The 1,153,433-nt window shown below is 37.2% G+C and overlaps 1 protein-coding gene, 1 non-coding gene and 2 pseudogenes across 3 annotated transcripts; 2 read left to right on the top strand and 2 right to left on the bottom strand.

Moving 5' to 3' along the window:
* Nucleotides 1-213,070: 213,070 nt before the first annotated feature.
* LOC137752604 (small nucleolar RNA SNORA25) lies at nucleotides 213,071-213,199 on the bottom strand. The gene has a single exon (XR_011071218.1). It is a non-coding gene; the product is annotated as a small nucleolar RNA SNORA25 (small nucleolar RNA).
* A 172,819-nt stretch (nucleotides 213,200-386,018) lies between these two features.
* UNC13C (unc-13 homolog C) lies at nucleotides 386,019-975,671 on the bottom strand. Of its 2 annotated transcripts, XM_068536284.1 has the most exons (32): nucleotides 972,680-975,671; nucleotides 849,798-849,820; nucleotides 849,148-849,212; nucleotides 778,353-778,431; nucleotides 777,309-777,314; nucleotides 776,088-776,159; nucleotides 762,566-762,785; nucleotides 750,703-750,930; nucleotides 749,599-749,740; nucleotides 718,710-718,879; nucleotides 715,824-715,939; nucleotides 713,745-713,908; nucleotides 682,790-682,946; nucleotides 673,588-673,656; nucleotides 671,837-671,926; nucleotides 665,674-665,802; nucleotides 611,861-611,994; nucleotides 578,749-578,834; nucleotides 509,816-509,942; nucleotides 500,430-500,526; nucleotides 499,633-499,776; nucleotides 491,711-491,788; nucleotides 486,745-486,822; nucleotides 466,171-466,259; nucleotides 456,797-456,946; nucleotides 452,222-452,345; nucleotides 449,639-449,695; nucleotides 443,332-443,412; nucleotides 434,647-434,794; nucleotides 391,150-391,242; nucleotides 389,461-389,620; nucleotides 386,019-386,304 (listed from the first exon to the last, which is right to left on the bottom strand). In XM_068536284.1, exons 1-32 carry the CDS (start codon nucleotides 975,666-975,668, stop codon nucleotides 386,019-386,021), a joined length of 6,651 nt encoding a protein of 2,216 aa, XP_068392385.1. In that variant the 5' UTR covers nucleotides 975,669-975,671. The 2 variants fall into 2 exon arrangements, with proteins under 2 accessions (XP_068392385.1, XP_068392379.1); XM_068536278.1 differs by lacking the exon at nucleotides 777,309-777,314 and having other exon boundaries at nucleotides 972,680-975,668.
* LOC137766110 (protein phosphatase 1 regulatory subunit 14B pseudogene) lies at nucleotides 539,050-539,681 on the top strand (annotated as a pseudogene).
* Nucleotides 975,672-1,120,545: 144,874 nt separating the features above from the next.
* LOC137762611 (small ubiquitin-related modifier 2 pseudogene) lies at nucleotides 1,120,546-1,148,924 on the top strand (annotated as a pseudogene).
* Nucleotides 1,148,925-1,153,433: the final 4,509 nt, after the last annotated feature.

Genomic DNA, 1,153,433 nt, shown 5'->3' with positions numbered 1-1,153,433 from the left:
AAAATAATAGAGGCAATAATGCTTGAAGTTCACAAAGGGATGGAGATAGTGTCTGTTCCCAAAAGCCAAAGTGAGAGTATTTCACACCCTGCAGGGCATCAGTCAGAGTTCAAAGAAGAGTCTCATCTCAGCGGGTGGAAAAGTAACTCTAGAATAAATGCAGTTCTGGTCTCACCTAACAAAAGTTTTAAAAATTGTCTCAAGAAGATCACTTTATTTCCAAATAGCTGAATTACATCCCAGAACAAAGTTCATGAATATTTATAGGAATACAAAATATCCAGTACATTACAGTGTAAAACTCATAATATCTGGCTTCCAATAAAAAATTACCGGTGATGAAAAGAAAATATATCCCATAATGAGGAGGATAGTTAATCAATCAAAACTGATCCCCAAGTGACACTATAGAATTAGTAGATGACTATTAAAGTAGTTGTTATAACTATATTTCATACACTTAAAAAGCCAGAGGAAAGATCAAACTTGTTATGCAGAGGTGTTAAAGATATAAAAAGTGACTCAGGAAAGGGTCCAAGATGGTAGCTTAGGAAGACCCTGAGCTCACCTCCTCCCACAGACAACACTGAATCTACACCTACATACGGAGCAATTCCTCCTGAAGAAGACCTGAGGGCTTATTGAACTGCTTCTTTACATAGAAGGACCATATAAAAATGGGTAGGAAAGATGGAGAAACAGTGTCCATGGAACCCCACTCCTGAAGTGGTGACCCACAATAGAGACAGATATCATTGAGGGACTGGAGCCCTGGGACACAGCGAAAACCCAGCAGTTTAAAGGAAACCTAGACCATACAGAAAAGAAATCCATTTACTAAACTTAGAGCTTCTGCCAAAAAGTGGGGAACTGCTGGAGTCCTCTCTGGGGTTGGAGGTACCTGAGAACACCGTTGTTTGAATCCCCCCAGGACTCCTCCTGGCCTGTGTCCACTCTAGCTCCAGCTGTCCTGCCAAGGCAGCCTCGATGTAGTCCTCCCTCGGACGGCCCCAGGCCGGTGCCTGTTCCACTGCCAACTGTCCCACCAAGGTGACCTCAATGTGGCCCTCCCCAAGACTACCCCTGGCCTGTGCCTGCTCCAGCTGCAGCTGTCCTGACAAGGAAGCCTTGGTGCCTTTGTTCCCAGGGATTGCCTCAGTCCTGGATCCACTCCACCTCTAGTCACCCCACCAAGGCAACCTCATTGTGGCTCTTTCCGGGGACTGACACTGGCATATGCCAGCTCCAGCTGCCTCGCCAAGACACCTGTGGCATCACACATCCTAGGATTATCGTTGACCTGCGCCCACTCCAGCTCCAGCCATCCTGCCAAAGCTGCTGGGCACAAGCAGTCTACACAGAGGATGCTCCCACACAAGGCCACTCCTTCAAGACTAGGTGAGGTAGCTATATTGCTTAATTCACAGAAACAAACACCAAATGTCAAACAAAATGAGGCGACAGGAGTATGTTCTAAATGAAAAAGAAAATAAAACTCCAGAAAAAAAAAACCCTAACAAAATGAAGAAAAGTATTTACTTGTTAAAGTGTTCAAAGAAATGGTCATAAGGATGCTCGCTGAACTTGGAAGAAGAATGGAAGAACTCGGTGAGAACTTCACCAAAGACTTAGAATATATAAGAAAGAACCAATCAGAGCTGAAGAATACAATAACTGAAATGAAAAATACACTAGAGGGAATCAACAGCAGATTAGATGATGCAGAAAAGCAGATAAGTGATGGAAGATAGAATAGTGAAAATCACCCAGTCAGAAGAGCAAAAAGAAGAAATAATTTTAAAAATTAAGGAGAGCTTAAGGGACCTCAGGGACAACATCAAGTATACTAACGCTTGCATTATAGGGGTCCCAGAAAGAGAAGAGAGAGATGATGGGACAGAAAACATATTTAAAGAAATAATGGCTGAAAACTTCCCTAAGCTGGGGAAGGTAACAGACATCCAAGTATAGGAAGCACAGAAAGTCCCAGATAAGATGAACCCAAAGACATCTACACCAAGACATATCATAATTAAAATGGCAAAAGGACGAAGACAGAATATTAAAAGAAGCAAGAGAAAAACACAGTCACACCCAAGGGAACCCCCATAAGGCTATCAGCTGATTTTTCAGGGGAAACTTCGCAGGCCAGAAAGGAGCTACATGATATATTTAAAGTGATGAAGGGAACAAAACATAGTATTTTAAGTCTTATCCACAGAAATCAGACAAGAAAAAGAAATAAAAGGCATCCCAATAAAACTGTTACTATTTGCAGATGACATGATACTATATATAGAAAAACCTTAAAGAGGCCACCAAAAAAGTGTTAGAATTAATCAAGTAATTTAGCAAAGTTTCAGGATACAAAATTAATATGTAGAAATCTGTTGTATTTCTAGACACTAATTAAGAACTATCAGAAATTAAAACGAAGAAAACAATCCCATTTACAATTGCATCAAAAAGAATACAATACCCTGGAATAAATTTAACCAATGTGGTGAAAGACATGTACTCTGAAAACTAGAAGACACTGAAGAAAAAAATTGAAGATGACACAAATAAATAGAAGGATATACTGTGCTTGTAGAATGGAAGAATAATATTGTTAAAATGTCCATACTACCCAAAGTGATCTACAGATTCATTGCAATCTCTATCAAAACACCAGTGGCATTTTAAACATAACTAGAACAAATAATCCTAAAATTTGTATGGAACCATGGCAGACCCCAAGTAGCCAAAGCAATCTTGACAAAGAAGAACAAAGCTGGAGGTATCATGTTTACAGACTTGAAACTATACCACAAATCTACAGTATTCAAAACAGTATGGTACTGGCACAAAAACAGATCACTGAAACAGAATAGAGAGCCAAGAAATAAACTCATGCTTATATGGTCACTTAATTTACAACAAAGGAGCAAGAATATGCAGTGGGGAAAAAACAGTCTCTTCAATAAATGGTGTGGAGACAATAGACAGCTACATGCAAAGGAATGAAATTGGACACTTTCTTACTTGGTCCAATAGGTAGTACGCTCTGTGACATTAATCTTAGCAATTTTTTTTTAAAGATATGTCTTCTCAGGCAAGGGAAACGAAAGCAAAAATAAACAAATGGGACTATATAAAACCAAAACAAAAAAAAACCAAAACAAAAAAAAAACCAAAACCCTTTTGTACAATGAAGGAGACCACCAATAAAGTAAAAAGGGAACCTCCTGAAGGGGAGAAGATATTTGTAAACCATATATCCAAGAAGAGATTTATATTTTAATTATATAAAGAACTCATACAACTCAATATTAAAAAAAACCCAGCCTAACACAAAATGGGCAGAACATCTGAATAGACATTTTTCCAAAGAAGATATACAGATGGCTGACAGGCACATGAAAAGGCATTCAACCTCAATAATCATCAAGGACATGTAAACAAAAACCCACGAGATATCTCACACTTGTAAGAATGGCTATTATTCAAAAGAAAAGTAACAACAACTGTTGGTAAAGATGTGGAGAAAAGGAACCCTCGTCTACTGCTGGTGGGAATGTAAATTGGTCCAGCCACTATGGAAAACAATATGGAGGTTCTTCAAAAAAATAAAATCAGAAATACCATATGATCCAGCAGTTCTATTTCTGGATATTTATCTGAAGAAAATGAAATCACTAATTTGAAAGATGTATGTACCTCTATGTTCATTGCAGCATTACTTACAATAGCCAAGATATGGAAGCAATCTAAGTGTCCATCAACAGATGATTGAATAAAAAAAATATGGTATGTATGCACACACACACATAAACACACACACACACACACACACACACACACCAAAAACCCAACAAAAACCTCATAGAACTAGTGAGTTCAGCAAGATCACAGATAAAAGATAAACATACAAAAATCAATTGTATTTCTAGAATCTCAAGGGACCCTGAATAGCCAAAACCATACCAAAAAAGAACAAATTTAGAGGGCTTACACTCCCTGATTTCAAAGCTTATTACAAAACTACAGTAATCAGAACAGTGTGGTACTAATGATTTGCAACTGATATTTGTAAAAAACAACAGAAGATCTTTTGCCAACAAATTGCCTGATAGCCTATCAGTTGGGGATTGGATTAATATTTACCCCCTTAAAGACTAAGACAAAGGCAGAGGATGAGGTAGGCGTGGCATAGATATAGATTTAATGAGAGACTATACTAAGGGGCAAAGCAGAGGTACAAACAAAGTTCCAATAGGAACAAAGGAGGAAATCTTAAGTCTTCCTGGAGGCATACAAGAAGCCATTATAAGCAAAGTGGTAATATTGGAATTGCTTTAAGGGATGAGAGGGAATATGACAGGTGGAAAAAGGACAAAAGTGAATAGTAGGGCAAGGGAACAGAATGAGCACATGGCACAGAGTTGTGGAAGACTATGGTTGGGCTGGGGAATGGTGGTGGTCAGAGCCCAGCTCTATATTAATAATGCCCATATTCCCATTGTCTAGGGCTGAAATCCATTAAATGTACAAATTAACCTCTTCATAATCCACTTTAGATTCTGTGTTAGGTTCCTATTTCTGCTATACAAATCACTACAAATTTAGCAGCTTAAAACAACACAAATTTATCTTACAGGTTTGGAGGTCAGAGGTTTTAAAATTCAAGGTGTCAACAGGGTGTGTTCCTTGTCAAGGTTTTAGGGAAGAATCCTTTACTTCACCTTTTTTTAAAAACAACTTTATTGTGTTATAATTGCTTTACAATGTTGTGTTAGTTTCTACTGTATAACAAAGTGAATCAGCTATATGTGTACATATATCCCCTATACCACCCCTTTAGGTGGTCACAAAGCACCGAGCTGATCTCCCTGTGCTATGCAGCTGCTTCCCACTAGCTATCTATTTTACATTTGGTAGTGTATATATGTCAATGCCATTCTCTCCCTTCGTCCCAGCTTACCCTTTCCCCTCCCTGCGTCCTCAAGTCCATTCTCTATGTCTGTGTCTTTATTCCTGTCCTGCCCCTAGGATCATCAGAACCTTTTAAAATTTTTTTAGATTCCATAAATATGTGTTAGCACATGGTATTTGTTTTTCTCTTTCTGACTTACTTCACTCTGTAGGACAGACTCTAGGTCCATCCACCTCACTACAAATGACTCAGCTTTGTTTCTTTTTAAAGCTGAGTAATATCCATTGTATGTATGTGCCATATCTTCTTTATCCATTCATCTGTTGGTGGACATTTAGGTTGCTTCCATGTCCCGGCTATTGTAAATATTGCTGCAGTGAACATTGTGGTACATGACTCTTTTTTTGAATTATGATTTTCTCAGGGTATATACCCAGTAGTGGGATTGCTGGGTCGTATAGTAGTTCTATTTTTCATTTTTTAAGGAACCTCCATACTGTTCTCCATAGTGGCTGTATCAATTTACATTCCCACCAACAGTGCAAGACGGTTCCCTTATCTCCACACTCTCTCCAGCATTTACTGTTTATAGATTTTTTGATGATGGCCATTCTGACCGGTGTGAGGTGATACCTCATTGTAGTTTTGATTTGCATTTCTGTAATGATTAGTGATGCTGAGCATCTTTTCATGTATTTGTTGGCAATCTGTATGTCTTCTTTGGAGAAATGTCGATTTAGGTCTTCTGCCCGTTTTGGATTGGGTTGTTTGTTTTTTTGATATTGAGCTGCATGAGCTGCTTGACTATTTTGGAGATTAATCCTTTGTCAGTTGATTCATTTGCAAATATTTTCTCCCATTCTGAGGGCTGTCTTTTCGTCTTGTTTATGGTTTCCTTTGCTGTGCAAAAGCTTTTAAGTTTCATTAGGTCCCATTCGTTTATTTTTGTTCATATTTCCATTTCTCTAGGAGGTGGGTCAAAAAGGATCTTGCTGTGATTGATGTCATAGTGTGTTCTGCCTATGTTTTCCTCTAGGAGTTTGATAGTGTCTGGCCTTATATTTAGGTCTTTAAACCATTTTGAGCTTACTTTTTGTGTATGGTGGTAAGGGGTGTTTTAATTTCATTCTTTTACATGTAGCTGTCCAGTTTCCCCAGCACCACTTATTGAAGAGACTGTCTTTTCTCCATTGTATATCCTTGCCTCCTTTGTCATAGACTAGGTGACCATAGGTGTGTGGGTTTATCTCTGGGCTTTCTATCCTGTTCCATTGATCTAAATTTCTATTTCTGTGCCAGTACCATATTGTCTTGATTACTGTAGCTTTGTAGTATAGTCTGAAGTCAGGGAGTCTGATCCCTCCAACTCCGTTTTTCTTTCTCAAGATTGCTTTGGCTATTCAGGGTCTTTTGTGTTTCCATACAAATTGTGAAAATTTTTGTTCTAATTCTGTGAAAAATGCGATTGGTAGTTTGATAGGGATTGCACTGAACCTGTAGATTGCTTTCGGTAGTATAGTCATTTTCACAATGTTGATTCTTCCAATCCAAGAACATGGTATATCTCTCTATCTATTTATATCATCTTTAATTTCTTTCATCAGTGTCTTATATTTTTCTGCATACAGGTCTTTTGTCTCCTTAGGTAGGTTTATTCCTAGGTATTTTATTCTTTTTGTTGCAATGGTAAATGGGAGTGTTTCCTTAATTTCTCTTTCAGATTTTTCGTTGTTAGTGTATAGGAATGCAAGAGATTTCTGTGCATTAATTTTGTATCCTGCTACTTTACCAAAGTTGTTGATTAGCTCTAGTAGTTTTCTGGTAGCATCTTTAGGATTCTCCATGTATAGTGTCATGTCATCTGCACACAGTGACAGTTTTACTTCTCTTCTTATTTGTATTCCTTTTATTTCTTTTTCTCCTCTGCGTGCTGTGGCTAAAAATTCCAAAACTATGTTGAATAATAGTGGTGAGAGTTGGGCAACCTTGTCTTGTTCCTGATCTTAGTGGAAATGATTTCAGTTTTTCACCATTGAGAATGATGTTGGCTGTGGGTTTGTCAAATACGGCCTTTATTATGTTGAGGTAAGTTTCCTCTATGCCTAATTTCTGGAGAGTTTTTTATGATAAATGGGTGTTGAATTTTGTCAAAAGCTTTTTCTGTATCTATTGACATGATCATATGGTTTTTATTCTTCAATTTGTTAATATGGTGTATCACACTGATTGATTTGCATATATTGAAAAATCTTGCATTCCTGGGATAAACCCCACCTGATCATGGTGTATGATCCTTTTAATGTGCTGTTGGATTCTGTTTGCTAGTATTTTGTTGAGATTTTTGCATCTATGTTCATCAGCGATATTGGCCTGTAGCTTTCTTTTTTTGTGACATCTTTGTCTGGTTTTGGTATCAGGGTGATGGTGGTCTCGTAGAATGAGTTTGGGAGTGTTCCTCCCTCTGCTATATTTTGGAAGAGTTTGAGAAGGATAAGTATTAGCTCTTCTCTAAATGTTTGATAGAATTCACCTGTAAGCCATCTGGTCCTGGGCTTTTGTTTGTTGGAAGATTTTAAATCACAGTTTCAATTTCAGTGCTTGTGATTGATCTGCTCATATTTTCTATTTCTTCCTGGTTCAGTCTTGGAAGTTTGTACTTTTCTAAGAATTTGTCCATTTCTTCCAGTTTGTCCATTTTATTGGCATATAGTTGCTTGTAGTAATCTCTCATGATCCTTTGTATTTCTGGAGTGTCAGTTATTACTTCTCCTTTTTCCTTTCTAATTCTGTTGATTTGAGTCTTCTCCCTTTTTTTTTTGATGAGTCTGGCTAATGGTTTATCAATTTTGTTTATCTTCTCCACGAACCAGCTTTTAGTTTTATTGATCTTTGCTTTCATTTCATTTCTTTTTCATTTATTTCTGATCTGATCTTTATGATTTCTTTCCTTCTGCTAACTTTGAGGTTTTTTTTGTTGTTGTTGCTATTCTTCTTTCTCTAATTGCTTTAAGTGTAAGGCTACATTGTTTATTTGAGATGTTTCTTATTTCTTGAGGTAGGATTCTATTGCTATAAATTTCCCTCTTAGAACTGCTTTTGCTGCATCCCATAGGTTTTGGGTCACCGTGTTTTCATTGTCATTTGTTTCTAGGTATTTTTAAATTTCCTCTTTGATTTCTTCAGTGATCTCTTGGTTATTTAGTAGCATATTGTTTAGCCTCCATGTGTTTGTATTTTTTATAGTTTTCTTCCTGTAATTAATATCTAGTCACATAACGTTGTGTCAGAAAAGATACTTGATAAGATTTCAATTTTCTTAAATTTACCAAGGCTTGATTTGTGACCCAAGATATGATCTATCCTGGAGAATGTTCCATGAGCACTTGAGAAGAAAATGTATTGTGTTGTTTTTGGATGGAGTGTCCTATAAATATCTGTTAAGTCCATCTAGTCTAATGTTTCACTTAAAGCTTGTGTTTCCTTATTTATTTTCATTTTGGATGATCTGTCCATTGGTGAAAGTGAGGTGTTAAAGTTCCCTACAATGATTGCGTTACTGTCGATTTCCCCTTCTATGGCTGTTAGTATTTGCCTTATGTATTGAGGTGCTCCTATGTTGGGTGCATAAATATTTACAATTGTTATATCTTCTTCTTGGATTGATCCCTTAATCATTATGTAGAGTCCTTCTTTGTCTCTTGTAATAGTCTTTATTTTAAAGTCTATTTTGTCTGATATGAGAATTGCTATTCCAGCTATTTTTGATTTCCATTTGCATGGAATATCTTTTTCCATCCCCTCACTTTCAGTCTGTATGTGTCCCTAGGTCTGAAGTGGGTCTCTTGTAGACCACATATATATGGGTCTTGTTTTTGGATCCATTTAGCCAGTCTTTGTCTTTTGGTTGGAACATTTAATCCATTTACATTTAAGGTAATTATCAATATGTATGTCACCAGTTTCTTAATTGTTTTGGGTTTGTTTTGGTAGGTCTTTTCCTTCTCCTGTGTTTCCTGCCTAGAGAAGTTCATTTAGAATTTGTTGTAAAGCTGGTTTGGTGGTGCTAAATTCTCTTAACCTTTGCTTGTCTCTAAAGATTTTAATTTCCTGTCAAATCTGAATGTGATCCTTGCTGGGTAGAGTAATCTTGGTTGTAGGTTTTTCCTTTTCATTACTTTAAATATGTCTTACCACTCCCTTCTGGCTTGCAGAGTTTCTGCTGAAAGATCAGCTGTTAAACTTATGGGAATTCCCTTGTATGTTATTTGTTGCTTTTCCCTTGCTGCTTTTAATATTTTTTCTGTGTATTCAGTTTCTGATAGTTTGATTAATATGTGTCTTGTTGTGTTTCTCCTGGATTTTTCCTGTGTGCAGTGTATCTTGTCCCTCTGGTGGGCAGGACCATGTCTGGTGATGTGTTTTGGGGTGTCTGTGAACTTAGTATGACTTTAAGCAGCCTCTCTGCTAATTGGTAGGATTGTCTTCCTGTCTTTTTTTAAAAAAAATTTATTTAGTTATTTATTTATGACTGCATTGGGTCTTTGTTGATGTGTGTGGTCTTTTCTCTAGTTGTGGTGAGCAGGGGCTAGTCTTCATTGCGGTGTGTGGGCTTCTCATTGCGGTGGCTTCTCTTGTTGCGGAGCATGGAGTCTAGGTGCATGGGCTTCAGTAGTTGCAGCATGCAGGCTCATTAGTTGTGGCTCATGGGCTCTAGAACGCAGGCTCAGTGATTGTGGTGCACAGGTTTAGGTGCTCCGTGGCATGTTGGATCTTCCCAGACCAGGGCTAGAACCTGTGGCCCCTGCATTGGCAGATGGATTCTTAACCACTGCGCCACCAGGGAAGCCCTGCATTCCTGTCTTGCTAGTGGCTTGGCATGGGGCATCCAGCACTGGAGCTTGCTTGTCGTTGGGTGGAACTGGGTCTTAGTGTTGAGACAGAGATCTCTGGGAGAGATCTCACTGATTGATATTACATGGGGCTGGGAGGTCTTGGGTGGTCTACTGTTCTTGACTCAGCTCTCCCACCTCAGAATCCCAGGCCTGACACCCACCTGGAGCACCAAGACCCTGTCATCCACACGTTTCAAAGAAACAGAAGAAAAAATGGAAACAAACAAACAAACAAAAAAACCCTAACAGATAAAACCCCAAACCAAATGGAAAAAGCAAAACAATACAGACAAAATCACACAAAGAAACATACACACACACACACTCATGAAAAGAAAAGAAACAAACAAACAACAACAACAACAACAAAAAAAGAAAACAAACTGTCAGAACCCTAGGACAAATGGTAAAAGCAAACCTATGCAGACAAAATCACACAAAGAAACATATACACTCACAAAAGGAGAAAAAAATTAAAAAAATTTAAAAAAATAAAGAAAAATATAAAAAAGAGAGCAACCAAACCAGTAAACAAATCCACCAATGATAACAAGCACTAAAAACTATACTAAGATAGACATAAAAACCAGAAACAGATCAGACTCACAAAACAAACCCTGTCTACAGTTGCTCCCAAAGTCCACCACCTCAATTTTGAGAATACTCATTGTCTATTCAGTATTCCACAGATGCATGGTTCATCAAGTTGATTGTGGGGATTTAATCTGCTGTTCCTGAGGCTGCATGGAGAAATTTCCCTTTGTATTCTTTGTTTGCACAGCTCCTGGGGTTCAACTTTTATTTTGGCCCTGCCTCTGCGTGTAAGCCGCCCTCGGGCATCTGTTCCCCACCCAGACAGGAGGGGGTTAAAGCAGTGGCTGATTAGGGCTCTCTTGCTCACTCAGGCCGGGAGAGGGAGAGGTATGATAGTTGTAATTAGAATGCGGTTTCAGCCTGTGGTGGCAGAGGCTGGGGTGACATTGCAACAGCCTGAGGCACGCTCTGTGTTCTCCCGGGGAAGTGGTCCCTGGATCCCCGGACCGTGGCAGTGGTGTGCTGCACAGGCTCCTGGAGGGGTGTGGGTAGTGACCTGTGCTTGCACAAAGGATTTTTGGTAGCAGCAGTGGCAGTGTTAGCGTTTCACGCCCATCTCTGGGGTCCGAGCTGATAGCTGTGGCTTGTGTCCATCTCTGGAACTTGTTTAGGCGGTGTTCTGAATCCCCTCTCCTTGTGCACCCTGAAATAATGGTCTCTTGCCTCTTTGGCAGGTCCAGACTTTTTCCCGGCCTCCCTCCCAGCTAGCTGTGGTGCACTAGCTCCCTTCAGGCTGTCTTCACGCCGCCAACCCCAGTCCTCTCCCTGAGGTCTGACCTCCGAAGCCCGAGCCTCAGTTCCCAGCCCCTACCCACCCTGGCGGGTGAGCAGACAAGCGTCTCAGGTTGGTGAGTGCTGGCTGGCACCTATCCTCTGTGCGAGAATCTCTCCACTTTGCCCTCTGGACCCCTGTTGCTGCGCTCTCATCCATGGCTCAAAAGCTTCCCCCCCGCCCACCCCTCATCTCCGCCAGTGAAGGGACTTCTTAGTGTGTGGAAACTTTTCCTCCTTCACAGCTCCCTCCCAGAGGTGCAGGTCACATCCCTATTCTTTTGTCTCTGTTTTTTCTTTTGCCTTACCCAGGTACGTGGGGGTTTTCTTGCCTTTTGGGAAGTCTGAGGTCTTCTGCCAGCATTCAGTAGGTGTTCTGTAGGAGTTGTTCCACATGTAGGTATATTTCTGATGTGTCTGTGGGGAGGAAGGTGAACTCCATGTCTTACTCCTCCACCGTCTTGAAGGTCTCCTCCCTTTCTTTGCCTTTTCCAGCTTCTATAGGCTGTGTGCATTCTTTGGCTCATGACCCCTTCTTCACCCCATTCTGATCTCTGCTTCTGTCATTGCATCTCCTTCTCTTACTAGGACCCTCCTGCCTCCCTCTTACAAAGACACTTGTGATTATATTGGGCACACCTGCTTAATCCAGGATACTCTCTCTGTCTCGTTTCTTAATCACATCTGCAAAGTTCCTTTTGCCATGTAAGGTAATACATTCATAGGCTTTGGGGATTATGTTGTAAACATCTTTGTTTCTATAGATTCTATAGGAACTAATGATCTTAGATCCCCAAAGACAGAGGCAGAATGAATTTGTATATTCAAACAGTGTGCAACCCAGGGCTTCCCTGGTGGTGCAGTGCTTAAGAATCCACCTGCCAATGCAGGGGACACGGGTTTGAGCCCTAGTCCGGGAAGATCGCACATGCTGCGGAGCAACTAAGCCCGTGTGCCACAACTACTGAGCCTGCACTTAGAGCCCGCGAACCACAACTACAGAGCCCGCACACTTGGAGCCTGTGCTCTGCAACGGGAGAAGCCACTGCAATAAGAAGCCCATGCACCACAACGAAGAGTAGCCCCTGCTCCTCAACTAGAGAAAGCCTGCACATAGCAACGAAGACCCAATGCAGCCAAAATAAATAAATAAATAAAACAAATTAAAAAAAAAAAAAAAAGAGTGTGCAACCCAAATGGTAGCTTTCTGGCTATTCAAAATCATTGACTTTCTGCAACTCACTATATCATCACCCTTTCATCATGAGCTGTGATTCTCAAAAGAATTCCAAATCATTCACAGCTTCTTCATTGGTGAGACCCTTATGACAACAATCCTTGACATGTTATGAAGTATTTAAGAGCTCTTATTGCCTCCTTCTCTTTCAGCACCAAATTTTGAAAAGAGGAATCAACACTCACCATCTCCATTTCTTTAGATCCTATTTACAATTCTACCCAGGAAAAGCTGGCACCAATCTGGGCTTTAGTTTCCTCACCTGGTTCAAGTCCCTTATTATTGAGATGTTCCTCTCTAGCTTTAAACTCCATGACTCCAGGCTACTACTTCTCAATCATACAACATCAGTAGTGGGCTGGTTCCCCTCAAGTCTCTTAGCCCCTATTCAACTATATTTCTCCTCTGAGCCCCTATTCAACTATATTTCTCCTCTGACCTCAAGCCAAGCTGTCAGTCTAATCAGTTTGTTGTGACAAGCTTCAGTATAGAATTCAGCAAAAACTCTTTTTGGTATTGTAGAATTCCACTAAGAAAACAATTCAAGGTGGGAATGAAGCCTGCTCCTGCATCTCTAGGAGACTTCTCTCCTGATGCTGGGCTGTGTACTCATGCCCTTCTGGCCAGAAGCTTTCCTGTACTAAGAAAGCAAAAATATGACCATCTCAGGATGGAAGGAGCTAGAAACACCAGCACAGATGTGCCCAAGGCAGCCTGGCTTCTTAGAGATCCTAGTTTCTAACAAATTTCACTTTTAGTTATGTATTTATTTTTCATATAATCAGTTACGTCTTTTGGGCTGAAGATGAACAATACATCATACAACCAGGGAAAGAGAGCAGTTTCTTTTTGAAAATTCAGTATCCTATTAAATCTTTTAAATTGTCTTATAAAATATTTCAAGCTTGGATTTTCTGTAATTTAGCTTATAATAACCACTGAGGGAGAGCTTGTATTTTCTGTAATTTAGCTTATAATAACCACTGAGGGAGATTAGGCTCTAAAAGCTTTTCCTGATTAGCTTTAGAAAGACCTGATTATCTTCCTGCTTCTGGGGGAGAGGGTCTATTGGGGAATGCTCCACAAATGAACTGTGAATGGGGAAGTGTTGCCTCTGTTCTTGTGTTAACTTGTAGTAAGTGAATAGCTAATACAACTTTGTTTCTTCATTCACTCAGTGTATTTATGGAGGCCTTTGCATGTGCTAGGATCTATGCTGGACAGTAAGCATAGATATGAATTAGACACAGCTTGGCTTTCAGGGGGCTTCCAGTCTAGTATGATAGATAGGTATGCAAATATATAAACTAAGTGAAAGAAAATGTCATGCATTTTTCTGAAGCATCTGTATAGTATACAATGAGGATAAAATGGGAATGGACCCATGACTTTATTATCAGAAAATGGGGGAGCATCACTTGATATCCTTGTAAGTTCTTACCCAGAGTAGCAGACATGTGAATGAAAAGGCTTTCTGAAGGAGGCCTGGCATTATCCATATACTAGTTCAAGACTCCCCTAAATATTTATGGAGTATCCACCTTAAGTCAAGAACTCTTCGATGATTAAGAATTTATTTGACTAAATGGTCAAATAAAAAGGGAGATTAATTACAGAAGAATCAAAGAAGGAGAATATTCTTCTTGCCAAAAGAATAGAGAAAAGGGAAATAAAGGTGTAGTGAAAATTCAAGGGAGTCTACCTTAATATTAAATATTTATCTAGTAGGTGTTGAAAGTTTTTCCATACTCTAATCAGGCTTATCAAATTTGAAGTGATAACCCCATAAATGTAAAAATATGAGATTTCTTTTGTGGCTTTCCTTGCAGTGGTAAAAACAGAATATGTGACTTAAAAAATAATCTTGGCTTTATAAATCTATGGGGAATAGCTTAAACTCTCAAGTGGTTCTTATGTTTCTTGAGAAAGAAAAGATATTATTTTCTATAACAGTCATTTTAAACCAAAGCAGCAGTAGATGATTTAATATGAGGAAAAAAAACCCCCTAATAACTTAGTAGAAATACAGGCAAAGAATAAGAATAGGCAGTTCATAGAGAAAGATATATGAATGGATTATACAGATATAAAAAATATTCAGCATTACAGTTAAAGATATGCAAGGAAAAGCAAGGAGATACCTACCTGATTGCCAACATTTAGACATTTGATAATATCTGGTGTTGAAGAGTGAAGAAGCTGTCAACCTCAAACATAGATGAGAGAAATATGGGTGCAACCATTTTGGAGAGCAATTGGATGCTAATAGAATTGAAGATGCACACATATGCTGAGACCTAGTTAACTCCACATCCAGAAATTTATCCTAAGATAAGTGGTCAAAGAAGTTATGAACAAAAATGTTTCTGTAGCCTTGTTTCTAATAGCAATACCAAAATGTAACGATCAATTGGAGATCAGTTGAGTAAATTATGGCTGATTCATACTACGGAGCATTACACCACTATTAAAGAGTAAGATATAAAGACATTTGTGCTAACATAGAAATATCTCTATCATTAAAAAGCAAGATGCAGAGCAGTGTGTTTGTTGCCTGTAAATGGAAGATATTTTAATGGGTACCCTAGAAACTTCTAATAGTGGTTCTACAGGGAGTGGAATTGGGTGGATTTGGAGTAGGAAGGAGATTTAATTTTTATTGTATACATTGGATTCTGTTTCACTTGTTTCCCTATGTATATGTGTTTCTTTTTTCAATTAAAAAGAAAAAAACTAGTTTAAATAGTAGACAGAAGAGCTCAGTGATGGAATGGTAGTGCCAGAAGACTATTTGTAGTTCATGAAATACAGAAAAATTCATCTACTTAGTCATTCTGAGCTCTAACAGTACTTCTAATTCTTTTTCTGCAGCCTCTAGTGAACCTCCAGATAGCGTTCACCAGTGCTTCCTTGACTCTGTCTTGGTTTCCGCGCATTAGATAAAACGGCCACGTCTTCCAGCCTTGACAGACTTGTCTGATGTAGGAGATAAACTTAATCAATTGGCCTGGCCCAAATTCCTGGTTGCCAAGAGTGGTTGTCTTTCTTCGTAGTGCCTCTCAGTAGTTGAGAGTGTGTCAAGACCTGTTAGTTTCCCAAAGGGGAGGATCATGGTCAGCACCTGATGCAGGCTGATTAGAAGTCAGACCCTCAAGCAACAGCCAGGAAAGTATTCAGTCAAACCCCTCCCAGGGAGAAATTGGGAGATAATGAATATCAGATATGTAGCATAGTGCGCAGAGGCACTAAGTAAATTCTAATTTTTTGGAAGGGAGTTTTTAAGTAGGGGTGTTAGGAAGGTAAAGTAATTTTTGAAAATTAGTAAATTAATATTGTGAAATAAAAACTTAATATAAATTATAATATGTACAGATATTCAACAAATTGAAATGACTATGTAGTGAGTTATCATATTAATTTTTAGTTTCTCCTCCCTGCAGGATCTGAAATAAACCATAAAGAATACAACTAAGGCAATACTTCTGATTTGGCCTGGATTATTCTCCTCTACACTCTCAGAACCCCTTCAGGCAATATGGCACTGCTTTTCTTTCCTTATTATCGAATGCAAAATGCCAATAGTCTCTTTTACCACTGAATAGGAATGACCCTTAAGAACGACAGGTGTGACCCACAGTGATACTGGACCGCTGAAAAGATGTTTTATTGATTTAAAAATAGGAAAATAAAATTACAAAATTGAAATCAATATATATTTAATTAAATGTTTGCAAAATACAACATTTTGTCAGCTAGTCAATGGCAATGCAACACAAGTACTATAAAATTACATGTGTATTATCTTCCATGAGGGGTATGAATAGACTTTAATACAGTCTATTTACCATGGGTTGGAGCTTTTGCAAGTAAAGATGAGGAGAATATACAAATGGCCAATAAGGACATGAAAGAATGCTCAGCATCATTACCATCAGTGAAATGCAAAAGAAAACCACATAGACATATTACTTCACACCCACTAAAAGGCTAGGATTAAAAAAAACACAGATGGTAACAAGTGATAGTGAGTTGTGGAGAAACCTTATGTGTTGCTGGTAGGATTGTGAGACGGAGCACTCACTTTGGCAAACAGTTTGGCAGTTACCCAAAAGGCTAAACAGAGTTACCATATGACCCAGCAATTCTACATCTAGGTATATACTCAAGAGAAATGAAAACTTATATCTACACAAAAAGTTGCATATGAATGTTCATAGCAGTATTACTTATAGCAGCCAAAAAGTGGAAACAACCCAAATGTCTATCAACTAATGAAGGATAAATAAAATGTAGTATACCATACAATGGCATATCATTTGGCAGGTAAAAAGAAATGAAATATTGATACATGCTACAACATGTAGCATGAATAGATGAACCTGGAGAATATTAATGGTAAGTGAAAGAAGCCAGTCACAGGGGGCCACATACTTTATGATTCCATTGATGTGAAATATCCAGAATAGACAAGTCTATAGAGACACAAAGTAGATTAGTAGTTGCCTAGGGCTGAGGGGAAGGGTTTTAGGAGTGACTGTTAAAGGATGTGGAGTGAGGTTAGGGTTATTCACACAGCTCTGTGAATATACAAAAGGCTGTTGAATTGTATACTTTAAATGGGTGAATTGTATGGTATGTGAATTATATCTCAATAAAGCTGATAAAAAAAAGGAAAGGTGAGAACTTACAGAGAACTGAAAATGATGCTGGAATGACTATGTGATACCTGTCTCTCTAATGTGATTATCACTGTAGTTGTTCTCTTTTTGTTCTTCCTTCCTGCCTTTCTTTTTCATTCATTCATTCATTTACAAATATTTATTGAACACCCATTCTGTATCAGGCATTATGTTAAATGTTGTTTATATAGTTGTAAAGAATACACATGTAGGCTTTGCTCACATGGAGCATATAGTCTATTGGGGAAGAGAGATATTAAATAAATATTCACACAAGTACATGTCTGACTACATACTGTGCTCTGAAATCTGAGGGAAAAGGCTAGGATGCTGTAGGAGATGTAGGGGAGATATGATTCAGATTTGTGAGTTGTTGAGGGTTCCCTACAAAGTGATGTTGAAATTGAACTCTGAAGGATAAGTAGGGATTAGCTGGGTGACAATTGTGTTGAAAAGCATTCTAGGCAGTTGGATCTGCCTGTGTAAGTGCTCTGAGGTGTGAACTGGTTTGGTGCTCTTAAGGAAGGGCAAGCGGGTCAGAGCATGGTGAGTAAGGGAGACATTGTTTATTTCATATTTGACAAGCAGAGAAAGAAAAGTTTCCTCAGGCGTTTTGGCCATATCATATTAAGTTTATGAAAGAAATAAGAACCACTGAGAGTTTTAAAGTGGAATTCTGGCATGATATTTACAATTAAAGATATTGTTTTGATTGGTGAGCTGAGAATGATTCGAAGGGCAGCATCAGTGGAAGTGCAAACACCAGTTTGGAAGCAATTGCAGTGTCCAGATGAGATATCATGAAGGCTGATGATAGAGGTGGCTAAAAGCAGATAGATTTAAGATATAGTTCAAAGACTAAGACTTGATGGATTAGACACAGGTGATGATGTAGGTTTCCAGGATGACTCCCAGATTTTTGGTTTGAAAAGCCAGTATCATTAACTGAGTTGGGGAAGAAAGAAGTAAGAGCAGATTTGGAATGCTACAGATGGTATTCTCAATGCCTGTAGGTGGATCGCTGTAAATATTATTCAGTGGGCAGAGTTGCTTCCTTCTTGGATTAAAAAAGAATAAAGACAGATCCTCTTGGCACTTCATGGATAATACAGATAAACCCTGCACTAATTGCAGACATTCAGGATGATTCTGTTGAACTGTGTCACATACTATACTGTGTGGGCTAAATTAATTACATTTACTTGTATATGTTTTTATGTCTCTTTTCTTTGTTGCGCTGAGCTCCTTCAGGACTGCATCTGCTTCTTATTCATATTTTGAGATCCTAATGCATAGTGTGGATTTTGGTAATAAACATGACATACTGAAAGAATGAATGGAGAGGATACATAGCAAAGTGTTAAAACTAACATGTTGACCTGGAAAAAGAGGAGGGAGAGAGGACAGTTTATGGGCAATGACTCAAAAATGCAGGGAGAAGATGGGCTTAAAAGCACAGGTTGAAAAAGTGGTGCTGTACAAAGGAAGGGATAACCTTTTTTTTTTTGAGATACTAGTAAGGAAGAGTGAAGACTCCTTCTGGCACAAAGATGAAGCAAAGACATAGATGTCATTAGAGTTGAGTAAAGGCTAAGTAAAGTGAAGCCTAATGGGTTGGATATAGAAGTTATTCAAGAAGATAACAGGACTTTGAGATGGAGAAGACAATTGGGAGCATACAAGTTATCAATGAATGGAATGGTCAGTAGGCTTCCCAAAGTCCACAGGATAAAAAGCCTTTTATAACAAAGACACTGCCCACCTTTCAGCTCCATGTTTCGCTGATTCCACTTTCCTAAATATTTTTCATGTTCTCCTCTGTTTCATGTCCTTTCATATGCTCTTCCCTCTTCCTTCTTCATCTACTCTTTTTAGAGAATTCTTGTTCATCCTTCAGGACCCACCTCATGTCTCATATCCATTTGGAAGCATAGTTAAATGCCCTTTCTGTGAGATCCCACACATCCTGAATTTATCTCTGTCATAGGACTTATCAAATTCTATTGCATTTTCTGTGTACACCAGTTTTATTTGGCACACTATGAGTTCTTTGAAGGCGTGACCTCTGCTTTGCTCATCTCTTTGCTTCCAGCACCTAATTTTATACAATGTCTCTGGGAGGTGCTGGAGTATGCTCAGTGAGTGAACTGTAGAAATCTTCTCTTTTGAATAGGAAATATGCATGGGACATTTCCAGACATAGCCACGATGAGGACTGACTCTGTGCCTTGGGCGTCTCCTTAAACTATCACTTGGGAACAAGACTCAGTGCTCTATAGCCTTATGATAAAAGGAATCTGGATAGTTCAGAAGAAGGAATGGTTAGCAAAGAGCAAGTGACTTTCATATAAAAGAACCAAAAGCTGCATATAGTTTGGTCTGATTAGATAATTTCAAAAGAAACAACACACACAAAAATACACAACCAGGCTTTTCCCACATGGAGACACCAGAAAAAAAAATTCATCTTCAGAATTTCATGTACTCTTAAGGTTGTATGTGATTTTGAAGGACAAAGTAGCATGATTTTGAACTATTCTCTGCTACATAGAAACAGCTTTGTTGCACATAAATACACTAATGGGATTTTACCAGTGTCTTTAAAAAATTGATGAGTGTATTAAAAAATCATTTGTGGCTGTAAAGAACTTGGTAATGCCTAACTGTTAGAGGCAGCATGAATAGTAGAGAGGGATCCCAGCTCTGCCTCTAACTAGATTTGTGACCTTAGGCAAGACTCTGAGCCTCAGTTTCACCATCTATATGTAAAAAAGAGTTGGAGTAGGCATTCTTTAAGAGACCGCATCCTGCAGAAATATTCAGAAACTGTATCCATTGGCTATTTGGGGTGTGTGTGTGTGTGTGTGTGTGTGTGTGTGTGTGTGTGCATGTTTCTGTAATGGAAAACAATGGTCTTTGTAAGGCTCAAAGGGTTAAGGTTCTGTAAAAACAAAGGAGAGTCATAACTTATTAATTAAAAATCCAGTTATTCAAATTCCTAATAATGTGGGCATGAGGCAGTCCTCACTGGAATATCTAATTATTTGAGTTTCTAAACATGAAGAGGAATAAAACTGAAGAGAGGGCTCTGGAATCAGCCAGATATGGTTTGAATCTTGGTTCTGCCACTGACTGTGCCATTTTGGGAAAACTATCTAACCTCTTTAAATCTAATTCCTCATCTGTAAATGTGGTCAGTAATGGTCTCTGCCTCTGTAAGGACTTGAAAGGATTAACTGTAATATAATATTTTAAAATACTTAGCACAGTGTTTGGCCTATTGTAAGTGCTAAATACTAATACTAATATTAATACTTGTATTTCTATTTGGTCTTATATATGTAAAATATGGTTTTAACTGATCTGTCTTACCAAAACTTGGGCCAGGAGGGAGTCTTTAGAGGGCATATGAGGAAAGAGCAGCTGGGAGTGACTACAGATCTTCAGACAAAGAGTAATTCAAGATTTTCATTTTTACAAATGAGGAAAGACTATCTCAGGGCAGTTTTGACATACCCAATGTCATACAGATAAAGTCACACAAAAATGAAATATAAAGAAAACCATAGGAAGATGTTGTATGAGGCTACTAACATTACATATAATGACATCACAATCTATAATAAGCTTTCTGTATGGTTGAATTATACACCTGAGTAATAGTGGGTGTGAGCTTTGGACCTAGGTTGATTTCTATACATGCCCAGTTTGGGAATCTTCAGCTTAAGTTTCTAGATTGTGTTGTTTTTTCTAAGAAACAGGATCCCAAAAGATCCTACCCACCTCATTCTTTAAGACTGTTGCTACATGAGATAAATATTCTCAACCAAGATGGGCATCAGAATTCCCTGGGAAAATTAAAAAAATTTCCTGATAACTTGGTCTCACTACCAGAACTTCTGATGTTTAGATCTGGAGAGGGGAATGTCTCAGCACTTTTTATCTCACTTTTTCTTAAGAATTTCCAAATAATAATTTAAATATATACAGTTGGTTCTTGGTATCCACACGTTTCGCATCTGCAGATTCAACCTACCAAAGATGAAGGATATTTGAAAAAAAATTTTTTTCCAGAAAATTCCAAAAAGTAAAACTTGAATTTGCCTTGTGCTGGCAGCTATTTACATAGCATTTACATTGTATTTACAACAATTTACTTAACATTTACATTGTGTTAGGTATTATAAGTAATCTGGAGGTGACTTAAAGTATATGGGAGGGAGGAGCTTCAAGAAGGCTGAAGAGTAAGACATGGAGATCACCTTCCTCCCCACAAATACATCAGAAATACATCTACATGTGGAACAACTCCTACAGAACACCGACTGAATGCTGGCAGAAGACCTCAGACCTCCCAAAAGGCAAGAAACTCCACACGTACCTGGGTAGGGCAAAAGAAAAAAGGAAAAACAGAGACAAAAGAATAGGGATGGGACCTGCACCAATGGGAGGGAGCTGTGAAGGAGGAAAGGTTTCCACACACTAGGAAGCCCCTTCATGGGCAGAGACTGCGGGTGGCAGAGGGGGAAGCTTCGGAGCCACGGAGGAGAGCGCAGCCACAGGGGTGCGGAGGGCAAAGCGGAGAGATTCCCGCACAGAGGATCGGTGCCGAGTAGCACTCACCAGCCCGAGAGGCTTGTCTGCTCACCTGCCGGGGTGGGCGGGGGCTGGGAGCTGAGGCTTGGGCTTCGGAGGTCAGAGCCCAGGGAGAGGACTGGGGTTGGCGGCGTGAACACAGCCTGAAGGGGTTAGCGCACCACAGCTAGCCGGGAGGGAGTCCGGAAATCAGTGTGCAGCTGCAGAAGAGGCAAGAGACTTTTTCTTGCCTCTTTGTTTCCTGGTGCGCGAGGAGAGGGGATTAACAGCGCTGCTTGAAGGAGCTCCAGAGACGGGCGCGAGCTGTGGCTATCAGCGTGGACCCCAGAGACGGGCATGAGACGCTAAGGCTGCTGCTGCCGCCACCAAGAAGCCTGTGTGCGAGCACAGGTCACTATCCACACCTCCCCTCCCGGGAGCCGGTGCAGCCCGCCACTGCCAGAGTTCAGTGATCCGGGGACAACTTCCCCGGGAGAATGCACGGCGAGCACCGCGAGCCTCAGGCTGGTGCAGTGTCACACCGGCCTCTGTCGCCACAGGCTCGCCCCGCATCCATACCCCTCCCTCCCTCTGGCCTGAGTGAGTCAGAGCCCCCGAATCAGCTGCTCCTTTAACCCCGTCCTGTCTGAGTAAAGAACAGACACCCTCAGGCGACCTACACGCAGAGGCGGGGCCAAATCCAAAGCTGAACCCCGGGAGCTGTGTGAACAAAGAAGAGAAAGGGAAATCTCTCCCAGTAGCCTCAGAAGCAGCGGATTAAATCGCCACAATCAACTTGATGTACCCTGCATCTGTGGAATACCTGAATAGACAACGAATCATCCCAAATTGAGGAGGTGGACTTTGGGAGCAACAATATATATATATTTTTCCTTGTTCCTTTTTTGTGAGTGTGTATGTGTATGCTTCTGTGTGTGATTTTGTCTGTATAGCTTTGCTTTTACCATTTGTCCTTGGGTTCTGTCTGTCTTTTTTTTTTTTTTTTAAGTATAGTTTTTAGCACTTGTCATTTGTGGATTTGTTTTTTGGTTTGGCTGCTCTCTTCCTTATTTCTTTTTTTTTTTATTACTTAAAAAAATTTTTTTAATAATTATTTTTTATTTTAATAACTTTATTTATTTTATCTTTCTTTCTTCCTTCCTTCCTTTCTCTCTTTTCTTTCTTTCTTTCTTTTCTTTCTTTCTTTCTTTTTTCTCCCTTTTATTCTGAGCTGTGTGGATGACAGGCTCTTGGTGCTGCAGTCAGGTGTCAGGGCTGTGCCTCTCAGGTGGCAGACCCAAGTTCAGGACATTGGTCCAAAGAGACCTCCCAGCCACATAACATCAAATGGCAAAAATCTCCCAGAGATCTCCATCTCGATGCCAAGACCCAGCTCCACTCAACGACCAGCAAGCTCCAGTGCTGGACACCCTATGCCAAACAACTAACAAGACAGGAACACAACTCCACCCATTAGCAGAGACGCTGCCTAAAATCATAATAAGGGCACAGACAACCCAAAACACACCACCAGACGTGGACCTGCCCACCAGAAAGACAAGATCCAGCCTCATCCACCAGAACACAGACACTAGTCCCTTCCACCAGGAAGCCTACAAAACCCACTGAACCAACCTTAGCCACTGGGGGCAGACACAAAAAACAACAGGAACTACGAACCTGCAACCTGCAAAAAGGAGACCCCAAACACAGTAAGTTAAGCAAAATGAGAAGACAGAGAAACACACAGCAGATGAAGGAGCAAGGTAAAAACCCACCAGACCTAACAAATGAAGAGGAAATAGGCAGTCTACCTGAAAAAGAATTCAGAATAATGATAGTTAAAAATGATCCAAAATCTTGGAAATAGAATGGAGAAAATACAAGAAAAGTTTAACAAGGACCTAGAAGAACTAAAGAGCAAACAAACAGTGATGAACAACACAATAAATGAAATTAAAAATTCTCTAGAAGGGATCAATAGCAGAATAACCGAGGCAGAAGAACGGATAAGTGACCTGGAAGATAAAATAGTGGAAATAACTACCGCAGAGCAGAATAAAGAAAAAAAAAGAAAAGAATTGAGGACAGTTTCAGAGACCTCTGGGGCAACATTAAATACACCAACATTTGAATTATAGGGGTACAAGAAGAAGAGAAAAAGAAAGGTACTGAGAAAATATTTGAAGAGATTATAGTTGAAAACTTCCCTAGTATGGGAAAGGAAATAGTTAATCAAGTTCAGGAAGCACAGAGAGTCCCATACAGGATAAATCCAGGGAGAAAGATGCCAAGACACACATTAATCAAACTATCAAAATTAAATACAAAGAAAAAATATTAAAAGCAGCAAGGGGAAAACAACAAATAACATACAAGGGAATCCCCATAAGGTTAACAGCTGATCTTTCAGCAGAAACTCTCCAAGCCAGAAGGGAGTGGCATGACATATTTAAAGGATGAAGGGGAAAAACCTACAACCAATATTACTCTACCCAGCAAGGATCTCATTCAGATTTGATGGAGAAATTAAAACCTTTACAGACAAGCAAAAGCTAAGAGAATTCAGCACCACCAAACCAGCTTTACAACAAATATTAAAAGAACTTCTCTAGGCAGGAAACACAAGAGAAGGAGAAGATGTACAATAACAAACCCAAAACAATTAAGAAAATGGTAATAAGAACATAAATATCGATAATTCCCTTAAATGTAAATGGATTAAATGCTCCAACCAAAAGACATAGACTGGCTGAATGGATACAAAAACAAGACCCATATATATGCTGTCTACAAGAGAGCCACTTCAGACCGAGGGACACATACAGACTGAAAGTGAGGGGATGGAAAAAGATATTCCATGCAAATGGAAATCAAAAGAAAGCTGGAGTAGCAATTCTCATATCAGACAAAATAGACTTTCAAACAAAGACTATTACAAGAGGCAAAGAAGGACACTACATAATGATCAAGGGATCAGTCCAAGAAGAAGATATAACAATTGTAAATATTTATGCACCCAACATAGGAGCACCTCAATACATAAGGCAAATACTAACAGCCATAGAAATCGACAGTAACGCAATCATTGTAGGGGACTTTAACACCTCACTTTCACCAATGGACAGATCATCCAAAATGAAAATAAATAAGGAAACACAAGCTTTAAATGATACATTAAACAAGATGGACTTAATTTATATTTATAGTACATTCCATCCAAAAACAGCAGAATACACATTCTTCTCAAGTGCTCGTGGAACATTCTCCAGGATAGATCATATCTTGGGTCACAAATCAAGGCTTAGTAAATTTAAGAAAATTGAAATCAGATCAAGTTTCTTTTCCAACCACAATGCTATAAGACTAGATATCAATTATAGGAAAAAAACTGTAAAGAATACAAACACATGGAGGCTAAACAATAGGCTACTAAATTACCAAGAGATCACTGAAGAAATCCAAGAGGAAATCAAAAAACACCTAGAAGAAATGACAATGAAAACATGACAACACATAAACTATGGGATGCAGCAAAAGCAGTTCTAAGAGAGAAGTTTATAGCAATACAATCCTACCTCAAAAAACAAGAAACATCTCAAACAACCTAACCTTACACCTAAAGCAATTAGAAAAAGAAGAACAAAAAAACCCCAAAGCTAGCAGAAGGAAAGAAATCATAAAGATCAGATCAGAAATAAATGAAAAAGAAATGAAGGAAACAATAGCAAAGATCAATACAACTAAAAGCTGGTTTTTTGAGAAGATAAACAAAATTGATAAACGATTAGCCAGACTCATCAAGAAAAAAAGGGAGAAGGCTCAAATCAATAGAATTAGAAATGAAAAAGGAGAAGTAACAACTGACACTGCAGAAATACAAAGGATCATAAGAGATTACTACAAGCAACTACATGCCAATAAAATGGACAACCTGGAAGAAATGGACAAATTCTTAGAAAAGCACAACTATATGCCAATAAAATGGACAACCTGGAAGAAATGGACAAATTCTTAGAAAAGCACAACCTTCTGAGACTGAACCAGGAAGAAATAGAAAATAAAAAGAGACCAATCACAAGCACTGAAATTGAGACTGTGATTAAAACTCTTCCAACAAACAAAAGCCCAGGACCAGATGGCTTCACAGGCGAATTCTATCAAACATTTAGAGAAGAGCTAACACCTATCCTTCTCAAACTCTACCAAAATATAGCAGAGGGAGGAACACTCCCAAACTCATTCTACGAGGCCACCATCACCCTGATACCAAAACCAGACAAAGATGTCACAAAGAAAGAAAACTACAGGCCAATATCACTGATGAATATAGATGCAAAAATCCTCAACAAAATACGAGTAAACAGAATCCAACAGCACATTAAAAGGATCATACACCATGATCAAGTGGGGTTTATCCCAGGAATGCAAGGATTCTTCAATATACACAAATCAATCAATGTGATACACCATATTAAAAAACTGAAGGAGAAAAACCATATGATCATCTCAATATATGCAGAAAAAGCACTTGACACAATTCAACTCCCATTTATGATAAAAACCGTCCAGAAAATAGGCATAGAGGGAAATTACCTCAACATCATAAAGGCCATATATGACAAACCCACAGCCAGCATCATCCTTAATGGTGAAAAACTGAAACCATTTCCACTAAGATCAGGGACAAGACAAGGTTGCCCAACTCTCACCACTATTATTCAACATAGTTTTAGAAGTTTTAGCCACAGCAATCAGAGAAGAAAAAGAAATAATAGGAATCCAAATCAGAAAAGAAGAAGTGAAGCTGTCACTGTTTGCAGATAACATGATACTATACACAGAGAATGTTAAAGATGCTACCAGAAAACTGCTAGAGCTAATCAATGAATTTGGTAAAGTAGCAGGATAAAAAATTAATGCACAGAAATGTCTTGAATTCCTATACACTAATGATGAAAAATCTGAAAGTGAAATTAAGAAAACCCTCCCATTTACCATTGCAACAAAGATAATAAAATATCTAGGAATAAACCTGCCTAAGGAGACAAAAGACCTGTATGGAGAAAACTATAAGACACTGATGAAAGAAATTAAAGATGATACCAACAGATGGAGAGATATACCATGTTCTTGGATTGGAAGAATCAACATTGTGAAAATGACTATACTACCCAAGGCAATCTACAGATTCAGTGCAATCCCTATCAAACTACCACTGGCATTTTTCACAGCACTAGAACAAAAAATCTCACAATTTGTATGGAAACACAAGAGACCCCGAATACCCAAAGCAATCTTGAGAAGGAAAAATGGAGCTGGAGGAGTCAGGCTCCCTGACTTCAGACTATACTACAAAGCTACAGTAATCAAGACAGTATGGTATTGGCACAAAAACAGAAATATAGATTAATGGAACAGGATAGAAAGCCCAGAGATAAATCCATTCACATATGGTCACCTTATCTTTGATTAAGTAGGCAAGAAGATACAGTGGAGAGAAGACAGCCTTTTCAGTAAGTGATGCTGTGAATGCTGGGCAGTTTCATGTAAATGAATGAAATTGGAACACTCCCTAACACCATACACAAAAATAAACTCAAAATGGATTAAAGACCTAAATGGAAGGCCAGACACTATCAAACTCTTAGAGGAAAACATAGGCAGAACACTCTATGACATAAAGCACAGCAAGATTCTTTTTTACCCACATCCTAGAGAAATGGAAATAAAAACACAAATAAACAAATGGGACCTAATGAAACTTAAAAGCTTTTGCACAGCAAAGGAAACCATAAGCAAGACAAAAAGACAACCCTCAGAATGCGAGAAAATATTTGCAAATGAAGCAACTGACAAAGGATTAACTTCCAAAATTTACAAGCAGCTCATGCAGCTCAATATCAAAAAACAAACCAATCCAAAAATGGGCAGAAGACCTAAATAGACATTTCTCCAAAGAAGATATACAGATTGCCAACAAACACATGAAAGAATGCTCAACATCATTAAACATTAGAGAAATGCAAATCAAAACTACAATGAGATATCATCTCACACCGGTCAGAATGGCCATCATCAAAATATCTACAAACAATAAATGTTGGAGAGGGTGTGGAGAAAAGGGAACCCTCTTGCACTTTTGGTGGGAATGTAAATTGATACAGCCACTATGGCGAATAGTATGGACGTTCCTTAAAAAACTAAAAATAGAACTACCATACTACCCAGCAATCCCACTACTGGGCATATACCTTGAGAAAACCATAATTCAAAAAGAGTCATGTATCACAATGTTCATTGCAACTCTGTTTACAATAACCAGGACATGGAAGCAACCTAAGTGTCCATCAACAGATGAATGGATAAAGAAGATGTGGCACCTGTATACAACGGAATATTGCTCAGCCATAAAAAGAAACAAAATTGAGTTATTTGTAGTGAGGTGGATGGAGTTAGAGTCTGTCATACGGAGTGAAGTAAGTCAGAAAGAGAAAAACAAATACCGTATGCTAACACATATATATGGAATCTAAGAAAAAAAAATGTCATGAAGAACCTAGGGGCAAGAAGGGAATAACGACGCAGACCTACTAATGAATGGACTTGAGGATATGGGGAGGAGAAGGGTAAGCTGGGACAAAGTGAGAGAGTGGCATGGACATATATACACTACCATATGTAAAATAGATAGCTAGTGGGAAGGAGCTGCATAGCAGAGGGAGATCAGCTCGGTGCTTTGTGACCACCTAGAGGGGTGGGATAGGGAGGGTGGGAGGGAGGGAGACACAAGAGGGAAGAGATATGGGGATATATGTAAACTTATAACTGATTCACTTTGTTATAAAGCAGAAACTAACAACACATTGTAAAGCAATTACACTCCAATAAAGATGTTAAGAAAAATAAATAAAATAAAAAGAATGAGAAGAGGGTTTTTTTTTTTTTTTTAGTAATGATATGGAACAGTCTCTAAGATTTATTGTTAAATGAATAAAGTAACGTGCTGAAAAAGAAATAAAGTATATGGGAAGATGTGAGTAGGTTATTTGCAAATGCCATTCTATTTTATATAAGCATTTTAAGCATCTATGAATTTTGATATCTGCAGGGGGTTCTGGAACGAATCCCCTGTGAATACAAAGGAACTGCTATATATAATACACAAATTAAATAATGGAAACACTGTGCTGCTGGAAATATTTTTAAGATCAGAATTTACACATATAATGTGTCCTATTGTTTATATTGGACGACAGTAGAAGAATCCAAATCTCTGTTAAAAAAAAAATCTCCCCTGGCGATGCTGATGTCCATTGGGATTGAAAACTTTTGAAATAGGGAATTAGTTTTAGAATTCAGTGTTAATTTGTAGGTTTATTGATTCTTACAGATTATTTATAATCACTGTATTGTTGGTATTTAAGGGTTATTTTCCTCAGGTGGACAAGGGAGTGATTGATAAAACAAAATGAAACAAAACACAGAGAACATATTCTAATGTCTTAAAGGATGTTTATATGGTGTAGCTTTCCCAAACTCAGACAATAAAATGCCCTTTATTCAAGCTCCTGCTTGACAACTGTCAGTGATTGACCAGCCAGGGGAGGTGATGTGGCATAAAGGAAAGAGCTTTAAGCTTGGATTCAGGAGGCCAGGAACCCTGGGATTCTGTTCCAACCTTGCTGCTTAATGAGCTCGGTAACCTTTATCACTTATTTCACCTCCTTGAGTTTCTGTTCCCTCATCTGTAAATTGAGGGGGACCTGAACTAGATTATTTCTAACATCCAGTGTCTCAAAATTCAGTGGTTTATTTAATGTTTTAGTAGTTACAAAGCTAAATTCTTAATTTTGCATTTCAGAATCAAGCTCCTAAATACTTGAGAGTAAAAGCAGAGGATTAGATTGATCCAGGGTGAGATAAGGCAGCAAATCAAGACAATAAACATGCTAACTGTGTGACTCTCAGGATTGACCATGCCCATGGGGATCCAGGATATGTAGGATATGCTGTGAATCTAGGAATTGGTGATTATTTGGGAAAAATTAGAGGGCTCAAGGTACTACAGATAGTGGTAAAGTCAAAAAATGGGTGTGGGGGGGAATAAGATGGTAAGTGATCTATAGTTGAGTAGAAATTTTGGTTAGCAAATGGAATAATGGATTCTGATTTGAGGTAGAGCAGTTCTGCATGCTGACCAGGAAGGTCCAGTGTTGGCCATGGGGTTGGGTTTTACTGTGGAGATGAGATAAAGGTCACTGGTACTGAGGAAATCAAGGAACTGTCTGAGCTCGACCTGTATAGGTTATCCATACCAATTTGGGGATCTACCAGAATGGTGGTAGTATTAGGAGTAGGGAAGAAAACTATAATCAGATGTCAAAATTCTCAGTGAACGTGAGGCCATGATCAGGAGTGTGGTGGGAAACTAGGACAGTGGTCTTCATTAAGGGAAGAAATGAATGATTTGAGAGACTTTTGCATAAGGGTGGAAGAAGAGTATTCTGGAAGTAACAGTGGAAATAAGAGTGATGCTTATATTCTCACTTGGGACAGTTTGGAAGAACAAGCAGCTCCTATCTGAGAGCCCATATTACGCTGTGATGTTGTTCTACCTAGAGATCATCACATCCACTCGGGCGTCTGCCGTGGCAGAAAGAATAGGCCCTTGAACCTTTCAAATTACTTGGTTGCCCTACTTTTAAGACTTTTGCTTTTTCCATCTAATTTCCCCAATGTTGACTTTCTTTGTGACTTAAATATTCTCCCCAGCCCTCAAACTTCTTTTGAAGATTTAGAGATATTTTGTTTGTCAGCCTAAATAGAAGCTGATTTCTTCGAATGGATAATTCAGCAAATCGTTGCAGCAATGTGTATTGATTCTTCTTGCTCCAGCAGCTGGATCAATGTGAGGAGTGAATGTCATTATTTCCTGTGCTGTCTACAAACCCAGATGTATTCACAAGAGAGACCGATGGTAATGACTGTGAAGTTTTACTTGAAAGAGTTGTAAATAGTCTGTTACACCTTTGGAAAACTCATGACAGAAATCCGGTTACGCCTGTTTGTAGCCAACGCATTGTCAAAGATCAAAAATTCTGGGATCTTTGGTTCTACTTTGGTATCCAGAAATGGAGGACTTCAGTTCTTGCTTCTTCATGCTATAGGATCATGGGACAAACTCCTAGAAATCTAGATCACCTTGAACTGCTTGACCTGCGAATATGCAGAATTAATACCTATACTCTTTCAAAGATGAATATAACCATTTATCTTAGATTGAGATAGAGTTAAATACAAACAAAATGCATAATTTTGTAGTAAATAAATGTACTATAAAAACAAAAATGTAGACCTTAGTTTAACATCATTTTTCCACAACTGAGCAAACAAAGTACAGAGAAACAAAGAGACTTTCCCTAATCCATTCAGTGTGGTGTTGGGTCTGGGGCCCAGGTATACCAATTGTCTTCGGTTACTTAATACTTTTCAATAGGGGTATTAGTGGAAACAGTGTGTAGTTTGAAGGCCAAGCAGTACTTTGTTCCATGTTTTTAAATTTTAGATAATATTTAAAGAAGGATCAAAAATGTTCAGAAGACATCGAGTTTTTCTGGGAAGGCTTTAAATCCACTTTGGTAAGGGAGAAGGTGATGCGGAGAGTGGTCTTGGTGTATGCAGAAAATGGGGTTTGTGTAGGGGTCTGGGATAAATTGGGTGTTGGTAAGTTACTCAGGGGGTCCTGGTCTGGGAAGCAAAACAAGCATAGCCATTTACGGCTCGGGGAAATGTTGGAAGATGATGCCTAGATAATGCTAAACTGAGGAAGTGGACCCACTATGGGTGAAGGGACTCTCTAGTGGTGGGGTTTCCAGACAAAGTGTCCTGGGCATCCTTGACATGATGATGGTGTAATGTCACAAAAATTCCAGATAGTCCTAAAAACTACCAGATGGTGTTTTCTTTCTCTCTTTTTTTCTTTAGGGAAAATTGTTGGAGAATTTAGGGAGATAGTAGTGGAGTGGCTAGAGTTAAGTTTCTTAGTGTTTTCAAATGGTGCCACTGAGATGCTATTTATTTTACCCAGCAATCCAATATGGTGTTGACAGAAGGAAGGTATCTGCTCAATTTCTCTTTCTCAGGGAAAAGTTTATTGCCCATAACTCTATACATTTTTACATACTGAGGATATTACATTTATAGTGAGGAAATAATTTTTAAAGCTATGTCTTTTCTTAGTGCCACTGTTGGTTGAAAAAGAGAAAAATTCAATTGATCAGAAGAATATATGGGTCATACACTGCAAAAATATTAACTTATTTTGACTGATTTTTTTCCCCCGGTGAGTTGATTGATTTTTGGACAAAACTGGCTGACTTCTTTGGCACAATTCACTCACAGCCATAGGATAGCCTTTGCAATGCAAAGTGAATTATAATAAATTCTTGTTTTATTTGGAATTGTTGGGGAATGGTCTATTCTGATGAACTAAGGGTTATCATTAAGACCATAAACAGATAAGCTCTTTTAGAAGAAACATCCTATGTTGAAAGTAACATAACTTTTATAGTTCAACTACTGACTCACTCCATCAAGGTTCTTAGAAGCATGCACCAGAGGCTGACTATGGCTGACTAAGCAGAAAAAGTTTGTTAAAATGTTATCGGGAAACTCATAGATTCATTGGCCTGACTGGAGAAACAGGGCTGAGGTTAAGTTCCCAGGAACCATGTCCAAAACTACACCTCAGCAACACACGGGCACTTTCCCCAGCACCAGTGCCACTTCTGCACCAGAAACTTGGCCTTCCTGTTGTTCCCGACCCCCAAATCTGGACACCTTTTCTGTCACCCACAGAAATGAATCATGAATTCCTCCTTTATAAAGTTTCTTACTTCTGAATCTTAGTCACATATGGAGTCTAGAACACATGTCCATGTGTTACCTTCTAAGGAGGTTGGGGTAGTGATTTCTCTAGGTTCTACCTTGATATGAGAAACGACTTAGAAGGTCTTCCAAACATAGCAAGGTGTTCAAAATATGCTGGGTCTCTAGAAAGCGTTACAAATACCCAGCTACACTGTGTGTCTTTGGGCAGACCATCTAATCTCATTAAGCCTCTGTTTTTCCTTCTGTAGAGTGGGATTAGTTATTCTTCCTCATATCCTTTCATAAAGCTGGTATATAAGCAAATTTGTTGTCCAAATTTAAGTCTAGGGTCCCAGAATTACCTTCTTACTTCTGAGAATTTGTGACTAACCATGACAGGTCTGATTTTCATTTTGGCTCCCATGCTTTCTGGAGTAATAACATTGCTGGGGAAATTTATAACTTATTAGATGCCCTATTTATCATTGCATTTTTCACTGTACAGCACTAGCCTACCAGAAAAAAGATAGGTAGTTCCTCTTTGCTTATTACAGAGGATGCCCAGGCAAAATAGGTTGTCTTCCCCAACCTAGGATTCAGTGGATTTGTGTGCCACTTCATGAGTATTGGAAAATGAAAGTTATGGCACAGCACATTACAGAGCTTTATTTACAATAGCTTCTCCCAAGCCGACTGGAGAGAATTTTGGACATCAGTGTGGGAAAATGTAATCAGTAAGGCTTAGGCTATTTTATATCTTTCTTGAGTATTTGTTAATATGCTAGAACTGTGCTAAGTGCTTCCCATACATTATCTCATTAAGTTCTTACTACAATTCTATGACATATATGCCCTTAACATCTCCATTTTATAGATCAGGAAACTGAGTCTCAGAAAGAATAGGTAATTATTCCAAAGTCACAGGGCTGTAAGTGACAGATCCAGGAAGTGACTGGAAGTCTATATGATGCTATATCTGGTGCTCTTAACCACTATGTATGGTATACTGTGAAGCCCTCAGAACTCTCTTCACACAAACGGCTAGTCAGCCCTGAAATGTAGAGCATCCTTGAGTCCTTCCAAGTAATGTTTGGTTCTGGTGAAGTCAGGACCCCAATCTGCCCAGTGTCTGTAATTTTGTTCAAAGGGTCATCTTTATTTCTCATTTGACCTTTTCCTGTGACTTGATTCAGATTTAGGTTTGTTGTTCTCCCTCATACAACTTTTCCTAGTTTTTATTTTCCCTGACCCAACTTGGTTCCTCTCTTGGGCAAAGATATTTTTTTCTCACATGTCATTAATTTTTGACCATGGATAGCTTGGGACTCCACTCCTAGGTCCTCCTCAGGGACTGGTGCTACTATATGATGCTTCCTTGGCCCTCAAAAACGAGACAAGTGAATGCAGAACCTTATTCCATCATGAGAAACATTGTCTACGTCATTAGCTTCAGTGCCATCGTGCTATCCCCTTCCTCTACCTCTCTCTCTGCCTTCCCCAAGGTGCAATTGATGCCCTCTGAGTCTATTTTTTCTATTCTTTCTACTTCAGAAAGGAAAATCTTAACCATTCTGATGAGGGTTTGGCTTTAACCAACCCCTGTGCTGAGGACTTCCAAATCAAGACTTTTAGCTCTAACCTCTTTCTCAACTTCTATTGATATATCTCTAGTTGCTAGTAGATATCTGTCTCAATAACTCTTACTCGTAGCAAACAAACAAAACTCTTATAAAACAAAATAAAATAAAACTCTATCTCTTCTTTCTCTTCTGCCTAATTCCTCCTTTCCAGTTTATTTCCAACTACTTTTACCCAATATTAGAACTACAAGTGTCCGTACTGGTATCTTAGGAACAGATATTTTGAACTTGAATAGTTCAGTATTGATCATAAAGGGACCATAGATTCTTATCTAATATGCATTTCCATCCTGCTTTTCTGAGCTTCAGTAAACAAAAGAGTTCACCACGAAGGGTGGAGTTTATCTTGGACACTGAGTGGTAGGTGAAATCAGAAGGTTTGAACCAATGAAATACACTAGAGTGGAACAACCAGATAACTGGAAAGGTAGAACCTTATTAATTTTTATAAAGATGTGCTTTTGATATGAGCTCAGTGAACTGACCTCTGGCGAGTGGTTTAGTGCACCCTTGTCATCCCATGTGATTAAAGAAGCAACCTCTTCTCCTGTCTCCCTGATTCTAATTCTCTCATTCCAACATATCTTTCATCCCAATAGTGAATAGTTAGGATTTTTTGGGGGGGAGCGGTGGGAGTGGGAGTAGAGGTTTTTATCAGGGTGCTAGTTATAAAAACTACTGGATTGAATGGTAAGTTTTAAATGGATTTGTCATACACCTTGACAGATCCAAAAGCAGATTTTATGACTTGCTTTAAAATAAAGTTCTACTTAATTTTTCCATTATACCTAAAGAGACTTGTCTTTATGGTCTTGCTAACAATCTCATGACATATTATTCCTCAGCTGTGATGGATTGATATAGAGTAGACATGCTTTTAGTGCCAAAGAATCCCCAAGGCACCTCTTCAAATCAGGTTCATGAATTATTGTCTCCTCTGAGTCCATCACATTATTAATTACAATCAGGAATAATTTGTGTCTATTCTGAAACCATGAGTTGTTCCCTTAGTGTTGAGAAATTATGATATATATATTTACATATATTAATATATATATATATAAGATGATAACATGGAGCTATAATGCACGAGGTAATACTAATATCTGGGGACACATTTTTATTTTTTAAGCAGTCATCAATTTTATACACATCAGTGTATACATGTCAATCCCAATCACCCAATTCAGCACACCAACATCTCCACCCCACCGCGGTTTTCCCCCTCTTGGTGTCCATACGTTTGTTCTCTACATCTGTGTCTCAACTTCGGCCCTGCAAACCAGTTCATCTGTACCATTTTTCTAGGTTCCTCATACATGCGTTAATATACAATATTTGTTTTTCTCTTTCTGACTTACTTCACTCTGTATGGCAGTCTCTAGATCCGTCCACATCTCAACAAATGACTCAATTTTGTTCCTTTTTATGGCTGAGTAATATTCCATTGTATATATGTACCACATCTTCTTTGTCCATTCGTCTGTCAATGGGCATTTAGGTTGCTTCCATAACCTGGCTATTGTAAATAGTGCTGCAATGAACATTGGGGTGCATGTGTCTTTTTGAATTACGGTCTTCTCTGGGTATATGCCCGGTAGTGGGATTGCTGGATCATATGGTAATTCTATTTTTAGGTTTTTAAGGAACCTCCATATTGTTCTCCATAGTGGCTGTATCAATTTACCTTCCCACCAACAGTGCAAGAGGGTTCCCTTTTCTCCACACCCTCTTCAGCATTTGTTGTTTGTAGATTTTCTGATGATGCCCATTCTAACTGGTGTGAGGTGATACCTCATTGTAGTTTTGATTTGCATTTCTCTAATAATTAGTGATGTTGAGCAGCTTTTCATGTGCTTCTTGGCCATCTGTATGTCTTCTTTGGAGAAATGTCTATTTAGGTCTTCTGCCCATTTTTGGATTGGGTTGTTTGTTTCTTTAATATTGAGCTGAATGAGCTGTTTATATATTTTGGAGATTAATCTGGGGACACATTTTGTGATGTTTAGAGCTGGCCAAATCACTGAAGTTATTTATAAAGTGTGGAAAAGAATATTCTTTGTCATCCTTATGGGTAAAAACTACCATGGAATGCCAATAAGTGTCTCCTGGTCTTATCATGTAATGACAAAATGGGCTCATCTTTATATTTGTATTATACATGCATAATATACATTATATTATGCATAACATACTTATAATTATTTATAATTAACATAAATATGCATTTATATTAATTTCTAAATCAAAATGATATTTGAAACTTTTCCTCACATTAACTCAGTTCCTTAAAATGTTCCCACAGATATTTCTGTGACCCCACACCCAAGATGTGTCTCACATGTGCATACAAACTTGTTCATCAAATACAGTGACTACCAGTATATTTTTTCAGTTTTTTAAAATTGTGGTAAATAAAATATAACACAAAATTTGCCATCATAATCATTTTTAAGTATAAAGTTTCATAATGTTCAGTGTATTCATATTACTGTAAAACAGTTGTCCAGAACTTTTTCATCTTGCAAATGTGAAATTCTATATCTGTTAAAAACAACATCCCTTTTTCCCTCCCCCAGGTTCTGGTAACCATCATTCTGCTTTTTGTTTCTATGAATTTGACTACTGTAGATACATCATGTAAGTGGAATCATACAGTATTTGTCTTTTTGTAATTGACTTATTTTTCTTAGCATAATGTCTTCAAGGTTCATCCGTGTTGTAATATGTGACCAGATTTTCTTCATTTTGTAAAGTTGAATAATATTCCATTTGTGTATATAGCACATTTTGTTTATCCATTCATCCATCAATGGACTTTTGGTTTGCTTCTACCTCTTGACTATTATGAATAGTGTTGCTATGAATATGGGTGTGCAAATATCTATTTGAGACCCTGCTTTCAATTCTTTTAGATATACATACAGAAGTGAGATTGCTAGATCATATAATAGTTCTATTTTTAATTTTTTGGTGAAGTTTCATACTGTTTTTCGCACTGGTTGCACCATTTTATAATTCCATCAACAGTGCACAAGTGTTCCAATTTCTCCACATCTTTACCAGAACTTGTTATTTTATTTTTTTATAATAGCCATTCTGACAGGTGTGAGGCAATATCTCTTTGGGGTTTGATTTGCATTTCTTTAATGATTTGTGATGTTGAGCATATTTTCATATGCTTAGTTGATTATATACCATTTTTGGAGGAATATCTATTCAGGTCCATTGCCTATTTTTATATAGGAATATTTGATTTTTTGTTGCTGAGTTATTTGAGTTCTCTATGTATTCTGGATATTAACCCCTTATCAGATATATGTTTTGCAATTATTTTGTCCCATTTCCTAGGTTTCCTTTTCACTCTGTTGATTGTGTCCTTTGGTGCACAAAATTTTTAGGTTAGATGTAGTCCCATTTGTCTATTTTTGCTTTTGATGCCTGTGCTTTTGATGTCATAGACAAGAAATTGTTGCCACATCCAATGTCATAAAACTGTGCCCATGTTTTCTTCTAGAAGTTTTACAGTTTACAAATATCATCTTAGGTCTTTAATTTGTTTAAGTTAATTGTGATATATGGTGTAAAATATGGTTCCAATTTTGTCTTTTTCATATGTGGATATCCAGTTTTTCCAACAGCATTTGTTGAAAAGTCTGTCCTTTCCCTATGGAATGGTCTTGGCTTCCTTGTTGAAGATCATTTGACCATGTATGCAAGGGTTTATTTTGGGGCTTTCTATTCTATTTGTCCATTTCTTCTGTCTTTATGCTACTGTCACACTGTTTTGACTACCATAGCTTTGTAATATATTTTGAAATCAGGAAGTGTGAGACTCCAACTTTGTTCTTTTTCAAAATTGTTTTGTCTATTTGGGGTCCCTTGAGATTTCACGTGAATTTAATTGTTTAAATTTCTGCAAGAAATGTGGTTGGGATTTTGACAGGGATTACATTGAATTTGTAGGTTGCTTTGAGTAGTATGGACATCTTAGTATTAAGTCTTCTAATCCATGAACACAGGATGTCTTTCCATTTATTTGTATCTTTAATTTCTTATAGCAATGTATAGTTGTGTTCTGTGTAAAAGTTTTTAACCTCCTTAGTTAGGTTATTCCTAAGTATATTATTCTTTTTGATGTTATTGTAAATGGAATTGATCACCAGGATTGGTTCCAACCCCCTTTACTGATCACACATGAAAAGCTGCTTGAGGAAGTCTTGCCACTCTTTATGCTTCAAGTGTCCATTGTGGACATGGCATTGTCCACTCCAAGCATGTTGTCTTCTTATGTCCCATCAAATACCAGTGCTCAGGGCACCAGAATGTTGCCAGGCTCTTTGCAAGAGTCAGTGAATGGTCACCTCCACCACACTGACCCCTAAGCCCCCAGGCTGTCCTGCTTATGCCTCATCTCTCAAAGTCCATTTGCTTCTGTTCCTCAGCCCTTGACCAGACTCTTACAAAGACTTTCATCAATTTTAGGACATCACCCTGTAATCTTAAGGCTCAAATCTAGTATAAGGGCTTCAGTTAGTCAGAAACACTTTGTTTACATACATATATGCATCTTTGTTTATACATATAATCTGTGCAGCTTCAGTCTAACTTAAGTGGACAGGACAATATTGGACAGTAGAGAAAGAGGTCAAGAAGGCTTGTAAACCCTACCTGTTCCACGGAAATCCTAAGCCCAGATAGAATTAGTTCAGCAGATTCACAGAGCTAGCTTCAGCCTCTTGACTGAATAATTTCTGATGCTTCTTTGCAGATTTCAACAATTTCTTGGTCAATAAGACAGTCTAGCATAAGTTGAAATGGTCATGTTAGTTTCCTGAGTGGCTTCTTGCTCTAGAAAGATGAAGTCCTACAAGGGCCATGGGCTAAGGAAGTTCAGTTTGGGAACAGTATGGCCACTGCATTGGAAGAAGAGTTAGGACTGAAAGGATGAAGACTCTTTTTTGAAAAATAAATTTACTTATTTATTTATTTTTGGCTGTGTTGGGTCTCTGTTGTTGTGCGCGGGCTTTCTCTAGTTGCGGCAAGGGGGAGCTACTCTTCGCTGCGGTGCACAGACTTCTCATTGCGGTGGCTTCTCTTGTGGAGCACAGGCTCTAGGCATGTCGGCTTCAGTAGTTGTGGCACGTGGGCTCAGCAGTTGTGGCTCATGGGCTCTAGAGTGCAGGCTCAGTAGTTGTGGTGCATGGGCTTATTTGCTCTGCGGCATGTGGGATCTTCCTAGACCAGGGATTGAACCCGTGTCCCCTGCATTGGCAGGCGGATTCTTAACCACTGCGCCACCAGGGAAGTCTCTCTTTCTTCACATCCTAGGTTTTTCTAATATTCACCTGGTGGGTAGGTGGCTTGCTGGGAAATATGTAGGCTGGAACCAAGGGACGCCACTGCCTAGACCTGCTCCCTGAATAAGCAAAAGGGAGCCTGGCAGCATGGGCAAGTGCCTGTTTCTAAAGTTAATGCAGGTAGAGATAATTTTCCTCAGTTGTCTTACTCCATAGCTCCCTTCTGCCAACCACACACATGCTTAGTGAGTAATTCAGATTATTCTTAGGATTTACAAATATGTGTAACTTCATTGACAAGTGTCAAGATATGCACTCTTTGGCCTTTGTGTAGGTTTTAAGACTATATTTTTGGTTGGGAAGCTGGCTTGGGTTTATAAATCATCTGGATATGATTTGGATCTCTAGATGAGAAATGACTAAAACATATTTTTTTCTTCCAGAGTAACTTATTATGACTAGTTCCACAGAATTGAATTGAGAAAGAAGAAAATTTCAGTAGAAAATTGACTCAGTTGAAAGCATGATATATTGACATCTTTGGTCATAAATATGACGGGTATTGGAAAGAGAGATTTAATTCTTCCCAAACTAAAAAAAGTCATTGTGGATATTGGTTTGGTACATTTCCCTATCATTGCCTCAAGCATACTTGATTTTGGAGAAAAGATGAAGTAATCAAGAATATCCAACTATTTACCTGCTGGAAATAAAGTCACCAAACTTTATTGCAAGTCCGGAGTAAAGATTGTTCAGACATGCTGGCAGTGAACCAATATCAAATAAATTATTTCTTTTCCTATTGAGTATGAGTTCTGAGAGGGTGTTTGGAATGCTTTCTTTGTACACCACAGATTGCATTACCTCAATTATTATGGATGATTTCACTGGCAATGGCTATATCACCCAACTGACTACATCAGTTGAGGGGCAGAGCAGCCAGAGGTTTAGTTCAAGATGAATAAGCTTGGAAAGGTCAGAGTCAGCATCATGCTCCAGCTTTGGATATGACAGTTCCCACTGTCGTAAGGAAACTTAATTCAGTGAATATTTTTTGAATTTCTATTGTATACTACATCTTGTACCAGGCACCGGGGAAATGAAAAGGAATGAGATGTTGTCCTTGCCCTTGAGAAATGTCAAGTGCTGAGAGGGGAGACATATATACAAACAGTAATGACAACAATAACAGTGCTAACTATAATGATAGCTAGTGCTTATGTAATGGTTACCACGTGTCTGGCATCATTTTAAGAACCTTATATGTATATTAACTAATTTAAACAGTAAACTAAAATTCAGTGAGATAAGTGGGAAATATATCACAGTAGGGAAATATATTAAGGACAGTGGGAGCACAAATGAAGGATCAATTAATTCTCTCTGTGAGGATAGGAAGATGAGGTAACACTACAGAGAGGAGATAATATTTAAGCTGGGCCTTGATGAGTGAACAAGAGTTCACTGGGTTGATAGGAAGCACAGTGGAAGGGGAGGGTTGTCCAAACAGAAGGAAGAGCTTAAGCAAATGCATGAAATTACGTGGTGGCTTCAGGACACATTGGAAATGTCCTTCAGTGTTGTAAATGACTGTCAGGAAAACTTAGAGGGAAGTAGTATGTGGTTTATGACACTTGGAATAGGGGTAGGTTGGAAGAATAAGGGAGGGAAAAATGTATTTCATATGATGAATATAGATGAGTTCTGGGATTTCGAACATTTCAGAAAGTTAGTTCTTCTTTCCCTACCTTAGCTACAGAATCAATGGATTTTCAACAGAGAGGGGCTCGATTTTTTAATGTACCCTTTCTCTTTCCCTTACTCAGTGAGTGACTTTCTTTTTTTTTTCTTTCTAAGAAACAAGTTCTCTTGCAGCTCTATTTTCAGAGTTATTCATGCCTGCTTTCTTCAGGTGAATACAGTTTGAAAGACCAAGGTCTTAGGACAATCTCCCATTTGCCTAATATTTACCTCTCTGAATCAGACCACAAAATTCTGAATATGAAGCCCATAATTCTACCTGATAATAGAATAGAGAGTATAATATCAGACGGCAGGATTTTCTTCCATGATATTAGCCTCAAAGAGCATGTACTCTGCCACACCTTCAGTTTCACTTAACTGACTAGGGGATGAATATTCTGACTTATTTATGGTTTCAGATATTACTATTTCTTGGAGATAATAAGTTTTTTAGTTTGTCAGATATGTAAAAAGTACTTGAGAGAAATATATCCTTAAATCAATTTTTTTTGGTAATTTAGGTGATGCCTTTTAAATCTTGTTTCCACTCTAACGAAGGGCATAAAGATGATCTGAATAATTGGGAAAACACCATATTCATGGTTGAATATTATAATATTGTAAATTTGTCATTTTCCCACAAATTAATATACCAATTAAATTCAATTCTAACTTAGAATTTTAGCAGAACTTTAAAGAACACAAAAAGCTTATTCCAAAGTTTATAAGTAAAAGGTCTTATATATAGACAATCCAAAGACTCCACCAAAAAATTGCTAGACCTAATAAACAAATTCAGTAAAGTTTCAAAATATAAAATCAACATACAAAAATCAGTTGCATTTCTATACACTGACATGAACTATTAGAAACAGAAATAAAGAAAACAGTCCCATTTACAATAGCATCAAAAACAATAAAATATTTAGGAATAAATTCAACCAAGGAAGTGAAAGGTTTATACACCAAAAACTGTAAGATGCTGGTGAAAGAAATTGAAGACTCAAGTGAGTGGAAAAATATCCCATATTCATGGGTCAGAAGAGTTAATGCTGTTAAAATTTGCATACTACCAAAAGCCATTTACAGATTTAATGCAATTCCTATCAAAATTCTAATGGCATTTTTCACAGAAATAGAAAAAAAATTGTAACAATCATTTAGAACCACAAAGGACCCTGATAGTCAAAGCAATCCTGAGAAAGAGCAAAGCTGAAGGCATCATGTTTCCTGATTTCAAACTGTTTCACAAAGTTATAGTAATCAAAACAGTATGGCATAAAAATAGACATATACCAAGGGAACAGAATTAAGAGTGCAGAAATAAACCCATACAGATATAGTCAACTAATATTTGACAAAGGAGCCAAGAATACACAATGGGGAAAGGAAACTCTCTTTAATAAATGGTGTTGGGAAAATTGGATATTCATATGCAAAAAATGAAACTGGATCTCTATTTTACATCACTCACAAAAATTAATTCAGAATGAATTGAGGACTTAAACATAAGACTAGAAACAATAAAACTCACAGAAGAAAACGTAAGGAAAGAGCTCCTTTGATATCAGTTTTGACAGTAATTTTTTTGGATATGACACAACAAGCCCAGACAACAAAAGCAAAAACAACAAGTGTGACTACATGAAATGGAAAATCTTCTGCACTGCAATAGAAACAATGAACAAAATGAAAAAATCACCTATGGAGTGGGAGAAAATATTTGCAAACCATCCATCTGATAAGGAGTTAATCCAAAATATATAAGGAACTCATACAACTCATTAGCCCAAAAAACTAACAATCCAATTTAAAAATGGGCAGAGGACTTGAATAGAGGATTTTTTCCAAAGAGGACATACAAATGGACAACAAGTACATGAAATGGTGCTCAACATTACTAACCATCAGGGAAGTACAAACGAAAACCATAGTGAGATATTACCTTACACCTGTTAGAATGGCTACTAGACAAAGAATGAGAGATAACAAATGCTGGTGAGGATGTGAAGAAAAGGGAAACCTGGTGCACGGCTGGTAGGAATGTAAATTGGTGCAGCCACTATGGAAAACAGCATGGAGGTTCCTCAAAAAATTAAAAATGGAACTACCATACTATTCACCAATCCTACTTCTGCGTATATATCCAAAGGAGATGAAATCACTTTATCAAAGATGTATCTGGACTCCCATGTTCATTGCAGTATTATTCACAATAGCCAAGACATGGAAACAACGGAAGTGTCCATATATATAGATTTCATCCTTAAAAAAGGAGGGAAATCCTGCCATTTGCAACAACATGGTGGACCTTATGCTAAGTGAAATAAGGATGTGCTCATTTTTCTCTTTGCTAAAATGGGCAAAATTAATAGCAACAAAACAGTAATAGTATCTAATGTTTGATGAATGCTATGTCCAAGCAAGGTACTATGTGCTTCAACATGTATAATTTCCTTGAGTTCTCAAAATAACACTTTACCATGCCCATTTTATAAAATAGTGAAGGCAGGGAAAATGTGCGACTTACCCAGTGTCACATAGCTAATAAGTGGTGAGGACCAGATTTGAATCCAGTCTATTTGGCTCCCAAGTCTGTGCTCTTAAACTGTATGTTACACTGTTATTTATCAAGCTAAGCTATGCTAAAGAGATAAGGAAGTAAAGAGATACAAAGCAATTGTTCCCTGCCTTTCTTAGAGAGGTTGGATCAAGAAAATTCATTCATCTTTGACTAAGTAGGGAGTCACAGTCTGATATTTCTCAAAAGGCAAAACAACCTTAACCTCCCTTTTGACCTATTTCCCTCTGCCCAGAGTGCAGCCTGACGCTCCAGCCAAATGGATCTTTTGTGTTCCCCACCCACATGCCGTGATTTTCCTCTTTGCATAGTTGCTCATGCCTTTGTCTAGAATGTCCTTCCTGGTCTACAGAAGTCCCTAATTCATCCTTTGAGGTCCAGGCCAAGAGTAACTTCCTCCATGAGAATTGTTGCTCTTTGGATGGAATTTCCTTGAGTGTCAGATTGTATGTTCCTGCTCAATCTTTTCTTAACTTGTAATTACTGCAGCTCTTTGTGTCAGGAAGGAGCATGGTCGCTGAATTTAAATTGACTGTTATTAAAAAAAAATTCCAGGGAGCACTTACCTAACAGAAGAGAAAATACGGGGAAGGATTTACAATGAACTTGCCTTTTTCCTGTCAACCAGCACCGTCTTAAGCAAAACCTGAGGGAATATAAATGTGGAATGTTATTTCAAATGACTAGACATTTATTTTCAACATGATTTTTCTCTTTTAGCACAAATGGTGAATTGAGTAAATTATGTCCTTACACTGTTGTAACATATTTGATTGTGAAAGAGCAGCGTGTAAGGTGCCAGGAATTAATTTCTCAGGGAATGGCTTTGGAGACTGTCTTCTTTAATTATAGATTAAAGCAGACCCTGGCGGTGTCCTTTTGGATCAATATAAATACAGAGCATAAATCAATACTGTTACACTGTTACACAGTGTAGTGTAGAAATTCTTAAAAAGAAAATGAAAATTACAAATTGTCTTAAAGAAACAATGATTTTTACTTGACAATGAATCCATTGTAAGCAAATTAAAAATTAGTGCTGTATAAGTGCATCTGTGCTTAGATTTCCTATTTGTTCATTAGGATGTGCTCATTTTTCTCTTTGCTAAAATGGCCCAGAATTAGAAAGCGGTGTATAATTCCAGTTCTGTCATTAATTAGTGGGAAATTATTTTAATTTCTTAGGTTCTAGTTTCCTTACCTTTAAGAGAGTTGGACTAGATAGTCTCAAAGATTCTCCAGTTTCTCAAATGTATTATGATCCTCTTATAAGAAGGATCTTTGAAATTTTACTGAATCCAAAGAGTTTGAGGAAATATTAGCATATGGGAGGCATTGAGATGAGAGGAGGGAAAGTTGGTTAAAAAAAAATGAAGAGTAGAAGTGTTTATTTGCTTAGAGTAGAGAGGAAAAGCTGGTGTGGAGGGAAATGTCAACTTAACTGGTAGAGACACTGAAACTTCTACTTACATTGAATTTCATACTTTGCAAAAAAGTTTCAGGTACATGCTGTGTTTGAGACCCTTGATAAGGAGTTTCCAATCTCAGAGGCAACTGGAAGCATTGCAGGTTTCTGAGAAGGATGATGTGTTTGAAATGATGCTTGAGCAATTTGGTGACTTCTTAAGGGAATATTTGTAAATCAGTTAGAGCAGTGCCTGGCATATCACAAGTGTTATGATATGTTAAAACAAAAATGGAGGTTTTGGTGGGAAAAGGGAAAGCCTGGTTGGGAAGCCACTGCCATCATCTTTGTCCTGGGAGAGTAAGTGAGACTTGTTTTCTGAAGATACCGAAGGTACTTGGCATTTCTCAGGCTCCCCTGGTTTCCTCTCTCTCTTAATTTTCATTACGTGATCAAAACTTTTTTCCCCATTTCTAAGCATAATCTCAGCTAGCTGGAGCTGAGCCATTTATTTATTTTCTTTTTAGAATTTCTTTTTAAAAAATACAATATAGAGTACAGAGAACTGTAATAGAGAGTGCATGAAGTGCATAAGCTTTTATTTTCAAATAAGATAACTTATTCTGAATAGTTTTAGTGAAAAACATGTATAGTTTGTAGAAAGGTTGGATAATAAACACATTTAACTCTGAGTCAAGTGCCTATGTTTCCTTCCTTTACCATCAAATGACTTTGTATGGTATTGGACAAATCATGTAATTTTTCTGAGCCTTGGTTAACTCATTTGTGAAACAGAAATGCTAATAACTAGTCTCCTATCTCATGGAACTGTTATCAGTGCTTAGGACAGTGCTTGGCATAGACAAAACACTTGACAAATATTTCTTGAATGAATAAATGGACTTTAATTTAGATAACATGTGTGGATATATGTACCAATGTATAAATAAAAGTTATTTTTAATGTAATGAATTCTCTATATGTCAATCCTAATCCCCCAATTCATCCCACCCTCCCCTTGCCTGCCATGTCCACACGTCCATTCTCTACATCTGCATCTCTATTCCTGCCCTGCAAATAGGTTCATCTGTACATTTTTCTGGATTCCACATATATGTGTTAATATACGATATTTGTTTTTCTCTTTCTGACTTACTTCACTCTGTATGACAGACTCTAGGCCCATCCATATTCTACAAATGACCCAATTTAGTTCCTTTTTATGGCTGAGTAATATTCCATTGTATATATGTACCACATCTTCTTTATCCATTCATCTGTCAGTAGACATTTGGGTTGCTTCCATGTCCTGGCTATCATAAATCATGCTGCAATGAACATTGTGGTACATGTCTCTTTTTGAATTATGGTTTTCTCAGGGTGTATCAAAAACAGTAATCAAAACAGTATGTACTGGCATGAAGACAGGCATATAGACTAATGGAAGAGAATAGAAAGCCCTCAAATAAATGTAAGCATATGTAATCAACTGGTCTTTGACAAGGGTACCAGTATTACACAGTGGGGAATGGGTTGTCTCTTCAACAAATGGTGTTAGGAAAACTAGATTTTCATATGCAAAAGCATGAAATTAGACTCTTATTTTATGCCATGTACAACAACCAACTCAAAATAGATTAAAGACTTAAATGTGAGACCTAAAACTGTAAAACTCCTAGAAGAAAATATAAGGGAAAAACTTCATAAAACTGGTCTTGACAGTGATTTCATGGATATGACATCAAAAGCATAGGTAACAGAAGCTAAAATAAAGAAACAGGACTACATCAAACTAAGAAGTTTCTGCACAGCAAAAGAAATAATCAACAGAGTGAAAAGACAACCTATGGAAAAGGAGAAAATACTTTCAAACTATATACCTGGGGCCCTCCAATATTAAGAGGTAAGGGAGAAAGGAGAAGGCAGGAAAGGAAACTGAAAAGGAGGGAGCTGTGAGGTAGGAGAAAAATAAAGAATTATAGTAGCATGGAAGTCATGTAAAGAAAGCATCAAGGAAGAAAGAGTGATGAACTGTGTCAAATGCTGATAAGTCAAGTAAGATGAGGTCTAAGAATTACCATTAGATTTATCAACATGGAGGTGTTGGTGACCCACTTAAGAGCAGTTCTGATGGCGTGACATAGACCAAGAAGAGCTGATTGGGGTGGGTTGAAGGTAGAGTTAAGAGAGAGGAATTAGAGACACAAATTATGGAGCAATTCTTTGAGTACTTTTGCTGAAAAATTGTGCAAAGAATGAAGCAGTAACTTGTGGGGAAAGTGAGTCGATATAGACCTTTTCTTTCTTTTCTTTTCTTTTTTTTTAAATGGGAAAATAATGGTATGTTTGTGTTCTGCTTGGAAAGATTCAGTAGAGATGGAAAAATTGATGAGGGGGAACTTCTGGAGAAGTCCTTCAATAGGTGAATGGAGTGGTGTTTAGTGTGAAATTGGGGGGGAAAGCTTTAGATAGGAATATTTTTATCTCTCTTAACATGTGGAAGACAGAGCATGCAAGGGTGATACTGTCAGATGGATTGATATGTTAGTTAGAGTCTGAGTATTTTAGTAATCAGTAATGACAAGGTCCAGCACATGACCCTGGGAGTCAGAGGTTGAGGTAGAATGAAGGACAAGGTGATGCGGAAGAGGAAGTTGAGGAACAAAGAGACCAGGGTATTTGGAAGATCGCTCTTAAGTCTGTTGAAGTTGCCAAAAATTAAAACAAGAGTAGAATGACAGTGAACTAAGAGCTAAAATCAGTGAGAAACAGGTGAGATTGGTCTGGGGGTTGCTGAATGACAGTAACAGTGGGGTGTAAGAGGTGATATAATCAGATGACTTGAGATTCAAAGATGGAGATTTTTAGGGAGGAGTGAGGGAGAATTAAAGTGGCAATGAAGAGCAAGGATGACACCTACTGTACCCCTAGGTCCAGTGGTTTGATGGCTGTGGAAGAAAAAACAGGCTGCATTGTGAGAGCTTCATGGAAGTAGCTTCCTCATGGAAGACTGGTTTTAGTTAGAACAAGATAAAAAAGTAGAGGTAGAGAGAGGGCATTTTGAGAATGACTGAATTCCAGAGAACATGGCAGACTGATTTCAGGAGTTGGGCAGGGGTGGGTGAAAAGCGGGGAGAAATAGGAGACATATAGAGCCGTAAGGATTAGAATGTTGGCAATAATGGACAATCTTGGAATCTGGGGATTCTTATAATGACTTATATAATCAGGGATAAAGGGCTTAATTAGATTATTGTGTGTGGATTCAAGCAAATAGCAGCAGCAAAGCTGTGAGAGTTGGGGAGTAGGGAATGCAATTATTAACACATTTTTGTCCATATTGGAACACCCTGCAGCCAAGCTAAACATGATGTAATTTATGATAAACAACTCTCACTTGCACAATAGGAGACTGTTGAAAATGCCACCTCCCTGAGGGAAAGTCACCAGTGGCTCAGCTCCGTAGCAAAATGTCAAATACTTGGCTTGATTCTAACTAGGGAAAAGCAGGAGAGCAGTGTTTCCTCTCAGTCCATTCATCCCTCGGCCAGGTTATCATTGCCTGTCATGTTAAGGCAAGAGGCGACCGGAGAGAAACAAGTGGTGTGGGTGTGAGTGACCTTCCACTTTCCAGGAGAAAGGGGATCATCTCCAGGCAGTGACACTCAGCCAGGTATGAGGTGCTACAATGTGCCCAGATGGATACATTATTAATTTTCTGGGAAACTTTCCAAATTTACCAGTTTCTGGTACCTCCATGAGAAGCTTATAACAACCTTATAGCAAAAGCTGAAGGTGGAGAACTTCCTTGGGTGTGAATACTCACAAGTGTGTTGCTAGAAGGACCAAATATTAGAACTAACAGGGGCCTTAGAGATCACTAGAGATGAACTGGTTTCACAGCATCCAAAGTTTTATATTTTGTAGGGGAAGCTTTATTATGTCCAATATTTAGAAATCTTATGAGGGACCACAGTATACATAAAACAGATAAAAATAAAACTGCACTGGGTGGTTTTTGAGATGCTTCTGAATTCCTACTGAATTTCACTTTATGAGTGCTCATGTGTACCTGTGGGGAAACTCAAGGGGTTATGTAATACACAGTTTTGACAAACATTGATCTAAATGCCTTCTCCTGGCTTGGGTTCCTTAAAGGAGCATACTCTGTGACAAGGATACGAGTGCAAGTTGTTTATTCAAGAGGTGATCCCAGAAAGTGGATTCAAAGTGAAGCCAGTTATCATAGATTGTATGTTTTTCTTCAGTCACAGGCAGCTGTACAGGGGCAGGCATAGTATAGATGGCAATTTGGATTTAACTAGTCTTGTGGTTTTGACAGAGCAAGTGTGATGACGTGAGAGAAGGGCAAGGGAGATGAAGGGATACAAAGGAATGAATTCATTGTAATTATTTACCAAAGAATAAGCTGGGTAAGGAGGGAAGAGGAGATATCAGTAGATGAGGGAGAATGAGAAGTTGGTAGGATCAATGAATTGGAGGTCGTATCTGGGGTCATAGTATTCATAGTATTGATGGAGTCGAGGTACCAGAGGGGTGTGAGTTGGAAAGGAATATGGTGGTCAGGGAGTGAGATGCATGAAAATGAGTTCACAGAGGGGTTGCAGTTATTGGTCATGACAAGGTCATTATGGACATGACCATGGCAGTGAGTGGCTGAGACAAGGTGGAGGACAAGGTCATTTGAGGAGAGGAGCTCTAGGAACTGAAAGTCTAGGGGTGTTGGAATCATCTATTTATATATGGAAATCTCCTTGAGTTAGGACTGGAACAGTGTTGTATAGCAAAGACAGTAGAATAAAATCTATCAATATATGTACGGGGTCATATCTGGGTGGTGAGTTATACTCACTTTAAATTTATTTCTTATACTTCATGTATTACTTTTATAATCAGAAGTAAATGACTAAAAAAGACAAGTTGTTTCAGTTGGGGTTCAGTCAGGAAAACAGGAATTTTATATAATTTTATGCAGCTATTTGGGTGCATACAAATCACAGTGGAGCCTGGAGGAGTGAAAGGGGATCAGCCATCAGTTTTCAATTTTGCCATGTTCCCATGGTCCAGAGTCAGAGTGCTGTTACCCAAGAGTTGGGAACCTGCAGGAAACTGCTGCTGACTTCACAGTTTCTTCACATCTTGAGATGAGTGAATGGCAGCGGACTGCACAGGGTGTTGAAAAACTTATCTGTGTAAAGCCCACGCATCTGGTGGTACTGCTGGAGGGAGAGGAAAGTGGCTTCTGCCTCCTTTGCTCCTCTCAAATCTCATGTTAATGCATCTCACAGGCAAAACGTAATTCATGTCCATCTCTCTGCAGGCAACGAAACCTGCAAACTGCAGTTCTGGGTGACCGTCTCCTGTGATACGGCGAGAGCATAGAAGAAGAATGGGAATGAATGTTGACTGTAGAACCAGACCAAACCAAACCAGACAGACTAAATAATATCCAGCCTAGCAAACATTGCTTCATAGAGCCAAAATGCATTTCATGGCTCAGTTTGTACTGTCCCCTCTTAAGCTTGGCACTTTGTCTTTTTAACTGAATTTCTCCCTGTCTTGTGTCTCTTTCTAGCACGGATTTTTGTGACTGTAGGATCCAGCATCAATGAAAAGGTTTCTTAAAAACTGCACGTATGTATGTATGAATGTGTGTGTGTGTGTGTGTGTGTGTGTGAGAGTGTGTTACCTCATAAATATTCCCTAGACTAAAAGGCAGGAAGGATTAGGGTTTCATCGGAGGCAAGTTACCATTGTATCCAGGTAGAGTTTAAAGAATCAGAGGAGTGGAGTGGAGGGAGTGAGCAAAATGGGCCAGGGAGGTCAAGGATAGCTTTTCAAAGAAGGCAGAATTTAATTAGGCCTTGAAGGACAGGGAAAGAGAAAAAGATATGAACAGGGTGTTGGAAGACTAGAGTGCTAGTTTTGGTTCTGCACGTAACTAGTTTCTTGACTCCGGTTGTCATTAGGGCTGTTTACAAACATTGCTGCTCCCTTCCCTTCGGCTAGGCACCAGGCTTGCACTTCTCTAGCCCCTTGAAGTCAGGTGTGGCCATGTGACTTCCTTTGACAATGAAATGTTAGTGGAAGAGGCATATGCTACTTGTAGGTAGAAACATCAACTTGCTTGTGCCTGATGCCGACGTTCCTTTTCCTCGCTGTGGTCATCCTGCAAGCATGTGCTAAAAGGGAGCCTCTGTTACTCTGGGTCCCTGAGGGATTATGAAGAGGTGTGCTGGGCAAGGAGTGTGAGAAAGAAATACACCTTTGTAGTGTTAAGCCGCTGGGAGTTTTGGAGTTCTTGTGTCAGTGGCATAACCCTACCCATCTTACCTATTAGGGTGACCTTGAGCAAGCCCTTTCATGTGTGGGAGCCCCAGTTTCCCACGGGTAAGACGAAAGATTTAGAATAGATTGTTTTCAAGAATTTTTCTTTTCCAGCAGCAGATTTCAAAGGAAATCCACCAGGAAACCTAAAATGTAAACGGCTCCCAACAGAGCTGGGTGTCCTCTCGGTGAAAACCACTGGATAGAGACCTCTAACATTTTGTCCAGCCCTGGCATGTTTTAAGTCTCTTGGATGGCTCATAGTCTGCCAGTTCTGGTCAGCTCAGCCAGCTTCTCTCTCACTGGAGCAAATCTAACTAGCATGAATTTCAGTAGCATAAACCTGTTTTCCGGAGTTTTCCACTTCTAGGTAACGTGAACATCGTGATTCTGGTTAGAGAACAATCTGTGAGGTCTGACTTACGTAGCTTTCTGGTTTCCCCTTGATGCACTGTGGCAAAGGCAGCTAAGATGACCTACTCCTTGCCAGGAAACCAGGCATGTGACTGGCAGATGATGCTGAAGATCTGTCACTGAATTCCATTACTGATACTAGCATGGACTCAAGTGACCTCTGCAGGGGAGAGACTGAAAAGTCTTATCAGTGAGCATGACGGTGTTTCAGAAGCTGGGAAAAGAACTGTTAAATAGACACAGTGCAGCCTACAGAGGTACTGATGTTTTGACTGGGTGAGAGGGACAATGAATTACGAACTTTTTCTAAAAGAAGGGGCCTGTATGACTCCTGACGTCTCTCTCTTTCTCTTCTCATCCTCAGTGGTAAAATGATTCCTGGCTTCAGACAGACCTGGGTTTGAATCCCAAGTCATCTACTAGTGGACCATGGGCATATACCCTAATGACTCCACCTCAGTTTCTTCTATTATAGAATGGAATAATAATACCTTCTTGGCCAAGTGGTTGTTAGGATTGAATGAGATGAAGCACGCGAAACACTTGGCACTTGCTTCTTTCTCACTTCCACGCTCCTCATTTCCTGTTCCCTTTTTTTTTATTCAAACAGAAAGTCACAAAAATTATAATCATCCTCATCAGTTCACTCAGTCCCATGTAATTAATTTTTTTTTCATCTTGATCTTTTGTTAGCACTTTTATGAATTCATCAGTTTTTCATTAGAGTTCTGAAAATGCTTAGTCATTCAGTTCAGCAGTACAGTCAGTTACCAGAAACCTGTACTTGTCAGAGTCTTTCCATGAATTCCTTGAAGATGAAACCCTTTTATAGGAATATTTTTGCAAAAGCATCAGAGTACACCCAGAACTGTGTGTAAATGACAGAAGACTTAAAAATGACCACGGTTAAAGTTTTGATGAAAGTTCATAATAATGCAATTGACAAGGAAATTTAGTTATTTCTGAGATATACATTTAAAAGTAATAACTAGAATTAAGACTTATAACATTATACCAGAACATATAAGATTTTTAGAAATTTCATGTAATGTTTGAAACATTTATATTAACATACTTCCATACAAATAACCCAAAGAAAGTTTAGTATTAGTTGTTTTTTTGTTTGTTTGTTTTTTTATACTGCAGGATCTTATTAGTCATCAATTTTATACACATCAGTGTATACATGTCAATCCCAACCGCCCAATTCAGCACACCACCATCCCCACCCCACCGTGGTTTTCCCCCTAGGTGTCCATACGTTTGTTCTCTACATCTGTGTCTCAACTTCTGCCCTGCAAACCAGTTCATCTGTACCATTTTTCTAGGTTCCTCATACATGCGTTAATATACAATATTTGTTTTTCTCTTTCTGACTTACTTCACTCTGTATGACAGTCTCTAGATCCATCCACGTCTCAACAAATGACTCAATTTCGTTCCTTTTTATGGCTGAGTAATATTCCATTGTATGTATGTACCACATCTTCTTTAACCACTCGTCTGTCGATGGGCATTTTGGTTGCTTCCATGACGTGGCTATTGTAAATAGTGCTGCAATGAACATTGGGGTGCATGTGTCTTTTTGAATTATGGTTTTCTCTGGGTATATGCCCAGTAGTGGGATTGCTGGATCATATGGTAATTCTATTTTTTGTTTTTTAAGGAACCTCCATACTGTTCTCCATAGTGGCTGTATCAATTTACATTCTCACCAACAGTGCAAAGGGTTCCCTTTTCTCCACACTCTCTCCAGCATTTGTTGTTTGTAGATTTTCTGATGATGCCCATTCTAACTGGTGTGAGCTGATACCTCATTGTAGTTTTGATTTGCATTTCTCTAATAATTAGTGATGTTGAGCAGCTTTTCATGTGCTGCTTGGCCATTTGTATGTCTTCTTTGGAGAAATGTCTATTTAGGTCTTCTGCCCATTTTTGGATCGGGTTGTTTGTTTCTTTAATATTGACCTGCATGAGCTGTTTATATATTTTGGAGATTAATCCTTTGTCTGTTGACTCATTTGCAAATATTTTCTCCCATTTTGAGGGTTGTCTTTTTGTCTTGTTTATGGTTTCCTTTGCTGTGCAAAAGGTTTTAAGTTTCATTAGGTCCCATTTGTTTATTTTTGTTTTTATTTCCATGACTCTAGGAGGTGGATCAAAAAAGATCTTGCTGTGATTTATGTCATAGAGTGTTCTTCCTACGTTTTCCTCTAAGAGTTTTCTAGTGTCCGGTCTTACATTTAGGTCTCTAATCCATTTTGAGTTTATTTTTGTGTATGGTGTTAGGGATTGTTCTAATTTCATTCTTTTATGTGTAGTTGTCCAGTTTTCCCAGCACCACTTATTGAAGAGACTGTCTTTTCTCCATTGTATATCTTTGCCTCCTTTGTCATAGATTAGTTGATCTTAGGTGTGTGGGTTTATCTCTGGGCTTTCTATCTTGTTCCATTGATTTATGTTTCTGTTTTTATGCCAGTACCATATTGTCTTGATTACTGTAGCTTTGTAGTATAGTCTGAAGTCAGGGAGTCTGATTCCTCCAGCTCCGTTTTTTTCCCTCAAGACTGCTTTGTCTATTCGGGGTCTTTTGTGTCTCCATACAAATTTTAAGATGATTTGTTCTAGCTCCGTAAAAAATGCCATTGGTAATTTGATAGGGATTGCACTGAATCTGTAGATTGCTTTGGGTAGTATAGTCATTTTCACAATATTGATTCTTCCAATCCAAGAACATGGTATACCTCTCCATCTGTTGGTATCATCTTTAATTTATTTCATCAATGTCTTATAGTTTTCTGCATACAGGTCTTTTGTCTCCCTAGGTAGGTTTATTCCTAGGTATTTTATTCTTTTTGTTGCAATGGTAAATGGGAGTGTTTCCATAATTTCTCTTTCAGATTTTTCATCATTAGTCTATAGGAATGCAGGAGATTTCTGTGCATTCATTTTGTATCCTGCAACTTTACCAAATTCATTGATTAGCTCTAGTAGTTTTCTGGTGGCATTTTTAGGATTCTCTATGTATAGTATCATGTCATCTGCAAACAGTGACAGTTTTACTTCTTCTTTTCCAATTTGTATTCCTTTTATTTCTTTTTCTTCTCTGATTGCCGTGGCTAGGACTTCCAGAACTATGTTGAATAATAGTGGTGAGAGTGGACATCCTTGTCTTGTTCCTAATCTTTGAGGAAATGGTATCAGTTTTTCACCATTGAGAATGATGTTTGCTGTGGGTTTGTCATACATGGCCTTTATTATTTTGAGGTAGTTTCCCTCTGTGCCCACTTTCTGGAGAGTTTTTATCATAAATGGGTGTTGAATTTTGTCAAAAGCTTTTTCTGCATCTATTGAAATGATCATATGGTGTTTATTCTTTAGCTTGTTAATATGGTGTATCACATTGATTGATATCTGTGTATTGAAGAATCCTTGCATCCCTGTGATAAATCCCACTTGATCATGGTGTATGATCATTTTAATGTATTGTTGGATTCTGTTTGCTAGTATTTTGTTGAGGATTTTTGCATCTATATTCATCAGTGATATTGGTCTGTAATTTTCTTTTTTTGTAGTGTCTTTGTCTGGTTTTGGTATCAGGGTGATAGTGGCCTCATAGAATGAGTTTGGGAATGTTCCTTCCTCTGCAATTTTTTGGAAGAGTTTGAGAAGGATGGGTGTTAGCTCTTCTCTAAATGTTTGATAGAATTCACCTGTGAAGTCTTCTGGTCCTGGACTTTTTTTAGTTGGAAGATTTTTAATCACAGTTTCAATTTCATTACTTGTGATTGGTCTGTTCATATTTTCTGTTTCTTCCTGGTTCAGTCTTGGAAGGTTGTACCTTTCTAAAAATTTGTCCATTTCTTCCAGGTTTTCCATTTTGTTGGCATAGAGTTGCTTGTAGTAGTCTGTTAGGATGCTTTCTATTTCTGTGGTGTATGTTGTAACTTCTCCTTTTTCATTTCTAATTTTATTGATTTGAGTCCTCTCCCTCTTTGTCTTGATGAGTCTGGCTAATGGTTTATCAACTTTGTTTATCTTCTCAAAGAACCAGCTTTTAGTTTTATTGATCTTTGCTATTGTTTTCTTTGTTTCTATTTCATTTATTTCTGCTCTGATCTTTATTTCTTTCCTTTTGCTAACTTTGGGTTTTGTTTGTTCTTCTTTCTCTAGTCCTTTAGGTGTAAGGTTAGATTGTTTACTTGAGATTTTTCTTGTTTCTTGAGGTAGACTTGTATAGGTATAAACTTCCCTCTTAGAACTGCTTTTGCTGCCTCCCATAGGTTTTGGATCGTCGTGTTTTCATTGTCATTTGTTTCTAGGTATTTTTTGATTTCCTCTTTGACTTCTTCAGTGATCTCTTGGTTATTTAGTAACGTATTGTTTAGCCTCCATATGTTTGTGTTTTTTACGTTTTTTCCCCGTAATTCATTTCTAATCTCATAGCGTTGTGGTCAGAAAAGATGCTTGATATGATTTCATTTTTCTTAAATTTACTGAGGCTTGATTTGTGACGCAAGGTGTGATCTATCCTGGAGAATGTTCCATGTGCACTTTAGAAGAAAGTGTAATCTGCTGTTTTTGGATGGAATGTCCCTTAAATATCAATTAAATCTATCTGGTCTATTGTGTCATTTAAAGCTTGTGTTTCCTTATTAATTTTCTGTTTGGATGATGTGTCCATTGGTGTAAGTGAGGTGTTAAAGTCCCCCACTATTATTGTGTTACTGTCGATTTCCTCTTTTATAGCTGTTAGCAGTTGCCTTATGTATTGAGGTGCTCCTATGTTGGGTGCATATATATTTATAATTGTTATATCTTCTTCTTGGATTGATCCGTTGATCATTATGTAGTGTCCTTCCTTGTCTCTTGTAACATTCTTTATTTTAAAGTCTATTTTATCTGATATGAGTATAGCTACTCCAGCTTTCTTTTGATTTCCATTTGCATGGAATATCTTTTTCCATCCCCTGACTTTCAGTCTGTTTGTGTCCCTAGGTCTGAAGTGGGTCTCTTGTAGACAGCATAGAGATGGGTCTTGTTTTTGTATTCGTTCAGCAAGCCTGTCTTTTGGTTGGAGCATTTAATCCATTCACGTTTAAGGTAATTATCAATATGTATGTTCCTATGACCATTTTCTTAATTGTTTTGGGTTTTTTTTTTTTACTAATTATAAATTAATATTTATTTATAAGGTACACAGTATAAAAACAATTTAACAAACACTTGTATTCCCACCACCCAGTTTAAAAAAGAAAACTTAACAGCATTGCCTTTGAATGCCTCACTGATCTCATCCATTCCCTCCTTAATCTGAGGTAACCCTCATCATTAATTTTGTTCTTATAATTCTTTTGGTTTTCTTTTTTTTTTTTTAACATCTTTATTGAAGTGTAATTGCTTCACAATGGTGTGTTAGTTTCTGCTTTATAACAAAGTGAATCAGCTACACATATACACACGTTCCCATATCTCCTCCCTCCCGCATCTCCCTCCCTCCCACCCTCCCCATCCCACCCCCCCAGGCGGTCACAAAGCACCGAGCTGATCTCCCTGTGCTATGTGGCTGCTTCCCACTAGCTATCTATTTTACATTTGGTAGTGTATATATGTCCATGCCACTCTCTCACCCTGTCACATCTCACCCCTCCCCCTCCCCATATCCTCAAGTCCATTCTTTAGTAGGTCTGTGTCTTTATTCCCATCTTGCCACTAGGTTCTTCATGACCTTTTTTTTTTTCCCTTAGATTCCATATATATGTGTTAGCATACTGTATTTGTTTTTCTCTTTCTGACTTACTTCACTCTGTATGACAGACTCTAACTCCATCCACCTCATTACAAATACCTCCATTTCATTTCTTTTTATGGCTGAGTAATATTCCATTGTATATATGTGCCACATCTTCTTTATCCATTCATCCAATGATGGACACTTAGGTTGCTTCCATGTTCTGGTTATTGTAAATAGAGCTGCAATGAACATTTTGCTACATGACTCTTTTTGAATTATGGTTTTCTCAGGGTATATACCCAGTAGTGGGATTGCTGGGTCGTATGGTAGTTCTATTTGTAGTTTTTTAAGGAACCTCCATACTGTTCTCCATAGTGGCTGTATCAATTTACATTCCCACCAACAGTGCAAGAGTGTTCCCTTTCCTCCACACCCTCTCCAGCATTTATTGTTTGTAGATTTTTTGATGATGGCCATTCTGACCGGTGTGAGATGATACCTCATTGTAGTTTTCATTTGCATTTCTCTAATGATTAATGATGTTGAGCATTCTTTCATGTGTCTGTTGGCCATCTGTATATCTTCTTTGGAGAAATGTCTATTTAGGTCTTCTGCCCATTTTTGGATTGGGTTGTTTGTTTTTTTGTTATTGAGCTGCATGAGCTGCTTGTAAATCTTGGAGATTAATCCTTTGTCAGTTGCTTCATTTGCAAATATTTTCTCCCATTCTGAGGGTGGTCTTTTCGTCTTGTTTATGGTTTCCTTTGCTGTGCAAAAGCTTTTAAGTTTCATTAGGTCCCATTTGTTTATTTGTGTTTTTATTTCCATTTCTCTAGGAGCTGGGTCAAAAAGGATCTTGCTGTGATGTATGTCATAGAGTGTTCTGCCTATGTTTTCCTCTAAGAGTTTGATAGTGTCTGGCTTTACACTTAGGTCTTTAATCCATTTTGAGTTTATTTTTGTGTATGGTGTCAGGGAGTGTTCTAATTTCATACTTTGACATGTACCTGTCCAATTTTCCCAGCACCACTTATTGAAGAGGCTGTCTTTTCTCCACTGTATATGCTTGCCTCCTTTATCAAAGATAAGGTGACCATATGTGCGTGGGTTTATCTCTGGGCTTTCTATCCTGTTCTATTGATCTATATTTCTGTTTTTGTGCCAGTACCAAACTGTCTTGATTACTGTAGCTTTGTAATATAGTCTGAAGTCAGGGAGCCTAATTCCTCCAGCTCGATTTTTTGTTCTCAAGATTGCTTTGGCTATTCGGGGTCTTTTGTGTCTCCATACAAATTGTGAGATTTTTTGTTCTAGTTCTGTGAAAAATGCCAGTGGTCGTTTGATAGGGATTGCATTGAATCTGTAGATTGCTTTGGGTAGTAGAGTTATTTTCACAATGTTGATTCTTCCAATCCAAGAACATGGTATATCTCTCCATCTATTTGTATCATCTTTAATTTCTTTCATCAGTGTCCTATACTTTTCTGCATACAGGTCTTTTGTCTCCTTAGGTAGGTTTATTCCTAGATATTTTATTCTCTTTGTTGCAATGGTAAACGGGAGTGTTTTCTTAATTTCACTTTCAGATTTTTCATCATTAGTATATAGGAATGCAAGAGATTTCTGTGCATTAATTTTGTATCCTGCTACTTTACCAAATTCATTGATTAGCTCTAATAGTTTTCTGGTAGCAGTTTTAGGATTCTCAATGTATAGTATCATGTCATCTGCAGACAGTGACAGTTTTACTTCTTCTTTTCCGATTTGGATTCCTTTTATTTCTTTTTCTTCTCCGATTGCTGTGGCTAACACTTCCAAAACTATGTTGAATAATAGTGGTGAGAGTGGGCAACCTTGTCTTGTTCCTGATCTTGGTGGAAATGGTTTCAGTTTTTCACCATTGAGGACAATGTTGGCTGTGGGTTTGCGATATATGGCCTTTATTATGTTGAGGAAAGTTCCCTCTATGCCTACTTTCTGCAGGGCTTTTATCATAAATCGGTGTTGAATTTTGTCGAAAGCTTTCTGTGCATCTATTGAGATGATCATATGGTTTTTCTCCTTCAATTTGTTAATATGATGTATCACGTTGATTGATTTGCGTATATTGAAGAATCCTTGCATTCCTGGGATAAACCCCACTTGATCATGGTGTATGATCCTTTTAATGTGCTGTTGGATTCTGTTTGCTAGTATTTTGTTGAGGATTTTTGCATCTATGTTCATCAGTGATATTGGCCTGTAGTTTTCTTTCTTTGTGACATCTTTGTCTGGTTTTGGTATCAGGGTGATGGTGGCCTCGTAGAATGAGTTGGGGAGTGTTCATCCCTCTGCAATATTTTGGAAGAGTTTGAGTAGGATAGGTGTTAGCTCTTCTTTAAATGTTTGATAGAATTCGCCTGTGAAGCCATCTGGTCCTGGGTTTTAGTTTGTTGGAAGATTTTTAATCACAGTTTCAATTTCAGTGCTTGTGATTGGTCTGTTCATATTTTCTATTTCTTCCTGGTTCAGTCTCAGTAGGTTGTGCATTTCTAAGAATCTGTCCATTTCTTCCAGGTTGTCCATTTTATTGGCATAGAGTTGCTTGTAGTAATCTCTCATGATCGTTTGTATTTCTGCAGTGTCAGTGGTTACTTCTCCTTTTTCATTTCTAATTCTATTGATTTGAGTCTTCTCCCTTTTTCTCTTGATGAGTCTGGCTAATGGTTTATCAATTTTGTTTATCTTCTCGAAGAACCAGCTTTTAGTTTCATTGATTTTTGCTATTGTTTCCTTCATTTCTTTTTCATTTATTTCTGATCTGATCTTTATGATTTCTTTCCTTCTGCTAGCTTTGGGGTTTTTTTGCTCTTCTTTCTCTAATTGCTTTAGGTGCAAGGTTAGGTTGTTTATTCGAGATATTTCCTGTTTCTTGAGGTAGGCTTGTATTGCTATAAACTTCCCTCTTAGCACTGCTTTTGCTGCATCCCATAGGTTTTGGGTCGTCGTGTCTCCATTGTCATTTGTTTCTAGGTATTTTTTGATTTCCCCTTTGATTTCTTCAGTGATCACTTCGTTATTAAGTAGTGTATTGTGTAGCCTCCATGTGTTTGTATTTTTTACAGATCTTTTCCTGTAATTGATATCTAGTCTCATAGCGTTGTGGTCGGAAAAGATACTTGATACGATTTCAATTTTCTTAAATTTACCAAGGCTTGATTTGTGACCCAAGATATGATCTATTCTGGAGAATGTTCCATGAGCACTTGAGAAAAATGTGTATTCTGTTGTTTTTGGGTGGAATGTCCTATAAATATCAATTAAGTCCATCTCGTTTAATGTATCATTTAAAGCTTGTGTTTATTTATTTTCATTTTGGATGATCTGTCCATTGGTGAAAGTGGGGTGTTAAAGTCCCCTACTATGATTGTGTTACTGTCGATTTCCCCTTTTATGGCTGTTAGTATTTGCCTTATGTATTGAGGTGCTCCTATGTTGGGTGCATAAATATTTACAATTGTTATACCTTCCTCTTGGATCGATCCCTTGATCATTATATAGTGTCCTTCTTTGTCTCTTGTAATAGTCTTTATTTTAAAGTCTATTTTGTCTGATATGAGAATTGCTACTCCAGCTTTCTTTTGATTTCCATTTGCATGGAATATCTTTTTCCATCCCCTCACTTTCAGTCTGTAAGTGTCTCTAGGTCTGAAGTGGGTCTCTTGTAGACAGCATATATATGGGTCTTGTTTTTGTATCCATTCAGCTAGTCTGTGTCTTTTGGTGGGAGCATTTAATCCATTTACATTTAAGGTAATTATCGATATGTATGTTCCTATTCCCATTTTCTTAAATATTTTGGGTTTGTTATTGTAGGTGTTTTCCTTCTCTTGTGTTTCTTGCCTAGAGAAGTTCCTTTAGCATTTGTTGTAAAGCTGGTTTGGTGGTGCTGAACTCTCTCAGCTTTTGCTTGTCTGTAAAGGTTTTAATTTCTCCATCAAATCTGAATGAGATTCTTGCTGGGTAGAGTAACCTTGGTTGTAGGTTTTTCTCCTTCATCACTTTAAATACGTCCTGCCACTCCCTTCTGGCTTGCAGAGTTTCTGCTGAAAGATCAGCTGTTAACCTTATGGGGATTCCCTTGTGTGTTATTTGTTGTTTTTCCCTTGCTGCTTTTAATATGTTTTCTTTATATTTAATTTTTGATAGTTTGATTAATATGTGTCTTGGCGTGTTTCTCCTTGGATTTATCCTGTATGGGACTCTCTGTGCTTCCAGGACTTGATTAACTATTTCTTTTCCCATATTAGGGAAGTTTTCAACTATAATCTCTTCAAATATTTTCTCAGTCCCTTTCTTTTTCTCTTCTTCTTCTGGGACCCCTATAATTTGAATGTTGGTGCATTTAATGTTGTCCCAGAGGTCTCTGAGACTGTCCTCAGTTCTTTTCATTCTTTTTTCTTTATTCTATTCCTCAGCAGTGAATTCCACCTTTCTGTCTTCCAGGTCACTTATCCGTTCTTCTGCCTCAGTTATTCTGCTATTGATCCCGTCTAGAGTATTTTTAATTTCATTTATTGTGTTTTTCATCATTGCTTGGTTCCTCTTTAGTTCTTCTACATCCTTGTTAAATGTTTCTTGCATTTTGTCTATTCTATTTCCAAGATTTTGGATCATCTTTACTATCATTATTCTGAATTCTTTTTCAGGTAGACTGCCTATTTCCTCTTCATTTGTTAGGTGTGGTGTGTTTTGACCTTGCTCCTTCACCTGCTGTGTGGTTTTTTGTCTTCTCATTTTGCTTATCTTACTGTGTTTGGGGTCTCCTTTTCACAGGCTGCAGGTTCGTAGTTCCCGTTGTTTTTGGTATCTGTCCCCAGTGGCTAAGGTTGGTTCAGTGGGTTGTGTAGGCTTCCTGGTGGAGGGGACTAGTGCCTGTGTTCTGGTGGATGAGGTTGGATCTTGTCTTTCTGGTGGGCACGTCCACGTCTGGTGGTGTGTTTTGGGGTGTCTGTGGCCTTATTATGTTTTTAGGCAGCCTCTCTGCTAATGGATGGGGCTGTGTTCCTGTCTTGCTAGTTGTTTGGCATAGGGTGTCCAGCTCTGTAGCTTGCTGGTCATTGAGTGAAGCTGGGTCTTTATGTTGAGATGGAGATCTCTGAGAGATTTTTGCCGTTTGGTATTACGTGGAGCTGGGAGGTCTCTTGTGGACCAGTGTCCTGAAGTTGGCTCTCCCACCTCAGAGGCACAGCCCTGATGCCTGGCTGGAGCATCAAGAGCCTTTCATCCACACGGCTCAGAATAAAAGGGAGAAAAAAATAGAAAGAAAGAAAGAGGATAAAATAAAATAAAATTAAGCTATTATAATAAAAAATAAGGAAAAAAAAATTTCAGAATAAATGTATATAGAAAATTTTTAAAAATAGATTTATTAATTTTTTATAGTAAAAGATAAGAAAAAAAATTAAGAAAAAAGTTATTAAGAAAAAAAATTTTTTATTTTTTTAAAATAAAAAATATGAAAAAACCTATTAAAATTTTTTTTTAATTTCTAAAAATAGAAAATAAGGAAAAAATTATTAAGGAAACATTTATTAGGAAAAAAAATTTTTTTAAGTAAAAAAAAAAACAAACAAAAAAAAACATGGACGGACCTAACCCTAGGACTAATGGTGAAAGCAAAGCTATACAGACAAAATCTCACCCAGAAGCATACACCTATACACTCACAAAAAAAGGAAAAGGGGAAAAATTAATATATCCTGCTCCCAAAGTCCACCTCCTGAATTTGGGATGATTCGCTGTCTATTCAGGTATTCAACAGATGCAGGCACATCAAGTTGTTTGTGGAGTTTTAATCCGCTGCTTCTGAGGCTGCTGGGAGAGATTTCCCTGTCTCTTCTTTGTTCGTACAGCTCCCGGGGTTCAGCTTTGGATTTGGACCCGCCTCTGCGTGTAGGTCGCCTGAGGGCGTCTGTTCCCCGCCCAGACAGACCGGGGCTAAAGGAGCAGCTGCTTCGGGGGCTCTGGCTCACTCAGGCCGGGGGGAGGGAGCGGTACGGAGGAGGCAGGGCGAGCCTGCGGTGGCAGAGGCCAGCGTGACATTGCATCAGCCTGAGGCGCGCAGTGGGTTCTCCCGGGGAAGTTGTCCCTGGATCACGGGACCCTGGCAGTGGAGGGCTGCACAGGCTCCCGGGAGGGGAGGTGTGGAGAGTGACCTGTGCTCGCACACAGGCTTCTTGGTGGCGGCAGTAGCAGCCTTAGCGTCTCCTGCCCGTCTCTGGGGTTCGCGCTGTTAGCCGCGGCTCGCGCCTTTCTCTGGAGTTCGTTTAGGCGGTGCTCTGAATCCCCTCTCCTTGCGCGCCACGAAAAAAAGAGGCAAGAAATAGTCTCTTGCCTCTTCGGCAGCTGCAGAGTTTTTCCCGGACTCCCTCCTGGGTAGCACCGAAGCCCGAGCCTCAGCTCCCAGTCCCCGCCCGCCCCGGCTGGTGAGCAGACAAGCCTCTCGGGCTGGTGAGTGCTGCTCAGCGCCGATCCTCCGTGCGGGAATCTCTCTGCTTTGCCCTCCGCACCCCTGTGGCTGCGCTCTCCTCCGTGGCTCCGAAGCTTCCCCCCTCTGCCACCCGCAGTCTCCGCCCATGAAGGGGCTTCCTAGTGTGTGGAAACCTTTCCTGCTTCACGGCTCCCTCCCACTGGTGCAGGTGCCGTCCCTATTCTTTTGTCTCTGCTATTTCTTTTTTCTTTTGCCCTACCCAAGTACGTGGGGAGTTTCTTGCCTTTTGGGAGGTCTGACGTCTTCTGCCAGCGTTCAGTGGGTGTTTTGTAGGAGCAGCTCTGCGTGTAGATGTATTTCTACTGTATCTGTGGGAAGGAAGGTGATCTCCGCATCTTACTCTTCCGCCATCTTGCCCCTCACTCTGGGTTTGTTTTTGTAGGTCCTTTTCTTCTCTTGTGTTTCCCACTTAGAGAAGTTCCTTTAGCATTTGTTGTAGAGCTGGTTTGGTGGTGCTGAATTCTCTTAGCTTTTGCTTGTCTGTAAAGCTTTTGATTTCTCCATCGAATCTGAATGAGATCCTTGCTGGCTAGAGAAATCTTGGTTGTAGCTTCTTCCCTTTCATCACTTTAAGTAGATCATGCCACTCCCTTCTGGCTTGTAGAGTTTCTGCTGAGAAATCAGCTGTTAACCTTATGGGAGTTCCCTTGTATGTTATTTGTTATTTTTCCCTTGCTGCTTTCAATAATTTTTCTTTGTCTTTAATTTTTGCCAATTTGATTGCTATGTGTCTCGGCGTATTTCTCCTTGGGTTTATCCTGTATGGGACTCGCTGCGCTTCCTGGACTTGGGTGGCTATTTCCTTTCCCATGTTAGGGAAGTTTTCGACTAAAATCTCTTCAGATATTTTCTCAGGTCCTTTCTCTCTCTCTTCTCCTTCTGGGACCCCTATAATGTGAATGTTGTTGCGTTTAAGTTGTCCCAGAAGTCTCTTAGGCTGTCTTCATTTCTTTTCATTCTTTTTTCTTTAGTCTGTTCCCCAGCAGTGAATTCCACCATTCTGTCTTCCAGGTCACTTATCTGTTCTTCTGCCTCAGTTATTCTGCTATTGATTCCTTCTAGTGTAGTTTTCATTTCAGTTATTGTATTGTTCATCTCTGTTTGTTTGTTCTTTAATTCTCCTACGTCTTTGTTAAACATTTCTTGTATCTTTTCGATCTTTGCCTCCATTCTTTTTCCGAGGTCCTGGATCATCTTCACTATCATTATTCTGAATTCTTTTTCTGGAAGGTTGCCTATCTCCCCTTAATTTAGTTGTTTTTCTGGGGTTTTATCTTGTTTTATCTTGTGGTACATAGCCCTCTGCCTTTTCATCTTGTCTATCTTTCTGTGAATGTGGTTTTTGTTTCACAGGCTGCAGGATTGTCGTTCTTCTTGCTTCTGCTGTCTGCCCTCTGGTGGATGAGGCTATCTAAGAGGCCTGATGGGAGGGACTGGTGGTGGGTAGATCTGGCTGTTGCTCTGGTGGGCAGAGCTCAGTAAAACTGTACTCTTCTTGACTGTTGATGGATGGGGCTGGGTTCCCTCCCTGTTCGTTGTTTGGCCTGAGGCAACCCATCACTGGAGCCTACTTGGGCTCTTTGGTGGGGCTAATGGCAGACTCTGGGAGGGCTCACACCAAGGAGTACTTCCCAGAACTTCTGCTGCCAGTGTCCTTGTCCTCACAGTGAGCCACAGCACCCCCTCATGCCCCCTGCCTCTGCAGGAGACCCTCCAACACTAGCAGGTAGGTCTGGTTCAGTCTCCCCTGGGGTCACTGCTCCTTCCCCTGGGTCCCAGTGCACACACTACTTTGTGTGTGCCCTCCAAGAGTGGAGTCTCTGTTTCTCCCAGTCCTGTTGAAGTCCTGCAATCAATTCCCACTAGGCTTCAAAGTCTGATTGTCTAGGAATTCCTCCTCCCATTGCCGGACCCCCAGGTTGGGAAGCCTGACGTGGGGCTCAGAACCTTCAGTCTAGTGGGTGGACTTCTGTGGTATAAGTGTTCTCCAGTCTGTGTCACCCACCCACCAGTTATGGGATTTGATTTTACTGTGATTGCACCCCTCCTACCATCTCATTGTGGCTTCTCCTTTGTCTTTGGATGTGGGGTATCTTTTTTGGTGAATTCCAGTGTCTTCCTGTCGATGACTGTCCAGCAGCTAGTTGTGATTCTGGTGTTCTCGCAAGAGGGAGTGAGAGCACGTCCTTCTCCTCCACCATCTTTCTTCCTCCTCTCCTGTTCCCTTTAGTTTCCATCTGTTTTGCAATTCCTATGATACATCTTTCCTGTTTAACATATTGGTTATATCTTCACAAGTATCAGATGTTTATTTATGTGAAGTTCTGTGGGCATCACTTTGCACCATTAGGTTCAGGGGACTTTAGAAATTTCTATCCTCAATGTTTTATGAGGATATGTGTTGAAGATCCATTTTATCTTTTGCCAAGTACCTACTTGTATGGTGGAGATGCCTAGTTGCACTTTCTAATTAGAAGAAGGTTATGGAGTACAATCAAAACTATATATCTTAAAACTGGCTCTTAAAACTCTTCCTGTGTCCTCAGCAAGGGGAAGAAAAGTTCTCAGAGTGTCCTAAGTGGTGTTCGCTCTTCATTTGCTATGGGGTAAATGTGTCAGCCAGAAAGGGGGTACAGAGATCATAAAAGGCCCTAAGTTTGTGACCTGAGAGGTTACTCTGAGAGTTACATGTAAATGGGACAGCCTGGTGGTGTAAGGAGTGGGATAGACAACAATGCAATGAAAGCAGAGTGAGATTCAGATCCAGAGAGCCTGATCTTGGTCCTTGACTTCAATATGGACCTTGACGAAATTTTATAATATTGTTGACCCTCAGTTTATTCATCTATAAAAGGAAGACAACATTGCCTAAGAGCAATGTTATGTGCATGAAAGAAGATAATATATGTGAAAAATACTTTGTGATCTCTGAACTACCACCCAGTGGTTAGGAGTCATGATCACCCCTTCATCTGTTACTGGGTGGATATATGGATAATACCTTACAGGGGGCCCAAGGGCCACATCCAGCAGGAGGACTCAAGGGCAACGTCTCTGAGGCAGGGCTGTTGACTTTGGCTCTACTGCTCTCTAATATAGTTGGCATGACTCCTGTTTGGTGACTGTGGGGCCCAAAGTACAGTACTGACGAATAACTTGCTGAATGTCTTCTAGAAAATTGAAAACAGAGTTGAGACTACAATTTATACTGAGCAGATCCCTGTATCCTGGTTAGTCACCTAGTGATAAGAGAGTGAACATGAGATTATAATTGGTATAAACACATAGAGCTCTGTAGCATCATCCATGTGGATCCTTGCAGGTCTAGATAGTGGCTTCCAGGGGACTTGTACCAGATAAAAGACAAATCTACTCACAATGGATATTGACAAGATTTGGAAAAAGAATCAGAGGTTATCATTTCCCTCAGATCTTATACACCCATGTTTAAATACTTTTGGGCTTTGTGTTGTTTTCATCACTGGACAATGTCCCTGTCAAAGTATTTATCACTCACTTGTGGTTTTATCTGACAAACATGTATTGAGCATCTTCTGTGCATAAACTGCCATGTTAGGGAGCCATGGATTTTTTTTTTCCTCTCAACATTTTATTATGAAAATATTCAACCATAGAGAAAAATTGAAATAATTTTATAACTAGCAATGGCTTATACAATTATATATCTAAATAAATCTATTCTTTGTCCATCAATCCATGTTACTGTTCCCCCTAAATTCTTGAGTATGCATATCAGAAATGATGGAGGGTTTTTGAGCAGGGGTGTAATAAGATTCAAGCTGCGTGTCATGTAAATGTCTCCTATGAAAATATGGATGTGATGGTGCTGGTCCTGGTGATTGTGCTCTTCTCACTGCCTCTGTCCTTCCTTCTCTTATTTTTAGGAGAATCAGTCATTGACTAACATGGTGGGAATGTCGGAGAGTTTCCCTAAACTGAATGGGAGAGATAAGGATGGTGCTGATCTATACAGCATGCTTTCACACATGTACTGAAAAGACAATATTGGCATGTGATCATGTGGCATAGGACTCCTTAAAGTTTCTGGGCTTAATTTATCCATTTTCCAAAGTATACAGTTACTTTTCTAGGAATTTTATCTGTATTCTTTCTCTCTTGTTATTTTCACAATGGCCCTTTCAGTTGGCATTACTACTCCCATTTTTCTGATGTGTATACTGAGTATGAGAAAATTTAAGTCATTTACTTGAATTACTTGACTGGGAAGTGGTACCGCTGGATTTATACTCTAGAGACACAATGTTCTTTCCCCTTCATTGGCTGTTGCCTAAAGCTGGCACTTATTCTACCCCTTGCAAGCCACAGTGCTTCAGAAGGAAGTATTATAGAAGCAAAAGAAATCAGCAAAAATTATGTCTCTTCTAACAGACAAATTATAGGATTCCACAGTCCCATGGTAGCAATTATCCAATGTTCCTTTCAGTCTATGAACATTGGTGAGGAAAGAATTCCCTCTTGGGCAGTCTGCAGATTTGCTGTTGCTGGCACAGATATACATCTCTCTCCTGGCCTGATCTCTGCTGATCTGATTGGCCTCTGTTCACCAGTGGTATTCTTTCCCACACATCTAGGGCACTCACTGCCCTTCCTGATCAAACCATAAGGAGCCCTGAAGATTTTCCAACCTCATCAGGGACTACAGCACTTTCCTGATGCTCATGTCTTAGTTATATGAAGTCAGATTAGGAACTTGTTCCTTGAGGCCATTACTCTCAATTTACGTGTCAACTTTATTTCTTTGGTGGTAGGAGGTGGGAAGAAATAAGGAGAGCTTGTTAATTCTGAGAGATTTACATCTGCCTCTTTTTTTTAAAAAAAATAATGATTAAGGACATATAAAATGAAATTTACCTTCTTTTACTATTTTTAAGTGTACAGATCAATAGTGCTAAGTATTTTTGCACTGTTGTGCAACAGATCTTAAGAAGTTTTTCATTTTGCAAAACTAAAACTATATACCCATTAAACAGCAACTCCCCATTTTTCCTACCTCCCAGCCCCTGGCAGCCTGTTTCTATGAGTAGGACTACCTTAGATACCACATATTATATTGGATGGGCCAAAAAAGTTTGTTCAGCTTTTCAGTAAGATGTTATGGAAAAAGCCGAATGAACTTTTTGGCCAACACAGTATTATACATATCATATCATATTTTACAGAATTCATTTTTCTGTGACTGAGTTCACTTAACATAATGTCTTCAAGGTTCAGCCATGTTGTAGCATATGACAGCATCTCCCTCCTTTTTAAGGATGAATAATATTCTGTTGTATGTGTATACTGCATTCTATTTATCCATTTATTTGTCAGTGGACACTTGGGTTGCTTCTATCCCTTGGCTATTGTGAATAATGAGACTATGGATATGAGTGTGCAAATATCTTTTTGAGATCCTGTTTTCAATTCTTTTAGATAAATATCCAAAAGTCGGATTGCTGGATCATATGGTAATTCTATTTTTACTTTTTTTGAGGAACCTCCATACTGTTTTCCACAGTGGCTGTAACATTCCCACCAACAGTGCATAAGGATTCCAATTTTTCCACATCCTCACCAACACTTGTTATTTTATGGGTTTTTTTGTTTTTAAATTTTTATTGGAGTATAGTTGATTTACAATATTGGGTTAGTTTCAGGTGTACAGCAAAGTGAATCAGTTATACATATACATATATCCACTCTTTTTTTTTTTTTTTTAGATTCTTTTCCCATATAGGTCATTGTAGAATATTGAGTAGAGTTCCCTGTGCTCTACAGTAGGTTCTTATTAGTTATCTATTTTCATTGTGGTTTTGATTTGCATTTCTCTAATGATTAGCGATGTTGAGTGTTTTTTCATATGCTTGTTGATCTTTGTATAACAGCTTTGGAGAAACGTCTATTCAAATCCTTTGCCCATTTTAATAGGGTTATTTGTTGTTGTTGACTTGTAGGAGTTCTTCATATATTGTGAATATTAACCCATTATCAGGTATATGATTTGAAAATATTTTCTCCTATTCCACAGATTGCCTTTTCACGCTGTTGACTGTGTCTTTTGATCAGGTTTGCCTCTTTTTTGAAGATCAGTTTCTACAGTCAGTATCAGAAATGCTTCTCAGATTAGGACTTATTACCTACCTCTAGTATAGCACCTACTACATTTAACTATTTATCATTTAATTACAATCTTTAAAGGCAGGTACTATGTACTGTTCAACTTATACTCTTAGTGCCTAGATCAGTACATGTTTATAATGAAAATGAAATAAAATTATTCTCCCTCTCACCTCTCATGTATATATTTGGCTTTTGTTTACCCAGAGACAACTCCTTCTCTATGCTGGCGCTATCAGAGCAGACCAGCTCATTAGTTAGGTTTGAATGGGAGGATTCCAACAAGGTGAACTCTTAGAAACAGGAAGTGGTCACCAACCAGTTCCACTGGTGAAGCATTTTCTAAAGTCTGCATATTCTGGTGATTTGATATCAGCTCTCCCTGGGGAATAAGGTAGTTATAGTTCAGAATTCTTTCTTTAAGTATGACCATACTAGCAAGAAAGCTCTAGTAAATTCCTAGTTGGTCATCATTGGGTTTTGATAATTTTTGTGGTTTCTATAGCTCCTAGAATTGGGTCAGGCATAGAGAGTACCAAGATAGTCCAAGAAGTGTAAAGAATATTGGCCAAAATACAACAGCACATTAAAAGGATCATACACCATGATCAAGTGGGGTTTATCCCAGGAATGCAAAGATTCTTCAATATATGCAAATCAATCAATGTGATAAACCATATTAAAAAATTGAAGGAGAAAAACCATATGATCATCTCAATAGATGCAGAAAAAGCTTTCGACAAACTTCAACACCCATTTATGATAAAAATTCTCCAGAGAGTAGGCATAGAGGGAACTTTCCTCAACATAATAAAGGCCATATATGACAAACCCACAGCCAACATCGATCTCAATGGTGAAAAACTGAAACCATTTCCATTAAGATCAGGAACAAGACAAGGTTGCCCACTCTCACCACTATTATTCAACATAGTTTTGGAAGTTTTATCCACAGCAATCAGAGAAGAAAAAGAAATAAAAGGAATACAAATTGGAAAAGAAGTAAAACTGTCACTGTTTGCAGATGACATGATACTATACATAGAGAATCCTAAAGATGCTACCAGAAAACTGCTAGAGCTAATCAATGAATTTGGTAAAGTAGAAGGATACAAAATTAATGCACAGAAATCTCTTGCATTCCTATATTCTAATGCTGAAAAATCTGAAAGAGAAATTAAGAAAACACTCCCATTTACCATTGCAACAAAAAGAATAAAATACCTAGGAATAAACCTACCTAAGGAGACAAAAGACCTATATGGAGAAAACTATAAGACACTGATGAAAGAAACTAAAGATGATACAAACAGATGGAGAGATATATCATGTTCTTGGATTGGAAGAATCAACACTGTAAAAATGACTATACTACCCAAAGCAATCTACAGATTCAATGCAGTCCCTATCAACCAACCAATGGCATTTTCCACAGAACTAGAACAAAAACTTTCACAATTTGTATGGAAACACAAAAGACCCTGAACACCAAAGCAATCTTGAGAAAGAAAAACGGAGCTGGAGGAATCAGGCTTCCTGACGTCAGACTATACTACAAAGCTACAGTAATCAAGACAGTATGGTACAGGCACAAAAACAGAAATATAGATCAATGGAACAGAATAGAAAGCCCAGAGATAAACCCATGCACATATGGCCACCTTATCTTTGATAAAGGAGGCAAGAATATACAATGGAGAAAAGACAGTCTCTTCAAAAAGTGGTGCTGGGAAAACTGGACAGCCACATGTAAATGATGGAAATTAGAACACTCCCTAAAACTATACACAGAAATAAACTCAAAATGGATTAAAGACCTAAATGTAAGGCCAGACACTATACAACTCTTAGAGGAAAACATAGGCAGAACACTCTATGACATAAATCACAGCAAGATCCTTTTTGACCCACCTCCTAGAGAAATGGAAATAAAAACAAAAATAAAGAAATGGGACCTAATGAAACTTAAAAGCTTTTGCACAGCAAAGGAAACCATAAGCAAGACAAAAAGACAACCCTCAGAATGGGAGAAAATATTTGCAAATGAAGCAACTGACAAAGGATTAATCTCCAAAATTTACAAGCAGCACATGCAGCTCAATATCAAAAAAACAAACAACCCAGTCAAAAAATGGGCAGAAGACCTGAATAGATATTTCTCCAAAGAAGATATACAGATTGCCAACAAACACATGAAAGGATGCTCAACATCACTAATCATTAGAGAAATGCAAATCAAAACTACAATGAGATATCATCTCACACTGGTCAGAATGGCCATCATCAAAAAATCTAGAAACAATAAATGCTGGAGAGGGTGTGGAGAAAATGGAACCCTCTTGCACTGTTGGTGGGAATGTAGATTGATACAGCCACTATGGAGAACAGTATGGAGGTTTTAGAAAACTAAAAATAGAACTACCATATAACCCAGCAATCCCACTATTGAGCATATACCCTGAGAAAACCATAATTCAAAAAAGGTCATATACCACAATGTTCATTGCAGCTCTCTTTACAATAGCCAGGACATGGAAGCAACCTAAGTGTCCATCAACAGATGAATGGATAAAGAAGATGTGGTGCATATATACAATGGAATATTACTCGGCCATAAAAAGAAATGAAATTGAGTTATTTGTAGTGAGGTGGATGGACCTAGAGACTGTCATACAGAGTGAAATAAGTCAGAAAGGGCAAAACAAGTACCGTATGCTAACACATATATATGGAATCTAAAAAAAAGAAAAAAGTTTCTGAAGAACCTAGGGGCAGGACAGGAATAACTACGCAGATGTAGAGAATGGACTTGAGGACATGGGGAGGGGGAAGGGTAAGCTGGGCCAAAGTGAGAGAGTAGCATGGACATATATACACTACCAAATGTAAAATAGATAGCTAGTGGGAAGCAGCCACGTAGCACAGGGAGATCAGCTCGGTGCTTTGTGTTCACCTAGAGGAGTGGGATAGGGAGGGTGGGAGGGAGACACAAGAGGGAGGAGATATGGGGATATATGTATATGTATAGCTGATTCACTTTGTTATAAAGTAGAAACTAACACACCATTTTAAAGCAATTATACTCCAATAAAGATGTTAAAAAGAAAACCAATCCTAGAGAAAAGTATGGAAGATTTGAAATATTAACACTGATTATTTCAAGAGGTATAATGGAGGGAAGGGGGTAGATCCTTAACCCTTCGTTCCTCACTCTATCCCTCTCTCTCTTTCTTTCTTTCTTTCTTTTTTCTTTCTCTTTCTTTCAATTGTTACTAAAAGCTATGCTTTCAATTTAATAAATTAAATGAATTGAAAACAATAACAATGAAAATTCCTCAAACTCCAAAACAAAACTAGAATGAACCACTAGTGGCAGCTGGGTTCTAAACTGCCTGATTAGATGGGGATCCAGACACTTCCTGGTATTAAGACTAAGGCTAAATAATAGTCCTAAAATGGGAAGAAGGAAAGACAAGGAAGAGGAAGGATGCAAGTGATAGAGTGTACTGATGGTTAAAACTACACAACTCTGCCATTACAGTGAGAAAGGAGCCCAGACAATATGTAGACAAATCGATGTGGGTGTATTCCAATAAGCCTTATCTACAAAATCAGGCAGCTGACTGGATTTGTCCCACACGCTACCATAGTTTGCTGGTCCCCTTGTTTTACAGGGAGGGAAGAATTGAGGTAAAACTCGCAGCCATCTGGGATTCCATCAGTCAGGCCTGCCTGGAATAGAGAAGTTCTCTGCATTCGGGTGCTTCCAGTGATGTGCTTTCTGGTTCCTTGTGATGTCTCTAGGTATACTGGTATGAGGTGCCAAGACTACAGCTGAGGGTTTCCATTAGCTACAGAGGACCAATCATACCTTATCTCTGGGGAGATGTGTGACTAATAAATTTAATCACAGTTAAATATTTTAATGAATATACCTTATTTTGGACATGTCGTACAAAAGTGAATTTAGTTGTTACCAACATAACCACCGCACACAGCTTTGATGAGGAGCTCAGGTCAGGCAAAGCCAGGCCAGCATCAGTTTAGCTGCTGTGGTATCGACTCATTTGTCATTTTTCCTGTGGGTCTTGCAAGGGGTTTATAGCATCCCTCTGTAATGTCTTTGTGTCTGAGGCTTTGCCGACCTCCTTGCAAAACTCATCGTTTGAACTTTTTCTTGATGTGCTCTTTTCTTTTGGGCAGTTTGTTGCCTGCTCTCTCTTCAGTTGATGCAGGAGCCCTGCTCCCTTTGCTCTTCCTTCTGCTATTGTGACTTTAAGTTGTCAGCCTGTAAATGGTTCTTATACACACCCTTGGTGCTATTTCTGTTGTGTGGCTGCTTTCTCATGGTATGCAGTTTAGTTGGTCTTTCTTTTCTGTTTCTCAGGACAAGGCAGGCATATAGATAATGGTCCTGAGGCTCTCTTCTTAACAAACTCCATAGAAAGTAAATGGCCATTTATTTCTCTCAGTATAACCCATCATTTTGGAGTAAAATAGCTGGGCTCTTAATAATGACCTTTAAGAGCAAAAGAAAGACTTCGTATTGTCCTGATCGCTAGGATATTTCTGAGTCTCTTCATTTCAGTCTCTTTCATTTCATTTCATTTCTTCATTTGAAAGATAAGAAGATCAAAGGGGGTTTGTCAGCCCCTTGACTGTTAGCAGCTGTAGAAGAGCTGTTTGCTTGTAATTCTTCACTGTTGTCCTTACAGCTGCTTCTCCTTTCTGATGCTCCCTTGCAGGGGTGAACGTAGGAAGATAAGATGTTCTGACACTGTCATGCTGAAGCCTGGTGGAGGGCCTCCAGAGTTTTGGTTTGTTTTATTGTAAAATATAACTTGCTGTTGACTCTGGCTCTGTTAGGGCCCCAAGAGAACCTCACCTACCCTGAGAAAGTCCTAATTAGAGGTGGAGAAAACTTTGTTTTCTGTAATGATGTGTTATAAGATTTTTTAAATGTTCACCTTCCAGGAGAGTTCCCATTGCTGATATTATTTATGTGGTTATTGGTCTCTTTGTATGAATTGAAATCACATGGTGTCTTGGTTGCCAATATACACTGAAGAGTAATCATGAAGTATTAACCAATCAACTTTTTCATGCTTGTGCTCTGGATCGTTCTATATACAGGCAATGTAATAAAAGGTCCATGGCATTGTGTTTTAGATAAACTTGGAGAAGAATATATATTTTACAAATTAAAGCATCAGAAGAATTTTGAAATGGTCTCCTTAGCACTGATCCCAGAACATGACCAAAGAGAGGAATGGCCTGATCTGAAGTTATTCTCTCATCCTAATGTTTGGAAATGAGCACTAGAGCACAAAGTCCTATGAGTCCTCAGCTTGCTAAGCAGCTAAGATTGGTTGAAAAAAGAGTGTGAACCTCTGTCCAAAAGCATTCCCCTGTCTTGGGGAACAGGTAAGGCTATTCAGCTTCCCAGTGTTGACCATCGAACTCCATTTCATAGGTCTTAACTTGAAAAGCTTGAGCACCATGTCAAGAGTGTTTAATTTAGTCAGCCTCATTAAGAATGAAGAAGAAACTAGGTATCATAACAGGTAATAATAGTGTTACATTTTTTTCCCTGTGCTCAGGAGCTGTCAGGAATAGGAGAGGAGGACCCATGGGGACTACATTTGAGGATCTGGTGAACTGAAAGTCTCAAGGAATAGAGAGGTCCCTTGATGGGAGGGTCCTACTGTTTATGGGTTTGACCCTACATGAGGGGTGTGGGGTGGGGCCTTTTCCTAGTGTGGAAGCCTAATCCAACCTTTTGGTGGGACTGTTGGCATCTACAAAGAACACCTGGGGGGATAACTAGGTACCTAGTTCTTATAAGAATCGTAGAAGAACCCCAAGGGGTTCAGCCATGTAGGGCCCTGTGCTCAAATCTTTCCACTGAAGACACATCTTCAAGCCTCTGTGCAGGACCCTGCGGAGCCCTCCCATGAGGTGAGGGTTTGCCCAAGAAAAGAACTCCAGGTTGAGTGAATGAAGGAGGGAGGATCATTCTCACAGAATAGTGTAATGAAAGAGCACTGGACTCCTCTGATCTTAGGGTTTTCAGACCTGGCTCGGCCACTTAGCAGCTGTGTGACCTTAAAAAGTTGACCTTTCTGGGCCTCACCTTCTTTCCTTTCCTGGAAAATGAGGGAGTTATATTTTATAACTTCCAAGATACCTTCCAGGTCTAGGATTCAATAAATATAGGCGGTTGGAATTTGAAGAAAAAGTTAAAAATCAACAAGCAAGGAGAGGTCTGACTCCTTTAAAAATGTCCCACATGATCACTGGTTAGCATGGTCCTTTGCTTTCTCAGAACTTAGTTGAATTATATGGGTTTTTTTTTTTTTTTCTGTCTAAGCCAAGCCATTCAACTCTTAAATTTGGAGAACTGTTGAGCAGATGTCTCCTCCCCAGTTTCCCCAAATTACGGCTTTGGGTGAGTTGAGTTCTTATGGTCAAAACTTACCAGTCATTCCTCATGCTACAGCCTGTGTCAGAATTTGTCATCCAACAAATTGCAGTCATTTCCTGGGTCTCTTTTGTGGATCAGGCACCAAATACAAGGTCTAATAAAGGCACAAAGTACAAAAGAAGCTTTATATTAGGAAAAGTAGATATGTAACCCATGGGCTGCTACTCCCTGCTTCTACATTCATGATAGACACAGCCTCAGAATCTTCTTCAACACAGCATTCCAATCAATCACTCTCAATTAAAGTTGGCTTATGGAATGAAACTCACGTGTCATCTATAGTCTCCATTAGTATTGCAATGACATCTCTGATAATTGTGTTTAACTCTGTATTCCTAAAACATACTGGTTACTGCCCACAGGGAACTTAGCTCTCTGAAACCCTCACTAAGATTTCCTCTATATCCATCACCACAGGGCCATCTTTGTTTTGCTGTTGTCTATGCATGGGAATGATGCCTGTCTCCAACATGACTGCTAGTTCCTACCCCATGGGGAAACACACTGCTTCCACTAGCAAATATCTGTCGAAGGCCAATTGATATCAGTACACAGCAGCTGGTGGGAGCGAATATGCTGTCAAATGGTTTCTATGGTTTCAACAACCTAGTGAAATGTTTTGTTACAGAAAGATGGTGATTTCAGTAGAGCACAATGACTGTTCTGCTACGTAGCCTACAAATGTTTAGTAGGATTCAGATATACCAATGAAAACACCTGAAACACTATTTTTTTCCATTTGGAAAAATTTTCAGATGTCCTTTCAACATTATTAAATGGGTCACAATCTTTTCTGTAGGACAGAAAAAACAACTTAAGGTCACTTCTGATCTTTACTTACTTGGAATCAAGTGAAAAAAAAAAACTGTTCCAAAATTTTTTATCCAACAGTAACAAATACAGCATTGAAGATGTCAGCTGCTGAGATGGATAAATCAACACTCCCAAACTATGTGTATTTGAGTCTATCTCTTTCCCTATAGGCATAAATGTCTCTTGAAGTAGGTTTGTATGTTAATTTTCAATGTGTCAGGAAAGGAAATGTTGGTATCTTTTGGAGGAATATAATTAAAAACAAAGTCTTCTCTAAATCCAGAAATTCTCTTTGCAAAGTTAGTAAGAGAAAGAAAACACTTTTATTACTGAATAAGCATTACACCAGAATGTGCTGAGTGTCACAGGCAATCAACTTTAAGAGACTGCAAAGACAGAAAGGAATCACATCTCCTTATATAGCAAAGAAGATACAACCAATTACATACATGTTTTCAAGATAAACAATAACTGGTCTTCAAGTAAGAGAACTTGATAACACCATTTGTCATACACAATTCATCTTAACTTTACCTGGTAATTGGGGTGACCATCTGTATTAGCTAAATTGCTTTATTCAGAAGAAAAGCAAACTCATCTCTTTATGATAAGAAGGTAGTTCTGCAACTTGGAGTAAGGTGCCCACTGAAATTAGGCTCATACCTCCTAATAGAAACTAAGAGATAGAGGTGCTATCTCCTTTGATGTTTGCATTTCAAACAGATGACTCCCCTGTCCTTGAGAAAGACATTCTGGGTCATAAAATAGACAAAAGACTAGCTGCTAAAAAGCCCATCTCGTCTTCAAAAGGATTTATATACATTTCAAAGAGATGAGAAAGTACTTACAATTCTAAATTTTCAAAGAAAAAGGAGAGGGAAATCTCTTCTATTTTCAACAGGGAGAATTGTCTTATTTTAAATTTGCATGTGTTCTTAATCACCTAAACACTATAGGAGGAGTGTAGGAAGACTCTAAGAAGGTTCAACAGGACTGTAGGAGTTGACTGATAAAAGAATCCACCTAGAAAACGAGAGTCTTGGGAAGAAGGAGGTGGACCAAGTATGTGGCTCACCCATGTACAGATCCAAATAGATTCCCTGGCATAAAGAACTCTGTAGGACCAAGAAGGACATGGAAACTCAAGGACGTCAAGGTGGTACTTCCAGGGGTGAAAAACCAATTTCAGTGAAGCTCAACCCACCACTCTTTCCATTTTTGTTCCCTTGTCTATGAGCTGCAACTGATATTATTTAGTTAGTTTCTCTCCTTTGCCATTAAAAATATTTCATTACGTAGCCCCCATCCATCCTTTCTATGTTTATTCTTCTTCCCTTTGTCCCAATTTTTCTTCAAGCCTCAGTTTACTACAGGTTTTAGCAAAACCTCACACTTTTTTCTAATTCTAAGACTTCTTTTTTAAGTCATACCTGATTATGCATCTTATTTCCAACTTTTGGAATAATATTTCCAAATTTTTACAAATTAATGTGAAATTAATTTGTGAGAATGTGAGCTCCCCAGAGAACCTCCTGGGCATCTATTCTCTCATTCCACAGCCTTCTCTCCTACCTATTTCCATTTTGAAAAAAATCCCATATAACACTTATTTGAATACACTTCTTATCCTTTTAATCAGGACTTGATGCTATATCATCAAAATTATCTTAAAAATCTTCCAGCTTTGTGAGTCATTTTCTTTTATGAATGTCTTGGAATCTGGCTTCCCAGATAGTGTATACTCTTGACTTGGCCAACTTTCCCTTTTTCCAACTATTGCAAAAATCCAAGGTTATGTGATTACTTTTCCTCAAGGTTTTGACATTTTCATTTGACTAACTATTTATTCCCTGTTAGAGAAACAGTTTCCACAGATGACTCTCTATACTTTCAGAGAGAAACACATTTTGGAAGCAAAGTCCAGAATTTCTCAGATAGGATTTGACCAAATGTGGTGTCTTGATTATTGATCTTCGACATCACTTGTATATATAAAGTTTATAATCTGCATAAAGGTTTAATAAATCATATATTTTCTGAACTTGGTATGTAGTCTGCTGTATAATTTTGCAGTTTTTCACTCCTCCCCCCAGCCTGGTTGTTCCTAAAATCAAATGCTTGGCAGCTTCCTTCCACTCTCCAATATATATATATTTTTCCTGTAGGTATATATATTTTTGATAATGAAATTTACTACATCATCTCTCCTAATTAACTGTTTCTCTTGAATCTGGGCTCTCTTTCCTCTGCTGTATTCTAGATGTGACCTCTCACCAAAGCTTAGTGTAATCTCTGGAGCATATTTACCACTTTCTACCTCATATAACACTTGTTTTTATACATTGCTTATCACGCTGTAACTAACTTAATGGGTATAAACTGTCTTCATTTTAATTTTTCCTTGTGGTGCCTAGCCTAAAGTTTGATACACAGGTGATTGATAACTATTGATATAAATAAATGAGTGAAGGCACAGCCTGCTAGTCCTAATAAATACATTAACATAAGACTAATATTTGAAAATAACTTTTTTCTCTTGTTAAGCTTTAATAGAGTAGTCAGGCAGATAAAGAAATAGAATAATTAGTTTAGTTGCAAAAACAGGGCAAGCAGCCCAAAATTAATTGACAAATCAGAGACAAAGACCAAACAGGACTAATGTAGGTAAGTTTATAGGAATCAGGAGCAAATAAAAATGGAAGTAAAATCAGGGAAGAGTGGTTTATTAAGCCAAACTAGTTCGGGAAGCCTTTTTAATTAGTTATTTTGTCCATGAATCCATGAATAATATATACAGCAATAGTAAGTAGGGTTCTTATCCTTCACAGTTATAATTCTGAACAGAATAGTGTCTGATAGCCCTATGCTTTGAACTCTAGCTTCTCAGCCTTCAAACACATATTGTGGCTTATTTGGATGGTGAATGGGAAAGAAAGAAGGTGTTCTCTATTTTCCCTAGAGAAGGAGGATGGGACGATATCCCCTGGGCTTAAAAAGTAATTTGTGAGAAAAAAGAAAACCAAACAAAATTCTTCCTCTGAACATTCATTTAGTTTAAGGCCTTACATAGTAAACCCTGTTTGACTTACTCTTGTTACAAGCATGACCACTTGAATAAGGATGACCTGATAATGTATCTTCCAGTGATGGGTAAGTTCCTCCAGGAATTTCACCTGCCTACTAACACAATTACCAAAATAGTTTAAATTCAACAAGATGCTTAAAGAAAGCTATAGGACATGAACACCATGTAAAACAGAAATCATTCCCTTTTCAAAGGTTTTGTCACTTTTCAGGTGAAGTTCAATCATGGGCAGTGGCTGGGGTAGTATTTTGAGAATCAAAGACATCATCTCTCAACTATAAATCCTGCCTCATCTGTAGCTGCTGATTCTTCTCATTCATTAGGACAGCCTAGCCTTGGTAAAGAGGCTTTTCCAATTGCAAAAGAAGGTTGAAAACAGAATATGGGGAGAATCAATTTGTCTAACCCATATGATGATGTCCCAGAAGGAGGCAGGGAGGGTGCTTCCTGTAAGTTCAGAGTAGACAATCAATCCAGGGAACAGGTAACTTGCAGGTACTGGAGGAAGAAACAAATTATCCTATCACTGCGCTCCAGATCCTCCTGAGGGTGCCCTTTGGATGGAGTTTCTCTCTGAAGAAAAAGTGAGAAAGAAGTTTTTCAACTCCCCTAGGCCATGCTCCTTTCTAAGCCTATCTCTGATCCCCTCTTTAGGAAACTGACTTGAATTGCTGGGCCAGGTTAAGTGAATGTTAGTGATTCCACTCTCTGATTTATGTTGAAATGTATACCACTATTAAAAAACACAAACGTATGAAAGAATCTCTTATCTTGTTAATTACAGGAAGCTCTCTGGGTCAGAGACAGGATATTTTCTCTGCCCTTAGTGACTTTTGACTTTGAAAGTTGCTGCCCTTTCTTTTGCTGGCATTGCTGTAGTCTGGTGTATGGATACGTTGTCAGCTGTCTTTATACAGCAGGAGTTTTGATAATCTTTACTTGATCTCTTATTGAGAATCTGGGTGCCCTATATGTAGATGCAATACATAGTTCTCTACATGGAGTCATTTCTTTTTGAAGGGAATCTTTGAGAATTACCTTTAAATATCTTCTCTCAACAATCTTTCTGAAATTCTCACATTTGGAAAAAGTCCAGATTTACTTAAAAATGAGCATATGTTAGCATTTTAAATTAACTCATTAAACAAATATTTGTTAATTACTCACTCCATTCCTACGCACTCTTCCAGGCACTGGAGATAGGGAGATGAACAGGATAGAGATGGTCACAATTCTCATGGACCTTACATTGTAGAAAGAGAGGGGGTGGTGAAGGTTGAAAAGGAACACAGATGTACAAATACTAGAATATACTTTAGGATGGTATAACTGCTCTGAAGGAAATAAAATGGGGTAATAGGGTAAAGAGTATTGGAGGTAGGTGGAGAACACCTCTTCGGATTGTGTGATTTGGAAACATATCTTTGAAAAAGTGACACCAGATTTAAGATTTCAGTGACAAAAAAGAGCCAGCCATGGGGAGGTCTGGGGGCAGAGTGTCCAGGTAGAGGGACTAGCAATGGCAGATCCTGATGTAGAATGAGCTTTGCAGGTTTGAGAAACTGAAGGCCACTGTGCCTGGAACTAGTAACTGATGAGGAGAGTGGGAAGGGATAGGATTTGGAAGGTAGTGTCTCAGGATGATCTTAATTATCAGAAACCAAGCATTATGATTCAAATTGGCATAGACAATTAGGAAATAATTTATCTCACATGGGATGTTTGAAGATAAGGTGGACTCCAAGGTTAGTTGATTTAATAGCTCAATGACATCATTAAAGATGCAGGTTTCCCCATTTTTTTGTTATGCCATTTCTTGGCCGTTTCCCTCTTGATCTCAAGCTGGTTGCTACATTTAAGTACAATACATGCAGGAGAAGAGAGGGGTCTGTGCCTTCCTTTTAGGATGAGGAAGGCTTTCCCAGAAGCAGTTCTTCTAATTTCCTCTCATGTATCTTTTGGCTGAGTTTGGTCTCATATCCATTTCTTAAAAAACTGGGGTAACAATGGAGTTACCATTCTTGGTTTTGCCTAGTGGTTCTCAAAGTGTAATCCCTGGAACAGCAGCATGAATATTACCTGGGAACTCAGAATTACAAGACTTAAAGAATCAGAAACTTTGAAAGTGACATCCAGTTACCAAAGTTTTTACAAGCCCTCCAGGTGGTTCTGATGTATGCTCAAGTTTTTTGTTTTTTGCTTTAAGCTTTTAAGTGTATATATTCAAAGTGGAACAAGGTATAAACTTGTGAGATTTGTTGACAATTGTGCCATAGCCCTAAGTTTGAGGAAGCCAAAGAGAAGTGATCATCAGAGCTTCCTCAGATAAACACTTCAGTCTGGGAAACCTCAGACCAATTTTACTATGCCTTTGAGGAGAAGGAGAGAGGAAAGTAGATTTTTATTTACACCTGGAGCATTAAAGCTGTGCTTCATCTTAGTGAGTTTGTGGTGTAAATCAGAAGTCACTTGGGATTTGAATAAGATTGACTCATACTCCTATTTCAAGCCCTGGAGCAATCTGCTGCCTTCTCAGAAAGTTTATAACTTCCCCAGAAGGAGGTTTGTCCTTCTTTTCTCTTTTTTAAAAAACTTTAAAAAGACAGACATTATGTTTTAGAACAATTTAAAATTTATAGAAAAACTGAAGAGGTAGTACAGATAGTTTCCGTATACCACCCTCCAATTTCCTCTATTATTAACCTTTTACATTAGTTTGCTATATTTGTAATAATTAGTGAAGCAATTTTGTTACATTATTGTTAACAAAAGTTCATAATTTATTCAGATTTTCTTATTTTTATCTAATGTCCTTTATCTGTTCCAGGATCCCATTTAAAATGCCATGTTGCAGTTAGCTGTTGTTTTCTTAGGTTCTTCTTGGATATGACAGTTTCTCAGATTTTCTTTGTTTTTGTTTTTTTTAAATTTTTATTGGGGTATAGTTGATTTACAGTGTAGTGTTAGTTTCAGGTGTAGAGCAAAGTGAATCTATTATACATATACATATATGCACTCTTTTTTAGATTCTTTTCCCATACAGGCCATTACAGAGTATTGAGCAGAGTTCCCTGTGCTATACAGTAGGTCCTTATTAGTTATCTATTTTATATACAGTAGTGTGTATGTGTCAATCCCAATTTTCCAATTTATCCCTCCCTCCGCCCCTATCCCCTGGTAACCATAAGTTTATTTTCTATATCTGTTACTTTATTTCTGTTTTGTAGATAAGTTCATTTGTAGCTTTATTTTTAGATACCACATATAAGTGATATCATACGATATTTGTCTTTCTCCATCTGACTTACTTCATTCAGCATAACAATCTCCATGTTGCTGCAAATGGCATTATTTCATTCTTTTTTATGGCTAAGTAATATTCCATTGTATACATGTACCACATCTTTTTTATCCATTCCTCTTTTGATGGACATTTAGGTTGCTTCCATGTCCTGGCTATTGTAAATAGTGCTGCAATGAACATTGGGGTGCATGTATCTTTTGAATTATGGTTTCCTCCAGATATATGCCCAGGAGTGGGATTTCTGGGTCATATGGTAGTTCTATTTTTAGTTTTTTAAGGAACCTCCATACTGTTCTCCATAGTGGCTTTACCAGTTTGCATTCCCACCAACAGTGTAGGAGGGTTCCCTTTCCTCCACACCCTCTCCAGCATTGATTGTTTGTAGACTTTTTGATGATGGCCATTCTGACCGGTGTGAGGTGATACCTCATTGTAGTTTTGATTTGCATTTCTCTTATAATTAGTGATGTTGAGCATCTTTTCATGTGCTTTTTAACCATCTGTATGTCTTCTTTGGAGAAATGTCTATTTAGATCTTCTGCCCATTTTTTGATTGGGTTTTTTTTTTTTTTTGATATTGAGTTGCATGAGCTGTTTGTATATTTTGGAGATTAACCCCTTGTCAGTTGCTTTGTTTGTAAATATTTTCTCCAGTTCAGACTTTCTTTTTTTTTTTTTTTGATTGACAGTTTTGAGGAGTAATTGTCAGTCATATTGTAGTGTGCCCTTCTACTAGAATTTGTCCCATGTTTTTCTCATGACTATACTGGGGTTATAGGTTTTGGGGAGGAAGATTACAGAAATGTCATTTTCATCAAAGGTACATACTATCAACATGATTTATGACTGTTGATGTTGACCTTGATCATCTGGCTGAAATAGTGTTTCTCAGATTTCTGCTTTATGGTGAAGTATCTAAATAATTTATTTGGAATCTATCTGCATGGAAGATTGTTTCTTCTCCCCATTTATTAATTTATTCAATCATTTATTTATATTGGTATGGACTCATGGATATCATACTTTGGATTATAACCCAATACTACTTTATGTATTTTCTTGCTCAGATTATTCCAGTGTTGAACATTGGAAGCTCTTTCAGTTGGCTTCTGTGCCCATTTGATATACCTTTACCAGTGTGTGTGTGTGTGTGTGTGTGTGTGCATGCACGTGTGTGCATGTGTGTCTGTGTGTTAGCACTCCCTTACTTTATGACACTACAAGATGCTCCAGGATCATCTTGAATATTTCCTGTTTCTGTCCTAGAATCAGCCACTTGACACTCAAGTTTGACAACCACTGGTTTAGGCCAATCATTTGAAGAAAGAATATATGTTAGGGAGAAAAGCATAAGGACCACCACAGGAATCAGACCATGAGAAATGTAGGCAAAGTAAAGAAATGTTATTCCAAGTATAATTAAATGCCAGTGGAAGTGGCATTAGGGGAGAGGGATTCTTTGATCTTCTGCTAAATTGAGAGTAGACTGTAAAGAAAAGAAGAGCAAAAGCAGAGAGACAACTTAGGAGGTTATTACACTTAATCTGGAAAAAACTGACAATGGCTTGAAGTGGTAGCAACGAAGATAGTGAGAGGCGGCTGGATTTGGAATGTGTTTCAGAGGTAGAATCAAAGTATCAGCTGATGGACTGATGAGTGGTATGTGGGGGTGGGGTGGGGGGATGAAGGGAATGAAGAGAGAAATCAAGGATAAAGGTGAAGGACAGATGAGTCAAGGAATCAAGAGCAAAGGGAGATGGGTGGTGCTGTCAAGTGGGATAGGGAAGCTTGCAGAGCTGCAGGTTTTGGGTTTGCAAATTAAGAGTTCTGTGTTGGATGTTAAATTTGAGATGTCTATTAAACATACAATTCACATCAAATGGACTGCTTGCAGTTTTGCAAGTAGATATGCAGGTTTGAACTTGGGGAGAGGTCAGGGTTGGAGACGTAAATTTGGGAATGCTTAGCACCTAGAGAGTATTCAGAGTCATGTAAATACATGATAATCCTTTTTTGGGGAGAATTTGAGTAGACAAGTGGGTGAGGGATAACACTCAGAAGTTGGGCAGAGGAGGAAGACCCATGAAAGGAGACTCTGAGGGAGCAATTAATGGAAAAAAAAACATGGAGCCTGTCCTGGTGTCATGGAAGCTAAGGTAAGAATGTTTTTCAGGAAGGAGTTAGTCATAACACTGTAGAATGCTGCTGAGAGTGAAGAAGATGAAAGCAGAGAATTGCCCATTGATTTGGCAAGGAGGAGGTAGTTGGCAATTTTGTTGAAGAGCTGTTTCAGTGGAGTAATGGGGATGAAGGTTCATTGGACTGGTTTCAGAGGGAATAGATAGTGAGGAAGTTGAGAGTGACTATCGACAACGCTAAACTGATTTTATTATACAAGGTGTCAAAAATGGGATAGTAGCTTTAAGGTGATGTGGGCTCAAGGAAAATTTCTTTTTAAGATGGGAAATATTTGAATATGCTTGTATACCAGTGGGAATGAACCAGTTGAGAGGAGTATAGTAATGTAGAAAAGAGAGGAGATAATTGTTATTTAGCAGAGAATCAAGGGACTTTAGTATGGGATGGTTACATTTCGATAGGGAAAGAGAAATAGGAAAAGGTCTGAATAATGTGAGGTCCTAGTAACTAAAGAGAGTAAGTGAAGTATGCCAAAGACAAACTTTAGCTTAAGTTAAATTTACATTTAGGACTTGGGCCTGCTGCAATTCTGACTCTTAAATCTATATCTGAGTCTTTTTTTATTATTAAGAAAATGCTGATTTAATTGATATTAATACAGACATCAATTGCTATCCAAACTCACTTTTTAAATATTGAAGAGTAGTTGATTTACAATATTGTGTTAGTTTCAGTTGTTGATAGACATCTTTTCTGCATGCATCTTAAACTAAGGGGTTATACAGGGATGAGTGTATTGAAAAGATGCAAAGCTGGAGCATGACTAAATGTGTGATTTACACATGTTTAAGAGAAACATTCCCACACTTGAATGCTGTTCCATGACAAAGGGAGGGGAGGGGCTGAGAGAGAGGCGTTGAAACTATTGTAGACATTTTAATTTAAAAATCTCTTTGTTTTATGGGCTTTAAAAGATGAATGACTTCCACCCACTTATCAGTCTATGTTTCATTTCTGTGTTCTTTCTAACTGCTGGTCTCTATGTAAGTGCCCTTGACAATTTTGAGGCTGGTCCTTTTGGAGGCATAGTGAGATGCTATAATATTCTCAGAAAAGCAAGTTGAATTCCAACGTGTAGCCATTGTGCAAAGAACTCTTTTCTAAACCACAGAGAGGTCAAAATAGATGACTTATCTTTACTTTGAATATGCTGAAGGATGCCAGATATTTTGTGGAAATATGCATCCTATGTTTTTTCTCTGTAGTCATCTAATTACAGTCTGATGTTTTGTGTTCTTTAACTAATCTAGTAAATCCTAACAGGATGCCTGCATTATCTGATTTTTAAAATATGGCATTTGGATATAAAAATAAACTTTCCTTTCAGACAAGCAAAAAACAACAAAAAAAGAAAAGATGCAAAGAAGTACAATGAAATTTACTTAAATTGAAAACCATCCTGGCTAATTAATTTACCAAGGGGGATTGCAGGAATTAACTACAACAAGATAGAAGAAGCAGTATAAACAAGAAAAGAAATATATCTGAAAAAAATCAAGTGACAACTATAATTGGCTTCTGAAGGAGAAAGAACTAAGATCAAATTGAAAGACAGGAAGAGTAGAAGAAGGTTAATTGGAAATAGTTATTTATAGGTTTGTATCTCTTCCACTCCTTAGTTTGTGAAAGTACAGACTGTGTTATGCTTGTGTAGACAGAGAATTGTGTATGAAAAAAAATAAGCACATTCTGGTGATTTTTCAGAAGTATACTGACAGTACCACCTTTGAAGAATTGCATTATGATTTTCTAGGAGGGTACTGAAAGGTCTGCAATTGACAACTTGGCCTGAGGGAAGAGAAAGAACAGAACAATTAGCAGGATGCTGGTAGCAAATGTGCCATATCCCATCACTAAAGACATTATTCTCTCCCTCCCCAGTGCCTCCTTTCCACCCTGTATGCACACCAATATTTGTCTTTCATGATGAGGAGGTAGCTATTGTAGAAAGGAGGTAGAATGGGATGGTTAAGAATCTAGGATTTGGGGTTAGGTAACCTGTGTTTGAATCTCAGCTTATTGTTCATTATTTAACCTTTTTTTTCAGTTTCAGTTTTCTCACCTGTCAAACTAGAAAAACAACAGTACTTCTACTCTATGGGGTTGGTGGGAGGTTTACATCCAATAATACACAGAATTACACTTTTTAAAGAAAATATTCCCTCATACATGGAAGAGAAAGTAAATAACATTTCATCACCTACAATGTCTAAGGTGTTTTATGTACATTATAAAATTTATTTTTCTTAGAACATTTTGAGTTAGTTGGTTTTTTCTCCATTTTATGGATGAAGACACTGAAGTTTATCAAGATTAAAAACTTGCCTAGGGCTTCCCTGGTGGCGCAGTGGTTGAGAATCTGCCTGCCAATGCAGGGGACACGGGTTCCAGCCCTGGTCTGGGAAGATCCCACATGCCGCGGAGCAACTAGGCCCGTGAGCCACAACTACTGAGCCTACGCGTCTGGAGCCTGTGCTCCCAACAAGAGAGGCCGCGACAGTGAGAGGCCCGCGCACCGTGATGAAGAGTGGCCCCCACTTGCCGCAACTAGAGAAAGCCCTCGCACAGAAACGAAGACCCAACACAGCCAAAAATAAATAAATTTAAAAAAAAAACAACTTGCCTAAATCCACTCAACCAATGGGTTAATTAAACCCCAGTTCTGATTCAAAACCTATGTTCTTTTCCTTACATGATGCTTCCATTCACTCAACTAATTTTAAGTTGAGGTCAAAAATAAAAACCATGATTTTAAAGCTAACATAATTTTGATTTGTATTTGTTTTGGAATACTGTTGTATGTCACTGCTATGTCCACTATTTATTTCAACAGAGGTTTTCACTGTTGGCTGCAAATTGGAATAGTCTGGGTGGATTAACAATATTATTGTCTGGATCCGACCCAGAGATTCTGAATTAATTGTTTTGTGGGGTTTAAGCCTTGAGATTTTAAAGCTCCCTGGATTATTTTAATGTGTAGTCAAGATTGAGAAACATTGTACTACAGAAAACTACATTCCCCACAGCCTTTCTGAGCAGCCGTGGTTATGTTTTGGGTCATGTAATCCTGCAATACTTACTCTTTCCCCCACAATTGGATGGTTCAATGCCCATGGCATGCCTTTGTACTAAAAGATAAAACAGGTTAATCAAATGCCCTCTTTAAAAAAAATTAACTGGGAAATACCAAGGAAAGAAGGTTGTAAGCTAATAGTTCCCAAACTTCATTGGGCATTAGAATCACCTGGAAGCTAAAACTTTCAACGGCCTGTCTTGACTCATACGTATCAAATCAGAATGTCTAGGTTGGGAGCCGGCAGTTTTTAAACATCCCAAGTAATTACAAGATGCCTCACAATTTGGGAACCACTGCAGTAAATGGTGGGAGCTTAAGCCTCACGGTCATAGTGTAGAACAGCATTTGTCAAACTTAAGTGCTGATTCTGATTCAGTAGGTCTGGGGTCAGGCCCAAGTTCTGCGTTTCTAACAAGCTCCCAGGTGAAACTGATGATGCTGGTCTACAGACCAAACTCTGAGCAGCAGTAAGAGAGTCTAAGGAATCTGGGGGGAGGTACAAACCAGAAGGAGGGAATGGGGATTATGAGATTAACAGCAACAAAAGATACAGAATAGAACGTGAGGTGGATAGACTATAGGAAGAGGAGAATGGAACAAGTATTTCCTGAATTAACCTTGGAACAGGACTGCAGTAAAGATCCCTGAGCTCCTGATGCTGAGATGCCTAGAGGTTGCTTGAATATAGAAGGACTTTTAACTTCCTGCTGTTCCTTAAAATCTAGTTTGGATTTCCCGAGTTTCTTGGCAGGTGTGTTTTTATACTGAACTTCCATTAACTGAAGCAAGCTGCACCAGACACTGTGAACTACTCAAGATGGTTTCTCTTTTCTCTCTCTTCTCTTTTGTTCACTTATTGTATTCGTTATCTATGGCTGCAAAACAGATTATCCTCAAAACTTGGTGGCTTAAAACAACAAATATTTATAAACTTATATTCCTGTGGGTCAGGAATTCAGGAGCAGCCTGTTTGGGAGTTCTGGCTCAGGATCTCTCATGAGTTTGAATCAGGATAATGGCAAGGGCTGCTGTCATCTGATGGCTTGGCTGGAGCTGGGGGATCTGCTTCCAAATGGACTGGCTCACATGTCTATGCACTGGAGGCCTCAGCTCTTTACCATGTGGGATGTTCCTTGGAGTGTCCTTACAACATGGCCATTTGTTTCCTTTGGAGTGAACGATTCAAGAGACCAAGATGGAAGCTGCAATGTGTTTCATGACCTACAAGTTAAATCATACACCATCACTTCTACTTTATTCTATTGGCTAGAAGTGAGCCACTAAGTCCAGTCCACAGTCAAAGGAAGGGAAATTAGAGTCCAGCTTTTGAAAGGAGTGTCAGAGAATTTGTGGACATATTTAAATAACCAAAAGTGTTTACTTTTTCACATAACCATGTGTTTTAGGGAAAGCTGCTTACATTGTCAGCTGGTTCTCAAAATGGTTCCCAAAGGGCATCAAAATTGCTTTGGGAACTGAGTATGCAAATACTTGGGCCCTACTCTAGAAGAACTGAATAAGCAGCTCTGGGGTAGGGCAGTCATCTGAATTAATAGGCTCTCCAGGTGATTCTAAAGCACACTCAAGTTTGAGAACCATCACTCTCAGCTGGTCTTGATAATTCAATTACCATCGGCAGCTTGTACAATTGGCCATGAGTATATATGTGTTGGGGGCTGCTGGGAAAGGTTTCGTTTCTGTAAAGCAGCAGCTACTGGGTGTGCTTGGGTGTGCGGTGTTGAACCGCTGCAAGCCATCTTGCTACCAGCCTGAGGAGGAAGGCGTCCGTTAGAGCAGGAGGGGCAGAACTTTGCAGAAGTATGGCTGTGACCTGGATATACCTTGATAGAAGTCTGCATTACAAACTGTGACTGGGTGAGCTGATAAATTTCCTTATTAATTATGCCAATTCGAAGCAATGTTTTCTCTTATTTGATGTTGCTATCCTGATCGACAAACCGAGTATTTGTAACTTCAAGTGGTTGGTTCAGTGATTTTTATCAATCCTATCTGCATATTTGGGTTATAGGAACAGTTTTAAAATATACCACGCTTGGACTCACTTTTAGAGAATCTGAGTGAAGTAGTCCAGCCTGGAGCCCTGGCAATGGAATTTTTTCATAGGTGATTTTGAAGTTCAGGCAGCATTGAAAACTATTGGTAACAACAACTACTAAAGGTGTGCTTGTCCAGGTGTTGAAAAGTTTTTCTTCTAACATTCCTGAGCTTTTCTAGGATGAGAATTTCATGAACTAAGGAGTAGATGAGCAGTATCCTTATAAGAAGTGGAATAGTGCTTGCTTTTTTTTTTTTCTTATACAGCTGATGCTAAAATAACCTTTGCTAGGTTAACATGACCACTTTTCTAAATTTACGAACTAATTCCTTCTAATTAAGTGACTTGTCCTGAATTCTAATACCTCTGGTTTCTCTCAGTCCCCAGGTGGTTATAGAAGCATGTCTGTGAGGAGCCTTTCTTGTCAGTTCTTGAAGAAATCATTTTTGTTGCTTTTCCTTTGCTTCCCATAAGAAGGCAACTCCAGCAACACTTACTCTAAAATCATTGAAAAATTATTTTCTGCCTAGGTTTTGAATTTTTCCATTTCTCCACCTATTTCCCACCATCACTTCTCACTTTGTAATTATTATTTCATTCTGAAGTAGTTCACTAAGAGACAGTATCAGAATTTTCACTATAACATTGTTGGAAGTAACTGAGCATTGCTGGTAACCTCAGTGTTCATCACTTGGAGGGTGGAAAAACAAAATATGGTGGATATGTTCCATGGCATACTTTGCTGCAGCTAGAAGTAATGAACTAGATGTACATTAACTGTAGGATTGGAATTTAAAAATGTAGTGTTGAGTGAAAAACATAAGTAGGGCTAAGTCTACAGTGTAATGCAATTTTTGAAAGTTAAAAACACATTGACCTCAAATAACATGAATATATTTAAAGAAATATGTATAGTTTCTGTATGTTTCTACACACAGACATGTACATTCAAATAATACATATATATATAGATACTGTTAAACACAGTATGCTTCCTGTAAGGGAGGGGAAAGGAGGAAGACTAGTGATGAAGAGGGGAAATATAAGCAAGAATCTCCTAGGGAATAATAATGAGAGTATCCCACAGACAGAGGAGTTATCCAAGCTTTGTACCTGAGTTCCATCCCCACCCACCTTGTAAATGTCTCTAAAACCTTGAAATATGCTGTGGGATTTGAGAACCCTATTTGAGTTTGAGAACTGCATATTAAATAGGAATAAACAAGGCAGTTTAAGTGTAAGGGCTTTGTATAAACAAGTCTCAGGGTGACTGTCTGTTTATGCAGGTCTTAGGCTGTACAAGGGGTCAACTCAGGGTGAAGGAGGAGTTAAAATGTAGCCAGTGCCCAACTTACTGTATGAGAACTTTTCGTACTTCACAGGAAAACATGATATGGAGTAGTGGAGCCTCTGTTGGGACTTTCATTTTGGGAGTTTAATGTCAGCTCCAGGAAAGAGGCATTCTATTTCCTTTATACAGTGTGCCAGTGCTTAGCGTAATACTGGGTCACAACGGTTAGTCCCTAATAAACATTTGTGGAAAGAATGAATTTTAAGTGTTTCGTATGGTATTTGGGTAGCTCGAAGTTCCTGGAAATCTCAATTTCTTTAAGTGGAGTATTATCCTGGTGAATCTGGTTCAAGACTTTGCTCATGCATATGCATACAAATTAAATATTTTTGGTAGTTTGGAAAAATGCTTTAAGCAAAAACTTGTCAGTATGTAGGTAGTATGCTCTAGTGGTCAAGGGTTTGGGCCCTGGACATGGGCAGGGTCCATTTGAAAACCTTAGCCCTGGAACCACCACCTTAATCAACAACACCTAGGAACTTGCTAGAACAGTGTTTCTTAGGGTCTTACCCAGGTGTACTGAATCAAACTCGAAGTGGTGGCCCCCACCATTTGATTTAACAAGATCTCCAGGTGATTCTGATACAGGCTAACATTTGAGAACTCTTGGCTTGAATTATTAATTGTACTGCGTTTCATCCCCTCTACGTTTTCTTTCTTTGTACTGAGTTTCATCCCCTCTACGTTTTCTTTCTTTGGGACCCATTTGATTGGAGGCCCCAAATAATTGCTGTGTTCTTATTCTTTTTCCATTTGCAGGTAAGGGAGAAACAAAAAGTCTTTTATTTGGCACATAGTATTAAGGTTGGTTTTGGATTCAGTGGGACCTGATTATATTTGTTGTTCAGTTCACTTCCCAGAGAAGCACATGTATGGTCTGGAGACTAAAAGACCTAATAGAAAAAGGTGAAACGAAAATAGTCACCTTTTCATTGTTATAAATAGTTCTTTCTACTCCCTTATTCTAGTATTGTTCAAGTTGGCTATGTGTATTGTTTTGAAATATGAAAAATATGAGTTAAATAAGAAGAGAGGGCCAATAGTTAAGATCTGAAAATCATGGTGGGAAGGAAGAAATGAACCAATTACTTGGAAATAAGTAAATAGTAAACAATAATAGTAACTCAATTGTGATATATATGCAAGAAATATTTTTGTTACAGGGAGGGTCATGGTACTGAATGAGTTATTGGGTTAAGGAACACTGTTTCATCTTGGTTTGTTTTGACAAACAAAAGCAACGGCTACCAGTTAATGGTAATACAACAATTGCCTTTTACTGCCAGAGACCTAGAAGCTTCTCTGAAGTGAAAAATTAATGGTAATATACCAGTAAACAAGAAGTATTATAATTGTATTATCACTGGCCCACAGAAAGCCTCTTATTTTTCCTTTTATATTCTCTTTATTATTCCTTCTACTCCCTCAGGTAACCATTCTGGTGCATTTTATGTATATTCTCTTTTTGGGGTAAAATTTGTATTGTATACATTTAAAAATTACACAAAATGTTAAGTATACAAAAGTAGAGAGAAAAATCATAATACTTCAATAATAATAAACTCATGGCCCAGATTATCTTATCTATAATTTCTCCCCCCCCTTAACCACTTAGGCTGACTCTACCCAGTTTATTGTGAAGCAAATTCCAGACTTCGTTTTTTTTTTTTTAGAATTGAAATTTTCTTCTGCATTGTTTATTTTATAAGTCATACTTCTTTTGGCAATGCAAGCTTCGTTTTTTATCTTAGGTATTTTAAACTTAGATAAATGATATTTTTATAGTATTTTGTATATTCCTTAACATGGTTTTTTGGTGACCTATCTTTGTGATTGTGGGTACATCTAGTTTACTGCTTCTTACTACTTCATAGTATGCTATGGTTTATCTATCACATATTGTGTATCCATTTTCCTGTTGTATTGGGTTGGCCAAAAAGTTTGTTCAGTTAGTGAACACGTTCAGTAAAATTCTTGGTGAAAATGAAAAATGTCTTTTATTTTTACTTAAAGCTGAATGAACTTTTTGGCCAACCCAACAGCACCAGAGAGAGAGCTGAATTTCCTTCATCTCCATCCTATCACCAGTAGAACTGCAATAAACACTGTTATACATGCCCCCTAAAGGACGTGTGAGAATTTTTGTGATAAATGCTCAGGTATGGCATTTTAGGTCAAAGAGTATGTAATAAGTGAGGCCGGATTGGTGCAGACATTCTAGAGCTCAATCTGTACACTCACCAGGGGCACTTGGCATTCTCTAGTAATTTTTTCCCAGTTTATTAGGCATAAAGCATAAAATGATACTGCATTATTGTTTTGTTTTTTTTTTAAATTTATTCATTTATTTATTTTTATGGCTGTGTTGGGTCTTCGTTTCTGTGCGAGGGCTTTCTCTAGTTGTGGCAAGCGGGGGCCACTCTTCATCGCCGTGCGCGGGCGTCTCTCGCAGCCTCTCTTGTTGCGGAGCACAGGCTCCAGATGCGCAGGCTCAGTAATTGTGGCTCACGGGCCTAGTTGCTCCGCGGCATGTGGGATCTTCCCAGATCAGGGCTCGAACCCGTGTCCCCTGCATTGGCAGGCAGATTCTCAACCACTGCGCCACCAGGAAGCCCTGCATTATTGTTTTAATTTGCATTTTTCTGATTACTAATAGGTGTGACCATCTTTTCACATGCTTATTAGATTTCTGGGTTCTTCTGTAAACTGTGGATATCCTTTGCCTGTTTTCTTATCGGACTTACAGTGATTTACAAGAATTCATTTTTTTAATAGTTAGACCCTTGTTAACTTTGTACATTGGTAGTATCTTCTTCACATTTGTCACCTGTTCAACTCTTTCCATGGTGTCTTTGTGTAGAAATTCTTAATTTTGGTACAGTCAAATTCAGCAGGTATTTTTTGCCTTGTGGTTTGTGTTTCTGTTGGCCTAAGAAATTCTTCCCTGCTTTTATCTTGAGGATATCTTCCTATGTTTTCTTTTGTTGATTTTATAGTTTACCTTTCATCTTTAGGTCATTATTCCATTTGGAGTCTACCCTTTTGAATTAAGTAGGAATCCATTTTAAGTTTTCTAAATGCATGAACCAGTTTCCCTAGCTCTCTTTAAATCATCCTTTCACCATTGATTTGTGGTGCCCCTTTTTCATTACATACTAAATTCACATATGTGACTGAGTCTATCTCAGTTCATTACACTATCCCATTAGATTATTTCTGTTTTTGTACTAGTTCCATCCTAGTTTTTATTGGTGTTTATAGTATATCTTCATGTCTGTGCTACAACATCATAACATTGTTTTAGTTCTTCCTTTTCAAGGCTGTTTGTGCCTTTATTTTCATACACATTTTAAAATCAGTGAGTTCCTTGAATCCAGTTGGAGTTTGGATTAAGGTTACATTAAATTTGATTAATCTGGGGGATGAAATCTCATAACGAATCCTCTCACCTGTGATTGTGGAAATCTCCATCTATTTATATCAGTCATCTTCTATTAGATTTTTCATTAGAGTTTTCATTAGATTTAAAAAAATTTTCTCTGCAGAGGACTTAGTTTTTTAAAGCTAAAACCTGGGTACTTTGTTTTTGTTGCTATTAAAAATAACTTATTTTTATGTTTCTTAGATGATTATCTCAGGTTTAGAGAAAGGTATTGATCATTTTGGGGGGTAGGCAGATTTTTGAATCCAATCTTAACTGAATATTCTCATTCTTATAGTTTCTCTTGATTATTTCTCATCCTCTTCCTCCTTAATAGATTCTGCAGTTTTTTTGTAGATATTCTTAGTCAGACTTGGGAAATTCTTCTTTATTCCTGGATTGCTGATGTTTTGTTTTGAATTCATGAATGGATGTCAAATTTTAGCAGAAATAGTTTTGCCTCTATTCAGAACTTTTTTTTTTTTTTTAAGTCAGTTGTTGGAACTTCTATCTTCCACAGGCTTTCTTTTGAAAACTTATTTTCTTGTGTTCTGAGTGCTTCAAACTGAGCTTCTGACTTTAAGTCTTTAAGTTTTGCCATTCTTCTTATTCCAAATATTTTGATTTAAAAAATTTCACCTATTGTCACTTACAAAGCTTTTATTTTATTGTGGTAAAAACTCCTAACATGAGAGCTGCCCTCTTACATTTTTAAGTGTGCAATACAGTATAAACTATAGGCCTGATATTTTACAACAGATCACTAGAACTTACCTTGAATAACTACAACTTTATATCTGTTAATCAGCTACTCCCTCATTTTCCTCACTCCCCAGCCTCTGGAAACCACCATTCTATTCTGTTTCTGTGAGTATGACTATTTTAGATAACTAATAAGTAGAATAATAGCAGTATTTATATTTCTGTGACTGGTTTATTTCACTTAGCATAATGTCCTTCTTTTTTTTTTTTTTTTTAATCTACTCACTTGTCAATGGACATTTCAGTGGTTTCTGTGTCTTGGTTATTGTGAATAAAGCTGCAGTGAGTGTGGGAATGCAACTATCTCTTGAAGATCTTGATTTCAATTCCTTTGGATATATACCCAAAAGTGAGATGGTAGGTCCATTTTTATCTTTAAGAAGAACCGTCATACTATTTTCCATAGTGGCTGTACCCTTTTGCATTCCCACCAATGGTGTAAATTTTCCAATTTCTCCACATTGTGGCCAACACTTAATCTTTCTCCCCTATTTTTTTTTTTTTTTTTTGATAATAGCCGTGCTAACAGGTGTGAAGTAATATCTCATTGTGGCTTTGTTTTACATTTCACCGAAGTTAAGCATCTTTTCACCATTTGTAAGTTGTCTTTGGAGAAAGATCTATTCAAGTCCTTTGTTCATTAAAAAAAAAAATCAAGTTGTTTGGGGCTTATTTAATTTTTCTGCTAATGAGTTGTAGGAGTTCCTCATATTTTGGATATTAACCACTTATCAGGTACATGGTTTGCAAATATTTTCTTTTGTAGGTGGCCTTTCACTCTGAGGTTTCCTTTGCTGTGGAGAAGCTTTTTAGTTTTGTAGTCCCACTTGTCTATTTTTGCTCTTTCTTGTCTGTGTTTCTGGTGTCATATCAAAGAAACTATTACCTAGACCAATGTCATAAAGCTTTCCCCCTATGTTTTCTTGTGGAAGTTTTATAGATTTAAATGTAACACCTGAATCCTTAATTAATTTGAGGTGGTTTTCATATATGGCATAAGACAGAGGTCCAATTGCATTCTTTTGCATGTTAAAATCCAGTTTTCCCAGCACCATTTGTTGAAGAGACTGTCCTTTTCCTCCTTGTGTGTTCTTGACACCTTTGTCAAAGATCAATTTGCTGTAAATGTGTGGGTTTATTTCTGGGATCCCTATTCTGTTCCATTGGTCTATATGTCTATCTGTTTGCCTATACTATGCTGTTTTGATTACTGTAGTTTTGTAATATAGTTTGGTATTAGGAAGTGTGATGCCTTCAGCTTTTTACTTATGTTCTTGTGCTCTCTTATTATTAGCTATTATGTATAATCATGTATATTGGAGAAGGACCAAAGGCCATCTGCATCCCTCCCTGTGAATTCAAAAGAGAGAAGAGGGGAGAGGTGACTGAGAGTCAGGGCAGAGAATCCCAAACATCACAAAACTGCTGTGTGCTATTACCACCCCTCTAGGTCAGACTTTTGCCTTTAAACTCCAGAGATACTGAAATTAGGATATGAGGGTATTGGGATATGACATAACCATCTTGGGGTTTAGAGAAGTAGTAGGTGATGAATGAATGCTCAAGGATGGCTCTTCTCATTAAGTCCTCAACTTAGGAGGGTTCTATGTCGCTCTGGTTTTATTCTGTCCATGCTGGTCCCAGTGAACTAATGACTTTTATGATGGAGAGGCTGGCAACCTTTTTTCCAGTATAATGTGGGGAGAGAAATAAGCAGAATTTAATTCCAAACCATCCTTTCACTGACACCCTCATCCAAGACACTCATCCTGAAGAGAATGTGATCTTCCAAGTACACAGCCATGGGAGAGAAAGAAAGAGTAAATGCATGATAGTCCAAGGGTAACAATCTTTTACATGAGGCCAATAGTGAAAAAATTCATTGTGTCTCTACCCTGAATTTAAAGAGGAAAGTATACTTGTTTTCCTCAGGAAATTGTATTTCTATCAGTAGTAGGACTGATGCATAATTTATGGCATTTTTGTTGGCTGGAAAGTCAGGAACAATATATTCAGCAAACTCTGCAGAATTTGACTGTAACGTTCCGACTCTAAACAAATTTTTGGGTGACATGAGATTTGGTGGAATTGAGTTGAAGAAAGTAGGTTGTGAGAATTGGCAGGAAAGCTAAATCTCGGGGGACAGGTAGGAGTTAGCCCAGGGAAACTGCTGGCTAGGAGGGAGCACTGTGTGGGAGCATAAGAACAGTGTGTGGCGTATCTGTTCAGGAGACCCCAGGTATTCTAGAAAAAAAGAATGTGATTAGGTGAGAAATAATGCTGGGGAATGAATGAAGTTGAAGCCAAATCATGATAGGTTTTGTGTAACATGCCAAGGATTGGAACTTTATCTTACAATGAAGAATATTGGTAGTATTGATGAATAGTAAAATATATTGTAACAGACAAGGGGAATTTATTTGGTTAAGTAATATTATATGGGTAATAAACCTTCTAAGTGGTTTGGACTTAAAGATACAATTATTTGTATTGTTTTGTTTTCCATAGGTGGGTTTGTTTTTTTTTTTAGTAGGTAGGTATGTTCCAAATATTACATAGAGCATAATTAGATATGATTCATTGTTTATCTGAAATGCATACTTAACTGGGAATTCTGTTTTTATTTGATCTATGAATAGGATGTATTAGGTCAACAGAATCAGGTGAACATGACGCAGGCAGTAAAAGAATAATCTTGATCAGGAAGATGAGAGTTGCTTGTTTGATAAAGAGATCATTTTTGATATTTTAGACCACAACAGAGTGAGAGCCTTGCTTGGAGATTTGTAATGAATTGGTACAGAAGTACCTATGGAAAGGGGTTTGAATTGTGGCTGAACTTTTGACTCTGAGTAGGTGGGAGCCAGTGGAGAAGTGCTCCCTGCTTCTTTCACTGGGTATATGGCTTGAGATGGGTTCTATGAGGGTCTCTCAGGATGGAGCAACCAGCCACTTGGTGGCAGCCATTTCTACAGATCCTTGTTCTGGTTCTCCTTCCTTCTTTTTCACTTTAGTGTGTTTTTCTAGGGTTATATATCCAAATAAAATACTCTTACATAAGGAAAAATGGAACAAGGAAAAATCTCCACCAAAATAAGGATCAGAGTAAGATGGTAGAAGTAAATCGAAGTAATTAATCACTAGCTTCAATAGAGAGTATAATTAACAAAGAGATTGTTAGGCTAAAACAGATCTCTAGCCTGTCAGCAAAGGTTAAATATGCCAGATGTATACTAAATTAAAAGCTATGGTAGCTACATCTCAGACAAAAAGCATTTTTAAGGATATAGAAGATGCCTACAAATTTAAACCTAAGAGAACCCAATACCTGTAAATATTTAAAATAAAAGTAGATAAAACTGAGAAGACTGAGAACCATCATAGTCTAATTGGGATTGTAGCAAAATGGACAGCCTTCATTGCTCTGAATCCCATTTCTTATATCTTAAGGCCAGCAAGGGAGGGTGAGACAACCTGGAGTTGCAGATTGAGGGGGTAGTTATCCAGTCAAATGTGGACAAGTTGTCAAATAAAATGAATACTGAAAAAATGGAGTGAAAACAAATAGGTCACTTCAGATCTTTGTAAAAATAGTTTTAGCAAAGAGAAGTCAGATTTCGGAAGGTCTAAGACTGAATGTGAAGTGGCAGCGTAGCTGTAGGGAACTCTTGCATCTCTTTCATGCCGCTGGCTGCCACAGGAATCTTGGCGGGGTAATGAGCCTTCTTCAGCCATATTGCCTTTTCTATTGCCCTTACTGTGCTCAGATCGGGGTTTCTCTCAGAGGCTGCAGCTCTCAAATTCCCAGCCAGAAGCGAGGCACAAGTCCACTAAATTCTAATTTCCAAACTTAAAGGAGTATTTAAATTATTCTTTTTCAGTAAATCATTAGACTAAGGGAGAGTGATAAGGTAAGACAGTATCAGTCAGGATTTATCAAGGAAAACGAAGAACCCACACTAGATCATTTAAGAGAAATAATTTATTATAACAAATTGGTTACTTAGATGACAAAAGAACTAAAGGAGCAATTAGGGGTTCTCACAGAAACTTGGGGCCATTGTGGGCTGGAAGGGAACAGGGAGGGAAGGTGGTGATGTCTAGAACTGTGGAGAGGGCTGCCATATGGGAGCTAGGACTGCAGAGGGAAGGTTTGTTCAGTGGTAGCTGGAGCCATGCAACAGGCAAAATCGTTGCTGGAGGCATTGCCTGAATTAAAGGAAGAAGCAGAAATATTCTCACTCCCTTTAGTCTTTCATCAGTGTCTCCAGTTAACTGATGGTACCTGGAAGGCAGATGGCAAGGCAGCTGAGGCAGAAAGAGAGTGGGAAATAGGTCTGAGAACAGGCAGGTAAATGACATCCTGAGTAGGCAGGAGTGGAGCATATGCATTCTTTCCTCTCTTGCCTCTGCTCTAGGATAATCCTCTTCCTCCCCAGCTAATCAGGGAATAAATAAATACTTGCTCTTCTTATTATATAGTAAGTGGTACTTTGAGTTTCTATCTCCCACAGCCTTTCAAATCTGAGAGGTAAGAACATGGTATCTTTTCCTCTGCAGTTGATTCCACAGCACTAAGCTGTTGTATTGCCTATCTAGGGAGAAAAAAAGGAGGGCTATCTACTGGATAGTATTGGTCCCAGAGTCTGGACAGGGCTTGAATTTCCAGGTAGGATTTAGATGACATAAACCACAGATGTAGCATACAAATTTGTACACAATTCTCCAGACGTAGCTTACCTGCTTATGAATACATGATAATTTATTTTTGAAATACCTTTCTTTATTGTGTTTTTTATCATTATTGAATGGTGAAAACAGATAAAGGTGTAATCTTTTTCTACTGAGTTGAAACGCATATATTTCAACTGCACTGTCACCGTTTATCCATTACACCATTGGAAATGCCACTTTAGACTACTAAGGGGGAAGCCAATATATTTCTACTCTTTATAATTAGAGTACAGACTGAAGGGGAAGGGAACCAAAAACCTCAAAACCTGAAGTTTAGAGAGAGAGAGTATATTTAGAGAATATAGAGTATACTTGTATTGGAATGAATTGAAAAACAGACTGTAAAAAGTTTATGTTCTGAAAAAATGTTTCAAAGAATAAAGCAATTGAATTTAGATATATTTTAAAGGAACCAGGGATTGACTGGCTCTTCATCTAATATAGCTTAACATCTTAAAACTTTATTTTTCAAAATCTCCTTCAGATAACTGTGGAGAATAATGGACTATTAATATTCATGTATTAATATTTTCACTTAGCTAACACTAGCATAGTTTAGAAGATTTATTTATTTATTTATTTATTTTTGATTTCAACTGAAAGTTTATTCTACATTAGAATCCTATTTTTTTCCCACAACTCACACATACTGTATTTTATTTTTACAAGAGATAAATAAACTGACACCAAGCATTGTAAATGGATGACCACAACAAAAGCAACAATGATTGTAATTACCAAACACGAAACACACTCATAGTATGTCATAATATTGACATTCAGTCCAGTAATCCTCCACTGTAACAACTCCTTTACTTTGCAGTGAAAATTGATTTGTATATTTTTTGCCTCTGAGTCCTTGTGGGATTTTTTTTTTTTATTCAAAGTCACAAAAATTATAATCATCCTCATCAGTTCACTCAGTCCCATGTAATTAATTTTTTTTTCATCTTGATCTTTTATTAGCACTTTTATGAATTCATCAGTTTTTCATTAGAGTTCTGAAAATGCTTAGTCATTCAGTTCAGCAGTATAGTCAGTTACCAGAAACCTGTACTTGTCAGAGTCTTTTCCATGAATTCCTTGAAGATGAAACCCTTTTATAGGAACATTTTTGCAAAAGCATCAGAGTACACCCAGAACTGTCTGTAAATGACAAAAGACTTAAAAATGACCACAGTTAAAGATTTGATGAAAGTTCATAATAATGCAATTGACAAGGAAATTTAGTTATTTCTGAGATATACATTTTAAAGTAATAACTAGAATTATGACTTATAACATTATACCAGAACATATAAGATTTTTAGAAATTTCATGTAATGTCTGAAACATTTATGTTAACATATTTCCATACAAATAACCCAAAGAAAGTTTAGCATTGGTTGTTTTTTTTGTTTTTTTGTTTTTGTATACTGCAGGTTCTTATTAGTCATCAATTTTATACACATCAGTGTATACATGTCAATCCCAATCGCCCAATTCAGCACACCACCATCCCCACCCTACCGCAGTCTTCCCCCCTTGGTGTCCATACATTTGTTCTCCACATCTGTGTCTCAACTTTGGCCCTGCAAACCAGTTCATCTGTACCATTTTTCTAGGTTCCACATACATGCATTAATATACGATATTTGTTTTTCTCTTTCTGACTTACTTCACTCTGTATGACAGTCTCTAGATCCATCTACGTCTCAACAAATGACTCAATTTTGTTCCTTTTTATGGCTGAGTAATATTCCATTGTATATATGTACCACATCTTCCTTATCCATTCATCTGTCAATGGGCATTTAGGTTGCTTCCATGACCTGGCTATTGTAAATAGTGCTGCAGTGAACGTTGGGGTGCATGCGTCTTTTTGAATTATGGTTTTCTCTGGGTATATGCCCAGTAGTGGGATTGCTGGATCATATGATAATTCTATTTTTAGTTTTTTAAGGAACCTCCATACTATTCTCCATAGTGTCTGTATCAATTTACATTCCCATCAACAGTGCAAGATACCTTTTCTCCACACCCTCTCCAGCATTTGTTGTTTGTAGATTTTCTGATGATGCCCATTCTAACTGGTGTGAGGTGATACCTCATTGCAGTTTTGATTTGCATTTCTCTAATAATTAGTGATGTTGAGCAGCTTTTCATGTGCTGCTTGGCCATCTGTAGGTCTCCTTTGGAGAAACATCTGTTTAGGTCTTCTGCCTATTTTTGGATTGGGTTGTTTGTTTCTTTAATATTGAGCTGCATGAGCTCTTTATATATTTTGGAGATTAATCCTTTGTCCGTTGATTCATTTGCAAATATTTTCTCCCATTCTGAGGGTTGTCTTTTGGTCTTGTTTATGGTTTGCTGTGCAAAAGCTTTGAGGTTTCATTAGGTCCCATTTGTTTATTTTTGTTTTTATTTCCATTACTCTAAGAGGTGGATCAAAAAAGATCTTGCTGTGATTTATGTCAGAGAGTGTTCTTCCTATGTTTTCCTCTAAGAGTTTTATAGTTTCTGCTCTTGCATTTAGGTCTCGAAACCATTTTGTTTATTTTTGTGTATGGTGTTAGGGAGTGTTCTAATTTCATTCTTTTACATGTAGCTGTCCAGAATACATGATACATTTATTAAAGGTATCTATCAAGACAACATAGCTTGATCAGAAAATTTTACCTTTGTTAAATTAGCCTGAGTTTGTTTTAGCTTTTTTAGGCATTTCAATACACAGAAGTATTTGGAGTTTTTTTTTTTTGTATCAACTACTATCAAGCTTGGTTTTACAAAGCATTCTTGGATATTTTATTCTCTAGGTCATAAAAGCAAAGCTCTTATGTCTACTCTCTGAGAGAAGATGAGATTTTGACTGTTTCATGTAACAAATTAACTATTCCTCCTAGCTTATCTACAAAATTGATAGACTTTTAAAATTTTTTTCTAGGATGTTGATAAAATACTGATACTATTGGTTTTCTTAACATCTATTCACTAATTGGCCCCTTCTGGGCATAGTTATTTGATTAGAAACCTGCCTAGCCATATACTCTTGCCAATCCATGTTTCTTCACCTTACCCAGGGATGATATCTCTGATATGATCAATCCATCAATAAATAATCAATGATCAATAAATGCTGCAAACTTGCAAACCTATTTCTTAGGTAAAGCCATTAATTTAACAGAGCTTGTTCTTAATGAGTTCATATTGCTTTATAGTGATGACTGCTTTCTATAAGTGCTCACAAATCATTTGATAACCTATTAATAGAACTTAATGAGAGAATGAAGTAAACATACTGGTCTAATGCTCTAAGGAAACATACTAGGCATTTTTTCTTTAATCTTTTAGAACTATTTCCATTCTGTATGACTTCACAGAATAAAATTAGGCTTCTGGGAACCCATAGACAAGGTGTTGTTGTAGTGTTATGAATTAATAATATGAATTTTCTTGGGGTGGGAACAAATGAGATGTTCTTCCCATGTAGGGTTTCTTTAATTTTTAAATTTGGAAAAATGTAACAAATGGGGGAATCAAAACAATAGGAAAACTGAGCTCACTTTCTCCCATGAACACAACAAAACTATGATTACATGTAGAACAAGTCTTCTACAATTAAGGACATAAGGGAAAAAAGCACACTAAGATGGGTAGGAGAGGAAGAGAACTGTCTATTCAGGACCTACATCTCTGGTGGGTAACCCAGTAGAGGAAGAGGATATCACAAACTTGGAGGTTCTCTGTAAGGAGCGAGGGATTTGAGCTCCACATTGAACACCACAGCCCTAGGGACCAGCACTGGGAAGATGAATCCCCTTAACTGGTTTTGTAAACAGGCAGGGCTTACAATCAGGAGAGCTGGAAGAGTATAGGAAACTGAGACTCTGCTCTTAATGGCTGTGCACACAAACTTGCTCAACATATCAGTGCAGGGGCAGCAGGTTGAAAAGCACCTGGTGCTCTAGCCAGCCTGCCAAAGCCACTCCAGCACCTACCTTCTCAGTCTGTGCCTGTATCTGGCTCCAGCCCCTCACCAAGGCGGTGGCCCCTGGTGCACCCTGGGAGAAGCCTCAGCCTATGCTGGGCTCTGGCTCTAGCACACCCCCAAAAAACCCCTGGCCTGTGCTGAGCTATGGCTCCAGCCCCCTACACCCTGCCAAGGTGGCAGCCCCCAGTGTGTGCTGAACTTTGGTTCTACCAAGGTGGTGGCCCCACTGCACTCTCAAAAAAGCCCCAGCTCATGTTCCCTTAGCTCCAGCCCTCCTATCAAAGCCACTGGGCACTTGCAGTCTGCATAGGGACACTCCTACCAAGGACACACCTTCTAGACAGAGAGATGTAACTGTTTCTAATTCTAATTCATAGAGACACGAAGTCAAACAATGAGGAGACAAATATATCCACCCCCCCCCCCAAAAAAAGAACAAGATAAAACCCCAGGAAAAAACCCTAATGAAATGGAGACAAGTAATTTACCTGATAAAGGGTTCAAAGCAACAGTCATAAAAGTGCTCACCATACTTGCGAGAATAGAGGAACACAGGGATAACTTCAAAGGATTAGAAAACATAAAAATAACCAATCAGACCTTAAGAATAAAATAACTGAAATGAAAAATACACTAGAGGGATTCAATTGCAGATTATGTGATACAGAAGAACACATAAGCTATCTGGAAGAGAGAATAGTGGATATCACCCAGTCAGAACAGCAAACAGAAAAAAATTTTGTTTAAGGGGCCTCTGGGACAAGATAAAATATACTAACATTCTCATTATAGGTGTCCCAGAGGAGAGGAGAAAGAGAAAAAAGCAGAGAACTTACCTGAAGAAATAATAGCTGAAAACTTCCCTAACCCTATGGAAGAAAGAGGCATCCAAGTCCAGGAAGCACAGAGTTCCAAATAAGATGAACCTAAAGAGGTCCACACTAAGACACATATTACAAGACAAGCAAAAGCTAAAAGAGTTCACCACTAAACTGGCTCTAGAAATATTAAAGTTCCTCTATAAGCGGAAAAGGAAAGGTCACAAATACAAATATGAAAACTATGGGAAAAAAATCTTATTGGTAAAGGCAAACATACAGTAAAGGTAGTAGATCAACCACTTATAAAGCCATAGGGAGGTTAAAAGACAAAAGTTGTAAAATCGTCTGTATTAACAATAAGTAGTTGAGGGATACACAAAAAGTATAAAATATGTCAAAAATATTACACGTGCGGGGGTGTAAAAATGCATTTGAACTTAAGAGGTAATCAACTTAATTATATATACACACATATGTTGTTCTATATGAACCTCATGGTAACCACAAACTAAAAACCCACCATAAATACACACACACAAAAAGAGAAAGGAATCCAAACATTAACACCTAAAGGTAGTTATTAAATCACAAGAGAGCAAAAGAAAGGAACAAAATGAACAACAGAAACAACCAGAAAACAGTGAACAAAATGACAATAAGTACATGGCTATCAATAATTACTGTTTACATGTAAATGGGCTGAAGGCTCCAATCAGAAGACAAAGTGGCTGAACAGTTTAAAAAACAAACAAACAAACAAAAAGACCCATCAATATGCTGCCTACAAGAGGCTCACTTCAGATCCAAAGACACACACACACTGAAAATGAGGGGATGAAAAAAGGTATTGAATGCAAATAAAAACAAAAATCTCTGGTAGTAATACTTACAGCAGACAAAATAGATTCTAAAACAAAGCCTGTAAACAAGAGGCAAAGAGGACATTACACAATGATAAAAGGATAGAGATCTCATTCAATAGTGAGTAACAGAAATCTGAAAAACCGTGGCTTAAATTTGGACTTGTATATACTTGGTAAACTCTCGAGAGATGGGCAGTCCAGAGCTGGCAGGGCATCCCATGATTCTGTCAGACAGAAGCTCCTTCTCTTGTTCATTTCATAACGGCAGGATGGCAGTTCCACCTTCAGCCTTGTGTGCACATCCCAGGCAGGAAGAAAAGTATGTGCCTACTTTTCCAGCATATGGTGGGAATAAGCATAAATAGTCTAAAGCTTGCAACAGAATTGTACACAAGGTCATATTTGGTTTACAAAATGGGGAAAATGGAGGCCCAATTTCCCAAGGTATACAAGTAGTGAAGCAGGAAGTCTGGGGTTCATTCATACGTTTCTAACTCCCAGATTCATGATCTTTCTCATATATTTTTTGCCATTTTAGTAGCAATGGTTTAAATTGCTTCTTGACTTCAAAGAAATATCAAAGGAAAAATTCACCCAGGAACTAAATATCGTTATCTCATGTGACTCTTCCCTCCCCCACTTCTCATTCATAACTAGAATTGTCTTTTCCTGAGAGCGACCCTTAGCAAAGTGTGCTCTGTGAGCCACCTCCATTAGGTCTGCCTGGGGTCAGCGGCAGTGGTGATGGTGAGGCTTGTTAAGCACATGTTACTAGACCCAATCACAGATCTAGTGAATCAGACTCTGGGGGCTAGGTCCCCTGAAAATGCATTTTTAATAAGCTGGACAAGTGAATATCATAACCATTAAACTTTCAAACACTATACTGGAGGATAATTTTTTTTTAATAAGGATTAATTTTTTTAAACATCTTTATTGGGGTATACTTGCTTTACAATAGTGTGTTAGTTTCTGCTGTATAACAAAGTGAATCAGCTATACATATACATATATCCCCATATCTCCTCCCTCTTGCGTCTCCCTCCCACCCTCCCTATCCCACCCCTCTAGGTGGTCACAAAGCACCGAGCTGATCTCCTTGTGCTATGTGGCTGCTTCCCACTAGCTATCGGTTTTACCTGGGTAGGACAAAAGAAAAGAGAAAAAACAGACAAAAGAATAGGGACGGGACCTGCAGCAGTGGGAGGGAGCTGTGAAGGAGGAAAGGTTTCCACACACTAGAAGCCCCTTCGTGGGCAGAGACTGCGGGTGGCGGAGAGGGGAAGCTTTGGAGGATAATTTTCTGCTGAGAACAAATTTATTCTCCGAGTTGCAGCTGCTTCTATGTTTTATAGGACTTTGGGGTTAAATTAAACAAGAGCATCATCCTGTCTTGCAGCAAAGGGATTCTTACCTCTGCTCTGGGAAGTGGTCCCACACCTCCCAGAAGGCATGAAGAAATGATTTCTGACAGCAAGTATAGTTGGTGAGACTGCCGTGGGTGTGTGTGTTTTGGGTGATAAAGCATACTGGTTAAAATTTTAGACTCTGAAGCCAGAACAACTAGGTTCAAATTCTGACTCTACCACTGAACTAGTTATAAAATCATGGGCAAGTTACTCACTTCTCTGTGTCTCACTTTCCTCTGTAAAGTGGGATAATATCTACCTTATGACTGCTGTAGGAGAGTCAAAGCATGGAAAGCACTTAGAGCCGTGTCTGGTTCTCAATAAGTTTTCAATAAGCATTGGCTATTAATAACGCTTTTGTGATGTCCTTGGTGAGAGTTTCAATACCCGTAGGGGTGGCATGTCTTTGCCTTTTTTGTAAGGCCTCTTATCACCCTTGTACCTGATAATCTATTTCTTCTAGAAAGGGTATGTGTATATGTGTGGGGAAGAGATAGGATGGATCTGCATGATTACATTTGTTACTGGCCAACAGCTTATGGCTTAGAGCCTATTAATGCAAAGAACAGAGCTTGCAGTGGTTCTCATGCAGACTGTCATCGTAGCAGAGTTCAGTTGAGATTAGTTGGCTCTTTAGCCGCTTCCTCGGAGCAAGCAGGAGGGTGGGAAGGGGGGTCACAACTTCTCTGAACCTCAACTCTTAATTGAGGAATACTTGATAGCATCCCTCCTACCTCAGAGGAAAGCTGAGACTAATTAAGCTATTTCTGTGGCTCAGCATTTTAAGCTCTTAAGAGAATGAACTATGTTAAAGCATTATCATCACAGCCTGTGGTTTATGTAACTATGATCCCCGAAGCGCTTACCTTTTCCATTTTGGAATGTGTACAGCAATCCCAAATGCACTAAAGTGAGTTAATGATCAGATGGTAAGTCACTTTTATGCATGGGCAGAAAGAAAAATGAAGTCTCCATTTTGGGTCCATGGATTTGATTCAGCAGAAGACAGAATCAGAGACCTTAGTTCACATGTCTATTGAGATATGTTATAAGAGAGACTTTGCTGTCTCCTTTATGATACTGAGGACAAGTGAACATACAATAGATCTGTCTTGGTTATGAAGAAACAATGATAGGTGAATGTGCTAATTTGTGAGGTAGAAACACCTTTTCAGATGTCATCTCCCCTACCACCAACTATTCTGTGCCTTAATTCCACCACACCTTTATCTATCATGTAGCAGCTTTATCTATCATGAACATTCCTGCTTGGAATTCCTCTTGATAACTGGTTATAGAAAGCTCTGTGCTACTGTGAGGGTTGCTACGGGAAGAATCATATGGCGATCACGTCTACAGTGTCCTCAGTCATGGCTTTCTTTTATTTTCTCTCATACCCTGTGTACTCCTAGTCTTGGAGGTGGGGTGGGTATTCTTCTTGTTCATTAGTGCTGCTTTCCAACCACGGTTTATTTCTCCCCCTTCCCTTCTCGGGGCTTTTGAAGCATCTTAGTGCCTACTGCTTGTTGTAGTGATTTATGATTCTTTCCCTTTCCCTTTGATTTTAGCACCTGACTTACTGTATTTACTTTACCACCACTTCTGTTACCATGTTTTAGAATTTCAGTATCCATAGGCATGAGCCATCCAATGTCCTGACCTCTCAGTTCTTTAAACTCATCACCTCTAAGGCTTCTGTCTTCCAGCCTACCTCTACCCCTCCTCTCATGTCATACCAGTTTAAAGCATCCTACTCTGACCATCACCTCCTTTCTTTCCAATTTACTCTCTAGGATGACCCCTCCAATAACTTACTATCCAGAATATACTACAGTTGACCTTACCACTTTTTAACTGTTCATCAACTCCCTCAAAGGGCCTTGCTTCCTTTTCCAGTTTAGATTCCATCTTCCATTATTACTACCATTCTTTTGCATCTGTACTCAACTCCCTTGAGACCCTCTTTATTTCTGCTCAGTTTCACCCTTGCACCCAAACACCTGAAGGAGGCTGGAAGAACAACCCACTACCATGCTGACTTCTTTCACATTAAATTCATATATGTATCAAATAAAGAGGCAATGGGCTTTCAGTGTTGCCAAACAATCCTATTGCGTTTTCTTTGTGAATTCATTGTTTTGCTCCTATCCTCAAAGACGATCTCATAGCTCTGCTTTCTCAGTCTCTAACATCCCTTCCCTTTCCTTGCTCTCAGTTAATGACCTTCTTGCACGCGATAATAGAAATAGTGTAAGAGTGCACCACATCTTCCAAGCACAGAGCCTACTGACATGTATGCATCTGTGCCCTTATACTCGGCTTCTATCCAGTGTTGATATCTAAGGCCAACTCCTCAACTTGTGCACTGGATCCCATTCCCTCTTACCTGCTTACGGACTTCACTCTTTCATGTATTCATTCTTTTTTGTATCACTCCTCCTTTCTAATGCAACATTCCCACCAGAGTACATGCATATGATATTTCCCATCTTAATCTTTTCCATTTGATCTATGCACACTATTCCAGTAACCACCCAATTTCCCTGCTCCTTTTACAACAAACATTCAAAAATGTTGTATAAAGAAGATATTTTACCTCCTGTCCTCTTTTGAATACATCCATAGGATCTTCACTTCACTGAAACTGTTCTTTCTAAAGTTATTGTCTCTTCAACCCAAATGGTCAATTCTCACTTCTAATCTTTCTGTATTATTTCACACTGCTGATTACCCCTCCCCCCACCCAAAATAATTTTTCTTCTATTGGTTTCTGGTATCCTACCCTTCTTTGGAATTCTACCCTCCACAGTGGCTACTTCTCAGCCTACTTTGCTGAATACTAACTTTCCCAGCCTCTAAATGGTGGAGTGTCCTCAGACCTTTACTCTTCTCCATATATGCATTCTGGGTGATCTCATATAGTCATAGCATCAAATACCATCCGTAAGCTGACCTCAAAATTTATATCCTAGCCTCAACCTTCCTCCTGAACTCCAGATTTAACTACATATCTCACTACCAGACAGAGCCATGTGATGGCTAATGGGCATCTCACCATGGCTAAAACTGATTCCCACTACGCATAAGCCATTCCTCCTCACGTCTTCCTGCCTGCATGAATGAAAACTACACTTTCCCTATTGCTTAGGTGTAAAAAACCAAAACCAAACAAAACACCCAACCTTTAAAATTATTCCTTTGTTTCTCATTCTCTTATACCACTTCCAATTCACCAGCAAGTCCTGTAGCTTCCCATTCAAAATATGTCAAATCCAAACATTTCTACCCCTTCTCCAGATACCACCCTAGTAACAAGTCACATGCATCTCTTTGTGGATGATGGCGAAGACTTCTTAACTGGTCTTGTTGACTCCACCTTTGCTCCTATGATATATTCTCCCCACGGCAGAAGAATGAATTTTTAAAACTTAATATTCTGAAATATTACAGATCCACAGGAAGTTGCAAAGTTAGTACAAAGAGGTTTCATGTACATTTCACTCAGTTTCCCCATATAATTATGGTAAAACATCAAGAACAGGCATTGGACATTGTTACAATGTACGTATATAGATTTGTGTCACTTTATCACATGAGTAGTTTCCGGTAACCACCACTACAGTCAAGATACAGAACTATTCCATCATCAGAGATTTCCCTCTTGCTACCATTTTATAGTCTCTCACTCAGCATCTCTAAGCCTGGCAACCACTCATCTGTTTTCCATCTCTGTAGTTCGGTCATTTTAAGAATGTTAAGCACGTAAATGGAATCCCAGAGTATGTGATCATTTGAGACTGGCTTTTTTATTTAGCACAATGTTCTGAAGATCCATGCAGTGTCACTGAATCAATATTAATTCACCTTTATTGCTGAACAGTGTTTCGTAGTCTGGATGTAGCCCAGCTTGTTTAACCGTTAATGTATTGAGGGACTCACCCCTTAGTTCAGGAATATGAATGTACAGATTTCATTATGAACATTCTTGTACAGATTTCTGTGTGGACATAATTTTTTATTTCTCTGAGATAACTGCTCAAGACTGAGAATGCTGGATCACATGGTGTGAGTTTTTTAAGAAACTGCCAAACTTTTTCAGAGTGGCTGGTAATTTTATACACTCACCAGCCATGTAAGACCAGGCCAGTTTCTCAACATCCTTACCAGTATTTGGTATTGTCACTTAAAAAAATCCAGCTCTTCTGATAGGTATATGATATTTCATCATGGTCTCAATTTCCGTTTCCCTAATAACTGGTGATGCTGAACATCTTGTGCTTATTTGCCATCTCTGTATCCTCTTCAATGAAATGTTTCTTTTTGTCTTTTGCCTTTTTATTTTTTTCCCAGTTTTACTAGTACATAATTGAAATATGACATAAATTTAAGGTGTACAATATGTTGATACATTTATATATTACAAAATGATTACCACCTCCATCTTTTCACACAATTACCATCTCTATTTTTTGTTGTGAGAACATTTAAGAATCACTCTTTTTGCAACTTTCAAGTATATAATACGGTATTAGGTCTAATTGCCGTGCTCTGCATTAGATTTTCCAGACCTTATTAATCATGTACATGAAAATTTATATTCTTTGACCAATGTTTCCCCACTTCCCTTACTCCCAAGCCTCTGGTAACCACCACTCTACTGTTTTTCTGAGTTCATCTTTTAAAAATTCCACATAAGTGAAATCATAAAACGTTTTTTTCTGTCTGATTTGTTTCACTTAGCATAGTGCCCTTCAGGTTCACTGATGTCAGAAATGGCAGGATTTCTTCTTTCTCATGGCTGAATAATATTCCTGTGTGTGTGTGTGTGTGTTCACATCTTCCTTATCCATTCATCTGTTGCTGGACTTTTAGATTATTTCTGTATCTTGGCTATTGTGACTAATGCTGCAATAAATGTGGGAATGCAGGTATCTCTACAAGATCCTGACTTCATTTCCTTTGGATATATACTCAGAAGTGAGATTGCTGGATCATATTGTAGTTCTGTTTTGAGTTTATTGAGGAACTTCCATACTGTTTTCCATAGTGGCTGTACCAACTTACATTCCCATCAACAGTGCATAAGGGGTTCCTTTTCTTCACATCCTCACCAGTATTTGTTAATTGTTTTTCATGCTAGCCATTCTAACAGGTATGAGGTAATATCTCATTGTGGTTTTGATTTGAATTTCTCTGATTAGTGATGTTGATCATGTTTTCATGTACCTGTTGGCCATCTGTATGGCTTCTTTGGAAAAGTGTTTATTCAGTTCTTCCCATTTAAAAAGATTTTTTTTTTTAACTATTGGGTTTTATGAGTTCATTACATATTTTGAATATTAACTCCTTACCAGATATGATTAGCAAATATTTTCTCCCATTCCACAGGTTGCTTTTTCATATTGTTGATTGTTTCTTCTCCTGAGCAAAAGTTTAATGTAGTCCCACATATTTTTTATTTTGTTGCTTGTGCTTTTGATATCACATCCAGGAAATTGCTGTGGAGACCAATGTCAAGGAGACTTATCCCTATATTTTCTTCTAGGAGTTTTACAGTTTCAGATCTTATATTTAAGTCTTTAATTCGTCTCAAGATAATTTTTGTGTATAGTGTAAGATAGGGGTCCAGTTTCACTCTTTTGCATATGGCTGTCCAGTTTTTTCAACAACATTTATTGAAGAGACTGTTCTTTCCTCATTGTATATTCTTGTATCATTTGTCATAAATTAATTGACCATATATGCATGGATTTATTTCTGGGCTCTCTATTCTGTTCTAGTCATCTATATATCTATTTTTATGCCAGTACCACACTGTTTTGATTAGTATAGCTTTACAGTATAGTTGGAAATCAGGAAATGTGATGCCTCTGGCTTTGTTCTTCTTGCTCAGGACTGTTTTGGCTATTTGGAGTCTTTTGTGGCTTCATACAAATTTTGGGATTGTTCTATTTCTGTGAAAAATGCCATTGGAATTTTGTCAGGGATTGCATTGAATTTGTAGACTGCTTTAAGTAATAAGGACATTTTAACATTATTAATTCTGCCAATCTATGAACATGGGATATCTTTCCATTCATTTGTGCTTTCAATTTCTTCCATCAAAGTACGATAGTTTTCAGCATAAAAATCTTGCACCTCCTTGGTTAAATTTATTACTAAGTATTCTACTGCTTTGGTGCTCTTGTAAGTGGGATTATTTTCTTTATTTTTCAGATGTTTTGTTATTGGTGTACAGAAATACAACTGTTTTCTGAATGTTGATGTTGTATCCTATAACATTACTGAATATGTTGATTACTTCTAGTAATTTTTTGGGATATTTAGGATTTTCTGTACATTAGATCATATTATTTGCAAACAGACAATTTTAATTCTTTTCTATTTGGATGCCTTTTATTTTTTTTGTCTGTTTGCTCTAAGACTTCCTGTTCTTTTAGAATGATTTTTAAAAATATAAATATAATATTACTCCCTTTCTTCCTGCCTTGAGCATTCTTCCTCTATAATTATTTCATTTACATCCTCAATTCACTTATGTCTATGTTCAAATTTTGCTTGCAGAGAGAAGCCTTCTGTGACAATTTTACCGAAATAGCCCTTCCTTTCCCCCCTGTCCTGTTATTGTAACTTATATATATATTTAACACTCATACTACCTAACAGTTTTGATTCAGTTTGTTTCTAATTTTGTAATGAAGAAGGTACATTAGGGCAGGTGCTTTGTCTATTTGTTTAATGATTTATACTCAACATCTAGAAGAGTTATTGGTATGTACTAGGATATTAATTATTTACAGACTGAATGAATGAATTGCTATGAAACATTGTCAATGTCTAATACTGGCCAATATTTTCCCCATAAAATTTTACATCACATGTGATAAAAATCCTTTCAGAAGCTTATTTAGAAAGACATGTTTGTTTTTTCCTTGAAAATCACATATAAGTCATGGCCCCAGCAATAATAGATGATAATTTGAGGTGAGTTTAACACATGGATTATTTAAAAGTTATGGGCAGGGTGTTGAAACCACAAAGGATGGTGCCAAACATCAAATGAGTGACATCTGGAAGTTACTGTCCTTGGCTGAAGGTGTGAGGGAGGGAATGTTACCAGAGCCTGGAAGGAGATTTATGTGAAGAGCTGCCTCTACAGGAACTGGCATGTTGGATGGAGGTGTGTCCTCAGCCTGAAATGACCTTGCGTGGGAGGGATCCAGGGAAATAAATATTCTGACCTCACTCCCCTTCATTTCTCTGACCTCTAGCTGGGCTCTCCAAGACCAGAACCCTGAGGGAAGGGAACCAGTTGATTAAGTCCACACAGGCCAGCCTCTCTAAGCATGGAGCAAAATGAAAAAGAATGGAGAGTAGATTTGGAGGGAAAATGGAAGATAAACGCCATAACTATGATGCTTCTTCTATCTTGCATCCCATTATTTTGCCGGACACATTGACTACAAGAGTGTCACATTTATAACAGTGTGACAAGTCTTAACGTTCTGAGCAATCTCTTGCTTGATTAACAAGAAGTCTAGTCTTTTCTTCCAGAAGTCATGCATGTGCACAGAATGGTTTCTCTATTCTGATCAGAGATGCTGTCTTCTGCCTTTTACTTCCTGACTATGTTGTGGTCCTGGGCTGACCAGGTTCTCTGCTTCTGTGGCTTGTAAAAATGTCTAGGTATTAACCCTCAGGTCTGAACAGAAGGGAGCTTCTGTTCCACTACATGGCCAGACGTTTCTGAAAGTTTACCCAGAGCTGCTGGGCCCTGACCACATGGTTGTGTCTTTTCCCGTTGTTCTCTTCCTGTAGTTGAGAGTTAGTAAGCTTTAGTTGAGCGTTGGTGGAGGAGAGGCTGATTGAGGAATGGTCACACAGCCTCACACTAGACTTAGAACTATTATTTCCTTGGATGTGAAGGTCTTGTTGCCCTGTCTGATCCATTTTCTAGACTTGGGGTTTCATGTTAGTTTTCATTCAGAGGTCCACTTGCCTTTCTTTTCTGTTCAGGGCCTTCTCCAAAGACCAATAGACAGATGGATTCATCTACCTGTTGGACCTCAGTGTAGACCGAGGTCCAGAGATAAGTATCTCTAAATGGGCTGAGATCAAATCTTCTCCCACAGGAGGATGAGGGAATGGGCTAAGTTGGGAGCATACCACACACTGTTTGTGTTTTAACTCTTTTAAACTTGGAGATTTTTTTTTCTTAAGAGCACATGCAGATCTCTTTTTTCTTTACTATCTGAAAATATTCCATTTGATAAAGATATATTCCAGTATGGATATATCATTGTTTATTATATTTAATAGTTTAATTCTAGTTTTTAATTAATATACTATGAAAGTCATTTTACACATATCTGTACATATATTTGAGTACACTCATAAGAAAAAATATTACGGTAAATGTTATTGCTGAGTCAGTGTTTTGTGCATTTACAGTTTTGATAGATATAGTCCAATTAAATAGTTCTCTTGCCTAAGAACTGTAAGGCTGTTCCAATTCTTATGCCTTTCCTCCTTTCAAAGGCATTTGGTGCATCCAGTTCTGGAGGCCATCTAGGGTTCTAGAACGTGTCAATAAAGTGGCTTGTTTAGGGTTTGCTTTGCAAAGTCATTCCACTTTATCAGTTCAGCTAATTAAGGACTATTTAATACCCACTTTTTATTTCTAAAACTTTGGTTGACAGTGCTCATCTATTTCTTTTCTCCTACTCTTTATCCATGTAGGTAGTGTATTTTTATTACTTTGTTGTCATTTTAGTAGGGATTTAGAGTGACAAAGGAGTGTTCAATGCATTATGTTGAACCAGACACACAGTCTTATGTTTACTCCTAGGTATTTTATCTTTTTCTTTCTTTCTTCTTTTGGTTATTATTTATTTTATTGAAGTATAGTTGATTTATAATGTTTCAGTTGTACAGCAAAGTGATTGAGTTATATCTATCTATTCTTTTTCAGATTCTTTTCCCTTTTAGCTTATTACAAAATATTGAGTATAGTTTCCTGTGTTATACATGAGGTCCTTTTTGGTTATCTATTTTATATACAGTTACTTTATCTTTTTCTTGTAAAAGTCACTTCAATTATATTCAAGCTGGTTTTTTTTTTTAAACATCTTTATTGGAGTATAATTGCTTTACAATGGTGTGTTAGTTTCTGCTTTATAACAAAGTGAATCAGTTATACATATACGTATGTTCCCATATCTCTTCCCTCTTGCAAGCTGGTTGTTTTTATATAGAATATTTTATTTTTGTAACTGCTTTCTAGATAATAAATTCTGATTATTCCTAAAATTTTCCAATTCAGTATCATTTGATAATAGAAATTTTACTTTAAAAAAGGCCTTCCAAGTTATCATGAAGGACAACAGAGTTTGGGTACCACCAACTTATACATCTTTCTGGTTATGTTTGGAAAAGTATCTTATTTTCACTATGGTTATTCTAATATAAACACATTAAGAACAGAGGCCATGTTTTCAATTATTTTGTATTCTCAGTAAGTGCCTGGCATAACTTTATCCATCCATCCCTTTATCCATATGACATATAACACCTCTGTAAGTAAACAGATTTTCATGTATGAAAGGACCCTTAAAGTCAGTAATATTTACAAAATAAACCTGATTAAGCTAAATAGCCCAAGGATATTTATATTCAAATAGGACACTACAGAATAGACCCAAAGGAAGGACTCTTGAATCATGGGCATTCTGGCATTGTGACTGGTGTGCAGGGCCCTGTAGTGGCCCTCAAGTCACTTGATGTACCTGGCCAACTGGAAGGGAGATTTTCAAAGCCATTTCTGGGCAGATGCCCACAGGGTTCTGCCGATCAGCCCTTGTTGGATATGGCATTCTTGATCCACTTTTTCTAGATCACGCCTTAAGGGGCTCATAGCTATAGCAATGCTGTGGAGCTGGCAACTGTTAAGGCTTTGTCATATGGTGGATAAAACCCAGGATGAGAAGTCAGACCTGGTTGAAGTCCTAGCTCTGCTCATTGCCGACAGTGTAAACTTAGATCACTTGACCTTTGTAAAACTCATTTTTCTTATCTGTGAAATGGGGCTAACTTTTAGGGGTATTCCTCCAAAAGATATGTTGGAGTTCTAATCAGTGGTTCCTAGGAATGTGACCTTATTTGGAACTAGGGCTTTCTCAGATAAATTAAGTTAAGACGAAGTCATTATGGGGAGTGGTAATCCAACATGACTGCTATCATTACAAGAAGGAGAGAGCACTGTCTGAAGACAGACGCAGGGAGAACACAGTACTGTGAAAATGGAGGCAGAGATTGGAGTCATGCAGCCCCAAGCCAAAGAATGCCTGGGGTTACCACAGCTGGAAGGAGCAAGGAAAGACACTCCCCTAGAGGTTTCAGAGGGAACATGGCCCTGCCAGCACTTTGATTTCATATTTTTAGGCTCTAGATGTGTGAGGGAATAAGTTTGTTTTTAAGCCACCCAGTTAGTGGTAATTTATTATAGCAGCCTTAGCAAACTAATACAGTAATCATTCCTACCTCACAAGGTTTTTGTGAGGACCAATTGCCATAATGTATGTGAATGTATGTGAAAGCAATCATGTACCATGAAGCTGAGCAAATGGAACTTAGTGTCATTCCCACACAGCAGGAAGGAGGGGTTCACATTTCCAGCTCTGCTCAGTACTCCGGCACTACCTCTTTTCTTCCAACTTTTGACTATTTAAGTGGCCACCTCTGGACATCTGATGTAGCACTTCCTCTTGGTGCAGGTGCAGACTCACCTGTGGGACACCTATGTTCTGTTTAATTTTCAGAATGTTCTTGTCCTGTGACCCTTACTCTGAACTATTTTTTCCCCTTTAGCTTTGAGTGACTGTTCTGACAGCTAGGGGGAACTTACTGCTTCCCAATTCATGTCCTGAGGAAGGAAAACAGGTATTAAAGTCAAGATCTGTGGGTGATTCCTACTTTGAATATTCCTACAAACAACTTGTGTGTAATGTCCTATGAAAGTCAAACTGAACTGGATTGACTTCACCTCTGCTGAGAAATGAAGTTCACCCTGAAGACTTCCTCACTGATTGCCCTGCCAAAAGTGGCAATTTTTCTTCCAAGTCACCTTAGCTGACTTTTGCTGTTACAGAGGTTGTAAAAAGGGTATTCAAATCTGCATGAGTATCTGTGTACCTGTCATGGCTGAGATACCAATTTAGAAATTGCTCTGTCAATCAGAAATTATCAACCAGTGCCATCTCATTCTTTCTGGGTTAGAATGTAGGGAAAAGCTTGATGCATAATTCTTTTTATTTTTTTAATATTTATTTTTAGTATTTGACAGTTTTTTGTTTTTTTTTTAAACTTTGGATTTATTTATTTATTTATTTATGGCTGTGTTGGGTCTTCGTTTCTGTGCGAGGGCTTTCTCTAGTTGCAGCAAGCGGGGGCCACTCTTCATCGCGGTGCGCAGGCCTCTCACTATTGCGGCCTCTCTTGTTGCGGAGCACAGGCTCCAGACGCGCAGGCTCAGTAGTTGTGGCTCACGGGCCTAGTTGCTCCGCGGCATGTGGGATCTTCCCAGACCAGGGCTCGAACCCGTGTCCCCTGCATTGGCAGGCAGATTCTCAACCACTGCGCCACCAGGGAAGCCCATGATGCATAATTCTTGCTCCTAACTGCCACTCTCATGTGCTTTCCCACTGGCTTGCAGTGTTGTAGGCTGCTAGCAAAGATAATAGATGAAATGAGAGAACAAAAATCCATTTCGTTCAATCTATGAGCATAGATGTAATGCTTATCCTGTCTTGTCATAGGGTGGGGCACTCTGAGATGCCTAAGAAGGAAATGGAGAAATGTATAGATATTACATCTGTTCTATTTGAAGGTGAGGTTTTCCTTGAGGAATGGATAAAATAACCTATCCTTAATGAGCTCTCTTCCTTCTTCTCTTTCTAGTGGAGGATACCTTTCACTAATAGCCTTCATTAAGGCTCTTCAGAGCTGCAGTTTTGTTTGTTTGTTTGTGTTTTTAAGGATTTAGGGGGAAATGATACACAGGAATATCTGAAGATTTCAGCTTAGAGTTCAGGAAACCAGATAGGAATGTGGAGCAGAAACCCAAGCAAGGAGTAAAAACGATTATGTGAATGTTTCACTTGGCTATTAATAATAATGCCTAATAATAACCCCTAAAGCTCAGAGGCTTATCAAAAAAAATATGTATTTCTCACTGATACGTTTGTAGGTCTTGCTATTATAGCTTTCTTGGGCTTGGCTTGGTTTGACTGGGCCTTGGTATGGACAGTGATTTGGGTTCAGGTCTGTTCCATGTGTCTTTTTATTCTGGGCTAGTGGCTACATAGTGGATGGCAGAAGCACCAAGACGACTGTAGGAGACTTGCCAGGCCTCCTTAAGGTCTCAGCTTGAAACTAGCACACTGGCTCTTCTTTCCTCATTTCATTGGTCAAAGCAGGCTCATGGCCAAGCCCATCAGTAGGATGAGGAAGCATTTGCACCTACTCTAATGAGGGGCGCTTGCAAAGTTACATGGATAGGGGCACGGATTACGTAATTACTGGGAGGTACTGAAGAATTGGGAACAATTAATGTTTCTCAGGTGGCAGGACAGGATGGTGAAAGGGACTCAGTGAAAGGTAAAGAGCCTCCAACCACTGGCCTTATTGCCACCTGTATTAGTTTCTTAGGGCTGCCTAATGAAGTACCACAAGCTATGTGACCTAACACAACCGAAATTTACTGTCTCAAAGTTCTGGAGGCCAGAACTCCAAAATCAAGGAGTTGACAGTGTCACGTTCCCTCTGAATCCTTCCTTCACTCTTCCTGGCTTCTGGTGGTTTGATTGACAATCTTTGGCATCCCTTAGTTTGTAGGTACATAACACCAGTCTCTGCCTTTGCCACATGGCATTCTCCCTGTGTTTCTCTCTTTACGTGTCCATTATCTCTTAAGGACATCAGTCATACTGGAGCAGGGGCCACTGTGCTCCAGTATGACCTCATCTTAACTAATTGTATCTGAAGACCTAATTTCCAAATAAAGTCACATTTTAAGGTACCAGGAGTTAGGACTTCAAATCTTTTTAAAGTTTTTTTTTTGGTGGGGACACAATTTCACCTATAACATCAACAATGTGAAAGTCTTAAGTCTAGCACTGTACCAAATGTTATAAAAAAAATGGAATAAAAATGTGTCATTATATCAGGTATATTTCTCTAATTATTACTAACAGTCCTGACCAAGTGAATGTTTTCTTTATATGTGTGAGTGAATAATTATTTATATATGTATTTATTCTCTTCAAGAGTACAGTTTTTAGAAACAGCTGGGTCTATCTAAATAAAATAGGGGGTATTTTATTCCACAGACTATTTTTTTTGGAAAAATCCTCTAAGGGATTAAAAAAGTACTCAGTTGTATTAAAATTTCTTAATTATGATCACATTTTCTTGGGTAACAGCATTCAACATTGAGAGACTATAAATGACTTTAAAAAAGTATTGTCTATTTTCCAAAAGCATTCAGGCAACTTAAAGGACCCAGGGTAATAAGTCCTAAAGCTGTTTTATTAACCTTGCCTTGTTCAATACATGACTATTTCCAGGATAAACTTGCTTTCCAAGAATCACATTTTCTGTACTCATGTGTGGTATTTTATTGTGTGATTTGGCAAAGTCCTACCAGCCTTTGGACAGGAATGTCACCTTGGCTTAAGTTAGTGGTTCATGTACCTACTATATATCTTAGCTCCTTAGCTCCAAAAAATTCTCAGATATTTCTGGCAGTTCTCAGGAACATAGCACATGCTCACAAACAGTGCTCTCAGTTCCTTTTAAATTCAGGCTCTGTCCTCCTCTTCCCCTTTCTCCTGCCTTTGCAGCTGTGTGGAGGGCACATGATCAGTGCTTTCTGGTTCTTGCAGGATAGTGCTGATGCTCTTGATCTCAGGGATCTCTGCTGCTGTGCCTCGTGCTGCCTCCCCTAGCAGTTCCAGCATGGTTCTTCTTGCCTTGGGACTGCGCTGTATCTTGCCCATGAGGAGGAAGAGTGTTCCTCTTCCCCACTCTATGCAGCGTTTTAACCTCTGAGCTGTAAGGAATACCCTGGGATCCCTTGTTCTCATGGAACCCAGCTAGAGAGGGCTGCTCTCTCCCATTCTATGAAATGTTTTCTTACTGTGATAAGCACACACAACGTGAAGTCTACCCTCTCAACCAGTTTTTAAAAATTATATATGTATTCAGGTGTACAGTATTATAATTTGACATCTGTATACACCACAAAGTAATAACCCCCAGAAGTCACCATCCATCACCATATGCACCTTCACCCCTTTTGCCCAGCCCCGTTTTCTCTGGTAATCACTGATACGCTCTTTATCTTTGAGTTTGTTTTTATGTTTTGCTTTTTCAGTTTCCAAAAATGAGTGAAATCATACAGTATCTTTTTCCTTCTGACTTATTTCACCTAGCATAATACCCTCAAGGTCCATCCATGTTGTAGAAAATGGCAAGATTTCATTCTTTTTATGGCTGAGTAGCATTCCATTTTGTGTGTGTGTGTGTGTATATCAAGCACATCTTCTTTATCCATTCATCCATTGATGGACACATAAGTTGTTTGCATATCTTGGTTATTGTAAATAATGCTGCATATATCTTTTCAAATTAGTGTTTTCATATTCTTTGGATAAATACCCAGAAATGAAACAGCTGGATCATGTGGTAGTTCTTTTTTTGAGGCATCCCCATAATGTTTTCCATAGTGCGCAACACTTTACAATGCCACCAACAGTGTACAAGTAATCATTTTCTCCACATCCTCTCCAACACTTGTTATTTCTTGTCTTGTTGATAATAGCTGTTCTAATGGATGTGAGGAGATATTTCACTGTGGTTTTTATTTGCATTTCCCTAATTCCTGTTAACCAATTTGTAAGTGTACAGCATCATACTGTTAATTATAGGCACCATGTTGTACAGCAGATCTTTAGAATTTACTCATCTTTTATAACAAACTTTATACCCATTGAACAGCAACTCCCCACTTCCCCTTTCCCTTAGTTCCAGGAAACCCCATTCTACTGTTTCTATGAGTTAGACTAAATACTTCATGTAAGTAGACTAATGTAGTATTTGTATTTCTGTGACCAGCTAGTTTCACTTAGCACAGTGCCCTTCAGCTTGATATACGTGGTCACGTGTGGAAGGATTTCCATCTTTTTAAAGGATAGATGATGTTCCACTGTATGTATTTATCATATTTTCTTTATCCATTCCTCTGCTGATGGACAGTTGGGTTGTTATATCTTGGCTATAGTAAATAATATTGTAATGAACATGGGAGGGCAGTTATCCCTTCAAGATCTTGCTTTCAATTCTTTAGGATATGTACCCAGCAGTGGGATTGCTGGATCATATGGTAATTCAGTTTTTACTTTTCTTGAGGAAACTTCATACTGTTTTCCATAGCAGCAGTTACATTGTACTTTCCCACCAACAGTATACAAGGGTTCCAATTTCTCTAAATTCTCACCAAAACTTATCTTTATGTTTTTTAAATAATAAGCCTCCTAACAGGTGTGAGGTGATATCTCATTGTGGTTTTGATTTGCATTTCCCTGATGTTTAGTGATGTTGAGCATTTTTTCATGTATCTGTTGGCCATTTGTAATTTCTCATTGAAGAAATTATCTAGCATTTTGACCAGAGCTGCTAAGATTACTCTGGGACCTCTTCCCTCCTCATGGAATCTGGCATAAAATTGTTGCTCTATCCACTTTCCTCTTATGCTCTCAGCTGTGCACACAAAGTCCTTCCCTTGTTTTCCTGCTACAGAACCTCAAAACAGCACAAAGGAAAGTGAATATAAACAAGTTAAAAAAATCAAAGACACGCTTAAGAAAATTTCTGGAGGACACTTGCTAATCAATTGATTAGTTATGTCTGAATATCTTTATAGGCTTGTACTGGATCTTTCTTAAAAGAAGTATCACTTCCTTATAGATAAAACAACAGAATAATAGAATAAAGAAAAAATTCAGGAGTAGTATTAGGAAGAAACTATCCCTGGAGACCACAGTTTTGGTATTAAAAAAAAAAACAAAAAAATGAACAACTGTGAATGAGAAGAGCTGACACTTTTGAAGCCTGATAATTTCCAGCTGATTGGCTTAAAGGAAAGTTCCAATGTTAATTCCTTGATATACAAACATGAGGGAGTTGGATACTAAAACACTATAGCTGGTTTATTAAAACATAATCTGAGGATAGGACAGAATGAAGAAGTAGAGTGATAGAAAAATTAATATTTTTAATACTAACTGCTGAGAGTAATCTGGATCTGGAAGTCAGGGGACCTCAGCTTTGTTCTCTTTGTTCTTGGATCTGATAACAACCAGCTGTGACACTTTAGTCAAGCCACATGTCTTCTCTGTGCTTCACTCTCCTCGTAAAATACGGGTATTACTCGCCCTACCTCCTCTTAGGGCGACTATGAGACTAGTTCATGTAAAAGAATTCTGAAATAAGCAGAATGGGATGAATAAGACACGTATTAATCAAGTGTTCGATGCTGTGGTCACTGCTTCTATTATGGTCTTTTTTCCCTTGGGAGATTAGCATGGTTTCTGTTGGCTCCAGATGCCTCTCCCAGTAAGTCTATGAATGACCAAAGGCATTTCACCTTGGAGACGTAGATCATCTCATCCTTCACTTTTCCAATTTATGGGGTGAGGTTAGACTAGTTTCTCTTCCAGACAGTGCCAGTAGAGATCTAAGTTGCTGGAAGAGCATAAAAGAGGACAGTGTTGATAACAAAAAGTCGTCATGGCTTTTTTTTTTTTTTTCAAGGGAGAAGAAAACTTGGCAACAGATACACTGTCTTGTCTAGTTAGGTTGAAATTAACAAAAAGTTAAAATGCAATGGCAAGGGCAATAGTCATGTCACGGGCATTTCTCATTTTGGCTGAGAAGAGGGAAAGATCTGGGAACTTGTGACTTGAGTAAATGTTAAAATGTCACTAGGCTGAGGGAGAATATATATGCCAATTTCCCTATTAAGGACAGAGAGATTGACTTTTGGGCCGTTTATGTTCTAGAGTTAAGAAATTTAGTTTTGCCCTGTATTGGAATAACGGAAAGGAAAGGGAACCATCACTGAGTATTCACCTAGTACAGGGACTGATTTAATCTTCACACTGACTCTATGAGGTAGATGTTTTCATTCCTCCAGATGAGGAATCTGGGGCCCAGAGATATTTGCATGTGTCAAACACCCAGTACATGATGGAGTCAGTGTGAAGTGTGATGTAGGAATATCTTCAGGAGGTTCTTGGCAAGTGACAAACCCATGTAATTACTCCATGCCAAACTCACCCCTTTAGCATTGCCTGATTTTTTTATTTATGGCTTTGATTCCTTCATATTTTGGAGTCAATGAAATTCATCTCTGCAGGCATTATGGGATAGAGATTGGAGCATTGGCAGAACTACGGAAACCTATACATAGGGATGATATTTGAGCTGAGCCTTAGAAAACAGATTTTGCAAGTAAACAGTGGGATGGATGCTGGAAGAGAAGAGAGTTCACACTGAGACTGACTGGAATAATCTCACAGGACTATGGCAATACACAGTATATTGGATGGACATGCACTTGGGTATCGTACAGGGTAGATTTGTAAGATAGCAGAAGATGAGGCTGAAAGTATAGCTTGGGGCTCAAGTGTGAAGGGTCATGAATGCCATTCAAAAGGGCGTGGACTTTGGCTTAGATCATTCATTCAATGACTTACCCATTCATACACTTAAACATTTATTAAACTTCTAACATATGCCAGATGTTGTTAGAACTTGTTCATATGGTATAATAGTTTTGTTCTAAAGGTCTGGTGGAAGAAACACATTTTTGGTAAGTGTGTATTTAAAGGAGTATAACAGTAACATGGGAGAATATGGAGAAGCTAGTTAGAGCTAATGGAATCTGGAAAAGTTTCCCAGAGGAGGTGATATTATGAGTTTCAAAAGATGACTAAATATCAGAAAATTAAGGAATATGAGGGGGTGGTGAGTGGAGAGGTCAGACCAGGCAGAGAGACCAACGTGTACAAAAGCATGGAAACATGAAAAAGCATGAATCTTGGAGGGAAGAGCTAGTCTGATGGATTGTGTGGAATAGAGATATTAGCCTGGAGATGGAAGCCGGGGCCAATCTTAGAGGGCGTGGAGTTCAACCATGTGGGTACGAATCACGCCTATGTAATAAAGCCCTAATATAATGTAGGACACTGAAGCTGGAGTAAGCTTCCTGGGTTGGCAAAATGCCATATATATTGTCATACAATGATGCTGTTAGGGTGTTGGAATTCTGAGAACAGCTGAAACTTAACATTTGGAATCCATCTATACTCTGCCCTATGCCTCTTTTCCTTCAGCTGGTTCTAATTTGTATACTTTTTAAGGTAATAAATGTAACCATGAGTACTATAGGTTTCAATGAATTCTGTGAGTTTTCTAATGAGTTTTCAAAACTGAGGATGATTTTGGGAAACTCCCAAACTTGCAATTGGTGTCAGAAATGATGATGATCTTGTATGGACTTTTCCCTCTAACTTTGTAGTCGTACCCTAATTTCTTGCTTTTGGGGGTCAGAAGCTGTGGGCTGACTTGTCAGTCTGCAGTACTGTACCCTTAAACTTGCAGTTTGGTTAACTCTGGATAGATGCTGTAATAAAAGCTTTGGTTAGAGACATAAAAAACGTTAATTAGTGCTGAGACAGTAGGGATGGAGAAAAGGGAATGGATCCAAGACATTTTAAGGATGGAAGCAACAGGATTTGGTAACTGATTAGGTGTGTGATTATGTGGGGATATGGCTTGGGAAGTAAAGGGGAAGGAACAGGAGTTCTGTTGTTCAGGATATGTCTCACTAACTTTTGAACATGCTCTTGTTTCTCCCATTAGAAAACAAGAGACAATAAAAATCTTCCCTTGGAACCATATCACCTCCCATCAAACTGGCCTGTGTCTCTCTGCTTTATAACTTAGCCCCTCTGATAGAAAGTTGTCAACATGGCCATCTTCATTTTCCATTTTCAGTCATTCTTCAAGTCAGCCCAGTCTTGATTTCACTTTTAACACGTTACCTAATTGATCTTGCTAAAGTGAGAAATTATATTTATTTGTCACACTTCATGAAAAATTGAGTCCTTAAGTATCTTGAAATTTCTAATCTCTTTTTCCCCATTGAAACATTTGTCTCTTGAATTACGATTCTTCCTTCTCCGGGTTTTCCTTCTACTTCTTTGACTACTACTTAATCTTATTTGCCAGCCCCTCTTCCACTGAAAACTTCTAAGTGTTGGTGTTCTTTAGCATTGTATTTTATTATTATTATTATTTTTTCATCTCACCTTCTGTCCTCTCCTAATTTAAGACCATCTATTTCATTGGCTTAAAATGCCAGTGATCCCTAAATTTGTTACTAAACCATGCAATTCTTCTTAGATTTAGATTCCTGTATCCAGTTTCCTGTTAGACCCTTTTCTTGGATACCCCATAGTTCTCCCAAATCTAACATGTCCCAGACAGTGTTCTGTGTTTTCATCAGGCCTTTTGCCTTGCCTGGTCACTCATCTTTTCCACCAACCAACCTGCTTCAGGAGCCAGTCATTGGACAGTCATTCTTGATACCCTGCTCTCCATCAGTTTACATTCAGTCCCTTATCAAATTTGCCAATTCCAATTCCCAAATCCACCCTGTTCTCTATTTCTACTGTGGCTACCTTCTGCAAGCCATGGCATTTCCTGCTGACTACTAAGATGGTCTCCCAGTGTGTCCTGTTTCTTCCACTCTGTCTCCCCCACTATTAATCCATTCTTCCCACAATGTCCAGAGAGATACAATTAAAAATTTAAACATTTCTGTAGTATGTAAGAACCTCAAGGGAATTCTGCATCTGGGAGAAAATCTAAAATATTGAACACAGTCTCTAATATCCTGAATAGTCTGTCCTTGGAAAACTTCTCCACCCTTATCCTTCCATATTTTCCCCATTGCTCACTATGTCATACCCTCCTGGTGTTCTTTCCATTTCACAAATGAACCAATAGCATTATTTCTTCAAAGTTTTGGGTTTGCCTATTCCCTTTGCTGAGAATACTTCCCTCACCTCCCCCACCCCTTTCTCCCTATGTCCTATTTATCTTTTGGGTCTTGGTGTAAAAAGCTGTCTATGCTCAAAGTATCAGTCAGATTAGACTAGATTATTCTGTTTTTAACAACCTTAAAACAACAGTGACTTTTTTCATTTACCATTGAATGATGCTCCAAATTCTTTTTTTTTTTTTTTTTTGAATTTTATTTTATTTTATTTTTATACAGTAGGTTCTTATTAGTTATCTATTTTATACATATTGGTGTATATATGTCAATCCCAATCTCCCAGATGCTCTAATTTCAACATGACGTTTCTTATTCTGAGGCAGGGGAAGAGCACAAAGAAAATTTTGAACTGGTTCAAAAACACTTCCTGATGAACCTAGTGGCAGGGCAGGAATAAAGACACAGACGTAGAGAACGGACTTGAGGACACGGGGGGAAGGGGAAGCTGGGATGAACTGAGAGAGAGGAATTGACGTGTATACATTACCAAATGTAAAATGGATGGCTAGTGGAACGCTGTTTCATAGCACAGGGAGATCAGCTTGATGCTTTGTGACGATCTAGAAGTGTAGGATAGGGAGGGTGGGAGGGAGGCTTAAGAGGAAGGAGATATGGGGATATATGTATACATATAGCTGATTCACTTTGTTTTACAGCACAAACTAACACAACATTGTAAAGCAATTATATGCCAATAAAAATACTAAAAAAATTTTTGTTCTTAAATGCTGCTGCCTAGAAATGATGCATCATTTCTGCCTACATTTCATTGGACAAAGCACTGGCACATGTAATTTTAAGGGGCCAGGGAAATATAATTCTCCCATAGGCCTGGAAGGAAAAGAAAACTGGCAATATCAGTGATTTGAACCCCGGTATTGTCTACTATGCTCACTGCATTTGTTCTTCATGAGATCTTATAGAGCCCTGTTGCTTGATTTCTTTTTTTAAAAATAAATTTATTTATTTTTGGCTGTGTTGGGTCTTCGTTGCTGCATGCGGGCTTTCTCTAGTTGCGGCGAGCGGGGGCTACTCTTTGTCGCAGTGTGGGGGCGTCTCATTGCAGTGGCTTCTCGTTGTGGAGCATGGGCTCTAGGTGCGTGGGCTTTAGTAGTTGTGGCACATGGGCTCAGTAGTTGTGGCTCACAGGATCTAGAGCTCAGGCTCAGTAGTTGTAGCGCACAGGCTTAGTTGCTCCGTGGCATGTGGGATCTTCCTGGACCAGGGCTCGAACCCGTGTCCCCTGCGTTGGCAGGCAGATTCTTAACCACTGTGTCACCAGGGAAGCCCTGTTGCTTGATTTCTAATTGTGTTTCTCAGAATTTGAAATGATATTTGTAGGTGTTTTCAATGTTTGTCTCCCCATTGGATTCTGAGCTCCATGAAGTCAAGGTCCATGCCTATTTTATTCATCACTATTTTACTCAGTGCCTAGCACAATATTTAGATTAGAGTAGATACTCAGTAAATGTTGAAGGATATTCTGGAGATGTACAGCATCCTTTGATGCCACACAGTAGGAAATTGGAAATTCAGGTCTAAAGTAAGAGAGAGATCCTTCTCTTCCATCTCCTGGGTAATTTGAATTTTGTATTTTTTTTTTTTTTTTTAGTATTTTTATCTTTCCTATTGATTTTTTTGGTGTGGTTTGAAGCTATATCTCTAAGTGGTGGCTCTAGAGAATACAGTGTACTTAGTTAACGTACCATAGTCTATCTTCAAGAAGATGACAATGTGTGAACTTTGTAAAACTATAATCCTATTTATCCCAACTTCTCATCTTTAGTGCTATTGTTGTCATATATTTGACTGTTTTATACCTACCATTTGGAGTACTTATTTGGGCAGAAATCATACTATGTTACTGGTGAAAAGATAGACATACAGATCTTTGGAATAGAATAGGAAATTCGGAAATAGACCCACACAGCTACGAGCAATTAATTTAAAAAAAAATTTGACGGAGATGACAAGGCAACTCAATAAGGAAAGAATAGTCTTTTTTACAAATGGTGTCAAAACACTTGGACATCCATATATAGAAAAGTAAACCTGACCTATACCTCTTATTTACAAAAATGAACACTAAGTATATCACAGACCTAAATGTAAAACTTAAAACTACAAAATTTCCTGAGAGTAGAGGAGAGAATCTTTGTGGTCTTGAGTTAGGCAATGACTTAGAAAACATGAAGAGGATAAACTGTAAACAAAATTAGTGTGGATTAAAGTCCATCAAAATGAAATACTTTTCTTCTTGAAAGACATTAAATACAAAGACAAGACACAGACTTCAAGAAAAAATTTACAAAATACATACCTGACCAAGGATATACATCCAGAATACATATAGAATTTACACAACTCAATAAGAAAGCAAATACCCTCTAAAATCACAAAAGATTTGAACAGACATTTCAATAGAGAGAGATGACAAATTAAAAAATCCCTGACATCACTAGTCATCGAGGACTTGCAAATTAAAACCACAATGAGATGTCACTACATATCTATTATAATGATTAAAATTAAAATATCAAGTGCCAAGTGGATGTGGAGCAACTGGAAGTCTCACAGCTCTTAGACTTTGCTAGTGGGAATTCAAAATGGTAGCATTACTTTGGAAAACAGTTCAGCAGTTTCCTATAACATTAAACATACACTTACTATGTAACCTAACAATTTTACTCTTGGGTACTTATTCAAGAGAAATAAAAACATGTCACCAGAAGAGTTTGGTAGAAAAATGTTTATAGCAGTCTGATTCATAATTGTCCAAAACTAGAAGCAACCCAAATTCTCATCAGCAGGTGAATGAATAAACAAATTTTGGCTCATTCATACAATGAAATCCTATTCAATAATAAAAATGGTTAAATTAGTAATATAGGCAACACCATGCGTGAGTGTCATCTGCATTATGCTAAAAAAAAAAAACTTGAACACAAAAGATTACATACTATAAGACTGAATTTATATGACATCTGGAAAGGCCAGACTATAGAGATGAAATCAGATCACTGCTGGGTTAGAGGGTGGGAGTAGTGATTGATAACAAAGGGGAATGAGAGAGTTGCTCACAGATCTTCCAACTCTATACCTAAGAAGGATGACTGAGTGAAGTTTACTGTACGTAAATTATACCTCAATCAACCTGACATTTAAAAAAGATTCTGTGTGGGTATACACATATAACATACATATGCATATATATGTGTGTATGTGCATATAGATGCACACAAATATTTTTATTTGCTGGAATATTTTGTCATTGGATATCTTTCCACTGCTTTCTGGCCTTCATTGTGTCTGATGAGAAATTAACTTTCTTTCTCAATCTAGTGTTCATCTATGTAATGCTGCTGTTTTTTCCTGTGAGTGCTTTTGAAATTTTCTCTATTTTTTAGCAGTTTGCCTATAATGTTCCCAGGTGTGGTTTTCCCTGGATTTATCCAGCTTGGGGTTCTTGAGCCTTAATTATTCTCTACCTATTAACTCTTTGCTTCAGTTTGGGTAATATCTATTGAACTAGAGTCAAATTGACTGATCTTTTTACCTGCAGTGTATTAATAATCTATTGTTATAAACCACTATGAAACTTAGTGGCTTAAAACATTATCAGATTATAATTTGTCAGAAGTGTATGTGTTGACTGTACATTCTTCTGCTAGATGCATCTAAATTCACACATATAGTTTCATTCAGCAGGGGCATTGGCTGGAAGTTAAGCTCAGCTGGGAGAAGGCTGTATCTCTTTGTCACATGGTGTTTCATCCCAGGCTTCCTCATCGCATGCCAAGACGTTCAATATCTCTTTAGGTCTAGCCTCAGGTTAAGGCCTTAGAAGAAAAACTAACATAACTGCTGCTGCATTCTTTTAGTCAAAGAAAGCTGCAAAGCCATTTTATATTTAAGGGTTGTAGAAATACTCTCCTATCTCTGTATGAGAAGAGTGGCAAAGTCACATCACAAAAGGATATGCCTACTGTGTTGGAATTAATTTCTGGCCACTAAACAAATTTCTACATGCAGATTTCAATCTGCTTCTAAGCTATCCAAAGAACGTTTTATTTTAGATACTCTATTTGTTCAGCTCTAGGTTTTCTATATTTCAGTTTACATTTCTCTCCTGAAATACCCTCTTTTCACGTATTCATATTTTCCTATAAATTCTTTAACTTTTTTATAGTAGTGGATTTAAAGTCCTTAGCTGCCAATTCTTTTGTGGTTTTTATTGGCTATGCTTTTCTTCTTTAAAAAAATTTTTATTGACGTATAGTTGATTTACAAGGTTGTGTTAGTTTCAGGTGTACAGCAAAGTGAATCTATTGTACAAATACATATATCCATTCTATTTTAGATTCTTTTCCCATGTAGGCCATAACAGTGTATTGAGTAGAGTTCCCTGTGCTATACAGTAGGTCCTTATTAGTCATCTATTTTATATATGGTAATGTGTATGTGTCAATCCCAATTTCCAATTTATTCCTCCCCCTCCCCTTACCCCCCAGTAACCATAACTTTATTTTCTACATCTGTAACTCTATTTCAGTTTTGTAGATAAGTTCATTTGTAGCCTTTTTTTAAGATTCTACATATCAGTGATACCAAATGATATCTTTCTCTGTCTGACTTACTTCACTCAGTATGAGAATCTCTAGGTCCATCCATGTTGTTGCAAATGGCATTATTTTGTTATTTTTTTATGGCTGAGTAATATTCCATTGTATATATGTATGACATCTTCTTTATCCATTCCTCTGTCAATGGACATTTAGGTTGCTTCCATGTTCTGGCTATTGTGAATAGTGCTGCAATGAACATTGGGGTGCATGCATCTTTTTGAACTATGGTTTTCTCCGGATATATGCCCAGTACTGGAATTGCTGGGACGTATGGTAGTTCTATTTTTAGTTTTTTAAGGAACCTCCATACTGTTCTCCATAGTGGCTGTATCAATTTACATTCTCACCAACAGTGCAAGAGGGTTCCCTTTTCTCCACACCCTCTCCTGCATTTATTGTTTGTAGAGTTTTTGATCATGGCCATTCTGACTAGTGTGAGGTGACACCTCATTGTAGTTTTGATTTGCATTTCTCTAATAATTAGTGAAGTTGAGCATCTTTTCATGTGCTTTTTAACCATCTGTATGTCTTCTTTGGAGAAATGTCTATTTAGGTCTTCTGCCCATTTTTTGTTCGGGTTGTCTTTTGATATTGAGCTGCATGAGCTGTTTGTAAATTTTAGAGATTAATTCCTTGTCAGTTGCTTCATTTGCAAATATTTTCTCCCATTCTGAGGGTTTTCTCTTTGTTTTGTTTATAGTTTATTTTGCTGTGGGAAAGCTTTTAAGTTTCATTAGGTCCCATTTGTTTATTTTTGTTTTTATTTTCATTACTCTAGGAGGTGGATCAAAAAAGATCTTGCTGCGATTATGACAGAGTGTTCTACCTATGTTTTCCTCTAAGAGTTTTATAGTATCTGGCTTTACATTTAGGTATTTAATCCATTTTGAGTTTATTTTTGTGTATGGTGTTATTGAGTGTTCTAATTTCATTCTTTTACATGTAGCTATCCATATAGAAGGGACTGTCTTTTCTCCATCGTATATTCTTGCTTCCTTTGTCATAGATTAGGTGACCATAAGTGCATGGGTTTATCTCTGGTCTTTCTATCCTGTTCCATTGATCTGCATTTCTGTTTTTGTGCCAGTAACATACTGTTTTGATGACTGTAGCTTTGTAGTGTAGTCTTAGGTCAGGGAGCCTGATTCCTCCAGCTCTGTTTTTCTTTAAGATTGCTTTGGCTATTCATGATCTTTTGTGTTTCCATACAAATTGTAAAAATTTTTGTTCTAATTCTGTGAAAAATGCCATTTGTTATTTGGTAGGGATTGCATTGAATCTGTAGATTGCTTTGGGTAGTATAGTCATTCTCACAATATTGATTCTTCCAATCCAAGAACATGGTATATCTCTCCATCTGTTTGTGTCATCTTTGATTTCTTTCATCAGTATCTTTTAGTTTTCTGCAACAGGTCTTTTGCCTCTTTAGGTAGGTTTATTCCTAGGTATTTTATTCTTTTTCGATGCAATGGTAAATGGGATTGTTTCCTTAATCTCTCTTTCTGATCTTTTGTTATTAGTGTATAGAAATGCAAGAGATTTCTGTGCATTAATTTTATATCCTGTAACTTTACCAAATTCACTGATGAGCTCTAGTAGTTTTCTGGTGGCATCTTTAGGATTTTCTATGTATAGTATCATGTCCTCTGCAAATAGTGATAGTTTTACTTCTTTTCTGATTTGGATTCCTTTTATTTCTTCTTCTCTGATAGCCATGGCTAGGACTTCCAAAACAATGTTGAATAAAAGTGGTGAGGGTGGACATCCTTGTCTTACTCCTGATCTTGGAGGAAATGCTTTCAGCTTTTCACCATTGAGTATGATGTTAGCTGTAGGTTTGTCCTATATGGTCTTTATTATGTTAAGGTATGTTCCCTCTAAGCCCACTTTCTGGAGGGTTTTTTTTTTTTTTATCATAAATGGGTGTTGAACTTTGTCAAAAGCTTTTTCTGCATGTATTGAGATGATCATATGGTTTTTATTCTTCAATTTGTGAATATGGTGTATCACATTGATTGATTTGCATATATGGAAGAATCCTTGCATCCCTGTGATAAATCCCACTTGATCAGGGTGTGGCTGTGCTTTTGGTGATTATGGGTCACACCTGCCTACTTCTTGTCATGTCTCAACTTTTTATTACACACTGGATGTTATGTATAATACAACAGTGGAGAGAATTATAGTGTTTTGGTTTTGTTTTGTAGATGTGACATAGACTACCAGATATTTCTCCAGCAGAGAATTGAATTCAGGGTCTGCCACCATGATGAGCCACGTTCAAGTTTCCACACAGCAAGGGAAGGAGAACACATTTATAGAGAGGAAAAAGAACTTGGGAGGGCTATAGTAAACAAAGAGTCTATGGATTTTCATTGACTGAGTCCTTGCTAGGAAGGAAGGAAACTCTTTTTCCTTCAGGCTGTGCTATTCTGGCAGGGCATGAGAGCTCCCCCTTCTGGTCTCCCAACTCTATTTAACCTGTCCTTTTTTTAAAAACAGTTTCTAAAGCCTGAAGGTCTTTATCCATGATGTGGTTAGGGTAAGGGGCTAATTATTTAGATTTTTCCTGTAGTCCAGTTGAACTGGACAGGTAGCAACTTGAACTGGATTGAATTCTTCTCCGTTCAACCAAAACCCCAACCTCCTATACCAGCACTGTCCCTTTGATCTGGTCAGTAGTTCATCTGGGATGGGATTAGGCTCTAACACTAGATGGTGTTGTTCTACATTTATATTCAACTCTGGTAGGGTCATAGGATTGAAGCTCTGAGATTGTATAGGATTACACTTTCTCTCTGCTTCATAGTCCTGCATTCTCAGCTGCTTCTGGGGAGAGTTACTGGGTCAAGTGATTTGTGTTCATGTTTTGGGCTCTTTCAGATTCCAACTGATACTGAGATCCAATGCTGTAGTCATCTCTGAAATTCCCCAGCCTACAGCATGCCTGCTCTCCCTTTGCTCTTACCGAGATCAGATGTCTATCCCTAGGTATAGAAGCGGCTACAACGTTCTGCTCAGTTCAACAGTATTTTCTTGATTAGCCCTATAGAAAAGTAAAATTTTATCTAGGTTTATCTTGTTACCATAGGAGTGAGGTTCTTCTTACCCTCTCTCTCATCACTGGAAATGAAAAGCAGTATTGGGTTTTGACATGACTATGGTTAGAAGTACCTCCTGAACTACAGAGATATTGATCTGTATCTTGGAAGTTCTCTAGTTTCATGTTAGTGGTTATTGAATTTCTTTTAATTCACGTAGTTTTATGCTGTAGCACATTTGGGTAAAGTTTGCAAGGAGTTTCTTTCGCTGCAATAAAGATTATTCTTTGTTCTTTATATGGCCTGTGGACATCAAAAAGATAATGTAAGAGTGAAAGAAACATGGGAAAAAGGTAAAAACTATGAATACTTATGGCTAAATGACATAGCAACTAAATACTGCTTTTTCTGGGTAAATTTCCAGGCATTTAAGTGTAGACAAGTTGAGCTACAGCTGTGTGTTATAATAATGCAAAATGGTTCCTAATATACTCAGAGCGATTTTCTTGCCCTTGACAGTGGGAGGTAACTCTGGAAGATGTCCTGTGTTTCATAAATAAAGGTAGGGTCTTTACTTCCACACCTGATGCAAACACTTGACTAAGGGGTCTCATAATTACCTAAGGCAGTAGTGGGAGGAGAGTACACATGCAAAACAATAGTACGCATGTGAAGCAGGAAGGCACTGGACAGCAAAAAGTCTGTATGGCAAGACGATAGCGTTGTTGTCAAAGTTGTCTTTGGAAATACGACCTGGAATAAATGTTTCAAGAAGAATAATCATTTTAAGATACCTAACAGCTCAGCCCTGACCTTGAGATTAACTCTGAGAGATGTGCTGGCCTCTACACTACCTGAAAAACGGGCTCAATTATGGTTTTATGTGCTCTTCCCTAAAGAGCATGCCTGCTTTTACCTTGCAAATACTGGAATAAACAATTTGTCCATGAAATTGAGGCTTTAGTTATATTGGTACTTTTTTTTTTTTTCCCCCCTACGAGTAGACTATCTTGTATGGTCCTTATTCTGAGAGGTCCTGTCTTAGGTCCCATCTTCTTTCTTGCTCTCTTCAGTGACAGTCTTAATTTTACCTTTAGAGCAGGGCCAGATCTTTCTTTTTTTCTCTGTCTTTCCCTCTCTCTTTCCCCCTCCTACCCTCCCTCTCTCCCTCTCTCTCTTCCTTGCCACCCTTCTAAAGGAAGTTTAGGGTCTAACTGCTGGACTACTGACATTTTGTTATGTTAATTATGCTAATAAATAGAAAGAGCTAGAAACTTGGAGTAAAGCAAGAAATTTCAAACAAGAGAAAGAGTCCTAGAAAGTGGAAGGGACCAGGAAATCGATGTTTTAGGAACTTCCTTTGTTTGGGATTGAGTTAGACAATTTGGGGGGAAGCATTGCCATCAGGAGGAGAGTGAGAATTACCAGGATGAACTAAAGCATTTTAAAGATTTTTAACTGTATATTAAGTAGGTAGTTAAGCCTTTCACTACAGATAGAAATTTTTCATTTTTTAAAATTGTGAGAATCAAAATTGTCTTTTATTATCAAGCAAGGGCTTGTGTGGCCACAGAGCTGAAAGCCAAATCCTTACAGCAGGTGTTTGCAGCAAAGTAAATGTTTATTTGCAATGCACCAAGCAAGGAGAACAGGCAGCTTATGCTCAAAAGGACTATACTCCACAGTGGCTTTTAGGAAAGCATTTAAAAAATTTTTTTACTTTATTTAATTAATTAACTAATTTTTGGCTGCATTGGGTCTTTGTTGCTGGGCTTTCTCTAGTTGTGGCGAGCGGGAGCTACTCTTCGTTGCGGAGTGGGGGCTTCTCATTGTGGTGGCTTCTCTTGCTGTGGAGCACTGGCTCTAGGTGCACAGGCTTCAGTAGTTGTGGCACACGGGCTTCAGTAGTTGTGGCTCGCAGGCTCTAGAGCGCAGGCTCAGTAGTTGTGGTGCACAGGCTTAGTTGCTCCACGGCATGTGGGATCTTCCCGGACCAGGGATCGAACCTGGGTCCCCTGCATTGGCAGGTGGATTCTTAACCACTGTGCCACCAGGGAAGTCCCAGGAAAGGGTTTTTAAAGACAGTATTAGGGGAGAGGGTCTTAGGATGTCTGATCAGCTTGTGGACCTTCTTCTGATTAGCTGGTGGTGAGATAACAGGGTGATGTTTTGGGAATCTCAGTAGTCAGTCTTCAACCTTCTGGTTCCAACTAGTCTGGGATCAATGTGCTTGTGGTCATCACATAGTCACCATCCGCCTCTGGGTGGGGGTCTTAGTTTCTGCAGAACAGCTCAAAGATATACATCAGATTGTTATCTATACCCCTTCTGGAGGAACTAGGAGTCCTGTGAGTCTATTGTTCTAATCATTAACTGCTTGAATTTGCTCCTTGGATCTCAGGGGAAGGCCTAGGAGACTAAAGTCTTTTTTCTGCAAACAAGAAATGGGGGACCTGGAGGGGCTTGTGTACCTGGGAAGGCCCTGCTTGGTTTCAGTCCCCACTTTTCTTTGATACTCCTCAATCCTGAGGGGAACAGGGATGGGATGAGAAGGAGAATAAAGTTTTGGATAGAGAGATTAATCATAAACTTGGCGAGGGAACTCAGTGGGACTCAGTTTCATCATAATTGACACTATGCCACTTGGGGGCCCCAGTAATATTTGGGATATACTTTCAAGTGGTACTCTACCTTTGTACTATAATCAATAGGAAATTATTTACAATTTCTTCTCCATATTGCTCTCTGAAAAAACAAAAACAAAACCTCCTGTACCCTTTCACCCATGGACAACTGGATTTCTACTTTAAGAATTTAATGTCTTTCTTTCTTTCTTTCTTTTTGGCTGCGTTGGGTCTTTTAGTTTCTGTGCGAGGGCTTTCTCTAGCTGCGGTGAGTGGGGGCCACTCTTCATCGCGGTGCGCAGGCCTCTCACTGTCCCGGCCTCTCTTGTTGCGGAGCACAGGCTCCAGACGCGCAGGCTCAGTAGTTGTGGCTCACGGGCCCAGCTGCTTCGCGGCATGTGGGATCTTCCCAGACCAGGGCTCAAACCCGTGTCCCCTGCATTGGCAGGTGGATTCTCAACCACTGCACCACCAGGGAAGCCCTAATGCCTTTCTTTTAAAGCTTTGTTCCATTTGAAAATGTAACCCTTGCAGGACTTTAAATTTGTGTGCACATTATCAAAAATAGGCCTGTCTCCTAATTCCCAGCCCAATGATCTAATTTTCCACTGAGGAAGTAAGAAGCCAAGTTTTGTAGAGAATGTTTTCTCATTAAGTAAATGATAAAATTATTTATCAAAACAACCAAAAGTTTGTGTGCACAATTTACCCTGCAGAGTAAGGGATGTATCATATACTGGTGGTGCAGCACAGAGTTGAAGAGAGACCCTAACTAAATAGGGCTACACAATGCCACTGGGAAAAGGGGAAGAAGAAGGAAGTCAGGAAAAAAGGATGAGAAATGTGGCCAATTTCACAGCTTTGCTAGGAGCTGGTTGTATTGCTAGTAGTGTAGATACTGGCTCCAGGGCCCAGAAGGCTTATTATATTTTTATTTGTTATTTCATAAAGTTAGGGCATTTGGGGACAAAAAAGAAGTGGGGAGGGAGTAGGTAGGACTGGGAATGGAGTTTCCCATTGAGGCAAGTTTGACCTCTTATTTGAAGAGTCAGGGGAGAAAACTAACATTAGGTTAATGAGAAATAACAACATTAGTAACATGAATAGAACTTGAGTATTTGTGTGCCAGACACTGTGCTAAACCCCGTGCTTCCTGCCACAGCAATGAAGTTCAGTTATTTAAACTGGATAAATGCGTTTCTCTGCAGCACTAGAAACTCTGAGTTAAAACAATACACCTCCTACTTCTACATTTCCTCTGCCTTCCTTTTCTTCCTTTTTAAAGTGTATTTAAACTTGCTATATTGTTTGACTGTTAAACTGCTTGAAACCTTTTTTGGGAATAAGATAGGATATAAATAAACTAACAAACTTATGCAAACTAGGTAAGCTATAGTTGCATGGATATTTCAGCCTCTTGCTGTTCTTTATAGTTCCTTTTTCTGGCTCTAACCAAAGCTCTCCTTCATAGTTTTCTGGCCACTTAGGAAGCTGTCTTTTGGTGTGGCCTCCAGGCCACATTCCTGACTCTCACCCATATCCTGAATCACCAACTGTGGTCCTCCTGTGAAATGTTCCTTTAATTATGACTCATGGCTTTTTGGTCTCTTAAGTTCTCTTTGACTTTAAAATCCTGTGATTCTGTGAGTCCCTGGTACTATAATTATTGATCCTTGGTAGGCAGCTTCTTTTAAATACTTTTAGGTATTTGCTGATCCTAGGAATCAGGGTATGACAGGGATGAAGGGTAAAATAAAAATTTTGAGTCAACGATACCTTCTTTTAATTTTCTACTCTTTCTTTTGCAAGGCTCCTTCTAAATACTGGCTTCATATTTATATACATCAGTTTTTATAGAACATAAGCCAAATTTCTATTTGTTTCCATTTTCAAAATCAGTTGGTGAAAGAAGGGCATGCATCAGCCGGAAGCAAGAAAATTCCTTGTGGGACAGGCAATGTTATCTACCAAGTAAATTGGAGATACATTGAGATGATCAAGACAAATCTCTGCATTTTACAGATAAATAAACTGAGGGCTATCACATGTCAAAGGGCTCTGAGTTGTATGAGGGGTGGGAAACCTGGCATGGGCCTTTGCCTTGAGTCTTTGCCTCCTACAGTGTGTGATCTTAGTTGAGTCATCTCCCTTTATGGTGGGAACACCATGGGCAACTTCATGGAGTACTTCAGGAGTCATAAAATGGGTGAGAAAGTTCATGATATGTTTGACAGTGAAGATAACTTCTGTACAAGTATGAAGCGTCATTACTGTGAATTGAGGTAGTTGATAGCACATATGACTGCTCACAAATGAAACCTAAAAATACTCCAGTATGTGGGATGTAACTTTGGAGGTGTCTGTGACAATAAATGCAGAACCAGAAATAAAACTGGGGATCCAGGGTGTTGCTTAGCAATACAAATGAAAATGGGATAAAAAGAGTTCTTTAGCAGAGAAGAAGTTGTTTACTATTTATAAAATAGATAAGCAACAAGGATTTTACTATATAGCACAGGGTATTGTGCCCATTATCTTGTAATAACCTATAATGGAATACAACCTTCAAAAGCACTGAATCACTATGCTAACACAATATTGTAAGTCAACTATACATCAATAAAAATGGTGCTCTGCAATATATTTATTTTCTTTCTTAGAAATTATACATGCTTGCTATACTAATGTTTCTTCATAGGAAATAGGGGGAAAATGCCTCTTAGTGCCTTAAATGAGAAGAAAAATCTTAAAATTTTATGTCATCTCTATAGATAATTTCTACTCTGGGGTAAGTAATCAAAAGAGATCAGAATGCCTATCCCCTATGAAATAGACTCTAATTTGAATGCTTGAATGCTGGCCTTGGGGAAATCTTTCTTGTTTCTGCTCTTACTGGGTATCCAAAATTGCCTGGACTTTTGAAAAAGGGAGTAAGTGTCACCAGTGGAGGTCTGAAGAACAGTTTGGGTAATATTCAGTTTTCACTTAATATAATTTTGGACAGAGAGTAAAGGGGCTTTGGAAAAACTCTTTTGGCCTGTCTCATGTAGTTTAATACATATCTCATTTTGATTTTGTACCAAATAACAATAAATAATCCTAAGAAGGAAGAGAGCCATCTGTGCTCTTGCAAAGGGCCCAAAAGAACAGAAGAAAGAATGATTTAAAGGATGAGAATGAGGGATATGGCTTTCATAGAATTTTTTTGGAGGAAGGTATCTGAAAGATAACTATGCCTTCCTGTGTGTCATTGGAAAGGAACCAGTTTACATATATAATCAGTAGCTAAGCCATAAAACAGGTATCATATTCTATATGAAGATATAGTAAGACAAGAAAGGGTGTGCAATGTTAATTGTAGATGTATTAGTTTCCTTAACAAAATACTCCAAACTGGAAGGCTTAAAAAACAGAGATTTATTCTCACAATCTGAAAGCTAGAAGTTTGAAATTAAGGTGTCGTCAGGACCACGTTCCCTCTGAAGGCTCCAGCGGGGGAAGTGTTCCTTGCTTCTTGTAGCTTCTGGTGTGTGTCAGCAATCCTTGCTGTTCCTTGGCTTGTAGATGCACGACCCTGTCACAAGTCCACCTTCTCCTGGTGCCTTCATTTCTCCTTCCCTCTGTGTATATCTGGTTTGTGCCCAAATTTCCCCTTTTTGTGAGTATACCAGTCATATTGGATTAGGCTCCAACCTAATCACATCATGTTAACTTGATTGTTTTTGTAAAAACCCTATTGCTAAATGTCACATTCTGGGATGTGGGGCCAGGACTCTACCGTATCTTTTGGGAGACATAATTCAACCCATTCTAGCAGAGAAAATGGCGCTGTTCAATAAGCGTTTATCAACGTGTCTCTCACAGTATCTAAAAATAGATAGTCCTTCAACAGAGAATGTGAATATTCTAGTTTGGCAAGAATATTACCACAAAGAAGAAGAGTGGTTCACCAGATTACCCCAGTTTGATGAAGGCAGCACCTATTAATTGTATTCAATGCCTTTTGCTCAGTTGCTATATTTTTCAATAGGGAATTACCAATTAGATTGTTGATGTATTTCAAATCTAGTGAGAGTATATCCTGCCCAATGAGCAAAGCTTACCAGGTGTAATGACAGGCCACACAAAGCCTTTAAAAAACTGGGAACATGGGAGTGCTGCTCTCTCTTCAAGATCCTGGTTGCACTTCTTTTGGATACATTCCTAGCAGTGGGATTGCTGGATCATATGGTAGTTATATTTTTAATATTTTGAGGTACCTCCATACTGGTGTCTATAGTGGCTGCACCATTTTTTAAAAAATACACCAACAGTGTGTAAGAATTCCAATTTCTCTAAATCTTTGACAACACGTTTTTGTTTTTTTAAAATTTACATGGTAAGATTTTAATTTGGTAAAGTATTGATAAATAATTAAAAATTTTGACAATGTTTAAATGTTTAAAATCTTAAATAATTGCATTTAGTTAACAACTACACACAACAAAATGCACATTGATATAAGATAGACTTTGTAAACTTTGGTCATTAAATTAAATTTTTTTCTATAATAGTAATTTACTAAGGAATTGGAACCAGTGAAAATACATTTAATGAAATTTTTTTAAAAATTGGGGTATAGTTGTTTTACAATGTTGTGTTAGTTTCTACTGTACAGTGAAGTAGAATTCCCTGTGCTTTACAGCAGGTTCTCATTAGCTGTCTATTTTATACATATTAGTGTATATATGTCAATCCCAATCTCCCAATTCCTCCCCTTTTCCCCCATTGGTGTCCATACGTTTGTTGTTTGCATCTGTGTCTCTATTACTGCCTTACAAACCAGTTCATCTGTGCCATTTTTCTAGATTCCACATATATGCATTAATATACGATATTTGTGTTTCTCTTTCTGACTTACTTCACTCAGTACGACAGTCTCTAGGTCCATCCACGTCTCTACAAATGGCCCAATTTCATTCCTTTTTATGGCTGAGTAATATTCCATTGTATATATGTACCACATCTTCTTAATTGATTCGTCTGTTGATGGGCATTTAGGTTGCTTCCATGACCTGGCTATTGTAAATAGTGCTGCAATGAACTTTGTGGTACATGACTCTTTTTGAATTACGGTTATCTCTGGGTATATGCCCAGTGGTGGGATTGCTGGGTCATATGGTAGTTCTATTTTTAGTTTTTAAGGAATCTCCATACTGTACTCCATATTGACTATATCAATTTACATTCCCACCAACAGTGCAAGAGGGTTCCCTTTTCTCCACACCCTCTCCAGCATTTATTGTTTGTAGATTTTCTGGTGATGCCCATTCTAACTGGGGTGAGGTGATACCTCATTGTAGTTTTAATTTGCATTTCTCTAATAATTAGTGATGTTGAGCGTCTTTTCATGTGCCTGTTGGCCATCTCTATGTCTTCTTTGGAGAAATATCTATTTCAGTCTTCCACCCATTGTTTGATTGGGTTGTTTGTTTTTTGATATGGAGCTGTATGAGCTGTTTGTCTATTTTGGAGATTAATCCTTTGTCCGTTGATCCATTTGAAAATATTTTCTCCCATTCTGAGGGTTGTCTTTTCGTCTTGTTTATGGTCTCCTTTGCTGTGCAGAAGGTTTTAAATTTAATTAGGTCCCATTTGTTTATTTATGTTTTTATTTCCATTACTCTAGGAGGTGGGTCAAAAAAGATGTTGCTGTGATTAATGTTAAAGAGTGTTCTTGCTGTGTTTTCCTCTAAGAGTTTTATAGTGTCTGGCCTTACATTTAGGTCTTTAATCCATTTTGAGTTTATTTTTGTTTATGGTGTTAATGAGTGTTCTAATTTCATTCATTTTCATATAGCTGTCCAGTTTACCCAGCACGACTTATTGAAGAGACTGTCTTCTCTCCATCGTATATCCTTGCCTCCTTTGTCACAGATTAGTTGACCGTAGTTGTGTGGGTTTATATCTGTGCTTTCTATCCTGTTCCATTGATCTATATTTCTGTTTTTGTGCTAGTACCATACTGTCTTGATTACTGTAGCTTTGTGGTATAGTCTGAAGTCAGGGAGTCTGATTCCTCCATCTCTGTTTTTTCCCCCTCAAGATTGCTTTGGGTATTTGGGGTCTTTTTTGTTTCCATACAAATTTTTAAGATTTTTGGTTCCAGTTCTGTGAAAAATGCCATTGGTAATTTGATAGGGATTGCATTGAATCTGCAGATTGCTTTGGTTAGTATATTCATTTTCACAATATTGATTCTTCCAATCCAAGAACATAGTATATCTCTCCATCTGTTTGTGTCATCTTTGATTTTGTTCATCAGTGTCTTAGAGTATTCTGAGTATAGGTCTTTTACCTCCTTAAGTAGGTTTATTCCTAGGTATTTTATTCTTTTTGTTGCACTGGTGAATGGGATTGTTTCCTAAATTTCTCTTTCTGATCTTTTGTTGTTATTGTATAGGAATGCAAGAGATTTCTGTGCATTTCTTAATTTTGTATCCTGCAACTTTACCAAATTCATTGATTAGCTCTAGTAGTTTTCTGGTGGCATCTTTAGGATTTTCTGTGTATAGTATCATGTCACCTGCAGACAGTGACAGTTTTACTTCTTTTTTCCAATTTGTATCCTTTTATTTCTTCTCTGATTGCCATGGTGAGGCCTTTCAAAACTATGTTGAATAAAAGTGGCAAGAGTGGACATCCTTGTCTTGTTCCTGATCTTAGAGGAAATGCTTTCAGTTTTTCACCATTGAGAATGATGTTGGCTGTGGGTTTGTCATATATGGCCTTTATTATGTTGAGGTAGGTTCCCTCTATGCCCACTTTCTGGAGAATTTTTTACCATAAATTCGTGTTGAATTTTGTCAAAAGCTTTTTCTCCATCTATTGAGATGATCACATGGCTTTTATTCTTCAATTTGTTAATATGGTGTAGCACATTGATTGATTTGCATGTATTGAAGAATCCTTGCATCTCTGGGATAAATCCCACTTGATCATGATGTATGATTCTTTCAATGTGTTGTTGGGTTTGGCTTGCTAGTATTATGTTGAGGATTTTTGCATCTATATTCATCAGTGAGAGTGGTCTGTAATTTTCTTTTTTTGTTGTTGTCTGTTTTTGGTATCAGGGTGATGGTGGCCTTGTGGAATGAGTTTGGGTATGTTCCTTCCTCTGCAGTGTTTTGGAGAAGTTTGAGAAGGATGGGTGTTAGCTCTTCTCTAAATGTTTGATAGAATTCACCTGTGAAGCCATCTGGTCCTGGACTTTTGTTTGTGGGAAGATGTTTAATCACAGTTTCAATTTCATTACTTGTGATTGGTCTGTTCATATTTTCTGTTTCTTCCTTGTTCAGTCTTGGAAGTGTATACCTTTTAAGAATTTGTCCATTTTCCAGGTCGTCCATTTTATTGGCATAGAGTTGCTTGTAGTAGTCTCTTATGATGCTTTGTATTTCTGCGGTGTCTGTTGTAACTTCTCCTTTTTCATTTCTAATTTTACTGATTTGAGTCCTCTCGCTTTTTCTTGATGAGTCTAGCTAAAGTTTTATCAATTTTGTTTATCTTTTCAAAGAACAAGCTTTTAGTTTTATTGATTTTTGCTATTGTTTTCTTTGTTTCTATTTCATTTAATTCTGCTCTGATCTTTATGATTTCTTTACTTCTGCTAACTTTTTTTTTGTTTTTGTTCTTCTTTGTCTAGTTCTTTAAGGTGTAAGGATAGATTTTTTATTTGAGATTTTTCTTGTTTCTTGAGGTAGGACTGTATTGCTGTAAACTTCCCTCTTAGAACTGCTTTTACTGCATCCCATAGGTTTTGGGTCATCATGTTTTCATTTTCATTTGTCTCTAGGTATTTTTTGATTTCCTCTTTGATTTCTTCAGTGATTTCTTGGTTATTTAGAAGTGTATTGTTTAGCCTCCATGTGTTTGTGTTTTTTACATTTTTTCCCTGTAATTTATTTCTAATCTCATAATGTTGTGGTCAGAAAAGATGCTTGATATGATTTCAATTTTCTTAAATTTACCAAGGCTTGATTTGTGACCCAAGATGTGATCTATCCTGGAGAATGTCCGTGTACATTAGAGAAGAAAATTTAATCTGCTGTTTTCACATGGAATGTCCTGTAAATATCAATTAGATCTATCTGGTTTATTGTGTCATTTAAACCTTGTGTTTCCTTATTAATTTTCTGTCTGGATGATCTGGTGTAAGTGAGGTGTTAAAGTCCCTATTATTGTGATTCTGTCAATTTCCCTTTTTATAGCTGTTAGCATTTGCTTTATGTATTGAGGTGCTCCTATGTTGGGTGCATATATATTTATAATCGTTATATCTTCTTCTTGGATTTATTCCTTGATCATTATGTAGTGTCCTTCCTTGTCTCTTGTAACATTCTTTATTTTAAAGTCTATTTTATCTGATATGAGTATTGCTACTCCATCTTTCTTTTGATTTTCATTTGCATGGAATGTCTTTTTCCGTCCCCTCACTTTGTCTGTATGTGTCCCTAGGTCTGAAGAGGGTCTCTTGTAGACAGCATATATATGGGTCTTCTTTTTGTATCCATTCAGCAAGCCTGTGTCTTTTGGTTGGAGCATTTAATCCATTCACATTCAAGGTAATTATTGATATATATGTTCCTATTACCATTTTCTTAATTGTTTTGGGGTTTTTTTCGTAGATCCTTTTCTTCTCTTGTGTTTCCTGCTTAGAGAAGTTCCTTTAGCATTTGTTGTAAAGCTGGTTTTGTGGTGCTGAATTCTCTTAGCTTTTGCTTGTCTGTAAAACTTTTGATTTCTCCTTTGAATCTGAATGAGATCTTGCTGGGTAGAGTATTCTTGGTTGTAGGTTTTTCCCTTTCATCACTTTAAATTTGTCCTGCCGCTCCCTTTTGGCCTGCAGTGTTTCTGCTGCAAAATCAGCTGATAAGCTTAGTTGGATTCCCTTGTATGTTATTTGTTGCTTTTCCTTTGCTGCTTTTCATATTTTTTGTTTGTATTTAATTTTTAATAGTTTGATTACTATGTGTCTCGGCATGTTTCTCCTTGGGTTTATCTTGCATGGGACTTTCTGTGCTTGCTGGACTTGACTATTTCGTTTCCCATGTTAGGGAGGTTTTCGACTATAATCCCTTCAAGTATTTTCTCAGACCCTTTCTCTTTCTCTTCTTCTTCTGGGACCCCTATAGCTCGAATGTTGGTGTGTTTAATGTTGTCCCACAGGTCTCTGAGACTGTCCTCAATTCTTTTCATTCTTTTTTCCTTATTCTGCTCCGTGGCAGTTATTTCCACTGTTCTGTCTGCCAGCTCACTTATCTGTTCTTCTGCCTCAGTTATTCTGTTTTTGATTCCTTCTAGAATATTTTTAATTTCAGTAATTGTGTTGTTCATCACTGTTTGTTCGCTCTTTAGTTCTTCTAGGTTCTTGTTAAGCATTTCTTGTATTTTCTCCATTCTTTTTCTGAGATTTTGGATAATCTTTACTATCATTACTCTGAATTATTTTTCTGGTAGACTGCCTAATTCCTCTTCATTTGTTCTTGTGGAGTTTTACCTTGCTCCTTCATTTGCTGCATATTTCTCTGTTTTCTATCATTTTGTGTAACTTACTGTGTTTGGGATCTCCTTTCCACAGGCTGCAGGGTTATAGTTTCTCTTACTTCTGGTGTCTGCCCCAAGTGGGTGATGCTGGTCCAGTGGCTTTTGCAGGCTTCCTGGTGGGGGTGGGGGGGACTGGTGCCCAGTTGGTGGAGCTGTATCTTGTCCCTCTGATGGGCAGAGTTGTGTCTGGAGTGTTTTGGAGTGTCTGTAAGCTTAGTTTGACTTTAGGTAGCCTGTGTCTTAATAGGTGGGGTTGTGTTCCTGTCTTGCTAGTTGTTTGGTGTGAGGCGTCCAGCACTGGAGTTTGCTGGCTGTTGGGTGGAGCTGGGTCTTAGTGTTGAGATGGAGATTTCTGGGAGAGCTCTCACGGATTAATAGTCCATGAGGCTGGGAGTTCTCTGGTGGTCCGACATCCTGGACTCAGCTCTCCCACCTCAGATGCTCAGGCCTGACCCCTGGCTAGAGCACCAAGACGCCACAAGCCACACAGCATGGAAGGAAAGAAATCCTTGAGGAAATTCAGACAGTAGTCTCAGCATTGGACTTTGAAATATACCACAGCTTTTCCTTTACTTGGAAGCATTGGATTTATTTTCTAGCTCATGAGAAATACATAGGTGTTGCATACCATCATCCTGATAGAAGTGGTCACTCATTGAAACCCCCTTTCATCAAGTTAGATGTTGGTTTTACCCTGGCTGGTTGTACTAAAAGCAGTGCTGTTCATGCCTGTCTGGTTCAGGCAGCTTTTCAGAGTGGCAGGTTTCTCTAAGGGCCCAATAGCTATGGGTTTATCCTGGGATGGTTAATGATTAATCTTCACCTAATTTGTGCCTTGTAACACTGTGGACTAGTGTTGAGGGTAATTTCCTTATTTTTCAGTTCAATCTTTACTAAATCCTTGGAAACAGTAGGATTCCGTTTGGGCGCACTGCTTTAATTATTACTTTTGGAGGCTGCAAAGGTAAAATTTTCCATAAGGACAAAGCTTTGGCACTGTATGTACAGCCTTAGGATACTTCCTGCAGAAGGCTTTTCTTTGGCCTTGAGCTCAGTATTGCTCTTGTGAGTTTTACCAGCTTTGGTCTTAATCCTTGGCTATCCGTGGCAGTTTCCCTTCAAAAATTAAAGCATTTATGTCTGTCTTTTCATAAAGCCTGAATTTCAGGCTGGCTACTTGAAAAATACTGCAAACCAGAGCTCACACATCAGATTTATGATTATAGGCTCTTTGGGAAAGCTTCAAAGATGACTTCTGCTTAAGAGATTTTCCAGTGTGGAAGTTAGTGGGGCCTGGCAGCAGCCTCCCTGTGCTGTTGGAGGGCCCCCAGGGCAGCCTGACACCAACCTAAAGACCCCAGAACTGCAGGGCTGTTTGGGGCTCTAGCACAAATTGGGGTTCAGCAGCCACTCCTTTCAAGCTTCAGGCTGCTGGGGGACAACTGGCCTGGAGATGAGCAGTCCTTCCTGAGTAGTAACTTTTTGTAAGAATCTTTCTTCTTGCCCACTAATACAGGATAGTAGGCAGAATGGTCTGGATGCCAGGGTTCCAGTTGAATGCTACATGTTTTAAGAACTTGAATAACTTCTCTGGTCCTCAATATCTTTCTCTTTTAATGAAGGAATAGAACTCTGTTGTTTCCACCTGTGAAATTCTGTGAGTCCATCATGCCTTTGGAATACCATGAGGAGCCATCACAATTAGAAGCTGCTTCTGTTCCTTACATTTTAGAAAGCTTTCCTATGCTTTAGCAAGTTACTGGAGGCACATCATAGATTTTCACATGGACTAGTTCAAAGTGATGTGTAGAGACCTAGCCTTCACAAAAGCATTTCAGGAGGGTCTGATGAGAAAATCATGCGTGATATCAGGGGACATCTGAGATGTCAAGAAGTAAGCAACGTGAGTGATAATTGAGAGAATGCACAAAGGACAAGAGAGATAACAAAGGAATAGGAACTGACTCTACTGAAATGGTCTTTTCAGAAATAATCTAAGAAATGATTTTAAAAGGAATCAAATCTTGCCTTTTGGGAACTAAAGGAGCATCTCTCTGGCATATTAAGCTGTCAGGACCTAATTACCTTATGAGCCAATGAGATTAAGGTTACCAATTTCTAATAAAGTCAGGATCTTTGCAGTCCCTGATCTATGTTCCAAAGGTGTCAAAACAATGCTGATGAAGGTCGCTGTCTTAAAGGTGCCTTTCAGGTGGAGAGTGCAGGTCTGTGAGAACACATACTGACATAACCAGCATAGGATTGTGTGTGTATGGAGAAGGACTGGTGTACGGAGAGGAGAGGAAGAGAACCAGCCCCCCTGACCCCCCTCGTGTCATTCTACAGCAGAATGTCTGGTGTAATAGAACCCTGAACACGGATGTAGCAAGCCTGGTATACGAGTGCAGGGTAGGGAAAATGAATTGTACTGTAGGATAGAAATGATTTAGATTTAGGTTTAGAAAGTAATCAAACTGTGAAGAGAGACTCAGTCAGTAGGATATACAAGTCAAAACAACAACGTGCCACTTTTAACCCATTATGTAGTCAAACATTAGTGTGTGATGCTTAGTGTGGATGGTGATGTGGACACCCAGGAGTTCATGTGCACCACAGGTGGTGGTGATGCCTGGAGAGGCCATTCTGGAAAGTAACCTGGCAGGGAGCCCCCAGACTGTAGAGCAGTTGTGTTTTGGTTGGGGGTGGAGAGCTGGAGAAAGGGGCTTTGTATGGACAGATAACCAGTGAGCTGTGTTCCCAGGAGTCAAAGAATTTAACAAAATAAGTAAAACATATTGAATCCATGGATTCAGGAAGCTGCCTTTTCCAGCAAATTATTGTGACACTCAGATGAGGTAAAGAGGAGACGAAAGAAGTGAACTATGAAAACAATTGGAATCCAAACAAATGGAACAGAGGCAGCCTCAGACTGAACTTGTTGGGCAGTACTACCATTGACCTCAGATATGATGCCACTTCCTCCTGCTGGTGATTTTACAGTGTGACAAGTCATATACATATGAAATAAATGTTAATTATGTTATAAAATAGGCTTTGTGTTAGATGATTTTGCCCAACTCTAGGCTAATGTAAGTGTTCTGGGCATGTTTAAGGTAGGCTGGGCTTAGCTATGAGGTTTGCTAGGTTAGGTGTATTAAATTCATTTTTTTATTTTTATTTTTTTATAAATGTATAGGAAGTTGCAAACCTCTTTTTTTTTTTTTGATTTTATTTATTTATTTATTTATTTATGGCTGTGTTGGGTCTTCATTTCTCTGCGAGGGCTTTCTCTCTAGTTGTGGCAAGTGGGGGCCGCTCTTCATCGCGGTGCGCGGGCCTCTCACTATCGCGGCCTCTCTTGTTGCAGAGCACAGGCTCCAGACGCGCAGGCTCAGTAATTGTGGCTCACGGGCCCAGCTGCTCCGCGGCATGTGGGATCTCCCCAGACCAGGGATCGAACCCGTGTCCCCTGCATTGGCAGGCAGATTCTCAACCACTGCGCCACCAGGGAAGCCCTAAATTCATTTTTGATTTAAGGTATTTTCAACTAGAATTTATTGGTTTATCGGGGTGTAACCCCATCGTAAATAGAGTAAGATCTGTACTTGAAATTTGCTAAGAGGGTAACCCTAAGTGTTTTCAACACACACACACACGGAGACTCCTGCTTTGATTATTCACTCTGCTCTCTGCTGTTACCAAGCAGGGTTGAATCCACTAAAAAAAAATTAGGACAGTTTGGGGAGTGAAGAGCTCTCTTATGTATTTTCTTCATTATAAAATTATACACCCACAACAATTAAATTATGGAATTTGGAGAAGAAAATAATAACTGTTTCATCTCTTAACAGTATACCTGTTAGTATTTCTTTCCATTCTGTTTTTTCTAAACATATTATTTCACATAAAAAGCATTTTTTCACTTACCTTTAAATTGTGCATTTTGTCTTCATTCTCAATTTGAAACATCAATATCGGTTACTGAAAGTTATTCCAGAGAGACATGATTTGGGGACCTAGACCTACTGCTTTTTCATGGTGTGATCTTGCGCAAGTCATTTGTGTTCGTAGATCCTGGCTTTCTACTTTTGCGGAATGAAAGGATTGGACTAGATGAAAGGCTCTCTCCTAACGTTCTGTCATAATAGTGATAGAGCTGGGACTAAAACTCAGAGTTTCTCATCCTCCGATGTTGCGTCAACAACTCTGGCATGGAGAAAGATTTTGAAAATAGAGTTCAAACTTCCCTGCCATTCAGGAATTTCTTTCCGACATTATGACAGTGATCCTTCCAGACTCTGCTTAAATACTTTGCCAGAGAACTTTGGGCTTTGAAACGCAGTCCATTGCTTTGTATGAGAGCCCAAGTTGAGAGCATGTGCTTCCTTGCTTTGAATTGAAATCTGCTTCCACGGAATTTCTGTACACTGGCTCTGGTTCCTTCTTCTGCAGTAGCACAGATGTAGTCCAATCCATTTTCCACTTGACAATAATTCAGATACGTTTTATCCAGGAAAATATCCTTATTTCCCTGAAATCTCTAACTGATGTATATTCTAGATTTCTTGACTATTCCAGATGTATTCTTCATATGTTCTCCAGTTTGTTGATGTTCTTCTAAAACTGTGGTACCCAGGAGAGAAAACAACATGTGGTCCAACCAGCAGAGTACATTAGAACACTTTCCTTCCTTTTCTTCATCTGGACATCACAGTTTTATTAGTGCAGCCCAGATCACACCGTTTTTCAGCATCTGGATTATACTCTTTGTTGGCTTATGAGAAGCTTCCAGTCAGAACTTTCTCAGGTATTATTTGACACGGACAGCTGTATTAAGTATATTTTTTAAGCCCAAATAAAGAAAGCTACACACACTACTGCTAAATTTCTTGCTGTTGGTTTTGGTCCATGTTTCCAACATAAGGTCCTCTAGTACTCTTCTGCTAGCTCACCCCAGCTTTTAAAAATCCTCCTGCCCTTTGTTTCAGCAGACTTGAGTTCAGACTGCATTCTCTCTACCATTGAAATAGCCTTGAATGAAGTCTCCTTACCTGTTTAAGCTTGACAATGCAACTTCTACTTTGATACCCCTAATCAGGAAAATTATAAAACTACACATACATATCATCTCACAGCCACAGAATAGCAAATGTTAGATTGGACAGCAATAGGAGCTCTTCTGCAATCTTGGGTAAATATAAATTGGCATAATCCTTTTGGGGTACAATCTGACAATCTTGATAAGTTGAAAGTGTGCCTATTCTCTGATCCAGCAAACCCATTTTTAGATACTGTAGGAGAGGAAAATTTTTCCTCTCCCCTCTTAGGTTCTTTTGGCTGGTCTAATAATTAAATTGACATAAGACAGAGTAACAAGAGAAAAACAAACTTAATTTTGTATGTATAGGTGCCCCACATAGACAAAAGAAGCTCCCAGACAGTCAGGCAATTGAGGATTATATGCCACCCTGAGCTAAGGAGAAGGAGGGTAGGTGTCTGGAACTACAAAGGGGAGGAAGATGGGAACTACAATTCACAGGAAGGTGGGAAGAGCAAATATTTGGTAAACAAATGTTTTCCATGCCATGCAGAAACAATGGGGTGCAGAGAGGACTTTGAACGAAGAGGTCCTGCTGAGCTCCTCCCAGCTTACCACATCTAGACCATACTCTCTGCAGTTGTCTCTGGTGAGAATTCTTTTCCTGAACCAGGCTCCTCATCTAAATTCTTTTAGGCAGTTAAGGGGGAGGTAAAGAGCTCTTCTTGAATCTCTAGGGACTTGATTGATTTTTAGCTCAAAATAATCCACATGCCAAAGGGGCACATTCTGGGGTGGCTTTCCCTGAACACCATCAATACATACCCTAAAGAAACTCTCCTTCAGGTACACAAGGAGATATGTAGAATAATACTTACAACAGCTATGTTTGTAATTAAAAATGAAAAGAAAACTGGAAACAACCTAGTTGTCTATCATTGGGAGAATGAATAAAAATGTATGGTATAACCATAAAATAGAATACTGTAGAGCAGTGCATGAGTCAAAAATAGAAAGTTAACTAAAGAAATGAAGTTGCAGAAAAATATACACAGCATCACATCCCGAAAATAAAATTTTAAAACATATTGCCTAGGGATCCATACATATCACCATGCATTTCCTAATTTTTTGTGCTATGATAAACTTCAATTTCTGAGAGTAATTACCTCTAAAGATAGGGGTGGGGAGAGGGAGAAGGTGATGTGTCAGGGAGGAACACATGGGCGATTTCAAATGGGTTGAGTGTTTTGTTTTTTGAGCTGAATGGTAGAAACACAGGAGATAAAATATTCTTTATACATTTAATGTCTGACATTTTCTTTTATAATAAACCACAAAAAGTGATTTTGTGGCAAAGAGTTGGGAGCTTATACCTCATTATGTCAACATCCAGATGTCACTTGAATTTTTACTGTGTCCTTGAAGTAGAGCACTCTTTGATCTGTAAATGAGATTCAGCCAAGTTTGGGCCAGTCATTAGATATAACTCCCTTCCCACCTCTGGCTCTGAAATACAGTATGATCTCTGAGTCATCAAAGTGTACTTTCTGGACATGCAAGCCTCCTCAGGGAGAGGGGGAAATGCCAATATTTGGTACACAAGTCTTAGGAACAATCCTTGGCTCTGTGAGCCCATTAGGCCTCTTTTACCTCAAAGGCAGGGTGGTGGGAGATGATCATACTGAAGGTCCAAAGTAACTGTGAGCTAAGAAGGTGGACAGGGGCCTGGGGTTGGAGATGGGTTCCCTCTAATATGTCTACCCTTGTTACTTAGCTCAGTTTTCATGATGAGGGACTGCTTTTCCTACAAGTTGAGAAGCTCCTGGGAACACAGGTGGATGTTGGCAGCATTTCTAATGAAGTCCCTGGCTAGGAGGGGTACTTGTGGTAAAGCCTCCAAATGAAGGTTGGGGGTGGCGGTGCTGGGGAATGTCACTGCTGTTTGTTTTCTCCTCACTGCTACACAACTTAGGCAAACAATGCAGAGGGATTTGGGATGAAGGGTGAGGTATTGCATCATTACCTAGTTGGGAAACCTATTAGAAAATGCTTTCAGATATGTAAGAAGACTCTAATATAAGGATCCTCATTTCAGGACAGCCATATAAGTTCCCAAACAAAAAGAAGCAATGTCTTCTAAGTGCTATGTAGTTGCTGTTACCTTTCATTAAAAAACAAAAACAAAACTGTCTTACAAAATGGCTTTTGATTATCAAGAGAGGTTAAAGAATGGCTTTTCCAAGTCCTCCATGGCCCACTCACAACCTTCAACTGATTTGAGCAAAACAGGAAGCGCTAAATGCAAGAAAAGAGTACTACTTGGGAGTTCTGTGGATGTAGTAGGCAAATGTGGAGTGTTGTTGACTCCCCTTCTTCACATCATTGGCCTGGTGGTCCCAAGGCAGAACAATGATGTGTGTGGTGATGATGGGTTTTTTGTACCACACTTTGAATGATTGTTAAGGGAGAAATGATAGAAATAGGGTTAGAGGGGCCAACCCCTACACAGTAAAATTTCCGCATATAACTTCGTAGTTGGCCCTTCTTATCTGCAGTTCTGCATCTGCAGATGCAACCAACTGTGGATTGTGTAGAACTCTAGTAAATATTTATTGAAAAATAAATCCATGTGTAAATGGATCTGCGCAGTTCAAACCTGTGTTGTTCAAGGGTCAACTGTATATAGTCATCCCTCGATACTCATAGGGAATTGGTTCCAGGACACTGTGGGTACCAAAATCCAAGGATGCTTACATTCCATACGTATAATGGCACAGAATTTGCTTGTAAGCTACGCACATCCTCTTTACTTTACATCTTCTCTAGATTCCTGTAATATCTAATACAATATAAATGCTATGTAAATAGTTGCTGGCATGTGACAAATTCAAGTTTTGCTTTATGGTACTTTGTGGATTTTTTTTCTGAATATTTTCCATCTGAACTTAGTTGAATACTCTCTGTGGAACCTGTGGATAAAGAGCCAACTGCATTAGATGTTTGTCTCCTTTCTGGCACAGAGCTGTCCAAACTCTTGGCACTTCCCAAGAGAAGAGAGCAATAAAGGTGTCTTTTATGTTAATGAGGTGACTTTTGGAAAGCACCTGAGGATGGGGCCTGGTTGCCGGGAGAACCAACCTTGTGATTAGAGGACTTACAGTCCCACCTCCTGACCTCTGAGGAGGGGAGGGGCTGAAGGTTGAATTAATCACCAATGGCTAATGACTTAATAAATCATGCCTATATAATGAAGCCTCCATAAAACCCCCAAAAGACAGGATTTGGAGAGCTTCCAGGCTGGTGACCACATGGAGATCTGGGAAGACTGTTGTGCTCCCAGGGGGTCTGGAAGCTTCACAACCCTTCCCCACATACCTTGCCCTGTGCATCTCTTCCATCTGGCTATTCCTGAATTATATCCTTTTATAATACACTGGTGATCTAGTAAGTAAAATGTTTCTCTGAGTTCTGTGAGCCATTCTAGCAAGTTAATTGAACCCACAGAGGGGTTGTGGGAATGTCTGATTTACAGCCAATCAGTCAGGAATACAGGTAACAACCTGGACTTGGAACTAGTGTCTGAAGTTCAGGGAAGGGATTGTGGGAAACCCAATCTGTAGCATAACTGACCCTTTATACTCACTGATCAGTAATGCCCTGTTTATATAACTCCTGTCAGTGGAATCATGTACTATTTGTCCGTTTGTAACTAGCTTATTTTGCTTAACATAATATCCTTTAGGACCTTAACTGCTAACTTCCTGAGAAAAAAATAGGGAGTTTTCTCATTTTTCTATTGTCCAGATATATGCATAAATAAATTAGAAAAATGAGTTTGGTATGACCAGAAATACTCATGAAAAACTCCTAAGAGGAAAAGGCAAGGTCTTGAGAAATATGGGGAATATGATTCTATTTTGGTTAAAAAAACAAACAAACAACTAAGAAATATCTAATACATGTTACAAATATGTGAATATTTGAGCAAGGAGAAAATGTGGAAGGACACACACTAGGTTGTTTCTGTTGGTTACCTTAGGATATGGGACAGAGTGTGGGGGAGATAGGATTAGAATTTATATGTTTTTCTGATGTTTCACCTAATAGTGATTTGTTGAAAATCATAAAGTAAAAAGGTTTAAAAATATTAAATGATATAATGGATGTAAAGCTATTGGCACTCTGCTTCATAGATTGGTTGCCTTCATTCTTTATTCTTTGTCCTTTGGTGAAATTTCTGGCTCTTTCCCTGTATCTTTCCGTTCTCTACCAGGGCTCTGCAGACTTTGGAGGGATGTAAGTAGATCTTTGTTATATGGGCATTAGGGATTCTTAAATAGTCCCAGCCTGAAATTTGAGATTTCATTCTTACTTATAGTATACGTATATACAATTTCCATTCAGGAAATCATTCAACAAATATTTGTGTGACTATTATACCCTAGATATTCTGCTAGGCCCTTGTGACATAATAGGGGAATAAGCTAGGCCCAGTTCCTGCCCTTAAGGAGGTTACATACTGGTAGAATGGTCCCTCCAGAAGGGACAGGAATAGTTACAAGCAGAGATGTTCAAGTTATTATCTGAAAGGGACCCTGGGCTTAAACCTTGGACATTCTGAAAATATAGCAAAACTAGTCATTTAACAGAAGACTTTATGCCAAAAAGAATAAGGTTTCCCAACTAAGGAACTTCTCTCTCATCCTAACTGATAATCAGGCAAAGCCCGATTCAGTCTCATCAAGGAGTTTAATGCTTGGGTTTAATTTGGTGAGAGTGAAGTTAGTCTTCTCTCAGTGGCAACAAATGGCAACCATCATTATTCCACTTGAGTGCTTTATTGCAGCTTGAAACACACTGAGCTACGCATATGGGGTTTCTGCTTCGGCTGAGCAACAGGCAATACAGCATATGCAGTCTCCCTGGGATTCTCAAAACCTGCAAAGGAAGTGACAGTTGCTTTACAGAATCTCCCCCTTCTTTTCAAATGTGTTCCACAACAAGAACTTCATCCGGCATCATGTTAGAACTTCTTCTGCTTCAGCAGATGTCTATAGCCCTAAAATAAAAGCTTCTCTATTTAATGCTTCTATTAAAAGTCCCTTGTGGTCACACACAGTAGTGATCGCCACATGACTGAAAAACACTTCAGGGGAATATGGTACAAAATGCAAATCTGGAACATCTTGAGATGTGAATCTCAAATATCTGAAGTTACCCTGCTATCTCAGAGGACTTGGGGAAATAGTCATTTGGGGAGAAAAGCAAAGCTGCAGCCCAGAAAAGAGATTTGAGTGTGAGTTGTACTATGTGGTCTATTTAAGAAGGCAGCATGGAAATCCCATCTGCTTCATGGAAGTCAGCCATTCAGAAAGTATGGATGCTAGCTGCTCAGATTGTAGGGCTGGAGGATGATCAGAGCCTTGCATTTAAATCTTCCTCACTGCCCATTTGTGTTTCCTTCTTTTCAGTCTCTAGAAGTTGTGGATTGAAAAGAAAATACCTGTCAGGAAAAACTGTGAAAGATGTTGAAATGGGCAAAGTAAGATTTGTCTTGCCTAGCTCATCCATCTGGGATATAGCTGTCTTTCCTTGTTTTGAGTTACTTTACAACCCTGAAAATTGTAGCCAACTGATGATCATACAAATGATTCTTGCTCACAGAAATGCAAAGTAATTGTATCCAGTGAAATGCAGTTATTGATTGCCACATCAGTTATTTATTGCCCATTTTACATTATATTTGAATTCATGTCAGAGTTCCTTCTTCTTTCTATGTGTGTCTACTCTTTGGGGTTCCCTTTGGATTTACTGTAAAATCTCACTGGCTCCCTCATAAATAGGTTACACATAATCAATGATACATGTTTATTTTATATTTGTATGGAAGTTATGATTTAATCTTAAAAATTATCCCTTACCACATTTCTGGGAAAGATGAATCATTATGTCCTAAACATATCCCAAAGGATGTACTACAAAATATTGGTTCCACTGGATTCTAAGAGGGATTTTATGTGAGGATGGGTGACCAGTTCTATGATCAACTATATTTGGGAAGTGTAGGATTAAACAAAGTCTTTACTGAGGCATTTCTCAGTCTTAAATATGCCAAGGTTCAATATTAATCTCCAGGTAGAGGATGTAATTTTCTGAGTTTTGCCAAACCACTTGGATAAGGAATTCTCTGGGAAAGGAATGCTTTTGAGAAATCCTGTCTCAGGAAGAACTGCTAAGGAAGTGCTGAACCCAGCTTGGCTCTGGTTTGGGAACGTAGAGAAAGTAGAAAATTTATAAGAAACTAAAGGAAAGGTGGACAGGGGCCAAAATAAGCTTTATCTTTGTGGAGTTTCATGTAGGATTGGCCTTGATGAGCCATTGGCCGCAAATGATGTGCCCAAATCTCTGGCACTTTTGTGGTCAGAGAAATGTGTGCCCTTTAGCACATGTCTTAGTACAGGGATTATAGCCACACTCAGAAAGGATCCCGATAGTTTTTCCTAGAGCACCCAGCACCACTGAAGCCATGCCCAAAGTTTGGGTTGATTTAGGACAGATCTGCAAAGCTTACAACCAACCAATTTGGGCAGATGATGGTATTTGGAGGTGTGAGGAAGTCTGGTGAGGTTAATGGAAAAGAAGAGCTATATGTTCTGTTCCTGGTCATTTCTGAACACTTGGAAGGTTCCCACATTCATCAGGTCATCATGTATCTTTGATTGGATTTTGTACCTAGCATTGCTGTAGTGGTGCTAGGGGCTAGGGATTAAAGAAACATGAGCTCAGAGAGTGCTATTTTCAAGAACACATGAAGGGGCTTCTCTTGGCTCTGACTTCATGGGCATGCCATGAGTCTTCAGCACCAGCCTAGGTCTAGTGCAGACTTCCTAGTCTGATACAGATCTGTACTCCTAAGATTCCTGACACTTTTCTCTGGCCCTGGGATTGGGCCAAGAACACAGAAATCTAATTGGACAGCTATATGGTAGTTTTCACTGGAAACTGAAAAATATTTTTGTTTGGAACCAGAGATATATCTTGTAGATGAATATTTGTCTTCTTCACCCCCCCCCCCTTTTTTTAACATCTTTATTGGAGTATAATTGCTTTACAATGGTGCGTCAGTTTCTGCTTTATAACAAAGTGAATCAGTTATACATATACATATGTCCTCATATCTCTTCCCTCTTGCGTCTCCCTCCCTCCCACCCTCCCTATTCCACCCCTCTAGGTGGTCACAAAGCACCGAGCTGATCTCCCTGTGCTATGCGGCTGCTTCCCACTACCTATCTATTTTACATTTGATAGTGTATATGTGCCCATGCCACTCTCTCACTTCGTCCCAGCTTACCTTTCCCCCTCCCCGTATCCTCAAGTCCACTCTCTAGTAGGTCTGCATCTTTATTCCTGTCTTGCCCCTATGTTCTTCATGACCATTTTTTTCCCTTAGATTCCATATATATGTGTTAACATACGGTAATTGTTTTTCTCTTTCTGACTTACTTCATTCTGAATGACAGTCTCTAAGTCCATCCACCTCACTATAAATAACACAGTTTTGTTCCTTTTTATGGCTGAGTAATATTCCATTGTATATATGTGCCACATCTTCTTTATCCATTCATCTGTTGATGGACACTTAAGTTACTTCCATGTCCTGGCTATTGTAAACAGAGCTGCAATGAACATTTTGGTACATGACACTTTTTTGAATTATGGTTTTCTCAAGGTATATGCCCAGTAGTGGGATTTCTGGGTCATATGGTAGTTCTATTTTTAGTTTTTTAAGGAACGTCCATACTATTCGCCATAGTGGCTGTATCAATTTACATTCCCACCAACAGTGCAAGAGGGTTCCCTTTCCTCCACACCCTCTCCAGCATTTATCATTTGTAGATTTTTTGATGATGGCCATTCTGACCGGTGCGAGATGATACCTCATTGTAGTTTTGATTTGCATTTCTCTAATGATTAATGATGTTGAGCATTCTTTCATGTGTTTGTTGACAATCTGTATATCTTCTTTAGAGAAATGTCTATTTAGATCTTCTGCCCATTTTTGGACTGGGTTGTTTGTTTTTTGGATATTGAGCTGCTTGTAAATTTTGGAGATTAATCCTTTGTCAGTTGCTTCATTTGTAAATATTTTCTCCCATTCTGAGGGTGGTCTTTTCGTCTTGTTTATGGTTTCCTTTGCTGTGCAAAAGCTTTTAAGTTTCATTAGGTCCCATTTGTTTATTTCTGTTTTTATTTCCATTTCTCTAGGAGGGGGATCAAAAAGGATCTTGCTGTGATTTATGTCATAGAGTGTTCTTCCTATGTTTTCCTCTAAGAGTTTTATAGTCTCCAGTCTTACATTTAGGTCTCTAATCCATTTTGAGTTTATTTTTGTGTATGGTGTCAGGGAGTATTCTAATTTCATTCTTGTACATGTAGCTGTCCAGTTTTCCCAGCACCACTTATTGAAGAGACTGTCTTTTCTCCATTGTATATCTCTGCCTCCTTTGTCATAGATTAGTTGACCATAGGTGCGTGGGTTTATCTCTGGGCTTTCTATCTTGTTCCATTGATCTATGTTTCTGTTTTTGTGCCAGTACCATATTGTCTTGAATACTGTAGCTTTGTAGTATAGTCTGAAATCAGGGAGTCTGATTCCTCCAGCTCCATTTTTTTCCCTCAAGACTGCTTTGGCTATTTGGGGTCTTTTGTGTCTCCATACAAATTTTAAGATGATTTGTTCTAGCTCCGTAAAAAATGCCATTGGTAATTTGATAGGGATTGCATTGAATCTGTAGATTGCTTTGGGTAGTATAGTCATTTTCACAATGTTGATTCTTCCAATCCAAGAACATGGTATATCTCTCCATCTGTTGGTATCATCTTTAATTTCTTTCATCAGTGTCTTATAGTTTTCTGCATACAGGTCTTTTGTCTCCCTAGGTAGGTTTATTCCTAGGTATTTTATTCTTTTTGTTGCAATGGAAAATGGGAGTGTTTCCATAATTTCTCTTTCAGATTTTTCATCATTAGTGTATAGGAATGCAAGAGATTTCTGTGCATTAATTTTGTATCCTGCAACTTTACCATATACATTAATTAGCTCTAGCAGTTTTCTGGTGGCAGTTTTAGGATTCTCTATGTATAGTATCATGTCATCCACAAACAGTGACAGTTTTACTTCTTCTTTTCCAGTTTGTATTCCTTTTATTTCTTTTTCTTCTCTGATTGCCGTGGCTAGGACTTCCAGAACTATGTTGAATACCAGTGGTGAGAGTGAGCAACCTTGTTTTGTTCCTGATCTTAGAGGAAATGCTTTCAGTTTTTCACCATTGAGAATGATGTTGGCTGTGGGTTTGTCATATATGGCCTTTATTATGTTGAGGTAAGTTCCCTCTATGCCCACTTTCTGGAGAGTTTTTATCAGAAATGGGTGTTGAATTTTGTCAAAAGCTTTTTCTGCATCTATTGAGATGATCATATGGTTTTTATTCTTCAATTTGTTAATATGGTGTATCACATTGGTTGATTTGCATATATTGAAGAATCCTTGCATCCCTGGGATAAATCCCACTTGATCGTGGTGTATGATCCTTTTAATGTGTTGTTGGATTCTGTTTGCTAGTATTTTGTTGAGGATTTTTGCATCAATATTCATCAGTGATATTGGTCTATAATTTTCTTTTTTTGTAGTGTCTGGTTTTGGTATCAGGGTGATGGTGGCCTCATAGAATGAGTTTGGGAGTGTTCCTTCCTCTGCAATTTTTTGGAAGAGTTTGAGAAGGATGGGTGTTAGCTCTTCTCTAAATGTTTGATAGAATTCACCTGTGAAGCCATCTGGTCCTGGACTTTTGTTTGTTGGAAGATTTTTAATCACAGTTTCAATTTCATTACTTGTGATTGGTCTGTTCATATTTTCTGTTTCTTCCTGGTTCAGTCTTGGAAGGTTATACCTTTCTAAGTGTTTCTTGTTTCTTAAGGTAGCATTGTATTGCTATAAACTTCCCTCTTAGAAGTGCTTTTGCTGCATCCCATAGGTTTTGGGTCATCGTGTTTTCACTGTCATTTGTTTCTTGGTATTTTTTGATTTCCTCTTTGATTTCTTCAGTGATCTCTTGGTTATTAAGTAGTGTGTTGTTTAGCCTCCATGTGTTTGTATTTTTTACAGATTTTTTCCTGTAATTGATATCTAGTCTCATAGCATTGTGGTCGGAAAAGATACTTGATACGATTCAATATTCTTAAATTTACCAAGGCTTGATTTGTGACCCAAGATATGATATATCCTGGAGAATGTTCCATGAGCACTTGAGAAGAAAGTGTATTCTGTTGTTTTTGGATGGAATATCCTATAAATATCAATTAAGTCCATCTTGTTTAATGTATCATTTAAAGCTTGTGTTTGCTTGCTTATTTTCATTTTGGGTGATCTGTCCATTGGTGAAGGTGGGGTGTTAAAGTCCCCTACTATGATTGTGTTACTGTCGATTTCCCCTTTTATGGCTGTTAGTATTTGTCTTATGTATTGAGGTACTCCTATGTTGGGTGCATAAATATTTACAATTGTTACATCTTCTTCTTGGATTGACCCCTTGATCATTATGTAGTGTCCTTCTTTGTCTCTTGTAATAGTCTTTGTTTTAAAGTGTATTTTGTCTGATAGGAGAATTGCTACTCCAGCTTTCTTTTGATTTCCATTTGCATGGAATACCTTTTTCCATCCCCTCACTTTCAGTCTGTATGTGTCCCTAGGTCTGAAGTGGGTCTCTTGTAGACAGCATATATATGGGTCTTGTTTTTGTATCCATTCAGCCAGCCTGTGTCTTTTGGTTGGAGCATTTAATCCTTTTACATTTAAGGTAATTATCGATATATATGTTCCTATTACCATTTTCTTATTTGTTTTGTGTTTATTATTGTAGGTCTTTTCCTTCTCTTGTGTTTCTTGCCTAGAGAGTTTCCTTTAGCATTTGTTGTAAAGCTGGTTTTGTGGTGCTGAATTCTCTTAGCTTTTGCTTGCCTGTAAAGTTTTTAATTTCTTCTGTCAAATCGGAATGAGATACTAGTTGGGTAGAGTAATCTTGGTTGTAGGTTTTTCTCCTTCATCACTTTAAATATGTCCTGCCACTCCCTTCTGGCTTGCAGAGTTTCTGCTGAAAGATCAGCTGTTAACCTTATGGGGAATCCCTTATGTGTTATTTGTTGTTTTTCCCTTGCTACTTTTAATAATTTTTTTAAAATATATATTTCAATTAAGCATTTTATTTTAAAACAGTTTTAGATTTACAGAAAAATTTCAATGTCACAAAAATTGCACAGATGGTACAGAGAGGTCCCATATGTTCTTTTTTTTTTTTTTTAATCAGTCATCAATTTTATACATATCAGTGTATACATGTCAATCCCAATCGCCCAATTCAGCACACCACCATCCCCACCCCACCGCAGTTTTCCCCCCTTGGTGTCCATACGTTTGTTCTCTACATCTGTGTCTCAACTTCTGCCCTGCAAACCAGTTCATCTGTACCATTTTTCTAGGTTCCATGTACATGTGTTAATATACGATATTTGTTTTTCTCTTTCTGACTTACTTTACTCTGTATGACAGTCTCTAGATCCATCCACGTCTCAACAAAAGACTCAATTTCGTTCCTTTTTATGGCTGAGTAATATTCCATTGTATATATGTACCACAACTTCTTTATCCATTCGTCTGTCGATGGGCATTTAGGTTGCTTCCATGACCTGGCTATTGTAAATAGTGCTGCAATGAACATTGGGGTGCATGTGTCTTTTTGAATTATGGTTTTCTCTGGGTATATGCCCAGTAGTGGGATTGCTGGATCATATGGTATTTCTATTTTTAGTTTTTTAAGAAACCTCCATATTGTTCTCCATAGTGGCTGTATCAATTTACATTCCCACCAACAGTGCAAGAGGGTTCCCTTTTCTCCACACCCTCTTCGGCATTTGTTGTTTGTAGATTTTCTGATGATGCCCATTCTAACTGGTGTGAGGTGATACCTCATTGTAGTTTTGATTTGCATTTCTCTAATAATTAGTGATGTTGAGCAGCTTTTCAGGTGCTTCTTGGCCATCTGTATGTCTTCTTTGGAGAAATGTCTATTTAGGTCTTCTGCCCATTTTTGGATTGGGTTGTTTGTTTCTTTAATATTGAGCTGAATGAGCTGTTTATATATTTTGGAGATTAATCCTTTGTCTGTTGATTCGTTTGCAAATATTTTCTCCCATTCTGAGGGTTGTCTTTTGGTCTTGTTTATGGTTTCCTTTGCTGTGCAAAAGCTTTTAACTTTCATTAGGTCCCATTTGTTTATTTTTGTTTTTATTTCCATTACTCTAGGAGGTGGATCAAAAAAGATCTTGCTGTGATTTATGTCAAAGAGTGTTCTTCCTATGTCTTCCTCTAAGAGTTTTATAGTGTCCAGTCTTACATTTAGGTCTCGAATCCATTTTGAGTTTATTTTTGTGTATGGTGTTAGGGAGTATTCTAATTTCATTCTTTTACATGTAGCTGTCCATTTTTCCCAGCACCACTTATTGAAGAGGCTGCCTTTTCTCCATTGTATATTCTTCCCTCCTTTGTCAAAGATAAGTTGACCTTATGTGCATGGGTTTATTTCTGGGCTTTCTATCCTGTTCCATTGATCTATATTTCCGTTTTGTGCCAGTGCCATATTGTCTTGATTACTGTAGCTTTGTAGTATAGTCTGAAGTCAGGGAGCCTTGTTCCTCCAGCTCTGTTTTTCTTTCTCAAGATTGTTTTGGCTATTCGGGGTCTTTTGTGTTTCCATACAAATGGTAAAATTTTTTGTTCTTGTTCTGTGAAAAATGCCACTGGTAATTTGATAGGAATTGCATTGAATATGCAGATTGGGTAGTATAGTCATTTTCACAATGTTGATTCTACCAATCCAAGAACGTGTTATATCTCTCCATCTGTTTTTATTCTCTTTGATTTTTTCATCAGTGTCTTATAGTTTTCTGCATACAGGTCTTTTGCCTCGTTAGGTAGGTTTATTCCTAGGTATTTTATTCTTTTCATTGCATTGGTAAATGGGAATGTTTCCTTAATTACTGTTTCAGATTTTTCATTGTTAGTGTATAGGAATGCAAGCGATTTCTGTGCATTAATTTTGTATCCTGTTACTTTACCAAATTCATTGATTAGCTCTACTAGTTTTCTGGTGGCTTCTTTAGGATTATCTATGTATAGTATCATGTCATCTGCAAACAGTGACAGCTTTGCTTCTTCTTTTCCAATATGGATTCCTTTTATTTCTTTTTCTTCTCTGAGTGCTGTGGCTAAAATTTCCAAAACTATGTTGAATACCAGTGGTGAGAGTGAGCAACCTTGTTTTGTTCCTGATCTTAGAGGAAATGCTTTCAGTTATTCACCATTGGGAATGATGTTTGCAGTGGGTTTGTTGTATATGGTCTTTATTATGTTGAGGTAGGTTTCCTCTATGCCCGCTTCTGGAGAGTTGTTATCATAAATGGGTGTTGAATTTTATTGAAAGCTTTTTCTGCATCTACTGATATTATTATATTGTCTTTATCCTCAGTTTGTTACTATGATGTATGACATTGATTGATTTGCATATATTGAAGAATCCTTGCATTTCTGTGACAGACCCCACTTCATCATGGTGTATAATTCTTTTAATGTGCTGTTGGATTCTAGTACTTTGTTGAAGACTTTTGCATCTATGTTTATCAGCGATATTGACTGTAAGTTTCTTTGTGACATCTTTGTGTGGTTTTGGTATCAGGGTGATGGTGGCCTCGTAGAATGAGTTTGGGGGTGTTCCTCCGTCTGCTATATTTTGGAAGAATTTGAGAAGGATGGGTGTTAGCTCGTCCCTAAATGTTTGATAGAATTCCCCTGTGAAGCCATCTGGCCCTGGGCTTTTGTTTGTTGGAAGATTTTTAATCACAGTGTCACTTTCAATGCTTGTGATTGATCTGTTCATATTTCCTATTTCTTCCTGCTTCAGTCTTGGAAGGTTGTACTTTTCTAAGAATTTGTCCATTTCCTCCAGGTTGTCCATTTTATTGGCATAGAGTTCTTGTAGTAATCTCTCATGATCCTTTGTATTTCTGCAGTGTCAGTTCTTCTTGTTTTTTATTTCTAATTCAATTGATTTGAGTCTTCTCCCTTTTTTTCTTGATGGGTCTGGCTAATGGTTTATCAATTTTATCTTCTCAAAGAACCAGCTTTTAGTTTTATTGATCTTTGCTATTGTTTCCTTCATTTCTTTTTCATTTATTTCTGATCTGATGTTTATGATTTCTTTCCTTCTGCTAACTTTGGGGTTTTTTTGTTCTTCTTTCTCTAATTGCTTTAGGTGTAAGGTTAGGTTGTTTATTTGAGATTTTTCTTCTTGATGTAAGATTGTATTGCTGTAAACTCCCTCTTAGAAGTGCTTTTGCTGCATCCCATAGGATTTGGGTCATTGTGTTTTCATTGTCATTTGTTTCTAGGTATTTTTGACTTCCTCTTCGATTTCTTCAGTGACCTCTTGGTTGTTTAGTATCATGTTGTTTAGCCTCCATGTGTTTGTATTTTTTACGTTTTCCCCCCTGTGATTGCTATCTAGTCTCATAGCGTTGTGGTCAGAAAAGATGCTTGATATGATTTCAGTTTCCTTAAATTTACCAAGGCTTGATTTGTTAACCCAAGATGTGATCTATCCTGAAGAATGTTCCGTGTGTACTTAAGAAGAACGTGTATTCTGTTGTTTTTGGATGGAATGTCCTATAAATATCAATTAAGCCCATCTTGTTTGATGTATCATTTAAAGCTTGTGTTTCCTTATTTATTTTCATTTTGGATGATCTGTCCATTGGTGTAAGTGGGGTGTTAAAGTCCCTTACTATTATTATGTTACTGTCGATTTCCCCTTATATGGCTGTTAGCAGTTGCCTTATGTATTGTGGTGGTGCTATGTTGGGTGCATAAGTATTTACAATTGTTATATCTTCTTCTTGGATTGATCCCTTGATCATTATATAGTGTCCTTCTTTGTCTCTTATAACAGTCTTTATTTTAAAGTCTATTTTATCTGATATGAGTACTGCTACTCCAGCTTCCTTTTGATTTCCATTTGCATGGAATATCTTTTTCCATCCCTCACTTTCAGTCTGTATGTGTCCCTAGATCTGAAGTGGGTCTCTTGTAGACAGCATATAGATGGGTCTTGTTTTTGTATCCACTCAGCCAGTCTGTGTCTTTTGGTTGGAGCATTTAATACGTTCATACTTAAGGTAATTATTGATATGTATGTTCCTTTTACCATTTTCTTAATAGTCTTGGGCTTGTTTTTTGTAGGTCCTTTTCTTCTTTTGTGTTTCCCGCTTACAGAAGTTCCTTTAGCATTTGTTGTAGACCTGGTTTGGTGGTGCTGAATTCTCTTAACTTTGCTTGCCTGTAAAGCTTTGATTTCTCCATCAAATCTGAAGAGATCCTTGCTGGGTAGAGTAATCTTGGTTGTAGGTTTTTCCCTTACATCATTTTAAATATATCCTACCCCTCCCTTCTGGCTTGCAGAGTTTCTGCTGAAATATCAGCTGATTAGCTTATGGGGATTCTCTTGTATGTTATTTGTTGCTTTTCCCTTGTTGCTTTTAATATATTTTCTTTCTATTTAATTTTTGATAGTTTGATTAATATGTGTCTTGGCGTGATTCCTCCTTGGATTTATCCTGTATGGGACTCTCTGCTCTTCCTGGACTTGATTGGCTATTTCTTTTCCCATGTTAAGGAAGTTCTCAACTATAATCTCTTCCATTATTTTCTCAGACCCTTTCTTTTTCTCTTCTTCTTCTGGAACTCCTATAATTTGATTGTTGCTGCATTTAATGTTGTCCCAGAGGTTTCTGAGACTGTCTTCAATTCTTTTCATTCTTTTTTCTTCATTCTGCTCCGTGACAGTTTTTTCCACCATTCTATCTTCCAGGTCACTTATCCTTTCTTCTCTCTGTTATTCTGCTATTGATTCCTTCTAGAGTACTTTTAGTTCTTGTGTTGTTCATCACTCTTTGTTTTTCTTTAGTTTTTCTAGGTCCTTGTTAAATGTTTTTTGTATTTTCTCTATTCTATTTCCAAGATTTTGGATCACCTTTATTATCATTACTCTGAATTCTTTTTCTGGTAGACTGCCCTTCTCATTTGTTTGGTCTTATGGGTTTTTACCTTGCTCCTTCATCTGTTGCATATTTCTGTGTCTTCTCATTTGTTTAACTTACTGTGTTTGAGGTCTCCTTTCTACAGCCTGCAGGGTCATAATTCCTCTTACTTCTGTGTGTGTCCCCATTGGGTGAGTTTGGTCCAGTGGCTTGTGTAGGCTTCCTGGTGGAGGCGACTAGAACCTGTATTCTGGAGGTTGGAGCTGAATCTTGTCCCTCTGATGGGCAGGGCTGCATCTGATGGTGTGTTTTTTGGTGTCTGTGAGCTTAGTATGACTTTAGGTAGCCTGTCTGCTAATGGGTGGGGTTGTGTTCCTGTCTTGTTAGCTGTTAGCTGTGAGGCATCCAGCACAGGGGCTTGTTGGCCTTTGGGAGGAACTGGGTCTTAGTGCTGAGACGGAGCCCTCTCGGAGAGCTCTCACCGATTAATATTCCATGGGGCCAGGAGTTCTCTGGTAGTCCAACGTCCTGGACTCAGCTCCCCCACCTCAGAGGCTCAGGCCTGACCCCTGGCCAGTGCACCAAGACCCAGCATTCAGTAGTTTTTCTGTAGCCACTGTTTCACATGTAGATGTATTTTTTTTTTAACAGTAATTCTTTTTAAATTTTATTTTTTATTTATGGCTGTATTGGGTCTTCGTTTTTGTGTGAGGGCTTTCTCTAGTTGTGGCAAGCGGGGGCCACTCTTCATCACAGTGCGCGGGCCTCTCACCATTGCAGCCTCTCTTGTTGCGGAGCACAGGCTCCAGACGCGCAGGCTCAGTAATTGTGGCTCACGGGACCAGTTGCTCCGTGACATGTGGGATCTTCCCAGACCAGGGCTCGAACCCGTGTCCCCTGCATTGGCAGGCAGATTCTCAACCACTGCACCACCAGGGAAGCCCTGTAGATGTATTCTTGATGTGTTTGTGGAGAGGAAGGTGATCTCCTCATCTTACTCCTCCACCATCTTGAAGACCTCTTGTCATTATATTTTAATTTGGTTTTGTGTAGACTGTTTATAATTGGGTCTTGCTTTTTCATCAAGTCTGACAATCTCTGTTTTCCAAATGGAGTGGTAAGCATAATTATATTTCGTATATACTTACCTATATTGTTAGGTTTAAATCTACTATACTATTAGTTTTCTGCTTGTGTCATTTGTTTTTTGTCCTCCTTTCCCTCTTCTGTCATCTTTTGTATTAGCTGAGCATTTTTCAGAATTCCATTTTATCTCCACTATTTAATTATTAATCATATCTCTTTTTAAAAATATTTTTTAGTGGTTGCCATAGGTTTAGAATATTCAACTGTAACTTTTCACAGTTTACTCTCAAAAATATTAATGTCCTGTAACTTCATGCATAAAAAACTTGCAAGACTATACTTTCATTTTCTCCCTACCCATCTTAAAAATTTTTTTTTCTCATAGATTTTCTTCTACAGGTGTTACAAACTTCAAAATATATTGTAAGTTTTGCTTTAAACAGTCATTCTCTCCTAAAGAAATTTTAAAATGTGTTAACATGGTTTATATTTAACTTACTCAGCTATCATTCATCATTTCAGGTTCTCTTCTTTGTTTTCTGTCCATCTGTTGTAACTTTGTTTTTCCTGTAGAAATTCCTTGATTATTTCTTGTACTGAATGTACACTGGTGAAAGAGTTTCTCAAGCCTTACTTGTATAAGTCTGTTTTATCTTCATTTAAAAAGAATATTTTTTTTTGTTGAATATGGAAAACTAGGTGTATGGTTGTGCTTTTTCCTTTTAGTCCCTTAACGTTGTTTCATTATTTTCCTGCTGGAATGGTTTCTATGTTGAAATCAATTTCTATGGTGATATACACAAAAAAGAAATTTTTTGTATATATCATAATGTGTTCAACCCTATCTGCTTTCATGGGTTTCCTTTTATCACTGGTCTTCAGCAATTTGATTGTGGTATGCTTTAGTATTATTTTTGTGTGTGTTTATTCTGCCTGAGTTTCATTGAGCTTCTTGGCTCTGTGGGTTTATAGTCTTAATCAAATTTGGAAAAACACTTGGCTGTTGAAAAATTGTTTCCCCCTCCTTCTGGGGCTCTAATTACATATATATTGTATTGCTTGATATGTTGCAGAGGTCACTGAGTGAGACTGCATTATTTTTTTGGTCTTCCTTTTCTCTGTGGCTCCTTTTGGATAATTTCTTCTACTATATTTTCAAGTTTACTAATATTTTCTTCTGTAATCTATAATATGTTGTTATCTGAACCTAATAACATGTTTGTTTCAAGTATTTTAATAGTCATTTGTTCATTTTGGGTCTTTTGTAAATCTTCCATTTCTTTTCTTACTGTGTTTGTTTTCCTCTAAATCCATGACCATCTTTCTGTCACATATGCCCATGGTGCTGTATACTTCCCTTTCTGTGGTAGCCACCACAATTTAAATTGCTCAATTTAAAAACCTTGTATTTATAGATAGCTTTAGCATTGTGAGGAAAGTGACCAAGTCTGTCTTACTCTCCAAGATATCCTCAGAATTTGTCAGTGTCTGGCACAGAGTAAATTCAGTAAATATTCATTGAAAGAATTAATTAGTGAATGAGTGACTTTAAAGAAGTCTTATTTTCTATCCCTTAGATCCTAACCCCACGGTCAAATAGAAATTTTGACTCTGGCATAATGCTGCCAGAAGGTATGAGAATAAGGGCCAAGTATGGATAAATGATTCACCCTAATGATCAGAGTGAAAAATTATTAACAGCCAGGGCAGAAATTGTTACTCTTGGGGAACAGGTTAGCAGGAGACAGGGCTACAAATGAGAAACAAATTTTTCTATTTGGAAATGAACTGGAATCCAGGATTGTGAGAGCATAGAAGAGAGGAAAGAGAGAAGACAAAGCACCAGTACTTCTGTAGGTTGGAGTTTGAATTGCAAAACAGGTCAAGGGACCTTTTAAGAACAAAGGTGGCTAATACAGATTTTTAAAGTTCTGTTTGCTCCAATATAAATCCCATCCATTACTCACACTGAAAAGACTTGTCTAAGTGATGGGTACCCAGGCTCTGTGTGTGTGTGTCTGTGTGAAAAGAGAAGTAGAATGTAAAAAAATGATTACTAATCAACTGAAGAAACTGAGTCCCATGCCTAGTAGTTGAAATTGGGAATAGGGATAGCATGCCCGGGACAGCAAGACAATTCAGAAACTGAGCTAGTTTAGTGAGAGCTTGGAGCCAGAAGTAACAAGAATAGAAGCTCTCCCTACCCTCCTAGGAGTTTGCAAAAATATTGTGAGGTCATGAGAATTTCTGCTAAGAAAGAGTGAGAGTTTGTGTGAATCTTACCTAGATTTTAAGAGATGTGGTAACTCCAGGCAACATTTGGGTCACAAATAATAAGTTATTATTCATTGGGATTGTACTACATGCAGATGCAATGCTTTAAAAATATGTTATTATGTAACACTCTTATAACTTCTATGAGAGAAATGCTGTTAAAATCCAGTATTAGTGATGGAGAGATACAGTTTGGGGAGACTGTCGCTTATTTAAGGTCACACAGCTTGAGAAGAGGACATTAGTAGGAAATATTCTGGCAGGTGGCTCAAGGACAGGTGGTTAGAGTAAAAAAAAAAAAAAGTGTAAAATGGAAAACTCCAATTCCTTTCTCGGGAGAAAGACCCACTGAAGGATCCAATTTGACAAGTCAATTTTTCTACTTTTTAAATATATGCACAGAAGAGTCCCAAGGTTGCCATTATTTCTTTTGCACATGTCTTGGCCTGGAAGCTATCTTAGTGAGGCTGATGGTATGATGGCTAAGAGTGTAGGCACCAAATTAAAGTCCTAGATTTGGATCTTGATTCCAAAAATAGGTATGTAACCTTCTATCAGCTATTGAGCTTCTGAGCCTGAGTTTCTTCATCTGTAAAATAGAGGACATTAGTACTAATGTTGGCTGTTCTTGTGAAAATTAAACAAGATATTGAGTATAAAAAGCTTAGCGCTGCTCCTAGCACGTAGTCAACAGTTAATAACTTATAGTTGTCACATCTTCCCTACTACATTCTGACTTGATTGAGGGATTTAAAAAGATGGGGAAGAGAACAATACTTACCCAGGACCTACAGCGAGTCAGGCATCATTTTGGATACTTTACATACATCATTTGATACCCACAGAAGCCCTGTGCTGTGCTGCATGTAAACTACATTTGGCAGTGAAGAGAACTACAGATTAAAAGAGGTAAAGTAATTTATCCAAAATGACTCACCCATGTGAGTTTGGCTATTAAACCAATTTTTAGGTGAGAAAACTAAGGCTAAGAGAAGGGAAATGCATTCATATATTCATTCACCTAACATGTACTGATGACACATTTGTGCCAGAAGTTCTCTCACTCCAAAGCTTATATCCCACAATTACATACTGGTTTCCCCAGGCTGTGTCCCCATATGGGGGGCAGGTAAGTCTGAGCACTTTGGGGAAATTAGTAGGAAGCTGGTAAGGAATCTATTTACCTGAGATATTCTACATGAAGCCTTTCTGTGTGATGGAGGGAGGAGTTCAAACATAACTTCTTGGGAGACATGCTTAAGGAGGACAATATTTTGTGTCCGCAAGTCTAGCCCAGGTTGAATCCCCGGGGAGAGACTACCTGTGAGGATAAAGATACTTCAGTTCCCACTTGACAATCGTAACCCAGGGTTGAGGATATGGACCCACTTGTTAAACCTATGTGTGGAGTACAAGAAATTTAGTTGTAAAGATGACTGAAGTGAATACAGGCATTTATACCTACTTTAACAGAATCTTATTCTTCTGGAGAATATTGGCAGCTTTAGAATTGGTGCTGTATTATACTTAAGGGCTTTGTGGATAGTGAGCTTCAAGAGGAGAAGGGTAAGAATGTGGCGAGATTGGAGGAAATCTTGTTAACCAAACTACAAGGGGCAGCTCCAGGCAGAATGCCCAAGTGTGTGAGAGGGTCGTTTGGTTGGTGTAATGGTCATTGTACTTGAAGTCCTGATAGCATTTGAATCTCCTCCTAATGTGATTTGGAGAATTGTCCTTAGCTCTAGTGGTGGGCTTGACTGACCTAAAAGTATTTTCATCCCTCTTGGTGATGATTGTCTCAGAAAAGGACATGTAACTTAACGATGCAAGGAAAAGTGTACTGAGTCTTCTGGGAAAGTGTTTTTCAGAGAGCCTCATGGGAAATTGGTCTTTCTTCCCCTCATACATAAATGAGGAACCTATAGCCCCAACTTGTTACTGACAAACAACTACAAAGAGAACCAGAATTAAGATGAAGCTGTACATGGCAGTGGAGAAGTAGAAAGCATACAGGTCTTGGATGATGTGGTTGAAATGGTAGATCAATCAGTCTTGAACCTATTCTACTTCACCTTTTGTGAATTTTTTTTGTAGTTCTGTAAGTTGATTTTAGTTGACTTTTAATTTTGGCTGACGGCATCCTGATTTGGATAATGGAATCTGACAAAGATTTTCCAATTTTGTTTTTGTAACTTAGGTATTAGCCAACTTTGGTCAACACGTGATCTATGAGTAGGAAAAACAGCTAAATATAAAGTATTGCTACTAAATTAGTAGAAGGGTTGAACTTGGAACAGATGACAATCTTATTTGGAGGTGGAGGTGTATAGAGAAAATTATGTTTGGAATTAAGACTGGATGCTGATGGGATGACAACTGACAAAATTAATGCCTTGATGAATTTTTAGACTTGTTTATTCACTGAGAATAAGGGATGTGGTTCACAGGACTTTAGGAGGATGATAAACGTTTTAACAGCTGATATTTGAAATGGGATAAATGAGTGAAAGATAGGTACTGAGAGGCACTGAGGTCCCAGCTGATGTTGAAGATCATAAATTTAGAATGGAGCTAATCATTTTGTTTATAAAATTCTCTCCAGCAAGCCTTCGGCAAGCAAGAAACAGAAGCACAAGGAGAGTAAAAGGACAGTAGGGAGTACTCCAAAGTTGGGGATTGGAAGAGCAGGTGCAGTGGAAGGACTAACGCCAAGAGAATTGAAAGTTCTAAGAGTAGAGTGTTATCTTTTAAAAATATAACAAACATTCTTTGGCATATTAATTTTAAACAAAGTTTTGAATAATATAATCTCATTTGATAACTACAATGATATTGTGAGGCAGATTTAAAGAAATTATTTTATTGAAATATAGTTGCTTTACAATGTTGTGTTAACTTCTGTACAACAAAGTGATTCAGTTTTATATATATATACACACACACACACATATATATGTATATATGTATACACACACACACACACACATTCTTTTTCATATTCTTTTCCATTACGGTTTATCACAGAATATTGAATATATTTCCCTGTGCTATAGAGTAGGACTTTATTGTTTACCATTCTATATATAATGGTTTGTATCTGCTAATCCCAAACTCCCTATCCATCCTTCCCCCTTGGCAACCACAAGTCTGTTCTCTATATCTGTGAGTCTGTTTGTTTTGTAGATAAGTTCATTTGTGTCATATTTTAGATTCCACATGTAAGTGATATCATATGGTATTTGTCTTTCTCTTTCTGACTTACTTACCTAGTATGATAATTTCTAAGTCCATCCATGTTACTGCAAATGACATTATTTCATTCTTTTTTATGGCTGAGTAGTATTCCATTGTACATATGTACCACATTTTCAGCCATTCATCTGTCGATGAACATTTAGGTTGTTTCCATGTCTTGGGTATTGTGAATAGTGCTGCTATGAACATAGGGGGTGCATGTATCTTTTTGAATCGGAGTTTTGTACAGATATATGCATAGGAGTGGCATTGCTGGATCATATGGTAGCTCTATTTTTAGTTTTTTGAGGAACCTCCATACTGTTTTCCATAGTGGCTGTACCAATTTACGTTCCTTTTTTCTACACCCTCTCCAGCACCTGTTGTTTGCCGACTCTTTAATGATGACTATTCTGACTGGTGTGAGGTGGTACATCATTGTAGTTTTGATTTGCATTTCTCTAATAATTAGCAATGTTGAGCATCTTTTCATGTGGTGAAACAGATTATTCATTCTAGTTTACTGATGAGAAATTTGAGATCTGGAAATCAAATTCACTCATTCATCTGGCTCATTTATAAAACTCTTTTAAAAAATGTGTTAGTTCTATGCCAGATTTGGCTTTAGGCACTAAAAATTCAGAAATGCAGGCTATAGAACTTCCCCTCAAAATGCTTACTCTTTGCTGGGAATAGAGATAATGTAGTAATAAATAGAGAATACAGAAGGAAACATAACTATCTATGGAAACACAAAAGGTCCCCTCAGTCAGACTATGGAGTTAGAGAAGTTTTCCTGGGGTGGGTAAGATGTGAGTGAGGTTTGAATGAAGAGTGTGAGCTGGCTCGGTAGATGAAGGGGTGAGCAGAGAGGATACATTTACAGGGAGCAGCAGGTGTAAAGGTATGTACTTATAAGAGGGAAAGATGAATTCTGGGAACTGTAGCAGTCCTGTGTAACTGGAGAGCACAGTTCAAGAGGAGAAACCATGGGAATTAAGTGCGGAAATGTAGGTAGCAGCTAGATAACAGTCATACTGCAGAGTTTGTATTTTATCCTAAAGACCTGGGTTCCTCTGAAGGATTTTAAGAAGAGTGCATGATAATAAGCAGTATAAAAGGTGAAATGTAGGTAGTATACTTGAGACAGGGAAATCAATTATGAGATCTGGCATCTGGTAAGAAGTGACGAATGGGTTTTAAGATGATGGGAAGACTCTGAGAGCCATTAAAGAGGAACTGACTGAATTTGATAGATGTGGGTAGTAAGAGAGGTAGGAGTCTCGTATAACTCTGGAGTTATTAGATGAATTGCAGTGCTTGCAAGTCAGATTATGGGAGGAATTTGGCAGCTGATAATTATTTGCCTGCTCTCTCCATGATACTCCACTTCATACCTTAAAGGCATCCTCATAGTGTGGTTTTCCCCATAGAAGCTACACTGATGTAATTATAAGTGGAGGAAAGAATCCACTTTCGTAAAGCCTGATATTATAAATGAAGATATACTAGTGTCCTTAACCCAACTGATCATGCAGGATCTTCAATCCCTTTCAAAGTCATCTTGGGACTTCCGGGAATTCCTTTCAAAATATCCTGTCAGCCATAATACCATGGAGACCTTGTGTCCTTGCTTCAGCAACCTGTGTCTCCTACCCTCAAATCCATTGGAAAGGGTTTTAGTGTTGTCTGAGCTGGAACATAAGGACGCCATTTCCTGTGCCCAGGGTGCCTTCTCCTGGTGTCCTCAGAGCCACTGTCTTCTGCAGGTGGTGGGAGGTAGGATCTCCATGAAATAGTGATGTTCTCCGTTCTGTGTCTCACTTCGTCATCTGGCCCCTAAACAGCAACACAGCTAGTGCCAGCAACTCAAATGGTCCTTAATCTATAGTCCTAATCCTGCTCTCCTTGATATTTAAAACCAATCCCAAGGGCTGGATGGGGGAACATCTCCCTTTTTCTGGTCTACCCTAATTTTCCAAATTAGGCAATTGCCCCAAACAAAGAGATTTTAAGCATATCATCTCATGTAAAGAAATCCCATAGGGGTCTTGAAGTCTCCGTTAGTTTTATAAAAACTCAAGTTGTGTTTGGCTTCACTGACGCATCCTGGTATAATTCATTTTCTTTTTTCATCTCCAACCAACACGCCTTCATGTTTCTACCTATCCACACTCTTCCACTTTTGTCTTCTCCTTTAGAATATACTCTTTTTTTTTTTTTTTGTACTGAGAGCTGTTATTCCCTAAGGGGACATGCCTTCTCCACTGCAGATTCCTGGAAAGGAGAGGATGTGCTTTGTAGCAGTCTCTTATTATTCTGCAAAGATATTCTTGATATCTTTTGCCTCCTGGGAAGTTGTTAAGAAGCTAATTTTCTAGCATGTCCTTTTCCCTTCATCCTTTGCAGGTTTGCTGTATTATTCTCAGTATGTCCAACTCATTTTTAGCCCATAGAGTATTTATGCTGTAAGGAACCCTAGAGAGAGTACCCTATCTACCCCTTCTCTCCATCCTCCCTCAGCTTATAGATAACAGTGTCCCAGAGAGGTTTCCTTGGGGTCAGAACCAGGACTGGTGTGGACTCTCCTGATTCCCCATACCAGTGTACTTGCAATCATGAGAGGTGGGTGAGGTGAATCAACTTAGATCCTCACAATAGCACTATGAGATAAGGCACTTGCAAATTCATTTCACAAGTGAAAAAAGGGGAACTCAGAGACTTAACATCTCCAAGTTCATACATCCAGTTAGCAATGGAGCCATTTTGGATCTATATTCTTTACAGTGGTTCCCTCTGACTTTATGAAAATATGAGAAATTGTGTAATTTTAAATTAAAATTGTAACCTAGGTCCATACTATCCAAGCATGTCGAGGCAGATACACAATATATAACCACACTTTTTGGACCCATGTATTTCCTGAAATCTGGAGCTGTTCCTGTGAATTTGTTGAAAGAGAAATGAACTGTTAATTTATCCTCAAGCCTTAAAAATGCCATTGGAGAAAAACCTTAATAAAAATCCATCAACTTGGCAGGAGGGTATTTTATTTCTGAGAGCTCACCTGTCTGTGTTGGATGAACTATGAGACTAGAGACAGAATATTTCAAGTTTATCACTTGCATTTTCTTGCCAAAGTTTTCTCCGATTTGGGCTGGCTATTTCTTCTTTGATGGGCTGATTGACATGCCAACTTATAAGTAAGAATTTTATAGTTTTTCATTTTTGAGGGAAATTAGATCTGTTCCTCATAATATGGGAATGTGTGTACATTTTCATCATCCTCCCATGTAGTTAGGAAATCCAACTAGTAAAAGTGTCCTGCAAATTTAATTGTCTCTAATGGACAATCTTTGACTTTATGCAAACCCTGGGTTATAATAGAACAGACCTCTTATGCCATGAGCTCAGGCAAAATTGATGCTCTCAGGGCCTCTATTTTCTGTTCTTAGAAACTAGATAATCTCTGAAACCTCTTCCAGATGTAGGACATGATGTCCCTTGCCTCTCTGTGATGTCACCTGACTATAAACTGGGAAACTGTGAAAGCTGTTTGGAAAGCAAAAAGATGGAGCAAATGATAGGTGTAATTATTATTTAAATATCCAGATTCTTTTTCTTTTTTTTTCCTAAGTAGCTAGCTGCTTAAGTAACAGACTCTTTCTAAGAAGACTTGATACATGATTTTTTTTCTCTTTTGGAAGGCAAAGGACTACAGGGGATTGTGCTCTAGATAAAGTCTTTAAAACTCTGAATTTTTATTTTACAAAATGATTCAGGTTACAGAATACACAGAAATGCATCTCACCTTCTCCTCCTGGGGCAGTGTATTCTGTATGGCAGGACTTAGCTGTTGAGAGTATAGTCACATTGAACCAAGTATATTCTGGGCTTCTTCTGAAAGAAACGAAGAAACAATTGTACCAGGAGAGGCCTGGGGTATGTGTGAGAAGATGGGTTAGTAATATTTATAGTAGAAGGAAAACATAGAAATCATCTGGTCAAAGATTCATGAAATCAAATGTCTTTGGAGTCAAGTCAGTTATGTGAGTGAGTGAAGTGGGACAGTGAGGGACTGTGTTGAACTAATGGGGGCAGCATGGCATCTCCAACTGATTAGTGCCATGTTGGGAATGTGAGACCAGTGATGATGATACTTGAAGAAAAGCTAAAATCTGGATTTTAGGGGTGAACCTTTCTGATTTCTAAATGTTGGAGAATGTGTTTCAATTTAAGGCAAGATCTAGTCTATAGACTATGGATTGGAGGTCTCTGATCTCGACCAAGCCCTGTCACTTAAAGTAATTTTTTGTTCTCTTGTTCATCAAATATGTATTGAGTACTTACTATGTAGTTGGAAATGTTCATAGCTTTATGGATACAAAGAGGAGTAGAGCCCAGTTCCAGGGAAGTCAATGATACAAGTGATGGTAATCATATAATATAAGAGGGGTACAATGATAGACGTGTGTCCAAGATAAAGTAGGAAAAAACACATGAATTTAATTCACTGTATTAGGTGTCCTATATTCTCTTAGCACAGTTTGGGTTAGTTTTTTTTTGTTGTTGTTGTTCTGAGTACTTATGCTAATGCTTATGCAAGTGGTATGACAATGCAACAAAGCTACTGCAGAAATAAAATTCCAAAGTTTTATCATACATGATTATTGTTAGATGAAAGATAACTTTCCTTCTGCTTGGAAAAATAGTTTTATCTATTGAAAGATAATAGAGGAGAAGAACCTCAGAGTACCAGTTTTTTCAAACTTTGGGAAATCATCGATCAAATTATAATAGTTAATCCTTGTGAGAGAGGAGATCAAGATGGTGCAGTGGGAAGACTCTGAGCTTACCTTCTTTCACAAACACATCACAACTACAACTACACATAGAGCAACACTCTCTGAGAACGGCCTGAAGACTAGAAGAATGGCGCTTCTGCAACCAACGTTATTAAGAAGACCACACAGAAACTGGTAGGAGTGGGGGAGAAGTAATCTAGTTGGGACTCACACTTTTGGCATGTGACCCAGAAGAGGAAGGGCATAAAGTAGCCTCAGGGACCCATCCTAACGAGCGAGGGGTTCAAGCCCACTTTGGGCAACCTAGCCCTGGGATCTGGCACAGGGAAGATGAGCCCCTATGGTTTGAAATCCTGTGGGGTTTACCAGAGGGCTGTAGGAAACAGAGACTCTGATCCTGAAGAATGCACACACAGAATTGCTTGCTTCCAAGTGCAGAGACCGCAGAATGAAAATGGCCTAGTTCTCTGGCTGGCCTGCCTGGTGTGCCTCAGCAGGTCCCCCAGATGGCACTGGGTTCGTGCTCCAGCACCTCCTGCTCTGGCACTGCTCCCCCCCCTATTCAGAGACTGCCATTGCTCCACAGAGAGGCAAAACTAGTTCAAAACTGCTACTTCAGGCCCTTGGGCCCCACCCCCACTCCCTGGCCAAGGCAGAGACCTCCATCAAGCCTGAGAGAAGCTCTGACTCATACTGGCTTTGGCTCTAGATCTCAGGTCCTACCTCCCACCAAGGTGGTAGATGTCAGCACACTCTAGGGAAGATGTGGCCCATGTTTCAGACCCAGCTTTCCCAGCAAAACCGCTGGGCACAAGCAGACTGTGTAGGGATGCTTACACACAAGGACATGCCTTTAAGACCAGGATAGGTAACTGTTTCACCTAAATTCATAGAGATAAAGAAAGTCAAACAAAATCAGAAGATCAAAGAATAAGTTCCAAAGAAAAGAACAGGATAAAACTCCAGGAAAGAAAGAAAGAAACAAACAAAAACCCCAAGCAACCTAATGAAGTGGAGATAAGTAATTTGCCTGATAAGAGTTCAAAGCAATAGACATAAAAATGCTCACTGAAGTCAGGAAAAGAATAGAGGAACACAGAACTTCAACAAAGAACTAGAACACATAAAAGAAGAGCCACAAATGCTGAAGAATACAATAACTGAAAATAAAAGTACATGAGAAAGAATTAAAGGCAGATTAGGTGATACAGAAGAATGCATAAGTGCCCTGGAAGACAGAATAGTGGAAATCACCCAATCAGAACAGCAAAAAGAAAAAAAAAATTAAAAATGAGAATAATTTAGGGACTTTTAGGACAATATCAAGAATATTAACACTCACATTATAGGGGTCCTAAAAGGAGAACTATGGCTGAAAACTTCCCTAACTGAAGAAGGAAATAGGTGTCCAGGTCCAGGTAGCAAGAGAGTCCCAAACAAATGAAACCAAAGAGAGACACCAAGATATAGCATAATTAAAATGATAAAAGTTAAAGGGGATTTTAAAGGCAGCAAGAAAAAAACAAAGAGTCACATGCAAGGGAATTCCCATAAAGATATCAGTTGATTTTTCAGCAGAAATGTTGCAAGTTAGAAGGTAGTGGCATAATATATTTAAAGGGCTGAAAGGAAAGAACCTACATCCAAAGATACTCTACTCAGCAAGGTTATCATTCAGAATTGAAGGAGAGATTCCCAGACAAGCAAAAACTGAGTTCATTACTGCTAAACTGCCATTACAAGAAATGTTAAAGGGTCTTCTTTAAGTGAAAAAGAAAAGGATATAATAAAAAAGAAGAAAATATATGAAGAAAAAATAACTCACTGGGAAAGTAAATATATAGTAAAGACAGTGGATCAAAAAAATAAAAAATCTAGTATGAGGGTTAAAAGACAAATTGTAAAATGAACTATAACTGCAATAAACAGTTAAAGGGTACACATAAAGATGTAAAATATGACACCAAAACATAAAACGTGGGGTGGTGGGGGGTCAAAAACGAGCTTTTAGAATGTTTGAACTTACCTGCAATAGATACACCCCCCACACACACAAACAAAGAGAAAGCAATCCAAACATAATAGTACAGAAAATCATCAAACCACAAAGGAAGAGAGTAAAAGAAGAAAAGAACAGAGAAGAATTACAAAAAACCCCAGAAAATAAGTAACAAAATAGTAGTAAGTACATACCTAAAATCAAATTAAGTGTAAATGGATTAAGTGCTCCAATCAAAAGACATAGGTTGGCTGAATGCATTAAAAAAATAAGAGCCATCTATATGCTGCCTACTAGAACTCACTTCAGAACTAAACACTCACACAGACTAAAGTGAAGGGATGGAAAAAGATATTCCATGCAAATGGAAACAAAAAAGAAAACTGGGGTAGCAATACGCATGTCAGAAAAAATAGACTAAAGTAATTCTGTAATAAAAGACAAGGGCATTTTATAATGATAAAGGAGTCAATCCTAGAAGAGGATATAACAGTTGTAAACATACACAGCTAATATGGGAGCACCTAAATATATAAAGCAAATATTAACAGACATAAAGGGAGAAATTGATAGTAATACAATAATAGTAGGGAGCTTTAATAATCCATCTATATCAATGAATAGATCAACCAGACAGAAAATCAATAAGGAAAAGGTGGCCTTAAGTGACACATTAGAACAGATGGACTTAATAGATAACTTTCTGCAGGACATTTCATCCAAAAAAAGCAGAATACACATTCTTTTCAAGTGTATATGTAATGTTAGCCAGGATAGCTGACATGCTAGGCCATAAAAGAGGTCTAAATTTAAGAAGATTGAAGTTATATCAAGAATCTTTTCTGAACATAACAGTATGAATCTAGAAATCAATTACAGGAAGAAAACAAAAAAACAAACATGCAGAGACTAGACAACATGCTACTAAAAAACTAATGGGTCAATGAAGAACTCAAAAAGGAAGTTAAAAAACACCTTGACACGAATGAAAATAGAAATGCAACTTCTAAAATCAATGCGTTGTCAAAAAAGCAGTTGTAAGAGGAAAGTTTATAGTGATACAGGCCTACCTCAAAACAAAAATGTCTAAACCTAACTTTCTACCTAAAGGAATTAGAAATAGAAGAAACAAAGTCCAAAGTCAGCAGAAGGAAGGAAGTAATAAAGATCAGAGTGGATATAAATAAAATAGAGACAAAAACCAAAACAAAACAGAAAAGACCAATGAAACTAAGAGCTGGTTCTTTTGAAAAAATAAAAAAAAATTGATAAACCTTTAGCCAAACTCATCAAGAAAAAAAATAAGGTCCCCAAGTATTAGAAATGAAAGAGCAGGAGTTACAACTTATACCACAGAAATATAAACAATCAGAAGAAAATACTATGAACAGTTATGCACCAACAAATTGGACCTAGAAGAAATAGACAAATACCTAGAAATATACAATCTTCCAAGACTTAATCATGAAGAAATAGAAAATCTCAACAGACTGCTTACTAGTAATGAAATTGAATAATTAACAAAAAAAACTTCCAACAAACTGAAGTCCAGGACCAAACGGTCTCACGGGAATTCACCAAACATTAAAGAAAGAGTTAATACCTATACTTTTCAAATTATTCCAAAAAATTGGAGAAGAGGGACCACTTCCTCAGACTCATTCTACAAGGCCAGAATTACCCTGATACTAAAACCAGACAAAGACACTACAAAAAAAGAAAGTTACAGGCCAATATTCCTGATGACCATAGATGCAGATATCCATAAAAAAAAAAAAAAAGAGCGAACTGAATTCAACAGTACATTGAAAGGATCAAATGTCATGATCAGGTGGGATTTACCTCAGTGTTGTAAGGGTGGTTCAGTATCCACAAATTAATTGATGTGATATACCACATTAACAAATTAAAGAATCAAAGCCACATGATCATGTCAATAGATGTGAAAAAAGCATTTGACAAAATTCAACATCTATTCATGATAAAAACTTTCTACAACTTAGTATAGAGGGAACATACCTCAACATAATAAAATGCATTTATGACAAACCCACAGCTAACATCGGACTCAATGGTGAAAAGCTGAAAGCTTTTCCTCTAAAATCAGCTTGCCCACTCTTTACCATTTCTATTTAACATTGTTTTGGGAGTCCTAGCCACAGCAATTGGACAAGAAAAATAAATAAAAGGCATGCAGATTGGAAGGGAAGAGGTAAACTCTTCACAATATGCAGATGACATGATACCATATATATATATTATATATATTTATATATATATAATATATATATATAAAACCCTAGACTCCACCAAAAAAGTATTAAAACTAATAAATGAATTCAGTAAAGTTGCAATATACAAAATTAATTTACAGAAATCTGTTGGATTTTTATACACTAATAATGAAGTATCGGAAGGAGAAGAGGAATCAAGAAAACAATCTCAATTACAATAGAATCAAAGAGAATAAAATACCAAGGAATAAATTTAACCAAGGAGGTGAAAGACCTGTACTCTGAAAACTGTAAGACATTGATGGAGGAAACTGAAGATGATACAAATAAATGTAAAGATGTTCTGTGTTCATGAATTGGAAGAATCAGTATTGTAAAAATGTCCATATTACCAAAAGCAATCTATAGATTTAATGTAATCTCTATTAACATACATGACATTTTTCACAGAACTAGAACAAATAATCCTAAAATTTGTATGGAACCACAAATGACCTTGAATTGCCAAAGCAATCTTGAGAAAAAAGACCAAAGCTGGAGGTTTCATGTTCCCTGACTTCAGACTATACTACAAAGCTACAGTAATTAAAACAAGTATGGAACTGACACAAAAACAGACTCATAGATCAATGGAACAAAATAGAGAGCCCAGAAATAAACCCATGCCCATATGGTCAATTAATCTAAGACAAAGGATGCAACAATATATAATGGGGAAAATATAATCTCTTCAATAAGTGGTGTTGGGAAAACTGGACAGCTACATGTAAAAGAATGAAAGTAGAATGTTTTCTAACACTATATACAAAAGTAAACTCAAAATGGATTAATGATCTATATATAAGGCCCGAAACCATAAAACTCCTGGAAGGAAGCATAGGCAGTATGATCTTTGACATCAGTCTTAGCAGTGTTTTTTAGATTTGTCTCCTCAGGCAAGGGAAACAAAAGCAAAAATAAGCAAATGGGACCTAATTAAACTTAAAGGCATTTGTATAGCCAAGAAAACCATCAACAAAATGAAAAGGTAACCTAATAAAGGGGAGAACATAATTGCTAATGATATGCCTGATAAAGGGTTAATATCCAAAATATGTATATAAAGACCACATACAACTTAATACCAAAAAACCCAAGCAACTCAATTAAAAAATGGGCAGAGGACCTGAATAAACAATTTTCCAAAAAAGACATATAGATGGCCAACAGGCACATGGAAAGATGCTTAACATCACATCAAGGAAATGCAAATCAAAACCATAATGAGATATTACTTCACACCTGTCAAAGTGGCTATTATCAAAAATACAAGAAATAACAAGTGTTGTCAAGGATGTAGAGAAAAGGGAATCTTCAGGCACTGTTCATGGGAATGTAAATTGGTGCAGCGACTGTGGAAAGCAGTATGGAAGTTTTTTAAAAAGTTAAAGTAGAACTAGCATAGGATCCAGTAATTCCACTTCTGGTTATTTCCCCAAGGAAAACAAAAACACTAATTTGAAAGATAAATATACACATCTGTTCATTGCAGCACTATTTACAATAGGCAAGATATAGAAGTAACCTAAGTGTCCATCAACAGATGAATAGTAAAGAAGATGTGGTATATATAAATACACAATGGAATATTACTCAGCTATAAAAAGATGAAAATTTGTCATTTGTGACAAGATGGATGGACCTGGGGGGTATAACGCTTAGTGAAATTAAGTCAGACAGAGAAAGGCAAACACTGTGTGATTTCACTTATACGTGGAATGCAAAAAATGAAGCTAATGAACAATTATAACCAAACAAACAGACTCACAGATACAGAGAAAAAACTGCTGGCTACTGATGGGAGGGAGGAGCAAAATAGGTGAAGGGGATTAAGAGGTACAAACTGTTAGTTATAAAATAAATAAGTTACAGGGATGTATGTACAGCCCAGGGAATGTAGTCAATAGTCTATAGTAACTTTCTATGGTGTATAATATATATGGTATCAGACTACTATGTTCTATATCTGAAACTAACATAATATTGTTAGTCAAGGGTATTTCAATAAAATACTTGTGAAATACTTTACAGTTTAAAAGGTGCCTTTTAAAAGTAGCAGTAGTGACAAATAATTAGTTGTATTAGAAAACATCTGGAAACACTGGCAGCTGAACTTGTGGGTGGTCTCAGCTGAGCTACATAGGGATGAATGTGTCTGATTTTTTTTTTTTTTAAGGAATATGAACAAGAGAATTTTTTTCTTTTGATTGAATGACAAAGGAGGAACTGTTTCTCAGCTTCTGGGGAGGATGAGAATAGAGGGACTGAAATGATCAACCCCATACGATTTTTATTTCTTATTTCTTTGGCATGTAAGGGAGAGTTATTTCAAGCAAATCCAGCGAGAGTTAAGCTCTTTTCTTTATTTTAATTGAAATATCCAATATTTGACATACAACATTGTGTAAAGTTAAGATGTACAACATGCTGATTTGATATATTTATATACTGTAACACGATGGTACTTGGGGCTATAATCAGTACTACTATCATGTTACATAATTATTTCTTTTTAGTGGTTGGAATAATTATGATCTAATCTCTTACCAAGTTTGATTATAATACAATATTCTCTATATTCACTGTACTGTGCATTAGATCTCTATATTCACTGTACTGTGCATTAGATCTTCAAGCTATTTTTTCTAATGGACATTGGCTTGTGGAGTCTGGGAAGATTGTATAGGTCCACCAGGAAACAAAGCTTGACATGGTGACACTGGAAACATTTTCCCAGTTTCTTCTTGGAATGTAACATTTTGCAGCATGAGGAAGGAGGACATTGGGCATGTGGAAAGGACAGCATCCTTGCAGACATTGGCATTCTCTAGGGATAGGAATCATCAGACAGTGGAAGCCTGAGGTACTGTCATGAAGCTTACTGAGCAAAGGACATTGATCTGGGAGAGCAGGAAAGGAAAGTCGTGGCAGCTGCCTTAGGATGACTGTAGTTCTTAGACCAGCCTGTGCATGTCAAATACCCTTGGGAACTTCCAGAAATAATAGGAGCCAAACAAGGGAGAAACTTTTAAATTCAAATATTCTTCATAAACAGATGAGGGCAAAGGTAGGAAATTGGGCTTATAGCTGTTAATATCACTTCATTTGTACTAATAAATTAAATGTGACCTAGGGATGTTGAGATTATATTAAATTTCTAGAGTGTATTCACTTTTTGCTCATAGCATTGCTATACCAACATAGAGCACATGAAGCTTTTCTATTCATAATGAAACATGACATAATTTCCCAATGCTATTCTCTTCCCCTTCTAGGTGCAGAGAGCAGAGTCTCCCTACTCTACAGGGTTGTGAGAGACTGCCTTTATTCATCATTTGGAAAATCAGGTTACCTGAATTGCACAGTTGCACTAGGGTGTTACATTCTTAGATAAAATTTCAGTATAATTTTCAGACTCACTTGGGAAAGTGTCATTAGGCTGTGAATATTTGTTAGTGCCAAGTTGGCACAATCCTGATATCACAAGGTGCTGTGAGGTTAGTCCAGGATTTTGTAGTTATTTTTCACATGGAAACTGTTGACAGGTGGTTGCATGATAAAGATTTATGAAAGCGATGAAACACTGGAACATTTTCCAGGTTGGAAGAGAAGTTATTTGGGGCTGGTGTGAATTTATTTTCCCATGGGAAAATGGGGAAGTAAGCAAGAGATAGATATTCAGTCCATCCTCAAACATGTTCTTGACTCAGAGATACTGCGTCAGCTCTTACCCTTGTCTGCATTGCAATCTGTTGTTCTCCCTTATTTTTCTTCTTTACACACTTATTTGTTCTTTTTCCTTCTCCTGGTCCCCATAAGAACATGTGTCATAAAAGTAGATCTGGACCTTCTCTGTTTGCTTGCCACTGTATTCCTGTCATAAGATGATGCCTGGCAAATAGTAGGCACCCTTAAATATTACAATATCAGTAATTTTGATACCATTTGGCAGGATTTCAATAGAAAACTTGGTAAACAAAAGTTTCATGTTAGTTTATATTTTTTAACTGCTCATTTTGAGCTAATTTTAGAAAAGTTGCAAAAATCCTATAGAGTTTCTGTAAACTGTAGTCCATCATCCCCTATTTTAACATCTTACATAAACATAGTACAATTACCAAAAGCACTAATATCAATGTAATACTGATACCAGTAGTATCAATATAAAACTACCAAGTAATCTACATACCTTATTCAAATTTCATCAGTTTTTTTTTTTTTACAATGCCCTGGATTGGTCCAGGAACCAATCTCGAATCCTGCATTACTTTTAGTTATCATTACTAAGTTATCTCCTTAGTCTACAACCTCTGACAGTTCCTCAGGCTCTTTTGTTTTTCATGACCTTGATACATTTGAGGTCTACAGGTCAGTTATTTTGGAGAATGGTCCCCAATTCGTGTTTCCTGATGTCTTCTCATGATTAGATTGAGGCTATATATATTTGGCAAATATACTACAGAAGTGATGATGTGGCATTCTCATGCATTCTTTTAGGGGGTACATGATGCTGATCTATCTTACTGCTGTGACGTCAGCTTTGATCACCTGCTTAAGGAGGTGTCTGCCAGGATTCTTCACTGTAAAGTTATTTGTTCTTTTCTTGTATGATAATCTATGATAAATATGATACATATTACATACGTATGATAATTGGGGAAGTTCTTTGAGACTAAGCAAATACTATACCCTTTCTCATCACACTTTTCCCACTAATTTTAATATCTGTTGTTGGTTCTCACCTGCAACAGCTATTGCTTTAATGTTTGCCTAAAGGTGATTTTCCATCATTCTTTCTACATTTGTTGATCAGGATTCCTCTGTAAGGAATTGGTGTACCTTCTCTTCCATCTATCTAGCTGTTCAATTATTTATTTATATCAGTATGGATTCATGGATATTTAATTTTTTCTGTGGGATATAATCCAATATTGTCATTATTTTATTGCTCTCATTGTCCCAAATTTTGCCATTAGGAGCTGTTTCATGTTGGCTCCTGTTTCCTATCAATGTGGCCCATCAATTTTTGAGCACTTCCTTACTTTCTGGCACCACAAGATATTTCAGGCTCATTTTGTATTTTCTCAACCCAATTGATCTGGAATCAACCATTTTCCCCAAGAATTCCTGATTCCTTTTATTGAAGAATGGTATTTAGAACGCAGGGTCTTGACTATAGGTTTGCTTATTGATTCTGGAGTATCATTGTTTCTAGGCCCTTTTGGCAGCATACAGAGAATATATGTATTCATACATATGCACATACACACATGCACAGACACACATCTATATTTCTGTTTCTATTCATAAGAAGCTTATTGATGTTTACTATTGATGGTGTTAAATTAATAAATTAATCTGGGGAGAACTGACATCTTTAGAAGTTGTCATTTCTAATAGGTTAATTTCTTTCCATTTGTTCAACTTTATTTTTGTGTATCTAATAGGTGTTTAACAATTATTCTCACATAGATTTTGTATGTTTATTAGGTATGCACATTTATTAAGCACATAATCTTTGTCCCTATGATAAATGGGGTTTTCTCTACAATTACATCTTCTAACTTTACTGTTAGTGTATATGAAGGCTAAGATGCCCATGTTCTTCTGGAGGTGGTTTTAGATTGCCCATAGGTCCTTTCACTAGCTTCCATCTTCTGCATTCTCAGCAGTTTTTCTCACCCTTGCTTGCCTCAAAATCTCAAGATGAGGTAAGAGTGGGGCAGAACATTAGAAATTGCATACTAGATTTGGTGGTTTCTCTTCTCTGTTATTTTGAAGTATCAACGTTGTCTGTCTTGAAATTAAGCTGAGAGTGTGGCCTTTTATAGATGTATTTTGCCCCTTCCTGTTCTGTATTTTTTTTTTTTTGGTAGGAAATACTGAGGAACAGGTAGCTAGGTGGCTACTTGGAAGACTGAGGTTGAATTTTTCATTTTTGAAAAGTTTTGAGTGTCAGGCTTAGCACAATTGTGTTTTATTGTAATTTATACTTGTAGTTTTACCAGGTTGCTTCTTTCCTGCTTTCTTTTCCACCTGTATATGGGTAGAGTAAATATAAATAGAGTTCAGATTGGAACTTAAGCTTGAGAATTCAGACTGATGGGGCACAGGACAAGAAAAAGGACTGAAGAGTTGTGGGAGAATGAGAGGTTGGGAATAAAAGTTCAGGGCAGGAGAAAAAGGTTAAGTGAGTTTGATAGGGAACAGGTGGAAAGCATGGAGGGAGGATGGCTTGCTGACTTGTTGTGCCCCTTACTGGTCCTCCTTGTGTCTCAGCATCCAGGGCTGTGTCCCCATCCGATCTGAGATTGCTTTCTCCCCTGACTTCTACTCCCTTTACTCAGAACCAGGCTCTAAGTTCATGCAGATGAAGTCCTGCTGGACATTTGTCTATGGACTCTATCTGTCCATGGAGGGAACACCTTCTCCCTAATGGGTCCTCTGAAAATTCCAGATATACGTTGTTTGCATCTTTCCATGTGCCTTGGTAGCACCTTTAGGATGAGAATTGCTTAGTCCCTAGAGTCCTCTTCCTCTCTGCTGAATGTCTGTATTTGTAGCTTTGCTTTAATACCTACTGGTACTTTGACTACCCATCTTAGGCTGTTCACCTTCATCTCAACATTATTTTATTTGTATTAATTTTTTAATGATTAATGGGTTCTTATAAGTGAACCTACTGAATATTGGGCTCTGTGCTAGCACTTAATGATGAATATAGAGAAGAATTATGTACAGTTCATACCCTCAAATTTAGTTTAAAACATAAAGCATACCCAAAAAAATTTAGTACAAGACAGAACGTACAGACGAAGGGCCTTAACATTCTCTCCTCTTTAAATATGTTTTATGTCAAATTTAAGGAACGGGAGGATGGATATTAGAGATGGTTTCCGGGGAGGAGACATCATCCTTCCCATCTCCCCTTAGTCTTCTTTCTCTAGAAGATTCTCTCCCCTGACTCTAATCTGACTATTGCCTGGCTGTGTCTTTGTTCTTTAAGTAGCCCAATTTTCCCTTACCAAAAAAACATTGAACTTGCCTGTCACCATCATTCAGGTCCCTTAATTCTCTGTTTAATTTCCTTTGCTTTGTTTGGCTGTCTGTAACTCTTCTTTTATTCATGCTAGAAGGTGGAGGTGGAGCTCTCAGCTCTAAGTAGGATATTTAACAACCTGTTGGCCCTTCTGGGTTGTAAACCAATGGATAGAGACTGGAGGAACCTCATGAGACAAAGGATATTACCCTTTGTGTCATTTCAAAATGCAGGGTTTGTGATGGATTCAACTGGAGGAGTGATTTGGGCCTGAGGCTAAGGTAAGATCTTCTGCCATTTTTTACTCCTAAGTTTAGATATTAGGAGCAGTCTTGGAGAAGGTTAAACATGAAGAGTAAGCTCCAAGCACATTCTCCTAGCCATGTAAATAGAGGTTTGAAGTTCACTTCACTACATTTGAAGGACAAGAGAAAATAGATGGGCCAGTACTTTTTCAGTGCAACCTTGCTACCTAGATGGTGAAACTCAAAGCACCTTAGTTTGTTACCACCCCTCAGCCTGCATTGTTGTTTCCAATGCTGCCCTTTGTTGGGGAGTGGAATATAGAAGAAAGGAGGGACCACATGGAAACATGAGGATAGTGGAATATGTGTCCTAGCCTGCTGGAGCCCATCTAACTATCTCCCATGCCTATGCACAGTGCTGCCTCTGTGTCTCTGTCAGACAAAAACATGGCTGAAACTACACCTGTTTACCTTTCATCCTGGGCCAATATGCAGCCTTATTTTAATTTTTATTCTCTATAACTCGGATATTAACTCTCTTTTCAATGGTTTACTTGGCAGATAATTATGGACCAGAACATGGCTAGCTTAATTATAAAATTGGTGTGTATGTATAAAAAAATTTCCTCAAATAGTGGTTTGGTATGTAACAGAGTTTCAGAGGGGAAGGAGCAGACACCATACCTACTTTAAAGATATCATCTCTGGAGGTATCTTATGGAACTTGATGAAATTGTGTCAAGAGCCATCCACTTGGCCTCATGCCTTGACATCCTATGGAGTGAAGGGTCAGGGAAAACAGTCATAATTTCTCATGCCTGTAGAGCCGTTTCTGGACTACAGTCCTCTTTGCTTCTTAGCCCACACATTGCTGAAGCTTTTAGATGCCCCATGTAAAGGTTTACTTCTTCCAACACTACCTCTAATTCTGTCTACATTTCAATTTTCTTTATCTTCCTGATTCTCTGTTGTCTTCTCTCCACAACTTCTTCAACAAACTTAGTCTTCACTCTGTGACTTACTTTCTGCTTTATTTTGTTCTGTAAACTTTTTTTCTCCACACTTGAGGGTAGAATTCAGTCTTCTGTCCCTTCTAGTACCTTTGGCTTTAGCTAAGTGTTAAAATGGGCTTTCCTCTTCCTTTCTATTTTTTGTAATAAAATATCTAAGGTCTATACACCTTGCTACAATGAGTATTAATGTTTTTTTCCAAAGTCCAGTACATGTGAGAAATGAATGTTTCTTCAATTAACATACTCCCCATAAAATATTCACTCTGGTGTTAATGTGCTAAAGTGACATTCACCTCCATACCATGCCTACTTTTTGCTTTAACTGGAAGTGCCTTTATCTAGAATTTTAAACTTTCTAAGACAATTGGCATAGCCCCCCAGTAGATTTAGTTTGTTCCCCAAATTTCTTCCTTATTTAAAAATGCCTATATGTTTAGGCATGGGTGATCATCTGAGTTTGTAAACTACCACTACCAAGAATGTATTATAATTTAAACATGATGTTTGAATTACAAGGAAAAAGAGATTCTCCTGAATCTTAGGAAACCCCTATAGTTTTTTAAAAAATTTATTTATTTAACTTATTTATTTTTGGCTGTGTTGGGTCTTCATTGCTGCACGTGGGCTTTCTCTAGTTGTGGCGAGCGGCGGCTACTCTTCGTTGTGGTGCGCGGGCTTCTCATTGCAGTGGCCTCTCGTTGTGGAGCATGGGCTCTAGGCACGAGGGCTCAGTAGTTGTGGCTCACGGGCTCTAGAGCGCAGGCTCAGTACTTGTGGTGCACTGGCTTAGTTGCTCCACGGCATGTGGGATCTTCTGGACCAGGACTTGAACACGTGTTCCCTTCGTTGGCAGGTGGATTCTTAACCACTGTGTCACCAGGGAAGTCCCAACCCCTATAGTTTTGATAGAATGTTTATAACCAGCAAGCATCTAGTAAGCTCTACTTGGGGGTGATTATCATGACTTAAAAGAATTGAATTATCATGAAAAACAAAATAACCATTGTATATAAATTATGAAAGCAGCGTTGCCAGGGACTGAGACTCATATCTTTAGATCATTTTCTTGGAAAACTATCATAATCTGTTGTTTAAAGGTATTGGTACAGTGTGCAATCCTTTCACTAGAAACTTTGAAATATGTAAGGCATCAAGAGACTTGAAATAATATATTGGATACCCAGCTTATAGAGCACACATTTCTGACTCATTTGGGAACAGTTTGAGTGATGGTGAAACATTAAACAGCTTTCAATGTATGATTAATTCGACCCCTCTGTGCAAATAAAGATAATAAAAATGTTTCATAAGAAATATGTGAGGCAAAAGGAACTTATTCCTACTCCTCATTGACAAACAAAGCAATGTTGCATCAGTAGTAATGCAAAAAGGTATCTTGTATCTAATGCTTGGTGAAAGAATCCTTCATGTATTTTATACCAAATATAGTTTTATAATGTGCTGTGAAAGGTAAAATGGCAGGATGTTTCTTTTCTCCACTGAGAGTTTGAAAGGTTTATGGTTCCAGCTCATTAGTCAAAATTAAGTAAAGTGAGAAAAAAACAGTTTTCTGTTGGAAGCTTTCAGTAAGCTTGTCAGAAAAACAATAGTGTGCATGAGCAAGCAAGTGAAAGTTTGGCAATATAGACTTATCATTTAATGAGGAACCAAAAAAGGAACCAGAAACAAATAGAAGGACAAACAGAAAACACATTCAACCTTTGTGAACGGTCTTCACTGTTATTACTACAACACAAAAAAGTCAGCATGATATAGTAGAAAAAACCCTGAACTTCCCACAGGCCTTACAAGAATATCTAAACTTTCTGGATCTAAGTTATCTCACAGAAGATAAGTCTAAACTAATTCAGTGGTTCCAAAACACATTCCTCAGATAAGTGCTAATTGATGATAAAATTCTCCTGGATAGAAGGAGAAAAAAATTAAGGATATTAAAAAATTTTCATTCTAAGGACTGTTTTTTAATTTTATATTTTATTCTTTCTCTTTTGGGATTAAAATGTAATAGTAGCTAGTGGTTATATTGAAATCCTAACTTGAACAATGTTGACAACTCTAAGCTAATGACAAAGGTGTTTTTTTTTCTTTTAAACCTTATGTTGTTTTGATAAATGAAAAAGAAAATTAAAAAACTCAAGATTGTGGGATTTCTATGTGGTTTCCTGCAACCTCTAACTTTGTATGTACTGTGAACTCTTATAAAGCAATTGCTACAAGTAATATTATCTACAATTTAAGCAACATTTTGGGCAATACTTTCAAAAGTCATTGTAGGGGTAGCTGAGGTAATGGAAACTGTTGAAATCTGAAACTCTCCCCAGCTCCCCACAATTAAATGGATCAACAAGAAGATAAGTTAAAACCACACAAGTCTTATGCCTTTAGAGTACCTGGAATACAAAGGGCACTAAAACTTCAAGTTACCTGTAAATAGAAATGTAAACACTAATTTTCAGTAGAACTGTGTTTTAAGTTTCTGCCCCAAACCTTTGTAAAACAGCTATCTGGGAAAACTGTATGGAAGAAAGAAGAGAGGATAGTGCTATGAAATCACTTCTAGAAAGAGAAAGTCCTAGATTTTCACACTTAAAAATGACAGTAATATATGTCCATGCCACTCACTACCAAACGTAAAATAGATAGCTAGTGGGAAGCAACTGCATAGCACAGGGAGATCAGCTCGGTGCTTTGTGATCACCTAGAGGGGTGGGATAGGGAGGGTGGGAGGGAGGGAGATGCAAGAGGGAAGAGATATGGGAACATATGTATATGTATAACTGATTCACTTTGTTATAAAGCAGAAACTAACACACCATTGTAAAGCAATTATACTCCAGTAAAGATGTTTTAAAAAAAAATGACAGTAATGAAAAAAAGGAGTCATAGGAGATCAGAGCACTGACATAGGGAAGAGATTTAAAGTGTATGCTGGGATTTAGGAAGTTGTCTTAGAAAGGGAAATACTTTAGGAGAAAAGGAGAATAAAAGTGAGGAAGTCATCCTTTGGAAACTGACTGGAAAAGGAAAAAAAAAAAAGAAAAAACAAGAGGGAAATTTCAAACGCTGCCAGACAACACTAAAAAATGGAAGGACAAAAAAGTTCTTCTACCTGAGTCCCGTAAAAAGGCCACATGTTAAAGAAAGTGCTACACTGACTGAGGGAATGCATTCTTGAACTAGACATCTTATAAATCACCCCAAATGCTAGCTCTGTCCATGCAATGCAGAGATGCAAGCCATTTTATCTATACAAAGCTATTTAATTAAAAAAAAATAGAAAATGAGAATAAAAACCTTTGAGCTGATGATAAATTTCCCACAAAGCCAACCATGAAACAGAAAACAAAAGTATCATAATATTCCAAACGGAATTAAATATCCACAAACACATGAGAAGTAACACAAATCAGAAATTCAAAATTTACTAACAGAAATGGATAGTAAATAAAAAGAAATAAGAATTGATTGGCATCAGTAAATAAAATACTGAAGTAAAAATGTCAGCAATGACTAAATTGTAAGTGCCCAAAAAAGAATTGATAGAAATGAAAATTTAACACAGGGCATTGAATGAAGCCATCAAAAATAGCCACTAGAATGAACATGAGAGGAAAAAAAGTGTATCAGAAAGAAAGTGGTTGAAATGGATGTCAGGTAAATGAAATCCAACATATGTGTAATTGGAATCTATGAAATAGAAAAAAAACAAACAAAACTATAAATCAAAGTTTCCAGAAATAAAGGACCCAAATGTATTTATTGAAAGGATCTATGAGGGAACCTTGGAAAATTTATCTTGAACAATCAACTCTAAGATATATCTTATTAAAATCATTAGACTTTAAAGACTCAGAAAAAATTCTCAGGGTCTTCAGGAAAAAAAGAGCAAGTGACTTCAAAAGCCAAGAGAATTATACTTGCATTAGACTTCTCAAAAGCAATAAATAAGGGAATAATGGAACAGTATTTTCAAGAAACAAGGAAGAAAAATGTAAACAATAGATTTTACATTTAAAAAACCTGTCCTTCAAGTGTCAAGACGATAGAAAAACAGTTGGGAAAACAAGGACTCTGATAATTTGCTGGTGAGAATAAAAGTTTATACTACTCTTAGGCACAATTTGGCAACATTTAAGAGAACTAAATACGTATGTGTCATTTGATATAGCAATCCTGCTTGTAGGAAACTATTCCAAAGAGACGCATACAGTAGTATACACACAATGCATATGCTCAAGTACATTTACTACAGCGTTATGTGTAATTGAAAAATATTAGGAACAATATAAATACCAACAGATAGGAGAGTATTCAATCTATGGTACTTTAACACAATGTAGTATCACAGGAGTGTAAAAAGAATGAGGAAGATTCCTATGAACTTATATAGAGTGATTTCCAAGATGTATTGTTAGGTGAAACAGTGTAAAAGAGTATATCTAGGATGCCAACTTTTGTGTATGAGAGAAAAGGAAGTGGCAAATACATATGTATCTACTCATTTTTGTAAAGACAGTCAAAGGAAGAAAAAATAAATAATAAAAATTTTTACCTGCATTGTATGTATGGGAATGAGGTGGAAAAGATGGAGAAGGGAGTGTTATTTCTTTAAGCATATCTTTAAGGCCGAGAGAATCATACCTAAATTAGACTTCTCAGAAGCAACAAACAAAGTAAGGGAATAATGGAGCGTCATTGTCAAGAAACATAGAAGAAAAGTATAAACAAAAGATTGGTATGCTAACCCATATATACAGAATCTAAAAAAAAAAAAAAAGGTTCTGAAGAACCTAGGGGCAGGACAGGAATAAAGACACAGACATAGAGAATCGTCTTGAGGACACAGGGATGGGGAAGTGTAAGCTGGGACGAAGTGAGACAGTAGCACTGACATATATACAGTACCAAATGTAAAATAGATAGCTAGCGGGAAGCAGCCGCATGGCACAGGGAGATCAGCTCGGTGCTTTGTGTCCACCTAGAGGGGTGGGATAGGGAGGGTGGGAGGGAGACGCAAGAGGGAGGAGATACGGGAATCTATGTATATGTATAATTGATTCATTTTGTTATACAGCAGAAACTGACACACCATTGTAACTCAATTATACTCCAATAAAGATGTTAAAAAAAAAAAAAAAGATTGAAACATGTTAGTGTCTTTCACATGTAGAAAAAACCACACACACACACACACACACACATACCCAAGAAAACAAACCTCAATGGGGATGAAGAAAAGGATTCCCCATAATGAAATACAAACAGTTACCCCCAACTATACTCCAAATTAACAACAGAAAAAGATAACTTCTGAAGAGTTTTTTGACAGTATACTCTGAAACTAAAGACAAAATAAATGATAATCAGATATACTGAACTCTGAAAAGTAATTTTATTTTTGTAGTCATATGGCTTAACAATTCTAAAATTACTTTCCATGTATAATATATAAGTAAATATATTTAAGGTAATGGGTGCCATATGTCTCATTTTGGGGGAAAGGAGTTAAAAATTTAGAAAAAGGGAAGATTTGAATGAAGCGTGGTGATGGATTTTAAGTACAGCTATCAGTATGGATTCATAATGTGTGTGTTCATGCTTGTTCATACATGTGTGTGTATACATAAATTGATTTCCTTACACTTCTGTTAAGATGTCCTAGAAGCAATGACATATCAGCAGTGACGATCACATGTTAATGGCCAGGTCTTGGTTTCGAAATATCATTCTCCAGTAAAAAGAGCCATTTCTTCTTGGAGACATAGCTGATTTCAGAGCTGAGGGATGGAAAGTACAAAATAAACTTAAAACATCTTGCTGTGCAAAAGAAAATATTGCTCAAAGTATTATGGGGACAACTTGAGCATCAAAATGATTAATGATCATAATGGACTATATCCCATTGAGCAAAATAAAAATTTGTTTGTCCACACTGATATACATTTACAAAAGAAAGGCAAGGGGGAGGAGACGTTTTTCTTTGCAGCAGAATGTCAACTTATAATGGTTATTTTTACCTCTATAGTAATAATTGATTCAAGCAAGAATCATCAGTGCTGTTGAAGAAAATGATTTCCACAAAATATACACCTAATTCTGTATTAATTACAAAGGGAAAAATAGTAGCTTTGCATAGGGGAAGCCCGGCAGACCCAACCTTAAGCAAATAATTAGTTACCATCTGCTCGAATGGGACAAACTGACATCATGTACCTCCTGATATGTCTTGAGAAAGGCAAAACGTAACTTCAGTTTCATACGTTACCAAACATGCATAAGCTGAATATAAGCATGAGAAAACATCAGAATTGAAGGACATTCTATAAATTAATTGGTCTACAAACATCACTGTTTTTTCTTTTCAAAAACATCAAGGTCATGAATGAAAAGCAAATGAGTGAACTCTTCCTGATGAAAGACACTAAAGAGAGATTATGACTAAATGCAATGTGTGATCTTGAATCAGGTTTTTTTCCCCCCATTAAGTGATCTATAAGGAATAGTACTGTGAAAATTAGTAAAATCTGAATAAGGCTGGTAGTTAGATAAGAGTATTATATCAATTTTAATTCTTGATTTTGATTATACTGTGTTTATGTAAGAGAATATCTTTTTCTTAGGAAATGTACACTACAGCACTTGTGAACAAAGGACTTCAGGTCTGCTATTTACTTTCATATATAGTTCAGAAAAAAATGTGAAGAAGGAGAGAGGTAAAGGTAGTAAAATGTTAACAGTGGGTAATCTTGGTGAAGGGTAAATGGAAATTCTTTGAAGTCTTAAAACTTTTATTCAAGTTTGAAATTATTTCAAAATGAAAAGTAAAAAAAAAAAATCCTTAAAACTAAAGCAAAAAGTCAATGCATATATCTTTAGTACTTATGCTTACAAATTACAGTATCTTTTAACCATTTTAATTACAATAGCCTTAAATAATTAGAAAATACCATATCAGTAATATATATATAATTATATATATACACATATATACATATTTAGAAGCCTAGAATGTGAAAATGAATAAGATAGCAATAGATGATATAGATAGCAGTATCTATATTATGTATCTACTGATAAATTATCATTTGAACAACCTCTGTGTTTCTCCCTTCTCCTGCCTTTTTTGATTATTGATCAGTTTCCAGTGGTTGTTAGAAAAAGTAAAAAATAATTTGCTCATGTGCTACCCAGTGCAAAAAGAGAACTCTGAACTTTATACTTTCAAATGAGAGAAAGAAGATTGGTGTGTGTGTGTGTGTGTTATTTTGGGCCAATATTTTATCTTCAGTTTGTTTTCCTTTTATTGTTCAAATTATTCTTTACTGTTATTACTGTTATATATAGTCCATTTTTGTGTTTACTGATGTTTATGATATTTTTTGCTCACCATTTCTTCTCCAATTTCAGTTCTTCTTTTAGAGTTTAATAATTTTGTTTTTCTTGAAATATATATTTAGTAATTCCTTTAGTAAGAATCTGTTGTTGCTGAACTCTGTTTTGTTTGTCTGAAAAATGTTAATTTTGCTATCCTTCATTACTGGTTAAGCAGTTATAGAATCTGTGGTTAACAGTAATTTTCTTTCAACACCTTGAAGATATTTTTTTTTAAAGATACTATTTGTATCTTTCTATATTTTACTTAGTGTAATTATGGATTTTCTGTAGATCTACCATCTTTGTCTCTGTTTCCTTTTATGAGACTTCTTTGTCTTTGGTGGTCTGCATTTTCAGTATGATAGATATAGCTAGGTATAGACTTCTTGTTGTTTATTTTACTTTAGATTTGTGATTCATAGCAGAGGTTTTACAAGTTTCACTAAAGGATAAAAATTTCTCAGGGAATATCTCTTCAAAATATTCCCCATTTACTGTATTCTCTCTTTCAGGAACTCCAACTACTGGTACTCTTTCTCATTCTGTCCACCATTGTCTCCTACATTTTCTTTCAAGATTTCAGTCTCTATCTCGGTATCTCTGTGCTTCATTCTAGGCAATTTCTTCACCTATATATAAACCAGATAATCAAAGTGTGGTCTGTGGACCAATGCTGGTTTATGGTTTGTTTGTCCATGAGATAAATAGAGAAAACAAGAGTTAGCAATTGGAAAGTTTTATAGCCGCTTGACATTGTTGTGACATTATTGTTGTTATTACTTTAAACAAGTATATCAGCCTGAAATAGTGTGCAATTTAAAAAGTGCTGCTTTACTACTGTCTGAAGTGCACAGCTGCTTATACACATACACATATTTGTATGTGTGTTTATTTCCTGAACTGTCATTGGGATTATCTTCTTCAGAAAAAAAGGTTTAGGTATTAAAACTTCTTTGTATCTCCTCTATTTATAACTCTTCTCTGTCACTTCATTTTGCTTATTTTTCTCATCTCTCTCGTCCTCTTTTTAGTAGTGTCTGATCTGCTTTATGTTGTTTCCAACGTATTTGTTTCTATAAGAGTTGTGAGTTTTCCCTCCAATCTTATTTCTGACCTCAGCATGTTTTTTTTTTTCTTGCTGTAGTCTTTATCACTTATTTCCATAACTATTACGCATCTGTTGAGCTATTTTTAAGGAGGTAATTATTTCAGTACTTCTAATTCAGTTGCTCTCTTTGATTTTTTGTTTCCTCTATGGCAATTTCTTTTTACTATGATTTTCTTTTGTCCATTTTTCTTATTCTTTACTCCAAACATTAAAATAAAATTGCGATGTGCTTATATAGTTCTAGGGCTGGTTCTTTTTCACTTATTACTCATCTTTGAATGAGATGAATTCTTTCGGCAGTACCTATTTGCAAGAGGTTCATGCTAGGAAAGAGCCATCATTATGTTTTTGGCTGGCCACTAGAAGTCTTCCTGGTTCATAACAAAAGTTCTTATAATACATTGTATATGTAAGTGGGATTTTTGGCCTTCACTTCTCTCTGGTCATCAAGATTTGGAAGCTGCGGGATCTGACAGACATGGCACAGATCGAATCCCTACTGTTAAACTCCAGATATTACTGGTTTTGCCTTTTGGGTGTTCCATATATTTGAAGACGTGATCTCTGACACCATTCTCTGAGAGTGCAGCCTGAGATGTCCTCTCATAATCGTCTTGCGTGCTTGCTTGACTTTAGGGCATTTGGAAGATCTTTGATATATTCTGTTTTTGAGGTTGACTTACCTCGTTTCATTAAGAATTGTTTCCATTTGTGTTTCTTGTTAAACTTGTTTTGGGATGATGTCTGAAAGGAAATCACCACCATTTTATAGGTAGAAATCTCATAGTTTATTTTCTTTTAAATGTGATTTTTATGATAACCTCAGAAAAATAACTAGAAAAGGATTCATTTTGTAAAAATTTAGAGTACATCACATTTGTTAAGATTTCAGTTGTATAATACAACATACCTATTGCTTTTTTTTTTTTTTTTTTTAACTCCCTCTAGGTAGAAGTGATATCTCTATTACATTTTTATGGATGCTTCATTTCCTAGTAAGCTAGAAAAGTGTGCCTTCTACATTAACACAAGAACTGGATTTGCCAGCAAAAATCATACCTAAGAGGCAAACAATTTGATTGGCTTGAATATCTCACCACTATTGTTAGCTCATTGTTTTGAGTAACAAAGTTCTGTAAGTTTTCCCTTAGATTTATATATTTCCTACGTATATCACAAGTCTGCTTGTGCTTGAAGCATTATGGTAATTAGGGCCTGTGAAGATTACAAAGAAATGAAGACTGGTTGTCACCTAGTTCGGCAACTGGCATAATTATGGCAAAGACCTGTGAGCTTTGTCAGATTAGGAAAGTATGGTGTGAGGTGTATAAGGATTCTCTAGGGGAGATGTGACACCTTCCCATGATACAAGATTGTAGTACCACAAAGATGGATGATAGGGCATTTGACCCTTATATGAATACTGGGGGATCACAAAAAGTCTAGATTCAGATTCCCATGTATTTATTGAGTGTTTATTACATACTTGAGGTTTTCACATCAATAACCTTATTTAATAAATATAGTAACCCTTAAGGTATAATGCTGTTACTCTCACTTTATGAATGAAAAAAAATGAAAGGCAAGGAAGTCATATGGTTTTCACAAAGTTACACAGGCCAGTTCTTGGAAGAGCTGGGATTGGACCTAAATTTTTAAACTTCTACACCAGGGTTCCTTCCACTCTCTCATTCTGCTTCTAGGTGTATGGTTTCCTGCTATACAATAATTCTTTTTCCTTTCTTTTTTTTATTGAATAAATTTGATATGTAACATTGTGTAAGTTTAGGGTATATAGCATGTTACTTTGATACATTTATATATTGTAATATGATTGCAGATGTATCAGTATTTATCATTTTATATAATTATAATACAATATTGTCCATATTCATTGTACCATGCATTAGATCTCTATGGCTTATTTACTACTAATTACAAGTTTGTACCCTTGAACACCATCTCTCTTACCCCTTCTCACCCCCAATAACCATCATTTTACTTTGTTTTTGTCAAATATTAGCCAACAATATACACTGGAGTTTAATTATGGGCTCTTAATTGTGTACCATTTGTCTATGTGTCTATTTTTGTGCCAGTACCATACTACTTGATTTGATTGATTTGTATGGCTTTTTAGTGTAGTTTGAAATCTGGAAGTGTGATACCTCTGGCTTTGTTCTTTTTTCTCAGTATTGCTTTGGCTAGTTGGTGTCTGCTGTGGTTTCACACACATTTTAGAATTGTTTCTTTTATCTCTGTGAAGAATGCCTTTGGTATTTTGATGGCGATTGCATTAAATCTATAGATGGCTCTGGGTAGTACAGCCATTTTAACAATATTAATTCTTCTGATTCATGAAAATGGTATATCTTTCTATTTGTCTGTGTCTTTTTCCATTGCTGCCAGCAAAGTTCTGTAGTTTTTATTGTACAGATCTTTCACTTTCTTGGTTAAATTTATTCCGAAGTATTTTATTGTTTTTGATACTATTGTGAATGGGATGGTTTTCCTTATTTTTCAGATGCCTTATTATTAGTGTAAAGGAGTGCAATTAATTTCTGTTTGTTTATTTTGTATCCTGTCACTTTCCTGAAATCTTTATTAATTCTAACAGTTTTTTGACTTTGGGATTATTTGGGACTTATATGTATAAGATTATATCATTAGCAAATGATGACAGTTTTATTTCTTTCCCTTCAATTTGGATGTGTTTAAATCTTTCATCTTGCCTAATTGCTCTAGGTAAGACTTCCAGTACTATATTGAATAAGAGTGGTGAGAGTGGGTATTCTCGCAGTGTTCCTGATCTTTAGGGAAACACTTTCTGTTTCTCTCCATTGAGTATTATGTTAGCTGTGGGTTTGTCATATATGGCCTTTATTATGTTGAGGTATGTTCCTTCTATACCCAGTTTGTTAAGGGCTTTTATCATGAAATGATGTTGTACTTTGTCAAGTGCTTTTTCTGTATCTGTTGAAATGATCATGTGATTTTTATCTTTTATTGATTTGATGAATTACATTTATTGATTTGCATATGTTGAACCATCCTTGCATCCCAGAGATAAATCCAACATGCTGTATAATCCTTTTAATGCATTCTTGAACTTTCTTTGCTAATATTTTATTGAGAATATTTACATTAATATTTATCAGGGATATTGATCTATAATTTTCCTTTCTTTTGGTATCCTTATCTGATTTGGGTACCAAAGTGATGCTAACTTCGTCAAATGAGTTTAGAAGTATTCCCTCCTCTTTGGTATTTTGGAAAAGACTTTGAGGAGGATTAGTGTTCACTCTTCTTTAAATGTTTGGTTGAATTCTTCAGTGAAGCTGCCTGGTCCCAGAGTTGCCTTTGTTGGGAGTTTTTTGATTACTGATTCAATCTCTCTACTTGTTATTGTCTGTTTAGATTTTCTATTTCTTGCTGACTCAGTCTTGGTACGTTGTATATTTCTAGAAATGTATCCATTTCTTTTAGGTTATGTAATTTGTTGGCATATAATTATTCATGTTACTCTCATAATTCTGTGTATTTTTGTAGTATCAGTTGTAGTGTCTCTTTCATTTCTAATTTTAATATTTGAGTCTTCCCTCTCTTTTTCTTATCTAGCTAAAGGTTTGTCAATTTTTTCTTTTTGAAGAACTGTTTCTTAGTTTTGTTGATCCTTTCTTCTATTGTTTTTCTGGTCTCAATTTCATTTATTTCCACTCTGATTCTTACTGTTTAACTTCCTTCTGCCAACTTTGGGGTTAACTATTCGTCATTTTCTAGCTTCTTGAGGTGTAAAGTTAGGTTGTTTACTTGAGATGTTTCTAATTTCTTAACATATGCATATTATTGTTATAAATTTTCCTCTCAGAGCTGCTTTCACTGCATCACACAATATTTGATATGTTGTGTTTTCATTTTCATCTCTTTTGAGATACTTTTTAATTTCCCTTTTGATTTATTCTTTGAGACAATGGCTGTTTAGAAGTGTGTGGCTTAGTTTCCAAATATTTATGTATATTCTCACTTTCCTCTTGTTGCTGATTTCTAGTTTCATACCATTGGGGTCAGAGAAGATAGTTGCTATGATTTCAAACTTCTTCAATTTGCTATGATTTGTTTTGTGGCTTATCATGCTATATATCCTGGAGAATGTTCCATGTGCACTTGAAGAATGTGTATTCTGTGACTGTTAGATGAAATATTTTTTAAAATTTATTTATTTATTTTTATTTTTGGCTGTGCTGGGTCTTTGTTGCTGCGTGTGGGCTTTCTCTAGTTGCGGCGAGTGGGGGCTACTCTTCGCTGCAGTGTGCGGGCTTCTCATTGCAGTGGCTTCTCTTGTTTCAGAGCACAGGCTCTAGGCACGTGGGCTTCAGTAGTTGTGGCATGCGGGCTTAGTTGTTACACAGCACGTGGGTCTTCCCAGACCAGGGCTCGAACCTGTGTCCCCTGCATTGACAGGTGGACTCTTAACCACTGCAACACCAGGGAAGCCTTAGATGAAATATTTTGTATATATCTATTAAGTTTGTTTGTTTTACAGTGTGGTTTGATTTGAACATTTTCTTGTTAATTTTCTGTAATGATGAGTTATCAATTGCTGATAGTGGGGTTTTGAATTTCCCTACAATTATTATACTGTTGTCTATTTCTCCCTTATGATCTGTTATTAATTACTTAATATATTTCAGGGCTCAGGTGTTAAGAGCATATATGTTTACAATTGTTATGTCTTCTTAATATATTTACCCCTTAATGTAATTGCCTTGTATGTCTCTAGTTATTCTTCTTGGCTTGATGCCTTTGTCTGATACAAGTATGGCTATACCTGTAGCCTTTTCACTTCCATTTATTTGGAATATAATCTTTCATACTTTCACTTGGAGCCTATGTGTGTCTTCAGAGCTTAAATGAATTTTCTGTAGGCAGCACATTATTGGGTCTTGGTTATTTATCCATCCAGCCACTCTTCGCCTTTTGCTGCAGTCAGTCCATTTACGTTTTTGGTGATTATTGATATGTAAGGATTTACTACTGCCATTTTATCTTTTGCCTTCTGGTTATTTTTTGTCTCCTTTTTCCCTCCCACCCAGTTGTCTATCTTTGTAAGTTTGTGGTTTTCCATGGTGATTTGCTTAGGCTCCCCCTTTTTTATGTTTTGTGTTTCTGCTCTAGATTTTTGCTTCCATCAGTTTTATATAAAATTTTTCAGATAAAATATTCCTTTTTCTGCTAATAGAAAATTATCTTCATTTGCCTATAAAGCTTCAATCCTTTTACTCTTCTCCTTTTATATATTGATGTCACAAATTATTTTATGTTGTGATTTTTCTTGTTATAGTAGCTATAGTTATTTTTAATGCTCTTTTTAAAAAACTTTTATGCCATAGTTAAGAGTTTAATATACTGTTTTAAAAAACAGTCATAGTATTCTGTTTTCCATCTCAGAGTTTTGTGTACTTTAATCTTTCTGTTTCAGCTTAAAGAACTTCTTTCAACACTTTTTGTAAGGCAGGTCTAGTGATGGTGAGCTCCCTCAGCTCTTGTCTTTCTGGGAAAGGCTTTATTTCTCCTGCATTTCTTTTTTTTTTTTTTAATTTTTATTAGAGTATAGTCGATTTACAATATTGTGTTAGTTTCAGGTGTACAGCAAAGTGAATCTGTTATACATATACATATATACACTCTTTTCCCATACAGGCCATTACAGAGTATTGAGTAGAGTTCCCTGTGCTATACAGTAGGTCCTTATTTGTTATCTATTTTACATATAGTAGTGTGTATATGTCAATCCCAATCTTCCAATTTATCCCTCCCCCTACTTACCCCTTTGTAACCGTAAGTTTATTTTCTACATCTGTAACTCTATTTCTGTTTTGTAGATAAGTTCATTTGTACTTTTTTTTTTCTAGATTCCACATATAAGGGATATCATATGATATTTGTCTTTCTCTGTCTGACTTACTTCACTCAGTATGACAGTCTCTAGGTCCATCCATGTTGCTGCAAATGGCATTATTTCATTCTATTTTGTGGCTGAGTAATATTCCATTGTATATATGTACCACATCTTCTTTATCCATTCCTCTGTCGATGGACATTTAGGTTGCTTCCATGTCTTGGCTATTGTAAATAGTGCTGCAATGGACATTAGGGTGCATATATCTTTTCGAATTATGGTTTTCTCTGGATATATGCCCAGGAGTGGGATTGCTGGATCATATGGTAGCTCTATTTTCAGTTTTTTAAGGAACCTCCATACTGTTGTCTGTAGTGGCTCTACCAGTTTGCATTCCCACCAAGAGTGTATGAGGGTTCCCTTTTCTCCACACCCTCTCCAGCATTTATATTTGTAGATTTTTTTGATGATGGCCATTCTGACTGGTGTGAGGTGATACCTCATTGTAGTTTTGATTTGCATTTCTCTAATAATTAGTGATGTTGAGCATCTTTTCATGTGCTTTTTAACCATCTGTATGTCTTCTTTGGAGAAATGTCTATTTAGATCTTCTGCCTATTTTTTTGATTGGGTTGTTTGTTTTTCTGATATTGAACTGCATGAGCTGTTTGTGTATTTTGGAGATTAATCTCTTGTTGGTTGCTTCATTTGCAAACATTTTCTCCCATTCTGAGGGCTGTCGTTTTGTCTTGTTTATGGTTTCCCTTGCTGTGCAAAAGCTTTTAAGTTTCATTAGGTCCCATTTGTTTATTTTTGTTTTTATTTTCATTACTCTAGCAGGTGGATTGAAGAAGATCTTGCTGTGATTTATGTCAGAGAGTGTTTGGTCTAGGTTTTCCTCTAAGAGTTTTATAGTGTCCGGCCTTACATTTAGGTCTTTAATCCATTTTGAGTTTATTTTTGTATATGGTGTTAGGGTGTGTTCTGATTTCATTCTTTTACATGTAGCTGTCCAGTTTTCCCAGTACCACGTATCAAAGAGACTGTCTCTCTCCATTGTATATTTTTGCCTCCTTTGTCATAGATTAGTTGACCATAGGTAAGTGGGTTTATCTCTGGACTTTCTATCCTGTTCCATTGATCTATATTTCTGTTTTTGTGCCAGAACCATATTGTTTTGATGACTGTAGCTTTGTAGTATAGTCTGAAGTCAGGGAGCCTGATTCCTCCAGCTCCGTTTTTCTTTCTCAAGATTGCTTTGGCTTCCAGGGTCTTCTGTGTTTCCATACAAATTGTAAACTTTTTCTTTCTAATTCTGTGGAAAATGCCACTGGTAATTTGATAGGGATTGTATTGAATTTATAGATTGCTTTGGGTAGTGTAGTCCTTTTCACAATATTGATTCCTCTCATCCAAGAATATGGTATATCTATCTGTTTTTGTCATCTTTTATTTCTTTCATCACTATCTTATAGTTTTCTGAGTACAGGTCTTTCACCTCCTTAGGTAGGTTTATTCCTAGATATTTTATTATTTTTGATGGGATGGTAAATGAGATTGTTTCCTTGATTTCTCTTTCTGGTCTTTTGTTGTTAGTGATAAGAATGCAAAAGATTTCTGTGTATTAATTTTGTATCCTGCAACTTTTCCCAAATTCCTTGATGAGCTCTAGTCGTTTTCTGGTAGCATCTTTAGGGTGTTCTGTGTATAGTATCATGTCATCTGCAAACAGTGATAGTTTTACTTCTTCTTTTCCAATTTTGATTGCTTTCATTTCTTTTTCTTCTCTGATAGCCGTGGCTAGGGCTTCCAAAACTACGTTGAATAGTAGTGGTGAGAGTGGTGATCCTTGTCTTCTTCCTGATCTTAGAGGAAATGCTTTCAGTTTTTCACCATTGAGAATGATGTTTGCTGTGGGTTTGTCATATATGGCCTTTATTATGTTGAGGTAGGTTCCCTCTATGCCTACTTTCTGGAGAATTTTTATCATAAACTGGTGTTGAATTTTCTTAAAAGCTTTTTCTGCATCTATTGAGATGATCATATGACCTTTATTCTTCAATTTGTTGATGTATCACACTGATTGGTTTGTGGATATTGAAATAATCCCTGCATCCCTGGGATAAATCTCACTTGATCATGGTGTATGATCCTTTTAATGTGTTGTTTGAATCAGTTGGATTTCTGAAGGATGACTTTCCTGGATAGAGTACCTTTGGCTGGCATTTGTTACCTTTCAATATTTTGAATATGTTAATCAATTCTCTCCTGGCTTATACGGTTTCTGCTGAGAAATCTGCTGATAGTTGAATGGGGGCATACCTTTGTAGGTTACTGGTTTTTTTCCCTCACTGCCTTTAAAATTCTTTCTTTATTGTTGACTTCTGACAGTTTTAGTATGCATTTTGGAGAAGAGATAGAAAGATACTTCTTTTTGCATTGAGATATAAGGTGTTCTATTAGCTTTGTGAACATGTGTATCCAGTTCCTTCCCCAGATTTGGTAAGTTCTCTGTTATTATTTCTTTGAATATGCTCTCTGCTCCATTCTCCCTCTCTTCTCCTTCTGGAATACCCATTATTCTTATGCTGGCACTTATAATGGAGACAGATAGTTCTTATAGGGTTTCTTCACTTAAAAAAATCTTAGTTCTCTCTCTTCTTCTACCTGAATCATTTCTATATGTCTATCCTTGAGCTCACTAATTCTCTCTTCCATATAATCTGCTCTATTTCCAGTGCATTCTAATTCATTGGAAAGTTCTTCAGTTCCAGAACTTCTGTTAGGCTTTTTTTAGAATTTCATTCTCTTTGGTAAAATACTCATTCTGTTAATTTTATTCCTGAGATCACTGTATTGCCTTCCTGAGTTTTCTTGTAGCTTGTAGCTTCTTGAATTTCTTCATAACAGCTATTTTAAGTTCTTAATCAGTTAGACCACAGTATTCCATGTCTTTGGGTTTGGGAAAATTGTCATTTTCTTTTGGTGATACTGTATTACCATGATTTTTCATGTTTGATAAGTGTATCTGCCACCACATTTGAAGTCTGCTGTATGATTCTTACACCAAATGTGCTCTTGACTTAGTTCAGTTTCCATTAGTTTTACATTAAACTTTAACTTTATGACTCCCGGCTTTTGTCTGATCCCCAGCGATGGCAGAGACCTCAACAGTGTGCTGAAGTTAACTGACTGAACCTCTCCCAAAAAGGCTATAGAGGGTTGGGAAATGAGACTTTTTCCCTATTAAAACTTGATGTGCCTAGGGCTGCCTAGATTATTATTCTTTTCTTCAGTCCCTTAATATCTTTTAAAAATTGTGTGTATGAACAGATAAACCTTTGAGGCACTGGGGACATTTTTTAGAAATAAAAAAAATATGAGGCTGTCACATTTTGAACATACAGGTACCACACAGTACCAAGAGAATGGCAACTCAGGAGAGGGGAAGATGGGATAATTGTATGATTCTCAATAATAAAACCCAGGGAAGAAGACCCTGTTGAAGAAAACAAAAGCACAAGTGATGGAGCTTTTTGCCTTTTATATCCTCTAGTTCTAGAGTTCCAGAGGTTACTTTTAATTTTAATTGCCCTTATATAAGGAAGATAGTCTTTCATTACTTTCTCCCTGTTTATTAGCCTATGTGACTTTTGACATAAAAGGTTGGAAGGACAATGTAGGGATGTTAAATGTATAGTGACAGGACCCTGTTTTTCCTCCTTCAGTCTCCTCCAGAGTGGTCGCTGCCTCACCATGTTTACGTGAAATGAATCATCAGCATTTAGGGGAGTATGTTTGATGGTGTAGGAGGTATTTGTTGGCATAGAGAAGAAAACCACATTGCTTGGGCAATTATATTGCACTACACCCTTTTCATTCCACGTGTTATCTATCTGGGCAGAGGAAACCAAATTCTTCTCCCACTTCGCTTTGAGTAAGCTTTCTAGAAGCTTGAAGGTCTCTCAACATTTTAAAATTGTTTGAGATCTAAGAGTTACCAACAAGGAAACATGTTTATAAACATAAGGCCATGGCCTTCATGTAACCTTTCTATGGCAAAGAAAAAATTATGGGAGAAAACAGAGGAGACTTAAGGAATTGACCTGACTACAGCAAAATTTTCTGGGCAGTATGGATGATACTTGACAGATTCAAGTTTTGTTTTTAACCAGACACCCTACCCGTTTTGTTCTTTGCTTTCTCTCTTACACAGAAAGCCTTTAACCTGGGATTTTAGGGTATTCTTTTTATGAGACCAAAGTGACCTATAATTTTTTTATTGAATTTTGAGTTATTTATTTACTTGCCCACATCACCAATCATGGCTTTTTGTGGGTGAACTGTCATGATTATGAGTGGCTACGTTTTTAAAAATTTAATTAATTAATTTTCTTTATTTTTTTGGCTGTGTTGGGTCTTAGTTGTGGCACGCAGGATCTTCGCTGAGGCATCCCTCCCTTCGTTGAGGGATCTTTCGTTGCGGCAGGTGTGCTTCTCTCTAGCTGTGGTGCGCGGGTTTTCTCTCTCTAGTTGTGGAGCATGGGCTCCAGGGTGTGTGGGCTCTGTAGTGTGAGGCACGTGGGCTGTCTTTGAGGCATGCAAGTTCAGTCGTTTTGGCACGCGGGCTTAGTTGCCCTGCAGCGTGTGGGATCTTAGTTCCCTGACCAGGGATCAAACCCACGTCCTCTGCATTGGAAGGAGGATTCTTTACCACTGGACCACCAGGGAAGTCCTGAGTGGCTACATCTTTTTAGGAGCACATAGCACTATTAAGTGACTGTGGCATCCTCAAGAGAACTTCAATCTCTGGTCATAGTGTTAAGAGGTCCTTGTTTCACAGCTCCACAAGCCCACTTGGAAATGGCCTTCATCTATAATATTTAATTGAGGCCTATATAAGGCTGTTGGTAAAAATATTAAACTCTCATGCCGGATGCTGACAAGGTGAAGGTGACAAAGCATCCATTTCCTGGCACGCTCAAGTCCTTCAGACTGCTGGAATCACTCTTCCATGAAATATATGAGTAGAGTGGACTGAGCCCCTATTCCACATGTTGTAGGAAATCCAGCTTCTTCCCCAAGATCTAGAAGGAGCTTCAGGAGTTTTGTTTCTCCTGGCCATCTTTTGCTCTGGCCTTCTCCATCCAGGCATTCCCTGACCTCTATATGTTTCTTTCTTCTGTGACTGCTGTCCTGTTTCTGTGCTGTCTTGGTCATATTGAGCATTGGTTCTATTGCTTCATTTCCTTATAGTACCGCCTACTGTAAGGCTGTCATGTGCAGCTAACCTTTAACGAAACTTTGGGAATGGGATCACTGATGAATGCACCACACTGATTAATGCATCATCAGATAATAAGCTTGTTGTCTGGTTAACAAACAACAAGTTTGTATATCATAATTAATAAGGCTAAGGGAATTCTTAACATGTTTCCTGGAATGTATACATTAATTTTATTCTAATATATACTTACGAGTAAAATTGCTCTTCATCCAATTTAGTCTTCTCAGTATCTCTCTGAATTGGGTAGGAAATAAGGGAGATATTATTACAATGCAGATTCTGTCTTATTAGGTCTGGGGTAGGCCTAAGGTTCTGCATTTGTATAGAGACCACAGGTGATGCTGATGCTGCCTGACACAGGACTGCTTTGAGCTGGAATTATTAACACAATATTATTTACATAAATTCAAAAACACACAACAGTGATACCCATTTTTTGTAATCCATATGTCATGGTTCACTTTGTGTCACCTTGGCTATGGTAGTCAGTTTGGTCATATACTAGTCTAGATGTTTCTGTGAAGGTATCTGTGAAAGTGATTAACACTTAAAATCAGTTATCTGGAGGTAAATCAGATTATCCTCCATAATGTGGCTGGGCCTCATCCAATCAGTTGAAGGCCTTAAGAGCAAATACAGATTTCCTGAAGAAGAAGAAATTCTTCTTCAGGCTTGAAACATAGACACCATGCCTGACCTTTTAGTCTGTAGATTTTGGGCTCCAGATTATAATATCAACTGTTACCTGAGTTTCCAGCCTGCTGACTTGCCTACTGATTGCAGCTTTGCCAGGCTTCACAATTGCGTGAGCAAGTTCTCTAAATCTCAGCCTGCCCCCCACTGAGCTCGTGCTCTTGCCCTTGCTCATTCTCCCTCCCTCTCTCTTTGTCTCTCTCTGTCTCTCGCCACACACACACACACACACACACACACACACACACACACACACACACACACACGGTCTCCTCCTATTAGTTCTGTTTTCCTGAGGAATCTTGACTAATACAATATACAAAGAACATTAAAACAGAATGTAAAGGTTGCCTGGGAGGTAAGACATGGGAAATGGGAATGTGGTGAGAGAATGCAGATAAATAGGAACTTTGCATGGATCAGTGATGAAAATATGCCATAAACTGGGAATCATTAACACAACTTCTAAACCCTGAGGTTTAACAAAAGAGAGAATTAATAGTGAACATACCAGTAGAAGCAAAAAGGGGTTGAACCTAAAGCATAGGCAGAAGATTGCTTTTAGGTGAAAGGGGCTGCTCATCTACTCTAATAGGAGAAAGAACAGGATGAATGATGCCCCACTTTGCTCCTGTGGCTCCCATTTTCATAGCTTCTACAGGATGGAAGTTGGAAGCCCATTATTGTCTGGAGACCTGAACAACATAAAGAGAGGGAAGAAAGCCATTATTGGCAGCTGTGCAGTTCTAGATGGCACTGAAAGCCGGACATAGCTAACAGAAGGAAAGGAGGCTGGATGCAGAAGGTGACTGATGTTTTATGAGCTGAGATGCAACACTGGTGAAGAAAATACAAAGTGATGCTAGAGGAAAGTCTACACACCAAGTATTGAGGGAGTGGGGCTCAGGAAGAACCCTTATTTAGACAAATGATATTTGTGTGGTGGTCTGAAAACCCAAACCAATTACCCCTCTTACTGGGACAAAGGGCACATATGGTCAAGTATTTTTATTCAAGGGTGAGAGGTCTAAGGGAAAATGTCAGCTTTCTCATAATTGAGCTAGACAGTTTTATACACACTTCACAGATGAAAAGATTTCTTAGCTTTATGGAGTCAGTGACAAAACTAGTATCTGACATTAAGTCCATTGCTCTAAGAGTGTGAGCTCTGAAATTAAGCAGACCTGGGTTCAAACCCTTGGCTTTGCCACTTACTAGGGATGGTCTTGAACAATCTTTCTATGCTTTAGCCTTTTTATCTACAGCAAGGGTATGGAAATAGTTACATCCTTATAAAATTGTTTTTTGAGAACAAAATGAATTCACCCTTGCAAAGTGCCGTGCTTTGCTTAGACAGGTGCTTACCACACAGTGACTGTTTAATGCCTGCTATTTCTTAATATTAGCTATTAGACACAGTGATCTCAATATCCAAAAACATGAATTGTTTTTTCCAAGTGTGACCCTTTGAGTCCTTGCCTCATCTCCTAGTGACCAATGACAAGCTTTTGTTTAGTGAGATGAGTGACCCATGATGACAGTTAAGAACAAAGCTCTTGTCCTTAATAGACTAAATTTTAGAATCCTTAAATACTTGACCTCTTAGAAAATAAAAAGGAAGATAAGATCTGTTTCATGTTTTTTTTCCCCCTAAGGGTTTCAATTAAAAGCACTTCCATCAAGCAAAGCATTATTACATTATGAGTAATGCATTATCCCTTGTCAGAGACAAAAAAGATGCAAGGGACCAAAACAGCACACTTTTTACCCCTCAGAATAGTTACTAGTTATGTTGAAGGAATATTTATTTTTGATCTCAGTTAACCTATACTTTTTCCTGTATTATGTCTGTGGATGTTTTTGTCTGAACCAGTATTTTAAAATTACTTCTCTATCAGTTGGGTAAATAGAAGGATGTCATCCCCTCCCTTATTTTCTACTAAGATTCTTGGTTTCCATTTAAGACAGTTTTCACCCATGTTATTATGGGTTGAATTGTGTCTCTCCCCAAATTGATTTGTTGAAGTCCAGCACGTACTGTTACAAACCAAACTTGGGTCCACTTGCCTATGCACAGTGAAGCCAATCTACTGACACCGGGTTGTGGTGAAGGAAAGTGCCACGTTTATTGTAAAGTGCCAGACGTGGAGTCCAGAGCATCTAATTCTCAAAAAACCCGAACCTCCCTGATGGGTTTCAGGAAAGCACTTTTAAAGGCCAGGTGAGGGAGGGGAGTCACAGGGCATGTGATCAGCTTGTGCACAATTCTCTGATTGGTTGATGGTGAGGTAACAGGGTGGTGTCATAAGGGTTAACATTATCCATCCTTAGGCTCCAGTAGGTCTGGAGGCTAAGGGGCTCATGATCATCAAGTAGTTAACTTCTTCCAATTGGTGGAGGTTTTAGCATCTGTTACAACAACATAGGAAATGTGCATTGGATACCGTTATCTAGGTACTTCAGAGAGAAGCTAAAGATTCTGTGATTGCCATGTGACTTTTTTGGAGGTGATGGGTATCTTCATTACTTTGATTGTGGTGATAATATCACAGGTGTATGCATATGTTAAACTCGTCAAATTGTATGCATTAAACGTGTGCAATTTTTATCGTATATCAATTATATTTAAAAACTGTTAAAATCAGTATAAATAGAGAATGAAAATAAAATGTCAGGGCAGAATTTACTTAAGTATTCTATAGGAATTACAATCAAGTTTTCAACAGCTCAGTAGTAAACATGAAGGACTGTGGGGCGTGTCTTAGCTGTACTAAGGCTGTGGCTTATTCCCATCTGAATGACTTCTCTTTTGGAAGGACGTTAAGCAGTGTCCATTGACATTTCATGAGATTCCTCAGCACTTCATGAAACCAGATATGGAGATGAGAATCATTCTGTGTGTGCATTAAAAAACAAAACAAAATAAAAAAACAGTGTAAGAGTTTAAATGCATAATCAATCTCTAGAAAGATACACAAGCACCTGATAACAACAGCTCCTTAGGGGCTGGTAACTGGGTGACTGGGGGCAGTGGAGAGAGGATAACTTTTCATTTGTGAAATTTACAGATACAGGACACAGGAGATAGGGTCTTTATACAGGTAATCAAGTTAAAATGACATCATTAGGGTAGACTCTCATCCAATATGACTGATGTTCTTATATCAAGGGGACATTTAGTGACAGATACAGACAGATCACCATGTAAAGATGAAGCCAGAGATAAGAGTGATACTTCTGCAAGCCAAGGAATGCCAAGGATTTCCAGCAAACCACCAGAAGCTAAGGGGCAAGCATGAAACAGGTTCTTCCTCAGAGCCTTCAGAAGGAACAAACTGTTAACACCTTGACCTTGGACTTCTAGCCTCCCAAACTGTGAAACAATAAATTTCTGTTGCTTCAGCTCCAGCCAGTATGTGTTGCTTTGTCACAGTAACCCTAGCAAGGCAATACAATCTGTATGCAGTGGTCTGGGAGAGGGCATTTTTAGCAGAAGGTCCAGACTTGTTATGTTCCAGCTCTGTCATAGACTAGCTGGGCGACCTTAAGCAACTTAACAACTTTGAAATTGTTTCCTTACATTGTTAGTGGCCTAACAAACAGTCATCTTCACTGTTGTAGCTTCTTTGCTAGCAGAAATTACACTAGAGTGTGAGAATCCTGATACTTGCTTTCTCAGACCCCATTATGGTCTGAGGGACACAAGGAAAAGTTGTCTGGGGATGGCTTTCTTCCTTCTTAAAATGAAAACAAGAAAGGAAACAGCTTTCTTCTTCCTTCCCTGTCAGGCATTATTTCTACATGTGATGCCTGAAACTGTGGCTCCCATCTTGTTACATGAGATTAACAGTCAACACACTGGAGGTGACAGGACAGAAAGAGGGGAAACTATTGCTTCTCACTGATGTCACAGAAACTGAACCCAAGCTGGACTTGCCTCACCCCAGACTTCCTGGACTAGCCAAGCCCTGTTCTAAGTGCTTTGCAGGGATTAACCCTTTTTACATTTGCAGCAATCCTAGAGTGGAGATACCATTATTTTCCCATCTTAAACTGAGGAAGCTGAAGCATAAAGTGCTTGAAGTAAATTGTCCACAGTTGCCCACACACCTAACAATAGAGCAAGGATTTAAAAACCAGCATTCTGTCTCCAGAGCCTGCCCTATTAACCACCACACCAAAACTATGTAAACCACTCTTTTTTTAAAAAAGATTAATTTATTATTTATTTATTTATTTTATTTATTTTTGGCTGTGTTGGGTCTTAGTTGTGGCACGTGGAATCTTTTGTTGCAGTATGCAGGCTCTTCGTTGTAGCACGCAGACTTCTCTCTAGTTGGGGCTTGCGGGTTTTCTCTTCTCTAGTTGTGGTGCATGGGCTCCAGAGCACGTGGGCTCTGTAGTTTGTGGGCTCTGTAGTTTGTGGCTCTAGTTGAGGTGCACGAGCTCAGTAGTTGTGGTGCGCAGGCTTAGTTGCCCCACGGCATGTGGGATCTTAGTTCCCTGGTCAGGGAACCTGCGTCCCTTGCATTGGAAGGCAGATTCTTTACCATTGGACCACCAGGGAAGTCCCTATAAACCACTTTTGTTGGGAATTCTTTTTTTTTTTTTTTTGATAGATCTTTATTGCTTCACAATACTGTGTTAGCTTCTGTTGTACAACAAAGTGAATCAGCCATATGCATACATATGTCCCCATATGCCTTCCCTCTTGAGCCTGCCTCCAATCCTCCCTAGCCCACCCCTCTAGGTCATCGCAAAGCATGGAGCTGATCTCCCTGTGCTATGCTGCTGCTTCCCACTAACTAACTGTTTTACATTCGGTAGTGTATATATGTCGATGCTACTCTCACTTTGCCCCAGCTTCCCCCACCCACCCCATGTCCTCAGGTCCATTCTCTACCTCTACATCTTTATTCCTGCCCTGCAACTAGGTTCATCAGTATAATTTTTTTTTTTTTAGCTTCCATATGTATGCTTTAGCTGACGGTATTTGTTTTTCTCTTTCTGACTTACTTCACTCTGTATGACAGATTCTAGGTCCATCCAACTCACTACAAATAACTCAATTTCATTTCTTTTTCTGGCTGAGTAATATTCCATTGTATATATGTGCCACATCTTCTTTATCCATTCATCTGTCGATGGACATTTAGGTTGCTTGCATATCCTGGCTATTCTAAATAGTGCTGCAATGAACATTGTGGTACATGACTCTTTTTGAATTATGGTTTTCTCAGGGTATATGCCCAGTAGTGGGATTGCTGCGTCATGTGGTAGTTCTATTTTTAGTTTTTTAAGGAACCTCCATACTGTTCTCCGTAGTGGTTGTATCAATTTACATTCCCACCAACAATGCAGGAGGGTTCCCTTTTCACCACACCCTTTCCAGCATTTACTGTTTCTAGATTTTTTGATAATGGCCATTTTGACCAGCATGAGGTGATGCCTCATTGTAGTTTTGATTTGCATTTTTCTAATAATTAGTGATGTTGAGCATCTTTCATGTGCCCTTGGTCATCTGTATTTCTTCCTTGGTGAAATATCTATTTAGGTCTTCTGCCCATTTTTTAACTGGATTGTTAGTTTTTTTGATTTTGAGCTCCATGAGCTGTTTGTATATTTTGGAGATTAATCCTTTGTCTGTTGTTTCATTTAAAAATATTTTCTCCCATTATAAGGGTTGTCTTTTTGTCTTGTTTATGGTTTCCTTTGTTGTGCAAAAGCTTTTAAGTTGAATTAAGTCTCATTTGTTTATTTTTGTTTTTATTTCTATTACTCTAGGAGGTGGGTCATGAAAGATCTTGCTGTGGTTTATGTCAGAGAGTGTTCTTCCTATGTTTTCCTCTAAGAGTTTTATAGTATCTGGTTTTACATTTAAGTCTTTAATCCATTTGGAATTTATTTTTGTGTATGGTGTTAGGTAGTGTTGTAATTTCATTCTTTTACATGTAGCTGTCTAGTTTTCCCAGCACCAATTATTGAAGAGGCTGTCTTTTCTCCATCGTATGTTCTTGCCTCCTTTGTCATATATCAGGTGCCTGTATGTGCATGGGTTTATCTCTGGGCATTCTATCCTGTACCATTGATCTATATTTCTGTTTTTGTGCCAGTACCATACTGTCTTGATTACTGTAGCTTTGTGGTATAGTTTGAAGTCGGGGAGCCTGATTCCTCTAACTCCGTTTTTCTTTGTCAAGATTGCTTTGGCTATTCAGGGTCTTTTGTGTTTCCATACGAATTGTAAAATATTTTGTTCTGTGATGAATGCCATCGGCAGTTTGATAGGGATTGCAATCAATCTGTAGATTGCTTTGGGCAGTATAGTCATTTTCACAATATTGATTCTTCCAATCCAAGAACATGGTATATTTTTCCATCTGATATTATTTCATCAGTGTTTTATAGTTTTTTGAGTACAAGTCTTTCACCTTCTTAGGCAGGTTTATTCCTAGGTATTTTATTCTTTCTGTTGCAACGGTGAATGCGAGCATTTCCTTAATTTCTCTTTCAGATTTTTCGTCATTAGTGAATAGGAATGCAAGAGATTTCTGTGCATTAATTTTGGGTCCTGCAAACTTACCAAATTCATTGATTAGTTTTAGTAGTTTTCTGGTGGCACCTTTAGGATTCTCTATGTATAGTATCATGTCATTGGCAAACAGTGACAGTTCTTCTTTTCCAATTTATATTCCTTTTGTTTCTTTTTCTTCTCTGATTGCCTTGGCTAAGACTTCCAAAACTATATTGAATAAAGTTGGCGAAAGTGGACATCCTTGTCTTGTTCCTGATCTTAGTGGAAATGTTTTCAGTTTTTCACCACTGAGTATGATGCTTGCTGTGGGTTTGTCATATATGGCCTTTATTATGTTGAGGTAGCTTCCCTCTGTGCCCATTTTCTGGAGAGTATTTATCATAAATGGGTGTTGAATTTTTTCAAAAGTTTTTTCTGCATCTATTGAGATGATCATATGGTTTTTATTCCTTAAATTGTTAATGTGGTGTATCACATTGATTGATTTGTGTATATTGAAAAATCCTTGCATCCCTGGGATAAATCCCACTTGATCATGGTGTATGATCCTTTTTTTTTCTTAATTTATTTATTTTATTTATTTATTTTTGGCTGCGTTGGGTCTTCGTTGCTGTGCAAGGGGTTGCTCTAGTTGTGGCAAGCAGGGGTTACCCTTTGTTGCGGTGCGTGAGCTTCTCATTGTGGTGGCTTCTCTTGTTGTGGAGCATGGGCTCTAGGCATGTGGGCTCAGTAGTGTGGCTTGTGGGCTCTAGAGTACAGGCTCAGTAGTTGTGACACACAGGCTAGTTGCTCTGCAGCATGTGGGATCTTCCTGGACCAGGGCTTGAACCCGTGTCCTCTGCATTGGCAAGCAGATTCTTAACTGCTGAGCTACCAGGGGAGCTTGGTGTATGATCTTTTTAAAGTGGTGCTGGATTCTGTTTGCTAGTATTTTGTTCAGGATTTTTACATGTATGTTCATCAGTGATATTGGTCTATAATTTTCCTTTTTTGTGATTTTTTTTTCTGGTTTTGGTAACAGGGTGATGCTGGCTTCATAGAATGAATTTGGGAGTGTTTCTCCCTCTGCAATTTTTTGGAAGCATTTGAGAAGGATGAGTGTTGGCTCTTCTCTAAATGTTTGATAGAATTCACCTGTGAAGCCATCTGGTCCTGGACTTTTGTTTGTTGGAGGATTTTTAATTATGGTTTCAATTTCATTACTTGTGATAGGTCTGTATATATTTTCTAATTCTTCCTGGTTCAGTCTTGGAAAATTGTACCTTCTCAAGAATTTGTCCATGTCTTCGAGGTTGTCCATTATATTGCCATATAGCTGTTTGAGTAGTCTCTTATAATCCCTTGTATTTCTGCTGTATCAATTGTGATTTCTCCTTTTTCATTTCTAATTTTATTGATTTGAGTCCTCTCCCTTTTTCTCTTGATGAGTCTGGCTAGAGGTTTATCACTTTTGTTTGTCTTCTCAAAGAACCAACTTTTAGTTGTATTGATCTTTGCTATTCTTTTCTTTGTTTCTATTTCATTTATTTCTGTTCTGATCTTTATGATTTCTTTCCTTCTGCTGACTTTGGGTTCTCTTTCTTCTTCTTTCTCTAGTTGCTTAGGTGTAAGGTTAGACTGTTTATTTGAGATTTTTCTTGTTTTCTGAGGTGGGATTTAATTGCTATAAACTTCCTTCATTGAACTGCTTTTGCTACTTCCCATAAGTTTTGGGTCGTCATGTTTTCATTGTCATTTGTTCACATGTATATTTTTTTCCTCTTTGATTTCTTCAGTGATGTCTTGGTTATTTAGCACACTGTTTAGCCTCCATGTATTTGTGTTTTTTACAGTTTCTCTCCTGTAATTGATTTCTAATCTTATAGAGTTGTGGTTGGAAAAGATGCTTGATATGATTTCAATTTTCTTAATTTTTCTGAGGCTTGATTTGTGACCCACAATATGATCTATCCTAGAGAATGTTCCATGTGCACTTGAGAAGAAAGTGTATTCTGCCACTTTTGTGTGGAATGTCCTATAAATATCAATTAAATCTCTCTGGTCTATTGTGTCATTTAAAGCTTGTGTTTCCTTATTTATTTTCTGTTTGGATGATCTGTCCATTGGTGTAAGTGGGGTGTTAAAGTCCCCCACTATTATTGCATTACTGTTGATTTCCCCTTTCATGGTTGTTAGCATTTGCCTTATGTATTGAGGTGATCCTATGTTGGGTGCATAAACATTTATAATTGTTATATCTTCTTCTTGGATTGATCCCTTGATCATTATGTAGTGTCCTTCCTTATCTCTTATAATAGTCTTTATTTTAAAGCCTGTTTTATCTGATATGAATATTGCTACTTCAGCTTTCTTTTGATTTCCATTTGCATGGAATATCTTTTTCCATCCCTTCACTTTCAGTCTGTATGTGTCCCTAGGTCTGAAGTGTGTCTCTTGTAGACAGCATATATACTGGTCTTATTTTTGTATCCATTCAGCCAGTCTGTGTCTTTTGGTTGGGGCATTTAATCCATTTACATTCAAGGTTATTATCGATATGTATGTTCCTATTACCATTTTCTTAATTGTTTTGAATTTGTTTTTGTGGGTCTTTTTCTTCTCTTGTGTTTCCTGCTTAGAGAAGTTTCTTTAGCCTTTGTTGTAAAGCTGGTTTAGTGGTGCTGAATTCTCTTAGCTTTTGCTTTTCTGAAAAGCTTTTGACTGCTCTATCGAATCTGAGTGAGATCCTTGCTGGGCAGAGTAATCTTGGTTGTAGGTTTTTCTCTTTCATCACTTTAAGTATATCCTGCCACTCCCTTCTGCCCTACAGAGTTTCCACTGAAAAATCAGCTGATAACCTTATGGGGATTCCTTTTTATGTTATTTTTTGTTTTTCCCTTGCTGCTTTTAATATTTTTTCTTTGAATTTAATTTTTGTTAGTTTGATTAATATGTGTCTTGGTGTATTTTTCCTAGGGTTTATCCTGTATGGGACTCTCTGTGCTTCCTAGACTTGGGTGACTATTTCCTTTCCCATGTTAGGGATGTTTTCAACTATAATCTCTTCAAATATTTTCTCAGACCCTTTCTTTTTCTCTTCTTCTTCTGAGACCGCAATAGTTCGAATGTTGGTGTGTTTAGTGTTGCCCCAGATGGCTCTGAGATTGTCTTCAATTCTTCTCATTCTTTTTTCTTTATTCTTCTCTTCAGCAGTTATTTCCACCATTTTGTCTTCCAGCTCACTTATTCGTTCTTCTGCCTCAGTTATTCTGTTATTGATTCCTTCTAGTGTATTTTTCATTTCAATTATTGTGTTTTTCATCTCTGTTTTTTCTTTAGTTCTTCTAGATTTTTGTTAAACATTTCTTGTATTTCTCCATTCTATTTCCGAGATTCTGGATCATCTTTACTATCATTACTCTGAATTCTTTCTCAGGTAGATTGCCTATTTCCTCTTCAGTTATATGGTCTTGTAGGATTTTACCTTGCTCCTTTATTTGTGACATTTTTTTGCCATCTCATTTTTTTTCTGTTTTCTTTTTTCTTTTTATGAGTGAGATTGTGTTCCTGTTTTACTTGTTGTTTGGCCTGAGGCTTCCAACACTGGAGTTTGTAGGCTATTGGGTAGAGCTGGGTCTTGGTGCTGAGATGAGGACCTCTGTGAGACCTCACTCCAATGAATATTCCCTGGGGTGTGAGGTTCTCTGTTAGTCTGGTGGTTCAGACTTGGAACTCCCACCACAGGAACTTCTGCCCGATTCCGGGCATTTCACTCTGGGCTTCCTCCCGTCTCCTTGGGCATCAGAGTCCCCCACCAGTGGCTGGCACATGCCTTAGTTGTGGGGAAATGCTAATTCCATGTCTTCTCACACTGCCATCTTGACCCCGCCTCTGTTTCCCCTTTTTGTACTTATAACTCCCTCCTCCAACAGTAAGAAACTTAGGTCCCCTTAATAATTTTTTAAAATAAATTTTTGATTTTGACATAATTTTAGACAACAGAAAAGTTGCACAGATAGAACCAAGAGTTCCTCTATACTTCTCACCCTGTTTCCCCTAATGTTATCATCTTGAATAACCCTGGTACTATAAACCTGGTACATTTGTGAGAAGTAAAAAATTAACAGTAGTAATTAAACTCCAGACTTCTTTCATATTTTACTACTTTTTCCATTGATGTCCTTTTTCTGTTCCAAAATCCAATCCAGGATACTGCATGGCATTTAGCCCTCGATATTTTTAAAGATACTATCCAAATAGTGCTGGATCTGCAGCATGAACGTGAGGTGTAGGCCTCTTTTCTGTGCCCTTTGGTTTAAATTCAAACCTGTGGCCTTTCTGAGTAAAACTGAATTTTTATCTCAGTTTGAAGGAGAGTGGTTTAGAAATGTCAAGACACACTAGTAGGAAAAGTCATTGTGAAGTAGTCACTTTATTTCCCATAAGTAATAAAACTTCAAGATCACAATATTTCCTTTACAAGAACATGGACAATGTGAAAGGTGACTTTATTTTCACTGAGTGGGGTGGGCTCAGATGGACCAGGAGAACTTAGCTTCTGGTAGATTTTAGTTTACCCTTCTCCCTGAAATGAGCCAGGCTGGGTATCAGAAATTTTTAAATGCATTATTTTAATTGTACAAAACTTGATGTAGTCCTTGCTCTCTTCATTTCTGGAGTTGAGAAAATTTAGTCATGAAGTATTTAAAGAAGTTTTCAACTTTACATAGCAGCCAGCATCAGGGAGAAGAAGCATCAGACCCTATTTCCCTGATTCCAAAACTGTGTCCTGCCAGCTGTGTCACATGCCCACTGCCCACCATGGGATCAATCAGAATAGAATGTGTGTATGTGGAAGTACTTGTAACCTTCAAAGTGGAACGAAAGATGAGGATTACAATCATTGCAAATTTTAATAATTTCCTAATTTGTTCTATAACCTTTTTTGATTCCTGCATGTGTGAATTTACATACAGGTAAACCATACTTAGGTATCACACTTTGAAGATACTCTGAGCAGATGCTTTATCCTAAAATATAAATTTTATTGTCTCATGTGTAAGTGCAGCAGAGGGTCTCTATTTTTATATATTATGGATTTCTAGAAACTTATGTAACTGCTAAAAATTGAACAGACTTAATATTATAAGAGGATTTCCTTTCACAGAATGCCAAAAATACAGAATCCCTAAATGTATTTTGACTTTTAGGTGTCATGTTTGAGACTGTGTTATAATAATTTTGTTTACTATTTTTAATTTTGTTGTTTTTTGTGAAGAAAGAGACTTGACCTCTCTGGCCCCACTATACTTAGCAGTGAGTGCACAATTAATACTTCAAACTGATGAACTTCTGGTTGGGGATAAAGATGTTTGGCTTCTAGCGTATCTAAAAATATACCTCTTTATCTAACTTCTATACCACTTATTACCTTCAGAAAGATACTTAACCTCTTTGGCCCTGATTTACTCATCAGGAAAATGAGACATAATAATCACACCTACCTGATAGGGTTGCTCTGATGATTCAGTAGGATAATATGTGTAAAGCTTGTTGAGTAGTGCTTGGCATATAGTAAGTACTACATAAACCATCTGTTAAATAAATAAGGCTAGTGCTTCATTACAACAACAATGTAATGGTAATAAACCTTCATCGATTTCTTTCTATGTTGCCATATTTTACCTCAGTACAGTGGAGAAAAGTAGCTTGTCTTAGTTACATGAGTAGTTAAGTAATAGAGCCAGGATTCACATCACGGGCCTGAATCTGAAGCCTACTCTTCCTCCCCCTAAGCCTTCCAATTTCCTGAGATGATGAAAGAATTTAACATGCTTCTCCAACTTCCCTCCTCCTTGCCTCAGAATGTTTCTGGCATGCCCCTTTCCTTTTCACCCTTGAGTTCCTTCTCTCTTATGTCAGAGGTGTCAAATCTCCTTTCTTTTCCAGTGTGAACTTGTTCACTTTGTGGATGATTCCCTCCTCTGAGACTCTGCTTTTCCAATCTCTTTTTTGATCTCTAGTCTTTCTTTTCACCTGTGACTCACCTCTTCTTCCACGTTTAGTCTGCATCCTCAGTTCAGCCTGGTGTAGGAGTCACATTCTAATCTCAGGTCTGCCCCAGTTGTGCTCATTTAGACACACAGGTCCGAAGTTTCTCAAGTCCCTCACTTAGACAGCAAAAGATAACTCCAAGTTTCCAGCTCATTTATCGTGTAGAACAATTGAAGGCATTGTGTAGACTTCTCACATCTGGGCTGTGCTTGAAGGTAGAGCCTCAGAATTCATAACCAAGGAGTTACCTAGGTAAGTAGATGTTCTCTCCCTAAGAACGTTCTGCCATCCTCTTTTCCCAGCTGTTTCAAACTACAATGTTTTTCTTCCTCTGAGTTTTGGGACACAAACTAGCATGACTTAGTGCTTTAGAGTACACACGAGAATAATATTAGATTTTAGAAGACTCACTATAAAACTATTTCATTTCCTGAAAGCATTTGCCCACTGAACTTTTTTTGCATTAAGCTAATACAGGGTTCTCCAGAGAAACAAAACCAATATGGGGGGAGGGGCAGAGAGAGAAAGAGAGAGAGAGAGATTGATATGTTAAGGAATTATTACACACAATTGTGGAGGCTGGCAAGTTCAAAATATACAGGAAAGGCTGGCAGGCTGTAGACCCAGGGAAGAGCTGCTGTATTGCAGTTTGTGTCCAAAGGCAGTTTGCTGGCAGAATTTTTTTTTTTTTTTTTTAACTCAGGGAGGTCAGTCTTTATTCTCCTAAGGCCTTCAACTGATTGGATGAGAACCACCAACATTATAGAGGATAATATGCTTTGCTCAAAGTCTACTGATTTAAATGTTAACACTCATCTAAAAATATCTTCATAGAAACATCTAGACTCATGTTTGAGCAAATATCTGGGTTACATGACCTAGCCAAAGTGACACATACAATTAATTGTGACAGCTAGTTAACCTAAAAATAGTATTTTATGGACAACATATTTTATTTTTTATAAATTTATAAATTTATTTATTTATTTTTGGCTGCATTGGGTCTTCATTGCTGCGCACAGGCTCTCTCTAGTTGCGGCAAGTGGGGGCTACTCTTTGTTGAGGTGCACGGGCTTCTCATTGTGGTGGCTTCTCTTGTTGCAGAGCACGGGCTCTAGGCACATGGGCTTTGGTAGTTGCAGCACACAGGTTCAGCAGTTGTGGCTCACGGGCTCTAGAGTGCAGGCTCAGTAGTTGTGGCACACGGGCTTAGTTGCTCCCGTGGCATGTGGGATCTTCCTGGACCAGGGCTCAAACCCGTGTCCCCTGAACTGGCAGGTGGATTCTTAGCCACTGCGCCACCAGGGAAGCCCAATGGACAACATATTTTAGAAATACAAGCCAACAGTGCTTGAATGCTAGGCCAAGGGGATTTAGACTTTATCCTGTAACTAAAGAAGAATTCTAAGTTTTGAGCAGAGCTGTGACATGAAGTTCAGGAAGATTATTTCAAAGGAAGATAGATCACAGAAAGGAGAGACTGAGTAAGGAGGAAAAAAGAGAACTTTTTTTTAATGGTCTAGGCAAGGTGAATTATGGGATAAGCAGGAGAGTGATAGCAGGAGTGGGGAAGGCAGAGTGAATTTCAAAAACATTTTGGAGGTACAGGTGAGAGACTGGGTCAACTGACCAGATTTGGGGGCTAAAGAAGGGAAAGTTCAGTGATAGTGCTAAGGCTTTCAGCCTTGGTAACTAAGAGGATGGCCATGGCCCTGGAAGAAGGAGGAACACTGCAGGAGAAGCAGCCTTTATAAGTGCTGGTAGGACCTCATATGTGGATAAATAAATAACAATCTGGCTTCTTAATAATTTAACATTTATTTGATAGCTTATAAAGACAATTGAAAGCTGGAATTAATAACTTCATGGGAGCTGCATGAGGAGAGTACAGCTATGCATATCACTTAATTATTGTGTCAGGCCAAATTTTTTTTTTTCTTTCTAAAGATGAGGAACAGAAGAGATATTGGCAAAAAAACTAAATGCTCTTCAGCCACTAGCTCTTTGCTCAAAAGTGGTGAATACCGACTAGTGGGCATTCACAAAACCAGGCTCTCAGTTATTGCTGAATTCATCATAGGCAATATTGCTGAGGCAGCGAGAATCAAGGTCAAGAGGCTTGTCAGGATTTGATAAAGTCAGTGGCCCATAGTAATAACAGTTCTATTTTTTCTTTTCAATTTTTTCCCTTTCATTTGCCCTCATTCTTTGTTGCGATGAGCAATTCCCTAAGGTTGGCTTAACACGCTGGCTCTGACATAGATACTATTCTCATTTTCTACACTGTTTACAGTTATTTTCCTTTCGTATGGTATCTTTGACTGAGACGCCTACCAGCAGATTTGCACAAAGGAACTCTGCCAACCTTGGAGTTTTAAGAGGAGGGTCAGGACATGACTTGCATAAGCCTATTACTATCAACCAGTGTGGGTTGAAGGAAGTCACGAGAACCCAACTAGTTAGAGTTGGAAGAGATCATCTAGGCCGTTGCTCTCAGATGAGCAACCAGAGGTCTGGAGAAGTTAAAAGACAGTCTGTAAGGTAAAGGCAGGGCTTGGAGCAGGAAGCCTGTGGCCTGATTTCCAGTCCAGGAGTCTTCTGCTGAACCATGATCTAAGCACCCAGCCTTGTGACAGACCCTCTGCAGGATACAAGAGAAGTGCAGGCATGAATTATATGTTTGAACAACAGCGATAAAAATTTTCTTAGATAATAAAAGGCACTGGCTCTTCATGCGTTGGGAAAGCTTTAGGTTCATTTTTGCCAGATCATCTCAGTTTGAGCTTTTCCACCAGACTTAACAAAACACTGTGACCATTTAAAGATCCTTTTCTTATTAAATCTCTAGATTAGGGCCAGGGATAGTGACGACGATGACTTGGCTAGCAAAAAAGGAATTGCTACATTGCCCTATGCTTTTCCCAATTTACCACATATATACCAGCAAATCTTTTGACCACTGTGCTGCCTGGGATGTATCTGGTCAAGAAGAATTACGTTTGTTAAGGCAACATGTGTTGACGTACCTCATGCAAATTGTCCCTGAGTCGTGGCATATTTTTTGAGCCTAGGGGTTGTTTACAATTGTTGACTTCCTTTGACATGTGCTTTTGAACTGAGGACTTGTGTGTAAAATACAAGTAGCAAATGTGTTTGTGGGCTGCGGAGAGTCACTGTGACCAGTTATGTGTGTGTGACCTAGAAACAAACAAAGCAAATCCCAAACTATCTAGGTGGTAAGAATAGACATCAAAAACATTTTATTAGTTCTGGGTTGGATGCAAATGTGAATTATTTTCACAGGGAAACATGTTGAAGGACTAAAAATGTGGGACAGATGAGTAGTTTTGTATAAGAGCCCACTATGCACATATATGTATAAAGAATGCATAAAACATGAAAGTGGAAGGATGCTGGGTTCTCTGCCAAGTGTAGCATTTAGGGCTTTAGACCACCTGGAAAGCCAAGGCCAGGAGTGAGATGGGAGGGACCAGGTTTGATGTCACTTGAGAAAGATGTAAAACAGGAGCTCAGGAGCCCAGGAGAACTTCGATGTCAAAGCACAGATGGGATAGGCAGTGCAGGCTCTGCAACTGGGGTTAGTGAGACCCAGAGGAGCAAGGAGAGCCTGATGGGCCAGCAGAAAGCACAGCTGGAGAGATGGAGGGGAGCAGTTAATATGATACCTGTGGCTTCATCCATAGTAGAGGAGTGATTAAGGCTGGATATTAAAGGATACCAAGCTGACTGAAATACTGGGAGCCAGGATTTGGAGGTTTGAGTTTTTGCTCTACTATGTATAATTCTGTGGCTTAAATTTATAATAAATATTTCATAGAAAAACCTCAACTTCTCTGAAACTCAGTATCCTTACTTGTAAAATGAGTGCAATTATGCTCTTCTGAGTTGTTAATAGAATTAAACGAGAGTGTGCGTGTGAAAGCCCTGGCTAGTAACAGCCTATATGAAAAGATACAGTTTTGTTTATTAAAAAGGAAAGGTGAATGATAGCTTTAGGATATATGTAGTCATTCCTTTGCCATAAAACCATTATAAAACAGTTGTAAATTATATGTATTTCCATTACAAGGTTAGGAAGTGGCTGTGAGAGGTTAGTTTCTTGTCCAAAGCCTTCTTACTTAATCAGAGAATAGTCTCTAAATTTTGAAGAACAGCACTTCTCTCATAACATATTCATTTTACTCCCTAAATCAAGAGGATATAGGTATACACTGACAATTTAAAAAGTAGAATTTATGTATTTCTTTAGTGTAGAAATCATCATTATACCCTCAGAGCATCAGGAGAATCTATGATCTATGCATTTTTTATAGACTCATTTGGGAAATGTCATGGTTTATCAGAGCGACATAAATCAGAGCTTGCTGGATTTAATTCAATCTTTAAATGTCACCTGGAGATGACGGAATAATATTGAGTCAATTTTTTGTGTGTGAGATTAAATAAAAGCAATAAAAGCAGGTAGAGAAATCACTAAAACTTTGAAAAAAATGACTTGAGCTAGGAATAGATATCGCTGGATATAAGAACTTGCAATTTTTCTTAAAATGTAGGTTCAAACACAGCAGGCTTCACTTTCTTTTCATATACCTTAAGCAATAACACTTTTGAACTATTGCTCTTCATAAATGTTTTCCGAATTCTCTCCATTTATTTGCCATCTCTATATTGCCACATATTCAAATCCTGGTGAAGCAGCCAGGGTAGAGTAAATTATGCTGCAGTCATCAGTGGTCTCCAAATCTCGGTGACAACAAAGGTTTTTTTCTCCACCGTACCGCAGGTCCACCCATTGTTCTTTTCCAGTGAGCAGGAAGCCCCCTTGACCGTAGGTTGAGTTTGAGGTCAGCATACAGCCTGAATGTGGCAAGCCGAGTCCTGACAAAAGGAAAATGTTGGCAAGTGAGGCTAGCAAACATGGGCTGCTAGTGAGGGCAATAAAGACGAGGAGGAAAAAATTACTATCTGTGGCCTTGAGAAATGTTGTCTACTTGGTCTGATGGTCTTGGTGGTGGCTAAAGGGAGTAGCCAGAGGGGAAAAGGAGAGGCCTCAGTGGATACCACTCTGGTATATGATGGTTGATAGAGCAGTCTTCATTTGGACATCTGTAGGTGTCCCACCCACAAAGGGGAAAGAGCCAAAGCAAATACACACTTTCACTTTAGTTTGTGGCAAAGCAAATCACATGGACATTCTGAATTCAAAAGGGCAGGGATATATAATTCTCCCTCAATGTGGGAAATTGAGAACAGTTGTAATTGTGAACAATACCTGGATTATTCACAAAAGATACATGCATCCCAATATTCATAGCAGCACTATTTATAGTAGCCAAGACATGGAAGTAACCTAAGTGTCCATCGACAGATGAATGGATAAAGAAGATGTGGTACATATACACAATGGATTACAGCCACAAAAAAGAAGGAAATAATGCCATTTGCAGCAACATGGATGGACCTAGAGATTATCATACTAAGTGAAGTGAGCCAAGCAGAGAAAGACAAATATATCACTTGTATGTGGAATCTAAAAAAAATGATACAAATGAACTTATTTGCAAAACAGAAATAGACTCACAGACATAGAAAATAAACTTATGGTTACCAAAGGAAAAAGGGGGGCAGGGATAAATTAGGAGTTTGGGATTAAAATACACACATTACTGTATATAAAATAAATAACCAATAAGGACCTACTATGTAGCACAGGGAACCATACTCAATATCTTGTAATAACCTATAATAGAAAAGACTCTAAAAAAAAATATATATATATATATCTGAATCACTTTGTTGTACACCTGAAACTAACACAACATTGTAAATCAACTATATTTCAATAAAAACAAAAAACAAAACAAAATAACCGAAAGGGCAGGGATATATAATTCTCCCTCAGTGTGGGAAATTGAGAACAATTGTAATTGCGGACAATACCTGGATCTATCCTTCAGGTATTTTCTCTTGGGGCATTATATCTTTCAAGTAGTTCCCTGGCCCCGGTGAAAGTTTCCTCTCTGTTCTCTAGACACCTGTGATATTTCCTCCCTCCTTTCAAGGCACATGTCCTTTTTCATCTTTTATTATGGTTATCTGTGAATGTTTTATGTTTTGCCTGATAGGTGGTGGGTGAGCTTTTTTGGGGTATAGATTATACCTTACTAATGAACCTATGTCTAGTAATAGACATTGTACTTAGAGTAGTGTTTAATCTTTTTGCTCAATTAATGGATCTGGGTAAGAAAATAATCTTTCATGTTTCTACACATGTATAAGAAAAGGCTTCTTAGATCAGTCACCCCCAGGTATTCTGACTTGAGTAAGAGGGCAGTTTTTAACAAAGATGGAACAGAATCTCCCCGTCACTTCATATGCTCTCCCCCAGCTTTACTGTGATATAGTTGAGAAATAAAATGTTAGTATTTAAATGTACATGATTATCTGATAAACATAAACATTGTGAAATGATTCCTACCATCTGGTTAATTAGCATATATATACTTTCTTGTGTGCGTGAAAATGCTTAAGATCTATTCTATTAGCAAATTATAGTTATACAATACAGTATTATCAACTATAGTCACCATGCTATACATTCCTATGAAAAATGCTGTTGGCATTTTGATAAAAATTGCATTGACTCTGTAGATTGCTTTGGGTAGTATGGACATTTTAAAATATTCATTCTTCCAATCCATGAACACAGGAGGTCTTTCCACTTACCTATGTGTTCTTCAATTTCTTTCATACACCTCTTACAGTTTGCAGTGTATAGATTTTTCACCCCCTTGGTTAAATTTATTGTTTTTGATGCTATTATAAATGGGATTATTTCCTTAACTTATCTTTCAGATAGTTGTTGGTATATAAAAATAAAACTGATTTTTGTATTTTGAATTTTGTATCTTGCAACTTTACTGAATTCATTTATTATTTAGTGGAGTCTTGAGGGTTTTCTATATGTAAGATCATGCCATCTGCAAATAGAGACAGTTTTATTTCTTCCTTTCCTATTTGGGTGATATTTCTTTCTCTTGCTTGATTTCTCTGGCCGGGACTTCCAGTACTGTGTTGAATAGAAGTGGTGAGACTGGGCATCCTTGTCTTGTTCCTGATCTTAGAAGAAAGGCTTTCAGCTTTTCAACATTGAGTACGATGTTAGCTGTGCACTTGTCATATTCGACCTTTATTATGTTGAGGTGCATTTTGTTGAGAGTTTTTACCTTGGAAGGTTTGAATTTTGTCGTATGCCTTTTCTACATTTATTGAGATGATCCTATGATTTTTATCCTTCATTTTTTTAACGTGGTGTACCACATTGCTTGATTTGTGTATGTTGAATTATCTGGTATCCCAGAATAAATCCCACTTAATATAGTGTATAATCCTTTTAATGAGATGTTGAATTTGGTTTATGACTATTTTTTTGAGAATTTTTGCATGTATGTTCATCAAGGATATTGGCCTGTAATTTTCTTTTCTTGTGGTGTCCTTGTTTGGCAGTATCAGCATAATACTGTCCTTGTAAAGTGAGTTTGGAAGTGCTCTCTGCCTTTCAATTTTTGGAAGAGTTTGAGAAAGACTGGTGTTTGTTCTTCTTTAAATATTTAGTAAAATTCACCAGTGAAACTATCTGTATTTTCTTTGTTGAGAGTTTTTGAATAGTGATTCAATTTCTTTATTCATGGTTGGTCTGTTCAGATTTTCTATTTCTTCATGATTTAGTCTTGGTACATTGTATGTTTCTAGGAATTTATCCATTTCTTCTAGATCGTCTAATTTGTTGACATATGATTGTTCATATTCATATCTTAGATTCCTTAGTGTTTCTTTGTTATTCCTTTTAATGACTATCTTTCATTTCTGTTTTTGAGTAGTCTATCTTTTGCTAGTCTAGCTAAAGTTTTGTCAGTGCTGTTTATCTTTTCAAAAAACCAGCCCTTAGTTTCATTGATCTTTTCTGTTGTATTTCTAGTGTCTATTTCATTTATTTCTGCTCTGATCTTTATTTCTTTCATTCTAAATTAGGGCTTAGTTTGTTCTTCTTTTTCTAGTTCCCTGAGGTACAAAGTTAAATAGTTATTTGAGACCTTTCTTTTCCCTTAATGTAGGTGTTATCACTATAAATGTCCCTCTAGAACTGCTTTTGCTGAATTCCATAAAATTTCAGTATGTTGTGTTTCCACTTTCATTTGTCTCAAGGAATTTTTTGGATGTCCATTTGAAATTCCTTTTTGACCCATTGATCAGAATTACCGCATATTCTTGCCTCTATATGTTAAGTGGAAACTGAGGAGTAGGTGGAAATATGGCAAATGAAGAATCACTAGGGAGAAGAGGTGTGCTGTATTTAATCATGTTTTCTTTGGCTTTAGATTGTGCAAGATACGGAGGGTCTGTACTTACAGCCAGTTAAGCACTACTCATGATCACAGATACCAAAGAATATGCTGTTAACTCAGGCCTGAGCAAGTGAACTTCTCCTTACTTGTTAATACTTTCAGAATTGCTGCTACTTTGAGTCTTATCAGTTTTTTTAACTGACAATTTTTTAGAGTAGTTTTAGGTTCACAGCAAAATTGAGCAGAAAAGTACTGAGAGTTCCCATATAGTCTCTTTCCCAGTCTTATTAATTTTTACTCTTAGACTTCTTCATACCTATTTAATGAACAGTTATCCCTTGGCAGCAGGTTGGGTCTGATATCGGGTGCGCCCTTTACCCAGCTGGCCACGTCTTGATGGGAGAAGTACAAGAAAGGTTTTGTTAGCAAATACTGCTTGCTTATGAGGCAATAAAAATGAGTAGGCAATATGGTTGGAGAGAGAAAGAGGAAATTACTAAGGAGAGCCTTGGGGAATTGCTGCCCCACCTTGGCAGTGGGTTAAGGAGGTGGGGATGTGGAAGTGGGGGTGACCTGGAGAAAAGGCTTAATCAACTTCAAAAAGATTAGAGGTTTTTAAGCACACAATCCCATAACCTTCTTTTCTCCAACTGTTGTATTTGTCTTTATCTTTGTCCTAATCCTTTCTTTATACCTATCTTTATTAGCTTTTTTGTTTTTCCTCTTGGAAGCCAAAATCCCTCCTCACTAAATGGACACAAAAGCTGCATCTGTCACTTTGAGACTCTGTCTGCTCTTAGGCAGGCTGTCTCTAGGCTCACACTCCATTAGCAAAGGCTAATACAGTCTCAAATGTCAAGTCCTCTGGTCCAGAGACTGGAGCTGGTATTTAAATTATATAGCGCACATTCCTTCTGACTTAATATGATTACATGTGTGAAGGCTCAGAATAGTTCACTGAAAGTTGACTTAAAACATGCATCAGAGAAAGATATCTTAAATGTATTCTTTCTGTAAAACTCTTATCACTCTTATTAATACTTCCAGGAATTATATGTCCATATTTTGAAATAATACTTCCAGTTTTTAAAGTGCAAATACACACTGGGTTTTCACTTATCTATCAGCTCCTTAGGAGTCTGTACCCAGTCTACTTAACACGGAGAGAAGGAGGGCTGAGAGCATTTTCAATAATTTAAAAAGTAAAACAATTACAGATTTGACGATATATTTGTATAAAATATTAAATTGGGGAATAGAAAACAGTAGTCAGAAGACACAATCAAAATCAGTGTCTTTGAATGCAGTTGTTCAAAATGTTGTTTTAAGGGTTAAAAAGACCCGTAGAATTGGAATTAGTGATCACCTGTCATAGGTGACTGGTTCAACATGTGTCAACTGATAATGAGGGTTAGCATTGTTAATGATTATTTTAAATAGATTTATTTCCATGGTTGTCTGCTCTTTCCTTTTGGTTTTGCTTTAAGCTTCAGAATGAAGGTAAGAAATTCTCACTACACAGACTGTAGAGCTTTGAAGTATAACAATGGGCTCTTCCTTTTTGCCTTGTCTTCTCCAGTAAGTAGTTGCATCTGAGCCAGGAATAGATACAGATCTATCTTGGTTACTTGCAAGAGAATATTTCTTGTCATTTGCTCATTTTTATGAAACTGAACAACTGGGATAATCACAGATCTGATGTGATACTTTTTAATTTTCTGATTTGTGAGGATTCATAGCCTATGATATGAAATTCTAATTCCAAATGGAGAATGATACATCAGGACATGTAGCCCTGAAGTGTTTAAATCATGCATTTGAGTGTGTATGAACATTGGGATAAAAGATAAAGCAGGAGAGTGAAGATGAGGGAATAGATTGCTCTAGAAAGGGTCAAGGGAAAATATTGTTGAGTGAGCCTTTGTACAAGGCGCTCTGCTATGTGCTTTGTAGGTTGCTTCTCACGCAATCTTTTGAGGTTAGTAACCATCATTCCTATTTAGAGAAGAGAAAGCTGAGGGAGGTTGAGTAAGATTAGGGAACACGTAGAGCATTCAAACAGATCCAAGATTTAAAAGTTTTTCTGCCAGGACTCCAGAGCTTACTCTCTCTTACTATACCTTCCTCTCTTTGTGGGGAAGAACTGAGCTGAAAAAGAAGGAAGCTGAGCCAGCACTTCATAGTTTTAGGGTTTGGGGCAAAGAGATTCCTGTGTAGGCATTAAAATCCTTGGGCTTTGGTTTTAGTCACTCCTGAGTTACTCTTCTCAGACCGGTCTACGTCTCAGCCGATGAATCACTGTCCGTTGTTTGAGAACATACTTTATAACCAGCATTTTACTAGGATCTTCAGAAGACGTAGAGATCTCTAGAAGATCTCTAGAAGCTTTTATTCTGAATCTGAGAATTAGAATGTAACAGTTAGAAGGAAAATGGTCTATTAGCTGGCTAAATTGTATGACAACAGCTTGTGGTTCCTCTCTTGTGGAGAAAAGGGCACAATCCGTGTGCCGGCAGCGTTGTTTATTTTTACGGAATGCTGAAAGTACAACCGCTCCCGTGCAGAGTGAGATTGTGTTAATTTTGATGTTAAATGGGGCTGTAGGGAAACACTCATTAGTACAGGCGAACACATTTTACCTACAAGAAGGACATTAAGAGATTCAAAAGGAAAGGATAAATAAAGTAAGCTGGAGTCATGACGGGATAGCTTCATAGAAGAAGTGGTTATTTGTATTAGGTCTGGAAGGTTGAGTAGGATTCAACAGTGAGAGGGGCAAAAAGACATTTCAGAGGCATAACCTGAATAGTATTCATTTCACTCATAATAGTTTCTATCTGACCTAATTTCAAAAGGAAGAGACTTGGCAAATACTAGATCCTTAAAAGTATTGGTATCAAAAAAAATAATAAAATATTTCGGTTTTCTAATATAATTGCTTTGTGATCAGAAAGCAATTTGTATAATACCAACTTCGAAATTTCTTCCTTTTTTTTTAAACATCTTTATTGGAGTGTAATTGCTTTACAATGGTGTGTTAGTTTCTGCTGTATAACAAAGTGAATCAGCTATACACATACACACATCGGCATATCCCCTCCCTCTTGCGTCTCCCTCCCACCCTCCCTATCCCACCCCTCTAGGTGGTCACAAAGCACCGAGCTGATCTCCCTGTGCTATGCGGCTGTTTCCCACTAGCTATCTGTTTTACATTTGGTAGTGTATATATGTGGTCTGCTAAATGATCTATATTTATAAATATTCTATGTGTCCTTATGAAGAATTCACTAATTATTAATTGTGCCAATAAATCAAAATGCTAAATGTGTTGCTTAGGTGTTTTATTTATTTTTTTAAATATTTGCCTGTTTGATCTATCAGTTATGGAGAGAAGTTAAATCTCACACAACGAGGGTCGATTTATCAATCTCCTCTCTAGTTCTTAGCTAAGAGAGTTTCAGTTTCACTAAACTTTTTTTTTTTTTCCGATTCTAGGTCCCTGACCACTTTTTTTCTTAGCATTTACTTTAGAAAACTTGTGATAGTTGTAAATCTTTTCTCTGTCCCTTTGAGATGTAAATCTTTTAAAAAGCTTCTTGCCAGTTGTAAAAACCAGGGTGTCTTTGTCAAGTATCATGGAGCCATCCTTTTGAAAAGTAATTGGAAAGGCAGCTGGTGCCCTATGAGAGAGGGACCCTAACTGTGGTGGGTGCCTTGCTCCAAGCTGCAAAACTGCCTCCTGTCCTAAAGATACCAGAAGGTTTACTTTCCTTTTGAGTAAAGCCAATTAGTAAGTCCAGATGGCCTACAATCCTCCCACCCCAGTTCCTAAAAAGTTGCCCACCATTTGTTTCAACAGAGTTGAGTTTGGATTGCATTCTGGCCTGTGCCCCTAATTTTAATAGTCTTGAACATGGTCATCCTTATTTATTTCACTTTGTGCAGTACAATTTTTGCTCTTGTGAAGTTTGCAGTCAATCTAATTGCAGTTCCTTGTAGATTATCTGTTGTTTCTGACAGCTTCTAAGACCTTTTTAGGACCACCTTATTGTTTGAATCAGACTTTTTCCTACTGTTCAGATATTCAGATTTGGATTGCATATCCAAGTGATGGGAGGCCCACGTTAACAAAGTCCCAGGGGAGATTATTCGTATTGCTGTTACTTTCCATATGGTGTTAGCAGAGATGAACAGGTTTCCATTACGGCAGGTGGGTAGGTTTTATCTACCATTCCTTGACTGTGTTGCCCCTTTCAGGGTCTTGACTTTAGGTTTGAGTCTCGGATTCAGGTTTCCCTCACATACGCGTATACTTTGGCAAACCCATGCCTAGTTTTCTGTTTTCTTCTAAGCCCTAAGTCCCTAGAGCTCTGGTTTCTAGCATTAGTGTTGTTCCAAGACAGTCCTAGTTTCTGAGATCATGTATCATTCTTATTTTAACTCTCTGCTTTTCTGTCTTTGCTATTTCTGTGTTTTGGAAATTTTTCTTTCTTTTTTTTTTAAGGGACTCAGCAACACATTTAAAGTATATTTGATATAATTTATCTATCATCTAGGTGCTGAGCACAAAATTACCAAAGTACAGAAATTGGGCCTAATGAATGAAAGTTTGAATTTAATTCAGTAGATTATAGAAATCTTGTGAATAATTTTCTATTGGGAATGCTGTATTTTTTGACAAGACTGTGGCCTGGAAAGAGGTTTATGAGAAACGGAGGTGATACAAGTTGTAGTGATTAAACTTACCTGTGACTAGAAAAGAAAGCATACAGGATGAAGACGGAATGAGGTACTTGTTTTCCATAAAACAGGAGAATGCTTTGGTGGCATCCTTCCAGTGACAATAGGGACAATTGATTCCATTACTACTTGGCATTTAGCACACAAGTATAAGGTTTATATTTACTTTTCATTATATAAGCATTTGACTCAGACTCAAAACGGTTCCCGTTTTTTTTTTTTTTTTTTTGATGGTTTAACTGTTGCCAGAATACGAAGGAAAACACCAGGCCCTTGGGCTGTTTCACCCCACGTCAGGCACAAATCATTTCTCAGGTGTGGACTGGGCCACTCCATGATCTCTCTTCTCCCATTGGGGCAGTTAATGGTAATGGTTTTTTAGTTCCCAGGGGTAGGACATGAGACCCAATTAGTTAGTTAATAGGTGGGTGGTTGACTGTACTGAAGGAACGTGTCATCTTCCATCTGAGCACTGCCCCAGAAAATTATTTGTCTATGGGAATAGCATTTTAATATTTCTTAGTACCAGTCAAAGCTGAATGATGGAAAAAAGAAACTATTCTCTATTCTAAAGAGTGACAAGGATGGGGTATGAGGCATATTAATTAAGAAAGAAGCTCAATTTTCTGATGTGTGTTCATGTCACAGAACCTTGAAATCTAATTGGATTGCCCTGGAATGAAGATAATAAATAAGTAGATAAAACCAGACAAAAAGGGGTTTACTTCTTTGGGGCAGGAAATTGGCAACAGCAAGTATGAAGTATTAGCTCAGAGACTGCACTGCCACATCCCTTTGGCTGACTATTTTCTGTGGCTTACAGAGACACCTCAGATTGATGTTTTGATCAGTGTTTATATCTGGATATAGGAAGAGTCCTTTCATTGATAGATGGGCAGCAACTTCTAAGTGCCTGAAATGACTATGATTAAAGAACTATGAAGAGCCGTTAGTACATGATAGCTACAAAAATTCTTTGCTGTAAAATGCCTTGAGTTTTGGCTATGAGCTTCCTACTCCTCAAGTCTAAATGGTGGTGTTTCCAGGATTTTTATGGCGGGGGTTTTGGCCATTAAGAGTAGTGGCAGTGGTAAGGTTGTATGAAGTATGGGGGGCTTGTTCCAAAGCTTTATTTGTTTCACAAGCAAACTGCTTTTAATGTTACAGATCAATGAAAATAATAAACACATAAAGGTATTTTTACTCATATTTAGTACAAGATTGAGGAAGTCTTAATGGTCTGTATCAATAATGTATTTTAATTTGGGGGTCTTGGGGAGATTGATGGCAATAATTAGAGTGCTGACTTGAAACACCCACTGATGACACAGGCTTAGACATCTCTTTAACATTACAAAAATATTTTTTAAAGCTTGTTTTTAAAATACTGGTTTGCCTCCACTCTTTTCCATGTTTTCTGGATCTTTTGATGGTAGAACCCTTTGAAATCCAGATTTTGGGGATTAAAATAATCACAAAGTCTTAGGCTAAATGTACCACACTTTGTTTTTCACCATGTGCAAGTCTAATATATGTGCTTTTTTCACCGTAATAGACAAATAGGAAAGATTTGCAAGAGATCTTAGAGATCTCCTCGTCCAACCTCTTCATGCTGCAATAAACTAAAATGCAGAGCAATAATTGTGTTGGTCCCAGTTACTTATTGGGGAAGAGACTGCGGCCTGTTCCTAATGTGGATTCACTGATTTCTCTTTGGTGACAGAACCTAGACTGGAAATGCCCGACTACCTCTTACCATTGGTAAACACCTTAGGATATGTGGTTATGTGACTAAGTTCTAACCAGTAATCCAAAGTGCTGTGTAGTACTTCCAAGATGCCATCTTAAGAAGGAGAAGCTCTTCATCCTCATTTTCTCTTCCACTGCTGGAATATGATAGAACATCAGAATTCTTGCTGGAGAACTTGCTTCCATTTTAAACCAAGAAGACAAGAGTCACATCCTAGGGATATTGTAGCTGACAGCTTGAAGGAGCCTGAGTTCTGGTTACAGTGACTGTAGGAGTTCCATATTGGCACTAAAATGCCTAACTCTGAGCTTCTATCGTGAGACAGAAACACTGCTAACTGGTTTAAACCACTGTTATTTTGGGTTTTCTATCACATGAAATTGAACCTATTCTTGAGTGTATGTGTGTCTAGTGATTTTTATCATAGTACTGTATAGCTTCCCTAACACAGATTGAATCCATGAAATTATGAGTCATTTTATAATATACTATATTTTCTTCAGTCATTAATTCAATATTTCCTTATCTCTTATGTGATGTTAGGCTCTTTGCTCTGTACCAGCAATGCAGAGAGAAATAAGACATAGTACCTAGCTACCTTCAACAAGCTCATAGACCAGTCAGAAAGATTCACAGGTCCTCATATACTTATGAAACAGAGTTAGGGTAAGTAAAGGCATCTATTAGTGCTTTGGTGCAATAAAACAGGAAGTGAGCAATTGAAGGGAGGGTTCACAGAAGAGGAAGTACTTGAGCTGGCTCTTGAAAAGTTTGTTGGGAGTCCTACAGGCAAGAAAGTATGGGTAACTTTTTGTCAGAGAAAACTTTTATAAAGACCTGGAGGTATAGCATACAGTGGCACATTAAGGGAGGTCTAAGTTCTTTGGAATTAGTAGACATTTGAATTACTGGGAAAGCGAAAGGAGGTTATGTTACAGATAGCCCAGATCATTTTATGTCTGGTGAAAGGATTTGTCACATCCTACCAGCCCTTTTCTTCAGTGGTTCACGGAGGGAAAAAGTGTCATCTGTGCCCTGAACATCATACACTTGCATAAAGATTTGCATTTTGGAACATTTGAAAGTTTTAATAACATTAAGGAGCTAATATTTACTGAGTACTTACTATGTGCCAGAATTATATACTTGTTATGCATTATATCTTTTAATACTTATGGTAACTTTCAGAGGTAAGTATTACCATGTCCCCTTTACAGATGGGGAATTTATAACTTAGAAACATAAAGTAATTTATCAAACATTACATATTTAGCAAGTAATAGAGTGGAGATTCAAGTTCAAGTCTCTCTGTTTCTAGAGACCAAGCTCTTACCTGTTAAAAAATTTAATTCACTTGTCTGACTGTCCATCTATCCACATCTATCATCTCTCTGTAAATCATCACTCCATAATAGAAAGAGATAATTTATTAGAATATTAGACAAATTCAATATGGACGATGTGGCTGACGGTGAAGTTATTATAAGGGATTCAAATATTTCAAAAGTAGACAAATGACCATCATTAATATATACAATATAATACATGTGTGTGTGTGTCTATTTATTATCTAATCACAGAAACCTGGGCTTGGAAGGAACTTTAGAAACCAATCTAGTAACTCTCTGAAACTTTAGAAAAATAACTGTGTTCCAAGGTTATTTGACCTTCTGAATTTTTGGCTCCTTGGAAATTGGCTTGCTATTAATAAATACCTGAGGAGAATTTCCTAGTTATAGCCATGATTTATTGATGTATTGATGAAGGTAACTCAGAGCCATTTGAAATAGGAGGAAACATTTATAAAGTCATAAATAATGCAGTCTAGTGAGGATGGCAACTGGATGATGACAATTATTCCAAGGAGTGAAAAGTCACTGCCCATAAAATTGTGTTTGGGTTTCATCAGGAGACTTAGCTCCTAAACATCTTCATTGGGAAATTATAAGTGGACAGGCTGATTCTAGAACTTGTTAGGATCAGTTTTGCAAAGGAGATGGGTCTATAGTAAAGAGTCAGATGACTGAAACTGAATCTGTTACAGAATCATAGATCTGACCACTGTACTTTTGCATTTGTATTATTAATATTTATTTTTGCATTAAATACTGTTTTCTAGTCTTTGCTAGGTATGACATGAGTTTTCACATTGTCAAGGCCCAGCAAATTCCCAGCCCAGTGACTGCTCTTATTTGTGAAATTTGAAATATCTAGGATAAAGAGACAATTTTTTTCTCTAATTTTATTGAGATATAATTGGCATACGACACTGTATAAGTTTAGGTTTTACAGTATAATGATTTGTCTTATGTATATTGTGAAAGATTACCACAATAAGTTTAGTTAACATCCATCATCTTGTATAGACACACAAAAAATTACATGTATGTACATTTTTTTTCCTGGTGATAAGAACTCTTAAGATCTACTCTCAACAACTTTCATATACAGGCATACCTTGTTCTATTGCACTTTGCTTTATTGTGCTCTGTAAAAGCTGCATTTTTTTTTTGTTTTGTTTTTACAAATCGAAGGTCTGTGACAACCCTGCATTGAGCAAGTCTATCAACACAATTTTTCCAAGAGCATTTTCTCACTTTGTGTTTCTGTGTCACATTTTGGCAATTGTAGCAATATTTCAAACTTTTTCATTATTATTGTGTTTGTTATGATCATCTTTGATGTTACTATTATTGTTTTGAGGCACCATGAACCACACTCGTATAAGACAGTGAACTTAATCCATTGTTGAAACGACAACAAAGGATTTAGAATATTACATAAACTTAGTTGATAAAGCAGCACCAGGTTTTGCAAAGATTGACTCCAATTTTGAATGTTCTACTGTGAGTAAAATGCTATCAAACAGCATTATAAGCTAAAGAGAAATTTTTCCTGTAAGGATGAGTCAGTCAATGTGGCAAACTTCATTGTTGTCTTATTTTATGAAATTGTCACAACCACTCCAGCCTTCAGCAGCCATTACCCTGATCGGTCAGCAGACATCAACGCTGAGGCGGTATCCTCCACTGGCAAAAAATGATAACTTGCCGAAGGCTCAGATGATGGTTAGCATTTTTTTTTTTGGAAATAAAGTGATTTTAAATTAAGGTATATACACTGTTTTTTAGCCATAATGCTACTGCACATTTAATAGGCTACAGTATAGTGTAAACATAACTTTATGTGCACTGGGAAACTGAGTTAGTATTTTTGTTTCCTTTTGCCCAGCAGTAGAATTACTGGGTCATATGGTAGTTCTATTTTAAAATTTTTGAGAAACCTCTATATTGTTTTCCATAGTGACTGTACCAATTTATAATCTTACCAACAATGTACAAGTGTTCCCTTTTCTCCACATCCTTTCCAGCATTTGTTATTTCTTGTCTTTTGACTCTTATAGGTGTGAGGTAAGATCTCACTATGGTTTTGATTTGCATTTCCCTCATTGTGGTTTTTGATTTACATCTTCCTAATTAGTGATGTTGAACATCTTTTCATGTACCTGTTGGACATTCATATATCTTCTTTGGAAAAATGTCTATTCAGGTCCTTTGTCCATTTTTAAATTGGATTATATGTTTTTTTGCTATTGAGTTGTATGAGTTCCCTGTTTATTTTGGATATTAACCCCTTATTAGATATATATAGTTTGCATATATTTTCCCCATTCTTTACATTTTTTTTTCTTTCTTCATTTTGTTGATTGTATCTTTTGCTGTGCAGAAGCTTTTTAGTTTAATGTGGTCCCACTTGTTTGTTTTTGATTTTGTCATTTGTGTTTTAGGTGTCATATCCAAAAAATCATCACCAAGACCCATGTCAAGGAACTATTTTCCTCTAGGACTTTTATGCTTTCTGGTCTTAAATTTAGACCTTTAATCCATTTTGAGTTAATTTTTGTTATGATGTAAGATAGGAGTTTAGTTTCATTCTTTTATATGTGAATATCCAATTTTACCAGCACCATTTATTGATGAGACTATCTTTTCTCCATTGAGTATTCATTGGTCTCTTATCAAATACAGTTGACAGTATATGTTTGGGTTTATTTCTGTACTCTCTCATCTATTCCATTTGTCTATATGTCTGTTTTTATGCCAGTACCATACTGTTTTGATTACTATAACTCTATAATATAGCTTGAAATCAGGAAGGATGATGCTTCCTGCTTTCTTCTTTCTCAGTATTGCTTTGGATATTAAGGTCTTTTGTGGTTCCATATTAATTTTAGGACTGTTTTTTCTACTTCTGTAAAAAATGCCATTCAAATCTTGATAATGATCACACTGAATCTAGAGATGGCTTTTGGTAGTATTTTGGTAGTATTGACATTTTAACCACATTCTTCCAATCCACGAACATGGGAGATATCTTTCCATTTATTTGTGTTGCTTTTGATTTCTTTCATCAGTGTCTTGTAGTTTTCAGAGTAGAGATCTCTCACCCCCTTGGTTAAATTTATTCATAAGTATTTTATGGTTTTTATGCTATTGTGAGTGTGATTGTTTTCCTTATTTTTTTCAGATAATATGTTAGTGGATAGAAATAATTACTAATTTTGGTATGTTAATTTTGAATCTTGCAACCTTACTGAATTCTTTGATTAGATCTAACAGCTTTTATTTTGTGGAGTCATTAGGATATTCTATATACAAAATCATGTCTTCTGCAAATAGATAATTTTACTTCTTCCTCTCCAATTCTGATGCCTTTTATTTCTTTTTCTTGCCTGATTTCTCTGAGTATGACTTCCAGTATTATGATGAATAGGAGTGGTGAAAGTGGTCACCCTTGTCTTATTCCTAATTTTAGAGGAAAGACTTTCAACCTTTCATTGTTGAGTTTGATATTAGCTGTGGTCTTCTCATATATAGCCTTTATTACGATGAAATACGTTCCTTCTATGCCTAATTTGTTAAGAATTCTTATTATGGATGAATATTGAATTTTGTCAAATGCCTTTTCTGTGTTTATTGAGATGATCATATTATTTTTCTTTCATTATATTAATGTGATGTATTATATTGATTGACATGCATATGCTGAACCATTCTTGCATCCTACGGAGAAATCTCGCTTGGTCATAGTGAATACTCCTTTTAATATGCTGCTAAATTCAGTTTGCTAGTATTTTGTTGAGAAATTTTGCATCTATATTAATTAGAGATACTGGCCTTAGTTTTCTTTTCTGGTAGTGTCCTTTTCTGGCTTTGGTTATCAGGGTTATGCTGGCCTCATAAAATATCTTTGGGAGTGTTCCCTCCTCTTGAGTTTTTTGGAAGACTTTGAGAAGGATTGACATTAATTCTTCTTTGATAAAATTTACCCAAGAAGCTATCTGGTTCTGGGCTTTTATTCCTTAGGAGATTTCTGATTATTTATTCAATCTCCTTACCAGTGGTTGGTCTGTTCACATATTCTATTTCTTCCTAATCCAGTCTTGGTAGTTGACATGTGTCTAAGAATTTTTCCATTTCTTCTAGTTGATCCAGTTTGTTGGCATATAGTTGTTCATAGTAGCCTTTTATGATCCTTTGTCCTTCTGTGGTATCAACTGTAATGTCTCCTTTTGCATTTATAATTTTGTTGATTTGAGTCTTCTCTTTTTTCCTTGGTTAGTCTAGCTAAAATTTTGTTTATCTTTTAAAAAAACCAACTCAAAGTTTGATTAATCTTTTCTATTGTTTTGCTGTTCTCTATTTCATTTATTTCTATTTTAGTTTTTATTATTTCTTTCTTTCTGCTAACTTTGGTCTCAGTTCTTCTTTTTCTAGTTCCCAAAGGCAGTGAGTTAGGTTGTTTATTTGAGCTCTTTCTTGCTTCTTAATGTAAGCATTTATTGCTATGACCTTTCCTCTTAAAAATACTTTTGAAGGATCTCATAAGTTTTGGTATATTGTGTTTACATTGTTTGTCTCAACATAGTTTATTTACTTTTTATTTTCTTCTTTGATTTATTGGTTGTTCAGGAGCATGTTATTTAATTTCCATGCATTCATGAATTTTCCAGTTTTCCCCCTGTTATTGATTTCTAGTTCCATACCATAGTGGTTAAAGAAGATACTTGGTGTGATTCCAATCTTCTTGAATTTGTTAGGACTTGTTTTGTGGGCTAACATATAGTTTATCCTAGAAAATTTTCAATGTATGCTGAGAAGAACATGTAATCTGCTATTGTCAGAATGCTCCAGATACGTCTTTTAGGTCCATTTGATCTATAGTATTGTTCAAATACACTGATTAGGACTTGATACTAAGCAGTAAGTGGGGGCTATGAATTAGCTTCCCTGCCTTGGTGGGGCAGGAGAAGAGGGCCCACAGCCTGCACAGCATGTTGTTTGCAGGCTCAAATCAGTAAAGAGTGTTCACTGAATTCCCTGGCCAGACAAGGCCACCAGTTTTGCTTGAGAATAGCCATACGGGCTGTGTTCTCTGTTCAAGTGTCACTGTAAACAGGGCTATTGGATGGGCTATGCAGCTTCCTATGTGATTTGGTTAGGTTCCCTGGTTAGAAAGGTTGAAGACATTTTTTTTTTTTTTAAGCAATGAGTGGGGCTATGAATTTGTTTCCCTGCCCAGGCACAGCCAGAGAGCCAGTAAGGCTCTTTGTGTTTTTGACTCAAGCTGATCCATGCCCAAGTTCCTTGGCTGAACAGAGCTACTTGCTTTGCTCTGCCAGCCTCTCTGTGTGAGCATTTCTGGGCTATGTAGCTTTCACTGCTCTTGTCAGCCTTTCTGGAGAGAAGGGGCCTGGAGCTACACTCAGCAGCAGGTGCAGCTATAACGTAGAAGCATGGACATAGAAAGGGAATCTCCTGTGCATGGAAGTAGAAGGGGAATCTTCCATGTCCAGCACTGGCTTTCCACTGTGGACAGTCAGCTCTATCTGTTGGCCTCTCTGATCTAGTGTTGTTGGACTATGCAGCTTCCAGGTGCTCTTGGAAGCCTTTCCAGTTAGATGGGGCCAGGGGCTACATTGAGGAGTGGTCCTGGCTATAATTCTCTTGTCACACTGCACCATCAACTTGGTTCCGCAGAGGAGCAAAGCTGATGGTTGGGGCAATTACTCGGGTTCTGCAGGTAAGATCTGGGTCTGTCTAGATCTGAATACTGGTTGTCACTAGCCCCTTCCCCCTTCTTCTTCATGATCAGATTCCCAATGGTCAAGCCCTGCAGATTCCCCTGCAATCCCTGTGGGAGGAGACTGGAGTGGAGGCTCCCAAGAGGTGACCCGCAATGTTGGGGGAATAGGATGTCTCCCCTGGGCTCTCTTTTCTCAGTGGAGGAACTGGAGGCTCCAGGGAGACCTCTCTGCATGGTGCTATGCCAGCCTGGGGGAGGGGTAACATGGTCAGCATGTAGCCATTCCTCTTAACATTCTAATGCAGTTTGTCTTGGTCTCTGTGGTGCAGGGGGTGCTTCAGCCTCACCTCCATGCTCTAGGATTCTCTCAGTGGTGTCTTATCCATGAGTAGTTGTTAATCGTTCTTCTTGTGAAATGAGAGTAAAGAAGTCATGAATGACCTATGTTGCCATCTTGGCGACATTCCTCCCCAAAACACAATTCTTAAAGAATTCAGAGAGACAAAACTAGGACACATGAAAATAAGAATGACATCAAATTTGCCAAGAGCAACACTGGAATCGATGTCTTTAAAATTCTGAGTGAAAGTATTTTCAACCTATTATTCTATATCCAGCTATTGTTCAAGCATGACAATAAAATAAAGTCACTTTCAAACATGCAAATACTCAAAAAAATATACTTCCCAAATACCCTTCTTAAGAAGCCACCACAAAATGTGCCTTATTGAAGTTTGAGTACAGATCCCAGCTTTATGGCTTACTGTATAAATTAGGACAATTTGCTTAATTTCCTAGTGCCTTGGTTTCTTCATCTATAAAATGGGGATAATACCGGTTTCTGCATCATTGGGTTGATGTTAGGATTAAATGAGAAGTACATACAAAGTGCTCAGAATAGCGTGTGGCATGTAGGTAAGCATTCAATAATTGTTGTCAATGATCATTATTAATGTTTGTTTTTATCTAACAGTTTGGACTATATGGAAAGTTGTACCATGAGACATGATTACAGAGCTGTTAGTAGGTATGGGGAGACTCAGTCATGTATTAAAAGAATAATGAATAAATAGGAGACACTTATTAATTTCAGAAAAATTTTATAGAGATTTTATCATAGCATACTAATTGGGTCAGCAGTAAGCAATATTTACACATTCATGACAATAAAAAATAAATGGAACAATGGTAAATAATTACATTGGGAAGATGAAAGAAAGAGGAATTTAAGTGAAATAAAATCCTTATATACCATAATAGGAAGCCAGTAATAATTCATAAAATTATCTGTGCAGTATAGAAATAGCACTATGGAAGTTTAGTTTAAAATATAGATTTAAATATTAGAAGAAGCAGCTAAATGAATTGAAGATGGTTGTTCTGTTGGACAAGTTTGGTGGACTTCATATAAATGAAAAACAAAATCCTTCTCAAATTGTGTAAAATCTATTAAAAGAAAAAAGACTTAGATTTTTAATCTAAAAACCCAGTGTGTAGCTCTACCTATCCAATAAGAAGTGATTCTGTCCCTCTTTAAATATTATTTGCCAGAGTGTCAGTTATTTGGTCATTTGTGTAGTATTATCTTTTAGCTCGTCTTTAGAGAAAGATACAAGATTATAAGGGGGGCAAGCACAGATCCTCTTCTTTAGAATGAGCAAAGGGCTTGTTGGAAGAGAAACACGAGTTCATTTGCTATGTTTAAAATTTTGTGTGGCAAATGCTGTGGCATCCTTCTTTGTGGTAGAAGAACAAACTTCTCTTAAACAGCCAAAAGCTACTGCCTTATTCTTCTCAGATGTCAGACTTCAGGTGATAGATGAAGGTAAGAAATAGAATTTTATTATGTTGGGTCACTGAGCTAGCCTAGTGAAGAGGTGGCTTGAGACTGTTGTATGTTTTATGAAACATGTTGTATATTGTTGTCAGTAAATGCTACAGAAGTGTGATATTAATTCAGAACATTAAGAAATAGTATCCCTATTTTCTTAACCTCCTTATTATTATACATACAAGTTTATTCCATTTTGAGAACTCTTGGACTAATATTAATATACAATAATTTGAACTATGAAAAAGTAGTTAAATTTGGAGAATAAGGTTTATGGCTCATTTTTCTCACCTGAAGGAACATGTCTTACAACACTGTAGTCCTAAAATCAATTATAAAAGAACAGCTGTTCCTTCTGATCTCAGAACGTTAGAATTGCACTGCAAATTTCACTGATTTTCTTTTTTATTCCTCCACTAATTTTGTTTAACAAGTTGTAGAGAATTGACTCGTGAGGAAAAGTATTTATACTACTCATAATATGAAAAAAATCCAGTCAGTATCACCTCTTGGTGTAATGATTTCCATGATGACTATGGGCAGTGAACAATGGTAGAGGTGGACCCTCTTGTTCATCCAACAATGTCATCTTTCAAGCTTTGTGGAATCTCCAAAATAAAGCATTTTAAGTTTCTGGTATTTAGTTAATAGTCCTATATTTGCCCTATATATATAGTGGTTTTGTTGTTTTTTGACACATTACAGATAAATATCTGAGATTGAGGAGACCCCAGACAACATCCTCCAGGTTATCTAGTAGGAAAGAGTCAGTTATTGATTTAAAACAACTTCTTTCCCTAATAGACAACAGTAGCCTCCATTAAGGAACTTGTCACATTGTGTGTTGACTTCCTGTTCTTAGGGTTTCACAAGACTGTCCGCCTCCTCTAAGAGCAAGGGTGTGTCATTATCTTCTTTGTATCTCTAGTACATGACAAGTTGCTTGGTATCTGAAAAGCACTTGGTATATTTCTATAGAAAGGATGAAAATATGAATAAACACATTTGTATACTTTACCCATAAAGCACTTACTTGACCAATATTTGTCTTGATTAAGTATAAACTGTGTGTGCACCAGGAACTCCAGATTCCAGGGATTCAGAAATCCCAAATTCTTGGTCCCTGACTTGTAGATACTTATAGTCCAAGGTGGAGACATATAAACAGATAAATGTGGTAAATATCTGGACATCTTCACAGAAGATGCAGCATTTGAATTGGATCAAGAGCACGGAACAGTGATTTGTCAGGTAGAGGAAAGGAAGACAGGTTAGGAAAAAGAAACAGAGAGTGAAAAAGTTATGTGTGAAAGAGTTGAGGAATTGAGTGTTACTGAATGCAGAATAATTAGGAGGGAGAATATTGGCAGGAAACATTTGCGATAAAGCACCTTTTTTTGATAGTTAATGTTTGTAACTGGTCTTCACTCTAAATGAGATGGCAGATTTTTAGGTTGGTTATTTGTGTGTGTGTACACATGTGGAAATATCCCATCTTTAATTTTTTTGATAGAGATGCCTTCAAGTTCATATATTGTATATTAGAAATACCAAAATCAAATGACAGCAGTATAAGAACTTTTACATTTGGTATAATTTTGAATGTATACCAATAAAACGATTCATTTACTCTTCTATCTAATTTCCATTTTAATATCTAAGTCCAAAGTAATAAAAATTTTGCCTGAAAAAATTCTTTGCTGTGCCAATTAACAGCTTAAATTGTGATTAAACATTTACAAATTGTCTCTCCAGGGAGCCTTACATCTGGGGGACATATCTCTTCCATGGAGATCTGTTACCATCTAAACATAACTAATTTTATCATTCAAATGCAAGGTGTTTTTTTTAAAAATCACACTCTCAAAAAGAAAAGAAACAGGGTATGAAGAATTCTCTTGACCTTTTAATATGTATTTAAAAATTTTAATATGTATTTCAGCTGAGCTGAAAAGTATAATGACAATATTTGACTTTATTCTGTCACAATTAATATCAAAGATTTAGCTTAACACGACTATATAAATCTGAAAAAATCAACTGCTCTTAAGCAAAAAATGATGAAGGGGAATTAATTGGAGTAATTGCCATCATATTTTATTGATATCTGGGCTAAATGAGTTAACATACACGAAATGTTTAAAATAGTACTAGGCGCATAGTAAGTGTTTAATGAATTTTAGTTATTGTTATTACATAAGTTATTTTTAGCTTTTATCCCATAATATTTTATATAGTACATTTTCATTCATACTGCAAAGGTCAGAGTTTTTAGATTGATGCACTAAGGAGACAATGTAGATACAAAGTGATTTGTAAACTCTTAAGTGGTATATAAATCAAATGAATACTTTTGGTGAGTAAAGATGCAATGTAGTAGAGGAAATTTTCAGCCTTAGAGTCACATAGGTCAGGGGAAAACCTGAGTGATCTTGGAGTTACCTCTTCCCCAAAATAGGAAAATGAACAACAAATTCACAAGGTATCTGTGAAAGTTTAAATGAAAAAAATATGTAGACAACAGAAGCAAGAAAAACTACAATCCTGCAGCCTGTGGACCAAAAACCACAGTTACAGAAAGATAGAGAAGATGAAAAGGCAGAGGGCTATGTACCAGATGAAGGAACAAGAAAAAACCCCAGAAAAACAACTAAATGAAGTGGAGATAGGCAACCTTCCAGAAAAAGAATTCAGAATAATGATAGTGAAGATGATCCAGGACCTTGGAATAAGAATGGAGGCAAAGATTGAGAAGATGCAAGAAATGATTAACAAAGACCTAGAAGAATTAAAGAACAAACAAACAGAGATGACCAATACAACAACTGAAATGAAAACTACACTAGAAGGAATCAATAGCAGAATAACTGAGGCAGAAGAACGGATAAGTGACCTGGAAGACAGAATGGTGGAATTCACTGCTGCGGAACAGACTAAAGAAAAAAGAATGAAAAGAAATGAAGACAGCCTAAGAGACCTCTGGGACAACATTAAACGCAACAACATTCGCATTATAGGGGTCCCAGAAGGAGAAGAGAGAGAGAAAGGACCAGAGAAAATATGTGAAGAGATTATAGTCGAAAACTTCGCTAACATGGGAAAGGAAATAGCCACCCAAGTCCAGGAAGCGCAGAGAGTCCCATACAGAATAAACCCAAGGAGAAACACGCCGAGACACATAGTAATCAAAGTGGCAAAAATTAAAGACAAAGAAAAATTATTGAAAGCAGCAAGGGAAAAACGACAAATAACATACAAGGGAACTCCCATAAGGTTAACAGCTGATTTCTCAGCAGAAACTCTGCAAGCCAGAAGGGAGTGGCATGATATACTTAAAGTGATGAAAGGGAAGAACCTACAACCAAGATTACTCTACCCGGCAAGGATCTCATTTAGATTTGATGGAGAAATCAAAAGCTTTACAGACAAGCAAAAGCTACGAGAATTCAGCACCACCAAACCAGCTCTACAACAAATGCTAAAGGAACTTCTCTAAGCGGGAAACACAAGCGAAGAAAAGGACCTACAAAAACAAACCCAAAACAATTAAGAAAATGGTCATAGGGACATACATATCGATAATTACCTTAAACGTGAATGGATTAAATGCCCCAACCAAAAGACATAGACTGGCTGAATGGATACAAAAACAAGACCCATCTATATGCTGTCTACAAGAGACCCACTTTAGACCTAGGGACACATACAGACTGAAAGTGAGGGGATGGAAAAAGATATTCCATGCAAATGGAAATCAAAAGAAAGCTGGAGTAGCTATACTCATATCAGATAAAATAGACTTTAAAATAATGTTACAAGAGACAAGGAAGGACACTACATAATGATCCAGGGATCAATCCAAGAAGAAGATATAACAATTATAAATATATATGCACCCAACATAGGAGCACCTCAATACATAAGGCAACTGCTAACAGCTATAAAAGCGGAAATCGACAGTAACACAATAATAGTGGGGGACTTTAACACTTCACTTACACCAATGGACAGATCATCCAAAATGAAAATAAATAAGGGAAGAGAAGCTTTAAATGACACAATAGACCAGACAGATTTAATTGATATATATAGGACATTCCATCCAAAAACAGCAGATTACACGTTCTTCTCAAGTGCGCACGGAACATTCTCCAGGATAGATCACATCTTGGGTCACAAATCAAGCCTCAGTAAATTTAAGAAAATTGAAATCATATCAAGCATCTTTTCTGACCACAACGCTATGAGATTAGAAATGAATTACGGGGAAAAAACGTAAAAAACACAAACATATGGAGGCTAAACAATACGTTACTAAATAGCCAAGAGATCACTGAAGAAATCAAAGAGGAAATAAAAAAATACTTAGAGACAAATGACAATGAAAACACGACGACCCAAAACCTATGGGATGCAGCAAAAGCGGTTCTAAGAGGGAAGTTTATAGCTATACAAGCCTACCTCAAGAAACAAGAAAAATCTCAAGTAAACAATCTAACCTTACACCTAAAGAAACTAGAGAAAGAAGAACAAACAAAACCCAAAGTTAGCAGAAGGAAAGAAATCATAAAGATCAGAGCAGAAATAAATGAAATAGAAACAAAGAAAACAATAGCAAAGATCAATAAAACTAAAAGTTGGTTCTTTGAGAAGATAAACAAAATTGATAAGCCATTAGCCAGACTCATCAAGAAAAAGAGGGAGAGGACTCAAATCAATAAAATTAGAAATGAAAAAGGAGAAGTTACAACAGACACCGCAGAAATACAAAGCATCCTAAGAGACTACTACAAGCAACTTTATGCCAATAAAATGGACAACCTGGAAGAAATGGACAAATTCTTAGAAAGGTATAACCTTCCAAGACTGAACCAGGAAGAAACAGAAAATATGAACAGACCAATCACAAGTAATGAAATTGAAACTGTGATTAAAAATCTTCCAACAAACAAAAGTCCAGGACCAGATGGCTTCACAGGTGAATTCTATCAAACATTTAGAGAAGAGCTAACACCCATCCTTCTCAAACTCTTCCAAAAAATTGCAGAGGAAAGAACACTCCCAAACTCATTCTATGAGGCCACCATCACCCTGATACCAAAACCAGACAAAGACACTACATAAAAAGAAAATTACAGACCAATATCACTGATGAATATAGATGCAAAAATCCTCAACAAAATACTAGCAAACAGAATCCAACAACACATTAAAAGGATCATACACCACGATCAAGTGGGATTTATCCCAGGGATGCAAGGATTCTTCAATATACGCAAATCAATCAATGTGATACACCATATTAACAAATTGAAGAATAAAAACCATATGAGCATCTCAATAGATGCAGAAAAAGCTTTTGACAAAATTCAACACCCATTTCTGATAAAAACTCTCCAGAAAGTGGGCATAGAGGGAACCTACCTCAACATAATAAAGGCCATATATGACAAACCCACAGCAAACATCATTCTCAATGGTGAAAAACTGAAAGCATTTCCTCTAAGATCAGGAACGAGACAAGGATGTCCACTCTCACCACTATTATTCAACATAGTTCTGGAAGTCCTAGCCACGGCAATCAGAGAAGAAAAAGAAATAAAAGGAATACAAATTGGAAAAGAAGAAGTAAAACTGTCACTGTTTGCGGATGACATGATACTATACATAGAGAATCCTAAAACTGCCACCAGAAAACTGCTAGAGCTAATTAATGAATATGGTAAAGTTGCAGGATACAAAATTAATGCACAGAAATCTCTTGCATTCCTATACACTAATGATGAAAAATCTGAAAGAGAAATTATGGAAACACTCCCATTTACCATTGCAACAAAAAGAATAAAATACTTAGGAATAAACCTACCTAGGGAGACAAAAGACCTGTATGCAGAAAACTATAAGACACTGATGAAAGAAATTAAAGATGATACCAACAGATGGAGAGATATACCATGTTCTTGGATTGGAAGAATCAACATCGTGAAAATGAGTATACTACCCAAAGCAATCTACAGATTCAATGCAATCCCTATCAAATTACCAATTGCATTTTTTACGGAGCTAGAACAAATCATCTTAAAATTTGTATGGAGACACAAAAGACCCCGAATAGCCAAAGCAGTCTTGAGGCAAAAAAATGGAGCTGGAGGAATCAGACTCCCTGACTTCAGACTATACTACAAAGCTACAGTAATCAAGACAATATGGTACTGGCACAAAAACAGAAACATAGATCAATGGAACAAGATAGAAAGCCCAGAGATTAACCCACGCACCTATGGTCAACTAATCTATGACAAAGGAGGCAAAGATATACAATGGAGAAAGGACAGTCTCTTCAATAAGTGGTGCTGGGAAAACTGGACAGCTACATGTAAAAGAATGAAATTAGAATACTCCCTGACACCATACACAAAAATAAACTCAAAATGGATTAGAGACCTAAATATAAGACTGGACACTATAAAAGTCTTAGAGGAAAACATAGGAAGAACACTCTTTGACATAAATCACAGCAAGATCTTTTTTGATCCACCTCCTAGAGTAATGGAAATAAAAACAAAAATAAACAAGTGGGACCTAATGAAACTTCAAAGCTTTTGCACAGCAAAGGAAACCATAAACAAGACGAAAAGACAACCCTCAGAATGGGAGAAAATATTTGCAAATGAATCAACGGACAAAGGATTAATCTCCAAAATATATAAACAGCTCATTCAGCTCAATATCAAAGAAACAAACACCCCAATCCAAAAATGGGCAGAAGACCTAAATAGACATTTCTCCAAAGAAGACATACAGACGGCCACGAAGCACATGAAAAGATGCTCAACATCACTAATTATTAGAGAAATGCAAATCAAAACTACAATGAGGTATCACCTCACTCCTGTTAGAATGGGCATCATCAGAAAATCTACAAACAACAAATGCTGGAGAGGGTGTGGAGAAAAGGGAACCCTCTTGCACTGTTGGTGGGAATGTAAATTGATACAGCCACTATGGAGAACAATATGGAGGTTCCTTAAAAAACTAAAAATAGAATTACCATATGACCCAGCAATCCCACTACTGGGCATATACTCAGAGAAAACTGTAATTCGAAAAGACACATGCACCCGAATGTTCATTGCAGCACTATTTACAATAGCCAGGTCATGGAAGCAACCTAAATGCCCATCAGCAGACGAATGGATAAAGAAGATGTGGTACATATATACAATGGAATATTACTCAGCCATAAAAAGGAACGAAATTGAGTCATTTGTTGAGACGTGGATGGATCTAGAGACTGTCATACAGAGTGAAGTAAGTCAGAAAGAGAAAAACAAATATCGTATATTAATGCATGTATGTGGAACCTAGAAAAATGGTACAGATGAGCCAGTTTGCAGGGCAGAAGTTGAGACACAGATGTAGAGAATGGACATGTGGACACCAAGGGGGGAAAACTGCGGTGAGGTGGGGATGGTGGTGTGCTGAATTGGGCGATTGGGATTGACATGTATACGCTGATGTGTATAAAATTGATGCCTAATAAGAACCTGCAGTATAAAAAAACAAACAAAACAACTAATACTAAACTTTCATTGGGTTTTTTGTATGGAAATATGATAATATAAATGTTTCAGACATTACATGAAATTTCTAAAAATCTTATATTTGTATTTGTATGGAAATATGTATGGAAATATGTTAATATAAATGTTTCAGACATTACATGAAATTTCTAAAAATCTTATATGTTCTGGTATAATGTTATAAGTAATAATCCTAGTTATTACTTTAAAATGTATATCCAAGAAATAACTAATTTTCTTGTCAACTGCATTATTATGAACTTTCATCAAATCTTTAACCGTGGTCATTTTTAAGTCTTTTGTCATTTACAGACAGTTCTGGGTGTACTCTGATGATTTTGCAAATATGTTCCTATAAAAGGGTTTCATCTTCAAGAAATTCATGGAAAACACTCTGACAAGTACAGGTTTCTGGTAACTGACTGTACTGCTGAACTGAATGAATAAGCATTTTCAGAACTCTAATGAAAAACTGATGAACTCATAAAAGTGCTAACAAAAGATCAAGATGAAAAAAAAAATTAATTACATGGGACTGAGTGAACTGATGAGGATGAGTATAATTTTTGTGACTTTCTGTCTGAATTTAAAAAAAAAAAAAAATCCCACAAGGACTCAGAGGCAAAGAATATACAAATCAATTTTCACTGCAAAGTAAAGGAGCTGTTACAGTGGAGGATTACTGGACTGAATGTCAATATTATGACATAGTATGAGTGTGTTTCATGTTTGGTAATTGCAATCATTGTTGCTTTTGTTGTGGTCATCCACGTACAATGCTTGGTGTCAGTCTATTTATCTCTTGTAAAAATAAAATACAGTGTGTGTGTGTGAAAAAAAAAATATGTAAAACATTGTAAGTGTCCAACATTCCAGCACAGATCAGAATTATTTCTTTTTTCTTTCTTTTTTCCTTCTCTTATTGAGTATCTGCTAGGTGCCTGTGTATTAGTTTTCTATCACCGTCGTAACAAAATACTGCAAACTTAGTGGCTTCAAACAGCAGAAACCTTACTTAGAGTTTTGTAGGTCAGAAATCTGCTATGGTCTCATGGGCTAAAATCAAGATGTCAGCAGGCTGTGTTCCTTTCTGGAGGCTCACAGGGAGACTTCAGTTTCTGCTTATTTAGATTGTTGGAATTATTTCCTTGCATTTGTAGGACTGAGATCACATTTCCTTGCTGGATATCCTGTGGAGGCTACCCCCTCCTTCTAGCAGTCACCTGCTTTCCTTGGCTCATGGCCCCCTTCCTCCATCTTCAAAGCCAGCAATGACATGTTGAATTCCTCTCATGCTATCTCCTCCTCCCTCCATATGATTTCACTAATCTACTCCTCTGCTTTTAATGACTCATGTGATTAGACTGGGCCCGCTTGTATAATCCAAATTCTCTCCATTTGAAAGTCTGTGACCTTAATGATATCTGCAAAGTCCCTTCTGCCATGTAAGGTAACATATTCACAGGTTCCTAGAATCAGGAGCCTCTCTTCTGTCTTCCACAACTAGGTATTTTGCTAAGCAATTTGCAAAATAATAGTAAAAATAATAATAAAAAGACAAGCCCTGTGCTAAGCACTCTACATGTAAATTTAATAGTCAAACCAGCCCAATTCAATAGGTACTAGTGTGGGCCTTACTAAATAAATGAGGAAACTGAGGCAAGAAAGAATAAATAACAAAAGTCACCAAACCAGTAAGCTAGGGTTGGAACCCAGGCACTCTGATCTTGGAGACCAAAAGTAATGTGCCATCCTTATTGAGTTCATTGTGAAATGGTTGTTGGGGAGATGGGGAAAACAATAATGAAGTCACACATATAAATACAATGATGTAATTGTGATGAGTTCTAGGCGCGAGACATGCGTAGTACTAAGAAAGCCTGAAGTTGAGAGATTTGACCTACTGTATAAATGCTAGGACTTGGCTGTTGCCTGAGCTCTGACAAATGCATAAGATTTAAGTATTGATAAAGTCAGGGTGGAAGAGCAGTTCAGACAGAGGGCTCAGCCTCTGCAGATGGCTTGTGGCAGGAGGGCCCTTCGCCAATATGGAAACATGGAAAGAAGGCTTTTATGGCCAGATGAGAGGGAGTAAAGAGGAATGTAAACATAAAGTGAGGCTGGGAAAGGAGATGGAAGCCAGACCACAAAGGGTTTGAAGCTGCGTTAAAGGTTTGTGTTGATCCTAAAAGCTTTGGGAAATATTTTCAGGTCCTGAGTGACATGATCAGGTTGATGTTCCACACAATAAGTTTGGCTCTAATGGGAAAAACAGGCTGGAGGAAGACCAGTGGCAGGAAAATATTCCATGGGAGGATATTGCATACCACTGAGGCTTGATGCTAGGAGCTTGGACTATAGGCAGAGGGGGGTGTTGGAGGTAAGTTGAGGTATTTCAAAGATATTTAGCAGGTAAATTATTTTTTTTTAAGGGTGATACACTGGAAGTGGAGATGATGAGGTAGCAGAGTTTATTACTTTTTCCTTTTCCTTTCTTACCCTTTTTGAGATTCATTGGCATCTTGTGAAGCAGTGTTTCTCATTCTGAGCCTCTTGGTCCTTCTTCCTTCCCTGGAGCTCCTGATTCTGGAGGTCTGGCTTGAGGCTCTGGAATTCTGGAATTGAGTTTAAAAAATACTTTATTTTTTAGAGTAGTTTTAGGTTCCCAGCAAATTGAGTGGGAGGTACAGATATTTTCCATATACCCCCTGCCTCAAAACACACACACACACACACACACACACACACACACACAGCTTCCCACATTATCAAAACCCCCCACCGGAGTGGTACATTTGTTACAATTGCTGAACCTACATTGACGCATCATAATCATCCAAAGTTCATAGTTTACATTATGGTTCATTTTGGGTATTGTGCATTCTTATGGGTTTGGACAAACCAATAATGACATGTATCTATCATTATAATATGTAGAGTAGTTTCACTGCCCTAAAAATCCTCTGTGCTCCACTTTTTCGCTTCTCCCTCTCCTGCCCAACTCTTGGCAACCCCTGAACTTTTTTTTACTGTTTTGATAATTTTGCCTTTGTCAGAATGTCATATAGTTGGAATCATGCAGTATGTAGCCTTTTTGCATAGGCTTCTTTCACTTAGTAATATGCTTTCAAGATTCCTCCATGTCTCTTCATGATTTGATCTCTCATTTCTCTTTCACACCAAATAATACTTCATCATCTAGATGTACTATAGTTTATTTATCTACTAAAGGACATCTTGGTTGCTTACAAGTTTTGGCCATTATGAATAACGCTGTTATACATACTCGTGTGCAAGTCTTCATGTGGCTGTACGTTTTCAGCTCCTTTGGCTAAATACTAATGAATGTGACTACTGGATCATATGATAAGGGTCTGTTTAGTTTTGTAAGAAACTGCCAAATGGTCTTCCAAAGTGGTAGTGCCGTTTTGCCTTCCCACCAGGAATGAATGGGAGTTCTTGTTGCTGCACGGCCTCACCGATGTTTGGTGTTGACAAGAGTTCTCAGTTTTTGGCACTCTAATAGATATGTGGCGGTATCTCGTTGTTTTAATTTGCATTTCCTTGATGGCATATGATGTGGAACATCTTTTTATATGCTTATTTACCATCTGTGTATCTTTTCGGGTGAGGTGTCTGTTAAGGTCTTTGGCCTACTTTTCAACTGGGTTGTTTATTTTCTTATGGTTGAATTTTAAGTGTCCTTTTTATATTTTAGATAACAGTTCCTTATCAGATGTATATTTTGCAAATATTTTCTCCCAGTCAGTGGCTCATCTTCTCATTCTCTTGGTAGTACTTTTTTCAGGTTTTTTTTTTTTTTTTTAAGTACCTTGTTGAACATTCTTATGTTCAAACAAGTTTGTGAAACATTGACAGAGAGAGAGCGTTAAGTCAGTGGTTCTTAGTACTGGCTGCACATTAGAATCACCTAGGGTGTTTAAAAAAAGTCTTTGTACTAGGCCTTGCCTGAGTCATTTAACTCAGAGTTTCTGTGAGTTGGGTCTGGGCATTGGTGTATCAATAGGTGATCGTAATATGCAGCCAGTACTAAACTCTGAGTTAAATTGTGATCCTAGAGAGCATATAAGAAATAGACCCGGGGTAATGTGAAAATGCAGGTATACCAGGCATATGCTAAAGATGATTTACTAATCCAAACAAAGATAAATGATTCAAAATGAAATTGATAAAGTAGTAAAGGAACTGAATTACGCTGCATCTACTGGGATGTTTTCAAGTTTTTCCAAATGAATGTATAAAAATTATCTTCTTCCAGCAGAAGTTATTCACTAGTGTAACAAATACCACACACCTGTATTTTCTTTCAGCCAGACATAAAAGATATATATTAAATTTAGAGTACCTTTTCATAAAAGGAATCATGGCATTCAGATGAAAGTAAAACAATTTTGGTCATAATCATCAGCATGCTCTGAAGTTACCTATGTAATAAACTAAGGCAGACCCATCGTTTTTGTACTTGTAAATTTTATATTTTGATTTCTCGAAGTTTTTTTTAAAAGGCATTAAAAACCTGCAGTTTGTTATTGGATACCATTGTCTACTGTTGATACAGATTTACATTCAAGCTGAAGCATGCAACAAATAGTAGAACTACAAAAATGATTCCTATAATAATTAAATTTTAAAATAATACCAAAGACCTTAAGATTATCATATCATTCACTAGTGATTTAAAGAGGCCAACCTATGTCTGCAATAATATGTAGTAAATACCAATCCAAATTTTAAAGACACAAAGGTCTAGGACTTTACCTGGGTTTCCATTCTTATTTAATTTTTATTTGAGCTATAATCATTATTTATTTGAGTTACTTGGTATACAGTAAACTGTACTTAAAACGTATGATAAATGCATGCCTTTAAAATGTACAATTTAACGTTTTTAACATATTGAAACACTGGTAGAACCAGCACAACAAAGATAGTAAACATAACCTCCCAAGTTTCCTCATGCCCCTCTGTAATCTTTGCTCCTACCCTTCCTTGTTCCCCACCTCTGTACATAAAGAATGTGCTCCTTTTTTTGTGTAGTTTTTTTGTACCCAGCATAATACTTCTGAGATTCATCTACATTGTTGCGTGTACCAATAGTTCATTTCTTATTGTTGCTGAGTAGTAGTCCATTATATAGATATGTCACAGTTTATTTACTTCTTGATGGACATCCAAAGTGTTTCCAGTTTTTGTCTATTACAGAGAAAGCTGTTAGGAACATAATGTACAAGTTTTTGTATAGATATATGCAGCTCCTAGGGGAGCAGAATGGCTGGATCAAATGATTAGTGTGTATTTGTCTTTTAAGAAGCTGCCAAACTATTTCACAAAGTAGTTGTACCAGTTTATATTCCCACCAACATTTTCTCCAGAGACTAAACCCTCCAAAGGCCTGTCTGTGAATCTTTCACAATTTGGATGAGTGAAGGTGACTGGGTCTAGTGCTTTCACTGAATCTTCCTGTTTCTAATATGGCACTTCACCCTGATATTTACTGTGCCTTACTGATCCCGGATTCTGAGACTCTCGGACTCAATTTCTCCATAAAACAAATAAGTTTTCTCTTGGGGGGTTGAAGAAAGGGAAAATCACTTGTTTGCATGGGGTCATAAAAAGAGACACAGTCTAATTGCTCTTGTACAGTGCAACGGCAATCCCTCATATTAAAAGTCATGCCTCATCCCCCCCAGGGATACCAAACATCTCCAGTATTTGAAATTTTCCATGGTTGGAAAAGACGAATTAGCGTATTTCTCATTGTCATCTCTTTAAAAAAAAAAAAAAAAAAAAAGGAACCTAGAACACCCTAGAGGACATTAGAAAAAGTAAAATAAAGGCAGGGCTAATATTCAGCCAGTGTGCATTGTTACACCATCCAAGTTAAAGTACCAAAACACTTTCAAATGGATTGGTTGTTAGTTGCTACCCCAAGCCTCCTGCCCCTTCTGTGGAGCTATGGATATCTCTCATGGTTTAGCAGCTGGTGAGGTAATGTCTTGCATAGCAGTGGGAGGCTTCTAGGACCGTCCTCTAGCACTCACCTCTGTCCATTCTGATAGACTAGCATGTGTTCTGATTGATCTCTATCTTTTCTGCTTAGTTGGCATCTGGTTCTGATTGGTCCCTGTCCATAATATACTATGTTAAATAATAGTAATATCACCCCTGAATGAGGAAATTCTAGCCCACGTTATCTGAGGAGGAGTTGAAAGAAATGAAGTATTAGTTTGAGGAGCAGATTCAGGAAGGATATTTTAATTATTTTCACACACAGTACGGCTTATTGACGTATTTGAGATAACCTACAGATTTAGATCTAGGCTAGGTATAATCTCAACAAACATGAGATTTTTAAAGCTTAAACCTTTCCAAATTTCAAATGAACTGTTTTATTTATTCTCTAACCTTGGGAATAATATAAATCTAAATTTAATATCTATCTATAGTATGTTACTTAAAGCATAGAAAGATGATATTAAAATATAACAAATCACCCCATTAGAATAGTTATTATCAAAAAGATGTTGCCAAGAGTGCGGAGAAAAGGGAACCCTTGTACACTGGGGGAATGTAAATTGGTACAGCCATTATGGAAAACAGTATAAATCGGTACCTCAAAGAGATACCTGCACTCCCTTGCTCATTGCACATTATTCATATGGAAACAACCTATGTGTCTATTGATGGATACATGGATAAATGTGGTGTAAATACACAGAGATATATTATTCAGCCTTAAAAAAAGGAGATTCTGCCATTTGTGACAACATGAATGAACCTGTAGACATTATATTAAGTGAAATAAGCCACACATAGAAAGAAAAATACTGCATAATCTCACTTATATGTGGGATCTAAAGTTGAATACATAGAAGCAGAGAGTAGAACAGTGGTTATCAGGGGTAGGGAGGTTGGGGAAATGGGGAGATGCTGATGAAAGCATACAAAGTTGGAGTTATGTAGGATAAATAAGCATAGCGATCTAATGTACAGCATGGTGACTATAGTTAATACCACTGCATTGTATACTGGAAATTTGCTGACAGAGTAGATTTCCAGTGGTCTTCCACACACACACAAATGGTAACTTTGTGATGAGATGGATATTAATTAGGTTAACTGTAGTAATCATTTCACTCTGTATACGTGTATCAAAACATTATGTTATACACCTTAAATGTATACAATTTTAAAAACAAATGAACATTTTATAACCATAAGAGCAATATATACTTTTGTAGATATTAATGCTGGAACACTTGGAAAGTAGCAAAGGATGAATAAGAAAACAGAAAACTCTATTTCACAATCCAGATGGAATCATAATTAATATTTTGGTATTAGTTCTGTGATGGTTTTTCCTAGTAAAGGAAGTAGATTTGTCTCTCCAGGCCCTCTTGTGTTATAACTTTAATATTTGATCACATCTTTTAAATATCTACATTACAGAGATTTCAGACCCCTTTTTTTTTTGGATCACAGGAGGAAGTTCATTACTCTATCCAAAAAATTTCTGGAAATCCCCCAAATATATGTATAGAATACGCAGAATATGTACTGCGTATGTTTAGCTATGTGTATGTTTAGGATTTTTTGTGTATGTTTAGGATTATTTTTGTTGTTGTTATTTTGTGTCCTACATTTGCTTTAAATCTCCAGAATTCTCAGGTCACTTTACACTATCTCCAGGGAGTTTCTGGGCTATATTACTCTTCTTTCAAGTCATTCACATGGTGAACAGAAGTCCCTCATTTAATTTCCCCAAATCATAGCTATGATGAAGCTGTGGTGTGTCATAAGACTTTAGTGAATGCAGGTACCTACATCCCGGCAGGGGAAGTATATTACTCTGCTACTATTACTAGTTTCTCTTAGTGCTCTGATACAAACCCAACCTCAGGGTTCCTGCCTAGCTCTTGGCAGGCTGCTGCCTGGTCAGAAATATCTTAGCTCCATGAATGAGTAATATACACCACCTTATACCATGGATACCAGAAAGCAAACTTCCTGGATGCTAGAGACAGAAGCAGGTCCCTTCTCCTCTTGTCTAAGGGAGCTTTGCTCATTTCATGATATTGAATGTTTGACAATGGTAACATCCATTCCTTCTTGGAGACCCAAATCTCACCTGCAGTGGTGTGGTTAGGCTTTCCTGGCCTAGAAAACATGCTAATGATGTTGCCACTACATTTCTTAAAGGTTGAACTATTTAGTCCTAAATAACTTCATGTGGAATACCAACAGTTCAGACTAAATATATATTTGTGAGGGAAAAAAGGGATCTAAATTTCCAAAGGCAAGTGCTACTCAAATAAATATACATACTTTACATTCACATATAGAACACATAATATTTCAGTCTGCAGTCTCTGCATTGAGATTTGTTAAGATTCCATAATTTTCCTAAATCAAGTGGCATGTACTTGCTTTATATTTGTGTCACTAGAGCACCTAGTCTTGTAGTCTTATCCCCCAAACACTGAATTAAAGTTGTAAACAAAGGAAACAAAACTTAACAATGCAAGTGCCATTTTTCTACCTCTTTCTTTAAACAGCCTTACTGAGATATAATTTACATACCGTACATCTCACCTACTTAAAGTATACAATTAATTGGTTCTTAATATATTCACTGATGTTGCACCCATCACCACCATCAATTTTAGTTTTCATCACCTCATAAAGAACCCATACCCTTGATCTATCGCCATCCCTAAGCTTTCATCCCTTCCAGCCATAAGCCACAAGTAATATATTTTGTCTCTATAGATTTGCCCATTCTTGATATTTAATAAAAATAGAATATTATTATATATGGTCTTTCTGATTGGCTTATTTCACTTGGCATAATGTTTTCAAGGTTTATCCATGTTGTGGCATGTATCAGGACTTTTCCTTTTTATGGCCCAATAATATTCCATTGTATGAATACCACATTTTGGTTATTTATTCATCAGATGGACATGTGGGTTGTTTATACCTTTTGGCTATTATGAATAATGCTGCTACAATCATTTCTGTACGAGTTTTTGTGTGGATGTATGTTTTTATTTCTCTTGGGTATATACCTAGGAGTGAAAGTGATGGATCATATGTAAATTGTAATGTAGTTCTATTTTTCTTCCTTTAAAAGTAAAGTTATGGTGAGTACTCTAGTATAAATTGTATATGTGTATATATGTGTAGACATATACACTTGCATACGTGTATATGTATTTACAAATATATGCATATGTGTGTATATATACACACAAATATGTGTACATATATCTCACATAAAGGATAAAAAGATGAAGATAAAAATTTTTAAAAATCTATAAGCCTATCATTCAGTGATAGACCCTTTTGGGTACATATCCACATATAAATATATCCAAGTTTATATCAAAATGTATATAGTTTTATGTACTTCCTTTGATCTCTAACATTGTTATAAGCATTGGATGCATTACTACATCATATAGAAAATAGGTCTACTCCTTCAGTATATGGACATAATATAGTAAAAAGAAACCCTTGGCTACCAAATAAACTGATGAGGAAGTCAAATTGTGATAAATTTTTTTTTTTTTTTTTTTTTTGCAAAGGCATGTGATACAAAACAAAAGAAAATGCTCATGTGAAAGACAATTTTACAACAAGCTAGCATTGGTTCAAATGCCTTTTAAAAGAAGCAGAATGTAAAATTTGAAGAATATACCTTAGAAGACACCAACATTATTGTAACACTTCCCAAAGCTCTGAAGAAGGTGAATCAGGAGAAAGGAATACAGCAAAGAGAAAAATATTAAGATTAGTTGATCTTTTTTGTTTTGAAATTGGATAGTCTTCAGAATTTTTGTTTACATATTTATGTATCTATCATCTATCTGTCCAACATATGTGAATGTGTATATTCAATGTCATTTTTATTGTTTATTTTTTTCCCTAACTACTGTTTATGACAAAATGAATTTGTCAATCATGGTTTTCCCACTTTTGGTCCTTTTCAGAAATATAATCTGTGTTTGAAGGAGTATGTAGGAGAGGTCTTCCCAGAGGAAGGAAAGATTTTATCTAGGCCTTTAAGGATGCATTTGCTTCCCAGCCTAAAATCAAACAATATGTAAAACAAATCAAAATTCTTTCTCAGGTTTGGAACACAGTGCTTCTGGGACAGTTTTTGGCAACTTCTACAAGTATAAATAAGCACACGTTGCAAGTATCATGTAGCAAGAGATTCTGGAAGTCAGTGGTCAAAAACCAGAAGGGGAAAGGTAATCTGAGGTAACTGACTGAGAAAGTGCTGAGTCACAGAAGCTGCCTGAAAAGGAAGGTATTTCCCTGTGGGAGGTGACCTAAGAGATGTTCTGATATGTATTCTATGCTCCTTTCCCAGAAAGCTCTGTGATAATACCTTGAAAGCCACAGAATATTGGCTAGCACATATGGGTGAGTGGCCTTCTGGGGGTCGTGGGGCACATAAGTTTCATGGGGGCGTATGACTTCCCCCTAATTCATGTTTTGTCTGGCTGGCTCCACGACATTAACTGCTTCCTCACTCAAAGTACACATTTGTAAAATTCTTACCAAAAGGATGGGGAAGATCACCAATTCACAGAGAATAAAATGTCATTAACTGTGGTAAAAGGATAGTGTTCAAAAGGCAGCTACTGGTTATTTCTTAACTACGTGTAAAATGTTACACTATCTTGATTTTTAAATTAATCGCAGAAGCAGAGAGTGGGGATCCCCTTCTCACATCTCAGTGTTTATTTCCTAAACTGAAGGTGTTTAACCGAATGATCCATAAGATTCATTTTAGCTGGAAATTTTAATGGGCCTGTGTGAGTTCTTTGTCTAAAACAAGCACAGGAATATCCAAACAAGCATTGGATTCCTTGATCAAAAATATTTAATGGCTTTGAACTGCCCCAGTTTTTAGCTTGCTTTTCAAATACCTTTGACTAATATGTCCCTTGGTCAACTGTCTTCAGCTTGCCTCCTAGCATTCCTCAGTAACATCCTCCACTGAAGCTGTTGTTCTCTTAATTATATTTCAAACATGACTTGTTTTCTCCTCTTTTCTTTGCTATGTTCTTTCTCCTTCCTCCTGTAACATTTTTTTTCTTATCCAAATTCTACTCAATGTTCTTATTTCAAGGCCACTCTACTCTCTTCTCTGATGCATGCTAGCTTAGCAAGCTTGGACCAGTTACTTAAAGTTTCCCTAGGCCTTAGTTTCTTCATCTGTGCAATGGAGTTCATAAGAGTACGCGGCTTATACAGGTTTCTTGAGGGTGCGTCAGTGTAACCTATTGGTATATAGTAAAAGTTCAGTATATGATGATGATGTTGATAAGTATTAGTTATTATTGTATATTTGGTCTTAGTCATGATAGGCCTGCCTTAATATTTTAATTTCACATCCGTTTGAAAAATGGTTTTAAATTAGAACTTATTCTTCCCGTACTAGTTAGCATATGATTTTACCCCCCAATTCCCTCTTCCACCTCTGTGAGGAAAATAGACTGAGCTTTATGAGAAAGAAAGGCTCCTAGTATCTAAAATAAAAAAGGCAGTTTCACAGCCTCACCTCTTCTGGTCATCTGCCTCAGCTGTGCTTTATTTCTCTGAGGGTTTTTAGCCCATCACATACTCTCTCATCTCCTCCCTGGCTCACAGTGGTAAACTAGAGTACATGCTATAGAAATGAGCAGGAATAACTCTACTGTCCTCCTGATCTACAAGCACGTGAGTTCTGACACATGTCATCAGAGTACATTTGATGGGCAGGTAATTGGCATTCAGCCCACTCTGCCTTCTTAGATGCCATTTAAATAATCTCCTGCAAGTAAATCAGATGAAGACAAATACTGTATGATTTCACTCATATATGGAATATAACAAACAAAACCAAAATAAATGAACAAACCAAACCAAACAAAAACATGTAGATGCAGAGAACAGAGTAGTGGTTAAGAGAGAGGAAAGATGAAGGGTGAGGGGGAGAGTGAAATGTGTAAAGGGAATCAACTGTATAATGATGAATGGAAAATAAACTTTTAGTGGGGAGAGGTGTGATAGGGTATACAGATGTAGAAATATAATGTTGTACACTTGAAACTTATATAATGTTATAAATCAATGTTAACTCAAAAAAACTTAAATTCACAGTCACTAGAGAAGAGTATTTCTAGTGAATTATTGAGTGGTTACTTCATATTACAACTTAATAACTAGATAAGCAGAAAGACTTAGAAACATTTTAGTGAGACCCATACTGCTGAATGTACTTTATAAGCACATAGAAATCATCATCGTTTCTAAAATTCCCACGCTCACAAGTGAACAAAAGCACATTTGAGTGGGGCAAATTTCAATTCCATTCCAGGTGTGGGTTGTTTAATTGCTTATTTTTAGAAATACCTAGGACACTGAAATTGTTGAGTCATAGGCAGATTATTTTTTGACTTGGTAATTATGTCAACCCAAATTATAGTTTTTCTCCTCTGAATTTTACCTGGATCACTAGGATACCTGCCCTGCAGATTTGTCAGTAAAATCGGACAGGCGCTTGTAAACGGAGCTTACAATTTGGCCCTTAGGTGTTCATGTTTTAGGAATCACGTAAAATTTATGAGCGTTCTAGAGCTCTGAGTGCTACTGCAATGAGAAAATTATCCACTTCTTGCCAAAGAGCAGCCATCTTTCATGCTGTAGAACCCAGCAGTCACTCAGGGACCTGGCCATTTCTCTAATCATTCATTCATCAACCGTGTATTAAAATGCTGGGTATCCAGAACTGCTCTGTGCCCTAGTGATACAAGTGTGAACAAGCGTGTTCTCTTCACTCCAACTGTAACAAAAAATAACGTTATAAAACCTGAAGAGGACCTCGGGAGCTTTCCAGCATCAAAACTATGTGACCTTGGCCAAGTCCAAACCTTTCTAATATTTATTTCTTCAACTATAAAATAGGGAAAGTAATATCTATCCTGGTTAACTTGTCTTCAAGTGATCAGATAGGCTGATACATGTGGGAATACTTTGTAATAGGCAATATAAATGTAAGATTTTTTTTTTTTTTTAAATGCAGCAGGCTGGTGGTCTTGAAGACTTTCAAGCATTCTTCCTCAAGTATCCAACTTGCTAGGGAACCAGGAGACTTCAGAATATCAAAGGATTGTATATGTCTTGTTTTTTTTAAGCTAGATACATCACTAGAACTATTGTAACACACACACACACACACACACGGGCAAAACTGAATATATGCCTGTCATAAAACAAGTGACAGAAAAAAACACTTCCTTTCAAATCTTTAATGCTATTAGGAGCTTTAGTTTTATTTTCCACAAATGTAACATGGTTTTGTATTTTTAGAACTTTATAATTCCTAAAATCATCCAACGTACTGCTGAATTTCACATGATTTGACTTTTCAAGCCTCTATCTACCTCTCCATTTATTGTAACTTTGGAGCAAATATGAAATTTATGAACATATAGTAATGCTTTCAGATATAGACTTGTTTACTGTGTAACTTGTTCTCTCTTTGGTAACATATTGAACTAACATGATTTAAAAACACTTACATAACTTGGTATATTTGGAGGGCATGAATATATCTGACCCCAGGGGATATTTTTACAACTGTCCAATAAGATAGGAAAGAATATTGCTGAGAGAAAAGGATGCAACTGTAATGTATTTGTTTATAATTTATTAAAACCATCTTGCCCAGATTAATTAGTAAGTGAACAAATTTTAGAATGTCACATAAGTCATATGTCAGGATGAACCCATATAATTAAAATGTGGTTTACCAATTTCTTTTCTCACGTTATAAATTATTGGCATTGTAATTGCATTAGTGCAACTGTGTTAATTTCTTTCATATTTAAAATCTGCCCACAGGGATGGATTTGCTTATAATATTGATGAACCAAGAGATGGGTTGTGAGATTCACTGCCAAGGTTGATCTGACTTGTAGAAAGCTGATATGTTTATGTTAATGCAGTGTTAGGTTTATTTTTCTCTTCTGTATAATAATCCAGTAGCTATATGGATCTCAGTTTCCTTTGGTGGGGGTGGGGGAGGGGTGTCAATGCTTTTATAAAATAGAAAATTTAAAAACCAGACATCGGCTAAAGTTGAATTGGAATGAGTAGAATTACATACGTGGGTGGACATATATAAATTGAGATAATCTGGAAGACCTGAAATAGTCATGTGAAAGAGCTTCAGGAACAAGGTTTCAGCAAGATGCTGCATTTGCATGGGTGAGAGTCTGACAGCTACTAGGGTGAGTTCATCTCCTGGCTATTCTATCGATGTCAGGATGCATGCATTTCATTTACAAGAATTCAAGTGCATATAATCATCAAAAAAAAATGAACAAAGAAAGAAAACAAATCAAGGAAAAATGATCATTTACATTGTGTGAGTGAGTATACCAGTAATTTCCCTCAATAAGCAGAAATGGCCTTTCCCTCAGTGGTTCTTAAGTTGCTTATGCCTTTTAGAGTCAGCATCTTGCTAAACTAAGTGGAACTTTAGTGTTTAATCGTGGTACTGTTTTAAGGGGACAAGCGTCTACTTAAATGAATGCCAAACACTTCAGAATGATTGACTCAAAGGCTGGAAGAAAAAACAGCAGTGATTCATTTATTGAGATACTTCCCCCCACCCCCCAATTTTATGGGATTTTCAAGGGTAATGATAACATGTTTTCTGCCTTGCAGCTTGATGTTAGAACCTAACCTGGAGGAAGCTATGACTCCTCTGTATTACAATTAAGAAGAAATATATTTGGCCAGGACAAGATGTTTAATTAAGGCAGATACTGGACACTGCTGGATACTGCAGGTCTGGGCAGAGGGCACTTCAAGTCAGCAGAGAGCTAATGGAGTAGTCTGGCAGGTCCAGAGTGGTAATCAGTTTTCAGAAGTAAACAATGACACGTTAGGAGAGCAGTTACTAGGATTTCAGGCTTGAAACAGATTCTAGAGATGGAGAGATGAGCGAAGACAGAGAGGAGAAAACAAGAAAGAAGGGCCAGCAAATGGTATTAAAATTGACCCTAGTATAAAAGTCACTTGATTTCTGATCTATTGGATCAATTTAAGGTTATGTGTCAATTATGTACCATAAACGTTTCAGCAATTTCTTTGACACAAAATCCAAAATACTTTATTCCATAATCAGGTTCTTTTAATCCTATTTGTCTTGGTTCTTTAGCTCCCTTAAGTATGTGACTATATTGGTGGAATCAAGGATTATTTAAAAAATAATCTTATACAGTGCAGCTCTTGTTAGACTATAAATACACTTGAGGGGAAAATTTTCTTTGCTCCTTGAAAGACCTTGAGAGGAGAAAGAAAAAATACTGCAGGGATATAGAAAAAAATATGGCCTAGGTAAAATAGTGAGATTATTTTTTTTCTTCTTTTAATCCGGCAAGCGTACATAACAGCTTCCTTAGGAAAAGATTATTGTTGTAGATGGTTTGCCCAAGGAAGCAGACGCTAAGGTGGAAATAAGGTGCAGGAAGTTTATTAGGGAGCAGTCTTGGGATCAACTCCAGCCGAGGCAAGGGAACTAGGAAGGTTTGGGCTGTGATGCGGTCACAGTAAGGACTCAGGTCTGAAGCTGGGAAAGCCCCTTCAGAGTTGTTCCTTTCTGGGGGAGAAGTGCTGAGCCCTTATGTCCCCATATCAACCAGTCCTTGGGTAGGGGCTGACTGGGGAAGAGGGAATCTCATTCTTTGAGGCCATTTTCAGCGGGAGAAGTCCCTCAGTCGTGAAGTGGGTGGGGGAATGCCACATTCACAGCAGTCCATGTCTTGCCCTTGGACCCACTTGTCTCCATAAGTTTTGGAAGCAGCTCCTTCAGGACTCTGGTGGACCACTTTATTGGTGGAAACTCATAAAAAGAAACGTTAATGGGAGAAATGGCACCTCCTGCTACTGTAGTTGGCCTCGAGGCTAAACTCGGTTAGGATCCTTGCTAGATGCCTTACCCTTGGTTAGTTCCTTAACTGGTTGAGGGGATGTCCTTGTGGGTGACCTGCATCCTCGAGGAGACCCAGTCCCTGTTTACCATACCTTTCTTAGGGCATGGCTGTGGCAACTGTGGATTTGTGATCAAAAGTGGGTGAGGGGGTGCTAAGATATGGCATTCATCCGAGTGCCACACGTTTCTCCCTACTGCAGCCGGTAACAACAGCTCTACCTCTTCTTGATAACTAGGCCAGTAACCCTTGCCCCTTTGGGTCAATCACCACAAAAGGTGGTGACCTCTCCTTTTTTGTTGCTCGCCCTGGACACATGGTAACCAAAGTGCCCGAGTGGCAGCCATATCTTCTGACCAATGGGAGTTCTGCTATATCTACTGATGGAAGGTTTTTCCTCTAAATCTGCAGAACCCAGAGTTTTAGGATTGGTAAGCACACATTCCCCACATGGCCACTGGTGGTGATGGTAGAGGGGGCCATTACTGTTTTGGTGCCTTTATTCTGAAACACATATGTTCTTTCTTGTGGAGAAAATGTACCATATAATGGTCCTTGATTTAGCACACTGAAGGATGGTGTCCCATGCTAGCAGGACATGGTCTCTCCTCTGGGACCTCAGCAGCACCTTCAGCAGGCCATCCCAACACACTCTTAGGCCAGCAACGTGTGGGGAGTGAAGTAAGTACCAGTGGATTTCATGGTTGTGTACATGCCCACAGCCTTATTTCCTTTGGTGCAAAGTGAGTTTCTTGGTCTGGTGGAGAAGGTGCAGTGTGCTCTGGCAGTGGATCAGATGTTCTTTCTGTAAGGCCTTGGGTAGTGGTACTTATTGAAACCCTACCTGCAATGTGTGGTGATTCCTGTCAAAATGAATGACTGTGCCATGTGGGGGGCAGAAAGAGTCCTGTGTAGCCACCTGACCACTAGGTGGCCAGTTGGTTTCCAAGAGATAGTGCTGTAACAGGGCTCGTTATTGATCTTCATTGCCTCATTTGGCTATGGCAGTAGCTAGATAACCCTAGTTGAGTGAGATTTTGAGCTCCAGTAGTTCTTCTTTTTCCACAGGGGATATGTTCCATTACCCCCAGTGGATGCCTGAAACTGTAGCTAATACTGAACCCTATATATACTATGTTTTTTCCTATACTAGTGGGTGGTTAGTGTAGATACAGTGTCACATCCGGGTGGGACAGATTTCATCATGCTACTCAGAACAGCACATTATTTAAAACTTATGAATTGTTTATTTCTGGAATATTCCATTTGATATTTTCAAACCATGGTTGACAGTGGGTAACTGAAACTGTGGAAAGGGAAACTACAAATAAGGGGGGGTCAAGCCTACTGTATTTGGTTCATGCATGCCTCCTCTCTCCATAACAGAGTTTATCTTGAATGTAACCTTGAAAATTTTGATCTGCTTTCCTGCTTTAAGAACTGCTATCCATAATCCCCATGAATAGTGCTTCTGTGAATCATCCCAGGGACGTATGGTCTACTCTTATCAATTGCCTGTTCACATGCCATTTTCATTTTTTTTTTAAACAAACAGTTTGAGCAAGTTGGTATCTTATTTCCAAGAGAAGACTCAAACTCAGATACTAATTCAGAATCAAATTTATTCTTAAAGTAATAATTTTTATATATTTAGAGTTGTTTTTTTTTTTTTTTTTACAGTATTGAAATTAATGTCAGTGCCATTGAAAGTTCGTGAACACTGATCTGTGTACAAATAATCCAGTGGAGGAATGCAAGGAAATGCTCCCAGGAACATAAACATCTTAATTTACTTATTTATTTATTTATTTTTGGCTGTGTTGGGTCTTCGTTTCTGTGCAAGGGCTTTCTCTAGTTGTGGCAAGCGGGGGCCACTCTTCATCGCGGTGCGCAGGCCCCTCACTATCGCGACCTCTCTTGTTGCGGAGCACAGGCTCCAGATGCGCAGGCTCAGTAGTTGTGGCTCACAGGCCTAGTTGCTCCGCGGCATGTGGGATCTTCTCAGACCAGGGCTTGAACCCGTGTCCCCTGCATTAGCAGGCAGATTCTCAACCACTGCGCCATCAGGGAAGCCCCATAAACATCTTAAATAGAACTTGCTATTGTGTTTCAAAAACTCTGTTTATGGACACAGTCACCCAGTGTAAATGATATACTTTTTTTGTCCTAAATTTTTCAATCTAGGTTTGCTCCACAGTAGAATTAGAATTTGAAACACTGTGTCTGCAAACTTAAGGAAGTTCAATTGTGAGTTGAATTTCTGCTTCTAAATTCGTAAGAGTTTAAAAAATGAACTGTCAGTTAGAAGCTTGAGGAACTTTCTTGAAAATATATGGGCAAAGAAATGTTGCTCTAATTGCTCTGTTGAAAGAGTACAGTCTTTGGAACTCAAACTAATCAAAAGCCTCAATTAACAGAATTTTTCTCTTTTTTTTTTTTTTTTGGCCACATTTGTATTTCATGAGAAGGAGACAAGGAGTGAGAAAATAGTTCATATTCAAGATCTATCTCCCTCCAGAAAAGCATCTTGCAGGGAGGCATGAGCCTAAGTGGATTCAGTCCAATGTTAGCACATCCCATATCTTCAGTCCCTGTGCAGAGTAATGATGTTTAAAATAGTGACTTGGAGGTACTGAAGGATCTAAAATGATCAAAGGAAGATTCAGTAATGTTCAAGAGACTGTTCTTATTTAGAAAAAAAAAAAACAAAAAAACTTTAAATAGTGAAGAGTTGAGAGACTGACAAGTTTTTGAAATTGGTTAATCAGCTAATCCATTTCCCAAGGATTCTGCTCACCTAAGGTCTTAACTGTGTTTGAATTACCTCATACCTCACTTGGAGGCAACATATCGTCAAAAGTTCAGGCAAAACTTCCTTAAAGCTCTAATTTTAGTTCAGCTTAGTTTTTGTTTTTGTTTGTATGTGTGTTTTTTTCTTTCTTTCTTTTTTTTTGCATTTCTGACTTCTTCAGGGTTACTTTTTCCCTCTTTGTGGGGGCATTTTACATTTCTGTTGCTACCTCATTTCAAAATATTGTTTATTTCTAGAATTCATAATTAAAAAATTTTAACCACATCAAATATATAAGGATTTTTGGTGGCTCTGGGTAGAGTGGTCATATCAAACAGAAGTCAGAGGTCACCTTGCTGACCCAGTCTAATTTCCAGCCTTCCTCTGGGGTCATCCCTCACTCAGAGCTTTGACAGGGTGATCTTCTGGTCAAGTGGTCCTCCCCAGAGAATGTAGCCCCCAGTCTAGAAGGGAGTGACTCCCTCAGGTTCATCAGTTTTATGTACGTTCTGGCCTCCTCCCTTCTCTGCCCCATTGGGTTCTAAGGAATAATATCCACCTCAGATTGAGTTTTTATTTCTTATAAAATGATTATTTAAAATTGGCTCCTCTCCACCTAGTCCTTGAAAAAAAAAACAGCCCTTGATTCTACAGTTTTAACAATCTTAATTCAAGTTCAAGTGCCTCATTTTACAGATGAAATGGAAGCTCAGAGAAGGAAAGTGATTTACCCCCAAATATTGATCTATTTAGAAGCAAGCTAAAGCTGTAACTTTGGCCTTCTGCACCTTTCTACATGTGTCATTTTTGTTCCATTTGAGACTGGGGTGATTGTAATGATGAGGGATCACAGGATTGATTATACACCTTGTATAGCTGTCTATTAGAACTATAAACCTGAATATATGTTTCCTACAATACTTAACCATGTAATAGAAGGAGATAATGTGATTTCCTGTCTTGTAAATTATGAAAAAATACCTCCTGTATCTTCTTTTATTAATGTTTGGCATATTGTTACTCTTAGAGATAAAAAAATTGCCACAGTGTAATTGGGCATAAATTCTGCCTGTTTGTTCCTCCCTTTTAGTAGATGCTGCCACAAAGCAACAAATAGTTACATTGCATTAGGAGAATAAAAATTTATAAGAATATAACTTGCCAATAAGTTTAATGATGGTGATTTTTTTTTCCTACTCAGTGGAAAAAACTGTTTGGCTTTTGTGTCAAACAATCTTTAGTTTATTTTTCTTTTGTGGCTGGGTTTATTTTAGTCATGCAGCAACCAGGTGGTATGAGAACACAAAAAACTGCAGGAAATCAAGATTTAGCAGATAAATTTGAAAACCATGTTCACTTAGCAAACAAATGCCTTTCACAATTTCCCAACTTTTAATAAAACTTGAACCCACAGAAAAGTTGAAAAAGTAGTGCAATAAGGATACATATACCCTTTACCTATGCCCAGTAATTACTAACATTTTCTGGCATTTGCTTCTTTTTACCTTTTCCTCTCTCCACACACACACATGTTTTGGAGAGCTGCATTACTTGAAAGTAAGTTGCAGACATCAAGACACTTCACCCCGAAGTACCTCAGGTCTTTTTCCTAAGAACAAAGACATTTTCCTATGTAACTACAACAACAATCCCAGAAAAGACATTTGCCACTGATAATTGGTATTATGTAATGTACAGTCTAAAGTAAACGTCTCTGTTTGTTCCTAAATATTCTTTATATCAATTGGGGATCCCTTGTAGGACATTTGAACCTGTCCCAGACATCTGTTGGGACATTTGGTCCATGCCAAATAGTCCTTTGTATTTGGTCCTGTCCAAAATGTTCTCTATTATATCTGCCGATGGGGCTCAGGGCAGGCCACCCCCAAATATGCCAAGGTGGCATATTTATTATTTTGAATTAAAGTTACTTGAGAAACAGCTGGCACAAGAACACTCATACCCTCCTTTGTTTCCCTGGAAGTGGAAAACAAAGCTTTCATGGGAAGGTATCCTTCCTGTGCCAGGAGGATGAAAGGCTGGAGATAGGGAGTTTGAGGCTGAGGAAACTATATAAACAAACGTTGTTACTCTTCATTAATTTGCTACCCCAAACAAAAACTCCTTTGTCTTGCCAAATCTTCACAAATAATTGATTTTGTCTAAAAGGGTAGGTGAACAGCATGCTTCAGTCACTTCTTAGGTCCCATAGCTAAGGGGCCTCTGTATGTACAAAATTAAATTTGATTTTCTCTTGTTTATCGATCTTATGTCAATTTGATTATTAGGCCAAACAAAAGAACCTATAAGGGCAGAAGAAAATTTTTCCTCCCTTATACTGTTAACAGTTTCGGTTATACAGATTTCTTTTTGTCAGTATTGTCCTGAAGTTGATGGCCATATTTGAGTGTAATCATTTAGCACCTGGTAATAACTTGTTCATTGCTTTGCTGTTCATATTTTAACACTTCAGTAAATCTCCAAGGATGCTGCACTACCATCAGCTTTTGAAATTTACTGTACCAACCTTCCACTGCATTGTTTGTCCTGTGATTGCCATCCAGCTCTAATTTATAGACATTCCAAGTTTCTGGTGGAAATCTTGGAGCCTCTGGTTGTCTTCTGCTCCTGCCATGCCTTCCATGGACATACACTCTCTTAACATAATACATTAAGTCATCTAAATTTTCTTCTCCCTTCTCCACAATATACTCAAATTTTCATTTAAATCTTCCACAGACACAAATGAAGTCCAAACAACATGGATGCACATTATAGATGTTACTTTCCATTGTCATATACTCACATGATGGACCCAAAGAAGATTTTTGCACCACAGTGATTGTGAAAAGTGAAATAAGCATCCTTTTACTTGTGCATCTGTTAGGAGTAGTTGAATTGCATTCATATTTGAAATGTCAAAGTCCCTCATGCACAATGAAGAGTTAATGTAGAGATTTAATTCCCATACAAATGCAAGTACTTCATTCTATATGTATCTACATGTGGTTCTAGTCTTTTCATTGTTAATGTATAAATCAACGGTGTAGTGTAACCCAATACTATACTGTGCCCAGTAAGTAACTGAGTGAACTGTGTTGGTGCTGGCTTGAAGGTGCCATCCCTGAAAAATCTGTTTATGTCAATGTGTTCATTGCCTGTTTTACATAGAGGCTTGACCAAACTCCTCCTTTCAAACTCCACCCTTATTGAATGTCTCCCCCACATCCAACCAAATGCCCAGCCACACATTAATGCACCATGCATCATGAGATTCCATCCTTCTCTAACTGTAGGACTCTTCCTTGGAAGGCTTAGTTAATATAAATTCTATTCTTTTGCAAGATTTGAAGCCTGACCCATCTACCTAACTCCATGTGCTAGTCTACTGAGGCAAGAAGGGTTACTTTGGCCTTAAAGCCACAACACAATGGGATATATTTGAACCCAGTGACATTTTCTAAGCATGGAAATTTTTGACAGGACCAAATATCAAGGGTCATTGGACATGGACCAAATATGCTCATGGACATTTTTGATAGGACCAAATTTCAAGGACCTTTTGGCGTAGAGCAAATGTCTAAATGGGCATTTTGGACAGGACCAAATGTCTGTAATCTCAGGGATCACATATTGGATTTTCTTGCCATGTGTCTAATCCCTTTAATCTAGAATATAGCTCATACTCTGCCTTTTTTTTTCTTTGTCTTCTAAAACATTGACAGTTTTGATAATACTAGATCAACTGTCTGTATAGTGGAATGTTCTTCAAACTGGATTTGTCTAATCGTTTCCTTTGGATCAGGTTGTGGTTAAAATGTTTTGGAAAAATTTGCCATTTTTATATATTTGCCATTTTATCACACCAGGAACTTCATGTCAGTTTGTCCTAATAATGGTGAAGCTATTCGTTTTAATGTAGGTTTCTACTTTGTAATTAAATCTGATGAATAATAATTGGAGAATCTATGAGTATCCTTTTTTGTTGTTTTGTCTTTAGCAAACTTTAGCCTATGGTTTCAGGATTGATTTCTTTCCTGCATCTTGCATTACATTGATGGTTGCAAAATGGTGATTATTTAATTCAATCATTCTTCTAGATCAGAGGTGTATACATTTTTTTTCCAGTAAAGAGCCATACAGTAAATATTTCAGGCTTTGTGGGTCACATATGTTCTCTGTGGCATATTATTTTTTTCTTTTTTTTAATGGAAAAAATATTCTTAGCTCATGGTCTGCACAAAAACAGCCTAGAGCAGGATATAGGCCATGGGAGGCAATTTGATGACCTCTGTTGTAGATGATGCTGAAGAGCTTTCCCTTCCCTTGTAGAATGTGTGTGTGTGTGTGTGTGTGTCATTGTAGCACATGGACTCTTTTTTTATTTAGTGTGAAATAATCCATTATGATAATTATTCCTTTTGATACTCAGATTGTCCTGATTTGTCCAATAGGAGCAACAGCTTCTGTGATTTTGACAGGTCTCCTTTAGTCTTTGACCACCTCCTTCCTTTTTGGGTAATACTTTGTTCTTTTCTTTCTTTTCTCAGACCTGGAAAAAAAAATTTCTCCAAGGAGCCCACTTTTCTTTTAGTAATGAATGGTATTTAGAAAACCAGCTCTAGTAGCTACAAGTACTCATTTGTGTTGAAGTATCTTTGCTTCTGCGTACTTTCAGTGAACAGAGCTAGGAAGTGTTTGTGTGTGTGTATACATAATTTCTCATCTTTTCTCATTTAATATTTTCGTCTTCCATATTGAAAATCTTGCTTCTCAGCATCAACATATTTGCTGTGTCCTAAAGTACATGCAAAATAGTTCCAAAATTATTATCTCCTGGGACAACAAAACTTACTAAGTAAAGTTCAAGATTTCTTTATAGCTCTTTTCTTATTAAATACCTTACTTAGATTGTACAATCAGAGTACTATGTTATTTGAACTATTTTTGTGTAGTTGTCAAACTAATATATAGCAAGCTTAAAGTTTTTTTCTGTTTCTATATCATTTTAGTGTTAGTTTTACTTCATTAGTTTTTACCTAATTTTATTTTATTTTTTTTCTTTTATTTATTTATTTTTTTAATTAATTAATTTATTTATTGATGGCTGTGTTGGGTCTTCGTTTCTGTGCGAGGGCTTTCTCTAGTTGCCGCGAGTGGGGGCCACTCTTCATCGCGGTGCGCAGGCCTCTCACTGTCACGGCCTCTCTTGTTGCGGAGCACAAGCTCCAGACGCGCAGGCTCAGCAGTTGTGGCCCACGGGCCTAGTTGCTCCACGGCATGTGGGATCTTCCCAGCCCAGGGCTCGAACCCGTGTCCCCTGCATTGGCAGGCAGACTCTCAACCACTGCGCCACCAGGGAAGCCCCCTAATTTTATTTTTGATATGAAAACTACATAGCTCAAAATCAAAACAGTAAAAACAGTATACTCGGAGGTCTTATTCTTATCGCTTTCCCTTTTATTTATTTTTCGTCCACTCTGTTGGTAACCATTTTCATTACATTTTTACTTATCATTCCTGGTTTTTTTTTTTTTTTTTTTTGCAAAAATCACTAAAATGCATGCATGTGTATATGAATGCACGCATACCTACAGACATATATATTTTTATTTTCATTTTCCATGTATAATAGCATTATACATATGTATTTATATATGTGCATGCTCCTTTACACCTTACATTTCCATTTAACCCTATATCTTAAAAATGACCCATATCAATTTTTAAAGATCTTCCTCCTCCTTTTTGATGGCTGTGTTATTCTCCATTATGTTAGTATAGCAGAATATTCACACGGTCTTCTGTGGGTGGGCATTTAGGATTTTTAATATTTTGCTATTACAGATAAAAACATTATGTGTAACTACATGCAAATGTTTCATAATTGTGGAGCTAGATTTCCAGGGTAAGATTCTTAGAAATGGAATCATGAGTCAATGGTAAGCATATAGATTTGTTAGGTTTGCCAAATATCCTCCATAGTGGATGGACCACTTTGAATGCCCATTAGAAATGTGTAAGATTATCTCTTTTCCATGGTGTCATCAGTAAGTTGTTTACTGTCATTTATTTATTTTTGAACATATGATTGGTAAGAAGTTTATTTTGATGAAATTTTAATTTGCATTTCTTTTGTTATGAGTAAAGTTGAACATTTTTCCACTTTAAGAGGCATTCATACATTTTTTTTCTTGTGACTTGTCTATTCATAGCTTTTACCCTTTTTCTATTTTTTTGCTCAATTTCTAACAGGTCTTTATATATTAAAGGGATGAGCCTTTTGTCTCTGCATATTGCAAATACTTTCTCATAGTTTGTTGCCTGTCTCCTTAATTTTTAATTTTTGTGGTCATAATAAAGATATTCTTTTTTTATTGAGGCATAATTGACATATTACATCATATTAGTTTCAGGTGTATAACATAATGGCTCTATATTTATATATAGAATGGACCCTTGAATAAAATCGGTTTGAACTGCATAGGTCCACTTCTGTGGATTTTTTTCAATAAATACTACAGTTGTACACCATCTGAGGTTGGTTGAATTTGAGGATGCAGTGTCGTGGGTGCGGAGGGTCAACTCTAAAGTTATACATGGATTTTCAATTGCACATGGTCCGGGAGGGTGTTGGTTGGCCCAAGCAGCAACAACAACCCATACACTGTTCAAGGGTCAACTCTATTTTGAAATGATCACCACAGTAAACCTAGTTCACATCTGACACCATAGTCAAAACATTTTTTTTCTTGTGACGAGGATTTTTAAGATCTACTCTCTCAGAAACTTTCAAATAATGCAGCCTCCGTTAATAATAAAAGCTCTCAATAAGCTGTGTACACAGGGAACACACCTCAGTATAATGCTGTATATGACAGGTCCACAGTTAACCTCATGCTCTATGGTGAAAGATTGAAAGCTTTTCCTTTAAGATCAGGAAGAAGACATGGGTGCTCACTCTTACAACTCTTATTCAGCATAGTCCTGGAAATCTTAGCTAGTGCGATCAGGCAAGAAAAAGGAATAAAAGGCATCCAAATTAGAAAGAGGAAAGTAAAATTGTCTTTATTTGCAGACTATGTGATATTATGTGTAGAAAACACTAAAGACTAAACCAAAACACTGTTGGAACTAATCAATGAATTCAGTAAAGTTGCAGGGTATGAAATCAATTTACAGTAATTAGTTGCATTTTTATACACTAACAACAGAATATCTGGAAAAGAAAGGAAAGAATTCCATTCACAATAGCATCAAAAACAATAAAAATACTTAGGAATAAATTTAACCAAGGAGGTGAAAGTTCTGGACAATGAAAACTACAAGACTCTGATGAAAAAAATGAAGGCATAACTAAATGGAAAGAGATCCCATGTTATTGAATAGGGAGAATGAATATTGTTAAAATACCCATACTACCCAAAGCAATGTAGAGATTCAGTGTTATCCCTATCAAAATTCCAATGTCATTTTTCACAGAAATAGAAAAAATAATCCTGAAATTTGTATGAAACCACAAAAGACCCCAGTTACCTAAAACAATCCTGAGAAAGAATAACAAAGCACTTCCTGATTCAAACCATACTCAGTGGGGAAAGAGTAGTCTCTTCAACAAATGGTAATGGGAATACTGGGTATCCACAAGCAGAAGAATGCAATTGGACCCATTATTTTACACAACTCACTAAAATTAACTTGGAATGGATTAAAGACTTAAATATAAGATGTGAAACAATAAAACTCCTGGAAGAAAACATAGGGAAAGAGCTCCTTGACATAAGTTTTGGAAACAATTTTTTGGATATGACACCAAAAGTACAAGCAACAAAGACAAAAATAAGTGAGACAACATTGAACTTAAAAAGCTTCTGAACAGCAAAAGAAATCATCAACAAAATGAAAAGGTAACCTATTAAATGGGAGAAAATATTTGCAAACCACTTATAGGATAGGGGATTAATATCCAAGATATTTTAAGACCTCATACAAATCATTAACAAACAATTCAAATAATTAATGGGCAGAGGACCTGTATAGATATGTTTCCAAAGAAGAAATCAAAATAGCCTGCCGGTACATGAAAAGGTGCTCAACATCACTAATCATCAGGGAAATGCAACTCAAAACCACAATGAGGACCACTGGCTTCAAGATGGCGGAAAAGTAAGATGCGGAGATCACCTTCCTCTCTACAAGTACATCAGAAATACATCTACATGTGGAACAACTCCTATAGAACACCTACTGAACGCTGGCAGAAGACCTCAGACCTCCCAAAAGGCAAGAAACTCCCCACATACCTGGGTAGCACAAAAGAAAAAAGAAAAAACAGAGAGAAAAGAATAGGGATGGGACCTGCACCAGTGGGAGGGAGCTGTGAAGGAGGAAAGGTTTCCACACACTAGGAAGGCCCTTCGTGGGTGGAGACTGCAGGTGGCAGAAGGGGGAGCTTTGGAGCCCTGGAGGAGAGTGCAGCAACGGGTGCAGAGGGCAAAGTGGAGAGATTCCTGCCCAGAGAATTGGTGCCGACCAGCACTCACCTCTCCCAGCAGCCTCAGGAGCAGCGGATTAAACCTCCACAATCAACTTGCTGTACCCTGCACCTGTGGAATACCTGAATAGACAGCGAATCATCCCAAATTGAGGAGGTGGACTTTGGGAGCAAAGATATATATATTTTTCCCTTTTTCTTTTTTTGTGAGTGTGTATGTGTATGCTACTGTGTGTGATTTTGTCTGTATAGCTTTGCTTTTACCATTTGTCCTAGGGTTCTGTCTGTCCGTTTTTTCTTTTTTCTTTTTAATATTTTTCTTAATAATTATTTTTTATTTTAATAACTTTATTTTATTTTACTATATTTTATTTTATTTTATCTTCTTTCTTTCTTTCTATTTTTTCTCCCTTTTATTCTGAGCCATGTGGATGAAAGGTTCTTGGTGCTCCAGCCATGTGTCAGGGCTGTGCCTCTGAGGTGGGAGAGCCAACTTCAGGACACTGGTCCACAAGAGACCTCCCAGCTCGACGTAATATCAAATTGCAAAAATCTCCCAGAGATCTCCATCTCAATGCCAAGACCCAGCTTCACTCAACAACCAGCAGGCTACAGTACTGGACACCCTATGCCAAACAACTAGCAAGACAGGAACACAAGCCCATCCATTAGCAAAGAGGCTGCCTAAAATCATAATAAGGCCACAGACACCCCCAAACACACCACCAGACGTGAACCTGCCCACCAGAAACACAAGATCCAGCCTCATCCACCAGAACACAGGCACTAGTCCCCTCCACCAGGAAGCCTACACAACCCTCTGAACCAACCTTAGCCACTGGGGACAGACACAAAAAACAACAGGAACTACGAACCTGCAACCTGTGAAAAGGAGACCCCAAGCACAGTAAGATAAGCAAAATGAGAAGACAGAAAAACACACAGCAGATAAAGGAGCAACGTAAAAATCCACCAGACCTAACAAATGAAGAGGAAATAGGCAGTCTACCTGAAAAAGAATTTAGAATAATGATAGTAAAGATGATCCAAAATCTTGGAAATAGAATGAAGAAAATATAGGAAACGTTTAACAAGGACCTAGAAGAACTAAAGAGCAAACAAACAATGATGAACACAATAAATGAAATTAAAAATTCTCGAGAAGGAATCAGTAGCAGAATAACTGAGGCAGAAGAACGGATAAGTGACCTGGAAGATAAAATAGTGGAAATAACTACTGCAGAGCAGAATAAAGAAAAAAGAATGAAAAGAACTGAGGACAGTCTCAGAGACATCTGGGACAACATTAAAGGCACCAACATTCAATTGTAGGGGTCCCAGAAGAAGGAGAGAAAAAGAAAGGGACTGAGAAAATATTTGAAGAGATTATAGTTGAGAATTTCCCTAATATGGGAAAGGAAATATTTAATCAAGTCCAGGAAGAACAGAGAGTCCCATACAGGATAAATCCAAGGACAAATACACCAAGACACATATTAATCAAACTATCAAAAATTCAATACAAAGAACAAATATTAAAAGCAGCAAGGGAAAAACAACAAATAACACATAAGGGAATCCCCATAAGGTTAACAGCTGATCTTTCAGCAGAAACTGTGCAAGCCAGAAGGGAGTGGCAGGACATATTTAAAGTGATGAAGGAGAAAAACCTACAACCAAGATTACTCTACCCAGCAAGGATCTCATTCAGATTTGATGGAGAAATTAAAACCTTTACAGACAAGCAAAAGTTAAGAGATTTCAGCACCACTAAACCAGCTTTACAACAATGCTAAAGAAACTTCTCTAGGAAGGAAACACAAGAGAGGGAAAAGACCTACAAAAATAAACCCAAACAGATAAGAAAATGGTAATAGGAACATACATATCAATAATTATCTTAAATGTAAACGGATTAAATGCTCCAACCAAAAGACATAGATTGGTTGAATGCATACAAAAACAAGACCTGTATATATGCTGTCTAAAAGAGACCCACTTCAGACCTAGGGACACATACAGACTGAAAGTGAGGGGATGGAAAAAGATATTCCATGCAAATGGAAATCAAAAGAAAGCTGGAGTAGCAATTCTCATATCAGACAAAATAGACTTTAAAATAGAGACTATTACAAGAGACAAAGAAGGACACTATATAATAATCAAGGGATCGATCCAAGAAGAAGGTATAACAATTGTAAATATTTATGCACCCAACATAGGAGCACCTCAATACATAAGGCAAATACTAACAGCCATAAAAGGGGAAGTTGACAGTAACACAATCATAGTAGGGGACTTTAACACCCCACTTTCACCAATGGACAGGTCATCCGAAATGAAAGTAAATAAGGAAACACAAGCTTTAAATGATACATTAAACAAGATGGACTTAACTGATACTTATAGGACATTCCATCCAAAAACAACAAAATACACATTCTTCTCAAGTGCTCATGGAACATTCTCCAGGATAGATCATATCTTGGGTCACAAATCAAGCCTTGGTAAATTTAAGAAAATTGAAATCGTATCAAGTATATTTTCTGAACACAACGCTATGAGACCAGATATCAATTACAGGGAAAACTCTGTAAGAAATACAAACACATGGAGGCTAAACAATATGCTACTAAATAACCAAGAGATCACTGGAGAAATCAAAGAGGAAATCAAAAAATACCCAGAAACAAATGACAATGAAAACACGACGACCAAAAACCTATGGGATGCAGCAAAAGCAGGTCTAAGAGGGAAGTTTATAGCAATACAATCCTACCTTAAGAAACAAGAAACATCTCAAACAACCTAAACATGCACCTAAAGCAATTAGAGAAAGAAGAACAAAAATCCCCCAAAGTGAGCAGAAGGAAAGAAATCATAAACATCAGATCAGAAATAAATGAAAAAGAAATGAAATGAAAGCAAAGATCAATAAAACTAAAAGCTGGTTCTTGGAGAAGATAAACAAAATTGATAAACCATTAGCCAGACTCATCAAAAAAAAAAGGGAGAAGACTCAAATCAATAGAATTAGAAATGAAAAAGGAGAAGTAACAACTGACACTGCAGAAATACAAAGGATCATGAGAGATTACTACAAGCAACTCTATGCCAATAAAATGGACAACCTGGAAGAAATGGACAAATTCTTAAAAATGCACAATGTGCTGAGACTGAACCAGGAAGAAATAGAAAATACGAACAGGCCAATCATAAGCCCTGAAATTGAAACTGTGATTAAACATCTTCCAACAAACAAAAGCCCAGGACCAGATGGCTTCACAAGCGAATTCAATCAAACATTTAGAGAAGAGCTAACACCTATCCTTCTCAAACTCTTCAAAATATAGCAGAGGGAGGAACACTCCCAAAACTCACGCTACGAGACCACCATCACCCTGATACCAAAACCAAACAAAGATGTCACAAAGAAAGAAAACTACAGGCCAATATCACTGATGAACATAGATGTAAAAATCCTCAACAAAATTCTAGCAGACAGATCCAACAGCACATTAAAAGGATCATACACCATGATCAAGTGGGGTTTATCCCAGGAATGCAAGGATTCTTCAATATACGCAAATCAATCAATGTGATACACCATATTAACAAATTGAAGGAGAAAAACCATATGATCACCTCAATCGATGCAGAGAAAGCTTTTGACAAAATTCAGCACCGAGTTATGATAAAAACTCTCCAGAAGGTAGGCATAGAGGGAACTTTCCCAACATAATAAAGGCCATATATGACAAACCCACAGCCAACATTGTCCTCAGCGGTGAAAAACTGAAACCATTTCCACTAAGATCAGGAACAAGACAAGGTTGCCCACTCTCACCACTATTATTCCACATAGTTTTGGAAGTTTTAGCCACAGCAATCAGAGAAGAAAAAGTAATAAAAGGAATCCAAATCGGAAAAGAAGAAGTAAAGGTGTCACTGTTTGCAGATGACATGATACTCTCCATAGAGAATCCTAAAGATGCTACCAGAAAACTACTAGAGCTAATCAATGAATTTGGTAAAGTAGCAGGATACAAAATTAACACACAGAAATCTCTAGCATTCCTATACACTAATGATGAAAAATCTGAAAGAGAAATTAAAGAAACACTCCCATTTACCATTGCAACAAAAAGAATAAAATATCTAGGAATAAACTTACCTAAGGAGACAAAAGACCTGTATGCAGAAAATTATAAGACACTGATGAGAGAAATTAAAAATGATACAAATAGATGGAGAGATATACCATGTTCTTGGATTGGAAGAATCAACATTGTGAAAATGACTCTACTACCCAAAGCAATCTACAGATTCAATGCAATCCTTATCAAACTACCACTGGCATTTTTCACAGAACTAGAACAAAAAATTTCACAATTCCTATGGAAACGCAAAAGACCCCAAATGGCCAAAGCAATCTTGAGAAAGAAAAACGGAGCTGGAGGAATCAGGCTCCCTGACTTCAGTCTATTCTACAAAGCTACAGTAATCAAAACAGTATGGTACTGGCACAAAAACAGAACTATAGATCAATGGAACAGGATAGAAAGCCCAGAGATAAACCCACACACATATGGTCACCTTATCTTTGATAAAGGAGGCAAGAATATACCGTGGAGAAAAGACATCCTCTTCAATAAGTGGTGCTGGGAAAACAGGACAGGTACATATAAAAGTATGAAATTAGAACACTCCCGAACACCATACACAAAAATAAACTCAAAATGGATTAAAGACCTAAATGTAAGGCCAGACACTATCAAAGTCTTAGAGGAAAACATAGGCAGAACACTATGAGATAAATCACAGCAAGATCCTTTTTGACCCACCTCCTAGAGAAAGGGAAATAAAAACAAAACTAAACAAATGGGACCTAATGAAACTTAAAAGCTTTTGCACAGCAAAGGAAACCATAAAGAAGACCAAAAGACAGCCCTCAGAATGGGAGAAAGTATTTTCAAATGAAGCAACTGACAAAGGATTAATCTCCAAAATTTACAAGCATCTCATGCAGCTCAATATCAAAAAAACAAACAACCCAATCCAAAAATGGGCGGAAGACCTAAATAGACATTTCTCCAAAGAAGATATACAGATTGCCAAGAAACACATGAAAGAATGCTCAACATCATTAATCATTAGAGAAATGGAAATCAAAACTACAATGAGATATCATCTCACACCGGTCAGAACGGCCATCATCAAAAAATCTGCAAACAATAAATGCTGGAGAGGGTGTGGAGAAAAGGGCACACTCTTGCGTTGTTGGTGGGTATGTAAATTGATACAGCTACTCTGGAGAACAGTATGGAGGTTTCCTAAAAAGCTAAAAGTAGAACTACCATATGACCCAGCAATCCCACTACTGGGCATATACCATGAGAAAACCATAATTCAAAAGGAGAGTCATGTACCACATTGTTCATTGCACCTCTGTTTACAATAGTTAGAACATGGAAGCAACCTAAGTGTCCATTGACAGATGAGTAGATAAAGAAGATGTGGCACATATATACAATGGAATATTACTCATCCATAAGAAGAAACAAAATTGAGATATTTGTAGTGAGGTGGATAGACCTAGAGTCTGTCATGCAGAGTGAAGTAAGTCAGAAAGAGAAAAACATATTCCGTATGCTAACACATATATATGGAATCTAAAAAAAAAGAAAAAAGAAGATTCTGAAGAACCTAGGGGCAGGACAGGGATAAAGACACAGACGTAGAGAATGGACTTGAGGCCACAGGGAGGGGGAAGGGTAAGCTGGGACAAAGTGAGAGAGTGGCATGGACATATATACACTACCCAGTGTAAAATAGACAGCTAGTGGGAAGCAGCTGCATAGTACATGAAGATCAGCTCGGTGCTTTGTGACCACCTAGAGGGGTGGGATAGGGAGGTGGGAGGGAGATGCAAGAGCGAGGAGATATGGGGATATATGTATATGTATGGTTGATTCACTTTGTTATAAAGCAGAAACTAACACATCATTGTAGAGCAGTTATATTCTAATAATGATGTTAAAAATAAATAAATTAATTAAATCAAAAAAAATTTCTTTTGTTGTATTGGCAAGTTTGAATTTTTGTTCTTGTTCCTTTATAGTAATCTTTTTAATTGTAGTTTTAGTACTCTTTTCCTTATTTGAACTTTGATTTCGGTTTGGATTCTTTAGTTTGTCAGCTTCAAAAGAATATATTTTGATTCCCACTTCATACCTGTTGATGGGGGGGGGGGTGGGGAAAGCACAACTTAAAGGTGGTGAGTTATGTTTAATTCAGGACCTTACAGAGGACTGTACCTTGAGAGACCGCTTCTCAGGTAGGTCTGATGTACTTCTGAAGAGGCCAGGATACCCAAGAGTTTTTGCTGAAAAAACAAACAAACAAACGTGGTCAAACATCAAAAAATTTCTGCTATTCACAAGTCCCACCCCCCAACATCTCAAGTTAATGATTTTAGTGCTTTTCTATGCATGGGAAGATGCAAGAGTCTGGACTCATTAAAATTAATCCTTAGGTGTGCATCTTAACTATGGCCAGTATCCTGTTCTTCTCCATCCTGATTCCTTTCAGAGCACATTATCATGGGCGGCTTCAGCGGCTGATGGCTTAATAGTGGGCAATATTTGTTGTTTACTGGAAAAGCAGGCAACATTCTTTATTTACTGAAATGTCAGGTGACATTCTTTGCCCACATTCCAGTGGGCAGTCCTTGTGCTTATTCAACTTTCCTTGTTCTCTTTTCCCTCTCCTCTCCTGTTTTAGTGTTATTTACATGTGTTTTCCAGCCCTGTCTGTACCATTGTTTTAGATTAGATTTACTTTAAATGTATTGAACACAATCCCATCCTTTTGTCAGTCATCTCTTGATGGCATGAAGCTAGCTCTGCAGTAGATTTTACCAGGAGATTTTGTGAATACAGTATTCCATGAGGTCTTTGATATTTAAACTGTTTTCTAAATCTTCATGCTTGATGGACAACTTGGTTAGATTGAAAAATCTTCAGTTTATACTTTCTTTCCCTGAGTTGCTTGAAAGTGCTGCTGCACCCTGGTCTTGCTCTCTGTTGTTATTGAGATATTTGATGCCAATTTTATTTTTTTTCCCTTTGTAAATCACCTAATCCTTTTGCCTGGAGGCCCAAAGGATCATATTTTTCATCTTTAAAGGTCCTTTTGGTATATAGATTTAGATTTTCTATTATTTCTGCAAAGTTTCTTGGATTATGTTTTTAAATATTCTGTTTCATTATGTTTTCTTCAGTGACTCCAATAATTTTTTAGAGCTTCGCCTACTTTCCATATTTATCACCATACCTATAATCTTTTTTTTTTTTACTCCTCCCTTTACCTTATTTTCATTTTCTTGGATATTTTCATATTTCTTTTTAATTCTCCTTATTATATTTTAAGTTGTACTTATTGTCTTGCACAAAGCTTAAATTTTACCTTGATTTGAGAGATGATTTTTTTGTTTTTCTTCAATTTCCTTTCTGAGTTCAGTGATCATTCCATAGCTTCCCTTTTTGTCCATTAACATTCAGAGATTTAAATATTTAATTCAAAACCTTTTAAAATATTTGCAAATGCTTCTTTAAAGATATTTAATTCAGCTTGGGATATTGCATTTCACACTTTTGGTGCTTTGTGTTTACATATTTGATGGAGATTTTTATCAGCTAAAATGTTTTCATTTATTTTTTTCTTAGAATAGCTTTGTATGGATGGCTTCTGCCATTTGTCATTTATTTTAAATGTCTTACATTTTCTGGGATTAGCAGTAACAGATGATTCTGCCTGTTACTCTGAACTTTTGGTGGTTTCCTACATGTCTTAGTTAAGAGTACCCTGTTCTTTTGATGCTGTAAAATCTTTAGTAGATTTTTTCCAAGGGGAGGGGTGAGGAAAGAAGGGGATGATATGTCTTTTAATTTTGTGATTTTTTTCCCCATAGGAGCCATATTTCCACTGCTTACTTCTTCACAAGCCTTAAGAAATAACACTTCCCTAGATTGGTGCCATGAGTCCCACACAGTGGGACTAGAACTTTGATCCTCAAAGTCTCAGACTTGTTCTTACAGTTTCCCTTATTCAATATGTGACTCCCTCTGGGGTTGGTTTTATCTGTATTCCACCAGGGCTAGGGCCCCACTGTCCTCTCCTCTATTCTGTACAGTCTCTACCTGACTGTCTACTCTTGAGTGGAGTTCAAAGCTGAGCACTAGTTTCAGATATTTGTTTTACTTACATGTGTATTGAATTATACTGTATTCTTTGTCTCCCAGTTTGTGCTTTGACATAGTTTATGGGCAGTTTCATTTGTTTGTTTCTCTCTGTGGTAGTTGTATGATGGGTAAAGACATTAGATTTAGGAAGTTGCCATTATTCCATAGGAACCCTGTATTCTTTCAAATGAATATGTTCATTGCCTTTACTTAAAATATTGAGCAGAAATCTGAGTGCTCACTTGAAGAGGGTGTAGCAATTATGTCGTTAGGGAGAGGTTTGCAGACTTGAGCTGGGGTGAGAGAACTGGGTTGATATCTCAAACGTTAGATCATTTGAATAACTACCTTGTAAATGGTGTTTTTACACAATTTCAGTGCCTGCATTTGTATTTTAGTTTACAAATGCTCTGGTATCAGGAGAAGATCAAATGACCCGGGAGCACAGTATTTGGAATGGAGAATTGTGTCAGTGAAATGAATAATTCATCCATTAAGTACCTGCACTCAGGCAGTCAGGACAATATTAAAAATGGTAAACATATGTCACCTTTATAAGTATTATCCTAAAACTGTTTGTTAGCTGTAAGCATAGTAAGTACACAATGAAGACATTTTCTTTAATTATTTTTGATATTGTATTTTTAAGTGCACTAGTGCAAATTTCAGTATTAAAAATAATGATTGGTAGTTAGAAATGAGTCTATTGTTAGAAAGGAAAAATGATAATGATGGCAACTTAAGTGACAGTCTTATGTTCAAAGTAAAAAGATTTACAAAAATTAAACATATTACACAAAACTATATTACTTTACTATTAAATTTTTTATAAATGAATCGATTTTAACAAGTATCACTTTTAAATACTGTTGATACTGGAATTTTTTTGATCTTATAGTTGTTGCTAATTTTAAAATTTTAGATGGTTTTCTAGTTATATAAGAGCTGTAAGTATAGAGTTTATTCTCATTTTTATGCTTGTACATATTTAAATAAAATAATTTCAATATATGCTAGGAGTCCATGAGAATTGTTTCCCTTTAAATTGTGTCTGCATTACTCAAATTTGAGAAACCCTGTTATGGTATATTATAACTTACATTGTTATGGTGTGATATGATTTACATTAAATAGAACTGAATTCTGTTCACCACCCTGTCACTTATAAGCTTTCTAAGCTTCAAATTCCTTACATCTAAAATGTGGAAAATGATTTCAATATCATAAAGTTGTTTAAACGAAAAGAGATAATATATGTGCAGTGATAGTAGATGTTTACGATATTGTAGCAATTATTGTTATAGTTGTGATTTACAGGCAGTTAAGTACTGCTGTGAGAATCACTAACTGTTGAAATTCTACCATAATTTTGAAATGGGCTCTCTCTCTACTCTCCACATGAACTCTTTCATAGTGCCTCTTTCTCCTCAAACTCCTACTCTGAGTTGCTACTATATTTGCCTCAACTTCAGTGGGAACATAGGAGCCACTAGAAAAGAACTCTCTCTTTTATATCACATCTAGAATATACCAGTATCCACACTTAATTTTTAAATTTCTTCCCATTACAAGGATGATAAGTTCCTGCTCTTTTCAAAGACCATTCTCTCCAAATGTGCTCTATTCCACCCTGCCTTTTAAGGACTTCTCTTTCTTGGATATCTCTTCTTTCTCTTACATTATCAAACTTTTTTCCTATTGAATTACTCCTACCAGAATTCAGACAAGCTCCTTCCCTTGATTCTAGATTGCTATCTAGTGACATATTTCTCTGTTCCCCCTTTTCACTAAAACTCTCAAAGGACTTTATATCTTCACACCCTCATGTCTCACTCACTCTTCAGTCCACTTCAGTCTGATTTCAGCCCTGCTACTCCCTTTAACCTGTTTTTGCCTTATTCACCAATGACTTCTACATTACCAAATGGATCTGGGTAAATCTTTTTTTGACAGATAACACTGTATATATTTAAGGCACACAACTTGATGTGTTGATACATGTATAGTATACATTATGAAATCATCACCACAACCATGCTAATTAACTTATCCATCACTTCATATAGTTACCTTTTTTTTTTTCCTCCTGGTGAGAACATTTAAGATCTACACTTTTAGCAAATTTCAAGTATATATTGATAGTACAGCATTGTTAAATATAGGCACATTGCTGTACATTAGATCTCCAGAACTTATTCTTTTTGCATAACTAACACTTTGCATCCCTTTCCCAATGTCTCTCAATTTTCTCCTACCCCAGCCCCTGGCAACCACCATTCTACTCTCTGCTTCTATGAGTTTGACTATTTTAGATAGTACTGATAAGAGAAATAGATATGAGAAATCATGCTGCATTGTCTTTCTGTGTCTGGCTTATTTCACTTAGCATACTGTCCTCCAGAAACCCTCCATTCAGAATTTCTTTCTTTGTTAAGGCTGAATAATAATATATTGTGTGTGCGTGTCTGTGTGTGTCTGTCTGTCTTTATCCATCATCCATTAGCAACATTTAGGTTGTTTCCATGTCTTGGCTATTGTGAATAATGTTGCAATAAACATGGGAGTGCAGATATTTCTTTGAGATTCTGATTTCGTTTAATTTGAATATATACCCAGAAGCAGCATTACTAGCTTATAACGTGGTTCTGTTTTTAATTTTTTGAGAAGGATCTGCACTGTTTTCCATAATGGCTGTACCAAATTACATTCTCACCAACACTGTACTATGATTTCCTTTTTCTGTACATATTCACCAATACTTATCTTTGACTCTTTGATAGCAATTCTAACAGGTATTAGGTGATCTCTGTTGTGATTTTCATTTCCCTGATGATTAGTGATGTTGAGCACATTTTCATATATCTGTTGTCTTCTTTTGAGAAATGTGCATTCAAGCCCTTTAACCATTTTTGGATTTAGATTTCTGTTGGATTATTTGGGTTTTTGTTTGTTTTTGCTATTGAGTTGTATAGGTTCCTTATATATTTTGGATATTAACCCCTTAACAAATATATAGTTTGTAAATATTTTTTCCATTGCATAGGTTACTGTTTCATCTTGTTGATGGCTTTCTTTGCTGTGCAGAAGCTTTTTAGTTTGCTGCAATCCCACTTCTCTATTTCTGCTTTCGTTGCTGGTGTTTTGGTGTCATATTTAAAAAAAAATTACTGTGCAGACCAATGTCAAGAATTTTCTGTTTTCTTCTTATAGTTTTCCAGTTTTACATCTTATGTTTAAGTCTTTGATCCAGTTTTTGTGTACCATGTGAGATAAGGGTCACAGTTTATTCTTCTTTATTTAAGTATCCAGTTTTCTCAGCACCATTTATTGAAGACATTATCCTTCCCCCATTTTGTGTTCTTGACACCTTGTCATAGATTAGTTGACTCTATCTGTGTGGGTTTATTTCTGGCCTCTCTATTCTGTTTCGTTGGCAATATGCCTGGTTTTATGCCAGTGCTATACTGTTTTGATTATGTTACCTTTGTAATATATTTTTTAATCAAGATGTATGATGGCTCCAGGTTTGTTCTTCTTTCTCAAGATGGCTTTGGCTGTTCGGGGTCTTTGTGGCTACCTAGGAATTTTAGGATTGCTTTTACTCTTTCTGTAAAGAATGCCATTGGATATTTTACAGGAATTGCATTGAATCTGTAGATCACTTTGGATAGGATGGACATTTTAACAACACTAATCCTTCCCATCCATGAATATTGTATGTCTTTATATTTATCTGTGTCTACTTTAATTTCCTTCATCAATGTTTTATAACTTTTGATGTACAAGTCTTTCATCTCTTTGGTTAAGTTGATTCCTAAACTTATGCCTCCTTCAAATTTACTGAATTAGTTTATTCTAACACTTTTTTTGTTGTTGAATCTTTAGCATTTTTTACATATATAATGTCATCTGCAAACAGAGACAACTTTACTTTTTTTTTGGATGCTTTTTATTTTCTGAGTGGACATTATTGCTTTGTTGCTGATCTTAGAGGAAAAGGTTTCAGCTCTTTCCCATTGATTCTGATGTTATCTGTGGACTTTTCATATATGGTCTGCATTGTGTTCAGTTCCTTCTTTATCTATTTTGTTGAGAGCTTTTATCATGAATGGTGGGTGAATTTTGTCAAATGCTTTTTATACATCTATTGAGATGATCATATGATTTTTTCTTTCATTTTCGTTAATGTGGTGTTTCACGTTGATTTGTATCAATATATGCCGAACCATCCTTGCATCCCAGGAATAAATTACACTTGGTAATGGTGTTTAATCCTTTTAATGTGCTGTTAGATTTGGTTATCTAGTATTGTATTGAGCATTTTAACATCTATGATCATCAGAGATATTGCCCTTAGTTTTCTTTTCTTGTGGTGTTCTTGTCTGGTTTTCATATCAGGGTGATGTTGGCCTCATAAAATGAGTCTGGAAATGTTCCCTCATCTATTTTTTGGAAGAATTTATGAAGGATTGGAGTTTATTGTTCTTTGAATGTTTGGTAGAATTCACCCATGAAGCCATTTGGTCATGGGATTGTCTGTTGGGAGGTTTTTGATTACAGATTAAATCTCCTTATTTGTTATTAGTCTCTTCAGGCTTTCTATTTCTTCTTGATTCAGTTTTGATAGGTTGTATGCTTCTAGGAATTTATCCATTTTTTTCTATGTTGTCTTATTTATTGCCATATAATTGTTTATAATACTCTCTTAAGATTTTTTAATTTCTGAGGTAACCGCTGCTATATCTCCTCTTTAATTTCTGATTTTGAGTCTTCTCTCTCTCGTTGAGCTAAAGATTTGCCAGTTTTGTGTATCTTTTCAAAAAACCAAGTATCAGTTTTATTAATTTTTTTCTATAGTTTTTCTGGCCTCCATTTTTGACTTATTTCTGCTCTAATCTTTATTATTTCCTTCCTTATGCTTTCAACTTAGTTTGTTCTTTTTCTAGCTCCTTGAGATGTATAGTTACATTTATTTGAGATCTTTCTTATTTTTTAAAGTAGGCATTTATCACCAACATTCCCTCTTAGAACTGCTTTTGCTTCATCTTTTAAGTTTTAATACATTATATTTTCATTTTTGTTTGTTTCAAGATACTTTTAAAGTTCCCTTTTGATTTCCTCTTTCACTCAATTGTTCTTCAAGAGTCTGATGTTTATTTCTCACATATTTGTGAGTTTTCCCTTTTTATTATTGTTACAGATTTTTTGGTTCATTCCATTGTGGTTGGAAAAGATGCTTGAAATGATTTTGATATTTTTAAATTTGTAAGGACTTGTTTTGTGAACTAGCGTGATCTTATCTGGAGATGTTTTGCAAGTGCTTGAGAAGAATGTGTATTATTCTGTTGGGTGGAAAGTTCTGTATATGTCTGTTGAGGTCTATTTGTGCTATGTGTTGTTCAAGTCAGCCATTTTTTGGTTCGCCTTCTGTCTAGATTTGTATCCATTATTGAAAGTTGGTGTTGAAGTCCCTCCTATTATTGTATTGTTAGTATTGTCCTTCAGATCTATCAGTATTTGTTTTATATATTTAGGTGCTCTGATGTTGGGTGCCCATATATTAATAATTATTTTACCTTCCTGTTGAATTAAGCCCTTTATCATTATCCAATGATATTTTTTGTCTCTGAAGACAGTTTTTGACTTTAAGTCTATTTTGTCTGATGTAAGTATAGCCATTCCAGCTTTCTTTTATTACTGTTTGCATGGAATATATTTTTTATCTTTTCACTTTCCACCTATGTGTTTTGAAAACTAAAATTAGACTCTTGTAGATAGTATGTTGCTGTTTTTTTCTTTAAATCTATTCAGCCACTCTATTCTTTTTGTTTGGGACATTTAATTCATTTACAATCAAAGTGATTATTGATAGGTGAGGACTTATCACAATTTTGTTAATGGTTCTCTGTTGTGCATTCCTTTTGTTTCTCTCTTCCTCTCTTGCTGTCTTCCTTCATTATTTTATGACTTTTTAATGATTTACTTTGACTGTTTTCTTTTTTTTCCTTTGCTGTACTTATTACAGGCTTTTTCTTTCTGATTAGCTTGAGGTTTGCATAAAATATCTTTCAGTTATAACCGTATATTTAAGTTGATATCAGCCTAACTTCAACCACATACAAAATCTCTGCACTTTTACTCCCACTTTTTGTGCCAGCACTTCGTATTCTTCTTTTTATATTGTGTGTCCATTAACACATTATTATCTTTTAACTTTTATGATAGGGTTAAAAGTAATTTTTTGTCCTATTCTTGAAATATTCTTTTCTTTGGGCTCTAGATTCTGCAGTTTACTGGTTTTCCTCTTACCTGTCAAAATATTTCTCAGCTTTTCCTGGTGCATCAGTACTGCACCTCATTGCTAGGCCCTATTTTCTTTTCTCTTTAACATTTCTTTCTGCATTAGTTAACCTATGTCAGTGTCTTTAAATGCTATTTATATACTGTTCTGATCACCTTCTTTTCACCTTGTTGGTGAAGGAGGGATCCAGTCCTAAATAGTATAAGATGGCTGAACACGTGACACCCCACACTTGGCAGAAGAGATTGGAAACAGTTTTTTAGACACATATATTCACACCCCGGTAGGAGGACATGGAGACCATGTGAAGTACTGCAACATGGGGGTTGCACAAGGGAATAGAGTGGACAAGCAGGGGCTGTAGGAAGCAGGCTTTGTAGTAACAGGATGGTGGTGTACCCCACCTGGGTGGATGTGGTTGGCTTGTTTGAATAATTCTGCAGGCTGTCAGGTGAAATTCTTAGGTTAAGTACTGGGTGAGGTAGAGCTGTTCCAGGTGATATGGGAACCAGCTGCCTGGGGAGACTTTCCTGCTGGGCGAGGACCATATCTGGGGAGATCAGGAAAGGCCTCTGGGGCCTTGTGAGCCTCAAAGACTCACAAGTCTTAAGTCTTAACACTCAAGTGTTAAGGGAGCACTTGAAATTTGAGGTCTTACAATATACATACCAATGGTTCCTAAATGTATATTTCATTCCAAATCTTATGTCTGTGCTCTATACATTTTTATCCTATTGCCTCCTTACATTTTTCCCCTACTGCCTCCTTACATTTTTCCACTGACATATCTCACAAGCAAGTTAAACCTAATATGTCTGCAGCGCCACCCTCCCCCCATCACCCCACCTTAGTTTGCCTGGTTCTCTGCAAGCTTTTAGTGATTTTCCCATGGATTCACTGACTTTCCCATTCTATCTCTGTTGGTTTTATTTGATTAATGTCTTCTTTCAGTACAATAAATTTACTTATTAAACAACACTGCCCTTGCAACACAGGTTGTGCCACCTCACTGTTTCAAATTCGTTAAGAACTTCCAACTGCATATTGAATAAAATATAAAGTTCTTATCATGAATCTATGATGGCTTGTAAGACATAGCTTCTGCCTCAGTTTCCAATGTCTTCCTTTCCAGTCTCTCCTTTGTTTGTTATACACTAGCTCCCTGTCAATACTTCACTTCTCTGAGTTCCTCAAACTCTTTCCTACCCTAAGATCTTAAAGACATGCTGTTTCCTCTGTCAGGTCTCCTTTTTCTCATTTATTTTATGGTGATTTCTCCTTATCCTTCTGTACAATCTTCCTAATCTATATTTCCCTCAATTCATTATTCTACCTAAAAGCATCTTATTCTTTTTCTTTAAAAGATATATCAAAGTTTACAATACATATGGACTATGTGTTGACTATTTATTGTTTTATACCTCCAATATGAATAAGGACTATTCTTTTAGTCATCACTACATATCTATTTTTTGACACTGTTTTGCACACAGTAGGGCTCAAGAAATATTTATTGAATGAAGAATTTAAGAATGAATACATTAAGAACTTAATTGAAGCACAGGAATTTGTGGGTCAGGTTTTACTTTAGTTTAGCCCAGCAGTTCTCAAAATTTTGTTCTGAAGCTCCCTTTACACTCTTAAAAATTATTGAGGACCCCAAAGGGCTTATTAAAATGCCAGTTATATCTATTGCTATTTATTTTATTAAAATTAAATTAATACATTTTAGAAATGTTTATTACTTCATTTAGAAGCAATGATAACATCATTATATGTTAACATAATTTCATGAAAATTTCAAAAGCAAAAACAATTTAGGTCAAATGGTTGACATTTTTTACATTTTTACAAATCTCTAGGGACAACTTAATAGAGGACGGCTGGATTTTCCTATCTGATTCTGCATTCAGTCTATTGCCACATCATACATCATATAGCCCCTGGAAAACTTCACTGTACACTCAGGAGTGGATGAAAGTGAAAAAGGCTAATAACATCCTAGTGTTTGACCTCATGGACCCACTGAAAGAGTGACCCTGAACTGTTTGAAAATTATGGTCTAGATCATCAACTATTTGTTGAGTGGGAGTGGCATGTACTCTTCCTAAACACATTCAGAAGTTTAGGTGAAAACTGGGCCAGAGTCAGAGAAGTAACAATCAACAGAACCAGTTTCTAATTCAGGTCTTAAACACAACATTAGCATTAGATATGCCTATTTGCTTAACTTCTATGGGGATTAGTTTCTTCCTCTATAAAATAGAGATAATTGTACCTTTGTTAATTCCTCTACAATGATGATACATGTGATATGGCAGATATAAAGTGGCTAAAAGAAAAATTAGCAGAGGCAGACAAATGCACAAAGTTACTTGGTTTTCACCACCCCTGCTTCACAAAATGAATAATAGATGCAGGATTTTCTCTCCACGAGGCTTCTTTCCTGGTAGATTTAGTCTTTCATTGTGCCCTCAGGGCTAGAGGAAAAGTATTGGACTGATTAATGATTTTGTGATGGGTCTCTATTTTGAGTGGAAAGTGTGGAAATAGGTGAGAGAAATCTTGCTACGATTTTGTGAAAATCTATTGTCCATGAAATTCATTGATTTACGTAATGCAAAAAAGTCAGTTGTGATCTATTTCATGTTGATTCTCTATTCACTGAAAAAGAAGAGATTAAGTGGCTGTCTCAGCAGTTTAGCTGCCCTTAGCAACAGCTCTGCGGCAGCAAGAACATCTTTTCTAACAAGGTGTTTCCTATACAGAATCAGAGAAGGATGTCATGACAGTTTTCTTGTCTTAAGCCCCACAACGTAACTGTCCTGTTTTGCAAAGTCTTGTTTCTGGTAAAATTCAGACTCATATGCAGTAAATCTCTAAAAGTCATCAGATTTTGTAGTGCAAATGAGAATTTAATGTTTCAAGAGTAAGTTACTGTTTCTTCATGTAGTTAATAGACTAGAAAATAAGGGCAACATTTGTGCTGTTGTTGAAATCCTCAAAATGGCCAAATTGTAAACTAGGTGTGTTTCCAAATTGTTGGATTGTCACAACTTCAATAAATCCTGAAGTTAATGATAATCCTGAGGCTTTACAAGGGAGGGAGATTAGCTAGTACTACATCCCTACCCCACCTACTCAAACTCACCCAGTGAGACACACACACACACACACACAGAGTCGTGTGAGAGAGAATTTAAACAGCCTAAAATGACAGGTAGTTATCCTGTCCTTTATTATGCTCTTGATAATCTGATACTTCATTCCTATTTACTTTAGAACAGGGTTTCTCATACTTCCATGTGCATCAGAATCACCTGGAAGCCTTACTAAAATACAGATGCCTGGACACCACCCCCAGAATTTCTGATTCAGTAAGTTTGGGGTGGGGTTCTAGGATTTGCATTTCTTACAGTTTGACACGTCCAAGTTCTGCACTTTGAGAAATACTACAGAAGCCTGATAGAGATCTTGTTTTCAGATAGTGCTCTCAGCTCAGACACACCATCCTTCAAGTATTTACTCACTGTATGACCGAGGACAGTTTTGTTTTTCTATGCCTGAATTTCTTCCTCTGAAAAGTGGGCATAACACATCACAAGTCTATTGCAAGTGTCATATGAGATAAAGAGTTTAAGCCTGGTGCCTGGATAGGTGAGTGTTCTATAGTTCTTAATGTTTTTTTAAGAATTAGCTTCAATTCAAAGTTGGATTCTCTGCATGTTTGCAGTGTGAATATTTTATGTTGATGATTGAAAACACATTTCTTGATATCAAGAAAACCAAGTGAAAAAATATATTAAAGGAAAATAAAGTGATCAAGTGATCAAATAACACTGATAAATTAGGTAAAACAAAGACTAGGAATTGACCATTGGATCTAACAACATAGTACTAACTTTCAAGACTTCTGTAGAGCAGTAGACATAAGTTCTGATTCAAGCGAATTCAAACAAGAATGGAGAGGCCGCTCTTGCCTTCTGAGATGGCCCACACTCTGTCTGTGGAGTGTGATTTTCTCTAAATAAATGCACTTCTTACCTATCAAAAACAAAAACAAGAATGGGGAAAAGGAGACTATACATATTGAGACAGCAAGTACCAACCCACAGGTGGAGAGTACCTGTAGGTACCCAACCCACAGGTGGAGAGTCTAACAATGAAACAAAAATTGAGACTGGTTTATTTTCTCAATTCCAGGGAGGGAAAAATACATTTTGTAATTTTTTATTTTTCAACCAAAATTTTAATTCTAGATTTTCCACAGACCCTACGATATTTTGGCCGAAACCGAACTGCATAAGTGCCTTAGCTCTTATTGGATAGGTCATAATTTTTCTGTATATGTGTTTTAGATTATCTCATCATATATGGTTTCTTCTCTAGCTTTCACACCATTATCTGTAGGAGTGAAGTGTGGATCCCAGGTCTTTAAATATTCTTGCTAAGAACCACCCCCCTTCCTCACCAACACTCACTGCCTCTCTGTTGAATCCTGCTCAAGGATCCAGAACTAATCAGATTGTGCCCTTCATTCTTCTATCAATTATTCTGTGAACCCCGATATTTCCAAGTCACCCCCCATCATCCATATTCATCCCTTACTCCAATAAGTCTCTACTTTTTATGAAATCTCTCTCCTATCTTTCTCCCAAAACCTTCCAATGCATACTCCGGGACTATGTCTATTATTAACACAACCCTCTGAATTTTTAACCAATTTACCAAACATTTGTTCACCTCCTTGCTCTCTGACACTTAACCCTCTCTAAAGAAACTGCTTCCCATGAAACCTCTGAAGGAAGGGGTGTTTTTTCCCTCTGTCCTTTTCTGCCACTGGGTTTGGAGTTAGTTAGATACTCTCTTGATACCTTTCAGACCATTCTCCTTAAAAATACTCAGATTTGAGGTTCAAGCTATCAGATTATGCTGTTCATTACTCCACCTTGCTACAAGCCTCCATAGACCTCCAGGTCTCTTTCTCTCCCAAATTCCTTCAAACTCCTACTATCTGGCAAATTTATTCATATTCACTTTCTCTCTCTTTCTCTCCAGTGTGTATATATATACACACACACATACTGGAATGTATATGCGTGTGTAATTTTATTTATATATATATATATATTTTATACATGTACAGAGAGAATGAATTTGCTATATACTAAATGGTTTAATTATCCATATATCTGCCATCTCAGTTCTTTGACTGTGATCCAGTGGTCACATCCTTAACCTTAACCCTATCTCAGGCATTCGCTTTTATGTTCATAACATAGATGTTGCCATTACCAGTGATTGCACTCCTCCAAAATCTTCATTTTAAACATTATACTCTTCAAACACTATTCCTCTTTTTCCAACTCACTCTCTCTAGTGTCCAGAACCCCCAAATTCTTAAGCCCAACTAGGATCTACAATCCATTGATTTTAGTACTGTTGCAGTATTTCCACACATCACATGTCCTCACTTCCACTTTCTTATAGAGTTTATAATCTTTTATCATAATCACCACTTTGCAAATGCCTTCATGGCCTCTTTCTTCCTATAATGTATGCTTCCAGAAAATTCTGAAAACTGGCTAAATCCTATTCTCTTCCTACTCCCCAGAACTGAAACAATGTTGACTGCTTTTGTATATGTATATGTTTTTTATTTGTTATTGGTCAATTGTGTGTGCCTCTATTGAAGGTCAACCCTTTACATTTACTCTGGATCCCATCCCCTCTCAAAGGCATGACTCAAGTGATTGTCCTGCCTGTCTCTTTTGCATCACCGATCTCCCCCTTTTACTGGTTTATTCAAATGAGCAATAATATTCTCAATTAAGAATAAAACTTGCTTAACCTCACATCCCTTCTCTGTCCTTGCTCTATTTCTCTAAGCTTCTTTCAGCAAAATACTCAAAATAGTAGCCTATACTTGCTGTCTCAATATGTATAGTCTCCTTTTCCCCATTCTTGTTTTTGTTTTTGTTTTTGATAGGTAAGAAGTGCATTTATTTAGAGAAAAACACACTCCACAGACAGAGTGTGGGCCATCTCAGAAGGCAAGAGCGGCCTCTCCATTCTTGTTTGAATTCGCTTAAATCAGACCTTATGTCTACTGCTCTACAGAAGTCTTGAAAGTTAGTACTATGTTGTTAGATCCAATGGTCAATTCCTAGTCTTTGTTTTACCTAATTTATCAGTGTTATTTGATCACTTGATCACTTTATTTTCCTTTAATATCTTTTTCACTTTGCTTTCTTGGTATCAACATCTGGTTTTCCTACTCCACTGGCACTTAATCTTCAGTTTGATTTTTCTCATTTTCAAAACCTCTGAATATTGGAATATTCCAATGTTCAGTTATCAGACCTCTACTATTTTGTTTTCATACTCCCTAATGAGGTGATCTCACCCAACTGTAAAGACTTTAAATCAGCTGTTGACTTCTAAATTTATATCTTTGCCTCTCCCAGAATACAGATTCACATATTTTATGACATGCTCAACATCACCCTGCAGGTGTCTAATAGCTATTAAAATTTATCATTTCTAGAAATGAATGCAGCTACACCATGCCTTGTCTTTCACATCTCAGTTGATAATATTTTCATCCTTCTTTCTTGCCTAAGCCCAAAACTGTGAATTCATCTGTCATCTCCATGTTCCTTTTGTCAGCAAAAGCTGTCAGATCTATCTTCAGAAATCATTTAGGATCTGACCACATCTTGCCATTATTATGTCAACACTCCAATTCAAGCACCATCATTTCTTAGCTGGGCTATTGCAGTAGCCTCAAAGCTGGTCCCCTGGCTTTCCTCTGCCCCACACCCTGCCTTTTACTTTCAACATGGAAATCTGAGTAATCTTTTAACAGTATAAGTCAGATCATGTCACTTACCCGATTAAAACTTCTCAGTGGCTTCCTATATTTCAGGGTAAAAGTCCAAGTCTTTATAATAACCTCTAAGGCCCTAAACATTATAGCTGCACTCTTTCCATTCTAACCTCATTTAGAGCACATGTGTTCTGGTTTACATGCTGTTCCCTGAATGTACCAGGCATGCTTCTACTTCAGGACTTTTGCAGTTGTTTTTTTCTCTGCCTTGAGTGCTCTTCCCTCAGATATCTGCATTGTTCACTTTCTCAATCCCTTCAGGTCTTTTTATAGTGTCACTCTATCATCTGGGCAATAAAACAGCATCTCTCCTCGCCCAGTCCTCTGAATTCCTTTTACCTTATTTTTCTCTGTAGCCTTGGTCATCATCTGATAAAATGTGTTTTGTATTTACCTTTGTGTTTATTCATTGCCTGTCTCTCTTAACAAGAATGTAAATTCCACGAGGGCTGAAACTTTGAGTTCAACACTGTATCCTCAGTACATCGAACTGTCCTTGGCACATAGTAGGTGCCTAACAAGTATTTGTTGAATGAATTGAATGAAACAAATTAACTTCATATTAGCACTTAAAGACAATGACTTGGGTGCTAAATTAAATGGACCATGTAAGCTGCAATTAGCTTTTATTTTGTGTCTGATGATTTGTAAAATAGATTTTGCTGACAGAATCTTAATTGCCAGATTGTGGTTATGTATTTAAAATTCTCTGTATCGATGGTAATGATGAATGTAATTATGATAATGACTTAAGCAATGATAATGATAACACAATCTCTTCCCTTTTAAAGATTTTAATTCAGTTAAGTAGAGGGAAAAACATGAAAAAATTAAGCAAAACTTTTCTGTGTCCTTGATGATTTTTTTCTCTGTTTAAGTGAAAAAGTTAAAAAACCTTTGAATTATGAAACTGAAATTACTCTTGATTTTTTAAATTAATTTTTATTGGAGTATGGTTGCTTTACAATGCTGTGTTAGCCTCCACTGCACAACAAAATGAATCAGCCATACACGTACAGATACCCCCTCCCTTTTGGACTTCCCTCCTATTTAGGTTACCACAGTGCATTAGGTAGAGTTCCCTGTGTTATAAAGTATGTTCCCATCAGTTGTCTATTTTATACACAGTATCAATATATAACATTTAAAGTAGAAAATGTGCATATTGCTAACTGGTTCTTATTCTTAGTACATTGTAGTGAAAAAGTTTCAGAATCTTACCTCTCACACTTCTTATGAGTAGTAGATTCATAATCTGCTATTTTCTGTGGCATGCAAAGTAAATATTAAGAATTATTAGATTTATATATAACTACTCTTATAGATATTTGCTTTAGGGAGTAGAGGTTGGAGATTGCTTAGACATAGAGGTTGTTTGATAAATGTGGTCCTAGTGGGAACCAGAAATGATTTATTACTTTTCTGAGAAAAATTCAGCAAATGATAGAGAAGACATGGTGGAGATAAATCCAGAGAGGAAACAATATTAGTTTTAGGGCTTGACAAGGGATGGTCTCTGGCAAACATCCCAGACTCCTAGAATTTCAAAATGCTATATCATAAGAATAATAGTGAACCAGTAATAGTTCAGTCTTCACAAGACCGAAGCCTAGCTTTACATCCTTTCAATTTGTAATTGGATTAGTATCATCTTGGATTATGATGTCCCTAACAAAAGTAAGTCCTCTCTGTGAGAAAACATTTTATACTATGTTGAGTCTTAGATTATCTTCCTGATCCTCATTTATAGTGTGTAGGACTCAATAAAGAATAATCAGATATAACAGAAGACAAGATATTTTTGAAACCCATAGGATATAATAGGTAACTGAAACAGACTCCATATAATGGAGTTTTAAGACACAAATTTGAATATGATTTTGATTAATATGTTCAAGAAATTAAAAGATTAAATTAAGAGTTTAGGAGGAGAATTTGTACAAAAATGAAATAAATGATGAAGACAAAATTCTAGAACTGAAAATATAACTGAAGCTAATAATTCTATGAATGGGTTATACTGTAGGTTAAATACAACTGAAGAGAGAATTAGTGAAATAAAAGATAAAATAAAAATAAATCCATAGATATTTCATGCAAATATACAAAATGCAAAAAATTATATGAGACATATATAATATAATTAAAAGGTATAATATATGTAAAATTAAAGTATCAGAAAGAGAAAAGAAGAATAGCTCAGAAGTAATACATGAAGAAAAATAAGGAAGAATTAGGTAAACCTAGGTAAAGACATGAGACCACAGATTCAAGCCCAAAGTATATTAAATAAAAATAAAATATAGTTGTGGCACATTATAGTAATATCTCTTTTCTGAAAAAGATAAAATATCTCTAAAGTGGCTAGAGAAACAGAAAAAATAACCAGAAAGGAGCAGCAATAAGAATGCTAGTAGATTTCTGAACAGATGGAAGCCATAGGAAAATGACATATCTTGAAATCATTGAGTGAGAATAACTGCCAACCTAGAGTTCCAATACAATTCAGTGTTCATTTCATTTTAAAAAATGACAAGAAAGTAAATATTATTAGACAAAAACAGAGAATTTTTAATAGAGCCACACTAAAATATATACAAATGAATGTTATTCAGGCAGAAGAAAAATGAGAACAGATTAAAGTTCTAAGATACAAGAAATAATAAAGAGAAATGATAAAAAGTAAATATGCATGTTAATTTAATGGAAAGGTGACTAAAAATAATGAAAGAATTATATTAAATGCTTAAAAATATAGAGAATTAAAATACGTGACAATAATCACTAGTAACCCAGGAAGGAATAAATGGGGTTAAAGTGTACTTAAACCAAGGATATTATTTGTGAACCAAGATGTTCTTCAAAGAAACAAAACTACGGAAATTTGATTGTGCCAGAACTCAGGAAATACTGTGCACGTGTGCCTTCCAGAAGAATATACTAGGGGCTTAGCTTCATCCAAACAGAAAAACTTTGGCAAAAAGACTGAAAGTATTTCATATATTTAATTGTAGAGCTAAAGGTAGGGTTGCAGGTTGAAGAATATTACATAAACATTGCATGTTATAGCATGAGAGAACAGAGAAAAATGAGGAAATAATAAGATCACTGAATGTGTTATAGATAACAGGTGGAGTCATATGATACCTTCTGTAACTGAGATATCAGTTAGCAAAAAGGTAAGGAAGGGCTTCCCTGGTGGTGCAGTGGTTGGGAGTCTGCCTGCCAATGCAGGGGACACGGGTTCAAGCCCTGGTCTGGGAAGATCCCACATGCCGCGGAGCAACTAGGCCCGTGAGCCACAACTACTGAGCCTGAGCGTCTGGAGCCTGTGCTCCGCAACAAGAGAGGCCGCGATAGTGAGAGGCCCGCGCACCGCGATAAAGAGTGGCCTCCGCTTGCCACAACTAGAGAAAGCCCTCGCACAGAAATGAAGACCCAACACAGCCATAAATAAATAAATAAATAAATAAATAAAATTAAAAAAAAAAAAAAAAGAGATGGTTCTCTTAAAAAAAAAAAAAGGTAAGGAAAAATGTGCTAAATAAGGTAATAAGAATAAGAAAAATAGAATCTTTTCTAAGTAACAAAGTAAGTTTTTAAAAAGCAGAGAGCACAACAAATAGAGACAAAATGCAGTAAACACTACACAATACAGTAATTACAGCATATGATAATATGATAGAACAGACACCAATTGTAAAAGTTAGAGTTAATGGGTTTAACTTGCCAATTAAAAATGAATTTTCAGATTTGTTCATTAGGAAAAACTTAACTCTATATCAGATATGAGATACACCTAAAGAGCAGTGATTCATAAAGGCCATTCAATTATATGAATGGACAAAGGTTTACCAGGTAAATGGAAAAAATAAAAAAACTGGTATTGCAATCCTGACCTGAGAAAAAGTGAAATACAAGCCAAAGCACTTAATATGACATACAAAAATAAAATTTAATAGCTATGAATATCTATGCATAAAATAATGCACAAAAACCTACACAAAACAGAACTACAAAAGATTCAAGGAGAAATATGGAGCAAAATATTAATAGTAGATACTAACATCACTTTGAGTAAAACAGGTCAAGTAGACAAATATGTAAGGCTATAAAACACCTCAGTAACATAAGATTTACTGGATATGGATTGAACCCAAATACTAGAAAATATTATTTCTTTTCTAACATATAGAATTTTCACAAAAATTGATCATACTGAGGCACAAAGAAATATTACTGGGTTACATAAAATAGAAATATGTATTAACTAGAAATATTACAAATAACAGTCTCAGTTCAAAATACAATGAAAGTAGAAATTAAATATAGACCTGTAAACAAAAAGGCCTTTTTATATAGAGATAAAAAATACATATCTTTTAAAACTGGAGGAGCAACAAACCAAAAATCTAAGAGAAAAATGGGTGAAAGATATGAATAGACAATTCATAGACAATTGTCTATGACAAAAAGAAATTGTCTATGACAATTGTCTATGTCATAGACAAAAAGAGAAGAATTGATCTCTAAGCATATAAAAAGATAGTCAATTTCACTTTCACTAAGAGAAATGATAAATCTAGGGAGACCTTTTGATGGGAGGCAGCATATTTGTTTACTCTTAAAGTGTCCCCCCACAAACAATGCTTATTTGTCCCAAGAGAAAAACAGTGATTACACCATGGTGAATTTGGCCAACCCCTTGATTAGGTGATCAAAAATTAATTATCACTAATAAAGGGCAGATGGACATACTGAGCCTCCAGTTGTAATACTTTGAGGATGCATCACCTATGTAGTGTTCTGAGTTTGAATGCCTAATATGAATGTAATCATGGAGAAACATGAGCCAAACCAATAGTTAGGAAATTTCCGTTAAAAGAAAAAGGTACTGTATTATATTAAAACGTTAATATTGTAAAAGGCAATACAACAGCAACAACAAAAGCTGTGGGAACATTTCAAATTAATGGAGGTTAACTGAGACAGGAAAACTAAATGCAATACCTGACCCTAGACTACATCCTGTACTGGAGGGGAAAAAAGGAGTCAGTGGACAAAATTGGAATTTGAATGGTAAATTATCCTATCAATATTATATTTACTCAAGTTGATGACTGTGCTATGGCCATTTAATATCTCTATTCTTAGGAAATACATTTTAAACTCTTTATGGGTAAAAAAGCCATGATACATGTAGTTTACCACCAAGTGGTTCAGAAAAAAAATGCATACCTAGAGTGCTGAGCTCTAGGCAGTGGAGATACTGTAATGAAAAGAAGGGATATGATCATTGTCCTATGGGAAAATGCATGGTGGGAAGCAGACATTAAACAAATAATAACGGTAAGAACTGTATACATCAAATGGGATAACTGCTATAAAGAATTAACAGATACACACTACTAAATATAAAATAGATAAACAACAAGGACCTACTGTATAGCACAGGGAACTATATTCCATGTCTTGTAGTAACCTATAATGGAAAAGAATCTGAAAAAGAATACACACACACACACACACGTATAACTTAATCATTTTGCTGTATACCTGAAACTAACACAGCATTGTAAATTAACTATACTTCAATTTTTTAAAAGTGCAGGATGTTAAAAGAACACTCTTGAGTCACTCTTTAGTGATTTAACCTCTTGGTCATAACTGGTTGAATGGAAAGGAAGGAACCCAATCCAGGTAGATCACTTAGACTGTACGCTGGTCATTCTTATTTTGCCTCGCCCCAATCTCTTATCTCCTGCAATTCTGTTCCTTTTTTAACCTTCTCTGCCCTGCTCTGTGCCCATGAGGTTGGCCACTATCAACTTACTGGGAGTCCCTTGCCCTCTGGCTTCCAGTGGGTCTGGAATATGGAGCATAGTGGTCTGGATGTTACCTTGCTCTCTTTCTGCCTCATCACTATGGTTTTTACAGTGGATGCATCTGTCTTTTAACTACAGCTCTTTTGGGGATACCTCCTCCTCCAGTGCTCCTTCTTCTTATTCCCTCAGACCTAATGGTGATAAAAACCTCCTTCTGTTGCTAGATCTTTGGTGCCTTAATCTCCATTATTGGTTCTTTAAATTTTTCCTTCATTGCTGTAGATACGCCCTTAATTAAATTCTGCTGGAAAACAACAGCCAAGTAAGCCTTCTGTTTTCTGTTGGGACTCTGATTAATACAGAGTGCTTCTCTTTTAATTTGCAATTAGAACTAAGATCTAAGCCTTAGTTCCAGATTTGGTTTCTTAAATAGAGGTTATGAGAAAAGTTCATTGTTATGGAGTCACCTTACATCATGTGAATGAACCTAGAAAGAGAAAAAGCTGGTGTTTAAAATAGAGAAATGAAGCAGATGTGCAGAGATTAGAGACTGCAAGTGAAGACTACCTGGGTTCTTACTACTTTCCAGCTGCTGATTGCATCCTGAGGGCCAGCGGCATTCCTGCAAACTGGTTTTATTTTTGGCACTATGAAATTTTCTTTTGTGCTTGAATTTTTGCTTCCTCTTCAAAACCTGTCAAAACTGTGTTGATAGAGTTCTCAACATTTTCCTACTAGAATAGAAAAGTAAAATCATGTAAAGTAACTTAAAAAAATACTCTGGGAGGATATATAACAAATTTTCACTTTTTTTTCCCTCTGTGTATAGGATTTATTTTTCTCTGTATTGTCTTTATTGATAAGAATCACATAGTAGCACATAGAATTAATATATTTTCACTTGAAAATTTATTCAGATAATCTATAAGTGTATGAAAAATACTTTCAAATTTGTTCTTGGATGATTGGGAAAGTGATATTAGGCATAATTTTACTTGATTCATTCAATTTACAGATGAGAAAAAATGAGCAGACTTGAGCATAAGTAATGAATATATTTTATACTTCAAAATGAATAAAACATGTACAGTAATCCATTATATTATGTTTTAATATGATATATAAAATACTATATTCCCTCTCACTTGAAACTCTCCCATGGATTCAGTATTGATGGAAATTTCTTATTGTTATTGATGTGCTTTAAAGCATTTTCTACCTAACTGGTGAGCCCACAACAAGCCTCATGAATCATAACTTAAAACAGCCAGGGGAGGAAGTTTCATCTATTGTAATTATGGAAAGAGACTCAAACAAATGTATTTCTAAAATTATGCACACTTATGGAAAATCTTAATGGGCTGTTATAAATCTGCAGATAAGTAGCTGTAAATACTTCCTAGAAGTGAGTGTGGTGAAGGGAGACACTGCACTAAAATCAGAGAACTGGCTTCTCTTTGTGCATTTGCTGTCGGCTTATGGCTTCAGTTTCTCCATCAATGTATTTGGGAATATAACTCCATTAATGACTCCCCTGCCTATTTCATCCAGTAATTTTGAGACTCTTTGCAGTTAGGTGATGTGTAAGTACATTAATGTGTAAAGTTTCCTGCAGCCAAGTTGTTGTAATTTTAATTGTTATGTTTAGATTACGATGCAAAAACAGTCAACCAGGGATGTTTAGTTTTATGTAGTGTATTAACATCTCAATTTACATGAGCTCTACATGCTCCAGGTGCTTTCATATACATGATTTTATATGATTTTTGCAAAAGTTCTGGGAACTGGGTGCAGAAGGAATCATTTCCTCCCCTTTTTTCCAACATGGTGAAACTGAGGTTCAGGGGTTTTTATTACTATTGCAGTAATAATACAAATAGGTGGTGTTTTTGAGTACTTACCAAGTGCTGGGCATTGTAGTATGGTTAGATGATGTGCCAGCAGTCGTGCAGTCATCCAATGGTGATGAGTGGATGTGTAACAGGATCTTTTGACAATTCTCCTGTGTTTTCCACTATGCCATTGTAGATTTCAGATTTACACTCTGATAATTTGTTAGATCTATTTATCTGAGTACATTCAGATTCATACTTGAGTGTAATATGAGTTTCTTTCTTAAATGCTTTCAGTCTTTCACCATTGAGAAAGAATGATGTTTGCTGTGGGTGTGTCATATATAGCCTTTGTTATGTAGAGGTAGGTTCCCTCTATGAGCATTTTCTGGAGAGTTTTTATCATAAATGGGTGTTGGATTTTGTCAAAAGCTTCTTCTGCATCTATTGAGATGATCATATGGTTTTTATTCTTCAATTTGTTAATATGGTGTATCACATTGATTGATTTGTGTATATTGAAGAATCCTTGCATCCCTGGGATAAATCCCACTTGATCATGGTGTACTATCGTTTTAATGTGTTGCTGGATTTTGTTTGCCAGTATTTTGTTGAGGATTTTTGAGTCTGTGTTCATCAGTGATATTGGTCTATAATTGTCTTTTTTTGTGATATCTTTGTCTGTTTTTGGTATCAGGGTGATGGTGGCCTCGTAGAATGAATTTGGGAGTGTTCCTCCTTCTGCAGTTTTCTGGAAGAGTTTGAGAAGGATAGGTTTAGCTCGTCTCTAAATGTTTGATAGAATTAACCTGTAAAGCCATCTGGTCCTAGACTTTTGCTTGTTGAAAGATTTTTAATTACAGTTTCAATTTCATTACTTATAATAGATCTGTTTATATTTTCTAATTCTTCCTGGTTCAGTCTTGGAAAATTTTATCTTCTCAAGAATTTGTCCATTTCTTCGAGGTTTTCCATTTTATTGGCATATAGTTGTTTGTAGTAGTCTCTTATAATCCTTTGTATTTCTGCGGTATCAGCTGTGATTTCTCCTTTTTCATTTCTAATTTTATTGATTTGCCTCCTCTCCCTTTCTTTCGTGATGTGTCTGCCTAGAGGTTTATCAGTTTTGTTTATCTTCTCAAAGAACAAACTTTTAGTTGTATTGATCTTTGCTATTGTTTTCTTTGTTTCTACTTCATTTATTTCTGTTCTGATCTTTATGATTTCTTTCCTTCTACTGACTTTGGGTTCTCTTTCTTCTTCTTTCTCTAGTTGCTTAGGTGTAAGGTTAGATTGTTTATGTGAGATTTTTCTTCTTTTCTGAGGTGAGATTTAATTGCTATAAACTTCCCTCTTTGAACTGCTTTTGCTACTTCCCAGAAGTTTTGGGTCATCGTGTTTTCATTGTCATTTGTTCACATGTATTTTTTTTTCCTCTTTGATTTCTTCAGTGATCTCTTGGTTATTTAGTGCACTGTTTAGCCTCCATGTATTTGTGTTTTCTACAGTTTTTCTCCTCTAATTGATTTCTAATCTCATAGCATTGTGGTTGGAAAAGATGCTTGATATGATTTCAATTTTCTTAAATTTTCTGAGGCTTGATTTGTGACTCAAGATGTGATCTATCCTAGAGAATGTTCCATGTGCACTTGAGAAGAAAGTGCATTCTGCCACTTTTGAGTGGAATGTCCTATAAATATCAGTTAAATCTCTCTGGTCTGTTGTGTCATTTAAAGCTTGTGTTTCCTTATTTATTTTCTGTTTGGATGATCTGTCCATTGGTGTAAGTGGGGTGTTAAAGTCTCCCACTATTATTGCATTACTGTTGATTTCCCCTTTCATGGTTGTTAGCATTTGCCTTATGTATAGAGGTGCTCCTATGATGGGTGCATAAACATTTATAATTGTTATATCTTCTTGGATTGATCCATTGATCATTATGTAGTGTCCTTCCTTATCTCTTATAATAGTCTTTATTTTAAAGCCTATTTTATCTGATATGAATATTGCTACTGCAGCTTTCTTTTGATTTCCATTTGCATGGAATATCTTTTTCCATCCCTTAACTTTCAGTCTGTATGTGTCCCTAGGTCTGAAGTGGGTCTCTTGTAGACAGCATATATATGGGTCTTGTTTTTGTATCCATTCAGCCAGTGTGTGTCTTTTGGTTGGAGCATTTAATCCATTCACATTCAAGGTAATTATTGATATGTAAGTTCCTATTACCGTTTTCTTAATAGTTTTGGGTTTGTTTTTGTGGGTCGTTTTCTCCTCTTGTGTTTCCCGCCTAGAGAAGTTTCTTTAGCATTTGTTGTAAAGCTGGTTTGGTGGTGCTGAATTCTCTTAGCTTTTGCTTGTCTGTAAAGCTTTTGATTTCTCCATCGAATCTAAATTAGGTCCTTGCTGGGTAGAGTCACCTTGGTTGTAGGTTTTTCTCTTTTATCCCTTTACATATATCCTGCCACTCCCTTCTGGCCTGCAGAATTTCTGCTGAAAAATCAGCTGATAAGCTTATGGGGAATACCCTTGTAAGTTATTTTTTGCTTTTCCTTTGCTGCTTTTAATATTTTTTCTTTGAATTTAATTTTTGTTAGTTTGATTAATATGTGTCTTGGTGTGTTTCTCCTAGGGTTTATCCTGTATGGGACTCTGTGCTTCCTGGACTTGAGTGGCTATCTCCTTTCCCATGTTAGGGAAGTTTTCGACTATAATCTCCTCAAATATTTTCTCAGACCCTTTCTTTTTCTCTTCTTCTTCTGAGATCCCTATAATTCAAATGTTGTTGCATTTAGTGTTGTCCCAGAGGTTTCTGAGATTGTCTTTAATTCTTTTCATTCTTTTTTCTTTATTCTGCTCCTTGGCAGTTATTTCCACCATTCTGTCTTCCAGCTCTCTTACTCGTTCTTCTCCCTCAGTTATTCTGTTATTGATTCCTTCTAGTGTATTTTTCATTTCAGTTATTGTGTGTTCATCTCTGTTTGTTTGTTCTTTAGTTCTTCTAGGTCTGGCTAAACATTTCTTGTATGTTCTTGATCCGTGCCTCCATCCTACTTCTGAGATTCTGGATCATCTTTTCTATTATTAATCTGAATTCTTTTTCAGGTAGGTTGCCTATTTCCTATGCATTTATTTAGTCTAGTAGGTTTTTACCTTGCTCCTTCATCTGTAACATTGTTTTATCATCTCTTTTTTTTTTTTTTTGATGGGTTGGATTGTGTTCCTGTCTTTCTGGTTGTTTAGCCTGAGGCTTCCTGCACTGGAGTTTGTAGGCTGTTGGGTAGAGCCAGGTCTTGGTAACGAGATGAAGACCTCACAGAGACCTCACTCCGATGAATATTCCCTTGGGTCTGAGGTTCTTTGTTAGTCCAGTAGTTCAGACGTAGAGTTCCCACCATAGGACCTCAGTCCCGACCCCTGGCTCATGAACCAAGATCCCGCAAGTCTCGCGGGGTGGAAAAAAAAAAAGAAAAAGAGTAGCAGAACAATAGCAAAGAGTAACAAGTAAAATAAGATTAGAAAACTAACGGATATGTTAGAAAAAATAAAAATATAGATGAAACAACAACCAGAAGGTAAAACAGAACCACAATAGCAAAAAAGAGGAAAAAAGAGAAGGAAAGAAACAAAAGCCGGAAAAGGCCTTGGCTGTGGGTGGCGGGGCTCAGGCAGGGGTGGGGTTTAGGCAACGGGTGTTTCTAGGCTTAGGACCCATGCAGCTGGAAAAGGCCCTGGGGGGGCGGGGCTTAGGCTTACTGCGGCCGGAGGGGTCCAGGATTGCCTCTGGCCTGGGAGTGTGGAGCCCCACGTTCGGGACCCCAGCAGGCTCCCTGGGCCTGATTGGGTGGGGGAAATGCTAGGCATGTTCCCGGCGATCTTCCGATCACAGATCCCAGAGGGCCCCTCCTCATCTGCCTCTCCTCCTTTTCCCCCTTCCTCCCTCCCTCCTATGCCCCTAGGACCTATGCGCCTGGAGGGGTCTCTGGAAGGCAGAGGACCTGGCTGGGAGCCCAGCAGGTTTCCCCAGGGCCCGATTGGGCAGTGGACACACTAGCCACGCTCTCCTGTGATTCTCCATGCCCAGGAGCATCCCTCCAGGTGTGGGAACCCCTGCCCTCAACCTGTCACCCCCCAGGGGCTCGAGTCTTATACAGCCTCCACTCTCCTCCCCCCTCACTCCCCCCCATGTCCTACCCAGTCAACTCAGGGGTTCCTCCCATCTCCTTGGACATCGAGGACCCCCACCAGCATCTGGTAGGTGCCCTAGTTGTGGGGAGATGCGAACTCCGCATCCTCCAACTCTGCCATCTTGACTCCGCCCCCTAAGAATACATTTACTGTTGAGAATGTGTGCATGTGTGTAATCTTTTATTAGATATTAGAAACATCTGTTCTTTCATCCAACAAACTCCCATACTTATGTAATTTATTCTAATACTTGTGTCTTCAGAATTTCAGCAATGTATCTATTCATTTTCTGAAAGCATTATCTGCCTGAAAGTCATTTTAATCACTCTACCTTATTCAGTATGTAACTTCAGCCTTGTTTAAGGCTTCAGGTGGATCAAGTGCTGGTCCCAAAGCCATGACCTTGTTTTGGCTTGCACTGTGAAATAAAAAATCCCAAAAGAGGTTTTTTCATTTTTTAAATTATATTTTATGAAATATGTCATATCTGGGTTTAAGAATAACATGATTTGCTACAAAATTGTGGAGATTTGTCTTCAGATTCTAGATGACTAATTTTTTCAGGGTGGTGATACATTGTTAGCTACTATCTCAAGTTACAGTGTATCCTTAGGATGAGGTTCTCTGGTAACAATAGTGCATTTAGATGTAGATCTATATTTAAAATAATCTTGAGAAATCCAAGTTTTTGTAGCCTACTTCTTGTCAGACGTAATTAGACTGTCATATTTTTAATCTCAAAGCTGACAAAGGGCTTGTACTTAGAGTAGGAATAGCATTGGCTCTGCTTTTTTTTGTTGCCTGCTTCTGCTTTCCTATTAGTATTGTATCCAAACTGATTTTTTTTTGCAGAAATTTTAAAGTGTGTGTGTGTTTTTTTTTTAAATGAGGGTTAATTTGGTCAAATACAGACAATACAAACTGAAAATCCATTTAATCAGTTGTGCATATAATGAAATATGTTGCAGTATATTAAAAGCAAGCCTGTAAGAAGAGGTGCCACTCTCATCAACTCTGTGTGGGGAAACTTCCCCACCTACTTTAGGGTGGCACAGTACTGGGAATGGAGCTGACACAGAAATAGAGTATTGATTCATATAGTAAATGAGATTGAGTTTTGTGTTCATTTCTATACATGTATAACTGTAAAATAAAAATTGGGATGTTTTCTTATCATGCTGTAGTGGATCATCTTGTCGAACCCCTAGGATATGAGATAGCCCACTTTTGGACATGCCTGGTCTAGGCAAGTTGGTGTGGGCAAAACCAGTGGCAAATGCTTTGAACTCCAATGAGTCTAGTTCTGAATCTTGACACTCCTAAGGCTGTTTGGTTTTTATTTTTTTAGGTAATAAAATTCTTTTTTTCCCTCAGTTTTACTGGGATATAATTGACATATAACCTATGTTATATAAGTTTAAGATGTACAGCATAATGCTATGATACATACATATATTGTGAAATGATCACCACAATAAGTTTAGTAAACAGCCATCTGCTCACATATTTACACTTATTTTTTCCTTGTGATGAGAACTTTTAAGATTTATTTTCTTAGCAGCTTTCAAATATAAAATACAGCATTGTTAACTATAGTCAACACGTTGTACATTACACTCCCAGAATTTATTTATCTTATAGTTGTAAGTTTGTACATTTTGACCACCTTCACCCCATTCCCCCACTCCCCACCTTCTACATGTGGTAACTACCAATTCGTTTTCTGCTTCTATGGGTTCCTTTTTTTTTTTTGATTCCACATATAAGTGATATCATGCAGTCTTATAATATACAGCTACATGTTCCTCAAGGCACAGAGACTCCAGAAGACAGATAATATACTTGTTACCAGTTATTAATATTCTCTGATGGGGTGGGGGGCAGATTTATGCTTTGTAGGAAATCCCTTGCCCCAAAATCTATCTTTCTGGCTTCAGTTTTATAGCAGATTCACTCTTTTGCATCAGCAGGAGGCATGTATCTTCAGTGCTATAGGATCATCCTTTTACTCAAAAACAACCTTACTTTACTAACGTTATTCTGTTATTGATATTCATGTGTGGATATTTTCTATATTTTATGTTTCCTATGTCAGACCAGATAAGATATAAAAATGAAGCCGTCTATAACTAATATAAAACCATATACTTCCTGGTTGGGTCTACTTAATCAGCACTAGATTGATTTTCTCTCAAAAAATTCTGGTAACCTCCAGAAAATAAAGCATCATAACCACTTCCTAAGCATAGTCATTTTTGGTACTTTCTGGTTTCTTAGCTTTAAGGGTGACTACTCTTCCATCACACTGATGCCCTTCAAAGGCAAAACTATCAAAGCCTGAAGTAGTTGCTTCTATCTGCCAGCCAAAGTTGTCTCTGCTCATGGTCCAGAGAGTTGATGTCTGAAATGAGGGCACTGAAACTGTACATTCTCATTGCAAAGGGCACTGTTACTGCAGCTCTTTCCACCTGTTGGTATCATCACTGAGGCTACAAAAGTTGGTGAAGACAGGCTGGTGAGATCTTCATGTGAAGTAGTTTTGTATTTCACTTTGCCTGAGGACTGTAGTAGCCCTGTGCTGAACTCAAGTAGGTGCTAATATAATATTTATTGAGGAAAGAAAAGAATCTTATGGCATGAAGTTACATATTACATTAATGACCCCATACTACCATTTGCAGAATTCATCAAAATTATAATTAATTGGATTTGTCTGTAATTGTTTATTTACCCCCTAGTTCTAAAACTATCCCCCTACCAAGTAAGCATCATGAATCTAGAGCCCAAATCATGTTTAATTGCATCATTCTGTTTGCTTCTTGGAAGATCATAGTTAAAGAGTAGGATAACCAGAATCTTTCTTCCCAACCTGGTATACTGTAGTTGATCAAACTTTTGTGCCTCAGCTTCTGATTCTTAGGATGGAATTTTCCCTATGATGCTGCTTTGTCCTTTAGGGACATAAACTCTTAAAGAGCTTCTCTCAAATCTCTCCGTACTTGCCTAGGCACCCTACATCCATGACCTGGATATGAACTACAAATGTGAAAGCACAGACTTCTATGTTTACTGATGAGGCAGTAGAAGAATATAGGAGACAATTTATCTTGTACCACTCTGAATATAGAAGAGTGAGACTTGCAAAGCCCCGTTCTAAGTGCTAGGTGACATGTGAGAGCTGGAAGGTTTGAGAAATTTTAGATTTAAACTTTTCCATAAATTGTTACTAGTAATGATGTTGTAATTTTTGTTACTCTTTGCATTTTCATATTTATTGATTTGAGTAGACCTAGGCAGTTCAATAAGAAGAAAAGGACAAGACAAATGTGCTTTGTGAGCAACAAAGTGACAAAACATTAGTGGCCAAAATGAGAATATATGGGAGAGCCAAGGGCAAAATTAATATAATGGAAAAATACAGAGTACTCGGGATTTGTGCTGATAATTTTATTCTCTGAAATTTGAATTGTGTGGTATAGCTTTCTAACTTATATGAATTACTGGCTTGTACCGGCCTATTAGAAGTATCTGCTGAAGTCATATGGATTGAATTTGACCAATGGGACCTTATTGCAAAATACAAAAGGTAGCGTAATAAATTCCAGTTGGATTGGGTAAGTGAAAAACTTAGTCATGAAGCAGCAGAGAAAGGCGTGATCAACAGAAACTGGGAATTTAGACAAGGAGAAAAACTAGCTTGCAAAAAATGTCCGTCACTCACTGCCTGAAAATTAAAGTAGCCTCACTTAGACTGAGTGATCCAAGGTACAATGAAATTTTAAAATGCCTTAGAATTGCCCCATACAAGAGCTGTGTTTTTCAGTGTATCAGTTTTTGTGTGTGCTTTGAGCGTATATTCAACAGATGGTGGAAACTTTTGGGCTTTTTGGGAGAAATGGCCAATCTCACAGTAGAGGTATCTGGGGGCAGGATATCCTCTTTAGGCCCAGGAGAAAAGGACTGAGCTATTTTCTAAGCAGGCATAAGTCTATTTGGCAGTGATCGGCAGGAACTGAGCTACACTCTCATTGTAAGAGCTGTGTTTGCCACAGTATCACTAATCAGAAGGGAGTTCCTCTAATTGATAAATACTATGTAGTTTCTTTGGGAAATCGTAGCATTATGCCATGACTGGTGCACTTAAACAAGCACTAAGAGAAGTAAAATGTGGATACATAATAAGACATTGGTGATTCCCAGGACCTGAACTCAAAGAACCAGGGACAGGACCTGAAACTAAGAATTATGACTCAAAAGAGGATATATAATAGTTGAGGAACATTAAACTTTTTTTGTTTCTTTGTTTTTGTATTAGCCTATTGGGTTAATGTAGTTCCTTGAAGGTAAATCTAGGCTTACTTTCTTGCAAAATTTCAGTGAATGACTTTCACTCAGGCTACCAGGCTATCTAGAAGGTGGATCAAGCCAGAAGACACATGGCCTTTTTGAAAAACCTGCTTGTTTCTTAAGACTATAAAATCTTTATCAAAAAGATTAACTTGCAAGTGAAAGCACCATTTTTTAAATGTGTTTTGTGTCTACTATGTGTCACTGTGGGCTGTAAGAAACAGAAAAATTTATTGGTACTGGTGGTAGGAGATTCAAGGGGACAGTTTTCATTCAGGGTCTGCCAGTGATCCAAAATGGATGGTCGATTTTTAGCTAATAAAAGCTTGAAAGAGATTAAAAAAAAAAAAAAAAAAAGGATAGGAGAATAGAAGAAGAAAGGAAAAAAAAAAGAAAAAAGAAAGGAAGGAAGGAAAAGAAGAGAACACAGAAAAAAATGAAAATTAAAGTGAAAGGGGGTGGGACAGGAAAATATCATGTGTTCCCTTTGACCCTCACTTCCCTGCCTTGGTATTTTCCAGCTGTATCAAAATTTTTAATTTATTTTTTACTATGAAGGGCAATTTTTAGTGTTTCTCACTGTATAGGTCTGTGCTAAGAAAGTTTTTGTGTACTGAGTACAAACTATAATTTATGTGACACTATTTCTGTTACGCTTATTAAAATACTGACCATAGGTTTATTACCGTCATTTCCACTCTCAGAAACTCTAGATTGGGACCATTACTCCTAACTTCTGTGTTAATTTAGGGAAATTAATCCTGTTAACTTTGGTACCAGAGTGTAGAATATAGAACTGCTCAAGAGTTCTCTAGATCTGCCAGAGTGGGCTGTTGGCCATTGGGCACTGCCTCACCCTGTTGCTCATACGCATTTGCTGATTTGTCTTGTGCCAATACCCTCTGGTCCCCTTCTACAAGGAGTTCTCAGGCTGCAATTTTTCCTTCTTTCTACTCTTTGATTCCCTGAGAGCCTAAATATACTCTCTCTGGCTCTTAGAAGTTCTTTTCTTAGCATTCAGCTTTGTGAAAGTAGAAATTAAACTATTTAAAATAAGTAGCTATATTATTATATTTTAAGTAATTAATTTTGGTAAGCCATCAAAGAAATATGGATATTTGACTCTTTTTAAAAAAATAAGTTTATTTATTTATTTTTGGCTGCATTGAGTCTTCATTGCTGCACACGGGCTTTCTCTAGTTGTGGCTCGTGGGCTCTAGAGCACAGGCTCAGTAGTTGTAGCTCATGGGCTTAGTTGCTCCTTCGCATGTGGGATCTTCCCAGACCAGGGCTCAAACCCGTGTCCCCTGCATTGGCAGGTGGACTCCCAACCACTGCGCCACCAGGGAAATCCAGATATTTGACTCTTAAAACCATGTTCTGAAAATTTATAGTCTCTGGAAAACATGACCTCTTCTAATTTATATAGTCTTATCATTGTGTCTATGAAATTATTCAGCACACTGATAAGGTCCTGTGTGGGGTGTAAATTGGATGCTACTGCATTGTATCGTAGGTCCCATTAACTAAGAGGAAAATGGTCTGAAATAATTTTCTTCTGTAAATCCATGAACCCTCTTCTCACTTACAACTTATTTGATTCTACTAATTTCTAAGAATGTATTCTTTTCTTCTAGGTTGCCCAATTTGTTGGCATGTAATTGCTCATAGTCGTATTTTATGAGCCTTTGTATTTCTATGGTATCGGTTGGAACTTCCCTTTCATTTCTGATTTTTTTCTTGGTGAGTCTAGCTAAAGGATTGTCAATTTTGTTTATCTTTTCAAAGAACCAGCTCTTAGTTTTTTTAATCTTTTCAATTGTCTTTTTAGTCTTTATTACATTTATTTCTGCTCATCCTTATTATTTCTTTCCTTCTACTAACTTTGTGATTCATTTGTTCCTTTTCTAATTCTTTTAGGTCTAAAGTTAAATTGTTTATTTGAGATTTACCTTCTTTTTTCTTAGACTTTTACATCTTTAAAAATTTTTTTGTATTCTTCAAAAATTTTTTTTATTTTTAATACAATTTTTAAAGGTTACTTTCCATTTGCAGTATTAAAAAATATTGGCTCTATTCCCCATGTTGTGCAATACATCCTTGAGCCTATCTTACACCCAGTAGTTTGTATCTCCCCACTCTGTCACGCCTATAATGCCTCTTCTGGCCTCACCCCACTGGTAACCATTAGCGTTTTCTCTGTATCTGTGCGTCTGCTTCTTTCTTGCTATATTCACTGGTTTGTTGTATTTTGTTTCTTGAGGTAAGCCTATATAGCTGTGAACCTCCCTCTTAGGACAGCTTTCGCGGTATTGCATTTTGGTATGTTGTATTTGTTTTCAGTTGTTTCTAGGTAGTTTTTGATTTCTCTTTTGACTTTTTCGATGTCTCAGTAGTTGTTCAGTAGTTGTTCAGTAACATGTTTATTTTCTTCTTGTGATTGATTTCTGGTTTCATACCATCGTGGTCAGAAAAGATGCCTGATATGATTTACATTTTCTGGAATTTATTAGAAATAATTTTGTGGCCTAACATATGATCTATCTTTGAGGAGGTTTCATGTGCACTTGAGAAGAATGTGTATTTTGCTGCTTTTTAGATGTTACTTTTCACATTTAAAAATTTTATATATCTTTTAACTAATTACTGTAGCTTCAGTTAATTTTACTACTTCTGTCTTTTAACCTTCTTAGTAGCTTTATAAGTGATTACTTGACTATGTTTACTATTTATTTACCTTTTCCAGTGAGATTTTTACCTTTGTATGTTGTCTTGTTTTTAAATAGTGTCATTTCTTTTCAGCTTTCCTGTAATATTTCTTGTTAGACCTGTTTAGTAGTGATGAGCTATTTTAGCTTTCGCTTGTTTGAAAAACTCCTTATCTCTCCTTCAAATCTGAACGATAATGTTGCTGAATAGAGTATTATTGGTTGGAAGTGTTTTCCTTTTATCACTTTGCATATGTCATGTGACTCCCTTCTGTCCTACAAAGTTTCTGCTTAGAAATCTGCTGATGGCTTTATGGAGTTTCCTTGTATGTAGTAATTTGTTTTTCTCTTGCTGTTTTTAAGATTCTCTCTTTAAATTTTGATGTTTTAATTATAATGTGCCTTGGTGTGGATATCTTTGGGTTCAGCTTATTTGGAACTTTTTGGTCTTCCTGGACCTGGATGTCTGTTTTCTTCCCTAGGTTAGGGAAGTTTCCAGCCATTTTTTCCTTCCCTTCCCTTCCCTCCCCTCCCCTTCCCCCTCCCCCCTTCTCTTTCCTCCCCTCTCCTCTCCTGTCCTTTTTTGCCATTATTTCTTCAAATAAGATTTCTGCCCCTTCTCTCTCTCTCTCCTCCTTCTAGGACCCCAATAATGTGAATGTTATTCTTGATATTGTCTAAGAGGTTCCTTAAGTTATCTTCATGTGTTAAATTCTTTTTTCCTTTTTGCGGCTTTGTGCGGGTGAGTTCCATTGCTTTCTCTTCCAGCTTGCTGAAACATTCTTCTGCTTTATCTAGTCTGCTGTTGAACCCCTTTAGTGTATTTATCAGTTCAGTTATTGTATTACTCAGCTCTGTGACTTCTGATTGGTACTTTATGTTTTCTGTCTCTTTGTTGAAGTTCTCACTGTGTTCACCCATCCTTCTCCCTAGTTCAGTGAGCATCTTGATGATCTTTATTTCAAATTATTTATTAGGGCACTTACCTGTCTCTGTATCACTAAAGTCTTTTTCTGAGGTTTTGTTTTATTTTGTTTGGAACATATTTCTCTATTTCCTCATTTTGCTTGATTCTCTGTGTTTGTTTCTGTGTATTTGGTGAAACAGCTACCTCTCTCAGTCTTGAAGAAGTGACCTTGTGTACATGATAACTCTCCTTGTTTAACTTTGTCCTTGGTTGTCTCCAAACCATCGTGATGGTCTAAACTGCCTGATTTATTCTTAATAAATAAGAATACCCCCATTGTTGAGGGTGTCCCAAGATCTGTCAGTGTTTCAACTGGAAGTGTTTCAACTAGTTTCAGGCTGATTGGATGCCAAAACCTCAGTCAGCAGCTTTTTTTTTTTAAATTAATTAATTAATTTTTGGTTGCATTGGGTCTTCGTTGCTGTGCGTGGGCTTTCTCTAGTTGCAGGGAGCAGGGACTAATCTTCGTTGCTGTGCTCAGGCTTCTCATTGAGGTGGCTTCTCTTGTTGTGGAGCATGGGTTCTAGGCATGCGGGCTTCAGTAGTTGTGGCACGTGGGCTCAGTAGTTGTGGCTTGCGGTCTCTGGAGCACAGGCTCAGTAGTTGTGGCGCATGGGCTTGGTTGCTTTGCGGCATGTGAGATCTTCCCAGACCAGGGCTCGAACCCATGTCCCCTGCATTGGCAGGCAGATTCTCAACCACTGTGCCACGAGGGAAGCCCAGCAGCAGCTTTTAAAGTTTATAAAAATATGCAGTCCTGTGGGGCCACAATCCCTGCAGGTCTCCAGGCCAAAAGATCTGGAGATGACCCTGGGAGACAGTTGTGAAAATTGGGGCTCTAGAAGAGTGTATAAGCTCATTTCTGGGAAATTTCATTGAGCCATAACAAGGCCAAGGGGATATGCAAGGATGGTGCATATCACCATCCTTGCATCTCCTTAGCCTCTAGATGGCTGGGAAACCTGAAGTCTGTGCCTCAGGCTGATGCTTTGGGTTATGTAAATAGCCCTTTTTCACAGGAAGAATGGGGTTGTGTTTCAGTCTGTTGTCTGCAGTGCCCAGGGAGTGGTGGCCTGGCAAGAACTGTCTTTCCAGTTGTTCTAATCCCATGGAACTCAGGAACATCAGACCCCTTGACCACCAGGACCAAGTGATCAAGTCCTGTCCCTTGTGTGGATTGTGCAAGGCAGCTGGAGAGTAGAGGCAAGACATGCTTGCTGGCTTTAGAAAGGCAGTGGGGAAAATGTCTTGATTGTGCATGACTTAAGGTTTCAGTAATGCAAGGGAGAGTGCCTTGTCTGTGCACATGCACTGGCTTCAGACTGGGAGCTAGTGAATGCCAGATTGCTCCAGCCCCAGCTTGGGGCAGGGGAGTTCCACAACCACCTGTGGTTCACAGGCTTTAGCTAGGCGGCGGTATAATGCTGCAACCATTCCCAAGTGCCCGCCCCAGCCAGAGAGTAAGAGAGTGCTGAAACTGCCTGCCGTCTCTGGCTTTAGCAGGGCAGTGGGATACTACCAGGACCGCTTTCCCCCATGTCTTAGAAAGGTGGTGGGAGGGTGCCATGGCTGAGCTCACCTGCCTGTTCCAACACATTAGGTTGAGCATGTTATGGCATCTGCCAGCACCTCTGTCTCTGGGGAGAATTTTGACTGTCTCCTGCCCCTCCAGACAACATTTTTAGTTAGCAAATGAATCTCCTTCATGTATAGCTTAGGCACTTTCCAAACCGATACTGTTTCATTGGGTTTCATGGTAAGCCCTTGAAAAGGGGAATCTCAGTTTCCTATAGCACTTTGGGTCCCTTGGACTTCAGCTCTGTTGGTTTTCTAAGCCAGACATTTTGGGAGCTTGTCTCTCCAGTGAAGATTCCAAGGGTTGGGGGGTACCTAATGTGGGGCACCAACCCCTCACTTTTCCAAGAAAGGCACCTGTCTGGTGACATGCTTCCCTGTCGTGTGTTGCTACGCTGGGGCGGTGGGTATTTTTTGTGAGTGACTGTGTCTCTGCCCCTCCTCCCCTTCTCAATGTGGTCCTTTGATCCTTTGTTGTGGAAAACAGTTTATCTAGTTCCCAAATCTTTTTCAAAAGGAAATGATCCATATGGAGGTGTAGATTTGTTGTGTCCATGGCAGGAGGAGAGTTAAGAATCTTCCTGTGCTGTCGTCTTGGACTCCTCTTCAACTTACTTGATCTTGAAATGGATATACCTTGACCCTCTTTTCCACAGTACAAAATAGTTCGTTGTATTTAAAATGTCATTAGTGCTGATAATTGTCTTGAAGTAAGAGGCAGTTTTATCACCTTATTTTAATATCAAATTGTTTTCCTTGGTGAAATTGAGCTCATATGACATTTGAGTAAAATACAAAACTTTTAGCTAAAATCCAGGTATTTCCAGGTATTTCGATGTTCATCTTACAGAAAAAAAGTCTGTGTCATATAAATGATTTTTAACCGTTCTTATAATACTGCTTTTCCTATAACTATTTTGAAATCCAGAGGGATGCTAGTTCAGCCATAATGATGAAGTTTTAAAAAGAACTAAATATTCTGACACCAATCCTCTTTGGAATATTTTGCTTACAATATTTTCTAGCCTAGCAAGCCTTCTTGATGGCAACAACAAATGTTTTGTGTTAGTTTATTGTGTGATTTATATCAGTTTCATTAATCTCCCCACATGTAGTTCAAGAATAAAGCCAGATGATGCAGAAACATTTTGTTTAAAGTACAAAGTAAAGTTTTAACAGATGAAAATCTTTAGTGGAGATTCAGGGGTATATTAGGTGATGAATGGTTAATGACCATAGTTCTTTATATCATTTTATAAAGATCAAAATAAAAATTCACATCACAAAAATAACACAGAATAAGTAGAACTAGAACTCTGAGCATGAAAGATAGAAGTCAAGTTAATATAGTTACTTACCATTTGATAAAATGAGTGTACGTGAATCCCAGATGCTTGCATAGATGTATTATTTTTTACTCATTCATTCACAGATAGATGTCCTGTTTATGCTATATATTAACTCATGGTAGGAATAATAAAGATTTTATTTGATTTACAAAGAAAAATAAACTCCTTAATATTATACAAAGTCACAATTTAAGGATTCCCGTAGGCTTGAAATTGTAGAGTTTTAGAATTTCAAGAGACCTTAGGGAGATTATTTGGCTTGGTCATTTTACATTTGAGGAAACCAGGATCTAGAAGCCTGATGTGACTCTTCTGATTATATTGCCATGGATCAAGGAGAATCTGGTTCTTATTCTCATGACAAACATCCCTTGCTTCAGGTATAGAGGAACATGTGCTCTACAGACAACAGCTCAACTTTCCCCCCATCTTCAAGTGTATGAGAACTACTATGAACACAAGCACAAATTTATAGTAATCATAGCTACCATTTATTGGGTGTCTTCTATATAGTATCCACTTGACAATATTATTTATTATTCTGACAACTTGTCAGCTGGTAATTAAGGTTTTTAAAAAATGTATTTATTTATTTTTGGCTGCATTGCATCTTCATTGTTGTGAGCAGGCTTTCTCTAGTTGTGGCAAATGGGGGCTACTCTTCGTTGCGGTGCACGGGCTTCTCATTGTGGTGGCTTCTCTTTGTTGTGGAGCACGGGCTCTAGGCACGTGGGCTTCAGTAGTTATGGCTCACAGGCTCTAGAGCGCAGGCTCAGTAGTTGTGGCACACGGGCTTAGCTGCTCTGTGGCATGTGGGGTCTTTCCGGACCGGGGCTCGGACCCGTGTCCCCTGCATTTGCAGGTGGATTCTTAACTACAGCACCACCAGGGAAGCCCTTTCTTCTTTCTTTAAATATTTATTTATTATTTATTTATTTATTTTAAATTTATTTTTGGCTGTGTTGGGTCTTAGTTGTGGCACACAGGATATTTGTTGAGGCACGTGAACTCTTTCATTGCCATGCGTGGGCGTCTCCATGAGGGATCTTATTGAGACGTGCAAGTTCAGTAATAGTGGCACACATGCTCAATTGCTCCACGGCATGTGGGATCTTCCTGGACCAGGGATTGAACCTGCGTCCCCTGCATTGGAAGACAGATTCTTTACCACTGGACCACCAGGGAAGTCTAAGTTTCTTATTATACTGATGAACTAAAAACTCAGAAAGGCAAATTACCTTTTTCAAATCCATGTACAAAGTAAGTAGCTGAGCCAAGACCTGGTCTGACTATTTCTAGCAGTTTCAGGAGAAGGAGTTGGGAGGAAGAGGAGATGTGAGTTTTTCCATAAGTATATAAAATATTCCCAGGGTGAGTCCACATAATGGGAGACTTGGAGGGACTTGAACTTCTGGTGGTGACTGAGATAAGCAGCAATATCAGACATGAATGCTTTGGTTTTAAAGAGTTGGTTAAGTCTAAATTTAGGAGATGACATTTATTCTTTATAATTAAAGATATGTAAAAACTAAAGTATACATCTATGGCATTAGAATTTTCTGTTTGCCAAAGAAAATTTAAAAGTGATATGTATTACAGGTGTAGAATCTATTCACATTTCCAGCATTCCATTTTACTCTTTCTTCATAGGCTTTATCTCTTTGATGAGATTTCCCATTTGTTCATGCATATTACAATCCTTTCCACTAGATCATTCAATATATTAATCATAGATATTTTTAAGTCATTGTCTGAAAGTTCCAACATCTGGTCATCTCTGGGTCTAGTCCTATAGGCTGCTTTTTCACTTGACAATGGGTGGTTTTTATTTTAACCTTTTTATATGTCATATTTTTCAATTAAATACCAAACATTGTATAGAAGAAGGGTAGAAACTGAGGTTAAATAGTATTTGTGCCTGGAAATGGACCCACCTCTTCCTCTGTCAAATCAAGTCTGGGGAGTTGAGTGAACCTAGTCAGTAGTTGAGCTGGGTTTGAGTTTTGTTGCAGTAGTTGCATTCAGTGTACCATAACCTTTAAATACTTCTAGCAGTGGGCTGCTGCTACCTTGGGCTTGGGGTGCCACAAAGTCTTTCTCAGTGTTCATATTCCACTTTCATAACCACTTTACATATATGGGTCACAGTGAGGATCTCTGTCTACACTCAGCAGCAGACAACTTTTGCTACTATCCTCCCTGGCCACTAGGGACAGTAGGATTTCCTAAACCTGGTGTATGGCTTAAGGCTTTTGTTTCATATAATGGTTCAGAGAATGGACACATTTTGTGCCTGTGCACCACCAAAGGGGCTCATTTGGACATCCTGCTCTGATTCCATTCTTTCTTGTGAGCACCTGGTGGAGGCTTATGAAAAAGAGTTGATGAATGAATATAGAAACCCCTTGTGTCTGTGCTTCCAGGGATTATAGACTGTCACAGTAATCCACAGTCAGCCTTTAAGGATTATTTATTTTTCTGATTTCTTCTTTTTCTTTCTTGGCAGGTTGCCTCTTTCTCTTTGTGTTTTGTCAAAAGTGAAACCGTTCTGGTGTCCCATCTTTCCTTTGGAACTCAGTTCAGTTAATTTTTCTGAAACCTCAGCTCTTGGTAGGCTTAAGAAAATACATGATTCTGTAGATTTTCCACCTTTTTCTGGTTGTTAGGATGAGAGTTACATTTTTTTGTAGCTTTCCATTAATAGCAGTAGAACTCCCTTGGCAATTTATATTAAGAAGATGTGAGTATAGCTATCCATCTTTTCTTATTCTTGGCTCAGCCTCAGTTTGGGTACTTTTTAGCATATTTCCTCATTGTATAAAAAATATGAGTCAGGGCTTGCAATGAGGCTGGGTGTTTCAGTGAACCTAGAAGCTTGTGCTTATAGCCAGACAATACTAGGTGGAAATCACTAAATGCCACTTTGAACAATAGCTTATTACTCTGTAACATAATAAAAAATGGCATCATTTTCATACTGTTGTTGTGAAGATTAGAATATACTCGTTCATCCAACAAACCTTTTTTGAGTATCTGCATTATACCAGACACCACTGAAGGTGCTACAAACACAGGGATTACAAGAGAGAAGCAATACTTTACCTTTACAAAGCATGCATTCTACTGGGAAGAGACAGATTCTAAACGCAAAAAAATAAAGGTTCAGGTAGTAATAAGTGCCTTGAAGAAAAATCAAGCAGGGAGAGAAGAGAGAGAGAAGGGGTCAAGTGTGAGCTGTTGATTTTTGGTGGTCAGCATATGTGAGTAGGTGACTTTTGACTAGAAAGTGAATGGAAGGAAAGAAAAATCAGCCCTGTGAAGGCAAGGAGAAGAGAAGACCACTCTAGGCACAGGAAACAGCAAGTGTGAGGCACCAAGGTAGAATGAGCTTAGTGTAGTTGAGCAACAGGAAAGTCATTCTGACCACTGCAGAGTGGGAGAGAGGACAAGTGGAACAGGGTAGTTTGGAAAGAGGCAGAAGCCAGATTATGTAGGGTTTATCAGGCCAGGTTAAAAAAATTGTATATATGCATGACTCTAACCCCCAAATTGACAAATAGTGGGTATTTAAGAAATGTTAATTCTTTTTCACTTTCGGTTACTCATCTCCATGGATGAATCTATTTATCCCACCCTGAATGAATGAAGGGCATAAAAGGGATGGTGATACACTGCTCTGGAATCATGAATTTGGATAAATTAGTCTAACACTACTACATATAAAATAGATAAACAATAAGGACCTATTGTGTAGCACAAGAAACTATATTCAATATCTTGTAATAACCTATAATGGAAAAGAATCTGAAAAAGAATATATATATATATATATATATATATATATATATATGTGTGTGTGTATATATATACAAGTGTATATATATATATGTATATAAGTGAATCACTTTGCTGTACACTAGAAACTAACACAGCATTGTAAATCAACTATACTTCAATTTAAAAAAAAGATAAATAAATCTAAACTGAGAAGACTGTGTGGAATTTAGGAATCTAGGATTTTTGTCCTCCAAATTGGTCCTAATATCAATACTCAAATATGTGCTGGCTGCAACTAGAATTCTAGGCAAAATCTCAGAGTGGTCAGAGTTTGTGTTCTCACTCACTTAATTACTATTTTTCTTCGAATGCTCTTCTGCCCTATATATTGCAAATATCTTCATATCACCCCATGAAAGCTCTTATTCCTTAAGCCAGTATGTGAATTAGGAATTGAAATAAAACTTAGAGACCGATGACTAATAGGTTTTTTTTTTTTTTATTGGAATATAGTTGCTTTACAATGTTGTGTTGGTTTCTGCTGTACCATGAAGTGAATCAGCTATATGTATACATATATCCCCTCCCTCTTGGACCTCCCCTCCCACCGCCCGCCATCCCACCCATCTAGGTCATCACAGAGCACCGAGCTGAGCTCCCTCTGTTATATGGCAGGTTCCCACTAGCTATCTGTTTTACACATGGTAGTGTATATATGTCAAACCTATAAACTCCTAAACCCTGTCCATGTAAACACTCTCCTACAGGGATATATGCATTTCAGACAAAAGTTGCTGATAAACATGAGAAAAGGTATTTTTGAGCAAAGGCATCTTGCGTATTCAAACTTATTATCCTCAATCCATGTGACTCTGGAAACACAATACATTCAACACTGTTTATTAACGTGCAGACACCTTATCTACTCTTCCTTCGTTTTCTTTAAAAAGTCTTTTCATTAAAACAACAAGCAAACAGTTACTTTCATTTCATATCGAAATTGGCTCAGCATGCCACAGAGACAGGTTTCAAATCTACTTTCTCATATAATCCTTTTGTTTCCCATTTTAGCAGAAAAGAGCATACTTAGATTTAAGAATAGAAACTTAGAGCCAAGGTTGAAAGGCAGCATAGAGGTGTCTTGTCCCACCACCCTCCAAAGCTTCTGCTCCTCTGTAGCCCTGCTGCAACATCTCACTGGCTCACCAATGGTTGGACAAACTCCACTGGTCACTCTAGAGGACCCAGTGTCTCAAGAGGAGGCCCACTGAATCTTGGGTTATTTATTTTAAAGTTCTTTATGTTAGTAGATATACACACACACATCTCATCATTCTCTCATCCTAAACTATTCATAAACATTGCATGTTGGATTCTGAGAGACTCAATGTTCTCAAAATGCTGATTTTTTTTCTTCAATTATTTTATCTTCCTCTTTTGGGTAATGTCTCTTACCCTCATGGTTGCTTCTCTGGTACCTTTTACATACTTATATCCTTCTGCATTTCTATTGTCAACTTGTCAACATTTTAATTTTTTTGGTAAAAGAGCATAACTTTTTATTACTAGCACTATCACAAGAAATGATAAGTTTGCTTGTTGATTCATTAAATAAATAAATAGTTATTCAGAGCAAGGCATTCATCTAGGCCCTGAAGGTACACCAGTGAACAAAACGAAATTTTGTAAGTTAGATGTTGTAACACCTGACCACACGTGTTCTCCTATTTACTTTTTTATCCCCCCAAACTTTACACAGGTCCTTTATATACATATACATGTATAATTCCCTTGGATGTCAAGAGTGAGAAATTCTGGAAATTCTCTAATTTATGGGATTTTAATTATTGTTATATCATAAATATCAGTGAGACTAAAGTAAGAACCTCGCCATAGGCCTTTTTTTTTCTTTTTTTTTAGAAATTCAACTCCCCAAAGTCAGTTTTTAAAATTTTATTTTATTTATTTACAGCTGTGTTGGGTCTTCATTTCTGTGCGAGGGCTTTCTCCAGTTGTGGCAAGTGGGGGCCACTCTTCATCGCGGTGCATGGGCCTCTCACTATCGCGGCCTTTCTTGTTGCGGAGCACAGGCTCCGGAGGCGCAGGCTCAGTAATCGTGGCTCACGGGCCTAGTTGCTCCGCGGCATGTGGGATCTTCCCAGACCAGGGCTCGAACCCGTGTCCCCTGCATTGGCAGGCAGATTCTCAACCACTGCGCCACCAGGGAAGCCCTCCACAGGCCTTTTGTTATTGCTGAGAATTGGGTACTTCCCCCCCTCCTGTAGTCTCAGTGGATTCATCCTTTACTCTGGTGCCTTCAGAGCCTCAGTGCTTTGGGACTCTGCCTTCTCAGTGGAGTTCTCTTGACGGTGCTCTCTCTTCCTGTCTCTGAAACTCAGAACTTTGGTTTGCACTGGGCTTTTCAAAGCAGTGTACTCCAGGTGACATCCCTGCTCTGAACTACCTCTTAAATTTTCTTTAGTTCCTAAGAAAATTATAATAAATATCTATTTTATGAGTTGAAAGTCTCATGCTGAAAACCTCCTTTGAGATTTCTTTGTATACTCTTTTGCTCTCTCTCTTTTTAAATCCTCAGGCTGTATTCTCAACCATGCCATTTTTTTCACTCTTGTGTGTTGCCTTGTGTTTATGTGAAAAATATTTCCGTTTTGGTGAAAAATCTTTCTACTAGCCTTTCAAAACTGGCAAGTACAATCTGGACTGAAATCTACGGTTGTTATCCTCTGTTGTTTTTTTTTTTCATGCAGAAACCCTGAACTCCTCTGTAGTGGTTTTGATCAGCCTGCCTTTTCTCTTGTTACAGATTCATGACCCACCTTTCAGTCAAGTGTTTTGCCACATAGCCTGTTTTTCCATAGGGCAATAAGGGACCCTGTTGGTAGGAGCTGTCCACAACTAGTGTACAAGAGAGAAAGGGGCACCAGAACCATATTATCCTTTTCTATCAGCCAGTAAATTCCCCACGAATATATTTCCCTTTTTACTTCTTCTTTTCCAATTTGTATTCCTTTTATTTCTTTTGTTTCTCTGATTGCCATGGCTAGGACTTCCAAAACTATGTTGAATAATAGTGGTGAGAGTGGACATCCTTGTCTTGTTCCTGATCTTCGTGGAAATGTTTTCAGTTTTTCATCATTGAGTATGATGTTTGTTGTGGGTTTGTCATATATGGCCTTTATTATGTTGAGGTAGGTTCCGTCTCTGCCCATTTTCTGGAGCGTTTTTATCATAAATTGGTGTTGAATTTTGTCAAAAGTTTTTTCTGCATCTATTGAGATGATTATATGGTTTTTATTTCTTAATTTGTTAATATGGTGTATCACATTGATTTATTTGCATACATTGAAGAATCTTTGCATCCCTGAGATAAATGCCACTTGATCGTGGTGTATGATCCTTTTAATATGTTGTTGGATTCTGTTTGCTAGTATTTTGTTCAGGTTTTTTACATCTATGTTCATCAGTGATATTGGTCTATAATTTTCTTTTTTGTGATGTCTTTTTCTGGTTTTGGTATCAGAGTGATGGTGGCTTTGTAGAATGAATTTGGGAGTGTTCCTCTCTCTGCAATTTTTGGAAGAGTTTGAGAAGGATTGATGTTAGTTCTTCTCTAAATGTTTGATAGAATTCGTTGGTGAAGCCATGTGGTCCTGGACTTTTTTATGCTGGAAGATTTTTAATTACAGTTTCAATTTCTTTACTTGTGATAGGTATGTTTATATTTTCGAATCTTCCTGGTTCAGTCGTGGAAAATTGTACCTTTCCAGGATTTGTCCATTTCTTCGAGGTTGTCCATTTTGTTGGCATATAGTTGTTTGTAGTAGTCTCTTATAATCCTTTTTATTTCTGCAGTGTCAGTTGTAATTTCTCCTTTTTCATTTCTAATTTCATTGATTTGCATCCTTTCCCTTTTTTTTTTTTTGATGAGTCTAGCTAAGGGTTTATCAATTTTGTTTATCTTCTCAAAGAACAAACTTTTAGTTGTATTGATCTTTGCTATTGTTTCCTTCGTTTCTATTTCAATTATTTCTACTCTGATCTTTATGATTTCTTTCCTTCTACTGACTTTTGGTTTTCTTTGTTCTTCTTTCTCTATTTGCTTTAGGTGTCGGGTTAGATTGTTTATTTGAGATTTTTCTTGTTTTTTGAGGTGAGATTGAATTGCTAGAAAGTTCTCTCTTAGATCTGCTTTTGCTGCGTCCCATAGGTTTTGGGTCATTGTGTTTTCGTTGTCATTTTTTTTCTACATATATTTGGATTTCCTCTTTGATTTCTTCAGTGATCTCTTGGATATTTAGAAGCACACTGTATAGCCTCCATGTATTTGACTTTTACGTTTTTTTTCTAATTGATTTTGTAATTGATTTCCAATCTCATAGCATTGTTGTCATAAAAGATGCTTGATACGATTTCAGTTTTCTTAAATTTTCAGAGGCTTGATTTGTGACCCATAATGTGATCTATATGGGAGAATTTTCCATGTGCACTTGAGAAGAAAGTGCATTCTGCCACTTTCAGGTGGAATGTTCTATAAATATCAATTAAATTATCTGGTCTGTTGTGTCATTTTAAGCTTTTTTAAGCTTATTTACTTTCTATTTGGATGATTTATCCACTGGTGTAAGTGGGGTGTTAAAGTCCCCCACTATTATTGTGTTACTGTTGATTTCCCCTTTCATGGTTGTTAGCATTTGCCTTATGTATTGAGGTGCTCCTATGTTAGGTGTGTAAGCATTTATAATTGTTATATCTTCTTCTTGGATTGATCCCTTGATCATTATGTAGTGTCCGTCCTTGTCTCTTGTAACATTCTTTATTTTAAAGTCTATTTTATCTGATATGAGTATTGCTACTCCAGCTTTCTTTTGATTTCCAATTGCATGGAATATCTCTTTCCATCCCTTCACTTTCAGTCTGTATGTGTCCTTAGGTCTGAAGTGGGTCTCTTGTAGACAGCATATCTTCGGGTGATTTTTTGTATCCATTCAGCCAGTCTGTGTCTTTTGGTGAGACATTTAATCCACTTACATTCAAGATTATTATCAATATGTATGCTCCTATTACCATTTTCTTAATTATTTTGGGTTTGTTTTTGTGGGTCTTTTTCTTCTCTTGTGTTTCCCATCTAGAGAAGTTTCTTTAACATTTGTTGCAAAACTGGTTTGGTGGTGCTGAATTCTCTTAGCTTTTGCTCGTCTGAAAAGCTTTTGATTTCTCCATTGAATCTGAATGAGATCCTTGTTGGGTAGAGTAATCTTGGTTTTAGGTTTTTCTCTTTCATCATTTTAAGTATATCCTGCCAATCCCTTCTGGCCTGCAGGGTTTCCGCTGATAACCCTATGGGGATTCCTTTGTATGCTGTTTTTTGTTTTTCCCTTGGTGTTTTTAATATTTTTTCTTTGAATTTAAGTTTTTTAGTTTGATTAGTATGTGTCTTGGTGTGTTTCTCCTAGGGTTTATTCTTTATGGGACTCTCTGTGAATCCTGGACTTGAGTGACTATTTCCTTCCCCATGTTAGGGAAGTTTTCCACTATAATCCCTTCAAATATTTTCTCAGACCCTTTCTTTTTCTCTTCTTCTTCTGTGACCCCTATAATTCAAATGGTGGTGCGTTTAGTGTTGTCCCAGAAGTCTCTGAGATTGTTCTCAATACTTTTTATTCTTTTTTCTTTATTCTGCTCCTCAGCAGTTATTTCCACTGTTTTGTCTTCCAGCTCACTTGTTTGTTCTTCTGCCTCACTTCTTCTGTTATTGATTCCTTCTAGTGTATTTTTCATTTCAGTTATTGTGTTGTTCATTTCTGTTTGTTTGTTCTTTAGTTCTTCTAGATCTTTGTTAAACATTTCTTGTATTTTCTTGATCCATGCCTCCATTCTATTTCTGAGATTCTGGATCATTTTTAGTATCATTACTCTGAATTCTTTTCCAGGTAAATTGCCTATTTCCTCTTCATTTATTTGGTCTTGTAGGTTTTTACCTTGCTCCTTCGTCTGTGACATATTTCTTTTGCCATCTCATTTATTTTTTCCGTTTTTTTATGAGTGGGATTTTGTTACTGTTTTACTGTTTGTTTGGCCTGAGACTTCCAACACTGGAGTTTTAAGCTGTTGGTTAGAGCTGGGTCTTGGTGCTCAGATGAGGACTTCCATGAGACCTCACTTCGATGAATATTCCCTGGGGTCTGAGGTTCTCTGTCGGTCCAGTGGTTTGGACTTGTAACTCCCACTGGAGGAGCTTTGGCCTGACCCCTGGCTCGTGAACCTAGATCCTGCAAGCTGCATGGGGTGGCAGAAAAGAAAGAAAAAAGAGAAGAATAACAAAGTGAAGAATACAATTAGGAAACTAACAGATATTTTAGAAAAAATATAAAAATAGAAAAGTAGATGAAATAACAACCAGAAGGTAAAACAGGACCACAAGAGTAAAAAAGAGGAGGAGATAAAAAAAAAAGGTGGAAAAGGCCTTGGCTCTGGAGGGCAGGGCCTAAGCAGGGGCAAGGTTTGGGTGGTAGGCGCAGCCTATGCTTAGGGCTCATAGGGCTGGGAAGGCCCTGGGGGGTGTGGGGGGATGTGTTTTAGGCTCGACAGAACAGAAGGGGCCCAGGCGTGCCTCCTGCCTCTGGTCTCAGAGGGCAGGGGACTAGCCTGGGAGGTCAGCATGCTCCCTGGGCCCGAGTGGGTGGGGCAGACACCCTCTGCTCCTCCCCTGCTCTTCCAGTCCCAGAAGACCCCTCCCACCTGCCTCTCCTGTTCTCTCTTGGCATTCCTCTTACGTCCCCGGGACCAACCCAATCCAGAGGGGACCTCTGAGGGCATAGGACATGGACCCGGCCTAAGAGCTGGGCAGACTTCTCCAGCTGATTGGGCAGGGGAAACGCTGGGCATGCTTCCCCCTGATCCGAGCCCCTGAGGGTCCCTCCAGTTGTGGGAACCCTTCCCCTCTCTCAGCCACCCCTCAGGGGTGCCGGTCCTGTCTGACCTCTGCTTCTCCTCCCCTCTCAGTCCCCCCACCCTGTCCTTCCAGTTCGCTTGGGGATTCTTCCCACCAGTGTCTGGCAGGCACCTTAGTTGTGGGGGGACATGAACTCCGTGTCCTCCCACACTGCCATCTTGACTCTGCCCCCAGAAGTTATTTTTAAGTCGGTTTTGTCACCATAGAGATGTCTACAGATTTCACTGCACACACACTACAATTGATAGTCCAATGAACAATTTGCAGTATCTTTAAAATTTTTTTGCCAGTTTATCCATTCACTGTTTTTGCTTTCTTTTGTTTTCCTTTCCTCCCAGTTCTTATTTTGTATTTCTTCGTGAAAAAGCATGTAATTAAAAATTAATCCACAACTGGTTGTAACAGAAGATAACTAAACCAAGGAATCATTTCTGTCACTGTTACTCAGGATTTCTCAGGGGGTACTAGCCTTGTTGCTATGTATTTTTTACAATAGAAACCTTTTTACTCAGAAAGGAATTAAGTTTTGCATCCAGCTTGCCACCTGCTTGTAGGAGATTCCCAGCAGGCACACACACACCCTGGGTCAATGATTCTCATCTTATTTCATGTGTATAGTGAATTGCTGTTAGGTGTAATTTTGGGGTATGAGTGAATTTCAGCTGTCATCTCTAGGGCAGCTTACCTAGAATTAGATCCTGTCATTTCAAATGCTATTTGTCTTCATTAATCTTCACTCTTGCTCCATTTGTCCTGAACAGTTAGCGTGACCTGAATAGCTTAATGGTGCCTGTTTGCTGGCAGGCTGGATAAGACTGAAATACAGTCATATCCTCCAGACCCTGTTACCTGTAAATCTAAATAATATTAAATCTATTCTTTTTGTAGATTCGTTGTAATTGTTTTTCATTTAGCTTTTCTTTTTATTTATTCATTTATTTATTTATTTATGGCTGTGTTGGGTCTTTGTTTCTGTGCGAGGGCTTTCTCTAGTTGTGGCAAGTGGGGGCCACTCTTCATCGCGGTGCGTGGGCCTCTCACTATCGCGGCCTCTCTTCTTGAGGAGCACAGGCTCCAGACGCGCAGGCTCAGTAATTGTGGCTCACGGGCCCAGCTGCTCTACGACATGTGGGATCTTCCCAGACCAGGCCTCGAACCCATGTCCCCTGCATTGGCAGGCAGATTCTCAACCACGACGCCACCAGGGAAGCCCAGCTTTTCTTTTAGTATTATCTTTTTGGTAATTTAGTATCAAGACTGCTGCTGTCCTCCTATTTTATTTTTATAGAACAAGAAGTATGTGTGATAAAGAACCACCAGACAGACTCTTGAAATCTAAACCAGTCTGAAAATTTCTGTTTAATTCAACAAGGATTTAATGAGTTACAACTATCTTTTGGGTAGTTGTTTTATTAGATTAAAAGTTCTTTAAGGTCAGGAGGGATGTCTTAATCTCCTTCATTCTTCACCTCTAACACAGTGCTTAATATGTAGTAGGCCCTAGAGTAGGTAAAGTTTAATGATAAACTTATAACTGGAGAATACAAAAGAAGTACAGTAAAGGTTAATTGTCCTTAAGGACTATAACAATCTTTTTGCAGAGAAGATAACTCCCTGAACAGGAAGCTTTACATATGGCATATATTTTAATGCTCTTAACATCAATGTGAGGTAGGTGATATTATCTTCATCTAGAGATAGATAACAAGGCTCAGAGAGGTGAAGAAAGTTACACAGGTCACAGAATGTATTAGTGGAAGAAGTTTTTCAAATCTGAACTACAGTTCATACAGAAAAGCAGGGTCAACGTTTGATTCTTTCCTTTAACTTTCCAGCTTTCGGATTAATAGGTTGATGTCCTGGCAACCTCCAAAGGGCACTAATAGTTTTAGTTTTTAAAATTACACTATTAATTCATAAATTTTAACAAATATATTTGCTCTTTCAATCAATAGCAGTCATTATTCTTTTTGATGCTTATTTTTCTACTTTTAACCACTCTATTTCTTCAAGATGGCCCCAGTATACTTTAGACACTAGCCTAGTAAATACTCTGACATTTTTCTTTCTTTCTTGCACAAAAGTATGCACCAGGTTCCTTTTGTAAATTTCCTTATCAAGATCTGGAATTAGCTATTTCTCCAAGGAACTTTGGCTCTAGTGAATTGGTTTTTAGAGACCATAATTTGGGCAATTGTGATATTCATTGCTACTAGGTTTTCATTACTTCTAGGCTATTTCCATGGACAGAGCTAGAAAATACATGTTTTAGAGAAAGAAATTATGAGTTAATACTGATATTTATAATTCAGGACTAAAAATGCAGGTTTTTTTTAACTTAGTTACAATATGTTTATATTTTTCTCTTTAAACTGAATATCTTAGTTCTGAATAATGTTAGCATAATTATTTATTTTCCTTATTCTACATTGTATATATAATTAAAAAATAACAACATGATTACTAACCATAAGGCAGCCATTCTTACACCTTATTTTTCACTGATAAATATCCTGAAGATCAACTGTATACAGAGAGATTCCTCATTAGTTTTTTCATAATTTATTTTGAAATCTTTTCAAACTTACATTAAAGTTGTGATAACAGTAAAAGAAAAACAAAACAAAAAACCTCCTATATTCCCATATTCCCTTCACACAAATGCCCCAATTGTTACTTTAGCACATATGCTTCATCAACCATAGCCTCTTTCTTCCTCCTTCCCTCCTTCCCTCTCCCTCTCCTTCTCTTCCTCCCTCCCTTTCTTTCTCATATATACATGGGAGAGAATAACTTAAAAAGAGGTGGATTAGAGCTCTGGTTTATATTACATCTTCAATCAAGGACAATAAATTTATAGAGAAATGAAAAGAAGAGAGAGAAAGAGGGAATAACCAGGGATGACACTTGAGATAGGGTGGCCAGGGAAGGCTCCAGTGAGTGGCATTTCAGTTAAGAGCCAAAACTCTGCTAGGGGATCTCTGAAACGTGAGGATGGCTGCAGCAGAGAAAGCAGTTGGGCACATGGAGAGGAGTCATTCCACCAGCCTGAACCCTGTGGCCTATGAACAGAATGTCATTTGTGGTGCTCTGCTGGCCCATCACCTACCCCATGGTTAGTGATATGCTCAGCTTGGCACCAGATAAATTGGGAGGAAAAACAAAGTAGGAAACATGCTCTTCGACCTCAAGAAACTTACCACCTGGCTGGAGAGGTGAAAGTAATCTGTGAAACAATTAGAGACTTTTAGAGAGTTGGGGAATTGGCGAAGAAGGAACTAGGGATGGAACTGGGTGTGATTTGTTCAGTGGGTGGAGAAATGGTGAAGGCCTGATGGGCCAAGAATTGAGGCGGGTGGATCTGTTTTGCAGAGAGGCAGAGCACGGTCCTGGGGTCAGGAGCTGTTCTGAATCCCGGCTCCTCCATGCACCAGCTAGGTGACATCGGAAAGTTTTTTTCTCTCCGACCCTGAGTTTCCTAATCTGGAAATCACATCCTTTGTTTTTGTTTTTTTGTTTTTTTTTTGCCCTTTATGTTGTTGTGAATATAAATGAAGTAAGATATATGCAGGACTTTGGAGAGTGAAATACCCATGCTTCACAGTCATGTAGGTAAACCGTCTCCCACTGGTAGCACTTGGCAAATTTCCAGTGTCTGCTGCAGCCACCAGCTCAGCCTCCTGTTTAATAACTGGGGGCATTTGCTAGCAGTCCAAGTCTGTGCTCCCTAATTAACAGTCTTGACTAAATGATAGGCGGAGTTTGTGGAAACCACAATCTGGGTTTGTAAAGGAAAATCAATCTCTCTCTCCCCCACCCTCCCTCCCTTTCTTACTTCTTTCCTTTCTCTCTTTCTTTCTTATTGAAGTATAGTTACTGTACAATATTATATGTTTCAGGTGTATAGTAGAGTGATTCACAATTTTTAAAAGTTATACTCATTCATGGTTATTATAAAATAATGGTTATATTCCCAGTGTTGCACAATATATCCTTGTTGCTTATTTTATACTTAATAGTTTGTACCTCCTACTCCCCTACCCATTTATTGCCCATCCTCCTTTCCCTCTCCCTACTGGTAACCAATAGTTTGTTCTCTATATCTGTGAGTCTGTTTCTTTTTTGTAAAGTTCACTAGTTTGTTGTTTTTTTAAAATTCTACTTATAAGTGATATCATACAGTATTTGTCTTTGTTTGACTTATTTCGCTTAGCATAATGCCCTCCAAGTCCATCCATGTTGCTGCAAGTGGCAAAATTTCCTTCTTTTTTATGGCTGAGAAGTATTCCATTGTGTGTGTGTATATATATATATATATATCACATCTTCTTTATCTATTCATCTGTTGATGGACACATAGGTTGCTTTCATAGCTTGGTAATTGTAAATAATGCTGCTGTGAACATTGGGGTGTGTGTATGTATCTTTTTGAATTAGTGGGATTTGTTTGTTTGTTTGTTTTTGGGTATATAGCCAGGAGTGGAATTGCTGGGTCATATGTAGCTCTATTTTTAGGTTTTGAGAAACCTCCATACTCTTTTCCACAGTGGCTGTATCAATTTACATTACCACCTATAGTGTACATGTGTTCCCTTTTCTCCACATCCTCACCAACATTTGTCATTTGTGTTCTTTTTGATGATAGCAATTTGACAGGTGTGAGGTGATATCTCATTGTGGTTTTGATTTGCATTTCCCTGATGATTAGTGATGTTGAGCATCTTTTCATGGCCATCTGCATGTCCTCTTTGGAAAAATGTCTATTCAGTTCTTCTGCCCATTTTTAAATCTAGTTGTTTGTTTCTTTGATGTTGAGTTGTGTTAGCTATTTATATATGTTGGGTGTTAACCCCTTATCAGTCATATCATTTGCAAATACTTTCTCCCATTCAATTGGTTGTCTTTTTGTTTTGTTGATGGTTTCCTTTTCTCTGCAAAAGCTTTTAAGTTTAATTAGGTCCCATTTGTTTATTTTTGCTTTTATTTCCTTTACTTTAGGGGACAAATCCAAAACAATACTGCTGTGATTTATGTCAAAGAGTGTTCTGCCTATGTCTTCCTCTAGGAGTTTTATAGTATCCAGTCTTACATTTAGGTATTTAATCCATTTTGAGTTTATTTTTGTATATGGTGTTAGAGCATGCTCTAGTATCATTCTTTTACACATATTTGTCCAGTTTTCCCAGCACCACTTATTGACGAGACTGTCTTTTCTCCATTGTATATTCTTGCCTCCTTTGTCATAGATTGATTGACCAGAAGTGTGTGTGTTTACAGAAATACGTTGTTTATATTGATCTTATATTGATAAACTTTTTAAATTTTCTTACTATTTTGAATAATATTCTTATACATTCTCTTTTCTTCCCTTTGTTGGTAATCATATAATCTGTGAATAAATATGGTGTTATTTTCTGCCTTTTCTATCTTTATAACTTTCTAATTATTTGTACCTTCTTTTTTTTAGTGTTTCTTGTAGGGTTTACTATATATACATATGGTAGAGATATGTTGATATACACTTGTATATATGTTATGCGTACACATATATAATTGTATCACTATCACTAATTTTTCACAGTCTAACTTCAAATAATCTACCATTTCACATATGGTTTAAGAACCGCAAAAGTACACTTCTATTTCTTTCATCCTATCCTTTATGTTATTTTTCCCTTAATTTTACTTACACATATGTTGTACACCTCAGAATACACGTTTACTACATTTTGCTTTAGGCAGTTATATTTATTAACAAAATATTTTGAAATTTTAGACTTACAGAAAGTTGCAAGAGGAGTACAGAGATTTCCTTTATACCCTTTACATTATTTAAGGGTGGCATCTGTAAAAACACCTGGCTCAAAGACCAAAATCAGGAAATTAACATTGATTTAGTACTATTTATTCCTTTAAGACCTCAATCAAATTTTGTAAACTTTTTTGCTCATGTACTTTTTCTGGTCCAGGAAGTTATTCAGGATCCCACATATGATATAGCTGTCATGTTCCCTTAGTCACCTACAATCTGTGACAGTCCCTCAGTCTGTCTTGGTCTATCATGACATTGACACAATTGAGTTACTATGAATAGATGATTCTTGCTTGCCACAATCATTGCTGTGGTGGTTGCCTATTGGATTTTTCTTTTTTTTTTTGGCTTTGTTGAGTCTTTGCTGCTGCGCGCGAGGTTTCTCTAGTTGTGGTGAGTGGGGGCTACTCTTCGTTGTGGTGCATGGACTTCTCATTGTGGTGGCTTTTCTTGTTGCAGAGCAGAGTCTCTAGGTGCGTGGGCTTCAGTAGTTGTGGCATGTGTGTGCAGTAGTTGTGGTGAGCAGGTTCAGTAGTTGTGGTGCACGGGCTTAGTTGCTCTGCGGCATGTGGGATCTTCCCAGACCAGGGCTCGAACCTTTGTCCCCTGCATTGGCAGGTGGATTCTTAACCACTGCACCACCAGGGAAGTCCACCTATTGGATAATTTCTATTTCCCTCATTATTTATACATTTATCATTTGGAATTCTACTATAAGGAAGAACAGTTTTTCTTTATCTACCTGTCTGTTTACTCAGTTATTTATATCAGAATGAATTTATGGATATTCTATGGGTTATAATTCATTATCGTCATCACTTATTTTTTTACTCAATTTGTCCCCACTTTGGCCATTTGAAGTCCTTCAAGGTCCATTTTTAATCCTTTTATTGCAAATTGTCTGGTCATGTCTTTTGTCCATTTTTCTACAAGATTTTTATTTCTGTCTCAATTTTTAGGAATTCTTTACATATTAGAGATATTAACCCTTTGTCTTTGGTATATGTTGTAAATATTTTCTTTCATTTTATTCGTTGTTTTTGAGTTTCTGGAGGTTTTTTCCTATGAAAACTTTGGAAATTTCTAAGTGGTCATTTTTTTCAATTTTTTCTTTCATTTTTTTTTTTCTGGATTTTTGAGTCATAGTTCAAAAGTCTTTCCTTACACAGAGGTGTTAGATAAATTAATCCATGTTTTCTTCTAGTACTTGTAAGGTTTATTTTTATATTGAAATTGCTGGTCCATTTGGAGTTTGTTCTTATGTACGGTGTAAACTGTGAATCTAATCGTAGTTTTTCCCAATACTACCTAGTTGCCCCAGCTTCATTTATTAAAATTCCCACCTTTGCTCCAGTGGTTTGAGATGCCACCTTTATTATATTATTGTAATATTTATAATATAAAATATAATAATATAAAATAATTATATTATTTTATCACATACTATTATGTATGAAAATCACATGTGTTTGTTGAAACTATATGAATTGTTACCTGGTCAGTCTTTTATATATTTCTTAGATGACTCAGAGTTAACTATATTCTCAAAGTTTTGAGTGCATGTTTCTATTTGGGCCCATGAGAGCTAATTTATTGATTGTGTTGCAAAAATTTTCTATTGCCTGACCTATCATTCACTAATAAATAGATGTTAAAATCACCCACTATGCTAGTATTTTCATATGTCCTTGTAATTCTGCCTCATTTTCTTTTAACTAGTAGTATTAAGGGAAAATAACTTTAGAATTATTAAATTTTTCTGGTTTGTTGAAGCTTTTTATTAGTATGTAATGAACCTTTTTATTGCTAATAATGCCTTTTGCTTTAAATCATGTGTGGTGTGATATTAGTATAGATTTCTAAGCTTGTTTTCTTAGTATTTGGCTGGTGCACTTTTATTCATACTTTTATTTTCATTCTTTTATATACTTATAATTTAGGTTTGTGGCTAAGTGGCTTTTTAAAATCCTGCCTGGTAATTATTTTCTTTTAAAGGAAAATTTTAAACCCATTTGTTTTTATTGTGATTACTAATACATTTGGATTTTTCCCTACCAAATGCCAAGGAATGCTATCCACTCAGGACTACCTTAAATTAAGTTCTCAAGAGTAAGAACATTTATAAGGTAGAAATATGATAGAATATTTTTGTTTTATTTTTGTTTTGTTTTACTGTGTAGGTGATAGACATTTGTCTAAACTTGTGTGAGGGTTTGCCTTTGGTAGCAAATATTCTTAGGAGTCTTTTTCTGTTCTCTACTCAGAGCCCAGACCTAGACAGACCATTTCTCTGGTATCTTCCTTTGTTGTAGAGTTTGTCCCCCTGTCTTCCCTACTACTGAGTGTATATCCCCTTTGGGATTCTGTATTTTTGTTTTTAACTTATTTTATTGAAGTATAATTGGTTTACAGTGTTGTGTTGGGATTTTGTATTTTTGAAAGGATCTCTATTCAAATGTTGGCCAGACCTAAGGCTTCTCTTTGTCACCTGTGTAGTCATTAAAACTCAAGATCCTGTGTAATTGGCAGCATAAAAACTTGAGATGAGATTTTCTTCTGAACATCCCATTCACATAGTGAATTACCTAGTTATTGTTTCCCCTGGAATATTTCACAAATACATGAAATCAAATGTTTCTTTAACTGGACATTTGCTTTCCCTTCCACACTGGATCTTCCTCAGTCTTCCCAATCTCCATTCAGTCACTGACACCACCGTCTGTCCACTTATTCACGCTGCAAACTGAGAATTAATCTTGCCTTCCTCCATTTCCATTTCTGTGTACAAACCATCAGCCAGGTGTATTGATTTTACATACAAGTGTATCTCAAATCTAATTCTCTGCATCAATCTAGACAAGAGTCGTCATGATTTCTGTAGCCACCTAACTGGTCTTCTGCTCTAGAGCCCCTTTAGTCTATCTCTGCCACATACACCACACACAGAGAGATATTTTTAAAAATATATTTGATCATGTAACTCCTTTATAATGATTTATCATCATACTTAAAATAAAATCTAATTTCTATATTATTTCCTACATAGCCCTATGTTATTAGGCTCCTCTATTTTTGTGCAACCTAAACTCCTTCTCCTACAAACTCTGACAAAACAGACTTTTCCCAGGGCTGTCCTGAGTGTTCTACTCCTTGCTCTTTTCATTAGAGAAAAATACTTCAAACAGCTGTGCTAAGAAGCTTATTTATTATTTGCATTTCCATTTACATGTCATAACTATAGAGATTTCTTCTCTGACCACCTTATCTAAATTATATCTAGGTCTCTCCTTCTGGTCTTGCTGTTCTTTTTCATTAAATACTGTTGGGGTTTTTTGTTTTGTTTTTTTGGTAGCACTTACCATAGTTTGAAGTTATATGTTGTTTGGGTGGTTTGTTTTTAATTTAAAAATTATTTTAAATTGTCTTATTCTTCATTATAGTGTTAGAATGATGAGCATAGGGTTTGTGCATCTATGAACTCTTGTATTCCCAGCATCACACATAGTAGATGTTCACTAAATATTTCTTACTTTATTAGTCTTGGCTACAAAATTAATTTCCCTAAATATTACTAGATCTCTCTTTGGAAAGATAAACCTTGTGAATTTGATTCAGAATCCAAAGTTAAGGATTTGAGTTTTGTTTCTGCCACTGGCAGCATATCACTTCAATTCTCTGATTCCCAACTTCATCTGTAAATAATAGGCTTGGGTTCTCCATGTATTAGGATAATTCTCCCATTAACCAACTACCCTAGGGTTTTGGGGTACCATAATATTGGGAAAAAAGTTAAAGTATCTTGTGGGTTTTTTTTTTTCCCTATGTGACTCCCACGATGTAGTGTGAATCAGACTGTCTTGGTCTAAGCTTGTCTTAGAAAGAAGAGAAAGCACATGATTGTTTATAAGTTCAATAATATATTTGTTTCTCAACTGGGTCCCTTTTCCATTTCCATTTTAACCCATATAGCAAAGCGTGGGAGAAGAAGATCCTGATGCCTCTTTTTCCTTACAGCTTTATCTCCTTTGATATTTCATGATTTACGACTTAACTAAATAGATCATGAAGAGACTATTGTGCATTTATGCCAAGAATCAAAAATCCCAACTTCTTTATATTTTACATATCATATAGGGCATTGTTCTATCGATATCTCTTTCACAGAGGGCTGTAATTGGCCCCAGGAAAGGTTGGGTCACCATGATATTCTGTAGCAATTAACAGGCACTGCTGACAAACTTTCAGCAAATATATGCCCTTTCAACTCTATAATGCTCTGAGAATATAAAATCAGACACTAAGTGTAGAATAGGCTAAGGGTCAAATGCAAAGTTTTTCTGTTTGAGTGCAGTTCAATTTTATTTTAGTACTTGAATTCATAATTAATATTTGGACTTTGCAGTAAGAGGGCTTTGAAATTTTAAATTGCTGAAACATCTCTAACTTCTAAAGATGTGCCTTCAGGCCTAATATTCTTTTATTTTACTGTAAAATATATCTATCAATTTTTTGATAAAGTTGAGTTTTTGTAATTCTTTAGAATATAACTTAGGCAATAAAATAATTTGTAATTATATGATGACATGCAGTTAAATTATTTAGAAACAAGTCAAATTAATGGCTTGTTAAGACATAGAACAATGCAAGGAATTGTGTTCTAGGTAAGAGTGAATCAATATATATTTATACTGTGTTTTTGTGGAAAATAAGACAAACATACATTTGAATTCCATTTCTGTAATTTAATAATTAAGTGACCTTGAGATACCTAAGTGATACATTGCCTCCTGCAACCAAATTGCTAGAGATTTTCCTATTTTATTTTTTTAGTGAAAATGATAAGTACCACTTTTAGTTCAGGATTAACAACCCTTATAGCCATATGCTTACGGGTTAATGAACAGGTTTGTGTCATTCCTTTTATTGTTTAAATGACTCTAAATACTTCTGTTAATTTGGAGGAATGGCTCCCAAATGTATATTGAATATATTAGATTTCCATTCATTTCCATAAATTGCCTTTCTTAAAAGTGTTAAGAATGGGAACAGGGATAGAAAATTCAAATTTATACTGAACACATGTGTTTTTAGTAAAACCTATAATGATTTGCTTTTACTTAGTGGAAGCAGCAGAGTATAATGCTTGATAGCTTAGACTTTGGAGTCAGACCGACTGGTGTGAATTCTAGCTCTGCCATTTGTTGGTTTACTTATTTGTTTAGGATGAGTGGCTTGACCCAATATGTGGGAAATGGGCTGAGAGAGGTTAAGTTCTTGTCTGAAATCACAGAGTTCTTACTGTAATTAGTCCAGGAGAGGATCTAAGCAGTCTATCCCCTAGTCTATTCTTTAAAAAAAAAAAAAAAAAAGCAATGTATTTACCTGTATATGACCTTAAATGTTAATCACAGAATCTCACTGAAGGCATTTTATGCATTATAATAATTCAGTACTGGTAACCGGATGCCGTTGCTGTCAGTCCTGTGTCCTGGGCCCTCTCTGATCCCTGTTTCTTGATTATCATACACACAGACAGCCTTGTGTGGTGTCAAGGTCCATGTGAGGCATATTTTGCTCTAATGTTTGTCTTAAGGGAGACTTACGATTATTGGCATCTTTAGTGGCATCTGAGAGCTGGCCATAGAACATTCTTTTACGGGATTCTAACTTATCCAAGAAGTGTGTCAGTGGCAGGGAAAATAGACATGGTATGAAGGATGCTTTCCTAAAGGAATTTCTGAAGCAGTAGAAATTAGTCTGGCTTTTTGAGTGTACTTTTTGTGCACTTTAACTGAAATGACGGATTTGCCATTCTCTCCTCTCTGCTACCTCTTGATCTAGTCAGCACTGGATCTGAGATGAACTCTAGAGCTTTCTAACACAGAGATTTCTGGAAAGCTTTTGGCTTCCAGGATATTTCTGTAACATTCAAATGTCACATAAGGTCCAGAATGACTTTTTATTATTTTAAACTGTTGTTCAGAAAATAATCCAATATTATATTCTTTTACCTATGTAGCATGATATCACTATACAGTCTATAAATTTACATGACCTCTATTGTCAATGACTGTTATAGTAGTTTGCTCACATATTTGGTCCAGAGATCCCTGAGGATCCCCAGTGCTAATTAACAGTAGAGTTTCTCACTATCATTGTAAATAGCCTTGACCTTAAATTATTATTTCACTTTGACTCCATTTGGCACCTCCATGCTTGTTCTATAAGGTTTGGTCAGTCACGTAGAAGCCGACTTTTCTTATATGTCCGTATTTCTTCCTAAAAGGACATATTGAGAGAAACATGCTTTGGCATCATCTCTCTGCACTGTTAACAGCCCCCTGCTGTCCTTTCCTAGGTAAGTGGCTGCCAAATGCTTTGGGACATCCATGGTGAGGATGCATTGTCCCCAGACTGGCCAAAGAAAACCCAAGTGATCCCTCAAAAACAGACATGAAAAATTCAAATCCCACTGTGAGCTCACAACTCTTTTGGAATTCAAGAATCATGAAAAGTTAATTAAGGCTTTGTCATAAAGAGAGACTAGCAATACCTAATGTGTAGCTGGTGGGTTACCCTCTGCATACACAGTTACATTCCCTTTGCACAGCTAATCCGGTCCTGCCAGGCTAAGAAATAGGCGCTCTGCCAGATGTTTTGTTAGGTGGACAAATAACACAGCAGGTGGGAATATGGGTATCAGAATCAGACTAACTCATGTTCTCCCCCCATAAACCTCTCCCACTTACTGGGTGTGTGACCTTGGACGAGTTACATAATCTTGCTAAATCTCAGTCTCACCTGATGAAGGGTGATAATGCTATTTATTTCATGCATCTGTCATGAGAACTAATAATATAAAATACCTAAAAACTTAACACAGTTTCTAGCATATGGTATGTGCTTTTTAAACAGGAACAATTATTATTAAGGAAAGAAAACAACTCAGTTGTCTAAAAGGTTTCCCAGGTTCTGTGTTTCTAAGTAGCCTGCAAATTAATCACACACTATCTTTCCATCCCAGCAAATGATGCTGATCGCTATAAAGAAAATATTTTCTAAATTCCACATGTTTATTTTTTTCAAAAATTGCTAAAGCCAGTGGGAGTAGTAAAATGAAATTGTGCCATTTGAAGAGTTGTGGATGGACCTAGAGACTGTCACACAGAGTGAAGTAAATCAGAGAGAAAAACAAATATATAATGTCGCTTATATGTGGAATCCAGAAAAATGATACAAATGAACTTATTTGCAAAGCAGTAATAGAGACGTAGACATAGAGAACAAATGTATGGACAACAAGGTGGGTAGGGTGGGATGAATTGGGAGATTGGGATTGGCATATATACACTACTATGCATAAAATAGATAACTAATGAGAACCTACTGTATTGCACAGGGAACTCTACTCAGTGCTCCGTGGTGACCTAAAAAGGAAGGAAATTCAAAAAAGAGGGGATATATGTATACGTATAGCTGATTCACTTTGCTGTAAAGCAGAAACTAACACAGCATTGTAAAATAACTATACTCCAATAAAAATTAATAAAAAAATATTTGAAAAGGGACTACCAAATATTTGAAAGAATATTTGAAAAGGGACTACCTCAAGATATAGGTGGATACTCTGGGTGGTCAATTAATACTTATCTATCTTAAACAAACAAACAAAAAACAAGTTTGATCAACACCCATTACTGGAAAAACTTGATTTATAGCAGTTACAAATAGACCTCTTCTAATTGCACAATTACCCAGTGTTCCTAGAAAAGAATGTAAATGATGTAGTTGGATTGGATTAGACATAATACTAGACTAACCACTGGCCAGATGATCCGATTGTAAAGGAAGTGCCAGGACAGGCCACGGACAAGTTTGTGCTGGGTGTGCGCTGGCAGCTGCCTGATAACTCTAAATTTTAAACATTAAAAAAGCCATAGTAGGGCTTCCCTGGTGGCGCTGTGGTTGAGAATCTGCCTGCCAATGCAGGGGACACGGGTTCAAGCCCTGGTCTGGGAGGATCCCACATACCGCGGAGCAACTGGGCCCGTGAGCCACAGCTACTGAGCCTGCGCGTCTGGAGCCTGTGCTCCGCAACAAGAGAGGCCGCGACAGTGAGAGGCCCGCGCACCACGATGAAGAGTGGCCACCGCTCGCCGCAACTAGAGAAAGCCCTCGCACAGAAACGAAGACCCAACACAGCCAAAAATAAATAAATAAGTTAATTTAAAAAAAAAAAAAACATAGTAAAGGCCAAATGCCCACTGACATATTCAATCAAGGTTTCCTGACGTCCTGAAAAACACCTGGATATAGTTATCCAACTGTTTCTGGGAGTTTGGCTATCCTTGTCTGGCATTTTTTCTGTAGTGAGCACACGGTGAACTAATAGTCCCTCAGACTGGCGCTAAGCAGCTTTTAAACCAAGAGTAAATGTCACTTAGGATTACATTGCAGATCCCTGTGTCAATCAGCTGGGTTTAACAGAACCCTGAGAACAAAGTCAAGCGGGGGCGGAAAAATAGATGTCATTAGTGCTAGGGGAAACAAAATATCCTTTGTTCGTACATTTCATCTATGAGAGCAATCTCATGATCTCATTCTGTTCTTTCAGAGCTGGTGATTTCAGTAATAAAGGTTGGAACTTGATGTGTAGAAATTCATAGCACGCTGTATTTGCTGAATATTCTGAATCTGCCTCTCAGGCTCCACTCTCCAGCTTTCTCTTATTCTGTTTAGGTGGTTGACCTCCAGGGATGGTGTAAACCAGGCTCTTTTTCCTTTCAGCTGTTGGTTGAGATGCCCAATGGGAGGACCCAAAAGGAGATTGGTGCACGGGAAGAAAAAGAGGCTGGAGTGTTTATTTCTTTAGTGCCCTCTCTGCGCCTCTCTGCTTGAGGTCACAACTCCTGTTGGATGGCCCTTTCTTGGAACTTTCAGTGATTGTCAGTAACCATTCTGGCTACTTGCTTCCTGTCGTTGCTTACCCCAGGATGCCTCGTCATCCTTTGTGGTTTCCCTTAATTCTGTCTTTTGTGAGTAGTCTCTTTATTCAACTCTGTGCCGTCATCCCTTTTGAGTGGGCTATTTCCTGTTGTGACATTGTTTCCAAAGGAGTCTAAAGGAGCTGAAGAAAGAGTGGCTCAGTGTGATCATGGATTCCTATCAGTTTTCCTGTTAGCTCACAGCCTGAGGGGGAACTGAGCACTTGAGTACTTGGTGGTATGGTGAAGTGAGCACAATGTAGACTTGAGAAAAATAATACATATTTGGAAATTAATATATTTTAAAATAACCCATGGGGCAATAAAGATTTCATGAGGGAAATTGGAAATATTTTGAGCTGAATTAAAATGAAAACAGAACATAAAAATTATGATGTTAACTTTTTTCAGGATGCATGCAATTCTAACATATTAAAAAATCAATTATATTTCTATAGTCCAGCAAAGAACAGTTAGAAAATAAAATTTAAAAAATTACCATTTAAAGTGGCTTTGGAGAACAAGAAATAATTAGGGATCGTTGGCTGGAAAAAAAATGCCCGACATGAGAGTTGTGAGTTAAGATTTAGTTGGGGCAAAATGAGGACTATAGCCCAGGAGACGGCATATCAGATAGCTCTGAGAAACTGCTACAAAGAGGTCGGGGGAAGGTCAGTATATATGTGATTTTGGTGAAGGGGGAGTACATGCAGTCAAGCACATATTTTTTGCAGAAGGTTTCTGCTAGTCTTGAGAAGGTTACTGCTAGTCGCGAGGAGGAGACATCACCATAAAGGATTTTAGTGCTTTTCTAGATATGAGAAGATGCAAGGCTTGAGGTCATAAAATTGTCTCCTGAAAATATCTAACTATCTGAAGACCTGTTCTGCCAGTTTTTTCCAGAGCACAGAGTGCCTCATTTCTGATCTTCACGCTGAACTCCTTTCAGGGGATGTTGAAGGTCAGCAGCTGCAGTGGCTCATAATTTAATCCTTGTAGAGGTAGTTGGCAAGTGCCATTTGTAGGTGATAGGATACATTTAACAAAATATGTGCTTGACCTATATCCTGAAAACTACAAAATATTGCTGAGAGAAATTAACATAAGTGTTCATGGGTCAGAAGATTCAATACTATTCAGATGTCAGTTCCCCTCAAAATGCTCTGCAGATTCACTGAAATGCCAGTTAGAACAGTTGTAGTCCTTTTTTTTTTTTTTTGGTAGAAACTGAGCTGCTTCTAAAATTTACATGAAAATGTAAGAAAAAAGAGAAAATACAGGGGAATAGAATATCCTAAATAATTTCTAAAAAGAAAAAGTTGGATCATATACTGATTTAAAGGATTTCCATAGTTATAGCAATCAAGATAGTGTGGTATTAGTATAAGAAAAAAAATAGATCAAGGAAATGCAACAAAAACAGAGTAGAAAGTCCAGAAATAGACATACATATTGTGTGTGTATGTGTACATAAGTTGAGAATATATGTATTTTATTTTTATTTTATTATAATTTTTTAAGTACTTGAAACTTTACCTTATGCTATACGCAAACATAAATTCAAAATGTATCAAAGACGTAAAAATTAAAACTAAAAAACTTATCAAAGAAAGCATAGGATAAAAAGGATAAAACTTCTTGACCTTGGTGTAGAAGATCTGTTAGGACACAAAAAACATGATTCACAAAGAAAAATGTTCATAATTGGACTAAACTGAAATTTAAACTTTCTCATCAAAAAATACTCTTGAGAAAATGAATAGGCATGAAGCAGAAGACTAAGATGAAATTGTATGTATGTGTGTATGTATGTGTGTGTGTATTCAACTTATTTATAAGACTAATTAAAAATGGGCGAAAGATTTAACAGATCTTTCACGTATGGGGGTATGTAAATGGCTAATACCTACATGTGAATATGCTTTCTATCACTTACCATTAGGGAAATGAAAAGTAAATCTTCAGCAATATATGACTGCACACCCACTAGAATGACTGAAATTTAAAATGTTGATAATAATGTGTTGGCAAGGTTATAGAGCAACTGGAACTTTCCTATATTGTTTTAAAAATGCCAAATCATAACAACCACTTTGGGAAACATTGTGGAAATTTTTATACAATTAAATAAATATACATTTACCATAAACACCAGTAATTCTACTTTTAGGAATTAAGTCAAAAGAAAAGGAAACTTGTATCTATACATAGTGTAGACTCTAATATTTGTAGCAGCAGGACTTATAGTAGCCAAAACTGTGAACAACTTAAGTGTCTATCAGCAAGTATAAGGATAAATAAGTTCCATTCAGTGGAATGCTACTCAATAATAAAAATGAGCAATGTACTGATATATTCAACAATGTGTATTAGTTTCAAAAATATTAAGTTGAATAAACGAAGTCAACACAAAAGTTATGTATTGTATATTACACTTATGTAAAATTCTAGAAAAGACAAATCTAATTTATAGTTACAAAGAGCTTATAAATGGATTTGGAATTAGGAGCAGGAATGGCAGGATTGACTAAGGAAGGGGGGCAAGGGAACTTTTTAGGGTGAGGCAAGTGCTTGTTGTCTTGGTTGTGGTGTTGGTTACATGAGTGTATACATGGGTCCAAACTCATCAAACTGTACCCTTAAAATGGATGCATTTTATTGAATGTATATTATACCTTAATAAAGTTGATTAAAAATAAAATTAAGAATATACAAGTATTTCTATTGTTTATATTATGTTACCAAAGAGTAACAAAAGAAACATTGTAATGAGTTTATCAGTTTCAGAGAATAAGCCACACAGTGGTTGAAAAACACATTTTTCTTTTAAACTGAAAAACAATTTACTGTCCAAGAAAAATAAAAACTCCTTGCAACCATGATGGATTTTACTAATTAATTGAGTTTACCTTAAATTTTAGTTTTAGTGTAGTTTTTTATTCCCCAGGGGGGAGGTTACTGAAGAGAAATACAAGGGCATATGTTCATGATGTGAAGAGATACCAATAACTTGAAACTAGGTGGAATTCCTCCATAAGATTTCATCTGTCTCCACAGAACCATTTTAAACCTTGTCTTTGCAGCTGTTAATTTCTCATCGGAACGGGACCGCACCCCTGCCTTCAACGCGGGTGGCGTCTCGGCCGTCATGCCCTCGGTGGGCTGTCTTCAGCTTGTGTCAGTATTAAAACATTGTCACGGGAAAAAAAAAAAAAAAAAGATTTCTATAGGCATTACAAACCAGTTATCTAGCTTTCTTTTTTCATATCTTCCTGATGTCTGAATTCTTTTTTTTTTTTTTAAAGATTGATTGATTGATTGCTATGTTGTGTCTTCGTTTCTGTGCTAGGGCTTTCTCTAGTTGCGGCAAGCAGGGGCCACTCTTCATCGCGGTGCGCGGACCTCTCACTATCGTGGCCTCTCTTGTTGCGGAGCACGGGCTCCAGACGCGCAGGCTCAGTAGTTGTGGCTCACGGGCCTAGTTGCTCCGCGGCATGTGGGATCTTCCCAGACCAGGGCTCGAACCCGTGTCCCCTGCATTAGCAGGCAGATTCTCAACCACTGCACCACCAGGGAAGCCCCTGATGTCTGAATTCTTTTTGTTAGCATTTGTGCCTCTCACCTGTGATCCAAGACCTCCTCTGTATTTAATTATCCGCGTCACTCAGAAATTACCCTCCTACTAAAGCATCATTTTCCTATGGCATCATTGTTTTTGCATCTACATTTTAAGAATTTCTCTTTGTAAAACCATTTTTTATCTGCTTTTATTATAAAAATGATGTGTGCTTATTATTACAATTAAAAATAAGAAAGCATATGAATTAAAAATGAGAGTTTTCCCCGTCCTCTTTTCATTGATGAAGTAAACACTGTTAAAGGTTTGCTGTGTATGCTTTTCTATGTCTATAGAAACATAAATATAGGTGTAAGTTGTATATATAGCAGGTTAATAGGTAATCATACTTTATATAGTATTCTGCAACTTGCTTTTTTATTTAACAGTATAAAGTGAACATCTAATGTGTGTGTGTATAATTGTTTCTCATGGCTGCAGAGTATTTTATAGCATGCATGAACCACAGTTTATTCAACCATTTGTCCATTAATAAACATTGGGTTTGTCTTGGTCTTTTCCTCTTTTCTATTATAAGCAGTGCTGCTCTAAACATTTCTCTACATATATCTCATATAGTCAGGTTTTTGTTTCTTTGCAATAGAAATCTAGACAGATCTGAGCAGGACCCTAAACACCTTCAGTTGTTTGCTCATAACTTTCAAAAATCTGTGTATAAGGAAATAGAGGTTCTTTTTAAAAAGTGCAAACTCTGGCTTACCCACCTCCTACCTCCAATGATTCTGAGATGGAAGCCAAGACTTTCTACCTTTAAACAAACATCCTCAGTGTCTTTAAAACAGACATTCTTAGAGCCACATTTTAGGAAACACTTCAAATCTTAATTATCTTGGGCAAGTTGCATAGCGTTTTAGAGTTTCACTTTCCTCATTCTCCCACACTAGAATGTAAAATCCACCAAGGTGAGTAGTGTTTATCTGTTTAGTTAACTGATGTAGAGCCTAGAACCATGCCTGGCACATTGAAAACACATAAGTATTTGATAAGTAAAAGAATAAATAAACTAATGAATAAATCTGTGAAATGGAATTAATACCTACTGGATAGGATTGCTTTTAGGTTTCAGTACAATAACGCATCTAACACTAAACTGTAAACAGTAAGTATTAACTCATTTTTTTCCCTTAAATTTTCAAAATGCCAGCTACAACTCAATGGATAGTGTTAAAACAACAATAAGTATAATAAAAGAAGGAAAATGAGCTGGCCAGTTCAATGACGCAAACATGATATGCTGTATTTTTTTAATGGAAGGGTTATATAGGTCATTCTATACCCTACCGTTTCTTTACCAAAAAATCCATCAAGATGGGAATATTAACTTATTTCAGTAGCTTTGTGGAATGTGAAAAATATGTCATAGAGCACTAATGTTGCTTGCTATCATAAATCAAGCTGAGTGTGTGTTTGTAGAAGCAGAGGGATATTTCTGAGGATAATGGGAGATCTATTTAGTTTTTAGAATTATCTTGACTAGTCAAAATTTAAGGACAAAACAGATTCTTCCAGATATAGTGAAATATATTATTTATCCAGATCCTAACTGACATTATTTTTGTCTGGGCTATTTCCCTTTCCATTGTTAACAAAGGAAATGCATTGGTCTAAGAGGTAGACAGAGCTTTGCAAAGTTTTAGGTTTACTAAGTTATGATGGAAAACTTCATCTTCTCATTCATATAAACTTATTGTTTAATTGGTCATTTAACTTCATACTCTGGGAGCTTCTGTGAAACAGTATAGTCATTCATGTAGTTGTAAATACAGTTGTATTGCTGGAAAATTACTGGAATGATGAGTTCCCAAAATAGAAAGTTAAGATTTAACCTTAAGAGCTTTAGAGACAAGATAAACATAGAATTTCAGTACAACAAATAGATAGTATTGTACTGGAACGAGTAAAAGAAACTCATAAGGCATTTTTTTTTGTGGGGGGAGGTCAAGTTAATTAGTATGGTTTATCATTAAAAAAATGAAAGCACTTTCAAAATATCAGCTATTTCTCATAAAAAATTAGACAAGGAAGACATTTTACAAGTGAACATAACGTTAAGATCATATCTTTATAGTGAGTTAAAGTGAAATATTATGGAACATCTTGATGAGGCAGACTAGTTTATTTTGTCAGTCATTCTGAGTAATTGAGGGAGGCTTGGGAAGTTAACATATAGGTAGATTCCATTATGACTTATGATTGGATGTGATTTCATAGAACTGATGTTTGTTAATATAACAATCTAAGAAAAAAAGGAAGGAGCAGCATTTTTCCCCAAAGAGGAATATTTCCTATTACCACATGTTTCATCTCAGAGGTGAAAGTAAAACTGATGCAGAGAGAAGGTAAATAACTTGCTCAAGGTATATAGCTACTAAGAAGCACAACCAGAACAAAAAATGTCATTGACATAATAAAGAAATAAAATCCTTGAAATTTCTGACTCATATTAGATTTATAAATTAAACTGGTTGCCAAATAATCTTCTACCATTTCTTTGGTGGAGAATATTACATTAGTCAGCTGCATGTTGTTTCCTAGACACCTTTTCATGAGGAAGGTGGGCTTATCTGGACTTCATCTGACCCCATAGATGGTGATGGCTAGTTCATACAAGCAGGGCTGCCTTGTACATTTCTGGTATCCAGCTGCCCTAACCACATTGCCTCTTCTGAAACCTATTTTTATCAGGCTAAATATTTAGATTTGTATTTGTTTTAGACATTGAGTATTTTGCTTTTTGGCAGGAATTGTGACTGTTAGCAATTTCAAACTCTATGTTGTAGTTTCACCTACGTGAGAAAGAAAGTTTGGCTTCTTTGGTTGCTTAAGTGAATTCCCACATCCGTGATAGGCAAGCTTAGCTGTGTTCTTTGTGCAGACAGAATGTCCCCTGGGTCCTGTTGCAGATTCTCAGAATGTTCTAACTCCTGGTTACCACCACTATGGTATCTGTCTATTCAGTTTGAACGTGGCTGGAGCAGGTTGAGCCAAGTGGGTGGGAACTTGATCCAGGTAAATAAACAGGATTAGATGGTGTTACCAGCTGAGTCGGCACTTTGAACAAAGGCTCAGAGGTGGGACTAAGTGTCATATAAATCATGGGTGGTGGGAAGTGAGTGGGGAGTACAATGAGGAGATCAGCCTGGTTAAAGCAAACAGTAAATATACGGAAAGTGACTTATGCCCGGAGTGGTGCCAGATTTCTGCCTGTGTTGAATTCTAGGCAAGGAGTTGTAGGTAGTCCCTCAGGATGGATTCAAAATAAAACACATTATATGGAGAACAGTGTAGAACTCTTGTCATATTCCAGGCCAGAAGCAATGAGAATGTGACTTGAGAAGAAAAAACACATTTCAAAGCCATTATTAACAAAAATAACAAAGAATTAGTAGTTCATATATCACCAAACTCATAATCAATATTTACTATGTACCTCATTATATTCATTGGATCAAGTTTGCCCATCAGTAAGATAGTTATTATTGTGATTTGGAGATTAAAACCAACTTGATAAATAAGCTGTCACTAGGGAAGTAGCTAGTCTATGGAGGATGTATTAGTATACCTAATGCAGAACAGACAGGACAGCCTACATGGAACTTTGAAAAAAGGAAAGGCAGGTGGGCAAGTTTTTCTTTCTCTTCCAACTCACCCCTTCACCCCAGCTGGACTTCAGATTCAAGAGGCCTCCTTAACTCTCAGACTTCTCTTCCTGGTGAGAGAGAGTCATTCTGAAGCACTATAGGTCACACACAATTGGAATCAAAGTGTTACTTCATTGGCAGCTGGGGATCTGAATGACCTAGACTTGTCCAAAGAACCGTGGAAATCATCAAAAGATACAACTCTTGAGACATAGGACTCATATTAGAGTTTTATATTACTGGCTGCCAAATAGTGAGTCTTAGGACATCTCTGAGAAGACATTTGTCAGGTCATCTCTGGATATTATACTTAGATGTGGGAAGTGGGAATCTCTGGGGCTTTCTTAGTGTTGTCCTCTGTGCAGCTGCATCTAAGGGGAGATTCTGGCTTGTCCATTTGATATTTGTTTGCTGTACATTCAAGAAACTTTGAGCTTCCAAACACTCAGGATACAAAAATAAAGGTTTAATGATGGAAATAGATAAGTAAACATGTGCATAGGATAGGAAAGGGACATCTGTGTGTGTATGTGTTGGGAAGGGATACTGAGGTTTCCTACAAAAATATGACTTCTGAACTTGAGTTAAAGACAGACTTCTAGGAGCTAACCAGATGAGAGAGGGTGAAGGCAAGGGCATTCTAGGCTGAGGGCAGAGTTTGAAGTCAACTCCTACTGGACATTTCGTTTTATCAGTTTAGAAAGATGTTTACAATATCATGAGGGCATTTGAAAGGCATTTATTCTCTGAAAGCTTTCTTTTTCCTTCATTCAAAAATAAGTGAGTTGTGTTTTGCATACAGGTTGACAGTGGCAGAAACTCTGAAGGAGAAGAACTCCTTGAAATACTCAATGTGACGGGTCATAGGACCATGCCCTCCAGGAAAATGGAGGAACTGGTGAATCTGTAGTGTCGATGGGTTCGTTTTAATAATGATGGGAGACTTTCTTGAAGGGGGTGGGGCTTAATCTGCCTTCTGTAGATTTCTGAAATCAGCCTGGTTTAACTGTTTCAAAGGAGCCGGGGTTTATTTGGTAAGGAACTGTGGAATTCTTTATCCATCAGGGAGGCTTGAACGTGGATAGGGAGCTGGCTGTCCAGTGGGAAATACATACAATTTTATGGTTAAAATAATGTGTTCACTGAGCAACCATAGAGTCAGAAAAAATAATCTTTGATAAAAAAGACGTCCATCTCCAGGCTTCAGATTCTCTTCCTTGCATAGCAGCAGATTTCAGTGCAACTTCTTCTCTAAGTAATTAATACATATGAAAGATCCATCAGAGGCACACACTGACTGAATGCATTAGGAGCCATTAAAAAAAAATCAACAAAAAGGACTTAATATTTCCAGTATGAGGAAATAGGTATGCTTGTCTTTGTTCAATGAATAAGTTAATTAATTAACTGTTAAAGGTTTGTTAGATGTTTGTTCATCATGTTTGTCCATGTTTCGTCAGCAGTAAAAGACAGAGTAAAACTCCAGCAACTATCGTCATGATATAAATGAAAAGCTATCCTCAAAGTGCTGGGTGATATTTTTCTCTGTGATGACCTTTAGCAAGTGTCATGCTCTGTTCTCTAGAAGTTGTTAACTCTCATTACATACTTCACACACCCTCAACATCAAGCTTCCTACATTATTTGTGACACGTCTCCAATCACAGAATGTTCTGTAAATAATGCTCCCAACGTTTCAATCTTGCCATCTCTCATGAGAGTTTGGCCCAAGCAAACATTTTTTCATAAAACAACAAACAGAAATTTATTTAAATCTGTATTTAAAAAACCTCATAAAATCTTTTATTTAAATGCTATTCAGAATGTAATGCAGTTTTCTGAAAAAGGGGGAAGGGAACTAGTATTCACTGAGTGCCTGCTTTGTGCCAGGGGCATGTCATGTTTTTTCCTAATCAATTCTCAAAACAAATTCAAGAGGTGGGTATTAGGCTCTATTTACAAAAGAGGAAATTGAAAGTCAGAGGTAAAAACGCTTGTTCAAGGTCACATAGTTAGCTAATACTGAGCAAAGATTTGAGCTTGAGTCTGCAAGACACCAAACCTCTTCCTCGTTCTCTTACACTCTTGTGAGTCAGAGGGAATTATCAAACTTTAGGGTGCCATGGACTCTACAGCTGCAAAGAGAAGTGTTAAAATATACTTATGTGCAGGAAACAACTAACTTAGTACCTAGCATCTCAAAACAACTGAAATCAAACAACAACACAAAACAAACAACACCACCAAAAACGCCAGCCTAATGAAAGTGTTCATATCTTCTGCCAGAGGAGATTTGAGATGTTTTGTCCAGACAGTTTTAAAATACCAACAAGAAGTGTTCAACTATCTAATTTCAGAAACAAAAATATAAATTCATTAAAATAAATAATGTTCACTCCCACACAATATCCAAAGAAAGGAGAGATTTATTTGAATCATTTAGTTTTCTCTGCCAGGATTCATGTAATTATTTAGCATTTTGATAACATTTTCAGTAACTTATATTCTGTTTAATAACAATCACACATGCTGAAAACCCTCAAAGTAACTATGGACACATAAGAAAAGTAAGCACTCTTGTGGGATGCTTTTTTTTCTTAAATGGATGATAATTAAATATTGTGCTAATAAGTATGTGAAACGCGTTTACCAAGTACCTGAGTTAGATGCTTTTTATGTCAAGACCACACTGCAGTTGGTAAAAGGGACAAGGATTAGAACAGAAAAGCAAAGGTCAAAATCAGCAACAAAACTTTACTGCATAAGCCCCATATATGAAAAAAGAACAAGCTATTTGACATTAAATGCAAAAGAAACAAACAAGTTCCCTGGGGAAGGGTTAATTAAAGGGGCATTTTAAACTGTGTGTATTCAGACAGAATCTCAATCTCACTAAGCACTGTGTTGAAGATTTACATGGTTCTATTTCTGAAGGAGTCCATTTTCTCTTCTTTTTTCTTTTCATGATGATGGTAGATAAATATGCACTTCCGGAACATGTGCAGATACTGGAGGTTTTGCTTGAGAGTAATTAGAATTCTCTATTTCCAGTTCAAGGCCAGGCTACCAGATGTTTATTTTCTCAGGACAAATAAGATTTTGTGGACTTTTCTGGGCACTCAGTTTTTCTATGTATGCTTTTAGCCTTTGCAAAGGCCACTGCTATCAAGAAATAAGAGATACTGTCATTGGTTCAATGAAGACTTTTACCTACCTGACAGAATTCAATTGTCTGTTTTTCAAGATTTAAAAAAAAAAAGTATCTTTAAAAATTATTATTAATGCTATAGAGATTGAATTAATCAAATTCCTAGGTTAATGATGCACTGTTATTAGTACATTTAACGCTTTGCTCTTGTTCAACTTTACCCGTTCATTTCATCTGGCTACTTCCTTTCCTGTTCTTCCAAAAGTAACCAATTTAATTTAATCTATAAAAATGTGTATATGTGCATTTTTAATACAAAGGGAGTATTTCCTCAAACATAAATTTGGGTGGTATTTTTTTGGAATGTGAAATATTTACTGCTGTTTTAAAATTTCTCCAAATTTGTAAATAAACTTATTTAATATAAAAAATAATAAAAATTACTCTTAATGCTAATTGTATGAAATATGAAACAGAGAGGAGTAAAATAAGGAAAATGTAATCCATGACCCTATCACTCATTATTAATATTTTAGGATATTTATATATTCATTCATTTATTATGTCCGTTTAATCTCTCTCCACATGTACACCTTTTTCAGCACCTATTTTGTGCCAGGTACTGCACAGGAATGCAATAATGAGCAAAATAGATACAATCCATGCTCTCAGAGCATCCAGTGTGTGTTTTGGGAGAGGGCACAGGTAAATATCAACCAAATAATCACACAAATATGTAATTGCCACTGTGATTTAGTGCTATGAAGAGAAATATTATGACACAATGAAAGATATTAAGAGGGAATATCAGATAACTAGGAAGAAATAAACATATATGATAATGAGATATTGAGGAAAGTGTATCTTATCAGATAAGTTCCTCAATGAAGGAGATTTGAGACAAGATTAAGGCTGAGTGGAAAATAAGAAATAGAAAGTGTGAAGTAAAGAAAGAAGGGAGGAAAAGAACTTCCAGGCAAAGGGAACAACCTGTGTCAAGACTCCAAAGGGAAATGCAGGAGGTGCATTTGATGAACATAAAGAAGGTCGGAGAACCTGGAGCACAGAATACAATGATGAAGAGTTACCAGACACCACACCATAGTTTTTCTTTTAGGTTGTTATCAATTTTGATCTTTATCGTAAAGGCAATGGAAAATCATTGCACTGTTTTAAGCAAAGGACTTGTATAATGAGATCGGCTTTTTAAAACGTCACGCTGCTTGCAAAGCTGCAGAGGAAATTGGAGGAGAGGCCAAAGTGGATTCAAGTAGAAAGATTGGTAGGTTTTGATAGTAGTACATAAGAGCTATGACAGTTGTGTAGACCCGGCTGCTAGTGGAGAGAAAGAAAATGTGGGCAAATTTGAGAGATACCTAGAAGCTTAGACAGATAATACTGGTCACAGATTCGGTGTGGGAGGTTAGGGAGATTGCCTTACATTGACCCCTAAGTTGTTGGCTGACCTAACTCAAAAGAAGATAAGTGCTGTGACAGGAAAGAGTTAAGGTAGTTGGGTTTGAGGGAAGTTTCTGAATTTAGCTTTGGGCATGCTGAGTTTACTGCTTCAGACTTTTACGAGGTATCAGTAAGCAATTGCATGTGGATGTTTAGGGTTCACGCAAGTGGTCTATGCTGGTAAGATGTATTTGGGGTTCCTGGGGCAAGATGGTAATTGAAGCTATAGGTATGGCTGGCTGTGCACAGCTGCGTTTTTTTTTTTTTTTCCTTTTTCTTTTTAAGCCAATTCCTCACTTAAAGTGATAGTGCAAAACAGATAAAATCCATGCTCTCAGAGCATCCAGTGTGTGTTTTGGGAGAGGGCACAGGTAAATATCAACCAAATAATCACACAAAAGAATAATGTCTAATAAGCTTGTGATCAGATGTGACTTAATTTTTTCCCATAGGAAAAAGGAGCTATAACTCTTCCTTATACACTAAAGTTTGGGTACAGGATGAAAACAATTAAGGTTGTTTTAAATATTTAAAAATATTTTCGTCCTGTTCTTACACTGAAATTTGATTACCTCATTTATACTGTAGAGGAAATAGCACATGCCAGCTAGCACATACAAGCTACAGCACATACTATATATAATAGTGACTTGAGCACACAAGGAATTATTTTTCTTCATGTAAATTAAGTCTAGAAATTGCTCTCTGGGGTCAGTATATTGGCTCCACAGTCATCAGGGTTCTAGGTTTAGAACATGACTTAGGACCTTAAGGTTGCCTTATGATCCAAGGTGGTTGCTACACCTCCAGCCATCACACCTGCAATCCTGGAAGCAAATATAAAGCAGAAGAGAAAGGTACTGTCTACCCACAGCTACAAGGGAAGTTGAGAAATACCATCTTTTAAAAGGACACTTTGCCATCTGAAATAATGTCTATTCTCCTCTTCTGTTAGTGAGGAAGAGGGGGACAAGGAATATGGGTAGGCAGATACATCTTTCTGTCACAGAACATGTGGAGATTGGGTTTAATTCCAGGTCCTGCTGTTAATGGGCTTTATTACCTTTAAAAAGCCCTCTGTGAAGAATAAATGGCATACTATATGTGAAAATGTTGTTTAGTAAATGATATACAATCTTAGCCATTGTTATTATTTCCAAAATGACTAGCTGTGTAGGCACTTGAAAAGTAGTTCAATTTTTGTTATAAATGTTGAAAGACTACTTGGATTTCAAAATTACTGCTCTAGAAATAAAAGTTATTCTTTTAAATGTATGACTATTGCTTTTCCATAGCTATAATAAATATAATTTTGTATCTTGCTTTCCTGTTTAATATTACATTCTAGGCATTGCCCATTTTCGCATAATGCCCATAGCCATCAATTTTAGTGGCTGTATAAAACAACAAAATCAGTATTTTGTAAATTTGCTGTTATTTCAGTAATTTTCATGAGTGAACTGAAGAGCCCACTTCTTTTTTCTTTGATTCATGCATTACTGCATTCTTTTAATATTCCAGAAAAGAAACTTTTATGGAGTATAATCTATTAACATTTTGAATCACTATGTTGTACACCTGAAACTAATATAATATTGTAAATCAACTGTATCTCAATAAAACAATAAAAAGACAAACGAAAAAATTTCAGAAAAGTATTAAATACTGTAGAAAGTAGGAAATTTTGTCTTTTTCCTCATTTTAAAGGAGTCATTTCTTGTGGTGAGAGTTATTGATTTACTCCTATTTTCTCTAAACTGCTATCTAGCATATTTGTTACATTTCACAGTTTGTAGCTTCTAATGAGAGAATCATTTAAATTTTATATATCAATGTGATATATTTTATTAATGGGCTTCCTAATGTTAGATCTTTGTATTAGGAGAAATTTACTCTCATAGATAATTTTCTTGCAATGCTATTGAATAGTTAGAAATAATTTTAATTATTAAAAAAAATTAGTTTACTAGTCTATTAGTTACTTGTGGCATGTAATAATAATAGGAACATATGTTTTTTACCATGTGCCATTTATTATTTCAGCATTTTATGTAATTCATTTAATCCTCTCCATAATTCCAGCACTGGGAATATTGTTATCCCCACTTTGCCGATGAGGCAGCTGAGGCACTATTTCTATCACAGTGGAAATCAGTGTTAAATTAGCTTCATAAAATGCATTAAGTAGTTCCCTATTTTTTAGTACTCTGACATTTCATAGGGTATAGAGACGAGCTACTTCTTGAACATTTGAATGAACTCACCAGTAAGACCAAATTCCCCCACAACCTTTGGGGAGGAGATACTTTTAAATTATTTCCATGTCTTTCATAGTTATAGCTCAGCCAACTTTGCTGCTTCATCATGAGTCGCTATTGATATGGCAGAAAGTGGCTACGTGTTCGGTAACTCTAGGTTTCTCTCAGGGAACACGGGATGCCAGCGTTGCTCAGCCTCCCTTGCAGCCAGTGGCCTTCCAGTTAGGCCAGCGGAATGTGGATGGAAATGATGTATGCTACTTCCATGACAGCCTTAAAATGGTCCATGTGACTGACTTCCATGGTTATCTTCTCTCTTGTCTAGATGACTGTAAGTGGAGGAAGGATGCTAAAGTCACTGCTTAAAGAAAAGCTGCCCAGGAGAAAACCAACTCACAGTCAGTTTGCCGTGAGTAAGAAATAAACCTTTATTGTTTTGAGCCACTGAGACACATTGCTTGTTACAGAAGCTAACGTTATTTACCCTAATATAGTTGGTAAATAAAAGTTTGCCAGGAAAGTGGACATTTTATCCATGCTTTCAAATTTATTAGCTTGGGGTTACAAATTTCTTAAAATTTAAGCCTTTGTGCTGTTATTTTTCTTTTTTAAAAAGTTATACTTTTCTCAATCCCAATTTTGTCTATTATTTTGCTTATATTTTCATCTTTTCACTTTTCTAAAGAAGAGTTAATTTTATAATTTACTTTATTAGCTTTTAGTGTGAGGCTAGTATGGCCTGTATGCTTTCTCTTTTCTCCCTTCCTTCCTACATATTTAATGATATTTCCTTTGTGGCAGAATATTTGATTCATATTTTTTAGATATTCCATATAGGCTTGAGAGAATATGTGTATTGTTTATAATATTTGCAGATTTCAGGAGTGACTTAATTCTTTCTAGTTTAAGTGTATTATTCAAATGTTATGTATTTTCCATTATATTTCAGCATGTCAGAATCTTTTAAAATTTCAACCAGTGTTTTAGTCCTTACTCCTGTGTCCTGGATTTACTAAATTTATTCTTTTATTTTTTAATTTTTTTAACATGTTTATTGGAGTATAATTGCTTTACAATGTTGTGTTAGTTTCTGCTGTATAACAAAGTGAATCAGCTATATGTATACATATATCCCCATATCCCCTCCCTCTTGCGTCTCCTTCCCACCCTCCCTATCCCACCTCTCTAGGTGGTCACAAAGCACAGAGCTGATCTCCCTGTGCGATGCAGCTGCTTCCCACTAGCTATCTATTTTACATTTAGTAGTGTATATATGTCAGTGCTACTCTTTCACTTCCTCCCACCTTATCCTTACCCATCCCCTGTCCTCAAGTCCATTCTCTAGTAGGTCTGCGTCTTTATTCCTGTCCTGCTCCTAGGTTCATCAGAACCATTTTTTCTTTTTTTTTTTTTTTTAGATTCCATATGGTATTTGTTTTTCTCTTCTGACATACTTCACTCTGTATGACAGACTCTAGGTCCATCCACCTCACTACAAATAACTCAATTTCATTTCTTTTTATGGCTGAGTAATATTCCATTGTATATATGTGCCACATCTTCTTTATCCATTCATCTGTTGATGGACACTTAGGTTGCTTCCATGTCCTGGCTATTGTAAATAGTGCTGCAGTGAACATTGTGGTACATGACTCTTTTTGAATTATGGTTTTCTCAGGGTATATGCCCAGGAGTGGGATTGCTGGGTCATATGGTAGTTCTTTTTTAGTTTATTAAGGAACCTCCATACTGTTCTCCATAGTGGCTGTATCAATTTACATTCCCACCAACAGTGCAAGAGACATATAACATTGTGTAAGTTTAAGGTACGCAAAATGTTGATTTGATACATTTATAATTTGCAGTATGATTGCAACTGTAGTGTTAGCTAGCACCTTTATCACATCACGTAATTATCATTTCTTTCTTGTGGTGGGAATAATTAAGATCTAGTCTCTTAACAAGTCTGAAGAGTATAACACAATATTGTTGTCTATAATCACTTCCCTATGCATTAGATCTTCTGGACTTACTTATCTACTAGCTGCAACTTTGTACCCTCCTATATCTCTCCTATTCCTCCACTGGGGAATCATTTTACTCTCTGGTAAACATCATTTTACTCTCGGTTTTTAATGAGTTTGGCATTTTTTAGATTCCACATATAGCAATATCATACAGTATTGGTCTTCCTATGTCTGACTTATCTCACTTAGCATAATGTCCTCAAGGTCCATCCATGTTGTTGCAAATGGCAAAGATTCCCTCCTTCTCATGGTTGAATAATATTTCATTGTGTGTGTGCATATCATATCTTCTTTATCCATTCAGCCTTTGAGGGACATGTAGGTTGTTTCTGTATCTCAGCTGTTGTGAATAATGTTGCAGTAAACATGGGAATGTATATCTTTCTTTGGTATCCTGTTTTCATTTCCTTTGGACATATACCCAGAAGCGGAATTGCTGGACCATATCGTAGTTCTATTAATTTTTTTAGGAACCTTCATATTGTTTTCCATAGGGCTGTACCGATTTATATTTCCACCAACAGTACCCAAGTTTTCCCTTTTCTCTACATCCTTGTCAAGATTTGTTATCTCTTCTTGATGATAGCCATTTTCACAGGTATGCCATGATATCTCATTGTGGTTTTGATTTGTGTTTTCCTGGTGGTTAGTGATATTGAGCACCTTTTTACGCAACTGCTGATAATTTGGATGTCTCATTCAGACAAATTTCTATTTAGTCCCTCTGCCAATTTTTTTTCCTATAGTATAGTTGATTTACAATATCATACTGGTTTTGGGTATACAACATAGTGATTCAATATTTTTATAGATTATACTCCATTTAAAGTTATTAAAAAAATAATGGCTGTATTTCCCTGTGCTGTACAATATATCCTTGATACTTACTATTTTATACATAGTAGTTTGTGTCTCTTAATCCCATACCCCTATCTTTCCCCTTTCCCCACTGGTAACCACTAGTTTGTTCTCTATATCTGTGAGTCTGTTTCTGTTTTGTTATATATATTTGTTTGTTTTATTTTTTAGGTTCTACATGGAAGTGATAACATACAGTATTTATTTTTCTCAGTATGACTTATTTCACTAAGCATAATACCCTCCAGGTCCATCCACATTGTTGCATATGGCAGAATTTCATTTTTTTAATGGCTGAGTAGTATTCCATTTTGTGTGTGTGTGTGTGTGTGTGTGTGTTTGTGTGTGTTTGTGTATAGCACATCTTCTTTATCAATTCATCTGTTGATAGGCACTTAGGTTGCTTCCATATCTTGGCTATTGTAGGTAATGCTGCTATGAACATTGGGGTGCATGTATCTTTTTGAATTAGTGTTTTAGTTTTTTGAGGAACCTACATACTGTTTTCCATAGTGGCTGAAACCAATTTACAATCCTGACAACAATGTACTAGGGTTTCCTTTTCTCTACATCCTTGCCAACATTTGTTATTTGTAGACTTTTTGATGATAACCATTTTGATGGGTGTGAGTGGATATCTCATTGTGGTTTTAATTTGCGTTTCTCTGATGACTAGTGATGTTGAGCATCTTTTTCATGTGCCTGTTGGCCATCTATATGTCCTCTTTGGGAAAATGTCTATTCAGGACTTCTGCCCATTTTTAATCTGATTGGTTGTTTCTTTTGATGCTGAATTGTATGATCTGTTTATATATTTTGAAATGTTAACCCCTTATCAGATAATGGTTTGCAAATATTTTCTTCCCTTCAGTAGGTTGCTTTTTCATTTTGTTGATTGTTTCTTTTGCAGTGGAGAAGTTTTTATGTTTGATGTAGTCTCATTTGTTGATTTTTTACTTTTGTTGTTCTGTGCTCTTGGTTTTATATCCAAAAAATCATCACTGAGACCAATATCAAAGAGCTGCTTCCCTATGTTTCATCTAGGAGTTTTAAGGTATCATGTTTTATGTTTAAGACTTTGATCCATTTCAAGTTAATTTTTGTGAGTAGTGTAAAATTGAGGTTCAATTTCATTTTTCTGCATGTGTTTATCTAGTTTCCTCAGTACCATTTGTTGAAGACACTATCCTTTTCCCATTGAGTATTCTTGGCTTCCTTTTCAGATATTAATTGTCCACATATGTGGAGCTTTAATTCTGGGCTCTCTGTTGTTCCATTGATTTGTGTGTTTATTTTTATATCAGTAGCATACTGTTTTAATTACTATAGCTTTGTAGTATAGTTTGAAATCAGTAAGAGTAGTGTCTCTAGCTTTCTACTTCTTTATTCTTATAGTTTCTTTGTCTAAGCCCAAAGTTGGCAGAAGGAATGAATTAAAGATCAGGGTGGAAATAGAGAACAGAAAAACAATAGAAAAGATCATAGAAATTAAGAGTTGATTTTCTCAAAAAGATAAACAAAATTGACAAACCTGTAGCTAGACTTTCTCAAAAAGATAAACAAAATTGACAAAACTGTAGCTAGACTAAGAGAAAAAGAGAGAAGACTCAAATAGATAAAATCAGATATGAAAGATAACACAACTAATAGTATAGACATATATAGGATCATAAGAGACTACAGTGAACAATTGTATGCCAATAAATTAGATAATCTAGAAGAAATGGATAAATTCCTAGAAACATACAACCTGCCAAGACTGAATCAGGAAGAAATAGAAAATCTGAACACACCAATAATGAGTAACGAGATTGAATCAGTAATTAAAAAACTTCCAACACAAAATAACACTAGGACCAGATAGCTTCACTCGTGAAATCTACCAAAAATTTAAAGAAGAGTTAATGCCAATCCTTCTCACACTCTTCCAAAAAATTGAAGAGGCGGGAACATGGGGACCCTTCCAAACTCACTCTATGAGGCTAGTATTACCCTAATATCACAGCAAGATAAGGAGACTACAAGAAAACTTAGACCCATATCCCTGATTAATATAGATGCAAAAATTTTCAACAAAGTATTAGCAAGCTGAATTCAGGAACACATTCAAAGGATTATACACCATGACCAAGTGGGCTTCATCCCTGGGGTGCAGGAATGATTCAATGTATTTAAAGCTCTATCCTTGTGCTGCATGTTCATGTAGTCTGTCTCACACATTTGGACCTGAGTGAGAGGTTCTTTGGGATATAAAGCCTTTAAGTGGAACTTGTAAGTACTGCCATATTGCTTTCCCAATTGGCTGTTCAAGTTTACACACTCACTAGCATTTTTGGAAGGTGAATTTCTTAATAAATTTTCCAATTAAAAAAAGCATTTTAGAGTTTATTTGAGGCTCTATACATGTTTTGGCCAGTTTTGGCATTTTATATTTTTCTACACATTTATCCACCTCATCTGTTTTTTAAAGTAGTTTTATTCATTATTCCCTTATTATTATTATATTTCTTTTGGGTCCATAGTTCCCCTTTTCATTCTGTATTTTATGCAGTAGTATCTTCTCTACTATTTTTCTTCACTAGTCTTGCCAAAGGTTTATCTATCTTATAAATCTTTTCAGGGAACTAGGTTTAGGTTTTGGTTTTGCTAAACTTGTACATGGATTTTCTTTTGTAAGGACTTTCCAGGTGTCTGATTTGTTTTCTTAACCATAACTGTATACCTTTCTTCTTTGTTGTTTCTTTGGCCTATTTTCTTGATTGTCTTCCAACTTCTTGAGTTGGATACTTCACTTATATTTTTAATAATTTCTTGTTTTTAAAACAAATATATTAAAGGCTATAGAATTACTTCTGTGTATTGCTTTCACATATAAATTTTGACATGTAGTGTTTTTATCACAAGTCAGCTTCAAGTATTTCTTTCTTCCTTCCTTCCTTTATTTATTTATTTCTTCCATAAGACAAAGAGTATTTGGTAAGATGCTAATTTTCAAACATATGTAATTTTTAGCTTTCATTTTGTTATTCATATTTTTTTTTATAATACTGAGACATCATTTGCCTTTTTTAAAAAAAAAATTATTTATTTATTTATTTATTTATGGCTGTGTTGTGTCTTCGTTTCTGTGCGTGGGCTTTCTCTAGTTGTGGCAAGCGGGGGCCACTCTTCATTGCAATGCGCGGGTCTCTCACTATCGCGGCCTATCTTGTTGCGGAGCACAGGCTCCAGACACGCAGGCTCAGTAGTTGTGGCTCATGGGCCCAGTTTCTCCGTGGCATGTGGGATCTTCCCAGACCAGGGCTCGAACCCGTGTCCCCTGCATTGGCAGGCAGATTCTCAACCACTGCGCCACGAGGGAAGCCCCTAATTCATATTTTTATTGCATTTTGTCAGAACACATTCAATGTGTTCTTGATCCTTTGGAATGTTTTGAGTTTGCCTTTGTAGCCTACTAGCTATTTTTCTAACTGTTCTGCTGCTGCTCAAAAGCAAATCATATTCCTTGTTTGTAGGATATAGAATTCTCTGTATGTATTTCATACCTAAGATTTAGTAATTGTATTGTTGAGACCACTGATGTCTAAGACTATTTTAGAGGGCTTTATAAATTTTTCAGATGGGCATAATATTAAATTCTCCAAGTATATTTTCTGGTTTCATTCTTTTTAATCCTCTAGGTTTATAGGTTGTTGCTTAAATACATTTTGATATAGGCTGTATTGTTAAGTGAATGTTTGTTTATAATAGCTATATCGTTGTCCCTCTTTTTTTTCCCCTTGAATTTAAAATTGGAATTAGACTATCCCAGTTTAGATCTTGATTTCCTTAACAGCTTCATGACATTAGGCAATCTACTTAACCATTCTAAGCCACAATTTTCTTATCTTTACAATGGTTATTATAATACCAACCTCATAATGGTATTGTGAAGATTAAATACGTTGATACATCTAAAGCATTTAGAATAGTGACTGGCATATTCTAGTTCTTAGTTAATGGTAGTAGTTATTAAGCATTAAGGCCGATAAAGCATAAAGGACAACTGAATAAAAGAACTAACCGCTCAAGGGAGAAATATTGATAAAGTAAATATAAGTAATTTATTAAAATATTACAATAACAAATATAAAATAAAAATATCTTTATGTTGGAAGTTTTCATATTTAAATGAGTTCACTTCAGGAAAAAAACAAACAAACACACAACTGGAAGTCTAAGAAAGGCCAGGAAGCTGAAAAACAAAACAAAACAAAAAATCCCAAATCCCCAAGAAATAAATGTGTTAAATTTCTTGACTGGTAAGTGTGAGATAAAAGTTATTATGTGTGTTTACGATAATAATGACTATAACTATTTGTGAAAAAACTATAAATCATTAGTAGAATTTTAAATGGAGTATCTTTCTTGCAAATTACTGTAGAAGAAAAACTTAAACAAAACATAGTCAATTCCCCCCAATTTGTTGAAGAAGGGAGAGATGAGCCCCAGCATAGAGTCTTTGGCACTGCAGAGTCACTGTTACCAACTTCTATTTGGTGCTGCATCACTAGGAAACATCTAGTTGTCAGAGGTTTTTCTCTAAACTCTAAAAAAGAAGGAACACTGGAGGGACACTGTCTCCTTAGGTAGTAATTTTTTAGCCTTGGGAGTTTAGAAGGGAGAGCAACAGAGGAGAGGATCATCATGCAGCCAACCTGTTTACACCTGGTTTAACAGTGCTTTCATAGTGCTGGGTGGTTCATGCCCATTTCTAAGGTGAAGGCCATGATTACCTTGACCCAGGGTAGAGGCCAGCTATACTGCCAAACATCCTATAGTGCACAGGACAGCTCCCCACGACAAAGGATTATCTGCTCCAAATGTAATATTTTCTCTCATTATTTACTTCTCTTGGCTATGCTCATTTTTAAAGCACTTTATTTTGGCTTTCATTCTTATAGTTCATAGACGCAATGTCTTCTTGGATCTTGTTAATGACATTGATGAGGGATTGTTCAAAATATTATGTTGATTCTTGAATCAACTTTTTCACGTTCCTGCTGATTTGAGTGAGATATATTTTGCATTTTTATTATTTCTGTTGAGAATAAGCATCTCTAAATATATTTATTGTCATTGGTGTTTCTCTTTTGTGGATTGCTCATTGATTTTTCTATTGAATTTTTAAGTAATTTTTAAAAGTTTGTGCCACAGTGTAGTTGAGTTCATTATTAATTAAGCATATTAAAATATTTTTTGTTTGGCTGTTCATCTAACTTTGTTCCTTTTGTCACTGAAAAGTTTTAAATTTTAGTATGTGCAAATTTATCAATTTATTTCTCTCTTTTCTTTTATGCTTTAAAATTCCTGTTTAAAAAATTGTTCCTAATTTCTACATGGTGAAGATAAGTTTTTCTTCTAAAACATTACTGTTTGACGATTAATTATTAGGTGTGCAATTCATCTGGATTTCGTTTTATTTTTGTTTTGCATTGTGATCTAGTTTTATCTACTTCTATATAGATATAGAATATATATATTCATTAAATGTATATTAATGTATACATTTATTAAAAGTCTACCCTACCCAACATGATGTCAAATTCTCACATATTCATAGATCTATTTCTAGGGAATCTATTGTATTTCATTGTCTATTTATGTATCTCTATGCAAAACCTACACTATTTACTACAGCATTATGACAAATCATGAAATCTGTTAGAGGTGTGCAGCTGGGGGTGGGATACTTGATCATTCTTCAAAATTGCCTTGACTTTTCTTTTGCTTCCATATGAATTTTTAAATTAGCTTGTAATCTATTAGAAAAATATGTTGTTTTTTAAATTAAAATGTAATGAAACTTGTAGATTAATTTGGAAGCAATTACCGTCTTTATAATATCGAGTCTTGTCATTCATAAAGAGACCTATGTTTTCTTTTGTTTGTATTATCGTCTATGCCCTTTAGTAGAGTTAGAATTTCCTTATACAAGTCTTTATGCATTGTTTGTTAGATTTCTTCCTAGGTACCTTAAAATTTCTGTTGCCATTGTGAATGGAATTTTTTTCTTTTTTCTTAATATATTTTATAATTGGTTATGAATGTGTCCATATATCTATATGAGCATAAATAAGTAAGAATGTGTATGAATCTCGCCAAGTCATTTAAACTCTTCAAGGTTTGGTTTCCTCATACATAAAATTGAGATTAAAAACATATTCACAGGATATGATTCATTAGAATTAAATCAATTCTTCTAGGTATACGAACAAAAAAGATGACTAGCATTTGTTAATGTTTTTAACCTCCCTTTTCTATAATGCTACATTTTAAAGAAAGAATACTCAACCACCTAATATCATCACTAAAAAATACGTGAGAATTAGCTGGCTAATTTTGGTACCACTTTTGGGATAAAAATCACAACTTGGCCTAAATTTATCCCTTTGATTTCTGGAGGCAGCCCTAGAGGACTGATTTTAGAGTATTTAGAAGTGCCCCAGACAAGGTACTGGTGTGGGGGAGAGAAGATAGCTTTAGGAAAATTAGCTCATCTGGATTCCAGTTTCCTATTATGCTATTAACTAGTTGATATTAGGCTAGATATTATATACCTCTGAGGCTTAGTTTCTTCTCTCGAGTGAAGAATTTTGATTATCTGTATGATTACTTTCAGCTCTTAAATTTTATAATTCTGTCATATCTTTTTCAAGAAGTACCAGTGTAGATGCTTACAACTTGGGCCTATATTAACTTTTCAAACTTGTGGCCTAAATGACTTTCTATAAAGAAGACAAAAGACCAATGTATTACGAGTCTTTTTATTTCAGCTATCTCAGATCAGAATTTTGGCAATTTAAAAAATCTAATTAATTAGCTTTGTAAAATGGTCAAAGTGTACCATGTAAATAAAGATTGTCAAGTTAGATTTTAAAAAAAAGACCCATATATGCCGCATAGATGCTGTCTACAATTATCATACTTTAAATATAGTGATACAGATAGTTTAGAAGGAAAACAATGGGAAAAGGTACACAACTTAAACCTTAATTTAAAGAAAGCTACACTACTATCAGTTATTGCAGACTTTAGAACAAAGAAAATTATCAGGATGAAAGAGGAACATCACATAATTATAAGAGTTAACTCACTGAGAAGATAATCGTAATCCTAAATGTATATGTACCTAACAACAGAGTTTCAAAATAAACAAAACAAACAGAAGAAATGGAAAGATAAATAGAAAGATTCATAATTATATTTGGCAATTTCAACACTCTTCTCAAAGTAGCTGGTAAAACAAAAAAGAAAATCAGTAAAATATTGATGATCAGAAGAACACTACCAATCAACTTGACTTTGATTGTTAGATTCCTTCATAGGTGCCTTAAAATTATAACTTCTAATGTAAAATTATAAAATTATAACAACAAAATAGACTCTTTTCTGGTGCATATGGGACATTTACCATGCATATCTTGGGTCATAAAACAAATCTTATCAAATTTAAAAGAATTGATATCATACAAAGTATACTCTCTAACTTGTAATGAAATGAAACTAGAAATAAGTAAGAGACAATATTTGGAAATTTAACAAGACACATAATTTGTAACTTATGGGTCAAAGAAGTCATAATGGAAATTGTAAAATATTTTTAACTGCACAAAGACAAAATACAGCATACCAAAATTTGTGGAACGAAGCTAAAGCAGTGTTTAGAAGATTTGTGGCATTAAGTGCTTATATTTTAGAAGACAAAAGGTACCAAATCAATAATCTAAGGCTCCACTTTAATAAATTGGAAGAGAAAATTAAACCTATATCAAACAGATGGAAGAAGATAATAAAGATAAGAACTGAAGACATTGAAATTCAAAGCAGAGAAAAATAGAGAAAATGAAATCAAAGCTAGTTCTTTTTAAAAGATTAATAAAATAGATAAATAGAAATGGAGGAAACAGTTCCAAAATCTTTAGGAGGCTGTAAATACCCTGATAACAAGACACAAACATTATAAGAAAAGAAAAATATAGATCAATAGAATTCGTGAATATAGATATAAAAATACAACAAAATATTACCCAATTGAATTCAGCAATACACAAAAAGACAATACATCATGACCAACTGGGGTTCATCTCAGAAATGCAAAGCTGCTTCAACAATTAAAAAGTCAGTCCATGTAGTTTACCACATTCACGGACTATAGAAGACAAATTACATGATTATCTGAATTGATGCAGAAAAAGCATTAGACAAAATTCAAAAGTCATTCTTGATAAAACTGTCAGCAAAGTAGGAGTAGGAGGGAACTTCTTTAAGCTGATAAAAGAAAACCTATAACTAACATCATATTTAATGGTGAAGGACTGAATGCTTTCTCCCTAAGACTGAGAACAAGCCAAGCTTACCACTCCTATTAAAGATTGTACTCAGTTGTAATATTGTATGCCATGAGAATAGGTTAAAATATGAAGTCAGTGTGTTAACAAATGGATAAAACTAATGTAAAAAATAAGAACTGTGCCTCTTCTTCCTGCTTTATATTATATATTGTGGTGTGAATACATTATGGAAGGAATTCAGCTACACTAAATAGTTTGAGACCACTGAAGCCAAATTCTTTCTAGGGTCATTTTCAGTGCTACAAGTTGTAGTTGTATATGATATGATTAAATCTACATAAACAGTTTTTCCCTGTTCTCAGAAAGAAAAAAATAAAGAAAAAAAGAATGTACTGGAAGACTTAACCAGTGCATTAAAGAAAGAAAAGCGATAATATGCACACACATGAAAAGAAACAAAAATGCCTCTCTTTGACATGATTGTCAATGTAGAAAATCCCAAGGAATCCACAAAAAAGATCCTACAAATAATAAGGAAGATTAGCGAGGTCGTGGGGTACCATGCTAATATACAAGAATCAATTTTTATACTAAAATGAACAATTGAAATTTGAATTTTATTCTCAAATTACTGCTTACACTATCATACATGCACACACAGAAGAAATATTTGGTAGGATTTTTATGCTGAAAACTAACATTGATGAAAGAAATTAATGAAGACCTAAATAAACGGAGACAAGGTACTGTGTTCATAGATTGATGACTCAATATTGTTAAGATGTCAGTTGTCCCCAAAATGATTTGTAGATTCAATAAAATCCCAATCAAAATTCCAGTAGTGTTTTAATTTTTTTAAGAAGGCAAAATTACTAGGACAGCCCACAACAATCTTAAGAAAAAGAACAACATGGAAAACTCACACTGCCTAAGTTCAAGACAATACAAAGCTACAGTCATTAAGACAGTGCCACACTGGTGTTAAGGGATTTCAGAAATAGAGATTTTAAAAATAGACCCACACACATTTGGTCAATGGATTTATGACAAAGGTGCAAAGGTAATTCATAGGAGAAAGTGTAGTCTTTTCAATAAATGGTGTGTGGTACTGGAACAATTTGACTTCCCCATGCAAATTAATTAGTAGATTAAAAATAATGAAATAAACAGACAGATAAACCTCAACCCAAACCTCACATCCTATAATTAAAATAAATAACCTCAAAATGGATCATGGATCACAGACCAAATAGTAAAATCTAAAACTATACAACTCCTTTAATAAAACATGGGAGAAAATCTTTATGACTCTGAGTGAGGCAAAGAATTTTTAAATATAACAGCAAAGCCATGATCCATAAAAGAAAAATATGATAAATTACTTTTTCAAAATTTAAACCTTTTGCTCTCTGAAAGACACTCTTATGAGAATGAAACGAGTAGCCACAGACTGGGATGAAATATCTGCAAATCTCATATCTGACAAAGGATTTCTATACCCAGTATGCAAAGATGTCTCCAAATGCAACAATAGTAAAACAAAAAACTAGTTGAATAAATGGACAAAAGATTTGCAGACACTTCACCGAAGATAATATATGGATGAGAAACAAGCAGATGTAGAGATAATCAACATCATCAATCATCAGGGGACTGCAAACTAAAATAGAAAACTAAAATAGAAAAAGGACTGACAATACCAAGTGCTTCAAGGATTTGGAGCAATTGGAACTCTTACCCATTGCTGCTGGGAATGTAAAATGATACAACACTTTGGTAAAAGTTTGACAGTTTTTTATAAAGTTAAATATATAATATGACCCAGAAATCCCACTAGTTTGTATTCACTTAAGAGAAATAAGCACTTATGGTGACACAAAATCCTGTACACAAATGTTTATAACAGCTTTGTTCATAATCTTACAAAAACCAACAACACCCAGATGTCTTTGAACTGTTGAATGAACAGATGCTCTTTTATATGCCCATACAATGGGATACTACTCAGCAATGAAAACAGTTGATACATGCCACAACATGGATGACTCTTAAATGAATAATGCCTAGTGAAAGCAGTTAGGTTCAGAAGGATACCTACTATCATGATTCCTTTCCATGGCATTCTGGAAAACATAAAACCAGGGGGACTGAAAATAGATCAGTGCTGCCAGGAGTTGAAGGTAGAAAGAGAGTTTGTTTACAAAGTAGTAGGGTAATGGAATTTTGGAGGATGATGGAACTGTCCTGTATTTTGCTTGTTGTGCCTGATACATGATTCTATGAATTTGTCAAAACAGAAACGTTTACCAACAGAGTTAATTTTAGTATATGCAAATTAAAATATATGATTCTTTAAAAAGATACCTAACCATTACTTTCTTTCTCTACATTTGTTTCTAAGAAGTCATTCATTGCAAGATGAACCATTATTTACTACTAAAAAAGGAAAAAAAGCACCCATTAATCTATAGCTTGACAATGATTATAAAATGTATCCTGATTTCAAAATCATCATAATGTGAAAAAAGTATATTTTAAAATATGTATAATATGATATTTACAAATTGGAGCTTATTCTCAGACTTCTATCCAGAGATATTTTCTGAGTCCTGCATAAATCTGATTATTTTTCATTATTTGAGTATGAAGATTGAAACTACTATATTAGTCCATAAATGTGCTAGTATAGTCATCTTTATACAAGAGAAATTAAAAGGAGAAAATAAACCTCACTTCAAACATTTTTTAAAAAAGGCCAAATGCAAAACATTAAGCTAGGATTGTCATTTATAAATGTACCTCATTTAAGGGAAATTCAATATATAAATTATCCTAGAAATAGATGAATTAGAGCAGGTTGCGATGAGGACATCTGATTACTTATCTTAAATAATAATTCATCAGAGCTCCTTTGAATAATAAGTGTTCCACTGTGGTTTTAAACACCTCATTTTAGCCAAATTTGATTTTCATGTGTTTCTTTGAGAACTTCTAATGTGAGTTTCATCTGTAGATGAAAAACAGAGCTTTGTCTTTGTGCATTTTATCTAAAATATGATAAATAAATTGCTTCACACTTTAATGGAGTCTATAGTTGACAGAGATTGCTGTGAACTTCAGAGTGGTTACTAATTTGGGTATGTAAACACAACAGGCTTTGTTCTGGAGACAACAAATACTTATATCTTGGGAGAAACAACAAAGACTGCAGAATTCATAATTATTTCAAAATTAGGACTGATACTTTATGATATTAATAAATAGACTCAATTCATACCATCACCATTAGTGTTTGATATATATTGTGCACTCACACAAAGACGGAATGAATAGATCCAATTAAACAAATACTGGAAAAAATACTTAGCTCATAATTTTTTAAGTGATCAATGCAAACGCAAACTGCCATTTATTCAAGGGTGTGCTGCTTTATGACATTAATGTGCTCCTAAAGAGCTCAAGTCAATGTTCTGTAAAATTGTTATAAATCTTGAATGAATCTTGCAATAAAATAATGAAACCTTTTGTCATGTAAGTTTTTATTTAACTGTGTTGCTTGTCTATATGTTGAATGTTGAATTTTCTTCATGGCTTAACAGCATTCAGAGACATACAGACAGGTAGATACATCAGCTTTTTTCTTATTTGCAGGGTCATTATCCCGTAATATGTGGCTTTTTCCATGAATACAACTCCTGGAAAAATTGTTTTTCAAATTCTAATGAGATACTAGAACCAAACATTGTGAAGAGTGTTCTATCCAGTAAAAAGAGCCTGGATTTTTTTATTCTTAAATAGTGGAATGATGTTGCATACATGAAATAAAAAGGCAGAAGATACAATGAAGTATTGCATGTGCTCAATATACATCCATTTATTAATGCATATGCCAGAGGATTGCATTGTACTATGCATTTGGAGACGTCATTAACAAAGCACTTGCTTATCAATTTAACATGAATTAGTGGATCTTACCGTCTTTGATTTTGATTTCTGTTCTTAACATATCAGACCAGCTTGTTCACAAAGCACAGTCACTGTAATAGGATCTTGTTCCTGCATGTGTATGTTGCCCACTAACAGTTATGACCATAAGTTACAACTACAAAGTACTCTTCTACAGCCAAGTATTTAGGTACAGATTCTAAAAAGTCAAACCATAAAAACAGAGAAAATGCAAATATTCATAAACTATTTCATATTCAAACTTTAACCTAGTTATATTTTAATCTACCGAGCTGTAATAAGTTGTTTTCCTATTGCATTGTATGCATCTTGGGCTTATAAATAACATAAATTACAAAATTGTAAGCAATTTCTTCAGACTTCATTTTACATTTTTCACTAAATAGTTGAAGACATGACTTTTTGCTCCAGTGCAATATATAGTAATGCTGCATTCAGTACAAATTGTTGAATATTTCTAAAAAGAGAAAAGCATTTAACTGATTATAGCACTCAGTAAATAAGGAGTTAGTCATAACTGTCAGAAGGAAAACACTAACAGTATAATTACTTATCGTAGGTAATTTAAGAAACAAACCTTCCATCATACTCCTAAACCATTAGTCGTATGACTTTCTAAAGAATGAAATTTAGTAAAGCCAAGACATAATGCTAGATGGCAAATGCTTCAACTTACCTTTTTTTTTTTTTTTTTACAAATGTGATGTGACCTTGGCAGTTCTAAAGAACAAAGTTCTGTTGATATATCAAACACTGTTAACAAACTATTTAGCATTACTTTTTATAAGTTTGCTTTAAGAGCATTTCTTCACAGTGATTTCAGAAAGGTTGGAAACTGGTTGGCATAAAATATTTCCCACATTTTCTATTTTAATATGTATGCAAAAATCATCACAATATATCTGCAACTATAAAATTACAAATGCTTCCTAGAAGTAACTGCATTTCTAGTCATGATAGAAAAGGGTATTTGTAAGACATCTATAATGAGGTAAGCCTAAATAAAACAGAATTTGAGTAACAAATGCTTTCATATCTACTGGCCATATACACCAATGTAACAAGGACAACTAATGGACCAACTTAAGAGACTATTTTTTAGTATGTTTAATGGATGAGAAATTGGTAGTGAAATAAACATTTTAAAAGATACTCTGGATATTTCACTTTACAACATAATTTTGGCACTTCATGGAACATTTATTTCTCAAAGACCAGAAATGGTATAAAAGTTCCACAGGTTTTCCACATACCTTGTAGACATTGTTCTTGAGTACTGGCAAACACTGAAACGTAGTGAAATAAACATTCCCGTGTATTTGCACATGCATGCAGTAGTCAAACAGTTATAGTTTATGAATTCTCAAAGATACTATCTTGCAGTATTTGTTTCAAGCACTCTCTTCAGCAGATCTTGCTTCAGATTTAAGTCTTACAAATTCTTTAGCCACATCGTCACTGGTCCTCTGCGAGAGGATTCTAAGGATAGTCAAACCAGTTTCATCCACAGAGACGTTTTTCAACAGGGGGTACCATGCCCCGTGGCTTCCCTTTTCTGCTATGTTCTGGAGCTGAATTACTGTCATTCCGATAATTCGATCTTCTCTGGCAAAGCAGTAATCTTTAACTGAAAGGTGAAGTTCATAGGCCCCTGGGCGGTTTTCTTTACTCAGAATGCTGTGTGGATTAAAAATATGGATTTTGAGCACTTTCAAATAGGGATCAATATGGTTCTAATGGACTGCTGAAAATTTTATACATTGCTCAGAATATTATATGGGCAAATAGAGTATCATTGTCTTTGAACTCTGATGCAAATATCCTTTAAATTTTACTTATATTGTATTTACATAGCTATTACTCTGCAATCGAACTTAAAAACTCATTCTTTCCCTAGATGGAAGTAGGAAATCAATCTAAAAATGCTTTACTGCCCTGATGTTAAGGATATTAATAGAAACTGGAATTAAAATATTATGTTGTAATTAATCATTGGAGGCAAGGTCTCCCCAGTGATATAGGGGTTGGAGGCGTTACTAGGGGTCATGGAAGCTAGGCCAAGGGGGACGGGTACCTTTTGGAACAATTTCTGTGCCATTTCTACATCCGTTATTACAATTTCCTTTCTTTACCTCAGACTCCTGGATACGCTATTATATCTAGGAGCCTTTTCTCAGGGGAATACACTGGACAGACTGTCAAGCACTATTCACAAGATGCTAAATTGCATAGAAATCTCCAGAGTAAATCAGTTCCAGCAGAGTCTGGTGCTTCAGTGCCAGCTCTTTCCTATGGCAACAGTTAGACCTGTCAAGATTGGGACTGAGGATGGCCTCTCCTAATAACAACCCAAGACAACATAGTGCAGAACTGAACCTAATGAAGAAGGCTGAGTGGAGAAACTCTGAGGATAATCCTTCCCTGCCCCTTATTTTAATTCGTCCTCAGACAGTCCTGACTTTTTAGTGAATGCACATCTATTCCTCAGCAGTACAAGCTTCCAAATTCCTTCCTTTTCTAAGTCATTTTTTCTGATCAAACATTTTGCCGAGTCAGACTTTTGTTTCCAGGTGACATTGACAACTAAACTGTGTACTTATTTTAAGAGACAATCTGAAATAACATACAAGAAGATGGAATCCTGGGGGGTAAGAATAGAATGGCAAAATATGATGGGATCTGGGTCTTCTTGTGAACTAAAATGAGTCAAAATGCCACCTTTTCCCAGAATTGTGGTCTTGGTAGCTCACAGCGTTGTATCTGAATTTTGCATTATCCAAGTAGTCCTAGAACCTTTTGGAAGACTTTTCAATTGGATCAAAGTTTTTGTGCAGTTTGGAGGAGCAGATAGGTGGAATCTTGTGAGCTGGTTTATTAGCAGGCATTATTAGTGGGATTAATCTGTTAGAACCCTTTTAATTGATGTGGTAGGATAGTTAAGTTTTAATGAGTGGTAAGAGAGTGAAATATTCAGAGAACGGAGTGCTGCAAGGTCTCTGGGAAATCGAGAATGCAAAATAACAATCGAGAATGCAAAATAACAAAGAATCAAACCAGTAAGGGACGGTTTGGTAAGTGTGCATGCGTGTGCGTGTGTATGAAAGCCCCTAGGGCTTGGTCCTGTGTCCCTGCTCTCTGTCTCTGGGTCAGCTCATGTAGATTTGTAGAATTAATTACATCTATATGCAGATAATTCTCAAGTTATATCTAACTATGTATTTAATATCTCCTCTTGGATGGACTGTAGGCATCTCCAAATTAATAGATTTAAAACAAAATCTTTGATCTCCTCATCGCCTGTCCCTATTTCCCCATCTCAGTAAATCAACATCTACCCAATTGCTTATGCCAAAAACTAGGAGTCATCCTTGATTTTATTCAGTGCCAGATAGCTTCCGTTTGCTCCAACTGGATCTACTCTCCATCCTTCTTCTTGTACTTTGCAATACAATGCTGACCTGTAAGGACTACACACATTGAGTTTCTCCGTGCTCTGGCTTCCAGTTGGGTTTGGCCAAAAGGGAGCGTCGTTAGAAAAATCAGAAAAATTGATGAGAGTGAGGTCAGAGTTTATTTCTCTGGCTTCTTGCATGTGAGGCTCCCTCAAGTAGGCTGTTTCCCTCCATGGAAGGTCACTCTCCTAATAAGGTGAATGACTACAAATGAAGTTTCACAGTCCTGATTTTAGTAACTGCTCTTCCTCTCCTCTAGGCACAGAAGGGGTAATAACCTGGCTATTACTAGCCCCAGGTTACATCTCTATTGCTCATAGCCCCTCTATTCTCACATCTTTGTACATTCCTTTGTAAATATATGTCTTGAATTAATCTCAATTGGATGTTCTTGGGAGCCTAATTCATATACTCTTTCTTTCATATTCTATCTCCAATCCATTGTAAATTCTATAGGATCTCTTAGAATTCCAACACATATCCAAAATATTTCCACTTTTTTCCATCTCTTGACTACTTCCTTCCTCCCTAAGACTATCTGATCAGTCACTATTATCTCTTACCTAGACTACTGCAATAGCCTTCTAACTTATTTCTACATGTTTGGTCTTGCCTTCCCTATAGTTACTTCTCTATACAGCAAACACCATAATCATTAATGATGTAAATCAGATTGTTCAAACCCTCATATGAAAATCCTTCAACGTCTCCTATTGAACTTAGAATGTGACCCAGGCTCCTTTACCACTGGCTTCAAAGCCCTGTGTGATGTAGTACCTGACCACCTCTTCAAATTCATTTTATCTCACTCCCCTGCCCACTATATACTGTTTCTTAAATATGCCAGGCATGCTCCTGCTTAGAATCCTTGCACTCGCAATTTTCCTTGTCCTAAAATGCTCTCAACTCTCTTCCCTACATGACTCGTTCTTTATTTTCTCAGGTTCCTATTTAAAAGGCACATGCTCAGAGAGGCTTCCCGTCTAAGCAGCCAACCGATCACTCTATTACATCACCCTGTTTTAATGCTCTGCTTAGTACTATCATATGATAACTTTATTTATAATGTTGTTTATCATATGTTCTTTATCTCTAGAGAGTAACTTCCATGAGAGCAAAGTCCTCCTTCTACATATATCCAATGCCTGTACTATTGCCTGATACATGGTAGGCACCGGACAAATATTAAACAAATGGAAGAGAACTAAAAACACAGCCTTCTTCATTTGCCTTGGATCAATGATGAACAGGAATCCTTAAACCCATAGGTTTTGCTTTCCTTAGCAAAGCCCCGTGCCATTCCTACCCTGTGAGTTGCTCATAAGTGTAAGTGTACAATGCCTATTGCCTGGTTGGATAAAGGAGTCAGGTCATAACTTACAACTGAAATGTTTCGTTATATTTTGGTGACCATGTGTTGCTTTTCGTCTTTGTGCCTTGTTTTCTCTTCTTGTCTCCGAGGTTGGGTCCCAGCATACAAACTTCCACAAAGGGGCGGAACATTGCAGTGGTCTGCCAGTGTAAGTCATTAATAGCAATCACTAAAAACCAAAAGGAAAGAGACAGGAATATAAAGTATTAACAAACCAATGTGTGGAATCCTAGACTCTCCCTTTGATCCTTAGAGTGAATTTTTATTTTTAAAAATGATGTATGAAGTTGTAACTTGCATTTGATAGCACCCTAACCCCACTGATGAGGAAAAACAATTTACTCTCTGGACTGCACGCTTGTTGGCGCCTTCAGCTCTAAGCCATGTGGCATTGGGATGGCAAATGTTAGCTGTAATTGAAATGACAATCATTAATACTGAAAAGTTATGATTCTTGTTTAGGTGAAAAAATGATGCTTTTCATATTTAAATTATATGTTCATCATGAAATATTTAGAAAATATACAGAAAATAGATTTTTAAAATCTATAATTTTATCACTCAGAAGAAATGACTGTTAATATTTTGGTATGATGTTTTCAATCTTTATATATAGAATGGGATCATAATGTATTGCAGTCTTATAAGTAGCTTTATTTTTTAAGCCCATCACGGGTAGCATTCTAATTTATTATGTATTTTCCAACAGCAAATATTTCATTATATGTACATTTCATTCTATATTTACCCAATCACTTGTTGTTGCATATTATGGCGGTTTCCTAATTTCAGGCATCATAAATAATACTTAAATGAACATTCTCATACAGGTTTGCTCATCCTTTGATGATGATATCCTTAAGGAATTGTCTTACAATTAAATTTGCTAATGCAAAAGGTTGATAAAACTTTTACCATTTGATATGCATTGTCAAAATATTTTTCAAATATATTTAGTGACACTGGAATATATAGTCATGCCCACTTTTCTGTATGATTACCAGTACTGTATATAATCTATTATAACCCATAGCAGTGTTACTTTTATAATACAAAGATACATTAGGTAATGCAATTTTAAAATGTTAGAAGGCCATGGTTTTGATTAAAGTAGATATTATTTAAAGTGACTAAGTCTATAATGATATAAAAATAGAACATGGTTCTATTGAGCAAAGTATTAATCATTAAATTACATCTTTGAAGTGACCCCTATTTTCAGATTGTGCTTTTACAATATAAAACCAATTGATTCAACCACCCATTTAAAAAAAATCAAACAGTTGTTGGAAATCACATAGAAAAAGTAGGTAGATTATGTGGATAGTAAGAACATGCTGACTTAACATCTAAAATGTCATTGGCAAGTTGGAGCCAACCACAGCACCAATGTTCAATGTATATCATAGCCTCAACCATAGAGAACACGTTCAATGTATACAGTTTTGAAATGTAATCACCAATGTATTTAAACCATTTAGATATTTCAAGTAACATAGGTTAAATACCTGTGCCATTCATTTTTTTTCAGTTTTAAATCAAAAGTTCTAGATTCATGAAGAAATTCTGAGCATGCCCTGAAATCATTTAATATAGATTTTAAAAGAGAGATTCAAGAAAAAACAACATTTTTGATTTACTTATTTCCAGAGGTTAAAGTCTCATAGGCTGTTTTATCTACCTGGACCCGAAATATACCTTTTATAGTGACTTTATGCTCTCCTGTTCCTGGGGTGGCGGTGATGTCCACATGAACAGATATCTGACCCACTGAATCTCTGGAGGAGGGACCTGCAAATCAGCAAAAGTTTACTGGCCTGACCTTTCAGACCACTTAATAATGGACATCGGCATTCTGTGCACAAGGGACTGTAAAGTGTGATCGTAGAAATAAATGGTTCTTTTTGTTAACAGCACATACTAGATTTTGATAAATGTTCACTAAATTAAATTTGCCATGCAGGTTTGAGGCTTGGGTATAACCATATTCAGCCCATTTAGTTAAACTTTCATATAGTACTCAGATACCTTAAGGCACACTCTTAGTATTACTATTGTTAAAAAAAAAAAAAAAAGGCAGTTGCCTTATTAGGCACTTAATAAAGCTCTCCTTGTTGTTGCTTATGTACAAAGATGTATCATGCCTTTCGTTCCTTTGTGAAGTGCTTTTCTTCAGTGTACGGCACCAGAGCACCCGGGATACAAAGATGGCTCTACAGAGCACCTGCCCTCACGAGGCCCACACTAGACCAGGGGAGAGCAACATAGACACATATTGCTGCATATAGTGTGACACATTCTAAAATAGATACATTTACAAGGTCGACTGATGGTATAAAAAGGAGTAGTCAATTCTACCCTGATAAAGGATAGTCAAAGGTTAAGCATGTTGTATTGGAAAGTGCCTGTGATTTGGGGTCAGATAAGCTTGAATTCAAATCATAGTTATGCTGCAACTGGTTCTGTGATTGGAATTTGCTATGTTCTCAAGTCTTGCTTTTCTCATTTGTAAAACAGGGATAACTACATCAACCTCATACACACACACACACTTATCTATTAACATATCACCTATAAGCACGTGTATTTTTTTCACAAATAAAAGCACATACTCTAATTATCATTTACCTTGCCTTTGTCTTTTCACCTAAAAATATATTAAGAAGATCATTCCATTTCAGTATACATAAAGCTATGCCCCATTCTTTAAGATAGTCTATAATATCACTGCATTAACTACAAAGTCAGTGTTCCCTGAGTACTTGCTTAAAAATGAATCACTAATCTGCTTACCAAATAATGAAAACATTAAAATATTCAAAACATTTAAAATAATGTTTAGCCTTTATTCCATTATATGAACATACCATTATTTATTTAACTACACTTTGGTTGTTTCTAATCTCTTGCTCTTATGAGCAAAATGTAACAAATAATTATTTTTCATATTTACAAGTTTATCTATAGTATAATTTCTAGAAATGGTATTTATTTGTCAAAGGTAGGTGGAATTCTAATTTTGTCCCATAGAGATTTTAACCATTTACAATATATATGAGAGTAATAAGAATCTTATTTTTGTAAAATAAATGGCTAATGACCAAGCTGAAAATGAAAGGTTTTAAGAGACTTCCAATTTCTAACTTCAGAAAATCACTGGATTTCAGCCAGAACCTCTTAACAGGACCTGCTGAGAAGAGCTGGTTCACCACAAGCAGCCCTCTCACCCACACCCCACCCTAGCCATTTGATAATAAAAGAACTGAAAGATAGAAAGTGATCACTTTGGGCATTAGCCAAGGGACTGTTCATTGTTCTGTGGGAAGGGAAGAGCGGAAATGTTTCCTTTTCCTGAGGTGAAGGAAAGAAAACTCCAAGTAGAAGTACTCCTAGACTCCGGAAGTGCCAGCAAGATGAGCATTTCATTTTTTAATTGGCTGCCTACTTAGCAGACCTGAGCATGGCCAAGTGAGGAACAGCAAGCCACAGAGTATGTCAGGACCTTCCCCTCTGCTTAAAGTCATGGTTGCTGAGAAATATGGGAGATGGCTCCTGAATGGGCTTGAAGTGCCAGAGTTGGGGACAAGAGAGGGAAAATGTGATTGTAGGCTCTGGTTTTATCAGGGATTGTCACAGACGTGGTAAAGAGGCAGGCCTCTCAAAGGAATGTGCTATGCCCTGGTGAGGTGCAGCAGGAAAAAGTGTCCAGGTCTTGAGTCTTGGAAGAGTTCATCAATGCCCTGGGGAACTATTTGGAAATAAGTTTCACACCAGCCAGTTCTATCAATCAAGCTTGTACTTCCCCTAAGAGAAGGGGCTGGAAAAGCTCTACCACTAACTGAATAGACAATGACCTTTAAATAGATAATGACCACTAATGGCCACCATTGAAGTTTATTTTTTAATTTAATTTTATTTATTTATTTATTACTATTTTTGGCTGCATCGGGTCTTAGTTGCGGCATGCGGGATCTTTGCTGAGGCATGCGGGATCTTTCATTGCAGCATACAGGCTCTTTGCTGCGGCTCGTGGGCTTCTCTCTAGTTGTGGCCTGCATGTTTTCTCTCTCTAGTTGTGGTGCGTGGGTTTTCTCTCTCTGGTTGTGGCGTGTGGGCTCTCTAGTTGAGGTGCACGAGCTCAGTAGTTGTGGCGCATGGGCTTAGTTGCCCCTGGGCATGTGGGATCTTAGTTCCCCGACCAGGGATCGAACCCGCGTCCCCTGGGTTGGAAGGTGAATTCTTTACCACTGGACCACCAGGGAAGTCCCCAACCGTTGAAGTTTTAAATAAAGAGTCATCTTCCTCTTTTCTCTCTTTCCTTCCTCCTCAGTATCAGGGAAACTACGTCCAGGAGAAAGAGGAAAGGTACACATTACAGAAGCCCATGTCTTCCTCCACCTCCTGCTTCTACTACTAGAGTCACCATTTCCCCCTGCTTGTGTAGAAAGAAGGAGAGCTTTGAATCCAATAAGTGATTAAAACTTTAATGTGAGCAGAACAAGGTCTTAGAACCTGAATAACGTTCTAATAGTGCAAGTAATTAACATGGTATGTACCTGGGTGTTGATATCAGTGAGGGAGGTGTCCATGCAGTAGAAAGTAGGGCTCGTAAGAGGAGCTGATAACACTTTTTGGAAAAATAAAATAGTTTGATATCATTCCTAAACTGGTGACATCTTTCTGGTATGAAGAATAGAATATATCTTCCCATTATTCAAGTCTCCTTTTGTGTATTTCAATTATGTTTTACATTTTTCTTTATGTGAATATTGAACATTTTAAAAGCTTATTCCTAGTTATGGTATCTCATCCTATTTTAAATGGGACCGTTTATTCCATTATATTGTATAACAAGAAGGCTAGTGACTTTTGTATATTTTTTTATTCAGCCAACTGAATTTTTAATGAAAGATTTACATTTACCCCTTTTGAGTAAATGAAATACAATCATATTATTTTCAGTGAATGACACTTCTCCTTTCCAGTTTTTATACCTCATATTGTTTGCCTTGGCTAATTTTATTAGCTTATGTTTCTAATACTAGATTCCATGACAGTGTTAGAAGTGGACATGCTTGTGATCTTCCATTTGGCTCTCCAAATTCATTTTCCACCCTTCTCCACTCTGCCCTTAGATGGACAATTCAATGGTCTCCTCTATACTGTACTACCGCCGAGAAGTCCTGGCAAGATAGGGGAAGGAGGGAGTAGAGTCGGGTCAGGTATTTATTTCTTTAGTCTCCTTCCTGTGGGGTCACCTTTTGCTGGCTGAATCCTGCAACCAAAAATCAAAATTCCCCTCACCAGCACTCAATAGGCGACAGTCTCTTTCCTGGTTTTAGGAGCTTCTTCCTCCCTTGTTATTTTTGTTGCAGGGAGGTTAGTTTACTATTTTTTCTGGTCTCCTTATATCCAGCACATACCTTTGTCCATAGTTTCTCCATTAAATCCTTCTCAAATAATCTTAATTGGGTGTGCCATCTGATTCCTACTGCAACCTTGGCTAATGGAGTTAACATCTTTGATTCGCTCATAACTTTAATGGAAACGCCTCTAGTATTTTCACAATATTCTTAGGTCTTGAGGAACATTGAGAGAATTTTTTTTTTGTGGGGGAGACAGGACATAAAATATGTATACTCACTACTTAACTGTTATCATGATGGATTTTACAGGGGAGACAATGCTTAAGGAGGCTCTTGAAGGTTGAGTTGAAATTCATTTGTTTTAGACAAAGGAGCAGGAAATAGCATGCGCCCACATGTGGATGCATAAAACAGAATGGTGTGTCCTGGAAATTGCAAGGAGTTCATTGTGGATGGAGCAAGCATAGATGGAGTAACAAGAGGAAATGTTAAAATGTTGGTCCTTTGAATGCCATTTAAAAGTTGTTAGACAAAAAATAAAATAAATAAATAAATAAATAAATAAAAGTTGTTGACATTATCTTGGAGATACAGAGAAGTCTTTTAAGTTTTTGGCCATGGGTGGCATAGTCAGACCTAGATTTTGAAAGAATTTGTCTCATCTGTGTAAAAGATAGATCATTTCTATCACCCTATTCCCTTCTGGAAAACCTCCCACTTGCATCTTATTATACCATGAATCAAATCCTAAAACCCAGCCCCTTGCAAGGATGCTTCTGATGACCTTTCCTTCATCTGCCCTTCTGGTCCATGCTGTTGTCTTTGGCTTAATTCTTCAAAACTTTCTTAATGTTTTCATCAACTCAAACCACATGTTTGGAACATCTTCCCTCTATTATCTTATGAAGCTCTGTCCAAACACCTCTACTGTAAAATACTTTCATTTTTTATTATTCTATAAATAATCTGTAGTTATATTCCTGATTTCCTCAAATACTATAACATAGTATAAAAAAACTGGGCAATGAAATCAGATTTCCCTGATCATGAATCTGGTCTGTCACTCATTAACAGTTTAAAACTCCATAAACTTGCATTTCCTTATTTGTAAAGTGGGGATAAACCCACCTACCTGGCAACATTATGGTGAGGCTAAAAAGGGAAAATTTTGAAAAATATGTAGGATATTATGTGCCTTGCACATAACAGCTATCTGGTAAATGGATCCAAGTTTATGATGATAATAATCCTTAATAAGAGTATTTCAAAGTTATTAAATACCTCAAAGATTCATAGAAAAATTATGGAGAAAAATCCATTGATGCTATAGTTATCTAAATCAAATACTGCAGTAAGACAACATGAGTGACTGGAGTTTTCCCCAACAACTGTGGAATTCTTACTTTCTTCAGTAAGATTTTCTGGGTTGAGTACACTAGAGATGGAAGGTTTTTAAGAGCCCTCATGTTGAATGTCTATTAGGGAATATTCTTCCCCACTATGATGTATCAATAAAACCCTTGATTAATCAAGAGTTCAGTGAAATGAGTTTTCTTGATTACTAAAGGCTTTTTGTTTGTTTGTTTAACTATTGTTGAAATCAGAGTACATGAGAGATGGTCTCTCAGCAACACTGAAAATGCATCCAGATTGTGTATGTGTCTCTGTTGTTACACCAAGGATCAGAGCCTGCTCAGTACCTGGGTTTGTGGTTAAGACTTTTATGTGTGGTCTTATATGTATTACTATAAGCAGTAATGTAGCAATGGCTGCTTTCTGCCCAGAGTAAACATCTAGAAATTATGATCAGGAAAGTTATTGATTTAACAGATTTGTAAACGAGAAAAGCCTTCCATCAGAGCACTCACCAGGATGTACCATTTCTTCATCTGAGTTTCTAACCGGAAACTTTTCCAAGGTAATTTAAAGCCTTTAACTGTGTTGTTATAGAATTTGATTTTTATTGGAGAATATATAAAACATGAATTAGGAAAGTATGTGAGTTTCTGTTTAGCGCTCTTATAGAGGAGGAATTTTATGCTGTTTGAAAACAACTAACAGCTAAAGAAATGTGCCTAAAGCTTTTTAAAAGGTACTCTAAATGCATAGATATGTTTTTCCCTTTTCCAAACTGCTGCTCTCTCGTCCTCCACTTGTATATCCTAACTCTGTGCGTGTGTGTGTGTTTTCTAAAAAGATTTGGAGGATTGCATTGGTGGGGAAAAGCATGTTAAAAATCAAACTTATGGGGCTTCCCTGGTGGCGCAGTGGTTGAGAATCTCCCTGCCAATGCAGGGGACACGGGTTCGAGCCCTGGTCTGGGAAGATCCCACATGCCGCGGAGCGACTGGGCCCGTGAGCCACAACTACTGAGCCTGCGCGTCTGGAGCCTGTGCTCCGCAACAAGAGAGGCCGGGATAGTGAGAGGCCCGCGTACCGCGATGAAGAGTGGCCCCCGCTTGCCGCAACTACAGAAAGCCCTCGCACAGAAACGAAGACCCAACACAGCCAAAAATAAATAAATTAATTAATTAATAAAAAAAAAAAATCACACTTATGTACTCAGCAGTCCCTGAACAATTTTGTGGAACCTCTTGTGTGGAAACATAGACTAGAAAATACACATTTCCTTTTCTAACATAAAATGTGAAATTTACTGCTCAACCAAGTCAAACATAGTCTTGAGAGCTGCCTGCTTAATATGGTACAACCCTAAAAAAGTGGAATTAGGAATGTGACCGTCTTCTGACAATTTTGAGTAGATGCAACTAGTGTAAAAGGTTTTATCATTATTGCAATTATTGCTTAATAGTCATGCTATTCATAATTGTCTCCTGAGAACTCCAGGTTTGTGTTTCCATGGCACAGTGTTTATACCACTCCTAGCACCTATGTTATGCCTAGTATTGTAGTTACTTATGCAGATTTTTTTCTTCCTAACTATATTCCATAATGGCAGGAAGCCTCTATTCATATTAATAATCCATACTTATCTCTAATTCATACAATAAACATAATATTCTTTTGATACATATTAAATGGCCAGTTTGTATTTATTCATTGATTAAACATGCGAGCAGTTCTCACTTTGTACGAGTTTTCATGTTCCATGATATGCCTGGATTTCAGTGCCCACAGTTTAGTTAAATAACACCCATTTCCCAATGACACATTCAAATTTCAGTTATCATGGCCTATTAAACGTGTATCATTGCCTAAAGTACAAACTTTGCTGCTAGTTTCTTAGTCCACAAATCATCATATAAGTAACAGATACGTATTATCATCAGCAACCAATGACATCACTTCTTTTAAAGTCTGTTGGTGATTGGTCACTGTGCCCCTGTTCAGTTCACACATAGCAAAGTGTGTAGTTGTGTTGCTGCCTTGTTTTCCAGTGATAAAAACATGGATAATCAAAAGAGGGAATGAGCCAGAAAAGAAGAAAGTGCAACTAAGGAACAAAGAGTGATAACACTGGAGTGAAATTTGTATAGAATGTAAATGGATTAATAGAAAAAAAGTACTGACCTTGTGAATGTTGACAGTACTGCCCTTGCAGGGCTCTAGAGAAGCAGACAAGGAACTTAATGAAAAGTGACCTTATTGACATAAATGAGAAAGAAGATGAAGATGTCCTAGTGGAGGTGACATTGGAGAAAAACTTCACATTAAAGGAACTCTGAGATACGTTACCGCATCGAAAGCAGGAAGGATAAACTGTTGGTGACTGATCCAAACTTTGGAATGACAATTCACCAAGGCACAGAAAAGATGCTTGCACCTTATAGTTATGTGATGAGAAGAAAAAGGCAAGTACTGTTCAAACTACACCCGCTAAGATTTTAAAAAGAATCGAAGTGCTTTAATTCTCCATGTTTCTAATGCTTCCAATTACAGCGTATTAAATAGATGTTTTCTCTTTTTTCATTTCCCTACACATTTATAGCTGACAGCAAAAGATTTTGTTTCTTTTGACAGAATGTTTTCAAAAGTCTTGGTAGAATTATAATTTTCCCCATTAATTAGCAAGATTGCTTTGAACAGTTTCAGTTTGCACAGTCATTTTTATGATTGTACATATTTGAGTTGATTCATTTAATACCTTTGCAGTTGCTGAAACAATACCTTTGTAGTTGCTGAAACTATGGAAGCTGCTTAATTCAGTTAGATGTGATTTACATCTGTGTTGCACTGTGCAATAGAGTTTTCTTCCCATTTGGTGGGGTTAGTTTGCTATAACCTTGATCTGATCCATCTAACATCTGCATGGTGAAATCTGTTGATTGCCTATCCCTGAATAAAAATGGTATTGAATAGAAGCATCTTCATGTTGAAGAAGGTATATATCAATCAAGCAGTTATTTTCCAAAAAGAGAAAAAAAGGTAACATATAAGAGATTTCCATTTGTGACGGAATGAAATAGGAGAATAATCTAATATGGAGCTTGTTGTTCATCTATTTAACAATTTTTATGAGCATTTAATGAAGATTTAATCAGAGGCTATGCCTGTTACACCATCTTGTCTATTCTAAATCCATAGAAATTAGGCTATTGTGCCTTAAATCAACTTCTGGGCCCCTAGAATGTGTCCTTTGTCACCAACATTATTGGATCATGAATACCAAACTCTCTATTCAGGAATGAGTAATGCTCATGTGAGTAAACATTGGCAAAGGGCAGGAGGATGAAAGAACTGATTGTTTTATTTGAAGTTCTCTTTAGAAGAGCAGCTTTTGATAAAAAGCTTTTTGATAATAGATCCTGATTACTATCAGATTATGATATAGCATTATATAAGCACCCCTAATAGAGTTAGTCTCTCACCCAACATAATTTGAGTACATTCTGTGAATGAATGAATAATTTAAAAAACATTTAGTAATGATTATTCATGTAATGTTTTAAATAATTACCTCCAAGTCTCAATTAGCATCCTGTAAAATACTAGATGAAAAATATCACAGCTGCTCAAGTCGTTTGTACAAGTTTACCAAACTGCTTAAGCCCCTGACAAAGGGGTTTGAATCAGTCCTCATGGGACTTTGCTGGGCCCCTCAAAGGAGAGGTGTGGTGAATTCATGAGGGATGACCACTCTGGCAATGTCATAGTTCAGTAACAGCTGACCTAACCTACTTCTCCTCCCACCTTCAAGTCTAGGACTCCAGGTGGGAGTAACTTACCTCCATTCAGGTTTCTAGGTCATTAGACATCATCAGAGGTGCTAGGAGTAGAATAAACCAGGAAGTGGCTTGACTTAAGCCCCATTCCTTCTCTTATGCTTTTTGTGCTTTCCTCATGTTCCCTCCTTGTCCTTTGCTCATTATCTCCATGTTATTTAATATTTATATTTGAAGTAATTCATGGTAATGATAACAATCATGGGTACAATTTTTGACTACTTGTGTGTGCCAGGCATTGTGCTGAATGCTTTAAGGATAAGATCTTGCTCTGATATCAGATAAAGGTATTGTGTACATTTTACAGATGGTGCAATTGGGCATGGATGTTAGTTACCTGTCAAAGTCAGTAAATGGAAAACTGAAATTTGACCTCAGATCTCTGACATGCTGTGATGTTCATTGAATAGCTTCTCTTCTACTCTTTTCCCCTCCCCCTTCCTTTTTTCACATCAAAGAGGAGAAAGCAAACTGTCCTGGTGGTTTTATTTTTTTTTTGTTAATGGCATTTAAAGTCTTGGTGAACTAAAAGGCAAAAGAAGATGTGAAATCTAAGACAAAGAACATACTGCATAGACAGAAAGCATCGATATATCTTAAGGTTATTTTTGTGTGTGTGATAATATTTAGTTTTCATTTGCAGCTTTTTATATTAAGCCCCATGGTAATCATTCAAATGTATATTTAAATTAATTTTGTGTTCTGGGATGCTTATGGTCTCATAGCTCTCTGTGTTTTATCCTTAAACCTACTATTGATTGAAACATCTTATATTGTTACTTTCTGTCAGTGAGTTTCCATGGCTATAGCATGCTTGAATGTGTTGGTGAAAAATTAATCAGTGATTACTAAGATTTGAAATGTGTCAAATCCTGGAAGTAAGTCACTATGCTAGTTGGGTATCCTTTTAGAATTGTTTTGGAAAGTTTAGTTATCCTAACCTGAAATATTTTAGTATTGAAAAATATATAGTTTTAATGTTAGAACTAGAGTGGGCCTTGGAAACCATTTGATTCGATATCTTTGTTTTAGAGGTAAGGAAGTTGAGGCTAAGTGTCTTGTACAAATTTCCATAGCTTGGCAGTATCAGTGGTGGGTCTTGTTATTTTCAGTGAAGGTCTCTTTCCACTGACAAACTAGCTTGCCTCTAAAAAGGTCTTCTGGAATTCACACAATGGGACAGACTTTCAAAGAACAGTAGAATTTGGGAAGTAGGTAGGATGTGGATATAGACAGTCACTGCTGTTTTTTCCTACTGGAAACTCAGAAGTGGCAAAAATCAGAAAATTAAACTTTCAATTCTGACTAGTGCCTAAGAATTATATCTAATCATTATCTATTTCACCTGATCTGTTAGCATCTCTCTTTTAAGATCTTTTCATTAGCACCATGACTACTAGCAAACACTACTACCTGGAGGAGAATGAGATGAGAAAGATTACTCTCATAAGGCAGTATGCATTCACACCATGTAAATCATTGTTGGTAGGAGGAGACTAGAGTAGGATACGTTTTGAGGGATGAGAGCTTTAGGACATGTCTTTTCTTCTTGGTAGTCACTGACGATGTCAATAAATGTAGTAGTAGAAACTGAGCTAGTTTAGATAAGTGAAGTCAGGCTAGGGGCTATGCACCCCACAGCTTCAAATGGTTGGAACTATCAGTAACCAAGGATTTTTGAGATGTGGCTAAGGGTAATCCAGTTTACCTGAATGTATGATCTGAATAGATCTTCTTATTTGAGGATAAATATACATATAAAACTCAGGGGCTTCTGAAAAAAAATTCTACAGCACAAGGAAAAGGTAACAATATCTCAAGGACTCAGGCAAAAGCCTATTGCTGGAAATGATGCTCCTGAAGAAACCATAATGAAAAATGGAGTCATAATCAAATGCATAAGAAAAAATTTCTTGTGCTTAAAAAAGCCCTCAACTTTTAAAGAATTCAATTTGTTTTAGAAAAATTAAAAAGCACAGACTATACCCATGTATATCCAGATGAAAAGGAGAAGAAGAGAAGGAGAAGGAGGAGAAAAAGAAGAGGAGGAGGAAGAAAGGAGGAACAGGAGGAAGAAGAAATGTATCCAAGAAGAAAAGGGAAAGAATTTCAGCTGGCCTATAGTTTTCCTCGCAAAATAAAAATCAGAAGGAAATGAGCAATGCCTACAAAGTTATGAGGGAGAGAGTCTATGATCATAGAATTTTAAATCTAGGAAAGTTGTTTCTCATGTATGAATGAAACAAAATGTAATTCAAGAGCCAAGAAAATTTATTTTACACACACACGTGCGTACGCGCGCACGCACGCACACACACACACACGCACACACACACACACAGAGTTTTCCCAGAGACTATGACTTGGAGACATATTTCAGCCAAAAGAACCTCAGACTGGGGAAGTTGTGTTGTAGAAAGTATGTCAGTAAGCAATAGCATGATTTAGATAAACTATCAGGTGGATATCAAATGGATATACCTTCCTTATTAGATTTGAATTTATTACGGCAAGCGTAGTCTTATTTAGTTTTATATTCCCAGTGTCTATCTCTGTGCATGGCACAGTGAAGGAGCTCCGTAAGAGGAGAATGAACAGAAATTTGGATGATGTGTGGATTGAACAGGAAGGCAGGTGTTAGGAAGGGATGAACTCTTTAATGGGAAAGTAACTTTGAAAAGTTTGTTCTCTTCGTTTTAGTGTTTTAGTGTTTTAGTGTTGTGTAAGTGAATCAGTGGTAAAATAATGAAATTATAGGCGTGCTTAAAGCAGATTTTCCTCATCAAATAAATGGGTATTGATCTATGTCTGGCTTCCATCACACAGAAGTATTCTCTCTTTCAGTACAAAACAGCTACAGAGGCAAGTTACCATCTTTGCAGGAAAAATGTGCAAATAAAAACAATTCATGTGAATAGATGACTATGGAGTTTAAATTTGCTTTGTAGCAGCTTAGAGATGCTCATGGCAATCCCTTCATTATAGAGGTTCTGGGAGTTTGGGGTTGTGGGTATTAGCTATGGAGCAAGTCTTACCTTGAGTAAAATTTCAAATAATTTTAGAGATTTTATACATAGTTTGCTAAATTTATTTGTAAGTATTCTTTTATTCCTATTTTAAACAGGATTCTTTTTTATTTCACATTCTAATTAGCTATTAGTTTTGTAAAGTTATGCTGTTGAGTTTGTATATTGATTGTGTAGTGAACGATTTCATGGAAAAGTCTTATTAGTTCCAATAGTTTCCCTATAGAATTGCTTATGCTTTCTATGTAAATAATTATGTTGCCTGCTTATAAGGACTTTTTCTTTTTCAATTCTCTTGTTTTTGTGTAGAGAACAAGATGATAATCTCCCTAATTAATTTTATATGTATATAACATTGAGACAAAAACTTAATATGGAGAGTATAAAAAGAAGACCTAGCTAAACTAATTTATATATACAACTACAAAAATTCTAAATAAAATATTGATAAAATGCAACCCTATCACCAAGTAGGGTTTATCTTAACAAGAAATGGTTGTTTTAAACTATTATCCTAATAAATATCACTAGAAACTTTTCTCATAAATTCTGAAAAAGCATTTGATAAATTTCAGTGCCCATTCATGATAAAATCTCTTAGTTATTCAGATTTGAAGGATGGGTCCTAACTGTGATAAAGAACATTTCTTTTAAAACAACTGACATCATACCCACATGTGAATCATTAGAAATTCCCTTTCAAAATTGGGAACAAAATAAGACTATGCAAAATAAGAATAAATACAGGGTCTGAAAGTTTATATGGAGGCAATGATTAAAAACAGAAAAGTCAGTATGGCTCCTGGAAATGGTGACATTATTTTTTTTGCAATAACTAAAATAACAATTGAAAAATTATTTAACAAGAGTGTTTCTTGAATTAATTTGATAAGAGATTAAAACATAATAAACAAATAGTTACATGATTCTGGATGACAGTATATCATTCTCAAAGCAGCCAGAAAAAAAAAAAACAACCCTGAAATAAAGTTAATTAAAAATGTGATAAAACAATGAAATTCCATATAGGCATAAAATAATAATTACATGAAACATATCTCTAAACTTTACAGTTAAGACAAAATGTCTTAAGGATGTCACTTATTTGCATATTTAGTTATAGATTTACTGCAATTTTAATCAGAATCCCAAAGACTTCAATTTTTTTTTTTTTTTTACAGAATCCAAAGCTCATTTGAAAAGCAGTGACAATAGAAACTAAGAACTTATTAAAAATAGAACTTATTAAAAGTAACTAAGAATTTTTAAAAACACGAAATGAATAGTAACTAAGAACTTTCCTTAAAAAGAGAGAAATGAAAATGTATTATTCATAAAATATTAAAATACTTTATTAAGCAACAATAATTAAATTAGTCTAATCCTGGGCTATAAATGGTCAGACAGAATAGGATAAAACGTCCAGAAACAGAATTCCAATATATTTAAGGTATCAATGGCAAAGGAATCATCAGTGGGACAGGGCAGAATTATTCAATAAGTGGTAGGAGAATAGGTTACTATTTGGAGAAAAACTTTATATCCTCACTGTATATCATATACCAAAAACATATTCTGATATATTAAGTTAAAGTTGAAAAATACAACTGAAAAAGGAAGAAAATATAGATGAATTTTATTTGATATCTGCATGTGGAAAGGCTCCTTGGGCTTAAAATTAAGGAAATAAATCACAAAGGCAAACATTTGAAAATATTTGTATGTCAAAAGACATACTATGCAAGTAATCAACTGAGTGAGAAAATGTTTGCAACAAATGTTATAGAGGGTTACTATCCTTAATGTATAAGGAAATCACACAAATTGATAAACTCAAAGGCACCATTAAAAAATGAATAAAGGTCATAGACAATTCACAAAAAGAAATATTCAACTAGTTAAAAAATATTGAAAATGTTTATTCTTTTGTAATCAAATTAATGTATATTACCTATTACATTAACAAATATTTTAAACAAATACAACCATCTAGAACTAGAGATTTTTGTGGAAAAATCTAATATTCGAATCAACTTTTGATTGGAACAAATTTATAGTTGGAAAGCTACTTGGGTATTACATGCTTTCCAGATATTCAGAACTTTGGATTCAGTAATTCCATTTATGGAATTCTATTCAAAACATAATTCTAAATACAGAAAAAATTTGCCTGGAAAATTTTTAGTAAATGTAATTTAAAATATTGAATGAAAATGAGAAATAAACTTAAGTATTTTGTAATTGGGGAATACATAAATTATGAATTATCTATGTGATTGGATATAAGCATGACACATTGACAAGGAGTTATCATATAAAATACTTATGTTGGAATGCTATATGAAAGGGATACATAATTTCCTGTAAAGCTTCTGAAGTATTTGAAACAAACATAAGATGAAATTGCAAGAAAATATATCAAAAGTTGAATAATTTGTGAATAATCTTTTCCTTTTTAATACTGTTCTGAATTTTCTATTTTCCAATATGTATATATTACCTTTATAATCAAAATACAAGAAACCTAGTTAAAACAATGTTTTAAAACTTGTGTCAAGAAACTTTGGGGCTTCCCTGGTGGCGCAGTGGTTAAGAATCTGCCTGCCAATGCAGGGTACACGGGTTCCAGCCCTGGTCCGGGAAGATCCCACATGTCGCAGAGCAACTAAGCCCATGCGCCACATCTACTGAGCCCGCATGCCACAAGTAGTGAAGCCCACGTGCCTAGAGCCCGTGCTAAGAGAAGCCAACGCAATGAGAAGCCTGTGCACTGCAACGAAGAGTAGCCCCTGCTCGCTGCAACTAGAGAAAGCCCGTGCCCAGCAGTGAAGACCCAACACAGCCAAAAATAAATAATAATAAATAAAATAAATATTAAAAAAATCTTTTCTATAAAAAAAAGAAACTTCGATTTCATACTGGCTAAAACACAAAATTTATCAATAAATAGGAATTTTTAACTCCTGATTATAGAGTTTTGAAACAGCATATCCATATATTTTTGTAGAAGAGTTTGATAAGGAGATTAAAAATAGCTTAACCTTTCAGGATCCTACAAGTTCCCCCAGAGATTAATTCAGATATACTTTTTAAAAAACTCAACCAGCCTATGCATCGACCTTCTGACTTATTTAGATGTTATCTTATACCTCATATTTAATCATCAAATTTCTTGAATGTACCATCTACATTTGCTCACTTATGTCCAAGCAAGTTTTAAGTCATCTCTTGTGATCGTATAGCATAACTCTACTGGAAATTCTGAGAGTCCCCAGTGATCTCTTTTTAAACTGTGTAAAAATATTTTTTTTCCAGTTCCTTGCTGTTTTCCATGTCCTTGGCTTTGACATATTTGAATACCTCCTTGTAGTCTTATCCCTCTTGACTTCCTTCACTGTCTACTTTCTTGATACACTGTTTACTTCTCTGGTTTACTCCTTTTCTGCCATCTTTGTAGCCATCTTCTTCTTTCAGCTTTTAGTTATGTGCCATTCCCCCATATCAGTCCTTGGCTCTCTCCTCTCTTTTCTCAATACTCCTTTCCATAGTGTTATAGTTTCAACTTTCATCTTTATTAAGTTTAAAAAATATATTTCTAGTCCTTATCCTCATCTTCCAAATGAACTCGATTTCTAATTGTCTAATAGATACCCTTGCTGGATGTCTTCCCTCTTAGTTTAATCTCATCAAGTCCAAAAATTGGCCTATGGTGTTCTCAAACCTACTCCAGTTCTCAGCTTCCCCATTTCCAACCGGATGACACTATTCTTTCTGCTATCCAAGCTCAAATCACTGAAAACCTCATGGAACTTTTCCTTTCTGCTTTATTTGCTGATCCTAACCAGTAACTAAATCTTGCCCATTATTCTTTACAGAGTATATTTGATTCAGTCTCTACTTCAACATTCTACTCTCTTAGTTTGTGACCTCATCACCAAATCTGGATATCTCTGTCACCTTCCAAGAAGTCATTTTGCTTTCATACATTTCTATTATATTTTATATCACTTAGCAGGACTAAACTTCCCAAGATACAAATTTCTTCCTATTACTCTTCTTCTCCTAGAACCAAGGGTTCCTGTTGTTTTGAGGGGAAATTCCACATTCCCTAAGTAACTCTTGGCTTTAGAAATTCTGCCTCCATCAGTTATGATCAAATTCATGCCTCACTACACTCAACAGTATCCCTTTCTGCAAGCCTTCCTTCCATATATTTAAGTACTATCCCCATCTGAACTCTGCCATCTGTTTATGGCTTTCCAGTCACTCCAGCCTATATGGTTGACTGTCACTTGCATCCACTTCTCTGTTCTTATCCATACCACCCATTTTCGTACTTAATATTCTGCCTCATTGTGTACTCCTGTGTCTGTTCTACTGATTGAACTTTATTGCATCATGAAGTTAAACCAAGATTAAAATTGTTTCAATGTTAAATTAAAAAAAAACTATAATTATCTAAATTTTAAAATAATATCCATTATTGGCAAAACTGGTGGGATAACTGATATAAAAAATTAACTGGAAAGCAAGTTTTGGAGGCAGTGTGCATAGCAAGTCTCAGGGCCATACGCCTTAGATTTGAATTCAGGCTTCACCACATATTAGCTGGGTGACCTTGGGTAAGTTGTTGAATCTCTTGATATTTCAATTTCCTCATCTGTGAAATAATAATAGTAGTATCTGCCTCCTTCAATTGTTGTAAAGATTAAATGTTATCACCTGTAAAGAACTTACAAAAGCACCTGGCATATAGAAAGTCCTCTGTATTATTGTTGTGGTTGTTTATTAGAATATTAAAGCATTCCCTTTGACCTAGCAATTTCTTTCCTATGAACCTGTCATACAGAAATATTTGCATAAATACACAAAGAATTGTATGACTAAAGATTTCATGGCAACATTTTTATAATGACTAAAAAATTTAGATACAACCTATATGTTTATAAGTAGTAAAATAGTGAGTACATCATCATATATCTTATTATGAGACATTATGAATCCACTCTAAAGGGGGTAAATCCATATATAAGACATGAAAAGGTGTGTATGAAAAATCAAATAGCACAATAGTATGCATTGTGCTACTATTAAATGAGAGATCATTTAATATCATAGACTTCATTGCAGGTCAAAAGGCTAAAGAACTAGAGGCTAGTGTTCTAATAGGAAAATGTAACTCTCCCCATCACTTTGAGGCAGTTACTCTGCAGGAGGTGGGCATACATACACAAATGAACTCCTCTGCAGAAACGCACCAGGGCTTGGTAATGTATTGCTCTGAACTTTTTATCAAGAATTGGTCTAATCTAATGTAATTCAGTGAAGACAGCATAACAAGACAGAAGGAATTGTAATGGACAGAATGAATAACATTTGTCAGAAAAGAAATAGAGAATAGATATGGTTCCACTTCCCAGCAGGTACAGTGAACATAGTTAGAGAACTTCATGCAAGAAACCCTCTATGTTTCCTTTTCTTCTTTCCTTTTCTTTACCTTCTTTAGTCTGTTTTGCTTACTGATCATTATACAGTACTGAATAAGACTTTGGAATCTGGATATATAAAAATTGAGTTACTGTACAGAGTTTAAAAATAAATGAATTAAACATGGTTTCTTCATTTGGTTACTAATATATTAAACCTGCCACTTGGCTAGGTTTTGTGGGGGCAAAACCCCATGAAATGAGTGCACTGCATTTCCTCCTTATACAGCAGTGGAATAAAATAGATACATAAATAACCCTACTTGAAGATTTTTGTAATTTTAAATGTGAATTTGTAATCTGAAAGATTTGGGTTTGAATCCTGGCTCTGTTGTTTAATAGCTTTGGCCTTGGGTGATTATTTTAACATCTCTGACACTCGGTTTATCTGTGGAACTGAAATAATCACATCTTCATAAGATGAAAAGGACAAAATGAGGTAACATTGGCTGAACTCTCTGTCTAACATATATCAGGTGCTTATAAATGTTAATTCCTTTATGTTTTTTCATTTTAATTTGGAAAGATCTATTTTATTTTTGTTTAAAAAACACATTTTATATTTATAGCAAATACTAATATGCCTTGGTTTAAAGGAAAGTATCTTGAATATACTGATTAGATTTTAGCTTTGCTCTAGGCCTTAGATTTGATTAAGAAGAAAAATTTTAATATCTACTCTTCAGTAATGCTTATTTTCTTCAAAAAACCTTGAGCCTCTGAAAAAAACTTGAACCTCAGAAAAGTGAAGAGAAATTGGCTTTCTTTTTTCCCCTAGAGAATACATACTTTTTTTTTTTTTTAATTGGGATATAGTTGCTTTATAGTGTTGTGTTAGTTTCTGCTGTACAGTGAAGTGAATCAGTTATATGTATACATACATCCCCTACCTCTTGGACTTCTCTCCCACTCCCCTCATCCCACCCCCCCATCCCACCCATCTAGGTCACCACAGAGCAACGAGCTGAGCTCCCTGCTCTATATGAAGTAAGTCAGAAAGAGAAAAACAAATATTGTATATTAACGCATATACGTGGAATCTAGAGAATACATACTTTTGAGGAGACTTTATGTTTTGAAGTAAACACACATAAAAATACAAAATCAACTATTTGTCTGAAGCCATCAGGAAAAAAGCCAAAGGCCTTAGAAATAATTCCCAGTGATTGTGTTCTTTATAACTGCCATCACTCTAAAAACTTCATAAGTTCAAACAATGCTGAGGAACTCCACTGTAGGGTAGAGCATTACAAATTATTTTTGTTTTTAAAGAAAAGTTTGGATCTGACTCTGAAAAAGGTCAAACGTGCATGGAGAAATACAGATAAGGACAGAGTTTTGAAGGAATTTAAATACTAGCTTCCAGTAATTTCCCTGGTCCAATACATCCCTGCAACCTCTGGCTCAGTTCTAACTTGAGAGTTGCTAGCATTTTTACAATTCATTTCCCTCTTTGTTTAAACTATTTAGAATTAGACCTCAGTCAGAGCCTACAACTGGTTGCATTCATGATGCAGAATGTGCCTTAGAACTGAGTATCAGTGCCCTAAAATAAGAAGTCAATTTCAATGTATTATCTTTTCAAGTAAAAAATAAATAAATAAATACAGGATGTGAGGCTGAGGTCAAAGACCATTTCCTACAGGAAGCCCTCCTTGACCTCTCCACCAGAAAATAATCTCTCCTTTGATACAACTTCATTTATAATCTGTTTAAAGCTTTAGTATTTTCTACTTTGATTGTAGTTATTTGTATACAAAATGCATATACTTCCAATTCAGTAAACTGTAAACTTCCTAAGGATGGGGGTTTTGATAGATTCCTCCATGTGACCACCATGCTTACCCCAGCACTACGAAGTCAAGATGGCCTCAGTAGTGGGGCACAGCAGAGGGCATGGGAACAGGCTCTGGAGGATCTAGTAATAACCTATAACAGAAAATAATCTGAAAAAAATACATATATATACAAAACTGAATCACTTTGTTGTGCTCCTGAAACTAACACAATATTATAAACCAACAATACTTCAAAAAAAAAAAAAAAAAAAGATTTAGAACTAGAGCTTATTCTGGGGGAATCAGGGAGACAGAAGAAGGAGAACCCCTTATGGATAAAGACATCAGTGATCCCCCAAAACTTCTACCACCCCAGTCAAAACAAAGTGTCAACAGCAAATATCCACCTAAACTCAGAGATGTTGTAGCTGTTACTTTTTTCTGGTATAAGAGTACCGGCAATTTCCAATTCTTAGTTGTTTTCCTTAATTGAAAATAACCTACAAGAGTTAGATGCATGGTTCAGCACAGTTTAGGCATGGTAGGAAATTATGCATTATTTAAAACTCGTACTTTCCAAGATTTTTAAATGACATGTGAAGGTGTTATATAATATTGGGAAAAGCAGGCCATCTGATGCTATACAATGTGGTGTTTACAAGGTCAGGGCATGAATGAAAATGGGGCTAGCCAATCCAGTGTAGGACTAAGAAAAGGCCAGCTCCATGAAGAGATGGGCAGGGGTCCAGGTCTCAGACCAATAAACTGAGGGTTAATGCAGCAGAAGCAAATCAAAGGTCTGGAAATCTCGGTATCAGGCATCTGTGGCCTGAGGAGATCAAAGGACCTATGAATAAGTGGGAACAAACACTTGGAATTTGGTAATGAAGACTATGGAAACACTATATTTAGGAAGTCAGGTAAAAAAAATAAATCATGCTCAGGAGTAAGGTTTCAACAAGGTGTATTTGAACAGAGACGTTCCTTGTGTTTTTACTATTCGTGTGTGAAGGGGTTTGGGGTGAGAATGGTTATAGGTCTGGATTGGAATATTAGCAAGAGAAGTGATTTTCTGAGTATGGCTAAGAAAGAGTTCAGTGCTACAAATAGGGTTCTGGTAGCAAATTAACTGTGGATTGATAAACAACCAGATAAGAATCTCTCAATATACAGAATAAGCAGGTTTTCCCAAAGTTGCCAGTAAACTGATTTTATGAATATCAAGTATTTTTCTCATTAAACATACAAGAATCTATTCCTTCAAAAATACATTCCATATGATAAAAAATCATACTAGAATTCTGAGAAGATGACTCAAGACAGCGTCAGCCTAATTTTTGGATCTTCCTAAATCCATAAAAAGACACACAGAGCAACTACTTGGTGAAACTACAAACCTGAGGGAAACATTTACCATGTAACCGGTGCCAAGGTAGCCCATGAATCCCTAATCGTGAGAATGCAGGAGCCACCAACAGCCACTAGGCTTTTGTGTAACTGATGGCTATTTGGAAGAGAAGCATGGGGACATCTGACAGATTTGAGAACCAGAGCGCCCCAAAATAGCCAACAGGTACCCACCAGATGGTCCCGGGGGCCAATTTGAGATAGCAGCTGGAACTTGGAGGGGAATTGCCCAATCCACGAACAGGAGAGGGCACAGAGAACAGAGTGAACATTGAAGGGGCAGGAACACCCCAGCTTCTATGCACTCTCTACACTAATCCTACCTATTGCTTTACCTAAGGGATGGAACTTGAGTCTAGTCAAGCCTCTGGACCCAGTAGCTAATTTGTAGGAACATAGAAGGATATGCTGAATCACACTCTAAATCTTCAATCAGGAAAATCCAGACTATGGGAGACTCTGAATCAAGCAACCCATGTTCTTCAAAAGGTCAATTGTAAAGAAAAAAGGTGGAGGAGGAACTTACAAATTAAAGGGACTTAACAAGTATCCAATAAAAAAGAATGTGCAAGGTGAAACGCTAGTGTCTAAATAAACTCTCTTGGCTGTAAAACTACAAAGAGATGCTAAGAATTGATTACTGTAAAAGTCAAGACAGTGGTTACCTTTGGAGGAAGGCTGAGGGTGTGATTGGGTCAGGGAACATGGAGACGCTCCTGGGGTGGCTGGCAAAGTTCTCTTTGTTGACCTCTGTGGTTCTTACATTTGTTTTATGTGGTTCTCTTTACTTATTTTTACAATAAAAAAAAAAAAACCTTAAAAAATAAAACCTATTGATACTATAACCTCAAAGTAAAAATATTAAAATATGCTACCTACTTGATGGCGGAACGGTGGTGGCCACTTAAAGGATATTCCTGTGCCTCATTTCTATGAGGTTGGCTGTGGGTGGGAGGATTTTCTTCCTACTCTCAGCTTGCTTTAACCCTGTCTCCCTTTCAGCCCAGTGAATCTAATCTATTGTTCTCAGTGAAAGCTAGAAACAATCGTGTTTATTACTCCGAGTAGTGTGTTAAAGAGCTATTATGGTAATTAAGGTGCTTCAGAAATAAAGTTATCCCCTCCAACTCCAGGCTGCACAGCTCCATGGAAACCACCTATGGCTTTGCTTCCTTTGGATGCTTTCTCGGTCCTCAGAGGCCAGTAAGGAGCTAATCTGTTCTCCATAGCTGTTAATTGATGGAGAAAGAATTGCCTGTTGAGTGTAAGCCAGGCTAGACCAGACAAGAAGAGGGCTAGTGAGGAGGGCAGGAATAAGACCGGGGAGCTGGCTGTGGGATCACAGAAGAGAAGTAGGGCGAGGGTGTGAGTCAGCCCTCTCACTGATGGCACAGTGTGTGGGGAGGAGTGGAAATCACTACAATAGACTGCAAAGACCAGGCACTTCTCATCCTCACTCTTTCCTCACCTTTTCCTGCTTCCACGTCTCCATTTTGAGGGGGAACAGGACCTTAAATGGTTGGCAGTAGCCCTAGAATGACACCTGGATGATTTTATTATTGGCCAAAAAGTTTGTTCGGTTTAAAGTAAAAAAAAAAAAAAAAATTTTCATTTCACCAAGAAATTTATTGAACAACGTATTCATTAGCCGAACAAACTTTTCGGCCAACCTGGTTATTTCCTTCTGCCTGCTGTTAAATTAATTGAACAGCCCTGACAGAACTCTTTTAAGGTGGGGCTAGGGAGGAAGGCAGATGTCTGGACCGTTCTTCCATACCCTCAAAATGAAAGAGCATAGTGGTAATGATCAGGGAAGTCTGGTACTCTGTGATTACCAAAACTTTACTACTTTTTCCTGCTGACAGAGTCGGTGAAAGCCAACGTTAATTTTTATTAGCTGCCTATAGAAGGCGGTGATACAAATAAGGCTAGTGCTACACCACTCTGCCCAATGTTTATGTCTTTCTTTTATTCTCTGCTTGTTGATGACTATACAAATCCTACTCATCCTTCAATGTCAAGCTAGGTCTTTGTCTCTCCAGTGTCTCCTCAGCCCATTCCTGCCATCAAATGCTCTCTCCCTCCTCTAAACCCATAGCACTGCCCTGTAATGCTCTGATAGGCTTGCCTTGGATTATTAAGTAATTTTGTTTGTGGCCTATTCCCCCAGGAGGTTTTCTTCCCCTTGATATTAGAAACCCTATTACATTGTCCTCTGGATTCCCTGTAGCATCTAGCAGAATTCCTGGCATATAGATTATCAAAATATGTTTGTTGTTTATTTGATTTATTTTACTCATACCCATTGCATGACATGCCAACCATTCCCTGGAACTAAAAAATTAATTGCTAGGAAGAATGCAGTAGTTCACTCTAATCTAACCTAATCCATTAGACTGTAGATGACCTGAGAGTAGAGGCTGAAGTATTCGGTGTTGTGTCGCTAACATCTAGAATAGTGCGCGGTCCATGATAAACACTTAGCTAACATTAGTCCCGTGAATGAATAAATGATCAATCTATGGAGTTCTCTTAAGGTATAAAAGAGATGAGTGTGTTTTTTTTTTCCCCAAAGAGAGAGGAAAAAAAAAAAAACTTGTATAAGAAAAAAAAAACAAAACAAAAACTGATTAGGTGAGAAGGATGTTCCAAATTCAGAAATGTTGTTTATCAATAAAACGCCTAAAAAAATAAGGCACCAAAAAGTGAATTGTAGTGAGTATTCAGGTGTTACAGTTACTATGTATTCAGAAATATGAAAGTTCTATATGGACAAAGAAGTCTAAGAGGCACTTTATAATCTAATTTAATCTACCTGAGCTCATCCTGTTCTCAAACTAGACCTTCTGTTCCTGACCTTCTGGCCTGTGCCCCCCATATCCTGAACCCAGCCTAACTCTTTGCCTTTGGTGATTTGATATTGTGTTCATAGAAAATCCTTGCTTCTCTAAAGCATATGCCTCTATTGAGATCCATCTCTAGACTTCTCTCTTTCACACAATGCTCCTTGGATAACAACTCTATCCTTCTGGGATTTATAGAGGCCTCGCTCTAATGAGATGAAGGAGCAGTCCATGCTAATAAGTGCTGCTTTGAAATGACCCTCTAATGGTCCCATGCTTACCTGTTAGCTCTGGTAAATTAGACCAAGACTTACTCTGGTGGGAATGGTGTCCATTATTCTCCATGGCTCAAAGCATTTAATAGAATTAGAGGTTAATAAATGATTATATGTCTGCTATGTTACACCTATGAAACCTCTTCCTAAAAACAGAAATAATCAAAACACTCAACCACTTTAAAAGCAAGAGAGGAAATTAATCGTTTCAAGGTCTCTAGCTTAAATAGTATAGATAGTTAATGTGCTCTTCAAGTTTACTTGCAGTGGTTGGGGAGAGACAAGAGAGAAAGAAGAATGAGAGGTCCATTTTTTCTTTAGGGTATAAGTAATCTCAGGAAGAAAAGAAACAGATATCCTTCACTTCTATTCAGGACAGAAACATAGATAAAATAAGCTTAACACATACCCAGGGAAAATGTGTCTAAATGTGAGGAAGAATTTTTCACTGTACAAGGGATTGAAAACTAATTGGGCCACCTAAAGGAGATTCTTAAAAACAGTGTAGACCAAAAGTGTTTCAGTGGTTTAAGCATTTGATTACTGTAGGAACAATTGCTCTCTTGAGATTCTCCCAGGGCCCTGGATCCATAATGATCTAATATTATTGGAGAATCTTATTTTTCAAAACTTGGACAGTTTTACCAGAGTTAGAGAAAAAGTTCTTACCTGTTATACTGTTGTAGATAAAATCAGTAACAATGATTGCAAGGAGATACTGAAGAAATAGAAATTACATTGGAGATTTATAAAAGATACAATGTCAAAGTGAAAGCAGGAGGAGTCCAATGCAGAAGAAATTGCTTAGCTTTTCTCTTCTTGATCTGAACCTCTGAGGCTGGCATAAGTGCTCATGGGTAGTAAAGAATGTACTGGATGTGGAAACTTGAAGCAGGGATTTGTGTCTTAATCATTAGTGATGGGACTTTGCTTGAGTCTTTTCACCTCTCAGAACCTCAATTTTTTCATTGATAAGATAGGAATAACAATATTTCTCTACCTATGTTTTTGTGAGGATCAAGTAAGATCATGAACACAGATATATTTAACAAACTCTAAAATCTGCTATTACTGTAAGGTCTGATTATTCTGAGAGGGGTTAAGCGGGAAGAAAGGATTTGGTGAGAAGGATAACAGAATGGACTGTTTTATTTTTTTTCGCACTAGCACGACTGCTGATTTTTCATTCAATAAATATTGAGCACCAGGCACCAGGGGTACAGCAATGAACAGAACAAATACCCTGCCGTCATTTTTGAAAGAAAACAAACTCTAAAAATTCATGAGTATGTGTGTATGCGTGTGTTTTAGTTTAATCAATATTTATACATGGCGTTATGAGTCATCTATACCAAATGGGCTTGGTAAATATAAGAGATTTCTATGAACAAATATATGTGGAAATATTGCACACTATGTCCTCTTCTCAATGCATATTAGCAAATTAAAAATGAGGGAAAACTCCTTAACTTTTAATGTTAAGACAGAGGTCACAAAACTAATTTGACCGCATAACCTATTTTTTCTTGTTTCTGGATTTTTTTCCCCTCATATCTTCTATCATCATCCTAAGGAACAATTAGAAAACACTAAAGTATTCTTTATCTGGTAGCTCTTAAATAGAATAACTCAAGTGGCCATTTTTTTTTTAAGCCTAACAACCCAACGACCCATACATCCTCTCAAAGGCTAGCCTCACTGCAACACAGCAAACACCTACTGTGTGTCTGCTCGGTAATGAATTTCATGAATGACATATGCGAGCAGCCAAATCTTTCTAAAGATAGAAGGAAAAATTTAGGAAATTTAGTGGAAATTATAACACCAAATTGAATTTTACAATACTTGAGCTAAATCAGGATACATTTCCTAAGTTCTTTTAGGAAAACTTTAATAAACCTTTCCTAGTGCTGCTTCCTTTAGCTTGATTCCACAGAACTTCAGTCCACCCAAATCATACACAGAATGCACGGAAATGTCTCTGGAGAATATAAAACTGTAGGACTGTATCCAGATAGCTTTTTACTCTGAATTTCTAAAATCCTCAAGCAATCTTACAGAATCTTAGAATTAAAAAGGACCTTAGAGGTTAAAATCTTCCACTCATTGCAGCAGTCCTTTCTACAATATGCCTGGAAAGTCCTGACCAGTCTTAGCTTGGCTATTTTCTATCATGCAGGCATTACTACATAAGAAGGCATCCCATTCCTTTACTGGATAGCTCCAATGGTTAGTACATTTTTCCTAATATTAAGCCAAACTCTGCCTTGCAGGAATACATCTAATACCTCAATTTAAAAAAAAAATCATTATTTTGCTCCATGAAAATTAGGTATAATTGAAAAATGGCTTATATTATTGGCTAGACATAATAGTATTTTTATACAGTCAGAATAAGAATTTTATATAATGTATCTGCTTTTCTAACGTTTAGAATCATTATTAACGTAAGCAGTTTCCTGTGATATTTCTGATGTAATGTATTAACACATCATTCTGTAATTTACGCAAATAACATGTGGAGTTCTTTTTATGTGTTAGGCAATAGATTGCCAGTTCATGAGAAGATCAAAGTCCAATTCTTTTTTAAAAAAAGTATTACCTTTCACACAGCTTGGGCACTCTTGCCCCCTTCTGCAATGCCTCAGGATGCGACAATTCTCCATGCCTAGCAATTCTCCCTCTCCTTCCATACATCTTCCCCCAGACATATCTGTGGGGTTCATAAACAGAGAGCCCCAAACCCTGGGCTAAGATGAACCCCTTGTGTGTGGAGGGCCTGAAGCAACAGAAACTCTGGTCTGGAGGTGCTATGGATGCCTTTCTACCAGAGGATGCTGGGTCTCAAACGGTTTGTCCTCCAGCCGTTGCCTCCTAGTGAAACCGGTAGGATTCCTCTGGCTCTTGCCTTTCTCTGGGCACCCAGTTCTGTGTAATGTCTCACACATGATCTCACTACTTGTCCCTAGAGACCTTTCTTGCTTGGCCTCTTGAGTTGTTGTTGTGCTTGTGTCTGCACACGTGCATAGCAGAGGGTAGCTCCTCAGAGTAAGTCTGGACCTAAAGTCATTTGACATATTTTTATTTAAATTCCCATTCATAGATGAAAAAAAATCCACAAAACTAAAAACACTATAATTGGCTGGCCTCTGTAGTCAGCTTTCTATGGGGACAAATTATCTAAAATTCACAGGGAGGCATGTTTGGCATGTGTTACAGGAAAGATTCTTTTAAATGTAACATTTCTAGGAGAAAGAATGCCCACAGTTGTATTAAGTATATTTATATGCCACGAAAAGGCAACATTTTGGCAAATATAATCTCTAAAATGGAACTTACACATATTTCTGGTTTGAACTTTCACACTAAGTAGCTCAACCCCAGTCCAATTCAGCGAGACTCAGTCATATTGGATGTTTGACCAAAACTGCCAGTTAGTTCAGTCAAAACACTAAAACCAAACACTCAATAGGCAACTATAATTGCTACTGAAGATGCTTTTTTTCACTGAAAATTTTTAAAGCCATTTTTATATTTAATATTTGTTATGCTGTGAGAAAATCTGTTAGCCACCTAATCATTTTTCAAGAGATGAAGTGAATAATAAAAGGAATAGAAGATTATCTTTCAATTATTTGGCTACATTTCTATACAATATCAAGTACAGATCATTCAAAAATTGAGTCTGTTCAAATGAGCCAAAGAATGAAACAAATAGAAGCTGTCCGAGAACTTTAAATTATTTCTGGAGAAAAATGTTATACACTTAAGTGATGTATTTGCATCACTAAAACCACTCTTAGCATAAGGGCTAGGAAATAGATTTCCATAGAGTTTTCTTGGCAAAATAAGAGACGAAAACACAATTGCCTTAATTTAAACAAAAACAATAAAATATCACTAGTTCTGTAATTGAGAATCCAATTATAAAGTACTTATTAAGTATTAGGCATTGTTTTAAGAGCGTTATATATATTAATTCATTTAATCTTCTCACCAACCACACTGGGGGTACTATTCTTATCCTCATTTTACAGATAATGGAATTGAGGCAAAGAGAAATGAATAACTTACCCAATGTTACATAGTTAATAAATGGCAGAGCCAAGTTTTGAAGAAATAGATAATATGACCATATGCGCAGAGGAAATTTCAATTTACTTGAGAAAATAAATTTAAAATATATTAGCATTTCCTTTGTATTTGAGCAGATAACGCTTTGGGTTCTAGGGCTAATTGCTGAACCATCTTATCTAGGGATTTCAAATCTCTACAACTTTGATTCTGCCTGATCCAAGAATTAGACAAAATCCATCTTCCTGAGACTACAGTGTTTCACCTATGGTCAGTGCCCAGGACCAATTTTATTATCTTTTGAAACTTGGTATAACAAATACCCTCCCTAGAAATTTGGCTGTCTGGGGAAGGGGGCAGAGTGACATATGCCTACTGGGATGAACCCCATCCTAACAGAAATGTCTATAAATTGAGAAGTAGGGGGAGGGTACAGAGGCCTTAAAACCAATGCCAAACTTCTTTGTTGTCAGTTATTTAAACACGGAAGTTATAAAACTACATAATCTTTTAAAATATTGCAAATCCATACTCTGTCCAAACTGCCTTTTACACCAGCCATTTTGAGTAAGTTGTATTAATTGCTTGCTGGTTGTTTTTAAGAACTGGGAAGGAGTGTAGAAAACTCTGTTTCCCACAGTAGACTCTGGGCACATAGGAAACTTCAGGCCATATAAATATTTCATGGGTTTTCTGAATGGCACTGGTAGAAGGAGATTCTGCCATCTGATATTCTGTCATGTCACTTCATAGGTATCGTATCAAATCAACATGACACAAAAGTCAGAAGCTGAAATCTAAGTTTGAATCCCAATCAATAGACTTACACAATTTACAATGGTAATAAATGATTGCTGGAAGGAAACAAATTATCTGGGTAGCATCTAGCCATATGGTGTATAAAATGAATCTATGAATGGTTAAATGTTGAGTGAATGGATAAGGGAACTGATGAAAAGTGGCTGTGCTGCTGGTAAATTAATATTGACTGATGGCTTTCACAGTCTGTCCAACCTAATTACATCCCTCAGTAGGTGATTCTTCTGTACATTCACCTTTCTAGTTCCTGTCTTCTCAAAGATTGGGAGGAAAAACTATGTTTTAACTATACTTCCCAAACACTCCCCAGTGCCAGGGAAAAGATTTAGGCAATATATAAACGTCTGTTGAATTAATGTCAATAGTTACCCATCTCGGTTACTGTTGTATGCACACGAATAATAAGAGGTTCTATTAGACTTTATTACATCTTAATTCTGCTGCTCATATAGATTACTAATGGTAGGCTAATGACAAGGAGTAATGACTATGGGCCAAAATTGGTTTTACTCATATGTCCAGAGCATTACTCTAAATGTTAGAAAAATCAGCTTTCCGATAAAAGCTTTGGTTAGTGGGCTGGTTAGTGAAAAATGTCCTGTGTTTACAGTTTGAAAAATTTGGATTTGAGCCCAGTTCTACTACTTAATATTGATGTGACTCTTACAAGTCACCCAATCTCACCCTGAAGATCTGTCTTCTCATCGGAGAATGCGTATAGTCTCCTGTTCTTTATAGGATCACTGAGAGGATCAAGTAGGATACACAGGTATGCTTTGTATAATGGACATTTGGACCCTGTTTGTCTAGGATTCACTAGCCTTGCCATCTAAATAACTGTAACTTTTTACCTCCTAAATTCCAAACTGGCCTACTCCAAAGGAAAAGAAAAATTGACATTCTTCATTTGCATTTCCAGTACATCCGTCTGTTCATCTGTTCTTTTGAGTTTCTTCATAGTGGCCTTCCTGCCTTTCAGCACCATTTTCTTTCCTTTCTTGAATGATGTAGGACATGATGCCTATAGTTTTGCTCTGCTTAGTTTGAGTCTACCTTGGGGGTTATTATTGCTAAGGGGGATGCTCTATCAAGTTACCTTGTCTTTTCAGTTAAAGAGAATTCAAGGTGTTTATAAACCAAGGGAATGAAATGACTTCCAGTGGAAAATGAAATGAGGCATAACCACACATAAGACAGCCATACAATTTAGAGCTAGAGGATCTAATGTATTCTAAACCAATCACAAAATTTTACATTATAAACACATACGTAAACGGCCAAGTTTTCCCATAGAAATTGGCCTTTCAATCACATCATATTGTTCATGAATAAAAACTGAACTGAAAATAACTGAAAATAACCCCTTTTGTATGGAATCACAGGCAGGAGTCAAGTTTCTAGGTTCTTCTACTATACTAAAAAGGCAATGTCAGTTGAAGTGAAAGCTAAAATATGAGGAGAATGAGAGGAAAATATGCAGGCCTGAATGTCAACTTTGGCCAAGAAGAAAGTGCTTTTGTTTTCTTTCATAAAGACTTTTCTGTATTTTACCTTTTAGGATGTGTGTGTGTGTGTGTGTGTGTGGAGTCTACATGAGGCTCTTCCTTTGAGGCTGTAAAGCACATACTGTCATTTGGAAAAAAAACATTTTTATTGACTCCATACTTTCTTCTTATGCTTCTCCAGTGCTCTGATCTAGAGGTTTCAGCCTGGAAACACTAAAAAAAATTGCCTGAAATGATTGTTTGCAGCCAATGCCTTGAATGAGCTACAGGTGACGTCATTATAGGGCGTGCCTCTGTGTAAGGCTTAACAACAGTTCTCAAAGTGTGGTCCCCGGACCAGGAGCAACAGCAACTCCTGGGGACCTGTTACAAATGCAAATTCTCAGACCCAACCAGTCAGAAATTGTAAGAGTGAGGCCCAGTAGTCCGTGTTTTAACGAGCCCTGCAGGTGATTCTCATGTGCACTAAAGTTTGAGAACCACACATTTATTGTTACAGAAACCCAAAACGAAGTAATTAACGCATTTCTTAAGTACATATAAATGGTCAGCACCCTTAGGTCTTTCTGATGGTACTGAAGGCCATCACCCGGTTTAACAGTAGGCTAATAGCAATGATGCTCATAATTCCTGTTTTTCCTAGTTGGCCCTTGTCACGAGCATGACGATTTACCCGCAGGACTCACAGGGAGCTATAAACTTGTCCCTTCTGAAGTGCTCAGACTCAGAGACCTTTTAAGGCGCTAGTAGCAAAAGTGCTTAAATGGCACTGATATTTACCCTGCCCTGATCTTCACCTTCTGTTTCCTGGCCACAGCTTTCCCTCTGAATGGTGGCTTGCTCCGTGATTTCGCTTATCCTCCCTTGCTCTGTGCCCTTCCTCAGAGCTTGCACCCTCTCCCCAGGATTCAGGAATCGCCTCCTGAACGTAGTTGAAGAACCAACCGCTCTCTCCACTCCCTTTCCCATCTGCCCAGTGGACATAGTCCCTTGTATGTCCTGCTATTAACACTGACGTAAATAAAATTGAATTTATCACTTGCATCAAAACAGCTCCCCATCAACACTTCTACATTTTGCTTAGCGGTAGGTTTCACTGATCTACAGGTTACCTAAGTTTACCACTCTTTCTCCTTTGCTTGCTTTATTTTGTAATGACCTGTAGTTTCTTCCTTCATGATGTTTCTCATATTCATCCTTTCTTGTCTGTTCCTGCTATTACTACATTTAGACTGTAAATATTTAAACTGCAAAACTATTTACCAAGAGGTTTCCTTCCCTTCCCTTCCCTCTTCCTTCTCCCTTTCTCTCTCCTTCCCTTCCTCTCTCCATCCCTCCCTTCTTTTCTGCATTCTTTCCTTCCTTTCTTCCTTCCCTCCTATGCAAAAGTAGATGGCATAGCATGAGTCCTTTAGGTTAACCTGTTGACCTCCCCTTTCTTCTGGGCCTCACATTGACTGCAGGTCAATCTCTACACTCCTGGGCCTGACATTCAAAGCTCCCAAGTTCTGATCATAACCTATTTCTTCCATCTCCCTTCCATTCACTCCTCCCTAAAGACCTTTTACTCCGGTGGTTCTCAAACTCAGTTACCTGGAGGGCTGGTTAAACCACAGACTTTTGGGGCTTAAACCTGGAGTCTCTAACTCAGCACTGGGGGTGAGGCTTAAGATTCTGCAATCCTAGCAAGTTCTCAGGTGTTAATGGACCAAATGCTTGTGTCCTTTCAAAATCCGTATATTGAAGCTCTAACTTCTAATGTGACTGTATTTGAAGACAGGGCCTCTAAGAAAGTAATTAAGGTTAAATGAGGTCATAAGAGTGGGGGGGCCCTGACCCAACAGGATTAGGGTCTCTATATGAAGAGACACCAAGAGAGTGTGCTCTCTCCACCATGTGAGGACACCAGGAGATGACAGCTACCTCCAAGCCAGGAAGAGGGCTCTCACCAGAAACTGAATCTGTTGGTACCTTCAGCCTCCAGGACTATAAGAAAATACAATTCTTTGGTTTAAGCCGCCCAGTCTGTGGCATTCTGTTACTGTGGTCTGAGCTGACTGACGCACCGGGAGACCCTGACACTGCTACTCCTGGGACTCCACTTTGAGAAGTACTTCTTCTTGTCGATGTGGACTCTGTGCCTTGCAGACGTGCCCTCCTTTTCTCCTCTTACCTGAACCTCAGACATTTGTCAAAGCCCACCTTGAGCCACACTTCTCTGAATCCTCCCAACTCTCCTGCCCACAGTCATTTCTCCCTCCTTGAAAGCCCTTAGTACTTGGTCTTTAGATTCACCCGGTATTTAGCGTAAGCTACCTTGTGTGATGCTTTTTCCCTTTCATGTAGTTGTTTTTAGCTTCATTGTAAGCTCCTTGGAGCAGAGAGTTTTCCCCCTGTGTCTCCTACCAGCATAGCGCTTTGTGCATATACCAAGTGTTCAAAAAATATACAATTATTTGACAACCATGGCGTGTATGGAGAAGAAGTTCATAGAAACTGCAGGTGTGAATCCTTCATGTGTCAGTGTGGTAGGTTTCTCAGTCACTCTGAGAGCCCCTTGGTAACGAGGTACAGCTCACAGAGAAGCATGTGATTGACTATCAGCTTCCTTGCTCAGAGAGCTGCATCCTAAGACAGTTCCTCTCTGTTCATGTTTGTAAAAGAAAGAGGTACTTTTTAGACAGTGTGCCCAATATCAGTGATGCACTAAAAATTAACATTTATTGAGAGATTGCTGTGCACTAAGCACTTCACATGTATTACCATTGTGATCCTCCCAGGACCCAGTGGACTTTGGAATTGCTATGTTATCCATTTTACAGATGGGAAAATTGAGGCTTAGAGAAGTTAAGTGACTTGTCTCAAGGTCAGATAGCCAAGCAGAGGTAGAGCAGATGCTTGGGCCATGACTGCATGGTTCCCCGTTTCCCTGTTTTAACCAACATACCAATTTCTTGCCCCTTCTTCTCCATAAATAAGCAGAGACCTTTATGCTAGAGGTTTACACAAGCTTGACTTTCAACCTTTAAAGATTGAGATTTACTATTTCCATTTTACTTAACACAGTTCTTATTTCTTTTTCCAAGATAAATTAAACACTGAATAGCAAGGCTTAACTTCTAGTGCCACGGGATAACCGAAGGAGAAAACAGTTATAAAGGGCACATGGAGGTTGTAAAGCAATAGTCTGCAATTTTCAATTAATGCTACTGAACCCACTGGTCACAGAAACCTGTTCTCAGTGAATAAAAACAGATGTTACGGCTCAGAGGATCCAGAGAAATTGTTTTGTGTTTTGCTTTCTTGACTCAGTGATTTGCAGAATGTTTTTCTGACATCTCAGTTTGTCAGCATTTCCATAAAATTCCCAACAACTGATTCTAACCTCTGTTTCACTTTCTAATCAGTCCTAAAACAAAAATAACAACAATAACAAAAACATTGAAGAATATCATAATTACCCATAATAAGAAAGTGTTAGATAATTTTAAGAATACCTGTTTTATCACTGATTTAGCATTTGCTTAATTTTAATCAACGCATTACACAGTTACTCTGGTCATTTTCTTCATAAAATAAGATTTATAAATAATTAAATTACATATACACATATAGCATATATATGTTTGTAAATATAACACGTATGTGTAGTTCATACTCCAAAATTCTCCTACCAACAGAGCAATTTTGAGATCCTTTGAATCGTAAGGAGAAGGTTTAATTGGGCTGTTAATTTCATCCCACAGATTTAAATCCAAGGTCCTGAAAGACATTAAAACCTACCACCTTGAACTGATTATACCTTGGTATTCAATGAAACTAATTTACTTTGCAGATCAAAGTGTGTTCTCCACATATTTCTTTTAAAATTATGATTCAACAGAAATGCCTGGACTTTCTTTGATAATTTGAAAGTGCAGAAAATTATAAGCAGGCAGAAAAAAAACATAATTTCACCACACAGAAGTAAATATTGCTTTATTTTAATACCCTATAAAAGAAATTTATTATCCTAAATTTCTATTAATTTGACAAGATTTATTTCACCAGCTCATGCCTATTAGAGTGCTGAACTACCTCTTGAACCTGCTCGCATGTCTCCATAGTTATTCGCACAGCCTAGCCTCCAACCTGGCTGCCTTCTTTTGTCTTGTCTCCCTTCAGTCTTTTTCTGCACACTGTACCCTTGCTCAAATCACTTCAATGGCAACTACTGCTCTTGGGTGAAATGACCATCTCAAAAGAGCACCCAGAGGCAGTGTGGAATATCAGACCAATAATCCAAAGACGTCTGTCTGACTTTGCAGGGCTGTTCTCAGACTCAGGTGAGAAAAAAGGTATTTGAAGATGCCTATAAACTATAGTAAACTCCAAGTGTGAGTGGTTATTCGTTAGATCTTTGAAAGTAATGCCAATGTCAAGTGCTTTTTGTTGTTGTTTGTTTTGTTTTAGAAACAAAATAATTTTTATTTAATTTTTTGGTTTGATTTTAGAAAAATATGCACATTACTCATTATCAGAATTGTTTAAATCCAACTTAGCCTTTAAGATGCAACTAACAGAGAGTACTTTAAGTGAGAAAGCAGTGTTCTAATACCACTGATATTCTGCATAGTCTTGGAATGAGATCTAGTTCTCACCCAATTGAGAAATGAAAAGATACCTTTCCCTTACACACAGTTGTATGGGTAGTGTTATGGAAAAATTAATCTTTCAACTATTTATGCTAAAAAAATGAATGAAGCAATAATGAAAGTACCCTTTTTCTGACCTAGAAATATGCATACTTAGATGAGCGCACAAAGAATGATAATTTCCCCATTACATGACATACAATAAACACCTGCTTAGTCTGTGCTATGAGGGCTCTTAAACTTTGCAAATTTCACCAGTGGCTCCCAGTTGTCTCAATCTGACTTCCAGTTTTCAGAGATGAAACTGAGCAAGATAAACTGCATTATGAGAAAGTGGGAGCTGGGATTTTGATGACTTGGCCAGAGTATAACAAATATTCTTGTGAGTGAAAAGTTAACATACTCTTCCGTTCATTCTGGGTAGCTCAGTCATCAAAATGCAATGTCTTTTGTTTCTCATTCCAAAGATAATTCTTCTGATGCTTGATTTGTTTATTTTAAAATGTTAATCTTTGATGACCTGAGTGAAAGAGTTGGCATGGAAGAAAAACCTAGCAAAGCCATGAAGATTTGCCTTTGTATGCGTCGGGGTATCATTAGCAAACAGATGGAAACTCAAATTAGGGTAATTTTGGATGGTTTAAGAAAGAGACTGTGAAGGTTTAGGTGGCGGGTTAGGGAAAACAGGAGGGATAGTGGGGCTGTTAATATCCATAATCCCTAAAGCCTGAGGGGCGGAAGTCGCTACTGTGGTCCACAAGGAGAGTCTTCTAGGGAAGGCAACTTTGAGAGGCTTAGAGTCAAAGGACAAAGTCAGCTTGAATGACTGGATCATGCCCAGAGGGAGCGGACAGAATGAATACCTTACCTTACTCTTTCCTCCCCCACAGCTTTGCAGGGGCTCCCTACTGGCTGAACCCAATGGGAAACAAGGAGTAAGAGAGTCTGTTGTTGTAATCAATACGCCCCAGCCCCAGGGAGAAAGTAGGGTGGATTCGAAGGGGCAAATGGAAGATATTCAGCACAGCCTTTCATTGTAGTTTTAACTAGCATCTAACACAAAGGCTGGCACATGGCAGATGCTCCTAAAAATGAGTCAAATGAAAGGGTATATGAATGTATCTGTGACCTAAACTGAACACAGTAGTGTATTTCATTTTTTCCTGGTTATGTTTAAGTTCATGTAACAGATTGAATAACACATGGTGATTTCAAGAGTTTAATACAAATCCGTGATCTTATTCTCTCCGTCTAACTTTATATAGCCCTTTGTATTTCTCCAGTGGCACTTACTATCTTCTACCTTGTACAGAAACTACTGAACACTATCAGCCATCAAACTGTAAACTTCTCTCTCTCTGTCTCTTTCCCCCCTCTTCTCTCTCCCTCTCCCTCTCTTTTGAGCTGTAAATATACTTGCTTTCAATAAAGATTTGTAATGGCATCAATTCAAATATGAGGACTGTGTCATATCACACAATTTAAAATTTTCTGCATTTAATTTCCCAGCATTTATTTTTTCTAAAATTCACTAACGCACCTACTTTGTATCCAGCACGATACTGAGCACTTAGGTTTGAGGGATGAGTAAGCAAGGCCCTGTCTTCTAGGATTTACATTGGGAGAAGAGAGAAATGTAGATTAGCACTCATGATGTGAGTCTATGTGCAAGGGGAGTGGTACAAAATGATCTTTCTGCTGGTGGGGGACAAGGGTGAGAAGAGTAGAAAAGAGAAGAAAGACCAAAGCAGCAATAGCCTAAACACACACACACACACACACACACACACACACACACACAGTAGACTCTAGAGGAGTGAAATCAGCCTATGTTAGAAAGGGCTTTTGGAAAGCAGGATGCATTTTCTTATTTTCAACTTAGATTCCTACAGTACAATTACTTCCAATTAACATTCAAAAGATGCCCTGGCCACTAAGTCTGCCCAGTAACTGGGGCCAGAATGCGAAGAAACTGGGAAGCAAGGAAGACGTTCAGGGATAGAGTTTGTTGCTGATGTGAAAAAGATACCAACTGAAAGATTACCTCCTGAACAGAAGGGAGCTTTAGTCTTACCAAAATGAGAAGTAAGAAGTATGAAGTGTAACCCCAATTATTCAAAACTATGGAGAAGAAAGCGCGGGGTGTAGGAAGTAATAATATTCTGCTTTCTTTGCTGACTAAAATAAGTGTGAAATAGTGGGAAGGACGTTGTCTCTGCCACTTATCTATGTGACTTTAGCAAGTTTCTTAATCTGTTTGTGACTCATTTCTTAACCTGAACAAGCATGGATGGAGTTACTCACCTCGCAGGACTGGTTGGGAAGACTGGCACAGCGGTGGACAACTTGCTTTCAGTGCCCAGTATTGCTCAGCATTACTGTAACCTTATCTAACATATCTCTACCTTGGGAAAGGATTCAGGGTGCTCAGACCGTATCACATCACCACTCCTACTAAAGTTATTTGTGTACAGCTTTTTGACTGCACTGAAGAGCCTCACCCAGCTTTGAATGGCATCAGACCAACTGCAATATTTGAAGAGCCAAATCGCATAAATTCTCAATTTTTCCACTGCATAAGAAATGCTAACCTCTTGTCTTAGAAGGCAGTGCTAGCTAGTGGAATCCCACTGTCCCAGGGATAAGACAGGGGCATAGACGTGTTGGAGGGGATTCTGGTGATCTCTGAAAGGCTTATTAGCTAAAATGAGAGACCACTTCTGACTGTGCTTTCAAATCAGTATTAAACTGAAGATGGCTAAATGAACTTTATTTAGCCTGAAGACATTCCTCAGCATTTTCTCCCACAGGTGGCATCAAGGTGGAGTTTCCGCTGTGGCCCTTGGCCTAAAGGCTAATCTCTTTATTTTGATGCCAGCTCTTCTGCCAACTAAATATTATTAATGTTAAGTTCTACATGTCTGATAAGAAGAGACCTTTTCTACAGTGAACCACTTCACAAAGGGTTTCTTTTCTTCTTATGGACATATCTTTTGTAATTTGAAGAACATAATTAGAGATAATTAATGCTTTATACATAATGAATGTATTGAAGCATATTCGTAGATTCAAAATGTGTCAGTAGCTATCTGATTTACATTTCAGATTAAAATATATTATACTCTACTTTAGCAGGAAACAAGTTATTATAATGACCAAAACGATCTGATTTAAATTTTAAGAAATTTCAAATAAGCAAGGACTCAAAGATATTGCTCATAAAAAGTTAAAAAGAGGGCAGATTATAGAATAAAGACATTTCACTTCATATATTTTAATAGATACAGTCATTTTTTTTTTTGTTTTTGCTTTATGAGCCATTTGTAACTTAGACATAAAAAATCCCCTTTGTCTTTAAAGCATTTTTGATTTAGGCTCCTCAAGCTGTAATAAATGCTCAGGTAAGGAAACAGAATATGACACAGGATAGGTCAGCAATTAATCATTCTATGCCTCATTCCAAATTGTGTTATCCATTGAAAAGAATTCTACTTAATATGTTAAAGTTTTATACATTTTTCACTGTCTGCTACTGCATGAAATATTCAAAGAGCCCTTGGTATAATGAAATAGCTGTTAGAGAAGCTTTTTTTAAAATGATGATGAATATTGTAATTAAGATTCAAGAAATGAATTTTGTACCAGCTTCTAAAACTGTAAGTAACACATTTTTGAGAAACCACAATAAAAAAGTATAAATTTTCAAGCTAACTACCCAATTTAAGCCATAGGGCCAACTCCAAGAGAAGAACATGGTAATTACTTTAAATATTAAAATAATTTCTACTAATGTTACACAAAATAGTTAACAGTGCAAGGAACTCTAAGGTACTTTTAAACACTACCTATTAGTGGTGATATGGTGAATTTTGCTTTAAAAGCAAAACAAACATTTTTTCCTCATAAAAATATACTGTGGATATGCTTGACACGTTGGGATTTTAAAATTAAGAATGCAAGTATATTCTTTCCTGGACAGTTTCTGAACCCAGAATGCCTTCCTCTTTCTACCTCCTCATGACTCAGTTTTCCCACTGACTGTTCTGCCTTTCCGGTCTTCCCAAGGCAAATTTTTCCCTCTTCTAACATGACATGTTACATCACTTCGCACGTTGTTTCAGTCTAGTATTAGAGCAGGGTGTCCCAACCTCAGCACTACTGCCACCTGGAGACTTTAGATAACTTCTTGTTGTGGACTGTCCTGTGCACCGTAAGACGTTTAGCAGCCTCCCTGCTCTCCCCCAACTAGATACCAGTAACATGACCACCGCTCCCAGATGAGACAAGCAGAGCTCTTCAGATATTTGTAATTAATTGCCCTGGGGGGACAAATTCACCTCTGCTTGAGAACCACCATATTAGAGCACCTGGTGTACATAACACTATGTTCAGCTTTGAATATATGCCCCGTGGTGTGGGACTTCATTCAGAGGTGATGCTCAGTAAATATTTGTTAAGTGAATGCAGCATAATATGGTGTTTTCTTACTGCAGTACCTTGCTAGGCTAATAAACATGACACTCTTATGAATCGAACTCTCAGTTTCACTTGAGGACTTAAGAATACTTCCCTATCCGTTTGGCATTTGTTTATTTTCCAATATTTGGAATAGAAAGAGGAGAGAAGACAGGGTTTTTCCAAACTGATGGACTTCATTTGAACTCTGGGCACAAAAATTTCTAATGAAACTCTATCCTTTTTTTTTTTTTTTTATTACTGGAGAAAGAGGATATCTAAATCTATTCTAAAAAGAGATCAGAGAAAGAGGAAAGGAAGGTGAAAATGGAGAGAATGGAGCAAGGGAAAAAAAGAGGAATAAAATAAAGAATAAGTGAGCAATATACAGCAAGTTTTTCTATACTCACACGCCCATTTGTGTAAAAACTGAATTAAAAATATTTTTAAAGAATGTCTTTCAGTTTGAAGACAGTGAAAAAATAATTCATTAATTATTCATTGTTTTTTCCCCATATATTTAATGTTACAATTAATTTGCTAACACAGATCAGGAAAAAACAGAAAGGAGAAAGAGATGTGAAAGAACATTTTAACAAGAGAGAGGGAAAGAAGAAAACGGAGTAAGGGAAGATTTTATGAGGATACGAGAACGAAATATGGATGCTTTAAAAAGCACAGTTAAATTTCTAAAGGATTCCAAGTTCTTTTACACAACATGTTGATTAAGTAACACCTGAATGATGTTTCATTAATACTTGTAGAGTATGAGTTAGAAATGAAGGAGACCAAAAATCAGTTTGTGTTTTGTGAGTCATAAAGTAAATGAAATATGTAAAATTTGTTTCCAAATAATGTTCACTACTTTATAAGTTGAGTTTCTCTAATTAGTTCTATATTCCTAACTTAAGAAATCGTGAGAGAAAAAGCTCAAGTAATGGGGAAAACATTCATTCAGGGCATTTGGCCTTTATAATTTAATTAGCATCGAGAAGATGCAGGCATAATGGTTAAGAGCCCAGGATTTAGATCTAGAGGAGCTGACCTGGAATCTGGATCCTCACTTTCCAGCAGTGTGACCCTGGATTTGGGTTCCCCCGGGAGCAGAAAGTTGAGACAAGCATTCCATGGTAAATGGTCCATCTGGGAAGGCATGCTCCCTGAAGGGGTGAAGATTCATCTCACAGGGGAACTCTGGAGTTGGCGTAGAATTCATTTTAGAGTTGTCCCAACTGAGGAAGCTGACGTTTTGTCTGTTTTTTAATCTGCCAGCTTCCTGTCTTTCACTGGTTGAGGGCTGCTTCCTGGGGATCTGACAGCCCAGCTTACCCTGAATGGGGCTCCTCAGGCAGAGGGTAGCAGGGGTTTGCAGTGTGCAGCACTAGCTCCCATTTCAAATTTTATATTTGAAAGATACCATAACACCAGTATGGTCTTTCTAAATTGTATTAACAAAATATAAATTAGATTAACAAAAATTAAACATAATAAATATTCGTGGGTATTTGGTACTGAGCCAAGTTCTAGAAAATTATTTGAATAATTGCAACAATATTTACACTGGGAACTGAGACTTCATTTGGTCATTTTGGACTCCCCTTCCTGATACGAGGATAGCAGGTACAAAAAAGGGAGAGTTGATCCTACTATTAATTGTAAATGCGCATCTTCAGGGAGGATACCAAAGGAATCCAAGGGGGTGGCACCCAAGTTCCTCTCTTTCAACACACCCCATGTCAAATGTTCATAGAAGAGTGGAGCAGCCCATGTAAATAAGGCCCTCGAGAATTCAACAACTTTTCTATGTTTCTCTGTCAGTTAAAGAACCCTAGAAGCTGAGGTTCCTTAGAAGCCAAAGGAAATATGGGCTGGCCCCGGGCATTTGGAAGTCATACATACAACCCATGATAGGGACTGTTATAGAAATGGGGATTGCATCCTTTAATATGTTCTATTTTGGGGTATGTCATACAGAATTCTAACATTCAGTGAATTTTCCTCTATCATCTCTCCTTTCCCTATTTTATAAGGGATATGGTGCAGTTGCTAACTTTATTATTCACTCTATGGTAATGAGTATTGCGATAGGATTACGATAGAATTGGAAGAAAGGAACTGGATAAAAACTCAGAAACACTGCATCCATTAATTGATGAGACTTGGCTCGCCTCTGTTTTTGATTGAACAATGGTTATGTTCTATTAGGCAGCAGAGTTTCTCTCTTCCTCCTCCCTTCCCCCCAGTTTGAAAGTATAAGCAAGTATTTGAGCAGGTAGAAAGGAGAATTGTAGTGAGAGGGCAGGTGATTGATAGTGGAGAAGTCCCCATTATCACCAAAGACGTGGAAAGCATATATGAGCTGCGGTGGGGCCCGCTGGAGGAAGCTGGGCGGCAGCCTTCTGGCTGGGACCCCATTCCAGAGGGCTGGACACTAGGAGCAGACACTCAAGGAGCAGGAAGCCACGGTAGGTGCTGCAGGAGGCAAGAACTGAGGGCTCCCTGAAGGGAGCTGAGCAGATAGGAGGATCCCTAGCACGGGGCCCTCAGGAAGCAGGTACTGGACGCAGCTGTACAGGGGGCATTAAAGACATCTCCCTCCTCCCCTTCAGTTTCTGCCCCCAAAACCCTGAAGCAGAGAGGGATCTAGAAGATGAGGAGGCCGGGGGAGCAAAGGGCACTTCAAGTCCCCTTCACACCTCAGGTCCTTTGGGCCTGATCATGCTGGGCTGGGGGGCAGTTGGAGGGATGACAAGGGAGTGAGGGAGGAGATGGAAATAGTTTCCTCTTGGCATGGTTGAAGGTAACTGTCAGAGAAAAGGCAACCCATTTCATATCCATAGCCTACCAATTTCAATTATGCAAAAAAAAAAAAAAAAATTGTGTACTTAGAAAAAGCCAGAAAAGGGGAGTAAAAAAACAAAAAGAAAGACCAAGATGAAAATAAGTTATGTTGTCAGGGATATTAGGATTATGAATCCTCTTATTCCCCCCCGCTATTTATTTTTGATGTTGCCAAACAATTCATACAAAAGAAAATCAACACGTGTGCCAAATTCCATACACCACAATTGATATACATATGTAGTTTTTTTGGTGTAACATCTATGTTGAAACACGGGTTGTGTGTATATACACATAATGTATACCTATAAAAGCAGAGCTAAGTTTTTATGCACTCACATTCTTTGGGAATAAAGCAACGACACTATTCTGATAAGATGTGTTAGAATTGCATTCATATTTACACAGTTTAGAAAACCTTGAGGGATCATGGGTTCAAGGAGTAATGTATATCTTGACAAGGCTTTATGACTCAACTCTTTTCTCCTTTCTGGAACCATCCTAAAATGTAAGCTGGGTTTGAAGATCACATTAAGAGGAGGATTTATAGCATTTAGTCGGATACTATCAGAAAGCACAGAGCATAATATTAAAGACAGGTCAAGCACCTACCTAGCACCTACCTACCTTGGCATTATCTTCCATGTAATTAGAAAAATGAAAATATCCATGACGAAACATAGACAAGTCTGGGGCATTTTCATCAGAGGAAAAAGATCCGTATGCTTCCTTTGAAGGAGCTCTCATGAATGAAGATAGTGTCCTCTTATTTCTTTTTATTATATCTGGGAGGCAATTTATTATGTTCTAGAGTTTGAGCCTGCATTTGGCTTTTTTTTTTTTTTTTTGACTCAGAGGGACATTTTCAATAATCTCTCAGAAATGCCAGATCTTAAATACATGGAATTACCGAAATATAATAAATCACAAAGCAACTTGAAAGAAAGGTTAACAGTAATATCCTAGAAGCTTATGAGGTGGGAGCTTTGCCACATGCAACAGATCTGAGTTGCCAATAAAATACTTGGCTCTTGGCTCATTTCAAAGTAAGTTAGAATTTTTCTCATATAAAATTAGGATTAAATGATGTTGCCCTCCTGAAAACCCGATAGCAGAGATTTTTGCATTTGAAGGCAGGATTTGGGGAATTATGCTCTTACTTTGGAAGGTACCAAGACCAACAAACACTAACTCTTTTGTTCTAAATTGAGAATATCACAGTTATGGAAATTCAAAACTAGGCTTTACTAAATTTTATGAAATTAGAATCAACAGCAAGGGTCAACCACCCTATATAGTTTTAGTACTGAGCATATCCCAGTGTTATTGAAATTATAAAATAATTTGCTAAAGATTGGGCAATTTTCTATGAATAATAATTACCCATTCTTATTGCTGCTTTAATTTACTATAGTCAAATTAGAGATATTATTTATAATGATTTCTATGTTGAAGTTTAGTTGTGTTCAGTTTACTTATTCTCACATCCAATGTGTTACTTACTCTGTGAGGTCTGAGTGTCTATGAATTTCTTTATCAAGGCATCAGTTGTTTGGGTATAAAGACTGAGAGCGTATCTCAGAGACTGAAGATCTGGGCTTTTCTCCAAGAAATTCTTTTTCAGGCCATTTCCTCCTGCATGAAAGTATTGCTAAAAAGAAAAAAATAATGTAAGCAGAGGCATTTAGAAAGAAGTATTAGATGAAGGATTTTATTGCCATAATCGTGAGGCTCAAATGGAATAATACAGTATGATCAACATGAGGTAGATACAAAGAAATAGCACCAGATGGCCATTGCCAAGTCATCACCATGTAGTTCAGGTTCCCTCAGTATCTCTGAAGGGTTGCTCTGCATCACAGACATCAGATCCTCGCAGCTTAAGACTTTTCCTCTCATTCAACACTTAAGTTAAAGAAATGGGATCGTGAAGATGCAGTGGCCAGCATGCTTACAGAATGCCAGGTTTAGATACTGTGTCAACTTGGTTGTTGACTTCTGTTTCCAGAACATGAGAAAAACATCCAGGGTTGTCAAATTTCATAAAGAAGGTATCTCCTGGTCATGTATTTTCCAGATACTAGTCTGCAATTCTAGGACAGGTGCCCACTGCTCCCATCTTCCCCATGATCTAATCACACAATGGTGCACACATAGGCCAACCTGAGGATGCAGAGTGGTCCTTGGATAATCCAACATCTCCTGAACCTTGTGTCTGAGAAATGCAATGAAACACAGAGCTTCTTTCTTCTTCTTCTTTTGCTCTTGTCATCCAGCAAACTCAAAGCATTGCAATATTTATAGGTAAGATAATAGACAACATATATATTTGACAATAAATGAGGTGATTGAGGGATATGAGCATTTCTAATGCTGCAGGTATTAAGCACAGACATCACTTTGGAGGGCTCACTAGAGACACGTGATAGGACTAAGGATGTTATTTCCCAACCATTTATAGATGATAATGTGTTTATAGTATTCTATTAATGTTAGATAAATGGTTCTCTCTCTCTCCCTGTACCAACAATGCTAAACTACACCCTCATTGCAACCTGCCTCGTACGATCTAGGATTCTCACAGAAGGGTATGTTTTGGAAAAGCTCAACAAATGATTCTGATACACTCTCCTAAATGGATATATGTTATCCCTCTATCCCACTTCTTAAAAATTTCTGAGGTGAAACATGTCAGTGAACTGAAAATTCATAATTGTCTCAGTTTTCTTCCCTAAGTAGAAACACACTCTGAGCATTTGTAGGCATCTGAGTGTAATTTCAGAGACCGTAATGTAGAGAAGACTAAGGGCACAGGCCTGAGGATGTAGGCAATGGTGATATGATCTGAAGAAAGTTGGCTACAACTGCAGACACCCTCCTCCCAAAGAAAAACCCATGGCCACTTACATTTCCATTCCACTCCAGCTGGGTGCACTGTCAAAACACAAGCTGCACCTAAAGCTACCTATGGTTATGAAGAGGGGGCACAGCAAAATGGGAAGAGCCTTTTCTTATTTTTAAAGAGTCAACAAAGCTGTAATATTTAAACTTGTTCTGTACCTTGATCTTCTTATATAAATGTTAAAATATTTTCACATGTAGAAAGTATTTATTGAAGACTGAGAGTCTGGAATTGTTTCAGGTGCCTTGGTGGATGAAAACAAAATATCAGAGTTCCTTTCTTTAGGAAAGGTGATATGATACTTAAAGTGGAAAAATATTAAATGAGTGTATTGAGAGTGGAAGGTTTCACTTGGATTTGTTTTTCCTGGAGGAGTGGTGGGGTGAGCTCTGGAGCTCTGTTTACGTAATGACCCAGGGAAGTATCAGATGAAATAACATACCCTAACTGTAAAGAGTAGTGGGATAAACTGAACCGGGACTAGGTGGCATCTGTGGAGGGGAAGGCATTCTCCCTCTCAATGTTTCCCAGACAAACTTCAGTTTTATCAAACCTGAGCATAAGTGCTGGAGGACTAAACTAGTAAAGTACAGGAAGAATAACGAGCAGCAGCTACAATGATGTTTCACGATCTCTTGGCAACTGAGAGTTGTCAGAAATGCAAATTAATTATTTCTGGTGGGATGAAACTGATGACTGTTTTGTGGCTAGATCTGTTTTGCCTCTATTTGTAAATTTATTTCAGCTTTCCTCATTGCTTATCTTTATGTGTGGTTCTTGGAAATCTTCTTTGAGCCAGTTATAAGATCTTACTGGTTCCCTCATTAATTGATGAGTTAAATAATATTTAGGACAAGTTTTATAACTGCATGAATGTCACAGTTATACTCTAATTTTTTAAATTAATTTTTATCGGAGTATAGTTTATTTACAATGTTATGTTAGTTTCTGCTGTACAACAAAGTGAATCAGTTATACATATACATATATCTACTCTTTTTTATATTCTATACCAATATAGGTCATTACAGCGTACTGAGTAGAGTTTCCTGTGCTCTACAGTAGGTTCTTATTAGTTAACTGTTTTATATATAGCAGTGTGTATATGTCAATCCTGAACTCCCAATTTATCCCTCCCCCCCCTTCCCCCTTGGAAACCATAAGTTTGTTTTCTACATCTGCGACTCTATTTGTTTTGTAAATAGGTTCATTTGTACCATTTTTTAAAAAGATTTCACATACAAGCAATATCATATGATATTTGTCTTACTCTGTCTTACTTCACTCAGCATGACAATCTCTAGGTCCATCCATGTTGCTGCAAATGGCACTATTTCATTCTTTTTCATGGCTGAGTAATATTCCATCGTATGTATGTGCCACATCTTCTTTATCCATTCATCTGTCGATGGACGTTTAGGTTGTTCCCATGTCTTGGCTATTGTAAATAGTGCTGCAATGAACATTGGGGTACATGTATCTTTTTGAATTATGGTTTTCTTTGGATATATGCCCAGGAGTGGGATTGCTGGATCATATGGTGGTTCTACTTTTAGTTTTTGAAGGAACCTCCATACTGTTCTCCATAGTGGCTGCATCAATTTACATTCCCACCAACAGTGTAGGAGGGTTCCCTTTTCTGTGTTTTTTTTTTTTTTTTTTTTTTTAAATTAACAATTTTTCCTCCTCATTTTTTTTTTTTTTAAATTTTATAGCTACTTTTATTTTTATTTATTTATTTATTTTTGGCTGTGCTGGGTCTTCGGTTCGTGTGAGGGCTTTCTCTAGTTGCGGCAAGCGGGGGCCACTCTTCATCGCGGTGCGGGGACCGCTCTTCATCGCGGTGCGCGGGCCTTTCACTATCGCGGCCCCTCCCGTTGCGGGGCACAGGCTCCAGTCGCGCAGGCTCAGTAGTTGCGGCTCACGGGCCCAGTTGGTCCGCGGCATGTGGGATCTTCCCAGACCAGGGCTCGAACCCGTGTCCCCTGCATTAGCAGGCAGATTCTCAACCACTGCGCCACCAGGGAAGCCCCCCCTTTTCTGTGTTTTTTAATCACAGTTTCAATTTCAGTACTTGTGATTGGTCTGTTCATATTTTCTAATTCTTCCTGGTTCAGTCTTAGAAGGTTGTATCTTTCTAAGAATTTGCCCATTACTTCTAGGTTGACTATTTTATTGGCATATAGCTGCTTATAGTAGTCTCTTATGATCCTTTGTATTTCTGCGGTGTCAGTTTTAACTTCTCCTTTTTCATTTCTAATTTTATTGATTTGAGTCCTCTCCATCTTTTTCTTGACGAGTCTGGCTAATGGTTTATCAATTTTGTTTGTCTTCTCAAAGAACCAGCTTTTAGTTTTATTGATCTTTGCTATTGTTTTCTTTGTTTCTATTTCATTTATTTCTGCTCTGATCTTTATGATTTCTTTCCTTCTGCTAACTTAGGGTTTTGTTTGTTCTTCTTCCTGTAGTTCCTTTAGGCATAACGTTAGATTGTTTGAGATTTTTCTTGTTTCTTGAGGTAGGATTGTATTGCTATGAATTCCCTCTTAGAACTGCTTTTGCTGCATCCCATAGGTTTTGGATCATCGTGTTTTCATTGTCATTTATCTCTAGGTATTTTTTCATTTCCTCTTTGATTTCTTCATTGACCTCTTGGTTATTTTAGTAACATATTGTTTAGCCTCCATGTGTTTGGGTTTTTTACATTTTTTCCCTGTAATTTATTTCTAATCTCATGGTGTTGTGGTCGGAAAAGATACTTGATATGATTGCAGTTTTCTTAAATTTACAGAGGCTTGATTTGTGACCCAAGATGTGATCTATCCTGGAGAATGTTCTGTGTGCACTTGAGAAGAAAGTGTAATCTGCTGTTTTTGGATGGAATGTCCTATAAATATCAATTAAATCTATCTGGTCTATTGTGGCATTTAAAGCTTCTGTTTCCTTATTAATTTTCTGTCTGGATGATCTGTCCATTGGTGTAAGTGAGGTGTTAAAGTCCCCCATTATTATTGTGTTGCTGTCGATTTCCTCTTCTATAACTGATAGCATTTGCCTTATGTATTGAGGTGCTCCTATGTTGGGTGCATATATATTTATAATTGTTATATCTTCTTGGATTGATCCCTTGATCATTATGTAGTCTCCTTCCTGGTCTCTTGTAACATTCTTTTAAAGTCTATTTTAGATGATATGAGTATTGCTACTCCAGATTTCCGTTGGTTTCCATTTTCATGGAATATCTTTTTCCATCCCCTCACTTTCAGTCTGTATGTGTCCCTAGGTCTGAAGTGGGTCTCTTGTAGACAGCATGTATATGGGTCTTGCTTTTATATCCATTCAGCAAGCCTGTGTCTTTTGGTTGGAGCATTTAATCCATTCACATTTAAGGTAATTATTGATATGTATGTTCCTATTACCATTTTCTTAATTGTTATGGGTTTGTTTTCGTAGGTCCTTTTCTTCTCTTGTGTTTCCCATTTAAAGAAGTTCCTTTAGCATTTGTTGTAGAGCTGGTTTAGCGGTGCTGAATTCTCTTAGCTTTTGCTTGTGTGTAAAGCTTTTGATTTCTCCATCAAATCTGAATGAGATCCTTGCCAAGTAGAGTAATCTTGGTTGTAGGTTCTTCCCTTTCATCACTTTAAATATATCATGCCACTCCCTTCTGGCTTGTAGAGTTCCTGCTGAGAAATCAGCTGTTAACCTTATGGGAGTTCCCTTGTATGTTATTTGTCATTTTTCCCTTGCTGCTTTCAATAATTTTTCTTTGTCTTTAATTTTTGTCAATTTGATTACTATTTGTCTCAGCGTGTTTCTCCTTGGGTTTGTCTTGCCTGGGACTCTGTGCCTCCTGGACTTTGGTGGCTATTTCCTTTCCCACGTTAGGGAAGTTTTCAACTATAATCTCTTCAAATATTTTCTCTGGTCCTTTCTCTCTCTCTTCTCCTTCTTGGACCCCTATAATGCAAATGTTGGTGCATTTAATGTTGTCCCAGAGGTCTCTTAGGCTGTCTTCATTTCTTTTCATTCTTCTTTCTTTATTCTGTTCCACAGCAGTGATTTCCACCATTCTGTCTTCCAGGTCACTCATCCGTTCTTCTGCCTCAGTTATTTTGCTACTGATTCCTTCCAGTGTATTTTTCATTTCATTTATGTATTTTTCATCTCTGTTTGTTTGTTCTATAACATTTCTTGCATCTTCTCAATCTTTGCCTCCATTCTTTTTTCAAGGTCCTGGATCATCTTCACTATCATTATTCTGAATTCTTTTTCTGGAAGGTTGCCTATCTCCACTTCATTTAGTTGTTTTTCTGGGGTTTTATCTTGTTCCTTCATCTGGTACATAGTCCTCTGCCTTTTCATTTTGTCTAAGTTTCTGAGAATGTGTTTTTTGGTCCACAGGATGCAGGATTGTAGTTCTTCTTCAAAAGTCAACTTTAAATAGGGTTTCTCCATTGGCCTCTGTAGCAGCTTGCACATACTGATTAAGTTGTTAGCTGTCTGTTTCAGAGCTGTTGCCTTTCTCCCTTTATTTTCAAATAAATACTGTTGATTTGGCTCAGTGTTGGCAGGTAAATGTAATGTCTCTAAGGCCAACCATGCCAGCTGCAGCAGATCATTGTAATTCTGTTTCTTGTGCCATGTTCTATCCTTTTAATTTACAATTGAAACTACCTGCAACTGGTATGACTAATCCAGTCCAATTAGAATTTTAGTATTTAAGAAAGTTAATATTTTCATCGGTACTTGTGCAGAGGTTGAAGGATTTCACATTATTTTAAATAATTAAAAAATAAACTAAATAATTGAAATACAGTACTTTAATTTAAAAAGAACTAATCTCTCTGTAGGAATATTACCTGTTTTGGCTTGCTGCATTTTCCTACACCTTGTTAACATTTAGTGAAATAATGAAACATAGAAGCAAGGACACTGATTTTAGAGTTTGGAATCTTTTCTCAACTCTGCCAATTACAAGCAACTCTGTGGCCTTAGGCAAACAAGTTAAACCTGCTTAGCCTCTGCTTTTTCATCTGTAAAATGTGAATGATCATTCTTGATGTACTTAACACCCAGGATGTTTATAAGGATCAGGAGAGATAATTTACGTATATGAAAGATGATTGAAATAATGCACAACATTATTTCAGTCTATAGTCTACAAATTCCATAGCATTCTCTCCTTCAGTTCTCACTTTCTCATGTCCAGCTTATTTGCTTAAATTCAGATGAAAAGGAATTAAGGATCATGTTTTTGGCAGCCTGGGTAGCATCTACTGCTTCGGTATAAGAATATCTTTCTCATGAAGTCTCTGCCTTACAGTATTCCCTTTGCTGAGCTCCCAGCAGACATTGAATCACTAGCTCTTGAGGCTACAATTCTTTTAAGTACTCCTCTTTCTCCTGAATTCCTTTGCAGTCAACATTACAGTTAGTGCCTTGTAGTACAGTCAGGGCGAATCTCAGAATCAGAAAAGATAAAAGGGTCTCAAAGCAGGTAAAGCAGGTGTAGCATGGGGACCCCAGAGAAAAAGTTGGCATCACAGAAGCTGGGAAATAAGGAGACTGAAGACCTGACCTCAGACTCTGAGGTTCAGAAGGGCCAGGGTCAGACTCTGGTCCTGGAGAACAAGATAATGACATGGATCCATTTGCTGGATCTTGGACACCAGGCAGTAGTTTTTTCCTAAAGAGCAAGGCAAGTGTCTGGTGGCTGAGGCTGAACTAAAGTATCATTGGATGACCTGGGAAGGAAGATGGGATAGTTGAGCTGTCAACATGTAGATCAGGGGGATCTGCTTGCGGATCAGGATTGTCCCAGAGTTTGGGCAGAACTAGTCCTGTGGGAGGTGGTCATTTGTCCCCACCAAGAAGAATTAGAGAAAGGCTGGTGTTAGGAACAGGAGCCAGGTCTGTCAGTACATTGAATGCCATTCTCTATTTTCACAGAACATATTTTTCTTGTGCTCTCAGAGTCATCCATTGACCTTATAAAATCTATGAAGGGCTGAATTCTGATTTTAAAAATCTTACTTTTTTTTTTTTTTTTTTTTTTTTTTTTTTTTTACTGTTCATGGTGTGCCTTGGAGTTATTTTTTCTACTAGCACTTCCTTATTTGTAGCCATTAGTGCTGCTATAACTCCATAGGATCAGTCATTTCTTATTCATATTTTTGAAAATTATTTTCAAAAAGAACAGGTTTTTTATCTTTTCCTTTTTCTTCATGTTTACCATTTTAAAAAATAATTTTGCAAAATGCTTATACTTCCAGCCCATACTCTGGCTGCATCTTTAGAAACTCCATCACTGTCATCTCACTGCTGAAATTCACACTCGCCACTTTCCACCAGGTGTCACAAAATAGTTACCTCACAAATTTTATTTTGCAGTTTCTGACACTGAAGCAGCAAAATATGTCCTCTTATTAAATGCTGAAACTACAAAAGTCATGAAGTAATAGTTTTTTGAAGGTGTCCAATTGTTATACAAATAGAACTCTGTTTTAATGACTACCGTTGCAGTGTCTATTTCTATCCAGTGAGATTATTCTGTGCTCGGAAAATGGCTTGTGGTAGCTCACAGTTCTTTGTTACACTATTCACATATCCTTGATAATAGATGCTTCCCCAAGTGAAGTATTGAGACATTGGACACAGTCCAAATTTAGGAGGTGAATTAATTTTTCACTTTAATAAACTTTCACATATAAATATAAAATGTATGTATATAAATCTATAAAGAATCATATGAAAACAAAGAACTTCTAAGTTATGTTTTGAGATCTGCCTATATTTAGCCCACAATCCAATAACTTTTGGTCAACCTTTGGCTATGAAAAATTGATGCACACAATGCAATGCCTTTGCGTTTTCAGCAGAAAACTAAATTACTGTCCTTACTGAGAGAGAAGAGAAAATTGCTGTTTCCAAAACCATTTCAGCAAACATAGAAAACACAAACAGAAATTCTGTTAATCCTAAATCCCCTGAATTATCTATTTAACTGGGCTTTGGGGGTACATGTCTTTCTTTGAAAACACCTGTTAAACATAAATTTCATACACATTTTCTAAAGGTAGACAAAGGAAGCAACTCTAAGGGCAGAGCAATATGGATGTAATAATGACATAGTATGGCCTAAGTCTGACACACTCCCAGAATGTATGTGTACAACTGTCTACTGTGTCTATGGATGGCACAGCTCTACAGACATGCATCTGGGGGTACCTTTCTCTGAGGGTACACAGAGAACTCTGGATCCATATCCAGGGACACTATAACCTTACCTTGATGGTAGCCAGGACCACCTCCATTATAGCACACCGTCTCCGTGTCAGACCCTTGGTATCCTCTCGAATCATGTGCTCCTGGAAAACAAACAAGTGAAAAACTGCTTATAAAATTACCAGTTCATTTATTTAACAACTGTTTTCAAACAAAATCTGTATATAATCCCTGTATGCAGATATTTCCCATTTGAGATATCTTTTTCATGTGGACACATTTTAGAGGATGATTTTGTCAGATATTTAATAAGAATCCATTTTGCCAAAAGAAGAAATGCTTTTGAATGTTTTAATTTTAAAATGCTTTTAAATGTTTACTTAAAAAGCAGTGCTTTGATTCATAGGTGGCTTTATTTTTCACCTGCAAGCTAATGGTAGGGGAAAAAAAAAAGAGATAAACCTAGAAAATGTGTGTCCAAGCTATTCCACCTTAATTCCTGCTTTCTGTTCTGTCACACAGAGGAAGGTCCATCATGTAAGAGATTTAGGAGGTAAATTTTAGCCTCATTCAATTATCACTGATAAAACCTACTTTAAGTACAATGCTCCCACTTTATTTTCTTTCTAGGATATCCTCAATACTTAGTCATTACCAGGAAAATTCCTAAAGAATTAACTGATTTTGGCTCTGGAGATTTTCTATATTTTAAAGTCATTTTTCAATGTTTTGGAACTGATTTCCATATTAGCAATGCATTTTCCTCATTGTTCACTATGAACTCTCTCTTTATTTAAAACTATTTTAGGGAAATGATGATAGAAAGTTGAAGACAACAATAAAGGAACTTTGTGTAAAAGAAAAATTTAGAAATTCCTGACCCCCATATTGATATAATCTCCCCAGGGCGTCCACTATTCTATGTCAACAACATTCAGCAAATATTTATTGAGTGCTTATTATGTGCCAGCACTGTTCTAGGTGACAGATATATTGTTTCATAAAAGAAAGACTTTTGTCCTCCTGGAGCTTAAATTCTAACTTATGTAAGTGTCTCTTTATGAATTAGAAGGAAAGCCGATGTAGCTCTGAGAATGCATGACTTGGTCAAGGGATCAGTGCTTTTGGTCAGTAATAAAAGGTGCTTCTTTTTCTACGGGGCACAGGTGCACATCAATACATGTGGCTTAGCAAGTGTTGCACGGGCCCTAACTCGGCCGTCATTCACTCCCTTAGTGGGACAGTTTTGTGCAATGTACAAATTGTAGAGTCACAGCCAGTGGCTCATCCTTCTATTCTAGCCTTTGTCTTACTCTGTCATTTAGTAGATGCCATGACTTTCCGAAGATAATCTATATGTTTTACTCACTTCTGCAGACTTTCTGAAGATAATCTATATGTTTTACTCACTTCTGCAGACTTTCAGTGCCTATCTCTCTTGGCAATTATCACCTGCTAGGCCCTCAATATGTTTTTGGTAATTGAATTGTACTTCTTCAGCATATCCTAAATGATTCAATATGCTTGAATGGAATCACACTCCTCTGAATATTGTTGAAAACATGGTATAATGCTGGATCCATGATATACACTTCTGCATCTCACTGCCTCTTTCTCTGATATAGGGATTTCAACACAAACATATGAGTCCATTTAATATTTTAAAAATATTTAAAAAACGGGTAGTTAGAATATTAAACTACCCATTGAGACCAAAAAAAATGATGGAAAATTTTTGCCAAATTATAGAGAGAAATGCTTTACTTTATATTAAATAAATCTCTCTGACTTCATCAATCTTGACTGGCTTTTTGATGTGGTCAGATAATTTTTTAACAGATGCTAATACATAATATATGTTAGTGCTATAGAAAAATACAATTCTTGCAAGAAATGATTTTCTGGGATTTAGCCATAGCTCACTGAAATAAGGTAGTCTCTGAAAAAGTCTTGTAATGAGTTACTCCTTGCTTGCAGTAAATTCATAGTCTCAGATGTATTTTTACTAACTGGTTTTGATCTTGTATCACCTGTCCATAAAGATGTATTCATTTTTAAAAAAATGTTATGCCAAATAAATCTGATCCCATAAAATAGTGATAAGTTGGGCATACTTAATATGCATACATTATAAAGTTCCAGAGGATGAAGTACTATAGAATATGTCAAAATCTGAATAAATGTTTGCTTAATGAATTAATCCTAAATCATAATCACATGCAGAAAAGCAATTAGTTTCTCTCATTGTTCTATTTTCCTTGTTTCTGTGTTCTTTTAAGTAAGGTAGTCATTGGTTAATATTTCTATATAGGATTTCTGAATTTACTCATCAATACAATTATTTCAAATGATGCTTTTCCTATGGATCAAATCTGCTTTCAAATTAATACATGAAAATGAAAAGACCCATGATTTAAAATGAAAACAAAAACATTGAAAGTGACATTCTAAAATTTGCAGTTCTGCCTAGAGGAGAACATAGGCAAAACATTCTGACATAAATTGTACCAATGTTTTCTTAGGTCAGTCTTCCAAGGCCATAAAAATAAAAGGAAAAACCAAGAAATGGGACCTAATCAAATGTACAAGCTTTTCAGCCAAATAGCACAGGGAGATCAGCTTGGTGCATTGTGACCACCTAGCGGGGTGGGATAGGGAGGATGGGATGGAGACGCAAGAGGGAGGAGATATGGGGATATATGTATACGTATAGCTGAGTCACTTTGTTATAAAGCACAAACTAACACACCATTGTAAAGCAATTACACTCCAATAAAGATGTTAAAAATAATAATAATTAATAAAAAACAAACAAAACAAAAAATGTACAACCTTTTGCACAGAAAAGGAAACCATAAACAAAATGAAAAGACAACCTATATAGACTGGGAGAAAATATTTGCAAGTGATGTGACTGAGAAGGGTTAATTTCCAACATATACAAACAGCTCATACAACTCAACAATAAAAAACCAAACAACCCAATCAAAAAATGGGCAGAAGAACTAAATAGACATTTCTCCAAAGAAGGCATACAGATGGCCACAGGCACATGAAAGGACGCTCAACATTACTAATTTTTAGAGGAACGCAAATCAAAATTACAATCAGGAATCACCTCACACGGATCAGAATGGCCATCATTAAAACTCTACAAATAACAAATGCTGGAGAGGGTGTGGAGAAAAGGAAATCCTCCTACACTGTTGGTAGGAATGTAAGTTGGTGCAGCCACTGTGGAAAACAATATGGAGGTTCCTCAAAAAACTAAAAATAGAGTTGCCATACAATCCAGCAATCCTACTCCTGGGCATATATCTGGACAAAACTACAATTCAAAAAGATACATGCACCCTTAATGTTCATTGCAGCACTATTCACAATAGCCAAGACATGGAAACGACTTAAATGACATTGACAGATGAATGCATAAAGAAGATGTGGTACATATATACAATGGAATACTACTCAGCCATAAAAAAGAATGAAATAATGCCACTTGCAGCAAAACATGGATGGAACTAGAGGTTATCATACTAAGTGAAGTAAGTCAGAACGAGAAAGACAAATACCATGATATCGCTTATATGTGAAATCTAAAATATGACACAAATGAAGCTATCTACAAAACAGAAACAGACTCACAGACATAGAGAACAGACTTGTTGCCAAGCGGGGGCTGGGGGAGGAATGGATTGGGAGTTTGGGGTTAGCAAATGCAAACCGTTATAATATATAGAATGGATAAACAACAAGGTCTTACTGTATAACACAGGGAACTATATCCAATCTCCTGTGGTAAACCACAATGGTAAAGAATTTGTATATATATGTATAACTGAATCACTTTACTGTATAGCAGAAATTAACACAATACAATAAATCAACTTCAGTTAAAAAATTTGCAATTCTGTGTTTTGGCTAGAGTTTTAACTTTTTAGATAACAATGTAGAAGGCTTATTGCTCTGTAATTCAAATAATAACAACTAAATGGAGCAAATATTTAAAAATCAAGGGACAATAATAGGAAAACATGATTTAAAACTAAGTTATTTTTCCATCACCTATGGATAACACGATTCTATTTTTAGTCCTTCAGATTATTTAATGAATTAACTCTTTTATGACATTTTATTCATAATTTGGTTTTAGTTCATTATAATCAAGAGAGAATTCACTGAATTGAGGAAATTTTGAGGCCACGAAGGGACCTAAAGTGTGATGTTTTCTGTGGACTCTGATTTTTCCCAGGTAGCGTGCATATGCCCACTGAGGATCCAGTCTCTCCCATTTAGTGTTCGTAAGATTTGAAGGGGGCTACCTGTACCCCCAGCTCAGGGGTGGGTAAGTGAATTAAGCTAAATAGCATACGCCATTCCCCAGGCCACAGTGGTTGGCTTGGGAGTGGTGATAATATTCTATTAGAGTTGATGATGTGCCAGTGGACTTTGCTGGAATTCCTTGCACCAAGCGGGGGTGTTTGTTTGTTTTTTACAAGATTTCAAGTTCCAAAATGTTAGATATAAGCAGAGAACCATCTTACAAACAGGAAAGGAGGTTTGTTAAGGCAGTAAGTCAAACAAGGAAAGAGCAGAGTTGAGAGACAGTGAGTAACTGGGTTCTGTAACATTGTTTGACTTCCTAATCAGGCAGTGATGGAAACCGGAGTTATCCCAGGACTATAAAGTTTCATGGAGCAATGAATTCCTTTCTTGCTTTTGTTAGTCTGGCTTTCCATCACTCGAAACTGAAATAGTTATAGCTGATATAACAAACATTCAGTTCAGAAAACTGAAGCTGGGGGAGATGGATTATGTTTCCCGATGTCACACAGAATGCTAGACACATCGCCAGGGCTATTTCTTTTGTAATGAGACACTGTGATGTTTCACTTTCATGGTTTTCTATGAGAAACTTACTTCAACACTGTATAAATGCATTTTTCAAAGTAGGGACTAGAAATGTCAGGGAGGTAATAAGAGGGATCCAAGATCCAAAACGATAGTTTGACAGTGACATCTACCCTTTTACTTTCCCTCTGAACCACCAACATCACTGAATACCTGTGAGAAACAATTTTATGTCATGGTTATGTCTTCTAAATGGATTACTGGCTTTTAATTTTTTTCTGACAAAGGGGATAACGAAGGTGATATAATAAATAAAGTACTGACGTTATAGGGCACCTACTTTATCTCAGTAAGTAATTATACAGTCAAATGGATTATCCCTCGCCTGTGCTGTACGCACAAAACAGTGCCAGTGATACCTAACCCTGAGCTGCCAGCTGGGGGAGGAAGCAAGATAACCTCTGTGAGTGGGAGATGGCATACTCTTGACAGTTACCATGCAAAGATAATGCATGCATTATCTCATTTATCCTCACAACAATTCTCTGAACCAAGTGTTAACATTGTCTGGATTTTACAAATGCCAAATCTGAAAATTAGAAAGGTTAAATACTTTGGGCAGTGTCACATACTTGGAAGCAGCTGAGGTAGAATTTGAGCCAAGGTGGTCGGTATCTGGAACCCACCCCCATGCTATACTATATTCTAATAGGTAGTAATGGAACGGGAACAAATATTTCAACTACAGGCACAATGCTGGCCTATATGTGGTCCACTGATACATGAATGGATAAAAACCGTGGTATATACTTACAATAGAATATTATTCGGCCTTTAAGAGGAAGGAAATCCTGCCACATACTACAACATGGATGAACCTACAGGACATTAGGCTAAGTGAAAAAAGCCTGTCACAGAACCGCAATATGTATTTTAACCAATCGAGTTCCTATTCTAGAGGGGAAAGAAACCTGAGGTTCCCTGCACAACTGCAAAGTCTTGTGAGTCTCCAGCGATAATAAAAGGTAAGGTTATTTATACAGCAAATCCTTGTTATAATGGGGTTGATTATGTCGACGAGTTCAATGTCTGCTTTGATGAGTTTATTTTCCCACATTAGGTTTCTTGCCTTAAGAGTTCTCTAGACTTTGCTGGATTTCTATGAAGCATTCTTTGCCTTTATTCATACAAAGTCAGTTTACTATAGAGAAGAAAATATGCTCTCTAAGTTAGTCTAATTTAAAGCAGTAATGCTTCAACACAAAGTCAAAAATTCCCAGTTGCTCTACGAATTGGAAAATATGAGAAATATGGAGTGTGGGGAGAAGAAGACAGTACAACTCAGCCCCTAAAGTTTGATCTGATTCATCCTTAAAGCAGATTGTGAGATCCCAGACACACATCCTCCCTAGTCCTGCCGTATTAAATACCATTACTAATAGGAGGTTGGTTTCTCACAGAGTTGTAGTCAGCTCATTACTTGTCATAGACAACTAGTAATTTCTTTATTCTTATTACCTTCAGTTTGGATAGCTGTCCCAGATCTTTAGCTGCAATGAAAATCATCTGGGGTCCCTAGAGACACACACATAGAAAAGGAGAGAAGAGGACTCAGTCAGAAGATCTTCAGTAACAGTCAAAGTAGAAATGTAGTCAATAGACAATGTACTCTATTTTTCTTATTATATTTGTGACTTTAATGCCATAAGCCCTTAACTGGTCTATTTTACAACTTGGATCAAAGATATCTAGTACTGCTGGCAATACAAGTATCTTCGTAGGCATCCTACTTCTGGAAGTTTTAGTCTGAGTTACCGAATGGGTTACTGCGAGTGTATCCAGTTTAGTGTAGTTTATGTATTACCTCAGTGAGCTTTACCTTTTATTTCTCTATTTGTAGCAGAGGCAACTACTTCACTCCACTCCCCACCCCCCCAAAATAAATCTATGCAAAATGTCAAGATCCAGAGCTGAAGAAGGCAGAGTGGTCCCCCTGACATGCCATTCAATCTATCAGAGCCCTGCCCTCGTAACTCCTCCCTCAGCCAGAGGTTTTCCCTAGCACCCCAAGGCCCTGGGGAGAGCTTGAAAAACATCAGAAGCACTACTAGAATACTCAACAGTAGCCTAGAATGTTTTCACAATAAGGAAAACCAGCTATTCTGAAGTGGTAGTCTCCATGTTTTTATTGGAACCTGTATAGTCATTGAGAAATCCATACTTGGAGATCTTGATGTTCGAGAAAATTGAGGTGATGGTTAGCTTTCCTAGGGCAGATCTTATATCAAAAAATGAAATGTCATATACAGCACTTCTGCTATTATAACATGATAGGTGTAGTCTTGAAAAAAACTCATATTCTGTAAAATTGTGCATTAGAAATAGTAGGGCTTTTGGGGAAAATAGGAGGGGGCAGTGCAAAGTCCGTGCAATTTTGTTACCAAAGAACTATCAAAAACAATAAATGCCACTTTGGGAGACAGCATGAACAGCGCAAAGGGAGCTCAGTGAAGCTGGTGGTTACCTCGAGGGATATTAAAAATGTAAAAAAAAAACCCAAACAAACAACAGCACAATAGAGTATAACGTGGGCTGAGACAATGCCTGTAGAAGTGGAGCTCTGAGCACAGGGACAGGGCAGCCTGCCACGTGTGAGAGGCTAGGTGCATGTATCTGGATACAGACCCATGTGCAAGTATGCCCCCTTCCTCTTTTTTATCATTTTAGAAACAGGATGAAAGGGCTCCTGCCTATGTAGCAGCCAAGCTGAGTGCTCTTTCCTTTTCTGCTGAAGTTTATAACTCTTCTGTTATATTCCCAAGCCTCTCACCTAGAAACATTTACTTATAAAGCAACCCAACTTGCAGACTGCACTGACATCATTCCTCTATTGGCAAATTAAGTGACAGGTAACTGGTGTTACTGAAATGCATTACGTGTTATAGCAGAATAAGGGGTGTGTGAGAATGTGGGGTGTGTTTCTGTATGTGATTTGGCTACCCACATGTGTAGGCTGTAATTATACCATACACTCATGGCATGAAGCAAAACTCAAAGTGATTTATATTTAACACTCACTGTCTGGCCGTAAATCAACACAAACATGAATCTTTGCACCTTGGAGCACTTTACAAGAAAACATTTTCTATATAATCTCACTGGATAAATATGAACTGAGTGTGCATGATTAATGGTGTCAATATATATTTTAGTTTAGTTTATAATTTCTCATTATTTGCATCAACTTATCGTCCTCAGTCACAGAAAAAAATTATTCCATAGCATGTGCTTGTTAGGGTTATTGCTTTCCTCGCTTGGCTCAGGATATGCTGAGTTAGCTGGATGGGGTATCCACTTGACCACTGTCTGACTTTTGCTGCTAACTGATCTTTCTGGTTCTTTTTGATTTCACTGTGTATGATACAATCATGTTCTTCAAATCCACTAAAAGATGTCTCCTGTATTAACCACCAAGTGTGAAGGTGAGATAGATAAAAGCAAAAGGGAAAAGTAAAAAAAAATTCCAGAAAGCAGTGTTGGCTTTATCTTCTTAAACTGTAAAATTGCAGAAAGAAACACAGCAGGCATATTCTATCAAAAATCTATTTCTCTGGGGTGGGGGTGGGGGGGTCATCATAATAAATAAAAATTACATGTGTAGACCAGATAACCCTACAAGTTGAGCTTTGATACATTTGTTTTTCAAGAGATAACGTTTGAAATGTCAAGCTAGTGTGAAGTATGACTGCTGTTGCCACTATTTAAAATTGATTTGTGATGGGGCTGCGGGAGGATTGCATTGGGAGTTTGGGATTAGCAGATGCAAACTATTATATATAGAATGGATAAACAACAAGGTCCTGTTGTTTAACACTGGGAACTATATTCACTATCTTGTAATAAGCCATAATGGAAAAGAAAAAAATTGATTTGTATAAGGTGATGTCATTGGAATGATCATTGCTAAGACACTGTATACCACACCCTTTGTCCCCAAATGAATTTAATTACTATTTCATCTGGATCAAAACCATTCATTGAAACAAAAAACAATTAGATGGGCTATTGAAAATATAATCAAATGTTAGTTTGAATACTTACTGTTTGATCTGTCAGAGGAGGGAGGACAATTTGCTTTTCTATTTTGTTGAGAACTAGCTTCCATAGTTCTTTCAATATTCGCTTCAGGACTGTTTTCTCACAGATTTTTGCTGAGAGACTTAATCTGAAATGAAATAAAACACACCATCACTTATAAGTCTCTTATTGAGGTATCATTTTATTGATCAGAAATTCACATTTTTCAGCACTGACATTCAAATACCTGAATAGGTCTTTATAATTTTCAGATGCTAAATTTCATTTACTGAAAAAAATACATAATATCAAAAATCTGTTTCATCCTATTATACATTAGGTAATTCACTGTTTGGTAGAAAATGAATTAAGAGTATTTCCTTTCTTAAATTGCATCCTAAACTGACATCAAGGCTCCCAAAGTACACAATTTTTACCTGCATTCCAGACTTATATTTACTACATGCTCCATGTTCATGGTACAGGCCAAACACCAAAGAAGGACATTTTCATCACTATCTGGCACTGGACCAACATAACAACATGGCAAACATGCATATGATTTCACTCAAGAGCAAAACTTTACCAACTTTATTTTCCAGATTTATTGAGATACGATTGACATATAACATTGTGTACGTTTAGGGTGCACAAGAGAATGGTTTGATCTATGTACATACTGTGAAACAATCACCACCATAAATTTAGTTAACATTCATCACCTCATGTAGTTATTTTGTTTTGGCTTGTGATAAAAACTTTTAAGATTTACTCTTAGCAATTTTCAAATATATAATTTAGTATAGTTTCCTATAGTTACTATACTATATATATGCTGTGAATTACATCCTCAGGATTTATTTATCTTATAACTGGAAGTTTGTACCCTTTGACTCCCTTTACCTATTTCCAGCCAGCACAAATGTGTTCTGAGTTCAGATTTTCTAGATTCCCAATTTACCAACTTTAATAGGCTTAAGGTATTTCTTACAAATTCTTCTCATGGTGAGATAATGATGGCAACATCATCTAGCATTTATATAACACTTTAGTTTAGAAAACTCTTCTGCAGATTTCTCACTTGTTATCTGAGTATCTAGTATATCCATTTTAGAAATCAAAAACCAGCTCAGAGATGTTGGGGAACTTGTCTAAGGAAGTGAGGCTAGTAAGTGAGGGCCAGTACATTGACCAATGCCCCATGCTACCCTTGGTAAATGTACTTGTGTGTGAAGGCCCAGCAATACATGAAGGCACAGTGCTGCATAAAGATTTACGGAATGTACCATAATATGACACTGAACTCTTCGAGACTCCTTTAATAAGAGTTAATCAAAACTGTTGCACAGAGGGCCAAAGGGGGGTGGGGGGTCATATATTTCAAGGCAGCCTCATGGACTTTCTATAGTGCTACTAAGTACTCTGTACTTTTGGACTCAGAAATTATAAACTGGGTTCTTCTGATAGAGACAGAATTGACTTTTAAATATTTAAATATATAATTAATATTAACATTTAAGGAATTAACATTTAAAGGCAGGTGATGTGTGAGAGGCAAAGGGAGAGATTTCCCAAACACATTTTCATGTAGAAGTATTTCTCCTAACACTGCTGTGTGTAGATACTGAATATATAAAAATACATGAAAGTGACCTCCTCTGGTTTAAGAGGAGGGTTGGGGGTCCCTGAGGCATAGCTATGGAACTCTGTAGCCCCACTGGTTTGGAAACCATTGTTCAAAGGTGGTAATTCTAGCTTGCTGGTAGATAGGTATTCACTATATGGACATAGGGTGGAAACCAGATGATGTGTCATGGAAGAACAGCAGAACCTATCCTCAGAGAAATTCCTAGGATGATTTGAGACACAACAAACCTGCCCATTTTACAGCAGATGTGTCATTTCCAAAAGGTCTGAGTTTAAAAATGGATCTTGTTTTTATGGTCAGCTGATGTACTTCGCATGCTAACTAACCCTGTTTAAACTGGAACTGAACCAATAGGAATAAAATTGTTGACATGTTTGCAGCTCTGCATGGGATTTCTGTTAGCTGGAAATGGCCCTTATAGCTTGTTTTATAGAGTGGTGAGGTCTTGATGGAGAAAATGAAGCGTAAAGAAATATGATGTTTTATATAAGGAGGCTGCACAAAGAGAGTCTATAATATAATAATTTTTAAGGGGATTGTCTCAAAACCACCTTAAAGACTTACTTTGGCCCTTACTCATTCATTTTAAATAACAAAAAATAGAGGGGAAATCTAGCAACTGCTTCCTTGATTTAGTCAGAGTTAACCAACTTGGTAATGCAAGCTGAGCACATGTATTTTGGAACCTGAGCTATCTATTTTGGCTGACCACAGAACCAATTAACCAATTTTCAAATGCCATGTAGACTAGCTGCTAATATGATTTCCTGTCACACAGTTGATCATATTCTCATGAAAACATATCCAGCTGTTTTTCCTACCCCCTGGAACGCCCATCCCCTATTTCCATACATCTAAACCCTAACTGCCTTTAAAGAAGACCCAACCCCAGTGGAATTTCTACTGACCATCTGAACAGGAGATGATTACTTTACATCTTATTGCATTTATTTGTTCTACCTTTCTTACTTTTTCTTTCTAAACTCTTAGCTCCTTGAGAACAGAATTAATATCTAACTTTTAAAAAAGTCCTCTAACAAGTGGTTTTATGGCTGTACATTCTGTATTAGCCCAGAAAATTTCCACAACTCTCCATGCCTCATATAATATCTCTTTCCAAAATTTTAAAATCTTTTACAATATTTTAAAGCTCATTGATGTTTTTCTATTTTTATATACTGTCTCTTTTTACTAAGAATTAGAGGAAATTACATACATGATGATATAATAAAGTATAATTAGAAAGAGAAAATAAGACTGAGGAAAATAAGAATCTAAATATCCTGAAAAGAAGAGCCAACCCACTTTATGTATTAGCTCTGTTTTTATAGATGATGAAATGGATTCAAGGTCCCTCAACTAGTAGATAACAGTATTAGGATAACTTCAAACTTTTTGTATGTTCCACAACTTTGCTTATAGCATATGCAAAAATAAATAGTTTTGTCAATGATAAATGATGTATCTCCAAACTGCTGCCTGGAATTCCAAAAACAGAAGGCATTCCAGTAGGAGTTTTAAGAAGATCAGGATTGCTTTGTCCTGCCCTCCACTCACCGTCACATTCACAACTAAATGGTAGTTTCTGTGATTCAATTAAGTCTCGTCCATAGAAAACAGCCATATAAGATGACACAAATTTCAAGGGGTTATATAGGAAATGAGGTGATAAAAGTGTCTATTAGGAAACTAAAGATATGAAGACGCCTTTCTCCTCTTCTCTCTCTTTTCTTCCTCCCTTTCTTCTACTTTTTTCTTCTACACCACTTGCCTACCTACTTCCTGCTAAGCTACCTAATTACCTATTCACCTATCTTCTAGATATTTCCCCATAGCAGACAGAAAATAAGACTTAATTTTTCTACCAAATACTAAAATTAAAGTGATAAGAACATTATTAGTCTTACTTATGCAGTAAGGGTATAAGCAAAGGGAAATGGAATTAAGGTAGAAGTCATAAATATATAGAAGAGGTTCTCCTTACTTAATTCCTTCTTTGTTGTCCTTATCTTTAAGGAAAGGTACTGTATCCCTCTTATTTATCTTGGTCTCTTTGGCATTAATTAATTTTCCACAACAATATTAAATGAGGTAATATATATAAACTAGTAGGTATAACACCAGTCCCATGGTTGGTAGGCATTCAAAATTATTTTTTGCTTTTCTACCTTCAGTTCTGGTTTTAAGTATCACCATTTAAGAAATCATACCTCTTGTTGCTGTAGATCAGTGGTTCCCAATTGTGAACACATTTTAAAATGAAGGTGCCTGGACCCTACTCCAAACTTACAAAACTAGAACTTCGAAGAGGAGGGATGGAACAGAAGCAAAATAAACCAACTTTTTTGGTTCAGAACACGGTCTTAGTTGGTCATAAAGACCTTCATTCCCACCCACTCCCACCACTACTGGACTCGAATCTCCACGGAGTCAAGGATCTTGACTCTCCATCATCACTGTCCAGTGCCTAGGTTAGAGTTTGATACAGGTGGACACTCAGTAAATAGTTATTGAAGGTGGGGTGAGGGAGCAATCTACTTGCCTCTGAGCTGAATTAATTGTAGTCAGTCACATTTGTGCTATTCTCTTCTTCAGCAGGCTTCTGACATGAAATCAGATATTCTGGAGTCAACTCAGTCTTTCTCCATGTCCAAGAAGTTGCAGAACAATATGTTATCTGAGAAGCATGAAATCCTAAATCTCTCTATGCCTCAGAGCAGCAACCTCCTTAGTTACCCATACGTATTTCCTCTCCATTTTTCCTTTTCTGTACATAGTCATTCCCATCTAGTAATGAATTAAGAGTTTTTCTTTTATAACGAATTGATCTATTTCTGTAGAAGCCCTTTTAAAGCTGTCCTACATAGAGGAAAATATATATTTTTTCTCTCAAATCCATATCAGCCAAATTGAGGGCAGCGAATAAAAAGAAAACTGGGTAGAACACTTACATTTTGTCCAAGAAGTCCATGAGAGGTCTTAATACAACCTCTGCATCCATGGCTGTACTGTTCTTATTAGATGCGGTATTTCCAGTTGCTCTCATTTGATTTAGTTCAAAACTCATCTGTTTGACGCACTCTTCAATGATAAGCTGGAAACTGAAAATAAAGAATATAAGTTCTGGAATAAGAGCAAACATTTATGCCTTCCTTTGCCTGTGTCTGTTAAATTCACCCCAAGGAGTTTGATCTGTTTGCAATGGTGTGATAGCCCTTGCTCATTAGTTTTCAAACTTATTGTTTAGCTGCAAAAAATTGTGTTGCAATGAAAGCTTACTTAGAACCCTTATATGTAAAGTAGGTAAGAATGATGCTTTTCAGGTCGAATTAACTTGAGTGGGAGATCATTCGGCCCCCGTCACTCACAGTAATAGCTGAGATGTCCCTCTGAGCATTTTTTGGAAAAATGACTGTGAATGACTGTTGGCATCTGGGTACACCTTCTTCACTTAGCCTCTGGGACTTCACACCCTCTTAGCTTTCCTCCAACCTTACTAGCTGCTCCTTCTCCATTGTCTGACCTCTAACTATTGTAATAAGGTAGCCAGACTTAGCATATTAAAACACAGAATGCCTAGGTAATTTTAATTTCAGATAGTGAATAATTTTAGTGTAAGTATGCCCCATGTGATACTTGGGACATATTTATACTAAAGCTTGTCCATTTTTATATGAAGTTCAAATTTAATTGGGCATATGCTGTATTTTATCTGGCAACCCTACATTGGCAATCCCACCTCTAAGCTCAATCCTTGGACCACACCATTTCTCCATCAAAAATCACTTCCGTGGGGCTCCCCTGGTGGCAAAGTGGTTAAGAATCCGCTTACCAATGCAGGGGACACGGGTTTGAGCCCTGGTCCGGGAGGATCCCACGTGCCGTGGAGCAGCTAAGCCCATGAGCCACAACTACTGAGCCTACACTCTAGAGCCTGCAAGCCACAACTACTGAGCCTGTGTGCCACACCTACTGAAGCCCACATGCCTAGAGACTGTGCTCCGCAACACGAGAAGCCACCACAATGAGAAGCCTGTGCACCGCAATGAAGAGCAGCCCCCGCTCGCTGCAACTAGACAAAGCCCGTGTGCAGCAACGAAGACCCAATGCAGCCAAACATACATAAATAATAAAATAAATTTATTTAAAAAAATCACTTCCTTGGCAATCATATCTAGTCTCATGATTTTCTTACCGTCTGTATACTGGTGATTGCCAAATATACATCTATAGATATGACTTCTACTCTAAAATACAAACCATTATTAAACTGCCTATGTAGCCTTTTTACTTAGATAAAAGTCTGATGAATTTTCTCATCCAATCTAATGAAATTTTCAACATCCAATTCGTCAGCAAATCTTTATAAAGTATATTAAATCTGAGGATCTATTATCACTTCCACAAAGCTACTGCAGACCAAGCCACCATTATCTTTCACCTGAAATTGTGTAATAATTTCCTACATTATCTCTCTGTTCAACCCTCTACAGGTATCTTTTAAAATAGAAACCAGATCATGTTCCTCTCTTGCTAAAAACCTTCAATGGCTTCCAGATCCACTGAAAAAAAAAAAAAAAGAAAAGCCTCGAATGTATTTCATGGAGTTAATTAAATCCCAACATATTCTGGCCCTGGAAACCTCCCTGATGTCATTTCTTGCCACTATTCCCTCTGCTTCATTGCAGTCCCACCACAGTAGTCTCCCTGGTGTCCTTAGAATTCTCTGAGGACACTTATCTCATGGCCATTGTTATGTTCCCTCCCCCATGCAATTTCTCATGGGTCTGTTAGTCCTTCACTTATTACAGGCATAAGCCAAATGTCACCTCCTCGGAAAAGTCTTTCATAAATACTCCACCTGAAATGAAATTCCTATCATTCTCCATTTCCTTACAGTTCTTTATTGCATTCTCCATTATTTGACACATTACACAGTTTTTATCTATTTGTTTGTTGTCTATTGCTCCAAATAGAACATAAGCTCCATGAGGGCAGGACCGTTTTTTTCAGTTTATATACCCACACCATGAGTTCCTCAAGAAATATTGGCTGAATGTATCAATGGACCATCCTCCTTCCACCCACCCCTATTAAACGTGTTGAACAGATAAATGACCTGTTTAACAACCCCCCATGACCCTCCCCCACTTAAACCCTATGCTCTACATGCCTATAATACCCCACCAACCCCCCAAAACAAGACAGAAATATATAAATACATAGAATTTAATTAATCTATCCAACAGCATGAACATTTCAGTGCTCAAAGTAAGATAGACCTAGAAAATAAACCCTAATCGTACCAATGAATTACTTAGATATATACCATTTATATAGACAGACATCTCCCTAGATCTATCAGCCATTTTCATTAATATTAAATCTAACGTAAATTATACAGGATAACTATATACATGTTACATCATTATATAAACACAACTTGTTAATGTAGCTTAAATTCTAAAGCAAGGCACTGAAAATGCCTAGATGAGTTTACTAACTCCATAGGTTTGTTCCCAGCCTTTCTATTAATTTTTAATAAAATTACACATGCAAGCATCTGCACCCCAGTGAGAATGCTCTCTAAATCATTACTATTAAATGGAGCAGGTATCAAGCACACTAATAGTAGTAGCTCATAACACCTTGCTTAACCACACCCCCACGGGAAACAGCAGTGATAAAAATTAAGCCATAAATGAAAGTTCGACTAAGTTACATTATCTAGGGTTGGTAAACTTCGTGCCAGCCACCTTGGTCATACGATTAATCCAAATTAATAGAAAACCGGCGTAAAGCCTGTTAAAGAGTAATAAAAAATAAAGTTAAATTCTAACTAAACCCTAAAAAGCCATAGCTAAAATAAACTATGAAAGTGACCTTAATATTTCCTGATTACACGACAGCTAAGACCCAAACTGGGATTAGATACCCCACTATGCTTAGCCCTAAACCCTAATTATAATAACAAAGTTATTCACCAGAGTCCTACTGGCAGCAACTTAAAACTCAGAGGACTTGGCGATGCTTCACACCCCTCTAGAGGAGCCTATTCTATAATCGATAAACCCCGATAAACCTCACCAACCCTTGCTAATTCAGTCTATATACCGCCATCTTCAGCAAACCCTAAAAAGGAATAAAGGTAAGCATAAATATTATACATAAATAGTTAGGTCAAGGTGTAACCTATGGGATAGGAAGAAATAGGCTACATTTTCTGTTTCGAGAATGTACTTCTCACACACGAAAGTTTTTATGAAAACTAAAAACCAAAGGAGGATTTAGTAGTAAATTAAGAATAGAGTGCTTAGTTGAACAAGGCCATGAAGCACACACACACCGCCCGTCACCATCCTCACGTATTATAACAACTTTCTATAACCTATTAACAAACACCAACTATATGAGAGGAGACAAGTTGTAACAGGGTAAGCATACTGGAAAGTGTGCTTGGATCAATCAAAAAATAGCTTAAATAAAAGCACCTTGTTTACACCTAGGGGATTTCATAATCTATGAATACTTTGAACAACTCTAGCCGAAACCTCCACAAATTTTACTAACAAAAGCAAATTAAATAAATCGCTCACTCAGCATTTAAAGTACAGGAGATAGAAATTTAAAACAACCTTTGGCGCTATAGAGAAAGCACCGTAAGGGAATGATGAGAGAAGCATTACAAGTAATAAAAAGCAAAGTTTACCCCTTTTACATTTTGCATAATGATTTAACTAGGAAACATTTAACAAAGAGAACTTAGCTAAATACCCCGAAACCAGATAAGCTACTTATGAAGAGTTTGTAGAACAAACTCATTTATGTAGCAAAATAGTGAGAAGGTTTATAAGCAGAGGTGACGAGCCTAATGAGCCTGGTGACAGCTGGTTGTCCAAGAAAAAAAAATCTAGTTTAAATAACTTTAAAAATTACCCCAAAATTAGAAATTTTACTGTATTTTTAAATGTTAATCTAAAAAGGTATAGCTTTTTAGAAATGGATACAACCTTATCTAGAGAGCAAACAACACCATAGTTGGCTTAAAAGCTCCACCAATTAGGAAAGCATTCAAGCTCAACAATAACTTTATCTTAATATCAACAATAAGCAAATCAACCCCTAGTTTTACATTGGACCAATCTATTAACCAATAGAAGCAATAAGGTTAATATGAGTAATAAGAAATATTTCTCCTTGCATAAGCTTACATCAGTAACTGATATTATACTGACAGTTAACAGCAAATAAACACAATCCAACATTAAATTATTTATTAAGTACACTGTTAACCCAACACAGGCAAGCACTCAAGGAAAGATTAGAAAAAAGATTAACTAAGTCTGTGAAGAGTAAGCCTTAGAATTACTGTTTTCATTTTTTACATCCTCTACACCAATTTTGGTGGTTCCTACCTAAGCAGCAGCAAATAGTAAGAGATTTAAATAGTGGAGACCTTCAGCATATCCACCATTCCTCTATGTTGTCTGTTACTTTCATACCTCCAACAATAGGAGTAATTATAATACACATTCAGGCAGGCAAGAAAAAAGCCAGTTAGGATAATGGGGGTAAATAAAAGTCCCGGGAATGGTGATGAGAAAGGAGGGAGTTGATTTTAGTATTGAAATCAAGTCAGTCCCATTCCTCTTTCTCCACACACAATGATTACACAGTTCATGTTATTTAAGAAGGATCCAAATGCATCAATTCCTCACATTTCATATAGAAGTTTAGGAAGTTTCACTATATAATGCTGTCATTATTCATTAAATAGAAAGAATATAAATATTTATTAATGTATGTATGCATTCTACAAATGTTTAATTAATACTTACTGTGTGCCAGTCTCAGTTACTAGGATACATCAATGAACAAAACAGATAAAATTCCTTATTCTTATGGCACATATTTGACCCTTTATTTTTGAATTTACATTATAAAAATATTATAGTTAGTCTGTTGTTAAATATTTCATTTTTCTAGTTTTTGGTTTTGCTACCTAATATGGGAAATCTTTGACGCATTTTAAATTATCACAACTTGGGCATTTTTCTTGCTCCTGATATAGCAGGTTTATAAATATTGGTCCATATTTTTGGGCATGTAGTCAAGGCCTGATTCTACTTCTACCATTGTGTTTTGGCTGTTTCCATCTTTGGCTCCTGACTTCTCTGTGACTTTCTTTACTAGTGATATCACCATTTTTGTTCCTCTGCATTTGGTTCTTTGATCCTTGGATCTCAGTTTGCCTCTGTGGATGTGGCTCATTTCTTGGCTCTCTGTGTATTTATCTCATTCAATGGAACATGCTGTTTCAGGTTTAGGTTCAAAGGAAGCTGAATGCCTGACCATTTGGCGTTTTTCTGGCTGGACCTGCCTTTGGACTTTTGTCAGGTAGTGGTTGTGGGGGAGGGTGGCATTGGGGGTAGTGAAGAAGGTGAGAAGGGGGTGATGGTGGTGGGTGTATTTAGTGAAGGGTAGTGGTGGTAGATACTTGGGCCAAGAGAAAGGAAAGGTAAATAATGTTGGAAAACTTGACCTAGTTGATTTACTACTGGGCATCAGTGATCCTGCTGACTGTAGTAATAATCACCTTTGAAATAGCTACTTTCTTTTGAACTTATTCTCAAATCAGTATACTGGGGTGGAGGATAGACTGAGCAGAAGGTATGATACTCATGATCCAAAAATGTACAGACAGGTTCCTACAACAGATCCATATGGTAAACACCCACCAGAAGCCAGCTCTGTGTAGGGGGATGAGGCAGATGGAGGGAGGATTACCAGAGAATAAAAGAGAATGGCATTCTACCTTAGCATGAATCCAGGGTGAATCAACACCTGCATTTGACCTGAAAATCTTTTGTCTCTATCAATTTTTGGTAAATTCACCTAAAGAGTCTTTTTTTTTCTATCCATTTTATAGTTGAAAAGTTTTTATTAATCAGCAGTACCAGGTAATAATGACAGACTCTGTGAGCACTCAAGATGCCAAACACACAGAAGAAATCTTACGAAATATTCCTAAATTTTTAATCTACTTAATCCAGCCAGCCACTGGCATCAAAGATATCATTAAAAGAAATGTAATAAATCAAAAAACCAAGCTGCAAAATGTGTGTAAGCAGAAACCTAAGTGGCACAGGTTTTGAAAACATTAAGAACATCCTTAAGATATCATTGAAGTCCTATTGCTTAGTCTCAGTTCCCAGGTGGGTGCCCTGTGCATGTTATCAGGAACCTGGGGACCTGGGCTTCAGATGTTTGCTTTGGCTCTGTCCTGACTTTCCTGAAAAATCACCCTACCAGGTACATAGGGTAGAATAATTTAATTGTGGGTTTTAATAACAGCAGATGAAATGGATTTGGGGCAATTAATTATGCACTTAACTTTAAAACTCTAGACCACTAATTTAGACTGTAAGAAGGGTGGATTTGGTTTGACTTCACAGCATGAAGTCCAGCATGAAATTATCCAGTTTGACTTCACAGCATGATCACACTGATCATTATGGACTTCCCACCCACCCTGAGTGTGTGATGCAGACCTGGTTGGCAGTATGGGAAATAAATCTATGGCAACAAAGATATAATAATTATTCTTTTTATAAGGAAAGCATGACATGTAGGCTGCTTATTTCAATAATCCTAGCTCTCTTAGAGCTATATTTAAAAAATAATGAAGAAGTACAAACAGGGTAACAAGGAGTTTCAATATCTAGGTTAAAATAGCTGACTTCATATGACTAAAGTACTTCAACTGCCCTCCTAAGGGCATCTCTCCTTATTTCATAACTGAAGTTTGCTAAGTTTTTCCAATCATAATAGATATTTCAGACTTTGTAACCTGAATATTCCCCAATCTTAAACAAAACAGAATAAAAAGTACTTGTTCAGAGGATGATTTGGATACATTACAGAAAATAATTTGAATATCCTTTTTTTTATTTAATTATAGTTTCTATTCTGTTTAGTCATCTTATTTCCCATAAGGTTCTGAACTCCTCTACCTATTCCTGACCCCTTTTTTCTCCCCCTAACTTTGCTAAATAATCTCTATTTTTGCCTTTGTAGCTGAAGGCAACAGTCCTTCTGCTAATCACCTATCAATTTACGACTAGAATAAAGAGAGGTAAGCCTCTAAGTGTCACCCCAAGTCAGAGCCAATGAGCCCCCAAATCTCTGGGACAATGTCTGCCTCTCCAACTCCTTGTAAGCAGAAACTTCAAATTGCTTATTAACATTTAGGCCAAGTATGCAGGATCATCCAGGTCAGCTATCAACACAAAGCAGAAGGCAGAGCTATGACCCTAAAAGCTCAATACATCAAGACTGCATCTGGCCCAGCACTTAAACTATGAGAGGGGGCTCCATGAAAAAAATGAACACACCTCTGATACCGAAGAGAAGTCCAAGCATAGGATTTTTCTTTACTTTGCCTCATTTCTACATTTGAGAAAAAATATGATACTTTCAGTATCTTTTTTGTTTTAGTCTTTCGGATTTAAGAGTGGCAAAACTAATCAATGAATGTGTGTTAAGCATGTATCTTTCCAAAACACACTAATAAGTGATGACTGGGATTCAAAGAGATAACTAGCCCTCTCCATAAGAGTAAATTTCAGTCTTATTTGAGAACTGAAGACATAGCTTCAAATAATAAGTCAACATTTATTGAACTAATATCTAAAGCAAATTCTGTATGAAATTAATGAACCTCATCAAAAATGTGTTTGATTTACCACTGCATTAAAAACAAAAACAAAAAAACCCACATAGGAATAAACCTACCTAAGGAGGCAAAATTCCTGTACTCCAAAAACTATAAGATGCTGAAAGAAATCAAAGACCACACAAACAGGTGGAAAGATACTGTGTTCTTGGATTGCAAGAATCAATATTGTTAAAATGACCATACTACCCAAGGCAATCTTCAGATTCAATGCAAACCCTATCAAATTACCAATGGCATTTTTCATACAACTGAAACGAAAAATTTAAAAATTTTTATGGAAACACAAAAGACCGTGAATAGCCAAAGCAATCTTGAGAAAGAGCAGAGCTGGAGGAATCATGCTCCCAGACTTCAGACTATGCTACAGACTATACTACAAAGCTACAGTAATTAGTACAGTATGGTACTGGCATGAAAACAGACACATAGATCAATGGAAAAGGCCAGAAAGGCCAGAAATAAACCCATGCACTTATGGCCAATTAGTCTATGACAAAGGAGGCAAGAGTACACAATAGAGAAAAGAGAGTCTCTTCAATAAGTGGTGCTGGGAAAACTGGACAGCTACATGTAAAAGAATGAAATAAGAACATTCTCTAACACCATATACAAAAATAAACTCAAAATGGATTAAAGACCTAAATATAAGACTGGATACTATAAAACTCTTAGAGGAAAACATAGGCAGAACACTCTTTGACATAAATCACAGCAATATTTTTTGGATCTGTCTCCTGAAGTAAAGGAAATAAAAGCAAAAATAAACAAGTGGGACCTCATTAAACTTAAAAACTTTTGCACAGCAGAAGAAACCATCAACAAAATGAAAAGACAACCTACTGAATGGGAGAAAATATTTGCAAATGATATGACTGATAAGGGATTAATTCTAATCTATTTTAACATTCGCTGATGAGATGATGGCTTTTTCCTATAGGTCCAAAATGAAGTTTATCTAGGATGAACTTCTCATTCTTTAGAACCACACCATAGGCAAGCAAAGTTAATTAAAAAAAAAAAAAAAGACAAAACATAGATATGTCAGTAGTTTCCCATGAACTAATTGCATTAACATTTCTAAAGCCTAAAACAAATCATCCTGACTTAATTCAGTTATGGGGTTAAGAGTTCAGTTCTTTGGAAGTGAAACCACACTGATATGTATGGCATGAACACAACTCATACTTGTTATACATGTGAGGATTTTCTCCCTGCCTTCTTTCCTCCCTCTATTCTTTCAACAGCCAATTGCTAAGCTCTAAACACTAGAATTGCAAATAAGAATGAGATGTTAAGAAACATACAATAAAGAGAGGGAAAGAGGAAAGTTAACCAGAACTTAGAGCATAGTGTTGTAAGTGCTACTCAACTGCAGGATACTGGGGAGCAGGAGTTCTGGGGAGCAAGCAGCAAGACATCACTATAAAATCGCAGGGTCATGGAAGATTTTCCAGAGGAGGTGATGCTTAGATTGAGTCTTGAAGTTAAACGGATTTAGACAGTCAGAGGAGAGAGACAGTGTTGAAGGCATGAGTATCATTAAATGAAACCTAATACATTTGGATAGTAATTACTTAGGCCACTTACCTTTCACCATAAGTGACACTGAGCTCATCCAGAACCCCACTGAGTTTAACCTGAAGTTCCTTTAGAATAGTACTAGCTTCAGGATCTAGCTGCAAAGAGACCATAAACAATATTACTTTGGAGTTCTGAGAGAGCACACCTTTTATCTCTTAGAACATTTTGCTTATTACAAGGTAAACTTCAAACAATATAGCATACATATACTGTTTTCTTTCCTTTCCTTTTTTCAACCTTTGAAATCAAACGCAAAATTTAGATAATTCTAATGAAACCAGAAGAGTTCTTACATTTGAAAAAATTGATTGAAATGCATAGCATGCATACAAAAAAGAGCTAGAGAGCAAAGCCTTTGTTGGTTACAGCAGTGGGATGCAAGGCATGACAAAATATCCTACAGAACTTGATAACTTCATAACTTAGAAAACTGGTTATACATTAGTTGAACATACGTGTTGCTTGAAAATATATTTTCATTTTTAATATCCCTGTAAATAAATAGGCCCATTGAAAACTTTAAAAATGGCTAAAAATTAATTTTTGCATGTTGTGTTCTGCCTTATTTTTCCAAGTATGGAATTAAAAGTAATAAACAATTATCCTATTGCTCCAGTGTGTTTCTCTGGAGGTGACAGGGCTAACTTTTCTTCCTGGATGCCAATGGATAACTCAGAGTTCAAGATTCAAAGTTTCCCATTTTATTTATTTATTTTTAAATTTTTCTTTTGGGGGGAGGGGCAAAAGAAAAATAATTAAATCAAGAGGACATTTTATGCTTATTCTTACAATGTAAAAGCCAATTATTCCTCTTAACTGATTTCAGTGCTAAAATAATATCAATCAATATTAGAAAATAACATATTATAAATGAACACAAATAAAACATCAAACTATTAACGTGGCAGTATTTTTTTATAATTAAAGGATGAACACAAACTTTACCAGCATTTAGAAAATTTTATCCTGTTTGTTAATTTAATTTTTGCAAACTAGTTGTCAAAATAGAATGACTTATAACAGATGTACTGTATCTAGCTGATAGAAATTCATGTAAAGGGAAACCTAGAATATTCTCTGAAATTTAAGCCAATCTTCCTTTGAGTCTTCAGAGATTCAATTTCCTACCATTAGTACCTATAGTTCTTGCCCAAGCTGAACTATTGTTGAAGAGAGGGGCATAGGATGAAGACAACTTTGGGGAGTAGAGAAAATTAAAGGAGGACTTGGTATAAACAAGAGAACCTAAGAACACCAAATTCATATATGACCCAAATCAGTTTAAACTCCTGGGAGGCATCCCAGGACCAAAAAGTGTCCCTAATAGAATACACTGGTCATAAATCTTATAATCCTCCAAGAACATTTTCTAATACTAAGAAACTATTAGGAAGAAGTATTATTTACACACCTCAGCATCTGGGTAGCTCTATGTTATGCTAACTTGATTAAAAACTTTGGAGTAGAAACCAAAGATTGCATTTGACATATGATACTTTACTGGTTATGTCAAACCAATCCTTAATGTCAATTTTCACTCAAATCTAGGTGATTTCAGGATTGGTTAGTTTCCGCCCCTTTATCAGAGCCAATGTGATTCTTCTGGACTAATTTTTTTCTGTCTCTGTCACAGGAGATTACCCACTCATGCGCAGGCCACCTTAACAGATGCAGACTTCTCTAGCAGTTGGAAACTTACAATATCCCTAAGTCTCATACTTTGAGAGTTCCATTCAGCTATAACCAGTTACAAGGCAGTGATTCAGAAAAACAATTAGATATTACCTATTTTTATATAGCCCTGACACTGATGTGCATTTAAACATAATTAGCCTAATAAAACATATCTCCCCAACCCTTAACCAAGAAAACATATGTGAACTGCCCACCCCAATCCTAGGGAACCTTGTAAGCCGAATGTTTTTTATCACATGTTCTTGCTATTATCCTAGTACCAATTTTAGACCAACTTCACTTGGATAAAAATGTTTGGGAACAGAAAATGAGAGAAGACCTCCCATAGAATTTTCTTCATGCCCCACTCCGTGTTAAACCGTGATAGGTGGTTGTTCCCCACCCACATATCTGCCACCTCCAAGGAATGGCTCTGACAGTAGGGTTTTCTTCAGGAAATTGGGTTGCTTCTTATTTAAAGTATGTGTTTTGTTTCCATATTAGTTTGATATGCAGATTGAGTTAGTTTGTTCACCTGTTAAGACAATTACTTTAAAGTCATACAAAAATGGTTAGGTAGGTCAGTTGGATGAAATTATGCTCTTTTCTTATGAATCATTTTAGTCTACCTTAGGTATTTTGTGAATGGAAATTTCCTATCAAATAATTGGTTATTACTTGAAAATCTGAAACTGTCAAAATACAGCGATTTAAATATTGGATGACAGTTTTCATTTCCTGAGAGAAGCATGAGTTTCTAAGCAGGTACAGACAGAATGCCTCTGTCATATAAACAGGAAAAAAAAAAACAAAAAAAAAAAACCAGAAAAGCTTTAGTTTCAGTTAGGTATTTGATATTTATCTGATCTAAATCATATGATTAAACCATTAAAATAGGAACAGTAATTTTGAGGCCAATATGCAAATTGCAGGTCTTTTGTAATACAGGGCATAAATAGCATACCCATCTAATTATAAAACAATCTCTTTGGCCAGCAAATTTGCCAATTCTTGAGTTCTTCTGCATTTCTTTATGTGTCCAAATTGAGAAAAATTTCCTTACTCCTACAAACTCCCTAAAGTTTGTAAGAAATAATAATTTGGCATTGAGAATTTATTGCCTAAATTACCAATAGCATATTTTACAAATTATTGGCTACCTTGGAAAGGTAAAAAGCTACGTAATTTTTTTCACAAATGTTTAAAACTTAGCTTAGTTCTGTAAGGAATATGACATCAAACATCAAAAGTAACTTGAGCCTTTTTTTGTATTTTAGACTTATTAAAAGCAAAAAGAGAAACAAAGAGAAAAAAGAAAAAAGATAATATTTCAAGCATTCAAAAGTCAAGGTTAATAAATTTATTTTAAATTAGAAACTGTATTAGCAAGTGTACCTGAACAACTTGGCTGGCAAAGTTATTTACACCACTGAGATATTTTACACTAGTGAGCTGTGGTAATATGAATGACTTCTGGAAGAGATAGCTAGAAGGCAAAATATCTTTGCAGTTTTTTGTCCTCAAGGCTCACTTCTACTTTTCCTTTAAAAGACAATTTACTTATCACCTCCTTTTACAAATCTGACCCCAGATGTCACTCACCCCAGGCAGTCAGTGGCTCTAGTTTCTGTACTAACTCTGCTGTGCACTCTTACTGTCTATACAGCCCTCTCTTTTAACTGTTCTCTTATGAATCTGTCTCTCCCACTAAACTCTGTCTTACTTAACTTTCTCTCCTGAGTGTCTGTCCCTGCAAGCCTAGGCATTTACCAAATATTTGAGGAAGGAGGTGAGGGCAGCAAGAAGCATGAAATGATTCCCTCAAAGAGAATCTTGATATCCAGAGTGCTCCTTCTCCTTAGACTGATACTTTGCATTGACTATTAATAGAATACTTTTGCATTTGAAATCTTTCATTCCTTAGCAACCACATATTCTGGAACTACCAAGTTAGCCCTAATTTCAAGTTTTTGTGTCATTGCCAGACCATGTCAGATTATGTCCTGATATTTGTTTGGTTCTAAAAATATGGTTACTATACCCCCACTGTATATTTTTTTTCCTAGCATAAATTCTTTCCCTAATGGACCTATAGAGAGTATATGTTATTTCAACCTCTTATAACAGTCATTGTTAAACCAACTGTCAAGCTCTTGACAAAGATATAAATATTGAGTTGGAAAGTGGAACTTAAACACTTTAGATAGCACAATACAAACTACTGAAAAATAAAGACTTCCTATGGAAGAAGTTCAGGGCCTTTTGTGTGAATTGTATTCCTTTTCCACAGTCTTCATTACTATCTCATTTCCTTTCTCTTTTCTACAGGCTACTAGGCTGCCTTTCCTCATGTTCACCTCATCAGCGTTAGGGTTCTATTATTTGCTCATCTAAAGAAGTGTAGATTAGGAAGGTCTACCACTCCCCTGGCCCTTATCTTTACAGCATCCAAAATTTGGTCATTAGTCTGGTGGGTTTCACATCTTCTTCAAGATTTTTCCAGAAAATGCAAACTTCACCACTATTTCTATATTAAAAAAAAAAAAAAAAGAAAGCCTCATTTCCAAGTTAAAATGTTCAACTTGAGCTCTTAGTTTCTTCTTTTGGATTTTGTTCCATCAAATATCCCTATCTTCATTCTTCCATTGTTATTTCTATTACCCCATCCTATAAATCATACTCAAGTAGCATTTATGTTAACATAAAAAGTAAGCAAATAATAAAGGAAAAAGCCAACTTATGTGTAACTACCTTCTTATTGACATCTAGCTAATATTTTTTCTTCTCTTGGCCTTTAAACTGCTCACAGTGTAAGTGTAAAATTTGTTGCCTTCTTATCTCTTACATATTCACTAATCCTTTGTCATGTGGTTTCTTCTCTGAATACTCCACTTAAATATTCACATATATGTCACCAGTGATCTCTTAATTGCTAAGTCCAATGACTTTATCCTACTCAGACCGCTTTCATACTGTTGTTTACTCTCTTTCTCAAGCTTTTTATTTCCTTGCTTCTCTAGAGACTACCTTCTCTAGGTCTCCTATTTTTCTGCCTATGATTTGTCTATCTCTTTGGTTGACTTCTCTTCCTCTGTATACTCCTTAGACATTAATGCCCTGCAATTTTCCCTTTCTAGTCCTCTTTCTTTTCCTCTCTATATTCCGTTCTTGAGCAATCACATTTATGTCTATGACTTCAGCTCCCACCTCTATGCTAATGACCTCCGAATCATCACCTACAGCTTTAACAGGATGCATGAGCACCAGGTCTATATTCCCATTTGCCTATTAGCCTTTTCCATTTTGACGACCTCAAGCTCAGCCTATCAAAAAGTGACCTTGTTACCTGTCCATCCTTAGTTTATTTCTCTTCTTATTGTCTCTGATTTGATTGATAGCATGCAGTCGCTTAAGGCAGAACTATGAAAGTCATCTTTGACTCCTCTCTGCCTTCTTCCTTCCATATTCACTTGGATACCAAATATGATTGATAATATTTATGAAATGTTTTCTCCATCTCTGCTATCCTCTTCATTTTCTGATGTGGAATTTTTCTCATCCAGACTATATTGCAATCTCCTGGTTGTATTCTTCTTCGCTATTTTCCCACTTCTATTCCGTCCTCCTAACTCTTCCTAGAGTTGTTTTAATAAAGCCCAAATCTGATCATGGCACCTGCTGACCCCTCTAGCTGACTTTCAACCAGGGAAGTGCTTCAAGCAATTTCTTATGGTCTCATCTGGGCTCTTGCTATTTCTTTTGAAAAGATCACTTCTCTCCAACCCTTCTATTTGACCAGAATTTATCCATCCTAAAGTACCTAGCTCAACTTAAAAGAGATGACTGAGAAATCAGTGAAAAGTCCCTAGTGAATCCAGCAGGAAGTTACTCTCCTTGAAATGCCCTAAATCACTTTGTAGAGCTACAGCATTCAGCATGGATACTATGGTATGTTGTCAGAAATAGAAGAACACATGGTCCTCTCTACTGCAAACAATATGCCCCAGATCTACCAATGCAACTCTGTCTTTAGTTTCTTTATTTTTTATTCGTCTTATGAGAGAACCTCCCCAAGAACTTATAAGATCATTTTTGGAGATAGACTATGACATTTTTGTGCCATTAAGATGTGCATGAATTATGCTAGAAGTAACAGTTATATAAATTCATGCTCCTAACTTCTTGGTTTTGAAAAGTGGAAGAACATCAGTAGCTGTCTCTCATCCTAATTAAAAAGTGTATGCAGTAAATCCAGCTGTCATTGTACTTCAAGTCAACTAAATGTCTTTGAGATATGTTAAGTTAGGTTCTTCAGACTAGACAACTGAAGGGAAAAAATGCCTCATCTTTTATAATTCACTCACTGTAGTTTTGAGTTAGTGAATATATGGCAAATTATGAATTTTTCTATTTCTATTTCTCTGAACTTTTGTAAAAAAGCCTTTAAGCCTTATATGAGTGACATATTCTTTGCTCTCAAACATTTTTTTTCTTTTTCACCTACAATACATACATTAATCTTATACTCTATGGATTGATAACAAGGTTCTTGTCCTTATAACCACAGATTTTTAGACTAGACTAAACTTCAGAAATCCTATAGTTCATTTCTTTCTTTCTTACAGGTGGGGAAAATCAAGGCCTAGATGATGTGTCATGTCACATGACACATTGGGGAGGCCACATGAGAACTGAAAAGCAATGATCTAAGAAACTATATTCTTTTAAGAAATTCTCTTCTGAAAATGGTCATAAAAAATCAAGTTCAATAACTTGATTGTGAAGGAATTTGGGGCTTATAGTCGGCTGACCAATTAAGAAACTGGACAGAGTAGGGATAACTCAGGAATAGAAGAAATGAGACACAAAGTTTATGTTCAGAATTTATTCTGTAAAAACTGTCTTTTTGCCCTGTCTCACTCTGTCTTTGCCTTTCAGCTGTTCACATTACTGAATCTCACCACTGCTCAGTACTGTGAATAGACTCTTCTCAATCAACTGAATTGAGGACCTGTTAATCGTCAAGTGATGGGCACAGAATGCCCTCAGTGAGCCAACTGCATGAGGTGCCTGAAGGCCAGTCTGCCAAGTAGGAGAAAAGGGAGGCTTGGATGGATTAAAGGAGTAAGTTTTACTACTTTCTGCATTGATCTATGGTTTGTTAAGGCAGGCATAAACAATTGTAGGGGGTTCGCAACAAGACAATAAAATAGGTCTATTCTAGAAAATGTTTCTCTACCCTCTGGCTGTAGCTCACATCCTCTCTCCTGAAGTTTTCTTAAGGTTCAGAGGAAGGTTAGTTTAAAAAGATGCTTGGGGAGACCTTCAAGATGGTGGAGCAGTAAGACGCGGAGATCACCTTCCTCCCCACAAATACATCAGAAATACATCTACATGTGGAACAACTCCTACAGAGCACCTACTGAACGCTGGCAGAAGACCTCAGACCTCCCAAAAGGCAAGAAACTCCCCATATACCTGGGTAGGGCAAAAGAAAAAAGAAAAAGCAGAGACAAAAGAATAGGGATGGGACCTGCATCTCTGGGAGGGCACTGTGAAGGAGGAAAAGTTTTCCCTTTACTGGTGGAGACGGGGTGGGGGGGGGCGGCTGGGGGGAAGCTTCGGAGCCACAGAGGACAGTGCAACAACAGGGGTGCAGAGGGCAAAGTGGAGAGATTCCTGCACAGAGGATCGGTGTCGCCCAGCACTCACCAGCCCCAGAGGCTTCTCTGCTCACCCGCCAGGGTGGGCGGGGGCTGGGAGCTGAGGCTTGGGCTTTGGAGGTCAGATCCCAGGGCTAGTGTGCCACAGCTAGCCAGGGGGGAGTCCAGGGAAAAGTCTGGACCTCCCTAAGTGGCAAGAGACCATTGGTTCAGGGTGCGCGAGGAGAGGGGATTTAGAGCGCCACTTAAAGGATCTCCAGAGACGGGCGCGAGCCGCGGCTATCAGTGCGGACCCCAGAGACAGGCATGGTACGCTAAGGCTGCTGCCGCCACCAAGAAGCCTGTGTGCGAGCACACGTCACTCTCCACACCTCCCCTCCTGGGAGCCTGTGCAGCCCGCCACTGCCAGGGTCCCATGATCCAGGGACAACTTCCCCGGGAGAACACCCGGCGCGCCTCAGGCTGGTGCAACGTCACGCCGACCTCTGCCGCCACTGGCTCGCCCCGCATCCGTGCCCTTCCCTCCCCCCGGCCTGAGCGAGCCAGAGACCCCGAATCAGCTGCTCCTTTAACCCCGTCCTGTGTGAGCAAAGAACAGACGACCTCAGGGGACCTACACGCAGAGGCGGGGCCAAATCCAAAGCTGAACCCCGGGAGCTGTGCGAACAAAGAAGAGAAAGGGAAATCTCTCCCAGCAGCCTCAGGAGCAGCGGATTAAATCTCCACAATCAACTTGATGTACCCTGCATCTCTGGAATACCTGAATAGACAAAGAATCATCCCAAAATTGAGGTGGTGTACATTGGGGGCAACTGTATACTTGGGGTTTGCTGTATGCAACTGACTAGTTTCTGGTTTTATGTTTATCTTAGTTTAGTATTTAGAGTGTATTATCGTTGGTAGATTTGTTTATTGATTTGGTTGCTCTCTTCCTTTTTTTAATATATATATATATTTTCCTTTTTCTCATTTTGTGAGTGTGTATGTGTATGCTTCTTTGTGTGATTTTGTCTGTATAGCTTTGCTTCTACCATTTGTCCTAGGGTTCTGTCTGTGCGGTTTTTTTTTTTCTTCTTTTTTTTAGTATAGTTTTTAGCACTTGTTATCATTGGTGGATTTGTTCTATGGTTTGGCTGCTCTCTTCTTTCTTTCTTCTTTTTTTAAAATTACTTTCTAATTTTTTAATTTTTACTAATATTTTTATTTTTTATTTTAATAACTTTATTTCTTTTTATTTTCTTTCTTTCTTCCTTCCTTCCTTCCTTCCTTCCTTCCTTCCTTCCTTCCTTCCTTCCTCCCTCCCTCTCTTTCTCTCTTTCTCCCTTTTCTTCTGAGCCATGTGGCTGACAGGGTATTGGTGCTCCAGCTGGGTGTCACGTCCATGCCTCTGAGGTGGGACAGCCAAGTTCAGGACATTGGTCCAGCAGAGACCTCCAAGCTCCACATAATATCAAATGGCAAAAGTGCTCCCAGAGACCTCTAACTCAATGCTAAGACCCAGCTCCATTAAAAAACCAGCAAGCTACAGTGCTGGACACCCTATGCCAAACAACTAGCAAGACAGGAACACAAACACACCCATTAGAAGAGAGGAGGCCTAAAGTCATAATAAGGCCACAGACACCCCAAAACACACCACTGGATGTGGTCCTGCCCCCCAGAAAGACAAGATCCAGCCTCATCCACCAGAACACAGGCACTAGTCCCCTCCACCAGGAAGCCTACACAACCCACTAAACCAACCTCAGCTACTGGGGGCAGACACCAAAAACAACGGGAACTATGAACCTGCAGCCTGCGAAAAGGAGACCCCAACACAGTAAGTTGAGCAAAATGAGAAGACAGAGAAACACACAGCAGATAAAGGAGCAAGGTAAAAACACACCAGAGCAAACAAATGAAGAGGAAATAGGCAGTCTACCTGAAAAAGAATTCACAGTAATGATAGTAAAGATGTTCCAAAATCTTGGAGATAGAATGGAGAAAATGCAAGAAACGTTTAACAAGGAGCTAGAAGACCTAAAGAGCAAACAAACAATGATAAACTCAAAAAATAAAATTAAAAATTCTCTAGAAGGAATCAATAGCAGAATAACTGAGGCACAAGAATGGATAAGTGACCTGGAAGAGAAAATAGTGGAAATAACTACTGTAGAGCTGAATAAAGAAAAAAGAATGAAAAGAATTGAGGACAGTCTCAGAGACCTCTGGGACAACATTAAACGCACCAACATTCTAATTATTGGGGTCCCAGAAGAAGAAGAGATAAAGAAAGGGATTGAGAAAATATTTGAAGAGATTATAGTTGAAAACTTCCCTTATATGGGAAAGGAAGTAGTCAATCAAGTCCAGGAAGTACAGAGAGCCCCATGCAGGATAAAACCAAGGACAAACATGCCAAGACACATATTAATCAAACTATCAAAAATTATATACAAAGAAAAAATATTAAAAGCAGCAAGGGAAAAACAACAAAGAACATAGAAGGGAATGCCCATAAGGTTAACGGCTGATCTTTCAGCAGAAACTCTGCAAGCCAGAAGGGAGTGGCAGGACATATTTAAAGTGATGCAAGGGAAAAACCTACAACCAATATTACGCTACCCAGCAATGATCTCATTCAGATTTGATGGAAAAATTAAAACCTTTACAGACAGGCAAAAGCTAAGACAATTCAGCTCCATCAAACCAGCTTTACAACAAATGCTAAAGGAACTTCTCTAGGCATGAAACACAAGAGAAGAAAAAGACATACAATAACAAACCCCAAACAATTAAGAAAATGGTAATAGGAACATACATATCGATAATTACCTTAAATGTAAATGGATTAAATGCTTCCACCAAAGACACAGACTGGCGGAATGGATACAAAAACAAGACCCGTATATATGCTGTCTACAAGAGACCCACTTCAGACCTAGGGACACATACAGACTGAAAGTGAGGGGATGGAAAAAGATATTCCATGCAAATGGAGATCAAAAGAAAGGTGGAGTAGCAATTCTCCTATCAGACAAAATAGACTTTAAAATAAAGACTATTACAAGAGACAAAGAAGGATACTACATAATGATCAAGGGATCAATCCAAGAAGAAGATATAATAATTGTAAATATTTATGCACTCAAGATAGGAGCACCTCAGTACATAAGGCAAATGCTAACAGCCATAAAAGGGGAAATCGACAGTAACGCAATCATAGTAGGGGACTTAAACACTCCACTTTCACCAATGGACAGATCATGCAAAAGGAAAATAAATAAGGAAACACAGGCTTTAAATGATACATAAAACAAGATGGACTTAATTGATATTTATAGGACATTCCATCCAAAAACAACAGAATACAATTTCTCCTCAAGTGCTCATGGAACATTCTCCAGGATAGATCATATGCTGGGTGACAAAGGAAGCCTTGGTAAATTTAATAAAATTGAAATGGTATCCAGTATCTTTTCCAACCACAATGTTATGAGACTAGATATCAACTACAGGAAAAAATCTGTAAAAAATACAAACACATGAGGCTAAATATTACACTACTTAATAACCAAGAGATCACTAAAGAAATCAAAGAGGAAATCAAAAAATACCAAGAAACAAATGACAATGAAAACATGACAACCCAAAACCTATGCGATGCAGCAAAAGCAGTTCTAAGACGGAAGTTTATAGTAATACAATCCTACCTCAAGAAACAAGAAACAACCTAACCTTACACCTAAAGTAATTAGAGAAAGAAGAAGAACAACAACAAAAAACCCCAAAGTTAGCAGAAGGAAAGAAATCATAAAGATCAGATCAGAAATAAATGAAAAAGAAATGAAGGAAATAATAGCAAAGATCAATAAAACTGAGAGCTGGTTCTTTGAGAAGATAAACAAAATTGATAAACCATTAGCCAGACTCATCAGGAAAAAAAGGGAGAAGACTCAAATCAATAGAATTAGAAATGAAATAGGAGAAGTAACAAATGACACTGAAGAAATACAAAGGATCATGAGAGATTACTACAAACAACTCTATGCCAATAAAATGGACAACCTGGAAGAAAAGGACAAATTCTTAGAAATGCACAACCTTCTGAAACTGAACCAGGAAGAAACAGAAGATATAAAAGACCAATCACAAGCACTGAAATTGGGACTGTGATTAAAAATCTTCCAACAAACAAAAGCCCAGGAACAGATGGCTTCACAGGCGAATTCTATCAAACATTTAGAGAAGAGCTAACACCTATCCTTCTCAAACTCTTCTAAAGTAGAGCAGAGGGAGGAACACTCCAAAACTCATTCTATGAGGCCACCATCACCCTGATATCAAAACCAAAGATGTCACAAAGAAAGAAAACAAAAGGCCAATATCCCTGATGAACATAGATGCAATAATCGTCAATGAAATACGAGCAAACAAAATCCAACAGCACATTAAAAGGATCATACGCCATGATCAAGTGGGGTTTATCCCAGGATTGCAAGGATTCTTCAATATACGCAAATCAATCAATGTGATACACCATATTAACAATTTAAAGGAGAAAACCCATATGAGCATCTCAATAGATGCAGAAAAAGCTTTCGACAAAATTCAACACCTTTTTTATGATACAAACCCTGCAGAAAGTAGCTATAGATGGAACTTACCTCAAAATAATAAAGGCCATATATGACAAACCCACAGCCAACATTGTTCTCAATGGTGAAAAACTGAAACCATTTTCTCTGAGATCAGAAATAAGACAAGGTTTCCCACTCTCCCCACTATTATTCAACATAGTTTTGGAAGTTTTAGCCACAGCAATCAGAGAAGAAAAAGAAATAAAAGGAATCCAAGTTGGCAAAGAAGAAGTAAAGCCGTCACTGTTTGCAGATGACATGATACCATACATACAGAATCCTAAACATGCTACCAGAAAACTACTAGAGCTAATCAATGAATTTGATAACGTAGCAGGATACAAAATGAATGCACAGAAATCTGTATTCCTATACACTAATGATGAAAATCTGAAAGAGAAATTAAGGAAACACCCCCATTTACCACTGCAACAAAAAGATTAAATATCTAGGAATAAACCTACCCAAGGAGACAAAAGAACTGTGTGCAGGAAACTATAAGACACTGATGAAAGAAATTAAAGATGATACAAACAAATGGAGAGATATACCATGTTCTTGGATTGGAAGAATCAACATTGTGAAAATGACTCTACTACCCAAAGCAATCTACAGATTCAATGCAATCCCTATCAAACGACCAATGACATTTTTCACAGAACTAGAGCAAAAAATTTCACAATTTGTATGGAAACACAGAAGAGCCCTAATAGCAAAGCAATCTTGAGAAAGAAAAACGGAGCTGGAGGAATCAGACTCCTGGACTTCAGACTATACTCCAAAGCTACAGTAATCAAAACAGTATAGTACTGGCAAAAAAACAGAAACATAGATCATTGGAACAGGATAGAAAGCCCAGAGATAAACCCACCCACATATGGTCACCTTATCTTTGATACAGGAGGCAAGAATATACAGTGGAGAAAAGACAGCCTCTTCAATAAGTGGTGCTGGGAAAACTGGACAGCTACACATAAAAGAATGAAATTAGAACATTCTCTAACATCATACACAAAAATAAACTCAAAATGGATTAAAGACCTAAATGTAAGGACAGACAGTATTAAACTCTCACAGGAAAACATAGGCAGAACACTCTATGAGATAAATCACAGCAAGATCCTTTTTGACTCACCTCCTAGAGAAATGGAAATAAAAACAAAAATAAACAAATGAGACCTAATGAAACTTAAAAACTTTTGCACAGCAAAGGAAACCATAAACAAGATGAAAAGACAACCCTCAGAATGGGAGATAATATTTGCAAATGAAGCAACTGACAAAGGACCGATCTCCAAAATTTATAAGCAGGTCATGCAGCTCAATATCAAAAAAAACAAACAACCCAAGCAAAAAAAGGGCAGAAGCCCTAAACAGACATTTCTCCAAAGAAGACATACAGATTGCCAACAAACACATGAAAGGATGCTCAACATCCCTAATCTTTAGAGTAATGCAAATCAAAACTAAAATGAGGTATCACCTTACACCAGTCAGAATGGCCGTCATCAAAAAATCTACAAATAATAAATGCTGGAGAGGGTGTGGAGGAAAGGGAACCCTCTTGCACTGTTGTTGGGAATGTAAATTAAGACAGCCACTATTGAGAACAGTATGGAGGTTCCTTAAAAAACTAAAAATAGAACTACCATATGACCCAGCAATCCCACTACTGGGCATATACCCTGAGAAAACTATAATTCAAAAAGAGTCAGGTACTACAGTGTTCACTGCAGCTCTGTTTACAATAGCCAGGACATGGAAGCAACCTAAGTGTCCAGTGACAGATGAATGGATAAAGAAGATGCGGCACATATATACAATGGAATATTACTCAGCCATAAAAAAAATGAAATTGAGTTATCTGTAGTGAGGTGGATGGACCTAGAGTCTGTCATACAGAGTGAAGTAAGTCAGAAAGAGAAAAACAAATACCATATGCTAACACATATATATGGAATCTAAAAAAAAATGGTTCTAAAGAACCTAGGGGCAGGACAGGAATAAAGACGCAGATATAGAGAATGGACTTGAGGACATGGTGAGGGGGAAGGATAAGCTAGGACGAAGTGAGAGAGTGGCATGGACTTATATACGCTACCAAATATAAAACAGCTAGTGTGAAGCAGCCGCAAAGCACAGGGAGATCAGCCCGGTGTTTTGTGACCACCTAGATGGGTGGGATAGGGAGGGTGGGAGGGAGACGCAAGAAAGAGGAGATATGGGGATATATGTACATGTATAGCTGATTCACTTTGTTATAAACAGAGACTAACACACCATTGTAAAGCAATTATAGTCCAATAAGGATGTTAAAAAATAAATTAATTAATTAATTTTAAAAAAAGATGCTTGGTAGTACAGGAGTGACCCTATGATCTCTGGGGAATGCTCTGGGGAATGACGTTAACAAGCAGCACCTCCCTGGGTTTGAATTTCATTTTGACATGCATCAGCCGCCCAGAAACCTCTCAGCCTCCAAGGGAGCACCTTTTCTTAATATCACCAGCTTAGCAGTTAGCTGAACTTTATGTGGTAGTAGTGCTAGATCCTTAATCATATTTATTAAATCGCCTCAATGCGATTTGCCCTTTTGGTCCTCATTATTCCCTTAATTTTTGATTAAGTCCAACTTATTAACTCTAGTTGCAGAGATGGTTAGGAGGAAAAAGAAATCAGGCAGTATCTTCATGCTGCCAGAATAGAGGGCCAGCACTTAAAACTTCAAGCATTCAGTCCTCTTTGTTATGTGCTGCCATGAAACTAGAAATAACTGCTTACTTTTACCGAGTTCAGCCAAATACACCTCACCTTTGGGCTTTATTTACACAATAAGAGGCTAGAGGTTTGAGCTGATTCTTTGAATTATTGCGGGATAAGATATAACAATTACAACTCTCATTTGAAAGGTATTGTGAAGTTTAGAAATTGTCATGGGGGGGATTGTCACAACAAACCTTACCTCTTTCATTGTTCTGACTTCCCTCATACATTCACAGTTCTTTGAGGGTGGGGTCTGCATGCTAGTAATCATTGTACCTCTGGTGTCTAGTAAAATTTACAGCTCATCATAGGTGCTCAGCAAATCAATAATTTGTTGAATGAATTAAGGAAGGAGTAAATTCTGTCTTCATGTGCAGCAAGCTCTAGTCTCTGTTTTTCTTGGGGTAGTCAGCACCGAGGGCAAGAGGTGTGTAAAGTTGTCCAGGCAGGACAGGGAGCATTTGGCTTCTAAATATCTCTTTCACGGGGCCCAAAAGGGAACTCTGCTCTAACTGTTATTTTATAAGGCCTCCTTACTCCTTCTTATTAGCTCCTTGAGGACTAGAGCATTCATTAAACATTTTTTCTATTCCCTGTATCAACACCTGCCCCCTATAGAAAATATAAGTAGGCACCAGTAGACACTTCAATTAAATGGGAAGAATTTTGCAAATTGCTTTAGGAAATATTTTATAACTAAAAGGAAGACATACTATGACTAGTTAAAAGTCTACTATCTAATGACATCTAACACCTACTTTAATTATTTTATTTTGTAATTCATTTTGTATTTCTGAAAAAGAGATAGAAATCACAGATGGCTTCTCATTAATGTATTAACTAGTGAGTTATATCTCTATTTACATTGAGAAAAGGTGAGACAGATCAGAAACCTGATCATAAAGCTTTTAGCCTCTTTACAACTATAACACCTCTTTTAATAAGATTATAGATAAAAATGCAAGTATAAAAGTCCAGAGTTTTAAAAATGCTGGATATTTGTATAAGACTGCAAATTAGCCACCTATATTTTGGGATTATTATATTCTTTAATCCAAATGCTTCCCTGTCTATTGCATGCTGTCTCAAGGTCCATTCAAACACATTAAATCCGATGTGCTCTCAAGATTCAAAACACATTAAGTAGGTGGGTTAGGAGTCAAGCACAGGTAAGGCAAAGGGGTATTCTGGGCCATTTCCCAATTACCTGGTTGCTATCCTAAAAGCAAAGAACAATAATTCTCACAACGTCATCTCCTGACCAGTAGCATCAGTACCACATTGGAATTTGTTAGAAACGCAACTCATGCAGCCCAACCTCAGACCTACTGAGCTGAATAGTCCAGGATGGAGTTCAGCAATGTGTGTCGTAATCAGCTCTCCAGGTGGTTCTCATACCTGCTAAAGTTCAGAAACTACCGGCATGAAGTATTAATACCCTTAAAGCAGGGATCTTCAACCCCTGTAGCCCAGACATTATAATGTTGAAAGCGTATTGCTAAGTAAAATATGACAGAAGTTAATTTCTGTCCTCTCTGGTCAGAGGTTGCTTAGCTGAAGACCGAGTCTGTATGGCTAGTAAGTTTTACAGTGAATTTCAATCAGCTACATGCATTCGCTTTTGGGCAGTCAGATTCAGTTTCTAATTGACACATCAAATTCATCATTAAAAAATAAAAAGCAATATACTATGCATCTCTGAAACAAAAGATAATTAAGTTGCTCATTAAAATATGTACATTTTTAGGATAGTTAGGGTTATGTTCCTGATTCCCGACCCTGTTCAGGAAAGTTTAACAAGGTGCAATGAGTCAAGAGATTCAATCCTTCTGGGACATATCAATAAAAATAACGTTACTATTATACCTGCTTCATCTGTTTTGTGGTCAGCAGAATGAGAAATTTTAGCTAAGAAAATACCCCCCCTTCCCATTTCCCCCAAATGTCTTAATAATGGCTAACCTCTAGAATTTGAAGTACAGTCGGTAGAATAGCGGGCCTATGGATAACTATAGATTCTACCATTCAAGATGATTTTACCATCCCAATTTTGTGAAGGGGCAGTGCATCCTCTGCTTACACAGCACAGTCATAAGTCTTCTAAGTCAATCACTACAACGCAAGTTCATAACCAATATCTTATGACTTTCTGAAAAGAAAGTACATTTTGGATTATCTGATTTTCTTTTTCATGTACTTGTAAAAATTAGATTGCAGATCAAGCAACTACAACAAAGTCCCTTCTGTTACTGTAGCAATGTTTTTATGAAAAAATGAATATAGACTTAAGTACTTATTTGCAGTTGATATGTGCTGAGTTCTACTCATGAAATAATCAAGCTATTAAAATGATATAAACCAAAATATATCTGTTTTACTTTTGAGCTATTATAGGATGATAAAACAATCATTAACCAATACATGAAAATTATTACCTAGCATTCTGATGATTGTTTTGCTGTTACTGTGTTACAGAGGGACAAGTAATACCATCTGCGAACTGTGGTATAAGTAATTTAACTTCTAGCTCAAGTCAGTCCATAGCACATTTTGGTTATTTTTTCTGTTTTACTATAGTGATTCCGAAAACTGTATGAACATAAAAAATCACCAGGATGCTCTTTAAAAAACAGACCCTGGACCTCATTCCTAAAGGCTACTTTTGCTTCATAGTTTGTGACTTTTTTTTATTCTTATTTTCTAGAATAATCAGAGAGTTGTTAAGCTAAAACATGCTCTTAATTTGTACGCAGGGAAATGTGTTGGAAAGAGACTATAGGAGAAGAAATATAGTGGTTTGCTTTTCTCTTTTGATTCTTTTTTCTAAATAGGGCATTGGTAAAGAATGTGCCTACAGGGCCCACAGGCTACCGTGTGTGCATTTAACAGGGACTAGTCAAGTGGCTGTTTTTGGAGCTACCGTCAACGGCATCACCCCCAAGACTGTCACAGCGTTAGGCAATGTTTCCATCTTGGACTCCACACAGAGAGTGAATAAAAAAAGGTTTTAAACACTTTTTCTGTTTCCAGAGGGAAAAGAGATTGATCCTGCAAAGAAAGAGCAGCTGCCCCAACAGTGGTTGGGTCAAAGCAGCAGAGAGCTGCAGCATCATGCAACCAGGCCTGCAAGCGGCCAGCACTTTGCAGATGGTCTGAGAGGCCAGCCATGTTATTGTAAGAAGCCATCTAATGGACACATGGCATCAAAAACTATTTTGAGCATATGCACAAGCAATCATTTGCTAATTAGGTTTCTGTAGCAAGAAGTGCACATCCTAGCACTGATGGCGGGGCACAAAATAACAAGAAACTACTAAAAGAAGGATAACATCTAGTTTAGAAAATTTTCCTTAGCAATAGCAGTCAAGGTTTTATAACTAGTTCCACTGCGAGGAAACAACTGGGAATTGGTAATAGTACAAACACATTGTATTATCATTAAAGACCACTGAACATGTTCATATTAAGTTCTGTATATACTTTTCCTATCAAAGAGTGAATTTGTCTTTCTCAGTAAAATCCTTTTTCATCTTTATGAAAGGCCCAAGTTAAGGAACCCATTTAAATACTGCCATATAGATAACTACAATGGATGGGCTCTGCCTATTATTTTGAGATTCTGGAGGCTGAGTGTAGCAATCAGCAGCTCTAACATCATTCTGTATTAATAAAGATTATTTCCGTCTGGGAGGCTGCCTGTTACACTCAGACTTGGGTTTAAGTCAAGCTTCCTCCTGACATTTCTTCAATCCCTATGTAGTACTGACAGGGCCTGCCTAAAGCTTTTTCTTAGCTACAAAAGACAAGATGAAAATGGAAAAGAATAAGAGAAAAGAAACAGCATAGAAAGGGAGACAGGAGAACATAAAAAGAGGGTAAAGAGAGGGAGGGGAGGAAAAAAAATATTTAAATGTAGGAAAAGAAAGGAGCTAGGGTCAATGCTGTCCCTCTAACAAATTCCATCTTGAGAAGCTAGACATTCGTTTCATTTGTTTAATTGATTTTCCCTTGAAATTATGTATGAGGAGTTTAAATTAGCAAGTGGCATGGAAAGAGTTATAAAGGGAGAAGGCATCCAGCTCAGCACATCTTCCATCATTCTCTCCAGTAAAGAAGAGTTCTGTGATGTAGCCATAGGTTTGCAACTCAATTTATCATGAGAAAACCTGTACATTTCAAACTGGCAGTTTTATCTGAAACAAGCAGTCAATTTTGGTTGGTGAACAAACCACCCCACAGCTTTTTTGGTTAGCAGGTGGCTTGGCCCACACAGTTTCCTTTAAATACAGGCATAATTTGGTTAACACTCAACTCAGCAATATATCACTCACATTAGAGTTCAACCACAAAATCGTAATGACATAGTAGTAGCATTAGGAGACATTTCTGGAAATGTGGCATTTCAAATACAACTCTACCTTCAAATGGTTTGTGGTCTTTAAAGTTCACTAAAAGGAGATAGAATTTCCCACAAGAAATCAGTAATTTCTTCACTACTTTTCAAGACAGTAAGTGGCCTTAAAGTCTGAATATAAAACATCACTAAAATTAAAAAGGGAATCTCCAGTTATGATCTCCAATTGCTTGTGCTTACCTAATTCAGCAAAAGAATTCTAAAACTGAGATCGACGCCCTCAAACTGTGCAAAAACCATTAACGCACTTTGGGGAATGAAGCCTTATTTCATACAAACTAGACTGAGACAGCAACAGCAGCACAGTTCAGAAAAGTTCATTTTTGAAGTTTTGCACCTTCACCCATGTATCCTGGTGCTTCTCATTTGTAGGATGCTAAATAGCAAGTTCATTTTTCAAAAGACTGAGACTTGAGAATAATAAAAAAGACATCGGGGGGAAAATGTATAAATGTCTCTTGGGTTAAAAGAAACATCATGTGTGAAGAGGTCCCATCTTAAAAGAAGCATTTTCAGCCTTATCAGTTTAGAAATGAATGGGATCTTGGCTTTGAAATCGAACCTAGCTTTACATACGTCTTGCGTACTTACCACAATAATTAGGAACAGTGTAAATAAAACCTTCAACAGAAATATCCCTTCAGCCTAGCCACCCTTGGGATTGTTTTACGGAGGGGGTGGCGGTGGGAGAATGACAGCTGCATGACCTTCCCTTGCAGCACTAGCTCCAGTCCTCAATTCCCCAGATGCGCATGTCAGTTTGTGAAATACTGCGGCAGCTCAAGGCAGGTGCCCAGTTAGTATTTCACAGTCTGCCTGATCCAAACAAGCAAATGAGAACAAGTAGGAAGTGCAATCGTGTTTGAGTTTGGAGGGGAAACAGTCATAAGACGCTTACTATCACAAACCTCATAAAAGAATCTTTCTCTTTCCTTGTTCTGCTCATGAATTGCAGGTCAGAGATGTTAGACAAGGACACAACACATTACAGACACTACACAACATAGTTTTGACAGATTTTTGAGATGTGAAAAATAAACCAGCGATACATCAAGAACCAGTAGTGCCACAAAGCACACTGCAGAAGAAAATTGATATCAAGTCGACATTGTGCAGTATGGTAAAAGACATCTGCAACTGTGAAACTTTACATATCATTAGCGTACACAAAAATATATTTAATAGTGTATATATGACTATATATACACATTACAAAAGGCTATTGACCATCTCCCTCCTCCTATTCACACTTCTGACGTATTTACTGAAGTATTCTGTTGCGGAGTAATGATCACCTTAGCTGTTAATGGCATTTTAGATTGTTAGCATTTCCTGCTCTTTAGCTAAGCCATGTAAAAACTTGATTATGTCACTCACCATAGCAAAGAGATATGCTGCTAATGATCTCTGAGATATTTGGCAAATGCAGGCATAAAAACATACCCACCTCTTTTCCTCCCATGGATTCAAACATTTTTTCCAGCTGAACCCGCAATTGTTGAATATTGTTCATCAATATACAGGGCTTTAAATAAAGCAAACAAAACAAAAAATACATTAAATTATTGAGTGAGTTTACCTTCAATGTGATAGTATACAACTATCACCTAAGTTCAATTCTATTTGGCAAATAGAATAATTATGCTATTTTAAGATTATACTTTTTAACAGTTAACAATAGAAGAGAGAAAATATGACCACTTTGGGGAATGAAATTTAATAATATACTTAGACAATAAACCGTCGGAGACCTATTACTAGAGTTTATTTTATTCTTAGCATTGTGGCATTTTGTACTTCAAGAATAACCAAATTCAGTTTAGTTTTTTAAAGATTTACTTTAAGAAAAACAAACTAGTTTAAACTATTCTATTATTTCAGTGTTTCAAAAGCTAAAACACGATCTGAATTTCAGAAATGCAAAAAAAAAAAAAAAAAAAAAAAATACCCCAAAAAAACTTTAATAAATTCTGGCTATCGATAAAGGCCACCCCTTGGTATTCAAGGCCCTTAGTTATACAGCTCCAAACCATGCTTTTCTTCTCCTCTCCCTCTACTGTATTATGATGAACTCTCAACTCCAAGAGGCTTGCTTCCCACCTCCCCAACACCTGTGCTTTCCAGACTCTGTGGCTCGGCTGAGCATGTAGGCCCTTCACTTGAACTTCTTCACCTATTTCAGTCATATCCATCATTCAGGTTAGGGCCTTTGTTTTCCCAGATTGTATCTTTTTCGTCACTCACTTGACATTCGTTTTATTTAACTTCACGTTTGAGTTGCTTTTGACTGTCTTGCCAGCTGACCTTAAACGCACTGTATGTGCCTCTGTGTCTTTTTCTGCTCTTTCTTACAGAGTACTGCACGGAGCCTCACACATAATACATGCTTTAAAAATGTTCCTTGACTTGTTTCCAAGGAGGCAGAAATATAACAATCACATAAAGATGTAAAGCTTTCTGACAGGACTAGATGTGTCCTCAGAATAGTAGAAATTAATTTATAATGGAATTGAGAATAGTTATGGAATAATTTAATATTTGCTACATACTGATTCTGAAGAGCCAGCATATCAAGGGAAGAAAAGAGTGAAAGAAAGGAAAATGGATATGCCTTCCAAGGTGCTGGGAAATGAGCCAATAATGAATCAGAGAGAGGAGGCCTGCAAAGGACTTCCAGGACACCAGAGAGGTGTTAGTGCCCATCAGTGGAAAGATTTTATTATTGTTTTAACCACAGTACTGACCTTTGAAAAACTTTCTGTTTGACTCTTAAAGTGACCACATCCTAACTTCAATTTACAAAAACAATTTAGAACTTCTACTCTCTTAATTCCAGGCACTTAAATATTTTCTTTTTTTTAACACAGAGATTTATCTCCTATAGATTCTGTTCAGTAAGCTGAACCACAATGTTCTACAAATGATTCAGATTGCCAGCTGTGATGGAGAGTCACTGGATCCAGGCCCCATCCTTTCCGTGGCATGTATGATCAGATTTTCAGGGTTTCCGCATCTTGACCCAATGTCAACAAACTGAACCAACAGAGCTTTTTCCATGAGGGTATAGGGCCATTGGGTTTTTTCTTTTTCATTGCGGAGGGGCAAGAACTAAGGAAGAGCATGACTCAATGAGAAGCAGGAAGACTACATGGGTAAAGGTGTTATCACCCTGCTTCTCATGGGTCTAAGTTAGCATGGGTCTAAGTCTCTTTTATTTACGATTATTTGATATTAGCATTCAAGCTTATCTCTTTTGACTCATGTAATAGTACTTTAGTTCCAGCTTTACAAATTAAACCAACCTCCAAGCCTTCTTAATATAATAATTTCCGATGGAAAAGAGCTACTAAGAAGCCAAAGGAACAAAGACACTTGGGCTCACTTGGCATGGATTGCCACTGACCTGGGTAAGGCTACATATAAAAAAAGAGATGCAGTTATCCAGAGGGAGATAAAAATAAATATGAGACTTTCCTCTTTGATTAAGCTTCCCCTGACCTTGACATGTTCAAATTTCAATTTTATTGAATCAATTTATCAAATCTGTACTGAGAATTGAATTACACAACTCTACCTTAAACCTAATCGGGGAACAGCTTTTACTTTAAAGACTTCAGTAGTAAATGAAAAACAAACAAGCAGAGACAACTAAAAATACCCACAGTAAAGGGAACATTAACCTAATTTAGAAGCATCATTGGTTGATGAGTTTAGTTAGATAAAAATAACCTATGTTTGAAGTTAATTTTTAATCTTTGTATATTTTGGCTTTTCCCCTAAATATGTCATAATGCATTGCATTTGCTCTAAACCTGGAACAAAGTTAGGAACCTAAAGTACAATGAATATAAAAGTTAGATTTGTTCAGACTATGGCCATTTCTACATGACCCAAATATATTTTTTTTACCAAAGTATAGTTGATGGACAATATAAGTTACAGGTGTACAGTATAGTGATTCCCAATTTTACAAGGTTATACTCTATTATGGTTATTATAAAATATTGGCTACTTTCCCCATGTTTACAATATATCCTGTAGCTTATTTTATACATAATAGTTTGTAACTCTTAATTCCCTACCCCTATATTGCCCCTTCTCCCTTCCCTCTCCCCACTCATAACCACTAGTTTGTTTTCTATATCTGTGAGTCGGCTTCATTTTGGTTATCTTCACTAGTTTGTTGTATTTTTTTTAGATTCCACCAAATTATGTTTTTGAGTTGAAAAAGATTTAAAAAATAAATCAAGCATTTCTGATTTAGATAATGTTGCTTTGCTATAATGTGGAGTGTGGAAGAATGGATTGAAAACTTGTGACCCATTCCAAATTTAAAATGTCACAGAAGAAAAAAAAAAATTCTGTCACAGATATTTTGTTTAACTGTCATCTATAATTCTGACTCCTGGGAAAGCAAGTGTTATGGTCATCTCTTAGAAGATGTCTCTCTTTAAAAGTCTCTAGTGCAATTTGCAGATGAAATAGGAATATTGTCATATATATACAGAGAAAATAAAAAATAATAATGTTTCAATGTTCTTGATATTTAAAGAAATCTGTAACAACAGTGATATGTACACACACAAATGTACAAAAGCACTTCTTCAATTTATCTCAGCTGAAAGCTTAAACTAAGCAGCTAACTGATATCCTTTCATGGAAAAGCTAAAATGATACTTGGCATTTGAATGAGAGTCTAAGACTGGTCAAGATATCAGTAATTAGGAAAGAAAAGCATTGAGGAAGGAAAAGTAAGTTCCTGTGCTATAATATTTCAATGACTTTTTTAAAATTTGATTTTGAAAAGTATAAAATATAAAGGAAAAATACAGAGAATAATACAATAAATGCTGATTTATAATTTTTCTCCTTTAAAAAATAAAATATACTATAAATGTTAAAACATAAAGTAGAAGTCTGCAGGGGCCTTTTCAGGCTAGTTTTCCTTTCTGAATGACAGGAATTAGCCTTGATAATTCATAGCCACCTTTCAAAATCTTCAGTTTGGCTGTCTTAGTAAATCAGAATCTTTTCTGAAATTATCTGTCACTGTTTTGATTTTCAATATAATACTTTTCAAATGTATTATAAATTTCATTGCAGCTATATGCTTTCAATAAATAAATACTCCATCTTGCCTATTAGAGTATTTATAATCAATGGCAATTAGAAATCACTGCTGAGATACCTGGGAGTTTCAGTAAAATTTCTGGGTAGCATTTTCCTTTAAGGAAAAGAAGCATCTTCTGGGACCCTCAAGAACCAATAGGACTGACTTATCTTAATGAGCTGTCAGCAAGAGGTCAAGGAGGTTTCAGCAAGAATTCTCTTTAAGACTTGCCTGATAGTGGGAACTGATTTTTTGAGGGAGAAAAAAACACCCTGAGTTTTGTCTTGAAAAATCTAGTACTGACTTTTAAAATATTTTTTCAGTGTTTAAAAAAAAAATCCTATAATGTTACTGACAGATTTCTCCTAAAATTATATATGGTGAATAGAAAGATTTTACCCTCTACCATAAAATAACACTGATTATATTCTAAATTAGTTTATCTTACTTCTCTTTATTCCTTTTATTAAGCTGCAATACTGGCTTAGATTTTTTTTTTTTTAAATTTTATTTATTTATTTATTTATTTATTTATTTGGCTGTGTTGGGTCTTTGCTTCCGTGCGAGGGCTTCCTCCAGTTGCGGCGAGCGGGGGCCACTCTTCATCGCGGTGCGCGGGCCTCTCAGTGTCACGGCCTCTCTTACTGGGGAGCACAGGCTCCAGATGCGCAGGCTCAGTAGTTGTGGCTCACGGGCCCAGTTGCTCCGCGGCATGTGGGATCCTCCCAGACCAGGGCCTGAACCCGTGTCCCCTGCGTTGGCAGGCAGACCCTCAACCACTGCGCCACCAGGGAAGCCCCCTGGCTTAGATTTTATCAACGCTTTCTCAATCATCCAAAAAATAAAAGGCTAAGTTAATAATTCAGAGTATAAATTAGCATCACTCCTTACATTAACCATCCTTTTCAATTTATTTGAAAACTGAAAGGCTAAATTATACTCATTTTGGTATTGGTGCCAAAACTACACTAGTTGGTATTAACAATAAACAACTTTTTAACTCCTAGGTCCCAGCTCCAGTGTTTACAATGATGAGGGTTTTCAGCTGTTTATATGAGTCTTATTCCTTATCATCATGGAAAACCACAAGCTGGCTGGCATTGAGATGCTCTCAACCTTCCTTTGAATTCTATTTTGTACCAGTTCAGGACTACTAGGAAATTTTCGAACAATTTGTTGAGATCCCTATTTTCTATCATCCTGTATGAAAACAGAAAGAAAACAACTTCCTTTGCTTACTTATTAGTTTGAAGAAGTGGTTCTCAACTGAGGAATACTTGAAAGTAGAGACATTTTTACTTACCACATTTTCCTTATCACAGTATGAACTGAAATCACGCGATACAATTGCAGCATACTGAAGCAGAACTTTAGTGATGGTCTAGGAAAAAAAACATTGTGAAATGTATCCAGGTAAGTAAAGACCTGTATGTATGTATATACAGATATATGTATCTATCTCCACACACACACACACACACACACACACACACACACACACATATACACACACACCCCTACCATGACAAAATTCCTTGTTGTGGTTATTTTTTCAACTCTCTGCAATGTTCCTAAATACCTCATTATGAGAGGGGGGTCAGAACATTCCCATATATGTCACTTAGCAATGAAAATTTTCAGTAATTTTCTATGATAAGGAGCCTTACTAACAACAAAGACCACCTCTTAAGACCTAAACTTCAGCTTTTGTTGCATCACACTATCTCAATACATTTACCTTTAATTAGTAAGTTATTTATTGGTGCAATATTTGCTAAAAATATTGCCTAATCCTTCCCCTCTTTCTGTCTTTTTCATCTTAATTCCAAATTTTCCTTCTCCATCTAATAACTCTTTCTGAGCCTAAGGATGCCCTCTGCTCCCATTAACTATGCAAAATAAGGGAAAATGAACAAACTTTGTTACATTTTATTTCAACTACTTAAAGAGATATTGATGAGTTTGCACCCTACTGCTGTTACTTACAGAGCTTGAATTATCATAAGTCCAATGTGGACACGATTTTCTTAGAAGAGAGAAAGCAACAAGAGCAGTAGATACAGACCATCTCTTTACATAGAAAAGCAAAGACAAAAATGATTTTCTTTTTTGTGTAACTTAATTGTCTGAATTTTCTTTGCGGCTCAAAATCAACTTGGGGAGACAGTCCAAGGAGTTAGGCTAAAGGAGAGATGTTTAATTTACAAAGCTGAATTCACCGAATGTGACTATGAACTCGTTTCATAGACTTTAAAAATCACAGTGAAAACCTGAAACCTGAAATTAGGGATAACAGAAAATCCACAGTTTGTGGAAGTACAAGGTAAAGTGATAATATGCATCAATTTAAATGGAAGACTGGCTTTGGAAAATATAACATCTTATCAAGCAGCAGACCAATAAATCTAGGAAAACAGGTGGTGGATCAGACTAAAGTATCTTCCAAATGCACCTGTTCAAAACTTATTTTAGATGTAATGTTGAAAATTACTTTGGGACTTACCTAATGAGTGCTGATTTACTCATACATATGAACACTACTCTCAATGTACAGGTTCTTATGATAGTGTAAACTGCAGGAATCATTTCACTATATTGCAAGAACAAAAACCAACAGAAGCCTGACTTTAGGAGCTTGTTGCAACTCAGACTATCACTTGTTCAAGATTTAGTTTGGGCCGGGGAATCCAGACATCCATTTCTGATTATTCCTAAGGTCTTCCCATGGTCTAATTCTTGCCTGTACTTCACAGGAAAAACCTAGTCCCTTGAATTCCTGCTGGGAGGAAACTGATCCCACGATCTCGCATCCACTAGCCTACAAATGCCAGTGGTTAGCAAGTCAGGATAGGGTGCATTGACGGAAAAGGGCTCAGCCATGTAGGATGTAGTTTAAGGCCTTGTGCCCATAAGAGTTGTGAGTACACTGGCTATAACAACATCCATTTCTTTGTGAGTTATACAAAGTACACCTGAATGAAAGTGTTCATGTACATTTCAGGGGCAACCTCGATTTCATTCTAATTTATTCAACAAAGTAAAATCACTACTAGATATTAGTTCTTTAATTAATACTAGTGAGTACAGTTGAACCTTGAACAACCAAGGGGTTAGGGGCGCTGACCTTCTGCACAGTGGAAAATCTACTTATAACTTATAGTCAGCCTTCCATATCTGTAGTTCTTTCATATCTCCGAATTCAACCAACCACAGATCATGTAGGACTGTAGTATTCACTATTTAAAAACTGTGGGCCCCCATATTTCAGACCCATGTTGTTCAAGGGTCATCTGTAGTTAGTTAAGACATGTCTACTTCAGGCATGTCTCCAACAGTATCATAACCATCACCTGGGAACTTGGCGGAAATCTAAATTCCCTGATCCAGTCCCAGATCTACTGAGGCAGCAATTCTGGGGTTGGGTCCCAGCAATTTATGTTTTAACAAGCCTCCAGGTGGTAGTGGTGCAAGCTGAAGTTTGAGAACCATTGTCCTACCTAATGCACAGCAGGGTGGAGATAACTCTTCAGAGAGAACCAGTTGATGGAAGGGGTACCTAGGAAGGCCTGGAAGGTAGGATTTCTGAGTGTGTGAACTTAGGTCATGATTTTCTTTTTGGTGGACTGTTGAGCTTCAGCAGTGGGGATAGTATAGAGAGAAAGACAGAGAGAGGCAACAGATAGCCTAGTAGGGGAAGTTTGCCTCATGTTCTATGGTAAAATACAGTTTTTATGAAGAGATAGTCATGAGATGCAGATGATTCTTTACGAATACAGCAAAGGAACTACCATTGAAAAAGCCCCCGATTAAATAAGATGAAATTCTAATAGGATTGTGGCAGTGAAGCAAGGGATTCTGCTGTATTTAAAGAATCAGATAGGATGACTAAAGTGTCTCCCAGCTTCAATCTGCTCTGATTTGACATGCAGCTTCTGGTACTATTGAGCTGGGATGGCCATCAATTACTCAAACAAAGCCATTACGGTCTCCCCTAAGCTAATGCCACACTAGTAGAAGTAGGCTAAATATCCTGTCAGTACTACTGGTCGGTACATCTAGGAGTATTACTCTTACAATCAGGAAGACAAGAACCCTGGTCCAAATCCATCTTTGCAGTCACATTTTATGCATGGAGCTTTACAGTATTAGAGCAACACAGAGGACAAGAAGACTGCAGTATTTGTTAAGTGACATTAGTAATGTCACTTCAGTGCTTTATATGTTGTATTTTAATGCATCCAACATAAGATAGAATCCCCTACAGATGCCTAGGTTTGGTCTAAAGGGTAAAAATAAATGGTGAGATTCTGCTCTCCAAGTTACTAATTGATTTCTGATGACACTGGAATGTGAAGGTAGTATAGCTTGGTGGTTGAAAGCATTCCATTCATACCATTTCTAGTCTTGTTTGAATTATTTAAAGTTTCTGAGCTTGTTTTGTCATTTGAAAAATTAGGAAAAATAATTGTATCTATCTCTTAAGAGATGAGATAGATATATATATATATATATATATCTATCTTGTATATATAAAATGATTAGCACATAGTGGTACTCAATGAATTATAATTATTATTTTTAAAAATTAGGATTATGTTCCCAGAGAACAAGGAATATGTGGGTCTCAGTCACCATAGTATGGCCAACTTGGAGCCAGGAGTCAAATGTTTGTTGATTTGTTTTTAAGTAGTACTGAAGATACTGTTACTTCATATTTCTCGGTTTTAAATTAAACTACCCATACTTGTCAAGAGCAGCCATACAGCCATAGGAATTTTCACTACTCATGTGCCCATTTTACCACTCATCACGGCTCCTAAATGTACCAGCTATGAAATTTGAAGCATTTGTTTGATACCTTATTCAGTCTTACGTAGTAAGAGTGAATCATCTTACTTTAAGATCCATTAAAAAAAAAAGTGAATCATCCCTTTAAGATCCATTTCACAATGCTAGCTAAAGTGTCCTCTAAGGTGCCTGCAGATATCATTAATGTGTCTTCTCTCCAGGGGATGGTTTAAATCAGTCTAAGTCCCAGAAGGATAATATGATTTCAGTATCTTTTGATACAAGGATCCCAATCCTAAGAAGGATAGAGTTTTCAAGACTGATGGTCACATCTGATGAAATAAAACAAACTCCAGTAATCTAAAGTTACTGTGAAATAGCTAATTATATTAACTACAAAGGGCTATTTTTATTTTTATGATTTTCAATTCTAATAACATAGAATTTATTTTTCAATGAAGGTTGCCCATTTCTACTTTCCCGGAAAATGTTTTTCATTCCTGGTGATAATTCATCTCCTTGTGATAATACCTGATTAGTATTGAATGCCCATGGATTAAAAATGCTTTACTTCATTGAAGTTATTGTACTGTGCCAATAAAAGCTCACATTTCCTCAGTGACACATGGAGCCTAATTCTTTTCTTCTTGCTTCAGAGAGTCCCAGTTCGGCTTTCCTGCTACTCCTACTCAGTGCTTCCGTGTCTCCACCTTACATAACCTGCTACCTGACTACTCTGAGGGTGAATTCTAGTTACTTTTGCAATATGTGCAATTATGACAGTATGTTACTAAATACATTAACTCTGAGATTCTGAAATTCTCATCTGAATCTGCTTCTACTACAGAGTTCCAGGAATAGCATGTAACACAGTTTTAAAAACACTATCCCTAATGACCCTGTTTCATTCTTTTCTTGTCAGTCACCCAAAACACAGCTGCTAGTCAAGAGAAGACTTTGGGAATTTTTTAGAATAATTCTGCAGAATTCACTGCAGATTTCCCCATTATGGGAAATCGGAATCAGCTGCTACCAAGAAAGTCTCCATAAATGATTTTTAGCTATTATTACCCTCTTTAAAAGTGCAAGGTTACTTTAGTCTTCCTAGTAAACAGATATAAAGACTGGAGTTCAAAATATCTCATGGCAGATAAATATTTTAATACAGTTTAGGCTGACAGCTTGTCTGCCTAAAAGCCTTCATTGGCTCCTCATTTTCTACTAAAGAAGTTCAGCCACTTTGCCAGTTCTTTACGACTCTTTACAACGCGGGTCTAACTCTCCAACTGCAGTTGCACAGCACTCTATGAATCCTATGCTCTTTCTTCAGTGGGACCTCTCAGGCTACAACTCCTGAGTCACAGAATGGTGAAGGACAACAAAGATTCTCTCTTGACCAAACTCTACCCGGGTTCTTCCGAGTCCTCGCCCCTACTAGGCCTCAACCTTGGCCTATAAAGACTTGAACAAAACAGTAGCATAGTTTCTAACAGCTCAAGGCCACAGCCCTGGGATGATCCTACATCCCCTTAAAATGCCTGCCTGAGAAAACACAAGGCTGCCAAAAGACTTGCCACTTGTTCCAGCCAACATCTGAAGATAGGGCCCCTGCCTCCCAGCCTCTGCGGGAGGGTAGGAGGCTAACTTCGATAAGCACCAGTTAGCAAACCCAGATGGGCTTCCCATGGACCAACCCCCTTCTTCCTGCTTTTTGAGCCCCTGCTTGTGCCCTCCCTGTTCCTACACTCTGTCTCTAAAACAACCAGTGACGTCTGTACAAGTCAAAATTGACTCTGGTTCAGTCTGGACTCTTCCCCATTGCACTCATTTATTGCTAATTAAAATCTGTCCTTACAACTTTAACTAGTATCTGGCTTTGTTTATTTCTGACAAAGGCTCCCCCATAGGGTCGCCCAACCAGTATCTGATGTGGGATGAGCAGGAAGTAAATCTTTGTTGTGTTAAATCATACAGTTTCTTGGTTTCCTGGTTACCTCAGCAAAACTATCTTACTACGGTTAATAAAGATGCTGCCTCCTACAAGAAGCCCTTTCCTAATCCACCTGTCAGTGAACCAGGCTTAAACTTTTCTAAGAGCCAGGGCCAATGACAGGGTCAGTCTCAAGCCTCCCATTCGTAAAGGATCTCAAATTTAGACTTTTTGTGATAACGCAAATGAAGTAATCTACTCTTGTGTCGGTGTCTGTGGTTGAAAGCAGTGGCATGTTAAATGTATACATCCTTTAGGGGCGGAATTTTGTCCCTCAAAATTTATATGTTGAAACCCTAACTCCTAATATCTCAGAATATGACTGTATTTGGAGACAGGGCCTTTCAAAAAGTGAGTTAGTTAAAATAAGGCCATTAGTGTGAGCCCTAATCCAATATGACTGGTGTCTCTATAAGAAGAGAAAATTTAGACACACATAGAAACACCAGGGGTGTAGGTACACAGAGGAAAGACTGTGTGAGGACGCAGTAAGAAGACAGTCATCTGCAAGAAGCCCTGAGAGCCCTCAGAAGAAAACAAACCTGCTGGCACCTTGATCTTGGATTTACAGCTTCCAGAACTGTGAGAAAATTAATTTTTACTGTTTAGGCCACCATTCTGTGGTATTTCATTTACGGCAGCCCTAGCAAATTAATATGTCTTAAATATTATACAATTTCACTGAGTTTTGGCATGTCTTTATTTTTTAACATGATCTATAACTATATCTCTCTACCTATCTCTCTCTCTCTATCTATATAGATAGAAAGATATAGATATACACTAGGCCTTTTTCAACCTCTGAGACACCCTGATTATAGCATTTGACTTTTTCATAGTTGTTTATAGGTTTGGCCATCTCATTATAGGTTTTTTGAGGTTGGAGATTGTGCTTATTCATTACCACATCTCTTAAAGTGGCTAGTAAATTGTGCAAGTGAGGCAAAGAGTAAGCCCTTGTCAAATAAACAGCCAGCTGAAACCTCTGCCATCATCCAACCCATGAAACCAGGCTTATCCTTAGGGCCGTCAGGCATAGGAGTGTGTAGGTCATTGCCCTACATCCCTACATTTGTCGTATCACTACCGTGATTCAAACTCTCCAAATATTCACTGTTTCTTAAATTGTTCAAAAGATTAAGTATAAACTTCTCAACCTGGGAAGCAGAGCTCTTCAAGATCTGGACCCATCCTCACTCTCCTAACATTCGCCACTACTTCTCCCAGAACAGATTTTTTTTTTTTTTTTCCTTTTCTTTTCCTTTTTTCTTCTTTTTTGCCAGAGGATTGTTTCTCCCTGCTCTTCACGTCACGCTCAGCTTTTCCTTTCCCTTTGTTCCTGCTGTTCCTGTGGCTTAAAATACTTTTCTAACTTCACCTTTTTAGGCTGAATGAGCCCTGTTTTCCCAGGGAAACTGTATTTCAGCTCTCATTAGTTTTCCTTCCGCTCAACTTACTGTGCACTCTACTGTGCTTGAGATTGAATTGTGTCCCTCTTCATGCCATCTTCCAATTAGTTCATGCCATGTGGTCTTATTATATATATATATATATATATATATATATATATATATATATATATATATATATATATATATATATATTTTTTTTTTTTTAAGATTTGAAGGGCAGAGACAGCATTTTTTATTTCTTATATTTCCCCAGAAACTTTTGCAAAGTAGTAAGTAGTTTGCAAGACTTCTTAGACAATAAGAGGAGGAAGAGGTCTTCAGAGGAATCTGGTTGCTCAAAATCAATTTGCCAACTAAGAAAACTAAACTCATAAAAATCAAGGGACTTTGTGACCTTGATTGTGACCACCTAGAGGGGTGGGATAGGGAGGGTGGGAGGGAGACGCAAGAGGGAGAGGATATGGGGATATATGTATATGTATAGCTAATTCACTTTGTTATACAGCAGAAACTAACATAACATTGTAAAGCAATTATACTCCAATAAAGATGTTAAAAAAAAAAATCAAGGGAACTGCTCAGACTCACACTACAGTTATTGGCTGATTTGAAGTTAGAACTCAGTTTTCATTACTCCAAGTTCAAATACTTTTTATCGTACTACTGATTAAAAAAAAAATACCTGTGATTTGAATATGAAATTCCAAGATCTATTTTCAGCTACAAAGCTGAAATAGAAATTAATTTGGCCACCTATGGTAGTCTCATCAATTACAAATGACTGAGTCATTCATATGTGAATAATAAATAGGTTTTTTAAGATGATAAATCCATACTTAGGAAACAGGAAGGGTAAAAAGAGAGTCAGATGACAAACCTGAAACAGCCTATTTTTACTGGAATTAGAAAATTAAATTGGGGTAGTAGTCAGACAAGACTAATGTTACAAAACAACAGCATTTTTCAAATTCTGTGCAGGAAAATAACAACATGCCATAGTCCCAGTGAAGAAAGGATTCATTCCATTTAACCTACCTTTGCAAATCTTCTCATTAAGTGAGATAATGCTTCAGGATTGGGGCATTCCAGTTTCTTAATAATCTCAAAGCTCTGATTAAGCTGAGCAAAGACATCAACCACAGAGGAAGAAAACAGCGCGTGATCAGATGTCTGCTGGAACTGAGGGGAGAGAAGGTGAAACCATCCTCATAAGCATACTTTAGAGGGACTGTGGAAGGAATCTTCATTATTTCACAAAAACGGCTCAATCTCCTATATCAGGTACTTTCATTTCCCAGTAATGAAATGCTTGCTCATTTTAAAATCATCCATCTCCTTTTCTGGAAAGTGTAGTAAAACTAATATCATGGGGCAGGTTGCTATTAATTGGTTTCTCCATTACTGAATTGAGGGACTGGTTCTTTCAATTTCTCATTCCCCACAGGCATTAGGATGGTTTAGCAAGCCGATTGTGGCTCAAGACATTTGATTTGCTCCAGAGGGACTGGGAGGGTGTCTGTTCCTAATCCTGGAATCCTGGAAAGGTTCCAGAACAACAGGGGAGCTTTGTATAAACCCACTGAACTTGTAGATTCAGACCAACTCAAGGAGTAAAGAATCTTGGGGCAAAAGTGTGATTGATTTTTTTTTTAAAAGTGATTCCCTAGGGTTCTTATCAGCATTTAAAATTGTGTTTTAATTATATTTTGGTAATGAGAGGATTAAAATTAAACTTAATTAATAGCAATAAGCCTAACAATTCCCATTAGCTTAAAAGTGAGCAGTGTAAATGCATCTTGACAATAGGCAATCTGAAAGTCATTTAAACTCACTCCATCTTTTTTGTCTCTTCCCAGGGCTCCATGAAGGAACTCCATTGACACGTCTTCATTTTCATCTAGCCACTGCATGACAAAAGGTTCAAACCACCTGAAAAAAAATCAATAGTATTGCATACCATAAACGATGTCATTTGCCCATGATTAACAGTGAATGCTGCTCTTTTCTTATCTGAGAGTAATTCAGGACCAAAAATCTCTTTTCATTCTCTTTTTCTAGTTCTGCTACCTTGAAGACCTTTAGTTTCACTTCTCAAACATATCCGCTTCCCAAAATTCCTTGGCAGTCCAGTGGTTAGGAGTCCAAGTGAGCTTCCACTACATGGGGTACAGGTTCATGGGTTCAATCCCTGATCGGGGAACTAAGGTCCCGCATGCTGTGCAGTGTACCATATACATGTGTGTGTGTGTGTGTGTGTGTGTGTATATATATATATATACATGTATATATATATATACACACACACACACACATATGTGTATATATATGTGTGTGTGTGTGTGTATATATGTGTGTGTGTGTGTAAATATATATATATATATATATATATATATATATATATCTATATCTATATATATCTCCCCTTCTCTTTTACCTTCAGTCTCTACCTTCCTCTTGGCCCTTCCAATGCTGTCTCAAATATGCTTAGTCCCCAATTCCCACTCTACAATTCCCTTTACAATTCAAAATCCTGTAAAATGTAGATCTTGTGTGCTATGTCCCCCACTGTGCCATTCTCTCATTTCTTAGGGCTTTACCATCTGGCTTTCATCTACACCGACTCATCTCCTGTAACTGATCCTGGGTGCTCACCTCTAACTTTTAGTGATCTGCAATCCACCAGTAGGTGGGTTTTGTGAATGGTCTAAGTTTCAAAGTTCTTTTTTCCGTATGAATGTACACTTGTCTAGCACCATTTATTTAGAAGGTCATCCTTTCCCCCACTGCTTTGAGTTGGCATCTTTGATGCAAATCAGGTAACAGCAATGTGTGGATTTGTCTCTGGACTATTTTGTTTCATGGGTCTATTTGTCATGCACAGCACCATACAATTAATAATTAACTTTTGAATAAGTCTTGATGACTGATAGTGCAGTTCTCCAACTTTTTTACTTCCTCTTCAAGATCGCTATGGCTAGTCTTAGCCCTTCGCATTTCTATGTAGTACATATTTTTGGATGAACTTGTCAATCTGCACAAAAATAGCTGCGGGGACTCCTTATGGGATTGCTTTGAATCTGTATGTCAATGTGGGGAGAACTACCTCCTTTACAATAATGCATCTTTTTAGGAATATTGTATATTTTTTAGTTCATCTTAAGTAATCCTCTCAGTAATATTTTATAGTTGCCTGAATAGAGGGCACGCACATCTTTCATCACATGTGTTTATCACAGTTTTAATGCCATTCAAACGGTATTGTTTATATGTAATTTTCTAACTGTGGCTATCACATAGAAATTCAATGAACTTACTACATTCACTTTTTAGATTCTATTAGTTTTCCTATACTTTCTTTTGAATTCTCTAGGTGTATAAATATGTCATATACACATATGGATAGCATCATTATATGCTTTTACAACCATTATACTTTTCTCTTTCTTGTCTTATTGTACTGTCTAGGACTTCTAGCACAATGTTAAATAAAAATGATGTTATCAGCTATCGGTCTCGTTCTTTTTTTAAAAATTTATTTTACTGAAGTATAGTTGAGTCTTTACAATGTTGTGTTAATTTCTACTGTATAGCAAAGTGATTCAGTTATACATATATATAATCAGTCATTCTTGATCTCAGGGGAAGTTTTCAAAATTTTATCCATGAGAAGGTTTGTACAGTTTTTTTCGAAGGGTGGGTCTTTTATTAGATTAAGAGAGTTCCCTTCTATTCCTAACTTGATAAGAGATTTTTATAATAAATTGATGTTCTATTTTATCTAATTATTGTTATATATTTAGTGTAATGATTGTAGCGATTTTCTCCTTCATAATTTAAATGTGGTGATTTACATTCATTGCTTTTAAAATGTTTAACTAATCTCATATTCCAGGAATAAATTCCCCATGGTCATGTTATATTACTGTTTTTATAGACCACTGAATTCTATTGGCTAATATTTCATTTATTTTTTTAAACTATGGTCAGAGAGAAATTGGCCTGTAATTATTCTTACTTGTCAGGTTCTCAATAGGTTTTAGTAGTGAGGATATGCTGACCTCAAAAAGGATTTGAGAAGTATTCCTGCCTTCTCTGGAACAGTTTGTGTAACATTGCTGATATTCTTTCTTAAACAGTTGGAAGAATTCCATTTGGAGCCATCTGGGCCTGGAGTTTTAATTGTGACATGATTTTTATTTAAGGATTCAAATTTTAAAATAGTTATAGACCCGCTCAGATTTTATCTTTTTTCCTATGCTAGCTTGATAAGTTTTCTTTTTAAAGGAATTTGTACATTTTGTCTAACTTTTAAATGTGCTACCATTAATACTCTCTTAATAATTTTTTATCTTTGTAGCATCTTTAGTGACCTCTTTTCCTGATAATGGTAATTTGTGACATATCTTTTTTCACTGGCCTTACTAAGGTTTTTTTGATTTTTATAGTCTTCTCAAAAGCACACTTGGCTTTTTAATTTCTCCTTAAATTTTCTACTTTATTTTTATTCCAGGTCATGTTGATTATTTCTTCTACTTTCTCTTGACTTGACTGGCTTTTAAACATTTCTTCTGATAACTTATATTACTGATTTCATAGCCTTTTTTCCTTTCTCTTTATAGAACTAGAACTATAAATCTTCCTCTGTTTACTGTTTTAGCTGTAATCCACAAGTTTTGACATGCCATATTTTATCACTTAGTTAAAATTATCATGTAATCTACACTGTGATTTGTTTTTTGACTTATGAATGATCTAGAGTATCTGCTTAATTTCCCTATCTGGTGACTTTCTAGTTATCTTCTTGGAGTAGATTTTTGGCTTAATTCCACAGTGGTCCAAGAACATACAGTATATGCTTCAGTCTTTTAAAATTCATCATACTTGCTATCAGATAGTCTATTTTGGTAAATGCACCATGTACATCTGATAACAATATGTATTTTCTCATTGCTGGTTATAATTGTAGATAGGTAGTGTGTGTGTGTGTGTGTGTGTGTGTGTGTGTGTGTGTGTGTATGTGTGTAAATAATATCTATGAAAATTTGTGGAAACTCTGGGTGACCAGAAATGGATGGACAGATATCATGTTGTTGAAATGTCTTTTTTCTTAATAACATTTTTTCTCTGATTCTTCAATCAGTTTCTGAAAGATGTATAATCTCCAAATAGAATTGTAGATTTGATTTTTCATTTTACTTCTGACAATTTTTGCTTTATATATTTTGCTGACATGTCATTTGATACATACAAATTTAGAAATGAAATATATTTTTAAATTTTATTTTTGAAATATTTTAATTGAAGTATAGTTGATTTACAATGCTGTGTTAGTTCCTGGTGTATAGCAAAGTGAGTCAGTTATGTATGTTATGGTTTCATATATATATATATATATATATATATATATTCTATTTCATATTCTTTTCCATTATGGTTTGTTACAGGGTATTGAATATAGTTCCCTGTGCTACACAGTAGGACCTTGTTGTTTATCTATTTTATACATAGTAGTTTGTATCTACTAATCCCAGACTCCTAATTTATCCCTCCCTCCCCCTTCCCCTTTGGTAACCATAAGTTTGCTTTGTGTCTATGAGTGTTTGTTTTGTAAATAAGTTCATTTGTATCATATTTTAGATTCTACATATAAGTGACATCATATGATATTTTTCTTTCTCTGTCTGACTTCACTTAGTATGATAACCTCTAGGTCCATCCATGTTGCTGCAAATGGCAATATTTCATTCTTTTTATGGCTGAGTAGTATTCCACTGTATATATGTACCACTTTTTCTTTATCCATTCATCTATCAATGGACATTTAGCCTTCTTCTATGACTTGCCTATTGTAAATAGTGTTGCTATGAACTTTGGGGTGCATGTATCTTTTCAAGTTAGAGTTTTCTCCGGATATACGCCCAGGAGTGGGATTGCTGGATCATATGGCAACTCTATTTTTAGCTTTATAAGGAACCCCCATATTGTTTTCCATAGTGGCTGCACCAATTTACATTCCCACCAACAGTGAAGGAGGGTTCCCTTTTCTCCACACCCTCTCCAGCATTTGTTATTTGTAGACTTTTTGATGGTGGCCATCCTGACCAGTGTGAGGTGGTACCTCTTTGTCATTTTGGTTTGCATTTCTCTAATAATTAGCAATGTTGAGCATCTTTTCATGTGCCTGTTGGCCATCTGTATGTCTTCTTTGGGGAATTGTCTATTTAGGTCTTCTGCCTATTTATTTTTGAAGTTTGAACAAAAAGAAAAATGATATTTATTTATTTGTTCTGCCCATTTTTTGATTGGGTGGTTTGGTTTTTTTACTGAGTTGTATGAACTGTTTTTATATTTTGGAATTTAACCCCTTGTTGGTCACATCATTGGCAAATATTTTCTTCCATCCCATAGGTTGTCTTTACATTTTGTTTATGGCTTCATTTGCTGTGCAAAAGCTTGTAAGTTTGAGTAGGTCCCATTTGTTTACTTTTGCTTTTATTTCTATTGCCTTGGGAGACTGACCTAAGAAAATGTTGCTATGATTTATGTCAGAGAATGTTTTGCCTATGTTCTCCTCTAGGAGTGTTATGGTGTCATGTTTTATATTTAAGTCTTTAAGTCATTTTGAGTTTATTTTTGTGTATGGTGTGAGGGAGTGTTCTAACTTCATTGATTTACATGTAGCTGTCCAGCTTTCCCAACATCACTTCCTGAAGAGACTGTCTTTTCTCCATTGTATATATTCTTGCCTCCTTTGTCAAAGATTAATTGAGCGTAGATGTGTGGGTTTATTTCTGGACTCTCTATTCTGTTCCATTGATCCACATGTCTGTTTTTGTGCCAATACCATGATGTTTTGATTGCTGTAGATTTGTAGTATTGTCCGAAGTCTAGGAGGGTTATGCCTCCAGCTTTGTTCTTTTTCCTCAGGATTGCTTTGGCAATTCACGGGTCCTTCATGGTTCCACGTAAATTTTAGGGTAATAATTAGTTTTGTGAAAAATGTCATGGGTAATTTGATAGAGATCAAATTAAATCTGTAGGTTGCTTTGGGTAGTATGGCCATTTAACAATATTAATTCTTCCAATCCAAGAGCATGGGCTATCTTTCCATTAGATATCTTTCCCATCTTTTTGTCGAATTGCTCCTTTAATCATCATGAAAAATTTCTCTCTCTCAAAGTATTTATCTTAAAATCTATTTTGTCTAATATTAGGATAGCTGTGTAATTTTCCTTTCAATTATTTTTTTCATCTTTTCACTTAACATTTCTAGACTCATGTTTTAGATGAATAAACTGTAAGCAAGATACTTTGGGTTTTGCTATTTTATCTAGTAGGACAATACTTGTTGGCTAGAGTATTAATATATTTGCATTTAATGATTACACTTAATTTTCTGATACATTAAATTTTAAATCTATCATCTTGCTTCCCCCACCCTCAATTTCCTACTTGCTCTTCCCTCTTTTCACTCTCGTTTCTTGATTTTTACATAATTTTGTTTTATCCTCCTCCCCTTCCCCATTATCTTATTGATGCATAGTATTATATTATACCTTAAGGGGTTACACTATAAATTATAATACACATCCACGACATAGTCAAAGCTTTTTAAAATGAGTATTTTACACTTTTCAAACAAGTCAAGGATCTTGTATTTACTCAGTGTATCACTCTTCTACCTTTTCATGCTATTGCTGTCTTCTATTTTAAATTTATTTGTTTATTTATTATTTATTTTTGGCTGCATTGGGTGTTCATTGCTGTGCGCGGGCTTTCTCTAGTGGTGGTGAGTGGGGGCTACTCTTCATTGTGGTGCATGGGCTTCTCATTGCGGTGGCTTCTCTTGTTACAGAGCACAGGCTCTAGGCGCACAGGCTTCAGTAGTGGCTCATGGGCTCTAGAGCACAGGCTCAGTATTTGTGGCGCACGGGCTTAGTTGCTCTGCAGCATACAGGATCTTCCCAGACCAGGGATTGAGCCTGTGTCGCCTGTATTGGCAGGCAGATTCTTAACCACTGCATCACCAGGGAAGTCCTAATCCTATGTATATTTTATTCTACAGATTTTTAAAATTTTATATAGTTAAGGTGTTTATTTATTTATTTTTTCATTTTTATTTTTTTAATGTGTTTTAAATGTACTCATTTGTTCACCTTCTTTAATGATTTTAATTCTTTACTATATTACTGTATTTTTATCTTGAGTCATTTTCCTTGTCTGAAGGCTTAGAGTATATTTTTGGTGAGAGTCTGCTGGAAATAAGTTCTCTCAACTTCTCAGTTATATAAATGCTTTTATTTTCCTTTATTTTTGAAGGCTATGTTTGACACTTGTAGAATTCTAAATTGTTGTTTTCTTTCAGCACTTAAAAGGTATCATTGCATTGTATTCAGGTTTCAGTCACTTCTATTGAATAATCAGCCAACTGTTTTACTGCAGCTCTTTTGAAGGTAAAGTGTCTTCCCTTTCTTGACCCAGTACATTTAAAGATTTCTTCTTCTTTTTGATTTTAAGCAGTTTTCTATGATGTACCTACAGGTAGTTTTCCCTGCATTTACCCTTCTTAGGATTTATAGAAATTCTTGAACTGTGGCTTCATGTTTTTCATCAGTTTTGCAAAATCCACATCTAGTGACTCTTCACACACTGCTCTAGTACTGTTTCTCTCTTCTCCTTTTCTGGAACTCAGGTCTTTGTACATTAGACCTTTTTATAATTTGTCCCATATATCTCTGTTCTATTTTTTCTATATTTTGTATTTTTTGTTTCTATGTTTTTATATGAATATATTCTTGAAAAATATGTTCCAGTTATTTTAAACCCTCTTCTGCTATGTATATTCTGCCATTAGGTCCATCTATCACATTCCTAATTTCATCCTATTTCAGTTCTACAATGTCCATTTTATTCTTCTTATAGGTTCCATTTTTCTGTTGAAATTCTCCCATAAGTTGAAGTACACATCAAACTCTATGTCTGATAAGACAAATATCTCTTTTTCTCTTGGATTCTAGTCATTTGGTCCTGTTGCCTGGCAGTCTTTAATCTTTTGTTAAATATTGTGCATTGTCTATGAAAAATTATGGAACATTTGGTTGTTCATTTCCTCCAAAGTGGATCTGAATTTCTTCTTGTAGACAGAATGTAGGGAGCTCACCACAATCTAGGAAAGACTGGGTTTTAGACTGGGCTACTTCCAGTTTGCCCTTATTTTTAGGACAGAGTCCTTCAGGGATCTCACCTGAAAACCTGGGATGTTTATAATGCGTCTTCTTTCTTAGGAAGCCTTGCTTTCTAATTTTTATCTCCCCAGCATTGTGAGACTGCTGAAGTCTCTGCTTGGTTTTTAATCTCTTAGTGCCTGCTTTCTACTTGTTTATTTCTGCCTTACTCTCCACACATGGGCAGTTAAAGAATCAGAGAATACCTCAAGGAGAAACTGCATGCAACATGCTATACTTACTTCTCTGTAGTTCCCTTTATTCTAGGATGTTGGTCCCACAAGACAAAGCAGCCTTCAGAGTCGTGAACACCAATGTTTGTTTCTCTAGCCCAGGGAGATCACTATAAACTCGGGGTTACTGTTTTCTATTTGACCACCATGACTTATATGGCAAATTGGTAAATGCGTGTAGATGGAGAGGACTGGAGAGAAACTGCAGCAAATACAGGGTTCACCTCAATGCAATTCTTTTCTCAGGGACCATAGCTTCTCAATCCCTGGTTGCCTCAATTGCTGTCTGATACTGTTTAATTTTATTTTGCTTTTATAGTTGGTCTTCAGTGGGCATGTTAGTCTGATTTAAGTTAGTGTAGTTTAGTTAGTCTACACAGAGCCAGAAGCAGAATTCTCTTGGCAAATAGCTCCCTTTTTCATTTCCCTATTCCCAGTCAACGATACTACCAACGCTTAGGCACATGTACTCCATGTTTAACTCTTCCTTCTTTCTTTTATCCTCATGTGTCTTTAGTTGACAAATTCTGTAAATTCTATCTTTGAAATTTCTCTCCCATACATCTTCATCCTTTACATTTTTACTACAATCACTCTGTTATGTGTATAAAATTTTTACTTCTCCCAGTATACAATTCTATCTTATAAGCTTCTATGAGAAAAGTTAAATAAATGGGCAGTTCTAATCTCATCACTACGTTACTCACTAACTTCTAAATCCCTTCCCTACCTCCCTCCATTCTCTACCTTTTCCAACCCCCACAATGCCTAATGAAAGTGGTAAAAGCTTCACAGTATTTATATAATCTAGTTCAAAACCACATTTCCTACATTACTTTCTACTAATTTTGTAAAGATACCCTGTACTCCACTGAAATGAAACTATTTCCCATGGACCATAGCCCACGTATTCCTTCCTCCACAATTATGCTCATAACTTTCCTTTCGTTTTCTTGCCATAGCCAGAACAACATTTCAAAGTCTGTATCAAATGCTACCCCATCCATAAATACTGTGTAGAGTCATTGAAATGGGGTAATATCTCTCTTCTGTGAGACCCCATTGCACTTTGCTCATATTACTTGAATTAGTAATTATCTCAATTCGCCTTGCTTTAGCAGGATTTTTGTTCTTACACTATCTCCTTGAGTATAAGCTCCTTTCAAGGTGAGGCCTTTATTTTATTCACTATTGTCCTACAATACTTGGCATAGTGCCTAGAATTTGGAAGCCCTCCCTCAACAGAATAAAACAGAATTCTGACAAATATAAAATGCAGAGTATTATAAATCTGTGTGATTACAGTTGTATCTGATAGATTCATGTTTCTGAAAATGTTACCTGTTTAATAATGACTTCTATTTTAGAAATATAAATATCTAAGACATTTTTAGGTTTGAAATAAAGAGTGATTTGGATTATATAGATCAATACACAAGCACCCCTCATTTTCCCAACAAAATTTGAGTTCAAGCACTTTTACAAGAAATAATTTCATCATGTGAGCCACTGTGTATTATGTATTATGTATTTCTTTCTCTTTGAGTTGAATATCCAAGTAAGTCATACTTGAAAAATGCAACACAATTCAATTAAATATGGTTCCCAAAAGTATGCAAATCATTTAATGTTAATTTTATGACAGAAATGTCAGCATTCAAATGAAGATTATGTGAAGAGATTTTACGGCTGCATAATTCAGGTTTAATTTTACAGGACTATGAATTGAGAATAAACTTGGAGGTGAAAATCACTACTTACAAGGAATATTCAGGAATGGCATCCTTGAAGGCAGGAAGTTCTCGCACATATTCATTATAAAACCATTTCACTTTGAAATGCAAATTCATATAATCTGTGCTCTTGCATAACCGCTGCTTTTCATGTTCTGTAACGGATAAAGTCAAATATTTAATAAAGTTTGCTTTGCCAACAATGCTGTGTTCCAATCTACTTTTATTATTCGTATTTCAAAAAGGAAAAAAATAACATATCTGAGGTTAAAGCAAATTGAATTGCTACAGACAGACCTGAAAGTTTACAAAATGCAAAAATCATCTGTTAGGTCCTATGTAGAATAGCTCAGGCAGTAATGAGAAATGACTTAAATGCTCTAATATGCCTTCCTGAAAAAGGTGAGAATTCTGGTGAGTTAAAGAGTGATAATGTATCACCATTTTTCTATTTATCTGCAAGCTTTCACATTTTGACTACTTTTAGCATGATGCAAAGTGCCAGAAAGAATGAAAACTTGTAAGCATGAATAAAACATGAATCAAACTAGGAGGCATAATCCCTGATTAATACTGGAGATGTGAATGAGTAGACTGCATTTTTGGCCTGGATATTTAATACTTAGAGAATTAAGGAGAAGAAATATATTTAACTTCTAAGCCAGCTGATTTCTTCTTCACCTTTTAAGTTCAGCAAAAATTATTTTGCACGCTGTGACCTTTTTTTGACATTTATTTAGCAGGATTTTCTTTTTTTAAAATTTTTATTGGAGTATAGTTGATTTACAATGTTGTGTTAGCTTCAGGTGTACAGCAAAATGAATCATATATATATATATATATATATATGTATCTCCACTCTTTTAGATTCTTTTCCCATATAGCAGGATTTTCTAATATGCGACTTTTTCTCTCTCTCTTGCTCAAAAAGTATAGCTTAAAACTGTTACTTTGATCTGAACATATAGTACTGGGGAATAGAGACAAAAATAATGTTACTGAACACATTTATCTCTGCTCAATATTAATATGTTGGCCAATTCTGGCTCTAAGTATAGACACAACCAAACCCCAAATATCCCTAACTACATGTAGGTTGAAAGTGTCCTCTGAGAAGTTCTGGTTGAGGTCTGTGAATCTCCTTCAAGCTAAGGGCTTTAATTTATAATAGGAACGCCCTTTACTTAATATTCCAGGCTAAAAACACTAACTGAAGCAATTAGATTGTTATAAGGTAACTGAGGTCATCCCTGCTTTTCAAAACCTGACTATAAAGAGACTTAAATCCCAATAATAAACACAAGAGGTAACACAACCCCAAATCGAACATTTTCAAATTATCTAAGCAATGACTAATTCAAGACAATTTGTAGAACCAAGAAAGAGGCAGAGACAGAGAGAAAACACATCTATACACAGAAACAAGAGTAATATACTAGTACCTATAGACCAAACACCCAGACAAAATTATGAACTAGGTGACTGGCAGCCGCTGTGCAAGGATGGGCCTGGCAACCAACCGGACTGGGAGCCAGCCATGCCTACCAGACTGCCCCCAGTAGTCTACCCTCCACAACAGAAGGATCCACACACATAGGGGCACCCCTAGAGCATACAGCTCTGGTGACCAGTGGGGAGTGGGCTGCTGAGAGCCATAGGACATCTCCTACAAAAGGCCACTTCTCCAAGGTCAGGAAACATAATCAACCTACCAGATACATAGAAATAAAAACAGCAAATCAGACAAAATGAGGTGACAGAGAAAGATGGTCCAAACAAAGGAACAAGATAAAACCCCGGAAAAAGAATTAAGTGAAATGGAGATAGGCAGTCTATCTGAGAAAGAGTTCAAGGTAATGATTGTAAAGATGATCAAAGAACTCAAGAGAAGAATGGAAGAACAGAGTTATTAGTATGTAAATATTATCATTATTACTATGTTTATGTCATAGAATGTTCTACCTATGTTTTCTTCTAGTTTTATGCTTTCCAGTCTTACATTTAGGTCTTTAATCCAGAAGTTAAAATAGTTTAACAGAGATGAAGAATACAATAACTAAATGAAAAATACACTGCTAGGACCCGACAGTAGGTTAAATGATACAGAGGAATGGATCAGTGAGTTGGAAGATAGAGCAGTGGAAATCACCAAAGCTGAACAGATAAAAGAAAAAAAGAAAAGAAAAAGAAATGAGGAAAGTTTAATAAATCTCTGGAATAACATCAAATATTCTAACACTCACATTACAGAGGTCCCAGAAGGAGAAGAGAGAGAAAGGGGCAGAGAACATATGTGAAGATATAATAGCTGAAAACTTCCCTAACCTAGAAAATGAAGCAGACCTCAAAGTGCAGGAAACACAGAGAGTCCCAAACAGTATCTACCCAAAGAGGACCACCCCAAGACACATTGTAATTAAAATGGCAAAAATTGAATATAAGAGAGGATATTAAAAGCAGCAAGGGAAGAGAAACCAGGGAACTCCCATAAGGCTATCAGCTGACTTTTAAGCAGAAACTAAAGTGATGACAGAGAAAAAACTACAACCAAGGATACTCTATCAGGCAAGGCTTTCATTTAGATTTGATGGAGAAGTCAAAAGTTTAACAGGCAAGCAAAAGCTAAAAGAGTTCAGCACCACCAAACCAGCTGTACAAGAAATGTTAAAGGGACTTCTATAAGTGAAAAAGAAAAGGCCACAACAAAAAACATGAAAATTACAGAAAGAAAAATCTCCTCGGTAAAGGCAAGTATCCAGTAAAGGTAGTAAATCAACCATGTACAAAGCTAGTAGGAAGGTTAAAAAACAAAAGTAGTAAAATCATCTATATCCACAATAATCAGTAAAGGGAAAACTAGACAGCTACATGTAAAAGAATGAAATTAGAACATTTTCTCACACTGTATATAAAAATAAACTCAAAATGGATTAAAGACCTAAATGTAAGACTGGAAAGCATAAAACTAGAAGAAAACATAGGTAGAACATTCTATGACATAAATCACAGTAATAATTTTTTTGGATCTGTCTTGCAGCCAAAGGAAACAAAAGCAAAAATTTAAAAATGAGACCTGATTAAACTTAAAAGCTTTTGCACAGCAAAGGAAACCATCAACAAAAATGCTAAAACCTACTGAATGGGAGAAAATATTTGCAAATTGTATGACTGATAAGGGGTTAATATCCAAAATATATAAACAACTCATACAACTCAACATCAAAAAACCCCCAAACAATTTGATTTAAAAAATTGGGCAGAAGACGTGAATAGACAGTTTTCCAAAGAAGACAGACATGGCAACAGGCACAGGAAAAGATGCTCAACATCATTAATCATAAGATAAATGCAAATCAAAACCACGATGATGTATCACCTCACACCCGTCAAAAGGGCTATGTTCAAAAAGGTCATAAATAACAAATGTTGTCAAGGATGTGGAGTAAAGGGAAACCTAGTACATTGTTTGTGGTAATGTAAATTGGTGCAGCTACTGTGGAAACAGAATGGAGTTTCCTCAAAAAACTACAAATCAAACTACCATATGATCCAGCAATTCCACTCCTGGGTATACATTCAAAGAAAATGAAAACAGTAATTTGAAAAGATACATGCAGACCAGTGTTCACAACAGCATTATTTACAATTGCCAAGATATGCCAACAACCTAAGTGCTCATCAACAGACGAATGGATAACAAAGATGTGGTGTATACACACACACACACACACACACACACACACACACACACACAGAGTGGAATATTACTCAGCCATAAAAAGAATGAAATCTTGTCATTTGCAAGAACACGGACCTGGAACATATTACGCTTAGGGAAATAAGTCTGAAGGAGAAAGACAAATACCATATGTTATCACTTATAGGTGAAATTTAAACAATAAAACAAATGAATGAATACAACAAAGAAGCAACAGACTCACAGGAAGAGCAAACTAGTGGTTAAGATGGTGAGATGGAAGGTGGAGGGGCAAGATAGGGGTAGGGGATTAAGAAGTACAAACTACTATATATAAAATGAATAAGCCACAGGATGTATTATATAGCACAGGGAATATAGCCAATATTTTATAAAAACTATAAATGGAATATAATCTATACAAATTTTGAATCACTATGTTGTACACCTGAGACTAATATAATACTGTAAATCAACTATATCTCAATTTAAAAAAAAGAGTGCATATAAACTGAGATTGAATAGAAAACATGTAACCTCAGAGAAGAAAAAAAAGGCTGAGAAGAAATTTTTAAAAGTTCAAAGATATGCTTAAATATTTTAAAACAGGAAAGAATTAAAGACAACAGACATCATGTGACTTTGGAAATGTATTATTTGGTGCCACTGTAAATAGAACACAAAATATGTGAAATATTTTATTATAATGGCATAATTAGTCATTTTGCTGAAATAAAGGTGAAAATATACATTTCTGAAAGAAAAATATAATTTATGACTTATTTGTATCTTCACTGGAAAACACAAACATTGCCTCTTAGGACACCAAAATATGCATGTTGATAATTCAATTGCTATCTTTGATATTTTGCCAACTTTCAGCATATTAAAAAATAACTGGTCCAAATTTTTTTATTGTATCAATATGAAAGGAAGTTTATTTTTAAAAAAATTTTTCAATTTTATTTTTGGCTGCGTTGGGTCTTCATTGCTGCGTGCAGGCTTTCTCTAGTTGTGGCGAGTGGGGGCTACTCTTCATTGTGGTGCGCGGGCTTCTCATTGCAGTGGCTTCTCTTGTTGCAGGGCACGGCCTCTAGGCACGCAGACTCAGTAGTTGTGGCTCTCGGGTTCTAGAGTGCAGGCTCAGTAGTTGTGGTGCACAGGCTTAGCTGCTCCGCGGCACGTGGGATCTTCCCAGAACAGGGCTCGAACCCGTGTCCCCTACATTGGCAGGAGGATTCTTAACCACTGCACCACCAGGGAAGGCCGAAAGTAAGTTGACTTTTTGAGGTAAGACGATAGAACACATTTCATTTAAAAGTTTATTAGCTTGATTTAGAAATGATAAATATTTAGGTCTATGCTATGTGGACCTCCATTTATGCTCTTGTCTTTGCAAGTGTTAGAGGTGAGAGCCTGGAAATGTATTACCTCTTCTAAGAGTTTTTGCACATTATCAGAATCCTGAGGGAAGGGTAACCCAGTTCCATCTAATAACAAAAATGTTTACTGAGTGTGTAGCTTGTGCCAGGTCACATGGGAGGCACTAGAGAGATAAAGATGAAGGACCCATATGCACAGAGCTTAGGGAAGAAGGGTGACATGTAACAGGGAATTTAATATAGTATGGCAAGTGCCGTGATTTGATATGTACAGGAGGATGTGGTCTCTTGGAGGAGATGAATTTAGCCCAATTTTACGTTTTAGGTGAACAATTAAATACAGAAATTATTTGCTGTTAGTGGTTCAGTGCACAAAGAGGAATTTGAGCCAGATGATACGTATTATATAAAACAAAACTTCATATAAGAAATGCTATTTAATATAGATGTGTCTCCTTTGCAAAATTTTGTAACTATGGTTCCAATTAAGGCTTTGGGTTTTTTCCTCTTTCTACTCATGTTCTGGTAGCAAGTTTGGGTGAACCCTATGTTGTGTCATAAAAGGAAAAGGTTTGCCAATCTCTGCCCCTTACAATGAAGTCGCCTCTGTACTTTGGAGAGTAGGTAAAAGCAGCTGTGGGCAGTCCCCAGTCAGATTTCTAGACAGGACCTGCAGTTTATTTGCTTAACCATTTACACTTCACTTCTCCATAAATGCAGCAGTCTTGCCTTCTTCCCTATTTGGACACTCTGCTCAGAGCTTACAGCCCTCCCCAAACCCACTCTCCTGGACTCTGCAAGGTCTCTGCCCTCCTACATTCCCCTCATTCCTGCTGTTCCCACATTTCCAGGAAAGGAACACTTCTATTTGTCTAATGTGCTGTAGCCACACTGTAGGTAGGCCCCCCAACTCTTCTTCCCCACCTACCACGTCCCTCCTACTGAGGATAAACACAAGAAAGGAGAAAAGAAGGAGACCAATTATCTTTTAAAACGATGAAATCTTGTTTTGCTCTAGTCTGGAGACCATCTTTTCTAGTTCCTAAGAATGTATGTGATATGATAACTCAAATTATCAGGGTTTTAGTAACCCCCTCTGCTAAAAAACAAACAAAAAACAAACCTTATAAGAATTACTAATAGTTTTCTCCTTAAAGAATTGCTTTTGAGGGGAAGACCTTCAAGATGGCGGAAGAGTAAGACGTGGAGATCACCTTCCTCCTGACAAATACATCAGAAATACATCTACATGTGGAACAACTCCTACAGAACACCTACTGAATGCTGGCCAAAGACTTCAGACCTCCCAAAAGGCAAGAAACTCCCTACGTACCTGGGTAGGGCAAAAGAAAAAAGAAAAAACAGAGACAAAAGAATAGGGACAGGACCTGAATCTCTGGGAGGGAGCTGTGAAGGAGGAAAGGTTTCCACACACTAGAAAGCCCCTTTGCGGGCAGAGTTGTGGGTGGTGGGAGGGAAGCTTCGGAGCCACGGGGGAGAGCGCAGCCACAGGGGGGCGGAGGGCAAAGTGGAGAGATTCCCGCACAGAGGAGCGGTGCCGAGCAGCACTCACCAGCCCCAGAGGCTTCTCTGCTCATCTGCCGGGGCGGGTGGGGGCTGGGAGCTGAGGCTCAGGCTTCTTCGGAGGTCAGATCCCAGGGAGAGGACTGGGGTTGGCCGCGTGAACACAGCCTGAAGGGGGCTAGTGCGTCACAGCTAGCCGGGAGGGAGTCCGGGAAAAAGTCTGGACCTGCCTGAGAGGCAAGAGGCCATTGTTTCAGGGTGCACGAGGAGGGGGGATTCAGGGCACCGCCTAAACGAGCTCCAGAGACAGGTGTGAGCGGCGGCTATCAGCACAGACACCAGAGATGGGCATGAGACGCTAAGGCTGCTGCTGCAGCCACCAAGAAGCCTGTGTGTGAGCACAGGTCACTCTCCACACCTCCCCTCCCAGGAGCCTGTGCAGCCTGCCACTGCCAGGGTCCCGTGATCCAAGGACAACTTCCCCGGGGGGAACAGACAGCATGCCTCAAGCTGTTGCAACTTCACGCCGGCCTCTGTCACGGCAGTCTCTCTCCGCATACCATACCTCTCCCTCCCCCCGGCAGCCCCCCCCCCCCCACCCTGGCCTGAGTGAGCCAGCGCCCCCTAATCAGCTGCTACTTTAAATCTGTCCTGTCTGAGCAAAGCACAGATGCCCTCGGGCAACCTACACCCAGAGGCGGGGCCAAATCCAAAGCAGAACCCCAGGAGCTGTGCAAACAAAGAAGAGAAAGGGAAATTACTCCCAGCAGCCTCAGGCACAGTGGATTAAATCTCCAAAATCAACTTGATATACCCTGCATCTTGGAATACCTGAATACACAACGAATCATCCCAAAATTGAGGTGGTGGACTTTGGAAGCAATGATATGTATATATATTTTTTCTTTTTCTCTTTTTGTGAGTGTGTATGTGTATGCTTCTTTCTGTGATTTTGTCTGTATAGCTTTGCTTTTACCATTTGGCTTAGGGTTCTGTTGGTTTTGTTTTGTTTTTTATTATAGTTTTTAGCACTTGTTATCATTGGTGGATTTGTTTTTTGGTTTGGTTGCTCTCTTCTGTCTTCCTTTTTTTTCTGTTTTTGTTACTTTTTAATTTTTAATAATTATTTTTTATTTTAATAAATTTACTTTATTTCATTTTATTTTTTTCTTTCTTTTTTTCTCCCTTTTCATCTGAGTCGTGTGGCTGACAGGGTCTTGGAGCTCAGGCTGGGTGTCAGGACACGTGCCTCTGAGGTGGGAGAGGCAAGTTCAGGACACTGGTCCACTAGAGACCTCCTGGCTCCATGTAATATCAAACGGTAAAAGCTCTCCCAGAGATCTCCATCTCAATGCTAAGACCCAGCTCCACTCAACGACCAGCAAGCTACAGTGGTGGACACCATGTGCCAAACAACTAGCAAGACAAGAACACAACCCCACCCATTAGCAGAGAGGCTGCCTAAAATCATAATAAGGTCACAGACACCCCAAGACAGACCACCGGACACAGACCTGCCCACCAGAAAGACAAGATCCACCCTCATTCACCAGAACACAGGCACCAGTCTTCTCCATCAGGAAGCCTACACAACCCACTGAAACAACCTTAGGTACTGGGGGCAGACACCAAAAAGAACGGGAACTACGGACCTGCAGCCTGTGAAAAGGAGACCCCAAACACAGTAAGTTAAGCAAAATGAGAAGACAGAGAAACACACAGCAGATGAAGGAGCAAAGTAAAAACCCACCAGACCAAACAAATGAAGATGAAATAGGCAGTCTGTCTGAAAAAGAATTCAGAGCAATGATCGTAAACATGATCCAAATCTTGGAAATAGAATGGAGGAAATTCAAAAAACGTTTAACAAGAACTTAGGAGAACTAAAGAGCAAACAAAAAAGATAAACAACACAATAAATGAAATGAAAAATCCTCTAGAAGGAATCAATAGCAGAATAACAGGCAGAAGAGCAGATAAGTGACCTGAAAGACAGAAGAGAGGAAATAACTACTGCAGAGCAGAATAAAGAAAAAAGAATGAAAAGAATTGAGGACAGTCTTAAAGACTTCCGGGACAACGTTAAAGGCAGGAACATCAGAATTCTAGGGGTCCCAGAGGAAGAAGAGAGAAAGAAAGGGACTGAGAAAATATTTGAAGAGATTATAGTTGAAAACTTCCCTAATACGGGAAAGGAAATAGTCAATCAAGTCCAGGAAGTGCAGAGAGTCCCATAAAGGATAAATCCAAGGAGAAACACACCAAGACACATATTAAACAAACTATCAAAAATTAAGTAGAAAGAAAAAATATTAAAAGCAGCAAGGGAAAAACAACAAACAACATACAAGAGAATCTCCATAAGGCTAACAGCTGATCTTTCAGCAGAAACTCCACAAGCCAGAAGGGAGTGGCAGGACATACTTAAAGTGATGAAAGGGAAAAACCTACAACCAAGATTACTCTACCCAGCAAGGATCTCATTCAGATTTGATGGAGAAATTAGAACCTTTACAGACAAGCAAATGCTAAGACAATTCAGCACCACCAAACCAGCTTTACAACAAATGCTAAAGGACCTTCTCTAGGCAGGAAATACAAGAGAAGGAAATGACCTACAATAACAAACCCAAAACAATTAAGGAAATGGAAATAGGAACATACATATTGATAATTACCTTAAATGTAAATGCATTAAATGCTAAAACCCAAAGACACAGACTGGCTGAATGGATACAAAAACAATATCCATATATATGCAGTCTAAAGACACACACTTCAGACCTAGGGACACATACAGACTGAAAGTGAGGGGGTGGAAAAAGATATTCTATGCAAATGGAAATCAAAAGAAAGCTGGACTAGCAATTCTCATATCAGACAAAATAGACTTTAAAATAAAGACTATTAGAAGAGACAAAGAAGGAAACTACATAATGATCAAGGGAGCAATCCAAGAAGAAGATATAACAATTGTAAATATTTATGCACGCCACATAGGAGCACCTCAATACATAAGGCAAATGCTAACAGCCATAAAAGGGGAAATTGACATAACAGAATCACAGTAGGGGATTTTAACATCCCACTTTCACCAATGGACAGATAATGCAAAATGAAAATAAAAAAGGAAACACAAGCTTTAAATGATGCATTAAACAAGATGGACTTAATTGATATCTATAAGACATTCTATTCAAAAACAACAGAATATGGGCTTCCCTGGTGGTGCAGTGGTTAAGAATCTGCCTGCCAATGCAGGGGACACGGGTGCGAGCCCTGGTCCAGGAAGATCCAACATGCCGTAGAGCAACTAAGCCTGTGCACCACAACTACTGAAGCCTGCGTACCTAAAGTCTGTGCTCTGAAATAAGGGAAGCCACCACAATGAGAAGCCTGCGCATCGCAATGAAGAGTAGCCCCACTAGCTGCAACAAGAGAAAGCCTGTGCGCAGCAATGAAGACCCAACACAGCCAAAAAAAAAACAAAAACAAAAACAAAAAACAAACAAAACAACAGAACACACTTACTTCTCAAGTGCTCATGGAACATTCTCCAGGACAGATCATATCTTGGGTCACAAATCAAGCCTTGGTAAATTTAAGAAAACTGAAATCGTATCAAGTATCTTTTCTGGCCACAACGCTATGAGAATAGATATCAATTACAGGAAAAAACCTGTAAAAAATACAAACACATGGAGGCTAAACAATACACTACTGAATAACAAAGAGATCACTGAAGAAATCAAAAAGGAAATCAAAAAATACCTAGAAACAAACGACAATGAAAATACGAAGACTGAAAGCCTATGGGATGTAGCAAAAGCAGTTCTAAGAGGGAAGTTTATAGCAATACAATCCTACCTCCAGAAACAAGAAACATCTCAAATAAACAACCTAATCTTACACCTAAAGCAAGTAGAGAAAGAAGAACAGAAAAACCCCAAAGTTAGCAGAAGGAAAGAAATTACAAAGATCAGAGAAGAAATAAAGGAGAAAGAAATAAAGGAAACAATAGCAAAGATCAATAAAACTAAAAGCTGGTTCTTTGAGAAGATAAGCAAAATTGATAAACCACTAGCCAGACACAGAATTAGAAATGAAAGAGGAGAAGTAACAACTGACACTGCAGAAATGCAAAGGATCATGAGAGATTACTACAAGCAACTATAGGCCAATAAAATGGACAACCTGGAAAAAATGGATAAATTCTTAGAAAAGTACAACCTTCTGAGACTGAACCAGGTAGAAATAGAAAATTTAAACAGGCCAATCACAAGCACTGAAATTGAGACTGTTATTAAAAATCTTCCAACAAACAAAAGCCCAGGACCAGATGGCTTCACAGGCGAATTCTATCAAACATTTAGAGAACAGCTAACACATATCCTTCTCAAACTCTTCTAAAATATAGCAGAGGGAGGAACACTCCCAAACTCATTCTACGAGGCCACCATCACCCTAATACCAAAACCAGAAAAATATGTCACACAGAAAGAAAACTGCCGGCCAACATCACTGATGAGTATAGATGCAAAAATCCGCAACAAAATACTAGCAAACAGAATCCAACAGCACATTAAAAGGATCATATACCGTCATCAAGTGGGGTTTATCCCAGGAATGCAAGGATTCTTCAATATATGCAAATCAGTCAGTGTGATATACCATATTAACAAACTGAAGGATAAAAACTGTATGATCATCTCAATATGTTCAGAAAAAGCTTTTGACAAAATTCAACACCCATTTATGACAAAAACCCTCCAGAAAGGAGGCATAGAGGGAACTTACCTCAACATAATAAAGGCCATATATGACAAACCCACAGCCAAGATCGTCCTCAAAGGTGAAAACTGGAAACCACTTCCACTAAGATCAGGAACAAGACAAGGTTGCCCACTCTCACCACTATTATTCAACATAGTTCTGGAAGTTTTATTCACAGCAATCAGAGAAGAAAAAGAAATAAAAGGAATTCAAATTGGAAAAGAAGAGGTAAAACTGTCACTGTTTGCAGATAACATGATACTATACATAGAAAATACTAAAGACTCTACCAGAAAACTACTAGAGCTAGTCAATGAATTTGGTAAAGCAGCAGGAAACAAAATTAATGCACACAAATCACTTGCATTCCTATACACTAATGATGAAAAATCTGAAAGACAAATTAAGGAAACACTCCCCTTTACCATTGCAAGAAAAAGAATAAAATACCTAGGAATAAACCTACCTAAGGAGACAAAAGAACTGTATGTAGAAAACTATAAGACACTGATGAAAGAAATTAAAGATGATACAAACAGATGGAGAGATATACCATGTCCCTGGATTGGAAGGATCAACACTGCGAAAATGACTATACAACCCAAAGCCATTTACAGATTCAATGCAATACCGTTCAAATTACCAATGGCATTTTTCACAGAACTAGACCAAAAAATTTTACAGTTTGTATGGAAACACAAAAGACCCCGAATAGCCAAAGCAATCTTGAGAAAGAAAAACGGAGCTGGAAGAATCAGCCTCCCGGACTTCAGACCATACTACAAAGCTACAGTAATCAAGACAGTATGGTACTGGCACAAAAACAGAAATATAGATCAATGGAACAGGATAGAAAGCCCAGAGATAAGCCCATGCACATATGGTCAGCTTATCTTTGATAAAGGAGGCAAGAATATACAATCGAGAAAAGACAGCCTCTTCAATAAGTGGTGCTGAAAAAACTGGAGAGCTACATGTAAAAGAATGAAATTAGAACACTTCCTAACAGCGTACACGAAAATAAACTCAAAATGGATTAAAGACCTAAATGTAAGGCCAGAGAGTATAAAATTCTTAGAGGAAAACAGAGGCAGAACACCCTATGACATAAATCACAGCAAGATCCTTTTTGACCCACCTCCTAGAGAAATGGAAATAAAAACAAAAATAAACAAATAGGACCTAATGAAACTTAAAAGCTTCTGCCCAGCAGAGGAAACCATAAACAAGATGAAAAGACAGCCCTCAGAATGGGAGAAAATATTTGCAAAACAGGAAACTGACAAAGGATTAATGTCCAAATTTACAAGCAGCTTATGCAGCTCAATATCAAAAAACAGACAACCCAATCCAAAAATGGGTAGAAGACTTAAATAGACATTTCTCCAGAGAAGATGTACAGATTGCCAACAAACAGATGAAAGGATGCTCCACATCACTAATCATTAGAGAAATGCAAATCAAAACTACAATGAGGTATCACCTCACACCAGTCAGAATGGCCATCACCAAAAAATCTACAAAAAGTAAACGATGGAGAGGGTGTGGAGAAAAGGGAACCCTCTTGCCCTGTTGGTGGGAATGTAAATTGATACAGCCACTATGGAGATCAGTATGGAGGTTCCTTGAAAGACTAAAAATAGAACTACCAAACAACCCAGCAATCCCACTACTGGGCATATACCCTGAGAAAACCATAATTCAAAAAGAGTCATGCACCACAATGTTCACTGCATCTCTACTTACAATAGCCAGGACATGGAAGCACCCTAAGTGTCCATCGACAGAGGAATGGATAAAGAAGATGTGGCACATATATACAATAGAATATTACTCAGCCATAAAAAGAAACGAAATTGAGTTATTTGTAGTGAGGTGGATGGACCTAGAGTCTGTCATACAGAGTGAAGTAAGTCAGAAAGAGAAAAACAGATTCCGTATGCTAACACATATATATGGAATGTAAAAAAAAAAAAAAAAAAAGTCATGAAGAACCTAGGGGCAGGACAGGAATAAAGATGCAGATGTAGAGAATGGACTTGAGGACATGGGGAGGGGGAAGTGTAAGCTGGGACGAAGTGAGAGAGTTGCATGAGCTTATTTACAGTACCAAATGTAAAACAGCTTGTGGGAAGCAGCCGTATAGCACAGGGAGATCAGCTCAGTGTTTTGTGACCACCTAGAGGGGTGGGATAGGGAGGGTGGGAGAGAGACGCAAGAGGGAGGAGATATGGTGATATATGTATATGTATAGCTGATTCACTCTGTTATAAAGCAGAAACTAATACACCATTGTAAAGCAATTATACTCCAATAAAGATGTTAAAAAAAAAAAAGAATTGCTTTCACACTCATAGGAATTAGTTTCTATTCTTTTACGTTGCATGTCTCTCGTGCACCATCAGCTAATATTTACAGTTCTGTGGACAGGAACGAGAGACCAGTACCAACTGTTGTCACATTTTGCCAGTTCAACCAGAGTAACTGACATCTTTGCATACACTATGCACTTCAGCTGACATAGCAAGAGGTTTTCAGCTTACTGAGTTAGTTTGTGAGGTAGGTTTGATCTGAAGAAAAATGCAATTGATAATGGAAATGCTACCCGCCTATATAATAAGGTGCACCTGTTTTGTCCTTAAGTAGAAAATATTAAGTAGAATTTAACTTTTTTCAGCAGTGACTTGTGGTGATCATCAAGAACCTCAGTATCTGTGGCAAGTTTAACTAATTAGATGGTTATCGCACTAAGTCCTTTTCCTCCCAGGCACACAACCAGACTACATTTCCCAACCTTCCTTGCAATAGGTTGGCCTATGACTGACTTGTGGGCCGAAGTAATATATGCTATTTTCAGCCTTGCCCTAAAACACCTCCTGTGAAATCTGCTGTGCTTGCCTTTCCCTCATTTGTGGCCAGATGCAGAAGATCCAGCCAAGGATTCCAAGGTTCTAGGGGATCACAGAGCCGCTAGAGGGTTGAAATCTGGGTCCTTGAGCCACTTCTCAGAGGAGAGCCACCCAATCAGAAATACCTTCTTTGACTTGTACAGGTAAGAAATAAATAAGCTGGCACTGTGTTAAATCATTTGTTATGGAGTTTGGCTACGTGGGGTTATGTTCTGTTGCATCACACAAAGGTTTCTGAAAGGTTAAGATGTGCTTATTAATTAACCTCCAAACTATTTTGTTTTCTAATTTCTTGTTTCACACACACACACACACACACCCACACACACGGCCCCCCCGACCCCCCACATATGTAGTCAGGCTGCCCCCTTGCTTTATGGAACTGTATCAATGTAAGAACCTTTAGCAGACCCCAGTGTGAATTGATCCACCATCACGTAGGAAATCAGTGAATCAGACTTCTTAAGAACTTAAGAAGTTTCATGTTAAGAAAATAGTATATAGGCTCTGAGAGAGGAATTATCATAGAAGTAATACATTTTGCAGGGAGACTAATATTACAGTTAATCTTCCTGTCAGCCTCGTTTCATACTTGTAGTCTCTCAGCTATATTCTGAGTAGTTATCACCACTTGGATGATTTTATATAAAGTGAGCTGTTATTTTCCAAAATCTATATGCCTGTTTTCCTCATGTCTTCATGTATTCCTCCCATAATGTGTAATGATATATTATAAGGAGATATTTCAAATAAACTACAATTATATCTTAACTACCACACACCAAATATTGATTTAAGATATTATAATATCAAATTCAAAGATATACTTCAAATTATCTTTAATTCTCCCAAAGTATCTTCTGCTTAGTTGTAGACCAGTCACAAAACTGCATTTATCTCATATGATGTGAACAACCAAATTTATTTAGCCATCAGTTCTCCTACATTTTTAATTTTGGCAACAAATATTTAACTTGCTCATTACATTTACAAGATAAACCATTTAATTAATTTTCTGAACTGCAGTATAATAATTTTCTACAAAATTTAATATTTGATGAAAGAAAACCCTCAGAATGGGAGAAAATATTTGCAAATGAATCCTGACAAAGGATTAATTTCTAAAATATACAAGCAGCTCATGCAGCTCAATATCAAAAAAACAAACAACCCAATCAAAAATGGGCAGAAGACCTAAATAGACATCTCTCCAAAGAAGATATACATGGGCTTCCCTGGTGGCGCAGTGGTTGAGAATCTGCCTGCCAATGCAGGGGACACGGGTTCGAGCCCTGGTCCGGGAAGATCCCACATGCCGCGGAGCAACTGGGCCCGTGAGCCACAACTACTGAGCCTGCGCGTCTGGAGCCTGTGCTCCGCAACAAGAGAGGCCACGGCAGTGAGAGGCCCGCACACCGCGATGAAGAGTGGCCCCCACTCGCCACAACTAGAGAAAGCCCTCGCACAGAAACGAAGACCCAACACAGCCATAAATAAATAAATAAATTTATTAAAAAAAAAAAAAAAAAAGAAGATATACAGATGGCCAACAAACACATGAAAGGATGCTCAACATCACTAATCATTAGAGAAATGCAAATCAAAACTACAATGAGGTATCACCTCACACCAGTCAGAATTGCTACCATCAAAAAATCTACAAACAATAAATGCTGGAGAGGGTGTGGAGAAAAGGGAACCCTTTTGCACTGTTGGTGGGAATGTAAATTGATACAGCCACTATGGAGAACAGTATGGAGGTTCCTTCAAAAACTAAAAATAGAACTACCATATTCCTCAGCAATCCCACTACTGGGCATATACCCTGAGAAAACCATAATTCAAAAAGAGTCATGCACCCCAATGTTCGTTGCAGCACTATTTACAGTAGCCAGGACATGGAAGCAACCTAAAGGTCCATCGACAGATGAATGGATAAAGAAGATGTGGCACATATATACAACGGAATATTACTCAGCCATAAAAAGGAACAAAACTGAGTTATTTGTAATGAGATGAATGGACTTAGAGACTGTCATACAGAGTGAAGTAAATCAGAAAGAGAAAAACAAGTACCGTATGCTAATGCACATATATGGAATCTAAAAAAACGGTAATGATGAACCTAGTGGTAGGGCAGGAATAAAGATGCAGACATAGGGAACAGACTTGAGGACACAGGTTGAAGGGGAAGCTGGGACGGAGTGATAGAGTATCATTGACATATATACACTACGAAATGTAAAACAGATGGCTAGTGGGAAGCTGCTGCATAGCATAGGGAGATTAGCTCAATGCCTTGTGATGACCTAGAGGGGTGGGATAGGGAATGTAGGAGGGAGGCTCAAGAGGGAGGAGATATGGGGATATATGTATACATATAGCTGATTCACTTTGTTGTACAGCAGAAACTAATGCATCATTGTAAAGCAATTATACTCCAATAAAGATATTTAAAAATTAATCTTTGAATTTCAATGGGAAGAATATTTCACTACCAGAATAAAAATGCTTCATTAAAATTGTACAAGGAAAAAGCTCGGCAACTTAGAAGACTATTCCTATTTGCCTTTAGATGGTGTTTACCAGCATTTACTTTAAAATAATATATCTTCTTCTGAAAGTTAGTGTATGCATGGGACTTTATGAACAATTATGTATCGATTTACAGGATAGGGGTGACATACACTCAATCCATTCTCATGCCAAAAGCAAATTTGCTGCCATCAGTCATCACAGTGTCACTTTCCAGTTCTTAATCTATGACACCATTTTATTGCATAAACACTCTGTGTTGTCCTAGAGTCGGTAGTTCAATTCTGTAGGGCTCTCTTAAACATCCCTCTAAGTGTTTGTCAGGCTGCTCTATCTCTAAGAGGTGACGATATGGAAGGTTTGGAAGGAATACCAAATAAAGAGTCAGCATTAGGGGGTCAATGCACATGATGGTTTGTAAGATACTATGTGCTCACAAACCCCAAACCTTATCACTCAGAAAGTGTGATTGTAAAAATAAATATGTATCAGACTTTTACAGATTATACACACATATAAACATCTATCAAAGGTAAGCATAAATGCATATTAACAATATACAGATGGAGATCATGGGCTCTTTTTCATATACTGAGAATGCCAATCCATGTAACTAGAAGCAAAAAGAGAAAGGCAGAGAGAGAGGGGGAGGGGAGAAGAGAGAAAGAGGGAGAGAGAGAAAATAAGAATTACAATTTTCCATTTTAGAGCAGCTCTATAAAGGTTTTGTAATATCAGCACATCTTTGGAGGTGAGATATCATGTAAAATTCTGGCTGCCAAAGTAAGGTATTATACTTACAAGGTAATAAAGCTCGGAGTAATAAAATAAAAATGAAAAAATAATGGACTATACATAATAATATGTTAGCAAAAAGTAATTTGGACCAATGTGAATCTTCCAGAGAAGGAAATCAGCAAACAAGAGAAAAGATTAGCCATAGTAATCAATTATTGTAGTCAACTTTCTTAAGATTCAATGACAATGAAGGGAAAAAATATCATTAATTTTTGTAGGGTAAGAAAGAAGATACAGAAGTTTCTTTCATGAAACATTTCTGGTAACTAAGCCTTAGCAAAACACTAGGGAAAAAAGCCAAGCAATATTAGTAAAATATTGCCTTACTCCATGACCACTGAAACGGATGCTAGAAGCAGCATTGTACTTGTAGCTGGCAGTCCAACTCAAAATTAAAACAAGTATCTCAGCAGAATCCCAGAATGAAACAAGGCTCCCTGGTAAACTAAACCAGAAGTGATGTGAGGTCAGACATACTTCACAGCCATACACTCTGATATATCTGCTTAGAATTCTGGTGTAGATCTACAACCCCCACAAATCTAGACTGCTGGGTTTCAAAAAAGACTGGCTATTTCCACTGGAACCAAAACCCCTTGAACCCCTTTCAGCATCATCCAAAACTTGAACTTCCTCTGTTTCTGGATAAGAAACCTGTTCACAAATGAGCTGTGCAATTCAATCACCCTTTTGACTTCAAATGTTTCTTTGCCAAAATTAAACAGTACAACACCAACATTTCCTCTATAATCTTCATCTACGACACAGACTGCTACATCTGTGAAGTGCTTTACAGGCAAGCCAGGGTGTGAAGCTGCTCTTCCATAATACTCAGAAGGAAGAGCATACCATTTTATACTAGACTTGGAAGAATTCTGCATGATTTGTCTGAGTCATAGACCTTGAAAATTCAGGAAGCGCTATGAAGTCAGGACCACATAATCTGGTGCTAGGAAACTAGAGATGGATAGTTATAAGGAAAAAAAAATGGGATGAGACAGACTTCAGACTATACTACAAAGCTACAGTAATCAAGACAGTATGGTGCTGGCACAAAAACAGAAATATAGATCAATGGAACAGGATAGAAAGCACAGAGATAAACCCACGCATGTATGGTCACCTTATTTTTGATAAAGGAGGCAAGAATATACAATCGAGAAAAGACAGCCTCTTCAATAAGTGGTGCTGGGAAAACTGGACAGCTACATGTAAAAGAATGAAAGTAGAACACTCCCTAACACCATACACAAAAATCAACTCAAAATGGATGAAAGACCTAAATGTAAGGCCAGACACTATCAAACTCTTAGAGGAAAACATAGGCAGAACACTCTATGACATAAATCACATCAAGATCCTTTTTGACCCACTTCCTAGAGAAATGGAAATAAAAACAAAACTAAACAAATGGGACCTAATGAAACTTAAAAGCTTTTCCACAGCAAAGGAAACCATAAACAAGATGAAAAGACAACCCTCAGAATGGGAGAAAATACTTGCAAATGTAGAAGCTGACAAAGGATTAATCTCTAAAATTTACAAGCAGCTCACGCAGCTCAATATCAAAAAAACAAACAACCCAATCCAAAAATGGGCAGAAGACCTAAATAGACATATCTCCAAAGAAGATATACAGATTGCCAAAAAACACAAGAAAGAATGCTCAACATCATTAATCATTAGAGAAATGCAAATCAAAACTAAAATGAGGTATCACCTCACACCAGTCAGAATGGCCATCACCAAAAAATCTACAAACAATAAATGTTGGAGAAGTTGTGGAGAAAAGGGAACCCTTTTGCACTGTTGGTGGGAATGTAAATTGATACAGCCACTATGGAGAACAGTATGGAGGTTCCTTAAAAAAACTAAAAATAGAACTATCATACAACCCAGCAATCCGACTACTGTGCATATACCCTGAGAAAACCATAATTCAAAAGGAGTCATGTACCACAATGTTCACTGCAGCTCTATTTACAATAGCCAGGACATGGAAGCAACCTAAGTGTCCATCAACAGATGAATGGATAAAGAAGATGTGGCACATATATACAATGGAATATTACTCAGCCAGAAAAAGAAACGAAATTGAGTTATTTGTAGTGAGGTGGATGGACCTAGAGTCTGTCATACAGAGTGAAGTAAGTCAGAAAGAGAAAAACAAATACCATATGCTAACACATATATATGGAATCTAAAAAAAAAAAAAAAACGGTTATGAAGAACCTAGGGGCAGGACAGGAATAAAGACACAGATGTAGAGAATGGACTTGAGGACACAGGGAGGGGGAAGGGTAGGCTGGGACGAAGTGAGAGAGTGGCATGGACATATATACACTACCAGATGTAAAACTGATAGCTAGTGGGAAGCAGCCACATAGCACAGGGAGATCAGCTCGGTGCTTTGTGACCACCTAGAGGGGCAGGATAGGGAGGGTAAGAGGGAGACACAAGAGGGGGGACATATGGGGATATATGTATAGCTGATTCACTTTGTTATGAAGCAGAAACTAACACACCTTTGTAAAGCAATTATACTCCAATAACGATGTTTAAAAAATAATAATACAAAAATAATGGGATGAGGTGTGAAATTATTTTTAAAAAGAGAGCTGGCCAACAGGCTGAAACATAATGGTAAAATACGGGCACCCAAAGAAGCTATTGGCATTAATTGACAAGCCATGGAGCAAGGGTATAAAAAATAAACAAAAACAAGCTTCACTTACATTGTACTTTTATACGTAGGCCTAGCAGTCCTAGCAATAGAGGTAGTACAGAGTATTTCCATGAAAGTTAGCACTTAGGACCAAAATGTGGATTTCATTCACTTGTGCAACATATCTACTGATTATCTACTATGAACCAGGTACTATGCTGCATACTGAAAGTACAGCAAAGAAGAAAACAGAGCATTCCTGCAATTTTGGAATTTATAATATAGTGAGGAGAGGCAGACAATAAAAACCACTCAATATAATGCGAAGTAGTGTAAGTGTTCTGGAAAAATAAAATGCAGGGTAAGGGAGCAGATGAGCTGAGCATACATTTTTTTCAATAGGCCACTAAGGGAAGATCTCTAATGAGGCGACATGAAAGCAGGACTGAATGAAGTCAGAGAGCAAACCATGCAGCCTTCTTCTGGAGGAGCATTTCAGGTAGAAAACAGAGCAAGTGAAGTGGCCCTGGAGCCAAAGAGTGTCCTTGACAAGTTCAAGGAGATGCAAGGAAGCCAGCGTGGCTAAAGCAGAGTGAGCGACTGCGAGTGGTGCGAGCTGATTTCAGAGAGAAGCCAGGGTCGGGTCACATAGGATCTTGAATCCTATGATAAGGACCTCTCCTCCTAAGAGTTATGGAATAATGCTGGAGGTTTTTGGTCTCATTTTACATTTGCAAAACATCCCTTTGGTTGCTGTCTGGACAACAGATTACAGGGATCTAAAAGTGGAAGCAGCAGTGTATAGAGGAGCCACTGCAGTAGAATGAACAATGGACAGACTTGGCAGTTTGGACTTAGGTGGTAACAGTGATGACTGTGGTAGATGTGGTGCAGCATAAAGTCTAATCCTGGTTCTGTGTCTTTCCATCATATAACCTTGCCTCTCACCTCTTCTCTACCTAGATAAGCTTTCTAAGAACAGATAACACAACAGATAAGATAAATGTTTGATTCCTCACACCACCTTGTCTGCTCAGACAAGGATAAGATAAATGGATAGATGGATGGATAAAAGAATATAAAGGTTGTATCCAGTTCTTTCGCCATCTCTGTTCCTTCATTTTCTCCTCCGTTTGGCTGAGAATAGACCGGGTCATCAATCAAACTGATAGAGGACATGTTTAACATTGGACATGGTCTAAAAGTTTGCTGGTGTACAGCTTCCCATGGGGAAAAGCCACTGCTGTGTCTTAAAAGACCTAATTTTCTGCATTAAAATAAAAAGCCCCGTGTAGATCAATAAATTTTTTATTAAGAATTGTCAATAAAATATAAACAATTTTATCCCATATACATAGCTCATAAAAAACACTCATAAATAATCAGTTTCATGTATTTCTCAGGTTATAACTTATATATTGCAAAACCATTGCTTATAGCTTTTTCTTAAAAAGACTTAAATCTTTATGGGTTTCATTCCTTTTAGTTTCCTGTACATTTTCTCATTGCTTATTTAAATGTAACCTGTAGTTGAGATTCTTCCCTTAGTGGCCTATTGAAAAAAATGCATGCTCAGCTCATCTGCTCCCTTACCCTGCATTTTATTTTTCCAGAACACTTACACTACTTCGCATTATATTGAGTGGTTTTTATTGTCTGCCTCTCCTCACTATATTATAAATTCCAAAATTGCAGGAATGCTCTGTTTTCTTCTTTGCTGTACTTTCAGTATGCAGCATAGTACCTGGTTCATAGTAGATAATCAGTAGATATGTTGCACAAGTGAATGAAATCCACATTTTGGTCCTTAGGGAAGATCTCTAATGAGGCGACATGAGAGCAGAACTGAATGAAGTCAGAGAGCAAACCATGCAGCCTTCTTCTGGAAGAGCATTTCAGGTAGAAAACAGAGCAAGTGAAGTGGCCCTGGAGCCAAGGAGTGTCCTTGACAAGTTCAAGGAGATGCAAGGAAGCCAGCGTGGCTAAAGCAGAGTGAGTGATTGAGAGTGGTGAGAGCTGATTTCAGAGAGAAGCCAGGGTTGGGTCACATAGGATCTTGATCTCTACGACTAGAGAGGAGAGATCCAACATAAGGAGAAAAAAAAAAAGTCAAACAAATGGAACAGAATCAATAATAAGATGCATAATTAAAGGGAACAATTTTTAGTCAGAGAGAGAGGAAAGCAAGTATGAAGTTAAGAAATTCTCTACTAGTGAAGAGTTACTCACATCTAGGTACTAATGAATAGACACATCTGCCAAAATGTTTGAAAGACAAAATAAAGGAAAAAAATCTTTTAGGCTTATAAACAGAAAAGCAAGTATATAAAATTATTTAAAGCAGGCTGACCTGTGATCCTTCCATTCCCTAGAGGCTATGGGATAACTGAACAACATCTACAGAGTCGTGAGAGGAAAATTTGCAGTGGACCAAAGAATTTTATATACTGATTTGTTTTTGACATGAAGGCAAAAAACATACAGCCGAACTGGCTCTACTAATCAACATGCAAAGATATGGAGGGATTGGTTCCTTCTTTCATAAAGCATGTAGATAAACCATAAAAGTGATACATCTTATCATGAATCATTTTTCGTTACAGAAATAAATCTATTTACTGGACACAAGGAGTTCTTTTGTTCTAGCCTCTCTCCCCCTCAGGCCAGACTTGTACCAGATTCAGAAATCTAATTAAATAGGAAGTACAATTTTTATTAAAGGATAAAACAGCCACCATCTATGCCAAGAAAAATGACTGAATGAAAAGATCCAAAAGGTTATTATGGGTACCTCTGGATAACTCTTCTCCCCTATGTACTTGTATTTAAATAAGAATGATTTTTCATGTTTATTCTGGAAATGAAGATACATACTCACTGAAAAAAAGTCAAACAATACAGAAAAGTTCAAAGAAAAATACCGATTACCATAAATCCCATGATTCACAGATATGTTGTTAAACTATGCCTGATTACCCTTCAGGATATCACTGTATGAATTTATGTATCTAAAATATATGTGTGCATACAATTTGTATAAATGTTTTATGTTCTATAACCCACTCCTTTCACTCAACAGTTTTCCATGCCAATAAAATTAATGTCATCATTTAATATGGTTTTTAAAAACTATGCTTTGTGTATTCTTGGGCATACACTTCTACATATTTCTGTTACATTCTCCAGATCTGTCTGAGCTTAGAGAATAAAAGATCTTTTTATTACATCATATGACTTCATCAAGGGGGTTGATACACAAAAAATGAGTTTCAGATGGATTGTAGGTCTAAGATAGAAAGGTAAACAACAAAGCTTTTAGAAGAAAACATAAGAGATTATTTTCATAATCTTGGGTAGGCAAAGATTAATTAAAGAGGACAAAAACAGTACTACTAATAAAGGAGGTTATTGATAAATTGCACTGTTTAAATTTAGAACCTCTATTTTTCAAAAGAAATCATTAAATGACATGTTAAAATGGCCATACTACCCAAAGCAATCTACAGGTTTAATACAATCCCTATCAAAATACCATGACATTTTTCACAGAACTAGAACAAATAATCCTAAATTCATATGAAACCACAAAAGACTCAGAATAGCCAAAGCAATCCTGAGAAAAAAAGAACAAAGCTGGACGTATCACACTTTCAGACTTCAGAAGATACTACAAAACTACAGTAATCTAAACAGCCTGGTACTGGCACAAAAACAGACACACAGATCAGTGGAACAGGATACAAAGCCCAGAAATAAGCCCACACACACCTATGGTCAATTAATCTACAACAAAGGAGGCAAGAATATATTATGGAGAAAGGACGGTCTCTTTAACAAGTGGTGCTGGGAAAACTGGACAGCTACATGTAAAACAGTGAGATTAGAACATTTCCTCACACCATAAAGAAAAATAAACTCAAAATGGATTTAAAAAATTAAAAAATAAAAACAAGCAAAAGGCAAACAAACAAAAATAAAGAAAATAAGTAGAATATTTCTATAAAAAGAAGACGAGAAACCATAAAGCTCCTAGAAGAGAACGTAGGCAGAACACACTTTGACATAAATTGTAGCAATATTTTATTGGCTCTGTCTTCTAAGGCAAAAGAAATAAAAGCAAAGATACATAAATGGGACCTAAGTAAACTTAAAGCTTTTGCACAGCAAGGGGAACCACTGACAAAAATGAAAAAAATCTACTGAATGGGAGAAAATATTTGCTAATGATATGACTAACAAGGGGTTGATACACAAAATATATAAGAAGCTCATACAACTCAACATCAAAACAAAACAACAACAACAAAAAACACCAAACAACACAATCAAAAAATGGGTAGAAGACCTGAATAGACATTTTTCAAAGGAGACATACAGATAGCCAACAGGCACATGAAAAGCTGCTCAGCTATGCTAATTATTATAGAAATGCGAATAAAAACAAGGTACCACGTCACAGCTGTCAGAATGGCTATCATCAAAAAGTCTACAAATAAAAAATGTTGGTGAGGATGTCGAGAAAAGGGAACCCTTGTACATTGTTGGTGGGAATGTAAATTAGTGCAGCCACTATGGAAAACAGTATGAAGGTTCCTCAAAAAACTACAAGTAGAACTACCATATGATCCAGCAATCCCACTCCTGGGCATATATTCAGAAAAGATGAAAACTCTAATTCAGAAAGATACACGCACCCCATGTTCTTAGCAGCATTTTTACAATAGCCAAGACACAGAAGCAACCCAAGTGTCCATCAAAAGACAAACAGATAAAGAAGATGTGGTATATATATACAATATAATATTTCTCAGCTATAAAAAGAATGGAATTCTGCTACTTGCAGCAACATAGATGAACCTAGAAAATACTATGCTTAGTAAAATAAGTCACATACACGTGGAATCTAAAAAAATAACACAAGTGAATGTATATGCAAAACAGAAAAAGACTCACAAATTTAGAGAACAAACTAGTGGTTACCCAAAGGAAGAGGGAAGCGGGGAGAAGCATATCAGAGGTATGGGATTAAGAGATACAAGCTACTATAAAATAGATAAGCAACAAGGATATATTGTATAGCACAGGGAATTATAGCCATTATCTTGTAATAACTTTTAATGAAGTATAATCTGTGAAAATACTGAATCACTAAGCTGTACACCTGAAACTAACATAATATTGTAAATCAACTATACATCAATAAAGAAAAGACATTATTAAGAGAGTAAAAAAGCAAGTCATAGACTGAGAAAATATTTGCAATACAAATATTCAACAAAAGGCTAATATCTACAATATATAAAGAGCTTAAGATTTTTAAGAAAATCTCAGAAAGCTCAATTTAAAAAATGGACAAAAGATTGAAAAGGTAGTTCACAAAAGAAATAGCCAAATGGCCAAAAACCTTATGAAAAAGTATTTCACTGTCTTAGTCATCGGGAAAGCAGAAATTAAACTACAATTTTAATTATCATTACACGCCTATCAAAATGGCTAGAATGAAAAAGACAGGCAATAGCAAGTTGGTAGGGATGTGGAGCAATTGGAACTTGTATACACTGTTGATGGGCGAGGTAACTGGTGTAATCACTTTGGAAAACTAGTTTGTAATATCTACTAAACTGAACATATGCATCTCTATGACTTAGTAAGTCCACTCCTTGGGTATATCCATGACAGACATGTGTACATATATATCCACTGAAACGTGTATAAGAACATTCATAGCACCACTTTAATAGTCTAAAATTGGAAACTACCCAAATATACCTCAATAGTAAAATGAATAAATGAATAGTGGCATATTTGTACATTGGAACATAATACTGTAATGAGAATGAAGAGACCATGTGGGTAATATCTCAAAAAAATAATGTTCAATGAAAGAAACCCAGCACAAAACAGAATGTATTCTATGGTTTGATGTAAATGAAGCTCCACAACAGGCAAAAGTATTATATCGTGTTAGAAGTCAAAATAGTGAGTAACTTTATCAGAGGGATTAGGTAGTGACTGGAAAGGAACATGATGGGGACTTCTGAGGTTCTGTTAACAGGTAAGTGCACTGTGTAAAAATCTATCCAGCTGGACACCTATTATTTGCACAATTTCTCTATGCATGCTATAGTTCAATAAAATGTGTATTCAGGAAAAATATACCTCATCCTTTAGGCAATGGTCATCGATTGAAGGTACTTCATGTACTAGAGGATTTATGAACATATAAATTACATGATGTCAACTGCACTATATCTAGGCCAACACTTTTCAGAATAGACAGAGTATGAAAAATACAGCATTGGTATTTTTCCCCCTCTTTATTGAACTTACCATCAATAAAATTCCCACCTGAAAGTTAAAAATATTAGTCAAATATTTTGTTTACATTTGCAATACTACCTTTATATAATCAATCGCTCATAGTCATTTACCTAAATTTTTCATTGCGTCAGCTAACAAATTTTACTCTTTACGTGAAAATTAAGACAAAGAGAATCAATATATGTAGGGAACTATTTAAGCACAGACTTATTCTTTTCTCTTTCCCTTTTTATTTATTCATACTACATTGTAACGTAACTCAGTTCAACAAGTATTATCGATTGTTTGTGATGTGCAAGCTACATATTGTGCTATGGAAATACAAAAGAAGCCTAGGATATAATCCCCACATTTAAGCAAAAGTATAGAAAAACTCATGTCTTTGGGGTTAGATGGATGCAGTGGAGGAAAGATTTGAGACAGCAAGGGAGACAGAGACATGAATCTTTGTCTTGAATCCATCACTTACTGCCCTTGTCAACTTGGGCAAACCATTTTACTCCTAGAAGGCTCAGTTTCCTCTTGTGTAAAATGGGATTGTAACTCTATCCCCCTTTCAGGTTGTTTTGTGAAAAATCAGTGAGATAACACTGTATAAATGTGCCATCACTGAAATATACTTTATAAATGGCAGTAATTGTAACAATTAATTGTAGTTGTAACAAGAACTACCATATTAAAAGACTATTACAGTAACTTGGTTAAAAAGGATTAGACACAGAAAATGACATTGTTTAGCCAATTTTTCATCTCTATTATTCAGAAATAGTGAATTGTACAATATGTTATTTTGATATAATGTAAAAATAACAGAAGGTGGGCTTCCCCGGTGGTGCGGTGGTTAAGAATCCGCCTGCCAATGCAGGAGACACAGGTTCGAGCCCTGGTCTGGGAAGATCCCACATGCCGCGGAGCGGCTAAGCCCGTGTGCCACAACTGCTGAGCCTGTGCTCTGGAGCCCGTGGGCCACAACTAGTGAGCCTGCGTGCCTGGAGCCCGTGCTCTGCAGCAAGAGAAGCCACCGCAACAAGCCCACGCACCACGATGAAGAGTGGCCCCTGCTCGCCACAGCTAGAGAAACCCCACACACAGCAACGAAGACCCAATTCAGCCAAAAATACAAAATAAATAAATTTTAAAAATTACAGAAAGTCGCAAGACTAGTACAATGATCTCCCATATATTCTTTACGCAGACTCAACAATGGTCAATATTTTGCCAAATTTGCATTATGTCTCTATTTCATATAAACTTAATATATATACACATACATATCTAGATGTGTAAAAATATATAATTATTTTTATGAAATATGGTAAGGAAATATCCATTGATTTCTATGTTCTTGAATGTTTATATGTATTGAATTTTGTCAAATGCTTTTTCAGCATCCATGGAGACTTATCATCTGCTTTTTCTTCTTATGCCTATTAATATGTTATATGATATTAGTGGATTTCCCAGTAATAAACTAGCCTTTTGTCTTAGTCTGTTTGGGCTGTTATAACCAAATGCCATAGACTAGGTGGCTTATAAGCAACAAACATTTATTTCTCACAGTTGTACATCTAGGAAGTCCAAGGTCAAGCCTCCAGCATGGTCATGTTCTGGTGGAGGCCCTTTCGGTCTTGCAGAATGTGACTTCTTTTATCTTCACAGTGTGGAAGGGGCTTGGGAGTTTTCTGCGGCTTTTTAAAAAAAGGTCCTAATCACTTTATGACTAGAGACCCTGAAGATATCTCCGTTATCTTTAAGATCCAATAATTTTACCAGGATCTGTTTCAAAGTTGACAATTCCAAGTTGATTTTCTAGTATTAAGTCGGCCTTGTCAATTTGTACCTGGAAGTCTTTTATTTCCATAAAATTTTCTTTTATTACAGTTTTAAACATAAATTCTATTGCTTTCTTTTTTTTTTTTTTCCTTCTCCAGGGACTCTACTTCCACATACTAGATTTTCTTTACCTATCTTCCTTCCATTTCAACAACTGTCTCTGACTCTCCTTACTTCTTTGGAAACTCCAATGACACATATAAGAAGTTATCACTTGCTAGTATTAATCCATGCTGACCTCTCACTCAGCTCGGGAGTCATACTAATGATTCCTTGTATTTTCTTATTAACTCTTACTCTAATCAAGCTATAATGCTGAGACTCCCCTTTTTTTTTTTAATCATGTTAACCCTAGTGTTTATATCAGTGTTTGCAAAAAGTAGGAGCTCAAAAAACTTTGAATAAATGAATTGGAATTAATCATTCAAGGGCTAAAAGGATTGGCTAAATAACTATGGAGACCACTACATATAAATAATTACCTTCTGATGTATTCTTGGTGACTGAATATATATATATATATATAGGATAATTTGAGGATGAGTGGAGTCAAGAAATAGTACAGTTCATTTGAAATCTGGGAACTCACCCTGTTCTCTTCACTGTCTCATTAGTTATCATTTATTTTTTGGTTCATGTATTGCTTCTTTCAAGCTGAACTACCTCACAGACTTATTCCAAAAGCAGATAACAATAGCATCAATACATATTGCATGACACTGAATGTTGCTACCAGATAAGTATTATCAATTTAATATACAGAAAAATTCTAAGGATTGGCGGGGAGGGGGCGGGCTGTGGCCAGACCAGGTCTGGGGGCTCCACATGCTGCATCGGCCCCTAGGCGCGCCCGCCGCCGCTGCCCTTGCTGCGGAGCCATGCGGAGCCCTGTGGAGCCGAGTTCACGAGCTAACCCGAGCCAGTGGCTTGGAGCCAGCCGACAGGCATCCCAGAGGCGGCAGCGCAGGGAGGGGCCTGACGCACATACTTGGCCCAGCGGGGGGTGCGGCGTTGGTGGCTCCAGCCCCTGGACCAAGGAGTGGCGGCCCAGGACCCTGCGTCTACTTTCAGAGCAGCCCTGGGGCTGCAGGTGAGGGCCCAGATGGCGCAGATGATGAGGGACCAGTGAGGCGCCAAGGGAAGGTCACAGTCAAGTACAAGTGCAAGGAGCTACGGAAGCGCCTCAACCTGGAGGAGTGGATCCTGGAGCAGCTCACCCACCTCTACGACTGCCAGGAAGAGGAGATCCTGGAGCTGGAGATTGATGTGGATGAACTCCTGGACATGGAGAGTGATGACACCCGAGCTGCCAGGGTCAAGGAGCTGCTGGTTGACTGTTACAAACCCACTGAGGCCTTCATCTCTGGCCTGCTGAGCAATATCCGGGGCATGCAGAAGCTGAGCACACCCCAGAGGAAGTAAGGGTCCTCAACCCAGGTGAACGATGGCTCCCACAGGACAATTGCTGACCCCCAACCTCGTAGCAACAGCAATACCAGGGGAGCCCTGTGGCCAGGCCTGGTGCCATGAGCAGGGTTCCCCATGCCCCTGGCCCAGGGGCCTCTTCCTTGCCCCCTCAGTTTTCCATTTTTGGGGTTTTATTATTATTAAACTGATGGGACTTTTTGTGCTTTTATATTGACTGTGGTGCAGGCCCTTTAACAGAGCTAGGATATGCCTTTGGTGCAGTTAAAAAAAAATTCTACTGTATATATAGCAAATCAGCTTCCATTATCCTTGGGGCTAGACAATAAATGAAAATTTTAGTGAAGCATGTTATTAGAGAAGTTTTAAGATATAGGGAAAATCAATGTGTGAAGACCTCTGAAACTGTTTATCCTTTAAAAGCACTCAATTTGTGAGTTCTTAATACCTTTTCATCAGTCAGGAAAATAGTGAATAAAGTTGCATTTTTCTTAGTGTTACATTAATTTAACTCTCATTTTCTACCAAAAAATCCAACAAATTTATCTGAAGCAGTACTGCCTATATATGTGTGGAGTTGCTGTTGAGAACCTAAGCTATTCAAATTAAGTCAAGTAAAAGGTTTTTAAACTTAAGATCTGTCTTTTTCCTTGTACTAACTACAGCCACTATAAAGTTTAAAAAATATTTAACTCATATACAATACATTGTGGTCCTTTAGAAGAATCAATTAAATCCAAATAAACAATATATCAATCTGATGCTTTATCTACACAGTCAATTGATTACTAAGTATATACTAATTGTAATGCTTATTTTTAGGAATGGGAAAATTTATTAATACTTCACTAAAATATCAATATAAAATAATTGGACCTGCCTCTGCAGCATACCCTCCAACACTAACACAAAATAGGCCTTTGTTTCCCCTGGCTGCTTTCACTAAGGCATGACCCACAGGAGTCTCCTCTGAATGTCCAGAGATAGCCTCATCCACCAGAGGGCAGACAGCAGAAGCAAAAAGAACTACAATCCTGAAGCCTGTGGAAAGAAAACCACATTCACAGAAAGACAGACAAAATGAAAAGGCAGAGGACTATTGTACCAGATGAAGGGACAAGATAAAACACCAGAAAAACAACTAAATGAAATGGAGATAGGCAACCTTCCAGAAAGAGAATTCAGAATAATGATAGTGAAGATGATCCAGGACCTTGGAAAAAAAAATGGAGGCAAAGATCAAGAAGATGCAAGAAATGTTTAACAAAGACCTAGAAGAATTAAAGAACAAACAAACAGAGATGAACAATAGAACAACTGAAATGGAAAATACACTAGAAGTAATCAATAGCAGAATAACTGAGGCAGAAGAACGGATAAGTGACCTGGAAGACAGAATGGTGGAAATCACTAGCACAGAACAGAATAAAGAAAAAAGAATGAAAGAAATGAAGACACCCTAAGAGACCTTTGGGACAACATTAAATGAACCAACATTTGCATCATAGGGGTCCCAGAAGGAGAAGAGAGAAAGGACCTGATAAAATATTTGAAGAGATTACAGTCGAAAACTTCCCTAACATGGGAAAGTAAATAGCTACCCAAGTCAAGGAAGGGCAGAGTCCCAGCCAGGATAAACCCAGGAGAAACGTGCCAAGACACACAGTAATCAAATTAACAAGAATTAAAGACAAAGTAAAATTATTAAAAACGAAAAGCGAACAACAACAAACAACATACAAGGGAACTCCCGTAAGTTAACAGCTGATTTCTCAGCAGAAACTCTACAAGCCAGAAGGAAGTGGCACGATATACTTAAAGTGATGAAAGGGAAGAATCTACAACCAAGATTACTCTACCCAGCAAGGATCTCATTCAGATTCAATGGAGAAGTCAAAAGCTTTGCAGACAAGCAAAGCTAAGAGATTTCAGCATCACCAAACCAGCTCTACAACAAACGCTAAAGGAAGGTCTCTAAATGGGAAACACAAGAGAACAAAAGGACCTACAAAAACAAACCCAAAACAATTAAGGAAATGGTAATAGGAACACACATATTGATAATTAACTTAAATGTGAACGCACTAAATGCTCCAACCAAAAGACACAGGCTCACTGAATGGATACAAAAAGAAGACCCATATATATGCTGTCTACAAGAGACCCACTTCAGACCTATGGACACATACAGACTGAAAGTGAGGGGGTGGAAAAAGATATTCCATGAAAACGGAAAGCAAAAGTAAGCTGGAGTAGCAATACTCATTATCAGATAAAATAGACCTTAAAATAAAGAATGTTACAAGAGACAAGGAAGAACACTCCATAATGATCAAGGGATTAATCCATAAAGAAGATACAATAATTATAAATATGTATGCACCCAACATAGGAGCACCTCAATACATAAGGCAACTGCTAACAGCTATCAAAGAGGAAATCAACAGTAACACAGTAATAGTGGGGGACTTTAACACCTCACTTACACCAATGGACAGATCACCCAAACAGAAAATTAATAAGGAAACACAAGCTTTAAATGACACAATAGACCAGATAGATTTAATTGATATTTATAGGACATTCCATCCGAAAACAGCAGATTACACTTTCTTCTCAAGTGCACACGGAACAGTCTCCAGGACAGATCACATACTGGGTCACAAATCAAGCCTCGGTAAATTTAAGAAAATTGAAATCATATCAAGCATCTTTTCTGACCACAACTCTATGAGATTAGAAATATATTACCGGGAAAAGAAAACGTGAAAAACATAAACACATACAGGCTAAACAATATGTTACTAAATAACTAAGAGATCACTGAAGAAATCACAGAGGAAATCAAAAAATACCTAGAAACAAATGACAATGAAAACATGATGATCCAAAACCTATGGGATGCAGCAAAAGCAGTTCTAAGAGGGAAGTTTATAGCAATACAATCCTACCTCAAGAAACAAGAAAAATCTCAAATAAGCAATCTAACCTTACACCTAAAGGAGCTAGAGAAAGAAGAACAAACAAAACGCAAAGTTAGTAGAAGGAAAGAAATCATAAAGATCAGAGCAGAAATAAATGAAATAGAAAAAAAGAAAACAATAGCAAAGATCAATAAAATTAAAAGCTGCTCCTTTGAGAAGATAAACAAAATTGATAAACCTTTAGCCAGACTCATCAAGAAAAAGAGGCAGAGGACTCAAAGCAATAAAATTAGGAATGAAAAAGGAGAAGTTACAATGGATACTGCAGAACAAAGCATCATACGAGACTACTACAAGCAACTCTGTGCCAATAAAATGGACAACCTGGAAGAAATGGAGAAATTCATAAAAAGGTATAACCTTCCAAGACTGAACCAGGAAGAAATAGAAAATATGAACAGATCAATCACAAGTAATGAAATTGAAACTGTGATTAAAAATCTTCCAACAAACAAAAGTCCAGGACCAGATGGCTTCACAGGTGAATTCTATCAAACATTTAGAGAAGAGCTAACACCCATCCTTCTCAAACTTTTCCAAAAAATTGCAGAGGAAGGAACACTACCAAACTCATTCTATGAGGCCACCAGACACCAAAACCAGACAAAGATACTACAAAAAAGGAAAATTACAGACCACTATCACTGGTAAATATAGATGCAAAAATCCTCAACAAAATACCAGCAAACAGAATCTAACAAACATTAAAAGGATCATACACTATGATCAAGTGGGATTTATCCAAGGGATGCAAGGATTTTTCAGTATATGCAAATCAATCAATGTGATAAACCATATTAACAAACTGAAGAATAAATCCATATGATCATCTCAATAGATGCAGAAAAGACTTTTGACAAAATTCAACACCCATTTGTGATGAAAACTCTCCAGAAAGTGGGCATAGAGGGATCCTACCTAAAATAATAAAGTCCATATATGACAAACCCACAGCAAACATCATTCTCAATGGTGAAAAACTGAAACCATTTCCACTAAGAGCAGGAACAAGACAAGGATGTCCACTCTCACCACTATTACTCAACATAGTTTTGGAAGTCCTAGCCACAGCAATCAGAGAAGACAAAGAAATAAAAGGAATCCAAATTGGCAAAGAAGAAGTAAAGCTGTCACTGTTTGCAGATGACATGACAGTATACATAGACAATCCTAAAGATGCTACCAGAAAACTACTAGAGCTAATCAATGAATTTGGTAAAGTAGCAGGATACAAAATTAATGCACAGAACTCTCCTGTATTCCTATACACTAATGATGAAAAATCTGAAAGAGAAATTAAGGAAACACTCCCATTTACCACTGCAACAAAAAGAATAAAATACCTAGGAGTAAACCTACCTAGGGAGACAAAAGACCTGTATGCAGAAAACTATAAGACACTGCTGAAAGAAATTAAAGAAGATACCAACAGATGGAGAGCTTTACCATGTTCTTGGATTGGAAGAATCAACATTGTGAAAATGACTATACTACCCAGAGCAATCTACAGATTCAATACAATTCCTATCAAATGATCAATGACATTTTTCACAGAACTAGAACAAAAAATTTCACAATTTGTATGGAAACACAAAAGAGCCCGAACAGCAAAAGCAATCTTGAGAAAGGAAAACAGAGCTGGAGGAATCAGGCTTCCGGACTTCAGACTATACTACAAAGCTACAGTAATCAAGACAGTATGGTACTGGCATAAAAACAGAAATATAGATCAACGGAACAGGATAGAAAGCCCAGAGATAAACCCACGCACATATGGTCACCTTATCTTTGATAAAGGAGGCAAGCATATACAGTGGAGAAAAGACTGCCTCTTCAATACGTGGTGCTGGGAAAACTGGACAGCTACATGTAAAAGAGTGAAATTAGAACACTCCCTAATACCATACACAAAAATAGACTCAAAGTGGATTAAACACCTAAATGTAAGGCCAGACACTATAAAACTCTTAGAGGAAAACATAGGAAGAACACTGTTTGACATAAATCACAGCAAGATCTTTTTTGACCCACCTCCTAGAGAAATGGAAATAGAAACAAAATAAACAAATGGGACCTAATGAAACTTAAAAGCTTTTGCACAGCAAAGGAAACCATAAACAAGACCAAAAGACAACCCTCAGAATGGGAGAAAATATTTGCAAACGAATCAATGGGCAAAGGATTAATCTCCAAAATATATAAACAGCTCATGCAGCTTAATATTAAAAAAAACAAACAACCCAATCAAAAAATGGGCAGAAGACCTAAATGGACATTTCTCCAACGAAGACATACAAATGGCCAAGAGGCACATTAAATACAAGTCAAAACTACAATGAGGTATCACCTCACACCAGTTATAATTGGCATGATTAGAAAATCTACAACAACAAATGCTGGAGAGGGCATGGAGAAAAGGGAACCCTCCTGCACTGTTGGTGGGAATATAAATTGATACAGCCACTATGGAGAACAGTATGGAGGTTCCTTCAAAAACTAAAAATAGAACTACCATATGACCCAGTAATCCCACTGATGGGCATATACCCAGAGAAAACCATAATTCAAAAAGACACATTCACCCCAATGTTCATTCCAGCACTGTTTACAATAGTCAGGTCACGGAAGCTACCTAAATGCTCATCGAGAGATGAATGGATAAAGATGTGGTACACATATACAATGGAATATTACTTAGCCATAAAAAGGAATGAAACTGGGTCATTTGTAGAGATGTGGATGGACCTAGAGACTGTCATACAAAGTGAAGTCAGAGGGAGAAAAACAAATTTCCAAATATCGTATATTAACGCATACATGTGGAATCTAGAAAAATGGTACAGATGAACCAGTTTGCAAGGCAGAAATAGAGACACAGATGCAGAGAACAAACGTATGGACAGCAAGGGGGGAAAGCTGGGGTGGGGGTGTGTAGTGCGATGAATTGGGAGATTGGGATTGACATATATACACTAATATTTATAAAATAGATAACTAATATAAAAAATATTTGGAAAGCACTTGCAAGGCAGTTTACATCTCAGAGGGAATTTCTCTATTCCAGGAAGATTTCTTTCAAGTAGCTAATAAAAGGTGAACACATCAGCAGAAAAATGCTCAAACTCATGAATGGAAAAGGAAATACAAATGACTAGACAGGAAAAGATGATCAGCTGTACTTGTTGTTAGAAAAGGAAAATCCAATCTCAAGATAATTTCACCCAGGAGATTGATAACAATTAAGCATATTGACAATACCTGGTATTGGCAAGATATGGAGACGCAGACACTTGCAAAACCATTAACAGAAATCTTTAATGATACAACCTTACTGGAAATTACTATCAATGCTGGATTTACATTTCTTAGCCCACTGCTTTTTTCTCTTCACAATCACTACTGTCTTCATTTTTTGTGACCTTGATAACTATGTACATGACCTAGTTAGTGTCTTGGTTCTCAGCTCTGAGCTCCACTCTCCCTTGGGTTTGTCCTCCCTCCCACAACAGCCATCCCTTTCTATGGTCTGACCTTAGATCATGTCGGTACCAACAAGGGCACTTCCTCCAAATCTCAATTTTAAGCATTCTGCTCTTTGAAAGGTATCGTGCTCTTTGACTACTACCTTACCTCGCTCCCTCTTATATCCACTGAGACCCACATTTTCTCTCTAAATGACCTCATTCATAACTTTACTTTCTCTTTAACTACCTGAGAGTGTACGGTCCATGACTATAATCTCTTTTTTTATATATACCCTCAAATACTTGGCCTGTCTCTTTGTCATACTCTCCTGGCCAAGGACAAACCTGTGTAAAAATCCAATTCCTTATCTCTTCTGTGTCTGTATCCTAGTGTCTCAACAGGACTGGAAAAAACATCACCATGCTGGCTGTTGTTATCTAAAATAATGGCCACAAATGTCAAAAGGGCCCTCCATATGGACAGCCATCTCCACAGTTCACTAAGCACTTGGTCCCTACGTTCTGAGAGTATTATTTTATATTCCTGTTCTTCTCTTTCCACAAACATCCAAGAACACTTGTCCTCTCTTCACTCGTAGCGGATCACTGAGATTCCACTACCACATTTACCATTCTGCCTCCTAAAGCCATGTACTTTTCCTCTCCTCTTGCTACTATGACTGAACTACCTCTACTACTACCTAAAGCTAAGCAGTTCACTTGTGTACTGAATAATAACCAACTTCTCCCACTCAAAAGACTTGGCTGTTGCAATCAGGTACTATCTCTTCTGCATCATAAATTTTTCCTCTATGCAACTGAATTATTCCCATAACCACAAAAACATATGACCTATTTCTATTATAAAATGGATTTTTAACACTAAAATGAAGACCAAAGGTATCAAAGAATTAACATACATACAGAAATCAAATTAGAAACTAACAACATATTTTGCTGGATAACATTGAAACTAAAAGAAACCATAAAGATAGATCATATGATATAAAAACCCCTTATAACGAAAATAATGCAATTTAAATGGAAACCATCCTGAAAAAAAAATATATGCAGCAATAGTTTTAAAAATTAAAAGCTATATTGTATAAAGAAGCCATAGAGATTAAAAATTAAAATAGTATTCATTGAATTAAAGACCAATATTTAAAGGGCAGGGACATGAATAAAAAAATAACACAAGTAATATTAGTCAACAAACATATGAAAAAATGTTCAATTCCTTAGTTATGAAAGAAATTCAAAGTATAAACACATAACGAGGTACCACTTTATTAAAACAGCAAACTTAAAGTCTTTCCAATATTCTATTCTGTCGAAGGCGGGCTGAAACAAGCGTACCCATCCCCTGGTGACAGTGCACACTGTTGAAAACTTCAGTACATGATTTGGTAACACATTTCAAGAAATATACACAGTATTAATCATAGTGTTGACATTCAATGATTCTACTGGAAATTTCCCCCAAGGATGTAAACAAAATGAGGAAAAAGCATAATACAAGAACATTTTCATTGTAGCATTATTCATTGTAATTTAAAGAATGCTATTAACCTGATTATCCAAAAATAGAGGGTTGGTTAAAAAGCTGAGGTTCACGGATGTGGTGAAATATTATGTAACTACTGGAAATATTCTGAAACTCTATCAATATGCCAAAATTCATAAAACATGAAAAAATACAGAAGTGCATTTATGCTATTATTACAATTATACAAAGTTCTGTGTGCATATGTAGCAGTAGAAAATGGAGAAGAAGGATCATGGCTAACTTAAAAATCTATTTCTGTTATGATTATGGAACAATAACACATAAGTTAAATAAATTCAAAATTATCAACAAAGGAACCATTTTTCTTGCATCGTGAAGCAGAGAATTATTGTTTCTATTTTATATTTTAATTCAAGCTTTAGATTACCCAGTCTAATGAAAACTGGCAAAGGCACTGGCTTCTGACTGCTCCTTTTGGAATAGTAATATACCTACACATAAATGGCATTCATGAAGAATTGAGCAGCTATTCAATGCAAAGACATTGGCCATAATATTGTTATTAATGGAATCTTACCAACATGTTTTATATTTAGAACAATTCCATGTAGAAGAGAGGGAGAGGGAGAGAGGGAGGATGAGAGAGGGAGGGAAGAAGAGACAGAGGGGGAGAGAGGGAGCGAGAATTTTAGACAGACCTTATGCAGCAGGAGAGAGGCAATTTGAGAAGCTTGGCATCTAGGAAGGAATCCATAGGGAAAATGATCTTGTCTTGTACTAGTGAAGTTGTGAGTGGGTTTGAGAAGAAGGGAGAAAAGAGGAGGACACTTTAAAGTGAGAACTGTTGGAGCTCTGACCCTGCAGAGGAGGAGTAAGGAAGAGTGGAGCACTTAGTCTGATCTGAGGATGTGAGTGGGGTTCCTGGGCTCAGAGTGAGGCTGTCAAGTACAGTAGAGGAAGAACAGTTTTGGAAAAATGATGAATTCTTGATTTGACTTTGGGATTCTAGAGATATTTCTCCACCACCAACCCTCTAGAGAGGCTAACTGTAAGTCACAGACGCATAGATCAAAGCAGTTCAAAAGACAGAGAAATTGTACCTAAATACAACTGTGGATCGTGGATCCACGGGGATCATGTGCCTTTAAGGCAAGGGTATATGCATTAAGATATATTCTACTTCGCATTTTGGAATTGAGAAGATTCTGAGTATATGAATCCAGGAATTCACTCAGAAAGAGGATGCCTCATGTTGACTAGGGTAGAGGGGTGAGCCATACTTAAATCTACGTTTAAAAAATGTGCATGCTTATAATCGGTGAGCACAAAGCCTTGGAAAAAAGGGAACTGAAGGTTTAAAATACAACTCTTTTGTACGCACAGCATTTTCTATTAGAAGAAAAGCCAGCAGATGGGCATCTTTATATTGTGATCCCCTTTCCATCCATATTTTAGTAGAAGAATCAGGGCCATTAGGAGACACTCATAGGAAAATCAATGGAACTTGTAAGGATTTAATCACAAACTTTATGTAGCTTAGAATTTACTGTAGGATCATAGCTGCTGGTTCAGTAATCTGACCTGAAAATCTCACCTGGTCTGGGCCAAAAATGTGGACCTTTTTCTTCTTTTTGCTGAGAAAACCTATAGGCTTTCCTTACGTGTAAACCCCATCATATCCTTTGTTTAGGGACTAAGCTGATGATTGCTTGGGATCTATTTACCTTATTTCTACTTATAAACACACTCACCCCTGCTAACTAGACAAATTTCTGAGTTTTAGATGGTCAAAGAACATAAGATAAAAGATGTAAGGACACAGGAGTAATTACTTTCATTGTATAGTCAAAAAACATAAGATAAAAGATGTAAGGACGTAGGAGTAGTTACTTTCATTGTATACCCAAATTGTAGCAATACTTAAACGTAGTCAAAAACCATTTTTAATTTCATGAGTTTCAAGTGATGATTTTAATCATTATCCTATAAATGTATAGTACAAACTATACTGGACAGATTCTGGAGAAGGTGGTTTACACACCTCAGCTGTGTCCCAACCACCTGTGTGACCCTGAGCAATCATTTGATGTTCCTTGTTACCAGTGTTCTTGTTTACAACTGGACAGAGCTGGACTAACTGACCTCCCTCTGATAGGTCTTAAATTCCAACTCGCCTGATTCTCCTCATAAAAGATTCCCTGTCATTCAACTTCCTCCATGGCCTGACTTCTGGGAAAATGGCCCAACTCTGAAGACGTAACATATGGGAGCCCGGAAAATAAACAAACTATATGGATCTGGGGAAGGGAAGGGCTGTAACGTGAACAATCAAATCAATCATAAATGAGACTCAGATTTTTATGATAAAAATACCAAATGTTTGAGTATTAAAACTTTTATAAATTTTGGAGCATCTGTTGACTGAGTTTCTTTGCAGCTTATGTAATAGATGCAGCAACAATATTTAGCTGCTGTTGAATATGTATGTCAAGCTTGCCAGCTGGAAATTATTTCGTGACTAAAATATCACACATAGAATCAAAGAGCTAAAGATGGACGTGCATTTCCTCTTTTGGAACCTTCTGGGGACTTGCCAACATAGAAAATAGTTGAGGCTCAGTGGTAACTATTGAGAGCAATTATTCAAAAAGAAACTCATTTTACCATGGGAAGAAGCATGTTTGTTACCATACACACCAAACTGGTGAACACATCCACACATAAGCCAAATGCTCTCACTGCAGGCAGCCAACAGAGAAATGTAAATTCTAAATTTCACAAGCTATAGACTTATAGGGTTAGTAATGATATTTAAAATCAGTAGTTGAAAAGATTTTGCAATACCTTTACTGCTTTTAAAATTTTTCATTATAACAGGTCTTTCCACCCCTTTTCAACTGGTTAACTCCCGCCTGTTCTTGAGATGTCAGCTGGAAAATAACTTCCTTAGGGGATACTTTTCTGAATTGCCTGACAAAATAAAATGTTCCTCTCAGCTGTTCTAATAGCACAATATACTTATCTTTTACAGCGGATATCACAGTTACTTTTACCTAAATAAGCATGAATATTTGATCAACACCTGTCTTCTTGACAAGACTCGCACTCCATAAGGGCAGAGATTCTCTCTTTTTGGTCCCAAGTACCTACCAGAGTGCCTGACACAGAATAGACATTTAAATATTAGCTCACTAACAAGGATGTATTGTACAACACAAGGAAAATAGCCAGTATTATGTAGTAACTATTAATGGAATATAACCTTTAAAATTTGTGAATCACTACGTTGTATACCTGTAACTTGTATAATACTGTACATCAACTATACTTCAATTAAAAAATAAATTAATATTAGCTTATTTGGTGGTCAAATAAATGAGTAACTTTTTTTGTGGATGTAAGGAATGCATTTAAATAAAAATTATAGGTCAATTCAGATCTTAAAAATATTTTTTGCAGTAGCCTTCCTTTAATGATCTTACCAAATGACTATTTCGTACTTCCTGGGATTATAGATATGGAGTCCACATAATCTGGATTCTCTAAGACTGTTCCAGTTTCAAATATGTTGTTCCACTTTATACGGAAATACTCTCTTACTTGTCAGACTACGTGTCCTGTTATTTTGTTAAGAAGAAATTGTAAATGTAACTACAGGATATTCTGAATTCCAGAAAATGCTACTTTACTAGAGAAAGTAATTTGCATAATATAAAACCAACAGTCTTCAAAACTACTTTCTCAGCTGAAATCAATTCATATTATATAGATTGCAGCACATATTTTAAATAGATCTGTTTTACAGAATGTGGATCTTACAAGAATGGTGAGACAATAAAAATTCATTTCATCAAACTTTGAAGTTTAAATAAAAGAGTTTTAAATAAAACCAGATGGATGTATATTAGTGGCACATCCTGACAAAATATGATAATGCATACTTGACACTCTATTAGATATTCTAAATATTCAAACATTATAGAAAGAGGAAGTAGTTCTAGGTAAATTCTGAGAACCCGTATAAAGAGAGAGGACAAATATTGGAAAAGTATTGTGATTCAGAGAAGTAAAATTGGTAGAGGTGGCCTTTCAATACAGTTATACGATATTCAAGGAGATCTGAAATTTTAAAATTTTAATTGTGTATTCTGGAAAATTTGCTCATGTTATAAAGCTGAACGCAATCAGCTTTACACATTACTTTTCTTGAATATGTGATTTAACGAAACCACACAGTCACCGAAATAAATCCCCAAATCTGATACTCTCTTTGCAATAATTACTCCTCCCTGAGTAGTGGGTTAAGAAATCACTTTGTTTGCAAGGGCAATGAGAAGCAAAAAAATATTGCTGTTATTGCTTTGGGTGTTATCATCTCCTGTCCAGATTTTCTCTAAAGAGAGTTTGCAGCATGCTTCATGCTATGTGAAACTCCCCATGGAAAGACCTGGATCACTAAGTAGGCAAAATCTGTCCAAACCCACGCACCAACTGTTCTCTCAGTTACACTAGCTATTGAATATAGCTGCCAAGTTCCAGAATCTCTCTGTGGAATAAGCGAATGAAAGACCTCCATTACCCTGCAGGCTCATTCTGCTTCTTGAAATCCCTGAGATAGTATTTAGTGTAGTTATCAATCTCACGGGCTCACGGGTCTTCCATGGAGTGCAAAGAAAATGTGATTTCAATTCCCATACAAACAGTTGTATTCAGTTAGTGCAAATTTAAGCAAGATAACCCCTTCAAAACGAATGGCGTATGAAATACGACTTGACAAGTCATTTAACCTCTGTGTACCTCAATTTCTATTTGTATCTAACACTGATTTACCTCATAGTATATTGACAAGTTTAATAGGCTAATGATCAAGTAGCACATTTAAAAATGTTTAAACTTATACATGAAAGGCAGAATTCAATACGAAATGAGCATGCAAAGACTAATAAATACAATTTTAAGATTTCTATATATTTTATCCCAACTCATCTAAAAACTTTGAAAGCTTATTCCATTTGGGTTTGGCTACCAAGAACTAACCAAAATATTTAAGATATCATAATTTGAAAAGTTTAAAACTAAATGTAATTATTCTTTATCACCCTAAGTGGAATAAGAGTTGGTAAATCATAACTTTAAAGGGTAGAGTGCACATGGGTTTTTTTCCCTATTCACAAAAAAAGTGAATATAGAATCTGAGACTACCACTCATCAAATATTTCAACTCACTATTAAAGACTGTTTTATGGTTAAATTAAAGATACGCTTGAGTATGAAGCATGCTCTGAAAAATGAAATGATAGTCAATTATACATTTGTTCATAGGTTGATACTCTCAAATTGCCTAATTATTTTTGGTAATAAAGTATTTTGGTGACAAGTGTGCATTTCAGTATATCATATGCCTTCGTTTAACTGTAAAAGATAAAATACCATTAAAATTCAATTTTTATTATCTAAATAAAATCTCTTACATTTTATCCATAACCATATTACTCTTCAGTTTCTGATACTTACTTTTAAGTGACATGACATATTTCTCCTTAGGCAAATAGAAGCAGATTAAAGGAATAGCAAAATGGCAATGCTACCATTACACTGACTTCAAAGTTTCAATATCAATTTCCCATACAGATAAAGAATAAGAATTAGTAGATGAGGGCTTCCCTGGTGGCGCAGTGGTTAAGAATCCGCCTGCCAACGCAAGGGACTCGGGTTTGAGCCCTGGCCTGGGAAGATCCCACATGCGGCCGAGCAACTAAGCCCGTGCACCACAACTACTGAGCCTGCGCTCTAGAGCCCACAAGCCACAGTTACTGAGCCCACGTGCCACAACTACTGAAGCCCGAATGCCTAGAGCCCGTGCTCCGCAACAAGAGAAGCCACCGCAGTGAGAAGCCTGCGCACTGCAACGAAGACCCAACGCAGCCAAAAGTAAATAAATAAATAAAATAAACTTAAAAAAGAATTAGTAGATGATAAAATCGGAAATTAGTGAACGTGGGTAGAATTCAACTAAGGGAAAAACTGATTAAAATTACAAGTACATAAATATTCATAAATGATATTGGTACCTATTCAGAATGGAAATTACCTGTCTGCGTATCTACATGAAAGAATTTGACAAAGACAAATGATGCAGATATCGCTAGTTACAGTTAATATATTAAACCTACATGTAACTTTATGTTTCCATATTTACTTACATGAAACCATATTTTATGGTTCATGAGAAATAACTTATAATTTTAGAAAAATAATGGACAATGTGTTAAAGTTATAAACCTTTGCATTTTTTAAAAGGTAAAAAGATGGACCATATGGGAAGTTCATAAAAGAATAATCCTTTAACATGTTAGCCTCGAGGTGTCTCTAATTTTCTTTTCAGCCTAAAAAATGAAAACATCTATATGACATTCCTGCTTATAAATCACTTTTTAAAAGAACATTATTGAGATACAATTTACATAGCACAAAGTTCATCTGCTTAATGTATACAATTCAAAGAGGGTGGGAAGACAGGGTGGGCACCCCTGCTATGGGGTGCAAGTTTTCTTTTTGCAATGATGAAATGGTCTAAATTTAGATTATGATGATGGTTGCACAACCTTGTAAATATATCAAAGCACTTTGAGCACTATCTCATTTCATGCTTACAAAAGCGTTTAAGAGCCAAGACTCCAGGGAAGGATGGCATTCACATGTAAGAAACTTTAAGAAATTATATAAGACTTGGGAAACATGGGACACAGCAAAAGGAAGGAGGCATAGGAGGGAACAACCGGTAAACAGCAAGGCGGCAACCCACCAGGACTTGATTAACGACGCTTTTATAGTTGCTGGTGGTACTGCAGCCTACAAAACAGAAAGGCCTTGCTTTTATGGAGCTTATATTCTATAGGGGAAATGGACAAATAAGCATGCCTGTGGGTGATAGATTGGGGGTGGATCGATTTTCCTGTTTTATAAGGTGGCAAGGTTTTCCTTCCTAGAGACCTGAAGTGGATACTACAAGCAGAGGGGATAGCACATGCAGAGAACCTGAGGGAGAGATGTGTTTGATATGACTGGGGAAGGGCAAGGAGGTCAGAGTGGCTGACTCGAAGTGAAGGGCTCAGAGTGCTGAGTTCAGAGAAAGCCACCAGCTACTGTTGTAGGGCCTTGTGGTCCAGGGTAGGGACTCTGGATTTCACTCTGAGTGCGATGAGGGTTATGAGCAAAAGAGTGACATGATTTGATTTTTGTCAGTTCAAAGCAAAGAGACAATAAAGAGATGTTTTCAGAATTGGAGAAATATCTGAGTAAAGATGTTTTAAAGACCCATTGAGTACCAGGCAGCATTAACAATGGAAAAAAACCCTTCCACATATTTTCAACATTAGAAATTTCAAGTTAAAAATATCTAGTAAGCACCCAGGCTGAAGCAAAACAGAACAGATTGTGTGCAAAGAAAAAAGTAAAAGTCATTCTGGTCTTATATTCCTTTGTTATAACCCTGAACACCACAAGGCAATAGAGAAATGTTAACAGAGTTCTGAAAGAAAACAAGTATGACCCACAAATTATATACTTAGCCACTTAGTCATACAAGTACAACAGAGAGATATTTTCGGACATGCAGGGGCTTAGAATATAAAACCATGTATACTTTCTAGTAAGACTTACAAATATATGCTAGAAAAAAACCCAAATCAAGATCTGGGATGACATTGTTTTAAAAAAAATGCAAGAACAAAGCAAAAGTAGGATAAAACGCAATACCATATTTTCACATAAAAAGTATTTTGGTTAATTATAATGTAAAAACTTAAAGGTATAAAAGTATTTGTATGTCAAATTTGAGAAAAACATTTATTCATTCATTCATTCATTCTTTTTTGTGCTTCTCTGTAACTTTCAAATTTCCCATAATTGATTTTTTCAATCATAAAAATAATATTACAAATTTTTAATAGACAAGAAACCATCCTGTCATATCCTCTGGTGTCTAATAAAATGTTATGTTCCACATTTTCTATGTATTCTAAGAGGTGAAAAAATAGAGTTTTTAGATCATAAAGTACATAGATCTTTAATTTAGATCTAACTAGTTCAATAGTTTTCAACTCATGTTTCAGCATTGAGTACTCCATTCAATGTTAATATTCATTGGGCACTTATTCATAGGTGCCAGGCAATCTTCTAACCATCTTGTTTGTAGCACCTCATTTAATCCTCACAATAATATAATTTATCAGACAATGAAACTGAGGCACAGAGTTGATACAAAAATTGCTGGATGTCACATGGATGGTAAGCAGTGGAGATGGATTTTGTACTCATCCTGTGTGATTAAAGCCAGCGTTCCCTGTTACTTAGCACTCTGTGGAAGATATCCTCTGAAATAATACCAACTGATCCCCGCCTTCGGGTCTTCACACCCTTGAGTAATCCCCTCCTCTTGAGGGTACACTGGACCTAACGAATGACTTCCAATGCATAGAATACAACAGAAATTAGGAGATAACACTTTTGTGGTTGGGTTATAAGAGACTGTATATTCCACTTGCTGTAGACTCACTCACTATTGCCTTTTTGGCTTGAACACTTTGATTAAATAAGATGTCATGTTAGAGAGGTCCCCCTGGCAAGCAACTGCAAGGGAAGAAGTGAGGCCATCAATCTAACAGCTTTTGAGAAACTGAATTATGCCAACTACCACATGAGAGAGCTTGGAAGAAGATGCTTCGTCAGTCAAGCCTTCAGATGAGACCACAGTTTTGAATGACACCTTGATTTCAGCCTTGTAAAAGACCCTAAAACAGAGGTCACAGTTGAACCATGCCCAGACTACTGACTGTGGTAGGCAAAATAACGCACCCCTGAAAATGTTCAGTTGGAATTAAGTTTGCTAATAAGATGACCTTAAGATAGGGAAACGATCTTGGATTTCTAGATAGGCTCAACATAATCACTAAGGTACTTAATGGTAAAAGAGGGAGGCAGAAGGGTCAGTGTCAGAGTGATGCAGTATAAGACAGACTTGAATAAATATTGCTGGCTTTGAAGATGGAAGGTGGCCACAAGCCAAGAAATGTGGGAAGCTTCTAGAAGCTATAAAAGTAAGGAAATGGATCCCACCCTAGAGCCTCCAGAAAGAAAGGCAGCCCAGTCAACACTTTGATTTATCCCAGAAAGACCCACATCACACTTGACCTACAGAACTGCCTGAAGTAATCATTGTTTGAAACACTAATTCTGGGAATATTTTGTTACAGAGCAACAGATATCTAATAAACACACTCTGTCACACAGAAGAAGAATCAGCTGCTTTGTAGTCTTTCTCTCTGAACACCCCATGTGCCACCAAAGTAGTCACTAAAGTTTTGACCTAGAGTGTTCCATAGAGCACAATAGCCAGAGCAACTGAGCTAGACTAACTTCTCAGGAGATGGAGAAATTCCTCTGAACAGTATCACTATGAGGGACTACAAATACTGAGAAAAGAATAACCCAATATTATAGGCCTTGTTTGTCTTTGGGTCTCTTAATGTGATCTCTCATGCCAGGTAGTACTTGTAAGATTTTCTTATGTTGGGTAAGAGATGATTTTTTTTGGAGAAGTCAAATTTTTAAAAAAATTGAAGTATAGTTGATTTACAATATTATATTAGTTTCATGTGGACAACATAGTGATTCAGTATTCTTATACTACATTTAAAGTTATTATAAAATATTGGCTATATTCCCTGTGCTGTACAATATATCTTTGTTGCTTATTTATTTTATACAGAGTAGTTTGTTAATCCCTTACCCTCATCTTGTCCCCCCTCCTCCTTCTCCCCAATGGTAACCACTAGTTTGTTTTATCTGTGAGTCTGTCTCTGTTTTGTTATATTCGTTCCTTTGTTCTATTTTTTAGATTCCACATATAAGTGCTAACATACAGTATTTGTCTTTCTCTGTCTGACTTATTTCACTAAGCATAATACCCTCCAGGTCCACCCATGTTGTTGCAAATGCTAGAATTTCATTCTTTTTAATGTTTGAGTAATATTTCATGTGGTATATATACCACATCTTCTTATCCATTCATCTGTAGATGGACACTTGGGTCGCTTCCATATCTTGGTTATTGTAAATAATGCTACTATGAACACTGGGATGCACGTGTTTTTTCAAATTACTGTTTTCATTTTCTTTGGATATATATCCAGGAGTGGAATTGCTGGATCATATGATAGTTCTATTTTTAGTTTTCTGAGAAACCTCCATTCTGTTTTCCACAGAGCTACACCAATTTACATTCCCACAAACGATGTACTAGGGTTCCCTTTTCTCTACATCCTTGATAACATTTGTTATTTGTGTTCTTTTTGATGATAGCCACTTTGATAGGTGTGAGATGATATCTCATCGTGGTTTTGATTTGCATTTCTCTGATGATTAGCAATGATGAACATCTTTCCATGTGCCTGTTGGCCATCTGTAGGTTTTCTTTATAAAGTGTCTATTCACGTCTTCTGCCCATTTTTTAATTCGGTTGTTTATTTTTTGATATTAAGTTGTATGAGCTGTTTATATATTTTGGATATTAACCCCTTGTTGGTAATATCATTTGCAAATATTGTCTCTCATTCCGTAGGTTGCCCCTTGGTTTTATGGTTTCCTTTGCTGTGCAAAACTTTTAATTAGGTCCCGTTTGTTTATTTTTGCTTTTGTTTCCTTTGCCTTAGGAAACAGATCCAAAAAAAAGATTGCTACTATTTATGTCAAAGAGGGTTATGCCTATATTCTCTTCTAGGAGTTACAGAACTATATAAAACTGTAAAGTTCCAGGTCTTACATTTAGGTCGTTAATCCATGTTGAGTTTATCTTTGTATATAATGTGAGGAAATCAAACCTCTGGTTTTATGGTTTCTTTAGTGGCATGCTTGTGTTCCTTTCTCCCTAGATTTTGTGTATTTAATGTAGGTTTATGATCTGTGATTACTATGGAGTTCAGATATGTTGACCTATAACTATATCTACTTATTTTAAACTAGTCACGTAGGTTCAAACACATTCTAAAAGATCAATATTTTTTTACTCCCCTCTCCCAAGTTTTGTGTTTTTGATGTCATAATTTACGTCTTCATGTTTATCTCTTAAGTGTTTATTGTAATTATAGTTAATTTTATGGTTTGTTTTTTTTTTTTTGTCTTTTCATCTTTGTACTAGCTTACTTAAGTGGTTAATCCACAGCCTTGACTATATATTTGCCTCTACTAGTGGGATTTTTCCTTTCTTATAAATTTTTGCTTTTGTTGTTTAATTTTCTTTTCCACTTAGAGAAGAACCTTTAACATTTCTTCTAGGATTGGTTTAATATTGATGAACTCTTTTACATTTTGCTTGGCTAAGATGTTCTTTATCCCTCCTTCAATTCTGAATGATAATCTTGCTGGGTAGAGTATCCTAGATTGCACATTTTTCCTTTTTAGCACTTTAAAAATATCATGCCACCCCCTTCTGGCCTGCACAGTTTCTGCAGAAAGAGCAGCAGATAATCTTACAGGGGTTCCCCTGTATGTGATCCTTTATTTTTCTCTTTCTCTTGCTGCCTTTAGAATTCTCTTTAACTTTTACATTTTAATTATATGTCTTGGTGTGGGTCTCTTTGGATTCATGTTGTTTGGGATTCTCTGTACATCCTGTACCTAGATTCCTTCTTCAGGCTTGGGAAGTTTTCTATCATAATTTCATCAAATACATTTTGGCCCTTCTTTCTCTCTCTCTTTTCCTTCTGGAATCCCTGTGATGTGAAAGTTATTACACTTGATGTTGTCTCAGAGGTCCCTTCAACTGTCCTATTTTTAATTTGTTTTCCTTTTGCTATTCTGACTGGGTGATTTCCATTATTCTATCTTCCAGATCACTTATGCGTTCTTCTGTACCACCTAGTCTGCTCTTAGTTCCTTCTAGTGTGTTTTTCATTTCAGTTATTGTATTCTTCAGCCCTGAATGGTTCTTTTTTTATATTTACTAGTTCTTTTTAAAAATTATCACTGGGTTCACCTATTCTTTTCCCTAGTTCAGTTAACATTATTACTATTGCTTTGAAACCCTTTATCTGGTAAATTATTATCTCTGTTTCATTAGGTTTTTTTCGGGGTTTGTTTTTGTTGTTGTTGTTATCGCTGTTGTTGTTCTTTCATTTAAAACAGAATTCCTCTGTCTTCCCATTTTTCCTTGACTTTCTCTGTCTCTATGAAATTAGGTTAAGCAATTACCTATCCCAGTCTTGAAGGAGTGTCCTTGTGTAGGAGTGTTCCTTTGCAGTCTGTGTGTGCCCAGTGGCTTTGGTGGGAGAACTGGACCTGAAATGAGTATGAGTCACATCTTCCCCCAGGGTGTGCTAGCAGCTATCACCTTGGTGGGAGGTGGGGCTGGAGATGGAGGGGTTAGAGCTAGAGCCAGGTGTAAGTCAGGGCTTCTCCTATGCTCAGTGGCCAAAACTGCCTTATCAGGGGTATAGGCAGGTCCCAAGGTGCAGGAACAGAAGCCCTGAGGTTTGGGTTCAAGCTAGTTCTGTTCCCTCTAAGTGTGCTCTCCTCCCTCCCAAAATCAGCACCTTTGCCCCAGAAGGGAGCAACGCTGGAGCAAGAGGGGGCAGCGTAGGTTCTTGGCATGGGTTGGGACCCATGCTTTGGCAGTCTCTGCAGACCAGAGTTCAAGACTGCTTCCAATCTGCCACCTGCATGAGTGCCTTCACCCTGTTCAGATGCAGTGCTGGGTCAGAGCCAGCTCTGTCCCCCATACCTTCACACTCTCCTTGGCAACAACAGCCTTTGCCCTAGTGGGGAGCTGCGCTCTGGAGCAATGGGGGCTGGAACAGGCCCTCAGCGTGGTCAAGGGTGCATGCTGGGGCAGTTTCCGGAAACTGGCCAGGGTCCCAGGCAGTCTCAATCTTCTTCCTCCACCATGCTTCGGGAGCAAGCAAGTGTGTGCGTGCTCTTCATGGGTGGAATCCAAGTTTCTCACAGCCCCCGTCCCCCCCGCCCCCACTGCCAATCTCACTGATCTTCAAAACCAGCCAAGAGGACTCATCTTCCCAGTGTCAGACCTCACAGCTGGGGTGCCCAGTAAGTGGTTCAAACTGCTCACTCCCCAGGGAGGATCTCCAAGCCTGTGTAATCATCCTCCTTCTTTGTCCCTTCCTAGGGGTGCAGGTCCTTACCTGATCACTTTTTTCCCCTTCCAACCTGACTCTGTGTGGATCTTTCTTTTCAGCGTTTGTCATGTAAGAGTCTTTCTGCCAGTCTCCAGTTTGTCTTCAGTGAGAACTGCTCCACATGTACGTGAATTTTTGATGTGTTCATGGTGGGGAGGTGAGCTCAGTGTCTTCCTACTCCTCCATCTTGATCTCCTCTGGGATGGTACTTCTTCAGCCTCATATGTGAGTGGTGATTCTCCTGTGCTTGTAGTTTTCCTGCTTGCAAATGACTTACCACTGGTTGCCTCTCTTTGCCTCTGAAGCATCTTCACACATACCTCCACCCTATAACCTTGTGCCCAGCTTTCATTCATTTTGCTTTCTGCCTTTGTGTTTCTCTAAGCCCGAGAAGTGGTTCTTGGTCATTATTTTGTGGCACCCTTCCATCTATGCAGTGATTTATGAGGTATGACGCAATGAAGATTTTATTCATCATAATGATGCTACTAAAGTTTATAGATAAGTTACTTCACTCTTTTAAAAGAAGAAACTATTATTTTAGGTCATGTATTATTATTATAATATTATAATAAATAGTATTTTATTTTAAAATATATTAAAATAATTTCACTCATACTCTCTTAATGCTAAAGTTGTTCCTACCGGGAGAGAAATGGCTGGAGTTACCTGCAGCACATGCCATTTGTGTAGCTTGTCAGGCTCGGTTCTAGTTGGACCTATTTTGAAGTCAGGATTATCATTTTGGAGCACTCCAATGACAAGCAGTGTACAGTGCACTGAAGTCTCTTGGGGACTTGGAGAAGAGGGTTCCCAACACAGACCACAGCACAGTGGATTCACCTTCTCCAGTACACATCTCTGTTCTGTCTCCAAAGTGCCTCTCATACTCCAACCTGCTCTCTCCAGCATCAGACTGTCACCAGGTATAATCTCTGTCTTCCTCTCCCACTAAGCTTCTAGAAATGCCCTCTTCTTGCCCCTTTTCAGCTCTTTTGCCATCTTGAATAGCCCATTGTTATGAGATTGATATAAGTCTGAGTTTACACCACCACAAGCCACTCACAGGTAGTTTCTTAATAGGGTGAAAACTATGTGCATCTTGTTTCTATTATGCTTTCAAGGTCTGCTCTAAAGCACAAAGCGACTTTAGACAGGGCCTTTTCCCTTCTTCTCAAGTTATAACCAGGCATCATATATAGTCTATAACTGGCAATCATCCCAAGAGAACCAACAGGAGGTCATTCTTTCAGAGCTTTCCCTGGAATGTCTCCAAATAAAAAAAACATGGCAAAAGCATGGTTCCTGGGCTCCTTATCAGGAGAAAGTTTCTGGAAAGCTGGTTTATACCAATTGCCATCCCCTTCCTGGGTTTTCACTGTTGTCAAAACATTTTCACTTGCTGGGTATTGTGAATCTCCAAACAAAGACAAAGTTTCTTGATCAAAATATTAACCCAGAAGCTACAGATATTTGTATTCTTTGATTCCATCTGTATATCTGCAGGCACTGTTGCACCTGTGATTGATCTGATTTGATTTAATGAGAGTAAATTTACAAGTTCCACAAGTAAAGTCAAGTAGTTTAGATAATGTTCATGTGTTGCTAAATCATCTTGTCTTCTTTAATACCTACCAGGGGCTGCAAGGCAGCAATAAGGATCTTACGGCCAAGATATTTAAATATTTATATTTCCCTTTTAAATTGAGTTTTTCTAAACTAATTTTAACAATTACTTTCAATTTGTTATTACTAATTTTTTTTTTTTTTTTTAACTAAAACTGCTAATAGGGAAGAAAACTCTAACTGAGGTTTTGTTAGTTTTTCTTTACTTTTCTTTTCATTTTCCCCCTATCTTTTCCCAGATGAGACGTGGCTAAAAGATTAATAGCAGGAAAACAATAGAGGGGGAAATGAAGAGTAAAACACATAGTTTTCATATAAGTGGTAATTTACTATGTTATGCTATTGACATATGCAAACCCATTTCTTTGCTTTCAGCAACTGCCAACTTTATTTTCTTAACTGCACTCTTACTACATTTTCCTCCTGGCAATTATGACCTACTATAGATTTCACATTCAAATGCTCCATTCAAATACCTTGCCCAAGGGATGTGATAATTGGCCAGGAATATCTTAATTAGTTTTAAGAGAAAAAATCGTTATGCTTAAATATAACATTCTCATTATAGGTATTTAAAAATAAAGAGTTAGGTACACAAAAAAGAGGATCAAAATTGTGTCAAATTCCCAATTATTATTGGGGAAATTATGTCTATACTCTATTGGTATTTGAAAATTCATGAATATGGAAATAAGTCTGGATGTTCTTCTGTGGGATTTAAGTCTTACTGCTGTGTAGTTTTAAATGATTCAAAATTTTTTATTTGATTACGTATCATGTTCTAGGAGTGAGGATTCAACTACAAATGGGATTATAAAGTTTCTGACTCCATGAAGCTTGTTTTTAAGTTTAAGAGCAGTGTTTTTAAACTGCTGGCCCAACTCAACAATGGGTCATAAAATCCATTTAGAGCACTATAACTAAAATTTTAAAAATATATATATATAATTTTAGTTAGTATATTTACATACATATATACACACATATAAATTGAAAAACAGAATAAGAAATAAAGTTTGAGGGTTTATATTACCTCTACACTTGTCAAGACTCCATGTGTCATGAAACTTTTGTTTTGGTTGTTGTGTGTATCTGTGTGTGCATATATACTGTGTTACTGTAAAAATGTAGTTTTTGCTTTGGATTGTGACCCAAACGCTTACAAATAGTTCCATAAAAGAAAGAGAAAAAATTAGCAAACAAGTGAATAAATAACTAGGCTAAATAAAATGATTCAGATACAGTAAGTGTTTGAAAGAAAAAGGGGGGTGGATTTTGTGGGAGTGGAGTGAGGGATGGGATGGTCAGGGTAGGTTATGAAAAGGAATGAAATGTGAACTAAGACCTGCAGGGTGGGAAAGAGGCCGCTATACAGAGAGCAGGGAAGAGCTTTATAGGTGGAAGGAAGAGCCAGTGTGAATGCCCTGCTGTAGAAGCAAATCTGGCCCAGATGAGGAATAGGCATGAGGGCGGTGTGGTTACAGATAAACGAGAGGGAAAGGGAATGAGATGCACTTGGAGGGTGAAGAGATTCAGTCTACACAGCATGTCATAAGCCATGGTTTTAAAAATAACGGGTTTTGGTTGACTGAAAGGGGAAGACTTTGGAAGCTTTTATATGCCAGAGACTGTCTTGATCTAATTTAAATTTGTGTGGGTTAGTCTGGATGTTATGAGCACAATGGATTAAAGGAAAGCAAGAGTGGAAATGTGCAAAATATTTAGGGGGCTATTACAGCTGTCAAAGCAAAGGAGGTCTGTGGCTAGAACTAGTTGGAGGTAGTGGAGATGAAGAGAAGGGTACAGAGCTAGGTATGTTTTGGAGGTAGAACAAGTATCGTTTGCTTATGGATATCTGTGTGTTATGCGTCTGTGGATGGTGGTAGACGGAGAGAAATAAAGGAGTCAAAGATAATGGCTAAACACTATACAAATGGTGGCACCTTCTGCTGGAATGGCAAAGGCCAAGACAGGAATAGAATTTGGGTGGGGAGGTTTTAATTCCAGAGGTTCATTTTTAACAGGTAATTTTGAGATCTAATAGACACAGTTTTCGTCCACAGCACTGATTCAATTTTATAATTATATATTTATTCGTGTAATTATTTGCTCACTATAGAGTAAAAAGTTCCTCGAGGCAGGAGTCATGACTGTTTTGTTTATTTTGTGTGTTGTATTGATCCGTGCTTTCCCAGCACAGAGCAAGCATGCAGGGAATATCTACTGACTTAATGACATATAGGTGTTGCTATTAATGAACACTTTTATGAATGTCAGTGATGGACTTTCCTTTGGTGATCATTTTTTCCCAAAGAAATCAAGTTTTAACAGAAGAAAATTTCTACCTGCCTAATGGTGAGGCAAGAACAATGAGATGTCTTTACAGAACCATGAAGCTAGGGTCGTTGACTAGTTAATCACTTGCTTCTACACACCAGCCTTCTAGAACAGTTGTTTCTCACACTTTAGCACACATGAGATTCATTTGGAAGTCTTGTTAAAATAGGGAACGTTGAATCTTAGGCTCAGAGTTTCTTATTCAGTAGGTCTGGGGTAGGGTCTGGGGATTTGCATTTCTAACCACTTCCCAGGGGATACTGGTGATGCTGGTCCAGGGGAAATCAGTGCTCTAGCAAGAAAAGGTTCTTAATCTGGGGTTCACATATCCCTGAAAAAAGTCTGCAAAAGCGCTGTGGGGGATTTACACACACACCCCTGAAAAGAGATATACACATTTTTCATGTATATGCTATGTGCATCTTTCTGGTGATAGACCCAGCATATTTCATCAGGTACTCAAAGGCCTTCAGCACTTAATTAAGAGTAGTGGTACTCAATCTGGGATATATAATAGAACTCCCTGAAGTCTTGGCTCTTCTATTCAATTGCTGTGTGACTTTGGGCAAAATACTTAACCTCTCTGTGCCTCAAGTTCTTCATGTATAAAATGGAGCTAATATAACAGTACCTACCTTATGGGCTTGTTATGAAGTTCAAATAAGTTAATATTTGCATATCATTTAGAGAAGTACTTAATAAGTGCTAAATAGGTGATTATTGCTAAATAGGATTATAAACCTTAGAGTATTCTTTTTTTTAAAGTCTAGGATCCACCCCCTGGTGATTCTAATGCACAGCCAAGGATGACAACCACTGCTCTGTAATGAAAAGAGAGCAAGAGATAGATGAGCGCCTTTCTTGAGAATGTGGTGTTAATTTCCTCTCAGCGTAGCAGACTTCCCTTCCCAGAGGAGCTTTGCTAGGAAACTAGAGAGGGCTAGCAAGAGCCCTAGCATCCTGGAAATGAATTTTCTTCCTGAAACCTCAAGAGCTGGTTCATGCTGACCTTTTTTCTTGTGTTAGGGGGAGGGGCTGAGGCAAAGCAGCAGAAGGAAGAAAACTGGTTTTATCCAAGCTATTTCTTTTGTTTAAAATCAACGCAAACAATAAAAGCCTGTCCTAATATAAGAAAATGCTAACATTATAAAGAAATGATCAGAGAGGTAAATACTAACTATGAGCAAACTAGCCTTCGATATGACACCAGTGACCCTTGCCTCCTGTAGTTCATGTCCTTGTGTGCTCCCACCTACACTGAATGTAGCTGATCTGTGTGATCAATAAGATATTGCAGAAGGGACAAAGTCTAACTTCCCAGGCTAGGTTGGAAAAGACATTGCAGTTTTCCCACCCTCTGTCTTGCGTTGTTCACTCTGGGAGAAGCTAGCTGTCACACAGAGAGGACAGTCAAGCAGTCTGTGGAGAGGAAAACAAAGAACTGAGGGCTCCCACCAACAGCCCATAGTGGCTTCACAGCCACGTCAGAAAGCCACGTGGGAAGTGTCTCTTCCAGCCCATCAAGCTTTCAGCAACTGCAGCCCTGGTTCCTATCTTAACTGTAACCTCACAAGAGACCCCAACCCCAAACCTCCTATTCTGCAGAGACCATGAGAGATACTACATCACTGATTTATGTTTTAATTCACAAAGTTTTGGGGTAATTTGTTACACAGTGATACATAACTGATGAAGTAAACTTAAACTTTTATTTTTTAGATGCCTGAGCTGAGAGTTTCCCTTTGGCTATTTTGGTGCTACTGCAGGTGATCTGCTCATTTTATTTTTTCCTAACCCTTTAAGCCCACGTAAGACACAAGGAAATGGTTAGCTAGTAAAATAGGCACACTCTACGGGGAGAGAAAGAGAACCCAGTCTCCTGCTTTGTGTTTTCCCGAGGCCTCACATCCAGAGAGAAAAAAAGTAACAAGACTCTTGAGCTGTACCAAGCTCAACGGTTAGGGGTCAGCTATGCAGGACCCTGAATTGAGTCGACAAAGTCTAATACTATCTTAAAAGAAAACTGCAAGAAAGCTCAACGTTTCTTAGGAGCACAGATGGCCAGGTTGCCAATCTAAACCCCCCTGAATTGTTGGTGTCCACTACTGTTCTTTATTTCAAAACCAAATAAACCAACGAGTAATGTGAGAAACGAGTAGATTTTTCCTGGTTAAGACTGAGTTTGGGCTGAGAGCAAATGACCATGAAGACCTTTAAGTGCTATTTATATACTGGTCATATAACAATTTGAAATAGCTGAATAGGTGACGCTCCATCACTCGGTTCTAATAAACCAGGTTACTTGGCTTTTGGAAAATAATTTCCGTTTACCTGAGATTTTGCTGAAGTTCATCACCGTGGGGAGACAGACTTAAAAACTGTGGCACTGAACCTCAGAACATACATGGGGTGTGTCTGACCAAATTATGTGCATATGCAGCCAGAGAGATCACATCCATAGCCTAAATTAACTTAGATCTGTTCTTGCTGTGTGATTACCTTCTGAGCTGGAGATGTGGAGACCCAGAAAAAGTGGTTGACCAGTTAATTACATCCTACTCTGATATGCTCACTTCTATCCAGGGAACACAATATAGTACTCAGATCAGCATATTTTAATTAATTTTTACCAAAATCAATTATAAGGTGAGTTAGTAGGTGATTACAGGGTGAGATTAATGACAGCATTACAAACACTCCTGAACACTTATTTTTTTTCTTTCCTGTTATCTAGAAGCCAAATATTGTAGTCAGCATGTTCTAGATTCATTATACACACAGCTCATCCTCTCTGTCTAGTCCAGAAATTCAAAACAAGTAGTTTCAACTTAATCACGGGGGGCAGGGAAGAGGAAGTGCCAGAGAGGAAGCAGCTGCGAAATGCATTTACTCTAAGTGTGAGCAGGGCTCGGGGCTCCCCAGTTGAGGTCATTTGAATGAACACTGATGCTTTCCTTTAGAGTAAAGATGAAACGAGGCAAGAAAGCCCTAACTGTCTGAGAAATAACATGTTTAGAAGGTGAAAAGCAGAGTCAAGTAAGCTTCATGTCTAGTTTCCATTTTATTTCCTTTTAAGTGTGTGCCCAGTTCCAGCTCACCAGGGTAAGCAGGATTTAGTTTGCCATCCCCACCCCTCCCAGTTTTTAATTTTAATGCTTTTTCTCCTTATTCTGATTTCAGGTCTTTTGGAAGGGCTAAGCAAGATGTCCCAAACACCTCAGTGTGTTCAATCTGCTGGAATGTCCTGAGTGCACCAGGTGTCCGAGAGGATAATAAAGAAGGGGTGAGGGACTGGTGGGGAGCAAGAGGAAAACATACGACAAGTGGAGGAAGGCGGGGCTGAAACCCATCTGCCTACCTTGGTCTTGCCTTGGCTTTTTAACATTTACTTTCACTGATTTCTATTTCCCTATTAAATTCCAGGGGGGTTGGCATTTAAAGGTTTTAGACTTTAGATTATATAATTTGACAGCTAATTTTTATTAACCAACCTGTGACATCTGTTTGATGGCTAAAATTTGGCTCTATATCACAGAAGTAGAATTTTACCATATGTTTTGTATGCTGTGCTTGCTAATGTGAAATAGTTTGTCATATGTTGGGAAGCCTTTGGCTAAGGATTGAATCTCAAAGGCTTATGTGATGAAAGACATCTTGTTGAACTGAAGCTTTAATATGCTGTTTCCCAAATATCAATATGGACAATTCGAGTGATGAATAATGTACTTTAATATAGAATGTACTGGAAATATATAGAAAGTTTTAACAATGTGCATTCCTGGGCTCTAATATAGATGAAAATCACTCTGAATCATGTAGTTAACCTAAACACACACATTCATATACACACTGTTTTAATGCACCTTGGATTTTCATTGAATGATTATTTATTGAGCCCCTACATGTGCCAGGCATCTGTTAAGGACTGAATATGGTCAGAGTGGTCCCTTCCCTCAAAGAGGTCAAAACTTCATATAATTGAGAATGTCACTAGTAAGAACCACCTAGGCTACTTAATAAAAATTTTCTGTAAAATATATATGAAGCATGCTGGACAGTTAACTGTGGAAAATACTGTTATGCAAAGCCTTACCAACATCCCCAGTTAAAGTCACACTGAAAAGAAAAATAAAACATAAATAGATGGCGGAGCTAGTTATCTCCTTTCTATAACATTTAGCTTTTACAGCATTATGGTTCAAAAAAAGCATTAAATGTTTCAAAATACATTGAGTTTTGCTCTATTCAAAATAATAAAGATTTAAAGAAAGATGTAAACATTAGAGGAAATTTATTTGCCTTTGTTGTAATTTGACTCCAAGACAAAAAAATGAAAAATTACTTGACATGAATGGTGTATGAGCTTCTGTTTTTCCTTTGAAAAGGAGATAAAACAAAATAGGCAACTTTTTCATTCTTTTCTAATGAAGGGTCACTTTCCTCTAAGTTACTGAATACACCATGGACTTTTCTTAACCTAAGAATTGTATGCCTACTTGGCTGAGTCATCAATATCTTTCTTGTCATTTTTCTCCCATTGAGTTTCATGCTAATGGACTTGGCCCAGTCCATTCCCTTCCTCCCTTTATTTTCTTGAAAATTACTTTTTAATTCTCTTCTCCTTTTAAAAATTATTATTTTAATTCTTCTTTTCTTTCTATTTACTTACAAACTTTTAAAAATTGATATTTACAAATGGGTCTGCTCCTTGAACTTGTTTTTCTTTCCTAATTTGTTCTCACATAGTTGATGCATCCATACCATTCCTCCACTTTAACTTTTCATTATAAGGGACATTTTTCTGACTTACTTATATATCTTCAAAAATCATTGTGCGTTCACTGGTCAGAATGGCCACCATGAAAAAGTCTACAAATAACAAATACTGGAGAGGGTGTGGAGAAAAGGGAGCCCTCCAACACTGCTGATGGGAATGTAAACTGGTGCAGCCACTATGGAGAACAGTATGGAGGTTCCTTCAAAAACTAAAAATAGAACTACCATATGACCCAGCAATCCCACTACTGGGCATATACCCAGAAAAGATGAAAACTCTAACTTGAAAAGATACATGCACTCCAGTATTCATTGCAGCACTATTTACAATAGCCAAGACATGGAAGCAACCTAAGTGTACATCAACAGATAAATGGATAAAGAAGATAGTATGTGTGTATGTACACATACACACACACACACACACACACACACACACGCAATGGAACATTACTCAGCCATAAAAAAGAATGAAATAATTCCATTTGCAGCAACATGGATGAACCTAGAGATTATCATACTAAGTGAAGTAAGTCAGACAAAGACAAATATTATATGATATCACTTATATGTGGAATCTAAAAAAATGATGCAAATGAACTTACTCACAAGACAGAAACAGACTCACATAGATAACAAACTTGTGGATACCGAAAGGGAAAGAGAAGGGGGAGGGACAAACTAGGAGGTTGGAATTAGCAGATACACATTACTATATATAAAATAGATAAACAACAAGGACCTACTGTATAGCACAGGGAACTATATTCAATATCTTGTAATAACCTATATTGGAAAAGAATCTGAATATATACATTTAACTGAACCACTTTGCTGTATACCTGAAGCTAACACAACATTGTAAATCAACTATATTCTAATTAAAAAAAAAATCATGTGTGTTCAGCTCAACAATGGAAGAAGGCACTATGTTGATTATACATTCCCTAGATTAGTAGTTCTTAAATCTTAGCATGCATCAGAATCGCTTGGAGATCTTATTTAAAAAAAAAAAATCAAAAACAGATTGCTGGGCCTCAATCTGAAACAGTAGATGTGGGGGTGGGACCCAAGAATTTGCATTTCTAACATCTTCCCAGGTGACGCTGATGCTTGCTGGTCTGGGAACCGCACTTTGAGAACTACTGGCCCAGTGAACCAGGAAAACTTAAGAAGTACCAGTAAATACACTTTGTTCTTTTTTTTATTTGGGGGTGTGGGGCAAATATAACACAGGATCCCTCAAATAAGCTGCCACATATAAACTGATACATCAATCCAGAAGTCATGTTTCGGTTCATGGTTTGACTCATGTGACCTGCAATTTAAATGAATAGACCTGGTCTTATAATGACCACTGAGAGTTAGTAACCATTTACTTTTGTTTTAACGTTTTCATTTTTTGCCCATTAATCTAGACTTGGAATTCTGTGTGAAGATATGTCAAAACAAATTCGTGGGTTGCTGTAGAAAAGCAGGTGGGGACTGATGAACAGAGTGTGACTGGAAGAGGCATTTCACAATTTGTTAAGGAAGCAAAGCATTATAATCCTACCGTCTTCTCTTATCACATACAAATGCATGAGCAACACACAAACATACACACACACACACACTGTTTCTGTGGGTAAATCAAAGGTATTTAGGTGTTGTTTTTTTCCACATCTGTGATTATTAAAACCTTCCTAGAACTGCTACAACCACAACATGTGGTAAAAATAATTATCGGGACTACATACTTAGAAAACATTTCTCCTTTATATGAGTGATTGTAACTGGTTTGTGTGATTTGTGCCAAACTGTGACCGGAAATTTGAGTTTGGGAATGGAACGTATATCTTTGCTTTTGTCTGTCTGTAGACATAGGCTTATATTCATGCATGCATTCATTGATTCATAACATTTTTTATTAAGGGTCAGAGAAAGGGAGAGTAGGAAGATTCATACAAAGATGAATGAGAGCTCAGGGCACGGTGGATGTTGTATCTGTGAAGTATAACACAAGCATAAATGGTACAATAGGAAGTATTCAATATTAAGGGAGAATAGGGAAGAAGTAGGTATTTCTCAGGGAAAACTTGACAGAAGAAACATTTGAATTGGACTTTGAAGAATGCATGAGTCTTTGCTGGGGACGGCAAGTAGGAGGAAGCCTGGGCGGGGGTGGGGGACATCATGCACACCTCCTGGGGAATAAACTTGTATAAGGATTTCAGGGAAATTTTAAACAGGTGGATGTAGGTAGAGCATATAGTATGTGTATGGAGGAAATTATTAAGCACTAGGGCTGAAATCAGGTACAGAAAGGAGAGGAGGGAGATGGTGTAAGCTAGGCTAAGGAATTTGGACCTTATCCAGTGGTCCAGGAGGTGTCTACAAAGGAAGAACCATATCAATGAAGGTAGAAGCAGGAAGGATAATGTGTCTGAACAAGAACAGCAGTAAGAATCATAGAAAGGAAAGTTACTGAAGAGAATTTCATATATAGAGCTTTCAGTATAGATGTGCTAATAGGACGCAGAGAAGAGAAGAAGTCAACCATGATTTCCCAATTTGTAGTTGAAGCAACTGTACTGTTTATGATGCTATTTTATAATATCAGGAATGTAGAAGTGTCTTAAAGTTGTGTTGAACTGTCTCTATGGCATTCTGGCAGCCATTGCCGAAGCACCTAAGTCTTAGCAAAAAAGCTTTCAGAACAGGAAAATGACTTATTAGTCATATGAAATATAGGATAGAATTTGTTCAGGTATAAGACATTATCCACTAAAAGCTAATATTTTATCAGTAAGTATTGTATTATTTCTTTGAGTCATTCAACAGTTGTTTCCGGACAAGAGTAATATTGAAGATTCTCAACAGGATGAGGGAAAGCCACCTGTCATCTCTCCTTGGTTGAGAAATACCAACATCTCTGTTATTTATGGGAATTTCTGTACCTCTGAGGAGTGTTGCAACAGGGAAGGACACCAAACAGGTTGAGAACCACTACTGTATGAAAAGGAGGCCAGAGAGACCCTTTACAAAGTGCTCCCAACCTTGGCTCCAAGCACAGTCTTTGAAGAATACAGAGGCATAGCTTTAATCTCTGTCATTCCAATAAGGTTAAGAAAGATTGAGAGGAGGAAACAGGAGACGAAAGAAATCAGTTGTTTCCAGGGAGGTTTTACTGATTGCAGAAATTAGTCGGAAGCCAATCTTTTCTACCAAAATATGAGGATCAAGATAAATTGACAACCAGTGATTTGTGAGAGTAAACTTAAAAATCAGCAGAAAATTACTGATAGGAAGACAAGAAAGGTGACAAGTATCAAATAATAGTTTGAGGTAGACCAGGTATGAGCTAGACCAGAAAGATGTTAAGGACAAGAATATTCTAAGGGAGGCTAGAGAAGTTCATGGGTCAATAGGTCAGTTCTTTCCGTATAGCCAAAGTGGTCAGCGAGACCAGGAGAGATGTGACCATGACTTTGTGTTCTCATTGTTTTTGCGCCTACAAGGTCAAGGGTGATGTTCTTAAATGCACAGAGTGGCCTGAGACCTGTATGTGGGTGAAGGGCAATAAAAAAATTATACTTCTCTGAGAGAAGGCCTCCAAAAATAAATGTAAGAGAGTAAGATATTCTAAAGATATTCAATATGCAAACACTCAAATTCATACATCACGAGAAGATAGTGCATGGAAAGGGTGAGAGCAGAGTTAACGGCAACAGTTGTGCTTATTAGGATGATGAGATAGAGAAAGGTTACAAAGGCAGTCTAACAATTTTCACCTATTGATGAGGACCAACATGATAACTAAGCAGCAGACCAGAAAGATTGGTGATAAAAAGATAGAATGTCCAGTGTTAAAGCCTTGCTGCTACTCAGTGTGTGGTGCACTAACCAGATGCCTGGACATCATCTCAGATTTTGTTAGAAATGGGGAGAACTACCTACCCTGCCCCCAAAAAGGTCTACTCAACCGGAATCTGCATTTCAACAAGATTCCCGGGGACTACTGTGCGCATTAAAGTTTGAGGAGCTCTGACCTGGGAGGCTTTAAATAAGGCCAGGTGAAAGATGACTGTATTTTGCATATCACAATTAATTCCATCTCTGCCTAAGTTAATTAAGTAAAACAGTCATTTTTAACTCATCTATTTTCAATGATTTTTAATTATTTTTCTACTCAAAGAATCATCTGAGAATTTGGCAAATGCCTTAGATACTCTTCTCCCATCCCATCCATCCTTACAAGTGGATGCAATTTCAGAATATAACTTAAAGCCCAGCCACAAATTCCAATTTAAGAAGCAGTATTTAAAGAATCCCAAGCACTCTTCTACAGAATTATTAATTAGAAACCACCTGAATGCTTGTGGACCCAATCCACCAACTGGCTGCTATCTTGGGGCCTAGCAGGGTTTGCTTTTAATAGAGACTTTGAAGACACCCACATATGTTACACAATCAGGGCCCTGAAAAGGACTGCCTTGATTGCCAGGCAACAAAGTTCTATGGATACCAAGATGACATATAAAACGTGTGCAGTCAACTGCAATTGCCAAGTAAAACTTTCAGTCACTTACAGGCATCTAGACATTTGGGTGGTATTATAAATCATCTGCAAGTTTTTGTTTACTAAATTATAATCCTCAAGATTGTGATAATGGCTAATGTTTGAGTACTTATTATGCACTAGGAAACTATCCGCTCCTCGCCCCCGTATCTCTCTCTCTCTCTTCCTTTGTACTTAAAATAACCTTGTAAGGTAGGTATTTTTGTCCCTAATTTTAAAATATGGAAACTGAGACTTACTTTAATAAACTGTCCCAAATCATAGCTAACAAGTAAATGGAAAGTAGCAGAGCCTGAACTCACACATAGATCTAACTTACTGCAAAACCTGTATTTTTACCAGCCAGGCTAAAGACTATAAAAGTCTTTAGAATAACTGCTTTAGAAAAAATTCTGCAAAACCAACTCTATTTCACTATAAAATGAAATATTTCATCAGAGACTTTTTTCTTCCTACGCTACCTTTTCCACAGAAAGTACATCTTTTTTGTAAAATCTGTAAAATAATTTATTCTGGTTCATTCAGCAAGTTATCACCAAAGTTTGATACTGCTTATCAAAGTTGTAAGGTGATTATTGTCAAATATGAAAACAAAATAAGATGGCTCATATAGACTGAGTAAAGTTGGGGGAAAAGTTATTTTATTTTTAAATTAAATTATTCTTTCCGTAGCAGCTGATGAGTTCATGAAGTAAAGCAAAAAGCTGCATCAAAAAGCCTTAAGTCCATAAATTCTAACTCCCTTCTCTGTTGACCTGACTTCATCAGAGGTTACTTACAACTTGGGCTCAGATGCTTTAATCATAAGACAAACTATGTAGCCCAAATTATATAACAACACAGAGTCTTTCTAGGCCAATAGCCTGAAGCAGTCCTCCACAGTCAATTAATTTTAACAACATTCTATAAGGCAAATAGGGAGAGTAAGAACATTACTATCACATGCAAAAGAGCCTGCCAGAAGAATGTTTTTAAGTATATGCCCTCTATTCTGTAAGGTAGTCCTGGTCCTCATTTTCTTTAACAATTATGATTCATGTCACATTTTTTAAAATGTCAGAGTATGAAGCCATATACTACATTGAAATGGTGAAAGGGAAGGAGGGAGAGATAGGGAACAAATGAACATGGATTTGTAAACACTCTCCTAGGAGTTTTAAACCTTAAATGATCCCTAAAGGAGACTGTTTTGAGACTTTCACAGATCTTTCTCCATTTATATAATAATAATGCTCTCCTCCCATTAGCACCGTGATTTCGAAGTATAGTATATTTGAGGTATCATGTAATCCTCACACCAACCTGTGAACTCTTATCACCTTTTTATTGAAAGGAAGACTAAAGCTTGGAGACGTCATACATTAATTGCTCAATCTGGTGCAGCTCATAAGTGAGAAAGCTTTCTGAAACTGGGTTTTTCCCAGACTCAGATCTCTTGCTGCCTCCCAACTAGCAATACTACAATTGTTTAGTTTGAACATAAGTATCTGGCTTTGTCTGCGAGGCTCTTTGTATAAGGTTGTCCCATCTGTAATTTGATTCAAGTAAACTAACACATACTAAGCTTCTATTAAGGTTCAGTGAATACAGAAATGACAAATACAATCTTTACACTCAAAAGCCTTCTCAGCTGGTGTAGAAGAAGATACATAAGCCAGGAACTGCAATCTAAATTACTCCCTTACTATACTCATCATGCCTTCCTAAAAATGGGTGTGAATGTGCAAACTAGTGAACTGGACACTTTAGGTGAATTGTATGGGATGTGAATTATATCTCAGTACAGCTGCTATTAAAAAAATAAAATAATAAATTAAAAAAACATAAAAAAAAATTGTGTTAAGGAAAGGATTCTTGTCTCCAGAAAACCTAAGCTAATCACAAAAGAATTACTTACCCTGGATCTTGGACCTGACTTTTAATAATACAATCTCAGCATTTTGGGATACTGCTTTTGTCCAAAATTATTAACCTCTAATCAATAAACATCCAACCAAAGTTATGGTGCTTTACATGTAGCATTTCTAATTTCATTGTTGTTTCAAACAAACATTATATTTTTTGAGATTTACATTTCCTAACATAAATATTATACTTAGTTGTCTAAAATTACTACTTATTTTTTAAAGCAAAGGTAACATAAAATAAAACATCCAATAGTTCCACAAACGTTATATAAATAAAGATAGAGGCCCTGTCCAAACGAAATGTGCACTGGTGGGCAGTGCCACTGTGGAAAGTTCCCAAATAGTCAAGTTCCTCTGAAATACGGGCAGGAGTGGCTCCTTGCCCATTGCCCAGCCCTCTGACCCAGTGTGAACTTTTCATTTTACAGGTGAGGACAACGAAACACGAAGGTGTTGACCTCTTAAAATGTTCCCAAGATCACATAGAAAAGGATCACAAACAGACGTCTCTACTGCTTTTTCTACTACTCCATTGAGTTGGGATTAACTGGTAAAGTCTTCACTGATGCAACACATAGTTATTAAGTAGTTTCTATTTTCTAGGCTTCATTCTAGGCAATATAGATATGTTGATAAAAATCACAGGCAAAAAATTTACACTGTGGCAAGGAAGACAGATAAGAAGCCAGCCCGGGTAAACAAGTAAATAAAGGATAGTAATTAGTTGCTATGCAGAGGATTAAGATAAGGTTATTCATGGAGGTGACTTTACCTCCTGAGCCCTACATGGCTGCTTGCAAAGAGTGGTGGGAAGAGAAATCCAGGCAGTAAACGAGCTGATGAAAAAGCCCGAAGGCAGGAATGAGCTTCAAGTGTGCTGAGGAAAGTAAAGGAATCCACGATAATCCTATGTGTTTGATTTAAGTAACTGGTCGAATGCTGGTGCCAGTAATTGCAATGGAGATGTGGGGGAAAGAAGCAGGTTTTGACAGGGGAGATTAAGAATTCTATATTGATGCTAAAGAAGTTTGAGATGACTGACAGGCAGTCAAGGAGAGTAGGGGTATGTCGGGGATAGGACTAGGGGAGCAAAATGCTATCTGAAGAAACTGGTTCCTGTCTGACTTATACATTTTGGATCCCAAAGAGACAACTGAAGCAGAGTGGTATAAAAGGATATGGTTGGTAGGAGGCAGAGGTACAGAAAGCAGGATTGATCAATACGATGGAGAAGGAACGCTTCACTGCAGAATAAGGAGTTTGCATCTCTGAGCAAGTTCTGGCATAATTTTAAGGATAAATCCTAATTTATCTAATTAGGTGGTAGACACAGACTTTACCAGAAAAATCAGGTATTAAAATCTATTGTGTACCTTCTTTTTCAAATAAGGAAAAGCACTGTATGTTTCCTCTGTGTGCCCTAGCAACAAGCTTACATTTTAGCAACACTCAGAAAAAAACAGTGGCACAATGAGCACAAACTCTATCAGTCATCTTCCACTCTGCGGTCCCAATGCCTGTTCTAAGCTGCCAATCTGAACAGGACATGTCCCTCCTGAAATCCCTTTATGGTCTGTCGTTTCTCTTAGCAGAGAGTCAAACTCCTCATCATGGCCCACAAGGCAGCACATGCTGGTCCCTGCCAACTTCTCCAGCCTCATTTCCTGCTACCTCTTGCTCACAGGACCAGCTGAGTTCTCTTCTCAAATGAACCCTGGGCTCACTCTACTTGTTAATGCTTTGTCCTTGACCAGGACAAGACAGAGATGCTTCTTGCTCATCTATTCCCAAAGTGAACTCCTACTTATACTTCAGGTCTTTGTCAAGATAACACTTCCTCAGAGGAAGTTCCTCTAGAAAACCTGCCTTGCCCCCTTGTCCTAAGTCTGACTTAGGAGCTTCACCTCCAGATATTCCATCATCTTTAGCACTGACCACCCCCACGTTGCGAGGGTCTACATATTTGCAGCTGTCCTGCATAATCTTGTTGAGGGCAGGGACCATAGCTGTCCTGTTCATTGTTGTATCTGCCATACTGAGTGCAGATTGGGCATTTAGCATCTAGGGGCTTAAGACGTAGTGAATAAGTGCAAAGAAAACTTTCTACTAGATTTTAAATTCCTAGAGAGCAGGAACCCTAGGCTGGTTAAAAATACTACCTCCAACTCTAAACACAAGGTGGGTGCTCAAAGAAATTTATAGTTTTTCAACTGAGAGCTGCATTTCCCATGCTTTACATTCTATGATTTGAGTATATTGAAAGTGGAGCTTCTGGTGAAGAGCCCTGCCATTGTCTTTGCACCAGCTTTGGCCATATTTTAACCTGCCCAGCCATTGGATACCATTTCTAAGTCTAGGTAGACAAATATCTGAACTAATATTACTCATCTACCCTCTCAATATGGTCTGATTTATGCCATAAGTATTTATGCCATAAAGTATTCCTGATTTATGCCGTAAGTATTTATGCCATAAAGTATTCCTGCATCTAAACTTTGTCCTACAAATGAAATACTCACTATTATCCTGCAACTTAGACCATTTGATTTAAAATGCATTTCTTCAGGGCTTTTAAATACTTTGAGATCTTTATCTTTCCACAATGTGGAAATAAGTTTTAGAACTACAATGATCACAGTGATCGATGTTTTGATGCAACAGTTCCTTACACTTAAAATCAAGAACACAAAATCAGAATTTAACTAAAACATATACTCTTAATAAGTTTAAATATTTGTAATTACCTTCTAGTGCCTCTTTCATATCCTGAGCAAAAATGGTCCACATAATTTCAGCACTTATTTTTCCCATGTTCAGTTCTTGAGGGAACCTAAAGCCAAACACATATATTAGTAGATCAAAAAGAAAAATGTGCCTGAAAAAAACAAAACACTTCACATTACATAGACACCACAGTAATCATTACATAGTTTATAACTACTTTTACTTATGAGATTTCTCTCTATAAATTTTCAGGGGTAGGGAAAAAAAGCTAAACAACAGAGTGTGGCGATAAAGACAATTATTGGGTGAAAGGAAAATAGACTTCATTACATCAGTGCCAATGTAATGGTGCCCAGGGCTCCTGATGGATGTCTTATGCTGTGTGTTTGCTTGTGTCTAAAGAGTTCCTTTAGTTTTATCAAACACTTCGTCTTCACGTGTCTCAACTTGAGGATAGGCCAGAGGAATCTGAGGAGCAGATGCCATATAACAGCAAAACCCACACCTCGCATTCATCTGTCAGCCATTTTTCTCGAAGCAAACTTGAGTGCTTCCCTTCTCTATTTGCTTAAAGCAAATTATTTCAAGAAAGATTCCTCATTCCTCTGGTAAAATGGCCCATGGTGGACCCATTAATCAGGACTCCAGAACTACCAGGCAGGCTGTGTATTTTAGATCAAACAAGCTTAAGCCAAAGACAAGATTCCTACTGCTGCTGGATATGTATTCTGTTTGTATGTGTTTTCAATCTCATGTAAGCCCAGTGAAAATAATTTCATTCATTTCATTTCACTGTAAACACTCAGCCCATGCCAACATGCAAGACTGAAAGTATTTTCTGTTCTAACAAATATATATTATATATTTTATGCATTGAATATGTTATTTATAAAGTGCATGCATATAAATGTTTATATACATATATACAAGCTAACATATTAAGAAAAAATATATATATACATGTAAAGTAACAAGAATAACTCTCACATTCATTTATTTATTTTTTTTTTAAAGATTTTTTTGATGTGGACTATTTTTTTTTTAAAGTCTTTATTGAAAGTTAAGACTTTGTCTTCCTGTGCAGGGGGTGCGGGTTCAATCCCTGGTCGAGGAACTAAGATCCCACATACCTCACAGCCAAAAAACCAAAACATAAAACAGAAGCAATATTGTAACAAATTCAATAAGGACTTCACATTCATTTATATCTTTGAGTCCAAATCAAAAAAAGAGAAAAGAGTAATATAACCCTGAATGGGATAGAAAGGGTTACTTAAGTAAATATGACCTCAGTATAACCTCAACAAAGAAAAGACCACATATCCTGCATAATATTTCACCAAAGCACAGCGTGTTTCATCAAATGTCCCTTACCAATTTCCATCTATCATCAATTTACCTAATAAGGTCAACTGATACTTTAAAACTTAAATGCGGATGCATTATTATTACGTATTAAAACAGAACACTTCCTATGATCAAAAAATAAATATAACCTAGATATATACAAAATTAGTTTTCAACAATAAATTTTACCCCCTTTATATAAAAATAACCTTTGGCAAATAATGTTTCATTTGTGGATAGCTACAAATATCCCATATATGTAGTATATTAATTTTTATGTAATCGATACACAGCAACAAAATTGTAAGTGATATAATTACAGTGATTTAAGCTTATAAAATGAGGAAATCTATTATTTTAATTTTTTGAATCCAGAATAAAGAATGTATTAATTCAGTTTATGGTGCCCTGATATAAAAAACAAAGACATTGGGAGGCCTTCAAGATGGCGGAAGAATAAGACATAGAGATCACCTTCCCCCCCAACAAATACATCAGAAATACATCTACATGTGGAACAGCTCCTATAGAACACCTACTGAACGCTGGCAGAGGACCTCAGACCTCCCAAAAGGAAAGAAACTTCCCATGTACCTGGGTAGGGCAAAACAAAAAAACAAAAAACAGAGACAAAAGAATAGGGATGGGACCTGCACCTCTGGGAGGGAGCTGTGAAGGAGGAAAGGTTTCCAAACACTAGGAAGGCCCTTCGCGGGCGGAGACTGCAGGTGGCAGAGCGGGGAAGCTTCGGAGCCATGGAGGAGAGCGCAGCAACAGGGGTGCGGAGGGCAAAGCGGAGAGATTCCCGCACAGAGGATCGGTGCCGACCAGCACTCACCAGCCCAAGAGGCTTGTCTGCTCCCCCGCGGGGGCGGGCGGGGGCTGGGAGCTGAGGCTCGGGCTTTGGAGGTCGGATCGCAGGGAGAGGACTGGGGTTGGTGCGTGAACACAGCCTGAAGGGGGCTAGTGCGCCACGGCTAGCCGGGAGGGAGTCCGGGAAAAGGTCTGGAGCTGCCGAACAGGCGAGAGACTTTTTCTTGCCTCTTTATTTCACGGCGCGCAAGGAGCGGGGATTCAGGGCACTGCCTAAACGAGCTCCAGAGACGGGCGCGAGCCGCGACTATCAGCGCAGACCCCAGAGACGGGCATGAGATGCTAAGGCTGCTGCTGCAGCCGCCAAGAAGCCTGTGTGTGGGCACAGGTCACTCTCCACACCTCCCCTCCCAGGAGCCTGTGCAGCCCGCCACTGCCAGGGTCCCGTGATCCAGGGACAACTTCCTGGGAGAACGCACTGCGGGTGCGCCTCAGGCTGGTGCAACGTCACACCGGCGTCTGCCACCACCTGCCACCGCAGGCTCGCCCCGCATCCGTACCCCTCCCTCCCCCCGGCCCGAGTGAGCCAGAGCCCCCGAATCAGCTGCTCCTTTAACCTCGTCCTGTGTGAGCGAAGAACAGACGCCCTCAGGCCACCTACATGCAGAGGCGGAGCCAAATCCAAAGCTGAACCCCAGGAGCTGAGCGAACAAAGAAGAGAAAGGGAAATCTCTCCCAGCAGCCTAAGGAGCAGCGGATTAAATCTCCACAATCAACTTGATGTACCCTGTATCTGTGGAATACCTGAATAGATAATGAATCATCCCAAAATTGAAGCGGTAGAATTTGGGAGCAACGGTATATATATATTTTTCCTTTTTCTCTTAGTCAGTGTGTATGTGTATGCTTCTTTGTATGATTTTGTCTGCATAGCTTTGTTTTTACCATTTGTCCTAGGGCTCAGTCTGTCCTTTTTTTTTTTTTTTATTTCTTTTAGTATAGTTTTTAGCACTTCTTATCATTGGTGGATTTGTTTTTTGGTCTGGATGCTCACTTCTTTCTTTCATTCTTTATTTATTTTTTCTTTTTTTATTACGTTTGAATTTTTAAATTTTTAATAATTTATTTTTTATATCAATAACTTTATTTTATATTATTTTATTACTTTTCATAATTTCTTTCTTTTTTTTTTCCTCCCATTTCTTCTGAGCTGTGTGGCAGACAGGGTCTTGGTGCACCGGCCAGGTGTCAGGCCTCTGCCTCTGAGGTGAGAGAGCCAAGTTCAGGACACTGGTCCACCAGAGACCTCCCGGCTCCGTGTAATATCAAATGGCGAAAGCTCTCCCAGAGATCTCCATCTCAACGCGAAGACACAGCTCCACTCAACAACCAGCAAGCTACAGTGCTGGACACCCTATGCCAAACAACTAGCAAGACAGGAACACAACCCCACCCATTAGCAGACAGGCTGCCTAAAATCATAATAAGGCCCCACACACCCCAAAACACACCACTGGACGTGGTCCTGCCCACCAGAAAGACAAGATCCAGCCTCGTCCACCAGAACACAGGCACAAGTCCCCTCCACCAGGAAGCCTACACAACCCACTGAACCAACCTTAGCCACTAGGGGCACAAACCAAAAACAACGGGAACTACGAACCTGCAGCCTGCGAAAAGAAGACCCCCAAAACAGTAAGTGAAGCAGAATGAGAAGACAGAGAAACACACAGCAGATGAAGGAGCAAGGTAAAAACCCACCACCAAACAAATGAAGAGAAAATAGGCAGTCTACCTGAAAAAGAATTCAGAGTAATGATAGTAAAGATGTTCCAAAATCTCGGAAATAGAATGGAGAAAATACAAGAAACGTTTAACAAGGACCTAGAATAATCAAAGAGCAAACAAACAGTGATGAACAACACAGTAAATGAAATTAAAAATTCTCTAGGAGGAATCAATAGCAGAATAACTGAGGCAGAAGAATGGATAAGTGACCTGGAAGATAAAATAGTGGAAATAATTACTGCAGAGCTGAATAAAGAAAAAAAAGAATGAAAAGAATTGAGGACAGTCTCAGAGACCACTGGGACACATTAAACACACCAACATTCTAATTATAGGGGTCCCAGAAGAAGAAGAGTAAAAGAAAGGCACTGAGAAAATATTTCAAGAGATTATAGTTGAAAACTTCCCTAATATGGGAAAGGAAATAGTAAATCAAGTCGAGGAAGCGCAGAGAGTCCCATACAGGATAAATCCAAGGAGAAACATGCCAAGACATATATTAATCAAACTATCAAAAATTAAATTCAAAGAAAAAATATTAAAAGCAGCAAGGGAAAAACAAAAAATAACATACAAGGGAATCCCCATAAGGTTAACAGCTGACCTTTTAGCAGAAACTCTGCAAGCCAAAAGGGAGTGGCAGGACATATTTAAAGTGATGAAAGGGAAAAACCTACAACCAAGATTACTCTACCCAGCAAGGATTTCATTCAGGTTTTAAGGAGAAATTAAAACCTTTACAGACAAGGAAAAGCTAAGAGAATTCAGCACCACCAAACCAGCTTTACAACAAATGCTAAAGAAACTTCTCTAGGCAGGAACCACAAGAGAAGAAAAAGACTTACAATAACAAACCCCAAACAATTAAGAAAATGGTAATAGGAACATACATATCAATAATTATCTTAAATGTAAATGGATTAAATGCTCCAACCAAAAGACATAGACTGGCTGAATGGATACAAAAACAAGACCCGTATATATGCTGTCTACAAGAGACCCACTTCAGACCTAGGGAAACATACAGACTGAAAGTGAGGGGATGGAAAAAGATATTCCATGCAAATGGAAATCAAAAGAAAGCTGGAGTAGCAATTCTCATATCAGAAAAAATAGAATTTAAAATAAAGAATGTTACAAGAGACAAGGAAGGACACTACATAATGATCAAGGGATCGATCCAAGAAGAAGATATAACAATTGTAAATATTTATGCACCCAAAATAGGAGGACCTCAATACATAAGGCAAATGCTGACAGCCATAAAAGGGGAAATTGGCAGTAACAAAATCATAGTAGGGGACTTGAAGACCCCACTATCACCAATGGACAGATCATCCAAAATGAAAATAAAAAAGGAAACACAAGCTTTAAATGGTACATTAAACAAGATGGACTTAATTGATATTTATAGGACATTCCATCCAAAAACAACAGAATACACTTTCTTCTCAAGTGCTCATGGAACATTCTCCAGGATAGACCATATCTTGGGTCACAAATCAAGTCTTGGTAAATTTAAGAAAAGTGAAATTCTATCACGTATCCTTTCCGACCACAACTCTATGAGACTAGATATCTACTGCAGGAAAAAATCTGTAAAAATTACAAACACATGGGGGCTAAACAATATACTAATTAGTAACCAAGAGATCACTGAAGAAATCAAAGAGGAAATCAAAAAATACCTAGACACAAATGACAATGAAAACACAATGACCCAAAACTTATGGGATGCAGCAAAAGCAGTTGTAAGAGGGAACTTTATAGCAATAGAATCCTACCTCAAGAAACAAGAAACATGTCAAATGAACAACCTTACCTTACACCTAAAGCGATTAGAGAGAGAAGAACAAAAAAACCCCCAAAGTAAGCAGAAGGAAAGAAGCCATAAAGATCAGATCAGAAATAAATGAAAAGGAAATGAAGGAAACAACGCCAAATATCAAAAAAAAAACTAAAAGCTGGTTCTTTGAGAAGATAAACAAAATGGACAAACCATTAGCCAGACTCATCAAGAAAAAAAAGGGAGAAGACTCAAATCATTAGAGTTAGAAATGAAAAAGAAGTAACAACTGACACTGCAGAAACACAAAGGATCATGAGAGATTACTACAAACAACAATATGCCAATAAAATGAACAACCTGGAAGAAAAGGACAAATTCTTAGAAAAGCACAATCTTCTGAGACTGAATCAGGAAGAAACAGAAAATATAAACAGACCAATTGCAAGCACTGAAATTGAGACTGTGATTAAAAATCTTCCAACAAACAAAAGCCCAGGACCAGATGTCTTCCCAGGCAAATTCTATCATTTAGAGAAGAGCTAACACCTATCCTTCTCAAACTCTTCCAAAATATAGTAGAGGGAGGAACACTCCCCAACTCATTCTACTAGGCCACCATCACCCTGATAAGAAAACCACACAAAGATGTCACAAAGAAAGAAAACTACAGGCCAATATCAGTGATGAACACAGATGCAAAAATCCTCAACAAAATATTAGCAAACAGAATCCAACAGCACATTAAAAGGATCATACATCATGATCAAGTGGGGTTTATCCCAGGATTGCAAGGATTCTTCAATATACGCAAATCAATCAATGTGATACCGCCTATTAACAAACTGAAGGAGAAAAACCATATGATCATCTCAATAGATGCAGAGAAAGCTTTTGACACAATTCAACACCAATTTATGATAAAAACCCTCCAGAAAGGAGGCATAGAGGTAACTTCCCTCAACATAATAAAGGCCATATATGACAAACCCACAGCCAACATCGTTCTCAATGGTGAAAAACTGAAACCATTTCCACTCAGATCAGGAAGAAGACAAGGTTGCCCACTCTCACCACTATTGCTCAACATAGTTTTGGAAGCTTTAGCCACATTAATCAGAGAAGAAAACGCAATAAAAGGAATCCAAATCGGAAAAGAAGAAGTAAAGCTGTCTCTGTTTGCAAATGACATGATACTATACATAGAGAATCCTAAAGATGTCACCAGAAAACTACTAGAGCTAATCAATGAATTTGGTAAAGTAGCAGGAGACAAATTAATGCACAGAAATCTCTTGCAGTCCTATACACTAATGATGAAAAATCTGAAAGAGAAATTAAAGAAACACTCCCATTTACCATTGCAACAAAAAGAATAAAAAACCTAGGAATAAACTTACCTAAGGAGACAAAAGACCTGTATGCAGAAAACTATTAGACACTGATGAAAGAAATTAAAGATGATAAACAGATGGAGAGATATAGCATGTTCTTGGATTGGAAGAATCAACATTGTGAAAAAGACTATACTACCCAAAGCAATCCACAGAGTCAATGCAATCCCTATCAAACTACCAATGGCATTTTTCACAGAACTAGAACAAAACATTTCACAATTCATATGGAAACACAAAAGACCCCGAATACCCAAAGCAATCTTGAGAAAGAAAAATGGAGCTGAAGGAATCAGGCTCCTGGACTTCAGACTATAGTACAAAGCTACAGTAATCAAGACAGTATGGGACTGGCACAAAAACAGATATATAGATCAGTGGATCAGTATAGAAAGCGCAGCGATAAACCCACGCACATATGGTCACCTTATCCTTGATGAAGGAGGCAAGAATATACAATGGAGAAAAGACAGCCTGATCAATAAGTGGTGGTGGGAAAACTGGACAGCTACATGTAAAAGAATGAAATTAGAACATTCCCTAACACCATACACAATAATAAACTCAAAATGGATTAAAGACCTAAATGTAAGGCCAGACATTATAAAACTCTTAGAGGAAAACCTAGGCAGACACTCTATGACATAAATCACAGCAAGATTCTTTTTGACCCACCTCCTAGAGAAATGAAATAAAAACAAAAATAAACAAATGGGACCTATTGAAACTTAAAAGCTTTTGCACAGCAAAGGAAACCATAAACAAGACGAAAGACAACCCTCAGAATGGGAGAAAATATTTGCCAATGAAGCAACTGACAAAGGATTAATTTCTAAAATTTACAAGCAGCTCATGAAGCTTAATATCAAAGAAACAAATAACCGAATGCAAAAAAGGGCAGAGGACCTAAGCAGACATTTCTCCAAAGACGATATACAGATTATCAACAAACACATGAAAGAATGCTCAACATCACTAATCATTATAGAAATGCAAATCAAAACTACAATGAGGTATCCCCTCACACCAGTCAGAATGGCCATCATCAAAAAATCTACAAACAATAAATGCTGGAGAGGGTGTGGAGAAAAGGGAACCCTCTTGCCCTGTTGGTGGGAATGTAAATTGATACAGCCACTATGGAGAACAGTATGGAGGTTCCTTAAAAAACTAAAAATAGAACTACCATACAACCCAGCAATTCCACTACTGGGCATATACCCTGAGAATATCATAATTCAAAAAGAGTCATGTACCACAATGTTCATTGCAGCTCTATTTACAATAGCCAGGGCATGGAAGCACTGTAAGTGTCCATCAACAGATGAATGGATAAAGAAGATGTGGCATATATATATACAATGGACTATTACTCCATCATAAAGTGAAATGAAACTGAGTTATTTGTAGTGAGGTGGATGGAACTAGTGTCTGTCATACAGAGTGAAGTCAGTCAGAAAGAGAAAAACAAATACCGTATGCTAACACATATATATGGAATCTAAAAAAGAAAAAAAGAAAAAATGGTTCTGATGAACCTAGGGGCAGGACAGGAATAATGATGCAGACCTACTAGAGAATGGACTTGAGGACGGGGAGGGGGAAGGGTAAGATGGGATGAAGTGAGAGAGTGGCATGGACATATACACACTACCAAATGTAAAATAGATAGCTAGTGGGAAGCAGCCACATAGCACAGGGAGATCAGCTTGGTGCTTTGTGTCCACATAGAGGGGTGGGATAGGGAGGGTGGGAGGGAGATGCAAGAGGGAGGAGATATGGGGATATATGTATACGTATAGCTGATTCACTTTGTTATAAAGCAGAAACTAACACAGCATTGTAAAGCAATTATACTCCAATAAAGGTGTTAAAAAATACATTATACAAATAGTAAACTAAAGAGCATTATCTCTCATAAAATTGATGCAGAAGTCCTCAACAAAAATTGACAAATTCAATCCTTAAATATATACAAAGGATAATACATCATGACCAAGAGACTTATCCCAGAAATGCAGCATAGGTTCAACATTCAAAAATGAATCAATGTGATTCACCATATTTACAGACTAAGGAGAAAATTTTTATCATCTCAATAGATGCAGAGAACGTATCTGACGAACTTCAACATTTGTTCATGCTAAAAAGAAAACAAAACAAATCAAAACCAAAAACAAATGTCCTAAAACTAGGAAATTAAAGGGAACAAGGGAACTTCCTTAACCTTATAAAGAGAATCTGCAAAAACCTACAGCTAACATCATACTAAGATAAGGATCAAGGTAATGGTATTTACTCTCACTATTCCTATTAAACACTGTACTGGAGTTCCTAAAGATTGTAAACAGGCAAGAAAAAGAGATAATGTCAGAGGCGTATAGAAATAAAACTCTCTATTTGCAGACAACATGATCATCTACATAGAAGATCTCCAAAAAACTACAAAAAAGCTAGTAAATAAGTTCAGCAAGGTCACAGAATATGAAGTCAAGACACACAATCATTGTATTTCTATATTCTAGCAATTAACCATTGGAAACTGAAATTAAAACAGCAATATATTTACAATAGCAGCAAAAGATGAAATACTTAGGCATAAATCTAAGAATATATGTACAAGATTTATATGAGGAAACCTTCAAAGTACTGAGTAGAAACATGAAGTAAAGCTTAAATAAATGGAGAAATATGTTGTATTCATGAATTGGTATATTTAGTGTCAGTAGAATGTTAATTTTTCCCAAATTGATTTACAGATTCAGTGCAATCTCACCCAGAATTCCAGCAGAACTTTTTTTGCACAAACTGACAAATTCATTCTAAAATTTACATGGTGAAGCAAAAGAACTAGAAGAGCAAAAATGGTACTTATTAAAATAGCTGAAGGATTTACAACACCTGTCTTCACAGCTTACTATGAAACTATAGTAATTAAACAGTGTATCTTCAAGGTAAATTAATTTTCAATAAGACGTTACATTAATTCAATGGAGAAAAGATACACTTTTCAATACGTCTGCTAGACTAGTTGGGTATCCACGTGCAAAAAATTTAAAAAAATCGTAAACCTGGACCCAAACTTCACAACATATAAAAAAAAACTCAAAATGATCACAGACCTAAACACAAAACCTAAACTATAAACCTTCTAAAAGAAAACACAGAAAATCTTATGATCTTGCATCACGCGATAGTTACTTAGATCTGTCACAAGAAGTGCAAACCATAAAATAAAATACTGATAAATTGGACATTATGAAAATTAAAATCTGCTTTTAAAAAGAAACTGTTTAGAAAATGAAAAGAAGAGCAATTGAGTAGGAGAAAACAATTTGCAGAATGCATGTCTGATAAAGGACTTATATCTGGAATATCCAAAATACTCTCAAATCTCAATAATAAGAAAAAAATTGCCCACTAAAAAAACGGGCAATTGATCTGAATGACACTTTAGCAAAGAAAATAATTAGATAGAAAATAAGCACATGAAAATATGTATGGGTGGTGATGTGATGAATTGGGAGATTGGGATTGACATATATACACTAATATGTATAAAATGGATAACTAATAAGAACCTGCTGTATAAAAAAATAAATAAAATAAAATTCAAAAAAAAAAAGAAAATATGTCAACATCATTAGTCATTAGGTACTCTCAAATAAAAGCTATTGATATAATGTGATACCACTACATGTCTACTAAAATAGCTTCAAAACAAAACAAAACAAAACAAAACAAAATGACACCTGACAATACCAAGGGCTGGGAAACGTGTAAAGATACAGAGAAGCTGGAATTCTGATACATTGCTGCTGAGAATGCAAAATATGACAGTCACTTTGGAAAGTAGTTTGGCAATCAAGTTAAATATATTTAACTTGATTTAAATATTTATCAGCAGTCCCACTCCAGGTATTTATCCAAGAGAAATGAACCTTATATTTATACAAAAACTATGTATGTGGCTTAATTTTCAATCAGCAAAAACTGCAAATAGCCAATGTCTTTCAGCTGATGAATGGATAAATAAATTGAGATAGGTTCATAAAATGCAATCTACTAAGTAATAAAAAGGAATAAACAATTGATACATGTTAACAGTGTGGATGAGTATCAAATGAATTATGCTAAATGAAAGAAACTGGACTCAAAAAAACCTATATAAATGTATGATTCCATCTAAAGTATATTATTGAAAAGGCAAAAGTATAAGGACAGAAAACGTATCAGTGGTTGGCAGCGGCCTCGGATAATATTTTTATCACCCTTTGTTGGGTGATAAAAATATTCTGTATCTTGGTTTTGATAGTAGTTATATGACCATATGTTTGTTTTCTATTTCATCGATTTCTGCTCTACATTATTTTTTACCTTCTACACTTTGGGGGTTTAATATGTTGTTCCTTTTCTATTTTCTTAAGAAAGATACTTAGATAATTAATTTTGGGGCTTTGTTCCTTTCTAACATGTATATTTAAGGTATAAATTTCTTGTAGGAGCTGCATTTAGCAGTATCTTCAATATTTTGCAATTTGTTGAGACGATTTACATCCAGCATATAGTTAATTTTCCTCAGTCTTTATTTTTCATCTACTGTCTCCTTGAACTTCCTTCTGGATATTTTCTTCTGGACTATCTTCATATTTACTAATTCTCTCTTCAGCTGTGTCTAACAACCAGTAAATCCATATGTTCAGTTATTAATTTCATTTGTTGTAGATTTCAGTTCTAGAAGTTCCATTTGATCCTTTCATTAGTTTTAAATTCACTACTGTTTCTCCATTTTGTTACTTAATTTCTTAAGTATATTAATTATAGTTACTATAACATCGTATTTCTAGATTCTATTACATTAATCTCTTAAAATGCCTACTTTTTTTTTTTTTTTTTTTTGGGCTGCACCACATGGCATGCAGAATCTTAGTTCCCTGACCAGGAATGGAACCCAAGCTCCCTGCAGTGGAAGCAGGGAGTCTTAACCACTGGACCACCAGGGAAGTTCAATGTCTACTTATTTCTGATTGAAAGAAGTGTGTGTGTGTGTGTATGTGTGTGTGTGTGTGTGTGTGTGTAAATTTGAGTCTCTGGGTGATATTGGTATTCTTTCAGAAAGGATTTATTTTTCTTCTGGCAGTAGTGTTTTAAAGTTGGGAGAGATGACCTTAATCCAATTAGGTACTGAGCTTATTCAAAGCATGTCAATATTTTATTCATACTGTCTCCTAGGACATATCCCTTCATACCAGAACTGTATGCTTGGGGGGTTTCGCCAGGACCCACTACTTTGTAGGGCCTTATTTCCTATTATTCTACTGATCCCATGCTCAGCTTTCTCAGTTTTTCAACTAGCACTTTCTCAGGCTCTCAGCCTCTGCCTCTAGGCAGATCAGTTGATGTCTCTAGGGGAGAGGGTCGGCATATACCTGACACACTTTTCTAGTAAATACATGCATATATCATGAAGATATAAAGAAATTCATGGGGATAAAAAGATCAAATCTATTCTAATAGGTTTGGGCAAGTAGTAAAGGGAATTGAATTCAGGGAGGCATATATACACATGTCTTCAATTTGCAATGTTTTGTTTATTTTAGAAAAAAACTAAAAAGTTTATAATTTTACAAGCAGTAAAATAAGAGGTAATGTAATACAAATGAGTGCTAACACATTTAGCATTTAATAAGTAATATTTGTTAATAAGTCGCTATTAATTGAAGGCCTAGCATGTGCTATGCACTGTGCTAAGGGCTAAATAAAACACACACAGTCCTTGCCCCTCAGAAGTTTACAACCTAGTAGAAATGGCAGTAAAAAAAAAAAAAATATATATATATATATATATAAAACATATCATATGATATATATTTGATAAGTCTCACAAAGAAAGCTAGAGGGTGAAACAATAGAGCTGGCTGTGAAAACAGTGGTTTTAGAAAATCAAGGGTTTGGAGAAACAACTCCTCCTCTTTACTGGTTCTTAGGGGCTGTGACAGCAGCTTATTTTCAATGGAGGGTCAGTCCTGTAGCCTGTACAGAGATGGGAAGCAGCGGCACGAACAAGTTTGGCAAGAGAAGATTCAGAACTTCTGGTATCAAGGACCAACAGTGACAGGAACCTTGGTGTATGCTGTAAATGATGGCGACTGCCATGATATCAAAGGGGAACAGAAGAAGAGCAACATGGGGAATGGGAACACGGATAATAAATAGAAAAGGAGACTGCAGAACATCAGCTGTAGGTGAGAAAATACAGAGGAGCTAGACCAAGGAGCAAGGGCAAAAAGAGCCAAAGATATCCTGAGTGGCTGCTGTTCTTCTATTCTTGGGTCTACACTTGGGTGATGTGACTTCAAGAAACATGGGTCACTACTATATATAAAATAGATAAACAAGGACCTACTGTATAACACAGGGAACTACATTCAATATCTTGTTAATAACCTATAATGGAAAAGAATCTGAAAAAGAACAGATAAATGTATGCATGACCAAATCACTTTGCTGTACACCAGAAACTAACACAATATTATAAATTAATTATATTTCAATTAAAAAAAAGAAACATGTGTCATAATGGAAAGGGACATTTTAATTTGCACTGAGTACAAATTACTAAACACAATAAAGCTAAGGGTATATGATGCAGAAGAATATACTGGTGCAGTCATTCACAGAAGTTACTTGAAGAAAGTTAAGATTTGTACGTACTTTTGGAGGAGGATGAAGATTAATTGGTGGAAGGGATAAGCTATGCACCCCAGTTAATGGTTGTAATTACCATAAGAAAAGACTCTCAAAGTGACTTTTAAAATATTTTTCCTTTAATCTAGACTGTTCAAATAACTTCAAAACAGGGAATCTAAAAATAAGCTATTAGTGTCAGGATTTTCTCAGTTGCATAAGCGATGTCAAGTTTGATTTTCATTCTTGAAAAACTGAGGTTTAAGGGTTCTCATTATTACTGTTGAGGATTTAACAAAATCTTACACCAAAACCAAACTACTATTTAAAATAAAAACAACACACAAGAAAAATACACACTAGATATATAAAAGGCAAAGGGATAATACTATTAATACAAGAAGAATTGTTACAAATCTGAGGAAAAAGAGGGATATTAGAAAAAAATGGCTGAGATGAATGGACAATCTAAAAATTAAACAACACAAAAACCTAGTAAATATAGAAAAGGGATGCTCACTTCTCTAATATTCAAAGAAATTTCAATTAAAATAATAGTAAAAATTTTTTACTAAGGACATTTCAGGCTAGAAAACAAGCAGAAAATATTAATGAAAATTCAGGACCTGTCTGAACCTGATTTCCAAAAGCTATTTAATGACTCTCTACAGGCTTTCAGTTTTTATGTTATTCCGATACCTGCATTATTTCCACTCCCTGCTCTCCTGTGTCCCAGGAGTCCCCTCCATGCACCGCATCATCATGGTGTTATATGAAACTAGAGAATAATATGCATCTATTAAAAAGAGCAAGATAGGTCTGCCTATATTGACATGAAAAGATGTCTGTGAAGCAGTTTTAAGTGAACAAAGCAAATTACAGATTAGTGTACATATCCTATATTTTGTAAAAAAAAAAAAAAAAAAAAAAAGAGTAAAAATAAATATCATTGGGGCTTCCCTGGTGGTGCAGTGGTTGAGAATCTGCCTGCCAACGCAGGGCACACGGGTTCGAGCCCTGGTCTGGGAAGATCCCACATGCCGCGGAGCAACTGGGCCCGTGAGTCACAACTACTGAGCCTGCGCGTCTGGAGCCTGTGCCCCGCAACGGGAGGGGCCGCGATAGTGAAGGGCCTGCGCACCGCGATGAAGAGTGGCCCCCGCTCGCCGCAACTAGAGAAGGCCCTAGCACAGAAACGAAGACCCAACACAGCCATAAATAAATAAATACATTTAAAAATAAACAAATAAATAAATAAATATTATTAAATGAATTTCTATACTTATACGTGCACAAAATAGTAGTTGGAAAAAATACACCCAACTACTGAAAATTTGTAAGGTGTGGGTAAGGGAGTCTTATTTTTGGTTTTTATTTATTTTCTTCATAAAAATGATACATAAACATTAGAACTTTCACTTTCTACTTCAAATAGAGGCCTGTGAAGTTGAATATGAATATTTTAATAAACACAAAAGTTTAAATAAATTCTGAAAGAAACATCAAAGGGCATTTTACTAAATACTATGTAATTATTTTTAAAAAGCTAAATAACATTCATTTATTTCTCACAAAATTCCCATTTGACTGCTGTCATTCTCATTTTTCAAATGAGGCATTGGTGGTCAGAATTAGAGCCTTGAGCTGTTTTTCCAAAGCTCATGATCTCTCCAATAAAGAAGCAGCAAATATTCAATTTTTTTTGATACTTAGAAGAGACATAAAGGTAACTTTGACTACACTCATTTTAGACTTAGGAACGTTAGAGATTTAGAAACATGTCCTAAAACATGAAACACGTCAGTGACAGAATCAGTAATAGAGCTTATGCTTCTTGACCATATTTCTTTTTCATTCTTTTTCTTATGACAATAACAGAAATTCCCAAGCATTGAAAATGTCTTCACAGCTAATTCTTTTGTTTTGTTTAAGCCTATTGATTTTGCCTTAAAATATTTACAGTTCAAATCAGTAGCTTCATATTTTATGTAATAGTCTATCTTTAAATTTAAATCTCAAGATTTACTTCTTGCCAAGCTCTGCTTCTGTACAGAAGATAATCTTTGGGGTCTGAGACATTATTCTGATATCTGTTTTACAAGTTTTGCTTATTGTGTATTATGACAGGCTAGCTTCAAATTTGGTTTTCTTACTATTACCTATGGAAATAATAGATATCCTTGTGCTAGAAAAAAATAACTCAAAGATCCTTTGTTTACCTAATCGTTACATAGGTTCTTCTGAAGTCTATATTTTTATTTTACTTTACTACTTCTCTGTGGTATTTTTGGTGCATTTGGAAGTACTTCTCTGGCTCTGTCTTACATAAATCCTAGTTAAATAAAAAACTTCACTAGTCAGCCCTGAATCCAGATAGCACACTTGGTCATCCACCTCTTCCACAATCCACAGAATCTTCTCCTTTCTGCTCTCCTGTGGATTCTTCCTTTGACATACCTGTAGAATTTGTCCCTGCCCTGCTCCTACCATCACATCTCCAGTTCAAGTCTTTACCCTCCCTTGCCTCAAGAGCTGAACTAACCTGTTAGTTTATCTATTTGCCTCCATTTCTTCCTCCTCAAATTCATCCTCTATACTACCACCTAATTTACCTTTTAAGAACATAGGCTGTAATATTTCAAACCACTACTTTAAAACCATCAATTGCTTGCCACACATTCATTAGCATAGAGAAGTTTCAACTCATTAAGATGACTTGCCTGGCCAATGACAGTCTGACCCCCACTTTAACTCTATCTCTACTCTCCAACACTTTCCATGCTCTAGCCACCCAGACTACTTATAATTTCTTAACATATCTGATGTCCCAAGTCTTCTGATCATTTTCCCCTAACTGTTCTCTCTCTTCCTCAATTTCCATTTGATCATAAATACTCTCTTTGTTCCTTCAAAGCATAGCTCCTCCCACTAAAGTCTTTTGTTGTAATGAAGGCAGAATTAGCAGTGATTAATTAGCTGTGAGGGAAAAGGGTAAAGGAAAGTTTACAGTGACTATAAACTGAATCATAGCACACTAAATATTAACAGTTAGTGATAGCATTGGTGCTTTGCACTGTGTAAATTCCATAATTTTACTGTTGCCACAAGATTCAGCTTATCTAGTCTAATTTTATTGACATTTGCTTTATAGTTCAGAACTGATGAAATAATATGAATTTTTTTTCTCTTTAAGCAGTTTTGGCTAGCATTAGAAAACAATTCTCCATCTAGTATCTCTTCACTAACAAGTAATATTAATTGTGCTTATATAATCTTCTTAATGTATATACACATATATATATTTTTATGTATGCATTTACTTATTTATTTATTTGTATGTATGTATGTATATTTCCTCTCCATGCAATTTAAACAGAAACCAGGATATAACCTGGTGACAACATCTGCAAAGCTAACAGTTTCCAAAACAACTTCTTTATTCCTACCTACTCAGTGAAAAAGGGGAGAAAAATTCACAACTATATACAACAAATAAGAGAAGGAAATCAGAGCTTGGAATGAGAGGAGAGACACCTAGTGTTTCTCATAACAGATTTTATCAAGTTCTGAGTAACTACTAGCTAGATTCTCCGTTTCCATTTTTAAGGGGCAACAAAATAATCATATTCCCATAAGAGTGTATTTTTGCACTGTGCTCAAATTTCCTTTGTAGATATGCAAATATATAATCTCACTCTGGCATCAAATTTTATATGCTATGTCTATGTGGTCTCCTCAGTATCAAATAATGATTCAAATGACAGAGTTGTTTTCTTCCAACACATTCCACAGTTGAATATTTCTGCCTTTTCTTTGGGCTGGCTAAGAAGTCTACACCATTTGCATGTTTGCTAGAGGCTTATTTTCTGTAATTTAAGGCAGTTCTGGCTATTTCCTGTGCACAATTCACAAAAGTGTAATGTAGTGGTTAAGCCTCAATGGAATCCAAAAGACAGAGATTTGATTTCTCCTCTGCTACTTAACTAATTGACCCAGTGGAGCACTGAGTAATCTCTTTAAAACTCAATTTCCTCATCTGTCAAATGGGGATGATAATAATTGCAATTTGGGCCTTTCTAGGGCTGTTATGAGGATTAAGTGAGATTTTACATGTAAATAACTTGTACAGCCACTGGCCCATAGTGAGCACTCAGTATAATGCTTGCTGCTGATGATAATGAAATTTTAACTATAAATAAGACATAAGACATACAAGAAAATATTATTTAGATTCCACTGATTTCTAATGTGAAAAAAATTATCACAGAAAATGAATGGAAGTTTACATTTGTGTTGCTAGTTATTAGTCTCCAGAAAAAAAAAAATTGCTAATAAAATTAATAGCAATAAACTTGATTGCAGAGGGAAATTATTATATACTAACAGGAGTAAACTGGTTTCATAAACTTCAGAAATCTCTAGCCATACACTAACAATTTATATGCTAATTATAAATGAATTCTAAACTATGATACAAGCAGGACTAAAAGAGTTTTTAACTTTCCATGACCATTTCCTAACCTCGTAGGAATTAGTATATATATTTAAAAGTTAAAACAAGTACACATATAATATGGTACATTAAATACTCATATTTCATTATTCATATTTTAAAAACAAAATTGGTCCTCTTCATCCTGGTCCAAGTTAATGTACACAAATTGAATTCTAGAATGTATAGCGCCACCTCTTCTTCATTTTCCATGTAGTTATAGCTTAACTTAGTCTATCATTTATAAAAAGAGGTTTAATGAAATAACTGATCCATTCCAACATTATTTGAATGTCTCCTGTTTTTAATTTGCAGCAGTTAATACAAAGCATAAATGTTTTAAACCTTGACTCCTATGAGACACAACAATTTAATAACCCAATTTATTATCTTGAAAATGTCTCAGTGAAATAAGGAAAACACAATCTTCCACTGCCAAATTTGATAATACTGATTCATTAGTCACAACAGATAAAATTAGAATCCATTAAATGTGAAGTATTGTTTTCATATGCAAAGTTTGCCTTTGAAGATAAGTGTATTCATTGTTACAAATGAGTAAGCAATGGTTCTGATATTATGTGTCATGTATGCAACTGAAGCTTCATTGTCACAGTCAGAAGTCAAGACATTTAGTTTGCTCTGCTCTTTTAACATTGTTATATTTTTTAAAATCAGCTTTTGTTAACATGTTCTCCATTTAAGAGAACTAGACTTGCCTTAGTGCAATTAACTGCCATTACCATGGAGAGAGAGAACTGCCAAGAATGAACTTTATCAAGTAGGGTTACAAACTAGCCTTACAAGTTAAAGCTATATTAAAGGGCAACTAAAACATATCATAACATTGCAGTTCAGGGTGAAAGTTAGTTTGAGCATTTGGAGTGTGAACTCAACAACTGGACATTTCCTGTGGTGATCATCTTTCCTTTTGTACTTAAGTTCTCTTGTACTAAAAAGCAAGTAGGTCACTAATGCCATTTAAACCCAACTACCCTTTTATCTTTTTGTTTCTCTTTATTTACATCTACAACCTAAGGCATTATTTTAATAAACTTGGATCTTTAAATACATATTTAATTTAAATATGAAAAATAAAATTTGGGATGGATCTAGATTAACTACTGAAATCAGCATTTTGTAAGACAGTGAAGATGTCACCTGGCAGTGGCAAAGGAGGTGGAGATGGCAGAAACAGCTTTAAAAAATGTGGGTAATGTGCCTGGGGTGAAGAGTAAATGGAATTTACTGACCTCAGGTCACGTTTCTCAAGCTACTCCAGTGCTTCCAGATTACAGACCTGGGGAAAGCAAGTCCTCATTTTCATGTTGGAGGCAGGGAGCTTGAGGCACTGAACGCCGAGAGATGGGAGTTAACATCTGATGAGCATCTAGTCAATGCCAAGCACTGGGATAGGTGCTTTTAAGCATTATCTCCTCGAATCCTCATAATGGTCCTCTGTGTTTTAACTCCCAAATTTTTCAGATTGAGCTCCCAATTTTTCCAGTTTTAACTCCCAATCTTTCACAGGTGGAAAACAGTCTGAAAAATGTTGCAAAACTTTTCTAAGGTCTCATGGCTCAGTCTCTCTCATGCAAAAATATTAGATCACTAAGCCACTCAAGCCACCTTGATCTTTGCGTACTTAAAACATAGTCCTCTTTCTTTCTTTATTTTTACTTATTACTGAAGTATTCATCTCATTAAAAAATACTAAGATGGTTTACAAAATATAATAAGATGAGATTTGTCTTCAAAGTAGAGACCTTAATGTCTGTTGGATGACTGACCAACAAACATCTTGCCTGCCCGAGCAGCAATGGAGGGAGACCCTTCCGTCTAAAAGTTGCTTCCCAAGTGTAATGTATAATTATGAATGGATCTCAAGGACACTGCATTGTTACAAAGATTGCTTAGAACTAGTTCCCTTAAATCCTTTCCCTATGGTTCCGCATTCACTTTTATCTTTCTGCATTCATTGAAAAAGCACATGTAGTATCTGATTGTTCCTGTCTGGTGCCAATAAAATTAATCTCAAATTTCTGCTAAGAGTTTCCCACAGTAAGCTTTCAGCAGGCCATTTATGGTAAAGAGCTTGGATGTGATTTTACTAAACCAAAGTAACCATCTATTGGTCTGTCTCAATTACATGTTAGGAAGGGAGAAGGGAGTATCACTGAGAAAAATCTGTAACTGGCCTTAGACAAAGGCAGAGGCAGGATAAGTATGGAAGTGGCAAATTTTATACACTCAATAAACATGAGTTTGGGGCCCAGCAGAACCCTGCAGGCCCCCCCTCCGCCCACCCCCAAGTACTAGAGAGTTGTTTTGCACATACTGAAACTGCCACCAGAGGTAAAAAAGCTAACTGCACGATGACCAGACTGTAGCCATGACATAAACTGCTCCAGCTTGAGCTATGGCTATTGAATCTATGGCTAGCACAATTCCAAGAACTGGCCTCAAGAGAATGGGATTAACATTATTGCTCATAATAATCTATATCTTTGTGGGCATCAAAATAATTGTAGCTTGCCCTGCCCATATATGTAAGTGACAACTAAAATTGCCAACAAAGAGATGCTACAGACCCACGTTGACAATTTCCACTCTGAGAATACAGCATCCTATGTCAGCATGAAGAAGGTACAGAAGACAGACCTTCGCCCCTAATCCCACAGAAATGGAACGACGTTCTGACAAGTGAGATCTGTCAGCAGCTCTTTGCAGGAAACCACCCTCAGCAGGAAGCCCCTGTTCCTGTCACTTTAGCAAAGCTATATTGTGACTAACTTTTAAACCAGGCGCCCCCATGCTCTACTTATCTCTGGCCCAAGTGCACCTTTGAAATCTTTTAATCAATACCTTGCCTAACTTGTCAGTTCTTTCCGTTGATCAAAGAAGTAGAAATGAAGAATAAGCAATGAAATGTAGAAATGAAGATGACCAGATCTCTCCCCTAGCTTCCCCTTCAGTCATCTCCCAAACAAACTGTGTGATCAAGCTGTGTGAATGAGATAACATCTAGAGGAAGATCACGAGAAGTCAACGAGCCTGCACGCAGTGGGGGGATGGTGACAACTGTGACCCCCTATCTCAATGATTAACTGAGATTACTTCCCTCCTTTCCCTTAAAAGTTTCACGGTCAAGCAGAATCTTTGGAGGTGTTTTTTGGGGGATGTTGAGTCCATCATCTCCCCAGACTACGGACATTCTGATTAAAGGCGCCTGTCGTTTGCTGCCAACATTTGTGAGTGTGTAATTGATTTTGTAAGTGGGAGCAGCGGGACCCCCATTCGATAACAAGTGGAACATCATCTCTTCATCGGACACTATGCTAAGGTGGTAAAAATAAAAAGATGAAAAGACATGGTCTTTTCCTTCAAAAACTTTTTAGCATAGCAGAAGAAACAGATTTATATACATATACTCATCGTACCATACTATAAATGCAATGATAGAATGTAGATTCATGGATGAACCACAATGTGGTACCTATACATCCTGGATGCATTAGGGAAGACTAGCTGGAAGAGGTAATGCTTCAGTTAAGTCTTAAATCTTAAGGGTAAAGGAAAGTGTGGAGGGAACTTGGAGGTAGATAGTAGAAAGTCCATTAAGTGTTTTGTAAAACTATCTTTGCTGAAGAAAAAAAATAACTAAAAATCAAAAACAAAAACAAAAAAACAAAGCAAACAAACAAAAAACTTGACTAACCAAATTACTACTTCTCATTCTCTCTAACCTAAGGAAATACTGGCCACATACCAGGTGACAGCAACTGAAATATGGACGTGAAAGCAAAGTGTTGCAGTCTGTTTGCCTTGCCATCTATGGGAATCTGCAGCTCCATCCAATAAATAAAGGAGCCACTTTTATGGCATCAACTCTTCCTACTGTTTCTCCCACTGATTAAGCCCCAATCACATGGCCTTTCTTGCTGCTACTGCAACATGCCAGGCTTCAGCTCTGAAACTTTGTACTTGCTATTGATTCTCCTGTTTACAGTTACCAAAGCTTTGTTTATGTCTGCCTTCCTCTGATCCAGGCTTCAATTCAAATGTCACTTTCTCCAAGATTCCTTTTGTAGCCATTGAAATTGACATATCAGCACTGATCTTCACTTCTGCCAAGTCACTGTATTCAGTATTGTCTTGCTTTACTTTCTCCATAGCATTTATCAATACCTGAAACATTGTATTATCTGTTTATTTTTAGGTGCCTTGCTATCTAACTCCTCTCCCCTCCCAGGAAAAGTAATAAAGAACTTTTTTTGTCTTGTTTATTGCTGAATCTCCAGTTTGTAACATAATGCCCAGTAATCAACATAAGTTAAATGAATGAAACCTTCTAAACCAATGGTAGCCATCACTATCTCCAAATAACAGCTCTGCAACAGACCTAGAGAACAACCAGTTTAGAATCCAGCAGGAGGACACAGGGGGCCTCCAGGGAGAAAATATGTTTTAAAAAAGAAAAAAAAAAAAAGAGAAGAAAAATGAGGATATAAAAATAAAATGATATTAGACATAGAAATGTAGAAAGGTATGAAGTTAGATTCTATAGAGTTATTAAATGTGGGCCTCCTTGGTTCTGACATTTCTTGCACCTAATCCACAAGGGAAAACTGATCATTTTTGTGTATCGCAAATGCTTGGGAAGCAAAGTTTTTAACACAGAGAATTCTAGAAAAAAAAAAATTCTTTCATGGTTTCTCCTGAGGCTGCCAGTGAGTACACATTACACATTTACATTTTTCTTACAGTAAATTACAAATTGTATGCATTTTGTCTATTGGTTTATATACAACTACAACTGGTGCCATCATATGGCATATCTTGCACTTTAAACTTTTGTGAGTAATTACTGTTTCAGGTCTATCATGACCAGATTCAGATTAATCATTGAGACATCAGAAATGTTTGGATGGAGCTAAAGGATTAATGCCCTTACTTATGGGATTTTTCCCTACAGTTAACCGTTTTGTTAACGCAGAGGGTTGCTGAGATTCTAATTCTGCCACTTACTAACTGTGCTTCAGTTTCATCGTCTGCACTTTGGGGATGTTAACAGCACTGATTCTATTACAATTACATTTAGGATTCAATTAAACATTAAACTATAAAAAATGCTTAGTACAGTGTCTGGCTCCAGTGAATTTCCCATAGTTCCCTATACGATGGTTGTAATGTTTATAACATAGATATCTAGTTGTACATAAGTCATCTGGCAAGCATAATAAACTGAAAATCCAAGATGAACCTTTTGTTTTCTCTACGATGTGCAGTCAGGGAGGCAGAAAATTGAAATCTTCAGAAGTGACTGAATTAGTACAATTCTTAGTTAGCAATCTTACAACAGTACTCTTATGCTCTTAGAAAAATATTCTTATTCTTTCCAGATAATGTATTATTGTTTTGGGAATCTGCAGAGAAACATCTTATCTATTTTAAAATTTAAGTTGGCTGTAATTAACATCAGTAAAAGCTTTCAAAATGACTTCTTTTTTTGTGTGTGCTTTTATGCAGGTAGTTTTAGCCCAGGTTTTTAGATTTTCTGGCTATCCATTCTCCCCAATGTAAACCCTAGCTCTGCAGAACTGTTTACTCATAGGAAATATATTGTTTGCTTATATCCTAGCAATCAAAATTGAAGCATTCCTTTACACTTCAACAGCAACCTAACTGCAACTACAGTGGAATACACATGTTGCTCCATGTAATATAATGGTTTAGTTATGCTACTTTAGCTATAAGGATCACAGACTCAAGGAACTGCAAATAACTAAAAGGTAATTTTGGTAAGTATACTTTGCATAATGGAGAAACAAGACTAAACTGCCTTGCCACATTGTACTGGAATCCAAGGAAAGCTGAACTCGGTTTAATAGATGGAGCAAACACCAGTAGTCGGTCTCCTGGCACCAGGAGCAAAAAGCTCCTTCCGAGGTGAAGGCATCAGGGGAGTGCAGTGAGCGACCACAGCCAGGATCCTCACTTAAGAAGTCCACCAATACCAAGACTCTGCTGTTCTCATCGTTTCTGATTTTCCTTGCAAGCATCCTTTCCCTTCTTTTACTGAAAACTGCCTTCTTCTCCTTCAACCATGTTTAGCTCCTGGCTTCTATTTACACATCATTTTGATTTATTCTTAATTTTGGATCACTTACTATAGCCATCTCCAAACTCATAACCTTTCAATGTCTATTCTTGTCAACTATCTCAATCTCTGGATTTCTTAGTCTAATTCCAAATCTCGTGTTTTTCTCATTAGGTTACCTTAACAAGGGACTAAGGTGAGGAATTTGATCTCAGAATGACTTGTGATTGTGGCAGGCACAGTTTAAGGTTCATGTTTGATTTTGTATACCTCTTTCCCGATTAAATCTTTGTGGCCCCAGCTTTGCATAGTACCTGGCAACTATCAAATATTCAATACATATTTATTTAAATGAGAATTTTAATGAAAAATAATAAAAGTAAATAGAGCAGAAAAAAAGAATGAAATAAAAATCTTTAAAAGAAAGAATTGAATATTTGCCGTATCTTTCCTATACTTGTTCTATTTCAGGGTAATGATACAAGAAATTTTCACATACCGCGATATGGGGAAGTCGTTCTGGCTTATATATGAGTTAACTTGAATTTTATGTTAACTACAACAGCCTGTTGGTGGCCTATCAAACATAAATTGTGCTTGTGCTTTAATTATTAAAAAAACAGGGTGTACTGAGCAGAAGTAAAGAAAGACCATGTTAAAACTAAAGATTAGATGCCTCCCTTCCTGGGGCACCGATGCTGGTACTCCTTCGATGATAAGATTCCCTTCCCAGGTGCCAAGGCTAGACTGACTCACTGTGTACGTGCTGATTTGTTTTTTTTTGAAACCTTGAAGGAATGTATCCCTGGCTTGTTTCATGTTCTTTGTTCTGACAAGATATAAAACTGTGCTTATAACCATGCTTCTACGGAGCAGTTCCTCGGAGTTTTCTGGGAGGCTGTTTTCTAGGCTAGAGTTCTCAGTTTGACTCAAATAAAATTCTTTTCTATTCCTAATATAGGTTATTTATTGATTATTTTCATCGACAATAACCAGATAAGCAGCCCTAGTTGATGAAGGCAAGTCCTTCTTCACAGAAAAATTCTAACTAAATAAATGTTGATCAAATAACATTATAAAAATCACAATTTTGCCATCCCTAATTGAATAACTTATTCTGAAATGATTATAAGTAAATGAAAGCATTAGAGGAGAGGTCAACAGAAACACTGAAATGGAAGGATCAGGCTGGCAGCACTGCTCAATCTTGGCATGACCACAGGGGGAACAACCAGACTTAATGTGACCGTGGATGTGATGGGAGTATGAAGTACACAGGGTCACCTGTGAGTTATTCTTGGGAAAAAAAAAAAAAAAAAAAAAAGGGATCTGAAAGATAGCCTTTAAGCTGATGCTCAGCTATGGGGAGTACAGAATATGGTGGAACAAATTAAATAAAAGAAAGAGACAAGCAGAATGATCCAGAAAGTAGAACATTCTAAAGGACAATGAACATGGCTTCTTTAAGAAAGCAGTGGTATGGATGAAAGAGAAGTTAAGGGAGAGGAATTATGATGAAAGAGACTTATGACACAAAATAACCAAAATGTAGTATGTGGACCTCATCTGAATCCTGACTAAAACAAAACAAATGTAAAAAGGGATTTTTAAAGAAACACAGCAGCATTTGATTATGGGAAGGGGTACACAATACTAATGCATTACTGTTAGTGTTATTAGTTGTGAGAATGACATTGTCATATGTAAGAAAATAACCATAATTTTTAGGGATGAAATGATATATGTCTGAGATTTGTTTAAAAGAATTCAGCAAAGGGGAAGAAAAGAATAATAAAGCTCAGTGTACAGGTGAAGAAAATATGACAAAATCTTAGTAATTGTTGAGTTTGAGTTACGGATATACAGCTCCATTGTATACTCTCTCTACTTTTTAGCATAATGAACAGTTTTGTAACAAAGTTTTAAATAGAAAAACAATTTAGGGAAGCCACAGTGCAAGCAAAGACATCAACAGCTTTAATACTTTGAAGAGCATTAGTTCCAAAACAGAAAGAAGATGTAAATCCTTGATCAAAGTAGCTTAAACCCAATTTTCTCACTGCCGCAAATGAAGCATACTATCTTTTAAAACATAAAATTTGAAAATAATGTTATGGCTCGTCCCACAGCCTTGACAAAATGAAAGCAGCATACCTCATCTTCACAAATGAAACAGCAGATTTTCGAAAACTGTTCCATTTTCTACTCAACACATTGGAGCCTCTCTGATATATACTCTTAATGCGGAGAGAAAATAAATTGAGCCTTCACTGTATGTATACTTTGGAAAGATGCTAAAAGAAATTACAGACAATAATAAAATACATGCAAATACACAGGACCGTAGAATGGATGAAACATATTTTTGCTTACATTTTGGTCAGCATTACAAAAACAAAGTAATGTTAAGTCACAGTAATTTAACTAATCTGAGAGTATAATTACATGAATATTTTAAAAGATATGAGATTTCTTACTTTCAAGCATATTTAGTGAACCTCCCCTACATTATACATTTAGTTGTTGTCAGTCTAAAGGAATTTCACAGCGAAGTATACAATTGCCTACTGCATGTGACTCATGGAAGTCATACAGATAGCCAAATCTCTATATATCCAAATATAACTCACTGTATACTTCTTTCTTTTAACTATGTACTTCCTTAAACTGAAACTTCCTCCTGAATTTATTATCTCAATTAATGGTGCTCCCATAAATACAGCGTGTTCATTGTCTCCATCTTCTTTCCTAACCTCCCACTCAATGCAGTTAGTCAAGAAGATCCCTTGATGTATCTCCTAAATATTTCTCAGATCTGATCCTACCTCTCCATCATCTTATCCAAAGTCCTCATATTTTCTCACTGGATTACTGCTGGAGCCACTTAACAGTTATCTACACTTACAAAAGAAAGAACATAATAAGAAATAGAGGAGACACCAATTTACTTTAAAACCAAAAACAATATTGAGATTTAATGAAACCAAAATCTGTTTCTTTTTTTTTTTCCAGAAGACTAATAAAATTCATAAACGTCTAGCCAGTTAGACAGGAAAAGAGAGAGAAGATACAAAATGTCAATATTAAGAATGAGAGAAGAGAAATGACTTCAGATTTTATAGACATTAAAGGCATAATAGAGAAATGTCATGAGCAACTATACAACAGCAAATTGCCACTTAGATTAAATAGAAAAATTCCTTGAAAGACAAATAACAAAAACACAATCAAGAACAAGTAGTTTTGGGAGGAACCAAGATGGCAACATAGGAGTCTCCTGAACTTCCCTCCACCCACAGACGCAATGAATGTACAACTACACGTGGAGAAATTCCCACTGAGAGAAATCCAGTGGCTCACAGGACTATGGCAAATAAAGAAGCATTTGTCAGTGGGTGCACATCACTCCCTGTGGCTGTCTCCTCAAGGCTCAGCCCAGAAAGAGCAGGCAAAAATGCCCATCTCCCAGTCTTGCCCTGGAGGGGTTTGACTGCATACTTTACAAGTTGATGCCTGAGGGTCTGGCTTCTAATTTAGCATGCATCTGGAGGCTGGCTGAGATCTTTCTTAGAGCCCAGAGGAGCTGGTGGGCACTTCCCTGCATTCTCCCTCTTGCTTGATCCAACAATGAAAACAAACCACCAATACTTCCCTGGAAGGAGCTTGTCCACATATTTAATGCATCAACTTTTATGGCTGCAAGTTGAGGGATGGGTTCCCAAATCACGTAGCTCCGAGAGCCAGTGGGTCTTTCATTCACAAGTCCCACAGGACTACAGCAAACAAAACAAGCAGCTTTTCAACAGGTGCAGAAGCACCCCGCTTGTCCCTCCCCCACTGTCATGGCTATCCACCTGGGCTCAGTGCAGAGAAAGCAGGCAATAATGCCCATCTTCCAATTTCTCCTTCGAAGGGGCTTAACTATATCTTTTCCCATCTATTGCCTGAGGGTACAGCTTTTAGTTAGCCTGCATCTAGGTGCTGACTTTTATCCTTTTCCTTGAAACATTGACCGGTCTTGGCACACCCTCAATTAGGGAGCCGCTAAGAACAAAGATGGCAGCTTGGACAACCATAAAGGTTTGAGAGACAACCAGGAGCTTGGGCTGGGCTGATTGATGAGACAGTCTGTCCAGACTGGGAGAGGTGGTTGTCTAATCTAATGTGCAGAAACCAAAACAGAGTCAAGGAAAATGAAAAAAAAAAAAAATAATAAGGAAATACGTTCCAAACAAAAGAACAAGATAAATCACCTGTAACTGACCTTAATAAAATAGAGATAAGTGATTTACCCAATAGAGAGTTCAAAATAATGGTCATAAAGATGCTCACTGAGGTCAGAGAACAATGCATGAACAAAGTGAGGATTTCAGCAAAGAGACAATATAAAAGACAAAGAGAGAATCCTAAAAGCAGCAAGATAAAAGAAGTTTGTTACATTGAAGGGGATCCCCATAAGACTATCAGTGAATTTTTCAGCAGAAACTTTGCAAGCCAGGAGGGAGCGGAATGATTTTTCAGAATGCTGAAAGAGAAAACCCGCCAACCAATAATATTCTACTTGGCAAAGTTGTCCTTCAGAATTGAAGGAGAGACAAAGAGTTATCCAGACAAAAGCTGAAGTTAATCACTACTAGACCCATAGATATATGGATCAATAGAACAGAGAGTACGGAATTGGACTCACACATATAATTAATTGATTTTTGACAAAGTTACCAAAGCAATTCGATGGGGATAGGATAATTTTTCTAACAAATAGAGCTGAAAAGATTAAACATATGAAAAAAATCCCAAATAATCTTAAACTCTATATCATACCATATACAAAAAATAACTGGAGATGAACTATAGATCTCAATGTAAGATATCTAGAAGAAAACTACAGTATTGCAACTTGACTGTGGGTGTTTCAACGATTTCTTAAATAGGACACAGAAAGCCCAAATTATAAAAGAAAATAATCAACAAATTGGACTACTCTATCAATTATTTTCTTAAAAACAGCTCTCCAAAAGAAACTAGTAATAAATGGAAAAGAAAGTCACAAACTAGGAGAAAATATTGCAACATTTACATAACAGTAGACCTTTATTTACTATAATTAAAGAGCCATTACAACTCATTAATAAGAAGATAAACATCCCAATTCGGAAATGGCAAAAAGATTTGAACAGACATTTCACCAAAGAAGATATATGTATTGCAAATAAGCAGATGAAAAGATGGTCAATATCAGTATTTAGGAAAGTGCAAATTAAAACCACAAGGAGATATCACTACACTTATTTGAATGGCTAAAAGTAAAAAGTCTAATTGTACTAAGTGTTGGAAATGTACAAATACTTTGGAAAGTGGTTTGGCAGTTTTAAGAAATATTAAACATGTACATATTACATGACCCAAGGAAAATAAAAGAATATGTCTATACAAAATCTTACAAACAAATATTCACAGAAACCTAATCTTGAAAAAAAATCCAAATTTACCCCCTAACCTTAACCCTAATCCTAAGAGATGAATGGATAAACATTTTGTGGTGTATCTATATAGTAGAATATTACTTAGAAATAAAAGGAGATGAAGTATTGATACCCACAACCACCTGGATGAATCTCAAAATAGTTGTAATTAGTGAAAGAAATTAGACAAAGAAATGTACATAATATACTATTCCTTTATACAAAAGGATAAAAATTTCTAACTAATTTGTAGTATTAGAAAGCAGACCATTGGTTGCCTGGGGTGGGTTACATAAGGCACACAGAAACTTATGGGGGTTATGGATATCTTTATTATCTTGATTGTGGTGATGGTTTCATGGTTAGATGCATATGTCAAAACTAATTAAATTTTTAACTGTATTCAGTTATACCTCAATACATCTATTTAAAAGGGAGAGAGAGAGAGATCCACATTGAAAGATCTGAAAATACTGTGCTTAATAGTTTTCAGTTTCAATGAAATAGAAACACCTGGAAAGCCACTTCATAAAATTCGTCTTTAAAATGTGAAGACGTATCACTCAAAGAAATACTCTAGTACATCAGTTAATCAATGGAGTAGGAACAGAGAGAACAGATACCAATTACACATATGGATTTACTTTAATGTATTCATTAATTCAACCAATATATATGCCTGGATACATACTAGTGTACAAAATAAAACAAATCCTTCCCCTCATGTTTACTTTCTGCAATTATTATAAATTGTTATCAAACGTGAATAAGCAAATGCTTGCAATATTTGTTTAGTCAAAATAACCATGAATACTTCATTCAATTAATTATTCATATCAATAATCTTAGATATAAAAATAAGAAAGATATAAAAATAAGACATATTTTTCAATCATCTGTTCTCTTGCCATTACCTTCGAAATAAAACCAAAATTTGTTTTAGCTGGACATGTCCTTCACAAACTGACCTGTGCCTTCATACTCTGGTGTATAAAAACCACACAAGGGATACTTTATTAATAATGCAGACTTCTGTGCCAAATTCAGATTTTAACTCCGTAGATTTGGGATGGAGCTCAGAATCTGCATTCACAACTATCGGCCTATTTGATCCTAATAGTCTAACTACCCAGTGAGATAATTAGTGATGCCTAAATGTGATGACACATTGCACAAATAAAGAAACATGCATGAATGGAAATCTCACCAAATTACACAAATGCAACATTGGCCACTAAGAGCACACCTTGCTATCTAGGTGAGTTCACTTAAAATATAGATTTGATTAAATGAGAAACAAAATGCACTGATCCTTAGTAAGCAAAAAATCTTTGGAACATCTTCAAAATCTGAGCAAATACAATCATAAAGCATAGATTCCTAACAGAGGGAAAGCATTCAGCTTTATTAGAACTAGGTTTTCATTGGAACAAAAGTGACTCCAAACTCTTGACACTATAAACAAAAATAAAAAGCAAGACAAAGACATTACTCTTCTTTCCTTGTGTCCTTGCTCATTTTTATACTTAGTAGACTTAATTTAGCTCATAATTTAAAATTTATTTTTGCCATAAGTAAATGCATTCCCTCCACTTCCTTTAACACAGTCACAAAAAAGTAACTAAAATCTTTGTATATCTTTAATGGTATATGATTAAGGATGATTCTGGGGAACTTTGATTCCATGATTTTATAATGTATCTTTTAATAGTCATATTCTGAATATTTGATAAATGTAAAGAATTCATTTGACTAAAAATAAAATCCTTTCATATAACTTTTAATTAGCATTTCTCAGCAGATGTTTGTTTTCATTCCATTCTCATTAATCAACTGACCTACCCCAGCCCGCGGGCACAGTCTTAAAACAAGTTACTGATGTCCCTACCTTTAGGAAATCTACTGTATCTTCAAGAAAGATCCAAAGAATGAATGAGAAAACATATCTAACCCACAAAGCTGTCCAGGAGGAACTGAGGACATGCCATATGTTAAAAGAGAGGATCTAGTCCTGAGCTATCAGAAGAGAATAAGAGAAAATCTCTACAGATGGTCATCATGATACACTCTGGCATCAGGCAGAAAAGGTGGATATAAGGAGAAAAGGAAGAAGAAAGTGTAAAGGTAAACCTAATGATGCTGTCATTGCCTATCAAAGAGAGGAATACTTTCTCCACATTTAGAAGAAATTCAGGTAGGTGAAAATGGGTGGTGAAGAAACAGGAAAGGATAAAAATTGGAATACTTACATGTATTTCTTCTATAATTGGAATTTCAATTGTATTCCACACAAGCTTTTTGACCCTAACTGTCTTGACCAGTACAAAAAATTAGAAATAATAAAACCAGTTCTCCCTATTAAGCCTGAATGTACTTCATCGTTTGTCTATTTCTGCTATTCCTGCTGCCCACAGGCTTTCAGGTATGACCAAAATGTCAGGATGCTCTCTCCATTACCAGATTGCAAATGCCCTGCGGGCAGAGTCAGCTGTTATTTTGGTTGTATAGCTCTCGAAGTGTGGGCGTGAAATAAATCCTAAATGTGCAACATTAAAGGTGGACTGGATCCTGGAAATTATCTGGTAATATATCCTTATTTTATACATGAGGAAACTGAGACCCAGGGAAATTAGATAATTTGCCCAAGGTCTCATAGCTAGTGTTAAGTTGCTAAGTTGATGATTTCAGAGTCTTCTAGAACAGCCATGAATTTTAATTCATTTGCCTTGCCAACCTGCTCATAATTTATAAATTCTATGCATGGAGGCATAGGCTTAGGTTATGTGAGAAAATGGACTTGTTCTCTTAAATACTGCATTAAATTTGTTACATCTGGCATACACAACTATTTTGAAAGCAAGTTTTTTTGAAAAATCCTTACTATTAATAAAGTCACAGTGGAATATGTTTAATACTAACTCTTTAACATTCTTTTTAGTTTTGGGGGATTGCATTTTTTTTTTTCTTTCAAGACAATGAAAGAAACCAGTGGAAAGAAGAAATTTTTCTACATCAAATAAAAATAAATTTGTGGGAAACGTTTGTCTCCATATCCAAATAATCACTCTGTATGGGGCTGAAACTAAAAATCCATAATATCACTGAATTAATATTTACTGATAAAAGTAAAAATATACTGCTTTCTATAGCTTGATTTTGGAAAAGTTTGTCATTGTCATGAGAGTATAAGCCATACTTCAAATATTTTGTTTTCTTCACTTTAGTGGAATAAAATCAATTTATTACCAAAACAGTATACTTACTGATTCAGGGCAGGAGTGTAGGCAGTTTTATCCTCATCAATAATCGTGACCATCAGTGTAATAAGTTGGGGCCAAAAATCCAAATTCTTGGTGGTTGGTCCCTGATCTTCCCGAGGAGTGTCCCGTTTCTTACTCTGCTCACAAGGTCACGCAACATGCAAAAGAAAAGGTTAAATGGTATGACTTTAGTTAGATGTCACTGTCAAACAGGAGGATCAGAGAAAAGGGGTAATGGAACAACTCTCAGATCATGCCAGCCAAAGCTATTAAATTCAGGTTTCCTCTCTTCATTGAAGGCATCCTGTCGGGTAAAGTCACAATGGTCAGGCTTGAATTCCTAAATACTTTGGTTCTGGAATGGAGGTTTCTCTTCCTCTATTGCAGTTCATGAACTTAGGAGTTATTATTGTAGAAATTATCCCTTTAATGTGGCTTCTTCCAAGGCAAAAGGTTGAATTCTGTTTCTACAATGATGTGTGTGTGTGTGTTGTGTACAAAATTTGTCCTGCCTAAATATTTTGTCCATAGTCACACTGGTAGTAAAGTGGGCTGAACTCAAGCAAGGCTGCCTGGTTACAAAGCCAGTACTGTTAAATAGGACAGCATATACAAGTTGCATGAATGGTCTGGAACTCTCTCATTCCACTCACAAATGTATCTTGTTAACAAAAACTTCGTAAGTCTGTCTTTCTTTTTTGTGCATGTATGTGTATTTAAATCATATTGGAATCCTTCTTGATTTACCATACTGAATGAATTCTCCCCTCTCCCCTCTAGAAAGAGTGTTGCCTCGATGATCTAAATTTACAGTGAGATTAACAGGGTATAATAACAATTTTGAATGTTTAACATATAAACTTCATACTCAACAAACACAATTCCTTTGAACACACAAATAAATTATTCTGGTCACTTTGTCTGGTGGGCATTCTTCTTATAACACTTCTTTGACATTTACTTTTTTAAATTAGGCAAAAAAGATAAAGACGAGACAATTTTCCCTCAAGTATATGACTCAGTGGGAAGCATATCGTTTCCTTGACTGTTTTTGCTGAATTATTTATAATCTCATACATCCAGGATATCTGAGAACTCCAATGTGTAGCTCAGGAAATTTATGGGCTCTCGTACAAAAGGAGGATTAGATTTTACTTGATCCGATCTTTTGCCCTATCCAACTACCATGTCTTTTCCAAAGAACAGCCACCCTCTGCTGAATGGTTGTATGCCTATCGTCTAATGCTGCCCAAGACATGTAACCAGATTTGGATGAGTCATCACACTATTATTATTCTCACTTAAGTTAGAATATAACCCTGTATTAAATCCACTTACTGTTAGAGACCTCATACACAGACTATAATGCACCTTTAGGGACTTAAATTTTCCTAGGGTGCTTCCAAATGCTCTTGATTTACCTTTAAGCTCAAAATTTAACAGATACTAAAAGTTGAAGAGCTAAAATAGTCAAAAAATTAGTGGCTAGGACAAATTACTTCAAATTGCCAGAATGAACTATAAGCAGTCTCCAAAGGATCTTAAGAATCTTATATATCTGGTCCCTGAGAACCACTTGAAACTCTGGCAGCCTTCCTCTTTTAATTCCTTAGGTACACCAAGGCACATCAGAAGATCTTTAATAAAAAAAAGGCTTACAAATGTCTGACTTTGCCTATTATTAAGTTACATTTTCTATTGAAATTTATCTTTCTTTTATGAACAGGAATTTATTATGGTCACAATAACATAATTATTTATTCATTACATTAAGCTCAATAGATTTCCTTCTCTATGATGTAGTTAGAAAGCCAGAGAACCTGGTGAGTTGTGAAGATTGTAAGTAAAATTAGTTCTGATGACCACGGTGGACTATATGAGAATACTATCATTAATCATCATGATGTGTATATAGCCGAACTATATGCCTAACATTTCAAGTAATGTGATTAAATAAAAATAAATGACTACAGATGACATGTCTAACACCAGAGTCACTTATCATCATTCTGCAAAGAGTGATCTGGGAAAGGGGAGAGACCAAAGTAGTTGAATATACATTCATTCCAAAGTCCCTTAGCTGTCACAGATTACTTTTTTATGACATCAGAGGATTACAGTTGGTAATGTTTTTGCATAAAATTCTGTATGTTGCATCAGAATAAACCAAACTTGATGCTGAGTCATGAAGTTTTTACGTACCACATATCAGTATCATAAATCACGCTTTATGTATTTTACTAGTGCATTTGAATAAACTGCATGTTTGAAACATGTAGTACAACCATTATATAAGAATACTTACTTGACTGCTTAGGAACTCAGTTTTTCTAAGTAACACTTTATGAATATTTAAGAAGTCTACTGGGGCATTTGAAATTGTGGTTGGAAGAATTAAGATAATGGCAGTAGAAATTCTGAAAGCTAGTAATAAGTGTATTAATATTTACTAAAACCCCTATGAATTAATATGTATCACAAGAAAAATTTAATAAAATATATTTATATTAAAGTATAATATATAATATTAACCTCATTAATAACAAATAAAATACAATAGGTTTATAAAGCTATGACTTAGTATGTCAATCTTAATATGGTCATTGGTACTATAGTGTCTAAAAATTATTTTGTTAATAGATAATTGAGGAAAGATATATGAAAGAAAGACTGTGAAAGTATAATGGGGAGAGAATTTTTTAAAAGTAGAAAGTTACCAGGGTGTAGGATCAGCTGAAAAAACTTCTAGTCATCATATTTATAAAGGATATTTCAATACAAAAAGCTTGTACAGACAAGCTGATAAGATGTACATTATACTTTCACAATATCAAAGAAGAAGATATGAAGATACTCCATTAAGAAGAGATCAATATACAGAGAGAACCATTATATGCAAAAAAGTGTTGAAATAACAGATTATATCTTCATGGTAGTAGGACTTAGCAACACTTCTAAGGTTGCTACAACATATTTCTGTTCCATTCCATGTATTTGTTCAATAAGCATATAATTTTGAAATACCTCCTCTAAGGAGTTGGCCAGACTAGGGTTGGGGGGAGATATTTAGTAGAGTAATACAGTGGGATGCTTAAATACAAAAGCACATGACATTGATTGGGGAATTACTAGCAATGTGAGGCTGCAGGCTTTTGACAGATTTCTCTAACATTAGTTCTACTGGATATTAGTGAGTATCTCACACACACACACACACACACACGGTCCATGCTCAAATTGAGGAAATTTTGCTTAAACGAAGTTAAATAGGTTATTTCCAGACTTCTTGTAGTAAGATGCTAATGTACATTGTGATTCTCTAACATGGTGGTTCTCAAACTTTAGCGTTTCTCAGCATCACTGGGCAGGCTTGTTAAAACACAGATTGGTAGGCTCTACCACCAGAGTTCCTGATTCAGTAGATCTAGGGTGAAGCTTGAGAATTGGCATATATGATAAAGTCTCAAGTAATTCTGGTGCTGTTGGTCCCAGGGCCAAGTTGAGAGTCTTCTACTCCCCTCCTATTCCCCACATCCCATCTTGTAAAACATTCCACAGAAAAAGTGTTCCTCTGAGTATACTTTGGGAAACAAAAGGCTAGAGAGATGCAGGGGTCAAATACTGAAGGACCTTTTGTGTTATATGAAGGGATTTGCATTTAAACTAAATTTGATGAGGACTATTGTATGATTTTAAACACAGGAATACTTAATTACAGTTGTGTTTTTAAAAAATGATTTGGCAGTAGCAGGAAGTTTAATAAATTAAAACTTATGAAATAGTCAATAAATAAAATTGATAGGTTTATGAAAATACTTATGAAATAGTTAGGTAAAATTAATAGAACTCATTATGTAAATGGTGAGAAAGAAGAGAGAGAGGGAGAAGTCAATGGAACTATCCAGAAGGTAATTAGGTAAACCAGCCTGGAGTTTAGAAAGCACTCTGGACTACTGATATAGCTTGAAGAATTCCAGGATGTATGTGGTAGCTGAAATTATGGAGTAAACAAGTTTACTCAGAGAGAGAGAGAGAGAAGACTACATGGCTAGAGGCAAAACCTTGGGGAGAAAGTCTAAAAGAGAATAACGTTTTATGAAAGAGGGGCATAGATGGGGGAGTGAGGCCTCTGTTGAAATGGGAGAAAATGGGATCCAGAGTAAATGTGGGAGGATTAGCCTTGAATGTAAATGAAGAGCAAGGCTTCCTCTGAGTCAGGCAATAAAGAATCTTGCAGATAAGTCTTGTTGATGGTGAGAAAGGACAGCTAGAAGTTTCTATCCTGAGAGAAGAGGAGGAGTAAATAGTAAAAGTTTGAAACAACCTCTGCAAGGAATGAAAGTGGGCCTTGAGTTGGACCCAGAGTGGCCCTGCCAGGGAGCTGGGGAGCGCTGTTGAGGCTGGGTCCCTGCACTTACAAGGATGCAACTCTGGACCATGGTGAGTTTCCTCCAGGACTGGATTCAGAAGTCAAGGAAACAGAGTGTTGGATTTACTACTGGAGGGCAATGAAGTAGGAAAAGGATTTAAGTGTTTGACCAGAATGGTTGGAGTGCTGGAACAAATATATTTTATGGTCCAGAGGAAGGAAGAAGAGAAATGGGAGGGACGATGGAGGAGTAGATCTAGAAAAAGGAGGGAGGAGAAAGGAAGGACAGCAGATTGTTGGAGGAGGATGTGTGTTTAGGCATTCAGACCACGGCGGGGCAGGAATAGAGATCAAGTAAAGGGCTCTAGGGTGGAGGTCGAGAAGAGCTGAGGAAAATGATACCTCAGGTAAGATAAGGAAGCTGTGGTGACTCTGAAAAGAGCTCACAGAATTTGTGTGCGTGTGAGCAGGTGACTGCTGCAGCGTACATAGAAAGATGGTCTTCTTTCAAGGTAAGTGATGGCTGAAAGTTTTGGCAACAAGGCTTATAGATGGTAGGAATTTGGAAAATCAGGACAGCATGAATATAAAGACACAGAAGAAAATGAAATACAGGTGAGCCTGAGTATTAAAAAAGAAATAAGCTTTAAATTATAACAAAAAGGCTAGCAAAGTAAATAAATATTAAAATATGACCTAGATAGCTCTTTTATAATAAGCTTGCAACTTCCTCTGACTCTGAGTTGGCTGTATGTCTTCTCATACTTCGGAGATAAGGACATCTTAGCCCTAGCAGTTCACAGGTTAGGAAAATTGGAACTTTGCTACTGGTTTTGGAAGCAGAACATAAAGTTTGAAATGCTCAGGGGATTTGAGATCTTTATGAAGAGCAACGTGGACAGTCTATCAGCCAGGAGGAAGGAGGACATTTATACTGGCCTTCCCTTAGGCAGGATTAGATACAGTTTCTCTAGGTACCCTTCCCTCAGCAGGTGGAACATTTTTTACATCAGTGGAGACACGTTTCTTGCTTCTCTCTCCAAAATATTATTGCCTTTCCTTTATCGTCTAATAATACTTCCACCATCTCCAAAAACACCAACAGAGGCATCTTTTTTTAAACTCATCCCATGGTCAGTTCTGACAACAAACTTGCAGCCTTGGAGACTGAATATACAAATGAACAATGGCCAGACCACATATGACAGAAATCTGACCCACAATCTCCAGAACAACCAGTTTGGGAAACCAACCCAAAATCTCTGCAACAGTCAGCCCAGATTGATCAGAACTTGGTCAATGGCTGCCAGTTTCCTTATATTTTACGCTGACTTCTAACTCAGCACCAAGCATTGAAAGCCAAATATGTCCCCCAAATCATGCACACAAGATGCCTTCTTCTAGCTAGGTGACCCCCCCGTTTCCCCAGGCAAGCTCCGATCATATTAGACCTGAAACCTTCCCTGCTGTTTTCACTATAAAGCTTTTCCACTTCCCTGTCTGCCGTTGAGTCTCAGCCAAATAAAAGTGATGTTGGCCGCCTTCCCCGTTTGAGCAAGATCTGAATAAATAGCCTCTGTCTGTTCTCATTTGGGTGGTCTTCACTGATTTTCAAATATCAAAGCCAAACGTTAAAATCCTGATTTCAGAGATGAAGAAACTGAGGGTTACCTTATTTCTGACCGCTTCTTCTTCACTGAAAACGGAACACGTAGACCACATTAAAAAACGTATAGCTTTGGTTTTCTCTTTATATCCTCAACTCCAAGCCCTGGTTACAGAGTTTATACACACAGATGACAACCATTACCTCCCTCTAATAATAACGGGCTGATTTTTATCCTGAGTTATATATCTTGAATGAGAAGGAATGCTTTCAGAAAATAAAATTATGGATGCTTATGTGAAATCCCTGCACAGGTCCTGCATTCTTGAGACTCTCACAACTGCTCAGCATTCATCTGCAGTTTGAGAGTTACAGGCACAAGGAGGGTTTGGTTCTAAGTTAATTGCTAGTTGTTTTCCCCCCAGTTTTAGAGCTTTCTTTTTTTTTTCAACCATTTTTTGAAGTATATTTAATTTACAATATTGTGTTAGTTTCAGGTGTACAACAAAGTGATTCGGTTATATGTATATATATGTGTAACTTTATAACTCGTAATAACCTATAAAGGAAACTTTAGTAAGAACTTTTGGGACATTGGATACTGATGAATGATGAAAGAGTATCAATTAACAAAGCTCCATAAATTAGGAGTTTGGGATTAACATTAAAAAATAGATATAGATATGGATATGGATATCTATGCTTTTACACATTTTTTTCCATTACAGTTTATTACAAGATATTGAATATAGTTCTCTGTGCTATACCGTAGGTCCTTGTTGTTTATCTACGTTATATATAGCAGTGTGTATATATTAATTCCAAACTCCTAATTTATAGAGCTTTCTTAATTGATACTGCTTTATAATCAGTATCCAATGTCCCAAAAGTTCTTACTAAAGTTACTAGTTAATCCTTACAGTTTATATAGCGGCAGTCATTTTATCTGCTTCTCCCAATTAGTGTTGGTTTAATTCCATTCAACTTTGGGCAGGATGGGCAACCAGACATGGACATAATAGGAGACCCAGAGAGTGAAGTTCCAACACTTCACAGACTCCCACTCTACTTGCCCAAATATAGGAAACCATCAAAATGACACTATAGTGTCCAGAATGACTTCACTAAAATTGCTTATCTTGGTAATTCCAGACGGCTAAATCCTTGTTTGACTGACTACACTTAGGGAAAATGATGTGAGTCTCTGATCAAGGTGTGAAGGGGTAGATAGGAAATTTTAAAAGCAGGATGTGAAAATATTTCAGGGAGGCTTGTACCTAGAAGAGGAAGAAAATAAACGAGGAGAAAGATTGTTAAGATGTATTAACTGTATGTGAGAAACTTGGTCACCACACTGAAGAATTCTACAATTCTTTGTCAGCTCAGACAAAGGCAGTCAACTGGATTCCAGGGTCTTGCATCTGGAGTAAAATCAAGGAGACTGTCCACAGGCAAGATAAGAGAGGAAGAGATACAGAAGTTTAAATCGGTGAAGAAGTAAATGCAAATCTTTTTTGCTCACTTCTTAACAGCCAAGAACTCACAGACCTTCCCACACTGCTATACCTCTTCCGTTCTTGAGTCACAGTGTAGTACTGAAAAGGCTACCGAAACATTTACTGCAATTTCTGCATTCTACAGATGAGGAAACAGCCTGACAGATGAGGAAACTGAGCCTGACACAAATTAGTCAGTTAAATGGCAGAAGACAGAGTTGGATTTTGTTTGTTAAGGCATAAAGAAGCAAATTAAGTGATTGATCAGCAGGTTCATGACCCCTCCCTCTAATTAAAAAGTTTGAAAATCACTGCTAAATGGAAGCATCAGTATTTGTAACTGATGACCTAAGTCTCCTTACACATCTTAAGAGCTAAGATAAATGGGGCATCCATTTTAAGGTGGTGCCAATATTTCCCATTACTTATTGAAAAAAATTTTTTTTTGCCTTTGGCAAAGTTTATTTCATCTCTTGCTTAGACCATTTGCAAGTTTGTCAGCTTTTTATCTACCTAATACTTCAAAGGTTTTTCCACTATTAATCTTTAATGCCACTGTCAAAAATGCCTTCTTCACCACTGAATTTTACTGATATATAGTAAGTCACTGAAACTTGGTCATGAATGGGAGAGACTCTGGGAAGTTATTCTGAACGAGGCTTAGTGCCTGGATTCTCTAAGGAGTTGGATCGTGATCATACACATAATGAATAGCCCTGAGTATTCTGGTTATGTGTGAGTCAACCTGAGTTTACTTTCATCACAGACAAAGTTGTGCCATTTTTGCTTTCTGGGCTAACTGGGGCAGAGTCTAAATTACAGTTGCCATAATTAATTGTATAACTAACTTTTAAAATCCATAGCAAAAATGCTTTGGGACAATGTGAATTGTAACTTTTGCAGAGAACTTAAAAGAAACACACCAAGTAGTGAAATTTGAGACTATATACAAAGCTGCCACTGCCCAGTGTTTTCCTAAGTCTGGTCCATGGATCATCTACATCAGAATCACCTGGCTTTCTTATTAGAAATACATACACATGATTTTAGAGTCCCTGTTGCAGACCTACTAAATTAAGATAACTAGAGTTATGCCTGGGAGTCTGGACTTAACACGTACAGCTCTGCTCTTCCGAAATCCTCACATCCATAGGTAGAGTTCACTACTAAATTGTCAGTAAGTCAGTTAAAAATAGGCCTTTTTTTATTTTTTATTTTTTTTAAAGGAAGGGTGATACAGCTCTTCCTGGATGCCAATGTCAGTCATAGGTTGCTAGATTTTGCCTTCTGTGTGATAACAAAAGACTTCTCTTTTATCTTTACATATGACAAGTTTCCAACTACATAGTTCTCTAATTTTAAGAGGAGGTGGAGTAACTTATTGCATATTTATATGGTGCCCATTCCAGGTGTTGATAGATTGCTATGCTAGTCCCTTTGAAACACATTACTTTTTAAATTAAGAGTCACTAGGAAATTACTGTTATACCCAAATAACTTAATTTACTGTTACTAATTGAGAACAAAAAAATTGGGCACCTAGTGGTCTTAATAAGAGTAATTACTAAAAACCAAAAATATGTTAATATGGTTAGGAAAAAAAAGGAATTTCCATATATTAGAATATTGTATTTGTATTACAGCAAAACAGAATCTTCACTGGGTCCTTTCAGCTTCAGTAAGTCTGAGATATCCTGACACTTAAATTGCCAAAACTGCATTTCAAAATTTGGACACTCCACGTGGTTTTTAAAATCTCTAAATGATTCCTTGAATTTCAATAGACTGTACATAGTTAATGATCTATACATACTATAAATAGTCATAACTTTGAATGTGGACTTTAAATATATCCATACAAATTAGTTAACAGCATGGAATAATAGAAAAAAATAATTGAACATGAATCAGAAACTTATATTCTGTTCTAAGCTTACATTAATTTGTCCAAACTTGGGCAAGGAATTTATTTCTTCAAATTTGGATTCTTAATATTGAAATCAGAGTATACATACCTAATCCTATTTTTCTGGTAGTTCTAGCAAGTATATAAGTAGAACATCTTCAGTAAGAGACATTTAGTACCGTAACAGGTGAATACTCACTTTTAATTAAATTTATGGTAAATGCTCTGCTAATTGACAAGGTTCTTGTTCAAATTCTGAGAGATGTGTAAGACAGTTTCTTGAACATGAAATATTACTATTTTAATGCATAAACTAATAGCTTTCCCCTTTACATAAATTAAACTTGCATTAAAAAGAAAAAAAATGTAATAGGTCACATCTAGAAGGCATTTATTTTCAATTTAAGATATTATATATTTAAGAGAACTAGTAGTACTGAGACCAAACTCAGGAGTACCACGACTGCTGACTTCAAATACATGATGGACTGTGGTATAGAAAGAGATTAGAAGAGAAATTGGATTTGTTTTGCATGGTCAAGAAAATAAAACTAGTACTTGTGAGTAAAACTTTCAATAGAGAAGATTTTAGTACAACATAAGGAAAAAAATGTCTAAATATCAGATCTCTACAAATGTTATAAACCTCCAGCCATTTAAAGGTATACAAGAAATCCTTTGTCCATGTTGTATCTAAAAATTGACCACAATCTCTGAGTTTCTTTTTAATATACTTTCTATGATTATACTCCAGTAACTAAATTCACAGAGATGAACACATAAGTTTTGAGCACTTGATGGGATGTTGATCACAAATACATGTTACTTTTTTTTTTACAGCCTTATTGATGTGCAATTGATATACAAAAACTGCATTGATTAATGTACACAGTTTGATGAGTCTGAATATATGTATACATCCACGATAGAATCACTAAAAACAAGGTTATAAACCTAGCCACTGCCTCCAAAAGTTTCTTTGTGTCCCTTTCCTCCCACCCCTTTCCCCTGTAGTAAGAATACTTAACAGGAGTCCTATCCTCCCAACAAATTTTTAAATTCACAATGTCATATTATTAACTATAGGCACTATGTTGTATAGCAGATCTCCAGAACTTGTATAACTGTAACTTCATACCCATTGAATATATGACTACTATTTTAAAAGGGTAGAATACACTGTGGCAGAGAAAGGATAGCAGTTCACCAGATCTGTTTCCCCTTTTCCTTGAGTACACAGCTAGACTACTGTGGAGGATTTAAGATGCCTTTAAATTCTTTGATAATCCTTTCATTATAGGTATGCCTATATTTCCTTCCCTTGAATATGGGTGACTTTGACCAAAAGAATATGGCAGAAGTGACCTATCTCTGTGTCGAGGCTGAGGTTTAAAGAAACTGGCAACTCCCAATTCCTATTTCTTGGACCACCTACTCTTAAAATCCAGCCACTAAATTGTGAGAACACCCAAGTAGCCCCATGGAGAAGTCCATGTGGAGAAGAACCAACAGACCTGGTGCAGTTCCCAGCTGACAGCAAGAATATCTTGCTAGCCATATGAGTAAGCCTCTGGGAAGTAGATTCCCCAGCTCCAGTAAGGCCAGACCAGCTGAAGCCGCACAGAGCGGAGATGAGATTCTGACACCCAGACCTACCCACATGACAGATCTGTGAGCAAAATAAGCTACTGTTACAGTTTTAAACCACTACAATTTATGGTGGTTTGTTAACTAGAATAGAATTTAATGCTGGAAGTGGGGTGTTAATATTAAAAACCTAAAACCTGTGGCATTGACTTAGGATTGAATGGTAGGCAGAAGCTAGAAGGGCTGCAAGGATATCATTAGTGAAATCGGAAGACTTGCTGGTGAGAACCTGAAGGACAGTGTGGAAACTGTTATTTTAGGCCACATAAAAGGTGACTCCTGTTACTTAGCAGGGAAAATTTGTCAACATTGTCACCTGCAATAAATACAGAAAGTAGAAAATGTGAGCTGGTGGATTTGGCAGAATAATGAATCTGTCAAATGGTTTCTCAAGGTCATGTAGAATAACATAAAGCTGGAAAGAGAGATGAGCTCAAAAACAAATGAATCATTTTCCAAGCAGAATTCCAAGGAAATATAAAGGAACTAGGACTTTCTGGGTTCAAAATGAAAACTTTCTCATCCTTAATCTCCCCAGAGGACAAGACTTTCAAAGCGAGAAAGAGTTTCAGGGAACGTATCAAAGCCAGGGTACTTTACTAGCATGACTCTATGGTCGTGCAAAGATGTCTAGGTCCAAAGCAAGGTTCCTGAGAGGGTTATGAATATTTAAGGTGTATGCAGTACAGCAGAAGCAAGAAGAACTACAATCCTGCAGCCTGTGGAACAAAAACCACATTCACAGAAAGATAGACAAGATGAAAAGGCAGAGGGCTAGGTACCAGATGAAGGAACAAGATAAAACCCCAGAAAAACAACTAAATGAAGTGGAGATGGGCAACCTTCCAGAAAAAGAATTCAGAATAATGATAGCGAAGATGATCCAGGACCTCAGAAAACGATTGGAGGCAAAGATCGAGAAGGTGCGAGAAATGTTTAAAAAAGACCTACAAGAATTAAAGAACAAACAAACAGAGATGAACAATACAATAACGGAAATGAAAAATACCCTAGAAGGAATCAATAGCAGAATAACTAAGGCAGAAGAACAGATAAGTGACCTGGAAGACAGAATGGTAGAATTCACTGCTGCAGAACAGAATAAAGGAGAAAGAATGAAAAGAAATGAAGACAGCCTAAGAGACTTCTGGGACAACATTAAACGCAACAACATTCGCATTATAGGGGTCCCAGAAGGAGAAGAGAGAGAGAAAGGACCAGAGAAAATATTGGAAGAGATTTTAGTCGAAAACTTTCCTAACATGGGAGAGGAAATAGCCACCCAAGTCCAGGAAGCACAGACAGTCCCATACAGGTTAAACCCAAGGAGAGACACGCCGCGACACATAGTAATCAAATTGGCAAAAATTAAAGACAAAGAAAAATTACTGACAGCAGCAAGGGAAAAATGACAAATAACATACAAGGGAACTCCCATAAGGTTAGCAGCTGATTTCTCAGCAGAAACTCTACAAGCCAGAAGGGAGTGGCATGATCTACTTAAAGTGATAAAAGGGAAGAACCTACCACCAAGATTTCTCTACCCGGCAAGGATCTCATTCAGATTCAATGGAGAAATGAAAAGCTTTACAGACAAGCAAAAGCTAAGAGAATTCAGCACCACCAAACCAGCTCTACAACAAATGCTAAAGGAACTTCTCTAAGTGGGAAACACAAGAGAAGAAAAGGACCTACAAAAACAAACCCAAAACAATTAAGAAAATGGTAATAGGAACATACATATCGATAATTATCTTAAAAGTGAATGGATTAAATGTTCCAACCAAAAGACACAGGCTCACTGAATGGATACAAAATCAAGACCCATATATATGCTGTCTACAAGAGACCCACTTCAGACCTAGGGACACATACAGACTGAAAGTGAGGGGATGGAAAAAGATATTCCATGCAAATGGAAATCAAAAGAAAGCTGGAGTAGCAATACTCATATCAGATAAAATAGACTTTAAAATAAAGAATGTTACAAGAGACAAGGAAGGACACTACATAATGATCAAGGGATCAATCCAAGAAGAAGACATAACAATTATAAATATTTATGCACCCAACATAGGAGCACCTCAATACATAAGGCAACTGCTAACAGCTATAAAAGAGGAAATCAACAGTAACACAGTAATAGTGGGGGACTTTAACACCTCACTTACACCAATGGACAGATCACCCAAACAGAAAATTAATAAGGAAACACAAGCTTTAAATGACACAATAGACCAGATAGATTTAATTGATATTTATAGGACATTCCATCCAAAAACAGCAGATTACACTTTCTTCTCAAGTGCACACGGAACATTCTCCAGAATAGATCACATCTTGGGTCACAAATCAAGCCTCAGTAAATTTAAGAAAACTGAAATCATATTAAGCATCTCTTCTGACCACAACCCTATGAGATTAGAAATCAATTACAGGGAAAAAAAACGTAAAAAACACAAACACATGGAGGTTAAACAATACGTTACTAAATTACCAAGAGATCACTGAAGAAATCAAAGAGGAAATCAAAAAATAACTAGAGAAAAATGACAATGAAAAACATGATGATCCAAAACCTATGGGATGCAGCAAAAGCAATTCTAAGAGGGAAGTTTATAGCTATACAAGCCTACCTCAAGAAACAAGAAAAATCTCAAACAAACAATCTAACATTACACCTAAAGGAACTAGAGAAGGAAGAACAAACAAAACGCAAAGTTAGCAGAAGGAAAGAAATCATAAAGATCAGAGCAGAAATAAATGAAATGGAAACAAAGAAAACAATAGCAAAGATCAATAAAGCTAAAAGCTGGTTCTTTGAGAAGACAAACAAAATTGATAAACCATCAGCCAGACTCAAGAAAAAGACGGAGAGGACTCAAATCAACAAAATTAGAAATGAAAAAGGAGAAGTTACAACAGACACCACAGAAATACAAAGCATCCTAAGAGACTACTGCAAGCAACTCTATGCCAATAAAATGAACAACCTGGAAGAAATGGACAAATTCTTAGAAAGGTATAACCTTCCAACACTGAACCAGGAAGAAATAGAAAATATGAACAGACCAATCACAAGTAATGAAATAGAAACTGTGATTAAAAATCTTCCAACAAACAAAAGTCCAGGACCAGATGGCTTCACAGGTGAATTCTATCAGACATTTAGACAAGAGCTAACACCCATCTTTCTCAAACTCTTCCAAAAAATTGCAGAGGAAGGAACATTCCCAAACTCATTCTATGAGGCCACCATCAGCCTGATACCAAAGCCAGACAAAGATACTACAGAAAAAGAAAATTATAGACCAATATCACTGGTGAATATAGATGCCAAAATCCTCAACAAAATACTAGCAAACAGAATCCAACAACACATTAAAAGGATCATACACCACGATCAAGTGGGATTTATCCCAGAGATGCAAGGATTCTTCAATATATGCAAATCAATCAATGTGATACACGATATTAACAAATTGAAGAATAAAAACCATATGATCATCTCAAGAGATGCAGAAAAAGCTTTTGACAAAATTCAACACCCATTTCTGATAAAAATTCTCAGAAAGTGGGTATAGAGGGAATCTACCTCAACATAATAAAGGCCATACACAACAAACCCACAGCAAACATAATTCTCAATGGTGAAAAACTGAAAGCATTTCCTCTAAGATCAGGAATAAGACAAGGATGTCCACTCCCACCACTATTATTCAACATAGTTTTGGAAGTACTAGCCACAGCAATCAGAGAAGAAAAAGAAATAAAAGGAATACAAATTGGAAAAGAAGACGTAAAACTGTCACTGTTTTCAGGTGACATGATACTATACATAGAGAATCTTAAGAATGCCACCAGAAAACTACTAGAGCTAATCAATTAATTTGGCAAAGTTGCAGGATACAAAATTAATGCACAGAAATCTCTTGCATTCCTATACACTAATGATGAAAAATCTGAAAGAGAAATTAAGGAAACACTCCCATTTACCATTGCAACAAAAAGAATAAAATACCCAGGAATAAACCTACCTAGGGAGACAAAAGACCTGTATGCAGAAAACTATAAGACACTGCTGAAAGAAATTAAAGAAGATACCAACAGATGGAGAGATATACCATGTTCTTGGATTGGAAGAATCAATATTGTGACAATGACTATACTACCCAAAGCAATCTACAGATTCAATGCAATTCCTATCAAATTACCAATGGCATGTTTTACAGAACTAGAACAAAAAATCTTAAAATTTGTATGGAGACACAAAAGACCCCAAATAGCCAAAGCAGTCTTGAGGGAAAAAAATGGACCTGGAGGAATCAGACTTCCTGACTTCAGACTATACTACAAAGCTACAGTAATCAAGACAGTATGGTACTGGCACAAAAACAGAAATATAGATCAATGGAACAAGACAGCCCAGAGATAAACCCACGCACCTATGGTCAAGTAATCTATGACAAAGGAGGCAGGGATATACAACGGAGAAAAGACAGTCTCTTCAATAAGTGATGCTGGGAAAACTGGACAGCTACATGTAAAAGAATGGAATTAGAATACTCCCTAACACTCTACACCAAAAGAAACTCAAAATGGATTAGAGGCCTAAATGTAAGGCCGGACACTATCACACTCTTAGAGGAAAACATAGGCAGAACACTCTTTTACATAAATCACAGCAAGATATTTCTTGATCCACCTCCTAGAGTAACGGAAATAAAAAAACAACAATAAACAAATGGGACCTAATGAAACGTCAAAGCTTTTGCACAGCAAAGGAAACCATAAACAAGACCAAAAGAGAACCCTCAGAATGGGAGAAAATATTTGCAAATGAATCAGTGGACAAAGGATTAATCTCCAAAATATATAAACAGCTCATGCAGCTCAATATTAAAAAAACAAACAACCCAATTCAAAAATGGGGAGAAGACCTAAAGAGACATTTCTCCAAAGAAGACATACAGATGGCTAAGAAACACATGAAAAGCTGCTCAACATCACTAATTATTAGAGAAATGCAAATCAAAACTGCAATGAGGTATCACCTCACACCAGTTAGAATGGGCCTCATCAGAAAATCTACAAACAACAAATGCTGGAGAGGGTGTGGAGAAAAGGGAACCCTCTTGCACTGTTGGTGGGAATGTAAAATGATACAGCCACGATGGAGAACAGTATGGAAGTTCCTTAAAAAACTAAAAATAGAATTACCATATGACCCAGCAATCCCACTACTGGGCATATACCCAGAGAAAACCGTAATTCAAAAAGGCACATGCACCCCAATATTCATTGCAGCACTATTTACAATAGCCAGGTCATGGAAGCCACCTAAATGCCCATCGACAGACGAATGGATAAGGAAGATGTGGTACATATATACAATGGAATATTACTCAGCCATAAAAAGGAACAAAACTGGGTCATTTGTAGAGACCTGGATGCATCTAGAGACTGTCATACAGAGTGACGTAAGTCAGAAAGTGAAAAGCAAATATCATATATTAACGCATATATGTGGAACCCAGAAAATGGTACAGATGAACTGGTTTGCAGGGCAGAAATTGAGACACATAAGTAGAGAAAAAAACGTAAGGACACCAAGGGGGGAAAGCAGCGGGGGGTGGGGGTGGGGGTGTGATGAATTGGGAGATTGGGACTGACCTGTATACACTGATGAGTATAAAATGGATGACTAATAAGAACTTGCTGTATACAAAAATTAATTAAAATAAAAAAAAAAAGGAATATGAAGTCACACACACACAAAATAAATTAAAAAATAAAGTGCATGCAGTAGACTTCCTGAGTATCTTAAGCAAGGTCGTCTTAGAATTTTTATACCAGAAAAAAAGGGGCTTGTAATAATCTTATAGGTGTGCCTTGTGGTTCCTTTCAACTAGACAAAAAGACTTCTAAGAATCGTAATTGCATTGTCCTACAGCACATGACTTTTAATCCAAGGTAAAGGTCTGTCTTAGAAAGAAACATGGGTGTTGCTTTTGTCTAATAGCATGTCTACAGATATTTGAAGTACATTATTATCAGTTTGGACCTAAAGAGATTAATGAAAAGAGGCCTTTAGATTCCAAATTTCTACGGGTAGGAAGCAGGCTAGAAGTCTACCCAGAGGTTCTTACGGAACAGGATAGATGACTCAAGGGCAAGGCCAAGAACTCAGAGAATGGAGCCAAGAGTCATAGAGAATAACCCCTCGAGAGCAGGATCGGGTCCCAGTAAGTAACAGGCAACATGTTTCTGCTTAGATTTCAGAATTTCCATGGACACGAGACCGTCATCTCTCTCCTATTTTTGAACAGAAATGTCTGTTGAAACTTACACTATTTCTATCTCACCATTGTCTCTGGGGCATGTGGGAGGAGGCAGACAACTTGGCTCTTTCGTTTCCAGGTATTTAGGTCAAGAGGAATCACACTTCAGGAACAGGACCCAAGGAGCTTCATCTCTATCTGGATGTGATTTAAAGGAATCCGGAATCTCAAGTACGAGCCTGATGTTGAAATAGCATCAGAATTTGTGAAGTGTTGGAAGCGAGTGCATGAGTACAATTTGCACTTGAGAGAAACGTAAAGAATCCTTGGAAGGCCCACAGGGAAATGCACCGAGGCCTCAAGACAACAGCCTCAGCTAAGCTTCTGGATGACAGCTGCCACCAACTTTCTAGCCATGTGTGTAAGCCATCGTGGAGGTGGACGCCTCAGGCCCAGGTGAACCACTTAAACTAGTGCTGCACGGAGCAGAGATGAGCCATCCCAGCTGGGCCCTCCCCAAGCTGCAGATGCAGATTCATGAGCAAAATAAATTACTGGCTTTTTCCAGCTGTTGAGATTGGTATTGGTTATTACAGAGCAATCAGATAACCAGAATAACTACATTTCCTAGCCTCCTTTGCAGTTAGTTGTGGAAATACGACTGAGTTCCTGCCAATAGAATGTGAGCAGAACTGCTTAAGCCTCTAAACCTTCCACTTACAACCCTCTATGCTCTTTTCCCTTCCACTTTTCTATGCAAAACCACAGCCACTTTACTACCATGCTTAAGATGGTAGAATCACAGGATAGAAGGGACCGGGTTCTCTAAATTACTGCTTGGAGGAGTGAAGCAGCTGCTTGTGGACAATAGTGTCACATCTCTTAAGCCCACCGCATTTCAGCGAAACTATGGTGAGTAATTCCATGTATGATGTCAGGGTCCCACATCAAGCACTTGCTGCAACCTTTCTCTGATTTGCTGCCTGGGGCTTTTTATAAAGTCACAGGAGGTTCTTCTGTCACGTTCAGGTGTGGCCCAGACGTGCAGAGGAGTCAACAGCCCAGCCTGCCTGTATTAATTTCCTAGGGCTGCCGTAACAAATTACCACAGACTTGGTGGCTTAAAACAATAGACACTTACTCTCTCACAGCTCTGGAACCGAGAAATCCAAAATCAGATCCAATTGGCTTGTTTCCTTCTGCAGGCTGCCAGGAAGAATTCCTTCCATGCCTCTCTCCTAGCTTCTGATGACTGGGGGCAACCCTTGATGTTCTTTGGTTTGCAGATGCAGTAACTCCAATCTCTGCCTCTATATTCACATGGCCTTCTTCTGTGTATTGCTGTGTCTTCTTTTCTGTCTCTTATAAGAACACCTGTCACTGGATTTACTCTAATCTCTAGATGCTGACATTAGCTACATCTGCAGAGGTCCTTATTCTATATAAGCTCACATTCTGAGGTCCTGGGTGATACCATTCAACCCACCACACTCCCCATCATCCACTGGGACAATTCTGAGGTACGTGCCATGTAATTTCCCAGTGGGCTTCCAAAGGAACAGACCTCAGCTGGCCACAGAGATAACCAGCTCATGATGCACCCTTTATTGCTTTTCTGTATTCTTTATCTCATTTTCCCTATACACTCAACTTCTCTTTCCTGGGATCATGTCTCAAATAAACTACCTACAAGTTCTTCTTTTAAGTTCTACTTCCAGAGAACCCCAACCATGACAGGAACATCCATTTTTACAAACTGTACGTGAGTGAGAATAAAACGTATCACCCCCATTTGAATTTAAGTTTTTCTGTCTTACCATCTGCTCTGATCTGCAATAAGACAAGCTCATTTTTTTCTTTACAAAATTTAAACTCCCCACTGGTTTTTTTCTATGTTTCAGACGTCATCCACATTTTTCTTTTGTTTCTGTCATTGTTATCTTCTCAAAACCTTTCTGTCCCTAAAGGAATCAGAGAAAGCCTTATGTTTTCTCTTAGGCTTAGCCATTCTTAGATGTTTCAGGAAAGCAATTTTTAGATATCTTATTCTTGAAATTGACATAAATAATTTCCCTCCAACACTTAAGTTCCTATAGGTACTCATCCATGGAAAAGGAATATAATTTCTTTGAAAGGAAGCAGTTACTACTAGATACAATGCTGCAGCAATTTGAAGTATACTCAGTGCCTCTTTTCAATGGATTAAGAATTCTCTTAAAGATAGAAATAATAAAGTCTCTCACTCCAAATGCAAAAGACCCAAGGAAATCAAGGAAATCAAATAGTCACATGGAGGAAATAAAATTATGTGGTTGAAAAAAAGAGAAATTTTGCTGCTAAGCAGGTGTATTTTTTTTTTTCTACTGTCTTGTAACAAACTGCCACAAGTTTAGCAACTTTAAACAACACATTTATTGTCACACAGTTTCCATAGGTCAGGAGTCCAGGCATAGCATAACTGGGTGCTCTGTTCAGTGTCCCACAGAGCTGCAATCAAGGTGCTGGCCAGGCTTGGGATCTTACCTGAGGCTCAGAGTTCTCACGCAAGCCTGCATGGTGTGGCAAAATTAATTTCCTTATATATGTAGAGTCCATGGCAGCTTGATTTTCCAATGTCTCTGACCTCAGAAAAGGCCCAAGCTTCCTTTTAAAGGGCAAACCTGATTAGGTCAGGCCTACCCAGTGTAATACCTCTTTTCATTAATTCAAAGTCAAACTGATCAGGAACCTTAATTACATCTATAAAACCCTTCCCCTTTAACATACAATCTAATTGTGGGTTTAAGTTTTTGTTTAGGTTTATGGTTTTGGGCATATTCTATTGGTTAAAAGCAAGTCACAGATTCTGCCCACAGTTAAGGAAGAAACATTATATAAGAGCATGACTCACTGAGAGTTATCTTAGAATTTTGCTAACCTCTAAAGGGTAAAAGTTATTTTAATACTTTATTCAGGAGGAAAATGATATCAAAGACCCTAAGCTTGTCTTCTTAAAGGTAGAATAGATATTCTGAATAAACCTCTCAATTGCCAGACTGGGATACTGAATGAAAGTCTGTAATTTGTAAAATATACAGCCATTTTGGAAAACAGCTTGGCATTTTCTAGTAAATTATGAACGTATTCCAACTCTCTGTAATTTCACTTATAGGCATATATCCTAGAGAAACCCTTGCATTTATTCACCAGGAGACATATGAAGAAATGTTTAGAGAAACAGTGTTTATAATAGCCACACTTCTCCACACTGGAAATACTCCAACTCTCCATCATCTATAGAATATATAAATAAATTGTGATTTATTTATATAATGGAATCTCCATAGAGTACTGCAAATGAATGGCCAACTGAATAACGGATACTATGGTACTCTGGTCAGATTCCCTCTTTAGGGCCTGGCACCAACCCCCCTGCGACTGGTAATATTGGCTGCCGAAGGCTTATAGCTGTGCGCTTCAGTGGGAATTGCCCTCAGAGACAAGAAACTGATTCACCCAAGATTTCTCCTTCTTTCAGAAGGCACCACAGATGACTGGCTTATGCTCTGATACTCAAGTTCAGTTGCTTTGCCTCAACTTTGTCCCTCAAAGCAGGGACAGCTTTGAAGGGCCATCCCTGCTCCAGACTTTCCTGTAGGATTGGCTGAGCTCTTGCCATGTAACCACATGGCAAGTCAGCTTCTCCCTCTGCCCGATTCTGCCTTTACCACTTCCTTACAGGTATATTTCTCTAGAGTTGTGCTGTCCAATACAGAAGTCCATTAGTTACATGTAGATATTTAAATTTACATCTAAATTAAATTAATTCAAGCACTCAAGTCACATGGTGCTTGTGGCCATGGCTACTACAGGAGGCCGTGTAGATATAGAGCATGGTCACCATTCCATATAGTTCTAATGGACAGCCCTGCTTTAGAGCACTCTTAGGTGAAACTTCTGCATGCAATTCCCCACCTCAGAATCTATTTCCAGGGAACCCAAGCTAAGCTGAACTGTTACACACCTCAGTACATATGAATCTCAAACATAAGGCTAAGGAAAAAGATCATGACAGAAGAACATATTCAATATAATCTCTTTTATATCAATTTAAAAGTGAGTAGTATGAGGTATTAACTAATTTAGAGAAATGTTTGTATGTGGCGAAACTATAAGGAAAAGCAAAGAGATCATTAACATAAGCTTCACCACAATGGTTATTTCTGGGAACCACATGCTAACAGGGAAACCTTTTTCTAAATCTGGGCTACAAATACTTAAGTGTCCACTTCATTATTATGTTTTTAAAACATAACTGTTCACTATTTTTTACTTAGGATATTTCTCAAAATAAAAAAAATTAAAAAATAATCTGAGCTCTTACAGAAAAGGAGATTGATTCTTTTTGTATTATTTTTAGTTCTATCAGTAAGATAGAACCCACTGATACAACATATTACCATTATTAAGGAGTCTTTTATTTTAAACAAAGCTGTAGTAAAGCCATAGACAGATCCTGCGAGTTCAATAATTACACATGCAAATAAGCTTAGAGACAGCAAACAGAACGGTAAGATCTATAATTTAATTACATCTTTCTATAATAGGATGTCTTATCCACAATAGACTAGTGAAATAAGAACTGCTGATAAGTCTCAGACCAGTCAAAAAGGTTTTGAAATGAGTTGGGTAAGTTTATTCAATTTGGGAACTTAATAGGGTGCCACGTTGATGGCAAGAATGGGCAATGAGTAGAACATATGTTGAATTAGACTTAAGAACTTCTATTCTATACATTTCCTTCAAATGCTTGATAATTATTCCAAATAGGAAAATTAATGATTAGTGAAAATTTACATTTTAACCAAGATTGATGTTTTAATTTTTAAGCTTATGTCAGTGGGATTTTTTTTTTTTTTTTAATTTAGTTTTTTATACCTGTGAGAAGTTTAGATGCTTATACCTTATCCAGATACCTAGATGAGAGACTGTTACTAGAGGCCAAAAAGCTGTAAATAGTCTTTGGAATGCTGGCTTATAAGCTGAAATCTACAAATAAAATATGACAAGATGTCAGTTTAGAAATCAGAATGATTCAACTTGAAAACACCGAATTCCTGTTTTGTCAAAAGTAGGCTGAAAGTCAAGATGCAGGCAGGGGTAATTTGAGGAGAATTGGCATGGAGGTATCTGCAGATGTTGTCATGATATAACAGTCAGATTGCTCATAGAGAGTTTGAGAGTTGAAAGGAGGTTTAAAGATCTCAAGTTCTATTTTTCTCTAGGCTTAATGACAAGTAACCAAACTTTACCTGTATGTCCAAATGTCTGTGTTTCATTGTATGGTATTTATTGATTTTATGTAGTGAATTAACTGCTTGAGGGTAATTCCAGGTTCCAAAATTTATGTTGAACTTAGCAAAAATAGACAGTTACTAGGGCTTTGCTTTTGTAAAATTGACTATTTCTCCTTGTTTAACAGCCATGCTAAATGGGGTCACTAAACAGAGTAGGCATCAGTTCATTTCCATCACTTACTGAATAAGCAATGCAAGCCACCATACTGTTTTTCATTTTGTGTTGTTTTAATCTGTGTGTAGAGAGATGGAAGTAGTTAACATGGAACCAAGCAAATACTAAGTGTCACAGAAATGCCAAGTGCTAGCTCTACATAATATATCAGCGATAGTGACACAAGAACTCAACAACAGATACTAAGTAGAGTCAATGAGCTCATACGAAACAAAAGTTGCCCATTATTTCTTACCACCCTGGAAAACACAAGGAGGGTATGTAGTTAACATAACTGAGGATCCCTGACTAACCAGAGTTTCTAATACAGTCAACTCTCATTTTTTTAAAAAAATAGTAGAAAATGATAAGATGGGTAATTAGAAGAGCAAACAGGGCCTCATATATTTTTGTTCTCCTCCTTTAGCCATGTCAGCTGACTGATCTGAGTGGCACTTTTCTTCATTGTTTATCCACCCATTAGTGAAGTAAAAAATTAGGGAAATTGTCATAAACAAAAAATAGAAAAGCTGAATCTAAGGCTCTTTCAAACCAGATAACGCATCTGCAAATAACCAAAAGGAGACTGTGCTTTCTTCATACTATCTTTAATTTTACAGTTGATAGCACCCATCTAGAGTTTCCTGCTGCATTTTTCAATTCAGTGGGTAAACATAAAATTTGTGGTGCATATTTTTAAGTTGTATGGCTTCTTATTAATGCCTGAATCATTACTTACGAGTTTAGTGTTGCATGGGGAACAGTGATCTAAAAGTCAATTAACAATTTAATTGTAAATGTGGCTGTTAGGCTGGATTGCAATAAGGAAGAAAGGAAAGGGCTTAAGTAAAGGGGGTACCTTTGTTGATGGAGGAAAATCTCCAAATTAACCTTACCCCAAATAACCTCAGTTCAATACTACCAGCCTTAAAATAAAATAAGAATGTAACACCATACCATTCAACTGGTGAATACCAACATTCAAAATGTACTCCTCTTTGGCTAAAAATCCTTTAATCCAAAAAGTCTATGTCTGTAATTTACTTGTGAATATCAAAACACAAAGATGTTCAATTTGATCAAGTGTGGTGGCTAGACAAAATTAATTATTTTTCTTCATTTGTGGCTCTGGGAGGTCTTTATAAGGTATATTAGAAGAAACCATTCCTTCATGGAGGAAATGATTCTGATTGTCTTCTTTTATCAACAATATAGTGAAATGCATCTATAGTTGTTTAACACAGTAATGCCATACTGATTCATTCATGTTCCGGATTTTATGGAATAGACTCCTCAGGCTTAATAATAATAGAAAGGATAATACTAAAAACTACTATTTAATAACTTCCTACTCTAGTTCAGTTACTGAAACAGGAGCACTTCAGTCATGACAGAAACTATCAGACTTAATTATTTAATTATTAACCTAAATCTATTCTGTGTAACAAAAGGCCAAATCTCCCATGCTGAATGAATGATCTGTATTTAGTGCAGATACCAGGCATATAGCAGACTCTCATTAAATAGTTAATAATAAACATGAATTAGGTGTTAGCATCAGCATGCTTTGGGGGTGGGCAGAGAAAATGAAGCTTAGAAAAATTAAACAACTTGTTTAGGTTCTACTGATTTTCAACGGTTTAAACCCAGTTTTGTCAGGAGAAGTGAATATTCAAAGCACCAAGCGTCACTACACAGAGGAGACGACATTTGATTTAATTATAGAAAGAAGGTCTGATATTTGAGAAGCTACCAAGGGAAAAAGATGGGGTAAAAGGAAACATGCCTTGATTCCCACAATAGCAGAAACAATACTTTGTAGATCTGTGAACAGTCTATTCTATGGATGATTCTGTGTTGTTCTCAAATAGTCAGTAATGGCGCCACAATGCCATCGGTGGTTTCAGAGGGGTGCGACAATATAAGACAAAGTATCAGTGGTGAGAAATTTCTGCTAAGAGTCATTGAAATGCAGGGCTGGGACTAAGGTGAGGCAAGTGAGTTGCCTTTAGTATAAAATTTAAGTGTTAACCCTACACTTGCACAACCCAGGGAGGCTTATCCTAGCGGACCCTGGTCCTGGTCCAGCTGGAGTGTTTTAGTACAGTGTGAATTTCCATAGTCTAAGTTCTAGAGCTATGCTTTCTCATTCAGCAGCCACTAGTCAAATGTGTTTATTTAAATTTAGATGAAACTTAAAAACAATTAAAATTTGGTTCCTCAGTTGCTGTAGTCACAGGAGCTATAATTTGTTGAATTATTTGCATTTTCCCTCTAGGAACTTTTAAGTATTTTTTTTGAATTCATTCATTCTATCACTATTTGTTGAGCAGATAACACATGCAAGGCACGGTGTGTAGGTTGGGGAGGGGGAAGAAAGGGATTCTTAGAAATGAATCAAACTCAAATCCTCCTTCCAAAAGGCCTGTGGTGTAATAGGTGAGCTAAGACCTGCAAAAAAATAACAATAATATAAGGGAAACAAATTCCCAAATAGGAGTTCAGAGTGGCGAGAAATTATTTACTGTTAGATATATCAAAAGATCTTTATAGAAAAGGTGGTATTTAAATTGAGCTTTTAGGGATAGGTATGGTTGGGAAATGTGAATACGGCAGCAGGAAGACCTCTATAAAAAAAGAAAAAAAAAGGCAAAGCAGGAGGAAAACATGAGCCATGTATGGGAGGAACTGTTTGGTTTGCTTGGAGTATAAGGTGTGTGGGAGCTGACATACTTTCTTATGTTTTGTTGGTACCTTCTGTTCTAACTTCTAAGAAACAATTTTGATATAAACAGATGGTTAATATAGATTTGAACTAATACGTAATTTTTATTTCATTAATAGCTGATCTTATGCATAATTAAATTCTGTGAACTGTACGGCCACTTTTAGCTCCTGAAGTTTGATAACATACAGCCAGTTTTCCCATGAGGAGATAGCCATGTTAGAGCCCCAGAATTCCAGCTCTAACTTGGTCTTACAGAATAGTGTCTTGCTCTGTTTTGTGGGGACATCAGGGCCCTGCAGCCCTTAGCTGACTGGGTGTATCATATGTATATAATTGAGGGCTGTCCAAAAGTGTTTTAAAGACAGGTTAGCTAGTTTTTAGAAAACTGAAGAAAACATCTTCTATGGATTTTCTGTAAAATCCGTGAGCTCTGAGGCATAGTGCCACATAAGATATCATCCATTTTCAAGATGATTTTTAATACAAATATCTCTGAGAGACCTTCTCTTCCCATCAGCGTGGCAGACTTCTTTCTTCTAGCAAATTGGAATTACAATTACTGCCAGTATTGTGGGTCAAACAGTTAATCATTTTCAAACCAATTAACTGATACTATTTACAATTTTAGTACACACATATTATAGAAACAAGATATCACAGACAAAACACTACAGGTACCACATATGGGTGTGTGTATGTGTGTGCACGTGCGCACGCGCACGCATGTATCTTGTGCACGTAAGTAAAATATAAAATGTTTTTATATTTTACTGGGGATCTGACTTTGGGATGGAAAATGAACCTCAGGGAAAATACAAAGCAGGATTAAAATCCACATCTGTAAAGCCATTAGGGAAATCTGGAAGGGCTAAACATAAGTACCCTAAGCTGATAGCTTCTTTATAACATTTTGCCATGTTATGGAACAAGATCTGTTGTACAGCAGGTAGAAAATGCATCAACAAAATTATAGGCGGATAAAACATCAGTAATTAATTTTGAATCACAGAATAGTTATAATAAAGATGCTTTTAAAATAAAAGTAAGGTCTCTGAGGGAGAGATGCTCGATTTTAAAAAAAGCCATTAACAAAAATAGGAAATAAAATAACACACATAAATAATGTCCCAAATTGCTTTGCTTGTATGGAACAACTGAACAAATTCTCCTAGAACACTTCACCTAAAGTGCTGCAAATGTCAGAAAAGTTAACATAATTCTAAATATCTTCGAAATGTGGAAATGAAACTAATATACTTTCCCTTCTTTATAAAAACTTATGATATTTTTCTAACAGAATAAGATGAGTTGTCCAAGTACTGAGCCTTCAGGAAGACAAATTCTAACTGAAGAAGTTCTGAAGAATGTTTCTACTATGTTCACAAGGATGAACTGCTGCTGGGGGTTCAAGTGCTGGGGGTGGGGATGAAGGGCAGGCGGGGATCCTCAAAAATTTTTCACATAAGGGCTGACCCGAAAGGCTCGGACTCTTCTATCAGAAAACCTGGGTCTCCCAGCTTGTATAGCTGACGTGCATAAAATTGTAAAGCAACACGGACTTCTAGGCTAGCCCAAATTCCTAGGTAATACAAAGGATATCTTGCAGATATAAAACATAAACTTAGACAAGTAAAAAGAAAATCGACTTCGATGCAGAGCCCATGGGCCATAACCAGAGACTCGCCCTTCCCCAAGACACTGTGAAGATGAGGGTGAGACTTCCAGTGGACGCAGTGAGCTTAGCCTCTGAAGATCAACCAACAAGATGGGGAAGGATGGTGCAGAGGAAAGGAGCTCAGGGCAGTCCCTGCATTCAGTGAGGTCAGGAATAAAGACAGGCAAGGACTCAGAGGACCATTAGGACAGCCCAAGGCTGTGGGTGGTTCTGCAGCTCTACGGATCTGACGGGGAACAGTTTAACTCTCTGGATGGGATCTCCTCTGCTGGACAAAGAGGAAAAGGCTGTCAAAATCAGAAGGACTCTGGGGCTGCACCATCTCCACGGCTTGAGTCTTCGCAATTCAGTCAAAGCTACTGCTCCAGGCACAGCGCTGGAGTCAGCGACAACGTACGGAAATGCAGGACCCTGCGTGGTGGTTATGACCCAGTTAGGTGTTCTTATGTCCAGGCAAAAGTGGTTCACGTATGCTACTATTATTCATTCACCGTGTTCTAGTTCTCACAACTCTTGCTCAGTGAGAATCAATCACTAGATAAATATGTTACCAGCACTTCCTAGACAAATTACATCGAATAAGGTCCATTAAGTAAGTCATTTAATGGGGAAAACAGTAAGTACAATCAGTGCCATATTACAGTTCTAGCGCTCCGAGGTGAACATTAGATATGGTGCCTCTGTTTTCATTAAAGGGTTTAAACTTTTTATTTAGAGTCATATGAGTCTGTTTCCATAAAAGAATGTTACTAAACTGAATTCATCCTGTCCCTCACTAAAAGTACAAACTGTCATCTGCTCAGTCTGATTACAAAAGCACCCGCCACTCCGAGGATGAGAGGAAATGAATTTGACTGTGAACAAAATGGCATCAAACCCCACTAGGCTCCCTACACTGAAGACAAATGAACATTGAAACGGGGTCTGTTCAAATACTGAGAACGCGGGGCTTTCATGGAAGTTGATGCTTTTCCTTCTCATAGTAGCGCTGAGTGTAATTACTTACAAATAAAATACGATTTTTAATCTCAAAAATTGAACTATTTTCAGGCAATTTAATTTTTCTTTTCATTTCAGGTCATTTTTCTGCCTAACTCTTGGCTAGTCCCCTAGTTCCCTTAGGTCCAGCTACCACATAATAGATAACATGCCACAGTTTGTAATCTTTAAATAGCAAGATACATGCATTTAGTTTCTCCCACGGATTCTATTTCTTTTTCTTTCCTACTGCATCAGTCAAGCAAAAAACTCATTTTCTCATGATTTTGTTCTCCAGGGATACACAAAGGTCAAGATGGAGTTTCTAATCAGCATTAAATGACCACAGAACCTATACTGAGTTGACATAACTTCAGATGAAAAAGAAGGAAACATAAATTTTAATGTGCTTTCACACAAATGTGATTCTCATTGGACCTTTTAATACACTGAAAATAGCTTGTGATTCCTCCTTATTTTCTATTAACATCCACTGTGTCCTGGATCCCCAAATTAGAAGCCATTATTTAAGAGATAAGATTTTAATCTTTCGGTATGCATTATTACTCAACATAAGCCAAAGACCTAAGGCATATTTTGTAAATAAATTATTTTAGCAAGAACAAGTCAGATTCTATTAGAAAATTTAACTCAACCAGATTACCCTAATAGCCTAGTAGGTACTCTCCTTGCTTCCAGTCTCACCCCTCCAATTAATTCTCAATTCTGCAGCCAGAGCCATCTTCATAAAACTCAAATCTGATGCTCCTATTTAAAATTCTTAGTGGCTCCACACTTCCCGCAGGACAAATCCAAACTCCTTAACTTGGCTTACAAAGCATCTGCTTTCCTCTTCAGCCTTACTATCACCAGAACTACTTTCACTATTATTAGTATCAGTATCACTATTATGAGTAGTTGTGACACTCCTGACCCTTGATTAAGCCTCATGATCAGCTCTACACTGTGGTTGGTCCAATTCACTCGAGCCTTCACTCCTGGGAGGGAGCAAACCCTCACACAGCTCTGAGGTTTTGCATGTGTGGGACCCTCCTTTATTTGTAATATTCTCTCTTGCCTTCTGTCCCTCACCATGCCTTCCTTCTCTTACCTAACCCACCCTGCTTGCTCAACTCCTACTTATTCTTTCTGTTTTCTTAGACGTCACTTATTCCTGAAAGCCTTCCTTGATCCCCTCTTCCCCACCCACCCCAGCCCAGGGCCTTATTTGAGCTTCCTGCATGCTCACAGAACACCCTATCTTTCCTCCCTCAGTGTATTTTCTACATTGCATTGTAGTTGCCCCCTTACTTGTCTGAGTTATGTGGATCAGAGATTCTCGAACAGGCATATGCATCAGAATCACCTGTGGGGCTTGTTAAAGCAGATTGCTGGACCCCACCCTCAGAGTTTCTGATTCAGTAACTCCTGGCGGGGGCCCATGGATATGTGTTTCTGACAACTTCTCAGGTAATGTTGCTGCTATGTGTCTATGACTACACTTTGTGAAACCTGCAGTAGAAAATAAACTTTGAAAGCAAAGCTCTGAGTTATTCACCCTGGCATAATTAGCATCTAGCCTAATGCTTTACATACAACAGGAAATGTACAAGTGTTTATTGCATGGATTGGCAAGTTTAGGGCTTAAAATTAGCCTACATGTAGAGATACTGGTGAAGGCCTTAAAACTTTATCTTTGGCACTTCCCTAACTCAGTACTGACCGCATTTCCTGGTATTTCAATACCTACCACTACCATCACCACATTTTCACATGGTTAATTTTTCAACATTTAAATTGATGATGAGAATAATCTAGATTGCATATAGATTGAATACAGAATCCCCTCAATCTTTTAGTTATTTATTTTTAACCAAAAAGAGTTAGGTATCTTTGGGCAAGAACATAATTAGCATAGACAAGCCTACATGGCTTTTGGTGATTACTGAGGAAAGACTGACATTATATTTAAAAAAAAAAAGGAAAATGTGTTTTGTAAGAAAATGCTATTCCAAGAACAAAGTGAACTTATATGCAAACCAGAGAATAGTTTGTTTGTATTTTCCCCTGGCTTTTTCAGTGGTTACCTCCCCAGGTCACTTCCTCCTAAAGAGTTTACACTTCCCAATTTATCTGTTTTTATAACTTTGGGAGCTTGAAGTTTTCTTTTTTAATGCATGTGTTTGAAGAAATCTCTTTTAGTTTCTGCTCTGTCTTTTAAAATATTTATCAGTGTACAAAGAGCTATATGAAAATATGCAGTATTAAAATTAGCTGGATTTTTTTTTTAGAATTTTAGGTAATGAGGTTAGAACAGAAAAAACGTCACCTTATTCTTAACGCTGAGCTTGACAACTACTTTCAAATTTAATATCTCATTAAAACAATTTACAGGATGACATGTTATAGATACTATAGGAAAACAAGAATCTTTTTACAGTACTCCAGGCTGTAATTTAGAATGAAACAGAATACAAAGCAAAGATATCATTGGTTGATTTGATTCTGCACTATAATTCGTACTTAACTCATTTCCAAAGTTGCAGTAAAACATTAGTTTAAAACAAGATTTTCCGTCACACCTCATTTCAAAATAAATTCCAGGTGAATTTAAATATGAAGAAACTATAAAAATTCTGCATAAAATGATGGGATAAGATTTTTAACATAATCTCAAATTAGGGAAAGTGCTGATATAAAAGACAGTTTGTGGCTGTTTAAGGAAAGTAGGATGTGTGTTTTTAGTAAAGAAGGTATGAGGAATGGAATTACTTTTTATTAAGGAAAAAGAAAGTCTGTCTGTCTTAGAGCTGGTTGTTTCTGGATGGAGACAGAATGTGATGGAAGGTTTGTGGGAAGCGGACCCAGAGAAAAGAGTTTTCTGCACGGTCAGGATTGACTAGGTTAGAATAAATTTAATTGAGTAAATGAATTTTAAAAGTAAGCTGGTGCAAAACTTGAATTTGACTTTTCTCTCTGTTAAAAGGACAAGCTTTCTTAAAATGCTGAGCTGCCTTTGATAACAGATTTTAAGTTCCTTTGCCTTTTAAGTGATCAGTTCTGTATTTGCCTTTGAAATCTTTTATTGTCTCTATGGCTAAGAAGTGAATAACTACTGTTTCACAGTGACCTATGATCCTATATGACCAAGTACTTCAAATCCTTTTTGGTATTTTTTTTGACAAAACTTCCTAAATCAAATTCTAATGAAGTCCTTTTGACCACTAGCTAACTTTGGGATGCTTCAAAGGGCCCCTGAAATATCCCAAAGAGAGATATTAAACTAATTAGATTCATTTGATATGTTAAATTACATGTGAAGTATTGTCAAATGAGTAATAAATCTTCTTAGGTTATATTGTATGGTAAATGTTATTAATATAGATATTCTAGAAATTATATGGAGTTCCTAAAAATCTGATATGTCCTGGTGAAATGTTATCAGTCATAATTCTAGTTATTATCTGAAAGTGTTATATGTCACAGCAGTAACCAAGTTTCTTTGTCAATTGCATTGTAATCAGATATTAAACCTGCCTTCTTAGGTCATTTGTCATAGACAGTTATGGTTTTACTCTGATGTCTTTACAAAAATCTTTTCAAGAACATTTTCAGGAAGATTTATAGAAAGGACTTTTGGATAAATGCAAGTTTCTGACTTTCAGACCATAATGCTGAACTGGGTAAGAAATTTAAAAATTCTAATGGGAAAACTGATGCCTTCATAAAACTGTTAACAAAAAGGATTAGTTACATACGACTGAGTGAACTGGTGAATGTGGTTCTAATTGTATGGTTTCTATCTGAAAAAAAATTACCAGTTTAAATCTGTGTTTTCCAGATATAAGGAAACCCTTCCCCTCAAACTAATTATGATTTACAGTAATTTGGTAAATTATACCTTTGCAAGCAGAATTGAAACATTTATCTATTCTATCTGCTCCCTCCAGAGACTGGAAACTCTTAGGGTCCCAGCAGCTTCATCAGATAAATCAGGAAGGCTACCTCCTAACAGATACAGGCCCATGAGAGGGCCTTTAAAACTTCAGGCTGAGACTCCTTATAAAAATTTCAGCAAAGACAAAGAAAAAAAGCGTATATGATCAATTACAGTTATATACATCATCAAGCCATGTTTATTGAGACTTATTTTGTAAACAAATTAGTCTTAATTTGGCTATATTTGGTAGAAATTAGGGTAATTTTAAAGAGGAAAAGATTGTTTCAGTGAACATTAAATTCCAGTTTTGTTAACGGAGGTCTGTATTTACTAAGACTCGCTTCCCAGATAGTTCCTTGCTGTTAGGTTATATTAGCATAGAATTTAATTGAATTATAAAAAGGACACTCTAGGTTTGTTTCTGAAGCTTATCTTAGTAATCTATCTTTGGATGAAAATCAGATGCCCCACGACATGCAACCAGTGGACTATGCATACTGGAAAAGACATATTTCAAAGGACCATCTCCAACCCAGATGGAAGGACCCTTATCATGTACTCTTAACTAGCTCATACACAGTGAAAGCAAAGGGAATTGACTCTTGGATTAATTTCAACTTGCAAAGGGCCCCTGCACTGGACTGGTCTATAGAGAGGACTGCTGACCTCAATTTCATCTTAAAACAACACTTAAACAGAGGGAAACTACACTCATACCAGGACGGGAAGAAGACAACATCAGAAGTAGACAGCTGGGCTTCCCTGGTGGCGCAGTGGTTGAGAATCTGCCTGCCAGTGTAGGGGACACGGGTTCGAGCCCTGGTCTGGGAGGATCCCACATGCCGCAGAGTGACTGGGCCCATGAGCCACAATTACTGAGCCTGCGCGTCTGGAGCCTGTGCTCCGCAACAAGAGAGGCCGCGATAGTGAGAGGCCCGCGCACCGCGATGAAGAGTGGCCGCCGCTTGCCGCAGCTGGAGAAAGCCCTCGCACAGAAACGAAGACCCAACACAGCCATAAATAAATAAATAAACAAATACTTAAAAAAAAAAAAAAAGTAGACAGCTGGCCTAAGATCCTGGATCTGGCTCGTATGATCATGTATAGTGTTTTCTTGACTTCTTGGACCTTTACCTATGAATCAAATGTTTTACTATCATAGGCACAATCCTATGCTAGCTTTTTAAAAAGAAATTTATTTATTTGTTTTTTTTATCTTTGGCTGTGTTGAGTCTTCGTTGCTGTGCGTGGGCTTTTCTCTGGTTGCGGTGAGTGGGGGCTACTTTTCGTTGCAGTGCACTGGCTTCTCATTGTCATGGCTTCTCTTGTTGTGGAGCACGGGCTCTAGGCGTGCGGGCTTCAGTAGTTGTGGCTCGTGGGCTCTAGAGCGCAGGCTCAGTAGTTGTGGCACAAGAGCTTAGTTGCTCTGTGACGTGTGGGATCTTTCCAGGCCAGGGATTGAACCTGTGTCCCCTGCATTTGCAGGCGGATTCTTAACCACTGTGCCACCAGGGAAGCCCAATCCTATGCTAGTTTTAAAAATCAACTCAGTTGTTGGGTTCGTGCCCAATAACCTGTGTCTAGTACTTCTGGGTTACCTTGGTGGATTCCTCCACTTCGAGGCTCTAATTGGTTGGCCCTTAGGAAAGTTATTCTAGAAGAAATAAATTATATTCCTGTTCAGGCCACTGTGGATATTACTAGGTGGGATCCCCTCACCTAGCCAATTAGTAACACCTGCTCTGACCCTGGCCATGAATATGAATTTTCTTGCAAAGTTATTCAAGCTCAGTCAGAGCAACAAACAAAATTTCAGCCAAGGAATAAAGCCTCCCACAATTATGGGATGGTTTTACGTGCTTAACACCACAGTATGTTCATTTAAGTTTTAAGGCCCCCCTTAAAGCCTAGTAACATTAGGAAATTGGGCTGGGAACCATATGGACAGTGCCAATATATAATTTCCCTGAAAGATAAGGATTGGTAGAGAAGAGACTAAGTCAGATGACCTGGCGATACACTGGGCCACACTTAATGGAAGTTCTTGGCTTAATTCTTACTCATGACTTTACTAATACTACTAGCTATGTTATTTGTATTTTGCCTATTTTTACAAGATTGCTGTTTCTTGCATTACCAAATGTGTGACTGAGCCTCCAACAAAAATATATAGCTCTATATGAGATCATTGATTGTAACAGTGTAACTCTAGATATGGGAAGATGCAACAGGACGGAACTTTTCCTGGACCATACAGACTAGTAAGACAGGTGGTCCAGAGACTTTTGGCTACTGTTAATAAGGCCTAGTCCAGTAACAGCACACTGAGTGGCCAATCAACAAAATCTTCACCAGACCTGGGAATGAGCATTCCTAGCACTGAGGGACAAAATGTTCATGAAATGCCTCCCAAACCATGGTCGAATGTATGAACATGAAGGGGCCCTGCCAACTACAAATTGGCACTTGCAATCTACCTCTACATGGATGAAACCATGAGCTGCTGTAGCTGCTGACCTTCAACACCCCCTGAAAGAAGTTCAGGGTGGAGGTCAAGAATGAGGTGCTCTGTGCTCTAGGAAAAACTGGCATAACAGGTCTTCAGATAGTTAGATAATTTCAGGAGATTTAATGAGCCCAGTTCCTGTATGTCCTCGTATCTAGAAAAGCACTAAAATCCTTCACGGTGACATCTGCTCCTCATCACTAGCAGTAACCGTCTGCAAAAAATATGTGCCTGATTGCATATACTCCCCCTTCACCAAAATCACACATATATTGACCTTCCCCCCCCCCACCTCTTTGTAGCAGTTTCTCAGAGCTATCTGAAATGCTGTCTCCTGGGCTATAGTCCTCATTTTGCCCCAAATAAACTTAACTCACAACTCTCATGTTGTGCTTTTTTTTTTTTTAGTTGACAAAGGTATTTCTCAATATAACATAAACCTCAGAACCTATAAACTCATACAGTTGACAATGTAAAAAAATCTTTACAAAACACATGGAAAAAATGGCATAGACAAAATAAAAAATAAAAAATGACAGGCCAGAAATTATGTTTGCAGCCCTTATCAAGACCAAGATCCTATTTCCTTAATAAAGAACAAAACAGTACAAATCACAATTCCACAAACTGATAAAAGAAATGAACCAAACTTTGATGAGACATTGAATTGGCTTTTTAAGATATGAAAATTGTTTAAACTCAGCAGTAATAAGAGAAATGTAAATTGAAACTCATTGATAGTTTCTTCTTTTACATTTATCAACTTAAGAAAAAAAATGAAAAAACAACTTTGGTCTAACAGTGTATTGAGGAGAAGTGGGAAAAAGGCACCATGGTAGATTGGTAGAGGGATTGAATTTAAATAAAACATCTTTGGAAGATAATTTAGTATTATCTAATAAAATTTACACATCTCATTTTAGAACAAATGTCCTTTGTTCTATCAACTGTGCCTCTTGGAATTTTATCCAACAAATATACATTCACAAATTACAAAACAATACACATACTTTTTTTTTCCTTTTTGCAGCATTGTAATAACATAACATTAGAAACAACTTGAATTTCCATCAAAAGGGGCAGGTTAAATAAATTATGAAATATCCATTCAACGGAATAAAAAATGGAAATATTCTAGGTATTGATATGAATCCATCTCAAAGACACATAAGTGAAATGTGTAGTATACTATTTGTGTAAAAAAAAAAAGGGGGGGGGGTGATGCATGTATCTGTATATATGTGTGTCTATGTATATACATATCTATATATACATCTATATGTATATCTAGAAAGCACATATGCTTGTATATGAAGACAGTGTCTTTGAAAGGGTTTTGATGGAGTTTCAGTGCCAAGCTTAACTACAGAGTGTGCTCCAGTGTTTCCTACCTGGAAGATGCTTTGTGAGCAGATGGAGAGAAATAGCGTATACATTTCGGAGTAAGCCTGATGAGTCCAGCAAACTGTGTATTTTGTGTTATAATCTCCTCCTTCAGATAGTTAGATAACTCAGGAGAAGATTTCATGAGCCCAATTCCTGCATCTCCTCATATCTAGAAAAACACTTAAATCCTTCACAGTGACATCTTCTCACGGTGAAGTCAGACTGAGTAAAAGAGGCAATGAACCCAAAGAGGCAATGAACCAAAAACTGTGTCTTAGTGCATGCTGCTATAGCACAAACTCCTGCCTCCATCAGTAAATTTAGTACAAGAACAAGGAAGTATAGTTGACCCTTGAACAATGTAGGAATTAGGGATACCTGCCCCCTGCACAGTCAGAAATCCTCCTATAACTTTAAAGTCAGCCCCCCTATCTGCAGTTTTGCATCCATGCATTAACCAACTGTGGATCCTATAGTACTGTAGTATGTATTTATTAAAAAAAATCTGTGTTTAAGAGGACCTATGCAGTTCAAACCCATGTTGTTCAAGGGTCAACTCTGCTGATAGAATTTTAAAAAAAGGAAGATCTAAGAGCTGTCCAAGTTGGTGATGTAGGAAGATCCTGAAATTTCTCATGGACACACGGAATCAACAAGCTACATATGAAACAATTTTCTCTGAAAAAGACCTGAAAACTACCAGAGCAGCTCCTTCACATCAGCAAAGGAGAAAAGGATCACACTGAGGCAGGTAGGAGAGGCTGGGGCACAATCTCAGTAAATGCCACCCCCAGCTCAGTGACCCACAATCAGCAGGGAACTCACAAACCCAGAGCTCCTCCCTGAGGAGTGAAGGATTCATACCCCACATGCAGCACCCCAACTTTAAGACCTGCACCTGAAAGATGAGGCCCCCAAACATCTGGTTTTGAAAACCGATAGAGCTTAGGTCCATGGGCTGAGCAAAGGGCTGTAGCAAACTGAGAAATGACTCTTCAAGGGTTTTTGCACAGACTCACTCACCTCAAGGCCCAGCACAGAGGCAGCTTTTGAAAAATATCCAGACTTTATGTGAAAGAGATTCATTCGCTAATCTCAGAGTGTTGGGGAACTGTTGGGATACCATCTGGGAATGGAGGTGCTGGTGGGTGCCACTTGCATACTCTCTCTTGCAAAGCTGGTAGGTGCTATTTTTTTTTTTCCAGTGGGTGCCATCTTTATCTTCCGAACGGTGGGGCACCATCTTTGTTCTCCCCCTCTGCCTTGCTAAGGCTAGTGGATGCCATCTTTATTTTATTACTCTAGACCTTTATTTTTTCTTACTTTTGCAGGTGCCGTCATCATGCTCTTCATCTACCATGCACCACAGTACCAATATCTCCTTGAGGTAACCTTTTATGCATGTCTGCTACCCTGGCTTTCAAGGCTTTAGCCCAGGGAATGTCCCTTGGTTACCTGGCTCTGGAGGCCAGTGGAAATGGCATTCCTGGGTCCCATGAGACTCTACCACTTGGAGAAACAGTTCTTGGCAGGCTACCACCCTTGCACTGCACTGCACAGATACAAGACTGAAACACACCTTCATTCTCACATCACAAGAAAAGAAAATTACAGGCAAATATTCCTGAGGAACAAAAATAGATGCAAAAATCCTCAACAAAATATTGGCAAACCAAATTCCACAATACATTAAAAGGATCATACACCACAAGCAAGTGGGATTTATCCCAGGGATGCTAGTATGGTTCAACATCTGCAAATCAATTAACATGATACACCACATTAAAAAATAAATGATAAAAATCATATGATCATCTCAATAGATTCACAAGATGGATTTGACAAAATTCAACATGCATTTATGATAAAAAGCATCAACAAATTGCATATAGAGGGAATGTATCTCAACATAATAAAGGCCATATATGACAAACCCAAAGCTAACATCATACTCAGGAGTGAAAAGCAGAAAGCCTTTCCTCTAAGATCAGGAACAAGACAAGAATGCCCATTCTCACCACTTTTATTCACTACAGTATTTGCAGTGCTAGCCAGAGCAACAAGGCAAGTAAAAGAAATAAAAGGCACCCAAACTTGAAAGGAAGAAGTAACTGTCACTATTTGCAGATGACATGATATTATATATAGAAAACTCTAAAGTCTGCACCAAAAAAAAAAAAAAACAAAAACAAAACTGTTAGAACTAATAAATGAACTCAGTAAAGCTGTAGGATACAAAATTAATATAAAAAAATCTGTGGCATTTTTATACACTAATAAAGAACAATCAGAAAGATAAATTTTAAAAAATTCCATTTACAATTGCATCAAGAAGAATAATATACTTCGAAATAAATTTAATCAAGAAAGTGAAAGACTTGTACAGTGAAGACTATAACACAGTGATGATAAAAGAAACTGAATAAGACACAAAGAAATAGAAATATATTCTGTGCTCATGGATTGGAAGAATCAATATTGTTAAAGTATCCATACTACCCAAAGCAATCTACAGATTCAATGCAATCCTTGTCAAAATTCCAATGGCATTTTTCACAGAAATAGAACAAACAATCCTAAAATTTGCATGGAGCCACAAACAACCCCAAACACACAAAGCAATCTTGATAAAGAAGAACAAAGCTGGAGGCATCATGTTCCCTGATTTCAAACTATATTACAAAGGTATGTTAATCAAAACAGTATGGTATTGACATAAAAACAGACACATAGATCAACAGAACAGAATAGAGAGCCCAGAAAACAAACCTATATAAATATGGTCAGTTAATTTATGGCAAAAGAGCCAAGAATATACAATGGGGAAAAGACAGTCTTTTGAATGAATGGTGGTGGGAAAACTGAACAGCCATATGCAAAAAATGACTCTGGACCAGTATCTTACACGATACACAAAAATTAACTCAAATGAATTAAAGACTTGAATGTAAGACCTGAAACCATAAAACTCCTAGCAGAAAATATAAGAAGTAAGCTCCTTGACATTGGTCTTGGTGAGGATTTTTTGGGTTTGACACAAAAGGAAAGGCAACAAAAGCAAAAATAAACAAATGGGACTACATCAAACCAAAAAGCTTCTGCACAGCAAAGGAAGCCATCAGCAAATGAAAAGGCAATCTACTGAATGGGAGAAAATGTTTACAAACCATATATCTGATAAGGGGTTAAAATGCAAATACAGCCATACCCTGTAGATATTGTGGGTTCAGTTCCAGACCACCACAATAAAGTGAATATTGCCATAAAGCAAGTCATACAAATTTTTTTGTTTCCTAGTGCATATAAAAGTTATGTTTACACTATACTGTAGTCTATTAAGTATGCAATAGAATTATGTCTAAAAAAAACAATATATATACCTTAATTAAAAAATACTTTATTGCTAAAAAAAAATGCTAACCATAATCTGAGCCTTCAGAGAGTTGTAATCTTTTGGCTGGTAGAGGGTCTTGCCTTGAAAAGGTTCGTAATATTGCTAGAGTAACCAAAATGTGACACAGAGAGAGGAAGTGAACAAATGCTGTTGGAATATGGGGGATAGACTTGCTTGACGCAGTGTTGACACAGACCTTCAATTTGGAAAAAAAATGCAATATCTGTGAAGTACAATACAATGAGGCTTGCCTGTATATAAAGAACTCATACAACTCAATAGCCAAAAAAAAATCACTTAAAATAGAAAAGAGCAGAAGATATGAATAGATATTTTCCAAAGAATATATAGAGATGGCCAATAGGTACATGAAAAGATGCTCAATATTACTAATCATTAGGGAAATACAAATTAAAACCACAATGAGATATCACCTCACCCCTGTTAGTATGGCTATCATCAAAAAGACAAGATATAATAAGCGTTGGTTAGGATGTGGAACAAAGGGAACCCTTGTATATTGTTGGTGGGAATGTAAATTGGTATAGTCACTATGGAAAACTGCATGGCGCTTCCTCAAAAAAATAAGATACAAAACTACCATATAATTCAGCAATTTCACTTCTGGGTATTTATCACCAAAATCCACCAAAAACACTAATTTGAAAAGATATACGCAGCCCCATCTTTATTGCATCATTAGTTACAACTGCCAAGATTGGAAACAACCTAAATGTCCATCAATAGATAAATGGATAAAGAAGATATGAGATAAAGAGATACAGATACACATACATCTACACATACATACATATACATACATACATACATATACGTGCATACACACACACACAATGTAAAACTATTCAGCCATGAAAAAGAATGGAATCTTGCCATTTAGAGCAACATGAATGGACTTTGAGAGTGTTATGCTAAGTGAAATAAGTCAGAGAGATAAAGACAAATACTGTATGAGTTCACTCATATGTGGAATGCAAAAAGAAACACAAGCTCATAGATACAGAGAATAGATGGTTGGTTGCCAGAGGTGGGGGGTGAGGGTGTGGATGAAATGGGTAATGGGGTTCAAAAGTTTCAAGCTTCTGTATAGTTAATAATTCTGTATTGCATATTTGAATATTAATAATTCTGTACTGCATATTTGAATATTAATAATTCTGTATTGCATATTAATAATAATAATTCTGTATTGCATATTTGAAAGCTGCTAAGAAATTAGATCTTAAGAGTCCTCATCACAAGAAAAAGCATTTTTGTAACTCTTTATGGTGACAGATGTTAACTGGACTTGCTGTGGTGATCATTTTGCAATATATACAAATATTGAATCAATGTTATAAACTTAACGTCTATATGTATAATAATGTTATATGTCAATTATACCTCAATAAAAAAGGACTATAATAAAAAGAAAAAAGAAAAGGAAGATCTTCTGAATACCTATGAGTAAGGTTATTCACAAGCACTATCACATTTAATCCTCACAGCAATCCTATGAGGTAAGTGTTGTTATCCCCTTTTGCCAAATGAAGAAATTGAGGCTTAGAGGAATTAAATAACTTGCCCAAGACTCAATGTCTTTCTAAGTTGATGGTGGGGACAAGGTTCTATTTGAATGCAGGTGCACGTGATTTCAAAACTTCATTTCTTCCTAAGACAAGCCCACTTACTGGCAAAACGGGACAAGATTCTTTGTTGACATGAGGCAGGCAGGACCATCTATATATCTGTAGGACTTATGGGAACTATTTCCAGAACTGAAGAAGAAGGGTCTACCTCCTTCCTCCTGGACCAGACACCGGCCTTTTTTTTCCAACAGGTTGATGTGATCCCAGGGTTTTTATGGGACTGCCTTGTGTTTGAAGCACTGGACTAAATCACAAAGTACACCTAGAGTAAGTGCCAAGAACAGAGCCCTGTGCCTCCAACATTTAAAGGCCTGGTGAGGAGGGGATTTGTAAAATGTTCAAAATGCAGCAGCCACTGAGGGTGCAGGAAAACATATAAAGATGGTTGTTAAACACTTAGAAAATAGTATTTCAAGAAAGATGGAGTAGTCAGCAGTAACAAATGTTACCGAGAGGTTGAGTAAAATGAGGCTAGAGAATTGACCGCTGGTTTAGGCCAAGTCGAGGTACTTGGTGACCTAGTTAAGACAGTTTCAGTAGAAGCAGATAACTGAAGCCCAACAAAAATGGGTCTAATTTACCTCTTTTTCTGAGATTAAAAAAAAAAATAGAACACCTTACAGTATTCCAGATACTGCCTACTATACTGTCATTTTGAACAAAGGTTAAGAGAATGTTTTATTTATTTTTGTTTTGTAACACTTCCCTGCTGTATTTGGATACATAGTTCCAGAATTAATACCTCCATGGAAGGATCTGCCATGGCAGATTTCCAGAAATCATATTACTATAAGTTGTACTCTTTCCTACATCCAAGACTAGGATGGTTCTTTCTGTTATATATTCCAACAGCACATTGTATTTTCCCTTCCCAGCACCTGACATTATTTTAGTTAGTGGTGTCGTTATTTTTTACATATCTCCCTCTCTGGCTTGACTGTGAGTCCAGGACTACTCATTGTCCTTTCCCTTATTCTTGTTACTGCTCTTTTCCTTATTCCAACAGTGCCTGGAACATAAGAACTCAACAAATCTTAGCTACTGTATATTTGTGAATGAATGTGTGACTTTTAAATCCTTTTCCCCATATGGGACAGAGAACTCAAAACCAATCTTCCATATGATTTGGAATGCTTCCCTTTGGCCACTTTTACCATTGCCAAAATAAGAAATTAACTAAAGTTAGAGTTTTTCACCAGATGAAAATTTAAAGGCAATAAAACCTGAATATTTAATAACATATTTTAAAGAATGGTGAGGAAGCTGAACTTCTCTGTGGAGAGCCATGTAGTACATTTGAGAAAAATAAAATGCAGCAAGGAAATGGAGAAAGGGACCAATTCACTTCTTTGTGAGACTCCATTATCCTTTAACTTGCTCTGAAGAGAGTGAGGGAAATTGGATTACCAGATTATAACAGTCTATTTTGCCTTTGCTGACCACGTATTAGAGAATATGTATAGACACCAAGTATGGGAGGTGGTTAAATTACATATGTATTACGGAAGTTAGTACAATAGATAGTTTGCCACATTTTTGGTTCATACTTTCCATTTGACACTGTTCTGAAAATTAGGAGCTTTAAAAGAAAACTGCTACTAAATGTAAGGATCTTTTAATGGAGACTGTCTCATCATTACATTATATCCCATTTTTTTAATGTCATACCATTTTACTCATATGAGTTTATTGTTGCTGATGATGTTCCAAAACGATTAATATGATAAAAAGTATTAGGAGGGTATATTCTGCCTCTAAACACACACACACACACACACACACACACACACACACACACACACACACACACACACACACACACACACACACACACACACACACACACACACACACACACCCCTTATTTTAAAAGCATGTAGGGCTTCCCTGGTGGTGCAGTGGTTGAGAATGTGCCTGCCAATGCAGGGGACACGGGTTCGAGCCCTGGTCTGGGAAGATCCCACGTGCCGCGGAGCAACTGGGCCCGTGAGCCACAACTACTGAGCCTGCGCGTCTGGAGCCTGTGCTCCGCAACAAGAGAGGCCGCGACAGTGAGAGGCCCGCGCACCGCGATGAAGAGTGGCCCCCCGCTCGCCGCAACTAGAGAAGGCCCTCGCGCAGAAACAAAGACCCAACACAGCCATAAATAAATAAATAAATAAACCCAAAGTTAAAAAAAAAAAAAGCATGTAAATAAAGTCAAAACAATGAGGACAACAGTACCGATGTCTACTGGGAGGCTGCATATATTGATTTTTTAAAATACATCAAACGTTACCATGTAAGGGCCCTTTTAGATGGCCAAGAGTTCCTGATCTCCTCCTTTAGAATTTCACATTTGCCCAAGGTCTGCATTTAAGTAAAAATCACAGAGTAAATAATGATATCTCAACTTGAATTCTATTTTTACTATATTTCTCTTTTAATTAATTTTGTTTCTGCATTGTTTTCTAATTTACCAGCTACTTTCAAACATATAACTTTCTGATTTTAAAGATTTAAAAGTCACTCATTCATTCACAAATATATAAAAATGAAAGTTTGTTGAGTTCTGTACTAGAGAGGAAAAGTATCATTATGCTTATTTTAGAGATAAGAAAATGGTTAATTAGTGACTGCTTTGCTAAGTCTAGTTAGTGAGTAGAAGAGCCACAAATTGAAAAAAAAAAAAAGTTTTAATTACATGTATTATAAATAAAAATCACAACAATTACACATTCAGTGTTTTTGGAATACCTATTATATGTGAATGCTATACCACACATGAAGAATTCACTGATGGGCAAAAGTGACATAATTCCTGCTCTGGTGGGGTTTACAGTCTGTACCACCATATTGTCTCTTCTATGATCTTAACTGCTATATTATTTTACTAATGATTCAGTAATATCACTAACATCTACTTAGTTTTTCTCTTAAAAGGGAATTACAGTAAGTCCCCTACATACGAATGAGTTCTGTTCCAAGAGTGTGTTCATTAAGTCTAACAAATTTAGCCTAGGTACCCAACTAACACAGTTGGCTATATAGTACTGTACTGTAATAGGTTTACAATACTTTTCACACAACTAACACGTAAAAAACAAACACAAAAAATAAAGAAAACATTTTTAATCTTACAGTACAGTACCTTGAAAAGTACAGTAGTACAGTACAACAGCTGGCACTTCTTAGCATTATCAACTACATCACCACTGCTTTTATGCTTGCTTCTGGACATCCTGGGCTTGAAATAAAGATACTGTACTACTGTACTCTATTCAGTACTGTAAAGTAAACAAAAGCACAGCCAGTTGTAGAGGATGCATACATGTGACAATGTACGCCAGACATGTGAACTAACTTATATGATTGGACATGCTAATGCACATTTGCATCTTTGAAAGTTCGCAACTTGAAGGTTCGTATGTAGGGGACTTACTGTATATTAAGAATTCTATAAATTCTGGGCAGCTGGGAAAGAGCAGTCTAAGCCATGAAAAATAATACAGACTATTAGGCAAAAATATTCCTTAAGCAGATTTCTTACATACTATAGCTCTTTGTGCAATTTAATTTGCAGTTGAAGTTTATTTTCTTTTTCTCTGGGATACTTATCAAAAAGAAAAAAATCTAAAGAAAAAAATCAGAAGTAGGGACAAATAAAATTTTATTTTATTTAATATTTGCTTAATGTCAAGTATCTCTTGAAGAACTTATTAAAATATGGATTCCTGGGATTCTTCTCAGATACCCTATTTTATTGGGTCTGAGGTGGTCAAGTTCCCCAGGTGATTCTTAGGATCAGGGCAGTTTGGGAAATATTGAACTAGAATCAAGCAAGTATAAGAAAATGTATGTTTCCTTCTTTATGTTTACTGCACTTTTCATGAATTTCAAGTAATCTGATTTACTAAATGCCCCATCTGAATCAACAAATGTGTTTTAAAAGTAACAGATTCAAGACCCACTGATTTTCCAGTTAACACAGTGTGAAAGAATAAATTGTAAGTGAGATGACTCGACTCCATGTATAACCTTCAACGAAACACCGCATTCCAAACACCTGAATTAAAGACATTAAAAAAATACCAAGAAGCACATCATAGATTGATTTTTTTGCCTGTAATTATTTGTGAATTAAGAATACCTTTAAAGAATAAACATTTCTAAAGTGGGAACACATTAAAACAAAAATCACATAATGCAATTATCGATTCTAACAGGGTAGCTTTATGGCTACAATATTATACAGTTTCAGGGGTCATCATTCCTATTATTGTGTATGACCACGTGAAGCAGGCAGTGTCAATAATAAATCTAAGCCAGTTCTATACTTGTTGGATGCCAAATTCACATCAATTTAAAGGTTTTATGAAGATTAGGTACTAGATTCCAAATATATCACAAATACAGAATATTTTTCTCCAGAAATTTAGACTTCATGTATTCTTTTTTTTACTGGAGGTAGGAAAAACATGGAAGTCTCAAATACAGATATTTTGACCATGCACAATTCATATATCCATCTCTCTTGTGTATCTATCCATCCATCCAACCATCCTTCCATCTACTCCTTTTTCATCCATTCCAAAATTCCATCTCCTCCTAATCTACATAAGATCATATACTATGTTTGGTGTTTATCTATTTCTCTGATCTTGTAAAATGTTATTAGTGTGGTGTGTGTTTACTTTAAATTTACTTAACTAGTATTATGCTATACAACACCTTCTGTTTCTTCTTCTTCTTTTTTTTTTTTTTTCACTCAGCACTATGTTTTTAACTTCTTTCCATGTTACCAGGTAAACAACTAACTCATTTCTTCTAACTGCTCCATAATATTCTATGGGTAAATCCACATTTTATGTATCTATTCTCCTATGAACGACATATGGATTGCCTCCAACTTCTAAGTATCACAAACAATGCTAAAGTGAATATTCTATTAAATATCTTCTTAGGGATCTTTGTGCAACTATATCTAATATATAGATCTAATACCAGGATTGCTGGTTCCTAGTTTCCATGCTAACCAAAAGTTCATGAGAGTGCCAAGGTCTCCATTTCCTCATGAAATGGAGACATTGGCATTATCTAGTTTATTAATTTTTGCCGACCTGCTAGATATAAGATTATAGCTCAGTGATGTTTTGACTATATTACTTTAATTAATAACGAGTTTAAGAAACTTCTCAAAGCTTATAAGCTTCTTGAGTAAGCATTTTTATAAATTGCCTGTTCATTTTTTGTGCCTATTGTTTAAATGGAATCTCTATCTTTTTTGGTTGCTATTTTGGAATTCCTTAGTCCTTTGTCAGCTTTTGACACTGCAAAGATTTTTTGCAATCTTTCACCCTTCTTGCAGTGTACATTTATAATAAATTGTCAATTTTAAAATAATTAAATAGATCAATTTTTCTATTTAAAATTTGTGCTTTGGAGTTTTAAGAAGTCTTTCCTACCATGCATCAGAAAGGTATTATCCTATACTATCATTATTATTACATTAACACTTGTCTTTTTCATCCTCTTAAGTTCACATTGGATATGGTATTAGGCAAGAAACCAGCTCTTCCCACAAACCCCCAACCCCTAGCTCCATATGGTGAGACAATTTTCCTTACACGCTAAATGTCTGTTCCTTTCCCTAGTAATCTGTGTGCCACAATTTTTAGTGTAAAGAAATTCTATTGTTCTTGTATTTGTTGAATGAGATTTATTCTTATGTGAACCAATAGCTTTTTGTAGAATCTGTTAGTTTTCCTACACATATAGTCATATGACTCATAAATTATAACAGTTCTTTTCCTTTCTAATTTATATTCTCCTTTCTTCAACTATTATGTTATACAGCAGTATTAATAGGATAATTATCTCTATTTCTTACATGAATGTACCTAAATTTCATCTGTTAATGTTAGCCATCGTTTTTTTTTAATGTAAACTTAAATAAAAGAAAATCTGTTCTATTCCTAATTTTTTGAGAGTTTCTTTTTTAATCATAACGAGGCATCAAATTTCACCATATGCTCATTCTACATATATTGCATAAATATATGATCTTCCCCCTTTAGATAACTACTATAGTGATTTATATTGATAAATTTTTTTCCTAATGTCAAACGATCCTTGAATTCCTGGGATAAGATTGTTTGACCTGGTTGTATTTTAAATATGCCATTTGATAATTTATTTAGAACTTTGAAATCAGTGTTCATTTACAAAATGTGTTTATAATTTTCTTTTCAAATATTGTCATAATCCATTTTAGAATCAAGATTACACTAGTCTTACTGGCACAACTTACTCTGCATGTTGTTTATTCTTTCAGAATTTATTAAGGTTTCATTTGTGGCTTAATTTTTGACCTCACTTTGTTAGAAAAATTGAAATACACAATGATGGAAACATAACAGTCTAATAACTTTTGAGGCTTTGGATTTTCACGTTCCTGTCTTCTTCACCAATAAATAAGATACCACTCATTTTGAACATTTGATAAGAATTTATATATTGCTTATGAAGCTGGCACTTAAGAAGAAATGTCCTACTTATAAACTTTCTTCCACATATTTTATAATAAAATTTAAAGAAAAGTTAAGCTTAAAATGTGTCTGTATTTACTTAGTTCTAGTGTAATGACAATAATCACAGGAGGTAGTGAAAAAGTACCTTCTTTTCAGAATGAACATCATTCCCTAAACTAATGCTACTGATTGCATAAGAAAGTCCACTGCAAGGGAAAAAAAATCTAAGAAAAGTCAGGGACACTTTCTAGCTAGTTCCTTAAGGATTACTATTTAAATAATGTCTCAAGAGTTACAGAATTGAAGTTTTTCCACTTGTAAACTTCAAAGTCACATTTTATTTTAAACTTTCCTTTTATTACTGAATTATTTAGAATTGACTAGACCAAAAACAAAAGAAAAAACAAACAAAAATAGCTATGGCAACTTTTTTGGCTAAAATAACTGAAAAAGTATACATCTACAAATCAAGGAAAACTTTCTGAAACTTGACATGCATATGTTCATGTAAGTTGCCAATTTAAGATATTGTGGGAGGGTGTTTTCTTTTTTCTAAAAAAGTTTTCAGAAGATATCTTGGTCAAAATTTTTAAGCGAATAGCAGTAACTTATACTGCATACATATAGATATTTTTGCATAGAAGTTCTATTAAGTAAGCAGTTATTCGCTGATTTCTGCTACTGTATGTGAGGTACAGAGTTATGTACTACAAGTTCAATAATAAACAAAATAGTTTCTATTCTCATTAAACTCAGTGTTTCCTGTGGGAATCAGACAAGTTGAAGGACATTTTAAGATGGGAAAAAATAGAGGGTGTTTTGACCACATGGTACAATCATGTTTGCATTATATATAGTAGAAATGGAAAAGCAGAGGAAAGGAAGGCATTCTTCTGTTCTTTAAAAGCATTATGATATTCATTGTACTATTATTTGTAAAAGTGAAACACTGGAATTGATATGTAAATTGTGGTGTATTTATGTGATAGGTAGCTGTAAAAAAAAAAAAAAAAATCAATAAACTGTACCTAAATGTATCACAATACATAGTTCTCAAAAAGTAACACCAAGCTTTAAAAATTACAAAATCATTCCTACCAAATAACTAAACGTTTTTTAGTCTGGTACTGGAGTTAGTATATGTAACCATATCACTACACTGCTTGTTTGTACAATGTACTATATGAGAGAGACATACTCATATACTCAAATGGTTAATAGACACGTATAATAAATGTTCATAAAGATGAACCAGAAAGCTAATATCAAATTAATAATAGAGACTGCCTCAGAGGTAAGAGGCAGGGACATTTGTTTTGGGAGGGAAACAAAGGGACTCTAAAGGCGCTCTAATGTGCCAGGCACTAGTGTACGTTCTGAGGACACCTCAAGGAACAAACGACAGTTTCTTTAAGATTAAAAAAAAAAAAAAAAAGACCAAACATTTCAAAGAGACTTGAAAATGTATTGGCTTGTCCTCTCCTGGAAGATCATCTATATGAAAAGAAAATCCATAATCTGAAGGTTGCTTTAGGAGCAACAGCAGGGGAACTAGTTGGACAATCCTAACGGTGATTACTACGAAGCTGGAACACATTCATTTTATTAAATTCCACGTAAGGAGATCCTCTGTTTGGGGGTGAGTGGGAAAGACCTTTTAATACTCCAAATTTTAAATAGAAAAATTGGTCAATTTGATTATATTAAAAATGAGAATTTCTTATAAATGTACGCTGTGACAAAGATAAAGATGAAGGATTGTGAACATCTTTGCAGGGTCAAAAGCTGACAAAGAGCTAAGTAACTTTAGAATAGCAACCAGAAAAAGAGATTCTATTTTAAAAAATAAGCACAAGCTATGAATAGGTAATTTATAAAAATGGTTACTCAAAAAGCTAATAAGCTTATGAGAGATTCTTAAACTCATTATTAATTCAAAATATAATTAGAACATTGGGTTAGTTTATAGATTGATCCCTCATGTGTCTTTATGCAAGAGATCAATCACCTATGTCCACACGGCCACACCTGAGTTCTTAGTTTGGCTAAACTGAAGGATAAACATGGGCGTGGTGACTCACCCAAGGTAAATGCTGCTCCAGGAGTGTGCAACCAGCCTTTTTTAGCTATTTCTTCTAACTGCAACAATTTCACCTTATCTCTCAAGTTTGTGTTTCATTCTTATTCTGAGCACTATTTTTATATGGTACTTCAAAATCCCTTTGGAGAAAGAAAGAGGGCTTCCACATTTAAATAATCAGAATTATACTGTGCCTAACAACCCTGAAACTCTTGTTTCTTGGTTTCAGGCATTACATTACCTAGAGAGAACTCAGATAAAAACAGAAGTGGCATGAATACTAAAAGTATGTCTTGGTGAAGAAACTGAGAGTTGAAGAGGCTGACTACCTCATCCAAGGCGACCAAACTAATAAGCAGTAGAGCCAGAATCTGAACTCAGGGGTTCAAACATCATATTCTTGACCACAGACTTTGAAGTGGAGTCAGTGAAGTAGAATATAAATAAGTAACAGAGTACTGTTTTTACAAAATTTCTTTCTTATTAATTATTTAATCAACTGTACTCTCTGTCAGGCATAGCGTTGAACACTGGGGCTACAAAGATGAAACTCACAGCCTAGCAGGGAAGACCGGCCAGACAAAAATTACATTGTATGCCTAATGAATGCACCACGGTAAGTGTGCTAGTGGTGACATGTCAGGGTATTATGAGGGCGGAGAGCGGCAACTCCGGCTTTCTGAAGAAAAGGTCAGTGAGCTCGAGTTAGCCATGAAGGGGTTTGGGGAGGTGAAGCAAATCCAGGTAGGTAAAACACAATGAGGATGGAGGCATCATGGAGTTTAGTGTCCTGAATCACAGAAAGCAAGGGGAAAATTACATTGAAATAAGGAAAGCTAGTCAGAGCTCACATCTTAGAGGGCCTCTGAATAATTGCAAAGTTTAGACTTAATCCCATGAGTGAATGGGGGTTACAGATAGGACAGTCACATATATTTTAAGTAGATAGTTTGGGTGGCAGGTTGGAAATGGATTTGAAGGTCTATTAGTCAAAATAAGCCAAGTTTGTTGTGGTAACAGATAAATCTCCTAACCTCAATAAGTTACTGCAGTAATGGGTTATTGCTGAAGCTGGCTGGATAGCCGTCCTCCACCTGGTAGCCATACCATGTGGAATGTGTGTCCTTCCAGGTTACTACAGCAGAAGAGAGCGAGCTGGAGGAAACTTCAGGATGTTTTTAAGGGCTGGGACTAGATGTGGCTTTCATCAGTTCCTCCCATGTCTTGTCCAGGACCCTGCAACACTACCCCGTACAACTGCAAGAGGCTTCAGGCAAGGACTGAGAGTCTCCTATGACAGAGCACTTCGTTCAGTCTTGTTTATAAAGGGCCAAATAACCTGTAATTTCTTATTGTATCGTTTGAGAAAAGTAATTGTTTATTCATTCATTCAATTTATTCGACAAACACATTTCTGAGCACCTACTATGATCTAGGCACTGTTGCAGGTACCAGGGATACAGCATTGTTCATGTTACTTTCCTCTCCACTCACGATGATATGCGTAAGGACAGAGTAACAGAGTAAGTGGGGTGGAAGGTGTAATATGGGCAGATCCTGGGTCTTACTGCCATTGAAAGGACTTTGAACATGACTAAAATGAAGGGACTTTAGAATATTATGTGCAAAAGAGTGACATAATCTGACTTACTTTTTAAAAGGATCATTCTTGCTGCTCTGTTGAACATAGGCAGAGGTTGTAGGGTAGAAGCACTGAGCTCTGTTAGTAAGTTATGTAGTAATCCAGGTGAGCAACAATGGTGACTCAGACCAGGTGGGAGCATGAAGGTGGTGAAAAGTGGTTAGATTCTGGATGTACTGTGAAGGTAAGGTGTTTGATTTTGAAGATAAAGTCATCAGAATTTGAGGACAATTCAGATGTATAGTGTGAAGGAAAAATGGTCTTAACTTGAGCTCCTCGGAGAATGGGGTTACAGTCAACTGGGGGGAGATAAGGCTTAAATATTAAAATTTTTCCCAGAGGGTTCCAGAAGGGCTCTAGGGAGTATTCATTTCCTAAATTATTCAGGCCCAATGGGTGCTTTCTTTAGAATTTCAAATGATAACAGTGTTTAAGGAAAAGTCTTTTTCTTAGATTTAAAGCTTAGCTCCAAACAGTCTCCACATGGATAAGATTTCATATAAAATCTATAAATCTATCCACATAAAACGAATACCACTTAGTTAGAAAATCATACAAACATTGCTTTTGAAGCCAAATAAGCAAATATTAAGCTATATTAGATTCATTTTGATGTGACAATTTATTCGCTTTTTATTAGGGGTATGTTTGCTTTATGGGAACTGCACATATTTCTATATATCTTATATAAATAAAACTGTTATTTTACTATTATTAGTATTAATATATTAGAGAGACACTAAATAAGGTATGACACTTAACCTTGATGATTTGATTCATCCACTGAGTGAATTAGTAGGAGAGGAGGTCATATTTAAGTTGGATTTTTTGAAGGCAGAGGATGGGGGAAGAACATTTTAGGCAGATAGAACAGGATAAACACATGAATGTAAAAGAAGATGGCCAGTTCATAGAAAATAATAGAATTTAGGGCTCATGAGAGGGGACCAGTTTGAGTTTGGAATTGCAAGGAGTAGGAAATTAAAGGTGGTAAAGCCCGGTAAGATTGATTATAAAGTTATGTATGGGTAACTTATATGGTATAATAAAAAGCTTAATTTTTATATTTTGGGTAGAATAAAGACGATGTTGAAAATGTAGAGGAAGAATTGAAAGAGCTTTGTGGGAGGAAGATAGAGAGTAGAGAATAGACAAAGGGAAGCCATTAGAAAGCCACCCAAGGGGATATTTGAAGTCAGAGACAGTTTAATCCGTAGAAATCCCAGAGAACCAAGTTTCCAAACAAGAGCACACGTAGTGGGAATGTTAAGCTAAAGTTAAGAACAATTATGTGGTTTTATGTTGTCTTGCTTATACAATGACAGACTCCAGCTTTAATGTTTTCTCCTATTAGGCTAAGGAGTCAGTGACCCCAGAAAGGATGAATACTGTAAGTAACCCAGCCTGAAACCTAGCTTGAAAGAGTCCTATGTGCCTTCATCCAACATTGGCTTTCTAGAATCTGCCCCACTCAACTAAACAGGAAGTTCCATAGGTAACTGCACAGTTTTCAATATCTATTTGAGCAACTGCATTCTTCAGGGAAGTGGATAGACGATAGATACATGTTAAAGAGCCATCCCCAAACAATAGTTCTATAGAACTAATAGCGATATATATAAATCATAGTGTGCATTAAAAAACTTCAATGCAACAAAAAGACACATCACATATAAAGAGAGAAGTAATATATGAAATTACATAACCAACAAAGATTAGTATCCAAAATATATTTTAGAATTTTCTACAGATTAATAAGCAAAAGACAGGCAAGCCAAGAGAAAAATCAGCAAGGAATTAATAGGCGATATACAGAAAATAAAACTGAAGTGTTCATTGAGCATATTGGAAAAGATGTTCAAACTCACCAATATTGAAACAGTGTTCATTTCTGAAGGAAGAAGGGAGGAGAATGGAATTTGAAAGAACTACAAAGTGAAATGCCAATTTATGTCTAACATTTAATGGCTTTAAACAATAAAAATCAGAGCAAATATTGCTCAATGTTAACAGCTGGTCATCTACGTGGTAAGTATATGCATGTTTGATTTACTTTCTGTATTTTCTTTTTAGAAATATTTCTTAATAATAAATTTACATATGTGACAATGTTACCATCCTGTTCTATAAATATGTCCCCATCTATCAGTTTTATGAGAAAAAAACGATAAGGGAGGCAGATGAATTAGGGGAAGGACATAGACGTAGGAGTTGAAATCCTAAGTTCTAGTCCCAAATCTGCCACTTGCCCACTGTGTGACCTTGAGAAAATCACTTAATTCTTTTGAAACTGACTCCTCACCTGAAAAACTTGAACAACAATATCCACCTTTAATACATGAAGTTACTTTAAGGAGTGAACTATTTCACTCTCATATATAAGAAAGTGATGTTCAAATGTGAGGAAAAGATATGGAAATTCTTAAAACCTGCAGTTAACATGAAGTTGAATGAACATACTTTCCCACTTACTGTCATTCTAAACTTATGGACGCAGACACTAGAACAGAAAGCAGACACACATCTTTTCTTACCGGGTCTATTAGCTGGGAATAGAGTTCATGGCAATTGTCAAAAATATACTTGTACGTAGAATCCAGGCAAGCCCTGACACAGTCTTTCACCACCATGCTGGCCTTTGGGGGGCTTTGCAGCTCCAGAACCTGGTAGACAAAATATTTTCTTAAATTCAAAAATAAAACATTGTATAAACTGTATAAATAAATCAAACCATACTGAATAAACACTTTTATTCAACTTTTAGTTGACCTTTCTGTATTCAGGAGAAATGTGGTCTTAGAAATGTTTTAAATGTATAAACACCCACCTTAACTTCCTAATATAACAACTCAGAGAAAACGAGCATAGTTGTAAATATTCAATAGAAATACTTAAGGTGACCAATCACAATATCATTCATTCATTCCATTCAACCACTCAACAAATATTTATCATCACCTACTATATATCGGACAATGGTGATAATGCAGTGAGCAAAAGAAACAAAAATCCCTTTCCTCTTGAAGCTAAATTTTAGTAGAGAATAAACAAAAGAAATCAGTAAAATATATTACATGATGTTGCATGCTGAAAAAAAAAAAAATACACCGAAGAAGAGGGATAGAAAGTGTTTCAGTGGAATAGAATTTAATACAAAGGACTTCAATAGTAGATCAATTCAGAGAAGTAACAGGATGGGACCAGTGGAAAAATTGCAAATAGACTACTCCAAGAACCTTAGCTTTGAGCAAGGTGGGAAGAAAGTAGACTATTTGAGCAGAAGAGGAAAGTGACCTATTTTTTTTAAAAGGCTCCCTTATGCTGCCTTAAGGCCGGGTATGGACAAAGCAGAAAGATCAGTGATGAGAATAGTTCAATAATTCAGTCATGAGAAGACAGTGCTTGAACCATGGTAGAGCAAGGAGTTGTTAGAAGAAATTCTATTCTGGTTAATTTTGGAAGGAACGGGTAACAGGATTTGCTGACAGATTGGGTGACCAGTGTGAGAGAAAGACACACCAAGTGTATGATCAGGTCACCCAAGACGGCTGTCCTCTTGCTCTCTGTACATCTCCTGCTCCAGGAGTGCCTACTTCAGCCACACCCTACTACCTGACTGACCTTCCTACATACTTGCCCCAGGCCCCAGCTAATGATTGCTCTAACTTTAGCCACGATGATACCCTATCAAAGGGGTGGTGAGGGACATGCCCCTCTGCTGGTTTCCCTGGTAACTGAGGTGCCAACCTGACATCAATTCCCCTATAACTGGTAACCTCCCCTTCCTCCCAGGAGTGAAGATTGCCTTCATGGCCGGCCGAGAGCTTGGGGCACACAGTGAGGTCTCACTCCAGGACCTTGCTTCAGACACATAAGCTCCCCCATCCATTAAACCACTGACGTCTCTGTTGCTGATTCCAGATTCTTTCTTTGGTCTTGAAGATGGGCAAGTACAGGCCTCGTAGGCCTATGGGGGGTGGTCTAACACCAAGGTTTTAGCCCTAAATAACTGGTACACTGGAAGTGGTCTCAACCTAGATGAGCAAGACTATGCTTGGAAGATCAGGAGCTCAGTTTATGACAGGTTAAGATTGAGAAGCCTGTTATGCATACAAGTAGATTTCAAACAGCCATTTGGGTAAATGAGTCTGGAGTAGTAGAGATGCCTGAGCTAGTGATATAAATTTGAGAATTATTAGCTTAGAGAAGAATGTAAAGAAATGAGACTAGATGAGCATGGACAGAGAAGAGAAGGGGTCCAAAAAATAAACCCTGCGTAATTCTAGCCCTATGACATTAGACAAATGAGAAAGAACAAAGCAATGGAGAAGAGAAAAAAGGCAGCCAATGAGATAGGAGAAAAAAGAAGCAAGAGGGGTGTCCTGGAACCTAGGGAAGAAAGGCTTTCCTGGAGGAGGGATTGATAAAATATATTAAGTGATACTGAACACTGTAGGATGAAGACTGATGACTGACCACTAGATTTAGCAAAGTGATGGTCACCGGTGATTTTGACAAGATCATTTTTGGTAAAGTGATGGGTTAAAGGTCTGATTGGAGTAGGTTCCAAAAATAAGGATGGATTTGAAGATTTAACATTTAAAAATTTTTAGTTCTCTACAGATTGATCTATAGATTTAATGCAATCCTAACCAAAATCCCAATAAGAACTAATATAATCTATTAAACAATTCTGAAAAGTAGCAAAAAAGGTGGAGGACTAAAATTATCTAATTTTAAGATTTGCTATAAGGCTTCAGTAATCAAGACAGCATAGTAATGGTAAAAGTATAGACGTTTGGACAGCATAGAGAGTCCAGAAATAGACCCAAACAAATATGATCAATTGATTTTTTACAACGATGCGAATGAAATTCAATGAATAAGGGATGATCGCTTCAATAAATGGTGTGAAAACTACTGAACATCTATATACAAAAAAATGATCCTGACCCATACCTCACAACTTATTAAAAAAAAAAAAAAAACTCTCAAAATGGAACCCAGGATTAAATGTAAAAGGTAAAATAAAACTTTGAGAAGAAACACGGAAAAATCTTTGTGACCCTAGTTTCGTCAGTAGCACTACCTGTAAATAGAAAGACTGATAAAGTAGACTTTATCAAAATTAAAAACTCTTGCTAGGCAAAAGATAATTTTAGAGAATGAAAAGACAAAACACTGACAGGGAGAAAACATCAGCAAATAAAGTACCTGACAAAAGACTTGTATCCAGAGTAAATAAAGAACTCAATACTCAACGATAAGAATGAAGAGTGGGCAAAACATTTCAACAGACTGTTCACAAAAGAAACTCAGATGGCAAATCAGCTCAAGAAAGCATGATCAACACTGTTAATTAATATAGAAATAAAATTAAGACCATAATAAGATATAACTTCATTCCTATTAGTGAAACTGAGCAGGACCCTGTGGGGCTCCTGGTCACGGAAGTCTTTCTCGCCCCCATTTCTTGTTTGTAGGGAATAGACTCCAGCCTCCATGACCTTCCCTGAGTTCCAAAGGGCAGATTAGAACAGTTGCTCATCAGGGAAGGGAGGGGATGCCGAGACAAGGGAGGAGCAGTCAAGAAACAATAGTGCAGCCTTGAGGCCAGGTCATGGTTCTGCCTCGGGGATACACATAACAATATCTTTAAGTTCTTTATAGAACTAAAACCCCCAACAAATGGAAGATGCCAGCATTCTTCATTCCAGATTAAAGGAAACAGAGAAGCTCTTCAAGAAGACCACCAGATTAAAGGAACCACAGAAACTCATCAGATTACCTGAGGCCAGATTAAAGGAGTGCAGGCCCTGCACACACCCTAAATCTTACCCACAACCTCACCCTTAAACTGTTGCTATAAAACTCCTTGCTAAATCCTCCCAGGTAGGGACACATAGTTTTCGAGGGCAGGATCCCACTGTGTCCCCCCTTTGCCTGGAAAAGCAATAAAGCTATGCTTTTCTACTTCACCCAAAACTCTGTCTCTGAGATTCGATTTGACACTGGTGCACAGAGGCCGGCTGAGTTTTTGGCATCATTTGAATGGCTAAAAAAATAAAATAAAATCATGGAAAATGCCAAGAGCTTTACCAGAAGATGTAGAACAACTGCAATTGGCATTTCTTGTAAAGTGTTACATACATTTACCAAATGACCAAGGAATCTCCCTCCTTGTTATTTAGCCAATGAAAGTGAAAATTTATGTTCACACAAAAATATATATATACCAATATTTTTAACAGTTTTATTTGATATGACCCCAAACTGGAAATAACCCAAATGCCTGTAGATCATATAAAACAGAGAATTACTACTCAGCAATAAAAAGGAATGAACTGTAGATACACTCAGGAAGAAGGCTGAATAGTCAATATGTTACACTACATAGATTATTATTTCATTTGCACGATGTTCTGGAAAAGGTAAAACCATAGGGGGACAATAACAGATCAGGAGGTGGGAGAGAGGTTTACTATAAAGGACTAGCACAAGGGAATACTGGAGGCTAATAGGACTGTTCTGTATCTTTATTGTAGTGGTGGTTATTACAACCACACATGTCAAAACTAATAGAGCTCTAGGACAAAAAGAGTGAATTTTACTGTCTATAATGAGGAGAAAAAGACAGTAGAAGGAGAAAACTTGACAATTCGAGAAAATCAATTGGAAAGAAAAAGTAAAAAGGACTATTTTGAAGGGTTTTGGTATTAAAGGAAAAGAAGGATAAGGGTAGTAGCTGTAGAAGAAAATGGAGTCAAGCAATATTTTTAGGATTGGAAATAATAGCATGTTTGGTGATGGGGAATATCCAGTAGAGAGTGGAAGACTGATAATTCAGGTGAGTGAGGAAGATTGCTGGACCACTGTTTCAGTAACTCAGGAGGGGAAGAAATCAATTACATCAGTGGAAGATACAGCTTTTTTTTTTTTTTTAAGGAGAACAAACAGCTAAGCAATCATAATAAAAAAAGAAGGAACAGAATACGGACACAGATGCAGGTAAGTAGGTAGATGGGTGGGTGGTGGGAGCATGTGGTCAGACCTTGAGGAAGCTCTCCAGTAGTTGCTCCTGACATTTCCAGTGAAATCAGAAGCAAGGTCATCAGCTGGCAGTGAGGGTGGGGGAGGAGGACTTGCAAGTTTGAAATGATTTTGTTTCCTATACACTGCAAGGCTGGTGATTGAGGAAAGGCAGGTATTGAGCACTGTGCTGGCAATCCCCTCCCTCACTCCCATTTTCCTACCCCCCTCAATGTCAATGGCAGGCGTCACTTGTCAATGAGAGCCTGGATCAGTTCTCACTATCACCCTCTATGCACTGTTCCAACAGCTACTGCCAGCAGATCAGAATTGATGTAAATTCTATTTATCCCAGTCACCTAATTTTACCATGACTTCAAACCAAATGAATTTTAATTGGACTTTAAAGGATGGATGGTTTATATAGTATAGTTTGGCTTTCTTTCCCTCTTACAAAATACCAACTTCATTGTTTTAGTGAAGATAATCATGGGCAACTGAAAAGAAGAAAAATAATTATTTCTATTTTTTTCTGTACAGGAATTTCCTGAATAAAAAATCATAAACTCTCTTTCAAAGGGCAAAAATGTTTAGCCCATAGTCTGACAAGTAGTTTTAAGAAAGGCTTGGGCTTCCCTGTTGGCGCGGTGGTTGAGAATCTGCCTGCCAATGCAGGGGACACGGGTTCGAGCCCTGGTCTGGGAAGATCCCACATGCCGCGGAGCAACTAGGCCCGTGAGCCACAATTACTGAGCCTGCGCGTCTGGAGCCTGTGCTCCGCAACAAGAGAGGCCGCGATGGTGAGAGGCCCGACCACTGTAATGAAGAGTGGCCCCTGCTTGCCGCAACTAGAGAAAGCCCTCACACAGAAACGAAGACCCAACATAGCCAGAAAGAAAGAAAGAAAGGAAGGAAGGAAGGAAGGAAGGAAGGAAGGAAGGAAGGAAGGAAGGAAGGAAGGAAGGAAGGAAGGAAGGAAGGAAGGAAGGAAAGAAAGAAAGAAAGAAAGAAAGAAAGAAAGAAAGAAAGAAAGAAAGAAAACAAAACCAAAAAAAAAAAAAAAAAAAAAAAAGAAAGGCTTTACATGAATTGTCCGGCTAGCCAAATTATAATTGCAGACAACTTGCTATTAAAGCAGAGAAGATATACCTAAAAAGAAATGTTTGCATAGGTTGGTATATAACAATTAATTATACCAATGGATTAAACAATCACACTTATTCATATACAGACATTCCCAGGGCAGGAAATGGAAGTTGCTACAATTAGGGTAAACTTAAAGGAGTTGGCTACTCTCTTGCAATGAAAAAGCCTGCAAGACATCTCAGTTAAAATTGAAATGCAAAGTGAACTCCATTTCCATTTAATGTTCTCAGGGATTTTTTTTTTTTTTTCCGGAAAGTGTCACATCCACTCACTAGAGAGCTTTGTTTAAGATGAATTTAACTTAAAACTAAATTTGAGCCAAATGTATCAGAATATCTTAAGTGTCTAGGATAATCTCTTTTTCAACACACATTATGTTGGAAGATTCATTTAGCTCAGGCAAAGGCACCACATCTTAATCAATGGGGATGAACAGTACTGATCAAGAGAAGGGTAAAACCAGACTCTATCAGGGAGTAAATGTGTGTCACACGAAGACAGTGACAAAAATAAAAGATGTACCTTCATCCTAAAAAAGGTGATACTTGTTAGCAGGTCAACAGTTGATTTCAGGTCTTGCAATCTTTCAGCATTGCTGGCGGGAAAGTTTTCCTGGTTAATTAGGAAACAGAAAATGGGTAAATTATCAGCATTAAGCCTCCAGTGGCAAATAAACTACAACTAACTTTCTGTGAAAGAAAATGGTAAGTAAACTGTGTAAAATTTGAAAAGTATCACCACAGTATTCTCACAATATTTTTACTGTAAAGTATCACAGAAAATAAACAAGTTGGAAGTATTCTCATCTTAGTCTTAGGAAGCCATATTCTTCTATTTATTCCCACAATGTAACAAAAATGTACAAAATAATATCATTAATGCAATGTTATGAGGTTATTCATCCTTGTTTCACAAAATAGGTTTCCTGCTGAAAGAGGGAAGGTGAGCATATATTTGAAAATATTTTTTATACTTTTCTCAAGATGGGTTATTTTTTCCAAAATCCTTTTGGGAAACTTTACATGTCCTATATTTACTTTTAGTCACAAAGAAGCTAAAAGTTAAAAAAAGAAAATAAGACTGCACTTCATAGTCTCTCCTTGAAGTACTGCAGATTTAAACAAAAAGTTTTTGTTAGTGAAGTTTGGTGAGAAATGTGAGATAAAAATGCAGATGTTCAGAATTTTGAAGGAAAGGAAAGGAAAGGAATTATGAAAAAATTAAGGAAACAATTTCAGCATTGAGAAATTTCTCATATTAATGTGCTTTCAGATAGGCTTTTTAAAGAGCCATTAGGAAAACCACAGGTAACTTTTAGGTATTCATGAACTCAAGCAGAGTTGGGGTGTCAAAGTAATGGTGAATGAGGTGGCCTCAAGGTCCTTCTTGCCCCCAAATATCATTTTCACTGCCTGTCATAGCAGTTCCCTTCTCATAGTGTTGGCCCCAGTTCTGACATGTAAGGTAAGTTTGACAAAATTTGGTATTATAATTTCCGGAAATGCACAGTTAAGCGATTCATCAATAAGAGACTAAAAATTGAATGCAAGAAAGATACATATATACAGATATGGAAAGATATTTATTATAGAATAAATTGTTGAAGAATGCAATAATTGTTACTATAGATTTTTTGGTAAATAAAATTTGTAACTAAATTTTTTTGTAACTGTATTTTCTAAATAAAATTATATCTGTGTCTTTACAAACACAGACACACACATGAATATATTTGTGTATGTGTGAGTTTGTGTGTGTTTCACCTGCAGGGGAAGTATAGAATTGTTGACAATGAACTCTGTACAGCTTCAAAAAACGCACATTGTATTGATCTAGGAGTGAATTAAGCAGTGAATCCCAGAAGGAATATCAAAAGCTGAGGAAATATCAGCTGGGTATCTTAGTAAGAAGGGGTGAGCTTTTAAGATGAGGACTGGGCCACATGTCTACTTCATGAATTAGCTGAGGGCCACTCAATCTGATGGTTATTAAAAGAATTATAAAATTAAAGCTGTACATGTGTGCGCACACACACACACACACACACACACACACAGAGTACTGCAGGCTGATGTGGAGCAAGGTACCTAAACAAGGAATGTCTACTTGATTCCTTAAGGGACCCGTCTAGGGTAACAGGACCCAAGATTCCAAGATCATTATCTTTACTTCTCCATTACATAGTGGATAACTTTTTTTTTCTGACAATATGACAAGAAATCATCTGAGCCAAACACCAGATTTTACCTTTAGGCAAATAATTTTGTACATACCCTATACTTTGACAGGTCAATCCTTAAAGAGTTATGCAACTGGTCCAGCAGTTTTATGAATTTTTCCCTCTGTGCAAACACAAAATAGGAGAATGGAAATCAATGATAATTCTAAATGTAGTCCTCACAACAAAATCTGTCTGAGTTAATGTCCCCATTTGATAGAAAGGAAGGTTCAAAGATGTCAGTGATTTCTCCAAGATCATAGAGCTGGTATGGGACATAGCAGTGATTCAAACTCAGGTCTCTGACACCAAAGCCACACTCTTTCCTGTAAGTCACACTGCCTCTCTGTGATGAATGAGACAGTATCCAAAGAGTTGAGTCATGAAGAAAGAGTCCAGACAACTGAATTGCCACTGTACTCCTTCACAGCAGTATGAGTCAACAAGAGAAAATATAACCCACCCCTCTTCCCACCTCCACACACCACACCACCTCCCCCAAATTAAACTATAGCTTTTTTAAACTTCTCCCACCTATGGAAGGGGGACTAGCTGCTCTCTGTGTCAAAAACAATTTCAAAAAGTATTTTCCTTTTGGTAACAGACTTCATAATCTGAAAGGATCGACTGCCTTTAAAGTATGTTTATGATTTAGTGCTAAAAAAGGATAAAATATCAGGTCAACAAAAATTACCGATGCCTCCCTCTGATGCTGTATCAGGGTTGGACTGACTTCTTCATAGAAGGTTTTGAAGATGATAAAGGATAAGAATTAAAACGTTTTGCTAATAAGCATAAGGATATAGTTGTGTGGATTAAATAAATTAAATAAATTAGATAAGGTAAAAAACCATCAAAGTCACACATGAAAACTTTACAATAGACAAAGCACCACTCTGAGTTTCCGATTCCTAAATAAAAATGAAAAAAAAAATAGGGAGATGGTAGTAAATGACAGTAAAGTTTCCTCCCTAGATTAATATTCTGTAAACACCAAATTACACTTTGGAATATATTAGCAAAAGTAGAAATTTTTCCTAGTAGTTTCACGTACAAGTTGGATTTATGGGGTATATAACTGTTATCCCTTTAAGTCACTGATCTTGATGAAGTGAGTCGAATATTAACGGGAGTTGATAAATTGTTCCTAAGTTGAAACTTCAATTTTCTGAATAAACTGTCTTTTATCAGGTTTATATATCAGTGAACAAAGTTTGAGTCTTGCCTCTGTGTTAATAACCCTTGTGGAGGCAATGAAGGAGCCTAAGAAATGACCCTTCCAGAAGCTTGCTATCTTGTTAGGTAAGTAAGACTCTCCAGTAAAGCTGCTGGAAAATACAATGAATGTCTTAGAGTTTTCTTTCTTACTCTCTACCATACCTTCCTAGGGGAGGAGGTGACCTATGTTGCCCTTTATTAACCCCCATCCCCCATCAATGTGGGTCAGTGGATCTCAATCAAAATAGAAAAATAAAAGAGCCGCTACAATCATCGGTTTAGGCCGTAGTAGTTAATCATTCAACGACTGTAAAAATCAAAGTGTTTGTGTCAGTCTCTGGATGCTTTATATGATGTCTGTGATTGGTATGAATCATTAAGACAGCTGCCATGACCCTAGTCAACCACACTATGACCCAAATCACTGGCCCTGTTGTGTATACTGGGACCAACTGTTCTGGTTGTCTGCCCGATATCCCTTCTTCTTCTTCTCTTCCTAATAGAACCTCAAGAGTCAAATATGTCCTTTATGAAACACCTACCCTCCCAGGCCTCTTTTAGTCTAGCAATGGCCAGGTAGCATGATTTTGGCCAATGAGATGTATACAGTTTATTAAAGGGGATGGAACCAGCCAGCATATTACCGATGAATTATTATTTAGAAAGATTCTAGAAGAATGCTCTGCAGAGTTTGTTGCATTAGTATTTGCTATATAATTCTTTGTTAGGCCTTTTTTTCCATTTGCCCTTTGTGTCTCTCTCCTTTTTCTCACCTTAAACTCAGACGAGATACTAGAAGGTCAAATAGTCATCCCGTGGCTATAAGATGAAAAGCTAAACAAATGGTAAGAATGATGAGGCAGGAACCTAGGAGCCTCCACACCTCACCCTAACTCTGTCTGTCCACCCTTTCAAAAAATTACAATCCTGAGCAGCTGTACTAGCCCTGAATTCCTTACTACCTTTGGACTTAGGTTACATGGGAAAGAATATTGAGTTAGGTTTGTTGAATTTGTTTCATGCAGCTGAACAGAATTCTGACTGATACAGATCACACATTTAGTCTTCCAACCTAGGTCTTCAGTGCTCAGCTGGAAAATTTACATTCCAGAAAAATTGAAAACTCTGGAGAAAACTGCCAGGCTTGTTGTCACTAAATCCCGAACAATATCAGATGATGTGAAATTAAAAGTGTGCTCCTGATACAATTTTCACAGACATTTTTTAAACAGAAGGACAGCCTGAAATTTTATTTCATTTACCATATTTCTATTTAACTTGAGTGAGATTGCCTTTGTGAGAGCAGAGGAGGCCTATCACCTACATGGTGTGATTTGAGGAATAAGAAAAGACTGCGATTAAAAAATGTTTCTCGAGGGACATGCCACAATATCTGAAACTGTCACGTTACTCAGTTCTTTGCATTTGGTAAGGACTACATATGTCTGCTATTAGGTAGGGGCTAAATCTATAATATTAACATTAAGCATTATCTGTTATCAAGTATTTAGGTTTAATTAGTTGACAAGAATAACTCTAGAACAGGGGTCAGCAAACTGTCTGTAAAGAGCCAGATTGTAAATATTTTCAGCTCTGTGGTCTCTGTCACAACTATTAAACTCTGCCATTGTAGCACAAGAGCTTCTATAACCAATATATAAACAAATGAGCATGGTTGTTTTCCAATAAAATTTTGCTTATGGATACTGAAGTGTGCATTTCATATAATTTTCATGTATCACAAATGACAATCTTTTGATTTTTAAAAACCATTTAAAAATGTAAAAGCCATTCTTAGCTCATGAGCTGTACAAAACCAGTTGGTGGGCCAGTTTTGACCCACGAGAAGAGGGGAGATTTTGAATAGGGGGAGGCAGTTGCTACCCCACAAGGACACTCTTAGCAAGTTTCCCTAGGACACTGGGAATAGTGGAAGGAAAAGCTCTTATAAAGAAGGTGTGTAAAAACCTCTGCATCATCCCCAGCTTCGCTCTCCCATTCCTTTGCTTCTCAGTATCTCACTCCAACAGCAGCAGTAGATTTCACCTGAAGCTAATGATGCTTAAGCTCTCGGGGTCCTCACTTGATTCAGCTTCCCTGGTAGGAGCCCTAGCTGCATGTGCAACCTGCTCTTCGGTTTTCACAAATTTACAAGAATAGGATAAAATTATTCTGACCTGGACCAGCAAATTATAAAAAGTTTTTTCCAGATCATATCGAAAGCAGTCATTCTTTAAGCAGAACAGAAACATTACAAGCAGAATTAATGTGTAGGCTATTTTGATAAGTTTTTGATAATTTAATTAATGCTAATCATATGAACATACTGGAAATACATTTGCATTTCTTGTTGATTTGAGATTAATACTGATACCAACAGAGATACCATAAATTATAAAATGCCACTGAGACAATGCTATAAGTGACACACTAATTAATAAATGGCATAAATTCAAAGAGTATATAAGAAGTCACTTAATAGGCAAACTTGAAAAGCACTGAGATATTATTGTTCACTGAGCATGAAAGCCTAACGTTTCTCTCAGTCTGACTAAACTTTAGACAGGCTTCTTCTTGACACTGGGTCTTAACCTCCCTTTTTTATTTTTAGCGCATTTTCTTTTCTTTTTTTTTTTTTTGCAAATTGTTTTAGACATCATGTTTTTGTTTGTTTTGCATTTTCTATGATTGTAAGCATTTCCTGTCACTTTATCAGAAAGTTTGGGTTTCCCAGGGATTTGGAAAAGGAACACATATGTTGGGGCATGGCTGTGTGATCAGGGGGAAGTGCTGATTTTTTAAAATTATTATATAAGTTTCAGGCGAACAGTATTATAATTTGACATCTGTATACACTAGAAAGCGATCACCACCACAAATCTAGTTCCCATCCATCACCGTATAGTTGAATCGCTGTCTGCTGTACATTCTATCTCTCCCCTCTGCAACATTTCCTCTACAGAGTGATCTTTCTAAATCAGAAATTCGATCAGATTCTACAAGATGCCTCAAGAATGAAGTCCAAACATCTGAGTGGGCATTAAAGGGCCTCAGCAATCTAATATTGATCCAGTAACACAATGTTCTCTTATATTTCCATCTTTTATTCTATCTGCCCTATTCACTAGGCAGGCTACCTTACACACACTTTGAACTTAGTTCTATATCTTCTCCTTGTCTTTACTTCGAAGACCTAAGGTAGTTTTCCTTCTACTTCTTAGACTTTGAAAAATACTACTCATTCCTAAAAGCACTGTTCCTTTTGGCAAGCTTCCATGAGCCTCTGAAGAGTATCCATCACTTTCTCCTCCTCAATCTCAAAGCAAATTTGTAAGTATGAACTCCTTTGACACTTATCCCACTTGGGGACTGATTTATGGTTATTGTTACACATGGTTAGGTGACTATCCCATTAGAGTATAAGACCCAGAGAACAGAGGTAAACGTTTATCTTTCAGTCCCTCTACTACCTGCCATAGTGCCTTATATGAGGTATCACATAAATATGTCTTGAATGAACAAGCAACCAAATAAAAGAGTACCTGTAATGAAAAGGAAATATTTATTAGCATATTTGTTTTTGCAGGGCACTGGCTATGTCAGAGGGTATCTATGCTCAAGAAAAAATTGAGCTAGATAAACATCAATTTTACTAATAATTTGCTATTTGTGTCTTAAGATAACTAACCAAATAAGTTTCCTAAAGACTTTTCTTCAAAGTTGAAAAACTGACCCCCACCTCACGGAGTTTTCTTCCTTTCCAACTCTTGCTCTACCCATGGTGTTTTCGACACCCATGGAGATGTTTTATCCAATCAAGTTCTTTGATAATCTTGACTCCCAGCAATCTTCGCATTCAAAGGTGTGCAACAAAACCATCTCTCCAAAAGAAAAAAGCCTTGATTTTTAGCATTTGCCAGTTTTCATGATGTAAATACTCTCAGTACTTCCAGGTTCACGATGGCTGTATTCCACAACCAGCCTGCAATATTCCTAAAAATTCAGCAATCACTGCCTGTTAGCAAGTACAAACTAGCTCCAGTACACCACTGTTCTTACACTCAGTTTTCAACAACCTACTCCTAGAGATACATCTTGGACCTGAGGCTTCCCCCTTTGAAACCTTAACTACATGGATGATGTTCCTACCCAAATCCTTTATCTCTGTCTCTATCATGGTGCCACTTATCAAACCTAGATCCCATGGTGAATCACTTCAACTTTCTTTTGATAGTGTCACCTATACGCTAATTCCCTAACCCTTCCATCACCTCTATTTTGTGTGTGTGTGGGAAATTTCAACCTTCTGCTATATGTTACTACATCAGAATCTGAATGCTGAGAAATTCTGAGAAAAACTCACAGCCACATGAATTGTTGTAACAACAGATTCATGCTAGGAATTCCTCTTACGTGATCCTGAAGCATCTGTCTTTCTATTCCCTTCAGGAGCTTATCCAAACCTTTTTCCAGCCTCCTCTACCTTGTGCCTCTCTATCATAGCCCTTGTCTTATATATAAGCATTTCTTGTCCTGCAGACAACCATAGAGAAGATTAGGGAAATATAGTATGATTCCATCAACTTTTCACTCCTATATCAGAAGCTTAGCATTCTCTGCAAGGACTCACACACCATTTCCTCAAATTTCAGAATAGGAACTTGTCCTTTCTTATTCCAAAGAATGTCCCTCCTTCCATCTTCTTGACTACATTTACTTCTTTCTCCTCTGGGATGTTATTATATCACTTATTCTCCTTCTGATAAATTTGCAACTTCATTCTTGCAGCTAGTTCCTGTCCTAACAATCTATAGATATGTTAAAATGTATCTTATTAAATAATAAAAACTCCTACCCAACCACACAGTAAAAGTAACATCTCTTTTTTCATGGTAAAACCTTCTCACTCTTGACCAGTCTCTCTCTTACCTTCTCACTCTTGACCAATCCCTCTCTTACCTTCTCATTCAAGTTGCTTAACAGGTTAGTCTCTATTTCATCACCCACTTTCCCTCTTTTAGTCATTATTATAAAATACAAATACAATATAGAAAAATGTACAACTTTAGTATAAAGATGAATACAAAACAAAAACAACAAAATATTAGCTTTAATCCCACCAAGTGGCTACACTATTGGCATTTTGGCACATTTTCTTTCAGGCTTGTTTCTAAACCAGTATATATATATATATATATATATATATATATATATATATATATATATATATATATATATGTGTGTGTGTGTGTGTGTGTGTGTGTGTGTGTGTGTTCAATGTTGGCATTAGATTATATATAGATTTTTGTATGTATATATTTTCATTTGTCATTTTTTCATGGGCATTGCTCAATTATATACACTTTTCTTTAAAAAGCTTGATTTTTTAATGACTGCATTATATTTTAGGGAATAAATGAACCCTAACTGACACAGCTATTCATACATGCCATTCACCGAAGATCTCTATGAAATTAGGCTTTAATCTCAACTGCTTCACTTAGCAATGACCTCCTAATTGCCAAAGCCAACAGGCTCATTCCTTTCGCCATCTTACTTGAACTTTTTGCAACAGCTGACGATGCAATATACTCCTCTTTTCTTAAAATATTTTTACCTTGTCTTTAATAACGTCAGATTTTTATAATCATTTTTACCCAATTTCTCTAACCATTTTCTTCAGCAAACTTTGCTTCTCTCTCATCTCCACACTCAATGGTTCTGTTCTTTTCACTTTATTCTTGAACATTTTTCATCCAAACCATGACTTTAAATAACACTCGAACACAAAAAGTTTGGATTGGAAAGAGTAATGATTTCCTTTTCTTAAATATTTGCTTGTTTTACAGTCCTCATAGGTAAGAAAGCTTTTCCACTGGTTTATTTTTTGAGATTCAAAAATGTCTGGATTACACCTTTGGGAAAGATAAAAAGGGGCCAATATATTAGTGGTCCTGCCTGATTCACAAGTGACAGTATCAGCTTCAGAAGTCAGGTAAATAAGAACTTCAGGCCAAGTGAAGGTGGGAAGCTTTATACTTATTATATTTGACTGAGCAAATAGCATTATTTTCAATAGGTAGAGAAAAATTTAGTCAAATTTACACATCAAATCACTAAGTTATCCAGATGTAGTTTGAAGAAAGATTTCTTTTTTGACCCTGTCCTACAATAAGTTATTTGATTTACAAAGTGAACTTTGTTATAACTATGTTGCTACTGAAACACTGCAAAGCAGTGAAATCAATTTGGCTTCTCTTCTTTGGGTCCGCATGAAGTAAAGGAGCATGCTATCTCATTTTCCTCCAGGTAGCTTTTATGGAAATTAGTCATATAAACACGTCTTCTTTCTCAGAGGTAGAAAGGCTCAGTGTTCCACAAGGTTGGCTTATTCTCTACAGTATACCCAGGCAGAATATTAAAAGCAAAACAATTTCATGAGGTTTTTATAACAAAAACTATTCTATGATCTGGTGATGGTCATAATAGTATTTTGTTGAGCTGACTAGGGAATTTTCTTTGGTCCCAGCTCTTACAAGAGCCAATCTGTCTAACAAAAGTAGAGGATAGGCAGGAGAGATGAAATCCTCATACCTTATATTTATAGAGCACTTTCAACTCTTACAAACTAGCTTATCTTTTACTTCATTTGATTTTCACCTTAAATTTGAGAAACATGTCAGAGCAATAATTTCTACCCTCATTGAACATATTGAGATATTGAGGCTTGAATGACTGAACTGACTGGTTAAATTTGAAAACAAACTCAAACCCCATGACTCTTAACCCAGGTAGTGTTCTCTTCTACCAGTATTTATTTTGATTGTCGTTAAATAACAATTACTTTTCTTTTAATTCATTCCAACTCATCTCACATACTTCACATGCATTTTCTTTTAAATGAAAAGGACAAGAAAAGAGTAAACATAGCAGCACATTTTTTTCCCTATTGGCTTTACACCCTTTTATTACCTGGGTCTCATTTGTTTCTACTTTATGACACATACCTCAAATTTGATTTCTAACAACATGATCAATAACACAAATCTATTCAGTGAACCAATTTGGAAGTGCAGTGAAAAGAGTAACTATGGTGTCATGGAAATCACTTTCCTACGATGGATCTTAGTTTCCTCCACAAACAAATGAGTACAGAACTACCTGTCTCACAGGGTTATTGAACAGAGCTACCGCCTACCAACTGCCCTGGTGAAAACCTTGGGAATCTTTCCAGGCATCTTTCCCTTCCTCTCACTGTTCACATACCTAAAGACAGCAAGTGCTGTTGATTCTATGCCCTGAAAAGCTCTGGAATTTGTCCTTCCTACCCCATCTCTACTAATTGTCAGTTTAGATCTTCGCCACTTTACTGGAATTACTGTTTATTTATATCCTATTTCTAGTCTTGTCAATTTCAATTTAATTATGCTTATGGAGAATGGGTTCCAGCACCAGTTACAACAGATAAATACTTGAGACTCCTTAGGACCCTGCATTTTTACTTTTCAGTGTGTTCTTGATGCATTTGACAGTCAGGTGGACAGTTTTAATTAGATACAGATAGTTTTCTTGGCTTCTTTATACACCTAACACTTTTTTTACTTCGATGATATGCCTTTATCCATCAGTACCGGTAGAAACCAATAGGAAGTGCAAATGGAGCCCAAAAGGCTCCAGAGAAGCCAACTGAGCTCACATTTACGAGGGAACGATATCTGCCATGGTTAATCCCAAATTTGCTTACATGGAGGATTTTCTATAAATCCTAGTACTCCATCACAAAACGTATGTTTTCCTCCATTGGAAAAGCCATTCCAGATATGAAGATTTAATCTAATGAAGATACCTATTGACTGTCAAAGGTATTTCACTGAACATGTTTCAAATAAACTTTAAGCCTTAGTCTATTACACTAAGAGGTACTCCTTAAGATGTACACTCTGTGGTAAGATTCTAAGAATATCTGGAATCCAAAGCTCCTTGAAAATCTAAGTCCCATAAGTTACGAGGAATTTTCAAGTTCAAAAAATAATACTTACACCAAAGTTGGTAGCGGCAAATCGATCTGAGGCAGAAACCTGTACATTTGTTGAAACAGTTGTGTGAGCATAGAAAGCATTTATATTTGCCAGCAAGGTGCTCATTACAGCAGGGACACCGGGGCACATGTATTTAGAAGACAGACATGAAAAGTGCCTGCAAGACAAAAACATTAAGTGCTTTAAAAGCAGAATCTAATTAATTCACATAGCAGCGTATCCTCTAACATCAGCAATTAAATAATTCCTCTACTCTATCTATGAAAAGGAGAGACAACTTACAATTACTAATTGAAAGAGAAAGCAATTTCAGCCTTTTAAAAATTTCTCATTCACAAATGTGAAGTGGCTTAATTAGAATGTGATTTGCCACAAGGATATGTGCATAATTTCTTTCAACTGGGAGAGTGTTGTGTGTACACACAAAAAGTGCAATTTCCAGTGGAATCTAACACTGTCGAAAAGCAATAATCCAGGAGTCTCCCTTTCTCTGGCAACTCTGTCCCCAATTACTTCAGTTCCTGAAATGCTGAATTGCAACCAGAATGTTCTTTCACACTTGTATTCCTCTCACACTGATAAGGTAAACAAGAGGCCCTCCTTTCATTGCATGCTGATTGAACAAGTCAACTTAACATCTGACCTGAGTCCAGTTTGTGAGCTTTTGTTATTAAGGAGTATCTTCCACAAGCAGTTTTGTTTATTGAGGTTTTGCTAAAGCCAGGATTTAATTAAGCAAACAAATGAACAGTGAAGACAAACTGAATTATGCCAGCTTTATGCTTAAAGGCCATTTCTTTTAAACCTTGAATGACAGTATCATTTACAGACATCAGAAGCATCAAGTGTTCAATTCCATTACTTCTCTCCGGAAAATCTGTTTCATTTGAACTCTAACAAAAGACTTAAAAATTGAAAGCACAACTTGTGATAAAAGTGAAAAGATAAAATACCCATGAAAGAAAGAAATTTTCATTACCTAATCTGATCCTATTCTGCTCTCATATCTCAGTAATTTATCCAACACCAAGGCATCTCTGAATTTTGTATTATTGAACACAAACACAGAATGTACCCATATAAATAAATGCTCCAAGTGGCACCTCAAAAGAAATGGATGGAGGTCCTGGAAATGGTGCTTTTCTTAGACCTTAGCCAGGCCACTCATCTAACTTTGATTAGCTAATAAATGTAGGCTACATTTTTAAACATGGATCTTTGCGGATCATGAACAACAAAGTATGCCATGAGAGTTACATGATCTGTGTAATTTAACCCTGGAATTAGATGATCACTACTTTCTTCTTTTAGGTAAATGATGCATATTTTGACTTTATTATATACTACTTATAATTTATATCTATTAAGAATACCACAGGTGATATAAACATATTAAAAATAGAAATTAAATAAAAACTAGCATATGGTATCACATTTCTTTCTTTTTTCAAAACTGTCAAATAATTAGATTTGTTAGACCCAAGTCAGAGGTCAAGAGATATGGAATATGCAATGCCTAAATGGAATGGTGTGGGAGATGGCAAAAGGGAAATATACATATCTAGGTGGGAACAAGAGATAGACAATCACCAACTGTCAAAATAAACTGGTGAGGAACTCAAAGACCAGAAGTTTATTTTCCTCAGCATGCATTATCTATTTAAAGAGATTCTGGAGGTCATCAGAATGAATAATCTTGGTCTTGGTTTTAAACCAGAATTAGTATTCTCCTAATGCAGCTGTGTTACTTAGTCAACACTGTCTGCAGCTGCCAACCTGTGATTTTTGGTGTCCGGTAAGAGCAGTAGCAACAGCTTAGCAGGTACTTTAAGTAGAACAGTGGAGGAACATATGAATATTCTGCTTAAGGCATTCATGGTGTGAATTTGATAAGTCAAATAGAAAGTTTTATTTTGAAGAGGATGCAATTATAAGGCATCTTAGGGAAAAATGAGTGCCAAATGGGAAGACCGGGGATATCAACAACCAAGCTTTGTCTATTTTATACTTTGACTTGATTCAGCCAATATCTTAATGATGAAAATGCCCTATGAAACTGTGGCTTTGCAATCCCAAAGCAATGTTTTATAACCAAAATGAGAGGTTTAACAAATAATTTGTTAGATATGAAAATTTATGGGTAATATAGGCAAAAAGCTATGTAAATAAATGTAATTTGGAGTTTCTTAGTTTAATGAAATATTTGCTATGTGTTTATAATTTAATGTTAATACATATTATTCATAAACAATTAGAAAACAGGAAAATAAACTGCCATTCATACTGCTGTTCTCTAAAAAAAAAAATTCAACTTACAGCCAAATAGTATAATTATAATACTTTCTCTCATCAGAATTGATGAAAAATAGAATTAGAATTGATTCTATTGTTTTTCTACTCTTTAACCTTTCTTTTTTTTTTTTTTTTTTTTTTTTTTTTTTATGTTAAAGGCATCTGGCCAAAGTATTCTCCCTTTAACGACTACACATTTACTATATTTCTGGGACTATTCTTCCTGATAGGGATCTTGAGTTGATTAAAACATGGTCCTGGTGTAAAAAATTAATGTATACCCTAATTGAGAGGCATGCACATTAAACCCTCATTTTGTCATACAAGAGAAAGTGCTGTTACAGAGGTATGTAGGGGTTTGAGTGGGCCATGGGATGGAGGAGTGAGGCCTGGAGATGGATGGCAAAGGTCCAAAGGTTGAGTTGAGGCCACTAGTGGTGAACCTAGTATAGGAGAAATCAGAGGGAAACATCTGAGTCAAGGTCTAGAGGATGAGTGATTATGTAATGGCCATGGAAGAGTGGAGAGTTTAGTGTCCCTAGAATTTACTTTGATAGGTGTTTACTGAACATGTCTGAAAGCCAGATACTGTATTAGATACTGGGTATACAGTAATGAGTTCACTTACAGATTAGTGGGAGAATCAGTGACACAAGAAATGTAATACAATTTTGAGAAAGTTATGAAAAAGAAAAGCATAACAGTGCTATGAAACACCAAATTAGAGTGTGTGTATTGTACCCTTGTGGTGGGGGGGGGGGTTGTCTAGGAAGACTTCTTGAAATGATGCTGGGCTAAGAGTTAATGTATGACTAAGAGATAGCCAGAGCAAGCACAGGGCTTGCTATTGCTGATAGATAAAGAATGTAAATATTCCAAAGGAATGGAATAAATAAAAGCAAGTCACAATGGAAAGGAACAAAATATTGTGTACAATGAGCCCTAGCAATTTTAGGCTGGTGGAGCCCAAGTTTCCAGGAGCACATTCCAGACCATTATATGACCAGAGGCAAAGTGAGGGGTATGTATGATAGTCTCGTGCAATATGGTAGGCAAGTTGGACCTATTATATAGGTCAGAAGACTTTTTCAAACAAAACTCGAAACTCAAAATCTTACAGAGTCAATATAAGTGAAAAATTACCTCCAACAATCTCTCTTTGTTTACATGGGGTAGGAAGTGACTCTCATCAGAGTTGAGTTTAAAATAGAGTTGGTGGGAGGGGATTTTCGGAGGATGGTTTAAGGAAGGTGAGACTGAGAAAAGAGTCCAATTAGGAGGTTATAAAAGGAACAGATGATGGGTGTCTGAACTAAGACAGTAGCTGTAGAGATAGGGAGGAGGGAATATATTTTAAAAATATTAAGAGAGGAAACCTGTCAGGACTCAGTGCTTGATAAAGAGTGAAAGAGGAGAAAGATAAGTGATGAAGTTCCAAGGCTTCGGTCTGGATGACTGGGTGAGGGGTGCTTCTGCCCAGTGAGCTGGGAACTAAAAAGGAGAAAAAGGGGTTGTAAGGTCGGGTCATGTGTCCAGTCGAGTTTGAGCTTAAGGTGCTTGTAGGGTTTCCATAAAGGAGTGTCCACCGGGTTACTGGAGACCTGGGCTGGACACTTAGGTCTGGGGATCACTTCAAAACCATGAAAATGGGTAAGATCATCCAGGGGAATTATACAGAATGAAGAACAGTGTCGGGAAATGAAACCTGGGAAACACCGATATATAAGGGACTAGTGGAAGACCAATAAGTAAATTCTATGACTGAGATCAAACTTAAAATGATAGGGACTTCTCTGGCGGTGCAGTGCTTAAGAATCTGACTGCCAATGCAGGGGACACAGGTTTGAGCCCTGGTCCGGGAAGATCCCACATGCTGTGGAACAACTAAGCCTGGGTGCCACAACTACTGAGCCCACGTGCCACAACTACCGAAGCTCATGCACCTAGAGCCCGCGCTCCGCAACAAGAGAAGCCACCGCAATGAGAAGCCCGCGCACCGCAAGGAAGAGCAGCCCCCGCTCGCCGCAACTAGAGAAAGCCCGCGCGCAGCAACGAAGACCCAATGCAGCCAAAAATAAATAAATAGATTTTTTTTTTAAAGTATGTCCTTAAAAAAAAAAAAAAAGATAGGTAAAAGGAAAGCCAGGGCAATGGAATTAGGGAAAACATGGGAATAGGAGGTTTGAAGGGTGAAAGATGATTGATGCTGATAGGTGCATTGAAAGAGTCTTATTATAAGAACATAAAATAACTATTGGACTTGACAAATAAACATCATTGTGACAGCAACAACATCAGTGTTAGTGGAGTAACGGAGGGCTGCACCGAGACGGAATAGGATGAAAAGTGAGAAGTAGCAGAAGATGACCAAGGAAAAATGGATCAAGGACAGATGTTGTTGGTCTTTAGCTAAGGAGTTTTGACTTTCTCATGTGAACTACACAGAGTTAGCTGAAATTCCCACAGAGGGAAGTGATACTGTCAGATGAATTTGGAAAGATGACTCTGAACTGGTGTAAAGATGGATCGAAATGAGTAGGTATTGGAAGCAGAAAAACAATTTAGGAGCTGTAGAAGCAAAAAATGACATTTCTGCCCCACTTCCAATATGACTAAGCCCTTCACATACCACAGTCATAAGGAACAAAATATTTTCCACCTTGAGATAATCTGAAAATCACAGAATCACATTATTTCTGGTCTCCAAAATATAAAACCTCAAATATTTCTCTAAAACCTGAACTTCCTAACAAAACAGTTTTGAACTGGAGTTTAGCCATGCTATATCTGAAAATGTATTAAATCTCATTATATGACCTCTGAAAGTATGAAAACCAGGTGGAAAGCTGCTGTTTCCACCAAGAACAGCATAAGAACACCATGTAAACTAGGTAGCCTCAGGAATGTTATGTTTTTGTTTTTTGTTTTGTTTTGTCAGTGCTTCTAAAGTCTCATTCCCTCTCTGTACTCATTGTAATTAAATATTTCTTTCCTTTTCTAATTTTTTCCTCCCTACTGGTCACAGAGCAGTAAGATGATTAAGGATTAGAGTTTAGGCAATGTAAGTTCAGAAGCATCTTTCTTAACCACCAGGGTGATCTTCTCTTAATTTATCCTCCTCCCTCTCTAACGTTGTATATTACTTGTGTATGTATCTGTTTCTTCCAGAATGTGTTTGGTTCATGCTTAATTGTCATCTAATCCAGCCCACTTCTAGCATAGTGTTTTCTTGTACACAGGAGTTGGCCCATAAGTATTTAATGAAAGCAAGTGAAAGCGATATGAGTTAACACTATTTATGTAGCATTAGTGTACAGGACATGCGCTTGCTTACTTTGAGTATGACAGTTTATCACAACATCCAATTGCTTTGTGAACACTGGGTTGCAAAGCATAGCAGTTAATGCCATAATGATCATAACTTTGAAAGTGAATTGTATTCTGCTTATAATTGGTACACTGAGAGCAGTATTTTAAATTTTCCAGAGCATTAGGCATGCATTCATCTTAGAGACCGGACAGAAATATTGTACTTTCTGATTCAGATTTAACTGAGATGATTTCTGGGGTATGATGCGAGGCAGCCAGCTGTTCATGATCTACCCCTCTGAACCTCCCATGGAAATGGCCATGAAAACAAAAATAAATGATGTAAAGTCAGGGCAGCACTGGAAATTAGGGGTACCAATCAAAGATTTCCCTATATCTGGGAGGGACTTTGCCTAAGTTTAGGGCAGCTGGATAGACTGAGAGATATTCAGTGACTATCCTAAACTATCCTGTCTAAACTCCTAAAATATTCACCTGACTAGAGAAGACATGGGAGGATATTTCTGGGAACCATACACTGTACACCCCCATATCAGAAACGTGAGGCCTACGCGGCTGGCCAGCAAGGCTGTTGATCACTTTCCTATTCCATGGTAATGGCTTCCAGACGCAATAAAGCTGTCTCATGTTTCCCACACCTTCTCACTTTATATCCATTAAAGAGTACACAACTCCCAAGACTGCAATACAGCCTGTGCAATAGGGAATGGGCAATGGGATTAGAAGCTAGTTAGAAGAAAGGGTTGGAAGAACACCGGGAACAGTATACTGTGGGGATTATCTATAACCTTTTATGTTCTGCTCTAGCAAGACAAGAATTCACAAGTTGTTTACATTATCCAGGAAAAGAAATCCAGCTCTCATACTTAAGAAGTCCACCAATAGGAGCAGGTAAACATCTTTGCCCAATCTAAAAGCAAACTGCATCATGGCACAGAGGGAACATTTTTAGAGGCTCACCTGCCATTATAAGATCTGCAGGTGAGTACTGGTAACACGCTGGTGGTCTACAAATACTGATTCAAAGGACCCTGTAAGTTGCCAAACAAGCAGGATGCAAACATCTTTGTACATTATTATCTCAACATACATACAAGCACTTGTGTGTGCATGCACACTCACGTGTGCGCACGCACACACACACACACTTATACAGAAAAAAATAACCAAATAAAATGGTCACAGTGTTATCTCTGGGTGGAGCTACAAATTTTTGTTATTTAAAAAATATATCCTGTATTTTTAAAAGTAATTTCCCATTAGCATGTTTTATTACCCTAATCAGAAAAATATTTTAGTTACATATATATTTACAGTTTGTAAATGTTAATTCAACTTTTGCCCTATTGTTGATTTTACAAGTCTCTTTGTAACTTTTAGCACCAGTAAGAAACAAAGTAATACCACTCTTTTTAAAATTTTTGTTTGACTAAAGTAAAAATTTCTTTATATTTTTCTTTTCTAAAAAAGCCACAAAACCTTTAAAGTATATAATGTAAAAAGCCTATATTATTCTTTACAGTACCATTAAACAAGATTTTTGTGAAGTTAAACAAATCACCCATAAAATAATTTTTTCTTTCAACATTTATCATAGACCTAACTAATTTCTGATTAATGAGTAAAGGCAAAAAATGCCATAAAATTACTATGCAATAGATGCCAGTTTTAGTACACTAAATAAAATATATCAAGAATTAATTTTAAAGATATTAATGAAACGATCTTGGCTCATAACTTCCTAATGCAAAATATAGGGCTGAGAATGGTGAAGATATGAAAAACCAAAGGACAATGAGAAAAACCCAATATTTCACTTAATAATACTGTTCTTCCCATTAGATTTTTACATCAGTTTCAATACCAAATTATCATTACTATGGTGTTTTTCTTGTCAGATTAAAACTATAAACAACAAAAATTTTGCTGTTTGTTAAAAGGAAAATAGATCAAATTCATAAATATGAACCTCCTAAATTTGGTCAGAACTTAGTTGAACATGTCTCAATATACCTAAAGATTAAAGACACAATACTCGGGAAGTAGTTGTCACCTTTTAGAACTTACATTAAAATGTTCTTCGTAGAATTAGTGACTCAGGAGGTAAACAATCAGTTGGAATACCAAGATTAAAATTTTAAGCATTTGATATTAACTAAACAAATAAAACACAAGCTCAGAAACAAAATCTTCAGGTCACTATAGGAAGTGTAATCTTTTACCTGGTTGGTAAAAATTATCTGTCCTTTTTTAGAAACTGTGACCAGGAGCTGGGTAAGTTAAGGACAGTGGCTGTTGTTACCAAACCAATAATCTACATTGAACTTGCCTTTCCACGTTCACTTTTAACGCTAAATCGTAAATGATTAGGCAGCCAATATAATATAGGTAGTTGTGATACCAAGCACGGCCCTGTGGGGCTCCTGGGCACAAAAGTCTTTCTATGTCCCCCCATTTCTTTGATTACAGGAAACAGGCTTCCTTCAGCCTCCATGACTTTCCCTGACTTCCAAGGGGCAGATTCAAGCAGCTGTTAATTAGGCAAGGGAGGGGATGCAAGGCAAGGGAGAAACCAACAGTCAAGAGAAACAATAGTGCAGCCTTGGGGCAGGGTCCCAGTTCCCCATCAAGAGATACACACAAAATGTCTTTGAGCTGTTTTGTAGATACTGAAACCCCCACCAGGTGGGAGAAGTTATCTGTTAAGGATGGTGTGCTGCCCACAAGCACAGAGACCCCAGACCAGTTGGAACCAGAAGGTTGATGATGCCGACTCCCACTTACCTCACCACCAACCCATCAGAAGAATGTCCACAAGCAGATCACGCCCTCTTTGAACCATTACTGTAAAACTCCTCACTACCCTCTCCAAGTTGGGACACACAGTTTTGAGGGCATTAGCCTTCTGTGGCCCCCTTTGCCTGGCAAAGCAATAAAGCTATTCTTTTCAGCTTCACCCAAAACTCTGTCTCTGAGATTTAATTTGGTGTCGGGGTCCAGAGGCCTGATTCGTCTTCAGTAGTATGCATCAAAGTACACATTTCTTAGATGAGTGAAGGACAAAAAGAAAAAAGAGACAAATTTCAAAGAAGTAAAGATATTCATTAGGGTTAGTGGCTACATTTCCTAGAAATCGTGCAGAAATAGTCAGTAAAAAGCTTTTTTTGGTATGTGGAGGGGAGTGGGGGTGGGTAGGGAGGGATTATTGGTGGTCAATTTAGAGTTATAGGTACCGTGGCATAGAGACTATTCATTCTAGCCCTTGCCCTGTTCTGTGGCCTTAGAAAAGTAACTTTATCACTCTTAGATTCAATTTCTCCATCTGTAAAATCAAAGAGCTATTAAAGATTGGAAGGATTAGATCTTCTAACATGCTATGAATCTCTGAATACAGATAACACATCGGGCCTAGACATACACATTACTTTTCCCTACCAACAACATTTGGTTCATTGGATCCAATGGTTAGTTGGGATGACCAGGAAGCAGGGGACAAGGGAGTCCTCCTGAGGTATCCTTAGCTCTTTGAGAGTTTTCAGCTAACAGACTTCTACGTGATCTTCAACTTGGCAGTATTTGCCTCTGAGTTTATGTGCGCCCATTCTTTATGCAACGTTACTGTCAAGGCAAACTTACTTGCTTCTAACCATCACCTTGAAAATCATTTCCTTTTAAGGCTGCAGTTCTAATACTACTTAAATTATTCCCAGGGGGAGAGGGGAGAGGGGAACAGGATTAAAAGTACAATTAGCAATTTAAAATGACTGGGTATATCCCTGCAGCAAACCATTCCCTCAAAAAGCACACCTTCAAATAAAATAGGTCAAAAAGTACTACTGAATAATCTCTCAAAATGTTTAACATTTCCCCACAAAGACATGATTAAAAAACAGTGGATTAATAATGTTAAAATCACTTGACTTTGCTTTTGCCAGAAAATGGGGTTAGGGTTAACCCAATTTAACAAACGGAATTTCAATGCCATGGGAAAATCAGAGTCACAAACTCCAGAAAGATGCTTAAATTGCCAAAAATGAGATCGTTACTGGCATGTTTTCAGCTGAAGCAACTGCTACATTATCAACCATTCATTCTCAAAATACTACTGACAAAATATTAGGAAATTATTTGTATTTCAAATAACAAATCTGGATTCGGCTCACTTGCTATTGTCTTATTTTTTGTTTTCATCAAAACAATCATCTAACTCCTCTGCCTTTCCATGGACAATTCTGCCTAATCATACCCATCTTGTGGTTTCAAAGGATGGGAAACGCCTTTGATTCAAAAGATTTAAAAATCAGCTATTATGAAAATAGGAAGAGAATGATTGGACAGAAGCACTAAAATGCAAACAATGATTCTTAGATCCTTAGAAGAGATTTCAGAGAAACAATATAAGATGAAAGGAAAGACTATCTGTATTCCTAATGTTAGAAATACACTAAAATAATATTTATCACATTTGTTCTTGAAAATTCAGATTAGCATGCATGTCAGTGATTTTATTCATTGTCATCACTAAAGAGGGGCTCAAATATTTAAGGATCACTTCTCCTTTTGCCCAAAGCATCATAGCTTTTCACAGATGCTATGGATTGCTCGAACTCAATTACGGAGCTTTTGAGTATCAGGGCACTGGTGAGGGACAGGAAAGTAATGAAATAAGTAGGGTGTAGAGAAATGATGGAAGTTGAAGAGCAAGTAAGGATGGGACCCTCAGGCTGCCTATCAGCTTTCTCTGAAACCTCTCCTCATCTGTGCCTGGATTGGTCCCTCCATGTCTATGCCCTTACAGCACCCCTGCATGCCCCCATTATACTGTCTTCTTATTATGCAATTTATAGGTTCGGCCACCAAAAAGGTTCATTCGAGTTTTTCTGTAACATCTTACAGAAAAACCCGAATGAATTTTTTTGCCAACCCAATATTCTTCCTCTTCTCCCCAGATTAGGAGCTCACTGGGGACAAGAGCTTCTTTTATTGCCATATTCGCACTGCGCTGTGTAAGTCCTTGTACTTATACCCTCAGACCGTGTCTATCAAATAAATGAATTACATCTTCTGGAATGCGGGGTCCATAAGAGCCTGGACCTTAACTTCTTGCTTGCTGACGTACTCTCAGTGCCTTTAAAATTTCCTGGCATATGGTAGGTGCTCGATAAATATTTCTTAAAGGAATCAATAATTCAATTAAGCAACACTCTCCTTAGAAAGCAGGCTCAAAGGAGACCTTCAAGATGGCGGAGGACTAAGACGCGGAGATCACCTTCCTCCCCACAAATACATCAGAAATACATCTACATGTGGAACAACTCCTACAGAACACCTACTGAACGCTGGCAGAAGACCTCAGACCTCCCAAAAGGCAAGAAACTCCCCAGGTACCTGGGTAGGGCAAAAGAAAAAACAGAGACAAAAGAATAGGGACGGGACCTGCACCAGTGGGAGGGAGCTGTGAAGGAAGAAAGGTTTCCACACACTAGGAAGCCCCTTCGCGGGTGGAGACTGCGGGTGGCGGAGGGGGGAAGCTTCGGGGCCATGGAGGAGAGCGCAGCCACACGGGTGCGGAGGGCAAAGCGGAGAGATTCCCGCACAGAGGATCGGTGCTGACCAGCACTCACTAGCCCGAGAGGCTTGTCTGCTCAGCCGCCGGGGCGGGCGGGGGCTGGGAGCTGAGGCTCGGGCTTTGGAGGTCGGATCGCAGGGAGAGGACTGGGGTTGGCGGCGTGAGCACAGCCTGAAGGGGCTAGTGCGCCACGGCTAGCCAGGAGGGAGTCCGGGAAAAAGTCTGGACCTGCCAAAGAGTCAAGAGACTTTTTCTTCCCTCTTTGTTTCCTGGTGCGCGAGGAGAGGGAATTAAGAGCGCCGCTTAAAGGAGCTCTAGAGACTAGCGCGAGCCGCGGCTATCAGCGCGGACACCAGAAACGGGCATGGGATGCCAAGGCTGCTGCTGCAGCCACCAAGAAGCCTGTGTGCAAGCACAGGTCACTATCCACACCTCTCCTCCCGGGAGCCTATGCAGCCCACCACTGCCAGGGTCCCGTGATCCAGGGACAACTTCCCTGGGAGAATGCATGGCATGCCTCAGGCTGTTGCAACATCACGCAGGCCTCTGCCGCCGCAGGCTCGCCCCGAACTCCATACCCTTCCCTCCCTCCGGCCTGAGTGAGCCAGAGCCCCCGAATCAGCTGCTCCTTTAACCTTGTCCTGTCTGAGCAAAGAAAAGATGCCCTCAGGCAAGCTACACACAGAGGCAGGGCCAAATCCAAAGTTGAACCCCTGGAGCTGTGCGAACAAAGAAGGGAAAGGGAAATTTCTCCCAGTAGCCTCAGGAGCAGCAGATTAAAGCTCCACAATCAACTTGATGTACCTGCATCTGTGGAATACCTGAATACACAAAGAATCATCGCAAACTGAGGAGGTGAACTTTGGGAGCAAAGATATATTATTTTTTCCCCTTTTTCTCTTTTTGTGAGTGTGTATGTGTATGCTTCTGAGTGTAATTTTGTCTGTATAGCCTTGCCTTTACCATTTGTCCTAGGGTTCTGTCCGTCTGTTTTTGTTTTTGCTTTTTTTTACTTTTTAAAATTTTTATCTTAATAATTACTTTTTATTTTAATAACTTAATTTTATTCTATTTTACTTTATTTTATCTTCTTTCTTTCTTTCTATTTTTTTCTCCCTTTTATTCTGAGCCGTGTGGATGAAAGGCTCTTGGTGCTCCAGCCAGGCGCCAGGGCTGTGCCTCTGAGGTGGGAGAGGCAACAACAGGACACTGGTCCACAAGAGACCTCCCAGCTCCATGTAATATCAAATGGCGAAAATCTCCCAGAGATCTCCATCTCAAAGCCAAGACCCAGCTTCACTCAACAACCAGCAAGCTACAGTGCTGAACACCCTATGCCACACAACTAGCAAGACAGGAACACAGCCCCATCCACTAGCAGAGAGGCTGCCTAAAATCATAATAAGGCCAGAGACATCCCAAAACACACCACCAGAGGTGGACCTGCTCACCAGAAAGACAAGATCCAGCCTCATCCATCAGAACACAGGCACTAGTCCCCTCCACCAGGAAGCCTACATAATGAAGGAGAAAGGTAAAAACCCACCAGACCTAACAAATGAAGATTAAACAGGCAGTCTACCTGAAAAAGAATTCAGAAAAATGATAGTAAAGATGACCCAAAATCTTGGAAATAGAATAGAGAAAATACAAGAAACGTTTAACAAGGACCTAGAAGAACTAAAGAGCAAACAAACAATGATGAACAACACAATAAATGAAATTTAAAATTCTTTAGAAGGGATCAACAGCAGAATAACTGAGGCAGAAGAACAGATAAGTGACCTGGAAGATAATATAGTGGAAATAACTACTGCAGAGCAGAATAAAGAAAAAAGAATGAAAAGAATTGAGGACAGTCTCAAAGACCTCTGGGACAACATTAAACGCACCAACATTCGAATTATACGGGTCCCAGAAGAAGAAGAGAAAAAGAAAGGGACTGAGAAAATATTTGAAGAGATTATAGTTGAAAACTTCCCTAATATGGGAAAGGAAATAGCTAATCAAGACCAGGAAGCACAGAGAGTCCCAGACAGGATAAATCCAAGGAGAAACACGCCAAGACACATGTTAATCAAACTATCAAAAATTAAATACAAAGAACAAATATTAAAAGCAGCGAGGGAAAAACAACAAATAACACACAAGGGAATCCCCACAGGTTAACAGCTGATCTTTCAGCAGAAACTCTGCAAGCCAGAAGGGAGTGGCAGGACACATTTAAAGTGATGAAGGCGAAAAACCTACAACCAAGATTACTCCACCCAGCAAGGATCTCATTCAGATTTGATGTAGAAATTAAAACCTTTACAGACAAGCAAATGCTAAGAGAATTCAGCACCACCAAACCAGCTTTACAACAAATGCTAAAGGAACTTCTCTAGGCAGGAAACACAAGAGAGGGAAAAGACCTACAAAAATAACCCAAAACAATTAAGAAAATGGTAATAGGAACATACATATTGATAATTATCTTAAATGTAAATGGATTAAATGCTCCAACCAAAAGACACAGGCTGGCTGAATGGATACAAAAACAAGACCTGTATATATATCCTGTCTACAAGAGACACACTTCAGACGTAGGGACACATAGAGACTGAAAGTGAGGGGATGGAAAAAGATATTCCATGCAAATGGAAATCAAAAGAAAGCTGGAGTAGCAATTCTCATATCAGACAAAATAGACTTTAAAATAAAGACTATTACAAGAGACAAAGAAGGACACTACATAATGATCAAGGGATTGACCCAAGAAGAAGATATAACAATTGTAAATATTTATGCACCCAACATAGAAGCACCTCAATACATAAGGCAAATACTAACAGCCATAAAAGGGGAAATCGACAGTAACACAGTCATAGTAGGGGATGTTAACACCCCACTTTCACCAAAGGAGAGATCATACAAAATGAAAATAAATAAGGAAATACAAGCTTTAAATGATACATTAAACAAGATGGACTTAATTGATATTTATAGGACATTCCATCCAAAAACAACAGAATACATATTCTTCTCAAGTGCTCATGGAACATTCTCCAGAATAGACCACATCTTGGGTCACAAATCCAGCCTTGGTAAATTTAAGAAAACTGAAATCGTATCAAGCATCTTTTGCAACCAGAACGCTATGAGACTAGATATCAATTACAGGAAAAAAATCTGTAAAAAATACAAGCACATGGAGGCTAAACAATACACTACTTAATTACCAAGAGATCACTGAAGAAATCAAAGAGGAAATAAAAAAATACCTAGAAACAAATGACAATGAAAACATGAAGACCCAAAACCTATGGGATGCAGCAAAAGCAGTTCTAAGAGGGAAGTTGATAGCAACACAATCCTCTCTTAAGAAACAAGAAACATCTCAAATAAACAACCTAACCTTACACCTAAAGCAATTAGAGAAGGAAGAAAAAAAAAAAAAAAAACCTCAAAGTTAGCAGAAGGAAACAAATCATAAAGATCAGATCAGAAATAAATGAAAAAGAAATGAAGGAAATTATAGCAAAGATCAATAAAACTAAAAGCTTGCTCTTTGAGAATATAAACAAAATTGATAAACCATTAGCCAGACTCATCAAGAAAAAAAAGAGAGAAGACTCAATAGAATTAGAAATGAAAAAAGAGAAGTAACAACTGACACTGCAGAAATAAAAACGATCATGAGAGATTAATACAAGCAACTCTATGCCTATAAAATGGACAACCTGGAAGAAATGGACAGATTCTTAGAAATGCACAAACTTCCGAGACTGAACCAGGAAGAAACAGAAAATAAGAACAGACCAATCACAAGCACTGAAATTGAAACTGTGACTAAAATCTTCCAACAAACAAAAGCCCAGGACCACATGGCTTCACAGGAGAATTCTATCAAACATTTAGAGAAGAGCTAACACCTATCCTTCTCAAACTCTTCCAAAATATACCAGAGGGAGGAACACTCCCAAATTCATTCTATGAGGCCACCATCACCTGATACCAAAACCAGACAAAGATGTCACAAAGAAAGAAAACTACAGGCCAATATCACTGATGAACACAGATGCAAAAATCTTCAACAAAATACTAGCAAACAGAATCCAACAGCACATTGAAAGGATCACACACCATGATCAAGTGGGGTTTATCCCAGGAATGCAAGGATTCCTCAATATATGCAAATCAATCAACGTGATACACCATATTAACAAATTGAAGGAGAGAAACCATATGATCATCTCAACAGAGGCAGAGAAAGCTTTCGACAAAATTCAACACCCATTTATGATAAAAAAAAACCTGCAGAAAGTAGGCACAGAGGGAACTTTCCTCAACATAATAAAGGCCATATATGACAAACCCACAGCCAACATCGTCCTCAATGATGAAAAACGGAAACCATTTCCACTAAGATCAGGAACAAGACAAGGTTGCCCACTCTCACCACTATTATTCAATATAGTTTTGGAAGTTTTATTCACAGCAATCAGAGAAGAAAAAGAAATAAAAGGAATCCAAATCGGAAAAGAAGAAGTAAAGCTGTCACAGTTTGCAGATGACATGATACTATACATAGAGAATCCTAAAGATGCTACCAGAAAACTACTAGAGCTAATCAATGAATTTGGTAAAGTAGCAGGATACAAAATTAATGCACAGAAATCTCTAGCATTCCTATACACTAATGATGAAAAATCTGAAGGTGAAATTAAGAAAACACTCCCATTTACCACTGCAACAAAAAGAATAAAATATCTAGGAATAAACCTACGTAAGGAGACAAAAGACCTGTATGCAGAAAATTATAAGACACTGATGAAAGAAATTAAAGATGATACAAACAGATGGAGAGATATACCATGTTCCTGGATTGGAAGAATCAACATTGTGGAAATGACTCTACTACCCAAAGCAATCTACAGATTCAGTGCAATCCTTATCAAACTACCACTGGCATTTTTCGCAGAACTAGAACAAAAAAATTCACAATTTGTATGGAAACGCAAAAGATCCCAAATAGCCAAAGCAATCTTGAGAAAGAAAAACGGAGCTGGAGGAATCAGGCTCCCTGACTTCAGACTATACTACAAAGCTACAGTAATCAAGACAGTATGGTACTGGCATAAAAACAGAACTATAGATCAATGGAACAGGATAGAAAGCCCAGATATAAACCCACGCACATTTGGTCACCTTACCTTTGATAAAGGAGGCAAGAATATAGAGTGGAGAAAAGACAGCCTCTTCAATAAGTGGTGCTGGGGAAACTGGGCAGGCACATGTAAAAGTATGATATTAGAATACTCCCTGACCCCATACACAAAAATAAACTCAAAGTGGATCAAAGACCTAAATGTAAGACCAGACGCTATAAATGTCTTAGAGGAAAACATAGGAAGAACACTCTTTGACATAAGTCACAGTAAGATCTTTTTTGACCCACCTCCTAGAGTAATGGAAATAAAAACAAAAATAAAGAAATGGGACCTAATGAAACTTAAAAGCTTTTGCACAGCAAAGGAAACCATAAACAAGACCAAAAGACAACCCTCAGAATGGGAGAAAATATTTGCAAAGGAAGCAACTGACAAAGGATTAATCTCCAAAATTTACAAGCAGCTCATGCAACTCAATAACAAAAAAACAAACAACCCAATCCAAGAATGGGCGGAAGACCTAAATAGACATTTCTCCAAAGAAGATATACAGATTGCCAACAAACACATGAAAGAATGCTCAATATCATTAATCATTAGAGAAATGCAAATCAAAACTACAATGAGATATCATCTCACACTGGTCAGAAAGGCCATCATCAAAAAATCTACAAACAATAAATGCTGGAGAGGGTGTGGAGAAAAGGGAACCCTCTTGCACTGTTGGTGGGAATGTAAATTGATACAGACACTATGGAGAACAGTATCGAGGTTCCTTAAAAAACTAAAAATACAACTACCGTATGACCCAGCAATCCCACTACTGGGCATGTACCCTGAGAAAACCATAATTCGAAAAGAGTCATGTACCAAAATGTTCACTGCAGCTCTATTTATAATAGCCAGGACATGGAAGCATCCTAAGTGTCCAACAACAGATGAATGGATAAAGAAGATGTGGCACATTTTCTATATACAATGGAATATTACTCAGCCATAAAATGGAACGAAATTGAGTTATTTGTAGTGAGGTGGTTGGACCTAGAGTCTGTCATACAGAGTGAAGTAAGTCAGAAAGAGAAAAACAAATACCATATGCTAACACATATATATGGAATCTAAGAAGAAAAAAAAAAATGGTCATGAGGAACCTAGGGGCAAGACAGGAATAAAGACACAGACCTACTAGAGAATGGACTTGAGGATATGTGGAGGGGGAAGGGTAAGGTGTGACAAAGTGTGAGAGTGGCATGGACATATATACACTACCAAACGTAAAATAGGTAGCTAGTGGGAAGCAGCTGCATAGCACAGGGAGATCAGCTTGGTGCTTTGTGACCACCTAGAGGGGTGGGATAGGGAGGGTGGGAGTGAGGGAGATGCAAGAGGGAAGAGATATGGTAACATATGTATATGTATAACTGATTCACTTTGTTATAAAGCAGCAACTAACACACAATTGTAAAGCAATTTTACTCCAATAAAGATGTTAAAAAAAAAAATGGATTAAAGACCTAAATGTAAGGCCAGACACTATGAAACTCTTCGAGGAAAACATAGGCAGAACACTCTATGACATAAATCAAAGCAAGATCCTTTATGATCCACCTCCTAGAGAAATGGAAATAAAAACAAAGATAAACAAATGGGACCTAATGAAACTTAGAAGCTTTTGCACAGCAAATTAAAGGGGACGCGCTGACAACCCTCAGAATGGGAGAAAATGTTTGCAGATGAAGCAACTGACAAAGGATTAATCTCCAAAATTTACAAGCAGTTCATGCAGCTCAATATCAAAAAAACAAACAACCCAATCAGGGGCTAGTCAGAAAGAAACTCTCACCATTTTATGGCATCATTTTTTTTTAGGCAGCAACACTGTCCTTGGCAAAAAAAAAAAAAGTCTTTTTCTTTTGTGTGTGTTTTCATTCCTTTCAGTGAGTGCATAACATTTACAAAAATACACACCAGCAGCAGTCATGACTAAGGGCTATTAATTCTGTACCCAGGCAAACACTCTGCCACCAATAAAGGCTAACGAATATGATGCAAATGACCGAACCAATACATACTGCTTAACATAAACTAGCTTATCCTTCAAATGAAGGGCAGAAGACCTGGATGGACCTTTCTCCAAAGAAGATATACAGATTGCCAACAAACACATGAAAGGATGCTCAACAGTGCTAATGGCTTGAGAGAGATGCAAATCGAGACTACAGTGAGGTATCACCTCACACCATTCAGAATGCCCATCATCAGAATATCTACAGACAATGAATCCTGGAGAGGGCGTGGAGAAAGGGGAAACCTCTTGCACTGTTGGTGGGAATGTGAATTGGTACGGCCACTGTTGAGAGCAGTGTGGAGGTTCCTTGGAAAACTAGAGGTAGAGCTACCATGCAACCTAGCAGTCCCACTGCTGGGCATGTATCTTGAGAAAACCATAATTCAAAAAGAGTCTTGTATCACAATGTTCATTGCAGCTCTATTTACAATAGCCAGGACATGGAAGCAACCTAAGTGTCCATCAACAGACGAATGGATAAAGAAGATGTGGCACATATATACAATGGAATATTACTTAGCCATAAAAGGAAACGAAATTGAGTTATTTGTAGTGAGGTGGATGGACCTAGAGTCTGTTATACAGAGTGAAGTAAGTAGTCAGAAAGAGAAAAACAAATACCGTATGCTAACACATATATATGGAATCTAAAAAAAAAACCAAAAAGTTCTGAAGAACCTAGGGGCAGAACAGGAATAAAGACGCAGACAGAGATAATGGACTCGAGGACACAGGGAGGGGGAAGGTTAAGCTGGGACAAAGTGAGAAAGTGGCAGGGACATATATACACTACCAAATGTAAAATAGATAGCTAGCGGGAAGCAGCTGCCTAGCACAGGGAGATCAGCTCGGTGCTTTGTGTCCACCTAGATGGCTGGGATAGGGAGGGTGGGAGGGAGACGAAAGAGAGAGGAGATATGGGGGTATATGTATAGGTATAGCTGATTCACTTTGTTATAAAGCAGAAACTAACACACAACTGTAAAGCAATTATACTCCAATAAAGATGTTACAGAAAAAAAAAAAAAAAAAGAAAGAAAGCAGGCTCATAGCTCTAAACAGGTACAATGACTAGTGGTTTTAAAGTAAAGTGTATCTCAACAGTTCTGGTTCAAATGTGAATTAGATAAAGATGACCAGTGCCAAAGTATATGGTTGTTTGTTAAGCATGCCAATGTAAAAAAACAATGACCTAATGCTTTTCTCTTATTTGGTATTATAGAGGCATGACAATAGTCTAACAGAATCTCAAATTTTGTGAGACATCTTGGGCTTCATTTTAAAATAAATGAAAGACTTGTTAAACACTCAGTTAAAAGGTATTTGCTTGACAGAAATCACCTCTAGAGGACGATTTAATCCTTAGTGCTTGACATGAAATTCCCTTGATTGTGTTCAGGGGTGAGCAGGTGGTCTGTCAGAATATTAAGAACATATATATTTGCATAAACAGATGAAAAGCATCTAAATCTCTCAGAAGTCTCATGATGTAAACAGGTTTTCTGCCCGACCTCATGCTAAACATGTGGAAGAGCGTGCTCCTTTGAAAAAGGGGACAGACTCTCATTCTTACTGTCACAAATTGGAAAATTACTTTTATGTTAGATGGATGGTTGAATTTACCATGTGGGAACAGATCCTCCAGGTCCGTGATCAATCACTTGTCCAAACAGGAAAATTGTAATCCCTTTCCTCCAAAACATGAACGCGCCAAAACAAAAGAGCGATTTTTATGGAACAAATAGGACTAATACATTGTGCCCTCATAGCAAATGTTCTCTGGTAAAAAGGAAAAAAACATTTACAGTAAGCAGGAGGTATCTTGGAGGACTGGAAGGTTTGGTATTCATGTTCAGGTTATTTACCAGCAGAACAGATTCAGGCTCCTGCTTATGAGGAGAAATACACAAGAGGAAAATTTAATAATGTACATCCAGACTCTATGACTTAATACATACGTCCCCTTTATTTATTTGTGCTCCAAATCCATCTTCAAAGAAATGGGAGTATGCTTGAAAGAAACCAAGCAATCTCTAATAAAGGAGCAAGGTTATGAAGTTACCTGGGGATCTGGCTAAGCATCAAGGGACTTTAAATATCAAAAGAAACTGTGATTTGATTCCTTTTTCTGATCCAACGTTGTCTAGGGAAGTCCAAAGAATTAAAGTTTTGTCCTTTCCCAAACTTTTAAGTATCCTTACTATATAGAGAGGACATTTGTTTTTTCCTTGAAGCTGAGTTTCTTAATTTTGTGTTTTTAAAAATAAGAGGGGATACTTCTGAGATAGGCTTGATATATCTAGGTCTGTTTTATTGTTGTTTGGTTGGTTTTCTCGTTAACGTTTCTTGATCCCCTCCAGCAAGGTTTCAAAACAACAGCAAATTACCGATTCAATAGGCAACGAGTTTAAATTCAAAGGTAAGTTGGTTATTCATCAAGTCTTTTTTGTTGTGGCTGCATTATTCATTGGCCAACAATAGTTTAGGACTCAAGTTACAAACGTATCATGTGGAAAATGCTATCAAAATCATCTCTGAAAGTTATGTTTCAAAACCTGACAAAAGAATGCCAGTACTCTGAAATTTCTCCAGATTACAAGAAATGAGCATTCAATACAGTACGCTCTAAAACACTTAAATGCAACATAATTGGTAGAATAGATACCTACGCCAGCTTAATTAAACATTCAAGTTCCACTTTGCTTGTTTTTGGCAACTGCAAATTTCTGACATGAAGAGATATGCCAGGAGAGGTTAATAAATGTAATTCTGAGAAACAATTTCTGCTTCTCATACATTCAATTACAAATATGTTCTGCTTTTCTATCATGCACCCAGAACTTCTTACAAAGCACTAATAAAAGACGTGTAACTCCTTGATTCAAGATTTCAATTTGTAAATCTTTGAATAGAATTCAAGTGCCCCTCTAAGGGACTCCAGTCTCTTTATCTCTCTTAAGCATGATTATATTGATATATATACAATTATGATAGCTACATACTGATATAAAATGAGTACATATGTATTTTCCTATTAAAATAATTAATTTCAGCAACTAATGATCACTAATGAATAGTAAATGAAAAGATTATATCTATGTTGGTAACAAATTTTTTTAGGAGTTATCAGATTGTCAAACAATAGGATTTAAAAAAAAAAATATTCCGGTGAGATGATAATTTTTGTGCCATAAAAGCAAAATTGCACTGGACAAAATTAAATAGGAAAGCAACATTTTATTCAAGGCTATGCAATAGGGAAGAGAAACCAGAACTTAGTCTGAACTCAACTTCACTGAAATAAAAAATGAGAAAGTTTTTAAGAGCTGAGGTGGATTGATGGAGGGGAGAGTTTCTAAGAGTTGGAGTGGGGGGAATCCCAGTCATGTGTGTTTGCTAATTGGCCTTACCCAAAGCAACAGTAAACTTTCTCTCACCCTCATGACAGGAGGTAGCTTTACAACTTGGAGTAAGGCAGCTACCCAAGTTAGGCTCCTACGCTCCCACAGAGACTGAGAAACAAGGACTATCTTCCTTGATGAGGACATTTGAAAGGGATGTCTCCCAGGTCCTTGAGAAAGCTGGCCCTGGGCTGAAAAACTGGCAAGAGGCTTTAAAAATTTTTATATCTCAAAAGGACAGAGAAAAAATATGGTAAGTTTTCTAAAATAAATGCTCTGAGGAAAGGGAAGGTAGGGCCCTCTGAGGTTAGACTTTCTGGATTCTCCAAGGGCCAAGGTGAGGGGGAGGCCTGGGGCCTAGAGGCAGAAAGAAGCCTGTCTAAAGTTTTGTCAAGCTGAGGGAAATGTCAAGGCCATCTTGATGAGTACTCAGTGCTAAAAGAAACATTTAATAAATAAAAATATCAATATCAAATCAAATGTGTAACCAGCAGTAGAGGTAACGTGCCACATTTTGTTACTGTCAAAGTACAACTGTCAATTTATCCCACGAAAAGCAGGCATTCTTTTTCCTTATGTTTATCTACCTTGCTCTCACTCTTCAGACAAGCAGTTGGCAATCTAAAGTCCACAGCCAAACTCAGCCCATGGATTCTGTTTTTAAAACAGAGTTTTATCAGAGCAAAGCCATGCTATTTTGTTTACTTAGTATCTACAGCTGCTTATGCACTAGGAATGTAGAATTGAGTGGCTGTGACAGACACCATAGGACCCACAAAGCTGAAAATACTTACTCTCTGGCCTTTACAAAAAAAAAAAAAAAATGCCGACCTCTGCTTCAGACAATTTTCAGTGTGAGCAGGGGCTTTGTCCCACTGTCTTATAAGTATGATGGGATCTAAATTCACCTGCAAGTCACTGGATACCAAAAAAGTAACCAAAATTATTTTTTATTGTTATTGTTTACTTAAGTTGAAGGATCTATGATTCTTCTCTTTTAAACTACCATACATTTACCACTTTTTCTGTATTAACATGGTTGTGCTTCTCAGAATATCAGAAACATGGCGATGAAGAAATCTGACATCAGCTCACAAGAGATATTTTGGAATAAATTTAACTTGATCCTTTCTTTTACTGGGATTCTTTCCAGAAGATTTTTTGGTTTTTGTGGGTTTTTTTAAACATACTTCCCTTGGCAGTACAGTTCATTTATTTTAAACTATTAAATCATAGTTACATTTTAATTGTAATCAAATTTTATACTAGTTGCTATGATGAGTTCTTACAGCCATTGACATGGGACAGAGCAGAGAGCAGTCACAGACTTCATCATGGCTGCCCAGTTTCAAAATAGGTTGCCTCAAAAGGAATGAGCTCCCAGAGATCAGATGAAGATGGTGGAGGAGTAGGATATGGAGCTCACCTTCTCCCACAAATACATCAAAAATACATCTACATGTGGAACCGTTCTCACAGAACATCTACTGAACGCTGGCAGAAGACCTCAGACGCCCAAAAGGGCAAGAAAATCTCCACATAACTGGGTAGGACAAAAGAAAAAAGGAAAAAAAAAAAAGAGAGAGAGAAAGGAATCAGGACGGGACCTGCGCCCCAGAGAGCAAGCCGTGAAAGAGGGAAGGTTTGCGTACCCTGGGAAGTCCCCTCACTTGCAGGGCAATCAGCCAGGACGGAGGGGGAGCTTTGGAGCCTCAGAGGAGAGCACAGTAACTGGTTTATGGAGGGCAAAGCAGAGAGAGACCTGCACAGATGGTAGGTGCCGCTGCCCTGCACTCCGCAGCCTGAGATGCTCATCTGCTGGGGCTGGCAGGGTCTGGGTGCTCAGGCTTGGGTTTTGGAGGTCAGGCCCCGTGAGAGGACTGGGGTTGGCTTTGTGGAGACAGCTTGAGGGGGCTAGGGTGTGGTGTGACACAACTGAGGGAGTACGGGAAGAAGTCTGGGCCTGCCAGAGAGGCAAGGCACCATTGTCTGGGGGCACATGAGGAGAGGGGTAGGACCAAAATAGGAGCTTCCTTCTCTGGGAGAGTGCTCTCAGGTGGCAGGGCACTGCCTACACGAGCTCCAGGGGCAAGCGTGAGACACGGCTGCCATTTCAGACTCCAGAAGTGGGCGCAGACCACAGCTGCTGCCGAGGATCCCATGACTGGGCACCAACCACTGCCCACACCTTCCCGGGAGTGCACACAGGCCATGCACCTGCACACCCCCTATCAAGGGGATAACGACCAGCACACACTGAGGAAAGAGATGGCAAGCATCCAAACCAAAAACAGCCCCTATGCCAAAAAATATTAAATCCACACAAGCTATGCAGTGATGCTCCCACAGATAAATAGCCCCCCAAGACTACAGTAGATAATTGCTTCTCTTAAACTCACAGAGTAAGAGAAATATAAGCAAAATGAAGAAGCAGAGGAATGATTCCCAGTTAAAAGACCAAGAGAATTCCCCTGAAAGAGCAAACAATGAAACAGACTTCTTCAGTCTAATAGACACAGAGTTCGAAAAGGAAGTAATGAAAATACTGAGGGAATTAAGAAAGGCTATTGACAGAAATGCAGATTGCTGTAAAAAGGAACTAGAAACTATAAAGAGGAGCCAAGAAAAATTAGAAAATTCATTTGCCAAGATGAAAGCTGAGCTAAAGGCAATGAATAGCAGAATGAATAATGCAGAAGAAGAAATAAGTGATCTGGAAGATAAAGTAATGAAAATTAGCCAATCAAAACAGAAGATTGAAAACCAAATTTTAAAAAAACTGAAAGCAATATAGGAGGCCTATGGGATAATATAAAGCATGCCAATCTATGCATAATAGGGATTCCAGAAGGAGAAGAAAGAGAAAAAGGGATTGAAAATGTATTTGAAGAAATTATGTCTGAAAACTTCCCAAACCTAAAGAAGGAAACAGATATCCAGATATAGTAAGCATAGAGTGTCCCAAACAAGATGAACCCAAACAGAACTATACCAAGACATATTATAATAAAAATGACAAAGTTAAAGATAAAGAGAGGATTCTAAAGGCAGCAAGATAAAAACAAGGTGTTAATTACAAGGGAACCCCCGTAAGGCTATCAGCTGATCTCTCTACAGAAACTCTACAGGCTAGAAGGGAGTGGCAAAATATACTCAAAGTCTTGAAAGAGAAAAATCTGCAACCTAGAATACTATACCAAGCAAGATTATCATTTAAAATAGGAGAAATAAAGAATTTCTCAGACAAGCAAAAACTAAAAGAATACAGGAATATTAAACCTACCTTAAAAGAAATGTTGAAAGTTCTTCTCTAAATCGAAAAGAAACAAGCAGATATAGGAAGGAGGAAATCACAATTGGAAAGTAAATCACTTAAATTAGCCAGTATACAGATGATTAAAAAAAAAAAAAAAAAAAACTACTGTGAAAGCAATGATAAACACATGGAACAGCAAAAGGATAAACATGAAGATGTAAAAAAGAACATCAAAATCATAAAATGTGTGTAAGGAGAGTAATAAAATGGAAAATGTAGATTATGTTTTTTTTTTAAGAATGTGCATGTAGATTCTTTTTTTTTAGAATGTGTTTGAGCCTATATGACTATCAGTCTAAAGCAAGCAGATATAGAAAGGGGTTAACATACTTGAAAAACAGGGCAGCCACAAATCAAAAACATAAAATAGAGTCACAAAACCCCAAAAGAACACAAGCATAAAATAAAAGGAAATCAAACCACAGAAAGAAAAACAAAGGAACAAAGAAGAAACACAGAATCAACTGGAAAACAAGGTTTAAAATGGCAATAAATACATATGTATCAATAATTATATTAAATGTCAATGGGCTGAATGCTCCAATTAAAAGATATAGAGTGGCAGACTGGATAAAAAAACAAGAGCCTACAATATGCTGCCTACAAGAGACCCACCTTAGAGCAAAGGACACACATAGACTGAAAGTGAGGGGATGGAAAAAGATATTTCACGCAAATGGAAATGACAAGAAAGCAGGAGTTGCAATATTCATGTCAGACTTTAAAACAAAGGCCATAAAGAAAGATAAAGAAGGACACTATATAATGGTAAAAGGATCAATACAAGAAGAAGATTTTACACTCATCAATGTACATACACCTAACATAGGAGCACCAAGATACGTAAAACAAATACTAACAGACATACAGGGAGAAATTGATGGGAATACAACAATAGTAGGAGATGTTAACACCCCACTCGCATCAATGGACAGATCTAGACAGAAAGTCAATGAGGCAACAGGATCCTAAATGATACAATAGAACAGTTAGTCTTAATTGATATTTTCAGGACATTACACATTAAAAAAAAAAAAGAATCCATATTCTTTTCAAGGGCACATGGAACACTCTCTAGGATTAACCATGTACTAGGGCACAAAATTAACCTCAAAAAATTTAAGAGTATAGAAATTATTTCAAGCATCTTCCCTGACCACAATGGCCTGAAACTAGAAATCAACCACGGGAAAAGAAATGAGAAAAAAAACGACTACATGGAGACTAAACAACATGCTACTAAAAAACCAGTGGGTCAACTAGGAAATCAAAACGGAAATTTAGAAATACCTTGAGACAAATGACAATGAAAACACGACTATACAAATCTATGGGATGCAACAAAAGCAGTTTTTAGAGGAAAGTCCATAGTGATACATGTCTTCCTCAAAAAACAACAAAAATCTCAAATAAACAAGCCAACCTACCATCTAAAAGAATTAGAAAAAAAAGAACAGACAAAACCTAATGTAATCAGAAGGAAGGAAATAATAAAACTCAGGGTAGAAATAGCTAAAATAGAGATTAAAAAAATAGGAAAAAAATCAACTAAACCAAGAGCTGGTTCTTTGAAATGGTAAAAAAAATTGACAAACCTCTGGCCAGGATAATCAAGAAGACAAGAGAGAGAACCCAAATAAGCAAAATAAGAAATGAAAAGGAGAAATCTCAACTGATACTGCAGAAATACAAAAAATCGTAAGAGAATACTATGATCAATTATATGCCAACAAATTTGACAACCTAGAAGAAATGGACAACTTCTTAGAAACATACAGCCCACCAAAACTGAATCAAGAAGAAATAGATAATCTGAACAAACCGATCACTAGAAGTAAATTAGAATCTGTAGTTAAAACAAAACAAAACAAAAAACAAAAAAAAACTCCCTACAAACAAAAGTCCAGGACCAGATGGCTTCACAGGAGAATTCTACCACACATACAGAGAACTTATTCCAATCCTCCTTAAACTCTTCCAAAAGACTGAAGAGGAGGGACCACTCTCAAAGACATTCTATGAGGCCACCATCACACTGATACCAAAACCAGGCAAAGATACCACCGAAAAAGAAAATTACAGGCCAATATCTTTGATGACTATGGATGCAAAAATTCTCGACAAAATATTAGCAAATCAAGTCCAACAACACATAAAAAAGATCATACACCACGACCAAGTGGGATCCACCCCAAGTTCACAAGGATGGTTCAACATATGCAAATTAATCAATGTAATACACCACATTAGCAAAAGAAAAGTCAAAAACAACATGATCATCTCAATAGATGCAGAAAAAACATTTGACAAAATTCAATATCCATTCATGGTAAAAACTCTTACAGAAGTGGGTATAGAGGGAACATATCTCAACATAATAAAAACTATTTATGACAAACACAACCAATATAACACTCAACGGTGAAAAGCTGAAAGCCATCCTGCTAAAGTCTGGGACAAGCCAAGGATGCCCACTCTCACCACTTCTATTCAACGTAGTATTGGAAGTCCTAGTCACAGCAGTCAGACAAGAAAAAGAAATAAAAGGTATCCAAATTGGAAGGGAAGAAGTAAAACTGTCACTATATGCAGATGACATGATACTATATATAGAAAACCCTAAGGACTCCACACAAAAACTACTAGATCTAATATATGAATTCAGCAAAGTGGCAGGATACAAGATTAACATTCAGAAATCAGTTGCATTTTTTTTACACTAACAATGAAGTATCAGAAAGGGAATGTAAAAAAAAAAAATACCTTTTAAAATCGCACCAAAAAAATAAAATGCCTAGGAATAAATCCTGACCAAGGAGGTGAAAGACTTATACGCTGAGAATATTAAAACATTAATAAAGGAAATAAAAGAGGATTCAAAGAAATGGAAAGATATCCCATGCACTTGGATTGGAAGAATTAATATTGTTAAAATGGCAATACTATCCAAAGCAATCTACAGATTTAATGTGATCCCTATCAAAATACCCATGATATTTTTCACAGGAGTAGAAAAAATAATCCAAAAATTTATGTGGAACTATAAAAGACCCAGAATTGCCAAAAGAAATCCTGAGGGAAAAAAACAAAGCAGGAGGCATAACTCTCCCAGACTTCAGACAATACTACAAAGCTACAGTAATCAAAACAGTGTGGTATTGGTACCAAAACAGACATACGGATCAATGGGGGAAAAAAATGGAGAGCCCAGAAATAAACCCACACGCCTATGACCAATTTGTCTTCAACAAAGGAGGCAAGAATATAAAATGGGAAAAAGACAGCCTCTTCAGCAACTGGTGCTGGGAAAGTTGGACAGATGCATGTAAATCACTGACGTTAGAACACACTCTCACACCATGCTCAGAAATAAACTCAAAATGGCTTAAAGACTTATTTAACATAAGACATGACATGATAAACTCCTATAAGAGAGCACAGGCAAAACATTCTCTGACATAAACCATATCATGTTTTCTTAGGTCAGTCTCCCAAGGCAATAAAAATAAAACCAGAAATAAACAAATGGGGCCTAATCAAACTTACAAGCTATGCAGCAAAGGAAACCATACAAAAAAACAAAAAGACAACCTATGGAATGGAAGAAAATATTTGCAAATGATGCAATCAACAAGGGCTTAATCTCCAAAATACACAACTCATATTGTATGCAGCTCATACAACACAACAACAACAAAACAAACAACCCAATTGAAAAATGGGCAGAAGACCTTAACAGACATTTCTCCAAAGATGACATACAGATGGCCAATAGGCACATGAAAAGATGCTCAGCATCACTAGTTATTAGAGAAATGCAAATCAAAGCTACAATGAGGTACCACCTCACACCAGTCAGAATGGCCATCATTAAAAAGTTTACAAATAACAAATGCTGGCGAGAGTATGGAGAAAAGGGAACGTTCCTACACTGTTGGTGGGAATGTAAGTTGGTGCAGCCACTATGGAAAACAGTACGGAGGTTCCTCAGAAAACTAAAATTAGAACTACCATATGATCCAGCAATCCCACTCCTGGGCATACACCCAGACAAAACTACAATTCAAACAGATACAAGCACCCTTATGTTCATAGCAGCACTGTTCACAATAGCCAAGACATGAAAACGACCTAAATGTCCACTGACAGATGAATGGATAAAGAAGATGTGGTATGTACACACAATGGAATACTAAAAAAGAATGAAATAATGCCATTTGCAGCAACATGGATATAACTAGAGATTATAATACTAAGTGAAGTCAGAAAGAGAAAGACAAATACCATATAATATCACTCATATGTGGAATCTAAAATATGGCACAAAAGAACCTACCTACAAAACAGAAACAGACTCACAGACATAGAGAACAGACTTGTGGTTGCCAAGGGGGAGTGGGAAAGGGAGAGGGGTCAACTGGGAGTTTGGGGTTAGTAGATGCCAACTACTACATTTGGAATGGATAAACAACAAGGTCCTACTGTATAGCACAGAGAACTACATCCAATCTCCTGGGATAAACCATAATGGAAAAGAAGATAAAAAAGAATGGATATATGTGTATAACTGAGTCACTTTGCTACACAGCAGAAATTAGCACAGCATTGTAAATCAACTATATTTCAATTAAAAGAAAAAGGAGTGAGCTCCCTGTTACTGCAGGTGAGCAAACAGAGGGATGATAATAACTAGTGAGGGATGCACAAACAGGGTTTCCTGATTCAGAGGGAGGTTCAGTTGGGTGACCTCTAAGTTCCTCTTCATACCTAAGAATCTACAAGCCTTTGTTATTTAGCATTAGGACATCCTGCAACCTGAAAAAGCACACACTATCAGAAAATTTTAAAAAATCATTCTTACATATGATGTTCTAGAAATATGACTGTTGATTAAATTCTCTGAGCAATAAACCTTGAAGATTTTGGTCCAATATATATCCATCAAGTTGGCTGAAAATGATTGACTATCTGGGTCAGCATCTATTCTGTTCACATGAAAATATGATTTGATCTCTAATATGAAAGAATAGTCCTAATATATGTACACAGTTTACATATTATACATGGTTTATATCTGAACAGAATGCACTTATAAACTTAGACCCGGTTTCAAAAGATAAACTCTGGACAAGTAATATAACCCCATTCTAAATCCTTACTGAAACTCCTCAGTAAGGGGTGTATTTCTGTACGGCTCACTTCTACAGGATCACATTTACTGTAGTGTTTGGGTTCTATGGGTGGTCAATAAATCTTGGTTTCGCCCAATTAGCAGCACTGAGATAAACATAGGAAGGAAGGATATAGTCTAAAGTTACGGTCAACACCGTAGGGACTCTAGATGTGTCTCTGATGCTAACAGGCTTTGTAACCTTGGACGACTCACTTTAATCATCAGGCTTTAGTTTCTCAGATATCAAGTAAGGCATTGGTTCTCTAACTTCAGAGTGTATGAGAATCACGTGTTGGGCAGATTAAAACAGATCGCTGGGCCTCACCTTTAGAGTTTCTGATTCAATAGGTCTGAAGTAAGGTAGAAATTTTACATTTCTAAGTTCCTAGGTGCTGCTAATGCTGCTAGTCAAAGAACAGCACATGGGAATGGAATAAGAATTGGGAAGATGATGGTAGTGAGTTACCAAATCCTTAATACTTTATAGCTGTAATAGAGAAAGTAGCCAGCATCCAATCAATTACATCCAAAATGTAACTGTCTTTTTCATCAAAATTTCATTTGATTTAGAAGAAGGGAAACGAACACCCTTTTTATTCCCCGTTTGGATTTCAACAGCCATTCTGAGCGTGTAAATGTTCTATAATACTTACGTCATAGCTTGATAAATGGATTCAATCCCGTAACGCATGGCAAATTCATCGACGATTTCTTGGCAGGCATCATCAAAGAAAACCTTCCAGGCTTCATCCCCTTTGACCTCTGGGATTTTCACTCCACCATTAGATTTCACTTCAGTCAAGTAATGGAACAAATTCTAAAAGTAAGTGGTTTTCAAATGTTCAGTTTTCTCAGACTAGGCCAGATATATTTAACTGTAACTTTCATTAAATTATACTTATAATTGCACCTAATGTTTCATCAGCATCTATAAACAATAGAAATGTCTCAGATTTTCGTTCTCACGTACCTCATCTTTATGCAAGTTCTGATTTTATTTCTGTCTAAGTTTATACGGAATCAATGATTTAAATGTTTCAGATATACCAAATCATTTTAGAAGGAAGTAAATGTTTTCTCATGTAAACATTTCTACATGCTGGAACATCTTTTGCATTCATGGGCTCTGAGTAAATTATAAAGCTCTGGATGAATAATGTGTTTTGGCTATGTTAATACAGAATCTAGGTATGCAAATAATACTAAAGGACTTCGGCTGCAAAACGGTATGAGCCATGACAATGAGTTCAGGCTGAAAATAAATATTTTTAGAATTTTGTAATGAAAAAACATCACTACAAAGAATTCCTTTTCGCTTCGAAGAAGTTTAGAAACTGCTGCACGGATGCAGCCTGGGTCACTGAAGGACCCTTTCTTGGATTTCATTTCTTTTTGTGTCTTGGACCAACAGAAAAGACTCTGAAAAGCAAAGCATGATGCTGTTCCTGTGATCCTAAATCTCTGCCCACATTTTAAGGTCAGTGTTGGCTCCCCATCCTGCCAGTTCAAGGGCTTTATTGGTGCTGGTCTAAAAACTGAACCACCTTTCTTGATGGATTATCACTGGCTAGACTGTAGTCAGGAAATTAAGGCTTGGTTCTATATCTAATGACTGTATAATGTGTAAATGACTTAAATATTGTTCCTCATTTCCTTCTTTAGTAAAACGGAGGTGAAAATAATTACATATATACATTTTCATAGATATATTTAGGAAAAATAATGTACAAAGAGCAAAGATTCTCCCAGCTATCTTTTTCTTTCTTAGGAAGGTACTTCCTCTGTACCCTTTGAACATGGGAAAAGGCATATTCCTCAGCTTCACTTCATATTTTTTGATACATGGGATGTGTCATTTGCATCAGGGAAAAGCTCTGGTGACATGTCTAACTAAGCTCTCAGTTGCAAAGCATCCAATAATAAAAGCCCAAGATTATCTGTCTGTGCATTTACGCTGAGGCACAAACAGGAACTGATGAACCTGCCCTTTTGACTCCAATTGGGTGCTCTCTACCTCTCTCTAAGCCAACAGGCTCCTTCTTTTGGGTAGTATATTCTCTACTATCCGTGGATGGAAAGCTACATTCTGATACCTGCCACCCAGATGTGTTTGTGTAAAGGGTAGTTAAAATGGAGGAGGCTTCAGTATGTATAAAGCCCTCTGTTGCACTCAGAAAAAGACAGACAAAATTACTGCTAATTACATTGGCTCCCCAAAGCCATTGCTACAACGTCAGAATTTTTATATTTAATAGACAATACTCCTAATTAAATCTTCAACAAAATCTGAACACTTACTCAGAATTCTCAAAAACTATCATGATTTGGATCCTCTCCTCCATTACTAAAGTACTATATATTTAAAATGCTTCCAAAATATCATGACTTATTTCTTCAATAAATGCTTTCTAATATTCTTCTTCCTCCCTGGAAGAACGGTAATTTAATTTGGTCTACTTGTTCATTATCATCTTATTGCCTCATTTATTAAAACCTGCCTCATACGTTTGTTCTAAATCCATTCAAAGACAACGAACTCTCTCTTCACGGGGTAATACACAGGCTATGTGATACCCTAGCACATCACTTGCTATAGTATAGAGTAAGAACTTCAGGGACAATTTTACAAACCTAATTCAATTCTATTTTTAAAACAAATATTTTGTTGCATGATCCATAAACAATACAATCTTTCCTAAGGCTTTGTTATTAATACAATTCAATTTACTTACCTCATGTAAACATGTATATTGTAAATGATACGGAGCAACCTTCTCCTCTCCTTTTATTTCCACGTTGATTTTCAATCGAATGGCCCCAGACACAGCTGATTTATCTGTCCGTTTCTCTGATAAAGCAAAAAGTAATTGGTCAGTCATTTTTGACATCATGTTTCCTATACAAGTTCTCGAAAGCATTAAAAAAGGGCTTATATTGCTAAAAGCCATTTTTCTAGATCAGATTTGATTAACCATAATGATTCTGCTAAATACAATTTAAAATAATGCGCCTGATATGTCACTGGGATTGGCAAACTGTGATATAAATCTTTCAAATAGAAAAACTCAATCAGAAGACCCTACCATTCTGATATAAATTTCTGTGTACTAGATCAGTTTATACAATGAAATTAATTATTTGGGCAATTAAAAGCAAAATAACTAAAAGATAAAATTAATCAGGAAAGTATTTTATCTAAAAGCCCCACTCTTTCTTTCCGTCCTTGAAAAAATGAGTCAAAGCTCTAACAAAAACATTTGTTATTAGGTTTCTTTGTCAGTGATTCATGAAGACCTATAGCCTACAGCCTGTGTTTACTTATGTGTTAGATTCACTCTTTCTTTGAATGGAATCAGTATGTAGCCAATTCAGTCTAGTAATGTGTGTGTAAGTGTATGCACGTGTGTCTAATATGAACTGAGTAGTAGCTGTGAGAGAAAGAAAAGCCTAGTCACAAAATTCCTAGGGTGTGAATGTAGGTAAGAGACCTATGTCTGATACCTACTTCCCCGATGAAACACATAAAGAAGCAAGCTGACCCATCTCAAAAACAAAAGATAAAGAGATAGAGTGACACAAAGTCAGTGGTGAAGACTTCTTTAATTGCCCCTCTTTCTAAGCGTAACTGTATTTTTAGCCAAATAAGATACAGTTAAATCACATAGTCTACTTTCTTCTTGTGGAATGTCTGATGACTTTCATCGTTAATATTTAATAGTCATTGTGTTGCGAAGATTCTTCCCTTAGGACTGCCAGGATCTTGAGAGTTTCTCCTGTTGGCTGGGAGATCACTGATTCTCATCAAATGCTGAAGTTCTCTGCTGAAGCCAAGAGAAAGTCAAGTCCTGAGACCTTTATGTCACAGACCTTTTCCTGGAATCACAGGGGAACATTTTAACTACCATCATCACAATGGATCCATGGGACACAGGCTCTGCTTAGATGCCTAGGACTTTTGGCCAAGTCCTCCTCTGCACGGTGGAATGAATTCTAAGTAATGAGGAAGGAGGAACATTGTACAAAGAATGAAAATATGGTACTAATGGGGATGGAACCCACCGTGGGATTTCATACAAAGCTAAGACCTGTTCTCCCTCTTTCTAAAGGTTAAACATCAGCAATGACAGCACAAAAGTATGAATTGAGGCTGAGCAAGCAAAGGTGCCCATGTTATGTTGCATCATGTTTTTCTTTCCATAGACTGAAGGACAGTTTCTGCACAAAAGCTGGATGGCAGATTTTATTAAAAGCACATTCAAATTCTTTTGCAAACTAAATATACCCTTGTACGTTTTGTCAAAAGAATAATTTGAGGAATTTCTGTTCCGAATTCTAACTCCCTCAATTCAAGAACATGTTAACTTATTGTAAAAAAAAAAAAAAAAAAAAAAAAAAAAAAAAAAACTCACGTAGGCAAGCCTCTTTAATTAAAACACAACTTGTGGGTATTGTGCAGAGTTAATGCCCTGAAGTTTACCCTTTGCCTAACACCTGTTTTCATATATAAAGTTATTTAATAGTATAAACAAGATACAGAAGGATTATCATTATAAGTGAAGCAAAAACTCTATGCCAATAATGGAGAAGCACCAATTTTCTTTAAAGATTTCCTCAAAATAAAATATTTTTTGATAACGAGTTTTTAGTCTAGCTTGAATCATCTGTGTTCAGATAAGTTATATATCTCTCCTTCTTTAAATTATTATATAATTCAGCTGTTCGTTAATTTTGTGGCCTTACCCCTTTACTTTGCCAAATATTACATTACTTGAAGTAGGTAGGTTTTCAAAAAGTCAAAAGCGCTCTTTAATTTGCTAAGATAAGTTGGTATCCTAAATGGAAACACTTCGTAATCCTGGGAGTATGTAAACCTTTCTCAGATTCACAACCAGACCTTAAAGATTTAATTAAAACATTTCAGATGATATGATAAAGCCATTTGGGATCATGTCCTTTACAGAAAATGAGGTGATCCATATATTCTTACTATTATTAAGTCAGCACTGAAGATTCTAGCTTATTATTCAATTGTAGTAAAAGTCAAATGAAAACTTATCTTTATTCAATTCTTGGTTCCATAATAAAATTCCATTTTAAAATCATGCCAATTAAACATACGCTCAATATCTTCATCATCAGAACAAGCAGAAGTTCACATGTGTATCTGGCTTTGCCTGCTAAAGCCTACTTTTATATCATCTTTGAAAAATATCCAAAATACACTTTTCCTTTATTGCCAGAATTCATTAAGGGACTAAAAGGAAATAAGTCAGACATTATTAAGTCATAAGTTATTTATTTTCTATACATTTGGCAAAGTTTTTTGAAGCTATACTTTATGCATTAAAAATTCAGAATGGGATATTTTTCTCCTAAAAGACACCCAGTTGATTCCTAGAAAGACTTTTCTCTTTTCATCTCAAATTTACCAATATCTTTCAAAAATACAGAGTTTGAATAATTATCACCTTAATTTCTAGTGAAACTAAACTGCCTGAAATCCATGAGAATGTTCGAGAAAAGCACTGGTTATTTTTACCTATATGGGAATATAATACCTTCCACAGATATTCTGGAATTTTATTTAACATTTTTCAAGTAGATATAAAGACAGTCACCTAAATTGTACCAGACATCCATTTCTCCACTCAGGGTCCTCACTTCTACAATCGTTTGTCCCAGAAAATCATCTGACTCCTTTTTGAAATGTTGCTTCACTCTGGACTTAATGTCATCATCTTCATCCCACACTCTGACTTTGATTCGATCTGTGGAGTTATGGCACTCACTGAAAATAGACGTGGATAAGTTAACAACCATTGATAACTTCTCTAAATGGCATCTGATGTTAGCAACTTGTTTTAAATCTATCTAAGCCAGAAAGGCGCAGTATATCACATAGTAAATAAGATTTCCCACAGACTATTCCACCCATGGGATGTTGCAGGTATCAGGGATATTGAAAAAAAGTTGTGATAGTTAACTAATGTTAATAAGGGAAAATCCCACCCCATTCCATTCTATTTCCTTTAACTGAACTGGACATAATCAAATATGGATCAGAAATCTTTGGGATATTTTCTCTAAGGTATACTTCCTATTTGCAATAGCTATCTATGACAACATGTCCATGCTCAGAAAATTCTGTACCATAAAGATAACTTAATTGCAATGGGTGTTGAGGAAGTGGACATCACAGAGTCCGACTGATCAGCTAAAAATCCCAGTAAGCATGTAAGATATTGTTAAATCAAATCATCACATATGGATGCCCAGCCTCTCTAAACACTCTCCTTCCATTTTGCCTACATTTCTCCTTATGTTCCTCGTCTTCTCAAGACAAGCTAGATCAAATACATTCTTAGATTCCTTTGTAGTTACGGTCCAGATATTTGACCTGCATTCAAGCAAGATCTGAACTCAAATTGAGCAAAGCGAGCCAGTGACTGTATTGTGGGGTTTTGCTCTTTCGGCAACAACGGTGGTGGTCTTTTGTACTTTATTGTAGAGTCTCCAGTATTCAGTCCTGAGGGACAAAGAATTTTTTTTTTTTAATAAATTTATTTATTTTTGGCTGTGTTGGGTCTTCGTTTCTGTGCGAGGGCTTTCTCTAGTTGCGGCAAGCGGGGGCCACTCTTCATCACGGTGCGGGGGCCGCTCTTCATCGCGGTGCGTGGGCCTCTCACTATCGCGGCCTCTCTTGTTGCGGAGCACAGGCTCCAGACGCGCAGGCTCAGTAGTTGTGGCTCACGGGCCTAGTTGCTCCGCGGCATGTGGGATCTTCCCAGACCAGAGCTCGAACCCGTGTCCCCTGCATTGGCAGGCGGATTCTCAACCACTGCGCCACCAGGGAAGCCCGGGACAAAGTATTGATCAATGGTGGCAATGGTGTCTTCTCCAAAGAAACCCCATGATATAATTGGACATTGTTTCTGCACAGTAGATTTAGAGGTGAGCATTTGGACCTCTCCAAAAATTCCTGAGTGACCTAAGAGTCTATGAAATAAAATTTTTTTCTGTATAAGCTAACTAGAGTAGACTCCGTTGTTTGCAACTAAGAATACTGATCAATGTAATAATTTTTAAAGAATGAAGGGAGCTGCAATAATAGGACTTAAAACGTGGAATTGACTCTGTGGAGGAGATGATGAGGGCAAACAGTGAAGATTTAATTACCTCAGGCTCGAAAGCTAATGCATTTTGAAATGCAGTAGCGAAACAGCTAGTCAAACTGGTGCTTGCTATGCTTTGGAACTGTGACCACATGCCAACTGAAGCTTTTTTATTAGTGTGAATGGTAGGAATAAAATTCAGAATATTGGCATGTGCGTATTAAATCTTGCCGCTTTCAAAAGTGTACTGTGGTAGAGATGCACTCAAACTAGAGCTAGACAGTCTCTAAGCAGAGATGCAAGGGAGCACAGCTACCTTTACCTACAAGCAGAGGCTCACTGTGCTTGTGTCCTGCAATATAAATTGACTGAGAATATCATAATTTGGAACCTTGGAGGGTTGAGAACAGCCAGCTGCTTCTGTATACAAAATGTATGTATGCAAGCAGAGGTTTCTGAGTGCAACTTCAAAAACGTACAAAACTGTTGCCCCAGGGTGTTTCAAACACTTTCCTTTAGGAAGCCTCTAAGTGACAGTGAAGGGGAACTTAGTGGCAAAGATCAGATTAATGGTGTTGCACCCTGGCCCGCAGTTTTGCAGGGGCTGAGGCAGCAGCCATTAGGTTAAGAGTGAGGAATTGGTCAGAACAAAGGAGTCAGTAGCAACAAGTTACATTTTCCAGGCTGATGTGGCTACTCATAAAATGGTCTTGAAACTCACCTCCTGGAAGCCTGGTAGAATTTCCAGAGCATGGTATTTCCAAATGTGCCTCAGGCTCGCTACAGCTGTATTTAAAGTAATTTCTGGGTCCTTGAACTCACAGCGAAAGGAAATTGACTCCAGGTTGAATCTCTTCCCAGCTAGGAAGACCATTTACCTGGATTTCCTGGGATGGTCCCAATTTATGGTTTTATAGATATGCAATGCCTTTTAATTCTTTTTGGAGCCCTCGTTCTTTTACTTTCATTTTAGTAGGCATTGGCACATTGGTCAAGGAAGGTCTCCCCAGATGTAGAACCAAGGACTTGGAGAAAAAAGATAAAAGAAATTCTCCAAGAAAGAAGTACCAGGGCCTCCAGATTGGCTAGCCAAGTAACTACTTCCGCTGCTAGCATCAGGAAGTCCTGAGTAACCCACCCAGCAGGACTCTATATTTGCTATGTATCACCGACAGTCATATATTTTCTACGTTCCCTCTTACTGAATAAGACTTTTTAAATTGCTATTCTCCTATTTTCTTCTCTCTCCACAGTAATACATTGGGAATGTTAGAAGAAGATGACTTGTCTTTAATTTATAGACCTAAGGATCACAAAGAACCAAACCTGGAGCTGATGGAGAGATTACCCAAAGATCCTAGACTTCAAGCTAAATACAGTAACTGGATATAATTTGGGGATTACCTGCCTTGGAAGACAGAGGATGAATTCATTTTATTTAAAGTACAGAGAAAGATATAAATACTGTGTATAAATATAGAATGCTCAGAGAGGTGGAAGGTGACAGATACAGTAAGTTCATTCACTCAACAACCTTTTAAGCCCTCCTTCCCTTTCCTGCTTTTGTGAAATATCCCAGTCTCCCTTGCAAATAGAGATGACCACTTGACATAATTCTGCCAATGAGATACAAGCAAAAATCTTCTGGCCCTGTCTATTCTGTTCTCTTCTTTTATTACTCTGGAACATGCATGTAGAACATCCTTCACTAAAGACGATAAAACAGGAAGATAGATTTAGCTTTTTTCTTCAATGGAATAATAGAGTTGCCAAACTAGCCCTCAAATGCCTATACCTGGAATTCTTGTTGAATGAAAAAAAATAAATCTCTTTTTGACTAAGCCACAATCATGGCTTAATGTGAAGCTGAATAAAATTCTAATTGAATCAGTGGGAAAGTAATTAAAAATCTACCAAGTTCATTTTGTTTGATTAGATATTAAATGATTTAAAATGTTTAACTTATTAACTCTTACTATTTTTGTACTTGCTGTTTCATTCCTTAACTATTTAACACGTGTTTCACAAACCTTGACTTTTATGAAAATATAAAGGTTTGCAGTTTAGATGGGAAACTGGAGGCTTATGTAGGAAAATTTGACAGAAAGAAATATTTTTACACACAAGGGAAAAGTCTATCACATAAAATAGAGAGAAAAAGCATACTCCCATTAAATCTTACTCCACTAGATCATTCCTCACCTGATTAATTAGCTAACAAAGACTCCTGGTTTAGTTCACCAGCTTGTGATTTGGCCTTTCTATAAGAAGAGCGTAAGATATTTTACTGCATGAACTCTTGGTAAATAAAATAAGTATTGTTAAAGCCATTTGCTTTGTAGTTGTTTTTTTTTTTTTTAACTAAAAACAATCTGCATCTTAAAGAGTATTTCATGTGTCTAATTTTCTGTTTTTTCATCGTTAAAGAGAGGAATGGTTTGGTTTCCATGGGAATAAGTTATTTTATTCTTTCCTAAATTAAAGCAAAGCATTTCCCCCTTCTGGACTCAGAATTATTGTGTGTGTTTGTGTTCTGTTTTTTCTTTATTTTTGTTTTCAATTCACAGTTACCCTATCTCTGTACAGCCAATCACTACTTGACCAATTTTCTTTTGGCAGCCATCCAAAAGACTAATTTCCTTATAATTATTTATTCCAAATTTGCAAATGGTCTCACTGCAAACATTTTTAGATTTAGAGTTTCCTGGATATGGCCCAAATACATATCTCCTATAATTAAGGCAAAACAAAAAACAAAGACAAAAAGCAAATAAAAAAGACAAATAAAAACAAACCCCAAACCCACTCCTTACCCAATTTATCAGAGTTTAACCTATTCTGAGAAGGACTGCTTTACCTAGAGAAATGCCCATGAATTTCATAAAGCCAATGAAGCCTGATTTCAATGGAACAACGAGCTGTTGCTCAAGCAGTCATCCTCTGATGGGAAGTCATTACAAAAGTAGTGTATGAGCAAATGACCATTCAAAAATGAGAACTGTACCTATAGTCAAGCTAGTTCTAATGAAGCAACGAAAATACATCTCACACAGCAACTATATCAGAAAAAAAGCCAATAGTAAATGATGTTGCCATTAAAAATCATGTTCTTTAAGAGTTTATAAAATTCTAGCTATATATTTTAAGTACAGCAAATGAAATTTCTATAATATTTTAATGCTATTATACCAGATTTTGTTAATAGACACATTAATAAGAGAGATATTAAATATATATGTGTGTTTTATATACATATATACCCATATATGTGTATGTATATATATATGCATTGAAATAAGCTGTAAGGTTATAATATGTCAAAATATAGGTGGTAAAATTAGTGAAAATTTTTATTTTATTCTTTATATTTTCCTATTACAATCAACAAAATTGTATTTTAAAATATCTAGTAATTGTAAATAATCTCATTTCAACTCAAGCTGGAAGGCAGGGCATTGATTGAGAAAATCATCAGCCAGAAACCTGCAAGAGCCATCCTTAGGCAAAGCAGCAGCAGCCTTTCAAACAGTGACTGAATTCTCTAGTTACAGCTTAATTCCTTAAACTCTGACCCACCAAATGGAAATATGTGAGACACTTGATGTGCACATTTCCTCTCAGTGATTTATTACGAATTATGTAACCCACTTCCATCACAGTGTAGGTGTCTTGTTATTGAATCAAGAGCCCTAACCCTATTATCTTTTAATTGCATTATAGCAGAGAGACAAACTCTAAGTTCAAAACCCAGTGCCAGTGCACAGCGACTTTTCCCACTGCGTTTATCAAGGACAATTTAATTATGGGAATTAGGATGGAAAAAAACCCACTGGTCCTCAATATTTTACTTTCGTTTAAGATTTTCTGAGGGTATTCTATGTAGTAATCAGACGTTGTAGATCCATTCTATTAATCAATGGCATGGAAGACAAAAGAGTGAGAATAAGAAATAAATTATATTATTAGAGGTACTTGTGTAAAAGAAAAGGAGCTGAAGAGGAATTCATATGCTGACATTTAAGGATTGGTTGAATGAAGTCCTAGTACTGTAATAGGTCAGAGAACCAAAGAACAAAGTATGATCTTATAAGATATACCAATTTTCCTGCCCCACCTTCTAGCCCCACAGTTAGACCATCACTACCTCAAAGTCCTGTATTCTACTTTTATATCGAATGTTTCCTTCCCAGGTACTAATGTTGCAGATAAATTTATTTTAATAGCTGTTGTGATAATTATTCAATATTAAATATTACAAAATTTAATCATGTTAAAATAATAAAGGTAAGAAACTTGCTTGTTTAGAAAAATACTTTGTCCATTTTGCTGTGCAAAGAGAGAACACTTAGGGGGAGAGATCAGAAAACAGGAAGATCTATATTATATCACTTTTAGGTGGAATCTAAAAAACTGAACTAATAAAAACAGAGAGCAAAATAATGGTTACCAGGGGCTGGAAGGTGGGGAAATAGGAGAGATGTTGTTTAGGAGTACAAAATAGTCGATAAATAAGTCCTAGAGATCTAATGCACAATATAGTGAATATAGACAACAATATTATATTAATCACCAAACTTGCTAAGAGACTAGATCTTAATTATTCCCGTGACAAAAAAGGTAATGGTAATCATGTGATGTGATAGAGGAACTAGTTAATGCTACAATGGCAATCATATTATAATATACAAATGTAACAAATCAACATATTGTTTCTTAAATTTACACAGTGTTGTATGCCAAATATAATTTAAAAAGAAACAACACGTAGAAAACAGGAGAATCAAATTACTCTTTCAAAAAATAGGAGAAATGTATATGCATGCGAGTGTGTGTGTGTGTGTGTGTGTGTGTGTGTGTGTGTGTGTGTGTACGCAATAGGGATGGTTTCTACTCACCACCTCCTTGGTTCACCACACGTTTTTCCCAACTCAGACCCTTTGTTCATTGTGTTTCTTAGAGCAAGGATGCCTTTTTCCTACTCCTCTACCTAATGAACACTTACCTGTCTTTCAAGACCCAGATAAAATATCACCTCTGTGCGAAATTCCCTAAGAAAAAATTTTCCAAACCCTAGTACCTACAGCAAATAGATAGGAAAAAACTGTTCACCAAAAACATAAGAGAAATATCATAGGTCACAGTAATCATACTCTTCTTTATTGTTGCTCATTAACTATTACAAATGTGCATATTCCAATTAGTGGTTAATTATGCAGCTGAAATCTAACCATTTGCTTTAAGTTGGAAATAAGATCCACTTCGGATATATGTTTGACATTTATTAGACATGTGATTAAAGGCATTATCTTTCCAAATGTGATTTTTCTTTAAGTGGTGACATGCATTTTTTTCTTAAACTAACTTGTCCATAGATAAAGAAGCTGCACAGCAAAAGATAATGTAACTGTAAGAAGCCGAGGACAGTGTATGTTGCCATTGGTGTGTGGTTGTCCTATTCTAGCTCTAACATTCCAAGGTCTATGATTCATAGAATAAGTTATGCCTTTTTCATTTTACTTTCAAGGCCAATGTGTACTAGGCATGATGGAGTAACAGAACAAACTTGGAAAAAGATCTGCCTGATTCAAATTCAAATTTGAGCCACTTACTAGCAATATGACTTTGGGCAAGTTATGCAATTGCACTGAGCCTCCATGCCCAATCTATAAAACTAGAGCATCGATAATGATCTTCTAAACGTGATTAAATATATAAAAAAACACAGAACTATGCTGGGCACTTAGCAGGCTTTAATTAGATCTAGCTAACTAATGCAGCTAAGTACATCATTCAAACGTATAAATATATTTTGCCTTTAACAGCAATGGACAAGTTACTGCAAATATATAAAACAGGGACATTTTTAAGTAGCCTAATTATCAGAACACTGAAAATTAAATAATTGACATATATTGATATAATAAAATTTTATTCAACTATTAAGAACACTGTTTTAGGTGAAGATTTATTTCAGGGGTCTCTATTCTGTTCCATTGATCTATATATGTCTGTCTTTATTATAGTACCACACTGTTTCTGTTACTGTAGATTTGTATCATTTTTCCCCATAACAAACTTTTAAGTGTACAGTACAGTATTGTTGGATACAGGTACATGGTTTATAGCAGATCCCAGAACTTCTCTTGCTTAATTAAGACTCCGTGCCTACTATTTACAATAGCCAGGACATGGAAGCAACCTACGTGTCCATCAACAGATGAATGGATAAAGAAGATGTGGCACATGTATACAATGGAATATAACTCAGCCATAAAAAGGAACGAAATTGAGTTATTTGTAGTGAGGTGGATGGACCTAGGGTCTGTCGTACAGAATGAAGTTAAGTCATAAAGAGAAAATTAAATACCGTATGCTAACACATATATATGGAATCTAAAAAAAAAAAAAAATAAATGGTTCTGAAGAACCTAGGGGCAGGATAGGAATAAAGACAAAGACACAGACATAGAGAATGGACTTGAGGACAGGGGGAGGGGGAAGGGTAAGCTGAGACGAAGTGAGAAAGTGGCATTGACATATATACACTACCAAATGTAAAATAGATAGCTAGTGGGAAGCAACAGCATAGCACAGGGAGATCAGCTCAGTGATTTGCGACGACTTAGAAGGGTGGGATGAGGGGGTGGGAGGGGGGCTCAAGAGGGAGGGGATATGGGGATATATGTATACATATAGCTGATTCACTATGTTATGCAGCAGCAACTGACACAACAATGTAAAGCAAGTATACTCCAATAAAGATGTTAAAAAAAAAAACCAAAACTCTGTGCCTATTGATTAGTAACTTCCCATTTCTCCCTCTCTCCAGCCCACAGAAACCACCATTCTAGTCTTTAATTCTGTGAATATGATGATTTTAGATACCTCATATAAGTGGAATAATGCAGTATTTGTCTTTCTGTAACTGGCTTAGCATAACATCCTCAAGGTTCATCCCTACTGTCACATATTGCAGAATTTCCTTCTTTTGTAAGGATGAATAATATCCCATTGCATGTATATAACACATTTTCTTTATTCATTCACCTGTCACTGGACATTTAGGTTGTTGCCACATCTTGGCTGTTGTGAATAATGCTGGGCTTGGAAGCGCTAATATCTCTTTGAGATTCTGATCTCAATTCTTTGGAATATATACCCAGAACTGAGATTGCTGGATCAATGGTAGTTCTATTTTCAAATGTTTGAGTAAACTCCATACTGGTTCCCATAGCAGATGTACCATTTTGCATGCCCACCAATAGTGTACAAAGGTTCACAAAATGGGAAAAGACAGATAGGAACTGGGACCACAGAGGAAGGTCCCATCCAACGGAAGCTTGAATCATGAAGGAAACCCACACATCACTGGTGATGCTGTCCAAGTCAGAGAGAGAAGGAAAAAAAAAATACTCTGGCTTCTCCTATCCTCCCACCTTTGATCTTATTGCAGTGCTTCCTCATGGCCAAACCTAGTGGGCAGGGAAGTCTAGGAAAGGTAGCCTTTAGAGTTCAGTTCCCTGAGATCAAGAACACACCAAAGACATTTCAGGGAATAAATGGTATAGCAAACAGGTAAATGACCAGCACATATGCTAAACTCATGTAGAAAATGCCATAAAGAAACACGTAATACTATACACTTGGTTTGAAGTGTTTGTTTCTCTCTCTCATACTCCTTTTAGCATTGCCGTGCCTTTCCCTAAGAGGTCTTAACATTTGCATCTTCATAGATAAAACCCTTTAATGCTGAAAGCGTTTTTCTAGAGTGTATCATTTAACTTCCTTATTTCAGGAAAGGAAACTGATAAAAAGAGAGTAATAAACATTTTTGCACTAGGTAACACAATGAGTGACTTGGAAAGAAAATTATGAGTGTAAAAATGCTTTGAAAAAATAATAGTACTTTATAAATATGAACCGTTTTATTATCATTAATGTTACATAGTCACTCTGTATAAGCATATGGATGCTTTAAAACTTTTAAAAAGTACTGTTTTTCAGAAAGACGGAGCATCTCTCTTCCAATTTCCACTGCAATAAGCACAATTCATATTATCACATATTTGTATTCAGTGCCCTACTTGACTCAATGAATGTTATTGTCAATATTTTAATGGAAAGATATTGCTTAGTGTTAGTTTTTACCTTTGAAAGGTTTGATACTTGATCTATATAATTGTGTTTTTTAATTGAATTTTTTATAAATGCAGGATTATACTCTACATACCATTTAGCATCTTCACTTTTTAAATTTAATATATCATGTCCATCCTGACATATACACATATACATCATTCTTTCTAATGATTATATGATATATTCCATTATATGGATGTTTCCTAATTGAATTCATCCCCTATAGATAGTAGATGGGTATTTAGGTGGTTTCCAATATCTTACTGTACTGCCATACAGAATGCTTTGTACGTATATCTTTGTGAACTTATAAAAATATTCTAGTCTGACAAATTATTAAAAGTGGATTTTTTAGGTTGGAAGTCATGTCAGTTACATACACATCTGTATACAGATAGATACACACACACACACACACACACACACAATTACTAAAATATCTTGCAGAAAGCATATATGTGCTTACACTACACCTGTTTCTCTATATTTTCATTAGTACTGAGTACTAATTACTTTTCAATCTTTGCTAATCAGAAAGCTGAAATATGCCTTCTCCTATTATATTGACTTTTAGGGAGTCCACCTGTTATACATTAAATTAAATATGAAAAAAAAAATGAAATATGTATGTACAACATTTGTGCAAAATTTTCCTCTTTCCCACACCAGTCCAAGTGAAAAGGAGAAAAAAAAAAAAATGAATGAAAAGTGCCCTCCCCCACCATATATCAAAGAGACCTCTAAAGAGCTTATGATTATTTCTTGCCAGAGAAAAAGGGTTAAAATAAATAGCCAGAATCTGTACCTGGCAAGAGAACAGAATCAGTCAGCATGCTTTTTTATAGGCACTTAAGTTGCCTTTCTCTGAGAGGTTCCCCTTCACTCTTTGCTAGAAAAGAACAGCTGCTATTCTCCTGAGAAACTCTGAAGCAATGATGGGAGTGTCAGCGGCAAGCTGCACTTACATCAGTTGCCTGACCAGACCTTATCTGAACACCACACTTGAATCAGAAGCAGCGATGATAAAGGTAAATACTATTAACTAACACCCCTCTCATTCCAAACATCAGCAACACAGCAACAGTGCACAGGCTAGTGGAAAACTTCTGCACTGATCACCAAGGAATTGCTAAAAAAGAGAAGGAACATTAGGAAATCCTACCATCCAATTAACTTTTCCACTTAAATCTAAGCTCAACCAATTATCAGGAATGGAGCAGTTATGCCTAAGAATTCATAAATAGTAATGTTGAGTATACTTCAGACCTCTCTGGACTCTTTTGCTAGATGTTATGGAAAATACAAAGAGACAGAATTCAAAAAGAAAAAAAAAACCAAGTTGCCACACAAACACACAAAAAACCACTTGACAGCCCCTGTGTTATTTTGGCAATGGTGCTCATCAACAGTAGCTACCCTTCATCATTAAAATGTAAACTCAAGTGTCTTGAAAATTAGAGTTCGATCTACATAATTATGATCATTTGGCCAAAAATTTAGACGAAAAATACATCTATTTGAATGTTTTCAAACTTCCAAAAGAACACAACTTGATCAACTGTAAACATAGCTTAAGTTAAAAAAGGTACAAAAAACACTATCCTCCAGATGATATAAAGGTATGACTGATTATTCAGATAGAATTCATTTCAACAGAAGATATTACTTTAGGTTGAACCATATGAAATTGCCATTTTGGTAGGTCAAAAGAGTTGACCATCAGCAATTTCATATGGCTTAGCCTAGTAATAACTAGTTCCATATAACAAAATCTTGTTTGTGTCCTAGTTGAACGTCCACTTTGTACTTGGCAAGTACAAGAAATTTTATGAAATTAAAAAAGTAGTGCGTGCACAAAACCTAGTCTGATCATTAGTCAAGATACTGAAGAAATTAGTGGTGGTGGTGTGACAGGGAAAATAAAGAAAAGTACCAAATAACAAAGAGAGTCAAGATTTCCTAAATTGGATGTATTTGAGAATGCTACTGATCCTAGGGGGGACCACTTAAATACTATTGTGAAACATTTTTCAAGAAACTCAGCCACTCCTCAGGGGACTTGCTCATCCCTCCCCCACCAGACAATGGATTAATTTTGTCTCTTCAAGGAAATCTCAAGATCTTAAGCCCATGTGAGAATATTATCCTGACCTTAAAGTAGGCAGCAGTCAAAACTTCTGGCTATTAAAGAATTTCTTGAGGTTCTAGAAAGATAAGATCCACATTCATCAGGGACAGTAGATGAACAAAGAGGATAAGATTTTACATAATAGGAGAAAAGATGTAGGGTGCCAGCATTTTAAAAAGGGCACAGTAGAAGCCAGGCAAGACTGTCAGAGGTCTAAGGTCAAGGACAGACGGCCATAGATGGTAAGGAAAGCTAGCCAGGTGTGTAGATAGCATTCACAGAAGAGCTACTCTTGAGTTGCACTGATCCTCTTTCCATAAATGTAAAATCTTCTAGGGAGACTGACTCTTTCTGCTTGCCCACTGGCTATTACCTGTACTAAAGCATGCCTCATTCTAGAGTAGTGCACAGCCTCTGAAATCTCCTGGAAAGGCAGTGCATAAAAGTATCAGCGACTTAACTTTCCCTACCATTCCCCAGAAATTTACCATTTCTCCACAACTTTACTCCTGTATTACGAAATAGTCTGGGTTCTAATCACTTAGTTTCATTTCAACCTTTGTGACTAAATACACAACTGAAAAAATAAACTTAGACTAGTCATTTCAATTACTTGTAGGAACAAAGCAAGGTATAAACAATAGCTTAAAATCAAACATTTAATTAAGCATGCTTTAAATCATGTTAAATACAGCCCTTATATTATCAGTGTTGAAAAAACAGTGTCTCCTTCTTTGAAGGAATTTTCCCAATACATGAACTTAATTATTTGGCAATGGTAAAGTTTCATAAAGTAATATACCTATGATGTCAGAAAAGGTCTTAGATATCATCTTCAGATGAAAACACATGTTAAATGTCCCCTCAGAATTAGTGGTAGTTTTCCATCCTGTGCTTTCATAATTTTATCCATAGTTCTGTGAGGACAGATCGAAAACGGATGACAAAAATCTAGTCTTAGTAAAAGCTCAAGAAGTTATTCTACTGCTTATTTCAGTGCTTTAAGTCAAAATGCATTGCGTCCCCTTTATTGTCCCTTCAATTCCAACTCTAATCAAAAGCATCATCAAAAGTAACATATCATGAAGACTAAAGGCATTGGTAAGGTTTCATCAGGCAGGAAAACATATACTGGTGATGCTAGTAAAAAAGTAAATGCTTGACCGTTGCAACGTCATGCCGGCCTCTGCTGCCGCAGGCTCGCCCTGCATTCTGTACTCCTCCCTCCCCACAGCCTGAGTGAGCCAGAGACCCCGAATCAGTTGCTACTTTACCCTGTCCTGTCTGGGCGGGGAACAGATGCCCTCAGGCGACCTACACGCAGAGGCAGGGCCAAATACAAAGCTGAACCCCAGGAGCTGGGCGAACGAAGAAGAGAAAGGGAAATTTCTCCATGCAGCCTCAGGAGCAGCGGATTAAATCTCCACAGTCAACTTGATGTACCCTGCATCTGTGGAATACCTGAATAGACAATGAAACATCCCAGAATAGAGGCGGTGGACTTTGGGAGCAACTGTAGACTTGGAGTTCGCTTTCTGCATCTAATTTGTTTCTGGTTTTATGTTTATCTTAGTTTAGTGTTTAGAGCTTATTATCACTGGTAGACTTCTTTATTGATTTGGTTGCACTCTTCTTGTTTTATATATATATATATATATTTTTTTTTTTTTCCTTTTTCTCTTTTTGTGAGTGTGTATGTGTATGCTTCTTTGTGTGATTATGTCTGTATAGCTTTGCTTTTGCCATTTGTCCTAGGGTTATTTCTGTCCTTTTTTTTTTTTTTTTTTATTAGTATAGTTTTTAGCTCTTGTTATCATTGGTGGATTTGTTTTTTGGTTTGGTTGCTCTCTTTCTTTCTTTTTTTAATTAATTTTTAATTTTTTAATTTTCAATAATTTTTAAAATTTTAATTACTTTATTTTTCTCTTTCTCTTCTTTATTTCTTTCCTTCCTTCCTTCCTTCCTTCCTTCCTTTCTCTCTCTCTCTCTCTCTTTCTTTCTTTCTCACCCTTTTCTTCTGAGCCGTGTGGCTGACACGGTCTTGGTGCTCCAGCCAGGTGTCAGGCCTGAGACTCTGAGGTGGGAGAGCCAAGTTCAGGACATTGGTCCACCACAGACCTCCCAGCACCACGTAATATCAAACGGAGAAAGCTCTCCCAGAGACCTCCATCTCAACGTTAAGACCCAGCTCCACTCAACGACCAGCAATCTACAGTGCTGGACACCCTATGTCAAACAACTAGCAAGACAGGAACACAACCCCACCTATTAGCAGAGGCAGCATAAAATCATGATAAGTTCACAGACACCCCAAAACAGACCACCGGACGTGGTCCTGCCCACCAGAAAGACAAGATCCAGACTCATCGACCAGAACACAGGCACCAGTCCCCTCCACCAGGAGGCCTACACAACCCAATGAACCAACCTTACCCACTGGGAGAGGACACGAAAAACAACAGGAACTACGAACCTGCAGCTTGCAAAAAGGAGACCACAAACACAGTAAGTTAAGCAAAATGAGAAGACAGAGAAATACACAGAAGATGAAGGAGAAAGGTAAAAACCCACCAGACCAAACAAATGAAGAGGAAATAGGCAGTCTACCTGAAAAAGAATTCAGAGTAATGATAGTAAAGATGACTCAAAATCTTGGAAATAGAATGGAGAATATACAAGAAATGTTTAACAAGGACCTAAAAGAACTAAAGAGCAAAAAAAACAATGATGAACAACACAATAAATGAAATCAAAAATTCTCTAGGAGGAATCAATAGCAGAATAACTGAGGCAGAAGAACGGATAAGCGACCTGGAAGATAAAATAGTGGAGATAACTGCCACAGAGCAGAATAAAGAAAAAAGAATGAAAAGAACTGAGGACAGTCTCAGAGACCTCTGGGACAACATCAAATACACCAACATTCGAATTATAGGGGTTCCAGAAGAAGAAGACAAAAAAAGAGACTGAGAAGATATTTGAAGAGATTATAGTTGAAAACTTCCCTAATATGGGAAAGGAAATACTCAATCAAGTCCAGGAAGCGCAGAGAGTCCCATACAGGATAAATCCAAGGAGAAACATGACAAGACACATATTAATCAAACTATCAAAAATTAAATACAAAGAACAAATATTAAAAGCAGCAAGGGAAAAACAACAAATAACACACAAGGGAATCCCCATAAGGTTAACAGCTGATCTTTCAGCAGAAACTCTGCAAGCAAGAAGGGAGTGGCAGGACATATTTAAAGTGATGAAAGGGAAAAACCTACAATCAAGATTACTCTACCCAGCAAGGATCTCATTCAGATTCGATGGAGAAATCAAAAGCTTTACAGACAAGCAAAAGCTAAGAGGATGCAGCACCACCAAACCAGCTCTACAACAAATGCTAAAGGCACTTCTCTAGACAGGAAACACAAGAGAAGGAAAAGACTTACAATAACAAACCCAAAACAATTAAGAAAATGGTAATAGGAACATACATATTGATACCTACCTTAACGGTAAGTGGATTAAATGCTCCAACCCAAAAACACAGACTAGCTGAATGGAAACAAAAACAAGACCCATATATATGTTGTCTACAAGAGACCTACTTCAGACCTAGAGACACATACAGACTGAAAATTAGGTGATGGAAAAAGATATTCCATGCAAATGGAAATCAAAAGAAAGCTGGGGTAGCAATTCTCATATCAGACAAAATAGACTTTAAAATAAAGACTATTACAAGAGACAAAGAAGGACCTATGTAATGATCAAGGGATCAACCCAAGAAGAAGTTATAACAATTGTAAATATTTATGCACCCAACACAGGAGCACCTCAATACAAAAGGCAAATGCTAACAGCCATAAAAGGGGAAACTGACGGTAACACAATCTTAGTAGGGGATTTTAACACCCCACTTTCACCAATGGACAGATCATCCAAAATGAAAATAAATAAGGGAACACAAGCTTTAAATGTTGCATTAAACAAGATGGACTTAATTGATATTTATAGGGCATTCCAACCAAAAACAACAGATATACTTTCTTCTCAAGTGCTCATGGAACATTCTCCAGGATAGATCATATCTTGGGTCACAAATCAAGTCCTGGTAAATTTAAGAAAAGTGAAATTCTATCACGTAACTTTTCCAATCACAACACTATGAGACTAGATAGCAATTACAGGAAAAAAATCTGTGAAAAATACAAACACATGGAGGCTAAACAATACGCTAGTAAATAACCAGGAGATCACTGAAGAAATCAAAGAGGAAATCAAAAAACACCTACAAACGAATGACAATGAAAACACGACGACCCAAAACCTATGGGATGCAGCAAAAGCAGTTCTAAAAGGGAAGCTTATAGTAACACAATCCTACCTCAAGGAACAAGAAACATCTCAAAGAAACAACCTAACCTTATACCTAAAGCAATTAGAGAAAGAAGACCAAAAAAACCCCAAAGTTAGGAGAATGAAAAAAATCATAAACATCTGATCAGAAATAAATGAAAAAGAAATGACGGAAACGATAGCAAAGATCAACAAAACTAAAAGCTGGTTCTTTGAGACTATAAACAAACTTGATAAACCATTAGCCAGACTCATCAAGAAAAAAAGGGAGAAGACTCAAAGGAATAGAATTGAAATGAAGAAGAAGTAACAACTGACACTTCAGAAATACAAAGGATCATGAGAGATTACTCAAGCAACTATATGCCAATAAAATGGACAATCTGGAAGAAATGGACAAATTCTTAGAAAAGCACAACCTGCCGAGACTGAACCAGGAAGAAATAGAAAATATAAACAGACCAATCACAAGCACTGAAATTGATAGTGTGATTAAAAATCTTCCAACGAACAAAAGCCCAGGAACAGATGCCTTCACAGGCAAATTCTATCAAACATTTAGACAAGAGCTAACACCTATCCTTCTCAAACTCTTCCAAAATATAGTAGAGGGAAGAACACTCCCAAACTCCTACAAGGTCACCATCACCCTGATATCAAAACCAGACAAAGATGTCACAAAGAACGAAAATGACCGGCCAATAATACTGATGAACATTGATGCAAAAATCCTCAACAAAATACTAGCAAACTAGCAAAAAAAATCCAACAGCACATTAAAAGGATCATACACCATGATCAAGTGGGGTTTATCCCAGGAATGCAGGGATTCTTCAATATATGCAAATTAATCAATGTGATACACCATATTAACAAACTGAAGGAGAAAAACCATATGATCATCTCAATAGATGCAGAAAAAGCTTTCAACAAAATTCAACACCAATTTATGATAAAAACCCTCCAGAAAGTAGGCATAGAGGGAACTTACCTCAATATAATAAAGGCCACATATAACAAACCCATAGCCAACATCATTCTCAATGGTGAAAAACCGAAACCATTTCCACTAAGATCAATAACAAGACAAGGTTGCCCACTCTCACCACTATTATTCCACATAGTTTTGGAAGTGTTAGCCACAGCAATCAGAGAAGACAAAGAAATAAAAGGAATCCAAATCGGAAAAGAAGAAGTAAAGCCGTCACTGTTTGCAGATGACATGATACTATACATAGAGAATCCTAAAGATGCTACCAGAAAACTCCCAGAACTGATCCATGAATTTGGTAAAGTAGCAGGAGACAAAATTAATGCACAGAAATCTCTTGCATTCCTATACCCTAATGATGAAATATCTGAAAGTGGAATTAAGGAAACACTCCCATTTACCATTGCAACAAAAAGAATAAAATACCTAGGAATAAACCGACATAAGGAGACAAAAGACCTGTATGCAGAAAACTATAAGTCACTGATGAGAGAAATTAAAGATGATACAAACAGATGGAGAGATATACCATGTTCTTTGATTAGAAGAATCAACATTGTGGAAATGACTCTACTACCCAAAGCAATGTACAGATTCAGTGCAATCCCTATCAAACTACTGATGGCATTTTTCAGAGAACTGGAACAAAAAATTTCACAATTTGTACGGAAACACAAAAGGCCCCAAATAGCCAAAGCAATCTTGACAGCAAACAACGGAGCTGGAGGAATCAGGCTCCCTGACTTCAGACTATACTACAAAGCTACAGTCATCAAGACAGTATGGTAGTGGCACAGAAACAGAAATATAGAACCATGGAACAGGATAGAAAGCCCAGAGATAAACCCCTGCATATATGGTCACCTTATCTTTGATAAAGGTGGCAAGAATATACAATGGAGGAAAGACAGCCTCTTCAATAAGTAGTGCTGGGAAAACTGGACAGCTACATGCAAAAGAATGAAATTAGAAACACTCCTTAACACCATACACAAAAATCAACTCAAAATGGATTAAAGACCTAAATCTAGGGCCAGACACTATAAAACTCTTGGAGGAAAACATAGGCATCTTGCTATTTTTTATTTTCCCCACTTTTATCCCATTTTCCCTTTTATCTGCTTTTTTCAATTATTTTTTATAACTGAATTTTATCTACTTTGTTGTCATATTAGCTATTAATTCTTTTGTTTTGTCATTGAAGTTGTTACGTTAGTATGCATATTTAAGTTATCACAATCTACAAATGTTTTATACCCTTTAATATACAGTGTAAGAACCTTATAATGGTATATTTTCAGTTTTGTCCCCTAGACCTTTATGCGATCATTGTCATGTGTTTTAGTTATTGCATTAACAACTCGGGAATAAAGTATTATTTTTGTTTTAATACTGACCAATCTTTTAAATAAATCTAAATAAAATATAAGAGCCTAATATATATGTCAGTGAGGTTGGTATTTCCAGAGTGCATTCTTTTTCATGCCTTTATGTAGATCCATATTTTCCTCTGGCATCACATTTCCTCTGCCTGGGAAACTCCTCTTAATATTTTTTTGTAGTGCCAGCCAGAAGGAAAGGAATTCTTTTAGCTTTCATATGTATGGAAGGCCTTTCTTTTGACTTTGTGTGTTTTGAACCACTTCGTTGCCTTTGTTTTTGAAGAGTGTGTTTTCTCTGTGCTTAGAACTCTGGTTTGACAGTTTTTGTTTCAATAATTGAAAGATGTTGCTCCATTGTACTACTGGTTACACCATTTCTGAGGCCATCTTTATTTTTCTCTCTCTGTGTACAGTGTGTCGTTTTTCTCTGAAAGCTTTCGTGATTTCCTTTTCTTCACTGGTTTGGAGCAATCTGACTGTGTTGTGTTTGGTGTACTTTTTTCATGTGTCTTATGCTTGAGATTCATTGAGCTTCTGGAGCCTTTGGGTTTATAATTGTGATCAAATTTGGGAAAAGGAAGTCCATGATTTCCTCGGATACTTTGTTTTTTTTTTTTTTTTTTTTTTTTTTTTTTTTTTAAATTTATTTATTTATTTATTTTTGGGTGTGTTGGGTCTTCGTTTCTGTGCGAGGGCTTTCTCTAGTTGCGGCAAGCGGGGGCCGCTCTTCATCGCGGTGCGCGGGCCTCTCACTGTCGCGGCCTCTCTTGTTGCGGGGCACAGGCTCCAGACGCGCAGGCTCAGCAGTCGTGGCTCACGGGCCTAGCTGCTCCGCGGCATGTGGGATCTTCCCAGACCAGGGCTCGAACCCGTGTCTCCTGCATTGGCAGGCAGATTCTCAACCACTGCGCCACCAGGGAAGCCCCTCGGATACGTTTTATACCCATCTTCCTTTCTTCTCCTTTAGGGGACTCTGATCAGATGACTCTTGGCTGCTTGAGCCAGTCTCAACTGTTCTGTTTATTCTCTGTAATTGTCTATACGTTTCCTCTCATGTTTTTTTTATCATTATGTCTTTAAGATAAATCATCTTTTCTGCTGCAATATTTAATCTGCTCTCATTCCTATTCAGTGTACTTTCCATTGCGTACAATGTACTTTTCATTTCTAGGAGTTCATTTTCAGTCTTTTGTAAAAAAAAAAATATCCTCCATATCTTCACTTATCTGTTTTCACGTTGGGTTTTCTGTACCGGGTTTTCTCTGGCTCTCTTTGGGTGGTTGTTTTGAATGACTGGCACTAGTAAGGGAATGAGATAGTGTGGAAAGGGCATTTACTGTGGTAATAGAAGACGAGGATAAGAGTCTTGGCTCTTTTACTTTCCTTGTTTGGATGAATTCTTTAGCAACAATCTGTTTCCCTCCCTGAGTCTTAGTTTTCTTATTTATAAAATTACAATAACAACAACAACAACAGTAATGACAATGCTTCATAAGGTAGTTGAGAAGTGTAATACATGTGGTAGCAGTTAAGATACAGTAAATGGTTACACAGATATCAGTGACTATAATTATGATGATACTTGCAGTGACTTGGGTTTTAGATTTTTCTTCCTAGCCATTATATCTCAGTAAGGTGATTACTTATCTAGAATTTCTTTTGTCCAGTATTATCTTGTTTTACACACCCTTTACATAGAGATAAATGTTCTATTGTCAAGCTCAGCCAGGATGGCAGGACCAAGCAGAACTGTCCATTCTCCCCTAACTTCCTAGCATTGACTCTTTTCCTAGCTGATATGAGTCTCAGCACAGTCTCCCCGCCAATTAGAATGAGAACTCTGTAAGAGGAAGCAGCTAGTGTTCATATTTACCTCAATGTCTGTAGCAACTAGGAGAGTGCCTCACATGTAAATATTTGTTGAAAGAATTATTTTTCTAAAGAGGGCTGGAGCTGGTACTGACACACACACAAAATGCCCAGGAAGTTGGACTTTACGTTGTAGGGTTCTAAGTCAGTAGAGATCTGCACATTTCCAATTTGGCTAGGGATAGCACTAGCATGTGAGACTCCTTTCTCTGCCTTCAGAATGGTTGGTCCACATGTGGGGCACATCCAAGAGGTGGGGGGGATGAACCAAACAGAGGTTGGCTGGCTATAGTGCTTGGGTCTTGAAAATGCTACATAAATCCAGATGACTGTAAGTAGCTTTACTTACATTCTATATATGTATTCTACTCAGGGGGAATTGGTTCAATCCATAGGCTCAAATTAGTCACCAGGAGACCACCCACGACTTGTATGGTTTGTTTCACAAAGAGGAATTGGGCTAATTGCTTAAAAATGCAAAGAAACTTCCTGGAGGCAAACTGTGAGCACTAGAGGTGGGGAACACATGACCTTAGTGCTAAGGCTATTACGAACCACACGGAAGCTAATTAATGAAAAGCTATTGATTAGAGATCAGAAATCAGACTGGAGTACAGAGCCGGGAGGAAAGAAGGGAGGGGAAGGGACAGAAGGAGGGACAGTGACAGATGAGAGGCAGACAGGGAGAGGGAGAGACGGAGAGAGAGAGGAGAAAAAATATGATGGAGGGGCAGAGATGGAGAAAAACAGGTAGAGATGGACAAACATCAGAGAAAAATAGAGAAAATAAATGGGCATAATATTTTCTGTCCTTTTGGAGTTCTACTGTTTGGTTTTTCCTGGATTCCTGCAAAGGCTTTCTGTAATACAATTTGTTTCCTCCTAATTCCTTTTCTATGGACCGGTTTAAATGCAGACCCTTTCTTCCCACCAAGAGGGATCTCTACAGAATAGACCCCATCGCCCCAAGAGTTTGCTGTTTGCAATTTAACTGCTCCCTAAAGATTTGGGGGATTTTGTTTGAATTCTAGTTGATCCTCAGTTTAAAACCAAGTAAAGTATATGGCCCTCTGTATCTCAGCCTATAGAATATCACAGCGCTATCTCCAAGGATCTGTCCTGATCCAAAATTTTATGGCTTGTTGACTATAAATCAATTCTTTTTGGTGGCCCTAAGTTCATACTTCACTGAATTCTGTCCAGACCTCTTTCCATACACCTTCCTCTCCTTATTAACCCTTAAGTTCTGGTATGAATTATTCATGAAGTAGGTGCTAGTCTATTGGCTCTGCTGTATATGGATGAGTAATGGCTCAACCTCGTTTACTAAGTGAAAGGCAGTATTGGTTATTATATCCTCCTGTTGCCAGGCATATTCACAATGTAGACAATGATAAGTAAACAAATTTGTAAGCCCGTAAAGTGTGACTAAACTCCTTCTTGCTTTAGACAATCATGGGACTATCTTCTTGACAAATGACTTCCTGATGCATCATTGTAAGCCAGCTCAGATGACTGAGGAAATGCTCCCTTCCCACGTAGCCCAGGAAAGGCCTCCGCTAGCAATCCAGGCAATAAATCAAATCCTTGATTACATTCAGGCTGTCATTTTAAAATATTAACCTGCCATGCTCTGAAGACATTTTAATTTAACTGTAGCATTTAAATGTTATCTCCTATGGAGCTTAGTTTATGCTTAATTCATACTCAGCCCTGGGCTGAGCAGCACATGGCACAGTGGAGAGCCTTGGGCCTGAGGCACTCAGCGTGCCACCCCATCTGGGTAGCTGTGAATGCAACATGGGTGGCATACGCTTCAAAGGGCCAAGGCAATCACACCTCTGTAAATAACAGCATTATGAATATTGGGTGCTCATGTGTTAAAAGAGCTTTCGTGTACACTACCTCCTAACAATAACTTCATTGAGGCAAGGTGGGGAGTACTTTTTGTGCACAATGCCCACTGTGAAACTGAGATTCAAAGAGGTTGAGGGGTTTCCTGGAGGTCAAGAAGCATGCTGGATCCAGAACAATTCTGGAACTCAGGTTTATAAACTTGAAGGCCAGACAGCTTTTGGGTATAACATGAAATTACTCAAGTCAGTACTTTCCATGGACCCAGTACAGTGCTTTGCATATACAGGACACTCAGGAAATGTGGGTGGAATTTAACTGATACCCCACAAAGCAAGTGAAGCTGGTTGTTCAGTCAATACACGAGTAGAATGTTTAAACACCACTGCCGTGCCTATTCAACACCACCATGAACAAATGAGGGCGTGTCCACACTCCTACCACAGGCACTGTATTGACTAGACTCTCTGTTATTAAAATAACTCTTTACTCCAATGGTTAATACTGACACCAATCAAAAAAAAGATAGCCAATACATACCTCCTGCTGCCCCTCCAGGAGGGAATCAGCGTATTTTGTTTTTATTTCCTATGTTAGCAAAAGTGAGGCACCAAGGATCAACTGTAGAGTTCTCTAGAAAGCATAGTATCAACACATATATAAAATTTAAGTCTTCTAACTACAAAATGTCTTATTCAAATGGGCAGACTATACTGCCATTTTCTCTCTAGAACCCACTGGGAGAGACTGACTCCTTTTCCTCCTGAGGGAATGGTTTATGCTAAGCATAACCATTTCTTTAATTGTAGCACAGGAAAATAAATTGGGTCATAATTAATTATGAAATGATCGAATCCATAACTTACTAGGATCCAAGAGCAAAGATAAGGAGCACGTTAGATTTACGTAACACTATATCATTTTCAAAGTGCTTTCATATAGATTAGCGTAATTAATTCTCATGTGATATTTTAAAAATTACACATGTTTACAACCCCTCCTACCCCACATTTCTGCAAGGGCTTAATTGGTCATGTCTCTGTTCTCTGTAAACACTGTCCAGAGTGCCGCATTCTAGAATCACACATCCACAGTCTTTCGAAGATTAAAATTTCAAACTTCTTTTTTTAACCCATGGCAAGAGAGGTAAAATTAAAATTGAAATTACTTAGCATTAATCTTTTGGGGGCATCGAAGTGCCATTAGTGGGGGAACAATTAGGCTTTCAAACAAAAAAAAATTGAAAAATTACTTCACCTGCATTTTTGTCTTACCAGCTTTGTGACTGCCTGCCTGGTTCAGGTCAAGTGCACTTTTTCCAGAGGAAGAGTCTGAATGTGGGAAAAGACACACCTCTTTATTTCTACTTGCATCTTATTTTTGCCTTCACAGTAGGGGGCTGCTTTGTAGTCTTGGCTCTACTATAACCTGTCTAAGCTTTGATTTTCTCATCAGTAAAATGAGGGAGTTGGATAAAACCATGTCTCAAAACTTCGCCCAGTTTCAATTCTCTAAATGCTTCTTTCAGCAGTACTGCCTTCCTACAGCACCTTGTTCATCAGACTCCTCTTGGCCTCACTATCCAGGTTGGAACCTTTTCGGTATGAAAGTATTACTGCCATTTCTGCTCTAAGTCCTGAATCTCGGCACAAAGGATATGATCATGTTATTAATGCTACTAATTGTAAAAATACAACTGCCATTTTGGATATGCTTAACAAGTGACAGAAGCTCTATATACATTATCTCAACAAATATATCAGTCCTGGGAAGCACGTATTATCCCATTTTCTCCATATTAGAAAAGCTAAAGCTCAGAACTGAAGCAAATTGCCCAAAATGCAAACTAAAGCCATACGATGAATAAGCCGTCCTATTTTCAGAATGTCAGGACACATTTTTACACTCCGGTTCACAGGGCAGAACTGTCAGGGTAGTGGGAGGCCTGGGTGAGTTCATCTGCGACATGTACGCATTTTTCAAAATCTGCACATAAATTCACCATGAACTCATTTCCTCCTCCCGTATAAAGGAAGATAAGGTTGCAACTTTCACACTATTTTCATGGTCAAATGAAATCATGCACAGGTAGATTCAAAATAGTATTTCTAGAACCAGTGATATAGAACATCGATAATAAAAATGGAATCTTGGAGTTCAGGTAACTGGCAACAAAATTAATTACTGTTGAAAATTTAGGCACTCATTTTTTGATATTCTAGAAGGAAAATATGGAAAATATTTGTGAGCATGATTTCACTTAAAGCTCATAAATATTTTGTCAGTAAAGTGAAAAATGTGAAAAATATGATATATATATATATATATATATATATATATATATATATATATATATATATATATATAAAATATGTACAACCTGGTGCAATAAATTTAAATTTGAATTTCTTTTTCCTTGAAAAGGATGCTGTTTTAAAAATACATGTATTGTTGGTGCCTCCTATCAAAAGGAAAACAGGTATACAGTAAATTACATGAAAAACTGCCAGTTAGAATACTGATAACTCATGCTTCCACTATCCATTCCAGTATACTCAGCCCATGAGCCATGAATCTTTCTAGCCTGTCCAGTGGGAACAAACACTATTCCTGACGTGACTGAATACTGGGCACTGTCATAACTAGTTCTTTTGGGTGGACCTTACCCTGGTCTTGGGAAGTTTCCTCACATGCATGTACTTATCATTATTCAGCTGATTTGTCAAAGGGGGTCCTTTGCAGGATTATAAAACTAGAATATTTCTACTACTGCATTTCTTTAAATGGATGCTTTATTTCATAGATTGCAACTGAAAATCTATGGCTCACATACCTCCAGAGGTTGTACCTTGTTTGACATGTTCTGTGTTGGCTTTCATACTGTTTTATTTTGTTTTGCTTATCAATTAAATTCAAAGTTCCAGACTTTCTATTCTAGTCAAGAGGGAGTAACGGGGAACTAGAGATTCCCCCCACATGAAAAGTTAAAAAGTGAGCGAAATATATGAAACGTTGTTTCTCAATATACTGAAGATCTGTCAAAGAAGAACAGTGATTTCAAGGAGGTGAAAAGAATTAACAAGGTGAGCCTTACCATTACTTCAGCTTACTTCCCTGAGGGAGTTTCCAGGCCACTGTGCAAAGGGAAAACCCAGGTGGAGTCCACTGGACTCTCTGAGTTGGAAAGACAAGAGTTGAAAATCTGAAAAAGCCAACGTAGCTAGAAGTCACGGGGCATACATACTATCAAAAAGAAGAGAACTGAACAGAAAGAAAGCAACAATCTGCTACAGGGTCATCTTGAGCAATCAGCTGAGTAATAAGTGCACCCATGTGATGAAACTACCCAAAGCCAGGTTAGAAGCCACCCTTGAAAGAATTAGATGTCACAGTGCCCAACACTCACCAAGGCTAGAAATAGTGCTTGTGTCTACTGCAGAGACAAGAAAACCTTATCATTCACGAGTCAGTAGGCGGAGGACATGGACGAGTCTTGCTTCAGTACTGAGGAATAATTAGCCTGAAGTTGAGTGCTATTTCATCCCCACTTAACAAATTTTAAAAAGCAAGACCTACCTAAAGAACTATACGTTTCCATGTAACTTAACTGTGTCTCAGAACAGAGCTCAAGAATATTTAGAGGATACCAAAAGTATCCAGCAACTAAAAAGTAATATTTGCAAAGTCTGTCATCCAATATAAAATTACCAGGCACCTGAAGTAGCAGAAAAACACAACACAAAATAAGGGAAAAAAAATTATCAATCAAAATTGACCAAGAATGGACACACATGTTAGAATTGTCAGTCAAGGGCATCAAAACAATTGTTATAAGTATTGCATGTATCAGAAAGCTAAGTAGAGAAAGACAACGTCAGGGGAATGAGAAGGCAAGCCACAGACATGGAGAAAGTATTTTCAAAAGGCACATGTGATGAAAGTCTATTATCCAAAATATTCAAAGAAATCTTAAAACTCAATAATAATAAACAACTTGATTAAGAAATGGGCCAAAAAGCTTAACAGACACCTCACCAAAGATAATGAACAGGATTGCAAATAAGCAAATGAAGAGATGTTCCACATAGATCGTCTCAAATGAAACTCAAATTAAAACGAGGTATCATACGCGCCTACCGGATCAGCCGAAATTCAAAATACTGACAATGTCAAACGCTAGAGAGGATGTGGAACAAGAGGAACTGTTACTCACTGCTGGTGAGAACACAAAATGGTCCAGCCACTATGGAAGACAGTTCGGCAGTTTCTTACAAAACTAAACATACCCTTACCATAGAATCTAGCACTCGTACTCCTTGGCATTTACCCTAAGGAGCTGAAAACTTATGTCCACGTAAAAACCTGCATATGAATGTTTATAGCAGCTTTATTCATAATGGCTAAAACTTGGAAGTAACCAAGATGTTCTTCAGTAGGTGAATGAATAAAAACACTCTAGTACATCAAGGCAATTAAATATTATTCAGTGATGAAAAAGAAATGAGCTATCAAGCCCTGAAAAAAACCACAGAGGAACCTTCAATGCATATTACTAAATGAAAAAAAAAAAAGTCAATCTGGAAATGCTACATACTGTATGACTCCAACTATATGACGTTTTAGAAAAGGCAAAACTTTGGAGACAGTAAAAAGATCAGTAGTTGCCAAGGATTTGGCGAGGGAGGAGGAACGAATGGATGAAGCACAGAGGATTTTTAAGGCAGTAAAAGTACTTTGGGGGCTTCCCTGGTGGCGCAGTGGTTGAGAATCTGCCTGCCAACGCAGGGGACACGGGTTCGAGCCCTGGTCTGGGAAGATCCCACATGCCGCGGAGCAGCTGGGCCCGTGAGCCACAACTACTGAGCCTGCGCGTCTGGAGCCTGTGCTCCGCAACAAGAGAGGCCGCGATAGTGAGAGGCCCACGCACCGCGATGAAGAGCGGCCCCCGCACCGTGATGAAGAGTGGCCCCCGCTTGCCGCAACTAGAGAAAGCCCTCGCACAGGAACGAAGACCCAACACAGCCAAAAAAAATAAATAATAAATAAATAAAATTTAAAGAAAGAAAGAAAAAGTACTTTGTATGATACCATAACGATGGATACACGTCACTATACATTTGCCCAAACGTATAAAATGTAAAACACTATGAGAAAGGTAATGTCTACTCTGAATTTTGAGTGATTATCTTGTGCCAATGTAGGTTTATCAATTGTAACAATATACCCACATGCTGGTGGGAGATGGTGATAATGGAGGGAGGCTGTGCATGCGTGGGGGTAGCGGGTACACGGGAAATCACTACACGTTCCCCTCAATTTTCCTATGAACCTCCCCCCCCCCATAACATCTTAATTTTTAAAACAATTAAGTAGAGATATGGAAGATACAGAGACTCAATTTGAACTCCCTGACATGGAAAATAAATGTCTGAGATGAAAAACACAGTGGCTTGGATTAAGAGTAGATTAGACATTACAGAAGAAAAGGTCAGTGAATTTGAATGCCTAGCAATAGAAATAATTTAAAGTGAAACACAGAGAAAGAAAGGGGGGCAGAGAGAGAGGGAGAGAGAACATAAGAGCATCCGTGGCCTGTGGGACAACTTCAAGAGGCTTAATATATGTATAAGTGAAATCTCCAGAAGACAGGGGCAGAAAGAATATTTAAAGAAACAATGGCCAAAATTCCCCCAAATTTAAAGAAAACTGCAGACTCACAGGCCCAAGTAGCTCAATAAACCCTAAGCACCAGAAACACAAAGAGAATTACACCATGGCGCACTGTAATCAAATTGTACAGGTGAGTAAAGAAAACAAAACCTTAAAAGCAATTATGGGGGGAAAAAGACATGTACGAGGTGACAAAGAAGACAACAGATTTATCATTGAAAATAAGGAAGCGAGGCAAACACAAAGACAGTGGAACAATATCGGCCAAGTAAAGTTTTAAAAATGACATTCGGAATCATATGATTCTCTCAATAGATGCAGTAAAAGCATTAGACAAAATGCAACATTGATTTCTGATCAAAATTCTTAGCCTACTGGAAGTAGAAGATGGCTGTCTTAACTGGAAAAGATGCATCTGCAATAAGCCCAAAGCTAATATCACAGTTAATCAAGAAAGGAACGTCTTCCATAAAAGATCAGGAACAAGGCCAGGATGTCTGCTCTTATCACTTTTACTTGGCATTATACTGGAAATCTTAGTCAAGGCAATAAAGCAATCAAAACCGTATCAGGCTTTCTTTTGTGTGAAAAATGATAAGCCAATTAAAAAATTCACATGAAAATAATTCAAAGGTTCTAAAATAGATAAAATAACTTTGAAAAAAAGAAAAAGTTGGAGGGCTAGCACTACCTGATTTTAAGACTTTATTTAGTATAAAGTGTAACTATAGTAATCAAGACCATGTGGTAGTGGCATATACATGGAGAAAAAGATCAGAATAAAAAATCCAGAAACAGAAATAATCTCCACACATATACTGAAAGCTGAATTTTATAAAAGGTGCAAAAGCAGTTTAGTACAGAAAGGATAGTGTTTTCAAAAAATGGTGCAGGAACCATTGGATTTCCATATGTGAAATAAAGAACTTGGGTCTATAACTTATACCACATTAAAAATAATCACATCAAAATGTATCATAGACCAACGTGTGAAACATAACAATATAAAACTTATACAAATAAAAACACAAAAAAATAAAAATGGGCAAAATACTTGGATAGTTAACTAATGAAGATACATGGATAGCATATAAACAGATTCTAAGATGCCTGAAATCATTAGTCATTAGATAAATACAAAATAAAAGCAGTATAAGATAACAAAACACATGTATTAGAACGGCTAAAATCCAAAAGACTGGCCTTACATTGGAAGGATTTGTATGCCCTGGAATTCCCATACATAGGTGGTGAAAATGTATATAGAATGGTACAAGCACTTAGGAAGAGTCTTAAAAATTAAACATGCTCCTAATATATGTTCCAGCTATTCTAGTCTTAGGTATTTATTCAAGAGAAATGTAAACATATGTCCATACAAATATAAGTGCTCCTAACAACTTTATTTTTTAATAGCTAAAAACTAGAAACATACCAACTGGCCATTGAAGGTGACTGCGTAAACAAACGGTTATATTTTAATACAATGAAATGCTACCTGGCAATAAAAAGAAATAAATTATTGCTCATCCCTACAACGTGGATGGATCTCAAAACAGCTATGCTGAGTGAAAAGAACCACACAAAAGAAGGACGCATGCTGTAAGATCTATTCACATAAAATTGTAGAAATGCAAAAAAAAAAAAAAAAAAATTTCTATAGCACCATAAAGCCAGCCAGTGATTGCCTGGCATGGGAGGGCAGTCAGGACGGATGGCTTCAATGGGGCAGAAAGAACCTTTTTGGGTTGATAGATATGCTCATTTTCTTGTCTGTGGTGATGGTTTCATGGGGTATACATATGTCAAAACTTAAATTGTACAGTTTGAAATGTAGACTTTTTTTTTTTCCAATTATACTTCAATAAAGTTCTTTTTAAACTTTCACATCTCCAGCTTCTCCTAAGAAACTGGAAACTCTAGCTGCATTGCAGCTGCAGGACTGCATGGCAGTGGAAACTGTCTCTTTCCCAAGTCACTTGCTCTCAAGTTTGCCACAGTCCTTGTCCCTCCCCTTTGTTGCCGTTATCCTACTTTATTCACTTACTTGACTGCCTTAGGAATAAGAATTTATGACTATCAATTGATTTCTTATCTTCTCTAAACAAACAAAGAGATATTAAAATGGTTTCTCCCAGCAGTTTGAAGTAGAAATCATAGAAAGCTCTTAACTTTTTCCATGGTACTCTCTGTTATTGGGTCCCAACTGATTTTCCACACCCTTTTCTTAACACTCCCTTCATCAGCCAATATACATGTGAAATTCTGTATTTTATATATACTCTTGTCCACATTCCCAAACAAGCTGTATGTGTTGAGTCTGCTTATTTAGCATGTTTATGAGATCCATGTTTAAACTATTAACAAAGAAAGAAGGAAAGAAAAAGAACAGTCTGCCTTTAAACTCACAGTTAGGGCTTTTCATCTCTACCAAATGGTAACTGGAAGTTATCTTCTCTCTCTCCAAGAAGGGGTAATAGAAAGAAAAGAACCCTTGACAAAAAAAATGATTTCTTGCTGTTTGGTACAGGATATAAGAGGTTTAAAAATAAATGACCTTATGGAAAATGAGAGGTTTTAAAAGTTATCATCAGTAATTTCATCAGTACAGGCTGGTGTAGCTGTAATGGGCCAGGTGATGCCCAAAATCTTTCTATTGTCTTGAGTCATCAATCTTCAGATGTCAAGCTATTGCTGAATCAAGCTTGTAAATTCCTTACTATATTGGGTCATAATCTTTTTTTTTTTGTTCTCCTGCAAACTCACCCTAGCTGTGCCAACTTTTTTGTTTGCAATATTTTTTTTAAATTCACTTGCTTCCCAAGATGAAGAATAAATAATAAATATTATGAGGTTACTGAGTTCATAAAATTACTTTCACATTTTTTTATAATTTATGCATAGATACAATTAAAATATGAGATAATTACTGCTTGCATATTTTGCATGCCTGTCTTAAATTTATCCTGAAATATTTTAATATTTGTAATGGTTTCATTATTTACTTACAAATAAAACTTCTCATCCCATACTGGATTCAAGTTTCCAAAAATGGTTTTAGTTCTTCTTTTGTTCTTTCCGACTTGAACTGTAACATATGGGTCACTTGACCCTGTTTTGTCTTTTGCCTGCAAGCCTTGTGCAGAAACCACTGAAATAAACCAAATTCAAACTTTTAATATAAAGATTTCCTCAGAAACAAACAAAAATGATAATGAAGGAAACATTTTCTATTTCGTTGTCCCCTTGGTTTGCAATGCAACCCCATTGCTTTCATTTTCATGAGCAACAGGACTTAACAAAATGTTTAATAAAAGAATGAATCACGGAACATTAAAACCTTCCTTTGATGAATATTTGCTTTTGCCTGTAATGAACAGTAGTGGTATACATACATATGCATATTAGCTATATACTCATATATATCACTGCACCATGTATAGATAAATGAGAATGCACATACAATAAGCAAATTACCCAATGTAATTCAAAGGTCTGTGATTTAAAATGTATTTATTTATTTATGAATTTACTGTCAGTATTGGTCAACTCAACTCAGTAATAGAAGCTTCTTTATTTTACCTTTTGAATACAATATGAGTAAGTTAAAAGGCGTGGTAAATATCCACATGTAACATATGCAGCTGCTGTTACCTACAAGCAACTTCAGAAGTTCAAGTTATTAGACATCACTAAACTCAGACTGCTGAATCAAGAAGGATCAAATGAATGAGGGATATCGATCCAGGAGTAAATAAAACAATATTTGTTTTCTCATTAAGAAAAACTGACTGAAGAGATTACTGGCTACTCGTGTCATCAGTAGCAGGCAGCAACAAAACTAGTCTCTTGTAAACTGCAGCGTATTGATGAGTATATTACAAAACAGAACTTTCTTCCTCTTGAAGAGCTTTTGATTAGAACAAGACATAGACTGAAATGATTTCAATTATCTAGTACACATTTCAGAAATTTGAAGTACCAATTCGACTTCAATATTGACAAGATTGAAAAATTCTATTTATCCTACCTATAACTATTAGTAGCAGTGATTTCTAAGACATATAAAAATCTCAATATGGAATGAAAATTTTTAAAAAGACTTATTTTTACCTGTAATGGTTATTTTTGCTGACCACTTAGATGTCCCGTCCAGTACACTCTGTTTGGCCGCCTTTGTGTACTGCACAAAATCTTCTTTAGAAATCTGAAACATTTCCTGAATTACTTCAAACACTTCTGGCCTGTTTGTCTCCCTGATCTTCATTCTTTCTTTCATGGCTGTTATAATGGTCTGAGTCTTGTCTTCCGCACCATGCTTAGAACTCTTTTCTGCTGCTCCTATAATAGAAAAATAAACGGTGATGTACATATACATGAAGTTACTTTTTGAGGGACCAGGAGAGGGAGGAAAAAAAAAGGAAGAACATGAGAATGAATGAATGCTTTCATTGTGAGGAGTCAGGGTGGCTTTTTCAAAAAAATATCAGGGGAACAAGCTCTATGTTGAGACTAGCCCTTGTGTTACTGGCAAGGAAATGGACCTCCACGATCCCAGTTTTTTCAGTTGTATTACTGAAGTGAATTACAGTTGTGCAAATATTTGGTTTGAATTTTTGAAAACAAATTTCAAAACCAAAAGGAACGCACACAATCAAATCTGTTATATACCACACATATTTACTCACTGAGTAACCAAAACAAAATTGAGAAACAGACTGGATGCATACAGCAAATGTCACTTGAAAATCAATATTTCAAATACTTGTGTTCATCTAAAGTACCTAATTATTTTTAATTGATGAAATTTGTCATAATGAAAAGCTTAAATTTTTCCCTGCAAAATAAATACCACCACTATTTGTTATATTGAAATATAGGGTACAATTTTACTTGGAATGAAAGTAATTCTGCTATTTAAAAAGGATGTGGAAACCACTGGGCTGGACTACCTCTACCTCACGGACCACAGACTTGAACTCTCATTCTGTGACATGGCCATAGTTTTAAACAGGCTGAATTTTCACTTTCCACTCAAAACTCTGTTTTGTTTTCTAAGACTGTTTTTTCATGATCGGTCTCAACTTTTTGGGCACTTTTGTTTATAACACAAATCCTAGCAATGAAGGATTTCCAAAAGCCAATTCTTGGGTCCATCACCTTCTCCAACTACTGGCCGGATAGTCTTATGTGGCCTCTGGGTTGCTCAGTATTCCACAAGCAAATAGTGGACCCTGATTCCAGCTCTCATGTTTCCTTACTGAGTTTGAAGTAGGAAAGCAAAAGCCCATGTATCAGGGTCTATAGGAACTGTCGCTGCTGAAACCAAACACTGTTTGATACAGAAGCAACTGAGATATAATGAAAAGAAGAAGAAAATTGTGTCTAGAGGTGGTCATCATTCCAACTTTTATCTCCATGACTGTAAATACTGCCCAACTTGTATTATACTTTTTGAAATATTGTATTTCTGAAATAAGCATACTAATAGAGTTTAGAGACTGAATGTGATAATTTATCTGTACAATTCCTATCACAAAGGATAGCCTCAGTAATGTCCTTTGAGTCTACTTCTGTGAATGTTATACCCAATTTAAGTACAGAAGCTAAGACAAAATACAAAAAGTCAACTCTGAACTTTCCTCGTAATAAATTCATCTAAAATTTAACAGCAGTATTTTAGTGAACATCTTCATTTATTTGAAAATAAAACATTTATTTTCTAAAGTAGAAAAAAATACATTCATAGTAATCAAGGTATAATTAGAGTACACTAAAAGAGATGAAAAATCTATTGGCAGAAAGAGCAGTTTCCCTGTCTTTACCTTTTTTTTTTTTTTTAAGCTTTGAGAATTTATACCACATTTTAAAAAAATACTAAAAATTAATGTATTCCATTTAAGATATAATTTGAAAGGACAGTCTAAATGCCCTAGTCGTCTGTTAAAGCATGCCCTCAAACAGCTACACATTTGTGAATTGTGCACCTTTAAGCAATTAAGCATTTTTGTAATTTGTCAGTGATGGTTTAGCTCCACAGAACATTAATTCTTACATGGTAAAATTAGCTTAGGCTACACTATATAGTTACAACTCCCCAAAAGGCATATTTTACTTCAAGTATTGGAATATTCATTAAAAAGAAAGAACAGCAGTGCCTTGAAAAAGTCACCTACAAGATTCAAAGTGCCTCAAAAGTTTGGTTTGTAAAGGTCGTTCTAAGAATGCTCAAAGTGTCATAAAAATGTTGACTTCCCCCAGATTTCTAAACAACTATTACTGTTGTGACTATTATGCCCTCAAAGCTCTAGAAAAGTGTGTTAAAGTTCCCAAGAGTTAAATGCATTTTGGATTATTTTTCTAAATTCAGGAAGAGCCAGCTGACTGCCATCCACATAATAAATGTTCATTCTAGTAATAACTACCAAATTAAAGGCTGGAATGTCAAGAGATTTTTCTTCCTAAGAAACCAAATCTCTGTACCTAACAACTGCCGCCTGAATTCTTTTACGGAATTAATTAGGAAAGCTTGACAATTAGCTTTGAAATCATTCACCAATGCTTTTGATGTTGGAGTAGAATATCTACTCAGTATGTACAGACAACATACAGACCCATAAATTGTGAAATCGCCAACCTAGGAGAGCAAGTTAATAGAGGCTTAGGTTTGAGCCTTTTAACTGTTATTTCTAGAAAAGATACATAGCTTTTTTTAAGTTCTACTTTTATATTTTTGATCTGAAGAAAATGATTCAAAGTAGATCTACTTAGTTCAGGGATACAAGACAAATTCATAATTTTTGTAACTCATCTACAATGACTTTTCATTGTCCTGTTATTTATTCAACCTATATATCTCATCTTATTTTTCTAATGGTAGTACGTCAACCAGAGATCAACAATAAAGGAGATCAAGAGATATTACACAGTGAAAGCACTTGGTAGAGTAATACATACTTTACCAAGTGCTTTCACTGTGTAATATCTCTTTTGATCTCCTTTATTGTTGACCTCTGGTGACATATTACTGTCTTTCAATGAAGCTGCTAGAATGCAGACAAAGAGAATGGACTTGAGGACACGGGGGTAGGGGAGGGTAAGCTGGGACGAAGTGAGAGAGTAGCATTGACATATATACACTACCAAATGTAAAGTAGATAGCTAGTTGGAAGCAGCTGCATAGCACAGGGAGATCAGCTAGGTGCTTTGTGACCCCCTAGAGGGGTGGGATAGGGAGGGTGGGAGGGAGGCTCAAGAGGGAGGGGATATGGGGATATATGTGTACATATAGCTGATTCACTTTGTTATACAGCAGAAACTAACACAACTTTGTAAAGCAATTATACTCCAATAAAGTTGTTAAAAAAAAAAAAAAATCAGGCTCTGGATCATAAAAAAAAAAAGAAAAGAGTAATACATTATCCAAATGGAATGCATCTTTGCTATTTTTAAAAAAACTTACGGACTTCCCTAGTGGCACAGTGGTTAAGAATCTGCCTGGCCGCAGTGGTTAAGAATCTGCCTGCCAATGCAGGGGACACGGGTTCAAGCCCTGATCTGGGAAGACCCCACATGCTGCGGAGCAACTAGGCCCATGAGCCACAACTACTGAGCCTGCGTGTCTGGAGCCTGTGCTCCGCAATAAGAGAAGTCGCGATAGTGAGAGGCCCGCGCACCGCGATGAAGAGTGGCCCCCGCTCGCCGCAACTAGAGAAAGCCCTTGCACAGAAACGAAGACCCAACACAGCCAAAAATAAATAAATAAAATTAAAATATCCCCTAAAACTTAAAAAAAAAAAAAGAATCCGCCTGCCAATTCAGGGGTCACGGGTTCAAGCCCTGGTCGGGAAAGATGCCACATGCCGCGGAGCAACTAAGCCCGTGCGCCACAACTACTGAAGCCCACGTGCCTAGAGCCTGTGCTCCGCAACCAGAGAAGCCACCGCAATGAGAAGCCCGCGCATCACAACGAAGAGTAGCCCCCACTTGCCGCAACTAGAGAAAGCCTGTGCGCATTGACAAAGACCCGAAGCAACCAAAGATAAAAAAAATAAATAAATTTAAAAATAAATAAATAAAAACACTTAATTGACAGATTAATACAATTATGCACAACAAAACTGCAAGAGATTTCAACCTTAGACAGAGGCAGACTTATCCCACATGGCTCCCTTCCACCTAATTTAATGGAACATCCAATTAACTAGAAACCTTCATTTTCTTTAATTTTTATTCATTACCCAAAGCATCTAAATTGCATATAAAAGTCAGTTTCACCACTTTTACATGGCAACTTACAATTTCAGTTTTCCTTCCAAATAATTATCTATACGCATGTAACAAATATACGATTCCACCGTGGTCTCACTCTCTTCTCTTTCCTATTTTTCCAAACAGCTGTTCTCAAACATTTCTACTCTTTTCAAGTCACCTACCGCAGCCATTACTCTCCATTCTCAGCATATGATCTTCTCTCTTCCTTAACAGAAATGCAGGCTTTCTAAATTCAGTGGTCATGTTTTCTCCCCTCCCCCATGGAAAAAAACTGAACAACAAAAGCCAAACTTGATTTATAGCATTAGCAGATTTCTGTGGTGTAAATACTCCTAGCATGGCTGATTTCAAGGAACTGCCTCACAGAATTCTTCAATGTTTATCAACCAACACTGACACAACTACCTGAATATATATATATATATATATATATATATATATATATATATATATATATATATATATATATATACACACTACTCTTCAAGGCCAACCACAAGTAAATGTGTATTCCAAGTATCTAACACATTGCTTGGAAAATAGGATACACTCAATAAATAGAGAAGATAAAATGTTTATTGGGGGAATCTAAAAAAGAAACAATATATTTGAGTATTTAATTGCCTCTGGGTTTAACTTAATGTGCTATAAACTTCTTGCACACTGTGACCACAAGGTCAAAATCCTGGAAGAAACAAGAATGAATTCTATCTAAAATGATAAACGTGCTGTGGAATATATTTTATGAAGAGACAAAACACACCTGGCCCTCAGCTTCAGATTTGGGACTTTCAGAAAACAAATGGGTGCCCAGCATTATAAAGCAGAATTTGGTTGGCATATATACTTCATGAATTTAATAACGTAAAGCAAGGGCATAAATCCAATTATAAACGCAAAAAAATCAATCAAGACAATCACTTTTAAATAAGGCAAGAAAGCACGGTGCTCATGGTGCTCTGGATATAGAAGAACACAGCCTTGTGTGTGAATCCTGATTTGTCACTTACTAACCATTTGAACTTGTGCTAGTTAATTCCTCTCTGTAAGCCCTAGTTTCTCCATCTGAGAAACACAAGGAAAGAATAGTAGTGTCTTCCTTTACAGGGTCATTGTAAGGATTAAATGAGATAATGCATATAGTTTCAATAATAAGTGTAGGGATTTCAGAATGTCTAAGAGGTGAAGTTACAAGCATTTGTTAAAGAATTTCACATTAACGAGGAATTTTAGGGTTCTGAGCTTCATAATTACTCGCCCTGTGAAGCAACTCCTTGAAAACTTTTCCCTGGACAGTGCCATGCTCAGTGTCTGCCACAGGCTAAATGCTTTGTAGCTATTTACTTGATGGGAGTCAATGAAGTGCTTGAAGATAAAAGACAACAGAGTTCAAAGAGACTGCAGAAGATACTAATAATAACAACAACAATAATAATAATTTATTATTAACATCCATTAACCCTTACCTGTGTTTGAGGCTGGTGAACCCAGAGGTAGCTGGTGGTTAATAAACCTGGAAAGCGCACTCAGGGTCTGATATTGAGGCACGTGTCTCCCTAAGAGCGTCTAGTATGAGAAACTTTATTGCTTTTCTTTTTTTTTTTTTTTTTTTAACCAGGAAAACCATGTAGGTGGACCTGCTTTTAACGCCTCTGCTTTTCTTTCCCATGAAATCATGTAGGTGGGCATGTAGTTGGCACTTGCTACGCTTTCCTTTTAGTTGCTTTACAACCAAGATGATCTTAACCCTCCTCTTTTAACATACCTTCAATCTTTCAAGGAACAGCCCCAGACTCCCCCGTCTTCAAGTCAGCCGCCTCCTTTTTCTTGTAAGATCAAAGCCGCACACTCCACACGATTTCTCACAAACAACAAAGGACTGATGCTTAACAGGAGGGTAAGGGAGGAGCACAGATCTAGCGGCACGTCATCTCCCACCCCTGTAGGTGGGGAATGTGGGCAGGGAGCCTCTTTTTGAGGAACTGCCACCTTCTATAAAGTGGCTTCACTGTCAGTAAGCCTACAGCCCCAAATAAAGAAAAACAACCTTTCCTCTCCTCTGCTTCCGCTATATCAACCCCACCAGATTCGATCATCCCATTTTTAGTAAATGCAAACTTTTAGAACAAGTTTAGAAACGTGCCTGCCAAAACCCCCCCCCACAAAATCAGGAATACACTCTCACAATTCTTCGTCAAAACTCCATCTCATGAGCGTTATCTACTTACTTTCTCAAGATTTCCCAGTCATTTCAGAGTCCAGAACTATCTATAAGCTATAAGGGAACAAATTAATTGTAAAAAAGGTGGGGGGGGGAAACTTCAAAAACATTTTTACTATGTAAAGAAAAAAGAAGGAAGCAAGGGAGAGATTGGAAGAGGAAAGATCTTTTTGGTCTCACCACTGTTAGTTACACAGATTTCTTCATATCCTTTTCAAAAAAAAAGGAAGAAAGAAAAAAAAGAAAAAATTAAACATAGGATTTCTTTCTTTTTCTCTTTTTTTAAAATAGCCTCTGACACCTGTAAATTCAGCTGACACATCTGGTTCACACTGTGGCTAGAAGCTGGCCTGGAGCTCACCACTAGGCAGTAATGCTTTCCAGCTGGGTATAAGGACTCTCATAGGACACCATCCTCACACATGGTCCCTCTTAAAGCAAGACAAACAAGGCCACTCTATAATTTTTTCTAAGCACAGATGAAAACCAGGTCACCGTGTAACCACCAAATACCAAACATCCCTCTCCTAATATGACTGGCTACTGCTTCTTTACTAAGTACAGCTATTAGCCTCACTCTGCTTTCCTCGTAGATTTTTTTTTTTTTTTTAATGTACACAACCACAGAATTGTCCTCACTTCAGGGCAAACCCGATCAAGAGAAATCCTCTGCTTTTTTAATGCCCTCTTACTGAGATGCCCTGTGGTCCACTCTGGTGTGCATTCTCCATGAAGTGCTGGGGAATAAACTGAACTTTTAAAACCATAGGTGTGTTCCTAGTGGTCTTTAGCTGGAGGGCATTGACAGGTACTATTATGTTCACATATACGGAAAATGGTGCTCAGATAGGTTTTAAAAAACTCTATTAGTGACAGGGTTAGAAGCCAGATCTTTCTCAAGTAGTTCAGGAGTATGAAAACAATGTATATAGATAGATGGGTAGCCTTCGCTTAGGTTACATAGAATACTTCTGTGACATTAGGTAAGGCATACTCGCCCTTTTTGTGCCCCATGTACCCTACCTCAAAACCTCAAAATGCTCCATTATAAAGTTATTCCTTTGGGTTAAGGAACTGACCGTTGTACTGAGCTAACTTAACCACTGATTCCACTTTTATCCCAATCAACTTATCAAATCATTTCCTCTTTAGTGCTGAGAAGTCAGTGTGGTGAGTGAGTTGTGATTGGAGACGGTGGACTGACTGAGGGTATACCCCGAGCTTGGTGGGTTGGTCATAGAGGGAGGCCTTGAGGAGTCATCATGATGGGGAGCGCTGGGAAGCCAAGGTCTGGGCAGCACAGAATGTCTAAAAGACAGGCGGGGGGGGGGGGGGGGGAAGCACTGGAGATAAAATTTAACAACTTTCCATTTTTCCCCCTAGGGTCCACTTTGCATATTTCTTTATAAATTAGGAGAGATCACTAGGCCGGGAGTTCAGAGACCTTAGTTGTAACCCTACCTATGTTACCATTTGATCCTTTTTGACAAGATACTGAACTGTCTGAATGAACTAAGTAAAATCAGTAGGTCGGGTTCTCCAACCCACTGATCTCAAAGGCTCCCTTAATGATCTACGGTTCTATGGAAGGATGATCTTTAAACCATTTCATGCCATTTCTAATTGTGTTCACATGCCCTCATTTGTTGCTTCCCCAACATTTATCATGCAGCTAGCTGTGCTTAAATGTGTGCTAAATTATGGGGAAACAAAGACTGGTCTCCACCCTATAGCAGTAGATACACAAAATCCTATTTCTAAGCTTCCTAAGTATATTCATAACATAAACGTACTTTGCATAATTGCTGTTGACGGAGTAGAATGTCAAAAGCTTCCAACGTATGTGTTTACATCTATTCACCTGAGTTAAGTTTTAGAAAATATGTCTTGAGTCCAGGGACAACACTGATTTCTTTCTTTCTAGATCTGAAAGCCCAGAATAACGCTCCCACCCATAGCTGTTCAACATATACAAATAACTGACTGTCTTAAGATAGTGTGGTTGCAAATGTGGTAGCACAAATATGAAAAAAAATCAGTATCTAGTTTGCAGACAGGAGTGCACTAGCCAGATTTCGTGAATGTTACGAATTCACAATGGCTAATAATTAGTGCATGTAAGCTTAACTTAATGTCAGTGGGAAACAGAACAAAATAGCATATCTCACAAGATGCTGCTTTCCTGAACTCTTGATGAAATACTTTCTCTCTTTATGCAGATAACTTGAAATTTCCAGTTAGGAATTAAAACTAGGCAGAATATTTTTTCAGTGGGACTCTGGAATTTCTTCTTTGGAGATGTCTAAGAAAGTGCTAGCCAGTTGGGTTGGGCTACATGGTTATTTGCATATTTTTCTGATTTTGAAGTTATCTCTTTTCTACTGTAAAAAGATAATCAAGGAAAATATTTTAGATATGATCTCTCTTTTTACATATGTCTCACTCTGCATACAACCTCAACCCAGCCAACATACACTTGTTTTCACTTTTTCCTAGTTTAAAACTGCCACCATAACTGTTTTGGCAAGGTCCTTATGGGTTACATGAATACCATTCAGGGTCAGAAACTGCTCCTCCATTAGCTGCGTCACCAAACGCCATTTCTTCCGTCACCAAATGCCATTTCCAAAAAAAAGAGTAAATGTATTTTCAAATAACAGGACAGAAATGAGTTAATTCAAGAAAAATAGGTGAACTCTATCCACCGCTACTGGCCTGGAACAGGGAGGGGTATGACAGATCAGTGCTCTTCTCTCAAGCATTGCTATGTTTTCCTTTGCTATCCTTTGCTCCTACCTTCCACTTCACATGGCTGTTAGCCTCAGGCTAGGAAGGCAGTGAAGTGTAGAAACCACCAAGTAGAATCAACTAGACAGAAGCTGAGATGATGCTGTTTGGGGAACCTATTTCCATGCATCTCTGCACCTGCACGGAGGTACTAGAACAGTGAGTGGGGTATTATCACCTGGTCTAATTTCCCTTGACTGCAAGTGTGTAAGTCACAGACCCAAGACTTGATGGGACTGAAATGCCAAACTCAAATTAATTTGAAGTAACTTTAAATACCCTTTATTTTGTACAGGTCATTAGACCCAAATGTAGACTTATTTTTCCTTTTATTTTATTCTGAGTGTATGTGTGTATGCACGTTGACAGACTGCAATGTCTTCAGAAAAGAATTAGCAAAATAATGAGGGTTCTAGAAACCTAAAGAAGACTATTATCTTCAAGTATTTGAAAAACTATCATATACGATAGAAGTCAATTTATTAAATATTTTCTCCAAAGGTCAGATTTGGCTTAACGAAAAGAATTTGCTATAAGGCAAGAGTTGGTTCAAATTTTATTTTATAAGCTAGAATTTTCTAACATAAATTAAGCTGCCTGCCAAGGTGTTAAATTTTCTCTGTAGATGCTCAAACAGAAATTGAATGACCATTTGGAGAAGGAAATCAAAGAACTTCCTTGGGCTTACAAGTGGCAGTATTAGCTGTCTTTTCCAACTCTGATTTCTCTTAATTTTTTATTCTCTCCTTTTCTTTCAATTTTGGCACACATGGAAGTATTTCACACAAGGTGTCACATTGCAAATTTCTTGCTTAAAGCAATGAAAAGAGAAATTTCTTAAGGAAATGTCAATGATTTTGTAGGGACAACTTTAAATTTTATTGATAGCTATTGTGGCAAGCGATGAAGTTGAATTCATGTATTAGCAACACCTCTTTCCATTCAAGGTGAGAACACGGGTTTTAGGGAAAAATAAGGAGGGGTTATCAAGGAAAATATCCTTTTCCTGGGGCATACATGTCTACCCTCATTTTCTCTTCACTGTTTTTGATTCTTCCAATTTACATGTGCATTTTAATGAATAACTTCAGTGCAAAGCTCACCTAGTGTATTTAACCAATACCAAATAATACCAAGAAATGGAAATAGACAGTGAAAATGTTTCTAAAGTTTAATGAATGGGTGGCATCTCTCTTCTCTGAAAGACTTAAAGAAGAATGAACTCATTTCTTAGGTATTATCTGCATCATTTTTTTTTTTTTTTTCTTTAAGGGACTCAATCCATTTGTTTCTAGATGGCAATATTTTTCCTATCTGTTTTCTCAAAATGTCACTGCCCTAATGTGATTGTTTCTTAAGATGCCTGCTCACAATTCAGTTTTTAAACAGGTAGACTGAATTTTAATTGTATTATGAGATTTTGCAAGTAAATTGGCTGAGTAATATTGAGTCAATCCGCCTTCTTCTAAGCACTCATTCCTAAATATGCCTTTTATTTTTCAAAGAAGTGGTACTATTTTGTTTCAAAAAACACATTCATTACCATTAACAGTCTTAGGCTGACCTGACTGTGTAGGGAGAATACTGATCAGGTAGAGGAAAGCGTACAATATGTGTGACTGTTACTGCAAGAGCCAGCTGTGCCAGCATTTCTGATTCAATCTTTATTTTGACATTTTCCTCTGTCCTCCCTCAATTTCAGGCAACCTATGTACCTTACAATGACTGCATTCCTATAAAGAATGAACAAAGGGGACAATATTTAGATGTGAAAAAGATCATTTGAAAATGAAAATCCATGTTTAAATAGATTTGTTCAGCAGTGCTTTTTTAGTTATATAAGGTCAGCAGACAAATCCAGCAGTGAAAAGCCAATAATATGTATTTTAGAGTATGATGTTTTGGCATTTCAGGACCTAATCTAAAGTACCAGTATAAAGGATTTTTTTTTTTGGAAATGGAAAATTTAAGATAACCTGTCATGAAAGTCAAAGTGACATGTACCTATTCAGAAATGTAAAAGAATGGAGAGGCGATTAATATTCATTGAGCATCTACTATGTGCCAGACTCTTAGCAGCAACTATTTCATTTAGTTTTCGAAATAACCCACTGAGGTACATTCTACTATTCCTATTTATTTGGTGGAAGAAAATGAAGCCCTGAGAAGTTAGAAAAACTTGCCCAAGGTCACCTATCTGGTCAGTTAGATTTGTCTTTGACATCAAATACAAGACTTCCCAATTCTAAGGGCTGCACAGGGACTGCAAAAGAGCATGGCTCTTGCCTGCAGAAGGCAGGTGTCAAGTAGGCTTGGAAAAGAATTCCAGTTGCTGTCATCGCAGGGGTGTGTCTTAACCCCTGTTTGAGGAATGTGACTTTACATGTTCCCACTGACCACGTGGGGCTATTATGAGATAAAAGTGAGAACAAAGATTGGAAATCACTGTGAAGTTTTCTACTTGGTCCGAGTGCCTTTGAACTCCAGGTAGTTATTCTGAGGAATCTGAAAGTGCCAAGGTCAACAGTGTAGGAAGACACAATCAGTTACTTGACTTGGCGGGCAGTATGTATATCTTTGTGTGAATGAATAGGCGGGGGGTGAGTAGGATTTGTTGAGAATTAGCAAGAGCTGAAAATGCATAGGGTAAGACCAGCTCTGCACACCTGCTGCTTCACCTAACCGAATACTCACTCTGCAAACAGTCCGCGTTCAGGAGGTCCTGACACTTTTCGTGGCACTTCACTCCGCACTCTGAACACTTCATGCCTTGCCGGGCAATGCCCCACAGGAGTCCTTCACACTCGTAACAGTAGGTAGGTGTCGTAGCCGTCCAGACCTCAAAGTTGTGTGGGGTGGTGGAGGACATGGGGTAGATCAGTGCCTGCAAAGTCTTCTTGAAGACATGTATTTTCTGTGAAGATGAGACAAGTAACCGACACGAGACACATCAGTGGATCTGGAGAATTTCATCAAAAAACAAACCATTTTATCACTTTTTCCTGAAAACGCTATTTTGAGGGGACCCCTTGATTATTGATTTAAGCGAGGACAGTCATCAAAATAACTCTGCACACTTATTCTTCGTTCAGTGTTCTAGGGCCCAGTCCAGTTCTTTGAACACAAAGAACTCCCTAATCTTCATATTGGACTGGGCTCCCTGCTGTGTACGCTTCTTTCATGGCAGCACAGAGCTCTTGTTACTTGATAATGACTGTGTCCCTCTATCCTGTGAACTCCATGAGGGCAAGGATGATGACCATAGTTCTCACCGCTGGCTCTATCCTCAGAGCCTAACCTAGTCTCTGGCTTGAGATAGGTGTTCAGGAAACATCAATTCAAAAAAAAAAAAAAAAAGGAATTTATATTACTATCCTTGGGCTAAATTGGTTCTTCTGGTTCTTGGTAAAATTATGAAGTAATGGAAAATATTCTCAATGCTGATTTTAACCCCCTAGAAACACTCCCACCCCTCTTTTATATTCTACCCAGGCCTCATCTCCCTGATTCTATACCCTCTCTAACACTACACCTCTCCCCAGTCCCAAAGTACACTTCTTTTATAGATCTTTCCACAGGGAACTGCTTTCATCACCTATTCCTTAGGAAGGAGCTCATCAACTAATTGATAAGAAAGCCCTAGTAGTAGATAAAGGTTAAATGTGGCACTCTCCCATGGTGCTTTATATTTTAAAGGGAGATATTTTTTAATAGCACATGGAAGCTGTTGGTAGAGTGAGCACTGAACGAGGAGCCAGGAGGCCTGCGTTCCCGAGCACAGGCCCCATCGTGTGACATATGAAATGGGCTTCAGAAGGCAGGAGCTCTCTTCCCTATTTCTCTAGTGCCTAAACAGTGCCTATCATTGCCCTTGGGCATAGTAAAGGTACAACACATTTTTTGTGTGTGAAATGAATGAATGTCTGTTACTTAAGAGTCTTGTGGTCTAGGAAGAGACTTAAACTCTCTAATCCTCACTTTCCTGTACAACCTATCTACCGTATTATGTTGAAGATCAAACTGTGAGATGGTAACAAATATAGTCCATAGACTTCAAACACTAAGAAAATACTAAGTATTAGTGTTGATAGTGGAGACTTGCTTGGGTGTGTCTGTCCAATTGATTGTCATATCCCACTGTGCAGGTGATGTCCTGGTAGAAAGACTAGCACTCTCTGAAGTTACAATTACAAATAACTTCCCACAACTACCTGATGCATAATGAATGGTTATTTACATAAATCCTGTAGGAGTCTAGCTGATAAGCAACGCTAAAAAGGAAGCACTTGTATTTTGCATTAATCATCCTTAAATCTCATTTCAGAATATCTTCCCACAGTGTTGAAATGGCTAACTTGTCATTATTTTTCAAATCCATAGTACGGTAACAGCATATTTCCCTTTATTAATACATTCCCCTCATTATGTATTTTCCCAGAATATGTTTGTTAATGGTGGAAGGAGGTTCCCTACCAGGGAGTTAAGCATTACTAAAACATTTTTCTAGCCTTTGAACAGCAAGATCCTGCCTTGCTACTACATGAGGGGCTGATCAAAGCTCTTTATATTTCAAGTGAGTCTACAGAGCAACAGTATGTTCAAACTATGGGAATTTCTCAAATAGAAGACCCCTGTGTTAGGGTTTGTATAGACAGAACAAGTAGATCCATCACTTTTCAATAAGGATAGTCTGACCCAATAAATCTCTTGGCTTCATTCCATAATGAAGATGTCTTGTCTTGAAAAGAACTGTTAAGAGTTCTTTTAGAACTAGAAGTATGTATTATGCATCTTTGTTTCCCATTTACTGCCTAGCAGAGTGATATCCAATATCATCAAAGTGACTTGGATGATTCTTGGCATAACAGATTTACAATCAGCTCTCCATAGACAATTTCATGTTCTAGCTGAGCTGAGGGGCTGGAGGACCGTGTAACGTGTATATGTGGTGTGTGTGTAATACAGAATTTTTGGTTGAGCTCAAAAAATAAGAATGGAGTTTAGGTATATTTGCGATTGCATAATTTGTTGTCTTAGTAGGGGAAAACAACAATTCTAACTCATTGGAACACTGGGCGGGAAGAGAACAGTCTGCTACTGAACGCAAGTGAGAAATACATATTAATTTAGAAAGCAGAGTGGGGCAAGGGGTTGATTTTGGACATGAATTTATCTGCATAATTTAAAATTGATGATGAACACAGTTTAATTCCCTATGTCCATTTTCATTTTATTGAAGTCAAGTGACATATATTCAGTGCTCTAAATCCTTAGGCTATAGTAGGAGTAATAAATATAAGGACCACTTGCTAAAAAATTAAATAGGCTGAAGGAAAGCAAGTGAAAGACAGCTGAGAAGGTTTCATTGAAATGTTTGGTTTGGGTTGGTTTGGTTAAAGAGGGATGGTCCATTTCATGAAAAGAGGAAGTGAAGCTAATTTCAAAAAGAAGAAACATGGAAAATTTACTAGACAGCACATTGAAAATCAATTGAATGGGGCATTCGAATAAACCATAACATTTGAGAACTGTAGAAGCTGGAGAAAAACATTAGGTAATTCACTACAGGGTACATATCCCCAGTCTCAAAAAGACGATAATGAGTTTTTTCATTCTTGATTTTTGGGGATATGGGCACGTGTTTACCAAAGCTGAAAATTACTCTAAAATAAATGGCTAAAGAGAAATCAAGGAAACACTCCCATTTACCATTGCAACAAAAAGAATAAAAGACCTAGGAATAAACCTATCAAAGGAGACAAAAGACCTGTATGCAGAAAACTGTAAGACACTGATGAAAGAAATTAAACATGATACAAACAAATGAAGAGATATATCATGTTCTTGGATTGGAAGAATCAACATTGTGAAAATGACTATACTACCCAAAGCAATCTACAGATTCAATGCAATCCCTATCAAACTACCACTGGCATTTTTCACAGAACTAGAACAAAAAAATTCACAATTTGTATGGAAACACAAAAGACCCTGAAGAGCCAAAGCAATCTTAACAAAGAAAAATAGAGCTGAAGGAATCAGGCTCCTGGACTTCAGACTATACTACAAAGCTACAGTAATCAAGACAGTTTGGTACTGGCACAAAAACAGAAATATAGATCAATGGAACAGGATAGAAAGCACAGAGATAAACCCACACACATATGGTCATCTTATCTTTGATAAAGGAGACAAGAATATACAATGGAGAAAAGACAGCCTCTTCAATAAGTGGTGCTGGGAAAACTGGACAGCTACATGTAAAAGAATGAAATTAGAACACTCTCTAACACCATACACAAAAATCAACTCAAAATGGATTAAAGACCTAAATGTAAGGCCAGACACTATAAAACTCTTAGAGGAAAACAGAGGCAAAACACTCTATGACGTAAATCACAGCAAGATCCTTTTTGACCCATCTCCTAGAGAAATGGAAATAAAAACAAAAATAAACCAATGGGACCTAATGAAACTTAAAAGCTTTTGCACAGCAAAGGAAACCATAAACAAGATGAAAAGACAACCCTCAGAATGGGAGAAAATATTTGCAAATGAAGCAACTGACAAAGGATTAACCTCCAATATTTACACGCAGCTCATGCAACTCAGTATCAGAAAAACAAACAACCCAATCCAAAAATGGGCAGAAGACCTAAATAGACATTTCTCCAGAGAAGACATATAGATTGCCAACAAACACATGAAAGAATGCTCAACATCACTAATCATTAGAGATATGCAACTCAAAACTACAATGAGGTATCGCCTCACACCGGTCAGAATGGCCATCATCAAAAAATCTACAAACAAAAATGCTGGAGAGGGTGTGGAGAAAAGGGGACCTTCTTGCACTGTTGGTGGGAATGTAAATTGATACAGCCACTATGGAGAACAGTATGGAGGTTCCTTAACAAACGAAAAATAGAACTACCGTATGACCCAGCAATCCCACTACTGGGCATATATCCTGAGAAAACCATAATTCAAAAAGATTCACATACCACAATGTTCATTGCAGGTCTATTTACATTAGCCAGGACATGGAAGCAACCTAAGTGTCCATCGACAGATGAATGGATAAAGAAGATGTGGCACGTATATACAATGGAATATTACTCAGCCATAAAAAGAAACGAAATTGAGTTATTTGTAGTGAGGTGGATGGACCTAGAGTCTGTCATACAGAGTGAAGTAAGTCAGAAAGGAAAAAAACAAATACTGTTTGCTAACACATATGTATGGAATCTAAAAAAAAAAAAGGTTCTGAAGAACCTAGGGGCAGGACAGGAATAAAGACACAGATGTAGAGAATGGACTTGAGGACACAGGGAGGGGGAAGGGTAAGCTGGGACGAAGTGAGAGAGTAGCATGGACATATACACACTACCAAATGTAAAATAGATAGCTAGTGGGAAGCAGCCGCATAGCACAGGGAGATCAGCTTGGTGCTTTGTGACCACCTAGAGGGGTGGGATAGGGAGAGTGGGAGGGAGACACAAGAGGGAGGAGATATGCAGGTATATGTATATGTATAGCTGATTCAGTTTGTTATAAAGCAGAAACTAACACACTACTGTAAAACAATTATACTCCAATAAAGAAGTTAAATAAATAAATAAAATAAAATAAAATAAAATAAAATAAAATAAATGGCTTATGAAAACATTTCTTATTCCAACAAAGACTAAGATGGAATGATGGTCACTTTAGAAACTGAGGAAATGAATGGCTAAGGAAAGCATGAAAAATACATCTGATAAGAAGGGACTCATATCTCAGGGGAATACTGCATACTGGGGGAAAGAGTGTATTTTTAGCAGCAAAATAAGACCAGATCAAACAAGATTATACGGACATAGAGTGTGGAGTTTTTGTGGAATAAGGCAAAAGATAGGATATCGGGCACTGAATAAAAACAAAGCAGAAGAAAACAAGGGGAAACAGTAAAATTAGCCATGGACAATGGGAAATGGAAGCCTGTAACTGACCTTTAAGAGTTGGATTAAAGGGAAGAGAAAATATATATACACACATACTTTCATACATACACACATGTACTTAGAGTAGGTAGAAAGATAATAGGGTGTAGCTAATAGGATCCAAGCTGATGTGAAAGGATGGGAACTGGTTATGTTATCAAGAGAGGGTCTCTGGCCTAGGTAAACAAGGAACTAGACATATGGAGAAGGTGGTCTGAAGAACAAGCAGAGCTCAATTACTGGAATTAGGACTGAAGGACAGAGTGGATTCAGCAATTTGGGAGACTTCCTGCTAATCTATTTTAAGTGTTTCTAAACTTTTCAAATCTTCTACAACAAACATATATTATTTGCTAAAATGTATGTATGTTCTGATAATAATAAAATGTATGCTCACTGCAAAAGTAATTTATAAACCCAAACAAGCATTAAAATGAAAAATAATTTAATTTTTCAAAGTTAGGTATGGTTTGATGCATGTTCTTCCAGTAATTTTTCTATTTATAGCCATGATATCAGGCTTTTGCAATGAAGTGAAAAACAATAAACATTATTTTTATATTACTAGTGTGATTCCAGAAAGTAAGGCAATTTTTATTGTTTCAACACTGCTTTAATCTGTAGAAATGATTACTCTGCTTTCACTCAGGTAAGACTTAGTAGCCAAGTACAACCTTTGGACTACAAAGAGGAAGATGCTCATATTTTAGACATAGATTTTGTTAAAAATTCCTGCTCTGAGAAACTGGAATTTAAAGTGAGTTGCCCTAATATATCACTTTCTGAACAATTAGGACAGGGAATGAACTGCCTTTTCTATTGATAACTACATGGGGAAATTAAAATGAGTCCGAGAAACAAAGCAATCAAGCCTCCTGCAGAGAACAATTACCAGTGTTTTTGGACCACCAAAATTCCAATCTACAAACTGTTAACACTTATAACAGCAACAAAGCTTGACTGTCTCCATTTGCCACATACCTTTTCTCCTTTTCCCTCTCCTATGTTAACCAGCAACTTAACTAATGAAGTTCTATTTTTGTCTGCATCCTGTGGGCTTCCCTGATAGAACTATGTAAACCATCTCTTTCCTATACTTGAAAACAATCACATTTAGATAATTCCAGGAAAAAAAGTAAGCTTCTTGTTTTCAAGCATATTTCACATACTTGATGCATGATTTTAGAAATCTATTTACTGTCCTCTAAGTATCATTTTGCTATTTCTGGACAAAAGCATCAGAAAGATTTGCAGAGCAAAGATTGGGTACAATGTGACCTTTGAAATTGGTTATAAGCATGAGGACAGAACAATGGTAGAATAAGTTCCTGAGTATAAAAACAGACATAATTTCATGACTGATTTACTCATTAGACTAATCATTACATAAGACTGACTGTAGAAGCTAAAATTACTCGGGTAAAATTTTTTGTAGCAGAAAGTGCTAACAGAGACTAAAAGTTATGTGCCTAAACATGGAAGACTGTAAGTAATTTGTTTTTACTTATATTGTTTTATAACAGGTACTAATTACCAGTGACCTAAGTAACTTATGGATTGAGTCCAAATAAAGAGGGTGGAACAGTGAAGAAATAGATGGTTCAATAATTTAAGGAGAGGACAATATAGGATATACACTCTGAAGTACAATGTGGTTCCATGCCAATACATGACATGGAACTTGATCTGATAACAAATTAGGGTAAATTTGTCATGTACTATATAAGTATCACTTTTTCTCCAATTCAAACTTTCAATGAAAAAATATATATATACAAATAAAGAAGGTGGTATGAGATGAGTAACTTATTAAATATAAGTGGCCAAAAATAATTTGAATTTCTCCACTGAGAGAAACTTTAGGCATTTTAATCTGGAAAGTCTAATTCTTACCAGTTGGGGCAGAGACTGAGTTCTTATAAATCTTCTGACAGAGGCCATGAAAGAACAGGAAGAAGGGTTAGGATATTATAAAAGGAAGAGAGGGAAAGGGGTGACCCTCCCTCTTAAAGGGAACCCATTCTATTGTTCTCTTGTAAAACCAAGAAAGTCAATCATGTAGCTATGGAAAGCTGTGTAGTGAAAGTAGACAATCATAAAAAAAATAACTAATATTTATGCATCCAAAATGGTTGAAGTGCTGTCTATTTGTTATCTCATTTGATTCCCCTCCAAATCCTCTAGAAATATTAGTATATTCATTTTGTTTATTGGAAAACTGATCTGGCAACCTGGCAAATGAAGTTGATATAGCCCACTAGGTAAGTGCTGGAAAAAAAAACATTTTACTATGTAGAAGGGCTCCAAAGAAAGATTCCCCAGGCACCTAAATACATAAATAAATAAATAAATGGAACTTAATGACAGAATTAAAAAAGCAGATTCTGTGGAAACCTAACAGGTATGTTTGGGATCCAGTTAAACTCCATGGGCTTGGATCTTTGGGTTTTCAGACCATTTTCAGATATGACATTTAGACTTGCCTTCTACCTAATGTGGGCATTGAGGGTAGTAATCAGAGACTAAGCATTTTCAGACCTTTATATATTTTTTCAGGACAGAATTATTGATCAACTTTAAAATTTGAAAAGTATTTTAATTAAACATTTAAAAATAACAGAACTAAGCTCAAATTTATTATAATAAATGTAAACTGAATCCACCCATAAAAAGACAAATTCTGAGATTGAATTTTAAAACTAAGCTATCTGTTTTTATGAGATATGCATAAAACACATTAAGATTTAAAGAAAGGGCTAGAAAAGTTTCTATCAAGGAAGATATTAACCTAATTACTTCAGTGAGCTGTATTAATATCACAGAATATTTTTAAGGAAAAAACATTCAAGAAATGAACAGGTTTGCTACCAAAAGTTGAAAGAGACAATTTGATTGCTACCAAAAGTTGGAAGAAACAATTTATCAGGGATATAGAAGTCCCAAAATTTATGTACTGAACAGAAAAAGCTCATATGGGATATCTACAGTGTTGATCATGTACTAAGCCATAAAGCAATCTTCAATTAAATACCAAAGACTGAAAATACAGTCCACGTCCTCTGAACATGATGCAGTAACAAAAATAAAGCCCTTATCTCTGGAAGAGTAATGAATATACTTTCTAAATAACTGATGAGTCAAAAATATTAATCACTGGACAATTTATGAAATAATTCTATTTCAACAACAATAAAAGCACTATACATCAAAACTTGTATGATGCAGCTAAAATGTGCTGAGAGGAAAATGAATAGTTTAAAATGCATTTGGTAGAAAAGACAAAAAGAAAATTAGGTTATACAAGTGTGGTAAAAATATAAACAACAGCAACAAAATGATAGATACGAAATCTTTGAAATTTAGAAGGAGGAAGAAAATGAGGAAGGAATATACAAGGGATGGAAATATTCTCTTTTTAAAGCTCTGAGTGATGGATATAAGGTGTTTGTATTGTTATTTACTCCCTTCATTTATGTTGTAGATATTATTTTGTGTGTATGCACTAGTTAATAGCAACAATAAAAATTAACAAACTACATATTCAACTTAATAAGTTAGAAAAATAGCTTCAGGGAAAATATAAAAAGTAGACGATGAATAAGAGCAGAAATAAATGAAATATAAAACAAAGAAACAAAATATGGAGTCAGCAAAACAAATGCCAGAGAATCTCTTGCAGTACTGATTCTATAAAAGAGAGAAAAAAATACAAATAAATAATAAGATGAAAACAGCACAAGCTTTTATAAATGATATAATTATATGGAACAATTTGACGGTATTAAATCTGCAAATTCAGAAAAAAGGATAACCTTCTGGAAAAAATATAAATGATTAAAATTGACTCAAGAACAAATGTTTAAATAACATGGATAGAATTGTTATACTACGTAAATTGATTTAGTAGTCATATAACCACCCTAAAAAAACAAAAACAAAAAAAGTACAAGACGGTTTTAGAGGCAAGTTTTGTCAGTCTTCAAAGGTTAGCAACACTTACTTTATGCAGATCACCCCAGAGAAGTGGAAAAGGAAATCTTCCCTACTTATTTTATAAAATTAGTTTATTCTCGATGCCACAATTGTTCAAAGACATGGTAAATCATAGGCCATTTTACTAATGAATATAGGTGCAAAAATCTTACATAATTAGCAAACGTATGAGAAAATTGAGGCCAAGGAAATTTCAGTAACTTGCCCAAGTTCCCTCAGGTAGTAGATGGTGGACTTGGACCGACATTTTTCTCAAGCCAAGGACCATGATTTCCTTCTCTTGAAGAAGGAAAGAAGCAGGACCAATAGCAATACTACTTGTAAACAAGAGATAACCTGTACATTTGGTGTCATTGCTGATGACTCCCCTGTCAGTACTCCCTGCAATCTGCCCCTCAGTTGCAAAGGTGACAGGGAGGCACTGGGCTTAGCAGGTACTCTGGATACTTCATCCTAAGTCCCTGTTCCCACTGCCCTGACTGCCACTGCTGTGCCTGGCAAGACATTTCTTTAATTCTCTCTCATTGTGAGATAAGTATTATTACAGTTAACTTAACGATGAGATAAACAAGTCTCAGTGAGACAAAGCATATTGATAAGAAATGAGTTCTCAAAGGCAATAAGAGGTGGAGCTGAGATTCAAATTCAGGCCATATCACTTCAATACTTGTTCACGTGGTATGGAAGGATTCCTGTTCCTGAGCGGGAGTCCGGAATCCCTGGGTGAATTGAGCCTGCAACTTCCAGATTGAACCCCAGGCACCAGACAGGTGTTCTAACCTGTCTCCTCCTTCCATGTATCTTTCTAGGTCATGCTAGGAATAGGACCCAGGTCTGATATCCTGTTTATCCCCACACATAGTTCTTGCCAGTCCCTTTTCTTTGGCCTGAATCCTGTTATTGGAAGAAGGACCTCTATCCTCCTAGACAAATCAACCCTTTATGAGAATTGACACTCCCTATAAGCCTGCCCTTAGGCCAGCCTCCTAAACGTGGACACCAACCCAGATAGAACAAACAGTGTTCTAGAATCTCTTTTAGCCTTGGTGATTTGGATTCCTCACTCTACCTGAGTTTCTCATAACCATCATCTAAGCCTGAGTTTCTCATAGCCATCATCTAAGCCTCTAACCATCATCATCTTAGTCTAAATACCCCTGCCTACTAAAAGCTTCCATTATGAGCTATAGCAACAGTGGGTACAAAAGATAGTATCTCAGCTCCTCTCTCACTATAAGCATCATGACAGCAGGGATTTTTAAATGAGTTGTTCTCTGCCTTATTTCCAAAATCTGAAACAATGCCTGCAACACAGAAGACAGTCAATTAATATTTGTTGAAATAGTGAACGGATTTACTTTGATTGTGCTACTCTTGGGTCTAAACCTAGGAAACTATCACTGAGAAAGTAAGCACAAAGCTGAGCAGTGTAGTGCCGGGCAGATTATTGTTGTGGTATATGGATACCAGATTGTTATCCTGTCTGGTGTTATTAAACCAGATGGGAATATTTCAAAGCTGTAGTACTTAAGGGCTGATTAGACAGAGATTCCCAATCAGTCCCAGTAGCTCCTCGTGGTGACTGGGAATTGGTGATGGATGGGGCGCCTGGCAATACTTTGCCCACTGCCAACAGTGTGTCAGTGGAGGTGGTGCTGGCTGACCCACTGTCATCTTGCATCAGACTTTATAGCCCTTTCCTTCCTTGGAAGAGATGACTGAGCTTTTTACCGCACATCTCTTTAATTCAAACAGAAGGGCTACCATTTTCCACATGGCCAAGCCTTTTTTCTTCATGTAAAGGCAAATATTTCATGCTTCACATTGAGGGTGCCTGGGACTCAAGGAACTGGGAAGTGGAAAGTATTTGCTCCAGCATTTATGTTAGTTGCCCATGTAATGACTTAATGTGACAGCTTGTCAAGAGTGACATTTAATATGCCTGCTGTACAGAAGTCATATTTCATTTGCTTTTTGAGACATGGGCCCCAGGGATACGGGCTCTATGAGTTTTAGAGGGAGCTGATGATGGAGCTGATGAGTTTTAGAGGGAGCTGTTCATCCACTCAACACCCACACAGAAATATCTTCTACATAGGTCTTCTGAAACTAAAGAAGCAAAATGATATGTTTAAGTAAAGGAACAGTAGATCAATAGCTAATTTAACTATGAAGTGAGGGTGTGGTCTCTGTCAGAGCCTCGGAAAATGTAGTAGCATTCCTCTAATTTCTGTCGCTTTCCTCTTCACTTTTCATAGGAATGAGTTATTTGTGCGTTAAACCAAATAGCAAATTTTAAAATATAAGAAAGGAACAGTCTAGGAGTCTATCAATAAAAACCTTCCATCTTGATTATTTCCTCAAAAGCAAAAGACTGGATACTTTGAGATTCAGCAAGCAATATGAGGCTTTCTCATATACCAGAGAATGTTTACTTTCTCTCGTATCCAAACTATAGTGAAAATACTACATGGCATCATAAACCCAGTAGATAAGAATAAGCCCCTGGGAAAGCAGCCATATTTTAAAAATCCTATGGCACAATAAAAAATGTTCTGAACTTGCTGTAGCACCCAGATATTCAAAGGGACATGTACTATTGCTGCTGTAGTACTTAAGGGCTGATTGGGTTGGGGAGGGCGGCTTGCTGATAGACACCTAGGAAAGGCTGGCTTTGGGTGGAAGATGACAATGACAGGAAGAAGAGAATGAAAAATATAAATATAAATAATGGTGTTTAAATGGCAAGTGCATAGAAATTTAAAACAAGTAATAATAGTGGCCACATTTTTATTCTCTAAGAATGACAAAGTCTCTAAAATTGGGGGAGGTAGAGTACATAGTTGCAATAAAGGAGGGCACAGATAAATTGTCTTGGATAAAAGCCCCAGCAGAGGGACTTTCCTGGTGGTCCAGTGGTAAAGAATCCGCCTTGCAATGCAGGGGATGCAGGTACTAAGATCCCACATGCCGCAGGGCAACTAAGCCCCCTTGCCACAACTACAGAACCCGCACGCTCTGGAGTCTGCGTGCCACAACTAGAGAAGAGAAAACCCGAACACCACAACTAGAGAGAAGGCCGTGCACCACAACGAAAGATCCTGCATGCCTCAACGAAGATCCCAAGTGCCGCAACTAAGACCCGATGCAGCCATAAAAGTTAATTAATTAATTGATTATTTTAAAAAAAGCCCCAGCAGAGTGGCTGTGCAGGATGCAGTTACCATGGCACAACACCCACTGCTCATTGGAATCACCTGGAAGTTTAAACAAAACAAAACCAAAAAACCCTCTTCTATCCAGGCTATACTTGAAGCCACTTAAATTAGAATCATGGGAGTGAGACTCAGACATAAGTATGTTTTAAAGCTCCCCCAGTTGATTCTAATGAACCAAATTCAAGAATCCCTGACCTCCTTGTACCTTCTAATCATGCTGGTTCTTTCATTCAACAAGAATTGACAAAGCATCTATCTTATGTCAGACAGTGTACTAAGCAATAGGGATGAAAATATTTAACAAGAACAACAAACAAGATATAGTGCTACCTTCATGGAGCCTAAAAGGAAAGGCTTACGCAAAATAATCAAACTGTAGTAACAAAAATAATAAGAACACCAGCTTGTAATTATTGTTTACTTGTACCCTAGGCTGTGTAAGCGTGTTAAATATTCATCCACTCCCTTAATCTTCTGTATTATTATCATCTCACTATACACATGAAAGAACTCAGGCTCAGAGAAGTTACATAACTTGCCAGACATGACAATGCTAATTTAGTGGCACAGATGGGACTCACCCTAAGCAGCCTTCACGCTTAACCATGCTATACCATACTATACTATGGAGGTCATGATTAAATGCTAGAAAAGTCCAGTGGAAGAAACTAATAACTGAGCCAGAAGGGGGGGAGAGCGTTTGGGAAAGCCTCCAAAAGGAAGCAAAACATGAACTATGTAAAAACTTAGCAGGATTTTTAAGGTAGACAGTAACAAGCAAACTGAGTTAGGATGAAATAGCATTTGTAAAGATGGGAAGGTGCATGCATATTTGAGCAGCACAGGATAATTTGTATGATCGTGCAGCTGAGGCCCTGAGAAAGTTTGTTTAGGGTCAGACTTTCCCCATGTTCCCAATTATTCCTAGAACTTTGGAATGAACATAACAAACAAGCAGCCCAAGCAGAATGCTTTTCCCCAGACTATGATCAATGCATAGTTAGTAACTGACTCTGCACCTACCAATTCCTCATTATTTAGAGACGTCCTAATCACCATAGCCAGGGAGAGTCCAGATTTCCGGGCAGCCAGGGTCTTAAAAAAAAAACCAAAAAAAAACACAGAATTATGAGGTGACTGCTATGTACCTATTACTCAGTAGAAGGTGAAACTGTAAAAGTATAGACTATCACTATTCACACTTGAGTCAATAGGGACCTACCATTTTCAGTAGTCAGCCAGTTCATCCAGAATGTGGAATCGTAGAACATTGAAGCTGAAAAAGTCCCTTTAGATCATCAAACCTAGGCTCTACATTTTACAGATGATAAAACTGAGGCCCAGCAAGGCAGGCTTGCAGCCCAAGGTTTCTAGGCTAGCAAGAGGCTTCTAAGACATTGTTTTTCCCCAAGACGATCATAATCACATTCCTTCATAAAACATGACCATTGATACAGGGCCAGCTGATCTGTCTGATAGCCCTGAATCACAACTGGTACTAGATGATTCTTGAGTTGTCCATAGTTCCCTGAAATATGCTTCCATATCTGGCCAGAAGATTTTCTTCCAAGTGTCCATTTTATCAACTGAGAATCATCATTAGACTTGTTTTCTTCACTCAATGTTGGTAACTTAGGTGATTTTAAATAAGAGTCACACCCCTTTAGTTTCCCCTGTAAAATAGAACCATTATGCTTCTCCCACCTGAAACATACACAATATAATATACTCGGATGGTGCTATAGAGAACTCTGGAAATCAGGAGTTCTATATGGGAATATTAAATCTTCTCTCCCATTACGAACAAAGGGAAGTCAGAGTGGAATAATAGATCTGGTCAGAAATATATCTCCTTGGAGCTACAAAGCCGTTGTGCCCCGTTAGGTTCAGTACAGTCCTAAGTGAGGAGGTGACTCACTCCTTGCTTGTAAACTCCTACCATCTCCACTCCTACCATGTAAACTTATACAGGACTTACCTCCAAAGATGATCTTCCATCTCTGACAACTGCTGTCCCTAAAATTATGTTTTTATTTTATTTTAGTCTGTATTTGGACCTGTTTATGTAAATTGGTCTGTCTTTCAGAATTGAACTAGGTGTTAAATTCTTGGAGAACCCAAACTTCTTATTCTAATATATCTCTTTTTATTTCCCCATCTTGCTCTCTTTGATCCCATGAATAAGAGCAGTGTACATTTGAGAAGATTGCCAAATATTAATTAAATAAAAGGAAAGTCACTCACCATGGCCTGAAGTGTCCAAGTGACAGAGAAAACAAAATATAAATAGTTAGACATATGACAGGTGAGAAAAGAGTATAATAATGTTAAATAAGTCTAACACTTAAAAATAATGTCACACTATAATGGCAGGAATCTGAGCTAATTGCACAGACATATCATGCTTTCCCGCATAAGATTTTTCCAGGCAAGATTTTGTCTTTCCTAATTTAAAAATAAAGTGATGACCTTCAGATGAAGGTTTTCATAGCAAAATTGAAAATTACTGGTATCAAGAAATTGTGCACATTGTTGCTAAAAGGGAAACTTCAGTTCCTCTGAGGGAAAATATATTTTCATGTAATAAACTATTAAGAATAAGCCTCCAGAAAAACGTGAAAACATTGTGAATGATAGAAAACATTTCTTTTTCATGTTGATGGGCTATCTGTTTTTAGAATTTAATACAGACTATTATCAATTCTTTGCATCTCTAAGCAGTCCCCAGCATATTTCCTTATAGGAGAGTTTGTCATTCAGAGTTATGTTCAGGGCTAATAAAGGTTTTAATGACTTGGAAGCCATGGTTTTCTTTGGAGAGTGGAACAGCTTATTAATTTGGCTAGACTTGATCTTAATATATGAGAATAAAGAACTGATTAATATTATCTGCATGCTTCATAAAGTACTAAAGTTTACTGGGTTAAGATGAAGACTGTTAAATCTAGCCTTCAACTGCAAAGTAAACTTGTGGTCATCAAAGCCCAGTTGCAGCAGCCCACTTTGCATGCTGTGTGACTTCTTTCTGCTCAATTATAGGGCCATTTGTTAAACTCAATTTGTAATTTCAACTAATATCAAAAGCTATCAAAAGGTTAGAGTTATTTCCTCCATCTAACAGATTTTAAAGAAATAATAAATATAACACTTGCTAGCGTCCGGCTTCTTCTGTGTTTTATTCTATGATATATTTACAGGCTAGGCATTTAATGAGAAGGACAATATGACATCTAATAAAGATAAAGACAACGTATGCAGTCAAAATGAATTAAAACAGGAGTGACTCACCACATCTCGTACAATAGGCAGTGTTTTTTTCCTACGGAGATCTGGCATACTATCAATGCCATAAAGTCCCCGCCCGGCTCTGAAAGAGGGGGAAAAAGGAATGATTTTAATGGTTAACTGACTCTTTATAAGAAAAATTCCACTCTTTGTAGTAAAAAGGCTGTGAAAAAAGGTTAAAGGATTATCATGCTGGTTCAGACAGCAGCAAAGATCCAAGACTCAAGGACCTTGCCCAAAAATGAGAGACTGACTACCCCACATAGTGATCACTTGCCTTCTTGGATAGTTGCATACTTTGAAACTTTATACATGGCCTGATTTGACACATTGTTTTACTGTACCACAGAGAGGACAATTGAAATTGTTACATATATGGAACTTTGCACCTCGAGGAAGAAACAGAACCAAGCCAGTTTTGGTGAAAGTTTGGTCTGTCTGCAATGGTAAAAAAAAAAATTACTTTTATTGTAAAAATACTATCTTTTGTGTATACTGCATCTTCACAGATTGAACTCCAAAGTGGCATCTCAAGGATTTATAGACACATCTAAAATATTAGTGATTATTCCAATACCATAATTTCCACATATCTGAATTATCTAAAGATAAATGCACAAGATTATAATAATTTGTTATACAAGGATGTTCACTGCAACTTTTTTTTTTTTTGTAGTAACAACAAAAGCTAGGTAACCTAAATATTCAACAACAGTATACTGATTGAATGAATTATAGTATATTATACAATGGGAAGGATGCAATTGTTAAAGTGAATACGGTAAATATATATGTGTATATATGAAAAAATACTTATAGTATGTTAAGAAAGCAAGTTTGCATATTATTGTTTCGTATGGTCCCACAGTTGTATGTGCGTTTACATATGCACAGAAAATTTCTAGAAATATATTCACCAAATTGGTAAACCGTAGTTACCTCTGTGGAGTGAGAGAAATTGGGTGATTGAAAAAGAGAAGACTCTCCCTATGTTATAAATCTGTTAATGTCCAATGTTTTTATAATAAGCATGTGCCATCTTTGCAATTTAAACTAATTTTAAAATATATTAATATTAATGCTTATTAAAATAAGTTTAATAGGTTGAATTTGTTTTATTGCATTAAAGCTAGTCTTTTTATACAACCAAAAAGGTGCTAACGTTATTGATGATAGCTACTCCTTCCACTCACGTGAACTGCAAAACCCCGGCTAACCTCTAGCTGAGAGTCAGCTTTTGCACCAGAAACACCACAATTCATACTGCTGGGTTTAGGTGGGCAGCTCTGCCATTGGAATAGGCTACAACAGCCAATAATAGGTTATCAGCATTTTACTGTCCAGTTTTCACTGACTCAGAGATTGTTTCTTCATTTCTGCTGAATTTAACAAAGGGAAACCTTTGTCTTATTGGATCTCTCTTAGTAGCCGCAGTCTTAATTCAAATACTTACAGTTGTACCAATTTGGTGATCTTGGACAATTTACAAAAATGCATCATACAACTCATACAAAATATTAATAAAAGCAAAATATTAATAAAGATAAGATGGTAATAAATAGTAATAATGCCATCAACTACATGTCTGAAAATGAGGACCAAATGCAGTAATAAATGTGAAATATTAAAACCACTGCACATGGGTAAGAAGGGTGTCAGTGACGAACTGAATATACTTAAGGTCACACACTTGAACTAAAAGTTACCTGTATATCATAGAACACAGGACAAGAGTAATTGTGGGCAGAGATCAAGGAAGAGGAAAGAAAGAAGAGGGGGAAGGAATAAAAGATGGGAGGGGAGACAGTGTGTGGTAGGGGGAGATGACACCTAAGTAGTCCACCACTGAACCTGTGAAAAAGGAGTTAATACAGCTTCCATCGTTTTCTAGAATAATGCCAATTGACACTCTGTAGGTTAAGGGTTGTGATAGTCACAGTGACAGTCAGAGATCAGGAACTGCAATCACAAAAGAATCATTGGCAGCATCTTCTTATGAACTGCAAGAAACTGCAGAGTATATAGGAGGAGGAAAGGGCAGTGAATTTCTTTTTTCTTTGCAACACTCATCTTCAGAAAGACTACTACTCTCTCAGTGTGACGTCTTGCTTCCCTCCTATCCTATTTCCGTATTCTTGCCCTCTCCCTGCCTTGACCCTCCCACATCCCAAACATCAAATATATGGGAAAAGGATTATGTGAGTGGCTTCCTAAAAGGACTTTTCCAGTTTCATTTGCTCCAGTCTAAGGCTCTGATTCCAAGCAGTTTCTATTTTCTCTCCTCTGTGAACAGAATAATAATGGCATAAAATGTACATCAATAAATGTCTTTCCACCACATTACATAGCAATCATACTAACTGCCTCCAAATATTCTGAAATGTTTTGAAGTTCCTTTAATAACTTTTTAAAGAAACACATTCAGTTGTGATAATGGTTGAGAAAATGATTTATAAACTGCCAAGTGTTATATAAATGATGTGTTTTCTTCCTATCAATAACAAATTATTTATTTTCTTTATGTTTTCCTTCTTGTGGAACTTAAATTCCCAAGCCAGCCTAGAATTTTGAGCAACCTCATATTTTCACAAATTCAGGAATCAATTGCACATATATATGTTCTTGAACCTCACACTTCACCCTTATGCTTCTCTCATCAGAACAGAGATATCCAAGAACCCAGGCCAAACTTGAACCCAAGTTAGAAGACATGGATCCAAAATTCATCTCTGCCCCCTCTGAGCTTGTCATTTACTTTCATTAAACCTATATTTTTAAATTGCAATGCAATAAAAATGTTCTCTTAACATTCACAGATAGTTCCCAAAATGTTCTTTATCAGGTTGTGCTTCCTTATAATTTTACATCTTCATCATTACTATAAGAAGTTTGTATAAACATATACTTTAATGAGCTTATCCATCAAGTAATAATAAGACTTTTATTTCAAACCTGAATCTTAAAAAAAAAAAACAAACAATCCTGCCCTAATAGCCTCACCTCATGAATAGAGAAGTGCTTGGTGAATACTGTGAAGCTCTACACAAATATTTTTGTAATATTTACTGAGAGACTTCCTAACCAGGAGAGATCTGGGAGCGATTAGATAACAAGAAAATGGTGAAGCCTGGAAAGAACAGTAGGTAAGTAAATTATTGCCTTATAGGCAAGAGGTCAAGTTCATGGATATCCGTTAAAGACATGAGCTAGGCTTGATGATCAGGAGGTCACAGGAAGTCATCAACACAGGCAACAGCAGACAAGTAATTCTGAAGGGAAGCCTAATTCTAGGGAAGAAGCTGTCTGATTTCAACCCTTTCTGGTATCGCTGATTGGATTAAGCCATCTTTAACTGTAGCAAGCAAACTAGCTAATTCTAGCTAATATTTACGTGGCGCTTACCAGGAGCCAGAGAGAATGCTATCCATCATAGCCAGTCTTTACAAGCATTACCTCATTTTATTCTCAAAAAATCCAATAAGGTATAACTACAATTATTTCTCTCATTTTATAAATGAGGAAATGGAAGCATAGAATAGTTCAGAATCATCCCAAAGGTCATTATCTAAGTCAGAGATAGCACTGCCAAGATTTGGCTTCCCATACTCTACTGCTTATATGATTACATTATTCCACATTTACAACAATAATATGAGTTGAGGTTTCCCATTAATCCCATTTTACCTTTAAAAATTGAGCAATTTCCCTAGGCCTAGAAATATCTGGCAGAGCTTGATTTCCATTGCAGGAGTGTCTTGCCTCAAACCTCATGTTCTTAATAACTAATATATGTTTTTTTTTTTTTTTTTGGTAGGAGGAAATCAGAGGCCTGTCCTAGTAAAGGTGCTGCTAGTATTTGAATTTAAAAAAATGTATTCTAAGGGTATTATCTTCGAATTAGAAACACTGTATTACTGTATAAGATAGTCCCAATCCTTCCCAAGTGGTTCCTCTCCAGCTATTCAAGTGTTCTCCCAAGGAAAAAGGAGACCTTTAGACTACAGGCGTTACAAATGAGATAAAAGTATCAGGAGATCTACAGAACTATCTGGAACGTCAATGATCACATATAATTGACAATGGATATAATTTTACAGGCTAAATTGAGATGTGTTCTAATCCAACATTTGTTCTATTAAAAAGTCTTCATATTTTTCATGGTTTTATTCCTTAGTTCTTTGCATAATTATACTAAAAGAAGTTTACTGAGTTTAATAACATCTGAGTATAAAAGTATATGGCTATATACCTTGACGTGGGTTCAGTTAATTATCTTGTTACAGAAAAAAACACATATCGTCTAAAAGATATATACAGTATGCTGTAATTTTTAAGAAATCTGATACACAGGTAGAAGAGGTAAAGCTGATTTTTACTAAGTACATAGTAATTATTTTTAATCCAAAATTGATTTGATAACATACGGAGCCTCTACGGATTGAAAAAGAACTCTGAGAAGGCACCAGGAGAGTACTGCATGGAAACAATTAAGCAGGTTTCCTGAAAGTATTACTTTCTGATTATGGGACAAAGATGTGCTATTTCCACATGTGGATGCTTGATGCTTAATTGGTAATATTCAGAGACTTGCTGATTTCCATTAGAAATCAGAAAATTGTTAGACTCTGTTTATATCCAAAGGAGTTGTTAAATTAATTGAAGACTACAGGCCTGAAAAAACAAATTACAGCGCTTCTGTTTATTTCTATGTTTCCAAGGCAATTATTGGGAAGGGCTATATAATTAATCTTTTTTAGCATTATGGAATATTAAGGCAACGTAAAGGTTAACAATAAATCATATTAACTCCCTCTCCTCTAATATAGCTGTACTCTCAGCCTTTTAAAAACAACTCTTTGTATTTATTTCATTACTTAATGATGATAAACATACAATGATCTATATTGCTTCTTTTGCTTAACATGATCTATTTTACATACATTTTAACACACTTTTCTTGATGATCATTATATACTTTAATTATTCCCTGCAGCATATTAGGATATGTTATTCAGGATATTTTCTTTTCATTTTTTTTTTTTCACCTTCTGGAAGAGATTTCCATTACTGTCAACACCGAATGAGTATTTATGTTTGTGTAATTGATGACTCACTCCTCACAGCCAATTAATCATCAATTCCTAATGATTTTTTGATTCTTTATCTCATCAAAACTAAGGCACCATCTATCATAAGATAAAGCAGTATTTTATATATCAGTGTGAAAAAATCAAATTAATCTCTGACACCATGCTTTCTTAGCAATTAGAATTTAAATTTTATACTTATTGAAAGGGCACTCTTTAAGTGACTTTGTCTATGGCATAGATTTCTGTCCTATGGCACGTACATTTTTCTATATATGAAAAGGAAAATATAAGCAAACCAAATTGTTATTCCTTAAGCTTCTCATTCAAAATTCAACCTTTCAGAATTACTCTGCAACCCAGAATTGTCACTGTCTGGGACTTTTTCCAAATTATTGCCCTTTAAGCCATCAAGAGCAACGGTTGATCGGGCATTATGGAAAACAGTGCTCGATTACTGTCCCTTGTATTCCCAGAAGCAGATAGTTCTGCTGCAGATTTCAGTGATGGTGGGCTCTCAACCTTACCAAAAGCATCAAAAGAGACAAACGAGACTCTCATCCTTCCTCCAATCATCACTGTTTTTCTAAACTGAAGCATTAAGAGATTGCAATTGTCCAGCCATACCACTAGCAATAACAATAAAATGATTACACTTTCCCAGGGCACTTTTAACTAAGTTTACAAGCGTGCAGGCTTGTAAACTCTTACAACTGCTGCTTGGCTACCAATGTTTTTAAGACACCGTCGGTTATTAAGGTGCATCTCCATTTGTTATAAAGTATAAAAATGTGCACTGTAGAATTGATAAAACGATTCAGCCGTCTCCCTCTTGAACTCTCCCCTTGACAGTGCCCTAGTCCAGGCTTTCCTATCTTAGCTAATGTCTTAGAATTTTTGCCAGCCCATTTTTTACGCTGCCAACAGAGTGATTTTTCTAGAACACAAATTTGAAGATGTGTTTTTTTTATACTGAATATGCCTTAGCGCCTACAAGCGCCTACAAAGAACAAACCCCTTTACATCCCAGTAAGGTACGATTTCTCCTCCAGTCTCATCTCTTTCGACTTCTCGCTAGACTTCCTTTCTCCAGTCATCTTGAACTCCTTGCAGATCCCCGGAGGCATCACACTGTTCCCTGCTTGTCTGCTTTCACTCTGCTATTTCCTCTGCGGTACTGGCCTCCTTGCTGAGTGGCCTAAGCTAACACCTACTGACCTCTCAAATGAAACTGGAACAGAATGCTCATCCGTCCATAAGGTAGATGTCAGTCCATCCTCCCCATCTCAGCCAACTCTACTTGACTGTGACCTCAACATCAGGATGCCCAGTGGAAGGGGCTGGGGAGTGAGGGGAGGAAAAAGGGGGAGGACCATGCCTCCCGCTTTTCAGTCGCGCTTCTCAGCAGCTGTGGGTTAAAAGTAAATATTTGTTACTGAGAGAAGGATATCCTACTTTTTGGTTGAACTGGGGCAGAAAAACACTGGAGAACAGTTGTTCTAAGTCTTCTGCCATGACCCCTGTAAAACCGCATTCTGTTTGTTTACATGGAAGTCCCTGCCAGAATATAGGTTTCCAAAAAATGAGAAATAAATCTTACTCTTCTCTACTCCCCTAGAGCCAACTCTGGCATGTAGCAGGGAAGACTGAAACACGGAAGGTCAAGTGACTAGGCCTTGACACTGGAGAGATGAGACATGAAGCAAGCCATGGTTTTTATTATCTCTGCTTCATTATCTCTGAAATAACACCTAAAAAGAACAAGACAGAAGCCAGAGGACCAGGGAGAAAGGTAAGGACCACACACTGAAGTGGGGTAGCAGGCAAGGACTCAGTCACTGGAACAAGCTAAGAGCCTACTTACTCCACCAGGAAATATTTTTTCACCTCTATGAACCTTGATTATCTCATATGGAAAATGCAAAATTTACCTTCACAGTGGCATTGTGGGGAGCACTGATTGAGGAGACATGTGTAAGTAGATTATGCATTATTGGTAGCAATTATTTTATTCTAGACTTGTGTAAACAGGAACATGATTGAAGTTGATGTAATGTTTGCTGGCCCACTGCTGTCCTACGGCTAGTGACATTCCTCCAACTAAGGAAGAGATTAGTAACAGTCTCTGGCAGGCATGCACTTGTGGGTAGCTATCTACTTAAAGAATTAAAGAAAGAGAAGGGCAGAAAGCCAAATTTGTAATTGCATCCCATGCGGTATTCTGAGCGTTATTAACTTCCTCTTCTGACTCAGCTTTGGTCTAGACTTCTTTCCTCTGCTGGTCTCGTTTTGGTGAGTGCCTCAGCCCTGATGAGTACGCATCTTGGCTGAGCTTATTCCTTGCCTAACCCTCCTCTACAGTCCTGGTCCCAGTTATTTAACTTTATGTTGAACAAAGGTCTCACAGATGCTCCAACCAAGTCCATTTTTTCTGTTAGCTCTAATCTTGAAAAACACTGCTTTTACCCTCTCAAATAATTGTCTAAGCCCTGACTTAAAACAGAAATAAAATTCAAAGCATAAAGCTTCTCCCTAGTACTAATCATTCCAGACTCCTCTATCTTCTCTTCATTATTTCCTGGGTTCTCTGAACTGTGGCCATAGAGTAGGATATTTGTCTTTATTGAAAATCACATCTAGTCCTCTAAACTACCACTGATGATCTCTGTGGCAGGAACTACATTAGAGACCAACACGATGTCTCTCGGTAAAACTGGCACAGCCGTATTTCCTTTTGCCTTGGAGTGATCACTAGTTGCTTGGGGGAGAGTGAGATAAGCCACTCCTGTGTATCTACCGGTTCCACATTCCTAGGCTCAATCAACTGCAGATTGAAAACATTTGGAAAAACATAATCCAGAAAGTTCCCAAAAGCAAAAATTGAATTTTCTGTGTGCTGGCCACTATTTGCATAGCATTTACAACTATCTAAATAGCATTTACATTCTACTTGCTATTGCAAGTAATCTAGAGGTGATTAAAAGTATACAGGAGGATGTACATAGGTTATATACAAATACTACACCATTTTATACAAGGAACTTAAGCATCTTCAAATTTTGGTAACTGTGAGAGCCCGGGAACCAATCTCCCACAGACAGCAAGGGGTGAGTGTAATCGGCTTGAGTTTAGAGGCCATGGTTGTAAAAAAATATATAGAAAATTATGTGCAGGGGGACAATGCTGCTCCCATTTGCGAGGCCAAAGGGAAATGAAACTTTGTCAGGTTCAGCATATTCTTATCCTCCAACTCTTGCTCATTCTGGGCAAACGTTAATAAAATAGTGAACTGCCATGTTGAATTGCCATCATTTTTTGTTTGTTGGTTTTAACATCTTTATTGGAGTATAATTGTTTTACAATGTTGTGTTAGTTTCCGCTGTGTAACAAGGTAAATCAGCTATACATATACACATATCCCCATATCTCCTCCCTCTTGTGTCTCCCTCCCACCCTCCCTATCCCACCCTTCTAGGTGGTCACAAAGCACCGAGCTGATCTCCCTGTGCTATGCGGCTGCTTCCCACTAGCTATCTATTTTACATTTGGTAGCATATGTATGTCAATGCCACTCTCTCACTTTGTCCCAGCTTACCCTTCCCCCTACCCGTGTCCTCAAGTCCATTCTCTACGTCTGTGTCTTTATTCCTGTCCTGTCCCTAGGTTCTTCAGAACTATTTTTTTTTTTAGATTCCACATATATGTGTTAGCATATGGTATTTGTTTTTCTCTTTCTGACTTACTTCACTCTGTATGACAGACTCTAGATCCATCCACCTCACTACAAATAACTCAATTTCGTTTCCTCTTATGGCTGAGTAATATTCCATTGTATATATGTACCACATCGTCTTTATCCATTCTTCTGTCGATGGACACTTAGGTTGCTTCCATGTCCTGGCTATTGTAAATAGAGCTGCAATGAACATTGTGGTACACGACTCTTTTTGAATTATGGTTTTCTCAGGGTATATGCCCAGTAGTGGGATTGCTGGGTCATAGGGTAGTTCTATTTTTAGTTTTTTAAGGAACCTCCATACTGTTCCCCATAATGGCTGTATCAATTTACATTCCCACCAACAGTGCAAGAGGGTCCCCTTTTCTCCACACCCTCTCCAGCATTTATTGTTTGTAGATTTTTTGATGATTGCCATTCTGACTGGTGTGAGGTGATACCTCATTGTAGTTTTGATTTGCATTTCTCTAATGATTAGTGATGCCATCATTTTTAAATGGTTTCCTTTCTCTTTCTTGCTTTCATTCTCTTACTCTTTCTCTAGTTCATACAGTAAATTTGTATATGACTTGACTTCACTGTAGTAGGCAAGGAGCATGGTTGTTTTGCTGAGTGCCTGGAGCACAGTGCATATCAATACATAGTTTTTAAGTGTTCTTGAATATTTCCACAAACTTGTCAGCACTTTCAAGTAAAGACATCCATTTTAGAACCAATTATCTTTCCTGCAAATGATTTTGGATGTCTCCTTTTGATTGCTTGGATTTTTATACTATCACCATTTGTCCAGTTGCAGAGGCTTAAACTCCTTAATAACAGCTAATCCAAGTCGAAAAACTTAACCAACCTAAGAAATTATATATTCTAAGTCTTGTATTTTAGGCATACAGAAACTCAGCTGCAAAAAACTTGCTTGTTCAAGATACCCAGCTTACAGCAGCTAGCTAGAAATTCTCAGGACTCCAGAACATCACTAATGCCCTTCCCTCTCCTTTGCTTCTAATATCCAAGAGGTAACAAGCCTTGTCCATTTCCATTCATCACAGTTTCTTTTCCTTCCTCACATTGTCTCTCATTTGTATCTTTCTTTATTTGGATCACCACAATTTTTGTTGTGAATTTTATCCTATTATACCTGGAATTCTTTCTGTTGACTTTCTAGTTACTAACTTCCTTATCTGCAGTTCATCTTGAACAGAACTGCCATGTCCATCTTGCTGTGAGTACGTAGCCATGAGGCTAACATGATGAAAGCAATGTTTCAAGAAGACCAGTCTGGCAGTGCTGTTCATGATGGATTAAAGGACAGATAAAGGAGACAGAGAGATGGTCTAAAAGATTGTTGAAGTAATTCTGGATTCCTTAATGAGGGTCTTGACTGAGGTGGTTTCACCACTTTCTTTTTCAACCCCTTCATTCCACTTTATGAACTCTGGTAAAATTTCCAATTCAAACTACTATAATATTTTAAAGAGTAAATGGCCTCGTTGCCAAGGAGAGCCTTTGTATTCCACTAAACTACTTTCTCCTTTCCTAGGCATTGACCTCTTACCACTCTGTAATGCTCCTTAGTACTTTAAGCAGGCTTTTCCTTTCAAATCCTTGTTCTTTTGAAACATTGTTTCAGAAATGCTCACTACCTCATTATTCATTTTTACATTATTTTTCAAAAGCTAATGTCATTTTTAAGTTTTTAAAGACATAAAGGGGATGTAAAACATTCACCATTCTGTTAGTAAAGGGGATTGCAGGCTATATTTCTAATTATTAAAAATATTTTTCATAGCAAAACAACAAAATGGTCCTAGGTTTTAGCACACAATGAGTTGCAGAAGTGAAAACCTATAATGCAGCTGTTAAACACTCCCCTGAAAATTTCTCAGTGTTAGTCTTACGGGGACAGTGTCAGGTGTCAGGGATTAACTTCTAACAACTCAATTATTATATGTACTTTCTAGGGCTCATTTCCTTAACAGATTGTTTATCAGATAGACAATATAGCATTTTCTAAGGCTTGCAATTCCCTGCACAGAAAACTTTTCTTACGCCTCCCATAACATTATCTGCACCTAGATTAAACTCATAACATCACATACTACACAAAAGAAAACAAAATACGCAGCCCCCAAATTTTCTTGTGACTAAGCAATTGTTATTATTTGGAAAAAAATGTCCCTTTAATTAAAATTCTTGCCACATAGGGTCTTGATTTAGGGTGTTAGTTTTTAAACTCCTAAACTAGGCTTCTGTGGCACAAAGCTACAGTAAATACGAAATTGTGTGTATTAATGTTCCTTGGTTTAAAGCTAATTTTCTTAGTAATCTCTCTCTGGAAAAACTCAGCATTCGTTTACATGTAGTTTATAAAATATAATCATTCGTAAATTAATGAAATACCAGCTTCTAAATATGCTTTACTTAGAGGCCATTAAATACAATCAAATATACAATAGCAAAGAAATTACATTTCTCAAAGCTGAAACCTCAGATTCCTTTTAATCATAATATTCTTTAGAAATATGCTGTCTTGAAATATTTAATCCCCTGAAATTTTAAACACTCCGTCTCCTACCAATAATGAAAATTAGTTTCTTAACAAACCCTCTCCAATCACTAATGAAAACTGGTAGTACCTAAAGGCAGAGACTAAGCCATTAGGTGGCTGCCAGACTTTCACAGCCCAAGCGGCCTCTTATTCTCAATGTTTTTTGAATCCTTTCTATAATTTGCTCTATGCTAAGAGAAACACTAAACATGGCCCAGAATTTAGCTCAGAATAAAGACACACCCTACCCAGTGGTCTACCTTTGATAGGTAGTACCAAGAAAGATCCTGAGGCCCTGCTCACCGCAAAGGAAAAAGAACAAAGAGTGAAGAAAACTCAAGTTCTGTGTATCTCAGGAAGTACCCTGTTCCCAGATAACATAACCGACTCAAGCCTTGATGATAGGTTATCCCATGGCTGTCTCATTATTTTAAGGGATATTACAGAATCTTGCAGTAGAATTAAAATATACTTTTAGAAAAACAATAAATATATACCAAGTACTGGTTTAGTGAATTGCCAACCAGGGAGTGGGTGTTGGAGGGATTCCAACTGAAACAAATATGCAGGGACAGAATATTATAATATTAATTATTTATTTTTAAAAATGTTTCTCTGGCCACTGATTCCAAGTCTGTTACTTCTCTCCCTCAATAGCTTCAATCTGTGCTCTGATTCCCTGGATCTCACGTCCTATGGCTGGAAAACTTCTGGAACCACTGGACTCAGCGACATTCTCATATCTATGAAAGCTTCAAGCATAACCACCTATTATGCTTAGCAAGCTAAGAAGTGGCCTCCCTAACCTATCCATCTGCTGAAAAATCATTCCTCTGTGACTCATTCAGGTACTCAGAGGAGTAACTGCCCAGGGTTGTACAAGGGATCAGAGCCTACGAAGTTAACAAAATTCAACTGGGTGATCTTAACCAACTTTCTTTAACAGCCAAGGACCAATTTGAGCATGCTACCACTATATTCAATTTACTCCTTCTATAATGATAATTATTTGCTCATATCTGATTTTCACTCAGATTATGGACTCCTCAAAAACAGGGACTATATACAACTTACTTTTCATCTCTAGTATTTGGTATAGGATTTGACATATGTTAGTATTAGTACACATACTACTTAGTAAATAACAGTAAAATTAATGATTGGAAGAATTCTTTTCAGTTATTTTTTAGACATTCCTTTTTAAGGCAAATAAACGTGTACATTTAGAATCTCAAGTAATTAGAAATCAAAACACTGTCCCAGTTCTCTTGCCTGCCTCAGGATCTGGAACAAAGATTACTATTCCAGAAGGTATGCTTCTCTGAAAATTGAAAAACAAATCAAGTCATGATTTCTCTAATCCAAAACGTTATTCTTACTGTTCTTAGCTTTACTTACCCAATGCAATCAGGGGTTAAATAGAGAATAAGTACGGTTTGTTCCTGATGGATATGCCTTGCATTTTCAGGTACAGTTACTGGAATTGAAATGGAGCTTTAAAAAGCACATACCCAGCCAAAAGGTAATTACAGTTATTTAAACAAAGGCAAATCCGTCTATGTTTAACCTAATGTGTCATCAACTCTGCTAGCACTGTCAAACTAGTATTCTAGAAACACTTTTTAAAGCCAGTATTTCAAACAAACAAACAAACATAGATGTAATTAGAATGGAAGAGAGACGGATGAGACCAAACCCTGTAGACTTGGGGGGTTTGACTGTGCTGACTGGAGAAGCAGAAAATGGGAAAACCTTGTTTATTCTGCTTGGCGCCTATGAGGAAAACCTTATCATGTTCATGGTCAGCAATGTTCTCTCCATATATGTTGATATTGGAGCTGGTTTTCAATGACTGTATATGAGTCTCTGGATTTGGGCAAGAATCATCTGGCCTGTGGTGTTTAAGTATAGTTACTTGAGAATGGGCATGTTTCTCAATATGGTCATTAACACAAAAATGATACAAAGATCTACCTGAATTTTTCCCTTAGCTGCATGCCTGGCTGTCCACGCATCCATCACATGGATCTCTCCTCAGAAGTTTGGTACAAGAACTCAGCAACTTCCATACTCGCAATACACGTCAATTTTGTTTGTAAAGTGCAAGCAATATGATAATGGAACAAAGGTAGCATCCTTAACCAGTAGGCAAGTGCTGGCCACAGGATATATTAGCTCCTGGAATCACAACTTGGTAATTTTTCCTTCCGATGCAAGATAAATCATTTGAGCCAATAACAATTAGGGTCCCATAAAAAATGCATAGGTCTTAAGAGTGAGTGAATAAGCCAGTGAGAAGTAGTCTACTATAAGCTCTTGCCTTATAACCTGGGGGCAACATATAAGGGAAAAATAGACTTTTGCACCCATCAAAATACTGCTGTAGGGGATGGAAGCTGAGGTTGCAACCTGATCTGAGTCCTGCTCACAGGCTAGGCAGCTCTCATGCAAACTTAATCCTTTTGATTTTCTCTAGAAAAAGCAACAAAGACTAGATTTATCAAATATGGTATCCCTACCTAGAAGTCTCACTAGCATTGCATTCATTACACTTTTTGTCTTGAGAGAGAACACTGAGACAAAAAATGAGAGTTGGGGGAAAGGACATTTGGTACTATTACTTCCATTTTATCCAATGCAACCAGTGGTGTACTGGAGCTGGTCTCATGGCTCTGGAGAGCAGACTGTATACATCTTTCCCCAACTCCACGTTCAGTGATGTCACTTTGATAGCTTGAAATTGGCTATGGTAGGATTACTCAGACCAGGAAAATAGGCAAGCAACACAAATTAGGGCCTTATTCTTTAGTGGAGAGCCGGCTGTAAAACACCAGCAGACCACTAATCACGACGCTCGCTAATAGTCCCAGGAAGGAACTCCTAAAATTTGACACTTCACTAACTGAACTAACTCCTTCGTTCCCATTCATCTCTATCTTTGACTGATGTGGGTCCTTACTATCTTTTGACATCATCTTTGTATGAATATTTGAGTTCTTAGTGTCTTCCTCAGAAACTCAATTGGAAGGGAAATCAGCACAAAGGGCACAAAGATAGTCATGTTATTTTCAGCAATGACTTCCTGATTCTCTGGTCAAATTCATTCATTTCAACACTTACTGATTTCCTACTGTGTACCTAGACTACTAAACTGCTGTGGCGTGCTGGAGACAATTTCTCATGGGTCTCTTGCATTTCTGCACACCTTGTGAGTGGAGACCGACTTTGTTCTGGATTAGCCTTTCACAGATGTTCGCGGCATGCATATAGAGATACCGTACTCTTCTGGAGTAGAAGACAGATTTGTGTGCTGACCAGTAGAGTAAATACAGTGTCTCCTTCTGGGGCAAAATTTGGCTTGTTCGCTTTCAAAAGATTGGGGCTTCCTAAGCTCAAAAACTGACACAAATCCACTGTGTTCCTTGCATCCACCTAGGTCTGTCACCACATTGCCCCTGTGGGGCTTCAGGGACAAGAGAAACTGTTGCAAACATGAAGCTCATGCTATCTGCTGTGCCATGAGTAATGAAGTTCTTTGTCTCTGATCCAGGTGCCTCGTGTCTTCTGCCAGCATCTATGAAATTACGGTAGGGTAACTTGTCAGCTAGTCTGTAGGGTAAAATATCAGGCCCTTCACAGTTCATAATATAAAATATATTATATTATATAAAATATAAAATATATTATAAAATATAAAATATATTATATTATATAAAATATAAAATAAGGTTATTCATGGTCTTAAAGAGACGTATAAACTTGTTGAGATGTGATTATGTATAAATACCTGTAATTATAAAGCACTGACTTGCATACAACCAAAATACATAAAGCTACATCAAGTAGTACAAAGGGGGGAAGATCTGTATCATAAGTACTTGAATCTGTCATCATGAAAAAAAAATCATGGTACGGCACTGAATTTCATTAAAAAGTAAATAGTTTATGCCACACAACCCTCATTCATGATCATGCTTGTAGATGGAGCATTAATCATCTAATTAGTAACACAGCAACTAATTTAAAGAACCAAGATAGAAAAGACATTCAACAATATCACTGATTAGAAAAATTAACACTTGTTTGGCTAGACAAAAAATTTTAGTCTAGTAAGTTGTTTATATAATAAATGATATTAAACATTTCTTCAATTTGTTGAACACCAACAATAGGGCAGGTAGTGCAATAGAGTCTTTACAAGTAGTCTTTGTAATACAGTAGCTTTTCAAGTAGGAATTATTATTTCTATTTTACAGGAGAGGAAATTGTGTTCAGAGAAGAAGAAGAACCTGCTTCTCTCTTGGAGACTCTGAATTACCCAAAGCAAGACTCCTTGCTCCATTTCTGTTTGACCACATAGACAAACACTGATAAGCATAAATATATGGGGGCCAAAATAATACACAGGTAGAGAACCAAAAAGCAATTTTATTATCTTTTCAAAGAGACAAACTTACCACTGTTGAATACTGCAACATGCAAACTGCCTCTACTCCCCTGCCAAACTCCACCCCCACCTCAGCACTACCAATCCCCTTTATCCAGCTTTACTTGTTTCTATTTTCATAGCTCTTATGACTCTCTCACACGTTACATAATTTACTTATGTTTATTTTTTATTGTCACCCCTACAAGAATTCAAGCTGCATAAGGAGCAGGATTTTTGTTTTGTATCCAAGTGCCTTGAATAAACACATAGTTGCTCAATAAATATTATGGGATGAATGAATGACTAAACAACCGTTAACTGTTCAAAAATAGTAATTATTTATTGGGCTCTTGCTATGTGTCAAGTACTGTTACAGCTGCTTTACACACATTAACTCATTTAATGCATACAATATATCTATGAGATAGAATTACTGTTATCCTTATAAGTTAGCATACTACAGTACAAAGATGTTAAGTATCTTGCTCCAAAATCACACAACTACTAACTACAGAGCTGAGTTTTGAACCTGGGAGTCTGGTTTCAGAGTCAATCCTCCTAACCACTGCATCACTGATGGATATTCATAATGATAACCTGAGCCATTTCAAGAAAAGACAAATACTATGTATTAATTATTTTAAGAAGGCAGAGATGTATGTAGTACTTTTAGAAAGATACTTAACCTAAATTATTAGAATAAAATATTGATTATTTAGGTATCTTTAACTGGCACTTCGGTTTTCTAGATAATTAACTTACATGGATTATCCCATCCCCTCAAATACCTGGTTAATTGTAGAATTCCAGTGGGCATATTATTTCCATAATTTCTTCTCTCCTATCCTTCCCCTAATCCTTCTCCCTTTTCTGTTCCACTCCTGTCCTTCCTCTTTTCCAATTCTTGATGATCACCATCATCATCACCAATATCAACAAAGTGGTGCTGGGAAAACTGGACGGCTACATGTAAAAGAATGAAATTATAATACTTCTTAACACCATACACAAAAGTAAACTCAAAATGGATTAAAGACCTAAATGTAAGGCCAGACACTATCGAACTCTTAGAGGAAAACATAGGCAGAACACTCTATGACATAAATCACGGCAAGATCCCTTTTATCCCACCTCTTAGAGTAATGGAAATAAAAACAAAAATAAACAAATGGGACCTAATGAAACTTAAAAGCTTTTCCACAGAAAAGGAAACCATAAACAAGATGAAAAGACAACCTTCAGAATGGAAGAAAATATTTGCAAATGAAGAAACTGACAAAAGATTAATATCCAAAATATACAAGCAGCTCATGCAGCTCAATATCAAAAAAACAAACAACCCAATCCAAAAATGGGCAGAAGACCTAAATAGACATTTCTCCAGAGAAGATATACAGATTGCCAACAAACACATGAAAGGATGCTCCACATCACTAATCATTAGAGAAATGCAAATCAAAACTACAGTGAGGTATCACCTCACACAGGTCACAATGGCCATCATCAAAAAATCTACAAACAATACATGCTGGAGAGGGTGTGGAGAAAAGGGAACCCTCTTGCACTGTTGGTGGGAATGTAAATTGATACAGGCACTATGGGGAACAGTATGGAGGTTCCTTAAAAAACTAAAAATAGAACTACCCTATGACCCAGCAATCCCACTACTGGGCATATACTGTGAGAAAACCATAATTCAAAAAGAGTCATGTACCAAAATGTTCATTGCAGCTCTATTTACAATAGCCAGGACGTGCAAGCAACCTAAGTGTCCATCGACAGATGAATGGATAAAGAAGATGTGGCACGTATATACAATGGAATATTACTCAGCCATAAAAAGAAACGAAATTGAGTTATTTGTAGTGAGGTGGATAGACCTAGAGTCTGTCATACAGAGTGAAGTAAGTCAGAAAGAGAAAAACAAATACTGCATGCCAACACATATATATTGAACCTATAAAAAAATGGTTCTGATGAACCTAGGGCCGGGACAGGAATAAAGACACAGACGTAGAGAAATGACTTGAGGACACAGGGGTGGGGGGTAAGCGTAAGCTGGGACGAAGTAAGAGAGTAGCATTGACATATATACACTACCAAATGTAAAATAGATAGCTAGTGGGAAGCAGCTGCATAGCACAGGGAGATCAGCTCAGTACTTTGTGACCACCTTGAGGGGTGGGATAGGGAGGGTGGCAAGGAGACGCAAGAAGGAGGGGATATGGGGATATACGTATACGTGTAGCTGATTCACTTTGTTATACAGCAGAAACTGACACAACACTGTAAAGCAATTATACTCCAATAAAGATGTAAAACAAATACAAATAAAGGGAATTCTAATGCAAAAAGAAATTTTTACATTAAGTAGCGCATCACCTAGATTTACTTAAGAAGCACAAGATTTATTTTTTAGTGTAAGTGGTCTTTAAAACGTGCTGCAACTAAAGGCTTACTCTGCAAAACTCCAATAAAAGAAACTAATTATGCAAAAACAAACAAAAAACTAAGGTGTCCCTGTTACTTTAAATTGGCTCATTGTATTGTGTGAGAATGAGAATTCTCATATTGTGAGACCCAAAACTTTAGTGATAACTTCTATTTAGGACTCAAGCTGTTGTTATTTCAGATACCTTGGATTTTATTTTCCATTAGAAATGCGTTATATTTTAACAACACCAGCACAATGCTTTATATTGCGAGTTATAAACATAACTGCAGGTCACCGCATGGTAGACTTCTGACATTCATGAATTTTGCTCTTGCCAGAGCAATTTCATAAGTCAAGAGCCCTTGCCTTGCAGTTTCATTTTGCTGTAATTTTCCAGATTGTTTCTTTGACCACACTAACAGTTGACTCCTTATATTCACTATATGTATTAGAAGCACTGTGAGACTCCCATTTTTATATTACACTTGCTGACAAGTGCCACAAATAACTTTAACGCAATTTACTGTCTGGTCTAGACAGAATCATATCTGACAGGCATTTCCTTCACCTGATCCTGGTTTACTGCCCAACTATGAGGATGATATGCTCTGTTTTGGAAGCAGAAGAAAAGTAATAGAGTCCTTAAATATTGTGAGTATTGATTCATGGTCCAAGCCCTAATAAGCAGCAACATTTAAATGTCTAAACAGGGACAATTTAATATTGCAATTCATTAACCATTTTCTGAGAGGGATGCTAGCCTACACTGAACTGCTTCAAGAAGGTAGAGGTGAGTTCAGAATAATCACAATGGGGAAAAAAAAGCAAACCTTTGCTGTTATGGAAAATAACTTCTATTTACGTAAATGAGAACTTAAGCTCATTGGAGGATGAGGGGTAGGAGCCTCATGAAGATCAATTTAGGCACAACAAGTGGGTGGTAAATGAATAGCACAAAGAGAAGGAGAGATACTATTACAGAACAAAAAAACCCCAGAAAAATCATTACCGATACTATTTTTAGGAAGGTAATTTTTGAGTTTTTGTATAGAGCCTAACATTAGGAATATTGGTACTCCTAGAAAATTGAGTATTTACTATAAATCCAATCTGCTAGGCATTCATACTTCAATATCATTGATTTTTTATTCTGTTATCTTAGATGACAGTAAATGCTTGATAGAAAATTAAATTATACCCTGATCCCTGAAAGTAAGAGCTTAATAGTTCAGCTAGAGAAATCTGTCCTTAGATATGCCTAGTTTAATCCTGTACCAGTCATACATTCTCAGAAACACAGCTGTAACTGAAACTGATTTAATTACTTTCTTATCATCTCACTGGTAAGGGAATTTTAAAGGAATACTACAATGTACTCTCTTCCCTGTGTTGTTGTGCCCTATAACACACTCAGAGAAAAGGGCTTGGAAAGGTGAGGGGTCCGCTTGCCAAATCATATTCTGAATAGTTGTAAGTAAGGAGTCTGGCTCCTAGTTAAAAACCTATGTGGAAGAGATATGGGAACATATGTATATGTATAACTGATTCACTTTGTTATAAAGCAGAAACTAACACACCATTGTAAAGCAATTATACTCCAATAAAGATGTTAAAAAAAAAAAACAAAAAAAAAACCTATGTGTGATTTTTCAGGCCTCACCACAGGCAATTATGAAGCTCTAAGTATCAGCCCTCGTGGGGTAAAGCTGCCCTCCCCAAACCAGACTGGGTGCATGGCCAATGCACTGCTACTTCTGGAGAGACGTGTGGTCAAGGACTCAGTCCCCTGGTTGGTCACTGCCTTTCACATATTTAGATTCCTAGCCCTGGGGACTTCATTCCTAGGTCTCTCTGAGGCCTTGGACAGAGGTCTTCTTTAGGTGCTTCTCAAGTTCTCCTTATAGGGAGAGGGAAACCTTAAAGATACATTTTTCCCTACTCTGATTCAGTACTCAGTACTTTTGCACCTCTAACCCTTTCCCCTTTTCCTCTCTGTTAAACACACATCTCAGGGTCAATGAAACTGCTGGAGCCCTTTGTACTGGGCTCTCTCAACAGTGAGGACTCCCAGGTCTGCAATGATCCCCATGGCCCTCGATCAGTGTTCCATGGGGGAAATGGAACAGGGAGAATCAGCACTTTCTCTGGTTTTTAACTCCTGCTTATACCATCACAGTAAGTGATTAAAGTCTTAACTCTTTCATTTTTGGCTTGTGGCTTAAAGCAGCTATTCTGGAGACCTGGCAGCTCAGCTCTCACCTACCCCCACTCCAGCTCACCCAAGTTCCTGACAGTAAAAAGTACAGGTATTTTGCAAAAGGTAGAGAAAAATTCAAAGGTGATATGACAAGGCTCTTTAAATGTTTAAAGAACAAGTTCCATGACAGAGAAAAGAGACCTGTTCTTTGCTGCTCTAGAAAACAGAACTAGGACAAATTGGTGGAAATGACAGCAAGTTAGAAATTCAATCCTCACCAGTCACCATAATTACAATAAATGTGGGAAAGAGCCAATATTTATAGAGCCTTTACTGTGTGCCAGGCATGAGGCATGATGCTAAGATATGTACAAAAAGCATCTCATTTTTTTTCCTCACTGTTAACACTTTTGAAAAATGAGAATCTAATGTTAGTGGAAGGATTGCTTAATGAGCTCCTTCCCAATGGAAATAGACAAGGTGAGGTATATTGACTATCTATTACGATAGTGCAGAAAAAAAAAATCTTACATTGTGGGAGAGGATGAACTAAAAAGCCAAAGTTTCCCTGAAGTGGCTAATCATCAAAATCACCTAGAGAATTAAAATAAATGGAAGATAGAATGTGTTTGGTTTTTAAAACAGAGGACTATACTACCAATCATCACTCCTTTTACTATATTCCCCTGACCCAAGAGGTAATTTAGCAGGATTCTGATTAAAGAGATCTAGAGAGAGCCATGACATATATTTTAAAAGATCCTTGAGTACCCTAATTATGAATCAGGATTAGGAAACATTACTTCTAATATCTCCCAATTCAAGAAGTCTGAGAGAAAATATTAAAATATTATTATTAAAAAAATAAGGCTTATTTTAGGATTATTTTCACATGTCATTTAAGCTGTGCTATTATGAAATAATTTACATGTAACAATGTAGGTGACTAGATATGATATAAATAAACACTCTCGTATTTACTACTTAGTTCAAAAACATGTTTCCAATATTATTTGCCTCTCTTCAACCGTATCCCTCTCCTCCAGAAGTAACTATCCTGAATTTTCTGATAATAATTCACTTGTTTTCCCCAACACTACTCTGTTTTAATTACTAGAGTTTTAAACTAAGTTATTTGACTGGTAGGATAAGTGCCTCTACCTTGTTCATTTTCTTAAGGACTGTGTTAGCTTATTTTCCTTTCTGTTTTCTGTAAAATTTTTAGATCACCTTTTCAATTAAATTTTAAAACCTGTTGAGGTTTTAATAATATTAACTACCTTTCAATTTACAGAGAATTGGTATCTCCCATTGGATCATCTATGCACTGAGCATGATCTCTCTATTTATACCCTTTTAAAGTGCTTTCAGTTAAGTTTTGTGTTTTTCTGTAAATGGCACAAATATTATCCACTAGATTGTTCCTATGGTCCTTATACTCTTATTAGCATTGTCAATTCTTCCTTTTTACTGAATTGCATTTCTAACTCATTATTGCCAATAAATAGAAATGCAATTGACTTTTGTATATTAAGCCTATCCAGTATTCTTTCCAAGCAGGCTTATTAAAATAATTTGTTTCAAACTTGATTTTTATATGTAGACCACTGTATAATCTGCAAATAATGGTAGCTTTGTTTCCTATGTCAAAATGTTATAGCTTTTCTTTTTCTTTTATCATGGTGCTTTTTAGAATCTCCAAAACAATGCTGAATAGAGGTGGTGCTATAACAGACTTATTTCCTCATTACTGGTCTAAAGTAAATTTTTTTAACATTAAGCACGACATTTCCTATAGGTTTTTGTTATATAAATTCATCAGGTTAAGAAATTTTTCTTTCTAATTCAATAGGATTTTTTTCAAAAACCACTAATGGGTTATCAATGCTATTGAATGATTATTCATCATCTATTGAAATGGTCATACAATTTTTCTCCTTTAATCACCGTATAGGTTAGATTATCTACTGTTAAACTTGCACTCCTGGGATAAACCTAACTTGATCATGATTTATTATCTTTTTATACAAAACACTGGATGCTATATAATACTGTAGTTAGTAATTTTCTATATACATACATGAGTGAGCACAGCCTGTAACTTTCCTGCTTCTTATTTTCCTGGTATGATTTGACCAACATGATTATACTAGTTTCATAAAATAAGTTGGAGAATGTTATCTTCTTTTTCTATTATCTGCAAAAATGAGTGTAAGATGAATCCTTCTAGGGTCTGCTTTTTGTATGGATCTCCACTACAAAGTCTCACTTATAGAGGTCCCAGGTCCTTTTCTCATGTGGCCTGCTTACCGCCAAAGCTAAAGATGTAGGCTTCCAAGATTAGCAGATACCCCTGGGGCAGGTGACACTTTATGTTTGCTTGTCTCTCTGGATTTGCAGTTCCACTTGAAATTTATGAGGGTTTTCCTTACTTTCTTGCAAGCCCAGCAATACATTTAAGAGGATGATTTTTATATTTTATTTAGAAATGAGTGTGTGCCATACCTTGAGTGGGGAGAAAGATAAACCTCATCTTTAATTCATAGGAGAGCTTTCCCACCATAATGTAACATCATCTGCTTGAGTGACTAGAGGGGAGTATTCCTAGAGCTGGTGAATCTGGGATGAAACAAAGATGGCCAAGACTATGCACTACTACAAGAAAGGGTTGAGAACATATGCATTTGCAAAGTGGCAGCAATGAGACAAAATAAGACGCAGCTGCAGTACAACAAGCTTTGTAGCTTATTTTACATTAATTCAGCTTCAGTGTACTCTAAAGCAACAGGTTAATTTGAGCAATTTTAAGCAACTGCAACAAAATGCCCTCTCTGCAGACCTTAGCACTCTCTCCTTTGGCTTCACTTTCCTAAAACCTCATACTCTGTCACTCAAAACAAAATGACATTATAAACATCCCTGAAAAGAAAGTACAAATAGAATGGCAATGAGATTGATTTGCTAAGAGTATGAAGACTGAAGAGCAAGTAGTAGAGGATTCTGAATATTCAGAGGAGGAGTTTGGATTATGTAACGTTTGACTCACTTTGTGCCTGGGAAGCTTCATGATATTAATGGTGTATTTATTGATCCATCTGTGGTACACAAGGGGCTACTCTGTCCTCCTCCCAATACTCTACCTATCTGATCAAAAACTGCAAAATTGGCCACTCAGTATTAACTGAATGAATAAAGAAAGGGCTGGTATACCCATGGCTTTCTTCAAAACCATTGGTATTTATTATACATTGGTTCAATATCAAAGCTACAATGGAACAGTAGCTTGGAATGGTGGTGTCTGCATTGTTGAATGATCAAATGACATTCACACCTGCACTTTGTCTGCCAGACAGGCTTCTACTTAGACAGTGAGGTAGAATATAAACATCCCTCCTATTGTGGGCATATGCTTTTTCCTTTTCCAGCAGAGTTGTCTATGGAGTAGTTAACAGTTGGAGAATAATCAAGATTGAAATTCTACCTTCCTTATATGTGCAATATCAAAGATTTGGGGGGAAGAACCAAAAAAATCATAAACACATACACACAAAACACTCTTATCCTGAAAGGCTAACTGAACTCAATGCATGGAAGACCAGTAGTGAAACATAATTTTTGATGAAGGAAGACATTACATAGAGACGAACTTTAAATTATGGAATCTATCATACTTTCCTATTTGTCTTTTATTGAAGATTTTTGTTTGATAGTTTCTTTTAACCTTTTTCTCAATAAATGTGTTCAGTGTTTAAAGTTGTTTTAAAAATATACTTAGGTCTGTAATTTTTTTAGACAGTATCCTGCTCCATTTCAACCCCTCACCCCACACCTGACACCCAATACAGTAGTAAATGCACTTCATGGCACTTTACCCAGAGTTCACATTGAAATTTCACCAACTAGCTCTGAAGCAATTTGAGTTCAAGGGAGAGTTTTGCATCATTTTGTTTTAATTTACAGAATCAAGCAAAATTATCAAATTCTCACATGGCAGTCAATGTAGAAGAGTACCTTAAAGCTGCATTCTTCATTATGTGTTTATCTAAGAGCTTCAGCTTTAAAACTTCTGTTTTTTATTTAACACTAAAAACATCTTACGATTAAATTATGGATCAATATTGTTCTTGCTACAGAAAATGTCAAAGAACATTGAAAATAAAAAATATTTGACAAATGGAAGATGATTTATTAACGTTGAGTGAGAAATCATCCTTCCACAAAGAATGAAGATTAAGAGTATGTGTCAGGGAAAACAAGAAGTGAGCTTGATAAAGCAGGCTTTGGCTAATGACCTTAAAAGGACCTTCAAAACGTGATCACCTACATCCATCACTGCTCTAATCTAAACCATCATCCCCTCTAGACTGGATTATTGCATAGTCTCCTAACACAGAGCTTCCAGAGTGATCACTACACATGTTAAGTTAGATTCCCTAATTAAAATCCCCTCAATGCTTCCCATTACCCTTAGAATATAGTCCACACCTATATTTGGACCACGTTAGCCTTCTTTCTGTTCTCCTACTGGGCTAGGCTCATCTCCTCCTCTGATCGCTTTGCTAGGCCAGATCTCAATATCCAGGTATTAAATCGTGTTATCTTGAAAAACAATCCGAAACGTTACCTGGCACTCTCTAGCACATTATCTTGTTTTCCACAGCACTTAACATTATCTGATACTCCTAATTTACTTGTTTGTTTCTCTCTCTGTATATTAAAATTTAAGTTCCAGGACAGTGAGATCTTGTCTTGTGACAGTTACACCAGTGCCTGAAACACTGTAGGAGGTTAATAACCATGTGATGAATGGATGACTAAAGAATATTTTCCAATATTCAGTAGAGAACTACTGTAACTTCTGAGCAAGGGAGTGACATGATAAATTGTTCACACGCACGTAGCGCTTGTGTGAAAATACGATTAGATTTAGAAGAGGGTACAGATAGGATGGTCAGCAGAAATCGATGGTGAACTGTATTATTAAAGTGAATTTAAATGAAGAAAGACCACTCAGAGAATTTATACTGTCTGGGAGCAAATATTGAAGAGTTTACCAGTATTAGCACAGTCTTAATACTTAAGGAAACAGGGTAAGCAGGATTATAACTGCTAGAGAAAGAGTAAAACTGTTTATATATATATATATATATATATTTTTTTTTTTCTGTATGAAAATAGTGTGAAGAAGAAAAATTAATGTATTTTTAAATATTTCATTTTCATTTGTATAAAATACTCATTTTTAATTTATTAATAATAAAGGAGACCTGGGTGAGAATCAGAAATCAAGTCCAGATATGCACATTTAGGAATCATTACTATACAAGTAAAAGGGAAATCTTCACAGAAAGATGAATTTCCCTCAAGACAAGGCCTTATACTGAGAGAAGGGTAGGCTACTTTACCTCTTACTTGCCTCAGTTCCCTTATCATTAAAATGGAGATAATGGCAGACACCAGTAGATTATCTAGTTCTTCAGCCGGTTTATTTGTAAAGGGTAAAACAAAAATGGCAGAGCAGATTGAATAGCCAGAGGATGTGAGTGTAGGGTTTTTTGGTAGGTGGGCAAGAGGAAACGTTGAAAAGCAGTAGGGCTGACAGGTGACTCAACACAGATGGAAGCTTCTAGCATAGAAGTGGATGAGGGGAAGAGAAAAAGGATAAGAAAGTGACCAGCTATAGGGAAAAGGTAAATAGGGGAAGCCTTTGAAACAAAGAAGTTATTTCCTCAATGAGGACGTGTCAATGTGTACCAAGTAATGGTAGGAAACCTGTGCCTTACATACTCAGACTTTGTAGAGAAGGGAGTCATGAAGTGTGGATATCATGGCAAGCACATCATGTGGTCATTACTAACAAATGGTGAGTGAGGCTGAATTTCTGATTCTTAAGGAGATATGTGAAGACTCTGATCAGAACTTTTACAAGAACAATTGTTCCTAAAAGACCAAAACATTTTTTTTTCATTTGTCACATATTAAATATCACCTCACTTAGTACTTCCCAAAGCAGAAGAATAAAATTTTATAAATACCTGGAGCCCCAATTGTAATGATCATGAAGCTAAGATGGTAAGTTATCTAGAAAAATACTAGCGAGGCATTGATAATGTAATGTAATACTGTTAGCAGAGTAATTTAGAGTATGAGCTTCAAGTTGCTTAGGTTTCTATTTTGAAAATAGATAAAAATAAATAGCACTGCCTCCTTTCCCCTTTCATTTGAAATTAATGAGAGAAAGAGAGAGAAGCAAATTTGATTTTAGGTAAAACCAGGAGATATTTCTAATTCAAACCACAGCATACGAGAAAGGGCTGCCAAATGCAGTGAAGGTTGAATAAGGTACAAAATGAAACAGAGAGCAGCCCTACAGCTACAGCTCTCAGATGAAACTAATAGGACACAATGTTCAAAATTAGATAAACCTCTTTGGGCAATAAAGCCAATAATCCTTTGTAATCGTGAAAAGATGTGCCATGGACACTGCATGGTGGTAAAGTAAACCAAGGAAGAACCAACAGGAAGAGGAATTATCCAGATATAATAATTTGAAGAATAAAATGTTGGAGAAGAAAGGGTGCATTGTGAGCAGTCTGGCAGGTGCTAGTCTCAGTTGTCGGGAGAGAAGTAAAAGGTAACAGAATTCACAGAGTGATTCCCTGGTGGCACAGTGGTTAAGAATCAGCCTGCCAATGCAGGGGACACGGATTCGAGCCCTGGTCCGGGAAGATCCCACATGCCGCGGAGCAACTAAGCCCATGCGCCACAACTACTGAGCCTGCGCTCTAGAGCCTGTGACCCACAACTACTGAGCCCGTGTGCCACAACTACTGAAGCCCACGCACCTAGAGCCTGTGCTCTGCAACAAGAGAAGCCACTGCAATGAGAAGCCCATGCACAGCAACGAAGAGTAGCCCCCACTCGCCGCAACTAGAGAAAGCCCATGCACAGCAACAAAGACCAGTGCAGCCAAAAATTAATTAATTAACTAAAAATTCACATACACACAACTCTGTCATCAGGTACAGCTTGTAAGTCAAGGAGAATATATTCCTGCCTGGGACACTCCTCTACTGGTAGATGCCCCAAGATGGACTCATGTCTTTTTGAAAATGACTGAATACTACTAATAATGGAACACTAACACAAGATTGACAGAAGGACACGACAAAAATAAAGGTGAAAAGGAACAGGAAAAACAAATGACAATAAGAATGCTACCAAGATATAAAAAGTTTCCCCTAAAGAAATGAAAACTGTGACAAGGACACTGTCTTGCATTTAAGAAATAAAGTGATTTCCTTTGCTGTGCAAAAGCTTTTAAGTTTCATTAGGTCCCATTTGTTTATTTTTGTTTTTATTTCCATTTCTCTAGGAGGTGGTTCAAAAAGGATCTTGCTATGATTTATGTCATAGAGTGTTCTGCCTATGTTTTCCTCTAAGAGTTTTATAGTGTCTGGCCTTACATTTAGGTTTATAAATCCATTTTGAGTGTATTTTTATGTATGGTGTTAGGGAGTATTCTAATTTCATTCTTTTACATGTAGCTGTCCAGTTTTCACAGCACCACTTATTGAAGAGGCTGCCTTTTCTCCACTGTATATTCTTGCCTCCTTTATCAAAAATAAGGTGACCATATGTGCATAGGTTTATCTCTGGGCTTTCTATCCTGTTCCATTGATCTATATTTCTGTTTTTGTGCCAGTACCGTACTGTCTTGATTACTGTAGCTTTGTAGTATAAACAAGATGAAAAGACAACCATCAGAATGGGAGAAAATATTTGCAAATGAAGCAACTGACAAAGATTAACCTCCAAAATTTACAAGCAGCTCATGCAGCTCAATATCAAAAAAACAAACAACCCAATCCAAAGATGGGCCGAAGACCTAAATAGACATTTCTCCAGAGAAGATATACAGATTGCCAACAAACACATGAAAGGATGCTCAACATCACTAATCATTAGAGAAATGCAAATCAAAACTACAGTGAGGTATCACCTCACACCAGTCAGAATGGCCATCATCAAAAAATCTACAAACAATAAATGCTGGAGAGGGTGTGGAGAAAAGGGAACCCTCTTGCACTGTTGGTGGGAATGTAAATTGATACAGCCACTATGGAGAACAGTATGGAGGTTCCTTAAAAAACTAAAAATAGAACTACCCTATGACCCAGCAATCCCACTACTGGGCATATACCCTGAGAAAACCATAATTCAAAAAGAGTCGTGTACCACAATGTTCATTGAAGCACTATTTACAATAGCCAGGACATGGAAGCAACCTAAGTGTCCATCGACAGATGAATGGATAAAGAAGATGTGGCACATATATAAAATGGAATATTACTCAGCCATAAAAAGAAATGAAATTGAGTTATTTGTAGTGAGGTGGATGGACCTAGAGCCTGTCATACAGAGTGAAGTAAGTCAGAAAGAGAAAAACAAATACTTTATGCTAACACATATATATGGAATCTAAAAAAAAACAAAATTAAAATGGCTCTGAAGAACCAGGGGCAGGACAGGAATAAAGACGCAGACGTAGAGAATGGACTTGAGGACACGGGGAGGGGGAAGGGTAAGCTGGGACGAAGTGAGAGAGTGGCATGGACATATATACAATACCAAATGTAAAACAGCTAGTGGGAAGCAGACGCATAGCACAGGGAGATCAGCTCGGTGCTTTGTGACCATCTAGAGGGGTGCGATAGGAAGGGTGGGGGGGAGACGCAAGAGGGAGGAGATATGGGGATATATGTATATGTATAGCTGATTCACTTTGTTATACAGCAGAAACTAACACAACACTGTAAAACAAGTATACTCCAATAAAGATGTTAAAATAAATAAATAATGTGCAACAATTGCCTTTATAAAATAAGACTTTATCGGAAATATACACAAGCTCAGAGAAACTACAATTAGATAGCATTTAGAGATAAATCATTTGAAGTAGTGGTAAAGAAGGTAGGAATCAGAGAAGAAAAAATGATTATAGAAATAACTAGAAGAAAAGGAGAACAGGCACTGCTGAAAATACAGAAAGCGTCAAGGAGGATAAGATTGAGAGGAGTGAGCAAACTGCAGTGGAAATAATTTCATCATATAAAACACTTTTAAATAATAAGGTAGATAGGAAGACCAACAAAAAGAGATCCCATCCAGTCATATTCAATACTTCAAAGGTAAATGACTAGAAAACTAATAATCCAGTAGTCTCTCCTTATCCATGGGGGATACATTCCAAGACCCTCAGTGGATACCTGAAACTGTGGATAGTACCAAACACTATATATACTGTTTTTTTCCTGTGATAAAGTTTAATTTATAAATTATGCATGGTAATAACTAATCATAAAATAGAACAGTTATAACAATATACTGTAATAAAAGTTATGTGAATGTAGTCTCTCTCTCAAAATACCTTACTGTACTGTACTCACCCTCTTCTTCTTGTGTTGATCTGAGGTGATAAAAGGCCTATTTAATGAGATGAAGTGAGGTGAATGACACAGTCTTAGGCTACTACTGACCTTCTGATGATATATCAGAAGGGGTACCATCTGCTTCAGGTGATCCTTGGGCTATGATAATGTCCATTGTTGGGTGTCAGGAGCAGACGTTATCCACAATTGGGGATCCCAGGTAGGATGGAGTGGGAAGGCACAAGATTTCATCATGCTACTCAGAACGGTGGCCAATTTAAAGCTTTTAAATTGGTTATTTCTGGAATTTTCCATTTAATATTTTTGGACCATGGTTGACCACTGGTAACTGAAACTGTGGAAAGCAAAACCACAGATGAGGATCTACTGTAGTAATAATTATAATGTATTGTAAAATACAATATTCCATAAGTAAATAGACATTTCAAAACATGTTGAAGATACATTATGTTCCAGACTAACGGAGACTCAGAATAATATCAAGGTATATCTTATTAAAATTACTGAACCGTAAAGATAAAAAATACTTGGAGTGAGTAGGCCAAGATATTAAGTTACCAATAAATATGGGGGGAAAGAAGTAATCCTTAGATTCCTTCACAATAACATTCAGAGTATAGAATTACTTTTAAGTTCTTCAAGAAAAGAAAAACACACATATTATTTTAACCCAGATAATGGGTACTATGAGTTGGTTAATTTGATCTCCAGACTATCTTCCATTTAGTATGTATTCCAGGACTGCAGATAAGCGAAGGTAAAAACTCCACTCCCCAGACTCCCATGCAGATATGGCTATTATTTCAAATTAGGATCCACCAATTACATGGACTCAAGTGAGATTTAGAAAGCAGAACTGCTGCAGAGTCCATTTTCTGCCTCTTTTTAGTAAGCATAACAGGTTTTTCTGCAGCAACATTTCATTTTTCATTCTTCAGGTTTCTAAGTTCAAAGGCAGGTATGATGGTTTCAGCAGCAGTGACAGCTTCTTAATTCTGGCTTCCTAAACTCTAAATTGCAGCTATACTTTTATGGATTTAATTCAGCATTTGCAGTGGTTGCCTCAGATGTAATAACTCTGCTGTTGGGTAAGTTCTGTGTTATTCTGCAAGACATTTCTGAAGGCTACTTAAAATACTTAAAATGGCTTTTGTTTCCTGCACTGTATTCTGATTAATAAACCAGTTAAATTATTGTTCAATGATAAAGGCAATAAACAAACTTTTCTTAAAAGTTGAGAATTTAGAGAATACAGTTACATGAGCCCTTCATAAAAACAGTAGAAGAAGATGAATTTCAACTAAGGTGAATGGAGAAACTCTGGCAAAAGGAATAGGGGGAAACATTGAGTCATTTTACCTGTTATACAAAGACAATAACAATGAGTATTAATGTCATAATTGCAGAAAGGTATGTAAATATAAGCCCTGATGAGGCAAAAATGATGTAACTGACAAAAACTAGGAGGAGAAGGGAAAAGGAGGTGAGAAGTAGTTCAAGCTGGCTGAAATCATTATTTTTAGAATCATGGGCCAGGCTAGCATTTAAATCTAAGTTCAGAACATATCTAAAAGAAATAAGTAATAAAATCACACTTGGGTGGTGAGGAAAAAATTAAAGGGCTAAACTAATGTGTACTAAACTAATTCTACCCTTTTTTTGTTTATCATGAGAAATACCTCAATATTGTCTCAAATTCTAGAAGACTAATTATAGATTAGAAAGATAAACTTTACAGATTACTAGAGAAATATTACAGACTACAAACAGAAAGAAGTCATAGCTTATAAAGAGAGAAAATATAAAATGGAAAAAGATGATAGCACTAAGCCAGTTTATCAATAAATGTAAACGGTTTAAATATTGTACCATTAGGTCAAAAAGCAGAATTCAACTCTACTATATGAAGAAAGAGACACCTAAAACAGAATGACTAAATGGCATATATAAAAATAATAGTCTTTGCAGCACTGTTAGTAATAAAATAAGACTGGAAACAACCTAAATGTCCCTCATGGATATTATGATACAGTATAAAATGGAATACTGCATAGCTTCTAGAATATATAAGGTAGCTATATATCTGTTAGTATGGAAGAAACTCTCTGCTACATAAATTTAAAAAAATGCAGGATAGGGCTTCCCTGGTGGCGCAGTGGTTGAGAATCTGCCTGCCAATGCAGGGGACACGGGTTTGATCCCTGGTCTGGGAAGATCCCACATGCCACGGAGCAACTGGGCCCGTGAGCCACAATTACTGAGCCTGCGCGTCTGGAGCCTGTGCTCCGCAACAAGAGAGGCCGCGATAGTGAGAGGCCCGTGCACCGCGATGAAGAGTGGCCCCCGCTTGCCACAACTAGAAGAAAGCCCTTGCACAGAAACGAAGACCCAACACAGCCATAAATAAATAAATAAATAAATAAATAAATAAATAAATAAATAAATAAATAAATAATTAAATAAATAAAATGCAGGATAGCATATATGATATTCTACCATATGTTTTTTACACACATAATGACATACATAAAAATGCTTGTAGAGCAAAGAATATCACTGGAAGGATACGTAAGTAAGTGGATGACAGTGGTTCTCTCTAAGGAAAAGTAATGGGTGACTAGAAAGTATAGGTATGGGAGATTTTTCTTATCACAATGTATTTTTGGTGCTGTTCGAAAAGTTGTGTATATGTATTGCCTTCTTTTTAAGTAAACCTTTTTTTGAAAGCAACAACTTTCAAGTTAGTAGGTCTTGGATCAGAGTCTTGGCTCTGCCACTTACTCGTTGTGCAGCAGTTGACCATTGCAGTAGCCCACTTAGTGGGTGTGGGCTACTATAATACTATACCACAGACTGGGTGGCTTATAAACCACAGAAATTTATTTCTCACAGTTCTTCTGGAGGCTGGGAAGTCCAAGATAAGGAAGCTGGCAGATTTTGAATTCATAGACAGCTGTTTTTGCTGCTGTCACCTCACATGGTGAGGGCTCTTTTTGGGTTCCTTTTATAAAGACAATTATCTGCTCTCACGACCTAATCTCTTCCCAAAGATCCCACCTCCCAATGTGCTCACATTGGGGCTAAGCGTCTCAACATATGAATTTGGGGGGGGGGGGACACAGACATTGCCTTTTTTTTTAATTGGAGTAAATTTGCTTTACAATATTGTGTTAGTTTCTGCTGTACAATGAAGTGAATCAGCTATATGTATATATGTATACTTATATCCCCTCCTTCTTGGACCTCCCTCCCACCCCCCGCCCATGCCACCCATTTAGGTTGTCACAGAGCACCGAGCTGAGCTCCCTGTGCTATATAGCAAGTTCCCACTAGCTATCTATTTTACCCATGGTAGTGTATTTATGTCAAACCTAATCTCCCAATTCATCCTACCCTTCCCTTCCCCCACTGTGTCCACATGTCCGTTCTCTAAATCTGCATCTCATTCCTGCCCTGGAAATAGGTTCATCTGTACTATTTTTCTAGATTTCACATATATGTGTTAATATACAATATTTGTTTTTCTCTTTCTGGCTTACTTCACTCTCTATGGCAGACTCTAGGTCCATCCACAGCTCTACAAATGACCCAATTTCATTCCTTTTTATGGCTGAGTAATATTCCATTGTTAGCAGGGGGTAAAATTATTAATCAATTCATATGGTTAATGTATCTTGCTCTCTATAGTTATATAGATATAAATATATATTCATAAATGTAGTTGCTTTAACCACCTGCAGGGACCACAAAACTAGAAACTTTGACCTTATTGAACTTACGTATTACCCTATAACCCTAAGGAGTAAGGCATTGCCACACTGAACATTATCATGAAATTTTGCAGAATCAGTTCTGGCCCCTAAGCCTTCTTACAAATGCAAAAACATTAGCTAAAAAGACCATTTATCTGAAATGTTACATCATATTTTTATGATTTTTCCCCAAATTATCTAAATCAGTTCTATCTTTGCAGTAGAATCCTTTCCAAAACAGGATTTTTTAAACTGAAATATGTATCTAGTGGCATCAAAAAAATAAAGATGTCACAACAAAGTAGCTGTGGGTGACAATGAAAACTTCATCTGTACATGGTCTGATAGACTTTGCTGCAACTAATATTGACTCATGACCAGAAAAACTCTTGAATCAAATAATTCAATTTTTTCTCTTAATCATCTTGTTTCTATTTGCCCAAAATATCTAGAAAACTGCCTCAAGTGCCGCCTTCATTCTGCCTCTGTTGACATAGCTCCACACCCTAATATACTCTTGAAATTTCCTAATAACTTCTACTGAAGTAGTTATTACTTCTGGAGCTCATTTTCCTAATAGTTATAAAAGATTCAGTAGGCAACTGGTGCTATGAAGGTGCTGTTTTTCTTGAAGGAGCAATTAAAATAAATTGACTTTTTAAAAATGGTAACATCAAAGAGCTCGCTTTATAAGAAAAGAAATTCTAAATAGAATATGAACAGGCAAGCTGAACACCCACATCCTCCAACTCATTTCTCCCTTGTGTGCTGAGGCAATGTTTATTTTCTGGGTGAGGAGAAGAAAAAATTTCCTAAGCCACTTTCATACATTCTACCCTGATTCCCGGCACTGATCTGCGGGACAAAGAAAATGAGCTTCTCACATGTAGAGAACAGATGGCCAGTACTCACAATAACCAATGGGATGTCCCTGATATTTTATTTATTTATTTTGGGGTGCAGATATCTCTAAGTTTTCTAGTGATAAATTTTTAATATAATTTAGCCAAAACCAACTTTCAAATCAGTAACAGGCCTGATCTTTAATGTAATTTTATCAAAAGAGTATTATATAAATATATGCCTTGTTGCTAGAGAATTTGCAAACTGCAACAACAGGAGAGCGAACCTGCACTGCTTCCTGATTAAAAAACTCCTATTTGGAAAAGACAATAATATTTAAGCATTAGTGATTTCCCCTATTTGTGATAATCAATTTCAAATTTCTAATACATGTGATTACTCAAAGAGGGTATCTAATAAACAGGGATAATAATACAAACCTATCCAGCAATGAGGCTCAAGAGAGATCATGTACATAAAGCTCGTAGCAGAGTGCCTGGCACATAACAGATGCTTAGCAAATGATGGCTAATATTATACACAAAATTGCCACAGCAAAGCAGTATTATAATAAACAGCTTAGGCTCTGGAGTCAGGTAACCTGATTTTGAATCCCATTCACATTTGCACTTAGGAGAAGTAAATAACTGATATTTGAAAATTGTTTAGCAAGTTACCACTCACAAAAAAATTCAAAACAAATATAGTTTACTGTATTCCATCATCATCGCAAAATTTTTTAAACCAAATTCTAATTACACAGATTTTTAGAATGATAAATAAAATCTCTTCTTATATAATTACTATTTGCCTATTTCTATTACATGGGTGAGATGAAAGTTCAGCAAGTATTTTGTTTGCTTTTATATGCATCACAACTGGAAAATACCTAAATTGGGGGTTTATCCAAAACGAGGTCAGATTATGTCTTCTTATGTTATTGAAATTAACTTCTGTTGTAATGACTTTTTACTTAGTTTAAATGATGTAAGAAATTTAAACAATTGTTTATTGAGTCCTACTATGTACCAGGCATACTCTGCTGGATACTGGGGAACCACTGGTAAGTAAAAACATACAATCTACTTCCTGGTGGCCCTCACCATCTAGTGGAGAGAGAAGAGGTTGATCAAATCATTATACTGATAAAGGTATAAATATAGCTAGCTGGCTGAGTGATGTAAAACAGACATACATGGTGCCATGATAACTTATTATAGAAGAAAATCATATCATCACAGAGGTCAGAAAAGGCTTTCCTTGAGAACATGCTGACTGAGATATGATGGATGAACAGGAGTTACCTAGGTAGAGAAAAATAGGCAGACTGCTCTGAGCAGAGAGGGCATCAAAGACAAAAGACCAGTGGTAAAGAGAGCTAGACACACTTTAGAAACTGACTATTCAGTGTGACTGAAATGCAAAAAGCAGGACTATAGCGTTATGGAGAAGTGTCAGGCCATTTTATGGATGGTTTTGATCTCTAAGAGCAACGGAAAGTCGTTAAGGAATGTTAAACAATTCACAATGCATTCTGAAATAGCCCATGATATGGAGAACACCTTGATGTGGGGCAAGAATGGATGTAAGGATGGACACCACATGAGAGACTATGGTAGATGTCCAGGTCGGAGTAAGAAGTAGTGATGGAGAGAAAAAGAAAAATTTCAGAGATTTTGCTTTAATTTAAAAAATACTCTCAGAAATGGCTATGTATCCATTTGCACACCTACTTTATACATATAAACACCGTACCAACACTATACATGTAAAAATGATACCAAGCCTGTTTTTAGTGTGTGCTATAGATCATAGTAGTTTGTGATTAAGGGCAATGTGCATTAAGTAACTTTAAAGTCAAAGATGCTCTTTTTCAACAAAATAATAGAGATTTTCTCCAAAAATCTAAAAGATATTAAATTGTTCTTATATGGAGATTGATCCATCCTTACTCCCAATCCATAATTAATTTTCCCACAGTGGGTGTGGGTTTATTCTCAGTTATAATATATCATAATATAAATTATTCTGCTTGAGAAAAGTTATATTCTGTGGTATAAAGAGATAAATTTGCTTTTTAGAATCCTGAAATATGCTGTATAATTGAGGAGAAAGTATTTTAATATTGCTGTACTTGATTGATTTCCACACAGTTATTCTGCGTAAGACGTAAGTTTTCAAATGTCAACTATATACCAGAATTTATTTTATTTTCTCCATCTACTTTGAGTGAAACAAATTTAAACTAGAGAGCAAACGGATAATGAATCAAATAGAGAATAGGAAAATACCTTGATTTGCTTGCTTGTTAACTTTATTTATTAGCATCTGTTACTTCAGAAACAAAACAAAAGAAACAAACTAAATCAGATGTAATACTTCATGTGATGAAAATGCATGGTCAGTATTTCATAGACTATTATACTAAAAAAATTGTCATACATTTTAAGATTATACTTTTTCCAAGTTATGAAATCTACTTGCAATTTTTTTTCAAATATTCATTCCTCAACTAGATCATTTATTTAACATTTAAGACACAGCTAATGTGTCTTGTCCTTCCATGAAGACTTCCAAGTCTCACTCAAACAAATCCAACCATTCCTCCCTTTGTGGCCCTGCTCAATGTAGAATTTACCTTTACTCTAATACTTACCACTATCTGCAATGATAGTTCTCTAGTAATAGACTGAAATGTTTTTTCGTCTCACTATATCTGGGGCCAAGCACAAAGACTAGCATATATTATGTGCTCAATAAATATTCATAGCGTGAATAACTGAATTTCAAAGCATGGTTCATTACTCATATTCTCTACAATGTTGTTTCAATAATTCACATCTCTCAACTTTATAAATTCTCTAAAGATGGATAAATTTCTTCTTGATTTTTAGCACAAACCAGCAATATACTGGCCATTAAAAACCTTGTCATTCCATATGTAAATATTCAGGCAAGGCAAATAATGATAACCATTTCTTCAGAAAGAAATTATTGAAAAATCATATATGTGTTAAACAACATTTCTTAAAAATAATGTTTTGTTTTGTAAAGACAAGTTGCTCTTCCCTGATTACACAGATAATTAATAGCACAGTCAATACTGGATCCAGTTCACTTAAATTCAGAAAAGTGTTGATATTCATTGCCACATCTCTTTTTTCCCCTTTATTCTATCTTCCTTGCCTCCTTTTGGGTCAATTTTTAAATTTTGTTATGCCATTTTTCTTTTCTATTAGCTTCTTTGTATTATATGTTATTTTATTACAGTGGTAATTCTACATATTAAAACTGTAAACTTGCTTATTAAAGTCAACCTCAAATTAGTACTTATATCACTTCCTTAATGATGAATGAAACATAATACTTTAACTCCATTTATACCATATCATTGGCATTTATTTTATTGCTATATATGTTACGGACCACACATGGTATTATTTTATTTACATTTAAACAGTCAATATTCTTTCATAACTATGTATATATTTTCCTTTTCTGGTGCCCTTTGGTCTTTCCTAAGGTTTCATGCTTCTATTTGGAATTATTTTCCTTCAATCTAAAGAACTTCTTTTAGCATTCCTTGCAATAAATGTACGCTGCTGAATTCCTTCAGTTTTTGTTAAAGGATATTTTCTCTGATTGTACAGTTTTACAGGATAGAGTTCTAGGTGGACTCAGGGTTTTTTTTAGCACTTAAAGATGTCATTATATTTTCTTCTAGCATCCATAGTTTCTTTTGAAAAATCAGCTGTATATCACATTCTCTTTTTTAAGAGTTTATACATGTGATGCTTAAATAAAAATTTATTTTGGAGTTAATTTATCAGGAAACAGACCCATAGAAGAGAGTACACACTGGAGTAAAAGTGGAAAAATAAGGTTCTTCTTGTTTCTGCTTTTCCTCTGAATTAGTTTAGGGCCTCTCTTTGACCTCTAAATGAGAGAGACTGGTGAATCATGCCATAACAACAATATGGTTATTTCTGTATTTATTTATTTATTATATATATGCTTATATTAATATAAATAGCAGTATGTAGTCCTTTCCCAGAGGATGGAAAGTTGCCTTAGCCCATGTGTGTGTGTAGGTGCTTATGAAATCCTGAATAGTAAAAATCCTCTTTGGGTATCAAGGTAGAACCCAATGGACTGATGTAGTCATTATCCCAGTCAACACATACAGTACCTCTGTTAACTATTACCATCACCATCATTTTTTTATTACTATTGGTAGTTGGGCTAGTAGTGGCAGTATTTTATAAAACAGTACCTGTATAGGATCAATTCTCTTTAGCTATGTTAACCCTTACACAAGTGCATAGTATAATCCTAAAATACTTGTCCATACTGTTAGATAGATACAGATGGTTTTGCAGATCTTCCTTCAGAATGTCTTTGAAACATTTTAGGTTTTCAGATTCCTAGGCTATAACGATAGAAAAGTATTCACTTGAGATGTTAGAGTTAAGCAATCCAATTACATATCCAGCTTGCCAGTTTAAAGATAGTTTAGTAATATCAGTCAGTACTCCTGCTATTCATTTGATAAAGGCTATTAAACTCTCTTCACCTTAACTTGGTGGTCCTTCAAGGGTAGCATCCATGCTTCTTTTATAACACTGCAAAACACCTCCCATAAAACTTTCATCTTCTTGCTCCATAGAACAAGGTGGAAATCATGACTGCATGGTGAACCAAAAATTTAATTGTAGATATGATGTCATAGTCCTCAAATATTAAATCCATACCATTTTGGTGGTTTAAGGTACTATTTGATCATATTAAATCTATTCTTCAATATCAAACTTTCATGAAAGATAGCTCTATAGACCTAAATTTTTTTTTCATTCTCTCTGGTCTTACTGTGAATATAAATTATTAGAATTATAATTTTCTCCTTAAGAACTTTTTGAAAGGGCTACATCTTTCAGCGATAGTTCCAACAATGTTTTTATATATAATATCTGCAGAAATATTATAAAATGTGAATAAGAGTTAAAGAAGATATTATAAAAGGTGATTGCAGGTTACAGGGTCAATGTAAACCAGATCCCAAAACTCAAAAAGATTGAAGCAGAAAGCCAGAACAGACAACCCAAGTCAGAAGGCATATAGTTTCTTTGATAGAAGGTAATAATCCCAGTACCTTCACTAGAATTGGCTCTTATCTTCCAGAAGCCGCCAGCTACAGTGAGATTCAGAGATGCTACCAAAAAGTGGGAAATAGTTTCTTATACATCATTGGAAACAACTACTATAAAGTTTAATAGAGACAAAAAATCTACAGTTTGAAGACTGTGGCTGAAAAATGTTAGACTGTCTGCCCCTTAAGATTCTTTTCAGAAAGTTAAAATCTGTGATTCTATGAGGTTAAAATAAAGGATATTAGAAAAACGTAAATGAAGTAAAGGATAAACATCCACACGGAGTAAAGAGGAGACAGTTTGCCTAAGGGGTGGAAGAAGAGAAACCCTATATATGGCAGACATTATTTTTGGCACTAAAAATATATTCTGCAGTAGTACTTCTCAAGCAAACTATGGTGAAAGGCAAGATTTAGTTTTTAAAAATCCTATCCATAATAAACCACTATGTTGTATTACTGCCCATAACTAGTATGCAGTTTATACCACATGCTTCATACTCCTATTTAATCAGATGAGTCCACTGATCATGGATCTGAATGTTACAGCAATGTCAAATCACTTTAATGTTTTTCTAAACCCTTACTCTCAGCTTCTGTGTATCTCCTTGTGGAATGGTAAGAGTTCTTGGACCACAACAGGGTTTCGCAGGGACAACGTGCCTCTTTTCTTCTGACAGCTTCTCTGTTCAAATACATCCTTATTTCTTGACAAGAGGAAATCTTATTCTAATTGGTCAAGTTCCAAATGTCAGGTCAGCTATAACAGCCTAGAATCATTTTGCATTAAAATATGACTTCCATGTCCTGGTTATACATTAAGGTAATGATCTTACTCTTTCTCTTCTCTGCCTTCCACTCTCCCCAAAATTTCTATTCCTTGAAATCTGGTAGTTTGGTAGACCCAATCCTACACAGCTGATGCTATCACCCTCTCTTCAACTGAACACCCAAGTCGACTGTCTGCTAAAGGCAATAAAATAACGGTATGATTCCAATATTTATATTCAGACTTTACAGGGAGGTTGAGATTCACTTCGGTCTCTGGCCTAAACTATGTGCTCTATATCAGATTTACCAGAGAATCCTACATTATTAAGGTATCAAACAGTGGTCTAGATATTAAGAAAGAAATATTTTGTTTTCATCGGCAACTTGGAATTCCACATAAAAAAAGCTGATGGAGAGATGGGTTTTAAAGGTTACTGGTCATTATGCCACCGAATATAATTTTAAAACAACATAAAGGAGCTTAGCTGATGAACTAGCATGTGAGAGGTAAAGTGTCTTATTGGGAGAAGCAGGCTCTAGGTAACGTCTGACTACAACTGATATTAGACGCACAGCAAAGAAGATTCTTTTGGCATCAGGAGATACTCATCTCAGAAGCACAGATCTTTGGTTTACTGTTTATATGGGTACTATCAGGGCAAATAAGGTATTGCTACGAATGCTAAGTTGTCCACCATGCAGTCTGTTCCTCTTGCGCTTGTCGTGAAACATTGTTTGCTCTTTAGTCTGTTTCTCATCCACAGCCCATCAATAGTTTCGATTTCCATGGTAAGTTACTTTTTGTTGCAGCAAGAAAATAAGTGGTGCAAAGGAAATAGTTTGGCCCCATTGCAGTAATGAAGGTTAGCCAAGGCCTGGGAACTGAGGTGCTGAGCAAAAAGAAAGGTATGCATCAGCCTGCTTCTCGCCGCCACTGGGATCCCAAGTTTGGGAAGGGCAAGTAGAAGCATGTGGGGTCAGTAGGCTGGAGCATGACAAAAGGATTTTGCAACATTTGGAAAAAGCAAAATTTAATCTCATGTGAGGTTTACTCTAAATCAACTGAAAATCGAAGTTTGTGAACTGTGGCCAGGTGGCATCTTAGAGAAACTGAAACCAAGACCACTATCTCTATTCTCACCTGCTTTATCTATGTGTACAAAAAAATTGTTCATGACTAGAAAAAGCAAGAGGAGAATATACTTTTGATAAAGAAATTATCAAAAGTTACGTCATGGGCTTCCCTGGTGGCTCAGTGGTTGAGAATCTGCCTGCCAATGCAGGGGACACGGGTTCGAGCCCTGGCCTGGGAAGATCCCACATGCCGCGGAGCAACTGGGCCCGTGAGCCACAACTACTGAGCCTGCGCGTCTGGAGCCTGTGCTCCGCAACGAGAGAGGCCGCGCACCCCGATGAAGAGTGGCCCCCGCTCGCCGCAACTGGAGAAAGCCCTCGCACAGAAACGAAGACCCAACACAGCCAAATATAAATAAATAAATAAATTAATTAATTAATTAATAAACTTCTTTAAAAAAAAAAAAGTTACTTCAGAGGAAATAATGGGTTCTGAATTGTGTGGTTCTGGGGCTGATGCTGTGATTTTCTCATGTGCCCTGTTGGCTCTTTAGTGCTTTGGATAAGTGGAACTTGGGAAAGACTGAGTCCTGGATTAATTGAACGCTGGAGATGTTAAAGGAGCTAACCCGATCCAGGGAACTATGACCTGGGCTACTGATCCTGAAGAGAGAAACCAGATTCTGGAGTCAGACTTCCTGGATTCAAATCTCTGTTTCTGACACATATTACCTGGTAAGCCTGGACAACACATTTAACCTCCTTGTGCCTCATTTTGTTCACCTGTAAAATGAGGACATTCATAGTACTTCTCTTACAGGGTTACCGTGAGCATTAAACAAATGATCTGATACATTTAAACTCTTAGAATAGCCCTTTTATAAATGTTAATCTTCATTGTTGTTATAATCTCACTTTGGGATCAAAACATTTTGGCAATGCTCCCTAATTGAGCTTTTAACTAAAAGTTCTGCATTGGGGGTTACTGGGTACTAGCCAGTTCTTTCTAAAATAAAATTTAATTCTTAATTGTTTTAATATGTAGGTAGAGGAGGAAGCAAAGAGGGATGATTGGCAAGGCAGGATTATAACATTTCTATACCCCCAGAAATCAATCAAATTTCACCATACCTTGGCAGAGCAGAGATATCACCAGGCTTTAACATAAGGTAATGACCTTGTCTCTAGACCTCAGCATTGTCCAAGAGAAAGATAATATAGTAGCTATATTAAATAAAGTAAAATATATTTTATTAAACCCAGTATATCCAAACTATTATTTTACATGTAATCAATATAAAAATTAAGCCATTTTGCATTTTATATCATATAAATTATTTAAAATCCAATATGTACTTTATACTTACAGCACATCTCAACTTAGACTAGCTATATTTCAAGTGCTTGATACTTATTCGTGGCTAGTGGTTAAGGTACTAGACAGCAAGGTCTAGACGACCCACCTCACTTTGCTCTAATTTCATACTTTACAATTTACCTTTCAATTATTACCTCTGCTTTATATCCCACAATGCGAGAAAGTAGATGTCCTTAGTAGTTTAATAAAAAGTGTACACTCCAATGTTTTAGAATAAATCGGTTTCAAGTGAATTTGGATACAGTGATCCAGTTATCATAGGTACTGAGCTTCCCTGTCTAAGCTCACCTTAAAAGATAAAAACTTACAGAGCAGGGAGAACAATTCTGCATCACTGAAATCCCTCAAAATCACAGTAGTATCTGATGTCCAGCCCCACACAGCCAAACTTCTTCTAAATGAACACTTGTTGGAGTTAAATGATTGAAAGTAAAAGTAATTTAAGTTTCATTCTAAAGTCTAAGGAGATTATCAACTTTGCATCCATTTAATAATTTATTTGCACCACAGCAGGAAGTTCATAGGCAATGAGGTATAAGATTGCAGAAAAATACATTAAATCTTAAATTTTGAGGAATAGACTGACTTTACTAAAAATCCAAATCTAAAGAAATCTGTGTTAAATCTCTGGCTACAATTCACATTATTGAAAAATAATCGGCAACCAAATTTCTAAGTCTCGGAAATTTTTTAAGATAACTATAAAATATAACACTTAAATGGGAAACTCTTCAGAAAGCGAATGAGGCATGCTATTAATAACAATGTATAAATTATATTAGTTAATAATGTCCTTCACAACTGATACACAACTGATACATGTGACCACCTTGTAAATCATGATATACATCATTCTGTTGCACAAATGTTTTTTTTATCAAGATAAGCTTTAAGGATAAAGGTTTATATCACTGGCTTCTTAACAAAATTCTAGATCCAATTTGGGGTGATGGATTATACTCAGAGAAAGTATTGGAGGACAGAATCAGAAATCAGAAAATCTCAAGGCATCCTTTCACCCTAACATTATAAGCCCAGAACAGTTGTTATCTTCTCCCTCCACTCAATTCTGATAACACTTTCTCTCTTTTTAAATCCTGTAAATTACATGGATTTCAGCAGACTTGGGTTCTAATTTTAGTTCTGCTACTTAGTGACTCTGGATAGTAATCTCTCTGAGAAGCTCCTTTTAGACATGAGTGATGATATTTATCTCACAGGACATGTTAGTGACAGGGGATTACACATCCCACAGACACTGTAAAGTGAGGTACAAACTGACATCTGCAGATGCCTAGCTGCCTTCACCATTATAAAGATATTTATATTTAAATCCTGACTTTTATCCACTATTCCTGAGTGATGTACTGAGTTCCAGGGTATTTGATTGTGATTTTAGTGGCTGATACCCTTCCTAACATATGTTAATCGTTCTCTTCCTTTCTGCATCCACATTTACACGGAATTTAAACCTAGGTTTGCCCCTCCCCCTTTCAATGCCATGTGCCTCCAACATATTTAATTAGTCCCAAGTCCTTTAAGTTTCACCACCTAAATAAAGAATCTATGCTCTCCTCTTTATTCCCACTGCTACTTGCTTTTTTAGTGCCTTGGTTTCTTTTCTTCCCGACTTTTACAACAGTTTTCTAACTGGCCTCCCTCTCTTCATTCTCACAAATTAACAATTCATTTTCTGCAGTATACTAGGTTGATTCTCCTAAAAGCTAGATCTACTTTGTCAGTTGTACTGACAGAAATCCCACAGGAGTTTTCAGAAACTTCCTGTAAAAGACCATGCTCCTCAGCATAGTGTGGGGGCCCTTCATGCTGTGGACTTTGCCTACATCTGTCTTTGTGCAAATTCCACCTTACCTTGATTTTCTCCATATTGAAATTCTTGTGGTTTCCCAGATTTCTTGTGTTTGTTTAAACCTCATTTCTTTTGAGAACACTGTGTTTCTGGCAATGAAAACGTCCACATCTAGTCTGTGTGGAAATCATTATTCGTTCCTCTAGACTTAGCTCAAGAGGCCACACCTTTGTTACCACTTTCTTGATATAGCCTTCTTCTCCCCTTTTTCTTTAATCCATTTACCACTAAAACTCTTATTGATTATTGTAATTATTTTTCTTTCCATGCCCCTTAATTGTCTATTAACTCCTTGAGAGCAGTCAAAAAATAATTATGGAATTAATGTCTGATCCAGGCTTCATTTTACTTTAAGAATTTGAGACTAAAATATAATCATATCCTATTCATATTTTTTGAAGTTATCTTGTTTTAAGTGCAAGTTGGCTTTAATCCTAGCATTTTAGTTTTATTTCTTGATGTTATACTACACTGTAGTCAAGAATACAATTTATATCACACCTGAACCAAACCAAATTCATTGCTGAATTTCGATATGAATTAAAATAGCAAAGGTATGATTAAAAATTAAAAGCAAGATTTTCTATGAATAATCTCTCCACAAATAAGTGAGAGTTGTTATATAAATGAACCTGCTCACTAGTTGTAGAAACACTTTTATTCCTGGAGAAGCTGTAATTTGTGTAAAAGCAAATTGTTTTGTTTTGCAATCATTTATTTTCTACTTTATCATTTATTTTTTAAATATGATAACGTAAATATCTAAAATAAAGTCACAGAAATAGAGAAGGTATTTCACCATTCTCTATGTAACAATTTCACCTTACGTTATCTCTAGAAAATAGGGTGAAGTTCTGGTAAATTTTGCTGTACTGCTCTCATTAGTAACTTTAATAACATTTGGAATAAGTGTGGAAGAGACTATTAAGAAGTATCAAGATCCGTGTGACATGACATTAAGAACATGAAATCATAGGAACCAATAAGAAGTGACAACATTTAAAAATATATGTACATTGACTCAGCCAATTTGTATAAATTGACCCTTCAAAGACACTTCACTCAGTGTCACTGAATCCATGTTTCTCTTTCTGACACATAACATTTGACACTGTGATGAGGTACTGCTTCTCAAAGAGCAGCAAGAATGAATGTTTACTCACCTTATTTTACCGCGGGACTTCAGAAGAGGCATTTGACAAAATTCAACATACATTCAGTGATTAAAAACTCTCAGGAATAGGAAGGAACTTAATAATAAAGGGCAACTACGAGAAACCTACTGCTCACTAGGGTAATGGTGAAAGCCAGAATCCCTCCCCTCAAGACTGGGAACAAAGTGAGGCTGTGCATTCTATCACTGCTACCTAGCATTGTACTACATACACATCCTCGTGTGCCTTAAGGCAGGAAAAAGAAATAAAATCCATCTGTAGGAAGGAGGTAATAAAACTGTATAAGCAGATATCAGAGTTGGATACACAGAAAATCCTAAGCAAGCTGCAAAAATGAAACCTAATTAGTGATTTTGGCAAGGTTGCAGAATACAAGATTAGTATTACAAAACTAAATTCCGCCTCTAATTCTGAGAAACAAAAAATTGGAAAGTAAAATTTTAAAAGTACAATTTACCGCAGCATTCAAAACCATGAAATAGTGGTCATCCATTTACAATGCTTGGTGTCAGTCTATTTATCTCTTGTAAAAATAAAATACAGTGTGTGTGTGTGTGTGAAAAAAAAACAAAAAAAAAAAACAAAACCATGAAATACTTGAGATGAATTTAGCAAATACTTGCAAAAACTGTACACAAACAAGTGTCAAGATAAACTGAAGAAAACCTAAATAAATGGAGAGACATTTTACGTTCTTTGATCAGAACGTTCATTATTTTCAAGATGATAACCAACCAGCAATTGGCCAAGAGATTTAATGTGTTATCAATCATAATATTGGCAAACTTTTTTGGTAGAACTTGTAAAAATTTATATGGAAATTTGAAGGAATTATAATAGCTGAAAAAAATCTTGAAAAAGAGAGCAGTATTGGAGAAATAACACTACTGGTTTTCAAGGCTTACCAGATAGCTGAAGAAATCATGATGGTATGATATTGGCATTAAAACATGCAAATAAATCAGTGATCAGGATAGAGGGTCCAGAAATTGACTCACCCATAAAGATCAACTTATTCTCAACAAAAGTACCAAGGTAATTCCATGGGTATATTATTTTCAATAAATGATGTTGGAACAATTGTATATCCTTATGGACAAAAGTAAATTGTATCTCTTACAATAGGTACAAAAATGAACTATAAATGGTTCGCAGATATCAGTATAAAAGCTAAAGCTATCAAATTTCTAAATGACACTGTAGAATAAAATCTTCATAATCTTGAGGTGGTAAAATATTTCTTAGAGAGGACATAAAATGCCCTACACAGAAAATTAAAAATATATATAAAATGATTTGGCAAAAATTAAAACTTGTTCAAGAATGCTTATAGAGGTGTTATAAAAATAGCAAAAAAACAGCTCCAAAACCTCAAAACATTCTAGGTGTGTTTCAGTCAAGGACCAATAATCTGTGGCATATTCATACAGTAGAACATTACTCAGCCATATACAAATGACTACTAATACAATCAACAATTTATGAGCTAAAGAATCTGGAGTCAACGTGAGATAAGAGATTACACTGAATAATATTCAGTTTCTAAAATGTCCTGCTTATTTGCACAAATAAAAAGAACGACACTGTATCTGTGATACTTAAAAAAAAAAAAGTACTTACTGTATTACTCCACTTATATTAAATTCAAGAACATGTATAGTTAATCTATAGTGACTGAAAGTTGCTCAGTGATTGCCCATAGCCTAGGGTTAGAGACTGATTATAAAAGGAGAAGAGAAAACATTTTGCAATGATGGAGATATCCTGAATTTTTATTTGTTTGCTGTTTATACAAGTGTGTGTCCATTTGACAAAACTCATTGAATTATACACTTAAAATGGGTTTGTTTTAATGTATGTATATTCCCATCCTTGCGGTTTTCCGCTACCCACACTTTGTATATCATCCCTCTGTAAGCAAATTCTCCTGTTTTGCAATGCCATCTGCTTCCTGTTCAGACCCTAACTGAATCTGATATACCTTATATACCTCTAGACATTCAAGTATCGTCTATCATACAAGGCTAGGCCAATTTACTCATTATGTGTTTGTGAAAGAATGGGGATTCCTGAAAAGAAGTGTCTTTGTTGTCAAAAAATACCTAGTGCACAGGGGTCACCTGAGGAGTATTCACTGCAGAACTCTCTCTAGCAGGGTACTGTGCCTTCCAAGCACCATCACTAATCTAACATCTCAAGAGCTTCAAGAATAGGATACACATTATCACAGATAAAATCCTGTAACTTGTTCAAATGAAATGGCTGTCCCTTTCTAAGAAAAATAAGCCATTTTAGGGGGAAAAAAAGGCAATTAAAAACTCTTACCAATGTTTTTAATCTTAAAAAAGTCTCACAGTACCACATATAATGATAATAACATTTGTTTGAAATGCACTAGAATATCTAGATAATTTCCTTTTCTATATTTATACTCCCTCCATACTATCTATATTTTAGGAGCTCGTGTTTTTTTGCCAAATGTGTAAGTTGAAATTGATAGTCACCTGTGCAGCTATGAGCTTAATGATCGTTTTTCTCATTTTTTTCTCCTCTTAGCACCATACAGTTTTATTTCTGAGAATCCTATCATTAGACAAACTCTCTATTCCATTAACATGTGTGCTTCTCAAATATAAATGCCTCTCAAGTGGAAATCTATTTAGTCACTATCAGACATGAATATCATAACAGAGACAAGCTTTTCTTACTTCCTTCTAAACAGACAGGTGAGAGCAAGGTCTTATCTGAAATAAACAGGAACTCATTTTGATAGCATTCTATTTTTTAAGAAGTATTTATGGAGCTCCTACTATACAATATGCTCCGTGCTAGGTGTACAGGTATAGCGATTGACAAAAAAAGATATCCTCCTTGCTGATGTGAAGCATACCACCTTGTGGGAGAGGAGAGAGACATCAAACACATCATCACAAAGATACAGATTCACAAACTATGAAATGCTCCCTGAAGGAAAAGCACTGGCCATTATGGGAGAGAACAGGGGTACCTAGTAAAAACTCTAGGGCCAGGGAAATCATCTTGGAAGAAGGGTCCCATACACAGAGATCTAAGGTATGGACAGGAGTCGGTGAGGAGAAGTGAAAAGTGCACAAAGAGCACTCCTGGCAACGTGAATAGCAAGTTTAAAGCCCTCAGGCTGGAAAGTGGACTTGTCATATTTGAGGAAACAAAACAGGCCATAATGGTGAGCAGTAGGGTGAAGTAAGGAAGGAGGGGCATGAGATGAGTCTGGGGAGGCAGCCTAGGCCTCTTTCAGGTCGTGTTAAATGTATTGAGTTTTAATTCTAAGTGCAATGGGATGCTATTATTTACAGAGAATGCCCCTGGAAACACCAGAAGTCAAATGAATAACTATTGGAATTGATAAGAGAGCTTAGTAAGATGGGCAGTAATGTGCAAAATGCTATAAAAAAAATCAGTAGTTTTTCTACATAGAGAAAATCCCATACTTAGGAAGAGGCTGGGTTCTGAAAAGTTGTTCATAATTCCATTAGTGTGTAAAATCAAAATGACCAAGAGAATTTAAGCTTAGCCGTCAGATGCATTTCAACCAATAGGCTTCTGAATTAGTCCACCAGATACAGTTGGTCCTTGAACAAGAGGGGAGTTAATCTGCCTACAATTTATGATTGGCCCTCCACATCCAGGGTTCCTTCACATCCGTGGATTCAACCAACTACAGTCCCTATAGTACTGCAGTATTTACTACTGAAAAAATATCTGTGTATAAGTGGGCCCGAACAGTTCAAACTTGTGTCGTTCAAGGATCAACTGTTTATCTTACCCAGATAAACATTCTCTCAGGTCAGGCTGTTTTAAAAGGACAATTTTTATCTATATGGAAAAAAAAAGTAAGCAAATGCCTACACTCTTTGATGGTCTCTGTCAGGTTCTACTTCTTTAATAGATAGGTTACCTGGAAAAGTTTCCTTGCCGTTTGTTTGATGTTGTTCCTATCTAGATGGGTCTTCAGCCTATCCAACCTGTTTCAGCAGCAGGACTCATCAGGCTTACCCTTCTTCTGAATTAACATTAGGTAAAAAAGTGACCTGAAGGCTAACGATGTTGCACATTTTTCCATACGTGTATTGGCTATTCCTATATGTTCTTTTGTTAAGTGTTTGTTGAAATCTTTTGCTCATTTTTATTGGGTTAAATTATTATTATTGAGTTGTAGGATTTCTTTGTATCACCTGCATGCCAGTCCTTTGTCAGATGTGTGTTGTGTTAATATTTCCTGTTACACATGGCTTATCTATTCATTTTCTTAATGGTGTCATTTCTTGAGCAGAATTTCCCTGAAGTCTAATGTACTATTGTTTTGTGTGTGTGGTGTGAGTTCGAGGTTGAGGTTCCATTTTCCCCCTATATGGATATGTGATTATTCCAGCACCATTTGTTGAAAAGACTTTCTTTTCCTATTGAACTGCTTTGTCACCTTTGTCAAAAATCAGACAAGCATATTTATGTGGGTGTATTTCTGGACCCTATGCATTCCATTGATATATTTTCATTTTTATGCCAGTTCCCACTGTTTGATTCTTATAGTTTTATACTATATCTTGAAGTCAAGTACCATATATCCTCAAACTTGTTCTTTAAGATTGCTTTGAGGGGCTTCCCTGGCGGCGCAGTGGTTGAGAATCTGCCTGCCAATGCAGGGGACACGGGTTTGAGCCCTGGTCCGGGAAGATCCCACATGCCGCGGAGCAACTAGGCCCGTGAGCCACAACTACTGAGCCTGCGCATCTGGAGCCTGTGCTCCGCAACAAGACAGGCCGCGATAGTGAGAGGCCCGCGCACCGCGATGAAGAGTGGCCCCCACTTGCCGCAACTAGAGAAAGCCCTCGCACAGAAACGAAGACCCAACACAGCCAAAAATAAATAAATAAATAAATAAAAATTAAAAAAAAAATATTGCTTTGAATATCAACTACTTTACATTTACCTGTACATTTTAAAATCAGTTTGTCAATTTCTATTTAAAAAAAAAAAAAAGACTCCTGGGATTATGACTGGGTTTGAATCAGAATCAGATTGGAGAAAACTGACATTTTTTACAATTTTGCATTTTCCAGTCCACGAACATGGCATATTAATTTATTTAACTTCTCTCAACCATGTTTGAATTTTTTTAGCCGCAAATTTGGCACATCATTTAAATTTTATTCCTGTATCTGTTATTTGTTTTGATGCAATTTGATGACATTTTAAAATTTTCATGTTTTAATAGTTTGCTTATAGCGTAGAAAAATAAAATTGACTATGGTTATATTAATCCTTAATCTCTACTGCCTTGATTATTTTACTATTAGTTACAGTAATCATTTTGTAGACTCTTTAGGCTTTTCTACATAATCATTCCTTCTACAAATACAGACAGTTTTAGTTCTTCATTTCCAACCTTTAACCCACTTTTTTCTTGCATAATTTCCTATACTTAATTTGAAAAGCTGAGGAATTAGCCCTAAAACTGATAGAAAATGGAAAGTCTAGAAATAATCAAAGTGATTTGGGTACAAGTACATATGATTCGGCATAAATACTTAAATTTCAAATATCAGGAAAAATAAGGTGTTCTTAAATAAATGTTATAATTAGATAGTTGGGAAAAAAATTATTTTGATCTCATACCATACATTCAAATAAATTAATATAGACTAAAGATACAAATGTTTGCTTAAGAAGACTGGAAGAAAATCACTTTAATCTTGGTATGGGGAATAGTTTTATAATTATTATCTAGAGATGGTAACCAGGAGAATGTTGACAAACAAAATTAAAATTTCTTCAAAATGACACTATAAATACTATTTAAAATACTATAAGCTGGAAAATATTATGATATACAGCCAAAAATACTCTTAATATATGAATAATTCCTACAAACCTTAATTGAAAAGATAATTTACCCCAAAAGATAAATGGGAAGAAAACAGTAGAACAATCACAAAATAAAAAGTGCAAATGGCAAGAAACAAGAAAATGTTTGACTTCACTGGTAATAAAAAATTTTTTAAATGAGATGTGTTTTTGACCTTTCAGATTGACAAGAGAGAAAATTATAGTATAAATAATATATAACAGTACAGGAAGTAAGATAATAATAAAATCCTCGTTGAGGGCAATTTAGTAATCCAGTAATTATAGTTCCAGTAACTTATCTTAGTGAAATAATTTTGAAAGCACATTATTTATAATAATGAGAAAGAAATCACCTAAATATTTAATGATAAAGTTTACTTAAATTATGTATCATTATATTTGAATTATATGTGATATTATATAAAAGATGATAAACCTCTATTGGATGAGAAAATGTCTACAATACCTAAGTTCTGAAATAAGACAGGACTGGGATTAGGATACAGTTCTGCCATTTACTCATTGTGTGCCTTGGATTTAATGTCTACCCCTCAATTTCCCCATTTGTAAAATGACAATAATGGGAATTACCTAATATAGTTGTGAGAATTAAATGAGACATTTAATTAAAAATAGCAGTACCCGGCACATAGTTAGTGCTTATTACAGTTTTTTATGCATAGCCTTCCAGAAATATTATAAATATATGCATATAATCATGTATTGTTGCTAACATGTTTAAGCGAACATAATTAGATTTATAAGTATTACACAAAACAATTCCATTTTTGTTTTATATATAGAAGGGGGAGGAGAGTGAGAGGAGGGAGGGAGAAAATGAATTTCTAGAAGAATACACAATAAATTGTAAACAATGGCTAATCCCGGGAAGTGGGAAAGGAGATACTGAGAAAGAAGGGATGTGGATTTGGACTTTCTATTGATTTCACTTTTGGAGCTCATGGAAATTTTGAAATGAGTATGGATTATTTAAAAATACACACACAAACACACACACAATATTAACTCTATCTCTGGATTGCAGGATCTTGAAAGTAATTTTGATATATTCTTTTCTGTATCTTCCATTTTTAAATAAATTATTTTAACAACATTCTGTAATGTACAAAAACATAAAGGTAAACAAATTGGTACCTCATTAGTTAAAATATCAACTTATAAAATATCATGATGAAACCATTCTAAACTAGAACTACCTGAATTTTTGGCTGCTTGAAAATCATAGAGATCTCATTGTTTTTAGTCCTTCAGTGCCAGTTGGATTGGTTGCTAAGAAAAATCAAATCCAAGTAGTGTACAATTCAGAGCACTTAACACTGTACTTCAAATTCAACAACGCACATACATAATATAATCGTTAGTGAAAGTGGCCCCTCAAGAGGGTGATGGTTCTGGAAACCCTGTTGAATTGAACAAAGGCTGTTTCTACTTTTAAAACCTGTTCTTATTTAGGAGATGTTAGCTCCATGTTTCCTTCCTTTTCAGTTTTAACACTGTCCACCTGACATTTTAAGGAAGCAAATAACTTTATGAATAATAACTTCCAAAATAGATGAGTATTATAATTTACATTGGAGAACATAATACTCCAGCTAGGAATAGAAATTCTTTTTCTATGCTAGCTAATGAACTAGGTAATAATTGATTTTTCAGGTTGCAAGTAACTTCCCTCTCCAAGTTTATTACTCAACACATGATTACAAAAGAGATTGTAACCTGTTAGAGAAAAGGATACATTAAAACAATATCTAGCATAGCACTGAGCACCTAGCCTATATTGGATAAATAATTTCTGTTAGATTGATGACAGAAGCAATCTCAATTCTCAAGTAGCCATAGTAGTAAATGTGCACAAGAGGCTCTGGTTATAAAATAAAGCAACCTGTATAAGATAGAAGACAATAGACTGAAAAGAAGGACGGTAGATGTTCCAGAAGATGCAAAGTGCGCTGGCGGTAAAGTTTAAGAATGATTTAGACCCATTAAAAAAAAAAAAAATAGAGGGATAGGGTACTAGTTTCCTATATGCTGCTATAACAAAGTATCGCAAATTTAGTGGCTTAAAAATAACAAAAATGTCTTATTTTATAGTTCTGGTCAGAAATCCTAAAATCAAGGGATCAGCAGGGCTGTGATCCTACTGTTTGCTTTTGGGGAGAATCAATTACCTTGCCTTTTCCAGCTTCTAGAGGCTGAAGCTGCCTTAGCTTGTGGCCCCTTCCTTATATCACTCTGACCTCTGCTTCCCTTCTTTACATCACATCTCATTTTTTGACTCTAATGCTTCTGTCTCCCTTAAAAGGACCCTTATAATTACATTGGTTCCACCCAGATAATTCAGGATAATCTTCTCATTTCAAGATCCTAAATTCAGTCACATCTACAAAGTTCCTTTTGCCAAGTAAGTCAATATACTCACAGGTTTCAGGGTTTAGAATGTATACATTTTTGCGGGGCCAGTATTCTGTCTACCTTGGAGAGGGACAGAGAAGGAAAGAGAAGAAAATCCCAAAATATGGCATAACTTTATCTAGATGTCTCATCTCTTACCTGTTCAGGTAACATAGGTTGAAAAGTTAAAATTAAACACAGTGACTTGAATTGTTCAACGTCTGTTTTCTCTAGATATCCCCTTCATGCTTAATCTAGTTGAATTTGAGTAAGGGATCATTTAGGAAACTATTTTAAATTCAGAGTAGTTTAAGAGCACAGCTCTGTAAGGGACTAGAGAGCTAATGAATTAAGTGGAAACTAAAAAGCACATTAACTAGAATGTAACTAGTTTGCATTAGATGCAGGAAGGAGGTGGGAGAAGATTTCTGAGTCTAGAGACCCCAGGAGACCTTTTGCACTAATATCCAGGAACTGTCTATGTTCTGGAACTGGCCTAAATATCCTTGCCAGGAGATCTTCTGGCATGAGGCCACAGTAGTTCAAATGTCTCTCTCTTATTACAAAGACTGGCCCAGGCAGTCTCTCTGAATGTCTTTTGGTTTGTCCATTCATGATTTCATAAAGGCACAAGCCAAGGGAATTTGGTCTTAGATTCTGCAATCACAGGGGATGAGCCCTGGAGGGAACCAAACAGGAAAATGGACAAGTCTCTACCTTTCTAATGAAATTACCAAGAATTGTATTTGAATCTCATGTCTGGCCTCACCTTAACCCTTTGAGTTATAGATTGATATCGGGTATATGGAAAAAATCTTAAACATCAATTTGTCATACACACACACAGATTTACAAATAACAACAATATGACTCTACAATATGTAATTTCTTAATAGCTAGAGAACATAGAACAGAGAATTTTGGATAAACAACATAAAATTTATGCTTCAGCAAAACCACAAATCCCTCTACGGCAGAGACATGGAAGTGTGTGAAAACAAACTTCTAATGATAATTGACAAAAGGCCTACTGTATCCAATAAAAAATAAAACATAAAAATACCAAAAAACAGGAAAACTACTCAACCTATAAAAATATTATGATGTTTATTCCCATTGTAAGAGAAATTGTGACAGTATTATTAATTCTATTTCATTGAAACATTTAATAAATATTTAAACTTAGGCCAGCTGCAGTTTCCCTGGATAAAATCATTAGCTTCAGGAAGTCTTACGCCACTGTCAAACTAGGCACATATGCCAGGCAGCAGGTCATGGTTTTATGACTAATGCTAGCCTAAGACCTCATTCTCTGTGCCCAAATTCACCAGCTTATTTGTTCTTATTATTCAATTTACAGAATGACCCTAAAATTAAATATAGATCCAAAGAGTTATTTATAATAACCCATCAAGTGTGGACCAGCAAAGCACTCAATTTTGGGGCTGTCGTGCTACCCACATTGGCTTTTCTTAGCACATTTTAAACTGACATATAGTAGTTCAATATGAATGTGATGTTACAAAGGGTATTCACTGATGTGAGCACTTAAGTTCTCATTAAAGTAATTTGATCTTTAAAATCTAAAGTATCAAGAAGCTATGAGAGATACAGATTTTAAAGCATATTTGAAATCATGGAACAATTATTAACGATCAGCATGTAACGACCATTTGTTTTTTATATGCTATATATTGTAAAACAGTGTAAAACAGTAGTGTAAAACAGTTACATATGCTGATTCATTTAATACTCATAGCACTGAAATGAGGTGGAAATTGCAATTATTCACTTATACAGATGAAGAGACTAATTTTAGAGAAATTAAGAAACCTGCTCATAGATGTACTGATAAATAGCTATTTAGCTAGAATTCCAGACATCAGAATCTTACACCAGACTTAAAGTTCATGAATTCCATTTCTAAATTTAAAAAGAGAATGAATGACTCTAGATCTTCATAAGTTAGTCTCAGAACACATCAGTCAAGGATATCCTGGAGTGAACAACCACTTATCACAGTTTCTATGACACAAGCATATGCTGTAACATTCTGCTACTTGATACAAGGAAGAAAGTAGTATACATTGTCATGAGGATTTAACAACATTCTTCTTTCTTAGTCATTCTGCATAGGTTTCTATACCCTATCTGTGCCATTTCCATTTAGCTATCAACTTCTGCAGAATTCAATCTCTAATCTCTACACCAATCCCAAACTTTCACCCATGATCTAGTCCCTCGTCCCTAGAAGACTACCCAACATTTATATTTGACTATCCACTTCATATTTCCCCCAGTTGAAGATGCTTAAAGTCATCATTTGTTCTGATAAAGTAGTCGTTATGCTTTTTGTCCATAATATTTCAAGTCTTCCAATTATCTGGTTTCTAGTATATATTATACACAACTTCCACTTCAATCTTCATACAAGTTTTTTTTTTTTTAATTGTTGTTCAAGTGCCCTCCCTGGCTTCTGATTGTCTAAAACCGGTGCTTTCCTCAAGGACAGGCTATGCAGGTGATACAACATCCAAGAGAAGAGGAAGGTGCACATGGCACTTCCCCTGATTCTGGTGAGCCAACATATCCTTTGGGTATTTGGAGTTAGAAAATCAGTTTAGAAAACACAAAAAACCCGTGCTTCATAGTTGATGTTCAAGGTCCTTCCCAATCTGGTACCAGCTGATTTTCAAAATCCTTATGTCCCAATAATACCCCTCATGAACACCCTATTCATCTACCAAAATGGATCACTAATCCACATGTCCAAGTCACTGTTAAGTAGGGCCTTAAATACTAAGAGATCATTCATGTATATTTTGGCCACAAGGCCACCTGGTTTTTCTTTCCTGTTTCCTATGGTCCCTTATAATTCACACGCCAGTCTTATCCCCTCAACTATCTTCTCAGCTTAATGCAACATGCACAAGGAGAGAGACGGCCTTATGTTTTGCACCCTCTAATCAAAAAGATCCTTAGAATAAACAGTGTTTTTGCTCTTGGTGTACTCTCAATAAATGTATTGACTTATCTCCAAAATTTTACCGTCCTCCTTCTGTCTTTCCTCTCAACTGAATCCATTGATATTTATATTATATCAGATTTTTACTGTGTTTATGCTGTCTGGTCCAATGGTCTCAATAGAATTTGGATACTAGAGAAACTTGGAAATTATTGTATCAGAATGTTTATTAGTTCTATTGTAGCCTGCTCAGTAGTATGAGACAGCTAAAGTATAGTAATAAGACACATTGCCATTAGGGAGTTGTTTAATGGTGTGATGCAGGGAGTGTCCAGTTTCTAAGCAGTGGTCAGATCTGTTTTCAGCTCTGACTCCAAGAGGTTCACCCTTTCTGCCAGAGATAGTGAAATAAAAGCCTGCCCATGCCCCAGCTTGCAATAGCAGGAAAGAAGAAGCTTATCTCATTTGAGATGATAAGGCTAATATCTAGTGAATAAAAGCAGAAAACTAGACTGTAATACACACTAAAAGGGGGGAAGTTTGTCAGTATCTGCCACATCTTCAGTCAAACATCAAAGATTTTTAGAAAAGAGAGGCAGCCCTGCTGAGTTCTACTTACTGTAGCTTCCTCAAAGGGTCAAGAGAACAGATTTGTATTCTACCCATTTCTCCTTTTCACTCTCAATGCAGATCAGAAATGGACTCTCCATTCTCTCTCGTAAGGCCCCTCTCTTCCCTGTTCCTTTGTCTTTGAGATATGACCCTTGTATTTTCGAGGGGCAAACAATCATGTCTAATGAAATATGCCGAGCAGGAAACTGAAGTAGGAAACTACTTCTCCAAGCTTGAATCCATGCATTTTTTCAGGCAGAAGCCCAGAGAAGTAGAGTGGCATAGAAAGAAGTATATTGCCTAATTTAATTCCCTTAACAAGAGTTTCTAGTGAGCTACACATGTGTTACAGGTATGCTGATCTTAGAGAAACCACCTTAGTGGCCATTTGGGGCAGCCAGAGTCCCTTGGCTCCTCTAGGATGGCCACTTCAACCCAATTTGCTCAGGGCTTTCCTGGGTTTAGCACTGAAAGACCCGTGTCCTGCAAAACTCTTTGGTCCCAGGAGACCCTATCTCTGGCCACCATGAGCAAAGCTTTTACTTTTCCGGTAATGTATCATAAAACTATTATATTTGTATGTGCTGGGTGAAAAAGCTGAGATGCATTAAATGATCCTGTGAGCTAACTGTTATGGTTATAAACCACATTTTTCAAATGAGGCATCATGACTTACAGATTAAATGACTTGCCCAAGCTCACCCCGCTAATAAATGGTGGAGTCAAGATTGAAAAAGAGGACTTCTAATTCCAAAGCCTGTATATTCACTGATATACCACATTTGCCTTTTGCTCAGGGATGATGCAGGATATTCCCCTCCTCAGGTCCCATTGGCTGAATGAAAGAACTGAAAATATGATTAGCCCTTACTTAGTGTTCTGTCTCTAGTGTGTACCCTTTGAGTTGTTTGTACTCAGCTGGGGAGGGCAGGGGGATTCAGCAGTTTTGCCCGGATCCCAAAAGAACAGCTCAAAGTCACATATACCCTTTTTTCTCCTTACAAGTTACTTATACAACTTTTTAAGGCTGGATAAGGATAGCTTAAAACAAACACACACACACACACACACACACACAACTCCTTCCCCCTCCTATTCAGGTCTTAGTCTGAATTGCCATGTCAGGCTACTTTTGTTCCCTTTTGATTAGACATTTCACAGGAATCCCCCTGTCCTTCCCTGAATTCTCCTGCAAATCACTTTCATTACTGCTAAGCCGGCTTTACCACCAAATATGTCTAAGTCTGAACCCCAATTATGAGTACTGCTCACGTACTCTCTTCAAACTCTGTATAAATCAACGAAGGCAAATACATACCTTGGCAAGAGCTTTCACAGATCTCACCACACTGATCAAATGAGTCTCATCTCTGACCCAGACAGGATACTCTGTTGTATATAATCTGTGGTTTCATTCACTCCTGTGCTATAGCTTTGGTACTTCCTATACTTTTATTTTAAATGTAGAATTAATACACATTTATTATAGAAAAGTCAAAAATATATAGAAGATCTAGAGAAAAGCAAATATGTAAATAAACAACAAAAAATATTCCAAATCCCAAAACCCAGCAAAAGATAGCTACAGCAAATACTGTCAGCCCACTTTTTTTTTTTTTTTTTAACTCCGTCTAAGCACTTACATTTCCAGTGAGACAAACTCATATACCAAGTAACATATTTCATCACTTCTGACATTTCTGCTTTGTACCTATGTGAAGTTTATAAGGGACACTGTATTTCTCTCATGGTATACTTGGATTAATTTGCATTTCCAGAAGAAATTTTGTCTCCATTTTTTTTTTTTTTTACTTCTTATACTTGATACAAATAAATGCATCTTATTAAACTTGGGGATTCTTCTGAAACTTGAGATTTTGTAGTTGTCACCTGGAACAATTATTTCAAGTATTGTTTCCTGAAGGAATCTTTATATGCAAAGAATATGAGGCAGATGGTGTCACCCTGTGTGAAAAGATTTATACTCAGATCATTCTGAGCAGCAATGGCTTCTACCAGTCTCTGCTTTGGCCTTTCCTCCCTGGGACCTTAGAGTCTAAGCATCAAGATAATGAGCAGGAGTTGCAGTGATGTTTTTCACGGTTGACAGAGTTACGTAAAAGTACTCCAGACAAAAGACGTGTCTGCTATGCCTGAGCACACTTGCCTCTGAAGACTAATGTGTATCTAAAAATTGTCTCTTGTACTTTTGGCAGATAAGTCTATTCTGTTAAAGAAAACCATACAATCTTGTGAATATAAATTCATAGCTTCTTCCTTTCATTGTCATCATCTAGTAGTTATTGTTCAACCATTATGTTCCCAGAACAACCGAGTCATTTTCACAAGATGCAGGAATTCAAAGTTATAGATATATTATTCAAAAGATTAATATATTTAATATCTATAGTCATGTATTCAAAGTTTCCACTTGCCTGTCCAAACCCATCTTCCACTTTTCTCCTGCATGCATTCTGACACATTATTGTCCAATACATTTTCTTGCCCATGATGCTATTTAAGTTTTTGTACTGCTTCCTGCTCTGACTTTTCTATATCCAATTATCAAAATCCTACACAAACGTCAAAGCCCAATTCAGTGCCATCTTCTCCATAAAGTCTTCCCTGATAACTCCAAATCAGAAATATCTTCCTTTTATAAATTTTCAGAGCACTTTATCCACTGGAAAGTAAGTCACACTTTACCTTGTATTGCAGCTAAGTGGTTAAATACCAAAAATGAGATTCTGGCATTTTCATAGTAATTCCTACTTTTTTATTATTCTAAGTACGGAGACTATCATATTGTAAGTAAAGGTAAATACACGGAATAACATTCTATTTTCTTCAAATTATAAGAAATATGTTATTTTTGAATAATATTTAATTATAGGTATACATAATTATGGTAGATCATTAAAAAAAAATGGCCTCAGTTCATTTCTCCCATAAAGAGTCAGGGTCTATTTCCATGTTCCTTGGATCTGAGCTGAATTTATTACTTTTTTTGGACAACAGAACGTAGCAAAAGAGCTGGTTGTCAGTTCCAGCCTTGGCTTAAAGTAGCCTTGCTGCTTCCACTAGTTTTCTTAGAATCCCGTCACTGCCATATGAATAAGCTTGATCTGGCTGGCTGGACAATGAGTGACATAAAGCCAACTGTCCTCTGTTGCCCAGATAATAGCCATATACCCACAGACATGTGAGAACCAGGCCCTGTCCAGCGGACCATACATGCCTAAGTGAATGCAGACAACACTAGTAGATTCATTGTTTTAAGCTACTGAATTTTAGGGTGGTTTACTACACAGCAACATCTGTCTGATAGAGTGATTATATTAGGATAGGATGTAATATTAGGATAGGATGTAATAGAATCTTAAGTTTAGAAGAGGCTTTAAAGAATCAAACATCTGATAGTTAAATTTCCTTTGCAGCATTTCTAACAAGTGATCACCCAAACTATTTAAATCTCTCTGGAAATGGAGAATTTAGTTTTTACAAAATCTCTTCCTGTTGGAAATTTCTTCTCATATTGAGAAGTCTGCCTACTCATAATTTCACCGGTAGGCCATGGTTTTCCCTCTGTGAAACTCAGGACAATTTAATCCCTTTTTCCACACCTAATCCTTTAAATATCTGAAGACCTTGAGCACATTCTCACCACAACTTTCTCTTTTCCAGATTCAGTGTCCCTGGTTCACTGGTGGTTTTTCCTATGGTATGATTTGAGACCCCTTTTCAACCTGTTTGTTTGATCTGCAAGCCTTCTCTTTTGTCTACACCCTGTTCAGGTGTTGGTCCCTGAACTGAGCACACAGTCCTGAGAAGCAGGGGAGCTCGACAAGTGCAGGGCTTTCTGTCCCGTTCCAACCCTGCACTTCTCTCCATGTGCTCTACCGGGGCTTTCCCTGCAGGCCCCCTGCACTAGCACCACAACCTTACTTAATGTGTCACTAGATTCAATGAACACTTGGAAATTTTTCATACATTGATGTTAAACTGTATTTGCTCTCTTCTATAGAGTCTGAGTTCAAAGCCCACATTTATCCCTAGTTGTGATAATTAGGGCTGTTGAGAAACATTCCAGGTCTTTCGTCCTTTCAGACACATGATAGGATTGCACCTCAACCCTCCCTTTAAAGTAGTTATTCTATGTGATTTGCTTTGTCCATTGTAATATGAACAGAAGGGAGGCATGTCACGTCTAACTGGAAGTTTTAAGAGTTAAGAGTCCAGTGTGCCACATCCTAATTTCCCTACAGTGAAAACATGAAAGTGTGTGTTGAGACAAACCTTTGCCAGCCTGGTTCCCTGGGCAACTATCAAGTACATCCTCCTCGCTTGTTTTACATGCATTGAAAACGTAGTGTGGGTGAGAAATAAACCTTTATTTGATTAATACACTAAAATGAGGTAGTATGGTGGGTTATTGCATAGTAACTTAGTTTATCCTGACTGATATACTATTTATACTTCATCTTGTTATATTCAGTTATAGTATGCTAAAAATCTTTTAGATATTAACTCCATTATCTAATAACACTAGTTATTTTGCCCAACCATGTCACCCTCAAATCCTACAATCAGATCTTTCATATTTCCATTTAGTTCAACTAAAAATAATCTGTCTAATACTCTGGGATCAGTCATTCAATCCATCACTAATTCACCTCAGTGATATTATGAAATATTATATATTTCTAGGGGGTAATACAAAAACCCTTAGCAAATACTTTCCTGGAATCTAGATAGAAATATATGTACAACATTTATTCGATACCCTTATTTAGAAACCTTGTCAGACTAATACATAATGAAATATCAAGTTCAAAGTATAATATATAATTACAAAGAACTGAGGTAGACTCAAGCATCATCTATTTGCAAATTACATCAGTTTGGCATAATAGTAAAGCAGTCAAGCCCTGGAATATGGTAGACCTAGTTCAAACCTCAGCTCTAATAATCACTATTTCACCTTGACCATATTTAATACCTCTAAGCCTCAGTAACCTCATTTGAAAAATAAAATAATTGTAACATCTACCTCAAAAAGTTGTGATGAGGATTAAAGACGATAATGCATAAATAACGCGTAGATATGGGCCTGTTATACTGTAACACCAGAAAAAAATATTAATTATTATAATAATTATGAATTTAAAACATCATCCCCATTTTTAAAATATCTAAAATGCTTCCTTATATTCCCCCTATAATATTTCATACTGTTTCTAAATGCTAAGAAAGACTAAAAACCAAGAACTACCTACTGGACATCAAGGTAGAATTGGTCATATCTGAGAATTATGGTTCGAACATCAAGCTGTTAAATATTTAACAACACACCGTGGATTAAGCAAACCTGTTACTTCAAATAAGGAGTAATTACGAGGTATGGAGGCAAACTATTTTGTTAGCAGTGACGATTACTGTTTTTCTGCTCTACTCTATCATCTGCCTATAAGAGGAAATCTCTGTTATCTGCCTTCATGGAATATGGTATTCATTTATTAAAAGATACTTAAAACCCCATTCAACATATGCTTTACCGGGATATACAATGATCAAGCTCATTTTTTTTCCCTAAGATAGTTCATGTATGTTCGATGTACTCAATAGCCATGTCAATTAAGTTTTGGAAAGAATCCTCTGGTTTAGGAAGCAAGGTAGTCATAACTGCCATCTTACCTAGAGGCGTTATTTTCAATGTTTTTTGACTAATAGCTGGTAATTTTCTAACACTTCCTGTTGGGTGTGTTTTTGCCTGGCAGTCACCTAAAGATAAAAGGAAAAGCAGGCCGTTTCTGAGGAGCCAACGAGTGCTGTAGGCAACAATTCTGGAAGGCTCCAGGGCGAGGAACTGGCTAAAGGAAAGCTGTCAGCATTGGTGATGGCTGGTGGTGGCTGTGGTTTCCTTCCCTGGAATGAAGGCATTATGTGCATCCAGGGCTGATATGGATGAAGAGTCATATACATCTTCTCGATCAAAAATGTAAACCTATCTTCCTTAAAAACAAGCGAGTGGTCTTTATGTGATGAGTAAAATCCTGCAACCCAGGATGATCCTGAAGTTGCATATTCTTATGAACCATTTAATAACAGAAGTACAAATGTACTCTGGGTGAGGAATTCTCCATGGACTGCTTTCTCGGCACAGAAAATGGTCTCATTTAGAGTAGACATCAGGTCTCTTGTGGAAGGCAGAATCTTTTCGCTAATATCATTACCAGAAGATTGGAGAGCCTTATACAGTATCCCTGGATTGACAGTGGCTCATAATCAAGTGTCCTTCTGCATTTATAGTCAGAAAAAAATGTTAAGCTACAAACTCAGGCAAGGTGTCAATCTCTAACTTTGTGAACTATAAGCTAGTAGTAATGAGGTAACAGCTCCATTTTCTTAATCCTTTGAATGAGTTCTGTGAATTCTTTGCCAATATCTATGTAGGAAAAAAATATGCCTGAAAGAAATGATTTATAATCCATTCCAAGAAAACTATGGCATCTATAAGCCCGGTTTAGACTGTAACACTAGACACTAACAGGGTCTAATAATGTGGTCCTGGTGTTTTGAAGGTTCATACATTGAAGGAGTCAGTCTAGTGGCTGGTCTTTGTAGCTAACGTAAAAATGTACTCTCTAATGACCAAGATTTTCTCAACAGAGGTATTGAGTGCTCTCTGAGTAAGTTACAAGAGTCTAATGAAGCATTTCAACTCACCATGAACTAGGAAACTGATGGCTGGTGGTAGGCCAAAATTAGATAGGCAGGGTTTTTTGGTTTTGTTTTTGTTTTGGCATGGGAAGCTAATGGCTTAGCAATCAGGATTTGATACATGGGTTTTAGAAAGTTGATGGCCTTATTGATGTCAGTTTTCCTAGTTAAGAGGCTCTCTGTCTAGGCCAAATCTTGGTGTATAGAATATAACATTTCTGCTTGGCAGGAGGACTGCAGGAGGAGTGCCGAGCACTAGCGGACCTGGTATAATCCAGAGTCTGTAGTAGGGTTGGGACTGCCTCAGCCTCATATGAGATTCTTTTCTAGCTTATATAACTACCCACTGTCATGATTATGTCTGACATTAGCTATGAGATGCCAGGTTTCATTCTTTCTGTAATAGATTAAGCAAGACAACTCCCTTTATTACTTTTATAAAGGACAAGGTAAAAAAGTTTGTTCAATTATTAATCACCAAAGTTCTCCTTTCTCAAGTAGTAAGAATGGATTTTATTACAGGAAATCTCTAATACAGTGTGAATTTATATCTAGAGTTTTCTAAAGTGGTAAGGTTTTCTGATAGGAGAATGAAAGGATAAAATTTATCTTAGCATAATTAGAGTAATATTTTTTATAAATTTTCTCAGTAGAATCTTCAAAAGTTTCTCCAAAATGGAGAAAAGGAGATTCACAATCCAAAGCAAAGTGGCCTCCTGGTCAGCTAGGGTTACATCTACTGTGAGAAAAATCCCCTGATGATTTTTTTTCCTGTAAGGGCTTAGTAACATTGAGTTTCAGGGGTGGGTTAAGCAGCTTTTAAAACTCAGAGTACTTCTCATGTGTGTCTGATCCTCAAACCACAATTATTTCAGGAAAAATTTTTCTTAAAATGTGGTAGACCTGAATCTCTTAAAAAGTAATTCTAACCAACTGATCGAAGAGACTGCCATTCTAAAACAAAATTAACTTATGAATGAGGTCCTAAATGGGCAAAACACTATCATAAACTTTATAGAAGGAAACCTAAGTAATAAAAGACCAACTCTATGCCTTTAAAGAGCTTAAAATCAAGTCATCAAGGATATGAATCTTGTTAAGGTTATGCAATTTAAGAAATTAATATGTGCCATAGGAATGACACAAACAAGAACACAGATAAGGTAGATAATATTTCTCTTTTGTACAAAGAGAGAAATAGAAATCAAGAAGTATATTCAAAGCCATGCTCAAAAAGCCATACTTTACATTGCAGAAATGAGGAGTCATTAGACACATTTAAGTAGAAAAAGACTGTGCTTTAAGGAGATTAACCTTTAACAGTGTATAGATTGGACTTAACGTGAAGGAATAAATTGATGCAGGAAGATCAGGTAGAAGATAAGCTTGCAACTGCCTAGGTAAAAGGTATTGAGGATTAAAACTAGACTGATGGCAATCTGAATAAGTTGAAAAAAGTACAGTAATGGTGACTGAATTGCTGTACAATTATGAATTGTGAAAGTAGGTCCTGTTTGCATCTGATAACCCTTATAACAATTAACCGTCCTAATCCTAACTCACTTCTCTCTAAATCTATAGTGAACTCCTCTACCAAAGCCCCTGGGAGAAAAGGAGTTCTTCCATGAAAACACTAACCAGAAAGTCAAAGAAAAAGCTTCCATTTTTCTCCAAAGAGTGACCTGCTACTGTGAGTGAAGCAAACTTACACCGGGGCTGTCATTTTCTTGGTACTTGGCAAACCTGGTTCAGAGAATATAAGAATGTTTAATGTACAATGAACCATTGACCCAGGGAAAGGTTTATAGCTCTGGAAAGAGCCATGATCTAGGCTTCGGAGAATTTCTGGCCCTTTCCTTTAGAAGTAAGGAAATTACCTGAGGGGACAGGTAAAATTTTAATTTATGGGCTAGATAGGAACAAACAAAAAGTTTTCAGCTACCAGAGAAAAGACTGCTGCTATGAGAAAAGATGGGTTAAGAGCCCCTTAAGAGTAAGAACAATCTTAGCTTCCATGTTAAGTGACTGATTTCATGCCCTGACAAAACATGGAGATCAAGACTAGCAGCGGTCCCATTTGTTTATTTTTGGTTTTATTTCCATTTCTCTAGGAGGTGGATCAAAAAGGATCTTGCTGTTATTTACGTCATGGAGTGTTCTGCCTATCCGTCATACAGAGTGAAGTCAGAAAGAGAAAAACAAATACCGTATGCTAACACATATATATGGAATCTAAAAAAAAAAAAAAAAAAAAGGTTATGAAGAACCTAGGGGCAAGATGGGAATAAAGATAAAGATGCAGACCTACTAGAGAATGGACTTGAGAACATGGGGAGGGGGAAGGGTAAGCTGGGACGAAGTGAGAGAGTGGCATGGACATATATACACTACCAAATGTAAAACAGATAGCTAGTGGGAAGCAGCCGCAAAGCACAGGGAGATCAGCTCGGTGCTTTGTGACCACCTAGAGGGGTGGGATAGGGAGGGTGGGAGGGAGGGAGATACAAGAGGGAAGAGATATGGGAATATATGTATATGTATAACTGATTCACTTTGTTATAAAGCAGAAACTAACACACCACTGTAAAGCAATTATACTCCAATAAAGATGTTAAAAAAATAAAAATAAAAATGGGCAAAAAAAAAAAAGACTAGCAGCAGGGAAGGTGGTGTGAAGACAGAATATGACATCCTAAAGTTTATAGTGACTATAAAAGCAATGTCAGAACTATGACAAATATCAAGAGTATATTAAACCTGCTGTATCCATATACTGTACCACCTAACTCATGTCAGGTGTAACAACTACAACAAAAACCATGATTTTAATCAAGGTAAACTTAAAAACAAAGGAATTGTTCAGAATTTTGGCTAATGATTGACTTATTCACATTCACAAAGTTATTTGTTCATGGCAATCATTGAACAACCTTGGACATCTCAGCACTTATTTCATGTATTTTTCCTTTCTTTTGCTATTTTACCTATTTGAAAGGGAGGTCAAAACAGAAGCTTTTCTTTTGCTATTTGTCAATCTCTGTGTCATCAAACTGACATTTAAAGACATCAAAATGTCAGAGGCTGGGTAGCCACGGGCATGTATCACTCAGATATTCCTCAGAGAAAATCTAGGAACAGTTGGATGTCAGCCCTCAGTAACCACACCTCCAGAATCAACTGCAGCATTCACTTGAGGCCAGACTCTGCCCAAGCTGCTGCCAGCGTTCAGTGAGTGAACGTGGTGAGGGTAAGGAGCTGCCCCTGTATGCTCAAGGTGGGACTCCTCTAACAGACAGCCTCATCTCTAGCGCTCCCCATTGGTCCGACTGACACTTTATTGCAGTCTCATGGCAGTTTCATTGCAGTCAGTTTAAGGCTTTTCATACCTAGCCCTCCTTCTTTCTCCTCCCCCTTTCCCCAGGTATCAGACCTATATCATGGTCCAAGGCACTTCTTGCCTACTCCTGTTGTCTGTCTCTCCACTTTATCTGAGCTGTTTCTCCCCCAAAAGCTCTTGTACGTCTGTCATCTTGGTATGACTCTCAGCTTACGTATATGACAAAAGTTACCAAACTCTTATCAAAGCACTGAGATGTTAAACGTTAAATGTAATGATTTCACTGAAACAAGCATCCTTCCAGCCTTCTCTTTTTCTGTGCATCTTTTCTCTCTTCCTCTCAGTTCTTTTCCAAGAAGCTGTCTAAATTTTTATTGTAACAGATAGGAAAAATAAAGTTTGGCATGTATTTTCCAGCAACACTTACAGGACATGTAGAGAGAATGAGCAGAAATCAGCAGCATTGTTAATTCCATTGTCTGGTTTCAGTGTGTATAGATTGTGCTTTTATTGACACTTGAGAAGTGAGAGGGAAGGATGGATGTGGTTTGGCTCTGAACTCATTAGGGATGCTGAAGGTAGAGAGGTGAAGGATATAGTAGCCTTGCCCTGAAGCAGCAATGACTCCCTATTTTCAAAGTCTGCTCCAGTGTCAGTTTCCCAGGACAACAGAAATTTTAATATTGAGGATTACAGCAATATTTTACTCTACTAAAATATATATATTTAAATATTGATAGGGAAAGTAAAATAAACAAATATTTCTGGAATAGGCTGTGACTGAAAGCTTGCATTTAAAGGTACTCTTCAGGTTCTTCAAGAGGAACTTGCCTTCAGATAACAGCAAATTCTCTTGAAGACTAAAAATTATCACCCCTTTCCCATACCATCATAATTCCAAAATCCCTTGCTAAGTCCTTGAAATAGGAAATTTCTGGAAAAATAATGTGGAAAGGATCTAAAGAATTGAAATGAAAAGATGACCTATTGTAGCTAGACATTTACACAGCATACACTTAACAAAAACATGGATGTAGATTAACTCTATTGTTCTGACAATGATAAAAGTCCATATTCAGACATGAGTTAAGAAAGCAAGTTGTTTTCAAGTGATGGATGTCACAGGAAGTTAGGAATTGAAAGAACTGTAAGCTCATAAACTCAGATAAGCCTCTAAGACTATGGCATACAAATTGTTTTAAAATTTAAATTGGAATTCAAGTTATTTTCTAAAATAAACATTTTATTAGTTTTGTCACAGTATCATTTTTGTGTAAACTTAAAGACAGTATATGTGGGGTAGGGGGGAGAGAGTAATCCATTTATTACCTGAATTTTCTATAGATAATCCATACTGAACTTTTGCCACAGTTCGTTTTTATAACATATTTAAATTATTGTGACATTACAAATGTGAATATAATTCTTCACATATTTAAAGGACACTGAAATGTTTGTATACATAAATAATATCTTAGTTACTTATTTGAAAAATCTCAGTAAAAATGATGTTATTATTCAGGACCCTTAAATTTGAAACTTAAAAATTTTCATATGTTTAATTTAAAGAAAATAGCATGTGGATGTTATTTAACAAAATTCATTTGAAGAGGATGAGAATATTATAAAACATAACCGTGAGACTATTTCTTTGCCCCTCCAAAAAACCCTAAACCATATATCTAAATTTTGCTTCTATTTCTATTGTACACAAGTGTGTTCAAATTTCAACACTTATATAACAATTTAACTATCTATCCTGTGCATAAGCTTTGGTCCACACATTACACTTCAAAAACTGATTATATGTTTGTTCTAGTATCATTTACAATAATGACACAGAAATATTCTGGAAAATTCATTAATAGAAGAATGAACAAACATTACATAAATGTTTTGAAATATTTACATCACTTATGAATAATGAAGTGGAAAGTTTTCCAAGGTATGTTGTCAAATAGTAAAAAAGAAAAGGTAAGGAAAAAGAAACCCACAAGCTGCAGATGAAATATAGCATAGTAATTAAGATCACAGACTCTGGAACTAGACTAACTTTGAATACTGACTTTGCTACTTACTAGCTGTATGAAGAGAAAGGTTTGGTTTTGGTTGCTTTTCTTTCTTTATTTATTTTTAACTACTTTATACATCAGTTTCCTCATGTGTAAAATGGAGGTCAAAACAGTACTTACCTCACAGGGCTACTGTAAGGAACAAATGAGTCATTATATATGAAACAACTATAATGATATCTGCTATTATGTCAGCACTAAATTAGTGCTTCTTTATTTACATATAGAATGGCCTAATTTATGTTCAACACACAGAGACAAACAAAACTACTATTCTATATGAACTTATAGAACATATATGTTTGCAAGCACACAGAAAAAGGCCTAACACACATGCCAAACTGATATCAATGTGTCATTAGGGGCATTAAAGGAGATCCTTTGCTGTTTGAGTATCTTACATAGAAAATATAATTAATACATTATTTTGTGATTACATTTTAAATACTTTATACACTCATTAAATGGAACTATAAAAAATAATGGTGAAGATTACATTCATTCACTTATTGACATAAAAAAAATGTACATGCACATATCGTAAAGTGCAAGCAAGCAGATCAAAACACTATTAATTTTATTAACATGAACTCAGTAATGTAAAATTATACGGTTATGTTTTGTGTATGGAATGATCGTGTTAATGTTTATTCTGGCTAGGTGATTTCAACTTTGTTCTTTATATATAGACACATGTATATATAATTAAACATAAATATACACAAATCTATATATTAATTTTTTAAAAACACTATAAAAGCTATTTTACTGTGAAAAGAAAGCAACAGCAAGGCAAGCTAGTTATATCATCATGCAACATTCTGCACTCAAAATACATATGTTGAGACCACCACTGAGAACCTTTGATGAATGGAATGAATTAGAAAGGTTATGAATGTACTTACCCACCAAACGCCTGTAGTGCAGAGAATTTGGAAGCATCCAAACCATTGCCACTTACTATTCGAGCCTTAAACGAAAATGGAGAAAAACAAAACAAAACAAAAGAAAGAGGTTTTTAGCATCCTATAGCTGTGTATACATGAATTTGGAACACACATCAACTTCACTAGACATGTAACACCTAGTATGACAGATGCTAAGCAGGGTCAGCTTCAAGTCAAAGCTACTGTGTTTTTGTGAGTGGAGGTTTTGAAATTAGCTGTCAGCATTCAGACAAAAGCACTGGCAGAGTCGAGGAAAATATCATATTCCAAATACTATTTGCCCTTAACACTTGGTATGTGCAGTGAAGATCATGAATCAGTCAGAGAGATCATGATTCGCCAGACTTAAAAACAGATGCTGAGTTTGACCGTAGCAGACCCCTAGGTTGGCAAGTGTAAGCTAAAGTAAGCGAAGCTGGCAAGGTGTAACCTCTTCATAAATGCAACAGATTGGGGCACACTTAAAGGACAACCAAAGAATGGAAAGCTGGGATAACATGCACAGTTGACAACTAAAACAGAAGAACCAAAACAGGTCTAATATGTCACAAACAAACATGTACAAAAGACAAAATCCCTCAGGAGGGAAGAAAAAGTATGATTTAAACCTTTTCATCCACAGAACTGCTATCTGAAAGAGAATCAGGAAAAGAAGGAATAAATGTTAGATGGAGTACTTTTCAAGAAATCATTTAAACATATACATGAACAAAGTGTTAGTGTTATATAGTTTAAAATCATAAATGAACCCCAAGGGAAGAAGGATAGTTGGTCCTCACAATTTAAAGAACCGGAAAATGTGCCAGAATGCTTGAAAAGTATAAAAGGGTGATTACAGGACTTAATGAAAGACAGTGTGTCATAAAAAGAAAAGAACAGTTGGAGTATCAGAATGCTTAGGCTCCAGCTGGGGCTCTGCCATTTACTAAGCACACTGGGCAAATTACCAAATTCTCTGGAGTCTGGAGTCTAGACCTAACTCTGAAATCAAGTCACTAATACTTTGCTTTTTGCCTCCAAACGTTGTGGAGAGGATCAATTAAGATCAATACATATGAAAGTAAACCCCAGGTGACTATATAAACTAAAGATGTTTTATTGAGGGATTATTTATGGCTTCTCATAGAACTTCAGAACTAAAAGATTAATTAAGTATATTTCATCTTGCAAATAAGAAAACTTGCCTCAAGGGGTTAAATGACTTAGGATCCCCAAACTAGTAAATGACAGAGTGGGACACAAACCCAGGGCTTCTGATCCCCCACCTGTTGCCCTTTGGATCCAATGTTTCAGGTGAATTGAACAAAACAGTGAGGGGTGGTTGATCCACAGTTCTCCAGTGAAACTTAAGACAAATCACAAGGTCAACATTTATCACTTTCAACTGCTCATGGGCCCAAGTAGATGAACAATGGACTAGTGCTTTTTTTTTTTTTCTTTTTGAAACTCAAGTCTAAATCTGTAAGGGTCATCATAGCATGGTCCATTTCTACCTTACATAGTGTTACTGTTTTTTAGCATAAAGCTGGAGAGATTTCTCTATGAATACAAGTTTGCATGGCATGACTTTGCAGTTCATGTAGTCCAATCCCCTTATTTTTATAGATGAGCCCCAGAGACAGAAAGATTTCCCTGAGGTCATGTAACTCAATGATGACCTTTATTGATAAAAATCTGAAATATATTTGTTTTCTTGACTCATTAAGTATGAACTGGTTAACATAACTAAATATTTTTGTGCAATATTTAAGATTTTACAATATCCCAGGGTTCTATCTTTGAATATAAAACAGGGTAAGGCACAATATAGAGTAAAAAAGCAAATCTTATTTATGGCCATAAATACTTTTAAATACTTCACAAAATACAGAAAATAAAATTCAGCACAGTATCAGAAGAATAATATATCATAGCCATGAAGATTTTTTTCATAAGCATGATTTAAAATCACTGACAAATTTAACATGACATATTAACTGGTCATAAAATACATATCTGCATTTCAACAGGAACACACAAGTTATTAGATAAAATTTCAAAATCTTCCAAATAATTTTTAACCTATTTAAAATAGGATTGGAATAAGTCTTAAGTTTAATATGCTAAAAACATCTTTCAGATGTTTCAGACAGGCTGCCTGTTGATTTTTTCAGAATCAACTTAAGTGTAAAATATTAGGACATCCCTGTTATTAAAAGCAAAACAAAAATGTTCACTACCATATTCTAACTTAATTCCAGAAATTCTGACCAATATATTAAAACAGAAATAAACAACACAAATGTTGAAACGTAAAATACAGAGTTATTATTTTTCAGGAATTACAGTATTATACCCTGAAAACAAGCCAAACCAAACCACCTGGAAAACTATTAGGATAATAAAATAGGTGGCAAAGTGAATATATAACCAACACATCAAATAACAACATTAAGTTATTTCCTACTAACTAGCAATAACTAGTTTGGAATACCATGACATTAGATCTCATTTCAAATATCCAGTACTGTGACATAGTCTTCCATTCTAACTGGCTTTTATAGCAACCACTTGACTATATAAAGGTAATCTTACCAAAGTTGTTATTTTTCAGCTGCTAAATGTGGTAATACATTAACTTTTCATTCATTGATTCATTCAATGTTCATTCATTCTTTCACTGAATATGTATTTTTATTAATTATCAGTGAACCTTTGTTATTCACTTTGACTCCTTTCTTGTCCCCATTTGAAACCTTTCTGAAATACAAATATGATGTCACTTCCCTTTTTAAAACCCACCAATGTCACCCAATGCCCATTTGAGAAAATTAGATCTATATATACTGGAAATTCATGGCTCACCAGTCCTCATTCACATCCTACACTTTGGCCACAATTAAATTCTTGCCATTTAGTTTCCATGACGTCTTTTAAATGTGTGCCTGGGCTTCCCTGATGGCGCAGTGGTTAAGAGTCTGCCTGCCAATGCAGGGGACACGGGTTCGAGCCCTGGTCTGGGTGGATCCCACATGCCACGGAGCAACTAGGCCCGTGAGCCACAATTACTGAGCCTGCGCCCCGCAACAAGAGAGGCCGCGATAGTGAGAGGCCCGCGCACCGCGATGAAGAGTGGCCCCCACTTGCCGCAACTAGAGAAAGCCCTGGCACAGAAACAAAGACCCAACACAGCCATAAATAAAATAAATTAATTAATAAATAAATTAATTAAAAAAAAAAAATGTGTGCCTTTGCATTTTCAGTTTCCTCCCCCTAAAACAAGTTATCGCTTTCTTCATCCAGCTAACTGCCTGTCAGCCTCCAAAACTCAGCTGAAGCATAACCCCCTCTCCTGGAATCTTCTCACTTTTCAGTGATTCATGGTCTTTATACATGAGCACTGCATACTGTGTATTCCTCTTGGATAACCCTCAAAATTTTCCAATTTCCTTATCTGAAATCCTTCTAAAAAAGTGTCTCAATGATAGTTTATTTAATCTTTTTGTCAACTTCCATTATATTCCTGAAACACCAGGAGATGACTAATAAATGTTTGCTAAGCAGTGAATGTACAACCTTACATGAGCTATGCAACTTTATTGAAGTATTTAAAAATCCATATAAAGAAAACTATTATTTCATATTTCTGTATAGGGAGGATGAATTACTTTCTAACAGATTTATAGATTTAACAGTTAAAATCCTAATGGCAAGTTGTTGTAACTTGAAATTATTCTAAGTATAACTAGGTCAACAAACAAGTAAAAACACGTAAGATTGTTTTAAAGGAGATTAATGAGGACAGATTACACAAATATTAAAAGTTTATAATAGCTAAAATATTATGGTTGTGGCAAAATAATAGAAGATCAGTGAAACATAAAATATACCAAAGTAATATACCCTTATACTTAAGAACTTAGTGAATAAGAAAGGACGTATTATTATCAAAGAAAATGAGAAACATTAGTTAATAAATGATGCTCATGGGGGCAGAGACAAGATGGCACAGTAGAAGGACTTGAGCTCACCCCCTCTCACCAAAACACCAAAATCACAACTGACTGCTGAACAACCATTGACAAAAAAACACTGGAAACTACTAATAAAGATATCCAAAGACAAAGAAGAAGCCAAATGAGACACTAGGAGAAGCACAATCATGATAAAATCAAATCACATACCTGCCAGGTGGGTGACCCACAAACTGGAAAACAATTATATGACAGAAGTTATCCCAGAGGAGTGAAAGTTCTGATCCCCACATCAGGCACCCCATCATGAGAGTCTTGCATCAGGAGGAGTCCCCAGAGCATCTGGCTTTGAAGGTCAGTGGGGTTCTGATCACAGGAATTCCACGGGAATGGGAGAAACAAACTCCACTCTTGGATGTTGCACACAAGGTCTTGTGCACACCCGGACGCAGGGGAAAAAGCAATGACCTCATAAGAGCCTGGGCCAGACCTACTTGCTGGTATTGGAGGGTCTCCTGCAGAGGCAGGGGGAAGATGTGGCTCACTGCAGGGGAAAAGATAATGGAGGCTGTAGTTCTAGAGAACACTCATTGGCAAGAGCCCTCCTGTAGGTCACCATTTTCCCACAAGACCTGGCCCCACCCAATGGCCTGTACGATCCAGTGCTGAAACACCTCAGGCCAAACAACCAACAGGGTGGGAACACAGCCCCACCCATCTGCAGACAGGCTGCCTAAAGTCATCCTGAGCCCACAGCTTCCCAATAAACACACCACTTCACATGGCCCTGCTCACCAGAGTGATAAGACCAAGCTCTAGTAACCAGTGGGCAAGAACCAGTCCCTCCCACCAGGAAGCTGGCATAAGCCCCTTACACCAGCATTATCCATCAGGGGACAGACAGCAGAAGCAAGAAGAACTAAAACCCTGCCTCCTGAGCAACAGAAACGGCAAACACAGAAAGTTAGACAAAATGAGACAGCAGAGGAATGTGCCCCAGATGAACGAACAAGATAAAACCCCAGAAGAACTACTAAGTGAACTGGAGATAGGTAATCTACCTGAAAAAGAATTCAGAGTAATGATAGTAAAGATGATCTAAAATCTTGGAAAAAGAATGGAGGCACAGACAGAGAAGGTACAAGAAATGTTTTAAAAAGAGCAAGAAGATCTACAGAACAAACAGAGATGAACAGTACAATAACTGGAATAAAAATACACCAGAAGGAATCAATATCACAATACATGAATCACAAGAATGGATAAGCGAACTGGAAGACAGAATGGTGGAGATTACTACTGCAGAACAGAATAAAGAAAAAAGAATGAAAAGAAATGAGGACAGTCTAAGAGACCTCTGGGACAACATTAAATACACCAACATTCTCAGTATGGAGGTCCTAGAAGGAGAAGACAGAGAGAAAGGATCTGAGAAAATATATGAAGAGTTAATAGCTGAAAACTCCCCTATCGTGGGAAACGAAGCAGTCATCCAAGTCCAGGAAGTGCAGAGAGTCCCAAGCAGGAAAAACCCAAGGAGGAACATGCCAAGAGACATAGTAATCAAGTTGACAAAAATTAAAGACAAAGAAAATATTAATAGCAACAAGGGAAAAGCAAAAATAACATACAGGGAATTCCCATAAGGTTACCAGCTGAATTTTCAGCAGAAACTCTACAGGCCAGAAGGGAATGGCACAATATATGTAAAGTGATGAAAGGGAAGAACCTACAACCAAGAATACTCTACCAAGTAATGCTCTCATTCAGATGTGATGGAGAACTCAAAAGCTTTATAGACAAGAAAAAGCTAAAAGAATTCAGCACCACCAGAACAGCTTTGCAACAAATGCTAAAGGAACTTCTCTAGGTGAAAAAGAAAAAGCCACAACTAGAAACAAGAAAATAATGAATGGAAAAGCTCACCAGTAAAGGCAAACATAGAGTAAAGGTAGGAAGTCATCCACACACAAATATGAAGTCAAAACCAGCAACTGTGAGAAGAGGAGAGTACAAACGCAGGACATTGGAAATGCATTTGAAATTAAGGGACCAGCAACTTAAAACAATCTTGTTTGTATACAGACTGCTATATCAAAACCTCATGGTAACCACAAAGAGAAAATCTACAATAGATACACAAAAAATAAAAAGGAATCCAAACACAACACTAATGTTAGTCATCAAATCACAACAGAAGAGAACAAAAGAGGAGGGGAAGGAAAAAGACCTACAAAAACAAAACCAAAACCATTAACAAAAGGGCAATAAGAACATACATATCGATAATTACCTTAAACATAAATGGATTAAATGTTCCAACCAAAAGACACAGACTGGCTGAATGTATACAAAAATAAGACCCATACATGTGCTGTCTACAAGAGACCCACTTCAGATCTAGGGACACATACCAACTGAAAGTGAAGGGATGGAATAAGGTATTCTATGTAAATGGAAATCAAAAGGAAGCTGGACTAGCAATACTCATATCATACAAAACAGACTTTAAAATAAAGACTGTTACAAGAGACAAGGAAGGACACTTCACAATGATCAAGGGAACAATCCAAGAAGAAGATATAATAATTGTAAATATATATGTACCCAACATAGGAGCACCACAATATATAAGGCAAAAACTAACAGCCATAAAAGGAGAAATCTACAATAACACATTAATAGTGGGGGACTTTAACACCCCACTTTCATCAATAGACAGATTATACAGGGAGAAAGTCAAAAAGGAAACAAAGGCCTTAAATGACACATTAGACCAGATAGACTTAAGTGATATTTATAGAGCATTCCATCCAAAAAGCAGCAGAATACACATTCTCCCTACTGCACATGGAACATTCTCCAGACCTGACCACATGCTGGGTGACAAAATCAAGCCTAGGTAAATTTAATAAAATTGAAATCATATCAAGCATCTATTCTGACCACAATGCAATGAGATTAGAAATCATCTACAAGGAAAAAAACTGGAAAAAAACACAAACACATGGAGGCTAAACAATATGCTACCAAACAACAAATGGATCATTGAAGAAATCAAAAAAGAAATCAAAAAATACCTGGAGAAAAACGAAAATGAAAGCATGACAATCCAAAACCTTTGGGGCTCAGCAAAAGTAGCTCTAAGAGAGAAGTCCATAGCAATTCAAGCTCACCTCAAGAAACAAGAAAAATCTCAAATAAATAACCTAAACTTACACCTAAAGCAACTAGAAAAGGAACAACAAAATACAAAGCTAGTAGAAGAAAAGAAATCATAAAGATCAGAGCAGAAAAAATTGAAATAGTGAAGAACAATAGAAAAGATCAATAAAACTAAAACCTGGTTCTCTGAAAAGATAAACAAAATTGATAAACCTTTAGTCAGGCTCATCAAGAAAAAAAATGGATAAAGAAGGCTCAAATCCAAAAAATTAGAAATGAAAAAGGAGAAGTTACAACGGACACAAAGGATGATAAGAGAATACTACAAGCAACTATATGCCAATGAAAGGAACAACCTGGAAGAAGTGGACAAATTCTTGGAAAGATACAGCCTCCCAAGACTGAACCAGGGAGACAGAGAAAATATGAATATGCCAATCACAAGTATTGAAATTGAAACTGTGATGAAAAAACTCACAACAAACAAAAGTCCAGGACCAGATGGTTTCACAGGCAAATTCTATCAGACATTTAGAGAAGAGTTAATGCCTATCCTTCTCAAACTATTCCAAAAAATTGCAGAGGAAGGAATATTCCCAACTCATTCTATGAGGCCACCATCCCCCTGATACCAAAACCAGACAAAGATACCACAAAAAAGACAATTACAGGCCAATATTACTGATGAACATAGATGCAAAAATCCTCAACAAAATACTAGTAAACCAAATGCAACAATACATTAAAAGGATCACACACTACGAATAAGTGGGATTTTTCCCAGGGATGCAAGGATTTTTTTAATATCCATAAATGAATCAGTATGATACACCACATTAACAAATTAAAGAATAAAATCATATGATCATCTCAATAGATGCAGAAAAAGCTTTTGACAAAATTCAACACTCATTTATGATGAAAACTCTCCAGAAACTAGATATAGAGGGAACATACCTCAACATAATAAAGCCCATATATGACAAACCTACAGCTAACATCATACTCAATGGTGAAAAGCTAAAAGCATTTCCTCTAAGATCAGGAACAAGACAGTGATATCCACTCTTGCCACCTTTATTCAACATAGTTTTGGAAGTACTAGCCATGCCAATCAGAGAAGAAAAAGAAATAAAAGGAATCCAAATTGGAAAAGAAGTAAAACTGTCACTGTTTGCAGATGATATGATACTATGAAGATGACATGATACTATACATATATAATCCTAAAGATGCCACCAGGAAACTACTAGAGCCAATCAATGAATTTGGTAAAGTTGCAGGATATAAAATTAATACACAGAAATCTGTTGCATTGCTATACACTAACAATGAAAGATCAGAAAGAGAAATTAAAGAAACAACCCCATTCACCATTGCATTAAAAAGAATAAAATACCTAGGAATAAACCTACCTAAGGAGGGAAAAGACCTGTACTCTGAAAACTATAAGATGCTGATGAAAAAAATCAAAGATGACACAAACAAATGGAAAGATATACCATGACCGTGGATTGAAAGAATCAATACTGTCAAAATGACTATACTACCCAAGGCAATCTACAGATTCAATGCAATCTCTATCAAATTACCAATGGCACTTTTCACAGAACTAGAACAAAAAATCTTAAAATTTGCATAGAGACACAAAAGACCCCGAATAGCAAAAGCAATCTTGAAAAAGAAAAATGGAGCTGGAGGAATCAGGCACCCTGACTTCATACTATACTACAAAGCTACAGTCACCAAAACAGTATGGTACTGGCACAAAAAAACAGAAATATAGTTCAATGGAACAGGATAGAAAGCCCAGAAATTAAACCATGCACTTATGGTCAATTAATCTACAACAAAGGAGGCAAGACTATACAATGGAGAAAAGACAGTCTCTTCAATAAATTGTGCTGTGAAAACTGGATAGCTACATTTAAAAAAATGAAATTAGAATATTCTCTAAATGCATACATGAAAATAAACTCAAAATGGATTAAAGACCTAAGTGTAAGACTGGATACTATAAAACTCTTAGAAGAAAACATAGGCAGAACACTCTTTGACATAAATTGCAGCAAGATCTTTTTTGATCTGTCTCCTAGAGTAATGAAAATCAAAACAAAAATAAACAAATGGAACCTAATTAAACTTAAAAGCTTTTGTACAGGAAAGGAAACCATAAACAAAATGAAAAGACAACCCACAGAATGGGAGAAAATATTTGCAAACAATGAGAGGGACAAGTTATTAATCTCCAAAAGTTACAAACAGCTCATGTAGCTCATTACCAAAAGAAAGAAAAGTAAAGAAAAATCCAATCAACAAACGGGCAGAGGACCTAATCAGACATTTCTCCAAAGAAGACTGCAGATGGTCAATAGGCACATGAAAAGATGCTCAACGTTGCTAATTATTAGAGAAATGAACATCAAAATTACAATGAGATACATAACATCTCACACCAGTCAGCGTGGCCATCATCAAAAACTCTACAAACAATAAATGCTGAAGAGCATGTGGAGAAAAGGGAACCCTCCTACACTGTTGGTGGGAATGTAAATTGGTGCAGCCACTATGGAGAACGGTATGGAGGTTCCTTAAAAGACTAAAAATAGAGCTACTACATAATCCAGCAATCCCACTCCTGGGCATGTATCCAGAGAAAAACATGGTTCAAAAGGATACATGCACCCCAATGTTCACTGCAACGTTTTTTTACAATAGCCAAGACATGGAAACAACCTAAATGTCCATCAACAGATGAATGGATAAAGATGTGGTACATATATACAATGGACTATTACTCAGCCATTAAAAAGTGTGAAATAATACCATTTGCAGCAATATGGATGGACCTGGAGATTATCATACTAACTGAACTAAGACAGAGAAAGACAAATATCATATGATATTTCTTATATAAAGAAAATTAAAAAATAATACAACTGAACTTACTTACAAAACAGAAACAGACTCACAGACTTAGAAAACAAACTTATGGTTACCAAAGGGGAAAGGTGGGGGTAGGGATAAATTGGGAGTTTGGGATTCACAAATACACACTACTATATTTAAAATAGATAACCAACAAGGACCTGGTTTATAGCAGAGGGATCTCTGCTCATTATTCTGTAATAACCTAAATGGAAAAAGAATTTGAAAAAGAATAGATATATGTATATGTACAACTGAATCACTTTGCTGTACACCTGAAACTAACACAACATTGAAATCAAATATATTCCAATATGAAATAAAAATTATAAATAAATAAATGCTACTTATTGGGAAAATATTTCTAATACTCATTTGTATCTCATACATATATCATGAAGTTCCAGATGTATTATTAAATTTAAAGTAATTCAAATTCAAGTAAGAAAAAGTAAAAATAAAAATGTATATTTATTAAGCCTATGGAATAAGAAGATATGCTCAAACTTAGAAGTAAAAGAATACACCAAAGAGAAACGTTTGATAAATTTATATTCATTTACTATTTTTGTATATAAAAACAAGAAAATAAAAATATTTTTTGCTGAAAACATGTATATTAATCTGTTCAATGTATAAATAACTCTCACATGTCTGTAAAAAGTGACACTAATACCCCAATAGATACATGGTCAAGAATGTGACTAGATAATTCACAAATTAGAATGCAATGGTCAATAAGCATAAAAAATTAACCAGTTTATTAAAACTATGCCTAACCATGATTATAAAATTAGCAAAGTTTAGAATAATGATATTAATTTTAATGATATTGAAAATAATTACCAAGGTCTTTCAGGATATCATGAATCAGGCACTCTGATATAGGGTTGGTAACAGTGAAGATTATATTTGTCAGAAACCTTTTAGTTATGTCTAGCAATAAACTTTGTTCTGATGGGTAAATTCCTTTTTCGGAAGTTGATGCTAAGGCAATTAATTTTGTTATGGACTGAATTGTGTCCCCGTTAATCCATATGCCAAAGTCTTAACTTCCAGTACCTCAGAATATAGCCTTGTTTGGGAGTAGAGTTCTTGCAGATATAATTAAATGAGGTCATACTGGAGTAGGGTGATCCACAATCCAGTATGACTGATGTCCTTATAAGAAGGAGAAATTTGGAGACAGATAAACACACACAAGAAAAACATCACATAAAAATCAGAGTTATACTGCAAAGCCTAGGACCTACCTACCAAAAGTCATGAGAGAAGCCTGACAGATCCATCCCTAGAGCCTTCAGAGGGAGCACTGCCTTGTCAATACACCTGGATCTAGCCTCCAGAACTATGAGACAATTTCTCTTGTTCTCAGTCACTCAGTTCATGGTGCTTTGTTACAACAGCCCTAGCAAACTAAAATAATTTTAAATACTGAAAACAATCTATGTGTGAGGATCTGCATTGTTTCATTATTTACAACAACAAAAAAAAACTGGACAAACATACACAGCCAAGTATAGAAGTGTGGGTTGAAAATTATGTTCTATGACCTAGATGCAATAATTTACTACCATTAAAATAAATGCATTTAAAGACTATATAAAGATGTAGGAAATATTAATGGTGTATGTATATTATATATATGTATAAATTTATATTATACATGTTACATATGTATGTAATCAATATACACATTCTCACGATGGCTTTGTTCCTTGATGAATTGCCTTTTACTCTACATGTAGCTATTTTGCTTAGTTGAATTCTGGTTAAAATTCTAATTACATGCTGGATACTCCCCATAATGCTTCTCCTAATGCTGCTTGTCTTAGAAGCCCTACCATCTCACATCAAGGTCATTTTGCAGTTCAGTGACTTGGTATCTTTAATATAGACCCATGGTGCCTCCATCTACTTATAGTGAAACCTCCTCTATAAATGGGATTATAGTGAATTTCTGTGACTATATGTTTCTTAATGTCTCAAAATAACATAGTTAATTTTTGTAAACATAATATTTATCAGGTGAACATCACTATTCTAATCAACCGTGCTGCATGGGAACCTAGTAAACTAAAATCTTTAGCATGTAGGAGTGCACATGATGTAAGTTTAATAAGCCCATCAGAAGTTCTTGTGTGAGCATCCCTGAGAAGGAAATCTGAATGTGATTTAGGCAACATGTGACCACCTTTGCCCTCAGTTTTCCCTCATATAAGTGAACTAAGGTTTGACTAGCATGTATCTGAAGCCTCTAACTCTAAATTTCATGCTTTTGTTTTCGTATGTATAATAAAACTTCACTATAACAAAGTGTATTTACTCACAAGCTACCACAAAAATATTTAAAATTAGTATCTAATGCTTAAATGAGTTATTTATAATCATTTACATTCTCCTAAGATAAAAGTAAAAATTGTTTCTGCTCTTGATAATTTACCCCATAACACAACACCTTCGGAAGGAAATTTGGTAGAAAAGACCTCTAAGTTTGTAAAGAATGTGAGTTCTAGAGTCATACCTGGCTTAGGAGTTTCGTTAAACTTCTTTGCTCTAAGATTCTTCAGTGATAATATATAGCTTCCACTGGTAGTAATATTTCAGTATCTGCTTTGGAAATATGTTTGCTTTACTTACCAGCACATCAAAATATCTATCACTTTTACACCATGTATAATATATGTCTGAGAATCATGAAATGGGAGCTGAAGACAATTCAGAGAAAATGCTATAATGTTATCAGAGGACTGTTGAGTTGCCATTAACTTGTACAGAGTACCTACTATGTGCTACATAATCTGCAAAGTACCTTATCTACACTTTTATTGAATGCTGTGAACTGTCTTATAATGTATCAATATTCCTTAGATGCTGCCAGGGCAAAGGAAATGCTGTGAGCATGGCTCACATTTCAGTTCTAATTCTGGATGCAATAGGGTGGGTGCTAAGTGAAAGATTAATGCTTATTAACTCATGTTACACCTTTGTTCAAGGAGGTGACCTGAAAAATTGAGTCAAAAATATGAAAGATATGATATGGGAGCACAGAGAAGAAATCTCTCTCTCTAGCCAGAGAGGATAAGGGGTTTAGAAAGAATTAACAGGAGATTATTTATGAGTGGGTCTTTGTCAGATGAAGACATTCATGGCAGAGGGAAAATAATTTTAAAAGGCACTGAAGCTTGAAAGAGTATAGAGTGTTAGGAACTAAAACATGGGAATGTGAGAGTAAATACTAAGAAATAAAAGGTAGATAAATGGAGTTCAGAGTATGAAAGTCTTCACATATCTTATTAAGGACTTTATACCCTAACTGCAATTTGAAATCACAAATAGTCTTCCAAGCAAGACAGTGACATATAACATGAACAGAATTTTATTTTCTGTTTTAAAAAATCCAAACCAGTCCTCTGGACAAGGCAGAACAAGATGATATGGAATGGTCTGCTAATTGATCCACATATACCACAATTTTACAAACATACACAAATGGTAAGTAAAGTAATTTTTAAAACTTTAAAGCATATCTAAACTCAAAAAGAAGAACAATCTCCCAATACGTACAAATGAAGTAGAAATTCAGCACTAACTATGAATGAAATAAACCCCAAAATTGCTTACAGGGGTATTATAACCATTCATTCATTCATTCAGCAAATATTGATCAAGTGCCCCCTAAGTGCTAAGCACTGTGCTAGGGACTAAGGATACCAAACTTGAAAATAAAGATAAAATTACATAAGCAGTCATGATATTTAACGTTAAGTCCACATCACGGAATCTGCACAAGCAAAGCTAAAATTTTTTTTGAAGCTACCTGGGTAAATCAGGAAGTCAATACAGTATAAATACACTCATACAATAAAAACGAATGAGATAAAAATTATCTATGGCAATGGAGAAACAAGGAAGTTTTCCATCCACTTAAAGACATAAACAAAAAAAATTTACAAAGGAAAAACTGAATCTCAGGCCTGTACCAAATGTGGTTTCACAATTCAAATCAAAATTAAATGCATTTATTCTTTTCACATAAAGTACTAATAAAAATTGACAATGCACCTTGCCACAAAAGAAACCTCAACATATTCCATGAGAGTGTTATCCTAAAGACCAATTACATAAGAAATCAACAATGGGTTAGTGATTTAAAAAAACAAAAAAAACCTCCATTTGGAAACTCATCAATATTTCCCCTTAAGATTTACAGAGAATAAAAAAAATGGTGTAAATCATGAAATGTGAATAACTACACTAAAATTAAGCATATACAAAGACACACATATATATATATTTGTGGGATAACTCTGGTATGATAGAGTTCCAGACTTAAATGTTTTCAGCAAATAAAAAAATTAAAACAGACAAAGTAAAAATGCAACTCAAGAAGCTAAAAAGAATTATAGCATAACCCAAAGAAAGTAAAAAATCATAACAGTAAAGACTGGAAATAATGATGTAAAATTATTTTCTGAAAAAACAGGTATGAAAAAAGATGTTTTAAAAAACTTTAATAAAAGTATAGACAATCTTGCAGCTTATGGAATGAAAATCACATTCACAGAAAGGCAGACAAAATGAAAAAGCAGAGGAATACGTACCAGATGAAGGAACAAGATAAAATCCCAGAAAAACAATTACATGAAGTGGAGATAGGAAACCTGCCCGAAAAAGATTTCAGAATAATGATAGTGAAGATGATCCAGGACCTCGGAAAAAGAATGGAAGCAAAGATCGAGAAGATGCAAGAAATGTTTAACAAAGACCTAGAAGAATTAAAGAACAAACAAACAGAGATAAACAATACAATAATTAAAATGAAAAATACACTAGAAGGAATCAATAGCAGAATAACTGAGGCAGAAGAACGGATAAGTGACCTGGAAGACAGAATGGTGGAAATCACTGCTGCAGAACAGAAAAAAGAAAACAAAAAGAAAAGAAATGAAGACAGTCTAAGAGACCTCTGGGACAACATTAAACACACCAACATTCACATTATAGGGGTCCCAGAAGGAGAAGAGAGAGAGAAAGAACTTGAGAAGATATTTGAAGAGATTATAGTCGAAAACTTCCCTAACATTGGAAAGGAAATAGCCACCCAAGTCCAGGAAGCACAGAGTTCCAGACAGGATAAACCCAAGGAGAAACATGCCAAAACACATAGTAATCAAATTGACAAGAATTAAAGACAAAGAAAAATTATTAAAAGCAACAAGGGAAAAATGACATATAACATACAAGGGAACTCCCATAAGGTTAACAGCTGATTTCTCAGCAGAAACTCTACAGGCCAGAGGGAGTGGCATGATATATCTAAAGAGATGAAAGGGAAGAACCTAAAAGCAAGATTACCCAGCAAGGATCACATTCAGATTCGACGGAGAAATCCAAAGCTTTACATACAAGCAAAAGCTAAGAGAATTCAGCATCACCAAACCAGCTCTACAACAAACGCTAAAGGAACTTCTCTAAGGGGGAGACACAAGAGAAGAAAAGGACCTACAAAAACAAACCCAAAACAATTAAGAAAATGGTAATAGGAACATACATATTGATAATTACCTTAAATGTGAATGGAATAAATACTCCAACCAAAAGACACAGGTTTGCTGAATGGATGCAAGAACAAGACCCATATATATGCTGTCTACAAGAGACCCACTTCAGACCTAGGGACACATACAGACTGAAGGTGAGGGGATGGAAAAAGATATTCCATGCAAAGGGAAATCAAAAGAAAGTTGGAGTAGCAATACTCATATCAGATAAAATAGACTTTAAAATAAAGAATGGTACAAGAGACAAGGAAGGACACCACATAATGATTAAGGGATAAATCCAAGAGGAAGATATAACAATTATAAATATACATGTACCCAACATAGAAGCACTTCAATACATAAGGCAAATGCTAACAGCTATACAAGAGGAAATCAACAGTAACACAATAATAGTGGGAGACTTTTACACCTCACTTACAACAATAGACAGATCATCCAGAAAGAAAAGTAATAAGGAAACACAAGCTTTAAATGACACAATAGACCATATAGACTTAATTGATATATATAGGACATTCCATCTGAAAACAGCAGATTACACTTTCTGCTCAAGTACACATGGAAAACTCTCCAGGATAGATCACATCTTGGATCACAAATCAAGCCTGAGTAAATTTAAGAAAACTGAAATGATCTCAAGCATCTTTCCTGACCACAACACTATGAGATTAGAAATAAATTATAGGGGAAAAAAACGTAAAAAAACACAAACACATGGAGGCTAAATAATATGTTACTAAATAACCAAGAGATCACTGAAGAAATCAAAGAGGAAATCAGAAAATACCTAGAGACAAATGACAATGAAAACATGATGATCCAAAACCTATGGGATGCAGCAAAAGAAGTTCTAAGGGGGAAATTTATAGCAATACAATCCTATCTCAGGAAACAAGAAAAATCTCAAACAATCTAATCTTACACCTAAAGGAAATAAGAATAACAAACAAAACCTAAAGTTAGTAGAAGGAAAGAAATCATAAAGCTCAGAGCAGAAATAAATGAAATAGAAACAAAGAAAATGAAAGCAAATATCAATAAAACTAAAAGCTGGTTCTTTGAGAAGATAAACAAAATTGATGAACCTTTAGCGAGACACATCAAGAAAAAGAGGGCAATTGATACAGCCCCTATGGAGAACAGTATGGAGGTTCCTTAAAAAACTAAAAATAGACCTACCATACAACCGAGCAATCCCACTCCTGGGCATATACCCCGAGAAAACCATAATTCAAAAAGAGTCACATACCACAATGTTCATTGAAGCTCTATTTACAAAAGCCAGGACATGGAAGCAACCTAAGTGCCCATTCACAGATGAATGGATAAAGAAGATGTGGCACATATATACAATGGAATATTACGCAGCCATAAACATAAACGAAATTGAGTTATCTGTAGTGAGGTGGATGGACCTAGAGTCTGTCCTACAGAGTGAAGTAAGTCAGAAAGAGAAAAACAAATACTGTATGCTAACACATATATATGGAATTAAAAAAGAAAAATGGTCATGAAGAACCTGGAGGCAGTATGGGAATACAGATGCAGACCTACTAGAGAATGGACCTGAGGACATGAGGAGGGGGAAGAGTAAGCTGGGGCAAAGTGAGAGAGTGGCATGGACATATATACACTACCAAATGTAAAACTGATAGCTAGTGGGAAGCAGCCACATAGCACAGGGAGATCAGCTTGGTGCTTTATGACCACCTAGAGGGGTGGTATAGGGAGGGTGGGAGGGCGGGTGACACAGGAGGAAAGATATATGGGGATACATGTTTATGTATAGCTGATCCACTTTGTTATACAGCAGAAGGTATCACACCATTGTGAAGCAATTATACTCCAAAAAAGATGTTAAAAAAAAAGACCATATTCACCACAAAAAAAAAAAAGGAAAAAGATGGAGAGTACTCAAAACAATAAAATTAGAAATGAAAAAAGGAGAAGTTACAATGGATACCACAGAAATATAAAGCATCATAAGAGACTACTATAAGCAACTCTATGCCAATAAAATGGACAACATGGAAGAAATGGACAAAGTATAAGAAAGGTTTAACCTTCCAAGACTGAACCAAGAAGAAATAGAAAATATGCACTGACCAATCACAAGTAATGAAACTGAAACTGTGATTAAAATTCTTCCAACAAACAAAAGTCCAGGACCAGATGGCTTCACAAGTGAATTTTATCAAACATTTACAGAAGTGCTAATACCCATCTTTCTCAAACTCTTCCAAAAAATTGCAGAGGAACACTCCCAAACTCATTCTATGAGGCCACCATCACCCTGATACCAAAACCAGACAAAGACTACAAAAAAAGAAAATTACTGACCGGTACCACTGATGAACACAGATGCAAAAATACTCAACAAAATACCAGCAAACACAATCCAGCAACACATTAAAATGATCATAAAACATGATCAAGGGGGATTTATCCCAGGGATGCAAGGATTCTTTGAGTATATGCAAATCAATCAAGGTGATACACCATATTCACAAATTGAAGAATAAAAACCATATGATCATCTCAATAGATGCAGAAAAAGCTTTTGACAAAATTCAAAACACATTTATGATAAAAACTCTCCAGAAAGTGGGCATAGCGGGAACCTCCATCTAATAATAAAGGCCACGTACAACAAACCCACAGCAAACATCATTCTCAAAGGTGAAAAACTGATAGCATTTCCTCTAAGATCAAGAACACAACAAGGATGTCCACTCTCGCCACTATTATTGAACATAGTTTTCTAAGTCCTAGCCATGGCAATCAGAGAAGAAAAGGAAATAAAAGAAATACAAAATTGGAAAAGAAGTAGTAAAACTGTCACTGTTTGCAGATGACATTATACGATACATAGATAATCCTAAAGATGTCACCAGAAAACTACTAGAGCTACTCAATGAATTTGGTAAAGTTGCAGGATACAAAATTAATGCACAGAAATCTTTTGCATTCCTATACACTAACAACAAAAGATCAGAAAGAGAAATTAAGGTAACAGTCACATTCACCATTGCAACAAAAATAAAATACCTTGGAATAAACCTACCTAAGGAGGTAAAAGACCTGTACTCAGAAAACTATAAGACAATGATGAAAGAAATCAGAGATGACAAAAGCAGATGCAGAGATACACCATATTCTTAGACTGGAAGAATCAATATTGTGAAAATGACTATACTACCTAAAGCAATCTACAGATTCAGTGCAATCTCTATCAAATTACCAATGGCATTTTTCTTTACAAAACGAGAAGAAAAAATCTTAAAGTTTGTATGGAAACATAAAAGACCCCAAAAACCAAAGCAATTTGAGGAAAAAAAACAGAGCTGGAGGAATCAGACCCTGTGACTTCAGATTACACTGCAAAGCTACAGTATTCAAGACAATATGGTACTGGCACAAAAACAGAATATAGATCATTAGAACAGGACAGAAAGCCCAGGGGTAAACCCACGCACCTATGGTCAACTAATCTATGACAAAGGAGGCAAGGATATACAATGGAGAAAAGACAGTCTCTTCAATAAGTGGTGCTGGGAAAACTGGACAGCTACATGTAAAAGAATGAAATTAGAACATTCCCTAACACCATACACAAAAATAAACTCAAAATGGATTAGAGACCTAAAAGTAAGAATGGACACTATAAAACTCTTAGAGGAAAACATAGGAAGAATACTCTTTGACATAAATCACAGCAAGATCTTTTTTGACCCCCCTCCTAGAGTCATGGAAATAAAAACAAAAATAAACAAATGGGACCTAATGAAACTTAAAAACTTTTGCAAAGCAAAGGAAACTACAAACAAGACAAAAAGACAACCCTCAGAATGGGAGAAAATATTTGCAAATGAATCATCGGACAAAGGATTAATCTCCAAAATATATAAACAGCTCATGCAGCCCAATATTAAAAAAAAACAAACAACCCAATCCAAAAATGGGCAAAAGACCTAAATAGACTTTTCTCCAAAGAAGACATACAGATGGCCAAGAAGCACATGAAAAGCTGCTCAAGATCACTAATTATTAGAGAAATGCAAATCAAGACTGCAATGAGGTATCACCTCACACCAGTTAGAATGGGTATCACCAGAAAATCTACAAACTACAAATGCTAGAGAGGGTGTGGAGAAAAGGGAACCATCTTGCACTGTTGGTGGGAATGTAAATTGATACAGCCATGTCCTCAATATGGAGTACAGGATGGAGGTTCCTTAAAAAACTAAATATAGAATTACCATACGACCCACCAATACCAGTACGAGGCATATACCCAGAGAAAACCATAATTCAAAAAGACACATGCACCCCAATGTTCACTGCAGCACTATTTACAATAGCCAGGTCATGGAAGCAACCTAACTTCCCACTGACAGACAAATAGATAAAGAAGATGTGGTACATATATACAATGGAATATTACTCAGCCATAAAACGGAATGATATTGGGTCATTTGTAGAGACGAGGATGGACCTAGAGACTATCATAAAGAGTGAAGTAAGTCAGAAAGTGAAAAAAAAAATCGTATATTAACACATATACGTGGATTCTAGAAAAATGGTACAGATGAACTGGTTTGCAAGGCAGAAATAGAGACAGAGATGTAGAGAACAAACGTATGGACACCAAGGGGGGAAAGTGGGGTGGGGGGGCGGTGGTGGGATGAATTTGGAGATTGGGATTGACATATATACACTAATATGCATAAAATGGATAACTGATAAGAACCTGCTGTATAAAAAAATAGAAAATAAAAAAAATGAAAACTTTTTAATAAGAGTATAAATCTTAAGCAAGGCTGAGTAAGAAAAAGTAATGTACATTTGAACAATATTATGTAAAAGAGATATAACCAAAGATGAACTGGAGATTTAAAAAGTTTAAGAGTGTGCTAAAAACATCCTTATGTCAATCAATGTTAAAACTTCAAGAAATGGGTAATCTTCTAAAAACACTGTTACCAAAGTATGAATTTTCTAAGACAACCTACCACAATTTATACAAAACACAAAAAGTAAACAAAACAATAATTACTAAAAAATGCTGAATCAGTAGGAAAATCTCCAAAAAAGAATACCAAAATACCAAATTTTATAAAGATTTGTATAAAACAGATAATACAAATATACTGATAATATAAACCTAACTACAGAAGTTTATATTATGCACTTCCAGAGTCACATAGAAACATAGCATGGAAACAGAAGGAAAGGTATCCAATTAATTTTCTGAAGCTACAATAAGCTTGATATTGCCATCAGAAAAGATGCTCAACATCACTAATTATTAGAGAAATGCAAATCAAAACTGCAGTGAGGTAGGTATCACCTTACAACTGTCAGAATGCCATTATCAAAAAATCTATAAAAAATAAATGCTGGAAAGGGTGTGGAGAAAAGGGAACCCTCATACACTGCTGGTGGGAATGCAAATTGGTACAGCCACTATGGTGAACAGTATGGAGGTTCCTTAAAAAACTAAAAATAGCACTACCATATGACACAGCGATCCCACTCCTGGGCATATACCCAGAGAAAACCATAATTTGAAAAGATACATGCGCCCCAATGTTCATTGCAGCTCTATTCACAATAGCCAGGACATGGAAGCAACCTAAATGTCCATTGACAGAGGAATGGATAAAGAAGATGTTGTACATATATACAATGGAATATTGCACATATAAAAAATAACAAAATAATGCCATTTGCAGCAACATGGATGGACGTAGAGATTGTCACACTGAGTGAAGTAAGTCAGACACAGAAAGACAAATATCATATAATGTCACTTATATGTGGAATCTAAAAAGAAGGGTACAAATGAACTTATTTACAAAACAGAAGTAGAGTCACAGATGTAGAAAACAAACTTATGGTCACCAGGGCGGGGGGAAAATTAAATTGGGAGGTTGGGAGTGCCATATACATACTACTATATATAAAATAGATAACTAATAAGAACCTACTGTATAGCACAGGGAACTCTGCTCAATACTCTGTAATGGTCTAAAAAAAATTAATTAATTAATTAATTTTTTAAAAAGTGAAAGGAAAAACTAGATTGAGAAAAATATATATGAAAATCATTTCTATCATTCATATATGTGTATGCAAGCATATATGTATGTATATATGTACATATGTAGGTATACATATTTAAATATATACATATATTTGTGAATTTATATCTAAAATACTAAGACAATACAATTTATAATTGGACAAAATATTTGAACAGACACTTCACAAAAGAAAATATATGAATGACCAAAAGGCACACAACAATACGATCATCATTAATCACTGGGGAAATCAAATTTAAAACCATAATGAGATATTATGACCCATCCTGTAGATTGACTAAAATTAAAAAGACTGACAACAAGTGTTGACAAGTATGTGAAGCAACTCAAACTTGCTTACACTGCAGGTGAGAATGTAAAATGCTACAAATCACACTGGAAAACACGTTGGTTACTTCTCAAAAATTTAAACATACACTTTACCATATGACCCAGGCATTCTACTATTTGAAAGAAAAGTGAAAACGTATGGCCATACAAAGACTTAAAGACAAAAATTCACAGCAGCTTTATTAATAGCTAAACACTAGAAACAACACAAATAGCAAGCAACAGAACAATAAGTAAACAAATTTTGCTACATCACAAAACAAGCAATACATTGCTGTTACAGACAAGCACATAGATAGATCTCAATAATACTAGGCTGAGTGAAAGAAACCAGTCACACAAATATGTACACTTCATTATTCCACTCCTCTCTAGTTCAAGACCAAGCAAGACTAATTTATAGTAATTAGGATCAGATAAGCAGTTGCCTAATATAGCAGGCTGGGGGTATTGACTGCAAAGGGCATGAGGGAACTTTCTGTGTTGCTGGACATTTTGTCTGTCTTGATCGTGAAGTGGGTTACATGGGTGTAAACAGTCAAAACAGATCAAATTACACAATTAAAATGGGTATATTTTATATAGGGAGCTTATAACTCAATAAAGTTGATGTAAAAAAGCCCATCAGTACAATTCACCACATTAAAGTATCGAAGGAAAAAGAAAAATCTCATTATATACAGCAAAATAATAAAATTAAACATTCATTAATTGCCAGAATCAGAAGAAAGCAAAACCATATTAAATTAAGAGTCTTCAGCAATTTCCTTACCTTAATAAAGATGTTTATTAAAAATATAACATAACATACATAAATGGTGAAACTTTAGGTCAGGAGTCAGGTACATATGCCTGCCATCATTTCTACAATTTAACACAGTATTCCAAAGACCTCGCTAAAGCAAGCAAGGAAAAAAAAAAAAATTTTGTTTACAGACACTACTACTAGCTACGTAAAAGTCCGAAAGAACCTATAGATAAACTATTAAAACTAGTAAGAATGCTCATTCTGGTCACTCCCTATAAAAATCAACATACAAAATGAAATACCACGTTTATATTTTAATGAGAACCAACTAGGAAATATATACCAAAAAACTTTTTATTCACAACAGTGTAAGAATAACATTATATCTATAAGAGCATCATCTAACAAAATAAGTTCGAGATCTTTACAAAGGAAATTATAAAAACATTTTTGAAAGAGATAAAAGACATAGATAAATAGAAAACTATATAATTTTATGGGTAAGAAAACTCAGTACCTAAAGATATAATCTCCTAAAATTAATATGTAAAGACTGTGCACATGGAATCAATACTACAATAAGACGTTTTCATAGACTTCTATAAAACACATCTAAAATTTAGGTCAAAAAATAAAATTTAAGAGTAGCCAAAACAACACTGTGAAAAGGAGTATAAAACATTGCCCTACAAATATCAAGGGTAATTAAAAAGCTATGAAAATTGGTACAGTGTAATACTGTCACAAAACATATTTTAAAAACACTGGAATCAGAGAGCTCCAAAATACACAAACACACATACACATGCAGACTTATATATAAAAGAAATAGCAGTGCAAAACCATGAGGAATTAATGAAGTTGCCGTAAGTGGTTTTCCACAAAGAGGAATCACATTCCTTGACTTCAGACTATACTACAAAGCTACAGTAAGCAAAACATCATGGTACTGGCACAAAAACAGACACATAGATCAACCGAACAGGATAGAGAGCTGAGAAATAAACACATGCACTTATGGTCACTTAATCTGTGACAAAGGAAGCAAGAATATACAATGGAGAAAAGACAGTCTCTTTAAGTGGTACTGGGAAAATTGGACAGCTACATGTAAAAGAATGAAATTAGAAAATTCTCTAACCCCACATACAAAAATAAACTCAAAATGTATTAAAGACCTAAATGTAAGACTGGATACTACAAAACCCCTAGAGGAAAACATAGGCAGAACACTCTTTGACATAAACTGCAGCAGTATCTTTTTGGATCCATCTCCTAAAGTAAATAAAAGCAAAAAATAAACAAATGGGACCTAAGTAAACTTGAAAGCTTTTGCACTGCAAAGGAAACCATCAACAAAACGCAAAGAACATACTGAATGGGAGAAAATATTTGCAAATGATATGACCAGTAAGGGATTAATATCCAACACATATAAAAAACTCATACAACTCAACATCAAAAAACCAAACAACCTGATTAAAAAATGGGCAGAAGAACTGAAAAGACGTTTCTCCAAAGAAGACATACAGATGGCCAACAGGCACATGAAAAGATGCTCAACGTTGCTCATCATCAGGGAAATGCTAATCAAAACCACAATGAGATATCACCTCACCTGTCAGAATGGCTATCATCAAAAAGACTTCAAATAACAAATGTTGGAGAGGATGTGGAGAAAGGGAACCCTTGTGTACTGTTGGTGGGAATGTAAATTGGTGCACTCACTATGGAAAACAGTATGGAGGTTTCTCAAGAAACTAAAAATAGAACTACCACATAATCCAACAATTCCACTCCTGGGTATATATCTGGAAAAAAATTAAAACACTAATTAAAAGAGATAGAGGCAGGCCAATGTTCATAGCAGCACTATTTACAATAACTAAGATATGGAAGCAACCCAAGTGACCATCTACAGATGATTGGATTAAGAAAATGTGGTATATATACACACAATGGAACATTACTCAGAAATATTGCTATTTGCAGCAACGTGGATGGACCTAGAGAATATTATGTTGAGTGAAATACGTCAGAGAAAAATTGTTTATGACATTACTTATACATGAAATCTAAAAAATACAAACAAATATATATAGCAAAACAGAAACAAACTCACAGATATAGAAAACAAACCTGAGGTTACCAAAGGGGAGAAGGAAGGGTGTGTGGACAAGTTAGGGGTATGGGATTAAGAGATACAAAATACTATGTATAAAATAAGTAAGCAACAAGGATATACTGTATAGTACAGGGAATTATAGCCATTATCTTCTAATAACCTAGAATGGAGTATAATCTGCAAAAATACTGAATAATTATCCTGTATACCTGAAACTTACATAATATTGTAAATCAACTATACTTCAGTTAAGATAAAGAGAAAAAAAAGAGAGGAAAAAAATAGAGAAAAAAGAAAAAGAAAAAGAAAAAAAAAAAAGAGAAAGAGAAAAATCATTTTTTTCCAAGACAGTTAGCAATCTAACACAGCCATTTTAAAGGACATTTTTGTAAATTTCAAGATAAAAATAGAATGTAAAATTGTACTTTAGAAAAACAAGATGTGGTGTGTATGTGTATATATATACACACACACACACACACACACACACACACGCATATATATTTTTTCACATACATACACACAGGATTACTCAGCCATAGAAAAGAAAGAAATTCTGCCATTTGCAGCAACACAGATTGACCTAGAGAGTATTATGCTTAGTGAAATATGTCAGAGAAAGACAAATACTGTATGATATCACTTACATATGGAATCTAAAAAATAAAATAACATGAATGTATATAGTAAAACAAAAACAAACTAATGATACAGAAAAAAAAAAAAAAAAAAAAACTACTGGCAACCAGTGGGGAGATGGAAGCAAGTGGCAAGATAGAGGTATGAGATTAAGAGCTACAACTATTATGTACAAAATAGATAAACAACAAGGATACATTGTATAGCACAGGGAATTATAGCCATTATTTTGTAGTAAATTTTAATGAAATATATAAAAATACTAAATCACTATGCTGTACACCTGAAACTAATACTACTTTAAATCAGCTATACTTCCATTAAAAACAATATTAGATTCATTTCTCCAAACATATGTGTGAACACATTTTTGGTTCATTGAAACCTAAATGTGAACAAAACCTCTTTATTTAAAATACAGAATATATTTTATATAGTCTCATGAGAAAAAGTTTTAGATAAGACACAGAAAGCATAAATCATAAAGGATAAGAATAGTGAATTTATCACCTCAAAAGTAAAAGAGAGACAACAAAAACATCATGAAAGAGCTGGAGAAGATATTTGCAATACATAGAGGATCAGCTTAGCATCCTGAATAAAAGAACTTGAACAACAACCCAGTAGAAAAATAGAAAGTACATTTCAACATGCAATTCATTAAAAGGAAATCTGAATTAACAATAAACATAGGAAAAGATGCTCAAAGTCTTCAACTATGAAGATTGTGCAAGTTAATATGGCAGTGATATATTATTTCCCAACGACTGAAATGGAAAAAAATAGCCTCCAAGACTGCTATGTTGTCATGGATGGACACTTTCATCCATGAGGTGAAATCTGGTAGTGCTGTTGGTAGTAAAAATTTACATGATCACTCTGGAGAACAAAATCTCAGTAAGGGTGACATTTGCTTACCCTTTTGCTCAACAATTCTGATTCTAGGTACGTGAAATGAAGAAACTCTTGCACATATGTACCAGATTACATGTAGGAAGACTTTTATTACAAAATTATTTATGATAGCAAAAAAATGATATAGCATAAATACCTATTAATATGAAATGGATACATTTTTATATATTATTGATAATATGATAAATACATTAAAATAAATGACTTACACATTAAATGACTTAGACCAATAGACATCAATATGAATACTTTTCAAGAATATAACACTGAGTTAAAAAAGCAAGTTGCAGGATTATCTAGTATGACATCATTTGTATTACAACGTTTAAATCACGAAGCTCCACTTTGATAGTATTTACGCATAGTAAAATTATGACAACATAGCCTGGAAGAACACACATGATATTTTTTAAGGTGACTGTCCCTAGGGAAGGAAGGGTATGAGTCTAGAGAGCCAAATGACCTTTAAGGAAGAGCAACACCCCCTCTCATGACTCACTATTTACCACCAAAGGTAACACTTCTCTCTGCCTCCCAGGACTGGCTCCCACTTACCCTCAAATTATTCTTTGGCTTTCCATCTGCTGATATCATACCGTCTTTTGATGACAGGGACCTTTCCCATCAATTACTGGTATAGCAGAGTATAGAGCAAATAACGTGGAAACAGTAATTACTTCTTAGAAACCTATTATCTCAGAACCAAAGGGCTTTTAGAGATCATATTGCCTACTGGTTTTCAAATTGTGTTCCCAGAAGCCTTTGGGTTCCCAAGAGGCTCCAGGGGATGAGAAAGGGGCTTAGAAGCTAGGACTCCACACCCACGACCCCTGATTCAAGTACAGCATTTCTGACATTTTCTGTTTTGTAACTGGGGTTCCAGGTAAGGCTTTGTCCACAAAAACAGTTCTTTTCAACAGGAGGATGAAAAATCACTGGGTTTAGGCATTATTATTATTTTTTTTTATAAGGAAATAAGAACTGAAGTTAAAGTCATTTTCCAGCAAGGTTACATAGTTCTATGTTTAACTGATTTGATGCCTACAGAATTCTCAGCACAATGGAAAGCTGTTAAGAAGATCCATGAGAGCCTTTGGTTTCTATGTCCATCTCAGTATACCATACAGACAGCAGGATGTTCCGCCAAGTAAGTGTCAAATCAGAGGTGAAATTATCTTTAATTTGCCAACACAGAAATTCTGGTACATATTCAGGGAAGAAAGAAGGTAGAATGTGCTCTCTCAAATTTTGGGGTGTGCATCATGCCCTGCTCCAACAGTTGGAAGACAAAGACTCATCACCCACTGGACTGGGCATGAACTTTTGGAATCACTTAACCTAGCAACCTAGTGATAACCTTGTAGATAAGCATTATGCATTAAAGAAAGTGCAATGGTGTGTGAGTTTTTGGAAAGCAACCATTTATTTTTGTCTGAAGTCGCAGGACTTCAGGACTAAATCAAGTTTCCATTCCTGCCTGTTAGCTTAGTAATCTTTAATGGAAGTCATTCCTGAGGCTAACCAGTCCTCTTCAAGGAAATCCCTAAAGAAGGGGGATAATTAAGTTACGCACCAAAGCTCATGAGGAAGAAAATTCACAAAAACCAACTTTGATCTTTACTCCAGGCTTCGCTTAATGGTGTGGAAAACTAATAATCATTAATTTTCACAAAAAGATGTCATATGGCTACAGCTATAATGTTCAAATAACATTCAATTATACTTTTCCTGATGAATGGAAGTCTCTTTTAATCATCTTGAAACCAACTACCACAAAATGCATTTTTTTTTTTTTTAATTCCTGTAGTATCTTCACCCTAAATGCTCAAAACACAGAAAGCAATGTCACCTCCCAGGCTATACACTAAAGACACAGAAGTTGATTTTGCAATTCAGACCTCATTCAACCTAACAAACCAAATAATGGCAACATTTTCCTCTATTGTTCCTGGTATAAAATCTTTGAAAATTACTGTTTGTCTTTTGTAATATTTTCCAGCTTAGGAATTGTCTGTTAATATTTCTACTTTAAACAGAAGGCTCCGCAACCATGCTTAGAGATGTTTAGGATAGTCCTTTTCTTCTCTGCTAATGCCCAGGGAAGATGGTGTAGCCACCAAGCAAAGTGACTGACAGGGAATGAACTGTAATCACTTGTCTTAACTGATTTTGCAGGGGGGAGGGGGAATAGTCAACAGTAATACCACAATCTCCACCTGTGCAGCTCAGAAACCACACTATTTCATAATGATTCCACATCTTACCAAGAAGCACGTACACATAGGGCTTAAGAGGTGTGGATTATTCTAAAGATTATTAAGTACAAAATTATTTGTATTAGCCAGAAAAAAATAGTTTGTAAAACGTTTACCTCTGCTAGCAGGGAAGTTGCTATGTCTAGCTTTTGGTTTTGTAAAGCATGAGTTGGAGGCTGAGACAGGCACAGGTGAGAAACATTTTTATCCTAAGTAGGAAACATCTGTCAGGGCAAGGGATGCAGAAGATAAAGGTGGGTAGAGTACCCCCATGTGGAGGTGGGAATTACAGTAACCTCACTCTAAATGAAGGAACTGAAGGCTTGTACCCACATTCCAGGTTCTGGATCTCACTCTACCTATCAGAATTCCTCCCAGCTGAATGTATAAAAGCAAACCATCCCAAGATGGAACAGCGACATGGACTGCTTCCTCCTTTGGGTTTGGTGAGTGCCTCTGTCTAAAAGATTGTTTGAATCTGTGGTATCCCCCACAGGAGACTCCTCCTCTTGTAATCACTAAATCAACCAATGGAGAGAAATTCAGCTGACTGTAGGAATTTACCTCTTTTTAAATCTATAGTCCCTATTTTTCAGACATAATAGAAATGGAGAGAAAACATCAAGTCACAGCTTAAAGAAGGACAAGCTTGTTCCTTTGATCATTGATAATTCTTATCCACCTTTGGAGGTGAAACTATATGCTATGGGGAAACAATTTTAAGGGAACTTGGTATAAATTGAGACTTGAAAACAAAACTACTATAATACTATGACTGTTATACCAGATAATTTTTTCTTGACCTACCTTGCTTGAGATTTTTAAATAAAAGGATTACTTAGTAAAAGGCATTTTGTTGAAATACCAAAAAAACACAATTGTCAAATCATTACCTCCAAAACTTTGCTACAGAACCAAAAAGAAAACAGTCATTCCTACACAGCAGAAAAAAAAAAAAAAACTACATAAAACTTGTATTTGTTACACACTTAAAAACGTTCCTCTGACATATGTTTTTCCTGTTTTACAAGAAGTGGTATAAAAGTCCCAGATACCATCGTTCTCTCATCTTCACTCATACCAACTGTCAGTAACTTTTAGCATAAAACATCAACATTTCCATCCTCTCAAGACTCAACTCAAGGGGCGCCATCAAGATGGCGGAGGAGTAAGACGTGCAGATCACCTTCCTCCCCACAAATACACCAGAACTACATCTACATGTGAACAACTCCTACAGAACACCTACTGAACGCTGGCAGAAGACCTCAGATTTCCCAAAAGGCAAGAAACGTCCCACGTACCTGGGTAGGGCAAAAGAAAAAAGAAAAAACAGAGACAAAAGAATAGGGATGGGACCTGCACCAGTGGGAGGGAGCTGTGAAGGAGGAAAAGTTTCCACACACTAGGAAGCCCATTCATGGGTGGAGATGGTGGGTGGCTGGGGGGGAAGCTTCAGAGCCATGGAGGAGAGCACAGAAACAGGGGTGCGGAGGGCAAAGCGGAGAGATTCCCACACAGAGAATCGGTGCCAGCCAGCACTCACCAGCCTGAGAGGCTTGTCTGCTCACCCACTGGGGCAGGTGGGGGCTGAGAGCTGAGGCTCAGGCTTCGGAGTTCAGATCCCAGGGAGAGGAGTGGGGTTGGTTGTGTGAACACAGCCTGAAGGGGGCTAGTGCACCACAGCTAGCCGAGAGGGAGTCCGAGAAAAAGTCTGGACCTGCCTAAGAGGCAAGAGACCTTTGTTTCAGGGTGTGTGAGGAGAAGGAATTCAGAGCAGCACCTAAAGGAGCTCCAGAAACAGGCACGAGCCGTGGCTATCAGTGCGGACATCAGACTGGCCTGAAATGCTAAGGCTGCTGCTGCAGCCATCAAGAAGACGGTGTGCAAGCAGAGGTCACTATCCACACCTCCTGTCCTGGGAGCCTGTGCAGCCTGCCACAGCCAGGGTCCCATGATCCAGGGACAACTTCCCCAGGAGAATACATATCATGCCTCAGACTGTCGCAACATCATGCTGGCCTCTGCTGCCGCAGGCTCACCCCACATTCGGTACCCCACCCTCTCCCTGGCCTGATTGAGCCAGAGCCCCCTAATCAGCTGCTCAATTAACTCCGTCCTGGCTGGGTGGGGAACAGACATCTTCAGGCGACCTACACAGGGAGGCAATGCCAAATCCAAAGCTGAACCCCAGGAGCTGTACGAACAAAGAAGAGAAAGGGAAATTTCTCCCAGCAGCCTCAGGAGCAGCAGACTAAATCTCCACAATCAACTTGATGTACCCTGCATCTGTGGAATACCTGAATGGACAACGAATCATCCCAAAATTGAGGCAATGGACTTTGGGAGCAACAGTAGACTTGGGATTTGCTTTCTGCATCTAATTTGTTTCTGGTGTTATGTTTATCTTAGTGTTTAGAGCTTATTATCATTGGTAGATTTGTTTATAGATTTGGTTGTTGTCTTCGTTTCTTTATTTTATATATATATATATTTTTTTTTTTTCTCTTTTGGTGAGTGTGTATATGTATGCTCCTTTGTGTGATTTTGTCCGTATAGCTTTAATTTTGCCATTTGTCCTAGGGTTCTGACTGTCCATTATTTATTTTTAGTATAGTTTTTAGCACTTGTTATCATTAGTGGATTTGTTTTTTGGTTTGGTTGCTCTTTCTTTTTTTAATTAATTTTTAATTTTTAATATTTTTTTACTTTTAATAACTTTATTTTATTTATTTTTTCTATCTTTGTTTCTTTTTCTGCCTTTTCATCTGAGCTGTGTGGCTGACAGGGGTTTGGTGCTCTGGCCGCGTCTCAGGCCTCAGCCTCTGAGGTGGGACAGCTGAGTTCAGGACACTGGTCCAGCAGAAACCTCCCAGCCCTGCATAATATTAAATGGCAAAAGCACTCCCAGAGATCTCCATCTCAACACAAAGGCCCAGTTCCACTCAATGACCAGCAAGATACAGTGCTGAACACCCTATGTCAAACAACTAGCAACACAGGAACACAAACCCACCTATTAGCAGAGAGGTTGCCAAAAATACTGGTAAGGTCACAGACACCCCAAAACTCAACACCGGATGTGGTCCTGCCCACCAGAAAGACCAGATCCAGACCCATCCACCAGAACACAGATACCAGTCCCCTCCACCAGGAAGCCTACACAACCCACTGACACAACCTCACCCACCAGGGGGCAGACACCAAAAACAACGGGAACTATGAACCTGCGGGCTGTGAAACGGAGATACCAAACACAGTAACTTAAGCAAAATGAGAAGACAGAGAAATACACAGCAGATGAAGGAATAAGGTAACAACCCACCAGACCAAACAAATGAAGAGGAAATAGGCAGTCTACCTGAAAAAGAATTCAGAGTAATGATGGTAAAGATGATCCACAATCTTGGAAATAGAATGGAGAAAACACAAGAAACATTTAACAAGGACCTAGAAGAACTAAAGAGCAAACAAACAATGATAAACAAAACAACAAGTGAAATTTAAAATTCTCTAGAAGGAATCAATAGCAGAATAACTGAGGAAGAAGAACAGATAAGTGACCTGGAAGATAAAACAGTGGAAATAACAACTGCAGAGCAGAATAAAGAAAAAAGAATGAAAAGAATTGAGGACAATCTCAGAGACCTCTGGGACAACATTAAATGCACCAACATTCGAATTACAGGGGTCCCAGAAGAAGAAGAGGAAAAAAAAAAAGGGACTGAGAAAATATTTGAAGAGATTATAGTTGAAAACTTCCTTAATCTGGGTAAGGAAATAGTCAATCAAGTCCAGGAAGCACAGAGTCCCATATAGGATAAATCCAAGGAGAAACATTCCAGGACACATATTAATCAAACTATCAAAAATAAATACAAAGAAAAAAAATTAAAAGCAGCAAGGGAAAAGCAACAATTAACATACAAGAGAATCCTTATAAGGTTACAGCTGATCTTTCAGCAGAAACTCTGCAAGCCAGAAGGGAGTGGCAGGACATATTTAAAGTGATGAAAGGGAAAAACATACAACCAAGATTACTCTACCCAGCAAGGCTCTCATTCAGATGTGACAAAGAAATTAAAACCTTTACAGACAAGCAAAAGCTAAGAGAATTCAGCACCACCAAACCAGCTCTACAACAAATGCTAAAGGAATATCTCTAGGCAGCAAACACAAGTGAAGTAAAAGACTTACAATAACAAACCCAAAACAATTAAGAAAATGGTAATAGGAACATACATATCGATAACTACCTTAAATGCAAATGGATTAAATGTTCCAACCAAAAGACATAGACTGGCTGAATGGATACAAAAACAAGACCCGTACATATGCTGTCTAAAAGAGACCCACTTCAGAACTAGGAACACATACAGACTGAAAGTGAGGGGATGGAAAAAGATATTCCATGCAAATGGAAATCAAAAGAAAGCTGGAGTAGCAATTCTCATATCAGAAAAAATAGGTTTTAAAATAAAGCCTATTACAAGAGACAAAGAAGGACACTACTTAATGATCACGGGATCAATCCAAGAAGAAGATATAACAATTGTAAATATTTATGCACCCAACATAGGAGCACCTCAATACATAAGGCAAATGCTAACAGCCATAAAGGGGAATTAGACAGTAACACAATCATAGTAGGTGACTTTAACACCCTACTTACACCAATGGACACAGCATCCAAAATGAAAATAAATAAGGAAACACAAGCTTTAAATGATACATTAAACAAGATGGACTTAATTGATATTTATAGGACATTCAATCCAAAAACAGCAGATTACACTTTCTTCTCAAATGCTCATGGAATATTCTCCAGGATACATCTTATCTTGGGTCACAAATGAAGCCTTGGTAAATTTAAGAAAATTGATATCGTATCAAGTATCTCTCCTGATCACAATGCTATGTGACTAGATATCAATTACAGAAAAAAAATTGTAAAAAATACAAACACATGGAGGCTAAACAATACACTACTAAATAACTAAGAGATCACTGAAGAAATCAGCGAGGAAATAAAAAAATACCTAGAAACAAATGATGATGAAAACATGACAACCCAAAAACAAAGGGATGCAACAAAAGCAGTTCTAAGGGGGAAGTTTTTTGCAATACAATCCTATCTCAAGAAACAAGAAATATCTCAAACAAACAACTTAGCCTTACATCTAAAGCAATTAGAGAAAGAAGAACAAAAAACCCCCAAAGTTAGGAGAAGGAAAGAAATCATAAAGATCAGATCAGAAATAAATGAAAAAGAAATGAAGGAAACAATCACAAAGATCAATAAAACTAAAAGCTGGTTCTTTGAGAAGATAAAGAAAATTGATAAACCATTAGCCAGACTCATCAAGAGAAAAAGGGAGAAGACTCAAATCAACAGAATTAGAAATGAAAAAGGAGAAGTAACAACTGACACTGCAGAAATACAAAGGATCATGAGAGATTACTACAAGCAACTGTATGCCAATAAAATGGACAACCTGGAAGAAATGGACCAATTCTTAGAAAAGCACAACCTTCCAAGACTGAACCAGGAAGAAATAGAAAGTATAAACAGACCAATCACAAGCACTGAAATTGGGACTGTGATTAAAAATCTTCCAACAAAAAAAGCCCAGGACCAGATGGCTTCACAGGCAAGTTCTATCAAACATTTAGAGAAGAGTTAACACCTATCCTTCTCAAACTCTTCTAAAAAATAGCAGAGGAAGGAACACTCCCAAACTGATTCTACGAGGCCACCATCACCCTGACACCAAAACCCGACAAAGATGTCACAAAAAAAGAAAACTACAGGCCAACATCACTGATGAACATAGATGTAAAAATCCTCAGCAAAATACTAGCAAACAGAATCCAGAAGCACATTAAAAGGATCATACACCATGATCAAGTGGGGTTTATCCCAGGAATGCAAGGATTCTTCAATACAAGCAACTCAATCTATGTGATAATCCATATTGACAAATTGAAGGAGAAAAACCATATGATCATCTCAATAGATGCAGAAAAATTTCAGACAAAATTCAACACCAATTTATGATAAAAAACCCTCCAGAAAGTAGGCATAGAAGGAACTTACCTCAACATAATAAAGGCCATATATGACAAACCCACAGCCAACATCGTTCTCAATGGTGAAAAACTGAAACCATTACCACTAAGATCAGGAACAAGACAAGGTTGCCCACTCTCACCACCATTATTCAACATAGTTTTGGAAGTTTTAGCCACAGCAATCAGAGAAGAAAAAGAAATAAAAGGAATACAAATCAGAAAAGAAGAAGTAAAGCTGTCTGTGTTTGCAGATGACATGATACTGTAGATGGAGAATCCTAAAGATGCTACCAGAAAACTACTAGAGCTAATCAATGAATTTGGTAAAGTAGAAGGAGACAAAATTAATGCACAGAAATCTCTTGCATTCCTATACACTAATGATGAAAAAGCTGACAGAGAAATTAAGGAAACACTCATTTACCATTGCAACAAAAAGAATAAAATACCTAGGAATAAAGCTACCTAAGGAGACAAAAGACCTATATCCAGATAACTATAATACTCTGATGAAAGAAATTAAAGATGATACAAACAGATGGAGAGATATACCATGTTCTTGGATTGGAAGAATCAACATTTTGAAAATGACTCTACTACCCAAAGCGATCTACAGATTCAATGCAATCCCTATCAAACTACCACTGGCATTTTTCACAGAACTAGAACAAAAAATTTCACAATTTGTATGGAAACACAAAAGACCTCGAATAGCCAAAACAATCTTTAAAAAGAAAAAGGGAGCTGGAGGAATCAGCCTCCCTGACTTCAGACTATACTACAAAGCTGCAGCAATCAAGACAAAATGGTACTGGCACAAAAACAGAAATACAGATCAATGGAACAGGATAGAAAGCCCAGAGATAAACCCACACACATATGGTCATCTTATCTTTGATAAAGGAGACAAGAATACACAATGGAGAAAAGACAGCCTCGTCAATAAGTGGTGCTGGGAAAACTGGACAGCTACATGTAAAAGAATGAAATTAGAGCATTCCCTAACAGCATACACAAAAATAAACTCAAAATGTATTAAAGACCTAAATGTAAGGCCAGACACTATAAGACTCTTAGAGGAAAACACAGGCAGAACACTCCATGACATAAATCACAGCAAGATCCTTTTTGACCCAGCTCCTAGAGAAATGGAAATAAAAACAAAAATAAACAAATGGGACCTAATGAAACTTGAAAGCTTTTCCACAGAAAAGGAAACCATAAACAAGACCAAAAGACAACCCTCAGAATGGGAGAAAATATTTGCCAATGAAGCAACTGACAAAGGATTAATCTCCAAAATTTACAAGCAGCTCATTCAGCTCAATATCAAAAAAACAAACAATCCAATCCAAAAATGGGCAGAAGACCTAAATAGACATTTCTCCAAAGAAGATATACAGATTGCCAACAAACACATGAAAGAAGGCTCAACATCACTAATCATTAGAGAAATGCAAATCAAAACTACAATGAGGTATCACCTCATACCAGTGAGAATGGCCATCATCAAAAAAATCTACAAACAATAAATGCTGGAGAGGGTGTGGAGAAAAGGGAACCCTTTTGCACTGTTGGTGGGAATGTAAATTGATACAGCCACTATGGGGAACATTATGGAGGTTCCTCAAAAAACTAAAAATAGAATTATCATATGACCCAGCAATCCCACTACTGGGCATATACCCCGAGAAAACTGTAATTCAAAAAAGGTCATATACCACAATGTTCATTGCAGCTCTATTTACAATAGCCAGGACATGGAAGCAAACTAAGTGTCCATTGACAGATGAATGGATAAAGAAGATGTGGCATATATATATACAATGGAATATTACTCAGCCATAAAAATAAACAAAATTAAGTTATTTAGTGAAGTGGATGGACCTAGAGTCTGTCATACAGAGTGAAGTAAGTCAGAAAGAGAAAAACAAATACCGTATGCTAAGACATATATGTGGAATCTAAAAAAAAAAAAAAGGTTCTGAAGAACGTAGGGACAGGGCAGGAATAAAGACACAGACATAGAGAATGGACTTGAGGTCACGGGAAGGGGGAAGGGTAAGCTGGGACGAAGTGAGAGAGTGGCATGGACATATATACACTACCAAATGTAAAATAGGTAGCTAGTGGGAAGCAGCCACAAAGCACAGGGAGATCAGCTCGGTGCTTTGTGAACACCTAGAGGGGTGGGAGGGAGACGCAAGAGGGAGGATATATGGGGATATATGTATATGTATAGCTGATTCACTTTGTTATACAGCAGAAACTACCACACCATTGTAAAGCAATTATACTCCAATAAAGATGTTAAAAAATGAAATAAAATACAAATTAAGAAAAACTCAAGTGTTTTTTAATGGGAAGTTTCACTTCCAAGGATGCTTCTGCCCTGTTTATGTAATCCTAGAATGAAAATAAGGAGACCTGAAGAGATGATCTAATCTATTCTCATGTTTCCTTAAAAGAGAACAAAACCATGGCAGAGTAATGGGAATTATTCTCTTGAATATAAAGCCCTGAGAGAAGACTCTACTTCCCTTAAGTGTTGTATATCACATTAATTCCCTTTCAACTGATAGCTGCATTCTCATTCTGTAAGAAAGCAGCAGTACCATTGGAAAGCCATTTCTGCTCCTGTTCTCAGCTGGGTTCCAAGTTTGAATTAATATCATAAATTTTAAGGACTGCCTTCTTCTACTGCAGATTGTGAACTCCTTCAAAAATGGGAACCAGGTGGTCACATTTATAAGGGACTCCACATTCCATCTCTGTGCCTGGCACATACTTGCATACATCAGGCAATACATGAAAGTACTACAAGTGCATGAGAAACTATATTAAACTGGCTTGAAAATGTTCATATTGATATCTGAGTGATTATCATTTAAGATACAAAGATAAATCCTTTTTTGTTACAGCCTTTTCTCCCCCTTGTGCCTAGGAAGCCCTTATTTTCAGCCTTATTCTATTCAACTATTGGTGTATTAAACATTAAAAATTCAGGCAATGGCTCAGGCATATAATTGCAATAGGGGGTTATGATTTGAAGTGAAGAAAATGGTCCACAATATTAGCCACAATTTCTTTTCATATCAGTGCAAGTAGGTGTTGCAATGCATGTGTTAATTTTCTGATATTTTTCTACACAAGAATGTATTTGATGTCAGTATGGTCAGATGAGGCTGCTGCATAGGAACCTACAAAACAAACTAATTTGGAGAATTTGCATTTCTAGGAATGTGGCTTCACTCTAAAAATAGTTTTCATTACACACAGCAGGGGAACATAAAAGAGCAAGAGTACCTCGATCCAGTACTCTGCTATGTGGAGCAGAGTCTGAAAACTCAAAAAACAAGGCAAGTGCTATTTCCATCCTGCCTGCCTGCCAAGTGCCAGTGCACCCTCAATCAACTTTCACTATTGTCCAATTGCCTTTTTTTTTTTTTTTTAATTTAACTACAGTTGATTTACAATATTGTGTTAGTTTCAGGTGTACAGCTTCAGATTCTTCTCCACTACAGATTATTACAAGATACTGAATACAGTGCCCTGTTGCTATACAGTAAATCCTCGTTGTTTACATATTTTATATGTAGTGGTGTGTATCTGTTAATCCCATACTCCTCATTTATCCCTCCCCACCTCCTTTTCCCTTTGGTAACCGTAAGTTTGTTTTCTATGTCTGTGAGCTTGTTTATGTAAATAAGTTGATTTGTATTATTTTCTTTATATTCCACATAAGTGATATTACAGGATATTTGTCTTCTTCTATCTAACATTTCATTTAGTATGATAATCTCTAGGTCCATCCATGTTTCTACTTTTGACATTTTGGCCAGTTTAAGTCTGAGTCATATGGTAGGTACCTATTAAATGTCTTTTCAGAGAAGGAATGGAAAAAAAGAATGACTGCAGAAAGAAATTCAGTGGGTAAGATGAGATGATGAGATAGCACATGGAACATAAAATAAAGGAATAACTTGATTTGAAGGAGGATGACTTTTCTGCTGGAACAAGAGAGAAAAATAAAGAACAAGAATGTATGTGAAATGATGATTATATGCTACTTTTATTCTGAGCAAGTCCATCACAAGTCATTCTGTGTAAACTGTCAGCTCAGAGTCACTTTTTAACAGCACACCTGAAAATATCCACACTTGATGTGTTTTTTTTAAGATTTAGAGGAGTTTAGGTGGTCATTGGGGTATTTCAAGTTCTTGTCTTAATATTTATTCTCTTCAAGATGGCTTTAGGATCAGTAATAATTCACTTTTATAAGGAAATTTATCCACTCTGACAAACCCAAACTTTAGCCTTCAAATTCTGCTTTAAATATCATTTCCTATTTCTCTAAACATGAGTCTCAGAGGTCTTAAAATTCTTTCCCATTTCAAACAAAGGCAGATGCTTCTGAAATGGAATCACTGTATTACTTATATTTGCTCAAAGAGTCAAGGGATCAAGAAATATTGCTTTACCAACAAACAGAATTATTAGAGCTCATTACAAGTACATCATTGAGAATGGCACTAGCACACATTGCAATCACTGCCTTTCAAACTTTAAGAACATAATATCTACCTAGCGACCAACTCTGCTTGGGTGAACCCCAGGCATCTCTAATTCAGTAAATCTAAAATAGATCTGACCTATTCCTCTGCCAATCTCCCTCCTTCATTCTCTTTGTTTAAAAGAAGATAATGGCTTCCACCCAGTCATCAAGTGAAAAGCCTTAAAGTCATCCTAGACTTTTTATTCTTTTCATTACATTCACCCCCATATTCAATCGGTCACTCAGTCTGGTTGAAATCATCTCCTAAATCCCTCTCACATTCACATTCTTCTGCTGAGTCCTATCAGTGTCATATTCAGATTTTCATGATTTCTCCAATAGTCAGTATGGTTTTCCTGCCTCTGGATTTTTAATTACAAACTAGTAGAAAGTTTTTTGGTCATTTGTAGTAGACGGTGTTGTTTTATTTAAACCTTTCTATTCCTTACTCACCTGAGGGCTTTAAAATATAACATGGAACTTGTGTTTAAACTTGATGAATTGGCCCAAAATATGTACCTCTTCTCCCTTTTGTAATTTCACTAAGGTGATAAACTAAAATACAGAAAGGCCCTCAGAATGAAAGAAGCAATAGGAAAGATACTGAAGTGAGTAGTTACTACAAGAGAGAAACTTATTCTAATCACAAAAACCTCTGACATATCCCAGACTATGAGGCACCAGGTAACAAGGAGTGCACACCAGAAGAAAGAGGATGAAAGCAAGAGAATGACTGACCATCTGAATACAGTATTTGGACCCCTGGGTTCTGTTCACCATCATGCACAGTTAAGCTGTCACACCTCAGGAAGGAGAGCCAAGGTTTGTTCTCATGATAAATTGAATCTGGGAGTCTATGGATCCAAAAAATCCAGGCAAATGCTGGGAATGAGATAAGGACAGCAAAGTTAAATGAAATCCTATATATGAACCATTGAACTTTAAGAACTCTTTCCACATCTGCTCCCAGAACCACAGATGACCTGTAGTTAAGAGAACTAGAGGCTCCTCCTCTAGACAAAGTGAAGAGCCTCAGAGACAAGGTTCCCAGAAAGTGACATCTGCAGCACTTTTGGACACAAACCAATGAAAATTCAAGCTTGCCACCAGATTACCTTACAGCTTTTCAAAAAAGTTTCTATAGACAAAGACATTTCCAACCATGAATATGCTCCAAAAAGGAAGATAAGAAGTGAGCATCATATGGATTCTTTCTCAGAAATGTTCTCACTTCCATGATAACAGAGTCAACTTCGAAAAGAGATATAGCATCCAGGTATCTTATGAGGACAATGAAGGGAATTCCAAGAATGGTTGCCAACAGAAGTCCCAGGAAGAACAATGAAGCAGGGATCCAGAGCAAAGAACAAAATAAGACTTAACAAAATATCTTAAAAGCTCTATATGTTTGGAAAATAATACTTAACAGTTGTCTGATAGGTATGATGGTACACGTAGAAAAAAAATGATGGTGTCATAGAAAACTAAGCAAATGAACAAAGCAGTCAATAATTCTAGAGAAAACACAAGATGTTCAACTAAATAAGTTTAATGGTAGAATTCTGTTGACTTTGAATTAGTATATCATCATACTAAACAAAGAAATATTTCAATAAATAATGAGAAATATAGAGCAATGAGAAGGGTGAGTAGAAAAGAAAGATGCTAAAGAGTTTAATATATATCTACTATGTAAGTTTAATAAAGGATGGTTAATATTGAGAACCAATAACGGTATAAGCACATTATTTGGACATAGGGAGAAAAACCTTTTGAGGGGTTGCTGTGGGGCAAAGTTCTGAGAAGGGGAGACAGAGGTACTGTCTACTCAAATTTCATTCAGTCTTTTAGGTTACTGATTAAAAGCAATACCTTATTTTAACATTTAAATAATTTTAATAATAATTTCATTAAGCAGGCTTTGTTGAATGATATATTGTTCTACCCAGCTTCTTACTTTTCCTAATAGGTGAGCAGAGACAATATCTTACATGTAGTTCACATTTGTAGTTTTCTTCACTCTTTGTCTAGGTTTATGTTTCTATCTGGTATGATTTTCCTGCTTCCTGAAATACTACCTTTAACATTTCTTGGCGTGTGAGTCTGCTGGTATCTTTTACCCTCTGGCTGCTCTAAAATTTATTTTGTTTTAAGTAAGTAGAAAAAACAATCCTAAAGTTTATATGGAGCTACGAAAGACACTGCATAGCCAAAGCAATGCTGAAAAAAGAAGAACAAAGCAGGAGGCATCACGCTTCCTGATTTCAAGCTATATTCTAATGCTATAGCAATCCAAACAGTATTGTACCGGCATTAAAAACAGACACAAAGACCAATGGAACAGAATCAAGAGCTGAGAAATAAAGCCATGCACATACAGTCAACTAATATTTGACAAGGGAGCAAAGAATACTCATGGAGAAAAAACATTCTCTTCAATAAATGGTACCAGGAAATTTGGATACTCATACAAAAAGAATGAAACAATACCCCTATCTTACGTCATTCACAAAAATTAACTCGAAATGGATTAAAAATTTAAATGTAAGACTGGAAACCATAAAACCCCTAGAAGAAAACAGGAAAAAAGTTCCTTGACATGGGCCTCCAGCATAATATTTTTGGATATGACACGAACAAGATAAAAAATAAACAGTGGGACTACATTGAACTAAAAGCTTCTGCACAGCAAAAGAAATAAAGAAAATGAAAAGACAACCTACAGAATGGGAGAATATATTTGCCAGTCATATATCAAACAAGGAATTAATATCCAAAATATAAAAAGAAATCATACAACTCAATAGCAAAAAACAAATAATCCAATTGAAAAATAGGTAAAGGACCTAATAGACATTTTCCCAAAGAAGGTATATGCAAATGGCTAACAGGTACATTAAAAGGTGCTAAACATCACTAATCATTAGAAAAATGTAAATCAAAACCACAATGAGACATCTCCTCACGCCTGTCAGAATAGCTATTATCAAATGGACAAGCGATAACAAATGCTGGCAAGGCTGTGGAGAAAAGGGAATACTTGTGCATGGTTAGGGTGACTGTAAGTTGGTACAGCCACTATGGAAAACAGCATGGAGATCCCTCAAAAAATTATAAATAGAACTTTCATATGATACAGCAATTCCACTTCTGGGAATACATCTGACGGAAACAAAAGCACTATGTCAGAGAGACATCTGTATCACCATGTTCTTAACCACATTATTTACAGTAGCTAAGACATGGAAATGACTTAAGTGTCAATCAACCCATGAGTGGATAAAGAAAGTGTGGTATATACACAATGGAATATTATGCAGTCATAAAAAGAAGGAACTTCTGCCATTTACAACAACATGGATGCAAGGTGAAGGCATTATGCTAAGTGAAATACATCAGAGAAAAACATATAATGTATGATCTCATACGTGGGATCCAACACAAAAGTAAAACAAAAAAACCCATAGAAAAAGTGTGGTATGTATGAAAGTGAAGAGTAAATCCTAAGAGTTCTCACCACAAGGAAGAAAAACTTTTCTTCTTTTGTATCTGTATGAAATGATGTATGTTAACTAAACTTACTGTGGCATTTCACATTATATGTAAGTCAAAACATTATGCTGTACAGGTGTAAACTTATACAGTGCTGTATGTCAATTATATCTCAAGAAAACTGAACAATTTTAAAATAAAAAATAAAAAAAATTTAACTTAGGGAAAATGCAATCTTTATAATGTTCAGTCATCCTGTGCAAGAATACGAGGTATCTTTCCACTTGTTCAAGAGCACTTGTGTCTGTCAGGAGTGTCAAGCTACATTTAAAAATTGCTTTCCAATAAATTTAGGAGGTAAACTGAGTTTTTAGAAATGTGATAACATGCAAAATGAATATGTCATATCCTATGCAGTAAAAATAACCAGTATCTTATAGCCACTATGGAGAACAGTATGGAGTTTCCCTAAAAAACTAAAGACAGAACTACCATATGACCCAGCAATCCCACTACTGGGCATATACCCTGAGAAAACCATAATTCAAAAGGACTCATGTACCACAATGCTCACTGCAGTTCTATTTACAATAGCCAGGACATGGAAGCACCCTAAATGTCCATCCACAGATGAATGGATAAGGAAGATGTGGCACATATATACAACAGAATATTACTCAGCCATAAAAAGAAATGAAATTGAGTTATTTGTAGTGAGGTGGATGGACCTAGAGTCTGTCATACAGAGTGAAGTAAGTCAGAAAGAGAAAACAAATACCGTGTGCTAACACATATATCTGGAATCTAAAAAAAAAAAAAAAAAAAATTGTTCTGAAGAACCTAGGGGCAGGACAGGAATAAAGACGCAGATGTAGAGAATGGACTTGAGGACATGGGGAGGGGGAAGGGTAAGCTGGGACGAAGTGAGAGAGTGGCATGGACATATATACACTACCAAATGTAAAATAGATAGCTAGTGGGAAGCAGCCGCATAGCACAGGGAGATCAGCTCAGTGCTTTGTGACCACCTAGAGGGGTGGGATAGGGAGGGTGGGAGGGAGATGCAAGAGGGAAGGGATATGGGGATATATGTATATGTATAGCTGATTCACTTTGTTATAAAGCAGAAACTAACACACCATGGTAAAGCAATTATACTCCAATAAAGATGTTAAAAAAATAAATTAAATAACCAGTATCTTAAATGCTAATATGACTCACATTATAAATGATGTTTTAAAAACCTGTAGCCTTTGAAAAAATTTTATCCATGTCAGCTGTAGAAAGATGCTCTGGGTGGCCAGGAAATGCCAGAAATACAGGGTTATTTTCTTTCCTGGATCCTCCTCTCAGGGCTCTGCGGGGAGCCAGATCTTCCCCACCTAAACCATAACATCTCTTCAAAGGTAAATAGCTTCTCCCTCTTGGAGAGGCAGAGAAGGAGGCTGATATAACTAATAGAGTCAATGATCTGAGACAAAAACTTTCCAAATAGAGTGGAGGAGAGAAAGAAAGTGTGTAACGATTTGTAGCCAGGACAGCAAAGCCCTCTTAATAGAATAATCAGGCACTGGATAGACTGCAGAGAATTTATACATATCCATCCACCCTTTCTACCCTCACACACAAACATACCCCCAGAGGACAGAGAATGACAGAAGAATTGATCAAGACACAGAACAAAGGTCTGAGAGGGACAGAACTGAGACCCTGGCTCTGCCACCATAGCCAGTGAATTGTTAGCAAACCCCCTCTGTGAGAGAAGTGTTGTGTTCTAAGCCCAAAGCACCTTGATACATTAGATTTCTAATCAGTGGTAATGTTTTACTATTTAGAAAATTTTGCCCATGGCTGACACTTGTTATTTTGAGAATATTGTTCACTATAAGTTCCACTTTAAGAACCTAATAAGGTTCTCTGAAAAAAGGCAAAGCTCTCCCTGCCCATTAGGCCCTGACTCAGGGACAGACAGCCTGCATTTGGCTTCTCCACCCCCATCCTATCTGGAGGGAGGAGGGTGCCGGCTGGATGACTGACAGGCCCTCCACAGCTCACCTGATGCTCAGGCCTAGTGAGATTCAGGTGAGCTCATTAGTCCTGGATACAAGGGCCTGAAGTTGTGCGAGGCCTGGGTCAGGAGAACACCCAATGCGGCCGACCTCACTTCACAGATCCAGGTCTGCTCCTAATTTACTCTGTGACCAAAGCAAACCCTTGCTGTGTCTTATCTTTCTGATCTATCAAGTGAGAATAATGACACGTGAACTACCTACTTTACTGGCACTGAATAGAAGGAGACAATGAATGTGAAGATACACTAAAGAGAATTAAAAGTGCCGTCTGAAAGGAAGGGACTCCCTAGAGCGCTTCAGTGTCCTAATTAGGAAGTGAGGGGACAATAAGATAACTTCCAAACATGTTTGTCATGGATTAAAAAAAATACCCATTCACTTAGTGGCCGAGTCACTATTCTAACCACGGTTGTATGTATGTTAGATCATTTGAAAAGGGGTGAGTAATCTGAGTTCCACAGCTGAAAAGACTTCCAAGCTCCCATAACCTGGCAAACAGACTTCGGAATGAGGCCATCCCCTCATTGCTGGCAGGGGACGCCGAGAAGATGGAGGAGGAGGTTGAGTCAGAGGGAAAAAGTTACTGTCACTCTGGAAAAGAGTCTGTAGACACCTGGAGAAGGAGTATCTGTTATGTTTAACTAGGAACCAATATAATCAAAGAAAGCCCCACATTTATGTCTGTCCCTTTTGGTGTGAGCATATTTGTTCTCTGGGTTCACGCCCATGAATCGTAAGCATCTTCTGAGTAACTCAATACTTGGAAGTATTCTGCGGTGTAGAGATTTGTGAAACGCTTCTCCTACACAAAAGTCCCGAGCGCGATCTCAGGCAGAGGAAATAATTCAAGCCGTGGCCCTGCTGCGGCTGACGACGCGGCTGCCCACCCGGGGACCCCGCCCGGGCCGCTTCTCCCGGACTCAGATCCATTTCAGGTCAACAGCCCAGAAGGACACGGCCAGACTGTGAATATCGGCCTCTTCGGACCCCAGCCTCCCGTTTCAGGGCTTTTCCACCCCAAGTGAGGTGTCCCTTTTCCTAACCTCTATCACTACTGAACAGGCCTTACCTTAGTCACTTATACTTTACTACAAACACATTTGGGTTCAGGAAACATTTGTCCTTTGTATTATAATTCAGTCTTTTAAGTATGGAAGTGAAAGGTCTTTAGGTGCTATTAAAATAATTTCAGCCGTCAGCAAATAGGTGCGGGGAGGCTGGGGGAGGCACATCCAATTGCCCTGGAATCTCACCCCTCCCGCAGGGGAGGCCAGTCCCGAGAGGGAGCTGAATGTACCCATTTGGGGCGCTTCGGGGTCACTTGCGTCATGGGGCACAAGGGTAGAGGGGAGGGCTTGCTTCCTCCCTTCAGGGCCGCTGTCTTACCTGCTCTCCGTCCTGGAGCTGCCATGGCCTCTGCAGGTCGCCGCTGTGACCTCACGGTCCGCTCACGGATCCCTCCCGCTCCTCGGGCGCTCCGTCCTCTCCCCCGACACCTCCCGCACGTCTGGGAGCCCGTGCTCACTGCGGCGCCCTCCTCAGGCCCGCCCGGCCTGTTTCAGCTTCTCTCCCGCCCACGCTTCCCCGGGGGCGTCCCAGGTTGTTCCCATCAGCGATGATACCCCGCAGGTGCCGGGGCTCCAGGGAAGAGGACTGGGCGGGGCCTCGGGTGGAAGCGGGCGAAGTGAAATGGGGCCTGGCTTGGGGGACAATTGGGAGCCCAGGTCATCAACCGGCATCAGGCTCAGGTGCCCGCATGTGCGCGGAGGTGGGGAAGGTCTGCACCAAGTGGAGAAAACTGTTGGCATTAATTACAGGTCCTGGAATACCTAATAAAGAGCAAAGAAAAACCTAAAAGCTTGGTTTTGGCTGGAAATACACTACCAATTGTATTGTTTATAATCTTCCCCCAATCACCACTTATTCTATTAAATACAAAATATAAAATTAACTTAATAAAAAAAAGTTTTGTTCTTTATTACCTTTTTTTGAGCAATTTGCTTATGATGTGCCTTGATGTGGTTTTCTTCATGTTTCCTGTGTTTTGCCAAAAGGGGAAAACCCATGGCAGGTTTCTAAAATTTTAAATCCCTTTGCTTTTTTTATGGAAGACATTATGAAAAAGTGTCCATGCCCCTTTCTTGAATTTCCTTTGATGGTGTTTTGTCAATCAGAATTCTCCAACTTAACACTCAGGGGATCCAGGAGTTCTTCTTTGTTTTCTGCTGTTGGAATCCTAGAGTTGAAAGTGTTTTATCAATGACATACTTGCTAATCTTCGTAGGTGTCCTGATGGGATTCTGGTTTGGCAACTAATATATATCTGATAACAATAATTGAGATAAACAAACATCATTTTTCCATTATTCCATTTATCCTATGTGCACCTAGTGAGTGGTGACTCTGTGAAAGTTACCAGAAAAAATTTTCAGGTATTAGGGCTCAATTTATTAAAGAGTGAAAAATGAGTTATTTTTTATTGATATACAACTCAGTGAGATTTTTCTCAAGCAGGTAGAACAATCTAGACGTTCTTCCTTCAGTTACGTCAAGATACTTGAAAGCTCAGTTCTATAAAATGGTAAAAAAAAAATAGCAGCTACTAACTATGAAGCACTTACCCTACAGCAGGCAGTGCAGTGGGAAGTTTGAATCTACTATCTCTCATTTTTATAAAGACCTTAAAGAAATTATCTCCATATCACCAATACGAAAACCAACTTCTCCAGATCACATAGCTAGTAAAGAGTAAAGCCAGGAGTCTCAGAAAGGAACATCTTTTTCCAAAGCCTGTCTTATTTCACTTAAAATTTTTTCATGATATAAAAGAAATCATTCTTTGGCCATCAAAAATTAATTGAGCCACTACTGCCCTTACTTCAACAAGTAGTTAAATCACCTGCAAACAACGTTTCTTCTTGCTACTCAGCAAAAATTTCAGTTACTTAACTGAAACCAGTTCCTCTAAAGAGGTAGAAAATTAATGTTTTCTTATACAGCTATGACATAGCAGATAGTATGCTATATTATTTCACAATTATTATCTCATGTATTTTTACCAAAACCTTGAAAGCTGCATATTATTATCTTCATTTACAGATGAGGAAACCCAAGTTCAAGTAAGTGATTCCCCATCAGCCAGTAAGTTGAAAACTCTGGGTCTGAAGTACAGTGATTGTAAAGTCTTTCAACTGTATCCCACTATGTGTTATTGTAGCAAAGAGCCTGAATGATGCTAAGAGATCAATAGTCCTTAAGGTATTACTTTCCAGCAAAGTCTCCTATCCATTATTTTACTATCCATTGAAGTAAAATAATGTCCTTGATTTTTAGTTAATTCTAAAGTGCTGAGGGCAGTCATGATTTTTAGTTACTTCATATCCATGCTCTTTACCATAGGGTAGTTATCAGTGGCCTTACCACTTACTGAGTACATTAAAAAAAAACATAAATCCAGATCCAAAATGGACCTCCTTGAAGTGACCAAAATCATATAGTCATAAATGGAGAAAAAAATAGATAAAAAGAATGAAGTTTTATTGTACAAAAAGGGCGATTTAGAAAGTGGAAATATGACAAAATGTCCATCAAGTTTTTCATCGAATTTGAGCAGATCCTTAAATTGCTATGAAAGAACAAATAGCTGAAAATATCCAACAAAGCAATAAAAATTATAATAAATACTACTTCGTGTAATACTTAATATAAAGTAATTAAATTGAGGATTTGGTTTAGAAACAAACATACCAATGGAACAGAAGCTAAAGCCTCCAATAGACCCTGCATATATCTATCTATATAAATATATATAGATATTTATATGTATTTTATATACACTAGGTACAAGACAGAGGTAGCATCACAGATCAATGGGGGAAAATGGAAGACTGAGTAAATTATGGTGGGATAATTATACACACATATGAAAAAATAAAATTGATTTCTATTTCATGTTATTCCTTTAAAATGTCCAAATTAAAGAACTATCTATAAAGATTAAAATGCTAGAACTTTTAGAAGAAAATTTAAGAGGATATATGACTTCAGAGTGGGGAAAAATCTTTTCAACAAAATCCCCAAAGACACATCTCATAAAGAAGGAACATATTAAATGTTACTGCACTAAATATAAAACCTATCAAAAGTTACCCTAAAAGGGTGAAAACAAGGTCACAAGCTGTGATAAGGTATAATTAGCTGAATTAAATGACAAGGGATTATGAATAATTTCTACAACTGAGAGATAAAAGGACAAACAGTCTACTAGAAAAAGGACAAAACCTCTGAATTGACAATTCCTTTAGATAAGCAGAAATTTGTAAATTATTTAAAAAGTTGGCAGGGATATGGCATCTCCTTATGCATTTTCATAAGCTGCCAGTAGGAGTGTAACTGGCTACAGCAACTTCTGGAAGCAATTTGGCAATATCAAGTTGGGTTAAAGATATGCGTTTCCATGACTGGGCAATTCAATAATTCTGTATATTCCTTAGAGGCTCTCTTCCATGGAAAACATGTATAAGAATGTTTATAGCAGCAGTATTTTTAAAAAGTACTTTAAAAATCCTAATATGATTGTAATAAAATGTGGCCTACTAGAAAGTAGGAGAAATGAATAAGCTCAGACTACATATATCAAGATGGATGAATCTCATGAACATATAGTTCAGTGAAAAAAAGAAATTGCAAAACAAAAGAGCATTTTAAAACTTAAAAAAAATCTCACTATATGTCAAGCATTATTGTTTTTTTAGATACTAAATCACTTATGCTCTCGACAACCTAATAAAGTAATTATTATTATTTTTCCCATTTTATAAATGACAAAACTGAGACAACAAAAAGTAATAAAACTTGTAAGAAGATGCACTAGACATTGTTTAAAAATACATACATATGTAGTAAAAGTTTAAAGAAATGTAAGAAAATGATAAACAACAGATAGAGAATAGTAGTTATTTACTAGGAAGAGAGAGAGAAAGGGGGATATAGAGATACACACAGGGTTCACTTCTATCTGCAATATTTTTTTTTTCTGAAACTGGGTGGTTGGTGCATGGGTATGTTGTTTTTTTGCATTTTTATGTCTGAATAATTTTTATGTCAGAATAATTTGTATTATTTTTTAAATAACGCACCCTAAATTGAGGGACTATAAGAGACAGAGAGTGAGAGGTTTGTATGTAAAAGCAGTGTGTCCTTGGTCATGTCCCTTAATGTCCCTGAGCTTTGTTTTCTTTTTAATTTCTAAAAGTAAAATGCTATGGTGTTTTCAAATAAGATAATTAATTTCCACACACTGTGTAAACTATAAAATGTCTTATACATACCACCAGGTATGACTTTTACTTGGAAGAAATAGTGTCCACCTTGTGTCAGGAAATAGAGTGGGCTTTGTGTCTAAGAAGGGAGGGTTTCCACTCTCAAAGCCTCAGGATGAAGGTGATGAAGGTGGGCTGTGCCCAGTCACCCTGGTGCGCCCCTCAGGAAAAGTGTAAGTGTAGGTTTGTGTGTGTGTGTGTGTGTGTGTGAGTCTGCACAAGTGCATGTGCGTGCCTCTGGGTATGTGAGTGTATGGGTAGATGTGTTAGGAGAGTGTGTGTCTAGGTGTGTGTGTCAGCGAGTCACCAAATAGCCATAATTGACAGACCCCAGGCCTGTGATGGGCATGCAACACCACGGCTGAACAAAGCACTGTGGAAAGGTCTTTCTGTCTCAGATTTGCACCCTGAGAAACTGTCCAACTATGAACTTCAGTCACAGAGGACACAATCTGCTTTCCTTCCAGAACAAAAGGAGTATTGATCTGCTAATGCCATCAACAGGTTTCCAGCAAGAGACAGGTACTGCATCTGGCCAAGGGATCACTTATTTTCAACGTGACACCAGTGCTATGGCAACCACAGAGGCAGAGAATGCTGCTCTCCAGAAGAACTCATCAGATTTGCTTCTTCGTTTTTATCCCATGAAACAAGAACCACCAGGGCTAAGTGAACACACTCAGGGTTCCTATTTTTAGAATACGAGGACAGTAGGGGTAAAGAAAGATGCAGAGTAGGAAAGACAGATGCCTTCTCAACAGTAGAATGGGCACTCAGAATCATTTAATTTAAATATGTAAAAGACTGTGGCTTTTTAAAAATACTCCAAGCTGAGAAAGTAAAAAATACTAGATATATACAGAAAAGGTTTTTATTGTAATTTTTAAATATTTGTTTTGCTCTTGCACTCCCCAAAAGGAGGCGAGAATCTTTCCCCATGGACAGCATATTCACAGTTGTACAGACGTGCTTTAGAATTAAGGGGATGAGTAATGGGTCTGGGAATCATAACACAGATGTACAGGAGCAAGTTCCACAAGAGCAATGAAGTTTTCAACCTGAAAATTCTTTAGCCAGATCACGAGGCTCTCAAGGTACTTCTGGATGCCCTATGACATTTTCTTTGCAAGTTGGAAAACTGAATTTTAACAAAAATACTATACAATAGCACAGACATTCTCAGGTTAGACTGGGCCTCCAGTTCCTAGGTAATTATATTAAGAAGGATCTGGTAAAAGTTTATATGCATTGTCCCTAAATGTGGAAAAATGAATACTGGACTCCAAGACATAATATTTTAGTGTCACTGTGTTCGTTTCTTTATTTTTATGATTTGCAGAAGTTTGCTTAGCCCAAGTCCTGGCTTTCTCACTTGTAATATGGGTATATTAAAATCCATGCCTCAGATACCTTACACAGGATGACACGGGCATTAAATGTGATAATATATGTCCCAAAACTCTGTAATGCAAAAAGCACTAAACAAAGGTAGCTGGCTTAGTAATTTGAACAGATTCACCCTACCAGTGTTTTCAAAATTCTGTTCTTTGGTTCTCTAGGTCTCCAAGGGGGTCTGAACAGTGGAAAGAGAATGAGGAGGACAAATGGTATGACCTCCATGTCCCACAGCCTTTTATCTGCAAAAGTTCCACTTATCTCGTCTACATATTGGAATTACGAATGCAATTTTATTTAGTAAAAAAATGTATGTTTTTCAGCTTTAAAAATATTTGTAAAGAACAGCTATAATCAACACGGGAAAGAGTGGGAACTCTCACAGACCAAAGGGACAAATTTCCATTCTAATACAACAACATGGCAAAGAGAGGCTATAAAAATAATCACAGGTTGTGAATCAGGAAACACATTTTGCTGTCTCCCTGTGCTATAAGTCAAGTAAACGACCTTAAGCAAGTCATTTAACCTGCACAAACCTGAGCTTCCTTACATGTAACATGAAGGTAGTGCTCTCTAGTTACAAAATTATAAAATTTAGTCCTGGAAACATTTGATCTAAGGACTTGCAATACATCTATAAATTTCTCTTTGAATAATGATTAACTGCTAATAAAAAGGGCTAGGAGAAAGGGGGAGAATTTTAGAAAAATGATGCAGGCTCTGTGGCAGGTACTAGAAACAGAAATAACACACAATTAAGTCCTATATGCTTCCGCCAAATTAACCAGGGTCTGGGAGGAATCCCAGTCAGTGCATCAAAATACAAATTCTGCTTTTCACGTGGCAAAGCACCCACAAGAGAGAAAATTATTGCCGTCCTGGACTGGGAATCAAAAGACCCTAGTTTTGTATTCAGTTCTGTCACTCTCTGCTATATGCCTTTTGGCAGATTGTTTGCAGTACTTTAGGTCATGGTGTGGAGTTTGTATCTCATACTACTTGCAATAGACAGTTGTTGGAGAGTTTGAACCAAAGGAGTGATGTGATTTGATTTTTGCATTTAAAGCAGAGGAGAGTTTCATTTCTGCCTATGGCAGAGTAGCTAATATCAAACTAACTCCCACACCAGGAAGAAATATAAACTCTGGTTTTTGAAAAAAATAAAGAACTCTATGAAGGCATTTGACAATTATCAAAATACTGGTATTTGAGGTGACAAGATTCCAGACACAAGGAAAAAAATTACATGAAGCCTAAAATTCTGTAGGCAATTTCCCCTAGAAGCATCTGCTAATCCCTAAATTGCACAATTGTGAGTGAGACACCAAGGAACCAACAGAAAGCAGTTGCTAAGAGACTAAAATGCTAAGCAGATACTTCAGCATTTCTCTGGTTCTGGGTAGATCAAAATTAAAATTCAGGAGCCTTCAAGGAAGGGAACACTACTGTTATGGACTGAATACTTGTGTCCCTCAAAATTCATATGTTAAATCCCTACCTACAAATGTGATGGTGTCAGGAGGTGGGGTCTTTGGAAGGTAATTAGGATTAGGTGAGGTCATAAGGGTGCAGCCATCGTGAATGGGATTAGTGTCCTTACAATGGTCAAGAAATAGCTTTCTTCTGCCTTCTACTCTCCCCCGTTTTAGGACATAGCAAAAAGATGGCCATCTGTGAACCAGGAAATGCACCCCCCTGCAACACACCAAATCTGCTAGCATCATTATCTTGGATTTCCACCCTCCAGAACTGCGAGAGGTAAATTTTTTTGTTTGTTTTTTGGTTTTTTTTTTTGTTTAATCACCAGTCCATGGTAGTTTGTTATAGCAGCCTGACAAACTAAGACAACTGCTAAAGGCCTCAAGATTTCTATTGAAATCCCTGAAGAAATCTACTCTAGGAATAGGATAAAATTGGAAACAGACCAGTCTCTAATGCAGCAAAGCAACCTGAACTTATTCTGACTGTATTCTGGAAAATAAATGAACTCTTAGTAGACAAATATAAGGTCATTTTAAAACTATACAATTTTTTACACATAGTAATGATGATTCAATTTAAAAAAAAAAGCTACCAAGCATGTCAGGAGATAGTAGCAAATAACTAAAAATCAAGAGAACAAAGGACAATGAAAAAAAATTAACACAGGTTATCCAGATATTGGAGTTATCAAAGACAGATTAAAAAAATTATATATATATATATATTTATATATATATATATATATATATATTTATATATGGAAATACATACGATGGAGGATTTTACCATAAAACAGAAATATATACAAAACAAATCAAATGAAATTCTAGACTTAAAAATTACAAAAAAACTGAAACAGATTTAAGAACAAATATTGGTCTTTGGAGTGCTAATAACGTCCTAGTTTTTATCTGGATGCTAATTATTTGGCTGTACACTTAATATTTATGCATTTTACTATACGTGTATTATACGTTATACCTCAATAAATACATTTTTAAATTAATTCCTCCTGCTGTGTGGAAAAAGGGCTGGGGGGAAGGTGTTAACAAGAGGGATGGACAAAAGTGAAAGCAGGGAGACCAGTTTAAAAGCTATGTAGTTAGTTCCCAAAAGAGATAATGGTGTGGATTATGCAGTACTGATAGAGAAAGTGATACATTTCAAATAATGGTAATTGGATTTCTAATAAGTCTTTGCATATTGAGAGTTCTTTTTTTTTACATGTTAATTTTGAGATGTCTGTGAAACATCTGCCATATAGGTAACTGGATGCATAGTTACTAAGCTCAGAGTGAAGATCTGAGCTAAAGATAAGTTCTCAGTATAAAAATTGTATTTAAAGAAAACCATAAGACTGGATGAAATCACATAGGGAGAGAGTGTAAATGGAGAAGAGAAGGGGACCCACGTGTGAGCCCTGAAATACACCAACATTTAGAATTTGGATGCAGGAATTGGGGAGAGCAAAGAACACCTAGCTCTCTATTCTGTTCTAATGTTCTATGTGTCTGTTTATATGCCAGTACCATTCTATTTCAATTACTATCAAAATCAAATATGATTGAAAACAGAAAATGGGGAGCTTCCAGCTTTATTTTTCTTGCTCAAGATACTTTGGCTCTTCAGAATCTTTTGTGGTTCTATAGGAATTTTTAGGATTGTTTTTTCTATTTCTGTGAAAAATGGCACTGGAATTTTGATAGGGATTGCATTGACTATGTAGATCACTTTGGGTAGTATGAACATTTTAATAATATGAATTCTTCTAGCTCATCAGCATGGCATATCTTTCCATTTATTTGTGTCTCCTTCAATTTCTTTCATTAATGTTTTATAGTTTTCAGTATACAGATCTTTCACTTTCTTGGTTAAGTTTAATTATTCCTAAGTATTTTATTCTTTTTCATGCTATTGTAAAAGGAATTGCTTTCTTAATTTCTTTTTCAGAGAGTTTGTTGTTAGTGTCTAGAAATGCAATTGATTTTGTATGTTGATTTTGTATCCTACAACTTTACTTATTTCATTTATTAGTTCTAATAGATTTTTGGTGGAGTCTTTAGGGTTTTCAATATATAAGATCACGTCATCTGCAAACAAACACAATTTTACTTCTTCTTTTCTGATTTAGCTGCATTTTATTTCTAATTGCTCTAGATAGCACTTCCAGTATTATGGGGAATAAAAGTGGTGAGAGTGGGCATCCTTGTCTTGTTCCTATCTTAAAGAAAAGAAAAGCTTTCAGATTTTCACTGTTCAATATAATGTTAGCTGTGAGCTTGTCATATATAACCTTTATTATATATAACCTTTCTTAACTAAAAATGGAACTACTGTATGATTCATCAATCCTACTTCTGGATATTTATCCAAAGGAATTGAAATCAAAATTGGGATTAGTGCCCTTACAACGGTCAAGAAATAGCTTTCTTCTGCCTTCTCTCGAAAAGGATACATGTACCCCCATGTTTATTGAAGCATTATTCATAATAGCCAAGAGGTGAAAGAAACCTAAATGTCCATTGACAAATGAATGGATTTAAAAAAACATGGCATATATATACATATATACACACACACAACAAAATATTATTCAGCCTTAAAAAAGAAGGAAACCCTGGCATTTGCAACAACATAGATAGACTTGGGGAACACTATGCTAAGTAAAACAAGCCAGACATGGAAAAACAAACACTGTATGATATCATTTAAATGTGGAGTATAAAACAGTCAAACTCATAGAAGAAGAGATTAGAATGGTGGTTGCCAGGGGCAAGGGGAAGGGGAAAAAGGGAGGCAACTGTCAAAGGGCACAAAATTTCAGTTGTGCAAGATAAACAAGTTCTAGAGACCTACTATATAGAATAGTACTTACAGCCAACAGTACCGTGTTTTATACGTAACATTTGCTAAGAAGGTAGATCTTATGTTAAGTGTTTTACCACACACAGAAAATAATGATAAAGGGGTGGGGGGGGGTGCTTTGAGAAGTGATGGATATGTTTATGGCCTTGATCAAGGCAGTGATGGTTTCATGAGCGTATACTTATCTCCAAACTGACTGAGTTGTATCCATTCAACACATACAGATTTTTACATGTCAATTATACCTCAATAAAATAGTACAATTTTTACAATAATTATTTAATTAATTAGTTAATTTAGAAAAGAGAACACTGAAAAGGAGTGTCAGTGGGGCAGGAGAAAAGCTGGTGAATGTGTTGCCAAAGAAGTCAAGATTGGAGAAGCTGTTAATAAAGAAAGAGTGGTCCATCATATTAAACTATACTGAGAAACTAAGTAAGAAACAGGCTAATATTTGACTGAGTGGAGTTCATTGTTGACTTTGGTGAAACTGTTTCCTTGGGTAGTGGTAGCAAAAACCTGAAAGAAGTGAGTCAAAAAGAGAATAAAAGGTGAGAAAGTAGACATAACAGATAGAGACAACCCTTTCAGTATGTGAAAGGGAGAAAAGAAATTGAGTGGTAGTTGGAGGAGTGTAAGAAGAACGTTTTGTTTTAAATATGGGATATATTAAAGCATGCTTCCACTTTAGAGGAACAAACTGTTTGAAAAAAAATCAGAGTGAATGGGTGAAGACTGCAAGTGAAGGGGAAAGGAGGGCTCTTCTTCCATTTTAATCAGAAGGGAAATCACTGGGTGCAGATACACATACGTTTAGAAGTTCAATGATGGAAAGATGGGTTTTCTCATTAAAGTTTGAAAGTGTTCATCATTGTGGAGACAAATATTGGAAGTTTAAAGAAAGTGTAGAACTATGAAAAGGTCATCTTGGAGAATTAGGAAGCAAAATTATTGAGGAAATGAAGCAGAGAGGCTGGAAAGGGCTCCTTTGAGATGCACGGCCATATATTTACAGTGATACCACTTATCAGGTCTGCTTTCTTTTCATGCAAAATTCAGCAGCACAGGTGTAGAATACAGTGTAGAAGCAGGAGGAATGTTAGATTTAACAACGGCTTAGATTTTTTCATAGGAAGCATGTGAAAGAAAAGGGGCATCCTATCCTTTTTGGATGCTATAGCCTCTTACACTGAAATACCCCAGAAAGTTCTGTCATCAAATTGCAAAGAAGTTGGGGGTGAGAAATTTGGATTTGCTGTCACTTGTTGTTGTTCTACTCAGACAAAATTGCTCTTTTCCAACTAAAAACTTCTACCAGTTCATCAAGTACTATCAAATTCTTTGGACATCTTTGGTTAAAGCAGAGACTGCTGAGCTTTGGTAAGTCTTCTCAGAATGATTCAGGTCAGTAAAACACATAAGACACTCACAAATTGCAAAGTAAAGGAAACAACGATCCATTCTCTAGCTCCAAGTTAAAGAGGCAACTGTAGTCATACCTAAATCCTCAACTATTTCAAGCTCTGCTGATTCTCTTTAGCAGTGTATTGCAGAATAAAAATGTCCTTCAGGGATTCACTGATGTTTGATGAAAAAGATGGAAATCTCTATTAGCAAGATCATTATTTGCAAATTATCAAAAAGAAAACCTTAAATTGCTTGCTTAAAAATGTTTCCTGGTAAGATGTTTTAAAAATGTGCCTATGGGGGCTTCCCTGATGGCGCAGTGGTTGGGAATCCGCCTGCCAATGCAGGGGACACGGGTTCGTGCCCCGGTCTGGGAAGATCCCACATGCCGCGGAGCGGCTAGGCCTGTGAGCCACAACTACTGAGCCTGCGCGTCTGGAGCCTGTGCTCCGCAATAAGAGAAGTCGCGATAGTGAGATGCCCGCGCACCGCGATGAAGAGTGGCCTCCGCTTGCCACAACTAGAGAAAGCCCTCGCACAGAAACGAAGACCCAACACAGCCAAAAATAAAAATAAATAAAATAAATAAATTTAAAAAAAAATGTGCCTATGGAAAGGTTAAACACTTGCCTGTATGATTTTCCAATATGAATTGGAAAAGTGTAATTCTTCATGACATATCAATCTATCTTTTGCTGGTGTGCATTCTTTTTTTTATAACCTATTGAAAGAAACCCATGTAAAGTATCAATAAAAACATAAAATCTCTATCCTTGCCAAAAACTGGGATGTTCACATGAATCAAGATTGGGGATCTGATGATTGTTGCAGTTCCAGGAACATGAAGGAAAGGACGTTATAGAAGGAATCACCAGACCCAGCTATCCCAGAAGGACCATCCCAGGCTACTATGCTTGACTAAGACCATTGAATCTGCCATGAATTGTTCCTGATCTCTGTACTGGTAAAACCACACTGTATTCTTCTGTAACAGGTAGTGCAATTTAAACCAATATGGCAGAGAAACTTTCATAGTCATTTAGTATACATGGCTCTACAGGAGGGAGACTTAGTTTTGTTTTGTTTTTTAATCCCTGTGTCCCTACATACAAATGAGTGTTGTAGCCTTTACAACACTCATTTTGCAAACAAGTTATTCCAACAATGATGTCAATGTTATTTTGATGAATTTCTCTTAGAGATGGCATATCAGTCATTTAAGAATAGAAGTCTCATTACTAGACACAATTGATCATTTCAAATCATAGATGAGTTACAGATAGACTTGAGGCCATAGCTCCTTATGGGTCTATTCCTAGAATTTGCTACGAAGACGAGTGAGTTATTGGAACTTCGGGTCCTCTGACTTTTTCTACCTAGAAAACAATCCATTACTCTGGGCCCCTGACACCTTTACAAGTTAAAGAAAGAAAAAGTGTCTGAAAGTCATTAAACTACACACAATACCAGGCATAGTAACTAATCAGCAGTTCACAATCTTCTTACAAAGATCTGTCCCAAGTTCCCTATTAAAACAACCAATTTTCTTACATATTGGTAAGAATGAGGTAAGTCTATATCTCCTGTCATAGGAAAATCTGTGAGATGTACAGTTAAAGTGAAAAAAAAAAGCAAACTAACAAATAGTACACGTGATGAATAGGTAATTTTAAGAGAAATGGACACCATAACAATTAGACAAAGTGAACTCCTTTAGGGAAGGGGTGGTGACTACCTTAGCAAACTACATTTTTGGGGTCCTCAATAAATATCTGTAGAATACATGCAACGCTAGAATAGATTTATAACCAAACTACTGTGATAACACAGAAGAGAAAGGGTCTAATTTTCTCTATTTAAGACATTTGGAGAAGGGAAATGCTGTTTCTTAACTAAGTCTTTTTAAGAATCTGACTTAAAAATTTGCCAGGTGATACATGAATTTATTTTTAAGGTGGTGTGAAAAAATAGAAAATATGTATATTGGTATCGGCCCCTGGTTCCTGGCACAGAGCTCCTGAAACTCTTATAATTTCCTGGGTGATGTGAGTGTCTTTTGTTCTAATGAGCTGACTTTTGGTGGGCTCTTCAGGATGGCGGAAAGTCACCAGAACGATCAAGCCATGATTAGAAGCTTGGAACTTTCAGCTCTAGAAAGGGGAAAGAGGCTGGAGATTGAGTTAATGATCAATCATGCCTAAGTGATGAAACCTCCATAAAAATCCCAATAGTAGAGGCTTCAGAGAGCTTCCAGGTCGGTGACCACAGCTACATGTCAAGAGGGTGGTGAAGCCCAACTCCACCAAGATAGGAAGACAGAAGATCCTACACATAGGACCCTTCTGGACTTGCCCTATATGTCTCTTCACCTGACTCTTCATTCATATCCTTTAATAATAAGCCAGGAAACATGTTTCCCTGAGTTATGTGAGCCATTCTAGCAAATTATTGAACCCGATGAGGGGAGTGTGGAAATCCCAATTTAAAGTCGGTCTGTCAGAAGTGCAGATGACAACCTGGAACTTGCAATTGGGGTCTGAAGTGGGGACAGAGACTTCACTTGTGAGATCTGATGCTAACTCCATGTAGTTCGTGTCAGAATTGAATTGAATTACATGACACCAAGCGGGTGTCACGGAGAATTGCTTAATGTGTGGGAAAACACCCCACACATTTGGTGACCAAATGTGAAGTGTGGTAGAGTGATAATAAAGAAGAAACACAGGAGTGTGTTTTTCCTGTATAGGTAGAAATTGGATTCAAACATTACAGATAAAAGAGATAAGAAGATTTTTCCTCTCAATCGAAAACTGCCCCCCACCAAAAAAATATAACCATAATCATTAATTTATCATATATCCTTCTAGATAGTTAAAAATATATTTACATACATATATGTACATAAAGAAATATATAGGATTTTCCTTTTCTTTTAGCCTAGATCTCTCTTACTGTGGGTTTCATTCTACCTCTGTCCCGGGAGACTGGAGGAGAGTTAATGAGGGCTGGAAGAGCATGAGATCAGGTTGAAGAGGAAGGCAGGAGCCAGACCGTGCTAAATTTTAGGCAAGGTAAGGAACTGGTGTTTAGTCTATGTTATTTTTAAATGCTTAAAGCAGGAAATTGTCACAATCAGACTATGTCTAAAGACCACTCTGGCAGTTGAGTGGAGACTGTATCAGAATGGGGCTTGATCCATACATTTTTTGGAAATAACAATTTCTTTAATATCATAAGATAAAAATTTCCAGTTGTCTCAAATGTCATAACTTTAAAAAAATTATTTTTAAAATAACTAAAAAATTATTTTAGTTTGTTTGAATCAGGATTCAAATTAAGTCCACACATTGTGATTGGCTTGTTGTCTCTTTCAACCTATTGGTTTTGCCTCTCTCTCTCTTTCTCTCTCTCTCTCTCTCACTTTGCTTGCAATTATTTATTTAAAAAAATGATGGGGAGAGGATTTGTTCTATAGTTATAGCGTTTCCCACAGTCTGGATTTTGCTGATTATATTCCTGTGGTGTTGTTTTCCATGAAACTCTATTTCACTGTATTTTCAGTAAATTGGTATTTGGGTTTAGATCCTTGATCAGGTTCAGGGACAATATATTTGGTGAGATTACCTCATGGGTGGTGATAAGGTCTCCCATTAGAAGGCATATAATGTCTGGCTGTCTCTCTTTTTGTGATGTTAGTGGCTCTGAAAAGGGGCTTGATCCACATTGAAGAGAGAATGAGAGTGAAACACTGGGAGATGATAGTCAATATTAACAACTAGGGAAGTTTTCCTGTGAAGGGGAGCAGAAAATTGGCACTTCTCCAAAGCAGGCTCCCAAACACCATACCCAGCATGTCCCTCTTTTAAAATTCCCCTGGGAGTAGTTGAGGCCACAGTTCTTGGTCTATCACAGATTATTTTTTTCAAATAGACAAATGAGCAGTATCAAAGATCATGGGACAAACCCTGGGACCGCTGACCTAGCACAGTCCAACCCACCTCTCCAGATTATATTCCTCTCCAGCCAGATAGCTTCAGAAGCTTATTAAAGTCTCAAGCTATTCCTCTAACACACTAGTAGTTGCTGAAGCACAAAAGCTAAGGAGAATCATTTCCTATATCACCAGAGGAACTCCACTTCATTTCTAAACGAAGTATAAACTCTGACTCAACATTGAAGGCCCTGATGTATCTTCCTTATTGTTGCCTCCAGTACGGCCTCCAATGTGGCCTCCACTTACCCTCTCTTCCAGTCAAATAGAGCTGCTCTCTGTACCTGTGCCTACTAATGGCCCCCTCTGGGCCTTTATTTACTCTAATCCTTCCATATCAAAAGACCAATTCCTCAGTTACACATGGCCAGGTGATATGTGTCTTTCAAAGCTCAATTCAAATCATTTTCTTTCTGAATCTCCAGCCAAAACATAATCTTTCCTCCTCTAAAATCCTACAGAACTGTATTATCTCTTAGCATTTTAATTTTATTCTTTGCATTTTGTTTATGTATGAGCTTGTTCAAGCTCCCCTCCAAGACCACAATTCAGCCTTTTGAATATGTCTTGTACCTAATAGTAGTCAATAAATATTTACTGAATAAATAGTAACTATAGTTGTAATAGAATATTAAAATAGGATACTTCTTACCTGTTTCAGCTGAGTACTCTAGGCTAGGCTTTCTCGAAAGTTACTGTGAATACAAATCACCTGGGGACCAGGTTAAAATGCAGATTCTGATTCAGTAGGTCTGGGATGGGACCTGAAACTCAGTATTTATGCAAAGTCCCAGGTGAGGATGCTGCTGGTACTTGTACTATCCTTTGAATATCAATCTATTGAATAGGTGCCAACTATTGCCACATTCCACAGTAGGACCACAAAACCAGGAAAGTTTGCCTACACTGCAAAGAAGCTTGCTTAATACTAGTTTAGTGATGTGGAGAATAAAATGCACCTCTAGCTTGTGAGAAAGATTAGAGGGGTCAAGAGGGGGGCTCAGAATTTAGATGAATTCTGGAGAGAATATTGCATACTGAGGATGTTTCACTCCCTGCCATACCGTAACCTATGGGAAATATAGAGGAGATTCTTTCATCTCTCAAGCCTTGGGAAAAGGTCTTGAATGGGACTAACATAGAGTTTGATTTGTATCCCTCAGAGTTTAAGAGACACGATGCCTGAGAAATCTAAAGGAAAAGCGACTATGGCCGTCTATCTGCTGAAGTGGACAGCGTTCTTCAGTGAGCCTGCTATATGTTGGGGCACCCTGCACGCCCAGAGTTTGTTGGACAAAGGATGTGTGAGTGTTTCCCATGGAGCAGATGTGGACACACCTGTGAAAGAGTCAGTGTGGGGTTGGCTCAGATGTTCAAGAAAGCCATCAGAATGTGTCTACGACCTCCCCACAAAGATGCTTGAGCTGTCTGGATAGATCCCCCAGAGAGGAAGGATAATTTAAGCAAATATCTAGGAGTTTTGATTTTGGGCATATCAAGAAACAAGAGTGAGAGGCCCCCAGTAATGAAGGGCTTCCCAAACAACCAAGAGAAAAGGACTCAGTTTTAAAACTTGCCAAAACTCAGAGATGGCTCCATAGACCTAAACTGAAGGGGAGGAAAAACTTTAATAAAACTTTAATAGACCTTTTGATTATTACATGGAAGTGGGTACTTCAGTTGATGAACTGAGATGCTTTGGTAAACTAAAATGTTCAAAAAACTTTTTTATTATCTAAGAATAACATAAAATTAATGATATCTACTGAAGTTTTCATCTAAGACCGTCGGAAGAGAATGTTCCCCCAAACAAGTTTGAAGGAACAGTAGGAGACAAAAACAAAGTGATTTTTAAAGTTTTACTCTGTGAGTCCAGCTTATTTAAAGACATAATTACACAGTCACCTCAAAGCTTGATATACAATACACAACTTCATGAGTTCCAGTTGGTCTTAAACCTAAGCTAGTAATACTGTCTTAGCTTGAAAGGTGAAGGTGTTAACCAATTCCGCCAAGAAGCAGATGTCCAGATGGGAATGGTTAGATGCACAAATATTTATTGAGGGTGACGTTTGTTAAGGAAAATAAAGAGGGAGATGGAACAGGCTGAGAGAGCTGTCAAGCAGAGATGCAGAACTGATCTTGGCCGTGGGAGAAAGAGAGAGAAGGAAGGTTGGGTGGAAGTGTCTTAGACAGCAGTGTGGTTCTAAGACAGACTGGCAAAGCCTTTGGAGAATCCTTACATCAAAGTCACCTGTCAGAGGAGCCCCGTGTCGCCCAGTAAGCAGGTCTGCTTTTGCGTCTCTGCCCTGCTCAGTCATTGGCTGGCGTAGCCCATAGGAAGCCTGGCCTAAGTGGAAACACAGTAATGGATCTCAGAGCCCAGCAGCTGGGACTGTAGGTCAGTTATGCTCCTCACAGTCAGAGATTTGACAGGTGTATTCTCATAACTTCTACAGTGCTTCTGCATATTTCTTATTTATTTACTTACTTATTTTTGCCATAAGACCTTGAACTAAGAAAACAGCATTTTGAGGATGAGCCATGGCTGGTTTATTTTCAGAAGATGTTACTTACTGAATTACTCTTGGACAATGCCAATGTATTTAAAAGCTGAATGTGACTACTTCCCTTCATAAGAATCGAAAAGGTGGTACTAATATGAGCATACACTCAACAGCAGCAAGAGGCAGTCACATCAAGCCCAGAATATACCTAAATTATAGCAGGGAGAATCTGAGTAAAGCTTTCCAAGGACTCTCAGATCATGCTACGTCAGACCATTGCAGCACCCTCTATAGCATTTGGTAATTATTCACCAATATGAACAAGATCGTAAAATAAAAACTCATTTAAAAATAAAAGCTGTTCTCATTAAGCTGTTCATTTCAAGAGAGCATCATTAATATCCAGCTTGACAAAGGTTATAACCCATGCTCTTTATTAACTGCTGATCATCAAATTGCACCTTTACATAAAAGCAAAGGACAATTTAAAGAGTAAGACTAATGCAAAGCAAACACAACTAGTTTAACTCTTTAGCCATATCTACATAAATAGATATAAAACTAAAGAGCCCTGGGGAAAGTGAAAAATTAATTCAGTCATTTTATCTATGCAATAAGAAATAAATATGTTAAACATGTTTGAATGACTCGACTATTTGGAAACAGCCTTTGACTGTATTGTCAAAATAGCCAAGACTGACATATTTTTTAGAAACACTTTATTCATAATTTTTAGTATTCTATAAATATAGCCCTAGGGATGAATAGTAGCAGCACAAATATAAGTTGGAGTAGGACTGGTAATCAAGAATTGATGCCAAATAAGGATAAGACCCCAAGGAACCTAGCTAGCATCATTGGGCATAAATGAAGGGAGACTAAAGGTAACTGGGATACTTAAATCTTAGAAGCTAGTAGATTCTTCCAAGATCATTTCACCTTTCCCTGAGAGAAAGATGCTGTCAGATACTCTCTAAGCAAAGAGAACTTTTTCCTATCTTTGTCATAGAAGAACTGGAAATTTAAAAACCATTTTCTACTGAGGTCTCCAATGCAGTAATGTCAAAATCCATACTAAAAAACAAATCTGCAGTGACGTCATAGGTAATTATGTCCCCTATAATCCCATTACACCTTGTATATCTTTTCATTTACAGTATACTTCAGCTTACATATTATATATTAATTATCAAATGTCTATCTCCCCCAATATCTACTAAATGTATTGAAGGTATGGAGCACTTCTTTTCAACTTTTATGTCACTTGCAACCAGCAACGTTCTTGATGATTAAGAGGAGGGATTTTCCAGGTTTAAAACTTGGCTCCAACACTAAATGTGTTTCCTTGAGCTAATTTGTAAACCTCTTCAAGACACAGTTTAAAAGAGGGATTATAACACTCCCTGTGCTGGTGTGAGCATAAATGGAATAATGTATGTAAAGATTTAGACTGTACAAGATATAGGTATTATAAAACATTGATAGAGTTTATTTACTATCATTACTTTTCAAAATTTTAGCAGATACTCTGTAAATAGTTGTTGAATGAATGTGTTGTGTGACCTTACCAGCCCAATAGTAGCCCCTATTGTTTTGGCACTTAATTCAGAATTTGTTAATTCTTGAACTCCTTTCAGCCATTGATGGCTTTCCTTTCTTTTTTTTCTGCCCATCTTATTGAGATATAATCGACATACAGCACTGTATGAGTTTAAGGTGTGCAGCATCATGATTTGACTTACATACATCAGGAAAAGGTTACCACAATAAGTTTAGTGAATACCCATCACCTCAGATACAAAAGAAAAGAAAAAGAAAAACATATTTTTTCCTTGTGATGAGAACTCTTAGGATTTACTCTCTTAACCACTTTCATGTGTAACACACAGCAGTACTCATTATATTCGTCATGCGTAAATGACATCCCTAGTACTTATTTATCCTACAACTGGAAGTTTGTACCTTTCACCCATCTTTATCGAATTCCCCCTCCCCGACCTCTTGCCTCTGGTAACCACAAATCTGCTTTCTTTATCTATGAGTTTATTTGTCTGTTTGTTTTGAAGTACAACTGACCTACAACACATGTTAGTTCCTGGTACATAACACAGTGATTTGATATTTCTATACATTACAAAATGATCACCACGACAAGTCTAGCTATCACCTGTTACCATACAAAGGTATTACATAGTTTATTGATTATACTCCCCATGTTGTAAATTTAATCCCCATGACTCATTTATTTTGTAACTGGAAGTTTGTATCTCTTAATTTCCTTCATTTATTTCACTTATCCCCCCACGCCTATATAGCCCCTAATTTTTGAAGATTATGGAGGTTCACAGTAAAAATAAGTCATGCTAAATACTTGACTTCATGATACCATACACTGTCATCCTTAAATTGTTTGTTCAGGTAGCATCCTAAACTACACAGCTTCAGGGAAGGGGCTTTCTGGGATCTCAGGCCCTGTCAGTAAGGTGGGCAAGTCATAGCCAAGGCTTCGAAGGGTGGCAATGTGGTAAGAAGAAATTAAAAAGACATCATAACCCTCTTTCTGGCTTCTAGGAGAGAGGTTTTACATCCAAATTCCCAAATCTAAGAACTGTAGTAAATTTGATTTTAATTCAAACCAATATTGATATAAAATTTCTGATATTTAAGGAAAGAAACATGGGTGGATATATAATAAGCAAAGCTTGCCCGTGATGAGAACACTAAAAATTAAGGAATAAATCTCAACAGGAAAATGCCAGTAGCAGAAACCAAGCCATATGGAAAATTTTAAGACCTGTGCAAAAAAGTGATGTCTCCTGAAAAGCCAATCCACTAAAAAACATTAAAATCCAATAAAGTTTCCAGAAAGAGGACAAGTTACAAAATAAGTATCTAGACATTGATAGCTTTTCTATATATTGTACTAGCAAAATCCGGAAAAGATACTGAAAACATTCCCCATTCAAAGGAGCAATAAAAATACAAAACCTATAGAAATAAGCATATTAATAAATATAAAAAAAAACTACATTCAAAACCTACAAAAGTTTACAGAGAGATCAAAAATAACCCTCAAATAAATGTAAAAATACAGAATAGTGAAGATAGGAGAACTCACCATTACAAATATATCGTCTTCCCTAATTAATCCACAAGTTTAAAGCAACTCCAATATAAATTTCAACAGATGATTTAGAGCCTATGAACAAACTCTAAAATCCATCTGGAAGAATAAATGGGAAAAATAGCCAAGAAAAAATGCTACTGAGGCCCTACAAGGACAGAACTGGGGAGAAGATGTTACCTGAGACAGTACAAGGTAAGAAGGACTGGAGGGACATATCAAGGGAGGGTCTTATAAGGAAAGAGGAAATTCTAAGTGCAGGAGGGACAAGTGCAAATGCTCAATTAAAAACAAGAGGCAGGATCAAACCAGCACCACAAAGCCAGAGTTCAGAGAGAGCCAGAGAAAGTCAGAGGAGACCCAGGGAGAAGGGCTGTGGGAGGTTGCCAGGCAACCCCTAATGGCCTCGGTGGAAGGTGTGTGATTCTTGGTCATCTCGGGGATGAACTTTAGAACTTACAGAACCAAGAGACTTCTCTGGAGGTCCAGTGGTTAAGACTCCATGCTTCCATTTCAGGTTCGATCCCTGGTCGGGGAACTATGATCCCGCATATTGCATGGAGTGGCCAAAAAAAAAAAGAAGGCTCCAAATTCTCCTTAGTGCGCCTCGGTCCATCATCATCAGGTCCCTACCGATATGTTCCAGTTGCAACACACACATGCCATCTTGGTGGAACAGAATCAAGCTGGTTCCTCCCAGAGGTGGAGCGCTTACCTAAACTTCAGGCAGCTTAGCACAGTGATGGGAGTCTCCAGTCTGAGAGCCCTTCCACAAGGAGCTATCAAATGCCCTCTTATCCACCATCTCTATAGAATATCAACATCCAGATGGAAAAGGGGGGAGGGTAACTCCTATCCTTCAGAATTTTCAAACATTTCAATGTTGTGCCGAATAAACTTCTTGATAAATAATTGGTAAGAGCATGAATTTGAGCCAGGGAGTATGAGCTTGAATCCTGACTCTGCCACTTTCAAAATGTGGATGGTCACATAATTTCTCTAGGACTCTCTTGGGTAAACCAGGGTTAATAACTTGAAAGCAAATATAAAAAGCATTTAGAAGTATGGTCATATGGTATTATAATCGCATTTGCTCTTATTATCTTAAATAGGACACTCAGTATCCAGTAGACAGAGCTTCTTTTCCCATCATTCTTAAGCCTTTTCATCAATACTTTTTTTTTTTTTAACAGTATCTAAAGAAATCCTCTAGAATGGCCTACAAGGCCCCAAGAGGAGGCCTATATAGAATGTATTCTCCCCCTGCAATCCTGAAGTGGTTCCATTTTCAGTGAGCTGCATCACTTTGGGTAGCATCAAATTATCACTTGACATCTGCAGGTGATACATATATCCTCAGAAAAAGAACTTTAACCAATGTCAGAGTTCTTCTGTACATCAGCAAAGGAAACACACGTGCGCCTCAGGCTCTCTGCGTCAGGGCCAAAGTCCTTCCCAGTAATACGGGTCAGAGCTCTGCTGCCTTCCTCTCTCTCAGACGTTCCACTCAGGATTGAAACATCACATTTGGAAGTCCCTTTGCCTGTCGTGACCCTATTCCCACAGGAGCAGGAGGAGGTGGGAAGGCAGACATTTTAATGACACATAGGCGAATGGTCAAGGGCATTGAGGTATAGTATAGGATGGGACCATAATATTGCCAATTCCAGCATCAAGTTTCTGGAACTTTCATGATGTTTTTCTTCCCAATTATCTGGCCCCAAAGCCAGGTGGGGTCAATCCCAATTTTTCTTCTGTCTCACTGGTGTGAAACTAGTTCCTTATTTTCCTCCTCACAGGCATTGAAAGAAGGAAGAGTAATTTACTTATGAAAAAGCAGAAAATGTTTAAGTCCTCATTTATTGTTTGCAATATTAGTGCTGAGTCACTACACATGACATTGTCTCCACTCTCTCTATGCTTAGAAATTTAAAATTAAAAGATAGACAAAGGGGATTCATTCTCTTCTTAACCAACAATCCTAACTCCCATGTCAAAATGTAAACTTAAGAGAATATTTTGGAGAAAGGAAGTACCATGCAATGGTAAGAACTAAAGTCTAAGAGGAGGTAAACTTGTTTGTACCTGAGCTCTGATTAAACAACAGTATTAACAACATATAACAACAATAACAATATTAATGTTTTGTGATAAAAAAATTAATGTTTCTATGAATCAGCATGACTCCCTCTCCATATAAAAGCATTTACTGTTTGGAACTACACTGACAATCACATTTTGACCAATGCTGCCTAAGAACGCTGCTCTCTCTCCACAGTCAGAATAGCATGTTCTCCCTCTGCCCATCTTTTCTTAAGAGTGAAAATGTGACCTCAAACTGAGGGCCAGTGATACAGGCAAAGGTGTGTGTGTGTGTGTGTGTGTGTGTGTGTGTGTGTGTGTGTACGATCCCTGGGAACGGAATCTGAAGAATTAGGGCTGTGAATGGAGACGATTTTGGAGACTGAATAAAGCAAAGAAAGAAAAAGAAGGAGCTCACAGGTGCTTCTACATCTATGCCTAACGTGTTTTTAAAAAATGGCAATTCACTTGATAAAAACACTATGGGATCCCATTTTAAGGCCATTTTAAAATCAAAGGATGTATGTAATTTTCTGGATTCCTAAGCTAAATGGGGTTTCATTTGTACACATTTCAATAGTCAAATGGATGTGTTCTTAAATACTGGATGCAAATTTAAGTAAATGAAATCACATTCTTTCCATTTGGTCTATATTTTGATCAGTTTTGTTTTAAACAATATTGGAAATTATCTCTAAGCTTTTTCCCTCCCAATATATAAGTTAACCAGAATTGATTATAGTTGGAAATTATTTGATAATTTTCCCAGTCAAGGAAATTTCTAGTGGAGAGAAAAGCTTTGGTCAGTAGAGAAAGTGAGTTTGAAGAACATGAAACAGAAAGTTGTTTTTAATTCAGCCTCTTAGGTGTCAGGGCTAATCTGTAGTAATTCTCTTTTGTGCTGAGACAAGACTCCGCCTAAAGCAACTGCTCTATAGGTATCTCTCAGTGGTAACTGAGGCACAGGAAATCCACCTGTGGTGGTAACATGCATCAAACTAATTTAAGTCTGTAATCTGCACATTTGCGGACTTTAGGGACTCTTCGACACTACACACTAGTTAACAGATGTTCATTAATGAGAAAAAAAGGAAATAGAAATGATCACAAATATAATAAGGAAAGAACAAAGGGGGTAAGAATGAATGGAAAATTCATGGTTGCATATTTCAACCTAATACAGATGATAACTTTCTCATAAATGGAGCTTTGCAAAAATGCAGAGATAGTTTCACAGATAATGAGCTCCCAGATACCAGTAGTATTCAAGGACAGGCTAGAAATCCATCTGTCACATTTGATGAACTTGAGGATTTCCATGGGCTCTCTAAAATTTAAGATTCTTTGATTCTACCAAAAAAAAAAAAAAAAAAAAAAAAAGATTTCTTGCTCTTTCCCCAAAGCAAAGCACATGCTAAGACAAATGATTCACCTCCCGAAGTTAGAATTAACATTACAATATTTAACACAGAGACAATCAGACTTTAAGCCTGTTCCACTGTCTGGAGAATTTATAAAAATAGTGCTTCACACTGGAACAATGAAAAAAATACATGAGAGGAGGCGAATGACACTTGTCTGAATCAGGTAAGTTCAATTTACGTTGCTAGGAGAAAAGGAAACAGTGCTTCCAGCAGCTGACAAGCACTGAGCTAGAAAATCAGCAGCACCTATAGTACATGTGAAGTCAGTGGTAATGTTTCAAACCTACAAAAAACAATACAATTTCCGTGGCAGCACAGTGCTGCATTTCAACAGATTTATGACTCCTTTCTTCATCACCCCAACTTTACCTCCTTTAAATTCTCATTTTAGGGAGATTACAAAACAAACACAAGAGCTGAGCAGAGATTTATGTTCTTCCTTTGATGGGGAGTATCAAACCCATCTAATCCCAGTCCTTTGCTAGCATTTTATTTTGAGTGGCCTAGCAGCCTTGATTTTATCATTTTGTTGATAAAGTTTTGGTTATGCCATGTGACCCTTAAGGGGATAGGAGACATCATTACTGAGAATCTCAGAAACAGATCTCCTTAAAAAGATCTTTTTGGATGTTCCATACCACCAATATGTCTTTCTTCATGCAGATTCTATTAAAACATGTCATCCTATTAGGGACGCAAATTAAAAAAGGAGCAGCCAAACAACTCTCCAGAGTTCTCTACCAATAGTTTCATAATTATTTTTTAATTTTACTTTGTTTTTAAGCATTTTTAACTGTGCAGACAGAAACTGCACTACACAAAACACAAAGATCATTATACTGTGAATGCCCACATAACCCCCACAAAGGTCAAGATATAGAATATTTCCAGTACCCTTGAAACTCATCTTGTGCCTCTTCCAAATTACTATCTCCTCCTGCTCCCCTAAACACTACGATCCTGACTTCTAAGTGAATCACTTCCTTGCTTTTCTTTTTAGTTTTACTATATGAGCTGGAATCCCTAAGTCCTATAATTTAGATTGTTTGGTTTTTGAACTTAGATAAATGGAATCATACAGCGATGTATTCTTTTGAGACTGGATTTTTTTCCCTCAAAACTTGGTTTGTGAGGTTTTTCCAAGTTGTATGTGCAGTTGCTCTTCATTCATTTTTATTACCATAGAACAAGTTTTCTCAACCTTGACACCATTGACATTCTGGCCAGATAATTCTCTGTTACAGGGGGTTATCCTACGCACTGTAGGATGTTTAACAGCATTCCTGGCCTCCACCCCTCGATGCCAGTAGCACCTCACCCACCCGCCCACTTAACTGTGACAACCAAAACAGTCTCCAGACATTGCCAAATACCCTCTGGGGGTCCAGACTGCCCACTGTTGAGAGCCACTGCTGCAGAGTATTTCACTGTATGACTGTTCCATAATTTATCCCTTCTACTGTTGGTGGACATTGGGTTGTTTCCACTTTCAGGCTGTTACAAATACTACTACTCCTAATGTTCTTACTCATGGCTATGTCTTATGAATGTTCTCATGTATATCTAGGAGCAGAACTATCGATATGAAGTCACAGAGTATGGGTCTCTTTAACTTTGAGAGATAAATCTAAATTTTTTTTCTAAAGTGGTTGAACCTACTGACACTCTTATCAACAGTCCATAAATGTTCCTACTGCTGCACACCATCACCGACATTCGCTATTGTGATCATTTACATTCTTAATCTCCTGGTGGCATACAAATGTATTTAATTTGTAGTTTTAATTAGTATAGTACTGATCGCTAATGAAGATGAGTGCCTTTATTTGTATGTCTACTGGTGAATTGACTGTTGTCTTTGTGCAGTGCCTTTTCATCTCTCCTGCTCATTTTTCTACTGGGTGGCCTAATTTGCAGAAACCCATTATATATTTTGAACACAAGCTCTTTGTCAAACACATGCTCTATCAGTCTGCTAGGGCTGCCATAACAGAATACCACAGACTGGCTGACTTAATCAACAGAAACTTATTCTCTTACAGTTCTGGGAGATGAAAGTCCAAGATCAAGATGCTGGTTGGGTTGGTTTCTGGTGAGACTGCTTTTCCTGACTTGCACACAGATGCTTACTTACTGTGTCCTCACATGGTCTCTCTCTGTGTTCATACTCCTAGTATCCCTTCTTCTTACAAGAACACCAGCCCTACTGGATTAAGGCCCATCTTTATGACCTCGTTAACTTTAAGTACCTCCTTAGAGGTCCTATCTCCAAATACAGTCACACTGGGGGGGTTAGGGCTTCAACATACGGCTTTGGGGGGAACACAATTCAGTCCACAACGTATGCTTAGCAAATATTTTCTGTCACTTTGTGCCTTCCTTTTTTACCCTCTTAATGCTATATTTTTTGTTTATTTGTTTTCCTCACAGATTTATTTATTTATTTTAATTTAATTTTTATTTTACATTGGGATATAGTTGATTTACATTCATGCCATCTTTTGATAAATACAATGTTTTCACTTTAGCGGTAGTCCCATTTATCAGTCTTTTTCTTTATAATTAGTGCTTCTTTGTATTTTAAGAGATCTTTTCATAACCAAAAGTCATAAAGATAATTTTCTGTATAATCTTTTAGAGCTTTACTGTTTTGCCTAATAATTTATTTTTGTGTGTGATATGAGGATGGGATGGAATTGAGATTTATTTTTCCCATGTAGATATCCAATTTAACCAGCAGCATTTATTGAAAATACCATCCTTTCCCCACTGCTCTGTGGGATGTACTTTGTTGTTAATCAAGTGTCTATAATACATTGGTCAACTTCTGTGTTCTTCAGTCCCGCCCTTTAGTCTATATTTTTATCCTAGGATCAATACCACTCTGACTTTATTATTATAACTTTGTTTTATATATATTAATATTCAAAAAGCGAATCCTCTCACTTTGTTCTTCTTTATAAAGAATTTCTTAGAAATCTTTATCTATTTAGGGGTGCAAACTAGTGTTTGAAAGTGAAATTATCTGGTATCTGGAAATTGCTTTAAAATATATCAGCTAAATGATAGGGGGACTAGATGGAATAAAATTGACAAAGTGTTAAAAAAATTTTAATCTACAAAATAGGTGTATAGGGTTTTCACAATTTTTTTTACTTTTATAAATTTTTGAAAAAATTTTAATAAAAAATTAAAATTAAAAACTCTATCCTATATATCACCGAAAAAATATATTGAATAATCTTTGTCCTTGCATTTAAAAAAGCTTGTTAACTAAAGTTAATTGAATTGTACACATTAAATAGGTGAATTGTATGGTATGTTTTGTATTTTTTACTTATCAACTATATCTCCTACAGATGATAACAGAATTCTTTTATTTATTTATTTATTTATTTATGCCTTACTTCAATGGCCAGGATCTTCAAAACAATATCTAGTTGGAGAAGCGATATCAGGTGTCCTTGTCTTGTTTCTCATCTAGGGGAATTTTCAACATTTCACCCCTACATATGACTGATGTATTGTACCATTTCATAGATACTCTTCAGATTGAGGTAGTTAATTTTCACCAGTTCACTGGAGATTAGTCAAAAATAGATGTTGGTATTTATCTAATACTTTTAAAATTTTATCTCACGAGGTAATCATATGATTTTTTCCTTCATTCTGATAGTTGAATGCTATGACTTCCTATTTGAATGTTATTAAATCTGTGTTATTAGAAGAAATTCAGCTGGTTTATGTTATCCTTCATATATATTGTTAGATTTGGTTTGCTAATATCTATTTAGAATATGTGTATTTATATTCATGGACGCTATTATTCTGTATTTTTTTCTCATAATGCCCTTGTCAGGTTTTAGTATCAAAGATGTGCTGCCCTAATGAAACTAGCTGGAGTGTTCCCTTTTTTTCAAGACTTGGGAGAAGTTTGTGAAAATTGGCATTATTTGTTCTTTGAAAGTTAGGTATACTTTTCCAGTGATGCTATCTGGGTCTGAAGTTTTACTTGTGAGGAGATTCTACATTATATATTTAGTCACTTTCATTGTTACTGGACTATCCAGACTTCCTATTTCTTATTGTGCCAGTTATAGTAATTGCATTTTTCTAAGCATTTGTCTATTTCATCTAAATTTTCAGTTGATTGTTCTAAGATTCATAATATCCTGCTATAATCTTTTAAATGTCTGAAAGGCTTGTGGCAATGCCTCTTTTAATTCCTCACTTTGATCATTTCTTTCTCTCTTTGTTCTTGATCAGTTTCACACAGTGTTTAGCAGTTTTGTTAATCTTTCCAAAGAACAAACTTTTGGCTTTGTTAATTCTAATTTTATATTTGTTCTCTTGCCCGTAATTTCTACCCTTATCTTTCTTCTTTTCTATTTTTTTGTGGGGATTTTTGTTAATAGTTTCTTGAAATGAATGCTTACTTCGGTGATTTTCAGCCAGTCTTCTTTTCTAATATATTCATTAAAGATTATAAACTTCTCTCAAAATCTGGCTTTACTACATTCCAGGTTTTTTGTTTTTTTTTTTTAAATTAATTAATTAATTAATTAATTAATTTTTGGCTGCATTGGGTCTTCGTTGCTGCGCGCGGGCTTTCTCTAGTTGCGGCGAGTGAGGGCTACTCTTCGTTGCAGTGGCTTCTCTTGTTGCGGAGCACGGGCTCTAGGCACGCGGGCCTTAGTAGTTGCAGCACGTAGGCTCAGTAGTTGTGGCACGCAGGCCCTAGAGCACAGGCTAAGTGCTTGTGGCACATGGGCTAAGTTGGTCCACGGCATGTGGGATCTTCCTGGATCAGGGCTCGCACCGGTTTCCCCTGCATTGGCAGGCAGATTCTTAACCACTGTGCCACCAGGGAAGCCCCATTCCACAGTTTTTATATAGCATTTTAAATTATCATTGTGTTTAACATATTTGCTAATTTTCATTGGAATTTCTTCTTTGATTCAGGGGTTATTTCTAAATGCATTCTTTTTTAAATTTTTAATTATGGAAAATTTAAAACATATATAAAGATTGAGATAATAGTTTAATGAATCCACCTAGGGCTCATAATCCAGACTCAATAATTATCAACTCAAGTGCATTTTTTTTTTCATCTTTATTCCCCTCTACTCCTCCCCTCTCAGGACTATTTTGAAGCAAATCATTGGTGAATATGTCACTTGTAAATAGCTTAAAAATATAAGGACTGTTTTTCAAAACATAACCACATTATTCCTTAATATAACCTCAACGTTGAATCGATTTCAATTTTCCCAATTCGTAACTTAATTTTTACAGTTTATTAACCAAATAAGCCATAATACCTGTATTTCACAATTGATGGATATATCAGAACTGTATTTCTTAATTTCCAAACATGCGTGGATTTTTAAGAGTCTTTACATTGTTTATTTCTTGCTGAACTTCATGTGGTCTAAGAACATATTTTAATTTTATTTCTTTGGAATTTGATGAGACTTTCCTATATTTGGTCAAATTTTGGGAACATTCTATGGGTACTTGAAAAGAATTTGTACATGTACTCTGCATTTTGGGGATTAAATGCTATAAATATATCCATCAGATCTAGTGTGTTGATGGGTTTTTCAAATCTTTAATGTCTTTACTAATTATTTTCTGCCAGTTCTATCAGTTACTGAGAGAAGTGTAATCAACAGCTACCATTCTAATAGTAGCTTTACCTATTTCTTCTTCTATTCCTACTGATTTTTGCTTGCATATTTTAAAACTAAGTTATTAGGTACATATAAATTTAAGATTATTTACCTGGTGAATGGAACTTTTGTCATTATGAAGTATCTCTCTTTATCTTTAATAATCCTTTTTGCCTGTCTTCTTTATCTTGAGATTACTATAGCCACAATAGCTTTCTTTTGTATAGCATTTGTATGATGCTTGTTTTTCCATCCCTTTATTTCCAAGCTTTCTGAATCACCATGTTTTAGATGTGTCTCTTTACATGCCTAGAAAATGGCAATGGCAGTAGAGAGGACAGGTTCAGACCCTGGGCCCCTGAATTTAGAAAAATAGGTGGAAATAATCCAGCCATGAGGCTGGAAATTTGCAAAGCCACAAATCAATAGTTTAAATAAAACATATGATTTAGGAAGAAAAGAAGATGGGTATGCCTCCACGTTCATTGCTCCTGAGTCATAAAGACAATACATAAGCCCATAAAATGTAATTGCAAAAAGGGATCTTTGAGAAAATCAAACCCTCCCCTCATTTTCTGTTATAAATGAGGAACTTAGACCCAACTGATCAAAAGGAATAGACTAATAGAATTGAAAGACTACAGAACCAAAGAAAAAAGGTGATGAGGAAATAAAATTACATAGGCTTATTTGTTTAGGTAGTAATGTCTTATTTAGCAAGTTGGGTTGTAATTATTGTTATTAAATGTAATTAGATATTATGGGACCAACAAAACAGCTACTATTTGAGCCAATTACTAAAATTAGTATTTTAAGAATGAGTATTGCTGAAGAAATACAATTTGCAAATAAGAAGATGCATTAAAAATGCACCATGAGAAAGAAAATGTTTAATAATCTGTATTAAGAATGGTACAGATGAACCTATTTGTAGGGCAGGAATACAGACGTAGACGTAGAGAACGGACATGTGGACACAGTGGGGGAAGAGGAGGGTGGGACAAATTGGGAGATTAGGTTTGACATAAATATACTACCATGTGTAAACTAGATAGCTAGTGGGAACCTGCTGTATAGCACAGGGAGCTCAGCTCGGTGCTCTGTGATGACCTAGATGGTGGGGTGGGGAAGGGGTGGAGGGAGGTCCAAGAGGGAGGGGATATAGGAATATATATATAATACATATAGCAGATTCACTTCATTGTACAGCAGAAACTAACACAACATTGTAAAGCAATTTTACTCCAATTAAAAAAAAAAGCATATTTAGCATTTTCTAAAAAAAGATATTCAGTGAGAAAGAGCCTATTCATGCTGGGCATTCCTGCCTCTTTTTCTTTCCCTTTACTTCCAAGGCTCTTTGGGGCCCATGAATATAGGGGTAAAAAACTCATGGTATTGGGGCTTCCCTGGTGGTGCAGTGGTTGAGAATCTGCCTGCCAATGCAGGGGACACGGGTTCGAGCCCTGGTCTGGGAAGATCCCACATGCCGCGGAGCAACTAGGCCCGTGAGCCACAACTACTGAGCCTGCGCGTCTGGAGCCTGTGCTCCGCAACAAGAGAGGCCCGCGCACCGCGACGAAGAGTGGCCCCTGCTTGCCGCAACTAGAGAAAGCCCTCGCACAGAAACGAAGACCCAACACAGCCAAAAATAAATAAATAAATAAAGTAAAAACTCATGGTCTTCTCAGAAGAACCCTGTACTTGTTGCCTGAAAACTAAAATTTGAAACCCAGTTTAGCCATTGACTAGCCATGCACTCTTGATAAATCACTCATCTTTCAGATACTATTTTCTTATCATAAATATGGGGATAAAATGTCCATTCTATAGATGAGAAAAAAATACATTGAAACAAAGATGACTATACAAAATGAGCTTTTATAGTCATTTATCTAAATCACTCTGTAATGTTAAATTCAACTTTCATGGAAAGAAAGCAGGTAGAAATATCTGTTCAGCTACATCCATCTCTTTCCCCTTCATCCCTCCTCCACAGCCAAGAATATTATCACAAGGATTTGACCTAAAACAGAACGTGGTAGTGAAGTTAAAGATGAGTGTGCATTTGTGTGTTGGAGGGAGATGCTAATGACAACAATTCCAAGTCCTAGTTTTCTTACATTGAAACAAACTCATTATGAAGTCAAAGTAGAGACTTTCTCTCCTTTGCTGGCAGCCTCCTGGACACCTGGTAGAAAACTGAACTACTTCTAATTCACTACCCAATAAATGTGGTGTTTTCCAGGGAATTGTAAGCATTTTAAAAATAATTTTCCTAAATACTTTCTACATTTACAGAGGACACTTAAATACAAGAATCTGAGTGAGGAAAGGCAATTAAATACAATTAAAGGCAATTAAATACAAGAATCTGAATGAGGAAATGGAAAGAGGTGGCCTAGAACTGTGGGAGACCCTATTCATGGACTCTGCCATGAACTAGCTGTGTGACTTCAAGAAAATTACTAAGCACCCTTGTCTATACTACGAAGCCAATTAACTAGATGGTCTCTAAGATCCTAAGATTCAGTTTTCAGATTAAAAAATAATCATGATTTGCATTTTTATGTATCTCATATTTGAAAATTAATCTCTGGCACTATTTTATCTCTGGAGATAGTAGTTTTACAGAGAGTGCTTTTAAATATGTGCACACATTGATGTTTTTTTAAATTGATCTAAATTACACATGAATTCTTTGAATTAATAAATTGCAGTACAATTGGCCAGATTGATATTCTATTGACAATGGCTGCTCAATACTTCCAATAGTACTAACAACCATCATATATGAAAAGCTCCTATATAAGCCTGAGTGGCAGGTGAAACACTTTATGTATACTCTCTTCCTTAATCCTTTCATTACTCTGTGAGTAATATTAGGACATTTTCCATCATATGCTATCACTTATATGTGGAATCTAACACAAATGATACAAATGAACTTATTTACAAAATAGAAATAGACTCACAGACATAGAAAACAAACTGATGGTTACCAAAGGGTAGAGCAGGGGGAGGGAGGAAGATAAATTTAGGAGTTTGGGATTGACAGACACACACTACTATATATAAAATAGGTAAACAACAAGGACCTATTGCATAGCACACGGAATTATACTCAATATCTTGTAATAATGTATAATGGAAAAGAACCTGAAAAAGAATATATTATATATATATGTATATGTATAACCGAATCACTTTGCTGTACACCTGACACTAACACAACATTGTAAATTAACTACACTTTGATTAAAAAAAAATTAAATTAAAACAAAGACATTTACTGATGAGGAAATCGAGGGTCAGGTCACAAGCAAATGTTGGAGCACAGGTCTGCCTGGCTCCCAACTGCACAATATTGATGATACTAAAAACCTGCATCACCAATAAGATAGTCCTTCAGGGTGATCGATTCTTAAAAGAACTGTGAATAGGAAGAGGCTGTGGATCTACGGCAGTTTAAATTGTTGGCAAGCTCTTAAGAATTGGTTAGTAAATTCATTATCCAGTTACATAATTACACCTACAAGTAGTAAAATGTTCTTTTATACAGATCAACCTAAAAGACTCGAAACTGCACATTACCCAAGAGAAATGAGAACAAAGCTCTCTTGTTACGAGTTCCTAGATAATTCAAATCCCTTTCTCAATTTCTCCACCTACCCCAGGCTGAACTTTCCATTAAAATCACCTCAGTATGAAACAGAAAATGTAGTGGCTTGAAAGAAAGGGGGAATAAAAAGGCCTTGTGTTGTCTATGCAAATCAAGCCCCATGTAAGAGTGACATGGCAAACTCCCAAACTGTTTGGGGGATGTGCACAATTTTCCCCTTCTCATGCCCTATTGCGTCCATTTAGGTAAGAAGTGGGTGTAAAGCACAGCCTCAACAGTTATCAAGGCTTTTTCTGGACACTCTGATGGAGAATTCAGGTTGCCCTAGATTTTTATCACCAATTTTATCTACGGATAAACTTGGGGGCAAAATACGTATAGTGTGCAAAGTACAGATTTTCAAAAAAGAATCTAGCAGGCTTATTTTGGGCTAGGGTTTTGGCAGCTCAGACATGTTTGAAACAACAACTGAAATTGCAGACTACATTGTGCTAGAGCAAATGCACCCCTGCTCCTTACCCTCTACTTCCACAGATCTATCACAGATGAGCCATAGATCAGGCTCCTGGTTTCCACTCCTGCAACTGGGAAAACAGGGGCATATAAAGTCCACGGTAGAAACGATAATGGAAGAAAGAAGAAGGTCAAGTTCTGCAACAGAGAAGGGAGATACCCTCAACCGCAATAGAAGCAAATCCAAGGTCATCTTAGGAAACCAGGTAGAGTGAAATGGGTTTGCTTCACAAGGCAAGACAGGGAAGGACACCAAAGTTTGAATTTTATATAATTTTCACATTACAAAATATTGTTCTTCTTTTGACTTTTGTTTTTATCCATTTTAAAATGTAAAAAAAACATTCTTGGGCCAAAGGCCCTGCAAACAGGCAGCAGGCCACATGTGGCCCATAGGTCATTGCTTCCTGCCCCCTGGGTCAGGGCAAGCCATGCAGAACTGATTGTACACAGTGCCTCTATATGCTTAAAAGTGGACATTTAGGAGGTAGTTGCAGAAAATCAAATGGAGAATCTGACTTAGGAAATCAATATTTTAGACAAAAATACTAATAAAAGGAAATAATAGCAATAATCATTACTTACATAGATCTTACTATGTTCTCGCCACTGTTCTTTACATCCATTAAAGCTTTGATGAAGTAGGAACTATTATTATCTTCATTTTATACATAAGAAAACTGAGACAACAAACACAAGAGTGTTAAGATAGCTATAGCTATCCATAAGCCTTTATCTGCAATTCTGAAATTCCCAAAGTTTAGAAACAGAACAAATTTATTGCAAGACCTGACTGAATTGACATGTGGTTATGCATAATTTTTTATTTCTCTCACTTAGGGTTAACATTCATACATTTCATGGTAGAAATATTAATTTCTTTAATTGCGGATACTGCCCTGACCCTGTTGGACTTGTTCCATAATAGTTGACAGGTTAATAGCACTACCTTCCTAAGGTTTAAAAAATCTGACTTTCCAAACCTATCTGGTTCCACGGATGCTAGATAACTAATTGTGTACCTGTTTTAAGTCCATATTCTCTACTAAAGGATGAATTGATTCTCATGAATGATAAGTGTGGTCTAGTAAAAAGAAAACTAGATTAATATAGTTGGGAGTTTTGGGGTATAATTCATCCTACTACTAATTAGTTGGATCCTTAGAAATTTGTTCCACCCTCTCTGGGTCTCATTTTTCTCGTCTTGATCAGGGGATATAAACTCAAATACCTATCAGGCCAGGCAAGACATGTACATGGGAAAAGCAGAGCATCTGTAGCTCCTGGGAAGGCAGAGGCCACAGAAAACTGGAAAACACAGGCTCTGACTTTTGCCATGTGAACATGTATGGCCCACCTCTTCTGAAAATTTCTTTTAAGAAAAACCCAAAGCCAGATTTGTGTGTGAATTGACCAAAATTAAAAACAAAACAAAATAAAACAAAAAACTATGCAGGTCTGTAGGATAAATGTGATGTCCACACTGCAACCCTCACCTGGCTGATGGCTGTAATAATGTCTTACACCACATTCAGACTCGTGTTCCTTTCCTTGGGGGTTTCTCCTGCAGCTGGAAGTGACTTACCCTTCTCCAACCCCTGCAACACTTACATATTCCACTTAGTCAGCTCTTGGCATGGGTTGCCTTTCATTTTCAGTTATCTTTTCATATTGTCATGTCTTTTATCCTTAGCTAGATACTAAGATCCTTGAGGGTCCTTGAGGATGGCAATGTATCTCTGAATTTCCATAACAATTGGCACGGTGCCTTGAACACAGCAAGGGCTTAATGAAAACATTTGGATTGATGTCAAAACAGGCTATAAATAGCTGTGGCTAAAACAGAGCAGCCCTAAGTCTGAGTTTCTTGGGTTCCTCATTCCTGCTGGGAGATACTGTGGTAAAACCATTCAACAGGGGCTTTAGAACCCAGCAGACCTAATGCCAGCTCCTTTGCTTCCAGCTATATGATTCCCTGCGTCTCAGTTTCGTCATTTGTAAATTGGAAGGTGAACAATAGCTAACTCATTCTGCAGATTAAATGAAATAACGTATAAAGTATGTGGCATGAAACAGATGTCAGTAACTGCTGATTTTCTTCCTTGCTTAGGTGGCTAAGGAAAGGGAAAGTTTCTTGCAAAACACTGAAGACTGTTCCTCCTACTACATGTATGACTCTTCATCATCTACAGAAAATCAGGTCCAACTGCTACAGAATCCCCAGGGGTCCGGTACACCTCACGAGAGCTCAAAATATGATCGAACTTTATGGTGTATCTTGCGTGATTTCAAATCATCTATGATTTTCTGAATTGCCTTGAAAAAAATCGTTCTTTTCTTTCAAAGCAACCGAAATACCTCTGTGAGCACAAGACTTGTGGCAAGAAGATACTTGTAGTATCAGAAAACCGTTTCAGGCAAACTTGGCAAAGCATCAAACCATGTGCGCTTTTCAACATAAGCATCAGAGAATTTAGTCAAGGATGTGATGCCCAGGATTATTTTGTGCAGAAAGTAATACATTTGTAAAATAAACAGTCTCATTAGGAAATATGTACAGCCTCTCAGTATGCATGGACACGCTTGCGATGCTATTAATGTCTATCCACATGGGCTGCACCAAAAGGAGATTGCCAATGACCGCAATCTAAAGAAGAATGTAAGCAGGACTCCTAAAATGCCATAGGCTATTAATCACAGAATCTCAGTCTAGAAAGAGATTCTAACAGCCATCTCGTCCAGCTCTTATCTCTACACCTTCCTGATGGTCATCCTGCATCTGCTTAAACACTTTCAACCTGATTGAGAACTTGCTCTTTCCCATGATAACCTTTGTCATATTGAAACAAGGCCAGCTTCCTTACAGCTGCTTCCTATTCTCCCTGAGTCCGGTCTCTGCAGATATACAGGCTATTCTAAAGTGTAAGCATCCATATGTGTATGCATACATATATATAGTATATCTCATTATGCTCCTAGGATCATTTAAGATGTGATAGGTAATAGAGAATAAGTCTAGTGCGCTTTTTTACATGTTGTCATCTTGATGGCAAAACCCATGCATTGTGCCTTAGCTTAGAATGCCTAAAACAGACATAATGCCCTGTGCACAAAGACCTCTCAAAAAATATTATTCACTAATCATGTAATTGCCCTCATTAAGGGATCAAAAATGTAAAGGGAAAAAAATTCCTTTCTGACAATTCTAGCGCACCTTACTGAAATGCAGTGACTACTACAGTTATAGTAATCTGTTCGCTCTTGGTATGTGCAGCTTATGTTTTGTCATTTTTGAAAAGGAAATTATACATTTAGTATGGTCTGCCTGCGGTGATTAGAAGAGCAGACCCACTTGTCTCCTTGTAACCATGAGGTGAAGACAACACTTTCTCCTTCAGCAGAGATCAAGACTGTTTTTATAAAGAGCCAGAGAATAAACATCAGGTTTTGCTGGCCATACAGTCACTGACGCAACTACTCAACTCTGCCATTGTAGAGTGAAAGCAGCCATAGACAATCTGTAAACAAATGGTCCTGGTCATCGCCGAGCCCCAAATAAAACTTTATTTACAAAAGCAGGTGGTTGCCTGGATTTAGCCCATAGGCACAGCATGGCGGAGGGGAAAGAACAGTGGCCCGGGCGTCAGGGGAACGGAGTTCTAGCTGTGGTTCTTCCTCTAGCTACCTGTAGGATGGCAAGCAATCCATTCCCAACTTTGGGCTTGAGTCTTCATCTCTAAACAGAGCAAATTAGAAGGTTTTTAACTGCACTGCAATTTCAAAATATCTATGAGCTATTTCTCAAAATCGCTCAAATAGTTGAGCCTACTGAATTATCCATGTTGCATTGCAGCTACATTCAGAATGGTTTATCAAGGCTTTCCTTAATACTGATTAAACAGGTTCCTAAAGGGCCCTCCAGAAATTCAGTCAGTAATGTAGGTGGCAGGAAGAGACAGGAAATTTCTCTTTCCTTTGGAAAGTGATAGAAACTGCCCTTTGCAGCTTCTCAATAACCCCAATCTAGAGTTAGTAGATTTAGGAAGTATAAATTACTAGTTGTTTATCTGAAATTTACATTTAACTGGACATCCTGCATTTCATCTGGCAACAATACTCCATTTCCTTAACTTGAGAAAGAAGTCAGACTGTAGGCACTGTTACAAATGTATTCTCACATGTATCCATCTCATACGATTCACAGTACTCCACTTGTAGGGCAGAGGGAGGCTTATCTTCATTCTAATCCAGGGAAAGCTGAGGCCCAAGGACTTGATAATTATCCAAAATCAGAGGGTTAGTGATACATAAGTCTAAATATCCCCTACTAACTCCAACAGACAAAAAGTTACTTCATTATGGAGTTACTGTCTACTTCATACAGTAGACACTCATAAAGATTTACCTGTCAATAGTATAAAACTTCGGTGTCCCTTTTGTTTTATCTATCCAGTGCCAACATTTACAGCTATTTCCTAAAACAGTATTCAAATGAGGCGTCATTGGGACAAACTTTACCTGTTGCAGCATGACATTGGCTGAAACAAAGAATTCCCCTTCTCTGGGAGAAAGGGCATTTTTAAAAATCAATTGAAGAAAGTCAAATATTTTAACAATTTTATAACACATTATAAGACTTAATTAACTCTGAAAATAGAGGATCCAAGATTAGGTGTGGTATGTGTTACCCTAAAAGACAATCTAGTAGACACACTTGTTCTCTCAGAAGTTAAGTAAATGATTAAAAGGCAACTTTAGATATGGCATTGATCTAAATATTCAATAATGTTATGTAGATAATCCAGTTTTCCTTGAGGCAAAAGTAATTACTTGAGACAACATCAGTTTCAGGAATACTCAACCATGATTAAGAAAATAGTCAGTCATCAAATTAAACTAAACAGGAGTATGGAGAAGAACTACTGTCTTAATAATCTTAGAAAGTCATTTACCTTGAGAACTATCGGCACCAGCCAGGGCTATAAGCTAAAAGACAGTCAAAGCAAGCAAGCATGAGATGGAGTGAGTACGGTAATACCTTGAATTAACACGGCAAAATCTATTCTGCCTACATTTTACACAACCAAATGCAAATTTCTGTATTCCCTTTAAACATTAATGCCTAGATTCCAGTGATCAGATGGGCCCTTCTGTGAGAGAATCTCTGTCTTTTAGAATACTGTGCTGGACAAAATTTGGCGGACATCCCGACCCTAACATGCCTAGGACTTCTTTTTTCCCATTCCTCAATTTTGAGTGCTGAAGTCCCCCAGTTGGCCCAATTTCTGGTTTCTGCTTCTCAGAGGAAAGAAATGCTCTGTCGATTTAGTCATTAACTTCCTGGAAATGGTCATCTGTAGGTACAGAGTGTGATCTCTCAGCATCACAAAACCTCACTCTACAGGTCTCAGTTTACACAAGCGGGGAGGGCTCTGGGGAGCTCCTCTGGCCACCTTGGGGTGGGGCTGAGGGCTGGAGGCTGAATGAAATCTTTGGCTCATAGCACCTCTCTGTGTGTCTATTTAACATAGTAAATGTGCAGACACACTGAATTTAAACATGAACTTCTAAACCTAGAAAAGAAAGTTTGAAAACAGTGGGGACAAGATCAACTTGCTCCAAACAAACATAAGCCCCAACTCTACTAGGAAAGGATTTTAAAAGCCTATCCCATGTTCACTGGAGAAATCAGCCATCAGCAAAGGGAAAAAGAAATTAACCTTTATCCAGTACCTCTTTTATCCTAGGCTGTTGATATGTACACGAAAAGCCTTAGACCTAGCCTTAATAAATCTACAACTACTTACCTATTAAATTAGACAATACATGATTATTTTTTGTTGACGTTAACCATAAAAGTGAAATAAATTATTCCCAGAAGCTGCTCTGGCTTTACTTTGGTGACTGGTTTAAGGACTTTTTTTTTTTTTTTTTTGGCCTTTTTTTCCTATTTGCTTAAGACTGGCTCAAATATCATTAAAGTCATAATTAGAGATAAAGTAATTCAGATCTGCAAAACCTTACCTGGACGTTCATGCAAATAGACAGTAAAAATGTGTGGGTATAGTGAATTAATCACGCAGGAAAAAATAAATTCAAACTGTGCTTGCTTTTTCCCCCAAGCCAGTATTATAGTCACTTAATATATACCTCCCTTAATAGTAGTTAATAAGTCATTCAGTGACAGGCACGGTAGAGAGGGACTAGATATTCACCAATAGCATTTCCTCTTTCTATTTGCGGAGGAAGAGTACATTTCCCAGGTCACTTGCACTTAGACTGGGGCCTGGGACCAGCTCTGGCCAATGGAATAGCCTGGCCCCTAAAAGTTCCTGTGACGTCCTGGACTTTCTCCCATTAACTGGAAGGAAAGGACTCCATGATCATGAAGCCACCCTAAAGAAAGTGTCCAGATGCCTGGGTCCCCGTGTATTGGAAGGTAGCCTCCTAATACACATTGAGCTGTCCTGTGAACAAGGGATGAATCATGCATTAAGCCATGAGATTTCGTGGTTGCTTGACATAGCAGCTTACCAGAATTACCCCGACATCCAGGAGGGGGCTCACATTCTGAGTCCTCCTAGCACAATCATCATGAAGGAAAAATAGTCTCAGGTGCAAAAGTGAGCAGCGAGGAAATGGTGAACAGTGAGGGTTGGCACCAGAGACCATGGCATGCAGAAAAAACAGAAGAGTGGAGTTGGGGACCTAGGGAAGCTGAGACTGTTGGCAAATCAAAGGCAGAGATAGCAGAGGTCGATGCAGATCTGGAGAACATGTCTTGGAGCTGGATCCCTTGTGAGGACTGGGAAGGCAGGCCACCAACAGGGAGGAGAGCCCCTGAGGGCTTCCCTGACTGCACCTGCTGTTTATCTCTCTGATCCAGGCTAGCAGGTGACCTCCTGTACAGCCAGACCAGTTGTCATGCATACTGCAGTCCAGAGCCTGGAGAAAGACACTGTGCTTTACGTATCTAATCTGGAGGCCTAGATACTAGTTCAGAATTCCAAGGATACCATGAAATTGGAATGAATGAATATTAAACCCAGCCAGTTTTCTATAATAAAACTATTATTAGTCAGCTAGAAATCCCTGCAGAATGAATTTGTTTATTTACATATTCCATTTCTCAAATACTCTCAGACCTCTCCAATTTTGAGAAGTAAATACAAGGCTTTCTTCAATGAATGCTTTCTCACCTGGTGATGGTCAACAACAGCAAATTAAAACCTTTAAGCTTTTGGCAGTCACATCCAAAGAGATGGGAACTCTCAAACTAAAGCCTGTTTCCTGAAGATAAATTAAACAGTACCTCTAGTGGTCCCTACTTAACTGCTCTTAACAAGATTTTTACATGGTGGTTCCTGCTGACAGATTGAGTGCAGAGGAGCGAGAAGCACAGGGAATGGGGGAGGGAAGTGACGGATGTGAGTAAATATGTATTGGGAAGATTTCCATTTAATTCTTCTGAATGAGCTTCTGGCTTATGTTAGCATCATCTCTTGGGAAATCAGCCACTTTGCATTTGTTTCACTGCTCCTGCCTGCATATTGAATGTAACAGTGCAGACTCAATACGAATTTATTCTCTGCTGATCCTAATGAAGGGGAGCACAATGGAAATTTGAGGCATTGACCTGCCAGCCCCCTACTGTAAATGCTAAAGTGAGGAGGGACCTCCCCATGCTCTCTTCTATTTTCTCAAGCTTCAAGGATGTGATCATTGCTTCATAATATTTTTAGCAACAAATTGACCACATTTATGTAGAGCCTGTAGGTCTATGGATAGGCAGAAATAACCAAAATGAAATCATGGCAAGATCGTGGAGCCATGGATCTCTATGTCACCATGAACTAGCCCTACGAACTTGAGGCAGTATTTCTAAATAATTCTTTGTCCCTTACCTTTGTAGGCAAAGCTTCTTTTGTGAGAACAATTTTACCAAAAGCTGGACACAAAAAGCCATTTACCTTAAGAATCTAAAGGAAGGAAAGAAAACTAAAGAAGGAAGATGGTGAGAAGTTAGACATAAGAGAAGCAATTGAGTACTCTCCATCCAGCAACTTTTGCACCTGGCTGTGGGTCAGATCTCAGAAACTCATGGGTGGCAACACACGGTGATTGTTCTCTCCATAAAACTCCTATTGTCCTTTGTTCCCCACAAAATACCTTACTTCCAGGTTGTAGTACAGTTATTTGCACACTGCCCCTTTCCCCTCCTCAATGACAGCCTCTTTAGGGCAGCCTTTGTGTCTCTCATCTTCGTATCCCCTGTGTTATCTGTGGTTGATCCCATTATCACTTTTCTGCTCACACACACAAAATGTTTGTGGATTTAATGGAAGCACAGCATTTCTTCCACACACACTTAATACAAAGAGTGGTCGTTTTTTTAAAGGTCAAGTTATTTTTGTAGCATTTCCGGTGTACCTAGAATTCCTTCATGAGAGAATCCCCTTTAAAGTATTTTTTCTAATATCCAGGAAATGGAAAATGAGCGAGGGAGAAGTAAGTAGGAATGTTTAAAAAAGAAAAAATTGGAAACAAACAAACAAAAAAGCACGGTAGCTCTCCTTGACTGATTACCAATAGCTTCTATGAGGAATCTAAAATAAAAGTGAGAAACAGACAGTACTGCTTTGGCTTATACCTTCAGCACCTCTTTCCCCCTCCTTGGTGCCCTATGAAAGCTCACTAAGCCCTCTTTCTGCCTAAATCTTTCCCCATCACCCACCCCTCCCCGTTATGAAGTCCCACACCTCCTATTCAACCTCATGTATGTCTGGCTTTGGAATTACCCTTCCCCTAAATCAAAATTCTCATTTTCTTTAGGCATCTCAGCCAGGTTAGAATGAAAGTTAATTAAGCTAATTCACATTAAGTTTATGACTAATCATCTTCCCACATACTCTTTAACCTACTCAGGAACGTTTTCTTATTAACTCGAACTGATGAAATTTCAGTCAGTGTGGAAGAGAGATTTTGGAATAGGAAGACATCCTCTCTCTTCCAGGAGGAAGAAAACCAAAAACCACAGATTTTCTCTTAATCCATCCCTACCAAGATTCCCAGGGCCGATCCCTGATAGGAATGCATGGGCCTTTCTCTCACCTCTCAACAACTTCCCGAGCCTTCAAAACCAATGAGCCTTCCCAATTACAATTTTTCCTATTGGTGAAAGGAGCTGGGATAGAACAACTGGGATGTCAGCCTTATCCCAAGCTAGAGCAGGACCTCCTTGTCTCAGTTCCCAGTATTTGCAACCAATCATTATAGAAGTACTAGAGCGTGCAAAATTTATGGTGGTTCGGAATCACCTGAAGGGCTTATTAAACTAGACTGCCAGGCTCCACCTGGTTTCCAAAGTTTCTAATTCAGTATTTTTGGGTGGGGCCAAAATTTTGCATTTCCAACAAGCTCCCTGGCAATGCTGATGCTGCTGCCACAGGGAAACATGTGAAGAACCACCATATTTATACAAAACTTCCCTTCCATATGGAAGAGAAAGAACACTCCAAAAGGAGGAAGGGCATACTCAACAGCATAGAGGTGTGAAAAGCGTTCCACATGTGATAACAATGGCATTTTTCTTCCCCTGGAGATTGAATTTTGTGGAAAGTAGGGGAAGGAGAATGGAGTTGAGGAAGTTTGGGGCTGGAGTGAAGAACCCTATCAGTTTAGAATGTGGTGTTGGGGTCACCTTCTATGGGAAACTGAAACCTCTGAGTTGTTAGGAGAATAACACCTAGAATGGGAATTGTTAAAAGATGTATGGAGTCACCTTGAGTCATTCCCCATCTTGGCATAAACTAAGAATCAAGTTGCTGGTGTATAATAGAGGAGGCCTAAATTTTGAGATGTATTTTTAATTTTATAAACATCGATGACCCTGATTTAACTGACATCCCTGTGGTAAGTGGGAAGGGTGAGAGGGTCTCTGCCTCATCCATTTCCCATTCCCTTCCCCTTTCTTCTTCCTTGATGCTTCCTGCCTCCAAAGCATTCTAGAACCTTAATGGGGCTGTATTTATAGTAGATGATAGAATAAATATACTTTTCCCTATTCTATACTCGAAGAATATACTCCCTATTCTATGCCACTGTGCATGAAAAGGTTTTGTGGAATGAGATTTTTCTCTTCAAGTTCTCTTGTCCCCATATTGGGGCACTCATACCCGATTCTCTTCACTATCTTGCTCCCTTTGTTCTATCCCACTTAGGTCATGCCCAAGGGCTTCCTGTACCATTTTCCTAACAAGAGAGGTAAGATTCCAAGGCTTGGCCTTGGACATAAGGGTATATACTTCCTCAGAGGCCTTTAGGCTGGTCTTTGTGCTCCAACCCAACTTTAACAAGAGAAATCTGATATTAAAAGAAATGAGAAGTGGTCCAATTAATTAGTGAAAAAAATTCCTGATCAAGGGCAAAAGGTAGGCAAGCTTCCAAAAGCCAAAAGAAAGTACTTCTTACTTCTGTTTGTACAACCAAAGTGTACTGCATAGAGTCTATATTTCTTCCAGGAACCTGAGTTCTAAGGAAGCACAGTCATCGATCACCAACTTAGATTGGGTTCTCCCAGAATCAGACCCTGAAGGGGATGTAAGTGCAAGTAGTTTACTTTGGGAGGCAGTGCTAACAAGCAATGGCAGAGAATTGGGAAGTGAGAAAGGGCAAGGAAGAAAGCCAACACAGAAAAGTTAGCCCCAAAGGGAACTGGGGCTTATTCCTGCTGGGCATTCTAGAGAGTGATATAGAACACAACTCAGAGTTGTCCCATGTAAGAGCAAGTAAGCTGGGGGCTATATCTACCAACTCCCTCTAGTTGTTCATTAACAGCTGCTCCCAAGATGTGAACACCCTGTCCCCAGATGGTTCATGCATGCTCCTGCAGTCAAAGAAATCAGAGACTCACAGATACTAATGGAGGATATCCAATGAATGTGGGGAGAGCACCCACAACTCTCCTATAGTAATGTGGGGGATTTCTCCTCTTTCATCATTCAGTTGTCCTAAAATTCCTTGTTGTAAAGCAGGAGGCATAACCCTCCCAGACTTCAGACAATACTACAAAGTTACAGTAATCAAAACAGTGTGGTATTGGCACAAAAACAGACATGTGGATCAATGGAACAGATTAGAGAGCCCAGAAATAAGCCCACACACCTATGGTCAATTAATCTTCAACAAAAGAGGCAAGAATATACAATGGGAAAAAGACAGTCTCTTCAGCAAGTGGTGTTGGGAAAATTGGACAGCCGCTTGTATATAAATGAAGTTACAACACAGCCTCACACCATATACAAAAATAAACTCAAAATGGCTTAAAGACTTAAACATAAGGTATGACACCATAAAACTCCTAGAAGAGAACATAGGCAAAACATCCTCTGACATAAATCGTACAAATGTTTTCTTAGGTCAGTCTCCCAAAGCAAGAGAAATAAAAACAAAAATGTATAAATGGGACCTAATGAAAGTTACAAGCTTTTGCACAGCAAAAGAAACCATAAACAAAACGAAAAGACAACCTATGGAATGGGAGAAAATATTTGCAAACAAAGCAACTGACAAGGGATTAATTTCCAAAATATACGAACAGCTCATACAACTCCATAACAAAAAAAGACAACCCAATCAAAAAGTGGGCAGAGGAACTAAATAGACATTTTCTCCAAAGAAGACATACAGATGGCCATCAGGCACATGAAAAGATGCTCAACATCGCTAATTATTAGAGAAATGCAAATCAAAACTACAGTGAGGTACCACCTCACACTGGTCAAAATGACCATCGTTAAAAAGTCTACAGGGACTTCCCTGGTGGTCCAGTGGTGTGGGTTCAACCCCTGGTCAGGGGGCTAAGATCCCACATGCCTCGTGGCCAAGAAACCAAAAAACATAAAAGAGAAGCAATATTGTAACAAATTCAATAAAGACTTTAGAAATGGTCCACATCAAAAAAATCTTTGAAAAAAAAAGTCTACAAATAACAAATGCTGGAGAGAGTGTGAAGAAAAGGGACCCTCCTACACTGTTGGTGGGAATGTAAGTTGGTACAGCCACTATGGAAAACAGTATGGAGTTTCCTCAGAAAACTAAAAATAGAACTACCATATGATTCAGCAATCCCACTCCTGGGCATATACCTGGACAAACTACAATTCAAAAAGAAACATGCACCCCCTATGTTCATGGCAGCACTATTCATAAGAGCCAAGACGTGGAAACAACCTAAATGTCCATCGACAGATAAATGGATAAAGAAGATGTGGTACACATATACAATGGAATACTACTCAGACACAAAAAGAATGAAAGAATGCCATTTGCAGCATCATGGATGGAACTAGAGATTATCATATTAAGTGAAGTAAGTCAGAAAGAGAAAGACAAATGCCACATGATATCACTTATATGTGGAATCTAAAATATGACACAAATGAATTTATCTACGAAACAGAAACAGACGCACAAACATAGAGAACACTTGTGGTTGCCAAGGGGGAGAGGGGGCCAGGGAAGGATGGAGTGGAAGTTTGGGGTTAGTAGATGCAAACAATTATTTTATTTTATTCTGTACTATTATATACAGGATGGATAAACAACAAGGTCTCACTATATAGCACAGGGAACTACATTCATTATCCTGTGATGAACCATAATGGAAAAGAATACAAAAAAGAATGTAAATATATGCATAACCGAATCACTTGGCTGTACGACAGAAATTAACACAACATTGTAAATCAACTATACTTCAATTAAAAAATAAAATAAAATAAAATTCCTTGTTGTCACATAAATTGTACCCACTGGAAGCAAAACAGATATTTGAGTTTCATGATTCAGTTTGTATTAGTGTCACTGTAACTCTGTTCCATCCCATTATTTGATTGACTATTAACAGTTTCCTAGAAAATGTATATAGGAATAAATTTATCCCCAAAAATCAAATACCACCTATGCAAAGATATCATAAAGCCATGAATATTAGTTCTATAAAACAACTCAGAGAAGTATGTTCAACACCTTCCAAATGCATACTGACAGTAGAAAAAAAAATCAAATACCCATATTTGCATTTTGTCTAGACACGGTTACAGACTAAAATCTTCAGTTGATCAGTTTGAAGTACCAAGCAAATCTTTGTCATCAATACAACAATAGTACTTGCTTATGTGTTTTGTATTGGTGCATATCAAAAGAAGAAATTTTAAAAATAGAATCTCAAGAAATGCAGTTCCCCAATGTAAACACTAACCAAAGTATAACCAAAAAGTTAGTTTGGTATAACTTTACTAGAGAAATTACAGAAAGAAGATAGGACAAAATACAACAATAAAATTGGCAAGGGCCAACTCCTAGACAGCTAATTTAGTGTTCAAGGAAACTGAAATATACATAAGTGCGATTTGTATTTTGTTGATATACTACCAATGAGTTGTTTTAACCAATTTACAAGTGAGGTAGGAGTATTCTGCTATAATGAATTGATTACATGATATCATGTTTTAATGAATAGAATCAAATCAGTTTGCCTTTGTGGACAAAGAGTGACTTTTGTAATGTAACATGTAGCATGACCAAGTTTAACTCCTACAATAATGCCTGTTTATCTATAGACTATAATTATAAAACAAGAAAATAAATAAAACTATCTAGCAACCTTGATCAAACAATGCAGGCCACACTTGGTTCAGATATTGCGATAGATTATCCAACTTGTTGGGTAGCAGACTTCAAGGGCATTAAATAAAAATAAAAATCCACTATGCAAAGTCAATTGAGTTTACGCCTAGCCTTCATCAAGAACCAACAAGACAAAATAATAACCAAAAACAAATCTTGGTGAAAATCTCATTTGGGCTCTCATCTAGATGGCAAGGTATAGAAGGAAAATACATATTTCAGGTAAAAAAACTGCTATTGTGATACGCCTTTATGTTTAAAAACAGTTGACTTAGTATATTGTAGAAATGACAGAGAGAAAATGGAAAGTTATTAAGGAGTGAAGAAAGTGTCAAATTTGGTTCACATGTCAAATTTAAATTATAAACAATGAGGGATGCTTAACATCCAGTTTAATGATCCCAGCTTCTTGATTCTGCAAAAGTATAAGAACTCTTAAAATACAAAGTCTTAGATTCATCACTTTTAAATTTATTCACAGAATTATATTTGAACCAAATTATGCAATTAATATTTAACAGGGTGCGGCCCTAAAGTAGGCATTATAATAGAAAAATGCAAAGACACATCAGTCACGGTCATTGATATCAGTAGCTTACAGCCTAAGAGGGAGAGATTGACAAGAGCAAAAGAGTGGATGGATATTCTGATGGAAGTGTCTTTTGGGTATGTGGGTCTGGAGAATAGAGCTGTCAAATCATGGGTGGGCAGGGAAGCATATGCCCCAGAAAGCTTTATAAAAAGTGTGACACTTGAGCTAACTGTTCATTGTGGTGTTTATATTTGCCTTTTTGTACCAATCAGTCCAACATTCCTAGAACACAGCCCAGGTTAAGGATGACAGAGTTTAAGAGTCAACTGGATTTCCATATTTCTTTTTCTATATCCTTTTATTTGGACAGTACCACTTCACTGAGCATCCTATTTCTATCATTAGATAAATACAAAATCAAATAAACAATTATGTTGAAGACATTGCCCTAGATGGTAAATGAAAGCAAATCAAAAAGGAAAAAACAAGGGCAGAGACAGTGGTGAAGCACAGCCTGTGCAATCCAAGAAGGGAAAGGACCCACAAAATGAACTTTGACATATAAAGAGTTAAATACGAAAATTTAAGATAGTGCTTGACACATAGAAAGGCATCCTTCCTTCTTGGATAATACATATCAACACCATAAGCATGTCATTTGTCATTTATCATTCAATTTATATTGTAGTGCATATGTATATAGAGGTATATATTTTATAATATATATAGTGTATATAACATATAGCTCTATCTATCTATATATATATTACAATCTTTATGAGAATATCAACAAGATTTTTGAGGTCAACAAGCTGAATTTAAATTTCAGGTGAAAAAAACAAAACAGAAAGCCAAAAAAGAAAAACCATGAAATACGCAGCTATATGGTCATCAGCAGGCCTATCCAGATACTGAAATAAATACCAAAGCCTCTGTCATTGAAAGACTGTGGTATAGCACATGAATAGAGAGACAAAGCGGTAGAAAAAAAATAGAAAGTTCAGAAGAAAAAGCCCAAGTACATATAAAATTTTAGTACAGATCTTCCTCAACTTATGATGGGATTATTGATCCTGACAACTCCATGGTAAGTTGAAAATATCTTAAGTCACGTATGCATTTAATACACCTCGCCTACTGAACATCACGGCTTAGCCTAGCTACATCAAACTTGCTCTGAACATTTACATTAGCCAACAGTTGAGCAAAATCATTTAACACAAAACCTCTTTTGTAATAAAGTGTTGAATGTCTCATGTAATTTATTGTATACTGTACTGAAAGTGAATAACAGAATGGTTGTGTGGGTACGGAACGGTGGTAAGTATACTGGTTGTTCACCCTCATGATTACGTGGTTGACTGGGAGCTGCAGCTCGCTACCACTGCCCAGAATCATGAGAGAATACAGCACATTGCTAGCCCAGGAAAAGATCAAAATTCAAAATTGGCAGTACTGTTTCTACTGAATGTGTACCACTTTTGAATCATCATAAAGTCAAAAAATCTTAAGTTGAACCATCATAAATCGGGGACTATTTGTATAGTATACAGGCATACCTCATTTTACAGTGCTTTGCTTTATTGCATTTCACAGATATTGCATTTTTTACAAATTGGAGCTTTGTGGCAACACTGAGTTGAACAAGTCTATCAGTGCCATTTTTTTTTCCAACAGCATTTGCTCTCTTCATGTCTCTGTGTCACATTTTGGTAAATTTCAAAATATTTCAAAGTTTTTCATTATTATTGCCTTTGTTATGGTGATCTGTGATCAGTAACTTTTGGTGTTACTATCATAATGGTTTTGAGGCACCATGAATTATGCCCATGTAAGGTGGTAAACTTAATAGATAAATGCTGTGTGTGTTCTGACTGCTCCACTGCCCAACGTTTCTTCCATCTCTACCTCTCCCCGGGCCTCCCTATTCCCTAAGACACAACAATCTTGAAATTAGGCCAATTAACAACACTACAATGGCCACTAAGTGTTCAGGTGAAAGGAAGAGTCGCATGTCTCTCATTTTAAATCAAAAGTTAGAAATGATTAAGCTTAGTGAAGGAGGCACGTCTAAAGCCAAGACAGGCCAAAAGCTAGGCCTCTTGCATGGAACAGTTAACCATGTCATGAATGCAAAGGAAAAGTTCTTAAAGGAAATTGAAAGTACTACTTCAGTGAACACACTAATGATAAGAAAGTAAAACAGCCTTATTGCTTATATGGAGAAAGTTCTGGTGGTCTGGATAGAAGATCAAACCAGCTACAATATTCCCTTAAGCCAAAGACTAATCCAGAGCAAAGCCCTGACTCTCTTCAATTCTATGAAGGCTGAGAAAGATGAGAAAACTGCAGAAGAAAAGTTTGAAGCTAATAGAGGTTGGTTCATGAGGTTTAAGGAAAGAAGCTGTCTCCACAACACCAAAGTGCAAGGTGAAGCAGCAAGTGCTGATGTAGAAACTGCAGCAAGTTATCCAGAAGATCTAGCTAAGATAATGAAGGTGGCTGCACTGAACAACAGATTTTCAATGTAGATGAAACAGAACAGCCTTATGTTGGAAGAAGATGCCCTCTAGGACTTTCACAGCTGTAGCGGAGAAGTCAATGCCTGGCTTCAAAGATTCAAAGGACAGGCTGACTCTCTTATTAGGGGCTTATGCAGGTGGTGACTTGAAACTGAAGCCAATGCTCATTTACCATTCCAAAAATCCTAGGGCTCTTAGGAATTATGCTAAATCTGTTCGGCTTGTGCTCTATAAATGGAACAACAAAGCCTGGCTGACAGCCTATCCGTTTACAACACGGTTTACTGAATATTTTAAGTTGACTGTGAGACCTAGTGCTCAGAAAAAAAAGATTCCTTTCAAAATACTACTGCTCATTGACAATGTATCTGGTCACCCAAGAGCTCCGATAGAGATGTGTAATGAGATTAATGTTGTTTTCATGCCTGCTAACATAGCATCCATTCTACAGCCCCTGGATCAAGGAATAATTTTGACTTTCAAGTCTTACTCTTTAAAAATACACTTTGTAAGGCTACAGCTGCCATAAATAGTGATTCCTCTAATGAATCTCAGCAAAGTGAATTGAAAACCTTTTGGAAAGAATTCACCATTCTAGATGCCATTAAGATCATGCGTAATACATGGGAAGAGGTCAAAATGTCTACGTGAAAAGGAGTTTGGAAGAAGTTGATTCCAGCCCTCATGGATGACTTCAGGGGTTCAAAACTTCGGAGGAAATAACTGCAGATGTGGTAGAAACAGCAAGAGAACCAGAATTAGAAGTGGAGCCTGAAGATGTGACTGAATTGCTGCAATCTCACGAGAAAACTGGAACAGATAAGGAGTGACTTCTTATGGATGAGCAAAGAAAGTGGTTCTTGAGATGGAATCTACTCCTGATGAAGATACTGAGAAAACTGTTGAAATGACAACAAAGGATTTAGGATATTACATAAACTTAGTTGATAAAGCAGTCACAGGGTTTTAGAGGACTGACTCCAATTTTGAAAGAAGTTCTGCTGTGGGTAAAATGCTATCAAACAGCACTACATGCTGCAGAGAAATCATTCATGAAAGAAAGAGTCAACTGATGTGGCAAACTTCATTGTTGTCTTATTTTAAGAAATGTCCACAGGCACCCCAGCCTCCAGCAACCATGACCCTGATCAGTCAGCAGTCAACAACCAGTCAAACCTTCCACCAGCAAAAAGATTACCACTTTCTGAAAGCTCAGATGACAGTTAGCATGTTTTAGCAATGAAGTATTTTTTAATTAAGGTACGTACATTTTTTAGACATGATGCTATTGCACACTTAATAGCCTGCATTATAATGTAAATATAACTTTTATATGCACTAGGAGACCAAAAAAACTGTGTGACTTGCTCTATTGCAATATTCACTTTATTGCAGTAGTCTGGAACCAAACCCACAATATCTCCATGGTATGCCTGTATTAAAAAGGTGTCGGGGGGCTTCCCTGGTGGCGCAGTGGTTGAGAATCCGCCTGCCAATGCAGGGGACACGGGTTCGAGCCCTGGTCTGGGAAGAGCCCACGTGCCGTGGAGCAACTGGGCCCGTGAGCCACAACTACTGAGCCTGCACGTCTGGAGCCTGTGCTCCGCAACAAGAGAGGCCGTGACAGTGAGAGGCCCACGCACCGCGATGAAGAGTGGCCCCCACTCGCCGCAACTAGAGAAAGCCCTCGCACAGAAACGAAGACCCAATACAACCATAAATAAATAAAAAAAAAAAAAAAAAAAAAAAAAAGGTGTCGGGCTTCCCTGGTGGCGCAGTGGTTAAGAATCCGCCTGCCAATGCAGGGGACACGGGTTCGAGCCCTGGTCTGGGAAGATCCCACATGCCGCGGAGCAACTGGGCCCGTGAGCCACAACTACTGAGCCTGCGCGTCTGGAGCCTGTGCTCCGCAACAAGAGAGGCCGCGATGGTGAGAGGCCCGCGCACCGCGATGAAGAGCGGCCCCCGCTTGCCGCAACTAGAGAAAGCCCTCGCACAGAAACGAAGACCCAACACAGCCAAAAAATAATAATAATAATAAATAAATTAATTAATTAATTAAAAATAAATAGATAAATAAAAGGTGTCAACTCAATCCACTAGGTAAAAAAATAGACCTTCAAATAATTAGTACTGGGACACTGGATAGTGATTTGGAAAAATAATGAAATTGAATTTATTCCTTATACCATACACCAGAATGAACTCCAAATGTATCAAGGATACAAATAGAATACATGAAACCGTAAAACTGATAGAAGAAACTGGCCAATTCCCTTAGAACCTGGGTATGAGGAAAAGCTTTCTAAGCATGACTGAAATGCAGATGTAATAAAAGATTGATAAATATGACTATATAAGTATAAAATTTTAATACAACAAATATTCACAATAAGCAAAATAAAGACAAATGCAAAACTAGGAGAAAATGTTTGCAACATAATCATAGCTAAAGGGTAACAATCAATACAAAAACTACTTTAAATGTTGAAGGAAAAAGCCGTTAGAAAAATGAACAAAAATTATAATAATAGAGGCAGTTTACAGAAACATATATAAATAAGCCTGTGGAAAAAAAGATGCTTGATTTCATTCGCAGCAAGAGAAAAACAATTTAAAATTACATTGAAATAGTTCATAACTATTGATTGGCAAAAATATAAGTTTGACAGCACACATTGTTGGTGAGGTTCTGAAAAAACAGGCATCGCATACGCTACTGGTTAAAAAAAAATCACCATTAAAGTTATAACTACAACCTTGCATTTTCAATGATAAGGTCACATTTATCAATGGTAAGTTCCAACATACTTTTATTTGACTATGTGAAAAATGAAACATAGAAAATAAGAAAAAATTTTCTGGCAATCATTTGGATCTAAGAGTTCCAACACCCAACACTGTAGTATTGTGACTTCTTATAACGCCAAGCCCCAACTCCACCATGCTAAACTGAGAAGTAAAAGACCAGGTTTTGAAATATTACAGTCTTCATAAATCTTACCACATAATCCTCTACACCACTGAGGGTGCTGTACTCCCAGGACAGACAGGCTTCAGTTAGGATGAAGTACTAGAAATGTTCCATTACCCAGAACTGGGCCCGGCAACAGCCTCTTTTGACAGATGACATCAAATTATTCATATAAACCCAGATGTGTTGTGTGCATTTGAGAACACTTATTCCATAGCCGCTCAGAATCTTCCCCCAGGTTAAACCTCTCTGGGCATGACTGTCTCAACTCAACTATGAAAGGGTTAGAGTTAATGCCCCCGCCAATTAGAAATGGCATGGGAGAATTTACACCGCAGCTCTGAGGAGTGTCGTGGGGCTCCTGTGAAAATGTTGAAAAAGAGCTCTCCCATGAAAGTCTGTCACCACAGCTTCTGGTGCCTGAGTAAGAGAATCTGTCCAATTTCTTCTCTGTTCTTATTCAATTCTCCTCAAAAATGGCAGGCTGATTTAAATGATAGGAAATAAAAGCCAAGTTAGAACTTAGCTCCTAAAATACACTAAAATGCATTTTAGAGAGGTAAAAGCCTCAAAAAGTAAACTGATAACAATAAAAATAAAATCTAAAGTATAGGTGCATCTCTCTCTGATTTCTGAATGAGAAACATCTTCTAAACTTAAAAAATGAAGACATGATATAGGAAAATATTATTAATATACTATCATATACACAATTTATGGATATCAAAGATAAACGATTAAAGAGCAAATATTTATTTAGAAAAATATTCACCCCAAATATAAGAGATCAATATCCTTACTATGTAAACCAATAAGAAAACATTAAGAGAACATAAAATTCTCAAAAGTGAAAACATAAGTGCCAAATATAAACTTCCTCAAGATGCAACTTCAAAATGCATATAAAGCATAATAAGCAATGTGCCTATTATTCACTTATCAACTTGAAAAAGTCTCAGTATATTAACAGATAACAGTTACACAGTGCTTACCATGTCCAAGTCACTCATCTAAGTGCTTTACCTATATTAAGTAATTTAATCTTCACAACAACCCTGTTAGGGAAGGAACATTATTTTCAACATTCCCGTTTAATGGATAAAGAAAGTGAGGCACAGGTAAGTGAAATAACTTGTCCAAAGTCACACAATTCATAAGTCAGAGAACTGGTATTCAATCCAAGCCAGTTTGTCTCCAGATACCTGCTCTTAACCACTGTGCTGTCCCACCTCAGGTTGATGGAAAGGATGTGGTGATTCAGGCATATTCATTCATTATTGAGTAGAGGCATATGGGGACAAAATTTCTGAAAGACAACTTTATATGTATATATCAAGAGTCTTGAAGGTAATTTTTAGCTTTTGAGGAATATTTTGACTTCTAGGAATCCATTCTAAAGAAATTATATTTAAAATGAAACAGATTTATGCACAGAGAAGCTCATGCCAGCGTTATTTATAATCGCCAAAAGAAAATAGCAAACACATGCCAAATATTACAAGAATGTTTAACTATAGTTTATAGAAACAATGGAATATTTGGCAGCCAATAAAAATGACATTTACTATGAGTTTTCATAATATGGGAAATATTTATGACATACAATGCTAAGCAAAATGGAGGATACAAAATGTTATGTATACTACTATTTATATTTAAAAACACAGAAATTTATTTATTCAAATAAGTAAGCAAAACAAAGTTTCCTGCTGTGATAGAGTTAACTTTCCCATGGAACAGGCAAACAATGAACTTAATAAGTAAATGAATTATGCAGTGAATTAGAATAAGTACAGTTGAAAAAAGGGAAGAGCACGATGATGGGAATTGGGAATTCTGGGTTCATGCATGCAGGTTGCCAGATTAAATAGAGGAAAGCCTCACTGAGACAGTAAAATTTGAGCAAAGATGTAGAGGTGGTGGAGGATTTAGCCATGTGAATACCTGAGGGAAGAGCATTTCAGGTTGAGAGAATGGGTAGAGTGAAGGCTTGGTAGCAGATGCTGTTGGTACCCTACCCATATTCTGCGTGTGGACCTCTGCACACCTAGAGACAGTTTACTGCAAACACCTGTGACTCACTTCCTACAGGTCCCTATTTTCAGGCCTTGGAGCATGCTCAGTCAGGATGTGAGACAATCTGGAAATTAATGGTCCTGAAATCAGGACTCAACCAATGACAGCTAAGGAACTGATGAAAAACTCCCCCCAGGTCCCCTGCCCTTGGGTGGGCTAACTCAGAGACATGTTGCACATTATCCCCTAGAGCAGTGTTTCTCAATCATCAATTAGGACATATGAACCACCTGAAGTCCTTGTTAAAATGCAGATTCTGATTCGGGTGGGGTATGAGATTCTCATTCTAACAAACTCCCAGGTGATGCGAGAGCTGCTGGATCACAGACCATACCTAAAGCAGCGAGGTCCTAGAGTTATCCAGTGGGTCTGGGCCCACTTGATCACAGCAGTAATACACCCTCTATTGGCTTCTTTCCCACCCCTGATCCATTTCTTCTCTCCCACATAGTGTTAACCTGGCATCACCTTTAGAATAAACTAGTTGCATTCACCTGTCTTAGGGTCTGCTAAGACAAGCCTATACCATACCCTGAGGCAGAGTGCCCTGGTGAACTAGAGGACACAAAGAATCCAGTGTGGCCGGAGCAGAGTGAGGGGCTCAGTAGCAGGAAAAGGAAAAGAGTTTGTAGTGGTAATGGAAGAAGATGATATTGGACCAAGGTAAGGGTTCTGGCTCTGACTCAGAGTAAAATGATGGGCCATTAGTACAGTTTTAAGCAGAGGATGATATGATAACATGCTCTACCATTAACAGCCTCACCCAGGCTACTGGCAAGGGTCAAGGGCAGATGCAGGTACAATAGGTTAATTTGTAGGCCACCGCAGTAACCCACGGCAGAGATAACAGAGGTACGTGGTAGAGGCAAGGACACAGGAGCTGGCGGACATATGAGGGGAAGTATAAAGTCGTCAAGTAAACAGTTGGATCACAACGCTCTAGAGTTTGGGGAAGAGGTCTGTGGTAGGAGATATAAAAGTGGCTGTCGTCAGCATATACTTGGCTTTTAAAATCACAGACTGAATGAGATCACTTAGAAACCAAGTGCAAGTAGAAAAAAGAGAGTCCAAGAACTGAGCCCTGGAACACTTTAACCTCAGGAGTACTGGAAGTCCTCACGCTCAAAGTCAACAGTAGCTGTGTCTGTGTGGAGGGCTTCTGGGTGGTGGTGATTTTTCTTACTGTCACTAGCCTGACTTCAGTGTAATGTCTGTGGAACCAGAGATCTGAAGGACATACAGCATCCAATGCTATGTCATTCTATCTCACTGTGGCTCTGCCAGTCAGGAACAACATGAAAAGAATATAGAATTCCAACAACACAAATCAGGCAATAAAGTTAAATGAGATTTCAGAAGTATTACATATGTGTGTGAATTATCCGATGGCATAGAAAGAGAATATGTTTTGAGCCAGATGGGAAAACATTAAAATGCATTAACACAATCAAATAACTGCAAAACCTAAGCAAGTCATGAAGACAATTACAGTCTCAATAGGAGTGGACAGAAATGTTACATAATGATAGTCTGAACCCAGGAGAGGACAACGTCCTCTAAGGACAGAAAGTTCCTGTTGTTATAGTAACTATAAAAAGCAGGTCAATTTGTAGGTATGTGACACAGGGAGAATCAAATACTGCATCTAGGCCCAAAATTACTCACTGATGTGTAACCTTAACTGGCCTTAAACAGAAATGTTTAGAATTTAGCACAGGGATGATAAATCAAACCCATAATCAGAAAACAATTGTAAGTTCAGGAAACTGGTTTTTGTAAAAATAGAAACAATCTATCTATATTTAGTAAAGTATTAGAAATACAGTATTTAAGACAATTTAACTTGTTAAGCTAACTTAGAAGCCAGAAGGTTCTAAATTTAAACATAATTAACTGATTTTGGAATCGTGATCTTAATCACTCAAAGATAATCTAGTCAAGTTTCTAAACCGTGTTGGGATGTTTAAGAGAACTTGATATCCATATTATTTGTAACTTTAATTTATTATATCATAAGAATCACTTAATCACTTGGAAAGTTTCTGTTTATCAAAGTGCTCAGAATGGAAACCAAGTATTTTGATGTATAAATGCAATTTTAAAAGTTTAAAATTGTTTAGCTAACTTCATTTGTAAATGGAATGTAACATTAATTCAAAGCCATCTTGATTTTAACAAGTGATTTTTAAAATGTTACTGCATCTATAAATAGAATAAGATATACAAGTTGCACTTAAAAGCATAAGGAAAAGCTATATTTTAAAAAATTGTAACTGTAATAAATGAATATTAATTTTAAAACAATATATATAACTAGAATTTTCTTGCTCAAAAGTTGTTCTCAAAGGCACCAAAAAAGTTCACTTTTATACTTCCCACTTTTTGGTGAAAGAATGCAGATTCTCTTGCATGTGTCAAATTTCACCCAGTAAACTTATGTGAGTTCTACTTGGAAAGAAATTTAATAGGATACACACACAAAAAATATGAGTTTAGCAAAATGTTGAATGTACTCCCCTTAAATACTTTTACAAGTGACAATTTGAGGTGTTGGAAGACCAGATCAGAATGAAGAACTTCCAAAGTTGTTGTTGTTTTACCTCTGAATTTCTATGACTGTGAACTTGGAAAACCACCAATGACTCAGTTGAAAGGTCCTGGATATGGTAAGAAGAATCACTAAGCTAATGTACCTTCCATGCTTACTTTACTTAGTTCACCTGAAGCAAGTCACTCTGCCTACATGAAGGGAAGAGCTGCCAAGAAACAGAGCCTCTTGTGAAGACTAAATGTGATTTATTTTATATTGTTTGGGCTATGGTAGGACCTAGCATTGGGAGGCGACCTGTCCCAGGGGGTACTTTCTGCACTTTCCAGTTACAACAGTATTTCTAAGTCTGGACGTCTTCTTGAAAGAAACATGGCTGCCTCTAGCTTAGCAATCACTGCTTCCAACTACTTTGAGTCCTAGCTCCCCTTTTCAGCACTCACATGATTTGCAAGTTTCTTACTTCACTAGTAGTTGCACTTTTAGGCACCACAGTGAAATGGTTAAACGTAAGTGCTTTCTAGTCAGAAAGACCTAGGTATTCCACTCTGAGTTTCTCTATAACGTGCCTCGGGCAAGTAGTTTAAACTCTCTATTCCCCGCCTTCCTCAGCTATAAAATTGGGATAATAATAGTATTTTCCTCATTTAGTCATTGTGCAGAAATAAAAATATATAAAAGGCTTAGCACGATGCTTGTCATTGGGTGAGCAATCAGAAAATGTCCATAATTATTTTGCTATTTTAGTGTCTACTGAGTACAGCAAAAGCAGCTTTTACTTCATTTGTACATTGAGATGAGTATATAAGTTATTAATTATACAAGCATCTATACACATTTGAAATATAGTAGCAAATCATCTATTTGTTAGAGTAACAACTAACCTGATTTCTAACACTAGAGCTTAGTTTGGCCTGTTTTGGGATGTAGTGTTCTCTTTAAAAAAAAAATTGTCCAATTTATATGAGACATTCCCATGACCTCTTCTACAAGTATTCTAACACTATTCACGTAGCATTTGGTGACAAAATGGTTAGGTTTCTAAGTTTCTTTGGGAATGAATACGAGACCGAAGGTAGGTAGAGACAAGTGTCCCCGGAAAGAAAAGAGTTATGGTCTGGAGACAAACATCTCACCTTGGCTTGCAAGTCCCTAGCACGACAATAATTCTCTGTAACCTCAAGTCCCAGATGGCCAGCCAACAAAATTGCTCAAGTATTACTACCTGACCTGCCTTTTAAGACAGAGGAATTTATGACCACATCTTCATCTTTTCTATCTCTTTCTGGCAGCCGATGACTTTATCTAAGAATGCAGACCCTGCTCTTTGATTTAACACCTTCCTTCTGTGTGAAACCTCTTTGTGAGTTGCTCGGACTTTTGGAGTCTCGTTCTGAACTGTCTCTGCTTCCCAGCATCCTGCACTCATTCGTTCACTTTTGGATTGCTGACATCTTAGAGATGAAACCCTTCTCATCACCCATAGAAATCAGCTTCCACAGTCCCCTCAGAGTGATGGTGCACACAGGCATTTCTCTGCAAATAAGGTCAGAGCTTGACACCTCCCTGGTAACAGAGGTGCACAAACCCCCAGCAATGGGCTTTAAAGTGGTTGGAATAAGCACAATGGAATTTGAAGGGAGCTCCCCATACACGTGTGTCTCTCAGTTGGCAATGAAGAGTTCCTAGGAAGTCAATATGTGAATTAGCAGTAAGTGTTTGCTGGGTGACTCTAAGTTTTCACCACCATCACCAGGGAATAATGGCTTATTTGTTTTTATTATATAAATAATATATGGTTATGATTTAAAAAAGAAAGAAAAACATAGGGAAATATCTCGCAAATAGGGTCATATAACATATGCTGTTCTACATTTTGTATTTTTTTCAGCTTAAAATATCTCAAGCGTCTAAATATACCTCATTCTCTATAATGACAGCAGAGTAATCCATTGTCTGGAAACATTATACATTTTTAGCAACTCTCCTTTGACGAATGTTTAAGTTATATACTGCATTTCATATGACAATGGATGTTTAGGTTCTGTATTGTGTTACATACGCTCTGGTGAAAAGCCTTACACACGTGTATCTGAAACATCATTCAGAAGAGAAGAAATGATGAAAGAAAGGGTATGTTTATTTAAAATGCTGGTAGATAATGCTAAATTGTCCTGAAAGTGGTTGCTCCAATTTATATTATTGTTGGGGGCGGGGTGGATTTTGAAGTGTTTGTTTCAGACTTCTGGGATACCTTAAGTTACAGGTTATGGGAATGAGATAAATTCTTTCTAGCCTGTCTTTCTCACTCTATGGTCTCCCTCCCAACTTTAACATTTTTATGATATACACAGTGAAGTTGCACTTAAACATGGAAGGAGGTTCTGAAGTCAGTTTCTAAGGAGGAAATCCTATGTAGTCAAAATTGCCTTTGAAAACATCTTAAATAGCTCACAAAGTACAGTCTGTATAGTTTTGTGTCAGCAAATTTGTATACTAATATGTATTCAAAAATGATAAAATGTATAGTAATGTGCAATGCAAATCAAGCAAATATGCAAAATAGAATTTCACACCATTGTATTCTTAAAGATAAATCCATTTTAGTTCAAGGAGATACTGACACTTCAAAGAAACTCAAGAATTAAGAATTACTGAGGGAAACAATTAATCCTCTTTCCCAACTTATATTAATCTAGCTACCCGTAGAAAACAGAATTAACGCCAGTGGTTCAAATGAATGTCTTTAAGAAAGGGACAGATGACAGAGTTGTGAGCTGAGTTAAGGAAGCAAAAAAGGGATGGTAAGGTGTCCAGAGACTAGATACAGTGGGAAATGGTTACTGTGCTGGGGGCTTAAGGGCAAAGGGAGGGTAATAGTGTATCCAGTGCCCAGTATCCAGTGCAAGCTGCTATGGTGTCTGACAGAAGCTGTGAACTGAAGAGATACAACTACAACCAGAACTGAGACACTGAAACAGAAAGGGAGAAGAGATACCCTGACCTCCTTTCCCTTTGCCAGCTGACCTTCTGCAAACTTGACCAGACCCTCCTGGAAAAGGAGATTGAATACAATAGGCAGGGATCAGCCTCCTGGAGCAGAGAGTAAGCCAGAGAAGTCAATTCAGGGGCAAAAGATCATTGAATGAATTGGCAGGAGGAACCACTAGCAGTATTTAAATTCCTCTCTCTCTCCATCTCTGTCTCTGTTTCTCAAATCTCTCTCTGTCCATGGAGTTGAACTAGTTCAATGACACTATGATGACATTCCACTGTATATAATATGGGGTTTTAATAGTGAGGTCATTCCCGTTCGATGCTTTTCCTAGCCCACAAAAGTGAGCACCGAAAGGACATATAGGTTACATATACCCAAGAAGCTCAAAAAAGAAAAGGAGAAAAAAATTTAATTGCCTAGGTATTACCTAGTATCTGTATCTCAGCTTTTCTCATCTGTGAAACAAGGGGACTGGATTAGAATGGGAGTTCTCCATTCTGGCTGGTCTTCAGAAACATAGGAAATCCTATTGACCATACACATTCCCAGATCCTTCTCCAGACCCAATGAATCAGAATCCTCAAGAGTGAGACCCCAGAACCTTTGTATATAAAATTCCCCCAGGTGATGCTGGCATGCATCTAGGCTTGTAAACAACTGTACTCAAGAGCTACAAGACTCCCAGATCCAAAATACCATGACAATAATATAAAGTTAGAAAGGTGATCAAAAGAATCATTTTTCTTATCACCCAATAGAGAATATTAGACATTAAGATATATGTATAATATATATAACATATATATAATATGCATATACATATACATTTTTCTTATCACCCAATAGAGAATATTAGAAATTAAGATATATATAACATATATATATAAATGATGTTTCTCTAACCTATTCAAAATTTTTAACATTTTCTTTTTTTATATTTTATATTTTCAGATTTTCATTCTTATGTTGGTAAATAGAAGTTCACTGAGTATTTTTCATTTGTGTTTCTTCCTATAATTTAGGCATTGGTCTCTGATGCAGTCTTGTATTAATTGCATCTATGCTATCATGAAGGTAGTAGCTATTTTAATAGTGGCATCCTTTTACTGCAATTCAGCATGTAGTTTTACAACTGACTACATGAGGAGAACCAGTTTCTAGTAAGTTCTTCAGCACAATTACTGTGTGATCTTGGACAAAACATCTAACCTCCAGGCCCTCATTTTCCTCCACTGTTAAATGACAGAATCGGTCTAAGTCATTTAGAATGTTCCTTATAGCCTAAAACACATTAGTCTGAGAAATGTCACATTAAATCTACATGTCTTCCTTTGTTTTCTGCTGCTTCATTTTAAAAGAGAGTCTGGATACAAATAAATGTAAAGATATTCCATGTTCATGGATTGGAAGAATTAATATTGTTAAAAATGTCCATACTACCCAAAGCAATCTACAGATTTAATGCAATCCCTATCAAACTACCCATGACATTTTTCACAGAATTAGAACAAGTAACCCTAAGATTTGTATAAAACCATAAAAGACTTTGAATAGCTAAAGAAATCCTGAGAAATAAAATAAAGCAGGAGGCATCATACTTACTGATTGCAAGCTATAAAATAGACACATAGGTCAATGGAACAAAATAGAGACCCCAGGAATAAACCCACACATATAGTGTCAATTAATCATTCTTTGACATAGATCCTAGTAATATTTTTTTTGATCTGTCTCCTCAAGCAAGGGAAATGAGCAAAAATAAACAAATTGGACCTCATTAAACTTAAAAGTTTTTGCACAGCAAAGGAAACCATTAACAAAATGAAAAGGCAACCTACTATATGTTCCCACTTATATGTGGAATCTAAAAAATGAAACGAATGAATATAACAAAACATAAACAGACTCACAGATACAGAGAACAAACTAGTGGGTTACTGGTGGAGAAAGGGGTGAGGGGAGGGGCAAGATAGGTGAAGGGTATTAAGAGGTACAAACTACTAGGTATAAAATAAGTAAGACACAAGGATGTAATGTACAGCACAGGGAATATAGCCAATATTTTATAATACCTTTATATGGAGTATAATCTATAACAATATTGAACCACTGTGATGTTTACCTGAAAATAATATAATATTGTAAGTCAACTACATTTCAATAAAAATAAATAAGACAGTCTGGGTTTTCAAAAAATTGGATACCTTGTGCTAAAGGGAGTGTGATAAATAAACAATTGTCTACTAGTTATTTACACTTCAAACCTGAGTTACCATTTTCCCAATGCAATAGGGAAGCCCAAGAGGTTGGACAAAGTTTCCAAGCGTCACTCATGTTTATTCAATCTTGTAATCAGAGGAGTGTTTTCTTATCAACCTGATTTGATTTACCTTGACATGGAAATGACTTCCTTCCCCACAACTGCTCTTCTTTCTAAATAATTTATACTCACACTGAACAATGCCAGAGAAATCAAAGTCACCAACAGAATCAAATTACAGTAATAAATGGATACACTGATAACTAATACTACTACTCAGCACTTCTATAATATTTCTCAGTCTGGAAGACATATAGAGTCATGTCTTTTACGTAAGAAAAGGAAATCCTTCTAATACTCCATTGACTATTAAAGTTTTGAGCAGAAAAGTGAGTTACCTAAGCAACGGACCATAAGAATCAAGGACCCATGTAACAATTCAGGGTGGTAACAAGCAAAATGTATGACAAAGTTCATCAGTGATATACAAAAATTGCTTTTGCTTAATAATTGGTTTTAATAATAATCTACCCATGTTATTTGATAACATACTTGACTGTGACTATGGTTAAATTAATGGAGCCAGATCAAAGCTTTACTGTATTTGGTTTTTATTTCTGTAGTGTCTATAAAAGGCATCAATGAAAATCATTTGCTACCTGCCCAGTTAGGTCATTACGCACGTATGCACATTCACTCAGGCAAACACACACTTGTATTTCTTCCAGAATATCTGCACAGAAATAATGCTCTGATTCTTTACATGTCTGTCAGTCCTGCTAACTCCACCTCAAAGATGTAGAAACTTCAAATTGTTTAAAGATGGTTTCATTCAAGCCTAACCTTATGTGAGCTTGGTTACCAAAATGGTGTGATTTCAGGATATGTGGACAAGTTCTGCTATCCAAAAACTAGATATCCCACCTGTTTGCCAAAGCCTAGAATGACTTTACCAGCAGGAAAACCTGTCACTGTATAACAGAAGAGAAAAGGCAAAAATGCAAATATCCTCAAGAGATACAGCTTATTAACTGAAAATCAATTACAATAAATATCGGACTCATTCTACAAATCAATGTTGGGAAGGGCAGGGGATGATGAAGGAGAGAGTGGTGACTACAGGGCACTTAATAATCAGAAGACATAGCACTGCCAGCCCAGAAGACTGTGGGTGAGGGGCTGGGGTGGGGGCTAAGAAGATGATGATGGAAGCCCCATTCACTTCGACACAATTTTGCCCAGATATTTTTCAACATGCACAGAAGTGTGTTTGCTCACTCACTGCTGTCACTAACAATAATTTCTAACCCAATACACCTCACTGCCTGAGATCATTTATAAGGTCTCTCAAACCCAGGCATTCTGATTGCAAATACCTTCATATTGTTCACAAGAGGCTGTATAGTAATTAAGAGCAAGTATCTGCACACTGGCTCTGATGAAGGTGACTCAGCTACGTAAATGACTGCTAAACTTAATGGCCTAAGTAAGTCTCTATTACCTCCTCGGTAAAATGAGGGCATTAATAGTCATGACCGCAGGCCTTAGTTTGGGTTTCCCCAGAAGTAGAGATTGGGACAAGAACATGAGGGTAAGTAGTTTCTTTGGGAGGCGGTCCCTGGAAGCAGGAAGGAGAAGCAGTGAGAATGAGGCCGAGAGGGAGGACAAGCCAATCTAAGGGTGCATCACTGGGGCTGCTGCAGACAACTGCAGGCCCTCCAGAGCTGTGGTCTCCTAAAGGGTAGAAGGCTGCAGCATTTATCTAATAACCACCCAACACCCCTGCTTGAGGGTTGCTGATGGGAATCCCTGAACACCAGGGAGACTCCAAAGCAGAAATTCAAAAGAATGAAGGCACCTGCCTGAGGTGGGAGGCTGTCAGTGAAAGATGAGGCTGAGCGCCCATGCTGTGGGACATGACGGCTGCAGCTGAAATCAGAGGAGGGCTCAGGTGAGTGACCTGGAGTTCCAGAGACACCTGCTGCACTCCCATTGGTTTGTGGAGACTTAAGTTGAAAAACACATGCAAAGTACTCACTTCTGTTATATAGTTTGAAATGAATAAATGTTACTTGTTATCTTTAATGTGATGACTCCTTTTCATCTTCAGCTTATTAGTAGTAATAATTAACAGCTACAAGTTAAATACTAATTAATTAACAATTAAATAGTAATTGTCATTAGTCATCCAGTGATTTAATTATATTTTCTGTCTTCACTTCTAATTATAATTACAATGTCCTTCACAGTATACATTCAGGTAAATGCTAATAAATATTTTTATAATAAACAATTTAATAATATTTGACTATAAGCCACAATGCCTCTTACTACAGTTAGCTCAAGAATAATTTGGTTGTTTTTTTAACTGATGTAGAGTTGATTTACCTTGTGTTACTTTCTGCTGTACACAAAGTGATGCAGTTATACATATGCACGTATTCTTTTTTATATTCTTTTCCAGAATGCTTTATCACAGGATATTGAATATAGTTCCCTGTGCAAAACAGTAGGACCTTGTCGTTTATCCATTCTAAATATACTAGCTTGCATCTGCTAACCCCAAAAGAAATAATTTTGAATTGACCTGAATTCGACAGTAACCCTTATCAAGGAGAGAATCCAATTCTTTGCGTCTTAGGTTTTCTCCCTTCCTACGGCCCTAATCCTGAGCTCATCACACTTCTAGCACTCAATAAATGCTGTTGGACTTACTTGGCTCTCTTTGTTGAAACTGCCCTGAGGCAAAGCAGTTAACAAGTTAGAGTTCAGGCAGTTGCTTGTTTTTGTGTTCCATTGAAACATCGGTAACTGTAGTTATTAATACTGTGTCCAGTGCCTTGTGCCAAGCTGCCTATGCCCAGTCTTCCAAGCATTCAAACCACAAAAATAATCACATAACTGGTCACTTCCCAAAATGCATTCTAGATGGTTTAGTTCAGTTAAGAAACATATGGGAAAGTAATTGTAGCATTGGACTTCTGGCTCGAATTTCTCAGAAATAGTTTAAGATCAAAGGAAGAAGTCTTTACGCTTTTTAGGTAGGTTGGCTCCCTACTGATTACTTACTGGTTTGGTGGAAAACCTATCTTTTTCTTTTAATTTAATTTAATTTTTATTTATTAATTTTTTAAAATAGGTGACCAACTGTGGAATCAGGTAATGATATATTTTCTTTCTTTTTTCATTTTTTTTGGCTGCGTTGGGTCTTCTTGCTGCGTGCAGGCTTTCTCTAGTTGCAGTGAGCGGGGGCTACTCTTCATTGTGGTGCACGGGCTTCTCATTGTGATAGCTTCTCTTATTGTGGAGCACGGGCTCTAGGCATGCAGGCTTCAGTAGTTGTGGCTCACAGGCTCAGTAGTTGTGGCTCGTGGGCTCTAGAGCGCAGGCTCAGTAGTTGTGGCACACTGGCTTAGTTGCTCCGCAGCATGTGGGATCTTCCCGGACCAGGGCTCGAACCCGTGTCCCCTGCATTGGCAGGCAGATTCTCAACCACTGCACCACCAGGGAAGTCCCTTTAATTTTATTTTTATCACATGGAGATACTATTATTATTTACATTTTGTCAGTGAGGAAACTCAGCCACAGAGAAATTAAACAACTTGCCTAAGATTGAACAACTTGTAGGCTGACTCAGAGCCCGTGCTTTTAACCACTCTGTTAGGCCGCCTCATTGCTGGTCACTGATGGATACTGTGACAGATGCCAGGGCACACAGCACAGCCTCTGAAGCCCAGGAGCTCACCACCTATGAGGGGGGCGGCGAGCAAACAGGCACTTCAGCACAATGAGCCCACTGGTGGTCTGGACCTTGTCCTAAAAGTACGACAAAGATTTTTTTTTTTTTTTTAATAGATTTGCAGGTTTGTATGTATCTCTGGATACACAGAGGTGACAGATTGTGAGGGCAACAGGGAGAACCAGAGCAAAGAGACAGGAAGACTAGTTAGGAAATTCTAGCAATAGTCCAGGCAAGAGATGATGGCTGCTAGAATTAGGGGAGACACAAGGAGATAGAGAGAATGTGCTGTGGTTGAGAGACAATTAGAAGGTAAAATGGTCAGGGCTTGTTAAATGACTGAATTCAAATTCGAAACCTTTGGCAGAAGCTTCCAGTGAGCCAAGTCTTAAGTCCTGTGCTCAAGCCAGGCCTTCCAGGGGAAGGGAGAAGGAACTTCCAGCCACCTGCAGCATCTGCAGCAGGACACAGGGCACTACTTCCCTCCAAGGGCTCACACACTCAGGAACATCAGTAAGAAAGGAATTCAGATGGTTGTCAGCCCAAAATGAGACAAATGTCCATAAAGTGTGACAAGGAAGCATCCAAGAAGGATGACTTTCTGACCTGAGCAAACAGGGAGATGTGGTGCCATTTACTGAGATAGGAAATCCAGGAGGAGAAACAGGATTAGGAGACAGAGGAAGAAAAGAGTTTGATGCTAGGCATGATGAGTTTGAGATCTACAGAATATTCCATTCGAATGAAGTCCTACAATTCATTATGGCCAATCCCTTTCAATGGCTTTCCATGGTAATTAGGGGAAAAAGTCCCAACTGCTCCACAAGACTCAGAAAAATCTGGCCTCTGGATATTGCACCAGATTTGTTTCATACCATTCTCTGCCTTGCCTGATGAACTCCAGCCACACCAGGCTTTCTTTAAGTTTCTCAAATATTTCATACCACTTTCTGCCTTAAGATCCTGGTCCAATCCACTTCCTCTGCCTGGAATGTTTTTTTCTTTCCCTTAGCCTAGTTCAAGGTATTCATTCTTCAGACTTCAGATCAAATGTCATTTCCTCAGGGAAGTCTTCTCTAAACTTCAAATGATAATATGCCCTCTTAACACTTTGTACTTACTTCTCCAGCAGTTAGCCAAGTTTAAAATGATGGATTTGTGTATTTTTGAAATTTAAGTTCATCACAATCACTTAACAAAGATGAAGACCAAATAAGATTTGTCAGTACTATATCCCAGATGCCCAGCCAGGCAATTATATACTTACTGAGGGATGAGTGAACTAGTCGGTGAATTAATGACTGAAAGAATAAATGTATGATATACATTTGGGGAAGGGAGAGTTAGCCCAAAGACACTGATTTGGGACCATCAACACAAAAAATGATAACAAGCCAGTGGAGCGTATGAAATCATTCAAGAAAGAGTGAAAGGAGAAAAGCACTTAGTATCTATTATTAACTATTAACTGTTAAGCATTTCTTAATGTGATCCATGAATCATACTGCATTGAAATTAACTAAAGATTTGATCAAGGAATTTATATTTTAGTCCAAGTGCTCCCAAGTGATCCTCACGCATTCTAAAACCTGAGAACCACTAACTTTAAGAATCAGCAGAGAAATACCTTTGACATAGCCCCAGAAGTTTGTGTTAGAGACCAGGTGTTCTAAAGTCCAGAAGGAAGGAGCATAAATGTACACAAGTAGCTAAGAGCATGCTGTTGTGCACAGAGCACCAGAGTAGGATTCAGAAGTCCTGGAGTTGATACCTGGTCCCGTCGCTTGCCAGTTTTACAACCTACATAACTACTAGTAATTACCTTAAGGTAACAGAGACTTGAAGAGGTTGGCTCTCTCACTGGTGTTTTATGAGAATTAAATACATGTGATAGTTAATTCTAAGAAACATGAAAATTGCTTTATGTGTTTAGAAAATGCAAAGGAAATGTTGATCAACTTGGGAATTTTCCTACTGATTTTCCTCACATAGTAAAATACCACCCTGTTAACACCGAGTGAATTCACATCTTCTGTCTCTGTGCATGCCCACGTGAGTGTGTGTGTCTTCAATTGTAATCACTAAAGAACAAAATGAAAGCCATGGGCTTTCCACAAGACATCATTAAGCATCAGAAAAGGTGTTAAAGAAAGAGGAAGCTTAGCCTACATTTCTGGGAAATAATATCATATTCAGTCTGTCATTTCTTGTTTGCCACTATTACATGCAGCCAACAATTTCATTTATCACAAGTTTCACAGAAATGGTACCTGGATAATCACGTTGCCTGTAATAATATCATGTAAAATGGAAGACTGGTCTGATAGCTTGAGTGCTGGCTTATGATTTGGGAGAACAGCTTGTAACTGTAGCTCTGCTTACAAATCTGTGCTGTCAGGTAAATCAACGTTTCGCCACCTCAGGTTTCCATTTTATAAAATTGAATAGCAATACTTAATTTCTAAAATCCCAAACTAGGCAGCAGTGAGTAAGCACGTAGAATCTGGAAAATAAATGCCTAATTCTAAATCCTGGTTCTGCTACTTCTTAGTTTTTTTTTTCTCCTCTTAGAAGAAGTATAGTGTCTCTGTTTCTCATCTATAAAATGGAGATGATAATAATAGTACCTAGCTCATAGGATTATTGTGAGGATTATATAACTTAATATAGTATAAAATATTTAGAATAGTGTCTGGCACATAAAAAAGCACTCAATAAGTGTTACCTGTTATTAAGCTACCTATCTTATGGGGTTCCTAAGAAAATTAATGTGTGTGCTTCTGTGTGCCAATGCTACATTAAAAAATATCCACACACACATCAAGTTTCATACTTAGAAATTAGTACTATCCTTTTTAAAGTAGTAACCATGGTTGAACTGGAGAAGAAGTAAGGGATAAGTTGGAAGTGAAGATGATTGGAGGGAGTAGAGAGAGATACATTTATTCTAAATAAGGTGACACTGCTCAAAGTATCTTTGGGATCTTTGGGGACTGCCTACAGAGTCATATCACAGTCGCTGGAATCTGCTGAATGTTAGTCATTTTTATCCTCTAAGGTTTCTTTTATTTTTGGAAGTAGCTGAGACCCAGCATGAACCAAGTTTGATGAAAGAGGTAGTTGACAAGATTCCATAACATACTTTCCTTTTAAAATGAAGAAGAAGAAAATGCACACCATAGGTTGGAATAAACCATGGTGAAGAAGTCCATTAATGCATTTAGTTCCTTCTGGTCTTGTAGTCTATGGAGACAACCTAAGCTAATACCTTATCATGGGGAACAGTTCTGTTTGCGGTCAGGGCATCCCGGCAATCTGAGACTCAGCATCAAGTCATTCTCCCTGCAAATTGGGCTCAGCCCTTGGATGCCAGTGGAACAATCAAACTTTTTTTTTTTTTTTTTTACCTATATTAGAGACTCATTCCTGACCATGGACCTCAGTTCAGGCAACTAGGTCACTCTCTGGATGACCTATTTAGTATATCAATCCCACTGGGATTTGCTTTCCTCTTAATAGTTCCCATTCTGGGATGTTCAGATCCTTTCCTAGTCCCTAACCAGGTAACCAATGTCCAATCAAAAAAGAAGCCTTCCTGGAGAAAATTCTTGCCCACCTCATGTCCCCAGTTCTCTTTGTTCCTGGCTGTTCTGTACCTCCCCAGCTGATAAGCAGAGTTAGACTCTCGATGCCTTAGTAGCCGTCTGTAGCCTGACGTATACTTTCTAAGTAGCAGATTTTCTTCTGCTGCACTGGACTTTCTCTCCTCACTTCCTCCTGGGATTTATCCCAGAGTCTGAATCACCCCCGTGGGTATATCTATTTCAGGTCCCAGCTCCTCCAATTCTAATCTAATCAATAACAATTGATTAGGCTATACTTTGTTGTGTCTTACACCAGGCTACAGAGTCTCTTTATTTTATTCCACACCACATAGAAAATTCTCACATGATTCACAATTTCTATAGAATATATCTCTCTATTTGAACTTGCAGAAAGTGTATGAACAATGACATTAGCCAAAACAAACAAACAAAAACCTATCCACCTGAGATTTTGACATAGTACCTTTTCTTGAATCTCTGGAATTTGGAAATCGCACTGCAGGCTTTGAAGTGATACTCTTAGTACAATCTGGAAATCACCATCTTTCATCGTCAGTTAATACTTCCCCTGAAAAATGTGTTTTTAGTTTCACTACAAAGACAAGTGTTCCAGGTATATAGCTGGGAGCCATTAATAATTATAATAAACAAAATCTTTGAACCCTGCATTTTCATTGTTCCTGTTAACAGCCAGCTTTCGTTTATCCTTGTGAATTTCTTCCCTACCTCCTGTAAAATGCTTTCATTTCTCAAAAACTACTATTATCGGCACTTCCTCACTCTTAATAAAGTCTTTTAATGTGACAAGTGTCACCCTCCAGATTTTGTAAACTTCTTAAAAATGTGATAATATCTCATCCCAAATTATTATCACTCACTTTGTGTTAACAGAGATCAATACTTACTCCAGAAGCTAACACAAAACTGGCTGATCTTAAAAGCACAACTTATTTGTATGCTTAAAAATATGAGCTATGCCTTTTCATGACAAGACTTGCCCACACCTGCAATGGGATGTCATGGAAAGAGCATCAGATGCTGAATTCTATCATATGTACATGAATTTCCATCAATATTCTTATTAGCTGTATAGACTTTGACCTGCTTTTGCCTCATTAAGACTCAGTCATCTCATTTACAAAATGGGGCTAATACTACCCAACAAGGATTAAATATGTACTTAAAATTTCTAGAGGTGAATAGGATAGGAAGGTGTTAAATATGTGTTGGTTCTGTCCCTATCTGTTAGCTCCATCTCACACCAGCATATACTCTAAGACCTTTGGGTCCTCTTGGAACATACCACCATTACCTCTCTCCCCACGCAACTGATTTATAAACACATTTGTATTCTGAGTCCCAGTCCTGTCTCCTAGAAGAATTACTCCCTTGGGTATTTTGGGCTTTCTGTCTAGCAAGAGGTAGAGATGCCAGCTGTGTCTAATGCCTGTAAGGACCCTTGGCCACTTCACTCTTCACAGGTCTCCTTTCTAGATCATAATCTATTTCAAAAACCAAGACAATCACTTTATATTACAGGTAATTCTAGAGTATTTAGAAGCAAACAATACTAAACCAAAAGGGTATTGCTATGCACAGCGTTTTAATAGAACATTTTACAAATGCTTTGCCTTCTGCTATTACCAGTACTGCTATACTTGCCTTGAAGAAGGACGTTTCAATTTCAAGGAATACATATATTGTTCTCTATATTTTAATGTGTATAAATTACCAAAACCTTTTCATAAGTGTAATAAACTACTGCTCTGGAGAATTAGAAAATCATTCTTCATTTTAAGAAAATTATTCACACGTTTTCTTAGACTGCTTCTATCTCTTCTAATTTGAAAAGAAGAGATGAAACAACACTACGCAGGAAGGTATAATATTTGCTGTACAGTGCGTAGCAGCACTCTTCAATTGTGCTATGATGCTCACCTGCATCAGGCAGCATGTTAAAAAGGCAGACCCCATCGCTCCTGACCTAGACTCTCCGCAGGGGAGACCCGGAGGCACTCAAAAATTTAAGAAGCACCTCGTGATAGACAAACTTGGGCCAACAAACCTTCAAAACTTAGTTGAACTATTTATTCTTCAACATTAAACCTGGAATTTAAGTAAATTCAGCTAAGTTTTTAGAGATGTATAAGTTACATCATCATAGAAAGAAAGATGTGATTAACAGAGCCAAAGCAGTGAAAAGTCCTGTTTGCACTCTCCATCACATTTTCCCTATTGTACTATATTAAAATATATCTAGTAAAATTGTCTTTTGGATGGAAAGAAAGAAAACTAAAGTTTATTTGAATTCTAAGAGTTCTCCACTTTGTATGGAACTAGATAGCCAAGCAACTTAGAAAGGAGTCTAGCATTTAGACTAGATGAGATAAATAAATATGTGTGGACTAGATAAATTTGCCAGATACTGGGGCAGGCTCTGGCATTACAGTAGCAACAGAAGGAGCAATTCACTCATGGACTTTATAATCTGTCTAGGAGCAGCCTCTTTCAGAACCTACAGACAGCCTGGGAATGGCATTTCAAAACAAAACAAAAATTTTGTTCTTTGCTAGAAAAATTTACTGCAAACTGACTTTAGAATCAGGTAAAGTGTACTCAGACTTCAAAACAGCATCCTTCAAGCAGCTGCTGTACACTATTTATTGGGCTCTACAAGCCTTGATTTATAAGATGAACCATGGATTTGAAGTAGAGAAACCGGGAATGAACTATTTCATTACAAAACCCTAGTGTCTTTCCTATTAGTCCTGTTTTCTCATTAAAATCCTTTATTTGGAATAAGGCCCATGGCTCATGCCACCTCCATTTTCATCATGTTTCTCCACCTTCACACATGAACAAAACAACCTTTGAGGTGAGTAAGCATATGGCCGCTCTAAATAAACAAATTAGCCATCTATTTAATTCTTGATTCACCCCCTTACTAACTGTATGACACTGAACAAGTTATGGAAGTTTTCAGCATCTCAGTTTCCTCACCTGTAAAATGAGATAATAATGGAATCAAATTCACAGTGATGTTGCAGGAAGCAAAGGGATAAAAAAGCAGATAAACTGCCTGGAAAGTGCCTGGTATATAGTAGTGCTCAATAATAAGTTTTTATCTCTAATCATACTTCTGAACTCTCAGGAGATAAAGTCATAGTCTTAGCAATTAAAGGTCACAGTTTGGATTTGGATTTGACTTCAACGCTTGTGCTTTTTATTTAGTATCCTGCTTCCCTTGATTCAGGCATTCATCCAAGGTATTAATTCAGTGCCATCTCTGTATAAAGCACTGGTCTAGGCACAGTGCAGATGAAGGGATGAAAAGACAAGACCTCTGGCCTTCAGATTACAGTTTAGAAGAGAACATGAGGAATGCACATAAATTGTCTTTACATAAGGTGGAAGCCAGAGCCATAAGAGATAGGTATAGGGAAATTCAGAGGAGATAATAATTAATTCCAGTTGATGGGTGGTGAAGGGCTAGAGGTAGGGGATCAGATGTTTACCACCATGGTGTGGGTTTCAGGCCAGCTACACAAGCAGGCTCCAGCAGCAAGAGAAGAATATGGCCTCATGGGGGTTCTGGCTACACACAGTCTAAAATCTCTTTCCCCACTGGCCTGCTGTTCAAGGTGAAGATTCTCAGAAACACTAGTACCAAACATCCATGTAGATTGGGGTCTTTAAAAAATCCCTCTTTACCAGGACCCTGAAGACAAAAGTTGAAATAAATGATTCAAATTTATGAGCTAACATTTCCATCAAGCAATGACAGGAGAACCGCATCCCACATCGTTTACAGCAAGAGCTCTAAGGTCCAATCTTGCCAGGTTAGTAATGGAGAAAAGACAGTACTGCTACCTAATGGTGACTGGGTGGTCATGGAGAGAAAAATCTGTTGGCATCTACCCAAAGCCCAGTAAGCAGATGGCCATGGACATGAAACCCATCATGACGACCGGCAGCTCATTGGGATGCTCTGAGCCGGGAAGGGGCCTGAAAAATACCCTTCTTTGGCTGCCCTTCCTCATGAGGCATATTGGCGGCACAGGAAGGGGACAATTGCCTAACTGCTGCCAAAGGGAGAAGAGATGGCCTTTAAAATCTAGGCTACCGCAACCTCCTGGGTAGTCAATCTGGTGCCTTTCAGGCAACCAGAGAGCATCTTAAAGACGTGTGTATGATTTCCTCTAGGATAAATGATATCCAACAGATTCCATTCAAAGCTGGCTGATAGGATAACAAGCCAAGCTCCAAGACGTAGAGGGGTCTGAGTCCTCTGTTGTCAGGCCTGGTGTGTCAGGTATGTGATACCGATTGTTTTACCTTCTTAGGATTCTGAAGTGGGTGATGTGTGGATAACCAAGTGTATTTATGTCTTCTGAGGATAAGTGCCATTGAATGACTAGGATTGTTAGCTATGTAAATGGTCATTATCAGTAACAACCTACCTTGCAGAAGTTTGCTAATTTGGGGTATTTTTTAAGTTAATGAAGATCCACTTTTTTTCTGAAATGTATAGTTTCATTATATTTATAATATTGCCTAACATTCCAGATACCTTAACCAGTTAGCATTAAAACGTTCATGTATTGCATCACAACAGACAAACACAAACATATACACACACACTGCTTATTCTTAATATGCCTTTAAGTAGACCTCTCTGAATCCATAGTAAGTAAAATACACTGCCAAAAAGCTGACCTGTATTTGAAGAAACTATGAACTGAGTTTCAGTAATAAGAATATCTAATATTAAAAGTCACTCTGAAATAAGATAGACATTATTCCAATATGAATTACATTTACATAAAAATGTTGACTACTTGGCCCTTTCAAATCAATTTTAAAGATAGTTGAGAACTTTTCCCTGAAGAAAATAACAACCAAAAAAACACAGCCAATGTACCCAAGATGCCCTTGACTTATATTGTTCTTTAAATAAATTACGTAAGATATGTTGTTTTATACGGACAGAATTTTAGAGCAGAGAACCCTAATAGTTATTTCACTTGTTTTAGGGCCTGAAACAGTTTAACCGTAAAGGTATCTGATTATTCAATGATCCACCCATGTCAACCAGAAAATGGCCAGTTTGGAGTAGTATCTGATCACAGTTTTGCTTAAGAAAAAGAAGCCGTAATCAGCTACCGGCTGAAGAAATTATTATATTATTTCATAATAGCAAGTAACACTTGATCATAAAAATATATACCGTTATGGAGTATTATATACAGTAAGTATTTTAAAGATGACAATGCCATAATCAAGGAAACCATTAACAATAGGTAATTCATTAAAACTGAGATTATCTCAAACTATCCCAAAGATATAAAGAGATAAGCATGCAAATAACATAAATGGTAAGGGATTGAGGTAAGTGCAGATGAAGTTTGGTTGATAAATAAAAAGTCAAAAAATTTTTTATTTACATGCAGCTAGTTTTCCAAAGTATATGATCCAAAATTGTTCCCCCAGGAGGTCAAGTAAAATTATTAGGTAAGGTGCTGCTTTCATTTCCATAATGGGCAAGAGACTTCTGCTCCACTCTTTAGGAGGAAGCTACTCAACTCTATCTCCTTTATCCTCTAAAAGAGTGACTTGTGACCACTCAGGTACAGCCTAGGGTTTTGGCTCTAATACCCTCCCTCAGCTGCATCGGTAGGTAGTGAGGGAGGTTGTGGTCCTCCATGGTATGGGCTGGGGTTGGCTGTGCAGAACTAGCTCTTCCTGCTGGCAGGCTCCAAAGTATAGATTTGATGGGAAAAGGAGTGGGAAATCTGGGACTCCATCTTTCCTAATTCTTTAAGATTAATTTTATCTTTCTCCCAATCCCTGTAAAACCTAACAGGACCAAAAAGTAGACCCCAGGCTGCTCTTTGATTTCACTCATCCTTCCTTTGATAACTGATGCAATAAAGTTGGAAATATGAAATGGGGTTTTTGCTTAATCCTAGCACAGAAATCTTGAGCCACAGAGTATAGGGCTTATTTTACTATGACCTATTTGAAAACACTTTGATTTTAAATCATCAAGCCCAACTTGTTGGGGGAGTTGAGTAAAATAAAATCCTTCTCAGAATAAACATGCAAATTCCTTGAAAGTAAATTCCTTCCCCCAAGAGTAAACAGAACATGCTCTAAAGAACACCACCCAATGGTAAAACACAATGAGCTCATAATGTAGCATTTAAACATAAATACCTCCAGCCAGGATCTTCTCTTCCAATTCTGCCATTTGCTTCTTATAGGCTTTCAAAGCTGCTTCTTTGAAAGAGGAACGAATCTGCTTTGGCTTTATGATTTCCAGGGGCTTTTCAGGGATGTTTTGGTTTTCATCTTCTTTTATTTTCATTTCAGCTGATGTTTCCTTTAAGGTTTCCAATCCCCCTTCACTAACCACATCATCTGCCTGCCCATCATAACCCTCATCTTGTGGGGTTTCATAAGGTGTTTCATATGAAGGGTGATCATATTCCTGAATTTGTTCATCTGTTTCAGTAATACTAGTCCTGTTTTCTAGCTTAGCAAGGACTTGTTCCATCACTTCAACATAATCTGTTTCATTATCAGCCACTGGTTCACTATAGTCCCCCTCATCCTCTGCTTTGTAGTAATAAGGCTCTGTGTAGACATCAGAGTCAAGCGTGGTACTTGATTCATTTGCAGTTGATTGGGATAATGTTCGAAATCTCCCAATTAAGGAAGAGCCGCTGTCCTCATACCCACTGAGACTCTGTGTGCTTTTGTTCCATACCACTTCCAAGGCTGATTTAGCCCTCTGTAGTGTGGATCCAAATTTTGGGAAGCTGAAAGCCTTATCAGTAAGGTCAATGCTTAATCGACTATGCCAAGATTTGGGTGGGGCATCCCCTGAATCATCACTTTGCAATTCACTTTGACTTCGATACATTATGGACAACTGGTTTTGGTTTTGGTACAGCTCATTAGAATTAGCTTCCTGATAAGAATTATACTGGCCAACCCACTGTCCTTGTGGTTCATTATCCAACCCAGGGCATGGAGATGAGTTGTCATCTTGGGTTAAATCATAGCCCTCAGAGTCATCCTGAAGGACACTGTGGCACTTTCCCAAGTCTTCTAGGCCTTCATGGTAAACATCTAGCTGTTGATCAGATAGACTGTTTGTGTCATAGTCAAAAACTTCCTGGGTGGATGAATCTAAACCTAAATCAGCTCCTTGCTCTACTTGATTCCATTCCTTCCATGGAGAAAGATCTTCATGTAAAGAGAGCTGAGAATCACTGTAGTGGCTCTGGTCTCCAGATGCACACACCATGCTATTACTCACTCCACTGTCCACAGTTTCTGTGTTCTCAATTTCACTCTGTACTTGGACACCCTGAGGAGCCCCATTCAAACACTGATCCTGAGGGCTGTCATACAAGGTAGGCGTGCCCTCCTGTTTCCTCTGCCAAAGTTCCCGGTCTGAAGACGACAGGAGGGAGCTTCCATTAGTTCTAGTGAAAAACTGATTTTCTGAAAAATCCTCCGAATAAGATTGACACAATTTGGAAAAGTCTGATTCAGAATGACTAAGTTTAGTGGTGAAAAAATCGCTCTGTGAGTGCCAGAGAGGTGTTGCATCTGCATAATAGGTTGTGGTTTGCTTTGCCAAGTTATCCGATTCTGGCAAATGCAAGGAAATTTTATCATATTCTGATTTATTTGCAATTCTGCTGCTACTAGAAGTTTTATTCTTGGCTCTAGCATTGTGTGATTTTGAACTTGACTTGGAAGTACTTCCTTTTGTTGGAAACTCTGACTTGGAAAGCACAGCATAACTGTTTCTATTTAGGTCAGATTCCAGCTCTCTATCACTGTCATCAGGTGACTGCCAACTGTTCTTCTTGCTTTTGGGCTCTGGAGTAGACAGCTTTATATCCATGCTCTCATATGTCTGGGAGGATGGTATCCCTCTCTCTTTCCTTTCTCTGATGTCATGAGTAAGAATATCTGTCGAGATTCCGATGCCTGTTCCTTTGAGTTTATATGATTTTTTTAAGACGGAATCCCTTTGCTGAGGGGTTTCAAAATACACAAGGATGGGTCGAGGCTTTGCATTGGGGCAATCCCTTTGATGTCCTATCCTCTGAGCAAATTCAATTTTAATAGCATTTGGTGCATCTGAAAAACCCATTTTATCTATTAGAATTTGGTAAACCACACTTTCAATGTATTCAAATCTTTCTTCGGGCACATTTAAGAATCTCAGGCTTGCCTTGTTACCCATATGACCTAAGTGTTTAATATAATCATGGATGTCTCTGGTTTCCCTCCGAGACTGGACAAACCCTGTACGGAGCTGCTCAATTTCACTTTGTACAACCTCCACGCTGCTGGACATCTCATCAATGGAATGCTTGAGAGCATTGACATGCCCTCGGAGTTCAGAAAGTTCTGTCTCAATCTGACTTATTCCCTGAAGTTCCTTAAAGATCATTTCCATGACATCCTGTGTTTGGCTAATGCAGCCAGAGGAACTGAATCCGGCCTCCAGGGCACTGGTCTTTGGGTTTCGGGCAGTTCTGTCCAAAGATTTGCTTCTGATTCCCCAGGTTTTCTTCATTGTGCTCAACTCTGAATCCGAGGAGACACACTCTTGACTCTTTTTCCATTTCCTCAGTTTGCGTAAAGCTCCTAGTTTTAAGCTATGCAGAGTGCGTTCCCCATCAGAGCTCCCCTCTGAGGGTGCCAGGCTGCTTGAACTCTTCCTGTTGCGTCTAACTGGCATCGCGCGTGTTGACTGTGCCTGGTTTTCTGTACTGCTCCTTAGTTCACTGAGTGATTCTGAGTAGGAGCTCTCAGTGGAAGATAACTCCTGAAGGAGATCCTCATTATCACCATTGGTTATATGAATATTTTTCTGGAGGCCATTGGCAATAGCTACTCGGTAACTGAACGTGGGGGAGAGGGAAAATTCTTTGTTAGCCTCGTCTTCTTCAGTGGATAAGTTGCGAGCAGATGAACACTTTGCAATCTTCTTTACAGTGCTTTTCAAGGTATTAGAAAATTTAGGGGGTTTGGTCTGGCCAGCAGTAAGAACGTCTTGATCCTTTTTCAGCTGACGATTCTTTTTTTTGGTTGTATTTCCCAATTTCTTTGCAAACATTCCTTTGCAAAGCTTATGGATGTAAGGTAAAATCAGGCTCTTGAAAAGATTAGCCACCATGGAGAGCAATTAGTGCAAGCTTTTCTGCCCCAAAGAAGTAAATAAGGTATCAGGATGGAAATCTGTAAATCCAAGGCCAGCATCACTGTTCAGATGTTCTGTGAATCACTGAAAATAGCAGGAAGGGCCGCTGTGGCTCTGCCACAATGTCAGTGTCCTGGGAAAACCAGAAGCCAAGCTCCATTTATGAAAGACATTCATTCACTCTTGGAGGAGGGGTTTCGTGAGTCGCTTTCATTTCCACATAACTTAATGCAGTACCTAAAAGAAAGGAACGTTAAAATGAACATCAGAATTCAATCCTAGATTTATCCCATTTCCAACATTTTTCAAAGCTATTCAAGATACACAGTGTGTGAAAAATTGCAGAGGGGACAGGGAAATATCTGAATTTCAACACAGTTACTTTTAAAACAACTAGTTAAAGCAAATCAGAACCAATAACTATGTTTAAATTATAATTTTCTTTTCCTAAATCACTTATGGGTGGACACAATTAAAATACGAATAAAGGTAATAATAATTATTTAGAAAATGTTGTGTAAGGTGACAGGCAAATTTAAAAAGCTATATTGCCTGCATGGTCTTATCATTTCTACTTTATATCTTTTCCTACAATTACATTTACTTATACAAACATAAACATTTCAGTCTAAATGTATTCCCCCCACCTCAAACATTTAAAATTCATCAAATTAATATTACCCATGTAGGTAAGATTTTTTTTATTCAAATAATCTTGTTATTCTAGGTATTCAATGATTGATAATTTCTTAAATAATGACTAAAGTAATTCAAGTAAGAAAACATTTCATGTGATGACATAAATACCAAGAGAAAATACATCTTGTATAGGCATCAAGTTTGTCAATGGAGTATCATGAATTGAAAAAAATAGTTATATCAAATTTAGGCATTGTAATAACAATAAAAACACAATAGGAAAATATATTTGAAAATGAGGATAACACATCTCAGTTCTGAGAGGATGTGGCTTGAGAAAGCAAAGCCACCTTAGGCAACCAGTGCAGCCTTGTGGCAGGTGGCAGGAAACCCATTCCCCGGGTTAGGACCATGACTGAAGATAGAACACCAAATCACAAAAACAAAATTGTACCACAAATGAAACATGTCTAAAGATAATCAAACATTGGTTGAATATAATTCATCCTATGATTTGGTATTTTATAATGCAAATGACCACACAAGTAAATCATATTTGTGATAGCTAGTTTTTTGAATTACATGAAGAAGAAGAAGACAGTTTACATTAATTTTGCTGCTTTACCAGCACTGTGCCCTGTATGTGGTAGGTATTCACACACAATTTTGTTGAATTGAACTTACTATTTTATCACTGAAATATATCACAGAATAATAGTAATGACCAAAAGCCTTTGTTGCTATCAAACTATGGATTTGGGTACATAAATAATCTATTTAATTCTTTAAAGAATACATCACAAACTGCACATTGTTTTAGGAGCCTGATGGCTCTTTATCAGCTCCCTCTACTTGGAAATCTGCCAATTTCACTTTACTAGGGTCCTGCAGGGACTTGGGGAATACATTCTCTGGCCAGGAGCCAAGCTTCACAAGAGACAGGGCACTGCAATGAGACAGGGAAGAAAAAAAGATGGAGGAGAGAAACAGACAGACTCTAAACCCATGTCTTCCGGGTTTCATAAGCTGTTAGAGTCTAATTCTGCTTGTCTGAAACAATTTGGTATTCATTCAGAATTACATGCCATGTTTTCTACTAATAAAAATTGCAAGAAATTAATTCCTGAATTAAATTCAAAAAATATTTATTGTATTCCTATGTGACCTCTCCTTGTGGAGAGAAAAAAAAAGACTTTAGAAAGTTAAGTAATGGGGATATATGTATACATAGAGCTGATTCACTTTGTTGTACAGCAGAAACTAACACAACATTGTAAAGCAATTATACTCCAATAAAGATGTTAAAAAAAAGAAAAAAGAAAAGAAAGTTAAGTAGCAGTAGGGTAGATAAATTATTTTAAAACCAACTTTGATAAAATAAATTGTTCCACTAATCACTCAATCTAAGATCCTGGGTCTCTCAAACCTGGAAACAAATACCTGCTTTTTATTTAAATGAACGCAGCAATTTTGTCAATGCCTCTAAAGTTTTCATGAAATTGTGTCTAGACTTCTTGACCTGCATTACTAGTTCAGAGCTATTGTTCTAGACTATAACGGTTGGAAAATTTTTGAACAGGAAAATTCAATCTACATTGAAGCCCTGCTTCAAAACGCAAACCTGCGGACATGTGGGCATAGCTGCACAGACGAACTCACTTGCTCTGTATTCCAACCATACAGAACAGCTTGTTATTCACTACAGGCTCTACGCTCTTTCACACCTCAGTAACTCTTCTATTCTCTCCACCTAGAATATCATTCACGTCTAGCTCTTCTTATCTGTAAAAATTGTGTTTCAACTTCAAAATCATTTGTCCAGTGAAGACTCCACTGACCACCCACACTGAGCTTTTCCCTCTCTTTGCCACACTCTCCCACAACCCAGTGCATAAGCAATTCAAATTCTTCTGTTTTATAACCTCATTTCTGTCTCCATCCACTGGACTATGTCCTCTTTAAGGGTAAGCCTATGACTTGTCCAATTTTAAACATCCTGAACCCAGCAGACATAATAAACATTCAATAAATGGTTATTGAAGAATTGGTCCAAAAGGTACAATGTTTCAGTTATGCAAGATGAATAAGCCCTGGAGATCTACTGTACATCGCAGTGCTGTTAGTTAATAATACTGTATACTTAAAATTTTGCTAAAAGGGTAGATCTTACGTTGTGTTCATATCACAAAATACTAATAATTATAAAGAAGGAAAGGCAGGAGGAAACTTTGGGTGATGATGGATATGTTCATAGCATAAATCTTGGTGATGATTTCACAGATGCATACGTACCTCCAAATTAACCCACATTTCAGCTACCTATTAATGTCTTCACCTGGTTGTCTAAAATTAAACTCCATACAACACCTAGTCATTTTCCCAAATTATTGATCTCAACTAATATCATATCATCATAGTTATTAATTTACCCAAGACATATACCCAGGAATCATTCTAGATTCAATATGATCCATCCCATATTCATACTTGATGTATGTCCCCTTATCCCACTAGTGATGCCTTAGTTCTGAACTCCACAATTTCTCATCTGGACCACTACAGTTGTATCCTATATGGTATTCTTAGCTCTAATTTGGCCCTTCTCTCAAATCCTCCTCTCTAAAATTAATATATTTAAAAGATATAATTCCTTCTACTTAACACACTACCTTTCTCAGCAGTTTCATTTCCTGTCACTCCCCCAAGCACATCTGCCCAAGGCACTGAAGTAGTAACTGTTCCCTGATTACCGTATTGTTGCCTCACCGATGTGTCCATGCTGTTCCTTCTGCCGCCATCCTTTCCCCTTCCCTCTATCCCCACATGCCTCACTCATGAATATCTCTATATATTCATCTATGTATCTTAGATCCAGCAGCGACCAGCATCATCTTGTGTGACCTCTTCAGAGTCCAGCACTTCCTCCTCTGTGCTCCCACCATACCTTGAATGTACCTTTGTTATGGTAAATGACAGTACAGTAATTATTTGTGTGAAATATTTTACTTATATGTCTATCTCTCAAATCTGACTGTGATTTGAAGGGCAGGGGCTATGTCCTATTTAACTTTAAATATCTATGTTACTTGATATGTAATAGACTCATAATGTTTGCTGGACAAATGAATAAATATATGAACAAATGAATGAATGGACAAACAACAAGCCCATGAATTACGAGATAAACGGTAAAGATACAAAGAAGCCTGAACTAGCTGAACTGGGCCTTAAATGATCCAGAGAAAGAAAATCAGTATAAGCAGAAGGGAAGCATCACAAACATTCATGTCATGTCCAAAGATGGAGAAGCACCCACCTTGGAGAAAGATGGGAACTAAAGGGAGATGGGTCTGGGTGGGCAAAACCTAAACAGAATGTGGAAAGGTTTGAAACTTAGGCTTAGAAGCGCTATTTGATGAAGAGGCACTAATGGTTATTGGTTTTCAGCACGGCCTCTGGATTCAGATCACCTGCATTGGAATTCCAGTCCTGAGGCATATTACAATAGTTGGATGAGCTTGAGAAAGTCACTTCTATACTGCCTTCACTTGTACATTTATTAAACTGGGACAGAAATAGTACCTCCTCATGGGATATTTGTGATGAGTTAACACATGTGAAGTTCCAGAGCAAAGCCCAGTACATATTAGTTGTCATGAGAACTAAGAAGGCTGTTGAAAAGATGCAAGAAGTAATGACAGAAGATTCATAGTGTGGTATCTCTTGTGAAAATTAAGGTAGATAGAAGTAGGAGGAAACTTAGGAATCCTGCTAGGTTGGAGGATGAGATGAAAAAATATAGCATATATTTTAAAGAAGAAACTGGAGGGGAAATGGAGAATGCTTTATACCTCTATGGTCCAGCGGCAATTTTCCAATATTGAAATCTCACCTTCCTAGTCATTGGGTTCTCTCTCTCTCTCTGTCTCCATCTCTCTCTCTCTCTGTTACAAAGCCACAGCTGCCTTACTAAGGTTACTGAGTCTCAGATATCAGCTGTGGTACTTCCTTCAGACAAATGGCCAGGGTAGAGAAGGAAGCTAACATTTAATGAACACCTGTTATGTTCCAGAAGCTTAAACTACCCCAATTAATCCTCACAGAAACCTGTTGAAGAAGACATTATTATATGTCCATTTTACAGATGAAGAAACAAGAGGTTCAAAGAGATTAAAAGATACAGCTAAAGTTATACAGCTAGTAAATGGCACCACGTTACCCTCCCTCCCAAGAGCTTCCACCAGAGCTTTATGAAAGATAACTAAAGCAAAAAGATACCTTGGGATTTCCCTGGTGGCACAGTGGTGAAGAATCCACCTGCCAGTGCAGGGGAGGTGGGTTCGAGCTCTGGTCTGGGAAGATCCCACATGCCGTGGATCAACTAAGCCAGTGCACCACAACTATTGAGTCTGCACTCTAGAGCCCACGAGCCACGAATACTGAACCCCGTGCACCTAAAGCCCATGCTCCACAACAGAGAGAAGCCACCGCAATGAGAAGCCCACGCACCACAATGAAGAGTAGCCCCCGCTCGCCACAACTAGAGAAAGCCCGCACTCAGCAACAAAGACCCAATGCAGCCAAAAATAAATAAATAAATTAAATCTACGTTAAAAAAAAAAGAAAAAGATATCTTGGTCCTTAGTCCTGGGGTCTATGAAGCTATCAGTTGCAGGTAAAGTGAATGTTGCCAGTGGTAATTGACACAAGTCCTCACACCCACCACATACAAATCCACATACCTACTCTCCTCTCTAAAGTTCTTTTTTTAAAAATGGGGAGCAGTCCAGATCAGGACAAAATCAGCATCAGTATGAGGTATGTGGGAGGGGAAGGGATTGAGGAGGGATGGGGAGACCAACGTATCATCACATGATTCTTTACTTGAATTCAAAATCTCATATTTACCCTCCAGTTGTATTACCTTTAATTATACAGCCACACATTCTTTTCAGTAATGAAGTTTGGGAGTAAGATTTAAAGATTTGGGAAGGAGGATTTTGAAAAAGATTAAAACACTAGACTATTATAAGATGCCTTAGTAATAATATTTAATTATTACTTACCATGTGCCAAGCACTGTATATGTAATTTTCTGAAATTTACCTCATTTCACTTCATTCCCATGATAATTGTGTGAAATTAGTAGTATTATTTTCCAGAAAAGGAAGCTGAGGTTTAGAGTTTTGAGGAAACTTGCCTTAATATATGCAGTTAACAAGCAACACAGCCTTGACTCCAGGCCCCAGATTTGGACTGCAAGTGTATCAACTCCAAACCGCATATTAGGGTTCAGTGGGGAGTAAAATATTTTTTGCCTGTATGTTAACAAATCCATTTTGTAAAAGAGCTATTTAGTATGACTATAACGGTAGGCATCCTTGTGGGCTAAAAGAGCTAATGAACATTTGAACAGTCAGCAATTTATTGCCAAAATCATTACCAAAACTAAGTTAAAGTATTTTCAGATAAATAAACAATTTTAAGTTCCTTATCAAATACAGTAAAATAGGTGAACTGGGTATCTAGATGTTAACTTGCAAGGGAGAGAGAAGACCAAGAGGCATGATGTGCTACAGCCCTACTAGGTCGCCTCCCCAAGTCCTGCCCTCTCTACTTCAGCATGATGCTTCCCTCACACTCCCTGACTCTGACCTGAATTCCCGCCTTTGGTGTAGGAACCTCAGGCTTGCCACGTGCGTTTCTGACCTTCTATTTATTACTATCTGCTTAATCCCTGCTACCAGCCCAGTAGGGAAATCTCACTCTTAACTGCTCCTTTGTTGGCACTGACTTTGTGTTAAGCATCCAGGACCCTGTTAGGAGGATAATTGATCCCCCACCAGAAGAGAGCAAGAAAGCCTCTGTTTCTCATTACAGCACCTCAGCAGTAAATACCTTGTACTCTCTGACTGCTGGTTTAAGAGACATTTTTCCAAAGATAAATCAGAGAAATATATGAACATGGTTCACCAAATATCTGTTCAACAGGAAATTCTTGGTGCTTTGGAAAACAGCTGACCGGAAGAAACTTCCCTTCAGATGGGAATGAAGAGGTGCTGCTGCAGAGACAGAGCAAACCTAACCACGCACGGGGGCAGCTCAACAGAGCCAGAAAGCCCAAGGGAAAACAGCACTGGCCAGTGTGCTGACCGCAAAACTCCATGAGCAGGATCCTTAAAGCACAACAATGTAACAAACCTGGGGAGCTGGAAATGGAAGGGAAAGCTAGTCACACCAATAGCCACAAGGAGCTGATGAGAGGGACCAGTAGAGTAGCTGGGACAAGGCAGGAGATAAGAAAATAAAAAGATCAAGTTTTAAAAAGCATCTCCTAGAATGTCTTTATTGGATCAATGCAGATTTATCACTGTTTTATATATCTTTTTATATGAAGGAGTAAAAGAATTATATATCTAATGTAACTGATGGTCACAGGGATAACTATGACAATGAAAATTGCTGAAACACGATAACACCTGAAATGATGTCCTTGTGAACTCTTCATTTTTTGCCTTATGTTAAGGAACAAACAATAAACCAATACATGTGAAAATATTTTCAACAAAAATGAGCAAACTTAAGAGCTTTATCCTAAGCTAATAAATCATTTTTTTCATAAATAGAAAGACCCATTTCCCCAAGAATGAAGGCCAAATGATTCATGCACTTTTTTTCTAGCTAATAAGATATTTCCTGAATTTTTTCATCAAACAACAGCCCATCTACATTTTTACTCACCTCCATTGATGCTACTTTGGCTTAGGAGTGCACAATGACATCTAGTACTAATAATTCTGTAATTCTCTAATTCTCTAATTATTCCAATTCTTTGGAACCTACAAAGTACTTTTGTATGTATCAACTCCTGATCTTCTTGGTAACCTTATGAGGATATTATCCACAGTTTTTGGTTAGGGGTGGTGAGTCTCATAGATGCTAAGGTAGTTGCCTGGGTCTCCTGACTCCAAAACTTGGTTCCTTCACTATAATAATGTACCTTCTCCTTACTCTAGATATTTAATATTGCAATAGCTTACTAGCCTCCTAAAGTAATACCCTCTGCCACTGCAAACCATCCCATGAACTGATTTCCGTCTAATCTTCCTTAAATATAGTTTTCCTGTTATTCTCCTGCTACAGACTATTGTATACCCTCTATTCTAGGCCTCTTCATGGTTCCATGGATACACTAAGCTTATTCCTCCATTGTCACTTTTATTCTTGTTCTTCACCCTGCCTAGAATGTCCTCCAGCTAATCTGGCCTCAATCATTTAAAAGACAGATCAAGACTAATCTTTTCTGCAATAGTCTCTTTAACTACTTAGTCATCTTTTCTTTTTCATATATCCCATATAGTCTAAACCATGATATTTAGTCTTTCATCATTCTTCTAAACTATTTACCAAATAGCTCTTGTACATCTTTTTCCATTTGTTTAATGCTTATTATATGCTGTACTCTGTCTTGAGTCCTTTGTAGAGATTACTACATTAATGTTTGTTTATAATATCTGCAGTAGGTATTGTTGTTGATCCCCACTTTGCAGATGAAGAAACTGAGAACCCGAGTAGTTGGCCCAAAGACACATAGCTACAAAGTGATGCAGCTAGAAATGCAACCCAAACTGACTGGCTTCAGAGTCCTTTCTCATAAACACCATGCTCTACTGCTATGCCCACAAGAGCCAACCTTAGAGAAAAAAGTGGTCACCTATGTAACATGTTTGAAGAACACCTGCCTCAAGAAGAAGCTATAATTAGAGCTTTATCACTTTTGTTTAAGATTTGGTCTTTGTTGACATGCAAATCTCGCCAAGGGGCTCCAAGGTTTTAAGGCATGTATCACTTTGTATCTTGGTATAAAAGGTTTATGAGAACATTCCTCAAGAGCAGGAGGGAGAGCAGAGAACACAGAAGAGCATGGGGTCGGGGAGAGTCTCCCACCATAGGAGACAAGTAGTAGGATGGGCCAGATATAAGAGACTGAGGAGCCTTTAAGTCTTGCCCACTTACTGTCTTGGCCATGGCCTGGCCCTATTCCAGCTAGAGAACACACTTCTGGAGAATAAGAACTAGGTCTTTTTCAGTCTTTGCAACTTCTGCCCACTGACATGTACAGAGAGCAGAGCACAGGTACACTGGCTACAGATGAGCAACTTAGAATGATGTCATTTCAGAGACAAGTTGTTTTAGTTTACTTGGTTTTTATCCTCACAACTCACCACTACCCCTTCTTTTTCCCCCCAACTAAAGCAGACGTAGAAACTCAATGAATATAACTGATCAAAGCAGAGCCCCTTTGGTTGAATTAAAGAAGCAGCGCTGGAGTCTTACTTTACCTGCTGCTTCCACACTAGCTACAGCCCATACAGACCCTCTACAGGTTCCTAGGGCTTGGAGAGTATAGTTCAAACAGCACTAATCCTCAAATTGTGCACAACGTGAAATGAAAACCCAGAAAGGTCAAAACACTTGCCTGAGTTCCAACAGCAGAGCTGGAACAAAAATGCAGGTCTCCTGCCCCAACTTCACTGTTTTTCTCCCTGTGCTGTGTTGCCTTCCTCTAAAGCAATCATATCCATAGGGCTGGCATCTTCCTACCATGGCAACATTCTGTGATGTAGTAATCTAACTCTAAATGATTTGACTTTGACCTTGATTCTCTATAGTCAACGTCTATAATTTTCTGGAGCTAGAAAGTCTTTTGATATTAAAAGAGGTTTCTGTAAGAAAATCTTATGAGCAATTTTGACATGTATTGGAATTCTTACTTGGCACTTAAGCTGTATAAAGGAAGGCCATTGAGGAAAAACACCATTCTGGAGCAAAAGTTGCCACTAATTCTAATGTTTCCCACATCTCTGTCCCACCAGTTTGGTTGGACACATTACCAGCCTAGCATCCTGTGCCAAGGCAGGGTCTCAGATCCCTGTGAGAGCAAATTACACACCCCTATCTAAGCTTCCCAAGCACTTTTTGCTATCTTCATCACTCTGTCTTCAATATTTTTAAATGATTAATCCTTAAAAAAATCCTCACAAGGTAAAATATTACTCTCATTCTAAAAACAAGAAAACTGAGACTCAAAGACCCTGATGACTTACTCAAGACTTACTCAAGTGATGGGGCTAGAATTTGAACAATATAGGTGTGGTTCCCAAACCATACACAGCACACTGTTCAAGTAAGATGACATCAGTTCTATCAGGGAGCACTTCTGTCCTTGGTGAATAGAAGGCATATTCCATTTGGTGCCCAGCTGAGCTCCAACATACACTATTCATTATGTTAGGGGTGGGACATGGGATGGAGGCTTAAGCCAGACCGCCTACGGTGAATCCTGGCTATGCTTCACGCTAGCTGTACACAGTGAGCAAATTGTTTAACCTCTCTGTTCCTCAGTGTCCTCATCTGACAAATGAGAAAATAACAGTACCAACTCCCTCATGTTGCTGTAAGGATTAAGTAAGAGAGAATTAGAGGAGTGCCTAGAACCACAGAAGTACTCAGAAATGTTAGTTATTGTTTGTTTTTATAAATAACAATAAGATCCCAATCTGAGCAGACCCTTCCTCTACCCACATTCCCTTCCTGACTGTAGAACAGCAAAGGAAGGCACATTGTAACAAGCCCCTCTTTTAGAGTGTTCATTTAGAGTGCAAATTGCCCAATGTTTTTTCAAGGTAGAGTAAGAATCATACTAATTCTGAAGGTCTGTGAGGAAGATAAAAATGTGTACTGTTATATACAGTTAAAAGTTATTTCTTTTAAAATGTTACATACTCTACAGGAGTGGATGAGAAACTTGTAACAATGATTTTATTGTATTTTATTGATTCTAAGACATGCATATTTTCACATTTTAACATTTCTCAAACTGGGATTGAGACCACAGATATTTCATATTCCTCACATATAAACCAGGAATTATATTATCTATGTCCTAGGGGTGTTTGCAAGATGTATAAGATTATGTGATAATGAAAGCGAACATATCTGTCACATTTCTTGGTGAGGCATAGTGTTTGGTTTCATTAATATCCACTTTCTTCTTTATCACTCTCTCCCTTACTTCAACAAAATGTTATTTAAGCCAAAACTCATGAAGGCAGCCAGAGTGTTTTCAATTCCTTACTTGGCAAGTTGGATTCTAGGTCCAGGTCAATACCACCCTGCAGAAGTCCTCTGATGGCCCAGGCAGGAGTTAATGTGTCCCTCTGTCTGTATCATGAGCCCGCTTGGACACCATAGATACATTCTCTGAACCACACACGCACCTATACTACACTGCACTACATGTATTATAGCAACAGCATGAGGTAATATAATCTCTCATTTTTGCATCTGTCTTCCCTAATAGAATGTATCAGGGTGCCTGATATTTAATTAATTTTCATTGGAAAAAAAAAGCAATGAAAAATGTACCAATATTTTATGAACTATCACTAATCTGTTCAACCATAAACAGAACTCGACCTAAATGTTAGTAGCGTGTCAGGGGAGAGGATTTATCCTGTTCTTAATACAAATTTAATACCCTCTTGGATGAAGTAATTATCGTACATTCTGAAAAAGTAAGGTTCAAATTTATAAGATATTATTGAATTTCTACAAGAGTTGCCTATACCATAAAATATTTCAGCCAAAAATATGCCTTATGCTAAAATTACACTGAATATATCTCTAACAAGAAATTATGATTATTGCTGGCAAATTGGTACACTGATCAGATGTCCACATACCTAATTAATGAAATCTAAAGAGCTCTGCACCTTGGGTGTCTCAATAAAAATCTGTTCACAAAGTATTCTTCATAAATGATTAGGCACTGCTAGTTTATTTTGCTCATTTTTATGGCTTTTGATCTGTCTAAAAAATTCACTGTAATAGCGAGAGCATATCCTTAAAAGCAATACAATGGGTTAGTAGTCAGTGACAATTTCAGACTGATTTCTAACTAACCAGTAGGTGCATGGAAATGTATTCTATAGCATTAATTATCAGGAAATGCAAATTAAAAACCAAAATGACATACCATTTCATACAGATGAAAATGGATAAAATTTTAAAAGCCTGGTTATATACCACATTCTGGAGAGTACGTAGAGCAACTAGAATTTTTATGCATTAAACAGGACGATGTTAAAGAATATAATCACTTTAAAAACTTTAGCAGTTTTCTTATAGAATTAAACCTACACTTACACTATGGCCCAGCAACTGCATTCCTATGTATTTACCCAAGAGAAATTAAGACATATTTTCTCAAACAAACTTGTATAAGAATTTCTATGCAGCCTTATTAATAAGAGCCAAAAGGTGGGAAAATATCCATTAGGAGGATAAAGGATACACAAATTACAGTATTTTAAAATAGTGGGACTTCCCTGGTCGTGCAGTGGTTAAGAATCTGCCTGCCAATGCAGGGGCATGGGTTCGAGCCCTGGTCCGGGAAGATGCCACACACCACGGAGCAACTAAGCCCATGTGTCACAACTACTGAGCCTGCGCTCTAGAGCCCACGAGCCACAACTACTGAGCCCGCGTGCCACAACTACTAAAGCCCACGTGCCTAGAGCCCGTGCTCCACAACAAGAGAAGCCACCGCAATGAGAAGCCCATGCACCGCAACGAAGAGTAGCCCCTGCTCGCTGCAACTAGAGAAAGCCCCCGCACAGCGACGAAGACCCAACGTAGCCAATAAATAAATAAACAAACAAACAAATAAATAAATAAATAAAATTTAAAAAAATAAAACAGTGGAGCACTAATCAGCAATAAAAACAGAATGAAACACTATTACACGTGAATCTCAAAACGTGTTGAGCAAAGAAGCCAGACAGAAAAGAGTAAATACTCTCCGATTCCATTTATATTAAGGTCAGAGCAAGACTAATCTATGACAACAGAAACTGAAAAGTTGTTGCCTATGAAGGGTGGGGATTGACTTCAAAGAGACATGAGAAAACTTTTGGGGGTGATACAAACGCTCTCTATCTTAATTGGGATAGTAGGTATGTTCATTTTTTAAAATTCTCCACATTTTAAACTTGAAATCTATGTATTTTACTGTTTATAAATCTCATTCCAGTAAAAAATTATATAAATAAATAAATATAAATAAAAATATAGCATGTGCTTTGATAATGGAAGTAGCACTTGAGAATCAATTTCCTGGAAAGGTGGAAACTGATTTAATTGAATTTGGTATGAAAATTAGGACTTTTTTTGGTTGCCCCAGTTAGACCATGCAGTACTGAAAAATCAGTTGGGCTGTGCACTTAAAGACATAAAAGTCTAAACAAAAACACATCCTGTTTAGGGAATAAAAGGTTCTTTTGACATCCAGTCTCATCACAAAGGCCAGACCTCAGTTCTCATACCTGCTTGGAAATCTAGCTGACACAGAAATGCCTCCATGACTGAGAACAGATCGAAGTTATCCAGAGGTTTAACGTCACCCAGTTGGAACAACCACGATAAGTATTCAGAGAGAGATTTATTTCAGCGCTGAATGTTCACTGAACATCCTATGATACAAGGATGTCTTCTTTCCAAAGGTCATATCTCCTCCTGTGATCTTGATTGAATCATCTCTCACCACCTCTAGAATCATGCTCCAGCAACTCTCTCTTCCCTTGCTTGTATCTTAAATCTCTTTCTCTCTACTGGGTCTATCCAACCTAAGCAATAAGCATGTTTATATTCTACCCTATTATAAATAGAAAACATAAGACAGGCTTCAGCTTTCCTTCAATGTTGTTACCTCCTCAGGCTACTGTACCTTTCATCTACCTCAGAGGAGTCCTGCTGTTTACTTCCTCATGAGTCAGTCATCTTCAACCTCTTGCTGTCCAGTTCCGGCCCCAGAACTCTATTAAAATTTCTCTTTAATTGGGCATATTGGTACAAAACCTTAACCTTCCCTAACCTCTCTGCTGCATCTTAAACCAGTAACCACTCAGCCTTTCTTTACATCATTGTATATACCTCCACGACAACACAGCCTCTCTCTGGATACAGTTATTTTGACCAGAGTGGTTACATGATGGAAACTGGGCCAATTAGCTTTTCTATCTTGGGAACTGGGAGTTGGAACATGGAGATTTTGTCAGATCTTTTCAGGCATTTCAACAAGAAAGTGATATAACGTTGTGACCTGACAAATCAACCTTTGATCTTTGGAAAAACTGAGCAATGAAAACATATTTTCAGAACAACAACAAAAAAAAGCATGCAGACAGGTCATCAAAAGCAGAAATAAGAGACCACAGGGCCACAGAAGGAGCAGATGCTGTGTTTCTGGTTGCTCTTTAGGCCTGTGTCTGGGGCCATTATGAGTTTTGTGTAAGGGATGGTGAGACACTAGCATAAATAAGTGTGTGTTCTTCTTTACAAAGAGGCCCTAACAAGGTCCTTCACTGGTCTCTCTTCCTCTTTTCAGACTTCTTTTATTCCCCTCTCTTCTAAGTACCAAATTAGTATGTCTGCATCTAGCTTCTCTTCTTTGCATTAATTCCTGTTTGTTGGTTGATCAGTTTGGTCTGAATGACTATTAACATCTCAAATTCAATATTTGAATTCAATAGTCAACATATTCAAATTCATCTTCATCCATAAACTACAAAGTTCTCTAAATTTCTTGTACGGTACTAATTAGTAAAACCAACATTCTCTTAGGTATACAGACTAGAACTCCAGGTTTACCTTTGCTTCCTCTATTTATTTGCCCCAAACTTCTAACTGGTTCTAAATCTTCTGGTCCTAAACTTGACTATTTCTCTTATTCTCCACACCTCCTTTCGATTCCAGGAGCTACTGCCTGGGTTCAGGCCCTCATCCATGTTCATTTGTGGTCTTTACCTTTTTTTAGAAAATAAAAATCCACAAAAAATTAAACATTTTTATGGAGGTACTAAAATTTCCCCTCACTGTACTCTAAAGAATACTGTACTCTAAAGAATATATTAAAGAAGGGTAAGCTGTGACAAAGTGAGAGAGTGGCATGGACATATATACACTACCAAATGTAAAATAGATAGCTAGTGGGAAGCAGCCGCATAGCACAGGGAGATCAGCTCGGTGCTTTGTGACCAGCTAGAGTGGTGGGATAGCGAGGGTGGGAGGGAGACTCAAGAGGGAGGGGATATGGGGATATATGTATATGTATAGCTGATTCACTTTGTTATACAGCAGAAACTAACACACCATTGTAAAGCAATTATACTCCAATAAAGATGTTTAAAAAAAAAAAGAATATATTAAAGAACATACATTCACTTAATCCTCACCACAGACTTTTACACTTAACTACTGATGTGACTTCCTAGCTGTTCTTCTCACTTCGCTGATTGTACATAACTCTAGATGTGTCCTTATTCTGTAGTAAAAGTGAGAATTTGAAATTCTAGTGAATGTCGTACAGCCTGCCAACAGAGCAAAACTTAGATGCTTACATAATTAGCATCCTCCCTCCCGTCCCCTTTGAGAGTATTAGATTCAGTGCAATTCTCCTCATTCAATGGAACTTCATTTGATTCTAACTTTTGGGTGAAGGTCAATTTCTTATGCTTTAGAGCATGCAAGCAGAATGGGTGTGGCAATTATAAGCAAAATTAAAATTAGTGTTTCCTTAAATAGAGGGGCAATTTCATCCTTTTCCTATATCACAGGGTATATTTAAAGTAAATCTATAAATAAATTATTTCAAACTGCCTAATAGCAAGACATCTTTTAACTTTTCCAGCAAAAATAGAGCATATTCTATATAATGATAAGCAATACATGCCCCCAATAAAGCATTCAACATAACAAGTTCACTTCTTTAAAAATTTCTTATATTTTTTATTATGGAATACTAAATTATACATGGAAAGTCTCTTCAGTTTAAAACTAAAACATGCTTAGCATTGGCCAGTTCTTACTTCAAACAGCATCTGGGAATAAGTAATCACCAGAGAAGCAGTTGTTAACTTGATCTATGACAAGTCTAGGTGCTGGTATAATTGAAATAAGAAAATAGGATTATTTTCTATTTATTATTTTCTTCTTCTATTCTAAGAAGGTAATACAAAAATTTTTATATCTCAAATAACCACAGATGTACAATATACAATGTCTATCGAAATTCAAGTTTTCAAAAGCCCCTGTTCACAAATGAAGGTAAGCCCTTCCTCCCTTCCATAATACACTAAGATTCAGTCTCTGGTTGTACCTGTGTTTACCTGGCCCCCTGACTCAGCCCAGACCCTTTCCTTAGGACTTGATGACAGCTAGAAAGCAAAGACTCAGAGCAATGATGTAGGAAATTAGAGAGATGATCTTTGACAACAAGGAACCACAATCTGCTAATTTTTAATACATTTAAAAATATAATCTAAAAATAATTTTAAAAAAATTAGTAGTGAGAAAGACTTCTGAGTCAACTGCTGTGTCGTAGAAAAAAGAAGAACACAGAAGGGGTTTCCCAGAGCACATACACTTTCTGCATGTCCTTGATATTAAAATCAAAGTAATCTCGACTATAATATTTGCATTCCAACCTCCCATCCAAGTCTACCCTCAGGATTAAAGGAAAGGTATGGTATAGCTGTGGTATGCCACACAAACACCCCTCCAGGACAAAGTCACTCATTCACCCAAATGCCAAAGGCACGTAGCTGAGTCACTCTCCGAGAATGGCAGAGGCCAAGGGGTTATCGCCCCTCCTCTGGGTCAGCCCACATGCAATGACTAATTGACATGGGCACCCAAATGCCTAGCCCTCTTGCTTTAACGCAGAGGCCATCCTAGGATCAGCAGTTCCTGTAGGGTTGGCTGAGGCCTCTGATGCAAATGCATTGTGGCTCAGCTTCTCCCAAAAAGAAGCTCTGCACATGTATCTCTGTTTCATAGTCTGTTTCCCAGGAAACCTGACTTAAAAAAGTTGGTATGAAGGGAGTACTGAGGAAGTAGCTCTAAAATGAGATATTTTACCTGAATCCTCTCTGTTGGACTGGAAATGAGGGCCCAGTCACTGATGCCAGGTAGAGAACTGATAGCCAATGGTGTACTGTGCAGCAGGCCAGTTGTTAAAATATTCACGAGTGGTAGACTAGGGTGTGATACCAGTGGAAGGAGATGAACTTGTATGTACAACATCTTAAAGCATTTTAGAGGTTGAGGAGAGGAAGTGATTAGCACTGTGCAATAGAATAGCTGTTGCTGGGGCCTCTTAATGCAGTAGAGAAAGACATTGAAAGGCTTAGAGTGATAAGTCAACAATTTAAGGCTAAATGTAAAGACAGCAGACATCCATGTCACCAGATAAAGAAATTCTCACCTCTTGCCGCAGATGCAGAAAAAAGCTGAGCATCAGACCCAGGAATTAATCATAAGAGTGGCAGAGATCCAGAGAAGGTTTAATTCTCAATTTAGGCAAGTTGGCTGTGCCAAGGTTCGGGCCTTAATTGGGAAAAAATGGGACTCTGAGTCATTTGCTGGGGACATCTGGGTTGATTCACTTGAAACTTTTTAATCCTCAGATTCCCCTGGATCCTCTGAGACTGCAAAAGTGGCCTCTTCCCCCTGTTAGTGGCTAGTACTCCACCCTTGCTTAAAGACTTGCAAGAAAATCTGTGCACCCTCCAACGAGATCTACCAAAAACACTCCCATGGACCTCCAGACCGATAACTAGGGAACAGTCATAACATAATCCAGCTGAATAAAACTGGACTCTGTTAAGGGAGCAAAAAGACAATATGTTGAAGAAATTGAAGGACCTCACCAACATATACACACCAATAGGAACGTATAGGAACTGACAGAGTACTTATGAACTGGATTCTGTGAGTACTAGATCCATGCGGAAGTATATAAAGCTAGATAGGGAAGAATTTATTGCTATTGAAGCAATCTTCTATGATATTGAATTTAACACCTGGCAAAGATCATGGGAGACAGTATTAACACAGCTTTACAGTGATTCTTGGAGGCTTGGAAAATGTTATGGTCTATACCAAGTAGAAATAGTATAGCACACAGTAGAAAAAGGGTTTGTAAGTCTCAAAGAAGTGGGTGTACTAGAGTAGATATACTATATAAAGCCAAGGAACTGACCAGCCAAAAACTTTTCCACAGGCAAACACATCATTTATCAATGAGATAAGTAATGCAGTGGTGAGTTTTCCAATGGCATCATTGAGTATCTCAGTGATGACTATCTTCTATAGGCCAGAGATGTTACAGAACTAGGCTCAAATAACAACAGCAATAATAGGATCCCCAAACAATTGAGGTGAGGTAGTAGCATTGAACTATCAAAAACAAAGTGGGTGAAAACTATCATAATAAGCTGCAATGGTGGGGTGGCAGCCATGAGGCAACTCAGAGAGAGCTATAGAGATGATTAAGAGAATGCAGTTCCTAGAGGCAAGATAGATGCACACCCCTCCACAGATACTGTTTAATTTACATAAGAAAAAAATTATGGATATGTGATCAGAGAATTGAGGACAGCTTCCCCAGTAAGAAGATAAATCTCTTGCCTAGTTTCTGGACCAGAGCCAGTACTCAGAACCCAGTGACTGAAGGAGAGGCCAGGTCTCCATGAGGTGTGGACCCCACTACTATGACAAATGAATATGGTAATGATTCCCATAGACCTCCAACAAAGGGCCTTACTTGTATAACCATACACTGGGGAAAAGAGAATATCCAGACATTTTGAGGACTGTGAGACACAGTCTGAGTTGGCATCGATACTAAGCGAACTGAACCCTCTTTCAGAGTAGGAGCATATGAGAGCAGGTACTAAATGTACTTAGCTCAGCTATGAATCTCAGTGTGTCCACTGGATCCCTGGACTCACCCAGTGATAATTCCTTCAGTCTTAATGCATAACTGGAATGAACACATATGGTAGCTGGCAGAACCTCCGCATTGATTCCTGGGCTCATGGGATTAGAGCTATCATAGTGGGGAAGGCGAGTAAATAAAAAACATTATCACATCTTGGGGAATGCAAAGTTTAGTATTACCCTTAAAGATTTAAGTGATGGCTGTCTCCATCATATCCATATTCAACTCATCTCATTTAGTTCACTAGATTTGCCCCTACAAAACCCAGATAGATCCTAGTGGATGACAGTGAACTACCACAAATTCAAAAAGTAGTCATCCCAGTTGCAGCTGGTGTGCAGATGTGGTATCCTTGCTAGAGTAGATTAACATAGCCTCTGATACATGGTATATGGTCATTGAACCAGCAAATTTATTCTTTTCTATCCTTAAAAGGAAAATGGTTCAGATGCAGTTCAAATTCAGGTGGGGCAGACAAGCATGTACAATCTTGTCCCTGGGCTGTGTTTTCCCATCATGAACCACCATGTACCGCCATTTTCTCACCATGTACCAGGACCTAGACCATCTGCGTATTCTGAACATCACACTGGTCCACTACATTGATGGCTTCCTGTTAATTGGATCTGGTGAACAAAAAGTAACAAGAAGTTGAACAAGAAGGCCTTGATAAAACACATGAGTTCCAAAGATAGATTAACCTTATCATGGTTCAGAGGCTCAAACCAGTGTAGTTTTCAGAAGTAGTCTAGAGGATACCCTGCTATGCCTTCCAAAGGAAAAAAATAAATCAATGTCTCTCACATCCAAAGTGTGGTAGTCTCTTCAGGTTCTGGAAGTAATATAACCCATACTTGAGAATACTACTCTGACTCATATGCTATATGAAAGACTGACATAGTTCGGACCCTATGAAAAGAGACATCCATGGTGAAAAACTTACTTTGTGGAATTTATGATGAACCCCAACAGGATAATGTTGACCCCTGGATTCTGGAGAAAGGTCATGACATCTGCAGAGGAGACCTACATACTATTTTTTAAAAATTCTCAATCTGCAACTGGGTCCAAATATGTATGGAGCACTTGAGCATGTGGCATCACTTGACCATGCTGCCAGAACTACCTACCATGAGCTGAGTTCTGTCTCACTCACCAAATCATAAGATTGGGTGAACCCAATAGCAATCCACTGAAAAATGGAAATGGTATATCTGGGATTATCAGACAGGACCAGGGTCACAGGGCACAAGTAAGCTGCATGACATAGACGTTGGACATTCACTACTATTCACCAGTGTCTCTCCCTCAGTGTGTGGGTATATGTATGTGTGAGTGTGCGAGTGTGTTTACTTCCCTGTTGGAAGATATCTCTTGTTAGTGGCTAAGGGAAGAAGAAAAACATATCTGAATTTAGTGCATGGACAAGTTGTCTAGTATGTGGGTATCTCAATATGTGGATAGTCCACGAAAATGGACTACTGCTACACTATCCCACTCAACATGGCACTGAAAGACAGCAGTGAGGGAAAATCCTCCCAACAGGTAGAATTTGGGGTAGGTTACCTGATCATCCACTTTGTGTGGAAAGAGAAGTGGCCCATGGTAAGAATATACATGGACACATGAGCAGTGGTGAATTGCTTGCCTGATTTCACAGGAGCCTGCAAGAAGAAAAATTGGAAGATCAGGTTCAAAGAAACCTACAGAAGAGGCATGTGGGTGGATTTGAGGGAAAGAGCTCAAAGTGTGAAATTTTTTGAGTTGCATGTTATGGCCACCGGAGAGCATTCACCATGGAAGTAGCAATAAATAAGCAAGTAAACAATGATTTGACCAAATGTGGTTGAGATAGAGATTATGCATGGACTCAACAGCATGGGCTCCTACTCACCAAGGTTGAGCTTGGTACTACTGCTGATGAATGCCCAACCCTCCAGCAAGAGAGATCAATGCTGAGTACCTGATAAAACGTCTTTCAGGAATATCAATTAGTCACTTGGTAGCGATTGAATACATTGAACTTCTACTCTGGAAAGGGCAGGGCTGCACTTACTGGAATCAACACAATTCCAGATATAAATTTGCCCTTCTCACCCACATAATTTCATCTTCGACCAAGGGGACTACTTTACAGTAGTAGTTGTGTAGCAGTGTGCTCCTTACCACGGACTCCACTAGTTCCATGACATACCACATCAAAACCCAGAAACTTCCAGCCTAACAATTGTAATAATAATAGCCTTTGAAAACACATTTGAAGTGCCAGCTTAAAAATGAGACCCTGATGGAGTGGGGTACCATACTTCAGAATGCAGTATATATTCTAAATCCATGACCATCACACGGTATTGTGCCCCCAGTAGATAGAATACATGGGTCTGGAAACCAAGAAGTGGCCCTGCTTATTATCACTCTCAATGTCCCGGGCGGAATATTTGTACTTCCCATCCCTACAAGTCAGTTTTCTCTGATTATAGAGCATCTGACTCCAAGAGTGGGACTGCTTCTATTAGGACACACAGTGAAAGAACTATGAAGTTTTAAAATATGGTTTCCATTTGTTCTCTTTAAACTTATGGCAGGAGGAATTGACTCTGATCATTAGGAGAATGTAGGGCCAAAATTACATTATGCAAACAAGGAGGGATACATCTGGCACCCAGATAAGCCACTGAGGAAACTCTTCACAATCACCTGCCAGATTTGATGGTAAATGGATAAGAATGGCAAGATGACTGAGGTCTCACATCATTCAGGGATGATAATCTGGGTCACCCCAGGAGGTAAGCCAGCTAGACCAGCAGAAGTACTAGCCATTGGTAGGAGACATCTAAAATGCGAGGTGTAGGAGGAAGATGATGGGTTGTGGTCTTGAGGGCAGTTGCGATTACTAGGCTCTGGCTCATTCCAATAACTTTGTTCATGCAAGTTTCCCCAGGATAATAGACCAGCAAGCTATCCCAGATGGTTAACTTGAGATATGAAGCAAGAGTGTCTGAGAGGCACACAGGGCAGACTATAATGGATGCTAGAGCATGATACCTTCAGGACCAAGGTACACATCCCCTGAGTCAACCCCTGGAACGGCCCTCAGCTGAAGGGAGTCTTGGTTCCTGGATTGGCACAGACACCAGTTCACGGGTTTCCACATTGTCCCTAAATATGCCCTAGTTTTGATCTTCAGGTTATGTGACTCCAGGTCTACAAAATATATTTTCTTTATTGTCACAATATATCATAAGTAGCAGAGACAGCTAATGGGTAACAAATATTAATAATAGTAGTTGCCATTTAATATTTGCTTGCTCTGTTCCAGGCACTACGCTGAGTATTTTAAAAGTTATCTCATTAAATCATGGAAACAATCTTCTAAAAAATGTACTATACTATCCCTGCTATAGAGAGGAGGAAACCGTGGCCCGGCATAATTCAGTACCTTGCCTAACACCACAATTCTAGAAAGTGGTAGTGTCTACATCTGAATACAGAATATGAAATTCCAAAGCCTTCACATTATATAACTTTTTTATATAGATAATTGGCAAAATATAAAAAGTAATACTTATGTCAGGGAGAACATAATTTGAGTTTAAACTGGCTGATTATCCATTTAAATATACTACTGAATATACTAAATATAGATGTAGTAAATATTCTACTGAAAAGGCATTGTATTGATATATTGTACAGAAGTTAAGAAATTAATTCTTGATGGATCTTTATTAGAAATTGCATCTCTAAGATAGATTCTTCATGTCCTAGCTGTGTCCAAATATGGAACACTATTCTAAATGAAAGGTTTCCTAGCATCTGATAGAGCTCTCAGACAGATGGTCTGAGCCTTGGAACTGAGGGGCCCAGAAATGCCTAGCCCTAAATATACAGAGTTGTGAAGTGTACATTTTTTGTTCCCAACAACTTGGCCTCATCTTTGTTCACCTTTTCTGCCCCACTCTCTTGAGGCCTCAAGTAGGCAATTACTCAGGTCTTAGCTGATCTACCACAACTTTCAGGAAAGAATCTGATGACTATAGATGTTACTAACTGATGCAACCTAACTTATGTACTTTGCTTGGATGTTTGGAAGAATTTTAGATGCACAATTAAAGCATCAGTACTCTGGGGGTAGAAGGATAAGGATTGTATTGTTTTTTGTTTCCGTTTTTCCAAACAAAAGAACTTCATGGCCCTGAAATCTTACCAAATAAATAAAAAGTCCTTTGTTACTTCTAACACACCTAGTTTATTTTTCTTTAAACTGTTTTTTTTCATTGTCTACATGTTCGACTTAAATCATTTACACAATAAAAAGAAAACTACAAAGAAAACTTACAATTTTTGCAAGAGGGTATGAGGTAAGAAAGATATGTACATATATCATTACTGAAAAGTTTTAAAAATAAAAGACTCTAAAATTTTATTACATAACACTTAGGTATGACTCCAATAAACCCCTTATAAACAAATATGAATATCCCAATTGAAGCTAGAGTTCTGTCACCAATTTCATGGCCAGCAGAGGGCAAAGCAGTCCCCTGTCCTCCTGCTCTGCAATTAAACTTCCTAATCTTTTGCTGGGTTCTCCTGAAAGCTCTATCATTCTTTATTTATTCTTTATTCATGGTCTTGCTTTCATAGATGATTCTGTGGATACATGAAATAATTATCTACATGTTTAGAATAATTTAAAACATTCCAAATAACTAAGGAAATCAGACACAAAACACACATGTTTTAATAGAGAGATGGACAAAAAAAATTTAGAAAAAAAAAGAATGGAAGGAAGAAGGAAGGGAGGAAGGAAGGGGGAAAGGAAGGAGAATTGGGTTAAGGTGAGGAGGCAGAGATACTCAGAGTTGTCATGGCTTGTTTACCTTTTGGACAAGCTGGTCCAAAAGGTGTTTTCTTTACGTGTTCTTCCCCAATTAAGTAATCCCTACGTCATTACCCTGCTTAGGGATTGTGCTAAGAATCAGAAAGACTCGTGAATATGGCCTTAGACATTTTAGCCCAATTCTTCCCCTGATTTCCATATCATGACAGTTCCAGAGATCTCCACCAAACCGGAGATGCAGGGGTATTACGGTGTTACACGTCTGTACCTAGGACAGCTCCTTTTAAAAACAGAGGACAGAGTGACCATGCTGTCACTGTTTTCAGAAAAAGGTCCAGTTATGCATCAATATAAGCAAGTTAATACTTAAAAAGCAAGTAAATCAATGGATTGATACTTGCTTTACAAAGATATTTAGCACAATTTTCCAGAAAACAAAAAGCTAGTTCTCTAGAGAATTTAACATTGATATTAGCTTGCAGATACTTTGAAAACCTATATGGTGCATAAATTAAGGAATATCTGAACACAGAGTCAGAAATAATCCTCCCTCTAGTTTGTATTTGGGTTGTGTTTGTATTCAACAGTTAAAAAAAAAAGAAAGAAAAAGAAAACAGGTTTTATATTGCATAATAAACAAAGCACAAACCCTGTTTGCCAAAGAAGAAATCTATAAATTTAATGGCAAAATAGGTGAAGCATGAGGAATTACAGTTTTAATTTAAGACTATTGCCCTCCCTGTTATCTTTAGGAACTGTTTGGACTAATGATTAATTAATTATTTACTTTTGTATTTTTATCCTTGAATTTCTTACCAGGCTATTATTTCAGGCAGGAACCAGAAAGATTACCTAATATTTTTTAACAATTAAGCAGTACTTGTTAATCAGAATTTGTTGACAGTTTTCCAAGACTGTAATTGAGGTTGCATAACCTTGCCTTCATTGATAAATGCAAATTGAACCATAGTGTTCAGGTGAGAAATATCTGATCACAATTTGGAGGGAAGGTACTTATTCAACAGATTCCAAAATATTGAACAATATGCTGACATTAGAGAAACAGCTCAGTTTATCCTCTAATGTTCTACTCACACCAAGCATGGTGCCTGCCTATGTCTTCTCTCCATAATAAGGCTCCAAGCCTCTTCTTTGAAGGACAATTCTTTTTAACCCCAGTACTTGCATGGTGTTTTACACAGAATAGGCTACTAGTGAAGATGGAAAAGTAAAAGATACATTCAAGAGGAATCTATTGAGAAATTTCGATTTGAAGTAAAAATTTTAAAAAATACTAACAGTGTGAAGATATCAGCCCTTTATTCATTCACCCAACAAATATTTATCGAACACTAGCTATGTGTTGTGACCTGTACTAAGTTGGGGTGCACAATGGTAGGCAAAACACCAACAGTCCCTGACCTCTGTAAGATCAGAATAAACAGGGAGAATTAATTAAGCAAGCAATAAACAATAGTATTTTCTTTCCAACCCACTTCCACCAAAAAGTGACTCCCTGATGCCTACTCCATGAAATTCAGACCTCCCCACAGCCCCACTCCTCACCATATATTCTCTGCCAACATATCTCTTTACCTTTTGCTTGAATAGAATGTACTTTCATTTCCTCCTCATCAGACCATTACTGTTGCAATGGGGAGTCTTATCATTCATTCCTTCCATTTGTAATTCATACTTAGCCCACATTCACATTCATGACTTTGGCAGCCTACCCCTAATTCGCTCTTTGTATAATAATTTGTGTTTAAGTTTCCCTCTCCCAATAGATGTAAGAGCTTTTGATGGCAGGTCCTCTACTTATCATTTTCACATTCCCTCTGTAGAGCCTATCAAACTGCCCAAAGGCTTCTTAAGTAGCAGCAAAACCAGCTTGCTGTCCTCCTCTCATGACTTTGTTATTTCCTCTTGACCCACAACATTCACTCTGCCTGGAATATTCTCTCTGATCAATAATCATAATCTATATCATCTCCTCTTTTTGAGAGGAGTTACCAAGAAAAACTCTTTTAGCCATTATCATTTATTGTTAATAATCTCAAACACAGGAAATTGCTGTATTGTATCACATCAGAACCATTTTCATTTACTAGTTCTTTCTTTCCTCTGCAAATAATATATGTAAGCATTCTACCAGTTTTGCAGTGAGGATAAAAATGGCACAAGCCTTGCACTCAAGGAGCTCACAGTCTTGTGAAGAATAGCAGAGAAAAGCACTTGAAATTCAGACCTGACTAGACGGTGAGGAAGAGAGGGTTCAGAAAAGCCAAGTCGTCTGTCCTCTGCACAGGTCACTACACATTAAAACCCCACAGACACATCTTGTCTGAAACTCACCTTGCTTCATTTCTGCAAAAGCTGCTCACAGGTCTGTAATTAACCCAGAAGGAATCCCCTAGACTACAAATGTTGTATAGCTCGTCTTATTAGGACAAAGGCAGCTGCTCAAGAGGCAGGATATACATCTCTCAATCAGGAAGGTACAAGAGCTGTCCCTCAGGCAGCCTAAGGCATATAGCAAGAAGAGAGAATGTAAACACAGTCACCTTGGTGTGCTGGGATCTCTGAAATGTGCATTTTGTGGACATGTTTCGAACCCAAGCTTGACTTTCTCCTGTTGTCTGTGACACTCCTGCCCCACCTTTTTCCAGAGCCACCTGCTGAGGCCTCAGGACACACAGACTAATTTCAGTAGTGATTTAAGTAAAGTGTAATTAAGATAAACCTGCTGGTACTCAGAAATATGAAAAGTGTACTGTCTTTCAGGCATGGAGTTAATGTTCTAGTTTCCCTTCAGGAGGATGCTGGTTTTGAATTGCTTTTCTGGGAAAAGAGATGGATTTTGCATAACAATAATTTCTTTTCTATCTCTCTTTATGACCAATTTTTTTCCTCACAAAGATAATGTGTTGAGATCTAGGTCTCTGATCTTGGGACATAATAGTTCCCTCGGTGTTAATAATCAATCTACAAAGGGGTTAACTTACATTCCAAAGGTCATTTCTACTACCTCCCAAACCAAATAACTAGGATCCTAATTATACAGACAGCCATCTGTCGTCACTGGCATTGTGCTATTTAACTAAATAGAAAATCACAATTCATCCAGCGTTTCTACTTATCAATTTCAAATAATTAAAAAGTATTAAATAAAGACCAATTATGATAAGCATAAATTAACATTTTATAATACAGAAAGTGCTAAGGGGAAGCCTTGAGAATCTTCCATGCCATCTCAGTGAATATATATCATTTTGTACAATATTGCAAACATAAGATATCTTAATGTTTAAATAGTATTATCACCTATAAATATCTATTATATCTATCCTGGTTCTAAAGATACTGCAACAAATTAGTTAATTGTTTGCTAGTGTTTGAATTCTCGATGAAAAGGAGGTCACAGTATCTCTCCATTAGATTACCGATTGCTTGGTTTTATCACTCATTAATATTCACATAACACATCTTTTGCAAGAAAATATGAACAGGCTTTATTTTTTGGTCCATTTTCATCTGATATTAAGCACTACAGTAAATCATCTGTCCTCGAGGCAGTTTAGATAACTGAACTAAGAGCTGGAGTTCACAATGAAAAGGGAGACAATATGTGGATTAACTGAGAAACAAGTTAAAAATAGGCATCCAGAAATTGTAAGTACTTTGACAAGTACTCTCTTGGTACTCCTATAGCTTTTTTAAAACCACATCTAGAGTCTTATAATTCTAATTACATTTGACATTTGAAATTTGTGTCACATCTTGTAGACTTTTAAAAATTTCTGCTTTCTAAGAGACAACTTTTCCATTTTCACAGAAGAAAGCTTTATATTCCAAACACAAAAATCAGTAAATAATAGCTTGTGGGTAGGGCCGGAAGGGCAGACAACTGGAACTGACTATGAGAGAAATCAATCCAGGCTTATAGTGTCAAGGGTCTTAAGAGGAAGGTAATATAAAAGCCAGTAACTCTCAAGGAAAACTTACAAAGCCAGGCTCAAGTTTTCTCTCCATAGATTCTAGAGTTGGCCACACTTTGCCCTCTTAATTGACATTCTTTCCTGTCACCATCATTATTGAGAAATTTAGAGATTTCAAGGTCAATCAAAGAATTCAGTGCAGGTTTTACTCAGACTCTTCATTCGCTCTTTTGGGGGAAATTTTTCTCCAGTATGAAATGTTACAAGTAAAAACAGCTGTCTATAATCAGCCATACTGCCTCCCATCTTGGAATAAACAGATACTCTAAGAATTCCTTCTAGAAAACTGAAAAAGACCACTGGCAATTCCCTGGACTTTTTTTATATAATTGTGGCTATTGCTGAATCCATCGGGAGCTGGATGCCATAAAGCAGAAGCCAGGATGGTAAAGACCAATACTGTGGACACAAGTTGGGTGTACCGCAGGACTAAACAGGAGAGAGGTAGACCGCATCCTAGATTATTAGCTGAAGTTAAAAGGGGAAGATTAAGATCAAAGGAAATGAAGGGGGATATGGGGCATAGAGCCAATGAGGAAAGTACTGTTACTAGAAACACCAAACTGAAAAAGTAGTACTTAGTCTCTGAACCCCTGATCAAAAACAGGAAGACACAACACAGGGAGTTGACCTGGACTTATACTGTGACATGGTTCTGACCTAGATAAAGTCAGGCAGGCAACTCCCCTGTTTTTAACTGTTTGTATTCCACCTCTCTTGAAGCTACACTTCTTCTGCCTTTCACTATTTATGCTCATGAGCTGCACGGGCACTAGATCCTGACATTCACCTTAGAGTTACTGAGTGCCTCCTAAACTCAGACCTCTAAACAATGAGAATAAATCAGGGTCACTGGTCATAGGCTAATCTCTCTTCTTGTTCTCAGAACTATTTCACAGTGGTAGACTTTCCATGAAACCCATACCTTCTGTAATATAGAAAATAACTAGTATTTGCTGCCTCTTGATACCATGGAAAACACTCATAAGAACGTGAGAATCTCAGGGCCTTTGATTTCAAAGAAAATGTGGGTGTCCAAAGCTATTCCAATTTGTTCTAAATGTAATTGCTGAGGAAATTACTATCTTAAGTCACAGTAGAGGTTTGAATTTTTCCTTCTGACTTTACTTTTTTGCTGTTATTTCCTACTTTGTATACCAGCCTCTCTCCTTCCCTTACTAGTCTTTTTCTCTAATAACTGATATTACAGAATTCAAATTAAATATAAAAGCAAACAAATTTACTGAGCACTCACCTTTTATATACAAGTTAGTGAGCAAGATGAACATAATTACAATTAAGAGTAGCCAGTATTCCTTGGACACTTAATCTATATTATCTCATTTAATCTTCATGAAAACTCTATGAAGCAATACTCTTTATGGTGCCATTATTTTCTAGTTGAAAAGTTAAGATGCAGAAATTTTAAGTTACTTGCCAAAGTTTACACAGATACTTAATGTGTTTATAGTCTTGCTAGGAATTTTTTTTTCAAGTTACATGCAACGAAATAGGTTTAAACTATAGGTCAAGACCAAAGGTGAAATCTCATGAGAAAGTATATGATGCATTAGTAAATGAATGATGCAAATAATTTAGTACTATGGAATTGTATAAAATTTCAGTATTAGGAAACTCTGAGTAATCTGTTTAATTGGGGCAGAGACTGGGTCAGGAACCAGAAGGTAAAACTGAAAAAGGCAATCTGGGATGTGCTTGGGAAACGTGTCTTTTTTCCACACTAAGTAGTCGAGGCTTCATTTCATATACAATGTGGTGCCCTTGAAAGTTTCTGAGCAGGGAGTGAGTGACATGTGCCATGGTCAAGGCATTTTTTAGGACAATGAATCTGGCAGTAGTATGCAGAACAGATGCTCAGAGGAGAGGCTTATCACAGACAGAACTAGAAGATTAGAGCAGTATTCTGGTCGTAAAGGGATAAGAAGTTTAAGGTGGTGACAATAGGGGAAGGAACGAATATGTGGCTGGAAATGATTTAGAGATGAGAAAAGAATATTTGATGAGTAATTGAATATGGGTCATGAGGAAGTATAAGGCAGTGACAATGACTTGAGATTTGAGCCTGAGAGACTGAGGAAAAATCAGGAAAAGGAGCTGTTTGAGGGAAACCAGAGGAGGTGAATGTCTTGACTTTGGTGGGACACCTTAGTGTAATTCCTCTCAATGAGGTAGTACAGGCCACTAAATAAATTCAGCTCACCGAGACAGAGAATAGACAGAGAGGATCAAGAGAACACTCCAACTCAAGGCTAAGTGGAGGAAGACAGCTATTGATGTATGTGTTTATTGTAACCTGTTGTATTTATTCATCAAGCTTAATATGTCTCATTATTTACTATTTGAAAAAAATGTTCTTCACCTACTGTCCAGGAATATTGTGACACTTGATTAGGCATTTAACATGGTCTTCTAATCCTATGGATTGCTTTCTAAGAAGTAACTAGAATTGAATTTTAATTTTTACATATATGAAATTAATTTATATATTTTGCCTCCTGCCAATCAACCTTTTTGGAAATTAAGAAGGAAATACAAATTCTCCTATGTTTTCCCTTCAGCCATGAGAGAGCCCCACAATCCCCTTCTTTCTAGCATGTTCTCATGAGTATGCCCATCCAGAAGGGAAGACAGCTGGAAAGAGAGAGAGTAAGTCTATTCAAATGACTAAGTAGAGTACGTACACTCACTTTACTTTTAAAACCTCTCAACAAAACTGTTCTATGAACACCTCAAAGTCGTTCTAAGTACCCAAATACCATTTGTTTCTTGTACAAAATGGCAGTATTTCAACGTCTATCAAAGCTGCAGCAAATATTTTATGACTCACAAATACAGGGCCTTATACAAAATATGCAGTTACATGGAATATGAATAAGACAATACTTATCATTGCCTAATTGTTTGAAGGAAAACAAGCTGTCGGATTTCTTAAAAGTCCTAAAAGGATTCGTACCACTTTTTCAGCTTATCAAGCAGGTAGATGATATTTATAAGCCTCTAGCCTCAGGAGAAGCAAATTAGAATCAAGTAATTCTGTAGCTACATTTCAAACGGAGTCAAACCTACAGAGTTTGCATTACATAGATTCTGTAGAATTTCTGAGTCTGAGAACTGAGTCTTCCGGAGCATCAAATAAGTCTTCCATTACAGATGAGGAAACCAAAGCTAGGAAATGACAGCCTGAGTTTATCCAGCCAGCTGGAGGCTGAAATTGGATTTGACCAATACCAGTATTTTCTCCTAGATAGCAAAAAGCAATGGACTCTCATTAGAATGTGTGCATTAATTCTCTATCTTTATCTGATTAGCAATTTTTACTAAGCAGTTATGGTAAACAAAGCAGTTGTTTAGGTTTTCTCAGTTACGTGTCACTTCACAATGACACGATGCAAATCACGTTTGCTCTTCTCCCAGTTTTTCTAGGATCAGGTCAATGGTGTCCTGTCTCAGAAACATGCCTCAGTGATAGTGCCTAAGTCATCGATTCTTCCCACCTGTCAGTACGATAGAAATAGTCATCCCTTTCTGACAGCTTTTCTTTTTCTTTTTTTTCCCCTTAGGTATAATAAGCCTGGAAAAGATACTTCTAGAGTAGGTTATTTCAAACTTCTACAATACATAAAACAAAATATTTCCATGCAAAACACTTTTTGTCTACCAACAAGACATGTTGCATCCAGATTTTCAAGAGCCAGAATGCTCAGGAAAAAAAAAAAAAAAAAGGTGTTTTATGTAGGAATTGGGCCAATGGAGATTGTCTATTGGGAATAGAGACAGACCAAAGATGAGCTTGTAAAAGTCTAAGGGAAACAAGAAACTATTTTAGAGAGAAACCCATCTTCTCTGATTACTTTTTTTTAATACTTTGAGAATCCTGACAATTTTGACAAAAAAATTGTTGACAAAAATTGTTGACAAAAAACTCAACAATTTTTAATGTTGAGTTTATTTCTTACTAACCAGCATTTATATCCACCAAATACTTTAGTTCTCTATATAGAAAAGATAATACAAAATATTCTCCCAAATCAAGATTACAATAATTTGTATATGCTGAGGCTAAACTATACAATATAACTAGGATATGCAAAAGATAGGAAACATATATACCTCTTGGATCATTTTCACAAGAGAAAGAGAAATGATTGTGTGTCTTCATTTCTACTTCTCCTCTGGAGGACTTTTGGTCTCGAGGCTAGAATACCACCTGTCCTCTTAACTCTGCCTGAAAAGACAAGTTGAGCAAGCACTGCTGTGGCATCATTATCTCCATAGAGATTATGGAACTGGGAGCTCAGTCTTCTGCCTGCTCAAAAGCTACAGACTGAGAGGGCTATTAATAAACCCGCCCCCCTTTTTTTAAGCTAGAAGGGAATCGGAGCTTAGCCATCCAAGCACAGAAAATTTAACATCCAGAAGGATTTGTAACAACAGCAATAACAACAACATATACAAATGCCTTGATTTTACAATTATTGTCTGAATGATGTTTTAAATGTATGGTATCAAACAAGTTGATATTAGGTATAAACCATAATAGCATTAGAAAGTGACTTTCTATCTGTAAAAGTGTGTTTTAGAAATAAATTTGGCATGTATTTTTCAATCCTCAAAATTTCTGGCTGAAAATTTTTTTCTGCTGGGAAGATGATTCTCAAGTTTCAAAGATTCTGGAGAAAGTTTTTCCATAGCAAAGAGAATGGGTTGGAAAGAAGGAATAACAGGCGATGGTATTAAAAGTGGAAGACAATGTACAGGTGGCAGAATGCCTCAGAAAACTCACAGTAGGTGTACGAATGGCATTAACCGAGTAGGTCAATAGAAATGAAAGTGCATGGAGTACAGGGAAAAAGATATTTTCATACCAAAAATGTACTGATATTCAAAATCACAGATTTGCCCTAAATCAGGTAAGACGCAAAGGCTACTCTCTTCTCAACTGACCCTTACACACACACACACACACACACACTCACTTCATATAATCTGTCTTTGAAAAGGGAATCACCACAGTTGTCATCTGTTTACAATGTTCCATGGGCTTTGAAGTAAGTAGGTCCGTGCATCACACACTTACTTTACTGCTTCAAAGACTAGCAACCACAGAAAGGGGTTAGATGGCCTAGAAAGGGAAACACTTTACTTTGTTAATAATAGGCACATGGAAAGTGGATTCTCTAGGCTTATCTAACATGTTTACCTCATATTTCATGGGGGCATGGATTTACTGAATCACCTGCTAATGACAATTTCTGGAAGAAGTTACCAAGTCTCTAGAGTCTAACAACAAATAATCAGATGCTAGGAAATAAACCATACCTGCTTATCCTCTTTCAAATCCAAGTCCACAATTCAATTAAAATTACTTTCTCAACAGAGTTCCACTGTAGTATGAAAAGGTAACTTTGTAAAGGAAAAGTTCAAATATTCTTTTAAATTATCTTAGTTTATTCATTAGTTTGAAAAATAATCATTTAATGGACTCAGTAAAATTACTGTTGTATTGTTGCTATAGTGTTTCATCTACAGATATTATAATGCTCCCCATATTACAAGATGTCAACACAGAAGAAATACACAATTTTTTCCACACCTTACTAACGAACATAAATTCAACTCTTTGTCCATCTTCCAGATCACTCTTCTGGCCCAGGAATTGCCGGTAGTTGCTGACCATGTTTTGATATTGTTATTAGAGTAACGTGTGGAGTTTCGAAACAACTGATTTCCTCATTTTGCTATATGGCCCAAGTCAGTGCTCCAGACGGTTACGATTTGGCAAAAATGAGATTTTAGTTTTAAAAGAGCAGGGTGGTGATTTACTTTACAATATGCATACATTATAATTTAAATCCCATTTATTTTTATTCCATTTGTACTTTTAAATCATAGTAAAGTAGCACCAATAATTAAAAATCAGTGTCCTAGAGCTTTGGCAGGAACCCTCTGTACTAACAAAACACTTCAAAATCTATAAAATACTTTGATATATAAAAAAAGTAGCAAACTTGATCATTCTCTTGTTTCTCTCTTCTAGTAAAGCTCACTGAATTTAAATACACATATGTATAATGTACTACCAATTTCACCTACTTCTTTGAAAATACTGTATTGAAGTGTAAGAGATGTCAAGATTATTTTTAAAGCACTACATTTATTATTAATTCAAAATGAGATAAACTTACATTCTTAGTTTTTTAAAGAAATGCAGAGTATTTTCAAAAACTCATTTTATGTGTGGTACCCACCCACCTCTTTCCTTTTTTCCTTGAAAATCCTAATGAGGAAAAGTGACTTTTGAGCTTTGTCATCTCAGCCTAGGTACTAAAGGCAGCCAACATTACTACTGTTGCCATATCTGTCTTTCTCTTTATTATACAAGTATATCAATGATGTAATTGCAGAAGTTAGGGTTTACTCAAGCTATTGGAGCAAGGGATTTTTTTTAGATTGCCTCCTTCAGCAGGATAGAACAATTGTAAAACAGAACCAAGTACACAATTTAAGCAGTTCATCTCTGGAAAGCAAATCTGCAGGATCTTCATCTTGAAGGACTAATCAACAGCTCGAAATGCAAAACCATTGGTCAAGCTCAATTTGCTCCAGACTGGATGGTGAGCTGGAAAAACACCTGGGTGACAACAATGCTAGCCTATGACATCTTGGCTTTTAACCCCTTCCAAGAAGCCCTCAACTTTTCTATTTAGCCCTAATTTTTCCCCCAAATCCCAAGGGATTAGAAAATGTCCCAGCCTTTTATTGCAGCCTTGTTTTTTTCCTAAGCAGATCTTCCCCCGAAAGTTGAGCAGAAACTAAGCAATCATTTATCATTCTGCATTTAAAATAAAACAATACCTGAGAAGTCTATGATCCTCAGCAGAACCAACCATATTATAAACACAGGAGAGCTGAGCGTTTAAAAATCCGTCTACTACACTAGAACCCCCCGGTTGTGATTCAAAGTGCAGACAAAAAGAATCGACCAGAAAAGACAGACACAAAAATCACATGCAGATGAGGCAGCGCACACCGGGAGAAGAGAACATACCTGAGGGATTCTCCTTTAAAGAAAAATGCACACACCAGCTGGGCTGTTCCTCCCGTCCTGCTGGAGCGTCTGTGTTTTCCTTTCAGGAACACCACTTGCGATCCCGTTTCTAGTCTCCTTTCCTTTTTTTCGGCCACAAATAGTTGAAGCGGAGGCTGCGTCCTAGCGATCTGACTCAAGTGCAGTCAGGCATGCCTGTGGTCTGCAACGATGTCTGTTCTTGTCAGTTCTCTCGTGCTCCCCGGGCAGCCTGCAAAGCAATTTTACAACTTAGCTGCTGGCGCCAAACTGCCTTTCACTCTCCTCATTGCCAAATTCCTTCAGCAGCTCGTTTCTCATCTCTGTCTCTAGGAAAGCCAGAGGGGCTGTCTCCCGTGCGCTGACGAGCGCCCAGGTTCATCAACAACTGGGGGTGAGGGGCAGCGCGGCTGAGTGCGTGCTGGGAACTTCCCAAGCGCTGCCGCGGCCGCTGCTTTGGGGAATGCAGCACAGCTACCGTTCTGCCCCAGCCTCCTCTACCCGGAGCGCCTCGGCTCCCTCTGCCGCTGCCGCTGCCGCTGCCGCTGCCGCTGCACAGAGCAGCTCCCCTCCGGGCTGAGCCACAGCCCTTGCTCGCAGGAGATGCGCTGTGGCCTCTGCCAGGTGTGGCCGTCACCACCGCACTGACACCTAACTGTGTGGGGCGCAGCTTCATATCTGGGGAAGACGCCTGGAATGCTGGCGCTTCCTCAGCCTAATTTTCCCTGTATCGCTGAGTGGTGACCTAGGAGACGATCGTAGGGCCAGTTCCTGCTAGCCTCGTTTGCAGCCTCTTTGATAACAGAGATAATGTAATAATTACTGGTTTGGATGAGGCTGGCTGCGCTCGGAATCATGAAAAGTACAGTGCGCGGAGTGTAATTCCCAATTAGCCACCAAGGGACAACTAACAGAACACCCTATTTAGAGAGAGGAGATCCTGAGATCTCATCTCAGGTGGTTTTCTTCTTTTTAATGTGTGGAAAACCATTTGAATTAAATCCTCAAAAATCTGAATTAAAGACACATACACAAATCAAAGTGGGAAATGGTAGATAACTTAGAATGATACAAAGGTTTTGTTTCTCACTTAGAAATACTGTCTTCCCATTTGATATGAGCATTTTACAGATCTGGCTAGGAATTGAATGGCTTTGCTTTCTTTTTTAGTTTTGCAGAGCAGACGAGGTAGGGGGAGTAATAGCTCCCACTTTCCATCAATAAAGCATTTTCTATCCTCTAACCCTCCTGTTGAAACAAACACAAAAAAGTACTGGATCTTAAAATAGAGCCTTAGAGAAGCTCAAGTCCTGAAATAATCTGTAGGTTTTAAGCTGCATCTGGTCTGCTGGCTTACTTCTATTTACTTTTCTCAGCTTTTTAGAAAATAGGAGGATGTTTCCAGGACGAAAGAACAGTCGACTACCAGCTGAGATCAACCAGTATAAGAAGCATAGACAGATTTGTGTGTCATTTTTCAATACATTTAAGGATGGATATTCCTTGACCAACTTTACATTTGACTCTACTTTGCCGAAATCTTTACTATACCATAGCTGCCAGCAAAATGGACAGTTAAGCTTGATATCACATTTTTGGCTAAACTTGTGGCAAAACACATTCCATCGACTATATATGACAACCAAATGATATCTCTATGACTGTTTTTAAAAATTGTCCCCAAATTTAACACAATATATGTATCAGGTGCTGGGAGCCAAGGCTTTCCCACTCCTAGCTGTCAGCCCCACCTTTAGATCATAGCAGCACAGCTTCCTCTACCTGCTGCTTAAGTGACTATTAATAGACTTGAGCAGCTGCTCAAGGTCTAATGAGCTGCATCGGGGGGCAAACACTGGGGCAGTGTGATCCCCACCTTCAGCAGCCACCAGAGTGGCTGCCAGGACAAAACTCAGCCGCCCTGGGGTTTTAAGCACTCAACAGTAGCAAAGGAAAACTCTTAGACCTGAAAGTAGCTTGTAGGGCAAACCATGACTTTTTTATACAGAAAAATTCAGGCTAGCCAAGACACAGTTTTGAAGAGTGCCCTTCAATACACAGAGGAAAGAAACACCTATTCAGAGTCTTCTTTTCTTCTTTTCCTGGTGTGCGATACCCGGAACAAAGTGCTGAGGCTATGCCCAGCTGAGAGCCCCCAGTACCCAGCATAGCGCAACATATATAAGTCCTCAGTAAATTGGGATATAATGCCAGTGTTTTCAATGTTTAAACCTACAGAAGGAAATACGAGAGGATCCTAACCCTGAGTGGTCTCCAGAATGTGTTATGCAGTGTAAAGAAAAGAGGTATGAAAAATATTGCTCTAATTCAAATACGCTCATAGAGGACGTAACAACAGCGTTAGTGATCATCAGTCTGTTTTTTAAGAAGAATGCTCCAAAGCCAGTGTGTGTGTTCTGATAAATGTACTGCTTAACTCTAATCATCAGCATTCTGGTTATATATTTCAAAATGGAAATTGTTTACATCTCTGAAAGTGGCAGGAATCATGTGTCTGAGGGATACCAGCTGCTAATAAAATAGGTCACTACTGGAAAGAGTGACAGAGCTTGATGACTTCATTGACCTGCAAGGACACCACAGTTCCTAACAGAATTTCCTGGGTGCTTGTTGGGTAGTTTTCACCTGCTGAGTATCTGATTTGAATAATGTGTAATCACAGTGATATAGATGCAGCATTGAGTTAAGAGTCCTGCACATGCTTATCAATAAAACACATTCATTTCTGCAAAGAGCTTTTCAAATTCTTGGATTAGTGACATTAAACAACACAGGAGAGTAAACGATTGATTTCCATATATATATACTTACAACTCCACATATACATGCCCCAAAACTTATTCACAGATTGATTAAGACAATAAGGTCATTTTTTCCTCTAAGTCTTCCAGCTGTAATTTCAGGAGGAATAAAACCTCGAGGGTACTATTCACCTCCCACGTCCCAGGACATAAGCTGGGCCAGATCATTTGCCTCATTTACGTCTCAGGTGGGAGAAAAGGAAGCTGTCTGGATCACTGGTCATTTTTTATTGATAGTAAAGCTTGACTAAACCAAAAGGATCAAGTAAAAGGGCCATTCTTGTATAATTTTGTTATTGCCAGTGCACTTGGCCTTAAGCAACAAAGGAATTCTTGAAAGAGCATAAATCAACCTTGTGTGCATTGAATTGTATTTTCAGCTTTCTAGAAAACCTCACTCTTTATTTCAGGGAACTGGGAACCAATCACTAGACCTCACTATTTTTAAAAAACTGTGACCAGTCGTTGGCTCTCTGTATCCATTCAAATGAATTGGTAAAACTGATTAACTGTCAAGATGATTGAGGACAAAAACATGATTACATCTAAAATAGCAAGCTGTTGTTTCTAGCTCTGTGTAACTGAATAATATATAGGGGAACAAATATTTTGGAATAAGCCATCCAGTGCAATTTGGAAATATTTGCAAAATGTTGATTTCATGATAGCAAAGCACACGCTAAGTTCTGCTTTTAATGCTTTCCATTTAATTATGGATCACTTAAAAATTGTACCTTAGAGCAGGAGTAACAGTGCGTAACTTCAGAGACTAGGTCACACAAGGTACTGCAGATTTCCTTTGCCCACTCTTTCTTGCTCACTCTGGGAGAAGCTAGCTGCATGTCATGAGGACACTCAAGCAGCCTAGGAGAAAGCCAACATGGTCAGGAACTAAGGTCTCCTGCCAACAGCCAGATAGGAACTGAGACTTCCAGCTGACTGTCACGTGCACGAGCTATTATGAAAGCTGAACTTCTATAGCCACATTCAAGCTCTGACCTGACTAGAGCCCCTGCTGACATGCTGAATGAAACCACCAAAGGAACCCCTAAGGCAGAAATACCCAGCAGCTAAGTTATTCCTGAAATTCTGACCCACAGAAACTGTAATATAATAAATAATCATTGTTTAGAAGAAAGAAGGAAAGGAAGGAAGGAAGGAAGGAAGGAAGCAGGGAAGGAAGGAGGGAAGGAAGGAAGAAAGGAAGGAAGGGAGGAAGGGAGGGAGGGAGGAAAGAAGGAAAGGAAAAAGAAAGAAAGAAACAAAGAGAAAGAAAGAAGGAAAGAAAAAGAAAGAAAGAAAGAAAGAAAGAAAGAAAGAAAGAAAGAAAGAAAGAAAGAAAGAAAGAAAGAAGGAAGGAAGGAAGGAAGGAAGGGAGGAAGTGAGGGAGGGAGGAAGAGAGGAAGGAAGGAAGGGGGAGGAAGGAAGGGGGAGGAAGGAAGGGGGAGGGAGGAAGGAAGAAAGAGAAAGAAAAAAAATGTACCTTTGAAATTCCCAAATGAGGAAATTATTTGACATGTAGATTTAAGTACACTTAAGTGTTTTAAGGTACAAAAATTTTAGGTTGAACAAATTCAATAACAAGATGAGCATATACCATACTTTCCTAGTCAGTATTGGTAGTTTTCTTCTCTGGGCCTTCTTAGCACTTTTATAAACCTCTATTATAGCATTAATTGATTATAAAGTAGTTAACTATTAATTTACTCATCTGCTTGCTGTTCCATGCTAGAAGGTTCCTTGAGGACAGAGATCATGGTCACTTATGTTTCTATCATCAATGCCCAGACGAAGGCCAGGCTCATGAAAGGTAGGTTGAGTGAGTAACACTGTGCTTTGTTAGTAGAGCACAGAGTTAATGAGGCTAAGGACATGAGTTGCATCCCTGTGTAGCCAATTAGCTTTGTTCTATTTCTTGGTCCAAGTGGCACCCTTAGTTCACACCAGCTGTCTCATATATATGTGCCAGATCAAACCTTCTAACTGCATACTTCAACGGTGGGGAGTCCTTAACACAATAATAATATCTAAGGTTTAAAACCCTTACAAAGTGTTTTTCCATACATTATCTCATTTGATACTTATCTTTAAAAACCTGCAAGACATAGTAGTCCTATTATTGGCCCCATACTCACATGATGAAACAGAGACTCAGAAAGGCTACATGACTTACCTGATTGCACAGAACTAGTAAGTGATGGAGACTAGATAACAAATCAGCCATTCAACTCCTATTTTAAGACTGGTTCCAAGGCAAGGAGCTGACAGGTATCTATTTAAAGTACCACCATAATAGACGGCAAATGTTGTAAGTTTTTTTTTTTTTTTTAATAAATAAAGTGAGTGAAATTATTCACACAGATGACCTTTTAGAATATTTCTGCTTGGATAATTATCATTAGACCTTGGGTAATGATCATTCTCTACTGGATGCTATTTGGCGTGATAGCATCTATACAGTCATTCTGATGTGCTGGTTTTTATTTTCCTTATGTAAAATTAGTTGTCAACACTGCACCCAAGCAAATCACCAGATGAAGGTATCTTTGAAGGGGTTCTAATTTGCTGAAAAAACACAGCATATGGATGAATAGAAAGTTTTCCATTTCCTTATTCCTTTGATTTTAGTTGATTCATGGAACTATGATTTAGTGATGCACCACAACATCTAAAAGTTCTGACTCTGGAATCACAGTGCCTGGTTTCTAATCTTAGCCCTAACATGTACTTACCTTTCTGACTTTGGTCAAGTTTCTTAACTTCTCTAAGCTTTAGTTACTTCATCTTTAAAATTGTATAAAAATAATCCCTATTCATTCTCTTGCTGATGAATCAAGTGAGATCGTCCTTGTAAAGCAGTTTGGTACATACATGACTTGTAGTCATGATTCAATAAATATTAGCTAGTAATAATTAATACGTCATCAAACGTCTTACCAGATATCACTGTCCTCATTTTCTGCTGTTACTAGCCTGCCTTACATTCATCATGGCGAAGTTTTCAAAGAAGTAAATTATTTTTAAATTATAATAAGAATTTTTTAAAAAAATCACAGTTTTAGAATAACAAAGGGCCTATTTTTGATTCATAGCTCTGCTGCTTTCTTCCTGTATGGTCTTATACTAGTTTTGTAACCTCCCTGAGCTTCAGTTTCCTGTGTTTGTATGTACTATGTGTTCAGTATGTGTATTCCCTTTTTCTTTTTCAACTTTTTTTAAATCCGACTTTTCTGGGACTAATGAATCAGGTGGTTAGAATCATAAACTCAGAGAAAGTTAAAATGAAGAGGAACGTAGCAGTTAATTAGTACTTTTCCCTTCTCATTTTATTAATATATACGAGAACAATAGGCATACTTAACTTTCCCAAGAAAGAATGAATAAATACTGCCTAATCAGCTACATACATATTTCATAGATAAGCACAAGATAATGTCACACTACCTTTTCTATTCTTTATTGATTTCCATATGCAAATTTTAACTTGGTTTGACAAAAATAAAAATTATCATTTTAATGGTTTATATTTGCTTGCTAAACATTTTATGTCCACTAGAAATTTTTACATGCTTGATAATAAAGTTCATATATAAATTGAGCTATCTTGTTCAATATTAGAGGGAACAAATGTCTCAGATAAAATATTTATGTATATAGTGATAAATAAATGATTCTTGGCTTTTCTTTTCTTATCTTTCCCTCTCGTGCAAAGGTTAAGGAGTACAATTTTAAATCATATTACTTGCCAGTATTTCAGGAGTTATTCAACATATGCTGTTGACTCCAAGGACAGTGGAAATGACCTCAGTAGAAGCTTCATATGACTGGATGAGAATCATTACCAACCAAAAACTGCAGAGATTCAAAATTTGTGAAGATATATCCTTTTTCTAACCGAGTTTGGTACTAAACCATATTTCGTATTAAAGAGATTTTATTTGCCCAGTTTCTGGTTATAAGCAATGGTTCATGGCTTACATTAAAAGCCCTTTCCACCTAGCTTAAACAACTGTGTACGACATATACAAACCACGAGGCAGTACAAGAACATATTTCTTTGAAATGGTCTAAAATACTTTTATCAAAAATAGATATATTTCTGGGCTTCCCTCGTGGCGCAGTGGTTGAGAATCTGCCTGCCAATGCAGGGGACACGGGTTCGAGCCCTGGTCTGGGAGGATCCCACATGCCGCGGAGCAACTAGGCCCGTGAGCCACAACTACTGAGCCTGCGCGTCTGGAGCCTGTGCTCCGCAACAAGAGAGGCTGCGATAATGAGAGGCCCGTGCACCGTGATGAAGAGTGGCCCCCGCTTGCCGCAACTAGAGAAAGCCCTAGCACAGAAACGAAGACTCAACATAGCAATCAATCAATCAATCAATAAATCTTAAAAAAAAAAATAGATATACTTCAAATATTTTATTTAATAAAATTAGACATCATAGCCCTCCTCTTCATGCCATTTCATATTCTGCTCAGTTTCCTTGTTGTTATCTCCAGAGACCACATTCATATACTCAGCAAAGCCTGGAAGGAAAACAGCAAAAACAAAACCCTGCTTGCTGGTTTGGAGAAAGGCTCTCTTATCAGAAGGTCTGACTCTATGTCAACTGTGAACTTCATGAAGCTTGGAATCAGAGCTTTTCACTTTCCTTGTCTTTGCTCTTTTTTGTTTCTCCTTCAGCACCTCTTTGTTTTACTTTGGCAGTGTTACTGAGAAAAGGCTCTCTAACCAATGCCATGTTCGAAATTAATAAAGTATATCACTTGGGGGGAACAAGAAGTTAAGACAATGAACCCACAGTCTTTCAAGAATAATTCTGATGTCATAGCACTTAAGTACAATTGGTAATTTTAGTGTTTAGGACATCTACAAAATGAGGGTAAATAAAGAGCAGGTACCCATTCATGTGTTTGTTGTGAGAGTTAAATGCATGAAAAATGTAAAAAGCTTGATAGCATATCAGCCACTGTTGTTACCAATATAATCATTGTCTTTCTTATGGGTTCTGGAGAAGGAGAAGTTACACCTCTGGAAGTGGTAGGAGGAAACAATACCTTGTAGTATCAGAGAAGGATTAGATGGGAGATAATAACAGCCTTCCTCATGTAGATGGATTTTTTCCACTTTCCAAATATATACCCTGAGAAAAAGGTATTTTTAAAGAAGACCAGAAAGATCTTCTGCTAAAAATATCGCCCTATTACAATACCTGAAATTCCAGCAGCTAGTGGAGAATTTTTTAGATTGATAAGTGATCTTCTATTAAGTTAAAAATAGTGTTACCTGCAAATACTTTCTCCCATTTTTTAACATCTTTATTGGAGCAAGATTGCTTTAAAATGTTGTGTTAGTTTCTGCTGTATGACAAACTGAATCAGCCATATGTATACATACATTACCATATCCCCTCCCTCTTACATCTCCCTCCCACCCTCCCTATCCCACCCCTCTAGGTGGACACAAAGCACCAAGCTGATCTCCCTGTGCTATGCGGCTGCTCCCCACTAGCTATCTATTTTACATTTGGTAGTGTGTATATGTCCATGCCACTCTCTCACTTCCTCCCAGCTTACCCTTCCCCCTCCCCATGTCCTCAAGTCCATTTTCTACATCTGCGTCTTTATTCCTGTCCTGCCCCTAGGTTCTTCAGAACAATTTTTTCTCTTTTTTTTTTTTTTAGATTCCACATATATGTGTTAGCATGCGGTATTTGTTTTTCTCTTTCTGACTTACTTCACTCTGTATGACTGACTCTAACTCCATCCACCTCACTACAAATAACTCAATTTCATTTCTTTTTATGGTTGACTAATATTCCATTGAATATATGTGGCACATCTTCTTTATACATTCATCTGTTGATGGGCACTTAGGTTGCTTCCATATCGCGGCTATAGTAAACAGACCTGCAATGAATATTGTGGTACATGACACTTTTTGAATTATGGTTTTCTCAGGGTATATGCCCAGTAGTGGGATTGCTGTGTCATATGGTAGTTTTCTTTTTAATTTTTTTAAGGAACCTCCATACTGTTCTCCAGAGTGGCTGTATCAATTTACATTCCCACCAACAGTGCAAGAGGGTTCCCTTTTCTCCACACCCTCTCCAGCATTTATTGTTTGTAGATTTTTTGATGCTGGCCATTCTTACCAGTGTGAGATGATATCTCATTGTAGTTTTGATTTGCATTTCTCTAATGATTAGTGATGTTGAGCATCCTTTCATGTGTTTGTTGGCAATCTGTATATCTTCTTTGGAGAACATATACAGATTGTTTAGGTCTTCTGCCCATTTTTGGATTGGGTTGTTTTTTTGATATTGAGCTGCATGAGCTGCTTGTAAATTTTGGAGATTAATCCTTTGTCAGTTGCTTCATTTGCAAATATTTTCTCCCATTCTGAGGGTTGTCTTTTCATCTTGATTATGGTTTTCTTTGCTGTGCAAAAGCTTTTAAGTTTCATTAGGTCCCATTTGTTTATTTATGTTTTTATTTCTACTTTCTCTAGGAGGTGGGTCAAAAAGGATCTTGCTGTGATTTATGTCATAGAGTGTTTTGCCTATGTTTTTCTCTAAGAGTTTGATAGTGTTTGGCCTTACATTTAGGTCCTTAATCCATTTTGAGTTGATCTTTGTGTATGGTGTTAAGGAGTGTTCTAATTTCATTCTTTTACATGTAGCTGTCCAGTTTTCCCAGCACCACTTATTGAAGAGGCTGTCTTTTCTCCATTGTATATTCTTGCCACCTTTATCAAAAATAAGGTAACCATAGGTGCGTGGGTTTATCTCTGGGCTTTCTATCCTGTTCCATTGATCTATATTTCTGTTTTTGTGCCAGTACCATGATGTCTTGATTACTGTAGCTTTGTAGTATAGTCTGAAGTCAGGGAGCCTGATTCCTCCACTTCCGTTTTTCTTTCTCGAGATTGCTTTGGTTATTCGGGGTCTTCTGTGTTTCCATAGAAACTGTGAAATGTTTTGTTCTAGTTCTGTGAAAAATGCCATTGGTAGTTTGATAGGTATTTCATTGAATCTGTAGATTGCTTTGGGTAGTATAGTCATTTACACAATGTTGATTCTTCCAATCCAAGAACATGGTATATCCCTCCAGCTGTCTGTATAATCTTTAATTTCTCTCATCAGTGTCTTATAGTTTTCTGCATACAGGACTTTTGTCTCCTTAGGTAGGTTTATTCCTAGATATTTCATTATTTTTCTTGCAATGGTAAATAGGAGTGTTTCCTTAATTTCACTTTCAGATTTTTCATCATTAGTGTATAGGAATGCCAGAGATTTCTGTGCATTAATTTTGTATCCTGCTACTTTACCAAATTCATTGATTAGCTCTAGTAGTTTTCTAGTAGCATCTTTAGGATTCTCTGTGTATAGTATCATGTCCTCTGCAAACAGTGACAGTTATACTACTTCTTTTCCAATTTGGATTCCTTTAAATTTTTTTTCTGCTATGATTGCCATGGCTAAAACTTCCAAAACTATATTGAATAACAGTGGTGAGAGTGGGCAACCTTGTCTTGTTCCTGATCTTAGTGGAAATGGTTTCTCTTTTTCACCATTGAAAACAATGTTGGCTGGTAGTTTGTCATATATGGCCTTTATTATGTTGAGCTAAGTTCCCTCTATGCCTGCTTTCTGGAGGGGTTTTATCATAAAGGGGTGTTGAATTGTGTTGAAAACTTTTTCTGCAGCTATTGAGAAGATCATATAGTTTTTATCCTTCAATTTGTTAATATGGTGTATCACATTGATTGATTTGCGTATATTGAAGAATCCTTGCATTCCTGGGATAAACCCCACTTGATCATGGGGTATGATCCTTTTAATATGCTCTTGGATTCTGTTTGCTAGTATTTTGTTGAAGATTTTTGCCTCTATCTTCATCAGTGATATTGGCCTATAGTTTTCTTTCTTTGTGACATCTTTGTCTGGTTTTGGTATCAGGGTGATGGTGGCCTCATAGAATGAGTTGGGGAGTGTTCCCCCCTCTGTTATATTTTGGAAGACTTTGAGAAGGATAGGTGTTAGCTCTTCTCTAAGTGTTTTATAGAATTCGCCTGTGAAGCCATCTGGTCCTGGGCTTTTGTTTGTTGGAAGATTTTTAATCACAGTTTCAATTTCAGTGCTTGTGATTGGTCTGTTTATATTTTCTATTTCTTGCTGGTTCAGTCTCAGAAAGTTGTGCTTTTCAAGAATTTGTCCATTTCTTCCAGGTTTTCCATTTTATTGCCATATAGTTGCTTTTAGTAATCTCTCATGTGCCTATGTATTTCTGAAGTGTCAGTTGTTACTTCTCCTTTTTCATTTTTAATTCTATTGATTTGAGTCTTCTCCCGTTTTTTCCTTGTAGAGTCTGGCTAATGGTTTATCAATTGTGTTTATCTTCTCAAAGAACCAGCTTTTAGTTTTATTGATCTTTGCTATTGTTTCCTTCATTTCTTTTTCATTTATTTGTGATCTGATCTTTATGATTTCTTTCCTTTTGCTAACTTTGGGGGGTGTTTTTGTTCTTCTTTCTCTAATTGCTTTAGGTGTAAGGTTAGGTTGTTTATTTGAAATGTTTCTTGTTTCTTGTTTCTTGTGGTAGGATTGTATTGCTATAAACTTCCTTCTTAGAACTGCTTTTGCTGCATCCCATAGGTTTTGGGTTGTGGTGCTTTCATTGTCATTTGTTTCTGGGTATTTTTTAATTTCCTCTTGATTTTTTCAGTGATCTCTTGGTTATTAAGTAGTGTATTGTTTAGTCTCCATGTGTTTGTATTTTTTACAGATTTTTTCTGTAATTGATATCTAGTCTCATAGCGTTGTGGTTGAAAAAGATACTTAATACAATTGCAATTTACTTAAATTTTTCAAGGCTTGATTTGTGACCCAAGATATGATCTATCCTGGAGAATGTTCCATGAACACTTGAGAAGAAAGTGTTATCTGTTTTTTTTGGATGGAATGTCCTATAAATGTCAATTAAGTCCATCTTGTTTAATGTATCATTTAAAGCTTGTGTTTCCTTATTTATTTTACATTTTGGATGATCTGTCCTTTGATGAAAGTGGGGTGTTAAAGTCCCCTGCTATTATTGTGTTACTGTCGATTTCCTCTTTTATGGCTGTTACCATTTGCCTTATGTATTGAATTGCTCCTACTTTGGGTGCATAAATATTTACAATTGTTATATCTTCTTCTTGGATTGATCCCTTGATCATTATGTAGTGTCCTTCTTTGTCTCTTGTAAGAGTCTTTATTTTAAAGTCTAGCTTGTCTGATATGAGAATTGATACTCCAGCTTTCTTCTGATTTCCATTGCATGGAATATCTTTTTGTATCCCCTCACTTTCAGTGTGTATGTGTCCCTAGGTCTGAAGTGGGTCTCTTGTAGACAGCATATATATGGGTCTTGTTTTTGTATCCATTCAACCAGTCTACGTCTTTTTGTTGGAGCATTTAATCCATTCACATTTAAGGTAATTATCGATATGTATGTTCCTATTACCATTTTCTTAATTGTTTTGGGTTTGTTTTTGTAGGTCTTTTCCTTCTCTTGTGTTTCCTGCCTAGAGAAGTTCGTTTAGCATTTGTTGTAAAGATAGTTTGGTGGTGCTCATTTCTCTTAACTTTTGCTTGTCTGTAAAGGTTTTAATTTCTCCGTCAAATCTGAATGAATAAATCTGCAACAGTTTTAGAATCAGAAAAGACTTGATATAGAAGGTGTTTACAAATTTAATTTTAATTTTAAAGAAAATCATGTTGCAGTTTAAAAGTTTATTTTAAGGAAAACGTTGACCATGACATTATGTTCATTCCATAAAGGTTCAGTGAGAGGGTAATGACCATAAATATGTGGCTATGTCTAAATAATATCTGGATCGTTGGTATCACAATCTGGTACTTTTCCAAAATATTTCTGAAAACTGTGCTGGGACCAGGTCTTGGTGAAAAGAAAATGCTGGTCGTTTAGAGGGATTCATTCCAAATAAAGGTTTTGATTTATAAGGATAAAAAAAAAAAAAAAATCTGAACGAGATCCTTGCTGGGTACAGTAATCTTGGTTGTAGGTTTTTCCCTTTCATCACTTTAAATCTGTCCTGCCACACTCTTCTGGCTTGCAGCGTTTCTCTGAAAGATCAGCTGTTAACCTAATAGGGATTCCTTTGTATGTTATTTGTTGCTTTTCCCTTGCTACTTTTAATATTTGTTCTTTGTATTTAATTTTTGATAGTTTGATTAATATGTGTCTTGGCGTGTTTCTCCTTGGATTTACCCTGTATGGGACTCTCTGTGCCCCCTGGACTTGATTATTTCCTTTCCCTTATTAGGGAAGTTTTCAACTATAATCTCTTCAAATATTTTCTCAGTCCCTTTCTTTTTCTCTTATTCTTCTGGGACCTCTATAATTCGAATGTTGGTGCATTTAATGTTGTCCCAGAGGTCTCTGAGACTGTCCTCAATTCTTTTCATTCTTTTTTCTTTATTCTGCCCTGTGGCAGTTATTTCCACTATTTTATCTTCCAGCTCACTTATCCGTTCTTCTGCTTCAATTATTCTTCTATTGATTCCTTCTAGAGAATTTTTAATTTCATTTATTGTGCTGTTCATCACTGTTTGCTCTTTAGTTCTTGTAGGTCCTTGTTAAACGTTTCTTGTATTTTCAACATTCTATTTTCAAGATTTTGGATCATCTTTACTATCATTACTCTGAATTCTTTTTTAGGAAGACTGCCTATTTCCTCTTCATTTCTTTGTTCCAGTGGGTTTTCACCTTGCTCCTTCATCTGCTGTGTATTTCTCTGTCTTCTCATTTTGCTTAGCTTACTGTGTTTGGGGTCTCCATTTCGCAGGCTGCAGGTTTGTAGTTCCCTTTTTTTTTGGTGTCTGCCCCCAGTAGCTAAGGTTGGTTCAGTGGGTTGTGTAGGCTTCCTGGTGGAGGGGACTGGTGCCTGTGTTCTGGTGGATGAGGCTAGAGCAACCAAACCAATAAGCAAATTCACCAATGATAATAAGCGCTAAAAACTATACTAAAGAAAAAAAAATGGACAGAGAGAATCCTAGGACACAAGGTGAAAGCAAACCTATACAGACAAAATCACACAAAGAAGCATATACATACACACTCACAAAAAGAGAAAAAGGTAAAAAAAAAAAAAAAAAAAAAAAAAAAAATATATATATATATATATATATAGATATATAGATATATATATATAAAGGAAGAGAGCAACCAAATCAATAAACATATCTACCAGTGAAAATAAGCTTTAAATACTAAACTAAGATAACCATAAAACCAGAAACAAATTAGACGTAGAAAGCAAACCCCAAGTCTACAGTTGCTCCCACAGTCCATTGCCTCAATTTGGGGATGATTCATTGTCTATTCAGGTATTCCACAGATGCAGGGTACATCAAGTGGATTGATTGTGGAGATTTAATCTGCTGCTCCTGAGGCTGCTGAGAGAGATTTCCCTTTCTCTTCTTTGGTCGCACAACTCCCGGGGTTCAACTTTGGATTTGACCCCACCTCTGCATGTAGGTCACACTCTGGCATCTGTTCCCCGCCCAGAGAGGACGGGTTTAAAGTAGCCGCTGATTAGGGGGCTCTGGCTCACTCAGGCCGGGGGGAGGGAGGGGTATGGAATGAGGGGCGAGCCTGCAGTGGCAGAGGCCAGTGTGACGTTGCACCAGCCTGAGGCTCGCCATGTGTTCTCCCGGGGAAGTTGTCCCTGGGTCACAGGGCCCTGGCAGTGGCGGGCTGCACAGGCTCCCAGGAGGGGAGGTGGGGATAGTGACCTGTGCTTGCACACAGGCTTTTTGGTGGCTGGAGCAGCAACCTTAGTGTCTCATGCCCGTCTCTGGGGCCCGTGCCGATAGCCGCGGCTCACGCCCATCTCTTGGTCTCGTTTAGGCAGCACTCTGAAGCCCCTGTCCTCACACATCCTGAAACAATGGTCTCTTGCCTCTTAGGCAGTTCCAGACTTTTTCCCGGACTCCCTCCCGGCTAGCTGTGGCGCACTAGCCCCCTTCAGGCTGTGTTCACACAGCCAACCCCAGTCCTCTCCCTGCAATCTGACCTCCGAGGCCGGAGCCTCAGCTCCCAGCCCCCACACGCCCCAGCAGGTGAGCACACAAGCCTCTCAGGCTGGTGAGTGCTGGTCCGCACCAATCCTCTGTGCGGGAATCTTTCTGCTTTGCCTTCTGCACCCCTGTTGCTCTACACCGCTGTTGCTGCACTCTCCTCTGTGGCTCCGAAGCTTCCCCTCACCCACCCCTCACCTCTACCAGTGAAGGGGCTTCCTAGTGTGTGGAAACTTTTCCCCCTTCACAGCTCCCTCCCAGAGGTGCAGGTCCCGTCCCTATTCTTTTGTCTCTGTTTTTTCTTTTTTCTTTTGCCCTACACAGGTATGTGGGGAGTTTCTTGTCTTTTGGGAAGTCTGAGGTCTTCTACCAGTGTTCAGTAGTTGTCATGTAGGAGTTGTTCCACATGTAGATGCATTTTTGTTGTATTTGTGGGGAGGAAGGTGATCTCCATGTCTTACTCCTCTGCCATCTTGAAGGTCTACTCTCCCATTTTGTATGTTGACTTTTCACTCTGTTGACTGTTTCCTTTGATATGCAGAAGATTTTTAAGTTTGATTTAGCCTCACTGTCTATTTTTGGTTTTGTTGACTGTGCTTATACTGTCATATCCAAGAAATCATTGACAAATTCAAAGTCTTGAAGCTTTCCCCTATATTTTTTTCTAGAATTTATATAATTTTAGTTCTCATGTTTAGGTCTTTAATCAATTTTGAGTTAAAATTTGTATAAAGTGTAAGGTTAGGTCCAGCTTCATTCTTTTGCATGTGGATATATAGTTTTCCCAATACCATTTGTTGAAGAGACTATAGTTTCTCCATTGTGTGGTTTTGGCATTGTTGTCAAAGATTATTAGACCATATATGCAAGAATTTATTTATTGGCTCTCTTGTATTCCATTGGCCTGTATGTCTTTCTCTGATAAGGGTTTAATATCCAGAATATACAAAGAACTCCTACAACTCAGCAACAACAACAAAAATTAACCCAATTAAAAAATGGGCAAATGACTTGAATAGACACTTCTCCAGAGAAGATATACTAATGGCCAACAAGCATATGACAATATGCTCAATATCACTAATCATTAGAGCAAGTCAAAATAAAACCACAAGGAGATATCACTTCACACCCATTAGGATGGACACAATCAAAAAACAAAACAAAACACCCCACAGTGTTTATGACGATGTGGAGAAATTATAACTCTTGTGCACTGTTGGTGGGAAAATAAAATGGTACAGCCGCTATGAAAAACAGTATGGAGGTTCCTCAAAAAATTAAAATTATCATGTAATCCAGCAATCCCACTTCTGGGTATATAGCCAAAATAGTTGAAAGTAGGATATCAAAGAGATATTCACACACCTATGTTCATTGCAGCATTATTTCAATAGCTAAGAGGTGGAAGTAACCCAAATGTCCATCAATGGATAAATGGATAAAGAAAATGTAGTACAGTTGATCCTTAAAAATTGTGGAGATTAAGGGCACCAACCCCCAGCAGTCAAAAATCCTCATACAACTTTACAGTCTCCTGGGTGTATCTGGGGTTCTGCATCCTCAGGTTAAACTAACCTAGGATCGTGTAGTATTGTAATAAATATTTACTGAAAAATATTCACATATGAGTGGACTCACACAGTTGATATTGTTCAAGGGTTGACTGTATACACATACAACAGAATATCATTCAATCTTAAAAAGGAAGGAAATCCTGTCACTTACTACAACATGGATGAACCTGGAGGACATTATGCTAAGTGAAATAAGCCAGTCTCAAAAAGACAAATACTGTATGATTCCACTTGTATGAGGCATCTAAAGTAGTCAAACTTACAGAAACAGAAAGTAGAATGGTGGTTACCAGGGACAGGGGGAGGAGGAAATGGAGAGTTGGTGTTCAATGGGTATAGAGTTTCAGTTTTGCAAGATAAAATGTTCTAAAGATCTGTTGCACTAGGATATGCATAGTCTTAGCACTACTGAATGGTACGCCTAAAAACGTTTAACATTATAAATTTTACGTTATGTGTTATTAACCAAATTTTTTTAAGTGCTGCTATTTGAAGGGGGTATTATGTTAAACTGCATATTAACATATAAAAAATAGTTTATCAAGTTCCTCCTGGAGATGGAGGATAGAATGCTGGAACTGCCTCCATCTTGAGCTCCTAAGAGCATGACCAGGGGTTGCCCTGAGGTGCGTCATATTTCTCAAGTGCTCTCCCTTCCATGTTCTTGCCTTTTATAGGCTTAGTTCCAGTGATCAACTATCCTGCTCTGACTCTTCTTCATTTCTTCTTGATCAATTTGCAATCATTGTCCCTCGGCTTCTATATAATTCATGGGTCTGATATCTCTGGCCCTCCGAAGTTTCTGGTTGGTAAACTCTTTCCCTGCAGAACAGAGGTGGCAAACACAAATAATTCCAATGGTCAGGAAGGTCATGTTGATGGTTTACATTATTTGAGTGTGATAAAATTCAGAGAAATGGGGACTGTAAGAAACTGCAGTGTACAAGCCCTATAAAAGGGATAATGAGAGGCACACCGGACAATAAGATCTGCTTGTTCTTTTAAATAGGCCAGAAATCGGGAACTTTATATAAAAACTTGCAATTTTAAGACAATTCCCATGCAGAAACGAAATAAAACAAAACAGAACTGTGGGTTCTTTGCAGTTTATTGGCCGTCAGCTTCTGATTATTGCTATAAAACTCAAAGAGATAAGAAATGTGGATATTCTCCCAATCTCAAATTACATACAAAAAGAGGACTGATTCCTCTTTTCTCATGGAGAGACCCAGATATGAGACCTTATGAAACCTTATGAAACCCTAGGACTTAGGCTCTTTCCTTAGCCCAACATCCTTCTTGGTGCTTCTTCTCCTTGGTATCAATGGCTTCCACAGGCTATTGTTAGTTGATAGGCTTTGATTCCAAAAGCTCCTCCCATAGAGTTTCAGTGATTTTACACACCCTCTTGCCTTTGTAAGTCATTGTCCTGGGTGTATCTGCTTCCCCAACCATCTTCCCTGGGTTCTTCCTCATCTGAGAAGTGTTTGATATCTTTCGTGTTTCCACTGTTCTTACTGGTGTCATACTCTCATTGATAGAAGGCTTCCAAAGTCAAGGGCCCCTGCCAAATTCACTAAAGGCAACTGTGAGCTGAACTTTTAAAATTACTTAGGAACCAGATCTCACAGAAACAATCAGAACCCACTGAGGTTGCCTAGAGAAATGAGTGTCTAGAATGCAGCATAATTCAGTCTCTTATGTCCTCTCTAAATTATCCTCTGGTATGCCATGAGTTGGGCCACATTCCCCTCTGGCCCAGAGTGCAAGGACATTTTTCCTCTTAGTATCCAGATGCAAGTCTCCAAAGCCATGAAGACAATCCCATTTTACCAGCAGAAACATTCCCATTGTGCACATGGTACATAAACTAATCAAAATCCAGATATAATTATCGATTCTCAGTAGTTTTTCCAAATTAAATATGCAAAATATTTTGAGATATAGAAGCCATAGGAAAATAAATGAAGCTACCTATTTAAGAACAAAGACTTTATAGGGCCTACAGATTGATTTTCTTGAAACAACCCATCACAATTGATACTCTTCCATATTATCACTGTCTCCACGAAACCACTAAAGCAATCTCAACATATTGGCTTGTGTCAAATATAGTTTATGGTCAAGAAAAGCAAATACTTCATTAAAGCAAAAGAATTTAATGTAATTTATTCTCCTCCTTCCTTCCTGTCTCCACCTTAATCTGCATGATGAGCTCCTCTTTAAGTTTAATTCAAGGGAATACCATTTAAATTTAGACAGAGTAACTAGGATTGCAAAACCAAAAACTCATAGACATAAACAAAAATAGTTGACAAGATGTTCTCATTCTAAAATATAAATGGCTATAAGACCCTCCTGGTATCATCTTGTGTATGGAAAGAAACAGAAAGAAGCCACAAGGAATGTGAAAAACTTGAGAACAGGAGAACCCCAAAATAAACAAAGGCATTAAGGTGAAAGCACAGCAGGTAATTTGAAAACAGCAGCTGCATACTTCAACTCAGGATGAATTTTTTAATATATGTTCTTGAAAATCAATTTTGTGAAAAAGTGAAGAACGGAAAAGGAACACATTCAAACCCCATACACAATGTGTATATGAAGCAGAATAATATCCCTCCAGAAATAAAAACATGACATAAGGACAAGCCCACAAAACAGATTTTAAAAAGAAGTAAACTAATATTTCAAAAAAACTAAAATAAATTTAAGAAAGTGATATAAGATATGAAAGAATAATATAAATTAGAATTAGGAAAATCACAGTACGTTTATAAAACTCAGGAAAGAATTAGAACTATATTTTCTCAAATTATTTCTTAAAAGTAAAAGCAAATTTCAAAAATGAAAAAAACAGACTTTAGAAAACTCATCACCTTAAGAGAAATGTAAGTAAAAGGAATACATTTTTAAATAAAAATTATGGAAAATAGTAAAAAGAATTCAAGATAAAATGGCAGCTATAAAAACTAGGCAAAGAAAATTTAACAGACATATAATAGGATGATCTGAAGAAGAAAAAGAAATAGTAAAATCTTTAAGGAAAGTTTCCTGAAATTTAAAACAAACAAAAACATGAAATCTGTTGTTATGAGAGATCATACTGCCTTCCTAGGAAAATCAAACCATAAAGATCAATACCAGCACATATTCTAGCAAATTAGTTGGATATTCAGACAAAAAGACCAAATTATTTATATGGGAAAAAGTCAGATTGTTTTCAGACTTTTTGACAACATTTTATATCAAAACAGCAATGGAGTAACAAAATTAAAATACCCCAGGAAGGAAAATATGAGCCATAAATTGGACATGTAGACAAATTGACTTTCGAGGATAAAAAATAGAAACTGTTTTAAACATAAAAAATTCAAGGAATATTATTCTTGTGATTTCTTCTGGACAAATATACTGTAAAAAGAGTTTCAGATAACCAAAGTAAGTGGGTGCATTTTGGCATAGAAAAACTGGTGGCAATTTGTATGGAAACACAAAAGACCTCGAATAGACAAAGCAATCTTGAGAACGAAAAACGGAGCTGGAGGAATCAGGTTCTCTGACTTCAGACTATACTACAAAGCTGCAGTAATCAAGACAGTATGGTACTGGCACAGAAACAGAAATATAGATCAATGGAACAGGATAGAAAGCCCAGAGATAAACCCACACACATATGGTCACCTTATCTTTGATAAAGGAGGCAAGCATATACAACGGAGAAAAGACAGCCTCTTCAATAAGTGGTGCTGGGAAAACTGGACAGCTACATGTAAAAGAATGAAATTAGAACACTCCCTAACACCATACACAAAAATAAACTCAAAATGGATTAAAGACCTAAATGTAAGGCCAGACACTATGAAACTCTTCGAGGAAAACATAGGCAGAACACTCTATGACATAAATCACTGCAAGATCCTTTTTGACCCACCTCCTAGAGAAATGGCAATAAAAACAAAAATAAACAAATGGGACCTAATAAAACTTAAAAGCTTTTGCACAGCAAAGGAAACCATAAACAAGATGAAAAGACAACTCTCAGAATGGGAGAAAATATTTGCAAATGAAGCAACTGACAAAGGATTAATCTCCAAAATTTACAAGCAGCTCATGCAGCTCAATATCAAAAAAACAAACAACCCAATCCAAAAATGGGCAGAAGACCTAAATAGACATTTCTCCAAAGAAGATATACAGATTGCCAACAAACACATGAAAGAAGGCTCAACATCACTAATCATTAGAGAAATGCAAATCAAAACTACAAGGAGGTATCACCTCACACCAGTCATAATGGCCATCATAAAAAATCTACAAACAATAAATGCTGGAGAGGATGTGGAGAAAAGGGAACCCTCTTGCACTGTTGGTGAGAATGTAAATTGATAAAGCCACTCTGGAGAACAGTATGGAGGTTCCTTAAAAAACTAAAAATAGAACTACCATACGACCCAGCAATCCCACTACTGGGCATATACCCTGCGAAAACCATAATTCAAAAAGAGTCATGTACCACAATGTTCATTGCAGCTCTGTTTACAATAGCCAGGACATGGACTCAACCTAAGTGTCCATCAACAGATGAATGGATAAAGAAGATGTGGCATATATATACAATGGAATATTACTCAGCCATAAAAGGAAACAAAATTGAGTTATTTGTAGTGAGGTGGATGGACCTAGAGTCTGTCATACAGAGTCAAGTAAGTCAGAAAGAGAAAAACAAATACCGTATGCTAACACATATATACGGAATCTAAGGGGAAAAAATGGTTCTGAAGAACCTAGGGGAAGGACAGGAATAAAGACGCAGACGTAGAGAATGGACTTGAGGACACGGGGAGGGGGAAGGGTAAGCTGGGACGAAGTGAGGGAGTGGCATGGACATATATACACCACGAAATGTAAGATAGCTAGCTAGTGGGAAGCAGCCGCATAGCACAGGGAGATTAGCTGAGTGCTTTGTGACCACCTAGAGGGGTGGGATAGGGAGGGTGGGAGGGAGACATAAGAGGGAGGGCATATGGAAATATATGTACAGGTATAGCTGATTCCCTTCGTTATAAAGCAGAAACTAACACACCATTGTAAAGCAATTATACTCCAATAAAGATGTTAAAAAAAAAAAAAAAGAAAAACTGGTGGCATTGAGCTTCAACAGTTACCCTCACAAAAAGAGAGACAATCGGATACCATGTGTCTTCTTATGAAAAAGTAGATACAACCACCTATGAAATAGTCCTACCAAAGAAGATTGAACCTGTGTCTAATAGAGCCATTGGATTTAACTACTGATTTTTAGGAAATATAAGTTTTAGATTGTGTTAACTTATGCCAGAGGGATCTGATCAACAAAATCCAGGATGTGGGAAATCTATAAAACAAGTAACCCTAATATTTTCTTCAACAAATAAATTCAGAAAAAGAAGAAGAAAATAAGAGAACCTATAGATTAAAGTGCACTTAAAAGATTTAACAAATAAATTCAATGTTTAGGTATTATTTGGATTCCAATTAAAAAGAGGGAAAGAGGAAGAGGAGAGGGGAAAGAAAATCTTTGTGAAATAACTGGAAATTTAAACATTCAAATGGATATTCAGTAATATTAGAGAATCATTGCTAACTTATGAAGCAATGGTATGAAAGATTGTGTTACAAAGAGTTCAAATACTTTTTAAATGTATACTGAAATATTTAAGGGTGAAATGATATAATATCTGAGATTTGCTTCAAATTAGACAGGCTGAGAAGGAGTGGATAGGGGTAGAGCTGAAAGATCAGTCATTGGTTGATAGTCATTGAAGCCAGTTGACAGGCACATGGGAGTTCATTATAATAATCTGCCTATATTGTATGTTTAATATTTTATATAATAAAATACAATTCAAGTCATCTTATGCCTAGTGATCACATTGCAAAAGAACCAGTTCATTTGGGGCTGTATGACCTGTGTGAGTGTAATGGCCTGTGTGAGTGAACCAAATATTTCTATACCTTCATGAATAAAAATTATTTGGGCTTTATTAGCATCATCAGAGAGAAAACATAAGGTCATTAGCCTCATTTTCTTGCACAATTGCATTTTCTTGCTTAAAAGACATGCATCTGGGGGCAAAACATAGCCAAAACTATCCCAATCTTTACACCAGAAACCATTTTTTTCCCCCTAAACAGGAATTTATTTGTTAAAGATATTGACCTTCAACAACATAACATCACAGATTTCTGATGAAACCTGTCATTAAAATATCAAATTATGTTAATCACAACATTTCGGTACACCAGGTGTGATTTGAACAGTTTAATATTGCAGCAATGAGTACCAGTATGTTAATGAGAATTGAAAGTTATGATGATTAGAGTTGCCTTTAGGGTGACCATGAAGGTATAAACCATTTTTAAATGCTATGAGACTTGAGTTTAGAGGGTCCTGATGCGATATTTAACAAGCTTCACAGAGAAAAGTCTTAATGACAACTGTGTTATGACAACAGTACTGTGAATGACAAATGCATCTCCACCACTGGGGGGGTGGGGGGAGTCTTTTCCAAGCTTTGTCTCCACAGAAAGTGTGGAAATCCAGAAATCATCTTAGTTTGTAATACACGTGTGTGATTGTAGCTGACAACATGGCTTTGAGCTGTGCTACCATCTTCCCCCCAGTGACACTGGCTCCTGTCAGAGCCTCTGAGGTGCCCAAGGGTTGTAAGTTTGTTTGTTGCTTGTCAAATCTTCATCTGGTGCTGACTCGAGATAAGATGCTATTTCTAAAACACTACTCGGAGTTTTAGAAAAGTACGGCATTTCATACTTTTAATAATGAAAGTGAAGTCCTGGTTTAATGTGATAGATTTCTGGTTCGCCTAAGCACTCAGGCATGTTTTATTAAGTTGTGTATTTAAATACCTCAGAAGAACACCTTAGCATCACCTCAGAATTTATTTTGCCTGATTGAGATGCCTTACATGTCCTCAGAGCATAGAGAAATATGGGGATACTCAGTAATTATTTGAAGAAAGAACATTTTTGTCTACTTTTCTTAGATACCCAAAGGGACAACTCTGTACAAATAGCTGTTAAAAATATAGTGTTTGTACTAAATAAAATTCTTAGATGTAAAATACTACTTCCACAGAGAGTTCAGGATTTAGGGATACAGATCAACCATACCGACTCTTTTCAGCAAGTAGATGAACATCCCTGCAAAATTGTTTATTTGCTTCCAAACCCTTTTTATCAAGCTGTTTGATTTAGTGGTCCCCTGAACACCCAGTTCAGGACGAGGAGGTAGATAGTCTTTCCCCTGAGAATTCTCAAGGTACATTCTACTCCATAAATATGTTGGTCCTGCCTGATTTTATTTCCTGCAATTGTAACCCAATTGTGCTCCCCCAAGCTCACATCTTTCATCTGTCAAACCTCCAAACTGTAAAAGCACAATGGGTAAAGACTATTTCCTTCCAGAACAGATGGGCCTGCTTGTGATTTGCCAAACTCCAAGAGATACGTTCTTCCCCAAATCCTGCCAGAAAGAACTTGGGTGCTAAAATAGATGCAGAAAATCTCTGTCTTGACACAATTGCTTGACTGTAAATTATGTTTCTGGATATAAAACCATCCAGCCTGTTTTATTTCCATTTCCATGTGTAGCACTCAATTCCCCTGACAATTTCTTAGTCATTTTAGGTTTGTGAACCGTGAACTTCAGTCATTGGCTCCGTATTCCTGTAGATCCACCTTTGCTAACTGAAATATGCATCAGACTTGCTTGAACATGTCATTTGCCCTTCAGTTCTGCAGACTCATCCTGTCATAAGCCTTCCCAAATCCACTCTTATTAGGGTTTCTTTAATAGGTATTATTACTATTTTTCTGTGTGTGTCTTCCCTTTCCCGGGGTCTGTACTCATTGTGAGTGAAGGATTATATTTACCAGGATTTTACCATGTGGCTTACAGAGTTAAACTCTCTACATATATCATCTCATACAGACATCTCAACAACACAGTCAGGTAGGTACCCTTCTCATCCCTATTTCACCAAGGAAGAAACTGAAGCTCGGGGAGGTCACAAAATTTGCTTCAGGTCACACAGCTCTTAGGGGTTCAAATTTAGGCAGGCTCCATTTAATTCAAAACTTAATGTATTCTGTTATGCCAGCTATTTACCCCCAAACTAGAGCATTATTACAACAAAAGTCTTCAGTATAATTTTGGTAAAGCATGAAGACACAGGTCTTCATATAACACAATAATATAAAATTTGAAAACTTAAAAATAAGGTTTCATGTAAGGGAGAGTGTGAGTGTGAACATTTGCCCCTATGAAAGATAAAGCTAATCTGAGCCTTTCTCGCAGCTGATGTTCGCCCCCTGCTGGCATATTTAATTTGTGTTTCAAAAGCATTCTCTGCAAAGCCAGAACCCTTCTGTAGGGTCATTAAAACATAACCTACCTTCTGTCAGTTTAGAATGAGGACGATAAAATCAGCCTTCTGACCTTAGTAAGCCAATATGGAAAATCAAGCAATGGAAAGAACTACATGAATAAGCTCTATTACGATTCTTTGCAGGTGGAGATAACCTGCTACCTTTCACTTCTAGGCAGTCTCAATTTTGTCAGGTGCAAAAGACAGCAGAAGAACTCTTATTGGTTATTCCCTTCAGGTGGTTCTGATGAGGGCAGCAGAGAAGAAAAGGCTGATACTCTAACCAAGGGAAGAATTAATTAAAGCAGAAGCTCACCTCTGTGATTCCATTTTATGCCTGAAGAGAAAAAGACACTAAAAACCTTGGCATTTGCTCCAATCTATTCCTCTCTTCTCTTTAATAATGTAGGATTCTTTTTTGCAGCCAGCAGTTGATGAACACTGCAACACTGAAATGGAACAGTCAGCAACTTGTAAGTTTGTCTGCTTCTTGAGACAAATGACTGTCACTCAGTTTGCTAAGGTCCCCTTTAGAGCTAAGGGAATTAGACGTGTGCTCTGCAAGAAACTGGGGTCGTTCCAGAGTGTAACAAACTCACACCTAAACAATACACATATATGAAAATAAAATTTAAAATATTAAATCATACACTTGAAAGAAAACATAAATTTATAATGAGACAGTGAATATACAAAAATATTAACTTGCTCAAATAGCATCAGTATGCTAAAAGGTCAATACCTAAAATTAATTAGCAAATTAGTAGCTTTCAATCTATGCTTCCTGTTCTATTTTTCATGTAATGACCCTTACGTTTATTTGTCTGATTTCCTCATTAAAGTTGTTAGTGTGGAAAGTGATATTCCTTAATCCAGAAAAATGCTTAGCACTGTGAGATGTTAGCCAGATACTAGAGTCTAGACGAAATATAATCAGGGATCTAAGATTACTCCTAAAGCTTGATAATATAAACAGAGCCAAGAAATAAGGAAAGGCATTAAAAATAAGGAAGAGGAATAGATGAAGAAAGAGTAGCAAACAGGTTTGTAATTCCTATGACTTCTTACTTTCTCCCAAATTCTTGACGCTGTGAGGTTGGTTTGTAGATTCCTCAGGCTGATGCAGCATCCAAAATACAGTTTATTCTGCTACAGTACATATTTGTATGAGGAGCATTATCTCATATATTTGTGGTAAGTAGGACGCTAGTTACAAGGTTTTCAGGAATGTTTGTTATAGCAGTAAACGACCCAAAGATAAAAAGTGTTTTATGCTAGGCACTCACATACATTAACCAATTTAATACTCTCAATAACCTCATTTTTTCTCTGTTTTACTACTAGGGAAATGAAGGCTTAGCGATGTCACACAGTAACAAAATCAGGATCCAAATGCAGTTTGTAAACCTGCTCTTAACAACTGTGTGCCATTTCTTCGAGGTCCCAGGGATAAAAGCACACCCCTGTCCATTTATTAATTCACCTTCAACATGAAGAAGTTAAGGGCAGTGTTTTTTGGACAAAATAGCTAGGACTGTGGCAACTCTTTACAAACAGGTCCAGTTTTTAGGAGGTCAGACAATTTGGAGAGGAAGACTGTCAGAGCCCATTCCTGTGGGAGAGGAAGGACACCACCAAGGCCTCAACGAGTCACAGCCAGGACCTGGCAGGAACAGGTATTCCTTCCACAGGGCCACGCTCCACTGTCAGGGGTGCCTCAGAGAGATCCAGGGAATTGTTCACTGACCACTGGCTGCAACAACACACCAGGGATTAAGGACAGGTTGAGGGCAGGAGACATGGGGGCCACCAGAAAGTAGGAAGTCACTCAAGAGGTGAATTTTGCTTATCTATATGTTTTAGGCAAAGTAATACATACACAAACAGAGAGAGACTTTTGAACTTTTAAAAATAATTTTGTGATTTATCCACCACAAAGGATAATTTAAAATAGCTACATCATGTTCTTTGCCTGTTATACAATATATAAAATTAAGGAATCTCACCGACATGTGGAAACTAAAAAAGCCTGAATTCATTGAAATAGAGAATACAATGGTGGTTGCCAGGGGATCGGGGTGGGGGAAATAGGGAGATATTGGTCAAAGGGTACAGAGTTTCAGTTGTGTAAGAGGAATAAGTTCTGGAGATACAATGTACAACATGGTAAGTATAGTTAGCAGTGCTGTATTACACACTTGAAAGTTGTTGAGAGAGTAGATCTTAAATGTTATCACCACACACACACACACACACACACACACACACACACACACTGGTAATTATGTGAGGGGATGGAGGTGTTAACTAACCTTATTGTGGTAATATTTTTGCAATACATACGTGTATCAAATCATCGTGTTGTATACCTTAAACTTACGTATGTCATGTGTCAATAAGATCTTAATAGAGATGCGGGTAAAAAGCAGCAAGAGAAAAAAAGCACTAGGGAAGACGTGGGAGTGAGAAGTTGGCTGCAGAGAAGATGAATGCATCTGTGGCAGGTAACTCAATAGACAAACTTGATTTGATGTGAGCATTCATTTAAGTGAATACGAAAGAACTGACTATTAAAGTGATAAAACTGGACAAATTATGCCCCACCTTCTAAAAACAATCTACTTCAGGATCTAAATTGTTATGGGTGGTTAGTTACTATTAAGCTTGCAAGCTGAGTCATTTCCAGACCGCATCCTTTCTTCACATTGTACTGATACATGTTTATAATAATCTCAACTGTATTTTCATCACAGTTTATGTGTACATTCCAATGTATAGTTCCTGGGCCTCTTATTTAGAAAGTCTTTCCTTAAATGGTACACTAATGACCTAACAGGTTTAAATAAACTTTGAACACAACAGAGTACAAAATAATTTTTTAAAGAATAAGGAACACTGGTTTCATTCCTGTGATCCTTTGGAAGCCAAGCTACCATTTAGAGGAGAGAGATTCAATGGTGTGGGTTCCATACTTAGAAGCCTACTATAGGATCCTAAACAGTTCTCACTGCAGCCCTCTAAGGTAGTTGTCACTTTATTACACAGATAAAGACAGAGTTTATTATCTGTCTGAAGTGACAACTGCAGCATGGGGATCCCTACCTAGATCTCATTCTATTCAGATGCAAATGGTCCTTTGGTAACTGTGTAGAATTGGTGAAAATGGTACACTACTTAGAGACAGTACATCACCTTAGAGCCTGCAGCTAGCCAGGGTAAAAGTGTGATCTCAATGGTCTCTTTGAGTATAAACTATTTTTTTAATGGGAAAAATAATGTTTATCCAGGGAGTTTTAAATGCTGCCTTCTAACTACTTCACCACATTTATTAAAATGTCCTAATTTTTTCTCTTCTAAAATGTAATCTCTAAAGATTTGCATCTTCGATTTAATTTTATTGCCGTGATACCAGCTCAGATTTTGTAATGAAGTCCATGGAAAAATGTAAATGGAAATTCACTTTATGAAAAACTTGGCTGTAAGATTTATTCTGATCAACACGGATCATTTGTATCATATTGAGTTTCTACTTCAATATTGCAGCCTGGATCTGTTTTCTGTTGTCAGACTTTAATACACAAAACATTGCCGTAAAAATCTCTCAAGTAACACTGCGTACAATTATTTGTCAAACTGGGTTAGAAAGCCTTTGTTTGAGCCCTGAAACCCAAAGAGAGCACCTTCAGCCGTACACAACTGTGGGGAAGCTTCTAGGTGTGGGTGTAAAATCAATAGTGAGGGTTAACTGAAGAGGCTGCCAGCATGAGGAGAAGCAAGAGTGAGAGAGAAGACAGGAGGGAGGGCAGCAGGAGGAACCCGGGATGGGGATCAAACAGCTCGAGTCTTACCAGAACATGTCAAAAGACCAGGCAATCCAAGAACTCTGTTTCCTCATCAATAAGTTGAGGTATATGCACTAGAGACGTTCTAATTTCCCTCAGAATATGAGCCCTGTCCCTGAAAGGCAGCCCGAAGCCTTCAAGACCAGGTAAAAAGTCAACAACAGTGAACACAGGCATTCCGACGTTGACAATGAATGAAACAAGGAGACAAAAAATTTTGTAAATTAGGCAGTCATGCTGAACCATGAGGCTGAATTCATTTGAAATTTAGAGTTAACTTTTCTTTTAATTTAAGTATAGTTGATTTACAATATTGCGTTAGTTTTAGGTATACAGCAAAGTGATTCAGTTACACACACATATGTGTATATCTATATTCTTTTCTCAATTCTTTTCCATAATAGTTGATTACAAGATACTGAATATAATTCCCTGTACTATACAGTAAATCCTTGTTGTTTATCTATTTTACATATGGTAGTGTGCATCTGTAAATTCCATACTCCCTATTTATCCCTCCCTCACTTTGGTAACCATAAGTTTGTTTTCTATGTCTCTGAATATGTTTCTGTTTTATAAATAAGTTCATTTGTACAATTTTTAAGATTCCACATATAAGTGATATGATGTAATATTTGTCTTTCTCTGGCTGACTTAACTTCACTTAGTATGATAATCTCTAGGTCCAGTAACATAGGCAAAACATTCTCTGACATAAATTGTAGCAGTGTTTTCCTAGGTCAGTCTCCCAAGACAGTAGAAATAAAAGCAAAAATAAACAAATGGAACCTAATCAAACTTATAAGCTTTTGCACAGCAAAGGAATACATAAACAAAATGAAAAGACAACCTATGAACTGGGAGAAAATATTTGCAAACAATGCAACTGACAAAGGATTAATTTCCAAAATAGACAAACAGCTCATACAACTGAATATCAAAAAAACAAAAAACCCAACCAAAAAATGGGCAGATCTAAATAGACATTTCTCCAAAGAAGGCATACAGATGGCCAACAGGCATATGAAAGATGCTCAACATTGCTAATTATTAGAGAAATGCAAATCAAAACTACAATGAGATATCACCTCACATCGATCAGAATGGCCATCAAAAAGTCTATGAATAATAAATGCTAGAGAGGGTATGGAGAAAAGAGAACCCTCCTACACTGTTGGTAGGAATATAAATTGGTGCAGCCACTATGGAAAACAGTATGGAGGTTCCTTAAAAAACGAAAAATAGAGCTGCCATATGATCCTGCAATCCTACTCTTGGACATCTATCCGGAAAAGAAGAAAGCTCTAATTTGAAAAGATACATGCACCCCAGTGTTCACAGGGGAACTGTTTGCAATAGCCAAGACATGGAAGCAACCTAAGTGTCCATCCACAGATGAACGGATAAAGAAAATGTGGTATTTTATTTACGTGTATATATATATATATATATATATATATATACACACACACACACACACACACACACACACACATACACACACACACACTGGAATATTATTCAGCCATAAAAATAAAACAATGCCATTTGTAGAGTTAACTTTTGAGGAGAAAGATCATTATATGTTTCTAGAGCTATCCAAGTTTGAGGTGGTTCTGATTCTAGAAACTTAACCCCAGCCCTTTAAACACTGTGTAACAGAGAAGAACAAACCTGACTCCATATTGGATCAATTCCTTTAGCTCTAACCCTTGTGCTCTGTTGCCTGTGCTTAGTCATGCTGGCTCTGCACCTTTCTCTAAAACAATGTTGCCTATAGCCTGAAATATACATGGAAGCCCTTTCTCAAGGCTCTGCCTCCCAGGCTTGACCTTTAAAGCCGTAACACTTTTCCTTCATATGGAGATAAAAAGTTGCAGAACAGAAAATAACATTTGTCTTGTTGGCGGTTTTTAGAAACATCATGACCTGACCTACAGGGACAGCTGCACCAAGAAGTCTGCAACAGTCACACCCGCTCCCCTTTTAATATAAAAGAAGCCTGAATTCTAACTCAGGTAAGGTGGTTCTTTGGGACACTAGTCCTCCATCTCCTCAGTCTGCTGGCTTTCCAAATAAAGTCACTATTCCTTGCCCCAACACCTCATCTCTCTCAATTAATTGATTTATTGGCTTGTCACGTGGTGAGCAATACGAGCTTGGACCCTTTAACAATTGTTGAAGCTAGCTTGATAAAAGGAAACTGAATGCTAGAGCTTGTCTGAAACTCTCCGCACTTTATCTCCTTAAGCAGTAGCTCTATAAGTTTTCAGGCTCCTACTAAATTATATGGGGAACATAACTTAAGCACTGTTTGACTACCTCTTCAAAAATGCTCTGAAAATAAGGAACAAGATCAACCTCAGTCTCTGCCTTTTCCACCCACCAAAACAAACTGTTTAAGCCCACATGGTAATATTTAACCATAGTTTGCTGTCTAAGAGATCTGTTTATTGATGCCTCTTTCTTTCCCACTAGACTACGAGCTCCTAGGGGTCAGGGATTGTTTGGTGTTTGCTGCTGCCTTCTACACAAGGTTTAGCACTGTTTCTGTCACCTGCTAAGGAAGAGCAATAAATGTGTGCTGACTTGAACCAAACTTAAAATAAGGTGAAATCCTTCTCTTTCCTTTCTTCATTTAATATGTCGCTATAATTGAATGTTAAACAAGAACCAGAAAAAGGAGTTGGTGTTTATATCACGCTAGTCAGAATTTCTGAGGTATCAAACAAAATGATTTGCTTGGAGTGGGGGAGAATTTTCTATTGTAGTACAATCCACATAACATAAAATTAACTACATTTAGTGCGTTCACAATGTTATGAGCATTTTTAAAATTAAAGTCTAATAAAAAAATATTTACAAAGAAAGGAGCCACTACCTTTAAAAACACTACTTGAGCACATTTCCATTTCTGTAAATTCTCACTTTGCTTATGTTAGAATTTCAGAGAAAGGATGTCAAAATTAGTATACAATTAGTAATAGCATAATAGCATATATTCTTTGGCATTTATTTTAGTGATAAAATATTCCTATGAAGGCAATACCAGAGTGTTTTGAGCCTTCTGGGTAGTACTCAGAGCTCCTCGAGTATTTTATAAGCCTGGAGTGCAGGGCATTCATGTTTACACACACCTGCCCACAAGCACATTCTGCAGCCCCATGAACAACCCAGCCAACAAGGCTGCCTCTCAGTTCCACGACCTCCTCAACTTTGATGATCTTGTCCTCCATTCTACTTCCACCATCCATTCCCTGGACCATCTCATGACACTGTCACCACCTATAATTCTTCCAGCTACACAAACAATCTCTGCTCAGTTTCCATTAGTTTTTTGGTTCAACTGCTCCCAGTATGACCAGTCTGCAAACTCAATGAGCTATCCATCCCTTTGAGTTCCCAGGTTTGTCCCAATCCTTAAGCTTTTTTTTCACTTGTCAACTTACACAGCTTAAGACCTGTCATTTCAATAATACCCTTGCCAGTCCCGTAAACTTCCTCACCCCTCTGTTTTGTTTTACAGCCAAACCCCATCTAAGACAGGTTCACATGACAGGTAAGGACAGAAGTCTGGAGCAAGATGATGTATGTCTGTTTTTGATCACTGAGCATTCTGAGCACCCAGCATAGTGCCTCTGTGTTGTAGGCAGTAAAGATACATTTGCTGTGTGAACACTCCATCTCTTAATATTCTTAAATGGGTGAAATATGATTAAAATGACAAGGTTTAGGAGGTAGCAGGATGGGAAAGATAGGCGATTGTAGTATTACCAGACCACCCAGCTGATTGTGTGTGTATAAAGCCTCAGGATTTTCAGTACCAACTGCTTCTCGCTCTCTCTGTGCCCTCCACCTTCCTCGTATTCTTGAGCTGCTGCCACCATCCACTTACACCCCACCACATCATGACTGCCCCCGAATTTCTGTAGAGAATACTCTAACGGTATTTAAATGTTTTGGAGATGGAATTTCAACAGCCCTGTCACTTTGATTGTGTTTCAGCCAAATGGAGATTGCTCTAATTACCCACATCACTTTGGCTGGAACAGTTTCAACTTTTCTCATTTCCAAGTTCCTCTCACTCTAATGAAATAACAGGAATATAGCAACTGAAAAATCATGTCTCTTACTAAACCTGTCTCTTATAATTTTGTATTCCTTAATTCAGCACGTTCAATATTGAAGATGATTCCTAGGTTGCTCTTTTCCCATTATGACTTTTTTCCTAGTTAGATTCAATATATATAACCCTTTGGGGAAAAATAATAACTTTGATTCCATTATATAAAAAGAGGCAGAAATCTTCACAGAGAAGTCCAGCATCTCTGTCTACACAGGTGAAATACTATAGATAATCGAAGATATTATCTACATAATTCCTGCTCAAAATATATACTCACCAGAAATTGCCTCACATATAATAGCACTGATATTTTGGTGCGTCTGTGGATGAACATATATATTCCAATTCTCTTCTTATATTTTCCAAAATATCAAAAGTAGAACCAAGGGGCTTCCCTGGTGGAGCAGTGGTTGAGAATCTGTCTGCCAATGCAGGGGACACGGGTTCGAGCCCTGGTCTGGGAAGATCCCACATGCCGCGGAGCAAATGGGCCCGTGCGCCACAACTACTGAGCCTGCGTGTCTGGAGCCTGTGCTCCGCAACAAGAGGCCGGGACAGTGAGAAGCTCGCGCACCGTGATGAAGAGTGTCCCCCGCTTGCCACAACTAGAGAAAGCCCTCGCACAGAAATGAAGACCCAACACAGCCAAAAATAAATAAATAAATAAATAAATAAATTTAAAGTACGTGCTGAAAAAACCAAGAATTTGAAATCTGTATCAAAAAGTAGAACCAAGAAGTTGAATTTCAGATGTCCTAGCCGGCTCACCTTAGTATTATAACTGGACTGTGAAAATATGCTGATTTCTTGATCATTTTGACCTTCAATATGGACCTTTCGTTTTGACTTTGATATCACCATAAATTATGAAAGCCTTAAAGTAACAAGATAACAGTACCCTAACAGCCCAAGCAAGGCCAAGAAACACATCATTTATTTATCATAATTTTTGAAATATAAACTTGGTCATAGCATTTTACAATTCATATACATTTTCTCCCTTAGGCTTGAGAGAGTGAGAACTACCTATCCCTAAACATATACCAAATCACTGAGGAGAAATCTTACTATTCTTTCCTAAGCTTATCCTGGGAGCCATCTAAATGTTTTTTGTTCTGTAACAAATTTTGTAACAAATTTGTTCTGTAACAAATCTAGCTCATAACTTCCATTTGAAGTGTACAGTTAGAAGACAAAATCTGGAAAGTTCACTCAAGAGTAAGTTGTAAAAATGTACGGCAACATCTAATTTTGGATTACATCTTTATCAGAAGAAGCTGTCTGATAGCAGGAAAAGCCCTGAGACCTGAAGTGAGAACTTTGGCACATGAATCCCAGGTTAATCAATTTAAAACTGTGTAATAATCAATAATTACCAATAAATAATCAACTTATACCTTGTGAAAACACTTTTAAACTTCCGTTAATACTGCCTTTGCTCACACCAGTTAGAATGGGCATCATCAGAAAATCTACAAACAACAAATGCTGGAGAGGGTGTGGAGAAAAGGGAACCCTCTTGCACTGTTGGTGGGAATATAAGTTGATACAGCCACTATGGAGAACAGTATGGAGGTTCCTTAAAAACCTAAAAATAGAATTAACATATGACCTAGCAATCCCACTACTGGGCATGTACCCAGAGAAAACCATAATTCAAAAAGACACATGCACCCCAATGTTCATTGCAGCACTATTTATAATAGCCAGGTCATGGAAGCAACCTAAATGCCAATCGACAGACGACTGGATAAAGAAGTTGTGGTACATATATACAATGGAATATTACTCAGCCATAAAAAGGAACGAAATTGGGTCATTTGTAGAGACGTGGATGGACCTAGAGACTGTCATACAGAGTGAAGTAAGCCAGAAAGAGAAAAACAAATATCGTATATTAATGCATATATGTGGAATCCAGAAAAATGGTACAGATGAACCGGTTTGCAGGGCAGAAATAGAGACACAGATGTAGAGAACAAACGTATGGACACCAAAGTGGGAAAGCGGCGGGGGGTGGTGGTGGTGGTGGGATGAATTGGGAGATTGGGATTGACATGTATACACTGATTTGTATCAAATGGATAACTAATAAGAACCTGCTGTATAAACAAAAATACTGCCTTTGCAACTATCAGTCACTAATTTAAAATAGACCTATACCTATCCAAACCCCTATTATGTGAAATTACTATGCTAAGTAGCAATAGTTCAAAGAAAAACATTGCCTCTACCCTCAAGAAGCACACAGTTTAGTGAGACAAAGAGACAAAACACTGTATCAGCATAGATTTAGACGTGAAGCATGCTTTGAGAATGGGCAGAGAAACACCTGACCTGGTCTTTGGCTGATGGTAATAGCTTTTGACAGGTGACTTAGATAAATGAGATGGCATATGTAAAACTGACAGGCACATAGTAGTTATTCCTCCTACAACCCATCACTATGAGAAATCCAGGCTCTTTAAACGATGGGTAGGAAATGATGAATGAGAAAGGAGACGATGGTAAGGGATGAGAAGAGCTGGGCTGCCCTGCTTCTCCTTCCATTCAAAGCTCAGAGCCAGAGCCGTGCGTACTGACCTGGCTGTGGTGCACCTCTCCAGAGTCATGGCACGTGTCTGTTTACCAGCTCACTGACAAGAAACTCTGGATTCTGTTCTGACATTGCTTCTAGGGGATATAAGAGCGAGGGGAGATTTGTGACGAGGTAAACCTATCAGCACTAGATGTCTTAGAGGTCAAGTAGCAGGAAACCAGAAAGCACAAGCAAAATGAAAATCTAATGTGTTGGCAAGTGTTAACAATTGTTATGGGACAGGTAGATCATATCTAAATATCTACTCTGCCTCTGAGTCATTGCCGCCAGTCCCTGACACAGGGCAACTGCCCCCAATTTGTAATGCATCCATTTTTAGAGAAAATTTGTTCAAGCTTTAGCCTAGTCCAAAAAGGAGAATCTTTATTCTGCTTGTCCTGTAATATTCTTGGGCAACGCCACAATTTTGCTATTCCAGAAATATCCCTGAGTCTAAAGTTTCCTTAGGGTTGAGTTGGACAGAAGCAGGAGACTCATTGCTAATGTGACTTGACTTTTGGGGCCCTCCTAAGGGGAAACCCCTACAGTATCACACAGCAGCCGCCTGTGGCGCAGCCTAACTCCCCGCCTACCTGCCATGCTCTTAGAAAGAAAGCCATGAATTTCTCATTTCCCTCGGGATTCAAGACTGCCTGCTTTGCATCAAATTAATGGAGGTTTTCCACATAGAAATAAAACGTGATCTCTGATCACCTAACCGTGTGAATCTGAGGGAAAAAAGAATTCTCAAAGAGCATTTCAAAATCCTCTCATCACATCAAAGTCTGAACCACGATATAAAAAGAAGCCTAAATTACCCACTGAGAGCAGCTGTTGTGAGGTGCTAATTCAGTAACAGTTTATTCACATCTACTATTTTACTTAATGTTTTGACCATAGAAGTGACATATATTTCACATTTTGCACTTCACATAAATACAAGGCACTCCAGCAATCTTATTTTCGTTTTGCTATGTTCTTTACCAAACCTCTCCAAAAAAATCAGACATTTTAAGAGACTGTAAAATTTTGCAATGTTCTATTATGCATGCCCTGAAAGCTATGAACAGCATGGGTCCCTGTGCTTTAATGGTTTCTATGTAAACTTGGAGTAAGAAGGAGAGGCTTTGAATCCCCTATTTTATCGCAGTGCTTTAGGTCATCTTTAATTCCTAGACGCTAACTAAGTGCCTAGCACAGTGGATTCCTAATTTGGTTACACATTAGAATCATCTGGGAAGCTTTTAAAAATCCTGATGCCCAGGTCACAGCCCAGCAACTAAATCAGAATGTCTAGGTTGGCAGCCAGGCAGGAATCAGTATTTTTCAAAGATCCCAAGCTGTTTCAAAAAGGCATCAATATTTGGAACCCCTGTCCTAGCATAAAGTTGGTACTCAGTACATTTTTTCTGATAACTGATAATATAAATTAGTTGATGAGTGGGAGGGAGAATCATGAGGGAAGAGAGAACGAATGGGAGAATGATTTAGAGTTAGAAGTCTTGAGTTCAAGATCTAGCTTATTAATTTCTGTGTAACTTTGGGAAAGCAAGTTGTTAACTGTATGAATCTATTCCCTTTTTCATAAGTCGAGATAATAATATTGTCCTAAGCAGTAACACCATTATCATCTTAAAGACCATTACCACCTTTACTTCTTAACTATCTCATGAAATTCCCACTTCAATTCACATCTATACAACTTTAGGGCAATGACCATGCTTCTCCAGGCCATGTGTCCAAGGTCTTCAGAATCAATACTTTTTAGAAAAGATTCCTCTTCTCTTCTCAGGACAATGACAGCTCAAGGAATGATTTACTGTATCATTTGCCTTCAGAATATTATCTTAGCCCACCACTACAAGGCTCAACGTTGCCCAAGCTCCCACACTGTCCTATAGCAGATGTGTGAACCAAAGGGGCATATCATCCTGTGCAACCTCTATCCTTTGTCCTTTGCAGCCAAAGTGTTACCTTTACAGAGGCTTAAGGATAAATAAACCTTGAACAAAGATAAAATCCTTGTGACCAGCTGGTCTGTAGCTCTGCTGGGACACAGCCAAAGGAATCACTTGAACTTGCAACAAGATGGACTGGAGTTTGACATTAGGAAAAATGTCCTAGGTGTAAAGGTTATTTATATTTATAAAAATAAAGGACGTGATACCCTTTTCTGTCTTACATTTTAAGTAATTTTTCCTAGCATTTAGTGGGAAAAGGTGTCCTTAAAGTGTAGTGGTTAAGAACATTAGTTTTGGCATCAGACAGAACTGAATTTTCATCCTGGCTCCATCGCTCACTAGCTTAACCTCTCAAAACCAGGTACCATGGCCTGACCTGTGAGATTAGGAGAGTAACACATACTGTACTTCACAAAGTTGTTGTGAGGAATAGGGTGACCATATAATTTGCCACTCAGATCAAGATACTTTTTTGAGAGTGAAAAGGGGTCACCTCATTAATTAGTGGGTTTTTTTTTTTTTTTAGTTTTTCATTTATTTTTATTTTTATTTTTTTTTAAACATCTTTATTGAAGTATAATTGCCTTACAATGGTGTGTTAGCTTCTGCTTTATAACAAAGTGAATCAGTTATACATATACAATATGTTCCCATTTCTCTTCCCTCTTGCATCTCCCTCCCTCCCACCCTCCCCATCCCACCCCTCTAGGTGGTCACAAAGCACCGAGCTGATCTCCCTGTGCTATGCGGCTGCTTCCCACTAGTTATCTATTTTACATTTGGTAGTGTATATATGTCCATGACACTCTCTTACCCTGTCACATCTCACCCCACCCCCTCCCCATATCCTCAAGTCCATTCTCTAGTAGGTCTGTGTCTTTATTCCCGTCTTGCCACTAGGTTCTTCATGGCCTTTTTTTTTTTTTTCCTTAGATTCCGTATATATGTGTTAGCATACTGTATTTGTTTTTCTCTTTCTGACTTACTTCACTCTGTATGACAGACTCTAACTCCATCCACCTCATTACAAATACCTCCATTTCATTTCTTTTTATGGCTGAGTAATATTCCATTGTATATATGTGCCACATCTTCTTTATCCATTCATCTGTCGATGGACATTTAGGTTGCTTCCATGTCCTGGCTATTGTAAATAGAGCTGCAATGAACATTTTGGTACATGACTCTTTTTGACCTATGGTTTTCTCAGGGTATATGCCCAGTATTGGGATTGCTGGGTCGTATGGTAGTTCTATTTGTAGTTTTTTAAGGAACCTCCATACTGTTCTCCATAGTGGCTGTATCAATTTACATTCCCACCAACAGTGCAAGAGTGTTCCCTTTCCTCCACACCCTCTCCAGCATTTATTGTTTCTAGATTTTTTGATGATGGCCATTCTGACCGGTGTGAGATGATATCTCATTGTAGTTTTGATTTGCATTTCTCTAATGATTAATGATGTTGAGCATTCTTTCATGTGTCTGTAGGCCATCTGTATATCTTCTTTGGAGAAATGTCTATTTAGGTGTTCTGCCCATTTTTGGAATGGGTTGTTCGTTTTTTTGTTATTGAGCTGCATGAGCTGCTTGTAAATCTTGGAGATTAATCCTTTGTCAGTTGCTTCATTTGCAAATATTTTCTCCCATTCTGATGGTTCTCTTTTGGTCTTGTTTATGGTTTCCTTTGCTGTGCAAAAGCTTTTAAGTTTCATTAGGTCTCATTTGTTTATTTGTGTTCTTATTTCCATTTCTCTGGGAGCTGGGTCAAAAAGAATCTTGCTGTGATGTATATCAGAGTGTTCTGCCTATGTTTTCCTCTAAGAGTTTGATAGTGTCTGGCCTTACACTTAGGTCTTTAATCCATTTTGAGTTTATTTTTGTGCATGGTGTCAGGGAGTGTTCTAATTTCATACTTTTACATGTACCTGTCCAATTTTCCCAGCACCACTTATTGAAGAGGCTGTCTTTTCTCCACTGTATATGCTTGCCTCCTTTATCAAAGATAAGGTGACCATATGTGTGTGGGTTTATCTCTGGGCTTTCTATCCTGTTCCATTGATCTATATTTCTGTTTTTGTGCCAGTACCAAACTGTCTTGATTACTGAAGCTTTGTAATATAGTCTGAAGTGAGGGAGCCTGATTCCCCCGGCTCCATTTTTCGTTCTCAAGATTGCTTTGGCTATTCGGGGTCTTTTGTGTTTCCATACAAATTGTGAAATTTTTTGTTCTAGTTCTGTGAAAAATGCCAGTGGTAGTTTGATAGGGATTGCATTGAATCTGTAGATTGCTTTGGGTAGTAGAGTCATTTTCACAATGTTGATTCTTCCAATCCAGGAACATGGTATATCTCTCCATCTATTTGTATTATCTTTAATTTCTTTCATCAGTGTCTTATAATTTTCTGCATACAGGTCTTTTGTCTCCTTAGGTAGGTTTATTCCTAGGTATTTTATTCTTTTTGTTGCAATGGTAAATGGGAGTGTTTTCTTAATTTCACTTTCAGATTTTTCGTCATTAGTGTATAGAAATGCAAGAGATTTCTGTGCATTAATTTAGTATCCTGCTACTTTACCAAATTCATTGATTAGCTCTAGGAGTTTTCTGGTAGCATCTTTAGGATTCTCTATGTATAGTATCATGTCATCTGCAAATAGTGACAGCTTTACTTCTTCTTTTCCGATTTGGATTCCTTTTATTTCTTTGTCTTCTCTGATTGCTGTGGCTAACACTTCCAAAACTATGTTGAATAATAGTGGTGAGAGTGGGCAACCTTGTCTTCTTCCTGATCTTAGTGGAAATGGTTCCAGTTTTTCACCATTGAGGACAATGTTGGCTGTGGGTTTGTCATATATGGCCTTTATTATGTTGAGGAAAGTTCCCTCTATGCCTACTTTCTGCAGGGCTTTTATCATAAATGGGTGTTGAATTTTGTCGAAAGCTTTCTCTGCATCTATTGAGATGATCATATGGTTTTTCTCCTTCAATTTGTTAATATGGTGTATCACATTGATTGATTTGCGTATATTGAAGAATCCTTGCATTCCTGGGATAAACCCCACTTGATCATGGTGTATGATCCTTCTAATGTGCTGTTGGATTCTGTTTGCTAGTATTTTGTTGAGGATTTTTGCATCTATGTTCATCAGTGATATTGGCCTGTAGTTTTCTTTCTTTGTGACATCTTTGTCTGGTTTTGGTATCAGGGTGATGGTGGCCTCGTAGAATGAGTTTGGGAGTGTTCCTCCCTCTGCAATATTTTGGAAGAGTTTGAGAAGGATAGGTGTTAGCTCTTCTCTAAATGTTTGATAGAATTCACCTGTGAAGCCATCTGGTCCTGGGCTTTTGTTTGTTGGAAGGTTTTTAATCACAGTTTCAATTTCAGTGCTTGTGATTGGTCTGTTCATATTTTCTATTTCTTCCTGGTTCAGTCTCGGCAGTTTGTGCATTTCTAAGAATCTGTCCATTTCTTCCAGGTTGTCCATTTTATTGGCATAGAGTTGCTTGTAGTAATCTCTCATGATCTTTTGTATTTCTGCAGTGTCAGTGGTTACTTCTCCTTTTTCATTTCTAATTCTATTGATCTGAGTCTTCTCCCTTTTTCTCTTGATGAGTCTGGCTAATGGTTTATCAATTTTGTTTATCTTCTCAAAGAACCAGCTTTTAGTTTCATTGATTTTTTGCTATTGTTTCCTTCATTTCTTTTTCATTTATTTCTGACCTGATCTTTATAATTTCTTTCCTTCTGCTGGCTTTGGGGTTTTTTTTGTTCTTCTTTCTCTAATTGCTTCAGGTGCAAGGTTAGGTTGTTTATTCGAGATGTTTCCTGTTTCTTGAGGTAGGCTTGTATTGCTATAAACTTCCCTCTTAGCACTGCTTTTGCTGCGTCCCATAGGTTTTGGGTCGTCGTATCTCCATTGTCATTTGTTTCTAGGTATTTTTTGATTTCCCCTTTGATTTCTTCAGTAATCACTTCGTTATTAAGTAATGTATTGTGTAGCCTCCATGTGTTTGTATTTTTTACAGATCTTTTCCTGTAATTCATATCTAGTCTCATAGCGTTGTGGTCGGAAAAGATACTTGATACGATTTCAATTTTCTTAAATTTACCAAGGCTTGATTTGTGACCCAAGATATGATCTATCCTGGAGAATGTTCCATGAGCACTTGAGAAAAATGTGTATTCTGTTGTTTTTGGGTGGAATGTCCTATAAATATCAATTAAGTCCATCTTGTTTAATGTATCATTTAAAGCTTGTGTTTCCTTATTTATTTTCATTTTGGATGACCTGTCCATTGGTGAAAGTGGGGTGTTAAAGTCCCCTACTATGATTGTGTTGCTGTCGATTTCCCCTTTTATGGCTGTTAGTATTTGCCTTATGTACTGAGGTGCTCCTATGTTGGGTGCATAAATATTTACAATTGTTATAGCTTCCTCTTGGATCGATCCCTTGATCATTATATAGTGTCCTTCTTTGTCTCTTGTAATAGTCTTTATTTTAAAGTCTATTTTGTCTGATATGAGAATTGCTACTCCAGCTTTCTTTTGATTTCCATTTGCATGGAATATCTTTTTCCATCCCCTCACTTTCAGTCTGTATGTGTCTCTAGGTCTGAAGTGGGTCTCTTGTAGACAGCATATATATGGGTCTTGTTTTTGTATCCATTCAGCCAGCCTGTGTCTTTTGGTGGGAGCATTTAATCCATTTACATTCAAGGTAATTATCGATATGTATGTTCCTATTCCCATTTTCTTAAATGTTTTGGGTTTGTTATTGTAGGTGTTTTCCTTCTCTTGTGTTTTTTGCCTAGAGAAGTTCCTTTAGCATTTGTTGTAAAGCTGGTTTGGTGGTGCTGAACTCTCTCAGCTTTTGCTTGTCTGTAAAGGTTTTAATTTCTCCATCGAATCTGAATGAGATCCTTGCTGGGTAGAGTAATCTTGGTTGTAGGTTTTTCTCCTTCATCACTTTAAGTATATCCTGCCACTCCCTTCTGGCTTGCAGAGTTTCTGCTGAAAGATCAGATGTTAACCTTATGGGGATTCCCTTGTGTGTTATTTGTTTTTTTTTCCCTTGCTGCCTTTAATATGTTTTCCTTATATTTAATTTTTGACAGTTTGATTAATATGTGTCTTGGCGTGTTTCTCCTTGGGTTTATCCTGTATGGGACTCTCTGTGCTTCCAGGACTTGATTAACTATTTCCTTTCCCATATTAGGGAAGTTTTCAACTATAATCTCCTGAAATATTTTCTCAGTCCCTTTCTTTTTCTCTTCTTCTTCTGGGACCCCTATAATTCGAATGTTGGTGCGTTTAATGTTGTCCCAGAGGTCTCTGAGACTGTCCTCAGTTCTTTTCATTCTTTTTTCTTTATCCTGCTCTGCAGTAGTTATTTCCACCATTTTATCTTCCAGGTCACTTATCCTTTCTTCTGCCTCAGTTATTCTGCTATTGATCCCATCTAGAGTATTTTTAATTTCATTTATTGTGTTTTTCATCATTGCTTGGTTCCTCTTTAGTTCTTCTACGTCCTTGTTAAATGTTTCTTGCATTTTGTCTATTCTGTTTCCAAGATTTTGGATCATCCTTACTATCATTATTCTGAATTCTTTTTCAGGTAGACTACCTATTTCCTCTTCATTTGTTAAGTCTGGTGTGCTTTGACCCTGCTCCTTCATCTGCTGTGTGTTTTCCTGTCGTCTCATTTTGCTTATCTTACTGTGTTTGGGGTCTCCTTTTCACAGGTTGCAGGTTCGTAGTTCACTTTGTTTTTGGTATCTGTCCCCAGTGGCTAAGGTTGGTTCAGTGGGTTGTGTAGGCTTCCTGGTGGAGGGAACTAGTGCCTGAGCTCTGGTGGATGAGGCTGGATCTTGTCTTTCTGGTGGGCACGTCCATGTCTGGTGGTGTATTTTGGGGTGTCTGTGGCCTTATTATGATTTTAGGCAGCCTCTCTGCTAATGGATGGGGCTGTGTTCCTGTCTTGCTAGTTGTTTGGCATAGGGTGTCCAGCACTGTAGCTTGCTGGTCGTTGAGTGGAGCTGGGTCTTGATGTTGAGATGGAGATCTCTGAGAGATTTTTGCCGTTTGGTATTACGTGGAGCTGGGAGGTCTCTTGTGGACCAGTGTCCTGAAGTTGGCTCTCCCACCTCAGAGGCACAGCCCTGATGCCTGGCTGGAGCACCAAGAGCCTTTCGTCCACACGGCTCAGAGTAAAAGGGAGAAAAAATAGAAAGAAAGAAAGAAAAAGGCTATAATATAGTGAAGTAAAATAAAGCTATTGTAAAGCAAAGCTATACAGACAAAATCTCACCCAGAAGCATATACATATACACTCACAAAAAAAAGGAAAAGGGGAAAAATTAATATATCCTGCTCCCAAAGTCCACCTCCTGAATTTGGGATGATTCGTTGTCTATTCAGGTATTCAACAGATGCAGGCACATCAAGTTGTTTGTGGAGTTTTAATCCGCTGCTTCTGAGGCTGCTGGGAGAGATTTCCCCTTCTCTTCCCTGTTCGCACAGCTCCTGGGGTTCAGCTTTGGATTTGGACCCGCCTCTGCGTGTAGGTCGCCTGAGGGCGTCTATTCCCCGCCCAGACAGGACGGGGTTAAAGGAGCAGCTGCTTCAGGGGCTCTGGCTCACCCAGGCCGCGGGGAGGGAGGGGTACAGAGGAGGCGGGGCGAGCCTGCGGCGGCCGAGGCCGGTGTGACGTTGCACCAGCCTGAGGCGCGCAGTGCGTTCTCCCGGGGAAGTTGTCCCCGGATCACGGGACCCTGGCAGTGGCGGGCTGCACAGGCTACCGGGAGGGGCAGTGTGGAGAGTGACCTGTGCTCACACACAGGCTTTTTGGAGGCGGCAGCAGCAGCCCCAGCATCTCACGCCCGTCTCTGGGGTCCGCACTGATCGCCGCGGCTCGCGCCCTTCTCTGGAGTTCGTTTAGGCCGCGCTCTGAATCCCCTCTCCTTGCGCGCAGCGAAACAGAGGCAAGAAAAAGTCTCTTGCCTCTTTGGCAGCTGCAGACCTTTTCCCGGTCTCCCTCCCAGCCAGCTGTGGTGCGCTAACCCCTTCAGGCTGTGTTCACGCCGCCAGCCCCAGTCCTCTCCCTGCGATCCAACCGAAGCCGAGCCTCAGCTCCCAGCCCCGCCTGTCCCGGCGGGTGAGCAGACAAGCCTCTCGGGCTGCTGAGTGCTGCTCGGCGCCGAGCCTCTGTGCGGGAATCTCTCCGTTTTTTCCTCTGCGCCCCTGTTGCTGTGGGGTCCGCGCTGATAGCCGCGGCTCGCGCCCATCTCTGAAGTTCGTTTAGGCGGCGCTCTGAATCCCCTCTCCTCGCGCACCAGGAAACAAAGAGGGAAGAAAAAGTCTCTTGCCTCTTCGGCAGCTGCAGACTTTTTCCCTGGACTCCCTCCCAGCTAGCTGTGGCGCGCTAACCCCTTCAGGCTGTGTTCACGCAGCCGACCCCAGTCCTCTTCCTGCGATCCGCCCGAAGCCCGAGCCTCAGCTCCCAGCCCCCGCCCGCCCCGGCGGGTGAGCAGACAAGCCTCTCGGGCTGGTGAGAGCTGGTCGGAGCCGAGCCTCTGTGCGGGAGTCTCTCCGCTTTGCCCTCCGCACCCCTGTGGCTGCGCTTTCCTCCGTGGCTCCGAAGCTTCCCCCCTCTGCCACCCGCAGTCTCTGCCCGAGAAGGGGCTTCCTAGTGCGTGGAAACCTTTCCTCCTTCACAGCTCCCTCCCACTGGTGCAGGTGCCGTCCCTATTCTTTTGTCTCTGTTATTTCTTTTTTCTTTTGCCCTACCCAAGTACGGGGGGAGTTTCTTGCCTTTTTGGAGGTCTGACGTTTTCTGCCAGCGTTCAGTGGGTGTTCTGTAGGAGCAGTTCCACGTGTAGATGTATTTCTACTGTATCTGTGGGAAGGAAGGTGATCTCCGCTTCTTACTCTTCCGCCATCTTCTCTCCTCCCCCCTAATTAGTGGGTTTTAATTAATCTGTAATAGAGTTAATATCTGTCCCTGGCAAACCTGAACACATGGTCAACCCACATAGTGGGCATCCCCAAAATAGTTTGGTTATTCACATTACTGTGTTAAATATCCCAGAAAGCCTTTATAGAGAAGACAGATGTGAAATTAGGGTAAAATGTTGAAATGAGTCAAGATGGAATTTAGTCCTTCCAATTCAGCTTGTATATCGACTCTCTGGAGGCATTTCTTATGCCAAGTCACCCATCAATGCAGGTTTATTGAATTGAATTGGGTTTAAGAAAAAAGATAAAGATTTTCACACTTGTTAAAAACATATATAAATAATAATTAAAGTTTGACAAAAGGGACCATGGATATTATCCAGTCTACTGCTCATATCTTACAGTTTAGGAAACAAATTCAAAGAAAAGGCATTGTCTTCCCATATTCTCCTCACAGTGAGAATCAGAGAATGGAGAAAACTCCAGGGTTCTTTCTATCAGATTATTATATTAAATTTCTCTTTGCAATATACCAAAAACTGTTGCTACATAAAGACACAAAACTTTGGGGAATATGTTTATGAAGGAAATGCAGTTGCCTTAGCTGCTTTCCTAAAAGCCTCTTGGAACACAAACGTGTCTTTCGTAAGCATAACAAAGTGTTGTAGCCCTAAGCCACCCCTGAGCTGCTGTCTCCTCTGAGAGAAAAATGCCTGATCGCTGGCTGCCACTCGCTGCTTCTGTGTCTTAGGTCCCGAATCCAGAATCAGACGTGACTTTCTCAAATCGGTTTCCTGTCTTACAGAAGCATCTTGCAGGAACACTCCATGTTTTACAATACAGACAGATGTTAGAAGTGGACCTACTGAGTGAGTCCACAATTAAATATCAAAAACCTGGAGTGTCCGTTGAAGTCTTTGATTCCCCAATTATTATCGTCTGTTGTCAAAGATGAGAAATTACTACAAAATTAGGGTACTGCAGAATTCTATCAGAAAAGGTTAGCATCAAAGTAGCTACTAAACATCCGATCCTACAGAGGCAAAAATCTTTGTTAGTTTCTGTCTTTGTTGTTGATGATACTTCTTTAAACAAGCAAAGGAATTTTAAGAAAGGGGGGAAATGATAACTTATTTAACAAAAAGGGAAAAAAAGAGAGACCTTCTCTGGACAAATTACTTGACCTCTCAAGGTCTCAATTTCTGGTCTGTAAAATGGGAATAAATGTGTCTACTTTACATAGCTGTTGTGAAACACAAATTCATAAGTATAAGGTGTGTTCCACATGGTGGGCTCTCAATACCTAATCAACTTTATTCCACCCCTTCTTTATATTTTAGGTTTAGAAGTTACCATACAGATAACTTTCAGTTCCCTGACTGGGGTTAATATGGATTTTTTTCCTCCTATGTGTACTGATAGAATACACTGAGGTAAGAACATCACAGATGTTTTTTCTAGATACACTTGTGTGTATTGACATTTATGTCTTCTTATTGCTTGTGTTTCTGATGTTGAGGATATGGGTGCCAAAAATATGAAAAGAACAAAAACAGATGGTGGAGATTTTTAAGGTCAAATATAATTTTAGTTAAACTTGAATTTGTTATAGGATACCTTCTCCGCTCAAAAAGAATAAGTTCTTGAGTATCAGTTCAACAACCAACATTTTATTGTCTTAAGTGCTTCTCAGACTTTAGTGTATATAAGAATCTTTTGAGAATGGTATTTAAAATGCAAATTCTGAAAGCCTCCTAATAAAATCTGATGCAGTACGTCTGGAGCAGGTCTCCAGGAATCTGTATTTTTGCAAGCCCATGGGTGGTCCTTGCATGATGCTTTGAGAAAATTCTCTCTTTGACATTCCAGGTCCTCTGCTTAGGATTCTGGAGAGCTCATGGTCCTCCAGTCCTGAGATGTGTAATCAGAGGACTATAGTCCCCCAGGAAATACTAATGGAGGTCTACACAGGGTGCTACGGGGAAATAGAAGGGAAAATGAAGAAGTACTCCAGATTCTAACTAAACAAACCCTTAAGAAATTATTCTAGGACTTCCCTGGTGGCACAGTGGTTAAGAATACGCCTGCCAATGCAGGAGACACGGGTTCAAGCCCTGGTCCGGGAAGATCCCACGTGCTGCGGAGCAACTAAGTGCATGCGCCCCAACTACTGAAACCCGCGTGCTTAGAGCCTGAGCTCCGCAACAAGAGAAGCCACCTCAGTGAGAAGGCCATGCAACACAATGAAGAGTAGCCCCCACTCACCGCAACTAGAGAAAGCCCGCGCGCAGCAATGAAGACCCAATGCAGCCAAAAATAAATAAATTAATTAATTTTAAAAAAAAAGAAATTATTCTACACAAATTACTTTTGATAACTTGCAGCCTTCTTTCTCCTTTCTCTCTTAGACAAAACCAGAAGACACTTGTATGGATTTCCTGGGTTACCTCAATGAATAATTCTTAGTCAGGTGCTAATTTTTTAAAACACCTGCCAATCTCCCTTCCAACAAGTAGGAAGTGGCCTAGGATTTAGGACTTTCAAGTATCTGCTATGTAGCAGCAGGTATTTTACCTTATTTGAGTAAGCATCTCACATTGCCAGCCTGTAGCCATCCCCAAACTGCACCAAGTGTGAGCAATTTAAAATATCCATAACTCCATTAAAAGGGCTAAACTTCCCCAATGCAGACAAAGATAGTGTATTCATTATATTTTAATTGCCTATCCATTTCTTTGTACCCCTCACCAGAGTCTAAGTGCCTGGAGGGAAGACACTGTCTTGCCTTCTGCTATATCCCCAATGCCAAGAACAGCTCCTAGCACAAAAAATAGTGATGACCGGATTAATGGGTAATATCTTTAATGGTTTAATAAAGAATCAAATCCAAGATCTTTAAGCACAACATCTAAGGCTCTGAATTCATCTTGCTAGCCTCATTCCTAATCATTCCCCTGCCTTTGACTTCAGCCTAAGGTGTCTCTAAATATCATACTCTGTATCAGCTATGTGGCTTTACTCTCCCTATTTCCTCTCCTTGAAAGGCTATTTCTTCACCTGCCTAATTCCTATATATCCTTCTAGAATCATTTCAGTCCTCCCCCTTCTTTTTTTTTAAATTTAAGACTCCAGAAAATAAAAGGACTGTGGCCCTAGATTGCTAGAGCATAATAAATCTACTTCTGTTGATCTTTAGTACATATCATGGCTCTTTCTTTGGTAAAGGTTTCTCAATTGGCCACTTTCTTCTGAAAGCAGTATCATTTTTTTTTTTCTGTCTTTAAATGAGAACTTCAGAAAATAACATTCAGGAAACTGGTAATTTAAAAAGTTAAAAATATAGTAAGAACCTGCTGTATATATAAAAAAATAATAAATAAATAAATAAAAAGTTAAAAATAAAAAGAGTAAGCAAATAAGACTTATTATGTTAGAAAGTCTAGGTAGATCTTACCTGGGTAGTTTTTGGGAGGGAAAATGTTTTTAAGTCAAGATTTTGGTTTTGGTCTGAACCCTCAGCCTACTCCTTTTGTTACTTTTAGTTCTTCTTATTTAGCTTTAGAATATATTCAGGTACTTTCACTACTGAATTTACATAGCAAAAAAATCCCACTGACAAAGTTAAAACTACAGCTAATTTTTTATTCAGAAGATACTGGCTGTCACTTTCCAAAATTTATGTCATGATATAATTCTGAAGACAAAGTCACTGTGATACTAAACACGAGTTTTGATTCTAGATAATTTTCTGCCCATCTGTTCTTTGCAGTGAAACCTGAAGGGTCATCTTCTAACTCTGACAATCCTTCATCATCATCACAGAACAAGTCCCAGACAATGGCAACAACCACCTCATGTGGTCCCGATTTTCTGCAGTAGGCATTCAACGAGAATCTCTGAGGCATACAAAATACTGTATCAAGGGCTGTGGTGACAAGATCAAAGAGACACAGATGCCCTTTTTAGAAAATAAAGAAAGCTGCAAGATCATAATAAGGCATGTGAATAAATATCTCCAACAAGAAGTAGAAAGTGATCAGTGGAATTACAAGGAACTGTAAGATTTCAGGAAAGGGAGAGACTATCTACTTCCAGCAGGGAGAAGATTTGGAAAATATTGTGAAGGAGTTGGTCTTTGAAATATGCCTTGGAGGCTGGGGATTGGGTATAGACAAAAGATGCAAGAAAGGATATTCTAACAACTGAGGACTGTTACTGAGCTGAGAGTTAATAAATCAGTTCTCTACATTTTTTCATTCACTCATTTGACAAATATTAATCAAATGTCTTTTATGGGCTACACAATGCTATGCTTTAAGTATAAAGTGGTGAAAAAAAAAGACACAGCCCTTGCCTTAATGGAGCTTAGAGTCTAAAATCCTCTAACTACCTCCTTTCCTCATTTTCACTTTGCAAGTCTGGGGCAATGTAGTGTCCTGGAACTAATTAGAGTGTAGATTAAAGAGTCCAGAGCAGGACATATGGATAGTCGTTGATTGACTGCACAGAAGTGATCACTATAAGCTTGAGACCAAGTTTTATACCTACATTTATAAAGATAAGAAACAAAAAGGAGTGCCTTTTCCATACGTTTGCTCATAATCTAAGTATAACTAGCTAGAACTTTCATTACAACCTACGAGGTTCTGTGCTCATGATTTTTTAAAAATCGAGCCAAACAAATTAAATCATCCAAATAATAAAATAACAAATTTATTTTTTCTTCTAAGAGCTTTAAGAAACACAACAGTTAGAAAGACTGAAGTTATCTTATGATAAGCCATTCATATTAAATATAAAAAAATTAAATGTAAATCATCTAAATATACCAGTTAAAAGACACATATTGACAGAGTGGGTTAAAAAATATGACCTCATTATATGCTGTCTATGAGAAACTCACTTCAAATATAACAACATAGGCAGGTTGAAAGTAAAAAGATAGATAAAAATAACTAAACATTCATCAAAAGAAAGTAGAAGAGGCTATATTAATATCACATAGGACTGTAAACTTCTGAGCAAATAAAATTATCAGACACTGAGACATTACATAAAGATAAAAGGTTCAATCCACCAAGAAGATATAGCAATCCTAAACATACGCATACCAAATACAGTTTGGCAAAATATTTCATGTAAAAATTGATAGAATTGAAAGTGGAAATAGACAAACTCATTTTTAGCTGTAGACCTTAATCCACCCTCCACCAACAACAGATAAAGCAACTAGACAAAAAAATTAGCAAATATATAGAATTCAACAACAGCATCAACAGAGCCTAATTGATGTTTGTGGAACAATCCCCCCAATAACAGAAGAAAATACAGTCTTTTCAAGTACCCATAGAACATACACCAAAATTGGCTATATTATGGCTGTAGAGTAAATCTCAACAAATTTAAAAGAACTAAAGTCATATACATGTATTTTCCATCTACAATAAAATCAAACTTGAAATCAATAACAGAAAGATAACAGGAAAATCTCCAAACACTTAGAGACTAAACAACACAATTTAGTCAATGTGTCAAAGAAGAAGTCTCAAAGGAAATTTTAAAAGTACACTGAACTGAGTAAAAGGGAAAATATAAAATATCAAAATTTGCAGGAAACAGCTAAAGCAGCATTGAGAAAAATTTAAAGCACTAAATGCATGCAATCAAAAAGAAGTCTCAAATCAATAATCTAAGCTCCCACCACATGAACCTAGAATAAGAAGAGCAAAGTAAGCCCAAAGTCAGCAGAAAGACTGGAGTAATAAAGATTAGAGCAAAAATCAATAAAATTGAAAAAAGAAAAACAATGGAGAAAATCAATGAAATGAAGTGCTTGGTCTTTGCAAATATCAACAAAACTTACAAACCTCTAGCAAGACAGAAAAACAAAAAAGGAAGACACAAATTACCAACATCAAGAATGAAACAGAGGATATTACTACAGACTCTACAGACATTAAAAGAATAATTAGGCTATACTCTGAAAAACTTTTCACCATAAATTTGACAGCTTTGATATAATATACCAATTCCTCAAAAAACACAAACTACCACAACTCTTTGAATATGAAATAAACTATTTTAACACCCCTGTATTATTAAAGAAATTAAATTTAATTCTTAAATTAAATTAAATTAATAAGAAACTTATAAAAAAAGTTAATTTTCCCAAAAACTTAATATGGTTTCACTGGAGAATTTTGCCACACCTTTAAAGAAGAATTAGCATCAATTCTACATAATTTCTACGATTAAATCCTTCTCAAATCACTTTACAAAGCTAAGATTACCTTGATACCAAAATTAGACAAAGACAGTACCAAAAAAGAAAACTAGAAACCAATATTCCTCAGGAATTTAGATGTAAAAGTAACAAAATATAAACAAACAGAATTCAGCAGTATGTAAAAATAATTATATGCACTGACCAACTAGTATTTATTTCAGGGGTGCAAGGCTGGTTCAGAATTTGAAAATTAACCAATGTGATCCACTATATTAACAGCCTAAGGAAAAAAATCGCATTATCATATCAATAGATGCAAAAAAAAGCATCTGACAAAATTTAACATTCATTCATAATAAAAATTCAGAAAAGCAGAAATAGAGGGGAACTTCCTCACCTTGATAAAGACCATCTAAAAACATTTACAGCAAACAATATACTTAATGGTGAAAGACGGGCTGCTCTTCCCTTATGATTGGGAACTAGGCAAAAATATTTGCTTTCACTATTCTTATTCATGGTGTTAGAACTTTTCACTATTCTCTAACATGGTGCTAGAACTTGTAACCAGTGGAATAAGACCAAAAAAAAAAAAATAGTAATTTAAATATGTACCGATTTACAGGAAAAAAATAAACTGTCCCTATTCACAAATGATATGATCATCTATGTAGAAAATCTCAAGGGCTCTACCAAAAAAAGCACCTAATAGAACTAATAAGTGAATTAAACAAGGTTGCAGAATACACAAAAATCAGTTTTCTATAAAAAACAATGTTTCTATATACTAGTAATGTATAGAGGATATCAAATTTTAAAATATAATACCATTTATAGTTGCTCAAAAACTTTAATACTTAGGTGTAAATCCAAAAAACATGTATTAAACTTTACGCTGAAGACTACAAAACACTGATATAACAAATCAATGGACATCTAAATAAATGGAGTGATATGCAATATTCATAGATTAGAAGATGCAGCACAGTAGAGATGCCAATTCCCCCCAAATTGATGCTCAGTTTTAATACAATTGCTATCAAAATTCCAGCAAGAATTTTTTATAGATATAGATCAGATTATTCTAAAATGTATATAGAAGAAGAGCACAGGAGCTAGAATAGTTAAAACAATTTTGAAAAAGAAGAATAAAGTTGGAGGCATCAATCAACCCAATTTCAAAACTTATTATATATAATAACTTTAGTCAAGACATTTCTGCAAGGAATGCTGCCCTTAAAGGAACCAAAAGCAGTCAAACCTCTGTCATGGTCCATGGGATATTTCCCCAAATGATAACTTAGAAAAACTGGCTAGGGAAGCCCAACAATTAGCTTCAGAAAATGAAGAACAAGACTGGAAATTCAACAGTTGTTTTGATAAAAAGATAAAGCTCTGGTTTGGACCAACTAACAACCCAGTCTTACTGGAGACTCCAACATTCCCACTCCTAATCATTGTACATGCATTAAACAATTGGTTTATTGATAAAATGATAGGATTCATTAATCAATATTGATGGGAAAACAAACATTAACAAGGCCAGAAAACATGCCTACCTCACTTGTCCCACTTACTCAAAACACAATCCAGGGAACCCTGCTCCCAGACATTTAAAACTGTCTAATGGACCATTCAAGTTCTGGCAAATGGATTTCATACAATTTTCTCCATCTCATGAATATAAATATGTTTTAGTCACGATCTGTATGTTTTCTCACTGGACAGAAGCCTTCCCTGGCAGACAGGATACTGCCTCCTCTGTGGAAAAGAGTACCTCTACTTGGGAAATTCCTCCCAAACATCATAGTGATCAAGGACCCCATTGTACTGGTCAGGTACTTTGACAAGTCTGCATTCTCTGTCCGGTTTTAAAACACTTTCATTGTGCTTACCACCCTCAATCATCTGGTTTGGTCAAACATACTAATGGCATTATTAAGGCTCAATTGGCAAAATTTGTAAAAGCCCTCCAATTACCTTGGCCAAAAGCATTGCCATTGATCTCTCTGAATCTCAGACCTACCCCTTTTGGAACTCATAAACTCTCACCCTTTGAAATAGTTACAGGACACCCAATGTACCTGCCCCTGCCTCTTTTGACCCCCAACTAATAAAAAAAGAGATAGTTCAATATTGCAAAGGCCTAATTACCTTTATTTAAAACAACCATGCTTTGGTAGAGCAATCTTTTCACAGTGTGTTCTTGAGAGATGTAGACCTTGAGCATCGCACTTTGCAAACTGGAGACTTTGTTGAAAAAGACACCCCCAGAAAGACTCTCTTCAACGTCGCTGGAAAGGTGCCTATCTGGTACTGCTAATCAACCCTTGTGCTGCCAAACTCCAGGGAATAGAGCCTTGGATTCATGTGACACAGCTAAAGAAAGGACCCTGACTGGACCTGTATGTCATCCAGTGACCTGAAAGTGAAGATTTCCCAGAATTGAAGCAGATGACATCTGATCAGACAGCTTTCCCAAGATATCCAGACCAGGCCAATTGGAAGTTTATTGCCAAACCTTTGATGGTGATATAATGTTTCAAATGATCTCCAGTGTCTATAATCTTGTTAACATATGGACTTTAGATAAAAAGTGCCTAAGAGTTCTCCCCCCTACCCCTCCTTGTTACTCAAATGTGACCTCAATAGGTTTCAACCTGCACACTTTCCCTCGAATGTGGGACATTATGCCCAGGAAAGTTCCTTCTGGCATTGAAAGACAAAAAGTCATTGAAACCAGAAAACCTAACTCTTGATCAGAGATGCTTTCAGAGAAAGATCTTGTTCAAAAGTGGGAAATGTAAAAATTAATAATCAGAAACCTCAATTAAAATAGTCAGGAGGCCAGAAGGGCATGGGCTCTCATGCCCTTAAACAATAGCAGAGTCCAACAGGAAGAAGAAAGATTTCCTCCTCTTGCTTGGCAAGAGCTCCACCAATGAGAGACTGCCACAACTTAGCCAATGAAAAGCTACTATACTTTGAACTCTCAATTCCTCCAATGGACTCTTTGTTTCCTCTAGCCCTCCCAACTTCCTTTCCCCTTTTGAAAAGAGTTCTCTTCTCCTTGGTGTGTAGGGACTTGTACGTAGCTCACCATCACTGCAGACCCTGAATTGCAATTCTTTTTTGAGCCCAAACAAACCCATTTTTGCTAGAGAAATAACTGGCAGTCTATTTGTTTTAGGTCAATAGGTAAAAGGGCTCTGTTATAAGAAAGTGTAAGGTCATGTATCAGTAGACAATTATAGATACAAGCAAGTGCAGTGAGATTGTGTAGATCTTCTTGCAGAAGTTCTGTACAGAATATTGTTTGGTAAAATTGCAGGAACGACTTCAATGATGAAAAGATTTAGGATATATGCCATGAACGTTCAATAAATGGCCACCAAGTAGACAAGGCTGGGAAAGGTACTCCAAGCTGGGATAGCAGAGGGAGCAAAGGCACAGAGGCATGCAATGCCATGGTGCTGTCAGGGAGATGCAGGGGTTCAGCATGACTAATGCACAGTGCACCGAGTGTGTTAAGGCAAATGGCTGGAGGAGCAGAGAGAAACCAGACCATGTAAGACTTACTACAGACTTTGGAATTTACTTCACTTAGCATGATAATCTCTAGGTCCATCCATGTTGCTGCAAATGGCATTATTTCATTCTTTTTGAAGTAAGCCAAACAGAAAAGACAAATATCATATGATACTGCTTATATGTGGGATCTAAAAAAAAATAATACAAATGAATTTATTTACAAAACAGAAGTAGACCCAGAGACATAGAAAGCAAACTTATTGTTAACAAAGTGGAAAGGTGGGGGAGGGATAAATTAGGAGTTTGGGATTAAAAGATACACACTACTATATATAAAATAGATAAACAAGGACCTTCTGTATAGCACAGGGAACTGTACTCAATTTCTTGTAATAACCTATAAGGGAAAAGAATCTGAAAAAGAATCACTGTGCTATACACCTGAAACTAACACAATGTTGTAAATCGACTATACTTCAATAAAGAAATTTAAAAAAAATTTTTTGGAACTATCCAATAGCTCAGAGGTGTACTTGTGGGATGTATCGACCACCAGTGCTCTTATACCCAGTGCTGGAGCATGGGAAGTAAAATTAGAAGGTGTGTTTATATTTATTTTAATCTCATGCTTAATTTCTATTTGTGTATATGTTTTATAATGAAATATATTTGTGTAGTAATACATGGTGGTATTTTATAAGTGAATAAATATACATATGTTAGGAACATATGTTTAAGTTTTTTCTTTACTGATGAGGTACATTATCTACAATGTTTGGAGACAACAGCTATTAAAGTATGAAGCAGGGCCATAAAGTAATGAGATTTTTGCATTATAAAGTCTTCATGGTAGGGGAGTATGGGACAGTGTGGACTAGAGATTAGAGGCAAGGAGAGGAGTTAGGATGTTATTATAATTGTCCAGTCTCAGGATGTTATTATAATTGTCCAGGCTGAGACGATGAGGATCTGAACTGTGGCAGTAGCTTTAGAGTTGGTGAGGAAGGAAGGGACTGCTATTGGAGAATTTTACAGAAAAATTATTAACAGGGCTCAGTCACTTATGAGATAGAAGAAATGAGGAACGGGGCGTATCTGGAATGATTCCCATGGGTGTCATTGGATTTGGATGACTAAGTGAATGGCAGCACCAGTCATGCGCATTAGGGCATGGGAACAGAGAAGGTTTGGTGGGAAAGCTAATGAGTGTGAACTTTTGACATGTTTAATTGTGAGACTCTTCTCTAACAATTGGATGGAAATGTTTAGGATACAGTTGGATATCTGGGTTTTAAAGTTCTGAAAAGGGATCTAACCTGATGATAAATATACATGGGAGTTACCAGCTTATCCTCAGAAGAGTACCCACAGAGTGAAATCAAAAAAATAAAAAAGGAAGAAATGAAAAGAAGTTGAAGGACAGAAGCTAAGGGAACTCCAATATTTAAAGGAAAGTGATAGGAAGAAAAGACAGAAAAAGCCACCCAGAAGAAAAGCTTAGATTGCTAGGAACAGTATGAGCAGAGATAGGAGTCATGGCAGTCCAGGTGAGGAAGAGTCTCATGAAGACAAGTGATCTAATTGTCTTGGGTAAACAACACTCCCTTGTTCATCCTCCTATTAACATTGTCAAGTCTTTACTGAGCACCTGCAGTTAGACATATTGCATTAATTTTAACATCACACAATTATAGACACAGACTACAATGTAGAACAGAGTATCTATGAATAGTATTCTCAACATGAAGCAATTTTGTTTGCCATTTAACTGAGGTCAGCATTGTTAATTCAGCACTTAGTATATGGTAAATTAAGAGCATCATGAGGTGTATGCTGTGGGATGGTTAAAAACACTGATACTGATGTTGGGCCAGATGTTAACAAATGATCAAGTTAATCATCTCCATTTTAGTAAATGACCTTATTCTACTACATGAATCAATGACAACATCATAATGCCAGGGACCTGACTCTACTTGTAGGGTACATGCCAGACGTGACATTAGGCATACTTCCTATTAGCAAAATAGGAAATAGTTTTTATCAAAACACAACTCAGTTGATTTCATCCTTCCTAGGAGAAGAATCTCAAAATCTTCCACAAAACTCACCCACGTGTATACCTTGGTTTATTTGTCTTAACAATGTGTTTTAAAGCTTAGGCTAGACACATAAGCCAGAAGTTGAGTGCCCTATAAATCAACCCTTCACCTTGAGTCACACAGGAAAGCGTATATGATTAAGAACAAGGCATCAAAGACAATTTACACACCCACATGCATATACTTTGTAATACACAGGTTATGATTAATATACAAAAGAAAAAAAATAACTTCTTGCCTGACATGGAAAGTTCATCGCACTTAAGCAGAAGTCATTGTCATCAAATGGCATTAGACAGTTGTCACCTGCTGGTCCTTTCCCCAGGAAACCTCTTGATTAAGTGCCCTTTCCAATTAGGCACATTCAATTTAGCAAAAACCCATTAAACAATAACTAGATAGTATTTTTCATTCACCATGACAAAGTGTTCTCTGCAGAGGTTGACAATAATTTTATTTGGGTTTAAATCTTACTTTCAGTTCATTGCTTGAGAAATCTTAACACGGAAAAAGTATCTTAAGATCTCAGAAGTAAAATGCACAAGGGCAGCAGCTGTGTTTGCATTGTTCATGTGTTTCCCAGCACTGACCTAACATTCAGCATTTCCTCAGTAACTGTCAAATGAAGGAATTAGAGTACAATTTAAAATCTATACATTATATCTGTTCTGTCAGGTAATAAATATAGTGTTTGAGTTCAGAAGGCAAAGATACAGATAAAATCCAACAAAGTCTACAGAGAAGCAATTTTTCCCAGTACAGATGAACCAATACAGTTCTTTTTCAGTATCAGTATTCTAGACATTTAGTTCACCACTGCCCTGGAAGGAATCGCAGTGGCCCACTTCCCAGAAAATGTATTTTTAATGATGTGGTTGACTGTCTCCAGAAATGGTCACCAACAATTCCACCCATCCTTCTAGCAGCAGGCTACTCTTCCCATCAAGAGGTGGAGGTTATTTCCCCTCCCTCTGAATTTGGGCTGACCTTGCGATTTACTTTGACCAATAGAATGCAATGGCAGGGACATGTGTGAGTTCAGAGCATAGCCATTAAGATGACTGATAGCATCCACTTTTGCTCTCTTGGGACTCAACTGCCATGTTATAAGGAAGCCCATACTCTCCTGCTGGGAAGAGTGTTCATGTGGAGAAACCTTGGATGATAAGACACTATGTGGAAAAAGAGGCCATATAAAACCCTGGAGAACAGAAGTAGCCCAGCTGACAGTCACCTTCAAGGCCCCAGACATGTGAGAGAGGTAGTCTTGGATATCCTAGCCCAGCCCATTTGACAGCTGAATGCAGCCAATGGAGGGACCCTAGCTGGAGCAAAAGGATCACCAGCCAACCCGCAGAATGGTAAGAAATATTGATAAAACTATTAATGTTTTAAGCCTCTGTATCTTGGGTGGCTTGTTATATAGTAATAGATAACTAAAACAAATGACATTACACTCCTCCCCTTCTATGGCACCATTAGCCTCTCTTTTCTTTTTTTTTTTGATACTTTTCTCATAGAAATTCTACCCTGTTTCCTTTAGCTGTAGTGTTGAAAGCAGTTTTTAGAATGAAGAGCTACAGTTGGAAAATGCTGGTTTCTAAAACTTTCCAATGGGTATGATGTCAGATAACATAACTGTTATTATAATGGAGACAGTCTGTCTCTAAATTGTTTACAATCAAATGTACTGTACTTGACACACTCAAATGCATAGAACTTTTACTCTTAAAATTCTTGTAATTCTTAAGTAGTCAGTACAAGGAGAGAAAAGCTCCCATTGAATGTAGTCAGTCCCCACTACATGCACCTGAAAGAATCATTTGGGTCTAAGCTGATCCATTACACAGTTAACTATATATCTAAATATTTAAATTTTTCTAATCAGAAATGGTTTCTTCCTCTGTCATTCTAAAGGTCAATATTAGATGTTTTAATATTACTTAGGGTAGGTACACTCATCCAGAAAGTCTCTGGCAACATCATTTTACTCAGTGGCATTTCAAAATAATGTGGCACAATGTTGTAAGCTCTCAATAAAACCTCCTGGTAAACATGGAGTGTGATCTTTCCCTTTAACGACTCCTGCCATGAAGTAATCCTCATCCTTTTCGTCTAGGCTGAGTTTCAGGGTGGACTCCTCCCGAACAGAACATAAAGGGCATGACCTATTCCTGAAATCCACTGACATAAAAAATCTTTCTTACGTTAAGATTACTTATACAGTGGATAAAATGGTTAAGTTCCACCTCCCAGTACTCTGTGAAAGCAGCAGTGCCTCCGGTAATGTACCCCAGCCTGCCCCGAGAAACCTATTGACTGTAAACCACACTATATTATAAATCCCAACGGCAAGCGCCTACATTGACACGCTCTCATAACAGAGCTAAAAGCAGATATAATCCAGTGTCTTCCCAAGGGAGTCTAAAGACAACTTTCCTTGTGAATAGTCAGACATTCTATCGCTGTGCTAAAATGCTCAGCAAGCAGACATGATTTATCCCTTCCTTTTTATGAACTATTATTTCTGCAGTTGTTAAACTCTAATTGAGCAGTTACGTATGCCTAATTTCAACTAACTGCCGGCAGAATACGCTGATAGGATTTTGCTCATTCTATCATTCTTGAAGATAACCACGAGAGCTGGCTCTCCCTAGCGTTCTATTCCAAACCCTTTGCTCTTCTCACTTCATGCCAAAAGAGGCAAACTCAAAAATCTCCATCTCTAAGCTGGCTCAGATCAGTAGGGATCCATTTAAACTTTCCCTGGGCATTCACATATATATTCACAGCTTCTGTGATGACTCCCAAATCTAAATTTCAGACTTAGACCTTGCCTTTGATTTCCAGCCCCTATAACCATCTGTGTTCCGTACCTGGCCACCTGCATATTCCACAGCTGCTTCAAAATTCACACGGTCAGTTATATTTCTCCTCCCATTCTTAGTCTAGGTTCTTCCGATCTTGTTAACGGAATCATCACTTACCCGGAAACTTGAGATTCTTAACTCTCTCTCCCTTACACTCCATAATCAGCCACACCAATTACTATCAGTTCTACCACCAAACACATCCTTTGAACCCATCCATTCCCTCTGTCTTACCTCACTGATGCAACATTTCTTGTCTTGACTTTTACATCTCTATCCCCACTGGTTTCCCTGCCTATAGCCTCACCTCCTCCTCAATCCATCCCCTGCCCAGGACCAAGGGTGATCTTTCTAAAACAGGGAACTAATCCTGAGTGGCAGTGTACTGGAGTGCTTAAGTCTGTGGAAGTCAGAAGCTGGGTTGAATCCTGGTTCCATCACTTACAAGCCGTGTCATCTTGGGAATGTAACTTATCCTGTCTTTGCCTCACTCTCCTCAGAAGTTAAATGGGAATAAAAATAATATCTACTTCAGTTGATTGTGATGAAGATGAAATAAACATGTATAAAGCTCTTAGAACAATGCCTAGCACACAGAAAATGCAATACAAATAGTAGCTTAAATAAATGGATGCCACTTACCTGATTAAAGCCCTTCTCTAGAGGAAAGGGCTTCCTGAGGGAAAGTGACCCTCCATAAGCTGCCACCTGCTTCCCTGTCTGGCCTCAGCTCACTCTGTTTACCCCACATAGAAGCAGAGCTCCAGGCATAGCAGATCCTGAACCTGACCTGCTCTTTCATTCCGCCAACGCCCATCTCTCTGGAATACCCTCATCCCCACGGGAGGTAGGAGGAAACTCCTACTAATCCTTCAAGCTTCAAAGGATTAAGTGTCCGTTTCCTTTGAAAGTCCTTCTAGACTCACTCAAACCTAACTACTCAATTCATTTTTGGTTCCGTTCTGGGATCTAGTAGCTATCTCTATTATTCTATCTACCACACTGCCTTGCAATTAGATTTTTACAAGGCAATTTCCCCTACCAGGCATCCTCGTTCAGGTCAAGGACTGTATCATATGTCCTTATATTCTTAATGGATAGCATAATATCTATTATGGAACACGGGGTACAACAAATGTTTATATTCTTTTCTCTCCATTCTTTCCTTCTTCTCCCAATAGTTTTAGTAGTAATGATAATAATAGCAATATCTTACTGCTTTAATATTCATAAAACACTTTGAAATATATCATGTCATTTTATTTTGATCCATAGAATAAAATACAAAAAAATTATTCCCACTTTATCACTGAGAAAACTGAAGTCTCAGGAGTAATGTGGTTTCTCTGGGATCATACAGTCATGTAGCCATTATTCAAATCCAAGGCTTGCTATTCCAAATCTTATGTTTTTGCTTTTGGTGTTTTTTTTTTTTTTTTTCCTCACAATCAAAGACCCTCCCTTCAACATGATCATTTTGTCCAAAATTAATTATATGGCCACCTCCTTCAAAAATACCTCTGCTTTAATGTCTGTAAGATTCATAACTCCCCATCAAAATAAAAAAAAGAATAAAAACAACTAAACCATCTTGTTTGAATCAACAATAGTATTGTTCCTGGTCAAATGCATTTGTTTCTTACAAATATGTCTTATAAGCTCCCAAACAGGTGTCATTTTAAAATACTTTGGGTTGCCATAGGTGTGACCCCAATGTCTGTGGGTCCTAGCCAAGGGCACCAAGTCCTTGGATTCAGATAAGGAAGCCTGGTCTGTGATGTCATTTCGTATTTTACAGACTCAGTCAGGAATGTTCAGAAACACAAAGCATCTGGTCAGGCATGGAGATATTTCATCAGATCTAAACAAGGAAGATCTTTCTTGAAAAATATAGTTTTTGGAGACACCTGAAGATTAGGCTCAGAGCCAGCATCACTGGTAAATAACAGTCTGGTGTTTATGTTTTCACTGGGGATTGTTTCCCCTGACACCACAAATAAAATGAGGCAGCCAGACTCTCAGAGCTTGTAATTTTACCAGGCGGGCTATATGTTTAAAATCTAAACAAAAGAGCTAGTCTGCCTTTACAGAGAATTTAAGAAAAGCCAGAATTTAGAATGCAAAAACACTCTGCCCTGTTCCACTAAGGGGCTTTGTACCAAAGCTCTAAAATGAGTTTTTTCTCCTCCCTAAGGAGTCCTTCCAGTTTCACGTGTGTGGCAAATGCTAAAAGCCACAGAGAAAACGAGCCTTTCCCTTGGGAAGGAGAGGCTGTATTGCCAAACACAGACCCTTTGGGGTTTGAAATCTTGACAGGCCCCAAACAAACGTGTCTTGTCTTTGCCTCTTCTTTACAGACTGCAGTGTTTAACTTTTGTAAAATGAAAAGATATAATATGATGTGATTTATTTTATCATTATTTTTGGAAAATTTCTACCCTATGAGAGACTATCTGGAATAAGAATCTAATGTAATTGCTATAAAAGTCCATGAATACCTAATCAAATCACTGGGTGACATTTATCCCTTCCATTGAAAAAGCAGAATAATGCAAACAAATTCCATTTGTTCTGGGATATTACCCATGAAACTAAGTGCTACTTTCTCTTTATAAAAACCATTGACTGAAATAATACTCTGATTCAATATTTGGCCCAGAACAGCTGTGGAAGCACAATTTTCTACTGAAAGGTTAATTCTCATCTCACCTTGGGATTCTTAGTTATAAGCAGGCTCCCAAACACATATAGCCATACACCCTTAACATGTAGTTTATAAATAACATTCCATCTTCAAGACTGAATTAATTAAAACCATTAATTTGTTTTAAAATCAGAGTCTATTTACTTGTGTTTAAAGAAGTCATATTTTGATTGTTATAATATTCAGATGATTCAGTGTTCAAAAGTCTATGATTTAGTCAAGTTAAACATAGGCTTTTTTTGGGATTAGGAAAGGATATCCCTTGCTTTTAAATTTTCTGTATGTATGGCACATCATTTTCTAAATTTGCAGTGAAAGTTAAATAATTATCTAGGTTAAACTAAGCACAAGATCACAAACCAGTGTTTTGCCCAAATTATCCCAACTAAAATTTGCCTCAACCATAAGCTCAAAATATAGTACCGTCTGTCATGATTTTCTTCATCCGTGAAGGTAAGATATAAGTGGAGGAGGTAAATAATAACATCTTACATTTTCAAAACACTTATCTACTTTCTAAATTGAACCTCACCAGCAATTCCATAAAAGAGAAGGGAAGGGATCATTACTTGCGTTTAATAAATGACGAGCTGAGTCTCAAAATGGTGACGTGGCTTCTGCAAGTTCACCCAGCTGGTAAATGACAGAACTGGAAAAAATGTAGTCTATTGTCACTGAATTATGCCATGCTGCGTCTCTTGAATAACCTTTACGAGTAACCTATAATAATCCACTTAGCTCCAAAACTGCTACTGGTTACCAATCTGCTGTAAATTAACTCTAGCAAAAGTTCTACAAATCTGTTCTCTGGTCAGCATGGGGGAGAGTTCCTGAGACGCAGTTATGGAGGACTTATAAACCAAGAGAAGATTCTCTGTGTGATTGTTCCACTCCAAGGAAGAAGCACACTGTTCCTCCATATGCCTTGGGCTCTGTGGGCTCATCTCTTTCAACAAAATCCTACTCTCTGCAGTTCTACATTTTAATAGTTTCCACCAGAAAACAAATAAACAATGTGAGCTACATGAGCGACAGCTAATACTGAAGGGAAATGCAATGTGTGGGGTTGCACAGTCATTTTTTAAGGTCAATCGAAGGTCATGGGGCAATTTCCCGCAAGTCATCGAGCTGGTGGTTACTCAGGTTGTCACAAGCCTCTTCATTATTGTTTCCACCATAAACATCACATAGAGTCAAATATGCAATGAAGCCAGTCCTAGAAGAATCTGAAAATTGTTCTGTTTTAGCACATTCAGTGACAGACACATGGAGGCTTACTAAATTATTCTAGTCTTCTTCCATTCAGCAAATAATTATTGAGGATCTATTTTGTGCCAGGCTCTAAATTAGATCCTGAGGATACATCAGTCTTGTATAGGAGACAGACACATAAATAACCACACTGATTCCTGGTGGATAGTATAACTAAATACTTTGGGTGTGACTGTTTCCACTTGGGTGAGTGGGAAAGTATCACAGAAATGATGTTATTTGATTTGGTTCTTATAGGTTAAACAGTAGTTCAATAAAGGAGTAGAAAGGGTACTATTTCACTCCTGCTGCAATTCACAAATGTATACATACAAATGAATAATCAATTCCCATGGGAAGTCCCAACGTATCTACTGTTGAAATGTTTTAATAAAAAAAGAAAATCTCCAGAACAATGTATACAATGTCTTAGTAAATCACAACTACATAAATGCACCTCATGCATTTCACTGTTGTTAATTGCTTCTGGTGAGTAATGAACACTTTATTACATCATGTATAGATTCTCAAAATATTAAGGGTAGAAAAGTTCTTAGCTCTATCCCAGTCCAATGTCATCTTTTTCAATAAGGCATAGAAAGGTTAGGTGTCTTATTTAAAATCATACAGCTAATCATTGAAATTAAGAGACTAAAACTTAGATTCCCTGATGTCCAATTTAGTTTTTTTCCCCCTGCAGTACTGCATGCTCTATTATTGTAAGTTGATAGTTTATGGTTAGAGATGTCTTTTGTAAGACATAAGAGTGGTAGTTTGAGGTCAGAGGGTCATGTTAGTAAAACTCATGGATGTTGTTATTTATTTTCTGTTTAATATGAAAAGGAATAAATCCCTAAAGAAGAGAACATAGGCAGGCAAAGAAATTCCAAAGGAGGACGACAGGAATGGAGATAAATATGAAAGACCAAGAGTCAGGAGACCTGGATTTTACTGGGAAGTTGTCTTGAACAAGCTGCTTTCCCCCATTCTCTTCCATCCCATCACCTGTAAACTCAAGCCAGGATGGGTGGGAACCATTTACTTGCATGTTTTCCTGTCTTAGTTTGTGTGTGAACAAGTGTTGCATTTCTAATTGGTATAGATTAAACACCTCCTGGGAACATTTTTCATATGCTCTCAATTATTACTCAAGCCACCTCACACATTTGGTACTAAATAGCCTCCATGTAGAAATGGGGAGACTGTGTTACAGACAGTTTATGTGACTTTCCCAAAGCCACTTCCCTAGTACATTACAGAGTTTTAATTTGAACATAGTTGTCCAAGCTTATTGCTTTTTCTGTTAAAAACACCTTTAGACTAAATAGCCATTAAAGTCTGTTCTGGTTCTAAAACTGGACTCAATGCAATAAAAAATATGGAAATGCTTTAGAAAATTTTAAGTGCCATGAAAATATGAGGTGACCATAACACCCCCATTAATCATATATATCCATCTGTATGGACCCAAAGCACTACAAATCCACCCACTGCCTACATGCCAGAGTGACAGGGCAGGCGTTTTGAGTCCTTTATAGCCCACAGAAGATTAAGTCATAAATAGCTGTAATTTGTCCTGACCTTTAGAAAGTTGATACCCCACTGAAGAAATTATTAGATTGGAGAGCTCTGAAATAGTAGTTGTTTAAGCATGTTCACTTCCTTTCCTATAAAATATATAATTTCTACAGAGATTTGGCCAACTTTAATGTCAACCAGAATATTTATATTTGCTTTGCTTGTCTCAGAGTCATCTGGAAAATGAAATGCCTTTTATTGACATAAAGTCATGGATGTAAATTTACTCTCTTCAAAAGAGCTATATAAATAATATGGCAATTCCTTTACTTTTTGACTAGAAATGGAATATTGTTTCTAAGAAGTATATAGAGATCACCAAGCAACTCTGAAAGCTATTACCAATGTTAGAACCAGTTTTTACAGTAGCAATGAGAAGTCTGCAGAATGAAAAGAAATAAAAGCATCAACTCTATTCTCCCATTCACATCCAGAGTAACTATTCCAGAGCAATGTGCCTCTTGTCCCAGAAAGCCTCTTGTCTCAAAATCTGTGCTCCAGCTACCCTTGCATGACTTTCTAACCCCCAATGAGTCTTTCCCCTCCTGCCACAGGGTCAGTTCAAATGTTCTTCTCCCTACTTAGAAAACACCTCAGCTTCCTAATTCACATTTTATTCATCCTTCACAACTAAGCTAAATAATACTTCCTTAGAAAATTAACCTGAGCCTTTTCCCTTAGTCACTCCCCATAGCTAAGCCTCACGGCTTAGTAACACATTTTACTGTTGTACAATATTGTGAGTTGTTATTTATTTGTGCAATTATTTGATTAGAAGCGATTCCTTCACTAGATTCAGTCTCTAAGAGGACAGGGGCTATGGAGTTTTGCTCATCATCACATCCTCAGGGCCTAGCAGAGTACCTGGAACATGCAAAATACTCAGTTAATTTTTTCTTTGAGAGACTAAATCATTCTCTCCTGGAGAAGACTCCATCCACTCTTGGTCATCATGTTTCATATCCTCCTCCAAACTCTATGTCTGGGGTCTATTCTTAAAGAACCTTACACACCAAGGAGCTAATGCTTTGTAAGAATAAGACAATCCAGTTCATAATTATGAATATAATATTACTTTTAAAATTGATGCTTAGAGAAAGAATCCAAGAGAAGGGGAAAGAGGCTAAAAAGTAACACAAAGTAACGGGTTGTAGTGTCATCTTAACAGTAATATGAAAATAACCTTAGCATCCAATGAGAAGGAAACAGTAAAACACAACACACCTATGCAGTAGAAAGCTAGCTATACATTAAAATGAATAATTATGAGGATTATGTTATATCAATAAATGCTTGAGTAAGGCTAAGTGAATTAGAACACAACAGAGAAGTATATATTACCTTCTAATGTACAAAGCATATGTTTATGTATAAAGATTTATTGAAAAAGAATATGCAAAAGAAAAGCTACTTGATATGAGAGTGTCATATAATCTTACAACCTTATAATAAGATTATAAATATGGTAAGACTATAATGAATAATTTTATTTTGTTGTAATATTATCTATAGCAAGACAATCGCTTAAAAGTACATATAAAGTAATACTTAAAGGCTGACTGCAGGATATTTTCCACCCAAACTTTAGGTACTTACCTTGAGTATACCATATCATGTTATATGTGTCATATATTCCAGTGTAAAGAACAACTGGGTTATGTCTTTGAATGAAGGCTGAGTACCAATAGGCATCTAGCTTTACTCTTAGAAACTCTGTGATTTACAACTATTGAGTATACTTGGCTAGAATCTAAAATTAACATTGTTCCAACAAAAGATTGTGTCAGCTTCTTGGGATATTACATTCTGCTCCATCACATGATGGTATTGGAGATGGATATGTACTGGCCTAGAATGTAGATGATTTTTCATTCTGTTTTCTTTTTTTTTTTTTTTTTTCATGCCAAACTGCATTCTGTTTTCAGTTGCATTCTGATTACAAATCAGCACCCAAGAGCTACAAGGATCCATCCTCTGAGAATCCCTCTCTGATTCCAATCAGGGAGTTAATTCATTATCCAACCAGGGAAGCTCTACCCTAAGAGCACTGGTTCACTGAGGCATGCATGGTCTCCTATGAAAACAAGCAGGTCCTTCTGATGTTCATACCAAGGGCTAATATGTTTGTTTATGATGCGCCAGACCCGTCTCTGAGCAGGCCAACCATGCTACTCCATTCGTCCTCACAACAACTCCACAGATGAGGCATTAGTATTAAACCCCACTTTTCAACGGAAGGAAGTGAGGCACCATAATAGTTACACAACCTGCCCAAGGTCACAAAGCCAGTAAGTGTCCAAGTCAAGAACAGAACCTAGAGCCTACACCTTTAAAGATCATACTGTGCTACCATGAAAATGTGAGATTTGTAAAACTCTAGAGAAAAAAAACGGCAAGTTAGAAAATACCTGCTTCAACTCTATAATGTCAAATTCACATGAATGATAGAGCTTTTTATACTCCCACATGTGCTAAGAAACAAACACTGTAGAGGAAAAGAAATCCCATTTCACTTCTCCCTCCTGCGGAGTCAGGGAAGTACATAGGCTACGACTGTAGAAATGACCCTTGTGTCCCCATCTTTCTAAAGGTACGCTAAAGCACTATGCAATGCCCCCAAAGAATTCACAAGCCTGTGACTTATACTACCAGATAAATTCCATGATGTGTGGGGTGGAGGCTCTCTGATGACAGGCACTTGCAGGAAAAAGCATCTGGATTTGCCATCCTTGCTTTACCACTAGTCTTTGTCTTGGGAAAGAGCCAGTTTCTGAGTCCCTGTGGGTTCAGCAGTTACCAGGTAATGGGAGTATTCAGTCTCCAGGAGCCCCAGGCAGTGTGCAATATCAGCTACAAGAGCTGGGACAGTCCCTGTGCTCAGCATTGACTGGCTGTCAGAGCAGGGAAAGGACATAAACAAGACTCTCTATCCAGGGACACAAATATCCATGCCATGGACTGGTGCTTCTCTGAGGGGAAGGGAGAATAATATACACCATATGAAAGGTTGAAGGTTGAGATACTACTTTTCACCTCTGTCACAACCAAAAAGACTGTTAACAAGCTGTTAATAAGTGTGACTTGTGACAAGAGGGTGAGAAAATAAAAAGAATCTTACTAGGGAAATAAAAATTTGTTGACAACAGGAGGAAGCAACTGGGCCTGAGGCCAAATACCTTTTCATCTCCCTGGAGCTGCAGCTTACCTGTGTTGAGAGTAACACAAGCAAGGCCTCAATACAGCGCTGATTTGAGTCCCTGCTGCTTCTGCAATTGAGTGGCTTTCACAAGCAAACAAAAACAAACACAAAAACAAAAACCCCCAATAATTCACGGTTGAAAAGGAATAATCACTCATCCTAATTAAAACAGAATTTTAGAAACCCTTGCTGGAAGCAGGGGGAGAACTTATTGTAATAATATTCACTTTTTTTTTTTTTCCCTAGAGTCTCACTTTTCCTTCTGGGTTCTTTTCTTTTGATCCTACTGCTAGCACCACGCCCAGCCCCAGGAATGTCTTACTCTCTTTAGACCGTGCTAAATACTGAACAAAACTCCTTCCACTCTTCCTCTTCTCTCAGTTAAGACACGTGACTATGTTTTTGCTTTTGTTTTTTTAAATTTATTTTATTTTATTTATTTTATTTTTGGCTGTGTTGGGTGTTCCTTGCTGTGCACGGGCTTTTCTCTGGTTGTGGCGAGCGGGGGCTACTCTTCGTTGCGGTGTGCGGGCTTCTCATTGCTGTGGCCTCTCTTGTTGCAGAGCATGGGCTCTAGGCATGCGAGTTTCAGTAGTTGTGGCACAGGGGCTCAGTAGTTGTGGCTTGCGGGCTCTAGAGTGCAGGCTCAGTAGCTCAGTAGTTGTGGCACACAGGCTTAGTTGCTCTGTGGCATGTGGGACCTTCCCAGACCAGGGCTTGAACCCGTGTCCCCTGCACTGGCAGGCAGATTCTTAACCACTGGACACCGGGGAAGCCCTGGTGACTGTGTTTTAAGTTAGTAAAAATTTAGAAAGGGCAAAAAAGGAAATAGCAGCCAAATTAAAAAAAAAAAAAAAAGAACTCTCAAAATCAATGAAAATAAAAACAAATAATTAAAAAATAGAATTTCACAAACAAAATTAGTGAAAGTAGCCAAGAATCTTACACAGCCCCAAATGCTTTTTTCCTAAGCCTAAAAAGCTGGTTCCACTTTATATATATTGCCTGTCCTATTTTCCTATCTGCTAGAGAAAGTATGTGTGTGTGTGTGGTGAGGAGTGGAGTGCGGGAAGAGGGCAGGATATGAAGAAGAGGCCCTTCCTATCCTATGTGTGATATTTCTGTCCACGGTCTGAATTATCACTGAGTTACATTTCCTTAAATGCAAAAATTTTCCCATGAGAGTTTTGGATGCTAATTGCCCTGGATCTCCACCGATGTCCAGCCTGCGTTCAGACAAATGACAATTAATGACCACTTGTAATCTAAGAACTGATATACTTACTGTTATAATTTCCATCCTGGGGCCTGTAAGAGAACTCAACTTCCTTTTTTCTTTTCTTTCTTCTTTGTATTTTCTTTATTGACATCTCTAGTAGTCAATGCCTTCTCACTTTGTTCTGATTTCCATCTTCAAGGCATAGCCAGCTGGAAGGATGGTGTTTGACACCATGAGGCTAGCTGCTTTTGACTCAGGCATAACTGCAGACACCTGTTAAAGAATTTCAGAAGGCTTAATTGGATGAAATCACTTCTCACTCAAGAAGTTCACAAGTCACTTCTTTGCATGTTTACAACCTACATGATAGCCAGTAATAATGGTATGGAGATAAGAAAGGACAAGATTCTCTCACAAAATTCTCATATTATATTTCAATATTAAACAGATTCACCAGCACTAGAGCATCATGTAAGTAAATAAATAAACAAATAAATAAGGAATTAGGATGTCATTCTGATACTGTACTTAATACCTAATCACAGGTCATCTGATTCTTTGTTTTCCTGACAATTTTTAACTTTATCCAAAGAACCTATAACATTATTTCCCTAAGTGAAATCTGTGAACCACCTGTTTTAAAGCCCAAAGGTGCTTGCTAAAAATGCAGATACCTTGACAGCACCCCAGATGCAGTGCATCAGAATCTCCAGTCATGGAATCCAGGAATACATCCTTTCTTTGCAAGCTTCCTGGTGATTCTTAAGCATGCTGATGTTTGATGGTTCTCAAACTTTCAAGTGCATGAGAATCACTTTGAGACGATGCACAAAATGCCTACCCTCACAGACTGGGATTCAGTACTTCTTAATTAAGCTCAGCAATCTGCATTTTCAGAAAGCAACTCAGGTAATTCTGAAATAGGAGCACACTTTTCACAACACTGCACAGTTTCTGAGCATTCGACCAGGTGGGCAGCTCTACTTCCTGATTCTTTGACTACTGATAGGTCTCAGTTTTCTTTATCTTGCAAGTCCTGGCCTTTTCCATTCTCTCTCTGGTTCCTTCTGAGACAGGAGGGAAGCTGGCAGGGCACAACTTATAAAAGACTGACATAGCCCTTGAGGATATGACATAAACTGGTTAGAACCTACAAGACCCAAGATGGCAGAAGATTCAGCTTCCAGCAGACCTTGAGCCTCATTATACACTCGTTGTAATATCAATACACTAGCTAAATGACACAACCCCAGGTGCCATGACAGTTCTGAGGCTGACCATAAAAGGCCAAAAAGTGGGCGATGGCCCAATTCCTGGAAATCTCTGCCGCTCTCCCAAAATAGTTGGAATAATCTTCCTGGCTCCTTAGCCTATGCAATTACCCAGCCCATAAAAAACTAACCATCCCATTTTCGGGCCACTCTTACCTTCTGAGATGGACTGCATTCTACCTATGGAATGTGAATCTCTAAATAAACTTGCTTTCACTTTACTATGGCTCTCTCTTAAATTCTTTCCTGCACAAAGCCAAGGACCTCACTTGGTGAGCCTGTCCCTGGGACTTGTCAGAGACCTGGGACATGACCCTCCTCTTATGCCCCATTCTGCAATACTTCTCCACTGCTACTTTCCCCCCATCCTTTGCATTTCAGGCCAGCCGACTCTTTAGATTCAAGGGCAACTAGGCCCTGACCTGGGTTATTTTCTTAGGGATGGCTCCTCTAGACCACTCTCCAACCTTAATGACTTAAGCTGTACTGGAGGTCCCTGCCCTGGGCTGCCAGCTCATTTACTCCCATTTCCTGAAATGTAACTAGTCCTGACCTCAGACTACCCTGTTATACTGCCCCTTTCTTACATCCATTTTACAAGCTGTTTATTCTGCAGCCCTTATTTTACAGATTTTTATTTCAACAGTATAATACTACAACAGAAATTTAGGGGAAAAGGGAAACTTGGAAAAAGAATTTAAATAAAAAGACGTAATATTAAAAGTAATGCATTCCTTTTTCTCCATTTTACAGATAAGGAAACAGATAAAGAGCAATGAACATTGTTCCATCAGTATTTTTCATAGATATACTTTTACTCATATGCATAGATGTCAATCATAGTATAAAAGAATTTTTATCTTGTATCTCCTCTAATATTCATCAGTCTACTTCTTCATTTATTTATTCATTCAAAAAATATTTAATAAACTACAGTGTGAAACTATTGGTGTATATTATTTTAAAATTTTTGCTGATGTAATAAGAAAAATATGATTCAACCTTGTTGTTTAACTTGTATTACTTTGTTTGCTAGTGAAATTTAACATGGTTTTCAAATATTTGGTTTTTAATTGTATTCCCTCATTTATGAAATATCCACTTAATTACTTTGTCCATTTGTTTTTTGAGTTCTTTGTGACTTTTTTTATATATGAACACTTTATATTTAAGAAATATTAAAACTTTGTTGCTCATAGTTGCTACAATATTTTTCCAGTCTTTAGTCTGTATTTTTACTTTGGTTGTTTGAATATTTTTATATATGTCAGTGAAAACTCTTTTAAATCATGTTAAGTAGTTTCATTTGTAAATGTTTACAATTATCATGTGCTTTTTGTTACTTGAAATAAAATAATGGAGGAGCTTCAAGATGGCAGAAGAGTAAGACGTGGCTGTCACCTTCCTCCCCACAAATACATCAGAAATACATCTACATGTGGAACAGCTCCTACAGAACACCTACTGAACGCTGGCAGAAGACCTCAGACCTCCCAAAAGGCAAGAAACTCCCCACGTACCTGGGTAGGGCAAAAGAAAAAAGAAAAAACAGAGACAAAGAATAGGGACGGGACCTGCACCAGTGGGAGGGAGCTATGGAGGAGGAAAGGTTTCCACACACTAGGAAGCCCCTTTGCGGGCGGAGACAGCGGGTGGCGGAGGGGGGAAGCTTCGGAGCCACGGAGGAAAGCGCAGCCACAGGGGTGCGGAGGGCAAAGCGGAGAGATTCCCACACAGAGGATCGGTGCTGACCAGCACTCACCAGCCCGAGAGGCTTGTCTGCTCACCCGCCAGGGCGGGCGGGGGCTGGGAGCTGAGGCTCGGGCTTCGGTCGGATCCCAGGGAGAGGACTGGGGTTGGCTGCGTGAACACAGCCTGAAGGGCCTAGTGCACCACAGCTAGCTGGGAGGGAGTCTGGGGAAAAGTCTGGAGCTGCCGAAGAGGCAAGAGACTTTTTCTTGCCTCTTTGTTTCCTGGTGCGCGAGGAGAGGGGATTAAGAGCGCCTCTTAAAGGAGCTCCAGAGACAGGCTCAAGCCGCGGCTATCAGTGTGGACAACAGAGACAAGCATGAGATGCTAAGGCTGCTGCTGCCGCCACCAAGAAGCCTGTGAGAGAGCACAGGTCACTATCCACACCTCCCCTCCCGGGAGCCTGTGCAGCCCGCCACTGCCAGGGTCCCGTGATCCGGGAAAACTTCCCCGGGAGAACGCACGGGGCGCCTCAGGCTGGTGCAACGTCACGCCGGCCTCTGCCGCCGCAGGCTCGCCCCGCATCCGTACCCCTCCCTCCCCCCCGCCTGAGTGAGCCAGAGCCCCCGAATCAGCTGCTTCTTTAACCCCGTCCTGTCTGAGTAAAGAACAGACACCCTCAGCAGACCTACACGCAGAGGCGGGGCCAAATCCAAAGCTGAACCCCAGGAGCTGTGTGAACAAAGAAGAGAAAGGGAAGTCTCTCCCAGCAGCCTCAGGAGCAGCAGATTAAATCTCCACAATCAACTTGATGTACCTGCATCTGTGGAATACCTGAATAGACAACGAATCATCCCATATTGAGGAGGTGGACTTTGGGAGCAACAATATATATATATATTTTTTTCCCTGTTTCTTTTTTTGTGAGTGTGTACATGTATGCTTCTGTGTGTGATTTTGTCTGTATAGCTTTGCCTTTACCATTTGTCCTAGGGTTCTATCTGTCCGTTTTTTTCTCTTTTTTCTTTTTAGTATAGTTTTAGCACTTCTTATCATTGGTGGATTTGTTTTTTGGTTTGGTTGCTTTATTCTTTCTTTCCTTCTTTTTTTTAATTACTTTTTAAAAAATGTTTTAAAAATTATTTTTTATTTTAATAACTTTATTTTATCTCCTTCCTTCTTTACTTCTTCTTTTTTTCCCTTTTATTCTGAGCTGTGTGGATGACAGGTTCTTTGTGCTCCAGCCAGGCATCAGGGCTGTGCCTCTGAGGTGGGAGAGCCAAGTTCAGGACACTGGTCCACCAAAGACCAGCTCCATGTAATATCAAATTGGCAAAAATCTCCCAGAGATCTCCATCTCAATGCCAAGACCCAGCTCCAGCTCCACCAGCAAGCTACAGTGCTGGACACCCTATGCCAAACAACTAGCAAGACAGGAACACAACCCCACCCATTAGCAGAGAGGCTGCCTAAAATCATAATAAGGCCACAGACACCCCAAAACACACTACCAGCCATGGACTTGCCCACCAGAAAGACAAGATACAGCCTCATCTACCAGAGCACAGGCACTAGTCCCCTCCACCAGGAAGCCTACACAACCCACTGAACCAACCTTAGCCACTGGGGGCAGACAGCAAAAACAACGGGAACTACGAACCTGAAGCCTGCAAAAAGGAGACCCCAAACACAGTAAGTTAAGCAAAATGAGAAGACAGAGAAACACGCAGCAGATGAAGGAGCAAGGTAAAAACCCACCAGACCAAACAAATGCAGAGGAAATAGGCAGTCTACCTGAAAAAGAATTCAGAATAATGATAGTAAAGATGATCCAAAATCTTGGAAATAGAATGGAGAAAATATAAGAAACGTTTAACAAAGACCTAGAAAAACTAAAGAGCAAACAAACAGTGATGAACAACACAATAAATGAAATCAAAAGTTCTCTAGAAGGGATCAATAGCAGAATAACGGAGGCAGAAGAACAGATAAGTGACCTGAAAGATAAAATTGTGGAAAGAATTACTGCAGAGCAGAATAAAGAAAAAAAAAAAAAAAAAGAAAAGAATTGAGGACAGTCTCAGAGACCTCTGGGACAACATTAAATGCACAAACATTCGAATTATAGGGATCCCAGAAAAAGAAGAGAAAAAGAAAGGGACTGAGAAAATATCTGAAGAGATTATAGTTGAAACTTCCCTAATATGGGAAAGGAAATAGTTAATCAAGTTCAGGAAGCACAGAGAGTCCCATACAGGATAAAACCAAGGAGAAACACGTCAAGATACATATTAATCAAACTGTCAAAAATTAAATACAAAGAAAAAATATTAAAAGCAGCAAGGGAAAAAAAACAAGTAACATACAAGGGAATCTCCAGAAGGTTAACAGCTGACATTTCAGCAGAAACTCTCCAAGCCAGAAGGGAGTGGCAGGACATATTTAAAGTGATGAAGGGGAAAAACCTACAACCAAGATTACTGTACCCAGCAAGGATCTCATTCAGATTTGACAGAGAAATTAAAACCTTTACAGACAAGCAAAAGCTAAGAGAATTCAGCACCACCAAACCAGCTTTACAACAAATGCTAAAGGAACTTCTCTAGGCAGGAAACACAAGGGAAGGAAAAGACCTATAATAACAAACCCAAACCATTTAAGAAAATGGTAATAGGAACATACATATTGATAATTAGGTTAAATGTAAATGGATTAAATGCTTCAACCAAAAGACATAGACTGGCTGAATGGATACAAAAACAAGACCCATATATATGCTGTCTACAAGAGACCCACATCAGACCTAGGAACACATACAGACTGAACATGAGGGGATGGAAAAACATATTCCATGCAAGTGGAAATCAAAAGAAAGCTGGAGTAGCAATTCTCATATCAGAAAAAAACAGACTTTAAAACAAAGACTATTACAAGAGACAAAGAAGGACACTACATAATGATAAAGGGATCAATCCAAGAAGATACAACAATTGTAAATATTTATGCAGCCAACATAGGAGCACCTCAATACATAAAGCAAATACTAACAGCCATAAAAGGGGAAATCGACAGTAACACAATCATAGTAAGGGACTTTGACAGCCCACTTTCACCAATGGACAAATCATCCAAAATGTAAAATAAATAAGGAAACACAAGGTTTAAATGATACATTAAACAAGATGGACTGAATTGATATTTATAGGACATTCCATCCAAAAAAAACAGAATACACATTCTTCTCAAGTGCTCATGGAACATTCTCCAGGATAGATCATATCTTGGGTCACAAATCAAGCCTTGGTAAATTTTAAAAAATTGAAATTGTATCACGTATCTTTTCCAACCACAACACTATGAGACTAGATATCAATTACAGGAAAAAAATCTGTAAAAAATACAAACACATGGAGGCTAAACAATACACTCCTTAATAACCAAGGGATCACTGAGGAAATCAAAGAGGAAATCAAAAAATACCTAGAAACAAATGACAATGAAAACACGACGACCCAAAACCTATGGGATGCAGCAAAAGCAGTTCTAAGAGGGAAGTTTATAGCAACACAATCCTACCTTAAGAAACAAGAAACATCTCAAATAAACAACCTAACCTTACACCTAAAGCAATTAGAGAAAGAAGAACAAAAAACCCCAAAAGTGAGCAGAAGGAAAGAAATCATAAAGATCAGATCAGAAATAAATGAAAAAGAAATGAAGGAAATGATAGCAAAGGTCAATAAAACTAAAAGCTGGTTCTTTGATAAGATAAATAAAATTGATAAACCATTAGCCAGACTCATCAAGAAAAAAAGGGAGAAGACTCAAAACAATAGAATTAGAAATAAAAAAGGAGAAGTAACAACTGACACTGCAGAAATACAAAGGCTCATGAGAGATTACTAAAAGCAACTATAGGCCAATAAAATGGACAACCTGGAAGAAATGGACAAATCCTTAGAAATGCACAACCTTCCGAGACTGAACCAGGAAGAAATAGAAAATATAAACAGACCAATCAGAAGAACTGAAATTGAAACTGTGATTAAAAATCTTCCAACAAACAAAAGTCCAGGACCAGATGGCTTCACAGGCGAATTCTATAAAACACTTAGAGAAGAGCTAACACCTATCCTTCTCAAACTCTTCCAAAATATAGCAGAGGGAGGAACACTCCCAAACTCATTCTACGAGGCCACCATCACCCTGATACCAAAACCAGACAAAGATGTCACAAAGAAAGAAAACTACAGGCCAATATCACTGATGAACATAGATGCAAAAATCCTCAGCAAAATACTGGCAAACAGAATCCAACAGCACATTAAAAGGATCATACACCATGATCAAGTGGGGTTTATTCCAGGAATGCAAGGATCCTTTAATATATGCAAATCAATCAATGTGATACACCATATTAACAAATTGAAGGAGAAAAACCATATGATTATCTCAATAGATGCAGAGAGAGCTTTCGACAAAATTCAACACCCATTTATGATAAAAGCCCTCCAGAAAGTAGGCATAGAGGGAACTTTCCTCAACATAATAAAGGTCATATATGACAAACCCACAGCCAACATTGTCCTCAATGGTGAAAAACTGAAACCATTTCCGCTAAGATCAGGAACAAGACAAGGTTGCCCACTCTCACCACTATTATTCAACATAGTTTTGGAAGTGTTAGCCACAGCAATCAGAGAAGAAAAAGAAATAAAAGGAATCCATATCGGAAAAGAAGAAGTAAAGCTGTCACTGTTTGCAGATGACATGATACTATACATAGAGAATCGTAAAGATGCTACCAGAAAACTACTAGAGCTTATCCATGAATTTGGTAAAGTAGCAGGATACAAAATTAATGCACAGAAATCTGTGACATTCCTATACACTAATGATGAAAAATCTGAAAGTGAAATTAAGAAAACACTTCCATTTACCATTGCAACAAAAAGAATAAAATATCTAGGAATAAACCTACCTAAGGAGACAAAAGACCTGTATGCAGAAAATTATAAGACACTGATGAAAGAAATTAAAGATGATATACAAGAATATACAGCAAGAATATACAGTGGAGAAAAGACAGCCTCTTCAATAAGTGGTGCTGGGAAAATTGGACAGATACATGTAAAAGAATGAAACTAGAACACTCCCTAACACCATACACAAAAATCAACTCAAAATGGATGAAAGACCTAAATGTAAGGCCAGACACTATCAAACTCCTAGAGGAAAACATAGGCAGAACACTTAAATCACAGCAAGATCCTTTTTGACCCAGCTCCCAGAGAAATGGCAATAAAAACAAAAATAAACAAATGGGACCTAATGAAACTTAAAAGCTTTTGCACAGCAAAGGAAACCATAAACAAGATGAAAAGACAACCCTCAGAATGGGAGAAAATATTTGCCAATGAAGCAACTGGCAAAGGATTAATCTCCAAAATTTACAAGCAGCTCATGCAGCTCAATATCAAAAAAAACAAACAACCCAATCCAAAAATGGGCAAAAGACCTAAATAGACATTTCTCCAAAGAAGATATACAGATTGCCAACAAACACATGAAAGAATGCTCAACATTATTAATCATTAGAGAAATGCCAATCAAAACTACAATGAGATATCATCTCACACTGGTCAGAATGGCCATCATCAAAAAATCTACAAACAATAAATGCTGGAGAGGGTGTGGAGATAAGGGAACCCTCTCGCACTGTTGGGGGGAATGTAAATTGATACAGCCACTATGGAGAACAGTATGGAGGTTCCTGAAAAAACTACAAATAGAACTACCATACGACCCAGCAATCCCACTACTGGGCATATACCCTGAGAAAACCATAGGTCAAAAAGAGTCATGTACCACAATGTTCATTGCAGCTCTATTTGCAATAGCCAGGACATGGAAGCAACCTAAGTGTCCATCGACAGATGAATGGATAAGGAAGATGTGGCACATATATACAATGGAATATTACTCAGCCATAAAAAGAAACGAAATTGAGTTATTTGCAGTGAGGTGGTTGGACCTAGAATCTGTCATACAGAGTGAAGTAAGTCAGAAAGAGAAATCAAATACCGTATGCTAACACATATACATGGAATCTAAGAAAAAAAAAAAAAAAAAGGTCATGAAGAACCTAGGGGCAAGTCAGGAATAAAGATGCAGACCTAGTAGAGAATGGACTTGAGGATATGGGGAGGGGGAAGGGTAAGTTGGGACAATGTGAGAGACTGGCATGGACATATATACACTACCAAATGTAAAATAGATAGCTAGTGGGAAGCAGCCGCATAGCACACGGAGATCAGCTCCGTGCTTTGTGACCACCTAGAGGGGTGGGATAGGGAGGGTGGGAGGGAGGGAGACGCAAGAGGGAAGAGATATGGGGACATATGTATATGTATAACTGATTCATTTTGTTATAAAGCAGAGACTAACACACCATTGTAAAGCAATTATACTCCAGTAAAGATGTTAAAAAAATAAAATAAAATAAAATAGAATAAATTTGTATTTTTTGAATAGAAATTTGAATAAAAATGTATTTTTTCTCCAGATGTTTAATAAATATACCATTCTATTGTATTTTCCTCTAATGTTCACTTAATCTACTAGACTTTGGGATAAGGCTCGCATTTGCCTCAGAGTTTCTCTTTAGGCCTCTATAACCCCTGAGACATTGTCTTCTCTACAGCATGGTTATTGCATTCTTCTTTTAAAACCCAGTAGACATAAGAAATAAAGGGTGTTCTCTCTGTATTATATGTAATTATGAATGGGTTGAAATCCTTGCTTGAGTGTGAGCTCCTGGGGGTAGAAACTATACAATATTAATCATTCACCCTGCCCAACCACCCTGCCTACTCTAATCCCAGCACAGAGACTTATACCAAGTATGTCATCAAAACTATATTTATGGAGCTTCCCTTGTGGCGCAGTGGTTGAGAATCTGCCTGCCAATGCAGGGGACACGGGTTCGAGCCCTGGTCTGGGAAGATCCCACATGCCACGGAGCAACTGGGCCCGTGAGCCACAACTACTGAGCCTGTGCGTCTGGAGCCTGTGCTCCGCAACAAGAGAGGCCGCGATAGTGAGAGGCCCACGCAGCGCGATGAAGAGTGGCCCCCGCTCGCCACAACTAGAGAAAGCCCTTGCACAGAAACGAAGACCCAACACAGCCAAAAATAAAATAAAAATAAATAAATAAATAAATAAATAAATAAATAAATAAATAAAAAACAAAAAACGATATTTATGGAATGAATTCAAAGGCAGGATCCATTGGCTTTGTCAGATATTTTCAAAATGTTAAATCCTAACTGTAAAAAACTGTAGCACTCTATTGGAAAGATGGTATATCTCTAAACACACAATTATATGTAAATTTAAATGGTGTTTTGCTAAAGATACCAAGAAAAGTTCACATAGAGAAGTGTGGTTATTTTGTCGGAAGCAGTTAGATGGTTAGTTAATTCTATAGATAGAATTTACGACAAGATCTAGAATTTATGACACAAATCGTGGGTGAGGTGATTTGGCCCAGAGGAAGTAAGGTGTTAAAAATATACATATATAGAAAGTTATTGTCTCCTCAGTGTGTTTGATAAATCAATATGCCCACGGATTTTTTAGTTTATAAAATATTTTGTCTAATTAGGTAGAATGGTTCTGTGAAAAGTGCCCCAGGAACTCGAATTGGTGCACTGGGCTGACCTGGGCCCCAGAGCTCAGGCTCAGAACTGAACAACCCTCAGTGGAACTGGCCTGGGCTCATCGGGGCTCAGTCACGCTGTGGGGCTAGAGAAGGGGGAGGAGGAATCCCTCTCCTTTCTGCTGGCAGACAGAAAGCTAGTAATTGCAGCAGCATCTAATTTCCAAGGCCTCCAGGTATCTGCTCAAGGTTTTTATCAGTAACTGAGTCAGAAATACAAGCCGCTGCAGACAAAACTTTTAGCAAAGGGCTTCTAAACATTTCTCAATTGAATAGAGTGACTGGCTTAACATAATTACCACTTTTGTATCTTTTTTCTCCTCCTTTCAATATTTTACTCATCTGCCTGCCCCCACAGAAGGAAATCTTCTAGGATTTCTGTGAATTTAGCCCCTAGGGTATTATGCAAAGTTACAGGATTAAGAATCAGACTCCCTGCTCTGTCACTGTCTCATTTTCATATTATCTCCTTGACAAGGATGTATGCATGTTCCTGCACAGGCTGTGGATAATGAGTGCATACCTATGGTCAAGAAACTATTCTCATTTTTACACTTATGATAAGAAATGCTAACAGGTAGAAGAATATTCAACTACTTAAAGGAAATATATCCTCCTACTTCTCTTTCAAACACCTTAGTTTAATTGAAGTAAATCCTAAAACTTCAAGATACATGCATTTTAAAAAATGTTATCTATGAAAATTAGGAATTTCTTAATTCTGACTAAACAGAACAAAATCAGAAACAAATTGAATGATAAGGGTGATATAATCTCTAATGGTTCTGTTTATCATTTTGCTTTTATTTTACTCATTTATTCAACAAATATTTATTGAGCACCATTTATATAAGCATTATGCTTAAAACTAGAGATACAGGGGTAAAGGAGATAGATAAATCTCTGCTCTTTGGTAAAGGAGAAAGACCTGAATGCTTAATTAAATAATAATAAATGATAATTACAGAATTCTAACCGTGAGCAAAGTTCTGTGCCACTTTCATTTGCATCATCTCAGTCGATAATTATGGTAATTATCTGCCAGAGGTATTATTATCCCCACATTACAGATGAGGAAACTGGCTCAGAGAAAGAGATTAAGTGACTTGATCAAGATCCCCAACAAGAAACAGAGAAATACTCAAGTTCTGAGGAAAATTTGAAGTAGAACTATTCCTATATGGCTTTCTCCCCATTTTAGGCATCATCTACTATCACTAATATTTATTACAAAAATTAAATATGTTCTTTCTTTTGAAAGCATTATTATATTATCAATTCACTATTCATAGCAACTATCAGAAAATAGGCGAAATCATGTAGTATTTATGCTAGTAAGTAGATACTACCTGATCTTAGGAGTTCTTTTATTGCATAAAACAGAAATACACCTTAAGTTAAAAATAGTGACATTAATGGAAGATGTTGATTATTTCATATACTTGATAAAAAAGTTCAGGAACAGTCTTTGAATAAAGGAGAAAGCAGAAGTGTTCTGGGGTTCTTGGTTGAAAAAAAGAAAAGAAAAACAAACAGACAAAAAACCAGTCTCTCCTGGGTTCCAGGTACTGCCATCTGTAGGAATCAGCAATAATTAACTTAAGTCCTTGAATCAGTTGATTCACGATTCAATATCCTGGAGTGAAAGTTTAATTGTCCTGACTAATCCCCCAACCAAAGGTGTCCTTGTTGAGTCTTCAAGATTTAAAATCATAATTCTCAGGCTTGCATTTGGTCAAATAAACCAATCAATCAGCCAGCCAATCAATTAAGAATTATTAGGTATGTGGATATTCATGTTAAAGACCCACTAAGGTTCCAGTTTTTTAACCTTTTATATCCCTGCACAATGTCATCTCTATTTCACAGGATCTTTCTTTTTTTATGTGTTGCCAAGGTCTAAATACTAAGCACTCCCTATCTCAAATGGAAACTTCATTATCTCCCTTTTCTTTCACAATTCCACAACCACCAAAGCAGCTCTCTGAGAGGTCTTCGGTCACTCAATACCTTCTCATTCACAGCCAGTTAGGCTGCACATATGATTTTCTACCTAACCTAGACGTGAACACAGCCCCTCCACTTCCAGTTTTTCAGTATCAGATCATGCCTACTACCTGCTTTCCTTTGCTTGCTCTCAGGCTACAGAACATCGCTAGGGAAAGTCATTGGACAACAGTATACCTGGTCTGATCATGGTGGATAGATTGGAGATTGATAAGAATTGCCATTCTATTGATTTGGCTGACGGCAATGGAATTGAAGAAAGGCAAAATTATCTGGTCAGCCTTGTGGTCATCCAGTTTCACATGGAGCTATCATCACAATCTTGTATTAATGAGAAGGACTCTGATCGAATTTGTCTTGCTCTGGCTGGATTTCAAATTCTGGAAACTTAATTAGAATGGAAATTATTTTCTCTTGAGAGATTATACTCTGAAATATTTCAAGTGACATTTGATGGATGTGCTTCTGACGTATTTCAATAGGCACCATGAAAAAATCTTGTAATGTAGAACAATATGTCTGGGCCCTTTTATTTACACTAGGAAATTCTAATGTGTTACATCTGTTGAGGTCAAGGCAATCTTGAAATCTGAGTTGATCTGATGTCATGCAGTTTGCATTAGCTTTAGAGTTCCAAAATAGAGACTAACGTCTATGTATCAACATAACTTATTTGAATTTTTATGAAGACTTTATCCCCTGCATTAGAGAATACTTTTTAACCAATTTATTGCATCAGCATTATCTTGTATTTATTTCAAACAGAATAAAACTTCAGATTGACTATATGATTTCACTGGCATCTTCCAAAGATACTCTTATTAGGACCCGTGTCTCACCATTCCAGCCTCACCCCTGCCACTTTGAAGCTTCTACTGCTTCTGAATTTCCCTTCTATCTCTCCTAGAATCCCTCTTATACCATTATTTCCTCTCTTCATACCTGTATTATTCCAAAATGAGTTTCAGTTGCCTCCTCTTGTGCTGTTGATACTGGGATGCACTTAGGCTACAGTCACCATGCATCCTTGTCCCCCTAAATTCCCTGAAGACCCCTGACCAATCTGTTTCTGTATTAGCTTCTATAACTATAAATTTCTTGCTTCTGCCATTACTGACAATAAATTATCTACCCCTTGAGACACTATATTGCCTGTGCTTAGCATGAAGGAAGTGTTTAATAGGAGTTAAATAAATAAATGAATGAATAAATAATTCAGACTTGTTAGTCTCAGCTATTTTCTGGTCCTCATCTGTCATTGCATTTGGTTTCTTCTATCCCTAATTATTCTTCCTGCTACTGTGTTAGGTTTCTGCGGCCCCAAACTACTCATGATAGGTCCTCATGTTCCACAAACACCAGCTGATAACATTAGTCCTTTCATCAGTGTACTTTCTGAGCATATTAGTCTTTTTTTCTCTTCCATTACTGCCAATTCTTGGCCACAACTGATAACCCTATTGAGGTAGAAATTTGGCTGCAACTTCCTCCAATCTTTCTGTCTCCTATCTCTAGAAAAGTACACATAGATGGGACTAGGGTAAGGAGTATTAAAGTATCATATAGGACAAGTAAAATGAGTTGAAAAAAGAGACCATTGGATTTACACATAGTAGATCACTAGTGATCTGAGCAAAACTTGTTCCAGAGAAATAATGCCATTGGTGCCCAGAAGAAGGCTGGAAGTGGAGAAAGTTAAGGTGGGGTGTTAAGACCACTCTTTCAAAGAGATTGGCTGTAAAAGGAAGAAGAGAAATAAGAGTATAACTAGAAGGGAAAACTAGGATGAAAGATTTTTAATGAAACAAAATTGAGAATTGTTATAAGCCATGAAGAAAGAACCAAAAGAGAGATATTGAAGATACTGATATAGTTTCTTCAAGATATTGAAAATACTAAAGACAGGGTAATGGCTAAGAGAGCATGATCTTGGAGGATATAGAAAGAGATGAGAGATAAAGTGCAAGTGGAGGTATTGAACCAAATCAAAAAGGTAATTTCTTTTACTGAGGCAAGTGGGAAGGAATAAGAATGAGTGTGGCTATGGGCAATTTTGTAGATAGAGGGACAGGAATCCTCAATTTTCACTTTAAAAAAGGAGTGAAGGTCGTATTTAGAGATAAGTCAGTAGACAGAAGAGAAGACTTGAGGGGAGGAGAGAGACATGGAATTACCGATTACCATAAAATATTTTTTAATGAGAATATCCAAATGTTCTGAATGAAGTAAAATATACACTCTCAAGTTCCTGGCAGCATTATAAATTGGCAAAGTGTTTTTAGAAATCAACTTGGCTTCAAAAATATTTATATATTTGAATCTATTGACTTCATTTCTAAGAAAATAATTCAAAATATAGAGAGAAGTTTATGTACAAAAATGTTCACTGCAACATTATTCATTATGGGGGAAACACTGCAAACAACCTAATTATCCAATGATAGAGAAGTGGGTAAATAAATTATGATGAATCCAAGCAATAGAAATTTATGTAGACATTAGAATAATGTTTACCAAGAATTTTTAATTTCATGGAGAATTTCTTTTATAAAAAATAAACCCAATGACTTTATTATGTTAACTAAATATGTCATAGGCTAAAATAGAAAGAAAATAAATAAAAATAATAGCAATGCATAGAATTATTCTTACATTCTTATGTAAACAAACCTTTCAGTACTTTCCAAATTTTCTACGAGGGTATATATTACTTTTGTCATCAGAAAGCACATACTAAATGTTAAAAAAAAAAATCTTTGGTAAATTATGAAGACTAGTGTTGGAAAGGAGAAAAAAATAAATATTTGAAATATTTGTGAAAATGAAGAGAAATTGGAGGGAATGAAGTGCAGATTCCTGGAACTCAGTTAATTAACAATATAGAACATTTTTTGAGTCAGCATTGCGAAAGTACAAAATAAAGTTTGCAGATTTGGGCCTAAGATATGTTGAACTTTTAAAAATTGGGTGATTTATTATATATATCTACATGTCTTTAATCAGTTGACTTTTCTGTGTCTTTAACACGTTTTTCCTCTTCTCTAATTTTCTGCTTTTAATCTGTGAACTAGAAAAATCATATCTATAATTAACAGAATTCTATTTGAAGTTGGAATAAGTAGTCAATGGGTGATATTTAAAAACACAGAGCTTTTGACCTCTATTTTTGCTTCCTTGAGCTCTTTAATAAAACACTGGAAGAAAAAAAGTAAAAAATCGGGTGATTTAGCATAAAAGATATGCATTTCTGGTTTTCCTTAGCGGGAAAAAAAACACAAAATAAAAACACAAAAAAAACAGGGTCAATGAACAGTGGGTCTCTGTTGTTATACAGTAATAATTTCCTGGACATGTGCTGTGGCCGCCCTCCTTAGGTGACTTATGTGACTGCAGTTATCCATAATGCTCACCACCATACCCTATTGTTTTTCTAACAATGAGATCAAATATCAGTAGCTTTTTGTCATCACCCTTGCTTTTTTATATTTATTATGATAAATAGGTGTTTACAGTAAATAAATGTTTTTCTGTCACCATGTCTATTGAAATTGGAATTAAATAGATATACTTTCTGTGGAACATTATGCTAGGAGATTGAGGAGGCATTTAATATTCAAATTCGGTCTTTTCTTTGGGGGGATAACCTACACATAAATAAAGTAGTATAAGGATCTGTTACACCAATCTGATGACAATATAAACAATAAGAGATATATAGAAGGAAAGAAAAAGCTGTCTATAGGCTGGAGTAGTGCTTGGTAGGAGAGGGGAAATTGAACCATGTGGAATTGGGTGAAAATTTATAGTTGGAGGAATATAGCAAAGATGAGAGACTGGAAAGAGACTTTCTCAGGGAGAGGGAACTCAGTCTTCCAGCCCAGAGTTCATTTAGGGGAAAAAGTTTAAAAGTTTGGGGGTTACAAAGTTTGGGTTAAGAAAATTAGCATCTTGAAATTCAGGAAGAGGAGTTTGGAACTTTATTCTCTATGGAAGCTATTATGTGCTCTTGAACATAAGAAGTTAACGCTTTAAGAACTTTAATTGGGAAGGAAAGTGATTTGAAGGAAGAGATTAGAGACAAAGATGACAATGAAGTATTTTTAAGGATCCATATTTATTCAGACAGTCAACAAGTTCTTACAGAGCACTTGTTATGAGAGGCTCTTTCTTAGGTACAGTAATCAAATTCCTTGACCTCAAGGGTATATGCCAGTGGACATAGACAGATAACAAATATGTACAGAAATAAGGATAGCAGTGCAACAGAATAGAGTGACTTGTGTGCACAAGATCCTACTGGTGTTAATGTGTTCAGAGAAGACCTGAGAAGTGACACTGACCTGAGTCTTCAGTGATGAAAATGAGATTGTTACATGGAAACACATCAGAAGAGTATTTTAAGCAGAGGAAATAACAAGCGCAAAGGCCCCAAGACAAAATGAGCACGGTGTATTTAAGGGAACAGAAAGGAAAGAAGCCAAGGTTGTAGAAATGTAGTAAGCAACAGGAAGAATGATAGGAAATACAATCAGAGAAACATGTAGGGACTTGCAAGCCATGATAGGGACTTGGACATTCTTCTCACTGACCTGTGAAGCCACTGAAGAGTCTTAGGCAGGAGAGTAATACAATGGCATTCACACTTAGAGAGATTACTTTGGCTGTATGGAGAGTGGACCATGGGAGGACAAAAATGGACCCAGGAGGACCATAAAAAGGCTGTTGTAATAGTCCAGAAGAGACATAATAAAAGTGGCTTAGATTAGGCTTTATCAGTACAGATGGTTTTAGGTTGTCAGATTTGAACACATTTTGGAGGAAGTACTGATAGGACTCATTAATGGATTGGATATAGACTAGAAGGAGAAAAAGGAAATCAAAATTTTGATTGGTCAGGGTCCTGAGCAACTGGGTTTGGCCCTTCCTGAAATGGTGACAATTAGGGGAAAGAGTGGTGAAGCAGACCATAGAAATTAAGATTTCTGTTTAGAAAATCTTAAACTAGACATGTCTATTAGATTTCCAAAGAGAGGTGCATCCGTGAGGAGGCACTTGGATATGTAAGTCTGGAGCTCAGCAGATGCTTAGAGATGTGCATTTAAGAGTAATCAGGTGATGTTTAAATGCATGGTTCTGGGAAAGAACAAAGAAAAGCCAAGAGTAGAGCCTTGAGATAACTCAGCATTTTATTTCAGGAGAGTAGTAGATTAAAACTCAGATGTGTCAGAGCCTTTTAACAATATTCTGAAAAATTAATCTATGGATATTCTGGCCTAACTGCTCATCTAAAGATCAACAATAGTCTTTGTCAAGTCATTATTGGCCTACAAAACAAATGCTACTGCGTTCTCTTAAGACACACGGACTATCTATTCTTGAAACATGTTAACTTTAAAATAGCCCAGTCAACAGTATGCTCCTTCAGTAAGCTAATGCTTTTTGATTCTTTTCCCCTTCACTAGGGAATCAGAAGAGGCCATGGTGACCTCCCTCTTTAGGCTGCCATAGAACAAGCCAATTTAGGAAAATGCTAATTTGAAGAATACATATGGCTATTAGGAGAAAAAAAAGTGTGTGTGTGTGTGTGTGTGAGTATCTGTGTCCGTGGGCAAGAATCATTTAAAATAATTTTATTAGAGCCATATTTAAAAGATAAATGTGACTGGTTTAAAAATAATACCATAGTTGTAACTTCAATGTTAGAAGAAGATGGTGATGATGATGATGATGATAGCCATCAACTTTGCGTAAAAGGAGAATAGGCTGCATTTTTAGGACGGTAAGAGCCAGCAGGAGGAAGTGATCTAGAAATTCTCACATTGAACTGACCAGCATGAATCGCACAGCTGGAAAAGTTAGCCCAAAAAGAGAATACTTGTAGAGAGTAGGGTTTTCATCATCAGACACCAATGCTCATCAAGGCTTTTATCATAAGAAATTGAAGAACATAAAATACCCAACTTGAACTACAGTGATCAAGACTCACAGTTTTTCAAAGTACAGCATTAATTCCTTGGGACTTTAGTAGTGGTTAGCCAAAGAAAGAAGATAGACAGGATACTCAGATAGAAGATAAATTTGGAAAGTATTAAGGTAAAGTTAAATCAATTTTTTAATTATAGTGCATATAAGAATCTTTAATATTCTAAGGTGTTTTGTGATTTTCCAAGAAAGGCATCATGTATAGAGCCCTTTAAGGGAGAGCTTCTAGTCATGGCAATTCAGGAACGGTGGCAAAAATGGTATTATAGGAGGGACAAGTCTGAAGAGGTGATGCTATAAGAGTTTGATGACATTGTGAGTAGATTCAATTGGATTGTAATGTATTTCTGTTAAATGTGTATATAGAATTATCATTGCTACCCAAGGACTTAAAAGAGCACCCAAAGCAGTAGTGTAATGAAGGATTACTGAGCTGGTTATCAGGCAAATGGATTTTAATCCCTATTACACATTTTCTTAATGTAGTCATTGGATCCCTGTGAGAGCTCACTGATTCGTACATTTATTCAATGAACACTGAGTATGTCTGCTGTGTGAGACACGGTCCTAAGTGCTAGGAATGTAGCAATGGACAAGAAAGATCTAGTCCTTAACCCTGGGGAACTTACATTCTAGTGTGGAAGACAGACAGTAAATAAATACATAATTTTAGCTGATTTTGGGCACCATGAAGAACAATCAAGTTAGATAAGGTGTTATAAAGTGAAGAAGGAAAGTAAGGTTCAGTTACTTGTACAAATTGAGGAGGCTGGACTCCATCAGGAATTTTCACAGTTTTTAAGTAATTACATGTAAGAAAAACCTAAACAAATTAACTATGGCTTTCCCAAATAAAAGTTTATTTTCTGATTTAACAAGAAAGTAGGAGGTAGGCAGTCTAGGACTGGTAGAGTAGTTTCATGATGTCACTGGTATCCTGGCTGCCTTCAGTGTTTCTACTCACTGTCTTTAGGGTGTGGTTTTTATGCTTATGGCCATCCGCAAGATAGCTGTCTCACATTAACCCTGCAAGCATGAAAAGAAAGAAGTGCCAAGGAACACAGAATAGTGTCTGCATTAGGAAAGCCATACTTCCCTAGAAATTCCCAGCAGACATCCCTTGCACCTTTAGGGAGGCTGGAAACACGAGTATTTTTCAGATGATTGAGGGTCTTCACTGAAAAATATTCAGTTGCCCTGAACCTGGTTCACTTAAGAAAGAAGGATAAGAGTAGAAATTCAGTAAGCAATTAGTCTGCCATAATGCTCAGGGGTACAAATGTATGTCTACTTCAGCACCCAAAGTATTACTGCAATAATAATATTCATACTGGTAGCCAGCATTAGGAAGAAAATACTGATTCATATACAAGTATCTATAAGTGATATTTTTGAAAAAACAAGCCATCCATGAAAGCTCAGAGAAATCTACTAAACTGAGCCAGAAGGGCAAAATAGCACCCAACATAAGAGTAAGTGCTAAAACTACAATGAAAGATTGACACAATTCACTATTAGATCTAGACTTACTGTCACTTAATTGGATTTGGCATATGTGTACTCTAGTAGCTTATTGCTCACATTTATCACAAGTGAAAAATCTAACACCAACTGAAAAAACAAAAGTTATGTGCTCTTCCATCAACAACATTTTTATAAGATACTCAAGAGAAGTGTCATTCTTAGGACTCCACAAAAGTATATTACATTGGCAACTCAAATGAACTTGATGATAGTCACTAATGTGTCATATTTGACATTAGCAAATTTAGGTTCATACGTTGCTTTTTCTCACTATAATTTTAATTTGTTTCAGAAGTCTTTTTAAGTAAAAATCAAATAAAATATCTGCAGAGCTCTGAAGACCCTCAAAGAAACACTAAAAGTTGAAAAACACTGGACTAAATAGCTTCAACTTCACCTTCAGACTCAGACATTCTTAAGATTTTTGCATCTTACTAGAACCCTATCTTTGTTAAGGACATACATTAAGCGATAGACTGATTAGCAGTCTTAGCTGTTGCTTTCAATGCTCATCAAAGAGCAGTGATTTCTCAAACCTTTGAAGAATTTGTAGGAGACATTATAAAACTGGTGGAAATATTAATGATATAATGAATTCAGAGATGGGTTAATCCTTCTCATCTATAATTCTTAAGGAACACAAAAAGTAGTATTCATTCTTTAGCTATCTGCACACATTCTAATCTCACAGACAGCTAGAAAGTACAAAACTCATCTACAAGGGATATGTATTATTAGTTAGATATGCAGCTTACTTAGGCTGGGATATATTTTAATTATGTTTATAGAAGCATTCTAAAATATATTTTACAATAATTGTTTTTATTTTGTCAATATATGAACATTCAATGATATCAACTAAGATTTAAACAATATCAGATCATGCCTGAATCTTCTACATTCATCTTTCAAAAGACAAAGACCTACTGACTTGATAATTTCATTTCTAGGGAAATACCTTTAAGAAATAATCCTAACAACAACAACAAAAACAGCTTTATCCATGAAAACGTTCACTGGGTAATTACACATAACTGAATTTGGAAGCATTATAATTATCAATATAATACTGTACAGAGCAGAGTGAAAAATAAACATACTAAATAAGAAAGGATTATAAAGATGTAGACGATAGTGGCCATTTTTAATGTAGTCAAGTTTTTAAATAAACTTTATCTTTTAAGATAGGTTTATATTTACAAAACTGAGAAGGTAGTACAGAGAATTCCCACACTACAATTTTTCTGATGTTTTCTCATGATCAGACTAGAGTTATGGATTTAGGGAAGGAAAATCATAGGTAAAGTGTCAGTTTCATCACATCATACCACGGGTATATGCTATCAAACTGATTTATGACTGGTGATATTGACCTTGACCTTGATCATATGACTCAGATAGTGTTTATCATTTTTCTCCAATGTAAAGTTAACCACCCCTCTTTTAAATAGTGTATTCTCTGGAAGAAAGTCACTAAGTGAAACCATACTTAAGGAATGGAGAATTATACTCCCCCTCTTTTATGGGGGAGTACACTCATCAATTATTTATAAAACTTCTGCATGAGAAATTTGTTCCCCCACATACACACTTATTAATTTATTCAATTATTCCCTTACATCAGTATGAACTCATAGATATTTGCTTTATGCTTTGGGTTATAATCAAATGTTACTTTATTTTTTTGCTCAAATTTTCATAGCTTTGGCGAATTGGCTCTTTCAGTTGATTCCTGTGTCCCTTTGAAATAACTGAAGCTTATCTTAGCCCCTCACAGAATTGCTTTCACTAAATTGTGCCTTTGCCTTTTGCTTAAATAAAGACACACTGTGAGTGAGGATGTGGAGAAAAGGGAACACTTGTGCACTGTTGGTAGGAATATAAATTGGTGCAGCCACTATGGAGAACAGTATGAAAGCTCCTCAAAAATTTAAAAATAGAACTACCATATGATCCAGCAATTCCACTTCTGGGTACCTAACCAAAGAAAACAAAAACACTAATTTAAAAAGATATGTGCTCCCCAATATTCATTGCAGCATTATTTACAAATGCTGGAAATATGGAAACAAGCTAAGTGTCCATCGGTAGATAAATGGATAAAGAAGATGTGGTATACATATACAATGTAACATTACTCAGCCATAAAAAAGAAAAAAAAAGTCTTGCCATTTATACATAGATGGACCTTGAGGATATTATGCTAAATGAAATAAGTCCAATAGGAGTGGTTGGAAGGGAGCAAATAGGTGAAGGGGATCTAGAGGTACAGACTTCCAGTTATAAAATAGTTGTCATGGGGATGTAGTGTACAGCATGAAGAATTCAGTCAATAATATTGTATTAACTTTGTATGGTGGCTGGTGGTAACTATATTTATTGGGGTGATCATTTCACAATGTATGCAAATGTCAAATCACTATGTTGTACACAATAAACTAATAAAATATTATAAGTTAGATATACTTCAATTAAGAAAAATAAATCTTACTCAAGCCTCATAGAGATCGTATTGAAAAAAACCTTTTAGGCTATAAATGAAAATTCTTAATCAAAAATTGAATGTTCACCTTAATTGCAAGATACACTAATGATTAAAACATAGTTGTTATGAACAAATTACTGGTTAACAATATAAACCTTTTAAATGCAATCTGTTTCTGTATATTACTCACCTTGTCCCCTAGGAAACATGAATTTCATAAATTAAGAAAGTTAGGGGCTTCCCTGTTGGCACAGTGGTTAAGAATCTGCGTGAGAAGGCAGGGGACACGGGTTCGAGCCCTAGTCCGGGAAGATCCCACATGCTGCGGAGCAACCAAGCCCATGTGCCACAACTACTGAAGCCTGTGCGCCTAGAGCCCGTGCTCCACAACAAGAGAAGCCACTGCAATGAGAAGCCCGCGCACCACAACGAAGAGTAAGTCCCACTCACCACAACTAGAGAGAGCCCACACACAGCAATGAAGACCCAACTCAGCAAAAAATAAATTAAAAAAATAAAATAAAATCTACCTTGAGAAAAAAAGAATGTTATTGTCCTAAATGAAGTACTTCAAGCATAAGCAAAAATAAACATAGATTCTTATATTGGTCATCAAAGAAGCCAAGATAATGTTGTGCTCTATAACCCTTTTTGAAAAATTACTTGCTATTGCTATGAAATGTCATTCAGATAGCATGGTAAACCTTCCACAAACTTTTGTAGATGGTGTTCTAATTTATTTATCAGTGCTAAAAATAAAGGTCTTAACATTCAGGCTACTTGCCAATATTACCATGTTTCTGAATGAATTACAAAAATCAAAACTCGTAGCTATGCATTTATCTAATAATCTATCATTTAAATTTAAAATTAGGCAGGTGGTATCCTGGAGATAACTGTAAATAAATCCATTCTTATAAATCTCTAATTTGATCATGAACAATTACTCCAAATCATTTTATAGAATTGAGAAAGTCTTCCTACATTGGTCAATTCTCCAAACAACATGCTTGTCTGTAATCCTAGTAATTAAGATACTTATGCTGTTCCAAATCTTATTTATTTTTCAAAACATATCATAGAAGTCCTCCCAAGTCCACATTACCGACTGGAAAAAAAAAAAAAAGACATTTGAAAGAGGGAAGGAACTTGTGTATCGATAGATGCTATGAGATAACAATTCAAGCAAAAGAAGCCTGGTATTCCCAAGTCCTAAATCTTATCATAATAGCTACCAATTGAAACTAACTTCAATTTGATTTAATTCAATAAATATTAATCGAGCACCTGCTTCTATGTGGAGAACTTTTTTGCATTTTGCCCTCAGTGGAAGAGTGCCTGTCATGTTCAACTGATGGCAAGAAGGTTGAGTGTCTGAAACAAAATGAAAAAAGAGAAGAAGTCAGAGAGGGCTGTAGCAGGAGGAGGTAGATCATTGATCATCACTCTGAGTGAAATGCAGAGCTATTATAAGGTTTTGAGCAAAAGAGTAACGTGATCTGACTCATGTTTTTAAAGCATTATTTTGACTACATTTTGAGAACAGATAATACGTGAACGAGAATATTAGCAGGGAGATTTTATTGGAGGCCACTGCAGTAATGAGATGAGAAATAATGGTGGACTGAGCCAGTGTGGGAGAAGTAGAAGTGGAGGTTGAGTCAAAGGGGAATTTCTGATTGATGGGATGTAGAATGTGAATAAAAGAGGATCCAGTAATGACTCCATGCTGTTTAGCCTGGTCAATTGGAAAAAATGAAGTTGCCATTAGTTGAGATAAGGAAGGTTTTGGGGAGGAGCAGATCAGTGGTTCAGTTTTTGATATGTGAACCTTAAGATTGCTAAAAGAGATTGCATGTCAAACTGGATAGGCACAAAACCCCAATATCTGTACATTTTTTTTCCAAAACAAATCTCCATTGTAGGCAAAAGGGAAAAAACATAACTGAATGGCAACAAATCCATTCCTTCCATAGACCCTAAACAATTTTTTAAAAACGAATAAAAACAAAAACAAAATAAAGATCACTGATTTTGAAGCTCTTCAGAAAATGTTTCTATTCACATAATATTTCATATGCTTTTGAAATTTTTGAGGACAAATTAACTTCATCACTGTAAAGAGATAGAGCTTATTTGGAAAAAAATCAAAAGGAAAAAATGTGGAGTATTCAGGTACAATGGTTTGAATGCTCACAAATTAGATTCTGTACTATAAAAAACTTCTTGGAATCTGAAAAATTAATAGTTGCTATCTGAGTGTCCAAAGTTATGCAAATGCCTATAAAACATTGAAAAAAAGAAATTTGAATAGTAACGTAAGTTGAATTATATGAAATTGTCAATATTTTCAATTTTTGTCAATTTTTGAACTGCAAAAGTAGCAATAGAATATGGTTCAATCTAATGTACTATGAAATTGAAAAGAAACAGTCACACATTAGACAAAGGGCATGCTTTGGTCATTATTTTCTGAACAATATTGACTTTCCATTGCTTAACACAGTGGTACCAAACACTAACTCAATAATTCCTTACAGCCAATGTTTCTTAAATAGCCACTGTCTGCAACATCCCTGATAGCTACTGCCAGAAAAGCAAAGATGAGGGAGTAGAGTGCTTGAAAAACTTATAATATAATGAAGATGAATAGGATAACTACCAAGGCAATTGCACCAGAAGTTACAATAAGATGAGTGGGATTCCAAAATGGGAATTTCCAAGTTTGAATGGGTACTTCAAGAATGCTTTCATACAGGAAGGGACATTGAACTGGAGGTGGGGAGACACTGTAACACTGCCAATGAGACATAAAGAAATCTGAGGGACAGAAACCCTGAGCTTTAAAACTGTATTTACGGGTCTTTTAGGAGAGAAGGAAAAGAGGTCTTATAAAAGAAGAGCTTCTAGGATGTGCTTTGGCCGAAAATGGTCATGAAAACAATTAAGAGTGGATAATCTATTAGGGCTGATAGATGCTTACTTAGCTATGCTAAAGAATTCCCAATGCTTTATTTATTTGTTTCATCTTATTCATTTATTACTCTATGTTTCTGGAATCACTGTGGGATCTAGAAGGCAGAAGTCAACAATTCCACTCTACTGCTTTTAGAAAAGTACCAATACAGGAGGATAATCGCATATAATACACAACAAAACTAAATAAATTAATAAGTATCTCATTAAAACTCAGGGAAGTAAAATCCTAAATTGGGTTTCTTTGAGCAAGGAATGGCATGTTACCCATTACTACTAATTTAAGATATGTGAACTACTATTGACTTTCTTTTTACTTAATATGCTATCTTTACTGTACTATTCTAATGAGCATAAAATATATTAATATGTTCATAATTCATATGTAATCTCAATCATCCAACCCTATTTTTGTTAGATCTTACCAAATTCCTTAAACAAAAAAATGGAGGTTTTTAGAATTCTAATCCTCATGACTAAGACACAGATACTCTTGAAAACAATGTATAAGATGTAAAACCAAGTAGATAAGTATATTATTCCTCCCTTTTGGAAGCCTAAGCTATATAAGTAACATGTAATATATATATTTTCTCATCAAGATTCTTATTAATACATAAAAAAGCTTATTTTTTAAATTATAGTTTTGGATATTGAGAAAAATACAAAAGTCCTTCAAAAGGGGAGAAGGATTCATAAAAGTACTCTAGGCTTTTCTTTCTATAAAACTTTCTCCTTGGTGAGGTTGTATGCCTAGAATGGAAACAGTAACCATCACAGGCTTGCACATGGTTGCACTAAACAAATATTTGTTGAATTGAATATGGTCTGGTGAAATCTGTAACAAGTTTGGAACAGCCTGAGTCAGGGAGTTGGGGGGAAGTTTGGGCAGAAGCTTCTGCCCGGTCAGCAAAGAGAACTAGTGGGTGACTGAAAAGCAAATAAGGGGACTGTAGAGAGAATGGGGTGTCCAGGAAGAGGAAGTGAAAAGGAGGATCTGCACCAATAGAAACTGAGAGAAATGGCAACAAATCCCCGCCTCACACCAGTGGACAGAGGTGGAACCCTGTGGTGAGGCCACTGCTGAAATTTTATGCAGGGTAAAGAATAAAATTTGCTCCTTAAAGTTCAATTTTTTAACCAGTTTGAGATACATACTGAATCCTGTATTATTTTCAGTTTAACCTTGTTGTTTTTCAGAAAAAGAAATTCAAGCTTACCAAGGTGGTCTAAATTATTAAAAAAAAAAAAAAAAAATCATCAGTTTCTTAGAAAGGAATGTCTTTTAAAAAGAAGCCTGGGGGCTTCCCTGGTGGTGCAGTGGTTGAGAGTCCGCCTGCCAGTGCAGGGGACACGGGTTCGAGCCCTGGTCTGGGAAGATCCCACATGCCGCGGAGCAACTGGGCCCGTGAGTCACAACTACTGAGCCTGCGCGTCTGGAGCCTGTGCTCCGCAACCAGAGAGGCCGGGATAGTGAGAGGCCCGCGCACCGCGATGAAGAGCGGCCCCCGCTTGCTCAACTAGAGAAAGCCCTCGCACAGAAACGAAGACCCAACACAGCCAAAAATACATAAATAAATTAAAAAAAAAAAAAAAAAAAAAAAAAGAAGCCTGGGTGCATACTGGCCACGTGTGCTTAAGGTATTGGGTAGAGTTGGCCACAGAGGATAAAAGCAGGAGGGTGTAGGGAGGGGAAAAGAGAGAGGCTGAGAGAGCACAATGATTTGAATGGAATTCTCTTTCAAGTCAGGTTTGGAGCTGTCAACTCAGAAAAAGAATTAGCTGGCTACTCTAGTCAGCTGGATTTTTTTCCCTTGGGACTCAATACATAGACAAAACAGGTGTTACCTTGGTTTTTCATCAGACCATCAGGTGGAAGAATATACTGGCTTTTTGCCAAAGTAGAAAAAGGGTCAGCCTCCCCCACCTAGCAGGGGCACCCTGCAACAAGAAGCAGAGTCTTCACCAGAACACCACCCAGCCCCGGGGGGGTGGGGGCGGTGGGGGGCGAGGGAAACTATAGGGGGCTACAGGTTTCTCATTTAGTCTCTGTGTAGCAATGTAAATCACCACTCTTTGTTAAATGGAGATAAAATTTTCAAAGCTTAGTGAAGATTCTGATTAGAATTTCTGAAGCCAGAATTCTGTCTAAGCCTCACAGGGTGAGAATAATGATGGATAAAATGACGGAGGCCTGGGCCCCAGGACTCTGGAGCATTCAGAGGCAGCCTGGTAATATACAAAGAGTCAGTCTCACCTAGATTCAAATGCCAACCGTACCCATTTCCAATTGTGTGATCTCCAATAAGTGATTTTAACATCTCTCTGAAATGAGAATAAAATACCATACTTCATACAGTTATTGTGGGAATCAATTGAGGTTATATATGTGAAAATTTTTAGCATATTTCTCTGCACATAATAAACACTCAATGACTATTTTTTTCCTCCTTTTCCATTCTTGCAGTGAAGTATCCTATCAGAAAATAGATAATGTAAGGCTGTCGCACGAGAGCCTTCTAAGTACCTTTATATCTAAGGAGGGGCCAACAAGGTAGAGCAAAAAGAAGGTAGATGCAACTCGCTACCGCTAGCAAGACAGCAGATGTCCTTTGGCAGCCGTTGGAACAAAAGCTACCTGACCCCTTCTGACCGTGATAGTGACTGTGAAATAATTTAAAAGGGAATTTATTTGTCCCTTGAGCTGCAGAAGTGGGAGTAGGGAAGAAGACAGAAATATTCAACAGTGTTACATCAAACATTCAGTAGTGTTACATCCAACGGATCAGGGCATCCTATGATCTTGCCATTTGGAGGGTCTGTTTTCAGCTGGAGTTTCAATCAGGAAGTTAGTGTTTCAGCCAAACGGAGTAACTGTTTCAGCCAATAGAGCGACATTTAACCATTCCCATTCCCACATCCGGAACACATAACAGGGCAGAATATTGAACACAGAGTCCCAAGAGTATAAAGCAGGGTGGTCCTAGTATCAGACAAGCCCGAAGAGGGAAACCTCATGCATTAACACATAATCAAAGATAATTTACAGAGCAGATTAATGGGAACTAGAGTGCCCTAAGCAGTGTAATTTGCAATGATTTGTCACTAAAATCTGAGCTTTAAGCAGTTCAGACTGGGACTGAAAAGTGTCATGGAAAGAGAATGGGACTTGGATATTCCTGGGTTTTAATCTCAGCTTACACTTAGCACCGTGAGATGATGGAGACATGATTTAACCTCTCTGAGCTTTGATTTCTTCAACTGCAGGGCAGGAAAATACTCAGCTTAAAGAGCTGTTGTGTGGAGTACATGAGCTTGCTTTTAGAAAGTGCTAAGCACAGCGCCTGGCAGAAAGTAGTAACTGGATAAATTGTGGTGGTGGTGAGAGCAGGATGGCAGCTGCTGTAGTGGTAAAGGCCAGCAGGTGGAGAGGGAGTCCTCAAGGCCATCGGCAAATAAAACCTCTGGAAGGGTATGTCCGAGTCAAAACCACTCAGAGGATGCCAAGACTCGAGGTGGGGAGATCCCACTCAATCAGGATAACCAAACAGCAGGATTGAGGCAAAAAGAGCAGCCTGGTCAAGATCAGGGGCCAGTGGAGGAGGTGGAATGGAAACAAGTCAAGGATGAAGTGAAAAGGATCCTGGGAAATTACTGAGAAAACGGCTGAATGGGGAGTCAGTCTGCCTGGATCACAGCTCTGACACTAGCTGATCGTATGACCTTGACAGGTCCCTTCACCTCCCTGCACCTCAGTTTCCCACTTGAAAAATAACAGGATTCTATAGTTGATTTGGACCATCCCTTCCAGCCTTCAGCACTTATGAAGCTCTTTCACTAACAGCAACGATGGTCTCAGCTGGCCTCGTGGATCCTAGCCCAGATGTGCTCAGGACCTGGTGCATTTCCCCTGACCCCTGATCGAGGCAACTTGGAAAACTGGAAACAACAAAGAGAAAGTGGAAGAAATCTATCCTCAGACTTTCCCTAGGATTATTTTGCCCAGAACTATGAAAAAAAAGATAAATACTAATACCCTGAAATATTTTATATGCTTATTCCAAATATTATAATGCTTTATGAAAGTCTGAAGCTTTCAAAGTCAACAAAACCTATTTTGAAAGAAAAAAATTTGCTCTTCAGGTTTATGTACTTTTTTTAAAAATAAATTTATTTATTTTGTTTTATTTATTTTATTTTTGGCTGCGTTGGGTCTTCATTGCTGCACACGGGCTTTTCTCTGGTTGCGGTGAGCGGGGGCTGCTCTTCCTTGTGGTGTGCAGGCTTCTCATTACGGTGGCTTCTCTTGTTGGGAGCACGGGCTCTAGGCACACGGGCTTTCGTAGTTGTGGCGTGTGGGCTTCAGTAGTTGTGGCTCACGGGCTCTAGAGCGCAGTCTCAGTAGTTGTGGCGCACTGGCTTAGTTGTTCCGCGGCATGTGGGATCTTCCCGGACCAGGGCTCGAACCCGTGTCTCCTGCATTGGCAGGCGGATTCTTAACCACTGTGCCACCAGGGAAGGGAAGCCCTTTGGTTTATGCACTTCTTAAAAGTAAAATGCTGCCTGGGAATTTTTCCTCTGAGATCTCTGCAACAGCCGAAACCAAATATATCTTCTCTGACAAATAACAGTTCTGTATTATGACTAAAAAAATATATATATAATCTGGGGAAAACACATACTCTGTCTGCATAAAATAGCAATAATGGGACCAGTATCTACCACTTCTGTCATTTGTGCTTTTAACTGCTTTACCAACAACTCTATGAGAGGACATGTGATAGACCTGAATCGGCATTTTCTTCTTTCTTTTTGGGTTAAGAAAATTAAAGTAAGTCTTGAATCTGATGCAACAAAGACAGTTATCTTTTAAGAGTTATCTTTTTCTCGTGACTCCACCCAAAAACCTGAGAAATGTGCTCTACTTGTCTGCCCTTGTATTATCACTACCTCCTATGATGTTTGTTTCTGGTCTTTCTTTTCCTTCAAAACTAAGCTGTGCTGACTTTTGAATCAAAACTCCAAAAGGTTGCTGACTAGATAATCAAGATAATTAGTGTTAAAGTGATCACAGGGGTTAGAGGCTGGATGTACAGTTCTTCTGGATAATATTTGTATTTTAACAGGATCCTTTATGGTTTTATGTAGTGAATAATACATTCTAATTATCATTATTATTGTTATTTTATTATTATTCTAATGTAGAAATAATTCACTTACTGGAAGCCATTGAAAGATTTTTGAGAATGGAAGCCCTCTAAATACTCCCTAAATGGATAAATGGATTGGTCAGGACTTTGACTGCAAGTGACAAAATCAACTTTCAAACCTCACAATTTTCATAACAAGAGAAAAATGGCTAAAAGACCTCCTAATCAGGTGGTTAAAAGTTCTGATTGGCGGTTTAAGTCAGACACCCACTGCTGGATAATTAAACCGTGACCAGGGAAGGGGATCTAGGGGTTGACAGCCTCTATTCATTCTCTAAAGGATATTCTTTACATTATTTCTTATTCATGTTAATCTGGTTTAAAGTAGCTGAAAGTGGCTGAGCAAAACTTCATTAAAAATTACATGAATTTGGGCTTCCCTGGTGGCGCAGTGGTTGAGAATCTGCCTGCCAATGCAGGGGACACGGGTTCGAGCCCTGGTTTGGGAAGATCCCACATGCCGTGGAGCAACTGGGCCCGTGAGCCACAGCTACTGAGCCTGCGCGTCTGGAGCCTGTGCTCCGCAACAAGAGAGGCCGCGATAATGAGAGGCCCGCGCACCGCGATGAAGAGTGGCCCCCACTTGCCACAACTAGAGGAAACCCTTGCACAGAAACGAAGACCCAACACAGCCATAAATAAATAAATTAATTAATTTTTTTAAAAAATTACATGAATTTAACTTCCCATGTCTTCAAATCAGAAGTTATGGTCCCAATACAAGACAAAGCTTTTTAACTTTAAGGTATTTAAAACGACCATTTTCACAGTGGGATAGTGTATGTATCCACAGACTCAGACACAGTGTTCAACCCTAGCATTCCCTAACCATGGAAACTTGAGTAAGCAGCTACCTCTCCAACCAGCAGGGCAACTTTGAGGCTCAAAAGAACTTAGACATTTAAATAAGTTCCATTTCTCCTTCACAGAGCAAAACAAAGAGAACTAAATAGATTTAAATTTACACCTACACAAACCACCCCCCCCCCCCCCACACACACACACACTCAACTTCTCCAACTGACTTAGAGGAGTCAATGCAGCCCGTAATGGATGGGCTTATTCCTTGCTGTAGCCCAGACACCGCTGAAACTTGACTCAAGCTGTGATGCATTTGACAAGGCCAACATTACTTGGGGTGATACAGAAGAAGGACTGATTATTTTCTATTCCACTTCCAGTTCAGCCCCAAGTTGCTTTTCTCTCTTGATATGTTTCTTTATTGCCTTCCAAATTCCAATGCTTACTCACAGGCTCCTTCTTTTATTCATGAACATTAAAACCAAGCCATTGTTATCCTAAAACTCACTTGGGTGTTCTCTAAAAGGGAGTGAGAAGCAATGGTGTTGGGAGGGGGCTGTGAGCAATCACCCACATCTTATTTTATCCATTATCTGCTGCAATGTCTTAAGCAGAACCACTCCCTCTCAAGCCCTTTTTTTGTGACGGTTTCCGTAAAGGATGACAGGGCAGCTTGCTTTAAACAAGAGGAAAAAGAGGCCCTGGTTAATTCCTGTTAGAAATCTCATTTCAAGTTATCCTGATCATAGATGGGGATTTGGTCCCAGGAGAGCCCTCCGCTGACCTCACAGAAGCTTCTTGAAGCTAAAGGCCTTTCAAGCTGTCACCGAAATGCGGACCCACAGTTGTACTCTAAAACACTGCACACAATCCTCTCTGAAAACCAAACCTGCAGTTCGAACATTATAGGGCGATTTCTTCAGCTCTTCAGAAAACAATTGCAAATCTGCTGCAACACAAATTAACTTCTTTGAAATTTAAGTAATTGGTCAATAAAGTTTATTCTGGATGAATATTGATTTGCCATCTAGTCTTTTCAGTTTTTATAATACAGCCAGCTTTTTCAGCCAGCTTTCTAGTTCTCAGATCTGAGTAAAATTACTGTTCATCCAGAGCTCTCATTATGCCCTTTGCAGACCCTTCCTGTTCTTGGTTTTGCCCCTGGTCCTCTCCTTGGGTGGGTATGCCAAAAACTGGAAAAGATAAGCAAAAAAAAAAAAAAAAAAGTGTATAGGGGAGAGCACTGAAAAATCTCTCAGAGGAGCTGAATTTTCCTTTTAGCCTCACCTCTTTCTAGCCACTTAATATTGCAGGATCAGCATTCCATATCTGTAAAATGGGCACAGTATTTGCCCATTTGACTTCAGTAGAGTAACCACAGAATGTAAACAAAAATACCAGTCATCCTTGGTAAAATGTGTTGCCTGAAAACAGAGAAAAATAACACATGTGTGCATGCATATATGCAGCACAATAAATTTATTTAAAATTTTAGGGTACTTTATATTTTATATTACATGGCCCTTATATATATTTTTTATTTAAAAAGAGAATCAGGATTTACTTTCTAAAAAGTCACAGAAAGACCTAAGAGAGCTACAAGCACAAAGCTCATTATTTACTGACAGAGTCTATAAATAACCATTAACACAAATGCTATGTCCACACACACATTTGACAAAAATTGAACTTATTTAGAATCATGGAGGAATATTTTCCTTGCTAAAATATTTTTCTTTTATTTTTCAATATGCTTCTTTTACCAAGGCAATCAAAATGTACAAGGCATGTCTTCTTTACAAAGAGAGTTTGGAGGCAGATCTTTTCCTGGGGAACCATGACCAGATTTGATTTAATTGTTCAAAAACAAAAACAGTGGACTTCCCTGGTGGCGCAGTGGTTAAGAATCCACCTGCCAATGCAGGGGTCACAGGTTCGAGCCCTGGTCCAGGAAGATCCCACATGCTGTGGAGCAGCTAAGCCCATGCACCACAACTACTGAGCCTGTGCTCTAGAGCCCATGTGCCACAACTATAGAAGCCCGTGCTCCTAGAGCCCATGCTCCGCAACAAGAGAATCCACCGCAATGAGAAGCCCGCGCACCGCAACAAAGAGTAGCCCCCTCTCACCCCAACTAGAGAAAGCCCGGGCGCAGCAATGAAGACCCAATGCAGCCAAAAATAAATAAATAAATTTAAAAACAAAAAAGCAAAAATAGTTTTAAAATGAAAGTTAAAGATCTTTTAACATAATATAGTAAATTTTCCAGAGGTCATCACTTCTCCAGATACCATGCAGTTTGTATTAGCACGTTTGTTGTTCGAGAGGTTCATTTATTGGCTGGTTCCATGACATGATACTAAGTAGTCCTTCAGTAATGCAAAAGGACACTTATACAAAACTTTTTTTTTCCTTAAGTGATTTCAGAACTAAATTGAATGGAAAATACCTTAAAGCAGCTAGATCTTTCATTTACTTTTTAGAACAGGTTTTAAATATTCCTTACATTTATTTATTTTTAAATTAGTTTTTTATTGAAGTATACTTGATTTACAATTTTTTTTTAAGAAACAGCTCACACAATTCAATATCAAAAACACAGACAACCCAATTAAAAATGGGCAGAAGACCTGAATAGACATTTTTCCAAAGAAGACATCCAGATGGCCAATAGACACATGAGAAGATGCTCAGCATGACTAATTATTAGAAAAGCGCAAATCAAAACCACCTCACACCTGTCAGAATGGCTAACATCAAAAAGTCTACAGATAACAAATGGTGAGGATGTAGAGAAAAGTGAGCCCTTGTACACTGTTGTTGGGAATGTAAATCGATGCAGCCACTATGGAAAACATTATGGAGATTCCTCAACAAAACTAAAAGTAGAACTACCATATGATCCAGCAATTCCACTCCTGGGCATATACCTGAAAAAAATTAAAATGCTAACTCAAAAAGATACATGCATACCAATATTCATAGCAGCATTATTTACAATTGCCAAGAAACGGAAGCAACCCAAGTGTCCATCAATAGATGAATGGATAAAGAAGATATGGTGTATATATATATATATATATATATATATATATGATGGAATGTTATATAACCATAAAAAAGAATGAAAGTCTGCCATTTGCAACAATATTGATGGGTCTAGAGGGTATTATGCTTAGTGAAATAAGTCAGACAGAGAAATTCCTTGCTTTTAAAAAGCAATGTGTAAAAGACCAACCAACGGTGAACAAAGAGCAGCACAGACAAGAACTACATGTTTATAAACAGGCACACTGAGCAGGGCAGTAGAGTTGGCTGCATTGAAACCCTAACCAGGTCTTAGGGACACACAGAGAATCAGTAATTCTTATTACTGTCCCAGAGAAGTTCGATGTAGTAACACATCACAAAATTAGAATTTGGGGGGAAGGGAACAGAAAGTCCATGAACCTGACTCTCCATTTCAAAATCTGATACCTAGAAACTATCAAAGTTGATCAAGGTGAAAGAAAATGCTGTGTATGAAGATGCTTTATAAACTGTAGAATCATGTGTAAATGTGAAATACCACTGCCAAGTAGATTTGGGCACTTCAGAGGACATTACCTTTGGTTAAAATTTGGTAGTAAGGAGATGATAATAATCGGCACAGATGAAGTTTCCAAGTATTCAATTATTATTCGTTTCCAAATGATCTGGTCCCTCATCATGTGGCACATGTATGCTCAGTCCAAATATTGAAATTGCAGTAATCAGAACACAAAATGAAAAACCAAATATCACATAAGAAAACAGGAAGACAATTTTCATGGGTAAACAAATGTGGTGTAGTCATAAAGTAGAATCATACCCAGCAGCACTATGGACGAATCTCACAAACTTTATATGAAACAAAAGAAGCCAGATACAAAAGAGAACATACTGTATGATTCCATTTGTATGAAGCTCAAGAACAGTCAAAACTAATCTACAGGGACAGAAATCACCATATTTGTATGGAGGGTGGAACAGATTTCACTGGAGGTTGAGTAAAGAGACTCTCTGAGGTGAAGGAAAAGTTCTATATCTTTATTGGGAATTATTTATACAGGTACACATGTGCTAACCCTCATCTGATTCTCCAATTAAGTTCTGTACATTACCCCACACACATTTTTAACCTCAATATATTTTAAAAAGGTGAGCACTCCTCTCCCCTCTCCTTTTCTCTTCCAGTTTCTTCTCCTTCATCTGTCCCTCTCCCTTTCCTTCCTATCCCCTCCTGCTCTTGGCTTCTCCCTCCCTTCCACCCCCTCCCTTCCTTCTTCCTTTTCTTCCTCTTCTCCTCTCTCCTCTCCCTTCCCCCCCCCCCCAAAACACACTACCCTTTCTGTTTAACCTCATCTCTCTCAATCACCTGTCCTAGTCCCTGAGGAAGTAAGTCCTTTCTCTTTAATTTCTATGAATATTGACATAGGTTTTAAGCTGGATTAAGCATAAGCAATCCTCTGACACTCAGAGCAGAAACCTCCCTGAACTACTTTCTGTCTTCTCTGAACCTGGGATCCTAAGAGCTTCTGCTCACCCTGAGGGAGGGAACATGGCAATGAAGGGATTGATGGGGCAGGAGACATTGGAGAGTGTTAGGTCAAAGAGAGCAGGAGTTTTTCTAGCTCTTCTATAGACTACATGTGAAACACAGAAACATGTTTGCACGATTCATCTAACCAAATTCAATAATTATCTTAAAAGGACTTATTTCACCTGGACTTCTTGGCATGTTACTATATTATCCCATAGGGAACTTATCTTGACAACTTCCTAAATTATCCAGGGAACCGCTTCCAGAATCTTTAGGACCCAGTAAGTTACCCACAAGCTTAACTCAACCACTGATTTAAATTATTGCACAGAACGGTTTAACAGCCTGAGATCTATACTTTAGTGAGTGAGCAGTCTTTTAATCGCCACAGAGTTAAGAGACATCCCCCACTGAAGTTGTTGGATCTTAAACCAAGATAAAATCCAAACATGAAATAAATTGCCTCAATGGTTCCTGAAGAGTAAATATGCCATAGTTGGACTTACAGAAATACCATTGTTTCCTCTTCTGTTCAAACCACCAAAAATCCCATTTATCTGTTGTCTATCTATCTATTTACCTACCTATCTATCTACCTACCTATCTACCTAGCTACCTATTCCATTAGACAGCAAATGGTGAAACAGTTAACAGTGGTTATCTCTTCCTAATCACAGGAAGCCTTCTTTATCTCACTCACCTCTGAATTTATTGTTTTGCTTTTACAATTAGTATATTGTTTTTGTAATCACAAAAAAAGACTGAAGGTGTAATAAAAAGTATTTCTAGGATGAAACAGAGATGAATGAGTAATAATAACAGTCTATACTCAATTTGTTGCCCATACTTTATAAAAACGTAAACCTGGCCATACCTACCATTTGGAACAAAAAGCCACATGAGCCAGAAAGCCCTGACATTGACAGCAGTCTCTGCTCCGGTCATTTGATTTCCAAGAAAACATGTTGTGTGAACACTATGAGACATGAGGCTTTTTTATAGAAGAAATCAATCAATCCATATCTATAGCATTTTCTTAATATCTAAACATTCTGGTTTTATAATGCGGTAGATAACGTGGGGCAGCTGAATTGCCAGGCCCGTTCACTATTCCTACAAAGATTAACATACCACTGAGTCAATCCTTCAAGCCTTCATTTTCAACATAATATTGAAATTAAAAGTTTCAGTTTGAGAAGGGCTCAATTAAGAAGGTACCTCCTTGAAACTCAGTGGAAGTTTTAGTACTTGAACTTAAAGGTTTTAACTTTCCATTGAACAGGAAAACAGACTCCAATGTATTAATGAGTGACTTTAGCACCACTTTATGCCAAGATGTCTATGCATATTGAACTTCAAAATGCAACATAAGCAAAAGCTGAAAACACTCATGAGTAATTCAGATCACATCATGTGTGTTAGAGTAGAGAAAAGAAAGATATTTTATCTTGAACGGAAAACATTATTTAGCATAAAAGGTCATTATGTGGGACTAGAGCCAAACAAAAGCATTAGAACACATGTCCTGTGCTCAGATACCTGAAAGAACTTCTTTAATCATTTAAATTGACGTGGCACATGAATTAATGTCCCTTCCTCACCCCTTCTTGTTCCAGAGAAGTAACACTGAGTCTCCAGTAAAACAACTGTCCATGGACTGCCTGCATGTGTCAGACACACAAATGATAAAAGGCATGACCCCAGATCTCTAGAGCTTGAGTAAAGAATGCTACAACAGAAAAAAATTGGAGCACACAGCACAGTGCTAAATTGTGTAGTGCAGACCACAAGAATTATTGGAGACGTATAACTACCTGGGCCTGCAAGGAAACAAAAGGAACATTGATTTCTTGATTCTCACTTCTTTCTGCTTCAGTCTTACTGACAGATCCATCGTCCCAAAGTGAGGCTCCAATCGCATCACTCTTTCCCTCAAAAACTTGAGTGTCTCCCCCATGACTTGTTTGTTTGAAAATCTTTCCACTGACCTACCACTGGCCTCGAAGCTACCTTACCAGCATCCTCCTGCTATACCCATCACTCAGAAGCCTTCAGGATCTAGGGAGGCAAGGAGAAATGTATAGCAGCCTGTTAGAAAACTAAGGGAAAATGAAATCTAGACAAGACCCACCTAAAAGCATTCATATTATAATTGGAAAAAATAATCTTATGCTGGTCAGACAAAATAAAACTGTGATCTACAGTCAACCTGCTGGGTCACACACTGCACCCCAGGGAGGCCATAGTAAGCCCTTTACCTGAGTGCTATTTGCCTTTCTCTTTGCTTTTTCTTGCTTTTTCCCCTTGACCTTCAATGCTCATAATTCCACATCTTCACCTTCAGGGCTGATCTTAAGTCTGCTTCCTCTAAGAAGCCTCCCAAATCCCCTCAAAGCAACGCAATCTGTCCTTTTAAGTTTCATAGCTATAGCATTTATATAACTTGTTCTCGTAACAATAAAATTTGTACACTTACGTGATGTTCTTTACTAAGTAGAAAGAAGGTTTCTTGAGATTAGGGATTTTCTTACTCATCTCTAGGTACATTGTGTTAGGTGCTCAACACATTTTTTTAAACTTCTTTTTATTTTTCTTTTCAAGTATACAACACTCGTTTGAAAAGCAAGCACAAAGATCGGCCCTGTTTGTGCTGCCACCATGGCTGCAGAGAGGAATGTCAGGCAGTTTTGTGTTTCAGTCACTGTATGGCAGCAGCTACACATGGAGTATTTTTAGGCCAGCTTTTTAAAACTCTGAGTTAGGGTAAACAAAACAAGGAATTGTATCACCTTCATCAAAACTCCATCGGCATATCTAAGCACCTGTTCCCAAAAGGGCCACCAATAGATAATAGACAAACTGAATTAAAATTACAACATGAGGGAATATTTTTTAAAGTAATGCTCATGTTACTGACAATCTATGTGAGGGAGGAAGTCATGAGCACATGAAATGATTTTTTAAATTAGTTACATGGCAACTAAGGAAATGCCAAGACAGTCTTCGTGGGCGTGTCATGTGCATGGTACCAGCAGAAAGTGGCATAAGTCTCAGACGAATGTGAGACCACTGAGGACTGGGCTGGACAGGGAAGTGTTTGGGAGGTGGGATGGGGTGGAATCCGAGGTAGGTGTTGAAGGCTATGTAGGGTTTGGATATAGAGGAGAGTAAAGAAGGCATTTGAGGAAAGTTCTGATGTGTGGCCTTGACAAATTTGCCTGCCCTCTCTAGGGGAAGGTTCTCCTCTGTATGATGGAAATATCTAACTGAATACTCTCTCAAGTCCAATGTCAACAACAGGAGTAAAGCCATAGTGCATGGTGTGTCTGGAGTCAATATGTCATACAGGTTCAAGTCACACGGACCTGGGCTCCCGTCCTGCTACTGCCACTTTCCACACATGTGACCTTAGAAGAACTGTGTAACTGATTTAAGCCTCAGTTGCTTTCATCTATAAAATGAATATAATACTAACAATGCGTACTCCATTGGGTTGTCAGAGGACTAAATGAGATAATGCATTGAAGTGCTTTGTACAGTACGTAGGATCTTAGATGCTCATTAAATTTAGCTATTATTTTTATTAGGAGAAATATGTCTACCCGAGAACTTGTAAGAAAATAGTCAGACTTTTCCTGTTTTCTCCAGAATTGGGACTACAACTTAAAGCTAGGGACTGACAGCTGACAAGAACATTCTGAAAACTCTTGAAAGAGCAGACACCTCTTTAAGGCTTTTTAGAGGTAACTCATAAGCCATCTCATCTCCCCTCCAGCCAGCACCTCATGACAACTGTCCCATCCAATCCACACAAGCAGAGGAATGTGCAATGGAGGGGGTGGGGCAATGGAGGAAATGTCAGAATGTAAGTCATCTGCCAGGGCAAGAGTTTTATATTATTTGTCCCCTCAGTTTCCCATGAAGGGGGAACAAGGAGATCAATCCTCCCTTAAAGCCAAGTGAGAGCGCCTTCAAGAGATTCAGTCAGTACATAAGGGTAAATGGTATTCATCCCGTGATCAGAAGTAGGTTTATACATACGTTGACCTGAGGAAAAGGACAAAGAGAGAGGGTGGGGAAGGGGGAAGGGATGCAGCCATGGAGCAGCTCAGGTGCTCACAATTTGACAAGGAAAAGCTGCTGCATGGTTTCCTGTGGGTCAGATGGACGTCATGGAAAAGGAGCCAAGTGAAGCCATCCTGCAGGCAACAGAGGAGTGTTACTCCAGCACCAAAGGCTGCAGGGATACTGCTTTGTCAGAGACTGAGACAAAGTAAGATCTGAGAAAAGGAAGATCCAGAATGGACCTTCTCCAAGAACCCCAGCCTCCACAGGGAAGCCCAGACACTCATAGCTCCCTCTCCCCGGAGCTAACACTGGGAGGCCTGAAACACAGACAGCGTTGATGTTGAGTCAGTGTTAAGAGTAATAGGGACAGCCCCAGAGGGAAGACCACACCAACGGCCACACAAGGAAAAGGGACTCATCCCTGACCCTCTCCCTACTCCTTAACACCAGAGGATCTAGAATCAGGGGAGAAAGGAAAAGAAGAGGGCAAGAGCAGACAATATCCTACCATCCTGAAGATCTCCTGGGACACAGATGGAGCCTGTGTTAAGTGGAAGGGAGGAGATAAGACTAGAGTTTAAATTTGTACTAGACGGGACTTTTTGAGAACGAGAGTGACCAAGATGCCATGGAAACTGATGGAGCTACCATTTAAAAGAGCTTTAGCTGGCTGAAGAAAGTGAATGGAGAAAAAATTAGGATTTCACACGTGTGTGTGCCCCCAACAAGGTCAGTTACAAGTATAGTCAACCTAGAGGAATAATGAGAAAGGATATCAGAAAGATAAACTGCACCCAGATTGTGAGAATCTTGATTTATTTGCACTTGAAATTTATCCTGATAGTAACAGGGAACATTCGGTGCTTTGGACCAGGTCAATACAGCCCTTATGAGGGTTGAATGAGCTGTGGTGTGTAGGGTAGTTTAAAAGATGCTGCACCTAGAGACGTGGAGGCTGGAGAGGACATTGCTACAATAATTCTGATGACTCTGAGTCACTGGGGCCTACACCAGTGATGCCTGTTAAAATGGAATATAAGAGACAGACAGCAATGGTGTTTTACGTGCAGAATTTAAAGATCTTGGCAACCATCTAAATCTAGGGAGTAAGAATAAAGGATAACTAACTTGATTTGAAGTTCTTCAACCTAGATCGTGATTACCATTGGCCACTACTCTCTCACCCCACACTTTGCTGGAAAGAAAGAAAAAGCTATGAATGGTGGTCACTTTAAGAGAAAATATGAAGAGCTCAATGTGGCCTAGAGTCGTTTCTCCTTTCCAACTCATCAAAAACTTCTTCACTCCTTATCCTACAACTTCCTCCCAAAGCTGCTGTTCCTATCACCGCGAGTCCTCCCCTCCTCTGAGAACGGAGCTGGTGCAGCATGGCTGGACTTACTGAATGTTGGGGCAGACGCATGGCTCCCTAAGAGATTTGGCTGTGAGTCTAGAATCAAAAACAATAACCCAGATTTCCTGACTCTTCGATCAGAGGTCACTGTAGCACATCACAACACTTGTTCTGTGTGTTCACCCTAAAAGTGGGAGGTTTGGGGCTTCATCTACCCCATACACCCAGTGCATGAACACTCCCAACACCACCAGCTGCAGAAACCAGCAGCAGAGAAATTGTTTTCCTTCACAATTTGGGGTTGGGGGGGGGAGAAAGGGATGCATAATTACAAGTTGAAGAGTTAAAACACAAGCACTCACCACCCTAATAATCACTGTCTAACCCTAATGCCTTCCACTGGTAACAGGCTTGATGTATCATCTTGCTTCAACTGAGATACTTAGGTGAGCATGTAGAAGGCACCAGTTATATTTCCAATGCCTGGAGTTCAAAATTTCAGACCTAAACCAAGGCCACAGGCTCAGCCCTAGAGAGTCTCATGAACATCTGCTGACCCCTCCCAATTTCATCCACTTATTCAGTCATTCAAAATATATTTATTAAAGGCCTACTCTGTGTCAGGCACTAAGCAAAATAGACCTGATCTCAAGGAGCTCACAGCCTTGTCAGGAATGCATCAAAGACGTAAAAGCAGAATGTTATACCTGATATAAATGAGCAGAGGTTGCTATGGAATTGATCAGCCAGCAAAGACTTGGAGAGTCAGGGCATGCTTCCCAAAATTCAGGCATAAGCTGAAGGTGAAGAAGAAGAAGTCAACCAGGGAGAATCAAGAGGTAAGAGTCCCAGCAGTACAAAAGCTCCAAGGCAAGAATAAATATAGCTGAACATGCGATGGGCATGGAAGGTCAATTAAGCGTCATTGGAACCTAGAGAATGGAGGGAAGGGAAGGGGTTGGCAGCAGTAGGGGGGCAAAAATGAATAATACAAATGAATGCATATGCAAAACAGAAACAGATTCACAGACATAGAAAACAAACTACTGGTTACCAGTGGGGATAGGAAATGGGAGAGGGGCAAGTTAAGGATAAGGGATAAGAGATACAAACTACTATGTATAAAATAGATAAGCAACAAGGATATATTGTATAGCACAGAGAATTATAGCCATTATCTTGTAATAACTTTTAATGGAGTATAATCTGTAAAAGTACTGAATCACTATACTGTACACCTGAAACTAATATTATAAATCAACTATACTTCAATTAAAAATAAGTAAATAACTGATTATAAAACAAAATTATACTTTACAACTGCAAAAAAGAAAAAAAAAGACATTCCAGGAGCCATATCATAAATGAAAGCTTTTGTAAAATAATTCAACAAGGAATTCAAAGGCAACACACAGCAGTCAAATTTATTTGGGGGGGCAGGTAACTTTGTAGGCTAAATGAGAATGAATCAGAAATAGAGAAGAATATGACTGGTAACTGGGAAAACAATTAGGGGAAATAAGGATGGTTGGTGGTAGTAGGGCTGGAGAGAAAGGAAGGGAATAGATTATGAAACTATGGTCAAGAGGGATTGTCAAACCCTGGTCTTAATTATACATGAGGAATGAAAGAAGGGATGGATCCATCCTTGAGTAGATGTATGGCATGCTGGTTCAGAGCAGAGGCTCTAGTTCTCTCACTCATTAGCTGTGTGACCTTGGCCAAACTTCGTAATCCTCTGCCCCTAGGTTTACTCATTTGTAAAATGGAAATAAGGACAAGACCCACCTTACAGAGTGATGATGCAAATTAATGTGATAATGCACTTTAATAAAGTACTCAGCTATTAGCTGGCACATATTAGATGCTCGTATTAGTTAGGACGTAGGCTCACCTGCTATAACAGAATCCCCAAATTACAGTGTCTTAAATAAGATAGGGTATATTTTCTTTTAAATATCCAGATTTAAGCAGTCCAAGGAAAGTTAGCTAGATGGACGAGGACTCTTTAATCTTGTTGCTCTGCCATCATTAAGATGATTCGCTTACTTACATGGTCCAGGCCACCTCCATCCAGCTAGCGGGGAAAAGAAGAGAGGTGAAAAGGATGTACAGCTAAAATTCAGGAGTTGTGTCATTATAGATAAGGAGAGGATGCATACCAGGAGACAGCAGCTAGCAATATTCAATGTTAACATAATATAGAGATAGAAATCAACTGCTTGAATGAGAGGAGAAAAGTAGGAAAAAAGAATTTCTGGTAGGTGAGACTTGGTAAACTTAAGACATAAAATATTTCCAATGTTCCGTTGAAGGAGGAGGACTTAGATGAAACAATATTATATAAGGATAATGAGGAACCCAAAGGATTTGATCTCCATGTAATAGGGATATTGAGAGAATTAAAGTATTTGGAACAAAGCTACAGGAACCACCAAATATTATTAATGAACTGTTTTTAAGGAGAGGGGAAATATATTCTACTATTGAGAGAAAAATGAGTAAGCTCACAACGGAATTTCTAAGTATTCCCTTTTTTATGGAGCAATGCGTGATATCGTGGAGAGAAATATTAATGATTTTCTTCTACTTATGAGATGTCTTCTAAAGAAAACAAAGTCATGAATATTTACACCAGTGTATGAACACTTGCTTTTAGGTAGCTCATGAGACACGTGATATCTCATCCGAGAGTCACAGGACCTTGAAAGCAAGTGGCGCTTGCCACGTCACGATGGCAAAGGTTTGCCACCCCCATGTGGCAGTCCTGTGTGACTGCAGGGGTTGCTGATCCTAGACTGCCCTAAACTTCATGCCTTCAAATCCCACACCCTGATATCTCTGTCCATCCATCTCGCATCCAAAATGGTGGACTATCAGTTAGCTTTCTGTCTTTACGATTATTCTTGTTTTTAAATCTGGCCCTCAGTGAAGTCTCTAGAGGAAACCTCAAAGAGCATTTCTGCCCCCCTGAGTAATGGAATGGAGTCTCTAGAATTTATTTTCATCCCTCCACACCAGTCATTTTTAAGCTCTTTATGGTTTGGCCAAAAGCAAAATCAACAATGCTAACTTCCTGTGGTTTAAACAGGAGGAAATATATGACGTTTTGTGGACAGGGCACTATCCCAAGTAAGAATATGTTGTATTGTACGTTGAGCCAGAGATAAAGACCCTGCTGGAGCAGGATGCACAGGTGATTCTGACCCCTGCAGTATAGTTAACACAGCCTCCAGATCTAAGGAAGATAACCCAGGGGCTGATTTTCAGATGGATTCTTGTACCTACTTTCTTGGTTTAACTTAGTCCTTTTATTATTAAAGGACCATAGACTACCAGTTCGAGTGGACCCTGGCTGCAGTTTTCTGTTGATCAGTTCAAGCATATAATGCAATTGCTTTTCCAGTGGCTCCTGAGGTGGGAGTGAGTTGAAATGTCCTCCACCCCATCCTGCCTGCCTGCAAATCCAGTAAGGTGGTCAATGGAAACTTCTGGGTATCAGAGAGCAGCAACTTGGTCATTTTCTATTCATAGACAGATAAATGTGATAAAGATTTGTAGTTTAACCTTGAACAAGGAGGGAAAGAGTGCACCTTTGCAAAATAATGTAAGGGTTTTTATTCTACAGGAAATAAGATACACATCATGTTAATGGGAAGGAAGGAAGGAAATCAATCTTCACAGTGGCAAGCTGTGTTTATTCTTAGATACTTCAGGAAAAAAACCACCACCATCCACAGGACCAGAGCTCTCCTCCTACCCCACCCCTCTCTCAATTACTCAGACCCATCTGCAGAGTTTTGTCCAGAAGAGAAATCCACTGACTTTTAGAGGATGACTTGAGGCTTTGGGATTAGTAAAGACCTAGTTATAAAGTAATTTTCAGTAATTCAGAGAGAAGTGGGAGCACAAACAGAGAGAGGGCAGGATGTGGTCACCTCTGAAGGTGTAAGAAGGGCGTGGGTAATGGGAGCAATTTCATCAAAATCCAACACTATTCGTGTTTTATCCAATGTAAAAATTTTGTATTTTATAGAAGTTTTAGTTTTCATTCCTGTTAGTATGACCAACAAGAGCATGTTTTTTCATGCTATTGTTCATTGATAATTTGCATTTCTTCTTCTGTAACTGCCCACTTACATCCTTTGATCTCCAGTCTGATGTTAAATAATAGTAATGAGAGTGGATATCGTCGTCTTTTTCCTAAATTTATTGGGAATTCCTCTAGTATTTCTCTATGAGTATGATTTCTACTGTTAAGTGCTGATTTAAAAAAAAAAAAAACCTTTCAAATTAAGCAAAATTTTAAAATTTCCAAGTTACTAAAGTTGTTCCCCAGAAATGGATGTTGAACTTCATCAAATGGCCTTTCTAGCATCTGTAATATACTTTCTCTCCATAATTACTGATGCAGTGAATAACTTCAATAGATTTCTGAACATTGAACCGTCTCTGCATTTGTGAAATATGGCATAATGTTATTTTAATATTCTTCTGGAATAGATGGCTCCTTTTAATATTTTTGCTTCTATGTTCATTTATCAAATAAGTTTGAGAATTTCTTTTTTTGTGTACCACTTTCAGAGCATGAATTGCTTATTTGTATATCTTTATCTATGCTTTGCAATAGCTTAAAAATCTCAATTTCTTGTGCTTTGAAGTTGGATTGGATTTATTGTGCAAACATTTGAATCTTGTGCCTATGAGCCAGGGGTGAGATGGAGGAGAAAGCTCTTTGACTATCTTTCTTTATAGTTTCTACCAGTTCTTGAATCCAAATTGCTATCTTTTTTCAGGAAGGTTATTCATATCTTTTATATTTTCAAATTCATTGGTATAAATGTATAGTTAATATTCATTTAAAATGATTAAATTATTCATTATCTGAGTAAATACCTCCTCATTACTGAGGTTGCATATATGTGTCTTATACCGTCTTTTCAAAGAAATAGCTCTGACGACAATATTTTTATTTCCATTTCATTAATTTCTGCTCTTCATTAATTTCTTTATTCTTATTTCTTTAGTATTGCAATTTATCTGCCTTCTGAGACTGAATGCACAGCCCATGTATTTTGATTTTTCTTTTGAAAAAGAATATAAAGGTTTAAAATGCCATTTATTAATGAATATTAATCTATTATTACAACTGTGATATAATAACATCATAATTTCAGAGCACTGAATAATAACAATTGAAAAGGTTTTTTTTTTTTTTTTTTTACTACCCTTGTGTACCACATAGTTTTTTACTTGCCTTTTTTTTTTTTTTTGGTTGCATTGGGTCTTCCTTGCTGCACGTGGGCTTTCTCTAGTTGTGGCGAGCGGGGGCTACTCTTCGTTGCGGTGCACGGGCTTCTCATTGCGGTGGCTTCTCTTGTTGCGGAGCATTGGCTCTAGGCGTGCGGGCTTCAGTAGTTGCGGCATGCGGGCTCAGTAGTTGTGGCTCACGGGCTCTAGAGTGCAGGCTCAGTAGTTGTGGCGCATGGACTTAGTTGCTCCGCAGCATGTGGGATCTTCCCGGACCAGGGCTCGAATCCACGTCCCCTGCATTAGCAGGCGGATTCTTAACCACTGCACCACCAGGAAAGTCTTACTTGCCTGTTTAACCTGAGTTTTTAGAAGAGTTTCTTTTTAAAAATGATTTCTTTGTGGTTATTTTACTGTCTGCCTTTGCTTTGCTTGTTTTGTTTTTACCATATTTTAGTCATTGATTTTTTCACCCTGTTGCTTTTTAGGTTCGGGATTTATACTTTGGGGAATTTATTGACATTTTTCTTTTCCCCTAATATGTAAACAATTTTTTGTGTGTGAATGTTCCATAGTCAACCGACTTTTAAGTGGAGCCAATTTTTAGCCAATTTCTATATTTACAATTAAAAAGAAAATAAACAGATAAATAGAAATATAATTTTAGATATATTTTTCTTGATATAGCTTTGAAAATATGTAAGCTAAGATTCAACACATAGATTTTGATGGATCATTAAATTATGGAGTTCAGTGGTTCTCAAAACCTGAGCCCTTATCATTCTTCTACCTTCCTACCTAAGTCACTGGTACGGATTGAATTGTGTCCCTCCAAAATTCATAAGTTGAAATACTAAGCCCCAGTACTTCAGAATGCAACCCTATTTGGAGATAAGATCTTTCAAGAGGTGATTAAGTTAGAATGAGTTGATTAGGGTGGGGTCCAATTCAATAGGGCTGGTGCTATTGCAAGAGGAAGAGACACCAGGGACCTGTGCACAGAGAAACAATGAGAAGGTGGTCATCTGCAAGACAAGGAGAGAGACCTCAGGACTGGGAGAAAATAGTTCCTGTTGTTTAAGACAACCAGTCTGTGACATTTTAGTATGGCAGCCCTAGCAAACGAGTACAATCACCCATGGACCACAGTTCCCATCACACCTTTGTAACTGAGGCTAAGTGCATTTGCTACTCATCAGTCACACCTCCACCACTGCTTTTCTTGGGGTAGAGACATTGTTCTCAATACCCATGTCTTTATTAAATGTAGAAAAACAAATAACGGTCCAAGTTTGATCACTCATGTAACTTGTCTGTTCCCAGTAGACATGAACTCATTCCTTTAATTTACTCATCCTTTTCTCTCTGCTTGAAGTTCACCACACCCACATCTGAATGAACAGGTCAGTAGCTGGTCCAAGCCTATGAAATCAGGTCTCCTGATTCTTGGTTCAATGCCCTTCCCTACTCCCTACACAACTCATTTTATAGACTCAATGATTTGTCTAGAGAATTTACTTTTCTCTCCATCTCTACAAATATAACTGCATAGAACTACATAAACAACTGCCTTTCAAGCTTTTGTGAAAATGACCATTTCTGAAGTTCATCATAAGGTCTGATCCCTTTTTATCTAGAAGGAATCAGAATTACTTCATGATAAATAATATAACATAGGAAGAAGATATTCTTCATGGATCTCTATACCTAAAATTCTGCAGGTTAATCCTCTTTTGGTGAAAAAGAGGATTTCTCAGCTCTAAAATATTTAAAGATGTAGTCAAGGCAGAGAGAATATTGAAAGTTTAAAATTGAAATTCACTTGCTGCAGGAACTGCCTGTATTACCTTTAATATTCCTTTGACTGAAAACCATTATATAATTATACAATAAGTGTTTGAACTATGAATCAATGAAACTCATATTAAGAAGCTTTCCTTTGAAGGGACTGAAATGAGAATGGGATTGTGAAAGAGAGAACAGGTGATAAAGTATTTGTTAATTTTTCCTCTTTAAAATAACTTTATTCTTAAAAGTTATTTTAAAACTTCATTAAAGATAATACAAATAAGTAAAAAGAAAATACCCACCTATAATCTCACCATCTCCAGTAATAACCAATATTGCCAATTCAGTCTAATTCAATCTATGTATTTTCAGTCAGTGTTATATAGACATATTATTTTCTATTGAAATTCTGTTTGAATTTGTGTTTTAGGTTGGATTTCCCTAGCAGAAGACCTTCAGACAAGTATTCGAGTGGTAGTAGTTCATTTTAGTGATGATGTCAGGAAACCTAGGTAGGAGAGTAGAAAAGTGAGACAGAAAAGGGGAAGCAGCCAATGAAGCAGATGTTACCCAGGAAGTGACCACTGTGGACAACAGGAGCTGACCCCAAGGTGGAACTCTGGCTCCCACAGTCAGTATAGGACATGGGCCTCAAAGTTATCTCAACAAATGGGTGTTGACCTGGGCTACTTATACATGAATTCCGTCAATTACTAGGTCAGTGCTCATCCAGGGGCATAATTTTCCAGCACTTCTGGCCTGATAAGCACATGGATGAAAAAAACTCAAGCAAAGAGAAGTAGGTGCTGGCAACTGGAGGGACAGCAAGCATACACCAAAATAGTGAGGGTGAAGGTATACAGCTGTGGTACCCATAGCATCTACCATAATTGGAATATTGTTTGGTAACCTGCTTTATTCATTTATTTTACCGTGAATCTTTTTCATGGTATTAAATGGTCTGAGTACAATACTGTCACTCCTTTTGGTTGCATTCTAGTCTATTGAATGAATACATCAATCTCTGGTTGCTGGCATTTGGGGTTTCCTCTTTTCATTATAACTGTGATAGACATTCTTGTGTTGAAATATTTTGTCCAACTATAGAAGTATCATTATTATAAATAGCCAGCATTTGAATTACTGCCATCAAAGGATATGCAAAGTTGCATAGCTTTTGATTTGCATTGCAAAGCTGCTCTTTTGAAAGATTGCACTGATTTACACAATTAGCACTGTGTGTTATTTCTATTGTTTCCGGCCCAATTTTGAGCCAAAGGGTCAAGGCTGCCCCAAGAGCCATGGGGGTGATGCTGCCACTCCCAGTGGACTTGGAGGGCAGAGCATCAAACCACAGAGAATTATTCTTGAGACTTAAAATCTAAAGGAGGGCTTCCTGGATGGCGCAGTGGTTAAGAATCCGCCTGCCAATGCAGGGGACACGAGTTTGACCCCTGGTCCGGGAAGATCCCACGTGCCGCAGAGCAACTAAGCCCGTGTGCTACAAGCTCTAGAGCCCATGAGCCACAACTACTGAAACCAGTGCACCTAGAGCCCGTGCTCCCCAACAGGAGAGGCCACGGCAATGAGAAGCCCATGCACTGCAATGAAGAGTAGCCCCTGCTCGCCACAACTAGAGAAAGCCCATGCACATCAATGAAGACCCAATGTAGCCAAAAATAAAAATTACTTAATTAATTTTTTAAAAAAATCTAGCTCCATTTTTCGTTCTCAAGATTGCTTTGGCTATTCGGGGTCTTTTGTGTTTCCATACAAATTGTGAAATTTTTTGTTCTAGTTCTGTGAAAACTCCCTAACACCATACACAAAAATAAACTCAAAATGGATTAAAGACCTAAATGTAAGGCCAGACACTATCAAACTCTTAGAGGAAAACATAGGCAGAACACTCTATGACATCAATCACAGCAAGATCCTTTTTGACCCACCTCCTAGAGAAATGGAAATAAAAACACAAATAAACAAATGGGACTTAATGAAACTTAAAAGCTTTTGCACAGCGAAGGAAACCATAAACAAGATGAAAAGACAACCCTCAGAATGGGAGAAAATATTTGCCAATGAAGCAACTGACAAAGGATTAATCTCCAAAATGTACAAGCAGCTCATGCAGTTCAATAACAAAAAAACAAACAACCCAATCCAAAAATGGGCAGAAGACCTAAATAGACATTTCTCCAAAGAAGATATACAGATTGCCAACAAACACATAAAAGAATGCTCAACATCATTAATCATTAGAGAAATGCCAATCAAAACTACAATGAGATATCATCTCACACCGGTCAGAATGGCCATCATCAAAAAATCTAGAAACAATAAATGCTGGAGAGGGTGTGGAGAAAAGGGAACACTCTTGCACTGTTGGTGGGAATGTAAATTGATACAGCCACTCTGGAGAACAGTATGGAGGATCCTTAAAAAACTAAAAAGAGAACTACCATATGACCCAGCAATCCCACTGCTGGGCACGTACCCTGAGAAAACCATAACTCAAAAAGAGTCATGTACCAAAATGTTCATTGCAGCTCTATTTACAATAGCCAGGACATGGAAGCAACCTACGTGTCCATCATCAGATGAATGGATAAAGAAGATGTGGCACATATATACAATGGAATATTACTCAGCCATAAAAAGAAATGAAATGGAGTTATTTGTAGTGAGGTGGATGGAGTTAGAGTCTGTCATACAGAGTGAAGTAAGTCAGGAAGAGAAAAACAAATACAGTATGCTAACACATATATATGGAATCTAAGGGAAAAAAAAAAGGTCATGAAGAACCTAGTGGCAAGACGGGAATAAAGACACAGACCTACTAGAGAATGGACTTGAGGATATGGGGAGGGGGAAGGGTAAGATGTGACAAAGTGAGAGAGTGGCATGGACATATATACACTACCAAACGTAAAATAGATAGCTAGTGGGAAGAACCACATAGCACAGGGAGATCAGCTCGGTGCTTTGTGACCACCTAGAGGGGTGGGATAGGGAGGGTGGGAGGGAGGGAGATGCAAGAGGGAAGAGATATGGGAACATATGTATTCGTATAACTGATTCACTTTGTTATAAAGCAGAAACTAACACACCATTGTAAAGCAATTATACTCCAATAAAGATGTTAAAAAAAAAATCTAATGTAATTTGCCTTGCTAGGTTTGGGACTTGGTTGGAAGCTGTCACCCCATTCTTTCTTCCAATTTCTCCCTTTTTGGATGAGAATATTTATCCTATTCCCGTCCACCATTTTATTTTGGAGGCACATAACTTGTCTGGTTTCACAAGTTCATAGTTGGAGAATTTTGCCTCAGGATGTACTGTATATTGATTCTCACCCATTTCTGATTTAGATGGTATTTAGATGAGACTCTGGACTTTAGACTAAATTTAGAGTTGATGCTAGAACAAGTTAAAAGTTTGGGGGACACTGGGATGGAATGAATGTGTTTTGCATGAGAGAAGAACATGAACTTGGGTGGTGGGCAGGTGTGGACTGCTTAAACTGAATTGTGTTCCCCAAAATTCATATGCTGAAGCCTTAAGCCCCAAAGTGATGATAACCGGAGATGGGGCCTTTGAGAAGTAATTAGGTACAGATGAGGTCATGAAGGTGGCCCTCATGATGGGATTATTGCCCTTAACAGAAGAGACACCAGAGAGCTAGCTCTCACACTCTCTCTCGCTATCTCTCTCTCTCTCTGCCAGGTGAAGACACAACAAGAAGGCAAGCTGTCTGCAATCCAAAAAAGAGAGCTCTCACCAGAACCCAACCATGCTGGCACCCTGACCTTGGACTTCTCAACCTCCAGAACTGTGGAAATAAATTTCTGTTCTTTAAGCCAGTCTACGGTATTTTGTTACAGCAAGCTGAGCTGACTAATACACCCAGTTTAATTCCAAGTTTGAGATTTGATGCCACCTAATCATGTACCTACTAGTGCAGATATGTCAGGTGAGGGACAAGATAGCTGAACCGGGGGAATGTGGGGAGTTAGTATGGGTGAACCTTAACAAATGCAAAGCGGGAGAGCACAGAGCTAGGCAGATGCATTTCTCCCTTTTAACTCTCTTCCACAGACTACTCTGAGGTGTGATTCCCTTTTACAATCCTCTGGGAAGTGCTGAATGCCAAGTAAACATGCCCATTGAGCAACCTACTGGGTCTGTTTCCAGCTCACTGTGTTTCATGTCTTTCTTTGCCTCTCTTCTCTTTCTGCCTCTATCTTACCACACACGTTTCCACCTCATTAGGCAGCAACATTTTGTTGCCTCAGGCTCTGCTTTCTAGAGAACCCAGAATAAAAACATTTTTGATAAAGACATTATATTTTAATTATAACAGAAAAAAAGTCCAATGAACTTATAGAAAAGAAAAATAACATATGCAAAAATTATTGAATTGGGTCATTTTACATTTGAGATGGCTATTCGGACACCATTATCTTTTAGACTACAAGCAATAAAGTTTCCAATTATACCCTTGTATAAAAGCATGGTCTGAATAATAAAATATACTCAATTGGATTCATGACTTTTAGACAACTACCCAAATAATATGAATTAATGACAGCGTAAACTTGATGGGAGGTCTAAAATATAGTCCTTGAACAGATTCATGTTAATGTTTATCATTGTCACAGATTTGAAAAACTAAGCTGAATGTGTGAATAATAGGAAATGGAGAGAAATATATATTATTATAAATTATAAAATTAAAATTCAAAATATTCTCAGTCTATAATGGGAAGCATCTCCATCTTACAGTGAATGCTAAATATATTGTCAAGGTCAATTTTAACAAAGATAAATCTAAAGCCCCAAATTTTGGTTCAGAAATTCAAATGTATAAGAACTGGTTAGAAAGAACCTATTTCAGCAGCAAAGATTAAATCTAGGGATTTTAGTTGGTAAAAAAAACTCATGTGAACACCTTAAAGAATCTAATCCAGTCTTATATCCTATTATTAGGAGTACTTTGTCCAGATGATACAAAAGAAATAGTCTACCATTCTATGTTTTGTAAGACTGTTTTTTCAGAAATACTTTGTCCAGCTTTCGGAGTCAAGGAGAATTGGAACGTTGTCAAAACAGTCGACATATATAGGAAAATTAAGTCTGAAAGATTAAAGATCTGAAAAATATGTCATATGAAAAGTAAATGAAATGGTTGAAGGGACTAGGAATATTTAATCTAGAGAAGCAAAGACTCCTGCAGGATTTAACAGCTATCTTGAAATCATCAAAGGGCTATTATTAGAAAAAGATATAGACTTACAGACTTCAGGTCATTCTAGGCAAATTTCCAATGATGATGCCCAATCTTACAAGGTGATGACCTCCTCATCATTAGAAGTATCCAAATAGAGGTTGGCTGGCCATTTAATTCAGATGTTATCACTATGCAGTGTGAGTAGAATAGTGGAACAATGGCCTCTAAGGTTCCCTTTAACTCTAAGCTACCTGCTAGAGGATCCTCAAAATACCCTCCTTTAATTTTGAAACTTTGTGAATCATTATCATGTGAGGCTCACCTCAGTAAATTATTTTTTAAGTAATGAAAAAAGTCCCACACATTTTCAAAACTTAGACAACTAGTGAAGTATTTCATACAATTGAACAAAATATATATTTTTTTAAATGTCATGGGCAACAAGAAAGCTTTAATATTCAGGAAGAGAATATGCACAGTGCTGATATAACTAGCAGAACTGAAATTTGGTTCAGGTGGGGAAAAACATGTCTGAATTTTTAATTAAAGTTGGGGCTATCACAACTAGGGTGGGGATTTCAAGGGGCAAGAGGGTAGCACAGGGATTTCTTGCCCTAAATACCAGAGAATGACAAAGCCAAGGGCATGTGTATAACCCAGAAACCTAGGTCACCAAATCCAGGAGTGGAATCAGAAGCATTATGCAATAGAAAGACATCACAAACAGCTATCAGAAATGAAGTATGACGCCAAGACTCTGGCCAGGGAGATAAAAACAGGGTCTGGGTAGCAGCCAAGAATTGTATTCCCTGGATGCCCATTTAGAAGTTTTCTGAACATGAGATTGGAAGTTCATAGCATGAAAAATGAAAAATCAATGAGAGTGAGGAAGATAATTTGTTTTATAAACTGTTTTTCTCAAGTATATGAGATTATAACCTTCCTTTTTTCTTTTTTTTGGGGGGGTGTGGGGTATTTATGTATCCTCTCTTTTATAAAATAACGATAGTTGCAAATTTTGTTTTGTTCTGTCTAATGCTCTCACTGGCAACAGGAAGTACTAACAAACCTGGGCCAACCTCTTCATTTGTTTTCCTTTTAATTTCACCAGTCTGTGAAATTTAAAAATCGGGAAACAACTGGCTCAGAACATCAATTTGTGTTTGAAGTTTGATTTTGTGAGGCAGTCAGGGTGATATGTTTAGTCTAAACAAGAAGTTTGAAAAGAATCAATTCATCTGGTAAGTGCAATCAATAACTCTACAAATTATTTCCTACATGTCACACAGCTTTATTAATTTTCAAATATTCAGATTTTTTAAAAACATAAAAATATTATAAATACTACATAGGGTTCTTTTTCACTCCATTTTGTTTTACTGTGTTCATTAACTGCTTTGATGAATGCATGGTAGCTGGCTTTATTGTTCTGTGAGTAGCACATGCTCATTTACAGCACTTAGGTGAGGACAAAAGTTAAAGTTAATAATTTTCAGTACTTAAATTTAGCAGACAAACTACTAAACATCATTACCCACATATATTTCTTTTTTTATATATAAACCTATTTATTTGTTTTTATTTTTGTTTGTATCGGGTCTTCGTTGCTGCGCGCGGGCTTTCTCTAGTTGTGGTGAGCAGGGGTTACTCTTCGTTGCGGTGCGTGGGCTTCTCATTGTCATGGCTTCTCTTGTTGCAGAGCATGGGCTCTAGGCGCACGGGCTTCAGTAGTTGTGGCACATGGGCTCAGTAGTTGTGGCTTGCGGGCTCTAGAGCGCAGGCTCGTAGTTGTGGCGCACGGGCTTAGTTGCTCTGTGGCATGTGGGATCTTCCCAGGCCAGGGCTCGAATCCATGTCCCCTGCATTGGCAGGCGGATTCTTAACCACTGTGCCACCAGGGAAGTCCCCACATATATTTCTAAATGCATAAGAACTGCTTAATATTTGAATCTCAAATAAAATGTATCTATGGCATAAAATTATAGTTTAAATCATGCAACTGTGACTGAATCCTGCTGGGTACTTATTCCAACCACCATATCAATTCTCTTGAAGATTAAAATAAATCATTAATATGAAATCTATGTATACTTACATCTGTAAAATTTAAGAGGCAGTATGTTAGCCATTAGGCCACAGATAAGCATTATTTTTCTGAGCCTGTTTCCAAATCTCATTATGAGGAAAAAAATAAGATAATGTATGATACACAACTGTGAGTTATTTTTATCGTTGAAAATTATAAATTTTCATGTCATGTCACAATGCTAAAATAAAATCAAGCATAATTTAACTTATAATACTCCTACGAAAATAATTCAAAATGCATACCAAAGTCTTAGTGTTTTACATTGTTATCTTCAGTTCTTACTGTGTGTAAATATGCTATAAAACAGAGTTCCAATTGATAGAATACTAGATAATACATTGCCCACTCTTATTTCCATCTAACCACCAATATTAGATGTACATATCAAAAATTAAAAAATTAAAATATGACATAACATTCATATGAGCATAAAAATACCATTTCTTCAAGAGCTAAATTAGAAGCCCTAAAATAATATGTGTCATTTTCTTATACTAACATGTTCCAAATTAAGAAAACAGCATGTTAAGTATAAATCTTAATTTATGAACTGCCTTTGGGAATGAAATAAATTCTGGGTGACTAAGTTTCTTTAAAAATAACTTTGCATTTATTATTTTAAGCAGTATTGAAGAAAACCTTCACACCAGCTCACCACCATACTTTCAGTCTGATAATGCAAGTGTCACCCAAAAAAAGCTAGTTTATCATATAACATTTATATTAAATCCTTTCATTTTTCACATAATTTTCCCCCTAATCCTCTGCCAAAATACGAGGAAGAAATATAATCTTTTCTCTGCATAATTTTCCCCCAGCAGACTGCCGTTGCCAGCAGCAGTAGATTAATAACAGATGCTCAGTGACTCTTGGAGTCTTACTGGTGTTAGGCAGCACAGAGCCTAGCGTTAACACAAAGGTCACTTAGGGTCCTTCCGCTCAAAAGACCTACAATAATATTTTGCTAGATCTCCCTTCCACGAAACTTAAAAAATTTAATGTCTTCTCTCAGATTTATGAAAATTCCCAGGAGTGTATGGTCACAAATCTGACTCCAAGCTTCTTTTCCCAATACTAACTCAGTTTAGAGAAGCATTTCCATTTCATGCATGTTATTTTTGTTCTGCCTGGTGCCAATCCAAATGTAGAAACCAATAGTCTTCCTTAATTTCTACAAAATTTCTACAAAACAAATGGTCTTTAATTTCTACAAAATTCTACAGAATTCATTCACTCAGTTTTTTGTGTGTCTAGCAAATTCTACCAAAGATGTGAGGTATTAGAAATATTTACATAACAGAAACACGAACAACATTTATTATTAGGCGGTCTCTTTTCTCAAATACCTTCTCTTTCCTTAGTCTTCTTGTCTCCCCCTTCCTTCTCCTCCTTATTACTAATTCCCAACTTTAAAAAATATATAACTGTGGCTCTCGCCTCCTACCCTACTAGTTTTCCTCCATTCTAGCTTCCGTTTTTCCTCTTCTATGCTATTTCCCCTATGCTATTTCTTCTTTGCCCCTCAAGGGAGTAAAATAGAAATAACTCATTTTTTAATGCTAATTAGTTCAAATTCCTCTTAACAATACTGCCTGTTACAGTGTCTATAAAAGCAACATCAAAGTAATTCATTTAGAAGTCAAAAGTGTTTCTTAGTTTAAAGGTTCCCATCTAGAATTCAAAATTACTTGGAATAATAAAACCTTGAGTCGCTATGATTCAAATATCCCCTGCTAAATGAATAAATTCTCTGTAGATAACTTCAGGCAAGTAATTCCTACCAAAAATTACACATATCTCACAGAGTTAGAGGCATAAGCCAGTTAGAGGCACAGCATATAGGCAGAAGTCAAGGTTCATGAGCCCTGGATTTGCTTATATCTGTGTTCATTTGAATCAGATATTCTTACTTTTCCTTTGTATGTGCAAACAGTGGGTGGCAGGGAAAATTAGTTATTAAGATTGTCCTTTAAAGTTCCGATGAGTTCTTCAGCAATTTACTCAGATATATAAGAACTCTTTTGTCTATTGCACTACTAGCAACCAAAAAAAAAAAAAAAAAAGCAGGCAAGTTGATTACCACTTTCAAGCATGAAGGAGTATCATGATTCAGAATTAACCTTTCTGGTTGTCATAAACAACCAGAAAACTAGAAAAATATATGAAAAAAAAACCTATTTTCAGATATTGGACTGCAGGTAGTATAGGACTGTGATGCCAGAGAGAAGTAAAACAAATGAGGTAAACCTTATAATTTCCCATACTTTCTGCCTTGATGTAACTTCCAGACAGCAGAATAGAAAGGAATGACCTGAAAAGTCTAGAGAAAGAGCTCCGATTTCAGGAAGGTAGAAGTGGCTAAAATTCCCAAGGCAGAATACCTGAGAGGAAAAAGCTATGCACAGAAAGAGTTCTATAAATTTATTTTGGGGTCACTTTAAGTCTGTGGCTGAATAGCAATCCGTGCAAATGGGTGGGGAAATCCCATGGGGCCAAACTAGGAAAAACTTCTAGAGAAAGAACAATTTCAGAAAGCTGTAAGATGAGAAATTCCCAGAGCTCACATAGGGCCTGGAATTATTCAAGTTGGCAACAGCAAGAGTAAATGGCCCCAGTGAACACAAAGTGTATTCATTAGAAACTACATAGACGCCAGACATTAGAACTGGGGCTAAAGTAAAGGCTATTCTATCTGTACTCACACTAAAGGGACTTTAAAACGAGCTTCAAAATGATCAAACTGATATATGAGTTAATCTTATTATCTTCCAGAACAAATTCCAGCACTCTTTACAGGAAAACAACAAAATCTCAGAAAAATAATAGAGAAAATCAATCCAAAAGATGAACATAAACCTCTAAATAGACTGATCAAGAAAAAGGAATGAGGGACTTCCCTGGCAGTCCAGTGGTTAAGACTCCGCACTTCCACTGCAGGGGGCATGGGTTTGATCCCTGGTTGGGGATCTAAGATCCCACATGCATGCAGCCAAAAAGTAAAAAAGAAAAAGGGATGAAAGAGAGAGAGAACTTAAATTACCCCATGTCAGTGATAGAATGAGAGGATATCACTAGAGACCCTACAGATACTAAAAGTGTGATAAATTATGAACAACTTCATGACCATTAATATGAGAATTTAGATGAAATGTCATGTGCCCAGCCTCAACCCATCACTTTAAGGTTAGAGAGTGGTTTGATTGGCCCAATTTTGGTTACATGTTTACCTCTCTCTTTGAGAGTTCAAATTCACTCAAACCACATGGATTATGAGTTTAAGAGAGGTAGTGACAATGTTTTCTTAGGCCAGTCTCCCAAGACAATAGAAATTTAAAAAATAAACAAATTGGACCTAATCAAACTTATAAGTTTTGCACAGCAAAGGAAACCATAAAAAACAAACAAACAAAAAAACCCCAAAAAGACAACCTATGGAATGGGAGAAAATATTTGCAAATGATGCGACAGACAAGGGCTTAATCTCCAAAATATACAAACAGCTCATACAACTCAACAACAACAAAATAACCCAATCGAAAAATGGCAGAAGACCTTAATAGACATTTCTCCAAGGAAGACATACAGATGGCCAGTAGGCACATGAAAAGATGCTCAACATCATTAATTATTAGAGAAATGCAAATCAAAACTACAATGAGGTACCACCTTACACCAGTCAGAATGGCCATTATTAAAAAGTCTACAAATAAATGCTGGAGAGAGTGTGGAGAAAAGGGATCCCTCCTACACTGTTGGTGGGAATGTAAGTTGGTACAGCCACTATGGAAAACAGTATGGAGGTTCCTCAGAAAACTAAAAATAGAATTACCATATGATCCACCAATCCCACTCCTAGGAGTATACCCGAACAAGACTATAATTCAAAAAGATACATACACCCCTATGTTCATTAGCAGCACTGTTCACAATAGCCAAAACATGGAAACAACCTAAATGTCCATCAACAGATGAATGGATAAAGAAGATGTGGTACATATATACAATGGAATACTGCTCAGCCATAACAAAGAATGAAAGAATGCCATTTGCAGCAACATGGATGCAACTAGAGATTATCATACTAAGTGAAGTAAGTCAGAAAGAGAAAGACAAATATCATATGATATCACTTATATGTGGTATCTAAAATATGGTACAAATGAACCTATCTACAAAACAGAAACAGAATCAAGACATAGAGAACAGACTTGTGGTTACCAAGGGGCAGGGAGGGGAGGGAGAGGGATGGACTGGGAGTCTGGGGTTGGTAGATGCAAACTATTACATTTAGAATGGATAAACAACAAGGCCTGAATGTACAGCACAGGGAACTATATTGAATATACTGTGATAAACCATAATGGAAAAGAACATAGAAAAAGAATGTATATATGGGTATAACTGAGTCACTTTGCTGTATAGCAGAGATTGCCACAACATTGTAAATTAACCATACTTCAATAAAAGTTTTTTTTTAAAAAGAGAGAGGTACTGAGTAGGCAAAGAAAACATACGTCTACTCTACAACAATTGTCCATGCTTAACCTTACCATTTCATCTTCTGCATTTGTATCATTGGATAGTCACTGTTTTGAAGTGAATTTCTCCATGTCTAAAGACCACATCCTTCCTACTTAGGAAGAATGTAGGAAATTAGCCAATGAAATGCCTTGCCTAGTTCATGCTTCATAATCTTTCCAGGGGCCTTTGACATCTTCCACAGTTCTTGACACAAATTGATAACTGGTGAAAGTTAAAAACCTGCAAGTCCAGCTCCATCCAAAATCTAGGATCAATCTTGAATTTGGTCAATGGAAAATTAAGAAATTTAAAAATTTTAGCATAAGTCTCTACAGCTAATTGTTGTTTTTTGACCTTGGGTCCATGTACATCTTTCATGTGCATTTTCTTTGTTCTTGACATTGTGGCCCAACACTGCACTCAAGTCCCTATAGTCTAGGAAATGGCTCTACCTAGGTCTTTCTAGTACTACTATGCTAAACCTTCAGCTTTATAGTTGGGCCCTACCCCATGAGACTTGACTCCTCTGAGAACAGCTCATGTTCTCATAGTCAATGAGCCTTGCTCTCCTACTGAGACATTCTGGGATGTATCTGACTGTTCCTCACAGTCTAGATTTTATATATTACCAAGCTATAACTAAAGGCTCTTCCTCAAAAAGCTTAGGATTATTAAATGACCCACCTTCCCAGAAATTTTATTTCTGAAAATAAATTGAATTAGCATGTAAGAGTATGAAACATTTGTACAATTGACACAATTTTTTTAAAATTTGCCATTCTTTAAAACTACCTAGGGGACTTCCCTGGTGATGCAGTGGTTAAGAATGCGCCTGCCATTGCAGGGGACACGGGTTCGATCCCTGGTCCGGGAAGATCCCACATGCCGCGGAGCACCTAAGCCCGTGCACCACAACAATGAAGCCTGTGCTCTAGAGCCCGGGAGCCACAACTACTGAGCCTGCGTGCCACAACTACTGAAGCCTGCAGGCCTAGAGCCCGTGCTCTGCAACAAGAGAGGCCACCGCAATGAGAAGCTCGCACACCGCAACCAAGAGTAGCCCCCGCTCGCCGCGAGAGAAAGCGCACACGCAGCAACAAAGACCCAATGCAGCCAAAAATAAATAAATAAATAAATAAATAAATTTATTTAAAAGAAAAAAAACTACCTAAAATGTCTTAAAGAAAATAACTATCTCTATATTAATGCATGAATATTCCCGGCTTTGGCTACGAGGGCAGCCTAAAACACAATTTCATTTAATCTCCATGCCACTCTGCAAGGTAAATACTAAAACTCTCTTTTTATATATGTGTAAATTAAGTAACTTGACCAAGTTCATAGATTACTGAAATTCAAACTAAGTTTGTAACACCACTAATTTCATGGATTCGTTATTATAAAAATTATTAAATAAGATACATGCAAACAAACCAAAAAAGAGACTACCATAAAATTTTAATTCTATTTAAACAAATGAAGAGCATCACTAAATGCTATGGACTGAATGTTTGTACCCTCAAAATTTCATATGTTGAAATCCTAACCCCCAAGGTGGTGGTGTTAGGAGGTGGGGCCTTTGAGATGTGATTAGGTCTTGAGGGAAGAGCCGTCATGAACGGGATTAGTGCCCTTATAAAAGGGACCCCAGAGAGATTCCTTGTTCTTCTGCCAGGTGAGGACACATGAAAAGATGGCTGTGTATGAACCAGAAAGCCAGCCATCATCAGACACTGAGTAAGCCAACACTTTGGTATTGGACTCCCCAGCCTCCAGAACTGTGAGAAATAAATTTCTATTGTTTATAAGCCACAGAGTCAATGGTATTTTGTTATAGCAGCCCAAACAGACTAAAACAACTGATTTCATGCATTCATTAGTTATGGCTTCTAAACCTCATCAAAAAGCAAAGATCGGATGAAATCATTTCAGTATAAGGATTCTGGCCAGTAAAGGAATGATGGTGCTGACTGCAAATAAATGTCAGTTGGATCTGCTACAGTTCAAATATGTCTCATTAACAGGACCTAAAAGATCTCTTTGAATTCAGGACATTATTGGGAAATAAAAATATTTATTAATAGAACTTCACCACCTCATGGACTGAATCACATACAGTTTACTGACACTTATAGTAAGCATAAATATATAAATACACAATTAATATAGTTACAACTACTTATATTGAGCTTTTCATCCTCAGAACAGTGTTTGGCATACCGTAGGCATTTAATAAATCCCATGAATGATTAAAACACTAAATGCATGATGAAATAACATGCTCTGATATTAAAAACCAACTCTGTATTACAAGACTTTGTTGAAGGCTGTAGGTAAAGTGTGACTTCTAGCTCTGCTCCATAATCCCTTCCTTCTATGATTCTAGTTGTGTAGTTGAGTACTTTTTACCGATTTGTCTGTTCCAAATTGCTCTAAACTAAACATTCTGTCATCAGTGTTTATATGATCAGTTTAGAGCTTTCTCTGAGATTGCTTAAACTTGTCTATATATCAGTCTTGCTGCTTCATCACCTTCATACACCTGAATCATGTAAGTCAATATGACCTTGAGAAAGTCAAACACCCAGAGAGTGGTGACAAGCACTCTCTTCTGGCTAAATTTTATAAAGGTTTCTATCAACTCAAGGCCATGTCCCTAGGTTAATGAGTCCAGCTCCTATAAAATGCCTGCTTGAGAAAGCTCACTGCTACCAAAAGAATTTGCTGATTGTTTCAATCAAAAACTCACCATGAGCTTCTTATCTTTTTCTTAGAGAATTTACTTTAGAAAATTCACAATTGTAAATCTTTTCTCTATACCTTTGAGACTGCTCTTCTACAAGCCAGGAATGTCTTTCTCAAGGACCTGGAAGCCATCCCTTTGAAATGTGATCATCAAGAAAGATAAGGCCCCTGGCTTCCAATTTCAGTGCAGGGTAGGAGCCTGACTTCCTTAGGTGCCAGTTAGCAAATAGAGCTAGCCTAATCACATAGGTCAACACCCCCCCTTACCCCCCCCCCCCCCCCCCCGCCCGCAACATTACTTTAGCACACTGTAGCATTTTAAAAGCCTTTCACCTTTTGTTTCAGCAAAGATTAGCTCAGTTTACACTGAAGTCTCTCCGATAATGCAGTAGCCTGAATAAAATCTGTCTTGCCACCTTTAACAAACGTCCAGCTCTGTTTCTCTTTTGTCACGGCCAAATGTCCTTGTCTCATATACAACCTTGCCTCCTACTTCACTCAGGAAATTTATATTATCAGTGGTAATCACCCCCAGCTTTCTGATTCCCGATCAACATACTTGTGCACACTAAGACACAATTTTGGCCTTCTTTCTTCTGATTTCAGAGGTGGCATCTTTCCAGTTCAAGGCTGACACATTTACATAGCAATGGCATTTACTTATCTTTCTCTCAGCTGGGGCCTAACTTTATCAAGTCCTCCCTTTTATATATTACTTCTCCTTTAAACTGGTTTATTCTTCTTCTTCGACTATCAATATACATAGGGCCTTCCATTCTGAAAAGATTTTAAACTCTCCCTGGTCCTATGGTCTCCTATTTTCATCATATTTCTTCTCTTTTTAGCCATGATTCTTCATTGAGTTATCTCCACTTTTCAACTCTCATTTTTTAATAACCACACATTTATCATTTCACTGAAATAGAGCCTCTCAACAAATATCATGGAATTGCTCTAATTACTAAAAGCCTCCTAAATGCTGATCTCAAGGGAAAGTTTACAGGCCCTATTTATTGGGTCTCTGTGTTGCATTTATTTATTTATTTATTTTATAATTTTATTTATTTATTTATTTTTGGCTGTGTTGGGTCTTCGTTGCTGTGCATAGGCTTTCTCTAGTTGCAGTGAGTGGGGGTTACTCTTCATTGCGGTGCACGGGCTTCTCAGTGCAGTGGCTTCTCTCGTTGCGGAGCATGGGCTCTAGGCTCATGGACTTCAGTAGTTGTGGCATGCAGGCTCTAGAGCTCAGGCTCAGTAGTTGTGGCACATGGGCTTAGTTGCTCCATAGCATGTGGGATCTTCCCGGACCAGGGATCCAACCCATGTCGCCCTGCACTGGCAGGCAGATTCTTAACCACTGTGCCACCAGGGAAGTCCCTGTGTTGCATTTAAATATGCAGAACATTAACACATTCATGAAATGTTTCACTTACTCCCTTGACTCTGTGAAGCAATACACTTTGCCTTCATATTCATTGTCTTTCGAGGACTCTTCTTTCTCCACATACATATAACAAATACCCTTCAAACTTCTAACCGTGGTCCAATACTCATCCATTGATCCCTCTGTGAACAATATGACTAGTCTCATAGTTTTGTTACTTACTGTAAAAAATTAATTAATTAATTAAATGCAAGCAAATAAACCAAAAAAAAAAAAAAAAAACTTAGAGAGAATCCACCTTAAAAGGATAATTATATTTACCAAATAACTGACCTCAATACATTGTTGAGAAATAGAAATATTAAAATGGCAACAAAAAATTCAACTGAGAAACATCTAAAGGCCATGTGACATCAAAGTCAGAGATGGCTGATTTTTGACCATTCTAGTTATGAGCAAAATTCTAGTTATTTAGCAAGTTTTAATTTAAAATAACCTGTGTATATATGAGTATACTGATGATTCTGGTATTCAGAATTTTTTTCAGTTTCAAATGATAGAAACCCAACTGAAATCGGTTTAGGCAATAAATCAGCTCACTTAATTTTTGAAAAGTTAAGGAGCAGATGTTTCTGAGTTCAAGCTCTCAAAGCATGCCATGTCTCTTTCTCAGATCAGTTTCTCTATATGATAGGGGCAGAGTAAAGGGTCAAAGTAGGTAATTAAATAGTTAACCCCACTAGGAGATTGTAAGTAAAGAAAAAAAGTATGGGAGACCCCTGTAAGTTAATGATGACTCAAGAAAGCAGGCTTGCCTAGCAACAATCCATGTAACAGAAGCATGAGACACGCCCCAAAACCATAAAACATTGGTGGCATGAGATCCACATCCTGCCAAGTGAGCTCAGTAAGTTAGTGACCCCTAGGACATGCTCTCTGCACACATAAAAAACAATAATTTATGGAAAGGTGACATTTCAAAGTGAAAGATCCTCATTGTACTGAGACCTGAAATAATTTTTCCATAGTGCCATGACACTCCTGGCTTGACCATGTAGGGACAAGAAAACTCCCCCATCCGACATAGAGGAGGAACTAAGGATGGAAGCATGGTGTCTACTCAAGAATGAGGAAGAAGGTGGTCTTTCCCCCCACCCCACGTTTCTTCTGATTATAAAACTGTAGCCTACTAAGTTCTCGGGACATGGCACCCTTTCACCTGCCCTCTTGTAAGCCTCACGAGCATACTATTGTAATAAATTACTTCTTATATATCACTTTGCCTCTCGCTGAATTCTTTCTGCACTGAGACATAAAGAACCGGAGCTCCTCAGAGCGCCCTGAAATGCCACCCAGCAGTTTCATATGTACCAACTTCATTTTCACGTTGAATATCCTCAACTGGTAATCAAAGTATGGTTAACTCAGGCTTATATCTTATCAGCTAAGCACCTATACCTGAAAGAGAGTACAGTTCTTTCAATATATTCAACAGAAGTTTCAAGAAGGGTTCTCAACAGCCTGATCTGTGTCATGAATCCATCCAGGATCATTTTCTATGACCAGGGGGTCACAAGTTCTGAGTCACAATCTCAGTCAAGGTTTGAGAAAATGGTTAGCCTGGATTAAGGATAGTGGAGAATAGTTTCCTCAAAGGTAGATCAGGGTGCTGTGTTGTCAAAAAATTAACCTATAGTGATACCTGGAAAGTCTTTTTTTTTATCTTCTCAACAACAGAAACTATTCACATCTTATGAAGCATAAACCAACATTCAGAGGGATTAAATTCAGTCACATAGTAAAAAGCAGGATTGGACTTTAATTTCTATTTTCCACTCTAAAGTCAATATTTTTCCCACTATTGAATGCTTCCAATTCTCCTGCTCAATGGGAATAAGAGACCCCACAGTTTTCAGAGTGAAAGAAAAGCACTTTACTGAAAGCTTCAATTTATGCAAATGCAAGTATATAGTTCTCAATTCTCATGTTCTCACTTATCAGATTATTACAATGCACATCAAACTAGCAAGAGGTACTAAGACAGTCACAGAGTCAATATTTTAATGAACAGCTTTATGCCCTTACCCTGGCTTTAACATACATAAAACTCTTCCTCAAATGGTCCAGAAATTCTTCCTATCTTGATCATGCCATAGTCTACAGGTAAGAAGCAGCATCCTCTGTGCAAAGTTTGATGTCATTAACATCACCATAGCAACACTATCCTTGCAATGTAGAGATGCAAATTTTTTCCTGAAAATTAATCAGCAGTGACAATCTTATTTACTATCTCTGGCAAGTAGAGCAGAGCCACCTAAGACCACTAACAATCTTCTAGTGCTTGTTTCCACTAAATAAGACCATAAGATTTTACTAAGAAAATAATTTTTCCCAAACAAAAATCTGAAACCTTCTATTCCTAGAGCATCTCATGGGATGTACACATTTATCACATGTACTCTAAACTTTTTTTAAACTGCGTTCAGAATGTTATATTTCCACATATTGGTTCCCAGATAACTTTTTTGTTTTTAACTGACTCCTTGAAAGGCTATTGGTTGCTGAAAGATTTATGCTTCATAAAAATGTCTTGAGAAAGAGGATATGAAATGAGTAAGAAATAAGAAAATCCATCCAAATGATATTTTAAAGAAGTAAAAACGCATATTTTTCAGCCAAACCTATGGTTGGAGCTCTCAGGACTCATTTAAAAGGAACAAGAGTTCATTTTATTGAGAGATGTAAAAGTGTAGTGGAAAAAGCACAACTCTGGAGTGAAATAAACTGCTATTTAAATCCTAGAGATGTTAGAATGGTTTAATATATAAAATCAATAGGTATAATTTTCCAATGAAGTTTGAAGAAGAAAATGATATAACCATGTCAACAGATAAGTTAAAGCATTCAATAAAATCTAACATCTACTCCATAAAAATAAAGTCTAGAAAAGAACTTACTCAAACCTGATAAAAACATAACTACGAAAACCTACACTAAACATTATAACTAATGATAATAAAAATTATTTACAATCAAGAACGAGACAAGTATGCTGGCAAATTTGCTGGTTTGAAAATAAGCCTTCCAAGAAAATAATAAATGAATGAATGAGTAAATGGCATAATGTGTGATAATTTTATGGAAAAATTATAAAACTTTAGCGAAGTATTAAAGAAGACAAATAATGGGTAAGCATATTCTGCTTATAGATAGGAAGGCAATATTTACAGATATTGATCCTTCCCAAATTGATCTATAAATTTATGTAATTCTGATCAAAATCCTAACAAGAAATTTTATAGAAAATAAGCTAATTTTAAAAATTTTACAGAACAGCAAGAAACAAAAAAAAAGAAAAATATTCCAAAAACTGATGATTAAAGAAGGGGAACATTACCCAACAAAATAGCAAGATTTATTAAGCCAAATTAGAGTTGGTAGTAATTCATTGACTTAAATGTTATACATTGATTTAAAAAAAAAATAAAGCAGACCAATAGAACACAATCTAGAACTCAGAATCTGACCAACACTCATGAAGAAATGTGATCTCTAACAAAGATGGCATTGCAAATCAGTGGGGAAAGGGTAAACTATTCAGTAAATGGTGCTGGGGGAAAATTCCATCTAAAAAAGTGAATCTGGATCCCTACATCACACTATACATAAAAACCAATTCCAGTTATATTAAACATGTAAATACAAAAGTAAAACATGCTAACTTTCAGAAGAGACTGTCATCTCCCTCTCCTGCTGTCTCTGAAAGCCAGCTGTGTGCTAGTTTGGGTGCTGCCTGCCACCTCTTTTGTAAAACAGCAGCTAAAACTACTCCAGCATTCACCTTGGCCAATAAAAAGCCCATGTGTGGAGTCAAGACAGAGAACAAGGATCAAGTTAATTTGAAGTGGCAAGGCAGACACTGCAGTGCAGTTTGAAATTAAAATGTTTATACCACTTAGTAGACTAATGAAAACATATTGTGAACAACAGGGCTTTTCAATAAGGCAGATCAGCTCCTGATCTGGTGGGCAGCCAATCAATAAAGCAGACACCACTGCAGAGCTAGAAATGGAGAATGAAGACATCGTCAGTGTGTTCCAGCAGCAGACAGAGGGTGTCTAGTAAACTGAGAAAGTTCTTGCTACTTTTCTCTAGACCTGTGCTCCCAGGTAAGGCAATGTATTCTAAATTTAAAAACCACGATTTGGTTTCAACACACTCTGACTGCTATGGTAGGTTTTCTTTAGTCTTTTATTTTTCCCTTCTTGATTCATTTTAATTGTATATAAATAAGTAATATATGCAAACAGGTACACTGCATTTTATTTTCCAAATAGACAATGAAATGCAAAGCTGGGAATAAAAAGTGTTACTCAGCTCTTACAAATTCTGATATAACCTTTACTCCTTTAAGCTTTTATAATTAGTCCCTTGCAAATAAACCCTCTTCAAATTATCCTAATTTGAGCGAGACATCTGTTTTCTCAGTCTCTGATTCATACACCAAATCAGAATGTCTGGTGGCAAAATCTGTATGATTGTCCACTGGTTGGTGTAATCTGTTCTGGCTGAGGTCTGGGATTCTGAATCCTCAGAGAAGAGACCAGAATTACATATAAGGCCCTAAGTGAGTTTCTAGGAATTAGGAAGAGAGGTAATGAAGTGAGTTTGGGGGAACCACAGTTCTACACATAGGAATATATTCACATAAAACCTACATGTAATCTATAGGTAACCGAATAGAAACAAGCATATTATAAACACCTATTTATTCTGGCAACAAATTTCTTACTTTCTTGCATAAACTTGAAATTTTATACAAATAAACTTTGTGTATGAAGACATTTGTTAATAATAAGAAATTTATTTGTGAAGTATAAAATCTTATTGTTTATATATTTTAACATAAAAATATGAAAACTATCCAAAAATTTTAAAAAATAAGATGCTGTATTTCTCTGGTCTAAAGGTCCCTTTAACTTCAGGAATTGAAGATGATATTAGCTCTGTGGTTGCAAGGTCAGAAGCAAGGATATCAGACCCAGGAAGTTTTAGTTCCTGAATGGCTTGTGAAGTTCAAGAGCCTTAAGCATGCTGATCACATCTAGGAGGATTTGTTTTGCTGTGTTATTTTTCTTTGCTGTCAGATCATTAGCAGTATTTAAATTGTATTTCTTAAGCACTCTGCTCTTCTCCAGCCTGTGTTTTTTTAAATTTGTTTCTAATATAAATGACAGAAGACATTTCACAACCCAGCTCCAACTACTTTCCCAGTGTCATCTCCTGTTTATCCACCTAACATCCCTTCCCCAGCCTCTCCCTGCTCCTGGTACAGCCAAACCTCAATACTTCTATTGCAGGCCAGGTCACTCATCTTTCTTACCTGTGTAGTACATCATGTCTCCTTGTCTGGAAAGCTCTCTCTCTCTTTTTCACTAAATCCTTTCCTAGCAGCTGCCCCTTGATATTTTCCTTCCACTCCTTTTCACGTGGAATTGTCCTAGGATTCCCATACATGAAGGAACCAGAAACTCCTTCCTTCTTCTCTATATCCTGTCCTGGGCAGGTGTTGTCTGCTCTGCTCTGATATATCATATTGGCTTTTAAGTCAACATGCCATGCATGTTGTGAGAACCAACTGTACGCCAGGTACCCTGCTAAGCTCTGGCAATATAAAGATTGCCAGGGTGGCAGAGTAGAGAAGGTGGGAAACAACAGGCACCCGGCAAAGAAGCACATTACAACGGTCCATCCTGGAGGCATATGTGAAAGGCTACAAGTACACAGATGCCGTCAACAAGCAAGATGATCAAAGGCCATGCCCAGTGGGCAGGAAGGAGTTAAAGACATTTCCTGCTGGTCCCAGTCTGCAGTCTACCATTGCAAAGTCACATTCATACAGTTTCTGTTCATTTGGGAGAGAAGACAAGAAAGTATCTTAGAGCAAGTAGTGTTTTCTGGTGGATACCAATCTTCCTGCAGCCCTTTTCAGAACACACAAGAGCCCCCTCTGTGGCTACATCAAATCCCCTATGACAGGGCTCACTGCACTAGGTCTCTCTCCTTCCTAGCACGTGGTATAAATGCAATTTTGAATTTTTTAGAACTTGATTGCTTGATGATTTTCTATAATGCTGAACTGAACAGCCACAAGGCCAGGTCTGTGCTTTAGTTTTCCCATCTTTGTATCTTCAGCACCTAACGCAACGTCTGCCCTGTTAAAATGCTCAATAAACATGTCTCAAAGAAGAGCCAATAAATAATAATACTATTATCAGCTAAATAGCTACATAAATTTAGATACACTGTCTCATGTAACCCTTACAGTAACCCTATTTTAAATATTAGGTAACTCAGCCTTTGAGAGCTGGGAAATGGCAGGTTTAATATTTAAATTCAGGTTTGTCTTGCCTTGCTGAAACCACACTCTTAGCTCTACCATCGTAGGATAAGATCCATGCCCTTAGTGAAAAAAGGGGAGATGGTCGATACAGCAAGTCTCCAGAAACAGCAGGAGCCGGAAACAACAGACAGAATGAAGGGTCATTTTTAGCAAGTCCATCTGATACCAAATACAGAAATGCTGAATTCCTGCCACCTCCTATTCTACAATGACAAATTGGAAACCACTTAAATATCCAAAATAAGAAAACTGTTAAATCAATTATGACACATCTGTGTGATAGAATACTATTTAATCATTAAAAGTCATAAGAATACAGAAAATGCTCAAGATAAATCATTAGGTAGAAAAGGCAGATTATAAAACAGCCTGTACACTATAATTCAATTTTGTTAAAGTACCTATTGCATATGTTTTTAACACACACGCTCACATTTTAGAACAATATACACCAAAATGTCAATAGTGTTATGGGTAGTAGAATTATAGATTATTTTAATTTTCTTTCTATTTTTGATTTTTCCATATTTTCTATAATTAGCACAGCCTACTTAAAAATTCTTGCAAGTATAATTTATGGTAAACATATAGGTAAAATAAAAGAAACTAAGCCAAAATGTTAATAGTGATTTTTCTCTGTATGGTAAAATAATGATTTTATTTATTAATAATCTTTCTGTATTTAAAAAATGAAAGCAACAAAAGAGGTTTATAAGACTGAAACAAATTAAATTCCCCCTCAGTATGCTTTGATAATACTCAAGTTGCAAATAGAAGTACTCTCTGTTCCTTCCCACTCCTTCCTATGTAATTCTGCTACCCAAATTGATGTTCTTAGCAACTTCTATAACATATGTTCACAGCTGTTTTAACTTTGGAGTTCCAGTCATTTGTCTAACATATTTATATATCTCAATAATGTGGACCCTAAAATAAACAAATGGTTTGCCTCCATAACATTTCTAACACCCTAGAGTCCCTGAGGAAGTGCTAGGTTTATTTTCCCAGCCAGTTTTTGCCTTTGCTGCCCTGGGTCCTGGCTTCATTCCCAGATTAGGTCTTGGCTCCTGCTAGGAGTCAACCAACTACTGAAAATGCAGAGACTTAGAAGCCAAACGACTGGAAAAGAAGAGCTTGAAGAGTCAGCCAGCCTGTCAGCTAGCCAACAGGCTGTATCTGGGAGGGGGTGGGGTAGGCAGAACAGGAGGTCCCGCCAACCATCAAAGGGATTCCAGGGTGGACCCCAGAACATCTGGGACAAGCTGCAGGAAGGTCGGGGGTGGAACTGTTCCGAACCTGAATCCTGCCTATAACCTAACAACAATTCTTCTTATTTGATTATGTTCCACAAGGGTCTTAGCTTTTATCTCCTCCGTCCATCACCCTTTCTCCTTTTTCACAGGCTTCAGTAATAACTTCTGCCATTAGCAGGTAATAAAAGTCCTTTCTGCCTTGTTAACTGCCCCAGTAGAACATGAGTTGGCGTAGTTGCCCTAAAAGTCTGTATTCAGGGTAGAGTGTATGCCTGAGATGTTTATAAGTTCCTAATAAGATAGCAGGCTGGCCCTCAACCCTCCTAGAAACTCTGGAAATCAGGCCTCCTAGGAAGTCCAAGAGCTTTACTAAAATATGAGGGTTGCCTCAGTCAGCTTTCCTGTGTTCACAGATGCAGAGTATTAAGCAATAAAGAACAAGAGGAGTGTTGAGCAAACAACATATAGATCTGGGGTACTGAGCAATAAAGAACAGAGAACCAGCCTATCCCAGGAATCAGAGGCAGCGGTTTCAAGTACAGCCTTCCCACAATCACCATCTCTAAGTGCAGGTGGGAGGAAAACCTCTCCCAGTGGAATCACTGGGTTAATACAAGCATTTTGTTTCAGGAAGAGTTTTTTCCCTTTTAGATGTGTCCTTCATTCTGATGTATTATTTTACTCTAAATTTAGCCTAGGCCAAACATTTAATTTTAATACTACTCCCCCTCATTTTCTGGTACGTTCTATATATCTACATCTTTAAAAGTAATAAGTCCACAACGAATCCCTGTGGTATTAGAACTGTTTAGTGTCTTGACTGTGGTAGCAAATACATGAACTTACACAGCTGATAAAATGTATAGAACTTGGGCTTCCCTGGTGGCACAGTGGTTAAGAATCCACCTACCAATGCAGGGAACATGGGTTCGAGCCCTGGTCCAGGAAGATCCCACATGCGGCGGAGCAACTAAC

The sequence above is a fragment of the Eschrichtius robustus genome, chromosome 1 (assembly GCF_028021215.1).
Source record: "Eschrichtius robustus isolate mEscRob2 chromosome 1, mEscRob2.pri, whole genome shotgun sequence".
Lineage (NCBI taxonomy): Eukaryota > Metazoa > Chordata > Mammalia > Artiodactyla > Eschrichtiidae > Eschrichtius > Eschrichtius robustus.
This window is presented reverse-complemented; position numbering and strand designations above follow the sequence as displayed.

Excerpts from the sequence above, each read along its gene's own strand:
- UNC13C (XM_068536284.1), bottom strand. The coding sequence starts at position 975,668 with ATGGTGGCTAATCTTTTCAAGAGCCTGATTTTACCTTACATCCATAAG. Across the intron at positions 491,789-499,632 it reads TAATGAGAAGATTTGCAAAG|ACCATCACTAAAGTTCTGCT; the intron begins GTAGGTTAAATG and ends TTTTTTTCCTAG. Across the intron at positions 389,621-391,149 it reads GCATAAAGTCACTATAAAAG|TGATTGCTATTAATGACTTA; the intron begins GTATATTTCGGG and ends TTTGGTTTTTAG.